General features: G+C 50.4%; 22 protein-coding genes, 1 long non-coding RNA gene and 4 other non-coding genes across 62 annotated transcripts; 10 read left to right on the top strand and 17 right to left on the bottom strand.

The window, feature by feature from the left end:
• Nucleotides 1-2,953: 2,953 nt before the first annotated feature.
• AK1 (adenylate kinase 1) lies at nt 2,954-12,346 on the top strand. 3 transcript variants are annotated; one of them, XM_030293065.1, is made up of 8 exons: nt 2,959-3,000; nt 5,542-5,613; nt 5,800-5,838; nt 7,249-7,284; nt 7,455-7,618; nt 8,315-8,431; nt 10,628-10,819; nt 11,071-12,346. In XM_030293065.1, the coding sequence occupies exons 3-8, from the start codon at nt 5,832-5,834 to the stop codon at nt 11,137-11,139; spliced, it is 585 nt and encodes a 194-aa protein (XP_030148925.1). In that variant the 5' UTR covers nt 2,959-3,000; nt 5,542-5,613; nt 5,800-5,831; the 3' UTR covers nt 11,140-12,346. The 3 variants fall into 3 exon arrangements, with proteins under 3 accessions (XP_030148926.1, XP_030148925.1, XP_030148924.1); XM_030293066.1 differs by lacking the exon at nt 5,542-5,613 and having other exon boundaries at nt 2,954-3,000; XM_030293064.1 differs by lacking the exons at nt 2,959-3,000; nt 5,542-5,613; nt 5,800-5,838 and adding an exon at nt 7,002-7,084.
• Nucleotides 12,347-21,355: 9,009 nt separating this feature from the next.
• On the top strand, nt 21,356-52,942 carry ENG (endoglin). Its single transcript, XM_030293147.1, has 15 exons — nt 21,356-21,772; nt 30,124-30,266; nt 39,408-39,548; nt 42,113-42,278; nt 42,933-43,098; nt 43,398-43,524; nt 43,956-44,130; nt 44,365-44,507; nt 47,948-48,085; nt 48,308-48,346; nt 48,871-48,987; nt 49,262-49,513; nt 50,836-50,890; nt 51,949-52,050; nt 52,180-52,942. The coding sequence occupies exons 1-15, from the start codon at nt 21,706-21,708 to the stop codon at nt 52,302-52,304; spliced, it is 1,956 nt and encodes a 651-aa protein (XP_030149007.1). The 5' UTR covers nt 21,356-21,705; the 3' UTR covers nt 52,305-52,942.
• Nucleotides 52,520-72,089, bottom strand: FPGS (folylpolyglutamate synthase). Of its 2 annotated transcripts, none has more exons than XM_032595500.1 (15): nt 70,364-72,089; nt 60,560-60,688; nt 60,413-60,466; nt 60,264-60,328; nt 58,548-58,662; nt 58,332-58,412; nt 58,178-58,239; nt 57,990-58,092; nt 57,633-57,710; nt 57,224-57,371; nt 57,009-57,098; nt 56,108-56,258; nt 55,763-55,838; nt 54,853-54,919; nt 52,520-54,121 (listed from the first exon to the last, which is right to left on the bottom strand). In XM_032595500.1, exons 1-15 carry the CDS (start codon nt 70,508-70,510, stop codon nt 53,736-53,738), a joined length of 1,752 nt encoding a protein of 583 aa, XP_032451391.1. In that variant the 5' UTR covers nt 70,511-72,089; the 3' UTR covers nt 52,520-53,735. The 2 variants fall into 2 exon arrangements, with proteins under 2 accessions (XP_032451391.1, XP_030149009.1); XM_030293149.1 differs by lacking the exon at nt 70,364-72,089 and adding an exon at nt 62,014-62,171.
• Nucleotides 72,090-74,398: 2,309 nt separating this feature from the next.
• Nucleotides 74,399-79,520, bottom strand: CDK9 (cyclin dependent kinase 9). Its single transcript, XM_030293097.1, has 7 exons — nt 79,179-79,520; nt 78,624-78,705; nt 77,758-77,848; nt 77,233-77,399; nt 76,943-77,114; nt 76,637-76,785; nt 74,399-76,141 (listed from the first exon to the last, which is right to left on the bottom strand). Exons 1-7 carry the CDS (start codon nt 79,268-79,270, stop codon nt 75,776-75,778), a joined length of 1,119 nt encoding a protein of 372 aa, XP_030148957.1. The 5' UTR covers nt 79,271-79,520; the 3' UTR covers nt 74,399-75,775.
• A 6,148-nt stretch (nt 79,521-85,668) lies between these two features.
• Nucleotides 85,669-115,809, top strand: SH2D3C (SH2 domain containing 3C). Of its 5 annotated transcripts, none has more exons than XM_030293092.2 (12): nt 85,669-85,813; nt 87,766-88,237; nt 98,728-98,767; nt 105,694-105,822; nt 106,940-107,394; nt 108,653-108,777; nt 110,380-110,915; nt 111,850-111,965; nt 112,504-112,675; nt 113,467-113,578; nt 113,949-114,155; nt 115,206-115,809. In XM_030293092.2, exons 1-12 carry the CDS (start codon nt 85,777-85,779, stop codon nt 115,379-115,381), a joined length of 2,577 nt encoding a protein of 858 aa, XP_030148952.1. In that variant the 5' UTR covers nt 85,669-85,776; the 3' UTR covers nt 115,382-115,809. The 5 variants fall into 5 exon arrangements, with proteins under 5 accessions (XP_030148952.1, XP_030148956.1, XP_030148954.1 ...); XM_030293096.1 differs by lacking the exon at nt 85,669-85,813 and adding an exon at nt 87,343-87,481 and having other exon boundaries at nt 115,206-115,381; XM_030293094.1 differs by lacking the exons at nt 85,669-85,813; nt 87,766-88,237 and adding exons at nt 89,928-90,062; nt 91,789-91,977 and having other exon boundaries at nt 115,206-115,381.
• Nucleotides 115,810-117,272: 1,463 nt separating this feature from the next.
• On the top strand, nt 117,273-122,214 carry TOR2A (torsin family 2 member A). 2 transcript variants are annotated; one of them, XM_030293016.1, is made up of 5 exons: nt 117,275-117,966; nt 118,528-118,793; nt 119,561-119,736; nt 120,426-120,553; nt 120,729-122,214. In XM_030293016.1, exons 1-5 carry the CDS (start codon nt 117,816-117,818, stop codon nt 120,971-120,973), a joined length of 966 nt encoding a protein of 321 aa, XP_030148876.1. In that variant the 5' UTR covers nt 117,275-117,815; the 3' UTR covers nt 120,974-122,214. The 2 variants fall into 2 exon arrangements, with proteins under 2 accessions (XP_030148877.1, XP_030148876.1); XM_030293017.1 differs by lacking the exon at nt 120,426-120,553 and having other exon boundaries at nt 117,273-117,966; nt 120,729-120,864.
• Nucleotides 121,445-134,977, bottom strand: TTC16 (tetratricopeptide repeat domain 16). 4 transcript variants are annotated; one of them, XM_030293010.1, is made up of 14 exons: nt 134,611-134,977; nt 133,711-133,882; nt 133,285-133,375; nt 132,991-133,134; nt 131,925-132,025; nt 131,704-131,833; nt 129,127-129,341; nt 128,241-128,485; nt 127,735-127,876; nt 125,318-125,483; nt 124,647-124,789; nt 124,281-124,461; nt 122,766-122,853; nt 121,445-122,360 (listed from the first exon to the last, which is right to left on the bottom strand). In XM_030293010.1, exons 2-14 carry the CDS (start codon nt 133,833-133,835, stop codon nt 121,723-121,725), a joined length of 2,409 nt encoding a protein of 802 aa, XP_030148870.1. In that variant the 5' UTR covers nt 133,836-133,882; nt 134,611-134,977; the 3' UTR covers nt 121,445-121,722. The 4 variants fall into 4 exon arrangements, with proteins under 4 accessions (XP_030148870.1, XP_030148873.1, XP_030148874.1 ...); XM_030293013.1 differs by lacking the exon at nt 132,991-133,134; XM_030293014.1 differs by lacking the exons at nt 132,991-133,134; nt 133,285-133,375 and having other exon boundaries at nt 133,761-133,882; nt 134,611-134,976.
• A 104-nt stretch (nt 134,978-135,081) lies between these two features.
• Nucleotides 135,082-136,906, top strand: PTRH1 (peptidyl-tRNA hydrolase 1 homolog). Its single transcript, XM_030293018.1, has 5 exons — nt 135,082-135,204; nt 135,566-135,785; nt 136,049-136,148; nt 136,329-136,374; nt 136,478-136,906. The coding sequence occupies exons 1-5, from the start codon at nt 135,109-135,111 to the stop codon at nt 136,682-136,684; spliced, it is 669 nt and encodes a 222-aa protein (XP_030148878.1). The 5' UTR covers nt 135,082-135,108; the 3' UTR covers nt 136,685-136,906.
• On the bottom strand, nt 136,856-143,164 carry CFAP157 (cilia and flagella associated protein 157). Its single transcript, XM_030293015.1, has 9 exons — nt 142,992-143,164; nt 140,588-140,859; nt 139,694-139,847; nt 139,007-139,274; nt 138,472-138,602; nt 138,121-138,271; nt 137,570-137,736; nt 137,217-137,403; nt 136,856-136,927 (listed from the first exon to the last, which is right to left on the bottom strand). Exons 1-9 carry the CDS (start codon nt 143,162-143,164, stop codon nt 136,856-136,858), a joined length of 1,575 nt encoding a protein of 524 aa, XP_030148875.1.
• A 5,377-nt stretch (nt 143,165-148,541) lies between these two features.
• On the bottom strand, nt 148,542-223,137 carry STXBP1 (syntaxin binding protein 1). Of its 2 annotated transcripts, XM_030293659.2 has the most exons (20): nt 222,987-223,137; nt 186,490-186,539; nt 184,794-184,875; nt 179,959-180,035; nt 179,024-179,102; nt 177,734-177,837; nt 175,665-175,813; nt 173,183-173,267; nt 172,265-172,395; nt 171,062-171,169; nt 169,547-169,607; nt 168,113-168,178; nt 167,292-167,372; nt 165,015-165,153; nt 164,221-164,330; nt 163,083-163,184; nt 160,599-160,684; nt 157,601-157,755; nt 155,910-156,035; nt 150,454-150,516 (listed from the first exon to the last, which is right to left on the bottom strand). In XM_030293659.2, exons 1-19 carry the CDS (start codon nt 223,021-223,023, stop codon nt 155,926-155,928), a joined length of 1,812 nt encoding a protein of 603 aa, XP_030149519.1. In that variant the 5' UTR covers nt 223,024-223,137; the 3' UTR covers nt 150,454-150,516; nt 155,910-155,925. The 2 variants fall into 2 exon arrangements, with proteins under 2 accessions (XP_030149520.1, XP_030149519.1); XM_030293660.2 differs by lacking the exon at nt 155,910-156,035 and having other exon boundaries at nt 148,542-150,516; nt 222,987-223,136.
• An 11,419-nt stretch (nt 223,138-234,556) lies between these two features.
• Nucleotides 234,557-235,332, bottom strand: LOC115499396 (proteasome activator complex subunit 2-like). Its single transcript, XM_032595553.1, is given in 3 exon segments — nt 234,557-234,923; nt 234,926-235,207; nt 235,209-235,332. Coding segments are annotated over 3 exon segments (720 nt in total). The 5' UTR covers nt 235,323-235,332; the 3' UTR covers nt 234,557-234,599.
• Nucleotides 235,333-259,175: 23,843 nt separating this feature from the next.
• Nucleotides 259,176-312,500, top strand: NIBAN2 (niban apoptosis regulator 2). The gene is made up of 14 exons (XM_030293273.1): nt 259,176-259,362; nt 291,802-291,932; nt 297,256-297,384; nt 299,267-299,372; nt 300,613-300,780; nt 305,509-305,624; nt 306,152-306,256; nt 306,335-306,497; nt 307,720-307,907; nt 308,743-308,898; nt 309,416-309,532; nt 309,676-309,783; nt 309,906-310,017; nt 310,429-312,500. Exons 1-14 carry the CDS (start codon nt 259,308-259,310, stop codon nt 311,010-311,012), a joined length of 2,238 nt encoding a protein of 745 aa, XP_030149133.1. The 5' UTR covers nt 259,176-259,307; the 3' UTR covers nt 311,013-312,500.
• Nucleotides 312,501-314,138: 1,638 nt separating this feature from the next.
• Nucleotides 314,139-353,033, bottom strand: LRSAM1 (leucine rich repeat and sterile alpha motif containing 1). Of its 3 annotated transcripts, XM_030292920.1 has the most exons (26): nt 352,941-353,033; nt 352,402-352,560; nt 351,041-351,145; nt 350,567-350,623; nt 349,740-349,784; nt 348,636-348,713; nt 347,205-347,273; nt 345,435-345,519; nt 344,309-344,430; nt 341,235-341,325; nt 338,175-338,305; nt 334,696-334,725; nt 334,131-334,253; nt 333,706-333,845; nt 332,740-332,784; nt 330,729-330,799; nt 327,800-327,899; nt 326,341-326,428; nt 325,284-325,358; nt 323,749-323,829; nt 322,134-322,229; nt 320,113-320,211; nt 319,335-319,466; nt 318,122-318,203; nt 315,838-315,986; nt 314,139-314,883 (listed from the first exon to the last, which is right to left on the bottom strand). In XM_030292920.1, the coding sequence occupies exons 3-26, from the start codon at nt 351,110-351,112 to the stop codon at nt 314,758-314,760; spliced, it is 2,187 nt and encodes a 728-aa protein (XP_030148780.1). In that variant the 5' UTR covers nt 351,113-351,145; nt 352,402-352,560; nt 352,941-353,033; the 3' UTR covers nt 314,139-314,757. The 3 variants fall into 3 exon arrangements, with proteins under 3 accessions (XP_030148780.1, XP_035920229.1, XP_035920230.1); XM_036064336.1 differs by lacking the exons at nt 352,402-352,560; nt 352,941-353,033 and having other exon boundaries at nt 350,581-350,623; nt 351,041-351,124; XM_036064337.1 differs by lacking the exons at nt 344,309-344,430; nt 345,435-345,519; nt 347,205-347,273; ... (4 more) ...; nt 352,402-352,560; nt 352,941-353,033 and having other exon boundaries at nt 334,696-334,720; nt 341,235-341,318.
• A 59-nt stretch (nt 353,034-353,092) lies between these two features.
• Nucleotides 353,093-357,157, top strand: RPL12 (ribosomal protein L12). Its single transcript, XM_030292925.1, has 7 exons — nt 353,093-353,225; nt 353,818-353,891; nt 355,211-355,309; nt 355,690-355,771; nt 356,361-356,447; nt 356,816-356,928; nt 357,096-357,157. Exons 1-7 carry the CDS (start codon nt 353,189-353,191, stop codon nt 357,099-357,101), a joined length of 498 nt encoding a protein of 165 aa, XP_030148785.1. The 5' UTR covers nt 353,093-353,188; the 3' UTR covers nt 357,102-357,157.
• LOC115500199 lies at nt 356,150-356,277 on the top strand. The gene has a single exon (XR_003964445.1). It is a non-coding gene; the product is annotated as a small nucleolar RNA SNORA65 (small nucleolar RNA).
• A 1,755-nt stretch (nt 357,158-358,912) lies between the features above and the next one.
• Nucleotides 358,913-372,289, bottom strand: ZNF79 (zinc finger protein 79). Of its 2 annotated transcripts, XM_030292921.1 has the most exons (5): nt 371,961-372,289; nt 367,135-367,220; nt 363,207-363,333; nt 362,602-362,700; nt 358,913-360,226 (listed from the first exon to the last, which is right to left on the bottom strand). In XM_030292921.1, the coding sequence occupies exons 1-5, from the start codon at nt 371,974-371,976 to the stop codon at nt 359,055-359,057; spliced, it is 1,500 nt and encodes a 499-aa protein (XP_030148781.1). In that variant the 5' UTR covers nt 371,977-372,289; the 3' UTR covers nt 358,913-359,054. The 2 variants fall into 2 exon arrangements, with proteins under 2 accessions (XP_030148781.1, XP_030148783.1); XM_030292923.2 differs by lacking the exons at nt 367,135-367,220; nt 371,961-372,289 and adding an exon at nt 362,952-362,990 and having other exon boundaries at nt 363,207-363,416.
• A 5,547-nt stretch (nt 372,290-377,836) lies between these two features.
• SLC2A8 (solute carrier family 2 member 8) lies at nt 377,837-386,426 on the bottom strand. 2 transcript variants are annotated; one of them, XM_030293970.1, is made up of 10 exons: nt 386,342-386,426; nt 386,082-386,244; nt 385,597-385,803; nt 384,106-384,204; nt 382,493-382,693; nt 381,644-381,787; nt 381,436-381,544; nt 380,594-380,767; nt 380,050-380,195; nt 377,837-378,453 (listed from the first exon to the last, which is right to left on the bottom strand). In XM_030293970.1, the coding sequence occupies exons 1-10, from the start codon at nt 386,395-386,397 to the stop codon at nt 378,316-378,318; spliced, it is 1,437 nt and encodes a 478-aa protein (XP_030149830.1). In that variant the 5' UTR covers nt 386,398-386,426; the 3' UTR covers nt 377,837-378,315. The 2 variants fall into 2 exon arrangements, with proteins under 2 accessions (XP_030149830.1, XP_030149831.1); XM_030293971.1 differs by lacking the exon at nt 386,082-386,244 and having other exon boundaries at nt 386,342-386,419.
• A 3,172-nt stretch (nt 386,427-389,598) lies between these two features.
• Nucleotides 389,599-539,576, bottom strand: GARNL3 (GTPase activating Rap/RanGAP domain like 3). The gene is made up of 30 exons (XM_030293116.1): nt 539,520-539,576; nt 523,202-523,372; nt 501,851-501,920; nt 472,933-473,007; nt 458,440-458,539; nt 456,776-456,894; nt 450,207-450,271; nt 447,324-447,387; nt 444,296-444,322; nt 437,026-437,101; nt 436,256-436,354; nt 434,687-434,790; nt 430,242-430,350; nt 428,288-428,333; nt 427,333-427,439; nt 424,492-424,607; nt 422,547-422,651; nt 421,448-421,522; nt 418,003-418,114; nt 413,549-413,647; nt 413,082-413,198; nt 412,180-412,355; nt 410,546-410,704; nt 404,188-404,254; nt 398,457-398,564; nt 396,844-396,962; nt 394,450-394,588; nt 393,440-393,655; nt 391,550-391,676; nt 389,599-390,064 (listed from the first exon to the last, which is right to left on the bottom strand). Exons 2-30 carry the CDS (start codon nt 523,342-523,344, stop codon nt 389,887-389,889), a joined length of 3,117 nt encoding a protein of 1,038 aa, XP_030148976.1. The 5' UTR covers nt 523,345-523,372; nt 539,520-539,576; the 3' UTR covers nt 389,599-389,886.
• Nucleotides 539,577-541,642: 2,066 nt separating this feature from the next.
• RALGPS1 (Ral GEF with PH domain and SH3 binding motif 1) lies at nt 541,643-817,004 on the bottom strand. 6 transcript variants are annotated; one of them, XM_030293121.1, is made up of 21 exons: nt 816,906-817,004; nt 793,685-793,763; nt 770,898-771,019; nt 767,440-767,547; nt 753,744-753,794; nt 720,332-720,415; nt 710,340-710,429; nt 707,652-707,744; nt 693,150-693,276; nt 596,191-596,328; nt 593,594-593,687; nt 588,511-588,578; nt 570,735-570,861; nt 569,329-569,486; nt 567,029-567,080; nt 555,894-555,977; nt 554,451-554,556; nt 553,384-553,476; nt 553,088-553,193; nt 550,247-550,338; nt 541,643-546,252 (listed from the first exon to the last, which is right to left on the bottom strand). In XM_030293121.1, the coding sequence occupies exons 3-21, from the start codon at nt 770,952-770,954 to the stop codon at nt 546,223-546,225; spliced, it is 1,758 nt and encodes a 585-aa protein (XP_030148981.1). In that variant the 5' UTR covers nt 770,955-771,019; nt 793,685-793,763; nt 816,906-817,004; the 3' UTR covers nt 541,643-546,222. The 6 variants fall into 6 exon arrangements, with proteins under 6 accessions (XP_030148981.1, XP_030148983.1, XP_030148985.1 ...); XM_030293123.1 differs by having other exon boundaries at nt 555,894-555,974; XM_030293125.1 differs by having other exon boundaries at nt 767,461-767,547.
• On the top strand, nt 642,160-676,467 carry ANGPTL2 (angiopoietin like 2). Of its 4 annotated transcripts, none has more exons than XM_030293131.2 (6): nt 642,160-642,387; nt 653,596-653,667; nt 655,759-656,624; nt 670,065-670,258; nt 671,962-672,232; nt 674,642-676,467. In XM_030293131.2, the coding sequence occupies exons 1-6, from the start codon at nt 642,341-642,343 to the stop codon at nt 674,839-674,841; spliced, it is 1,650 nt and encodes a 549-aa protein (XP_030148991.1). In that variant the 5' UTR covers nt 642,160-642,340; the 3' UTR covers nt 674,842-676,467. The 4 variants fall into 4 exon arrangements, with proteins under 4 accessions (XP_030148991.1, XP_030148993.1, XP_030148994.1 ...); XM_030293133.2 differs by having other exon boundaries at nt 642,175-642,627; nt 653,596-653,677; nt 674,642-676,466; XM_030293134.2 differs by lacking the exon at nt 642,160-642,387 and adding an exon at nt 642,564-642,627 and having other exon boundaries at nt 653,596-653,690.
• A 14,090-nt stretch (nt 817,005-831,094) lies between the features above and the next one.
• On the bottom strand, nt 831,095-858,044 carry ZBTB34 (zinc finger and BTB domain containing 34). Of its 7 annotated transcripts, XR_003964113.2 has the most exons (3): nt 854,753-857,807; nt 853,937-854,089; nt 847,701-848,603 (listed from the first exon to the last, which is right to left on the bottom strand). XR_003964113.2 is itself a non-coding variant. In XM_030293137.1 (2 exons), the coding sequence occupies exon 2, from the start codon at nt 837,701-837,703 to the stop codon at nt 836,189-836,191; it is 1,515 nt and encodes a 504-aa protein (XP_030148997.1). In that variant the 5' UTR covers nt 837,704-837,713; nt 857,994-858,041; the 3' UTR covers nt 831,095-836,188. The 7 variants fall into 7 exon arrangements, 2 of the variants coding, with proteins under 2 accessions (XP_030148997.1, XP_030148996.1); XM_030293137.1 differs by lacking the exons at nt 847,701-848,603; nt 853,937-854,089; nt 854,753-857,807 and adding exons at nt 831,095-837,713; nt 857,994-858,041; XM_030293136.2 differs by lacking the exons at nt 847,701-848,603; nt 853,937-854,089 and adding an exon at nt 831,095-837,713 and having other exon boundaries at nt 854,753-857,727.
• TRNAR-UCG lies at nt 847,587-847,671 on the bottom strand. Its single transcript has one exon. It is a non-coding gene; the product is annotated as a tRNA-Arg (tRNA).
• A 15,748-nt stretch (nt 858,045-873,792) lies between the features above and the next one.
• LOC115500094 lies at nt 873,793-876,419 on the top strand. Its single transcript, XR_003964387.1, has 2 exons — nt 873,793-873,927; nt 876,047-876,419. It is a non-coding gene; the product is annotated as an uncharacterized LOC115500094 (long non-coding RNA).
• A 1,428-nt stretch (nt 876,420-877,847) lies between these two features.
• ZBTB43 (zinc finger and BTB domain containing 43) lies at nt 877,848-901,071 on the bottom strand. 4 transcript variants are annotated; one of them, XM_030293292.1, is made up of 3 exons: nt 900,968-901,071; nt 897,513-897,636; nt 877,848-883,316 (listed from the first exon to the last, which is right to left on the bottom strand). In XM_030293292.1, the coding sequence occupies exon 3, from the start codon at nt 883,291-883,293 to the stop codon at nt 881,890-881,892; it is 1,404 nt and encodes a 467-aa protein (XP_030149152.1). In that variant the 5' UTR covers nt 883,294-883,316; nt 897,513-897,636; nt 900,968-901,071; the 3' UTR covers nt 877,848-881,889. The 4 variants fall into 4 exon arrangements, with proteins under 4 accessions (XP_030149152.1, XP_030149153.1, XP_030149154.1 ...); XM_030293293.1 differs by having other exon boundaries at nt 900,999-901,071; XM_030293294.1 differs by lacking the exon at nt 900,968-901,071 and adding an exon at nt 900,603-900,702.
• Nucleotides 901,072-915,185: 14,114 nt separating this feature from the next.
• LOC115500170 lies at nt 915,186-915,292 on the bottom strand. Its single transcript, XR_003964421.1, has one exon. It is a non-coding gene; the product is annotated as a U6 spliceosomal RNA (small nuclear RNA).
• Nucleotides 915,293-985,795: 70,503 nt separating this feature from the next.
• LMX1B (LIM homeobox transcription factor 1 beta) lies at nt 985,796-1,065,817 on the bottom strand. 3 transcript variants are annotated; one of them, XM_030294229.1, is made up of 8 exons: nt 1,065,679-1,065,817; nt 1,064,667-1,064,853; nt 991,178-991,410; nt 989,072-989,253; nt 988,810-988,887; nt 988,594-988,676; nt 986,285-986,445; nt 985,796-985,953 (listed from the first exon to the last, which is right to left on the bottom strand). In XM_030294229.1, the coding sequence occupies exons 1-8, from the start codon at nt 1,065,815-1,065,817 to the stop codon at nt 985,796-985,798; spliced, it is 1,221 nt and encodes a 406-aa protein (XP_030150089.1). The 3 variants fall into 3 exon arrangements, with proteins under 3 accessions (XP_030150089.1, XP_030150090.1, XP_030150091.1); XM_030294230.1 differs by having other exon boundaries at nt 986,264-986,428; nt 988,610-988,676; XM_030294231.1 differs by having other exon boundaries at nt 986,285-986,428; nt 988,610-988,676.
• TRNAE-CUC lies at nt 988,288-988,360 on the bottom strand. Its single transcript has one exon. It is a non-coding gene; the product is annotated as a tRNA-Glu (tRNA).
• Nucleotides 1,065,818-1,070,032: the final 4,215 nt, after the last annotated feature.

The raw sequence follows: 1,070,032 nt of genomic DNA, 5'->3' as shown, positions 1-1,070,032 counted from the left end.
TTCAGAACTTTCTTATCTTTCGTGTCCGAAACTCAAAATCTGCCAAATGGCCAGGTCATGATCTCATCATGGTTTGTGAGTTCGAGTCTTGTGTTGGGCTCTGTGCTGACAGCCTGGAGCCTGCTTCGGATTCTGTGTCCCCTTCTCTCTCTGCCCCTCCCCCACTTGTACTCTGCCTCTCTCTGTGTCTCAAAAATAAGTAAATGTAAAAAAAAAAGCTTTAAAAAATCTGCTAAATGGCAACTCTGAATTTCTCCTCCCTGCCCCACCCCATTTCCCATTCCGCTTTCTGTTTCTATGAACTTGAATACTCTAGATACTTCACATAAGTAGCATCATACAATATTTGTCCTTTTGGGGACTGATTTCACTTAGCATTGTGTCCTCAAGGTACATCCATATTAAAATTGTTTTATGTGTAAAGTAATAGGTTGTTTTAATACAAAGAAGAAGGAAGCAAGCAAGCACGGAAGCTTTTAAGTAAGAAGTGAAAGTCCCAGGGGCGCCTGGCTGGCTCAGTTGGTTAAGTGTCTGACATGTGATTTCAGCTCAGGTCATGATCTCAGGGTTCGTGGGATCAAGCCCCGCATCAGGCTCTGCACTGACAGCTTCGGAGCCTGCTTGGGATTCTCTCTCTATCCCCCTCCCTCTGCACCTTCCCTGCTCCAACTCTCTCTCTCTCAAAACAAATAAATAAACATTAAAAAAAAAAAAACACAAGTAAATTTTTTCAAAGTGAAAGCCCCACCCCCACCAGGGAGGGTCAGGTGCACACCCTGGCCCCTCTGTTCTGCTTCATTTCATCAACTTAAAGACACCATCAATTTGATTATAAGACAACACGATTTCAGAGAAGTTAAAAAAAAAAAAAAAAACCACCCTAGGAATAGATTTTACACACACACGCCCCCGCATGTTTAGAATTATTTTCACTGGGCTCTTTGCCTGTTTCTCTTGCTTTGGCAGACACACGGACCTCTGGCTTCCTTTCTCATGCCGACGCTACCGAGGACCATGACCCCACCCTGCCTGGCTGCACCACCGTCCCTCCCATCAGTCAGGCCCTTCTGGCACCTGACACATTTCGTGCCCACATTTCGTGCCCATGTGTACACACTTCGTGCCCACGTGTGGGATTCCTAAAAGTAGGAGGATGTTTAAAATTTTGATTGACGTCAGTTTGCTTTCCCCAAAGGTTGTGCCGGTGCAGTCAGCCACCTACAGCTTTTGAGAGGGCCTTTCAAGCAACTTTGAAGACAGAACCTCTGGCCCAGCACCCATCCCTCCCACAGATGGGGAAACTAAGCTCACAAGAGACAAGGACCTTGTCTCATGTCACAGGTGGCAGAGCTGGGACTAGACCCAGGCCTTAGTATCATGGCTGTTGTTGCTCAGAAATGACCCACCGGAGGCAGTCTCAGTCTCCTGGTACTCCCGCTCTCTTGCTCCAACACCTTCCATGGCTCCCCAGTGCCTACGAGACACATTCTAAATTCAACTCACCGTCATCTGGGGCTGCTACCTTCAAGGTCATGAGTTCTGCCACTGCACGGTCCCGGTCTCTGCCCTGCTGCATTATTGAGCACCTACTGCTATGTGCCGGTCTCCATGAATAAACATCACTTCTACCTGTTTTGACCGAGAAAAGAGGAAGAATCGAAATAAAAAGCATTTATTGGGGGTCTGAGAATTGCAATTTGGGGAGCACAGATTCAGGGAGCAACCCAAATTGTGTCCCTTTGAGGAATAAAAGCCAGGGTGTCTTCATTAGCAAATTGTAGAAGTATTAGGAAGACCACGCAAGTTGTTTTCCAAACATTATGATTGGAAGAGAGAATGACATTTTACAGTGCGTCAATTTTCTAGTACATTACGACACTTACTAGGAAAACATCCAGTTTTTCTCAAGAATGAGGGTGCAACAGTTCTGGGTTCAGTCATATGCCTTTGTCTAGTTTAACAGTTCAGTAGCTCCTGTGTCAAAAGCTGGATGACGTTTTCAGCCGCAAATAAGGTTTCGTGTTCAGGGATTTTTCTCAGGTTCACGCTGGGGACCTCAGGCAAGCTATTTTAAGGGTATGACCCTCACTTTCCTCCGTGCTTAAGGATTCACGGACCCCGTCTGAGCCCCAGCGCTCTGCCCAGCGCCTGACTCAGTGAGTGCTCGTTAATGGGAACTGTCCTTTTTATCAGGATTGGCGGTCCCCCATCTGGGTGCCCCCGTCCCAATCAGCATTCTGAATGTCCCACATTCTCGTGCTCACCTCACGGGAGCTGCCTGGCAGTTTTGCGGAGGCAGAGCTGATATATATAATCTACACAACCACTAGCTGGGAAATGGGTACATGGATGGTCTTTGGGGGGTCCCGAGAGAGTGCGAGTTCCAGGGGTTCTTGGGCCCCTTCTAACGGAGGGGGGCAGGGAGTTCCAGGTGGGTCTTGGCCCAGGGGTCCCTGGGCAGGATCTGAGGAGGGCAGGTCCTTGGGGGTGGGGAGGACTGTTCTGGCCGGCAAAGCCCCCAGAATCCACGCAATGATTGCCTCCCGCGCTGGGTCTGGCCTCTCTCTGCCAACAACTGGCTGTGGGATTTTACACAAAGAGCCTCTTCTCTCCGGGTCTCAGTTTCCCCAGCTGTCCTACAGGAAGCCGGGTCCTGTTCCCCCGCCGAGATGTGGGCACATCGGAGGTCAGGCAGGAACGGAAAGCCCTCTGCAAACTGTTAAGTGCCGTGCTGTGTGCAGGCACAGCCAGCGGGGGGGATGCGCGGCGGGGAGGCGCCGGCCTTGCTCTGGCTTCCCATCGGGGCTCACCCCGGTCCGGCCCCCCACTCCCCTCCCGGTCCGCTCTCCCTCCCTCCTTCCCCCCTCCCTGCCCTCGCGGAGCGCTGGCTCCCGGCATGCTGCGCGCTGCTGACAGCCTTATAAATAGTCGCCTTTGCGGCGGCCGGCGAGGACGGGCAGGGCACCACTGGCCCCGGCGCCCGCCGCACCCCTCCCCCAGGTCAGTGTGTGCCCGTGTGCATGTCTGGGCGCGCGGGGGGCGCCTCTGCGGGGCGTGGGGAAGCCGCGCACGCCCGGGGGGCGCCAGCCTGTGTGTGTCGGGGCATCCTTGGGGTTTGTGCGGCTGTGTGTTTGTGTCGGTGGTTATGATCCGTGTGTATTTTGGCCTGTCTGTTCTCCCCAGGCTCTGCTCTGGGTGTTTGTGCCATCCTGCGTGTGCCCCTGCGGGGGGGATGTGTGTTGCCGTCCTTCCTAGCCTCCTAGACAGTCGCCCCTTTGTCCCGGCTGGCACTCCCGGGGCTGGGGCTCCAGGTCCCTGCCCTTGGCACGTCCCAGCTGGGGCCCGGGGAAGAGGGCTGTGGCCTGACTCCCTGCCCCGGAGGACCTGGCAGGGGCAGCCTTTGTGATTGGAGGAGCTGTCCTGCCATGTCATTTTGAGCGCTGGGGGGACGGGAAGCCCCCCGGATGATTGGTGAGGGCTCTAAGGGAGCCCTAGGGCCACCTTTTCTGAGCACTGCTCAGAGATCCACTCAGGACTCTCCAGCAGGAGCGGGTCACGGCCTGGGGATACAGGCCCAGAGAGGGGACACCAGGTGCCCAAGGTCACACAGCTGAGCGATGGGCCCTTAGGTCGCTGTCCCCCCGGGCCCCTGTTCCCCAGGCCCCTCGGCAGACCACCCAGTCATGAGAGGAGTCGCTGCAGCCTGTCTCGGGGGCCTTATAAGGTCTGGGTGCTGAGCCTGTAACCCAACTCCGTCCTGGACCCCTGGCCTCTGTGATGCCTCCTCACGACTCATGTTATTTTGGACGAAGGAAGTGGCAGGTGCCAGCAGGACAGAGGGGCTTAGGTTACTGGGAAGAGGCAGGGCAAGGTGGGTTGGAGGCCACTCCTCAGGGTCACTGCAGGCTCTCCCTGGCCTGGGGACCCTCCTCCTCCCTTGCCAGCTGCTGCGGGCCATTGGCAGCGTCTGCCCTTCCCTAAGCACACTCAGCAGGAAAAAGGCTATAACTCATGGCCCATGAGTGGTAGGACGGCCAATAAACCTGCTGAAAGACCTACTGGGTGCCAGGCCTAAAGCAGCAGAAAATGCAACCCTGAGTTTGACCCCAGCCTGGCTCTGGAGCAAGTTTCTCCTTCTCTCCGAGCCTCAAATCCATTCCAAGACAGCTGGGAGGTGGAGTGAGGCCCCCAGCCCTATGCTCAGCCTGGGGCCAGGCCCGGTCTGGTGGGGCACACGGGCCTGCAGTTCCGCAGAGAGGTCCGATACTGTGTGGTATGTGCTACGCTGGGGGCGTTCAAAGGAGGCACCTGCCAGTGTGGGAGCGGAGGACGGAGTCCAGGAAGACTTCCTGAAGGAGGTGACACCTGAACTGGGTCCTAAACAATAGCACCTGGGGAGAGGCATCCAGGCATCAGGTGCAACAGTAGCTGGGCCTGGAGGTGGGACGCAGTCATGGTGGGTGAGGAAGCTCCAAGCGGTTCAAGCGGTGGCTGTGAAGGCTGCAGAGGGTGGGGGTGGGGGGGGGGCCAGGTTACTGAGCCCTGTCAGCCATGTTAGGGGCCCAGGCTTTATCTTGGGAGCCAAGGAGCCACAAGTGGAAGGGTTTTAAGCAGGTGAGCGATGTGGTCTGATGCTTATCACAGAAAATCCTGCGGACTGCCTGGTGGGGTATGGAGAGACCCACGGGAGGCTGGGGCAGTGGCCAGGTGCCCTGCTTGGAACAAGGAAGTGGTGTTGAGGACACAGACTGCAGAGAGGATCGGGAGCAAGAGGGTTGGGATGTGGGTGTGCAGGGTGGAAGTCGGGTGTGAGAGAAGACAGGGCCTCTGGCTGGGTAATAGGGCACGGAGCTGGGGACGTGGGAAGGTCTTGGGGCCTGTCCAGGGGCTGTAGATTCACAGGGCTGGGGAGGGAGGCCGGGGCTGCCTGGGCAGAGGCAGGGGTCCTGGGAACCTGGAGCCAAAGTGAGAGCGAGGAGTAAAGGGCCTGGGGTTGCGGGCATGCCAGGCGGGAGGAATGCCGTGGCGGGCGTCAAAGGTCAAGGCAAGAGTGGCTGTGACGGTAGCTGGTAGCCTTGGGGAGGGCCGGCGGGGGGGGGGGTGGGGAACGGAGGCCAGAGGTGTGTAGGTGGTAACTGTAGGTGGGAGGGGACGTTGAAGCAGAGTGGGGTCCCCAGAGGGGTCGGGGTGGACTCACATGCTGAGGAACACGGTCCTCGAGGGGGTGAGAGGGCAGGGGCCATGTGGGGGGTGGTGAGAGCCGGGGATCCCCCATGACAGCTGTACAGGGCTGTGTCCCCCATGAGCAGCTCCTACAGCTTCCTCCCCCTCGGGCCTCCATAATGTCCCTTTGAGCATCCTTGTCCAAACCCCACCCCAGGTGAGATGTATTGCAGCTCAAGTCCCCCCTCTCTGGCCTCCACAAGTCTTTCCTCCTGGCCCCGGGGGAGCATCACCAAGGTGTTGGGCAGACGCCTGTTTTCTGGGACTCACAAAGGGAGCGGCCCAGCAGGTGCTGATGTCACTGTTTCCGTCCCTCAGCACCGCCCTCACCGCCTGGCTCCTCCAGCGGGAAAAGGTGGACAGGAGGGGGCTGCCGCCCTTTTGTTACAGGTGAGGCAGCGGACACACACGGAGGAAAGGTGACTTTCCCGAGGTCACCCAACCTGCCGGGGGCCTTCGCTGCCCGGTGCCGCTGGGAGCATCAGGGCCTGGGGCACACCGTGGGGCTGGGCAGGAGCAGAGGCAGGATGGAGGAGAGCCCCCCTCACCGGCCCCACCTGTGCCCTTGTCTTGCAGAGCGCTGACTCGGCTCCCCAGACCTCAGCAGGATGGAAGGTACTGAGTCTCTTCTTTGCTGCTCATTGCCTGGGCCTCGGTGTGCCCATCTGTTAAGGGGGCGTGCTTTCAGGAGACATTCTGGGAAGGGTTGGGGGAGGTTCTGGGGCTGCCAGAGGGGCCCGTCTGGGAGCCTCCGACATCCTCCTCAGGCATCTCACGGGATGCGCCAGCTCCAGGACTAATTTCAGAAGCGATGAGGCCTCCTTGAGGCTCCTGAGGGCCCCACAGCTCACCTCCTACACTGGTATTTATAGAGCTGAATCCCTGCCTCTTTCTAGAAAGGGTGGGCGCTAGCAAGGGGAGGCTAGCCCTGGGGAGAGGCCCCAGGTGTGTAAATGCCAAGCCTAACAAGGACGAGGCAGCGCCCAACGCCTCTGTGGGACTCAGTCTCCCCGTTGTCCAGAGAGGGTGGGTCTTGAGGATGTCTGGGGCCCTCCTGGCTGCTATGGGCTGGGACCTGGAGGGAGACATGGGGCCAGCAGGGAGCCTGGCAGGCCCGCCTCCTGGCGGCATCACGGCCCCATCCTTGGCGTTGTGCCTCAGCCTGGGTGGCCCTTAAAGGAGCCCGCTGCTGCCGCCCGAGCCGGCGGTCACCCTGCCACCCCTCGGGCTCCGAACAGCAGCTGCCGCCGGGCTGTGGCCTCCCCCACCTCCAGGTGGTAGCCGGCCCACGGCAGGCAGCTGATGGGAGCCCTCGGGAGAAGTTGTTCTACAGATAACTCCTCTGGGTTTCCAGCCTCGGGGCCAGAGGGCCCCTGGGAGCTGCCAGGCCTTCGTCAGTGGGGAGGGACAGAGAGCCAGAGAGGGCCGGGGACTCCTTTCCTAAGGTTACGCAGTGAGGACCTTCTTCTCCCCTGAGAAGAGGGGAAGGCCGGGCCGCCTGGGAAGAGGGCCCAGCTTCCGGTTCTGGGTCTGGCGCCCTTGGAGCAGGCCTCAGTTTCCCTCCGTCTGGTGAGGCTGTGGTCCTGCTGAGTTCTAAGGGCGGGGCTGAGGTGGGAGCATCAGCGCACCTCCCACTCTGGGCAAGGGTTCTTTGTGCCCACCGCAGCCGGCTTCCCTGGCAACCGTCTCCGGGGCAACGTATGTTGTGGTTGCCGACTCCACGTTTGAACCGCCCAGGGAAGGCGGGCGATGGGCAGGCCCGGGGTCTGGGAGGGAAAGGGTAGGGGACACAGCAGAACGGGAACCATGGGGGCCTGCTGCGTGAGAAACCTCCACAACACGGAAGACTGTAAGGCCAGAGGTGACCCGCCGTTGCCCAGCCGCCCACAGGGAGGGGCTGCGAGGGTGGGCGTCCGAGCCCCTCAGTGGCTCCAGGCTTTAGAGGGCCCGGCCCAGGCCTGTCCCTCCCGAGGTGCTGTTTGCCAAGCGAGTGACTGAACTCTGCTCCCCTCTTCTCCCCCACAGAGAAGCTGAAGAAAACCAAGATCATCTTTGTGGTGGGTGAGTCCAAGGCAGGCGGGGAAGGCGGCCAGCAGGGAGGCTCTTTGCAGGCGTCGGTGGGAGCCTGGGCCTGGGGTGGCACCCCGGGGCGCTGCCCCTTCTCTGCGGGGTGACCCTATCCCTGCGGCGGCCCCATTTCCTGGGGCTTCTGAACGGGTGGGCGCTTGCAGGAGGGCCCGGCTCGGGGAAGGGCACCCAGTGTGAGAAGATTGTCCAGAAGTACGGCTACACCCACCTCTCCACCGGGGACCTCCTGCGGGCCGAGGTCAGTTCGGGCTCGGCCAGGGGCAAGATGCTGTCGGAAATCATGGAGAAGGGGCAGCTGGTGCCACTGGTGAGTGGGCCCGGTGGGGTGGGGGGTGACGGTGGCCCTGAGTGGGCTCCAGCCAGCGGAGCCCATGACACTCTGCCTTGACCTTCCCTGGCTCCAAACACTCCTGGCTTTGGTCCTCATGGCCCTCGGCAGAAAATTCCTTCTAGAAGCTCCCAGAGCCTCTAGGACCCTGCCCTGCTGACCCCTTTAGCCTCACTCCACCCACTCAACCCCCCTCTCCCCAGCTCTCCGCCCTCCAGCTGCCCTGGCCTTTCTGTCCCGTCCAACTCATTATATTCCTTCCTGCCTGGAATGTTCTTTCCTCCTCAGCTTTCAGACCCTCCTGGCTCCACAGATTTGGGCTCAGACCCCCTAATTTTATCACTCCTTCTCTGCCCATTCAACCTGTGAAATGTTTGGAAATGGATGAACTGGCCTCACCACACTGTGAGCTTCTTGAGAAAGGCCTGCTTTGTTCACAGTGGTGTCCTCAGAGCCCTGGACGGGAGCTGGCGGGGAACAGGGGCTCCATCGATATTATTGAATGAATGAATGAATGGGTGAATGAATGATTTAATCAGCCAGTCAAGTCTTCGCATTCAAAGGAAGCTTCCTGGAGAGAGAGGCTTGTTTGGAACTTCTTTATTAGGGCAGAGGCCTAGAAGAAGGCGGAGGGAGAGGGGCTCATGACCCCTCCATCTTTTCCGGTGCCCCCAGGAGACAGTGTTGGACATGCTCCGAGATGCCATGGTGGCCAAGGTTGATACTTCCAAAGGCTTCCTGATCGATGGCTACCCTCGGGAAGTACAGCAGGGAGAGGAGTTTGAGCGGAAGGTAAGTGCAACTTGGTGGGTGCATTTGGGAGCTGTGATGTGGGGTGGTCAGGTGGAAAGAGGGCTGCCACGATGGCCAGAGAGAGTTTGGGGCAAAGAGACACTGATTGTGGGGTTGGGGTGGGGAGAGGGATAAGGAGGGAAACTGGAGAAGACTTTCTGGAAGTCTTTCTAGAAGTTTAGAAGAAAAGTCTAGAAGAGGAGGAAGCACAGGCTGGGGAGCTCACAAACCCGAGCTCAGGTTCCGGCTCAACAGGCCTGAGGCCGATCATCCTGCCTCCCTGACCCTCAGTGTCCCCCCCATTTGCAAAATGGGAAGACACAGTTGGCAGCTGCCTTAAGGAGCAGAATGGAGATTAGAGAGAATGTACCCTCCAAAAGTGGGGCTTGGCACCTTACGAACACAGAGGGCCAGGGAGTGCGAGGGACAGGGCTGGAAGGCTCCGGCTGGCATGGGGAGAAGAGAATCTATGGGGCAGGGCAACCAGGATGATGTGGGAGAGGCGATTCAGGCCTGGCTGGAGGCCTCCAGTGCCAGGGAGGGGAGTCCAGTCTCCTTCCGTGGGCCGCGGGGAGTCTGTGAAAGGCCTAGAAAAAGTAGGCCTTGAGGATGATGGCCCCAAGTTGCCTGAACAGCTTCCCACCAGGAAAACAGGGTGGGGGCACCTCTCCCAGACATATGCACACAGGCCCCAAGCACACGCACGTGTGCGTGCACATACACAGCACAAAGCCACAGGCACGTACACACATGCACACAGGCACGCATACATGTGCACACACGTCTGGCAACGCACATACATGTACGTACATGGACACAGCTCACTGATACACAGGGATATACACATACGCACACACGTGGGCACACACACATACACCCACGCCTCCGGTGTCACAGGTCACACTAGGGAAACAGGGCTGCAAGCAAGTGCAAGGGTGGGGGCTGGGCTCAAGGAGGTTTTCTTGGCAGAGGGACTCCTCCCTGGCCTTGTGGGGAGGACCAGGCATCCCGACAGGCTGGGGCAGGACCAGACCCCCAACCCCCACCTCCCAAGCCTGTGATGCTGGGGCCACCTTTGGGCTTCCATAACTTTGAGCCTCCTCCAGTGGAAGGAGATTGGATTTCCTGACCTTGAAGTGCCCGCAGGACCTCAAGAAAGTGTCTACCCTGCTCTGGGCCTCGGTTGCCCTGTCTTTGAAATGGAAGCGGGCTGGGCTTCCTTCAGACTGGGAGGCCATGGACCCTGTGGTCAGGTGCTAGGCAACCTCAAGGCACGTCCTGTCATGACCCACCCATACCAGCTGTGTGACGTCACCTCTGACCCTCAGGGCCACATCTAGAAAATGAGATTACTAAAAGTCTCCTTCCTTCCTGGGGCTGTTGGGGGCGTCACTGTGGGTGGTGGGCTCAGCGCAAGGGCCCAGCCCTGCCATGGGCTCCAGGGGTCCTGGCAACACGTCTTCTCACATCTGGACACCAGGGGGCATCAGGGCCTCACCGAAGGAGGACAGGTCAGCCTCCATCCTTGCCCTTCCCTGCTTATTCCAACAACAGTGACGTTATTCAGAACCCCCCAGAGCTCGGCAGCCCGTCACCCCTCAGTCAAGTCCTGTCCAGCCCTGCTGTGTCAGACAGATGCCTTGATGTCCTTAATGGCTCCTGGACTGGCAGGGGAGAGGGACACTAAGTGAATCACCAGAGGCCTCCTGAGACATTCTGGGCAGAGAAGTAAAGGGGACTCAAGAGTGTGCCCCAGAGGGCTGGGGACGGTGGGCGGGGTGGGGTGGGGGGTTGCATCTGGGCAGACTGCCCCAGAGGAATGAGATTTTAGCTCAAATCTGAAGGCAAGTACTTGGGATTGAGGATGAGGATTCTTGGCATGAGCGAAGGCCTGGCTTGGGAGGAGGTTGACGAGAGCCTAGACTTCAGAGAATCGGTGTGTCTGAAGCCAGGAGAGCAAAGGAGTGGGAAACACAAGGTGAGGAAGGCGGGAGGCCCTCTCTGAGGGCACTGGAGAGCTATGGAAGAGGTTGGAGCAGAGGAGTAGTTTTAGGAAGGTCCTTTAGGCTGCCCTGGGGAAGGGCTTGATGGTCTGATCTGAGTGGGTCTCAGGTGAGGCCTCAGGCATGGGAGGATGGGGAGGAGATGGCCCCGGGGACGGGAATGGGGCCCCTGTGACTACCGCCCCACCCGCAGATCGGACAGCCCACGCTGCTGCTGTATGTGGACGCAGGCCCTGAGACCATGACCCAGCGGCTCCTGAAGCGCGGAGAGACCAGCGGGCGGGTGGATGACAATGAGGAGACCATCAAGAAGCGACTAGAGACCTACTACAAGGCCACGGAACCTGTCATCGCCTTTTATGAGAAACGTGGCATCGTACGCAAGGTGCGCCCCCTGCAGGCCGCGGGTAGCCCCAGGAATCTGGAGTTTTGCCTAGGTTGGCCAAAATCCCCGTGACCCTGGGCCAGCCCTCCATTCCGGGCCTTGGTTTCCCCGCTGGCTCCGTGATGGGCTGCTGTCCCCTGTGGCTGGGCTCAGAGAGTCAGGCCACACCTCTGGGGGAAGTGAGCCCCTGCCCCAATGAGGCCCGCATGGCCCTCCCCAGCATCTCTGCCCTCCCGGCCGTCTCCCTGCAGGTCAATGCCGAAGGCTCCGTGGACAATGTCTTCTCCCAAGTCTGCACCCACCTGGATGCCCTCAAGTAGCAGCACTGGAGCCCCTTCCCCTGCTGCCCGCCCCCCCCACCCCACCCCGTGCTGACCTGAGGCTGTCCTGGCCTGAGCTCAACGCCTCCACCCTGCCCGGCTGGAGCACAGACAGAGGAAGCCACTTATCCTGTTTTCATGGACAGCCAAGCACTAAAGGAATTTCCAAGGACATTCGGTTTTATTCCTTTTTCTTTGCTTTCACTGGAGTTGATCCACGTGATGTGGCCTCCAGCAGCCCCTCACCCTCCCAGTCCTCCTCAAGCCCCTCACCCCGCCTCTGCCAGCTGCCCTCCCCTAGTACCAGGGGAAGGAAGACCCAGGGCCCTTCCTCACCCAGGGCATGCTGGGTCTGGGGGTCCCGGGTGACTGAGGCAGGGTCCTTGCTCTCAGGGACTTGTGGTCAGGCAGAGCTGGGCCTTGGCCTGCGTTCCTCTGAACCCTTGCTGTGTGGCCTTGGCCCTGACCCCTCATGTCTCTGAGCATGTTTTCTATGCTGAACCCCACTGGGGCCTGTGTGCAGTAGGCAGTGAGGTTATAGGCTGTGGGGGGGTTCCTGGGCAGTGGGGGTGGCACATGTCAGCTGGCTGGGGGGGCAGTTATTGGCCTCCTGCGTGTAAGAAGTTCTGAGCGTCTGGAAAGGGCATCGAGATGGAAAGGTCCGCGGCACCTCCCTGAGGAGGCGAGACACGAAGGGCCTCCCACCGGTGCCTCCCCGGACGGGTCACAGCCTGCCCTTTCTGAGCCTGTTTCCAAATCTGAGTTAGGGTCCGTGCCCCCTGCACCCCTCCCCTCCCAAGGGTAAGACGAGAACACGCTGAACGGGGGTGTGGGAGGGAGTCACCGGGGCCTGCGGGAGCCGAGACCAGAGCGGCCTTGGGGATGGTGCAGGGCTGGGGTGCTTCAGGGATGCCCCAGAAATCCCTGGGGGGAGAAGCACCTTCCCTTTTCTGTTCTTTCACTCTGTGACCTCCTCACCGAGGAAGGCTCAACTTGGTGCTCACGTGTCCTTAACACCCGTCCTAGTCCCCGCCGACTCCCTTTAGAGCCAAGAGAACCTTCAGCGGGCCACACCTGGCTGGACCGAAACGCGACGTGGGGCTGATTGGGCCCAAGGTGTGTCCCCTTTTATTTATGGCAAGCGTGGCTGGTCTCCCTTCTGCATTAGTTATTTAAACTTTCCTTTAAAATAAACATATTTAAGTTACGAAAGGTGAGTCTATTGAAAGAATAACAGCACAAGTAAAGCCAGCACAGGGGAGGTAGGAGAAGGCAGGCGTCGTGGGGGGATGAGCCTTCTGGCCCCGGGTGGGTGCGGGAGGGCAGGTCTCTGCTGCTGGCCTCTGTTCCCCGTGCCAGCTGGGGTGTGCGGGGGGGCCTCCTTCTCTCTGTGACCTTCCACCTCCGCCAGAGGGCACATCCGTCCAAGCGGGCTAACACGCGCACACGCACCTAGCGCAGGGCTGCGGGGATCAGCGGGGAAGAGACGCGGAGAAAACACGCCGAAAACGAGCGGCGAAAAACACGCCAAAGATGACGAGGCGCTACGGAGATCACCTGACAGAAGCATCTTCGTCATCTGTGTTTTTTTCTAGTTACTGCACCGTCACTCCAGGTGTGTCCCAGGTGAATGACAATCTAGGCTGACCCCAACTACTGTTCACCGCAGAATCACTTTATGCGCTTAAAACAAGAAGCGGCTTGAAAAAACACGGAAATGTAAAAGCTCCAGTGACCATCACCCGGTCCCTGCTACCACAGACACTCCTTTTGAGGGTGTCCTCTGTGCGTGTTTTCCAGAGCACCGGGCTGTGCTGGCAAGACAGGCTCATAAGCCGCCACCTGCTGGGATGTGCCACCCCACACCCCGACCTCCAGCGACAGGAGGGGGCCTGTGCTCACAAAACAGATCAGTTTTCAGCAGCTGAGTGCACAGGGGTCCCCTGGTGGCAGCGGGTTCCTTGAGCTGGAGCTCTGGAGCGGGGCCTTGAACATTCCTTAGGAGCTCTCTTCACTGTAAGACAGGGCACGGAAGGGTAGAGGGAACAGCTCTGCCGAGTCACAGAGGCCTGTTGGATGGAATACGGGCGAGAAGGGGGTACAGTAGCAAGAGACAAGCCCGGAGGGGCCAGATTTGCAGGGCCTTGAATGCCGACCCAAGCATCCAGTCTCTCCTCTAGGGGCAATGGGAGTCTCAGAAAGAGGATTTTTGTTTTGTTTTGTTTTGTTTTCAATGTTTATTTCTGAGAGAGAGAGAGCGTGAGCAGGAGAGGGGCAGAGAGAGAGAGGGAGACACAGAATCGGAAGCAGGCTCCAGGCTCTGAGCTGTCAGCACAGAGCCCGACGCGAGGCTCGAACCCACAAACCGTGAGATCATGACCTGAGCCGAAGTCGGACACTCAACCGACTGAGTCACCCGGGTGCCCCATTAATGAAAAATTGTAAACAAATTGAAAATTGGAGGAAATAATACAGTGAACACCAACGTACAGTAATTGTTATCATTTCCCTATATTTCCTCATTACTGTTTTACTTTTGACAACGTATTTACAGTAAATTACAAATGAGAAAAATTCCACCCCTAAAGTATGACTCTAAAAAGCAAGGACATCTTCCTACCTAACCACAACTCAGAGCTTCAATAACACTAAGTTAACACTAATATCATAATATATAATAAGTCCACATGCAACTTGCCCCAATGGTCCCCAAAACGCATCTTTGTTCAAATCAGGGTGCAACCCAGGACCCCACGCCGCAGTCGGGTGCGATATTTGTCAGGCCTCTGTCAACCAGGATGGCCCTGCTCTGGTGATGACACAGGCCTGTGGCGGGACGAGTTGTCCTGCAGAAAACTCCTTCCAGATTCACCCTTTGCTTCCTTCTGGTGTCGTCCCTTCTCCTCCATCCCCTAAATTTCTTGGAAACTGGAAGTTAGTTGTAAAGGCATCATAGATTCAGGCTCAGCCTCGGAGACAAGAACACCTAAGGGATGAGGCCCAGGAAGGACTTTAAACCCGGGGAGGGGAGGGGAGGGGATGGTGGGGGCGCCTGGCTGGCTCAGTCAGTTAAGCATCTCTTGATTTTGGCTCAGGTCATGACCTCGTGGTTCATGAGATCGGGCCCCATGTCGGGCTCTGTGCTGACACGTGCAGAGCCCGCTGGGGATTCTCTCTCTCCCTCTCCCTCAAAATAAATAAACACTAAAAACAACAACAACAGGCAGGGGACCAGAACTGCGTGCACCCAGGCTTCCTGTGCAAGCAAATCTCCTGGGTCTGGTTAAAAAGCTGATTCTGCTTCAGCAGGGCAGGTCCGGGCAGCGAGGCTCAGCTCCTGGTCCGTGGCCCACACTTTGGGTAGCTCAGGGAGAACCTGCTCAGCGGAGGCCTGGACCCTGGGGGTGGGGAGGAGAGAGAGTCTCCGGGGTCAGGGAGCACGAGTGCTCATCCGCTAGCGTGGGCTGGGAGGTGGGTGTGGCACTGGATCCAGACAGGAGACAGTCCCGCTGTCACACTCTTCACGTCTCTAGGGACGCTCCAGGCAACAGCTTTGTCCCAAAGTGCCGGAACATTATGACCAGCCAGAGACCTCAGGGTCTCAGAGAGAGAGTGCTCTGCGGGGGTGGTGGCCTCAGATGCCCCCCCGGCTGGACTGCGCCCCTAAGTCTTGGCCTCAAGGGCCCTGAGGGCCTGGCCGGAGGCGCTGAAGTGGGAGAGGAAGGAAGCGGGGAGCAGAGGAGGCCAAGGCTGCGGCCTCCCAGCCTCGAGAGGGGCCTCGAGTAAACAGGAAGGCCTGGCGGCTCCACAGTGGGGGGGCTTTGCAGGGGTGGGAGGCCAGAGCCCTACTGCACATGTGCAGCCTGTGACCACAGGGCTTCCTCGTTGGGGAAGCTGACCCAGAGAGGCGGTGTGACTTGTCCCAAGCCACACAGCAAAGCGGAGGCACAGGGCTAGGCCCTCACCTGCCTCTCCTGCTTTGTCCCTCTTCCTAGGGTTCTGGTTCAGGGTCTCCTGCCTGCGGTGCCCTCCATGGTTCATGGGGTGCTGGGTGAGTCTCTCCCCTTCGTGGGCCTCAGCTTCTCTTTCTATGAACCCTGAGCCCTATAACTTAGAGGTTCTAGGATCCTGGCCCGGTAGAATTCTTTCGCCTCCTAGGTGGTCCTCGTGGGCTCTTCAGACTTCGGGGAGTGGGTTTCATCAGAAAAGCCAACCTGTACTTGGGGAGTGACAGGGAGACTCTGAGGGACTTCTCTCTTCTGGAACACAGCAGCGTCTGGCGGGACCACTGACCCTTGTGACCACCACGTACCCTTGGGGGGTCATTGCCCCCTCATCAGAGACCCTGTCCTTGGGCTCAGAATGCTTCCAGCACCCACCCCCTGGCACCTGAGGATCACAACGTATGCACAGCCCGTTCATTTATCCCCATCGGTACTTAGCCAAACACCTCCCACGGGCCGGGCACTATTGGAAGTGATGGGCGTTTGGTAGCGAACAGAGCAAGGCCCTCACCCTCATGGAACTTGTGTTCTCGAGAGGGAGACGGACAAAGTAAACACTGTATAGTGTGTCAGATGGAGACCAGTTGCTGACGTGAGGAGGGGGCTATTTTAACGGCAACAGTTGCGGAAGTCCTCACTGACCGTGCGACATTTGATCTGTGGTTTAAGAATGAGGAGCGAGCGCCCTGGGCTTATCTAGGGGAACAGTGTTTCAGAGAGAGGGAATGGCAAGTGCAAAGGCCCTGAGGTGGGCATGTGCTTGGCGCATTCAAGGAACAGCACGGGAGGCCAGGGCGGCTGAGTGTGGGGGGCCAAGGGGAGAAGAGCAGAAGATGAGGTTGGAGAGGGGACGGGGAAGCCTCACTGGCCATTTGAGGGGGCGGAGCAGAAGGGCTGGAATCTGACTTCACTTTAACAGCCTCCCTTTACTGTGTGCAGAATGGCCTGGGGTAAGCCGTGGGGGCGGGGCGGGGGGGGCAGGGAGCTCCATGAGGTGACTACAGTATTCTAAGAGGTTCTGGTCCTGACCGGGGCAGTAGCTGTGGGGTAGTGGGAACCCCCCAAACCCTGGGAATTTGGGAGCGCCGCCACCAAGGTTTGCTTGTAGGTTGGACGAGAGGTCTGAGAGTCAAGGTTCACCTCAAAGCTTGAGCAATGAGAGGGGGGCGGAATCGTCACGTTCTGAAGATGGAGACACAGAGGCAGGAGCGCTTGGCAGAGAATCAGCAGAACGTGGTTTTGGACACGGGAAGTCTGAGCTGCTTATTCACAATCCAGGAGCCTGGAGCCTCGTGGGGCGGGGGGGCGGGGGAGAGTTCTGGCTGGAAATAGAAAGCTGGGAGCCATCAGTATATAGATGGTACTTAAAGCCGTTTGTCTGGATGAGGGCGCCCAGAACAGCCCTTCTCAAGCTTAATGTGCACATGAGTGCCCTGGAGGTCTCGATAAAATGCAGGTTCTGAGTCAGCAGGTCTGGGTCAGGGCCAGAGAGAAGCTCTCAGGAGATATTAGGGCCGCACTTGACAGGCGGGGATCTAAGGCATCATCTTTTATGGCCAAGACCTGCTGGTGGATAATGAAACCAACAGAGTGGCTTGTGATCAGTGTTTCAAAGAAAACGAGGCAAGATGGACGCGTATCATAAGGGCATATACATATGTTCACAAAACGCTGGAATTGTTTGAGTCCGAGTCCCAGGATTTGTGTGGGGACACAACATCATGGTCCCCAAGGTTTGAGAAAACCTGACCCTGAAGTGAGGGTAAACAGAGAAGGGAAAAGGCCGAGTAAGGATGAGGAGGAACCAGCAAAGAGGCAGATAAGGCGACCAGGGAGATGGGAAGAACACCAGGATGGAATGTTCTAGAAGCTAAGGGAGGAACTACAGGCCCAGATTTGCTTTGCCCCAGCCCTGGTGTCATGTGCACTTGAGTCTCCGTCTCCTCCATTGTAAAATGGAGACGTGGGGCGCCTGGGTGGCGCAGTCGGTTAAGCGTCCGACTTCAGCCAGGTCACGATCTCGCGGTCCGGGAGTTCGAGCCCCGCGTCGGGCTCTGGGCTGATGGCTCAGAGCCTGGAGCCTGTTTCCGATTCTGTGTCTCCCTCTCTCTCTGCCCCTCCCCCGTTCATGCTCTGTCTCTCTCTGTCCCAAAAATAAATAAACGTTGAAAAAAAAAATTTAAAATGGAGACGTGACAGTCTCAGCCTGTTAGGTGGCAGTAGGTTGGCACTTGGTCCAGGGCCGGGCAAGCTTTGTTCATGGGGGAGCGGTTGCGCTTCTTGTCCCGGGCCTCAAGCTTCTCCAGGCCGGCAGGCTGCCATCCCCTTGTGCAGACGAAGAAACTGAGACCCAGAGCATAGAAAAGTCTTGCCCGAGGCCACCGGAGACCGAGTCTGCACACCCTGACCCCGTCCCGTGCTCTCTTTCCTGTGCACCCACTTTCTCCCTTGTCCTTGCGGGTTTGGCCCGGGTGTTCCAACAGCCCCTGGCTCCCGGCCGATGCTGGAGACAGACAGCCGCCTGGGGGGGTCCCTGGGGATTGCCTAAAATTCCTCCTGTGGCTGGTGGCCAAGGCAGACGTGCTGATCCCTTCCTGCAGCTCTGGCCTTCCCAGCCAGCCAGGAGGAGGAAGCAGCAGAATTTGTGCACCTGCCCATTGTAGGGTTGAGGCGCAGGGGCCTGGCCATTGGCCACATGTCTCTTTGGCGTGTGGCTAGGCGGCACCTGAACGCATTTGTGTCAGTCAGAGCCCCAGCAGGAAACAGATGGCACGCTCCAATGGGATAATTTGAGAATTTAATGGAGGGTCTGTTTACGCAGGTGTAGACAGGGTGTAGGGAAACCACGAGGGACAGGGCAGAGCCCAGGGCTGGCAGCAGTGTGGGCCATGACCACCCTCGGCCTGGAGAGGGCCTGGTCAGCGCCGTGGCCTTCAGCGGAGTGATCCAGCAGGGAAAACGTCCGAGGAATGAATCCTACCCGCCCGGCCCCCTCCGCCTTCCTCTCTGTGATCTGTGCAGGGCTGAGGGGAACGGGAGGCAGCAGATGTGTCTGTCGAGATGGAGAACACATCTGGGGGCAAACGGAGGATGGCTAGGTCACGATCTCGCGGTCCGTGAGTTCGAGCCCCGCGTCGGGCTCTGGGCTGATGGCTCGGAGCCTGGAGCCTGTTTCCGATTCTGTGTCTCCCTCTCTCTCTGCCCCTCCCCCGTTCATGCTCTGTCTCTCTCTGTCCCCAAAATAAATAAAAAAACAAAACAAAACAAAACAAAAAAAAACGTTGAAAACGGAGGATGGCTAACCCGAGGTCTGTCCCCAGGTGTGAGACCATATGACCGTCAAGCTTTCCAGGGACAGGCAACCCAGATTGAGGACTGGCTTCTTCCCCTGAGGAACAGGAAGCAAGGCCCGCCTCTTTGTACCTCAATTTCCCTATGCCTCCCCAGCCCCCGCCCCTGCCTTATCTTTCTGAATACGTCGGGCTTTCAATAAATATATCTGAAGGCCCAAAGGGTCCTGGGCTCTGTGCCGGGGACACAGCAGTGCAGAGGCATCAAAATTCCCCCACAAGGGGCTTCCAGTCAAGCGCAGAGACTTAGACAACACAATCCCACACAGACTAGGGCGTGGTGGGGAGGCCCAGGGTGCTGTGGGAACTTCAGGGTGATCTCCTCGCCACAGCTGGGGGTCCCGATCTCCTCCTTCCTCCACAAGGTCTCTGGGGCCAGGGCTCCAGGCCCTTCCATAACCGCCTATAGGTTTTTCTGTCCCTGGAAGTTTCCTGTAAGTTCTTCCTTGTGTCTGCCTGCAGCCTCTCCTGCTTTCTAGAGAATCCAGTGGGTCTTGTGTATAAAGTGGGTGGAGATGGGTTGTGTAGCGTAGGGAGGAAGTGAGAAGGAGGAACGTTTGGGGAGAGCCTCCCCTGGGGTCCTTGCTACGGCCTGGGATGGCCATCGCCCTGTGACACCCACAGCCACAGCGACATCTGTCTCCTCCACATTCAGCGGAGGAGGAGGTGAGCTTGGAGCCGGGCAGTCCCGAGGTCTCCACTTTCCAGCTGGGGGTCAGGCAGACTTCAGGGAGCCTTGGGTTCCTCTTCCGTAAATGGTTTGATGTCACTGGCCTCCAGGGGTGGCTGTGAGGATTCAGAGCTGATAAGGTGACCGCCTAGGGCGGAGCCTGGTGCCCTGGGGAGTTCAGCCCCTGGGGCTGGATTAACTAACTGTCCCTGGGGTACAGACTCCTGTTCCGAGGGCCTGGGGAAACCTGGCCGCCACCTTTGGCCTTGTGGTGCCCACCTCCCCATCTCCGCACCCTCCGGGACAGGCAGAGGAGTGGTCACTCTCGGGGTGGCCCCATCTTCCCCATCACAGCCTTCCTGCCTGCTGGGCACGGATGGGTCCCCCATGACCCCACACCTATGCGTCACCAGAAACGGGCCGGGCAGCTGCGGGGGTCTGACAGCGAACCTTCCCCCATCCCCGCCCAAGGAGCCACGCCCACACTCCCCACGCCCCTGTGTCAGTTCCTGCAGAGACAACCACACTCCTGCTCTCTCCCTCCAGAGGCCCCCAGGGCTCCTGCCTTCTCCTCCCTCCCGGGGCCTCCTTTTCTCCATCTGTGACCCAGGACAAGTATAAACAGAAAGGCCTCCTGGCCCCATCCCTTCTGTGGGTCCTGCCAGCACACCCCACAATTTGTCTTCTCAAAGCCGGTACCTTCTGCTCCAGAACCCTCCATGACTCCCCCTACCCTTCAGGATCAAGTCCTGGCCTTCAAGCACCGCCCCCCCACACACCGCCCCCCTCAGAGCCTGCCTCTCCAGGCTTCCTGTCCCAACCACACTCCCTGCTTGTCCCACAAGTTGTCCAACCACTTCCTGCCTCTGTGCCCCTCTCTGCCATGGGTCCCCTGCCCCATGTACCCTCTTTACCCATTTCTTCTACACCCTACCCCCTACTCCCCCAGTCCTTCAAAGGCCAGGCAGCTCAGGCTTTCTTTGAGCTCCCTTGGCCTGACCCTAGGGGCTACCTGTGACTAAAACCACGGGGAGCACACAGTTGGCGTTTACTATTTGCAAGATGAACAAGGAACTGCTCTGGGGATTGTCTCCCAGGCTCAGGGAGCACCGATGGGGGAGCACTTCCTGAGTCAGGCCCAGGCTCAGCGCTGTAGTGCCCTGACCTCCCAAAACCTCACAGCAGGCTGGTGAGGAAGGCACGGCTGTGTCCACTTTACAAACAGGGTAAAGGCTGTGGAGACTTGCTCAAGGCCTCGTAGCTCAGAGCAAGGAGAGCAGGTTTTGAATCCAGGACCATCTGACTTCAGAAAGGACATTACAGGGGCACCTGGGTGGCTCAGTCAGTTAAGCGTCCAACTTCGGCTCAGGTCACGATCTCGCGGTCTGTGAGTTCGAGCCCTGCATAGGGCTGTGTGCTGGCAGCTCGGAGCCTGGAGCCTGCTTCCGATTCTGTGTCTCCCTCTCTCTCTGCTCCTCCCCTGTTCACGCGCTGTGTGTGTGTCTCTCTCTCTCTCAAAAATAAATAAACTTAAAAAGAAAGGACATTACAGAGGGTCCCTCTTTCGTTTGGGGCTATCTCTTGTCCCTGGAGGATTTTCCACCCGTGGAAGGGGGCAGACCCAATGTACCCCTGCCCTCCCTGGGCCCTGAGACCTCAGCCCCAGCTGCCACTTGGGAGAGTGTTCCTTCCCTATCCTGGGCCTCAGTTTCCCTGCCTGCAAAACAGGGAATGACGAGCCAGTGTCAGGCTTACACGTAAGGCACTTTTGGTGCTGAGTGACACCTGTGTGAATCCCACCTCCACCATCTTCTTGGGCCGGTTATCTCACCACATCAGGCCTCTGTTTCCTCATCTGCAAAATGGGAACAACGGGGTTCATGGGACTAGGAGCTCCAGCTGAGCCTCCTTGGCCAGGGCCCGGCCCCGGAAAGGTCTCCTGGGTAGGCTGTCAGGGTGATTATTTTCATCTGCCGGCTGGGGGCTGCCGGAGGCGCCCCACCAGCCCTGGAGAGGGTGGGATGGGACAGCGGGGTGTGTGGGGGAGACAAGCCTGGAGCCTGGGCCCTCCCACCCCACTGCCTCCTCCCCCCTGCCTCAGGGCCCCCCACCCAGCGACACAGCCCGTGGCACTTCCTCTCCCCGCCTGGCAGGCCGCCTGGCCCGGCCCCTTCTCTAAGGAAGCGCATTTCCTGCCTCCCCGGGCCAGGCTGGATGAGCCGGGAGCTCCCCACCGCTGCCGCTCATACCCTTGCTCCTACCTGCACCCCGGGCCAGGGCTGTGTCGCAGCTGCCGTCCACGGGAGCCCAGCACCCCCTCCCCGTTCATCCTTCAGCCAGCGACCCCCGGCCCTGCGCCCCTGTGCCCACTTCTCCTGACCCCTCGGCCGCCACCTCAGAAGGCTGGAGCAGGGACGCCGCCGCTCCGGCCGCCTGTTCCCCTTGGGTCCCCGCTCGCGCCCACGCCGGCCCCCACGCCCGCCTGCAGCCCTGCCCCTGGACACCGGATAAGGCCCGGCGCACAGACCCCCAGCTGGACAGCATGGAACGCGGCACGCTTCCCCCCGTTGTCGCCTTGCTGCTGGCCGTCTGCAGCCTCAGACCGACAAGTAGGTGTCCAGGGACCCCGGGTGGGGAGACTTGGCCCCAAGTGTTCCCGGCCTCTGGCCTGGTCCCAAGCTCATGCCCAGTGGGGCCGTCCGAGGGGGTTTGGACAGCCCCAGATGGACACCATAGGGTGACGAACCATCCTGGTTTGGCAGGACGACGAACATTCAGCCCTGAAAGTCTCAAACACGGATGAGTTATTTACCTTTACCTTAACCTTGGCCTCTAGCCTCCCAGCTACGTCCAGTTTCTCCCCAAGAAGCCCGGGTCCCAGAATGCTTGCTGTGCAGCCCTGGGAGAGTCTCCTGCCCTCTCTGAGCCTAAGTTCCTGTCTGAAGAACCTGTGGAAAGGAGGGCGTGTGGATTCCCAGCACTAGGGCACTTGGTTCGCATCTCGTGTGGTTGCTTCCTCGCGGTGTGATGTTGGGGGACTGCGAAGTGGGGGTGGGAATAGAACTCCTCCTGGGCTGTGGCGATGGTCGGTGGTGAGGCCGGTCTTGTAGAGAGAGTTCTCGGGAAGGCTGGAGGGTCCTGTGTTGTTTACTGTGGCTGTATGATTCGCTTTAAATTCCTGCCCCTCGCCTCTCCGGGGCCTGTGAGTGGCTCCCAGAATGCTCTTGAACTTAGCGCTCTCCCTCTGCCTCTACTTACCCCCGCCTCCTTGAAATGCTGCCGGGTGGGGGGCACGACCCCGGACAAGGGGTTTTGTGGGAGTTCCTCAGCCCGGGGGTTTTTCCAGGTGGTCTTGGCTCTCGGCCTTCTGAAACTGACCAGATGAGTGGCGGTGAGAAGCTGGGGGCTCCCAACCCCTCATCCCACTCATGTGGGCCTCTCTGTGCCCGCCTAAAACCAGGGGACAGCTCCTGTGGGCACCCCTTCACCCATGGTGCATCTAGGAACTCCCTAGAAGATCTGGGGGTGTGGTGGGGAGAACACAAGGGAAGAGCACAGCAGTGACCCCCCTCCCCACCTGATTCCACCTGTGGCATTTTAAACCCCCTAACCCCTACCACTGCCTCACTGATCACAGAAAACTGTCTCAGACATTAAGTGACCTAGCATGAATTTGACCTCGGGCTTGTGGCTCCTAACCACGTGTACTAAGCAAGCTCCCCCCTCCACCCATGTGACTCCTAGCAACCCTGCAAGATGGCCGCCTTTATCTCCCCATTTTACAGGAGAGGAAGTAGAGGCTGTGACCTGCCAAGTTCACACAGCCCAGACAGAAGCCTACCCGAGCTGCGCAACGGTCCCCAGGCTGCCCTGTCTTTCTCCCGCCTCCCCCACATTTCTAGCTTGATAACACTCTCTTCTTCGTAATCATCCGAGAAAGATCCATGTAGGCTCTGGTTTTACTGGATGGAAGGCAGGGGTGTGCTGGAAAATAATTAACAACAGGGGTGGAGGGTGTGGGGGATAGCATTTTGTCAATGTCCAGGGTGTAAATGTTCCCACGTGGCTGAATTCAAGCTCCCAACTCCCCAAACTTGAAGTTAGGATGCGAGATCCAGAAGTGCCTTTGTCTGGCACGCCAAGGATGGGACAGACAGAGATAACCTCAAGAGTGTGGATGTAGTAAAATGGAGTAAAATAAGTAGGAAGTAATGAGTTTTGCTCTTTGTTACCATTTAAAATACATAATTTATTTGTAAGCTTTGTAACGTTTAATTTTTTTAAGATTTTATTTTTTTAATTTTTTTTTTTTTTTTTTTTTTTTAAATTTTTTTTTTTTCAACATTTTTATTTTATTTTTGGGACAGAGAGAGACAGAGCATGAACAGGGGAGGGGCAGAGAGAGAGGGAGACACAGAATCGGAAACAGGCTCCAGGCTCTGAGCCATCAGCCCAGAGCCCGACGCGGGGCTCGAACTCACGGACCGCGAGATCGTGACCTGGCTGAAGTCGGACGCTTAACCGACTGCGCCACCCAGGCGCCCCTTAATTTTTATTTTTTGAGAGAGCGTGCTCACACGAGGTGGGGGGGGCAGAAGGGGGAGGGAGAGAGAGAGTCCGTCTTAAACACTCTCCATGTTCAGTGAGGATCCCAACTCGAGGCTTCATCCCATGACTTCGGGTTCCTGATCTGAGCCAAAATCAAGAGTCAGACGCTTAACCGACTGAGCCACCCAGGCGCCCCTAAGATTTTATTTTTATTTATTGTTATTTTTAAAGTTTATTTATGTTGAGAGAGGGAGAGGGTGCGTGCACAAGCAGGGGAGGAACAGAGAGAGGGAGAGAGAGAATCCTAAGCAGGCTCCAGGATGTCAGCACGGAGCCTGATGTGGGGCTCGATCTCACAAATCGTGAGACCGTGACCTGAGTCAAAATCAAGAGTCAAGATGCTTAACCGGCTGAGCTACCCAGGCACCCCTATTTATTTATTTTTAAGTTTATTTGTTTATTTTGACAGAGACAGAGACAGTGTGAGTGGGGGAGGGGCAGAGAGAGGGGGAGCAGAGAATCCCAACCCCAAGAATCTGACCTGGGGCCCAAACTGGGCTCAAACCTACAACCCTGAGATCAAGATTCACACGCTCCCTCGACTGAGCCAGCCAGGCACCCCAAAATTTAATTTTTAATAATGGCCGTGTTTAACAGCCAGTCGGAAAAACGGATGACTTCTATCATTCTGCTCCTGTGAACGGGTACCAGCACCCTGCTGGTGATCACGGGGCTCAAGGACATTCTGAACCATCCAGCTCAACTCATGTAGCTTCTGTGGCCCATGGAAGGCAGATGGGGGGCCTGGGTTAAGGTGTAGAACCCAGATCTCCACATTGGGGATGGGGTGGGAGTGACCCTCACATCCTCAATCAGGCCAGAGAGGGTAAAAATGGGTCCAAAACGAGTCCAAGAATGGGTCCGGCCTTCTGGAGACACAGCTTGGCGGAATCTCTCAAAACCGTAATCTGTGTAACGGCTCAGCCTTCAGCTCTATGGAGCTGTTTGCCCAACTCCGTAAAGATTTGTCCAACTCCAAAATAAACTGTATGGTCCACAGGTACCTGGAACAAAAACCCAACTGGAAACCACCCAAATGTCCATGAGCCTGGGTCCTATCCAATGAATTATTTTTTTTTCTATCAAATGAATTATTATGCAGTGCAATACCATGCAGCCAAAACCAAGAAAAAGCTAAATCTATACACTGTTGTGGACAGATGTCTGGGACGCAGCATTAGATGTTCAAATGGCCATGACTCCCATCTCTGTAAGAATAAAACAGTAATAGGGGCGCCTGGCTGGCTCAGTCGGTGGAACGTGCGACTCTTGATTTCAGGGTTGTGAGTGTAGAGATGACTTAAAAATAAAATCTTAAAAAAAAAAAAAGAAGAAAACAGTAATAACGCACAGTATGCATGGATAAAATTCCAACATCCCTGCTCTCTGGCACAAGGTTTCTCTAGGCAATTAATTGTCTTACAGACAAGAGTTGGATGCTTGGGGCACCTGGGTGGTTCAGTTGGTTAAGCGTCCGGACTCTTGAGTTCGGCTCAGCTCATGATCTCACAGTTCGTGAGATCGAGCCCCGTGTCAGGCTTTGTGCTGACAGTGCAGCGCCTGCTTGGGATTCTCTCTCTCCCTCTCTCTCTCTCTGCCCCTCTCCCACTCATGCTCTCTCTCTCTGTCTCAAAAATAAGTAAACATTAAAAAAAAAAAAAAGAATTGGATGCTTAACTGACTGAGCTCCCCAGGTGCTCCATCATGTAGGTTTTTAAAGAGCAATTTAGTTATATATTCACTTCGGGCTCCTCCTTAAAGAAAATAGATAACGGGAAAAAAATCACTTCCCGAGTTAACGTAGGCGTTGTTAACATGCTGGTGGGTTGCTTACTAGTTTTTGTCTAGCTTGTTAAGGTAATTTTCATGCAAACGAATCAACATTTGGGAGTCTTGGTTACCCTTCTTATGCCCCAGAAGGTTTCTATGTTGTCATGTAGACTCCATAACCACCCCATCGTGTTTCCAGAATGTTCTTCCCCTTAAATGTGCCATCCCGTCGTTTGGTGAATCTCATTGCTGAATATTTAGGTGGTTTCCCCTTGGAGGCTGGCTATAAATACCACCGCTGCGCACGTTTTTGGTACATGCACCTCTTCCTGTATTTTGGAGTATTTCACTTGGATAGAGTCCCAGAGACGAGGATGCTGGGATTCGAGGCCCATGTTGGGTGGCTGGGATCAAAGAGTGTTTCCAAAGTGTGGACAAGCCTACACTGAGGGTTGGGACAGAGATGGGACTTGGAGCCCTGTGCCACCTACCACCTGTGCGGGGATCTGGGGTTCTCTGGAGAGGGGGCTAGTGACGCAGGACAGAGACCACAAATATCCATCCCTTAGAGCCTGCACTCCAGCGCACTTTCCCATTTGCCGGGAGGCAAAAGAGGAGATGTGTGAGCCAGGTGTCAGAGGACGAGACCCTGGGGACATGACCGTGGAGATTCTCTGTCATCTCAGCCAGACAGACAGTGACACTAAGACCCAGCTTTGGGACATCAGCCCCGGAGCCTGAAGAGGACCATCATCTGGGGTGGAGCTGACTTGATCCCTGGGACAGGGACAGGGGTGAAGGGACAAATGTGACTGCTGACATTGACTCAACACTCACTCTGTGCCAGACGCTGAGCTATGCCTGATCTGTCCCATCAGACTCAAACTTCACAAAAGCCCAAAGAAGCAGACACTCCTGTCGCCCCCGTTTGACAGCGGACGAGACTGGGGAACAGGCAGGCGGAGAGATCTGCTCATGCGGACCGCCCAGAAATGAGCAGCTGGAGCTTGAGCCTTGGGTCTAACCACTGTGCGATACTGCCTGAGAGGAGGGGAGATTTGGTTCCCTTCCTGGCCTTACACTGACCCATCCAGCGAGAGTGTAACTGGATCGGTCCCGTCACAAAAGGGCTCTGAGAGTTGAACAGAAGTCGACCAAGAGGTCAAGTAAGGGAAGACCCTTGGTCTGGGAAAGAGCACGGCTGATGCAGGGAATGAGGTGTATTTGGAGAAAAAGCTCACGTCTCCCCAGTGGGCATAAATAATCATGAGAGCAGTTGCCCGGTCTTGAGCAACCCCGCACATCAGGAGCCCGCTTAGCGGGCAGGCGTCCTCTGACCAACTTTCTCAGCAAGTGGATGAGGAGGGTGTCGTGATTACCGTCATCCCCATTGTGAAGATAGTAACACTGAGGCACGGAAAGGAAGCTGGGAGCTGGCAGAATCGGGACCTGAACGTTGGCATGTATCCCATCCCTGCCCTTGTCAATTCCGTGATAGGTTGTGGGGTGTGGACTTGACCCTGAGGGCGTTGGGCCACGGGAGAGACTGGAGAAGGGAGAAGGGGGCGTTGGGGCGTCACTGGGGGGTGGCTGGGCTGGAAGCTGGGGAATCTGTGAGGCTGTAATCGGACCCTGAAAGGGGCAAAGGGTGGATGGGTGACCGAGGAAGAGGAAATAATCACAACTAGTGTGTTCAGAGTGCTTACGGGGCACCAGGCTCTCCACACGGCTGGGAAGTGGGTGCTGGGTGCGCGAGCCGGCTCGCCCGGGGTACAAATACAGGGCTCTGACACTTAATAGCTGGGCCACCTCGGGCAAACTCTTGCACCTTGCGGATCTCATCTCCCCATGCGTCCTGTGGTTACAATAACGGTACCCACCTGTAGGCCTGCTGCAAGGATCCAACGAATGAAACTCCTGGGCAGCCTCGAAATGGTTCCTGGCTCTCAGTAAGCACGATGAAAGCTGTTTTGCAACCGGGGAAACCGAGGCTCAGAGAAGTTAGGCCTTCGCTCAAGGTGACCATCTTTTTTAAGGGGTAGGGCTGGGGTCTGACCCAGGCTGTCTGACTCTGGAGTTGCTTTTCTCGACCATTATTATTCTCTGTGGCCTTTCAAGGTGCCGGGGTGGCTCTATGCTCATGGGTGGGGCGGAGGAGGAAGGGGACAGAGGTGGGAAAGTGGCTCCTGGGTCTCTCGCTCAGGCCGGGTCACCCAGGCCCCTAGTGGCGCCTCCTCCAAGCCGGGTCCCGGGAGGCCCTGGCGTTTCCCTTGGTGCCAGGGGATTGTTTTCAGCTCTGTCTGGGCCCGCCTCCGGCTCCGGGAGACAGGCCCGGGCGTCATACTCCCGCCTGTCTCCCCATTCTCGTCTGCGGGGTGGGGGAGCCAGGATTCGAAAAGGCCCCAAAATAAATGGACCTCTTATCTGATCTCCCAGCCTGGCCCGTTATCTGATCATTACATAATGGCCAGGCCTGTGGCCTCTCCCGCTGACGGCATGGAGGAGGTGGCCCCGGGTGGCCCGGCAATCCAGGAGGAACTGGGGTTCCTGGAAGTCTGGGGAGGGGGCAGGGAAAGTCCCAAGGAAAGGAGGAAGGCACCGCGTTAATCTGCAGGCCAGACCCCAGGTCACTGTGGGGAGAGGTGGGTCCAAGGCCCAGCCTGGTTAGCCATGTGCCGTGTGATCTGCTCACGTCCTGCCTCTCCGGGCCTCAGTCTTCCCATCTGTATAGGAAGGGTTTGGACCAAGTCTGTGTTTGCTGATAGGCAGTGGGAGAGAGAGCACTGAGGGGCCTAGTGGGCCACCAGGGGGTGGGACAGCAGGAGGTGGGGTCAGCCCTCCCATCTGCTGGGGAGAGGAGGTCTGCTGGCCTGAGGCACCAGTGACCTCCCTGTCAGAGGTCCCTCACCTGCAGACTGCCCTTTCCACCTCACCCCAACCTCCTCATGCAGTTCGTTCTTCTCCAGTGACAGAAGTCACTCAAATAACTGTAACCAAAAGAAATGCCACATGCCCTGTCTCATAACCTCTACGGGTTATGTGGGTTCTAATTATCGTTCCACAGACGAGGAAAATGAGGTCCAAAGCGGTGAAATCGTTACCAAAGCCACATAGCCAGTAAGCCCGGGCCGGAGATTCAAACCCAGGTCGGCCTGGCTCCAGGGACCTTGCCTTCAATCAAAATGTCATATGACGCTTGCATTCGGATTCTTGCACATAGGACAGGGCCAGGGCAAGGACGTATAAGGTTGGGTCCCCATAGCAGCCAAACGTCCTCGTCCTGAACTTCTCCTTCTCAACGTGCGGCCGGTGGATGGTGTTGCCGTGACCAGGGACGGCCATCTTGAGTCCTTCTCTTCCCCCTGGGGGTCCTGAGCCCAGCAAGGCTGGCTTAGACAAAGACGGTCCAATAGCCTGGGATTCGGAAGAAGCCTCCCTAGCCCCCCTCCTCTGAGCTGGCGACGGCTGGACGTGCGGCCAGTCCCTCCGCGCCCATCTTTGATCTCCAAGAAAACAGGAAATGAGCGCGACAAGATGGAGACACAAACTTCCAAACAGTCTCCCCTTCTCTGTCCTCCTTCCCTCCTCCGGAGCCCCCCCTTCCCCGGCACATTCCTTAGGACGAGGTGTAGGGGCCTCATTTCCTCTTCCTCCTCTGCTGGGTCAGGGTGAAATTCCATTCCCTTCCCTCAGGACCTGCGTTTCCGGGCGGCCCAGCGGCAGGCTCTGCGGCCCAGGCCTACTTCCCAGGGCCGCCCTCTGAACCTGGGCCGCCCTTCTGGCTCCCTCTGTCCCTCGGGGCCAGGAGACTCTCAACCCTCCTTGCCTCGTTCCTCCCAGCCCCCTTGAGGCACGGGAGGGAAGGTTTTCCTCTCCTGATCTCGGGCCCCGTCTCCCTTTGGAGCGAGCCAGCCTGGAGGCTTGCGTGCGTGCATGCGTGAGCCCTTCCGCATAGCAAGGGTCGCCTGATGTAGCAAATGAACATATAGGAGGCTCAGTGAAATTTGAATTTCAGATAAACAATGAAAAAAATTTTAGTGTAAATATGTCCCAGGGTGCCTGGGTGGCTCAGTCGGTTAAGCGTCCAAGTCTTGATTTCGGCTCAGGTCATGATCTCATGGTTCGTGAGTTCAAGCCCTGTATCGGGCTCTGTGCTGACAGCGCAGAGCCTGCTTGGGATTCTGTCTCCCTCTCTCTCTGACCCTCCCCTACTCACTCTCTGTCTCGAAAATAGATAAATAAACATGAAAAAAAATATATGTCCCATTTTATTATATTTAGGATATGCTTATACTTCTAAAAATTAATCATTTTTTAGTCAACTTTAACTGGGCATCCTGCATTTTCTCCGTCAACCCAACCCCTAGTAGCACTGTGAGCTCAGGCAAGAGACTTTTCCTTTCTGAGCCTTAGTTTCTCCATCTGTGGAATGGATATAATGATATCCACCTCGTAGGGTAGCTGCGAGAAGGTAATAAAGCCCTCAGCCGGTGCCAAGCACCCAGTAGGCATTCAGAGAGTGGGAACATTGTCACCACCTTATTCTTATCTGGGGCTCTCTCTGGCTGTGCTTCCCCAACAGGTCTTGCAGAAACTGTCCATTGTGACCTACAGCCTGTGGATGCCGAGGTGACATACGTCACGAGTCGGGTTCCCGAGGGCTGCGTGGCTCAGGTCCCCAATGCTACCCTTCAAGTCCACATTCTCTTCCTGGAGTCCTCAAGGGTAAGCGCCTGCTGGCAGGGCCGGGTGGGGCCCCAGAGAAAGGCCCGGGGCCAAGGGGATGAGGGGGGCCTTCCTTGTGGCTGTCCCTGGAGCAGTGGGTCACATCCTCACCAGGGCCCCTGCCAGGAGGGACACGTGGGCATCTCACAGGGTCGGTAAGGGATGACATTTCTGGGGCCAGCATCACAGAGGTCTGCTGGATGCCACAAGACCCAGGTGGGAGGGGGGTTTGGCCACTGAGTGGAGAAGAACCACGTGAGCAGTGAGACGAACCAGGTGAGCCACCCCCTGTGCACCTGCAACGGTGAGGATCTTGACGCTTCTCGGTGGACTGAGCTCCCCTCCGGGCAGCTTGGGCTTTGAGAAGGGCTTTCCCTCCGTGGAGTCCAAATCCCCCTCCCTGGAATGTCCCTCATTGAACATCTATGACCTGGCCAGACAGCCCACAGAGATTGGACGGCTGGTGATGCCACCTTGGAGACCAGCGTCCCTCCTGAGACCCCTCCTGAGGTCCAGCGTTAGCTTAAGTCCCTCCTAATGATAATAGCACACCGACCGAATGCTTACTATGCACTAAACTCTGTGCCAGACTCTGTGTGAGGCGTCCTGTGTGCTAGGTACTGTTAGAGACCTATTAAGAGCCAGGACCTGAGTTCAACGTCTTATGTGCGTTAAGCCTCCCAAGGGCCCATCTGTCAGAGTCTGTTATTACCCCCACGTTTCAGAGGAGGAAACAGGCCTGGAGAGGCAAAGCAACATGCCCCAGGCCACAGTTCACACTAGATTCTGGGAGCCCCCACCACGCTAGGCTGTCACCTGGCTCCCCAGTTGGGTGTGTGTTCAGTGGGCATCTGGCCTGCCTGGGCCGGTAGCCACACCTGGCTGATGTGGCCTCAGGTTCTGAAAGCGATTTAGTGGTGTCAGCTCAGTGAACTTGTGGCCAAGCTGCCCCTGAAACTGTTAAGTTGCCCTGCATTTGTGTGGTGATAAGAGGGTGCCCAGACCACCAATATCGGGGGGGGCCTGCTCCCCACCGCCCTGCCTGCCACCGGGACTGCGGGCCTCGATAATCCCCAAGCCAAGATAGCGCCAAGCACATGTTATAGGGTTTTCGTAGCCATTGTAATTTTTTTCAAGTTTGGTGATGATATGGAAAATAAGATTGCCCTCTAGAAGTTCGTTTTGTTTGTTCTGATGATCAGGTCTCTGTACCTCCTCCGGGTGACTGGGCTCCCCCAACCCTAATCTTTCAACGAGGCGCCAGAGTCAGAGAAAAGCCCCCTGCCAAGTGCCCAGGTCTATGGGAAACAGATGTGTAGACAGTCAGCCAGGATCCGGGTGATTGGTGCTTTCTTGGGGAGGGCAGAGCAGGGCAGGGATACTCCAACTGCTGTGGGATTAGGCAGGGCTTCCTGGAGGAAGCAACGACACGAAGGATGGTCAGGAGCTCATGGAGCGAAGGAGGCGTTAGGGAAGAGCAGAGCACAGAGTGAATGCACAGGCAGGTGAGGACCGTGGTTAGGGTCCAAATGTGGTTCGCCGTGGCGGGAGCTTGCTGTCCACCTTTGGGGCAGGGATGGGGGCGGGGGTGAGAAGGCCCTGTCACCATATTAAGGAGTTTGGTCTTTATCCCGTGGGCAGTGACAGTCATCGGAGGGTTTTTAGGGGTACAGTAGAATGCCAGGGTCACTCGTGCCATCCTAGAGCTCACGGCAACAGAATCTCCCGTCACCCTCTGCCTCTTCCAGAAAACTCAGTCCCTGGGGCGTCTGGCTTTTAATCCGCGAAGCCACGCTGCAAGCCCCAAGACTGCCAGGCATGTGTGTCTGAGGGGGTGGTGGAGACAGCTGGGGCTCAGGAGACTGGCGCTCCAGCCTTGGATGTCACTGACCAGCACCCCACACGGTGCCTGGCCTGCAGAGGGGGCCCCTTCTCCTCACTCTCCAACACACACACCTATTTCTTACATGTTTGTGTCTTTCTTTTTTTTTTTTTTTAATTTTTTTTTTCAATGTTTTTTTTTTATTTATTTTTGGGACAGAGAGAGACAGAGCATGAACGGGGGAGGGGCAGAGAGAGAGGGAGACACAGAATCAGAAACAGGCTCCAGGCTCTGAGCCATCAGCCCAGAGCCCGACGCGGGGCTCGAACCCACGGACCGCGAGATCGTGACCTGGCTGAAGTCGGACGCTTAACCGACTGCGCCACCCAGGCGCCCCTTGTGTCTTTCTTTTTGAGAGAGAGAGAGAGATAGAGAGACAGAATCCCAAGCAGGCTCCACGCTGTCAGCGCAGAGCCTGACGTGGGGCTCGAACTCACGAACTGTGAGATCGTGACCTGAGTCAAAACCAAAAGTCAGATGCTTAACTGACTGAACCACCCAGGAGCCCCTCACACATATTTCTTGGGCTCGGGGACTCACCGAGGAATCACAGAGTGTCAGGATCTGGCCCAGGGCCTGACAGATACCAAATAACTGCTGAGTGAATGAATGATTGAATGAATGAATGAATGAATGCACGCACTGCTGTGTGACCTTGATGTAACAGTGAAGCACGCAGGTTCTGGAACCAGTCTTCAGATTGAACTTCGGCTTCACAGCTCAGGGCAGCACGGCCTTGGGCTACCTCTCTAAGGCCTTGGTTTTCCACGGGAAACACGGGGCCCATAACAGCACCTCCGGGGGCGGTGGGAATCCAGTGGGGTGGGGCAGGCAAATATCGAGTGCAGGCCTGCCCGGTAGCACTGCTTGTTGTTATGATGCCTCCTCTCTGGCCTCCGTGTCTCACCTGTAAAAGTCTTGCCGGGTATGCTATGGTTTCCAGAATATCGTCCCATCAGTCAACTAATTTGATCCCCAAAGGTTATTGCTACCAGGTGGCTGAGGTAGGGGCAGTGAATCCCACCAGACCCCATGCTGTGACCCAGAAGGCCCCTTTCTCCCTGGGGAGGCCCCCAGGGATCGGGTCCTTGATAGCCCCCCCCTCCCCACCGCCCGACAACCAGCCATCGACAGGTGCCTACTCTGTGCCCAGCCAGCGTTAGGCATTGATGGTGCAGAGAGAAAGCAGACGTGACCCCTGCCATCGAGCCAATCCCAAGCTAGGAGAGGCAGAGGTGGGCATCAGCACCCCGGGTGTTGAGTAATGGGATCGGCAACGTGGGGCTGTGGAGGGAAAGGGGCATTAGTGAAAGGCTCCTGGCGTCTAGCCAGACAGGGGGGTGAAGGGCATTGCAGGCAGAGGGCCCCACAGGAGCAAAGGCCTAGAGGCCAGAAACATGAGCTGGCAGGGGGCTGGCGGGGGGGCGGCTATCTCAGCAACCAGCCCAAGCCCTCCCGACCCGTGGCCGCCTTCTTCAAACCCTGGCACGCAGAAACGGCTGTCCCGTCCACCCCTGCGCAGCGTCTGAATCCTCAGACTTCCTGCGGGTGGACAGCCGATGAGCTGGGGGAGCCAAGCGGCTCGGGGAAGAGAGGTCTGCGGCAGACAGACAAGGGGGCCACTGGGCAGGGGCTCTATCTCACCGGGTCCCCGAAGGGCAGGCCGGAGCCTGGATTCCGGGAGGGGGCCCGGGGTCACATCCTGACCCGCGGAGACAGGAAACCGGCCTGGTGTCTCAGCGATTCCCATCAGACCGACTGCACCGATCTGTCCTCCTAACAAACCCCAGGCAGCCAGACAGAGCTGGGGCAGCTGCTGATTCACCCTACTTCTGGGCAAACCCGTGGCCAAAGACACCCCACCCACCCCCAAGCAGACGGAACCTGCTGGGCTCTTGCACTGACTCATTCCTGAGCAGAGGGGCAGGCAAGGCTGCTCAGGCAGGGAGAGAGAGAGAATGAGAGCGGGAGGGGCCCTGGGCTACCATCCTGAGAGGCTGTGAAGGGCCGTGGAGGGCAGTGTCACTCTCAGACTCGGGGGCAATGGGGACCCCTGTTCAGGCCCCACAATTAATGGCTCTTCTCTGGCCCTCTTCCAGTTGTGCTCCTCCCCCGGGATAGGGTAGCTGCAGGTCAAAGGGACGTGGAGCCTGTACCCGTCCCCCGAGTCCGTGCTCTGGGTACCCGGACTCCAGAATTCCCTGCCCTGTGTGTGCTGAGCCCCCTCCTGAGGCTGCATGGGGCTCTTTCCCGTCCCACCCTCCAGCGGAGGCACTGCGTGACTAGTAGAAGCCCCTCCAGACCTAAAGGATGGGCACAGTGGCTGTGTGTAGGGGGTGGCCATGGCAGAGCTTGGGCATTCGGGCTGCGTTGCCCACATCCGTACTCGTGAAGAGAAGGAGGTAAAAAGAAAGGAGGGCGGGCTGGAAGCCAGGGGCTGCCATTTGTAGTCGTAACCCAGGCCTTACAGATATTAGGGGCAAGTTTGGTGGAAAGGCACAGAATGGGCAGCAGCCAAACAGGCTGAGTGGGGATAGTCTGCTTTCTCACTGCTGTGTCCCCAGTGTCAAGTTCAGGGTCAGACTGGAAGTAAATATTGGATGGATGGGTGGATGGGTGGATGGGTGTGTGGATGGATAATGGAAAGAAGGAAGGAAGGAGAAATATACATGCACGTGAACATTTGTTGACTGACCACCCCAAGGGGTTCGTGGTGCCACTTGCTGTCCATCTCTGGTTGTTTAGGGGGTGTTTGCCAAGCTCCTGGAGGAGAGATTTGTGCCCCTTCAAGAGCCCAGAAGCCCCAGGCTGGGCCCAGCACTGGCCTCTCAGATTGGCAAATGGAACTGGGGAAGTGGGGAGAGCATAGGCTGACCAGGGGCCCTCAGCGTCGGAAAGTAGTAGGTCCCTCCTGGGGCGGGGGGGAGGGGGGGTCTGGAAACCCCCTCTGTGTCCACCTGACTAGAGACTATGACTCCTGGAATGCCAAACACTGGGCCGCCCGCCCCCACCCAAGATGGCAGGATGAAATCCAGCGGCCACGCAATACTAGAACATCGCTGAGCCCCACTCCGCACTACACAGAGGGGAAGAGTGAGGCCCAGAGAGGGGATGCCACAGTGAGATGTAGCCAAGGCAATTCCAGCTAACTGCCGCCCACCTCTAATGCCAACCTCCCCAGCCCCAACCCATGGCACTCGGGATGGGCGGGCCAGGAGGAAAAGGCAGGGAACGAAAGCCATCCGCTGCTGCATATTTAGCTAGGCACTGGCCAGCACACTCTGGAAGCAGAATCTCACTGAGCCCTCAACCAGTCTGTGAAGCGGGCGTTATCGTTCAGCCGACTTCCCAGATCGGGAAATCGAGCCCCAGAGAAGAAGAGTGACTGCCCAGGGTCACAGGTGAACGCCTGAGCCTGCATTTGAAATCAGACCAGTCTGGCTTTGACCCCCCCTTCCCCTGCCAGCCCGCTTGTGCGTATCATCTGAGTCTGCTGGGCTGGACAGAGGGACGGCTGGCTCCAATCTGGCCGGCTCCAGTCTGGCCCTAGGAGGGTGGGGGCTGCAGGCAGCCCCAAGGCTCCACTCCTAGAAGAATTGCTGGAAGCAACTTTCTATAAGTGGCTACTAGTGTTCAGGGCCTCCTCACCGAAATCCCCCCTTCCCGCCACCAACCGCTGGGCCAACAATGGCATCTGTGGGACACTGGCACAAAAATAGAAACTCGGTCTCCCGCCCACCCACTCGGGGAAGGGGCGGGGGTTGGCCCGGTTCGGAGCTGGGAGTGAGGGGCTGGCCGGCCTGCCCACTTCCACGAGGCTCCCCTGAATTCCCAGGATGTCATTCAGGAGACGGGGAACCTGGAGGTGGGGGGCAAGGCAGACCCCTTTCCTTTGCCTCTGGGCTCTGGGCTGGGAAGGAAGAGGGAAGTCCGTGTGCGTATGAGGGACTGCAGGGATGAGTCAGGGTCACGGGATGGAAATGTTTGCTGTGGAAACCCAACCGGTTTTTTCTGGGAACCAGCTGACTTCGGCCAGGTCCGGGAGCTCCGAGACCCCAGGGAGCCCAGCTTTCCCGACTCCCTGAGTTTCCACGCCGCTCACTCGCCGTGTGGCCCTGGCCCGTGGCTCCCCCTCTTTGTGTCTCAGTCCCCAACCGTACAAGGAGGGACGTGGTGGTAACTGAGTGGCGGGTGGAGAGCTGAGTGTGTCGTGACAAATGTCCCGAAGTGTCAGTCTCTTAATGCCCTCACCCTTGGCGTGACCCGACGCTGACCTCCACTTCTCTTTTTTCACTTCCTTTATCCAGAACCCTACCTGGTATTTGTTCCCAGCCCCGTCCTACCAAGTGGGGAGACTGAGGTACAGGGGAGCAGGTACAGTTGCCAAGCAGCGGCAAGAATGAGGGTTCCCAGGGCTCTTTCCTGCCAGCTCCGAGGGTGCCCTCCCAGCTTTTCTGTCGCCTGCCGAGCTCTCGGGCCGTGGATGCCCGGCAAGGGGCAGAGGACAGATCTCATCCCTGCGGATGAGCGTCTCCAAATCACGGGGCCCATCTCTTCGCTGTGTGCGGCCCCAAAGGTCATTCCCTCGGGTGGGGACAGACAGATGGGGCTAGACAGTGGTGTTGTACCCGTAAAATGGGAGAATAAATACCCGATTCTGCTTCACAAGAGCACATGTCGCCTGCTCAGTACAGGGCCAGGCACAGGTTAAGTTGAACCACGTGAAATTACCGATAGTCAGTTGCTTTGTCAACCGTTTCGTCTAGGTCAAGTTTGCCCGTTTAGAGGGTACAGTTAAACGGCGTTCAGTAGCCACACAGAGCTGTGCAAACAGATGTGATTACACACACATTCAGGGTAAGGAGGCGAGGGCAGTTCCGTTCTCAAAGATTCTGGCGGGTCGGCTGTACCGCGGAGGTGGGTCTCCCTTTGCTCCGGTTAATTTCAAGTAGTCTGCTAATTATACTTCAATTTTTATTTATTTATTTTTATTTTTTTCCTTCTTTTTTAATTTTTTTAAAAAATTTTTTAACGTTTATTTTTGAGACAGAGAGAGACAGAGCATGAACGGGGGAGGGTCAGAGAGAGGGAGACACAGAATCCGAAACAGGTTCCAGGCTCCGAGCTGTCAGCACAGAGCCCAACGCAGGGCTCAAACTCACGGACCGCGAGATCACGACCTGAGCCAAAGTCGGCCGCTTAACCGACTGAGCCACCCAGGCGCCCCTATGCTTCAATTTTTAAATTAATTAATTAAACAACAATTTTAGATAGAGATCACAATCCCGGAACAAAATGTCAGTTCTGACATTTAGATTTGTATTTCATAGTTTCCCCAAATCTATTAAACCCAGCGTTTAACTTTTAAGGTGTTTAGAATGTATACCTATTTTTTTTAAGTTTTATTTAAGTAATCTCCACATCCAAAGTGAGGCTTGAATTCGCAGCCCTGAGATCAAGAGTCCCATTCTCCACTAAGCCAGGCACCCCTAGGGTGCATAAATATTTTACGAAATTGATTTTAAAAGATATTTCAAAAACCAAAATGTTATAAACCCTTTAGAAAACGCTAATTAAACGAGGGGTGCCTGGGTGGCTCATTCGGCGAAGCATCTGACTCTTGGTTTCGGCTCAGGTCATGATCTCACGGTTCAAGTCTGATCTCACAAGTCCAAGCCCCTCATGGGGCTCTGTGCGGACAGCGTGGAGTCTGCTCGGGATTCTCTCTCTCTCCCTCTCTCTCCGCCCCTCCCCTGCTCGCTCGCGCTCTCTCTCAATAAATCAACTATAAAAGAAAACACAGATCAAAAATGTGATCTTATAAAATATAAATTAGAAATATATATTGCTGTATAAATTCGCACAAAAGTCGTGATTCAAAGATAGCCAACCTCAGCAGCTCACTAAAATGGAAGAGCTACTTGTGAAACGTTGAAAATGAAATCACATCGTTCGCTCTTTTGTTTTAAAGAGCAAAGTCACAAACAAAGAGTGACTATGGTGTCATTATTGACTGACGGAAATACTTCTGGGCAGATTTTTCCAGTGGCTGCAGCGCGCTCTCTGGCTCTGTGACATCAGCTGGGGAAATGGCCAGGAGATAATTGGAAGTGAAATCTAAAACTTTCCACTGATGTCTTCATCTTGAAATACCGCTCTCCCTTTGGAGAAGTATGAGGAGGTTTAAGGGGTTAGGTTTTATCTCCGTGTAGAGACTGCCCGCTTTGGAGAGCGGCTGGAGCTCATTTTCCAGTGAAGTGTTTCCATCCATCTTTGTCCTCGTGAGTCCTTGGTGGGGCCCCTGAGGCACGTCCCCGCCTCGGTTTCAGCAGCCCCCCGTTCACTGGCTCAGAAAGTCTTTGGGCAGGGCTGAGGGTGCTGGTCTTTCACTAGAAGCTTTGCCTTGGGGATCGCCGTGTCCTTTTTCTTCTTGGGAATAAGGAGGTACAGAAGAATGTGGGGCCGTAAAGTGAGAGGCGAGGCCTGTCCAAGTGCGTATCCTAGCTCCGTATTTAGTGCTGTGTGATCCTGGGCAAGTGACTTTACCTCTCTGTGCATTTCCTCGTCTATTAAGTGAGAACAATGCTGCCTACCTCTTCAGGTTGTGAGTAGATCAGTCCGTATGCAAAACACTTAGCACAGTCTTGGCACGTAGTAAGCACCACGTAAGTGTTAAGCGTTGTTGTGGATGCGGTTGTGGTTACGAAAGCGTTCTAACTGCATACACCACGGGAGATTAAAACTTTTCATGCAGTAGGTACCTCTCAAGACAAATGATTTCAACTTCCTCGTCTTCTAGCAAAAGGCTGGCGTTCCAGCCACAAAAATACGGGCATTTTAGTGCTTCAAGATAGTAAGGCAAACAGGAACACCGCAAGCTGGGAAGGGGCGGGTGCCTCAGCATGGCTGCCTAGGAACAGAGAAGGGGCACAGGGCGCTAAGTCACACAGATGCTTGCAGGCCTGGTATACAGCAGGTGCTCAATAGAAACAACCACCTTTGATCTACCGGATACAGTTCGGGCTTATTGCCTTTTTAAAAATCTCTTTGGATTCGATGAGACTAATCGCCTTCGTTCACTCAGCAAATATTACCTGAGCATCTCCCGAAGGCCGGGCGCGGCTCTGGGCGCTGGGAGACGGGCAGCCCAGTGGGGCAGGGAGAGGGGAGGGGAAGCTGACTTTGCTACAGCTGAGCTCTTTGCTACAGGCTGAGCAAGCCTGACTGCTGCGCGTGTCCCTCTTCTGCCCCCACCCTAGGAGGTGTCAGAGCTGGAGCTGAAAATCCAGAAGTCCACGCAAAATGGCACGTGGCCCCGAGAGGTGCTCCTGGTCCTCAGCGCGAACAAGAACGTGCTCCTGCGGCTACAGGCCCCAGGAATCCCACTCAACCTGGCCTTCGTGAGTGTGTTACCTCCAACCTGGGCGGAGGCCCCTGCTGTCCGTCTCTGTGGGCCGGGCTCCCCTGCCCCAGCAGCCCCGCTTCTCCTTTTCATTCTGACATTACTCACCCGGGCCCTGCCTGGCGAATCCCATGGGGCCCTGATGAGAGAGCCCAAAAGGCGGCAGGGTCTGGGGTAAAGATTCCAAACCCGGACGTGGGAGTCAGGGTGACGGGCAACCCCGGCCAGCTCCAGTCTTCTTGCATCACCTCTGTTTTCCCTTCTGTCCGGTGGCAGGATCGGATTCAGTGACATCCCGTAAAGTAATCTGGTCACTGTCTTTGAAGAAGGTACAAGATCTGCTTGAAAACATTTATGTACAAAGGAAAAGGAAACCTAACAATGTGTTAATAGTGGTTACGGCTGGGAAGTGGGATTGAGAGAGGTATTTATTTGTTCTTTACGCTTTTGTTGAATTTGCAACATTTGCTCTCATGAGCATGGCCTACACTGGAGAAAAAAAATATGTTTTAAAAACTCAGGTTTTAAGTGTCAGGCACACCCACCAGAGAGGAGGTCAACTGGCTGGGACCCACAGCAAGGGGGCGGGGGTCAGGGCTGGAGGAGGTGGGGTGGCCTGTGGGCACTGCCTCCCCTACTGGAAGGCCCTGGGAGGTGGCCCCCAGATGGGAGCAGCTGCTGTTTACCGCCAGAGAAAGTGGAGGGCAGGGGTGGGGGTGAACAGCAAAGATAACAGGGGGAGAGAGACACAGAAAGAAAAATGGGACTAGGCAGAGGCAGCATGTTGTGGGAGGGACAGACAGACACTCAGAGAAACCACAGACAGAGGAGGAGGAGGGGAGCTGGGAACCCAGACAGACCCAGATCCAGGGCTGCCTGGGAGATGGGCCCAGAGACGAGAGCGGTTGGGGGTGGGGTGAAGCAGCCAGGCTGGCCCCAGGCACCAGAGGGAGAGGGCCAGCCTGAAAGCCCGGGGAGCCACGGACACCGATCAGGAGGGCAGAGCCCGAACAGCCCCATGTGGTACTTCCCTCTGTTCCCCGTGGGGTAAATCAAGGCCCCGTGGAGAGCCAGGCCTGCCAGGGCTCCTCCTCCCCGCCTTGACTTGCAGCCCCCCCCCCCCTTCCCCTTCCCGTTCCTGGGCCCTGCAGGCGGGGCCCTGGGTGACGCAGGGAACACGAAAATGCACCCGCCTGGCAGGAAGGTCGCAGTAGTGGCTGGCTCCGGCCAGGCCAGGCCTTCCTCCCTGCAACTAAGAATACTCAAGATGGGGGTGGGGCACTGTCGGAGCTGCTGGCGTCCCAGCCACAGCTACCTGAGCGGGTGGAGGGACTCCACCAGAGGGGCCGCAGCAGGGTTTGGGGCTCGGGCCTCTGGGTCTGACCCAGCACCAGGCAATTGACAAACGCCTTGCCCTTTAATCCCTGTTACATTCCCATTTTACAGATGATGACCCTGAGAGTCAGACTGGGTAAAGGTCCCTCCTCTCCTCCAGCTCTAAACCACTGCCCCAGCCCTTCTATCATGGGGGCTGGGATCCTCACCCGGGCGCTCATCACTTTGTTCCCTCGTTTAAGTCCTGCTCCGTTCTAGGTGGACCATTCTGTGGTGTCTTGCCTACCCCCACTGTCAGGCAGTCCCCCTTAGTATCTAGCCTGAAGCCCTTAAGGTGGTATTGTTCCAGAGCGATGCGCCTGGCTTTGAAGATGGAATGCAAAGGAACTCCTGAGTCTGGGGCCCCTCTGAATCCTTTTGGCTTCAACAGAACACCTCCTCCAGGAAGTCTTCCCTGCTTCCTTCCCCTGGCCCACCAGGGTCTCACCTGAGGCATGGGCAGTAGAGCAGTGAGGTGCTAGAGGCCTCCCGATTCCCATCCCTGTCCCTCCAGAGACCTGTCTTGCTCCCTTGCGTCTGTTAAATAACATCCTCCGTCTACCGTTGTTTCAAATGACTTGAGGCATGACTGGCTTCTGGGCGGTAAGATCCCCCAGGGCAGGGACAATCCCTTAGTCTCTCATTCATTCATTCATTTACTCGTTTGTTTCTTCTTTCCTTCCTTGCTCCCTTCCCTCGGCACAAAGAGAACCTGCTATGTGCTGGGTATCTGCGTAAATCTGACACGTCAGGATCCCCGGTGCTGGGCCCAGGGCCCGGGCACAAAGTCAGATTAATGTTTCCCAGTGCCTACTATGTGTCTGGCACCATGCGGGGGTGGGCAAGGCACACACTGTGCCTCACAGACCCTAGCCACATAATGTCACAAGGGTAGGTTGAATGAGTAACACTATGGAAGGCGGGGGAGGTGGTGTTTGAATGAACAGGTGAATGAACACAGATGCGTGTCCATCCGGCACCCCAGGTATGGGAGGGAGATGGGACAGATCTGGCTCTGGGCAGGGGGTCAATTAGTGGGCTTCAGATTTATCAGGCTCGGGATTCTCAGCCCTGCCTCCTCCAGTTAACCAACTGGCTGCCTCCCCAAGTCACCTCCCAACCTCCTGAATGGAACAGAGGGGGCTCAGGCCCAGGAACAGCACTCTGAGCCTCCACGTGTCTTCCCAGGACCCCAAGATGGTCATCTTCCAAGGACACCCAGGAATCAACACCACAAAGCTGCCACCCCTCACCACCAAGAGTCAGCTCCTCAACTGGGCAGATACAAAGGGCCCCATCGCATCTGTCGCTGAGCTGAACGACCCTGAAAGCATCCTCCTCCGTCTGGACCAAGGTCAGCTTCCCCCAGCAGCCTCTTTGGACTCAGGACTCAGCTCTGGAAAAAAAAAATGTGAATTCCTCTGACCCGTTCCTCAGATGTGGACACTAAAGCTCCAAACTGGGATGTGATTTGCCCCAGGTCACATAGAGCAAGTCAGTGCTCTAAGGGGACAGTAATTTTTGACCTGGAAAGCAGCACATTTACATTGTTTATTGTGCACCTACTATGTGTTCAGTCCTATGCTAGGCATCTGGGGAGTCTGTGCAGACGGACCCAGATCCTGCCATCCTGGAGCCAACACCGTGGTGGGGAGATGAATACATTCCATAATTTCAGGTCATGGTAAATGCCGTAAGAAAGAAGAAAGTTAAAAAAAAAAAAAAAAAAAGAAAGAAGAAAGTGAGGTGATGCGCTGGTCATTGCTGGGCTGCACCCCTAACCTGAGCCATGGGTTCATGCCTTTATTACCCCTGTGTTGACAGATGAGGCAACAGGCCGGGGGGATTTGCCCCAGGTCACCTGGCAGTAAGTGGTGGAGGGGAGACTTGAACTCCGGTCCTCCCAGGCACCCCACTTCCTTGCCGCTCCACCCTGCCCACCCCACTTTTACTGTGTAGCGGTGCCAGGCTGCTCCAGAGAGGAACTGAGGTGAGCTTGTCCCCACAGCCCCAGGGTCACCGTCCTCCTGCAGCCTGGAACCCCTCATGGACATGGGCCACATGCTCGAATGGAAGCCGCTCACTCCGGCCTCTGTCCGGGGCTGTCGTTTGGAAGGTGTGCCTGGCCACAAGGAAGCACACATCGTGAGGGTCCTGCCAGGCACCCAGGACAGGTAAGCGTGCCTGACCCCGCCCCAGGCCCCCCGTCCGCATCAAGCCCCACCCCTGGCTAGTAACAGTATTGTTTCTGCCACCTTATCTCTGGGCCCCGCCCCTTATGGACCTGAGCCCCACCCACTTCCACGCCCATCCCCCCCCCCCCCCCCCCCCCGGACCTACAGAGACCAGGCGAAAGCCCTCAATCGCTGCCCACCAGACCCCAGGCCTGGTCCCCTCCTGGCCAGTCTCCATCAGGTCCCGCCCAACCCCGCATTCCTGCCCTGCGCTGACGCCGGGGTCTGTCTCCCTGTAGGCCCCGGACAGTGACCGTGAAGGTGGAACTGCGTTGTGCCTCGGGGGATCCGGACGCTGTGCTTATCCTGCAAGGGCCCCCCTATGTGTCCTGGCTCATCGACGCCAACCACAACATGCAGATCTGGGTGAGTCTTGTTCGGCGACGCAGACAGCCCTGCGCGGGCCTCGCAGGGGCTCTCCAAAGAGGGAACCCAAACTCCCCGCATTAGCACCCCAGCCCTGAGCCTTCACACATCCACCTTCTTCCTCTGTGCACTATCTGTTCTTCCTTCAGACCTCCACCCAGATGGCACCTCCTCCGTGAAGCTTTCCATCATCCCTTCGGGAGGCCCCTACCCCAGCCCACAGGGTCAGGGAAGTTTCCTGGAGAAGTGAACCCCAAGCTGATGTGAAGGACAAACAGCAGCCAGGAGATGAGGGGAGGTAGCCCAGGCAGAGAGGAAACCGTAGGAGCAAAGGACGGTGGCACTGAGGCCTGCCATAACCCTGGCTGGCCTGCGGCGCCCCTGCCAGGCTGCCCCCTGACTGCGGCTGTGGCTCCCTGCTCTCTTGTTAGACCACTGGGGAATACTCCTTCAAGATCTTTCCAGAGAAGAACATCCGCGGCTTTGTGCTCCCTGACACACCCCAAGGCCTGCTGGGGGAGGCCCGGAGACTCAACGCCAGCGTGGTGGCATCGTTCGTGGAGCTCCCGCTGGCCAGTGTCGTCTCGCTGCAGGCCCGCAGCTGCGGTGAGCACCCTCCTCCCTTCCCTCGCCCTCTCCCTGGATCAGTGGCCCCGGGACAGCGAAAGTGTCCCTGGCCGCTGTGTGAACGGGGCCGCTGCGTCAGCCCAGGGGAGCCCTGTCTTCCTGTCCCCTGTCTTCCTTGTGCCCCGCCTGAGGACTGAGCGGCTAGTTACCGAAGCGCTTGGTGCCTGGCGCACAGGGAGCGCTGACTGCCTGCCGGCCTCTGCTGCCCTGCAGGTGGTGAGCTGCAGACCTCTCCGGCACCTGTCCAGACCACCCCTCCCAAGGAGAGCTGCAACCAGGAGCTGCTCCTGTCCCTGATCCAGCCCAAGTGCTCCGAAGGCGTCATGACTCTGGTACTCAAGAAAGATCTCATCTCGGTAAGGGCATCCCCACCCCCCAGCCCCAGGGAGCAGAGCTGGTCCTTCCTTTAGGCCAAGAATCTTGGGGGTCCTGTGCGCCTGGGTGGCTCAGTAGGCTAAGCGTCTGACTTCGGCGCAGGTCACGATCTCGCGGTTCGTGGGTTCGAGCCCCGCGTCGGGCTCTGTGCTGACAGCGTAGAGCCTGGCACCTGCTTCGGATTCTGTGTCTCCCTCTCTCTCTGCCCCTCCCCCGCTCATGCTCTGTCTCTCTCTCTCTCTCTCTCTCTCTCTCAAAAACGAAACGCTTAAAAAAGCAGATAGTAGTTAGTCATCATTAATTAATCCTAAATGCAGGTTGAGCTGAGGGGTCATTTAACAGAATATTTTAAACAACATAATCTCCACCAGATTGAAGAACAAGGCACTTACTATAAAAATAACACTGGATTTTTTTTTTTTAATGTGAAAAACCAGAAAAGAAAATCGCAGTCTTCCTGCCCAAAGACAGTGGCCACCAATATTTTAGTGTGTTTCTCAAACATGTTCTCTGTGGATTTCTTACATGGTGAAATCCTGTCCAATGCACTTGTCTGTCTCCTGCTATATTCACTTCACGTATTTTTAACTTTGACGAATGTACTTAATATCACTTTAATGAGCGCATATTCCATCATATTGACATGACATAATTAACCCTTCCTCCCTTGTCAGACATTTAGATTGCTTCCAGTTGTGCAACGTTATAAATGCGCAGAAAATATTGTGCATTCTTTACATAGGATTATTTTCTTGGGATAGATTTCCACATTAGTGAGATTTCTGGGTCAAAATGATTGAATATTCTGTTAAGTTTTGATACCTGTTGCCAACCTACTTTCCAAAAGATTCTAGTTTTCACTGCTGGTTTAGGGGAGCACTTTGACTCTCTCTCCAGACAATGATTTAAGGAAAAAACAAAAACCAAAAAAAAAAAACCAAAAAACAAAACAAAACACCTTTGCCAGAGCACCTGGCTGGCTCTGTTGGTGAGGCATGTGATTCTTGATCTTGGGGTCGTGAGTTGAAGCCCCACGCTGGGCATAGGGCTTCCTTAAAAAATAAAAATAAAATAGAATTTTAAAAATTCCAAAAAACTTTGCCAACGAGAGGTGGGACATGGTGTTCTTATTTCAATTTTTAATTCTTTGATTAGTAGTATGGGCACGGCTCCATGTGACCTAAGCTCTTTATCAAGGTAGCTCAGTGTTTTTCTTGATGATTTTTATATAAGCATTTTACATTTAAAAAAGGGAGGGGGGGGCTTTGTCCATTATTCTTACTTGAAATAACCTTGTTCTAAATTCTGGCTACAGTGATTTTTGTGTCTTTGGACATTTTAAAGTTTTGGAGTTTTTTTTTTTAAGTTTTTTTTTTTTTTTAATTTTTTTTTTCAACGTTCATTTATTTTTGGGACAGAGAGAGACAGAGCATGAACGGGGGAGGGGCAGAGAGAGAGGGAGACACAGCATCGGAAACAGGCTCCAGGCTCCGAGCCATCAGCCCAGAGCCTGACGCGGGGCTCGAACTCACGGACCGCGAGATCGTGACCTGGCTGAAGTCGGACGCTTAACCGACTGCGCCACCCAGGCGCCCCTTTTTAAGTTTATTTTGAGAGAGTGCAAGCAGGGTAGGGGCAGAGAGAGGGAAGAGAATCCCAAGCAGGCTCTGTGCCGTCAGTGCAGAGCCCAATGTGGGGCTCAAACTCACAAACCGCGAGATCACGACCTGAGCCGAGATCATGATCTGAGCCAAAATCAAGCTTAACCACCTGAGCCCCCAGGCGCCCCTGTTTTTGGACACTTAAAAACACTGGGCCATCCTAGCTGCCCATCTTCCCCTGTGGGATTTCTTCCAGCCTGAGGCAGGAAATCTTTGCCGGGGCCTCGACAAATCACCCATGTTCTCAGGGATTTTGAGAGTGACACTTAAATCTGTAGTTAGGTCCATGTGGAAATTTGGGGGGGGGGCTGCGGGGTTCAGGGGCAATACGAATCGCCACCTGTCTGCTGCCCCGCTCTTCTCCCCCTCTGCCTCTATCTGGCTGGCATTACTGCTGCCCAACCCAAGGGGTCTGGATGAGTACACTGTAATCCATCAATCTTTGGAACGTTACATGACAATTCAAAAGAATGTGCTAGATCTAGAAATATAGAGAAATATATATTATGATTTATACTTACCAAACTAAGCTACAGGGTGGACAGTATGATGCCATTTGTTAAAAATACAAAAAACAAAAACAAAAACAAAAAAAACCCACCTGCACATTTTCTGAGTACAGCATCCATGTAGAAGAAAATACAAAGAAAAGGGTCTGAACAGAATTACCCCAACACAGAGCGTCCTACCCTCTCATTGATTTATGAAATGTGGTCAGCGTGCAGAATTTGAATTCCAGGCCTATGGGTCACTGCGGCTTGACCCAGAGTCATTTTTATTTGGTGGGCTATTATCTCCTAAGATGGCTCTGGGCATCTGGGGGGCAGTAGCAGTCAGGAGTGGCATTCTGGAGGAGTAGATGTGAGTTAGTTGGATTCGGGTGCTCACTCAACTCTAAGACTCCGAGATTCTTTGATCCTACAAGTGTGACTGAAAAATTCTAAGATTGGTTCTTCTAAGAGAGGAGGTGGCGAACGTTGGTCCTCTGTGTTTCTATAAATAAAGTGTTACTACCCCACAGCCCATTCATTCACCTGTTTCTATAGCTGCTTTCAGGCTATGATGGCAAAGTTTGGTAATTACAACTGCGAGCACATGGCCCACGGAATCTGTTTATCTGGCCCTTTATAGGAAAAATTTGCCAACCCCACGTCTAAGAGTCTAGGGTTCTGAGACTGGGTTATGCTGGTGGGATTACACGCCCCTGGGATGTGGGCAATGATTTTATGTAGAACTCAAATTAATGTTTTAAATTTTAATAGTGCTGCATTTATTTGAACTATATATATTAGAAGAAAAACAAATAGTAAATCAAGCTCATGATGTCATAGATATACTTAGGACAAGGCTAAGTACAAAAGTGAGTGTAGTTTTTTGTTTTTTGTTTTTTTTTTTTTTTAATGTTTATCTACTTTGAGAGAGTGCATGTGTGCATGAGTAGGGGAGGGGCAGGGAGAGAGGGAGAGAGGGAGAGAGAGTCCCAAGCAGGCTCCACGCTCAGCACAGAGCCTGATACAGGGCTCGATCCCACAACCCTGAGATCATGACCTGAGCCAAAATCAAGAGTCAGATGCTTAACTGAGCCCCAGGAAAAGTCTTAAGACTTAAATGGTGTGGTGTAAGATCTAACAAAAATGAAGACGGGAGAAGCTGATTTGGGAGCCTTGGGTTATGTCAGTCCTTGGTGCTGGGGGTATGACGGGCAGGCCCCAGAGCCCCATGCCTCCTGACGGTGCCCCCCTCCTCCAATCCTGGCCCAGACTCTGAGGTGCACCATCACAAGCCTGACCTTCTGGGACCCCAGCTGCCAGGCTGAGGACAGAGATGAACAGTTTGTCCTGCGCAGCACCTACTCCAGCTGTGGCACGGAAGTGACAGACAATGTGGTCAGTAATGAGGTAAGAACTAGGATGGGCAGGAAAGGTATCTGGGCCAGCTTAGCTGGTGCCTCCTTGACCTTCCAGGTTGAAGGGCCTTTGGGAGAGTGTGGTGTGGTGCTCAGTAGAAGACAAACTTAGCCATCGGTTGCCTCAGTCTTCCCATCCATTAAATGGGTGGTTTGGGTGGGAAAGTACCCTCTGGGGTACTTTGTGGCTCTGACCTTGGCTCTTTTCCTGCAGGTGGTCATCAACCTCTTGTCGAGTTCATCACCGCAACGGGTGAGATGGATGGTTACCATGCTAACCCATCTGGTTCAGGGTCCTGGCGCCCCTTCCTGGCCTGGGAGGGAGCAGGCTTCAGAAAACTCAGGCCCCGATCCTGGCAAGCCATGTTATCTTGAGTGTACCTCAGTCTCCCCCAGTACTGTTTGGGGTTACATTCTCAGCCTCTCCAGTCAGAGGATTCTAGTACATACTGGCTGTGTGGCCTTGTACAAATCCACTAAGCTTTCTGGGCCCAGAAGTTATGTCTGTAAACAGGGGTGTAAGAAAGGATCCCCCCCACGGGGGTGCCTGTGAACAGTCACCGAGCAGACACATGGAAAACCATTCACACACGCCTGGCACAGGGCAAGTTCTTGATAAATATTAGCTTTGTTTTTTGTTTTTTTAAGGGGGACAATCAGGGTCAGGCCGCAACTTGGGACCATGGCTCCTACTCCCACCCCCACCCGCACCCCTTCCTTACCTTCCTAAGCTGGGTGCCTCCCAGACTGACCATCCCCCGCTCCTGTCTCCCACAGAAAAAGGTGCACTGCATCAACATGGAGGGCCTCTCCTTCCAGCTGGGCCTGTATCTCAGCCCGCACTTCCTCCAGGCCTCCAACACCATCGAGCTGGGGCAACAAGGCTTTGTGCAGGTACTGGCCTTGACCTCTCCGCCTGCCCACTCCCGGGATCCTTAGAACCTTCCTTTCCACCATTAGTTCAGAGAAGGTGTGTGAGGAGGCAGCCAGCACGGTGCGTGGGGGAGGGGGAGACACTGGGTGGAAGGTGTTCTCCTCCTCGTTTGCTCCAGGCAGACCCAGGGCGGTCCTTATCGCTGGGGTGGAGCTCCAGAATGAATCTGGCTTATTCCACGAGAGCAAGGGTGAGTAACTGACCATGCCTCATCACTCTCGCCTCCCCCTGCAGGTGAGCATGTCCCCATCGATCCCTGAGCTCATGCTCCAGCTGGACAGCTGCCAACTGGATTTGGGGCCTGACGCGGACACCGTGGAGCTCATCCAGAGCCAGGTAGCCAAGGGCAGCTGTGTAAGCCTGCTGTCCCCAGGCCCTGGTGGTGACATGCGCTTCAGCTTCCTCCTCCGTGGCTACATGGTGCCCACACCCACGACTGGCACCCTCAGCTGCACCATAACCCTGCGCCCGAGGACTTGGTCCCTGGTGAGTGGAGGCTGAGCCAAGCTCAGCTTCAAGGGTGGCTTCGGGCCCGGGATTTCCAGGAAGGGATGTTATGGGAGCAGCTGGCCAGGGGCAGAACCAGACTGGCGTGTGGCTTCTGGCTACCAAGGGTACTCTTTGTGCCACCCTGCTGCCGTCTGATGGCTTTGCTGTATCTCGGACATTAGTAGGATTTGCTGCTGCCCCCATCCATCCTTCCTTCCATCCATCCATCGTTCCTTTCTTCTATCCATCTCTCCTTTTTTCCATCTATCCATCAATCCTTCCATCTACTCATCCTTCTACCATCCACCCATCTGTTCTTCCATCCATCCGTCTGTCTGGCCCTCCTTCCATCATCCATCATTCCATCCATCCATCCATTTGTCCTTCCACCAATTCATCCACCCACCATCTGTCCTCCCATCTTTCCTTTCTTTCTTCCACCTATCCATCCTTCCTTTCTTTGGCCATTTTTCTTCCCTTCATCTTTCCACCATCCATCCTTCCAACAACCACTCATTCTTCCTTTCTTCCATCCATGCATCCTTCCAGCACCCATCTATGTTCATGCATCCTGCCTTCCACCATCCCACCTAGCCATCCATTCATCAATTGACACTTCTCATCATCCCACCCAGTCATTCATCCGTAGTCCTTCCACCAGCCAGACAGCAGCCTCCTACCATCCCACCCGGTCATCCATCAACCTACCCACCCAGACTTAGCCCTCTTTCCATGCGGTGCAGTCACCAATGCCACTACATTAAACAAGTCTCAGCAAAGAGGGGTTAAGATAAAGGACACAAAATTCTGATTTTCTCTTTCACCGTCCGGTGGGGATCCCCGTTCTCAGGCACACAGCTCTGGACACACACACCCCCAGGCCCTGGCACACAGAAGGATCTCCAGGATTAGAAACCTCTCTGATTGTATGAAGCTAGGAAAGCCTCTGAGCCACTCCTGAGTGGGCCTCTCCACCCTAGACTCAGTGGGCATGGGCCTCTGGGCTGACCTGGCTCATTTCTCCCAGGTGTTGACAAGTGTCACAGATGCAGGCCAGAGTGACCCCACAATCCTCACGGGAGTCAGGAGCCTCCCAGGGGACATCCCAGTAGCAGCAAAGGGCCATCCATCCTCCCTCAGTACAGATCTCCCAGGACTTACCCAAAGGCTCCCAGCTAGAAAGTGGTGGGATGGGATCCACAGCCAAGGCCCCAGGGTGCGTTGTGACAGGCCAGGATCACAGAGCCAGGGAACAAGCCCTGAAGCTGCCTCCTGCAAAGACTGCGCCATTCATTCACCACTCTCTCTTCCTCCTCCAGGAAGTCCACAGGACTATTTCTATGCGTCTGAACATCGTCAGCCCTGGCCTGCCTGGTGAGTCCCTCTAGGGTCCGGGGGCTGAGGCCAGAGTAGGGCCTGCTGGATGGCCCAGAGGGGTGTGGCACAGACATGCAGAGAGGACCCCAGAAAGAGCAGCCCTGGGAGGAGGGCAGAAGGGTCCCCAGAAGCCTAGAGTAGGATTCACGCCGCATCTTCTAGATAGAAAGTCTTTGCTCTTGACTACCCTGTGGACCACATCCCAGGCATTTAGATCTTCCAAATGTCCATGGTTGCTAGCTGACCTTGCTGGGTGTGTGTGCGTGGTGGGGGGTCCTAGAATCAAATGAGGCAGAAGGCACATTGGGATGGGGCTGGCCCCCCCCATGTGGAGGATGTTCCTTCAGCCCAGCACGCTCCAGGCTCCTTGTTAATTCCCTTTGGGCCCAGGACCCCACTAGGCAGAGGAGGTCACTGACACTGGGGACAGAGGTCGGGGGGGGGGGGCACCTGCTTCCTTGCCACCCCACCTGGGCCAGGATGGAGCCCCCAACCCCAGCCCATACCAAGAGAGCAGGCCTAATTACCCCACTGCATAGATGGGAGCTTAAAGGTCCAAGAGGAGGCCCATAGTCACACAGGAGGCCAGAGTGTCGATGGAACGAGGCTTGGGAAAACCCAAGAACAGAGTGCCCTGGCCCATCACGACCGTAGTACGGGGCTCAGAGAGGCGCAGGGATTGACCCAAGGTCCCACAGTAGGGTGGGGCAGGCTCTGCACTCCCAGGCCTCACTCACTCTTGGCTCAGATTATACCATCTGTTCTCCCTAAAAACGCATCTCCATCAGCCCTGGAAGGCAGAGGCATGGACCAAAGGCCTGGCTGGGCCCTCTGGGTGAACGGTCAGAACAACCATGGCTTAGTGCCAGGCATGAGTATGATGAATCCATTTGCTAGATGAGGAGACTGAGGTTCAGAGAAGTCAGAGTCAGTGGCAGAGCTGGGGCTGACCTCCCCACCTCCCCAAATCTGTGCTCCTGGCCGGCACAACAGGGTAGGGGGCCAGGGAGGAGGCCACAGTGCTGATTGCGGCCACCCTTCCCTTGCGCGCATAGACAAAGGCCTCGTCCTGCCCGCCGTGCTGGGCATCACCTTTGGCGCCTTCCTTATCGGGGCCCTGCTCACCGCTGCACTCTGGTACATCTACTCGCACACGCGTGAGTATCCCAGGCCCCCGCCATGAGTGCTCAGGACCCCTCTACCACCATCACCTGGGGGAGCCCGGGGAAGCCTCTGGGGGAGCGGGGAGCCCCGGCCGGGGCCCTGACCTCCGCCCCTGCCCCCAGGTCCCCCCGGCAAGCGGGAGCCCGTGGTGGCGGTGGCCGCCCCGGCCTCCTCAGAAAGCAGTAGCACCAACCACAGCATCGGGAGCACCCAGAGCACCCCCTGCTCCACCAGCAGCATGGCGTAGTGCCCCGCCTGGAGACCTGGGGGCCCCCGAGCCAGCCCTCGCCCAGCAAGAGAGACTGAGCAGCCACCAGCTGGGAACCACTGGCCGTGAACTTATCCCGGGACCCCAGCCGCTGCACTCGACCAAGGATGGACCATGCCCTCTGCACCCACCCCTCCTGCCTCCCTCTCAGAGGCCTGCTGCCAGAGGGGGCACCAGCTTGGAACACCTTGGGGTCCCCCCACCCCACCGAACCTTCAAACCCAGTGGGCCTGGAGTACGGCCGCCCAGGACCACGGAGAGAGAGACCACTGCCCTATAAGTCCACACTGTTGTAGAAACCAAGTCCCTGTAATTTTTAACCCGGATCCAGCACTTGGCGACCTGGGCTGGGTGGGAGGGGAGAAACAGACTCACCTAGGCCAGCTCAGAGCCACCCGGACCTGCTCCCAGCGGCCTCCACACCTGGACTGGCACTACTCTGGCAAGGAAACGAGAAGCCTAGGGGTGCCCAGCCTGGGAACGGGGGAGCCTAGCTCCTCCCTGCAACTGTCACATGGAGACCCCCAAGGCAGGCAGGCATTAGATGGGGAGTGGCCCAACTGTCTGGCCTGGACCCACCCCCTGTATACTCACCACCAATAAATTAGATCATGAAATGAGTGCTGGGCTGGGCGAAGGGGTGGGAAACCTACAACGGGTGGGGAGGGCACAGCTCTGGGTTCAAATCCTGCAACTGCCACGTGACTGGCTGTGGGACTAAGGGGCGCATCCCATGGCTTTCAGCCAGCCACGGCTCCCTCATCTGTAACAAGGGCTCTGTGGGGAGGTCTGTGGCCGATGGACATCCATCCAGTGTGCTCATTTCAGACAGCCCAGCGTGGGCTCCTACACAATCCAGTTCCGGTACCCCCTGTAGGCCCCTATTTATGCGCTGAGGGAACTAGAAATCAAGAGGCAAACGTTTGCCGTTTCTTTTTTTAAAAAAGTTAAAGGCTTTAATTGTCTCCAGCCATCCTCTGTCCCTAGGGGGCCCCAGGCGGGAGCCGTCTCTTTCCCAGAAGGCCACTAGGAGGAGGAAATCTATCAACCAGCACCCAGCAGGACCCTAGGCCTGGCCTAAGAAGCTAAGCCTGAGCCAGGAAGCAGGCAGGGTGGGAGGGGAGGTGGGCTGCGTGGTCAGGCCTAACCACGACGGCGGGACAACCAGGAAGCCCTCTGGCTCTCTCAGCCGGGAGGAAGAAGAGGCCAGAGGCACCCTAGGCTCAGAGACAGAGGATGGCCCATCTCAGCCTCCCACCCCCAGCCCTCTCTCTTGCTGCCTAAAGCCTGGGTCCCTGGGCCAGTCTAGACCATCAGAAGAGCAAAAAACAAAAGGCACCGAACGTAGCAGTTCGTGGAGAGACGCAGGGCAGGTGTGGGAGGCCCCCCCTTCTACCCCCACTGCCTGGGCTACTGGGACAGGGCCGGCTCCAGCAGCTTCAGGACGCCGCCCACCAGGTGCAGGCTGCCGGTGACCAGCACGTGGATGGCGGCAGCCTCACGGAGCACGCCGGCCCCGCTGCCTGCCACAGGGTGGGCGAAGAGGCCCTGCGGGGGACTGGGTGGCTGAAAGACAGGGTCCCGGCCTTGACTGATCCACAGCAAGGCGTGGGAGATGCAGCTGAAGACGAGGGAGCTGGTGCTACGGGGCTCGGGCGGGTGGGGAGCCAGCAGCGAGGATGTGGGCTCACCAGGCTCCGGGCCGGCCTGCTCCTCGTCCAGGCGGCTCCAGTGCTGTTGGTGTGCAAGGCAGCGGAGCAACACCTGGTCCAGGGTCACCATGAAGTTCTGCTGGTCTGGATGGGCGACAGGGGACACCCGCTGTGCGCGCCTGCTTAACGCCAGGCCCTGTACACGCACCCCGGGTCCTCGCGCCGGGCAATGCTATGAGGAAACTAAGGTGCAGAAGGGTTCCGTGTCTTGCCCACTGTCCCAGAGCCGGGAGGAAGCAGGGCCAGGCGGTTTAGCTTCAAAGCTGGGGCTTCTGCCCCCCCCCCCCCCCAGCACATCTCCCCACCCTCGTCTCATTGCCTTCATCTGCAAAGCAGCGTCCATCACGCGGGCCAGCATAAGTAGAAACGCACATCCCTGAACTCTCCCCGGCAGTCGGATGCTGGGGATCTGTATTTTTTTATGCTGTTCTAATTTTTTTTGAACGTGACCCACCATACTCACCTAGGTGGATACTGTCTGTCTGAAACAGAATCCTCATAAAACAGTACCTACTCTTTGTACAGGAGGCACACGCATGTTCTACTTCGTTAAAACAAAGTGTCGCTTTGACACCCACTAAATTGATTTTCAAACCACCAGTGGGTTGCAACGTGCATTTTGAAAACGGTTCTCCCCAGTAATTCTTTTGTCGGTACTGTGGCCACAATATCCAAAATGTATCCAAATCTAGCTCCTACCCCGGACCTCCAATTCAGAAGCCCCCACTGTCACCAACAGAGGAGTCCACCTAAGGGCCTTAAGCAGTGCAATGCCCCCCCCGCCCACTCTCAGGGACCATCCTGTCACCTCTTACCTGCATTGCCAACAGTTGAGACCTCTGTCAGGTTAGGGCAGAAAACAGCATAGTCAAACTGACAGGGCTAGAAGGCCGAGAGGAAAAACTTGGTGTCAGAGCCCTGAGAGAGGGCCCCGCCCCCAGGCCCCCACACGTCCCCATCCCTGGAGATGCCCTCACCCCGGCTGAACTGGTGTCATGCTGTATAAACCCAGCCATAGCACTTCCGTGGCCCATCTATCTCAATATACCCTGCAGGCCGGTGGCCTGGGCAGCAAGACCCCACTGTACAGACAGGGAAACAGAGGCAGGGCGGGGGGTACTTGCTTAAGATCACCCAGCTACTGAGCACGTCTCAAGTCCAGGATGGGGAAAGGCTTTGTCTGCACAACAGGTGAACAGCTTCAGCCTCCTGGTCTGTGAAACAGGAAGTGATCCCTAGGAACCACTTCAGCCCTGACAGCCGAGGGCAGCCTCAGTTTCCCTGAGCAGAGCAGGGCCCCTACCTGCTCTATAACCTGGAAATTCCTTAAACCAAAGTCAATAAGCACGTCACCTTGGTAGCACCCCCGTTTTCTGGAAAGGCAAACTGAATGAAGCCCAGTGAAATGCCACTTTTGTCCAGAGTCACATGCTAATGTCTGAAGAGCCATGACCAGTGAGTCCACGGCTTACGCCTCAGGCTACTACCTAGTCCCTCCTCTAACCCTGGGCGCGAGCCTGACCCGGGAGGACGACGACGGTGACCTGGGACTAGACTTGGCTACGAACGTGTGGGTGCTTTTACGTTTGATCCTCAGTTCGGTTCGCGGGAGCCTCATTTTACAGTTGAGGAAACAGAGGCTCAGGGATGAAGGCACCCCTGGGGACGCGACAGCCAGAAGGTGGGCTAGTCGGCCTGCCGCCCACCCCCCGGCTGGCCCCTCACCTGCAGCAGCTTCAGCAGTGCTGCAGGATCCCGGTCTCCGGTGGAGTTGAAAAGCAGGACAAGCACCTCAGAGCCGCTGGGAGAGGGGAGAGGAGGCCGGTCGGAGACACGTACCTCCCAGGCTTCTTCGCGGGCCCCACCCCATCCTTCCTCCAGAAACTACCCCACTTCCCCCGCGGATCCAGTCCCAGCAGGGTCCCCAGTCCCAGCAGGGTCCCCAGTCCCGCCCCTCTGCCCCCTCTACTGGCCCAGTCTTGACCCTGACCCTGTCCCCTGAGGCCCCGCCCCCCACCAGCCCGGTCCCGCCCACCCTTCCCCGAGGCCCCGCCCCTGCCCGAAGCTCACCGGCTTGGCCTCGGGCGGCGGTGCAGCGCCTGGCGGAACCAGCGCACGCAGGCCTGCATGCTGCTGGCGGTGTGCGCGCCATCCAGGTACCAGGTGAGGGGCCCGCGCCGCAGCACCTGCGTCCGGCCCAGCCACTCCGTGTCCCGAAGCCCTGGAGGGGGCAAGGCAGCCGTCTCCCACCCTAGTCCTCGCACACACCAACCCACCCGCAGGGCCGCCGCTGCTCAGAGTGGGGGGCAGCTGATGAGCCGAGAAGCTTCTTAGCAGCGTTAGGCGGCAGGCACTAGGATCACCTCTTGGGCTGCCTCATCTAACGGAATCTTCCAGGCAGACCTGAGAGGGGACTACCATATATTAGTCCCCTATTACATGGAGGCAGAGAGCCCTAACCCATTGAACAAGCGTGCTGGGATGTGAGGTGCCTAGCTGCAGGACTGTCATGGCCCTGATATGGGGCCTGGCACACAGTGGGCACACTGGAATCACCTGCTAACAGGGTTTGGCGGCTGTGAGCGCCTACTATGTGCTGCAAGTCTTGGGGGGGGGGGTGGGGGAAGCAAGAAGCCAGACAAGGTCACCATTCAGGAACCTCATGGTCTTATGAGAATGAAGACGAGAAGGACACTAACAGCAGGTGCCTCTGGCAGGGCACTACATCCCAAACCCACCAGGCCCTGGCCTCAGCCCCCCAACTCATGCCACCTCACAGCGGGTCCCATCATCACCTCATTTGGCAGGTGGGAAAACTGAGGCTCGGAGTCCATGAACTCAAAGTCAGGGAAGCTTACTGACTTCAGAGTCCTTTGTCCTGGGCACCACCTCCGATTGCCCCCATCTCTCAAAACAGCAAACTCGAACAGACATCTGAAGGGGCCTGGCTGGGCGGGCAGGTCCAACTCACCATGCCGCATGTGGGTCGTGGGCAGGAACACGGGCGCCAGGGGCATCTGCCGCAAGAGACTGGGCCTGGACACCTTCAGCTCCCCGATGCCTGAGGAGCGAGGGAGGGGGGAGGGCCTGCTGCGTGGGACTGCGAGTGCACGGGACCTTCAGAGGCAGTCTCCACCTGTCCCCTACCCACGAGCCCGCCCGTCCAGCCACTGCCTGCCCACTTACCCCGGTAGTCCTTTTGCTGTAGCCAGCAGCGAGCCAGCTGCAAGGCCAAGGCGGCATTGGACCGCTGGTGCTCTCCCTCCAGGCCCAGGGTCAGCGGCGGCCCCCCTTCCTCCAGGGCTTCCAGTGGTGGGCACAGGTAGAGAGGACACTGCCAAGGAGATGGCCGACCGCGGGTCAGGGGGTGCTGCTGCAGCTGCCTCGGCCAGGAGCTCCCCTCCTTGAGGCTGTCGGCCCTTCCGTCTTTCCCCGTCCACCAGAACCCACCAAGCCCTGTTCCTTGGAGAACCAAGATGTGCTCCAGCTGGACGAGCAGCTGCCCCTCACTGCACAGATGGGCAAACTGAGGCCCAAGAGGATAACGTGCCTCCCCAGTCAGCTGCCAGCCCTGCCCCAGTGCCTCCGGACTCACTGAGATCTGCTGGGCCCGGTCCCTCAGCACGGCCAGGGGACCGTCAGGCTGGAGCACGGTGAAGGCGGGGACGCCACGCTGCGGAGGAGAGGGAGTGGGTGAGACGAGCTGCTGAGGGGCCTCTATCCCCGGGCAGCTCACTCAGCCTCTGTCCGTAGGGCCAATGGGAACCCCTCGAGGGGACACTAAGGCCAGAGGCAGGGCTCTTGCTACAGTCACACACAAAGCCCCACTGACGCCCAAGACCTTATCCCGAGTCAGGACACAGATTACCCTGCCCCAGCCCCGCTTTCCTGAGCCTGGAGGGCCAGGCCCAGATCGTCCATGTACCTCCCCTCCCCAGGGCTGCCTGGTCACCTTGAAGATGCCCCCTTTCTGCCACGCGATCTCCTCCACCGTGTCCCCCAGAATGCTGGTGTGGTCGATGCCAAGAGAGGAGATGCCACACACCGCAGGCTTCCTGCAGAAGACAGGGGGGCCGTGACCGTGTCGCCCCGGCCCTGGGCTCACGGCCACCGTCCTTCTCCCCAAGCAGCTGCCCTCACCTGATGATGTTGGTGCAGTCGTAAGCGCCACCAATGCCCACCTCCACCACTGCCAGGTCCACCTACAAAGGACCAGACGGCATGTCAGGGACCCGGGGCACCCGGCCTGCTGGGATTCCCCTCAGACACAGGACTCTGGGGGGTGGGCACGTACCTTCTCTTGGAGGAAGACGTGGAAGGCCATGAGCGTGAGGAAGCGGAAGTAGGCGGGCATGGAGACATAGCTGCTGCTGTCCTGTGGACGAGAACACGTCGGCCTGGGGCCCTGCCACCTCTGCTCTGGGGAGATGGGGTCCCGGGACACACAGCACCCTCCGGGGCTCCCCAGCACCCCTGCCCTGCCCACCCACCAGCCCTCCTGCACGGGCACCTTGGTCTCCTCCAGCCGGTGGTAGAGGGGCCAGAAGTGCTTGGTGAAGAGCTCAGGGCTTATGGGCTGCCCGTTGATGCGGATCCGCTCCCGCACCTGCACCAGGTGGGGAGAGCTGCCGGGACACCTGTAGTCGTCAGGACTCCCTTCCCGAGCCCCTCAGACCCATCCATCTTCAGAGACCCAACTCTGACCATGTCACTGCCCTGCTGATAGCCCTTCTAGGACTTCCCTCTGCCCTGCAGAGTCCCAGGCTCCTCACCCAGCCTCCCAGGCCTTGGTGGGGCTGATGCCACTGGCCTGTGTGTCACCTCTCCCGCATCCCAACAGTTCCCTGTGCCCCAGCCCCTCTGGCCTATTTTGAGTTCCTCCAGCCCAGCCCACCCACCCTCCCCACCACCCGGCTCACTCCACAGGCCTTGACTGAGATGGTGCGTCCTCCAGAAAAGGAGAAAGGACCGCCCCACCCGGCTGATCAGGGATGTGCTCCAGGCTCCAACAGCTCCCTGTGCTCTACCCACCACACACCCATCAGTCACTCTGCTGACATCTGCCCCCGCAATGTCGTCTTCCAGCCCTCAAGGGCAAGGCCCATCTGGGTGGTCAGGCTGCATCCCCAGGCCAGCCCACGAGGCTACGGGGGCCAAAGTCAAAGGCCGGGGTTTGTAGCCCAAAAATTGTTTTAGAAGAGAGACTGTCAGCTCCCATTTGAATCCTGCAAGCCTCTCTTACATTCTGAGTCCTTCTCTGTATTTCTTTATTCTGAACAAAGAACTGTGAAAAGAAGCCGCTTACAGAAAGTCACTTGATGGAACCGGTAAAATAAAAGGAAGCAAAAATCTTAAGTGCCCCCAACCCAAGGAGCAAATTTTGAGCGACCGAGCATCACATTAACCCCCACTGCTTTACAGGTGACCAGCTAAGGAGGGGCAGGTGCAGCCCAGGGAGGAGGGACCCATTTCTGGGCCACACCCCATCCTCAGGTGTGAGTTTGGGTGCCTGAGTGCAACCATGAAGAGGTGCTACGTCAAGGGCAAATAGCAGATGAGGCAGGCCGGGCAGAAGGGAATCCTTGCCTCGGACTTCACAAACCACCTCATCGTTTATACCCTTCCAAGCTAGGTTTTCTGCTCCCTACTGCAAAGACGTCTGAATTGATAAAGATTTCCCTGTGATTTAAAAGCTGTACACGGAGGGGCGCCTGGGTGGCTCAGTCGGTAAGCGTCCGACTTCAGCTCAGGTCATGATCTCATGGTTCATGAGCTCGAGCCCCGCGTGGGGCTCTGTGCTGACAGCTCGGAGCCTGGAGCCTGCTTCAGATTCTGTGCCTCCCTGGCTCTCTCTGCCCCTCCCCACGTCATGCTCTGTCTCTCAAAAATAAATATTGAAAAAAAATATTTTAATAAATAAAATAAAAACTGTACATGAAATTTAAGTTAATAAAAAGATGCCTGATGAAGCTACATATTTAGCTTACATATTCAAGTCCCTGCCCCTCCCCTAAATTTGTTTCACAACGACAATTAAAGACTGCCACAAACTTGGACAATATGTTAAACTGAGGTCACTAATGCTAATGGGATGCTTACTGCACAAATCCACACTGGGCAGAGAGACAGGAAGCTGAGCTCCTGCTAGCTGGTTCCATAGCCGCCCCCCCCCCACCCCCCCACCGCCGAGAGCTAAGGGATCCCAAATTTCGCCACACCTCAGTACCTAAAGAATCCTGTCTTCAGGCCATAGCTTCGGAGAATACGTTCAGTAAAGGCACAAGTGGAACCCTAGAAAGAAAACGTCTTGTTTGGGCAGGCTGGACCCTACCACCCCATCAAGTAGATAGCCGACCCCTGAGTCCCATCCCTCACCTTCCCCTTGGTCCCAGTGACGTGAATGATGTTCAGCTGGTCCAAGTCTTCCACCTGAGACATACAGACAACCATCTCAGCCACAAAACTCCTAGAAAGGGGATGGGGGTGGGGTAGGGGGCCGTCACGGGCCCTGCGCATCCTTACCTGCAGCCCACTCCGTGCCAAGTACAGCTTCATGGCTTCCAGCTGTGCCTGAGGGTCACCCCGCTGGCGCTTTACCTGCTCCAGATAGCCAGCATTGGTCTGCAGGGTGTTCAGTGCGCGCACAGCGTCCTGGCAACCACAGTCCCCAGGCAGCAGGTTAAGACTAACCAGGGGTCCACAGAAACAGAGGAACCCCAGGGCATCAATGGCCAAGCCAGGACACTAAGCCTACCAATCAATGCCAGCCCTGTTGCCCCAGCCTAGAGGTTAGGCACGTGTGAGGGAGAAGTGGCATCTTTCCAGCTCTGGCAGCCATGGGAGCCTGAAGCTGATCGGCCCCACCCAGGAATGTCAGGCAAGGCAGGTTCCTTGGAACGGGAGAAGCCTTGCTTCCCGTTCCCAATTCGGGCTTCCGGATCCTCACTCCTTGCACGGGAGCCTTTGCGCTCATTCCCTCCAATGAGGTCCACTGCTATACTGGTCCCTAAACTGGAGGGGGGGGGCGGGTGAGGGGAATCAGGAGCAGAACCACAGAAGGCTGGGGTCTTAGAACTGGAGGAATTAGAACCAGGAATCCCTGGAGGCTTCCATGCCCAATCCTGAGGATTGGGGTTCCACATTCTGACCCAAAGAAGAGCTGCTTGAAGCAACCAGGTGGGGAAGAGAAAGGAGCCTTAAGGAAGACAGGGTATGCGGGGAGTCACCAGTCAGAAAGGTGGGTAGGTACAGCCTCAGGAGAGTCTACACTGGGGGTTAGAGTGGAGATGCTATTTATTTCCCCCTTAGGGCTTCAATAACCGGTTGCAGGCTCCACACCCATTAAACTACCATCTGCCTGGCAGGCATCAGGTGTGATCTGTGGAAATCAACCCCTGCAACAGAGCCAGGTGGAAACTTTCCGCTTTCCAGATTCTTGCCTCCACCAATGCCACTGATTCCTGCCTGCCAGAGCTCCAATTCTAGGCACTTGGATCTTCATGCCCTGATTCCTGGAGACTCCAACCCCAGATCTAAACTCCTGGATCACTTGGGACGCCTGACTGGCTCAGTCTAGAGAGCATGTGACTCTTCACCTCGGGGTCATGAGTTCGAGCCTCCCGTTAGGTGTAGAGTTTATTTAAATAAACAATTCAAAATAAATAAATAAACTCCTAGATCTCTCAAGTCTGAACTCCTAGAACTCTTTCTCCTCCCACCGCCCACCTGCTAGTTGGGACTCCGGAGACAATGGACCTCTTTCCCCTATCAGTGGGAGCCCTTTCCCATTCTCTAAGGCGGGGACACTTCAGCCTCAGAATTCCCAGAACCCGCGCGGACCAGGCCCAACTTCCTGGTCCATGTCCCCGCCCCCGAGTCCCTCACAGGCCGGCTCCCGGTCAGTGACTCAGGCCCGACCCACGTGTCGTCGTACGACCCCCCCCCCCTCCCCCGCCGTCCCGCCCGATACCTGATACCTGGTACTCCATGCCGGGCTCCTGCGGCGCGGGCCACGCGCTCAACCCTCGCCGAGCCGCTACCCCGGTAGTTGCAACGCGCGCAGAAACCGCCGCCAGGAAAAGAGCGGGTCGCAGGTGGCGGCGTGCCTGCGACATAGTCCCGGTGCCCGCAGCCGCACTTTAGGCCGGGCCGGAGACGCCCCGCCCCGCCTCGCCTCGCCTCGCCCCCGCCGTTCGCCAATCAGCGCTGCCCAGGGAGTCCTCCAGGACCAATAAGAATCCGCAGGATGCCATACTTGTGAGGGGCAGGCGCCGGGGCTGGCCGGAGTGTTTCGCCCCTGTTTGTGAGGGGCACGCTTCCCAGGCTCCCTCTGCAAGCACTGAGAATCTCCAGCACCCGGCCACACCCCCAAAATAGTCCCAGTCTGCAGTCCTCAGCCTGGTGCTCTGCCAGAACCAACTATGAGTCCGGATGGAAGACGGAGCTAGCTTACACTTGTGTGGAGGTCATTGAATTCAAGCCCCAAAATGTCGCAGTTTAAAGCAGAGACCGCAGGCTGCAGGTATTTGGCCCCTGCACTCCTGAATCTGACAGCCCGATTGCGAGGCAATAGACCAAACCCCAAGCTCCTACGCTATTGGGGCCCCTACCGTCCCTGGGCAGCCTGGGAAGGCGTCCTGGAAGAAGCGGCATCCTGGCAGAGGCCTGGGGATGAGGCCGAGTCCGCGAGGTAGCGGAGCTGGTCGGGGGAGAGGTTTCCAGGCGTAGGGAGGGAACGCCGTGTTGAAAAGCAAAGGACTGAAGAGGGAAGGGGAGCGGCTGGAGGAGGGCAGGGGTGGGGTGGGAACTAGCCCGAGGGAACTGCATTTCCACTGGGTCGGGCCTGGTTGCTCCGGAATGCCAGATCCAGCAGGATCTTGTAGCCTAAGGAATTTGGATTGAAATTGGACAATAAAATGGTTTTAAAGAAAGATGACACGATCAGGTTTGCACTTTGGAAGATTTGTGTGGATAGTGGGTTGGAGAGCCACCCAGGGCGGGGACAGTAATCTGTCCTAGCTGTGGGTGAGGCGGATTTGTCCTGGACTTTTCAGAACTTTTTCCTGTCTACGACCTTCTTGGCCCCAACTGCTACCGTGGAAAAAGTAGCACGGAGATTCTCTTTTTATAGCTGAAAGGTCCCAGAAAGGTGTGTGGGTTTTGTTTTGTCTTGTTTTGGCTTTTTGGAGGTGGGGGATGGGGCCCTCTAGGGAAGTTCCCACAGACCAAAGAATTTTAAACAACTGAAGGGATTTCAGCACCTCCCTCCCTCTTTCCTGCAGGCATTGGGGCTAAATATTTATCAGAGATTGTTTGATTTTGAAATAAGCAAATAACATGTTGGGAAGATTCTGCCATTGGCTGGACTTCTGCTTTTCACATCACTGCTGGGCGCCCCCTCCCTGGCTGGCCTCATGGGAAATAAAGAGGTGCTTTCCTTTCTTGGTCGTCTTCTCCTCTTCCTCTTCCTCCTCCTCCTTCTTCCTTTTCTTCTTCATCAATGAAATGTTCTCTACACGTATACATGTATATAATTTAACAACTGCATACAAACAATCATAAAGGAGCTTTAAATGTTTCTCCTTTGGGGCCCCTGGCTGGCTTAGTCTGTAGTGTGCGCAACTCTTGATCTTGGGGTTGCAAGTTTGAATCCCATGTTGGGTGTAGAGATTACTTTAAAAAAATCTTGGGGCGCCCGGGTGGCTCAACCTGTTGAGCCTCCGACTTTGGCTCAGGTCAGGATCTCACAATTCGTGGGTTTGAGCCCTACATCAGGCTGTGTGCTGGCAGCATGGAGCCTGCTTGGGATTCTCTCCTTCTCCCTCTGCCCCTCACCTGCTCACGTTCTCTCCTCTCAAAATAAATAAATAAACTTAAAAAAAAAAAAAAAACACTTTTCCTGTTTTTATTTGATTTTTAAGTCCTAGGATTTTTTGGATGGATGCTACATCATCATATCACTCAAATAGTCAGAAGTACAAAAACTGTACGGTGAAAAGCTTCCCTCTCACGCCAGGTCTCCACATCCTAATTACCCTCTCCAAAAGCAACCCGTTAGGTTTCCTGTGATCTCTCCAGAGATCGGTTATACATTTGCAAGCAAATACAAATACAGATTTCCATTTTATACTTGCAGAGAGCAGACTGTATACACAACTCTGCGTGGTACGTTTTCCACATGCCTTTACATCCTGGGCCTTATTTTGGACGGTGTCAGTACAGAAGAGTTGCCCCACTGGCTAATTTGTTTTTCTTGAAGCTGTCGCAGCACTTCTTGGTATGCAAGTACTACTGTGGATTTGGCCCCGTCTCCTACTGATGGACGTTTAGGTTTCTAATATTTTGCCATCACAAGCAATGTTGCAGTGGGTAACATTTTACCCTCACCATTTCTTCCATGTGTGAGCACATCTGAGGGATGAATTCCAAGAAGCGCAATGCAATTGCTGGGTCAAAGGTGATTGGCAACTGACACCACACACATTGCCACATTGTCTTCCAAAGGGGCGGGATTCATTTCTACCCCGGGGGCCCCCACAGGGCGTGAGCCAGCCATTTCCTCACCAACACAGACCTTAGCCAACTTTGATCCGCGCCAACTGCATAGGTGGAAAAATGGATTCTCAAGCTAGTTGTTATTTGCATTTATTTCATTTGGAGGATGCTGAGCACTTTTTCTTATAACGAAAAACCATTTGTATGTAGGGGCTGCTAACCTCCTTTGTATCATTGCTTTTTATTTTCAAAGTCACAGATGTGCACAGAAGGAAACAGAAATGTGTCAAGGAGAAAATCAAAGGCATCTTCATCATACACCTGGAGAACAAATGTTGGCCTTTTGGTGCCAGCATGAAAACGTTCTTGCTCTCCAGAAAGAACAATAGAAACAAAGCCATTGTCTGGCCAGAAAAGGGGAGGGGGGGGAAGGCGTAAGGAAATTGGCAAGTGGGTGGGTGTCCACCCACTGGAGGCAGATTTGCAGGTGTGTGGGGTGGGGAACAAGGGCAGAGGGATTCTGCTTTAACCCCTACCCTCCCAAAGGGAAAGGATGTCATTCATTCATTCATTCATTCACTCATTCATCTCTGTGCCAAACCCTGGGCTTGGTGCTGGAGACACTGGGTTCAGGGGACAGATGACAGTCCTGTTTGCAGAGCGCCCTGTCCAAGGTGAGAAGACAGTAAAGAAGGAAACTCACAAAGGAAGATATGTATTTGCAAACCCTGATAACCCTGATCAGAGCCAAGCTCACTGCTGTAAGGGGCAGGAGACTGAGGCCCAGAGAGGGACAGAGATAGCTTGGGGTCACACAGTAGGTCAGCAAAGGCCCCATGCTGGGCCCCAGGATGGACCTTCTAAACTCAGATCTGCCTGAGTCGCTGTCCCCTCTCTTGGCCCATCATGCCCTCAAGATTAATGAAGCCCATAAAATCACTGTAGCCCAGCCTCTGCCCACCTCCCGCCTCTTCCATCATTGCAGAGTACCATCCCTGCAGCTGGCAAGGATTTTAGGAATTGGCCTTGGTGTTTTCCACCTCCAAGCTTTTGCTCACATTTACCTTTGCCTGAAATACCTTTCCCCTACACCTTTCTCCTTTGCTTTTTTTTTTTTTTTTCAAGTTTTTATTTATTTTGAGAGACAGAGAGAGCACAAGCAGGGGAAAGGCAGAGAGAGAGGAAGAATCCCAAGCAGGATCTGTGCCGTGAACGCAGAGCCCAATGCGGAGCTCAAACTCACCACTGTGAGATGACCTGAGCCAAGACTAAGAGTCAGATGCTCAACTGACTGAGCCACCCAGGTGCCCCTCTCCTTTGCTTTCTTTGAGTGGGTTGCTTTTAGCTAACGTTTATGAAACACCCCTGTACTTGACACTGCAATCTCTTTTCATGCTCTTGAAAATTGTGTGAATTAGAGATTGGTCCCATTTTACAGGTGGAGAAATGGAGGCTCACCTGTCTGGTGACCCTGGCTTCCTGTTGTCAATGCACTGTGTGGCCCTGGGCAGTTTGCTCCTCCTCTCTGATCCTGTCTGACTCTTGTCTCCTCCTTAGTAGGGTGAGAGCTGAAGTGAGCTGTGTCCCAGCCTGTAATTTCTGGGGAAATCTATGGGTGGGTGTTTCACTGAGGACAAGAGTCTCCAAAGGCCACCATACTCCCGAGAGCCTAGACTAGAGGGATCCAGCTGTCCCTTCCGAGGGACCAAGGGAGATTCAAGCTCATTGGCAGGTTTGTGCAGAAGCCTGATAGCCACTCTGGTGTCTGACCCTCAGATAAACATAAGAACTCTTCCACCTCTGAATATCTATTTACATCCTGTGACCTACAAGAAAACACTTTCCTGCAATTTTGGGGGGGTGGGAGAGAAAACTTGCCTTAGACAGAATTCCATATCCTCAGGGGTGTGGCCATGCCAAATCCCCAGCCTGACTCTGGCTACTAAGGTGTTTGCGACTTCGGTTTATTGGGAGGGCACCTGGGCCTTAAAAATAGGCCTCCCTTCGATCCCACAATTCCACTTCTAAAAATGACCTTGTGGCAACAACTGGAACTGCGTCCAGAGCCCCACGTGCCATGTTGATCGCCCTCCATCCTGGGTGGCAGGTTACGAGGTGATGAGGCCCTTCTTCCCGAAACCCTGTGCTCTCTGGGCCTCCCTGACACCTCCCTCCCTGGTTCGGCGTCTTCCTTCTTGCTCGCTGCACCCTCCCCCTTCGGCATCTTCATGTTGGAGGACCCGGGGCTCAGGCTTCTCACTCCAGGGTCCCAGGTCTGGGATGATGTCTGACTGTCAAATGTCCCTCTTCATTGAGCTGCAGACACGAGCGGCCTCCTGACGTCTCCCCCAGGCTGGACCACGGGTGTCTTAAGCCGGTCCCATCCCTAACACTTGTTCCCTTGTTTCCTCCCTGAAAGCAGCTGGAGCTTCCCAGCCTGGGACACAGCTTCACCATCCAGCCAGCGGCTCTCACCGTGGGGCTTCCCTCTCCCTCTCCCTCACCCCCAAACCCCAGCCATCCACACACCTATCCTCTCTACCCTACGGCCTCCCCAGGGCCACTGCCTCCCCTCCAGGCCACCACCGCTGGTCTGCCCCATAGTCTCGATGCTGCTCGCTTGACCCCTACAAGCATTCTCTGTCATTTATTTATTTATTTATTTTTTGAGAGAGAGAGGTGGGGGGTGCCCCAAGCAGGCTCTGCACTGTCGGCACGGAGCCTGACACAGGGCTCGAATTCACAAACCATGAGATCACGACCTGAGCTGAAATCGAGTCGGATGCTTCACCGACTAAGCCACCCAGGAGCCCTGCATCCTGTCATTTTTAAAGAAAATCAAGGGCGCCTGGGTGGCTCAGTCGGTTGAGCATCCGACTTCGGCTCAGGTCATGATCTCGCGGTCTGTGAGTTCGAGCCCCGCATCGGGCTCTGTGCTGACACCTCGGAACCTGGAGCCCTGCTTCCGATTCTGTGTCTCCCTCTCTCTTTGCCCCTCCCCCCGCTCATGCTCTGTCTCTCTCTCTCTCTCTGTCAAAAATAAACATCAAAAAAAACGAAGAAGAAAGAAAATCAGATCTCGTCTCTCTTCTGCTTAAACCCATCCAGTGGCTTCCCATTGCATTTAGGATGAAATCCAAGCTTTTGAACTACCCATCTCTTACCATCACCTGCAGCCCCCAGCCCTGCTGGCCTTCTCTGTGGTCCGCAGATACACCAGGCTCACACCCACCTCTGCAAAGGTCCATGTCCAGTGAGCCCTTAGCGTTAAAGGTATTCCTGTGACCCTCACAACAGCTTTTCGAGCACTGTGATGATTCTCATTATACAGATGGGAAACTGAGGCACAGACTGGTTACTCAGCCAGCCGAAGGTCACACAGAAAACGCAGGACAAAGCCTCAGGGCCTTTGCACTGGTCGTTCCCTCTGCCTAGAACGTTCTTCCTCCGAAAGTTCCCACAACCCACTCTCCATCATCCCAGGTTTCTGCTCAAATGTCACCTTCTTGCCGCATTCTGCTCGCCATCTGCCCTTTTGTCCAGCAGCTGGGGACACTGAGGCCCAGTAAGGGGCCAGAACTGACCTGGGACCGGGCATGGCTTTACAGATGTTCTTGAGATATTCCTGGGGTCCCCACTCGTGGCCAAGAGGGGCCTTCCGAGAGCACCAGGTGTGTGCTGCGAGGCCATGCGGTGTGCCGGGCCACAGAGAGACTGGTTTCAGTCTGGCCTCCTCCCCAGGGGCCTGGGTGCTCTTTGAGCTGGCTGAGGCCTTCCCTGCTCAGACCTGACGGCAGCTGTTTTAGCGATTTTCAGAGTGGGGAAAAAGTGTGTGGAATTTTTTTTTTTTCAACTGGTTATCTCTGCAACCGCGATTGTGTTCAGCACCTGCTCCCTGGGGTGTGAGATTTAAGACTCTCCTCCTTGGCGGGTGCTGTGCCGAGCCCATTTGACAGGTGAGGAACTGAGGACCGGAAGTGCAGAATCACCTGCGAAGCTCACCAGCTGGCAAGTAGCGCAACAAGGATTCAGCCCAGTCCCAGCGCCATTTGATTCCAGCTGCTGCTGATTTGTTTTTTCAATTTTATTTATTTTTGAAATTTAAAGTAATCTCTACACCCCACGTGGGGCTCAAACTCACCATCCCGAGATCAAGAGTCGCTGAGCCAACCAGGCACCCCCAGAGGCTACTGCTTAGACTCTCTGATCAAGCTTGGGAATCCTGGCTTTTTTTTTTTTTTTTTTTTAACTTTAAGTAAACTCTACATGGGGCTCAAACTCATGACTCTGAGATCAAGAGTCGCATGCTCTCCTGACCGAGCCAGCCAGGAGCTCCTGTGACTTGATTTCCTTAAATAATAGTTAACATGAATTCTTTCTAGACATCAGCACTGTGCAGAGATCTTTATGCATGGACCCATTTCTCAGGGGAGGCAACAAAGGGCTAATAGGGAAAGTAGCTTAGTCATTCACAAGGGTCTGTAATGCCAGGCCCCAGATCCAGCGCTAGGCCACACTTGGACCCTGCCCCCCACCTGCCCTGTGTTCTGTGAGGTGACCTGGTCATTTGATTAATGGGGCTCTAGCCTTGAGCTGACTCTTACTTTAGAAGGAGGCCCTACTGCCTCGAGATGCCATGTGAAATGTCAATACCCCACAGCCCCGGGGAGCTGCCCTCAGTTCTCTCTCCCCACCCACACCATGTGACCCTGGGCAAGTCATGTCTCCTCCCTAGAGTCCTTGGCCTCTAAGGGAAGGGGGCCTAGATGACCTCTCAGGAGCTACTGCTCTCAAACCCTGGCATCTGGGGCTACCCCTCCTCTGCTGCCGGGCAAAAGGTTCCATCGGTCGGGAGGGTCTGGGTAAGAGTGGCCTGGCCTGGTGTGTAGCCCCAGGGGATGCTGACTGATAGCAGCCCTGGCCGTTCTGGCCTAGAATTCAGACTCCCACCCTGAGAGGCAGGGACATCCTGACTTGTTGTGTGCCCATTCAGCAGAAGAGGAAACTGAGGCTTGATGAGGCCAGGCAACTTGTCTAGTGCCTGTCAGGACATGAAATTTGATCTCCCTTGGACTTCTGAAGCCCTAGCCAGGGTTCTCCGGGGCAGGGCTGGAAGGTGGGGGCTGTCCTGGGCCAGTCTCCTCCCTTCTCGGAACCCCATTTTCTCATCTGTAAAATGGGTGTCACACCTCAGAGGGCTGGGATAAGGGACAATGAGGGGGTGCTGGGCCGGGAGCACAGAGCAAGTGCTCCACATGGGAACAGAGGTTAGAAATCCTTAACGGGCTAAGTCCTTAACTGCTTGGAACCACACCTTCCAGATCTAGAAAATGGAGACAACATGGGCACAGAGCCCAGCAGATGGTAAGCACTAGATGAGCTGAGCGTTACCATTATTACTATCATTATTGCAGTGGACAACCCTTCCTTACAGAGCAGTCCTGAGGTGAATCAGGTGAAATCCTGTCATGGATCACATCCACAGTGCCTGGAGCACAGGAAGACCCTTGAGGGGCCTCTGCACCACCCATGGCTGCCGTCAGTTATGCTCTGGAGACCCTCCCCTCTTCCTCAAGTCTCCCGACGACCACAGTGGGTGGGGGCTTCTGTGGAGCCCCCAGCTGGGTTAAAAGGTGGAACTGAGGTCCACAGGGGGGGCCCCTGATCACCCCAAGCCTGTAGAACAAGGTTTATGGATAACAAGGTTTTCCCCTGGGGCTGTCACTGATGATGGCCTTGGGCCCCGAGAGATATTTACATACATTACACAAAAGAAAGAAATGGAAGCTTAGAGAGGCAGGCCACTTGCCCGAGGTAAGCAAGCTCTCCTACCTGAAAGGAGGCAGTGTTAGCTGAGAAGAGACTCCCCGATGGGCCCGGCCGCTCCATTGGTTGCTTGCAAGCACGCCTTCTCAGCCACCGGGTTAGGAGGCAGCCAGGGACCTGGTACCTTTCATCCCTGGGCTTCCCACACCCCATCGCGGCTGGGCACAAAGTGACTCATGGCTGGGGGCACTTCGGCCAAGCCTGCCCCGCCCGGGGTTCAGCTGGGCCACAGAAAGGAAGGGGAGTCGGGGGAGGGGGGGTTCCCTCTCCCCACCCCATGACCCGCGCCTCCCCGTGTGCAGGGAGGAAGGTCTTACCTGATAGGTGCCTGCTCTCGTCCTGGGATCTGCCCGGGGAGGGAGCTCTCTGATGAATCTCCCTAGTTAAAGAACAACCTAGCAAAGGTTAAAGGTGAGTGGGCGCGGGGGGGGGGGGGGTGTTGCTGAGGGAAGGGGGCACTTGGGAAATTTCCAGACCCTGGGCTGGGCTTCCTGCAGAGCAGAGCTGGCCTTATCTGGCCTCTTATCATCACAGCCCACCTCCCCTTACAGTTCAGGCCCTGCCAGGCTGGGATCCCCGCAGAGCAGGGGCAGGAAGCCCAGGCACCCTTGACCTGAGGAGTCAGAGCCTGCTGAGGGGGAGAGGCTGTGTTTCACCAAATCATCTGCTCAGAAAGGAGCCAGGACACGGACTGAGTTCCTGGCCTGCAGGGTGACACAGAGGGCCTGCCCAAAGTTGCTGGTGAAGGCCTTTCTCACGGATGCCACACGGCCTCTTCAACCACCTGTTTGTGCGGGCTGCCTCCCGGTGGTAGTTGAGACTCACAGATGCCAGGCACTTCTCTAGGTGCCTCAGGGTAATGCCCTGTAACGCCCTGCCCTCAGGGAGCTTCTATGCCAGGCCACGCATCTCCCTCCACAGACAGGAGGACGTGTCCAGCGCACCAGGCTTTGAGGCTGGTTAGTTCAGGCCTCCTCTCTGGGGTGTTCTGTGTTTGGGGAGCTCAGAGCCAGCAGCTGCAGGGCCTGCTTTTTTTTAAGATATGGTTTGACTGCATGAGTAAAATTATTAATCAAGGAAATAGGAGAAAAGAGAGAAACACGAGGAACAAAACCATCCAGAAAAACCCTAGGTAACGGTTTCGTGTGATTATTTTTCTTACACAATGATTTCAGGGAACAGATATTTTATAGCCTGCTCTTTCCAGCTGTTGTTTCTGGAACATCTTTCTGTCCCGGCGCGCATACGTCCAGTCCACATCCTTTTTCACAACTGCATAGCATTCCATCCAGGCCTGCGCATGCTGCCCGAATGCCAACCAACAGTGTGGGCAGCACCGGTCAGCCTGCTTAGAGGCCTCCACCCCGGCCTGGGAGTCACAGATCTGGACGTGTGTTGGAGGTGGAGAAAAGCTGCTCTAATTTTCGGAAGCCCAGGGAGGTTTTTCCCAGCTTTTCCCCCCACGGGGCTGCCCTGAACATCATGGACACACTGGGAGGAGGTAGCAGAGGACGGGTGAGAGCCTTTCAGGTTACAGACCTTGTGTGGCCGCTGTCCACTTGGCCATATGGCCCTCTGTCTACAGGACGAGAATCAACGTGTGTCATCTCTGTTGGGTCACTCCAGTGTCAGGGCTCTTAGACTATCCAAGACTAGTTGGACCCCTGATCCTTCTTAGTTGTATTTTTTTTTGCTTTGTTTTGTTTGTTTTTTTTTTTAGGAGAGCTCCAGCAGAGGGACAGAATCTTAACCAGGCTCCACGCTCAGCGCGATGACCATGAGACCTGAGCCGAAATCAAGAGTCAGATGCCCAACCGACTAAGCCACCCAGGTGCCCCCCAATCCTTCTTCAGTCAGATCTCGTTCTCCCGTAATCCTGCTGCTCCCAGCAGGCCTTTGTCTGAACCACCCACCACTGACACCCACATGGCTATGCCTGGTCAGCCCTCACTCCCATCCATCGTTTGGACTCACCAGCAGTACCTGTCCAAGTGACCACTCCCTCCTCCCCAGAACACCCCCTCCCTTCAGGGCACCTGGGCGGCTCAGTTGGTTAAGCGCCTGACTTCGGCTCAGGTCATGACCTCACGGCTCGTGGGTTCAAGCCCCGTGTCGGCCTCTGTGCTGACAGCTCAGAGCCTGGAGCCTGCTTTGGATTCTGAGTCTCCCTTTCTCTCTGCTCCTCCCCCACTCACATTCTGCCTTCTCTCTCAAAATTAAATAAACATTAAAATTTTTTTTTTTTTTTTTAAAGAACACCCTCCTCCTCTGATCCCTTCTCACCTCATCGGTTGCTGCTCTTGATTCCCTGAGGACGTCTGAACACTGAAGGGCCCAGGAGGCCGTGGTCTCTGTTCTCCCCTCCTGCCCTGGGCCTTAACAAACCACCGTGCTGGCAGATTCTGGGGGCCCTGAGCTAGCTTTAGACAGACACCTGCCCACTCAACTGGATGTCCATCCGTCACCTCCATATCACCACGCTGACCCACCGGTGGGTTGGCCTGACCTCCCTCGGCCTCCCGTCTCAGGGATGGCAGCCTCGTCGTCCCTCCAGCAAAGCCTGGGACTTTCAACTCCCTTCATTCACACTCACATCCAACCTGAAAATACATCTGCCCTCGCGGCCACCTGTAAATCAACGCACTCGCCACCAGCTATATTAATGACCTGGCCCAACCCCCACCACCTCATGCCCGGATTATTCCAGCAGCTTCGGCCGCTCCCCCTGCTTCCAGCTCTGCCCAAGTTTATCTCAACATAGTCACTGTGACCTTTTAATTTTTTTTTTTAAATGTTTATTTGTTTTTGAGAAAGAGCACGAGCAGGGGAGGGACAGAGAGAGAGAGAGGGAGACACAGAAGCCGAAGCAGGCTCCAGGCTCTGAGCTGTCAGTACAGAGCCCAACACGGGGCTCAAACTCACAGATTGGGAGACCATGACCCGAGCCGAAGTCAGGATGCTTAACCACTTAACCGACTGAGCCACCCAGGTGCCCTGAAGTCACTGCAACTTTTTAAACACGTGTCCCCCTCTGCACAAGCTCTCAAAGCCTCCTGGTCTTGGATCTGGTGCTGGTGCCACTCTCCACCCCCCACCCCAGGTACCCCCTTTCTCTTGAGATGTCTGCTCCCGTGTCACCCGGAGCCCCTCAACTGACCCCTACTCTTTTCCCCTTATCGTTTTCCACACAATTTATCCCATCAGATTAGTTTGAGCCTACTAGAATGTGAGTAGCACAGAGGTGGGAGAAGCCACTGCTTTGTAGCTGTGTTGAGTCTAGAAAAGCCTGGTCCTCGGAAGACACAGACAATACGTGCTGAATGAAGGAACCAAACTATGAGAGGTAGGGAGGATTCGTACGGTCCCTGTACGTCAGTGGAAACTTCTGTGAACTGCTGGGTCAGAGAGCATGTGTCTCTTTCAGAGCAGCTTTTTAGCCTTCAGAGAAAAAAACCACTCCTCGAACCATGAGACCAGCCCCAGAAATTTTCCCTCATCGGGTCACTCAAAACCTACCAACTCGATAGCCATTAGGACACCTCAACGTTGTTTCCAAACAGATTTGCTTCCTTCCTAGCTGAGCTGAATAGAAGTTCACGTCCACCTGGAACCTCAGAATGGGACCTCATTTGAAAAGGTCTTTGCACGTGTAGCTGGTTAAGAAGAGATCATACTAAATCCAGGGACTGGTGTCCTCATCAGAGAGACAGTCGCACACAGAAGAAAGATGACCCGGTTGCAGGTGGAGGCAGGGAGGCAGAGACTCGAGAGATACATGTACAGGCCAAGAAAGGTCAAGGGCTGGCACCAGATGCTAGGAGACAGGCATGGAACATTCTCTCGCAGAGCCTCGCCGGCGAACCCTGCTGACACCTGGATTTCAGACTTCCAGCTTCTGGAACGGTGACAGAATACACTTCTGTTGTAAACCACCCAGTCTGTGATTCCCCACAGCAGCCCTGAGAACTCAATGTACTAGTCAAGTGGTGGTGTTTTTGTTGTTGTTGTTTTTTTTTTTTTTTTTTTTTTTTACTTCTACTGGCCTTTTGTGAAGCTGAGATCTGGGTCAATTTCTGCACGGACAGTTCTGGTAAAAGGTTTTGCCGACCTTCCTTTGGGGACCCCCTTCAAAAGGCCTCCTCCTGTGACCAGAATGTAGAAGAATTTGCCTCAAACGTGTCTGTCCTGAGCTTCATGCTCACAGGAAACAGATCCACCAGAACGTGCTTCTCGTCCAAGGATTCCAGCTCCTGTGCCTGACACTCCAACCGCCACACGGTTCTCTGTCCTCCTGCCCACTCACATCCTAATCCAGGTGGCCGCCACCTCCCCAAGCCCCTGGGGAGCCTTCAACTGCTCTGGTCCTTTCTCTCTCGCCTCTCCCAAGCCACCCACTACTCAGCAGCCTGAGGGCCCTTTGCAAAGTGACAGATCTAACGGTTGTCGTTCTGATTAAGAGCCTTCTGCAGCCTCCTGTGCCTGTGAGTCAAGTTTGAGTGTGTCTGTCAGCCACAGTAGATGGGATCCCTGCTGCAGATGCAGCTTATCGCGGACCCTCCCGGGTTCCCTCTCCAGGGAACTGCGACCCTGTAGCAACTGTCTTCCTTCTTCCTCGGACACTGAGTGGAGAGAACTAAGGAAGCATCATAACCAGTGTTCCAGAAGATACTCAAAAGAAAAACAAAGACGGAAGTCCTCTGCAATTACGTCCGGAAACATGAACGGGGATAAAGAAAAGAGTCAAGACTCGACAAATCAAACCTCAATGCGCAGGCCCAGCGTGCTGGCCACAGGGTTAAGGGCTGGCGGTCTGAACACAGAACACAGCACACAGCCACTTAGTGGGGGGTGAAAAAAAAAAAAAAAGAGTCAACTTTAATCGTAACTGACCAAACTGTGTCCAGGAATGTCTCCAAACAACTGAACAAAAGAAACACGATAAAATTTTCTATTGAAGAAACCAAGTTTTTGCCAGCCCCAGTGCTTCCGAGGGCTGGGCCAAGACCAGCCCATTCCCGAGGCTGGTTCCATCCCCCACGCAAGTTTCTCATCTCGAGAGGCGGGCTGACGAGAGGCCAGGGGCCTGTCCCCTGCTCCGGTCACGCTGGGAACGCTTACAAAGTCACTGGTGGGGTGTGCCTCTCCTCCCACCCCATTCCTGTCTGAAAGTAAACGGAGACCCTCTGGTCATCATCTCGAAAGCCAGGGAACCAGAGGAGGCAGCCCCAGTGCCCTCCTGGGCTTTCAGCCAAAGCTTTCCTCCAGTCCACTCAGCTGGCGTTCCCAGTGCCCAGGGTGGGGATCAAATAAAATAAAGCACTAGGGAAAACTCAAATGCCCCATAACCTCCACAACGCAAGTCACACAGCAGGAGAAAAAAATAAAACTGCCCTAACGCAAAGCGCCGACAGCCGGCCCTCAGAACACGCGCTCGAACTCCGTCTGGTTGGTGGTGGCGGGATTGCGGCTCTGGTTGGTGGACTGCTGGGTGATCTGGCTGCCCTTCCGGCGCGGCGGCGCCAGGTACTCGAACATGGACGTCAGGTGGGTGGAGAGCATGCCCTTGAGATCCGAGGGCATGGGGTCAGACCAGAAGAAGTCGTGGTTGAGGGCGTCGTCGCTGTCGATGCGCTGTGCGGGATCCAGCACCAGCAACTTGTCGATGAGGTCCAGCGCGTAGGGGTCACGCACATAGGCCTTCAGCCTGTCCTTCACCTTCCGCTTCTGGCCCTTGACCAGGTCCAGTTTCTCAAACAGCTCGTACTTGTCCACGTTTGGCCACACCTGGGCGGGAGGCATGGGGAGAGGACGGCGTCAATTCAGGGGGGGTGCGTGGCTTTGTCCACTGGTTGGACGCCGGAAGGGACTAAAACTTCTCCTCTCAGATGCTCCCAGACCACCCCTGGAGGACGAACCGGACCTCTCCAAAGCGAAAGCAGCAGTAACTGTGTCCCTGACACACACCAAGCGCCACACCCTTTTACCCAAGTCACCTACGATATTTTCACCAAGCCCGACACGGGCCTAGCTGTTTCACACAGGAGAAAACTCAGCCCTGAGGTGAGGGATTCAAATGCCCTCCCCAAGGCCACAGAACTGCGATGGGGGTGAGATCTGAACACTGCCCGTGTGGCTCTAACGACCACCAGCCCTGTCCCTCCACCAGCCACCTCTCCAGGGCTTTCCTTCCATTCCACTCCCCACTCCTCCCTTGCCAGGAGGACTTCCAGATCTCTGCATCCTGCGGGGACCCTGGGGACCTGCAGCCTGGCCACGCACCTCAGGGGTGATGGAGCCACAGAGCTGGCTGATGAGGGCAAGCTGGTGCTGCTCGGTGTTGCCCTGCATGATAGGGCTGCGGGTCCACATCTCCGCCATGATGCACCCGGCACCCCAGAGGTCAATGGGGGGGCCGTAGTCCCGCTCCCCTGGGAAGAAGAGCGCACCAGGAGGGCCCCTTGAGCCCGAGGGCCTCCTGAGACGCAATGCCCCAGGGCCGGCGGCTCAAGAAGCCCTGGCAGTGGGGGACTGAGGCCGGGTAAGTGCCCAGCCCCTGCCCCCCTCTGCCCGCTCGGGAGTCCTCACCGAGCAACAGCTCCGGGGGCCGGTACCAGAGCGTCACCACACGGTTGGTATAGCGGTTGGGCTGGCTGTTCTTTGCCAGGCTGAAGGCCCGGGCCAGCCCGAAGTCTGCCAGCTTCAGGACCCCGTCGCGGGTGATGAGCACGTTAGCCGCCTTCATGTCCCTGTGCAGGATCTGCAGGAAGCACAAGACGGCTCGATCAGGTTTCCGAGGGCCCTTCAGGCACATCCACCCTGCAGTGGGAGCGGAGGCCAACCCCAGCCTCGGTCTCTTCCCCCACTCTGCCCCCCACCTTGTTTCTGTGGATGTAGTAGAGGCCGTTGAGCAGCATCTGCATGACCTTCTTGATCTCGGACAGCGTGAACTTGACTAAGACGTTGCTCAGCAGCCCCGCAAGGTCATGCTCGCAGAAGTCAAACACTAGGTATATGCTGCCCTTGCAACGGTTATAGGGGGAAGCTAAGACGGGAAGAACGGGCAAGGGGGTGAGAAAAAGAAAGTATAAAACCCCACGTGCAACTTATCTTCCCACAGCCAGCTTCTACCCCTCCAACCCACGGACACTCAGGTATCCGGCTGTGCATTCCTTCACTGGTCAACTATTTGCTGAGTGCCTCCTCCAGGCCGGGTGCTGTGGCAGGCCCCGGGGCAGCAAGAGCTATGACGAAAGGACCCGGGAAAGCAGTCACAGTCGGTAGGTCTGGGTTAAGAAGAGGCAATTTAAGCGTGTCCGCTTCCAACTTTACAAACAAAGCCTTGGGACGGGTAAGCCTCATTTTCCCCATCTGAAGATGGAGACCCGATCCAAACAACTTACCTTTGGTTCGACAGATCTCAATCAAGTTAACCACGTTCTCGTGTTTCAGAAGCTGGAGGATCTTGATTTCCCGCAGGGCTGTGATGGGGAACTGAGTGGGAGAAAGACAGGAGGTGGTCAAAGGTGAGCGAGTGAACTACAGACTCACGATCGAGCCAAGAGCTCCACAGTTAAGGGGCACAGGTTGGGAAAGAGAGTAAGGTGACAGGCTCTGAGATCAGCAGTCTCAGATGTCTTATCTGTAAAATGCGTGTTAAGAGTAGTACGCAACCCTCGAGGAACTGCTTTGAGACGATGAACTGAAACAGTGGTACTTAACACTTCACTGCTAGTCACCAAAGGCTCCACAGTTTCTTCAACCCTTAAATTTAGCTCTATGCCTGTGTTTAACTTACTAGGTGGGAACAAAAACAGCTATTCAAAGACATTTCCTTGCTAAGAATCAGGTCTCTGGGAAGCTGGACTACAGCTAAATTGATGTATGGAAGGGGGGGCTGTTCCTTTACAACCGAGTACCAATCACCCTTTGAAGGCCACTGCATGGAATTTCTTTTTATGCTACGCAAAATAAACGCTAAGGACAGAGTGTTTAAAAGCTTCCTAACTTGAGGAACCGAGGCGCACTCTGCAAGCATGAGCTCCCCCTCCTGGCCCCAACCGTATTTACCTAAAAATGAAATATCAAAGGCTCTAAAACATTTGAACAAAAAAATTGAACTACGAAGTCAAATTCCCTGGAATATGGAAACTCCCAAACTACCACACCTACACTGATTCCCGACGTGAGAGCCCTAGCAGAAGCAGGGTGGAAACCCAACCCGGAGCCGAGAGGAGTCGGCAGGCCCGCCCACCCCGCCCGTACTCACCCCCTCCTTCTCGTTCTCCATCAGCACTTTCTTCAGAGCCACCTTTTTGCCAGTCTTACGGTGCTTTGCCTTAAATACCTCCCTGCAGGCCGAGAAGGGGGACCCAAGAGGTTTCATCAGGCCGTTTCTGCTGGGCCCGCCCCTCCCCCACCCGAGGAGGAGGGCAGAAAAAAGGGATTCCCCGGGCGGGGCTGGGCCGGGTACTCAGGGCACTCGCCTACTCTGCCCGCCCCATCCTCCCGCTATCCGCGGTCCCTCTCCAAGCCTCTACTTCCTTTGCTCGGACTCTTCACCCAGGCTTCTCTTGGAGAGCCCGCTCCCCTCACAAGCTCCTCTCTGCAACCCCTCCCCGCCCCCCATCACGGGCCTCAGGCTCCTCCCAGCCAGCCGGCTCCGTCAGGCCCAGGCGGGCTGCGGCGCGGCCTAGAGAGACCAGGGGACACGTCTGGTGCTCTGTGGCCTCCCGACCACGTTGGGCCCGGCCCTGGGCATCCCGACGTCGGCCCTGAGGGTTGCAGGCCCAGGGCTCCCGGTCCCCCGGGGGTACAGCCTTACCCGAAGGTGCCTTGGCCGATCTTAGCGAGCTTCTCATACTTGGTCACCTCATCACAAAAGGGGCACTCCACCGAGTCGTACTGCTTTGCCATGGCCGCCTCCAGTGCACCGCCGCCGCCGCCGCCGCCCCCAGCCGCCGCCGCCGCCGCCGCCGCTCCCGCTCCGGGTCCCGCCGCCGTGCTCCAGGCCCCTCCGCGGCCGCGCCACTTCCGCCTCCACAGCCACTTCCGGCCTCGCGGCGCCGACCCCGCCTCTTCCGCCCGCCGCCCGCCGCCAGGCCCCCTGGGACTTGTAGTTCCCGGGAGGCCAGGAGGAGCCGGAGCTGCAGAGGCGCCTCCGCCGCCGCCACTGCCCCCGCCTCCGCCGCCGCCACTGCTGGCGGCGGCCCCGATCGGGGGCGCGGGGAGCCGGGGCGCCGGGGCTGGGGCTCGGGGCGGTGCGTCCCGCTGCATCGGCCCGGGCCGCCGCTGCTGCCGAAGCCGCTGCCGCTCTAGCGCCCGATCCGGGGCCAGCCGCAGTGCCCTGCTCCTCCTCCTCCGACGGCGCCGCCTCCGCCGGGCTGCGCGGGGCGGCGGGCGGGGGGGTGGCCCCCGAGCCGCGGCCTGGGGGCTCCCTGGCCGGGCCCGGGCCCGGGGCGGCCGGACGAGGGGGCGAGACGGAAAGAGCCGACGAGGAGGCGGCCCGAGAGCCCGGGAGGGGGCGCGTTATAAAGGGGGAGGTGCCCCGGCCTCGCCCTCCCCTCCCCCTCCGCCCGCCCCCTCCCTCCTCCCTCCCACCCTCCGCGGCCGCACCTGCCGCCGCCGCCGCCGCCGCCGCCGCCGCCTGCCCGCTCGCCCGCTGTCCGCCGGCCGCCCTCGTCGCGTCACCGCCCGCGGCCCCTCCTCCGCCTTCGGAGGTGGGGCCCCGCGCTCCACACCTGGCTGCGGGGCGCCTCGCCGCGTGCCTCAGTTTACCCCCACATGCCAGCTGCTGCGGAGAGCCCTTTTCTCCCTGGCTCAGAGTGCCCCTCCACAGGCGAAGGCGGGAGGCGCCGAGGGAGCGGCCTCCGGTCCTGGGAGGAGAGAACGGCCCCCGCCGCCACCTCCCCGGGCCCCAGCCACCCGCCGTTGACATGGCAACCGACGGCCGCTAGGGGGCGCGGCGACACTGGAGGCGGCGAGAGAGCAACGCCTGGGCCTTCCAGTCCCGGACCCCCTGTTCTCTGGGAGTCAAGGATGAAGCCCACAGGAGCCCGGTCCCCCATCAGCTGTGCCCGAGCTGGTCAACCCCGGGTCAGTAATTACAAAAATAGCTAGTATTTACTCCGAATCCCCTGTGTGCTCAGGAATTGCTGGGCGTTCCTGCTGAATCCTGAATCAACCGCCCAATAGTCAGGATCACTAACCCATTTTACAGAAGAGGATATTGAGACTCAGACAGGTGAGGTCATTTGCCCAAGGTCAGAGTGACAGCGCTGGGACTGGAACCTGGTCTGTCTGAAGAAGATTCTTCTGAGTCAGGCTGTTTACAGTATGGCCAGGGATATAATAATGGTGCCGTTTGAGGCCTGCTGTCATGGCAGGCACCGTGCCCACCACCCATCTTCTCTGACCCTATGCCCCCTTCTCCTACTCCACCCCTTCCCCAGCATCTTCCTGATAATCTTCCCAGCTCACGAGCCTCTTGATCTTTCCTCCAGCTCTACTCAACAATCAGCCCACAGCAAAGCTGTGCTTTCTACCTCCTCTGTCTTCAGGAAAACCCAAATTGTGATATTGGAGGCTCTTTCCAGCTCCCTCCAGGGCTGTGGCTGCAGGACTCTCCCTCCTGCTGTTTCCTAATTCCCTGGACCTTCCTACCTGCAGTGTGGTACCCCTCAATGGCACCCAGTTTCCTGTCTTATCCTCCATGGCTTGGCCTTGCAGGTCTGGTGATCCTGGTGTCCCAAGAGACCCTGTTGGGGGAGGGGGGGGAGGCGGAGGCTCAAGGGTCAGCCAAGCAGCAGTGAGCCCCCTCCTGAGGGGAGTGTGAGGCCATCAAGTGTTTTAGGCAGTCAGGAGACATGTCAGGGAATGATCTGGGATCAGCTTCATGGGTACACTGTGGAAGCAGGGAGGCCATTGGCTAAATTGGGGGTGAGAAGGGCAAGGAGGGAAAAAAATAATAACTAGCAATTACAATTTGTTGAGGCAAAATAAATGGTCCAGAGCATACATTCAGCACTTTATGGTAATAAATTCTCACTCAACTATACGAGATGGCTACTGTTATCACCTCTCTTGTACACATAAGGACACTGAGACTCAGAGGCAACATCCCCCGGCCAGGGTCAAACAGCTGACCGGCAGCCACATTGGGATTTGAACCAGGTCAGTCTGGCACAAACTCCAAGCACTTAGCCATATCAGGGCCCCCACCCGTCTGGGCTGTGGGCAGAGTTAGGCTACAGCCATGACAGAGCACCGCTGGCCTAGGTATTCTGGATGCCCACGGGGGGTATGGGAGGGGATGGTAGTATTGGGGGCCTACCATGGTTTTGGGTGGCCTCCACCATCAGACTCAGGCTGGATGGGTCCCCTGCCTGTTTCCCACGAGCTCTCCTTAAGTCACATCCTGTGGGCAGACGCCTCAGCAGATGTTCCGGTGTTGTCACCTCCACCCCACCACCCCTGCCCTGAACCCCAACATCCGCCAGTCACTTCCCCTCAGAGCTTCGGGCCCTCTGCTCCCCTTGGCAGAAGCAGTAGGGAACTCTTCAGAAGGCCACCTGCGCTGTCCAGGCATGGGGTCCCGGATCATCCAGGTGGAAGGGCGAAGAAACGAGGTCCTCGCTGGAAATGATTTCTCACTGACTGACTTCTGATTTGCTAGTTTGAGGAAAATGTTTCCTGCCTCCACGGATCAGCTAAGCCTGCAAAGCCAGGCACTGGCCAGTTTGTCAGTTTGCTGACTAACCGACTGGACTCTGTGAGAGCCTCTGGTCCCGCTGGCATTTAACAGAGAAACTGAGGCACAGAGTAGAAGAGGGAATCATTGGCCTGCTGTTTGACTCTGGCCTAGACCTTCTGTTTTCCTCCCCTGAGCAGGGATGAGGTGGGGGGGGGGGGTGGGCATAGGGAGGGAAGGAGAAGACAGGCTCATGGGTGGGCTGATCTTGGCTGCTCGTACGTCCCGGGAAGAGAAAGGGGTGCTGGATAGGGAGACACTGGGCAGAGGATTGTAGTGTGATGCTTGCGGCCCTGTAGACCATGGACATTCTGCCCACACCAGCTGGGTGCTGACTCTGTACCCGGCCCTGTGTTGAGACGTGTCATTTCCCTGGGGCTTTACAGCTCCCCTCTTAGGAGGTTGCTGGAATTGGGCCCAACTTACAGAAGAGGGAACTGAGACTCGGAGTGGTGACGTGCCCTGCCCAAGGCCACACATCCAGGAAGCTATAAATCTGGGATTCAGAGCCAGGTCTCTGCTTCCAAAACCCAGGGTCATTCGTCACCAGCCTCAGTACCAGACAACTGGATGGAGCCAGGGAAAGCCTAAGACCCATGGCAGGCGTGGGGCCAGTACACATGTGGAAGGCAAATTCTCCTCTGAGGGGGCATGAGGTCTGTTTGGAACATGCAAGTGAAGACGCAAGTGAATGTAATATGGGTAATACTCGCAGTATAACTTTTATTTCACTGCCACGGGACCGTGTGAGGGATGTTGTATTGGTCTCATTTTACTGAAGGGAGAAAACGAGGCTCAGAGAGGTAACACGACTTGCCCAAGATCACGCACGTGGGGTCTGCATGATCCCGCGTGCCCGGGGCCAATGCCTTCGACTGTGACGTCGAGACCCAACGGTACCTGGCCAAACTGGGGGCAAGGGAGTCACAGATGGGGGGGGGAAAGGGGCAGGAGGGAGGGGACAGAAACCAGAGGAGGGTTCCCTGGGGCACCATGGCTCAGTCTGGACCCGGAGCCCCGACCGCACAGAGGCAAAACTTCCAGCCGGTGGAGGGAAGGGCAGCATTCTGGGTGTGGGTCCAGCCCAAGCGGAAGCCTGGAGGCGCGAAAGCACTTGCGTGTTCAGGGCTGTGGAGTGCGGGCCGCTCCGGGCCGGCCTCCAACGCAGGCTGAGGAGGGCCTGGGGGACAGCCACCCGCCGGCAGGTCCCCAGCCGCACTCCCAACGGCCACTCAAGGCAGCACAAAGGGGGCTCTGAGCTCAGTGGAGCCGCCACACTGAGCCCCATTCATTCTCCCAGGGACGGGCAATTGCGCCGGCGCCCGGGGCCAAAGGCGGCGGCACGGGCCTAGCTAGCACTCTCGCTGTACCTGCAGCAACACGGCCTCCCTGTGGCCGGGGCTCCCAGCTCTCCCACCACGTGCCCTCCCCTGGGGTCTTCTTGGCCTATGCCAATCCGCCCCTGGCCTGAACCACCCCCATCCCTCAGCGACCACCATGGCGGGGAGGGGGGGCTGCTGAGGCCACAGCGCACTAGCCTGGGCTCACATTTTCTCATTTCATCCTCGCAGCAACCCCTGGAACTGGGAGCTACTCTGACGCTGTTTCACAGATAGAAACTGAGACCCAAAGTGGTACAGGGTCTGGGGCAGGGTCACACAGTGAGGCGGGAGTGACAGAAACCCAGCACTTAGCCCAAGTCCCTGGGACTGCCTCCTGGGAGAGAAGCCAAGGGGAACCACCCGCTGCCTTCCACGAGGAAGACCCCTCACTACCGCCAGGCCACCGGCCCTATTCTCTCTTCTGACAACTGGAGGAGGGAGGGGGCACCGGCTTGGGAGCTAGGACACCTGGGGGTCTCATCTCTGCTCCTCCTTAGCCTCAGTTACCTCATCTGTGAAATGGGACAGTACCAGCATTCGCCTCACAGGTCGGTCGTAGGGACTCAACGGACAATCTGTGGAGGTTTTCACCTCCATGCCTGGCTCGTGGTCAGGGCTCAGTAGAGGGACCTTCTCTTCCCACCAATGAGGTGACCGAGAAACCTCATTCTTTCATGTGAGCTTTGAACACTGTTCCCATCCAGGTCTGTCTGTGAGCAGGACTCTGATGTCTTGATCTCTCAGGCTGTGTCCCTTTTCCCCTCAGGGCCTCGGTTTCCCTCTCAACCCATTAAGAAGGTTCAGTCAGATGCTTCCCCCACCAGGGCCCATCATCCAGCTGCCAGGGGGTTTCTGGAGCTGTAGGAGTGGAAGTTAGGACCTCAGCCTCCATAGCTGGACAAGTAGGCCCTAATGCCAGGGAAGTTGACTTTCGGGGAGCCTCAGTTTCCACATCTGTAAAATGGGGGCAAGAGAAACAACACCTACCTCTTAGGACAGAAGGACTGAGCTTTCTGGCTGGAATGAACTAACTGATCAGAAGACGTTAGTCATCATCATTTTTGCTGAGGATGCAGGAGGGGCCCCATCTGCCCTTGGACTCCCTCTCTCATAGGCTCGGTTGCCAGCCTGGGGGCCAGGATAATAATGTCCAATCGTGCTGAAGCCTCTGTGAGTTCATTGTGTATCTTGCATTTGTGCCCATTCTTGAGATCAGTTGACTGGGGCTTCAGAGGCAGGAGTAACTTTTGCGCAGTACACAGAGCTGGGATGTGAAACCCCTGGCCTTGTGGCCACCCCAACCCCTGCAGCTGCTGACAGCCTCCACAGGTGTCTGGGACAATCTGTGTAGGGAAGTTTCATTTCCTCATCTCTGTCCTGCCCGTGTGACACACACACGCACACACGTAGGCTGGAAAAGCATCAGACTGTGGGCTGAGGGGTCTAGAAGGGTGAGATGTAGCCCTGTCTGTGCCACCAACCTGCCAGATGACCTGGGGCACTCCCTCTGCCCGTCTGTGCTCCAGATTCCCCCCATCCCTGTATAAAGGGTGTGGTGGACCAAATTGCCACCGTGTCCCCCTGGATTAAAAAGGAATGATCATGCCTTGGTGGGCACCGATTCTGTGCCAGGCTTCACACCGAACTGGACCCTGTGAGGTGGGCATTGCAAATACCCCCTGCTCACAGTGAGGAAACTGAGGCTCAGGGAAGTCAGTGGCCTAGCCAGGATTACGCGGTGACAAAGTAGCCAGCCAAGATTTGAACTTGGGTTTGGGTGGTCCCCAGGGCCACGGGCCTAACCACAGCACTCTTCACTGCTCCCAGTCCTTCCCCAGGCACCGAGGCTTAGAACAAACTGCCCTGTGGGCTGGCCTGGCTCCCAGCACCCTTCCAGCCGCTGGCCAGACCCCCTGACAGCTGTCAGCGGGTCCCCCCCACAGCCCCCACCCAGTGGGCTCCATTCCCAGGGCCTGTGGTTTGTCCCCCCAGGCCCTCCGGGTCCCATGGGCTTGTGGTCTGCCCCCTGCCCCCCTCTCCCCCCCATAGCCAAGGTCAAGGAGGCAGCCCATGGGGGCCCGGAGTGGGGGAGGCCCTGGCCCGCCCCCGTGGAGAGGATGGGGAGGGTGGAGCTGTGGGAGTTTCACTGGTTTAAAAATACACAGAGGAAGCGAGCGGCAAGAGGGTGCAAGAAAGGGGAAGGGGAGGTGAGGGAAGAACCTCAACGTTGATGTCCGGAGTCGAGAGCGGCCACTTGCCCGCTGGCCAGGGGCTTTACACGACCCACCAAGATGACGGAGGGACCCAAGAAAGCCAGCAGAAAGTTCAGTGAGTGCAGGGTGCCCTTTGCACTGCCCTTCATCTCTCTGTCTGTCCGTCCGTCTCAGTCTCTCTCTGCATTGCTTCTTTATCACTGTCTGGTTTCTGTTTCTCTTTCTGTCCATCTCTATCCCTCTCTGGAGTTCTCTGCTTCTGGGTTTCCTTGTCGCCTTCCCTCTGTCACTCTGGCCCCATAGCTCTCTCTGTCTCTAGCTGGTTTGGTTCTCCATCTCTGCTCTGCCAGTCTCTGTTTCTCTGTCTCACCATTTGTGGGTGTGACCATCTCTGGTTTCCTTGGACCTCATGGGGCCGGGCAAGGGAGGACCTCCACATGCTCCACGCCCTGCCCCTGGAATTGGTTCACACGGGGGCTCAGTTGGAAGTTACTGGGGCCGGAGTGGGTATGGGTGCACCAGGAGAAGCTGCCCCATGTCCCCACCAGCAGTGACGCTGGGACCCAGGGCAGCTCGATCAGGGGTCACCCTGACCAAGGCTCTGTTTCCCCAAGTCAGTCTCCTCCGGGTCTCAGCCAACTTTTGCTTCCCCTGAGCCCTTCAACTTGACCGTTGACAGCACGGGGGGGGGGGGGGGGGGGGGTGGGGGGGGGCAGGGCCAGGATTAAGATGCATTCCACAGATGAAAATACTGGGCCCCAGAGACATGCTTTGGATCATATGGGGCTGCCCAGCAGGGCTCAATCCCATGTTCCTGGACTCACCTCGGTTTCCCTCCCTGTCCCACTACTGTTTCCTCCAGATCCCCCAGTGCCCAGGAGACAGCGGTTCTTGGCCCTCCTCCTGGCAATTGGCACAATTCTGCCCAGAGGTATAGCTTTCTTAGAGCAGAGCCTCAGAACTTTCTGACAGTGTTTGTCAGGAGGCAGAGGCTAAGACAGTCGAGGGTGGGCAGGGCTGGGGGGAAAGCCCCAGAACACTGACCCCAGCAGTCCAGAGCCCTGAGCCCCTCATCAGGGCTCAGCCTTGCTGTGTGACCCTGGGCAAGTCCCTCCCCTCTCTGGGCCTCAGTTTCCTCTCTCATCAATGGGGGCATCGTGGTGAGGACCTGAGGAGGCAGAGGGTACCTAGGAAGTGGAAAATGCCAGAGTTTTTCCTTTTCACTCGCCTGGAGGCCATAGGGTTGTCAGAGGGTGGCGGCTTAGAGGAGGGACAGTCCCACAGCTGGGGGCAAGGAGGAGGGAACTCACAGGCACCCCTGCGGAAACGAGGAGATGGTATCACCCAAGCCCTGCCGCCTGAGTCCCCACCGTGGGCTCAGCTGACAGGAAGGACAGAACCTCAGAGAGTGGGCCCCCCAGGCTCCCAACAACCCCCTTCTCATTTCATCCCCTGTCCCTGGTGCTCAAACAGCCCCTCCTCACTCACCCCACCCCACGACCACACGAACATGCTTCACCTGCCCACGATGCCACCTCGGGCGGGTCTTTCCACAGCTCTGACCTCCGCTTCGTTATCTGCAGAAAAGGGAAATTAAGCTTGTGTCATTGAGTTATGCTGGGAACTCAGTGATGTAATGCATGAAGCATAGCTGACCAATGCGGAGGCGTTCACTGCAATCATCGTCATTGCCTTCATAACTTCTCCAGGATATTCTGGGTGCCAGGCACCATATTAAGTCTGTTATTTACATGCTTTCCTTCAGTTCCGCTGTCCATAGGAGGTGGGCACTACAATCTCTATTTTGCTAATGTGGAGAATGGGGCTCAGAAGGGTCAAGTGACTTGCCGAAAGTCACACAGCAAGGATGTGGAAGAGCAGGGACGGTCGCTCAGGTCTGTGTGACTCTAGAGCTGCATGTTGTTCTACGGGAACAAAGGGAGTGTCAGAGAAGCCCTGACCCTCCTTGAACCCTCAGTCAGAAGAACGACATGTATTTTTTATTATTGCTGCTGGCATTAACTCATGTCTTCCCCTTGCCCTCCCTCCCCCCACTTCCTCTGCCAGAGTTCTTCAAGTTCAAGGGCCTCGGGAGTCTCTCCAACCTCCCTCGGTCTTTCACTCTGAAACGGTCCTCAGCCTCCCTCAGTATCCGGTCCCACCTGGAGCGAGACACCTTTGAGGCTACACAGGATGATATGATGACTGTCCCACAAAGCCCCCCAGCCTATGCCCGCTCCAGTGACATGTACAGCCACATGGGCACCATGCCTCGCCACAGCACCAAGAAGGCTCGTGATCAGCAGGCTACCCGGGAGACCAAGGAGGTGGGCTCTGAATCCCACCTGGTGCCCCAAGATCTGCCCAACCCTCCAGGCCTGGAGGCCGCGAAGGAGGTGGTGGTGGGGACCAATGCCCCCCTGGAGGACACCCCAGCAGTGGGACCCAACCCTTCCGTAATGGGCCCCACGGGAGAGCCTGAGGATCCCAGCGCAGACAGAAAAGAAGAAACAGCTCCCAGGAATGTGCCTCAGGAAAGGTAGGTGCCCACAGTGGGGTGGGGGTGAGAGTGGAATCTGCGGGAAGGGTGCCTCCAACCTCCTGCCAATAGAGCCTGGAGAGGAGCCCTCCCCCCCCCACACACACACAAAACACACTTCTAGGGGGAATAAAAACTCTACACATGAACCAAGTGCTTACTACAGACCAGGCACTATGCTTGGTCTTTCACTTGCAATTAATTCTCAACAAAACAAAACAAAAACAACTGGGGAGGAGATTCTGTCATTTCCATATGACGGATGAGGAACCAAAGATTCAGAGAGGCAAAGTCATCTGCCCCAGGCAGGTTGCACATCTGTCAAATGACACAGGGGAGATTTGAACTCGCCCTAGGCAGCCTCCAGGAGCCGGCTGGGCCCCAAGCCCAATCGCTGGATCCCTGCCCAGGACCCCCACACCCAAATCACCTTTAGTTCTACTGGACAACACTGCTCCCCCTGGTTGCCACTTCACTTGGTTATAGGGTGAGCTGAGTTCATGCAAAAATATACATAGTGATGATATGACCCTGGCACCCATTCTACTGGGTGTCAAAACATATGTTACTCACCGAACGCTCTGTAAAAGCATTTATTGTTATATCATGAGACCCATCTTACAGATGGGGAGACTGAGACTCAGGCAAGGTGGTAGAGCTGGATTTGAGCAGAAACTGCCCGCCTCCAATGGCGGCACACTCATCTCTCACATTGTACCCACCACCCTCTAAGCTGTACAGCTGTGTGCTTCGTGCCCTTGGGAGACCCCTCAATCTCAACCACAGGAGTCTCCAGCTTTTCAACCCTCAGGCCCTGGGTCTAAACCACACTGGTCAGATGTACTTATTGAAATAAAGAGGGGAAAAAACCCCAGCTGAGCAAAAGTAACTCTAGGGCCAGTTCTGAGACCTCTCTGGAATGGCTTTGCCCTGAGACACCAAGCACAGTTTCTGTGTGCTGGGGTAATTGAGTCTAGACCTCTGTTCAATGGGGAGCAAGACTTTGTAAAGTTTCAGAATGAATCTAGTCCAGACTCTGCCTCTTACTGACTGCATGACCTTGGATAAATCTGTTTCCTTTTCTGAGCGTCCGTTTCCTCAGCTGATAAATGGCATAATGATAGCACCTACCTTGTAGGGCATGATGAGAATCAAGAGTCACATACAGGACTTTTAAAATCTTAGCACAGTGGAAACACAGTAAATGTTTTTCCATCATCCCTGGCTGTTCCAGGCTGCTGTCTTGTGCCGTCCCCTCCTTAGTTCAGCCTCATTTGAGGGTGGAAGAGCAAGGATTGTATGCAGGGGAGAAGGCCTGATAGGTTCTGGGGCGTTCTGAGGCAGCCTAGGGTCTGAGACGTGCCTTGTGAGTTTGCAGGAAAGGGGCGGGTGGAGCGGCGTGTCTGGGGGCGCGGCCCTTTCAGGCTGCCAGGCGGACTGCTGAGGGAAGGTGGTGTTGGAACGGGGCGGGTCAAGGCAGAGGGGTGTGTCCGGGGGGCGTGGCCTTCCCGGCCTTAGATGCTAACAGATGGGGGTAGGGGGAGGAGCGAGACAGGAGGCGGAAGGGCGTTCCCGAGGCGGGGCGTGTCCTTCCTAGCGGGAGGTGTAGGCTGTGGGGCGGCCCCCGGCAGAGGGCGAGGGGCGTGCCCGGGGCGTGGTCTACAGGTCAGGCTCCGCCCCCGGAGTACTGCTCTGCGCTTCAGAGCTCCCTGGCCTGAGAAAGGCGGGAGCCCTCGGGCTGAGGAGGTACCCAGGCTTCAGGCAGCGACTGCGGGGGAACCATGACTGCAGTGGGACGAAGATGTCCGTCACTGGGACCCAGAGGGTGAGTGACCGAGCTGGGCCTGAGGAGGGCATGCGGGGATGGCAATGGTTTGAGGGGAAATCGGTGCCCCTGGGGCAACCAACATACCGGGATGCCCGTTAGCATCAGGGACTTTTAAACTTTCTTTTGGTGTAATTCTGTCCCTGCCTTGCCCTCGCACAGGCTGGGTATTTACTTCTCACAACAGCCCCGGAAGAGGGGCACGTTTATCATCCCCATTTTACAGATGAGTAAAGGGAGATTATTTGCCCGGTTCTCCACAGCAGTGAAGGTTAGTTAGACCCAGGGTTTAACTCCACCTTCCTGGACCATGCCCTTAAAGGCTGGGCAGGCTGTTCCCCTCCCACAGGGCCAGGGCCTCTGGGAAGGATGGTCCTGAGAAACCTTGAGAATGCCAAGTCTAGGACCCAGCCTTCCTCCTCTGTGGGCAGGGGCCCTGGTGGTCCTGGCAGTGCCTCCAGCATCAGGCCTGGCCTAGAGCTGGTGGAGGAAATAGAGAGACTGCCCTCCATCCCCCAATCATCCAGAGTGTCCAATGGTCCTGAGGTGGGGTCAGGTTAGCAGATCAGATTGAGCCCCCTCCTGGTGTCCTGAGACCCAGTGTCCCCACTTGCCCTCCAAGCCAAGCAGGAGGCTAGAAATGAAATGTTTCTTCCAGGAGTCCCTGAAGCCCAGCCCTGTGTCCCAGAGTCAGGAGAGCTGCTTTGCCTGTGTGATCTCAGATTTGCCCTGCCCTACTCTGGGCCTTAAATCTCCCCAGCAGCCCAGATGGGTCTGGGATGATCTCTGAGGGTACATCCAACCTGGGGAGGAGGGCATTTGAGAATTGCCACTGAACAAGACTGGGGCCCCATTCCCCAGTGTCCCAAGGGGGTCATCTCAGTGGCTGCTCAGGGAGTGGTCTAAGCTGGGGTAGATGGTGTCCCTCCCCTACCCCCTGGGAGGCAGGGTGCACCTGGAGCAGAAGGAAGGAAGGGGAAGAGGTGAAACTGCAGGAGTTTCCTGGTGCCCTGTTCTCTGCTGAGATCGTGGGGGATGAGGAGGAAGGAGGGAGGAGGGGCCGGGAGCAGAGGGGGTGAAGAGCCCTTAGCGCCCAGAAAGGACAGCACCAGCCTAGCCTCACCCTACCCCTAGCACCTCAGCCTTCTGCAGGGAAATAGCAGGTCCAGAGAGCCCTGACGACCCTCCTCTGCAGTCCCTGTTAAGGAGGAGGAAGGGGAGGCCCAGTGAAGGAAAGGAGGCCCCAACACCTTCCATCCAGACCCATGCCCACACACAGGAACTTTTAGGCCAGGGTCCTAGAAGAGGGGGTCAAGATCTGGCTCATAACTGGCCAGTCCCTGCTTGAAGCACCCAATGGGTGCCACCTACCACACAGGCCGTGTGAAAGGAAACTTCTTTTTGCTTCATTTTACCGGTGAAAAGACCAGGATTCAGAGGCGGGAAGGGATTTTCCTGGGGTCACAGAGAGATGAGGTGTCAGAGCCTAGACTTGATCCCAAGTCACTAGACCACATTTTACCTCCTGCAAATAAAAATCTCAAAGCCATTTCTACCGTTATTGAAATGACTTCCCATAAGCCCCTGGAAGACAGATAATGGGAGCCCACTTTACAGATGAAGACATTGAGGTTTTGTGAGGTTACTAACCTGCTCGAGATGACACATTTAGTTGAGCTGGAATTTCACTCATTTTAATATTTACTGTGATGCAACTATGCCCTAGATACTCTTCCAAGTTTTGGGGAGACAGCAGTGAGCACAGCAGACAAAACCCTGCTATCATGGAGCCTCCGTTCCAGTGTGGGGGGAGACATGATAAGACAACAAGTTATATGGTTCAGCAGAAGAGAAAAGTGCTGGGAGAAATACTGAAACCAACCAGGGGTATGCCTGGTGGTAGCAGTTTAGGAAGGTAAGCCAGGAAAAAGGTCACCTTGAGGTGATGTTTGAACAAAGGGATGTGGGAACAAACCCTCTCGATATCTGGGGAAGAGTGTACCAGGCCAAGGGAACAGCAGGTATAAAGGCCCTGAGGTAGGAGGGTCCTTGGCATGTTTGAGGAGCAGCTGGGACCCACAGTGGCTGCAGGAGAATAAGATGGGGGCCGGGGGGGAGGGTGGAGTGGTGGGAGGCGAGGCCAGAGAGGAAATGAGTTCAGATAATGGAAACCCTGGAAGGCCCGGCAAGGACTGGGCTTTGATTCAGCGAGAAGCAGCCATTGCTGGCCTTGAGCAGAGGAGGGCCTCATTCTGACTTATGTTTTACGAGGACCTCTCCTTTGAGGAGGGTTTGAATGCACTTCTACTCATTGTAAAGTGTCACACCCAAGCGTCCTTCCCTCCCTGCCAGATCACAGAGACCCAGACCCCTCCACCCCCCACTCCCACAGCTGTTCAGAAGGAGATTGGGAGAAGGTGCACCCCATAGGGCAGCCAGGGGCACCCTGCGTGGCGGGTGCCCCAGCCCTGGTGCCAAGCACTGAGAACAGGCCAAGAACCCCCCCCCCCCCCCCCCCCGCCCCGCAACTCTCCACCCCATCCCATTTCCTTTTGGAATGTTGATTCTGGTCCAAGAATTTCCAACACTCCCCAGAGTCCCACGACCCTCTCTCGGCCCTTGCAGAGTGACGTCAGCTGCTGGGCATCTGGTAGTGATTACCCACCAGGGGAGGGGGCTGTGGTGGGCCCAGCCTGTTCGGCCTGGTCAGGCTCTGGGCGGCTGGTCCTTGTCTTCCGAAGGGGCCCAGCTGCTCCCAGCTCTCATTTCCTGTGGAGACTTTCTCACAGTCCTCGAGACCCCCGGATGCCTCAGGCTGTGGGAACTGCACTGGCTCAGGAAGGACGGGCTGTACCCCCACCCCCAGCTGGAGCCACATGCCCCGAAACCCTCAGGGGACCTTGCGTGCGGAATCCTGGACCTATGTGGAGTAGAGCTGGGGAGGAAGTTGGATACCTCACCGACTGGACGACATTGAGCAACTCCCTTGCCCTCTCTGACCCTCAGTTTCCCCATCTGTAAACTGGGGACAATAATAGCACCTGCTTCACAGGGTCATCTTGAGGACTAGCTGAGGTCCCGGGTTTGGCCCAGGGAAGAACCAGCACACAGGAGCTGCTCTAGCTACCACCGCGCCCATGTTCTAGAAGAGTTCACTGAGGCCCAATGAGGGGGACTTGCCCAGGGTCACACTGCTTCCTCCCGCTCAGCGGAGGGCCCTCTCCAGAGCCAAAGAGGGTCCTCTCTCCTCCCATCCCTGCTCCATTTCTTCTTCTTGACATAGCTTTGGGGCTCCTAGTCGGGTTGAAATATTATTTCTCTTTGCCCTCCCCTCCCCACCTTCTCCTCATCTCTACCCCGGAGTGGTCCCCTTTTCCCAGGGGAGCCTGCCTCCTGCAAGGAACAAAGCAGATCTAGTCCGAGCAGCTGTGAGTCCTGGATCAAGTCACAAACTTCAGTGTTTTCCATTATCAAGGGCATGGCGGTCAGTGCTCCATACATGCCCTCCCCTTTTGCGTATCAGTTAGTAGCTCTCAGGGCTCAGAATCCTCAGCTCTGCGCTATCCTCCCTCTGCCCTATCCTCACAGGGCCTCCCTCTGCCCTATCCTCCCTCTGCCCTATCCTCACGTGGCCTCCCTCTGCCCTATCCTCACAGGGCTGGTACCCTTTCTGGACACCTGCCGGCAAGCTCACCGCTGTCCAGAAGACTGAGGGCACAGAATGGTGGAGAAGGAGCAGGGATGTCTTCAGGACAGTGGTGGCCCATCTTACAGGAGGCAGGGCAGGGCAGGGCAGGGGCTAAAGCCAACAGCCTTCCTGGCAGAGAACCCCAAAGGCCCCATAGCAGGGTAGGCAGGGAAAGGCAGGGATTTCTGTCCCTGCGCCTGGGTGGCTCAGTCGGTTAAGTGTCCAACTCTTGATCTCAGCTTAGGTCTTGATCTCAGGGTCATGAGTTCAAGCCCCACGTTGGGCTCTGCACTGTGAAGCCTACTTAAAAAAAAACAAATAAAAACCTAAGGAGCACAGAGCAGTGTTGCTTCTCTGCCGGGGTGAGTGACGATTGGAGCGAAGGGTGGAAAGAATCTCAGGCCTCAGGAGGGGCAGGATGGGAGATCTCCATGGCTGGGAGCTTGGGCAGCACGAGGAGGCACACGAGGAGGGTCTGGGAACTCTGCACCCTTCCTTCTCAGGATCCTCGTGGCCTCTCCGGGAAGACAGTTTTGTCCTTTTTCCAGGAGAGGCCCTTGGACATCAGAGAGGTGAAGGCGGGGGAAAGCAGAGAAGCAGGAGGCAGAGGTCGGGGAAGTGTCCACTTGAGGCCACGTGGCCAGGCCTGGAGGTCCAAGGGAGCCAACTGGGGGTCAGAGAGAGGGTAGATGGGCCACAGGCCTGTCTGCAGAGGGCAAGGCTGCCCATGGCAAGGGAGGGCCAGGGTGGAAGGGGACTGCAGCTGGTATCTACTGCCCCTCCTCCAGGATCCCTCGGGAGCCTTGCCCTTTCTCCTGGGCCGGGTCGGAGGCCCTGAAGGTAGAGCTCAGATCTGGACCCGTGTTGGGGAACTAAAGGATCATGGGCTCTAATAACTGCTCATTAGTCCAATTAATTAAGCTAATGTATGCAATAAGCGGTATCAGTTATCAGAACAAATCAGTTAATACAGGCAATTAAAAGGGCTGGTTATTTGAATAATTAATGTGGCTGATTAATGGGACTGATTTAGCTCAATTGTCAGTATTATTTATTAATTGATTTCACCACAAATATTAGAGAGGAAGTGCCTTTTTAAGTCCATAAAATAAAAAAAATAATAATTAATTAACGGAGCTGAGTTTTTGAAAATGGAAGCTTTGATTCCTGAATTTGATCATAACAATGGGAGGGAGAATGTTCTAGAAATCTCCAAGCAAACTGAGATCTGAAAACCAAGTAGAAATTTCTCTGGCCTAAGGGAGAGAGGACGTTCCAAGCAGAGGGAACATCCTGTGCAAAGGCCCTGAGGCTGGAGGAGGCAGAGGTCTTTGGAGGAAGTGCAGGCAGGCTGGAGAACGAGGAGGAGAGAGGAGGGATGGCTGACCGTGCCAGTCACAGGGAAATGAGCCATGAGAACCAGACTTTGTGCCCAGGGTTGCATGGAGATGCTGTGTGACATTCGTTCACTCCAAAAAATCTTTATGGGGTGTCTGGCACTGTTCTAAGCAGATCCCAAGCCCTGTCCTTGTGGAGCTTATGTTCTAGTAAGAGAAGATAGTCGATGCATGGCAGGTCACATGAAGTGCCACAGAGAAAAACTAACCAGGGAAGGGAGGTAGGGAATGTGGAGTGGGTCACACTTTCAGATGGGTGGCAAGGGAAGGCCTCACTGGGAAGGGGACGTTTTAGTAAAGATCTGATGGAGGGCAGCGAGAGAGCTCAGTGGTATCGGGAGGGAAAGTATTCCAGCAGAGGAGGGACAGAAAGTGCAAAGGCCCTGAGGTGGGGACAAAATCCAGCAAGAAGCCCAGCATGGCTGGAGCAGCATGAGTGAGGGGAGCAGGTTAGGACATGGGATGGGGGAGGTGGTGAGGACCCACTCTATAAGACTGTTAGGAGGACTTTGGCCCTTACTCTGAGTGACACTGGGGGGCCACTCCTGCGGGTTGAAGCACAGGAAATCCCAAGATCTGACTTCCACTTTAACGGGAATGCGCTGGTTGCTGGAGTGAGAACAAGTCACAGAAGACACAGAGGCAGGGAGGCCAGTGCTGAGGTGGTGGCCGCAGTCCAGGCGGGTGATGGCAGTGGATCGGAGGCAGACGTTACGTTTGGGAAACCCTAGAGTCTTGTAGAGGGGCAGGGTGAGGTGATGGGGACTGAGTGTGGCCCAGCTTCTTGGGTCTCGGCCTCTGCCCTGAGCTCCCCTGTTGGCTCGGACCCCCCAGTCCACTTGATCCTTGGTGCAGGCACCCCCTTCTCCAAGGCTCTCCTCCCTCGCCAGAGCCCAAGGGGAAGTAGACAGGAAGGAGGGAGGAAGCACTGGGGCGATCCCAGTGTCCTGTCCAATCTTTTCCCAGCAGCGAGCGGATTTCCGGGACTGAATAGCCGGAAACTCTGGGATGGGACACCTCACCCGGGAAAAGCTGGCAGAGGTGAGCGGGGAGGAGGGGTCCCCACTCCAGCTGGCTCCCACAGCTGCTGGACGGAGGGAACCAAATTGGCTTTGGAAAACGGCTGTGGCTGTGGCTGGGGTGCAGCTTGAGAGGCTATGTTTTTTGTTTTGTTTTGAAGTTTATTTATTTTGAGAGAGAGAGAGAGAACAAGCAGGGGAGGGGCAGAGAGAGAGGGAGAGACAGACTCTTAAGCAGGCTCCATACTGTCAGTGCAGAGTACGACACGGGACTCAAACTCGTCAACCGTGAGACCACGACCTGAGCCGAAACCAAGATTTGGACGCTTAAACGACTGAGCCCCCCAGGCGCCCCGAGAGACTATGTTTTTAAGTCAGGAAGGACTCTGCAAGAGGGAAGGTTAGCAGTGGGGATGCTGGAATGTCAGAAGAGGGAGGCCTGTCAGACAACCTGTCACCGAGGAGCCCTGTGGCCTCAGGAGCAGGGGGGGGAACCCTGTGTGGATTTCTGCCCTGGGAATGCACACCTTACCCATGATATTTTAAGCTCAGATTTTGTGTGTTGTCTTAAATTAAATGTATTTTATTAAATTTATTACATTTACACGCCAGGCACTGTGCTGGGAGCTTCGCCACGAACGAGGCAAAGTCAGTGCCCTCATGAAGGTGTCGGGTAATTAACGGGCAACAAATAGATGTAAAATGATCATTGCAGGCAGAGGCTGAGGAAGATAAAGCAGGGTTGAGGACGGGGAGTGAAGGACCAGGGAGGGTGGTCCGGGAAGGCTTCTCTGAGGAGGCGTGTTAAACAGAGTCCTAAATAAACGAGGGGGAGGGGCAAGCCGCATGGAGATCCGGAGGAAGGGCATTCCAGGCAGAGGGAATATGCTCCTGGTAGCAAGAGTGAGCCAATGTGGCTGGGGCAGAATGAGAGACAGAATAAATGAGGGAGGCAGGTTGGGGGTCAGCAAGGTGGGTGGTTGGGGGCCTCCAGGCTACACAAGGCCTTGTAGGTTGGGGAACGTATGACCTGCTTTATGCTAGTTTTTAAAAAAAAATTTTTTTTAATGTCTATTCATTTTGGAGAGAGACAGAGAGACTGAGACAGAGCGTGAGTGAGGAAGGGGCAGAGAGGGAGACACAGAACCCAAAGCAGGCTCCAGGCTCTGAGCTGTCGGCACAGAGCCCGATGCGGGCCTCGAACTCACACACTGCTAGATCGTGACCTGAGCCGAAGCCAGACGCTCAACCGACTGAGCCACCCAGGCGCCCCTGTGGCTGTTTTCTCTGGCATAGTGAGGGCACCTCTTTACCCTCACAAGGGAAGAAAAGTTCTGGTTTGGGTGAAAAATGACATGCCCAGCCATTTGCAAGTCACAGAGAGGTGTTTACATCTTGTTCCATGAGAGGAGGGAGCCCAGGGCGGGTGGGGGTGCTGTGTGCACCTGTGACCGGCTTAGGTTTTCACCTGAGTGCCACTGGGGGTGGGGGGGAAGCTGAGAGCCTGTGAGAACAGACAGAGAGCCAGCGAGAAGGCTGCCATGGGCTCCACAGAGGACCCGGGGCTCCTGGATGAAGCGAGCGTTGCCCCTTGGAGAGAAGTGGTCAGGATCTATTTTGAAGGCAGAGTCGCAGGATTTCCTGACGGGTTGGGTGTGGGGTGTGAGTGGAAGAAGAGGCACAGATGACTGCAGATTTTTTCTTGCCAAACAAAGCAACAAGGGTGCAGCTGACATCAACTGAGATGGGAAACGGATGTGGGGAGCAGGGGTGTGGCCGCAGGGGGCGGGTAGCAACAGTCCTGCTTTGGATAAGACAAGTCCAAGATGACTTCAGACATCCAAGGGGCCACGCTAAGGAGACAGGTGGGTTTGTGAGGCTGGTGTTAAAGGGGCAGTTCCAGGCTGCATCAGAGAAGAGATGGCATTTAAGGTCAAGGACCCGGGGGAGGTGGCTCACAGCGTCCCCTACAAGGAACGTTAGTATCTGTCTGGCACCTGGGAGAGCTAGCCACTCCTGGCCTCTGGCCTCTCCAGGTCCCATCCCAGCCACCCTGAAGGCTGGGGGATCCATTCCACAGCCAACAGTCACCAGCAACAGCACCACATTGTGTTGCTGAGCCGGCCACTCTGCACAGGAAGAGAGTGCAGGGTCTTGGTGGGGGGAGAGGAGGCTGAGCCCCAGCCTGGGGCCACCAGCATTTGGAGTGGAGAGGGATGAGAACACTTGGATGCTCTGAAGCTGGGTGAAGACAGTGATCTGGGAAGTATGGAACGTTTATCAGCTCCTGGAGTCCTGGCGACAACCCAGGGAGGCAGAGGCTGTCATTATCCCCAGTTCTCAGGTAGGAACCCCCCCTCCCCAGCCCACCACTGCCCCAGAGAGGTAAGGGGATTTGTGTGGGGTCGCACAGCTGGAGAGTGAGCGCTGTCAGCTGCAATGCCCCCTCCTGGCTTCAGGATTAGCCCTCTGGGGCCTTGAGGGCCAGATGCTGGCACCAGGCAGGTGAGCTGGGGATCCAGGTAGGGCAGGGCACACTCAGCTCTCTTCTCTCCTTCCAGGGCTGCTGGAGAACCAGAGGCTGGCGGGGACTACGTGAAGGTAAGAGGGGCTGGGCAGGGGACACTGGACAGCTCAGAGCCTGTTCCATGAAGGGCAGAGTTCTTTTCTGAGCCTTGTTGGGAGCGGGACCTCACTGCCTGTTCCCAGGAGGAGAGGGTCCCGGGGTCGGTGCGGAGCTTGGGCTCTGGTTTCACTCCCGAGGACCTTCTTCCCATGCCATTGTCTCCCAGCCCCAAACACAGGACACCCCACTGTTTGTTACCACCAGACCCCACCCACCTGCCAGCTGGACAGGGCCCGGAGGATGTCTCCCTACACAGACCGCGGAGCCCCAATCCCACGTGGTCTCTGAGCATGTGCTGATGTTGAGAGGTGGGAGCGAGAAAAGGTGCCTCAGTTTTCATCACGGATGCAGCTCATGTTTGCCACACACTTAATTTGTCCCGGGCGCTGGGAATGTTGAGAATGCAGTTTTGAGACGATGATGATAACGAGAGTAACTTTACGTCTTGGGTGCCTACTGTGTGCAGAGCCCTGTGCTGGCTGCCAGCACCGGAAGGGAGACAGTTATGAGCTCTGTACATGAAGGAGGTCTTTGACTTCTTCCCTCATCGCTGGGCAGGGAAGGTCTTCCTGTGTACCCATCTACGCTTGGGAAACTTGGGGCCCAGAGATGCACAGTGATTTTGCCCACAGCCACACACCGCTACCACGGGGCAGAACTGAGATTGCAGTTCAAATTTGAGAGACAGAGACTGAGCGAGGGAGGAGCAGACAGAGAGGGAGGCACAGAATCCGAAGCAGGCTCCAGGCTCTGAGCTGTCGGCACAGAGCCCGACGCGAGGCTTGAACTCACGAACCGCGAGATCGTGACCTGAGCCGAAGCAGGATGCTTAACCAACTGAGCCACCCAGGCGCCCCTGCTATCCAATTTTATCTGATGCCAAGGCCACGGACAAAGTCCTTGGCCATCCGCCTCCGGGAGCACCCGCGCTGGGCCAGGCTGCCTGCTGAGTACGGAGCGTACAGCAGAGGCAGGAGGTCCAGGTCTTGTGTTCAAAGGGCTCCTGGTCCACATGGGGACCAGGACAAAATCATACAGAGTGGTTTGGGCTTTTGTTTTGTAATCCAGCAGACCCAAATTTTAGTCCCAGATCTGCCACTTACTTGCTACATGACTTTGGGTATGTGGGTCACCTCTCTGAGCCTCAGTGTTCACCTATGTGGTAGCAGAGGCTCCTCCCACCTAGGATCGCTGTGGGCTCAATGAGTCCATCCCCGTAAGTAGGGTTGCTGGGCCTGGAATAGAGCAGGCTGGCCTGGCTCCTGACCTCAGGAACATTCCATCATCTGAGATGTTGCCTATAAAACTCTGTGTTCGTGACCAGTGAAGGAAGCTGTTGGAGCTCAGGACGTAGGGGAGCTTGGGAGGTGGGGAGCGGGAGATCGAGGAAGGCTTTCTGGAGGAGGAAGCGTTGAAGCCAAGCCATTGGGGTTGACCAGGAATGTTCACCACAATCCTGTCCCCAGAGGAAAAGCTGAGAAGGAGCAAAGATAAGCAGAGATAGGCACTTGAGTGATCCAAGCAGAGGCAAGAGTGTGGGCAAGGGTCAGAAGGCAAGCTGGGTGAGCCCAGAAAGTGCAGCCCCGGGCTGCAGCAAGTTGAACTGTAGCTGCTCTGGGAATCTCGCCCTGGCTCCTTATCTAGAGCCCTTGCACCGCAGAGGGACAGAGGCCTTAGGGAGAACTGGCACCAAAGCCAGTGGGTAGGACCCACAGGGCACACATTTCAGCAGCCCACAATTCTCAGTCACCTGGCAAGGTAGTGAGATCCCCATCACTGGTGGTAGTAAGACCCCTGTGAGGATTATTAACTTTGTATTTTTCCTTTAGTGTATGGGGCTAAAAAAATGTATTTTAAAATATTATAAAAGAAATAATACCTGCTGACTGGAACTGATTAAACGGTTCTCTAATGGGGGCGGTCAAAAGAACATTAGGTTTAGCTTCAAGCCTCCGACGGTGGTAAAATCAATAGCCAGTTACCAAAAGTCCGTTCCTGCCCCGAGGCACCAGCTTAAGGAACTCCAGGGTTCTCAGACCCTGATGTGAATACTTTGATTCTAAAGCAAGGGTTCCCAAGTTCCAAGACCATAAAACTCCAAGCTCCCTGCTCAGAGCTTCAGATGTGTTTGCAGAAAAGAATCAAACAACTGAAGCCCGGCGAGGTGGACTCACATCCCTAATGTCACACAGCCTGTCACAAGGATTTGTACCTTAGGCCTGACTGATGCAGAGTCGGCGATGACTCTCTTTAATCGCAGCACAAAAAGCCCCGGCAATAAGCTTGAAAATAGTAGCATGCATTTACTGAGCACTTACTTCATGCCTGGCAACTTAACGTGCATCAACTCAGCCGAGGCTCAGAAGGGTTGTACGAGGTCAGCACAGGTATGTTTTCCAGATGAGTGAACCTGGGCTCCAAGAGGAGGGGATGGTGGGGTGGAGGTGGGGGCACTGCTAGGTGAACCCAGGTTGGTGCCCTAAGCATTGAGCCTTACTGGCTCTCTGCACCCCCAGAGTCTGTCAGATCAGCATCCGGTGATAATTCTCAGCAGAGTCCCTGATTCCGAGTCAGAGGGGAGAAATCCTGGGCTCTGGGAGGTTCCCCCGAGGCCACAAAGGATTTGGTCAAACGCGTACAGGGGTTTGTTTCCGGCTTTGGATACGATTTAATTCAAAGTCTTTGCCCGCCCCGGGTCAGCGAAGGGTACAGGGTACGGCGCGTCGGGGAGGCAGGACCCCCCACCCCCTCCCGAGCCCAGGCATCCCCACCCCATCCCGCTGCCCCTCCGTGACCGCCCCCGTAGGCTGGTCCTCTGCTCCGCATCCCCCGACTCCAGGCAGCCCTGCGGGGCTGGAGCGCGCGGGGCGAGGGGCGGGGAGCGGGGGGCGGGCGGAGGGAGGAACAATGGCCCCCTCCCCTCCCCTGGCCGGCCGGAGGGTGGGGTCTCCCCGCCCCGCCTCCCCGCTCCTCCCCCGCCAAGGCGATGAGGTAATCGCGCCGCCGAGAGGCACGCGCAGCCGGTGCCCAGCCCGGTCGGTCCCCGCGCCCCTGCCCCGCCGGCCGCCGCCCCCCGCACCGGCCCGGCCCCGGACGCCCGGCCCCACCATGACGGAGCGGTGCAGCCTGTGGAGCGCCCTGTCGGCCGCCGCCTGCTGCTTCTACCGCGGCTCCTTCGTGCAGGTGCAGGTGAGGGGGCGGCTCGGTCCCCGCCAGGCGCTCCGGGCTGGGACCCCGGCCGCTCCGCCCCGGGCCCCGGGGGCCGCGAGCCTCAGCCCGGGGGCGCCTCGCAGGGTCTGGCGGGGCCGGGGCTGCGGGAGGGGGCGGGGTCGCCCCAGCCTCACCTCTGGGCGCCCAGTCGCTCCGCAGGGTGAGGGTCCGGGCTGCCGCTCCCGGGACTCGGGGCTGCGGGACTGTCGTTCGGGTCCTGCCTTCTCAGGAGGAGCTGAGCTGGGGCACTGGGTACCGGGAGCTGCGGTCCCCCGGCGTCCTGCCGGTCCTCCAGCGAGCGCTCCGGCCCCTGCGGCTGACCGGGGCAGGCTGGCTCCCCATTGTACCGGGGGCTCTGGGCTGGGGTCCGAAGGCTGAGTGAGGGGCGCGAAGCTGAAGGGATGCTGCGGGTGCCGGGGCTGGGGCCAGGGAGCCCGCCACCCTCCCGCCCTCTAGGTGGACTAGGGCAGGCTCGGGGCGCGGGGCTCCCAGCCCAGCCGGCCGGGCAGTGCGGGACCGCGCCGCGGCGGTGAAAGGGTTAAACGGAAGGGGGTGGAGGGGAGGACCCGGACCCCGCCTCTCTGCGGAGCATCATCTGGGGATGGCCTTGCTTGGGGTTGCCAGACCGTAGGAAGCTGGAGGGGGGGCTTGCTGGGCTCGGGCTGGGGTTTAGGGGTCAAGACCCTGACCGAGGGTCTCTGCGCTTTTGCCTCCGGAGACCCCTGGGGGACGGCGGGCGCGTCACCTCTGCGCTCCGCGAGGCTCACACACACGCTCCGAGCCCGCCTGAATGACGGCCCCGCCGGCGGCGGAGCGCAGCATCCCCGCACTGGCCAATGAGGCGCGCGCAGGCGGGGAGGCGGTGAGATCATCTCTGGCCAATAGGGGTGCGCCGAGCTCAAGGATGCTGCATTCGCGCCCCAGCCCGCAACGCCCCCCCCCGCCCCCCACCCCCAGTTTTGGGAGCTGGGGACCCCCAAGTCGAGAGTGAGGAGGAGGGCACAAGGACCCGAGGGCTCCCCACCCTCAGTATGTGGGAGGACAAAGTTGGTTACCCCAGATTCTTTCCGTGACCATTGAAAAAGTGGATCCCAGTACCCCACCCCCACCCCCTTTACAGATGAGGCTACTCAGGCTCAGAGAGGGAAAATGACTAGCGCAAGGTCACACAGTGGCGGGCAGAGTCTGGTGGCCAGGTTCTTTACCACACAACCCGCTCCCCTTCGTTGCCCCATGTCCGTCTTGCTCCAGTTGCGGAACTGGGGTGAGTTCTCAGTTACATGCTTTTTATCAAGGAGAACTCCAGAAGGCTGGGGTACTGTTGTCCTCTCCCCTGTGACTCGCAGTCTTCCCTCCCCAGGGTGTGGGGTGATGTAAGGAGGGAGACCAAGGACCCCGAAGAATAGGGAACTCCATACAGAAGCGTAGGTATCTGAGGGGACCCCCACCCCAGTTCAGTGCTTGGCCTAACTGCCCTTTGGGGGTATCAGTTTCTACCCGGGGTGGAGGAGGATGTACAGAATTCCCATCCCCAGAACCTGTCTTTTCCTGAGCACCTGTACCATCACTGACCCCCACCATCTGTCCCAGAGCCCTACACACTTCTCAATGCCCAGGTTTTCATGTGCCCATCACTAAGCTGCTCCTGCTACTGCCTTTCTCACCTTGGAGAGTATCTCATTGTCCTCCCAGGATCCCCATCTCAAATCCTCTCTGACCCCTCCACCCTCTTTCCCCATACCCGGTCAAAGGCTACATAAACAAACACCCTTTCCCCAGTCCCCACCCTTGTGCCCCACCCTCCCCTGCCTTTGCCTGGAAAGCACTAAGCCACTTTCCACACAGCAGACTGAATCTTGAAAAGCCCTCTGTGGCCTCCAGCCCCCCACGGCAGCCTGACAGCCCTGCCCCACCTGCCCCCATCATTCTTGACCCTTTGAAACTTTCCCCCACCCCAGGACCTTGGCTCTGCCACTTTCTTCCCAGAAGCTCTTCTCTGCCCACCTGTCTGCCTGTCTGCACCCTGCCTTGATGCTTTTGCTGGGCTCATCCAGTCCTTCTGCAGGCCTCCGTGGAAACATCACCTCTTCAGGGAGTCTACTCCCTGACTAGATGAGGAGGGACTCTCTTAGCTCCCAGAGCTCTCTGTGCATCTCTAAACATTCAGAAAACCTGGAATTGCATGGCTCCTCTAAGGCAGAAGTCACCCGTCCTGATGACCTTGGGGCCTCAGCCCCTAGCACGGGACCTGTCCCAGAATGGGGGCTTAATCATTGTTGAAATAATGACGTCAGAGACTCTAGATATCGCTGAAGCTGGGAATTAGAGTGTCTTGGGAGCAGTGTGGGTTGGGATAAACTGAGGCAGTGTGGGAGCAGAAGGGTGGGGAATGGAGCTGCAGAGTTAGGCTCTGAGATCTTTGAGAAGTCTTAAAAGGCAGGGAGTGGACTGGAGGACCCTTGGACCCAGTGAGTAGGGGGTCCTGGGGAAAGACTGTCACCTGGACCGAAGCCAGGCCCTCTAGTGTCCCTTTCATCTGTCCTGGCCAGTTCAGGGTTAGTCTACCTATCCTAGAGCAGTCATCTTTGGGGCCTGGAGTTGGGGGAAGGGAGAGAAAGTAATTTCACATGTCCTCACAGTGACAAGGACATCTATGGGTCCTCTGGAGTATTATCTCCTTTCATCCTTGGAATCCAATGAGGCAGGTTCTGTCATTAAGCCCATTTTGCAGAGGAGGAAACTGAGGCCCAGAGAACTCACATGGCACAGCCAGGACTGGGCAGGGCTTCATGGTGGGGGTGCACCTGGCGGCAGGAACTCCCCTCCCTCTGCTCTTAGGTATTCAACCCTGGGCCACAGTAACCAGGAAACCAGGAGTCTCTCTCTTTGGCAGGTGGGAGGGGGGTAGTCCTGGGCATTAACTCCACTGAGTGCCCTTTGGCTTCTCTGCTTGGCCACAGTTTCCCCATCTGGCCAGGATTGCTTGAGACGGCAAGGTAGAAAGGGCTTTGGGAATTGTAAAGGACAGCAGAGATGTCTGTGTGGGGGCCTCTGCTTCCCTGTTTATAGCTGCCTCCTCCAGCCTTCCACTGTATAATTCAGCATCCCAGAATGTATCCTCGTCCACCCAGCCCTAAGTTTTTGTCCATGCCTTTTCCTGCGTACCTGCTGCCTTACCTCCCAGATCCACCTGTAGAAATCCTCCCTCTCCCAAGGCAAGATCTGTTCGGTGTTTTTGGTGCAGAATGAGTGTTTTGTTGTTTCCACGCCCTCCAGGAAGGCTTCCTGGACCACTCTACCTCGCCTACACTTTATCTTCTGCCTCCTAAAAGCTGCTCGGGTCTTTGCCGCTGTCCAGTACGGTGGTGCTGACCTTATTCTGCTCAAATGTTCATGTCGCTTTTGCTTCCCCTCCTAGACTAGGAGCTTCCTTGAGGACAGGGACTGGTTTGTTTATTACCTCATTTACTCCTGGCACATAGCACAGGGTCTGGAACATAGTAGGACTAATTGAGATTTCCTTATTCCTGCTGGTCTAGGGACTCACGGGTGAGGACCTTTCTGGCACCTGTGCCTAAGTCTTCCCAGGGTCCAAGGATGGAAGCAGCTCACCTGGGGTGGGGAGGGGGTGGGAGAGAAGAAGGAAGGGGGCTTCAGACTGGAATCCAACTCTTTGCTGTCTCCTGCCCAGTTCTCCAAGGAGAAGTACATCCTGGACTCCTCACCCGAGAAACTGCACAAGGAGTTGGAGGAGGAACTCAAACTCAGCAGCACAGATCTCCGCAGCCATGCCTGGTACCATGGCCGCATCCCCCGTGAGGTGAGTGGACCCTGGGTGGGACTTCAGCCCTAGATGCTTCCATCCACCACCTTGGCCAGCCCTGCCCAGATAGGCTCTGACCCATTGCTTGGTAGATTCAATCTGAGTGGATGGCAACGAGGTCTAGCTCTGTCATTTACTGACTGTGTGACCTTGTACAAGTCACTTCACCTCTCTGAGCCTGTTTCTTCATCTAAGAGATGGAGAATAATGATTGTAGCTACCTTAAAGTGTTGTTGTGGGAATTAAAGTGCTTAAACTTGATGTCTGATATGCGGTAAACTCCATGTTATTATTAATGTTGTTATTACTATTACTTTTAAATGTTATTCCTGTGGGGCTATACATTGGCCTCTCGTGCATTTGGCTAGTGAGTGTCAATGCCAAGGATTCTCAGTTTTGGCACAGTTGAGTTTCTGGGCTGAGGCACAGACAGGCTGATAGTCACCTATTCCCTCTCTCACCATGCTCTCAGTCTTTGTCAAGCATCAACTCTGCCAGGCCCTGTGCTGGGCACCAAGAATGCAGAGAGAAAAGGGGTGGTCGCTTCCCCGGAGGGCTGGTAGTCCGAGGTGGGGGCTGACGGGTAGGCAGTCAGAGCCCAGTGGAGGAAGTGCAAGAATGGAGTGCCCAGCAGGGAATGTGGGTGAGCCCTGAGGAGGGGGCACTGATGAGAGAGGCCAGTGAAAGATGGATAAGAGTTCATCAGGTGGGCAGGGTGGGAAGGTTGGTCCAGGCAGAAAAAGCAGCCGGAGGGTATGAAGGCCCAGAGCCATGTGAGAACACAGGGTCCTTGGAGGAATGAGGATTGGGAATTCACTCTGTCCATCTCGGGCCCTAAGAAGGAGCAGGTCTGAGACCTGAGTTTCAGATCGTGTGACCGCCAGTGCCCCCAGACTCAGTGTCCCTGTAACACACATTCCAGGGTGTTATTCCTCCCATTCCTGAGCCTCTGTGCACCAGACCCAGGGCCTGTGACTGCATCGCCCCCTTGAATCTGGGTCACTGCTTCCCCCCTCCCAAACTTTAGATATCTCTGTTCACTGTGTCCCCCAGATCCTGGATCTGGCCCTCTCCTGCCCCTGCCCTACTCCAGCCTGACCACTGCCTCCCACAGGTATCAGAGACCCTGGTGCAGCGCAATGGCGACTTCCTCATCCGGGACTCACTCACCAGCCTGGGTGACTATGTCCTCACCTGCCGCTGGCGCAACCAGGCCTTGCACTTCAAGATCAACAAGGTCGTGGTGAAGGCGGGTGAGAGCTACACCCACATCCAGTACCTGTTTGAGCAGGAGAGCTTCGACCACGTGCCCGCCCTCGTGCGGTACCACGTGGGCAGTCGCAAGGCTGTGTCCGAACAGAGCGGGGCCATCATCTACTGCCCCGTCAATCGCACCTTCCCGCTGCGCTACCTGGAGGCCTGCTATGGCTTGGGCCAGGGCAGTGGCAAGGCTGCTGGCCCCGCCAGCCCCTCGGGCCCCAAGGGCAGCCACATGAAGCGGCGCAGCGTCACCATGACTGACGGGCTCACCGCCGACAAGGTCACCCGTAGCGATGGCTGCCCCACCAGGTAAGCGAGGACCCCACCCTAGGCCTCCGTCTCCCCATTTGTCAAGTCGGGGTATCAGTCATCAGAGTGCTAGTGAGGGACAGAAGGCCCGGCCACACTGAACTGGGCGGAATTATTGTCCTGGAGCCTCAGTGTCCTTCCTGCAGCGAGGAAGAGGAAGGGCGAGCGAAGGGTTTGCAGGCAGCCAGGTGCCGGTTGCAGCCTCAGCTCTGCCATGACTAGCTGAGCTCTCTGGGCCCTGCCCCTCCTCCTTTCTCACGACCACGTTCCTGCCCATAAAGGGCCCCTACTCAGCCCCCTGGCCTAGGGGGACCCCTGGCTGCCGTCCTGTCCCTGCCACCGCTGCTACCCCTCCCCACCCACCTGCCTAGGGTAAGGCGGGCATCAGAGCGGAGGGCTTTGCAGTGTGCAAACCACTGCACAGGGCATGGGACGTCCCGACAACATTTTGGTGACACCTGGTTGCTTCTGGGGCGGCGTGAGACGAGGCCGGGAAAAGCCACAGCAGCGACTCATTCCTGAGACCCCAGTGTGCACCCTGCCCTGTGCTGAGTGCTCTCTGTGCCCAGGCTCGTCAACTCCCATGTCCACAGGAGCTGGCTCCTGTGTACACACCCACGTTACAGATGAGGAGATAGGTTTAGAGAGGCGAAGCCACTTGCTGGAGAAGGGTGAGACCGAGGTTCAAATCCAGGTCCGCGACTCCAAAGTCTATACCCCTAATTCCTATGGCCTCCCCGGCCTTTGGCAAAGAGACCTGCCGTCCTGTGCCACCAGCACCTGCATGGGTCCCATCTCCCTAGGCCTGCGCTGGGTGCCATCAGCCAAGAAATTGCTGGTTGGAAACCCTTTGGGCAGTAGCCGCTTTGCCTGTGGTTTAGAACCAGTGACCGTAATTGTGCCAGGATCTGGCATTCTGAACATAGTGTGGGAGCAGTGAGGAGGTACCAGGCTGGGGGGCGTAGTTCCCTTAGGCCCCCCATCCTCTCTGCTAGGCCTACTTCCCAGACAGTTCTCCAAGTGGGGGCAAGGTTCTCCGGGAAGAGAGCAGTTGTGTGGGTGGTGGACTGCACAAACACTTCCTCCTCTGGGCTTCGGGTTTGCATTTGCCAATCGGGGGGTTGGACTCTACAATCCCCAAGCCTTTTCTGCCTCTGAAGTTCAGTCAATCTAGGATGGAGGGAGAGGTGACAGTCCTAAGGCCAGCTGAGGACTCTGCCCTCTGGGCTTTCTGCTCATGAAGGTGTCTGCTCCACAGCACATCACTGCCCCACCCCCGGGAATCCATCCGCAACTGTGCCCTCAGCATGGACCAGATCCCAGACCTGCACTCGCCCATGTCTCCCATCTCTGAGAGTCCCAGCTCCCCCGCCTACAGTACTGGTATGGCCACTGGAGGGGGAGGGCCAGGTGGGGGGGATCTAGTGGGAGTGACCTCGTATGTGCACGTGTGCTCCGTCTTTGATGACTTCCGTTACAGTGTGTGAGTGTGTGTGTTTCTACCTCTTTGCTGAGAATGATGCCCTGTAAGAATTTACACTAAAAACCAGCCAGCAGAACTACTGATATTGACACACAAAACATATCCGTGGCTCATTCATTCAGCAGTGATTTGTTGAGCCCTTACTGGGCACTAGGCACTGTGCATGAAGAGGTTTCCAGTGCATTCTCCAGAATGCAGTGAAGCCTGTTAAAGGCTCGCTGTGTTACTGAACCTGGCCTCAAATGCTGGGAAGTGGGCTTACACAGCAATACTCAGCCCCCACGGGTCAAGCGCCTTTCACATGTAGGGTGTCCTACCGGGCCCTGCATTGGCTGGGACTTAACGCATCCTCGCTTCCAAATGGCTGGCTCAGACAGGCTAGTCTTGTGCCTTTTTCTTTCTTTCTTTCTTTCTTTCTTTCTTTCTTTCTTTCTTTCATTCATTCTTTTTTCCTTTTAAATAGGCTTGAATTTTTTTAGAGCAGTTTCAGGGTCATAGCAAAATTGAGCAGCAAGTACAGAGCACTGTGCCTTTTTTTTTTTTTTTTGATATAAAGAAAATTCCTGTTGCAGACACATGCCACTACTTCGTTTCTGAAGGTAAAAAACGAGTGTTTTCCACGGGCCATAGTGCATATTGTCCACGTGGCAGGCAAAGTGTGCAGGGAGGCGGGCGTTCTGGAAGGAACCTTTGCCTGCAGGGGCTCTGGTGCAGTGTGGTCTACACAGGGTGTCACAAATCCCTCCCTAAGCACAGGCCCGTGGACTTGTCATCACTACAAACTTCCCTGCAAAACAACTCCCCTGAGGGCAAAAGTTAAAATTCCTTGCCACAGATTATTTATTGGGCATTTTCTAAGCAACATGGCAGTGTAAAGCATCCAGGGTTGAGGACTTAAACCCCAGCCGTATCCCTTGCTGGGTAGGAGAGCTCAGGCAGATCAATTCACCTCCCCGAGCCTCAGTGTTTTCGTGGTAGAATGAGGATCATGAAAATACTTGCTTCCCAGGATGTTAGGGTTAAGTGGACTGTTGTGCAAAGAAGGATCTTGCAGGGAGTAAGAGCTCAATATACATCACCTCTAATTTTGGACGGTGGTTTTGCTGTGGCTGACCAGGGTATTGCCAGCATGGCACCAGCTCCTGGCACATGTGTCCTCAATGAATCATTAGTGCTAATTCCCTGAGAAATAATTCCACACAGTGAACTCCCAGCAAGGGCTTATTAGCATCCCTGAGTCATGGAAATCTCCAAGTAGTTCAGTGGTTCCCCAAGGCTGCAGCAGCCTTAGGGTAGGAGCGTGTGAATTCCTGGGGTCCAGACGACTTAAGAGCGTCATAGAGGCCCGGTCATTTGCCAGAGCCTGTTGGGCCCAGCCTGGGTGCAGGGAGGTGGGGGCATCACCCCTGTAGGGTGGATGGAGCCTGTCCTTTGGGAAGAGGGTAGAACCTCACTGGATGGGGAGCCCTGGTAACTAGTTCTCTCCCTTTATCTCCCCGCAGTGACCCGTGTCCACGCCGCCCCTGCAGCTCCCTCTGCCACAGCGCTGCCTGCCTCCCCTGTCACCCGCCGCTCCAGTGAACCCCAGCTGTGTCCTGGAAGTGCCCCAAAGCCCCCTGGGGAATCGGACAAGGGCCCTTATGCCAGTCCCTCCCACACGCTCTGCAAGGCCTCCCCATCACCGTCGCTTAGCAGCTACAGTGACCCGGACTCTGGCCATTACTGCCAGCTCCAGCCTCCTGTCCGTGGCAGCCGAGAGTGGGCAGCAGCTGAGGCCTCCAGCCGGCAGGCCAGGAGCTACGGGGAGAGGCTAAAGGAACTGTCAGAAAATGGGGCCCCCGAGGGGGACTGGGGCAGGGCCTTCACGGTCCCCATTGTGGAAGCCACCTCTTCGTTCAACCCAGCCACCTTCCAGTCCCTACTGATCCCCAAGGATAACCGGCCTCTGGAGGTGGGCCTCCTGCGCAAGGTCAAGGAGCTGCTAGCAGAGGTGGATGCCCGGACGCTGGCCCGGCACGTCACCAAAGTTGACTGCCTGGTAGGTGCTGGGTGAGCACCGGGGCAGAGAGAACACCTCTGTCCTCTGGCTTTGGGACAGAGGTCGGGGTGGTGAGGAGCTGGCCCCTAAATTCCCCAAGTATAGCTAGTGGGCCTGGATTCTGGTTTCACAGCTGTCCTTTACTTGCTGTGTGACTCTGGGCTGATCACTTTACCTCTCTGCGCCTTCATTTTCTCCTTTTAAACAAAAAACAAGATAGTCTTGCTTCCTCCAGTTTGGCACTAGAACTGGGCAGTGGGGAAAGTTCGCGGTGTATGGCTCCCTGGGGCACTTTTTCAGCTTGCTAAGAGTCAGCCTGGCTGTTCCCGGGAATGTAAAATGTAGAAGCCAAGACTACCAGCCCCCATGCCCCCTAGTGGACAAAATAAGCAAAACTCATAACCTAGACTCCTAAATTGTCAATGCCTGGGCCTTTGCTTGAATGAATCTTGACCATCTAAGGACCCAGACTCTCTCTGCACCTCAGTTTCTCCCTCTGAAGTTTTTTTTTTTGGGGGGGGGGCACTGATTACTTCATTTGGAGGCCACATTGGTCTCTGAGCTCAGGAAGCAAGAAAAGGGGGGTAGAGATATTGCCCTGTGGAGAGGACTAGGCGTGAAGGGAGCATCTCTGGGTTCTCGGCCCAGTGTGTGACCTTGCACAAGCCCTTTCCCTCCCTGGGTCTGAGATTTGCCTTCTGGAATAAGAGTATCCTGGTCACCTCTAGCACAGATCAAACACCTCTGGGCATTTTCCCGTTTGTCCCTCATTTCCGTGAAAATGAGGTTCATTTGCTCCGTGGCAGAGGGTTAGAGCTGGAATTCAAACCCGGCCTCCCAGCCACGCTGCCCTCCTAGATAAAGCTCTCTGACTCCCAGATGGCTTGGGCCAGCCGCGACAGGAAATTAATCAGCCCTCTGGGCGTCCTTGCAGGTTGCTAGGATACTGGGCGTTACCAAGGAGATGCAGACCCTAATGGGAGTCCGCTGGGGCATGGAGCTGCTCACCCTCCCCCATGGCCGGCAGCTACGACTAGACCTGCTGGAAAGGTAAGGCAAGCACCGGCGCTCCAGGACTCGAGGAGGGTGGGGGGAACCCTGGGCTACCTCGCGGCCCTTTTGCTTGGCTGGTTAGCCAATCAGAGTCTCTCAGCCCTGCTCCCATGGATTCTGGCTACGCCCTCTATCCATTCTCGGGGTCCAGCTCCAAGCAATTCTGGTTTCCCAAAAGACTGAGTCCTCTTATCTCCGGCTTCATCTTTTGCGCCCTCTTGACCAATCACACTCCACGAGCCTTGGCCCCGCCCATCAGCTCCAGCTACTCTTCTTTCCCAAATCTGTTCAGCCGGGTGAATTCCGCTGATCGATCACAAGCCCCTCAGCCTGGCGCTCAAAAGCCTCTGGCCCCACCCCTGACTTATACTGACCAATCAGAAGCCCTTGGGCTTGCTTTCCCTCGCTCTGGCCACGCCCCCAATCTCATTGACCCTTTCCAACCTGTCACTTTGGGCTCGGCCCCCTCCGCTCCTCGGCGCCCAACCACAAGCAGTGACAGGACCCCTCCCCTCTGACCTGGCGGCTCTGACAGGTTCCACACCATGTCCATCATGCTGGCCGTGGACATCCTGGGCTGCACGGGCTCCGCCGAGGAGCGGGCAGCGCTTCTGCACAAGACCATCCAGCTGGCGGCGGAACTTCGGGGGACCATGGGCAACATGTTCAGCTTCGCTGCGGTCATGGGCGCCCTGGATATGGCTCAGGTACAGAGGGGTGCATCTCGAGCTGGGCTTCAGGCAGTCGCTGTTTGGAGGAGCCCTGGGATACGATCCTTTGCGATGACTGCACATTGAATCAGGAAGAACTTTGTGACTTTTAGGCAGCATTTGTGCAAAGGTAACTGTGAGAACTGAGTCCGAGTCTTTCCCCTTCTTGGGGCTTCAGTTTACCCACCTGTAAAATGAGTGACAAATATTAAATGAATTTCAAGAATAAATATAAAATGGCTATCATTTAGCAAGCACTTAATATATGCTAGGTGCTACACTGAGTACTTTACAAGCACTGATTCCTCAAAACAATCTTGTGAAGTAAGTGCCTCTATTGTCCCATTTTACTTCTGGAGAAACGGAGGCACAGCAGTACTTGCCCGAGGTCACACAGTCAGAGACTGAAAAAGTTGGGATTTGAAGCAGATCTGTTTAATTTCAGAGCCCAAACCTCATCCACACTCTACACTTGCTCTCCTGTGCCGAGTCAGTAGGAACAACAGGGTCCTAGAGGCCGTGGTTCAATTCCCAGCTCTGCCACTTAATTTTGGAATGATCTTGGGCAAGTCATTTCCCTATCTGAGCCTCAGTTCCCTCATCCGTAAAATGAGTTGTTGCAAGGGCTTCAAGAGAGACTGTGAAACGCAGCCAGCACTGTCCCTGATACGTGAATGGTGACCGTGATAATAATTATTATCCCATATCTGGGTGTCCACTCAGCAGGGTGGCCTGTGGCCCGTGCAGGCCCCTTTCCTGGCTGGTCGCTCACAGTCTGATCTCCCCAGATTGCCCGGCTGGAGCAGACATGGGTGACCCTTCGGCAGCGACACACAGAGGGTGCCATCCTCTACGAGAAGAAGCTCAAGCCATTTCTCAAGAGCCTCAACGAGGGCAAAGGTACTTCCCCCGCCTTGCTGTGTAACCTTGGACAGGCTCTAGCCCTCTCTGGGCCGGCAAAGACTCTCACAATGTGGATGATGGGAGCTTGACTGAGCTCAGTGTGGGCTCTTCTCCCTGTGCTCACTTTCTGCACCTGGCGACTGTGTGTGCCGCAGCCAGGGCCAGGCTCGGCCCTCTGGGCTGTGCCGAGGCTGCAGTGGGTTCAGCTGGAGGAATCCACAAGGAGGGGCTTGCCTTGGGAGTCGGGAGCCTTGGGGGCTCAGTCAGGGACCCCAGGAAGACCCTCCCCCTGCTGCACCTGTTACCTGGGACCAGAGCGGATGGTGGGGCCTCCAAGGTCTCTAAGCACCTGCCTCCCTCCCTGCAGAAGGCCCGCCGCTGAGCAACACCACGTTTCCCCATGTGCTGCCGCTCATCACTCTGCTAGAATGTGACTCGGCCCCCGCTGAGGGCCCTGAGCCCTGGGGCAGCACAGAGCACGGTGTGGAGGTGATCCTGGCCCACCTGGAGGCTGCCCGAACAGTGGCACACCACGGAGGCCTGTATCACACCAACGCTGAGGTCAAGCTGCAAGGTGAGTCACCGATCGAATGGCGGGGGCGGGGGTGGCGAGAAAGTCACTGGTCCTGCCAGCCGGGCCTCCCTCCACCGGACTTGCTCTCCCCTTTCCTCCAAACGTCCACTTGCGTTTCTCCATCCCTCTTGCCTGCTCCACTCCCTCTTTTTTTTTTTTTTTCCTTACCCGTTTTTCACTCACTTATCAGTTCAACTGTTAGCAGAAGGCATCCGGTGCGGGTGGAGGGATAGAGATGATTCAAAGAGCACCAAAGCTGTGTATCTTTCTCTGAGCCTCAGTCTTCCCATCTGTGAAGTAGATATCCTAACAGGGCTGCTTTACAAGGTTGTTTGCAAAGCAATCTTTTACTGCCTCAGGCATGATTTAAGTCATGAAACTTCACTGTAGATAAACTGGAAATTACAACTGAGCAAAAAGGAAATAAAAACAAAAATCACCCACAGTTATCCAGAGGAAAGTGGGGAGAATATTTTGGTGTTTGTTTTTCCTGCCTTTTTCTTTTTCAGAGAGAACAAATTTTTTTTCTTTTTTTTTACTTAGCAAAAACTTACTCGCAAAATGTATTCGTTTCTTAGAAAGAACTTTGGAGCTTACAGAAAAATACAAAAAGGAGAAGAAAAATGCCCCCAAATTAACATTAATATTTTTATCTTCTAGTGATTTATTATTTTTTTTTCAACGTTCATTTATTTTTGGGACAGAGAGAGACAGAGCATGAACGGGGGAGGGGCAGAGAGAGAGGGAGACACAGAATCGGAAACAGGCTCCAGGCTCTGAGCCATCAGCCCAGAGCCTGACGCGGGGCTCGAACTCCCGGACCGCGAGATCGTGACCTGGCTGAAGTCGGATGCTTAACCGACTGCGCCACCCAGGCGCCCCTCTTCTAGTGATTTAAAAATTATACATGGCACACGTGGTCATGTTCATCAGTAAACCTTGCTCGATTCCTGGTGGAGCTGGGGGAGGTGCCTTAGGAATAAGGCCCGGGAGCCCCAGGCCTTCCCCAGCTGGATGGTAGTCCCCTGACCTCTGTGCCCTGCCTTGCAGGGTTCCAGGCCCGGCCAGAGCTCCTGGAGGTGTTCAGCACTGAGTTCCAGATGCGCCTCCTCTGGGGCAGCCAGGGCGCCAGCAGCAACCAGGCCCGGCGCTATGAGAAGTTCGACAAGGTCCTCACTGCCCTGTCCCACAAACTGGAGCCTGCTGTCCGCTCCAGCGAGCTGTGACCCCCACGGACCCCTCCCCTCTGCAGCTGCGGGCAGCAACAGGGACAGAGGGGGCACAGACCTTTCCCCAGAGCACCCCAGAGACACTGTGATCAGCCCAAGAATGTTCTGGGCCCAAACCAGGATCTCCGTTGCACTTCCAGGGTCCTGCATGGGCCCTGGGCTCCGTCCCACCTGCTACATGCCTGCCAAGTCTCCCTTCAGGAAGAACCGGAACCCTCTCCCTCCCTCCAGCTTCTGCTTCTCCCCTTCCTGCTGAGGTGCCCTGTGCTCGAGCCAGGAGAGAGCCTTCACACCTCCTCACTCTTCTCGGGGCACCTGCCGGACACCAAGGCCTCCACCTGGTTGTAAATATGTCTGTCTGTTCTGTAAATAGATGTACAGAAGCCATGTTCGTTCTTTCATATAATAAACTTTTATGACTCTTTCTTCTGTCTCTCAGGGGGCCCTGGGGTGGAAGGAAGCATCTTTTCTCAGATGAAAAGGGGAAAAAGTGATTCAACGGTAAATATTTAGCCCCTGGGACATTTCAGATTCTACCAGGAGCCAGAGTTACAGCCAATACTAAAATCCAGTCCCAGGGGCACCTGGGGGGCTCATTCGGTTGAGTGTCAGGCTCTTGATTTCACCTCAGGTCATGATCTCGTGGTTCGTGGGTTCGAGCCCCAAATATAAATAAAACCCAGTCCCAGTCCTGGAGGAGCTCACAGACCAGTGGTGGAGATACACGGCTAATTCCAACCAGTGGGAGAAATCCTGGGCAGCCCCTACTAAGGGGAAGCCCAGCTAAGTTTCCCACAAAAGCACTACCAAGCATTTCAGATGTTTGGGGTGGAAGGGTGCTTTTTTTTTCTTTTTTAGAGAGAAAGTGCAAGTGAGCAAGGATCAAGAGAGAGAATCCCACAACGGACCGAGAGAGAGGTAGAGGGAGAGAGACAGAAAGAGAGACAGAGAGAGAGAGAGAGAGAGAGGCGGGGCACACCCACTCATGCTCACCTGATATGGTACTCGAACTCAGAAACTCTGAGATCATGCCCTTAGCCGGAGCTGAAGTCAGATGCTCAATGACTGAGCCACCTAGGCACCCGGGCTTTTTGAAATTTCGGATTCCAATTCCCTCTGGAAAATTGAGAACTGGAGGTAGAAGGTACTCCCCCTGGGTCACTGCCGCAGAATGAGGAAGGCTGGAACCTGGGTGTCCTGACTTGAACTTCTTTGAAGTGGCCCCAGAAGGCTTTGTGTGTGTACATGTGTGTGTGTGTGTGTGTGTGTGTGTGTGTGTGTGCATGTGCACATGAGTAGGGTAGCTGGGGCAGGGAATCTCTAAGAAGGGCCCTGAAAGCAGTTGTTTTGATTCCATGGATAGGGGAGGTAGGCAATATGGATCAAAACGATTCCTGGCCAGGCTGGACACCTGTGGAGCCTGTTCACTGAATACAAAACTTCTGGGGTCCTTTGCCTTCTAAATCCTTTGACCAAGAGAGGCTGGCTAACATAGTGCATTAGATCTTTGGCAGCAGCTTGACTCGGGTGGCCTTGGACAAGAGGCTTAATCCCTTGGATCCCAATTTCCTCCTCAATGAAATGCGGACAATAACAAGATCAGTTCCTCAGGACTGATGTTCAAGCACTTAGGGCACAGTAGCTGCTAGGTAGGGGACTGCCATGTTTCATACATAATAGATTGTCAATAATCATTTATCGATTACTGAGTCAAAACACTTTGCCTGTATCTCATTGAAATATCACCATCTCTTATTTTAAGTTTATTTATTTTGAGAGAGAAATAGAATGAGAGAGAGAAAGAGAGAGAGAGAGAGAGAGAGAGAGAGAGAGAGAGAGGTGGAGGGACAGAGAGAGGAGAGAGAATCCTAAGTAGGGTCCGCACTGTTAGTGAGATCATGACCTGAGCCAAAATCAAGATTCCGACGCTTAACCCACTAAGCCACCCAGGCGGCCCAAAATATCACTATTTCTCTTCCTGACAGGCACTATTATGATCTATTAGGCACCTAACACTAATGGCACGTAGTAGGTGCTCACCAAAAGCTATATTACTGAGCGCTCTTTTATCGTGTAAAAGAAAAAAAGAGTACGGAAAGGGCTCTTTGCAAGTTTTAAGGTGCCGCACAAGTTTTTGCTACAATTGTTACGTCACCCTTTGTGGCATAAACCTTTATTATTCTTTCGGCACGATTATGGTCTCCTAGTTACCGTGGCCATGGAAACGTGGCCCGCCGTCTTGGATTGGGCGGTTCGCGGGCTCCCTCTAGAGGCTATCTTGCGGTTCTGCTGCCGGACGGCGGCGCGGGCCTCTCAGAGGGGAGCCGGGAGTTGTAGTCTACGGACAGTGGCTGCCACGGAGTGATGCACGCCGGGAATTGTGGTTCTAGGGAGGGGCGGTTGGCCCAGACCCGGCTCCGGCCTCACCCGTATGGCGGCTGCGACACGCGGCTGCCGGCCCTGGGGCTCGCTCCTCGGGTTGCTGGGGTTGGTCTCGGCCGCGGCCGCCGCCTGGGACCTGACTTCGCTGCATTGCCACTTCGGCGCCTTCTGCGAATGTGACTTCCAGCCTGATTTCCAAGGTGAGGAGCCGCAGGAGCGGGGGGGCCGGCGGACCGGGGAGCCTTTGCACCCAAGGGTTGCGCCAGGGCCAGACCTGGAGGGTAGAACCGAGGGCCGGGGCCGGGACACTCGGACTTCCGGATGGTTGGGGCCGGAAGTGGGCCCGGCGTTGCGGGACTGAGAGCCTGGAGCTCCGGACTTGGGGCGTAGGTTTGAGGAAGCCTTTTTGGGGTCCAGGGAGAGCCCTGCCAGGATGGAGAGAGGCATTTGACAGCAGGGCCTTGGGGGGAAGATTGGGCTTCCACAGGGGAGAAGCCTGCCTCGGGCGTGGTCAGGAGCCTTGGGCCAGCCCTGCTGACAGCTCACACCCACTTGGAGTTGAGCTGAGTCAGGTCTCAGGGTGGCTGCTGTAGCCGGAGACCCCAAGGGCCCCACTCCCTTTCTACAGAAGGGGAATGTAAAAATGTCCCGGAACACAGGGAACCCTCGACCGGGTTTCCAGATAGAACTCCTCCCCACCCCCTTCCGTGACAAGCTTGTGTGTGTCCTCAGCTCTGATTCTGCCCTTCTTGTGGCCCTAGGTCTGGAGTGTGACCTGGCCCAGCACCTTGCCGGCCAGCACTTGGCCAAGGCGCTGGTGGTGAAGGCACTGAAGGCCTTCGTGCAGGACCCAGCCCCCACCAAGCCACTGGTCCTCTCCCTGCATGGCTGGACAGGCACTGGCAAGTCCTATGTCAGCTCCCTGCTGGCGCGCTACCTTTTCCGGGGTGGTCTCCGCAGCCCTCATGTACACCACTTTTCCCCCGTCATCCACTTCCCCCACCCCGGCCACGTGGAGCGCTACAAGGTAGGCTGGTGGCATCCTGGGCCACCATTCACCTGCATGTTGGGGTGCCAGACCCTAGGGAGTGAATGAATCCTCAGTCCAGAGAGGGAGAGTCACTTGCTCCAAGCTACACAGCCAGTTGGAGCCCCAGCCCTCAGGACCCATCATGACCAGAGCTTGAGATGGTGCCATTCTACCTGGCAGGGAGTTCTTGCTTTAAATCCTGGCGGGGCGGGGGGTGGGGGGGAGGGGCAGTAATGGTACCTTCCTGCCAAGGTTGTTGCCAGGGACACGGGATCATATAGTTGCAGGTATTATTTATTGAGCACTTACCTTTGCCAGACAGTCTGCGTTATCTTCTTTCTGCAAAGCATAGTCCCAATTTGAGGCTCAGAGGAAGCATTCAGTAAATAGTCGCTCTTACTACTACTATTGTTAATTGCAAGGGACTTTGCAGGCTGATCTGTTTCAGCTGTCAATATTACTGGGAAGGTTCAGGGGGCATAAAGGAACCTTCCCCTTTTATGGAAAGTAGGAAGGATCGGAGAATGAGTCCTGATCAGGCTGACGTAAGGCCTGGGTTTGAGTCTCTGTGAGCCTGCTGACTTGCTCTGTGAGCTTGAATAAGTCCCTCGCTTCTCAGGGCCACAGTTTTGCCCGCAGCCCCAGGAAAGGATTAGTTCTTTCTGGGAGACCATGCCCTCCTGGGAAGGGGATTAGTTTTGGCCTTGGGAAGAAGTCTGGGGTTAGAGAAGCATCTCCCTCAGATTCCTGCCTCTCCCCTGCAGAAGGATCTTAAGAGCTGGGTCCAGGGGAACCTCACTGCCTGCAGCCGCTCCCTCTTCCTCTTTGACGAGATGGACAAGCTGGCCCCAGGCCTGATGGAGGTCCTGCGACCTTTCCTGGGCTCCTCTTGGGTTGTGTTCGGGACCAACTATCGCAAAGCCATCTTCATCTTCATCAGGTGGGTCCAGCTCTGCAGCAGGATGGTATGGGGACACCTGTCCAAGGTCTCAGCTATCCAGTCTTGGCCTGCGGTCCCATAGCAGAATACCTTTCCTCCCCCCACCCCCAGGCCCAGTTGGGCTTTTCCAAAGCCCCTTACACTCTCACTGTGACACTGTTATTCACATTTTGACATTTTCAAAGCCCATTCCAGGCTCAGTCTTTGGGATCTTCACTGTTTGTTTGTGGAAGCCTGCTAGGTTAAGGGGCTTCCCTCTTTTGTGGCCAGGAGGACACAGACCTGGGAAAAACAGGACTGGAATTCTAGTCCCACCTCTAAGAGTCCTAGCTATGTTTCCTTGGGCAAATCACTTCACCTCTCTGAACTCCCATCTCCTTTTCTGCACAGCAGGGCCAATATCAATGCCTCACTGTCCTCCTAGAGGCCGGGGGAGGGAAAGTCAGTTAAGGGACCCAAAAGTGTTTTGTAAACTCTAAAGTGCGTGGCACATATAGGTGAATTTCCAGGGGTCATGGTTGTAGACACAGGCGCTGGAGAGGGGAAGTGGTGCCTGTGCTATGTTTTCAGTGCGTTTTTTGGCTCCTGCTGGTACTGAGCTGGGTCCCCAGGCTCAGGTTGTGTTAGGTGGCACGTGGGAAGCAGGGGCCATCCTGCCCCTCCTGAGCCTGCGTCCCCCATGGTTTCAGCAACACTGGTGGTGAGCAGATCAACCAGGTGGCACTGGAGGCGTGGCGCAGCCGCCGGGACCGTGAGGAGATCCGCCTACAGGAACTGGAGCTGGTCATCTCCCAGGCTGTGCTGGACAACCCGCACCGTGAGTTCCGCTCAGGAGGCCCCCCCACCGGGGTAACTTCAGCAGGTTGGGGCTTCACCCAGGGCTGGGTCTGATGCTTTGCCCACCGACCTGGTACTCCTCAGCCCACACTTTGGCGCTCCGGGGCTGTCCCTGAGCCCAACATAGACCCTTCCCCCATTGTCCCTTCCTGCAGATGGCTTCTGGCGCTCAGGCATCATGGAAGAGCATCTCCTAGACGTGCTGGTGCCTTTCCTCCCACTGCAGCGGCACCATGTGCGGCACTGCGTGCTCAACGAGCTGGCCCAGCTGGGCCTGGAGCCAAGGGATGAGGTCGTCCAGGCTGTGCTGGACAGCACCACCTTCTTCCCTGAGGACGAGCAGCTCTTTTCCTCCAATGGCTGCAAAACTGTGGCTTCCAGGATTGCCTTCTTCCTCTGACTCTCTAGATGGCACCCTTGCCCTCCTGGCCAGGCTGTGCAGGAGAGCCCTGGGGCCTCTTCAGTAGGGACTCTTTTCCTGAGCCTCCTGGAGAGTGAGACCCAGAGTCCAAAGTGAAGATGAGGAGGCATGTTGGCCAGGCCAGGGGCCAGGGGGCCAGGGCAGGCCCTGGCCTCTTAACTGCTCTCAGGGCATCTTGGCCTTTGCTTCCTTCCCTAGGGAAACCACTGGTGACCCCAGAACTTCAGTGAGCCTTGACCTTGCCCTCCAGCTTGAGCCTTCTTAAAATGTGAATTGTAACTCAGGGACTGTGGCTCATGGCTGCTCCCTCCCTCTTCAGTCTTACTCTTGGCCCCTTGGTCTGGCACCGTATTCTCAATCCTCCATTCCATACCCTATGTCCCAGTATCGTAAAGCCAAGCTGAGACTTCTCAGTCTCCGTGAACAGACGGACACAAGCTGCCACTTGGGCCTAGTTTTTAAAGTTTTTAATTTTATAAGAGAACAAATACAATAAACTTAGCCATGGGACCAGAGGAATGTTGGCTGAGGTATCGAATTGCTCTGGAAGGAGGCTAGTTTGCTGAGTGCCAGTGAGTGTGTGTGTATGGGGGGAGGGGGTTAGAATCTCTTCCATACCCAGCAAGAAGTGAGGGGCTGAAGGGTCCCTCCGGAGAACAATGTAACTGCTAGGGCTGGAGTCCTGGCCAGCCTTGATTTTTCTGGCTGGGGTTTTCTGAGACTTAGGCTCAGGCCCTGGTTACTTCAGTCTTGCTGGAACCTGGGCTCGTGCTCTGGCTCAAACTCTGGGCAGCATCAGTCTTGCTGGGCTTCTGGCATTGGCCCTGAGTGGCCTCAGTGCTGCTGGGGCTCCAACTTGGATCATAGAAATCCTTGGTCTTGCTGGGACTTCGGATCAGTCCCCAGCACTGGCCCTGGGTGGCAGCCTTACTGGGTCCCCAGCTATGGCCATGGGCAACCTTGGTCTTTCTGAACCTCTGCCTTGGGCCCCTAGTGGCCTTGGTTTTGTTAGGCTTTCGTCGTGCGCATCGGGTGGCCTCTGTCTCGCTGGAACTACCGCTCTGGCCCTGGGCAGCCTCCGTCTTGCTGGGCCTCTGGCCCTGGCCCTGGGCGGCCTTCATCTCGCTGGGCCTCCGGCTCTGGCCTTGGGCGGCCGCGGTCTGGCTGGGCCTCCGGCTCTGGCCCCGGGCGGCCTCGTTTTCTCTGGGCCTGTGGCTCAATTTTAGGTCTTCCCCGTTCTCCAACAGGTCTGAGGATTGAGTCTTCAGCAGTGAGGAGATTGAGGATGTCACAGCAGTGCCCGAGGTGCTCTTGTATTCCTGGCAGGTAGTGGACATCTCTGTCTCTGAGGTGGACAGGGTCCTGACTGGGAAGGATGTGCCAAGGGTACCTGTCAGGCTGCCCTTCGCAGACCGCTCCAGGGAAAGGAGGTGTCCGTCTCACCCTTGCCTATGCCCCAGAGGCCTTGCGTGGCCAAGGGGAAGGTCTGCCAGACGACACCAGCCCAGCCCTCCTCGGCAACCCAAGCCCTGCAGGCGGGCCAGGGCTGTAGGCTAAGCGGGAGACGGTGAGGACCCCCCTCATGCAGCCCTCACTGAGGGTTCACCCACACCCCTTGCAGAGCGAGGATCCTCACTCCTGCTTTAGAGTCACATAGCTGTAAGAAGCAGAGCCCAGAAGCATCTACGGGCCAGAGAGTCTCTGACCCCTGACCTTGGCCCACTCTGCCGCTTTAGTGTACTCAGGGCCGGCAGGAGCGCTGGGGACTTACAGCCCAAGATGCAGCCTGAAGACGTCTGGCTGAGGTAGCTGTTGGACAGGGACCTCACCTTGCTGGCTGCGGCCTTCGGCTTCTCCTCCTAGGGCAGAGACAGGCAAGGCAGTCACCGGCTGTGGGAGGCCGTGGGCCAGTGGCACAGCTCTGGAAGGAAGACCAGCAGCTTAGAGTTCCTCAAGGGTCCCCACTTGGGGCTGGGTGGGACACGGACAGGCTAAGACTGGCCAGGAAGGGGAGTGGGCAGACCAGACTGGCATGGCACTCTGAGAAAGGGAGTGTTTGGGCAGCTGCTTGGGCCTCAGTTTCAAAAGGCAAATGAGTTCAAGTGTGGGACAGGCTTCTGTAAACGGTAAAGTGCTGTGCCCTGGGGAATAGCTAGTGAAGAATGGAGGAATGTTTTTACACTTTACATGCCTCTCCCATTTCATCCTCCCACATATCTGGGAGGGAACTACCCTCTCATGGTCCAGAAACCCAGGCTACGGGTGCCGCAGCAGCCTGCCCGGGACACGCAGCTAAGAAAGCAGAGAGGCGGGGCTTGAATCCGGGCCTGCAGGACGCCACAGCCAGGCGTGTGGCTGCTGGACCCCTCCGACCCACTCAACGCCTGCAGGCTGAGGGGAATGGAAGTGAGGACGGGCAGGCGCTAGCTCTACTTCGCCCCGAGGGAGGGAGCTCACGATGACTTCAGAGGGCACACAAATCAAAGTTCTGCATTTGTGTGTTGCAGCGTGAGCTAAAAAACTAGCGCTGGCTGTTGCCGTTTATGGCAAGGGATGCTCGTGGTCCGTTTCCTCATTCGTAACGTTTCCTCTGAGCACAAGTGTACTCGCATCAGCAGTGGAGCGGACAAATCGTGGGGCCTCCACAGGATGGAATTCTCTACAGCGATGAGAATGAGCGGTCAGCTTAGATGCATTTCACCAACAAGCTTAGTGAAAGGAGTCAGACAAGCGGGCACACTGTATCTGTCCACGGGCGTGAACAGACATGTTCATTTGTGATGTCAGCAGTCAGGACAGTCTTGGGGGTGCACTGGGCTAGGGGAGGGACCTGGCAGGGGGCCTGGGAATGTGGTCTTTCAAAAGATAATGGTGTCGTGGGTGTATTCAGTTTGTGAAAATTCATCAGCTCGCTCCCTTAGGATTTGTGTACTTTTCTATATTTACGTTACATTCAATAAAAAAGTTTTTTGAACTGGATTGCAGAATTAAGAAAATCCTGGCACAGCCAGCACACACAGAATTTATGAAGGTGAGTGTGGCCAAGTGTGGGAAGGCCTCCTTGTGAGGGGCCCACATCCTCGTGTGTCCTTCCTCAGGGGTGTACCCCTTACTGGTACCATCCCCGTCTCAGAGCAGAATGTCCCCAGCCCGAGTCACACAGCTGAGTGGCGGCAGAGCCAGACCCGGATGCCAGCCTCCAGTCAATCTGCATCCCTCAGCCCTGGCTTGGGGTACGCTCCCCCCAGACCTCCAGGCCCTAGGCCCCAGCATGTGGCACACTCACCTGTTTTTCCTCTTTCTTGGGGGCCTCAGCTTCTTCCTTTGGACCTTCTGGCTTTCCCTCCAGGGTCTGGGGGGTGGTGGCCTTGATCTCTTCAGAGGTCTCGGCCAAAGGCTGTTCCTGCTTCCACCTGAGCTGCAGGGCCCGAGCCTTGTGGCGCTCTCGCTCACGCTCCCTGAGCTGCCTGCCAAGCCATGGCCCCAGAGCGCTGGGTAAGCCCCCCCCCCACCCCCCCACCCCCCCACCGCCAGACTCAGCCCACCAGCCCCAGGGGCCGGAGAATGGCCTGAGGAGGCAGTGGGGTAGGAGGAGTCTTGACCCCCGGCCATTTCCCGCTCCTGGCCCGAGGTCCCCACTTGAGGAACTTACCCCACGATGCCTTGAGGGACGCCAGCCTGCGGGCTGCTCTCCGACACCCGATCCAGCTGCAACCTGGCCAGGTGGGCCGCCTGGCTGCCCAGCACCTCCTCCACCGACATGCCCGGGAAGAGGTTGGTCATCAGTGGGAGCAGCTGCCAGGAAAGAGCCGGGTGTGGGCCAGGGCAGGGGGCGAAGGGTGTGGCGCTGCCCTGCCCTTGCAGAGCCCTTCTCAGAGCTGACGTGGGAAGCGTTTACAAACTGCGGTTTTTAGAGGGCCAGACATTCTTGCTCCAGAACTGGGAGGAGCCTGTGAGGAGGCCTACCGGAAGAGAGCACACTGACCCCGACCTGGCCAGCCAACTGCAGGTGCTGGAGCCAGCCTGTGGGGGGTTGGCCTCTAAGTGTGTGCCCTGGGGCAAGGGAACTGACCTCTCTGAACCCTACCCTCTTCACCTGCAAATTGGGGGTGATAATAATGTTACCTGTCTCATGGGGTGCTGAAGAGGGGAAACGGCAATGCAAGTTGAAGTGGCTAGAACAGGACCTGGCACACTGTAAGTGCTTGGCATTGGCCGCTGTTAGATTTTCTAGGAAACCAGACTGCTGGGAACAGGGGGTATCTTTAAGCAACAGTGGGTATTGATTCTGGAGCCCGCCCTCCTGGCCCAGCAGGAACCCACCTTAGGTTGTTTGGGGTTGAGGAGCAGGACGGTGGCAACATCCAGGCGGGCCCCCAGAATGTTCTGCAGGAGCTGCCGGCTCCTGGCACGGTGCAGGTAGTACTGGGCCTTCTGGGGGTTGTGCTGGATGGCCACTGAGAAGTGGCTCTCTGCCTTATGGAACTGCCTGCAGGACACAGTGGGTCACAGGCTGCTGTGAGCTGGGCCCTCTGGAGGGAAATAGCAATTGCTGGGCCCCACTGGGGAGTCTGGGGAAAATCAGGCTGGTCTCTGCTCCCCCAACTCCACCATGCCCCTCTGCTCTTCTAACAGTAACACTCTTAATGGCCCCAACACTTAAATGCTAGTATAAGACCCCAATATAAGTGAATGTTTTTTTTTTTAAATAAAGCTTATTTATTTTGAGAGAGAGGGAGGGGGAGAAAGTGGGGGGAGGGGAGGGGCAGAGAGAGAGAGAATCCCAAGCAGACTCCTTGCTATCAGCCTGTCAGCACAGATCCCAATGTGGGGCTCCATCTCGAGAACCGTAAGATCAAGATCTGAGCCCAGGGGCGCCTGGGTGGCTCAGCTGGTTGGGCATCCGACTTCAGCTCAGGTCATGATCTCACGGTTCACGAGTTCGAGCCCCACGTTGGGTTCTGTGCTGACAGCTCAGAGCCTGGAGCCTGCTTCAGATTCTGTGTCTCCCTCTCTCTTTGCCCCTCCCCTGCTCATGCTTTGTCTCTGTCTCTGTCTCTCTCTCAGAGATAAATAACATTAACAACAAAAAAAAAGACCTGAGCCAAAATCAAATCAGACACTTAACTGACTGAGCCACCCCGGCACCCCTCTAAGTGAATGTTTTTAATATCTACGAGTAAGGAAGACCCTTCTGAGAATGTCACAAACCCAAGAGCTAAAAAGGAGAAAATTAATTTGACTAAGATTTAATCCCAAGTTACCGAGTAGCAAAACCACCACAAAGGAAAGCTAATAAATAGGAGAAATATATTTTCCCACAGAGGCAGACGATAATTTTCCCAGCCTACAAAGAACTCTGTAAGAGGGGCGCCTGGGTGGCGCAGTCGGTTAAGCGTCCGACTTCAGCCAGGTCACGATCTCGCGGTCTGTGAGTTCGAGCCCCGCGTCAGGCTGATGGCTCAGAGCCTGGAACCTGTTTCCGATTCTGTGTCTCCCTCTCTCTCTGCCCCTCCCCTGTTCATGCTCTGTCTCTCTCTGTCCCAAAAATAAATAAAGGTTGAAAAAAAAAAGAACCCTGTAAGAACAACAAAAAGTTTTAAAGAGCAATTTATCATTTAAAAAAAAAAAATCTGGTTGGGACCAGCCATAATGATGAACACGCACAAAATGGCAGTGCACTAGCCATTTAAACTTGCAGCATAAATGAACTCAAGAGTGTTTCTTTGCCTACTGCATTAGCAGAGTTGAAAATAGTCTTAAAAAATAAAAAGAAAGAAAAGAAAAGAAAACAGTCTTAACACCTGGCACTAGGGAGATTGGGAAAACGAAGACTCCTTTCCTGGGGGAAGTTTACAGCAGCTTACTATTTGTGGAGAACAATTGGATATTATGGTTTTCTTTCTTTGTTTTTTTTTTTAAGTTTATTTCTTTTGAAAGGGAGAGGCAGCGCTAGTGGGGAGGGGCACAGAGAGGGAGAGAGAATCCCAAGTAGCCTCTGCACTATCAGCATGAAGCCAAGGAGGTGGGGCTCAATCTCACAAACCGTTGAGATCAAGACCTGAGCTGAAATCAAGAGTTGGACACTCAACTGACTTGACCCACCCAGGTGTCCCAAGATATTGTTTCAAAATGTTAAATGTTCACACCCTTTAACACAACAATTTGGCTTCCAGCAATCTAACTGTGGCATTCCTAGTATAATGCATGAAAATGTATATCTTGGGTGTTCATTACGTTATGTATAAAACAAACAAACAAACAAACAAACAAACAAATCCCAGAAAACAGCCCAAATATTCATCAGTAGAAAGCTGTCTAAAGAAATGAATTGTGGTACTTCCATAGAATGGAATACCATGCAAATAATCAAGAAGAATGATATAGTCGCATATATAATAAGATCGGAAGTCAAAAGACAGTTTAACGTTATTTCATTTTGTAAAATGGTACTAATTGTTAATATATACATAGGAGGGGCGCCTGGGTGGCTCAGTCCGTTAGGGCTCTGATGGTGATCAGATGGTGATCTCACAGTTCCTGAGTTTAAGCCCCACACGGAACACTGGAGATATTTTATAAAAAGTGCAATTACCATAACAATATTCCGGAAAAAGTGACTAATTTTTCACAAAAACTTGCCTGGGAGAGCAGAGGATCTCGACCCAGGGTCCCAGCAGGCGGCCTCGAGCCATGCCCCGCCCCCCAGCGCCACGGGGTCCCGCCCACAAGTCACGCACCTGCTCCTATGCTCGCAGAAGCCCATCTTCTCCTGCAGCAGGCCCATGCGGATGTTGGCACCCTCGTCCTGTGGGCTCAGTGCCAGCGCCTGCTGGTAGTCCGCTTCCGCAAAGGTCAGGTTGCCCAGCTGAAAGAAACAATCTGGGGCCCAGGGACCCGGGGGCAGGGGGCTGAGTGGGTCCTCAAGCCCAGTGCCCAGGAGGCCCAGCCCCGCTTCCCCACCCCCAGGGGATCCTGAGACTGGTGGCTACGAACTCCCGTGGGCGGTGGAGGGCACCTGCCGGTGGTGGAGGGTGCCTGCCGAGGTTTGCCTTGCCTCGGGGCACCTTTTACCGGTAGCCTGATTCTCGGCAGTTTGAATAGACTGTAGCCCTTGTCTAAGGCAGCACTTCCCAAAGTGTGTCCCCAGGGCACTGAGGCTCTCTCCCTCCTCCCGTCCTCCCTTCTTGAGGGGCCTCAGGTGCCCAGCTCCGGACTTAGAGGGGCAGGGGCAGCCGGCGCTCACCCCCACGGTTGATGTACAGGCCTTTCTCCTGCTGCTCGTCCCTGAGGGCTTTGTTGAGCAGCAGCACCCCCTCCTGGTAGGCACCCTGCATGTAGCAGTGCACCGCGAAGTCGTTGTAGGCCAGCAGCAGCTGCCGCTGCGCCTGCTGCGCGATGTCCTCCTGGCGCTCGCTCATCATGTCCAGCGCCTTCAGGATGTCCTCCACAGCCGCGTCAAACTCCCAGAGGCGGCGGTACATGATGCCCCTGCGGGGGAGGGGCATGAGGGCCAAGGCACCCCCACCAACCGGGGTGGCCAGCCAGGCTGTTGGCCACTCTGCACCATCTTGACCGGGGGAGGTGGCGTGAGGGCCCCCCTCCTCGGCCTCTAGCTTAGATGTGGGGCGGGCTCTGGGTTACCACTTGGATAACCTGCTGGTCACTGGTAGTTTCGTTTTACTCAAAAATAGCTTCCACCTTTGTTTTTGGGAAGCAGGTGCACGCCAACCTCTATGCAAAAGGCCTTTTTGTATGTGTGGCGGATGTTTTACCCCACTGTTTAATATGCACAAACCTAGGTTCAAGGAACTTAAACGGCCCCAAATCGTGTACTGAGTCCTGGGCGGGGGGAAGATTCAAACCCAAGCCTGTCCACTGAGCTGGGCTGAGCCTGCCAGCATGGATGCTCAGCAGGCCTGGGGGGCCAGAATTCCCAGGTTAACTGAGGCGGCTGCCTGCCCCTCCTCTAAGGGCGAGAGCAGCTACAACCTTCTCCCCAGCTTTGACCCTAATGGGTTGTCGGGAAAGATTATTAGAGGCTACATGGGGAAACTGAGGCCTGGGGAGGATCAAGGCCTCTCCTGAGTCCACACAGCACGATCCAAGATGGGCACCTCCCCACCCAGTACCGGAAAAGAAAGAGGCCTGGATCCAGAGGGTTGTTCTCGATGGCACAGTTGATGCGCTGCAGAGCGTAATGAAGCTTGCCCTGCACGGCTAGGATCCCGGCATCTTGGCGAGCCTGCTGGGCTTGGTCCACCATCATCTTGAGCAGCACCTTGGCCTGTGGGTGCTTGGGGTCCAACAGCAAGGCTCTGTGCAGGTCTCGATAGCAGAGGCTGGGCTGCAGGGGGCCAAGGATGACATCAGGGCTGCAGGCTCAGCTGAGCTCCGACCTGTCCCGTGGTGAAAGCACACCTCCAGGCCTAAAGGGGCCTTTCTCTGGGCAGGCAGGCACCGTGTCCCCCATCCTCAGTGCCCCTGCATTGCTATTCCGCCTTTTGTTTTTTGCCTCATGAAGGAAGCAGGGAGCATTATGGGAAAATCCCATCCCAGGCCCCATCCCTGCTGGTCCCTCTCCAGATGTGACCTCAGGTGAGCCAGGTCAGCCTGAGTGGTTTCCGCCGTAGAATGGGGCTGCAGTTGCCTCCTCCTTGGAGAACTTCTTCAAAGCTCACTCGAGGTGGGTGGAGGGTGTGTCCTCCTGACCGTGACTGTCATTTCCTCCCTATCCTCCCACGCACATGCCTTCCCCAACTCCCCTGACCTTTAAGCCCAAGACCGCTCTGGCAAGGAACAGATACAGACCTGGGCACAAACAGAAAACATCCCCAGGCAAATACCTTCCACTGGGTAAGCAAATCTGTCAGTGAGTCAACAAACAGTTTTAGCAAGCATTATGTGGCCTGTAGGGTAATTGGTTGGAGGGTGAGCACAGCAAACAGTGTGGACACCAGGTGCGAGTGGAAGTCAGGAGGAGGAAGATGGCAGAGGCAAGGGACAGGGCTTTGGAGCAGGTGGGCTTGGGTTCAAAGGCAGCACCAATGAGAGCTGGCTGTGTGACCTTGGACAGGCCCTCTGGACCCAGCTCCTCATCTGTGAAAAGAGGACAATGGGTTGTATCTAAAGGGGGTTACCTCGAGTCTTAAAGACAAGCATGGGTCAAGTGCTTTGAAGGTGTGTACATATGACAGAGGTGGAGGTGGCAGGAGGGGCTGAACTCCCACAGTCAGCAATTACTGATAATTACAATAATTATGAGTCTCCTGCCTCGGGAGGAGACTCTCTCACTGAGTCACTGTGGGGCCCAGAAGCCCAGACCCCAGCACGGAGAGGCTCAGGTTTCTGGCTACCCCCAGGATGCACCACCTGGTGACTGAGGTGAACCCACCCAGCCCTTCCTTCGTCCCCCCGAGTTCCCCCACTCCCATGCACCAAGCCAAGCAGGAACACCAGGCATTGTTCTGGATCCTTCCCTTTCCCTCAAGCCCTCTCACGTCCGTCTCTGTTCCTGATTTCCAAAGGACTGTGGGACTTGCCCCTTTCCTGCCACCCCCATGGCCACCCTCCCTTCTACCTTCCTCTCCAACTGGACGGCACCCAGGCTCCTGGCCTCCCGACCTGCCCCTCCAGCCCAAACTCCACCTGGGAGCCAAAAGGATCTTTTGAAAGCCCACTGCCCCAGGGAGCTCCCCTTTGAGGCTCCTGCTTCCCCAGGAAGAAGTCAGGGTCCTCTTCAGTTCACAAGACCCTGCCTGATGCCCTCTCATACCTGCAGTCCCCTCCTCTCTTGTGACCCCAAGTCTCCCTTGCCCCCAAGCTGTTCCCTATACTGTCTGGCCCCATGCCCAGCGCAGGGCTCCTAAAATGTTCACTGAGGCAAATAAGGAGAGAAAGGGGGTGCCTAGGTGGCTCAGTTGGTTAAGCATCCGACTCTTGGTTTTAGCTCAGGTCACGATCTCACATTATGTGAGTTCGAGCCCTACGTCAGGCTCTGCACCTAGGCGGAGCCTGCTTGGGATTCTGCCCTTCCCCTGCTCATGCTGTCTCTCCCTCTTAAAATAAATAAATAAGCATTTAAAAAAAAATAAGGAGACAAAGGAAGGGAGGAAGGGCTGCCTTATCTAACGGATCATTGGGTGCCCCCACACTCGTGAAATCATTCTTTGTGTAATTATCTGCTTAAGGACGTCTCCCCTGGGCTGTGAGTTCCATAAGGGCAGGGATGGCATAGGTTTCTCACCCTGGGGTTTCTGAGGGCCGACACAGGCCTGGCACAGAGCCAGAGCTGAGTGACAACAGGACAACTATGCTGAGTGGTCAGTGACGGCTGGGGACTCTGCCCGGAGAGGACAGTGTCGCCACCACATGGACAGCTTAGCGGCCTCCTGTAATCGCAGGGTATGCTGGGGGCACCCAGGCAGGGGGAGGGCCACCCTCGCCCTGCCCTCCCTGCTCTACCTTCTGTTTTTTTTTTTTTTTTTTAATTTTTTTTTTAATGTTTTTATTTATTTTTGAGACAGAGAGAGACACAGCATGAGCAGGGGAGGGGCAGAGAGAGAGGAGACACAGAATCCTGAAGCAGGCTCCAGGCTCTGAGCCGTCAGCACAGAGCCCGACGCGGGGCTAGAACTCACAAACCAGGAGATCATGACCTGAGCCGAAGTCAGACGCTTAACTGACTGAGCCACCCAGGCGCCCCATACCTTCTGGAAGAAGTTGTAGAGCCTGGCCCGGAGGATGTAGACGTCGGCATTGGTCGTGCCAAGCTGCACCTCCTTGGTGACGAGCGAGAGGCAGTCCTGGTGCCGTTTGAGGGCCAGGAGACAGGCCATGCTGAGGGTAGGGGGCAGAGGCACTCTGTCTGCCAGGCGAGAGGGGCAGGAAGGGGCTGCCAGGGGAACAAGGACACATGCCGGGCACTCACCATCGGTAACGGAAGCTGGCTTTCTCAGGCTGGAGTGCAGAGGCTTGCGAGAAGATTTTCAGGGCATCCAGGAAGGCACGCTGCTCGAGCAGGCACTGGCCCTGGGGACACAGGGGGGAGTCACTCCTGCTTGAAACCCAGCAGCACCTATCAGTTGCAGGGGGCACCACTGGGACAGGAGGGAAAAGAAACAAGAGACAGGGACACAGCCCTTCAGATCTAGGAGAATATTCAGGGGACAGAGACACAGAGATGGAGAGACAGGGACAGAGATGGAAAGAGATACAGGGCTAGGGAGACACAGCAAGAGAATTATACAGTTGACAAAAACACAATACAGGAGCACCTGGGTGGCTCAGCGTCAGTTGGTTAAGGGTCCGACTTTGGCTCTGGTCATGATCTCATGGTTTGTGAGTTCAAGTCCTGCATCAGGCTCTGCCCTGACCATGTAGAGCCTGCTTGGGATTCTCTGTCTCCCCCTCTCTCTCTGCCCCTTCCTTGTTCGTGCTCTCTCTCTCTCTCAAACATAAATAAACATTACAAAAGAGAGGGACAGCAATACAGAAACAGGAACAGAGAGAAACGCAAGTCTTGAACTTTGTTGGTATTTTGTGACTTAATACTTTTGTCTTGAACTGTGAATGGGGAATGCTCTTACCTTTTTAGTGCTTGAGCCTCTCTAGATGCTAGGTTTGTGTGGCCCAGTACAGTAGCCACCAGCTTCGTGTGGCTGTACAAATTTAAATTAATGAATTAAGTAATACCAAAAAATTAGTTCCCCGGTCACACTGTATCTCAAAGGCTCATCAGTCCCAGGTAATCATTGTAATCAGACCACTGTAATCATTGCAGAAAGCTCTCATTGGGCGATGTTGCGAAACACTTTACCCAGCTCTGGAGGTGGGAGAGGCCACGAGAGGGGCAGCAGGTACAGATGGGACAAGAAGGTCCCTAGAGAGGCGGAGCTGGTCCCTGGAGCAACGAAAACCCCCACAGCTGAAGGGAGAGCCAACAGGCTTGGGTGTGAGGCGGGCGCCCTGGGTGGGCCTGCGGCAGCCCCAGGCACCTGCAGGTAAAGGACGAAGGTAAGCCGCTCCAGGTATTTGGTGTTCTCCGGCTGGAAGGAGTAGGCCCTTCGCAGGTTCAGGGCGGCCGAGGAGAAGTCACAGAGCTGGATGTAGGCCTCGGCGCGTAAAGCATAGAAGTCTACCTGAGGGAGAGAGGACCCAGGCTGTGTCCCCTCCCCACCGTCCGCTGAGGCCTGATACTCAGTTACCAGAAGGGACCGAGAGAAGGGGCCTGGCAGGTTCAACGGTGAGGGCAAAGTGTGTGTCAGCAACCGCCCATGCCCACCGCTCACCAGCTGGGAGTTCAGGTGGAGGGCGCGGGAAAAGTACAGCACGGCCATCTCCCAGTCCTCTCTCTCCAAGCACTGCTGGCCTTGGTGATAGCTGTGGGGGGGGGGTGGGGTGGGCAGGAAGCAGAGGGGCTGGCCCTGACTTTGGCCAGCCCAGGGCATACAGCTGCAGCTGCAGGTGGGTTGGGAGGAGGGAGGCTTGGGTGGAGAGACAGGGTTGGGCAGGTAGACAGACACCCAGGGAGAGGAGGCTGGCCTTCTTGGAGCTCATCCAGGCCACCATCTTCATCTGTTGATGTGGGAGAGCCCTATTGTACAGTTGAGTTCACCGAAGCCCAGAGAGGGAGAGTAACCAACCCAAAGCTGTAGGGCATGTCACTGGCTGTGCAGAGTAGGAACCTGGGACCCTGGGACAAGGTAGTCACTCACTACTCCCTGACTTTGAGGGGCACTGTTAATCCCGTGGCCTTTGGCTTTACATCATCAATGTTCTGGAACACCTGGCTGGTCCCAAAGATGCGCTGTAGGGTCCCTTTGGGACTGGATTCACCCATGGCTTTGAGACGTGCTGTGAGGGAGCCGGGTCAAGTTCCAGAGCATCCTAGAACCAAGGGACAGCAAGTTGGGGGGAGGCCTCAGAGATGACCTCTGCTCCACTGACACACTCTCCTCCGGTGTTTTACAGGATGGACGAGGGCTGGAAATGAGGCTGGTAGGAGGCCTCCAGAACAGTTTGGGTCCTGGTGGCGCTCCTAGCCCCCTTCCCCTTAGGGATGTTCCAATTTCTCTCCAGTCCTGCTTCTCTCCCTCTCCTACGGTCAAAGTCAAGGGCCAGGGTTCTCGTACACACACTGCCCTCTGCTCTCCTCCTGGTTCCCCTCAGTTCCAGATCCATCTCCTGACACCCAACACTCTAATGTGTCCAGCTGAGGCCCCGCCCCAAGCTGCAGGCCCAGGAGGTCCTGCAGCCCCTCTGGTTATCCTGTGGGACTCTCATGCCCAGCAGGCCAAATTGAGCACTTCCTGCCCCAGGCTTTCCCACCTCGGGGAGTCCACCTCCGGTCCTGTCTGCCTCACTTCCTTAAGATCTCTTAGATCCCTTCTCTTCTCTCATCCTCTCGTCTGGGTCGATGCCATCTCTGTCCGGTCACCAGCTCCGACCACCTCTCCGAACTCCCCACCGGACACAGGTCCCAAGCCCTCAGTTCTCTATGCAGCGGCCAGGGACCTTAATGAATTGCACAACTGATCCTGCCTCTCCTCTCCTGTGCTTAAAACCCTTCCTGAGAACTCAGCCTTGGTCTCTTCCCTCCCGACCCTCTCACGCACCTCTCTGGAGTTTGTTTTGAATTCCCTTCCGGGAGGACCTCCCGAGGCCCACCCCTGACGTTGCTAGGCACCATCTCCAGGACGCCCACAGGCTCCGCCCCTCTGGCCACGCCTCCGGGGTCCCTGGGTTGTTAGAGCCGGGAAGAGGTTAGCAAACTTATGGCGGGGGAGGCTGAGGTACGTCAGGGAGAGGACTTGTCAGGTTTCCGCAGCCAGGCAGGGCCACAGCAGGGGCCAGAGCAAGCCTCCCTCCTCCCAATCCGGAGGTCATGCAAGGGTTCCGCAAGTCCACAAGAAACGCCACAGGAACACTGTGACGCGGCGCCGCGGAATGAGTGGAGGCTCGGGCTCAGCCGCCGCCCCGCTACTTCCGCTCCTTAGGAGCATGGCGGCCCGTGGCCCGCCCGGGGATTGGACGCTGGGGACGGATGGCCACTGCGATTGGTCGAGGCCTGACTGACGTCAGGGCGCGGGGCCTACACCGTGAAAGGGGGCGACATGCGGCCAGACGGCTGCCGGCGAGCTACGCTGTGGTTGAGTCGCGCCATGAGCGTGCTCACTTTGGAACCCCGGCCCGCGGGGAAGCGGTGGCTGGTGAGTGGCGTCGGGGGCGGCGGCGCGACGGCGTGGGGGCTCCTGGGCCCTAGCTAGCTCCTGTTCTGCCATTGCCTCCAGACACCATCCCCCAAATTCCTTGTCTCGGTTATCTTATCTGGAAAATGGGGCCAGTATTCTGTAAGCTGTAAGCTTCCAGGAACTCTGCTCCTGCTCCAGGCGCTCTGCCCACTCAGCTCCCGGGGCACTCAGCCTTCTGGCGTCTCCGGGGTTTCTGGCCCCCCTTCCTCACTCTACCCTGCCTTCCGTTTCCCTTTCTCCGGTTTGGGTCCCAGGGGGCGCTGTAAGCCAGAGGGCGGCGAGCGATGTCGCACCTCAGTTTCCCCGGTGCCGCCCGCAGGTGGCCGGTCTGGGGAACCCTGGACTGCCCGGCACGCGGCACAGCGTGGGCTTGGCGGTGCTGGGGCACCTGGCGCGGCGTCTGGGTGTGGCGGACACCTGGGCGCGCGACCGGCGCTGCGCGGCCGACCTCGCCGTGGCCTCGCTCGAGGATGCCCAGCTGGTCCTGCTTCGGCCCCGGCGGCTCATGAACGCCAGCGGGCGCAGCGTGGCCCGGGCCGGTGAGTCAAGGGCACCAGAGATGGGCCGGCCGGGAGGGCGTAGGGGCCAGAGAAGGGGTTCTGGGGCGGCGGTAGATCTCTTCACCTCCAGGTGCCTGTTGAGCTGCAATTGCTGCCTCTGGCCTCGGGTACTTAACGGAGTCTCAGTTTCTTTATATGTGAAATGGGGTCAATTGCGGCCCCTCCTCACGAGAGCCGTGAGTCGGGACAACGCCCTCTGGGCAGATGGGCAGTAACCGGGGCCACCATTTCCCTGTGCCAAGCGGAGCTGTTTGGGCTGACTGCTGAGGAGGTCTACCTGGTGCATGATGAGCTGGACAAGCCCCTGGGGAAAGTGGCTCTGAAGCTGGGGGGAAGCGCCAGGTGAGGCCCTGAGCAGGTCAAGGTGGGCTAGGGAGGACAGCCTCCCAGTTGGAGTGGGGGTAGGAGTGCCGATCCCAGTCTCGGCAGGGAAGAGGGGTGCTCTGACCCCAGCCTGGGCTGGGAGGGGTGAAGGGTGCTGACCCAGGGAAGCACTAATTGTCCCTCCCATATCCCTTGAAGGGGCCACAACGGAGTCCGTTCCTGCATTAGCTGTCTCAACTCCCATGTGAGTCTGCCCCTTTGCCCTGCCCTGGGTGTGGTGGGCCAACATGGGGGCCTCCCGCACCGGGCATCAAAACTCCCTGGGTCCCCCTCTGGCTCCCCCACAGGCAATGCCGAGGCTGCGGATAGGCATCGGGCGCCCCGCCCACCCTGATACAGTGCAGGCCCATGTGCTGGGCTCTTTCTCCGCCGCTGAGCAGGAACTGCTGCCTCTGTTGCTGGAGCGAGCCACCGACATGCTCCTGGACCACATCCGGGAACGAAGCCAGCGGCCCTCGTTAGGCCCTGACCTCAGTGAATTCCTGCCTCCCTAACCACCATGCCCACACATCAGCCAGGTTCACAGAGGTGCCGTGCCAACCTGTGGTATCCGCTTTTTATAGACCTCTTCTCTGGGCTGCCCCAGGCCACCTATAGATTAAAGAGAGGGCACTATGGCCACAATGGTCCACTTCTGGGATGGGGATTGGTCTTCTCTCTGTGTTTTACTTGGAAAGTAGAGAAACTCCAGGAAGACTAAACTTTTTGAACCTTTTCGGAGAACCAGAGGTGTGAATCTGTAAAATTAAAGATGCGGCATGGAAGCCGAGGCCTCCTCAGGGGATTCCCATGCTTCCCCTGCCAGCGGAGGAGGGGCCGACAGGGTCTAGCAAGCCCCCCTCCCAGGTGATGCGTGGGCGTGCCTTAGCCCACAGTGAGGCCTTGCCACCCTTTTCTTTGGCCCATTTTACAGATGGGGAGATGGAGGCTTAGAGGGCTCCATGCGGCTGCACTGTGGCAGAGCTACATGATCTGTACCCAGGGCTGGCTGCCATCTTGCCGTGCCTGGGGCCCTGGCACGCTTACCTCAGGGCTGCTGTGCACCCGGAAGGTTCCCACACGGGTGGTGTGTGAGAGCAGCCTGAGGTCCTCGGGGTTAGGTGGGATGTGGGCCCGTCGAGGCACCAGGCCCAGGTCCCCTGGCTGGTAGGGTGTGATGCTGGATGGCGGCTGACGCAGAGACCCCACCTTGGGTAGCTGGGTGCCAGGCTGGCTGTGGAGAGAGGACTGGCATCACCACCTGCGTTTCCTAGTTGAGGACGCTGAGGTTCAGAGAGGCTTTGGGAAGCCAGGGTTGTGGCCCAGGGTCAGCTGAGAACAGCCCTTGGACAAACAAATTCCACAGCTGCTTCTGAAGTCATACAGGGTCACTCACTCACCTGCCCTTGGGTGGGCTGTGGGCCTGGCTCTCCTGATCGAGATACACAGCCAGCCGGGGGCTGAGGACCACGGCTGAGCTGAGCACGGCCAGCACTTGGTGCAGCATCTCCTTGAGCTGCAGCTGGAACACGACATCAGAGTCGCTGTCCTCCTCATCAGGTTGCATCTGCCGGTCGAGGGTGGGGATGGGCCCGCGGAGATCAGGCTCATAGTGACCCCGACACCCACCTCTGGGAAACACCCCAGAGCCCCTTTTCTCCAAGTTTACCCTGGCTGTGGTGGGATACCCATTCTCCAAATGAGAAGCCTGAGGCACAAGGCCTTCCAGGGCCTCAGAGAGGGACTCCAGCAACTTGGAGACCTTCAAGGGATCTCTGAAGTACAGAAATCAGGAAAGGACTTGCCAGGAGTCTCTCGGGGGGAAAGGCAGCGGGGTGGGTGTTGGGGGGGCTCTGGCCCTGGCCCAGCCTTCTCCGGGTGTCCTGGTTATCTCCAAGCAGTGTCTGACGTTGGCTCACTCCCCCCGCCCCTTTCACCTACTTTCTGTCACCTGTAGAACGTCCTGTAGGATGAAGGTGGCCTGGGCCAGGGCTGCCTCCAGATTTGCCCGAACCTTCTGCTCTTCAGTCAGCTCCCGCTGTAGCTGTTGTGCCTCAGCCTGCTGCCTCTCCAGCTGCAGGTTCAGCTGGTCTCTCTGACTCCTGGGCCCAGGACCAGGAGGAGTCAGCCACCTCCCTGCACTCGGCTGTTTCTCTCTAGCCCCCAGGAGCCCTCATCCAGCCCCAGGCCTCGATGCCCCTTGGGAAAGGGGAAGTCACCGGCCGGAGTCAGGTGGCCCAAAGGGGATGGCCTCAAGCTCGGCCCCCCTCGCTCCCGCCGCGTGCCCCTCCGCAGGGCGCACCTCAGCGTCTGTGTGTCCTGCTGCAGCTGCCCGAGGCCCTGCTCCAGTTGGCTCAGCTGGAGGCGTAGCTGCTCGGCCTCCACTGTGCCCCGCTGCTGCTCGCGGCACTTCTCGGTCAGCATGAGGATGATCTGCGGGTGCGGGCAGGTGGCCATACCCTGGCCCCTCTGTGGGCCCTCAGCCTGCCCCCCCTCCCCCAGCTCCAGACTCCCCCAGAGCTCACCCCCTTGTACAGAGAGGCCAGCCAAGGCACTGGGGGCCCAGCACCATCTCTGGGCAGAGCCCCCAGCGGTCCGGGGCAGGTCCCGCTTCAACAAGTTATGGGGGCTTTCGACCAAATAAATAAAAACCAGAGGTGCGCCCAGCACCCAGGACCCCCCACAAAGGACCCTGTCCCGTTGCTGCTGCCTCCCTCGAGTTGGCTCCAGCCCGGGACCCAACCCTGCCGGGCTGTGTTTGCCCTGAAGCAGCACCCCTAGGGTTCCCGCCTGCTTTATGTACCAAATGCCCTGTGACAAGGTCCCGGCAGGCACACCTTACGGTGGCCTCTGCTATGCCTGGCCATGACCTTCTGGGCGTTCTCCAATAGATCCAGCTGTTTGCACAGCTCGTCTCGGGTGCCCTTTAGCTGCTCGTTCTCCTGTAGCAGCTGTGCGCCTTGCCGGGATATCTTGGACAGCTGCAGGGTGACCGTGTTGTTCTCCATGATGGCCCGCTTTGTCGTGTCCCACATCTGGCTAGTGGCCACCTTTCGGTACTCAGTGGCCACCAGGTTCACGCGTTGGATGATCTCCTTCCTCAGTCTAGTCATGGGTGGGAACGAGGGAGTATCAGGCGGAGTGGGCATGGGCATTGCCCTCCCGTGTGGGGTTCCCCAGGGTGCTTAGGGCCACCTCTATGCTCTATCTCCCAAAAGGGGCAGGGCTCCAGGTAGAGCCCCTGTAGACCCTTTGGCATTTTGATCCATATCAATGTACTATTCCCTATTAAACAAATGTAACTTAAGTCATGAAAAGTGGCAAGAGGAAGTCCAAGGATTTCCAGTCCCATGTGAGGGCTAGAGCTGGGAGCTTATCTATTTTTTCCACCCCTCCTAACATCACCAGCCAGGATTCTGAGGAGCAGCAGGATGGGGAGTCCCTGAGCTAGTGCAGTCCCCCCAGTTTGAAGCTGAGGCTCAGAGGCCTGAGCTTGGCGTGGCCTCAGCACCCAACCTGCCCACCTGTCCTTGTCCAGCACGGACTTCTTCTCGAGGTTGTACACGTAGTCCTTGTAGTCACTCTCCTGCTTCCGTAGCTGGTCTTCCAGTGTCGTGAACTTCTCTGTGAGCTCCTCTTTCTGCAGCCGGAACTCTTCCAAAGCCGCCAGCTTCCCCCCTGCCCCACCGCAGGGCACGGGCCCGGTGAGGGGCCGCCTTGGGAGGGCAGCGATGGCCTTGTGCGATGCCCCTCCCTCCCCACTTCCTCCAAGTCTTCCTGCCCTCCCTGTGCTTCTCAATCCAGTAAGGCCAGACCCCTGTCCCTACGAGATGCTATGCTCCGTCCTGCCCTTATTCATTGTCTTCATCTGAAACGCCGTCTCTTCCCCACCACTAATCTTATGAAGCCTCATTCACGTTTCGCCTCTTTGGAAACGCCTCCCTTGACCTCTATTTTCTGGAAAGTGACAGTGACAACAGCCATTGAACTTGAACAACTTCTCTGGGCCAGGCACTACTGCTGTCCTTAAGCCTCAAAAAAAACCAATAACCAAAAACCAAAAAAAAAAAAAAAAAAAAAAAAAACGCCAGCTGGGTGACCTTGGGCAAGACACTTCAACTCCTTGAAGTGCTTCCTCACCTACAGATGGGGCAGGGGTTGATAGTATTTCCTGCCTCGGACGATGGCTGGGACAATTACGGAAGGTAATGTGTGGGAAGCAGCACATAGCTGCTGTTACTCAAGGTAGACGTATCATCCCCATTTCCCAGCTGAGAAACCTGAAGGTCTAGGAGAAGTGCTTGCCTAAGGCCACAGAGTTAATGGTAGAGCTGGGATTAGAGCCCGAAGAGCAAGAGCGTTGGGTTCCCTGCCCCCGTGGTGTGTGCCCCAGACTCGCCTGCCAGTACCCTCCTCACCAAGGATGATGTTCTCCGTGGTGAGCTGGTCCCTGGTCTCCTGGAACTCATGGCGCACCTGGGCTAGCTGTGCCTCAAAGGCGTCCTTTTCTACCTCCTTGGCCAGCTGCAGGCTTTGCAGCTGCTCGTTGAGTTCAGTGATCTCATCTACCTTCTGGTTGAGTGTGCGCTTGAGGAAGGCCACGATCTCCTTCTTGTTGTTGGCCAGCTGCTCAAACTCCTGGCGGAACAGCTTCTCCTGCACGGCTAGTTCATCCCACTTCCGCTGGTACCTGAGGGGGGTGCAGGGCAGAGGTCTAGAGAGTGAGCAAGCCAGGCCTCCACGCAGCTGGGCCTGCTCCCCTGGGTCTTCCCATAGGGGGGCATTCGAGGTTCCTCCCTGGGAATCCAGCCTCATCTCCCACTGTGCCCCCTGATCTGCACACGACCGTAGCCAATGCCTGTGCTCAATGCTGTACATCCATTATATCACCAGAATGTAAGCTCCACCAGGCCAGAGCCTTTGTTACACTCACAGCTGTGTCCCCAACACCTAGGACAGTGCATGGTACATAGTAGGTACCTGGTGTGTATTCATTGAATCTGTGAGGAAGTGGGTACTATGATAATTATGCCCATTTTGCAGATGAGGAAATGTAGGCTCAGAGGGTTGAAGAAACTCCTAGTGGTGAAATCAGAATTTGAACCCAAATCAGTCTGATCCCAAAGTCAGGGTTCTTAACCACAGTGTTTACTGTTGCAGTCGGCCAGCTCTGCACCCTCCCTAACGCGTCCATGCTTTGCGATCCGAAACCTTTGCACCTGCTGTCTTCCTTACCCTCGTCTGCCCGGTGAACCCTGGTGGGCCTCCTCAGTGGAGCCTTCTTGAACCTAAGCCCCATTTGTGACCCTCTTTTTGGTGCTCTCCTGTTAAGTGGGCCCTTGTTTAGTCAAGACCCAAGGTCATATGTGTCTTACCCACTTGGCAGACCTCTGACTTCTGTATTCTTGGGGTCTGACAAAGGGGCTCGGCAAATAGTAAGCACTTGACAACTGTCTTCCAAATGCATTTTTCCCAAATACATTCCATCTGGTTTCTCAGCTTGAGGGAAACGTGAATTTTTAGAGAGTATTATATAAATGATTTACTGGTTTCCAGTGGAATAATTTGTAGAAGTTGTTTGGAAAGCTGCTTTACTTCATTATTTATTCAACATCTTTGTTTTAATATTTATTTTTGGGAGAGCACAAGTTGGGGAGGGGCAGAGAGAGGGGGACAGAGGATCTGAAGTGGGCTCTGCACTGACGGGCTGCCAGCAGCAAGCCGGATTGGGGTTCAAAGTCACGAACTGTGGGATCGTGACCTGCGCTGAAGTCGGACGCTCAACTGATAGCCACCCAGGTGCCCCTATTCAACCAACATCTTCTGAAGGGCTGCTGCTTACAGGGCATTGGGGAGTGCAGAGCCGAATGACTTGCTTTGTGGAGGAGGGAGCAGTTTGGCACAGGGAGGTCAGGAGGGCCAGGGCTCCCATCCTGGCACCTCCTCTTCCTGGGAGTGACTTCCCTCTCTGAGCCTCAGTCCCTCCGCCTGTACAATGGGGATGGTCAGGACCTCTCTCCTGGGACTGTTTCAAGGACACAGTGAAGCGCCAGCACAGGACCCACCTGTGGGACTCAACGTTGGCCGTGAGTATCTGCAACATCATCTGGGGGAAGAACTGCCTGACGGTCATGAAAGGGGTTATTTATTTATTTATTTATTTATTTATTAGAAAGGGGTTTGTCTTTTAAGGGTCACCCTGAGACTGGGCTAGTGCATCATAACTAGGAAGAAAGTAGTTTTAAAATAAGAAAAATAAGCAAGTGAGCATGTCTCAGAAGAGGTACAGACCCTTCCCACACACAGTTCCATCTATGTCATGCAGCCCTGGGGAGACAACCCTCCTTTACATTTGGGGAAACTGAGGCCCAGCGTGAAAAAACACCTGGGCTCAGCAGGTGGGTATGTCAGTGGTGTACACAGTGCAGGGAATCGTAGCGCAGGCGTCATGGTAGTGGGAGAGGTGGTGGGAGAAGGGACATGTATTCTACCCACCTGCCAGGGGGCTGCCATTTTCAGTTCATCCCACCGATTGAAGTCTGTCCTTTTATAAAGCACGTGATCCCATGGTGCAGGAGTGAGGCAGGCACGAGCGGTGCTTGCCTGGGGCAGGGTTGCCAGTTTAGCATTAGGGCCCCAGGACTCTGGGAGCTGAGATGGGTGAGGTCAAATTGTGAAGCCTCTCAGTGTTACTTAGGAGGAAACTGAGGCTGGAGTCTAGAGGCCAGAACACAGGCCTCGGACCCCTGGAGCGAGCCTGCACAGCAGTCAGCTCTGAGCAGGGCTTCTGACCCAACAGGACCACCCTGACTGCCTACCCACCGGGCCAGCCTGTCCTCCAGGTCTCGGATCTGGATGTGGTAGAATTCTCGCATCTCCTCGCCTAAAGGTGTTTCCGCAGGCTTGCTGGCCATGCTGGCATCCTTCTTGCCCCCTTTCTTCTTCTTGACCTCGGGCTCCTTGGTCCCCTTAGTTGCCTTCTTTTTGGGAGCCATGGCTGGTGGCAACCACTGCCCCAGGGCCCCTTTAAGAAGCCAGGTGGTTGCTAAGGAAGTTGGTCCCATACACAGCAACAAACTCAGGGAGTGAGGCAGATCTTAAAGGGACCCTGCCCTCTTCCTGGCAAGGTTGGGCACTAGCAACCAACCTCCCCCTCCGAGGCCAAGCACCGACAGAGGCTGTAAGCTGGATTGTCCCAGATCGTGGCATCTCAAAAATCAGGATGCCAGGCTCTTGGGGCACTTTTTTGGACTCTGGGGAGACCTCTCCTTCCCCCGGGTGGAAATGTTACAGTGGGTGAGCCCTAGAAACCACTGCCTTGCCTCACTGTGCCAATCAGAGAGGGGGACTTCCCCAGAGTCCCCCAGAACGAGAAGACAGTCACCTGGCTCCCAGGCCAAGGAACCTCTCTCCTGAGGCCTCTGAGACCATGCTGGGATCTCAGGATGACCCTGTTCAGAGACTGGCTCCGTGTTCCACAAGGCTCAGTGGAAATGCTCCATCTGCCCCAAAGTGTCTGTTAATTGTTCCAAAGGCATACAGTGAATAGAGAAACATTCAGGAAAATCTACTAAATCCCTGCAAGAATGAGGGTGGTATTTGAGCAGTGACCCTTATCTGCTGGAGTTGTGTTACTTTATTTTGAGACACAGAGAGAGAGAGAGAGACAGAGCATGTGGGTGGGGGAGGGGTAGAGTGGGAGAGAGAATCCCAAGCAGGCTCCGCACAGTGCAGAGTCCGACATGGGGCTTGAATCCCACTGTGAAATCACCACCTGAACAGAAATCAAGAGTCGATGCTCAACCAACAGTCACCCTGACGCCCCACTGCTGAGGTTTAAGAAAAAATATGTATTTGTTCTTTGCCCCTGGTTTCTGGCAGAGGACCTAAAACCCTCCAAATTTCCTAAATGAGACAGTATCTTTTGTTATTCATAACAAATCTCTTGCTGTGCCTGGGTTTATGCCAATGAAGGGACTGTGGGTGGGGGACAGCCTCAGGATGGGGGGCTAGTCACCAGAAAGACCAAGCATATAGAGGGTTGGAACTTTCCACAGAACCCACTCCTGCCCCAAACCTCTGGGGAGGAGAGAGGGGGTGGATATTGAGATCACCAGGGGCCAAGGATTTAACCAATCAGGTGGTATGCCTGGAGGAGGCAGGGAAGTTCTGGGCCACCCCCTGCCCCATGCATCTCCCATTTGGTTGTACCCAAGTTGTATCCTTGATAATAAAACAGTAAGTAAAGTGCTTTTCTGAGTTCTGTAAGTTGTTCTATGAATTATCAAACCTGAGGACAGGGGTCTTGGGAACTCCGGAATTTGTAGTCAGCTGGGCAGAAGTATGGGTAGGCGAGGTACCCCATTGGTGGCTGGCATCTGAAGGGGCACAGTTTCATGGGATTGAGCCCTTGACCTATGGGGTCTGCACTGAGTAGGTGGTGTCAGAAATGACTTGAGCCATCGGACACCCCAGTTGGTGTTGGAGATTTGGAGAAATGGTGTAGAAAAGTGACATGTATTTGGTGTCAAAAAAAAAAAAAAAAAAAAAAACACAACCCAAAACAAACGCATCCACTCCCCATCCTCGGTTCTGTGCTATAGATGTTTAAGCTGGGGTGCACCGTTCTGAGCAAGTGGGGGCATCCTTACCCTCCAGCTCCTAGTCTGGGGCCACAGCTTCATCCTGGGAAGGGCAGGCTGCTGGCCTTTCTCATCCTCCTCTTCGGTCCTATGTGGCAAAATCTCGTTTCAAGCAGGTGCAGCAGACAAGACTTCCCACACGGGCCCACTTGCAAGGTGGAAGCTTAGTCCAGGCGGTGGCAAGCTGGGAATACTTGGACCTTGATGGCCCCCACCGCGGTTGGCCCATAGGGTGGGGGTTCCCCACCCGCGGGAGCAAGCTGAGAAGACCAGGGGCTGCCACCTCCTAGTTCTCACTTGTAGAGCACGGTCACTCCAGGAAAAGTAGGTCCGGCTCCCAGCTTGGGTGCAGTGGTTCATGGGTTCCGCTCTGGGGAAAAACAGGCAGGGAAGGGCAAGGAGCTCCACGGTTCTGCCCCGGGGAGCTGACTTTACTTGTATCAGAACTTCAAAAACTCCCATGTGTAAGGGCGTTGTCCAAACCAATGGAGATCTCGGTAGAGAGCAATTAAGAGGAGTGGCTTCCGAAAACAACCATTTGGGGGCGCCTGGGTGGCTCAGTCGGCAAAGCATCTGACTTTGGCTCAGGTCATGATCTTGAGGTTTGCTCAAGGTTTGCTTCCCCATCTGTCAGTGGGGTTAATAATGACATCTAGCTCCTAGAATTGAGAAGATTCAGCAAAATAGATAGAAAACACTCATGCCTGCCATAATAATTGCTCAATACTTAGTAGCTAGTTAGAATTATTACCTATATATTTTTTGATTCAGTAAAGCACTAGTTTAAACCACTGATTCCTTTTGTGATTGCGGATATAAGGTTAACACAACAGTAACCATCCTCTGCCTCATGGGTGGCCACCATCCTAATTTTTAAAAACTATTTATTTTACATTTTATTTTTGATAGAGAGCACAAGGCAGGGGGAGGGACCGAGAGAGAAGGAGACACAGAATCCGAAGCAGGGTCCAGGCTCCGAGCTGTCAGCACAGAGCCCGACGCGGGGGTCAAACCCACAAACCGCGAGATCATGACCTGAGCCGAAGTTGGACGCTCCACCGACTGAGCCACCCACGTGCCCCTATTTATTTTTTGAGAGACACAGAGAGAGCTCAAGCGGGATTGAGGGGTAAGAGGGGCAGAGAGATGGACACGGAGAATCCCAAGCATGCTCCACACCATCCGCGCAGAGCCTGACACGGGGCTTGAACTCAGAACCGGGAGATCGTGATCTGAGCAGAAATCAAGAGTCGGACGCTTAACCAACTGAGCCACCCAGGAGGCCCCCTAATTTTGGTTGATGTATCATTCTCGTGCAAGCATTTGCACATTTACAACATACGTATCCACAGCATCACGTAGCTCCCTATGCAGTTTTAAAACCTTACATAAATGCATCATTCGTATGTGTCCTTCTGGAACTTCATCTTTTCACTCGACACCGTTCTGGAGATTTATTCACGTGGACAGGTGTGGGGCACCCATCTGTAAGTGCCAGAGTAGCCGCAGTTTACCCCTTCTCTAGCTGACGGACCTGTGCTTCCCCCGCTAGCGCATGGGCATGTTTATTCTTCTCCCCACAGACGTGGCTGGGGATCAGCAGCAGCACCATCAGCACCGATCGAGTGCTGCTCGTACTTACCACGGGCCAGCCCGGCATCACCCGTCCACAGGCGTCCCTCGCAGGAGGGGACAAAGTCCCTCATCAGGGCCCGGTAGGACAAGACCGAGTGGATTCCACCCAGGCCTGCCCGAGGCCGAGGTCTGTGCTCCTAGTCACTCTGCCGTTCTGTCTCTTAGGAGCGAACGCCTGGTATCACACTGAGATGGGTGTACAGGCCCCTTGACAGGGCCTGGTTGAGACCCGCCCCTCCCACCCCCACCCAGCCTAGACCCGGCCCCCTGGAAAGGCAGAGTGACCGGCTACGGCCCTTGACCTGTCTTAGTTTAGGATTGCTCAGGTACTGGTTCAGCATCGTCTGCTTTGGTTTCAGAACCGCCCGTCCCTCCAAGAATATTTAACACCACTGGAGGCTTTTTGGAGGAGCGGCCCACAGGCTCCATCTGTGCCGTGTAAACACAGAAGAACCAGGACTCTTGCCAGGAGCATAAAATGGGCCAGGTCTCTGCCTCGGTGCGGGGGAGGGGGGGGCGGTGGAATGGAGACAGGTGGCAGAAACCCTGGGTCAGAGCAGGTCAGAAACAATCAGGAAGAGACTAACAAGCCACTACTATGGGCCTGGAGGGTATGCGTAGCCCTGGAAGGAAGGAGCCAACAGCATTCACTTTGTTTGAACGTAAACTCAGTTTAGAACAATTTAGAATTATTTATTTTAGTTTATCATTTTAAGAGAGGAGAGAGAGAGAGAGAGAGAGAGAGAGAGAGAGAGAGAGAGAGAATATCCCAGGCAGGCTCCGCACTGTCAGCACAGAGCCTGATGTGGGGCTCCAACTCAACAAACCATGAGATCATGACCCGAGCCGAAGTCGGACACACAAGCGACTAAGCCACCCAGGTGCCCCCAGAACAATTCAGAATTTAAACATTCTGATCTTGGATCTCATTCCAGGGTTTGGTTACTGGGGCAGCAACTGCCGCCCTAAGACGATGAGTGTCTGATGCCCCCCAGCTGGAGTGGGCTTTGTGGGTTAACTGCATCGCTCTTGGCCGCGGCTTCCTCGCCTGTAAAACTGGGAGGGGGCTCACCCAAGAGACACAGTACGTGAGGGGTCTGGCGCGGAGCAGGAACTCAGTAAATGGTCACTGGCATCATTACCTATCAGGCAAGTCTCACCAGCAGCCAGCTGGGTCGAGGAGGTAGAACTTCCACCAACTGGCCTCCAGTTGTTAGGAGTCTTCATGCCTTGAAGATCAGGATTTGAATGAGGCGGTCACTGGGGACCAAAGACTAGAATCAGAAGTTCCTAAAGAATCCCACTCCCCTGTGCCTCCTATGCCAGCAAGTTTCCGGTGTGACCCCAACCCTAACTCAAGGGTCTACTCCCCATGCTGGGCCAAACCCATCTCCGTCTGCCCGGGTTCTGAACCGGCTCCCAGAGCAGCAGGACACACACCCCCATCTGACTGGGAGAGCTCATGAGGCCAGAGGGTGTGGCAGCAGGAAGAGAGGAGAACGGGAGGGTTGATAAATTGACCTCCTCACACGCCCTAAATACACTGCCAGTGAGCAGGCAGCATCTGCAAGATGGAGGCCTGCAGTCTCGAAGCTACAGTCTCCGAGCTAGAGAGACACTCCAGGTAAGGAGAGAGAAGACGAGGAAGAGCTCCCTTGTCCACAAGCTGAGTCCTGTTGCTGCCCGGGGCCCAAGACAAGCTTCGTGGACTGTCCTAAAATGTGAGACAGTTACAGATCTTTTTTTTTTTTTTAATGTTTATTTTTGAGAGAGCCAGCACAAGTGGGAGAGGGGCAGAGAGGGGGACAGAGGATCCAAAGTGGGCTCTGTGCCGACAGCAGAGAACTCGACGCGGGCCTCAAATTCGTCAACTGTAAGATCATGACCTGAGCCGAAGTCAGATGCTTAACCGACTGAGCCACCAGGCGCTCCAGCTGTTACAGATCTTACTACGAGTGATGCTGACTGGGGATCCAGAAGACTCCAGGCCACAGCCGGGGTGGCGGTCTCATCTGCAACGGACCACGGCAGAAGCCTTTCTCCTTCGACTCCTCCCAAAGTGAAACCAAACCAGGAGACGCCCCGGACACCGTGAATGGGTGCGGATCGATTTATTTATTAGACTGAGTGCTTTAGTACAGAACGGTACAGAGATGATACATGTTTGTGCTTCAATACTTTCCAACACTGAGATTCTGATAATTTCAAGGTAAACAAGTTTCAAGACAGACTAGCTTTTTTAAAATATTCTTTTGATAAATTATTTTTATATAAATAACAGAGAGAGGAAACCCAACATGTTTGACAAACAAGGCCCCGAACTGTGGGCCCTGTCTGGTCAAGGGGAGGGGACAGAACAAGCAGGGACAGCAGGAGACGAACAAGTGCGAGCACCTACAGTTCTGTCCTAAGGAAACAAGGTATCTTAAGGGGGGAGAAGGGAGACAGAAGAGGCCTGAAAACTAATGCGAGTGAGCAGGGGAGATTTCAAAGCCTTGAGAAAACACCACAAAGCATCCAACGGGGAGGGCGAGGAGCGCGCTCTGAAAGGAAAGCGGGCGGCCGCGTGGAACTAGCACTCACCACGTCTGCAAGGACATCACGAGACAGTAATATGCACACGGTTGGCAGGGGTTAAAGGGCAGCGGGGGGGGGCTGGGCAGGGGACATTTTTGTGACTTCCACTGTCATTGTATTTCATGACCACAGCAGCAGCACACGTGGTGCGCTCACCATCGGAGAACGGAGTTGCTGCTGAGTCTAGAGGATGACGAGACACCCTTTCTGCATTTGCTTCTTTCATTTTTGCTCTAGAGCTAAGTGTTATACAGAGAATAAAATGATCATTTTCTCTTACAACCACGACGACAAATGACCCCACGCTACACAAAATAAAGTATCATGAAGTATCTTAAACTGAGGATGATCTGAACAGAGTCTGCATAAATTCAACAGGCTGTTCTCCTGGCGGTTTGAAGTCTTAGGCGCACAGACCCTTCTCTGCAAGAAAGGGCCCTCTGCCCAGGAGCCTGCATTACCCGTCCCATCCTCGTCCGTTCCTGGCCCTCGAGCACCATCCATGCTGACCCCACTGAGAAACAGAGGTTCGGTAGGGGCGGTGGTGCCCGGGAAAGGAAAGGTCTGGCCAAAAACCCCAGCCTAACTGCTTCTCCAAGAGACAAAGGTCCTGGCGGGAGCTTGCTCCTCGCTTGCTGGGGCCCTGTGACTCAGGCCCCAAGACTACTTCCCTTGGGATCACAGCGCTGTGGACGCGGGCCAGGGAAGGAGCGGTGACAGGCCACACGCCAGCCAGCACCCAGCCTGACTTCACGGACCTCCAGCCCCTCCCACGGCCCCTGGGGAGGACGAGCCACCGGGGAAGCCAAAGAGGTCACTTCCAGCTCGGACCTCACACGATGTCACCTGATATTCACCGCCAAGCGTATCTGGACGAGAGCAGGCTGAGGGGTAGATAAGGACTGGCGTGGAGACCACAGATTAATCCTCAGTTTGAAATACTCCAGGAACAGACATCTCTGGGATTCCCGAAAAGAACAGGAACAACCCAAAAGAGATTTTGTAAAACACCCAAACGTCTACCTTCCCATACTCAAGCAATCTGCGCATGTCACACTGGGCTATGTACAAGGCCAGGGAATCATAGTAATGGGGAGAAGGTGTCCACTCATTCTAGACAGTTCCACAACTTCTCCAGCAGTATGTCCCTTACACAGGAACTTCTCCCCTTAGGACACATATAGAGGATACTCTTTTTAAAAAACACAATGCATTATTTTCTCTTGTTTCACACAGGAAGAGGGCATCATTAAACACGAGAACGCAGCGGCGACAGTGCCGTCCAGGGCGTGCAGAGCTGGGGGAGGCAGTGGAGGGACAGGGTCAGCAAAGTAACCGAGGCGGGCAGCAGCAGGGGCTGCGGAGCACTGTGGGAATAGGGTTCGTTTTTTGGAGGGGTGGCTTATTTGTTTAACTGCTTATTTCTTCATCTGTTTTATTCAGTTTCTTCAGCGTGTCCAGCAGTTTCTGTGGGGTGAGAATGTGCGTGGATCCTGGGGGGCAGAAAAGACAGTGAGCTTGCTGGCTCCAGGCTCTACCGCATTTCCTTTCCTGCCCTTCAGTTCCCAGATCTGCATCTGTTCCCCCGCCCCCACCCTGGTCTGGGTCTAGTGGAAGCAGGGAGGGGGGTGGGGATTGGGTGCTGGGTCCACATCACAATAGGCCTGGGAGGCACCTGGGGACCGTGGATAAACAAAACACATCCTCTGACTTAGGCATGGTCCCAGGCTGTACCAAGGAAGGAGCCCGCCCGCCTCTCCATCTGGGCTCAGTGCCATCTGCCAGGGGACGGGGCAGCTGCGTTTCTGATTCTCTCTTGCACTCGAGGCGAAGCCAGCCGGGGAGAGAAATTCCAAACCATATGGCAGGGGAAGGCTGGGGAGGGGGTGGGGTCGGTAGGGGGCTGTGTATGGAAAGGATGGCGCCTGCTAGGGAGGAAGTGATGGGCAGGGCACCCTGGGGAAGCCACTGACCTCTGGGAGCCAGCCGGCTGGTGCTGCCCTGATGGGCGGGACCTCAGGTGTGAAAGGGAAAGGGCCAGGGTACCTGAGGCCTTACCTTGCAGAGACCGCACATTGTAAGAGATTAGAAATGCTTGCAAAAAATTTAAGCTAATGGAATTAGATATACTTCTACTGCAAAAATTAAAAAAAAAAAATTAAAAAATAAATGAAGTCCTTTTTCATAAGGAGAGAGAGAGAGAGAGAGAGAGAGAGAGAGAGAGAGAATCTAATAAGTGCAGTAAAAAAAGATGCATGGACCGTGTGGTTTGGACATGGACTTTACTCAAACAGAACAGAAGTGACTGGTGCGTGAACATGAGGCCTGTACACATGCAGCAGTGGGCTTCAAAGAAAGAGGTCCCGGTGGGAGAGAAGAACTGAACAAAAGAGATCCGTACTTGAAAATGTGCCTCCCTGGAGGTGCAGGCGAGGGAATGGGGACAGAAACCACCAGGGTGCCAGACTGCCACCCTGACGGTAGGCAAAAGAAGGCTTTGGCTGGCTTGTCGGGGGTGATTCCGAATACCAGGGTCCCTATGCCTTTGACCACTGTGTGCTCAGCTGACGCATGACTGCTGGGACTGCAGGCCTTGAACCTTCCCGGTCAAGTCTGGACTGGCAGAAAGCTTGTGAAGCCCTCTCTAGCATGAGAGGCTTTGCTTCTTCCAACCTCCTGTCCTCCAGCATTCAAGCTCTAGCCACCCTGTCACTGTCCTGAGGAACCAGTCCGCGGCTACTTCCCAGAGGTGCTGAGCTTATAGCCTCCACCAGCCCCTGCGCTCTAAAGCCAACCCATTGCTCTGCAGACCCGAGGCTCCTTCAGCAAAGGCCACGCGGCCTTCAGCAGTATGTCCCTGGGCATTTTTACAGGACCACCTTCCCCCAAGGTACACTCATTTCTCTGACCTCACTGATCGTCCTACTGGTCCTAAAATAAGGTCAAAGACTACTCCCCAAATGAGAAAACAGGAATAAACGTTGCCAAATTCTGAACAGTGAACCACTGCCCGAATGAGGGCCTTCCCAACCTCAATTCCATGCAGCCTGCGCATCTACACCGGGAAAGACAGCTGGGTACTCTGTGCAGAATCAATTTGGGGGTTTTCCAGGTAAAGGCAACACGCCGGAGAAACCGTCCCTAATGCCCTCCCGCAGCCATCTAGCTGAGTTCCAGGAAATGAGACAGTAGACTCGACTGAGAGGAAAAATCAAAAGGGAGCCTCTGAGCAGATACCCACCCCAAGCTGCTCCTGACCCCTGCTTGCAGGCAAATCCACGGCCTGAGGGAGGCCAAAAAGAGATCAAGGAATCCATGCTCTAGAATTTCTATCACCTGACGGCTGACCATCTGGTGGTCCCAGTCTGACTGAAAGAAGAAAACTTCCAGGGCCAAGTATCTTTGCGACAGGCTCAGGAACTCCTGGACCCTAACTCACTGGGTGTCTTTAAAGGATTCAGACCAGCTGTTGTTGATCCGAATCCCCTGAGAGCCAATTCTTGCCACTGAGTCATCTGTACTGTTTTAATGTCCTGGTCAAGGTTTTCACCACCACAAATACCGCGAACGGAGCTGGGTGCGTTTGGGATACACATATCGCAAACCCACATTTAGAACCCACAGGGGGCCCACGTCGGTTCTCCAGAACCGCAACGGAGGGTCCATCCCTCTTATGCTACATGACTGCAAGACTGAGAAATGTGAGTGGGTGTCTCCAAAAACAAAGTCACCCAAAGGGCTGTCAAAGCTGTGGGCCAGAGCTCTGCCTGGACAAAATCCTTCCTCTCTGACAGAATCTGAAAATCAGGTCAGCTGTCTAGGCATCCCTGGGTTTGGCCAACACAGACCTACGGACTCCGAAGACCTGGGGGGGGGGGGCGGGCACCAGGGAGGGTGTACATTCAAGAGCAACCCAGGAGAGTCTGCCAGGTTTTGGAAACACGCTCCTGGCCAGCCCACGTCCTGAAGGTGGGAGAATGAAGCCCAGAGCGGCAGGGGGCACGTTCGCAGCCCTTTGGTGGCACGGCCGGGCCCAGATGTCATGCCGTCGGTCTCGCTTCTGGACACCCGGCCCCAGGAGGGGACATGCAAGTGAGTGCTCAAATAGCAGCTGGGCAATGGGTTGGTTCTGGGTACAGATTCAAATCTGAGTCCCACTGAAACATGAGACTTGTCTGACTCCAACTGGGAATAAAGTGAAATATTCAATATAAAAAAAACAAACCCTTTTTCTGAAGTGCAAGTGCTGTGTATGGCTCTTCCACCGGCTTCCAATAGCCTCTTGGACATTCCCTCAAGGCTGGTACTTTTAACACAACCCTCCCCCAGAGCTTGGGGTGAGAACCTAAAGCAAAGACTTCACTTCTGGACAACATGGAGGCGACTGATTAATGCAATGGAAGTGAGGCTTGGGGACACCTGTGCACTCCGGCTGCCCAGCCGGCCCCCTTCACCCGGCACCTGGGGGAGAGAGGAGCCGGAGGATCAGTGGGTGCTGGCACCCACGCGGGGAGACGGCAAGGGATGCTCTCGTTCACTGACGAGCAGGAAAACTCATCTCCTAGAAGCTAAGTTGCTGCAGACAACTGCAGACATCGACTCTGGGCGGAGACAACCCGTCCTGCTCCCGGCCCACACTGTCCTAGTCTCTGGTCACCGGACAATCACAACAGAAGGAGGCAAGTCAGATTTTCATCTGTCTTCTGACCTCCCTGGGATTAGGGCTCCGTGCCTTGCTTTTTCCTAAAGGAACTCTCTAAAACACGACACTGCCCCAAAAAGCATTTCAGAAGCCACGAGTACACAACTCGAGTATTTGTGTTCTTTGCTCAGATGGCAGCCGAGAACCTATGCTGACTGAGCACAAAACAAAGAACACCAGCCTGCAAAGGACAGGCTGCTTCTGGGGTAGGGGATCGCAGAGTGAATCCTAGCTGGAGCCCCCGGGCTCTGGGTTTGCAGGTCTTTCAGACCCTGCAAGTGGTCTGCCACCACCAAAGCCTGGACTGAACATCTTTCCTTCCGTAAGTCTGAAAATACATCCTGCAGCAAATGCCGATCACCTCCCTGCCATCTGCACACAGAACCAGATGTCTCTGATTACCAAGCAACCAAGGTGCTTCTAAACAATGGCTGTGTTCTTCACAATTGCTTTTATCCACCGCCCATTGGCGGCACTGTCTAGAGGGAGGCAGCGCAGGGTCACGGCCAGCCTGCCCCGCACCGTGGTGACCCACGTGCTGCTTCTCCCCTCACCAGTGCCCCGGGGGAGCCGTCTCTCGGCCACAGGAAGGAGAGGAGACAAAGCGCACAGTTGCCTGTCCCGACCTTTAGAGCGAGTCCCGTTTTGGATGGAGCACGTTCTCTTTATACAAACAAGCATGCTTCCGGTGCCCCCCCCCCCCCCCGTCATGGCTCTGACAGCCCAGTCCCCTGAGGTATACCAGAGAGCACAGGTGCACGAGGGCAGGACCGCAAGCACTGAGGCACCCGATCCGAGTTGCTGAATTAGATGGTCAGAGCTCAGGACCTGGGGCCCTGCGATCCAGGACCCAGCCCCCCCGCATTCTGCATTCTGTGCCCTGGTTGGGGGGCGGGGGAAGGACCTCCTGCAGTCCCACACGTGCTCCTGGCAGGACCGGGGCAAGAGTCTAGGCCTCCCGACTGCTCCAGGTGACTCATGCTCTCTGACTCACCAGGCCACATGTCAGTCTGGGCGGGAGAGGGGCAGGGACGTCGTCGGTGAAGTACATGAGGGCAGGTGCACAGAGTGTGGCCTCCTCACAGGCTGTGTGAGGAAACTACAGAATAACTAATGCTACAATGGAGTTCTTCAGTATGCGTCTGCCACTTAACACTTCACAGGAGGCTCTCGGGACATATGAGGGACGCAAGAGAGGGGAAGGGATGAGGATGAGAATAAAGTCTGGACAATCCACCAGACAGATGCCGGTTCCTGGGTAACAGGTAAAGGCACAAGCGTGGTGGGAGAGAGAAGACGCTCTTTCGAACAGCACACCGCGTTAAGAACAGATTTTTACCCAAAGGTTCTCAGATCTCACTAACAGACTTCAGTGAGAGAGAGGGGTGTGATAACTCAACCCTGGAAAAAAACCCACAGGAGAATGAAAATAAAAGCAACTACTGAGAGAGTAAATGACTACGAAGGGCCATCTGCCCCGGATGAACACGAGACACGAGATTTCCACTGGTGGCCGGAGTTCATCAAGTACGTGGTGGCTCGTGACCCTGTCACCCCTTAGCAACAGTTCCCTGGGACGAGTGCCTGCCCCGGAAAAAAGGAATTTACGTGTCTAACTACCACTGACGTGGAGTCTATCCTGACGCACTCCAATGAGCCTTCCCCACGATCAGGTGCCCATGGATCTCTCCACTGGAGTTCTGCCTTCTTGGACAGGACAGTCCCTTGAACGCCTACTGGCCTCACTCACAACTTCCCACACCATGTCACGAGCGGGACGCTACGCGTTCCCTGCCTGGTGCCCACAGATACACCCCGGGCCGGTAGGCCTGCGTGCCGTGCCTCCGGCATCCCTCGGCTTCCAGTCCCTCCGAAGGACTGGTCATAGCAGTCATGATCATTTTTGGTTTACAACCCAGGGGGCTGCACTGCCTGACTGAGCAGCAGGTGACCCAGGGCACGAGTGAGCTGGCAGGCCGGGGCCCAGAGGCTCTCGCGGCAGGGTCTGTGAAGGCAGCATCGGACACATTTTCAATCGGTGTTAAGAACTGCAAGCATTTTCTTGTTGAAAGGAAATCAAATAAATAAACTGAAAAGGGAAAAATAAAGAAAAAGAGTGACGGAATAATCAAAGAAAACCCTTCAGAGTGGAAGAGTTTCTTTTCTGTAATAAGCTGCTTTTACTTTGTTTCTTTGGCTCTCACTCCATTGTTGGAGCCTGATCCTCAAAAGATACCCTAGAGGCCTCCCTGAAGTCGGGGTGTCTCAGGTCCATGAGAAATTTGGTGGGAGTAAGAATGTGAGTAGAACCTGCGGGAGAACAGAGGCCAGCTGACTGCTTGAACAAAGGTACGTTACAGGAACATGCCAAGTTAGGCCTACGTTTTATGCAGCCAATGAGGTATGAGAAAGCAAGACGCGAGCACGCGCACGTGCACACGCACACAGGCCGCAAGGACAGCCGGCATGCACCAAGCGGGTGAGGCCACACTGCGGACGTCAGCTGTCTGCGCAAGGCCCCTCCGTGGATCTGCACGGGCACCGTTATCTCCCCAGGGTTCCACCCCCCAACAGGGAACTGCAAGTCAGGACCAAAGCTGAAGAGGGAAATTTACACCAAAGCCTGGCTGTGACAGCTTCGGCCCCGCAAAGCTGTGTTTGAGCTGAGAGTTCTCCGACACGTGCATGCAACATACACACGAGCAGGGGACAGAGAGAGCTTTATCCCAGCGTCTATGTAACAAAAAGGAAAAAACGATACGGGGAGAAAGGGTGACCCACTGGGGAAGCTCCAGGGAGTGGGGAGGGGAGGGAGAGGATATCCAATCTCTCCACTGAATGGTGTGGTATCTAGAAAGGGGGTTGACAGTAACAGGTCCATCTTGACACAACCAGGAATGGCCACGTGGACTGGTCTGCAGGACCTGCTCACTCTGAGAGCGCCGGGCACACTGGAATTTGGTCACCCCGAAGTAGGGGTGTAAAACTGACACATCTTCTAGAGATCAGGGGAAAGGCCAGGGCAGTACGTGCTCATAGCCTTGGGTCAGTCAATGTCAAGAGGCAGCCCCAGGCAGGTGCAAATCCATTTTGTTAAGGGCAAGACGGGGCAAAAGGAAGGCGTCTGGAGAAAGCGTGATTTTCCTCAGCTCACTCTTCCCCTTCCAGCCCTAGAAACTGGAAGCTCCTACAGGCAGGAAAAAGGTATAAAATCTTCCGCTGCATTGTCAGGTCTAACGAGTTGCTTCCTTTCTTCTGGAAAACCAGCAGGAAATACCAGAAAGGGTACATAGCAGACCTAGGAGTCGTAGGAACCGGAATTGATGGGGAACCCTCAGCAGAGTCCAGGAGTCAGGCCCGTGTGTTTCGGGCAGTATCTGCCCACACACTGTGTCTGTCTATCTGCAACTGACAGGTAAAGGAGGGGGCGATAATTTACCTTCCATTCACTGAGCGTCTTCTGAACAGGAGGCCCAATGCCAGCAAAGAGACAAGTCCCACCTCGGGCCTAGTACAAAGCTGTAAGCGGGTATTCACAACCCCATTTGGCCGGGTAAGGAAATCGCAACATGGAGAGGTGGGGTGCTTGCTCAAGGTAACCCACTTGGCAGTGGCCGAGCAAGAATGGGAGCCTGGGTCTGTCGGTGTCTGTGATCAGGCACTTCCCACCATTTGCAGCTGCCTCTCACCATGAGACACAGTGCAGACACGAGGAAAGAACCCTTCGCCCCTTTGCTGCCATCCCCGAACGTGTCTAGAGACTATGTTTTGCAGGGGCAATGGAGAAGTGAAGAGAGAATGAAACACCAAAGCATGGAATGGATCGAAGTGCGATGAAGCAGCCCCTTCCCTCTAGAACACATGCCCCCACTCACCTATTAGCACTTCCCACTTTCCATTGGCTTGGGTCACCTCATAAGCACAACGCATCTCGTTCAGGCTCACGCCCCCAAGGATGAAAATAATGAGGCGGGGACCACTGCGGTACTCCCCTGGGGCCTTATTCTTATGCCAGTGCCCATAGCGGGCGCTGGGGGGGGGGGAGGGGGAGGAAGGGGGAAGAGAGACAGAGAGAGAGAGAGAGAGAGAGAGAGAGAGAGAGAGAGATTAATTATGTTTATCTGCACTCAGAGGACTTATCACTTCATACCTCAATGACTTGTTTACACATTCGCTCTGTACACCAGTGACCAAAACAGAGTAGTAGTAAGTGTTGGTTGAACTGAACTGCTGTGCAAATTATCAAGTGCTTGGGCTACCCATGCTGTGACCTCGTCACTCTCTTGGAAGCATGTAGGTGACAGGCAGGCTCAAGTCAGCTTTCAAGTGTGACGTGTCACCTTCCACAGCTTTGCCCCTCGTGATGGTCGTCAGCTTCCGCCCTCCAGCGTACAGGTTTCTAGGCTTGTCTGGGACACTCTGCTGGCAGTGAGCAGTGACGATGGAGTCAAGGCCCGTCTTCAGGCTGGTACACCCTGATTCACACAGCGAGCACCTCACCTGATCAGGGCCTCCCCCAGCACCAAGGTGCCAACCCTCGGCAAGATTCAGCCATGCCCACCGAGAGCTCGCGGTTTAACTGGGGTGGGCGGGGAGAAGGAAGGTCAGGATTGTGCTGCGATGGAGGGGCTCGGTGCCACAGGGACATGCACGCCTTCTAGCGTCATCTGGGCATCATTGGAAAAGTCTTCCCAGAAGACATGACACTGAGCTGCCCCCTGAAAGACAGGCATTTCGGTGGTGGGACAGTTCCCAAAGGTGTCTCCTCTGCCCCTGGGCGTCTGTTAGTAGGTCTTCACCTTGTCCTCAGGAACAATGAGAAATGGGTTGCTTACAGGTTAAGAAAATGGGGAAAAGAAAACAAAAATCAAAGCAAAACAAGGAGGCCAAGTCTCTAGCGAAATCTCTGCCCTTCTCCCTGACTACGACAGCATTAAAGTCACTTTCCAAAATCCTGAAGGTGCCAGGGGTGCACATGGGCCAACACAGAGAGAGTCATCTGACAGTATGCCATTGTCACCGGCCTGGCCAGGGCAACACTGGGGATTTCGTATTTTGCTCCAATGTTGGCAATAAACATTTGGCCTCTACTGGCATCAGAGGGGATGCATAATGCCACAGGTGCCACAGACCTTTGGCCTGGGCCCAAGGGAAGGTCTAAAAGTGAGCCCAGCAGGCCGGGCGTGGAGGACAAAGATGGGTGGGCACAGCAGGAGCAGGGGATAGAGAGGTACATGTGGAGGGTTCATCCTGGGAACTGCCAGCTACTCCGGTGCCCCGGGATGCCCTCTTTGGAGCTAGTGGCGCTCCTGTTCCAAGCTCAAATGTTCATTCAGCCTTGAAATGTTCTCAGGAGCCACGTCAAGCTCTTGCTGACAGACAAAAACCGAGTAGCACCTGGCTCTGAGGTTGCCACCTCAGGAAAAGTAACTGATGCCACTGCGGGCCAGGGAACAGCCTGGACCACACCGATGAGGGAGGCCAACGAGAGTCTAGGGGCAAAATGCCTACCGATGCCATCGCAGGGCACAGCAGGAAGGTTTCCACATGCGTGGCAAAGAGGGGAACAAGAGGAAAAGCTTTTGAAAACAGACCCTGGAAGGCACCACAGGCAACTAAGAAAACCCACAGTGTTGGAGAACCAGGGACAGAAGTATGGATTGCTGTCTACTCACATCTCAAAGCTGAGAAATGTCTGAGTGTCACCAGGTACATGAGCCTGCTTGGGATTCTCTCTCTCTCTCTCTCTCTCTCTCTCTCTCTCTCTCGCTCTCAAAATAATTAAATAAACTTAAAAAAATATTTATTTATTTTTGAAAGGGCACAAGTGGGGGAGGGACAGAGAGAGAGAGGGGAACAGAGGATCCGAAGTTGGCTCTGCACTGACAGCAGTGAGCCTGATGTGGGGGGCTTGAACTCACAAATTGTAAGATCATGACCCGAGCCAAAGTCGGACACTCAACCGACTGAGCCACCCAGGCGCCCCAAATAAATAAACTTAAAAAAAAAAAAAGGCGTACAATTCAATGCTTATTAGTATAGTCACAGAATTGCAAACCATCACCACAATCAATTTTAGACTATTTCATCACCCCAAAAAGAAGCCCTATACCCTTTAGCAGTCCCTTCCCATTCCCCCACCCCACCCCCATCCCCAGCCCCTGGAAACCACTAATCTACTTCCTATCTCTACAGATTTGCCCATTCTGGACATTTCAAACAAATGAAATCACACAACATGTGGACTTTTGTGACTAGCTTCTTGCACTTAGTGCAATGTTTCCAAGCTTCATCCATGGAACACGTGTCAGTATTTCATTCCTTTGGTTGGATAATATTCCATTGTATGAGTATGCCATGTTCTGTTTATCCATTCATCAGCTGATGGACATTTAGGTTGTTTCCACTTTTGAGCTATTATGAGTAATGCTGCTAGGAACACTGGTGTAGTGCGATGTTAAAACAGGGTAGTTAGAGAAGACAGGGCAAAGTAACGGTTGATTTTAAAGGCCTGAAGGAGATAAGAGACAAGTCCTGAAAATGTACGGGGACAGATCATTTGAGGCAGAGGGTAAAGCCAAGTGCAAAGGTCCTGAGGCAGAAGTATGCCTGACACGGGCAGAGGAGGCGGCTAGCGTGGCAGAAGTGGAGAGAAAAACGGGAGGAGTAAGGGATGAGTCAGAGAGGAGTGGGAAGCTGGAGAGTGAAGGGCCTCATGGGCTGCTCCAAGCACCAGGCCTGCACTCTGGCTGTGGCGAGAAGCCGGGGGAGGGTTCTTGTGGATGCTGTGTCACACCAGGACCACCGTGCGGCCGACAACCACCCAGCGACGGTCCCCCTTCTCCCACTTGCTTGCTCTGCACTCCCACTCACCTGACCGCGGTGGTGCTAAAGGAGGCAGAGGAGCGGGTGGAGATATACGGGTAGTGCTTGGTATCGAGTTTGTCTTCAATAGTGTCCTGGAAAGAAAAGAGACAGATACTAGGCTTGCCTTTTGTTTGGGAAGGGCTGACAGAACCAAGGCGAGATGATTCAAGGAACAAGTCACTTGGCAAAGCGACATGGCCAAATCTGCAACAACCAGAGCTCCTTTGCCCTGCTGCCTGCTGCAGGGGCCCAAAACGGCACTCAGCATGGACATGGAGAAAAGTCCGTAGGTCTGCTCGTGAAGAAGACCTTAACGACCTTGCAGTTAGAAAACAAACAAACAAACAAACAAACAAAAACTGCAATGGGGCACCTGGCTGGCTTAATCAGAAGAGCATGTGACTTTTAATTTTAGGGTTGTGAGTTCGAGTCACATGTTGGGTATAGAAATTACTAAATAAACTCTATTAAAAAATTTTTTTTTTAATCTTAATTTGAGAGAGAGAGAGAGAGAGCACGCATGAGCAGGGGAGGGGCAGAGAGAGGGAGAAAGAGAATCCTAAGGAGGCTCCGCACTGCCAGCACGGAGCCTGACACGGGGCTCAAGCTCACAAACAGTGAGATCATGACCTGAGCTGAAACCAAGAGTTGGGTGCTTAACTGACTGAGACACCAGCAGCCCCAGTAAATAAACCTTAAAAATAACAAGGGGCACCTGGGTGGTTGAGGACCGACTTCAGCTCAGGTCATGATCTTGTAGTTCATGAATTCGAGCCCCACATCAGGCTTACTGCTGTCAGCCTGTCAGCACAGAGCCTGCTTCAGATCTTCTGTCCCCTTCTCTCTGCCCCTAGCCCACCTGTGCTCTCCCCCAAATAAAAAATAAATAACAAAACACGAGGTGCCTGGGTGGCTCAGTCGGTTAAGTGTCCGACTCTTGATCTCGGCTCAGGTCATGATCTCATGGCCGTGAGCTCAAGCCCCACGTCGGGCTCTGTGCTGAGTGTGGAGCCTGCTTAGGATTCCTGTTCTCTCTTCCCTGCGAGCGCTCACTCTTTCTCTCAAAATAAACAAATAAGACCAAAAAAGTGCATTAATTTTTCTTGCTTCCCTTCCAATTTTTTTCTTTTCTTTTACATCTATATGAGGTTATAAATGTTGCATTCCAAAAAATTCCTGACACTTGCCACCAGTTTTGTAGAAACTCGGCACAGGCATTGTCTCTCATGCAAGACAAGACTTTACATCCTCAGTTTTCCAAGGGTCTAATCATCTAGTGGGTGGATGCCAGCTAGGCACCTCCCGCTGCCTAGAAATCTCCACTCCTCTTAGCAGCTACCATGTGAAGCCTACGCACATGTCTCTCCAGGGGACTGCGGAGCGGGGTAGGAAAAGGGAGCAGAGAACAAAGGAGCGAATGAGACAGAGGGGTGGGCTTTAATTACATTACAAAGAAATCTAATTGGTTTCTAGATGTCTCATGTTCACCCATCCTTTGGTTTGTGGGTTTTAAAAATAGGAAGCTGACTCACTATATATATTTAAAATACACTTATTTTAACTCATAATTCAGCAGAACACCTGGACTGCGTGGATTGACAAAGGAATTCTGGGAAAGCCCCTTCGTTGTCCGGACCCCAGTCTTGTCCGCCTGTGGACAGCAGGAGCTGGACAGGGTGCCTCTAAGACCCACCCTGGAGATCCAGTGGGGCAGGATTCTAAGCAGGGTTTCTTCATGCTATAGGCGAGGAGCAGAGGGACACCTCACATTCACAAATACAAAACACCTGCTATGCCCAGAGGACACATCAGCTGAGGGCACAGGCCAAGGTATAAAGAGCTGACTCCAAACACTGAGCAGATACATATACGTAAAGGGCATCTCCGATACATGCTACAGGAGTCCAGGGCGGCTCCGTGGTGCTGGGCGGTCAGACGGGGGCGGTGTATGCAAACGGTGAGACCTGACGGGGACTTTGAAGGAAGGCAGGGCTCAGAAGTGGAAGGGGACAGCACTGCAGGCAAGGGATGGATGTGAACAGAAGAGCAGAGGCAGAAACATGCCTGGCAGGGCGGGGTCCCTGACTGACAGGGAGGCTTAGGGAGGGGCTGGCTCGGGTGAATCCTGAAAGCCCCTCCATACCCGCACCCTTAGTGTGGTGTTTGTGACTCATGTGACCTGCAGATGCTGGGATCTGTTTGGTTCTTTGGATACGGCACCACTGAGGGGTCTCTCCTATGGGGCTAAGTCATATGGATCATGGGGATCTGCATCTAGCGGCCTCTGGGGGCTGTTCTTCCTAAACCCTCAGGACAAGGCTATGGGGCCTAAATGAGCCCCGAGACTGGGTACAGATCCTCAGGGACAGATAACCCCAGGCTGTCACCATCACCCCACATCAGGTGAAGCTGGAGGCCTCTGGGCCTGTAAGTGAAGAGCTCTGGGCCCGGGCTGTCCCACACACATCCTCACACCCCTCCCTCGCTGACCTCCATGATGTCTTTAATGATCGGAGTCCACCGTGAGAGCTGGTAGGTCTGCTCACTGATGCGCTCCTTCCGCTCTGGCTTGCTCCTGCGGCGCAGGGTGGACTGAATACAAACACACGCAAAATTAGACAGAGTCATGGGTCACCTGGGCCCCGGCGACCTTGCTGGCCTCTGGAAATCGCTCCAGAGCACTCCCTTCAGAGAGTCAGCGCTAGCAGAGGCTAAGTGGGAGAGGTTTTCCTGGAAAAGTCCAGCATGTGCCCCTTGGAGCAAACTCGGTTCTTTAAAGCCATGGAAAACGGCAAATGCGGGTCAAACACAGAAGCACCATTAAAAAAAAAAATCCTGGTAGTTAAAAAAAAAGTTTTGTTTTTGATTATAGGAGAAAAGGCAGCTTTGTGTAGGACTTGGTCTTTGCTTCTGCTTCAACAGTCTGGGGTGCATCGGTAAGCCATCTCCATTCCCATTTGGGTCCCTCTTGAACAAGGGTCAAAAAACACCAAACCACCCGTTACAGGTCTCAGGTCTGGGCTCTGGGACAAAGTTTCTGACTCTGAGATTCCAAAAGAAGCGCATTTGCAACTCTAGCTTTATAGCACTGCTGAGTGAGGGACTCCTCACAGGAAGCAGGTGCACGGGAAGGTTCCTAGCAGAGAGCTTCAAAGAGTGCTCGGGCCTCTTCCTCAAGTTCTGGAGTCCTCTGGCCCCCAGCCTCTTCTGGAGCGCACTGCATGGTCAGGCTTCCCTGCCCTGGCCTGGCTCAGTGACAAACCAAGTGGCAAACCCGCTTGATGCTAAGCGCTGTGCTCCCGCTCTCACAGAAGATGCTGGGCCCAGGTGTGCAAAGACACGGCCAGACTGAGCTCAAGACATGGGGGACGAAGCTGGCGTGGGCTGGGGCTGGCTCAACGCAGATTTAATGACTCTGTGCAACTCCTGGATGTGCACGTCTTGGTTCTGGGAGTTTCACTTCTATTTTACTACATCTATCCCTTTATTCCTCTGATTTTATGTTTTCTCTTCCTCAATGTTGAGTGTATGTATCTTAAGCCACCTTAAGTAATTCAGGGGAGAACAGATAAGACATGCCAGCTTCCCTTCTGCCTCTCCCTCCCCACATGCAAGACTGGCCCCTTACGTCAGTGACGATGGGCACCCCCAGGTGTGCCATGTTGGTGATGATCTCGCTGTCCTCTGGGGGGATCTGGGCATGCTGGATCAGTTTATTCAGGTTCTCCTCAGTGATGCCTGAGAGAACAAAACCCTTGTCACCACACCCAGCCACTGCACATCACACACTCAGAAGCAGAGCCAATCGCTTGAGGGGGGATGGTGCCCCTTCTCCTCCTCAGGATTTGTAGAAATGAGTCTTCACCGACCGCATCAACTTTACTGGAAGATGAAGACAAAATCAAGATTTCCATTCCACTCAAGCCACTCTGTCCCAGGCTGTGACCTTCAGCAACTGCCCCATCGTGGTCTGTATTTCCATCCGTCTTCTGCTTCCCAGCCATTTCTGCCCACCCCTGCCCACATCAAAGTCAAGAGTCTCCGTGTCCATCTGCACAGTGGACGGTAACCCAACTGTGATGTGGGTAAAAATCAGTTATTTAAAGATGGAGAGTACTAACGTGATGCAAGTTAAAGCACCTGGCGGACAAGCCCTCACAAACTGGCTTTGCTGTCAGTGGGCTCTCCCTGCCCCCACCCGTCCTCTTCCATAGACGCCTCACCTTTCTTAACTCTTGAATTCAATTCTAGTTCCAACTGATTTACCTTCATTTCCCCAATGTCAAGAGCCCCTGGGATCTCCTTACTAAATAATACACCTTTCCGTGTCTCCTAAACTTTCCTACTTTGTCTTCTCTCTCTCCCTCACTTCACTTGCCCAAGAGAGCACCTATCCCTTCTTCTCCAGCCCGTCGTTCCTACCGTTCTTCAAAAAGATGTAGAGAAGGATGATGCGGATTTTGTCATAAGTGCTGACATTTGCATCCAGCAGAATGGGGACGATGGCTCTCATAGGGTCCTTGATCTTCTCCCCTTCGGCATCCGTGCCCATGGCCAGGTCCTGCAGAAAACACACCATATTGGCCCCACTCCAGTGACAGTCTGGACGGATGGTAACAATTAGACGATTGTAGACCATAGATAGGATTGGTCGCTTCACTAGGGAAGGTCCTTTCTGCTCCCACAATGCACCAATCTGCACTGGCGTCACTAGCACTACGTTCCGTGGCGCCAGTGAGAACTGATGACAGCCCCGGGGTTCAATTTGCAAAAAACAGAAACCATCGTTGATTTTTTTGCCATCTTGTCTGAAAGTAGGCTGCTCCCTTCGGGTGAGTGTCCGTGCACCTGGGCCACGTCCTCAGGTCAAGCCTCCGTTCCGGTGGGGCCTCTAGAGGTACAGAGCTCTGCTGAGGGATCGCGGCCGAGTCAGTGGCACGTCCCGCACATGAAGAGCTTTGGCATCTTAAGGGGCGCCTGCCTAGCTAGACTCTCCCCATTGTGCTTCCCTTTGGCTCTGAAGGACACGCCTTTTGAGTTTTAACTACTCTGCATTTTTTAACCTGTTTTTAATTTTCCAACCCACTTTTTTTTTTTTAATGTTTATTTTTCAAGGAGAGACAGAGGGTGAATGGCTCTGAGAGAGACGGGCAGAGAGAGAGGGAGCCACAGAATCCAAAGCAGACTCCAGGCTCTGAGCTGTCAGCAGAGTTCAATGCAGGGCCCAAACGCACGAGCCGTAAGATCATGACCTGAGCTGAAGTCGATGCCCAACCAACTGAGCCACCCAAGCGCCCCTCCAACCACTTTTAAGATGAGTAGGAAAAAAGGGCTCTAGAACCTGCAAACCCAACCCAGGCAGATGAAGGAGGAGAGAAGGGCTGGCCAAAGAAGGAAGAGGAGAGAGAGCACAATGACAGCCCCACTTCCCAACTCAGGCAAGAGTCAGACCGGCTGTCGACAGGCTGGAGAAGGCACATCATCAGCCTCAGCAAATCAACAACCATTCTACTCTGTTCTCAGAGACCAGAGGCTGCAACTCCCTTGGGAACCCACACAGGGCTCGCCTGAAGGTTCCCTTTTTCTCTAAGATCCCACGAGTCCATAACCATCAGGACCTTGAGGTTACCCAGGTCTGTCTGGGTCAAGGAAGGTGGGTGCCCCCAGGCCTTCTCACCTCTCAGAGCCACTGCCAGCCTCAACAGCCGTTTGTTTAGCCGGACCCAAATCTAATACTCTCTAAAGGTCAAATTAAACATAACCGGTTCAACAAATACCACGGAGCAATTCTGAAAAAAATGTACACTTCCAAGGATTCATCCCAACTTCACTTTTACTGATGTAGGGATAACCTGTTTTCTGGACAGTCAAGTTCTTTTGGAGAGGACCTTGCACCTGTCAAGATCAGCTATGAGACTGATGGGTTTTTAGGGGGCCACTGCCCCTTAGAAGAGAGCCAAGAAATCAGGACAGGTCTGACAAACCTAAGCTGGCTCGTCACATCACACCGGACGGTGTAGATCTTAGCTTCACACCAAGGACTTGAGTTGTTCATTCCTGCTGAGGCTTCACATTCAAATGCCCTCCCTTCCCATGGAAGCAGACCCTAGCTGAGTGAAGTTCTCGCTTGGAGAACGGAGGGCCAGGATTAGTGACTCCACACAACACTCCTGGAAACTATGGCAGCATTGTTATTTCCCTTTGCAGATGAGGAAAGCAAAGCAGAAACAGGCACATCAAACAAACCAGTGACAGAGACAGAGTTCAAACCGCAAACTGCTGACTTTCAGTCCTACTTATGATCAGGGAGGCTGTGGTGAGTTTCTGACATGCTACTACCCTAGTTTCTCTCATCTAGGTTTCCAAAACCGGTGTGGCCACCACAGGAGGAAAATACACTCGGAATATAAACCTCAGCCAGCCCTGTCAGTGTAGGGCTCAGAGTTCCAGACATCTCTCTTCAGACACTCCAGGGAGCCTGTGGAGAGTCAGACATGCAAAATCCAAACAGCACAGCATTCCAGACCAGTCTAATCCCTACCATTGAGAGCGGAAGTGCATTGGCTCCAGAGTTGAGACAACATGATCTAGCAGACTTCCCCATCTCTCTATCCTATGATTCTGCAGGATGTTCAAAGTCACATGTTAAAATTCAGCTGGGTCAACGGGGATGGCAGAAAGAGAAGGAAAAGGTCCTACCTGCTCCACTCGGCAGAGTTTATCCACGGTGCCTTGGTAATGCTTCATGCAGTCCTCGGCCAGGTGCAGGTGGGTTGAATACTAGGAAAAAGCAGAGTTTATGATCCAGAAATCACTCACGGACGCATGAAGCATAAACTGAGCACCTACTATGTATAAACACTGTGCAATGCACCAGGGAGTCTCCAGCCTCGTAAAGGAGGTAAAACATGCATTGAAGCAGAAGACAAACATGGCAGAACACGCCAGAAAGTTCTGTGTCAGGAGAGGTAGGGGCAAACCGCATTCCAAAGGAGTCAAGCAGATGAAGGAATCCTGTATGGGGGTAGGGTGGCATAATGGTTCCACAATGTGTCCACAAATCCTTTGTTACCCCTCCTTCTAGGAGGTGGAGCTTAATTCCCCTCTCCTTGAGCGTGGGCTGGATTCAGTGACTTGCTTCTAAAGGAGAGTGTGGAGGACATGATGTAGGACACCCCAGGTCAGGACAGAAAAGGCACAGTGACTTCCTCCTGGCTCTCTCCCTCGGTCACTCACACTCGTGGAGTCCAGCTGCCACGCCGTAAGAATACTTAAGCAGCCCAGGGGAGAGGCTCGTGAGGTGAGGGATTGAAGGATAAAGAGAGAAAACAGACGAAGAGGAGAAAAGAAAGTCATAGGAAATAAGTTGTCGGTCCAGTCTTTCAGCTTTTCCTAATAAAACCAGAAGTTGATTAAAAACCTGTGATTTCAGCGGATCAGTCAGTGCAGTGGGGCTCTGAGAGGTCTTACTGAAGTTGATTACAGTCAAGATTCAAATCAGTCATTTGGGATTGTCATACCTTGCTGAGCTCTTTCTGGTACTGGGGCATTTTCTTTAGCATCTGGGACAGGTCCCGCATGGTGGTCTATAAGGGAAAGGAAAACATATGGTCTCACTCTAATGGCCCTGACCTAAGAGGCTGTGCAAGGGTGGCAGGTCCAGGGCAGGACAGCAGCCAGCACCAGACTTCCCAAGTGCACGCTCGGAAACTCTCAAAATCAATCTGTTAAACCTGAGATCACTGTGGGTTTAGACTTCCAGGCCTCTGGCTCAAAAAATTATTGATTCAAATACCATGACTATCTTCTAGGTAGGGAACTGAACTCCGAAGTGTCGCAATTATGTTTTATTTATTGGACTAGAAAGTTACTGAGAGCATAATTCTTGCCAGGAAAGAGCAATTTTTCTTCTCCACACTGTTCTTCTGCATACTCAGCTCAAGCAGTCTTGAAACTGAGTTCACATTTCATCCCAGCAGAAGGGCTGCAGTTGTGTAGACAGGTAGAAAGAAGGAGCAAGGTGGGAAAGGGCCGGGATGTGCATCCTGACAGGTCACAGGGGTCTGTTTACTTGGTAACCATGTGACTCACCTAATCCCTCTCTATCCAACAAAAATTTGTTGAATTACTACTACGTGCCAGGTTAGGTGCTGGAGATATAAGACAAAAAACAAAAACAAACAAACAAACAAACAAACAAGAAATTCTTGTCTTTGTGGAGCTACCATCTAGCAGAGGAGTCATTCCGACTGAGAGGATTAGTGTTCTTCGAGGGAATCAGGAGTGTGGGTGCACAGTGGAGGGGTACCTCATTAGTCCAGGGAGGAGCAGGGAGGATTTCCCTGAGAAAACGATGCCTGAGCCAAAGTACCAGGACTTGACAAGGCAAGCCCCAGGCAAGGAACTCAGGCATGGATGGAGCAAGGCCGTGGGTGCCAGAGAGTGGGGGGCAGACCTGAGAGTCTGGGGGGCCTGATAGCCCAATGCTATAAGGTGTGTCTACGGGTGGGGCTGGATTCTGCTGGGAACAGAAAGTCACCAGATGGTTTTAAGCAAGGGAGTGACACAATCAGAGGTGCATTTCCCTTGACTAAGATGGCTAAGCTACCTCCGATGAACAGTCAGGATAAGGAAAGGACCAGGCAAGTTGAGTTCTAATTCCACCACAAGCTAAAAAAGGTTTCAGGGTTCTTCTGGCTTAAGCTGACGCATGATCTAAAACCGTAAATATCAATCCTCAGAGTAACAAAATGAAGATCTCTATGAACATCAAAAGACAGGGGCACCTGATCTCAATCCTGAATACAAAAACAAGACAAAACGGTATTAGATGAAGCAGGGACGATGACCCCCTGGCTCACTAATCCTGTGCCAAGGAAGCGTCCTGCCGGCCGGCTCCCAGAGGGAAGACCGGGATTAGCCTAAAGGGCACTGGAGCTCTAGGATGCATTTACCTTCTCTCCGGTATTCATTCTCTTGCTGGAAGAAAAATCTTTCAGAGAACGGGTGACTTCCCTGGAAGACAGAAGGAGGCAACTAAGTTTCACAGCAACACCAAGTCCTATACTAGTGGTGCAAGATTCTTCCTTTAGGAATACATGGTGACTTTTCCTGCCACGAAGGTATGTACTTACAGTGATTTTTGAAGAGGAGAGAGAGGGATACATTGTTTTCCTAATATTCTATTTTTTTAATGTTTATTTGAGAGAGAGAGAAAGAGCAAGAGGCAGAGAGAGAGGGAGACAGAGACTCCCAAGCAGGCTCCATGCTGTGAGCACGGAACCTGATGCAGGGCTCAATATCAAGAACATAAGATGATGAACTGAGCCAAAAGCAAGAGTCGGATGCTTAGGCCACTGAGCGACCTAGGTGCCCCTCCTAACCAATATATCTCAACCAGGGTCTCCAGAGGAGGTGTACAGGATGGTTCAAGAGAAGGAATTATTAGTACTTCTATTTATGTTTATTTTACTCCATCTTTTTCAAATTTGTGTTTTTGTATATACTGTAAAATATAAACTAGTAAATTCATAAACAAACTCACATATTGGAAATGTGAATCAACATTTTCCTAAGGTTGAGTGATCCAAAAAGTTTGGGGACTACTTTTCTGAACTGAACTATCCAAGGCTGTCTTATTTTCTTGCTTCCTTGTGAATTTCCTAAGACTATCACCAACTCAATGTAACAGCCAGAAAATATCTTTTTGCAAAAGTAGAATTGTTCTCGATAGCATAAAGGTCTTATAAAATAGTCTGTTGTTATGGGGCGCCTGGGTGGCTCAGTAGGTTGAGCATGTGACTCTTGATTTTGGCTCAGGTCACGATCCCAGGGTTGTGCGATTGTGTCCGGCTCTGAGCTGAGCGTGGACTCTGCTTGAGATATTTTCTCTCTCTCTCTCTCTCTCTCTCTCTCTCTCTCATTAAAAACAACAACAACAACAACATTCAGGTGTTACAAACATTTTGAAACATTTTGAGAGCAAGGCACAGATTCAATAGGCACAGATTCAAGGCACAGCTCTTCCTTAGAAATTTTAGGTAAGACAAAAGGGGAAGAAGATTACACACTGGCTATATAAAAGAAAATCAAATTGATGTAGTAGAATCTGGGCGTTTCAATGGAAGGAATCGGCTTTAAATGTTCAGTGTTGATAAAGCATTTCCTGAGAGCTACAGATGTTTTCTAAAAATCCTAAGAGCAACCTGAACACAGAATGGATCTTCTCACTCAGTGAAGTTGGTGTCACTCGAGCTGAGATCAGAAGGGAGTCATCATCACTGGTTAGCATGTTGGCAAATTCATCTACTGACCAGCTCTGTGCAAGTGCCCAGAACGTGCACATTAGCAACTGCCATCTGGGGAAAGGTTTCACCCTGTACTACGGAGTGAGCCCTGGAGCTGGGGCGGCAGGGGTGGCTGAGGTCTGGCTGAGGTCCCTGGGGAGGGATGGAGCAAAGGGATCTTACTGGGACACCTCCGCGATGTGCTTGTGGCGCAGCGCTATCCAGAGGTCATCATCCTCGTCCAGGAGCACTTCCTTCACCCGGGCCTCTCCAATGCCGCTAGTCTCGTACCTAGAGAGGATATGTCCCCACAAAATGTACCCAATTCCCTCTGATTTGTAACAGATAAGAGCTTATAGTCCTCAGCAGACAGCTGTCACACGGAGGATTTTACCACAGGCCCCCTGACCATCCGATGGGGCATGGTCCGTATCAGGTCTGCTGTATCGGCACTGACACGGTGCAGTTTCTCGGGAAGGTAGAGACCCAGAGTTCTAATCAAAGGCAATGGACTTGAAGCTGTTTTAAAATCTTCAGGGTTAGCTAGTACGTGCTCAAGTTAGGTTAAAGGTGGGTTCAGAACGACTCGTAAGGGAAAAGCAAAGATCACGTTTACTCCTCCCTGGGAAGGACTGGGATACCATCCGCAAATGTGTGGTACCTAAATTTTCAGTTTTAAAATCGGCTGCCTGCAACAGGTCCTCAGCGTATTTTTACATGTGAAATCACGAACATCTAAAGGAAAGCAAGAATTACAGGCACCAACGGGGAAGAAAACTGAGATTCAGTCATATTTTTAGAACCTTCATTTTGAAACCACTACCTTTATGATTAAAATATGTTATAAAATAAAGGATAAAATAAAAGACATGAAAATAATACAGTCTGTTTCCAAAAAAACAAATACTCGTTTTTAGAAATTAAGTTTCGGATGACTATTACCAAGAAAATGTTTATTATAATGAAGAAAACAGCTCTTCTACAAATAAAGGTCAGTAAGAAACTGCTGGTGACATATTTTATCATCATCATATTTCACGATCTATAACTAAGAAGTCTGAACCCTGAATAAGATATGCATCCGTTTGCATGCACAGACAGACACACACGCGCACACACACACACACACACGCGCGCACACCAACATATCAACACCTCCAAGCAGGCTCTGAGCTGAGGTGATGTGAGCCGTGAACTAAAGTTCTAAAGCTCTTGTTCCCCCACAAGGGGCACCAGTTCCTGGCTGCTAATGCCAAGTGGACTTGGGGAACCCACAGAAAAGCTTGCAGGCTTATTAGCAAGACTGTATCAACATACCCGCATTCCCTAGGATGAAAGAGGTGCGTTTGGTTTGTCTGCAAAGCCACACTGGGTGTGTACACTTACTTGTATACATCATTTTCAATGGGCAGCAGGTCGTAACTCATAGCCTGAAAGGTCAATTCATGAAGCACGGGGGAGCTGGGGTCAAAGCCGCGGTCCAGGATCAGGAGCTGGGAGCGCGCCTTGTCTGGGCCCTGGAAGGATGGACACAGGGGAAGACTTTCACAAGCCACCCATACAACTCCAGCCTCTCCCACTGGCGTGGCTGTCCCCCTGTAAAAGTAGCCCCAGGAAGTGAACTCTGAGATAAAACCTACTAAAATAGCACTGACTAGTCCATTTGCTGCTTGACGAGAACACCAGTCACACCATGCAAAAATCCAATGTGTCTATCTCATAATGAGCATCCTTTCAAGCAGGTCCAAAACTGTGGCTGGGCTCCAAGGTGAGCTTATGAAAGAGAGTACCATCTGGGTTCGGGTACAAATAGGGTGACCCACCATCCAGTCGGCCTGGGACCAAGGGGGTTCCCAGGACCTGGGATTTGCAGTGATGGAACAGCTCTGTCTGGATTGCTGTGGTGGTTCTATGAATCTACACATGTGATATAATTGCACAGAACTGAACACACGTGCGAGCACGTGTACAAACTAGTGAAGTGGGATTAAGGGCTGGAGATGGTACTGGTGTTGATTTTCCGGTTTAGGTACTGTACTACTGAGGGGGTTCCCAGGACACAGGACCTTCAGTGCTAACACTGGAAAGTCCCAGCAAACAGAAACAGGTTGGTCACGGCGGCTACACTGAGAAAAATCTCTATCATCCTGCCCAAGGGCCTGAGCATCTCCCTGGAGGCCAATGTGCAGGAACAGTGGCACCAGGCACTTTCTGTGAGCAACAGAACCAAGCTGTCCCCAGGAATGCCATACAAACACTATGGTCAATCGGCAAGAGAACCACGTGGACCAAGTCCAGACTTACCTCGCCCATTGTTGGGTCATCGGCTTTGTAGGCGTCGAGCTTGTCCTGGATTAGCTGAGCCAGCAAAGCATTGTCCTTATATTCCCTGACAAAGGAGGAGTGACATAGGGTGAACTGCCCGTGCACCCAACTGCTGGCACTGACTGCCTCAGGGAGGAAGGCCAAACAGTGCAAGGAGGGTCAAGGGAGACGAGGTTCACCTGAACTGTTCTTCTACACTGAGAATATAGTCATGTATTACGTATATAATTTCAAGTGACAAATAAAATAAAAAGATTTGCTCAGTGCCTGGAACATAAATGATTTCCTAATTCCTTAAAAACAACAACAACAACAACAACAACAACAACTAGGGGTGTCCAGGTGGCTCAGTCGGTTAAGAGTCGGACTCTTTTTTTTTTTTTCTTTTATCTTTATTTATTTTTGAGACAGAGACAGAGTGAGAGCAGGGAAGGGACAGAGAGAGAGAGGGAGACACAGAATCTGAAGCAGGCTCCAGTCTCTGATCTGTCAGCACAGAACCTGATGCGGGGTCGAACTCACAAACCATGAGATCATGACCTGAGCTGAAGTCCACCGCTTAACCAACTGAGCCACCCAGGCACCCCTAAGTGTCAGACTCTTGATTTCAGCTCACGCTGGGCTTTGTGCTGACAGAGTGGAGCCTCCTTGGGATTCTCTCTCCCTCTCTCTCTGCTCCTTCCCTACTCACTTGCTCACTCTCAAAATAAATAAACCTAAAAAAAAAAAAAAAAACAACAACTATCTAGATGAAAACAGAAGTAATCTTTCCAACTGGCTTCAGAAAAATGACCACCTTTCAACAGAGGGTACCGGCCATCCACCATTTTCCCGTGATCAGCCTGTCCGAGCCTGACCCACCTGATTCTCTCACTTCCCACAATTCAAATTTCCTTTGATCTTGTTTTGTTTTGTTGCAGGGGATACATATTTTTTTAAGTTTATTTATTTTAAGAGAGAGAGAACACAAGCAAGGGAGGGGCAGGGAGAGAGGGAGAGAGAGAATCCCAAGCAGGCTCTGCACTGTCAGCACAGAGCCCGACAGGGGGGGTCGAACCCAGGAACTGTGAGATCATGACCTAAGCTGAAATCAAGAGTCTGGTGCTTAACTGACAGAGCCACCAGGCGCCTCTGCTGGCGGAGCCAGAAAGGTACAAGTGAGACCCTGTGGGCCTTTCCCCTTGGCCAGGCCTGACAGCACTTCCTGGGGCCCCTCCCGATTGTACAGAGTGTGGCTGCTGCCACCTGGCCAGGCGCAGCGCTAAAGCAGCTCTGTTCCCAGCCCCATTCCTCCCAAATGAACTCCAAGCTCCCCTTACCCTGTCAGAAGCTATGGCCTAGCCCCCCATTTCTGAACTTCCACAGGCTTTTGTCAGGAAACATCAAGAATAGAGGGAGGTATTCTTCCATGGCTGCACATTCCAGCAGACGAGGAGGCAGGCAGGACAGGGGGCCATGCTGATCCTCAGCACTCCTCCTACAGTGGCCACCCCTTCTGGGTCTCCTTGCCTGACTGCTGCTCTCACTCCCACAGCACTGCACTCGCTCCCCTGTGCAAATCCCCCAAAGGTTCCCAGGGAGAACCACTGACCGACACAATCCCAAACCTGGCATCCGGGGCCTCTAGGAGCGGCTTCATCTTGCCCCACTGCCCTACACAGACACTGTGCCAGACTGCCAACCCTCCTCAAACTCATCCTTTGTTTTCCCAACTCCAAATATTTGCGCATCCCAATGGCAAGGGCCAACTGTCTACACAAAATGCCCTGTACTCCTCATTGGTCTATTGGAATCTGAACCTGCCCTTCAAGACCTAGCCTAAATGTCACCTCTGGTCTCTCAGCTCCAAGGGGTCTCCCCACTTGGGATGCCCTAGCCCTCAGCTTATACTGCCCTCAAGCACTGGTCTTGCAGGGCCGCAGTTTGGGTGTGCACAGCTTACACACACACGTGTTGGTAAGCATGCTACCTACCCTTCCAGATCAGGGCTCCTAAGGACAGGGACTGTGTCTTCAGGATAAGTACACAGCAGGTAAGTAATAACGTGAATGACTTATAGAATCTGGGGAATATGTCCTTTGGAGAACTGTCCTTGTATTTTATCTTACTCTGGGACACCTTCTGCAAAGATAGTGTTTGTTTTTAAAGGTTGGAAAGAGCTAAAAAAACAAAAAACAAAAAACAAAAAAACCCCACAGGAAACCTGGGTTGTGGTTACACAGGGGTTCAAATTTAGCTATTAAGTAACTGAATATATATATTTCATGACCTTTTCTGTATGCACTATATTTCACAATAAAATTTAGAGAATATCAAAAACGCTGGAAGAATTATAAATGCAAGAACACTCAAATCTTAACCCTCTTAGGACAACTGCCAGAGGAATCTCAGGGCAAAAGGAAGCTCCTCGCCCAGTGGACACACGAGAGGCCACTGAAGGCAGACTGGCCCGCTGCCTTACCCCCGATACCGCACAGCCGGGTACTCCTTCAGGGTGGCACACAGCGTTGCAATCTGCTCTGCCAGGCGCTCCAGTATAGGGTTCTTCATCTGAGCCTTGTGGGGACTATAGAAGCTCTGGAAAGAGTCAGCAGAGTCCAAGGAATACACCTGAAAAGGAAAAGAAATAAGGGGAAAAAAAAAATATATATATATATACACACATATATATATATCATGTTAGCGTGCAAAATGGTGAGCTCTCGGGAGTTTTCTCCAACCTTGGTAGTGAGTCTGTAGAACATGTTTTCATTTATTCTACAAATATGTGCTGGGTGTCTGCTGCAGACCAGGCACTGTGCTAAACACTTGGGAACTATTGGTGACCAAAACATGACTGTCCTCGAGGAGTTTGCAGTCTTACAGGAGAAGGCACACAATAAACAATAAACATAATGACAAGTAAATTACATGATATGTGAGAAACTGGTAAGTGTGTGAGAACACAACTCAGCAGGGGAAGAAGTCCTGGGGGACTGGACAGGGAGGACACCAGGCCTCCTTGAAAAGGTGATGTTGGAGCAAGGGCTTAAAGGAGGTGAGGACCAGTAGGGGGCTTTCACATGGAAGGAACGGCTAATGCCAAGGCTCTGCGGCAGGCATGTCCCCAGACTGTCTGATGAACAATGAGGCCAGAAGAACAGGAGGGGAGGGTAGTGTAAACCCTCATAGGCCATTGTAAGTTTTTATAAAGTAAGGGACAAGCTGGAAATTATCTGTGACTGTGGGCAAATAAAGATTTTTATGGATTGAATAATTTCCTATCCTTATAATAAATATGTTGTATTTTTCTTCTTATTCTAGCAGTTTAACATCTCCTCTTAAATTACCTAGCTTATCAGCTATCAGTATTTTCTCGAAGTCTCACTTATATAAACTACCCTGATCTTCTACAAAACCTGAGGTTAAAAACAAATTTATCACTTTTTCAAAATACATGAAATGTAATATTGGTTGAATACACTCTCTGTGTGAGCCCAATCCAGGTGGGCTCACACAGAGAAAAAAAAATTCCTGCCTTCAAGCTAGGAACAGGCTTTATGTCAAGCACTAAGGGAAAGACACTGTCTTTAAACGTTCATGCTATACTGGGGCGCCTGGGTGGCTCAGTCGGTTAAGAGACCAATTCTTGATCTCGGCTCTCACAGCTTGTGAGTCTGAGTCCCCGTGTCCGGCTCTGCACTGACAGCACAGAGCCTGCGTGGGATTCTCTCTTCCTCTCTCTGACCCAGTCCCCGCCGCCCATCAAAATAAATAAACTTAAAAAAAAAAAAGTTCACACTGAATGTTCTCCATCCCTCCTTACTTAAGAACAGGTCACTCTCTGGTGTCTAGAAGCTGATCTATAAAGACGCAATACGCCAGTCATCTTTTACCTTTTGCAAAATGCCTAGGAGTCCTGTTATTTTTGCTTCTTGTTTGCCGGGAGAAGACACGTTCACCAATCTTGCAAAACTAAGATAAAAATTTTGTATACTCTCTCACAATCAGCTTCACCTTTTCTAGCTTAACAATTTTCCCAAGGGGAGAGGTTTGTGGCGGCGCTCTGGCATCTGAAGTGTTAACAGCCAATGACGAAGGCTACCATCTGCTCCTCCAGCAGAGTGTGAGCGGAGGTTATCTCTGCGAAAACCAGTCTCCTGTGCAGCAGATGGGTGTTGTCTGATCCCTTCCCCTGCTCTCCTTCCCTGCTCATTTTGGACTGGCTACCTTTTGGGTATTCAAGGAGTCAGCCAGCAGGAGTGAACGCTGCGAGCAAGGATGAAATGCATACAAAGAAAGGTGTGAGGGCTGACAAAAAAAAAAAAAGTCAGAAATAACCGGAGAGTAAGATGAGGGCATCGGGCAGACCCCTGAGGAACTCTGCTTCCATTCCATCAACAGCCACTTATGCACGTCATTCGGCAATTCTGAATACACAATCTTCCTCCCCACCTCTCCTCACTACACACACCCCTCTCAGGATTTGCCAGGGTTCCTGATTGAGCAGTGAGGATCCAGATTTTCCATGCACACCCCACTCAGCCTCACCTGGGACTCATAGGGGAGAAATGCAATGTTGATTTCCGTCAGAGTCTTGATGACTTTGGCTGCTCGTGATTTCACCAGCTCATTAAACAGGGCATCTGGACAAGCTGCAAGAATATGACAAAAGACAGCAGGCTTTCCTGTCCGCTTGCTGCTTCATTTCAGCAGTTGCACACGTCTGGTGGGGTTTTTATTTTATTAGGATTTCAAGAAGGCAACCGGAGTGTTCGTCCCATCCTAAGATATCCACTGACTATCAGGTATAAAGGGAATGTAAAGCCACCTAAAAGGCCCTCCACATATAACAGAGAAACAAATGGCAATAAGATTGAGATTTGAGAGCTAATAAACTACTTTCTGATATCAGGGAAAGGAAAAAAAAAACCCGTAAGAGATTAAGAAGGGGATAAGAAAAGGGCCTATGATACGAACAAACACCACACATCTGACATGTTAATGAAAAATATAAGGAAGAAAATTGAAACCGGCGGGAAAGGCAGTACAGGCAGTTCTCCTGGACCCTTGAAGGAAGTCAGCCGCACACGAGACCCACCTGTGGGGAAACCAGGACTGCCAAGGGCTCTCCCGAGCCAAACATATGGCTTCGGATTCCCAGAAATGCTTTTTTGGTTTATTATTACTAATGTCACGTTCCTGCTCTGTTTTTCACCCGAATTCAGATAGTAAACAATTATTCTTCGTAAGAACCCTTCCTCCTTTTCTCAGTGGCGAGTTCTGTGGGACTTTCCCTAAAGAGAGGAACGGAGGGTGCACTGTTGTTGCTGAACTCATTAGCTAGCCAGCTCGGCCACCCCTCTCTTTGCTATTAACAAAGAGTGACCAAGACGCTTCTGCATGAGGCTCCCTGTGCAAAAAACCTCCACAAAGTAAGAAAATGAATCCCAGGATGATGACGCAGGTTCTGTCTGCTACAATCACCACTGGATTGGACTATCTTTGTAGCTGAAAACCTGATGGAAATACACTACAGTTTACGGTGATATCTGGAAGTCTATACAGTGAAACATCAAAGCTAGCATCGGACATTTCTTCTCAGCACTCAGCCCTCTAGTCCTTAGAAGAGGTGCTATTTTTCATCAGGAAGGACGGCATGACTGAGTAGGTTTGTATTTGCGTGTGTTTATTTTTCTCTCTTAGGCAATTTATCTTCTGAAGAGAAAATAAAAGATCAGGAGAAACGTGGCAAGAACCATTTCTTCCCTATTGACCAGCCTTGCTGTGCAGAGACGCTAACCTGGAAGGACAGGGGTGGGAACTGCCAGCCCTACTTACAGTCAGTGAAGAAGACGTGAGCAGCCCGGTACTTAGCGGTCGGTGGGTCCTTAAAGTCACTGATGAGAGAGTGGACAGACTGTAGAGGGGGGAGAAAAGGAAGGAACTGAATCCAATTCTGCCAGCAAATGTGGACCTATATCTGAACTGGGTTAAATCCAAGCTGCCTGGACAAAACAGCAGGGGATTTTTTTAATGTAGAATTCATGTTTGGCCACAACAGAATTCTGAAGCCTTAAAAGTAGGACTGTTTCAGAGTTTAGATGAACAAAATCCTCCTTAGCTCATTCCAGAAGACCGCATCAGTTCTTTGGAGCCACTATAACTTGGGTTCCTGAGAAGATATTCACAAAAGAGGAAAGTGGTCAAAAACCTTCCAGGAAACTCACATTGATGAAGTGCTGGCAATTTAGTTGCATCTGCAAAAACTCAGCTGTAAGCCAGTTTTCAAAAGTGAAAAGAAAGGAATGGAAAACTGGCAGGAATTTATACAGATTAAGAGACCTAAGGCAACTATCAAACAAAAGCAAGGAGGTGAATCTGGTCTGGACACCGGTTTGAACCAATCCCCCCCTAAAATGATAAGACAGGTCAATTTTGCCATAACCTGGATACTGACAAAACAGACCCAAAATTATAGAATGCCAGAGTTGCGGAGATGAGTCACTACTCAGACACAGAGGGTCTCCTCCCCGGAGAGGGACTGCATGTGGGGGAAACTGGAGAGACCCGGACCCAGCCTTCTGGACAGCAGCTGTGTTTGAGAGAGCTTAATGCACCCCGACTGCACACTGTACCCCTCCTTCCGTGTCTGTGGACTGCACGCTTAATCAGAGCAGTGTGTTAAATGCGCGCTTAACCTAGAAATGTCAGATGCTCTGCACCAAGCCAGCACGTGCAACCTTAGCCAAAGCTCTTCTGGGGGCGGGACTTACCTTCTCAGACGGAGTGATGAGATACACAGCCTCCAGGCTGGGCAGCGGCTCTCTGCGCTTGTTGATGTCCTCCACAACTAGACAACAAACAGCAGCCCACAGTCAGTAAGAAAACATAAGTGGTGACCATAAAACTAGAAGCAATCTAGACAGGCCACCTTCAGACTGCTGCAGGTAAAAAGCTATGGGGTGTGGGGTGGGAATCATTTGCCCCTTCCCTGCAGGGACCACATTCCACGGTCTCACAAGGCTCGAGATGTTAGAAAACCTGGAATTTTATCACACTAAGTATCTCCCATTTCAGTTTAAGCAACGTCTTTGATCTCTTGATTAAAAATGGAAAATCCTTGGGGCGCCTGGGTGGCTCAGTAGTCGGGTAAGCGTCCAACTTCAGCTCAGGTCATGATCTCGTGATCTGTGAGTTTGAGCACTGCATTAGGCTCTGTGCTGACAGCTCAGGGCCTGGAGCCTGCTCCAGAGTCTGTGTCTCCTTCCCTCTCTGTCCCTCCCCTGCTCGTGCTGTGTCTCTTTCTGTCTCTCAAAAATGAATAAATGTTTGGGTGCCTGGATGGCTTGGTCGGTTAAGTGACCTGACTTTGGTTCAGGTCATGAGCTCACTGCTTGTGAGTTTGAGCCCCGCATCAGGATCTGGGCCAACAGCTCAGAGCCTGGAGCCCACCTCGATTCTATGTCTCCCTCTCTCTCTGCCCCTCCCCCGCTCATTCTCTCTCTCTCTCTCTCTCCCTCTCTCTCAAATAAACATAAAAAAATTCATTAAAAAAATGAATAAATGTTAAATTTTTTTTTTATTAAAAAAATTTTTTAGGGGGTGCCTGGGTGGTTCAGTTGGTTAAGCCTCTGACTTCAGCTCAGGCCATGATCTCACAGTTTGTGGGTTCGAGCCCCGCTTCAGGCTCTGTGCTGGTAGCTCAGAACCTGGAGCCTGCTTTGGATTCTGTGTCTCCCTCTCTCTCTGCCGTTCCCTGACTTGTGCTCTCTCTCAAAAATAAATAAACATTAAAAAAAATTTTTTTTTAATTTTTAATGGAAAATCCTACCTCATTCTGCCTCTTCATTTTTTTTTTTTCTCATCTGTCCTAAATAATCCCAATTCCTTTAGAATTTCCAGGTTGAGTTTATCAACAATTGGGTAGCTTCCATCATTTTCTTTTGTATATCGCATGAAGATATTCTAAACATGCCGTCTACATACTACTGTGCTTCTCAAAGGTTAAATATTATATTTTGTTAAACCATGGGCATTTGGTTTGTTTCTTTTATTTATGTCAGCTACTTCACCTGGAAAGAAGAGCTTCTGGGATAATCCTCATCTTACCAGCCACCTGATAAAGCTTAAGACGTGCCACCTCACTGTACTGTCTTCTAGCGAAGAGAGAACGGCACAATCACTTGGTGCTATCTTCCCATGCAGATGGTTTAAGCAAATCAAAGCATCACTGTAGGATGATACCTTGTAACATTTATAAAGACTTTTCAAATATTGTGATCATCCAAAGATATTTGAACATCCAAATAATGTCCAAATACCAAAATCCTTCAACCATCGACTTTACCAGTGGCTGTAGACTTCTGAATTTCATAGGCCCATAATACTTCACCCCCAGACGTTTTGGGGGTTCAGTGCAGGACTGCTAACTTTTCAATTCTGCCAAGTAAGGACCTTTTTTAGAACCCACGTTTGAGGGTAGGGAAAAGTCTGTGTGCAGTAGGGAGAGAGCTGAACCCTCATCTACCACAGGAAGCCAACAGATAACATCCACCATCGATGAATCCGAAGATAACAGTGTAGGTTTCCATCTAGAAATATCAAAAGAATAACCAGAAGAAAGAGTAGACCCTGAGGGAGAAGAGAGTGGGGCAGGGTGCTGCTGCTTGTTCATTAGAAGCTCCTTAGCTCCATCTGGCTTTTTCTCCCCTTAACTTTCGCTTCGGTAGAGAAAAAAATAGCTTTAAAAATTCAATGAAGAAAATAACTTTGGGGTGCCTGGATGGCTCAATTAGTTAAGCATCTCACTTTGGCTCAGGTCATGATCTTGTGTGAGTTCAAGCCCTGCATCGGGCTCTGTGCTGACAGCTCAGAGCCTGGAGCCTGCTTCGGATTCTGCCTCCCTCTCCCTCTGCCCCTCCCTCTCTTGTGCTATGTCTCTGTCTCTCAAAAATAAATAAACATTAAAAAAATTTTTTAAAAATAGCTTTGGAAGCTCAAAACAGGGGCAATGCCTGGTCTTAGATCACTGAATGACAAAAAGTCACACTAAAAGCTATGTATTCTCATTTATAGGACTATGTTTCTGATGACAGATTACCTGGATTTGGAAAAAGTTTTTAAAAATGAAGGACTCACAAGGTGTGATTATACCTCCCCAAATTATTACATTAGGTATGCATATGTATATATTTCACTTACATTTAATCAATAAGAAAGCCCACAATATGTTATTACCATAATTTCACAATTTGAAAATATTTTAACACCAAATAATAGGAACAACATAATCTTAGAATAAAGGACAAACCTTTGAATGAAATTCATTTAGCTTAACGAAATCTCAACCCTTTTAGTTTTTCCTCCTGTAATTGTGATTTGGTAATAATTTTGACAAAGACCAGCAACAGTCTGTGAGCCACACATCTCCAAGGAAAAAAACTAGGAAATGCATTGAAACAGATGTATTATTAAAACAGGTGTGGGAGCGCCTGGGTGGTGCAGTCGGTTAAGCGTCCGACTTCAGCCAGGTCACGATCTCACGGTCCGTGAGTTCGAGCCCCGCGTCAGGCTCTGGGCTGATGGCTCAGAGCCTGGAGCCTGTTTCCGATTCTGTGTCTCCCTCTCTCTCTGCCCCTCCCCCGTTCATGCTCTGTCTCTCTCTGTCCCAAAAATAAACGTTGAAAAAAAAAATTAACAAAAAAAAAACCAGGTGTGTTCCATCCAACATTTTTTTTTTTTACAGGAAAAACAAGTTAACTTCCTTGTTTGAAACAATAGCTCGTAAGAGAATGCTTTTCAATCAATGCTGTTTCAAAGATTAAAACCATGATCCCTCTTGGAGTGCCTCGGTGGCTCAGTCAGTTAAGTGTCTGACTTTAGCTCAGGTCATGATCTCGCAGTTCATGGGTTCGAGCCCTGCATCGGGCTCTGTCCAGCTCAGAGCCTGGAGCCTGCTTCAGATTCTGTGTCTCCCTCTCTCTCTGCCCCTGCCCTGCTTACACTCTGTCTCTCTCTCTCTCCTTCAAAACTAAATAAACATTAGGGGCGCCCGGGTGGCTCAGTCGGTTGGGCGTCCGACTTCCGCTCAGGTCATGATCTCGCAGCTCATGAGTTTGAGCCCCACGTTGGGCTCTGTGCTGACAGCTCGGGCCTGGAGCCTGCTTCAGATTCTGTGTCTCCCTCTCTCTGCTCCTCCCCCACTCTTTTTCTCTGTCTCAAAAATAAACATTAAATAAATAAATAAATAAACATTAAAAAAAATTTTTTTAAAGCCTATTTGTTGTGAAACTGTAACACACATTCCAAAGAGTGAATAAAACATAAACATACAAATAATTACAGGCACCTCCGTGGGTCACCACTCTGTGGGTGAGGTACCTGGGTGCCTCAGTGGGTTAAGTAACGGACTCTTGATTTTGGCTAAGGTCATGATCTCATGGTTAGTGGCTTCGAGCCCCGAATCGGGCTCCACGCTGACAGTGCTGAAACTGTTTGGAATTCTCTTTCTCCCTCTCTCTCTGCCCCTCCCGTGCACTCTGTCTCTCTCTCTCAACATAAATAAGCCAACTTAAAAAAAAGTAAAGGCCTGCATAAGCGTCACCTCAGTTAGGAAACAGAACTGGCCAGCACTCACAGAAATGCACTTGCTACGTGCTCACTCCCCTCCTTCCAAAGGGAAGCACCATCCTGACTTGAATGTGACCATGTCTCTTCATGGTTTTACCATGTACACTGCATTTCGAAACAGCATAGCTTAGTTCTGCCTAGTTTTGAACTTTATATAAATTGAAGCACACTGTAAATATTGTTTCTTCCGCTCAACATTACTTACTAGATCTATGCATGTGCTTGTGAGCAGTCAGAGTTCATTCATTCTCGTTGCTATACAGTATTCTGCTATGTGACTATACCATAACTTATTTAACCATCCTACTCTTCACGGGTGTTTTAGTTGTTTCCAATCTGGGGCTATGTTAACAATGCTCTGTGAACATCCGTGCACGTGCATTCTGGGCACACAAGCCTGAGGTTGTCGAGGACACACGTCTAACCATCTGGCTTATAGAGCACACACACTTCAATTCTACTAGACACTGTCTGTGTTTTTCAAAGTAACTGCATCAGTGGACACCCCGTCATATAGGAGTTCCTATTTTTCTACATCTTATCTGTCACTTGGCATTATCAGAATTTTAATATTCCAATCTGATGAGTGTATAGCAAGATCTCATTCTGGTTTTAACCAACTAATGTGGGCGGGCAATTTCTCATGTATTTATTGGCCATTTGGATTTCTTCTGTTAGGTGACTGTTTGGGTCTTTTGTGCGTTGTTTCCATTGGTGGCCTGCCTTTTCCCCCCTTGATTTAACCTTCCTTTCGGCATCCTTTACCGGATATTTAATGATCATCTAGTACTGCATCTGCTGCTAGGAATTTAGTGATGAACAAGAAAGCCTTGGGTCTCTCTCAAGAATTTGCAGTCTTACTACGCCTGTTGTTGGAAGAATCTGAAGTCAAGTGAGATAATAACAAACAGGGAGGAGGAAAGCTTGCCGCAAGGAGAAGGCCTGACCGTCACTCAAGGACAGAGAGAGCTGCACTCACTTGTTATCCCCTCGGTCATGATGTCTGTCATCTTACAGCAGGAGGACAACATCCTCATGCTCAGCTGATCGACCACCAGCACCTGGAAGCAGAAAGAACAGCTTACAGCCTACATGGGACCTGCTACGATTCTCTCATCAGCTTATGATGTCAGACTTCAAAAAGCGCCCCAGAAATACAGAATATTAAGTTATATATATTTCTGATGGGCCAGAAGTTTGCTGAGATACATGCTAGCTTTTATCTCCCACACCACACCCAGACCTAACCTTCTAGGAGTTAGAGTTTGTTCTTGGTAACTTGACTTAACTGTATCAACTTAAAAAAATTAAGGTTTTTCCATGATTAAGAAAATGACTACTCATAGAAAAGCAAGAAAGCAGGCAAGAAAGACTGACTCATCTACAGCACCCACACTCAGAGAAACCTGTATTGGAGATTATTTTTTTACAAGAAGGAACACCCGTGCTACATAAATGGCATGGAAGGTGAGGCCTTTGTTGTCAATATCATTAGGATGTACCGGCAGGGGTGCTGTCTGGGAGCATACTCTACCTCAGTCCACACTGGGAGAATGAGAAGATACCAGGCTTGGTCTAAAAGCTTCATCCCTGCAATTCGTCAGCTAACTTCCTATCTCCATTCAGCCCACAGTTGAAAGAAGAAGCTGGGATCTAAAATAAGGCTACTTCTCTTCCTCTTTAATGATACAAACTGAGGTAACAGGAGCCAGACACAATGTGGAGCGGAAAGCTCTAAGAACCAATTAGTTTTCACTTTGAGTCAACTTTCTCAAGATCAAAGTTCACCAGTCCGTAAATCTATTCCTGATGGGAAGGGTAAGAGAGAAAGAGGACATGTATAAAGAGTTCCTGCCAGATGGCCTCCACCCTGGGTGATAAGGATGAGATGTGCTGGCTAAAACAGAATCTCACAGGGCTGAAGAGGAGACCAAAATCCTTCTGTACTAAGCAGCTCTGTCGTTCCTGGACCAAGTGAACTTGAAAATGTGTGGGCTCCTGACTGTGGGACAACTTAGGGGCAAGAATGATTGGCATAAATCCTCCAAAGACACACAGGGAAATTCAAGTAAAACTGCATGTTCCCCTGGCCAGCATAATGCCCAATCTCAGACAACCAAGGGACTTTCAGAACGGAGCACAGCACCCTTTCCCACTTGAATCACCCACTCCGGTAACTGAGGATGTAATCAATCTGACTGGCTTAAGCATTTGCCTCCAGCGTTTCTCTCACTGTTCTATGAATAAACAAGCTTCCTTTTTTGGTCTTATGTAGTTACAGATAAATGGGGATGGACCAGTTGCCTGGGCTCCATGGAGATGCTTCAGGGCCACCAGAGGGGCTTCCTTCTTTCTCACCCATAGCAAGTAGAATAATTTCACCTTCTTCTGCTTTATAGAAGGGGTGCTGGGTTAAGATTTTGTTTGAATAAAAGAACTCCTCTGGTAAGTGTCCCACCAGGTGATCTTTAAGAGAAGCTTATGGCCAGATTTCTTAACCAGGACTACATAATAATGAGGCACAGTGGATCACCTTTTTCTGTACTCTCTGGACACAGCAAAGTCTTTGATTTCCTACTTATATACCTTTCCTCCAACTCCACTTTCTTAAACCTTCACCATTCTTCTATTTTCACATGAATGTCAAGGCCATTAATTGTGCTTCTTCTACTTACCTTCCACTCCCCCTTCTTCTTTACCTTCTTTATCACATCATGCATGATCTCTAAAAAAGGAGAGAGGAAAAAAACAAAGTAAGGAAGGAAGCAGGGAAGGAGGGAGGAAAACTTAAAGTAATGTCAAGGACTTTCAACAACTGCCTATTATGCTAGACTAGGTCATTTCTCCCCAGCAGGCTTTGTTTTCTTTGTCATGCAATTCAACCAATCTGTTTACTGAGCCATAATCAAATTACCACAAACTGTTCCTGTTCCTTTATTCTTAATTTTTTTTTTTTTCTTAAGTAAGCTCAAGGCCCAACATGGGGCTGGAATTCACGACTCTGAGATCAAGAGTCACATGCTCTACTGACTGAGCCAGTCAGGCACCTGTCTTCCTGTTCCTTTAATTTGGCAGTTCTCAAACTTTTTGGTTTCAGGACTTTACACTCTTAAAAATTTAGGACTCCAAAGAGTGTTTGTTAGGTAAATATCAATAGATGTTTACCATATTAGAAATTAAACTGAGGGGCACCTGGGTGGCTTAGTTGGTTAAGCATCTGACTCTTAGTTATGGCTCAAGTCATGACCTTGAGTTTCATGGGTTCAAGCCTGACACTGGACTCTGCGCTGACAATGCGGAGCCTGCTTGGGATCCTCTGTCTCTCCACCCCTCTCCCGCTTGTACTAAGAAATAAACTTAAAAAAAAAAAAAAGAAATTAAGCTGAGAATTTTTTTAACTATCCACTAATTCATTTAAAATAACAAGAGAGGTGGGGTGCCTGGGTGGCTCGTAATCATCCAACTTGGGGATTCAAGTCATGATCTCATGGCTCATGAGTTCGAGCCCCGCACTGGACTCTGTGCTGACAGCTCAGAGCCCGGAGCCTGCTTCGAATTCTGTGTCTCCTTCTCTCTCTGCCCCTCCCCTGCTCATGCTCTGTCTCTCTTTCAAAAGTAAATAAACATTAAAAAATAAAATAAAATAAAATAAAATATGGGGCGCCTGGGTGGCTCAGTTGGTTAAGCGTCCGACTTCAGCTCATGTTGTTATCTCACAGTTTGTGAATTTGAGCCCTGCATCGGGCTCTGTGCTAACAGCTCGGAGCCTGGAGCCTGCTTTGGATTCTGTGTCTCCTTCTCTCTCTGCCCCTCCCCGACTTGTGCTCTGTCTCTGTCTCTCAAAAATAAATAAATGTAAAAAAAAATAAAAATAATAAAATAAAATAACAAAAGGGGTGCCTGGCTGGCTCAGTCAGTAGAGCATGCTGACTCCTGATCTCCAGGTTAAAGCCCCATGTTGGGTATAGAGCTTTACTTTAAACAAACAAACAAAACCATTATATGTTAACAGAGATAGCATTTTAATTAAATGTAACTAGACTGTCTAAAATAAAACAATTTTTAGTGAGAATATTGGTGGGGTTTTTTTGTTTTTGTTTTTTTTTTTTTTACATTTTCACAATTCTCTTTAATGTCTGGCTTCCTAAAAAAACAACTGGGTTCTCCTACCTGCTTCTGCAATCTGTTATGGAGCATACAGCATATGGAAAACTACTGTATACTTGCGAGAGAGTAAGAGGGAAGGCAAATAACATCTTAGTCTTATTATGAAGACAGCTTTGCTCAAGGACTCCCCACCGGATCTCAGGTTTGAGAACCACTGCCTTAAATGAAGTAGTTAAGAGGCTATGACAATCCCTCGGGCCACATGAGCCTCCCCTCAAGCTCCAAAAACAGATGTGAAAGGCAGTTGTGATGACTTTCTAACCCTGAGTACATCCATGGGATGCCCCCAACCAAAATCACCATTTTGATATCAAGCCACAGTTCCTATAAACGCCACACCACACACAGGTCTACCCAGCCATGGAGTCTTCACAGCAAATACCACTTTCGCCATTCTTTCTAAATCCAGGTGATACACAGGCCTGGAAGGACTCAAAGGTGAGCAGTTGTCACCAACAAGCATGTTTCAAACATTTAGGTCATTCTCTAGAGCACAATGGTTCTGAATTCTGCTTTTTATGATCTTCAATAGTCTGATTTATCATAAAAGTTTCCTAAAATCTTTAAAAACTTTTTACTTGATTATAAAAAGCCACACACAAAAATGAACTATTGGGACCTCATTAAAACAAAAAGCTTCTGCACAGCAAAAGAAACAATCAGCAAAACTAAAAGGCAACTGAAGGAATGGGAGAAGATATTTGCAAACGACATACCAGATAAAGGGTTAGTATCCAAAATCTATAAAGAACTTATCAGACTCAACACCCAAAAAACAAATAACCCAGTGAAGAAATGGGCAAAAGACATGAACTGACACTTCTCCAAAGAAGACATCCAGGTGGCCAACTGACACATGAAAAAATACTCAACATCACTCATCATCAGGGAAATACAAATCAAAACCACAATGAGATACCACCTCACACCTGTCAGAATGGCAAACATTAACAACTCAGGCAACAACAATGTTGGTGAGGATGCGGAGAAAGAGGATCTCTTCTGCACTGCTGGTGGGAATGCAAACCGGTGCAGCCACTCTGGAAAACAGTATGAAGGCTCCTCAAAAAATTAAAAATAGAACTACCCTACGACCTAGCAATTGCACTACTAAGTATTTATCCAAGGGATACAGGGATGCTGTTTCAAAGGGGCACATGCACCCCAATGTTTATAGCAGCACTATCAACAATAGCCAAAGTATGGAAAGAGCCTGAATGTCCACTGACGGATGAATGGATAAACAAGATGTGGTATATGGGGCGCCTGGGTGGCTCAGTCAGTTGAGCATCTGACTTCGGCTCATGTCATGATCTCGTGGTTCACGAGATCGAGCCCCGCGTCGGGCTCTGTGCTGATAGCTCGGAGCCTGGAGCCTGCTTTGGATTCTGTGTCTTCCTCTCTCTCTGCCCCTTCCCTGCTCATACTCTGTCTCTCTCAAAAATAAATAAACATTAAAAAAAAAAAGAATATGTGGTATATATATATATATATATATATATATATATACACACATACATATATGTATTCAAAGGACTATTAGCAATCAAAAAGAATGAAATCTTGCCATTTGCAACTACTACACGGATGGAACTAGAGGGTATTACACTAAGCGAAATTAGTCAGAGAAAGACAAATATCCTATGATTTCACTCATATGAGGACTTTAAGAGACAAAACAGATGAACATAAGGGAAGGGAAGCAAAAAATAAAAACAGGGAGGGGGACAAAACATAAGAGACTCTTAAATATAGAGAACAAACAGAGGGTTGCTGGAGAGGTTATGGGAGGCGGGATGGGCTAAATGGGTAAGGGGCATTAAGGAATCTACTCCTGAAATCATTGTTGCACTATATGCTAACTAACTTGGATGCAAATTAAAAAATAAATTTAAAAAAGAAAAATTAAAAAAAGAAAAAAAAGCCACACACAGCAGTAAGCATGGAAAACACAAAAAAGTATAAAGAAGAAAATATCATGTATTACTTGTGCACATAAAAAAAAAACAACAAAAAGAAAAATCACCTGTAATCTTGCCAACTTGAAGTACATAATTAGCATTTTAGTTTATTTCCTGCTAGCTTTTTCTATGCACCTCAACATAGTTAAGATCATGCTGTATAATTTTGTATTATGCTTTTTTCATGAATAAGCTCATTGCCCCATACTAATAGAAATGTTTCCTGATTTTAAATGCCTGCATAATAGTCCCTAGTTTAGTCAACAATTTCCCCAATGGCCATTTAGATTATTTCCCATATTTCAGTGTGGTGAAAAATCGGTAACAAATACATCCAATAATAAGGCAGTGGTTAAGTCAATTAGGTTATGTTAATATAATGGAATACAATGTACTCATTAGAAATAATGATATAGTAACATATCCATTCATTGATCCAGTCTTAACATTCGATAACACTAGCTGAGTAACCACTGTTTGCCCTGCAGTGGACCAGGCACCAGGAAGGATACACAGAAGATACGGTGCAGCTCCCATGGCACTTACACCCTGGTGGAGGAAGCAGACATTGAATAGAGGGCAATCTCAGCTTCTCATAAGTTCTCTCTGAGTTAAATAAACAAAGACTATGAGAGAAAAAAACAGGTGTGGACAGCTACCTTTACCAGGGGGCCAGGCAAGGCCTCTCTGAGGAAGTGAACCTCACAAGGAAGATGCCAGCCATTCAAAAGCTGGGAAGAAGGAGCAGGCACAAAGGCTTGGGCTGGAAAAAGGAAAAAGAACTTGACATCTTCTTGGAAGTGGAGACGGTATAAGCTGAGGTTGGAGGCCAGATCATATAGGGCCTTGACAGGGAATATGATTTTATCCGAAGCGCACTGGAAAGCCACTGAAGGCAGAAATATGCTCTGAAATGCTGTAGAGGGGAGACTGGAAGGGATGAGAATGAAAGCAGGGCGCAGAGCTAGGAGGCCTCTGCAATCAGCTAACCATGATTGGTGGCAGGGGTCATAGCAAGAAGCAGATGGATTTGATACATATTTTGGAAGTAAAATCAACAGGGCTAGCTGCTGAATTGGTTGTGGGGGGTGTGAGGAAGGGGAAGAGAGACATAACTCCTGGGTTTTGGGCTCAAGCAAAGAAACTGATGTGAGACATTTGGAGATATTGAGAGAAAAGATTTAAAGGGAGAACTGATTTGTAGGAGAATATCGAGAGTACTTTTTTTTTTTAATGTTTATTTTTGAGAGAGACACAGAAACAGAGCAAGAGCACGGGAGGGGCAGCGGCAGAGACGGAGCACAAGCGAGAAAGGGGCAGAGAGAGAGACACACACAGAATCCCAAGGAGGCTCCAGGCTCTGAGCTGTCAGCACAGAACCCAATGTGGGGCTCAAACTCACAAGTGGTGAGATCATAACCTGAGCCGAAGTCGGATGCTCAACCGACTGAGCCACCCAGGTGAACCAAGAGTCCTTTTTTGATTAAAGATTGAGGGGCACCTGGGTGGCTCAGTCGGTTGAGCATCTGACTTCAGCTCAGGTCATGATCTCCTGGTTCGTGAATTCGAGCCCCATATCGGGCTCACTGCTGTCAGTGCAGAACCTGCTTCGGATCCTCTGGCCCCCTCTCTCAGCCCCTCCCCTGCTTGCGCTCTCTCAAAATTAAATAAACATTTAAAAAAAGTTATTTTAAAAAAAAGACTGAGAAGGCTAAGAGATATCTGAAGGTTGATATGAGCAGGTAGATGGAGGTGGCTCTGGAGCTTGGAAGAGTGACTTCAGCTGGAGGTAAAAATCTGGACTTCAATCCTTCTTGCTTGGTTACTCCCATTCCGAAATTCTCAGGAGATATATTTGTCCTGGGTATTGTTAACGGCTGATTCTAATGCTGCCCTACATTTTTCTAATCCAATACCAAAAAGGAAACAAGGATTAGAGCCCATTTTAGCATTAAGAATCAAGTAGCTTGGGCTACTTCCTCACAAATAATCCCTGGCAATCACATTTCATCTCTCTTGTAAGTTCTCTTTGTATGGAAAGAAACAACAAAACCTTCTGAGGCTGGTCCAACCAGCAGGTCTTGTTTCTACATACCAAACCGTGCATCAACAGCAACATGTCCACCCCATCACCCACCCAGTTTATATAGATGGGACAGAAGACACTAGGGCAGCTTCAACTTCTCTATAATCATGAAGACCACAGCCCTGGTGGACTCTGCTTCCCGCATGGACAAGGGGTTAAGCAAATAGGTTCCTTCTCAACCACATGCTCTAGGTCCTGCGTGACTCCCAAACTCAAGGAAAATAGCAAGTATCTAAGATTATCTGGGACATCTTCATCACATGCACCCAATATACCAACTGGAGTTGGTTCCAAAGCACTGGCTCTAGGGATAGCTGCAAGCCCTTTCCCCACTTGTGAAGCCCTGCCTTTATAGCCCTGGCACCCATTACGGCCTTTCACAGTGACATGTGTCAGGACACTTAAGGCCATGGAACACCAAAATGTCGGAAACAGCACGACTAATATTAGCTGGGCTGGAAGTTTGGGGGAGAAATGTGAGCATTACCAAAGGCCTTAAAACTATGGGGGATTCAAATATCCTAATGCTCTGCCCCAAACAGGTGCACCGTAAGTCCCGTGCCACCAGATCAGAAGAAGTGCCACCATATTCTACAGAGAGATTTAAGGGAGTCTGAACTCAGGCCACAGCTGCCCTCCTCTTTACCAACCCAAAGTACAGGGAGCTTCCAGAGTCATTCTGGCTGAATAGTAGCAGTTCTTCTAAAAGACACCCTCTTGAATATAGAGGTTAGTTACTCAAGCAAAGGTCACCTCCACCTCTCACAATTAAAAAACAAAAAGTGCCACGCGAAGTTCTAAAGTTAGAGCAGGGAAACTTCAGGTTCAGGCATTTGCTGACTGTGTGAACTTGGGCAAGTTTAACATGTTTCAGGCTTCAGTTTTCTCACCCGCAAAATTAGAAGTATAATACTTTAATGACCCGTTATAAAGATCAGTGAGATACAATGGTTAGTAAGTGCCTGGCATTCCATAAAAGGCACCTATTATGGTGTCACTATAAAGTATGTTGTTCATACAGACAAGGAATTATTTCCTTATGAAAATTATGACATGTCGCTTCCACTAATAAAGATCGTTAACATAATGTAAAAACCTATTAGGAAGAAGTACAGGGGCGTCTGGGTTGCTCAGTCAGTTAAGCATCTGGCTCAGGTCACGATCTCACAGTTTGTGAGATCAAGCTCCACATCAGGCTCTGCACTGACAGTGTGGAGCCTGCTTGGGATTCTCTCTCTCCCTCTCCCTCTCTGCTCCTCCTCCACTGGCCTCTTCTCTCTCTCCTCTGTCTCTCTCAAATTAAATAAATAGGGGCGCCTGGGTGGCGCAGTCGGTTAAGCGTCCGACTTCAGCCAGGTCCCGATCTCGCGGTCCGTGAGTTCGAGCCCCGAGTCGGGCTCTGGGCTGATGGCTCAGAGCCTGGAGCCTGTTTCCGATTCTGTGTCTCCCTCTCTCTCTGCCCCTCCCCCATTCATGCTCTGTCTCTCGCTGTCCCAAAAATAAATAAACGTTGAAAAAAAAAATTAAAAAAAAAAAAATTAAATAAATAAACATTAAAAAAAAAAGTACATATTCAAATACAGTTTTAGAATAATCACGAAAATACTAGATAGCAAACTCTACAGGTACTTCACCCAAAACTTTACAACTACTCTGACCCCTGACAAACATGTGATGTTTTAGAATAATGGCAAGAACGTGCCAATGTATACAATGTAAATCTTTTTTTTTTTTTTACCTTTATTTATTTTTGAGAGACAGAGAGACAGGACACAAGTGGGGGAGGGGCAGAGAGAGAAGGAGACACAGGATCTGAAGCAGGCTCCAGGCTTTGAGCTGTTAGCACAGAGCCCGAGGCAGGACTCGAACTCACAAACTGTGAGATCATGACCTGAGCCGAAGTTGGACACCTAGCCGACTGAGCTACCCAGACGCCCCTACAATATAGATCTTAAGTGTATATACAAAATTGAACAGAAGACTCCTTCTACCCCTTCTGAGGAGACAGAGAGTCCTCAGGGTTTTTTTTTTTCTTTCTTTTTTTTTTTAATGTTTATTTATTTTTGAGAGAGAGAGAGAGGCAGAGGGAGAGGGAGACACAGAATCCAAAGCAGGTTCCAGGCTCGGAGCTGTCAGCACAGAGCCCGACGCGGGGCTTGAACTCATGAACCGTGAGATCATGACCTGAAGTCAAAAGCATAAGTGACTGAGCCACCCAGGTGCCCTGAGACCTCTGTGTATCTACAAACAGAGGCATTAAAACCGAAAACACAAGTAGGGGCCCACAGGTATTTAATGTCACAACGCAGACACACACAACTATATTTTTAAATTGCCGTTACTTAACGTTGTTCTGCAAATTCATTTAGACAAGAAAACAAAACGAGGTATCATATTGGTAAGAAGGACACAGAATATCTGCCTGCAGCAATCCTGGGAATCACAGTCAAACGTTTAGTAGGGTGGCAGGTACAAAGTAAATACTTAAGAGCCAACAGGACTTTTACGTGGCCGCACAGTAGCCCGACCCCAGGGAGACGGCCCCACCCTTCACCACTGTCTGTTGGGCTGGGACCCCACCCGGGGCCGATTCCACGTGCCGCTGGCAATTCTGCTCTGAGGCGACAAGTCGATTCCTCTTTGCTGCCAGCATTTCAGATACCTGAAGATGGCAACCACCTCCCTTTGTCTCGCTCTGAGTCGAAGGGTCTCCTGGCTAAACAGCCACACCTCCCAGAGTGGAATGAGTTTAAGGTGAAACGACACATAAGACAATGGTTCAAATACTTGAAAACAAGTCTTCCAAGTACTGTCAAAATCTCCCCTTAGAAATACTCATTTATACATAAACTGTTGGTAATCTAATGACAAATTACAATGTATCTACAAATTTTTGCCCTTATGTTGTTCTTTTTTTATTATTATTATTTACTTTTGAGAGACAGAGACAGAGCGTGAGTGGGGGAGGGGCAGAGAGAGGGGGACACAGAATCTGAAGCAGGCTCCAGGCTCTGAACTGTCAGCACTGAGCCCAACGTGGGGCTTGAACTCACAAATGGTGAGATCATGACCTGAGCTGAAGTTAGACGCTTAACCGACTGAGCCCCGCCCGCCTTTGTGTTGTTCTTAATAATACAGAAGTAGCACATTTTTGTTGAAAATTTCAAATAGAAGTATAAATACAAAGTGAAATTTTTCTCCTTACCCCCACTCTTGAGGGGAGACACCCACTAACAAGTTTAGCAGGCACCCTCACAGATCCTTTTTTCTAGGCACATTCAAGTGTGTATGGGAATGTATGCACATACATTCATGGCTCCTCAGCTGAGGCCTGAGTAACTTTCCATGATTCTACTTCTTTGGGGTTTAAGAACTCATATATTGGAAAGAACCTTACAGATCATTTAAGACCAGGGTGTAAGTCCCTCTTTTTGGGACTGAGATACTCCCTGCAAAACACAGCCATCTGGAGTAGACAAGGCCACTAAATGGTCACTCCAGAGTGAGCAGAAATGGGTCTCTCTCTGGACCCCAATGAAATGATCTTCCCACTACACCTATAGTCTCTTGAGCTCTAGCCTGGACTGGGCTCTGAAACTGAAGCCAGGTGTGCTTTTCTCTGTTTCATTTCAATGATCACCTTGACATACTACAGCAATCATTCAGATGGGTTTTGGAGCCAGATCCTCCACTTACTGTGGACCTTGGGCAAGTTATCAAATCTGTGTCAGTTTCCCCATCTTTTTTTTTTTTTAATTTTTTTAATGTTTATTTTTATTTTTGAGGGAGACAGAGACAGAATGTGAGTGGGTTAGGGGCAGAGAGAGAGGGAGACACAGAATCCAAAGCAGGCTTCAGGCTCTGAGCTGTCAGCACAGAGACCGACGTGGGGCTCGAACTCACGAGCTGTGAGATCGTGACCTGAGCTGAAGTCGGACAACCGACTGAACCACCCAGGCGTCCCAAGTTTCCCCATCTTTAAAATGGGAATGACCACACATGCTCCAGAGAGTTATTGCAGGGATTAAACAAATTCATGTGTGTAAAGCACTCAGTTCAATACTTAAAACTTTTGGTTTTTACCATAACCATCATCATCTACTTCAGATGGTATTTGACCTTCCTAAGAAGGAAGAACCCAGTTATTTCCAATCGGTTTCTTATTGCTCCTCCACGGGGTTTGTGATGTCTCCTGTTTTCCAGTTTGTTTCCCTGCATACATATTCTTTCATCCACTCAACAATGATGACTTACTGAACACCTGCTATGAGTCAGACATCTTTCCAGACGCTGGAAAGACCACGGTGAACAAGTAAACAAGATTCCTGCTCTTAAGGCGCTTACACCTGGAGGTGTAGGGGCAGAGAGAGCAATGACACAAGGAAGTAAACAAGACAATTACAGACAGTGGTATGTGCTCAAAGGAAATTAAAAAGGCTAATCAACAAGAGTGTGATGGGGATTTGGGAGAACGTCCTCTGAAGAGGTGACCAGGGAGACCAACACTACGAAGTTCTGGGGGGAAGAGTTTTCCAGGCATAGGAAGAGCAGACGAAAAATCCTCAAGTCAGGATTAAGAGTGGGACAGTCCAGGAATAAAGAGAAAGCAATTATGGGGAGACCCAACAAGCTCAGTGAGGGACAGAATGGCTCAGGAGGCACTTGAAGAGGTCGCCCCAGAGTCTCACTTGGTCTTTAAAGCAGTAACTCCTCACCAAGGACTCCACAAGTCACGCATAGTATGCTGCTCCTGGAACACTAAGCCTCATTCATTCACCTTCAAACATGACAATTTCCTCCCATCCCTGCACCCTCAACTCCCACCCCGTCTCTGGGATCTGGCATAAAATAACGATTTGGCAAGTGCCTATAGAATGAATGAACCCCCGAGTGGCATGACTGAGCAGTGCCTGCTGGGAGTGAAAGAAGCGGTTCTGTTCATAGTGCATCTCGTGACTGAGTAAGGTGATTTTACCCAGGAGCTCTCTGCAACCACCTACACACCCCCTCCCAGGGCCGCCACTCTCCTGACATCCCCCAAGATTCAGAACTCCCAATTCAAAGAGCACTGTCAGATGAAAACAGTCTCAGGGACTCTTTCACCAGGACTGCTAGGGAGAGAGAACTCTTTATTCTTGAGGAACATGACAAGTAAACTATGGCTATTCTGGCTAGTCCCAAGTTTGCAAGCCAGAAAGACCTAGAAATGTCCTTCCCTAACTCTCCTCACTCAAATGCAGTGAGGAGTGTGGGTATTACGTGGATGTATAGATAGATACAAAAGCTCAAGTCCAAAGTTTCTTCTCTATAGCATTTCTCTGTAAGTTAAATTTTAACCAGCGTTGGAGACATCACAACCTAGCCAAAATACTTTTAAAAGCTCATATTAAAGAAAAAGCTCAATCAATAATTCAGTCTCAATTTCTAAAACGTGCCCTCAATAGTAGTATCTAACACTCATTTAAGAGTTACTATATGGAATACACGGTCTTAGACATTTTACATGCATCGTCTCATTTAAAGCTCACTCTGCCCCTCTGATATTAACTATTATAATCACTCCCATTTTACAAAGAAGAAACTGAGGCCAAGAGAAGTTAAGTGTCTAGCACCTGCACAACAGAATGCACAGAACCACAGGAAGCCTATTCAGAACATATATATTTTTAAGTATAAATCAATCCTTGACCTCAAGGAACTCACAGTCCATTTGGGGAAATAAGACAGTACACCTGAAGCATAAAATAAAAGTCATCAGAACCCTCCTGCACTGCTAATGGGAGTGTAAAATGGCATATCTGCTTTGGAAAACAGTCTGGTAGTTCCTCAAACCACTAAACGTAGAATTACCATATGATCCAGATTCCACTCCAAGGTATATACCCAAGATAAATGAAAACCGAGGTCTACACAAAAACTTACACATGAATGTTCATAGCAGCATTATTTATGAGAGCCAAACGAGTGGAAACAACTCAAACAGCCACCACCCAATGAATGGATAAATAAACGTGGTATATTCAGACAATGGAATATTCAGCCATGAAGAGGAATGAAATACTGATACATGCTACAACACAGATGAATCTTTTTTTTTTTTTTAATTTTTTCAACGTTTATTTATTTTTGGGACAGAGAGAGACAGAGCATGAACGGGGGAGGGGCAGAGAGAGAGAAGGAGACACAGAATCGGAAACAGGCTCCAGGCTCCGAGCCATCAGCCCAGAGCCTGACGCGGGGCTCGAACTCACGGACCGCGAGATCGTGACCTGGCCGAAGTCGGACGCTTAACCGACTGCGCCACCCAGGCGCCCCACACAGATGAATCTTTAATACACACTAAGTCAAAGAAGCCAGTCACAAAGGACCACAAATTGTATGAATTCCATTTATACAAAGTGTCCAGAATCGGCAAATCGGTAGAGATAGAGAGTAGATCAATATTCTCCTAGGGCAGGGGGATGGGGGAGCTGGGGGTGATGTCAAAGGAGCAATGGAGCTTCTTTTGGGGGTAATGCAAGTGTCCTAAATTTGACTGTGATAACGGAGGTACAATTCTGTGAATATACTAAAAGCCATTGAAATGCACTTTAAATGGGTGAATGGCGGGGCATCTGGGTAGCTCAGTTGGTTAAACGTCCGACTTCCGCTCAGGTTGTGATCTCCAGGTTCACAGGTTCAAGCCCTGCATCGGGCTCTGTGCTGACAGCTCAGAGTGTGGAGACTGTTTCAGATTTTGTGTCTCCCTCTCTCTTTACTCCTCCCCTGCTCGTGCTCTGTCTCTCTCTCTCTTAAATAAATAAATAAATAAATAAATAAATAAATAAATAAAACAAAAACATTAAACAAAAATTTAAGTGGATGAATGGTATGGTGTGTGAATAATATCTCAAGAAAGCTGTTTTTTAAAAAGTCAGAAAATTTTAGATGGAAATTTCAAACTCAAAAAACAAACACTGTTTTGTTTAATATGGAATTGTTCTATAGTCTTCATCTGAAGACAGCTAACCTGGCTCACTCCTACAGAACATCAGTTACCTAAAATTATAATTTACTATAATTCTGTATATGAATTGTACTTTGTGAAAGTGAGAGACCAAAATAGAGACCACAGACTGTTAGCCACTGGGCAAGAATGAGGTACTGCTCCCTGTAACTGCTGTTCAATTATAACTGCTTACCCTGGGAATGTTCCTATTTAGATTTGCTTTTTGGGTGGTGAGGAGTGGGAGGGAAGGGAAGGCCCAATTGTTGGGAGTCGTCACAAGCTTTAGAACATTCCGAGACTGGTGAACAATGTAGTCAATGACTTGACTACACTGTCCTTATAAGCACACCCACAGACTGCATAAGACTCAAATGTCCAACGTTATGACATCCAACACTTGGGCCTCTGCCAATGTCTGAGAGGAAAGCATGACGATAAATAAATGCCTGATGTCCGAGAAACCAAATCCTAACCTCAGTACATGAAGATGCCAGATGGAGTTACAGAAAGGACTATTCACTGTCTCTTTCACAGGGGTTTCTCATTTTCTATCTTATTTTCCCCACTCAGCTTCCTAAGGTTTAGAGTCAAAAGGTCAAGGAGCTAGAAAGTCTCTAAAGCAAAGCCTCACAGATCTTGGAATTCTGGTTAACAGAAAGGAAATCTCAAAGGGAGGACAGAACAAGGTTAGAAATAGGAGTTCCTGGCTCTGCTCTGGATGCTGTCACCTCACCTCAGCTCCAAAGAAGCTATTTTCTTCTTTCTAAGGCTGCTTTCAACACAATATCCCTTGGATTAAAGGAAATGTGAGGTTACAAAAGACACACAAATAGAAAAATCAATTAAAAATGGAAACCAAAGGTGGCTCAGTCGATTGGGCGTCCGACTTCGGCTTAGGTCATGATCTCACAGTTCGTGGGTTCGAGCCCCACATGGGGCTCTCCACTCTCAGCACAGAGCCCACTTCAGATCTTGTGTCTCCCTCTCTCTCTGCTTCTCCCTCCCCTGCTCTCTCAAAAATAAATGAAAGCATTAAAAAAAAAAATGGAAACCAAGGGGTGCCTGGGTGCTCAGTCAGTTGAGCATCTGACTCTTGATTTAGACTCAGGTCATGATCCCAAGGTCATGAGATCAAGCCCCACATTGGGCTCTGTGCTGATCATGAAGCCTGCTTAAGATCCTCCCCCCCCACCTTACCCTCTCCCCACACTTGCTGTCACTCGTTCTCTCAAAAAAAAAAAAAAAAAAGGAAACCAAAACAATTTATATCTTCTTAAAATCAATAGTTTATGTAGTAAATACTATTCAGTTATATTAATGTTTTGAAACAAAAAGACCAAAGACACAAAGTGGTGAAATGGAAATTAATATTCTAGGACAGAGCACTATGATTACCTCATAACCATTGTTGAATAAGACATTTTTAAAAGGACTCAAGAATGAGGGCCATTCTTATACAAAATAATGATATTATCTGGGCACCTGGGTGGCTCAGTCAGTTAAGCCTCTGACTCTTGGTTTTGGCTCTGGTCATGATCTCATGGTTCATGGGCTCGAGCCACACATTGGGCTCCACACTGACAGTGCAGATCCTGCTTGGAATTCTCTCTCTCTCCTTCTCTCTGACTCTCTCCTGCTCACGGTTCTCTCTCAAAATAAATAAATAAACTTAAAAAAAAAAGACAGTGATACTATCATGCAGTTATTTGGGAAGTGTTTTATATTTGCTAAAGGAGAAGGAAGGAAGGAAGGATACATATATACATATATATCATGAACAGCAGCAGATCTCATCTGTTAATGTCTCATTTACTCTGCCAGCCTGTATTGGTTTTTCTGCAAAAAGCCTATTCTCCTCCTAATACACACTATGATGTCTGCAGTAATTCTTCCTTGAACTGCAAGGACCTAGAACAGGTATCTAACTTGATCTTGGCAGGAACCCAAGATGGGGCAAGTATCTTAAACTCGTAGGTGCAGAATTTAATGGCTCCAAATGACATTTCTCGATTTAAATGGGAGTTTCCCTCCCAGTAAGGATTAAGGATCGGAGAAAACACACTTTGGAAAGAAGGAAAAAGAATAGAATGTTTCAATGAATTCCAGAAACCCAGAGCAGACACAAGATCATCTAGCCTAGTGGTTCTTAGTGGGGAGGGATTGTGTCACCAGGGGACATTCAGCAATGTCTGGAGACATTTTTGACTGTCATGACTGGAGGGTGCTACGGGTATCCAGTAGGGAGAGGCCAGGGATGCTGTCAAACATCCTACAATGCACAGGCTCACCCAGCCCAAAAACGTCAATAGTGCTGAGGTTGGGGGCAGCTGGGTGGCTCAGTAGGTTAAGTGTCCAACTTCGGCTCAGGTCATGATCTCATGGTGTGTGAGTTTGAGCCCTGCATTGGTCTCCACGCTGACAGCGCAGAGCCTGCTTCTGATCCTCTGTCTCCCTCTGCCCCTCCCGCAGTGGTGCACACGTTCTCACTCTCTCAAAACATAAACATTTTTTTTAAAGTAAAAAAACAAAACAAAACAACAACAGCAAAAACCAGTGGTAAGTGCTAAGGTTGAGAAACCCTGATCTAGTCCATTTTTATAAAGAAACTGAACCCACCAGAGATAAGTGACTTGTCTGTGACAGTGATGGTAGGAATCACCTTATCTTCAAGTCCAGGACTCTCACCAGCCCAATCTGTTCTAAGATTTAACCTGCTTCAGGGTCTTCAGGTCTGAGATAGTAAAATATGTTTAGTCTCGGGGCACCTGGGTGGCTCAGTCAGTTGAGCATCCAACTCTTGGTTTCAGCTTGGGTCATGATCTCACGGTTTGTGGGATTGAGCCCTGCGTTGGGCTCTGTGCTGGCAGTGCGGAGCTTGTTTGGGATTCTCTCTCTCTGCCCCTCCTCCACTCACTCTCTCTCAAAACAATAAACTTAAAAAAAAAAGGCTTTGTTAAAAAAATAATAAAAAATAAAAATAAAAAATGTTTAGTCTCACACAAGTATGGCAAGACCATAAACTCAAGCCCCTTCCGGAACCACCAATACGGCTAATGTCCAGGTGTCAAACTGACGTAAGACAAAAGCCTCAGGGAAGCTTCTAGAAGGAGGAAACCTCCCTGCACCACCACTCCCAGCCCCCAACACATAAAAAGGTCTAATTCCAGGAGCGCTGCTTCCTTTTCCCAAATCCATGTAACTGGTTACAATTATATACCAGGAAAAGAAAACATCCTCCAGGGGTTTGGGCCCAGCATCAGGCACAGGAAGAAGGTGGAGCTCCCAGAAGAAACACTGAAAATCCAAAAGAAACAGCTGAGTTTACACTAACTTTCACTGAATATGCAGACTGGGTGTTTTCCTCAAGTCAGTCTTCCATTGCCTGCAGAAAAGATGCTGCTTGCTTTACATCTAAGAGTTGGTTTGTTAGTTCTGGAGTGCTACTATTGTTTTCCATTTCCTCGGCCTGACCAGTCCATTTCCCACTTTGCTCTGTTATTTCACAGCACCTTACATCTGAGCTCTTGGCTCATCATTTCCTGTCTGACAGTGATTTGAATTGTTTTCTCTGTATGAGTCTTCTTCCAGAATAAATTCTTTACCTCAGTCTATGTGCCATATTTCTATCATTTTTTCCTTATCAAAGTTTCTCTCCCATGTAGTTGTTATCCGCCCCCCTCCCCCTTTTCTGCTTAAATCACCTAGACAGGGGCAATTCTCTCTGGTGGTCTGTTTAGATAAAAATGTACTCTCTTTGCCCCCTCCCCATGTTCCTAGGTATTATCTGAATACTGCCCTCAGAACACCAGCTGGTTGTGTATTGGGATAGTGGTCTTTGTCCAGCCTTCACTTAGGGAAGGGTGGGTGGTGGAGAACTGACTGGGGAAATTTGTCTCTCCATATTGTATAACGTAGCTCCATGCCAAAGACCACTCCACTGAAGAAGTATGTTGGGGTCCAGGAGGGAATACCCAGTATCAGAAGAAATGATCTTAGGTTTAACTTCATTCCCTGCTTCAGAGTGAGCTAATGAGCTCATTCAGAATGAAATTTTTTGGATTTGGGGCGTCCCAAATGTTGTTGGTTTTTTTTCCCACCTGTTTGTTTAGTCAGGCTTTTGTTTGCTGCCCAGTTAGCCCTAGAACTTTCGAAGACTGTTTCCATTCTCTCAGCAAGAAAGGAAAGGGGAAAAAAAAAAGTGGCCCAAAGTGCCAGTCATTTTGCTATGTTAAGAAACTAGGGTGTGGTGGTCCCCAGCTTCTGGCTGCTGGCCACTCCCCCTCCTTCCTTCCTGGAATTCAGTTCTTATAGATGATACAGTCTTATTTTTATTAATTTTTTATTTTTTATTTATTTTTTTTCAACGTTTATTTATTTTTGGGACAGAGAGAGACAGAGCATGAACAGGCGAGGGGCAGAGAGAGAGGGAGACACAGAATCGGAAACAGGCTCCAGGCACTGAGCCATCAGCCCAGAGCCCGACGCGGGGCTCGAACTCACGGACCGCGAGATCGTGACCTGGCTGAAGTCGGACGCCCAACCGACTGCGCCACCCAGGCGCCCCAATTTTTTATTTTTTTTAAGTTTACTTATTTATTTATACTGAGAGAGAGAGAGCACAAGCAGGTGAGGGGCAGAGAAAGAGGGAGAGAGAATCCCAAGCAGGCCCTGCATTGCCAGCACAGAGCCCAACATGACATGAGGTTCAAACCCACGAACTGTGAGATCATGACCTGAACCAAAACCGAGAGTTGGATGCTCAACCAACTGAGCCACCCAGGCACCCCTGACAATCTTGTTTTTAAATTCTGAGTCTGTGGTCTTCCTTTCTTTTTAAGATTTTACTTTTTGGGGGGCACCTGGGTGGCTCAGTCGGTTAAGTGTCCGACTTCAGCTCAGGTCATGATCTCGCGGTTCATGGGTTTGAGCCCCACATGGGACTCTGCACTGACAGCTCAGAGCCTGGAGCCTGCTTCAGATTCTGTCTCTCCCTCTCTCTCTGCCCCTCCCTGCTTGCACACACATACTCTCTCTCTCTCTCTCTCTCAAAAATAAACATTAAAATTAATTAATTAAATAAAATAAAAATATTTTATATATTTTTTAAGTAATCTCCATACCCAATGTAGCGCTCAATCTTACAACCTCAAGATCAAGAGTCATATGGTCCACCAACTGAGCCAGCCAGGTGCCCCTGTAGTCTTATTTTCTACAGTAGACGTGGGGTAAGTGACTTAGCAGGCCTAGGAAAGCTGAATCCATCTGAAGTGGAATCTTAAACCAAAAGTAGGAAATACTGAAAACCAACCAAATGTGCAAAATAGAATCCTCAACGGTTTGAGGAACTGGAAGAACCAGGTACCTCTAACACTTAAAAGAAGGTGGGTGGGGGCGAGTATAAGGCATGTTGGTAGAAAGGGACTTGGGAAACAGTTATACCCTAGATCCCGTCTACCACTTCCCATCACTGGGTGATTATCCTTCTCCCAACATGGCAGAACAATGAAAGTTTCCTCTCCAGAGAGTGTAGAGTCTACAGGGTCCCTGGACTGGGAGACCTAAGCCACAGCTCAGAGTGTGAGTCTAATACTGAAAACAGAGGGACTCAATGACCATGTGTGCAGCCTGCTGAAGACTACCCTCCACACCTCTGGCCCTCTCCATCCACTCATCTGCCAGCATTCTGGCAGCCAGACATTCATCCTCCAAGCAGGAGAGACTTCTCTGGAAAATCAAGCCCAAGAAGAAAAATCTAAAGACACTGTCATTGGGGATTCCCTAACAGCCCACCCAGTTCAGCCCCACCCGTAAGGCCAGAGTTCCAATCAGCATTTAAGTCTCTCTTCTTCATCACAAGCAGCCAGAGAGGATCTGCCACCCATCTAAGGAAAGTTCCTACATGGAAAATAGAGACCAAAGCAACAAAACCTGGAGGAAACAGACGATGCAGGGAATTTTTTATTTTTATTTTGTTTAAAGAGAGAGACACCACATCCATGAAACAAGAATAGAAGGCTATTAAAAAAAAAAATTAAAACACAGTATCAGAAATGTTTAAGAAACATGACAGCAGAAATTTAAAAGTAAATAGAAGGGTTAGGAAATCTGGAACACACAGCAAAGAGTCAAAGAGATAAATAACTGAAAAGATAAGAAAATTGGAGGACCAATCCAAGAGGTTCAACATCTAAATAGCATTAACTCCATAAAGAAAAAACTGAGAGGGAATCATTGTGAAATTATTTTTAAAATGTTCCCAGTAGTAAATGGCATAAGTTGCCAGACTGGAAGGTCCACTGAACGTCTAGCACAGGGATCACCAAACTATGGCCTGTGGGCCAAATTCAGCCTGCAGTCTGTTTTCGTGTAGACCTTAAGCTAAGAATGGCTTTTACACTTTCAAAGAGGTGGGGAAAAAAAGAAAGAAGATATGGCACGGATCATATGTGGACCACAAAAAACAAAGTATTTACTAGGTGGCCCTTTATAGAGAAAGTTGTCTGACCCTCGTCCAGCACAATGGATAAGGACAAACAGATACCAAGGCAAATCACTATGAAAGTCCACAGCACTGAGGAGAGAGTGGAAGTTTTTGAGGGGAAGATATGAGACACATACTAAAGGATCAGGAATCAAAGGCAAAACTAGAAACGAGAGGACAATGGAGCAATCTTCAAAATTCTGAAGGAGAATATTTCCAATGTAAGATTCTCTGTTCCTCCAAACCATCAATTAAGTACGAGAGTAAAATAAGGATATTTTCTGACGTGCAAGGCCTCCAAAAAACCACCTCCCTTTTTCCAGAAGCTCCTGGGAGGTGAGCTCCACCCAAACAGGAGAGTAAACCAAGAAACGAAGGTATGAAATACGGAAGACAGGATGATTCAAAACAAGAGAGGTGAGGGGTGCCTGGCTGGCTCAGTAGACGGGAGTGTGCAACTCTTGATCTTGGGGTTGTGAGTTCAAGCCCCACGTTGAGGTTACTTAAAAAAAAGTAAAGCTTAAGAAAAAAAAATCCCTCCCAGACACCATGAATTTGGGGTGCCCGGCTGGCTCAGTCAGTAGAGCATGCAACTCTGGATCTTGGGGTCATGAGTTTAAGCCCTACACTGGGTGCAGAGATTACATAAATACATAATAAAAAAACAAGAGAGGCGAAAAAAAATCCTGGGAGGATGGTGAACAGAAGGAAGCCGAGTAAGTGGTGTACCAGAGGGAAGATAACCAGTCTCAGAATGATGTGGGTTTATATTCACTCACTCAGTCCATGTGCCTGGTGCCCTTCATTCCATCATGGAGAGGCAGGTTCCCCTGCGGTATTGTTTCATATAGGGCAAATGTGCTGGTGATGAATTCTCTCCACTTTTTTTTTTTTTTAATATCTGAAAGTGTTTATTTTGCCTTGTTACTGAAGGATACAGCATATTCTCTGGAGTGTAGCATTCTAGGTTAATATTTTATATCTCTCAGTCCTTCAAAGTTACTGCTCGACTGCCTTTTAGCTTACATTGTTCCTGGCAAGAGATGTGCACCACCTTTATCTCTGCTCTGTATACAGCGTGTCTTTTCTCTTTGGTTAATTAAAACTTTGGGGGCACCTGGGTGGCTCAGTCGGTTGAGCATCCGTTCGTGAGTTCTTGAGTTCGAGCCCCACATAGGGCTCACTGTGGTCGGCGTAGAGCCTGCTTCCAATCCTCTGTCTCCCTCTCTGCCACTCCCCTGCTCACACTCTCTCTCTTAAAAATAAGTAAGACATTAAAAAATTTTTCTTTTTATAACTTTTTTAAAGCAATTTAGTTATAACGTGTCTTGGTGCAGAGTTCCTCATGTTGCTTATGCTTGGGGTTCACTGAACTTCTTGGATCTGAGAGTTTATAGTTTTCATCAAATTTGGAAATAGTTCCAAATACCCTCCCCCGTTCTTCTCCCCCCCCACCCCCACATTCTTCTCTCTTTTAGGGACTTCAATTATATAAATTGCACTCCTTGAAGTTGTCCCACAGCTCACTGATGTTTTCTGTTTTTCTCCTCAGTCTTTTTTGTTTCACTTTGGACAGTTTCTACCGCTATGTCTCCAAGTTCGCTATTTTTCTCTTCTGCAATGTCTAATCCCCTAACCCTTCAGTAAAAAAAAAAAAAAGAGAGAGAGAGAGAGAGAGATAAAAACAAAGATAGCAAGAGGTTAAGAATTGTTAAATCCAGGCAGGAGGTAGCAGGTGATTTATATTATTCTTTCAACTTTTCAGCATGTTGGACTTATTTTTAAGTTTATTTATTTATTTAGAGAGAGAGAACAAGTAGGGGAGGGGCAGAGAGAGGGGGGACTGAGGATCCAAAGCAGGCTCTGTGCTGACAGCAGAGAGTCCGATGGGGAGCTTGAACTCACAAACCATGAGATCATGACCTGAGCCCAATTTGGAAAGTCGGGACGCTTAACCAACTGAGCCACCCAGGCGCCCCTGTTGGATATTTTTAATAAGAGATTGGAGGCAGGGAAAGAATGGGTATTACCACCATGAGAAACTGACCAGATCTTTCAGTCTCAGTTAAAGCCTGGAAAAGGTTATTTCTCTAACTTGAATTTCAAAGTTCCTTAAAGGATAAGTAGGGATGGGGGGGAGGGGGACACAGAGGGAGAGACACCCAGCACACAACCAAAACAGTAAAGTTCAAGGTAACTCACCCTAGGATTATCTGAGGGAAAGCAAACTGGAAACTTCAGTAGCCACATGATTGCCTCATCTTAAAAACCTGAAGCACTTTTACCCAAAACATGATTAGGTCTGTAGGCTGAGTAATTTTTAAGGGGTCTGCCTCACAGGAGTCTATTGTGGAAAGCCTAGAGTGTGAAATTAACATAGAGCAGAGGGAGACTCTTGCTCAACTGCAATGTTTTATTTTCTCAAATCCCTAGCAACTAGTACCAACAATATTGATGTGTCCGGAGACCCGTAAGAGGCCTCTCTCCTTCCTCTCCTGGTTACATCAGTGCTCGAGAAGATGGGTGAAAAGGAACTATGAGAGAAGAGGGTCACCAAGGTTTGCTTTGCCCTGTCACTCTCAGTGATGGGGACTCCGAAAACCATCTAAGCCTAAAAGGTCTTCCTTTTCCCCCTCAGTTGCCAAACAGAAGCAGCTTTGTTCCTACTGCCATTAAAGGAAGTTCATGAGGATCATCTGTGACTGGATTAGAATGTACTGGAAAGTCCTGAGCAACATCTAAGCACAGTATAAGCGGCCTTTCCTCCCTCACTTTTGTAACACTGCTACTGGCTTATACCTGTCACTGTGAAAATCTACGCTGGCACAGACGTGAAAATGATACCGTCTGTCCCCAACAGCCACAGAGAAGGGAAAAAATCTGCCGCCAACTTTCATCCAACAAACTAGTATAATCTGACTTCCTGCTCTGGGTGGGAGTCTGGATGATGCTTCTAAGATTGTTCCCAGAGCCCAGATTCTACACTTTGATGCCATCTTGACATGGCCTAAATCCCAAATCCTCAGAGCTTTGCATTTTGACTGACTATAACCATATCCTTACTTCCTCCTCAAAACAATCCTGAACAATAAAGTTCATACAGACACAGAGTGACTTTAAGACACAGAGAGAAAAACTTTGGGAAAGTATCCAGGTCCCAGGCCTCCCAGTCTGGAGAGCAAAGACTCACTCCTAAATGCAGATTCCTGGTTGCCAGCTCAAGCCTGCTTTCAGACAATTTGAGGACGGGCCCCGTGACTGACAAAATCATAGACCCTGCTCTGCTAGATTCACCTTCCCATCTCTGACTCTCAAACCTGCTGGCTGCTCTTCCTATGTCCATTTGTAACGTCAGCGTCCCTTGGGGGGACCCCCAGGCCCTCTTCTCTCCTACACCCTCTCCTCTGTGATCTGACCCGATCCCCCAGCTTCAGTCACCTGATGACGCCACAATCCAAATGTCCAGTCCAGACCTTCGGGGCACATCTGCCCACTGCCTACTGGCCATCTCCCTTACATGGTCCGTAGGCACCTGAAAAGCAATGCCTATAAAAGCATACGTCCCCCAGCGAACTTGTTTTTCATCCTTTCGTATGGTACAACCTTCCAACTGGCTGACCAAGCCAGAAAACAGAATCTTTCCCAACTCCTTTTCCTCATCCTGCACATTCAAGCAATCACCATGACCTGACACTTCTTCCCCCGCAGTCTTCTTTGTGTGATTTTCTTCTCTCCACCCACTGCTACTTCTCCTTCCCTGGCAGAGCAAACCATGCTCACCTCCACTGTTCCCAGCCTGAGCCACCACAGTAGCTTCCTAATGGAATCCTCTGACCTCAGTCTCCCTCCCTCCCACCACCCTCCATGCAGCAACCAGAGATCTTTCTAAACTAAATCCTAACCAAGTCTCCCCCTGACTTAAAACCTTCACTGGTGTCCCACGGCTCCTGGAATAAAGATAACAGTCCTTCACAAGGGTAAGAGAGCCCCAAGCATCTCTCCCTCACTCCCCAGCTCCAGCTATATTGAGCCCTTCTCTCTTATTCTCTTGCCAAGCTGAGACATTCACCTACTTGACTTACTCTCCCTCAGGCCCCACCATCCTTCTCCTGGCTAACTCCTCCTCCTCCTCCTCCTCCTCCTCCTCCAGGTCTCCCTCAGCCTCCCTCATTCCCCAGGGTTTGCTGGAGGCTCTGCCATGTGCTCCAGTATCATCACACCATACTGCCTCTCTCAGGGCACTTATCCTGATGTGCTACCATTGCCTGTTCGAATCCCACTAGGACCAGATCTACTTGTACACCATTGTATCCACTGCCCTTAGCACAGCCTCTGGCACATAGGAGACTACATGGTTGAATGAGTTGAATGAGACTACATGGTTGAATACTGGTTGAATGAGTGAACACACTTGGTCCTAGAATCCTCTGAGGCATGCTGACATGGAAACAAGCTGTGATATATGGTCATCTCGGAAATCTTCCAAACAAGGAATTACTGCTGGAAAGTCTGATTTAAGTCTGTATCTTCACACCTAGGCTCCAGGAATTTTTTAAAAATTTGTTGTTGTTTTTTTCTACTTTTCTCTAGCTCTGATTTTGTTGTTGTCATTGTTCCCAAGGATTAATAGGTTTTCCTAATGTGATAAATACTTGATATCTCACTCACTTCCTACAAGGTCAGCTTTTAGGCCAGATAATTAATAGACATTTAAAGTGAAATACCATGGGGCACCCGGCTGGCTCAGTTGGTAGAGCATGTGATTCTTGATCTTGGAGTCATGAGTTTGGGCCCCACACTGGGTACAGAGTTTACTTATGAATATGTAAACAAATAAATAAAGTGGAATGTCAGTGGCATGTAAGAAACAGGAAAATTTAAAAAAAGGAATACTGGAAATCTGCCCTAGGAAAGCTTACAATCCGAGCCATCAGTAGTTACTCTTGCTTCAGAGCCGCAGAGACATAGATTAAACTCAGATCGGTGTGTATCAGAAGCAAATTGCTTTGTTTTAACCAATGCAAACTCTCCCAAAGGGCATCAGAATGGACAACATCTGGCTGTTGTCTAGTAATTATTAGATCCTGTGTCTATCAAAAGCATAGTGATTCATTTCCTGGACTCTCCTAATAACTTATTCACTAACTTTAAACAGTAAACTATTCTCTGTAGTTATATCTGTAAAGTAATAATAACCCTTTAGAGTAATTCTTTAATTCTTCCAAGCAATTTTTTTGTATATTATTTAATGTGACCCTTGAAAGAACTCTGTGCTGCTGGGAACAGCATTCCTAATTTAAAAATAAGTTTAATATGATGTCCAGGTCATCTAGCCGCTAAGCTTGAGAACTGGGACTATTAGCTGGACGTTCTGACTTCTGGTCCAGAACTTCTTCCACTTGCCCAATACTGCCTCTCACTGATTTTTTTAAATTTTGTTTTAATTTAAAAAAACATGTGGAGGGAAGAAGGTAAGTAAAACTCACACTTCTTAAAATTCAGATGAAATCTTGGATACCTCACCCTAACTTCAGTGGTAGGAACAGCCCTGCAGAGAAGCAACTGATTGAAGCAATGAAAAAAATCAAGCTGGGAGGGGAGGGGGCGCCAGGGTAGCTCAGTCAGTTAAGTGTCTGACTTGATATTAGCTCAGGTCACGATCTCACGGTTTGTGAGATGGAGCCCCTCGTAGGGCTCTGCACTGACAGCGTGGAGGCTGCTTGGGATTCTCTCTCTCTGCTCCTCTCCCATTTACACACACACTCTCTCTCAACATAAATAAACATTAAAAAAAAAAAAAAAGATCAAGCTGGGGATTCTCCAAGACTTCTCATACAGGCAAGCCATGGGACTAGGGTTCAAATTTTATGGCTATTGAGTTGCCAATGATAACTATAAAATTTGGCCTGACCACTCCACTAAATAAAAGATACTTCGTTAGCTGCCAAACACCTGTTCGTCTAAGAGATGCTGTGTGCCAAAAAAAAAGCCAGAGGGAAAAATCTTTCAGTGCACACTCAGTAAGTCCTTTTTGGATCCTGTGGCAGATATACGCTCTCTTATGCCTAATGCATAACACATGGATGTTACCTGAGTCCCAAATCATGTCTTATGGAAATTTTGGCCCAATTTAAACTGCTTATAACCCCATCATAAGAATGACATCTAGTTCAAAACAAAGGAGGATTATATTTAGAAATAAATGGCAAGTCAAAGCTGTACTCAGATGAAAATTCATATCCCTCGATACTTTTACAAGGAAAAACATTAACCAACCGTTTTATTCAAGAAATTAGAATAAGAACACACATGTACACAACACAAAGGAAAAAAAAGATTTTTTAAAACAGACAATTAAAATAGACAAGTCTCTAGCATGTATTTCCATGAAAATAATAACACAGGGTAAAGTGAGAAAGGGAATCATAATTACAAGTGCAGGAGCTATTTTCTAAATTATACAAATTTAATTTATAGTCAATAAATTAAAATCTTTTAGGTTGAAAAGCTTGTTTTAATTTTTGAGAAAGAGAGTGTGAGGGGGAGAGGGGGCAGAGAGAGTGGGAGAGAGAGAGAATCCCAAGCAGGCTCTGTACTGTCAGCACAGAGCCTGACTCAGGGCTCGAACTCATGAACAGTGAGATCATGACCTGAGCCAAAGTCGGACGCTTAACCAACTGAGCCACCCAGGCGCCCCATAAGGCCTGTTTTATAAGGAAATGCAAATTGCCAAAACTGACTGAAGAAGTAGACAACTGGAACAAACATATCAAAAACCTGTCAAGTATTTATCCTTTCTCCTCAAAGTCAAAGTTTTATAGGTAAATCACTTCTGGCAGTCAAGGAAGGGAATTCCTATGTTATTTCATCTATTTGGGAACATACAAAAAAATGGAAACTTCCCATTTCATTTAATAAGAGAAATTCTGATATCGAAAGCCTGACAAAGAGTTAAGAGAGAAAAAATTCACATACACATATGTAAAATATGGTGTTCAACTGTTCATTCCAAATATGTATTGAGCGCCTACTATGTACCAGGACTGTTTTAGGCGCTAGGGATACAGCAGTGAACAAAATAGTCTATGCTCTCATAGAGCTCACATTTGGCTAATGGAAGCAAGGATAAACAAACAAACGGGTAAGTATGAAATGTCAGCTAGTGACAGTTCAGCATAGTAAGGGAGGGAATAGGAAAGTTTCCATTTTATATAAAGTTGTGAAAGAAGACCTCACTGGCAAGGTGGTATTTGACTAGAGACTTAAAGGAATTAAGGGAACAAGCATATTTCAGACATAGGGAATGAAAAATACAAAGCCCTGGGATGGGAATATACATGAAATGTTCAAAGAAGAGCCAGAGGCTCCAATATTAATAAATGTAGATGCATAAACAATAAGCAGAATTTTACAATACAGAAAAAGGATAATACATAATAACAAAGTTCATTTCAGAATTGCAATGATATCCAATATTAGAATTAATGAGATTACATTAATAGATTAAATAAGAACACCTATACGATCATCTCAAAAGAAACTGAAAAAGTAGTTAATACTAATTTAAAAAACAAATTCTTAGTAACCTGGAACTAAAAGGAAGTAGTTCAAATATCACTTCCTGAGGGAAGCTTTCTCTAACCTCCCCTGGTTTATGCCAGGCCTCCCTGTTAACAGTGTAAGCCTCCCTGCTTATACTGTCCTGTACCATTCCTTTGTAATTTTTTTAATCATAACTATAACTAAACTAATTTTTGGTCTAAGTATAAGACAACAACATTAGGATCCTTAAAAAAGTGAGGAGTTTAGAGAGGCCTGGCTGCCTCACTGGTAGAGCATGCAACTCTTGGCCTCAGGGTAGTGAGTTTGACCCCACACTGGGCATGAAGCCTACTAAAAATAAAAAATAGGGGCGCCTGGGTGGCTCAGTCAGTTGAGCGTCCGACTTTGGCTCAGGTCATGATCTTGTGGTTTGTGAGTTCGAGCCCCGCATTGGGCTCTGTGCTGACAGCTCAGAACCTGGAGCCTGCTTCAGATTCTGTGTCTCCCCCTCTCTCTGCCCCTCCCCTGCTCATGCTCTGTGTCTCTTTGTCTCTCAATAACAAATAAACATTAAAAAATTTTTTTAATAAAAAATAAATGAGGAGTTTAAATTTTTTTTAATGTTTATTTATTTTTGAGAGAGATAGAAACAGAGTGTGAGCAGGGGAGGGGCAGAGAGAGGAGGAGACACAGAATCCGAAGCAGGCTCCAGGCTCTGAGCTGTCAGCACAGAGCCCAATGTGGAGCTTGAACTCACGAACCACGAGATCATGACCTGAGCCCAAGTCAGACGCTTAACCAACTGAGCCACCCAGGTGCCCCAAGTAAGTGAGGAGTTTAAAAAACACGACACCTTTAGGGACACCTGGGTGACTCAATCAATTAAGCATCCAACTCTTGGTTTCGGCTCAGGTCATGATCTCACAGCCTTGTGGGTTCAAGCCCCATATTGGGCTCTGCGCTGGCAGTGCAGAGCCTGCTTGGAATTCTCTCTCTCCCTCTCTCTCTGTCCCTCCCCTTCTTGTGCTGTCTCTGTCTCTCTCAAAATAAATTTTAAAAATTAAAAGAAATTAAAAATTAAAAATACGACACTTTCAATTAATAAACTGGGAATAAAGACCTAATGGGACCACTCAGTAACAATAACTTTTAAATTTTATTTTTTTTTAAGTTTATTTATTTTGAGAGAGAGACAGAGACAGAGTAGGGGAGAGGCAGAGAGAGGGAGAGACAGAATCCCAAGCAGGCTCTGTGCTGCCAACACAGAGCCTGACGCAGGGCTCAAACTCAACAAACCATGAGATCATGACCTGAGACAAGATCAAGAGTCAGATGCTTAACCAACTGAACCACCCAGGTGCCCCAATAACTTTTAAATTTTAATGAATTGTCTAAAAGGACATAGAATCACAACCATCACAAGAAAAATGTAGTTTTTAATCAAAAGTATACAGAAAAATAGAAAGTAGATGATTACAGAAATAGATCAACTGGTCAGATTTATGTACATACTTATCATTTACTGAAGATTTCCACTTTCACATTTAAAAGAGTAAAAGTAATAACTTCAAATGAAAATAATATGTAGATTAAAAATGTAATTATAACAATCTAATTTAAAAATGGACAAAGGGGACACCCGGGTTGCTCAGTCGGATAAGCGTCCAAATTCAGCTCAGGTCATGATCTCACAGTCCACGAGTCTGAGGCCCGCAGCAGGTTCTGACAGCTCAGAGCCTGGAGCCTGCTTCGGATTCTGTCTCCCTCTCTCTCTGCCCCTCTCCTGCTCATGCTCTGTCTTTCTCTGTGTCTCAAAAATAAGTAACGTTAAAAAAAAATTTTTTTTTAATGGACAAAGGATCTGTGTAGATATCTTTTCAAAGATGTACAAATGGCCCAATAAGCACATGAAAAAAAAATGCTTATCAACAGCCATCATGGAAACGCAAATCAAAACCACAATGGAGGGCCACATGGGTGGCTCAGTCGGTTAAGTGTCCAACTCCTGATTTTGGCTCAGGTCATGATCTCAGGGTTCATGGTTGGACTCCATGCTGGCAGTGTAGAGCCTGTTTGGGATTCTCTCTCTTTCTCTCTCTGCCCCTCCCCTGCTTGCGCTCACTCACATGCACACGCTCCCTCTCTCTCTCAAAATAAATAAATAAATTTAAACAGTTTGAAAATTCCTCAAAGAGTTAAATACAGAGTTACCATATGACCCAGCAATTCTATTACCTAGGTATCTACCTAAGAGAATTGAAATGACATGTTAAAAAAATAAAAAGAGTAAAATAAATGTAACATAAATTGGTCTATTCCATGAATGTGGTATATTGCTCCATTTATTTAAGCCTTTTCGATTTCTTTCATCAGTATTTTACAGCTTTCAGCGTACAGATCTAAAATATATTCCATTAGATTTATACCTAAGTCTCTCGTGTGTCTTTTTTTTTCACTCAACTGTAAATGGTCCTATTTTAAATTTCAATTTCTATACAAATTTTTGTAAACTGACTTTGTATTCTGCAACCCTGCTAAACCATATGTAATTCTCATCAGAGGGTTGCTCCCTTATTTGTAAAGCTAGGAATTATGATTTTCACATTGCAATATAGCTAAGAAACTAAAACTTTAAAAGTAAATTTGTTAAAATGCTAATTCTTCCCAAACTGATTTATAGATTCAACACAATTCCAATGAAAATCCCAGAAAGATTTTTCAAATAGAAATAGATAAGCTAATTCTATAATTTATATGGAAAAGCAAATGAACCAAAAGAACAAAAACAATTATGAAAAAGAAGAAAAAAGTTGGAGAACTCACAATACCTGGTTTCCAGTCTTACTTTAAAGCTACAATAATTGAGACAGAGTGGATGTTGGTGAAAACATACATATAGATCAATGAAACAGAACAGGAAGTCCAGAAATGCACACACCCATGTATGGCCAACTGATTTTCATCAAAGAACAAAGACAATTCAATGGAAAAATGGATTTTTAAAAAATGGGAAAAAGAGCAGTCTTTTCAACAAATGGGGCCAGAACTGAACATTCACATACAAAAAAATTCACACACACACACACACACACACACACACACACACACACACGAACCTAACTCACATGATATACAAAAATTAACTCAAAATGGATGAAAGACTAAATATAATGCCTAAAACTATAAAACTTCTAAAAGAAAACACAGAAAATATATAAAACACAGAAAATCCTTTTGAACTTGGGGTAGGCAAAGATATCTTCAATAGGATACTGAAAACACAATCCATTAAAGATGGACTTCATCAAAATTTAGAACTTCTTTTCTGAAAACTACTGTTCATAAAATGAAAAGACAAGACATAAACTGTGTGAAAATCATATAATTGATAAAGGACTTGCACCCAGAATATATAAAGACCTCTCAAAACTCAATCATAAGAAAATAACGCAATAAAAAATATGCAAAAGATTTGGGCATTTCTTTTTTTTTTTTTTTTTTTAATTTTTTTTTTCAATGTTTATTTATTTTTGGGACAGAGAGAGACAGAGCATGAACGGGGGAGGGGCAGAGAGAGAGGGAGACACAGAATCGGAAACAGGCTCCAGGCTCCGAGCCATCAGCCCAGAGCCTGACGCGGGGCTCGAACCCACGGACCGCGAGATCGTGACCTGGCTGAAGTCGGACGCTTAACCGACTGCGCCACCCAGGCGCCCGATTTGGGCATTTCAACAAAGATATAGAGATGACAATAAAGGCATGAAAAAATGCCTCTCACCATCATCAATCGTTAGCAAAATGCAAATTAAAATCATGAGATACCATGGGGCACCTGGGCGGCTCAACTGGTTAAGCATCCAGCTCTTGATCTCGGCTCAGGTCATGATCTCATGGTTTGTGAGATCAAGCTCAGCACTGGGCTCTCTGCTGACAGAGCAGAGACTGCTTGGGATTCTCTCTCTCCCACTCTCTCTCTCTGCGCTTCCCCTGCTCACATTCTTTCCTTCTCAAAATAAACTTAAAACAAAGCCATGAGATACCAATACCTATCAGAAGGGCTACAATTTTACAAACTTGTAAGACCATGCACTAACAAGGATGCTGGTAGGAATGTAAAATGGTATAGCTACTTTGGAAAACAATTTGACAGTTTCTTATAAAGTTAACATACACCTATCATATGACCCATTAATTCCACTCCTGGGGATTTATATATCCAAGTGATCTGTTCACATAGAAACCCGTGTGTGAATGTTTGCAGAAGCATTCGCAATTGTCCAAAGTACAAATTACTAAGACGTCCTTCGGCTGGCAAAGGGATAAACCAAGTGGTGCATCGGCACAAAAGAACAGCAGTCAGCAATGAGAAGGGACGAACTACAGATACATGCGACATGATGACTCTCAGGCATTATATACTAACATTAAAGAGGTCATATTCAGAAAGCTCCGTACTGTATGATTCCACTGAAGTGCCATTCTGGAAAAGGCAAAACTGCAGAGACAGAGAACAGTTCAGTGTTTGCCCAAGGCTGGGTGTGGAAGGAGAGGCCGACAGAAAGGGCAGCACGAGGGAATTTGAGGGGGTAATGACACTATTCTGTATTTTGGGTATGGCGGTGGTTATATGACCGTAGGTAACGGCTGAAATGTGAAAAACTGCTCACTAAAAAGGGTAAATATGACTGCATGCAAATTATACCTTGATTTTAAGACTGGGAAAAATACATGTATAATATATCTCAAAATATACTTGTTATTTGTACGCTAACCAAAGTTTCTACAGAAAAAAGAGAAGTGTGAGAACAAAGACTGCTTCTTTCTAGGCGTCCTCTCAACTTCCGACACATCCTATGAATCATGGCCCCATCTGAAAAACGTATGTACTTAATGTACAAATCAAAACTGCATTCTTTTCCAGAGGAATGTGATTCTTATAAACAAACATGAGGAGAAATCACTAACAGCTAGGAAACAACAAGAAAGACAAATAGTACATTTTGAACTCCTTACATCGTTGTAACACTGACGAAACTTCAGGGAACAGAAATAACCCTGGATTACAACTCAGATTTATATGATTGAGACATTATTTATTACCATAAAATAGATATAAAATGCCACACACAAAAAATTATCCTTTCTCTTACATTCTCTTTGTAAAGAGTACAAAACGAGTATATTTTATAGAAAAAAAAATAAAGAAAAAAGGGTAAAAAGACATGAGTAGAACTGGAAACAGAAGTAGGGTCAGATTACAAACCTGTCCATAGGCTCTTAAGGTCGATTCTCCCATTTTCCAGTTTATTTGCACCTCTCAAGAAATTTATCCGAGGGGCGCCTGGGTGGCTCAGTCAGTTAAGTATCTGACTCTTGATTTCAGCTCAGGTCAGGATCTCGCAGTTCGTGAGTTTGAGCCCTGTGTGGGGCTCTGTGCTGACAGCTCAGAGCCTGGAGCCTGCTTTGGATTCTGCGTCTCCCTCTCTCTCTCTGCCCCTCCCCCATTCGCACGCACGCGTTCTCTCTCTCTCTCTCTCTTCTCTCTCTCTCAAAAATAAACATAAAAAAAAAAAGAAATTTATCTAAGACTCTGCTTTCTCCCCCAAAACTGTGGCCCCACAGGACAGAGCTAGTCAATCTCTTCTCATAATCCTCTAATACTTACTGACCCACCTTGTGGATCTTTTCATGATGAGAATATTTATTGAAGTTACTGGATGCCAAGAACTGTGCTAAGTGCTATACCTGCACTAGTTCATTGAACACTCATAGAACCCCACAAAGGTAAGTGCTATTGTTACTCACTTTATATTTTAAAAAATTGAGGCACAAAAACGTTCAATTATTTGCCAAAGTCACATGGCTAATAAGTGGTGAACCAGAATTTTATCCCAGGTAGTCTAATTCCAAGAGCCCAGTCTCTAAATTGCTACATATAAAGATTAAGTTATTCATTCAACATCTATTGAGTACCAAGCACTAATTCATTCCTACACTAACGATAGACATAAGAACAACCAGGTTCGGAGTGCCTGGGCTGGCTCAGTTGATTGAGTGTCAGACTCTTGATCTAGGCTCAGGTCATGAGCTCACAGTTCATGGGATCGAGCCCCAGGCATGGGGGCTCTGTGCCGGTAGCACCAAGGCTGCTTGGGCTTCTCTCTCTCCCCGCCTCTCTCTGCCCCTCCCCCACTCACGCACACACTCGCTCAAACTAAATAAACTTAAAAACAAAAGAGTAAGACCAGGTTTTACTCTACCCTCCAAGAACTTCTGGTCTAGCTGGGCAAGGCTAACAACAAAGAAGTATAAAACACTGAGTATATCCTGTGTGGGGGAAGTGACAGGGGGGTGACAGGGAAAACTTGGGGTTACCAGAGAAAGCTCCTCAGCATTGTCTATGTCCATCACAACAATATGAGTGTCCCATATTTTAGTCTCCCATGGTTCTAGCAGGCTGTGAACAAACACTGCTGAATGAACAGCTTAAAGTTGACCTACCTCCTCTACTTCTGTTGTGCCTGTACCTACTGCCGCTCTAAAACTTAACTCAAAAAGATGCGACAAGAATGGGTCACCTGGATGGCTCAGTCGGTTAAGCTTCCCACTTCGGCTCAGGTCATGATCTCATGGACGTTGGGTTCGAGCCCCGCGTCGGGCTCTGTGCTGACAGCTTGGAGCCTGGAGCCTGCTTCTGATTCTGTGTTTCCCTCTCTTTCTGCCCCTTCCCCACTAGCCCTCGGTCTCTGTCTCTGTCTCTGTCTCTCTCTCTCTCTCAAAAATACACATTAAAAAAAAATGTGACAAGAAGCCAAAAACTACATTTATCTTGCTGTCCACTGTATATCCTTCACTCATTCATTTAATAAACATTTACTGATGGCTGACTGTGAGTCAGCCACTTCTCTTGGCATGGAGTACAGTGGTGAACATGTAAGATAAAGACCCTGCTCTCCTGGAAGTCACATTCGAGTGGATGAAACAATCAAAGAAATGCAAAAACCCCCACACGAACAAAACAAAAAACTGAACCAGATCTTTCAATTCATTTCAAATGCTACAAGAAAATAAAATGAGGAAATATGATCATCAACAATATCAGGTGTTAATTTAAATTGGGAAGACCAGGCTGTGTAGGGGACATGTTGGTTTAAAAAAATCTTTATTTTATTTTATTTTTAGAGAAAGAAACACTAAAAATCTCATTCAAAATTGGGAGCCAGAATTAACCTGTGTCATTTACAAAGAACTGCAATTATATTTTTTCCCAAAATTTATACACGGCTCAATTGTGCTGGGGCGCCTGGGTGACTCAGTCAGTGAAGTGTCCGACTTCGGCTCAGGTCATGATTTCACAGTTCGTGGGTTTGATCCCCACATCAGGCTCTGTGCTGACAGCTTACTTCAGATTTGGTGTCTCCCTCTCTCTCTTCCCCTTCCCGGTTCACACTCTCTCTCAAAAGTAAACATTTTTAAAAATTTTTTTAAAAAGAAAAAAAGAAAAAGAACAGATGCTGTTCACACATTCACCAATTTTATATAAAACTGATTTGATTTTCATAAGCAGTGGCTTTGCTTTACTTCAGTAAAGAAATTTTGGCCATATTGGGGAGCCTGGGTGGCTCAGCTGGTTGAGCGTCTGACTTTGGCTCAGGTCATGATCTCACGGTCCGTGAGTTCGAGCCCTGAGTCGGGCTCTGTGCCGACAGCTTGGACCCTGGCGCCTACTTCTGATTCTTCTGATTCTGTGTCTCCCTCTCTCTCTGTCCCTCCCCTGCTCGCTCTCTGTCTTTCTATCAAAATTTAATAAACATTAAAAACAATTTTAAGACATTTTGGCCATATTGCATTCATGTTTTTTTTTTTTTTTTTTTTTTTTTTTTTACCTCTATGCTGCTTCTAAAAAAGGGAACGGCTACTAAGGAGCTACCTGCATGAACAAAGGTCCTGGCAAAAGGATGCAAAAACTTGCTTCTATAACACTTAGGGTTTTTGTCTCAAAGGCACAATATTCAAATCCAACATTTGAAAGAATGTAACATGTAACATAACATTCTGTATTTCAAAACCCTTTAAAATGGCTTCTGGAAGGAAATTGTATGTATAGAGTAACAAAGGTAGTTATTTTTTACAAACGTTGCAAGTAAATGGACATGAGGTTTTAAAAAATTAATTAACACTGATTTTGGCAAGTCATTTAACTGCTATGAGCCTCCATTTCTTTCCCACAGGTAAAACGACATTAGAGGATCCCTCATGGGTCCTCTTCCAGCCCTAAATGCCTTGATTCTCCTAAGGAAATAGAATGTATATGATTCAGAAACTTTATGCATGAGGAAGGCAGGTGTTATTGTGGACACTTTTTAAAAAGTGCTCATTTGGGGTTCAGTTTTTATGACAATTTTCTTCTGATGCTATAGGTGAGGTAAGGGTGTAAAACAAGTGAGAATATTTCCTATATACCAACAGAAAATATGGGGAAGAAAAACAGTTATGATGTTCAGAAGGAACGCTACCCGGCCTTAAATGCTGGACGGGAGAGCCCTATAATAATAGAATCACTGGAAAGGAAACTGTAATTTCCACTTTTATTTTATTTCCTTTTTTATCCTCTCCTGCAGAGAAAAGTCCAGCTTTAATTTTCTAAATCCGAAAGAGGTACCGAAAGTCACGGAAATCCCTACACGTTTTTTATTAAAGACAGGGCCAAAATATTGAAGAGGCACTATCTGCCTACACCAATCATCAATCTTCCTTAGCGCCGAGGACGCCGTTTCCAAATATTATCACCACCAGCCCTCACTCCGCTGCAGCCGACACTCACCAACATCCATTTTTAAAAATCCATTTACGCTGAGCCTTTCATCCAAACCCATCAACAACCATTTCCCTGCAACCGTGGTTTGGACTGCCCGAAACGTCCAGCCAAGCAAGGGTTGAGTCCTGCCAACAGGGAGACTGCAGACTGCGGTGCTGGGCAGGGCAGGGCCGCTCCTCCCGCCGCACGCCAAAGCTTTCCGCCTCTCCCGAGTGATTTAAGAGGGTTCGGGACCCAGATAAGACCCCGCCCTTGCAGCCACGACCCCGGAACGGGAGGAGGAGAGAGGCGGCCTCAGCCCTGCAGAGCCAAGCCTTTGGAAAAACAGGCAGCTCCTCCCCAGCGGCCAGCGGCGGCCCAGGCTGGGCGAGCGGCGCGTCGGAGCCGGTGCGCGCCCAGCGGCTCCCAGGTGGGTCTCCGCAGCCGGGGACCGCGGCCCGGGCTCCCGGAGGGGGTGGGGGTGGCGGCGCGGGCCGCGATCTCGCCCGTCACGATTCACCCAGCAGAGTGGGAAAGAGGGAGGGACTGGAGGCAGAAAACGGAATGGAATCAGGGAGCTCGGGGAATAAAGAAGGAAGGGGAGAAGGGAAGGGGGGGAGGTGATGGGAGTGAAGAACGGGGGTGCAGGGGAGGGTGATGGGTGAGGAAGGGGAGGGTGATGGGCTGCAGGGGATACAGGCGAGGCGAAGGGGAGGGATGGGGTGCTCGGGGTGAAGGGGGAGGAAGAAGGAATGGCGTGAAGGGGGATGGGGTGAAAGAGAAATGGGGGCGAGGAGGGAGCGATGGGGTGAAGGGGGATGCGAGTAAAGAGGGAAGAGAGGAGTGGGGATGAAGAGGAGGGATGGGTGAAAGAGGATGGGGTGAACAGGGGAGGGGTGGGATGCAGGGGGAGGAATGCGGGAAGCGGAGAGCGGGGGAAGCAGGGAAGCGGGCGCGGGCCGCTGGAGGCCAGGAGGGACTTCCCTGCGAGGAGGGCGGCGCCGAAATAACGGGACCCTCCCAGCCCGGAGCCCCCGGTCGGGCGGGGCGAGCCGCCGGCGTGGAGGCCAGGCGCCGCGGCAGGTACGGCGCCCCACTCCTGCCGGGCAGCCGCAGCTCTCGCCTGCGGGAGGACCCCGACTCCACTTACTCTCTCCGACCACGGCTTTGAGGCCAATGGGGGCCATCGTGCTGCGCGACTCTTCGGGCACCGAGTCTCCTCAAGCGACGCCCGCGGACACGGCGCCTCCCCAGGTCAGCGCGCTCTGCTGGCCGCAGCCCTCCGCTCCGCAGCCTCGCTCGGGCTCGACTGAAGCGCGGACTCGGCGCGGAGGCGCGACGCGAACCAGAGTGAGGCTGCCGACCTGCCGGCGCGCGCGCGCGCGCGCGGGCGGGGCCGGCCGGGGGCGGGGCCTCGTGCCAGCCGTCCCCGTCACCCGCGCGCCTCCGCCAATCGCACTGCGGCCCGGGGGCTCGGCCCCGCCCGCCGAGATGCGGCTGGGCGCGAGGCGGTTCCTGGCTGGCGCGAAAGCCGCGCCCTCCCCCTCACCTCACGCGCCGCGCGCACCCGGCCAGTCGCGCGCTCCCAGGGCGCAGGGTCCTAAAGTCTCCGTCGCCGCCTCCGCACCTGGCCACGGGCTACTGACGAGCTCCGTCGTCCTGAAACCGCGTTATGTCCTGTCTTTCCTCTTTCTGGGAACCCTCCATTTCCCCCCTTGCCCACATTAGGAACTCAGAGCCTCCTAACCACAACATAACTGGAGGTTTATCGACGTTATCTTTGCTCCCGGTACCTATATCCACATAGCCACCATTCACTGAGCTCTTGTGTGTCAGGCTCCATGCTGAGCGTCTGACTGCATCACCTCATCAAATCCCCAGTAATTAAGCATTGTTTTTAATCTCCGTTCTCAGATGGAAAAAAAAACAAAACCTGAGGCTACGAGAATTGAGCACTAGAGTTGCTCTCAGGCTGTGTAATAGTCACTGACAAATATTTACTGGTCTCCCACCACTACTACATACAAGCTACTATTCTGGGCATTGGAGCTGCAGCCATGTACAATACAGACACCTATCCAAGTCTCTGGGCACTCAAAGGCTAGAAAATTCTTTTTTTTTTTTTTAATAAGACTTCACTTTTTAATGTTTATTTATTTTGTGAGAGAGTGAGAGAGAGAGAGAGACAGCGAGTGGGTGAGGGGCAGAGAGAGAGGGAGACACAGAATCCCAAGCAGGCTCCAGGCTCTGAGCTGTCGGCACAGACCCTGAGATCATGACCTGAGCGGAAGTCGATGCTTAACCAACTGAGCCACCCAGGCGCCCCATAAGACTTCATTTATTTTATTTTATTTTTTTCAACGTTTATTTATTTTTGGGACAGAGAGAGACAGAGCATGAACGGGGGAAGGGCAGAGAGAGAGGGAGACACAGAATCGGAAACAGGCTCCAGGCTCCGAGCCATCAGCCCAGAGCCTGACGTGGGGCTCGAACTCACGGACCGTGAGATCGTGACCTGGCTGAAGTCAGACGCTTAACCGACTGCGCCACTCAGGCGCCCCAAGACTTCATTTTTAAATAATGTCCACATCCAATGTGGGGCTCCAACTCACAACCCTGAGATCAAGAGTCGCATGCTCTATGGACTAAGCCAGCCAGGCACCCTGCAAAGACTAGAAATTTCTAAGTGCCAAATCTGATAGGAACATGCTGCAGGACGTTTCAGGTCTCAGCATCTCCTTACAGGAGTCCATGTTACCAAAGTGATCCCAGGTCAGTTTTGGGTGGACTTTCTTTGTTGATGAGGGAGGTTACTTTTCAAATGTGGCACAGGACTCACCTCTGACCTCAAAGAAAAGCGAATGAGTTGAGCCAATTAAAAACCAAAAAGGACAGAAGAGCTAATGTTCATAAAATCAGTGAATACTCATTAAAATTTTGGAACAACTCTGTGAGCTAAGTCCTCTTAATATTATTAAAAATAGGGGGCCCGGGTGGCTCAGTTGGTTAAGTGACTGACTCTTGATTTCAGCTCAGGTCATGATCTCACAGTTGTTGAGTTCAAGCCCGGCATCCGGCTCCTCGCTGCCAGTGTGGAGCCTGCTCAAGATTGTCTCTCTCCCCCTGCCCCCCCAAAAAATAAATAAACTTAAAAAAAAAAGGTAATAATATTTACAGATGAAGATATTGAGATTCAGATAAGTGCTTTGCTAGTAAGTGACAAAGACCCAATTCCAGAATCTCAATTCTGAATCATTATTTTATACTGAGCAACAGCTAAAGAAGCTGAGGCCAAAGGAGGACTTTGCAGAGGTCCCTCACAATGAACAATGGCAGAGCCAGGACAACAGGCCACACTTCGAGTTCTGCTATCAGCCCCAGGGCAGGAAGATGTGACCACCTTCTCATTCCCACCCCAATCTACCCCAACAGAACTTTCACACGCCTATCATTTTACAGTCTAGGCTCTGCCTTTTACCCAAGGTATTAATAGTCTCAGGGTGCATTCAGAGGAGGAGATAATTTGTAACTGTGAGGGAGCCGAGGATGCACTTTAATGCTGCATGCGCCCCCACCCCCACCCCTACCCCTTAGCCAGCAGAGACTGTCCTCAAGGAGCCAGTATTCTAGCTGAGGAAACAAGACAGGAATCAAGAAGTCAGACACAGCATTGAGTCACTGTCCTAATAAGTGCTGAAGCAGGACAGGGGCTGTGAGAATGAGTGACAGAGCACCTGACTCAGTGGACCTGGTGTGGTACAGTCAGGGCAGGCCTCCTTACATGAGTAACAAGGAGCAAGAGAGTGCTGGGAAAGTGTCCCAGAAAATGCAAAAACCAAGTGCCAGAAAAGAGTGTGGCTTTTCCAGGATCGGAGAGGGGACTTGTGTGACTGGAGGAGAGTCTGACGGGCAGGATAGAGAGGAAAACCCCCAGGAGTAGGCCTCACTGCAGGGCTCCAGGACATTTTGGTAGCCTGGAATCTGTGTGGGGACTTCCTCAGAGGTCACAGGCAAAAAATATATATATAGCAGCTTGTTATTTTCTGCAGAAGGAAGGACAAAAAAAGAAATCTTTTCCTGTAGATGTGTACCTGAGATGTTCACTAGGGATGGCAAAAATCAGAACGGATGTTATTCTAAATAGGATGGTTGAAAAAGCAGGTGGGGTGACAGTCTGTGAACTCACTCAGGAACCCAACCCCGGAGTGGTAGATTGGAATCTTCCTGGATGTGGAATCCAAGACCTGGCATGAGAACTCTTTGACATCTCTGAGCCTTGCTTTCCAAGTCTGTGAAACAAAGACAGGAAAACTTCTTGGCCTCAGAGAGGCCAGCAAGATGACCTACACGCTAAGGTAAAATCCCCCTTTGCTCTGTATACCTTATTTGCATATACATTTGATACATCCCAGGCACCACGCAAAGGGCTCTCATGAATTTTCACTATAGCCCCATGAGGTCAGTGCTCTCATTATTTAATTTTCCTCGTGCATAGGGAGGTCAAGTCACTTGCCCAAGGTCACGTGGCTCTAAGCGCAGACCCGGGACTCGTGCTCTGACTTCCTGATGCCCAGGGAAGAACGTCCAACACCCAGTCGCGGTCCCAGTGTCATGACCTAAGGAGAAGGGTTGACTGTGTAGACTGTTTGCTGGAAGAGTAGCAACAAACGGAACTTGGATCTCTAGGGAATACGTAAGCAGCCAGCCCAGCCTGAGCGCGGGGCGGGGCTGCGGCCGCAGGAAGCGCTGGGATGGTCCGCTGCCCGGCAGGTGCGCTTGCAGCTGCGCATGCGCGGCCTGCAGGCTCTGCAGAGCCCTGGTGCGGACCAGCCGCTGGGGGTAGGCAGAGTCCTGTGATTTACGCACGGGTCATGTGACGGCAGAGAGCCTGTTTGTGGCTTGGCCACTGCACCAACAGGAGATAAGCAGGTGGGGGGATGGATGCAGAGTGGAGCGCTGGAGGTTTGGGATAAGGACGGGGAACAGCGTGGAGTGACCAAAGGAGGGGAGAGAGGGACCGACGAGCCAGAATAGGCAATGGGGCAGACCAAGTTGAGACGGAAGAAATGGGGTACAGTTGCTGCCACGAAACCTGGTTATACTGTGGATCCAGTGGCTTGGGTCCCCCGCATACCCAGGGCCTGTTGGAGAGCCCTGGGTCCAGAGTCCAGGCCTCTTCTCCGACGGTCTCCGAGCTTGCACCTACCTCCCTTCTTTTAAGCTGCATCATCAGCTGCATTTTTCCATGTTAACCCCCACCCGTTCTCATGAACACTGGGCATTTAGATTCCCCTACATTATTTTATTTATTAAAAATTTTTTTTTCTTAATGTTTTTATTTTGTTTCTGAGAGAGACAAGGGTGTGAGCAGGGGAGGGGCAGAGAAAGGGGGAGACCACAGAATCTGAAGCAGACTCCAGGTTCTGAGCTGTCGACACAGAGCCTGACAAGGGGCTCGAACTCAAGGATTCTGAGATCATGACCTGAGCTGAAGTCCCATGCTTAACCCATTGAGCCACCCAGGCACCCTGTGGTTTCTGCTACATTCTTTTAGAAGCAGTTTCTAGGGGCACCTGGGTGGCTCAGTCGGTTAAGCATCCGACTTCAGCTCAGGTCATGATCTCACACTCTGGGTCGAGCCCGTCGTGGGGCTCTGTGCAGACAGCTCGGAGCCTGGAGCCTGTCTCAGATTCTGTGTCTCCCTCTCTCTCTGCCCCTCCCCTGCTCATGCTCTGTCTCTCTCTGTCTCAAAAATAAATAAAAACATTTTTAAAAATGTAAAAAAAAAGCAGTTTCTAAAGAATTAAACAAAATAATATTTACAAGATTTTTTACCTAGGACTGGGAACCTAGTCAGGACCCAGTGCATGTTAGCTATTAATATCCTTAAAAGTGACATAACATGAGGCTGTGTCTTGCCTCTTTTGCTGCTGTGGATTCATTGGCAGAGAATGAAAAAGTAATTGTCTCCATTGCAGCCACCCACCGTCCCAGCACCTACAAAGAGCCGCTGGGCTTGGAGTTCTTGAGTTTGGTAGATCCTTGCCCCCCAAGAGTGAGTTAACAGATTTTTGTATTTGAGGTCAGAAAATAATATCAAAAGGGCTTTGTTTTCAAAGTCTAGGCCAGGGTCTCAAATTCAAAGGACTGTAGAGGCCATGCAGAGGTGAGGACACCACATATAAGACAACTGCAGACCATATACCTTGCCCAGAGGGGAGTCCTTACTCAGCTCCAATCAATAGTTCCCACGCGGCGACCTAGAATCTTGACTGTAGGAATTGTGACATCTCCCAATGGTTAAGTATCACAGTGGACTAAAAAATAATCTTTAGGGGTGCCTACGTGGCGCATTGGTTTGGTCATGCAACTCTTGATTTCGGATCAGGTCACGATCTCATGGTTGGTGAGTTCAAGCCCTACATCAGGCTCTGTGCTGATAGCATGGAGCCTGCTTGGGATTTTCTCTGTTTGCTCCCCGCCCCCCGCTCATGTTTTCTCTCTCTCTCTCTCTCTCTCTCTCTCTCTCTCTCTCTCTCTCAGAATAAAAATAAATTAAAAAAAAAAAGATTAGGGGCACCTGGGTGGCTCAGTTGGTTAAGCAGCTGACTTCAGCTCAGGTCATGATCTCATGGTCTGTGAGTTCCAGCCCTGCGTTGGGCTCTGTGCTGACAGCTCAGAGCCTGGAGCCTTGCTTCCGATTCTGTGTCTCCGTCTCTCTCTGCCCCTCTTCCCCTGCTTGCCCTCTGTCTCGCCCTTTTTCAAAAATAATAAACATTAAAAATTTTTTAATAAATAAATAAGAAAGAAAGATTATTTTTTTAATAACACCACATTGGCCAAACATCAGAGGGACACATCCGGCCCCCAAGCCACCTGCATCCAAACTCTGAGGGACTAATACCTCTTCCCAAAGGGGAAAGGTTGGATTCTGCCATGCAACAGGTTCCCAGAGAGGCACTGGATTTTACCCGGCTCACATAGAGTCCCATTGGGGGCAAGGCTCTGGACAGGGGCAGCGGTGGTGTGAATGCTTCCCACACAGTCTTGACGGTCAAGAAAGAGTCCCTCTGCTCAGCCTGGCTCTGCGGCAGAGATTAGGGCCAGCCACTTTTGAATGAACTGGGGAACCCTTCAGAGGAAGCCTCCATGGACAGCTGATAGGGGCAGTTCAGACTTGCCTGGACTGTGAAAACCGTAGGAACAAGGAAAGAGCTACTCCCAAATGCCAGATACGAGAAGTCCCAGTGACCTCAGCCAGTGGGGGCTTAAAGCTGGTTTTATTCTGATTTAGAAAAATAAAGAAATGTGGCATTTTTTACATTGTGGATATCAGAGAACAATTTGTATCTTTTACACTTTACGCTTTACGTTAAATTGTCGTAAGATCCCAGAGGAAGGAATTTTCATTCCAACTGGGGAAATAGTTTTGTTTAGGTGTGTTTTGCTTCTGGCCAGTTTGGCCAGAAAGATTCGTGGAAGAAGCAGCATTTGAGCTGAGTCCAGAAGCTGAGGAGAGAAAGATCGAATCCAATCAAAGAAAAGAGCATAGACCCATGGTTCCCAAACTGTGTGCTCAGGCACCCTGGGGTGCCACAGCAAATTAACAGGAGCATAGTAAAATATTTTATTTTATTTATTTTTTTTTTAATTTTTTTTTCAACGTTTATTTATTTTTGGGACAGAGAGAGACAGAGCATGAACGGGGGAGGGCAGAGAGAGAGGGAGACACAGAATCGGAAACAGGCTCCAGGCTCAGAGCCCGACGCGGGGCTCGAACTCACGGACCGCGAGATCGTGACCTGGCTGAAGTCGGACGCTTAACCGACTGTGCCACCCAGGCGCCCCAGTAAAATATCTTAAATTCTGGAGAGAAACAATGTCATCTGTTGGACACTGTGAAAACTAGTAGCTGGAAATAGTTAACAATTTCAGCATTAAACTTTACTACATTCTTTTCTATGACATTGTATCTTTGTAAATGTGGGTTTTCATCAATTGATGCGACAAGAAGCAAATAACTCCTGTAAATCAAGGTGGAACAGGAAATGAGAGTTGAAGTCCGATGTCCCATGTGATTGCAAGGTCTGAGAAGATGCACAGATACCATTAGTGAGTAATGGTGGTTACTTAAGAATTATTTATTTTTATTACTTTTTTATGTTTGTTTATTTTGAGAGAGAGAATCCCAGGCAGGGGCAGAGCCACACACGGGGCTCACGAATTGTGTGATCATAACCTGAGTGGAAATCAGGAATCAGACACTTAACCATCTGAGCTACCCAGGCGCCCCCTAAGAATTATTTTAAAATAGGGGCGCCTGGGTGGCTCAGTCGGTTAAGCGTCCGACTTCAGCTGAGGTCATGATCTCAGCGTCTGTGAGTTCAAGCCCCGCGTCCAGCTCTGTGCTGACAGCTCAGAGTCTGGAGCCCGTTTCGGATTCTGTTTCCCGATCTCTCTGCCCTCCCCCACTCATGCTCTGTCTCTCAAAAATAAATAAACATTAAAAAATAATAAAAAATAAGGATTATCTTTTCTTTCTCTCCCTCTCTTCTGCACCTCCCCTGCCTCTAAAAAAAGGGGGTAGGGACTGAGCAAAAGGAGCAGACACCGAAGGAGGCAGAAGGGAAAAGGCCAGAGAAGTATGGGTGAGCCAGGAGTGCACAAAGCCAGGAGACCAACACCACATCATGCTGCAAAGCTCCAGTAAAAATGAAAAACTTCCAGGGCACCTGGGTGGCTCAATTGGTTAAATATACAACTCTTGGTTTGGGTTCAGGTTATGATCTCACGGTTCGTGGAATCAAGCCCCGTGTCAGGCTCTGAGATGACAGCACAGAGCCTGCTTGAGATTCTCTCTCTCCCTTTCTCTCTGCCTCTCTCCTGCTCATGAACAGTCACATGCGCACATACACTCAAGAGCTCACTCTCTGTCTCTCACCCTCTCAAAATAAATAAACTTAAAAAAAAAAAAAGGAGGCGTGCCTGGGTGGCTCATTCTGTTAAGTATCCGACTTGGGCTCAGGTCATGATCTCACAGTTCCTGGGTTCAAGCCACGCATTGGGCTCTGCGCTGACAGCTCAGAGACTGGAGTCTGCTTCCAATTCTGTGTCTCCCTCTCTCTGCCTCTCCCCTGCTTGTGCTGTCTGTCTGTCTGTCTCTCTCTCAAAAATAAAAAAAATAATAATAATATTAAAAAAAGGAAAACTGTAGTGGTTGTGGCAGTTGAAAAGTCACTGGTGACCTGGGATGTTTGTCACTGTGCAGAAAGGTGAGGACTAATTCCAAGCCTGCAAAAAGGTATGGACTTATTCTTCTGGAAGAAAGATGAAAAAAGAAAAAAAAAGAACAGCTAGAACCACAGATCAGGATCAAAGTCACTTTTTTGAATAGAGGAGAGCCTCTCTTAAAAAAATTTTTTTTAAGTTTATTTATTTATTTTGAGAGATAGAGAGAGCTTGCAGGGTAGAGACAGAGAGAGGGGAGAGAGACAATGCCAAGCAGACTTCAGCCTGACTCGGGGCTCACACTCACAAACCATGAGATCATGACCTGAGCCGAAATCGCGTCGGATGCTTAACCGACTAAGCCATCCAGGCGCCCAGAACCTCTCTTTTTTTAAACAAAACATTTTAAAAACACAGAAAACTAATAAAGCAAATTCCCATGTGCCCCTTCCCCAAGAATAAACATTTAATGTTTTGTTTCAGAATTTTGTTTGTTTATAGAAAAATAGATCCGGTTATATAATGTGGAATCCTTTTCCTCCTGAAACCCCGCTAAAGAAATAGCAGGGGAATTATAAGAAGTTAAAATCCACAAGGACACAAAGAACGGAAAAAGGAGGGAATGGGAGATGAGCGACAAAAGTCTGGAAGATGAACAGCACGTAATTCATGACTGCGGAGAAAAGAGGAAGTGGAAACATGAATCTTCAAAAAGAGACCAGCGGACTCAACCACAGGACCTTGGAACGGCTCAGGATTCATTAGTACCACGTCCTTCCAAAGGTAGGAGTGAGGGACGGGGCTGAAAATGAGGACTGGTAAAGAAAAGGAGCAGTCCTGCCACCAGGTCCCCTCCCTCACCCTGCGTAGCCAGGTGGCTACCCCTCCCCCAGCAGAATAGTGTTGGGGGGGGGGGGGGGGAGGGAGGAGGGGGAGGAGGGGGAACAGGAGGGGGAATAAGAGGATGAGGACAACAACTAGCATACGTGGGACATACTATAGGTCAATCACTATTCCAAGCTCTTCACATTTATCAATTCATTGAACCCTAATGGTCACCTGTGAGTTATTTACTATTATTATCCCCATTTTACAGATGAGGAAGCCAAGCCGTTCGTCCGAGCTCTCACAGCCAACAAGAGAAAGGATCCAAACCATGCCATGTGGTGAGCAGCACAGAATACAGTACTCTGTGGTTTGGACTTCATTTCTCTCTCTATGAGACCCATGGAAGGTTTTCAAATATGGGAGAGACATTTATTTATTTATTTATCCATTTAACATTTAAGAAATATGCATCAGGTACCTGTGGTGTGCTGGGCACTCTGCCAGGCACTGAGCACTCCGTGGTGACAAAATGCAGGGCCGAGTACTCTGCCAGGGCAGGAACGGGGAGCCAGGGAGGCCTGCAGAGGGGCACCCAGTCCAGCCGGGGATTTGGAAAGGACTCCTGGGAAAGGCAAAGTTGAGACTTCAAGGCTGAGCTGGAGTTCACGTGGGAAAGTGGGGGCGCCCAGTGACCCACCTGTGGCCGTGTTGGCCCGGCCCACTTAAGAGCTAAGAGCAGGCTGGGTCGGAGTTGAAGGCACCAAGGGAGACTAGGGCAATAGTTCAGGTCAGAGCCATGGAGTCTCTGGGACTCTCCTGGGGACGGACACGGGAGGGGCTGAGCATAACCGAGATGAATAAAAACAGCCCCTGCCACTTCTCGGGCACCCTTGGCTGCCAAATGCTTCAAGCACAATATCTCATTTAATCTCCCTCAAAATTCTATCAGGTAGGTATGATGATTTACGTGCATTTCACGGATGCAGACACTGAGACATAGCACAGCCTGAGGCACATAGCAAAGGCTTGGCTGAACCAGGATTTGAACCAGGCGTGACTGAGCCTGAAGCCTGAACTCTTAACCACATAGTTCAGAACTTCTTTGAGCCAGACACAGAAGGATACACTATGAGTCCATGCATATAAAGCTTCAAGAACAGTCTAATCTATGATGGTAGAGCTCAGGTTAATGACTTTCTCATGGGGATGGAAGGCAAGGATACTCCCTGGGAAGAGAGATGAGGGGACTCCTGAGGCTCTGTCTTTTTTAAAAAAATTTTTTAATGTTTTTACTTATTTTTCAGACAGAGAGGGACAGAGCATGAGCAGGGGAGGGGCAGAGAGAGAGGGAGACACAGAATCCGAAGCAGGCATCAGGCTCTGAGCTGTCACGCAGAGCCCGATGCGGGGCTCGAACTCACGGACTATGAGATCATGACCTGAGCTGAAGTCGGATGCCCAACCAACTGAACCACCCAGGCGCCCCTTTATTTAATTTTTAATTTTTAGTCAACTCCGTTCCATATGTGCGGCTTGAACTCACAACCCCAAGATCAAGAGTCACACGTTCCCCTGACTGAGCCAGCCAGGTGCCCTAATGCTCTGTGTCTTGATCTGGGTGGTGATAACTTGGGTGCATTTTTATGGAAAAGTTCACCAGGCTGTACACTGAATCATGTACTTGCTGGATGTATGCTATTCTTCAATTTTTGACAAAGGACTTCCTAGAAGAAGTGCCAGTTGAAGTGAAACTGAATCATTTTGGGTGATTATTATAATCATAAACCAAATGCTTACACCATATCAGGCATGCCATTTATTAAGTGCTTGTGACATGGTAGGCACTGTGCCAAGTGCTCTACGTGTTACTCTTTTATTTTATTTTGACAGTGGTTCTGAGGAGGCAAATATTATCCTGCCCATTATACAGATGAGAAAACTGAGGTCTCAAGACTGAAGTGACTTGCCTGGCTCACGCAGGAAGTGGCTTAGCCAGAATTCCAGCCCAGGTTTGTCTGACCTCCAAGTCCATGCTCTTGACATCACCTGCTCCCACCTCCCCCTCTGGGAGTGGTGGGCCTTGGTTTACAAAGGATGAGAGAGAAGAAACCAGAGAAGGCGCTGAGCAGAGGTAGAGGCCCCTTCCAAAGCCCCATGCCTAATTTTGTTTTTTGTAATTGTGTTTTCTCTACCTTTTTTATCTCTAGTTTATTTATTTATTTATTTTATTTTTTTTTTTCAATGTTTATTTATTTTTGGGACAGAGAGAGACAGAGCATGAACGGGGGAGGGGCAGAGAGAGAGGGAGACACAGAATCGGAAACAGGCTCCAGGCTCTGAGCCATCAGCCCAGAGCCCGACGCGGGGCTCGAACTCCCGGACCGCGAGATCGTGACCTGGCTGAAGTCGGACGCTTAACCGACTGCGCCACCCAGGCGCCCCATTTATTTATTTTGAGAGAGAGAGAGAGAGAGACAGAGAGGACAGCGAGCAGGGGAGGGACAGAGAGAGAGGGACACAGAGAGTCCCAAGCAGGCTCTGCACTGTTAGTGTGGAGCCTGACATGGGGCTCGAACCCACAAATCTTGAGATCATAACCTGAGCCATCCAGGTGCCCCAATGTTTTCTCTTTCTTCCTTTCTTCCTTTATTTTTTTTTTTTCCCCCACACAAAGCATAGATCATTTATTTCCCTTCTGGCCCTGGGCTCAGTACACAGATGGCTTCTCTTCACCCTTTGGGTTGATAATTTTCTCTAGGTTGCTGCAGATGATATGATAAAGCTCAGCGTAGAAGGCCCTCAGGTCCAGCACCATGGCCCTGAGCTCCCCATAGGCTGCCTCATCTCGCTCACGTACCAGGGCCCGGTAATCCATGACATGAGTCTCCTCAGAGGCCTTGGCCACAGCATCCCCACGTTCTGAGAAGTACTTGGAAATGGTTGCTTGGAAGGCTTCCACTTTAGTCTTGACTGCATTCACCCTCTCCAGCACCTTCTCCTGGATTGCCACCCCAAAGTCATTTCCATCCTCTCAATCTTGGGGGTCAGGTGCTGGATCCATGTGATCACCAGAATGCGTTTTTCTTTGAGAGTCCACACTTCTGGCTTAACCAGGGCAAGTAGGGCGAGAACCTTCTCATTTCCAGGGAGAAAGCCACACTTAGGGACTTCTTTCTTCTCCTGCTTATCTGTTTCCATCTCATCATCCTTGGGTGGGGCGTCTGGGATGGGGATGTCTGGTGGGGCCCGGAGAGAGGCTGGGTCAGCCACATTGAGGGAGTCCTCTTGCAAGAGTTGATTCAGGTATATGATTTTTCTGTGGCAAGAATCTGTAGAGGAATTCCTCTGCCTCCTGAAAAAGATTTTGCCTGAAAATATCCACCTGTTTGCGGGCTTCCCCGCTCAGGCGCACCCCACAAGGTTTGGCCATGCTGCCCCAGTTGCAAGATCTCCGGTCTCCCCCTTTCTTCTTTTTTTTAATGTTCATTTATTTTTGAGAGAGAGAGAATGTGAGCAGCGGAGGAGCAGAGAGAGAGAGAGAGAGGGAGTCAGACAACCCAGAGCAGGCTCCGTGCTGTCAGCACAAAGCCCGACGTGGGGCTCGAACCCATGAACCGTGAGATCATAACCTGAGCCGAAGTTGGCCACTCAACCTACTGAGCCACCCAGGCACCCCAAATGTTTTATTTTTTAAAGGGAGCCCCCCATACTGTCGAAGCCTCAAGGTTCTACCTGCAAAACTTGGGTCTGCCCAGCTCTGAGTGTGGCTGGGAGGATGGTTGCTCTAGATTAGAATCTAGAGTGTTATTTAGCAATACCTTAACTCCCACTCCAGCTCATGACGGGGTGCCCTGGGATCCTCATCACATGCCACCCCCTCACCAGTGTCCTGTCAAGCAGACCCTGAAAATCAGTAGCCTAAAAAAAGCAGGATTGCCCGCCCCTCCCAACTCCCAATTAAACACAGGCTGTCTTTCTGGCCCCTCCAGCTTCCTGTCTCCTCTCCACGCCCCTCCTCCCTCTCCCTCCTCTCTTTGTCTGCTGTCTTCCCACCTCCGCTTTCCCCCACTCACCCCTCTCCCTGACAGCAGCCGACTTCTGCCTTACTCCAGGGAGAGTCAGGACCCAGAGTCCTCCCCACCCTGGTTCAGACCCAGCACGACTCTCACCTCTGGGGGACTCAGGAGTCCAGCACTCACAGTCTGGTCCTGCTCCGTTGGGTGACTCTAGCCAGTCACTTTTTCCCTCTGGACATCAGTTTCCCCACTTTCCATTTATGCATAGCCTGGGCCCTGGCTCCTTGTCTTGAGTCATACTGGGCGTCTCCAGCTCTCTCCCCGGAGTCAGGAAGCAGGTAGACAAGGGAGTCCGTCTTGGGGAGCTGCCTCCCTTCTTCACCAGCTACCCACCCTGGCGGTATCTCAGGTGCCTGTCATTGGGCAAGCAGGGGAGGCAGGCTTTGATTCCTGGGTCTGATTGTCCACAAGCTCAGGGCTCATTGCTGAGACCCTCGGGGCATCCCTGTGTGGGGTCTTCTTGACCCCCAGCTCCTTCTTTCTCTTCCTTCCAGGCTGTGACCCTTTCCCTAGCTGTTGATACGCACCACCCCCCCCCACCCCGACCTTAAACACATCACATCCATGCCTTGTATCCAAGAGGAGCTGTTTGAGCAGATCTTTAATATACAAAATAAAAATAGCAATTATTTTGTTGAATGGATTCCCAATAATCAAAGCCATCTGTTTCCGACATCCCACCCTGGGTCCAAAAAATGTCTGCCGCCTTCCATGACAAAAGCACGACCACCCAAGAGCTGTTTGAGCATATTTATAAGTAGTTTTCTTCCAGGATTCACTGGAAGTATAAAAATAGCCCCACATACCCCCCAACCTTTCTGCTGATGGTGTCTCATGGAGGAGACAGAGCTTTGCCTTCTGGATTATGGGTTATGGCTTGCTTCCCCCCCCCCCCACCTTGGTGTTTTCTTTGATTGCTTAAACAAACAAACAAACAAACCTCTTTTACTCTGAAGATGAGTCTCTTGCCATTTGCACTTTTTCTATGAGACCCATATTTCACTGCCCCCCCCACTGCTGACCCAACTTCTTTTTTTTTTTTAATGTAATTTATTGTCAAATTGGCTTACATACAACATCCAGTGCTCATCCCAACAAGTGCCCTCCTCAGTGCCCATCGCCCATTTTCCCCTCTCCCCCACGGCCATCCACCCTCAGTTTGTTCTCTGTATTTAAGAGTCTCTTGTGGTTTGCCTCCCTCCCTCTCTGTTTGTAACTATTTTTTCCCCTTCCCCTCCCGCATGGTCTTCTGTTAAGTTTCTCAAGATCCACATATGAGTGAAAACATGATATCCGTCCTTCTCTGACTAATTTATTTCATTCAACATAACACCTTCCAGTTCCTTCCACATTGCTGCAAATGGCATGATTTCATTCTTTCTCATTGCCACGTAGTATTCCATTGTATGTATAAACCACATCTTTTTTATCCATTCATCAGTTGATGGACATGTAGGCTCTTTCCATAATTTGCCTGTTGTTGAAAGCACTGCTATGAGCATTGGGGTACCTGTGCCCCTATGCATCAGCACTCCTGTATCCCTTGGCTAAATTCCTAGTAGTGCTATTGCTGTGACCCAACTTCTGAACCTCATCATGCTGAGAGAGTGCCTGTCTCCAAACCCTCTCCTACTTCTGTGCCCATCACCGTTCCTAATTCCTGCAGTTCACCCTCCGACTGCAGCAGAGAAATCCTGCAATGCTACAATTGGACAATGGTGGGGTTGGGTTTTGTATCTTTTTGTCTTCATTTTTCATTACACAGGTAATACAGCACACCTTTATTGTTAAAATATCTCAAGAAGGAAAAGAATTCTCCCTACTAAAACCCCATGGGACACTGTTAAGGTTGTACTCAGGTGAAAAATAGTCTTAAATGCTTTTATTTATAAAACACTGGAAATCAGTGAATTAAAGATTCAACCTAAGAAATTAGAAAAACCAGTAAAAAGGAGAGGGAAAAATAAGATGAAAGCTGACATTAATGAAATGGGGGGGGGGAATACTAAAAGAATAAATAAAAGTTGTTTGAAAAGAAAAAAATGGTTTGAAAAGACAAATAAAATGATATATATATTATTTTTTTGAGAGAGAGAGAGAGAGAGAGAGAGAGCATGTGCACAAGCCTGGGAGAGGGGCAGAGGGAGAGAGATAAAGAAAATCTCAAGTAGGCTCCACACTCAGCATGGAGCCCAATGCTGGGCTTGATCCCACGACCCTAGGATCATACATGACCAGAGCCGAAATCGAGACTCTGACACTCAACTGACTGAGCTACCCAGGAGCACCACAATGAGAAAAATCTTAACTAAAGGTAAGCCCAAAGAAAGAAAGCAAAGAGATACAGCAAAAATATACAACATTAGGAATGAGGAAGGCCATACAAACACAGATGTGGATGTTATTGTTTTTAAATATGGTAATACGCTGGAATAACAAAACGAAATAGATGATTTTTTTTGCAAAATATAAACTATCAAAATTGACCTAAGAAGTTGAAAATTTTAACAGACTAAGAATCATGGAAGAGATTAGAAAGATAACTAAAGAGATTGCATTCTAAAACACTCTGGGTCAATGGTAAGACAAACTGGGGCCTCTATCTGGCTCAGTCAGTAGAGCGTATGACTCTTGATCTCTGGGTTGTGAGTTTGAGTCCCACATTGGGTGTAGAGATTACTTAAAAATAAAATCTTAAAAAAATAATAATGATAGGGGTGCCTGAGTGGCTCAGTTGGTTTGACTCTTGGTTTCGGTTCAGCTCATGCTCTCATGGTTTGTGAGAGCGAGCTGTGTTTGGGCTCTGCTCTGACAGTGCAAAGCCTGCTTTGCTTGGGATTCTCTCTCTCTCTGCCCCTCTTCTGCTCTCTCTATGCACACCCTGTGCACTCTCTCTCTCTCAAAAGAAATAAACTTTAAAATATATAATAATAATAATAATAATAATAATAAGACAAACTAATATTAAATGCATCCCCGGGCACCTAGCTCAGTTGGTTAAGTATCTGACTCTTGGTTTCAGCTTAGGTCATGATCTAACGGTTCGTGGGTTCGAGCCCCAAGTCGGGCTCCCTGATGACAGTGCAGAGCCTGCTTGGGATTCTCTCTCTCTCTCTCTCTCTCTCTCTCTAAATAAATAAATAAACAAATGTTAAAAAAAATTTTTTTTAACGTTTATTTATTTTTGAGACAGAGAGAGACAGAGCATGAACGGGGGAGGATCAGAGAGAGAGGGAGACACAGAATCTGAAACAGGCTCCAGGCTCTGAGCTGTCAGCACAGAGCCCAATGTGGGGCTCGAACTCAGGGACCACAAGATCATGACCTGAGCTGAAGTCGGACACTTAACCGACTGAACCACCCAGCCTCCCCCCCTTTTTTATTAATTTTTTTTTAACAAACAAACTTTTAAAAATTTTTTTAAATGTTTTTTTAAATTTATTGTTGAGACAGAGAGAGACAGAGCATGAACGTGGGAGGGTCAGAGAGAGAGGGAGACATAGAATCCGAAGCAGGCTCCAGGCTCTGAGCTGTCAGCACAGAGCCTGACGCGGGGCTCGAACCCACAGACCGGGAGATCGTGACCTGAGCCGAAGTCAGACGCTTAACCGACTGAGCCACCCAGGTGCCCCAACGAACAAACTTTAAAAAAAAACAATAAAAAAATAAATGCCTCCTAAGATGATGCGATGGAAAATATTCAACATCCGCTGCGTAGTATTGTGGCCCAAAATGTTCAACCTGAATCTAATCCTAAAGAAACAGACAAATTAAGACGGTAGGACATCCTACATGACAATGGACCTGGACTCAAAAAAAAGGTGAAAGTCATGGGGCACCTGGCTGGCACAGTCAACTGGAGCATGAGACTATTGATCTCAAGATTGTGAGGTCCAGACCCACATTGGGTGTAGAAATTACTTAAAAAAATTTGAGGTGCCTGGGTGGCTCCATCGGTTAAGCGTCCGACTTCAGCTCAGGTCATGATCTCGAGGTTTGTGAGTTCGAGCCCTGCATTGGGCTTGGTGCTGACAGCTCGGAGCCTGGAGCCTGCTTCAGATTCTGTGTCTCCCCCCCCCGCCCCGCCCCTTCCCCGCGCTCTCTCTCTCTCTCTCTCTCTCAAAAATAAACATTAAAAAAAATTACTTAAAAATAAATTCTGGGAGGGGGTGCCTGGGTGGCTCAGTTGGTTTAGCGTCTGACTCTTGACTTCAGCTCAGGTCAGTCATGATCTCACATCTCACAGTTGTGAGATCAAGCCCTGAGTCAGGCTCAGCACGGAGTCCAAAGCCTGCTTGGGATTCTCTCCCTCTCTCTCTTCCCCTCCCCCACTCATATGCGCGTGCGCGCGCACACACACACACACACTCTCTCAATAAATAAATAAATAAATAAATAAATAAATAAACTTCAAAAATAAAATCTGGCTCAGCCAGTTAAGCGTCAGACTCTTGATCTCAGCTCAGGTCTTGATATCAAAGTTGGGGGTTCAAGCCCCACATTGGGCTCCATACTGGATGTGGAGCCTATTTAAAAAAATAAATAAGATCTTTAAAAAAATCAAAGTTAAGAAAGGCGGGGGTGGGGGGGAGGCATAACTGTTCCAGATTCAAAAATTAAAGAAATGTGACAACCAAATGCACTGGCAACTTCTTGATTAGATTCTGGAGTTAAAAGGGAAAAAAGAAAACAGCTAAGAAGACATTACTGGCACAGTTAGAGAAATCTGAATATATACAGTGTGCTAGATATTATTATTACATCCAGTTCTTCCTGGATGGATAATAGAACTTTCTTCTTTGGGATAATGGGATTTTGTTTATGTAGAAGAATGTCCTAAATCTTATGAGATACAATTTGTTTCTCTAACATATTTTTTTTAATGTTTATTTGTTTATTTTTGAGAGAGAGTGCGAGCCCGTGCGAGCAGGGAAGGAGCAGAGAGAGAGAATCCCAAGCAGGCTCTGCACTGTCAGCTCAGACCTCAACACAAGGCTCAATCCCAGGAACCATGAGATCATGACCTGAGCCAAAATCAAGAGTTGGACACTTAACCGACTGAGCCACCCAGGTGCCCCAAGGAATTATACTTTAAAATTTTTTGAAATGTTTATTTATTTTTGAGAGACAGTGACAGAAAGAGAGAGAGAGAGAGAGAGAACACAAGCAGGGGAGAGGCAGAGAAGGAGACACAGAATCTGAAGTAGGCTCCAGGCTCTGAGCTGTCAGCACAGAGCCTGATGCGGGGCTCGAACACACAAGCTGTGAGATCATGACCTGAGCCCAAGTCAGTTACTTAATTGACTGAGCCACCCAGGCGCCCCTAGCTTTTTTTTTTTTTTAAGTTTATTTATTTATTTGGAGAAAGAGTGTGTGAGTGGGAGAGGGGCAAAGAGAGAGGGAGAGGGAGAATCCCAAGCAGGCTCTGCACTGTCAGTATAGAATCCAATATGGGGCTTGAACTCACTCATGTGATCATGGCCTGAGCCGAAGTTGGATGCTCAACTGATTGAGCCACCCAGGGGCCCCCATCTAGCCTTTAAAGATCAGATTATTCTGAGGTTATATAAAATATTCTAAATTTTTTTAAATGTTTATTTAGTTTTGAAAGAGACAGAGACAGAGCGCGAGCAGGGGGAGGGACAGAGAGAGAGAGGGAGACACAGAATCTGAAACAGGCTCCAGGCTCTGAGCCATCAGCACAGAGCCCGATGCAGGGCTCACAACCACAAACCATGAGATCATGACCTGAGCCGAAGTCAGACTGAGCCACCCAGGTGCCCCTAAACTATTCTAAACCATTGGGAAAATACAGAATTCACAATCCATTTTACTCACGTTACCTTAGTAGTAAAACACAATTTAAAAAAAAAGAAGAAAAGAAAACTGTAGATCATTTTCACTTTTGAGTCCCTATTCCCACCCTTGGGATTAGGAGATTTTGTCATTAGGAACGTAGCTTAATTTATCACATAAACAGATTAAAGAAGGAAAAATACGAATAACTTTCTAACCAGAAAAAAATGTTATTTAAGCATTGAGTGAGCTCCCGTACCATGCTATCCACACTAGGAAGGCTGTAACAGTCTGGAAAATGGAGCTTCTGCCCTTCAGAAAAAACACAGGTTTCTTGTAGCTGAGCATTCAATCAACCAGAGGAAGATAAAAAAGAGACCACAACTGGGTTCTAAATTGAAAACAATGACATTCCGGGGGCGCCTGGGTGGCTCAGTCAGTTAAGCCTCCTACTTTAGCTCAGGCCATGATCTCGCAGTTCGTGGGTTTGAGCCCTGCGTCAGACTCTGTGCTGACAACTCAGAGCCTGGAGTCTGCTTCGAATTCTGTGTCTCCCTCTCTCTCTGCTCCTCCCCTGCTTGCGCTCTGTCTCTTTCTCAAAAGTAAATAAACATTAAAAAAAAAAAAATTGACGTTCCAAATGGCAAGGCAGGAAGAGTGAGGGTGAATGAGAACTCGGGGCTGAGAAGTGTGAGCTAGAAATGAGATTTGAGTTCCCAGCCCTTTACAGATAGGAAATCGAGGCCCAGAGAGGGGAAGGGACTTGCCCAGTTTCACAGAATGCCCATCCAGCCGGGTCAGCATGGATTTAAGTATGCAGTTCCGCAGATCCAGAAAGCACTCGCCAAGCAAAGACTATTTGCTAAAAGGATGCTGACCCTACCACCTGCAGGTGGACAGGAGGAACAGCAGGATCCCGAGGGTCAGGACCAGGGTGATGGGACTGGTATTTCTCCTCTTGTCTAGGGTCCTGGTTTTGTTTACATTTTTGACATTTTATTCAGCATGGAGTTTTGGGCATTAATTTTTAATTTTTTTTTTAATTTTTTTTTTCAACGTTTTTTTAAATTTATTTTTGGGACAGAGAGAGACAGAGCATGAACGGGGGAGGGGCAGAGAGAGAGGGAGACACAGAATCGGAAGCAGGCTCCAGGCTCCGAGCCATCAGCCCAGAGCCTAACGCGGGGCTCAAACTCACGGACCGTGAGATCGTGACCTGGCTGAAGCCGGACGCTTAACCGACTGCGCCACCCAGGCGCCCCAGTTTAATTTTTATTTAAGAATACTTGGGGGGCGCCCGGATGGCTCCCTCGGTTAAGCCTCTGACTGTTGATTTCTGCTCAGGTCATGATCTCACGGTTTGTGGAATCGAGCCCTGTGTCTGGCTCTGTACTGACCATGTGGAGCCTGCCTGGGATTCTCTCTCTCTCCCTCTCTCTCTGCTGCTCTTTCACTTGCTCTCTCCCTCTCAAAATAAATAAAAAACTTAAAAAATACTTCATTAAACCATTATTTGTCTTGATTAGTGAGGTTTTGGCACCCCCTTCCCAGCCTGCTGCCCTTAAATTTTACACCCTAGACTAGTAGTACCTTACTTGTTTCTCATTCCCTTTATCTTATATTCCTAAAACCTAGAATCTTCATTCTTTTTCATTTATGTTTCTTTCTTTATTTTTGAGAGAGCGATAGCAACCGGGGCAGGGGCAGAGAGAGAGGGGGAGACAGAGAATCCTAAGCAGGCCCCGCACTCTCAGCGCAGAGCCTGATGTGGGGCTAGAACTCATGAACCGTGAGATCATGACCTGAGCCAAAGTCAAGAGTCCAGATGCTTAAACCACTGAGCCACCCAGGTGCCCCTAGAATCTTCACTCTCAGTCTCATTTCCTCCCCCAACCCAGCACTGGCATCTCATCAGACGACCTAACCTTCTTTGTAAGAACGCAGGCAAGAACCTCTCACCCTCTCTCCCTCCCTCCTTCCTTTCCTTCCTCCCTTCTTTATTTCCTCCCACTCTTCCTCCTCCCCTCCTTCCTTATTTCCTTCCTTCCTTCTGTCCTAGCTTCTCTATGCCAGGTGCTGTGTTAGTCTCTGTCCTTAGGCAGTTATCAAGTAAGGAGGCGTCCAGAAAATGCAGTGAAGTGTTACAAGAGATTTGAACGGCCAAGAGAAGAAGGATTGCATCTGGGCACGTACCTAACAGAAACGAGTTTTTACGTCCGCCAAAGACTTGTACCGAAAGGTACCTAGCAGTTTATTCTTACTAGCCTCAAATGGGAAGCCACCCAAATGCTCCTCAACGATCGAAGGGATAAATGAACAGTAGCTCAGTAACACGATGAAATAAATACGCCCGGCACCACAGTCAAACCCCAGAAATGTAACACTGACTGTAACAAGCGAGACACAAAAGAGTGTGTGTGACTTCTACGGTGACGTCTTTTCTTTTCAGTTTGACACATGCCAAAGAATCTGAGATTGGAATACAGGTTACCTGCTGCGGGGGAAGGAGGGGGACCACGTGGGTTTGGGGGGCCGGAAATGTTCTATCTTGATCTGGGTGGGAGTTACATGCATGATTACAAAACATAAAAATTTATCAAGCTATGTACTTAGAATTTGTGCAATTTACTGTATAACTTTTACTTCAAGAATAATAATAAAGGGGCGCCCAGGTGGCTCAATCGGTTAAGCGTCCAGCTCTTGATTTCAGCTCAGGTCATGATCTCATGGTCATGGGATCGAGCCCCGCATCAGGACCCTGCACTCAGCATGGAGTCTGCTTGAGATTCTCTCTCTCTCTCTGCCCCTCTCCTGCTCTCTCTCTCTCTCAAAATAAATAAACATTAAAAAATAAGCTAAAAAAGACCACTCTGGCTTCTGTGTAGAGACTAGAGTAGTGGTGTGGGTGGACAGCAGAGAAAAGCCAGTTGGGAGGCTGTGACAAAGGTAGAGGGAGGAGAAGGACGGGGGAGCTGCAGGGGCTGGGAAGGACAAAGAGGAAGTGAAATGACAGAAAGGGGGCTCGAGAGTGAAACTCGGGTGAACAACAGGTGGGGGGGGGGGTGGAGGTATTGCTGGCTGAGACAGGAGGTCTAAGGGAGGAGTGGGACCAGTGGACCTCCACCTCTCCCTGTCCCCCTTTGTCCAGGCCCTGCGGGAGTCAATGTCCCTCCACGGCCGAGTCCCAGCCACCACCAGGGGGCAACAGGGTCCTTCCCGACCAAGGAGGCAGCCTGCAGCCTGCGTCAGGAGCATCTGCTGTGGGGGGACAGCTGGGGCGCATGGTGCCCGGGTGGCCTCCAAGTCTCCAGGACACTGTGCTCCTTGCAGAAGAATCCTGTAGGATGGGGACGGAAGGAAACTAAAATCTAAAGCCCTGGAATCTGAAAATCATGACTCCAGCCCTTTCCCAGTTTCCCTTTATGCTCAGGACGGAGCCAGGCTCCCTCGGGAGGGCCTGCGGCTGGCATTCACCACCTCACCTGCCTCCACTCAACCCCCACCCCACCTCCAGAGAGAGATGTGCTCCCTGCGGGTGCACCCTCTTGCGGGTGCACCCTCTTGCACATGCGCTGTTTCTGCAACCTGACCCTCTCTCCTGTGGGCACCTCACACATCCCTGCAGGGTTACCTAGTCTAGGACCCTTTCTTGACCCCGAAAAGTGGGTCGGACTGGCCCCCTCTACATCTCCTATCATGCCCCTTTCTCCCTAAATTGTATTAGTCACCGTACCTGATTCCTCAGCTCATCTGTGGCTCTGAAAGGCAGGGGAGTGCCCGGCCTGGGCCCCGAGAGCACTTGTCGAATGAATGAAAGGGCAAAAAAACGAGTGAGTGAATCTAAGGTTGTAAGAGGATAGAATCTCAGGGGTTTTTTTAAGTTTATTTTTTTATTGTGTGTGTGTGTGTGTGTGTGTGTGTGTGAGAGAGAGAGAGAGAGAGAGAGAGAGAGAGAAGTGGGGGAGGGGCAGAGAGAAAGTGAGAGAATCCCAAGCAGGCTCTGTGCCATCAACATAGAGCCCAATGCTATGCTGACAGCTCAGAGCCTGGAGCCTGGTTGGGATTCCGTGTCTCCCTCTCTCTCTGTCCCTCCGCAGCTCACGCGCTCTCTCTCTCTCTCTCTCTCTCAAAAATAAATAAACATTAAAAACAAAAAACCAAAAAACACAGAGCCTTATGTGGGGCTCCAACTCACTAACTGCGAGACGACACCTCGAACCAAGATCAAGAGTTGGATGTTCCCGACTTCGGCTCAGGTCACCATCTCATCATGGTTCACAGGTTCAAGCCCCGCGTTGGGCTCTGTGCTGACAGCTCAGAGCTTGGAGCCTGCTTCAGATTCTGTGTCTCCCACTCTGCCCCTCCTCCACTTGTGCTCTGTCTCCCTCTCTCTCTCTCTCAAAAATAAACATTAAACAAATTATTAAAAAAAAAGTTGGACGCTCAACCAACTGTTCCACCCAGGCACTCCTGCATGAAGGCAGGCACTCAGTTATGAAGCCAAAGAGACTTGGGTTCAAGTCTAAGCAATGCCACCTATGAGCTGTGTGACCTTGGCAACTGTCTTAACCTCCCTCTGGGCCCCAGTCTCCTCTCCCAGTTATCGACGTTACTATAGTTTCAGTGATAGGAGGCATGTCAGTCCCTTAGCCTAAAATTTACACATGATATTGCAGAATCAAATGGGGATGTGTGTGTGTGTGTGTGTGTACAATTATATCTGGTTTATGTGGGCTATATAATAAACTTTTAGCTAATGAAAAGGAGTGAAATTGGGAGAATAAGGTAAAATGTTCATTTTGTACTTTATATACTTCTGTAGTTGAATGTCTTACATTAAGCATGTTTTATAATAACACATCTTTTTAAAAATTTTTTAATGTTTATTTATTTTTGAGAGAGAGTGTGCTCATGTGCACGCATGCACATGAGTGGGGGAGGGGCAGAGAGCGAGAGGGAAACACAGAATCTGAAGCAGGCTCCAGGGTCTGAGCTGTCAGCACCGAGCCCAAGGCGGGGCTTGAACCCACAAACCGTAAGGTCATGATCTGAGCCAGTCGGACACTTAACCCAGTGAGCCACTCAGGTGCTCCATAACACATCTTTTTAAGAAAATTTATTATTATTATTTTTTAAGTAGGCTCCATGCCCAATGTGGGGCTTGAACTCACGACCCTGAGAACAAGAGTCACTTGTTCTACCAACTGAGCCAGCCAGGTGCTGCTTAATTTATTTTTTAAAAGATTTTACTGTTATTTTTAAGTAATCTCTACACCCACTGTGGGGCTCGAACTCACAACCCTGAGATCAAGATCAACCCTGTAATAACACAACCTTCAAATGAAAAATAGGGACTCCTGGGAGGCTCAGTCGATTGAACATTTGACTCCTGATTACAGTTCATGAGTTCAAGCCCCACGTCAGGCTCCGTGCTGACAGTGCAGAGCCTGCTTGGGATTCTCTCTGCCTCTCTCTGCCCCTCTTCTGCTTGTACTCTCTCTCTCTCTCTCTCAAAAATAAATAAATAAACTTAAAAAAATAAACAAGTGAAAAATAAAATCCAATATCACATGGAAAAATGCTCAACATCATTCATCATAAGGGAAATGCAAAACAAAACCACTATGAGATATCACTGCTCACCATCTGAAAGGCTAAAATCAAAAGGCTTAACAATGCCAAATGTTGGCAAAAAGGTGGGGCAACTGGAATTCTCGTACACTGTTGGTGAGGGTATAACATGGTACAACTATTTTGAAAAAATGTTTGATAGTTTCTAGTAATAAGCATACTTCCCCTATGAACCAGAGTTCCAGTCCTCACTAGGACTCAGGCACCAGGAAGCAAGAAAATATGTGTCTGCAAAGACTGTACAAATATGTTCATAGCATATTTACTTATTTATGATTTTTTATGTTTTATTTTGTTTGGCATTAAAAAAAATTTTTTTTAACATTTTTATTCATTTTTGAGAGACAGAGAGAGACAGCGTGAGCGGGGGAGGGGCAGAGAGAGAGAGAGAAAGGGAGACACAGAATCTGAAGCAGGCTCCAGGCTCTGAACTGTCAGCACAGAGCCTGATGTGGGGCTCGAACTCATGAACCGCAAGATCATGACCTGAGCCAAAGTCTGATGCTCAACAGACTGAGCCCCTTTTTCTTCTTTTTAAAAAATTTTAATGTTTATTTACTTTTGAGAAAGAAAGAGAGCACTCAGGAGACGGGTAGAGAGAGAGGCAGAGCAAAAACAGCTCCCTGCCCTCCGCGGCTTCCCTCTCCCCCAGTTCACCTCTCCACACTGCACACCTGCTGAGTTCTGTGGTTCAGGTCGTGCAGATCGTTGTATTAATCCTCAAATCAGTTTTCTTTTCTTTTTTTTTTTTTTTAATTTTTTTTTCAACGTTTATTTATTTTTGGGACAGAGAGAGACAGAGCATGAACGGGGGAGGGGCAGAGAGAGAGGGAGACACAGAATCGGAAACAGGCTCCAGGCTCCGAGCCATCAGCCCAGAGCCCGACGCGGGGCTCGAACTCACGGACCGTGAGATCGTGACCTGGCTGAAGTCGGACGCTTAACCGACTGCGCCACCCAGGCGCCCCTCAAATCAGTTTTCTAAGTGTGCAGGATGGTTTAGTATTGATCTGGCTGTATTTCATGGACGCAAGATGGAAAAAAAACTTCCATGCTGTTCCACCATCTTGGCTCCCCAGAGAGAGAGAGGCAGAGAACCCAAAGCAGGCTCAGTGCTGTGGGGCTTGACCTAATGAACCATGAGATTATGAGCGGATCTGAAGTCAGACCTTCAACCAATTGAGCCACCCAGGTGTCCCTCACAGCAGCTTCATTTTATAATACCTCAAAACTGGAAACAATTCCAATGGTCATCAATAGGCAAATGGATGAAGACCGTGTGGTACAGCCACACAGTGTAATATAATCCGGCAATAAAAAGGAATGGATTACTAATACAATACCATGGATGGGGGCGCCTGGGTGGCTCAGTCGGTTAAGCCTCTGACTTCAGCTCAGGTCACGATCTCACAGCTCGTGGGTTCAAGCCCCGCGTCGGGCTCTGTGCTGATGGCTCAGAGCCTGGAACCCACTTTAGAGTCTGTATCTCCCTCTCTCTCTACCTCTCCCCCACACTCACTCTGTCTCTCTCTCTCTCTCAAAAATAAATAAATATTAATACCATGGATGAATCTCAAACTTATGATACTGAGTTTTAAGGGGCACCTGGCTGGCTCTGTTGGTACAGCATGAGCCTCTTGATCTTGGGGTTGTAAGTTTGAGCCCAACACTGGGTGTAAGGATTCCTTAAAAATAAAACCTTTTTCTTTTAGGTTTTTCTTTATTTATTTTGAGAGAGAGAGAGAGAGAGAAAGTGCAAGCAGGGGAGGGGCAAAGAGAGAGGAGAGAGTGAGAATCCCAAGCAGGTTCCTCACTGCCAGCGCAGAGCCTCGAACCCACGAACCGTGAGATCATCACCTGAGCCAAAGTCAGACGCTTAACCGAATGAGCCACCCAGGCATCCCCTTAAAAATAAAATCTTAAAAAAAAAAATTATGATACTGAGTTTTAACACAAGTCAGACAAGAATAATAATGTATGATTCCATTTATATAAAATTCTAGAAAATGCAAACCAGTCTATACGATGGGAATCAAATCGGAGGCTGCCTCCATGTGTTGTGGGTTGTGGGAGAAAAGAGGGAGAATTACAAAAGGCCAGGAGGAAATATTGGGGGGTTACAGGTGTGGTTCTTACAGTTACTGTGATGATGGTTCTACAGGTAGACATATGCCAAAGCCCATCAATTCTATACCTTAAATATGTTCAGTTTATCATATGTCAGTTACACTTCAATAAAGTAGCAAAAACATTGAAAAAAAACCTCATTGTGCATTGGACATTGGCCTCAACAAATAAAAGAAAAAGGCAAGGAAGAAACTGTATGCCTGACCCTGTTGCCCAGATCAGTACTTCCGGCCTCATCCATGTCTCACGGGGTCCTTTCTTCTCACCTGAAACACCCCAGAGAATTAATTTCTACAAATCAGCGCTCTGCCGCTCGGCTGGCACACCTGGGACACGTGGCTTCTTTACGACAAACATGTTCCATCTCTCACAGTCCGGTTCACACACCACCTCCTCCTGAGAAGCCACCTTGCTTCCTGCCCCACCCTCCCGGCTCAGCGATCCCAGGATTCTCGGCTCAAACCCCTATCCTGGCACCTTCCACTGTCCACGTATTCCCAGTGTAGACCCACCGGTCTTCCACACTGGATGCTTACAGTCATCAGAAGAGCAGCTACTATTTAATGGCCCTGGGCCAGGTGCTTCTCACGGTTGATTCCATTGCCTCTCTACATCAACTAGGATGATAGGGATTATTAGCTCTGTTTTGCAAAAACCAAGGCCCGAGACGGGGACTACCAGCTGGACCTAGTCCCCACGACCGTAAGAAGCTTAAAGACTATTCGGAATCCACTCCTGCTCATCTTGAGGACAGCCAGGGGCTTTCCCAGTGTGCAGAGAGGAAGGATTTAGCATGTTTGGAGTTTTTCAAAGTTACAGGAAGATACCTTACAGGTAGAAAGGTGAGTCACTTTAGGTAAAAGGAATTGCCTTCAAGTTTCCAGAGCAGGAAATAATTTGGAGAAAGTAGGCATGTGGGTGGAGGACAGGCTCCAGGAAGGCCTTTCCTCGGGGCTTTTTTTTTTTTTTTTTTTTTTAAGACAACCTGCTTTGGCAACCCTAGTTTTTATTTATTTATTTATTTATTTATTTATTTAATTTATTTATGGTGGGGACGGGCAGGGAAGGAGGGAGAGAGGAGAGGATCCCAAGCAGGCTCCGGCTGTCAGCACAGAGTCCGACAGACTTGGGACTTGATCTTATGAACCATGAGATCATGACTTGAGCTGACATCAAGAGTTGGACGCTTAGCCCACTGAGCTACCTAGGCACCCCAGCTTTTTATTCTTCTTATTAAACGGCTCCACATTTGCAGATGGGGGTCCTTGGCACAAGGCTGGAGAGGGAAGACTCCCGATTAATGAGTTCAGAAATCTTGGTTCTGGGTTTGCCAGTGGCTAGCTGGGCAGCAGTGAAAATGTCTGTGTGTTAGTTTCCCCAACTGTCATCTGGACCGAGTTGTGTCCTATGGGCAGGGGTAGGGCTTTGTCATGAGATAAACCCAGGTTGGAAAACTGGCTTCCCGACTTCTCAGCCTTGGGACTGACCTTGCCTATCTGAGCTTGCGTTTCCTCACCTGCAAAATGGGGATAATAATAGTGTGGCCCTCATGGAACCATCAGGAAGATAACATATCCAAAGGCTTGGCTCTGTGCCCAGCACGTGGGGGCCACTCAGTGTCATACTCATGTCCTTAGCATCATCATTACTAGATGACGAATAAAAACATCAGCTGTAGTCCCTGGCCAGGGATACAGTGCATCTCAAAACCACTTCCAACTTGGGAGGAACTTCTACGCTAGCCAGGATCCTCTCCACAAGGGAACTGGGCAACAGAGGGTCTCATCCCTGGATCTGGGGGTTGGGGGAGGATTTTGTGCCTGGGCAGGACTGGCCATCTCAGCAGAATGCTTAGTATCGCTGACCCTCGGGCACTAAATGCCAGTGTCACCTCCTCCCCCACCCCTACAGACATCAGACATAGTGATAATTAAGAACACCCCCCACACACATTCCCAAAAGTCCCCCTGGGAGGGGGTGCCATCTCTGTGGCTGCCTCCCCGCTCAGGGCTCCCCACGCAAGTGTGCAGGTCAAACCCTCTACAAGGGTGTCCAGTGGCCTGGGGGACAGGGGTTGAGTCCAGCCCCATGCTTCACTTTCCAAGGCAGCTGGGGCCCTGCCTGTTGTCCCTGACTTGTCCTCTGGGGTAGCACAGCACAGTCCTTCGAAGCTCCCTGCTTCTGGGTCCCTGCCTGGTCCTCATGGTGCTCACACGGCAGCCAGTGCCCACCCCGATGCCTGGCTCTGGGCTTTCCCCACCACTGCTCTCTCCCTCTCCACCCCCTCTTCCTCTTGGGCCTCCTCTCTGTTCCTCCCCATGCGAGGACTTCTGTCCTCCAGGCTGTGACCCTCGGGACTGTGGGAACCCTGTCTTGGTCACCCTGGCACACTCGGGCACTCAGAACCCAGGATTATTCTCTTTCTATTCAGAAAGGCTGGAGGACAGAAAGCAGCAAGTCTTAAGGGAGAGAGGAAGGAGGGCCCGGCTGGGGCGGAGGTGGCCCCACCTCGAGAGGCCCAGCCCAGCCTTACCACAAGCTGAGTCACTCGGAGCGCGCTGGGTAGACCCAGCTAGCCCTGCCATCCTGGCCAGGCTCTGAGTCACCAGCTGGTGAGGGGCAGCTGCAACCCAGCGGGAAATCACGCCTGCATGGAAGTGGTTGACAGGGTTGTTGGGGCCCGAACCCCCTCCCGGTCCTGGAAGGACTGGCAGTGACTATTGACCCCAGCCGGCAACAAACATCTCTCTGGGACTTGCCGGGAAGTCAGGAATCGGGCCAAGCTCGGGATCCCTGCTCTTGAGGGGGGCAGACTCTCACCCTGGAGGGTGGGGTGAGATGAGAGGTATGACACCAGACACACAGGGTTCTTGACAAGGGACATATGACAGGCACATGGCAGGGTCAGGGAGCTGCTGCCTGCTACAATCCTTTCATCAGGGGGATTTGTCACCATGTAGCAAAAACCTCAAAAGAGGGGTGCGTGGGTGGCTCAGTTGGTTAGGCATCAGACTCTCGGCTTCTGCTCCGGTCATGATCTCATGGTTCGTGGGTTCAAGCCCTGCTTCAGGCTCTGTGCTGACAGCGTGGAGCCTGCTCGGGATTCTCTCTCTCTCATTCTCTCTCTCTTTAAATAAATAAATAATCTTAAATTTTAAAAAAACTCAAAAGGAAGTTTATATCAGCCATTCTGCTCTTAGAAATTGATCCTCAGACAATAATTGAGGAAATAAGTGTCTGATCGTAGCAAATAGTTTAATGGAGCCACACAATGGAAAATTATGCAGCCATAATATTAGGGGCTTCTAGGTGGCTCAGTCGGTTGAACATCTGACTCTTGATTTCCACTCAGGTCATGATGTCATGGTCCTGGGATTGAGCTTGGTGTGGGGCTCAGCACTGAGTGTGGAGCCTGCTTGGGACTCCCTCTCTCTTCCTCTCTCTGCGCTCCTCTTTGGCTCATGCTCTCTCACACACACACACACACACACACACACTCTCTCTCTCTCTCTCTCTCAAAATAAACTTAAAAACAAAACAAAACGAAACGAAACAAACAAAAAACACCAGATGTCCTCAGAAAAGACCTCTTTCACAGAACTGTGGTAAAGATTAAATAGGGCAGAGGGTTGCAAAGCCCACAGCTGGGAACAGCAATGTTGTAATTATTTCTCACTCTCTGCCTATTTGCTGGCACGGCCATACTCCTTTGGCTGACTTGGGTGCTATTGGGTCCAATGTGGAATCGTGACCCGGGGAGGTGGTGAGCACCCGGTTCCTGGAGGTATGCAAGCAGAGGCTCCCAATGGCAGACACTGTAGAACAGACTTTGCTCTCAAGCAGGGAACGCAGTGGGTGTGGCCACTGCCGGCCTGAGCCCGAGAAGGTCTTGGAACAAGGTCTTGGCACAGGGATCAGGTGGAGGTCTCCTGTCCTTCTCACCTCCAGTACCCAGGACAGCGATTCTGCACGGTGCGGGTGCTCACCCAAGCTCCCGTTGTGTTGACACTGGGGATGTCATGTTGAATGAGGACAGTTCCTGTCATCAGAGAGGAAGATCCATTTCAACAAATAACTGCACACCAAATAAAGTCATTACGAATGTGCTGATTGTGATGAGGCGCTAGGAGAAGTGGCGGACAGGAAAGGCCGTTCTGACAAAAGGCCGTTTTAGCTGAGGTCTGGAGGATGGATGGTGCTTGGTGGGGCAAAATCGGGAAAGGGAATCAGCATGTGTGTAAGGCCTGACGTAGATGGAGCAGGGCTGGCGTGAGGGTGTGAAAGGTCAGCAGGACTGGAGAAGGGCCAGGGGCAAAGGCGCAAAGGGGGGGCTGGTAGGAGCCTTAAATGCCATGTCTAGGGTTTGGGTCTGACTTTGTCCTTGAGGACAGTGGGAGCCACAGGAGATTTGAAGCAGGGGAATGCCACGGTCATATCTGTGTTTTAGAACAATCCAGCTGGCTGTCCACTGAGGAACAAAATGGGAGACTGGAGGTAGGGAGGCCACTAAAGGGTTTGCAGTCAACCGGGGGGTGGGGGTGCAGTCATGGGGCCTGGACCTGGGTATGACCGAGGAGCTGGTCACCAAAGGAGCAAGAAGGGAGGGGAGCAGCCAGAGTCCAGGTGACAGTTGGAATGGCTGTGAGCTGTGTCTCCTTCCACCACCCAACAGTTAATAAAGGGGGGAGGTCCAGGCAGGGTGCCAGGGTCCCTTCCGTGCAAGGGGCCATGCCAACTAGGTAAACAGCAGTGGACACATGATACCCCTTAAAAACAAAATCCTGATTCATTCACAGTCCCTTGTTGTTTACCCAAGGTGTTTGTTTTTTTTCTCCTGGGCTATTTCAGGTCTGACAGGTTTGTGGGGAGAGCAGAGCCGGGGCTCAGAGCCAGCTGGGAGGGAGAGAGACTGATGGGGCAAGGAAGGGCCTCTCTTCCTTCTCACAAGGCCGGGAAGGGTGCCTGCCTGGGCCCCTACTGTATGTTCTGGGGCAAATCCCTTCCCTTCTCTGGGCTGCTGTCCAAGCTCTGGGTCCTCGACCTTCTGGAGCCTCCCTTTCAAAGTAAAGTATTATTATTCTTCACATTTGAGTCCTCCTTTCTAAAAGTGCTCTAGGGTGGGGTGGGGCAGGGCAGCCCTGCAGAGAGGCAGCTTGGCAGAAGCCACTTCCTGACAAAGGACTGATGAATCAGGGGCTGTAGGTGGCATTCTCTGCCCAGGACGATGCAGTCCCAGCAAGTGGGCATGGGGAGCCTTCCCTCCCTGCTCCAGACCTGGACCATTCCTCTCCTTTGTCCACATGCCTGGTATCTTCCACCAGGCTCTAGGGCCTGGGCCGAGGGACAGGCGTGGGAGAGCTGGTGGATAGATATGACATCCAGAGCCCTAAAAAAAAAAGCAGAGACACTCCTCACCTCCACCTTGCAGAGGTGAGAAGAAATTCCTCCTTATAGAAAGAGCTCTTAAAAACCAATAAGAAAAAAAAAGACATTCCAATAGAAACCCAGGCAGAAGATATGAATATTCAAACCCCACAAATGGCCAAGAAATGTATGAAAACATGCTTTCATTTATTCAAAACTGAAAACTGAACAGTAAAACAGCCTCAAGTGTAGGGGCAGAGGTTCCCAGTTTCTCAGAGTTGAGAAATTCTCCTGATGTCTAATTTCCTGAAATCCTTTCCTCTTCCTCATATATGACCGATGACTGTATTCATTTTTCTTTCCTTTAAAAAATGTCATTCTTCCCCCATGCCACCCACGCTGGCTTTATTTATGTATGTATATATGTATGTATGTATGTATGTATGTATGTATGTATTTATTTATTTAATTTTTTGAGTGAGAAAGTGCATGCTCTAATGCAAGGGAGGGGCTAAGGGAGAGGGACAGAGAGAATCTCAAGCAGGCTCCACGCCAGTACAGAGCCTGACTTGGGGCTGGGTGAGGGGCTGGACACAGGGCTCGATCTCACAACTGTGAGATGGTGACCTGAGCTGAAATCAAGAGTCCGCTGCTTAACCTGAGCCACCCGGGTGCCCCTGGCCTGATTTACTAATGTAAAGAAAGCCGTGGAGAGCTGAGAATTTTTAAAGAAGTTTACAATCTTTTCAGAATAAAGTAAACAAAACAAAACAAAACAAAACAAAACCTCTATGTTCTGGACACTCCAGGAGCCTCCCATCTGGTCCCAGCCGTCTATGGCAAGGGACCCTCTCTCTTCTCCCCTTGGAATAGCTCCTGGGCCCATAAAGACTCATCTCCCTTGCCCTTGCTCCCACTGACTCCTTTTACCTGGCATGCCCTCTCCAGGCCTACCTGTCCGGCGCGTAAGTAAGGGCGGCTATGTGCTTCCGATGGAATATCATCTTTTGAAAGTCCTTACGATTGGTAATTCTTCCCATAAAGTAGTTGTGAGGGCTGCCCGTAGGGCAGGGAATGCCTTTGGCATGATGCCTGGCATGTGGCACACAGTTCATACATGGTAGCTCTTTCTGGATCTTCATGGAGTAGGCTTCTCTTTGCCAGTAGGTCTCAAAGTGTCACCTCCCAGACTGCCTTCTTAGGTGGCACCCCTACTCTTGTCAACTTAATCCCTCATCCTCTTTTGTTATCTTAATGTTTATCACTTTTTTTTTTAATTTTTAAAGACTTTTTAAAATGTTTATTTGTTTTTGAGAGAGAGAGACAGACAGAAACACACAGAGTGTGAGAGGGGGAGGGGCAGAGAGAGAGGGAGACACAGAATCTGAAGCAGGCTCCAGGCTTTGAACTGTCAGCACTGAGCCCAACGTGGGGCTTGAACTCACAAATGGTGAGATCATGACCTGAGCTGAATTCAGACACTTAACTGACTGAGCCACCCAGGTGCCCCGGCATAGACCATTTCCATCCTCCCTCATAGTTCTCCTCTGACTTCTTTTTTTTTTCAGTCAATTCCCCTCCATTCAACCCCTAGATAAAAATGTGTGTGAAATGAATGAATCTTGAATTGGGACTGGCCCCAAAGTCTGGAGGGAGCTATTCACATGTATATACAGCACTCTTATGGCTTATGATGCCTTTCTACTTTCATGATCTTATTTGCTTCTCATATAAGGCCACGGATGCTCAGAGGGGCTAGGTGACGTGTGACAGAGGGTCTCCAAAGCCAAGAAAGAGGGGGGTCCCTGGGCTAGGGGCCTGGCCCTCTGGGCGGTTTGTGGGTGCTCCAGGCTGACAGGCCTGGGTATACCATGAAGACTGGCAAAGGGGGGCGCCTGGGTGGCGCAGTCGGTTAAGCGTCCGACTTCAGCCAGGTCACGATCTCGCGGTCCGTGAGTTCGAGCCCCGCGTCAGGCTCTGGGCTGATGGCTCAGAGCCTGGAGCCTGTTTCCGATTCTGTGTCTCCCTCTCTCTCTGCCCCTCCCCCGTTCATGCTCTGTCTCTCTCTGTCCCAAAAATAAATAAACGTAGAAAAAAAAATAAAAAAAAAAAAAAAAAAAAAAAAAGACTGGCAAAGGGCTGTGCGTGGCCCCGCCTCTATCCTAACCGGCCCAGGCCTCCGGTCTGACTGAGGAGATGCCTTGGAGGATCCAGATGCCAGCCAGTTCCAGCTATAAAACACGAGTGTCAGGAGACTTGGCTTCTGGCTGGTTTCTGCCTCTGCCTTGCTGTGTGACCTTGGCAAGTCACCTGCCTTCTCTGGGCTTCCGTTTCCATCTCTGTAAAGGAAACCAGTAATCCCTGCCAGCTTGACTTCAACTCCACTTGATGACTCTACCGCATGAATATATCCTGCTCTTCAAAGACAGGCCTCTGCCTGTGTTCTCTCCACTCCCTGGAATGCTGTTCCCCAATAGCTGCTGTCAAAATTCTGGTTTTTCTTTTTAATTTTTTAAAAATGTTTACTTATTTTCGAGACAGGAGAGACAGAGCACGAGCAGGGGAGGGGCAGAGAGAGAGGGAGACACAGAATCGGAAGCAGGCTCCAGACTCGGAGCCGTTAGTACAGAGCCTGACGCGGGGCTCGAACTCACAAGCTGTGAGATCGTGACCTGAGCTGAAATCGGACGCGCAACCAACTGAGCCACCCAGGTGCCCCCAAATTCTGTTTTTTTTCTACTTGTGATTCGGTACTAGTCTCTCTGTGTGGTTTTCCTCCAAATGGAATGTTCTGCTCCTTCCTTAAGTTTCAATAGGCTCTTGAGGGCAGGGACTGTGATCAACAACAGAATGGTATGTTCTATTTACTGACATGACCAGTCTGGTGCCAGGCACTGTGCTGGTCACTTTGTTACATGCTTTAATCCTCACAACAAAGCGTCATTATTCTCATTCGACAGATGAGGAAATCGAGGTTCAGAGTAATGCCACTTGTCTCGGGTCACAGCGTGGGTAGGTAGGACAGCTTGGGCAACTCGTTCCCCCCTTTCCCCTGCCCCCAGCATCTTGCAGAGGGCCTAGCAAGCAATTTATCACCTGTATGCCGAGTGACCCGTAAGCCCCTGTCCGCATGGATGAGTGCCGGATTGCCAGTATCACATTGATCGACTTCGAACCTCCCTTGGGTGGTGCCGACAGGACAGAAGAACCAGTGCTCAGTAATGTTAACTTCTTTATCAGCATTCTTTGCCTGTGTCACAGCTCCCGTAAGAACTACCCAGTTACAGGGAAAGCACCGGCGGTGAGTACTCAGTCACCAGGGTAAACAGGCAGAAACTGGATCACCTTTGGGGTGCAGTACTGGAAGTCTGAGCATCAGCAGACAAGGAAGGCCTCTGCCACCCCCAATCCATGATTTTGGGGATCCCAGTTGTTAACCCGGTTCCCTCACTGGCTTGGGAGGTGGCCGGGGTAGGGTTGAAACCCCGGAGCCACCCATGCCCAGCCCCGCAGGCCCGACCCATACCCACAGACCATGCAGGTCTGTGGGGCTGAATCTTTTACAAACTGGAAAGTTCTATTGTTTTCTCCATTCCTGACCTGCCCCGTCCCACAAGCTGCCTCCCGAGAGTGAAACACCCATATGCTGAGCCTGAGGAATGTCCGCCTGGCACGGGCACCGGGGGTGCCTTTGGGGCTCCAGCCCTCCCTGCCACCTCCCCTTTCCCCGCACTATTGTGCAAGGCAGGCGGGCACACCTTCTGGGGCAGGTCGGATCAAGGCCAGGAACTTCCTGAGAGCGGGAGGTGGCGGGCAGGGCTGGGGGCGGGCCGAGGGGGGGTGCGAACGCCGAGTTCCCGCACTTCGGCTTAGGCGTCCCCTACCAGTTCCCCCACGACCTCCTCGGCGTGATTCTCTTCCCGCGCGGATAGGGGAGGAGGTGACCCCAGGCTGGAGCCCCCCAGGGCACTCCTCGTTCTTTCAGATGCCCCCACCAGCCCCATCTCTTTCTTCGGTTCGGTCTGGGCCCGGTGCGCCCCTCAGAGCGTCTCTCCTCGCTCTCCCTCTCTCCTTACTAGTCTTTGTCCCGGGTCTCTCCCAAGTCCCGGCGTCCCGGGTCCCTCCCCCCCTCCCCCAGTCCCGCCCTCCAGCCGGCGGCCACGGCGGGGGCGGGGCCCGGCTCCGGGGGCGGGGCCGGGCGGGGCGGGGCGCGGCGGGGCTGCTACGCCGCGGGCTGGGGCGCGGGGCGGAGGCGGCCGGCGGGACGGACGCGGCCCGGGCTGGAGCGCGGGCAGAGCGGAGGCCGCAGCCAGGGGCGGCGGGAGCGGGACAGGCCGGGCTCCATGGCGCCAGCGGCGTCCGCCTGAGCAGCGCGAGCAGCGACGGGTGGCGGGCGGATCGGGCCGCGGCTCTTCCTCGCCATGGGGGACGTGCTGTCCACGCACCTGGACGACGCCCGGCGCCAGCACATCACAGGTGAGTCCCGCGCGGCGCAGCGCGCTGGGGGTCCAGAGGGGAGCTCCAGCTCTCACCCCAGTGGGTCGGCCGCGCCGGGGCTGGGGTCTCCTGAGAGTCAGGCCCCGGACATGGCGGGAGTGGCTGGGGACCAAGTCCTGCGCCTGAGCTTGTTCCCTCCACGTTTGGGCGCCTCTTCCTGCCCCCTTATGAGCTCGCCCTTCCCCCTTCCGAGGGAAGGCGCCCCCCACCCTCTACTGGAACCCCCTCCGAGCCGGTCGCTTCAAATCCCCCAACATACTACCCTGATGGAGCTGTGGCCCACTCGGCCAGCGTGTCCCGAATCTTCCTCACTGTCCCGGTTCCAGCCCTAGTACACGTGGCTGAGGCTTCTAGGGACAGGCCCATCAATGCCTGGACTGCGCCTGGGGAGTAGGGCTAGGGAAAGATTGAGTGCCCAGAAGGGCTAGGTCAGACCCTTGCCCTTTGACTCAGGCTCAATCAAGCAGGGTGCTCTTGCTGGCAGGCGTGTCCGGTGGGGGGGAGGGGGAGGCTGGTCAAGGCCGCAGCCCAGCCTCCTCAGCCCCCTTCTGCAGTCAGCCCTGCTCCCAGCCTGTCACTGCACCGTGGCCACTTCTTAGAAGGGCAGCAGACCCCAGGCTTCCTGGGGGAAGCCCCAGGACTGCAGCAGGGTCCTGGGTTCCTCCTCCTCCATCCCCGGGAGAATGGAGAGAGAGAGTGAGAATCTCAGAGTGCCTGGGAAACTCAGTTTTGTGGCTCACCTCTCCCACCCTGGGTGAGGCTGCCTGGGTGGAATCCCAGCATCTGTTTCCCAGCCGTTAGTTCTTAGGGAAGTCTAATGGACTGGCACCTCAGTTTTCTCCTCTCTGAAACGGGGTGAATAATTTCTTACTAGTGAGTTGTTGAGAGACTCAAGTGGCCTAATTTATGTGGCTTGCTTAGCGCAGGGCCTGGCACAGAGGAAGCACCAGTGCATGGGGTGCTGGACCATATGGGGTGCGGGCATGGGTGCAGCCTATGGAAGGGGGAGTCTGCTCTTCTTGTTGGCTTTGCCATTCACTGTCCAGTGAGCCCAGAACACTGTGTCCACCTCCATTTATCTTGATGTGTCCCACAGTCCTGTAGAGTTTCGGCAGCTGTCGGCCTGCTTGTACCCCTTGAGTAGAGGGACCAGGTGTCCCTTAACTCTGTGTCTCCAGAGCCCCACATTTGAGAGCAAAGAAAGTGCTGGGGAAGGGTTGTCCAGTGACTGTGGTGCTGGGCCTGCTGCCTGAGTTCCCCCTTTGTGCCAGGCCTGGGCCCGGATGCAGGGGTGAGGGTGAGGTAGAAATGAGTCAGACCCTCTCCAGCCTCAGACCAGCAGGGGGTTAAGTCCTGGAAAAGCCTCCTTATAGGACAGGCCTGGACTCTGGGAGGAGGAAAGCCTGGGGCGGAGTCTTCCTGTCCCCTCCCTGTCGGTGGCTGCCTCTTGGGGCTCTGTAACAGTCCATCCATTCACGACCTCCCGTTGGGGCCCCTCACCGGCCTGGGTGGGGTGTGCCTGCTCCTTCTTCGGTGGGGTTTTTCCTTCCCCCACACCCAGCTCTTGCTCTCCCCCACCTTCCTACCTCCTGGGCTGAAAACTGCCAGCGCCCCCACCCCTCCATTTTACACGGGTGGAGACCGCAACCACAAAAGGTGAAGTGTCCTCTCCTGGACAGGGTTGGGTTTGTTTTGTGGATACTAGGCTGACTGGAAGAGGGTTGTGCCCATTCAGCCTGCTGGCCCCTGTCTTCTCAACACTTCAGTGCTATTAATAACCCTCTCCAAATGCCTCAAATTCCTGGTCCAGGCTCACCTGAGGGAGCACCTAAAGTGGGGGGTTGGGAGGTTGGAAGCAGACAAAAGCCTCTAGCCCCCTCCCAAGGAAGCAGGCCACCCTAGAAATTCCTTTTGGAGAGGATGAAGGCTGGCCTTTGCCACCTCCAGTGATCCGTGCACCCTCCTCACCACACCCAAGGAGCAGTGAGCACGTTCATGCCTGACAATTAAAATTCCAGAGCCCTCCCTACCTGGGGCCACCCCTTTGCATTTGCATTTGGAACATCCCTTCCCACCGTCCTTTGAGCTCTGAGGCCTGTTAGGGTCCTGTGGCTTGGCCAGTGGCTCCTGCAGTTTTGTGCCCACCCTGAGCAGGTGAGCAGGTGAATGCCAGCCTGCAGGTCCTGGCAGAGGTCAGGCACCCTCCTGTCCATGGTGCCATTTTGCTGCTTCGGCACCTTTCATCCTGGGATTTCAAAGCCGCTGGCAAGCAGGGGCTTGTTCTCAACTAGCAACTCTGTGGGGTTGGTGGCAGGACGATTCCCTCCTACTTTCATGAGGGAGCTTGTGTACAGGAAAGAGCCCTGGCCTGGGAGCCAGGAGGACTGGGTAACCTCAGACAGTCACTCACTTCCTCTGGGTCTCAGTTTCCCTGGCGGTGAACTGATGGCTGTGGGCTACCCGATGGCTGAAGTCCCTTCTGGCTCTGAGAGCCTAACGGTCCCAAATTTTCTCCATAAATCTCCTCCAGATTTGGGCCAGCTCAGGGTCCCCACACTGACTCCACATTATATTAGCTGATGTGAACTTGGGCCAGCATGTTAATCTCAAATTTAAAAAAAAAAAAAAAAATTTTTTTTTAACGTTTATTTATTTTTGAGACAGAGAGAGACAGAGCATGAATGGGGGAGGGGCAGAGAGAGAGAGGGAGACACAGAATCGGAAGCAGGCTCCAGGCTCCGAGCCATCAGCCCAGAGCCCGACGCGGGGCTCGAACTCACGGACCGCGAGATCGTGACCTGGCTGAAGTCGGACGCTCAACCGACTGAGCCACCCAGGCGCCCCATGTTAATCTCAATTTTTTAATCTGTAGACTGGGATATTATAATAGTAGTTTCCTGCTGGGCACTGTTGCAAGGATTTAATGAGATAATGCTGGTAAGAAACTCAGCCCAGGGGCGCCTGGGTGGCTCAGTCGGTTAAGCATTTGACTCTTGATTTCGGCTCGGATCATGATCTCACGGTTTGTGAGATCGAGCCCTGTGTCAGGCTCTGAGATGACAGTTAGGAGCCTGCTTGGGATTCTCTCTCCTCTCTCTGCTCCTCCCTGCTTGCTGGAGCCCACTCTCTCTCTCAAAAGTAGGTAAGTAAACATTAAAAAAAAAAAAAAAAAAAAAGAACGCAGCCCAGTGCTTTGGGAGATAGCAAGTGCTCAGCGAACAATTACTATTATTATTGAGAATTGTCACTTACTCTCTGTTATAGATTCTTTCTTTCCAGTGGGTGAGGAGAGTGGCTAGGTGTTTGGAGTTTGAAGGGGGCAATTGTAGCTGTGGTTTAGATCCTGTTTCTCTGAGATTTGTTCAGTCCCGGGCATCAGGAGGGATACTGTTCTTTGGATGCAAGAATCCACCAGGTTTTTAGAAACCTTGAATTCCGTGTTCCTTGTGCATTGGCAAATGTGTGAGATGGATGTAGGCTATCTGGAGTGAGCCCTGAGGGCAGTGATGAGGCCCCCTTACGACTAGGAAGGAGCTAGGACATGGAGAGGTGAGGGATTAGGCCAACCCACACCTTCTATCTGGCCCAGAGAACCCGACTGGGATGCGAGCATGGAAGTGTCTCGGCGGTCCATGTAGGTGGTTCTTTGCCACGCAAACTTAGATCAAGTAAGTGCGGGAGGGAGCTTACTGTTACTCAGGATGTTACAAGGAGGGGCGGGTGCTGTGCCCTTGGCAGGAATCCTGCCAGTGCCTAGGGGGTCGTTCTGCTTCTAGAACAGCCTTGAAGGACTCAGCCCCTCGGGAAATTCTTTTGGCCGCGATGAAATTGTGGGAGCCAAGGGAACCTCCCTCCCGCCCCAAACCGCCTCCCGACACACACATAAAACTGCCCTGAGATTTATTACCCGAAAGGGCTGCTGAGGGAGTTTGCCAGTCCCTGTGCGTCTCCCTTCTGCCAAGCTCACCTTTCCCTTTGCTAAATCTTTTTTAAATAGCCGCTTTATTGAAACATAATTCACCTGCCAGACAATTCCCCCACTTAAGTGTACAGTTCAATGGTGTAGTGTGTGTGTATATTCACAGAATTGTGCAACCATTGCCACAGTCAAGTTGAGAATCAACCCGGAGAGAAACTCCGTACCCCTTAATGGGAGGGACCGCACCGCAGGCAACCACTGCCCGTGCTGGCTGGTTGCACAAGTAATGCACGCACAACGATTTAGAGGTGTAAAGTGAGAAAATGGGCACTCCCTCCCTCTGCCCTCCCTTCACTCTCCCTCCTCGGGAGAAACCGCTGGAGTTTGGGGTATTCCTGTGTCTAAACATACATCTGTGTGTACACATGCATTTAGCTCTGTTTATAAGAAGAGGTCCAATTGGGGCGTCTGGATGGCTCAGTCTGTTAAGCGTCTGACTCTTGATTTTGGCTCAGGTCGTGATCTCAGCGTTCGTGAGATCGAGTCCTCCGTGGAGTTCTGTGCCGAGAACACGGAGCCTGCTTGGGATCCTCTCCCTCTCCTTCTGTCTCTCTGCCCCTCCCCCCCGGCTCTCTCTCTTGAAAAAAAAAAAAAAAAAAAAAAGAAGAGGTCCAAGTATATCTCTCTATGGTTTGACTTTTTTCGCTCGCTGTATCGTGAACATCTTTCCACATCAGAACACGAGTTGGCCTCGTTCTTCCATGCGTGGATTTCCTTCTGTGCGGGGTGCCATTTTTTTACCCATCCCCTCATCAGTGGACATTTGGGTTGTTTCCAGTGTTTTGTGAGAATTCATGGTGCTGCCCAAACCTTGCACACGTGCTGAGCCAGGTTCCCGTGTCGGAGAGGGAACTCCGGGGTCACATTTTCATGTATGAACATGTAGCCTCTGAAAAGCCTGTACACACTTGGAATTCCTCCCATCAGTACCAAGTACCTCTGTTTGGAGTGTTATTACCCTTTTTGACAGTCAGATATGAGAAAAACGGAATCTCGTGTATTTATTGAGCCAAAACAGATAATGCCTTTTTCCGCATTGATTTTACAAACCTACCTCTTCACATTTGGGAAATGGCGGTAGGTCCCCGGAGCGAAGGGAGGAAGGTGTCCCCTTTCGGCCATCCCCTCACCCAGGCGCGTGGCTTCCTAGTTGCTGCGCTGGGCTTTGCAGAGAGACCAGGCCGGCCGGAAGCACTGCCCAGCCCCGCCTGGGCCACTGCCCGGAGCCAAGGTCTTCACCCCCAGCCCCTGGGGGTGAAGCATCTGGGGATTCTGCTCTGCTCTCGTGTCAGTCTTACATAACGAGCCTTTTGTTGGCATTGACCCTGCCCTGCCCCTCCATCCAGCTTCGACTCTGTTCCTTTCCCATTGTCCAGGCCCGAGCTCTGGCCTCACCCCTCCATCCTTCCCATACACATGGCCAAAGAGACCTTTCTAAACCCAAACTGGGCCGTGGCCTTCCCTCCCCACCGCCTGAGGAATGAAGTTTAGAGACGAGGCTGGGAATCACTCGCTGCCATCCGGCCATCAGCACTCCATTCGTTAGCAGTATTTCTCTTCTGTGTTTATTGTTCTACCTTGCTGAGACCGTGACTCAATTTGTATCTTGCTCCTTTCACTAAAGGGTTTATAATAACCATCCCTCCCTGGTCTTTAGAACCTCCCTGGAAGCATTCCCAAAGGCTGTAGTGGTCCTCCCGAGGCCATCCAAACAGATGTTTTCTTAGCCTTACCCCTGATGCCGGATATTGCCATGCTCCACTGTGACTAGACGTTGGTTTTCAGGGGCAAACTGAGTCACTGTGTTTGTTTCCTTTCCTGCTCTGGTCAGCTTCCCTGCCGAAGACAGATTCACCTCTTGACCTACTCTCCCCCAGCCTGCTTCCACCCATCTGGGCATTTTGAGGGAGGCTCCTTTCTCGGAGCCCCCAATACCTCTGAGCATCTTTCCAGGGGGCGTAGGCTCCGAGGGGAGCTGTGAGCTGGGGACGTGGACTAATGACATTGGCTTTTGAGTGCTTCGCCAGCCAGCCTGTGGCCCATGCAGACTCCACTGATATGTCTTCTGCCTGACAATGGTGGCTGATAGAGCAGGGAGTGGCCATATCAGGCTCTGAATGATACCTGGGTACCTGTAAGATTAGGCATCATTTAAGTGAGCATTTGCTACGTGCCAGGCCTTCCTTTACCTGTATTATTTCAATTGAATCCTTACCCTCTGTGCTCTATCCCAACATTTTACAGGTGGGGCAGAGCAAGGCAGCGGCAAGGTCCCGACTCGGGAGTCTAAGGCCTTAGCTGTTAAAACCGTGTTGCACAGTGACTAGACAGTTCCTGGTGCCCAGACTGGGCCGGAAGGCAACGTGGAAAAGGCCACAAAGAGAGGCAGGCGGTGGGGGTAGGGGGCCTGGGAGAGGAACAGAGTACCATGTGTCAGAGGCTCCCGTGGGTTGCACAAATAGATCCCTCCCGACATTACTCAGTCTGGGACTCAAGTCACTCTCTGACCAGTCCTGTTCTCCTCCGCGTGGCCTCCTCCTCCTCTGCAGGCATAGCTCATGACTCACTCACCCTGGGTCTCCTTGCAAGGCAGGCATCAGGCATCACCCTGCGGTTGCAGAAATTCCTGAGCCAATTTTTCCTTACCCTCTGCCCCGCCCCCGTTCACTTCCCGGCCTGAGGAAGAAGGGTTTTCTCTACACAGCGCTGGGCAGAGTTTGAAGGAAAGAGGAAGGCAGATACCTAACTTTAAAACCCTCAAGGGTGGAATGGAGCCACGCCCCTCTCCTGGTAGAATTTTAGGGCCTGAGTCACAGAAAGGCTCATGCATGCAATCTTCTGATCTCACAGATTTAAAACTGGAAGAACAGGCGGTGCCCACCTCTGCTGGGCACCTGGTTCCACCCCCTGGGAACTGTCCATTAGAGGTGCATTACCTGTGGGCTACGGAAGTGAAGGGACCTGCCCAGCGGCAGAGTGGATGGTAAGTTGCAGGAAGCAGGGAGTCGAGAGGTTCCAGGCAAGGCTTTGCGGTCAGACTGCTCGGGTTTGAGGCCCAGCTTTGCCACCGGAGGGACTGGTGTTTTCGGGGCAAGTCAGTCACCCTCTCTGAGCCTCAGTGTCCTGTGTGAAAGTGGATGAGAGTGCTGTCTTCTTAGGGTGTGAGGGCAAGAGTGATGGCCCCTGGATGGTGCAGCACAGGGCCAGTGGGGGGGGGGGTGAGGACGTAATGAATGGTAACTGTGATAAGGGGCACTTCGTGGAGGGAGATGTGCCAGGTTGGTCCTGTGGCCCTAGGCACCCTTACCCCCTGTGTGTGTCCCCAGGAAGTTGGCATGAGGAGCACCATCCTGTGACCCTGGATACCTTGGAGGATGGTGAGGCAGAGGCTGTGGCAACATAGCAGAATCATTCAACATCATTCAACAGCACTGTCCTCGCTGCCTGACGTTGGGCCGGGCATGGAGGATAGACAGACAGAAAGATGGGAACACGCCCCCTTGCCCGGGCACATGTGTCCAGGACTAGCCTTGCGGCTCTCAAGCCTGGTCCTGCTAACCTGTGTGCCTATGAGACCCCACAGAGGTGTGGTGAGCTCTGGCCCCAGATGCACTTGGTCGTACTTTCCTTTAAAAAAAAATTTTTTTTAAATGCTATTTTATTTTTGAGAGACAGAAAGAGAGAGAGTGCGAGCAGGGGAGGGGCAGAGAGAGAGGGAGACACAGAATCCGAAGCAGGCTCCAGGCTTTGAGCTGTCAGCACAGAGCCCGACGCGGGGCTCGAACCCGTGAACCAAGAGATTATGACCTGAGATGAAGTTGGACGCTTAACTGATTGAGCCACCCAGGTGCCCTTGGTCATTCTTTCTTTTATTCTTTCAGTCGGCAGTTACCGAGCACCTACTGTGTGCCAGGCACTGTACCAGGCACAAGGACACGGTGACACATGCTTTTCCCTGGCTCTGGCCCACATGCGTTTCCCGGCTGGCCGCCCCTCTGCAGGGTGAGCGAGGCGTGTTCTTAGAGGGGCAGGTCCTCTGTGGGAAGGTGTGAGAGGGGCTGGCCTAGTGGGTGGGGGGGTTGAGGTGAAGTTGGGGGAACCAAGGGGCCGGCCTTGGAGGGGAGGGGACTTTGTCCCGAAAGTCCTGGGGAGGGTTAGGAAGGTTGGTGAGAGGAGGAGAGCCCAGGGTGAGGGATGGTCTGGGCCAGTGAGATGGGAGTGGGGCACATCAGGGGACAGTGCGTCTGGGGGAGTTGGAGTAACCAGTCCTCTGCGATGGCGATGTGCAAGGCTGGGGACAGCTGGCCTCTGTTCTCGTCAGCCCTGTGGGGTTGATGGATCCTGTGGGTTGTTTCCTCAAGGCCTGCAGCCTCTGTTCCTGTTCTTCCAATGACGTGAAACTCACGCCCTTCCTAGGCAGCTCTGAGTAGGAGAACCTTCTTGCCTTCCAAGGGCAGTGGGGAAAGGGCTGGGCCTGGATTCTAAGGGACCTGGTTTTGAGGTCCTGTCTCAACTACCCTGTCATTTGTCAGGTGTCTTCCCTTCGCTGGGCTGCAGGTTCCTTATCTGTGAAGTGGGTGCAACCAGAGCCCAGACCTGCGAGGTTGTGAGGGATCGATGGGGTAACATGGGTAGAACTCTTTGTGTTTAAGAAAGCATTGGCTCCTGTTGGTATTAGTCATTGCTGTGTGAATGGTCCACGGTAGGACATTGGCCAGGACTGTCCCTCCTCGCGGTGTGATCCAAAGTGCAGGGTGTGGGCTCCAGTGGGTAACTGGGCTCCCAGAAGGGGCAGAGGAAGAATCCATTGTGGTTTGCAAAGTGTGAAGCCCGCTTTCCCACCCACTGATCTGTGGCCAAGCCAACTGTAACAGCTGTCCAGCCTCCTCATGCCTCATGCTGAACAGAGCTGTTTGTGTCCAGCCAAGTTTGTTAAGCCAGAATCTTCTAGAAGAGTCCCTTGGGCAGGAAACTTCTCACGCTGTTGTGCTCCACCTGCCTTTCATCCCCCTACCTGCTAGCAGCTATTTACGGGTGCAGACTGGGAGGTGAGGGCCTCAGTGCTGGTGCCAGGTGACCTCTGGCAGGTCCTTCTTCCCCTCTGGCCTCGCTTTGCCTATCTGTGTAATGGGTCACTAGGACAATAGTGCCCTTCTAGCTCTGACCTCTTGGAGCCTGTAGGCCATGGCTGCATTGAAGGGGAAGGTGTGATATTTATTGCCTGATGCCATCTTGCTCTGGAAGGAAGAGCCCTCTCTGGAAGCTGTCTTATGTGGGACCCGAGCCCGGTGGTGGGGATGAAGCAGTGACATGAGCCCCGATCTCATGGGACTCGTGCCGGCCCCGAAGTTTCCATCAAGCTGGATGTGATGTGGTTTCCGTTACAAAGATAGAGGATCTTTATGTTTTCCAAAGTGCATGTTGGTTTAAACCACTTGGTCAGCCCAGCTCAAGAGGCAGCATGTCTGGTCTTGACTGGGAGGCAGCTGGCTTCTGCCGCCATGAGCCCTGTGGCCTTGGGCAAGTTGCTCTCTCCCTTGGTGCCTCAGCTGTCTGTAAAACGGGAAGGTGAGCCCTGCTTCTGGGATGTGAAGATTCTGGGAAGCTGTTGTCTGGAAGGTGCTAGGTAAAATGGCAGCTCCATTTTAGCGGAGTCGGGGGTGGGGTGGGGCGAGCTGTCATCTGCCCTGGCCTGCCAGGGATTTCGGGGGTGATTCCGACATCCAGAGGGGGAGTGAGCTGACAATTGTACTTCTGTTTCACTTTTTGTTTTTGTGTTTTTGTTTATTTTTTGGAAATGTTCCCTGGTGGGGGGGGGGGGGTGGGGGGGCGGGGAGAAAAGACAACAAGATTTTGGGAGTGGCGGGGGGGGGGGGGGCGCTGGGCTAGCAGGGAAGGTTTACCTCAGCTTTACTCCTGGCTACTTGGGCCACAGCCTCACCTCGGCCTGGATTTCAAGCTTGCTGATGGGCAGTGTCTGCTGTTCTTTTTCTGGCCTAGACCCTTCTTCCTCCTAGCCAGGAAGGACCCTTTGCAGTCATCTTAACCAACCCCCTGCCATTTCGTTATGGAGTAAATTGCAGCCCAGAAAGAGCAGAGGACATACCTAGGGTGTCAGAGGCCGCAGAACTGGGACGGGAATGTAGGGCCCTGACCCTTGCGCAAGGCCCCCTCCATCCCTGTCCCCATGGCCAGCCCCAGGCGGCACCGACTGGTCAGGGAGGGCGTGGCTGGCCCGGGTGGGGCTGGAAAGGTTATAATTTTGAAAACCCTAGTAAACAAACAAAGCCGTCCGTGGGAGAGAAGCAGCCCTGTGCCGGCCTTACAGATAGGCCTGTGTCTGAGGAGACAGCCCCTGCCTGTCCACATGCAGACAGCGAGGTGTTGTGGTGGATTAAAAAAGGCAGCGGTACACTCCCCTCACGCCCCCTCTCCCCTATTTAAGGCTGCTGGGAAACGGGGAGGGGGGTCACTGCCCAGCCTGGCCGCGGGACGGCCCTCCTGGCTCAGCTCAGCATAGCCCTGGCCCCCGTGGGACTTTGGGCAAGGGGCTTCTCTCTGGGCCTCGGTCCCCGCCCCTTTCTCTAAAACATGGTGATCCCATCTCTCCAGGAGGGTGACGAGGGTGGGAGATGCCTTGAGCTGGGTGGTTGAACACAGGGAGCTGGACAGAAACTTCATTTCTTTGTGGCTGGAGGCGGGGCCCCCTCTCTTAAGCACAAGGGTTACTTTCTCAGTGACCCGAGAGTCCGCCTGCTCCTGGGAGACAAGCCTCCAACCCACGTCAGGCTGGAGCGGGGGCCTCGAGGCTCAGCTTTCCTGTTTTCCTGCTGAGCCGGGGGCAGAAGCCGGGAGACAGAACGCTGCTTCTGGGGCTTGCCCTGCAGTGTGGGGGCTGGGCTGCCTGTCTGGCCTGGAGCCCCCCAGGGTGGGGCCCAGCAGACTTCCTGTGAGATTAGGGGCAGAACCTCTTTGCTCTCCTTCCCTTTTCCTGAGTCCCCTGTGTGGTCTCTGAGACTCCAGCTCTGTAGATGGGAGCTCCGGCTAGCTGCCAGTCTGAGCCTCAGTTTCCCCCATGGTGCAAGGAAGGGGTTGGATGAGACACTCTGAGAGACACTCTAGGTCGGCTTCCAGGACTCTGAAAGGCCTTGCAGGACCCCACAGACTAACCCCCTGAAGCTGGGAACACCCTTCCCTGGGTCCCGCCCATGGCAGGGCTGGGTGGGGGTGGGGGTGTCCCTCCTCCAGGCTCCTCCTCCCGTGGTTGTGGTTGATTCTCATCTATGGTATGAGTTCCACGAGGGCTCCCCTTACGTCAACAGTATGGCCAGGCAGGTCAGAGCTTGCTCTAGTAACTACTAGCCAAATGCCCTTAGGATGGTTACTTTGGTTCTTTATGCCTCAGAATCATTAGTTGTAAATTGGGGAGTGATAATAATACTTCCCCAGCTAAATTACATTACGTGTATTTATGAATTACATTTATGCTTTCTTTAACACAGCGCTGGGCGCAGCAAAGGCTCCGTAATCAATAGGTATAATTAACGTTTATTAATTTAAATTGTTTTAATTTCTTAACCGTGACTGAATCATAAATGTCATCACAAGGTTTACGGTCTTGCAGCGTAGGGACCCCGAAGCTCTTTGGATGAAGGGTCTGGTAGGTGGAGAGGGTGCCTTGGGGGGTATAGAGGGGAGGCAGATGCAGGCGGGTTCAGAGCCCTGGCTGGTTGTGACTTCCCCTCTGCGCATCTGGAAGGAGTGGTTTGGGTCCCACCGTCTGAGGTCTGAGACCGCAGGCGTGGAGAGACCTCAGGCGTGGAGTGCGTGCAGCCACACACAGCTTCCTTCCTCCAGGCGTGTATTCCTCTCTGTCTGACTCACGGCTTTGTGCCTTTTGTTCTTGTCCTTGAGCCTCGGGGGTGAGGCCAGGAGAAGCAGGGGCCCAGGGATTCGCTCTTGGGCAGGCGGCCCCTCCCCCTGGTGCAGGACCCCCCCCCCCACAACTCCGTCCTGGCGCCCTTGCTGACTCACTGCGCGTCAGGCACAGAAGCACATGCGTTGACCGTGGGCTCACTGTGTGCTTGGCACCCAAACCAAGTTTATCCAGGCCCTGCCCGTGTAGAGCTCAAGGCTAGGCAGGAGAGACGTATGCAACAAACGGTTACCAGTCACTCATTAATTAAATAATTATCAGAGGGTGAATCATGACCAGATGCCCACCCTCCTCGTGAGCTTGCACGTGCTGGTCCTGTGAGGAGTGCCGTCCTGGGATCGGCTCTGCCCGGCCTCCTATTTGCCCTCTGGTCACAGATGAGGAAGCAGGCTCCTAGTGGCCATGGGACACGCCCAGGTCCCTTCTCCTCCTGGCGCCCCAGTTCCTTGTCAGGAAAATGGGCCCATTTGGGAAGGGTGCTGCTGCTGGCCGCACACAGGGCCTGAGGGTCTGCGTCACTGCAGTGCTGACCTGGCTTTGTAGCCCCTGAAATCCTTTCTCTGTGCATCCCCAGGCAGACATATGGGGTGCGGAGGTTGCTGTGATTAGAGCATTGGGCCCTCTAAAGGCTATATGGGAAATGGCTGTCCGAGGAACATGGTCCTCAGTCCCACCACCAGCAGGAGCAGCCCTAGAAAGGTGGCCCAGAGCCCCTGGTGAAGCCCGCCTGGCCCTTCCACACCAGGAATTTACTGAATGCAGCCAAATAGTTATATTATTTTAAAAACAAAAAAATTTTAAGCCTATTTATTTATTTTGAGTGGGAGAGTGAGCAGGGGAGGGGCACAGAGAGAGGGAGAGAGAGAGAGAGAGAGAATCCCAAGCAGGCTCTGCACCATCAGAGCAGAGCCCGTCGCAGGGCTCGAACTTACGTACTGCAAGACCGTGACCTGAGCCGAAACCAAGAGTCGGATACTTAATTGGCTGAGCCACCCAGGCACCCCTAAAACAATTTTTAAAACAATGCTTATTTATTTTTGAGAGGTTGGGGAGGGGCAGAGAGAGAGAGGGAGACACACAATCCGAAGCAGGCTCTGCTGACAGCTCAGAGCCTGACTTGGGGCTCGAACTCATGAACCACGATATCATGACCTGAGCCGAAGTCGGACACTTAGCTGACTGAGCCACCCAGACACTCCCAAATGGTTATATTACTTTAAAACATTGGTTACAATAGGAAAAAAAAAAAAGGAGTTAGGGAAACAATGTCTATGGGTAGGTGATATCCAATGGCACAACAAGAAGCCTATAATTGGACTTCAGAAAGAGGATTTTACCTCTACTACTACGGGCAGTAGCAACAGACATCTACTGGGCGCTGCTCTGTGCCCAGCCTGGGAGGCACCTGTGGCCGTGGATGGAGGAGCATGTGGTGGTTCAAGCCAGAGACTTGATTGAGATTGATTCCACGAATGGAGTCTCTCTGCGTGCCAGGCGATGAAGGTCGGTGTGGATGGGGCCAGTGAGGTGGTGCGGGGTCAGTGGGTTCTTGTCCAACTGGGAGAGTCTGGCAGTCACCAGTCTTCCAGTTTTTAGGTGTCTTCTACTCACTGTTCCTGCCGGAATGCCGCCGCAGACCCCCTGGGCGATGTGCGTGACATGCTGGCGGCTTAGCACTAGACGTGGGCTGCTGGAGGTGTGTGAGACACAGCACGCTTGAGGACTCCTTTCTGCAGTGCTCAGGGCTTCCCTCTGGCGGTCTTTCTTGTGACCTCAGCATTCTGTGCCTCAGTTTCCCAACTGTATGGCCATGCTTACCGTACGGTGAGCTTTATGAGACCATGCCTGGTGCCTGGCACAGAGTAAACCCTCAGGAGAGGTTTCTGCCCTGAGGGTCCGGTGCCCCACCAAGGGGGGCTTGGCCTTTCAACTTTGAGCTTTCTCAGAGCTCCCCCTTTTATTGTTGATGTGATATAAGCAATATTTGATGATCAGAGAAAAATTAGAAAATAGAGTAATGAAGAAAATGAGGGGCACCTGGGTGGCTCAGTCGGTTAAGCGTCCAACTTCGGCTCAGGTCATGATCTCACAGGTCGTGGGTTCGAGCCCCGTGTCGGGCTCTGTGCTGACAGCTCAGAGCCTGGAGCCTGTTTCAGATTCTGTGTGTCTCTCTCTCTCTGCCCCTCCCCTGTTCACGCTCTCTGTCTCAAGAGTAAATAAACATTAAAGAAAAAAAAAATTAAAAAAAAAAAAAAGAAAATGAAAATCACCAGTGTTCCTACCATCCAGAAATAATGACTTTCAGGCATTTCCCTGATGCATAACCAACAGTGGGTTGTGGGCAGTTGCATACGGGATTCATCTACTGACCCCACCATTGTTTGAGAGCCTGCTCAGGCTTGGTCATGTGTGGGGCTGTGAGTGTGGGATGGGGAGGCAGCCTACAGCCCTGCCCCCCTGCCATAGATCCCTTTTTGGGAGGACACACCCAACATGGAACCCTAGCCAGGGCTAGGGTTGTCTAGCTAGGGTCAGGGTGTCTTTGGGAGCCAGAGAAGCAGCAGTAACCCAGATTTGGAGAGTCAGGGAAGGCTTGTTGGAGAAGGGAATGTCTAGGTGAGGCCGAAAGGGTGCAGAAAGAGGAGAGGGTCATAGGCAAGGAGGCAGGTCTGCAAAGGCCCAAAGCAGAGAGAGCACAGGTATTTGGGGGAACCAGAGTTTCCCAGAAATTGGTGGTTTTCTGTGGTTCTTGCTGCCCTTAGGAGCGGCCCCCTTCATGCACCACACTTCAGTTGTTATTCAGAGTCCCTCTGTCGAGGGTGCTTGGGTGGCTTAGTCAGTTGGTTAAGCATCTGACTTTGGCTCAGGTCATGATTTCACAGTTTGTGAGTTCAAGCCCCATGTAGGGCTCTGCGCTGATGGTGCAGAGCCTGTTTGGGATTCTCTCTCTCTGCCTCTCTCTCTGCCCCCCTCCCCCACTTGTGCTCGCTCTGTCTCTTGCTCTCTCTCAAAATTAAAAAAAAAAAAAAGATAAAAACTTTAAAGTCCTGTGGGGCTGGGATCTTCTTATAACGGGGGACATGGAAACAGGGTGATGTGTCCGCCCCAAGTCAGAGTCAGCAGACCCAGGCCTCCTGCCTCTCTGCGTGGTGTTCTGCCAGCCCGGAGCGGGCAGAGGAGGTTCAAGTGCAGGGCCTCCTCAGCTCTAGTTTCCCAGACCCATTTCAGGGGCTGTATCATTTAACAGAATCTGCTGGAAGAGAAAACTGAGGATCTGAGCTTAGGTGACCAGGCTCGGTTTGTGTAATGGGGGTGGTGACCTTTTCTGCTGCTGATGTGTGTGTGACCTTGGGCTGGCCTGGCCTGCTCCTGACCCAGCCCCACCTGTACTTAAAGCGCCTTACTGGGATTGGAGGCCCCCTGGCTAACACTGCCCCCCGGGCTGGGAAGGACCTGTTCTCAGGCCTGAGCTGGCCTTTCTGGCCCTGTCTTCCTCCTGTGTCTTAAGATGCCTGGGAGACCCAAGTCGAGGCGCTCTGGTGTAATCTTGCAGGGACAAATATTTGTCCCTGGTGCTGTGTTTGGTGCCGGGGATATGTCATGAATGAGACAGACAGGGTCCCTGTCCTCATGGGGGAAAATGGGACACTAAACAGTTAGTTATGAAATGAGAGCTGTGCTGATGATTAACGGGGGGCTCTGACCCAAATGGGGGAGTGACTGTCAGTGTACCTGGCAGGTGGAACTGGGACCAGTTTGATCAAGCCTGAACAGCCTGTTCCCCTGGGCCTGCCAGTGTGGTCCTGGGTTGGGAGGGAACACTTTCTGGAGTCACAGTTGGAGGGTGCTAAGGGTCTTGAGGGTCCAGTGCAAAGGAGTCCAGCCTCTTCACTGGACAGTCAGGATGGAGAGCCGGGAGGGGTGAGGGACTTGCCCGAGGTCAGGTGGAAGTCAGGTGCCTGACCTCCAGGCCCACCACTCTTAACCCTGAATTGCTGCCTGGAGCCTGTGCCTGGAGCCTGTTCATCACCTCCAGGGAAGGCAGTGAGCCTGTCCCCACTATCCCTTAAGGGACCCCCAGGGAAAGCAGGCATAGAATTTAGCTCTGTAGAGCGGAGTTTCCCATGAAGCACAGATGTGTTGGGCGGGGGGCGGAGGGGGGGACACAGGCACCTGGAACGAGGAATGTGAGGCTGGCAGGGCCTCCGAGGGGATTTGTCCTCATACCTCCCCCTCTGGCCCCCTTTGGAGCCCGAGGAGACTTGCAGCTGGTGACCCAAGGGTGGGGCAGGTGCTTCGTCCTCTGCTGGCTCAGGGACAGGCCACAGGAGTCTTGTTATTTGAATAAGCTTTCCATCTTCTCTCTGCATAAAGCCTCTTCATGCTGAGGGTCCCCGGTGTTCCAGCCAAGGATTGGGTTTCCTTCTAGCCCAGCAGCGAGCACATGAGTAAATTTTCATATTGGCTCATCTTCCTCCTCCCCACCACCCCGCAGCCAGCCCCGCCCCCACCCTCGTCTCCTTTTGTCTCTCCCTCCCTGGCTTTGAGAAGGCAGGAGCCCTCCCCCTGCCCCCACCTCACTTGCGGTCAGGACCCGGGGAGGCAGCCCACGGTGTTTGTGCATGTATACATGTGTGTGAGAGAGATGGGCGGGCAGGGGGGCTTCTGGGGCCCGAGGCAGCCTGATTTGGGCTTGGTGAAAAGGAGGTTGGCATCGGAGGGTACCGGGCTAATGAAGTGGGTGGGATTTGTATCTCTGAGTTTATTTAGCCCTTTTCCGGTAAGGTTGGGCCACAGTAACTGGTACTTATTAGTGATTAGTTCTTATTGGAACAGCAGCTGGCACTTATCAGGCTCTTACCAACAGTCAGGCAGAGTGCCAGGCACGTCTCATGCAGTGTCTGCTTTTGTTCCCACAACTAGTCATCGAGGTGTGTATTATTTTTCTCCCTGTTTTGTTTTCTTATTTTTCTTTTTTTTTTTTTAAGTTTATTTATTTATTTTGAGAGAGAGAGAGAGAAAATGCACATGTGCGCGTGCAAGGGAGGGGCAGAGAGAGAGGGAGAAAGAATTCCAAGCAGGCTCTACACCGTCCGTACAGAGCCCAACAGGGGACTCAGAGTCATGAACTGTGAGATCGTGACCTGAACCGAAACCGAGAGTCAGATGCTTAACTGACTGAGCCACCCAGGTGCCCCTCTCCCTGTTTTATTGATAAAGAAACTGAGGCTTGAGAAGTCACAGTCAGTAGCAGAGCCTGTCTGGTCCCAAAGTTTGTGTTTTTCTCCTCTTCTTCCTCCTGGGACAGAATCTTCTCTCCAGCCTCCTTGTGGCCATCCGGCCTCTCCTTGCGCACCTCCAGTGACAGGGAACTGTTTACCTCTTAGGGTCACTTGTCCCACACTGGGCATCTGAGATAGAAAGCCTTCCTTGGAGTTCTGTCTTTGGTGGGTCACTTGAGAACAGGTTCCAATTGGGCTGGGGTGTGTCTGTGGCTGGGTTTCCCCAGCAGTTGTCTTCCCAGGGAATTATCCAGCTCTTTTGTTGGGGGAGAACTAAGTCTGCCCTCCTTTCCCTTAGCAGCCCCTACCTGGCCCTTCATATGCCATTCGTCACATACTGAGCAAGCCTGAGCAAACTTGATGTTGAAACCCTAGAGGTAATTTTCATTATCATTGATCTGGATGTCTTAGTCAATGCAGTAAGATAGGAAAAAAGAGAGAGAGAGAGAGAGAGAGAGAGAGAGAGAGGTATAGATACAAGATACCAGGAGAGAGATACATGGTCTTGCCTTGTGGACTTCAAAGCACTTTTTCATCTAGCTTTTCCTTTAGCTTTGAACAAAATGTTTTTCTAACTTTCCTTTTATTTATTTTGCGAGAGAGAGAGAGAGAGAGAGAGAAAGAGCACGTGCACTGGGGGTGGGGGGGAGGGGGTTGGAGGGGCAGAGGGAGAGAGAATCTCAAGCAGGTTCCACGCCCAACATGGAACCTGACACGGGCCCAATCCCAGGACCCTGGGATCATGATCTGAGCCGAAATCAAGAGTCGGCACACAACAGACTGAGCCATACAGGTGCCCCCCCGACTCCAATTTTTTTTCTTTAATTTTAAGTATCATACACCCAACGTGGGGTGCAAACTCATGACCCCGAGATCAAGAGTTGCACGCTCCTCTGACCGAGCCAGCCAGGCACCAGCTTCTCCCCCAGCTTTGTCCATCCTGTGGGGCTCCCTGTGGGAGCTGGAGGCTCAGACAAGGAGTTTGCCCACCTGCAGTGCCACGGAGCAGAGGAGCTGTGGTTGGCTGAGGTTTGGTGGTGTGCGGTCTGTTGCGTAGTTGCTTTCAGAATCTGTTGCTGTTTCTGCCTCCGCTTCCCCTTTCTGATTAGTTAACTCCTGAGGGATGAGGGCCCAGAAAGATGGGACCCCAAGCATGTCACCTTCCCGTCCCTCCGAGTGGCCCCCTGAGAGACTGAGTGGCTGTTGTTCTGTTTCCCCATTCCTGGCCCCCATTTCATGGCATGAAACTCATTGCAGAGCACTGCTGTTTGCACAGATGGGCACACCACGGGACCCCTGAGCTTGTGAAAGACCCCAGTGCCCACCTGAACACTCATTTCCTGGCCATCAACGCTCGGGCAGATGGAACTTCTTTCCATCAGTAGGCCTCATTATTGATAACACAGGACCCCGTCTGGTCAGGCACTGTAGATCTCCTCATTTCATCAAATCCGTATGACAACCTGGCCAGATGGGTACTGCTGGTCCTCCCATTTTACAGCTGAGGAAACTGAGGTTCTGAGAGTATCAGTCCCATGCCCACGGTCCTACAGCCCAGGAGCGGTGGAGTTAGTACTTGAATTGAGATCTGATTCCAGAACCTTGATACTGTTCTTGACATAGAAGATATTCCTACATTTACTTGTGGAATGGATTCATGCTTTCTCGAATGTCTGAATTTGTGCATTTCCTGTGTCTTCTGCTTGGCACCCTCTCCCTGCCCAGTCCTCCTCCTCCTTTACCTGCTTAGCACCTCTTCATGTCTCAGGCGCCATTTTCTTCCGGAAGTCTTCCCTGACTCCACCGGCTAGGTTAGCGGCCTCTCATCTGGGCTCCTGTAACTTCCCGTGCTGCTCCCAACTGGGGGCTTACCACGCTCATTGTCGGTTTTGTTGATAGTCTTTCTCCCTCATTAGATAGAAGGGCTGGTCTAGTTCCTTCCTGAATGCCCACTGCCGCATGGTTGATGAATGAGGGCAACATGAAGCCTTTCTTGGCTAGCACAGTGGAGCCCCCAAGACCCTCACTGGACTTTGGCTCTGCCCCCAGCGGTCATTTTGGTTGGCTCTGAGGGCCTGAATTTCACGCCGGGTCCTGTCCTCAGCTCCTGCGTCTTGTGGCCGATGGGGAGGGGCTGGGCAGTGATGCTGGCTACCAGGTGGTCAGAGAGGAAGGGCTCAGTCAGGAAGGTCTGCCTGGGCATCTCAAGGGCTGGGCACCGAGGGGAAAGTCGGTGGTGGGTTCTCAAACGGGTGGGGTCCAGGCCAGTGTGAGGGTGCTGTGGCAGAGCGCCCCGTGTCTCCAGTCCAGACTTGGACATGTGTTGAGGAAATCAGGGCTGCTGCCCTTTGGCCTGGGGCAGTTGTGACAGGTGTCCAGGCCGCAGGTTAGAGGGCTCCAGCGGGTGTGGCGAGGATGAAAGGAAGGGAATGGAGAAGGGTGTTGCCCAGAAGTCAGCAGGGATGGGTGGGCGGGGGTGAGGAGGATGGAGGTTAGTGTTTACAAAATCACCGTCACAGATCAGCTGCCTCTTTGCCCGTCCTGTTGACAACAGCCGCCTGAGAGACAAGCCAGTTATCCCCAGTGCACAGAGGAGAATACCCGGGCTCAGAGGCGAGGCCACAGGACCACGGAGCTGGGCTTTGTTGGCACCTGTCTGGTTCCCAAACCAGGGCTCTCCCTGAGGGGGACAGGGAAGTTAAGCAGGGGTGTGCACAGTGTGAGGCCGCTGGTCCTGCTGGAGCATCTTGGAGCTCTGGGGGTCCTCCAGGCTGCCTTCGACTCCCCCTTTGATCCTTTTGTCATGGCTTCCTCGGCCTGGGGTGTGTGGGGTGTGGCCTTGGCCACGGCAGGGCTTGGTGCAGAACGCCAGCCCCCGGAGGAACCCCAGGAGTGGGAGCGGTGCCCCCCACGGTAGGCGCAGTGCCGGGGACCCTGCGGTGGGCCCGGGGTAGGTGTGGGTAGAGGCCAGTCCTGCCCTGGCTGGGGCCGGGGGTGGGGCCTTGGCACCCTTTCTCCACCCTCCGCAGCTTGGCTCTGTGTTCTTGGGTTCTGGGCTCCCGGAACAAGCCGCCAACTGTGAGCTGTGGGTACGGTGCTGCCAGGCAGGGAGGGAGGGCCCCGGAGGAGATGAGAGGGCTTTTGTTTCCCTGTTTGTGTCAAGATGGGAATCGACTTCCTCCCACCAGGCTGCCCGGGGTATAAAGGAAAGGGCAGTCCCCGGTGGGCGGGTCTTCAGTCTGCCTTTTTTTCTTTCTGGCATTTCTCTGGGCCCCACTTCAGCCACCTGCCTCCCTCCTCAGGCCCTCCCGTACACTCTTCCCCAGCAGACCTGGGTCTCTGAGCCGTGGTTAAATATTTGCCAACTGAGAAGAGCTTTAAAGGCAGCTTTGTGAGAAATCCCACTGCCCTGTCCCAAAGCTGCCTTTGCGACGGGGAGCCCCAGGCAGCCTCTGCCCTCCTCAGCCTCCTTTTTGGGCCCGTGGCGGCCATTTGGGCACCTGAAACTGGATGGCCTTCCCTCCGGGGGTGGCCTTCCCCACTCAGCACTTGCTTATCGGGCACGCACCTGGGCCAGGCACGAGCTGGGTTCCGGGGAGACGGCGGGAACAAGGTCTCTGTCTGGGGAGTGGGGTCGAAGGAGCCTTTCGTGGGGATACAGCAGCTGTAGGTGAGAAGAGGGCCAAGGAGAAGTGGGGGCTGCGGGCACTGGACCTGTCTTGGGTTCCGAGGAGGTGATGTTCGAGCCTGAGGGGGAGGAAGAGGAGATGGCCAGGCTGAGGGGGGCTTTGAGAGAATGTTCCAGGCCGGAGACCCTCAGACCAGAGCCAGTTCCCTCTCCTGGGTGCTGAATTCTGACCGCACCCCCCCCCCCCCTGCTTTCTCTTCACCCTGTTCTCACAAGGTTGCTTCTTTCCTATTCCCCAGCCTCGGTTTCCCCATCTGTCCAACCCAGAGCTCGAACTTCATCTTAGAGGGCCCTTCCCAGGTCCAGTGGCCTGTTATAAGCATATGTCACTGGTCCATTAATAAGGGGACACTCCGGGGCAGGGATTCTACTGGTGCCAAAGGTTAAGATGACAGCCATGTATCTTTATATTGTTCACCCAGTTCTTTGTTGACAACAAAAGTCAGCATCTCCTGAGGACCCCTCATCACTGAGTGAGATTGTGTGTGGGAAACTATCACGTTATGCCCATTTTATAGACAAGGAAACTGAAGCCCAGAGAGGCCGTCCTGAGCTCAGGGTTTGCTTCTTGCTTCAAGCTTGGCCCCCTAACACCCCTGCCTCTATGAGACACCCACTTTTCTGTCCCCAAACCCGTGCCACACTGGGCGCTTGGGATACAGAAGGTAACAAGGTGCCCCTTTTGACCCGGGCAGCTGCCAGGCGAGTGGGGAATGTCCTGGCAGAGAGACCACAAATGTTTTTGAGCTCTTTCTCTGTTTCAGCACCATTCTAGGTGTTGGGATAGAGCAGTGGACAGTGGATGGCTTGGCTTCAGGTCACAATTGCCCTCTTAACTGTGTGACGTTGGACAAGTCACTTCACCTCTCTGAGCCTCATCTACAAAATGGGTTCAAGAGTAAATCTGGGTGAGGGTTAAATAACGTTGAGGATACTTGTTAGCATATATGGGAGCTGCCTCCGTGCCTGGCAGTGGGTGAGTGCTACAGGCCTTCGCTCAGGCCCCAATTATTATTATAATTATGCACAAATGGGCAATCCCAGGAGATATTTGAGTGGGACCTTGAAGTCTGGCTAAGACTTTGTGTTTTTCTTTTTTTGGCTAAGACCTTGAACTGTGGAAACAAGGGGGGAAGGGGCTTCTGCAAGGGGGCACAGCACACGTGAAAGCGTGGAGATAGGGGCCTGGGGTGGATAGGAAATTACCAGGGTGGGGCCTCGGGGAGGGAAATGGGGCTCAGAACCTGGCGGGTCCTGGATCTGATTCAGTGTTCTGTCTGCGGGCCACGGTGTGCCAGGCCCCGTGGCGGGTGTCAAGAATGCAGTGACGGGCGAACCTCCCGTCTCCTGGGGTGTCGGAGCCCTGGAAGAGCCTCTCTGAAGCACTTTGCATGACTGTCCTTTGTGTCTCCACATCCCTGGGAGCCTGGGTTCAAGCCCCCAGCGTGGATTCAGGCTTCTCTACCTGACAGCTGGCTGACTTTGGACAAGTCACTGGGCCTCACAGCCTCCTGTTTCCTCAGTGGGGGTGGTACCTGTACCCACCTCCTGGGGTTGCTGCCAGGGCCCGGTGGCAAATGCAGTAAAGGCCCAGCAGAGTAAGCCTGGAGATCAGCAGCCAGCATTGTGCCTGTGTGACGCTGTGTGACGCTGAGTAGGCTCCTTAACTGCCTGACACTTTCTTCCCTCCTCTGTCCACTGGGGTAACGACAGACCCTCCCTCCCTGGGCCATTTTGATCTCCTCCATAAAGCCCTTTGCACATCATGCCATCAGGTAGTTGCCACGATCGGGCCTTGGCATGCTGTGGGCTGCTGTATTTACGGGGAGAGAATTTTCCCTTGTTCCCGGCTCCAGGGAAGGGGTGACCAGCAGAGGGTCCCTTCAGGGCGGCCGAGGCCGGCAGGGAGGGAACCTCGTGGGTGGCAGTCACCTTCCCGAGTAAGAAGGAAGGTGTTGTGCGCATCCTCTCATTTCTGGGGCCTGGCCACAGCCCTTGGGTTGGGCATAAGCCTCCCGTTCTGTGGTGAGGAATCTCTGGGGTGTGTGTGGGGAGCTTTATTGCTCAACGAGGGTGGCTCTGTGCCCCAGGGCGGCCCTGGCTCTAGATCGCGCCTCTGGCTTCTTGCTCTGAGCTTCCTACTATGTGCCAGGCCCTGTCCCGGATGCGGTGGGTACTGCCCGGGGGAGTCCGACAGGAAACAGGCCTTCACCCACTGCAAGATCAATGGGGGGCTATGGAAATAAGTGGGGGATACCCACTGGCCTGGGGGCATCCTGGGGGAGGGAGTGGTGCAGTGGGGGGCTGAGAAATGGGCACCCCCCCAGCGGAGGGGGGAAGGAGTGTTCCTGACCTGGAGACCCCATGGCAAGGAAGAGAAGGCAGGAGCCTGGGGGCCTTCTAAAGAGTTTAGTCTTTGTCCCAAAGGCAGTGGGAGCCATGGAAGGTTGTTGAGCAGAGAAGGTTCAGGGTGAGAGCTGTAACACAAAGATCCCTGTGGCTGTTGTAAGCAAAGGATCTGAAGGAGTCAGGAGTGGAAATGGGTAGAAATTTGGAGGCCGGGCAGACATAGGATGGGCATTCCCATGGCTGGGGGGCAGTGACTTGTGGCACAGTCAGGGCTCAGCTGTACTGGCCTCTTGGCCATCCCCTGGTCAGCTAGGAAGTCCACCTCACCCCGATGGCCTTGCGCTGGGCCGTGGGGCATGGCTGGTGGGGGAATCCTCTCGGGCCCAGAAGTGGGGTTCCAGGGACCTATTGCTGCTATACAGGTGCTCTGAGCAAACCCATTCTTCAGGGGGTATTTGTGCGGTGACCTTGGATCAGTCCCGTGCCCTCTCTGGCAGCTGTCTCTCTTCTGAAAAAGAACTGGCTGTTGGGGTGAGGGTGCCACTCAGCTGACTTAACCCCCTCTTGGCTTCGGCTCTGCGGGGTTCCGGCCGCTAGTTCAGGCTCTTCTCACGGGCGGTCTGCCAGTCCCCCTCCTCTGCTGGCCAGTGGAGCCTGTCATTACCCCTTCTTCCTGACTTTGCCCCTGATTACAGGTCCTGAGTGGGAGCCATGTCAGCCTTTCTGACAGCGGCCACCCACAGGGCCAGTGCGGTGTGGAACCCCAGCTCCCGGAGGCTGGCAGGTGGGGGTGAGATGGATTTGCCCAAACTCTGGTTCTGTGTTAGACTCAGGCTGATCTGGGTTCCTGTCATTTACAAGCTATGTGTTTCCAGAGAAGTCACTTAACTTCTCTGAATCTCAGTGTCTTCCTCTGTAAAGTGGGGACAGCACAGGAAATGACACGTGTGAACGTGTAGCACCGTGCTGGGTGTGGAGGGGTGCTGAACACTTGGCTGCTGCTAGTACTTCTTAATAGTGATAGTAGGGTGGCCAGGTAGAAGGGCCCTGGGTTGGGCACCGGGGGCCTGACGTGCTGACCCAGCTCTGTTGACATATGCTGTGTGACCCCAGGAGAGTGTCGCCACCTCTCTGGACTATAAGCTTTCCCTGCTCTCCTAGGCGGACGATGGAGACGGTCGTACTTTGGGCAGCTGTGTGACACAGGGAAACTGAGTCCCTGGCTGCCTCCTCTACCTCTCCACCCTGGGCCTTCTCTCCAGGGCTCTGAGAACCAGGTAGGCAAGTTCCGGGCCTGCCCTGCCCTACAGGGTGCCGCCTGCCTGGTTTCAGTCGGCAAATCTCTTTCAGCCCTGAAACCGGGACGGGCCTCGTGGGTGAGGTGTGTCCCTGGGGCCCGCTGGAGGGACCGGATGAGCCGGGAACAGATTTGGCGCATTGCCCTCAACTCGGGCCGAGCTGGGGCTGGGACCAACGTGAAGCCCCTGTGGCTGGCACGAGGCTGACGTGGTCCCGGCTGGAGATTGCCCTCTTCGTCCTGGGACCCCGCAGTCAGTGTGGAGGGGGCCCCGGGCCTGGGCTCAGATCCTGCCTCTGCTGCTCCCCAGCTGAAGGACTTGGCAGGGATCCCGGTTCTCCTCATCTGAAATGAGACACCGCCTGCCCCAGGTTGAGTCCAGGATTGGGGGGGGTGACTCAACGTGACATGTGCTGGGCTTTGGGAGGGCCACGAGAAGGCCTTCGAGGCTCTCTGGGGCACCTCCGCACTCCTTTTTCTCATCCTCTGCTCCGGGAGCCCCTTCTCCTCTCTGAGCCTCAGTTTTGCCATCTGCCCAGTGGGCTAAGTCCCCCTGTCCCCCAGAGTTGGCAGGGGACTGCGGGCCACCCTGGGGCCTCCCACATTCTTGCCCAGCCCCCGCTTTCTGAGTGCAGGAAGCAGCGTGACCCATAACGTTGTCAGTTTGGGAAATCAGAGATTAACGTTCTTTCGGTTGCCTTGGCTACTGTTGGTGCTGGGCCTGGGGCTAGGCTGCACCGGGGGTTGCTCAGCTGGGCCAGGGGTGTTTCAAGGGCCTCTCTCCGGATTAGGGGAAGCTTGGACAAGAGGCACTGTATAGGAGCTCCCGTTAACATGCCTCCTCTTTGCCAGGGTGAAATGCTTTATGCCCATTAGCTCATTGATCTTGACCTCTTCTTTTTTTAAATGTTTTTTAATTTATTTTTGAGAGAGAGAGAGTATGAGCATGAGCAAGGGAGGGGCAGATAGAGAGGGGGACAGAGGATCTGAAGGGGCTCTGCTCTGACAGCAGAGAGCCTGATGCGGGGTCAAACTCACAAACTCCAAGATCATGACCTAAGCCAAAGTTGGACGCTTAACCGACTGAGCCACTCAGGTGCCCCTGATCTTGATTTTCTCATAACCCCATCAGGCAGATACTGTTGTGCCATTTTGCAGAGGGGGAAACAGAGGCTCAGAGAGAGGAAGTGCCTTGACCAAGGCCACACAGTTAGTAGGTGGCAGAGCCAGGACTTGAACCCAGAGCCCGTGTGCCCAACAGAGATGGTGCCTCGTACACAGGTAGGGTTGATGCTGAATCCTGCCCCCCACTTCCCTCCCAGTCCTTCTGTCCAGCCTGAGGGGCCTGTGGTCAGACTCAGAACTGACTCACCAGCAGCTCAGAGGAGGTGCTGAGGCCAGCATCCCGGTCAGCTCCTGGGGCCAGGGCAACACTGATTATATCATCACTGAGATTTTGATCAGCTGAGCCAACAGGGACCTACCCACCCATTTTACAGGTGGGACAATTAAGGCCCAGAGAAGATGGACAGGTAAGGATCCAGTAGGTGTGAAGTTTCCCTGCCAGCTCTGACCAGTTTGGGGCTGGAGACCCCAGGCTTCAGTCTTGGCTCTGACGCTCATCTACTTACTGTGTGACCTTGGGAAAGTCACTTTGCCTCTCTGAACCTCGGTTTCTTCATGTGTAAAATGGGGATAGTAAGGTGCACTCTGCCTGCCTCTTGGGACCAGGCAAAGACCCCGAAATAAAGTTTAAGGCAGGACTAGAAATTATACTTCTGTGCCATGTGGGAGGCTGTTGGATGAGGAGGCTTTGTGGGGTGGGGGCTTTGTACAGGCTTTGAAACTCACCTCTTTCCCTTTCTGGGCTGTGGCATCTCTGAGTAGGTCACCTGGTCTCCCTGAGCCTCAGTTTCCTTATCTGTAAAGTGGGGATAACAGTATCTATTCAGGTTCAGTGAGCTGTTGAACATGCATAACTTTTTAGTGATAGTCACATCTGGTAAACTCTGGGGGTTCTAGAGGCAGAGTTAGGAGGCCTGGATGGGAAGGGGGTGGCTCTAGGTCATTCTTTTTTTTTTTTTGTACAGTTTATTTATTTATTTTGAGAGAGAGAGAGAGATAGAGTGAGCACAAGCAGGGGAAGGGCAGAGAGAGAGGGAGAGAGAATCCCAAGCACTAACAGTGCAGAGCTCACTGTGGGGCTTGAACTCATGAACTTTGAGATCCCAACCTGAGCCGAAACCAAGATGCTTGACTGACTGAGCCACCCACGTGCCCCTCTGGGTCGCTCTTGATGGTCCCAAAGGGCGCAGCCCTTGGAGACAGGGTTCTAGTCATCTGGGAGGCAGAGAGATGCCCCCACATCCGGAGCCAGATGGAGCCCACTACCCTCGTGGTGCAGATGTGATGTGGAAATGGAGGCCCCGGGGAGGGGGCATTGGTCCCCCTGAGGCCCCAGAGTACAGTGGTGTCTGGGTGCAGATGGGGACACTCAGGTCCACTCCCGGGATTCGTGGGCTCATGAGGGAATCGGGACCCCATAAATGAGTGCTTCTCAAGACAGCCCCACGGAGCTCAGTAGCTTTCTGTTGACTGACAAGTGAAGTGACTTCTTGAGCCATTAGTCTTTGTGAGCATTGGTTTGTACACCTGTAAAGTGGAGGGTTTTATTCACGTCTGGGGCCATTTCAAGAATCTGAGTGTGTGCATTGGACCCTGAGTCTGAGTGGGGTGAGTTTACCTCCTAATTCTGCAGGATGTGCTGGCAGAGGGCACCTGGGAGGATGGGTGAGGAAACGTGGAAGGTGGTGAGGGCGGCCCATGCCCTCGGACTGCCCCATGCCAGCACCTGTACCTCCCAGCAGTTCCTGAGTCTGGGGCCCCCGGGGACCTTGGGTGGGAGGGATGGTGAGCCTTGGCCTCGGCGGCCCTAAATCCGTGGTTTGTGGTGTCTCCAGAAGCCGTGGGAGGAGGCGGGAAGAGCTGGCATGGGCAGGTGTGGAGGGGAGAGGAGCCCCGGAGGCCTGGGGACCATCCACGGACACTCAGGCTGGGGGATTGAACTGTAAAATCCCGACGGCAGCTCCAGGGAGACAGCCGCTGTAGGGTGGCCAGAAGGGAAGAAAGGGGGTGCTGAGCACTGCCCAGAGGAAGGGGACTGCCTGGGCCATGACCCCGGAGCTCAACGGGCAGGAGGAGCATCCAAGGCGGCCGGGGCTGCCCATCCAGGTTTCCCTCCAGCAGCGTTGGCCAGACAGGCCGCTGGGTACCCTGTTGAGGGCTTCTCCCCTGTGAGCCCGTTCTCCCAGGAGGGGACTGGCCCCCTTCCCTGGCCTGCCTCTCTCAGGTCTTTCCAGCCCCAAATCCTAGGCCCCCTACAGCGCTGCCTTCCCATGGCACTTCCTTTGTACCAAGCACGAGGCAGTTCCTTCCAGGCTGTCTTAGGACTCTCTCAAGAATGTGCTTGGGGCTGCCCTTGCCAGGAAGCCATCCTGCCGCCCTGCTCCCTGCCACACCTCCCCCCCCCGCCGCCAAGTCTTCCCTTTCTAACCCTTCCTTGACCAGAGTTAGGTCGAACGCACCCAGTTTCCTGGTGCCGCCTGGGACCCTTCTAAGGAACCCCTTGAGAAATGACGTCACTCCTACCCCTGGCCCAGCGGCTTGCCCAGTCCTGGGGCCTGGTGTGGAGTAGGTGCTCAGTAACTGGTGAGTGGACTGCCCCTTGCTCAGCATCTGCCTGTGCCAGGCCAGAGTGGGGAGCAAAGGGGAGCCAGTGGTGTGCAGAACGGTGTCAGGGCCACCCTCCCTGATTTACGGTCAATCCTCAGACAGATACTAGCATCCCAATCCATTTGGCTCCCGAGCTGGGAGAGCAAGTTTGGGTAGTGAGAGACCCCACTCTGTGATGTTTGGTTCTGGAATTTCAGGTAGCAACGTGTTTATCTGAAAACAGATCCAGATCTATATAGTTCTTCTTCTTCTTCTTTTTTTTTTTGATGTTTGTTTATTTTTGACAGAGGGGGAGGGGCAGAGAGAGAAGGAGACAGAGGATCCAAAGTGGGCTGTGCACTGACCGCAGAAAGCCCCATGTAGGGCTCGAACTCACGAACCGTGAGATCATGACCTGAGCTGAAAGTCGGACGCTTAACTGACTGAGCCACCCACGTGCCTATGTACTTCTTGAGTTTGGACAGCAAGGCATGCCTGTACAAGCAAGGCAGTTGGGTGAACTTGGGGCCAGGGCTGCTGCTGTCTGTTTGGGGGTGCAGGGTGCCTGGGGCCATCTCCTCTTTTCCTACTCCCATTTTCTGTCCATTTCTGCCCATACCTTCTCTTCTCTCCACCCTCTGCCTGGTGACTCCCACCCTAGTCCTCAAGCCCTCTACTCCTGGACCCTGGTCCTACAGTCCGGCTCGGATAACTTGTCCTCATCCCAATGGGAGGGCGACGGTGGGTTTTCTTTTTGCCCCCTACCCCACCCGGCCCTTCTCAGCCCAGATACTTCAAGCCCGTCAGCTTCATCTTTGCCTTCTGTCTCCTTCAGGGTCACCTTGTTCTGGTCTTCACTTCCTCAGCCTCCCCGGCTTCCTCTTCAACCTACAGCAACCCCCTTCCCCACAATCAGGCCTTGACACACCTCAAGGGATGATACTTTGCCCTTCTTGTCCCAGTCCAGCCCCGGGGCCTTCTAAACCTAGCCACCCCCTGCTTGGATGCAGTACCTGGGTTTTGCTGAGAGCATGCTGTGGGTTAGGCAGTCCTGGGTACGAGTTCTGACACAGGACAGCGGCTTCCTGCTGGGCCTGGCTTCCCAAGGGTCAGGGTGGATTCTGGCCCTTCTGGAAATAATGCTCTGAGGCTGGGCGTCCCAGGGGCTGGTCAGGCCCCCCCCGCTGAGCCATGGCTGAAGGACCCTCGAGATCCCGCATGCAGGTAAAGTGCCTGTTGGGCATGTGACTGCTTGGGGCAGAGTTGGGGCAAAACCCTGGGCTGAGGCTGCGTGCCCTGGTGGCTGAGAGCCTGGCTGTCCAGTCCTACGTCCGCAAGCCTCCGTCTCCTCCCTAAAATGGGGAAACAATAGCCCTGACTCCCTAGGGTTTGATGAGGATTCTTTGGTATCTGGCACGTAAAACATGCCCACCCGCTGGCTCGGATTACCACTCAATAAGTGGTAGCCACGATGGTGATGATGATGATGATGATGATGATGATGATGGCAATATATCAATATTATTGTCATCTGAGGTCCCGTTTTTCTCTCTTTGGCTCCAATTCATTACCCCATCTTGTCTGCTCCCCTCACCCCTCCCTATCCTGCCTCATCATTTTTCCAAAACAATTCCCATGGTCTTTGAGAGAGTTCTGGTTGTTTATGGCTTTTAAAAAATAGGCATTCAAAGCAAATTCCTCATTTGTTCCCCCCTTCCTCTCCCCAGATCGGAATCTGGACAGGCATGACCTCATTCCAGGAAAGGGGACCACAGGCAGGGTCTACGGAGAGGGGTCCTTGGGCTGAGCTGCCTCCAGGGGGCATAGAGGGAGTGGGCCTGCCTGAGACCCTGGGCACAAGTGGCACGAGCTTTCAGTATCCAACCAGCCCCCCTCCCCCCCACCAACCTCCTAGCTGGGCCCCAAGACTGCATCCCAGCTCCATCACCCACTTGCTACGTGACCTTGTGCCAGTGACTTAACCTCTCTGGGTCTCAGCTCTTCTGTGAAATGGGAGTAACACCAGCCCTACCTCACAAGGTTATTGAGAAGAGCACAAGGTGTGTTCTTGGCACTCGGAGACCAGCCATGGCGGTGGCGGGGGGGGGGGGGTGCCATGTCAATCCCTTATTTGAGACAGGACCAGTTCTTCATTTTCTTATTTAATATTTATTTATTTATTTATTTATTAACAACATTGAAAAAAAATTTTTTAATTTTTTTTTTAACGTTTATTTATTTTTGAGACAGAGAGACAGAGCATGAACAGGGGAAGGGCAGAGAGAGAGGGAGACACAGAATCTGAAACAGGCTCCAGGCTCTGAGCTGTCAGTACAGGGCCCGACGCGGGGCTCGAACTCACGGACCGTGAGATCATGACCTGAGCCGAAGTCAGACGCTTAAGTGACTGAGCCACCCAGGTACCCCTGAAAAAAAATATTTAATGTTTGTTTATTTTTGAGAGAGAGAGAGAGAGAGACAGAGCATGAGCCAGGGAGGGGCAGAGAGAGGGAGACACAGAATGCGAAGCAGGCTCTGGCCTCTGAGCTGTCAGCACAGAGCCTGATGTGGGGCTCGAACTCCCAGACAGTGAGATCATGACCTGAGCCAAAGTCAGACACATAACCTACTGAACCATCCACGTGCCCCTATTTATTTTTGAAAGAAAGAGTGCTGCGCATGTGCATGCATGAGCGCGGGGCTGGCGGGGGGACGACAGAGGATCCCAAGTGGGCTCTTCACTGACAGCACAGAGCTCGATACGGGGCTCAAAATCACGAACTGTGAGATCATGACCTGAGTTGAAGTCAGGTGCTTAACTGCCTAAACCACCCAGGTGCCCCAGGACCAGTTGTTCAAATCTGGAACCCAAGACGGTCAGTGGTGGTTTCACCGCTAAGACTGGACTCATCCACCATTGAGTCCCGTCTTAGTGTGCAGGGAACTGAGGTCCAGATAATGGAGCCACAACTTCTCAGGGCCAGGAAGTCTCTCCTAAGGAGAAGGCCTCCTGGAGTGTTAACAGTCACCACCCTCCCTGGGCCTCGGTTTCATCATCTGCAAATAGGGATGCCCAGGCAGGGCCATTACTGAGCGTCTGATGTGCGTTGGGTGAGCTCTGGAGGTCACAATAGTCGCCTTCTCTGTTCAGAAAGTGCTTTAGCAGCAGAGAGAAGCAAATGGCCGGTGAAAGCCAAAAGGTGGTTAACTTAGAGGAGTTAATTTTAGAATTTTTTTTTTTTTTTTTTATTGTGGAAGGAATCATGGTTGGTAAATAATTCAAATGCTGTAAAAGTGAATAAAGCAGAAAATGCAATTCACTCGGCCCTCCTATTCCCACACCCTGGGTCCCACCCGGAACAGTCAGGAGTGCTGCCTTCTGGACCTTTTCCTCCGTCTCCGAGTGTAAATAACTTACAGGCACAGACAGGGGTCATTTTAAGTGAGGTAATATTTAACATGTGATTCTGTAACTCGCTTTTCCTTACATGGCCAAAGGTGGACACCTTCCCTCTGGTGGTACCTGTGGGTCCCCCCACCCACTTCCTGTCCCACGTGCACTGGCATGTTCTGAATCCGTCTCCACGAACGCGCATCTGGCCCATTTCCACTGATTGCCTTGGTGAATATATACTGTACCTGCCCTTCTGTGACTTGCTCCGTGGGTAATTCCTAGAGGAGTGAGCCCGGCATCCGGGAACCGCATGCACCCTTAAAATCGTACGCACAGCGGTGTCCCCCCCCCCCCACTCCCAGAAAGGCCGTCCCAATTTCTAGAACCCACGGCTCTGAGTTGAGGTGCCTGTTTCTCTACACCCCGACTGGTCTGACCCGGGGGGAGGGGAGGGTGGGGGGAATGGAATCTCCATCTGCATTTGCTTGATGACTGGGAGACTCAGCTGTTTTCTTTCCCTTGCCTGCTGGTTTCTCATGTTTTCTCTTTGGTGATTTCTCTGTCTCAGTCGTTGCCCGTTTTCCTGTCCGAAAGTTCACCCTCTGTGTGCAGGAAACGCACAACTCCGGCCAGAAACGCAGTGCAGGTGAAAGCCTGGAGCTTGTGCAAATAGTTTTACGAGCAGGAATTTGGAGCTTGGCTGGTGCCCCTCCCTGGGGCAGGGCTGGGCGGCTGCGGGTAACCATGACGACCTCACAGGCCTGTTTGTTCTTCCGTTTCAGAGAAAACCGGGAAGATCCTGACGGAGTTCCTCCGTTTTTATGAGGACCAGTATGGCGTGGCCCTCTTCAACAGCATGCGCCACGAGATCGAGGGCACGGGGGCGCCGCAGGCCCAGCTGCTCTGGCGCAAGGTAAGAGGTGCCGAGCCCGGGTCAGGGTGGGCTCTGACATGGCTTGAGCGAGTGGCTTCCCGTCCCTGGGCCTCAGTTTACCATTGTTGCCTGGATGGTCCCTAGGGTCTCCACCTATCTTCTGAATAGGCATATAAACCGGTGGTCTTACCAAGACCCCTTCATTCACTGTGGGGGACTCCCCGCCAGCTCAACCCCTCCATTGGTGGAGCTGGGGGCTCTGGAGTCATCTTGGCAGGCCCAGGTTCAAGCCCAGCTGCTCCTCTTAAAGGCCAAGTGCCCGTGAGCAAGTCACCTCACCTCGTGGAGCCTCCGTTTACTCATCTGTGAAATGGGATCAGAACACCTGCACTGGGCGGTTGTCGGGATTAAAGATGAGGATCAGCTGGGCGCCTGGAGCAGGGAAGGTGCTCGGTGAGCGCCGGCTGATAAGTCAGCATCAGCAGCCTTGTCATTATCCTGTTATTAGCAGGATTGTGTTTGCCCAGTAAATATTTGTCGAGTGAGAGCCTGGAAAGTGTGTGGCTCCAGCCCACGAGTCAGCATGGGCTGAAGGAGGCAAACAAAGCCTCCTGGGAAGGGGACCCTGTGACTGGCCTCGGTGTGGGGCTGGGGGTGGGATGGGCATAGAGGAGGTGAGGGAATGCCAGAACACAGGCGGTGGGGGGGGTGGGGGTGCTGTGAGTGCCTAGCTGGAAGCCAGCAGTCTCAGGCTTGAGCCCGTGGGGTGAGAAGCTAGCCCTTGCTAGTCAGGGGGCGGTCCAGGGGGCCCTGACTCAGCCCAGGGAAATCCAGGGCATTTCCTTTCGGTGACCTTCACTCTCTGTCCCCTGGATGGCCAAGGGGTGGCAGAGGGAAGGGTGACAGGAGGGAAGGGTGCCAGCCCCACCTCTGCAGGTGGCCTGGCCCTGGAGTGGCCAAGCAGTAGTCCAGAGGCCCCTTACCCTGGCTGGTGGCCCCTGGACACCTCTGGGGGATTCCCCTCTGGGGAATCGGCTTGGCAGAGCCGATCCGGCCTGGGAGTGGGGTCCGAGCCAGGTCAGCCAGGCAGCCCCAGCGCCAGTGCTCAGGTCCTTAGTAGCTGAATTCCATGCATGGTGGGCTCCAGAGTTGCCCTTGATCACCTCGCCACACCTCCCCACCCAGTCCTGTTGGCTTCCTCTGGGCTGCCCGGGTCAGCCCGTACGCGGGCTTCGGGTCCCAAGACAGAATGGTAGAAGAGGGTGGGGTCTGGTGGGAGAGAACTCGGGGCACCGGGGCCAGAGCCTCTTGGTAGTTGGCTTGGCCGGTCAAGTCAGCCTTCAGGGCTCCATCTCCTCACCTGACAGGTGGGTGCCTCCTGCAGAGGGCCGCGGTGAGGACTCCATGAGAGAATGAGGGGAGCAGGTGGGGTTCCTGAGGGGTGTGAGTCCAGACTTGCCGGGTAAACTCCGGCCCGTGGCCTCACCTTCCCGAGCCTCAGTTTCTCTGTGTGTGAAATGACACTCAGAACAGCCATCTTGGGCCAGAGGAGTGCATGCAGCCTCCAGGAGGGGGTGGGGATTTCGTGGGGCTTCTTGAGGCCAGATGGGATTCGGATTGTGCGGAAGGGGACCGGTATGGGCCTCTCTGAGGTGGCAGAACAGAAAGAGTCTGAGAAGGAGGGTCAGGCTTGTTTCCTTCCTCTCCTCACCCTCCCCCAAACCCAAGTGGTGGAAAATATGCCAGTTTACCACGAGACCCGAGGGGGCCGGAGCTGGCTCACTTGACCTGGCTTTCAGGATGTGTTGGTGGTTTCTCAGCGGGAGGGGGATTGGGGATGGCTGGAGGCGTCAGCTGGGGCGGGGGGGAGGTCGGGGGAAGGGAGTGGAGGAGGGATGGCTACTGATGACATAGAGGGAGTACCCCGAAAGAAGACAGGCAGGCCCACAGTCGGTGCCACAGTTGACCGAGCCGGGGCAGGTGAGGGGCCATGCTGTCCTCGCTGGTCCCACAGACACTCGGGGAGACAGGAAAACGTCATTTACATGACAAACTGGGTACCACGAAGGAGAGGACAGAGTGAACTCAGACTGGGGGGGACTCTGACCTTGTCCGGGTGGTCCACAATGGCCCCTCAGAAGAAGGGCCATCTCCGCTGAGGACCTGCTGGGAGAAGAGACCATCAGACTGTGGGAGCAGCACGCGCAGGGGCCTCCGCTGGGCCTTTCAGTGGCTCATCCAGGATGGTGGAGGCAGGACCCCAGCCAGGTTCCAGATTTCCTGGAGGGTGGGCCAGGGCCGCGCTTCGGAGCCCGAGAGCGTCACATGACCAGAAAGGTTGTCTGGACCCTTGGTGTCATGGCCACCTCCCCACCTGGTGACAACAGAGGGCAGAGGTGCCTGGACCGGGTGTCTGGCAGGTGCACACTTGTGTGGTAGGAAAGCCCAGGTGAGCTGCTCTGGGTGGGCACAGCTGGGAATGCTTCCCTGTTTGGAAAAGAAATATCACAGGCTGCCTGGGTCCCTGAAGTGGGTGACCTCTGATAGAGCGAGGCACGAGAATCACTGTGCATGAAAAACACCCTTAGTAATGCCTTTATTTGTTTATTTTGAGTTTATTTTTATTTATTTGGAGAGATCTAGAGAGCAAGCAGGGGAGGGGCAGAGAGAGAGGGAGACAGAATCCCAAGCAGGCTCCGCGCTGTCAGCACAGAGCCCGATGCAGGGCTCACACTCAGGAACTGTGAGATCATGACCTGCGCCGAAATCAAGAGTCGGCTCCTTAACTGACTGAGCCACCCAGGTGCCCCTAGTAATGCCTTTCATGTTCATTGTAGGAGAACCGAAGTAACACGTAAGAGGAGTAAAATGAAATCAATCACCTACAATCCCTGAAAAGCAGGGATTTTTGGTCCCATTTTGCCACTCCGGAAATCGGCCATTTTGGTAAATCGTGATAATATCTTTTTTTTTTAATTTTTTTTTTTAACGTTTATTTATTTTTGAGACAGAGAGAGACAGAGCATGAACGGGGGAGGGTCAGAGAGAGGGAGACACAGAATCCGAAACAGGCTCCGGGCTCTGAGCTGTCAGCACAGAGCCCGACGCAGGGCTTGAACTCACGGACCGCGAGATCATGACCTGAGCCGAAGCCGGCTGCTTAACCAACTGAGCCACCCAGGCGCCCCTCATGATAATATCTTAATAGAAATAATACTAATTGTCATAATAACATCAATTGTTTTTATTAGAAATAATACAGTAACAATGGTAATAGTAGTAAAAAAAACAACAACCCAGAAATGATAAAAACGGCAGTTGTTTTGTGTGAGTGCAGCTCATCTAGCTGGCACGGCCTCGTTCTGAGGGGTTATACTTCTGTCCACGCCTGTGACGTGGGCTCAGGCTCAGAGAGGCAGAGCCGCTCGTCCAGGGCTCCCGTGGGACGGGCGGTGGAGCCGGCACTGGAGTCTGCGCTCCGACCACCCCCCACCCGTTGAAGATTCCCCTCGCAGCGCTGGAGAGCTTTGCAGAGTCCAAAATATTTCGCCTGGGCTGTCAGGTTCCGTTTCATTTCCAGCAGGCCTTCCAATGGAAACACGACTCTGCCATTTGAAAGTCTTCAAAATAAAACCCGAACCCGCAAGTAGCCACCCTTTACGGGCTGCCTCAGGATCTGGGGGTGGACTTGGGGGGCGAGGGGGCTGGGAAGGCCTCCCCAGGCCTCCCGCTGCCCCTGAGTCAGGGCTCCTGCCTCCAGACTGGAGGCCTGGGGTCTCACTAGCAAGGGTCTTACCAGGGTGTCAGGAGAGCGGTCTGCTCTTTCTTTCTAGAAAAGATGGAGATTCGAGAGCTGGGTCGAGAGGAGGTCCCTGTCTATATATAGCCCACTGAGCACAGCTTTGTGACTTGGGCAAAGCCCACTGTGTGTGCGCATGGGGTGGGGGTGGGGGCCGTGGTAGGGGGAACCATTTTCTTTTCCTGTAAATATTTTTATCCCTCGATAGGAAGCAGTTGAGGGGTCCTATTGTTTGAGTACAATGGCCCTCATTTTCCAAGAGTGTTTTGGCATTTCCCCTTGAAGAGTAGCGGATAGGTTGCTGGGAAGAGGGGGCCCCTGTGAAGAGGCAGGGCCTCCGGGGCCACAGCTTGGGACCAGGGCTTACACCTGGCTCCGGCTGCAGGGGGCAGCCCGAAGCCGAGCCAGGAAGCTGGGAAGGGTTAGGCACGTCAATAATACTTTCTCCTGTTATTACATAGGATACGTGTTTAGTTTTTGCAAAAGTCACCGTATTTATTGCAGAACAGATAGAAGCTGTTGCAACTCCGCCTGTCCGGGAGTAAGCCTGCTCCCTGTGGCCTCTGTATCTCCTTCCCTGGAGCTTCCTGGTGTGGGCTTGCTCAGGAAGCAAGCTCTCAGAGACGGCCACCCTCCCTCCTCCCCAAATCAGTCAGTCTGTGGAGCGGGGAGACTGACACAGACCGAGCCATCCTAACACTGGCTGCTGCATATCTCGAGCTGAGCGGACTGCCCGTCAGGTGCCAACTGCCTGTGTGATCCTTGCACATGTCACATTCTTTGCAATACTTGGGATACCTAGGTGAAGTCAGTGCTGTCACTGCTCTCATTTACAGATGAGGAAACTGAGGCTCAAAGAGGTGATGGGATAGGCCCGAAGTCGCACTGAGTCAGAGGTGAAGTCAAAGTTGGGACTTTTCAGGAAGATCTGGGCGTTTCTAATGCCCACATTGGTCATCGGTCTGCCAGGATGCAGGTCAAACATTGAACCCTCCAAATTGAGGTCCCCTCCAACTCCATCCAAATCCGTGGAGTGCCATTTTGTTAGCTGACAGAGCTGGGGAGGCTCTCTGGAGACACCTTGGCCAGGTTTTTGTTACCCTGAGCGGAACCTGAGGCCTAGAGCAGGAAAGAGACTTTCCCTGGCACTAGGGCCTTCACCGTACTGGCCTGCTGACATATCCCCTCCACGCTGCAGTGGGGGGTGCGTGGGTTAGCAGCCTGCCATGGACTCCAGAGACCTATCCCAAGGTGAGCGTGTCTGTCTAGGGCCAGGACAGAGTGGGAGACCTTGGTCCTGGCTGGGCCCTGAAAGCTGACCTGGGTTCAAATCCTGGCATCACTATGGCTCTGGTTGGACCTTGGGGAAGCCCCTTCATTGCCCTGAACTTCACTCTCCTTATCTGCCTCATGGGTAAGATGCAGCTTTGCCTCTAAGAGGAGGACTTGGGGGGATGTGCTCAGCAAGGGGTGAGCACACTGTCCCCTTCTCAGGGGACCCCGTTGCCCTGCTGGACGGTTGGGGGAAGCCACGCCTCACTCACTGCCCCGCCCCACCCCTAGGTGCCATTGGATGAGCGCATCATCTTCTCTGGGAACCTGTTTCAGTACCAGGAGGACAACAAGAAGTGGAGGAACCGCTTCAGTCTCGTGCCTCACAACTATGGGCTGGTGCTCTACGAGAACAAAGTGGTGAGGCCCCCCACCCACCCTCGGTGGCCCCCCTGAGTCTCGTGCCCTGCCCCTTCTCTGCAGCCTCCACCTCCAGCCTGCTCATTCTGCTGGGTTCCCTCTAAACAGGTGTCCAGGTGCCCAGCTCTGGGGGTCACCTTTCACTTTGCCTCCCCCTGTAACCAACTCGCCACTAGCCCCTCCCCACCCTCCAGGTTGCCTCAAGTCCGTCCAATCCCTCCATTTCCAGGCCCTAGTCCCCCTCCCCGCCCCCTCTTCCTGGCTGGGCTCTCTGAAGCTCTTCAGACCTCTCCCATCCTTGCTCTTCCACAGCCACAAGAGTCTGGCCATTCCCTTTCCCCGCCCCCCATCCCCCCCTTACCCAGGGTTGTGGTCCCATCTTTCCTTCCTGATTCCCTTGCCCGCCTTGCAGCCCCCTGCTCTGTACTGGGTGCGAAAGCATCCTGCTGATTGTTCCTTATCTTTGCCTTGAGCCCTTGGGGAAGCCCTACCTGTTTGAGCCACAGACCCAATTTCTACTACCAAACATTTCTCCAAAGTAGCCAAAAGGACAGGCCCAGAGTGCCCTCTGTTCAAGGAAAATCAATGTTAAAGAAATGTAAACAGTGTGGGGGGGGAGCGGCCTGATTGCCCAGGGCAGTGGTTCTCAAACTGATAGCTTGAATCAGAATCACCTGGGAGGCTTGTTGAACAGGTTGCTGGGCCTGCCCAGTTTGGTCTTGGTCTGAGTGGAGCTGAGAATTTGCATTTCTAACAAGTTCTCCGGTGATGCTGATGGTGCTGATGACCTAGGACCACACTTTGCAAATCGGTGTCCCGGAGGCCCTGAGCCATTCTGAAGAAATGTGTTGGGTAGTGACACCTAGTGGCCAGGTGCAGCATGGCAGCCCTGCTGTATGAGCTATGACCTCAGAACCACTTTTTACCCACCCTGGTGAATGAAAGCAGCGTCCAGACCTAATTCTCCTCCATAGGGGGCTTGTGTGGAGCTCAGAACCTAGGAATTTGGTGGACAGTTCAGGGTAATGATCAAAGACTCTGGACGGGGACAGACCAGGTTCATGTCCTAGGTCGGCTGTGTACCGGCTGTGTGAACTTGTGGCTACCGACGGTACTCGCCTCTTGGATCGTGAGAATTTTGTGAAAGGAGGCTTGCATTGTCCTTAGCACGGTGCCTGGTGTGTAATAAACACTCAGGCAGTGGTCGCCGCTGGTGACAGGGACGGCAGTGCCGGTCACGCTTACAGTGCCTGGTGGTGAGGCCCTGTGCTGATCCTGTCACACGGATCATCTCAGTGCTCACACAGCCCTGTGGGGTAGGAGCGGCCCCTGTCCCAGTTTTATAGACCAGGGAACTGAAGCATAGGAGGTGAAGGAGCTTAGTGTCAGCATCACACAGACAGTGTTCAGTGGAGCCAGGATTTGAGCCCAGAGCCTGGATCCAGGTCACTACAACATGTGGTTTTTCTTTTTTTCTTTTCTTTTCAATATTTATGTATTTATTTATGTATTTATGTATGTATGTATTTAGAAAGGGACAGAACAAGAATGCAAGTGAGGGAGGAGCAAAGAGAGAGAGGGAGAGAGAGAATCCCAAGCAGGCTCTCTCGCTGTCAGTGAGGAGCTGAGCGGACCAGAGCTGAAATCAAGAGTCGGATGCTTAACGGACTGAGCCACCCAAGCGCTCCCTACACCATGTGGTTTCTAATCAGTGGGTGGGCTCCTCCTCCTCTTCTCTCTCCCTCCTCCCCTTTTCCTTCCCCTCCTCCTCCCTGCCTCAGGCAGACAACACTGAGAGGGCCCTGGAGCCAGACCTGGAAATGAGAGTTAGACTTGGCCACGCTGTAACCCCGAGGGACCATTCCTCTTGTCCCTTCCTCAGGCCTACGAGCGACAGGTCCCACCACGGGCTGTCATCAACAGTGCAGGCTACAAAATCCTCACCTCTGTGGATCAGTACTTGGAGCTCGTCGGCAACTCCTTACCAGGTAAAGACCCCCCATCCCAGGCCGAAATGCCTTGCTTAGGCCCAGGACATTGCCAGGGGGGAGGGCAGCCCTGATGCCAGAGCTCCTGTCCTGGCCAGGCCTCAGCAGGGAGGCTGAGAGGGGGTTTGCCTGAGGCTGAGCGGGGATTCAGTGGGACTGAACCATTGTCAGCTCCCCCCTGCGTGCCCACTTCCTGAGCCTTACGGTCACAACTATGCAGCGGGGGTCCCACTCTCTGCCCTTCCCACCTCCCTGAGGCCTTTTAATGCCCCTGGAGAGGATGACCGAGGTGAACCTCTTTGTACTCCGTGGAGTCAGTACTGCATTTGCGAGGAGTTATTCTAGGCGTCCTGTTTCCACCCCACCCTGCCGGGGACTCCCGGAAGCCTTACAGGAACACATCTGCCTCCCAGATGATCCCAGGGAAACCAAGGGGTGGGGGAGAGGCTGATCTAGGGGGCAGTCTGTGCCCCCGGATAGGGCTTGGGAGTACAGTGCCCCGTGTGGTTGAGGGCTCAGCTACAGCCCAGAATTCCTGGATTCCAGCCCCGACTCTGGCTTTGTTTTTGTTGTGTCTTCTCCGGCAACTTGGCACCGAGAGGACTGACCTTGGGGTGTCGTGTAGACCCCTCGAGGTGCTGTGTACACCCAAGCCCCACCCGGGGACTCAGAGCCAAGGCGCAAAGAAGAACTGTCATTGTATGATTAATAGTGGCAAGGTCCCAGCCCAGGACCACTTATCTCACTGGATCTCGAATATCCTTGCGGACAAAATGGAGAAAAATCTCCTTTTATTTATTTTCTGTCCCCCACCCCCAGACCTCCCTTCCCCCCCCCCCCTTGGACATTTAAGCCACACTTTGGCCTGCACGGCTGAAATTTGAAGGGAAACCCAAGAAGGTGATGCTCGGCCTTTGAGCCCGAGGGCTCTGACTCTGTGTTATTTGTGTTTTCTGCACGGAGCGTAGAGCCTTCCCCAAGATGCGGCACCAGCTCTGAGAAAGGAGTCTGCACAGACATCAGGGGGTTCTGAGGTCCCTTTAGCCAGGCTGTGGGGGATGCAGTGAGAAAAAAAAGGATGCTGCCTTCTTGCTGACTCACTGGTCAGCCCAGAACAGGCCAGCCCTCTCTGGGCTGGAGCCGGCAGCCCCTCGGAGCCAGGCCCAGGGATCTGCTGCCCGCCTCCCCCGGCAGACGGAAACTGCGGAGAGCAGCGGCTCAGGGGACCCTGTCTCCTCAGGGACCACATCAAAATCGGGCAGTGCCCCCATCCTCAAGTGCCCCACGCAGTTCCCGCTCATCCTCTGGCACCCTTCTGCACGGCACTACTACTTCTGCATGATGACGGAAGCGGAGCAGGACAAGTGGCATGCGGTTCTGCAGGACTGTATCCGGCACTGCAACAATGGTGAGACGCCATCCGGCCCTGGGGTGGCGGGGGGAGGCCCCGGCGCTGAGTGGCGACACCTAGTGGCCGAGTGCGGTGCGGCAACCCTGCTCTACTAGCTGTTGCAAGTTTCCGGCTCGGGGCTTGTAGGAGGCCACTGCGATGTTGCCCTTTAACCTTCTTCCTTGAAGAAAACAGTTCTCTGCTACTCGGTGGGGGGGAATATTTGGGGAAACTGTTCTCAGAGGGGTATGATTATTGAGCCCTTGGACCCTGGGTCACAGAGTAGCAATCTCGATTCTGCCTCTTTCTAGCAACAGGACTCTTGGAGCCTGTATAAAATGAGATAATAATCCCTCCTTAGGGTCTTAGGAGTCTTAGGGTGTTTGTAAGGAATCACAGTGAGAGTCCACCTGATGCTTGGTGAGGACTTATTTGATTAAAAAAAAAAAAACTTTATTTTACTTTTTTTTTTAAAGCTTATTTTGAGAGAGCACACATGTGTGTGGGAGGGGCAGAGAGAGAGAGAGAGAGAGAGAGAGAGAGAGAGAATTCCAAACAGGCTCTGCACTCTCAGCACAGAGCCCGACGTGGGGCTTGATCTCTTGAACTGTGAGATCATGACCTGAGCCGAGATCAAGAGTCGGACACTTAACCAGCTGAGCCACCCAGGGGCCCCTAAAAAGATTTTATTTTTAAGCAATATCTACACCCAACATGGGGCCTGAACCCACAACCCCAAGATCAAGAGTCGCACGCTCCACCGACTGAGCCAGCCAGGCACCGCATGACTTTTTTTTAATCGTATCATTTCTTACCTCACCCCTCACCGGTAGGGTAGCCTAGAAGTTCATGTCCTTCCTCGGGGCCTCAGGGTTCTCTTCTGTCAAGTTATGAGCTCTCTTTCTGCTCACTCATTGACTCAGCATTTTTGTGTCTGGGCACTGAGGACCCAGCAAGGGGGCAAGACTCGGTTCCTGCCCCTGTGCTTCTGGTGGTCTGGCCGGGGAGACAGATGTTAAACAGGAGCAGCTGCCTGGGGTGCTGGGTGGAAGCCTGGAGAGTGTGTGTGCACAGAGGGTGGGCTAGCAGAGGTTGTGTGCGCCCTTGAGGTCGCAGTTCGGCCCAGACCCGAAGGGCGAATGGTCCTTGGGTGGGGGGAGGTGTGGAGGGAGGGAGGAGTGTTCTAGCCTTGAGCCCGGAGGCAGGAAAACAGTCTAGAGGAGAAACTGCTTGAGGCCCTGCAAGTGGGGGAGGGTGACCCCAAGTGCTGGCAGAGGCACTGGGCCAGGTCAGGAGGGCCCTTCAGGGCTCTTGATCAAAATAGGGACAGTGGGGCACTGAGGGTCTTTCTGCCTGTGGCGCAGGAATGGCCTGTGCTGGTTGTTCCCGACTTCCTCCTGATGACCTGGCCTGGGGCAGGGGGGGGAGGGAGCCACCGCCCCCACCCTCCCTGCTCCTGCCCACCTCGGACAGTGTGGGCACTCACGCCTGGAGGCCAGGCTGCTGTGGTGACTCGGCTCGCCCCACCCATCCTTTCAGAGCCACCTCTGGTCTGGAATCTGTGAGGTGGGAGGAACCAGGTCTTCAGTCAGGCCAACGGCTGTCACCTGGGCCAGCCCCAGCCGCCCACAAAAGGCCTCCTGTTCCCAGATCCCTGGGGGCTGCTGGGCCAGGGCTGGGCGGAGGCCATCTGGGCTCTGGCCGCCTGGCCTGGGTACCGGCCCCGCTCCTCCCTTCTTCCTCCCTCCCCTCAGCCCCGGCCCGGCTCTGCCCTCTCCAGGTTTCTAGGGCTAATGGCTGACCTGGCAGGGCTACTCCAGGCCAGGTCCGGGGTGGGCTCCCCACGTGTACAATGTGAGGATGACAGGTTCGAGCTTTGTGGGATCGCTGGGAGGCCTAAATGCGCTGGTTTGGGCAGAGCTCTTGACCCCGGGCCGGGCACCGTGCAGAGAGCTCCCCAGGGAGTCTGAGGGAAGCCCCGTGGGTGCGGGTGCTGTGGGTGGGAGGGGGTGGGAAAGAAGGGGCATCCTGTGGCTGGTTTTAGAGAAGCCTTCCCTCCGCCCTGAGGACTGTGGGAAAGTTCTCTGCCTCCTCCAGCGTGGAGGCAGGGCCTGGAATTGCTCACTCGGGGGCTGCCAGGAAGTGGGGGGGGGGGGGGGGGGGGAAGGAGGCCAAGCTGGGGGGACGCCAGCCCATCCCAAGGCCCCCCTCACATCCTGCATTCCTGGAGCAGCTGGGGGTGGCAAGAGGCAGCTGGGGCACGGAGCTGAGCCCTCAGGGTGGGCCTGGGCTGCAGAGGTCAAGGCCTCTTCCTGTCTGACTGCCACCCCCCTTCGCCTGCTGCCTGGGGCTGAGGAATGCAGCTTCCTTTCTCAGTCTGACCCTGAGGACCCCACAGGCAGGAAGTCACCAGGTCTGGCTGAAGTCGGCTGGTCCTGTGTTAGAGCCCTAGGGCTGCCATTCCCTCCCTAACTGTGTGTCCTCGAACCAGTAACTTGGTGTCTCTGAGCCTGTTTCCTCATCAGGAAAAGTGGGGCTGTTTGAGGATTGGATGAGGGAATGCGTGCGAGGTCTCGGCCCGGGGCTAGCGTCTCAGTCCACTTGGGCTGCCCTAACAAAGTGCCACAGACTGGGTGGCTTAAACCACGGTTCGGGAGGCTGGAGGTCCCAAGGTCAAGGTAGCTTAGTCTTCTTCTGCGGCCTCTGCCTTTGACTTGCAGTGACTGTCTTCTCCTGTGTCTTCGCACAGTCCTCCCTCTGCCTGTGCACGCTTTGCATCCAATTCCCTCTTCTAAGGACACCAGTCATGTTGGATCGGCACCCACCCTAATGGCCTCATTTTATCTTAATGACCTCTTTAAGGGCTGTATCTCCAGATACGGTCACCTTCTGAAGTACTAAGGGGTTAGTTAGGTCTTTAACATAGCAGTCTGAGGGGGGACACAGTGCAGCACCCCCCCCACCTTGTGACAGCCAGGCTGGGGGTGGGAGTGGGGGGAAGGGCTCAAGAGGGGGCCCCCTCTCTTGTAGAAAACTCAGCAGCTCAGCGAGCAGAGATGTCCTAAGGGTCTGAGGCTGCATGTGTGGCCGCGAGAGCCAGGCCTGGGGACCTCGCAGCCTCCTTCCTGCCTCCCCAGCCTTCCGTCTCCCCGTCCCGCCACCTGGAAAGCGGCCTGGCCTTGCCAACGCCCCTGGCTTGTCGTCTGTAAATGGAAATGCCCTCATGTGAGAGAGGTTGCATGTGACGCATGGCCCACATTTTCTAGGCAAACCCTGGTCTCTGGGAAACCGTGTCCTCCTGAGAGCCTGAGGGGAGGAGGGGGTGTCCTCCCCCGGACTCGTGGGCAGCGCCCACCTCGGGCTCTGCACGCACCCCAGCTCAACACCCCTGCTCTGTTCTGGTCGCACCTGCCTGATCTCCAGTCCCTGAAACGTACTGGGGAGACCCTCCTCCCTCCCCCGTCCCAGACCAGGATGCCGCCCGCAGAGGTGGGGCTGTGCCCGGTTCCCACCGCTGAGACCCCCCTGGATTCTGACAGTGACTCCTGTAGTCAGCCAGATGAGAGGGGGTCCTCCCCTCGAGAGGGGCTTTTTCTCTGCGGGAGTGACTCAGCCTGCAGTCATCGCCGTGGGAGCTGGGGTTTCGGAGGCGTGGACTGCCGTTTCCCCTTCCTCGGCTCCTGCTCCGCGGACACAGCGGTTGGGGGCGTGCTGCCAGGGTGGCCGCCCGCTGCCTGGCTCCCGGTGCTTAACCATATTCTTCCCCCAAGTCGGATTTTGCAACTTCCTGCAGCTTGCCTCCCCAGCACCGGGTCTAGGGGGGCCGTGCCTTGTTCGCTGACCCACCTCATCAGCACCGGGAAGGTGGGCGCGATCATGTGGGGCCACCAATAGCACAGCAACAGTAACGCCACCAATAGCACAAATCCAGGACTGGTGTTTTCTAGTCAGACCCGGACGCGGTGGGGAGCGAGGCCCACCCAGGGCAGCAAGGGCAGCGGCTCACTGCGGCTGCCGGGGCCTCACGGTGGATGTGTGAGGCCAGGCCAGGTCCTTGTTCCCACTGTTCAGAAGAGGAAACTGAGGCCCTTAGGGTTCAATGATCTGGAACAAGAACTATGGCACAGGGACCAGAAATCCGCCCGTTGCCTGTTTTTGTAAATCCAGTTTTCCGGGCTCGTTGGTTTCCAGATCGTCTGTGGCTCCTTCCCCGCTGCCGTGGCAGCGCTGGGGAGTTAACGACAGAGCTCATCTGGCCCGCGAAGCTGAAAATATTTACTGGCTGGCCTCTTGCAGGGAAAGTTTGCGGGCCCTGATGTGGACAGGGGAGGGAGCAGGACTGGAATGAGGACTCCTGGGTCCCTCTGACTCCCTCTCGGCCATGCCGGCCGCCTCTCCTGGCGCAGGGTGGTGACCTCTGGGCCTAGCTCTGCCGCTCAGTGGCCTGACCTCGGAGCCTGCCTGTTGATCTGTCAAGTGGGGTTAAGGACAGTCTCGGGCGTGGTTGGGAAGGTTTAAGAAGCTGAGCGTTCAACGGAGATTGCCTTGGTGCTGCTGGTGGAGGGTTATCATCGCTGTCATCGCAAATGCTACCATCACGGTTACTATGAGGGCAGTGGAGTTGCAGGTGGGGGTGTGCACGTGTGTGCACTTGGGGCGGGGGCGTTCGGGCAGTCAGTCCATTGGTCTTGGTGAAGGCCATTGGGCCATCCCACGGACTCCTCCCTCCCCCCTTCTCCTGAGCAGGCATCCCTGAGAACTCCAAGGTAGAGGGCCCTGCGTTCACGGACGCCATCCGCATGTACCGCCAGTCCAAGGAGCTGTACGGGACCTGGGAGATGCTGTGTGGGAACGAGGTGCAGGTGAGGAGACTGCGGAAGTCACCCTAAGATCCAGAGGGTAGAGCCAAGCCCAGAGACTCTGGGCTCGGGGGGCCGCTCCTGGCTTGCAAGGAGACAATAAGACCATTTTGGACGGGTGGAGATACTTATTTGATCTGATCGCTTATAGATCACCTATCCTGAACCAGGTGCGGGGTGCTGCTACTCCTTAGTCTGGCTCTCTATCTAGCAGGAGAAGCAGACATTTGACAAAGAAACATATATACTTCTGTGTGCAAGTGAGGGGGAAGGGGTGTGGTATTCCAGACAGGGAGGCAGCGTGTGCAAAGGCCCTGAGGTGGGACCCCGATGCCGAGGGTCCCGTAGGTCCCTCAAGCAGGTAAGTTGGGACCTGGTGGAATGATGCTCAGGAGAGAGGCCAGTGGAGACGTGAAGCCAAGGTCAAGCCCAGAGGTGGGGCTGGAGTGGCCAGCCTGTGGAACGTGGCGGGGAACCCGCCATCTGGACATGCTGTAACCCCTGCCCCGGCTCGTGGCTCTCTGTCCTAGATCCTGAGCAACCTGGTGATGGAGGAGCTGGGCCCTGAGCTGAAGGCGGAGCTCGCCCCGCGGCTGAAGGGGAAACCGCAGGAGCGACAGCGGCAGTGGATCCAGGTAGGTGGGTGTGGGTGTGGAGGCGGGGGTCCCGGACCCGCCTGGCACCCTCACGCTGACTCGCGGCACTGCCCCCAGATCTCAGACGCTGTGTACCGCATGGTGTACGAGCAGGCCAAGGCGCGCTTTGAGGCGGTGCTGTCCAAGCTGCAGCTGGCCCGGCCAGCCATGGAGGCGGCCATCCGCACGGACATGGACCAGATCATCACCTCCAAGGAGCACCTGGCCAGCAAGATCCGAGGTAGGCAGCCAGCTGCCGTGCCTCGGGGGCCGGGGCCGGCCGCCTGTCTGTGCCACCGCGTACTTTTCACGCTAGTGACTTGATTCAATGGTCATTTAAAAAAAAATTTTTTTTTTTAATGTTTATTTTTGAGAGAGAGAATGTACATGCTCATGCGAGTGGGGGAGGGCGGAGAGAGAGAGGAGGACTGAGGATCCAAAGCAGGCTCTGTGCTGACGGCAGAGAGCCTGACGCAGGGCTCGAACTCACAAACGGTGAGATAGTGGCCTGAGCCGAAGTGAGACGCTTAACCGACTGAGCCACCCAGGCATCCCATCGATGGTCGTTTTTAAAAATGAAATCAAATCTGGGCCGTTGTTCTTCCGACCCCTGGGAGTTGTCCTGTGGCTATTTCTGCAAACCCAGACCTGGAAGATGTAAATTTTGTCAAGGAAGTTCAAGCCTTTTGCTCATCTATGGTCAGTCACAGACTTGACCCTGGGGTTAGTATAGGCATCAGTTTAACTGTAATGATTCACTTTGATCACGTCTCACTTTTCGGGGTCTGTTCCAGGCCCCCTGTTCCCCCCCCCCCCCACATTGGCTGTGTGCGGTTTCAGGGCTGGTCCGTTGCCTGAGGACTACTCTCTCCTACCTGTGTTCATTGTGAGCCGGATGGAACACTGAGAGCTGACATTTATCTTGGGCAACAAACCATCAGCCAGCCAGAGAGAGGGACATCAAAACATGCCCTGGGTGCAAATGGAGCTGGTCATGCCCCCGAGCAAGCAGCCTTTTACATGGCGGTGCAGACCCAGGCACACCGGCCCGTGTGTGAAAAACGCAGAGGCTCGCTGAATCTACCAAAGTGTTTTTTGTTTTGTTAAAGCAGTAAGATGGTTTTAGAAAGATCAGGGTCCGATCTCAGAATCCCCTGTTTAAAATTTTTTAGTTTTGAGAGCGCGCGAGTCGGGGCAGAGAGAGGGAGGACAGAGGCCCCTCAGCAGGCTCCAGGCTCTGAGCTGACAGCAGAGCCCGATGCGGGGCCCCAGCTCACAAAGAGCCAAAGTCGGACGCTCAACCGACTGAGCCACCCAGACGCCCTTCCCGTTTTTGGTGCATGTACCTACAAATCATTCAGTTTGCTGATGTCACTAGTGGTTTTCTTTAAAAGCTTGGGCTCCAGGTGGCTGGGGGTGTCCCCCGGCGGTGCCCTCAGCTCACCTGCTCCCTCTGGGCGCAGCCTTCATCCTCCCCAAGGCAGAGGTGTGCGTCCGGAACCACGTCCAGCCCTACATCCCGTCCATCCTGGAGGCCCTGATGGTGCCCACCAGCCAGGGCTTCACCGAGGTGCGGGATGTCTTCTTCAAAGAGGTGACGGACATGAACCTGAACGTCATCAACGAGGGTGGTGCTGACAAGCTGGGTGAGGTGAGGCCAGGCCCCTGCCCGGGGGAGGAGGGGGGGGGGGCGGAGTGCCTGCCGGGCCTGGGTCTGCTCTGCCCCTGCCAGGCCCTCCTGCGATCCAGGGCGTAACTTGTCACCAGAGGGGCTGCTGGACACCCGGAGGGCTGAGGGTGTGAGAAACGGGGGGCAGCACTCAGAGAAAAAGGGGATCACTGACCCCCTCCACCAGGCTTTATAAACCAAGTGGGTTCCTGAAGTATCAAAGGACTTAACAAGGAGAGAGGGAGAGAGGGGAGGAGGGAGGGAGAGAGGGGAGGAGGGAGGGAGAGAGGGGAGGAGGGAGGGAGAGAGGGGAGGAGAAGTGAGCTTCTGCCAGGAGGTAGAACAACTTACATGCCTTTTCACGTACCCCAACATGGGGGCTGGCCCATCTCTCTCACTTCTCAGTCACCTGGTTCTCAGGGTGCACATCCTTCTATATCTGATCCCATAACCTTTGCTCTCCTCTTTCACACCCTGGACTGAGGGGTCCACAGACAGCAAGAATCCTAGAAATTGAGAACCAGAAAGGACCTTAGAGATCATGAGACACTATCTCCTAATCTTGAGGCTGAGGCTCGGAGCGGGTGAGCGACTTGCCCGAGGCCACCTGGTGCCCCAGAAGCGATAAGAGCCTCCCTGCTGGTACCAGGCTGCGGGGCCTTGCTCCGGCCTTCGTTCCCTGGGCTCCCCCAGCCACCACCCCCTGCAGGTGGCCAGTGCCTGGAGCCCCAGCGCCCAGGCAGGGTGTGGGTCTGCAGGCACTGCCCCCGCCCCGGCGGCCCCTGCTCAGGTCCCACGCATCCCTGCTTCCCTGCAGTACATGGAGAAACTGTCCCAGCTGGCGTCCCACCCCCTCAAGATGCAGAGCTGCTACGAGAAGATGGAGCCACTGCGGCTTGACGGGCTGCAGCAGCGTTTCGATGTGTCCAGCACGGCCGTGTTCAAGCAGCGAGCCCAGATCCACATGCGAGAGGTGGGCCCGGAGCATCCCCCCTCCCCCCTGCTCCATGCCCGTCACCCACCTTCCACCGGCCCAGCGTAGGCCCCTACCCCGGGCCTTAGGCCCTGGCCCCCGTGCAGCCCCTGGAATGCTCACTCCTGCTCCAGCCTCTTGGGCGCTCCCGTCTGCTGGGACGCTCGTTCCTCTGGCTGATCTGGCCTCCTCTTTCAGGTCTCTGCCTGGAGACCCCTTCCTCCTGGAGACCCCTTCCTCCGGGAGGCCCTCCTTACTCCCCAAGTCCCTTCCTGCAGGGCCCAGGATCTCTGCTTCCTCGACGCAGGGACTGGCCCAGTGCCTGGCATTATGCCAGCGCACAGTAGATATTCAGGAAAGATGTGGGTGAACGAGGGAATGAGCACGCAGGCTGCCCCTACGCCTCCCTGGCAGGCCTGGTGGGGGCTGGCTGAGGAGCCCCCCCCGCCCCGAGGCATGCAGGAAGGGGGCTGTGCTCCCTCCGGGGCCTTGACGCACCCCATGGTGTGCCCCGCAGCAAATGGACAATGCCGTGTACACCTTCGAGACCCTCCTGCACCAGGAGCTGGGGAAGGGGCCCACCAAGGAGGAGCTGTGCAAGTCCATCCAGCGGATCCTGGAGCGCGTGCTCAAGGTGAGGCCGGGCCCCTGGGCCGGTACCAGGATGGCTGCCCCCGGGGGAGGCACCACGGACCCCTGCCCCCACAGAGGAGGAGGAGGAGGGCAAGGCTCAGGTCAGACCTAGCGACCCCGCCCCTGGCCCCTCTGTCCTGGCAGAAATACGACTACGATAGTAGCTCGGTGCGGAAGCGATTCTTCCGGGAGGCGCTGTTGCAGATCACCATCCCCTTCCTGCTCAAGAAGCTGGCGCCCACGTGCAAGTCGGTGAGCCCCCCGCCCCGGCCAAGCCTGCTGCGGCCCCCCGAGCACAGCCCCCTCGGCGGTCCCCGAGCCCAGGGCGGGCCTGACCATCCCCCGCTCTGTCCCTGCCCACCCCGCCGCCGCAGGAGCTGCCCCGGTTCCAGGAGCTGATCTTCGAGGACTTTGCCAGGTTCATCCTAGTGGAGAACACGTACGAGGAGGTGGTGTTGCAGACGGTGATGAAGGACATCCTGCAGGGTATGGGAGGGCCGGCGCCGTACCGGGTGGGGACCGTCACTGCCCGGGGGCCGGTAGACAGGGCTGCTGAGAGGTCTTCCTGCAAAGATGGCGAGACAGGCCTGGGGGTTGGGTCAGGCACGCGGTGGGGACGTAGGAGGGTAGACTTGCTTCTCTGGGCCTTAGTGTCCTCTCAGGTCTTTGGTACGAGGGACAGGCTGACACGGTGGTTACCAGCCCGGTAACCACTACTCCTCACCAGCAGTGAGGCCTGGCCGGGTGGGGGGGCAGTTCCCAATCATGACCCCAGGTCTGGCTGTCGGGAGGCCTGGAGGGGACGACGTGGGTCATATTTGGGCGCAGTGTAGGGGGTGGTGGCGGCGGCCGTGGAACCCGTGGTAAATGTCCCGACCCCCCCCTTGGGCTCCGCAGCTGTGAAGGAGGCCGCTGTGCAGAGGAAACACAACCTGTACCGGGACAGCATGGTCATGCACAATAGTGACCCCAACTTGCACCTGCTGGCGGAGGGTGCACCCATCGACTGGGGTGAGGAGTATGGTGGCAGTGGTGGGGACAGTGGCAGCCCCAGCGTCCCGGAAGCAGCCCCGCTCTCGGAAAAGCGACGGCGTGCCAAGCAGGTGGTGTCCGTGGTCCAGGACGAGGAGGCAGGGCTGCCTTTTGAGGCTGGCTCGGAGCCACTATCACCTGCGTCCCCGGACAGTGTCACCGAGCTGCGCGGTCTGCTGGCCCGGGATCTGCGGGCTGAGAGCCCCCCGCCGGCTGGCCCTCTGCTCAACGGGGCCCCCTCCCAAGAGAGCCCCCAGCCCGTGGCAGCCCCTGAGGCCTCCTCGCCGCCAGCCTCGCCCCTTCGGCAACCCCCTCCTGGAAAAGCTGCGGACCTTGAGCCCCCCAAACCTAGTGACCAGGAGACTGGGGAGCAGGTATCCAGCCCTGGTGGCCGCCCCCCCATCCACACCACCACCGAGGACAGCGCAGGGGTACAGACTGAGTTCTAGGCCGGTCGCCCCTGAGCTTCTGCTGAACATGGGTCACCCCCTCCAAGGCACAGGCAGGCTTGGCTCTAGGCGGGGAGCCCCGGGTCTGTGCCTTGGGGTGGAGGTCGGTGGGGCCGTTGTGGCACCTCTGGGACTGGGCAGGGGTGGCCCACCTGAGTCACTTTATTGGGTTTGGTCACACTTTGCTCCTGTTTTCTCTTCTGTGGCATGATCTTGGGCTTCCTGCTTGTGCTGGAAGCTGGGCACAGCCGAGGGGCTGAGGTGTACCCAGTGATCACCGATTCCCTGGGTCCTCCTCTCCTGCCTTTTATGGCCTCGGTTTCCCTCCCGGGTCTCGCCAGCCTTCTCAGAAAGATGGAGGTAGAGTGGTTGCTTGTTGTGTTACTTGGCCACTGGCTTCTCCCTTCTCACCAAGGGCTTTATCAGAACCAGGACCAGGGAGCACTGGGGGCCCCAGTGTCCTCCTCAATCCAGGCTGGGCCCTGAGAGGCCAGTTTGGGAGGGGACACGGGCCTTGTTTTCCCTGCTCTGGGTGAGGGGAGGTGCAAGGAGGGGGTCTTCTGGCTGTAGCCAGGCTGGGGCTGCTGGGTTGAGGGGGATGCCCCATGGAGGAGGAGGGGTGAGGTGGCTTGGATTGGCATGAGAAAGGCCCAGAATGTGCTGGTCTGTGGAGAGGAAGTGTCTCAAGGGAGGGAAGAGGGGGTCGGTGGGGAAGTATTGCTGGGAGTGTCTTCAAGGCAGGCTGAGGCGGCAGAGGGAAGGCTGCTGGAAGCGGAGCAGGCTTCTGCACCCCCCCACCCCCACCCCCGGCACTTAGCCTATCTCCTGCCTGTTGGCAGCCAGCCTCCCGGAGTCCCTCTGTCCCCCTTGCCTGTCTCGGCCACATGCTGCAGGGTGGGATGGAGGGGAGCGTGGCCGTGTGCTCGGAAATGGGGTCTGCGGGGGTGGGGGTGGAGATTCATCTGTGGGCCACCCCCAAGGTACACATTGTCCACCAGGGGAGCTGAGTACAGCTCCCCCAGGCGCTGCCGGTGGCCCCTCTGAGGATTTGGGGTCAGGCTGTGGCTTGGCTGTTGCCGCCTCCAAGTCACCTCACCCTGAAAATTCCCTTCTCAGATGCGCTCCTTCCGCAGCGGCTTGTTCCTGGGGGTGAAGGTCTAGCCGAGGTAGCGCCACCCTGGCAGCCCTGTCCCCAGGGACCAGGACTTCCTGCCTGCCCCAGCGCCCTCCTCCGCCCCGCACCCTCCGTCCCCTTCCTAGGGCAGGGGCTTCAGACCCATGGGACATACGGTGGTGGCTGGTGCTCAGGGCCCCCTTGGTCCTCCCAGCCGGACTCTCCAGTGCCTCACTAACCTTCTGCCATCTCGTTCATGTGTTCAGATGCTCTCTAGTGCCTTGGGGTTTTCTCAATCGTCATTCCCAGATATTGTACTGAAAATATTATGCAAACTGGTTAAGCTTTACTAATCAATAAATGATTTAAAGCCAGTGGCCTGTGTGCGTGGTGCTGGCAGGAGGAGACCGGGGCTGGGCCTGTCCCACAGCAGGAGTGCTCCCTGGCTTTCTGGGCTCAGTCCGAGGGCCTGTGTTACCCCATCTTAGAGGAAACCGGCCCCGAGAGAAGGCGTGCAGGGCACGTAGGTGACTGGCCTGTCGGCAGCTCGGCTCTCTGAGCCAGATCGGTGCAGGGTGTTCCTCGGTAGCCCCTGGCGATGGTGAGGCCAAGGGGGATGGCAGCAGCTTGCAGGCCGTGGGGCCCTGGGGCATGCACAGTGGGGGTTGGCCCCTGGGCTCAAGCTGGATCCACAGATCCAAACAGCAGTGTTGGTCCTCAAGATCTTCACACAGCCTTTACCGAGCACTTACTGTGGTGTGTGCACTTTCTGTGCAAGACCAGGAGCCCCAGAGCCACTCCAGGAGGGGGGTGTCCTCATTACCATTTCACCACCATATAAACTGAGGCCCAGGAAGGTGTGAACCCTTGGTGGAGGTTATGGAGCACGGGACACACCCCCTGGCTTCCCTGCTGCCAGCCTGTCCACGGCAGTCTGTGGCTGAGGGCTGGTCAACGGGGCTGTGGTGAGAAACAGCAGGGACTATGGGGGCAGCGACCAGAGATTCAAGTGCAGTCTTGCTGTTGTCCTTGGCAAGGCACCACACTCAGCCTCAGGCTCCTCATCTATAAAAGCAGGAGGGGGCGGTCCTAAAATTCCTTTCTCCCAGGGCCTAGTGAGGGGTCCAGGTGGTTCGGAAAACACTGTGCCCTAAGTAGCCCTGCCCACCCAGGTCTGTCTCCCCTCTTGGCCAAGGTGAGCCCAAGACTGGGGCAGAGGGAGCCACCAAAGCTCCCCAGGTCCTGGGTGGGAGGGGATAGGGTATGGGAGGAGGCCCCAGCTCTTGCCTGGAAAACAGAACTCACAGGGGGCTTCATCCTATCCTGTTTCAGTCCACAGGACCTAATGAGGCAGGGAAACAGAGGCCTAGGGGAGACAGGGCTCTGCCACCTCAGGGCTTCCAGGATTGCAGCTGGGTGCCCCCTGGTGGCCACTGGCCTGCATCTGGGCCCCATCGTGTCCCACGCTTAACGCGTGGGGAAAGGAGTCTTGGAAGGCCGGCCAGGGTTAGGGGTAGCTGGAGGCAGAGCCCAGGTACCCTAATCAGACCCACCTCTAGCTCAAAGAAAGCTGTCTTCGGTTCAAAACCATCTACTGGAAAATGCACAATAAATGTGCAGCTCTACAGCAAGTACAGGTACATGGCTCCTTCTAAAATTGTACAATGAACAACTTGCACAACTGCACGGGTTTGGGAATCAAACCTCTGGCAGGCTCCACACCCAGCACTGCCCCGTCCCAGCTGCCAGGCACTGGGCATTCAGCAGCCTCTGCCTCCACTCTCTTATGTCCCTGCTCCCCCCCAGCCCCCCACTGCTGCCCGGCCCACCTGCTCCGGCTGACCCTCCCTGTGCCCTTCTGAGCCCAGTCTGTCTGTCCACCTGTAATGAGGGGAATTTTAACTTTGCATTTGAGAATGCCTGTACCTCCTCCCTCCTTTTGCCTGACTGAGGTAAAGCCCGCCCCCTTCCCTCCCCGGGCTCCCGGGGGCCCCAGTGATGACACGGAAGGAGCAGGCTGGAGGGGGATTTATTGACATTCCTGCTTTGGGTCTGCAAGCTGGTTGCCTGCCTGTGAGATGGGGTGGGGGTAGCTAGGAGGTGCACATCTGGACAGCAGGGGGACCCAGAGGGGGAGGCGAGGAGGGACCAATGTCACTTGTAGCACAAGGCCTACACTGGACAACCTGAGGACGGCCCAGAGTGGTCCGCGGCGACACCACACACCAGCTCTACCCCCGGCCTCCCCCACTTCTGGGTCGGGGCCCTCCTTCGCTCCCAGCACCCACCGCGAGGGACGGCGTTGTCCAAGTTACCCTGCCGAGGACCCTGGGGCTCCTGGAGGGGCGGGGACCGGCACAGAGGGCTGGCAAGCGCAGAGGCCAGGACACGCAGTCTCCTGCTCAGACGGAGGCTTCTCCAAACCCCAGACCCTGTCCTCAGGCCGCGAGTCCTCCCTTCCTCCACCGCGTTCACACCGGCCGCGTCAGGGTCTGGAACGCTCCGCCGCCCTCCGGCCCCCGGTGTGCGTGGAGGGGCGGGGTGGGGCGGGGCGGGGGGCACCTCCAGGCTGTGAGACGAGGGCCCAGGGCAGAGGGGAGCTGCACGGGTCTGTCCGGAGCAGGCGGCGGCTCAGCCGCTGTGGTAGATGCGGAGGCGCTGCACGATCTCCTGGCGGCACAGCGGGCAGGTGCGTAGCGGCTGGCAGCACTGCTGGCAGCAGCAGACGTGGCCGCAATTGAGGAAGATCATCTGGGCCTGAGGAGGGAGGGGAGCGTCTGGGTCCTGCCCCGCCTGTTCCTGGAGGCTGGGCAACCTGCCCCCGCCCCACCCCGCCGTCCTTTAGTCCTTTACCGGAAGCATCTGATACCACCCGACAGCACCACGTGATGGTGGTCATCACCCGCCACCAATCCTGGACCCTCCGTGCCCTCCGACAGCTACACAGGAGGCCACACGGCGTCTCACCAGCCCTGCCCCTTGGACGGTAGACTGTCTTAATTGTTGCCTTTTTGTATCCTGATCAGCCCCTCGGTCTACAAACTACTCCCAACAGCATGAAGCGGAAGCCTCGTAAGCACGCTTGCACTTTGCTTTGGCATTTCCTCTTTTTAGGATTTATCCTGAGGAAATAATCAACTCCGTTCAAGGCTATTTGGTACAGCAGAGTTTGCAGGAAGAAACATGGGGCCCCAAAGCAGGGGTTTGGTTCCATTTATCACCAACACCTCCCTACACATCATGCCCTTCCCGGGTCTGTAAAGACCGTGGAGTAATTCAACTGCTAACGTGGTTGCTTCTTTTAAGTAGGATCGCACGGCGGAGGGAGGGGAGATTTTATACACTATGTTAATTTTTACAATAAGAATTTGTTATAGATTTTTAAAGACAGCTTTTTAAAAGCCTCTTCAGAGAAAATTGTGCTGTCAGTATTTAAGGACATGGGAAATTTTTCTTAAGTAGGCGGGAAAAAGACCCCTCTTTCAAAAAAAAGAAAATAAGCCCCAGAAAATGCTCATATTTGGGTCATAGGATCACGATAATTTCCTGTATTTTTTGCTTTCCTGGATTTCCCAAAGTTTCTAATGAATACAATACACTTCTACCAATGAAAAAAAGTGTCTAGAAAGAACACGAGTCTGGAAAGGCTCAGGATGGGTGCCGGCCCGGCTGGTGTGGGGGGGGGGGGAGGGGCTGCTGCCCCAGACTCACCTCCTGTTCCAGGCACACGACACACTCCGAAGTCTGCACCTCCAGCTCTGCCGGGGGAGCAGATGGGCTCACGGACTCAGGCAGCTCCTCGGGGGCGGTGGGCACCTCCATGGCCCCAGGGACCTCACCCTTGGGTGGGTTCAGTGGCTCTGTGAGGACCAGAGGGATAGGCTGAGCCAGGGTCATGGCCCAGTGATCCCAACCCCACAGGGGGTCCCCTGGCTCTGCCTGCCACGAGTGGACAGTGAGCTCAGGAGGGGCACTTTGATCTCACGGTAGGGGTAAGGGCCCCCTTAACTCTTTTCTGAGCCTCATTCCCTCCTCTGTAAGGCAGGAGTGCAGGGAGGCTGGCAGGGATCGCCACAGTGCTGGTTATCTGGGGCCTCTGACCCCTGACCATTCCCCGGATCCTTCATGGCCACCCTGCAAGAGGGCTTGTCCCTTTCAGGGAAGGGCAGCCACTTGTCCAAGACCACAGGGCCATCTGATGGTAGAGCCGTGGTGTAGGCGTTCTCGGTTAGGGACTCTACAGTGGATGGGGCAATGCTCTCAGCCCCTCCTCCAGGAGACAGGATGGGCCGCTGCCCTCAGGTCACCAGGAAGTAGGGAGAGGAAGGAGAAGCCCCCAAGGCTGTCCCCTCCACCCTTGCCCCTCCTCTGCCCTAGAGCCAGCATCCCCCACCGGGGTCCCAACAGGCAGGACACCAGAATCAGCCCTTACAAAATGCAGTCTCTTTCATATCATGCAAAGTACACCCCCATCCCCGAGTCTTCGGCAGCCCTGACGCCCAACCTGATCATGGCTCACATTTTTCCATCTACCCTATGGTTTGAAGGAGAAGTTTTTATAATTGGAAACATCTGAATATATATTTTTTAAGGCTGTTACAACACTAGGATCTCTAAAGGTACCATGGCACCCCCAAACCATCACCGTCAAGGGGCTCTTCTATATGTAATGGGACACCTACCAAGTTCTGGGAGCAGTACGAGAATGTCAGGAAAATGGCTGAAGGTCTCCTGCCCCTTCTGCTGCTGAGAGGAAACCATCCCACCCAGCCTTCCCTGCAGGTGGACACAGTCAGGAAGCCGCCCTGGGGATGGTGGGGGACTGTGGGAGGCAGGTGTCAGGAGGGGGAGGGGCTCAGAGTGAAGGGAATCTTTGTTGGGGGGCGGTGGGATGAGGAGACCCCAACTCCTAATGTCAAACTTAACCTGACCTCCAGTCTGACAGCAGGAGGGATCAGGGTTGGAAAACATCCGCAAGGGGAGGAAGGTGTCTAATTAAAGGACTGTGAGTTTAGGGACTTGGTTAGGTTGGGTCAATGTCTCTGGAATAAAACTGGCTAGAGAGCTGGAGCCCGAGGACATCATGGTGCTGCCACTGGCCCAGACACCCGGGGGCCCAGGGCCTCCTCCCTGCCGGCAGCAGAGCTCCTGCCTCGCCCCTGCAATCTGGTCTGGCCACCCCACCTTTAGTCTCTCCCCTGAACAGACCCTGCCTGAGGCTGGCAGTGCCACGGGCTCGCCCCCTGCCTTCATCCTTGTGCCAGGCCCGCTTCCCTTGCCAAGGCCCCTCGGCCTCTTCTCGAGGGAGGCAGTAAAGCTCAGCTGTACTGAGGTTTACATACACTCGCCAGCTGTGTGAGGTTACGGCAGACACATTGCCCCTCTCCGCCTCAGTTCCCTCATCTCTCAAATGAAAGGAACAGCAGCACCCACCTGCCAGAGGTGCCATGACACGGTACCTGTAAAGTGGTTGACAAACGCCTCGTACCCGGATTATGCTCGGACACAGGAGATCCCCGACGCCCACCTACTCCTACGGCAGCCACAGCACCTACCTTATCCGGGCCTCCAGGCGCAGCTGGAGTGGCTTTATGACCTGCCTTTACCCCTTTCACAGGTCGCCACGAACCTTGTTCCACGTCCAACCACAGGTCTGCCCGAGGCACAGTGTCAGGCACTGGCTAGGGCTGGTTTCTCCCTCTACTGCAAGGATCTGGGTGTGTGGTTCCCTGTGTTTGTAGAGTAGCTTTAGGGAAGGTTCTAGGACAGGGAACCAGGAGGGCCTCTTCTGCAAGGAAGCTTCTTTGTTCCCCCATTTTTGTGGCCCGTTTTTCCCGTTTGTAAATCCTGTTCCTTTGGGAGGGAATCTTAGGGACTGGCAGGGGCCAGGACCGGCCCTCAGTTCTCGTCCTGAAATGTAAACAGGGGACGCCCCGAGCCACAGTCCACAAGTAAGGTGGGGGCCTCTGCTCAGGAGGTGTCCTGGCGTTGGTACCTGGCTGGATCCTGGCCGCACCCAACAGCTCCCGGACTCTCCGCAGGATCTCGTGCTGCAGGCCAGCTTCCGAGACGCCCACCTGAGCCAGTTCAAGGAAAAGCAAGTTATGGCCTGGGCTGCGCGAGAGCTCACTACACAGTACAGAGCCATCAGGACTGCCTCATGGCTTCTGGCACCTTCCGCTGGACACATGGAGGCCTGGGCCCCAGGGTCAACACCCAGTTGACCCTGCCCCAGTGCAGTACCACAGCTATGAAGATGACCACGTGGCAGGGAGAGAAACAGAGGCCCCAAAGGAAAGTGACACTAGTAACAGCTACAGTTTAGCACGTGCTTCCCCTGCACCGAGGAAGGGACTCCTTCACCTGCATGACCGCATGTCAACCCCACGACAACCAGTAAGACAGGATCCAGGATCAGAGTTCACGGGAAGGGCCAGGCGGTTCACGCCAAGGCCGAGTGCTGGAACCACATGGTTCCTTGGGAGGCAGAGCCCCCGTGCAGCCCTCCAGAGCCTCGGTTTCTGGGCCAAGGGACAGGCGACACAGCAGCAGAGTGGTAAACGGCATGGACTCTGGCACCAGACCACTCACGCTCGAGTCCTAGCTCCGCTGTGTGACCTTGGGCAAGTTACCACCTTGCTGTGTCTCAGCTTCCTCATCTGAAAAATGACAGGGACGAGAATACCCTTCTGCCTGGGTTGTTGGGAGGGTTCAAGGTGCTAGCACTCGAGAAGCACTTAGAATAGCACCCGGCGCAGGCAAGCGCTAGAGATGTGGGCCGCCATCATTTGGCTCACATGAAGAGTAAATGAAGTAACGCAAGGTGCTCAGCTCTACCCAGAAGCAAGCAGGTTCAGGAAGTGCTGCCATGCCACGTCTGCAACACCACGGCGTGGGACAGGGCCGGAGCAGACCTCCAAGGATTTGTCTTGGGCCCACAACGTGAAGGTCCAATCTGAGCGGGTGGGGCAGCCTGGGGTCAGAACTCACATCCCTGGGTTTTCTTAGGCAGATGGCGTGCAGGGCACACGCAGGGGGTTAGGGACCGATGGGGTAGGTGTTCTGGCCACCTGGAAGCAAGCGGACCCTGGACCACTGGGTAACGGCAGACCTCACCAAGAACCGCACCAGAGTAAGTCGACTCTCGGCGGATTGGACAGTGGCCCGGTTCACCCCTCAACCTCCCCTGGGGGGCTGCTGCTTCCCACCTTGGCCAGGTCCCCAGGGCTCATCCGGCTCAGCGTGTCCAGGGAGATGCGGTGGTGGGCAAAGATGGGCAGGTAGTGTTCAGCCGACAGATCCACCAGGAGGGCCGCCAGCTGGCGTTCCATGCCTTCTTCCTGCAGGACAGACCCACGGGGAAGCTGAGCGCAGGCAAACGAGACCTCGTTACTTACAATGGCAAACAAAGGCTCCGGATGTACTTAGGATGGGTTTCCTTGGTATCTTTCCTACAAAAATGCATATGGAAGTAGAGATAAAGGTACTAGGAAGCTCACTGCCACTCTATCTGGAAATGGGAACATGGTGAGCAATCAAGTACCTATCAAGAGGGGGCTGTTTAAAATAATGAGGGTTCATCCAGATACTAAATGCTATGCAGTTGTCTAGAAACACTGAGATGACCTATTAGGTATACGCCTGGCGAACTGCCCATTATTGTTAAGAGAAAAAAGCAATTTGCCAAAATTGTATGTACAGAACGACTCCATTAAATTTTATCGAAAGGCAAGACAAAAACCAGTGTGTGTGTGTTGGGGGGCATCTCCGTCCCACCCATGGCAGGTGTCTGTAGGCAGCTCCTGTGGCCCACCTGTGTTGGCCTCTGACCAGATGAATGCACCCGTCCTCTCTTTTCTGTCCCTCCAGGGCTTAGCGCACTTGTCCCCAGAAATATGAACAGAAATAAACTAGAAAGATCAAGAACCCAGATATCACCAAGGCACAGGAGGGCTCTCGGGAAGGGTGGGTGCCAGCGGCCCTTACCTGCAGCTTCAAGGACAAGGGTTTCTGGTTCAAAAGCCGTTGATACTGAATCAGCCAGTAATTTTCCTGCCTGGTTTCACTTTTGGCTTCTAACTCTGTCTGCCAGGGACAAAACAAGTACCATCAGCTATAAATCAGTAAATAAAAAGTATAATGACCGTGGCAACTGTAAATGATGCTCTGGGCAGGTGCAGGGAGTGGGGCGGTGTTTGGTAATTTACAAACGATGTTCCCAGCCACCATGGCCTCACTGTTTAAACTACTGAACGGGAAAGGCAGGAAGTCCCTTTACCCCCGTTTCTGCTATGAGCAACCTCAGCCAGGGACCACCTGGGGGCGGGGCCTGAATCTGGGCTGCAGACACCTGGCACCATGCTCTGCAGGCCCCCTACTTGGGCTCAGGAGCTTGTGACAGGCAGGGAGACAAAATGGGATTCTAAGGACAATATGAGCTTCTAGAATGGGCTTCACCCTTCTGACAAAGCTAAAGAATTAGACAAGGTACTGAAACAGGTTCCTTCATTCCTCCATGAACAAGCAGTCACCGAGTATTGTTCTAGACCACGCATGGTCCTAGGCGCTGGGGCCAGGGCTGTGAACAAAGGGTACTAACAGCAGCAGCGAATGTTTTCAGAGTGCTGCGTGCCAGACCCCACTATGCACCGAGATGCCATTTTCCTTAATTTGCACAGCTCTGGTGGGGCGGGGGGGGGGGGGGGTGCAACTGCACAGGTGAGGAAAGGGAGGTTCAGAGTGACCAGGAACCTGCTCAGGTGAAAGCTGCCCGTGGTCAGGGCCAGGACTTGGACACAAGTCTGTTTTGCCTTAAGACTTGTACTCTGAGCAAGCCAGCCAGGAGCCAGGACTGTGGCCACACGGTGGGGACCAAATAAGATGTGGGCTGCAGGACTTCAACACAGGCATTTCCCCCATCCCCTGGGGGGGCCTGGCTGTCCTTTGGTGGTCCCTCCCAGACCTTGTGGAGCTGCTCCCCTCTGCTGGTCCCTACCCTCCCTGGGCTGCAGCCACAGCACTCTTCTGGAGCCCATGACCCTGACAGTCACCATCTGCTGAGGTGGTTCTTCCTTCCCTGGATGGGGAGTCCTCTGAGGCCCCTCGAGGGCAGGAGCACAGGACCAGAGCACATGGCAGCTGCTGCATGAGGCTAACACACTGTTTGCACGTTAATGCAACTTGCAAGCCATGGCAGTAGGGGATGGTGAGGAACAGGCAGCTTCTGACTGGCCTCAGCACATCACAAGGGCTGGTGGGGGGCTGTGGAAGCTGGTCTCCCTCTTCCCTGCACTCTGCAGGGGCTCTGCCCACAGGAGCTCAGAGGATGTCTGGAGCAGCGACCGAGTCTCTGAGCCCCAGCTGGCGGGCCTGGCCTCCGTCTCCACCACTCAGATGCCCGCAGGGTCTGGTGAAAATGACCCCAACTTGCCACTCCTAAATGGGGCTCTGCCACTCTGACAATGTGCCAGCCTCAAACCCATTTGGGTACAGGGGACAGCTGGGTATCTCCTGTCAAAAGCTTATTAAACAGCCTGCCCTGGACACAGAAAGTCCCCTCCTGGGCATCTGCCTTGAATGAATACTCACGGCCATTGTCAATACTTAGCTACAAAGACAGCACTGCTCAGAAAAGTGAAAAACTGGAAGTAGTGTGAATTCTGGGCAAGAGGCTACGATGGCCCATCCAAAAGCAGCCTGGGAGAGCGCAGAGGACATTTCAGAGACACGAAGAGAACAGACGCAGAGAAGCTAGTTCTAAAGGGATGTGCTCCATCTGAGGCTTACACAGAATATCCACGCACAGCTTACAAAGATGCATCGCAGTGTTTAGAAAACACACATTCAAATGTTAGCATTCGAGAACTCTCGGGAGGTTCTTTTCCTCCGTACGTTCCATTTTTTCTCTGATGAGCCACTATTACTTGAACAAAAGCGCTTCTAAGAATGGCAAGTGTGTTTAGGGAAAGCGAACCCATGTGCGACCGGGACGCAGAAGCCGAGCGCACCAGGATTTCCCGGAGCTCTTCCTCCCGCTGCGTCTTCTCCTTGAGCAGCTGCTGGAGCAGGGAGCTCAGGGCCCAGCGCTGTTCTGAGATCATCTCCTGCAACACAAGAGCAGGCCCAGTGCCGCTGGAAGTGCATAGCTCGGCGCCCAGAGTCCCCAGGGAGTGGCAAGTCCCACCCCTCCCTGCCTTTCCCAAGCCCGGCAGCAGGGACCCCACAGTGGGCCCAACTCAATTAGGTTGAGCGCTGGGGGACACAGCCAAAGGGCCCCTCTGTCTGGGCATCCCCTCCCCATCTTCTCCCCGTGGGGGGTCAGGCCAGGCATGGGATCTAGTGACTGACGACAGTGGAATGGTAAGAAACATCAAACAAAGGAAATGATAAGCCACAGGTGTGTGACTGCAGTCTCACGGACTACAGGCAGGGCATGTGGGCAGAAGCACAAGCAGGGCAGCTTGGGGTGTATCCCCATAGGAGTCTGGAAGGCTCTCACACAGACGGAGGCACATGCAAACTGGAGTGAAGCCCTCGCCTGCGTCTCTGTTCCACTTGTTTCTTACTCTTGGAAACCCATGGAGGCCCCCCCAGATGGGAGCCCCACAAGCTCGAACGGCCAGGAGACGTGGGTACCTGCCAAGTACGGTGGCTGTGTCTTCTCTGAGAGCTACCCCAACCCCCTCCTCTCTGAGGGCCACGGCAAGGCTCCCAAAGGGCCTTGCGTTGGTGAGCTCACCCCCGTGGGGTGGCCCTGTGACGCAGGCTGGGCCTGAAGATTATTTCATTTTACGGAGGGGAGAAACGAAGGCCTAAGAGGGGAGGTGACCTAAGGTCACACGGCACACCTGTGGCAGCCCACAGACCAGGACTATAGACCTTAGCACGCTTTTACTGAGTCGAGAAGCCAGGGGACAATTTAAGACTTGTCTGCTGAGGACAGACACAGGGACAGACAGGTGGCTCTGCTCAGAAGCCTGGTGTGGGCACAGGTCCTCACACACCATTAATCAATCCCCTTTGGGCAGAAAGGGGTCAGAGAAGGGCAGAGTCCAGCCTTCTTCCCCTGCCTGCCCAGATCACAAAGCGGGACTACACTGGGAGAAGGCCCAGGTCCCGGACACACAGTCCAGGACGCCACCTGCCGGTCCCTGCTGCCCCCACACTATACAAGCAGGACACCGAGCCCAGGGCTCCCAGAGAAGCCACCTGCAGGGAGTGACACACTAACAGTTGGGCGCTTTCCTCCAGACATCCTTGGGACACCAAGAAAGCTCCTTCCCCAGAGGATGTCAAGCCCATGAGTTGAACCAGCACCCTAGAAGCATGGCTTAGAGAGACAGGGAGCTCAGCAGTGACCCTCCTTCAAAACAAAGAGATGGAAATGGGTCTGGGTGAGCCTTGGCAATGAAACCCTCTTTCCTCTGACCCTCCTGCTGAGCAATAGGCTGACCTGACCCTAACCTTGGCCTGTGCTGAGCTCAGCCCCCAGGCTGTGCTCCCATCACAGTCACGGAGAAGACCATCTGCCTGTTGGGGAGCGGCTGCTGGGAGGGAGGCATGGGGGGCCCGGGTAGGGATTTCCTCTGGGGCGGGAGGGACAGGCCAGGGAGCCCTACGTACCTGCAATGCCTCTGTGTCCAGGGACTTCCTCTTTACCTCCAGCTGTGTCAGCTGCAATAACTCAGTTTCTATTAACTTAATCTAAACAGAAGACGAGACAGGTTTTTTTTTTTTAATTCACATTAACCAAGGTTCGAATCTGTGCTGCTCTCTGAAGGCCAAGTGGGGTCTAAGAAACCTTTCGAGGGGCTCAGGAATGAAGGGGACTTAGGTGCCTTGGGAAAGCTCTCAGTGGGAGTTTAAAATAATCAGCTATTCCAGGGCCCTGAGCGCTTATGGGACACGGACGGGCCTGTCCTGGTGAACTGTTGTTCAGGAGCTGATCGTAGGGCCTGGACCACAGAGGGTGCCAAGAGCTTATGAAATGGAGACGGGCCTTCCTTTAAGGTTCAGGCCAGAGTGCAGACCAGACACAAGTCCTGAGTGCTGTACGCATCTGACTCTCTCGCTTCCTTTAACTGCCATCACAGAGGAGAGCAGAGGGTAACGGAGGGGACTGTGTAATACTGTAATACCATTAATGGTAGTGGCTGATGCTTACAGAGCATTCTGTGTGCGAGGCCTGTGCTGTGTACTGTGTATCTGTGTCATTTCTCTGCCCCCCTCTTCCTGAGTCTGTACTGTGTATCTGGGTATTAGGAGGTATTCTGGTCTCCATTTTATAGATGGGGAAGTTGAGGCTCAGTGAGGTTAAGTGACTTGCTCAAGGACACAGAGCAGGTCAGTAAGTGAGCCTTTTCTCGGGGACGTCCCTGCTCAGGGTCTGAAGGGGAACAGGTGGCCTGGTGGGTCAGAATCACCCACAGTGAGGATGTCTGGGGGTCAGAGCCCATAGCCAGCGACTCCTCTGCCCTAAGCCTGTGACCCCTATGGTTCGTGCCCCTAAGTTCCTATGGCCCCAACCAACCCCAGGTCAGAGGAATGAGCTTCATGTCCAGCAAGGTGGGGTTGAAATTAAAGAGGGAAATAAAAAGAGAAGTTGGTTTTGGCCAAAAAGGAAAAGAATAAAAAGAAAAAAAATACACATGCAAAAATGTACAATTCAAAGTGTGCCAAGTAGGATGTGATGACCACTCCCGAGACCTGAAAGCCGACTCCGTCTCCAGCCTGCGCGCCCATGGTCCACCGCACCCTCCAAAAAGCCCAGAGGGTCCAGCAGAGCCTGCAGGTTGCCGGCAGAGCTGGGACCTCAGCACATCCGCCCTCGGGGACATCGGGACCCCTGTCTGCCCCCGTGGGACACCCCATCCACCCTCCAGCTTCTCCACCTGAGCTGACAGAGGTGGCCGGGGTGAAGCCAACTGCATTTCCCCAGCAAGGGGGTCCTGCCTGGAGTGTGGTGGGTGCAGAGGCCGCCCAGGGGCTCCAGGCCGCAGTCGGGCACTACCCTTCCCGTCTGCCCAGGGCGTCGTGGGAAAGGAACCGGTCACATCTGGGGAAGTCCACTCGCTGAGCCAGCACGGGAAAGAGCCACCTATGCCGTCCAGGAAAGCGCGCAGGAAGGGGGCGGCGGGGGCACCGCCCACAGCACCCACCTGCTTCCTGATCTGCCGGTGCATGAGGTCCTTCTTCACCTGCAGAGCCTCAAACGCAGCCTTCTGCATGGCACTCTGCAAGACAGCAGGGGCTGCTCAGCAGGTGCTTGGCGGCCTCGCTTTCCCAGTGGCTCATGCCAGGGGAAGGCTCAAAATCTGCTCAAAAACACTTTAACGTAGGACTACTCTGCCTGCTAGCAAGCACGTGACTTTTCAGCTCACTTGTTCGCATTTCAGAGACAATACTTATGAAAGGCTTATCAGCGCCAGATGCTACACTCAGTGCTGCTCCTCCATCGTACACGGACTTCCCACAACCAGTGATGTGGGGGCTTTTTACTGCCCCGTTTCACTGATGAGGAAGGTGAGGGAGCAGATGGAAGTGTGCAGTCTGGAAGAAGTCAAGGCGCCTCAGTGCTCTCTTGTGGGCTCCACCCCCACGGCGTGTTCACCACATCCTGCCCCTGAGGGGTCCTTACGATGGAGCCACACAGCACGGGGAGTGGGTGCCTGCCAGGGAAATGGGGAATGCTTCTCTAGATCTCCATGATCAGAAAGCCACCCCCCTCTCCCTTTCTCTGCCCCCCTCTTCCTGAGTCTGTACATTTCTAAATGGACTAAACACCTTGGGTCTTAACAAGCTCTCTAAGGACAGGGCTCCATGTCGATTTCTGATGCTCTGCCCCAGACTCCCTGTGCCTACCCCCCCTTTTTTTTTTTTTTTTAAAGTTTACTTATTTTTGAGAGAGAGAGAGCGCGAGTGAGAGAGCGTGAGCGAGCACACGTGTGCACATGAGCCAGGGAAGGGCAGAGAGAAAGGGAGACACAGAATCGGAAGCAGGCTCCAGGTTCTGGGCTGTCAGCACAGAGCCTGACGCTGGGCTCAAACTCACGAACCGCGAGTTCATGACCTGAACCAAAGTCGGAAGCTTAACCAACCGAGCCCTCCAGGCACCCCTCCCTGTGCCCACCTCGAGCCCCCGCCCTCACGCCCTTGTACCCCTGCCCCCACTCGAGCCCTGGGCCCCCCACCCTCACACCCTAGGCAAGGGCTCACCTCCTGCAGGATCTGGCTGATGGCTTTGTTCTGATCCATCTGCTGCCATGACAGTATCTGCTGGAATCGCTCATCCATTTCGGCCATGCTGCCAGAAAGACAGCAAATTAATTCACTCTCTGAACATTTTCTGCCAAGGACCTTGGAGATCAAGACAAGCCATTTACTCATTCAAAAATACTCAAGAAGGACCCGTGGGGGGCTACACCCCGGGCTGGGCACAGACACAGAGTTAGTCTGAACCCCGTGGCCCTAGAGGGAAGGCGATGGGAGTCCGTGTGTCTTGGGACTTGGGAGAGATCATCTCCGGGTCCACTCATCCACCCCTCCATCAGAATCCCCTCTACAATGCCCTTTGAAGTGGTGGCCTGGCCTCTGCCATATCACCACCAGCATGGAGCTCCTGACCTCCTAGTTGAGCCACTCGGGCCATGAGAAAGCTCTCCTGCTGGGTCAAAACAACCACATCTCACCGTGGGCCCCCAGCATTTCTCGCCCTGGTCATGAATCTCCCCTTAGAACAAGTAGAGTGCTTTGGGCACAAAAATTCAAACCCTGCATCCTCACGTATGTCCATACTTGGGCATAATGTTGGTTTTGAATTTATTTCAATCCTCCAACAACTCCAGAGGTAGGTACTGTGACTTATCCCTGTTTTTCTGATAAGAAAACTGAGGCTCAGGAGAGAAACTAACTGGCCCAGCACTTCACGGTTACAGACAGAAGAAATGGGGCCTGAATGCGGGTCTGTCCACCACGCTCCTAAGCGCGATGTGCTACCACCAAGAAAGGAGGGAGAGATGCTCCACACCTCACCTCTGTGCGGACACAGGGGAAGGTGGGGCGAGGGGGCGGGGGAACACAAGGCAGTCTGTGCTCCTGGCCTGTCTCCTAAGCCCCAACAGCTTTGCTCCCCTGGCTGTGCCGGCACATGTGGCTCCTTCAACAGACAAACCCACAGAGATGTGATGAACTTGGACAGCCGGACCCCAAGCTGCCACCAGTGTGAAAGCGACTCCATTAGCATCCCCTCCAGGACACCCTGCTCCCAACCCACACGGACGCTCGATCACACCCCCACTCTGCCTGGGTTTGAACCCTGGCTCTACCACTTGCTAGATTTCCTTGGGTGCGTCCCACAGTCTCTCTGAGCCTCAGCTGTTGTGACAAAACGGGGCTAGTAACAACATGGTCCCTCGTAGATTCAATAAGCTAACACACACCACGTGGCGGGACGCCTGGCTCACCGAAAGTGCGGGAGAAGCAGGGGTGAGCGCTGTCACTTTACCATGGCCTGACACAACCATGGGGTCCAGCTGGAAAAACCACAAAGACCAGTCACCGCCTGCCCCCGACAGCATGGCTGAGGCTGAGGCGGGAACTTCAGAGCCCAGCTCTCACCCCATGATCCTGGGTCCTGAGTCAGCACCCCAACTCAGGAAGCCTCTCCTTACCTTACCTGGAACAGGCCTGCTGGACCAAATTCTGCCTCTGGGACTCGTAGGCCACCTGGATGAGCCGGTTTGTACAGCTCTCGGTCAGCATCTGCTGCATGGCGGCTGAGGAAACACGGGGGGGTGGGCTGAGGAAAGGGCACCGTTCCTGGGGGGCCTTGGAGGGTTTGCTCATCACCCACCTCATACTTATCCTTAAAAAACCCCCACTTTTTTTAAACGATGCAAGTAACTTACGCTTGAAAGGCTAATTGTAAAACACTGAACAGCACACACACAAGATCTTCTATCATCTATCACCCAAAGATATTAATTTTGATACATATCCTTCCAATTTTTAATACATATTTATGGATTTTTAAAAAATTAAGATGAAAGAATTGAAAGCAGAGAACTGAACACTCGTACACTCATGTTTGTAGCACTGTTATTCACAATGGCCAAAAGGTGGAAGAAAGCCAAGTGTCCACTGATAAACAAAATGTGGTATATACACACAGTGGGATATTTTTTTAACTTTGAGAGAGCACGCATGCGGGGGGAGGGGCGGGGGCGAAGGAGTCCGGCCCAAGCAGGCTATGTGCTGTCAGCATAGAGCCCAACATGGGGTCCGAACCCATGAAACAGGAGATCATGACCTGAGCCGAAATTAAGAGTCAGATGCTCAGGGGCTCCTGGTGGCTCAGATGGTTAAGAGTCTAACTTTGGTTCAGGTCATGATCTCATGGTTGAGCCCTGTGTCAGGCTCTCTGCTGTCAGTCCAGAGTTCACTTCAGATCCTCTGTTTCCCTCTTTCTCTGTCCCTCCCCCACCTCTCCCTTACTCGTGCTGTCTCTCAAAAACAAACACTTAAGGTCAGATGTTCAACTGACTGAGCCACCCAGGTGCCCCTACACAATGGAATATTATTCACAGCCTTAAAAAGGAGGGAAATTGATACCTGCTACAACATGGATGAACCTCGAGGACGTTATGCTGAGTGAAAGAAGGCAGTCACAAAACGACAGATGCTGGAGGACTCCACTCATGTGGGGGTATCTAGAGTCATCAAATTCAGACAAAGTGGAATGGGGCGCTGTACAGGAGCTGGGGGAGGGGGATGGAGAGGAGCGTTTAACGGGGACAGAATTCCAGTTTGGGAAGGTTCTGGAGATGGCTGCATAACAACATGAATGTACTTCATGCCACAGAATTGGACAATTAAAAGTGGTTAAAACGGCAAACATTATGTTACATATTTTACTACAATAAAAAATTTTCAAATGTCACAACCCTAAACACAACCACTTCTCATGGTCTGTCACCACCTCCCCATGTCCACGAGGCAGCGTGAGGTTTCGGCTGCAGGGGACGGTGGTGCCTGGATCACAAAAGTTTAGTTAGGTGATCTTCTATCTGGGGGCATTTGGACTCTTTTTGCAATTATTAAATGATAAACGTCCTTGCTCAAACATCCTTGTGCAATCTGATTTGATTATTTCCTAAGAATAATTTTTAAGAGTACAGTTTTAAGGCCGTGAATAAATAGGAATGTCCCTTTCTGCCTTCCAGAAACATGCTGCTGATTCACATCCCCTTTGGCTGTGCACAGGGCAGCCTGATACTACTTATGTCCTCAACTACTCTGGTTATTACCTTTTCTTGCCTTTTTGTTATTTTTACCGAAATTCTTTCATTATAAAAACACATGCTCATTTTCAGGGCGCCTGGGTAGCTCAGTGGTTAAGCGTCCAACTCTTGATTTCAGCTCAAGTCATGATGTCAGTTTGTGGGACAGAGCCCTGTGTTGGGCTCTGCACTGACAGTGTGGACGGAGCCTGCTTGGGATTCTCTCTCTCTCTCTCTCTCTCTCTGTCCCTCCCGTGTGCATGCTCTCTAAATAAATAAATAAACTTAAAAAAACTACATGCTTAGGGTGCCTGGGTGGCTCAGTCGGTTGAGCATCTGACTTTGGTTCAAGTCATGATCTCAGGGTTCGTGAGTTTGAGCCCCACTGGGCTCTGTGCTGACAGCTCGGAGCCTGGAGCCTGCTTCAGATTCTGGGTGTGTCTCTCTCTGCCCTGCCCCCCCCCCCATGTTCTCTTTCTTAAAAATAAACACTTAACAACAAAAATGCTCATTTATAAGAAGCTAAGCAACAGGGAGGGAAGTTTGAAAGGCGAAAACAAAAGTTCCCAACACCGATACTATTCCCCATCTATTTACCGACAAATATCTTCTGGAGATGCAAACACAAGTTTTCTTTTTTCTAAGTGGTGGATAATTTACAACAGGGACGTTAAGGACACCCCATCAGGAGGTAGTGAGGGGAGGTGGTGTGTGGACAGCGCCCGGCGTGGGGCCTGTGTGCAGCATTCTGCTCTAGTATCCAGGCTCGGGAGGATGGCGCCGTCCAAAGAGAGTCATTTTAAAAAAGGAGGAACTGACTCCTGGCCTTCCTTGGCACGTGGCTTGATCCTCTGAGCTCTCAGGATCAGACCGGAAGGCCCCCCTCATTAAGTATGGACAGTGTGGTGCCGCAGGACCACCTCCTGGGAATGGCAGGACGGGCAGCTCCCAGGAGCCCAAGTGGGGCCGACCACAGCTCTTGACAACAGAAACCCTACAGCTTCAGTGGGATGTTCACTTAGTGACAGGTATTAGCTCATCTGACCTTCAGAAGGACACTAGAGGGCGGTAACAGTCATCCTCCCCAGTTAAAGGGAAGAACACAGAGGTTCAGAACAGTTAGGGACCAGTAGTCCCCTGAGGTCACAGGCTTGTTCCTGCGTCGGCCTGACACCAGAGCCCACGCTCCATGTCTGGACTTTGCAGCCTCCCTCAAGGACACACACTCAGCGCCTGCCGTACGTACAGAGAGAAGGCAGTCCACCCTCTGCCCCCAGTCAGACAAGCCCTGCTCCCAGGACCCCGTACCTCCCACCCGAGACTCACAGGCAATCTCACGCCTCCGCAGGTTCTCGGTCTCCTCCTGAGTGATGGACATCAACTGTTCCATCCTTATCCTAGAAACAAACAAACAAACTCCATCCATTTTTGTTCAACAGATGTAATGTTTTCAACGGGGAATCCCAGCAGATGAACGCCACCTTCTCCGGGAAGTCCTCTTCGATGTGCCAGCCTAGGCATGCTCCTGCTGGCATCTCGCACTTCCAGGGAACCCAGTTACCTCCAGCCTTGTACACGGAGTATCTTGCATAAAAAGCTCAACATTCCCTTAGAAAAGTGGGCAAAGGACACAGACGGCCACTTCACAGATGCTTAAATGCAGGGGACCAATAAACATATGGAAAGAGATACCTGATAACTAAAGATCTTTTCACCTACCAGATTGGGAGATTAGGAAAACTGAGGACCACCCACCAGCAGCAGCAGCAGTGAAGGTGGTAAAAAGGGCACGTTCATGTCCTGCTGAGAGGAGTATAAACTGGCAAAATATCTTCTGGAAGGTAATCTGGCAAGACCTACCAAGAAGTCCTTTGAATATTTCCTACAAAAATATTCACATAAATGCATAGGGGGATATTTAGGAGATGCTCACTCTAAGACTGCTTATAATTATGAAAAACTGGAAACTTAAATGTCCACAGAGGACTAATTAAATTAGGATTTAATCATATTGCAGAATATTCTACAGCTATTACAAATAAGGCTTTTGGCATTGAAATCCATCCATGATCTAGTAAACGGAAATGAAAAAGTATGGACGTACATGCACGTTGCATGTGTGTACATCGTTCCCCCAGAGTAAACTAGGAATGGTGGCCTGGAGGGAACATCTTCTAAAGTCTCTGTTGGGTCGCATTTTGTTGGAAGAAGCATGTAATCACCTTGGCCTCTTGCCCAGGACCACAGGCTGCTCAAGGGAAGGACACATCTGGTGCTGCTAGACCCGCAGCAGAGCCCACAGGGCCCAACGCAGAGAGGGCACTTGGTAAGCACGAGCCAAATAAACCAGTGGGCCACAACCCAGCTTGGCCTTGACCACCCGGGTCAAGCTGCAGTGGGCAGGTGAAGGGGCTACCCTGCAACCCCACGGGAACTCCCTGTGGGAATTCTTCCCAAGCAGCCAGGGGCCTAAAAGGCAGACACAAGGACTGCAGCTAAGTCCATGTTGCTATTTTGGGATTCCAGGGAACCAGGGGGGATTCCAGTTAATCCTGGCGGGTAGGGGGGCAAGAAGGCAAGACAGAGGGTATGGGGAAAGAAGAATGGGGGGCTCGTTCCTCTCAGCTACCATCTTTCCTAATTACTGAAGCTGTGCATCTCAACAAATGGGGAAAACACGAAGGAAAAAACCCAAAGATCACCACCTCTAATTTCTGGTAAACCACTCAGGGTGGGTCCTTTTGCTTTCTGAGCACAGATACGTGCCACGTCATGAAGAAATTGTACACTGTTCCGCCTTAGTTAACTATAGCTCCCGGTTTTCTACTCCATAATGGATTGTGTTTCCCTTAATAAGAAATGGATTTTTCTCTAATTTAAAATTTTTTAATGTTTATTTTTGAGAGAGAGCGCGAGCAAGGGAGGGGCAGAGAGAGGAGACACAGAATCCGAAGCTGGCTCCAGGCTCTTAGCTGTCAGCACAGAGCCCAACTCGGGCTCAGTCTCACAAACCATGAGATCATGACCAGAGCTGAAGTCGGACGTTCAACCAACTGAGCCACCCAGGTGCCCCTCTAATTTTTTTTTATACTAGCAATATAGTTGGACATTACACATATTTTTATTTGTGTCTCAATTTTTCTCAGGAACGTACATGTGTGTTCAACTTGCAGGCAGTGATTTATTTTTAACCCAATATTCCCTAAGGAGGTGAATCTCCTTACAGCTTTAGGAAAACTTTCTGGCATAATCCTTGAGAATCACAAGACGTTATCTCCCCAGACCACTGCCTCCACCACAAGGCAACGCCAAGAAAGGGCTAGAGTGAAACACTAACCTTTCATTTTCCAGAGACTTCAAGATCTCAGAACTTTTCTTCTGCCTGCGGAGACAACCATAAAGGCTCCCTGCAGTAGTCACCTGCAGGACTGTTTGAAACAGAACCGTTCTCCCCTTCGCTGCACTGGCTGTGCAGAGCGGGCTTAGTAACTGGCCCAGGCCCCTCAGCCCCGGAACTTGGGGCTCTGTGCCCTTGGGCCAGTTCCTCAGCCCCGCCAAGCCCCAGTTCCTCATCTGTAAAAGGGGATCATAATAAGAAGGCTTCACGGAGTATTCGTAAAGAGTGACTAAGAGAACATGCACAAAGTGCTTGGCACGTGAGCAGCATCCAACGAATGGTAGCTTCCCGGGACACCCCGGAAAGGAGAGCACGCTGTGCGGCACACGGCAGGCTCACTCGGGCCCCACGTGACTGCTGTGTGATGGCCCCGTAAGGAAAAAGCAAACAGAAGCCTGGGAGCAACAGGGGATGTGGCACACCTGTTTCAGGAGGCTTTCCACAAGGGACCCCAACTGGACTCTCTCAGGCTTCTTGACAGCTCTATCTGGCTACCTCTCCCCCAAGCCCCACCAAGACCTGCTCCCAGCAGCCCCTACCTTGGAGAGCATTTGTTAAGGCAAATCTCACTGTGGGTAGAATGGCTGACCTCAAGGCAACACGTTACTTGGAACCCGAAATATTGGAGCAGGATGTGACCTCAACTCTCCTACTAAACCCACTCATTTTATAGATGGGAAACCTGGGGGGCGTGGGTCCCACGACAAAACACAGACCAGGTCATGCCCAGATTAGATGCTTTTCTCTTTGGGTTGGTGCAAATTGTAGCACCAAGATTGGACCTGAACAACGAAAACCTTGGGGCAGGAATGAAGGCTACAGGGGAGAAATGGACCCCTACCCTGGGCTCTTCAAAGGCTACCACAGTGGGGGAAGGTCTCTGGGTTTGCGAACTGGGGGCCTGACCTCTGATTCTCCTGCAGGAGTTTCTGGATCCGGTTGGCGATGTTCTGCTCCGTTTGCTTCAGCTGCTCCTGCAGCCGCTGACGCTCTGCATCCAGGTAGCGCTGATGCTCACTTAGGCCCTGCTCCAGCCGGGACTGCTCCTGCAGCGGGACAGGTGGCCATCCTGAGCTAACACCAAGGATCCCTGCACAGGTTTCTCATCCCTGCCCTGCCCGGCCTTCCTGTTTGATCTTGGACCAGGTCTTCCCCTTGCTAGGCCTCGGGGTGTCTGTACACACAAGGAAGCTGGGTTAGGTGAACTGTAAGGGCCCCCGGGTCCGGGAAGATCCAGCGAGGGAGCTTACCGCCACCGCCTCCCCACAGCAGAGGGCCCCCCTGGTAGGGGGTGCACAGGCAAGCCTGACCCCACGTGGCCGCTCACGGACCTCCTTGACCGTCTGAAGTATCTCGTCCTTCTGATTGCTGCTCTGCTGAAGGAGCTGGGCATGTTCTCGCTGCCCGAGTTCCAGGCGCCGTTCAAACTCGAGTTTCTCCAGCATCTTCTGTTCCTGCAAGAATGTAGATCCCGGTGATGGTTGGCTAGGCTCCGTGGACATTTGCACATGGGAGCAGGGGGAATCTACCCTTCACCTCTGAACTGTGAAAGCTGTTAAGTCTTAAAGCTGAGTAATAACTCCCCTTCCTGCCGCCCCCCCTCCCCCACCTGCCTGCCCAGGGCCCAACTGTAATAAAACAGGCTGGTCCCTGGCAGAGACTAGTGGTTTAGAGTCGGGGGTCTCTGAGCCTCAAGCTTCTCATCTGTGAAGGCGAGATCCCTGGTCACCCACTGAGGCTGGGTAAGCATGTGGTGAGGCCATGTGTCTAAGAGGAAAACTTTAGTTTACCCTCTAATTTACAGGCAGGAAGAACTTGCTCCCTCCAATCTTTTCTAATAATTGAGATCTTTGATAAAAACAAAAGTGACCGAGGAGAAAAGGAAAATTTTCTTACCTTCCTCTTCTCATAGTCTGAGAACCTATTCTGGGGAGGAAAAAAAAGACAGTGGTGAAGAGGAGGTAGACAGCAGTGGGGTTCCCCAGCACATGGCCAGAATTGCCAGGCAGCGAGACCCCATTCAGACTCTTGGGAGCCCCCCGAGGCGCTGCATCAGAATGGTGGGGCGGGTGGGGATGAGGGGGTAGGGTAGTCTGATAAAGGGTCCCAGATGGTTCTAGTGGACACCAGGGCTGAGAACCACCCGGTTCGGCACACCGTGGGAAGCTCTTCAGGACAGTTCTGGGGGAGGGGCAGAGAGAGAGAGGAGTACAGAGGATCCAAAGCAGGCTCCACGTTCATAGCAGCAAGCCTGATGTGGGTTTCAAACACACGAACCGTCATGACCTGGGCCGAAGCCGGACACTGAACCAAATGAGCCACCCAGGCACCCCCTTGTGGAACTGTTCTAAAGAGGGAAACATTGGCAATAACTCAGATGCCCAACAGGTGGTTACTTCAGTAAGTCATGGTACATCCGTGCAATGGACCACACAATTGTCAAATAAGGGGGCGAACGTGGGGGAGCTACCCAGAAAGAAGTCTGCCATGTTTCACTGTGTGCAGCAGGATTCTGTTCAGGTCAGAGCGGCAACAAAATTCAACTCTGAGTTTTGAGATGGAAGGCAGTTTGTGATGATGACCTCAGAAGAAGGGGTGACATTCATGTGGTTTACATATGTCTGTATTGTTCAGACTTGTAACAAGGAGCATGAACTATTCTTGTACTGAAACAACACACACACACACACACACACACACACACACACACACAGATTTTTTAAGTGGCCTTGTACTTAGTTATCCAGCTTGGAGGCCAGGATCAGTCTCTATCAGAGCCGTAGAAGTAACACACTAAAAGGAAATCAGATTTGTCCCATGCTGAGGTAGGAATAAAGATTTTTAAATTAATTTTTAATTATACAGATAGTGTCTGGGCATCTGGGTGGCTCAGTCAGTTAAGCATCTGACTTTGGCTTTGGTTAAGCCACAAGGTCATGATCTTGTGGCTCAGGAGTTCGAGCCCTGCATCCAAATCTCTCTCTCAAAAATAAATACACACAGGGCAGGCACCTGGGTGGCTCAGTCAGTTAAGTGTTCCAACTTCAGCTCAGGTATAATATCACGGTTTAGGAGTTTGAGCCCCGCATCGGGTTCTCTGCTGTCAGCATTAGAGCCTGCTTTGTATCCTCAGTCTCTCTGTCTCTCTGCCCCTCCCCTGCTCACTGGTGGGTGGGCATAAAAGCACTTGCTCTCAAAAATAAACATTAAAAACTTTATAAAAAATTATACAGCTATTATTGGAATATATTTTCCTTATAAAAAACTAAAACACAGCATTTAAGCATTCCCTGACCATTCCCCAGCCTGATCCGGGTTCCCTCCTGCCCCCTGCCATGTAACTACCATTATCAGACCCAAGTCCACGAATCTACTTACACAGAATTTGTGCCTTTGGAAAATATAGAACATTTGTCTGTGTGCTCATATATAAATACATGTTTTGATGAAGGCATAACTCACATACTATAAAGGTCATTCTTTTTAGTATGCAGTTTTAGGCATCTTGAGCAATGCAGTCATGTAACCATCACTGTAGTCAAGATCTAGAACAATCCCATCACTCCCCAAAATTCCCTCATGTCCCTGTCATAAAATTGCACCCCGCCTTTAATGGCTATTACTGATCTGTATTTGAACCTCCTAAGCATGAAAAGGGAAGTCTATATCCATCATGTTCTGCAACTTGTCCTTTTCACTTACCCACGTGTCCTATGATCTGAGCCTGCACAGATTTAGCTCATGGTATGGATGGGACACAGGTGGCTCAGCCTTTACCCACCGATAGACATTTAGGGGGCTTCCAATATTTTACTACTGCAAATAAGGCTGCAATGAACATTCTTGTAAATGTCTCTTTACACAAGGGTCTCTCTGGGGATACATACTGAGGAGTGGGGCTGCCGGATCACGAGTTATTTGACCTATATTATCAGGTTATCTTCCACAGTGGGAATATCAGTTTCCATTCCCAAGAGCAATTTATGAGGCCATGGTTTCCCCACACTGTGGCCAGGAAATTGTCAAAGTAACATCTGTGCCAATCTGAGGGTGAAACGGTATTTTAATTTACTGGTCTCTGATTACTAGGAAAGTGGGGCATTTTTTCGTATTTACTGATCATCTATCTACACAGTCTTTCTTCTTTTTAAGTAAGCTCTGTGCCCAACTCTGGGGGGCTTGAACTCATGACCTTGAGATCAAGGGTCACATGCTCTGCTGACTGAGCCAGCTGGATGCCCCTCATCTGTACTGTTTTATTCTGTATAGTACCTGTTGCTACAGCTCTGGCCCACATTTCTTCTCTTGGGATGGTTTTCTGCTTCACTTTACTGCTTTGGAAGAGTTCTTTAATATATTGTCTGCTAATCCTGCATCAAAAATGTTCGTTACAAACATTTTGAGAGGAAAAACTGACAATTTCCCTAGGTAGAAATCTCCCCCTCTCTAATTCTCATTGAGCTGCCAGCAGACAGACAAAAGCACGAGGCATTCACAGTGGGCTCTGTATGACAGGGAAGGGTGTCACCAGGGAACCGGAGATTAATAACAAGTCACTGGAAGATAAGAAGCCAAACCTGAGGCAGTTGGTTCCTCCTCTGCCTGCCATCAGACGCCCCGGGCTCTGAGCCCTCTGTGGGAACACAGATGGGGCCAGAGGCGGTCTCTGTCTGGTTCCAGTGTCAGGTGATGCCTGGCTGAAGTGGTAAACCCTGGCCAAGCTTCCTCCTCCACGCTGGTCCCAACGTAGGTCACCCCCAGGGACCAGGGAGGGCCAGCCTGTTGCCGTGCTGACACACGTGCTTCTCCTCAGACGGAGAGCAGGACAGGCTTCCCGTACAGCAAGGGGCACCGAGGCAGGAAGCGCTGAGAGACAACAACGAACAATCCAGACACGACCCCCGACTCTCACAAAGCTTCATCCAGCAGGGGAGACAGCCGTTAAACCATCTCCCACATGAGTCTTCACTTAGAGCTGTAGAGGTGCTCCCAAGGAGACGTGTGGGCACTGAGACCACATGGCAGGAGACCTGACCTGGGCTGGTGTGGGGGGAGGGGGAGACTTCTCAGAGGATGTGGGGTCTAGACAGAACTGAAGGATGAGATGGAGTCAGCGAGAGGTGAGTGGAGAGAATTCCAGACGGGGTGAACTGCAAGTTCAGAGGTCCTGGGGAGTTCGGGAAACAGAGAGGAACCTGTTTGGGGCAGTGGTGGGTGATGCGGCGTAGAAGGCCTCCTGAAAGCATCTAAGCACGCTGGTCTGAGTGGAGGTGAATTCTAGTTCGATGGAGGAATCCAGGGCCTGCAGCCCTGAACATCCCCCCAGTGCCCAGGGCCTCCCCTCCACAGCACGTCAGCAGGCAAGCACACCTTACCTGCCATTCTGCCTCCTCCCTGGAGAATCTGTCTGTGGGGCCGTCGGGGCTGTCCCAGGAAGCGTCAGCCCCATCTTGCTCCAGGACTGGCAGCAAGTACTGAGAAGGAGGGTAGTATTCCAGCCCTGACTCTGCAAGAGACGGCACAAGCTGACCAGGAGGGAGGGGACAGAGTCGTCCCCTCCGTCAGCCCCCACCTTCCTCCCCAGCATCCTGTCCCGCCTGCCTGGTCCACGGCTCCCCTGCCCCGGACCGGACTGGGCCCCCCATCTTGCTCGCCCTTCCTAACGTCAAGCACTCGGTAAGCGGCAGCTGAGGGAATAAATAGGCTCGCCAGCTGCCTCTTTACCATCCACGTGAGAATGGGGCGATGAGAAAGCGTGAGATTAGTGGAGAAGGCTGTGTGTGAGACCCTGGGAAGACGCTTGCCTTCTGTGGCCCTGCGTATTTTTCTCCTGTGTAATTTGACAGGGCTCATACCCGTTACCCATTTTTGGGTGGATTGTTTGCCTTATTGTTTTGTTTGTTTGCCTCATTCTTACCGATTTATGCTCTTTACATATTGTAGCTAATAACCTTGGGCCTATAATATATATTGCAGCAATCTTCTTCCGGATGGTAACCTGTCTTTTTAATGACAGGATCCTTTGGGGGTAAAGAGCTTTTAGATTTTAATATGGCCAAGGTTGTCTTTTTCAAATATAAATGGGAAAAGAAACACTAAAAATGGCTAGTGAATACATGAAACAATATTCAAATAACCAAGAACGTGACTTTCTTGTTTATCTGTCAGAATAAACAAACTGACAAAGCTGGTGGAAATGACACCGAGGGTCACTTGTGGGAAGGAAAAAGGGTCTTCTCACGGGAATGTAAGCTGGCGGAGCACACAGCGCTTGCCCCTTTGCCTGCCAGTCCCACTCTGCCTGCCCTGGAGGAGTACTCCCACGGTGCCACAGAGGGGTGGGTTAAAATGTTCGTGACACTGGGAGACTGGAAACCACCTCATGCTCACCAGCAGGGAAAGGCTACATAAGCTGTGGGGATCCACCACGTGAAATACTATACATTCTTTAAAACAAGCCAGATCGGGGGCACCTGGGTGACTCAGTCGGTTAAGCGTCAGATTTCGCCTCAGGTCATGAACTCGCGGTTCGTGAGCTCGAGTCCCGATGTCAGGCTCACTGCTATTGGTACAGAACCTGCTTGGGATTCCCCGCTTGTGCTCTTTCGCTCTTAAAAATCAAATAAACGTTTACAAAAAAGGTGGGGGGCACCTGGGTGGCTCAGTCGTTTAGGTATCTGACTTCAGCTCAGGTCATGATCTCATGGTTTGTGAGTTTGAGCCCTGTGTTGGGCTTTCTGCTGTCAGTGCAGAGCCCGCTTCGGGTCTTCTGTCCCCCTCTGTCTCTGCCCCTCCCGCGCGCGCGCACTCTCAAAAATAAACATTAAAAAAAAAAAAAGGCAGATCCATCCATTATCAGGCAGGAAGAGGTCCAAGACCGATTCTTGAGTGAAAAGAGCAGAATCACAACAGCATGATACCTTTTGTGGGTTTTTAAAAAATATTTTTAAAGGAGCAAACCCAAAAACTTTATGTAATAATGTATACGTACTACACTGTTTAAACAGATCATTTCTTAAGCTGTGTGGTGGGTATACATATGTTCACTGCTTTATTCCTTGCCTTTTGTACACCTACAAATGGCATAATTTAAAAATCTTTTTAAGGAAAATAAAGGGTTTGGGTGGGGAGATGGGTGAAACAGGTGGAGGGGATTAAGAGCACCCTTATCGGGATGAGCACTGAGTCCCGTAGAGAATTAGGCCAGCAGATCGTACACCTGAAGCTAACGTAAGGCTGTGTTAATTATGCTTGAAGGAAGAAAGAAAGAAAAGAACATGGTGTAGCTCAGCCACTGGCCAGGGTGCACATGAGAATCACCTGTTGCTCAAACACTAATCTGGTAGATGTGGGGCCTGAGTAGCTGTTGTGTGGTGTGAAACTTTTTCTTTTTTTTTTTTTTAACTGAAATATCACATACACGCAGAAAAGAGCGCAAAGTCTTCACGCACAGCCTAATGAATGTTTATAAGTGGCTTCCCAACTTTATGGCTTGCCCTTTCTTTCCATAAGTGGTGCCTTTTTGATGTTACTGAAATCTAATTTATCAGCCTTCCGTGGTCGATGCTGCCTGTCTCCTATTGAAGGAAGAAATTAAGGTTCTTTTTTCCCACATGGATATCCAATTGATCCAGAGTCATTAACTGAAAAAAACCTTTGCTTTCTTTTCTGGTGGCTTTGCAACGGCACCTTCGTCACCCACAGCTGACCGCGTGTGTGTGTCTTAGCCGTGTTCTAGAAGTTCCCCAGGTGACAGGAGCCCCTAATTAAGAATATCAACCGGGCAGGAGGTGCTGGATATACCGCTCCCACCCTCGGGGCACCTGGATCAGCGGTGGCCCTGGGTTTTCACTGCACTGCCACTCCTCCAAGTCCAGTCCGCTGTGGCCTTTGTCCTGGTTGACCCCATGACCTCCAGCTTGTCCCTGGCTTCCACGCTTGCTTTCTCCACTCCCTTCTCCTCCCTGCAGCTGGAGTGAACTTTGTAAAAAGCAAACTGATCAAAGCCCTCTCCTACTTGATACGAGGCCCAGATGGCCTCTTCGGCTTTACCCCATTTTTCTTTGTGTCGGCACCCAGCCACTCGGCTTCCCCTGTGGCATGCTTCCCACTGCCCCCATGCCTCTAGGCCCTTCGAGGGGCCTCTCCTGCCAGCAGCAGCCTTCTCTCCTTCCTAAGTGTTAATCACCCTCAGGTTTCAGCTGAGCCACTTTCTAGGACCTTCCCTGAGGACGTAGCCTAACCGGTAATTACATTTCCTAGTGTGACCATCTGTTCTGCCTGTTTCTCCTGCCAGATCTGAAGAGCTCCAAGCAGGCAGAGACGGTGGCCTCCTGGGTCTCTGCTATTCCCCCGAGCCCGGGCTGGCACAGGGCAGTTTCTGGGACCATGCTTACTCACTGAGTGAAGGAGGCAGGCTGCCTGCCTGGTTTTACCTTTGCAGAGGAACTGCTGAATGGCCTGGGTCCCAGCACTGCACACCTCCTGTGGGGGGTAAACCATGGACGAGGCGTCGAGGCTCAGAGTCTGCAGACACAAGGGGAACCTCTTTATACGTGTTGTCCACTTCGCTGGTCAACACAACCGCAAAGCACCTGATTTAGTTATGAATGTGTGTGTTTACGGTCTCCTCTGCCCACGGCAGGGGCAGCTCACCTGTCTTGTTCCTGCTGTGCCCCCAGCATCTAAAACAGAGCCTGGTGTGCAGTCAGCACGTGATTAATGTTTTTGTATAAAAACATAAGTTAAGTGGACAAAAAAGAAACTGTATTTGTATAGAATACACAGAAAATAAGATTCCGTATTTGTTAAAAAAAAAAAAAAACATTCTCTCGCGTTAGTGTATTTACAAAAACAATTTGGAGGAATATATATCACACTCAAAACCGTGAGGTTTTCCATTTGTTTGTTTGCTTATCCAAGCCCTCCTCCTGCTACCCTCTCACTTCTTCGAGGAGGCCTCCTGGATCTCGCAGAGGCCTCCTGGATCCCAACTGTGGGCCAAGCGCGGAGTGCCCAGTGCATGCATGAGTTACCTAAGGCCCGGCCGGGTCAGGAGACTGTACCTTCCGTGCCTGGGACAGACAGGCCTGCCAGGCCAGACAGGACATTGCTGAGTGGGAAAAGCAGCTCGGTTGCCTCCAGCCCTGGCCAGCACAGCCCTTGTGCCCAGGAACACACACTGCAGTGGGGAGCTTGCTCTGGAGCAGAGCACCTGACTGCCGGTTTGGGGGGGCAAAGTCTAAAGAAAACTAACCCACATGGGTAATATTGGTTACCAACAGTAAAGTGTGGTGGCCGCTGGGGCCATGCCACCCAGTTTGGTGGCCATGAGCCATGCCTGGCCACATAAGCTTACTTTTTAACTGAGTAAAATGAAAGAGAATTTAAAGCTCGGTCCCTCGGTTGCACCAGCCACATGGGACACACAGTTTACGGTGTTTCCATTAGCTGCGCTCAGCCCCTCGGCCCTGGTGTTAGACTCCAGCTCGTCCTGTTCTGGATGTGCACCCTCGAACAGGGCAATTGATGTCTCTGAGGCACGGCCCCCTCAGAGGTAAACAGGCACGTCACCCAGCCAACAGGCTGTCTGATGGGCAGTATGAGACAACGTGCGAGAAAGACCTTGGCCTTAACCTAGAAGGGCCGCTTACTATCTCATCCTGAAAAAGGGTTTGCCCAAGGTGCCACCAAGAAGGTCAAAAGCTTTCTGTAAAGACTGGATGTGAAATGCTTCACTCCCTGCACTCCCTCTACAACGGCTTCAGAATCTGTGCCGCTGTGAGCTGTGTGCTCCAATGCGGTGGCCACCAAGCACGTGTGACTTAGTTTATTAAAATGTAAACTAATTAAAACTCAGCACAAGTAAATACATACCTCCTTGGTCATACTAGCCACACTTCCAGTGCTCGAAAGCCACATGTGGCTACCGATTTAGGCCGCACAGTCATTGAACATTTCCATCAGAACTGCAGAAAGTTCTATTGGACAGCACAGAGAATAACCATGTCTCGGCCTGTCTCTCCAGCTGGCCCGGGGAGAGGAGCTGACCACCCTGTCCCTTCTCAGGCAAGCTGTCACGGCAGGAGGGACCAGCCTCTGGCGTTAGCCACCTCCCTTTGCTGTCTACATGTTCACCTGCCCATTTCTGATATAGAGGCCAATGCTCAGCAGTCTGATCTGAGAGGTAATTCACTGATGGCTCATCAGAGGATTCTGGGATGTTGGCCAGACTGTGTGTCATATGGATGGATAAGTCCCTGTTCCAGAAGGTTGAGTTGCACAGAGGTGAAGAGCACGGGCCCTCGATTCAGACTGCCTGGCTCTCAATCCTGTCTCTGCTATCACTAGCTGTGTGGACTTGGGCAAGCTCCTTAAACCGTCCATGCCTCAGTTTTTTCATCGGCAAAAGGGCACAGTAGTATTTGCCTCACAGGATTTTCATGAGGATTCAGGGAACTGATGCAGGTTAAGCACCCAGCTTTAGTAAGCACCAGATAAACATAGGCTGTCTGGTCATTGCGACTGTAAGAGCCCACCTTCCCTGCATGAGCTGCCTTGTGTCAGTGTCTGTTAGGGCCTGGATTGTGTGCCCCCTGAAAACACGTATGTTGAAGTCCTACTCCCCCTGTACCTCAGATGTCGATACATTTGGATAGAAGGTCTTTAAAGAAGTAATCAAGTTCAACATGAAGTCACCAGGCTGGGTCCTAATCTGATATGACTGGTGTACTTATAAAAAGAGGAAATTTGGACACAGCCACATAGAGAGGGAAGGTGATGTGAGGACACACGGAGAAGATGACTGTCTACAAGCCAAGGAGAGAGGCCTCAGAAGCAACCACCCCTGTCCACGCCGTGATCTTGGACTTCCAGCCTCCAGAGCCGTGAGAAAATAAACGTCTTGTTCAAGACACCCAGCCTGTGGTACTTTGTTATGACCGCCCCAGCAAACTAATATGGTGACCTAGGAAGAGCTTGCCCTCTGCCCCCTGACCCCTGCTCTGATGAAATCTACTTTCTACACCTCCAGGCAAGGCCGCTCTCCCGTCACAGCACTCTGGGCTCTTCGAGACCTGGACCCTCCAGACACAGCAGCTTCCAACCACATCAGATCCCTCCTCTCCCCTCAACACGCCCTGTGCTCTCCACTTCCTGCGTTCTTGGTACTGTTCCCTGCACCTGAGTGCTCCCTTTTCCGTGTCTATTTCTCCAGAGCCAATCCTCTCACAAGGTCTGGCTCGAACACCACAAAGTGCTCACAGCAGACCTCCCGCAGGATTCAGCCTCGGGTCTTCACTCTAGGAGCGTGCTCTCCTGCCTCCGTCATGGGAGCAGAAGTCACCTAATTACAACTGTTCGACATCGGTCTCTCTGTGAGCTCCTAGAGACGTGCCCGGAGATCCCTGTGAGCCCAGCACACCCTGACCAGGGCAGGCATTCGGGAATGTGGGAAGGGGAAGGTGGGCAGGCCAGAGAGGACCCCAGGCGAGAGCGGCTCCCCACTTACTTCCAGGGTTCGAACGTGCGCCAGCAGCTGTGGCAGCCTCTGAATCTCGTTCTCACTGATGTCAAGGGTACGTAGGCTTCGAAGTTCCCCCACGGTGTCGGGAAGCTCCCTCAGCTTGTTATCTGCAGAGACCCCAACGGCACAGCTCGACCCCCCCCCCCCAAAGCCCCTTCACCAGCTTCCTGCCTGACACGAGTCCTGCCAGGACTTGAGGGGAAGCGGGTGCCTCACTCTGAGCCCGGGGCACGTGCCGGGTCCCGAGACCTGAGGCTCTGTGAGGAAGAGCAGCATGGTCGAGTTTCGGTGACCTGGGTTCAAGTTCTTACTCTGCCACTTACTAGCTGAGCGCCTTTGGAAAACGGACTGTACTTCCTTGGGCCAGTTTTCTCATCTGTAAAATGGGGATAATAATGCTATCTGGCCTCGAGGGACATCAAAGGGTTCAATGCAACTATGCATATGCAGCCCTCAGCACAGTGCCCACCCCATAGTAAGTGATCAATAAACACGGCGTCATTATATCATTCGTATGTTACAAAATGGGTAAACTGAGGTGTTTTGTGCAGAAAGTGCTTAAGGACCACCAGAGGACATGAGGAGCCAAAGGCACGGGAGGAAGCACGGTGCATGTGACTCTGGGCTCTGTTGCTAACACACGGGGTGGTCTTGAGCAAGTCGCTGCTCTCAGCCTCGGTTGGGGAGCACACCTCCCTGTCAGGGACTCGCGAGGCTCGCCGCACCGCTGACTGTGAAAGCAGTCTTCCCTGTGCGTCGGGCCCTGTCAGAAGCGTTACTGCGGCTCCTGCATGCTCTCTCCCACCAGGCCGCCACTCCTACCGCTCCTCGTTATTACAAATACGAGTGCCCAGGTCCTGGGAGCCTGGCTGGCGAGAAGGTCTGCCCTCCTTGCTGTAAGGCCCTGGCCCTGAAGGGTCACAGGAGCTCTGCAGATGCCCCGCCTCTAGTTACCTCTAGGGACAACAAGGGTCAGTCCAGCTTAAAGGGACGCCCCAGGACTGGCTGCCCTCATGCTCAGTGGTTCCCAGGAGGAGTGCTCTGTGGATGCCGGGCCGAGACAGCCTAGAGCTGACTGGGAATCACACAGACAGGGCTTCCTGGCCCCTACCTTTCACGTTGAGGGTCTGGAGCTGGATCAGGTTCCCAATGGAACGTGGCAGATATGTCAGTTGATTCCTTTCTACGTTCAATACCTAAGAAATAGGGACAAATGACATGAGAACCCACATACGAATAGTGTCTACCCCAGCTTTAGGTCGGGCATCACCTGGGCACCACACACACCTTTATCTCCTCCTGACAGCCTCATGAGGAAAGCATAAACTGTCAGGATCCCCTTTGAGAGATGAGAAAACTGAGGCTCACACTGATGAAGTCACGTGCCGGAGAGAGCAAAGCCAGACCTTGAGCCGCTGCTTGCTGAGGTTCCGTCCCTTATGCAGGCCACAGAATGCCCAACAATGGACCCGTGATCAAGCAAGGAGGAAGAAGGGGACTAGCGGGTTTGGGGATCTGGGGGAGGCAGCAGTGACAAGGCTCTAGTTCTCCGAGTGTTGGGGGAACGAAGCTGAGATGTGTAAAGGCAGCAGGATCTGCCCGGGGCCTCAAGGCTAGCAGCTGGAGGTGGCCTGCCCAGAGCACAGGCTTGTTGGATCCAGCAGGCCACGCTCCCTCCCGGATGCGGCACTGCAGGGCGAGCCAGGCCAACAGGGTGACAGGCTACGGACTCATTAAACATTGATGCAATGGAAAGCGAAGCAGCCGTTACAGATAATGTGGCAGATAAATATTTGATGAACCAAAGGATGGCTCTGGGTTATTGTCAGGTATCGGCAAGTTACAAGGCAAGGATGCACCGATTCTATAAGAATGTACACGTTAAAAAAAAGTCCCCAAAGATCCTCCACCCAGGTATTCACCGTGGCTTTCCAAGGGGTGCCAATCACTACTTCCCCACCACGTGTTCTCTGTGTGCCGTTGGGCAAGTGACCTCAGCTTTCTCCTCCGGAAAATGCAACGGCATCACCCAGGGGTTGCTCACTCACTTCATTTCCTGGTCTCCTCCATGTTGGAGGCAGTGCGCTAGCTGGGGTGCTGCCCTCAGAGGACTGTGACTCGGTCAAGTCAGCAAACACTTGATTAGTAACTATGGACTGTCCTTATGCTCCCAGGGAAGTCAGCCAGTGTAGGACCGAGGCCGATAAGGTAGATCTACTTTGACAGGGAGGTCGGGGAGGCTTCTCAGGGACACGTGGGCTGAGAGATGATGAGTCGCTCAGGCCGAGGGAAGAGGAGAGGTCTGCGTGGACAGGCCCTGCCACAGTGGGGTGAGAGGCCAGGAGGGGTTCAGGAGCTGACTGCCGGGAGCGATGGGGACAGGAGAGGAGGCTGGAAAGCAGGTGGGCCCGTCATACAGGGTCTGAAGGGGCTCAGTGAAGAGAATGGGTTTTAATCTCAGTGTGGAGGAAAGCTGCTTCTTTCCCTGTAAAGTGGGGCTAATACCAGCACCTGCCTCGCAGCAAGGCTGTGAGGAAACATATCAGAGATGACACGAGGGAAATGCTTAGCTTGCAGTGGGCTACGACTGACCAGGACCACAGTGAGAGGCTGAGGCAGAGCGCCGGATCCATCATTTCTTGTAAGTTGTGGGGGCTTAGAGAAAATCCCAAAAGCACATGCCAAAAGTATGGTATAGAGACTCCCACATTTCGGACTGCTAAGGCCAGGGCGTCCGAGGTTCCTCACGGGAAAGGGGCAGAGGCAGCTAGCACCAAGGGCAGCCCCGGGCCTGAGCACAAGGAGAACTCTCCAGGCTTGTTCGACTGCAACTTTTCTCTTAGGCCATCAGAGGCGGGTTCTGTGCGTCCTGCAGCCATACCTGGAGGGCGGTCAGCTGCCCTATATCGTCAGGAAGAGCGGACAGCTGATTATCGTGAAGATCCAGAACCTGCAGAGGGAAGACAAGCTTAAGCCCTCAGTCACCAACCGACAAAGCCCGCAGACTTCGGGCTCTGGAGCGCGAAGATGCCAGGGGTCTCTTCTTGCCTCTGGTGTCGGAACAGAAGGCTCCAACTCTTCCTCTCCAACTAAAGGATAGCGTATTCCATCTCTGCTCCGTTTCCAAAATATTATACCATCTCTTTCATCAGAAATTCATTAAAAAAATTTTTTTTTAATGTTTATTTCTGAGACAGAGAGAGACAGAGCATGAGTGGGGGAGGGGCAGAGAGAGAGGGAGACACAGAATCTGAAGCGGGCTTCAGGCTCCGAGCTGTCAGTACAGAGCCTGACGCGGGGCTCGAACTCCCAAACCTTGAGATCATGACCTGAGCTGAAGTCGGTCGTTCAACCGACTGAGCCACCTAGGCGCCCCATCAGATGTTCATTTTTAACTGTTGAGCGAAAACAGTATGCTATAGAACAGTATGCGTAAGTATTCACGTTACAAAGGAAAACTCCCCACGGTATAATTATATTATTTATGTAGAAAAAGACTACCAAATATGCAATAAAATATTGATAGCGGTTCTCTGGAGTGTGGAATTATATACATTTTTCCTCCTTTTCTTTAACTGTACTTGTTAATTTTTTTAACAACGAAAATGAGCAAACAAAGCACAGGCAACACACTGGAGTAGGTACATATGTTTCATACACATATGTATGAGATAGAAACATACGTATTAAATATACATCTGAAATACATATAAAATGTTACTTGTTTTACGACAAAAATCATGAATGTTGGGCCAGAATAACAAAGAGAAGTAAAAACTACCCCAACTCCTATAAACCAGAAATAACCACGAAAAACACTTTGATGCCTGATGCTGCCATCTTCTGTTCTTATTGTGTGTCCCCACTGTCATAGCTCACGTTCGTGTGCAATAATCCTGAGGCCATAGGTCACATCGCATGTGAATACATCCCAGTCCCTGTTCTGGAGAGGCTGACAGTTAGGAGGGGGTCAGCCTAGACACAGGGCTTTCACACACTGACCACATGATGCCTGGAGCCCCTCCGGGGCCTTCTCTTTTGGGCTCATCAGTTTCCAAGCCCTCTGTGAGTTCACCTGCTCTGAGTTTACAGTTTGCCTTTCTACCCGTCCAGCAGGCTCCCCAAAGGCAGGGCTGGTTATCTTTGTAACCCCACCCCATGCACAGTGCGTAGAAGGTGCCCAATAAGTTGTGCTGATCCCACCCGAGCCTGACTGTTAAGTTAGGCCTGCGTAACCTATAATAAAGGGAGCTTGGCTGCCACCTGGAGCACAAGGCAGAGCCCGTGACACGGGGGACAAGGGCCCCTGTACCTTGATGGTTGCGAGACTCAGGAGGCTGCAAGATTTAGGGAGCAGGTAAGTGAGGTGATTCGTGTGGACAATCAACACCTGTTTGGAAAAGATTTGTGGCGCGTTAGCCTGAGGATGAGCAGCGAGCAGGGGCAGCCAGCTCGGCGCGGGAGGTACGGCAGAACCCGCCTGCCTCTGCTCTCCCGGACACTGCGACGGGGGATGTGCTTCAGAATCACGGAACCTGCAAATGCAGAATCACATGACCTGAAAACCTGTAACTTCGAGGGTGAAGGGGATCTCAGAGGCCTCATTCTACCTTCCACCCTGAGGAGGGTCCCTGTGCAGCTGTCCTTCCTTGATCTGAGCCTTCCTTGGCGTCAGCATCTTCATGTAGGAAACAGAATAATAAAGTAGCTGCCTCCAAGGGCTGGCGTATGATTAAGAAACTAACAGACAAAAAGCACTAAGCCCAGGACTGGCCTGGGGTCCGGGGCTCAATTCGTGTCATCTGTTGTTTTTTCTATTTGGCACCGACCCTTGCACAGAAATGTCCAGTGTCAAGGAGCTCGCTCCTGTGTTGGTATGGAACACTTTTTTTTACCTCCCTTCGTTTAGAATACTCTTAGCTGCCTACATGCAAAGTTGTGATGCCTTTCTGAAAATCATTCATTCCATTCTTAATTTCTTCTGGGTGACCAGCATGAAATGAGTATAGTTTTCATTACGATTAACAATGAGGTCACCCAGTGTTTACTGTGGCAGGCATCATGCCCAGTGCACTTGCCTTTCTACCTGCCCACCTCCCTACCTGCCACTCAATTCTCACAATACTGTTTCGAGAGTAGAGCTGGGAGTGTCTTCATTTCACAGATGAAGAAACAGATGTAAGAGTTGGTGGAAGTTGCCCAACTCATGAGAGGGGCAAAGCCAGGATGTGACCCAGGACCATCTGACCCCAAAGCCTGCTCTTCTAACTGTGCAAACACCTGCATCAGGCTGAAAGGGTGAGAATCAGGGAGAATGGAGGTGCCTGTGCCAAGAAGGCAGCTCCTAAAAATCCCACCTGATTTGAAACCAGCAAACATGCATGAACGAGTCTCTGAAAATGAGGATTCAGCTCACCTTTTTCTGTAGAACTTTGCATGTTGCAAAAGCCCCAAATGGAATCTAAGATGGGAGAAAGAAGAGTCAGTGCCTCCCCTCCAGCCAGTTTTTGTTTTCTGAGGAGCACACATGTGAGGGGGGGATGGGGCAGGAGGTGATCAAGTGCAAAGTCCTCCCATGGAGGGCAGCACTAAGCCGGGAGGGTGGTGGGGCACGCTGGTGAGGAATGCCGCTGGGGACATGGTCAGCCGTCCCTTATAATCAGCTGGCAGGAGACTGCCCTGCCCGGCCCTAGCCCACACACCATCTCCATCATGAGCTCTATTTGGGCAAAAGAAAGATCTCTGGTGCTGGGCACCAGCTGGAGAGGCTGGGGAACCCCAGAATCTCCCAGTTCCTTGGAAATCTGTGTGTACATTTTCTTTTTTTGATTAAAAAAATTTTTTTTCAGAGAGGGCACACGCAAGTAGCGAAGAGCAGAGGGAGAGGGAGGGAGAGAATCTTAAGCAGGCTCCGTGCTTAGCACTGAGCCCGACATAGGGCTCGATCCCATGACCCTGGGATCATGACCTAGGCCGAAATCAAGAGTCAGACACTCAATTGACTGAGCCACCCAGGCACCCCTGTGGGTACATCTTTTAGACTCCTTGATTCTAGGAAGACTACGTTGAGGCCAACAATCATCTTAATTATTCTGAACAAAAGCAGAATCTAAGGAAACTTCTCTTGATTAATGCTTCTGGCCTTTTAAAAGCCCCAGTCCACATCTGTGTCTCTCAGGGACATGTGATCCAAGAAAAAAAGGACAGATCAAATTCATAGCCGGAACACTACCCCCAGTTTACCTCTGAGAGCTCACATTTAGAGATGTCAAGAATGTCATCTGCCCCAGCTTCTTTTGCCTGAGGGTGAAAAGAATGATAGAAAGTGTTCAAACAAAACACCCTTGCAGGGTGGACAGACCAGGCAAAGAAACACAGGATTAAGGACCTATAAGAGACCACGGACACCATCTGGTTCACCTAGTCCATTTTGCAGGTGCGCCAATGATCCCTGCTTTAATGGGGCTTGAGGTCCAGCAGGGAGGAGCGAACGAACACGGAATGACAACAGGGATCAGTCTTGGGAGGGAAGCACAAGGCACTCCTGAGCACCTGACAGGCGGCCTTGTGGGTCTGCTTTGAGTCAGAGATTTCCTCTGGGGGTTGGGGAGGCAGGCAGGAGGGAGGGAGTGCACGGCTTGTTTGAGGATAGTGTAGAACACTGTTTCATGAGGGCAGAGGTAGAAATGGACTCAGAGGAAACCCAGTTTCCCTCACCAGGCACATCTGATACTCCAGGCGTTTCCGAGCCTCTTCACTGGGTTTCCGCTTCCGGAAGAAGAGAGGCATTCTTCCTTTTCCCCCGGAGTAATCTTCACGACTCTAGGGCACAGGAGAGAAATTAGGGCCTGGGGAATTTGTGACACATCCAGGACAGGCAGCCACAGGAACGCAGAACACGTAGCTGATCTGCTGGACCGTATGATCCTTGAGGGCAGGGGCTATGTCCATCTTGACCATCAATCTGTGCCGTGAGCCCGGCACAATAGGTCTTTCTAAGGATGCTCTTTGAGAACTCCTAGCAGATGGGACTGATGAATCACTTCTAGTTCCTGAAACACTGTAAGAGTGGCAAACCAAGCACGCAAGGCATCGGCCAGCCATGACCTTGGGGATTTCAACCACACGATAGGCAAAGAGATCTCTTAGTAAAATAACAACCCAAAAGCAATCCTCAGACAACTTACCACCCTCATGGCTATTACTCCATGAGCGTCTCACCACAGCCCAGGTTAAGGTAATGAAACTGGCACGTGAGCTCAGTGATCTGGTTATACCGCCTGGATTGTAGAGAAACCAGTCTGGAATTCTGCTCTTTGGAGTCCCGATACTGTGGGGTTTGCCCAACTCCTTCATGCTCACACTACCTTGGCACACACTAGGTACGTTGTCCTGAACTCAGAAGCTAGGTGCTTACTGCCTGCCCTGTATCTGCAAATATCAGTGCTTGATAAGGGACATCAATGAGCCAGGAACAATGTTGTTACTACTAATAATGTTACCAATACCAGGTTCTGTGAGGATTCAGTGCTTTCATGTATGTGAAACCCGTAGCACATTACCAGTGTTCAATAAATGTCAGCCACATAGCACTATACATCTCACAAACGTTGATTCAGCGCCTACCACAGCTTAAGGAACTAGGGAGAAGATGCAGTTGAAGAAGAAACACACCCAGTCCTCAAGGGGAAGGGCGGAGATCACAGGTCTCCGCCCACAGGGGCGTGGGCAGTCCGGGGAGCCGGCCAACCTGCAGAGCTGGCTCAGGCCCCTCTTGTCACCCGCTTGCCAGCAGTGATGGGGATAATCTAAACACAGCCCTCCCCCAGCCCTCCTTGATGACAAGCTCTTACCCTTACCCTGCTCCCCAAGGACTAATCCTCTCTCACCTCTCCCCAAAATTCAGCCCTCCCCCGACCTGCCCCACAGTGGCCATCCCCTCTCCATCCCTCCCATAAGATCAGCTCTTCCCAACCTGCTCCTCGATGTCCACCTCTCATCCATTCCTTACCCGGACGTCCAGCCCAGTGGGAAGAACCACACCCATCCTCCCCAGGCTGGAGTGGGGAGAGCCCCACCTGGCTTTGTGGGTGCACAAGTCCCCAGTGCTCGTTCCCTCGGGTGGACCTGAAGGTGGGCAGGTCACTCGTAAGGCTTGGTCATGGACGCCGGGTCTCAAGAGCACTGGGCACCGGGCCCGGGCGGAGCGGGAGTCTGGTATTCTCCAAACGCAGGAGCTTGGGACCAAAACAAAACTCTGAATCTCAGAAAGTCATTCAGACCAGGATGACGAAGTCAGACTCTGAAAACCGTATAATCTTCGAATTAAGAGTTGGGTGAGATTTAGACTCGAATCAAGTTGTTTTGATAACCAAAATGCACACATCACGAGGGAGCTAAAAGTGGGCTCGGGGTCCCCATGACCTTAGGGTCTAGGAATGGGGATGCGGACACCTTAGGGGAGGGGCGGGGCTTTGCAACTGGGCGACAGGAACCACAGGGTGACCCTCACCATTAGGGAGAATAGAGAACAGCGGGGCCCGAGAGCAGCCCTCTCGTTGCCTCCCCCAGGGGAACCTCCCGAACCCCTCCTTCCGAACCCTTAGCCACAACTCACCGCGGAGTAGGGTTCTCCAGCCCGTCAGCTCAGCCTCAGGAAACTGCCCATAAGCAACATGGCGGCAAGGACGTCGCTGGGAGGCTGGGCGGAGCTTAGCGGTTCTCGCGAGACTCGTGCTTTCCGACCTATATCCGGCGCAGTCAGAGAACCTTCCGGTCTTTTGGCTTTCGGCTCGGAGGAGGCGAGGGTGCAACGCTCTTCGGTCGTCCCGAATCCGGGTTCATCCGACACCAACCGCCTCCACCATGCCGCCTAAGTTCGACCCCAACGAGATCAAAGTCGGTGCGTGCTTTAGATGTGGCTCGGGCTGCGAAATGGAGCATCCCTCCTCCCGGCAGCCCGTCGGCCCCGCTGCCCCAGCAGCCGTTGCCGTTTTCACGTCGGGCTTTAAAATTGCTGCCTGCTAGAGGCCTTTCCAGTGCTGCGTTCAGGGTGCTGTGAGGTCCTGGTCGAGTCTCTTAACGCTTTCTGGGCCTCAGCTTCCCCACGTGTAAATGGGGAGGGAGGACCGGACGACCTGTGGTGGCTTTGCAGCCCGCACGCCTTAGGGTAAGGTTTGTGTCCGGGCGCTTCTCCCCTCCACTGGGTTGGCCGCCCCAGTGCGGGCCTCCACTGGGTTGGCCGCCCCAGTGCGGGCCTCGGTAGCCGGAGCTGAACCGAAGGCCCCAGTCCCACGTGGCGCTTGGAGCGGTCCACGCCAGGGAGGCGGCGGCTCGCCCGCTGGGGGGTTGGGAGGCCTTCCTCGCTCCCTGCTGAGGCCCTTGGTGCTGTTCCGTGAAGAGACAAGAGGTGTGGCCAGCCCCGGAAGGATGGGGGGAGAAGGCTGGGACCCGGGGGCTCCCTGTGCAGCGCCGCTGATCTTTTCTTTCTACAGTATACCTGAGGTGCACCGGTGGTGAGGTCGGTGCCACGTCTGCCCTGGCCCCCAAGATCGGCCCGCTGGGTCTGGTAAGTCATCCTCGTGGAGGCCTGTTTCTTGTCGAAGGAAAGCAGTTCAGGTCGGGCTTGTGCAAACGAGACCGGATCTGAGGTGCCTTTGACGTTGACAAGTTGGCAATCCCTGTGAGCCACTGGCTTGGAAGTACTCCCATAGCAGGGTGATACAGGAAGCGGGAACAGGCTACCTTGAAGCTGTAATTTTTACTCTCCAGTGGCTCTTAACTGCTGCCTTTACCTGAGGGATGTGCCAGGGATCTGTGAGGGCTTAGAGTAGGTTGGTGACACTGGGCTGCCTCCTTAGCCTGTGTTTGCTAGTCAGGGAAATGGGCGGATCACTGATGGGATTAAATATCGGTTGGGAGGATTAAGTGGGCTGTGGGTTAAGATCCTGGTGAATTGGGGCGCCTGGGTGGCGCAGTCGGTTAAGCGTCCGACTTCAGCCAGGTCACGATCTCGCGGTCCGTGAGTTCGAGCCCCGCGTGGGGCTCTGGGCTGATGGCTCAGAGCCTGGAGCCTGTTTCCGATTCTGTGTCTCCCTCTCTCTCTGCCCCTCCCCCGTTCATGCTCTGTCTCTCTCTGTCCCAAAAAAAAAAATAAATAAACGTTGAAAAAAAAAAAAAGATCCTGGTGAATTGTATGTAGTAGCCTGCATAACCTGTTCATTAATGTGAGCAGCTTTACCGACGACTGCCCTCTTTACCTACTTGTTTATTTTTATGCTTTTTCTGAGCTTGCATTTCCCTGAGTATCGTTAGGCCTTTATTTCTTGGACATTGGTCTCCTGACCCAAATGTGTTTCTCACGTGGTCTTGCTTAACCAGTGTCTTACTACTTTTTCTTGGTTTTCGGTTTAGCTGGCACCCACTGGATAGCTTTCCTGTTGAGGCTGGTGGTCATTAGGAAATCTTAAGTAGCAAATGCCCAGACCCCATCCCTGCAGATTGACTTGGATTGGTCTGACACCAGGAATCTTTAAAACCGTTCAGGTGATTTGAATGTAACCAGTGTTGAAAATCCCTACGTTAGACCATGTGGGTCCTTATGGGTGGGTAGGTACGTAGGTAGGTAAGGGACTTTGCCTTCCTAACAACCCTGGGTCTGTAGCTTACAGTCCCAAGCAGACTTCACCCCTAGCTGCAGTTCTCCAGTGTATACAACTGTAGTAGCCATTCCCTTGATTCACTGGGTGCAGTTACATGCTTTCAGACTGCCCCCGTGTGCTGGATTGGAAAAGGTTTGGGGTGTTGCCAAGGGAGAAGGATAGGGCAGGGCGTCAGGCTGTACTGCAACTTCCGAGCACAGTGTAATTGTATACCTTTTTTCTATAGTCTCCAAAAAAGGTTGGTGATGACATCGCCAAGGCAACCGGTGATTGGAAGGGTCTGAGGATTACAGTGAAGCTGACCATTCAGAACAGACAGGCTCAGGTACTATGCTTTGAGGGGGAGGGCAGAGGAAGCAACCCTCTGGAATCCCTGGGTGGAAGGTTTTTGCTGACATGGCCATCTGCCACAGTCGTGAGCTGAGGGCAGTTTTAAATGTGGGGAAGCCTTTTTTGAGAGCAAGGATCAAGAAATTGTAGATGTGGGCTCAAATACTAACTTGCCACTTGTGTGACATTGGGCAAATCAATCACTTCGTGTCTCCTAGGGTAGGACACGTTTTAGATTGTGAAAAGTAGTTGACAATGTACACAGCAAACCCCACCTGGCCCATGTTTTTTGAGAGCCAAGTTGCAAGGCAGTATTGACCTTTTTCATTGGAGGGTGGAGGAGGGCTTAATTCACATGGAGAATCTCTTCTGCAGATTGAAGTGGTACCTTCTGCCTCCGCCCTGATTATCAAAGCCCTAAAGGAACCGCCAAGGGACAGAAAGAAGCAGAAAAACAGTGAGTGGTCTTTTCCCTGGTAATCTGTGAGTGGTGGTGTCTACCCCGTGTGATACTTAGCTGCATGTTTTTGCTTTAGCAGAACCTAGGGATGGCACAGGGATTTGCTCAGAAGCTGTTAGACAGCCAGGCACTGCCAAGAAGTGCCTGACGGCTCTCCCCCAGTCCCCTAGCCCAGGACTGGCCCTCCCTAAAAGTACATGCAGGAGGGAAATAGGGGGAAGTACCTGACAGTGATGTCCAATAATCAGACCATTTCTGAGCTGGAAGATTCTGACAGCTTAACTAACCCCAGTAACTTCAGTTTGTCTTTTTTCATGTAAAAAAAGATAGTGTCACCCACGCAAGGTTCGCAGAGACCTGATTTTACCCCAGCCACCCGCCACTGCACCTGATCAGTTCTCGTGGCTGGTGCAATCCAGTGGTGAGCTGATAGTAAACCCCAGCTTAGGAAACAGGGTTGTTCTTCATGTGGATGACTCTGTGCCGAAAGCATGGGAACAGCCTAAAAATAAAGGTGAAGGGAGAATATGTGGTCTTCTCTGGCCTTGGGTTGTGACACAGCTTTTGCTGTTTATTTCTTCTGCAGTTAAGCACAGTGGAAACATCACTTTTGATGAGATTGTCAACATTGCCCGACAGATGAGGCACCGATCGTTAGCCAGGGAACTCTCTGGTAAGTGGACGGCAGGGAACCCCCTTGTTATATGGGGTATATTCACTGAGTGGTAGCATTCCTCAGCTTGAAGGGATGTTACTCTGTAAGACCCACAGTTGGGGTGCAGGGTCTTCTGGGTTTAAAGAATGACTTGGGGTCAGTGAATATTTGGGTCGGGTGTGTTTAATCTGGGTGTCAGAACCCACGGACCCTTTGTGTTCAGAGCCTGTATAACTAAATGGAGTTCGGAGTTTTGGCTTAGAGGAGCAGGGATGTTACTCCATAAAATAGGCTTAATTTCTCTTTATCTGTTGTGAAAAAGTATTTCCCCTTGGGTATATGAGTATTGCTGAAGCCCCTCTTAATGCCACTTTTCTTAATTACAGGAACCATTAAAGAGATTCTGGGGACCGCCCAATCTGTGGGCTGCAATGTTGATGGCCGCCACCCTCATGACATCATAGATGACATCAATAGTGGTGCAGTGGAATGTCCAGCTGTAAGTGACTTCTGTTTCTCTTGCCTAGATCAGGGTGAGAGCTGGAGGAAAGCTAAAGTCGTATTTGTGCAGGCTGCAAAGTTTCTAGAAATGGTCAATAATGGGTTTGGACTATTAAGAATTTCTTGTTCCACTAATGATAGGTTTTTCTTTTTTCTTTCCCACAGAGTTAAGATTAAGAACTACAAAGGAAACTATTTTAATAAAAGATCAGTTGACAACCAGTGGACCTTTTGATACAGCCTCTTCCTTGAGGGACCTACCCCTTTTGTGGTCAAATGGTGGCTAATGGGGTCACGGTGGCAGAACCTCTGGAAAAAGTCATTGCTTGGGTAACAAGCTCCTTGTGGGTCAGATTGTTGCCCTGTATGGGACTAGCTCAGAGAAGACCCCTAGAAAGGAAGTCTCTGTGCTATTTGTAGGCTGCATGTATTCATAGAACTCTTCAGAAGAACAAAATTCTTGGCCAAAAAGAAAACTACCCCAGTGTGAAATGGTCAGGAATCTATCCCAGACCAGTTTAATTCTTGAGTGTGTTAGGGGCCCATAACCCTTAATGTGAGGCTTCACTATCCATTCCAGTGCACAGCCAGGGCTCAGAAGCACTGATGGGAAACAAAGAAACCTGACCTTTATGTCCTTAAGGGTCGTTTTCTTTCTTTAAAAAGCTTTTTAGTGTATTTTGAGAGAGTGTGGAAGCTGGAGAGGGGCAGAGAGGGAGGGAGGCACAGAATCCAAAGCAGGCTCCAGGCTCCGAGCTGTCAGCAGAGTCCTGTGCGGGGCTCAACGCACAAACTGTGAGATCATGACCTGAGCCGCAGTTGGGACGCTTAACCAACTGAGCCACCCAGGCGCCCCCTTACAGGTCATTTTCTAATGGCATGTTTTTGCCTTTCCTGAGTCTCTCTTCCCTTAGTTTGGCTCCTTTTTTTATTAAGGTGTGGATGATACAGCTGGGTCCTGGGGCAAGCTACAATCAAGCTGCTTGAAGGGACTTTTGGGACTAACCTAAAGGGGGTTATGAATAATTAACCCAAGAACTTAATTTCCTTGGCATTGCATCTTTGCCTTTCCGGAATTTTGTCAATGGGCCTTTCAAGTCAGTGGATTTTTTAATCGCCCCAGGTACAAGCAGGTTGGAGGGCTGTCTTTAGTGAAAGGATTACCTGAGCACTGAGGACCTGTGCCAAGTTGCCAAGAAACAAGCTAGAGGCCCTGGGTGATGACTGTTGAGGCTGATTCTGAAGTCAAATGCGTAGTGTCAAACCTCAGGGGTTTATAAACGCAGAGATGAGGTAATGCCGATTGGGTGTGAGGATATGTCAAAGACAAGCCCCCCAGGACCTTTCAAGGAAGAAAGTAGGCCCACAGGGAAAATCTTGACCTAAAGGATACTGTTCTCTAGAAAGGGAGGAAGTGTAGGACCCACCAGCCTAAGAGCCAGGGGAAGATGGTGAGCTTCAGGTTCTCTTGTGTCTCCATAGAAAGGGATGTACCTTGCTGGGGGATTTGACTAGCTTCATCCTGATACCTTCAGCCTCCATTTTTCCCTCTGGGCAGTTTTCTTCCTAGCAGTAACCAACACTAGAACTAGGTGCACTGGGCCTATCTGCCTAGATTTTCCTATCTTGAGCATGGATATATCTTCCTTACTCCTGGTAAGACTGTAGCATATAGTAGTTAGTGGCTCTTACAATCTTTTTCCTCACTTTGGCCCCATTATGGAGAAACTGTTCATTCCTGTTCAGTGTTGGTTCTTTTTAACAGCCCTTATTCACACAGAGATAACATTCTCCCCAAATACCTGGCCTTTAAGAAGGCAACAAGTCCTTCACTCACTGGTCACTTCTTATGAACCAAGGTTTCTGCAGTGCTCTCTATACAAACACTCTGGTTCACTGAATAAAGGTCAGTCTCTAATTTGAATTGGGTAGTTTATGCTTCCTGAAAAGAAGAGCTCTCAACACCTTCCACATACAACATGTAAAGTAGGGACTATTTATTAAAGGTGCTTTTTTTTGCATGTGCCTCTGAGCTACAGACTATAAAAAGCCTGATGTCTCCAGAGGTTTTCAAACTACCTGCAATGCCTGTCAGGTCCCTACCTGCTTTTTGGTTGTTTCTGGTTACTCCCCAGCATGGAGTCTCTGATGTCTAATGAAAGCTGAACTACACCTGAAGGCCTTCCCACACTCGGCACATTCATAGGGTTTCACACCAGTGTGGATTCTCTGATGCTGACTTAGGGAGGAGCTCTGGTTAAACGCCTTCCCACATTCATTGCACTCATAGGGTTTTTCTCCTGTGTGAATGATGTGATGTCGAATGAGGGCTGAACTCTCACTGAAAAATTTCCCACACTCATTACATTTATAGGGCTTCTCCCCAGTGTGGGTCTTCTGGTGGATTATGAGGTTTGTACTTTGGCTGAAGGCCTTCCCACACTCGCTGCACTTGTAGGGCTTCTCTCCCGTGTGAGTCCTCTGGTGGTTTGTGAGGTTTGCGCTCTGGCTGAAGGCCTTCCCGCATGCGCCACACTTGTAGGGTTTCTCCCCCGTGTGGATTCGCTGGTGCTGAATGAAGGCGGCGCAGTAACTGAAGGCCTTCCCACACTCCCTGCACTCGTACGGCTTCTCCCCTGTGTGCGTCCTCTGGTGGTTTGTGAGATTCGCGCTGTGGCGGAAGGCCTTCCCGCAGTCGCTGCACTCGTAGGGCTTTTCTCCTGTGTGGATTCGCTGATGCTGGACGAGGGCCGAGCAGTCACTGAAGGCCTTGTCGCACGCGCTGCATCTGTAGGGCTTCTCTCCCGTGTGAGTTCGCTGGTGTTTGGTGAGGTTGGCGTTCTGGCTGAAGGCTCTTCCACATTCGTTGCATTTGTAAGGCTTCTCTCCGGTGTGAATCCTCTGGTGCTGAATGAGAGATGAACTCTGGCCAAAAGCCTTCCCACATTCATTGCACTCATACGGCTTCTCCCCAGTGTGACTCTTCTGATGCTGAGACAGGGAGGAGCAGTAACTGAAGGCTTTGCCGCATTCACTGCACGTATATGGTTTCGCTCTGTGAGGCTCCGTGGTATCTGAATTTTTCCTGAGGCTCTCTGTATGTGCTTCCCATTTGTGGGGTCTCACTTCTGTAGGAACTCTCTGTTGTGGAGAAAGGACTGGTCTCAGGTTGAAGCCCTTCCCCGGTTCACTGTTCCTGGGGTCTGACTCCCCAGGGGGCATCTCTATACTTGTGTCTTGGAATGAATTTTCAGAAATGTCTTGCTCGGGTGGTGATTCAGACATAATCTTCCAGTCTGAAAAATATTTAGAAAAGCAATTTTTCCCCCTTTGGTGGAAGAAAAGGTACTACTGAAATACAAAAGGCTGATGGAGTTTGCCCGAGCTCTTCGGCAGACCAGTCTGATGCTCCCCCAGCTTTAAACCAAAACACGTCTCACATTTCTGTTCTAAACTGTAAACATTGACCAAGATGGCTCTTCAGCTATGTGAGCACGCTTTATTCCCTTTCCTAAAGTGCAAAGGGATATATAGAAGTGTAACCTCCCTCAGATGCAAGGCTCCCTTATCTCTGACCCTTTCCTCTGCTCTGGCCAAATACTGGGCAGTCTTCGTGTGTCTTCTTAGTCTCAATCCTTGATGTGGTTTTGGGCAATCTGCTTACCAAACTTAAAAAACTCACCTTAAAAAGCTGATGATTGGGGGTGCCTGAGTGGCTCAGTCAGTTAAGCATCCGACTTGATTTTGGCTCAGGTCATGATCTCACGGTTTATGGGTCTGAGCCCTGCATCAGGCTCTGTGCTGATGGTGCAGAGCCTGCTTAGGATTCTCTCCCTCTCTCTGTGTTCCTCCCCCACTTGTGCTCGCTCACTCTCTCCCAAAATAAACTTGAAAAGAATTAAAAAAAAAAAGCTGATGATCAATGCCAGCATGATGAATTTTTTTCACCTATCAAATCAGCAAGATTTCAAAAACATGCTAATTCTAGAGTGCTGGTAAGGGTGCAGCATCAAGAGATCTTACACGCTGGTGTGACTGCAAAAATTGGGACAGCCTAGCCCTTCTGGAGAGCAATCTGGTTGTACATGTCAAGAGTCTTTAAAATGTTGACATTGGAACTGCACTTGTAAGAATTCATCTTAAGGAACCAATGAGAAAATACACAAAGCTGGGTTGACAAAGTTGCTCACAGCATCATTTGTCAAAGAAAAGCAAACACCTTTCAAAAAAGGAATGACCACAGTATAGCCAATTGAGGGACACTACTTAGCAATCAAAGGTCATGTATGGAATGGGTACACTATAGTTCCTTTTCCAGAAAGGTGTTTATTGAGAAAACACTGGAAAGATACACAGTGTGAATGTAACCTGTGCTATCTTTGGGTTGTGAAATCAAGGGCAATTTTTATTTTCTTGTGTTTACCTGTATTTTCTAATGTTCTCTAATATTAGTGTTATAATAAAAGTCACAAAAACCTTTCAGAGAATATGCAGTGATAAAAATACTGTTAAATGGAAAAAAAAAAGACCATGTAAATTATACGTGGTTATTCAACTTCAGAAAAACATATCACTGCATTTTGTTATAGGAAAAAAGTGGAGGAACTTTTTTTTTTTATCCTTTTCCAAATCTCAAATTAGCATATTTTTACAAGAAAATAGTTCTTTTATTTGTGTTTTTAGAAAGAGAGTAAGTGTGCTAGTGGGAGAGGGGAGCAGAGGGAAAGAGAATCTTAAGCAGGCTCCATGCTCAGGGCAGAGCTTGATACAGGGCTCGATCCCATGACCCTGCGATCATGACGTGACCCAAAATCAAGAGTGGAATGCTCAACCGACTGAGCCCCTCAAATGCCCTGAAAAGAGTTCTTTTAAGTAGAATAAATAGTATTGCTTTTATAATCAGAAAGTAGATACTAAAAAAATTTTTTAAATTTATTTATTTTGAGAGAGAGAGAGAGAGCATGAGTGCAGGGGAAGGGGAGCTAGGGAGGGAGAGCGAGAATCCCAATCAGGCTCTGCCCTGCCAGCACAGAGCCCGACGTGGGGCCCAAACCCATGAAGCCATGAGATCATGATCCAAGCCAAAACCAAGAGTTGGACGCTTAACCAACCGAACCACCCAGGCACCCTGAGAAAGATATTTTTTAAAAGAAGAGTTAAAGATTCTTAACCTTTTTTGGGATCTCCTTCATTTTGGGAGAAAACTATAAAATGTGAGTAATGTTTATTTAGTAACTGAAACACAGGGTCCCACACACCTGTCTCCTACACAGGGCTTGTACCTAAGAGGGTGGACTTTTAGGGGGGGCTACAGAACTTCTTTTCACAAGGGTCAATTCTCCTGAAGATTCTTTGGGTTTCTACCTTATTTCTCAGAAGAGAGAATAGCAAGGTCAGTTCTGGGTGACATTTATTTGAATTTTTTTGTTTTATTTTTTAATTTGAGAGAGGGAATCCCAATCAGGCTCTGTGCTGTTAGCACAGAGCCTGAAGTGGGGCTCAAACCCATGAAACCACAATGACTTGGGGTTTGAAGCGAGGCCCGTCTGATCGCAAAGCCCACTATTCTACCTCATGGGGTGATTAAAATAATCAAATCAAAGGCACTAATGTGGACTTCAAAAGGGCTTTTGCTCCCCAGACACATGGACTTTGGTGTGTGCTCACTCACCGGTGCAGGTGCTCCTCAGGCCTCCTCCCTCCAGCATCCACGGGCCTTCTTCCCTTTGTTCCAACTGAGAGTTCATGCCAGGCTGGGACACTGGAAGTCCTTTTCAAGGGGGAAAATGGGCTTTAGAGATGTAGATTAAGTATAAATAGCCACCAGAACTCAAGGGAGTGGAAACACACTAGTCAGGTCGCTTATTTCACTCACTCAGTAGGTATTTATTGAGCACTTACTTGGTGCCAGGCACTGGGGGATGCAGCAGTAATTAAGACAGACACAGTGCCAAGGAGGGGTCAAGTCAAGGAGTGAAGTGAAGTCCCCAAAGCAAGTTATTAAAAAAGACAAGAACTTACTGAATATGGAGGAACTGGCCAGAGGTCACCCCGCCCCTCCTGGGAAATAAGAAAACAGGGAGGTGTGGTCTCAGGGGAAACAAAATGAAACTGCCTATTTCCCAACCTGGAATGCAGAGACCTTACACGAGGGAACCAGGAGGAATAAACACTAGCCCTCCTATATGTCAGCAAATTGGAAAGTGCCACTCAATACTGAAAGTGCCACAGATTTTCAGAACTGGGTAGATTCTAAATTTCAAATGGTTTCCTTACCCAGCAGGACCAAGTTCCTGGTGTTTTCTGGTATCCCCTCCTTGAACCTGTCCTTAGGAGCAGGGATCAAGTGCCTCCACCCGTTCTGGGTAAAAGCTACAGTCACACTGCTGAAGGGCATGGATCCCTGAAACAAGAAGCACATTCCTTTAACGTTTATTTATTTTTTAAGAGACAGAGCTCGAGCAGGAGACAGGGAAGAGAGAGGGAGACACAGAATCTGTGAGCAGGGGAGGGGCTGAGAGACACAGAATCTGAAACAGGCTCCAGGCTCTGAGCTGTCAGCACAGAGCCGGACGCGGGGCTCAAACTCATAAACCGCAAGATCATGACCTGAGCCAAAGTAGGACGCTCAACTGACTGAGCCACCCAGGCGCCCCAAACAAGCACATTCCGGCTTGCCCAGTGGCCTTAGGATACGAGGCAGCTCTGAGTAGTTTAAGAAAAACACTGATTGATCACTTCCTACGTGCCTCACATTATACAGGATACCGACACACAAAAATAAATCAAATACAGTCTCTTTGCATGTCTACAACTCTGACAGACTTTATACATAGATAGAGTGCATATACATCTGTATCTATTTTTGGGGGAGGGAGGGAAGGCTTTCAGGCTTTTTATTGTTTGCTCCTATAGCTCGTGAGAGAAACAGACACTTTAATTGGCATGTCCCGCCCACACACATGCGCCATTTCCTGGTTTCAGCGCCAGCCCTCTCTCTTTTGCCTTGAAACGGAAACGCGCCGAAACGTGCCTGTAGCGGGAAAGCTGGCTCAAGCCTCATTTCCTTGGAAAAAGCCAAAAACGAGAAAGACAAGATAGCTTTGTGAGGTTTTCCTTTGCAGCATTTTTCTTTTCTTCTTAAATTTCTTTTCGAACGTACAGCAACGTTGGAAGATTTCTACCGTGAGCATCCACCACCTAACATCATCGATCTGTTGTGTACTGTATATACATACACCTACCCAGATGCAAATACATATATATCCATCCCTCTACCCTTTTACCAAGCTGTCTTGCCGTAGGAGTTATGAGATCAACAACCTTTTTCTCTTTTTGTCTAGTTTCTCTTTTGAGCAGTTCTATTTGTAAATAGTGATATTTCATGACTTGTAGTCTCGTTTACAGGTCTTCCAATGAAAAAAAGAAAAGACTTTGCTTGTTAGAACAAAATGCATTCCATATTGCAGTTACCATATGGGTCCATCGGTGGACCCTCTTAAAAACTTGTCAACACCATCCAGCCAAAGACCACCAGGAACACACCTAAAAGAAAGGAAGAATGCAGCGAGGCCAAAACTACAACTGGGAAAGTAGCAGTGGTTACTCATATTAGCTAGGATAGGGGGTGTTTGGTCAGTTTTGTTTGGATGATATTCTTTTTTCTTGTCTCAGTTTGGAGGTGACTACGGAGTGGCCTTGTTTCTATCTTGATTCATCACGGTCACAGAATGACCTTAATCTGTTGGAAATGTATTGGGAATACTGGAGAAACAATATTTCACGGGCCGGGTAGGGCAGCCAATGAGCAGTTCATTCATTTGGAGGATGTCGCTGGAATTGGGTATTTAGACCTTCAAAACCACCACAAACACACCAACCCAGGCTCCTTCCTTTGCTCTCAAGCCATTTTTGAACCTCCATCTGTATCTATATAAAAGAAGTAACTGGGCAGAAACTAACAGGTGCTTGGGAACTGAAAGAGCAAATGTAGATAAAACAAAAATAGAATGTATACGTTTATGCTATGAGAAATCAGAAAGAACTGTGAAAGGTCAATTCTTCAGAATGCGTGATAAACATCCCTATGAACTTGGACATCACACAGTACAAAAGGAAAGCCAGATGTGTGTGTGACTACCTGTAGTAGCATGTTAGACACACGGACAGACCAGGTGCCAGGATAACAGAGAAGGAATCCTGGGTGGAGAGCACAGGAAAACCACAGAGAGGAGGTGACTGCTGAGAGGGCCTTGAAGGAGGGAGTTCATCAGATGGAGAAAGAGAAGGTGGTGAGGCACAATGAGCAAAGGCACGGAGGTGAGGAAGTCCTCGTGTCTGTTTTCAGCACAAGTAATGCACTTCTATCTACCTCGTTGGCCACGCCAGAAACCTGTATGTCATCGTCCCCTTTCCTGCAACAAATCACTGCATCTTCATTTCCCCCCCACGATCACTAGAGCTTGCACATTTCTCTCTGTGGCCCTGTCACTGCCTTATTTGAGGCCAGCATCATTTTCCAAAGTACAATACATCTTTTGACCTCTAATTTTACCTGTTCTCCCAACCCCATTCTTCATACTGAGAAATGCAGTACACACACAGGACAAAGAGGGTCATTTTTTTAAAACTATGAAATATTTAAAACATTTGGGTCATTTTATAATGGTCAAGAGAATAAAATCCACCATAAAGATGTAACTCTCATGAACTAGAAATAACAATAAGAAATTCATAAAGAAAAAAACTGTAGGAAGTACAAAAACAAATTCAAAATACTACAGCTATGAGATGTTAAAAGAACTCAGTCATTAGCAGGGTTAATACAAAATAAACAACAAAACAGAGCGATGGAAGAACTGAGCAATTTAATAAGGTTGAGCTAATAGAGCCATTAAACCCTCCATTCTGCAATTACTCTATACCTGGGTGTTCTGGGTTGACAAAAGACACACACTCTGTCTCCCTGGAGCAGAGACCAGCTGAATAGGCAGACAGAGAAACCAAAGTGACAATTCGAGAATATCTAAGAAAATAGGACCCACAGCCAAGCGTTTTCACTATAAACAAGAAAGGAAGAAAACAAATTAGAAATTTGATGTAAGAGGTTAAAAGATCGATTTTTTAAATGAATCTGACAAAAGCGAAAGCAAAAAACTAAGAAAGAAAAATCTGTTATTAAGAGAACTGATAAGAAAATCCAAGAGCAGACTTTCTAAGGAAAAGAAACAGACCATTACCTAGTCTAGTCAAGTAAAAAGAGAAGGCAGTTCCTACCCTGGTAGAACTATGCAATGGAATACACTAGGAATGATTCTGTAGAATGCTCTTAATGAAATGAGAGAAATATTGATCTAATTCTGTGAACCGGAAATAAAAAGAAAGTTACAAACCCATTTTGGGAAAGTAGAAAAGGGAGACTTATGGGGGCATCTAGCTGGCTTAGCCGGTAGAACAAGCGACTTTTGATCTCGGTGTTGTGAGTTCGAGCCCCATGGTGGGTATAGAGCTTACTTAAAAATAAAATCCTGGGGCATCTGGGTGGCTCAGTTGGTTAAGCAACCAACTTTGATCTTGACCTAGGTCAGGATCTCACGATTTGTGAGATTTGGATTCTCTCTCTCCTTCTCTCTCTGCCTCTCCCCTGCCCAATCTTACTGTTTCAAAAAAAGAAACAAACAAAACAAAAAAACAAAAAAACAAAACACATACACACAAACATAAAACTTTAAAACTAAAATCTTAAAAAAAGAAAAGGAAAGGAAGAATATGCCTGAAAGGACACAAATGAAAATGTTAAGTGTTTTAATTCTCTGTGGGAATAAGGGTGAGTTTTTGAGTGTGTTTTCTGTGTTTTTCAGGTTTTCTACAATAAACATGAATTCCTTTTGTAATTAACAAACAGAAACAAAAATCTCTTAATATTTTTTATTATTATTTTTTTATTTACATGTATTTATTTTTGAGAGACAGAGAGAGAGGGCACAAGTAGGGGAGGGGCAGAGAGAATGAGACACAGAATCCGAAGCAGGCTCCAGGCTCCAAGCTGTCAGCACAGAGCCTGATGCGGGGCTCGAACCCACAAACCACGAGATCGTGACCTGAGCCGAAGTCGGATGCTTAACCGACTGAGCCACCCAGGTACGCCTCTTAATATTTTAAAAAGGAAAAAGAGGCTGCCTCTAAGAGCAAATTTCAAACTCACGTGGGTCCCAACTGTGAGACCAGCTGCCATTCCTTCATCTCCTGTGGTTTCCTCATGGGGAAGGACAGGGTCTGGAGAAGGTGGCTCTGCAGGAAGGGAAAGAAACCAGTAAGGTTTAAAAGTTACAGCTCACCAAGCTAGAGAGTCTCACATTCTCACTCTGAAGAAGAGGACTCAAAGGACACTGCAGCGTCGGGGGCACTCGGACTGAATGTGCAGACCTACAGGGGAATGTAAATTTTCCATTGCCCTTCCTACTTCAGAAACCCCATCAATTCACTCAGATGCAGGGAGTAAGGGACTCAAGCAGCGTAGGTCCACCACTTACCAGCAGCTTGCCAGTCACATAACCTTTCTACGTCTCATTTTTCTCATCTGTAAATGGGGGTGATGATCCTTTGTTCATGTTTTTATTTTTTTAATGTTTATTTTTGAGAGAGAGATAGAGTGTGAGTGGGGGAGGGGCAGAGAGAGAGAGAGGGAGACAGAGAATCTGAAACAGGCTCCAGGCTCTGAGCTGACAGCACACAGCCTGACGCGGGTCTCAAACTTGGGAACAGCGAGCTCATGACCTGAGCCGAAGTCGGACGCTTAACCGACTGAGCCACCAGGTGCCCCTTGGATGATGATCCTTTGTAAAGATGCTGTGAAGATGAAAGAAAAGTGCAGACAAAGCAGATGGCACAATGCTTCGCATGTAAGCACACAGTTTACAAATATCACCTACTGCTCAGTTTGCTGGGAGAAAGTGCTCTGCAGATTTCAGACATTTACCAAATCAAAAGAGGTAATGACCAAGTGGGAGTCATCCCAGAAATGCAAGATTGGTTCAACATGCGAAAATCAATCAACATAATATGCCACGTTAATAAAAAGCGAAAGACCCACACAGATCATCACAATAAACACCAAAAAAGGCCATTACACAAAATCTGACACCCTTTCCTGATAACACACATTCAATAAACTGGGAAGAGCAGAGAAGGACTTCAATTTGATAAACACAGAAAACCCAGATTTACATCATACTTAATGGTAAAAGACTGAAACATTCCTCTAAGATCAAGACGAAGATATCTGCTCTCACCACTTCTATTCAGTATTATACTGGAGGTTCTAGCCAGGGAAATTAGGAAGGGTTGTGGCGGGGGGAGAAAGGCATCCAGGTTGGAAAGGAAGAAGTAATTATCAGTATTTGTTGACACGATTTTGTATACAGAAAATGCTAAGGAAGGGTGCCTAGCTGTTTTCAGTCAATAGAGCATGTGACTCTAGATCTCAAGGTTGTGAGTTCAAGCTCCACATCGGGTGTGCAGCCTAACTAAAAAATAAATAAATAAAAAATAAAGTAGCCCTGCTATTTAGAAAAAAAAAAAAAAAAAATCCCAAGGAACCCACAAAACCAAACCAAAACGAAACACCTATGACAGCTAAACCAGGTCAGCAAGATTGCAAGATCCAAGATGGATATACAATAAAAAGACAACCCAATTAAAAATGGGCAAAGAATTTAAACAGACATTTCTCCAACTGTATTTCTGTACACTAGTAATGTATAATCCAAAAGTGAAATTAAAAAAACAATTCCCTTTGCAAGAGCATTAAAAGAAAAAAACACTTAGGAATAAATTTAACAATGGAAATGCACAACAGGCACACTAAAAGCTACCAAACACTGTTGAAATTACAGAAGGTCGAAATAAATGGAAAGATATCCCATGGATTCATGGATTGGAAGACAACAGTGTTGGGATGGCAATATTCACCCAATTCATCTACAGAATTATGCAAAATCCCAGGGGACTTTTTAATGGAAATTGATTAAGCTGACCCTAAAATTCATCTAGAAATGCAAATGACCCAGAAGAGCCAAACAATCTAGAAAAAACAAAGTTGCAGAACTCACATTCACACTATCAAAACCTTCTATAAAGCAAAAGTAACTAAATAGTGTGGTTCTAGTATGAGGATAGAAATATAGATTAATGGAGGCGGTGCCTTGGGTGGCTCAGTTGGTTGGGCATCAGACTTCAGCTCGGGTCATGGTCTCACGGTCCGCGAGTTTGGGTCCTGCGTCGGGCTCTGTGCGGACAGCTCAGAGCCTGGAGCCTGCTTCGGATTCTGTGTCTCCCTCTTTCTCTGCCCCTTCCGCGCTCATGCTCTGTTTCTATCTCCCAAAAATAAGTAAATGTTAAAAAAAAAAAGAAAAGAAATATAGATCAGTGGAGAAGAACTGAGAATCCAGAAATAGATCCATGTATTTGTGGACAACTGATTTTCAAAAAGAGTGCCAAGAAATTAAATGGGGAAAGATTAATCTTCAAAAAGATGGTGCTGGGGAGGTGCCTCGGTGGCTCAGTCAGTTAAGGGTCCGACTCTTGGTTTCGGCTCAGGTCATGATCTCATGGTTTTGTAAGTTCAAGCCCTGCATCGGGCTCTGTGCTGACAGTGTGGAGCCTGCTTGGGATTCTTTCTTTCTCTCCCTCACTCTCTGCTACTCTCCTGCTCACACGGTCTCAGTCTCTCTGAAAAATAAACAAACTTAAAAAAAAAATGGTGCTGAAACAATTGGATATCGACATACAAACTTGTAACTCACACCACATACAAAAATTAACTCAAAATGGATCAAAGAAATAAGTGTAAAAAGTGAAAACTCCTAGAAGAAAACTTAACTATAAATCTTTAGTACTGTGCTGACAGCTCAGAGCCTTGAGCCTGCTTCAGATTCTGTGTCTCCCTCCTCTCTGCCCCTCCCCTGCTCATGCTCTGTCTCTCAACAATAAATGTTAAAAAAAATTTTTTTAAATAAATCTTTAGTACCTCTGGTTAGGCAATGGTTTCATAGATAAGACACCAAAAGCACAAGCAACAGAAGAAAAAAATAAACTGAATTTCACTGAAATTAAAAATTTGTGCTTCAAAAGGCACTATCAAGAAAGATAAAAAAGATAACCACAGAATGGCAGAAAATATCTGCAAAACATCTATCTTCTAAGGGTCTAGTATCCAGAATATTTAAAGAATTCTTCCACCTCAACAATAAAAAGACAAACAGCCCAATTAAAAAGTGGGCAAAGGATATGACTAGATATTTCTTTAAGTGAGATATACAAATGGCCAATAAGTACATGAAAAGATACTCAACATCGCTAGTCATTTAAGAAATGCATATCAAACAATCATGAGATATTTCACACCCACTAAGATGGCTACAATAAAAAAGATGGAAAACAAGTGTTGATGAGGATGTGGAGAAACTAGAACTTCCATACATTGCTACTGGGATTGTGCAATGGTGCAGCCACTGTGGAAAACAGTTTGACAGTTCCTCGGAAAGTTAAACGGAGTTCCCATATGACCCAGCAGTTCCTCTCCTAGATGCACACATTCACACAAAAACTTGTGCACATGTTGTCACAGCAACATTATTCATAATAGCCGATACCGAGGAACAAAATGTGGTATATCAATATAATGGTATCATTCAGCCATAAAAAGGACTGAAGTACATTCATTCATGTTACAACACAGATGACCCTTGAAACATTATTCTAAGTGAAAGAAGCCAGACACATATATTGTATGATTTTATTTTTTTGTCTTTTTAAAGTTTATTTTGAGAGACAGCGAGCAGGGGAGGGGCAGAGAGATAGAGGGTCCACGCTGTCAGTGCAGAGCCTGACGTGGGGCCACATCTCACGAACCTGAGCCGGAAACAAGAGCCAGACACTTAAGACTGAGCCACCCAGGCGCCCCTGTATGACTCTATTTTTATGAAATGTCCAGAAGAGGCAAATCCATAGGAACAGAAAGTAAAAATCCATAGAGATTGGGGGAAGAGGGAATAAGGAGTGATGGCTAATGGGTATGGGCTTCTTTTAGGGGTGATAAAAACGTTCTGGAATTAAATAGTGGTGATGGCCGCACAACCTGGTGAACTCAAAGTCACTTTAGTGTAGACTTTAAAAAAGAAGTACGTAAGTCTGAATATTGGTCTTAGTACAGACCTTATGTTATTGAATTGTACCTAACTCCATTGTACCTTAATGTCCTCTTTCGTAGTACCAGGAGGATGATAACCATCCTACTTGCTGTTCCCAGGTCTCTGGGGGAAGACAACACAAAATGCTAGATATGCACTTGAGAGATTACAGACCAGTACAGGGACCCCTGATCTAAGAGAGGATGGCATAGGCCTCGGTGGTTAAGTTTACACACACGTTTGTTCTGTTGTATAAATTGTTCAACATGCTTTAAAAAACGTTATTTTATTTGATGCTTTTTAGAAGTAAACGAGGTAGTTAACGTTATTTTACGCTTCCCTCCACGAAGAAACGCAGGGTAAAAGACCAAACCAGTGCCCCAGAGCTTAAACAGGAACGCTAGCCTTCTGATTCCAAATCTCCAGTATGCTCCTCGACTTCACGGACCCACTGACTTGAACCGGCCCTCATTCTCATGTGGAGCCAATAGGCTTCTGTTCTGAGAATTTCTGGCTGTTTCAAGAACGGCTGGAAGACCAGAAACAATAGGAAATCCTATGTTGTCCCATTTTCCTTCCCATGGCCCATTTATCTCGGCTTTCATAAGCCAATGGTGCATCAAGCAGATCGGGGTAAGTAGGATACTCAGGGCTTATTCAGGCCTGAGGGCCTCCAACTTTCTTGACCCTAGAATTCTTTACTCAAAAAAGGATCGTCCCCAACCACTTGTCGGAAAGATAACCGGAGTTCTGGTCCCGGTCACACAGCGGCATTAGTGGGCAAGTTGGAACAAGAAGCCGGATCGCCTGCAAACCGCTCCCTCCACACCCTCCTTCTTACCTCCTTCCTCCAGCATTTGGATGCCACCTCGCGCCACCGCCTCCCAGCAGTTCTCTGAGCCCCAGCCGCGCTCTGCAGGCCTGCTCTGCCTCCGGCTTCTGCTGTCAGACGCCGGGTCTGGCCCTGGGAACTCTGGTCAGGCCTGTCCAGTCGGATCTGTCTCCCCAGCGGCAGCCAGGCCTCGCGGTGGCGCAACCACCGACTCGGTCTCAAGCAGAATGCTGCGTGGAAAAAGCCGCCGCCGGCTACCCGAGAACGCTACCGGGTACCAGTGTGAACTCAAAAACCCTAGCCGCAGGGATTGCCAAGCGCCAGGCCCAGCTCGCGCGCCTAAGAGGACGCGTTCGAATAGCGTCACTTCCGGCCATGCGTACGGACCTCCCCGTCCCAATGGACTCCACTTCCCAGAAGTCTCCGGGCCCAGCTCCTCACCGAACCATCTTTCGCTCTCGGTGCCCGGTTTGTGACCCGCACACCCTTGTGAACCATATTTCCCAGAGAGGCTCTGCCTGTTCCTGCTCCCGGAATCTCTCTTCCATCATGCTTGGTCCACGTTCCTTTCAGGTTCACCGGAATTCCACGGCTGGGACCTGAAATGGGAAGCGACTTGGCCGCGAAGGATCCTGGGAGCGGTGGTTCTAGCTCAGGCGCTGGACGCTTGGTTTTGTGGTCTTTTTCTCCGTCGTTTGGCGTTCTTGGAATACTGAGTCCTGGGGGCTTCTGGTAGCGCGGCCTTCATTCAGCTCAGGGCCTAATCCCAGCCACCTTTATGGTCCTCTTGAGCAGTACCGAAAGTCTGGGAAGAGTAAAGGAAAGGAGGGCCCCTCGGTGTGAACAGGGCAGCCACAGGTTGGTGCCCTGGAACTCTCAAGAGTATAAAAATCTATCATCATATCAAGAGTATAAAAAAATTACTTCTTCAGTAATTTCAGGGGCAGAAGCCCTGAATAATGTTAATAGAGTTCCATTAGCACTATTGCGGGAGGAGATTCCTAAATATTCTATCCTTTGGAGGCGTTCGCGCTATGCCAGAGGATATTTCCGTGAGCTTTCTCAGAGCACTGATGACGTTTTCTCCTCTTGCCTGAGGAGTTCCAAAGGCAATTTTCTGTTCATTCAGTTTTGAGGCACTTTGACGTTAAGAAGATGGGAATGTGTTACCTGGGAAGCAGAAATGAGTTTGGAGGTTCTCGGGCCTGTTTTCATTTTGTACTGTCTGCCCCTTTCAGCCACAGCTGGTAGCGTTTTTGGCAAAAGAATTAAGTTTGTGGGTCTTCTATGAATCTTATTGGGCAAGCCACACCCACAGATCTCTGAGATAAGCTTTTGTCTATCTTGGGGTGCTGCAAGTTTGGGCTCCCAACCAGTGGAGGCCAGAAATCTAAGATGGATCTCCCTGGGCTAAAATCAAGATGTGGGCAGGGCTATGTTTCTTCTGGAGGCTCTAGGGGAGAATGTCTTTCCTTGTCTTTTCCGGCTTCCACTTGGCCCCTGACCCCTTCCGCTTGGTGCTGTTCTGCCTGTTGCCCCCAGGCCCAGCAGGTGCTAACCCCATAATGGCCAATGGGCGGTAGTGGTCTTCCTGCCTTAGTCTTGGGATCCCATCCAGGGCCACTGGGGGGAAGCAGAGTGCTTCACTCTTCAACTGATGCAATCCCGTCTATGGCCACTGGGTGGCGTCAGGGCACCCCTTGCCTCAAGAATGCAGAAGCGAGGATTCTCCTAGAAGTTGTCCTGGGGGCAGGGGGATTTGTCATGGGGTGGGTGTGGGGGGTTGTGCAGATTTCTACCTCGGGAGGGGTAAAGCACAATTTCTGCTGCTACACCTGTCCTTTAGGGATGTCCCTTCCTGCCCTCCATGGTCCTGTGCCTGATGGTGCTGGGCTGGGCTTCTGGGGCAGATTTAAGACTGGCGCTGGCTCTGGTCCCGGAAGCGTCTTGTGCTCTGATGAGAAGGCCCCAAGGAAGTCTTAAGGGAAGCTCTGAAGAGCGTGTGTGTCCACAGTCGTTGGTACCTGTAAGTGGATGTTGGAAGCAGTCAGAGATGGTATGGGTAGGAGTTGCTGAGGAATCAGCGTAGGAAATAGAATATATAAAAAAAAGTGTAGAGATTTCACATGTCCCTTTGAGGCACCCCTTGAGCCTCACCCCTTGCATGCAGCTCCCGGCGTTGCTTCACCACAGCCTCCCGTCCACGCCTGCACAGCCTCACCATCAGCAGCAGCTAACATCCATTGAGTACTTATTCTGTGCCATCCTTGGTCCAAGGTGCTTTACAAACTTCTCTCCGTTCATCTTCACGACCACTCCATGAGGAAGACAGCATCCGTAGGCCCATTTTACACATGAATAAGCGGAGGCTTAGGTCAAATGACTGGTCCAGGTCACACAGGCGGTGAGTAATTGAGCCAGAATTTGAACTAAGCCCACTGCCTCTTACCCACCATGCTGCACTGGCTCCTGGACCCTGGGTTATGGAGGAAAGAGACCAAGATAGAGTTGAAGCCACAATGCCATCTTCCTTGCCCACAGTTTAACTTCCATTATCACCATCATTTGTATCTCTTCCACGTCACCTCCATCTCCATTTTCTGTCTTCATCTCTATCATTGTCATCTTTTTTATCTCCTTCTCTCCTCTGCCAGCTCTGTTTCTCATCTCCCTCTAACTCTATATGTAATAGCAGAGTTATCAATAAGCAGAAAACTGGAAACAATCTGAATGTGGAGCAATATGAGGTTGATTTAAGTTCTGACATATTTATACAACAGATCCTCTTAATTTGTTGAATTTCACAAATACTTAAGCACCCACTCTTTGCCACACACCGTGACTCCAATGGCAAACACTGCATCATCGTTAAAAGAAAAAAAGCTTTCAATTCAAGCTGGTGGACTGAACTTAACGCATTTCCCCTTTTTCTTCCTCGAGTTCCCACTGAAGTGACAGTGAAGATGTATAAAATGTCAAAAGCCATAACAGAACTGAGAACAGGTGCAGGGTGGGGGACACATACCAGCCACTGCAATTAAAACCCCCTAGCACTTCATTCCTCAATATGGACAACCAAAGCTCACCAGATACTTGAGATAAAACAGCGGCATAAAAGAGAAGGCTTTCCGGAGGAAATCAGAGAATAGAAGACAATTTTCAAAAAGTTAAAAATGTTCAAATAGTTTTACTCGTAATAGTGCATACCAAGTGTTGTTGAGGATGTGGAGCAGCTGGAACTCTTGGACGCTGCTGATGGGAACGCAGAAATGGTACCACCACTTTGGAAAACAGTTCGGCAGCTTCTTACAATCGTGAAACCAACTTACATATGACCCGATAGTTCTTCTCCATGCGGGGACTTGTGTGCAAGTGCTCACAGAAGCTTTCTTCACGATAGCCCCAAATCGAAACTAGTCCAAATGTACGGTGGGACACTACTCAGCAATAAAAAGAGAACTGCTGCTGCATGCAGCATGGATGAATCTTAAAAGCGCTCTGCTCAGAGAAGCCAGGCACAAAATACTACAAACAACAGGATTTTTGTAAATCTAGAAAAGGAGGGGCGCCTGGGTGGCTCTGTTGGTTAAGTGTCCAACTCTTGATTGCGGCTCAGGTCATGGTCTCATGGTCCATGGGCTGGTGCCCTGCAAGCCTGCTTGGGAGTCTCTCTCTCCCTCTCTCACTGCCCTTCCCCCAAATGTACGCGCACGTGCTCTCTCTCTCTCCCTCAAAATAAACATTTTTTTAAAATTCTAGAAAAAGAAAAACTAGAGGAGACTGACATGAGGGACACAAGGGAACATTTTGAGCTGATGAAAACGTCTTATATCTTGATTGTGGTGGTGGGTACACAGCTGTATACATTCCTCCTAAGTCATCATATTTTTATACCTACAATTGTTGAATTTTATGGTATCTAAATAATGCCTTAATAAAGTCTGTTTTTAAGAGTGAAAATATGGGGGTACCTGGGTGGCTCAGTTGACTGAGTGTCTGACTCTTGATTTCAGCTCAGGTCATGAGGATCAAGCCCTGTGTCAGGCTCTGTGATGGGCAGGGAGCCTGCTTGGGATGGTCTCTCCCTCTCTTTCTCTGCCGCTCCCCAACTTGTGCATGCATGCACTCTCTTTCTCTCAAAATAATGTTAATAATCATGAAAAACAAAAAGTAAAAATAACGTATCCTCAGGGAAACCCCCAAAGGTATTTCCATCACAAAGAAAAGTGTAGGATACTACAAAAAAGGAATATATAATAAGATATAATTGAAAATGATTGTCAAAGCACCAATCAAAAGAAGGCTGGAGTGGTCATACTGATATCAGACAAAGTAGACCTCAGAACGAGGAATATTACCGGGGATAAAGAAGGTCATTTCATGCTAAAGGACAAAACAATCAGAAGGTAGCAATCCCAGATGGGCGTGCACCCAGTGATGATCTCTAAGGCACATGAAGCAAAACCCAAGAGAACTGCAAGGAGAAAGAAATCCACATTTACAGGTGGAGATTTCCACACTTCTCTCTCAATAAATGATAGAACAAATGGACAGAAAGAAAAGATGTATTAGACCTGAACCGCTCTATTCAACAACTGGCCTAAATGGACATTTGTGGAATACCCTGCCGAACCACAGAATGTGGCTTTCAACCCGGTGGGCTGCTGCGCAGGCACGAAGAATGAGAATGTATATATGCAGTTACTGTGCGTGGATGTGACCTTGTTTCTGGAAGTCCCCAGGGAACTTGGATTTTGCTAAGGCTGAAAGTTCCTGTGTATTACTTAGCACATTTTACTGAAATCAGAGCAGCCATTGCAGAATCTTCCAGAAAACTCCTCACTGCTCAGCCCTGGACCCCACTGCACTTCCGTTCTCCTACTCCCCAGTCTCGTTACAAGGCTTAATAGATGTCAAGGTGGGCACATGTGGGGGCTGTACAACCCAGCAGGTGAGTAAAGCAGATCACGGAATGGGAAGTGTGGTGTCCTACCTGTGTGTAGTGATGCTAGAAAGGATAGATGTAGGGAGGAAGAGTTTCAGGATAGTATCAAATTCTTTTTTTTTTAATTTTTTTTCCATTTGAGACAGAGAGGGGGGAGAGAGAGAGAGAGAGAGAGAGAGAGAGAGAGAGAGAGAGAGAGAGAGAGAGAACGCACAAGCAGGGGAGAGGAGGAGAGAGAGAGAATCCCAAGCAGGGATTTCATGACTCTGGGATCATGACTTGAGCTGAAACCAAGAGTCAGACACTCAACTGACTGAGTCACCAGCTCTGCTGTGCTGACAGCAGAGAATCCGATGCGGGGGCTCAAACTCACAAACTGCAAGATCATGACCCGAGTCAAAATGGAGAGTTGGAGGCTTAACCGTCTTTGCCACCCAGGTGCCCCAGGATAGAACCAAATTCTTAAAAGAAGTTACCTCTGGAAAGGTGCAGTTATGCATAATTACTGTATCACTTATCCAAAGAAATGAGTTAATATTTGTAAAGTGCTGAGGGCAATGCCTAGCAGATGGTTAACTGCTATAAAAATTATACTAAATAAATCTGTGTTTTCCAATTTTCCTACAATAAACATGTATTACTTTTATAATGGATAATAACAGTAATTTGTAAAAGACTTGTGGGTCCATTAAAGTCACCAGAAGGAGAGATGTGTTGTTGTTGTTGTTAATAAGATTTGATAACTAATGATCCAGGGGACTGAGCCCAAGGATGAAGGAGCCAGAAATGATGTCCAAGTGCCAAGAGTGAGCCCAGCTGACCACAAGAAGAAGTAAATCAACAGATATTTGTGGCGAGGCCCAGTTCGTGGGAGGCCTGGTGTACGGAAGGGATGGGAAAATGTCCTTCTCAAACTGCATTTCACACAGAGGCCACGGCCTGATTTTCTGAGTCAAATCTTTATTTGGCAAACAAAGTTCCTTCCTGATAATGCAGCCACGTGAGAGGGGGTCACCACCCAAAAGCATCTCCTCCAGAAAACGAGGAGCCGAGAGTCCCCCTCCTCTGCTGTTGCTTTTGTGGCAAGGTGGAGATGGCCTGTGGACGATGGACCACGGGGCAGCAAAGCCCCTCCAAGGAGTTCCCTCCTCCTGAGTCGCAGAGTGGTGGTGGGAATTGGACCCCGGGGCCGGGAACCTCTTACCCATGGTTCGCTGGGCCATAGAGAGCTGGGTAGGAAGGAGGGACCCCGGAGGACAAGGCTCCAAGGGGCTGTGGTCCTGCATTCCACCTCCCTGGGGACAGGCAGGGGCTCCAGGCTCTGGCTGAGGCCCAGCTTGGAGTCACAGGTGATTCCGTCTCCTCTGAAGCCCAAAGCCGGCCCTGCTAGGAGTGGCAGCCACTCATGAGAAGGGGTTGTCATCGCCCCTCAAAATGGGCTGTGATTTGCTCCAAAGTCTTTCCTTTGGTTTCAGGGACACAGGACAGAGTGAAAAGGACACTGAAGATGCAGAAGGCGGAGGCGAGCCAGAAGGCGCCGTAAGGCCTGAGAACCTCCTGGAAAGAGAGGAAGGGCCTCATGTAGACACAACAGGTCAGGAGCCCTCATGGACCCTGAGCTGAGGCCCTGGCCCCCTCCGCCCACCCCCCCACCCAGGCTCAGGGGTGTGGAGGAGGGTCTGGCCCTGCCATCCAGAAACCTGCAACGAGCACCATACAAGGTGTGGACGTTGGGTGGCTGGGGAAGCTGGCAAAACTGTCATGAAGTGCCTCCCCCAAGGTCAGACCCCCACTGTCAAGTGACAGCTGGGCTCCCACCCCTGGTGTCTGCCTCCAGGGCCCCCAGACCTACTCTCTACACTGTGCTTTGGCCCTGCCCCCTGAGTTCCCTGCCCTCCAGAGGAGTCTCTTCTTGGTGCCAGAGGGAGCAGGCTGCACTGGGGCAGTGTGAGCACGGAGGACACTCAGGACCCACTGGCACGGAAGGAAGAGAGAGCACTTCCCGTCACTCAGAGCCTGGTCACCCTCCCAGGACAGACCTGATGACCTCCCAGGTGCCAGGACCAGAGGCCCCTCCCTTGTCAGCTCCTTTCCCTCTGGGACCCGGTGACCCAGCGCTCCCCTGCCCCCCCCCCCCCCCCCCCCCCCCCCCGCCAAACTCTGGGACACCGTACACTCCTGGGTCACTGTTAGGTCCTTTACCGCCGCCCCCCCTCCTTTGTTGCTGGTCCCTCCGCACAGCTCCCAGTGAGTAATTTCCACCGCTAAGACTTTGCTCCGGTCTTCCCGATGTGTTCCCCAGCGCAGCCCGCGTGAGACCCAGGCCCTGCAGAGACTCCAGGCCAACCCCAGGCATCCATGCCTCTCCTGGCCTGCCCACCCCCACCCCCCCACCCCCTCCAGCCTCCCAGTGGTTTGTTCTCCTTCTGCTGTCCGCTGCCAGCCCAACCTCGTCCACCCCGTCCACCCCAATCCATCCACAGGGCACCCTGTCCACCGCATTCATTGCTGTCTCTGGCTCCTCCAACAGGCCTGGACATGGTATGTACCAGGAGACCTGGGGGAGGGGGGGCGGACGGGAATGAATGCCTGGACAGGTGGCCTATCTGCTCCAGAACCATCCTCCCCTATCAGCTGGGGAGCCCCGTGGCAGGGTCCAGGGCTGTGTCAGTCCATCTGTGCAAAGTAGCAAAGTTTTAAAATGAACTGACGCTCCCACAACCCTGAGGGGAAGGTGCTGTCACCCTCCTCCATCTTCAGCCAAGGAAGCTGGTTTAGAGAAGGTGAGCAGCACACCCCAGGTCACACAGTGGGAAGTGGCCGAGGTGGGGTTAGAGCCCAGGCTTGTCAACTCCAAAGCCAGAGTTCTTCCCGCACAGCCCTAGATCCTGGCCCAGGTCCCCACTGTCCAATGGTGGAACTGTATCCTGCTTTCCTTCTGCCGGAATGGCCTGAAGGCTCCTGAGTGGTCACAGCCTGTGTTCTGCACCTTTCCTGGCCCATCTGTCTTCCCTTCGTCCCTGACCAAAATGGCCGGTGTCCCAGGATGGTGGGGCCTCAGCCACTGGCCCTGAGTCTTCTGCAGTAAGAGTAATTCTAAAAAGCGCTCCCCACTGACTACGTGAGGAGGAGACCCTCAGGGCCTGCACTTACCATGACGCTGCTGAACTCTTTCGTCACCAGGAAGGCCATGAACCAGTTAGTGAGGACACACACACCTGTGGCCAGGCCCTTGACGTGCAGAGGAAAGATCTCAGACATGAGGAGCCAGGGGATGGGCCCCCAGCCCACGGCGAAGCCTGTGGGAGCAAGACAGGCATCAGAAGCCCATAGGGCCGACCCCTTGGCTGGCCACAGACCCCCTGGGCCAAAGCCTCGCAGTCTCCAGCCAGGGCCCCCCAGCTCTGTGCCTTCCTGCAGCGATGTCTCAGGTCAGTCCCTCTACTTCTTAGTACCAGGCTTTTCTCTGTAGAATGGGGTCATGCCGGGGCCTGCTTGGAGGGCTGTTTGGGGAGTAAGTGAAAGGGGCAGAGAAGGGTTTAGCTCAGTGCCCGGGGCCTTGGTCAGAGCCATAAACGCAGGGGCGGGGGACCTGTGGGATGGGGAGGCCTGGACTGGCTGGGAGCCGCAGGAACCCGGCAGTGACGGAATGGCCCCACAGGCCCCCCGCCCAACCTCCCCGTGGGCCCCCTCTCACCGGCGATGAAGAGGCACATGCTGCCCACTGCCAACCAGGCCAACCCCACGCTGGCACTGGTGGGCTCCATGGAGATGGGTGTCGAGAGGTCCACGTGTGAGGAGTTGCTGGGGCCGCCCTGGGTCAGCTTGAAGTAGGCGCCGAAGGCACTGGTGCTGAACACCATGATCACACCTGCAGGCGGAAGGGGGCAGTGTGCAGGGCTCTGGGAGAAGCGGACCGCGGTCCGGGCACGGGGCACTCAGGTTAGAGTCTCAGTGCAGTGTGGCCACAGTGATGCGGCCTGGGTTTCTCTGAGAGGGTGGTGAGCGGGACCCAGGAGCCCGGATCGGCAGCACCCAGCCCGGGCCGGCCCCGGCTTGGACCTCGAACAGGAGCCAACTCCGAGAAGCTCCTGGTGGCAGTGCCTTCCTGGACCAAGGAGCAGGAGTGGTAACTGTGACAGCAGCATGGGTTTCACTCCTGTGCAGATCATCTCTGGATCCTCACAATGGCCCATCGCCCCCATTTCATACAGGGAAAACTGAGGTTCAGAGGGGTGAAGTCACTTGCCCCAAAAGGCCTCCAGCTTCTGAGTCACTTCTCCTGCTGGGTCCTCAGTTTCCTCATTGTAAACCGGGGCCCCGATGGCGCCTGCTTGGAGGCTCACTGCAAGGGTCTGTTAGTGCAGGCCTGGTCTGGAGCAAGCACTCATGGATCTCGGCCTTGTTCTCAGGGGTGCTTGGCTGGCCTTTTCCTGTCTCAGTGCGGTGGCCTTGGCAAAGACCCTCCAGTCTGTGGTGGGGACCCTGGCCTGCGCCACCCCATTTTCAAAGGGCCGAGCCCTTGCCCTCGGGCCTCACCTGACAAGGTCAGGAGCAGCCTCCGCCCAGCTTTGTCCATGATGAGGGCCGCCATGGCCGTGAACAGCACCTGGATGATGCCCACGATGACCGAGGCTAGGCTGCTCTCCTGGGGAGATGGGCCGAAGCGGGTCAGGCAAAGACCCCAGGACTAGGCCCCATCCACACAGCATCTGGATGAGGCAGGCCGGGGTGGAGGCCTCTTTACCTTGAACTTGGCTTCCTCAAAGATGGTCTCTGCATAGAACATGACAGCATTGATCCCTGACAGCTGCTGGAAGGCCATGAGCGAAACGCCGATGATGAAGGGCTTGTAGATGCTAGGAAGCCTCAGCTGGGCCAGGCGGAAGCCCTGCTCAGACAGAGGCCGGTGTCAGTGCGTCTCCCTACCCCCTCCCGAGGGGCCTGCTGGCTTTGAGCCCCTGTCCTAAAGCCTGGTGGAGGGAGTGAGGCTCAGCTTCTTATCACCTGGGCCGTGGGTCCAAGACAGGTCTCCGCATCACTTTAGCCTCTCCATTTGTAAGGTCCTCACCTCCCCATGCCCTTTCCTGATTTGCTGGGGGAACTACAAAGAGATTACATGGGCACATAGCCAGGGGCTCCAGAATCCTACCAGCCTCAGGCCTGGGCCTGTGCCGAGTGCCTCTCCTGGCACCACCAGGCACATGCTAGGACTCCCATCTTACAGATGAAGAAAGGAAGGCTTAAGGATGGGAAGGTCAGACAGCAGGTAAGGGGCAGAGACTCAGTCTTCTTCGCTGCCCTCTAGTATCCCATTTAAAAATCCAGTTCCTCACGGTTGCGCCTGCGTTTCCTTCTGACCCACTGGGCCTTTCTCTTCCTGGGACAGTAAGATCAAGACTAAGGCCCAGCCAAGTAGTGGGGCTCCAGCAGGCCTTTGCTTGCTCACACATAGGACAATGCCACCACTTGTGCCTCTCCTCCCCGTGTGTGTCTGCACAGCCTTGGGGACAGGCTGTGCTAGCCTCCCCTGGCTGCAAAGGGGCCATACCTCACTGTTTCCTCCCCACCCTGGCTCTGGATCCCAGCCCCTCACCTGGTGCTCGGCCCCGACAGGGGGCTCCTCCCAGGTCTGCTCAGAGCCCCACAGGAACTGCATAGCGGCCATGGCTTCCTGGCGCTTGTGTTGGGTCAGCAAGAAGCGTGGGGTCTCGGGCATGTAGCACATGAGCAGCAGCATGAAGGAGGCGGGCACACAACCCAGCACAGCCAGCCAGCGCCACTCCAGGACCCAGCCGGGGGGGGGGGGGGGCAGGGGGGTGGTGGTTTCAGATGTCAGTGCGGAGTGGGCCAGCCTGCACCTTATCAGGGAGCACCTGCCCTCTCACCAACCCCTGGGACTCAGCTTAAAGGGTGGGGGCCTCACGACCTCTGTGTGGCTACTACCCTTGCTCTCGTTTGTTACTAATACTGTTGTTACCATCTGTTGAGAAACATTGCGTAAACAAGCTGGTGGGCGCATTACGCTACATCTGCTCAGTGGATATTTACGTGGCAATCAAAAATGAATGAGGCACTTGTTTTGTCTAAAAGGGAGGGGTGGGAGAATAAATATGCATAGTCGTCATGCATGCACAGACTCTGGAAGGCCACAAGAAGCAGGCAAGTGGGCTCCTCTAGAGAGGAAGGGGGACAGAGTGGGAGAGACTTTTTTCCTGAACACCAGTGGATCAATATTCACAGAAATTGATCAATCAAAGTGCAGGTTATGATGAGGCAATTCTGTACGCATATTGACACCCATGTGTCTGTCCCAAATGTCAATGTCTGTATTTGGCAGGGGCTTTGGCACATTGCGGGTCCCCAAAAGCAGCCAGACTGCTGGTAGGACTCTGAATGAGAGTCTGGATGCTAAGTGGGTAAAAATGAATGACCACACCAGCATGTCGTCCACTCTGAAGAACCAGAGGGCACAGGCTCTGGGCCCTGCCACTGCCACTCAGGTTCCTGAAGCCCCCATTCCTCGCTGGGTATAAGGCCATCCCTTGACAGTTCTCTTGGGGCCTGCTGCTTTTCATGTGTCGCTTAATTTAGTCCCTCAACAGCCTTGGGCTAGGTAGGGTCATCTCCACTTAAAGACAGGGGAAGCGAGGCTCCCTGGGGCAGTGTGACAGAGCCAGAAAGTGTCCCCTAATGTGGAACCATCAGGTATGAAGCCTCTTTCTACCACAGTTCTAGCGAAAGCATGTCTGCCTCCAGAAGCTTCCTCATGTTGACCCCAGCTCTGACCCTCGGGTTCCCTGGGACCCTCCTCCTTCACGCTGCAAATCTAGTACTAGTATTTCTGAGAGACAGGCTTGGGCCCTCCAAACTCCTGGGCTGGAGTTTTTGGGGTGTCCCCCCGCCCCCTTAAATTCTTAATTTGTTACTGCACAGTGACCCAACCAGTCAGCCCTCCCCACACCCTCGGAATGGGCTTCTGCCCTGGGAAGATGAGGACATCGCCTTCTCCCACTCTCCCTGGGAGTTAGGCACAAGACCCACACATCCCACGCGCTCAGGCAGGTGATCTGGGACCCTGGCACCTTGGGCACCGGCTGTGTGACCTTGGGCAAGCCCCTGGACCTCTATGAACTTCAGTTTCTACAGCTTCAAAATGGCCACCCAGCCATGAGCAGGGATCAAAAGAGATACCATGAAAACCATACCTGCCAGGTAGGCTAGGAGGATGCCTGTGACGACCATCAGCTGCACACAGGAGCCGAGCAGCCCCCGCACTGCAGGGTAGGCGATTTCAGAGATATACACCTGGTGGCAATGGAGAGAAAACTTTACTCGGTGCCCAAGAGTTCTTAAAACTGAAGAGCCTCAGCTATTCAGAGTTGAGGAGAACCTCAGTTGGGGCTGCTCCAAGCCAGGTGGGCCTCTGGTTGCAGGTCCCAGGTCGCCGAAGCCCTCCCCGTACCTCCCCACGTCTCCAAGTGATCAGCAGCAGGTGTTTTACAGGGGATTAAGGGTATATACGTGGCTGCTGTGTGTGTTTGTGGGGAGGTGGCACAGAGTTTTTCAAACTTTCATTTAATTGCATGACTAGCCTCAATAAATACAGCTTCTGATGCAGTAGGTCTAGGGTGGGCCCCAAGATTCTGCCTTTCAAACTTGCTTCAGATGACACCCAGGCTGCCGGTCCAAGGACCACACTCTGAGCAGTGCCCTTGGAACCAGAACTCTGCCTCAGTTGCTACTAGTGACTGCTACTGCTTTCTCTGGGTTCGGGGGCCAGAAAGGTCTTGCCCACACTTCTAGGTTATTCTATTATCTTATGCCGACGGCTAAGATGGGTGTGTTTTTGTCCAGTAACAAAACCCAAAACATGAAATCCAACTCCACTGCTGCCCAGAAAATTCGGGGAAAGGGAGTGGCAGGTGCAAAGGGATGACCAGGGAGGACTCACAGCCACTACTTTTAACGTCACCAGGTTGACGTGTGGGTAGTTGATCAAGCCCATGGCCAGCAGCAGTTCCCCGGTCACCCTACAATCTCAGCTGCCAGGGTCCAAGGCCTTCCAGGGCTATACATGCAGAGTCTCGGTCAGTCCCCACAACCAGTGCATGAGGCAGTGCCCCACTTTACAGGGGAGGAAACTGAGGCACAGAGAGGGGCTCGGCCCCAGTGAGTGGCAGAGCCGGCACTGTCAGCCTGGACAGTGGTGGCTCAGGAGATGGGGAGAGGAGAGATACAGCAGCCGGAGGACTAGCTCCTGAGTAGTGAAGGGGTGCAGCAGAGCCCAGCAGCCTTTGCTGCCAGGACAAACCAGAAGAGAATTTTCCTAAGCTGTATTCAATGGTCTGAATGACAGTGGGAGATCTAAGATCTGCAGGCTCCTGTGACCATCCACAGATGGCATCTTATTTGTAGAGCAAGAGAGAGGCCTGGTGAAGTGGCACAGTCCTGGGTTCGAGTAATAAGCAGCTTTGCCACTGACTAGTTGTGGCTGGACAAAGGACTTCAGTTTCTGAAGCTCACTTCATCTGTAAACAAGGATAACCGCGGCTCCTTCCAAGGCCCGTTGCGGGGGTAAGGAAGATAAAGCTGGTAAGGGGAACCGTGCCAGGCACCCAGGAGGCCGCAGCCAGGGAGAAGCACGCTCCCAGGTCTGCTCCTTTTCTGTCCCAGGGCGCGAGGATGGGGGACACTCACCGGAGCTACGAGCGAGGCAATACCGCAGGCCACGCCGGTTAGGAGGCGGCCCCCGAGCAGCATCCACACGTTCTGGGCCGCGGTGATGACTGCAAAGCCGACCACGAAGGGCAGGGTGCAGAGCAGAAGGCTTAGCTTGCGCCCGGCGCGGTCCACGAGCCAGCCGCCCAGCACGCCCCCCGCCGCGGCTCCCAGGGTCACGATGGCCTGAGGGCGAGGCGACCGCAGGATGAAGAGGGGACGCCAGGGAGCCTCAGCCCAACCTCGCCCTCAATCCCAGCCCCAGCAGCAGCCTCAGCGAAAAGGGGATGGGGGTCCCAGGCTGGCGGTCCGCGGGGGAGGGTGACCCCTGGCAGGAGAGCCGGGACGCACCCGGAGGAGGGTCTCAGTGCCCGCCCAAAGCAAGGTAAGGGCGGGGTCCCCTTGCGCGTGAGACGGGAGGAAGAGGGTCCCAGGCGGGCTGGAGGGTGAGCCCGAGGCCTCACCCCGAACCAGGAGGCGGCGGCGTCGTCGAGGCGCAGGGCCTGGGCCGCGGCGCGCCGCAGGCTCGGGATGGCGGGGGAGCTGTAGCCGAGCGCGAAGCCGAAGGTGAGCGGGCCCAGGGCGGCGGCGAAGGCGGCGAGGAAGACCCGGCGACCGAGAGGGGCGCTGCGGGGACAGGGCGGTTGGTGAGCGGCGCCGGCCTGGGCGCAGCAGAAGGGGCGAGGCCACTCCCTGGGCCTGAGTCGCCCCCCTACCCGCTCACCTGCCGCCGGGCGGCCCCAGGAGCGGCTGGGTCTCCTCCTGGTCCTCCGGCGTCATGTCTGCACCCAACGCCTGCTTGGTCAGCTCTGTTGCCTGAACTGTCACGGGTCCCGCGAGTGCAGCACGCACCCGCCTCTCACAGCAGAGCCGGCCAATGGGCGGGGAGGGTCTGCTCAGGGGCGGGATAGGAACGGCCAATGGGAACGCAAGGCGGAGTTAGCGTCTGCGCTAGGAGCCACCCCCCCAAATCAAAGCTGACCAATGGGAGAAAAGAGCCGGTTGGTGTCTCTCACTGGAACCGCCCCCAGGACCTAGCTCGCCCATGTTTAGGTGGGGCGGAGTTTGTATCTGGGCCCGGACTATAACCATCCAATAGGAGTGTGGTGCGAACCCAGAGGCGGGATCAGAAAGCTGACTCAAGCTGAGCTGGCCAATGAAGGTGGAAGGCGGGGATTACATTTTCTCCTGGAGCCGCCTCTTAGTCTAGCTTCAACCAATGAGGCTAGCAGCAGGACGAAGGTGGAGCAGGTAGGTCGCGCACCCGACTTCCCGCCCCGACTCTGGGGAGCAGGCTGCCTGGGCTGCTGTGCAGTTCCTGCTCTGCGTTAACCGCTGCCCTGGGGCCTGGGTTGGAGGCACCCGGCCCAGATCAGCCCACTGAAACCGCAGGGAGGAATGTCTTCAAACGACTGTCTTGGGCCTCTCTCTTTCCTTTTGGAAGCTGGGCTGCCGGGGGCAGAGGCATGGCCCTGCGCGCTGCAATCCACCTCTGTGCCGGTCACTACTCGGGGCCCCCAGATTGCTGACGGCTACCAGCCAACAACCACTAGGACCTCCAGGTGCTAAGGACCTGTGTTGGGCACGGTCCTCGGTTATGCGACTGATCTGGGCTTAAATGGTGAGCCCCAGGCTCCCGGTTAAGTTACACTCACTTCATAGGTCATCTTAACTCTTGAATCTTCATCTTACCACCTGCCATCTTCCAGTCTCTTGCCGATGTTAACAGCTAACCTCTTCGCATACGCACCCAAGTCACTGCTGGAGGTACGATGTCAGGGCTCTGAAGAATGTTGCCATTTGTACCTGGCAAATGCACACTCTGTATGGGGCAGCTGAGGTGCAGTGCCGTGTAATTCTTGCAAGAACCAGGGCTATGAGAGTAAGAGGTTTGGCTTCTAATCCCTCTCTGGGCCTCTGTTAACTCATCTGTAAGTGGGGATGACAATATCCACCTTCCGGGAACGTTTTGAGCAGAGGCAATGCACATAAAAGACCAAGCACACGTGAAGCACTCAAATGCTAGCCAGTATGACTGTGAAAGTTGTTTGACCCAGTGCAGCCACCTGATTGTACTATCTTTGAAGACAGGCACCCGCCCCTCTATGCTTCCACAGCATCTTGTGCTCAAGTTATAAATTCTCTCAGCTCTTATCACTGCTTTGCGATCACCTGTTTACTTCCCTCCCTCCCTCCCTCAGTGGTATGACCTCCTCCTCCAGTGAGTGGGCCCTGGGTGCTTGCAGAGTGGATGAATACCTGAAACCCCATGGCAAACGGTGTACTCTGTAACTCAGCCAGTGGGGTGTGCAGAGAGGCTTACGTGGACAGGACACTCCAGTGAGCCCAGCTAGCACGGCCCTCTGAGCCACAGGCCCCTCCAAACCTCCTCCTGCCCTCTGGTCGGTGGTCTCCCTTCCCATGTGCAGCATTCACTTCGTGGCCTTTGGAAGCAGATATTGCTGCCAGAGCAGCCGCCCTCCCCCCCTTTTATAAGCGAAGCCCCATCGATCTGATTTGTAGGCTCAACCTCTTTCTTGCCCTTTCTATATTCGCTCCTTGGATCCGTGACTCCTGGCAAATTTGGGGGCGGTTCTGACGCTGCCAATCTCTTTGGAAGAATGTTCTAAACCACCCTCGGCTTTTCTGTTCCCGGCTGAGAAGCAAGAAACTTCACGCAAAAAGATGACAGAAAGAACACATAGACAAGCTCGGAAAGCTTACAAATTAGTTTAACATGAAAAACACCAGCCAGATCCAATGGACACAAGGCACTCAGCCTGACTCTGTATGGTGGGTGGGGGAGCGAGCACAGCCCTGGGGTCAGAGAACTCACCAGTTTCATATCACTGCCCCCTTCTGAGCCTCAGTTTACTCATTTGACAAGCAATAATAGTGAAACCTAACTCACAAAACTTTTCATGAGGTTGAGAGACAGCACGAGTGGACCACGAGGTACAAAAGGGCATAGCAAAACAAAGATGAAGGACGGGCCAGCCGCATACCCCGAGAGATAACCTGGCTCTATCCAGAAAGCACTGTCTGCATTATTCTCACCTCTTGGCATCTGCTGAAGGAAACCACACAGCCTTCGCTGAGTGCACCATGTTGAGCCCTTTCTTGCACAAAGACCACTGTGGTGCAACAGACAGACAGGGTGCAAGGCCCACAAGAAGATAGGACCCAAACTTCTGTAAAATCTGTCAGATCAAGGTGAGGTCAAACACAGCTCTCTGCTCTTCCAGGGAAGGCCTGCGGAAAAACCCTCAGAGATGCTCTAATGGGAGAATGACTTCGCGTGTCTTTTGGTGGGTGATATAGGCAAGAAGAGAGCTAACACAATGGGATCTGTCAGACTAAAGCGAGGAGGTGAATTACCTTCTTCATACAGATGAAAATGTTTACAGTGTCAGTGAAACTAGGTTTCCCCCTTTGATCTCCCCCTGGTTAGAGGCTGAGCTTTCACGGTTTCATTTGCTCTTGGTCAAGCCTGCATTTTCTTCTCACTTTGAGGAGGGGGGCCACAGAAGGCAGGTAAGGACAAGAGGGAGGACAATCACTTGATTCACGTGAAACGTGAGGAGGGGATCTGAGAGTAATTTTGATGACAAGGAGTGACTATTGCCTGGCTATGTGATTTGAGAGCAACAGCGAAACCAAACAAAATCATCTTAAGACTCTTAACAAGCTCCTACCCCTGTTATTCTTTGTGAGACACAAGGAGGAAGCAGGAGCTTCTAAGAACTAACCATTCAGCCTTTCTCAAAAGTCTATAGGTGGGGACGCAGCTGGTGCCAATCACTGTGACCCGAAACAGCAACAGGGGCCAAAGGTGCAGAAAGAAAACTTATTTATAATAGGTTTTAAAAGCAATGGCTTTTCTTTATAAAAGAAACACATTATGTGACATAAATTAAAACCATAATGAAAAAATAATTTTTCCATCTAAGTATATAAAATATAAGAGAAGGTTGCAGTACATAAGAACGAACATTTTTGATTTATTCAAAGTTTCAATCTAAAACCTCGATGAAATCTACCACCTTTATTACAAGGGGACTGATGGTTCCCAAACAGAAAGAAACAAAGGTCAAGAAAGATGGCACCGGACATTGGAGAGACCCAAACCGGCCAGGTGGGCAGAAGGTTTGGTCCAGTAGATCATGGGTGGGCTAAAAGCCACATTTTGTCGAGAAACGCTGTCAGAACTGGTTAAAGAGTATAAACCTCCATAAGAAAATTAAAGATGGCAAACTCAATCCCGAGCCATCACTTCAGGTCGATAATGTCTTCGTCCGAGGAAGCTGTGAGCTGGAAGGGGCTCCTGCCCCACACGGGGCTGCCTTCTCTGTCCACCACAGGGTCCTGTTCGGAGCCCGTCGAGTAGTAGCGCCCCTCGGGGTTGGCTTCTGGAGCAGACGGACTTTCCAAGGAGCCCGATGTGATCCTGGAAGAGAAAAGTCACATAAAGGATCCCTGGAGAGCACTAGTGACCGGGGCCTCTTCTGTCAGGCAGTTTCCTGCTCCTTTGAGCTCATAAGCCTGCCTCTCCCCTTCCCCCCCCCCGCCCTTACAGGGAAAGCTGGGACATGCAGGAGTCACCCCCGCAGAGGTTGGGGTCTGCAGTCAGCCAGCCATACTTCATGGGCTGTTGGGAGTTTTGAAGGCAGTGGTGACACATAGGCGGTGTTTGTGAGGTGCTTTTTACCTTTCTAAAGGGCAAATCTGGATAGTGTCACTCTCTGCCTAAAACCCTCCTGGGGCTCCCCACGGCCTGAAGATAAGGCTCAAACTTCTACCCACAGGACCACAGACCACAGGATCTGGCCCTGCTGACCCTTCTGCCTCCTCCCAAGCCACCCCCATCCCCTCTTGATAGCTGCAAAACCAATTTGACCAAATTCAGTGAGTTTGTTCATTCAACAGGTACTCATTTAGCCTATAAAAGCCCCCGCCAAGACTTTGGCCACTGAGCGGGCCATGTTGTGTCTGCCTCAGGGCCTCTGCCCCTGCTGTTCCCCTCATTCCTTCTAATTCAGTCAACGCTTGGCTCGATGCTACTTCCTCAGAGAAGCCCTCTTGAACCCTACCCACCCACCCCAATTTCACACCAGAAGGTGTGGTCCACGAAAGTTGGACTTGTCACGCAGGTAGGGGCTCAGTTTGTTAGATTAAAGCGTCTGTGAGTGCTGCCCCCTCTTGGCCAGGCTAATGCTTCCTGTGTCTATGAGACCTGGCTCAGCCTTTCCTGGTGTTTGAGACCCTCCCTGCCCCAGGTGTGGGGCAGCAGGCACTCCTGATTCCTCTCCATCACCTTGCGACCCCAGAATGCTGTCATTTCTAGAATGTTCTTGTTGGACTTCCTCCCTCCCTGGGCCTGTGGACCCCCAAGAGTGATCTTCATATCCCTAACACCCAGCTCAGTGTCAGGTGCTCTAAGGATGTATGTTGAATGGATTAATGGAGTCTGGACATGTGCCCCCTTACTTTCTATACAGGAGCACACAGGATTGCTTGAGGGACACAGAGGCTCTCAGGGGACAAATTAGTGGGACTCAACAAATGTTCATTGACATGGGATGCGGAACTGCCATCCAGAAAGGCTGTACCTGTTTCTATTCCCACCAGAAGCACTGGAGAGGGCCTATTTTCTGTCACTCCCACTGAGCATTTTGGTTTAAAAAAATCTCTGTCTGGTGAGCTGGTGAGCAAAAAAATAAAATAAAATAAAAATAAAAAAAAATAAAAATTCTCATAATGTATTTTTATTTGTTGAATCGTGAGGATGTTCATTTGCATGGGTCCCTCCCTGGGCCAGCCGGGGGTCGTCAGAGAGGAGCTGGATGCTGACCATCTGCCTACTGGCATCATCAGTCAGCAGAAAGGGCCACTACCCTGAGCAGGGACAGCTGGGGACGGCCTCCTCCTATACCTGTCGCTGCTAGTTGATCTTGCTGTCCCTGGCTTGGGGCCTCCTTGGCTTTCTTCTAATTGCTTCCGGGCTTTTGATTTGGGCTTTGGCGCTCCTTCTGACTTGGGTCCACCTTCATCAGAGAGGCCTGGATTACGGGGGAGAAGCACAGTTCAGAGGGTTATTCCCACAGGGCTGTCATGGAGACAGAAAGTGCCTTTTGTTGTTGTTGTTGTTGGTTGGATATTGGTCCATTATTGGGATAGAGGCAGGAAGGGCTTTATGATAAAGTATATATTTTAAAGTAATCGGTTTTCTTGTTGGTGGAAGGTTTTTTTTTTTTTCCTGATCATAAAGAATTTAGGTACAGAAAGAAAGAGAAAAACAAAGAAAGAAAGGAAAGTGAGGGACTCAGGAGGGTCTAAAAAAGGAGAGAAAATGTACGATCCTACCACTGCAAACTAGAATTCTACAATTCTGAGGCTCAATTTCAGAAAAGCACGGTGGTTTATAAAACAGCGGCTGGCAGATCAAGCTTTTGTAGGGAATAGTGGGTTAAAATAGCAATACGCATACTTTAAAAGCACAGTGGAAGGCACCCACTTCTAAAATTGACCCACAGGGGCGCCTGGGTGGCGCAGTCGGTTAAGCGTCCGACTTCAGCCAGGTCACGATCTCGCGGTCCGGGAGTTCGAGCCCCGCGTCAGGCTCTGGGCTGATGGCTCAGAGCCTGGAGCCTGTTTCCGATTCTGTGTCTCCCTCTCTCTCTGCCCCTCCCCCGTTCATGCTCTGTCTCTCTCTGTCCCAAAAATAAATAAACGTTGAAAAAAAAAAATAAATAAATAAAATTGACCCACAAAGCCTGCCCTGTCAGGTGGCCTGCACTCCCGCCCCTGCTCTCAGGAAACAGGACGGCAAGGCGGGGATGTGCCAAGGTGAACCGTCCTTGCAGTTTTAGGGCGTGCAGGTCCCAGTTAAGTTTCAAACCGGTTCTTACTGGTTTAGCACATCGTTTCCATTTTTCCTCACTTTGTTTTCATAATTGGGAACAAACGTGTTTATGGCAGTCTAGCCTCTGCACAACTCTCACGGTGATTTGTGCTTCTCTGGTCCAGCCTCCCATCTTGGTTAACAGTGAAAGAGAAGGGCGTACCCAATACCTCATGTCTGTGCCATCCCCACAGACCTGCCCCATGGTCTATGGGCTTCAAAAAGCAATAACTGAACTGCACCACAAATAGTAAAAAAAAAAAAAAAAAAACAAAAAAAACAAAACCATGGTAAATTTAGGGGCGCCTGGGTGGCTCAGTCGGTTAAGCATCTGACTTTGGCTCAGGTCATGATCTCACGGTTCTCGAGTTTAAGCCCCGCGGCAGGCTCTGTGCTGACAGCTCGGAGCCTGGAGCCTGCTTTGGATTCTGGGTCTCCCTCTCTCTCTCTGCCCCTCCCCCACTCATGCTCTGTCTCTCTCTGTCTCTCTCTCAAAAATAAGCATTGAAAAAAATTAGAAAAAAACACAGTAAATTTAAACTTCCAAATACACAAATATGTTATCTGAGAAATGCACATTATAAATCCTTCTAGACGCTTTCTAGAATATCAGACATATACAGATATTTCTATCTTAAAAAATGGTGTCAGACTAGATATACTGTTTTGCAAACTCCCTTTTCTGCCCTTGGCATGGTTTGGGTGGCCTCCCACACCAATAAATGCAGACGGACACATCGTGTCCATGAGATAACTGTACAGTATTCCTTGGTGTGGCTGCACTGTAATGTATTTATGAATCCTTTACTAAAGGGAAAGTTTCTTTTTTAACTCATCCTCTTTGAGGATGATTAGTATCCAAAGATGAAACCAGCTGGTCTATTTACGAACAGTGAAAACACAAAACCGGCACATCGTTACCCAGCAGCTCCCTGCGGGTCCTGCTCGCTATTTCTTTAATCTCCATGCGGGACAGGGACAGGGAGTGAGTGACAGGGATGGCAGCGATGCCGAGGCCGATGGACGTGGGCGGGGTGACGGCCTTGGAGACCAAAGGCGACTTCAGAGGTCGTTCGATGCTTCTGCCCACAAGGTTTCTGAGTGGGATCTTGTACAGATTTTTGGACTGAGTTTCACCTGAAATGTGATTTGGAAAAGAACATAAGAACTTTAAGAAAAGTCTGCACTGTTTACAAAAGGGGTGACTTCTGGTGCCTCAACCCAGTTGGCATGAAGGAAGAAATTATGCCACATGCTGATCTCCCAGGCCTCGTTAGGGGCAACGGAGTGATGGAGCCTGACGGCCTCGGCTTTTAAGGGCATGGTTTTCCCAGGTATGTGGGCTAAAATGCACCCGCTACAGGCTCCACTTGCCCAGGAGAGAAGAGCAGACGGGAGGGCAGACGGCTGCAGCACACTCAGCAGCACTGACTGCCTGTTTGGAGAGCCCCGAGCTTCTCGGGGACAGGAGAGGTAACGACTGATGCGGTGAGCAGTCGGGAAAAGCGCGGCGCTCAGAGCGAAGCGGTAACCACGGCAAGGGCCTCTGGGATTCATGAGCAAAGCCAGATGGAGCGAAAGCTGGGTGTGCTCAGCAGTTTTCAGGGCTCTATCCTTTAGGCTATAAAAACCCACCGTATCGTTAACATCCCCCAAGGAAAAACACCTTTGCTGTGGCAAGTTGGGACCTCCAGCCCTCAATACCCTCCTCCCCACTGAAACAGTTATTTTCATGGGACTTTTTGGGTTGTTATTACCAGCTTTCTTAAGAATGCAACCAAAGCATTCAGAATGCGAGGTGTTGTATTTTTTATAGCGTTCAACAGTGACTCTGTTAGGCAGTAATCGGATGTCGGTATTCGAGAATGAGCTGGAGAAATCAGATTGGATTAAAAATATCTATTAATAAGACAGTAAACATTGGACTTCACCTTCCCCCAGGGAAGAAGGAAACACAGGAGTCTCTCGGCCCGGGGGTGTCTGAGGAGAATTGTGGGCACTGGCCCCCTTGGAGCTGCCTCCGGACGAGACCTCATTCACAGCAGCGGCTGCTGTGAAGTATATATCCGACTAGAATAAAAGAGAAAGCATTATGGAGATGCCTGGCTCCCTGTACCCACGACCCTCCTGTCATCACGGCAGAGCCCGCAACGGTTCCTCGGCTCCGCTGCTACGTCCTCGGGGCCTGCAGTGCAGTGACATGCCTGGGCAGGGGACTTCCAGAGCCAAAGTCCTGCACCGTCACCCCAGACCTTTCCTGAGCATTCAGTTTCCCGGCATTTCCCCTTATCCGTTTGTTGAATGACAACAGAGATGAGGCTGTTTCCCACGTTTCTTCTGCAGACACACACCTAGTGCACACTGGCCTAACAGGAACCTCAGGCACCCCCAGAGTTAGGCCTGGAAAGGATTTTGGATTCAGTCGGGTCAACGTACAGATGGGGAAACGGGCCGTTCATTCACGGATTCGGCCAACACTCGCGCACACCCACGACGTGCCGGCTTTGGTGGTAACAGCAGCGGTGTGCTGAGGCCAGCCTCCAACTGACCCGTGAGTGCCTATACGGGGAGTTTGCAAGTTAAACACGGCCATTATCCAGCATAAATACATTACATGAAAAACAAAGGTACCGGGGCGCCTGGGTGGCTCAGTCGGTTAAGCATCTGACTCTCGGTTTTGGCTCAGGTCATGATCTCACGGTTCACACGATCGGGTCCGGTATCGGGCTCTGTGCTGACATCGCAGAGCCTGCTTGGGATTCTTTCTCTCTCCCCTCCCCCGAGCACACACATGCACTCTCTCAAAATAAATAAACTCTAAAAAATAATAATAAAAATAAAAACGAAGGTACTAAATGTCAAAATTCGACCTTTCCTAACTTTATGGCTACATTTACCATTATCTATGCTCTTGAGGCTACTGACATCAATAGCATCTGAGTGGTGAAAATACTGCAAATAGCACGTGGCTTCCCGACCCTGAGTTCAGAGGGTTCACGCTGGAAGCTGCACATCCTAACGGTGGGACTATTTACACCATGGAAATGGGCAAACATTACAAATCAGAGATCGATGTGTTGTTTTGTTGACCGTCTAGGCTCGGTGTGATAGACAGAATTTCTGATGGTGAGGATAAAGTAGATGCGTGTCGAGTCCACTGTTGATAACGGAAGAAGTTTTGGTTTAGCGACTGATTTGTACCAGAGTGAGAAACAGAGTAACAGCAGATCACAAATCAGATTTAATGACAAGAAGCTTATTGGAAGAAGAATTAACGTACTGACATAGAACTCCCAGGTGTAAGATCAGGGTCGACCCGCAGCCATAGGTTGGCTGTGGGTTACAAGAATTAGCAAAAATTAGCGAACGGACTTGTGAGTGCCAACTGGCTAAACAGATTTTAAGACAAAAAGCACTGTCCATGATATTATTTGTAAACCATAAGCTATTTTAATTTTTCCATTGGTAAAATTTATAGCCAACTGAGGTACATATATATGTATGTGTACATACACACACACACACACACACACACACACACACACACACACACACACACATATCCTGGAGGGCTGGCAATGAAACCTTTAGCAGCATGACACTGGCGCTGTGTTAGTAAGACAGCCAGTCCCTGACTTGTGGAACTGTCAGCCTTGTAGGGGAGACAGACAGACAAGGAGTAGCCCACCCACATAAGGGGATGCGTGATGCACGTCAGGATGGAGAACGCACCACGGGCCTGGGCAGGAGGACCGTGCGGGCCTGGCAGGGGGACCATGCAAGGCCAGGGCAGACTGTGTGGGGCTGACAAGGGAGGGGCTGAGATGAGACCGCCCGGGTTGTGTGCCAGCGACAGAAGGCACCTTACAAAGTCATCTTTGTTCTGGTGTCCCTTGGTTTTGCTCAAACTCTCTTGCTAGATGTGGGTTAGTCGATTAGCCACATTTCATGGGACACAAAATCAAGCTAAGGATGGAAAGCAGCAGAGGAAGAAAGTGACCCTCTGAGCTCGTTCTTTTCTAGATTTGGGCTGTTCCTCAGTGCAGCGGGGACCCCTGATCCAACCCCGTCTGACTACATACTCCTCTCTTCAGCCGACAGCTTCCCAACTGCTACCAGCACCGGGTGACACTCTAACAAAACCAAGAAGGGGCGCTCCGAGGCCCGAGGGGGCCACACGGGAAAACCCGACGGCGGTCCGTCTCCTGTGTTTTCGCTCCCGCCGGCGCTCGGGCACACGGGGGCCTGACCCGATGAGACGGCGTCCGTGCCCTCCTGGAGCTCGGCTGCTCGGGCTCCCAAAGACCCTCCGACAAGCGACTCACCCTGGAGGCCACGAGCTGCAGCTGCGGCACGACGGCCGTGTGGACGAGGTTCCCGTTCACCACCAGGCGGATCTCCATGGAGTCGGTGGTGAAGGCCAGGAGGTACGGGAAGGCGCAGACTGCAAGGCAATGGGGCACGTCAGCCCCCAGCCCGCCGGCTTGGGGCCCTCGCCGCCCCGGACGCTCCCGTCTCCCCCATTCCTCTGGCTGCTTCTCTCCCTCCTCCCCGGGCATGTCCCCCCCGCCCCCCTCCCGCTTCTACGAGCGCCTCATTCCTGAGGCAGCCTCCCCTTAGCTGGCAGGCTTCCGCTTGAAGCAGCCGTGTGTGGTCTCCATTTCTCCTTGTCCCCGTCTCTACTGCGGTCTCACAGGCCGGTCTCCTGGAGGCTCACCGGCCCAAGTCCCGACAGACATTCCCCCTCCTTGTCCAGGCTACAGCGCGGCCCTCTGCTCTGGTCCGTGCTGTTCTGCCCGGAACCCCGGCCTTCAGTGGCTCTTCCTGCTCTGTCACTTGTTTCCTCCTCCGTGCTCCTCCAGTCACGTATGCCCGAGCAGGGGCCGTGTCCTCACTGTCCCTCACAGGGTACTTCGGAGTCAGTGGGGTTGCTGAGTTATTTGTTAAAGGTCAGCCCCTCTTTTTGAAGTGGTTTTTTATGCCACACTGACTTCCAGGCCCCCAAACTGCCCTGGTTGCCCTGGGCCCTCACCTTTGACTTCCCCGCTGGCCACTTCACTCTCCCACGCTCCCTCACTCTGGCCTGCTCTCTCTTTGCTCTCTCCGTGGTCAACTCCCTCCTCTCGTGGCTTTACCCAGGGGACGTTCTCTCACACCCTGCCTCTCGCCTTGCTCTCTCAAGTGACCTCCAATGTTGGGGCTCAAAAAACCTGAAAGCGATTTTCAGTCCTTCCTTCTCTCTCTCTTTAGCTAGATCTCATCCATCACCGAAGCCTGACTAGATCCTCCAGTATCTGGATGGGGTCCTCTGTTCTCAAGACCCTAGAATGTTTGCCTACCGTCACATCCTTGGCCTTGGAGGAAAACGGCACTGACTCGAACATTCTTGGCTCTGATCCGACTCTCACTAGGCAGATGCCCAGCTGCGGATCCTGCACCCCAGAAGGGAAGCACCACCTCTCACGCCCTGATGTTTCAGGGGCAGGCAAAGTACCCGAGTTTCTGGGACTCTTGGTTTTCGAGCTCTAAAATACGTTAAGCACGGCGTGGAATGCCTTGGGCTTCTCCAAGTCAGTCAGTGTTTTAAGGCTGGAGATCTCGCGCTCAAATTGTAGGAAAAGGAAAGCGAAGCCCAGAAATGAAATGATACCGAAAGATACCCAAGTCCTGAAAATCGGGATTTCGTTGATCTCAAATGCTCCCATGCTCCCAGCTGGGAGGCACAGTGGATGGCAACAGTCCCAAAGGGGGAACAGAAAGGAAAACAATCGAAAAAGGAAAAGAACACTCTGAGCACTCGTCATACTCACATAACTCATGGCAGTCCAGCAGCAAGCCAGTAAGTTGGCTGACACGGGACCGAACAGATCAGACGGGTCCACGTGGGGGGGGGGGGTGGGGGGGGTGGGGAGGGCAAAACGATCGAGGGTTTTCTTACCAATTGCATAAGGAGCCTGGTTCCAGCAGAACTGGAAATCTGACGCACAGGGTTGAACCAAAAAAGAGCCCCCATTAAATGGGCAAACCTTTTTATAGATGCAACTGTCTGCAACAAAACAACAGCGACTCATTTTTTTGTTAGACACAACGCTTAGGGCTGGGTGATTAGATATTTGAAAAACAGGCCACCAGAATAGCATCCTATCTGCTAGGTCTTCACAGACAGCCGGTACTAACCCCGCCACGACGCCAGGTTCTCAGGCCGGAGGCAGTCGGAGCCGTGGCCATGACACTACAAGCACTGGCGGCTGCATTTGGGAAGGACTTACTATGAGCCGGGCACCGAGCTTTACACAAGCGAGCTTATTTAGTCTGAATGCTTTGAAGCAGGTGCCATGATTATACTTGTGCAGATGGCGAGACTGAGGCCAGGAGAGGTGAAGCGGCTGGTCCAGAGTCTCACAAGTACCACCCGGGGGGGGGCAGGGTTTGAACAGAGGTGTGCTGGACTGCAGAGAAGAAGGGACACTTGGTGACGGGGCCGCCTGGACGGAGGAGGCCCTCCCGCCTCACTCAGCAGGACAAGCACGGTGGGAGCTGGATACTCCCGCCACTGGCCCCCCCCCCCCCCCCCCCAACATTTTGCTAGGAAAACTTGAAGCCATGTGCCTGTGTCACCTTGGGGAACACGGCCAGAATTCGATTAAGGCCAGGCTGAACAGCCGCCCGTTCCTGGCCTGCTCTGAGCTCGAAGCACAGGTCCAGGTGGCTCAGATCCTCTCAGAGTGAGAAGGTCCGTACAGAAGCAAAAGCTCCTTTTATTCCAGAAGCCCATCATGTTTTACCTGTACAATCTTATTTTTAATTGAATTATTTTTTTTTTTTTAAATTTTTTTTTAACGTTTATTCATATTTGAGAGACAGAGAGAGACAGAGCATGGCGGGGAAGGGGCAGAGAGGGGGAGACACAGAATCTGAAACAGGCTCCAGGCTCCGAGCTGTCAGCACAGAGCCCGACGCGGGGCTTGAACTCACAGACTGTGAGATCATGACCTGAGCTGAAGTCAGATGCTCAACCGACTGAGCCACCCAGGCGCCCCATTAATTGAATTATTTTTAATTATTTAAAAAAACAGGTTCATGGAGCTATAATTTATACGCTATAAAATCCATCCACGTTAAGTGTACAATTCACTGTTATTTTCTGTAAATTTAGAGGTGTGCAATGCCACGGTCCAATTTTATGACCTCTCTCTGACCCTAAAAAGAAACTGCACGCCCGCGAAGCAGCCACTCCCACCCCTGGCTGGAACGCAGAAGCTGTGTCCCCGCTGTGTGGCGAGGCACGTGTGTGAAAGCTGGAGCTGCTGGGCAGGGCCCGAAGGCTTCAGGAACTGGTTCCTCCTCTCATGATGCCTTTCTGGAGACTTCCTTCCCTGGAGCCACTCCTCAGCCCGCTGGCTCCTCTCACTCTCTCTCCCCACATCCCCGCTTCTGGTGATTCTAAGTGTCACCTACATGCTAATGATGGCTCCCAAATGAAGGTGTCCCGTGGGCACTCTCCCGAGTCCCTGGGGTCTCCTCTAGCGTATCGGGGAGGCACTGATGTGTCCAAACTCAACTCCTGATGTTCCCTCCTAAACTCGCTCCTCTCAGAGTTCCCCTCGTCTCAGGAAATGGTATTCCCCATTTTTCCAGTTGCTCCTGTTCCCAGGGACAGCCTCCCTTCTCTCCTCCCCCACATGCCCTGCTGGATTCGTCAAGCAAATGATCTTGGTTCCCGTATTTCAAACACCCCTGGGGCTGGACCACATCTCAGCACCTCCGCTGCTGTGTGCTGGTACAAGCCCCTGCCATCTGTCATCCCACGAGCGCAGGCACGAGCTTCCGTGAAGTTCTCCGCACAGTGGCCCGCGGTCCTTTCACCCGTAAGTCCCATCCTGTCGCCCCTCTGCTCAAAATCCTCTGGCTGCTCCCCAGAGTAAGAGGCTCTTCATCTCCCAGGCACCCCCCCCCCCCCGCCCCCGAATCCGGTCCTCTTCAGATACCATTTTCATCCACTCACACCTACACTCACTCTGCTGGGGCCGCACCAGTCAATGAAATACTAGAATGTTCCTGGAACACAAACCCCTACTTGACTCCCTCAGGGGTCTTCTCTCCGAGCGCCCCTCCCAGGCAGGCCTTCCTTCGCCACTTTCCCTAAATGGACACCCGCACTCCCCAATCCTGCTGAACCCTGGTCCCTCTCCCTGTTTTATTCCCCTTAGCACCTACTACCGTTCAACATACTGGATGTTTTTCTTGTCCTGTTAATTGTCTACCTGCCCTTAAAAGGTATACTCTGAGAGGCAGGGATCTGTGTATATTTTACTCACTGCTGAAACACCGAGGCATCTTAGGTGCTTAGTAAATATCTGCTGAATGAGTAAATGGCCCTTCCCTCCCTGTCCCCACTCAGGAAGGACAGGTCAGAGATGTGTCCCTCAGGCTCCGGTCCCTTACACACACCTCCTCTCCACCCCCGAGGCCTGCCCCAACTCCCATCAGAGGCCAGCAAACTGCTGGTGGGTTTGAGGGGGTCTGGGGTGGAGGAGACCTGAACTTGGGGAGCACAGAGCATGCCGGATGGCGGAGAGCAGTGTGAATGTGCCTCAGGGGCTCAGCCTGTCCCACAGTGGAGCTGTCGGCCTGAGAAACGGTCACACAGGCATGGATGAGGTGCCCCAGACTGCAGTTCAGGGGACCCTCCCCTCCCCCTTCCACCTGAATAAGCCCCAGCGACTCCAATAGGTCCCCAGAGATGTAGACGGCTCTCCCTCCTGATAACCAGTACTGGTGGTTTCTGTACCTGAGGCCGGGGGGTGGGGCTCCAAATCAGACCGAATTGATTTAGAAAAGTAAGCAAGGCATGTCTCTCAAGGACCAGAGCTGTGAAGCACGTTCACACCCAGGGTGCTGGCGCCCATGCCTGGCTCTCCCCTAAACTGTGAGCTCACTACGGTCCCTGGCAGCTCCGTTCACTGCCGTGTCTCCAGAATCTAACTCGTGCCTGGCACAGAGAAGGTCATCTGTTGTGGTTTAAAAAGGAAAGCCTGGATGGGGGGCTGGGGTGAAGGGCAGGATTCTGAAAATGTCACAGGAAGCAGCTAGGAGTCCTTGACCTTCACTCCTTTAACTTTGCCCATCCGGCTGGTGGGGAGTGAGCAGGTGACAGACACTATCTCTAGTGTTAAAACGAATTTCCCTGAAGTCCCTTTCTGTGTGTAGAAAAGCCTACGGAGGTTACCAAACAAACTGGATTCTGACTGCTGCTCTGATGAATCTGGAGTTAAAAGGAGGAAAGAGAAAATCTTGCTGTGCCTGGCAGCGTGTTATGGACTTCACTGGTAAGATCCTGTTAACCTGCACAGCAGTCACGAGTGGTGGGTTCTGTATTCTTCACGTGACTCATCCGGAAGTTAAGACGTAGGTTAGATAGGCTCACACTGAGAACAGCACTTACATGAGCTTTTCTGGTTTCTTTGCACGATTATCTTTAAAACACCATCAGCAAACAGAGTTCACCTTTCGTAGCGGGATTTATCATTTGCATTAAGTGTCAATCATTACTGCATGCTAAGGCCACAGCCAAGTTTTCTTTCTTTTTGAGTAGACTGACTCTGATATTCAAGATAGAAATGAATCACAAGAAAATAAGATCATCCATTGAACTACTTATACTTTGTCCCCCTGAATTTTACCTTGCAAATACACTTTTCTCAAAGAACATATAACTGGAAGTTGTAATTTCTATTACAAAATACTTTCACCTTTAACATATCTGAGATAAAAATCTCTTTCTACAACACTCTGAATTTATAAAAGCTATTTGTTACTTCGTTTTGTTTTTTAATAGAAAGGAAGCTGATAAAAATCAGCTGCAAACACTGCAGGGAGCAAGATCATTCTACAGCACCCTGTTGACAAGGGCCTTTACTGCACAGGCGTCTGATGAAAACAAGCGAACGCAGCAGCCAGTGCGTGTGGGGGAAGGAGTTACAGAAGTGGCCTGGGTGACCGTGGGGAAAACCAACTGGTTCTCTGGGGTTGTTCACCGGGGACCTGGCAGGCTTCTGGGAGGGGGGAGATGGAAAAGGAAAGCCAGATTCCGGACCCAGAGAAACGGACAGAAGTGGCACTGTTTGGGGAAGACAGAGGCAGGTCTGGGAATCTCCGGGATTGCTAAGGCCTTGACCCACGTGGCATCTAAAGACACAGAGCTTATCTTCTGACGGCTCAGTGGGTCTAGGAAAACAGACATACACCGACCCCATGCTGAGACGAAACCAGAGCCTGAAGCCAGGAGACCACCAAAGCCAGGGGTAATGACCTGGAGAGGCCACTTGAACCACACCTGGCACAGCCCTGGGCCACTCCCGCCTAGGGGAACCCGGTCTGCTCCCGTCCATAAGCTTCCAGTGTGGTACAGAGAGGATGTCCATCCACATTTGTTTCCGTGTTCCCTTTTCATCTTGGGACTAATCATCCCATTCTGATAACCTGCTCTGTCTTTCTGTTCTGATTTTCTCTCCCACCTAAAATCCTTCCTATCCTTTCAAGCGGTTAAAAGAAAAAAAAAATCGACATCAGTTTGTAAAGCATTTGGCCACAAGTTTTTCTCACAGATTTTTCAATAAATTGAAAAGGCTACCCTTTAAAGCGATTAAAGAAAAAGATAAAGAGATTTTCTAGAAGTGACTTCAAACACGTGTCCCCCCGCTCCGCTGGGCCCTGTAACAGGGACACAGGGCGGCAGGGGCAGCCTGGGTCCAGCCCCGGGGGTCCAGGGACCACTCTGGACGCAGTGTGCATATTGGCCCTCTCATCACAGGGGCTGTCAAATCTCACATCTTGCAAGACGAGGTTTACCAAACGGAGTTCTCTGCTGGTAGTTAGCTCTCCCATACTTATTAATCAAAGATTAATCAAAGTATTGGCCCCACGCGGGCCGATTAAAATCACTACTCTAAATCCATACAATTATAGGTGAAAAAATATGTTTTATTGTTTTAGTTAGACTAGGCAGGCTGATCTAGGAAAATGCCTTACTACTTTTAGCCTTAAGAAGATCCTTTGTACTGTAGTATAATATTAGCTTTTCAAAGGCTGAAAATTCTTACAAGACCCTCTTTGATGCATTTGACCTGGTCTGTCCCAAACCCACCCTGCCACCCGACCCAAACCAGCCCAGGTGAGGCCGGATACGCCAGGTTGAGGCTGATTTCGTTAACCCCTGAGAAACAGCAAAGAGTAGAATAGTAACCGTGGCTAAAATTAGGGGCCCTGGAATCAAGAGGGCCCCAAATGTGAACCCTGGGTCTGCTGTTCTGTAGCTGCATGATCTTGAGAAAGACAGGTCACTTCTCCAGGCCTCAGGCGCCTCATCTCCAAATACAGGTAATAAAGGTCCCTGAGAATTAGATGACACAGTCACTGGAACGTATGGAGCCCAGCACACGGCACACAGTAAGGGCTCCCTAAGTGGAAGCCACTGTCACCACCTCGCATCCTGGAGACAGTGCCCTTGAACCATCTCACCAGGAGGTCTGGGAGAGCCAGGTCGGAAATGCAACTCATAGCCGCTCCCTGGGGTGCCCTTAAGGCCACAGGAACAATATGTCAGGTAGATCTATGGCTGAGTCCCTTTGAATTGCCCAGAAAAACAACAGTTAATTTTAGCAACTTACAGTTGTAACACAAGAGGAGCCCGGCTTCTCCGTCTTCGTACACATCAATAGCTGCCACAAAATTAACCTGCAATGGGGAGGGCAGCGGCGGTGAGCAGGCTGGACGCGACATGTTAAAAGACTTTCTCAGGTTCAAAGGTTTAGCGGGGGCCCTTAGCTCCGTGGGATCACTTCCACCTGGGGCGGCCACGATTGCAACACACAGAACGGCCTCCCCTTCCTTTCTCCACTGGGACTTTGTCACTGTCTTTTCTGCCCTTTGAGGAGCTCGGTGGGGGGCGGGGGTGGGCTCTCTGTTAACAGAACTCCTATCTAGGTAGTGCTCTGGTTCCCCAAGCTTCCTCGCAGGGGTAATTCAGTTCACTCACACATCGGCCCCGGGGAGCACGCGGTGTTATTCCCACTTCACCGATGAAGAAAGGGAGGCTCAGTCGGTTGAGCATCCGACTCTTGATGTCAGCTCAGGTCACGATCTCACAATGTGTGAGATCGAGCCCCGCATCAGGCTCTGCGCTGACAGCGTGGAGCCTGCTTGGGATTCTCTCTCTCTCTCTCTCTCTCTCTCTCTCTGCCCCTTCCCTGCTTGCACGCACACTCTCTCTCACAATAAATAAATAAACTTATTAAAAAAAAAAAAAGATGAGGCTCAGAGAGGTGAAGTCAGCGAGTAAGCGCCACAGCCAAAATCTGAATGGGTCTCTGGTCCTTCGCTACCTCACCGCTCTGTACTTGAGCCAGGCTCCCCGCCGCCCGCCGCCCCCCGCCCCAAGTGTGGAGAGTGTCACAATCTCGAAACCACTGCGGCAGGTCTTCGCTTCTATTCTCTGGCTCTCCCGCGCTTGGAGGGAGGCAGCACGACGCAACAGAACGGGCGCCGGAAGACCCACTTCTGAGATCTGGGCAAACTCCCCTCCCCAGGCCCTCGGTGCCTGGTTTGAGAACACCGCTCAACCTGGTGATGTCCTGGGTCCCTCTGGAGTTCCAAACCCTGGCCCTCTGTACGTGTCCCGTTCCTCTTACTCCCTCACTTGCCTTCACCCTGCAGTCTGGCCCCCACGCGATCGGGGTCTGCCTTCTCTGGGCTCGACAAAGATTTCCTTCTTCCCAGAGCCGAAGATGTCTGGCCAATGCTCATCTCTGCCCAGCTCTCCACTGCCTCTGACCCCTGGCATCTCCCTTCCTCTCGCCCGCTCTCCTACCTCAGAGTCCTCTTCACGTCTAGGCCCTTCCCTCACTTAGAAAAACGCTCATCTTTTATGGCTTCACCTTTTACTCTGAGCTCAAAATCCCTAACCCTCCCACCTCAGGCACCTGTTCTCCTCAGCCCCTGGCTCACGTTTCTAAGCCTTTCGTTCTTGTTCTCAACCCAACAGATTCCACGTCCAAGTCACCGAGAGGCAGGAGGCGGTGCAGGGGAGCGGGTGGGAGCACGGACACTGGTCAGGCGGACCCGAGAGAAAATCCCGCCTACACCACTTACTGCCTCTGTGGCTTGCGGCAAACGGCTTAACCTCCGGCCCTAGGTGTTCACCTGTGAAAGTGGTATACAAGGATAATGTTCCCTTTGCTGGAGTGTAATGAGAATTCCACAAGACGCGGAGGAGGGTGCACAATCAGCACTATTATCTTTCTCTCATACAGGACTACCTTCCTTCTAACCTCCTCCTTTGTGTGAGCAGAGCTAGCCCCGAAGTCTCAGGGCACCCCCACACCCTAGAGCCCCGCAGCATCCTCTTCAGGATCTCTCAGGTGTCTTTTGTGTGCCTGCTGTCGCCCCGGGCTGGGACCCGTCTCCTTCAGTTCGTCTCTCCCGCCCCTTCCAGAGTCTGTGCTGCCCAGGGCCACCGGGGCTCCTCCGGAAGACTCTCCGCCCGGCAGCCCTCCTCTTTGCGGTCGTCAACGTCCCTGTGCTGAGCCCTCACTGGCCACCCTCAGCCAGGGCTTCTGCCTTGGCTCTGGCTTCCCTCCGGTGGAACCCTGGCCCCCTCCGTCTGTCATCACCTGGCGCTGTACTAGGTGCCATGAAGCACACAGAAAAAAACAAGGCAGGGTTCCACCTCTCAAGGAAAAACCAGAAAAGCGTGTAAATACATAAAACAAGGTACAACGAGGCAAATGCCACAAGCAAGAGTTGTGGGTGCTTTAGAGGGGGTGGGAGACTGCGAGGCTCAAGTCTGGGAGCAGAAAGACTTGGGGGTCAAATCCCAGATAATCCCCCTTCTGCTATGTAGCAGACCCCTCTATTTTTATCATGCGCATCGCGTGTGTCACTGTCTGATGCTCACTTATTTGTCCGTTTATTGGAGCCCTCCTCCCCGGGGGAACATGAGCTTCGTGAAGCAGAGGCCTCGCCTATGGATGTTCAGCACCTAGACTGGGCCTGGCACAGGGCAGGAGCAGAACTGATACTCGGCGAATGCATGACTAACTACAGGAAATCTTTGTGGCCTACTCCCATCGTGCCTCGGGACATGGCTATGGAGGCTACAGCAGGCTGGGGGTTAAGAGCACAGAATCAGAATCAGACAGCCTGGGTTCAAGTCCTGTCTCTGCTACTTATTAGCTGTGTAGTTTGGGGTCCAGTGACTCCTCCTTTCTGAGCCTCAGCTTCCTTTTCTGCAAAAATGGGGACGCGAACAGCACATTCCCTACAGGCTATTGGGCACATTTTGTGAGATAATGTTCACGAAGGGCTCCGGCATGGGGCTGACACTCAGTCCACTGCTTGGACTTGATCATTGCCTCCTTGGGCACTCCTTAGCATTTTGTTCAGACCTCTGTTAACACTCAGCACAGCGAGACCCATTTCATGCTTCAATATGTATGTTGGTTTCCCTGGGGGAAGGGCCTGGTGGGAGTCGATCTCCGTAGCATTGTTTCCTGACCAGGTGAGGACATCAGAATCAACTAGAGAGCTTTAAAAAATATATTCCAGGGGGCGCCTGGGCAGCTCAGTCAGTTAAGCATCCAACTTTGGCTCAGGTCATGATCTCACGGTTCATGAGTTCGAGGCCATCAGCGCAGAGCCCACTTGGGATCCTCTGTCTCCCTCTCTCTGACCCTGCCCTGCTCGTGTGCGCACACACACAAGCTCTCTCCCTCAAAAATAAATAAACATTAAAAAAAGAGAGAGTTAAAAAAAAAAAAATATATATATATATACGTTTGCTCTAGAGATCCTGATATAGTAGGTCTAGGGTAGGACACAGGTGTTAGCTTTTAATTTTCTATTTGATTAAAAATAAGTATTTCACTTTATTGGCATCTTAAAATGATAAAAGTAACATATGGTGGTTGTGAAAATTCAAAACACAGACTTGAAACAAGCCAAGTCTGCAACCCACCGTCCCCAGCCCCAGCTGAAAGTGGGAACCACTGTCGGGTCAGTGTCTGGCCTTCCCATGTGATTCTGGGGTGAGCTCCCAACTGAGACCCACTGGGTTCCAGGCCTTTGGTCAAGATGGGGACTCAGGCCCAGCAACTAAGTCAGCGACCCAGATCTCATTACCAGGTGGGCCGTCCCTTCTAGAGGACACCTTTGCTTTGGGAAAGAGGCCAATGCTGGCCGCTGGAGCCGGGGCAGTAGGTCACGATAGGCCTGCTGGTAAAAGGAACTTGATGTTGACTTTCAGATGGCTGCTTTGGTGCTTCTTAAACATTTCCTCTCTTGACCTAGGGTTCTCTTAGCCCCTGAGATGGGGCTGAAAGCTGAAATGGGAATCGAATGGGCTTGGCTGAGAAGAGAAGAGAAGAGGAGTGGAGGCAGGAAACTAGGCCAGAAAATCTACACTGTGCACAGAGCAGCAGTGTGAGTAACCTGAATGACCCAGAAATGCCCAGTGACTATGGGGAGGTCGGCCTCTCTCTGTCCTGCCTCCATAGCACCGGGGTCTGGGCTGCAGGAACATTCTGGGGAAAAGCTAGCCCTGCTCCTGCAGGCCGTTCCTGACTGGCTATGGGAAAACGCTTTGTTCATTACCTTGGTCATTTCCCTAGGGCTTATTTTTCCAATTAGACAGGAAATTCCTTGCAAAGGTGAGTCGCTGTGTCTAAGCACCCACGCCTGCTTAGCTACCACTCAGCAGCTGGGGATGTACCAGAAGATGGAACATACACATTGACCCACTTAGATCGAGGGAAGGGCTTCAAAAAAAATTTTTTTTTAAATTTTTTATTTTAGGGGAAAAACTCAGTGACTTAGTTTTTAAAAGCATATTGAAAAAAAGAGAACATTTTAGAATTATTCCTCCTTTCAGAAAAACAAAACACAGGAGTCACCCAAGAAAACTGCCTTTAATGTGATTTTTCCTCAGCCTTAAGAGGAATTTTAAGAGGAAAAAAAATCCACAAACACTCTAATGAATTATCAGGGTATCAAATATAAGTAAACAGTAATTGCCAGCAGAAAAAGCACATAAGGTCTTAGGAAACTAGTCGCTAGGAAAGGGACTGACTGTGCAGAGACCTACTGGGCCATGATTTTTCTACGTCCTTTAGCTGGTCACACAGTTTTTGAAAAGCAAGGACAAGAACTTTTCAAGCCAAATTGGGCCCTCCCTCCTCAGAAGCTGGAAAAGGCTACTGGTTCCCAGGTACTGGGATAGAGGGGCTGCTCTCCTGGCTCTAAATTAGAAGAGTTTCAGGACAGACTCGTTCTACTAGGTCCATACTGGCATCATCTGGCAAGACTTAAAACGGATTGATTCCCACACACCACACACCCAGAAATTCTGATTTAATTGATTTGGGGTGGGGTCAGAGCACTGATCTTTTTATTTTATTTATTTATTTTTTTAATTGTTTTTATTTATTTTTGAGACAGAGAGAGACAGAGCATGAGCAGGGGAGGGGCAGAGAGAGAGGGAGACACAGAATCCGAAGCAGGCTCCAGGCTCTGAGCTGTCAGCCCAGAGCCTGACATGGGGCTCAAACTCACAGACCGTGAGATCATGACCTGAGCTGAAATCAAGAGTCATTAACCAACTGAGCCACCCAGGCGCCCCATGATTATTCTATTTCTTAAAATCTTGCTCTCATTTGGTGTTAAGTTTTCTTAATACCGTAATTAGCAATTTTTATGAATATTTGGGTAGTGCCCTAATGCAAGTTGTATTTTTTTTTTTTTTTTTTTTTATCTCTTGTAAAGCATAATCAGGAAGAATTCTGCAGTCTCTTGGACCTAGCAGAACAGGGCTGGAGGAAGCCTGTGGGTCTGGAAGTTCTCATCAGGAACTACGCCCCACTCCACGGCATCTTTGTCCTCGGTACCTAAGCCGGAGTGTTGGCTCTGCACCACGCAAGCCTCATGTGGCTCCAGTGTTATCTGGTCTTGCCCTGCGTGACAAGGGCCTGGATCCTGTCCAAACCTAGGACATGCCTGCGCACTGTGCAGCTCAGGCTGGAGGCAGACTCTCGTCCCTTCCTCCTTTCCTAGGGGGCCTTTTTCAGGGATGGAGACCTGCTCCAGTCACCTGGTCTCCAAGCTGTGAGTCTGCAGGGCTACGGAGAGAATAAGGCCCTTGGGGTGTGAATGGCCAGAGGTTCTCGTTGGTGTAGTTACTTAAGTTGAGCTTTTTGACCCTTCACTTCTCCTTTATGAGGAAGAACAGAATGGCAGGGGGAGATTTGGGAAAGCTGAGCAGGGAATGGGGCAGTTAGATTAGATTGAACCAGTTTGAGCAACAGCAGTGGCAACTTCATGTGGCATAGCCCACAGAATGTATCACAAAACAGTGCTATGATCAATCAGACCTAATTAAAAAATTTTTTTTAATGTTTATTTATCTATGAGAGACTGTGAGAGACAGAATGTGAGCAGGGGAGGGGCGGAGACACACACACACACACACACACACATACACACACACACACACACACACACAGAATCCGAAGCAGGCTCCAGGCTCTTGAGCTGTCGGTACAGAGCCCGATGTGGGGCTCGAACCCACGAACCGTGAGATCATGACCTGAGCTGAAGTCGGACACCCAACCGACTGAGCCACCCAGGCGCCACCATGATTAAGATGTCTTTAAGATTACGTTTATGAGGCCCCTGGGTGGCTCAGTCGGTTAAGCATCCGACTTCAGCTCAGGTCATGATCTCACGGTTCGTGGGTTCGGGCCCCGCATCGGGCTCTGTACTGACAGCTCAGAGCCTGGAGCCTGCTTTGGATTCTGTGTCTCCCTCTCTCTCTCTCTCTCCCCTCCCCCACTCACACTCTGTCTCTCTCTCAAAAAAATGAATAAACATTAAAAAAAATATTAAGAAAAAAAGACATCCTAATGATGGCATCAAAGGTTAGAAGAAGCACTCCTAGTCTTCTTCGATTTTCACTTGCCCCTACACCTGCCAACTCACCCTGTTGGCCTCCACGTGGTGCAGCCGAAAGGCCTCCCCCGTGCTCTCATTCACCACATCGAACTGGTGCCGGTAAGCCACACAGATGAGATTGTCACTCTCTTCAGTTGGCCCATCTACTAAGGTCATCACCGCGGGAGAGTCGGACAGACAGATCTCCTGTGGTTGATGGTGACATGGAGAAGGGGTCAGGACACAGAGCAGCCGTTTTCATCAACCCTCCCCCCCCACCCCCCCGCCCTGCCTGCCCGCCTCCATGCAGCAGAGGGTCCCCTCCCCAGGCAGGGAAGGTGGAGACCGGGAAAGAGGGGCAGGGACTGTACCAGACTCCCCCCCACCAAATGTGTCCTCAAAACCCACAATTGGCAAAAGCGATTCAATAGTATGGTCCACATTAGCTCTCAGATAGTCCAGCCCTGTCCTATGATTTAATAATAAAAAAATAATAATGGCTAACCTTGTCGAGCACTTAACACAGTGCCAGGCACTGTTCTCCCTGAATCCTCCTAACAACCTTATGAAGTAGATGAGGCTTTATTCTATTTTACAGATAACGAAAGTGAGGCTCGAAGGTCACATGACTTGCCCACACTCGCACAGTTAAATGTGGTAGAACCAAGATTTGAGCGCAGGAGAGCTGATACTCCACGTAAATGTACATGCTCTACGCGAACAGTCATTAAGATGGCTAATTACTGTATTAAGAAGATTAACACCTAATTAGAGCAAGATTTTAACTTGTTTTAACTTAACTGTTATGCTGTTCAATCCTTAAATTGAATGTGAGCAGAAACTGATATGCATAATTCAGGTGGCTTTAATTCTGGCAAAAATAATAATTGCTCAGCTCATCCACAGGCGAAGTTTGCCTTAGTAGCCAACGTGTGACACAGGTCACATAACGTACCAACAATTTAAAAAAGGGAAGAGACAGTAAGAGCAGGAAAGGGACGGGGCCCCCAAGGAGGCTTCTCTCGCAAGGTCCCACCCTCATCGGAGCCCTAAATCCTCTAAGGCAGGCCGGGCAGCTTCTTCCACCTCCCCAGCCATCAAAGCCACTAGGGTCTCTTGCTAGGATCCTGCGTTAGCCTCTTAGAGGCTCTCCTCCTTTATGCTCAGGGCTCCCTCCATACCCTTCTCTGTCCAGCAGCCAGCAAAATCTTTTCAAAACATGTCACTTCAACGCTTCAACCCTTCCAATGGCTGCCCCTTCTCCCTCAGAGTCGAAACCAAAATCCTAGCAACGGCCTTCAAGGCTCTCTGACCTGCCCACCTTGTTCCCTTGGCTCCAGCCACTGCGGCCTCTTGACTGTGCCTTGACCGGGGCCTCTGGTCCTTAACTGGCTGCTCCTTCTGCCTGGAACCCCCTTTCTCCAGATACGCTCAGCACCTACTCCCACGTTTCACTGGATCTCTGCTCAAAGGCAAAGCAGAGATCCCTTTGGGAGAGGGCTTCTGGGACATTCTTTCTAGAACAATGCTCCCACCACCACTCATTGTCCTCTCCTCCCTCAATCCACTTTATTGTTTTTGTTTTTTTTTAATATGAAATTTCTTGTCAAATTGGTTTCCATACAACACCCAGTGCTCATCCCAACAGGTGCCCAGAGAGGAGATGTGAAGAGCAGACCCACCCTGATGTACTGGAACTCCTCCACAGGTGACTCGGGCAGGGGACACAGCAGTGAGGTGCTCGCGACCCCGCCCGGCTTGTTGTGTTTCCTCGTGATCAAGAGCAGTTTGTTCCGGATGGCGACAACGATCCTCAGCTCTCTGCTGTGGTGAGTGTTAATGGCGTACAAGTGGCAGCCTGGGAAGAGAAATAAACGATGCTGACACAAGACAGGAGTCTGGAAGCTCCCGGGCTTCAACAATGTGGCGGTCCCTAAGAACCCTGGAAATGAAGCAGAACTCAGGGAGAATGCCTGAGAATGTTCCCACCACCAGACAGGACGGAGACGTGAGATACAAGTCAGGCTGAGTTTCAGGAAAATTAAGCAAGTCATATTCCCTGTAGCCTAGAGTTTGTGGTCTCAGCTTCGAGCCCACGGCACCATATGAATGAAAGTGGCATGTGAGCAGAGCGCCAGGAGCCAGAGGCTCAAAGTCTCTCTTTGCAGATCTGTGAACAGAACTCACCCTACCTTCAAAACTTTCCTCTAACACAAGGCCTGGACTTTCCTCTAACCCTCCACATGTTGTTCTACCTTTCAGGCTTCTCTCTCTCTCTCTCTCTCTAATGTTTGTTTATTTTTGAGAGAGAGAGCCCGATGCAGGGCTCAAGCTCACAGGCTGCGCCATGACAGCATGACCTGAGCCAAGGTCGGACGCTTAACCGACTGAGCCATCCAGGCGCCTGACCCTCAGGCTTCTCTCAGAGGAACGGTGATACGATCTTGGCGATGTCTCTGAGTAAAAACCAAACCAATAAAATCAAATTCCCATGCATTTTCATCTCCAGGGAAATCTGGGCAGTCCGAAGAAAAAAACAGAACTCGTTGAACAGAAAGCACCAAAATACGAAGACTCCAGTCACCTTTTGTTTTCTCCAGCTTGTTGTCCCTGCAGTCACACTTGCCCTTCACGGCCTGTTTGCCCTCGACGGCCTTGTGCACGGCGCTGAGCCTGAAGACAAAGAGGCGGGCGTCTTTCCCTGTGAGAGAGAGAAGGTGGAGGAAGAGACTGTTGGGAAGACGGGAAGAGCAGACGGGGCAGGCAAGCTACTGCCACAGAACTAGGAGCCGAGGTGTTCCAGAAGTGGGGAGAAACCCCACGCCGGCTTTCCCCAACAGTGCACTGAAGGATGTGCCCCGCCACCCTCCTCCCTCACCGTCCCCTCCTCGGAGAACAGAGGGCCGCCCGGGGACCCTGAGCACCGGGCACCTGTGAAGCAGTAGCTGGCGTGACCCATGCAGTCGGACCCTCGTGACCCTCACGGTCGGCCACGGAGGGCCACACGCTTCCCCCCCTCTCAGAGGACGCTACCGGGAAGGGGAACATCACCTTTGTCAGCTCTGAGGATCAAAAGGTCCAGGGTCTCCAGCACATGTATCTGTTTTACTGGCAGGGTCTTGTCAAACACGGGCACTGACGGAAGGTCATCTGGAAGAGGAGACGTGGTCACCCTGACACTGTACCCAGCCTACAGGTTCAGAACCCATAATACATGCCTGTGAGTGGCTCTGGACCCCAGTTCTCTCTAGGCAAGGAAGGTCAGCTTCTGGAGCGTTCGTAAGGTCTACACAGTAAGATCAAGTCCTATGCTCTCAGGGAGAAGGACTGACGTTCCTTCCTCTATGTAGGGAGCAGAACAGCGGGGCCTAGAAACTATATTCTTCTCTTCCATACTCAGCAGAGAAAAATCGGCATCCCTCCATCCCAGTTCTTACTGGCATTGTACCAAAGGACTGAACAGCAAGTTAAAAAAAGTACAGTAAAAAGCTCAGCCATTAAGTATTATCTTATTTTTATGTAATGTTTGAAATTGCGTCATTTCTTAGATGATTTTGTCTAAAACCAAAATTAAACCAAAACTAAAATTTCCTTTTGTATTTAAAGCAAATACAGACACACCCTATTCCATGCCTGTGTCTCTACCCACAGGAGTTTACCTATAAATTTTCAGTATTTCTCCGTAGAGGAGTATGAAATCTCCTTCTTAGACAAAAATAAGAGAGAAATGTCAATGAAGTTGCTGAAATGACAGGAAAAAACTAATTGCAATGGAAACGTTCAGGAAGACGTCAGGTGAATGGCTGATCAGAGACTGCAATGATACTTAGGATTTGTTTTTAAACTTACTTAGGGGGGACTTAAACTGCTAGCAATTACTTTGTTCCTGAGGGTCCCTAGGACATAGAGGGCTAAAAAAAATACTAAGACTCTTTCATAAGCAAAGGGTCTGTTTTGAGTTTGATGTAGAATCGGCACAAGGCAAAGAGGTTCTGGGATGGTGGAACATTTTAGGCAGGATAAGGGGCTTCTTCTTAATCTGTGCTTTGTCTGACATTTAGGTCTTCAAGTGTTCCTTGTGGCTGTGGCAGGCCACAGGCCGGTGGGGGCTCTAGATTTGTCAGAGCTCAGAACCTGCTAAGCTTTTGTTAGACAGAGGGCTTGCTCTAGCTCCCCTAAGTTACCGCAGCGAATGTAAATTCTGTGACAGCCCATCCGGTGGCTTTCCTACCCTCCTCTACCCTCTTCCTCTACAGAAGTAACTGAATCTCAGGCTCTTTGTGTTTCTGCTGGCGGCAGACGTGAATTTCCGAAACATGGGATGATCGTGCCAGTACCCATCTTCACACCAGACTAAGCAACCACGGTCGTTTCCTTCTGTGAGTGGCAGCTGACATACACACAGGGCTTCCTTAATGCCAGGCCTCGATGCGGTGTTTCGCACGTTCTTTAACTGAAATGCCCCAAGGACCCGCTTAGGTAGCCACTTCTAATACTCCCATTTAACAGACGAGGACCTGAGGCTCAGGGGTGCTAGTGACTTGTCCAGGGTCATGTCTTGAACATGTGGAGCCCCAGTCCGTATAGGGACAAAGCCCATACTCTTAGCCTAGAGGCAGCACCGCAGCCCTATGGATTGATGGTGCCATCACACAAGGTTAGGGTTAGGGGACTGTCAGGAATTCATACGCGACAGAAGCACTTCATTTGACATTTAAGACAGAGGGACACCATGTAGCAGCCCACCTATCTACAGCGTGAGTTGGCATTTATTCTCCATCAACTCTTCTACAGGTGGCTGAATAGGTTTATACACAGCACAGGAAGGAGGAAGCAGGGATATGAGAAAGTGACGCGTGGCTTTAATGGCTGTTTCACTGCCATGTTCTCCTTCTTGGAATCTCTTTATGAAGAAATGATCTTTTAGAGCTGGCTTTTTCTATTACTGCAACCCCAAAACAAATGGCGGCAGCATATTTAATCAGGGTGTAGTCTGCCTTCAAAGTAGCTTTTGCTGCAGTTAGAATACAAAGGATCTTTGAGTTTTAATAACGACCTTGAAAGAAGCAGACTCTCAAGGGGGTGGGTCTAATGAAATTAAACAGCCGCTAATGGGACAGAGTGGAACCTGGCCTGAAAGGAAATGGAGAGATTCGGCTTCATGGAAACAACTCATAACATGATTAAGTATCGACAAGAAAAAGGTAAACAAAGAAATACCAAGAGAATGAGGACTTCGAAGCACAATGAGGAATACAAAGGAAACCTGGAGGGTTATTCTCTCCTTAACAAAAGCAAACAGGGCTAGCAGTGCTGCATACCCAGGAAATGAAAACAATAACCTGAGGAATAAATCCAAGCTCGTGGGTGTATGTGGCTGCCATCTGTGGCAGACGACTTCCCTCAAGGTGGAAGAAAAGAATTGCCTGGCACATCACCAGGATCCTTGTATCTGACACCTCCAAGAAATTTTGGATCCATCAGGACGAAAATTGCGGAAGGGGGCGTGGTGATCTTCATTTGGATTTGACATTTAAAAAAAAAACAGAAGCAGAGAACTCTAACAGTTTTTAGGCAAGCCTTGCAAATAGTCATTGTAAAGCGTGTTTCCTCATTCCTAAAAACAACCAAAAAGCAGAATGTAACACTCTTTCGATCAGAACATAATTATTTGCGTGGGACTACATTTTTTTTTTTTTTTGGAAATCTGTGTTAAGGTAAAGACAATAACATTGGTAGAGTTTAATTTGATTCTAATAAAATGTAGTTGGTTTAGTGGGAACAGCGCTGGACTAGGAACCACCTCTGGCTTCCAGTTCCGGACGTGCCGCTAACCAGCTGTGTGATCTTGGGCAAGTCACACCATTTCTTTAGTTTTATCATCTATAAAATTAAGAGATGGGACTAAACGTCTATAGTGTGTTACTGTTTTTTGTTTTTAATTATTTTATTTGGTTGCACTTTTGGCAAAACCTATGGATTTTGTTACCTTTTAGCACGTTCAGAGGGATACTGTAAAGGTAATAGCTGCTGTTTCCTAAATTACAACTCTGTGCCCGGCACTGCTCTAAACATTTAACGTAGGTAATCTAATGTCCACAATCCCTTCCTGTTATGATCATCTTTCCCATTTTATTTCATCAGTTTTCATTATTGTAAACTAGTTTTCAGCTGCTTAAAAAACTCCCCCCACTTCAGAGAAACCTGAAGCCCCCAGAGGTTAAATTTCCAGATCTGGTGTGTTTCCAGATCACAAAGATTCTCTAACAGTTTTGCAGTTTCTAAGTTAAATATTTAATTTCAATTCTCAGCTTACAAATTTTAGATTATCTGCCTTTTAGTGAATTAGTTATATATACGTTTATATAGTTATACACACACATACTTAAATAATGACGTTATGGACACAGAACTGAAATATGCATCAAAAGTGACAGATGAAGTCAGAAATAAATCTATTATGAAGCCTGGTCCGCCTCTCCTGTCTTCCCACAGAAGGCACCTAGCACAGGGCCTGGCACACAGCAGGCACTTGGGAAACCTGCTGACAGCGTCTGAGGAGGCAATGAAGAAGGTCTTGGCTAGGGCTGCGGAGACGCTGTTGTTTTAGGCACCTCTCAGTGTCGGCTTTCCGAATCTCATAAAACATCAGTACGGTAACTGAGACTGGGTGGTCTGTTTCTGTGCTGTGGAGGACATGTCCTTGGAAGACAGACTCTGTGCCCGTGGCTCCCTCTGAAGCCCCAGGAGACGGCTTGCTACCAGCGTTTAACTCCTTTAACATTCACTGGGAGTCTGGAAAAATCCAAAGGGGCTTCCTGTTGGAAGGGCCCGCACAGTACTGGAGTCTAAATGAAATCCCCATCAGAAGGTGAACTCTCTCCACAGCATCCTCCCCAAGGGCATGTCCCACTGGCAGCCGATCTGTGCTGACAGGGAAATGACCACCTCCCCAGGCACAGTGATCCACCTGGTGGTCAGAAAGTTTGGTTTTGTATTAAGTTGATATGTGTCTTCCTGTCATAATCTGTGTCTATATCCATCCTAAATGGGTTATCTAAGATTCTTATTATTTGTTTTGGACACCAAGTACTTTTTGAATCAGAAACCTTGAAAAAAAAGAGCTCTGATAGAGGGCATGTCCCTGAGGTAGGAGCTTGAAATACCAACGGTGTCCTTGTTGATTTAAGGTAAAATGGTGGAATCATGACAAGTAATGACCAAAAAGGAGATTCCTTTTGTGGGTCATTTGCTGTCCGCAGACTAAGGAGATTTGGGGAAGGGATAAACCTGTCATGCACGACTCACCCTCTGGCTCGCTTGTTCAGAATATATTCCCTCTGCTTGTCCTGAAAAGAAGGGGTTAATTTTGTAAGAAAAGGAAACCTGGCTAACCTCACTGAGGACGATGCGTTTATCTACAGGGAGTTGGCTGGCGGTCACCCATCTTAGAAGTACTACAAATTACACAAAGAAAGACATTTGAAGGACAGCTACTCACTAACCATCCACTAGCAAGACGCCAGCATCAGTGGAAACCAGCAAGGCCTGGCCCCAGGGATCCGCACACACGGCTTCGTGAGGGAAATTACTGCAGAAACACTGGGGCTCCCAAGGCTGTGAGGTGACAAAAGCATCGGAGAATAAGCGCACCGGAAAGAATACACCACGGCCCCTCAGATGGAAAGGTACAGTACACCGTCTGCAACAGCGACCCACGTATCCCCAAACTCTGGGAGCTGAGTGGGCCCTGGACTCAGTTACCTTTCTCTCTTTCTCTCTCTCTCTCTTAAAGATTTTTAAGGAGTCTCTACACCCAGCGTGGGGCTTGAACTCACAACCCTGACATCAAGAGTCACACGCTGTACTGATTGAGCCAGCCAGGCGCCCCTCAGTTACCTTTCTTGGGAAGAAAGGTCTCCTTGCAAATACATATGCAGTAGGAAAACAGGGAAGTCACAAGTTTCTGGCACCATGACCTGCCTCTATATGTAATAATGCTCCTCGGGGCTAATCGGAGCATTGGTAATGTCTTCTAAGCACACATTTTTCTTCAGTACTTGAACTTGGACCAAGTGCTGCCTATTTGTTTGGAGAATTCACATTAGGTCTTCATAAAAGGAAGATCCATATAGCCTCCACACACAAAAAAAGCCTGATTCCTGTGTTGCTGCTTTGATAAAATTACGAAGTCATACACGATGCAAGAAGTTGACATTGTCTGAACATGAAAATGCTTACTGACCCACTTAAGGCTAGAGAATCTTAAAAAAAAAAAAAAATAACACCTGTTTGTAAGAATCTGGAAAAGTGCTGCCGACAAACGTATTCGTGTTGCCCCACGTGACGTATTCATACCTTGTAAACTCTTCCCCTTAGTCTCATGCTCGGTTCAGGCACCAGAGTTAGCCTCCCTCACTGCTGCCCCAGAGCTGAGTGGGGACGCCAGGGGCCGGCAGGCACCATTCAGCGGGTCCTTAGTTACACCAGAATTAGGGACATTTTCAACAGAACCATTAGCTTCCCTCCAAAGCACGTGGCTTAGCCTCAAAGGACAAAGATGTTTTTGGAGTTTCTCAGGGACAAGTTAAAGTGTGACATGTTCACTTTTACTCTCAATTAGACGTGCCACCTGGGGACGGTGTAAGACCCGGTGTATGCACACGGGGGCGTGTCTGTACGCACTGGGTGAACACACGTTGGCGTACTGAATGTAGAAGTGGGGGCTGTGAGGTCGCCTTCAAAGGCATTATTTGGGATAATATACTGTGTATATTACCACGCTGCGAAAAATGTGCTCTCCCTTTAAGAAACTCACAAGCCTCAAAGTGAATTTTCTAATTGCCAAGATGAGGCTTAGGCTGTTCTGGGAAGATCACACAAAGAATGTGACGACATTTTACAACCTGGAAAGGGCCACACCAGTTCGGGCCATTAATTGGAATGGCATTTCCCTTAAGAAAATGATTGGAAATTCTGACTTTGTGACTTAGAACAGGAGGCCATGAAAAAGCAAAGACGTCATAAATGTCAGCTGGCGGCAGACATTGACATCTGAATGTTAGGCAACACTAAAACCAAAAAACAACTCTTAATAACAAAACTTTCTCTGAGTGGAGGACACAAATTTGGAACATTTATGCAGAACAGGGGTTCTAAACCCAGGAGATCTAAGGCTCCTAGGGAATCCATCAAGAGCTTAAGGAGGTCTGTGAAACCCTGGAATTATATTCAAGATGTTGTGTACACGTGCCATTTGCACATTTTAATGAACTAGAGTGTGGGGGAGGGTGTCCACTGATTTCATGGGTTCTCAAAGGGGCTGTGGACTCAAAGTTGCTTGAGGATGTCATGTATGAAGTGTCAGCAATAAGAACTCAGAGCCGGTCCCATAGAGGCTCTGCTCTGAGGACTGATGGCATTTGCCATTGCACCGGACTCCCTTCTGCCACGTGAGGGGCTTGGTGCAGACTCTGTGGGGAGAGAATGAGGCCTTCAGGTCTTCCTGCCCAAGAGCAGGCAGGACTCCTTGCTGGTCCCTCTAGGAATATTAACACAGCTCATGAAATGACAGATGCCTAGGAGAGTTGACAAAGCCTCCTCTTTGGAAATAAAACACTCTTGGGAGCAGCATGAGGGACTCTGGCCTCCACAGAGCCGACTGCACAGAAGTCCATGAGGGCCTCTGGGGCCCTGTTTCTCCAACGAAGGCCTGCGGCCAACTGGTTGGTTATGCACTGATGGAAAAAATGGAAGCTCTTTCTTTGCTGTTCACTGGTGAACAAGTTACCTTTCCACAGCCTTTCATTTTTATGTATGCCTCAGAACTTCTTATCGAGGAGGTTACTAAATCCTGCTGGAATTTGGTATTTATACAGCTCTTGGCAACATTGAGAATTCTACCATTCACACAAGCAAGCCGATCGTGGGAGTTTGGGCAACCTTTGGAAAAGATGCTTTGCCATCAATCTGGCCTTAAGTTCGTTGTGGTTTTCCAGCATCACTTGTATTTTGAGCCCATCGTTTCCCTGAAACCAGACTTTATAGTGTGTTGGGTCTGCAATTCAGATGCGAATCATTTATAGCTTTATCACTAAAGTAAATGCGTTCGTAATTCTTCTGCTTTTATAATGGACACTTCTCTAGTGATGCTCTGTCTGTGGATTTGTCCCATTTAACTATCTGTTACACACTTGGAACACGGACATAATTAAGTACATCGGGAATGGTTTTACAATACAAAATCATGCAAGTAAGTTTATATGCAATTTTATCGTTTTCTCTTCTCTTTTTGATTACCACCCTAGTTTCCTTACCCACCCTCCCCCCACCCTGCCAAAGGAAAGTGGAAGTAAGAAGTAGATACAGAGGCCACAGAATTTCTGGGGTGGCTGAATGAACTATAGATTAAGCAGCCGTTTCTCAATTGTGGTCCTCGACCAACAAGCATCAGTATCTCCTGGGAACTTGTTAGAAATGCAAATTCTCAGGGCTCACCCTAGACACTCTGGAAGTGATTCTAGTATACACAGAAGCTTGGGAAACATGGCCCTAGAGCTTTGCTTTGAGTGTGTCCAGGCACCCCATGAGAGCTTGTTATAAATGCAGAATCCTGACTCCTCCCCAGAGCTCTTGAATGGGACATGCATTTGGTCACTATGTCCAGGCGGTCTGCACACACACAAGGCTTGAGGAGCACTGCTCAGCCCTGTCTGCCTGACCAGGTCTGGTCCACCAGCTCTGCTCCATTTAAGCACGCAAAGGCACACACACGCTCTGGAAATTGGGGACTCTCACTTACTGTTCCTCAATTTTATGTGGGGTTTCCCCTGAGGGCCCTGCAACAGACAAGCTCTTCTCCCTCCTGTCCCACACATCTCTAAGAATTGCAATAGCTTCCCTGATGACAAAGGACATTCACAGGCTAACTGGAGAGTATCATCAACTCACCTCTTTTTTACAGATCCCCGAAGCCACCAAGCTTGACGGAGCGTCCCCTCTCACAATGGATTTCAGTTTTAGTGCCTTACAGGACAGAGACCTCTTTTAAAGTTTGTTAGCGAGCAGTAATGCAACAGTAGGTTCAACACTTGTGATTTGAAAAATGTTTAATAAAACAGGAGTAATTTCAGACTAAAGTGTCAGGTTCCCACACTGCCCTATCACTGAAGACACGGCATGCAGCCAGCTGAATATGGTGAAGCCCTAACGACAACGGCCCAGCCCCCAATGACCCAGAGGCCATCCTGTCATTTCAATTAATCAGTGTCTCAGTGCAGGGATTTCCACACTGGGAGACTGACCCCTCCTCAAGCTTGATGAATCAGAATCTCTGAGAGCAGAGTCGGGGCGCCCCTGTCACAGAGCACCTGTTTGGTGCAGTTACTTTGGCCTCTTAGCTTTCCAGGGTCACTTGATTCTGCTTGGTTCTCTCCTCTGGGTCTGAACCTTAGCTGCAGCTGGCCACTCTCCTTCTCTGTGTTGACAAGAGATCAAGGCAGAAAGCTGTGTCACCTCCCAGAACTGAGACATACTAATGTCATGTGGGAGTGAGGCAAAGGGGGAACGATTTCCTCCAAAATCTGGAATCAGATGCTAACAGTGAGCCACCAAATTCTGAGGACTGCTTCCAAGCAGCGGGGTGGGAATTCGGGTCCATGAGGACGCCACAGCTCTGTGCTTACTCCTGCCAGGGAGAAGTTCAAGGTGCTTTTCCCACAGTGGCTCCTCACTCTTCAGAAAATGCCCAGGAGGTAGGCAAATGGTACATGCTCCTTTGACAAGAGGGAGCTCAGCCTGGGCCTTGTGACTCCCTGCTTCGAGACAGTGGTACTCACTCTTCCGCAGAAAGCTTTGCTCCCCCCACCCCCACAGAGCTACGCCTACGTGGTTATCAAAAACCTCACTCGTGGTTTCCACAGTAATCTTAAAAGAAACTGCAGAGCTCCCACAGGAGTACAGACATGAAATTCTTTGCAGGCGGGCCAGCTGATGTGGATGGGACTCACAACTGCACATCTTGCCAAAGAGGTTTCAGAATAAAACCCACCTGCCCTATTCTAACAAACTCTGCCTGGCGGGCCTCCTCTTTCTTCCGTGCGGACTTGGGCGATTCTGGTAAGACGTCACTAAAAGATCGTCTGTTAAGCATGTTCTAAAAAAGAAAAACAAGTCACGGATTCCAAAGATGGTTGTCAAGTCCCATCCTTCGGCTTCTCCTAACGCACAAACCTATTTGTCCAAATGCTATTTCAACCTCTGTATCCATTGACGCAATAAGCATTCGTGGGGCACGGCTTGTGTGCCAGGGTCTGTGCTAGATGCTAGGGGTCAAAGGCCAACAGGTGGAGAGCCAGTCGCTCCAGGGCTTACTAACTTCCTACCGGGTGACGGAGTCACCATGTTGCACGGCTCCGGAGATGCCATTCTCAGAGAGCGGCACCCCTTCCCCCACCGCCCCCCGCACAAGGCGTACTGAATTCTGCGTGAATGGCGCCCCTTGGAGTTGTGTGACTGTAACTCTCTCGGTGACTTTGGGCAAGTGAGTTTATTTACGGCTCTTGGTGTCTTTGTGTGGCTAATACCTGTCTCCGAGGCATGTTATGAAGACCACGTGAGGAAGTGCGTGTAAGGTGCTTAGCACAGGGCTTGGGCGCACACACAGTAAATGTCAGTTCTCTTCCAGTGCACAGTCAGAGAATGGGCACACTCATTCAATCAGCAAGCACTGACTGATCACCCACCACTCTGCCAGATGTGCGGTGGCGGGGTGGGTGGAGGACGGTGATACACAGTCTGTCCTTGCAGAGCACAGTCTAATGGGGGAGACAGATTAAGGAATGGATGTCATGACTGGCACATGGGAGAATGTCTACGGAGGGGAAATACACAGAATGTGAGAGTGCCTAATATGGGGACTTGGCTTCACCGGGCGCTGGGGAAGGCCATGCTTCAGCTGGGACCTGAGGGGCCTCATGTCTTCATCTCGACACCCTCTCTACACCCCTCCCTGACCTTAGGGAAAAAAGGGGATGGACGGATTAGTGATCCTGGCTTGCTCCTTAGCGCTTGAGGCTGGTCTAGACCGATCCCTGCAAGTAGTTAGGATGTACTGGCCAGCCGGAAGTCAAGGGGTACCTATAAAATGGTGGTGGTCCCTGTGCTGAAGGGAAAGGATCACCTGAGCACCAGCTCATTTGGATACTCTTCATCTCCCCATGTAAGCACCTGAAACTGATGCCGCACGTATTTACGCACATCACTGGTGGTTCCTTTTGCTGGAGTTTATGAACGCAAGGAATCTAGGGGAGTCTTCCCACTTGTTCTGGGATCTCTTGTTAAAGGCGGGGAATACTTCTAAGTAGCACTACTTTTACTCTGCATCAATGAGCCCGTGCATCTGGTGATCTCACACTGAGTCTGGAGGATTCTAAAGAGCCCGAGGGGCCCTGGAGGCACTGGGGGAGGTGCTGGGTCCCATCAATGTGGAGATACCTTCAGCCTAGGAAGTGCCTGGCACAAAGTGAATCTGCAGTAAATGTAAATACTTGTTTCAGTGCCTGAATATGGGGCTGGCCGGTAAATCTCCGGAAAACCTTAAAAAGCTCCCAGTGTCTCTCTCCCAAATCCCTACTTTTGCCTATCCATCAGCTCTATGTCACTGGTAATGTTGAATAGTACCACCAAGGACAGGCACCCCCAAAAAGCACTCTCGAATGCTCCAGGGATTATGGATTGACACTCATGCCCCCAGTCTGTACCTCCATTCCCACAGGTCTGTGGTTTCTGAAAACCACGTTCCTGTATATGGACATTCCACACTCTTTCTTGCGGTAACAACGAGAGAACCAATGTTGGCCATGGTGGCCACAGTCCGGTGTTAACAGCAAGGATCAAGGCAACTCCTGTGTTTTTCTAACCAGGACTCATTGCTAGGACTGGTGTTCTTAACCCAAACCCATGAGAAGGAAAGAGGACCACGGACCCAGGGTTACCTTATGTAAATCTGGCATCAAATCCTGGTATAAAGATCGAATCAACATATCCAGAGTACGTCGACGTTTCTGGGCAAATGTTGGGGTTTCCAAAGTGGCTTTTTCACCATTAATTACTAAAATAAATCAAATTATAAAGGGAGTTACGAATACTAACATGCTATTGAAGAATGTCCTTCTCAAGGAAACTCTTTGCAGTGAATGCCACCCACTTTCCAAATACTGGTATTACCACTGGCACTACCCTTCCTCCATGGAAGAATGTTTAACTCTCTAAATTTTTCTATCCAAACCCATAGTCCATAGGTATCTCTGTCTTACCTTTCCCGTTGGACTTCAAGCTTCCAGAGCAGAGGGTGTATCTAATTACTTGACCTAGTACACACCCAACCTGCCCCCATCTAGCATTCCTCCTTCCTTCCCTCCCTCCCTCCCTCCCTTCCTCCCTCCCCCCACTCTATCCATTCATCCATCCATCCACCCAAACATCTACCTACCTAACCATCTACACACCCATCCAACACATGGGCCAAACCACCAGGATGCCATTTAACAGGATTAAATATGTATTTGCTACATTTTGTTAGGACAAATAACAACTGCCTAAGCAGAGTACTGGGGTTCTTGCCCTAATGGAAGTTTCTTCTGGGCAAAAAAAGCTGATGGTTAGTGGGCTACAGACACTAAGGGTCAGGAAAGTGGAGTGTCCAGTTCCACATCAGACCCCAGAACAGAAAGTGTGCAATAGGGGTTAGGAGCTTGAAATCAAGACAGTTATGGGTTTGAATCCCAGCTGTGCTGCTACATTCTTAAGAAAATTATTTAGCTTCTTGGAGGGGGCCTCAATTTTCTACCGTGTAAAATGGGTACAACTGTATTTTCTTATAGGATCATTGTAAGAATTTAAATGATATAATACATATAAAGGGTTAGCACCATACTAGGCATATCGAACTGAATAAATGTTAACTATTATTTTTCTCATATAATGTGCCAAAGGAAGTCAGTGTTCACAGACTGAAAAATGAACTTCTTGGGCCCAGGCATTTCCTGGATAGGATCTGAGTGCTGGGGACAAGCTGGGCTTGTTTGTGGTAAGATACCTCTTAAGGAAATTAAACTGAATGCATTTAAGGCACACCCATTATTTTCTCTTAATTCTGTGACTGGAAATTTTTTGTTCGAGGATATTATTTCCTTAGTGCCCCAGAAAAAAAAAATCCATTTTAAATGACCTGTTTCAGCCAAATAAAGGGAAAAGATTAAAAATCCTGTTGAAACGCCATTTCTTGTGATCTTGGAGTTTCTTGCCTGGCCTTCTTCCTCTCTCCTGTTAACATCCAGTCTGGAATTCAAAAAGACTTTGGCTCCCCTGGCTTGTACCTTTTCTCTCAGTCCATCAATCCCTCCTGGTCCTTCCTGGCTCCATGCTCCATTCCTTCAATGACCCTCTTCACAGCCCATAGATCGACTTCCACATTTTCCACTAGATCGACTGTGCATGTTTTCAACTATAGATCAACTGAGGCCTTTGCCTCATTCTACCCAAGCATCCAAGGGTGCTGCTCAAAGTCACTCTGTTGACTGACTCCATTGAAATCAGCAGATATACCAATAAGCTGGGTTCTTAGGCTCCTGAATCATCTCTCATCATGGTTCAAGGGCTCCATGCCTGCAGCGGCCCTGTCCCTGCTGCAGACGCTCTGTAAAGACTGCCTACCTCCTGAGCCCTGGCTTCCAAGATGCTCCCCATTTCTAGCTGCTAAACCTATTCTCCGTTGCTGACTCTGCTTCAGGTCTGTTTCTTGCTCTCTACCTGATCCTCTGGACTTGAAACACGTGGACCCCCATTGTAAGATTCAGGCAATTTCACATACCACTTCAGATTTTTGGCTTGTTTCTAAAACTCGGAATATCTGGCAGCACTGGGCGCGTTCTTCTGGATGCAGCCTGCGAGCCGGACTTACAGCTATAATAACCGGGCTATTCCGGGGAGGGAGGAAGCGAGCTCTTGGGGTTCAGAAGATGGGGGGCTCAGGGTCAGGTGTTTGAGAATTATCGGTGGAGCTAAAATGTATGCTCACCAGCTAGTGAAGACTGGATGGCCAGGTTCTACACGTATCATATCCACATTCTCTCTGTGGGTCTGTCTTTCTCATGGGCATGCGCGCGTGCACACACACACACTTGCTAACAACTCCCCTTTCCCTAAGTACATAGCCACATAACCACTCTGCCTCACCTGCTTCCCACTCTCCAACAAAGACACAGATACACATGTAGCTGGAGATTCGGCCAGAGAAATGGCCATATCAGAACCCTGGGCAGAAATGCAAACTTGAGGCTCCCTGGTATTGTGTGTGGGTGAGTACAGATAAACTTCAAGGCAGGTGAGCAAGACGGTAGATATAGAGTAGGACACAGGAGAAGATCTACGTATCACTACCAGAAAATTGAATGTTTCACATGAAGAATTAACAGAACGTGGAATGGGATCCATGCTTAAATAATGGTATTTTCTTACACAGCATCCTTGGAGAATCTGAAGGAATGTATTCTTTTTTTTTTTTTTTTTTTTTAAACGTTTATTTATTTTTGGGACAGAGAGAGACAGAGCATGAACGGGGAAGGGGCAGAGAGAGAGGGAGACACAGAATCGGAAACAGGCTCCAGGCTCTGAGCCATCAGCCCAGAGCCCGACGCGGGGCTCGAACTCACGGACCGCGAGATCGTGACCTGGCTGAAGTCGGACGCTTAACCGACTGCGCCACCCAGGCGCCCCTGAAGGAATGTATTCTAATGTAGAACAAGTTGCAAAAAAATTTCAAAATAGAGACTTACATTTCACTAGCAAAAAGTCCCTGAATTCCTGGTGGTCTGTAAACACCGGTGGGGATGGCAAGGGGGGGCCAAAGAGTGGTACACTTTCTTCTGAAAATATTTTCAGCCTACATAGAGAACATTTCAGAATTACTAGGTTTTTCTTCAAAGATCACCAAATATCTGGACCTTACATTTTTGTACAGTTGCCTACGTGATGTTAAGAATATTCATTCCCCGGGAGGCGTGCCTTCTCTGGGCTGCCAGAGCCTCGGCCACTGTGTGGTTCTCCCATGGGCTTTAGGGCAGAGGCCAGGCCTTCCCGACTCCTTTATGGTCCAACCTACCAAGCTGTGGGCAAGGTCAAGGACACCAGGAATAATAGCAAAGGCCACCATTGAGCACCCACCGCATACCAGGCAGCATACTTGGTATTTTAAGACATCGTATTGACAGATTCTCATCAAGCTGCCCAGGGAGTAGCATTACCTTCAATCTGTCCTACAGACGGGGACTGAGACTCTGAGAAGATAAACACTTTTTTCAAAACCACAAAGTTAATAGTGACAGAGCTGGGATTCCAACCCACATCTATTTGGCTCAAGGTTTATGCTCGTTTCACAACATCGTGATACCTTTTTAACAGATTAATTTTTGAGAACAGAGGGATCAATAGGCCAGGATGTAGCCCAGGAAAGGGAGTCCTCTGGTCAAGATCAGACATACCAAATTTGTGCCCATTTTAGAGTACAATAAAATTCCAAACTAACCCTCCCCCTTGGGCCGACAACACAGAGCAACACTATATGGAACAAGCCTTCCCCAAAGAAATGATGGTCCCGAAGGGAGTTCTCGTAGGTGAGGACATTTGCCCCAAATCAATCAGCAAATATGTGTAGAAGTCATCGAATGAATGCCAAATTAACAAGTAAACGTGAGAATTAGAACAAGCGACTGAGAGAAAGTCATCACCTACCTGTAATTGTCATTTTGTTGATCATACCTCACTAAGGCAAAAATATCTGTGGTGATGGTTAAGGAAATGTAATCAACGACCCCAACGCTCATAGTCAACGGCTTGTGCCTTGAAATCCCTCGTGCAGAATCATCCCAGATCCGCACTTCTGTGCTCAGGGCATCTGTCACTCTTAGGCTGAGATGGAGCCTTGACTATTTTAAAGGAGACAGCCCAGGAAGGCAGAAGTTCAACCTCTGTGTGCTCATCCTTTGGGGGAAAGAGCTCTGTCTCTCCATCTGTCAGAAAAGCAACACAAATGTAGCTATTACGCCACTAAGCAGCCAAAAAAAGCCAAAAGAGCAATTTGTTGGCTTGGAAATACAAACCACGTCCCAGTATGAAATTAGACACACATTTCCCGTCACCCATTTTGTAAATAAAAGCAAATTAAGTGCTTCCACTGCACACCTTCCCTCTTCTCTCCTTCTGGCTTTGGTAGACAAAACAAACCAAAACAAACCAACGTAGAAGCTACTTTGTTGTGACAGGTGCGCCGAGTCTAAACCGGTACCATACCTCGTCCAGCTTTGCTTTCTTTCTCCTATTCCTCCTCCTCCCCTGGCAGCTCCTCCCCCACACTTTCCTCAGCCAGGGCTAAAAGGCCATCAGTCCCTCCAGCTGTTTCCATTGCTGGACTCAGAGGAAAGAGGCTACATTAACTATCTGCTGGACGCTTTCTGGAAACAAATGTGTCAAGCCCCAAATCTAAAACTTAACAACAAAGGGGATTCTAAACATCATGACTGCCTCTCGGTCACTTAAAGAGCCACCCCCCCTCTCCCCACCTGGAGAAAACTTCCGTTCTAGAAGAAGTACTGCTTCGGGAAAGGGGAAGTGGTGGCCCTAAATCCCAGTGAATGAGCGAGAGGTCACTTAATGAGCAGGGGTGGGAGCAAAAACAATTATTGTTGAAGTGCAGGTGCATAAATGTTTTCTTCCCTGCCCTCCTGGAAGAAATCTGGCCATTTCCCACTTCTAAAAACGTACAGGCTGTATTATTAGGTGACAATGAACAAGTCAAAACACACAGAGAAATCTACTTCCAGATACGATGAGTCACAGTGGTCCTGTTTCCCAACATTTTTACTGGAGTCTCCAGGGAACATGAATAATTAGGGCAGAATTTATTCGGAAAATGTCTATTAGCTGCCCTTTATTTACCTTTATTTACCACGTACAACCTGTGGAGGCACCACCTTTGGGTCTTGGGCTGTCATGGCCTGTGACCCAAAGCAACAGGGCCACGATGATATCTATTGGGCTGGCCAAACTCATGTCCTATGCCTGTCTGAATGAGCTGAGCTTGGACATTACAGAGAACTTCAGCAGGACTTTGCCAGCAATATGAGCTAAGCAGGGATTTGAGGAAGCAGAGGGAAAAGTGAATAGAAATATGATTCATTCCATCATTTCTCTAATTTTAAGAGGTGGTAATACAGTAGTTATCACCAGGCTTTAGGATCAAGAAAGAAACACTATTTTGGCTATTTCAATTTGTGAATTTTTATTTAACTAAATTTAACTGAATTCTAATAACTTCAATTCAATTCAAATTTTTATTTGACTACCACAAATTTCTCAGAGGGCTCACTACCCATAATTCTTCTAGTCCATTTATTACTGATGGATGGTTAAGAAGTTTCCCTTATTTCATAGACTACTTGAGGAAAGAAACGATATTCCAGAAGCCAAGAATTCTCTGAGGATGAGTCTATCCATTACTCCAATGGATGGAGAAAAGATGAGAGCCAAATAACCCTGAGGGAAAAATCCAGAACAGTGGCTCTAAAAATCTAGCGACACAAAACAACTACGACAAGCAAGTCAATGGTAACATTTGTTTTGAGGGTCACTTTAGACCCATGAGGTTGACCAACAGCTCACTAAACTTGTTTACAAAGGCCCAGGATACGTGTAAAGTGGGAGCGGATCATGGAAGGCTTAAAGGCAGGAGAAGGTTCCTCTCCCTCCTGGAACACGATGGTGACGATGTCATTTCCAATATGGCGCTTCCTCTCCACCTGGATGAAAGCATAAGTAACACCGCTGAGGAGGTTACTCAAATGTGGCAGATTCACAGGGTTAAAAAACTAACACAGTATGGAAACCACAACGGTCACAGAGCCCCAAACTTCCATCGTGTTTGACTTCCTGCCTCCTGTGTTCTACCAGCCCAGGCTCCAGGCTCTCCTAACCATCTCCTCAGCTCCTCACCCAATGCAGACCTGCCTTTCTTCTTGCCTCCCCTTCTGCAGAAGCTTCCGAACTAGGCTCCTTGCCTCCATTCTCTCCCATTTTGCTGTCGTGATTGTGTCCACCTTTGTTCCTACTTCATCCTCTTAGCCTGGCATTCAAGGCCCCCAGACAAGAGGCATTGCATGAGAATTTCCTGGGGAAGGGGTCAAACATGTGCATGTTTATAAATGCCTTAGCTACTTCTGAAAGATGTACTTGGGGAGGACAACGGCCTTATGTAATCTGACCTCAGCTGACCTTTCAAAACTGATCTCCTAGACCTGTGGTCAGCAATTTTTTTCTGTAAAGGGCCAGACAATAAATAGTTTCAGCTTTGTAGATCATATTGTCTGTTTGCACCCATGAGCTCTGCTGTCATAGTACAAAAGCAGCTATAGACGATCCATAAACGGGTAGGCATGGCTGTGTTCCAATAACAATTTAACAAAACAGGCAGTATGTGAAGTTTGGCCCATGTGCCATCGTTTGCCAACCTCCTGTCCTAGACCTTTGCCTAATCGGCCAAACAGAAGGATTCACTGTTCTCCGTGGATCCCTGGTGTGTCCCCTATTCTGAAGTATAAGCTCCTGGAGAACAGGATTCCTTTCTGATTCTTACTAGATATTACCCCAGTTTTGCAAATGAGGAAATGAAGGTTTAGGGATGTCCTAATAATTTCAATTCAACTACAAAAGTCATTATTTTTGGCAATCATCTCTTGGCTGTGGGACCAAAAGCACACCCAACAAAAGGGGAAATGAGATAAAATGGACTGCATCAAGATTTAAAGTTTTGGCCCAAGAAAGGACACCACTGACACACGTGAAAGGCAGCAGCACACAGAATGGGAGAAAATATTTACAGGGGCACCTGGGTGGCTCAGTCGGTTGAGTGTTTGACTCTTGATTTCAGTCTCACGCTTTGTGGGTTTGAGCCCTGTGTCGGGCTCCGTGCTGACAGTGAGGAGCCTGCGTGAGATTCTCTCTCTTTCCCCCTCTCTCTCTGCCCCTGTCCTGCTCACACGCTCTCTTTCAAAATCAATAAACTTAAAAAAAATTTACAAATCATGCACCTGATAAGGGGTTATATCCAGAATATACAGAACTCCTACAACTCAACAACAACAAATCAAATAACTTGATTAAAAAGTGGGCAACCGGAGTTGAATAAACATTTCTCCCAAGGAGATGTGATCAACGCATGAGAAGATGCTCCACGTCACCGATCAAAACCACGATGGGCTGCCACTTCACACCCATTAGGCTAGCTATAGCAAAACAAAACAAAGCCGAAGAAAACATAAAACACCTGGAAATAAAATGCTGTCGAGGACGTGGAGAAAGTCGAGCTCTTAGGCACTGCTGCTGGGAATCCAGAATGGGGCAACTGCTGTGGAGAACGGTATGCTGGTCCCCCAAACACTTAACCCCAGGATTACCACACGACCCAGCAATTCCACTGAGAAAGGAGAGGCTGCAGGAGAGTCGGGGTGCAATTTTGGACACGTTGGGCTCGAGGCATCTAGCCCCAGAGGGTGCCAAGAAGGCTGCACCTGAGTCTGGACTTCCGGATGGAGACGTAAATTTGGGGGTCAGCGTACAAAAGCTATCTAGAGCCCTGAGACCAGGGGAGATCATCCACAGAGTGAATGAGAGTAGGAGGTGGCGGCAAGAGGGCCAAGAACCGCACCCCGGGCCAGGCAGGGCTCATCACGTGCCCAAGATCACGCAGCTAGTTCTTAGCAGAGCTAGGACTGGTCCCAGATGGGCTGCTCTCGGAGCTGTGCTTTCATCCAGTTCTACAAGTTGCCCTCAGGGCCTGGAGTTGGGCGACCAGGAGATGTCAGTGGTACGGGACATCACAGGGAGTTAGGAGAAAGGTGAGGCCCCACAGAGGCGAATATCAATACCTCCCTCTCTGTCACCCCCCAGTTCAGGTTTGGTTCAGTGACAGAGGAGGAGACGTAGAAGTCACAGGAATACTAGAACCTACAAACTGTGCGAGGGGTGGCTTCTTTACGTCAGATTTGGGATATGGCTCAGACCGTTCCCCTCATGTTCTAGATGTTGGGAGGTCCAAAAGCAGCAAGATTTGATGAGCCAGGCTGGCCTCTGCCTTATTGTCTGTTACCTTAGGCCCCCAGGGTACGGAGAGAGGCTCACAGCTAGTGGTTTTTCTCTGCTCTGCCATGATTGGGCACTGTTAAGGTTCACTAGTGTCCTGTGTTTCTTTGTCTCTCTTCCCACCTGTCTGATCTTCCTGGCAATAGACACAAATTTGAGTTTTGTTTTGCCTCCTACCGACTGATGCTTGGCAAGTGGAGGCCCCAAGTGCTACCACGGAGACAACCACAATGTTGAGAATACCGGGTCCACCTGGGGACATTACAGAGCTGTTGGCGTGGGTGGTCACGCCTTAATATACTGACAGCCCCTCGAAGAGATAAGGTTCACGTCTTCAGAGTTGGGCAAAGGTTGAAATGTCACATTCTTTGCTCCTGTCTCTCTGGCTAATGCCCCTACCTGTCACAAGACATGGGCAATCTGGTGATTGTGCAGGGCTGAAAAGGTCAGAGTGCAGGGAGGAGGAAGATTGTAAAACATTTCAGGGGAAGTTCTGTGATATTATTGTTGAGCTGTAGGAGGTCATTGTAATTCATAATGACTGGGAAGGCCAGCTCAGTCCCCCCTCAGCGCATGATCCTAAGATCCTAAGAGCTTCAGCTCCTTCGATAATAAAGGTGCCCTCGACCCTGCAAAGGAAGATGCCTTGCAGAAAGTGACCTCAGCCACTAAGCAGTCGTGCTGGGCCAAGGCACTTCCTGTTCCCACCTGCCCTCTCCCAGAGTGAGCCTTCTAAAACCAGAATGAGTTTAAGACCTCCAGTGGGTCTCTGGTGCCTGCAGGATAAACCCACCAGCTCTTTACTCCAGGCCCCAAACCATCCGACAGAAGTGGCTCTTCCTATCCCTCCCTGCCACGTCCCCGAAGCATCTTTATATCTCACGACTGGAACATCACATTTTATTTATTTGAAAAATAATTTCTTTAAAGTTTTGTTTATTTTTGAGAGGGAGAGACAGAGTATGAGTGGGGGAGGGGCAGAGAGGGAGACACACACTCTGAAGCAGGCTCCAGGCTCTGACCTGTTAGCACAGAGCCTGACCCAGGGCTCAAACTCAACAAATTCTGAGATCATGACCTGAGCTGAAGTCGGATGCTTCACCGTCTGAGCCACCCAGGCGCCCCATGGAACGCCACATTTTAGCCCACTGGTTTGTTTTGTGTCTTTCCCCCCCGATGAGGTCTTACTGAACTAAGAATTACACGTGCTTAGAAACAAAAGCCTCTGAGCCCATCACCTCCCCTCTCCAGGTTCCTATTTCTCACAAATCTTTGCTGACCAACTGTCCATCCACGTTTGTGATATTTATTCATACGATGCCTTCAATGCATAAAAAAGGGATAAAGATCTAATAAAAAGTTAAACGGAATGCCCCCCAAATCCTTCAAAAACCAGCAACATGTATCTTTGTTCTATCTAATTCCCACAAACTGGAAAATCTTCTGGAAACGGCCAGTCTCTGGGGTGCGTCAGGTAGATTCCCCCTCCCCACCCCCCCCCCCCCACCCCCCCCCGAGTACGGCACAGCTCATGCAGGTACTCGGCGATAACTTCCTGCACGGCCCTAGGAAGTGCTTGCCAGCCGGCACTCAGGATTCACCTGCTTTATGTCCTGGGTAGTCTCTGATGAGATACCGGACACACGGAGAGAAGTCTCAGAGCAAAGGCGACATCTACGTAAAACAGTTTCTCACGAGTCTGTAAAACCACACTCATGCATGCAAATACACATACACGTTCACACAGAGACACGTGTGTGCACGATTATCTCTGATCCCTCATCTAAGGGGATAGCATTGGTGAGAACAGTGCTTCCCAAGGCTTGTGGAAAGTTCAAATACACAGACTAGAAACGTCCCTACACTGGTGCCTGAAGTTCAGTTCATATATTAGCACATACGGTTTCTTGTTCTACGAAATCATAGCGACGCTTTCTCCACATTTAGGTCACTATGTGATGGTCTGTGTGTTCTCAAAGAGCCTGTGTTCGCACATACCTGCTGTTTGTTCTCTTTGGAATATGGCAACATGGTGGAAACATGAAACATGATCTCATGCCCTTGGTAGACAGTATAAACTGAATGTATCCCTGTGGTATCATCTGTAAGACATAAACATGAGCATTTAGTAGACGCAGAGCATTCTGACACCCTAAGGAAATAGTCTTTATTTGCAGGCTGGGGGACTATAGCACACAGTTAGTACACTCCCAAGGATCATTCTGGGTTATCCACCTGAGCGGAAGCCACAGTATGGCTCACTGTCCAGCTAATACAAGGCTCCTGCCCACATGGAGAGCCCTCCCCCTCCCCGCTCTAAGCTCGCTTGCTGTCTGATTCACATAGACGTCTGGGCTTTAAAAGGAGAAGGTGCTGCAAGCTCTTGCCTTCCAGTTACTGCTCGTTTACAGGACAAAATTAACACGAGATGACGTACACATAATTATGACGTCCATAAAACAAAGCAAGTACTCTCACGGGCAGAGTGGCTGAAACCACTGGCTTTGGAGTTAAGCAGACCTGGGTTCGAGTTCTCAGCTATGTCCCCTTTAACAAGTCACCTTAATTTTCTCGAAGCCTCAGTTTCTTAATTTGAAAATGGGGATAAAAATAGTAACTACCTTCTAGGGATGTTTTCAAGATTATACTTGCAGGGTACCAGGCCACAGCAAAAGTTCAGTGGATGGTGGCTGTGACCGTAACGGAGAGGCTGAGTATTGGCAATGGGGGTAGCGAACCTATGGGCGGTCAGGTTCACCGTGTGCCCATGCACCCTGCCGGGTCATTCCCCACACCGCGGCCAGCAAGTTCGGCTGGAGGGTGCAATCAGACCCCACCACGCCTCTACTTAAAACCCTTTCATGACATCCAACTCCATTTACAATAAAATCCGAAATTTTTCATGTGATCTCAAACTCCCCGCGGGATCGCCCCCTCCTCTTCTCCAGTCCCTTTGCCGTGAAGATGTTCTCTTAGTTTCTAGAACACATCAGGCTCTTTCCTCACTCAGCGACTTCACAAATGTTCTCTTGCCTAGAATTCTCTTCTCCCTTCAAGACTCAAATTACTCCCTCTCATCCTTCCCTCAGGGAAGCCTTCTCTCATCCCCCAGGTTAGGGAAAATGCCCCACGGCACTCTGCACTTTTTCTTCTTTGTTCCTCCAAGCACTTAGTGCTAAGGTATTTGGTAGTTATCTCTTTAGGGTCTGTGCTATCCACTGGACCATCAGCTCCTAGAAAGGTAGGGACCATGTTGGTGTATCCATTGCTACGTCCCTGGAGCCTCACATAGCCCCGGTACACAGAGGCTCTCGACAGTAAGTATCCACGGACCGCGGCCTGCCACACGTAGGGGCTGTTTGAGGGTGGACTTGGACTTGCCAGACTCAATGGAGGCCCCAGATGTGTCCAGCCGCCCTGTGTCCGACTGGGTATGAAGCTCAAATTCCTTCTCATCCTTTCCTGTCCATCCCTTCCCCACCTTGGGACTAAATCCAAATACAGGTCAGGCTGACTACTAGAGAAGTTATACAAATGGCAGCAGAAGAGATCAGGAGGTGAGCTTACTTTTGGTGTCCAGACCGCCGCGGTAGCCTGTCCAGCCCTTTAGGGTGATTTTGTCACCCAGAAGATGTAAAAATTTTTGAAAAGCGTCACTTCCGATTTCTGCAGGAAGAGGTAAAGTGTGAATAAAGTACAGAATGTGCAAGGTCGTCATTTTCTAACGATGCCCTGAAATCACCGGAACGTTAACGAGGCTGTGGAGACTCGGGCAGCAGACCGAGCGGAGAGGCCATGCTTCCTTCCCGGAGACCGCAAAGGAACTTCCACAATTCACGGGATTCCAAGGAAAGGAAAACCACAGAATCAGACTGACCAACCTTCCCGCTGCCAGACTGGGATCACAAGGCTTTAGTGTTGCAAAACGTAAACACCATTGCTACTTCTATTAATAATGAATAGGTATGTAACAAGAAGAGCGCAGGTCACAACAACAGGAAAAATGGCACATTTGATAATTCTCCCAACCGTAAATATCAGAGAAAAATCTTCCTCTGCTACTGAGATTATGATGTAGAGCCAAATTCTTCCAATCCCGTGTACTTTTCCAGACAGACTTCATCTCTGGTGCCGGTGGCCGGTCCAAATTTGGTGACCGACAAATATTGCCAAATTGGATGAAACTGGACAGCAGCTGCCCTACAAAGTTGACCCTGAAATTTTACCCTAAAATTTCGTGAAACAACTGAAAGACTCCAACTCAACAGGTACGCTCAGTTTGGATTGTCAAAACTGTCAACAAGGGTTTCAGTGAGCACAAAGGAGGGGACACTTACCATTGCTGAACATCTCATCATCAGTGAGCTGCCCGTCTTTGGCAAATAGAACCCCGAACTTGAAATTCACAGAGCCCTTACAATAAGACAACAAAAGACGCTGAATGTAACTTTATCATGAAAACATATACAGTTAGGATATGTGTTGTTCATCACTTAGGAAAATTTCAATGACCAAGATGGATATTTGAGGATTACTTTCTCTCCTCCATCTCAATTTTGACTAGTATTAACAAAATCATTTATTTTTATAGGTCTTTATAGCTTACAGTTGAGACTTTTTTTTATGTGAGTTAATTCATTTGTAATTTCATTACTAATGGCTTCTGCTGGATGCCAGGTCTATTCTGCAGCAAAACAGCACTCAAATTGCCAGCAGGAGCTCACAGGACTGGTGCCATGTTCTGATCAGTTAACACAGGAGAGCTCGGTGTAATTCAAAACTGAACACAACAATCTTAGGCTGATATATTGTGGACTGTTAGGAACAGAAATGGAAACTGTAGGCAATTTATTCTCAAAGCTGGTTTCCCCGAATTCCTCAAGATAATTAACCTCAAGAAGTCACAAAACAGATGCGTGTGTTGGGGTGCGGATATCAAGAAGTCGCTAGTACAAATGTTCAATCTGCTACCCTGAACTCTAAACAATGGATTAAAATCATACTCTGTGGGAATAATAAATACCAAATACAAGGTGATAGGTTCTACAGGAAGAGTGAGGAATGAGATTAGGTAGATCAATGGTACTTTTCATATTTTCTTCCTCAAGCTGGATAATGGGTTTACAGGTCTTCATAATATTATTCTCTACCCTTTTTTTGAATATCTGAAGTATTTAATAACAAAAATGAAATCTAAGGTTGGAAGAGAATCAACTTTTGCGAGGCTCTGTGATGCACCACTAGATGGGGGAATTCTAGGTGGTCAATTAAAGGGTAGGCTAGGAACAAAGGTGTTTAAAGCATTGGCCAGTGGATCACAGGTTGGTGGTAGGGGGTGGGGTGGGGTGGAGTGGGGTGGGTGGGTAAGGCAGAATGCCAGGATTCAGGACAGCTGGGTCTGGGAGAATTAAGACGAAAAATCCAATGGCCCAATGCTGTGCTTCTAAGCATCTTTCTGTCCTCAACACACCTAACAGACAGATGCACATCCATCAGTGAGTGTGGTTTTCTATACAGAGCATGAAAGAGAATGCGCCCAGGCTGAGCTCTCACCTGGAACTCTTCCACAGCCCCTTCTACGGCCTGTTCCTTCCCATCATGCAGGTCTTGGCTCAAATGCCCGTGTCCAGAGAGGCCTTCCCTGACTTTTTGATATAAAGTCACTGCCGGCCATAGCATCTTGTTTATTTTCTTAGCACTATTCATACTCAGTTAATTCTTTTATTAAATGTGCATTTGTGTCTGTTTCTACCACTAGAACACAAGTCTTTGAAGGATAGATCATACACGTCTTCCTTTCTACCGAATCTCCAGTGCCCATCATGGTGCTGGGTATACTGGAGACGATTAATAAATATTCATGGCATAACCGTGTGCATAATAAAGGAGCAAAGGCACAAAACTGGTCAGATACAACTTGTTTTTCACAAGCTGCCTCCAAATGATTACCTCTTCTTCACAATCTTGTTTTTGGTAATTTCTTACAATTTTTGCCTGGGGTCTCTTCCTACTCGAGGATTCTAAACTTGCTAACTTTTCTTCCTGTGTTTTGGAAATGATGACAGCAGTCACGTGTCTCCAAGACTCTGGCACACCCTCCATTCTCAGAGATCCCTTAAAAAGCACCTAGGCTCAGTCGGTTAAGTGGCCGACTTCAGCTCAAGTCATTTGCGGTCCGTGAGTTCGAGCCCCGCATCGGGCTCTGTGCTGATAGCTCGGAGTCTGGAGCCTGCTTCTGTTTCTGTGTCTCCCTCTCTCTCTGCTCCTCCCCCATTTGTGCTGTCTCTCTGCCTTTCAAAAATGAATAAATGTTAAAAAAAAAAAATTAAAAAAAAAAGCACCTACATGGGGTGCTTGGGTGGCTCAGCTGATTAAGCTTCTGACTCTTGATTTTGGCTCAAGTCATGATTTCACTATTGTGAGATCGAGCCCAGCATTGGGCTCTGGGCTGGGCAAGGAGCCTGCTTGGGATTCTCTCTCTCCCTCTTCCTCTGTTCTTCCTTTGTTCATGCACATGTGCGCTCTTTCTCAAAATACAAATAAATTAAATAAATAAATAGTGTCTATAGTAGTCTGCCTATAATAGTATCTCTTAGGATAACAGTGTTGAGACTAAGGCAGTGGCTCTCAGACTTGACCAGGTGTCAGAATCACTTGCGGACTTGCTAAAATAGACTGCTTGGCTCCACTCCTGACGTTTCCAATTCATCACTTCTGGGGTAGGGCCCAAGAGTCTGTATTTCTGACAAGTTCCTAGGTGATGCTGGTTCTGCTGGTCCAGGAACCCCACTGTGAGAACCACTGGACTAGAGAATAAACTAGCAGACTGGCAGGTGGCACAGGATCAGGTCCAGCCAAGCTGACTGCTGGCGAGCCAAGAGCGAAAGGCTGGGTTGATGGCTAGGGTCGTGAGCCGGGAACCGGCCGCCTCTTAGAACCAGAAGGGACCCTACGGCCCATGGAGTCCACGCTTTCCTCTTACAGACAGGACGAGTGGAGACCAGGGAAGGCCAGCCTCACCCAAGGCAGGCACTAAGTGGACGGTGGGATAGGAGCCAGAAGTCGGGTCTCCAGACTTTTGACCCAGCACTCTCCCCAGCCCCGCGGTGTGGTCTTCTCCGGGCAGTGCTGGGTTGACAGAAGGGCTGAGCCACAAGCAGAAAGGGGGCCTCCTGCCACCCGATCACCGGCCAAAGCTTGAAGGAGTTTTTATGGCTCTGTGACTGGCATCCTGCTGCCAGCGTCCTGGCTGAGGAATCCTCCCGCTTCAGGTGGGGACTCCAGAAAGACCAGTGTGGCAAGGCCTTGTTAAAATACCTGGAATTTACCTACAGGGTCTCCAGCTAATTTTGTTTCCAGGGCTTCCCAAATGATGGTGACGATTAACTCAGAGTTACCACCTATCTCCAGAAGTCAAGGCTTCACTGAATAGAGTGGATTATATTTTTGGAAGAGATGGTTTTGGGGAGGGGATGGTTTGATGTGGCACTACCCGACCACCACAGATCACATGTGAGCAAACTATTTAAGCTGACATCATTAAGCTGATCTCTCAGCACTAGATCTTGGGGGATGGGACAGAGGTCTCAAGGTTCTAACACCAGATCTGGGCCCCAGGAGGGAGGTGACTGGTATGGGGAAATCCGTGCAAACTGGTTTTCTCAGGATTTAAGTCCTGCTCAGACACTCATCATAGAGATAGAATCATTTTTCAATTCCTACTTGTATGGGGTGCTTTTTTTAAAGTTTATTTATTTTGACAGAGAGAATGAGCAAGAGCGGAGGAGGAGCAGAGACATGGGGAGGGGGGAGGGAGGGGGAGAGAGACAGAGAGAGACAGAGAGAGAGAGGGAGGGAGAGAGGATCCCAAGCAGGCTCCATGCTGTCAGCACAGAGCCAGACGTGGGGCTTGAACCCATGAACCTGAGCTGAAATCCAGAGTCAGACGCTTAACTGACTGAGCCACCCACACACCCTTAGGGACTTTGGATTTTTAAGTTCTAAATGTTCTGAGACAAAAGTCAACGTGACTATCAGCCAAGGTGCAGTCATATCCTTGGGAATTAATAATGAGCTAGGAATCATATTTCTTTTGAAGGAAGTGAAGTATGTGGGGAAACTGAAGTTCCAATAATTCGAGAAGCGCCGAGAAATGATGGCCTGATTTGAAACCAGATACCCCTGGTTCCTTGTTACTCTGGGTCAGGCGCTACCTTGGCATTTTTATGATTCATGTGTTCCTACACTTCTCACACTGTCTCCGTGCGTGTTGCGGCCTGGGGAGCCATGCCTCTCCTGGGGTGCCTCTCAGAGGACGAACAAAACTCGGGTTTCAGATAGTTTATCACTGTAACTGGGTGGAATTAGGATAAATGCTCCCGGGCCGAGAAGGTGGCAGGATTAAACAGAAGTGCCTTGGCCACATCCTCTCTGAAGGATGACCATGGCTCAGGCCTCTTAGAATACACTGTGACGAGTGCTTGCTCTTATTGCGTTGAGCAATATTCTCATAGTAAAGAAATGAAATTGAGAAAGAAAGAGATCAGCTATTTACTTTTCCAAAACTCAGGAGGTCCAAAAAAAGAAGTGGAAGAAGATAAACTCCAAACCAGTTCACAGGGGTTGTACGGGGCTGCGGATGGGGTGGGGAGGGGTGGGGAGGGGAGGGCGTGAAGTGAAGGTGGGGAGCTTTCTCATTTTCCATTTATACATTTCTGCACTTTGTCAGAACAGGCATGTGCATGTACTCTGGAGGTGCCAAATAAACACCTCTGGATTCACGAACAGAATAGTTCTGAGACGTGAAAACTCTACGCAGCGTAATCCTAATTTTACGTAAAATATAACAAACATATGTACCAAAATGGGATACTATGCCAATACCAGTTTTCTCTCTGATTTTAGGCGGTACTTTCGAGTTTTGTGCATTTCTGTAATTTTTGAATGTTTGCCAGAAATGTCTATTACTTTCATTTCTTGCCTTCTACCAACTGCAGCCACAGGCATGACTTGTACGTGGATAACATACAGATAAAAACGTGGGCGTCTGTGTGCTGGTGCTCTGCAGCAGCCCATCCTACACCCCCATCGTCCTGCACAAAGTCCTCCTGGGAGTTACAACAACCTGGGCCGCATTATCTCAGCGACTTTGCACGTACACCGACGTGTTCACAGGAATCCCCTGAGATGTCACTGGCTCAGAGAAACCTACGCTGTTCAACATAAAAAACCTGCTCCTTCCTGCACCGCCCACTTTGTCTTATTTTCCCCACAGCCCTCAGGGCTAGCCACGTTGTCACGTTTATGTCTGCTTACTTGGGCACTTTGTCTTATCCCACCAGATCGTAAGCTCCATGAAGGGGCCTTGTCTTGCTTGCCGATGTATCCCCAGTGCCTCAAATAGTACAGGGTACACACATAGGGGGAGCTCAGTAAATATTTGTTGAATCAATGAATGAGCAAATGAATGAATACACATATAAATCTTTGCTTATAAAAACAACTGGAATTGGGGTACCTGGGTGGTTCAGTCGGTCTTGATTTCAGTTTAGATCATATCTCACAGTTCGGGAGTTTGAACCCCACAATGGGCTCTGTGCTGACAGCGTGGAGCCCTGCTTGGAATTCTCTCTCTCTCCTTCTCTCTCTCTGACCCTCACCCATCGGTGTGCTCTCTCAAAATAAATAAACTTAGAAAATAAACAGGAATTGCCCTGTGAATTGCTTTCTTTTCCCCTCAGTAAACATTATATCATGGAAAACTTTCCAGGCCAGGAAATAAAGATCTACCTCATTCTTTTCTTTTTTAATTTGAGAGAGAGAGAGATCAAGTGTGGGGGAAAGGGATAGAGGGAGGGAGAGAGGAATAGAGGGAGGGAGGGAGGGAGGGAGGGAGGGAGGGAGGGAGGGAGGGAGAGAGAGAGAGAGGGAGAGAGGGAACTTCAAATAGGCTCTGTGCTCAGTGCCCAGCCCGACATGGGGCTCATGAGATCCCACAACCCCGGCATCATGACCTGAGCTGAAATCAAAAGTCGGACACTCAACCAGCCTAGATGGTTGAGCCACCCAGATACCCCTACCTCATTCTTCTCAATGGCATCATTGTTTCTCACAATTCATTTAATCAATACATAATCTACTTATTCAAGCAACAGATATTTACTCTGTGCCCTCTCTCCACTGCTCTAGGATCTGGGGATAAGGCAGTGAACAAATTGATTAAGTTCCACCCAGCTCTCATGCTGCTTACGTTCTAGTGGTACAAAGTGTGCAAATGAAAATAGAAGTGTCCAGAAGAAACACAGAGCAGCTTCTAGGGCAGAGGGTAAGAGGCAGGGTGTGCTATTTTAGAGGGTGAGCAAGGACAGCCTCTCCAAGCAGAGACCCTAATCAAGGAAAGGGTGTGGCCCTGAGGACATCTGGGGAGGGGCATCCTAGGGGGTGGGCCCTCCCAGGGCAGATGAGGAGTAAGCAAGTACACGTGGTTAGTGTGGAGGAGAGGACCAGAGAAGTAGCAGGGCTGGGTCAGGCAGGCCCCAGGAGGCCGGGGAGGACTCGGGGCTTTACTTGGAGAGGGATGGAAAGCCATGAGAGCCTGCCAAGTAGGGATGACCTGGCTTGACGTTTAAAAGGACCATTTGGATGATGCCAGACGAGAAAGAGAAGAGAGGGGAAGCTGAAAGCGGGAGGTTCTGCACAGTGCAGGTGAGAGACGGTGGGGGTGGTTCAAGGGATGAGAGCATCGTGGTGGAAAGTTTGAGAAATGTTCAAATTTGGGATATATGTTGAAGAAATCGTCATAGGGTGTGCTGAAGGATTAGATTTGGGGTGAGAGGGAAAGAGAGGTGTTAAGGACTTTTCCAAGTGTGGCCTGAGCAACTGGCCGAATGCTACGGTCATTTACTGACAGGCACGGTACGCAAAAGTTGTAATTGAACTACTCAGTTGCCTATTGACAACGTTTTGATTATTTCCCTACGTTAGTGATGTACTTAGAAAACCCAGGACATTTTTTTAAAAGTGGGGTAACAGGCGCCTGGGTGGCTCAGTCGGTTAAGCGTCCGACTTCGGCTCAGGTCATGATCTCATGGTCCGTGAGTTCGAGCCCTGCGTCGGGCTCTGTGCTGACAGCTCAGAGCCTGGAGCCTGCTTCGGACTCTGTGTCTCCCCGTCTCTCTGACCCTCCCTCGTTCATGCTCTGTCTCTGTCTCAAAAATAAATAAACATTAAAAAAAATTTTAAAAGTGGGGCAACAGAGAATGGAAATGTGAGAATAAATATGATGTCAGTAAATCGAGTGTGCTAGTCAAGCACTAACACCCTTTGACTTCATGAAAATTAAAACCTCATTACTCGCCCTGATTACAAGGGTAAAATTTGAATATTTCCGAGCGGATTTAAGTAGCTTCCTTTTATGTCTTTATGGCTGGCTGCACAGGAAATTCTGAAATGTACCTTGGAAAAAAATGTCAGGAAAGTCTTTCCATGCTAATAATTTGCTCACCGAGCAAATCCACGTAGAGAGGTTTGACTGAAAGACAAGGTCATGGTCATGGTGAAGGGTGAGGCAGAACACAGCAGGAACAAATTTCTCATAAAATTACTTACCTCTTGTTCTTCAAGAACCAGCAAGTCCTGTCAAACCAAGATTTGAAAGTTAGGTCCACGTTTCACAGTAACGATTTTATTTTGACTTCCTGTGAAAGCCAAGCTTCAGTTTACAGCATTTCCTCACCTAGAAGTGCTTAAAAAATTCAAATTTAGTTGTGCAGATTTTTGTAAAATACCTGACCATCTAGGAAAGTCACACGATAGCACAGCTATCTGGGAACAAAAGACTGTGTCACAGTGGGAAGAAACACACAGACACCCGGGTTTCTCCATCTATTTAAAGCTAGCTTATCACACATGGCTTCTGGAAGATTTTGGCCAAGATAAATGTAACTATGTAGTATAGCAGCCAGAAAAAGGCGAGTAACATTTTTAAATAGCATCAGCCACCTTCCTGCTTGGTGGAAAGATGCCTTCTTCATAATGCGATCGGTTTGTTTTTGGTTTACTTTTTGGATCCAAGACCGCTTTCCTCCTCTTCTCCCTAACGCCTGTGGCTCAAGGCTTCTTCAGGTACACCTACAGGAGACGGTGGCAGCTGTGAAACCACCACTACCGAGGGGCACACACAGGTGCACGCTCACACACCCAGAATGGAGGACGGCGCGTGGGTGGCCCCCTGTTAAGGGAAAGAAAGTCAAAACGCAGATGTCGGGGAAGCTGAAGGTGTCTTCTGTTTGGTGAAAAACAGGCACAGAGTTATGATATAAATAGGCAGAAGGCTTCCGTATTTTGTTATCTTGTCCTCTTTGATTTTGTTGGAAGAGGGAAGTCAGACAGGGATGACTTAGCACAGATGAAGTCTGTTGAGGATCTCTGCTCAGCGGCAAGATGCTGATAGAAGCATCCCATGGGCTCCGTGGATTTGGGGCCCTGTGTCTGGGGGTCCTATCCAGGCTCCAAGAAGGAAAGGATTAAGAATATTGATAACCTGGGGGCGCCCGGGTGGCTCAGTTGGTTGAGTGTCTGACTCTTGATTTTGGCTCAGGTCATAATCTCACGAACCATGGGATGGAGCCCCAGGTCAGACCGAGTGCTGTGCTGACAGGGTGGAGCCTGCTTGGGATCCTCTCCCTCTCTCTCTCTGCCCCCCTCCCATGCATGCGCTGCCTCTCTTTCTTTCTCCCTCCCTCCCTCCTTCCCTCCCTCCCTTCCTCTCTCTCTCTCTCTCTCTCTCTCAAAATAAATAAACATTAGGGGTACCTGGGTAGCTCAGTCAGTTGAACATCTGACTCTTGATTTTGGTTTAGGTCATGATCTCGTGGTTCATGAGATCGAGCCCTGTGTCGGACAAGTGCAGAGCTTGCTTGGGATTCTCTCTCTCTCCCTCTCTCTCTGCCCCTCCCCTGCTCATGCTGTCTCTCACAAATAAATATTTAAAAAAATTCTAAAAAAGGGGCGCCTGGGTGGCTTAGTCAGTTAATAAGCATATGACTTTGGCGCAGGTCATGATCTCACGGTCTGTGAGTTCGAGCCCCACGTCGGGCTCTGTGCTGACAGCTCAGAGCCTGGAGCCTGCTATAGATTCCATGTCTCCCTCTCTCTCTCCCCCTTCCCTGCTTGTACTCTCTCTCTCTCAAAAATAAATAAATGTTAAAAAAATGTTTTTTAATTATAAAGAAAACATTAAAAAATCCCTTACCTTAAAAAAAAAAAAAAGAGTATGATAGCCTGTACAGATGAAAGAATAAAGGCACATTGGTGGTAGCATATTAATAATTCCCAGTTGTTTGAAAATCTGATATAAAGAATTAGTTTTAAGCACTGCATAGCTTAAAGTTGCTTAAAGTTTAACCGAATACACCCATTTTGGCCTCAGTTCCTTCTGGAGTTGAGTTAGTGTACAAATACTGTCTTAAAAATTAAAACAGAAGATATGGGGAATTCACAACTTTATGTATTTGGGGTAAGCTGAGAGCCAATGTTTATTTTATTTTTTAATTAAAAAATTTTTTTTAAACTTTTATGTGTTTTTGAGAGACAGAGAGTATGAGCAGGGGAGGGGTAGAGAAGACACAGAATCTGAAGCAAGGTCCAGGCTCTGAGGTGTCAGCACAGAGTCCGACATAGGACTTAGACCCACGAACTGTGAGATCGTGACCTGAGCCAAAGTCGGACACTTGACCAACTGAGCCACCCAGGTGCCCCCGATAAGTTTATTTTAAAAGCTAACTATTTTGAAGGTATGCAAGCAAAGACTACTCACGCTCCCCTCTCTCCTCCCCATAACATCTGAATTATTTCCCTGAAAAGAGGACTAAGCACGATGTTTCTCTACTTAAAGATTCCACAGGCTCTCCACTGCCTCCTAGCTAGGATTCCAGCCTGACTCTCCAGCCTCTTCCCTGTCACCGGCCTTGGGGTACCCAGTCCCTTTAAGCTCAGCTTTGACACACAGCCGGCACTATGTGATGGCTGCATTCGTAAGTTTCAAGGGGGAGAATTTCAAAGCTAAATTAATTGAGACAAGACAGAAGTTTGGCTGACATTTTTCTGATGGTCCTTTACTAGATTATGAGTCTGAAATTTTTTCTCCCAAGGCAGACTGCTTTCCCTTAACAGTAAGTCTTGAGAAAACAGGATGGATTCTGGATACCTTCTATTGTCTATGGTGTTCTATTGGAGTTAGAGCTCAATAAACACATTTTGTGTTTTGCTACTTAAAAAAAATCTCACGTTCCATACATTCTACATCGCTGAGTAAAAAGACTGGCTTTTAACCCAGTAAGGTCCTTCTGAACATACACCCTTTTGGTTCACGGATCAAGGACCGTATTAGTTCAGCGGTTCTCAGTTGTGGCTATGCCTCAGAATCATTCGTGGGACTTGTGAAAAATGCAGATTCCCACCCCCACTTGACAAATCAGAATCTCAGCTGCGAGGTTCTTTATGATTATTTTTCAAAGCCTCATAGGTGATTCTGCTTATGCTCATATCCTAGGCCAAGAATCACTGATGATCTGTCTGTTCTAATCTAACATTGTGATCAAACATACACCATTATGAAGCAAAAAACTCGTGTTACCTTTTGGATCTCGGGATGAAAAATTTCTCTGGGGCCTTTCTCAAATTTGTCCAGATTCATGGCACTGAAATAGAACGGAGAGAATGAGCCGTAGCATGGTGGCGCAAGTCACAGGGCTTCAGAGAAACTACGTACTAGCTTCTAGAAAATCACAGCTGGACTCCCTTGAGGGCCTGGCACACAGGAAATCAATGATCACACAGGGTGCTCAATGAATGAATGCAGGAGGGTAACCAAAGACGGCACTGTACTTTCCTTACAGAACTGCCCCTTAATGACACTCATCTAGTAAGAGAGGAGGGGAGCAATCAGGAGCATATTTTGGGCAACCTAACCTTCAAGATTCTTACTTTTATTTACTAAAAAAGCGATTCATTGACATTTCCGTAGCAATTAATGACAAAATGAAATGTAATGAAGCCCACTGGGCATTTCTTTCTTCCTTTGGCCATTCTTCTGCCACTCAGGGCAAAAAGGCCCCCCCTTAACAAGCTCGTTCTTTCATGTTTTACTTTGCAAAGCAATGCCAACCTCCTTGGGCCTAAGTTCCTCTAGACGTTAAAACAGGGAGTTGAGGGGCGCCTGGGTGGCTCAGTCGGTCGAGCGTCTGACTTCGGCTCCGGTCATGATCTCACAGCTTGTGAGTTTGAGCCCCGTGTCAGGCTCTGTGCTGACAGCTCAGAGCCTGGAGCCTGCTTCCGAGTCTGTGTCTCCCTCTCTCTCTGCCCCTAACCCACTCGCATTCTGTCTCTGTCACTCTCAAAAATAAACATTTAATTAATTAATTAAATAAAACAGGGAGTTGAACTCCCCAACCCCGGAGGCCCCTTTCACCTAGGAGTCCCGTATTTGTAAATGAAAGGCAAACATAATAATAGCTGATCTTTATGGAGTACTTACTATATGCCGGGCACCCCGCTAAATGCTTTACGTGGATGATCTCATTTTGTCTCTACGAGGCGAGTACTCTTCTATCCCCATTTTAAAGGTGAGGAAATTGAACTAGGATGACAAAGCTGGTAAGGAGCAGAGCCAAGATCTGAACCCAGACTTACCTGACTCCACAGTATTCACGGTTTCATTTCCTTTTAAAAAGTTTTCAAGTTCATGGTGGTAACAAATAAAGATAAATCTTTTCTTCTATCGGCAGCCAACTGAAGACATTTTGCTCTTCCACATCTTTAAAAAAAAAAGTGTTTCCTGGCTGAAATGTTTCCTCTGTGCTCTGGCTACAGAGCGGTGGGCTGAGAAGCGGAGGCCCTACTCACAGGACTAAATGAGGTCATGACTAAATGAAACTTGTCCTTAAATATAAAGAAGCTGGAGTAACTTCTTTTTAGGAAAAAAAAAAAAAGTCACAGAAATCGGAAGCCAGTGTAATTCTAAGTGTTCTTCTCAAAGCTGGTTAAGATTTATAGCTCCTTAGAAGCAGCAAGGTATTTCTGTGCTTGATAAAAATGTTAACCTCTCCACTGATGCTTTCATAGCTCAGGCTTCAGACTGCTCAGGAGAAAAGTCAGAAGGCCTAGAGCAGAAAGAAGAAGGCCTGCAATTTGAAGAGCGAATCAAGCTTGAAAATGAGATATGAACATTTTTACTTCTGAACTCAGTGCCCTTCATCAGCCAGATGTGGTCCCTAACTAATGGAGTCAAGACTGTCCCTCCATTTAAGAGATGTTTCTGACAAGTGTGCGTTGTGGCTGGGACACTGAGGACATGATCTCTTCCCACCACCTAGCTGCCGATGAACAGAGAGTAAACCACAGGGCCCTGGGATAAGCGTTTATATTCATACAACACGGGCTTTAGTGGCTAAAGGCCCAAGCCTGGGAATGACCGGGACCTGGGTTTAAATCCCAGCTCTGTGGTTTACCAGCTGTGAGATCTTTGTCCAATCCCTTCACTTCTCGGAGGCTGTGATCCTTCCTTGGTGGAGTGTAGGTGGTAACAGATCTACTCTGTGGAGGTGGTCTAAAGACTTTCTAAGAGGGGCGCCTGGGTAGCTCAGTTGGTTAAGCGTCAGGCTTTGGCTCAGGTCATGATATCACAGTTTATGAGTTCGAGCCCTGCGTTGGGCTTTGTGCTGAGAGCTCAGAGACTGGAGCCTGCTTCGCGTTCTGTGTCTCCATTCTCTCTCTGCCCCTCTCCAGCTCATACTCTCTCTTTCAAAAATAAATAAACATTAAAAACTTAAAGACTTTCTAAGAGAATGTCTGTAGAGCATTTAGCGCTGTGCCTAAGAAGCTACCGTTACTACAGTGTAACCTCTCGGATGGTGACAGGGCAACAGGTAGCACCTGAGTGGTGGCACTCCTAGGGGTGTCTGGCATCCGGTATGGGGGGGAGGGGTGACACGAGGCAGGGTGGAGAGGTGGGGGCAGAGCCCCAGCCGAGCACAGCGCAGCTCGATGTTCCATTCATTTAACTGTCTCTTTGCAAAGAATAAGGACATTCTTCCCTGAGAAGCATTTGCTGACATATGAGTTTCTGTTTCAAAGCAGGAAAATGAGAGGAAAAATATTTCTTGATTTTGTTTACGAAACCAAAGTATCTGCATGCATGCAAGAAAAAAGAAGGCAGCCACGCAGGCAGTTTGGAGATGCGTAAGAGGGGAGCTCAATTTTCACCACACACTCGCTGTATGATCTTGGCTTTCTCTGAGCTTCCATTTCTTCCGCCGCACAGTGGGGAGGATCGCAGCACCCATCCTACAGACTTGCTGTGAAGACGCTGACATGCAGGACGTAATGCAAGTCAGATGCTTGGCAAAATGTCTGCTATGTGGTCAAGGCTCCAGAAAGTAGAAAAGTAACATCAGATGATCGCAGGAGCAGAGTACTTATAAAGGCTCCTGGTGTTGGGTTTCTATTCATGAGTACTCACCTTAAGATGGACTTCACAGAGAGAGTTTTTGTGGGACTGTACGGAAGGCATATTTTCTGGGTACCCTGCAAAGTCAAAACACCAGATCAGTGAGGATTTAGCGATTTCCATCTCTGAAAGAGCCTCACCTGGCCATTTAAAAGAATATATGAATGAACACATTCTATGGTGGAGAAAATCTTGCTCAGGCTTGACAACGTCTTCCACCATCCCCCTAGCCCGACATGTGCGGAGTTAAGCATTACTCTTCAACATATGGATTGATGGGTTAGTGTGGGGCTCAGATGAGCCACGTGACTGAGATGAGAAGGGGGTCTAGTCTCCGAGCCAAGAGTCAGATCAGCCTCCAAAACAATAAGAAAACAGTGTCCACGTGTCAATGTGACCTGAATGTAATACCTCCAAGTCAAAGGCTTTTGGAACTAGAAATCGCTCGAATCTTTCAGAGAGGGTTTCATAATATGTACTTCTATATTTTTCTGTGTTTACTATATATTTTTTATTTTATTATTTTTTCATATGAAATTTATTGTCATATTGGTTTCCATACAACACCCAGTGCTCATCCCAACAGGTGCCCTCCTCAATACCCATCACCCGCCCTCCCCTCCCTCCCACCCCCCATCAGCCCTCAGTTTGTTCTCAGTTTTTAAGAGTCTCTTATGCTTTGGCTCTCTCCCACTCTAACCTCTTTTTCTTTTTTTTTTCCTTCCCCTCCCCCATGGGTTTCTGTTAAGTTTCTCAGGATCCACATAAGAGTGAAACCATATGGTATCTGTCTTCCTCTGTATGACTTATTTCACTTAGCATAACACTCTCCAGTTCCATTCACGTTGCTAACTATGTGTTTTTTAAAGTAGGCTCCATGCTCAACGTGGGGCTTGAACTCAGGACTCTGAGATCAAAGAGTTGTGTGCTCTACCCTCCAGGCCAGCCAGGCACCCCTCTGTGTTTACTATTTAAATCCTGTTTCTTCCTCTCTAAATGATACCCGCTGTGACTAACTGCTAGAATGCACTCAATAAATATTTTTTGCGTGAAAGCGAATGAATGAAAGGTTGCCTGAATGGTTCAGTCCCACGTCCAAACCACCCAGAATAGACGAAGGCCACTTGCTTTATAATTTCCCAAAAAAGAGTGGTGCCTGAGTGTCTCAGGTGGTTGAGCATCTGACTTCAGCTCAGGTCATGATCTCATGGTTCATGAGTTTGAACCCCACATCAGGTTCGCTGCTATCAGCATTGAACCCGCTTTGGATCCTCTGTCCTCCCGTCTCTCTGCCCCTCCCCTGCTTGCACTCTCTCAAAGATAAACATTTTGTTTATTTGTTATTTTAAAGAACAAAAGTTTATTTATTTTTGAGAGAGAGAGAGAGAGAGAGAGAGAGAGAGAGAGAGAGAGAGCGCGAGCGCACAGAGGAGAGGCAGAGAGACAGGGAGACAGAATTGCAAACAGGCTCCACACTGTCAGCACAGAGCCCAGTGCAGGCCCCAAACCCATGGAACCACGAGATAATGACCTGAGTTGAAATCAAGAGTCAGATGCTTAAATCGAATGAACCACCCAGGTGCCCATAAATATTTTTAAAAAATAATAATTTTCAAAAAAGATACGATACAGATTTGTAATCCACAAAGGATTTACACTACACATTTGGCAAAAGGGAATGAGATGTAGTACACACATAAAACTTTCTTTCTAACTTTGACTAATAAAATTGGCAGCACAAAGGGTAAGAGCATTTCTTGTAGGAAACAGGCAAGGAAGGAAATAGGATTTTCCTTGTGTTTCGAGACGTACCTGCCAAACTCATCAGTCCAAGCCCTGAACACTGGCGTCGGGATGGACTTCCTCAACCTTGTCGAGCCCGTGACCTTTTCCAGTGAACTCAACATTCACACCCATGCCCCCAGAGAACCAGGGCTGGGGAGGAGTGTGTCTTTCCAGCTAACCATCCGAAGTTGCATGAGGCAAAGCCCTTCTTATGGGTTCTCAATCGAGCAATGCAGTTTATGTTACAGAGATTTTAGAAGATTTCGGATACAGACAAGTATTATGATGGGAATAGGCATTTTCAAATTCCACATAACCCACCCACTGAAATCTGAGTTATTTTGGTGGCCTTGCTTTTGTGGCCAGCCCCGGCCTACCTCACACTGCGGTCACCTGTACAGGATGCCAACCCTTCTACAAGAGGGTCTTGAGTCTGACCTTCTTGCTCCTCCCCTACCTTAGCTACTTTTCCTTCTCACCGAACACGCCAAAACGCAGTTTTAAAGAGAAGTCCAGGGCAGCCTGAGGGGGGAACGTATGGAAGAAGAGAGGATCCAGCCCCTGCCTGGCTGACTGTAGCACCTGCATAAGCTGCCTACGTGGATACGGAACCCCGGGCTCATGGGATGGTGGATTTGTATTTTTCTTCACCACAAACTGGTAAAAGCTCTTCCTCCCTCATCTTCTCCCTGTTGTAGCTTTCCACAGTGGTTTCCAACAAAAAACACCTTCTGGTTCTCTGTGTTCCGGTGGGACCAACAGACACACAATCAGCGTCGAGTACACGTACAGGCGACACCAAGGGATCGCTGCAAGGATACGGAAGTGCGCGTCGGACGTCACCCCCTGTAGGTGGCAGGTGTGTGTGAACAGGTGTCTAGAAGGGTGTTGTGGTGGTCATCCCTGAGTAAGTGGACTTGGAGTCTCTTTTTACTAGCTGCATTGTCTCGTACAGATGAAATCTGTACGGTAAGTATGAGTTGTTTTTTAAGTCTTTTCTTTGTGTTTAGAAGAAATACAGCAGAGATAAACAGGACGGTCTTAGCTCTCTGAGAACAAAATGTGGGCTCGTGGAAAGGGAGAGGGGGTGCAGAGGCACGTGCTTCTGTGCATCTCCTGCAGCCTCCGGCACTAGTTTGGGGCTCAGAGGGGCTTCACAACTGACCCGTTTTGCCAGGCTCTGCTCTGGTTTCTCAGTCCCTCACTTTCCTTCAGCACCGCCACTCAGAGCTGCTAGCAAAAACTTGCCCTGCCCTGGCAACAACCCAGGGTCCAGACTAGAGGCTCTGGACAAGGCACTGGCACTTCTCAGTAGAGGGGGGTAACTCATTAGGCCAGCCCCACTGCCTTCACGGGGGTCTTGGGGTCTGACTCCCTCCTCCTTGCCTTCTGCCCAGACGAGTCCCCAGAGCTCCTCCTTTGTCTTGTCTTTGTTGTTCTCTCTTTCTGGAATGCTCCCCGCCTGCCCCTTCCCCCTACCATTTATGTGGCTCGTTCCCTTCCCTCCTGTAGGTCTCTTTAAATGTCACCTCCTCGGAAAGGTTTTCCTTGGCTGTCTGATCTAAAGTTGGTCTCCCGTATCATTCTGCCTTTGTTTCCTTCAGAGTGTTTGTCACAATTTACAATGCAGTAGAGACGACATCTTCAGTCATTAGAATAAGCAAAACTCCCCCCTGTACCTGCTCCTCCCTCCCAGTACCTGGCAACCTTCCCCGGTGAGGAGATGGAGTGGCTCTTACTGCCTGAAGGAAGAAGGCAAGACACTAAGAGAATCCATTCCAGAAAGGCGGCCAAAGGGCAAAACTATCCTTTCTTGTGTTGGTGGAAGGAAGGAAGAAGGAAGATAGGAAAAGCCAAGGTGTTAGGTGCCGGGGCCCTTGGTTCCGCCATTCCGAGGGCAGGCCTCGAAGAGGGTGCAGGGACGCTGCAAATAGATCAAGGTGAGCCCTGGAGACACCTCAGAACATGTGGACTGGAGGTTCACTTCCCAGGCACGGCCTTCCTTAGGAATCGAAGTCTGCATAGAACCTGTTTGAACACGATGAGGGGCAGTGACTCAGCAGCTTCAAGCATGGAGGGTCAGCAAGATTAGAAACATAAGCCTGGAGCGGTGCTCCTGCCTCAGCCCAGCTGCCCTGTGGCTAGCAGGGGAGGTGCCGGTGACAGGGACAGACCTGAGAGGCTCAGTGGCTAGCAGAGACCTGGGATGAGGTCACGGAGCTCACAGTGTGCGCTGCCATCACCGCAAGGGGCAAATGACTAGGACCACGGATTCCGATGACAGGTGCATTCCAGTGACACCAAAAAGCCCAGAGGGGACCAGTTACATATGCGGTTGCTAGTTCAGAGACCGGATCAGCCACTCGACAAGAGAACACAGAAAGCCCCACGTGAACCCACAGTCCTCTTCTCCCGCCACTGTGAGGTCTCCTAAACCCTCTCCCCGGGCACCCAGATATCAACTTCAAGAGGAGCAGGGGGAGAGGAAATCAGAGAGACTATTTCTCCAAAAGAGGCAGAGTCATCCAAAGAGAATATTTATTTATTTATGTTAAATGTCTGTTTATTTATTTTTCAGAGCAAGAGAGAACACGAGTGAGGGAGGGGCAGAGAGAGGGAGAGAGAGAATCCCAAGCAGGCTCCATGCCCAGGGCGGATGGGGGCTTAATCCCACGGCTGTAAAATCATGACCTGAGCCAAAATCAAGAGTTGGACACTCAACTGACTGAGCCACCCAGGTGCCCCTCAACGTTATCTGCCAACACCGGTGCATAAACTCTGCTTCAGTACAGCTATGATGATGGTGAGACCGAGCCCAGTTTCAGCAGCACGGGGAGAGAGGGGAGAGCCAAAATTTTCCACAGGAAATCATTCAGGAGTAAGAGCTGACTCGGCTTTACATTAGATTTTTACCTTCAACCTGCCTAAAAAGAGAAAACTTTCTGAAACATAACATGGGCATTTATATAAACAGAGGCGGCACGGCACACAGGTTAGGCTGGACTTTGGTGTCATTCGTTGATTCGTTCAGTAAATACTTCTCGAGCTACTTCTATGTGCCAGAAACAGGGCTGGGTGAGAACGAAGCAGTTATATGTCCTCTGCTCTCATGCAGATCAGAGCCCAGTGAAAGGAACAGCATGAGTCAAAAGAATTACACGGAGAATTGATTACATACGGCACTGCCAGCTCAGCAGGCAGTCCTGGGTTCTGCCTGGCCTTGCCACCTTCTGGCATGTGACCTCGGCCATGGCATTTAACCCCCCTAAACCACAATTTCACCAATTAAGATAACGCATTGGGAAGATTTAGTATACATGGCATACAGTAAGAGCTCGATAAATGTTAGATTTTATTGTTAACTGTGACTATTTTTAATCATCGCAAAAAGTTCCTAATTACAACTTACTCGGTAATGGTTCCTAGAAATTCTTTCTGGACTTTTTGAAGTTGCTGTATGTGTACGCACGCATGCAAACGTGTTGATGTATGTGTGTAAAAAAGTTACTGTTTTTTCAAGAGTGTGTGTGTAAAGAAACCACTGCTTTTTTAAGTGTGTGTATACAAAAAATTACTGTTTCTTTAAGTTCCTGTATTATTTCCTTCCCCAAAAGATCTACGTGGCAATTTCTGAGATACTGTATTGCTGAGGTGAAAATCAGTGTGCAATGATTAAGTAATAGCTTTCAACAAATGCACCCATAAAGTGAGACCACCACATAATAGGACTAACATTTTCTGAGTGTGGTTATCTCGTTGCTTCTTAATTATACACTGTATTCACCGATTCGAGAGTAAAATGTTCTACCCTTCAGGTATCTAAGCAATTTAAGATCTGATGATTTGGAACGTCACGTAGATGTGGATTTTCAAATAACAGCTCACTTAATATAGTCCTCAGCACCCTTTGAGCCACAGCCCAGAACTTTCCCCAGTTTACAAAGAAGAAAATGGAGAGCATCAGCAATTTTCTCAAATTGACATGAATGAACTTGCTACTGCTGTAATTGGACCCTGGTTTGCTTAGCTCCAAATCCTTTGCTCTTTCTAGTGTCCATAATGCCTATGAAAAATTCTCTGAGAAGCAAAGGAAGAAAAAAAGTCCGAGGGAAAAAAATGATTAATTTTTTTAAGTTAAAGGTGAAAGACAGAGACCAACCATAAGAATTCCCAGAAAAAGAATTCAGAAAAGAGAAGAAAAAGCAGCAATAATGAACCTAAGAGAATTTTCCTGAGCTAAAGAGAGGCCTGCATTCCTGAGTTGAAGGGACTTGCTTTCAGTCCACTCAGAACCCACCCTGGGCAGGGAGTACTTGTTAAGTCTTGAGTTATTTTTCTACCTCAGGAAACTGATGAAAGGGGCTAAGCCTCAAAAAACTTCTAGAAGCGCAGTTGACTCAGTGCTTGACTGAATGACCCATGGAAATAGTAGCACCCCATTGGCTGTACCGGGTAACAGTATTATATTCTTCCAATAAATTTTGTTTCTTTTAGTTGAAGGTGAACCGGTTGGTCAGTTTCAGTCTTAGTAACAGCTAAGGTAAATGCTCTGTAAAATACAGTTCTGTGCTCCACAGGCCAGAGATGGAGGGGAAGGGACATGCCCAGTTAGTGGCTTGTCGGGGACAATTTGTGGTTGAACCCAGAGTCTGAAGGCCCCACTGCTCAAGAGTATAATCCTGAATATCCAAACTCAGAGAACCACATAGAAAAAGACTCACCAGAACCATTCTGACAAGGACACTAATAAAACTCTGGAGCAAGGGGGATGCTCCAGGGGCAAGCCAGGTACTTACTGTTTTCCTCCAAAGAATTGCACGGTATTGAGGGACGCGCTGATGGTTTTGGTCGGAAAGGGTCACGGACAAGAAGAAAGGGCTCTTCTCTGCATCATTTCCAATATAATTCTGATGGACTGCAGGAGAGAGTTTTAGAACAGTGAACATACAACTGATTCTTTCAGGTCCCGGTGGGAGTAGACAACTTTTCCTTCCCACATGAGCAGGGAGCACGAATCCTAAACCCAGCTCGGAAAAGATTCTGATCACGCCATACTGATCGCGCGCTCCGATTCAACCTTGGCAGTGATCGGTTCAGAAATGTTCAGAAACGAACAAGTGACCAATACCAGCCAATGAGACGGGAGGAGAAGTGGGTCAAGGGGTTTCTGGAAAGGCTTCTTCACTCCTGAAGATGGCCTTCTCCTTGCTCTGGACATGGTGGTGTCTAGAGGTGATGCCTGGAATTGCTGCAACCACCTTGCGACCCTGAGGAGGGCCGGCCTCGATGACACCACTGAGCCTCTGAATCCACCAACTCTGGAGCCTGCCTTACCTCTGAGTTTCTTGGCATCTGAACTGATGGCACTGGTTTTCTCTAAAGTCCCCACTGCTCAGGGCACTAGGCTTTCAAGCATTTGGGAAGATGACAACTTTCCCACTGACTTCTTTCTTTATAAAGAAATATGCCTTGTCTACAGCAAGCAAACTTCTTAGGATAAAACAGTATCAGACTTTTAAAAAGACATCCTCTGCACCTGATCACTCTCATTTTATAGTCCAAGCATCACATCTTCTAGAAACACATGCATTAGCCTGATAAGCAGTTTATCTGGCTCCTCTCTAATCCTGCAACAGTGATTATTCTTCCATTTCCATTTTCTGGCTTCCCATGTACGTTTACTTGAGCCCTTCACTTTAAATATACATCGCTATTAATGACTGAGCTCTTGCTGTGTGCCAGGAGCAGGGCTTAGCGTTTCTCCAGCGTATCTCACTGAAACTCCTGTTCTAACCTACTAGGTATGTATTAGTAATCCCTCCACTTTGCACAGAAGGAAATTAAATCTCGGAGACATGGAGAGTGACCAGTGTCAGGTCCTGCGGTTAAGAATGGCAGAACCAGGACTCAGACCCATTTTAGAGTCTCCATGAGGGTAGGGATGATGACTGCCTTGGCCAGTATAATTGCCTGGAATGTGGTAGGTGATAGATAAATACCTGTTACCAGAGCCTACAGGACAATGCCTCTCCAGTTCTATATTGACCCTGGAGCTCAGGGAATCATTTCTTTCCCTCATTGCCTTAAACTAAGTATTCAAAATCCGCTATAGACCTGTTTACAGCACTTGGTATAGGATAGTACTTGGCACGTGCCTTGGTTAGGTCTAAAGTTGTTGTCCACCCTGCAAATTCAAATTGCCATTTAGAATATCTAACTCCCTTTAACTCCCAAGGGATGAAAATATATGTTTATATATAAATAACCCTAGGGCTGAGGTTGGAATTGAATCTTCAAATCTACAAAAAAAAAAAAAAAAAAAAAAAGCTTACTCCTAGCCTGACATCAGTGTCCCTAAACTGGTTAGTTTCATACTTTTAGGGCACCAGAATAAATTACACTGACACTATTTTTCATTTTGAATATCCTTTCTTCCCAACCACCATAATGGCATAGTTACCTTGTCCTAAAAAATACTTGAAATACCATCTGGTGTGGTATTCTGGGTTTTCTAAGTGCACGTCTGTTCTTCGCCACGTACCTGGCAGGGCAGTTGCGTTCTGTAAATGAACAAAATTGTGTCATTAAGAGGCTTATTCAGAAAGTAAACAAGAAGCTGGCAATGAATCAGCGGCCAAAGAACCAGAAAAGTCATTGTCAAAAGCAGACACACAGGACTGTAACCACATGTCCTCATTAGAAAAGACAACACATCCACGTCACAGAAGCATTCGAAAGGTCCCTGGGGCATAGGAAAAAGAACCGAGTGATGGGTTCAGCTATTTCCAACTTGAGTACAGCTTTCTGGTTCGAAGCTCCAAATATTTGGCAGTTGGTGCCCCCTAGAGGCATGCCCTTCTGTTTGGTACCCCTGTAACAGGCACCTTTCACCTGGAATGCATCTCTGCAGTCTCTTATTCAAGTAAGAATGTTTTTGGTAGAATTTAAAAAACTTGTCATGAAATAACACAATTAGTGGGGGAAATCTGGATAAACATAATGAGTCATCTGAATCCTCTCCCCAAAGATAATCACTATGATTTGGCAGGGTCCCCACTCATTGTTTCTTACACATGCGTGCATATGTATTTTTCTTACCAAAACACAATCATACTGAAAATGCGGTTTGGAACTCCACTGACATGTACATTGTGCCATGTGTATACAGCAGACTGTTGGAACGTAATTTTCTGATTCCAACACGTCTGTTATGATTTACTAGGTACTTGTGGTCACTTGCTTTAGCATGTTGAAGGGGTTTCCTTCAATTGTGAGCTTACAAAGGGGCCACTGTTAGGAATGAATATCGAATTTTACTGCAAGTTTTTTTTGGCAGCTACTGACAGGATAGCTTGAATTGGGGAAAAATCATAGTAATGTAATGAATTATGCTACTGGCTCTTCTGATGCTGAATGGCTCTTAGATTTCTGGAATACGTCCTACTAGGTCATGGTATATAGTATCCTTTTGATACATGGCTGGATTAGAAAAAATGAATTATGTATCATATTTGTTAGTGAGATGGGGTTACAGTTTCTTTTCTGTATGTATTTCGGTCATGCTTCAGGGATTATATTACTTTTTTTAATGTTTATTTTTGAGAGAGAGAGACAGAGAGACACAGCATGAGCAGGGGAGGCGCAGAGAGAGATGGAGACACAGAATCCGAAGCAGGCTCCAGGCTCAGAGCTGTCAGCACAGAGCCCGACGCGGGGCTCGAACCCACAAGCTGTGAGATCATGACCTGAGCCAAGGTCAGATGCTCAACCAACTGAGCCACCCAGGTGTCCCGGGGTTATATTACTCTATAAAGTGAATTAGGACTCTCTTTGTCTTGCTCATGCTCTGGAAACACTGACACTCATTGAGAGAGCTTTAAGGGCCAAGGACCAGGCCAAGCACTTTCTGTGCATTATCTCCATAGCATCTCCGCCAACTTTATGGCATCGATTTTCTTTTATTTCCTACTTTCAGACGCAGAAATTGAGGCCTGGAGACTTCAGCTATGCTGCCTAAGGTTGTGGAGTTCATAGGCAGTGGAGCTGAAACCGCAGTCAGTGCCCATTTGGGAAATTTTTTTTTTTCTTTTTAAAAATTTTAACCATTATGTCATCATCTGGGTTTTTATGTTTTGCCCTTTTACTCAAGGAGTAAAAAAGGAGGTTAATGCTTAGCATTACTGTGCTTTTATTGAATTTTCTTGAAATAAAAAAAATCAGCTACTAATTTACATTTATATATAAATATATATTTAATATATATATTTACATGTAAATATTTATATATATATACACACACATATTTTTTAATTTGGCAGTAATTTTGAGCTTACATAAATGTTGCAAGAATAAGACTGCAAAGGACATGTCTATACCCTTAATCAGATTTAGCCGTTAATATTTTATCCCATTTATTCATTTGTTCACTACTCTCTCCCCACACACACACACACACACACACACACACAAATTTTTTTCTGAACATTTAAGGCTAAGATGCATAAATATCCCTTTATGCTAATGCTTTATCCCTAATGCTTCAGTGTGTACTTCCCAAGAATAGAGCTATCTTCTTACATAACCACACTATAACTTTACCAACTTTTGTAAATTTAACATTGATACAATACTTCCGTCTACCATTTGTATTCCAATTTTGTCAATTGACTCAAAAATGTCATTTAAAGCATTTTCCCTCTTGAGTTCAGGGTGATTTAGTTGGGTCTCTTCAGACTCCCTTCATCTGGAACATTTCCAGAGACTCTGTCTTTTACCACACTGACATTTTTTTCAAGAATACAGCACAACCTCCCCAATTCTTTATAAAAAAGCAAGAATTAATCCTTCTGGGTTTGTCTGATGCTTCCCCACAATGAGGTTCAGGTTACGCATAGCTGGTCAGAATGCTACATAAGCGGAGCCTGTCCTCAGCTTATCCTATTTCCAGAACAGATAGATGGCTGTTCCTCATTGGTGATGTTAGTGTTGATCACCTGTTCAAGATGTTGTTGCCTCTCAGTCTTGACCTTTTGGTGTGACTCAAGAAGAGCCATAATTGGATTTTGTTCCCAGTAGAATGTCTGGATGATTCATTGTCAACAGTGTTCACTTTATAATAATCAACCACCGGCAGTGCCAGTCCACAGTCCAGGATGCCTCTGGGCAGCATGAGCTGTGGTCTGACTCTGGGGTCCACCAGCCAGCCTCAGGCATCAGCTGACCAGACACAGGTGGGGTCCAGCGAAGGCAGCTGGCCTTAGCCAGTCAGACGCCACTGTGGTGGGTGCCACTGTCCCAAGGCCTTGGACACCATCAACAGAGCCTGGAGGGGAGAATCTGAGGGAGGCAGGCCAATTAGGCCTCTCGAGCTTCTCAGACTTGCACGGCACAGCGCCAGATCTTAGCTCTGTGCTTCTAGATTTGTTAAATGTCACCCGTGGGCCCATTCTACCTCCTCCTCAGGATCTCTGTGGGCGGGGCCCTGGAATTTGCAATTTCACAAGCATCCCAGGTGATTCCGAGGAACACTGAATCTTGAGAAGCAATGCTCTATGCCAGGGGTTCTCAAAGAATCCAGGGAAGGCCGTGAACTTGGGTGAAACAAACAAAAATCTTTCTTTCCCTACCTTCTAATGAAAACGTAGCGTTTCTTTCAATTACAAATGTATCCAAAAAAAAAAAAAAAGGTCACAGATATTTTTAGAACTCGTTACAGGAACTGCAGACATCTTGAATACTGTTTGCAATTTTCATGGTTCAAAATTACAGTAGTTGCAAGACCTGCTGCTGGCCTCGTTATTTAACGTATTGATAAAAAACCACATATATTACTGCCTCATATATTAGGTTTAAAAAAATCATTCCTAGGGTGGGTGATGGGTATTGAGGAGGGCACCTTTTGGGACGAGCACTGGGTGTTGTATGGAAACCAATTTGACAATAAATTTCATATATTGAAAAAAAAAACAAAAAAAAAACAAAAACAAAACAAACAAGAAAAAATCATTCCTAGAAGTACTTCAGCACAACTGTTTTCCTTTGTGATCTCATGTGTTTTGTTTTATGCGTTCAAAAATATTCTGAGAAGGGGCCTGCAGGCCTCACAGACTGCCAAGGGGGTTAATGGACATAGAAAATGACCCCCAAACTCCAGATCTTCTAAAGCCCCGAGTCTGTCTTCTCCCCTCCCAGAGGTCTGAACACTGGCCGCCGCAGAATGGAATAACAAAAGACAACATACAGCCCCTTGGAAGGGAATCTCAGAGTGACAGACGGGACTCTGGCCAGTGGCATGGACTGTATCTCTATTGCGTAACAAGTGCCAATCATGAGGGTTTTTTTTTTTTTTAATGTTTATTTTGAGAGAGAGCGCATGTGGGTGCACATGCAGGGGAGGGGCAGAGAGAGAGGGAGACAGCAGATCTGTAGCGGTTCCTCGCTGACAGCAGTGAACCCATGAACTGTAAGGCCATGACCCAAGCTGAAGGTGGACACTCAAATGACTGAGCCACCCAGGTGTCCCTATGAGGGCTTTTTTTTTTCAATGATCAAAAAGTTACCTACTTAGGATGCCTGGGTGGCTCAGTCACTTGAGAGTCCGACTTCACTCAGGTCATGATCTCATGGTTTGTGGGTTCAAGCCCTGCATGGGGCTCTGTGCTGACAGCTCAGAGCCTGGAGCCTGCTTGGGCTTCTGTGTCTCCCTCTCTCTGCCCCTTCCCTGCTCGTGCACTGTCTGTCTGTCTGTCTCTCTCTCTCTCTCCCTCTCTCTCTCAAGAATAAACAAACATTAAAAGAATTTTAAAAAAAGTTACCTACTTTTGACTTCACTGAATCCTTAACTAAAATTGGGGGAGGAGAACCCAACACCAAAAAAGTTGTGAGTCTCGCAGGGCAAGACACTTCCTGTCCCTTGTTAAAAATCACATATGATGAGGCGTAAAGACAAGAATACACACAAGAACTGACAAAAGAAAGGATACTAAGCAAAGAAACAAAACAAAGAAGCACCTCTGTCCAAAGACCCCAGAACGACTGTAAAAATGAGTTCCAATTTCTGATGATAAGAAACAGAAGTGGACAGTATAAAGGGCACAAATCTTGAGTGAATCATAAATGATATTTAAAATATGTATATGCCCTTGTGTGACCATTCCCTGGATCAAGACAGAAAATATTGTCAGTACCCCAGAAGGCTCTTTCACTCACTTTCCCCACTCAATACCCAATCATACTCTGAAAGGTAACCATTCTCCTGACTTTTGTCACCACAATTCATTTTACTTGCTCTTGAACCTCACAGAAATGAAATGAGATCATGTGTATTTGCGTCGGGCTCTGTTCTTCAGCATTGAGTCTATGACATTCATCCAGGTTGGGGATGTAGGAACAGTTCATTCTCTTCTATTGCCATGTAGCAGTCCCCTATACGAACGTCACAGCGTATGTATTCACCATTCAGTTGATGGACATACGGACTGTTTCCAATTTGGGGTCATTAAGAATAAAGTCACATCAACATTCTTGTGTCTGTCTTTTGCTGGACATAAGCACTCACTGCTGTTAGTATACATCTGGGGATCAGGGGAGACAAATGTTCAGTTTTAGTATATGTTGCCAAACTTCCAAAGGGGATGTGCCGATTTACACTACTGGTAAGATGGGGAGAGTTCTAGCTTCTCCACATCTTCTGACCAGCTCTTAGCATGTCATTTTCGTGTTAGCAGTTCTGGAGTGGGTGCAGAAGTGCCTAACTATGGCTTTAATACTGCAACAAACCCTAACTCTTTTAAGGATGACCTACTGCACAGAGGATTTCAGAGATACAGAAACTTTGTTTGCAACATTTAAGGTGACAATGACACCAGGAACACTTTACTTGACATCAACAAGCAAGTTCAGAGGAAATATTTTTTAATTTTTATTAAAAAAATTCTTTTTATGTTTGTTTATTTTTGTGAGAGAGGGAGGGACAGAGCGTGAGCAGGGGAGGGGCAGACAGAGAGGGAAACACAGAATCTGAAGCAGGCTCCAGGCTCTGAGCCGTCGGCACGGAGCCCGACACGGGGCTTGAACTCACAAACCACGAGATCATGACCTGAGCTGAAGTCAGACGCTTAGCCGACTGAGCCACGCAGGCGCCCCCAGAGGAAATATTCTAATGGGCTCAATTGCCAGATAACTAAAGCTTAACACTGCAGATGCCCACACTTAGGCCATTGTTTGTTTGTTTATTTAATTAATTTATTGGTTAGATGTTTATTTTGAGAGAGAGAGTGCACATGTTCATGGGGGAGGGGTAGAGGGAGAGAGAGAATCCCAAGCAGGCTCCACACTCACCACAGAGCCCTAAGTGGGGCTCGATCCCATGACTGGGAGATCATGACCCTAGCCAATATCGAGAGTTGGACACTCAACCTACTGAGCCACCCAGGCTCTTACTATGTTATGCCCTTTGAGATAAAGGTTTGCTAAAAGGCATTATGAAGAGTAATACATAAACTCAAATTCTTCTATGCAACAGATGTGCCTGAACATGCCAACAGTGTTAAATGAGTCCTGAGACTAAGAAATCCTGAATCATCCCTGCATTGAATTCCAAGGCCCACAAAACCTCTTTGTTGACCTTCATGGTTTTTTCTTCACCTTGTTTATACTTGTGGGATGAGAAGGAGAGAAACTGAATGAATCTGGCCAGGATATTTTGAGGAGAATGTAATCAGAATCCACATATAAACACCCTCATTTTATCTGACTATTCGCTCATGGTTGACTTTAAGCAGGAAAGCCACACAACATGGGCTACAGATGAGACCCCTTGTTTTATATAATGCCTGGGAGTTTTCATAGTTTTTTTCCAGAGTGAAGTTCAGTTAGTGAGTGAATGCATTTATTTCAGTTTCTAGGTTTAAATTGCAGAGGGAACACTGGCAGTAGAGAATATGGTCTTTAAAAAAAAATACACTAAAATCTTTGGAATTGCAAATGGAAATGTAAGCTGGTTGAAAAAACTGAAACCACACATAAATTAACATCCCTTTCTCTTCCCCATCTTCCACGCCCTGGTACACAGCCTTTCCCTCTAATAACCATTCTACCAGGTTGGTATGGATATTCCCAGACCTTTGTACGCATTCATAAAGGTGTGTTTACTATGTACGTACGTGCACACGTCACACGTCCGCATCCACGTGCATATATACACATACATTCATAACACACACGTATATGCATATACACACAATTTCTTTTCATAAATGGGATGGTCGTGTAGCTATTACACTGAGGCTTATTTTTTTTCCACTAAAGAAAATATCTTAGAAATATTTTTATGCCGGTACATTCAGATCGACCTTGTTCTTTTTGACTATATGGATTTTTTAAAAAATTAAACACTACTGTTGAGTAGAGATGTGCAAAATATGTAAACAGCATAAAAAGGGCTTGACGTGGAAAGTTTAGGTTTTCCGACTTCTTTCCTGACCTGCCGCTTCCCTTCTCCAGAGGCAATCGCTGTTAAATTCTTCTGTGTCCTTTTGGAGACTCTCTTGCATATTGACAGACATATTTATCTTTCTTTTTGGTTTGCTTTTAAGGAAATGGGATGATAAACTAATCATTCCGGAACTTGCTTTTAGGACTAATCCTATCGTGAACATTTTGCTATGGTATGCACCAAAGCTTCATTCTTTCTAACAGCTACTAAGCATTACACTGTATAAATGTATCATAATTTATGTAATTATTCCTCTACTGATGGAAATGGAAGTTGTTTCCAGGTGTTTTTTTTTTTTTTTCTATTTTAAATAATGCTATAATACACCTCCTAGCAGCACTGCTGGCCAAATGGTATACACATTTTTAATTATTGCTAATTGCCCTCCCAAAAGACTGTACTTGTTTACATATACCCCAACAGTGTGTAAGAGAATCCTCCCACATGAGGGAAGGGAGATTTATGAAAAGCTCAAAGACTGTCCCTCTGTTCCACAATATACTAATTGATATATACAAGTGAGCCGTAAGGGAGGTCTCCAGTGATCCACCCAGGGGTCACACTCATTTTAATTAATAATCTGAATGAGCACGCAGATGGCAGAAGCAGCACACTGGAAGGTATTTTAAAGCTTCTCAGGGCGTTAGCTAATAGGACAGGTGACAGAATCAAGATGTCAAAAAAACCTCTTGACAATAAGCAGTTATGAGACATGCTGATGAGATGAAATTCAGTATGGACAATGCAAAACCCTATTTGGGGACAAGTCCAAACTGCATGAGTACAGGACGGGGAAGGCCAGGTGCTGCAAAGCAGGGATTGGTGCTCATTTTACCCACCAGGAAACCGAGTCTCGGAGAAGTTGGGTCGTAAACTGGCGAGTGATAGAGCTGAGGCGGGAACCCAAGTTTGCTTGACTCCCAAAATGGTCTACACACTACACATACCATGATGCCACCTCATAGCCCAGTAAGAGCGCACGTGAGAAAGACTGAGGTGAGGGGTAGCATATGGAAGGTTCTTAATGAGGCTTCAGACAAAGAGAGCGTGCAAAGGACAGAAGGGGACGAGTGTGCTCCACCCTGTGGCTGTGGGGGGGTGCACCTGGAGCCCCGAAATCAGTTCTGAGCACCTCAACTTGACACTAAACAACCTCTCCGGTGGCCAAGGAGTAGCAGTGAGGCTGGCGATAAGTGGAACGGAGTCCACGTCTTAGGAGAAAAGCAGCAGATGTCCTGGAATGCTTGAGGGCCTATCATGCTGAAGAGGGCTAAGCCGTACACCGTGGGCTACAGAAAATGTAAACAGAAATGCTGAGTGGAAAATACAGATGATCAATACCATCCCATAAAAAGAACCCTTGGAATTTCCTGAGCAACGAGGGTAGCAGGAGTTTCTTTTGTGGTAAGGAGGTGACACTTGCTGGGTGTCTGCAGAGCTGTAGGATGGGCCTGGCTGTTGGAAAAGACCAAGCCTTGATCAGAAGCTTGTAGCTTTCAGCCCCAAGGTGAAGCCTGTGGGAGGGGAAGGGCTGCAGAATGACTTAATCATTGGCCCAACGATTTGATCATTACGCTTACGTGCTGGAACCCCTTCGTGGTGGGGTCCGGGGATCTTCCAAGGTGCTGGGAGGATGGTCCTCCCGGCAGGAGCATGGAAGGTCCGTGCCCAGTGCATCTCTCCCATTTGGAGGCTCCTAAGTCGCACCCTTTGTAATAAACTGGTGATAGTAAATAAAGTGCTTTCTGAAATTCTGAGTCGTTTTAGTAAATTATTGGACCTGGGGGGTGGGGGGTTGTGAAAACCTCCAACTTTGCAGCCAAGTGGGACAGAAGTGTGGGTGACCGGGGACCTGATACTTGCACCTGGTGTCTGAAGCGAGGGCAGTCTTGTGGCGCTAACTCTGGGTAGCGTCAGAATTGAACTGAATTGTAGGACACTCAGCTGGTGTCCAGCAGAAAACAACTGATGGAGGAGGAAGCAAGTTTCCCTTTCTAGCAGGGGTATTCAAGCAGGGGCCGATGAGCTCCCTGTGGTGAAGTTGCTGCAGGGACTCATGACTCACGCAGGGTGCGGGCCTGGCCTAGATGAACTCTAAGGCAGTAAGGAATAGTGGACGGATGGGTGCTGATCTGCAAACTTCTTATCAGTCCAGGGCCAAGTGTACAGCCATGGAGGGCAAGCATCTAGGAACATTTACAAGCAACTTGAGGTTCCTGTGACACCAAAGTCATGTTCAGTGGATTCGTTTCTTTAAATAGAATCCAGACCTATCTGGGTGTTAGAAAATTTGGTGGGGAGTTATACCAACGGGGTGCTGTATACTGGTCGCGCGTAGGAGGGCCACACTGAGTTCTACGACCGATTGGAAATAAAAAAGTGGGTCCTTTACCATCAGTGGTCTCAGAAACACTGCTCGGCCTCACTGTGACATCCCTGGGACCCATCCTATCTGGGTAGGGCTTTTCCTCTTACTTTGCACCAAGCCCCCTCAATGTTTTCCCCACAGTACTTACCAAAATTTGCTATCCTCTGATTGTGCCTGTGTTACTTGCTGTTTTGACTGCTCCCCCTGCCAGTCTAAGAGGCCACCAGGGCAGGGACGTCCGCAGTCTTACTCCTGAGTGGCCAGTGCACTGGCTGTCCGGCACCGAGATATGATCCAAAGAATGAAGGTGGAATGACTTGACATGCTGCGTGAAAGGCACTCCTGATACAGCTTGGGTTTTGGGTAATGATGGGCTAGGTCATTCAGTCCATGCTCCCACTGAAAAAACTAAAACTACTAGAAAAATATTAAAAACATCTCCTTAAAAGCCCTGGAATGCTCATAAGATAGTCAGGAATTACCAGCCCAAACAGGCAAGAGGGAAGCCAGAGAGGTAAGAGGACCATGGGTATCTTTTTAGCTTGAGGATACGTGTCAATCCTAGCAAAACTAAACTTGGGGCAAAGAATCAAAACCCCAGACCTGCTGAAGCAGGGAAGTCTAATAGGAGACCCAGCCCACATGATGCTAGGGCCCCAAAGGGTTAAACGTCGAAGGAAAACGTGAATCAGAAGAGACCCCTCTACCCCAAAGACTGGAGGGCAGGTTGCCACAGTGCGGAGCAGAGCCAGGCGGGGAGCGCCTCTGAGGTGTTGTGTCCACAAGCCAGGCTTCACGTAAACTTTCAGCTCCGTTCTGCATCACTGGGGTGGTTTGGAAAGTCTGAAGCTGGGAATTTAGTTTACGGTGTCTGGCAAAAGAAAATGCAAACCCTCACTCCGATTCTGACATCAGCTCAAATTTGTTTTTTCCCCCATCACCAAGCATTTCTCCGACACCAGCTGGGTGTTCTGAAACTCCACTCCATTCTGACACCATCTCCCTGGAGACAGCCTCAGATCCCACAGGTGAAGGGCTTCGTCCTACCAGACCGCCTTCCTTCTGCCACAGATGTCTATCTCAAGACCAGGTTGTCATTTGTCCTTCTGACCAACTGGCTACAGATTGGAGGTTCCAATGACCCCCTCCTGTGTTCGATTAATTTGCTAGAGAGGCTAACAGGACTCAAGAGAAACATTTTACTCATTAGATTGTTGGCTTAACTACTAACTAGATTTATTATAAAAGGATGTAACTCAGGAACAGCCAGACAGAAAAGACTCATAGGATGAGGTATGGGGATGCCCTCCGGGCCTGCCACTCTCCCCACATCTCCCGTGTTCCCCACCCAGAAGCTCTCTGAACCCTGTCCTTTGGGTTTTTATGGAGACTTCACTGATCGATTAAATCACCGATTGAACTGGGATTGATTAAATCATTGGCCGTTGGCAACTGAACTCAGTCTTCAGCACTTCTCTTCTCCTTGGAGGTTGGGAGCCAGGGGTGGGATGAAAAGCTCTACCCCCTGCAAGTGGGTGGGAAATTTCTCTAGTAGCCAGGCCCCCATCCCTAGGGGCTTTCCTATAGTCACTTCATTAATGTGACAAAAGATACCTTTATCACCCTCTCACTTAGGACACTCAAGCGTTTGGGCAGCTCTGCGTCAGGAAGTGGGCCAAAGACCAAATATATATTTCTTATTTTTTTTTATTTTTTTTATTTTTTATTTTTTTCAACGTTTATTTATTTTTGGGACAGAGAGAGACAGAGCATGAACGGGGGAGGGGCAGAGAGAGAGGGAGACACAGAATCGGAAACAGGCTCCAGGCTCTGAGCCATCAGCCCAGGGCCCGACGTGGGGCTCGAACTCACGGACCGCGAGATCGTGACCTGGCTGAAGTCGGATGCTTAACCGACTGCGGCACCCAGGTGCCCCTATATTTCTTATTTTGAATCACAAGGTAACATTGCCTACTAAAAGGCAGCTCAGCCTGGGTCTCCTATTAGTCCTGAAAATTCATTTTCTAGAACAACACTGGCACATCACTAGGCGGCTGCGCGCACAGAGAAACACAGGACACTACCACACCACGAGCACAGGCCGGCTTCACATACTGCAGTTCTCCATCACAGATGGTAAAATCAGTGTACTGATGATGTGTAAAGAAATCAAGGCATATTCGACATTATCTTCAACGGAACGGTAAGTCTAAGAAGTGACTGAGCCGGGGCGCCTGGGTGGCTCAGTTGGTTAAGGGTCCGAATCTAGATTTCGGCTCAGGCCATGATCTCACGGTTCATGAGATCAAGCCCTGAGTCGGGCTCTGGGTGCTGACAGCATGGAGCCTGTTTGGGATTCTCAGTCTCCCCCTCTTTGTCTGCCCCTCCCCTGCTCACGCTCTCGCGCTCTTTCTCCCACAAGATAAACAAATAAAAACTTAAAGAAAAAAGGAAGTGACTCAGCCACCTTGAACTAGACAATGTTTCTTTGAAATGATACAAAAAGCACGAGCAACAACAAAAAAAAATAGATGGACGAGACATTAAATTTAAAAACTTCTGCGCTTCAAAAATCACAGTCAAGAAAGTGAAAACACAGTCTGCAGAACGGGGGAGGATTTTTGCGAATTGCGTATCTGATAAAGGTCTAGGATCCGTATGGTATAAACAGCTCTTAAAATTCAATAAAAGGAGAAACAGCCCAATAATGAAATTACTTTGCAATTTGTTTCTTTGTGTGTTTGAAAATTTTTAAGCAAGCTCCATATATCGTCCCTTCTAGTGCACTGACGGCTTTAACTAACTTAGAGCAAGCCAGCTTTTTTTTTTTTTGCCCCGAGTCTCATGTGGCACTAAGGTCTTTTATCAGAGTGTACATTACACTGGCCGGAGGCTTTTAACTAAAGACCATCGATACAAAACACAGGCGCAGCGCTCCAACTCAGGGCTCATGCTCAGTGGTTCAGGTAGAAACAAAACTGAAAACAGTGTTTGAGCCCTGATATCATATTTCCCAGAGAAGCAATCTGAGACAGGACTGTGTTTTGAACACAACAGACCACAGTGATTTGTGAAATCAGTAACTCCACCAAACGGTTCCAAAGATGTTAAGTGAACTGCCCACAGTCACGCTGCTGGTGAGTTGTGGACTCACCATTTGAACCCAGGCGGTCTGACTCCAGAGCCTCTGGAGGCGATTTCTAATCCCTCCAGTCCAGAGGCATGGCCAGAGGACTCAGCCAGGTGCGGAGCGTTTTGTGAGCCTAGGACCACATTTATGTCTGTCTTTGGAAGTGTGGATTTCCTCTAGACGTCAGTTCCGGCAGGGGGCAGAGTGGTGCTTACGTGGGGTGGGGAAAGTCCAGTACAGCTTGCTCATTCGAGGCTGGGCTAACGTTCTGCAAAACTTTTGGTAGCACGAGGATGTCTTGAGGCACAAAAACCTCTGGGGTCTCTTGGTACTCAGGTTTTCAAACTAGAAACTCAGCACGGTGGCTGCTAGCTTTGTGAGCACTGGAAAATGAAGACTTAAGTGTTTCTGCTTCTGGCTTAGCTCCTGGGACACAGTTGGCTGCCCGAGTCTGCGGTAATAAGACTGTCTTATTTCAGGAGCTGGGCCATTTGGGGAGGGCTGTTTCCAAGCTTCAAAAGCAAATTCCCCCGGGAGTTCCTTCCTCTGCGTGGGTCAGTTGACATCATTTTGGAAAAGGAGTAAGTGGGCGCCTATTCAGAGGTCTGGCCTAAGACGGGATGGCCTCCTCATGCCTCACGGAGCAATGGCGAGGATGCCATGTCTGGATATGTGAAGTTAAGGCCACAGCTGAGATGAGAGAGAATCTCCCGAATGCCGTGGCCTTTCAAGTTAAATCCACAGCCTTTCACCAAGAATCTGATTAAGGAGGTGGTCAGGAAAGCAAGGCTGGCAAGACAGCGGCGATCGTGTTAACAACCACAACCACAACCACGATCACTCTTACAGCTACCGCTTATTGAGTGCGTACTAGATGGCGGGCACAGTTCCAACAGCTTTATCAGCTTGGCTCACTTATTCTTTTCAATAATCCTGAGACACTTACATTTTATAGATGAAGAAACCGAGGCTCGGAAAGGCTGGGTCACTTGCTCAGGGACATACTGCTAGAAGGTAGGGGAGGTATAACTTGAACCCAGGCTTGTCTGACTCCAAAGCTGGGCTAGGGGCTGCTAAAGCACTCTGACGGCCTGTCTCTCAGGGAGAGGGCAGAGAAGGAAAATGGGGGATTACACCAGACTCTGTGTGTAGTTCTGGGAGGCAGACCTCAAAGAGTAGAGTGGGCAGTGGAAGTCTGAAGAAAGACCAGGAAGGTGCATCCCTGCGGCCAGCAGCAAGCAAGACCAGGAGACCCCAGAAAGAGGGCTTGGGCCCAGGGACGGTGGACAGGCACCCTGCCCTGGTGTCTTCTTGGAATAAAGACAACATGTGGTAATTGCAGTAACTCTTGCCTCTCTCTCCCGAGTCCTGTGTTGCTCATGTGGCACAGCCAAGCCGACTAGCTTGGCCAAGGGGAAGAGCTGGGATTCTGGGGCCAAACACAAAAGGTGTCATGGCTGTGAATTCTTCTTCGGTTCCACTGCTGGCAGACTACCTTTATGTCTCCCTGGCTTTATTATAGATCTTTTTCTTTTCTTTTTTTTTTAATGTTTATTTTTGAGAGAGCGCAAGCGAGAGAGGGGCAGCGAGGGGGGACACACAGGATCTGAAGCAGGTCTCCAATTCGTGAACCATGAGATCATGACCTGAGCTGAAGTCAGACGCTCAACCGACTGAGCCACCCAGGTGGCCCTATTAAAGATCTTTTAAAGGGTCTGCATCACCCTATTACCAGCACCGTTCATACAAAGAATAATGGCATTTTCCCTTCACATCTGCTTCAAGTGAAGCTCTAAAGAGCTCCATTTAGCTCTTCCTAGGCTGCACTGAGGCAAGTGTTCTGTGGTAACGAGCATCACAAACGCCTCACTGCTGTATCGCAGGTGCTACAGCCATGGCTTAGCTCCTGGGGCTATAATCACGTGCTTAGTGACAATACAGGGGGACGGGGCTTCTTTACCTCATCTGAAGAGCCATTTTCCACTCTGAATCTTCCAGCCCTTTGGATGGCTCCATCGGCGTCACTAGAAATAAGCTAGGAGACAAGAGAGCTCTCAGTTAGGTAGCTGGGTCACCATGTGGAAAGCCCCTTCTGTCCGTCTGTGTCCGCCCCATAAGTAAGCCAAATCCTACGAGAGCTGGAGGGCCCAGCCTAGAAGAGAACGGTCTTTCTGAAGCTCTGCCAGCCAAGCCCTCACACAGTCGGCCCCCACAGTCTTTAGGAAGCTGAAGAGTGAGGACTCCCTGCCCCCTACAACCCACAAGAGTAGGGAAACAAGAGCATCAAATCTAAACGTGAACATTTGAATAAAATCTAAACGTGGACACATTCCAAAACTGAACAAATATTAAAGTAATGCTCCCTGGAAAAACAACCTTAATACACATCACATGTGGACAAGTGCAGCTCACAGATGGCCAAACTGAAAGCCAAGTCTCAAGTTCGGCCGTCTTCACAGGAAAGCCTAAAAAACAATTAATGGCTGGCATGAACTCAAGGCTCTACTAACATCAGAGAAAGCTCTTGTGCCTCAGTTTTAAACGGTCTCCACAAGGCCAATTAGCCCCTTCCCAGGCAGGCGGGCTCAGTGTGAGCTCTGGCAACATGATGCTTGCAAACAGGCAGTCTTCAAGAAGCTCACTGGTAGGGTGACATGAGTGAGATCCGGCGTTGGTGTGTCAGTCCGAAAATGACTGATCCAAGATTTCATTTATTTTCTCCCAAAACGCCTAGAGTTCTCAGTAGCAACTTGGGAAAATGACATCTTTTTTTTTTTTTTTTAAACTTTTAAATCTGTCCACAATTTGTAGCAAAGATGTGGCAAAAATTTCCATTTCCCAGACTCATTAGAAAGTGCTTGCCCTGGCAGGGGTGGGGGACACTTCTTACCTAACTCAAGACTCACCTGGTCAAACACATACACAATTTCTTAAGAAAGATTGTTAGCTCATAGTTTTGCTCGTGTTAAGAGACATGAAGGTGTGGAAATGCAAGAAAATCAGAGGAAAACTTCCCAAGGACAACGATTTGCAAAAGGCTTATAAATCTTTTCCACGATAATTATAAAAATAACAGTATCTATTTTTTCAAAAATTTTTAAAATGTTTATTTTTGACAGAGAGAGAGACAGAGCATGAGTGGGGGAGGGGCAGAGAGAGAGGGAGACACAGAATTGGAAGCAGGCTCCAGGCTCTGAGCTGTCAGCACAGAGCCCGACGCGGGGCTCAAACTCACAGACCACGAGATCATGACCTGGGCCGAAGTCGGACATTCAACCGACTGAGCCACCCAGGCGCCCCAACAGTATCTATTTTTTATCGAGCATTTATCCACGCCCTGTACTCTTCTGACCTTCACATGCATTGTCTCATTTAACTCTCAAAACAGCAAAACAGGTGGGTACCATCACTGTTCTCATTTACCAATGAGGAAACTGAGGCAGAGAAAGGTAAATAAAATAACCCCAGTTGTAGTCACATACTGGTTAGTACGTGGTAGGCCTGGGGATGTAAACACAGGCAGACAGACTTCAGAAACCCATTATCCTTACCTAACCGTCCACCATGGAAAGTCCACGAAAAGGCGCAGGTTTTAAACCTATTCTTTATCCTGCAAAACCATTTCTAAAAATAAATGAAAGGATTTTTATATGTATGTTTAGCTATTTATGGCATCAGATTATTCCATGGTCGGTAAACTGAAGATGAGCCACAGAGACTGTGTGGTATAGAATTTATCCCTGCCTGGGACACCTGGGTGGCTCAGTCGGTTAAGTGTCTGACTTTGGCTCAGGTCATGATCTCACAGTCTGTGGGTTCAAGCCCTGCATCGGGCTCTGTGCTGACAGCGTGCAGTCTGCTTTGGATCTGTCTCCCTCTCTCTGCCCCTCCCCTGCGCACACACTCTCTCTCTCAAAATATAAACATTAAAAAAAAAGAACTTAACCCTACCCAACAGAAGTGTGGCCTTTGGCCTCGGCTTCGGAGAGGTGATCTCTGAGGCCTGGAAATGTTCTGCAGGAGTGTCTATTTACCTGGCACTTTGAGCCATACAGGAGAAGAACAGGAGTTGTGGTGGGGGCTTTGGGTTACACGGTATGAGATCTACCTCTGGACACCAAGGCTCAGGTGAGCCTCCCTGGTGCATGTACTGCCACATGTCCTTGCCAGGAGGAGTTAATGCTGTCCGTGACCCTACTGGGAGAGGACACCAGGAAGCTGCATACGGAACCCTCCTGGATTCTGTCCCGCGTGCCTGTTCCCTTGGCTGATCCTAATCTGTAACCTTTTGCTGTAATAAACCATAAACGAGTTTAACAGCCTTACCTAGACTCTGTGAGTCTCCTTCTGGCAAATGATTGAACCTGAGAGTAGCCCTGGGGTCTCTGCAGTGAATGTCAAAAGTGAGGTCTGGTAGGCTGTTGCCTAGTTTAGAGAGGCCAATTCTAAAGTATAAGGGCAAGATGAATGCAGTTCTCCTGGCATCACTGCCATTTTCACAGGGGGAACTATAGAGGATTCAGTGTCAATTTCTTCTTTGCCTACGAGCTTCTACTCATGGTCTGTTAAAATATTAAAATTTAGGCCACAGCAAACAGGTTTCAAGTCAAGTGTTCTTGGTGTAGGCTGCCTCAAGGGCTTTGGGAGAAGTGTTCTGAGGTCGCATCTGGAGAGGAAAGAGAGCTGCAGTCAATTAATTACGTCTGACACAGGTGTATAAAGAGACAGGAGGATGAGCACTCCCCTGAATTAGAGGTTGGTAGATACAGTCCTTGCTGGAGCTGGTAACAACCAGAATTCAAAGCCTTGGGAGAAGAGCTGACAGTCATTCACTGATTCACTCATTCACTCATATAACAAATACAGAATGTCGACCACTATACTCCAGACACTGACGGGCACAGGCAATAATGCCCTTTCCTGTGCTGAGATCAGAACAAGAAGGTTATTGCTTGTCTTGCTTCAAAGGTTCAAGAAGCAGAAAGGAAGAACATGTTCAATGATCTGATGGCTGGAAGGAATCTGGCTCCCTCTGAACTTAGGATCCCGAAACCCACAGGCACTGAACTCGGGCCTCAGGCTGACCTGGTTTTAACTCTCTCACCTTTCCCGTCTCTACCACCAGCATCCGCACCCAAGTCGCTGTCATCTTTACCCCAGATGACTGCAACCGCCTCCTATCAGGTTGATGCACCCAGGCACCCTTGCTTCTCTCCGACCCAGTCTGCACACCGTAGCCGGGCAATTTTGGCAAACTGCATCTGTGACTGTCCCACGATCTCACCTCTGTCCACACTGCTCCTTCTCACCAGAGGACCTGCAAGGAAGGCCTCTCCCATTTTCCCCTAAAGAACTCCTGCTCACCTTTCAAATTCACTGCAGTCAGGGGACTTCCCCGCCCTTGCCGCCTGGGAAAAGTTCTAGGGCACTCCTGTTGAGTTGTGAGTTACATTTCTTTGTGTGATTACTTGATTCATGCTGTTTCTTCTCATGTGCTCCCTCTACTCCCCAACGATAAGCTCCATGGAGACAGCGATTATGTTGGTTTTTCTCCCCACTGCATCCCCAAAGCTAAGCACACTGTCTGACGGTATAAATGTTCACTAAATACTTTGCAAATAAAACATATGTGAATGGGCTGATGCCAAATTCCTACTGAAATGACCAAAGGAATATAAAAATGCAGGCAAGATCGATGCCAGTTCTGGAAACCAGAGGTTCATGACTCAAGCAAGAAATTTCCAGGAAATCCTACCAGGTCTATCATAAAGGAAAGACCAAAGTGAAGGACAGGCCAAAGGACCTAAATCACCACGTGCAAGGGAAAGTGAAGCTTCGCAGTAACTGAATCAGATCTAGCACATCAGACTGGCACCCTGAGCTCCTGCTGGCAGGGCCTGCCTCAGGTGAGTGTGGGTGTGAGGGCAGTAGGTGGGCAGGTGACTTACAGGTCACGCTGGCAAAGCGATTTGGTGCTGGCACGCAGAATGGCAGTCCCAGGGCTCCCCCTCACAGCTGGTCTGGGCAGCTGGCTAAATAAAGCAGAAGGTACCAGGCTGGCTGGTCCTGATGAAGACTGGAACACCAGCCGACGCGAAAGGAAACAGTGCTCCAATGAACTTGGCGATGAGGACGATAGCGATGCAGAAAAAAATCCTTCTGATGCAGCAGAGAAGCTATTTCTGTCCACAGTTTCTTTTCTGTTATTCCTCATACCTGTGATCTGGCCAATTGAAACTACAGGAAATTGAAACTCTCCTCATCATTGGAAGATCTGACTCAGGAATGAAAGTGTCTGTCAGAACCCATCTAAATGTCTGATACTATACAATGCAGAAGTCCCCTGCCCCAGCTCTTCCTATGGGGTGCAGGGTTCTGGCTACCACCAAGATACACTCCAGCCAACTTCTACAGTAATGGAGCGTAGCTGGGCTCATGGCTAGACCAGTGTCCCTCAAGGTGGCTGTCTGACTTAATTCCTTTCGCTTGAAGGTGGCTCCAAGTCCCAGGTGGCATGTAGCGAGCTAGGCCCGTGTGCCTCAACTTTTCCTCTAGGAGATACCAAAAAGAACAATGAACAAATCCCAGGGAAAGCAAGGGGAAGGAATCAATAAAAATATCAGAGTAGAAATTATAGATTCAAAAAGACAGCAGAATCAATAAACACATCCAAGAAATCACGAGCAAGTCTGATTTTAAAAAGCAAGGAACAAACACAAATGCAGAGCCATAATATAGAAAATATAACTAAGAAGAAAGAGATTTTTTTTTTTTTAAAAGCTGGACAGAATGCTCCATGAGATGACGTGAGCATTCCCAAAACCTTCAAGGAAACGGAAATTCTCCAGGAAGATATACAAAATGAAAACTGGTTTCAGAAATGAAATACCAGTGGCTACATGTAGAGCTGGGGCGGTAGTCAGAACATGGCCCCACAGAGGGGGCCCTGGCTCAGAGGGACTTCTGAGGCCAGGGCCCCGTCCCCCACATGACAGCACATGCTCACTCACAGGGAGGCGGTCAAGGGTCCCCTCAAAGAAGAAAGGAGCAGAATCCCTTTGCATCATTTTGATGCAGAAGTTCAGGGAAAGGGGGTTCACATGTATGTGACATCAGTGATAGAAAAGGGGACGGGATTTTTATTTTATTTTCCTTTATCTTGTCTCCCATCTGTGATTTGGTCATACGTCAAAGGAAGGGCCGAGCTGAGGAAAGCTGCCCAAGAGAGAGAAAAAGAAGGCGGTGAATCAGACGACCATTTGGCTAGCGAGGGATTCCTTCAGAGTTCTTGCCCTGCCCAATACTGCAGCCACCAGCCCCATTTAAATTTATTTTTCCATCACTTACAAGAAAAGATAATAAAGTCCGCTTCCTCAGTTGCACTAGTGACATTCGGATGCTTGGTGTTTCCACATGGCTACTAGACTGGACAATACAAATCACAAATCGCCACAGTCCCAGAAAGTTCTGTCAGACAGGACTGTGACGTGCTGGACATGGAGGTCACTCTGGGTGACTGGGACCAAACCGGCTTCTCAGGCTGAAATTCCTTCAGTTAGTTAAATACACTAAAAACGCTGGAAATTCATGGAAATTTAACATCTTGAGTAGAGGCTTTGGTCCAAACTCGGCCAAACCATAACGATTCATTTAACACTAAACTGTGTTCAATGTAATAGATGTTTTGTTTCTGGAAAAAAAGGTAATATCCAAACAATTACACCTATTTGTATGATTTAACAAATTAATTTAAAAGAAAAAAATTAAAAACAGGAAGCATAAAATGTTATTCATTGACTGCTGTAAGTAACAGTATTATTCGTTTAATATTATAGGCAATTAAATGAGAATATTTCCTACGTTAATATGAATATGTAATTTTTCAAAAACAAAAGGCTCTTTTTCTCTTAATTGCTTTGGTTCTTGGGGCTGGTGTCTGTTTCCATTCTAGGATTCCCTGGGATCTCTCTCTTTTTTTTTTTTTTTTAAGTTTATTTGTTTATTTTGAGAGAGAGAGAGCACGTGCACAGGGGAGGGGAAGAGAGAGAGGGAGAGAAAGAATCTCTGGCAGTCCCGATCCCACAAACCACAAGCTCGTGACCTGAGCTGAGATCAAAAGTTGAAAGCTTAAATGACTGAGCCACCCAGGTGCCCCCCACTCAGCCCAGGATCTCTGTTTATCATGCACTGTGTACTTCACATTCAGGTATATAAATCACAGAAACAGTATTTTAACCTAGAAAAAATACCTCAAAAAGTTAATATACATCTTAAAAAATTGTATTTCAGATTTCTTAAAGCAATTTTTTTTTTTTTAAGGGGCACTGGGGTGGCTCCAGTCGGTTAAGCATCCAACTCTTGGCTTCAGCTCAGATCATGATTTCACAGTTCATGGGATTCTCTCTCTCCTTCTCTCTCTGCCCCTCTCCCGGCTCATTCTCTCTCAAAATAAATAAATATTTAAAAGTTTATTTATCTGAGAGAAAGGGTGGGTGGAGGGCAGGGGCAGAGAGAGAGGGAGACACAGAATCTGAAGCAGGCTCCAGGCTCTGACCTCCAAACTAGTCAGCCCAGAGCCTGATGCGGGGCTCGAACTCAAGAACTGTGAGATCATGACCTGAGCCAAAGTCGGACGCTTAACCAACGGAGCCAACCAGACACCAGATTTCTACACACTTCCCTCCTCATTTCCTTTCTTTACAATGAGTGGTTCCGAGTGTGAGTTTCAACATCCAACTGTTTAGGTTCAAATCCCAGTTCTGCACTTATTAGTTGTGAGACCTTGGGCAAATCACTCAATTTTTCCTCTCTAAATTTTAGTTTATCTCTAAAATAGGGACAATGGTTGTAGCCACTCCCAGTCTTATGGAGAACATCCAATAATATAAAACAGTGCCTGGACATAGGGAGTGCTCAATAAATGTTATAACAACACATATACTAATCAGATGATTAATATAAAATTCTCTGATTGGCACATGTACCCCAATGTTTATAGCAGCGCTTTCAACAGTAGTCAAATTATGGAAAGAGCCTAATTGTCCATCAACTGATGAATGGATACAGAAGATGTGGTTTGGGGCGCCTGGGTGGCTTGGTTGGTTAGGCATCCGACTTCGGCTCAGATCATGATCTCGCGGTCCGTGAGTTTGAGCCCCGCGTCAGGCTCTGTGCTGACTGCTCAGAGCCTGGAGCCTGTTTCAGATTCTGTGTCTCCCTCTCTCTCTGCCCCTCCCCTGTTCATGCTCTGTCTCTCTCTGTCTCAAAAATAAATAAACGTTAAAAAAAAAAAAGATGTGGTTTATATATACCATGGAATACTACTTGGCCACGAGAAAGAATGAAATCATGCCCTTTGCAGCAACATGGATGGAACAGGAGGGTATTATGCTAAATGAAATAAGTCAGAGAAGGACAGATATCATATGTTTTCACTCATATGTGGAATCTGAGAAACCTAACAGAAGACCGTGGGGGAAGGAAAGGGGAAAAAATAGTTACAGAGAGGGAGGGAGGCAAACCACAAGAGACTCTTAAATACAGAGAACAAACTGAGGGTGGATGGGGGGTGGGGGAGAGTGGAAAATGGGTGATGGGCATTGAGGAGAGCACTTGTTGGGATGAGCACTGGGTGTTGTATATAAGCCAATTTGACAATAAAGTATATTCATAAAAAATAAAATAAATGTAATCCCCTGATTATTATGGTTAGTATGATTAAACTGTTTTAAAGCTTAATTTAAATGCTTGTAAGCTCTGTTTAAACATCTGTCTATCTAGCAAACAGTAGCGAGAACCTATTTTTCAGGGCCTGTACTAACTGCTGAACTTATAAAGACAAATGCAACATGATCGTTGCCCTGGAGGAGCCCAAAGCCTAGTGGGAGAGAAGCACACATATAAACAGATAAATCACCACACAACCTGGTTAAATGTCATAACAGTAGCAAGAATGGGGTGCTGGGGAGGTCAGGGGCTGGAGAGACCAACTGTGCCCGGGGGAACTGGAGAAGGTTTCATCGCTGTAATGAAATTTATTCTGGAAGGTGTACAGGACCTTTGAGAAATGATTTCCAACAGAAGCAGATTTTTTTTTAATTTAACTACAAATACGAGTCAAGAAAACCCATTTGACTCTGTCTATGCAAATCACAGGCGCACACACGCGTGCACGCACACGCACACACCTGACTTAGAAAGTACTACTCAGAAGGAATGAAAGAAAGTTTAAATGTTTCCATCAAAAACAATTGTTGGGGCACCTGGTGGCTCATTTGGTTAAGCGTCTGGCTCTTGGTTTTGGCCCAGGTCATGATCTCACAGCTTGTGAGTTTGAGCCCTACATCAGGCTCTGCGCTGACAATGTAGAGCCTCCTTGGGATTCTCTCTCTCCCTCCCTCCCTCCCTCCCTCTCTCTCTCTCTCATGTAAATAAACTCTAAAAAAATTGTTGAATTAGGGCACCTGGGTGGCTCAGTCGGTTAAGCGGCCGACTTCAGCTCAGGTCACGATCTCGCGGTCTGTGAGTTCGAGCCCCACGTCGGGCTCTGTGCTGACAGCTCAGAGCCTGGAGCCTGTTTCAGATTCTGTGTCTCCCTCTCTCTCTGACCCTCCCCTGTTCATGCTCTGTATCTCTCTGTCTCAAAAATAAATAAATGTTTAAAAAAAATTGTTGAATCATTTTCTACACCTGAAACTAATATAACACTGTATGTTAACTATACTTCAGCAAAAAAAAAAAAAAAAAAAAAGGTGGGGAGTGGAGGTAAATGGGGCCTATAGATGGGTACAATGAACCATCCCCCGACTGGTGAGTGCTGCACCTGGAGCCCGTCTCCTAGTCACTCTTGATTCACTTCTCCTGCAGGGAGAGGCAAGGGGCAGGGTACAGGGACCAGAGATGCTCTCTTTCTCCCTCTCCTCACCTTGATCCTATTCTGCTTGTGCCAAGGGACAGGGAGAAGACTTGGGGGCCTGGGCAGCTGGAGTGCTGACCACCAGCACGCAGGTCAGACCACCCAGGTTGGTTAGATGATCCTCCAGCCAGGAGAATAGATGTTGGTCGAGAGAGAACCACCGAGGCCTCAGATCTGGGCTCAGACTCTTCATCGTCATCATCATCCCTGGCCACCACCCTCAGCAAATGCAGCATCCATCACGAGGATTCACCTGCTGTCTTGAGCTCATGTCCTCTGCTTTCTCAAATCCAATGACCTCACTTATTTCATGGCTTTACCACTGCTAAAACCCCAAACACGTTCTCACTCACACTGCCATAGCTCTGTCATCACATATGTAGCTTGTAACCCACTTTGGCACTTTTAGTAAATGTCCTGGCTGGCACCCGTGGTCAGTTATGGCAACGCTACACTTACCAACACAACCTCATGCTCCCACGCCAAGCCCCAGCTCTCAACCACCTCCTACAAGGACGCCCTCGCTCTTTCTCTTCTGTGTTCAAAGACACACAAGTTTCCATGAGAAGAGGCCTACAAGCTCAGGCTACTTGACCCTGGCTAGACCTTAATTACCACTCCCTAATTCCTTTCTCTGTTCTCGTCTCACTTTCCAGGACACCTCCCACGTTGTCCCCGGCTTGTCAGTCACCAAGTCATCAATGCAGACACACCCTTTCTTCAAAGAGATGACCTCTCCACCTATTTCATGGACAAATCTGAGGCCACACTTTTCAGTAAAATGGCAGTGCTGCCATTTGACCTTCCATCTCAAAATACATCTGTCTTGGCTTCCTCATTAAAACAGTATCTGGCCATCAGTCCTTGATACACAGCTTCCCAGCAAAATACCTGTGAAGATTCAGCATGAAGGATGACAATTCATGGGTCTGAAGAAAGGCTGCCCATCCCCTGGCCAAAATTGCAGGGCTTTTCCTGTTTACTATATGGCCAATGGAGAAGAACGGAGAAACACATTTGATCATGAACTTTGTTGCCTGACATAGAGCAAATCTGTGGTCAGCACAGAAAGCTGGAGGGCACTTTATTCCTCCCTCCACGGTCTCGTCTTGGCTGAGAGACGTTGGGTCTATATGAAGAATAACAATAAAACACCGGGAGTCGTCCTTCTACTGCATGGGTACTGCATTTTAAGGTAGCTGCAGCCATACCAGAGCCTCTTTTTTTATCCTAAGAAAACACTGGGAAGGAAGTGGGGAGGGAGGGAGAGAAAGTCCATGTTAGAAAATGCAGTCTTCATAAGCAGAGTGCCACAGGCAGGGAGACAGACAGGAGTCCTGGAGCAAAGCATCCTGGGAGTACTATGCCCAAGGGTGGTTGGGATGGAGATGTTCAACCTCGTCATAATCTCCATTCTATCCTTTAATCCACACAGATGCCATTTTCTCAAGCTTATGTGAAGAGCTGAGCACACGTTACTTCCATACCCCTTTTCCCATCAGATTGCTGCTATCTGTACCCCCCTAAGCCCCTGCTATACAGATAAATTCTGGAGCCACTGGTTCAGAGCAGCCAAAGCCAGGCATGGAGAACATCCTATCTCCCTCCTACAGAGCTTTACAAGACAAACACCAGCTAGACACCGGACATTGATCAGAGAGCTTTGTACAACCACTGGCCATTCAGCTCTCCAGCTCAGAGAAGACGCGGTGCCCAAAAGAACAATGAGAGCTGATGGCCAGTCATATATTCTGTCTGTTGAAAAATACAAGGTCCAAATCCAAAGAGTTGTTTTTGTTTGAAGATTTCTATTGAAAAACAAAACAAAAAACCGAACATGGGAGCTATGAAAAAAAAAATGCTACATATGGTCTTGAAAACCAGAAAGGAAAGCACACCATTTTTTTTTTTTTTAACCATGAAACCAAAATTTCAGAAAGGCAGTTGCTGTCCTCGGTAGGACAGAAGACATGATCTTTGCAACAAGCGCATAAAGTTTTTGGAAGGGATTAAAAAAATAAGACCAAAAAATACAAATGCAGGATTAACATCCTCACTGATGGGAAGCAAGACGTTCATTGTAGAAAACAGCAACAGTGTTATATTCATTATTTAAGATGCCTCCCCAGAATGGAAAGGAACAAAGTGAAATGAAAACAATGAGAAAGAAAAGACAGTTACAAAGGGAAGAGAAAAAAGATCTTTCTTACTGTTTTGAGGGGGACAATGACCAATAATCAAAGAGAAGAAAATATTCATCCCTGACATAAGACCAGGGACCAAGAATCAAAGGGATGCAACGTTTTAGGCAAAAATTAATGAAAAGAGAAACACACAGAGAAGTTACTGGAAACTTAAAAAATTTTTTTAATGTTTTTATTTATTTTTGAAGGAGAGAGAGACACAGCATGAGCGGGGAGGAGCAGAGAGAGAGGAAGACACAGAATTTGAAGCAGGCTCCAGGCTCTAAGCTGTCAGCACAGAGCCCGACGCGGGGCTTGAACTCACAAACCGTGAGATCATAACCTGAGCCGAAGTCGGACGCTTAACCAGCTGAGCCACCCAGGAACCCCAGAAGTTACTGGAAACTTTAAAACAAAAAAAGAAAGAAGAAAATCTGAGAAAAACTCCAGGCAGGAAAGGTCACCAAGGAAGAAAATGAACTGCCCCGGGCTAACCTTTGGAAGGCTGTAAGGCAGAAGATGACCATGGTGGGTTCATAGTGTCCCCCCAATTTACGTCCATCTGGAACCTCAGAATGTGCCCTTATTTGCAAAGAGGGTCTTTGCAGATGTGATTAAGATGAGGTCATACTGGATTAGGGTGGGACAGAAATCCAAGGGCTGGCGTCTTCACGGGAGAAAAGAGAGGGAGGTGCCGATGTGGGTGGAGGGGAGAAGCCCTTGCGATGACGGCAGCAGAGACTGAGGGAGGCAGCCATAAGCCCCAAGGATGACAGGGATTGCAGACAACCCTGGAGGCTGGAAGACACAAGGCAGGATTTTTCCCTAGAACCTTCAGAGAAGAAAGGCTCTGCTGTCATGTTGATTTCAGGCTCCCGGCCTCCAGCACTGTGAGAGGATACATTTCGGACTTTCCAAATCATCCACTTTGTGGTCATTTGTTACAGCAGGCCTATGAAGTGAATATAATATCAGACCAGAATGTGTCAAGTTTTGAGAGACAAAGGTGGTAATTCAGAAATTTTAAAACCAGCCAAGTCATTCTTGTGGAAGGAATTACTTGAGGTGGTCTCAGATACGTAATGATCTAGAAAAGATCCCCTCACACACTGCCTCAAACTTACCTGAACTCTAGGACAAGGACACCACAGTATTATGTCTGGAGGTCATAGCCACGCGATCAAACATGAAGGAGAAAGAAGACATTTGTATGGGAGGAGAAAAGTTGCTTGTGGAAGAGCATCTATGCTTTCAAAAAGATTATACATTTTTTTTTAAATGTTTATTTTTGAGAGAGAGACCGAACGAACGAACGAACATGAGCAGGGGAGGGGCAGAGAGAGAGAGAGGGAGACACAGAATCCAAAGCAGTCTCCAGGCAATGAGCTGCCAGCACAGAGCACGACGCAGCGCTCAAACCTACGACCCACGAGATCATGGCCTGAGCCGAAGTCAGATGCTTAAACAACTGAGCCACCTAGGTGCCCCGATTATATGTTGTTTTTAAGTAAACATATCAATAAAATATACAAACTCATCTTGTATATAAGTTTAATTTCTAAAGGGACATAATAGTAAATCTTCATAGTGATTATCTGTAGGTGGTAGGATTATAGATGAATTTAATTTTCCTATGCTTTTCAGTATATTTCAAATTTTCTATAACAAATGCGTATTCATTTTACAATCAGAAAAGTATATTTAGAAGTATGTTGGCATGTACACACACACACACACAGACTGGGAAGTAATATAAAAAATCTGAGAAGAGAAAAAGAATCTATCAGACGCCAGATTTTTAGCAAAACCGTTTTTTTTTAGCTAATATGCAGACCTCTGGCAGTGAGCTAATGGGGACACAATAACAAAAGAAGCATGAGCCTTGCCCACTAGAAAAGGCAAAATTGCTCACGAATAATTACAATGTAAAATATGACAGGGGTCATAGAGAAAGGCAAAGAAATGGAGGGTTCTCGGGAGGGAAAGATGACTTTCCCATGGGGGAATCAGGTAAAGCTGCTTGGAAAACAGACCTGACAGATGCTTATTTCGAGAAGGCATTTTAGAAGGAAAGAGAGCCATAAAGAGGCCCCAGGCACCTGGGTAATGGCAGGTAAACGCCTGTTTGGCTGGATCCTGGGCCATATGAGCAAAGGTTTCTAAGACAAGCTGGAGAGAGACTATGGGAAAGCCTTAAACGTCAGGCTAAAGAGTTCCTACTTTATTCAGTAAACAAAGGAGACAGACAGAAGGTTTTTTGCTGGTGGTGCTACTTGTTTGTTTGTAAGCATCCAGATGATGTTGACAGAGCTGAATATTTGGGAAAGAACTCTTTACAGCATTAAGGAAATCAAAGCCCCCAGACTCAGGTTAATTACAGCTGAGCATTCTGGCAAACTCGACGTAATCTTATCAAAACTGGTTGAATGCCATCTTTTGAGATGTCAGGGAGACAAGACAAAGTGCCAGAAGCTCAGGGAAAGAGGAAATGACATAAATGTCACACAAAGAAGGGAGTACACAGAAGCAAACACTCCTGTTCTTCTCCTCTTCCTATCTCCTTAAGAGATCAAATGGGAAACCTGTAAGGACCTTGAAGTCACTTTGACCATGGAAGCTTATAAAAACTGTGCCCTACTCAGCCCACCCCAGACATAATGAATCAGAACCTGAAGTTTAAACAAACTCCTGAAGTGAGTTTTATGCACAATAAAGTCTGAGGGGCAATGGAGCAGGCCACAACGTGGCAAGATAACTTTTCGGTAAATACAACTTTTGGATAAATACAGTAAAACCTTGGTTTGCAAGTATAATTTGTTCCGGAAACATGCTTGTAATCCAAAGCACTTGTATGTCAAAGTGAATTTCCCCATAAGAAATAACGGAAACTCAGACGATTCGTTCCATAACCCAAAAATATTCATATAAAAATGATTATAATACTGTAATATAATACGAAATAGTAAAGAAAATACAAAATATAAAGAAAAATAAACAAATTAACCTGCACTTACCTTTGAAAACCTTCGGTGACTGGTGTGAAGGAGGCAAGAGTGAGGAGGTTTATTGTGTAGGACGACTTCTCACTATCACTAACGGAAACGCTGTTATCTATTGGCTCAATGGAATTTTTCTCTGCATGGGGGGACCATTGTATATGCTTGCACGGATGATGACTACAGTACAGTATTATTAAACTCTTGTCATATACTGTATTTAATGTAACTGGCAATAAGGCAGCAGAGGAAAGGGTCTATATCTGCAGGCAGCCTGACCTGAATGAAGCAAATCATTCATTCCTAGGCTTACTCTTCTATGGAAAAGCAAACGATTGTCCATAGGTGCTTTGAAATGACAAAAAATACACCGATGCCAGTTGTGGGCACCTTCCAACATTCTGAAAAATCACTGATCTCTGTCAAACACGGAGGCCTGAGACGGAGTATCCGAGCATGGGAGACCATCACCCACAATCCCGCTGCGTGCACGAGAAAGAATCATTGGCTCAGTTGTGATCGTGTGATGTTCAGCATCACGTACTACTCCTATTGCAAGACATCACTTGTTCATCAAGTTAAACTTTATTAGAAATGTTGGCTCGTCTTGTGGAACACTCACAGAACAAGTTACTCTCAATCCAAGGTTTTACTGTACTACTGTGGATGAGGTGGGGCGGGGCGGGGCGGGGCAAGCTCTACAACTTAATAGTTGTGTGACCTTGAACAAATTCATGAATCTCTGAACTTTAGTTATCTCATCTATAAAATGGGGGTAGTAATACCGCATCAGGTGAGTGTGGAATTTAAATTAGTATAAATACATACATGTGTATTTCCATGGGTGTGTGTGTGTATGTGTGGATCTACCTACCTACCACTCAAAAGGCTGTCTGGCGTGGTATGTGCACATCCGTGTGGATAAAGGACAATTTAGGCATGAAGTCCATCTAGGGCATAAAACCAATAGGATTTGGTAAGACATTGGATGTGGGGTTTGGTTTCTGGAATTAGCCACTGAAAAGAAGGCAGTACCGTCCACTCAGGGGCTTGGGGGCAGGGAAGAAGGACAGCCTGAATTCAGTTTGGGGCATGTTGAGGTTCACTTGCCTGCAGGCCATCCCAAGAGAGGCATCCAGTGGCCATCTGGGCAGATGGTTCTACACGCTGTGGATAGAGAACTGGGAAGAATACAGGGATGTGCGAGTCACCAGTCTGAAGGTAGTAACTGAAGCCACGGGGTAGGAGAGATCACCAGGGAGGAGCATGTAGTGGGGGAGCTGTGTGTCTGAGACGGAACCCTGAGGAGCATCAAAATGTGGGGGCCCCGCAGAAGAGAAGCTGAGGAAGTGAAGCAGGGAAGGCAGGAAGATGAGGACAGAGAGTAGAGGCACAGGAGGCCCCGAGGGAGGAGAAGGTGACCACGGGCCACACTGCCGAGTGGTCCTGTAAGATAAAGATGAGGAGCGGATTTAGTAGCGAGGAGGTCTTGGTGACCTTGGCAAGAGCAGGCTCAGCGAAGGACAAGAAGGGGAAACATCCAAAGGAGGGATTCAGAAGGGAACCAGTGGAACTATCACAGGGATCAAAAAAGAGAATTCAGAGTGAGGCTGAAATGTGCTCCCAGAGTAATTAAAAAATCTTCTCATCTCTTCAGCAAATGCAGTTTGAGACTATGATTTTAAAAGACCGTGCACCACAGTGATGACTGCAGTAGACCGATTAAAAAGCCCAGAAAGCACACAATCCTTTTCTTACACATAAAGGAAGCCAAAGTTACTGCATTAATTAAGTGGGGGAGATAGTTCAATATAAAAACGAGAATATTAGCTGTGGCTCAATAGTAACAGTGGGCGTGAAACTGGGAGCCCTTTGTGGTCAGTCGGCCATGACAGGACTGGGGGCAGGACTTTCCCTAAACTCACCTGGTCGGGAAAGCAAGGGAAGCAAATTGTAGAGCCCACGGGTTGTCCCTTCTCTTGCAAAGAGGGTGAAAAGCTGCTCCAACCTCTGGGATGGATGTGTACTTGAAGAAAACGGCGACCTGACCCGAGACAGGCAGGGGCTGAAACGCCAGGGCCTCAGCTGAGGGGCAGGGAGAGGAGGCTTCAGTGGGACCTCAGATGCTCTTGGTCCTAGAGGCCCGGGAGACTGTCTCCTAACTGCCTGCCAGGGGGGCAGTGAATAAGTTAAACGGGCTACACTTCCTTCCAAGGACCTAAAAAAAAGCTCTTAATATTCAGAGCCCACATGTGAAATTCTGGAAATAAGACCAAATTCCTTTTCAACTTTAGCAGCCCTGAGAGAAGTAAAACAGTGGTTTTCAAACGTGTGCGTGTGTGTTCGTGGTTGTCTGATCCCCCAGTTTTGATGGTGGACCTGTCTAAATTCAGAAGTTAAGTACAGGTTCTTAAAAGGCACTTTTAGGGGCGCCTGGGTGGCGCAGTCGGTTGAGCGTCCGACTTCAGCCAGGTCACGATCTCGCGGTCCGTGGGTTCGAGCCCCGCGTCAGGCTCTGGGCTGATGGCTCAGAGCCTGGAGCCTGGTTCCGATTCTGTGTCTCCCTCTCTCTCTGCCCCTCCCCCGTTCATGCTCTGTCTCTCTCTGTCCCAAAAATAAATAAACGTTGAAAAAAAAAAAAAGGCACTTTTAGGGGCATGTGGGTGGCTCGGTCCGTTGAGCATCCAACTTTTGGCTCAGGTCATAATCTCACGGTTCATCGGTTCAAGCCCCATATTGGGCTCTGTTGGTGTGGAGCCTGTTTGGGATTCTCACTCTCTCTTCTCTCTCTGATCCTCTCCCACTCATGCTCTCTCTCTCTCTCAAAGTAAATAAATAAATAAATAAAACTTAAAAAAAAAAGCACTTTCAAAACAATGAAAATATATTCTCTTCATGACAACAGTATACGAAGGTATATAACATGATATACTTTTGAGCAAGTTAAAAATTTACTTTTGCTACAACTGATGGGACCTGCTCCTGAGCCCGGTCTTCCTGAATGCTGAGGGGGCGCACGTGACAGGTGCAGGGCAGAGATCACTCTGGCCCAGGCAAGATGTGAGAGGCAAAGGATGTTATCCAACAGGCACCAAGCAAGACACACGTTAGAAATTTGCCTCCTGGGTATGTGAAAAACCACAATCAAGGCAGAAAACTAGATTTCCTGCGAAGAATTTACCAAGTAAACAATCTATGAACAGTGTGTATCTCTGATTATCTAAAAGATAAACTTTTATACATTGGTCAGTATATTTGAAATATATATTGGTCAGAATTTGAAAGTATTTTTATAGGATGCCAGGGTACTATATCTCACTAGTTGAAGACCACAGGCGTCAATAAACCAAGACCCCAGGACACCCGCTACAGCAGCAGAGAGATCCCCTCGTGGGGAAGGACATGGCAGCACGGGGATGGGAAGCCAGCAGGAAGGAAAAGCATGAGCATCCCTGGACCTGTAGAAGGTTGGGGATGGAGTATCTCCAATTCTAGGTAGGTAGATAGGTAGGTAGGTAGGTAGGGGTGTGTGTGTGTGTGTGTGTGTGTGTGTGTGTGTGTGTGTGTGAACTCCACACCCAATGTAGGGCTCAAACTCATGACCCTGAGATCAAGAATGACTGAGCCAGTCAGGTGTCCCTCTCTAGTTCTAGTTTTGAAACTAGAGAGCATGCTCATGCTGAATGTCATGGCTGTTTCCAAGATTTCTGCCTGGTAAAGTCTGGAGGACTTGTTTGGTATTCTTATTACAGTGTGTGTTCAGCTAGTGGAGTTGGTATCGTTTGGGGTCTCAACTACCCAAGATGATCACCGAAAGGCTGGTCAGGTGGTGCTAATTCTCTTCAGGTGCCATGATCTTGGAAAGTAGGTCATAAGTCATACTATATCAACAAATAGGGTGGGGAGGAGACAAGGGTCAGAATCATTCCATAAACCTGACTACCGTCAATGGGGGACAGAAGATAGGCAGTTCAGGGCTGGATAGGGAAATGCCTTGTTTATGCTCTACCTTATTTTTAAAAATATTTAAAAAAAAAATTTTTTTTTTCAATGTTTATTTATTTTTGGGACAGAGAGAGACAGAGCATGAACGGGGGAGGGGCAGAGAGAGAGGGAGACACAGAATCGGAACCAGGCTCCAGGCTCTGAGCCATCAGCCCAGAGCCCGACGCGGGGCTCGAACTCCCAGACCGCGAGATCGTGACCTGGCTGAAGTCGGACGCTTAACCGACTGCGCCACCCAGGCGCCCCTATTTTTAAAAATATTTAAAGCAGCTTACTGAGATATATCTTACTCAAAGGATGGAGTTAGATAAGAGCAAGCCCAGAACAAGGGCGAATTGGGTGTGGGTAAATAAAGTGAAAGCAAGAGAATCTGATCAGGATGTACGTTATAAAGCCCTTTAAGGTGGTGAGAGGCAAGCCATAATTAGGGCCCTGAGCCTCCCTGGAGGTCAATTCAAAGAAGAAAAAGCCCCAGTCATTGACAGGACTCCCAGTGCCCATAAGATTAACAACAGAGCAGCTCCTCAGGAGAAGCATCATACTTTTTGGTCCTGAGCAAAACTTTTCTCATAGGCCCTTTTTTTTTTTAATTTTTTTTTTCAACGTTTATTTATTTTTTTGGGACAGAGAGAGACACAGCATGAACGGGGGGAGGGGCAGAGAGAGAGGGAGACACAGAATCGGAAACAGGCTCCAGGCTCTGAGCCATCAGCCCAGAGCCCGACGCGGGGCTCGAACTCACGGACCGTGAGATCGTGACCTGGCTGAGATCGTGACCTGGCTGAAGTCGGACGCTTAACCGACTGCGCCACCCAGGCGCCCTCTCATAGGCCCTTTTAAAAGAGACACTTTATGGCAGACAGAAAAATCAAGAGCATCCTTCAAGAGACATACCATCTAGATTCATAGGGCTTTTTTCCCATTCTGTCCATCAGGCCAAGTTAAAGATATAATGCCACGGCACAGATCAAGAGAAGCAAGTCTAAGAGTGGCCAAGAACAGCAAGGCCAAGTTTTGGTAGCTATCTCATGGTGGACATTAATCCAGGAATTAAATTTAAACTATTATGGCATGGATGTCTCTTTGGATAATTCCTTATCAACATTCTTCTTAAAAATCAAGCCTGTTAAGATTTGGCCAGAAGAGAGTTTGAAATTATACGTTTGAGCTAAAAACCTAAAGCGGAGCTACTCTGTGCTGCTGATTAAGGGCAGAATTGTCTGCTCCCAACAATCCACTTCGTTTCTTTAGAAAACAGCCTATAAACAGTGGCTTGGAGGCTGAGCGATGAGGCCCAGGGGCTCCTGGAGGCACACAGATGTGGGTTGAAATGTCACCTTTACCGCTTCACTGCCTGTGGGACCTCTCTGAGATCATCAGTTAAATGGGGATCCATTCAATATCCACAAATGTCTCCCCCCACCATGCACCAGGTGCAGCGTAATGAAATAATGCCTACTTCCTACAACTGTTTGTGAGGGTTAAATAGGAAAATGCACCAAGCATTGAGCTCAGTGACTGGCACATAGTAAACATTCAATAAATATTGAAACTAATAATAGTAATAACAAAATAATAATCACAATAGAAGGTTTCTGGCTCCATTATAATACATAATTACATGTTGAAGGTCTCAAGGTTCTACATCACAGGAAATGGTTGCAGTGATTTTAGCCTGGAAAAGTTTCAAAGTCAGCATTACCAATCACCCACCAAGACACCAAAAATATCCGAAAAAGCACCCACACTTTTACGCTGTGCTAACTTACTGGTAAACGCTCTGAGATAAACATGCCTGGAGGTACCTAACGGAGTCAACCTGCTATTGCAGACTTAGATATAAGCCGGTTCAATTTTGGAGAACATCTGCCCAACTTGTGATTTTAGCTGCAGAATGTTGAAGGCTTGATGTTTTAGTGTTCCTGAGGGAAATATGCTGGTGCCCTCAATAATCTCTCAATTTGGTAATACCACACAGAATGTAATTTCTCCTATCAAATGCCTATGAAAACAAAAAGCCTACTCAACCCTGAACAGAGAACAAAACCACACTGTGTCAGGGACGTGGGACCAGCAGCTACGTCACTCATTAGCCAAGAATCATCTTTCTGTACAACAGTCCCACAGATATAATCCAAATTCGTGTCTGAGCAAAAATACAAATCGCTACGTATCGGGACTTCAAGAGTCCCCACACAGATAAAACCTCAGATGCCAAGCAAGTCCACAGTCAACTGTCCTTTTGATAGTGATTAGAAAGTCCCACCAGGTAGCCTTGGAGGCCACTGTGAGTTCCTAACAACAAAACCCTGCCATCCTCATAGAGAAGCATTTATGTGTCTTTCCCGTGCATCAGGGGAGAGTGCAACTCATCCAAACACAGGCTTGCATCATTGAGGTCCAAGTTTAAAAAGGAATGGACAAAATACTACCCTTTGAGGGGCACCTGGGTGGCTCAGTCGGTTGAGCGGCTGACTTCGGCTCAGATCATGATCTCGTGGTCCATGAGTTCGAGCCCCGCGTCGGGCTCTGTGCTGACAGCTCAGAGCCTGGAGCCTGTTTCAGATTCTGTGTCTCCCTCTCTCTCTGCCCCTCCCCCGTTCATGCTCTGTCTCTCTCTGTCTCAAAAATAAATAAACGTTAAAAAAAAAAATACTACCTTTTGAAATTACCTTGCAGACTGTGACACCCCCAGAAGTATCCAGATATAGGGTTATATGAAAATCAGCAGCTGGGCTGGGCAGGAGAGAGATCTATATTGTGCCCATACCATTCATCATTCATAACACATCAGGTTCTTATCCACTGAGTCAAAGGCCAAGAAAAGATCAATAAAAGCTACAAACAATCTTTGCTTTTCCTGACAGATTTTGATATAAAGTGGTGAAGAATGGTCGATGGTGTAATAGCTATGCTTTGCCGAGAATGCTGCCATGAGAGACCAGACTTTCAATTCATCAAGAAGAAAAATGGCATATATTTTAGATGGAACGCACTGCAAGCTAATGAGTCCAATTATATGGGGGGGGGTGCCAAAGAGGCTCATTATTCCTTTCCTTTATTTATATTTGATGGGTTAGGCTACTTTCTAATTTCAACCAAATTGAACCATTCATTCATTCAATCAATACTTACTAAGTAACGAATGTTAAGTACTCTGCTTGGTGCTAGGCAGACAGTGGTAACTAAAGAGCCACGCTTTCTATTTTTAGGAAGTTTATAATCTACACCCTTGTGTGTGGGACTGAGAAAAGTGCCAGGGAGAACAGTCCACTGGCAGAAGAAGAAATTCTCACCAGGTGTTTTTTAGTTTGAGATTGTAAATCATCTACCAGATGAGGGAATGTTAGAGAACCATTTGGCGGCGGGGGGGGGGGTGTCATGCCGTTTGAAACTGAATTTTGTCTATAACGTTTCCAGAGAGAAGCTGCCCCACCCACAAACTGTGCTGAGGTGATGGGTCTAAGAGGTCTTTTTTTTTTTTTTTAATCTTTTTTTTTTTTTTCAACGTTTATTTATTTTTGGGACAGAGAGAGACAGAGCATGAACGGGGGAGGGGCAGAGAGAGAGGGAGACACAGAATCAGAAACAGGCTCCAGGCTCTGAGCCATCAGCCCAGAGCCCGACGCGGGGCTCGAACTCCCAGACCGCGAGATCGTGACCTGGCTGAAGTCGGACGCTTAACCGACTGCGCCACCCAAGTGCCCCTTTTTTTTTTTTTTTTAAGAAGCCGTTTTTATACCACATGATGCCACTTCCCCGAACACAACAGTGTCAATCAGGGACAGATACCTGAACCAGAGGAACCAATCTGTTCTACTTGGAATTTGAAATTAGGGCTCAAGGATGAATAGACGGTGGTGGGCATTGGGGCTGTAAGACCAGGGGAAACTAGGGGGCTGGAAGTCAATTTAGTAACAAACAGCATTTAATAAGAATTTAGTGTGTACCAGGTCTTAGAAATACAACAATGAGCAAGACAGACATGGTTCCCACCCTCATTCCTGGTGGATGACAGAGTAGAAAGTAAATAAATACATGAAATAAATGGAGGGTGTTAAATACTATTAAGAAAAGAAATAGGATGCTGAGTTAGAGAACAGCATGGAGAAGAGAACCACTTTAGGGAGAGTGCCTCTCCGAGAAAGTGACATTTAAATTTTTTTAATGTTTATTTATTTTTAAGAGAGAGAGTGAGCATGCGTGAGTGTGAGTGGAAGAGGGGCAGAGAGACACAGATTCCAAAGCAGGCCCCAGGCTGTGAGCTATCAGCACATAACCCTACATGGGGCTCGAACACACGGACCCCAAGATCATGACCTGAGCCAAAGTTGGATGCTTAACTGACTGAGCCACCCAGGCACCCCCGAGAAGGTGACATTTAAGCTGAAACCAGCCATGAGAAGTGCCGGAGAAGCCCATTCCAGGCAGAAGGAAGTTTAAGTGCAAAGGTCCTGGGACAGGGAAGAACTCACAGCATTCTAGAGACCAAAATAAGGCCAAATGTGTGAAGCACAGTGAGGGAGTGGCATGAGAGAAGGTGGAAGAGGAAGGCAGAACCGGATCACACAGGCTCTTGTAGGGCTTTGTAAAGGGTCTTGAATGGGCAGCCAAGGGTTTTAGGAAAGAAAAGACACTGTATTGTCAACATTTTAAAATATCACTCTGGTGTGAGGACAGACATAGAGACTAACAGGATGGAAGAGAAAGCCTAGAAATCAACCCTTGCATATATGGTCAATGGATTTTAGACAAGGGTGCCAAGATCATTCAATGGGGGAAAGGACAGTCTTTTTTTTTTTTTTTTTTTTTTTTGTTTATTTATTTTGACAGTGAGTGAGCATGTGAATAAGTGTGTGCAAGCAGGGGGAGGGCACAGAGAGAGAGAGAGACAGACAGACAGACAGACAGAATCCCAAGTAGGCTCCACACTCAAGTAAGGAGCCTGATGTGGGGCTCAAACTCACAAACCATGAGCCCTGAGCCAAAATCAAGAGTTGGATGCTCAACTGACTGAGCCACCCAGGCACCCCAAAAGGACAGTCTTTTCAATAAATGGGGCTGGAAAAATGGATCTCCACATGCAAAATAATGAAGCCAGACCCCTGTGTCACTCCAAACACCCATGAAATAACTCCAAATAGATCATAAACCTATCAAATGAAGCTGGACCCCTACCTTACACCATATACCACATACAACAATTCAAAATGGATCAAACACAAAAAACGTAAAACCTAAAACTATCAAGCTCTTAGAAGAAAACACAGGGTGAAATCCTCATGACATTTGGATTTGGCAGTGACTTCCTGAATATACTATTGAAAGCACCTGCAAGAAAAGAAAAAATAGATGAGGGGCACCTGGCTGGCTCAGTCGGAGGAACACATGGCTCTTGATCTCGGGGGGCATGAGTTTGAGCCCCATGTGGGGTGTAGAGATTACATAAACAAACAAACATTTTAAAAAGGAAAAATGGATGGATTGGACTTCATGAAAATTAAAAACTTCCATGCATCGAAGAATGTTGTCAACAGAGTAAGAAAACAGCCAAGATAACAAGAAAAAAGATTTGAAGATCATATACCTGATGAGGGAATTAGTATCTAGAATATATTAGGAACTCCTGTAACTCAGTACAAGACAAACAATTCAACAGCAAAACAAACAACCCCATTAAAAAACAGGCAAAGAGGGCAAAGAACTTCAATACCATTTCTCCAAAGGAGAAATACAAATGACCATTAAGCGCATGAAAAGATGCTCAACATCATTAATCACGAGCGAAAGGCCAATCACAACAATGAGGAGGTGCCCCTCTACATCCATTGGAATGGCTATTAAACAAAATGGAGCCAATATGGGTGAGAATGTGGAGAGAGTGGAACCCTCGTGCATCACTGATGGAAACGTAAAATGGCGCGGCCACTGTGGAAACAAGCTTGGGAATTCTCTAAGAGTTAAAAATAGAATTATTACATGATCCAGTAATTCCACTCCTAGCTAACAGACCCAAAAGATTTGAAAACAGCGACTCAAACAAATACTCGCACACCAGCATTCATGGCAACATTATTCACCATAGCTAAAAAAGTGCAAGCAACCCAAGCATTCATTTAGACAAATGGATAAACCAAATGTGGTGTCTATAGAGGACACAATTCATCCATGAAAGGGAAGAAATTCTGATATATGCTAGAACATGGATGGACCTTGAAAAAAGCATGCCAAGTGAAATAAACCAGACACAAAGGGCAAAGACAGTAGCACTCCACTTACATGAGGTCCCTAGAATAGGCAAATTCATAGAGACAGAAAGTAGACTAGAGGTTACAGGGGCTGGGAAGAGAGGGGAACATGGCGTTGTTGTCTAATGGGTACAGTTACTCTTAGGGATGATGAAAAATGCTCTGATAGTGGGTGATGATGATAGCTGCACAACATTGTGAATATGCTCACTGCCCCCTGAAGTGTACTCTTAAAAATGCTAAATTTTATGTACTGCATATTTGACCACAATAAAAAAAAAAGCAAACCAAACAAACAAATAAACAAACCATCACCACTGGGAAAACAGACGGGAGAGAGGTGACTGTGCAATCAGGGGAGCTGGGCCGCAGACAGAACGGCACCGATTTGCAGGGGAGAAATCACAGACCAGAGAGAACCCGAGAAAATAGCTGCTTGATGGCTTCCCGGTCACATGAGGCCCAGCTGTGCTGGCTGAGCTTCATTTTGGTGAGACCCACCCACATGCTTTCCGTGAATCGCCTCAGACTTGAGCTGGACTGAGTGGGCCTTTGTTCCTTGCAAGGAAACAATCCCTGATGAAGGCAGGGAACAGCTGGGATCCAGTGAGGCAGCAGCCTGGGCACTAAACGCTAGAGGTTCCTAAAGCCAGACACAGCTCCAGGAGGGCAGAGAAACTGCTTTTCCGTCCTCTCAGGGCTTAGCACCGGGCCTGCTGCGGGGTGACAGGCCTCCACTAAATGGTTATCGGGTGAGCACCGAGAAGCCCTCTGTGAGCCTTCTCATAAAGGTCTGAGCTTCCACATTCTCGCTCACCAAGTATACGCCCAATTTAAATCAAGCCAACTGAGCCCCGAAACCTATCCTCACTGTCGATGTGAACAGCCAAGCTTGGTTCTTCACAAGGACTTCTACCTCATTCGGTCAAGGTCAAAAGAAGTCTATGCAAAAATTTCAATTTTACAGGCTGCTGGCCACCCTTTTACCAACTTTGAGTTTCAGGATGCCCAAGATTTATTGAGTTTCCAACAACATTCATCAACCCGAGTGTGTTAAAAAAAAAAAAAAAAAATTAACCTTATTTTCTCATGACCAGAGAATCCACAAAACGGTTACTAATTTAATCACGCCTGTTGGTCAGAGGACAGCAAATGTCTCCTTCCTTAAAACACTGGAGTCAGAATTTCAAGAGATCCTGAGAGGGCAAAAATGGAACTTGGCTCATTTCACTCATCTCAACCATGCCAATCACCAGTGCCTGTCATTTCTGACAAGGGAAGAGTCGACACGACCTAATTGCACAAAAGGAGGGGAACTGGCACCCAGAGAATCTATGGCAATGTTGGGCTACCACATGATTAAAATGGTAACTTGAAGACTATATAGCAAGAAGACATCTACAAGGACACCTGGGTGGCTCAGCTGGTTGAGCGTGCGACTTCGGCTAGCGTCATGATCTCAGAGTTTGTGGGTTCAAGCCCCACATCAAGGCTCTGTGCTGACAGCTCAGAGCCTGTAGCCTGCTTTGGATTCTGTGTCTCTCTTTCTCTGCCCCTCCTCCACTCACGCTCTGTCTTTCAAAAATGAATAAACGTTAAAAAAAAAAAAAAGACATTTACAAAATATAGCTAAATGAAAAAAAGAGAGAAATGTGAAATTATACATATAATTTGATTACAACTATGTGGGAATGAGGTGAGTAGCTCTAAAGACTGGAAGGTACCCAAAGGAGATGAAAAAAGGGGCTGCAGGGCAGAGGAATGACACATGGATTTTTTTAATGCTTATTTATTTATTATGAGAGAGAGAGAGAGAGAGAGAGAGAGAGAGAGAGAGAGAGAGAATGCATGCAAGTGAAAGAGGGGCAGAGAGAGGGACAGAGAAAACCTTAAGCAGGGTCAGTGCTGTGAGTGTAGAATCCGACATGGGGCTTGAACTCACAAACCTCAAGATTATGACCTGAGCCCAAATCAACTCCGATGCTTAACCAAGTGAACCACCTAATTCCCATTATTGGAATTTTTAAATGTATTTAAAATTTACTTTATAATATTCAAAAAGTCAACCACACACACACACACACACTCATGGCTCCAGAGTAAAAACCTGAACAAATGGAAGGAAGAATTTTAGCCAGTGAGCTGCCTCATCAGGCTGGGGATGACGATGGCTAGTCTAGGGCTCACCAAGGCAGGGTTTCTTCAAGCGTGATCCTGGGACTGGCAACATCACCATCCTCTGGGAACTTGCTAGAAATGCACGTTCTGGGTTAACCCCAGACCTACTGGATTGGAAATTCCGGGGATGGGGCCCAGCAGCCCGTTGTGATAAACCTCCATGTGACGCAGGTGGCTGCTCAAGTTTGAGAACCACTACACTCAAGTACCTCCCCAACCCGACAGTGTGTGGTTCCCACAAGTCTACAAAGGGTCATCTTTGGGGGGTCTGGGAGATCAGTTAAGTGTCTGACTTCAGCTCAGGTCATGATCTCACGGCTCATGAGTTCAAGCCCCATAACAGGCTCTCTGCTGTCAGCACAGAGCCCGCTTCAGATCCTCTGTCTCCCTCTCTCTCTGCCCCTCCCCCACCAGCACGCATGCTCTCTCTCAAAAATAAACATTTAAATAAGTGAATAAATAATCCATCTTTCATGACTTTGTTTTCTCCCCAAACACCACTCTCACTGTTTATAAGAGCTCCGTATGACTTACTGGATCAGGTTCAAAGTCTTTACCTGAGTGAGAGTCACGGTTCTACTTTTATTGCCAAATTTTATCTATACCACCACAGATGGCTACCTACCAGGAACTGTGCTTATGCGTGCCATCTCATTCAATCCTCCCGACAACTCTATAAGGCAGATAATATTAATATCTCCATTTATATAATAATATGATATCCCCACAGATGAGAAAGCGGGGGCCAAAAGAAGTCCAAGATCATACAGCTAGGAAATGATGAAACAGGCACGACTTCAGAGCATGTGTTCTTTGGCACCACTGAGGTTCAGAGGAGCTCCCAGACAACGGTGGGTGGTGGAGCCAGTATGCGAAGCCGGCCCGATTTCAAAGTCTGCCGGCTCTGTACCACTCGGCTCTGCTGCCTCATACTCTCTGCTAGGCAGGGCCACTTGCTCACTGCCCTTGGAATACAGCACCGCCAAGAATCACATTGTTGGCCAACATCTACTGTCGATCTTCTTTCACCACCAACCCACGTTAGACAGCCTGTGTGAGGCCTTCCAGGCTGCTTCCGTGAGATCTCTGGCTAGGAAGGGTCACACCCTCCCTTCTCTTAACCCCCACCGTGCCCTATCTGTATCCCTCTCCCGATATTTACCAGTTCCCGCCCCGAATTACAGTTACACACGCGCTCCTTCGGGAGAGGCGGTGGTCTGAGCTGGCCTGGTGCCACCGATGACTGACACAGAACATGCATTGATTGAGTCAAGCAATGTGTCTTTTATGTGACTAAATTCATTTTTTAGATATTTTACGTATCTTATCTGCCCAGCTCAAGACAGTAAGCTCCTTAAGAACAAGGACCAAACCTTTTACTTATTTTATATTTTCAAGACTACTCAGCCCTGGGCCAGATAATACAGTCAAGTCTGTAAGATAAGCTGGAGTTCAAATAAAATGCTACTGGTACACAACTCTGGTATAATTTTTCCTACTACTTAAGCCCTGCAAGAATCAGCATATATTAGTGGAGGATAACTGGGTTTGACACAAATGGATCCAAGCAACTCATTTTTTTGTAAATAGAAATAATAAATTTAATGTTTTTAATAGTGTTAGATAATAATCAAGAGAATTCCATGAGCACATTTTCCTGAAAATTTGTTCAAATTTCCATGGGGGACCAAAATCACAATTCTGTCTTTAAAAAATTGAGGCTAAAATATGCCTTCATTATTATTATTCCTCTTTTAAAATGAAAGCATACTCTTTCCAAAAATCATAACATAAACCCAATGTCTCTCATAAGGAAAATGTGTATATTTTCATTCCGCATATCTATCATCTATTAAAGTCATTTATCTAGCCCAACAAATATACTTTTAATAGGAAGAAAAAAAAATCTCATCAATATTCTAACTCCTATCACATATCCAGAAAGCAAAGGTACAGAAAATCAGAATAAGTCTTTCAATAATATTTAAACCTCAGAAACTAGGTGTGTAAACTTTTAAGAATAAGATAATACAAAAACCCAATGCTGCCTCTCTTAATTCATTAATCATTTAATTGAATTACATACCCCGATTTTATACACCAGAGAAAAATACCAAGCCACAACATATTTTTAACAGACTGGGAGACACAGATTAAGAGTACGTGACAATAAAAACAAGTAGATAAAGATGATCGGATTTTTATGGCCTTTCAACAGTCATTTCTTCCCGTCCAAGCCTTATACTGTACCCACATGGTCTGACAGTAAATAGACAACAAAAGATCTGATGAGCTTGGCGATGCTCTAAATCTAAATCAATGTACTACCACTGAACAGACAGTGTAAACTTACCAGCTCCACAGATCCATAATGTTTCCTACTGAAATCCCCACGTCTACAGCCTAGGTCTTCCGAGACAGAGCTGGAACAAAAATGCTTCATCAGTATTATACATAGCGATCTGGCCACAAACCTTCTGCAAAAATCCACTACCATTTGCAAAAAGGGCTGCTATGGAACAGGCTCGCCCCAGCTCCTCACTGCAGGGGAGCCTCCTCGCCACAGACACAGTCCTCAGCAGCCATTGCAGTGCCCAGCTTCCTGGAGCCCTCAGTAAAAAGAAAAACACCCGAGTCATCCCTGCAAGTATAGGCAATGATTGAATTAAATATTTAGTCATTTGGAATCGATTGAAATTTCCAAGGCGACTGGTGGTTTTATAATTTCATTTCTGTATAACCAAAGGGGATGAGAAACCCTGCAGTAAACTTGAGGCCAGGGACAAAGCTTGCAATTATCTTTCGTTTAAGAGAGACTCTTTGTCCCAAATGTTCAACATAAAAATAACCAGCATTATTTGATGCTATATGGCAGAAATGAAACTTGAAATAGGAGGGAAAAACTTCAAAATCCTGGTAGGCCCCTCCCCCCCCCCCCCCCCCCCCGCCCCGCTTTAATTTATGACAATATGACAATGTGAAAAAAAGAGAGCAGCCCTGACAGAAAAATCTAAAAACCTAACTTCAAGGATATTCAGTTTTTATATAACAGTAGCTAATGCCTCTCCCACCCCCCACCCCCAGGAGGCTTAAATCAGATAAGAAAAATCACATGCATTGTGGAGAAGAGCAATTAAAGCACGGGTGAAACTCTTACTGCATTTACATCTTGAATGTATAGTTACACACTCAAAAGATACATATCTTATCCACGAGGTAGTATATTTAGGACCCCAAGCAGTGCTCCTGAAACCACCGGAGATTCACAAATGCAAGCAGCTTTAACAAGTCTTGTCCTCAGAGGTCATGCAAATAACTCCTACTGAAACGTAGAAAACAGAACTGCACGGGAGCTCCATGTTTGATATATCCAAAAATGTTTGGGCTCTAACATGCAGAGAAAGGTGAATTTTGTACCTTTTCATCCTTCCTTAAAAGGTGGCTACATTTTCTACATTACAGCCTCCTTGGCACGCTCAGGAAGAGACTGACTCTGCTGTTTAGCATCCACGGACCTGACTCTTTGCCAGGACACTATTTGATAGGCTCCAAGCAAGACAGCATGAGAGAAATGAGATTAGAGGGTCTAATGGTATTCTGCTTCCACCATTTCACAGAGATGGCTGAATTAATCTTATATGAGAAATTTAACCTTTTGTAGTCTCCACTTCCTTAGCAGAAAATGTGCAACAAATTAATGACTGCAGCTTGGAAGAGTGTCCTAGATATTACCCAGGCAACCGTCCTGCTTTCAGTAACAGGATTTTCTGTCCCCCCCCCACCCCCCACCCCCAAATCCCCGAAAGAGATTTAAAACTTCTGGTCTGTATTAAATATGTCCTCTATGTCCATTTTCAAAACCCTCCTGGAGAATCTGCCATTGCCCTACATACATAACAGTTTCAGGATCCTTCCCCGGTGGCCCCGCGTAACCGAGAGAGGGGGCTCCGGTGACAGGAGTGTCTAAGCACCAGCTAGAGATCAGGCAGAGAGTGGACGCCCAGTGGCTGACGACTGAAAGCTCTGTCTGCCTGGCTCGGCCCACCTCTTCAGTTTTAGTGGGGCCACCAGCCCACCATCAATAGCAGCAGTTTCTAACACGAATGGCCAATATCATGAAAAGAACAAACGTGCTGGGCTCTGGGCCCCTCCCCAGGCTGCTCTCAGCACCACCGAGGGTGTTCTAAGACACAGTGCCAGCTCCCTAACTTTGCCAACAGCCAGAAAGTAACTCAACAAAGATGACAGGTCTGTGTCCTGGGGCAATCACATCCTCAGAAGCTTCATAGTGGGAAAGCAGTGTCCTATGAAAACAACCAGGAGAGAGATAAACAGAACATCTGCTATCGGTTGTCCTTTTCCCCCTCTAATTACATCTCTCCCAATACACTGCAGAGACAGTGCCTGCTGATGGTGGGAGCCAGGCTGAACTATATGGGGTGCACTTCTGCGGCCTCAGGAGGCACTCAAACCGCCTTGTTATGAAACCCTCCTGGCTCCCCTACGCCGTCCACAGGCTCTCTGGCCCCTTTGGACCCAGCACAGGAGATGTGATTGAAGAGGTCACCCGGAGCTCCAAGAGGAACTTTGTTCTCCTGCAGGTCCCCGCACCTGGCCTACTGCTCGGCACAGAGTGGACACGCGGGACATGTTTGTTGTATTAGTGGAGATCTTCGCACACTGTTTGGATCTAACTAGCTAATGCCTGAGAGCACCCCTCGTGGGCACGAAGGCTGACACTCTCTCTCATAAGCCAATGGTCATTGTTCCATCCGTCCAGACAGCTCTGGCCCAGGAGGCAGACACTGCTATGTGCACGCCAAACCTTAATCTGTTTTCCTCTTGGGCTTGTCACTAGACTACGTGTCCCAAGCCCCTCTTGCAGTGTGACTGCATGACTGGGCTCTGGCAAAGAGGATATGGGCACCACTTCCAGGCACATCCCATGGGACGTCTTACTTTCCTTCCCCTTGGCCAGCAGGGTGGGGAGGGCTGCAAGGACCCCCAGGAGGGCAGAGCGTCAAGAGGAAAAACACCTGGGGTCTCTGAAAGACGAAGCAGAAGGCCACACCTCCAAGAGCCTCCATATTAGAATATGATGTGAGCAAGAACTAAACACTGAGTGTGTTCATCCCTTAGAATTTAGGTTTACCCGTTAAAGCTGCGGTGTCACCCAAAGTCATATGGAAGTAGGTATCTTGCAAGTGGGGTGCTCCCATAGCAACAACCTACTATCTGTGGCACCGGCCTGGTAGGCAGGCAGCTGCCAGTAAGGAAATTGATCTCAGAGGCTGGGAAAATGGAGATCTATGTAACAAGGTGGCAAAATATGGGATGAAACTTACACCCGCGGTAATGTAGAAGGCGGACCTGCAGCCCCAGGGAAAGTGGCTGGACAGAGCAGTGATGCTGTGCATGGCTGCCGCTGGCCGACCTCAGCAAGGTTTTTTACAAAGAAGAGACGAACCCGGGCAAGAGCCAGATGGATTTCACACACAAGAAGCAAACAGAGAGCGTCTAGAGACCAAGGGCTTCACAGGTTTTGAGAATTCATGGGTTTTGGACTCCAGACAGTAAGAGTTCTGGCCAGTGCAGTGTGGGTAGAAATGATGGGTACCTCTTCCACAGATAGTCCTTGCTCTCTTTCCTCATCCACTGGTTGAATGGAGAGGGCAATGAAGACCAAGCGGGGGGTGAAGCCACAACATGAAGGAGGCTTGGTGACCACAGAGAAGATCCCACATGGTGTGAGTGAAAAATAACTTTTCTTATTTTATGGCACTAAGATTCAGAGTTTATTACAACAGGTGATTTTACCTTAACAGATAAAGCTCTCCACAGGTAACAGACAGGGGAAGGGTAACTCCCACAAAAAGGGGTTGTCAGAGGGCTGGTGGGCCAGGATGACTCTCCGGGGTGAGCAAACGGTGGCCCCCCAACTGCCTGTTACTGCGAACAAAGTTTTATTCGCACACAGCCGCGCCCTCTGGATACAGGTAGTCTGCAACGGCTTTGGCATCACAAAGACCGAGCTGAGTACCTGCAACAGAGACCGCATGGGCCACAAAGCTCAAGCTATTTACTACCTGGCCCTTTTACAGAGAAAGTTTGCCCGGCCACTGCCATGCAGCCTCACAGATCCTTTTTGTTGGTTTCAGGCCTACCCATAAACTGTGATTAATAAGCCAATGGAAATACTCAAGTCCACCAGAATCCCTGGGGGAAGCTTTCTAAAAATGCAGGTTCCCTGGCCCTATTCCCAGAGGCTGTGATTCAGCACGTCTGCGACTCTAACAAGCAGCCGGGAGAATTCTGATACAGGTGGTCCACAGACAGTGTTTTGAAAAATACTGCTCTTCCAGACGACTCTGGAATCCCTGGGAAACCCGTTCACCATTCTGCAGCACTTTTATAAGGAAGGACAAGGCCTTGTTTGTTTTCTACTAATGGGAGGACACACGGGTGATACGGTCCTTAGGGGCAGGTGCTTCAGTCACAGATATAAGTCCTTAACCTCTCTGGGCAATAGTTCCCTCCTGGATAAAATGTGGTTGTTGCTATCGCCTACTTAACAGGGTTAGAAAGAATAAATTAGAATAAAAGTTTATTTTAAGCACAAGGTCTGTCACATAAAAACCACTCAATTAGTGTTAGCTATTATTACTGCTCTTATTAGTAGTATCAATTCTTAGGTTGTTAGAGCCCTGGGAAGGGACATTTGCCATAAATGATTACACGCTTTTTCCAGAATTTTAAATAAGACCCCTCCCCCGCCAACCTTGCAGAAGAGGAGGCTTGGGGCCAAGCAGTAGGCCTCCCAGGGCAAGGCTAAGTATAGCATCACAGCTCAGCATGACATCTCCTCCCTAAAAGGGTTGCCCTAGCAGTGCGACCTCACCTAGAAAATACTTAGGACCCAAGAACATGTCACCAGCACAAGGCAGGTGCAAAAAAGAACCAGAGAGTTCAAGTTCTTCACATGCAGTGTGGTCTGGGCTCTAAATAAACTGATTTAGCAAAACTAATGTGTGAGGATGCCGGATCACGCTTTGCAAGCGTGTACAGAGCTGGAGACCTTCATGTCACGTCTCTAAATAAGGCCAGGGATGGGAGCACAGATTTCCAGCCCCACAAAGAGGCTAGAAAAATTACCATCATATAACTCAGGTTCTCGGAAGGCAGGACAACCCCCTCCAAAGAGTCAAACTAAATAAGGAAAGAAAAGAAGCTGACACTCAATGATACAGGTTCCTACTCGACTGACCTGGAGCTTAGTGACTCACCTTAACGACAGGCCAGACCCCACCAATCCAGGCCTCAGTCATTTCTAGCCCTGCTGGAATAGTTAAAGCCAGCACGGGGACTCTTCCTGGATCAGCAGAGAGAATTTGTGAAAGGCAACAGGCAGATTTTCAGAAGCCTACTGATGGCAGAGTTCAATGTCAGGAGCTCCAGGACAATGCCTCAGCCCCCTTGATAAGCAGACAGTAATAGACAGATGGAAGAGATTCCCCTATTTGAGGGACAGAGAGGCTAAAAAAATGTGCCAGACTACAGACTGAGGCGTGGAGGGAGCCTGAGCTTCTAAACACCAGGAACTAGAACAGCTTATTGCACATAAGGGACCAGTTGTCTCTCTTGAAGATAAGCGACACCGAAAAAGCAGAGATGCAATTATACATTAATTTCCAGGGGTGAAATGGAAGAATTCTGTCCTCGTTTGAAGACACTTAAGATACCAGGAAGAAGGAATTAAGCAGGAAGATCTGTAGAGTGAAAGGAGCCCTGGAAATCAGAGCCCCTTGATTCTTGCTTCAGACAGCACCCTGTTCCCCTACCGTGTTGCTGGGGTTGCAGGTACCATGTGCTCTGTGGACCAGGATCTTAAGTTTACCACACCCTTAGCAGATTCCACCAGCCGTAAGGTGGTCAGACACGCGTGCCCGGATTTGGATCTCTTTGGCACACTGGCTCTGTGACCTCAGGCCAGTTACTTACCCTCCCCGAACCTCTTTCCTCATCTATGACATGGGCTTAAAATAACATCTGCCTCCACGGGGGGATTAAAAGCACAACACCTGACATAGTAGCCACTAAATAAATGTTCGTTATTCTAAACCCCACAGACCTTATCTATCTTGGTCACCACCAGGCCCTGTGCGTCTTACAGAGTACCTGGCTCATAGCAGGCTGCTCAGTACATATTTGTTGAATAAATGAATCATGAATAAACGAATGATAATGTCTGCTCACCTTTGCTCTGCTTAAGCTCAGGTGGGTCCCTGCTTCCTTCTCGTTCCCCTTTCCCCCACCCCCGAATTAGCTATTCTGAAACATCTCTTTCGGTGCATCTGATGTTACTTTCACTGTTACTCATCACCTTTCTCATTCAAATCCTCTTTTCTCCAACATTCTGGGATGCATTCCTCCTAGAATAGTTACGTACTCATTAAGTTTCCAACAAAGACGTATGTCCCCAGAATTCATCTGGTTCTCTACTATTAATGAAGTCTTACAATTCCCTGCAAGGTTTCTCTTAGTAACGATCTCTACCACCGCCTCTGAAATTTTCTAAATAAAAAAAAAAAACAGCAACCACACCAAATACTGGTGAGGACAGGAGCAGCCGGACCTCTCACACACTGCGGTGGGAATGTCACATGGTAAGCTGAGCCTCTTTGGGAAACAGTTTGGCAGTGACTTATAAAATTAAACACGCAGTTTACCCATATGACCCAGTAATTGCACCCTTGGGCATTTATCCTGGAGAAATGAAAGTGGATAGGCACAAAAATCTGTACACAAATGTTTCCTAGCAGCTTTCTGCGGAAAAGCCCCAAGCTGGGCAAATCCTAGAAGTCCTTGAAAGGGCAAATGGTTAAACAAACTACGGTATATCCATCCCACGGAGTATTGCTCAGTAATTAAAGGAACAAACTACTGGAAAATGCAACAACTTGCACCAATCTCCAGGGGATTATGGTGCGTAGAAAAAAGCCAATCCTAAGAGGTTACATTGTGTGTGCTTCCGTTTATATAACATTCTCGAAATGACAAGGTTAGGGAGGTGGGCATGGTTATAAAGGGCTACATGAGGCACCCTGCGGTGATGGAGCCTTTTTGTACCTTGCCTGTGGTGGTGGGTAACCAGATCCAGCCATATCACACAACTGCACGTAAAACAGGAAATCTAGGACCAGCAGACTGTATCCATGACAACTTTGTGGTTGTGATACACTGTATGATAGTGACGTAAGATGCTACCTTGGGGGGAACTGGGTAAAGGGCACATGGGATCTCTCTCTGTTCTTTTTTTTTCTCCTTAAGCCGCTGCATGGGGCTTGAACTCATGATCCTGAGGTCAAGAGTCATGAGCTCTACCGACTAAGCCAGCCAGGTGTCCCTCTCTGTGTTATTTCTTACAACTTTATATGAATCTATGATTCTCTCAAAAATAAAAAGTTTCATTTAAAAAAACTATCTGAGGGGCGCCTGGGTGGCTCAGTCGGTTAAGCGTCCGACTTCGGCTCAGGTCATGATCTCACAGTTTGTGGCTTCGAGCCCCTCATCGGGCTCTGTGCTGACAGCTCGGAGTCTGGAGCCTGCTTCGGAGTCTATGTCTCTCTCTCTCGGCCCCTCCCCTGCTCGCTTGCTCTCTCTCTCTCTCTCAAAAATAAATAATTTTAAGATATTAAAAAAAAAAACTGTATCTGAGCCCAAATTCTTTCACTTATTCAATAAATAGTTACTGCGCACCTATGAGATCCCAGGTGGTAAGCCAGGTGCTAAACCTGAGACGTGTGGACCCTGCCCTCACAGCACTTACAGTTCAGCAGGAAATGTTCAAGTACACGGCGTTTCACAGGAACAAAAATATTGTGCAAGAAAAGCACATCTGGGTCTAGCAAATATAGTCAATTGTAAAACAGCCTCTTGTTATGCCTTCACGAGTAGCATATGCAAACTTCAGGTGCGGGTGCCCCACAGCAGAAGCCTGGAAGGTCTGTTGTGCTTTTCTCGGCACCAGACCGGCCATCCGGAAAGCTGGGAACCACCACCTACCAAATGATCCCAGTAAGTGTAATGTCTGGGCATCTGCTCGCTCCCTTCCCCACTCTTCAGTGACCTGGGTTCTCCTCTCCTATAAGGTCAGGACTGGAGGGCTTTCCAGCTGACAGTATAATTTGTCCACAGGAGACCTCTACAGGTATGACCACAAAGTGTTAAACAGGAACTTCTTCAAGGAAAAAAAAAAAAAAAATCAACAGACAACATATGTTGCTGCATACCTCCCTTGATCACTAGCAGGTTTTACTTCTTTGGGGAAATCCTTCCAAGGTCTGTCTCGGCAGGTCCTCAGAGTTTTTCCACTGAGGTGCACAAGATCTGCCTCTGGCTGCGCCCAGGTCCCGAAGGGACGCATGCTATCCAGGGTGGGCGCTTCTGAACAGTCCCCTATGTGGCAAGAATCCTAGGGAAGACCCAGGTCATTCTGACGCTTGCGACTCAGAAGAGCACCACTGGCCCCTGGGCCTGAGCCGGTTAGACATGCAGGCTCTCGGGCCCTACCCCAGGCCTAATGAAACAGAATCGCCTTTTAACAAAATCCCCTGAGGTTTCATATACACACTGAAATTTGGGAAGCACCAATTCTAGATCTTGATTCTCCAAACTTTCTCCCTAATTTGTTTTATGATGACCTATTTCAAGATACAGAAAAATAGATAACATAATGAACATTACAGATAGACTTGAAACGCCGGGGTACCTCTCTTTGATCCTACTGCCCTCTCTCCTTCCCCTGAAACAATCACTAAATAATTTGATATATACTTCTGGCTCATATTTTTATATTAGTACTACCTATGTACTTACTCATAAACAATATGCAATATTATTTCGCATGTTTTAAAATTTTACACAAATAAATACCGCACTACGGTATGTCTTTCCACAACTAACGTCTCTGGTTGAACAATCTGATGTCAAGATTTAGACATGTGGATACCCGTAGCTCTAATTCATTCACACACACGGCTGTACAGCATCCTTCTGCATTAAGGTACCGTTGTTCTTCCATTCTCCTACTCTTGGACATTTCAGTTGTTTCCAGTTTCTAAGCAACACTGTAATGAACATCCTTTCACAACTCTCCTTCAAGACGATAATCATGTCCCTAGATCACATACCCAGGAGGGGGAACTGCTGGGTCATAAGAGCCTGTTTATTTTTTCTACATATTGCAAACTTGCTTTCCGAAGCGAGAGTAGCGATTTCCTCCCCCAACTGTAGCATGTGCGTTGTGGGTGCTCTGCATCCTCGCTAACACTTGGTGTTGGCAGAAATGGGTTTGGGCCAGTCTGAAGGACATGAAATAGGGTCTCACTGAGATGTGGTTTCACTTTTCACTCCCCTGATAACACGAGCCTGGACATCCTTTCCTTTGCTTATTAGCTCTATGGGCTACCTTTTCTAGGATGTACAATATTGCTGATCCTCTGCCCACTCCCCTTCTGTAGGTTGTTGGTCTTTTCCTAATTGATTTCTAAGAATTATTTGTATACTCTGAATACCACAACTTTTTGGTTAAAAAAAGCACAGATGTCTTCTTTAAAACAGTGGTTTTTCTTTCAAAAATTTGCTCCTGGTATCTTTTACCATGCAGAAATTTAAAAATGCTATGGGGCGCCTGGGTGGCTCAGTCAGTTAAGCAGCATCCCCCTTTGGCTTAGGCTGTGATCTCCTGATTTGTGAATTCAAGCCCCACATCGGGCTCTCTGCTGTCAGCACAGAGCCTGCTTTGGAACTTCTGTCCCTCCCCTTCCCTGCTTGCACACACTCCCTCTCTCAAAAATAAAAAAACAGGGGCACCTTGGTGGCTCAGTCTGTTAAGTGTCCGACTTTGGCTCAGGTCATGATCTCGCGGTTCGTAAGGCTACGCCCCACATCAAGCTCTGTGCTGACAGCTCAGAGCCTGGAGCCTGCTTCGGATTCTGGGTCACCCTCTCTCTCTGCCCCTCCCCCACTCATACTGTGTGTCTCTCTCAAAAAGAAACAAACATTAAAAAAATAAATACCAAAATTCTAGTGTAAACATGTTCAATCTTTTCCTTTCTGATCTTTGTTTTTCTGACTTATGAAATCCTTCACCACCACACATCATAAAGATAGTCTTTATGGTCTATATGGTCTTTATAGTCTTTATGGTCCGGGTGCCTGGGTGGCTCAATTGGTTAAGCTCCAGACTCTTGATTTTGGCTCAGGTCATGTCGTCACAGTTTGTAGGTTTGAGCCCCACAATCGAGCTCTGTGCTGACAATGTAGAGGAGTCTGCTTGGGATTCTCTCTCTGTCCCTCTCTCTCTGTCTCTCTCATATATAGATGCCCAGTCCCCACCCCAAACCTCCTGGATCAGAATCTTCAGGAGTGGGATCTAAGCACCTGTCTTTTTAACCAAAATAAATTCCAAAGGTGACTCTGAGAAATGCTGGCAGACCTATTTTCTATCCTGGATGCCAACGGAAGGCGTCTCCTCTACAGAACCCCATGGAACCATCTAATCTCTGTCTCTTTCACCAGCTCAGTCTCTCTCTCTCTCTCTCTCTCTCTTTTTCTGCAGAGACTGTGCTTTGCATTCCAATGATATCAGTACTACCGACAAGCCCCAAATTTACACCTCCAGGCTTCATGTGCACTCGTTTACCTTTCCTACTTCTCCCAGAAGTGCCAGCAGTTTAGTGTGGGTTTGGCAAAACTGATCCAAGAATGTGATTTCTCACTTCCGCCAGGGCTTGATTATTTGCACAGTCTCTAACCTATGGAGCGAAGCACCGTTGACTTCTCTCTCCCAAGATCTACAGTCAGTCCTCAAATGTCACCAGTGACCACCTCCCTCCCAATCCCTCTGTCTGACGGGTCCCCGTTGTCTGCAACTGAGATGCCTACAGTGGCCTAGCCAGTCTCCCTGTGTCTTCATCATACAATCTTAGGATAGAAGAGACTTCCACAGACTTCCAGCTCCAGACATGTAAGGACCATCTGGGGTCCAACCTGTCATTTGTGATTGTGTATTCTCTACCAGATACTACTTACACACCGTTAGTGATCACAAACACAGTATGCCCCAAGGCCCTCCATTCTGGCTACTTAAACCGTTTTCTCCTGGAGTGAACTGAAGTCCATCCCATCTGAATTTCCACTAGCTGGTCCTACATCTTCACCCTTTCATTTTTTCCTTAATTTCTTTACCATTACTTACCCGCCCCGCACCCCCGGCCACTGTGGGACCTGCCCGCGCCCCAACTCAGCACTTCAAACACTCTACCTTTCTTCCTTTTCCTTCAGCTCATGAGCAGTTTCTTAGCTTCTTATCTTCAGACCTGGAATGCCCTCTCTAAACTCCTTTTTCTTCCTGGCTCACTCCCTGCTCCCAGTCTAGAAATTCCAAAGAAGGGATTGGATTAACATCTGCCTCTCCCACTAGACTATAAATCTTACACTGGCAGGATCTTCCTTGGTTTTGCTCAATGTAAAATCCTTAGCACCTAACATAATACTTGGCACAGAGTCAGCTCTTACGGGGGTTGTACTGAATGATGGGAAGGGGGATGGGAACGGGAAGGGGAGGGAGAAAGAGAGAAAAAGAGAAAGGAGGGGGAGGAATGAAACAAGCCAGTTCACCCTTTGAGGCCATATGAAATAAGTTAAGATGGGGCACCTGGGTGGCTCAGTTGGTTAAGTGTCTGACTTCAGCTGAAGTCACGATCTCATGGCTGGTGAGTTTGAGCCCTGCTCTCAGGCTCTGTGCTGACAGCTCAGAGCCTGAAGCCTGTTTTGGATTCTGCGTCTCCTTCTCTCTCTCTGCCCCTCCCCTGCTTGCCCTCTGCCTCTCGGTCTCTCAGAAATAAATAAAAACATTAAAAAAGATTTGGAAAAAAAACAACAACAAAACAACCAAGGTCACTTCTATAGGCAGGCCTGTCAAATATCTGAGGAGGGCCCTCATGTCCCCTAGGGCTTTTCTTCTTTACAAGGGTCCAGGAGTAACACAGGAGGGTCGGGTGAGCTAGACTGGGCAGGGAGAGCACACAGGCTGCTTCATGACTTTCTCCAGGGTGGGGCCTGGAGAGCACCCCCATGTGTTCTCAATCTCGCTATCGGCTGCTGCTGGAAGTGAGCTCCATTAGACAGCAGACTCAGGAAATTTGTTTTGAGTCAGAGATGAAAATATTGTACATGTTGCCTCAGGTTAATATCAGAAAATTCATTTCAGAGATGAATACGATGCCAGTAATATGAGCAAACAAAGCAAACACGATGGGAGCCATCACGATGCAAGAACTGTGACCTCGTTCGCTAGTCATCGGTTCATGAAGTTCACATTTCCTATACCCGGTGCTTGGTGTCTTTCAATAAGCAGGTAACACAACTAGGTGCAAGTGACGGGCACTGTGACATTAAAAAGTGGACAAGACACAAGTGCCAGACTCATCCCGCTGTATACTTAGGATCCTCGCCGTTTACTGCATGTTAAATTATAGCACAAAAAATTCTCTAAAAATGTCAGACAGAGGAAATACAGAACCTTGTCCTTAAGCTTAAATACATATCTACATGGGGGCACTTGGGTGGCTCAGTCAGTTAAGCGTCCAACTTTTGGTTTTGGCTCAGGTCACGATCTCATGGTTTCGCGGGTTCAAGTCCTGCCCTGGGCTCTGTGCTCACAGCACAGAGCCTGCTTGAGATTCTCTCTCTCCTCTTTCTCTGCCCCTCCCCCACTCACTTATTCAAAAATGAATAAACTCAAAAAAAAAACCATATACGTACAGAGAAATTACATGTGCATAAGCATTGCCTGATACTTACTCAGCTCTGTCTAGCCCACCATTAATTCACTGCTTGATTGCTCCTTCATGAGCCCTCAGTTCTACAAACTGTGAAATGGGGCTTGATGAATGAATTAATTCAACAAATACTGATAACCATAGTACCTTCCTCACAGGGCTGTTGGATTTATGACAAAATACACACGAAGAAGCGCTTAACATGAAGTCTGCTTTGAGCGCAGTAACTATTTGAATAACCAGAGGTTGTACTCCACGCCTCTCACTAGGAAGATGTGTGTGTGCCTGGAGAACAACACAAAGAAAAAAAAATCTCTTTGTAATAGCTACGGTTTGTTATAATCCAAAATGTTCGCACTTTAGGAACACAGCTGTCGGGAGGGAAAAATTTTCCCTCTACCCTCTTAAGTTCTGTGATGGAAGTTCTGTGATGAATTAAACAAACAAAAAGACAGATTAACAAGAGACAAGGCATACACACTTGCTTTTTAATTTTATGTGCACAAGGTCCCCACAGACGAGAAAGCCCAAAGAAGCAGTTAGACTCAGGGGCTTGTATATACCCTTTTAACAAAGGGCAATAAAGTGTGGAGAAGTGACTCGACAAAAGGAGGGTCTGAGGCGTCTAGGAGTGGAAAATCATGGTAAGATAAATACATGGGCAAAACCAATGGTAGATCCAAGTAAGGCTGAGTAAGGCTCATTTAGGCAGATACATCTTAGGGCCTTCTCTGTCTCTGGTGAGAAGGGTTATTCTCCTCCTCTGGGTACGGGAGATGGGAGAGGGCACCTTTACAAAGGGAAACTGATGCCCTGCCTTTAAGTAGAGAGGGGGAGGGCAAAAAGTTCTTCCCGTGTGTGGTTTTCCTCCATTGCCTTTAGCTCAAAATAATCTTTATGCCAAAGTAGCATATTCTGCGGTGGCATATTCTGATTCCCTTCATACCCAATAACCCATATGTGAAGAATTCTTAGTCTCAAGCGTAGAAACAAATGCCATGGAACTGACTGAATTTTACCTTGAGATGACCTAGGAGAGGGGAGTGGGGAGGCCCAGGCGACATTTTAAATGATCTCTGTACCGTCCTTCTAATTTTCTGGGCCAATTTAGATCCCCCCCATGCTTATCTGTGCTCAGTTCTGCTGCAGGCACGTTCAGACCGCGTGGCGGAAGAAAAGCAGCTTACTTTGTGCTTTTAAGGTCAGACTATATTTTTGAAAGGTTTTCTAAAATGTTGACTTCACTAAGCTACTCCGATTCTGAGATAGTGTAAGAAAATGAGACTATGAAGCCGAGGGTGAGAAAAAGCTTTTAAAGGAAGCAAAGTAATGGATAAACCAAACTTACAGAAGTGTAGGAGGCCAAGTATTTTAATAAGAACGTCTATTACTATAGAAGATGTCAGGAGAACAAGTGAGAACGAGGGCTTCCCAGGCCAAAACGGGACTTATAAAAATGAGTGCTAGCGAGGGGGAATTTAGGGCAGGGCAGCCTAAACTATTTCCTTTTGCTCCATAAAAGCCACAATCAGAAAGAGTAATACTATCTAGTCACTATTTATAGTGTGTCCTTACAGCATTCTGTGCCAGACTTTGAGATGAGGTGAGCACCAAAAATGGGTTGCCGGCCCTTGAGGACTATAAAATTTGAAAGAACAGAAAACTCGAATAGTCAAAGGAATACAGTTCTTGGCAACAGCATAACCTCCTTGGGGAAACAGGATTGCTTTTTAGCGGTTATTCCTCCAGGGGACGTTGGGCTCCGTGGTGAGTAGGGCACAGGCAGCCCGGGTTCCCCCGGGGAAGGGCCAGGATGTCCTGGCAGAGCAAAACCAGCATTCTTTGATCATGAAGCAGCAACACAGTCTTTTAACCCCATGCCTAGCCTGGATGGTGAAGATCCACATTCCTCTCCTTTCAATTCAGGCCACCTCCCTCCCTGGGGACCTCACTGCTCCCGTGCCTTCAAATATTACCTCTAAGCTAATGACTCCCCAAACCAAAGCTCTGATTTGGCTCTAACTGCAAACTCGACTTCCAACTGCGGGCCCTACTTCCACGGATACGCCAGCAGGCCCGGACCACGCTCACACCTGCTCCTGCGTGCGCAGCTCAGCGGAACTGCCGTCTTTTCTCCAGTAAGCCACTCGAGGTGCAAGGTTCAGGGCAATCACCTATGCCTTCTCTCACATCCAGCATCAGATCGGTCGCCGGGCCCGGTTCCTGCTGCCTGCCCAGTGCCGCTTTTGAAAGTTGACTGTATCTGTGTATTTGTATTTCACTCTCTGAAGAGGGAACACACTCACTTGGTTCAAAACCCAAAGAGCCTAAAAGGCTCTAACAGGGAAAGCCTCTCTCTCTCCTGCCCCTTCCACCCCCCACTTCCTCTCACATACCTCCCGGAGACGCTTAGCCATTGACAAAGAAAAATACATATTCCCTCTTCCCTTTTTTTTTCACACAAACGGTAGCATGCTATATACAATTCTGCTCTTTTGTTAGTTTTTCATTTAATGTACCTTGGAGATCTTTCCACATCAGCACCAAAAAAAGCTCCCAGATTCTTTCTTATGGCCACAAAGTATGCCACTGAGCGGATGCATCGTGTATTATTTAACCAGTTCCTTAGGTACTGGTTTTCCATTGTTCGCTACTGCTAACACCGTGGCAGCGCACAGGCTTCTCTACGCCAGTTTTGCACCTGTGGGCATGTACAGAATTCCAGAATGTCTTTCAATCCCTCACCCCTCCTCTCCTCTCCGTTTCCACGTTCTCTGCGTTAGCTCGGACCCTCATCACTGCAGACAGAAGCCTCCTAGCTGGCACCTAGGCTCTGTCACCCTTCATGTAACACCCAACAAATATTTAGTGAGCACTTTCTATGTGCTACACGTTCCGCTAAGAAAGGGAGGAACAAGAGCGGCAAAGCAAGCAAGCCAAACCAGACCCTCCCATCTAACGAGACCCACACAAATCCTTGCCTGTCTCAGCATCGTGGGAGCCATAGGAGCTCATCAGTAAACCAGGTCTCTGTGTTTGGAGTCGGTTTAGAATTAGTGACAGGCGTCAGGCAAATGGAAACCAAAGTATCAACTTCCTTACTGTCAGAGTCTCACTGGCAAATGTGTGGGCTTCCTACTACTTTCTCGTCCCTCCAGTTTAGACCTTGGAACGAGCCACTTGTGGGATACTTGCCTGAATGGCTGCCAGCAGGATTGCTGTCCCTGGATTGGCGCGCTCCAGCAGGGGAGACCGAGGCAGACGAGGACTAAGGTGTGTTTTTCCAAATGGAAACAGGAGAGGAGATAACACACAAGGTCTGCGGGCAACCAAGCCCCAAAGGCGAGAGGGGGAAGGGAGGACGAGACAAGCTAGTGGTCCAACCTCTTCCCTCCACGGGGGTGGAGCCGAAGTTTCACCAAAGAAACACGAAGACAGGGGAATAGAATTTCCCCAGACAGCAAACCTAAAAGCTTACCTTCTAGCACTGTGTTTTAAATTCACATGGCCCTTCGTTCAGGAACAGACTAGGTCTCTCAAGGCTTTTGGAAGCTGCTTTAAAATGTCTAAGTACAGGGGTGCCTGGGTGGCACATTTGGTTATGTATCCCACTTTTGGTTTCAGCTCAGGTCACGATCTCACAGTTCATGGGATCGAGCCCCATGTCGGCCTCTGGACTGACAGCACAGAACCTGCTTGGGTTTCTCTCTCTCTCTCTCTCTCTCTCTCTCTCCCCCCCCCCCTCCACCCCCCACTCACATGCTCTCTCAAAATAAATAAATAAATAAGACTTTTTAAAAATGTCTAAGTACAAAACTGCCTAAAATAGTTGTATAATGCCTTGAAGACAAACTCTTCCAAATACATGGTCACTTGCCTCAAAAGATCAAAAAGTAAACCACTGCCAGTTCAGCCTAGTGAGGGGGACATAGAGTTGGAATTACACGTTGTAAGCAATCCAACTTTTTGGTAGTATATTGTAATGAATCCTAGGAAAGACTATAAAAGAGAATTCGCAGGTAATTCAAAGGGGATTAAAAACTCTTCAAACCTTCTTCCCTCCCCTTCTGGCTGACGTCTGTTTAAGGCAGAATGGCCCTCAATAGCCATCTTTCTATAGCTTTCCTGAGTTTTCCCCTAAGGTACTGAGCTGAAACAGGTCTAGGAGGAAATTTTACCTCATGTAGGGTCATAATAGTCCTAAAACAAGGTTATGAGTTCAGAGAAGTGGGGACTGCAGAATCTTGCAGTGTGCCTCCTGCCCTCCCTTCCCAACCAAAAATGTGTTATTCTCCAAAGTGCCCCACAGCTTCCCAATCATCACATTCAACTGTCAGACTGCAGTTCGATCTGCAAACTTTTGGTTGCATTTGACACCTTAATCCAGCCACCTGAGTGCCACCTAGTTCTAGGGATTCCAGTTAAACAGGTTCCATGAGCCACATTTTTGAAAACATGTCCTAAGTTATTTTTGTGATCAGTCACGGACCACTCTATGTCTTGAAACCCCTCCGCTGGTTTCTGTGACCCATTTGAATCCTGTTCTCCTACATGCAGACCATCCTTTTCTTCTCCAAGGCTGCTCTGCTCACCAGGGTAAACAAGAACTGTCTTCGCTTCCCCTGGCCGTACACTCACCCACAAAACCAGGCATGGACACGCGGCTCAGACTGGCCAACTACAGTCCTTCCCCAGGATTCTTTTAACGAATGGGAAAGATCTTTCCTCTTAAGTTGTGTGCTGCCTGAGATCACACTGCCTGCTACATGGTGACAACTCACAGACAGTAGGAGACAATGGGGCCAAGAGGCACAGAGAAGCAGGGCTAAGAATTACGAGAAGGTAAGGACTAACAGAGAGCTGGACTGACTTGGCAGCATTTGAGTCCTTGGATCCAGCCATCCCTGAAGCCAGTCTGTCCCTTTCCTTAGTTTGGTTACGTGAACCCAAACGTTCTCCTTTTTTGGCCTAATTTGGGTTGGGTTTACATAACTTACAACCAAGAAGACACATCCTAGTCCATCTCTTAACTGGCTCCTGGCCTCACTGCCGTACGTAGCTGTGAAATTAACTTTGCCAAAGTGGGGCTCCAACCATCATTTGCGTGTCTCCAGCACCATTCAGAGTCCCCCAGTGGCCCAGGGATTACATACAATATCTTTCACAATATACCCCCCCCCCCCCCCCCCCCCCCCCGCCCCGCAGTCTGACTTTCCAGACTTCCTACTACTGTACCACACAAGAGGCAAACCAAGTTCTGGCCATCTGAAATATCCTCCTCTCCCTTCTCTACCTATTAAAATCCACTTAAGAAAAAGAGAAGGAAGGGAAGTTCTCCCTTTTCAAGGTCTACTTCATATTACTCTGAGAAGACTTTCCGAAGCACCTCGTGCCCTCAGAGATGTAACTGTACCCCTCTTCAGTACTGATGACATTTACCCAATGATCTTTGTCCTTTGTCTTATTCTGTCTTGGATTTTGTACTGTATCCTCTCAGGGTCCTCTTGTTAATGGCGAGACCAATCACTAAGTGGCCTGAGTCAAAACTCAAAGGGTCACTCACTCACACACCCCCCCCACCCACATATATACCACTCTAATCTTCCTCTCCAATACTGCTTGAATCAATCCCATGGTTCCTGCCACTCATTAGAACCCTTCTATCAACCTCCCTGGCCACTCTAATAGGGCCCCACACCACCAGCCTTATCCTGCTGCAACCAAGCTGCCCCCCAACACCGGTTGTTTTTCCAGTAGGCAAATCTGATTATGCTATGCCCCATCTTAGGGACTCAAGACCAAACTTCTTAGTGGGTGGTTAAGCCTTGCCACTCCCCAGGGGGAAAGTAGGCTTCTACCTATTTTCTCAGGCTCACCGCCAGCCAGGCTCACCGGCCAAACAAGGCTGTTCACAGTTCCCCAGACACCCAGCGTGCTTTAATGCTGCTGGACTTTGCACATGTGGTCACCTCTGTCTGGGGAGGCCTCTCCCACCTCTGCCTGGCAAAGTTCTCACCCTTCAAGTATTTCCTCCACTGGGAGATCTCCTTGGACTGCCCTAGGGAATAGCGCTTTCCTCAGCCCCCCTTCATCTGGAAGGAGAGGCTTTCTTTGCATCCCCAGTACCTGGCACAGGGCCCAGCACAGCACATGGGTACTCAGTGAATTGTTTGACATCAGAATATGTCCAGATTGGTGTCCAGATTGGTGACCGTTATATTCTTCACTTGAATATGTATACATATATATTCATACATATCAAGATGCCTGTGCATGCGGACATTCCATAAATACTTTGCTGCTGACTGCATGGCTGAGCACCCTGAGGTTAGGAAACTGGCATTGGAGCTGGGCAAACCTAGGTTCAAATCTCTGCCTTGCCACAAGCTGTGTGCCCTGGACATGTCTCTTAACCCTTCTGGGCTTCAGCTCTCTTATCTGTAAAATGGAGTTAACAATGGCCACCTCATCGGTTTTTCATGAAGACCATAGGAGAAAACGCATTTAGGACGTTTGCACACCTGTCTACGCCCATACCACCCTGAACACGTCCGAGCTCGTCTGATCTCAGAAGCTAAGCAAGGTCGGGCCTGGTTGGTACGTGGACGGGAGGATCTTTGCACAGGTGCCTGGTACACAGGTCATCAATAAATACTGTTGAATGAATGAGTTAATGAATGAATGAGCAGCCCACAGAAAGGCAGCGGTTCTTAAAGACATATCTTTACACATCTTTCTAGCCCGTTTTCCAGAGAACCCAACATGTGGTTCCCGGTAGATCAGTTTCAAGTCCTGCCGCTGAGTGTTCACCCTCTCTTTCTGGCTGCAGCCTGGCCAGCAAGGTTGCCGCCAATCACCAGGACTTGGTCCCACCCTTAACCAGATAACTCACCAATAGGGCCTTCCAGGTGCCAACAGTGGGCGTTTTTTTTTTTTTTTTTACCTCTCATAGGCTCTCTTGCAGTCTTGCCCGCCCCTTTGCCTGCGTCATGCGCGCAGAGCACTGTGGGGCTTGAAGTCTATAAAAGGCGGAGCCGGTCGTGCCCCTGGGTGCCAGGGCTCTGCCCCGAGCTCTCTCGAGACACGCGAGCTGCCCTTCTCTCTGCCTCACCCTCGATAGATGGAGGGTCTACCTTGCCAGCAACGGGATCATTTTGCTCTGATAATTCAGTGTTTACTGAAATTTTAGATTTCAGTTTCAGATTCAGTTCTCATATTCTCATTAACGGGCCATTTATGGAAGGTATGGCGGTCGCTCTGAAAAGCCCGCGGTGACTCCCGACCTGCCCTGGTTTCCCTGGAGAATCCACTACAGAACTAGCAATCAGGAATTTTTCTAAACAGTGTGAACCTTGTACTTTTTACACTGCATTATCTCTTAAGATTATAAAAGCTATCAAAGGCTCCCTCCCCAATTGCCTAAGATATAAAGTTCAGAGCCCTTAGCTAGGCATATAAGCTGCCTGACAACTATCTTGTATTCATTTCATTACGTGTGGTCACTTTTGTAAAAGCAGCGTTTCTCAGCCTTTGCCGCATATGAGAATCACCTGGAGAGCTGCATAAAGTATTGGTATTTGTGTCCTACCTAGACCTCAGAATCTTGGAGGAGTGGGCGCAGGCTTCTTTGTTCTTAAAGTTCCTGGGGGATTGATTCTCATGGGCAGTCAGCCTTAAGAGCCACTGCTCTGACGCCTGTCAAAACTGCAGGAACATACTTTTCATGGATGTGAGCCTTTGCTCTGTAGCTCCCCCTGTTTAAAGAGGACTTCTTCCCCTGTTCCTGCCCTCATCCCACCAGGCTGATCTCAACTGTTTTCCCTTTTCTTCCCTGTGCCCCAGCCGAGTACTTACTCCTAAAGCACTTTAATACATGGTTCTTTTCAAGCAAGACTGGAGTTATTTGGTTACTTGTCGGTCTCCCTGGATAGGCTCTAAGTTCTGTGAGTGCCAACGGAAAAAAGAGTCCTCTTTTGCTTATTCCAGAGCCAGTGAATCAGAATCTCTCGGGTGGGGCTCAGGCAAAAGTTGTTTACCAGCCGCAGGGATTCTGACTCCTGCCTCCAGCTAGGAATTAGCTTCCCAAAAGCCCTGGGTATAGCGCATATTGGTAAATATTTGTCATATTGAATTGATGAGGCATATTGTTCGTTTTTTAAGTCAATCATGTTGTTGCACCTGGTCGCCTCTGATTCCCCTAGAGAACCAAGCACCATGTCTCGTATTCTCTTCTCCATTCACTCATTCATTCATCCAACAGGTATTTTTGGTAGGTCATAACAAAGCCCTGGGGATTCAGAAGTAAACAGGAAAACCCAGTTATCACCCTCTGGGATGCGAGCCTACTAACACATTAGCTATGGTATAATTATTATCATTTTTCAGTAATATTGGATTCTTTTCCCTTTGTATTCAAGGGTAAGGAAACGGTCTTATTCTCTTATATCCCCAGGATGCTGCTGGCACACAGAAGGCATTCTGTAACTGTTTGCTGAATCAAGGCAACACATAGCACTTGTCACCATTTGTAAGTATTTATTTGTGCGACTATTTGATTCATGGCTATCTGTCCCATGAGCTGCAAACCCCCGGAAGACAGGGACTGAATCTATTTTGCTCACCATGCCTGACACAGGGCCTGGCCGGAGTGGGTGCTCAGTTTCTAGTGCTAAGTAAATAAATAATACACGAGTAAGGCATCACTAAGAACAGAAATTCCCCAACCAAACATCCGCTCCCCCCTCCCTCCCTTTTCTCCCCAAAAAGATAAAGAGTACTTTCTTCCTGTGCATTAAAGGATTTCAGGTTAGAGTGAGCATGAGCCCGAGCCCAAACAGATGATGTTTCTTTTACTTACTTACAGGTTGACCTGGGACTCTACTTCAGGGTCTTTTGTTGGCCACATCTGAAGAGGCGGGATGCCAAAGGAGAGCGATGACTTGGCTTTCCATAGAAGAGTTTGTGCCATCTGACTCCCGCAGGACCCCTTTGTCAGCGGATCCATCGGTGGGCCTGGAGGCTGGGGTGCCGAGCTGAAGCAGAAGGAGTTGGGAAAGGCACTGAGAGCAGAGGAATGGCAGGCCGATCACTGGCCTACTCTGACACTGTCCCCTAGAGGCCAGCCCCATTAGGAAGTTGGGGGAGGGGGGCGAAGCCAAGGCACTTGCCAGACCCAGATGCCCCACCGAGACAGTAGCACCCCCTCGCTGTGCGGAGGTGATGCCTGGGCGCACTGGGGGAGGAGTGCGCCCCAGGACCCATGCAATCCTCTCACATCCCTCAGTACTAAGCTAAGTCATCCACTGTGTCAAGAGCCAGTGGGGTCTAAGGTAAAAGGAGGACCAGTGAGCATGCAAGCTGTCACAAACTCATTCAGAAAAGGCAACATTTGGGGCCCCCCCGGGTGGCTCATTTGATTAAGCTAAGTCTTGATTTCGCCTCAGGTCATGATCTCGCAGTTTGTGGGATCGAGCCCCATGTTGGGATTCTCTCTCTCTCTGCTCCTGCCCCGCTTGTGCGTGTGCTCTCTCTCTCAAAATAAGCTTTGAAAAAGAAAGAAAAAAAAAAAAAGGCCACCTTCATTCAGTAAGAGAAAGCTCTGCCTAAAGTGCTTCTGGAGAATCACCAAAGGAGGGACCTCCCGGCCATCACCATGTGAGTCCAGGAGTGCTTGGGTCTTCTCTCCTCATTTCCAATTAAAATATGCAAAAAAAAAAAAGCCACTAAAAGGGCCTATACTCGCAACAACACTGTAGATGAAAAGAACCAAATCCACACTTCAAGACTGAAAGCATACACAGTACCTAAGCTGCAAAAGCCTGTTGAATCAAGCGGCGCACAGGAATAAATGGAGAAATGGGTTCCTGCAACCTGTCTGGCTCCTTTCTCTGATGACACAGCGAGGAAGGTGGGAAAGGTAGTTGTGGGATGAAGGGGCGGCTCTGTGAGAGAAAGGGGGGTATCTCTGCTCCCGACTGGCCTTATCTTCTGAGCCAATTAGCAGCCTTCTTCACTCACCTCTACTTCTAGTGACAAGTAAGCAAACAAAATCCAATTACTCGGAAATGCAAAAGTAGAAATAAAAAGCTATCTGAGATGACGCTGTGGCCAAAAGGGCCTCTTCATAATGCCTTCTCAGTAAAGACTGTGACAAGGCCGAGCGCAGAAGGCCTGCTGGCTCAAGCAGCAGCGTCAATGAGGAAGAGGCATCTGCACGGGGAACCACCATCCTGCCGCGGACTGGATGCCAAGAGAAGGGAGTCTATACAGGCTGGTGGTGTGGAGCCAGACAGGCGCTGCCCACTCGCAAGCTGCTACAGTGGTACCAGTGAGGCTGCAGGCATGTTAAAAAAGAAAAAAAGTCCGCCGTTGCCAGGTCGCCCTGGCATCCTCCTTTGTGAGCCATGACCCAGCTTCCCCCCTGTGGCTTCCTGGCCCCAGGGAGCCCACAGGCTGCATACCTGAGCCAGACTTCCAGATAATCTTAGCCTAGGATGGCTTTAGGCTATTTATCTCGGCACCAACCAGACAGACACCAAAGGCCCAAGCCTTCCACATCTGACAAACGGCAAGAAACAAGGATCTCGGATGTTATCAGTTGTTCTTTACTCAGTGAGACGCGCCCCCCCCCCCCAAGTCTTCCGAAACCCGGACTCCCTAGAATTTATGGCTGCCTTAGCAATAAACAAACAAACCAACCAACCAACCATGAAGCAGGGCTTCTGGATGAGAGATACAATTTTTGTTTCCTTTTGAACCCTCCAGACTTTTTAAATTACAAAAAAAAAAATTACTTATATGCAAAAGATTTATTAAGATTGTGCTCCTAGGGGCACCTGAGTGGCTCAGTCGGTTAAACATCTGACTCTTGATTTTGGGCTCGGGTCGTGATCTCATAGTTCGGGAGTTTGAGCCCCACGTTGGGCTCTGTGCTGACAGCGTGGAGCCTGTTTGGGATTCTGTCTCTTTTTCTCTCTGCCCCTCCCTTGCTCGTGCTCTCTTTCTCAAAATAAATAAAAATAATCTTAAATTTTTTGTTTTAATGTTTGTTTATTTTTGAGAGAGCGAGCGAGCGAGCGTACGTGTGAACATGAGCAGGGGAGGGGCAGAGAGGGGCACACAGAATCCAAAGCAGGCTCCAGGTTCTGAGCTGTCAGCACAGAGCCTGACACGGGGCTTGAACTCACGAACCATGAGATCATGACCTGAACCAAAGTCGGATGCTTAACCGACTAAGCCACCCAGGCGCCCCCCTAAAAATAAACTTAAAAAAAAAAAAAAAAAGCGCACTCCTAAAAGAAGCCCACAAAGGAGTGGAGGAAGCAAGGCAGGGCCATGAGGTTTCATTTGCAGGCAAAGTCCTCTGAGGGGACAGCTTCAGGTTGGGTGAGCTGGGCTGTCCAAAGTGGCCACCACTTGCCACATGGGACAACTGAGTAACTGAAATGTGGGCAAAGTGAGATGTGGAAGCATGAAATACACATTGATTTCAAAGAGTTAATACACATACAAAAGGATTTTAGACATCTCATTAATAACTTCTAGATTGATTACGTGGAGATAAAATTCTGTTACTAGCAGAATTAATTTTAAAGTGACCACTAGAAAATGTAAAATCATCTATGTGGCTTGCTTTAGATTTGGGACAGCATCTCAGCTGTCCCGCCTGAGAGAAGGAGCTGAGGGCCAAAGGTGGGGTTGGGGCAAAGCCCCAGGTACGCGGAGCCCTGCACGAACGCACAGAGCAGCTACAGAGGAGCGAGGGCAGCGCGTCTAAGAAGAGGCAAGGCTGGTGTGGGTGTTGGAGCCACAGTGCACTGAAGAGGGGAGGGGAGAAGGGCCCAGAAATAGTGAGGGGACCTGGGGGGTACCTGACTGTGCCCACAACATCCATGTCCACTCCCTTCCTGCTTCCAGTTACCAGAGCGGTGGATCCGTAGGGCTCCTTTCTCTACCTGTCTGCAAAGCTTGGTGGGATGTTTACATATGCAGACTGTGCAATATTCTGGCACTTTTCTACCTAAACACACTCTTAGACACCTCTGTAAGTCAATCACTACAGGTACTTTTTTTTTTTTTTTTTTTTTTTTTATTTATTTAAGCAATGTCTACACCCCAAGTGGGGCTCGAACTCATGACCCCAAGATCAAGAGTTGCATGCTTTTCTGACTGAGCCAGTCAGGTGCCCCTACAGGTACATCTTTAATACGGAATATTATAGAATGAGATAAACCTTATATACGGCTTCCATTCAACCTTTTAGTTTACTGTAACCTTTAAAGACTTAGATTCTTTCATTGTCTTAGCATGTGATTCTCTAGCCCTTGACTCTTTAAGTTTGTTTAAAAATACTTAAATGCTAGCTCTTTTAGACTTTGCCAACCAATTGTATCCGTTTGCCAGAACTTTACCCTTCGAGTTTCGCTTTTTAACCTTTCGGCTACTTCTTGAGCTTCATTTTCTAACTGTTCAAATTCTGTCTCGTCACTGGTCCGTGTCAATCCTTTCATTCATTTGTTATCTTTTTTAGGCTTAACTTCCCAATTTAAAAAAAATGTATTTTCCTCTTAATCTCCTGACATTTTATCTTTATGGTCTCGCTCCTTAATATAGTTAGCAATTGAGGAACTTCTTGGAAGGATGGCAGAGTAAGTGTGCTTTGGCATAATTCCTTGGAACCCGCGGAAGTAAGCAAAAATAGTCCAATATATAGAAGAAATTTACTGAAATAAGAGAATGGCCAAACTCCGTGCTCTGAAGATCCGCTATACACAGTATGTGTGGACGAATTTGAAAGCGAACACCGCGTTCCACCACCTTACGTAAGGTGAGGGAGGTGAGCAAGAATGTTCTAAAGGCCTGACAATACCTGATTTGGGGGAGTGAGGACTGGAAGCCTGGGCAAGACTGGGAAGAAGCTGTTTCTTCTCACTCTTTCTCTGTCTCTCTCTCACGTCCACTGCCTCAGCACGCTAATAAGAAGGGCTGGCCTAATCTGAGGAAAGGCTGAAGGCGGGAGGAAAAAGTCTATCTTAGGAGCCATTTGACCCTCTTGAAAGACGTTAGCCAAAAGTACACTGGAGTCCACCACAAGAAGGCCCGCGAGTCATGGGAGGTGATGCTGACCCAGGCCCCCTTCGGAGGGGCCTGTTTGCCCTGGAAATTCCAGGCGAGTCCTGCCACGGGCTCACAAACACCACAGGCACGGGGGCTGGCAGATGGGAACAAGAGCCCGAGGAGAGAGGAAAAACAGATGGCACATTCCCACGGTCTCTGGACTCTTCCTGCTTCCTGAGGAGCATCGAGGCCAGACCTCCAGCTCCAGCTCTGACAGAGAAGATGCACCGTTGCTCAGAAGACTAGGGAAGGGAGTCGAGGTAAATCTGCCCACGTTATTAATGGTTAAACACAGACCCGGACAGAACTGCTTCAATTCTGAAAGGGACAGGCAGGAACAAACCAGCCCAGGACCTATGAAAAAAACGTTTGCCAAAGGCAGATGAAGAGGACAGACCAGAAGATTTTTAACAGGTATCGGATGAAAACATGTTAACAGCTTTGTTTTCTCAAACAGAACAAAAAAACAAAAAAACAACAAGAACTCTCTCAAAACAAATGATCAAATAACACAACAGACTTCATATGGCTCTAAGGTAAAATGCCCTAGAACTGTGGCTGGGAAAAGGCTGATTCAGTGTCCTTGTGCTTCCTGGGAGGGAGACGGGCCCGAAGGAGAAGACAACAGGCGCTGGTGAGCGAACCTCTAGGAGGGGACCTTTGGCAGGTGCCTGGGTTTTTACGCAGAGCAGCCCTCAGAAACAGTTTACAGTTTTCCCCTCTCAGGTTGTAACTCCCAAGCCCTCAGTGTGCCTTGAGTGTTAGTGTCGTGAGTCTTAAGGGATGTGAGCAGAGACATGTGGACTGCTTCACAGTGAGCTCTCTGCTGATGGCCGCAAGGAAGCATCAGCAGCCATTGAGCGGAACTCAGCCGGGCGCCTCAGGTGGGGACCAGCAGCTGCGGTGGCCGAGGCCAGGCCCCGTCCGTGATGCAGCAAGAAACAGACCACGGAAGGACGCCACTGGGGCACCAGTGCTGTCTCCAACGCTGGGAGGCAGACCCCCAAAGGCAGCAGCAAAATGACATAAAAGGCAACAAGGTCTCAGTTCTGGCTCCTTCGAAGTGGCTGACCTCCCCCTCGGTGCAGGCTGCGCTGATCACAGAGCTTCCGCTGACATCCCAGGAGGAACCTGGAAGCCTTCTGAGAGCCACACCCACTCCCTTGAGCCCTTGATCTTACGCATTAATCCTTGCTCTGATTGTTGGCTGAAAACAACCTCAATCAAGCACACATCATCATTCTTGCCTCTCTTCAAATCAACGTCAGCTTTTGGGGTCTGAGCTGGCTCAGCAGTCAAGGGAGGGAGCGGAGCTCGGGGCATGGGAAGGCAGAATCCCTCTGTCTGCAAACGTTATACATTTGTTCACTGGTACCTTGTCTCCTCCCTCCACTAGAATGTTCTCTCCATGAGAGCAGGAGCCCCACCTGTCTCATTCACTGGGTATCTCCGGTGCCTAGCAAACAGAAGTACTTGCTATTTGCTGAATGAGTAGGTGACCATGTGAATACAAAACCACGAGGGAAATATTCGCTTGGAATAGGGAGACTATGTCAGACTATTTTGGCCTTTCTTGAATGAGGGCACACTGGTGGCTTGAATCAGACCGCTGTGGGACCTGCTCTATTTCTTTGCCCATCTCTGACAGGCAGCTACTTTGTGAGCATTGTGACAAGCGCATGGAGCAAAGACGATCCATCTGCAAGACATCAATCCAGGCCTGATATATGGCACTGACACTGGAAAATACTTAATGGCTGGCAGCCCCTCTAAAGACACTTTCCTCTCCTGTCATAAGATGCAAGATAGGTCCCTACGCCCTCACTTCCATTTGTGCTAAAACTATAGAATCATTGACACGGAGAGTTGGCAAGTCTACTTCAGCCAGCTAGCTGAGGGCTGATTTCTCGTTTTTACCTCCCTACAGGAACCCTCACTGGCTTGCTACTAACTTTTGATCCACGTGTCTAATTGATTTTTGCCGTGATTAAAGAAAGATGCTGTTTGTGGCAGTCCCCGTGGAATGACTTACTCAATACCCATCGCAGCCCCATTCCGGTGCGCAACAGTTAGAAAGCTGGAACGTCAATGTCCTACCCTTCGTTGCAGTTCAGAGTTCTGCAGATGAATTCGATTCCACAAATCAGATGCACTCACGAGAGCCTCTCCCTCAGAACAAAGTCTGGAGGATTCATAAAGAGGATACGGGGCGCCATCTTGCTTTCAGAGATCATGACAGAGCTGTTGTGGTTCTGGAGTCAGCAGCTTCCTGAATCTATAGCTTTCTGAAGCCTCAGTGGCAGCTTGGGGATCAAAGCAGAGTTGGTAGCATGGCTCTGCAGCTAGCTAAGGTGGTGACAGCTGCTTGACCCGTCAGCTTCTTGTTATCAATGGCAGCCTTCCTGGTCAGGGCAGAGCACAGTGGTTCTGGGGCCTCGGAGCTATTCCTGGGGGCTCCCAGACTCTCAGACTGGAGTCTGCTATCCACCCTGCCAACAACTTTGTAAGCACTCAACTCCCTGTGCCACAATTAAATCTCATTCTGCTTATACCAGGTAGAGAGGACTCTGTGGTCTGCAACTGGTTCCCGAATGACAGGCCTCCGAGAGGGATGTTTATCAGATTGGATTTTGAGCTGAATGGTTCATGTGACCCTGTGCAGAGTGTGGAGCAGGGCAAGAGTTTCTTCTGTGGGGGTGTAATGGTGGGTATAACCTTCAGTGGCAACAACGTAAGACTGGACTTCTCCGGAATATGTGGAAATTCTGCCTTTTGAATATAAGAGAGAGCGTGCTTAGAGCACTAAGCCGTTTCTGCTCACACGGCGAAGAAGTGCTGAAGGACAAGCAAAAGGACAGCATGCTAATTGGAGGTGCTTCTCAGGTCACTGCTGGAGGTGGGTAACGATTATGCTATCCCTGTCCCTGACCAGCTTAACACTGCTTTGCGTCTTTTCAAGTGTGCCACCAAAAACTGGTGTATCCACAAGTGTGCTGAAAACACAAAAGAGTTGAGAAATACTAGTCTAACCTATAGATGCTTTAACATCTCCAGTAATACAAATTTTGCTGCATCTTGAAGCAAGCCGTGCTAGCATGGGGCATACTGACTGCTGGAATGTACTTTCATGTATTGAGCCCAATCTGTTTTATTATCCCTCATACCCACTGTGATTTTAGGTCTAGCCCAGGGCCATACACAGAGTGGAGTGGGCCCAATTCCTTTTTCATTTGACACGCTTTCAAATCTGGGCAGGCAGCTATTATAGCCTCTGTGAATTTTCTCTTTATCAAGTAAAACACCCTCCCCCGCTACTGAAATCTTTTCTCGTTACTGGATTGGTCCCATCGGACATAAACTTCTCTTTAAAACAAAAGCAAAAGCAGAAAACCCCAAATCAAAACCAAATAAAACCAACCAACAATTTTTCAACTCGTAGCCCTTCCACGCCAGAGGAGAGCTCACTGTATTCATGGTTTCTAGTTCCTTTCCTTGATCTCTTGAAGTCAAGCCAGGGTGACTTTCACTCTCGCTGTTCCAAAGAAACTGTTCTTGTCAAAGGCCACCAATGACCCCGCGATGCTAAACCCAACAGTCAGTTCTAAGTTCTTTCTCTTGTTTGACCTATCAGCAACATCTGACACAGAGAATCATTACCCCCCCCCCCCGTTTTATTTTTTAGACTGTTTATACTGATTTCCCCCCAACCAATTTTTTTTTTAATTACATCCTGTATCCGTGACACAATGGTTTCACATTTAACTCTCCAAGTCTAAATTTTAGTTGGGATTTATGCGAACAGTTCATGAAAGTCCATCAAATTACAGTCGTCCTTTCTAATGTTTAGTTAGTGATTCCTTTTCCCTAAAGTCTTCTGGTATCCTTCCCCCCCCCCACCCCCCACCCCCCCCCCCCCCCCCCCCCCCCGCCCCGCACATTTGTTTCCTTCTCCTATTTCACGGTGATTCACAGTTGCAGTGAGGGAACAAACAAAAACCTTAATGGACTCTTTCACAAACTTCCTACCCAAGATCCCTATCTGTGCTATCCAGCGAGGGAGTGGCAGAGCACATGTGGCTGCTGAGCACTTGAAATGTGGCTCGTCTCCACTGAGATGCCGTGAGTGTAAGATACACACCAGAATTCGAAGAAAGTACCAAAAGAAAAAGTAAATTATCTTCGTTATTTTTAATATTGATTACATGTTAAAAGGGTCACGTTTTGGATATAGTAAGTTAGCAAAAATAACAACTGTTAAAATTAATTTCACCTGTTTCTTTTTACTTTTTAAGATATGGCGACCACAGGGGGTGAGTCAGCCTGGCTTACTCAGTCGGTAGAGTACGTGACTCAATCTCAGGTTGTGAGTTTGAGCCCCGTGTTGGACACGGAGCCTACTTAAAAAAAAAAAAAAAAAAAGATATGGCTCCTAGAAAACTTTAAATCCCATTTGTAATTCTACACACTTGCTATGCTATGACCAGAAGAAGCCACTCGCTTCTTTTCACTTAACGTCTACGAATATCCTCGGTATCTTTCCAACTCAGAAAACAGAGATTGACGTCAATCTTTTTAATCTTTTTGGCATCAAATCATTAGCGTTATAGTGCTATGCTCCCAATGGCTTTTTTTTTCTCTTTTTTACTTTCACAAGCAATCCTGCAGGAACAGGAACAGCCTTTAACATAAACCTCCTTCGGCAGCGACACCTCGTTGCTAACCTGCATCTGCCTCCTGTCCTCCAAGATCCTAGCTCCAGAGACAAGCAGATGTGTGGCTCATATTTTCCCACACCCCTGCACTTGCATATGCTGCTTTAGAAATTTTTCTCCCTCAGGAAAACCAGCAGTGAGTCTCACTGTACAGGCCAAATGTCTAATAATTTTCTTATAGCACTGTCTGTCAGGCTCCATCTCTGCTCAGATCTTTAACTCTGGAAACCAGACAACCAAACATAATTTCTCATATTAACCTTCTAAAGCAAAATGAATTTGACTATTGTCTTCCTCTGAGAAAGGAAGCTGGTTTGCATTAACTTAAACTCTTGGCGAATAATAAAACTTGTTTTTTCCCTTCTCTTAGGAGAACAGACATAATATGAAAATTAATTTTCTTCTGTTGGCCCTAAGAGCCCATTATGTCAGCCCAATACAAGACAGCTCTTAATAATCCTTCCCAGGAAGACTGCTGTTTTTCCAAAAGAAAACTGACAGCGGCAGATTTATTTGTGATTAAATACTTAACAGCCCAACACAAACAAAAAGAATAACTACATAATATAGAGGAGTGAAGATTATGAAAACAGCCCACATTAAAATAATTGTTTATGAAACTACCTGGGGGAAGAGAGTCTCCTGGAAAAAAAGAAAAAAAAAAATCAAAGAATCTCGAAGTCGGGAGAAACGCAAGGAAGAAGGCGGCAATACAATGCATAAGAGACAATTGTTCTTTTGTGACCCTATCTTGGCCTTGAAAGCCATGTTCAGGAACAAAAAGCTTTTGTCTTGTATTCTCACAAGGTGTGGGTTATATGCATTACTAACAAGGAAGCCACTATGTAGGAAGCAATATTTGAGAAAGGAGAAAATATGTTTTCTATTTGTGATTCAAAATCTCTATGTAGGGCTCCGCACCCACTGCAGCTAAACTTAGTAAGCATACTTTCAACACTCAACTAAGGTAGTCTTTTACGACGAGAACTAAAAGATGCAGAAATCCCAATGCTGTGACTCTCGGGTGGCATCAGGGTATCTGTATTTTGAAAAGCTTCCCAAATGTGGTGATACCTTTTTTTGAGGGGTCAAACCAGTATCCAGTTCCCTTCTGGCAACAGCACTACGGATTTTCCTTTGGGCAATCACTGCCTCTTGGTCTCTATGGATGGAAGCAATCTAATCCCTCTGTTCTGGGTTGGGCACTTGATCTAGACTCGGCCAATCAGCATGCTTTACCCACTTCTGGCCAAAAAGACTGGTTCAGGGATGAGCATACAACCCGAGAGATACAATGAATGCCAAGCTTGGGAAACATGCTCTAGAACGATTGAAAGAGAGGCACTACCTTTCTGCTGGGATTGTATACTGGTAGAAAGTAAGCCCGCAGCGCCTAGGTGGCTCAGTTGGTTAACTGTCAGACTTTGGGTCAGGTCATGATCTTGCAGTCGGTGGGCTTGAGCCCTGCGTTGGGCTCTGTGCTGACAGCTCGGAGCCTGGAGCCTGCTTTGGATTCCGTGTCTCCTCTCTCTCTCTGCTCCTTTCCCACTCGCCCTCTGTCTCACTCTCTAATATAAATAAACATTTAAAAAATTAATTAAAAAAAAGAAAGTTAAACCCAAAATGGTTAACTTTCTTTGCCTAAATGCGGAAAGACCTGGAAAACAAAGTCAACCCAGAAAATGAAGAAAGCCTATGGATTTGAGCACCTGGGTCTGTCGTATCCCAAAGCTTGCTTGGTTTACTCCAGAATGTTGCAATTGCATGAACCAAAAAGAAAAATTAACAACTGGTAAGGCGCCCATCAGAAAAGATGCGATGCGTTACTAATCCTGCTTGCGGCTACAGAAGAACTGCTTGATGATCACACTGGGGTAGCCAGAAAGGAGTAAGAACCAGTTGACCACTGAGTCTGCACCCCACCATCCAAGCCATCACTTTTTACCTGGCATCAGAGCCACAGGCATTGTTGCTGCAAGTAGCTATGAAAGCAGAATCGTGAATGATTCGTGGTAAACATAATGAGGCAAGCTTTGACTTCATTATTAAGGAAAGGTCATAGAGTTGCCCAATAACAAAAAAGCTCGCAGTAGTGGGCTCCTTGACCTTAGACGTAATAAGCAGAAGGTGATCAGCTGTGAAGTCTGTTGTAAAAAAAAAAAAAAAAAGAAAAAAAAAATTCCGGCAGGGACCTAGCAGGGTGGTTTCCAAAATCTATCCCTGGACCTGTAGTACTGTAAGCTTGTTAGAAATACAATTCATAGGAGGTGCCTGGGTGGCTCAGTCGGTTGGGCCTCTGTTCGCCTCAGGCATGATCTCAGGGTTTGTGAGTTTGGGCCCCACGTCGGGCTCTGTGCTGACAGCTCGGAGCCTGGAGCCTGCTTCGGATTCTGTGTCTCCCTCTCTCTCTGCGCCCCCCTCCCCCTGCCCTCCGGCTTACCCCCCTCCCTCAAAAATAAATAAATAAACATTAACAACAACAAAAAAGAAATAATACAATTGATAGACCCACCCAGACCTAGTGAATCAGAATCTGTGGGGGTGGGTCCCAAGAACTGTTCTGAGAAGTCCTCCTAGTGATTCTCATGTATGTTCGGTTTGAGAACCACCGTATTTGGACAAGAGAGCCTGGTTCCCAAATACAGTTTCCTGAGCCCCATCCCCAGAGATTCTGATTCGGCACATTTGAGGTTGGGCTTAAGAATCTGCATCTCTAACAAGTTGATGCCGTAGGTCCAGAGACCACACTTGAAGAACCGCTGAGAGGCTAACTCAAGTGATGCGTTGTTGAAAGTCTTTGACCTTTAGAATCTGCCTTTCAAATTCAATCCTACACGTTAGTAACCCTAATACTGTGGCTCACGTGTGGTTCGGCTCCATGAAGTGTTGCGGCCAAAATGATAGTAAAGCAATAGAGTCACTTAAAATAACTCTGTTTCATCAAATGTATTTCTCGATCACCACAAAGTCACAAAAGATAATAGATATATTTCTTAAAATATATCTTTGAGCCACGAAAACAAGAGGGAGACCTGTTAGTCTCCCTCATACAAGGTGGGTGAGTTTCTGTACCTCTCCCCTCTAAACACCCCCTGAAAGTTTTTTATCAGCCAGTTTTCACCACTGCCCTGTGTGCCTAGTGCCGTCCTCAATCCCTCTCTTCCTAAATCTGCAGCTCAAAAATGCAAAAAAGCAAGGCAGGACCTTGCTCTGAGGGTAGGGGAGGAGGAGAAATTAAATAAAGCTAGAATTTTAATGAGGCAAGAGGAAGGGAAAGGTTGAGAACTTGCATATAAATGTTAATCATTTTTGTCCATAACAGTTGCCATTTAGTAATGCTCTGTGCCAGATGCTGTTTTTAGTGCTTTGCATAAATCAGTTCACTTAAAGCCGACATCAGAACTGTAAGATAGGTGTTACCGTCATTTTACAAATGGGTTAACCAAAGGTCAGAGGGTTAAGCAACTTGGCCAAGGCCACACACATGACAACCGAAAAGACAGAAACTTGAACCCAGGCGTGTCTCACTCTATAGCCCTCGTTCTTGAACACAATCTGATACGCCTTCCTAGAAAATGAGAACAAACACATCCAGGGCAAGGGGTTTAACAGCCTAAGTGTCTTGCCCTCTGGCCTCCACATTTCCCAGCTGGTCTTTCTCATCGCCACCTGGCTGGATGCCTAACGCCTGGGCCATACCTTCCTCCTTTACATTCATCACGGACTGTGTCTGCCTGCCAGTGAACAGAGCTGACACAGGATATTTAGCAAAGACAGTTGCCATTTTGAAAGTAATGCTTTTTTTCCCGATGTCAACAAGATGATTGAGTAAATATGGTTAAACCAGATTCCGAAAGGCCCCATACACGAGATGGTGGCATTTAAACTTTTTGCACAACAGGAAATGAGTAGTAATTGAGGACTCTGGAGTCAGGGAGGCGAATCTGGCAGCATGCTCACAAGTGAGGCTGAGGCTCTCATCCCTGGTGGTCTGTCAGAATCACCGGCAGAGCCTTCTAAGCACCTCCACACCCCATCAACACCCTGAACTTTCTGGAACAATAGGCCTGCTGTAGGGACCCACACACTCACGTGGTTAAGATATATCACAGGTGATTTTTCTTCTCTCGGCCCTAATTGTCCATTCTGTCAACCCAATACAAGCCAGCTGTTAATAGTTTCCCTTAAAAGTGACATAATTGGATTAATGAATCAAAGAGGAATTTTTTGAGAGAGAGAGAGAGAAAGGGAGAATATCTCAAGCAGGCTCCATGCTCAGTGCGGAGCCGGAGTCGGGGCTCAATCCCATGACTCTGGGATCATGACCTGAGCTGAAGTCAAGAGTCAGAAGCTCAACCGACTGAGCCACCCAGGCGCCCCGCCGAGGAATATTTTTTTAAGCAACAAAAATAAGAGAAATTGTAGATGAGCATCTGTTTCAAGTTAGCAAATTATTTTCTAATTAAGCATACACAGGAGGAATAAATATATTTGACTAAATTTTTTAAAATAACAAAAACTTTGGGGCGCCTGGGTGGCTCAGTCGGTTGAGCATCCAACTTCAGCTCAGGTCACGATCTTGCGGTCCGTGAGTTCGAGCCCCGCGTCAGGCTCTGGGCTGATGGCCCAGAGCCTGGAGCCTGCTTCCGATTCTGTGTCTCCCTCTCTCTCTGCCCCTCCCCCGTTCATGCTCTGTCTCTCTCTGTCTCAAAAATAAATAAATGTTAAAAAAAAAAATTAAAAAAAAATAAAATAAAATAACAAAAACTTTATCAAAAAACATCATGAAGTTAAAAGGCAAATAATGAACTGCAAAAAATGTGCTACATATTTGACCAAAAAAAATTAATTTCCTTAATAACGTGCTTCAATAAGGAAAAGATAAACATTCCAAAGGCAAATAGACAAAGTGCATGCAAATGTATTTCATTTTAAAAAGAAGTACAAATTATACATGAATATGAGAAAAAAAGTTTCACCTCGCTACCACACAAACAAATTCAAATTAAAACCAGGGGCCACTTTACAGATGATAATGCCTCGAATGCGAAAAACAGGCACACATACATGGTTTTGGGAGAACTGTTAAATGGCACGACTTTCTGGTGGGCAATTTGACATTATGCTTCAGAAGCCTTGAAAACATCCCTTTCCTTGGATCCAATCATTTCCATCACTTCTATAAACTTACCTTAAGGAAATGATTACCTCTTTATGCACAGACTAATGCACATGGATTCACTGTGTCCTTAGTAAGAGTGAAAAACTGGTAAAACACTGCATGTATGATAATAAAAAAAAATGGGCTAAATGAATTGTACTGCAACAAACATAAGTTATTTTTACAATCAGAAAACTGGTAATCATTATTTCTAAGGTTGACCCGATATCGTCATAGAGTGTTAAATAGAGAAGAAAACCTCTGAAGAAATCATGTAGTCTTTCAGGTGTGAGGTCATGAAGACAAGGGACTGGGTGGTAAAAATGAGAAGTCAGAGGAAGAGAAAAGTATTCTAAACCGGCACTGTCCAATGGCATAGACGTTAGTCACATGTGGCTACTTAATTCAAATCAATGAAAGTCAAGTAAAACTTAAAACTCAGTTCCTTAGTTGCACTAGCCATATTTCAAGTGCTCAGTAGTCACAGGTAGCCAGTGGCTGCAGTATCCGACCACACAGATCACAGAATGTTCCCATCATTGTAGAAAGTTCTGTTGGACAGCGCTGACCTAAATGTTCTACCTCAGGCCTGGATCCAGCTTTTGGCTCATCTCTTCAGCCTCATCTTTTGGTACATTTTTTCCCTTCGTGTTCCAACAGCAAGTGTAAGCACCAGAAGGACAGAAAGCGATTTGCCTGGTTCTCCCAGACTAGTGGGGGAGACTTGTTATCCAGGTAATTACACACAGCGTTTGTGGGATAGCAGATAGATTACACAGATTACTGATACAGCACAGAGCTCAGCCTGGGATTCAGGGAAGACTTCCCAGAGGAGGAGGGGGCAGGCGTTAACCCAAAGAGTAAAAAAAAGACTCTTCTAAGTAGAGCAAAGAGCATGAGTAAAGGCACTGATGAGAGAAACGCACAGCATAGGGAAAGAACGACCAGCTGGTCAGGCATTTATTCATTCAATAGATAGTAAGTGTCTGTGAGGGGCCAGGCCTGAGGCAGGCTCTGGGGACAGAGCAGTGAACATGACTGCGATGGTCCCTATCCTCATGACGCTCACACTCGCCTGGGGTGAGGGGGAGGGGGCAGGCTGTGCCAGGGCCTCCCACCTCACATTAAGGATCCTGGTTTGTCAGCCTAGCTGTTGATTCTTCTTTTCCGCCTCAGTGGGGACCGGAGTCTCACCTCGTATCTTTCTTCATGTCCCCCCACCGCAGTCCCCATCACTGCTGCGGGAGACAGAGAGTTCTGGAGAGGGGGTCTTGGTTAGACCCCTCCAGCAGCCAGTGAGGATGTGGATCTGAGAGGTGGAAGGATAAAGTCTAGTTGCGAGGCTACTGGAGTCATCTAGAAGAGGCCGGGGGCCCGGAAAAGGGCAGGGCCGACTTCAGCGAGGCTGGAGCGGGAGAAGGCGCTCCGAGTTAAGAAAATGCCCGCTGAGGGAATGAGTCTGGCAGAGCAGAGCGGGTGGAAGGCGTGTCAGTGGAGCAAGGGTCCAGAGAGGAGAAGGAACGGAACAGGACAGTTACAGGAGAGTTCCCCAGGCCAAACAAGGGGGGGTCGGGACGGCTCCCCCTGCAGAGGAAAGGCGTCGGCGGCGGGTCAGAGGGGCACGAGGGGCCGGGCGTGTTGGGGGCCACACCGCACGAGGATGGGCGGGGCTGTGAGGCAGCAGGTGTGCGTTACCTACAGAGCCAGGCTGGGGAGGCTGGGGCTGGCCTGGGTCCTGGGGCAGCGCAGAGAGGCTCCCGCAGGAGGGAGACCTCCCCGGGACTTCAGGGGACTATCTCCCAACCTTGTCCTTGAGCATTTTATAAGAGGCGGCACGGCACATTCTCCACAGCCCGAATTCCGCCCGGAGCCCGGCTCTGCTCGGGGCCTGCCTCAGCACCGACGCTTGGGGGGCGTCTCGTCGGGTCTGGATTTCAGACGCTCGCTGGTTCTTCTCTGGGGCGACCCCCCTCCCGCACCTGCCGCTCGGGCGGCCCAGAACCCCTCGACCCCCGGCCGCTTGGCCCTGGCTCCTGGCCGGATCCCTTCAGACCACCTCCCCCCCCTCCAGCGACCCCTCCCCACACCAGGGTCTCGCAGCCCTTGGTCCCCCCAGGGTGCCCCCCACCCACCACGTGGCCGGGTCCCCGCTTCCTCCCTCCCGGCCGCACCCCTCCCCAGCCGCTGTACCTGGGGCTCTCAAAGCTGCACCCCCTGCGCCGCAGCGCCGCCCTCTTCTGCCGCAGAAGCGCAGCGGCCGCCCCGCCGGGCTCCGGCTCCATCGCCCCGGGCGGGGGCCGCGGGCTCGGGCGCACTCGGGTGGGCTCGGGCCTCGGCGGGGCTCGGCGGGACGCTCGGCTCGCACGCCGCAGCCCATGCCCCGCCCCGCGCGCCTCCGCCGGGGCCAGGCCCCGCCCCTGCCCCACCCCGAACTTCAGTCCAGCCCACTCCGTGACCGGCAGCCGGGTCCAGATCCCGCCCCGGCCCCGCCCCGAACTTCAGCCCCACCCACCCGAGCTCCCAAACCAGGCTTAGGTCCCGCCCCGCCCCCGCCCCAAACTTCAGCCCTGCTCTCCCCGCGCTCTTCAGCCGGGTCAACGTCCCGCCCCGGCCTCAAGCTCCAGCCACGCCCTTTCCACGGCGGCCTCACAGCGTCCCGGGTGCGGGCTCTCCTCACCTCCGTCGGGCCAACACGCCCAAACCGCTCACCCTGTTCTCAGCTCGGTCGGGCCCAAGGCCCCGCCCCTCCCGCTCCGTTCCCCTCAGCCCAGCCCCAGGCCCCGCCCACCTACTCCTGCGCTAAGTTCTCGCGTGGCCTTTGCCTTCACCCCAAGGGTCGGCTCCCTCGAGCGTCGTCCCTCCACACCTCAGTACCTCCAGGCCGTTTCTAGTAGCCTCGTCCTTCTGGGGGCCGCCCTTCCCTACACCCCCGCTCACCGGCACGGCCCCCCCTTTTCTCTCTAAAGTCTCGAGTCTGAGGGCCCGTTCACTCCTTCTGCTTTCCACCCTGTCCTGGGCGGGGCTCAGCCTGCGACACGGCCCCGCCCACGCCGGCGGCCCCGCCCACTCCGCCTCACCTGCGCTGGAGCTCCGGCCAACGCCCGCCAGGCGCAGGGGTAAGATACCTGCCCTCAAGGCTAAATAACCTTTCTACCGTAGTCTGCGTTGACTCGCGGATCTCCATCCTTTAAGTGGTGGTACTGCTGTCTCCTGGTGGCCGTTTGTGGCGCCTGACGGCAATGAGGATGAGGGGTTGGAATTTTGCAGGGGACGAGTTGTGGGTTCAAGTTTTGACTGGATGTGATGAACACTTTGCAGCTGTGTGACAACTCCCATACACCACCGTCCTCACCTCCTCTCCGAGTCAGATGCATCTGTCTCAGAGCCCTTGCGCACTGCACTGGGGCTGAGAGCAGCGACCCTACCTGGTAAAGTTGGAGGTCACTGTGCCGTCTAAATCACGAGGAGGTAAGCTCGGGGCCCCTCAGCAGTCAGGTGGCGAGGGAGGTGTGGCTATGCTGGGGTGGTGGAGCAGAGACTGAGGAGTGTGTGTGGGAGCCTGTGCTCGGAGAATCAGCCACTGCCGCTTTGGAAGCCACTAACTGGGAAACTGAGGCAGGCAGGGCTGGGGCTCCCATGATCAGTTTGGATCGTGTCACTGGCACACACTGTCTCATGACTTTCCTGCTGCTTTCACTGTAATGTCTGGACTCCTTTGCTGCTGCACATTCCAGCAGAGAAGCCAATCTGCATGGAGAAGGAAGGGGAGAAAGATGTAGGCGGCTTTCCACTTTTCCTTCCAACCTCCCCCCCCCCCGAGACCCCACTTTGGTCCTCCCACGTGTTTCCATGAGACAGGCTTGCAAGACAGCCCCCCTTTTCTTAAGCAAGCTACCGGGGGCTTCTGGTTTTTGCCTAATATCCTAAACTCCCCCTTATGTATCTTTTCAGACCTGGATCCCATTACCTCCCCAAAATCCTTCGCTGAGACTGGGTTGGCTGCTTTTCCCAACTTCATCCTGCTCCTTCTCCTTCTCCTTTCTGTCTTCCTGCCTCCCCCGTCCTCCATGTGTTCAGCAATCTCTGAAATGAATCCCCAAATGCCCCTGTCCCCTCCCCAGATCCTCCACCTTCCTCTCTCTGTGTGCCCAAAGCACTGACTCTGCCCTTTCCTGAGGGCACTGCTCCCATGTTATTCACGTTCTAGTAACCTCTGAGCAGGGCTCTGAGTGCCCCAGACCTCCTTCGTGTCTGTATCTGGCAACAGCAATGGTTTACTAAGTGAATGCGCGTGATTAATAAATTGAGCAGTGTTCATTGGAAAACACATTTAATTTCAAAGTAAACAAAGATGTTTGTACATTAAAGTATTTAATTAGTGAAACAATTATTATCAGTGTAACAAGCTGAAAAATACAGCAACTTGATACAAGACTGAGGTAACAAAATACTTCACCAAAAATCTAAAGAATCCCACGGGGGGCTGATGTTCAGTGGTTATTGCGGGTGAGACAATTCACAAGAATTAGAGAAAGTCCTTACACAACTGCATGCAGGGGTTCCGCTGGGGGGAAAGAAAAGAAAAAAGACAGCCCAGGAGAGTGCAACAGATATAACAAGAAACGAATTAAAATGTAGAAACTGATTTTCAACTTACTTTGCAGGATACATAAGAAATTGAAAACTACTCTCTACGCAACATTTTGAATGCTAATTGAAAAACCATGCATTTTGGCACGAAATTTATTAAAGATCATACCATACTAATAAATTAATTACTAATATTTCATTACTGAATGGTCACAGTCGTTCAGAAATGAAAAAAAAGAGATTAATGATTAGAGAACAGACAGATGACCCATCACGTTGCTGCTGCAAAAAGGGATTTGGGGGCTGCACACAGTATACACACACTTGTGCAACACGGGACTCCAACATGGTCCGTGGTACAAGTTCTCAACGCCCAAAAAATGCAGCTCTCGCTCATGCTGTACTTGCATCTAACCGTGAAATTTAAAACCAAAAAGCCTCTGAAGTAAATACTGTGAATATTCCGACCCTTCTCTCTCATTCCACCTCAAGAGTCCTCGGCATGCCCAACCGTAGCCCTGTGCCTGGGTGTTCTGCGCCAACCAGCCTCTAGGACGACGACTCCATCTAGTTCTCGTTGCTATTTCAAACTCGCAGAGCAAGAGGCTGTCCAGTCCGTTGAGCATTTTGAAACCTTTCTGGAGGAATCTGCGCAGGGTGTTTAACCCAGTGTTAGGAGAGAGGCAGGGTCTTGCCAGAGGAGATGCCATGTTGAGGATTATTTGTTCGTTGAGTGGTCAGCTCCGCGAGGGCAAGGATTGGGTCTGCTTGTTCTCAGCCATTTACAGTATATCCCTGGTAGAGCCTGGCACACAGGAAGCACTCACTAGAGATGTGAGTGAATGAATGAATGAACGAATGAGCGGTTTTGTGCAGAGAATGTTATTTCAAAGAGATTCTTGTAGTTTTTTTTTTTCTTTTTAATACATGAAATCACCCAACATGTCAGTACGATGTAGGGCTGATTGAAGTCATTTATGAAGTCACACAAAATAAGTTAGATTGTGTTTTTAGCAATGTTCACCTTGTTAGGAGCATCAGTAATGTGGGTGTAGAGCTGTAGACCCCACCTGTGGAATGAAATCAGACCTCCCTTGCGAAAGGCTTCCCATTTTCATGGATTGTTTTCCACCTGTAAAATGGCATCCTGAAAGATACACATCTTGGGCTTGGGAGGTGGGAGAGGAAGATAATGAAATACTGGCCATCTTGGTAAGGAAAATAATGCTTTATAAATTCAGTTGGCAAGAGAGTGGGTTCTTTCCTAAACAGAATGCCTTCAAGTATCTTCCACTTTAGGTTCCACAAATGGGTGATGTATGGGCTTCTTCAGGGAAAGAAAGGGAGGCCACACTCTCTCACTGGGCACACTCAGAATATTATGTCTACTGCTCTCCACTGAATCAATCCTCCATGAAGCATTTCAGTTGTTAGAATGCACTTGGCTGACCTTGAGTTATAAGACACATTGCAACCGAGAGGGGCGAAAATTATTCCCAGGGAGAGGTAGATGAGCTGTTCTTGGGGCATTGTAATGCTACCAACTACCTATTCCACAATTTGTAGAAAGCATTCTGCAATTTTAATTCTGGGGTGCCATGATCTATTTGCTCAAAAAAAAAAAAAAACACCTCAGCACATGCATGTAAGACATATCACCTTCAATGGTTTCACAAACATTTGTGCATTATGGACAGTCAAGAAGCAAAAACTAGAAACGTTTCCCTCCAGGGTGAGAAGCCACCCATGGATTTCTTCCTTTTGGGGTTTGTGCCTGGTCTCTTCTGTCCCAGCCTGAGGACTTCCTCACCTGCTGCTTGAGAAACAAACCAATGCTGAGAAGACAATCTGCACTTACGTGTTTGGCCCCGTGTCCCTGCTGGGAGAGCCCAGGCACCTTTCAGCCTGTCTCCAGGACTTTTCTGGTATGTTCAAGGTTCTTACCAGTTCTGAAGGCCTTTGCCAACAAGGTCTAAGCAGATTCTTCAAGAATCCAAGCTAAGAATGTTTCTAGGAGGGGATGTGGGATCCGTCTCAATGGGTGAGAAGACATTTGGAAAACAATTACAATTGTGCTATTTCAAATTCAGCTCAGAAGGAAACATTTGTGAGAGAGGAAGAAATTTTATAAAGCGCAGAAAATGATCTGATTTAGTGGAGCCTGAAATTCTGAGTGTTTTGGATTGACATCTGTAGCATTTCATGTGAGAAGAGCCAGGACAGTTGAAGAGTGGAGAAACCCAAGGAAAGTCTGTGGCTGATTTTCCAGTCTTAACGCTTCCATCCAAACTTAAGACTTAAAAAATATTAACCGGTAGAAGCAGATTCAATGTAGGTTAAAGCGTTGACCTGAATGGTTCTAGTGAGAGGTGTTGGAGTGTTTGGTGTTTTCTTTCAGCCTCTAGATGCTAATCTGAGTAGTCATTGGTATGAACTAGGTGTGCGCATCCGGACCCCGTCTGTGTGCCGGTGGGCGGAGCGCTCACAGCTAAGGTTGGACGGCACCAATTTACCATCTGGAGTCTCTCCCGGCACAGAAGTATTCAAGACTTTGCTCCAAAGAAGGGCTAGTTACTGAGCACACTAAGGCTCAACCATAAAATAAGACGCTGATGGCAACTACTTTCCTCACCGATTCATTAGAATTTTCAGAAAAGTTGTCACCATTTGGTCAAAAGACAGTGGTGGGTCCTTTGGTAGTTTTTAAATTTACCAACACTGTTTACTGGGTAAGATGTTGTTTTGAAGCATCTCGCCCAGAAACTCTTAAGGGTGGTTTGATGTCTGGTCAGTGTGAGCTCTGAAACCATGATAGCAACGAGGGCCCAGGGAATTCAGAAAACCATTTCAGGGTTTCCTTCTCAGAATTTGGACACCCAGATTAGGGAAGGGGAGAGAGAAGCTCTGGTGATAAAGCTACCGTAAATAAAGCTAACTTTTATTCATTATTTTGAATAAAAATGTATTTGTGCAAAATAAAAGTCACTAAAAAGACAAACAGTGACAGATAAAAGGACATTGTTCATGTGAAGAGCTCTTAACTGAATGCAGAGCTGGGACCATTCACTCCCCAGGGCTTTGCTCTCTGGTCACCATAATCGTCGACAATTGTGCCCTTGGACTTGGATGTGGAGAACTTGCTGGTGACTGCGTTTGGGGGCAAGACTGGGGGGAGCTTAAGGCCTCAGTGTCACTCAGCTCCCCAGTGTAACCAGGAATCCCAGCGGGCCCCGCCCTGGCAGTAGATGATGGGAGCAAAGCCTTGGCCTGCGGGGAGAGGCTGGTGCACAGGGGCTTCTGCGCAGCCGTTCTCTGTGAGCATGGCGGCCTCCGAGTGCTTCTGAGGAAGCTGGGAGAAAGTGTCACAATTTCCCCCTCTGGCATGGTCCAGGGGTGAGAAGACAAGGGCTTTCAGACCCTGCAGGAGAGGGGTGGGAGGAAGCGAGCAGGCCAGCCCAGTCCACAGTCCTAAAGCCGGGTCCTGTCTCAGAAGAGCCAACAGCAACAAGGCCGGGAGGGGACCCGGGGGCCCAGACAGCAGGCCTTCCAGATGAATAGCACCCATAGGAACAGAAAACAAGACACAATTTAAGGCATTGTTTGTTTACAGTAAAAGAATGCAAGGGACCCTTAACATAGGAATCTGGGCTCTCACTCTGACCTTCCTCGGTGGACAAGGCTATCACGTAAGGTGAAAGCAGGGTCTCAAAGCGAATGAAGGGTGTGATGTCACACGTCTTGTGCCAAAATGCATGTTTCTTGAAGAGTTCACACTCACTCGCACACGTACACGGCACACACACGCAGAGGACGCTTGGGGGGTTGTACAAAATCTGAGGCAGCCCTGTGGGCGAGCGACCCCGTGCACTTGGGGTATAAAAAGCCAACTCCATAGTCTGTTCCTTCTCTCTGGCCCCTCATGCAGGTGAACTCTGTCCACTCTTGTCCGGGAGGAAGCACGGGGGACCCAACGTGGGCCGGATGCTCTCTGATCGAAGCAGCAGTTGGTGGACGGACGAGGGCCCAGAGAGGGAGGGTGGGGTGCACAGTCTGGGGCCCAGCCACGGCCCTGCGGGGTGGCGCTGAAGAATGAGTGTCATGAGAGTCGCTGGGGATTGGTGTAGGTGGACGCTGCACTGGCAGAGCCCGCTGGACCGTGAGGCCGCAGGCCGAGTCCCCGTGAGTCCGGCTGTGAGTCACCCAGCACCCTGGCCAAAAGCCCGTGCCCAGGACGTGCACTTCGCCACCAGTCCCAGGCTGGGCTTCCAGAAGCCTCTGAAGTCACGCCAAGTCCTGCAGAGACTTATTCAAATGACATAAGGTTTGCAGGTACCTAGAAGAGAAAGCTCACCTCTTGTCAAAGTTCCAACCTTTTGGAAGGGGACAGGGGGTGCCCCTAAGGGAAGGGATCAGGTCTTTCCCAGTTAGTCTGTGAATGAGCAGGTCAGGTGGGGAAGAGGGCCTGGCAGGAATAATGGCCACTGTTTGTTAAGTGGCCACTGTGTACCAGGCGCTTAACATCAACACGCCCCTCCAGTCTTCACAGCACCCCTTGCGGCAGGTTCTGGAAGTGTCCCCATTACACAAATGAGGGCCCTGAGGCTTAGAGAGGGAAAGCCCACAGCGAGTAAACGACAGGCTAAGGCACCAGAGCCCCTGCTCTCAATCACTATCCTGGCATCAAAATAAAACTTTGCTTGGAGCCGAGAGGAGACAAATCCTGCAGGAATGGGCGTATGCCTCTGGAAGGGACAGCAGCGGGCCGGTGTGGGTCGTGAGGGCACGGCAGGAATTGACAAGTGGAAGCACCAGGAGGAGTAGTCGGGATGCCGGGACCCCTAAGACCTTCCCATGGCTGTGTCCCCAGAACACGATCCCAGCTCCCTTTGCTGGGGAGACCACCAGCTCAAGGTCAGGGTGTTTCCCTGTCCCTTCAAATCCGCCCCCAGCCCCAGGCCCCCCAACCTAGCAACTGCCACGGGGTTCCAGGAAATTTGAGGAGAAGCAATTTCATCAAAAACAAATCCATCTTGGTATCAATTTGGTCAAAGTGATGAATTGGAAAAAAATGCATCTCCCTGCACCAGAAGAGAGTTATAAGAACGGTCACAGCAGCACTGTTCAAAATAGCAATAAGCAGGAAATCATCCCTGGGATCACTGCCAGCAGAATTAATAAAAAAAATATCACTACAAATAAATGAATGACAGCAACACACATTGACACAGATGAATCTCAGGAACACACTGTAGGAGAAGAGCAAGTCACAGAAGAAAATATCTAGTTACGGTTCTATTTATAAAAATGTTTTAAAAAATGTAACCCAGACAATACGTTGAGGAATCAAATACACGTGCCAGCATTTTAAAGACACAGTAAATAAATCGGCAAGTGGTTATGGGGTGCAGGCAGACAGAAAGGAGACTGAAGTAGGAAAAGGCCCCTGGGCGAGGGAAGTGTTCCGAGGCCCCAGGAGGTCCTGCCTTTAGGTTGGCTGGGTGGGCAGGTACTTGGGTGCTTGTTGTATAGCTGTGGTTTACACCTTACACATATAAGTCAGGTGTAAGTGTATTCAGTGTTAGTACAAACAATTTTAAGAAACGCAAGGCCACAAAAGAGAAAACCAATTTTAGTCACTGAGATCTCCCATAGGAGTAGATGCCTTTCTGTGATGGCTTTCACTGGAGCCTCCTGGACGCCATCACATGGATGTGCTGGGCGTCACTGAATCCTCTGCTGTGGAGTATTTAGCTGTTGCCAATTTTTTATGATCACAGCATAGAGCGGGGATATGAGGTTGAAAGTAAACTCAAAATAAAAGGGGAAAAAAGTAGAAGAAAATAAAAGATCCCCATCCCCTAGGTCTAAAAATTGGACAAAAATACTTAAAAGTTGCAAAACCTTTTGCCACGTCACACTGCATTTGCCATACACGAAATCCTGTTTGTCCTTTTAAGCAAACACCTGCTCTGCCAAATGGGTTGGACCCAGTTCCCTGCTATCTGCCCTGGAGTCGCTGCCATCCTCAGAGGTGTCCCCTCCCCGGCCCACAGAAGGGACAATGGGCTCTTGCTCGGGGCAAGCATCTTGGCTCCTGCTGAGGTGCCTAAGCCGTTGCCACCGGGCAGATGCCAAGGCCGGGTTTCTCTCCCCTGCCCCGCCCTCCTGGTGGCCCACCTCCGGGCAGGCAGTCCCTGGCCACCACGGCCTCTTGCTCACAGGTCACAGGGCCACGTGTGCGTGGCAGGTGAGCTCCTGTGCTCTGTTCTCTTAGGACGGCACTCGGGAGCTCACGAGGGGCCCCAGACACACACAGTGTGACTAGTTTGGAAAAGGTCAGGGTGCCTGTCCTCTCTTCATGTGACCTGAGGCCTTGTTCACTGGGGGTCACCTTCAGGTGACTACCAAAAAACAAAACAAAACAAAAAAAAAACCTGGCCTTCCCATCGTGGAGACAAGCAATTACCTTTGTTTAATGTAAAAAAATATACATAAGCACTCCAGATACCACGGAATTCTGGTTTCTTGTATATCATTTTAGAAATTTTATATGCAGACACAAACATACATATTATACATATGTTTATGTATTTTAATACAAATAAGATCGTCCTTGCACGTTTTAGACTTCGCTTAAAATTTTTTTTTTTTTTTTTTTTACACGTGATCTCTACGCCTCACCTGGGGCTCGAACTCATGACCCCGAGATCAAGAGTCTGTTCTATGGACTGAGCCAGCCAGGTGCCCCTGTACTTTGCCTTTTACTTCCGTCTTGGAGCCCCTTTCAGGGTACCACACACACAGATCTGCTTCCCTCCTTCTAATTGCTATCAGGTGGTGGACAATAGGGATTTACTGACGTCACAGAGGTTTCCAGTTCTATCAAGGACAATGCTGCAGTGAACATTCTTGCCCACACGCATGTGTGAGTGTATCAGTGGGGCAAATTCCCAGCAGGCAGATAGGTGAGTTGGGGGACTCAAATGCAATTTATTTTGAGCTTTCCTCGAAGTGGTACCTCAAGTTTTCCCCTTGTCGGTCTTTCCTACTGTTTTAGTTTGTCGAGAACTTTCTGCTAATTCTGCTTTCTCGCTTCCCATCATCTATAATCTGACCAGCTTGTCGCATATGTTCTATCTCACGTTACAGATGAAAATCCTGAAGGGGACCAAACTGAGACCTCCTTCTGGTTTTCGAGAAAACTGTGCTGTCACCAGCATCCTCCTGGACCCAAATGCCTGGCGTGAAATAGCCTTTGCTGGCCCCCAACCCACCCCAGACCTCAGAGCTGGTGCCTCCCAGCTGCTACCCACCGGAAGCTGCCACAGCCCACTCCACACTCTGGTGCTTGCTCTGTCCCCACACTGAGAGGCATCCACTCCCCAGTGCCCTCTTCTGGCCGATCCCTGGGGAGCACGGAGAGGGAGGCCTCCGGGCAGGAGTACCAATCCTGCCACCAGTGGCCAAATGCTGCCCACTGACTCCTGGGGGCAGGAAGCCCCAGAGTGCCCCTTCGGGTGCTGAGGGTTGGGGAGCCAGGCCTCCCAGAAGCCTGACAGCCGAGGCCGTGCTTCCAGACCTTTAGTTCAACTGCAGGAGGCTGAGCAAGCCGGGGGCCCTCTGGGAAGCGCGAGGCGGGATAGCTCAGGCAGAGAGTATAGACTTTGGTGTCAGGCAGACCAGGGTTAGATCTTGCTAACTGTGGGACCTTAAACGAGTATCTGCCACTTTCTGAGCCTCAGTGTCCTCATCATAAAATGGAGACAGTAAGAGAACCTACCTCAACGAGTGTTGGAAGGATTTGGGTCAAATCCTGCAGGTAAAGCATTTCCCATAATGCCTGGTCCTGGGCGGGGTGCAGACCAGAGGCCCCCTGGCTCCAATACATTGAGCAGCGGCCATGGTTAGCTCTCAGTATTAGCTAGTATTATTATTCCTAAGGGCTGTGGGGCAGGGAGGCCCTTTCATCGGTCTGGAGTATTCCCATGAATCAACTTTTGTCAGGGGGATGGTCTAAATAGATGCTATATCGTGATCCTTGGGGCGACATCACCCCTGCCACCTAACTGTGCCCAGTGGATGTTTCCCACTTCCTTTAGTGGGAAAGACACAGGGACCAGATTCAAAGTTCTGGTCTGGAGCCAGGCTTAGTCCTAAGCTGAGCAGACGGTGCCCTGTCTCACGGAAAAAGGCTTTTCAAAAGAGGGTGTCTGGGAGCAGAGCTAACAGCCCTGAGGGAAGGAGGGAGCTCTTATTTTCTATGGACCCTTAGTCCCAAGGGTGGGAAAGGATATTTCATGTGACAAGCAGGGTTTTGGTGACTTTACCTGAGGCCTGTTGCTTTTACATGCATCATCCAAATGCTTGTGCCACAGTATTGCATGAAACCGGGAACCAGTCTGGAACTTGTAAACATTGCCTGACGGGCAGAGAAACTATTGGTTAGGAAGAGGGAGGGCACCTGGGAGGGTCTGCCCGTGGCTAGGGCATGAAGATAAACGTGAACATAGGTTAACTAAACCAAGGAAGGTCAGGAGCAGCCCAGGGCAAGCTTGGGGCTGGCAGAGGCAGAACTTCTGGTGCCTCTGGGCTCTCTCTCTGGACCAGGGCTCTTAACCATTTGGGCGGTCACGGTGCATTTGGCTCTGGTGAGTCTGTGGCCCCTTCTCAGGATAATGCTTTCAAATGCATAAAAGAAAATACAAAGGATATCAGTACCACTGGAATACAGTTATCAAACTACCAAACAACGTGAGTGACACAGATATACCTGGGTTTCTCTATTAACCCACCGATAACAAGACCCAGGGGCAGGTCTGACACGGTACTGTAATTCCAGAGAGATGAGTAGAAATGCCACTCTGAGAAATCTGCAATAATATGTGATAGGAAAACATCTGTGGTTTTTCTTGCAGATAAAATCACAGATGTTGTGAACGTTCTCGTAGTCTAATGCTCGTAAATAAAGGCGTGAGAGGCCACAGCAAACCAAGATGTAATTTTTTCCCCACTCAAGTTCACAGATCCTTTGGATTTATCCACAGACCCTGGCCACCCTCTGTGTCATACTGCCCTCTGCTTGGGGACAGTGCTTTCCTGGGGGCTAAGGCCCAAGAGTGGCCTGTGGTCCCTGTGGCCATATGGTCCTTAAGTCAGGCTCATGTAGGCACACAGCCTTTACTTCCTCAAGAAACCTCTTCTAATCCAGGCCCAGGGCCTTGAGGAAGAAATTCCCGTGGTAACCAGCCTGGGATGCCCTCTGATGTGTGTCTCACTGTGTGTGGATTCAGTTGCTCAGACCTGGAGCAGAGAACTTGGCTCCTCTCGCCTCCGCCCCCTGGGCCCCTTGAGGTTGGTGCTCCTTTACTGCCCAGCTAATGACATTAGAACCCTGCCAGTCACGGTGTGGTCTGTCTCCTGCAGCAGCTGTTACCTGGGTGCTTGTTAGATATACAGAAGCTTGGCCTCCACCCCAGATCCGCTGAATCCAAATCTGAATTTTAACAAGATCCTCAGGTGCTTTTTAAGTACACGAACTTTGCACTAGAACATTCCTGTGAGGATGTGAAGATGCTCGGAGACTTTATAATCCCAGCGACTTTGCCTGGCTAGAACCCAACACCCAGGCATTTCAGGGTTTTGTCATGTGACGTGCACCACCAGGAAGATTAGCATGGCCCATTCTGGTTTTTTTGTTTTTTGTTTTTGTTTTTTTTGAGTATAGTTGACACAAAATGGTACATTAGTTTAAGCTGTACAACAAAGCGCTTCAACGAGTTTATACATTATGCTGTGCTCACCACAGTGTAGTTATTAGCTATCACCACACAACACTATTAAAATATCATCGACTATATTCCTTATGTTGTGCCTTCTATTCCTGTGACTTATTCATTCCGTAACTGGAAGCCTGTGTCTCCCACTCCCCTTCACCCATTTTGACAACCCCTTACCCCTCTCTCCCCTCTGGCACCCATCAGTTCATCCTCTGTATTTATAGGTCTGATTCTGCTTTTTTTTCCTTCTAGATTCCACATATGAGTGAAATCATATGGCATTTGTCTTTCTCAGTCTGATTATTTCACTTAGTGTAATACTCTTTCGGTCCATCCATGTTGTCACAAATGGCATGATCTCATCCTTTTTTATGGCTGCATAATATTTTTATGGGGTGTGTGTGTGTGTGTGTGTGTGTGTGTGTGAATGACACCTTCTTTATCCATTCATCTATCAAAGGACACTTAGGTTGCTTCCATATCTTGGCTATTGTAAATAATGCAATAAACTTTAAACATAGGGGTGAATTTCTTTTTGAGTTAGTGTCTTCATTTTCTTTGGGTAAATACCCAGTAATGGAATTATTGGATCATATGGTATTTCTATTTTTAATTTTTTGAGGAACCTCCATACTGTTTTCCACAGTTGGCTGTACCCTTTCACATTCCCATCAGCAGTGCACAAATGTTCCCTTTTCTCCACATCCTTGCCAATACTTGTTATTTCTTGTCTTTTTTATTTTAGCCATTTGACTGGTGTACGGTGATATCTCATTGTGGTTCTGATTTCCGTTTCCTTCAGAGCGTGGCCTATTCTGAATGTCCAGTGCAGGCAGCGCTCCTGGACAAGATGGCACCCAGAACCTCTCCTTCTACCCAACATGGTCATGGAGGAGGGGTGGAACCAGGAGGGAAATGGAAGATGGCCAGACAAGGTAAAGTTGGGGCTTTTGTAAAAAGGCTCTTCTCAGATTTGGCCTTGGACTAGGATATTGTGAGAGTCTCACAGCACAGGTGATGTCGGGGGCATCCCTGAAATCTCCCAAGACCTGAGACCCTCCCAGCCACGTGGTCCCTGCCTCATGCAGCATTGTATTATTTATTCCAAGACCCCGAGGCCACAGCTCCAAAGGTGACGGGCCCCAGTAGCCACAGGTGAGGCCACAAAAGGGTTCCTGGAGCCACATGCCACGCCCACTGCTCACTGAACACACTGACCGCGATCCAAGCAGTTTTTTCATGGACTAGTGAAGGGACCCTCTGATCACAACCTAAAGCAAAAGGAGAGCAGCAGCCCCCAAAGTTCCTACTGTTTCAAAATGTACATTTAGTAGGAGAGGAAAACAGGGTAGGGAGAAACGGTGGGCACCCGGCGCCGGGCCTGCTGCCTACCTTTGTCAGGGTTATTCAGCTGGAAGATATCGGGGTGCTCGGGGTCATCAGGAAGCTGCACCATCCAGCCCACAACGGAGACCTTTTTGCCGGGTGTGGATTTATACTGGGGAAGAACAACAGCGTAACCAGGAGGCCCACGCCCTCCATTCCCCCGCATCGTCTCCCCCAGGAAGGCTGGGGGGCCCGGCGAGGTTCCTTCCCACCCCTGCCACCTCCCCTGCCTCCCTCCGCCCCTCCTCTGCAGGTCATACTGCATGAAGTCCCAGCATGGAGAGTCCTTTCATGGGACTTACGTGTTTTCTGTCCGTGCCCCGCAAGGACTTGGCTCCGTAGTACAGGAGGGTGGATCCCGAGAGGATGACCCAGTATCTGGTCCACGAGGAAAGCTACAGAGGAAGGGGAGGCAGAGTGACACCCCAGCAAGTAGTGGGGAAGTCCTCCCTGCCTGTCTGATTACAGACCCAGCCCCGTGGGTGGAAGGGTGCCGCCCCCCCCCCCCCCCCCCGCCTCAAGCCAATGCCAGTGCTGGCTTCCCCTCCTCACCTCTTCCCTGGCCACTCACCCACTAATGTCACTTCCGCCCAGGGCCTAGAGGAGGGAGACCCTCCTCATCCGTGCCTCCGAACTCCTCGGCCCTAAGCCCTACCTCCCCTCTTTGGCTCCTTTACTCAGAGAGCCTTTCGTTTCCTAGCTTGTTTAAGGCTTGTTAAGAGCCAAGGCTTAATTCCTACGTATTGAAGTAACTTGGGCCCAAGAATATCCTGGGGAAAAATATTTTTATTTTTTACTTTAAAAAAAATTTTATTTTTTTAAATGTTTATTTACTTTTGAAGGGGGGAGGGGCAGAGAGAGGGAGACAGAGGGTCTGAAGCGGACTCCGCGCTGACAGCAGAGAACACGATGTGGGGGCTCGAACTCAGAACTGTGAGATCATGACCTGAGCCGAAGTCGGACGCTTAACTGATAGAGCCACCCAGGCGCCCCAGGGAAAAACATTTTTAAAACCCAGACATGCTCAGCCATCGCCCAGCAGAACCATGATACCCGCACTGGGGTGCTCTGGCTGAGATGGAATGCCAATGCTGTGCTGACCCTCTTGAGGGCAGTACCAACCTAACTCCAGGGCTCTGCCAGCTTCCACTTGCCCTCATCACAGCCCCGGCTCACCGCACACTCACTGTGTGCACGGCCATGCATGTGACCTTCTTGCCGAGTCCTCTAGGACACAGACACTATTTTATCCCAATTTACAGATATGGGAACTGAGGCCCTTGCCCATTCAGTGGCACAGCCAGGGCTGGAGCCCGGGGCCCTCACCGATGCCCCGGCCGCCTCCGGATGGAGGGCTGTCTGCACTTACCGCGGGCTTCCGTCCTTCCTTGAGCAGAGTTTTCCTCCTCAGAGGACCCTCCATGGTGGGCACGGCGGCTGAGCTCCCCAGCGTACAGATGCACGGGCCCGTGGGGCTGAGGGGAGACCACCAGTCAGACGCCGCCCTGCAGGAGCTGGGGTCAGGCACCCTCTCCCTCCCACGTCCCCACTGCAGAGTCCCTGATCCTGCGCCAGGCCAGAAACTCAACGCTGTCGAGAAAAGGCCAGGGAGGGGCCCCTGAGGCCGAGGGCAGCTTGAAGGAAGAGGGGCCAGGGCGGCCACAGCCGCAAACTTTCACCTCCCTCGTCTTTCTGAGCCTGCAAGGCCCGAGGCTTGGTGACCGAGCTCCCTATAACCCAGGCCCCAGCAGCACCCGCCACCCTGTCCTGAGCTCTGCGGTGGCTTCCTCCTGCCTTGCCCCTGTGCTCCCACCTTTCTCTGGGGCCTATGCAGCCCCTCCTTGTGTGGGCAGGAGCCTGGAGGAGCAGTGTGGGAGGTGGGGGTGGAGTGAGGAGCGGGGAGGAGGACAGCTGACCAGCCCTGCACCTTTGCCTCAGGGCTCCCTTCTCCCCCAGGGCCGCAGGGTTTCAGGCGCCACCTACAGGTGAAGGCCACCAAGTGCAGCTCTGGCCGGGACCTGTCCCCTGGGCTTCACTCACTGGGCAGGCGCCTCCCATGGGCATTTCCCTCAACTTGGCGCCTTTCCTCAAGCTGCTTTTTCTCCACGTGTGTGTGAATGGCACCGCCGTCCACCTGGCGGCTTGAACCAGGGACCTGGGGTGTTTCTCCACTTACTCCTCCACCCCTGCAACCTACTGAATCCCAAGGATGCCCTGATCCCAAGTCCTACATAAGCCTGACTACACCTCTCAGTCACTCTGCCCGCCCCCGCCCCTCCCACCTTAGGCCAACTTGGCTCTTCCTTTGGACAACTGCCCGATGCTCTGCCCCGGCCTCCCTGCGGCCCCTCCTGCCTTCCTCCTGCACCCTCTCCAGCTCTCCATGCCTCTGGCCAGGATGACCTGGTCATGCCACAGTCTGTCACCTCCCCCCAACCCTGCTCGGTCCCACCTCTCCAACCTCATCTCCACCCCTCCCCCTCTCATTTCTGACAACACTGACTCTCCTTCATTTACTTCGGCTTGGGGCACTCTTATTATCGCTACACCTCCCCTCCCTGTATTTGCTTAATTCCTATCACTCTTCCAGTCGTTTCTCCAGAGAGCCCTTCCTTGCTCCATCCCACCTCCACTCTGGGACCATCAGTCATCCGGGATTATCCGTTAGGCCTGTTTCTCCTGTGGCAGCGGCGTCCCGGGCCAAGGCAGAGGCCATGTCTGTCCCATGAGCAACCTCTAGCACAGTGTGTGGCCTCCAACGAGCAGCCTAGAGCTGTTCGTCAAATAACTGAACACACGAATCAATGAATACCTGTAGACGCAGCTCCGGGTCCGGGGAGAATTCCGAACTGGAACGCGCCAGTTGGGCCCCAGGGTGGCATAGAGACGTCCCCTGCTTCAGAGGAAAAGGGTGGACTTTTAGCAACAGCCCGGAACAACCAGATACTCTGAGGAAGCGAGGGTATCTCGGACCCTGCGGTCATTAGCTCGGGAAGCTTCAACCTCAACTCTTCCCACACTTCCTCCGTCATGCTACAGGCACATCTGGGGCACATTGGAGCCCCTAGAGCCTCCGTCAGGGCCAGTTCCCAACGCTCCAGGTGATTCTTTCCTTAACTTTCTAATTAAATGTTTACCCCTCTTCCAGTGGCAGGGGGTGACTAAAATCAGGGCACACCCACTTACCCAATGTGAAGCTGACATATTTAACAGAAAAAAGCAGGAAAGCCCAAATGTTCCATGGCTAATCCAGTGAAAAGGGCGCACACAGCGACAGAATTGTGGGCAGTCTTGCACCTTGGGCCTGGGGGCGGGGGGGGCCCGGGAATCTCTCCGTGGGCTACCCCTCCGGCTTCTCAGCTCCTCTCTCTCCTGGAGTCCCCAGCAGGGAGCCCTTGCAGAGGAAGGTGCAGTTTCCAGAGTAAGCAGGGAGCTTAACCTATTTGGGGGGAGGCTTCCATTTTTCTTCTCTTCGTCTTTTCCTCTTTCAGCAGAATGACTTCTTGTGTCCACTTGGTCCTCAACCTTCTTCTCACCCCTGCAGCATGGTCTCTCCCTGGGCTGTAGCATTCCTTGCCCATTGGCTAAACAATGATGTAACCCAATTTATAGTCAGACGGGGTGAAGACTTCCTTTTCAAATATTCTCTCTATTCTCTACTGCCTGTCCTCGGTTGCCGCGTGCTGCCCCGCAGCTCTGGACACCTGGGGGTGGCGTGGGACATTGTCATTCACTCCAGCAGGTGTGTCATACCGTAAGTGAGCTCCGGTTCCTCCAAGAGAGGGTGTCGTTGTTCGCTGCCCCTCCATCCTCCGCTTGAGAAGGACCTGTTCTTGAGGAGCATCTTGGGTCTGCTGTGCAGAGGCCCAAGTTCAGGGCTCGTGGGAGTCTGAGGCCTTCTAGGCCAACTGCTCTGGGACCCTGCTCCTTCTGCCCAACAGCTACTCCTCTTCAGGAGGTAAAGAGCCACAGCATGTGCTTGGCCCCTCAAGTCCTCAAATGCAATGGATCTCAGCCTTTCCCCACCACCCCTTGGTGACAGATGATGGTCAGAGGCTGACCCCACCCCTGCCCCCGCCATGAACTGTGGCACAGAGGAGGCCCTGGCATGCCCAACTCCCAGCCCACAGACCGACGGTTTCCTCCCTCCCTTCCATTCAGAAAGAGGCTTGCAATGCAGTGAGTGAGCGACATTACAGGTCATGATGAATCTGTTCTCACTTATGAAAAGCTTCAGTACTTTCACCATTAACTGGGAACACTACTGCGTACCTCACAGCTGAGTGTGGCACCGTGACATGTTACCACCCCGTGCTTAAGCGGGCTGCTGGGAGGGCTCGCTACGGGCTGCCTCCAGGGTTGCTTTCCTCCACAGCCACCACCAGAGGTTTCTTATGAATTGGGGCAGAGTGTGACAGTGAACCTTTCTGCGATGACATTCCTTGTGCCAGGAAGACGTCTCCTCGCTTGATCTGGAACCCTGCTCTGAACCACGACCTGTCTGGAGTTGGAGATGGAGCCTCCCTTCCCAGAGCTGGGTCCTCTGGCCTCTTCTTCTCCACCTCTCATCTTGTGGGTCTTTTTGCCCTGGTACCCGAAGAAAATGTGTGATGACAGCAGTCTGTCCCCAGTGACTGGCAGTTCCACCAACAGGGGGGTGTGGCTGCCACTGCTACCTTCCCTCTGTCGTGCTCTCCTTTCTGAGACTGTCCATGGCTGCACACTCAATAGATGTCTGCAGGACTGACGCTTGTTGACGGAGACCCTTAAACCAACATCTTCCAACCAGCCTAGCCTTGTAAGCAACCTCTCTTCACATTCTTTCTAAGGGCGCGGGGTGCCCCCTGGTGCACTGGACTGGTGGAGGAGTGTGGGGGCACGGAGATCACTAGTGAGTGGGGGCTCATATGTGCAAGGCTGTTACACTCACCATCTCACTGGAGCTTTGTTTAAGTTAAGCACATTATCTTCCCCAGAATAGGGAAACTGAGGCTCAATGATGTGAAGACACTTGACCGAGGCCTGAGCCTAATAAACCAGGACTGGACCCTGTTCTGTCTGGTTGTATAGCCCAAGCTCTTCCCACACCCTTCAGGGTCACAGGGAGGCCCAGATGTCACGTGTCGGGGCTCTGCCACAGGCACTGGCTCTGCGTGTGGAACTGGCACCATGTGGGTGGCTTCTGGGTGCTCTCCCAGAGGTACCCCTCCGTGTAGGTCTCTGCCACAGCTCACACTGATCGGGCTTTGTCGGTGTCCATGAGACTGGACGGCCACAACAGTCTTAGGCCCTAGATCTCCTTGGGTAGGACCCTTCCCAGGCCCCTCGTCCCTTGGTCTCCGCGCTGGAGTAACCTTCTGGTGGTTTTGGCTGACGGGCACGGAAGGGCAACTGCTTACCACGAGACACGCCGCTCCTCCCAACTCTGTGAAGGGTGCTATTCCCACCGTGACTCAAGTGAGGAACCTGAGGCTCAAGGAAGTGAAGCCACTCATCCCACCCCACTGGCCTGTCATTAGGGATTTAGGGATGGAGATGCAAATATTAACAAAGGGAGTCTGGCTTTCTGGTATGAGTAGACAGCTTATGTCAGTCAAGGTCCTCCAAGTGGGGGAAGTCAGAGTCTGCTTCCCTGGAGCCTGGGGGAGTGACCCTGGCTTTGAACGGCAGTGTAATGGTGAATTTTCTTCAAGGCCAGCTTTTAGAATAGTTAGGGTTGTGGTGGCCACCCTTCCTCCCAAGATGAGCCCCGTACGCTGGAGAGGGGGTTGTGATGGTTGGGTGATTCTGGTCAGGCCCAGGCAGGCTAAAATCAGCACAGAGGAGCTAGGATCTTCAGCCATTGGAACCAATCTGATCACTGCCCTGCTTTGAGAAGATTTGTTATTTCGAATGTTCAGGGACAGAAATGCAGAATGAATGAGCATTGTATCTGGTGAACTCAGAAATCAGGGAGTTTCTTGGACTGACATGGCTCCCAATCCAGAACCACAGACAACTTTCCTGGCATGATGCTGGAGCAGAATGTGGCTAAATGGAATGTATTCCAGGAAAGCCATTTTACAGTCTCCTCTGAGGGGTGGATCTTGGGTAGTGGTGGGGAGGAGGGATGCAGGAAGCAACCCTACTCACGGGAAGTCTGGTCTGGGGAAGATGTAGGATGACAACCAAATAAAACACTTCAGTCCCAAGTGGTGTGCAAGATGATGATGATGATGATGATGATGATGATGATGATGATAGTGATAAGGATGATGGTGATAATAAGGATGGGCTGATGAGGATGATGGGGATGATGGGGATGATGGAGATGGTGGAATGATGGGATGATAGGGGTGATGGGGATGGTGGGGATGATGGAGATGATCGGGGTGACGGGGGTGATGGGGACGGTGGGGGTGATTGGGGATGGTGGGGGTGATGGAGATGATTGGGGTGATGGGGATGGTGGGGGTGATGGGGATGGTGGGGACGATGGAGATGATTGGGGTGATGGGGGTGATGGGGATGGTGGGGGTGATGGGGATGGTGGGGATCATGGAAATGATCGGGGTGATGGGGATGGTGGGAGCGATGATCGGGGTGATGGGGACGGTGGGGGTGATTGGGGATGGTGGGGATGATGGAGATGATCGGGGTGATGGGGGTGATGGAGATGATCGAGGTGATGGGATGGTGGGGGTGATGGAGATGATCAGGGTGATGAGGATGGTGGGGGTGATGGGGATGGTGGGGACGATGGAGATGATTGGGGTGATGGGGGTGATGGGGATGGTGGGGGTGATGGAGATGATGGGAGTGATGGGTGCTAGGCAATGTGCTAAGTGCTAAGCAGTATTTGTTCCTTATCTTGTCTAATCACACTGTGATTTTTCTGTCCTAACAATTAGGAACACTGTTAGGCAGCACTCTTCTTCTCCCCACCTTATAGATGAGGAATCTGAGGCTTGGAGAGATGGAGTAACTTGCCCAAGGTCACAGCACTAGGAAGAGGGAGAGCGGGTAGCGCTATTGAGGTAGAAGCAACCAGGGTCCCACTTGGGGCAACAGCATCATGAGAATTCAGATTAGCCAAGGCAGGTCTGAAAGGCCTCTCCTCCGCAATAGTTTTCTAGGTACACATTAGGTGGTATCGTGGGGATTAAACGTCCTAAAGCTGGTTTAGGAGGTTGGGGAACAGGAGAAGTCCTGGATCATAATTACACTGGGGCCTCAGTAATCTTGTCTTAGCAGAAGTAGGCGTCTCCGCCCATTCTTCTGTCCCAAGCGCGCAGAGCCCCTTGAGGCAGGCATCTGCCTATGGAAGGGCCCAGGAGATGCTGTTCGTCAACAGCGTCCACCCGCACCAGCAAACCCTTAATGGGAAGCCATCCCCTTAGGCCAGAGCTCGATCCCAACCTCTTGCTGAGGATCCACCCTCATCTGCAGAGAGGAAGCGGCCAGTCTGCGTTCTGCTGGGCCCTAGGACACCCCTTCTAGCCGTACTTGCTAAAGGCCTTTTACTGCCTATGAGTCACTCACTCACTCACTCACTCACTCACTCTTCTCTGGGCAATGTCCCTGATCTGAGTGGGTCCCTAGGAGCCATATCCATACTGCATGTTTATCTACTCGTACCGAGTGGATAAAACAACACTTGACCCAAGCCAGGCCAATCAGATTTTCTCTCATGACAACTCAGAACCAGATTTGAGACACAGGAAGTCAGGCTCTGTGGCTGGATGAAGGTATAACGTGTAAACCTGGGAGCTGTGAGGTGTCCGTCTTCCCCTCTGTGAGCTGAGAAGTCTAGAAATCGGTCTGCGGGGAGAGAGGGGACTGTGGCAGATGTGCACGGAGATGGACTGGTACAAGACGGAGAGTCCTCCCATTTTCTAGGACCTGAGTCTGAGGGGTTGTAGGTACCGGGCAGAGAGGTCGTGGGCTGAAAGTTCTCAGCTATCTGGGAAGCCACAGCAGCTAGTGGGCACGGCCTGGCCCTCATCTGCCAGGGCCCCAGGACGAGGTCAAGCAAAAGGCCCAGGGACCACTGCCAGCCGTTCTCTCTCCAAGGGGTCTGAGCTCCTGGGTAGAGCCTCATTTTCCAGACTTCAGTGTCTGCTGCTGAAAGTGAGGCAAGAGATGTCACCTTTGGGGGGAAACCGAAATCAGAAGCTTGGGACATTGTCCCACTGGGTTGCCCCAGGAGGCAGAGCAGCGGAATGGGGGTACAGAACAAGACGGACGGGGGCTGGGGGAAGCAGACCACGGGGTGGGTGGGTGAGGGACACGGGCCTGGAGGATTCCTGGGCCTCAGCCACGGAGGTGAGAGGAAGCGGTGAGGCCCTCTGTGAAAGTCACCCTGTGAACAGCCACTCTCATGTTGCACTTCAGTTAAAGGCACCCCTCACCTCCAGGACTGCCTCCCTGTCTCAAAACGCTGCAGTTTGGGGCTCAAGAGGCACCTCTGTACCTTGGCAAAATCTGCCAGAGCCCTTTGATCTTCTCAGGAGGGGAATGGGGTGTCTTTAAAAACTGGTTTGGGGGTGGCAGACTTAGGAATCTGCTGCCATGACCCTACTTTCCTAGGGTCTCCCTAAGGATGCTGGAAGATTCCACCAGCTAAAAAGAACAAGTAAACCTCACGCAGGGAAAAACTGCATCACCTAACCTCTTCGACACCCTGGAGCGCTTGCGGGGCCAACCGTCTGCAGCGCCCTCTTAAAGGGGTCCTCCCCACAGTTCAGTGTCACCCTGGAGGCCAACCAGGGCTGGTGGACACTCGTCTTCATTGCAGTTCATCCATCCCATGATGGCTGAACCGCCATTTGGGGACTCTCCTCTTCACCCCATCCAGTCTTAGACCCCCGGATCACTGGCTCGCTGGCAAGAGGGACAGACTGAAGGAAACTCATAAAAGCATCCAAGTAAGTTCCCAAACATAGCAACTCCACCTGTGTGCTAACTATTTCCTGTGAGTATCCTCGCTGTAGAGCTGAGGCTCCTCAGGCCCAGAGGTTGAGAGCCATGCCCAAGGTCACTGAGAGCAAGCAGTCCTGCTCTCAGGCCCCTCCCGGCGCTGCTGGCAGTGTCTGGAAGCCAGATCATGATCTTTCAATGCAGAGGTACGCTAAGAACTTCAGAGACCAGGATGCATCATGGAGCCCACCTCTCCCGCAGTGACTCTTAAGAGACATACCAAGCGTCCCTGGGCCACCTCCTTTCTCATCCTGGCACGAGTCAGGCCTCGCAGCCTCCTCAGATCCCACCACCCCTCTCGAGGGCCCACTGTGGTCCTCTTCACCAAAGTTCTTGGGCTTCTGCTTAACCATCGCCTCTACCGGAAACCACCCCTGACCCCGCAGTCTGCCTTGGGTCACCCCGCTGGACTCTGAGCTCTGACTAGCTCCCCTCTATCCATCACCTCCCTGGGAAGGAGAAACAGCTCTGCCCCCGAGAGGCTGTCACACTCTCCTCTTATGACCCCCAAGGACCCCTCTGCCTCCTCATCTTTCCACCCCCTGTGGCAAGAGGGACACACTGAGTGAAACTCATAAAAGCATCCATGTACGGCAACTCAAACTCAAAAAACATCTGGCCCGCCTCTCACGCGAGAGTACCCTTTCCACACACTGACAATGTGGGACTAGAGAAGACAGATGGCCGAGGGGTGCGCGATGACTTTGTGCCATACTTTTCACATGTTACGTCTTCAAAACCAATCAGTAAATGTTTCTGATTGTATCTTTTTTTTTTTTTTTTAAAGTTAAATGTTAGTTTTCTTCAGGGTGTAAAAAAGGCATGTACCCACTGTGGCAGATCTGGAGAGGGAAAAAATGAAGGGAAGAAATTCATTCGATGACCCTAGGACTCAGAGAGAACCAAGATGAAGGACATTACGTGTTTTTGTACGTACACGTACCTCTATCACCCATTTTGTTCCTCTTTTAAAAAACTTCATCTAAAATTGTCAACTCTTAGGCTAATATTCTTCTTCTTACTTTACTGCCAAATCAGGCATAAAAAGAAGCACCTCTTAGTTCTTACTGCTGGGCCTGACTAAAATATTCCCTACCCTCTTGAATTTCTGAGAGGCCTGGGGTTTGCTCAAAGCTAGCCTAGGGCTAGTCCATAGTCCCTACTTTCCAGTTAATTATGTACACGTTGAAAATGCCTTTTTGGGGCCACCTGCCTTCTTTCCTTGGGAAAGCAAAGTGTGATCTGGGGCCCTCCTTCCATTTTTGTCCTCAGCCCAGGACACTGAGGCCAGAAAACTGCAGGTTGGGACAGGAGGTAGAGTCTTAAGCGAGGAGGGGGCCCATCCTCACTCCCCTCCGCAGGGACTCTGGCCTCTGGTTGTTCTGGGCCCCCCAAATAGGGGAGGGTCTTTAGAACAGCCAAACTAGCCCCTCTCTGGTCTGGCCACCTCACGGCTGGTCTGTTCCCACCCCTACTCAGCCCCCAGGCCCTGTGACCTTGCAAAGGCAGATGCAGGGACAGCAGGATGGGAGCAGCAGCGGCAAGTCCCCTCACCCCCTCTGCCCTGGCTCCACAGTCCTAGCAAGAACAGGGTCAGCGGGGCGCCATCCCTCCGCCTGGCCCGCCCCCACAGAGAGCAGTGCACAGGGTCCCCAGGACTCTTGCGGGCTCCACCATGGATGCTCTTCAATGCTGGCCGCTTGAGGACAGCGCTGGGTGCCGCCTGGGCTCTGGCTGCCACTCGAGGACGGCCTCTGGGCCACCAGGCTGAAATGTCCACGTGTGTGATCTCAGGGAAGGCAAAGTTGCAAGACAAGGCCGAACGAACCCACGCTCGGTCAGACAACAGGAACCCTGCTGGCTGCCTGTCCGCGGTGGCATAAAGGGTGCTTAAAATGTGCCTCTAAACCAATTGAGGGGTGTGTGCTGGTGGTGAGGCCACTGGCCTGGGACCTCCCTGTCCTTCATGCTGGTGTTTGGCTCCACTTCTCTTCCTGGCCTGGGTCAAGCTTGCCACCGGGGCCAGGGGCCTGGTGGACAAAGCAGGTGAAAGTTGCGGCCGCTGAGCTTCAGGGCTGAGGGGCAAAGTACTGCCCCTGCCCCGGCCTGGCCTCTGGGGACTGGAGAAGCCAGGCGCCCTTCCTCTCTCACACCCCATTCCTCTGCGCGGGGCCAGCCCTCTCCTGCACCATTGGCTGTGGTTCCGAGGTGGATTCGGCCCACGTGAGTGCGAAGATGTAGAGGAGGCTGTGTCCTTACAACACCTGCCAGGACTGGTGGGGTCTCCGAGAAGGGGAGCTCCACTTAGCCGAAAAGTGTTCTGGAGGTTCTTTCAGGGAAGACACCGGCCTCTGGGCCCAGGCAGCGTGGCCCCGACTTCCGGGGAAAGAGAGAATCTGCTCACCTTTGTAGAGCTGGAGCAAAGGGGCCTGGGGGTGAAGGGAGGACCCAGTGGGGCTGAGCACGGTGTGGGTGAAGGTTAGGAAGAAGGGAGGCCCGTTGGCAAAGTGAGCTGTGGCCACTGAACTGTGTGGAAAAGAGTGGCGTTTGATGAAGATTTTCAAAGAGCATGAGACAGACTCTCCCCTCCAGCTCTGCCATCCGGGTCTTCACCAAAGTCTAAAATGCTCGCGTGCATTTGAGGGAGCGGATTCTTTCCGGTGGACGTGGAAAGAGGCTAGTGCAGGATGGAAAAGCAGACTGGAGGCCAGGCCACAGGAGGTGGAGGCCAGGGCGCAGCGTGGGTCTCACGCTGGAGGGCTCATCCCAGCCCCACAGGCACCTTCCAAAGCAAGTGGTGTCCTGTCTCCTTCATCGGGCTAGGATCCCAGAGCTGGGTCCCCGGAGAATGAGAAACAGGACGTTCTCCCTGCGGGCTCCCAGGCCTGGGCATCTGCCTGGCTGAGCCAGCTGGGAGTCCGGCGCTTGCTGGAGGTCCTGCCCCCAAAGCACCTACTACGAACATTATGATGGATGGGAAATCGAATGCCAAATTCTAAGTGAAAGAGAAAAAAGAGAAATGCTGCGCCTTACAGGGTTCGCTACTGATTAAGTACAGCATCCTCTCCCGGGGGCAGGAATTCTCTCACTGTCTTCCCTCCTGGTGGCTCCAGTCTGGGTCATGGGTGCTCCTTAGGATCCACACCTGCTGCCCTCAGTGACCAGCAGGGTGCCTGGCAGGATGCAGTGGCTTAATAAACAGCTACTCAATGAATGAATGAATGAGTGAGTGAATGAGGGAATGAACGAACCAGTGAATAAGTTCGAGTCTGGATGATATTCAGGATCCTGGCACCATGACTGCATTCCCCACTCGGTGTCCCCTCACTGGCCTGTGGCCAGGGGACACTGGCTTGCCTGTAAGCCCCCTTCCTCAGGGTCTCCCTAGGAGTCCCCTGACTGATATTGACAAAAGCCAAAATTTTGCTCATCAGATGTGGAGTCTGCCCTAGACCCTGTCTGGTTCTCATCTCCACTGCTGGGTCGGCCTCAGGGCGAGGGCAGCGGGGACCACTCGCCAGAGCGACCCAAGCAAGAACAGAGCAAACATCCCTCCAGAGGTCCCACAGCAAGGGCAGAGGGGGCAGGTTCCGAGGGCTGGTGGCCTTCCGTCCAGGGTTTCCCAAGGACAGATGGACCGAACCAACCGACTGACTGACGTGGGGCCAGTCCCTGTAGCTGTCACAGTGGCCCTCTGGACCAGGCCGGGAGCATAGCAGTGAAGAGGTGGGCTCGGCGGTCAGGAGGATGCGGACCTGGACCGGCTCTGCCCTACCAGAGGAGCGGGAAGCAGGACAAGTCACTTCACCTCCCTGAGCCTTGCTGGCCACAGGTGTAAAACGGGGACACTACGGATAACCACCGTGCAGAAGTGCTTGAGGATTCGGTGGGGCCGAGACAGCGTCTGACCCACAGGGAATGCTCAACGGAAGTCACTCCTGGCTTATCACTTACGTCTCTCTGCCCTGTGAGGACTCGCTGGGTGGGTTCACCTCCTCCTCTCTGGCCGTTTTATGATTGTGGGGTCCGGTGAGACAGGAGGCGTCAGCATCCCCCGGAGGAATGAGGAGTGAAGAGCGTGTGAGGTGTGTGTGTGTGTGTGTGTGAGCTGTGTGTGACCGTACACGTGTACATATACCCACACATGCGAGAGCATATGTATGGATGCACGTGTGTGCGCACGCGTGTGGGAGACTGTATGTATAAGTGTGGGCGTGTGTGTGTCCCTCTGTGCGCACGGGCCCCCGCACGCTGGTGGAGGGGCTACTGTGAAGGACGGTGTGGACCTGCCTCTCTGTAGCATTCGGTGTCAGTGGATTTCTCCCTGCCATCCCCTCAGACCTCCAGTCACCACGACGCCCCTCACTTCCGGCGGAGCCGCCGCCGTGGGAGCTCCCCACTCAGGATCTCTGTCTTCCCGGGGCCCCCCTGGTGCCCGGCAGAGAAAGCATCAGCGTGTGGGGTGAGTGGCTTCCCGAGCAGGAGGCCCCACTCCCGGGGCAGAAGGGCTCACCACAGGGAGCCAAACCCGGGGCTGGGAGCCACTCGCTGTCACCAGTGCCCAGCGGGGCGGGTGTCAGCCCAAAGCCGAGGCCTTGTGGGTGTAACACTCTCAGACCCCACCAGGCGGAGCCACGGGCCCATCTCCACACCAGGCCCATCTCAGGAGTCTGGTTTTAAGAACCCACATTTCAGACCAAATCTGCTCGCAGGTTCTCCCCTGCAGCTCGGCCTGAGGAAGAGCTACTGGCCTCAGGCGCCTGGGCTAGCTCTGGACCGGAAGATGAGTGGGGCTGCTCAGAGCATGGGGCCGGGACCCCCGCCCCCTGCCCATCCTGCTCTTCTACCTCCCACGCGGAGGGGGCCTGCCCCTGGGCCCCGAGCTGACCCGAGGAGCAGCCAGTGAGGGGCCGAGGGGGTGGGGGCTGGTCCCTGCCCGGAGCCCTGAGTGCCGCCCTGGGAGGGAGGCCGAGCTGAGGCCACACTCACCTTTCCAGCCCTGAAGACATCTCTTCACTAAACTCTGAGCTCTCACTACTGCCTGGAAAAGGAACACAGATCAATGAGCGTGGCGGCCTCGCGGAAGAGCGGCCAACCCCGGAGGAGTCTGTTCTCCTGGGTCAGCAGGCCCAGGCCCCCTGAGCTCCACAGAAGTGCCAGACGAACAGCTTTCTGACCCTGTGGGCCTCCGTATGACTTGGGGCTTTGCTGCTATTTCTGACTCCCTCTCCTGGGAGCGTCAAAGAACCAGCCCCTCCCGCCGTTCCCGGTAGGCCCTCCACTCCCTTCCCTCTGCCCCGCTGAAGGCGGCAGCTACCTGCGCACTGGCGCCCCAGGCTCTGTGTCCCTCGGCCTCTGTGTTGGCCTGGCCTGGCCCCATCACCGCCTCCCTCCTGGCCCAAGTGACACCAGTGCTAGAACAAGCCTCACCTAGTGAGGACAGGGGCCAAATGAGCACCTCCTTCCTCCCAAATGGTCACAGAGAAGCTGCCTGGCATTAGACAGAAGCCTCCAGGGAGCGCCCCTTCACCTCCTGGCCAGCGTACACAAGAGACGGGCTCCACCTCCCCCAGGCTGCTCCTCTGGGGTGGACCGGGACACCGGCTCTCCAAGGCCCGGCTCCAGCCACAAGGACACCTGTCACTGCACACCGCCGAATGCCTCTGTGAGCTCTCTCAGGACCCGGAGGTGCCTCGGCTCAGCTCTCTGCCTGGGCTGGCTGCTGGCACTAAGGCGGGCCAGCCGGAGAGGAGGAGGGAGGAGGTCTCGGGCCCCTTGGGAGTCACCGGGTGGAAAGGTCTCCAGACAGGGCACATGCGCACATCGCAGTTCACTCCCGGGGCTTTCGGCTCCAGACAGAAAGATATCTGAGTTTCCCAAGAAGAGGGGCTGAGGACCAACCGCCTGGTGATCTGCCTGGATACCGGACAGCACTGTGCCTGAGTCCCTTTTCTGTCTCAGGAATAGCAAGGCCTGGGGGTTACAGGCACGGCTCAGAAAGTTTTCCTGGATGGAAAACTCAGCTGCCCAGCTGAATGCTCTGGGTCTGGCACTTCCCAAAATGGTTCCTCAGAACTTCACCCCCATCCCGTTCCAAGACATTCCGAGGAAAGGGTTCCATGACCAGGCTGTGGGGACCTGCAGACTCTACTGCCTTTCTGGAGAGATCCATAATGCTCATCAGCATACTCTAGTCTCTCAGAACGGATCTGCTTACCTGGTGCAGCCCAGCCTTTCCTGAACATACTGACTCCAGAATTCTCCCCAATACACTGACACCTACGAACCACAGCCTGCACTGTCCTAAGCTGTTGTAAAGCCCTGACTGGGTCCAATTAGGATAACTTCCCACCAGGTGAGAAGGCAGGTGCCGACTTTGCTCCTCACAGCCCTTCCTGGGGGTGGGAGATGACTGCCCCTGTAGGGACACTGCCTCAGAGACTGGGACGTGTGACAGGTGATTCCCGCCCTTCCCCTTCCTCCCCCTTCCTCCCAGTGCTCATGGGCCCCCCACCCTGCAGACCGCACCGGATCAAACCCCCAGCCCGGCAACTAAGCCACCCCCAGCCCTGGGAGGGCTCCCAGACAGACACGCAGACACACAGACTACGGAAGCACAGGCACACTGAAAGGACACAGCCAGTGACAGTACTTGTCTGATGGTAGTAATGACAGGTGACCTGGGCACCGCAGGGTGACAGGCCTGTGACCAGAGCTCAACAGTGTCCTCAGCTCTGCCTCCAACCTCTCTCCACCCCAGCCTCGGCAGTTCTGTCTCTGTTCCTTCCGCTGACATAAGTACCATTTCTGGCTGAAGCTCAGACATGCAATTTTATCCCCGAAGATCAATTTTTCATCCTCCCTAACTCTGGCTTCTCAGTGTGAAGACAAGTACGCGAGTGAGAGAACCCGGTGGCCCACCCAGCTGCTGTCCCCGGCGGCTCCCCCCGCTTGGCTCTGCACGCTGGGCCTTGTGGCTCCCCCAGGACAGAAGCCCCGCTGGGGCCGCGGCCAGGCTCTCGCAGTGGCCAACCAATGACAGCGGGTCTCGGGTGTGCGTCCGGCTTCCTTCCACCTGCCTGCCGCGCTCAGGGCTACCGGCAGGACGAGGACAAACCCAGGTCACTTTGTGAAGCCCTGGAGATGGGCAAGCAAAGCCCTCCTGGCTCTGGCGACTCCTGTAGGGGAGCCCTTTCTGCAGAGGGTGAGGGGCCACCGGGCGCTGCACAGTGACAGAGACAGACACGGAGCACACACCGCACTGTCGTGTGCAGGCCGGAGACGCTTACCTAGGGAGAGTCCATTGGTGACGGCAGAGGAGGAGGTGAGGGCGAGGCCCCTGCGGGGGCTGCGAGACTCTAGGACACTGTCGTCCAGCAGGTGTCTCGCTTTCTCCGATGGGAATGTCGCACTTTTACTCTCAACTACACTCAACTGACACATCATACTGGAAAACGGAAAGGAAGAAAGAAGGCAGAGCTCCTTATCTGTGGAGTCACAGTGAGTATACCTGCCCTGGGGTCCTGAGCAGATGGTGCAGCTGGAGGAAAAAGGCGGCCACCCAGAACCACGGTGCAAGTCCAGGCTCGGCCCTATCTCATGGCGTGACCTTGGGCAAGTCACATCCTTTCTCTGAGCTTCAGTTTCTCCATCTGTCAAATGGGGACTATGGATACTTGCCCTGCCTGTTTCTCAGGACGATTATAAGGCTCATGTGAGTGGATCGTGCTTGTGAACCATGGCGCCACACGAGTGAAGGGGCAGAGTGGCCCTGTGGGCAGCATGCCTGGTTCTGGAGTCACACGTCTGGTCCAAATCCTTGTTCCAACCTTACTCACCATTGCAAGGTGCTTCACCCCATTGAACCTCATAGGACTCATCTTACAATGTATATGATACAGCCCCTACCTCGGAGGCCTGCAGGGGCTCAGTGACATAATGCTTGGCAGGCATGTGGCAGAGTATCTAACACGGAGCAAGCGCTAAACCCTCAGACAGCAACCCTTTTCCCTCCAGCCTGTGAGTGACTCCAGGGCCAGCCTGAGCTGGCCGAGGCTCGTGTTTTGGTGGTGGAAGAAAGGAAGGAAGGGAGGGATGGAGGGAGGAAAGAACTGAGGGAGGAGGGATCCAACTGGTTCGAGGGCCTGTGCCCAATACCCTGGGGACATGGGCATGGCTGCCCCCAGCCACGCTGAGGTCCATACATGTCCCCGAGCTGTCAGTCCCACAGGGCTGGGTGAACCAGTGGCAGGTTCACTGCTCTGCAGGCTTTCTGAAGCAATGGGCAAGCAGAGACTCTGAGCCCCAACGCAGGCAGATGCCTCGAGACACTGAGTGATGCTCTGGATGACAGTCACGGTCTCCACTGGGCTCTGGAGCTTTCCGCAAGGGAGGCACTAACCGAGCTTGGCAAACTTTCTGGAATCCAACCATTGCTGCCCTGCACTTCCCTGTATGCCTCCTCCATTGGCTCCTGAGCCAGTGATCCCTGTCACCAGGACACAGGCCGTGCTGCCGCAGCCGGGACCGCTCCCCCGCCCCTCCCCGGCTCTCCCCGAGCCTGTGCCAGCCTGAGGAGAGGCCGTCAGCCAGGGATACCAAGAGCACGCATCAGATGGACAAGGCGGCTCCCAGTAGCCAAGCAGTCCCAGCAGCCCTGGAGCCCACGGTGGGGGGGGCTCGCTCAGTCACCCACTTGTTTCCCAGGCTGTGGCTCTTCCGGTGTCTCGGGACAGGGGGTGTGGGGAGGCTGCCAGCAACAGACGCGTCGGGACAGGTGGGCCGCCGGCTGAACCTCGCGGAACTGGAACCAGTGGAGGGGCCTGTGAACAGGAGAGAGAGAGAGTGATGGGGGTGGGGGTGAAGCTGGGCTGGGGAAGCCCAGAGGAGGTGGCTCCGGGAGGGGTCAGGTACCTGGCCTGGCTGCTGTAGTGGGGTCAGGTTCACACAGGCCTGGTGGCTTTCTACTCGGGAGACACTGAGCCCTAACTGGCAGTATAACTAGCCTCTGAACCGACTGTTAAGGTGCCCAGCGTCCTGCTCTGCATGGTGCCCCCTGACCAGGCAGTGCCACCGGCTAACACGGGGGAGGGAGAATGTGCGGATGGAGATGGGGTGGATGTGGGGACAGGCAGCCTGGCCTGGTTTCCCCGTGGCAACACTTATCCAGGGCCACCCAGTTGGGCGACAGAATTGGGACTTCACGGCCCATCTTCTGAGTCCAAGTCCAGTGACCTGGCCCTGTGTCCTTCTCTGCCTGTTCACTCAACCAAAAATGGAAGGAGGGCTTCTCAGAGGAGGCGGGGGATTTACCGAGGTAGGGCAGGGCTGGGGAGGCAGGGGTTGAGACCCCAGGCCTATCAGTTACTGCCTGGTGACCTTGGACAGGTTACTTAACTTGTTCCCTGAGCCTCGGGTTCCTCATCTGAAAAGCGGGAGTAACTTAACTCACCTTGCAGGTGGCTGGGAGGTCATAAGGTCATGTACCTAGAATTTCACACGTGGCACTTCTACTTGTTTCATTCTGACAACTGTTACCATGTCCTTCTCAGCCCTATGCACGGGGTCACTGGAAGGTCATGAGAGCCGGGAGGCCAGGGCCACCAACCACACTGAGTGCCGGATGCAGAGACTGAGGCAGAATCCTTCATGTCCGTGGCTAGATTTTGAGGGCCGTGGCCCCGACCACTATTGTACTTTCATTTCTGTGGCTTGGGAAGAGATGACTTTAAGGGAGGTGACCGCAGGTGCTAGCCTAGCCACAGCTGCCTGGGACAAACACTGGACATAGGAACCAGGGCTTCCACAAAGGAGCTCGACCATATCAAACGCACACGTGGAGACACTTTTCTGGAGAACCTGTGAGGTCCGAGGTCCACCCAGGGCTTCAGATCTTCCACCCCAAGACGCCATAGGTGCACAAGGGACCGAAGGGTTCCCTGGTTCTCCAGCATGCTTGGATCATCCTCACAAAGTCCAAACTAATGAGCCCTGTTCCCAGCCTGTCGCCACAGGAAGTCTAGGTCCCTTCTGGCCCTCCGGAAGGTTCATGAGGCGGGAACTCACATCACCCGGAGCGCGGGCTTCCGGCTCCCAGCTGTTGGGTTCTCACCCCTGCCTCCCTTCCACACCCCCACCGTGCACACACACCTCCTCCCTCAGATCCCTGCGCCCCACCACCAATCCCTCTCTCCTCAAGCCCCCTCCCTTTCGAGAGACACCACTCTCCACCTCCACGAGAAAACTGTGCTGTCAGCTCCAGCCTTGCAACTGTCACAGGTGCTCCATCCACACGTGCCTTCCTCCAGGGCCTGGGGCTCGGGTACTCCTCTCCTCCCCGGTCCTGCCTGTCCCCTCTGAGAATTCACACCATCACCTCCTTTCTTTCCGGCCCCTTCCACAGCCTTTAAATACATCGTCGTCTCCCGTTTTCTGTGGAATACAGGCCCTTGGCCCCGTGTTCCTCCTGGCCAGCCGCATTTCCTCAGAGGACCGTGCTCCTCGTAGCTCTGCGTCTGCCCTCACACCTTCTCCCTACAGCCTGCGGCATCCGGTGCTAGTGGCCACTCCTCGCAACGCCTTGCATCCCGGCTGTCTGTGCTGTCTCACTCCTGCCTCTCCCTGTGCCTCTTGGTCACTGTCACTCTGTCTCCACTGTGGGCTCCTTATCCTCCACCTGGCTCTCGTGTTGGTGTTTTCTACACAGACTTCCCTCTTTGGGTCTGGTTTTGGCTCTTAAATTTGTCCCACAGCCCTCTTTTCTGAACCCGAGACCAATACACCCAGGATGCTTCTGTCTGAACATTCCTAAGGTACCCTGAGTTCTGCTCCGTGAAGGTCACACCTGGAACCTCCTCCTGTATTTCCAACCATGGACACTCAGTCATCTGGCCTGGAGTGTGGGGTAGTCTTGGCTTCTCCCGGACGGTGACCGGCCTCTCCTCTTCTTACCCCCTCTTTACTTGCCAGACATGATCACCGAGGCCCCTAGATTCTGCACATCCCCTCCATACCCATCTCTCCTGTCACCACGTGGGCTGGGTCCCCACACGACCTTCTTCTACCTCCTGACGGATCCTCTGAAATCCAACCCCTGTACAGCTTCGTGAGTGTTTGAAAAAATGAAAAGCTGGGCACATCAATTCTGAGCTCGAAACTGCCAGCGGTGTGGTGTTCAATGCTGCCTGACCACTGCCTGGTCACTTAAGCTGGTCTTAACGTCCTGATGGAAGAATAAAGGGAAGAAGTCTCCAGGACAGTTGTCAAGAAGGGCAGTACAGGCCTTGCCCTACCAGATATCAGAACAACACACAAAATGGTAGGAACGCACCCAGTTTGGTGTTGGGGCAGAGACGGAGAAACAGTTCGGTAAATTAGAAGGGAGAGCCCGGACTCGCTTCATGATGGTGGGTCAGTGGGGCAGGGAGGGTCTTTTCAGTACACGGCGCTAGAACCATCGGGCTCCATGGGGAGAAAGACGAAATTGGGGTCCTCCCACCTTATGTTACACAAGCGGATTCACACCATGAATGTAAAAAAGCAAAAATGTGAAACTACTGGGGAAAAAAACATAAGAGACGATGTCGATGACCTTGGGGAAAGAAACAAAAAGCATAAGACCTAAAGTACAAAAAAAAACAAAAAACAAAACTGAATTGATTGCATTAAAATTAAACATTTCTGCACCAAAACAAACAAATGAAAGTCAGCAAAATCAATGTTAAAAGGCAAGTTGTACTCTGGGAGGAGGGATCATGTCACCCACACCCCCAGCAAAGGATTCGTGTTGGGATATATAAAGAACTTCAAATATCAGTAAGAAAAGAGGCAAACCACATAGAGAAAATGGGTAAAGGACACAAACAGGAAATTCACAAAAGAGGAAAACCCCACGTGACCAATAACTATAAGGAGAGATGCTTAACCTCACCGGTGATCATGGGAATGCAAATTGTATAGTAACGGTGAGAAAAAATGTTTTTACCTTAGTAGGTTGTCAAAAATTAATTAGCCCAACAACATCAAGTGGTGGCCAGGATGTGGGAAAATGGGCTCTTAGGGTGCCAAATATTTGGAAAGCTATTAGCCTGGCGAGTGAAGGTGAAGATGCTATGCCTTTGTGACCAGGCGATTCCGGTTCTAGGTATCCCCCAGATTTCCCCCAGGAAACCCCTGCACGTAGTATACGCACAAGGAGACACATTTATGAGGATGCTCTATGTAGCACTGTGTATAACAGCAAAAAGTCTACATGCCCCTCAGGAGGGAAATGGATAAATGAGCTGTGGTCTATTCACCCAACAAATTCTACAGAGCAGAAAACAGCGAAGAAACTGAATTTAAACTGAATTCATACGTATCCATACAGATCACGTCCTAGAAGCATAAGCTCAGTGGAAAAGTGCAAGGTGCAAAACAATGTTTACACTGAGGCATGACGCCAGTTTTGTAAACACTGTAACACATACAAAACAACAGTATAATAGAAAAACCCTGCACAGGAATAACATAAATTGGTCTCGGGAGAGTAGATACCTCTATGGGGAAGAAAGAGGAAGGATAGGGTAAGAGGGATTTCTGCTCTATCTGTAGTGTTATTTTACTTAAGAAAAATATAAAATATGGCTAAATGCTAATTTCTGTTAAATATGGATAGTGGGCACAATGGGTACTCTCTACGTGTTCGATATTTCATCATTTAAAATGAGAATATTTTATTTTATTTTTAATTTTTTTTAATGTTTACTTATTTTTGAGAGATACAGAGACAGAATGCGAGTGGGTTAGGGGCAGAGAGAGAGGGAGACACAGAATCAGAAGCAGGTTCCAGGCTCCGAGTCATCAGCCCAGAGCCCAACGTGGGGCTCGAACTCACGAGTTGTGAGATCATGACCTGAGCCGAAGTCGGACGCTCAACCAACTGAGCCATCCAGGCGCCCCTAAAATGAGAATATTTTAAAAACACATGGATGGGGTGCCTGGGTGGCTCAGTCAGTTGAGCCTCTGACTTCAGCTTAGGTCATGATCTCACGGTTCGTGAGTTCAAGCCCCGCATCGGGCTCTGTGCTGACAGCTCAGAGCCTGGAGCCTGCTTCGGATTCTGTGCCTCCCTCTCTCTCTGACCCTCCCCCATTCATGCTCTGTCTCTGTCTCAAAAATAAATAAACATTAAAAAAATTTTTTTAAATAAATAAAAACACATGGATGCCTACTATGTGCCAGGGGCTGTGCTGGAATCTTCCATTTGCCCTCCAGATTCGTCCTGCACCCTTTTCCACCCTGTGCCATTAACTGGGAGCTGGGCTCGGGGCCTCGGTCAGTGGGCTCCCTTCCCTCTGGCTCCTCATTGGATCAGGCCTATGGGGAGCCGTGGCCAGAGACTGGGGGGAGGGAGGAGAGAGGCTAAGGCACCATTTCCTCCAGACTCCCCTTCAGGGCCACCCCTGAGAGGCGGCAGTTTCCCCAAGTCCTCTCTACTCTGGTTTTCATAACCGCTGTCTCCCTGCACTCCTGTTCCGGCGCTGGGGTGCCGCGATGTCCTTAGGGTTCCTTAAACCCGCCGGCCCCTTTCTGAAAAATTCCTCTGATCACCCCGCTGGACTGTGCCATCTGTGTCCTGCTGAGGCCCTGCGGTGTTTTCATTTAACCCACACAATAGCCCTCTGAGGTCTGTACATTAGCCTTAATTCACAAATGGGGAAGCAGCAGCTCAGGAGGTTAAGCTTCAAGGGCAGGGAGCTGGTTGGCTAGGCAATCAGGTTCAAGTCTGGGCCTTGTGAATCCATGAGCGAACACCTGGGACCACCTGCCCGCCACCCCCTCCAGGAATCCCCCTTCCCACCACTGATAGGGTCACAGGGGAGCCAACGCCAGACCGCTGTGGCCTTGCTCCTGGATCCGGATAGGGATAGACACCTTTCCCGAGGATTTTTCAGATGTGAGTCTAGAACATGTCTGAGGACAATCACTTTTTGCCGGCTGCGCAAGAGAACCTAGACGTTGCCAACGGCCACGTTTCCTGCTTGTGGAAAAGAGTCCCGTTTTAGTCGTTCCCACAGCCCTGGGCCGCGTCCTTCCTTCCCTGGCTGCTCAGCCCTTCCTGGACCCCATAAGCCAAAGGTTCCCCTTTTGGTTGAGGCAGCCAGCGTCTGTCTCATTGTCCGCAGCCCAAGGAACCTGACCCCGAGGCCCCGCCACACCACACCGCCTCCTAGAGGGCTGCCTGGGTGGCCTAGCCTGGTGGGAGGACGCAGGGGAGGCTGCTGGAGGTCCCAACTGCAGCCCGCACAGGACATCTCAAAAACAGACTCTGGCAGACCATGATAACGAAGCCGGAGAGGCGGGGCCCGCACCTCACCGGATCCGGTCCTCGGAAGGCCCTGGAGGAGTGTGCGGAGGTACTGGACGGGTAACTAAGCTTCGTGTGCGCGTGCGTTTTCCTGGCGAGGAGTTCCACTCTGCCAGCAGCTCTGTCAGCCGGGGAGTGTATCTGAAGCATCTGCAGAGTGTGTGAGAAATGGGGTTTCTTGGGCCCGTCCTGGAGGTTCTCATCCCACTGGCTCTCCAGGTGACTGGCACGTGTGCCCCGGAAGACCTTCCGCTCAATCTCTGTCCTGGAGGAAGCGTCTGGTGTGGCTGCTCCGGAGACGAAGGGGAAGAACGGAAGCCCTCCTGCTCTGTTTTCGTTTGGCACTATTGCTCAATGAACGAGTCTGTGCGGAGGGTGGAATTTGCCTTGTTTATCAGTGGCATGGACGTGGGATCACACCCCCTGAGTCACTCTGGCTCCCACCCTGGGTTCAGAAAGTATTTTGTAAAGGTCAGTTCGCGCACTGCTCCTCCCCTGGAGTTTGAACTGGAATTTGACTCCCAGTGTTGTTGTAGTAAATGATAACGGTGATAATTAAGGTGGAGCGTTCCACCCCCGGCACCGTGTGGTGCTGCCACGCGTGGGCGTGCTGCCCTCCACGCAGGGGTGGCGGGTTCATAGGTGAGAAAGCCAGGGCTTACGCAGTTGCCATGGGCTGCCGGGGGGTGGGGGGCTCGCAGTTCAAAGGTCAGGCATTGGTGAAAACCCGAGGCAGAAGAAACACAGTGACACATCTGAGGTGATCTGATAAGCGGGAGGCACTTCCTCCAGGAACTCTGTTGGGTAAGGTCTAATTGCTACTGTTGCAGGTGAAGGTGGAGAGGACCAACATCTATTATGCACCAGCTGTGTGCCAGGCTTGTACGAACACTCCAACACGGACTCCTATATGCAGTTGGTAATTTGACAATTGCCGTTAAAAAAATTTTTTTTAAAGGTTTATTCATTTTTCAGAGACAGACAGAGACAGAACATGAGGTGGGGAGGGGCAGAGAGAGAGGGAGACACAGACTCTGAAGCAGGCTCCAGGCTCTGACCTGTCAGCACAGAGCCCGACGTGGGGCTCGAACCCATGAACTGTGAGATCATGACCTGAGCTGAAGTCAGATGCCTAACGGACTGAGCCACCCAGGTGCCCCTACAATTGCCATTTTAAAGGGACATTCCAAGGCATGTAAGGTCACGCGCTGGAGGGGTGCTGGCTTTGTTCCCTCAGCTGCCCATGCGTGCTGTGCCGTGCCTAGAGAGCTGGACTCTCCAAGCCTCTTCTGGGAACTTGCTTGGCTTTCCCGCTCACTCCCTTTCTCACCTGCCTCCAGATGGTTCCTGCATCCTGGCTCTGATCTGCATGTTCCAGCTCTCCTACGCTTCCGGACTCGCCCTTGGTTTCTTCCGCTCGGCTCCGGATTCTCCCTCCAGGACGAGGCCCAGATCCGCCTCCTTCTTCTTGCTGCTTTGGACGGCCTTGGGAGGCATGCCTGGCCTCAGATGGCCCTCAGCCGGGTTGAGGAAAGGGTGGGAGGCCCAAGCAGAAGAGGCTGTGATCTCCCTGGGCCCAGAGTCCAAGCTGATACTGCTCCTAATGCCCTGGGTCTCAGCCACTCCCACCCCCTGGTTGTTGACCAATAGCCTGGTCTGACGCTAAAGCCAAAGAATTTCCATTCAGTTGGGACCTAGGGTTGGGGGTGGGGGGGGGGGCTTCTCTGCCAGTAAGTGACATTCTCTGCTACTGAAAGGCCTCACGTTCCTGTTCCACTAAGCCTGGGGTGGCCACCACGTGACAGCACCAGGGAGCACATGTCTTCTGGGACCATTTCTGAGCTGAGCAGCTGGCAAGTTTGTTTCTCCATGTCCCCTGGGGCAAGGGCAGGGGTGGGGGCAGTGATAATGAACTGGGGTTCTGGCCTCGCCGTGCGGAGCGTGGTCCCCGCTGCCCAGCCCGATATGGCACGGACAGCTGGAAAAACTGACCATGTGGCTTGACTATCTCAGAGGATTGCTCTATTTTTCCTCCGCATAATTTTTCCATGAATAATCTTTAAAGCTCTTTAAGTGGCTGTTTCTTTAGCAGTTTTATTGGAACATATGAGAACTGACAGTCTCTGTGGGGAACGAGATATCATGTTGAAAAAAAAAATCTGGTTTTCATTACATTTCTCTCAAGAAACCAACAGGCTGCCCAACAGACCACTCATTGATTGGAAGAGAAAAGAGCACAGGGCCTTCTAATAATGGCTCTGCAGAAGACAGGAGTGAGGGTGATGAATGGTCCCAGCTAAGAACTCAGAGTCTGGAGGCAGGCAGACCTGGGCTCCCGTGCTATCTGCCACTTGCAGGCTGAGTGACCTTGGGAAAGCCACCTCGCACCTCTCCACCTGATTCTACATCTGCAACACAGGAACAGTGGTCTGACCTGGCAGCCTCCCTGTAAGGAGGAAATGATCCAGCATCCCTCCCTCCTTCCTGCAGCAAACGTTTCCTGACCCTGTGCCAGCCCTGAGCCAGGGGCTGGTCAGCCACGTTGGATTAGAGGGCTGATGCTCTGCTTTCATGGGGTTTACAGTCAGGTGGGGGAGAAAGACAAGCAAGCGGAAAATTACACCCAGGAGGGACACGTGCTTCGATAGGAGAAAAAGAAATAATAATCACGGTAATAGCAAAAACTACACCGACAGAGTAACTACCACGACGATAATGGTGGTGGTAATGGAACACCTGACCTTCTTTGTGCATCTACAGGCGCCACACACTGTGCTAAATGCTTTGTACACAGGATCTCATTTAAAGGCCTTGCGGCAACACTGCCTCCCAGGGGCTGTTGTTAGCTCAGCGCTGTGATGTGGGACCTGAGGTCAGAAGGGTTAGGGAGCTTGCCTGGGCAAGCAGCTGGTGACCAGTGGAGCCATCTGAGTGCGTCTGAGAACGCGGGAAGGTCGGAGAGGAGCTGAGGGTCTGACGTCCAGGCTGAGCCTAAGAGATCCAGCTGAGGCCTATGCAGCAGGAGCAGGAAGAGCAAAGACAATGGAACCTACTAGAGAAACTGCAGGGAGCCACCCTGGCGGAAGAGCTGAGGGCGGGACCGTGTATGGGCGGCGGATGGTGGCTGCGGTGGAGGGGGGGAGGAGTGGGGGTGGGGGGGCACCTGAGGAGCTTGGGGTTTAAGGAGGGGAAGGTGTGGAGATTTTTAGGAGGGGCGGTGATGTGCTCAGAATCGCACCCTAGAAAGCTCACTCTGGCTGGAGAAGCACGTGGTTGCAGCGCCAACGACAGGCCGGGAAGGAGAAAGAGGAGGAGAGGGGTCTAGGGGGTGGATCAGCAGGGGTGTGGTGGGAGGGGGGCTTGGGGCAGCGTAGCTGGATGCTAATGCTGTTCACTTAGGGAGCAGGCTCAGGGGACCGGCGAGAAGTTCAGGTCGGGACTGATGCGAAGGGGCCACTGGGGGAGTGTTCAGGAGACAGACGGCGCCAGGGACAGACGTGTCCAGCCGGGGGAGTGTGGAGCCCCGGGAGTGGGCGAATTATCCAGAGTTGCAAGCTCGGTGAGAAGAGGGAAGGCCTGGGACAGAACCAGTGTTTGTGGGATGAGAAGAGACAACCTAAAAAGGAACTTGTGTAGAACCAGGGTCGACAGAACAACTCTTTGAGAAAAGCGTCATTTTAGATGCAGGAGGAGAGTGATCTCGGGCTTCACTTGTAATTCTAACGGAAGGCGTCGGAGGCGATGCGCGGTTTTCAGGCCAGCGGCCCTGACTTCAGCTGCCACTTCTCGCTCCGAGGTGCCTGGTGCAGGCAGCACCCATCTCCGGGGCTGGAACACACAGCAGCGGCTGCCTTCCCTCGGGTGTGCGTCTCTAGGGGGAGCAAGCTGGAGGGGCCTGGCCTGCCACCTCAGTCGGCCGGCCAGCGCCAAGAGCCAGCGTCCCCCTCTGCCCACCCATGTGGACCCAGCAGACAGTTGTGACGCACCTCAGAAACGGCCTTCTGCTCTGCTAGATGTTTCCCTCGGGAGAAGGGAGAGATGGAGGAAAAAGCCGCTGACCTGCTCCCTTCCTCAGGGGCTAAAGGAGCAGCAGCAAGGGGTTCCAGGGAGACGCAGGCCCAATGCTGACGACACGCATGTCCTGCGTTCTCAGAGAGGGCAGCGACCCCGTGTCCTCAGAGAGGGCCAGGCCCTCCGGTCACTCACTCTCCCGTGGCCTGCACTTGCCTTCAGCGCCCATCCACTTGTCACTAAGGAATGAGATGTGACTTCCTGTTGACCAGCGTCTCCCACCAGCACCAGCTCGGGGAGGCAGGGGCTGCGGGACTCGAGCGTGCACGACAGACGGGCCGGTGCTCTGGCTACAGACGGGCTGGCTCTGCCGAGGGGGACGGGGAGCCTTGTTCCCACGGCTTTCCGGCAGCAACTGGGGCCCTGGCCCGGTCGGCATTGCCCAGGTCAAGCAGTCTGGCAGCCAGGCTGCCGCTCACGGGGTGCTTTCCGAGTCTTGCACACTGTAAGTTAACGGGAGGCAGCTGTGGCAGAGGGGACTCGGAGTCACGAGACTCGAGTTCCAGTCCAGCCTCCGCCTGGGCTGCTGGGAGCTTGGGGTCCGGCCTCCTCGGCCGGACGTGGAGCTCCCGACAGTGCCACCGGGCCATGTGGTTCACGGGGCGGACTTGCTCGCAGCTTGAAGAGGGTTCTGCGCCTCCCGGCCTCTTTACTGTGTGTGCCGTGAGCCCTGTTCCCACAGCGGGGACTTGGGCCCTCTCCGGGGCTGCCAGAGCCCTGTGGCACCCGGGGACATGGGGGTCCTCTGCACAGAAAGCCTTCTCTGGCCAGGTTTCACGGTCGGGCCTCGGCGCTGGTCCCTTTCACATTCACACACGTTCTTTGTTTCTCATACATGCAGCTCTCCCGGGTCCTTGCTGTGAGCCAAGATCTGGCTCACACGTCATTCAGAATGCCCCGGTCCATTTCTTTCTGAAAAATGGCGTTGGATTCCCCTTCGGCGGTGGTGAGGCCCAGATGCTTTCTCCCTGGGGTCAGGGCAGGGAATGCAGGGGAAGCCGCTGGTGCCGTGTGCGGCGCGGTGGGGGGAGGAGGGGGGCTGGGCCACAGTGGGGCAGCAGAGTTGGACAGAAGCGGGCTTGTGTCTCTGCTCCTCTGCTTGACCTTGACATAGCAGGCCACGAGGTGAGAGACGAGGAACGGAGATGTGAACTTCCAGAGCGAAGAGGCGGGCACTGGCTTCTCAGCTCTTGAGCCCCTCGCCCATTCTGAAAATCTATGAAAGCTAACAGAGGAGGCTGTGGAAGGGAGAGTCCCCAGCCCTGCCCACGGGGTGCTCTCTTCTTCTGCTCACTACTCTACAGCGCAGGCCGACGTCCCCACAGACCGCTTGGGGAACTTGAAATATGTCCTCAGCAGTTGGGAGACCCAGGGGACCCCTAGTGCCTTGCTCAGTCATGGGAGCCAACACGGCCCCAGCCACACCAGGGTCAGCTGCATCTGCAAGTCTGTCAGGACAAGGATGGCTGTGGCCTCCCATCAACCAAGGGCTCACAGGGACCCAAGCAGCAAGGAGCTGGCAGTGGACACAGACTCTGAGGGGCCATGGAAGGGGCTGCAGCGGCCCCAGAATGGATTTGCATCTGTCTAGGTCAAGGGACCTGTGGGATCCCATGGAAGTGCTCACCTGAGGAAGCATCAACGAACTGACTGTCACCTGGAGGCCCCAAGACAGCAGTGCCCGCCGCTAAGACCATGTCCTCTGTGGCAGGCCCTGAGGTTAGCAAGCCAACAGAGATAGAGAAAGGCCTGGTGGGGAGAAGGGCCAAGCACCCCCAACCCTGACCATGAGAGGTCAGGCCTCATGCCCCCAGCTAGGGGGAGCAAAGAAGATTTAATGGCAAATCAGATTTGCAGTTGTGACTCTCACACAGAACCAGCCTTCTAAGAACCAAGCAGGGAGAGTGTGTGACTCAAAAATGTCTCTAAGAAAGGCACAGATGTGCCAAGGTTGTCACCCAGGGCCGTGATGACTGCACAGACAACGGGAGACATAGGGAGAGACCTGTGCCTGAGGGGTGTGGGCCGGCTGGAGAAGGGGGCACAGCCGCACACTTTTGACTGCTATACCGCACAGACACCAGCAGCAATGGGGACGGAGCCCAGAGCAATTCGGGACCTGCAAGCGCATCCTGGTTGTCCCACGCATGGGATACAGGCAACCACCAGTCCAGACCCCTGGGCTTAGCGGCTGGCTCTGCTCCTTCCTGCCCCAGAACCTCCCCCTACAGAATACGGATATCAGCCTTCACCTCACAGGGTAGGCGTGGGGGTCCTGAATGAGGGTTGGCGTGGGGGTCCTGAATGAGCACAGGAAGTGCTTACAACAGTGTCTGGCAGCGAGTACAAGCTCAGTGTGCGCTAGCTGCCGCCACCACCACCATCATCGTCGTCGTCGTCGTCGTCATCATCATCATCATCGTCATCGTCATCATCCAGCCTCTGTTCCCCCACCGCGAACTAGCTGGCGTGGTGGTTTTAACACACGTCCACAAATTCTTGACGTGGTCCCTGTTGAGTGGTAGGGTCTCTGGCCCCTCTCCTTGGACCAGGGTGGACCTTGACCGACAGAGTGTAGTAGAAGCGAGGCTACGTGACTTCCGAGGCGGGTCACGCAGACGCCATGATGCAGCTTCCACCCAGCTCTTGGGACGTTTGCCTTGGGGGAACGCTGCCGTGTAGGAGTCTGACCACTCTGAGCCTGCCATATGGTAAGGAAGCCCAGGCCACGTGGGAGGCCACGTGTACACACGCGTTCTGCCCCGGCCGTGGCCCGTCAACAGCCAGCATCACGCACATCCAGATGATTCCAGCGCCTAGCCGTTGAGTCCCTCTCAACCTTCGACTTTCTGGCAGAGGCCCCGGATATTGTGAAGCAGAGACAAGCCCTCCTGGCTGTGTCCCATCCTGTTTCCTGATCCACAGAACCTGTGCATGTAACAAAATGATGGTTTTGTGACACTAGGTTCCAGGGTGGCTGGTTATACAGCAGCAGTACCCGGCACAGCTGGTGACTGGTGAGTCGGACTTGAGGTGAGGGCCCTCCGGCTCCCCGTCCCCTGCTCTGCGTCATGCTGTCCCTCCATCGGGACAGCATCAGGGCCCGCCCTATGAGGGCCCGGAGCCAGAAATCCTGAGGGGTGAGCATGTGCCAGGCGCTGCGCTAAGGGCTCTTCTGGCACAGCCTCAGCCCCGCGAAGTAAGCCTGCGTGAAGTATTTATTCCTACTGCTGTTTCGCCAACAAGAAAACTGAGGCTCAGAGGGATTAAGCCGATCGCCCGAGGTCCCACAGCTAAGAAGTGCTGGAGCTGGGCTTTGAACTCAGGTCTGCCCGACTCCGAAGCAGGGCTTCTACCCAAGAGGCAATAAAACAAGGAAGACACGAAGGTATGTCGAGAGCAGTTCTGAAGGTGCGCGTAGAAAAGGCCGAGGCCCGCGCTCAGGTTTTCCATGGCCCTGCTTTGCTGCCAAGGACTCTTAGAAAACCTGTCAGTTGGTTCAGCCACGTGGGGGCGGGGCTAACAGAATCTGGAAATGTCTTCATCGGTTCCAAGGCACACACAAACATTACTTGCCCTCTCTGGGGGTCAACGTTCTTTATGATTTTTGCTCTCCAGGAAAATATTAGTTCATTTATATAAACGAAACATTACATATAGGGGGATGGGGATTGAAAACGTGGCATTCCTGGCCCTTTTTCCTCCCAGCCCAGAAACTGAGACGGTTTCTCCATTTCCGTTCTCACAGTCTACTTGCTGGTGTGGAGCTGCCGGCACAGTCACTGCCAGGGGTGGAGACGGGGCAGCCGTCTGTGGGGCGCAGGGGTTCTCACAGACACAGAGGGCACAGCATCAGCTCCGGGGCACGCTGGCACTAACCACGGCCTCCGAGAGACCCACGACCGGCTGTTCCCGATGCTAGAGTTAGCGGGTCTCATTGCCTGAGGGGGGTGGGCTGGCTGGAGAAGTGGGCACAGCCGCACAGAAGGGTCAGGGAGCCCACCGGCCATCTCGGTCATGCTCACGCTGGCCTCCTCGGGCTCCTTCCTGCACCACGCCCTGTGCCCTCACGGCTTCTGCTGCTTGTCTCCTCTGCTAAAGCCTAAGCTCCATGCGGGCAGGTCTCTGCCTCGTTCCACTGGGTACCTGGCTCACTGCAAGCGTCTGGCTCACAGCAGGCCCTTGGCACGTACATCCGGAGTGCAAAAGCCAATGAACGCATCTTGGGGCCTCTCCTTGGCAGGTGTGGGGGCGGGTGCCTGACTGCTGGAAAGGGAGCCCAGAGCTGTAGCTTGAACCCCCATCCTGAGGAGCTGAGGGAGGCTGCGTTCCTCCCATTCCTGGGACTGCAAGAGGCACATTCCTGTCCTTGGGCCTGGTCGGGCTCCTGCCACGCAGCCCGGTCTGACTGCCAGAGTGGGGACGGCGTCCTGGGAGCTGCCCCTCTGGTCCCTCCCTCCACAGGACCCCTCGACTGTCCCAGGCCACAGCAGCCTCTCTGTCCTGGGAGAGGCTACGAGGCTGCGGGTGGGAAGCCAGGACCACTGAGTGCATCGGAAGCCTTCCAGACGCTCCCGGGCTCTCTGGTGATCAATGAAAACCTTAACATCCTGCTTCTAGGGTGGGAGCCAGGGCTTTGGAGAACTGGTGGAAAACACGCCTGTGAGCCGCTCTCGCACCACCGTGTGAAAACTGCCGCGTCAGCACTTCCCTGGAAGGGAGTGCGGAGTCAGCAGTCGGCGGGCGGCCGGAGCTGCTTCCCAGAGCCCTGTGCCCGCAGGGGCCCGGCCAGCAGCTCAGAGATCCTGCCTGAAGGAGACCCGAGGGCAGGCGAGCAGCTCAGAGATCCTGCCTGAAGGAGACCCCAGGGCAGGCGAGGCACCCGGGGGCCAGGCTCCGGGGCCGCTGGCCGTGGTCCCTACCTCAGGGGGCCTTCAGTGCTGTGGGGAAGGCAGACAGGGGACAAATGTGCAGAGGTAACAGTGTCCTTCCCACAGAGGGAAGAGCTGTGGAGAAGCACAGACCGTCCCTGCAAGAGTGTGCAACGCTGGGTTGGCAAACTTTCTGTAAAAAGCCAGAGGGTGAGTATTTTAGGCTTTGGAGGCCATAGGGTCTCTGTCCCAACTACTCAGCTCGGCCACTCTCAGGGAAGCAGACACAGACAATGTCAACGGATGGGTGTGGTGTGCTCCCATACAAAAACAGGGGCGGGCTGGCCTCGGCCACGGCCTGCCAGCCCCGGTGTTAACTGTTAACAGCCCTGACCCCCCAGCTTGGGAGGGCGGGAGGGTGGAGTCCGCTGGGAGAAAAGTATCCCTCAGGCAGCAGTGTTTCACTAAAACCTGGAGGCTGATTCGGTGACGGAGGCACAATCATAATACCCACGACCATCACACCATCCTAATAACACGACCCTTGATGCGAGTGCTCGGTGTGTCAGGCACTGTGTTTCACACATGGGTTCTCAACACATTCCCACAACAACCCTGTGAGAGAGACACGACAACGCCCACTTTACAGATGGAGAAACCGAGGCTTGGCGGGTGTGCCGGCTATTCTGTGTGCCCCTCAGATGCCGAGTCCTTCTCAGCTCAGCAATCGCTGGAGTGGGTGACACTTTTCCTGTCCCAGGTCCCTCAGCCTAGGGTGCTGGGGTCTCCCCGTTCTTTTTGCAATTCCCATTTCACCTTTGCTAGTCTCTTCATGTGAGCCGGGCCAGGGGGCGGGGCGGGGGGGGGGGCAATCTGTTCTGTCCCTGCGGGGATTCGGACTGGTGGTGGGTTGATTTGCTGGATTCTGGCCTCTACGGCTAATAAACAACAGAGCCAGAGGGAGGTGATGGTGGCTATAACAGGGGAGTCTGGCGAACCTCGATGAAGCTGGCCCAGGGGCTGGGTCTTGGCTCCTGGGCACTTGTTCCTAAAGTTCATTTATTTATTTTGAAAGAGAGAGAGGGAGAGGGAGAGAGAGAGAAAGGGAAGGAAAGAAAGAGAAAGGGGGAGGGGCAGAGAGAGAGAGAGAGAGAGAGAGAGAATCCCAAGAAGGCTCTGTCCTGTCTGCACAGAGCCCGACGCAGGGCTTGAACTCACGAACAGTGGGATCATGACCTGAGCCGAAACCAAGAGTTGGATGCTTAACCCTGAGCTACCCAGGTGCCCCCGGCCCTCCCCACCAGCACTGGTTTTCATCATAGGCAGGGGCCAAAAGTCAACGCAGCTCCTCCTTTCCTCCTGGGGCTCAGTGAGAGGCCCAGCTCCTGAGGCCCGCAATTAGCATGGTTAGTTCTCTGAGCCTGGCTCCTGGTCTACAGCCTCCGGCCTAGCAGGGGGAGCCACTGATGCTCAGTGCAGAACTGGGCGGGGGGCCGGGGCAGGGGCGGTGGGGGAGCTGGGCTCTTCTTTTGGGAGGAGGTGTGAGGCAGGTGCCCTGATAACAAGCAGCCTGCAGGCCGAGTGGCTGATGCTCGGGAGGCGAGGCTGGCAGCTAAGGCTGCCCGCGCTGCAGGTGGGTGTGTGCAGGGCGCTGGGGAGGGGGAGGCTCTCTGAAGACCAGGCGTGAGGCTACAGCCACGAGACCCGCTTGTGCTCTAGGCCAGTGCTCACCAAAGGCCCACCCGGAGCCTCGGCCTGCTGCTTCCTCCCTTCCAGTCATTCATCTGTGAACCCTGTGAGGGCTGAGCATCTGTGGAGCACAAGCCTTATGAGGGGAGCTGGAGACTCAACAGGAACTAAGTGAGGCCCAGTGACCAAAGAGAACAATTACAAACTAGGGTGTCATAAAGAAACAAAGAGCTGAAATAAAGTCTCTCTGAGTTTAGAACGATGAGCAAGAGTGGACCATGGAAATATGAGGGAAAAGACATTCCAGGCATGTGCAAGGAGCCTGGCTGGGGAACTTCCCAGAGGCCTTGCTTCTCTCAAGCAGAGATGAGACTTGAGTTTGACCTGTGGCCGGAGAGAGTCCCTGGAGAGAGGCAGAGCTGACCCCTCAAGCCAAGGCTAAGGCCCCCTCTCTGCCATCTCTCTTCCTGGGCCACGCCTTACCCCCTAGTGGCTTTTGCGGCCCATCTCCCCCGCTAAAGCCTAAGCTCCGTGTGGGCAGGTCGTCACCTCGTTCCACTGGGTGCCTGGCTCACAGCAGACCCTCCCACCTCTCTCTGCTCAATGGCTCGTGCACATAGGGAGAGAAAAGGAGGCATGGGCCAGGCGCCGCAGGGGAGGAAGTAATGCAATCACACAGCAGGAAGGAGCACTAGGAGATGAATCCTCGGGCACCGTCCAGAGGGTGGAAAGATAAAGTGTGGCTGTGGGGACTTCTTGACACCTGGGGAAGGCCAGAGACTCGGCTGATCCTGTTAGGGCACGTTAACCAGAAAAGGCGGCAGAGGCCTTGTCCTCAAACTAATCTGAGCAAGACTCGGGGGCAGAACACTTTTCGATTCAAGCCCACTCTCTGCTCCGACTTTGGCATCATCTCCTGAAGACACAGTCTCAAATGGTTAGTGTTTCCTACTGTTCCTTCTATGGCCCTAAACAATTGTTTCGAGGCCTGTTCTTATTTCCCACATCCCTCTGATGGGAACCCTGTCCCCATCCCCCTGATCACTAGCGACACTGTGTATGTCCCAGTATGTGATAAAGCTGATGCTACAGGAAGGTGAGCCCTCTGTGTCTGGTGGCACCAAATACCCAGCACCTTGTGTATCCCTCCAGGGCAGTCAACCTGCACCGGGGGCAGCAGGCCCGATGATAAGTGTCCAGGTGACTCAGAGAAGATCCTAGAGTTTTCCCTACCCTGTGCATGTTCCCAGCCTGGGATCCTGATCTGGCCTCTCTTGGGGCTGTTGGGTCCCAGGCTCTTCCAGGGAGCCCCAGCCCAGAGGCATCCCACGGGGGCCCCATGGATTGGGAGCCCGGAAGGCTGATGTGCGAGGGCTACGGGAGTGCGGAGTCTGCCAACCTACACCTGTGCTCTTGACCCACAGTCAGGGCCAGCCCCAGCAGCCATGCCTGGGCTACCAGCGGTGTGTCCCCACTCGAGGTGGCTACGATACCTGCAAGATCTTCCTTGGAAGAGACCAGTCTCGGAGAGCTGCTTCCTGGTTCGATTCTGAGTGACAGTCTGGAAGGGAAGATTTTTACAAGATCAGAGAGGCTCTGGGGTGTCAGAGGGGGACTGATCACGTGTGTGTTCGGAGTCGGGAGACGGGACTGTTGCCGAGGGCTACAGTCTCGGAGCCCAGGAGTACTTTGGGGTCTGCTCCAGATCTCGGCCACTTCCCTGTGTGGTTCCCCAGGGCATTTCCATGACCCAGAAACAACGGTTAAGGAAGATACAGTCAAAAGAGTCATCGTGGCTCAGTATCTATTGGGCACAAATGTGTTCGTTCTCAAGACAAGCCCCTGGACTCGGTACATTTATTGTCCCCAGATACTAGATGAGGAAACTGAGGAACAGCAAGGCTCGGCGGCTTTCCCAAATCTGTGGGCTAGCAAGGGGCGGGCAGGCAACCAAAGCCAGGACTGTCTGACCTGAAATCAGAGTTTCTAATCATCACACCGCACCCCCTCTTGGACACCCCCAGGCAGGCACAAGGCAATGGATGCATCATGAGGACTGGCACCTCAACGTTGTTATTTTTAAAGCACTGATTAAGAACTTCTGGGAGAAGATGGCAGAGTGAAGCCAGATGCCAGACGCCACGCCCCCACCAACAAAACCAACAAATAGTTACACAGGCTTAGGGGTAGAAGAACTTACCAGATGCAACTCAGCAAGAAAAGGGGCATGAACTGAAGCCATGAACTTCAGAAACTTGCAGCCAAGGAAAGAAAAAGGATTGTAGAGTTTGACCAAGAGGCGTAACGCAGCACGGCTCCTATCCTGCCCTCCGAGGCTTCTCGGTAGGTGTTGGCGAGAAGCGGATGAAATGGGTGGACGGCATGTGGATACGCTGACGGAAATGAAGGCTCCATTGAGGGGGTGATTTGACACCTGAGGGCATCCAGGACTGCCCACCTGGGTGGCTCAGTCGGTTAGGCGTCCGACTTCAGCTCAGGTCATGATCACGCAGCTCATAAGCTCGAGTCCTGCGTCAGGCTCTGTGCTGACAGCTCAGAGCCTGGACGCTGCTTCCGATTCTGTGTCTCCCTCTCTCTCTGCCCCTCCCCCACTGATGTTCTGTCTCTCTCAAAAATAAATAAACATTTGAAACCTGAGGGCATGGGATACAGTCCCCTACAAGGTGGAGGAAACCTTAATGCAGGCCTTTTAATAGAGCCCGGTATCTAAAACACACTGCGTGCTCCCTGTGCCTCCTTGGAGCCTGAGCCCTGTGTTCCCCCAGGCTACCGAAGAAGAGAAGGACTTTAAGAACCTTGACCTAACAGCACAGCAGGAGGAAAAGCCAGCCCATCTCACACACGTGGGAGCAGGGTCAGATGTCACCTCCCTGCATCAGAGCCATGGAATACCCAGATGGAGCTTCTCAAAATGCGAGCAAGCAAAAAGAATTGGTGTGGCAAGCTAGCAAATGTCCTCTCACACAAAAAAGGAGAGAGAATAGAGTAGAGCACTGCCCAGATTGCTCGGCCCAGGAGGCAGCCCTGAGGAACACAAGGAAATCCCCCCAAGTGCTTTGAGCAGAACAGCTTATTCAGAACATGGGTTGAATAAAGCAAGACCTGAAAAATGAGATGGCACAAAGGAGTTAGACGAAAAGGGAGCCTGGGGTCCTAGGGGACCAATCAAGGACCAAATGAATAGATCATCTGGGTGTCTGTCAATGAAAAGACAGAGATTATTATAGCCACTAGAAAGAAGCTGGGGGACATGGAAAGCAGAGAGCACCCAACGTATGGATGCCCAGAGTCCTTGAAAGAGGCAAGCCAAGAAATGGCACAGAAGAAGTCAAAGATAACCCAAAGAATCACTCTGAATTGAAAAAAGAGCACGCCAGGTTCCAGGGAAATTTGGTACAGAACCCTCGGAGCCATTCCTGTTGTTGTGCTTTTGAACTTCAAGGAATCCTTTACCCACCAGGCAGATAAAACAAGTCACTTGCAAGAGGAAAAGGATCAGACTGGCTCAGACTTCTCTACAGAAGAAGGGTCCGAGAGTCCTGGGGGAGAGACGCAAAGGCGTGCGGCCCAGCAAGGGGAGGCCTGGTCACCTGCGGATGTTTTCACGGGGGAAATCAGAGCATGTGGGACTTGCGAAAACCTGCTTCGTGATGCAATGCAGCTAAATAAGGGAGTCATTAAAACAAAGACTCCAGGAATGGGAAAACTGTGGAAGAACACAGGTGGTAAGAATTGAATCTGTTTAGAAACACTAACCAGTAGGAATTATGGTTCCTGAACATGATGTGTATGTTATAAACTTGGACTGTGTAGTAATAATAACACAACTAACAAAAAATGGGATGATGGTGAAGGAGAGGTGAAGGGGGCAGAGGACTGATGTTCTCATCTTTCCTAACCAGTCAACTGACCTTGTGCACGGCAGAGACCCAGTGAAAACAGAACTCACTGACTCAAGCGTCTTCATGTTTTTCCTGACCTTACTTGTTAATTTTAGAAGACCCTTTTAGGAAATTATATCTCTTGTGCTGAAGAAATATTTATTTGAAGAGCAAGCAATTCCTTACATTTTATTTCAGTTTCTGGTTAAGTTAAAATACTTTCAATTAAAAATAGCAAGTGTAGCATGGTCCAATTTTAATAAATTCTATCATTCCATCCATCTGTCCATCCTTCTCTATGTCTATCTGCACTTCCTGTGCATAAAAAAATGTCCAAAATTTTGTTCACTTAATGCTAAAGGTCATGTTTTCTAGGTAGTAGGAATTTGGGTAAATGTTCTTAAATAAAATGAAATAGATGAGTCAAGAAAAACAAAGCACTGTTTGGGCCCCTTGGCACAGTGTCTCCAAAGCAGATGGGGACAAGGTGTTAGAAATGCTTTGTTGGGGCACCTGAGTGGCTCAGTCGGTTGAGCATCTGACTCTTGATTCTGGCTCAGGTCATAATCTCGCAGTTTGTGAGTTTGAGCCCTGCATCGGGCTCCGTGTAGACAGCGCAGAGCCTGCCTGGGATTCTCTCTCAGCCTCTCCCCGTGTTCTCACACTCTCTCTCAAAATAAGTAAATAAAATAAAAAATAAAATAAAATAGAATAAAAAATAAAATAAAATAAAATAAAATAAATAAAATACGACAAAATAAAGAAATGCTTTGTCATCAGGTAATAATGAAGCCACTGCGTCCTTTCGGATGGGGAGCAAGTTTGGGGCATGAGTTGGGCCATGGAGTGTGGGTTCCTCATGTAGAATCACAAGCCCTGCATGTCCTGTGTCACCCAGAGCCAGGGCCTCCCTGGGGGCCTCCCAGCGGTCTGGGCCCTGGGGGTGAGAGTGCAGGCTTCTTCCCTTGGCTTGCCCACTTGGACCACAACAAAGGGCCTTTGTAACATCCAGGCTGACTGTTGTTTAGCAGTAAGTGCTGGGGGTGTTCAATGTCCTTCAGAATGGAAGGAGTAATTACTCACAACCTACAGCTTGTCCAAGGATTATCTCATGGTCAGAAGTATTTATAGACCATTTTTCTCCTTAAAGGATATTAGTGTTAATGAAAAACTGCTGTCTCTTTAATTGTACTACTGGCACATGAATGGAAAATATTATCCCAGAACCTAAATGGGAATAATTTCACACTCCAGGGTACTCTTTTTAGGAACAGCAAATGCTTTGTAAGTAAAATGAGCTTAACTGGTAGCAAACATAATTTTAATGGTCATCTCTCGCCTTCATCTGTTGTTGTTAATGATTATGTGACAGATCAAAATTTCGTATTATACTCTGCTTTAGTAAAATATTATACCATAACAACTAAAGACATTATTATGTCTATGCTCCCAAAGATGGCTAATTATTAGAACCACCTAGGGAGCTTTGAGAAAATACAAATTTCCAGGCTCTACCACAAACATATGGTTGGTTATAAAGCTTCCCAGGTGACTCTGATTCACAGCCAGGGCTGAGAACGACTACTGTAGACGTGGCCAGATGTGGAGCTGTTTGAACAGCCGTCCCCAAGGCTCTAGTGAGCAAATCAGGAGTAACCTGGGAGTGTCCCTAGTGACCACGGTTCTCTATAGTTTTCAGTGACTTTGGTGAAGACCAAGTAACCAAACTGGCCACATTTTCAGACATGAAACTGGAAGAGATTAAAAGAAAAAACAAAAAACAACGCATTGAATAACGGGATCCAAAGGAACACGGCATGCTGGAAGCAGCCAATAAGATGAGATTTGAAAGAATCCACTGGAAAGTTGACAATTCAGGGGAAATGATCAGTTACAAGATGGCTGAGCCTTGTCTTGATAGATCAGGTCGTATGAAAAGCACTGAGGCTCACAGTTGGCCTCAAGCTGAAAATGAGCCAAGAGGATGTCCAATCAATGTGGCAGACAAAGTTGATACGAAAAATCCTCCTTCTCCCTCTAAATACATAGACATGCTGGATAAGTTCCCAGGTGGCACAAATGAAGACAAAACTGAAAGCCAGAGTGGGGTGAGTGGAAGATGAGAGCAAAGGACCCACAGGGCTCTTCAGGGACCTGAGTCTACTCCAAAGGGCTGCACGGGATGGAGACGGGGCCTCGGCCAGTCCCGGATGGCGAGAGTCCTGCAGAAAGCCGGGGCCATGGGGAGCTGCCTCATCCATGAGACAGGCTCTTGGAGGACTCTGTTTGCCAGCCAGCAAACAGAGTATGTATGGCTGGATGTATGGCTAGGATGCTGTCCTTCCAGCCAGCACTGTGAAGGGGGGAGTCACTCGTGAGAGTCCGGAGCACAGAGCCTGCGCCATGGAGTCTAAGTTCCCATCACCCATGCGATGTGGGTAAGCCAGGCTGAGAAGTTCACAGAACACCTTCCCCAGAACATGGAGCCTGGGTGGCTGGGGCAGAGCTAAGCGGGAGGAGATGCTCAGACCGTACCGCTTCGGCCTCTGTGGGGCCAGAGGTCACACGACGTGCCCGTGCCTGAGCGTGCCGGCGTGGTGCTGCCGGAGTGAAGTAGTGACATCACCAGCCAATCGCTGGTCCCCAAGGGCCAGGCCAGGGGGCGGGCACTTACTTGTAGTTGTCGTCCTCCACAAACTTCTGGAGCTCTTCGATGTAGCGTACAGACTTCAGGTACTTCTGCACGTGGGGCAGGGTTGTGAGGTGATCTGCAAAACACGGATGAAACCCAGAGGCTTCAGTCTCTCCCCACTTCCAGGCCCCATATGAGAAGTGGGCCACATACCCTGAAATCACCACAGGTCCTTGGCTGGGGAGAGAAAGGCCTCCAGAACAGACCAGAGCCAGGTGTTTGTGCCCTAAAACAGGTTTCCGTGGGGTAACTGGGCAGGCCTCCCACCCCCTGCATGACAAGAATGCAAGATGAATGAACAAGGCCCATCCAGCCTGGTGTGGAGGTCCAACCCAGGTCCTAGCACAGCTTGAGAGTCTGGCCCACGGGCAGGAGCTGCTCCATCCAGGGAAGGAAGGGAGGGGTCTAGATGCCTGGGCACCTGCTGTGCCGGGCTAGGTACCAGGTGATTTCCAGAAGTCATCTGCTTTAACTGTCACGCCTGCCTCACTGGGGGGAAATAACGTGCCTGTTGCACAGAGAAAGAAACTATGGCAACTGGCAAAGATCACATCACTGAGAAGTGGCAGAGCCAGGTTTCGACTCCGTCCCTGGAAGCCTTGGCCACGTCGCACAGCCTTGTTGCCAGAGTGACTGATGTCAGACGCTCCCCACAGAACTCCACGGTCACTATTCCAAGGGGGCCGAAAACTCTGTGGTCCTCTCCGCCATTCCTCACGGGGAGGGACAGAACAAGTTAAGGGAAGAAGGGGAGGCACTAAAGGGGGCTGTGAAGAGGAGAAGAAAGGGGGTGGGGAAGGGCCCTGGCTCTCAGGGACGTGCGTCCAGGTGCTGTGAGGAGCCCCTGATGGCTTCGCCCCTCAACTGTGAGATTTGGAACAGATCCTCTTGTATCTCTAGAGCCTGTGTTCTTTTTTAAAAAAACATTTTTTTTAACGTTTATTCATTTTTTGATAGAGAGAGACAGAGTGTGAGTGGGGGAGGGGCAGAGAGAGAGGGAGGCACAGAATCCGAAGCAGGCTCCAGGCTCTGAGCCGCCAGCACAGAGCCCGACGGCGGGGCTCGAACTCACAGACCGTGACATCATGACCTGAGCCGAAGTCGGACACCCAGCCGACTGAGCCACTCAGGCGCCCCTGTAGAGCCTGTGTTCTTGCCCGAAAGTGGGGATGATGACACCTGCTTCCCAAAGCTGATGATAGAGAAGATGCGGGTATGAAGGTGACAGTGGTATGAGGATTTATTGAACTCTACTCAAATGTTGGAATGCGATAAGGGCTCTGCGTGCACTACGTCCCCAATGCTACTGATGGGAAAACCTCAGACTTAGGAGAAAGTGACTTTTCAGGAGGCAGAGCTGAGATCTGAGCTTGAGTCTGACCCCAAAGCCGCGTGTGTCACTGCCCTGCAGGCTGGCAGGACAGTGAGGGCTGATGTACTTGTGAATGGAAAAGGGCCTGGGCGGGGGAGGATTGCACGGGGAGCCCGGGCCCCCTGCCGCTCCGCTGGTCAGGACAGCTGATCTGGAAGTGCCTGTGGAGGGGGCCTTTGGCTTCAACAAGCCCACCCTGCAGAGCCCCACCCTGGCTTCCCCATGGCCTTCCCCAGTGGAGGCTGTCAGTTTTCTCATGCCCTGTGAACTGTAGGTGGGGTTGGTTTCCTTCCTGTCCCCCTTTGCTGCTTCCAGACTTTTTACTCCTCCACCCTCTTGTGAAAACCCTGCCCCACGGAGGCCCATTCCTGCAGCTCTACCACCCATCCCTCTCTTCCTTGCTGACCTCTCCCGGCTGGCACCCTGGTCGTTCCCGCCCTTTCCTGGAGGACTTGGGCACCTGGCTCACAACGTAGTTGCACACGGCGGAGTCCGCCATCATCTTGGGGGAAGTCGACACCTGCGTGGATGCCCCACCCAGCGTTCTGACTTCTCAGTTCCTCAACCTCATCTTCGACGACCATCCATCACACTTTGGATCTGGTCATGTGGAGCAGAGCCTGGCTAGTTTTCACCAAGTCATTTCCCTTTTCCTTCCAGGCCCACAGCTAGATTACGTTTCCTAGCCTCCCCAGCAGAAATGATGAGCATTATGTACAAATCTGGCCCATAAAATCTACTCTTGGATGATTCTCTTTCTTCCTGCATCTGCCAGGTGGATGTGGAGTCCACTGGAGGTCTCTAAGGCCAGGGGACATGGTGGAGCCACAACATGGAGAAATCATGAATCCTCCTGGAGGAGACCTGCCCAGGGGCTGCCCACAAAGCTCTTCGTGGATGAATGACCTGGGAGCCAGAAAGACCTGGGCGCTGCCAACCCCCAGACGCATGATCTTAGACAAGCGACTGAACAATCTTCAGCCTCAGTCTCCTTGTCTGTAACACAGAGATGGGAACATCTAGTTTTCATCATCTTTGAAGATCAAGCCTGTGGGTAAAGGGTCCTGCACATGGTGGGTGCTCAAGATATTAAAATGAAGAGCTTTGTGGGGACCATCTGGTTCCCAGAGCTTTCTCACTGATGAGGTGCCGAATCCAAATTTCAGTGATGTAAGATTTCACAATTCCAGCAACCAGGGGTACTAACCGTAGCTGCAGGAAACTTGTAAATCAGCGATTATTCGGAGAATGTTGTTCATCTGATTGGATCTTTGTTCGTTTTCCATGATGCTGCCTGAGGCAGGATATGCAGAATCAATGTAGATTAAATCCAGAAGATAGATCCCTAAAATTAAAGAAGATATATAGTAATGGTGGGCACTCGCCATGAATCAGAACAAAACAGCACAAAACAGCACCACTGTGCTAGAAGGTATAAGGGGTGGCTTATGGAAAATCGAGATATAATTCTGACTTCAATTCCAATCCCGACTGCTAATCTCTCACATAGATGGCTCAAATGTAATCAAATATCTGGGTGACAACCAAAATGAATACTGGCAAGATTTCAGCATTTCTAGTTCATACAGCCTCCAGCCACAAGGGTTTTCACCTGTAACCCAACTGGAAAATAAGATGGATACTTGTATATTTCACCAACCAATGACATTTAATAGGTTCCAAGGTGTCATAACCAGGACAACGCCCATTTGGACTAAATTCATTTTTAAAAAATTTTTTAATGTTTTTATTTATTTTTGAGACAGAGAAAGAGCATGAGCAGGGAAGGGGCAGAGAGAGAGGGAGACACAGATCTGAAGCAGGCTCCAGGCTCTGAGCTCTCAGCATAGGGCCCGACGCAGGGCTTGAACCCACAGACCGCGAGACCATGAACTGAGCCGAAGTCGGACGCTCAACCAACTGAGCCACCCGGGGGGCCCTGAATTCGGTTTTTTATTTATTCACTTAGCTATGTGTCTATTTTTCTATGTATACACACACACACTCACACACACACACACACACACACACACGCTAAAATCATAAATTAACTATGACAAAAGAAGAAATCAAAAAAGCAACAACAGTCCTTGGTACAAAGAACAAAGGCTAGACAGAGAATTCTACTGAGGGAGCTTAATAAGAAAATATTATGTGATACGAAAACATTGCTATGATAGGTCAGTGGTGAGCCTTAGCACAGCCTCCTGGCATCATCCCAGCTGGAATTTGGGACAAGCCACCTGGCCAGGGATGGGAGAGGAGAACTGGCTGTACAGCATGATCCACACTCCAGGCTCTCTGGGGTTGTGCATGGACAATGTTGGCATATCCCCCCCGCAGCCCTCCATGAGCACTACCACTACGTCTACGCTACCGGTGGGCTGAGCAGGAGCAGCGATGTAAAACAGAATTCAAGGCAGGAAACACCGGAGAAGGCAAAGAGGAGTGACTGACCGATGTTAACGAAAAGCGCAGTTGATTGAGAAGATCTAATGACTTACAAGTTTCTACACACAAAGCAACATTGCATCAAAATATATAAAGCAAAAAACTGCCAGAAAGGAGGTGAATTCAACAAAGCCACAATTATAGAGAGAGCTTCGGCATGTCTCTTCCAGAATGTGTGTGTGTGTGTGTGTGTGTGTGTGTGTGTGCGTGTGTGCGTGTATGCACCTACAAGATATACACAGATATACAGATATATGTACATACCTGTGCATATATGAATACTGACTCACAAAGTTAACAAGGTTATATAAATGAAAATATCAGTCTTTTCAAATATCCATGGGATACTTACAGAAATTGGTTATATATTAGAATATAAAGAAATGCTCATTAAGTTCCAAAAAGTAAATTTAGGAATTAACAATAAATATAGAAAAAATTCTAACTGATTAGAAAATACACACACACACACACACACTCTCTCTCTCTCTCTCTCTCTCTCTCTCTCTCTCTCTCTCTCATAAGCAACTCTTGGGTCAAAGGAAAAGCAGAAAATAGAAAACAAAAAAATCACTTGAAGATAATGTCAGTAAGAGCACTGTATATCAAAATCTGACCAAATCTGAGATCTGACCAAAGTGGTACTCAGAGGAAAATTTATAGCCTTAAAAGTTTACTATTAACTACTGAGACTTACTATAGATGTAGTTAACCAGGTATTTATTGTAAAAGTTGTATTTTGCATGGATGGACAATGTATAATGACTTATACATTCATTACCTTATTAATCCTTACAACAACCCATTTTACAGAGGAAGAAAAGGAAACGCAGAGGGGAAGCATAACTTGCTCCGGGCCACACAGCTGGTAAGTGATGGAGGTGGGGGTCGCACCCTAGCCCGCCTCCCCACAGCACAGGCTTCCTGCCACCACAGTGGACTGCTGGTGCTGGATACCATGAGTCATTCGTCTGCTTTAAAAATAGCTACGCATTGTTATGGGAAACCATTAAATCACAGAAACATATGCTAGCACTTCTAATAGGAGCCATTTCCACTTCCTTTCTTTCTAGTGGCACCATGTTTCCAAAATTTTAATAATTAGAAATAATTTCCCTTGTATGGAAGCTCCAAGCTTGGTACGTTGAAATCCACACATGTATTCTTTCTTTGGATCTTGTCTTTCCTCTCCCTTCTTAAAAATGTAATTCAGCTACCTCCCCAGGGATTCAGCAGTGGCAACCCTGAGAATCCCATTACTGCTTCAACCACAACACAAAGTACCCTCTGGTGCTGAGCATGACGTGGTGGGATAGGGGACCCGTGGCACCTTTGTTCCAGTTGCAGATTCTGGGCAGATCTGAACCCAGCCGACTGAGTGGCAGAATGAACACTTGGCCAGGAGCAGAGACACTGGGGAGCAGGAAAAGGGAGAAAACTGAGGCTTCTGGAGGCTCTGCTACAAGCTGGGAACTTATCTCCTTACTCACGTGACCCTGCCATCAACCCCTGAGGGTTGAGGAGAAAACTAAAGCTCGGAGAGATTAAGAAACCTGTCTGGGCCTCACAGCGGGTGCGTGGGATTGCAGCCCAGGTCTGTCTGGCTCCCGCCCCTGTGTTCCGACCCACTCACTGGCCCTCAGACACACATGGGGAATCGGCTCTTCTGAAATAACACCCTCAGCATGGAGGCTTGCTTTGTGTCACCCTGCGAGGACTGCTTCTTCTCAGGTCCCTGGGTGTGCGAACAGAGGCCAGGAGAAGCTCTCCTTAAGGAGTGGCACCCCATTTCTACCCCCCAGCTCCCGCTTGCACCCTGGGGACACGGGGAGCTCACTACTTCATCAGAGATCATTCCACTGTGCAGACTCCAATGCTACCCCCTGTCTACCCCCCAGGACGTGGGAGTACAGGCCAATGCCGTGACACGCTGAGGACTAGGGGATGCGCGGAGCGGGGTGTCTCCCCGCAAAGGCCTGTCCCCAGCGACCAGGGCAGACCCTGAGCCCCGGCAATGCCTGGACAGAAACTCCATCTCAACAGCCTTTTGGTTCCCAAGACAAAAGCTACTCCAAAGGCAGCAAATCTTTTACAGTTAATACTGTGCAAATCCAGAGAAATCTTTTCAGCATTGTTATTAGCCCATAGCTGGAAATATTTAAAAGCCTAAATCATAATGAAATCACAGGCACAGCCACCTCCCACTTGTACTATGCCAGTGCTGTGCTAAGCCCCACATACAGTTAGCACTCACCACAACTGCAATATGATACTTATTTGTATCGTTCATGTATTTAATGTCTGATTCTCCCCATCAGACTTAAAACTCATCAGAGCCAGGAAGTGGGTCTCGCTCCAGAGCTCAATCTCCAGCAGCTGGAACAGAGCACACAGGGGCTGCGTGGTAAACATTAGTTGAATGAAGGAATGCATGAATAAAGGCATATTTTATGTAAGCCACACAATCACATCATGAAACACATTATGCTCTCATTTTACAGCTGAGGGAAGACACACTGAGAGTCAAGTGATAACAATAATAAAATAAATTTCATGAATGTATTTAAAATTTAGCATTTATTTTTTTTAATTACTTTTTTTCATTTGAAAAGTTTCAGGTGTAAAACACAGTGACTTGACAAGTTTATACACTGTGCTGTGTTCACAAGCATAAGCTGCCATCTGTTACCACACGATGCTACTACAATACCATCAACTACAATCATGCTGTGTCTTCCATCCCCGTGACTTACTCATTCCACAACTGGATGCCTGTATCTCCCACCTGCCTTCACCCTAAAATATACTAAAATTAATTTAATGTTTAAATAAACAATAATAATAAAACTGAGCACTTACTATGTGCCGGGTCCTGAACTAAGAGCTTATATTGCCCATATTATGCGTTCGTGACAATAACACAGCTGTCAGGGAGGTTTTAGCTCGATTTTTACAGAAGAAACCGAAGTTAAGAGAGTGGCATGGCCTGTCTGAGGCCACCCAGCTGGGAAATGGCCGAGGCAGCATTCAAACACACGTCTGTCCATCCAGGCTGCCATACTGTCAGGCCTTCCTTTACCCCAGACAGATCTCCTGTTGCCTGACAGACGCCGAGGCAAGAAAGGGGCATAGCGGAGGTCCCCAGCCTATGTCTCTCCCTGCCCACTTTCCCCTGTGGGGTTAACACTCTCCAAGAGGGCTCACGACTGTATTGTGGCCACCTCTCCTGGCCACACCTTCCATCTCCTCCCCACCGGCACCCTGGCACTCATCGTGGCATATCTGTCCCAGGTCTCATCGTCACTGGGCCCACCCAGGCCTGGCGGCCCTGCCAGCTGTGCCACATGACAGGCAGCAGTGGCGTTAAGTGGGACAGTGTGGGGCTTGGAGCCAGGAGACTTGGAACCCTGGCTTTGCCACTTACCAGCTGGGTGGCCTTAGGCAAGCCTTTCACCTCCCGGGACCTCAGTTTCTTGACTGTGATTGGGGTAATGAAGGTGATCCTGAGAGGCCTCCTGGCCCGGGGCCTGGACCACTGAGGTGCCCAAGAAGCTGAGTTGACCCTGAGCCTGCCTCCATGGCCGGGCCCCACTTGGAAGAACGTCGGGACGCCCATGGGAGGGATGCACCCAGCTGGGTTTGCCATAACCATGGATGGCGCCCAGATGCCGACCACGTGGTGGCCACCCACCTCAGACGGGCCAGTGCTGGGAGATTCCGTCTGGATTGGGACGGCACAGCTGGGATGTCTCAGCTCCCGTCCTATTTATTACAGAGTTCCTGCAGCAGATGATGCTGTGTTAATGGCCTTGTTAAGATGGACAGTAATTGGGCCAGCCACGGGCCCTGGCTGCCACAGGGTTGAGCAACGCCAGAGCCCAGGGCTAGACTGGGAGGTGCAGACGCGTTGGGGGAAACATCTGTAATAGTAACAGCCATGGTCTGCGACAGGAGAGGGTGGACTTACCTGTACCACCTTGCTCTCACGGCAACCAGGACAGAACGTACTCTCACTCTCCCATTTTACACATTAGGAAATGGAAGCTCAGAGAGGTGAAGTGGCTTGTTTAAGATCACACAGCTCGCAAATGAGGGGATCAGGATTTGAATTCAGTCTTGCCTAACTCAAAAAATTTGGAACAGAGAGCCATGCCGAGGGCTGGGGGCTGGGAGTCCCTGGCTGGCACAGGGGCGAGAGGGTCCCAGCCACCCGTGCTGTGGCCTGTCCCACTCCCAGAGGATGCTTCTGGCAGCTGCCATCTGCCCCATGGCTTGCCCACTTGCAGACTGGACCTCCTCGGAGATGGACAGCCACCCAGAACATCCTTCTGTTCTCCCTCCTTCCACGCCCCACACAGGGCCTGGTGACGCTCTGCGGCTGCAGATATGAGTGCCAACCAGACTGTCACAGTGGGGCAGAGAGCCCCAGGGCCAGTGGTGAGCAGCCCTCTGCTGGCTCTGCTGTGGACGCCCTCCACAGCTGGGCTGGTCCCAAGCCTGGGGGCGTGTGGCCAAACCTTCCTGCCCGTGAATGCAGGCCCCCCACCAGGGGTGTCCACAGGACGCCACGGCCCTGAGGAGGGAGTGCCAGGCTGACAAAGGAAGTGCTCTCCTGAACAGACACTTTCTCTTAAGCTGAGAGACACCCATGGTCCGTGGCGCAGAGCCCGCTAGAAGCCGGGCGCCCTCAGCCTCCCAGGGCCAGAACCCGCGGCTGGCACCAGGGCTCTGCCGCAGCCCAGAAACTCACTGCTCTCTTGTTTCTCCCATCGCCACCCGCCTCACTGCCATCCCGAGGCGGGTTTTGGTTTTTCTCACACAGCTATCTATTTAATAAGGAAAATTCTGCTATGTTGAGGGGAAAAAAGAAAAAACCTCCACAGCATAAAAATATGCCACATTTCCATCTTACACTTTGCATTTTCTCTCTCCTTCTCCTTTAAGGTTTGAGATGAAAGACTTTTTTCCATGTTCTCCTGCTCTGCCTTGAAAAGATCACTTTCCAACTTCAGACATGAGGAACACTGGCACCCAGAACTATACTTGTGTGGTTTGATCACATACGCTGTCTTGATAAATTCCAAATGAAGTAACAAAGCAGCCCCTCATTAGGGTTTCTTTCTTTCTTTCTTTCTTTCTTTCTTTCTTTCTTTCTTTCTTTCTTTCTTTCTTTCTTTAAGAGAGCACAAAGCAATTCCGTCTGCTGCAGAGGAGATGTCAGCAGGCAGATCACGCTCCCCATCAGATGCAGAAAACTACGGGTATTAATTAGTGCCCACTCATTAGTATCAATCATGCAAAACACGGACTTCAGAACAAATCCTCACTTAAAGAAGTTTCCTTATATGAAACGTGTTGGAAGCTCACCAACGTCGAGACAAATATTTCCTAGGTCTGCAGGAAGGGGGCGGGCCTGGGGAAGTCACACGTCAGGTGGTCAGAGACCATGTTTCTTGGATGAGCACATGGCCTTGTTTATTTCTTGGTGTTGAGGCTAATGCATCACAAAGGCACGTGGGCAGTCTTGCAGCCCGCACAGAATCCTAGGGTCCTAGGGCAGCCAAATCTCCTCCCAGCTCCCTGAGGTGAAATGAGGAGAAAATCACAGATCCTCTCATGCCACAGGGATTACCTAGTAATCTACAGATGTAGTGGGATAACCTACTGTTTGCTCGTGTTCTCTAGGGAGCCATGGGACCGTATCGCATGTGCCAGTATTCTGATCAGCAGTAAGAAAGGGCGTGAGGAGAAGGTATTAATCTGGTTAGTATTATTTGGCTTGTTTTGTGCTGGACACGGTACAAAGTAAATTACGTGTATTATCTCATCAAACCCTTCAACAATTCTATTGGCGGCAGCAAAGACACTGGCACCTGTGTCTGCCTAATATCCACTCCCAGTGCTTTTGGAAAAGGCCCTGAATTTTCCTCTGGGGGAAACTATACCTCCCATGCTCATAATCCATGTGGTTTTGGTAACCCTGGAACGATCCCATTCCCTCCCTGCCCCACGGGTAAAAACAAATTGTAAAAATGAACCATTTGGGTACGAAAAAATACTCCAAGTAATTCAGAGATGAAGGAAGAAATTAAAATTAAAATCACAAACTACCTACATAGAGGGTGTAGCCAAAGCTACCAAATTCTACTCAGAGAAAAATCTATAGCCACAAATGTGTACACTGATAATTAAGAAAGGTAAAAAAGAAATGAACTTAGTGTTTATTACAGAGGACTAGAAAAAGAACAAAACAAAGCAAAAGAAAAGTGAGAGAAAGTAATAAAAATACAAAAGCAGAAATAACAAGTTAGAAAAAAGTAAGGCCTCTAGGGTAATAAATAAAACTCAAAGTTGGTTCTTTGAAAAAGTCAAAGTAGACAATTCTTGGTATGTATGATGAAAGGGAAAAAAAAGAAAGAAAACGCAGATGTATAATGTTAGGGATGAGAGAGAAAAAGTATGATTCCAAATATGGAGGGGATGCTAAAATAGCAGTATGTCATTTTTATGCCAACGTATTTGAAAATCTGGATGAAATGGGTGCTTACTAGGTAGGAAAATCTGCCTTCCCAAAATTGTTTTGAGAAGAGGCAAACACCTTCAATTGTCAATACAGAAAAACTATTAGTAATATTGAGAAAATACTATAATTACAAAGCACAATATCCAAATGGCTTTATGGAACCCATCTATAAAACATTAAAAGAGGGGCACCTGAGTTCGGCTCAGGTTATGATCTCATGGTTCATGAGTTCGAGCCCCATGTCAGGCTTTGTGCTAACAGCTCAGACCCTGGAGCCTGTTTTCGATTCTGTGTCCCCCTTTCTTTCCGCCCCTCCCCTGCTCATGCTGACTCTCTCTCTCTCTCTAATAAATAAACATTTAACAAAACTGAAAAAAAAATGAAAAGAAGTACTGATCTTATTTAAACTGTTGCAGAAAACAGAAGAAGTCAGAACTATTTGTAGTTCTTTTTATGACTCTAGCATAACGATTATGCCAAGACCTGAGAGAAATGGCATAAAAAAGAGACAAATCTCATTAATAAATAAAGATCCACAGATTGTAAATAAAACATTAGCAAATAAAATTCACCAGTATCTTAAAATAACATTAGCAAATCAAATTAGCAGTATATTAAGGAATAATACAGGAAATAGGTTTATTATAAGAGTGCAATGGTATTTAGTATCTTGGCAGATACTAAAAAGTCACTGATAGCTTTCATATCCATCCCTGGTGAAGTGCTGAGCTAGGAACAGATTTCCTTAATGTGATAAAGAATGCATGTTAGAAAAATTAAAACAATGTTCTTGATGCGAAACGCTGTGAACAGGAACGAGTTAAGAATACCTACCATCCTGCTGTCATTTAATACTATGCCGGAGACACAATCCAACGACATAACACAAGACAAAGAAATGTGTTAGGGGCGCCTGGGTGGCTCAGTCGGTTGAGTGCCGACTTCGGCTCAGGTCATGATCTTACGGTTTGTGGGTCTGAGCCCCGCATCAGGCTCTGTGCTGATGGCTCGGAGCCTGCAGCCTGCTTCAGATTCTGTCTCTCCCTCTCTCTCTCTCTGCCCCTCCCCGGCTCATGCTCTGTCTCTCTCTGTCTCTCAAAAATAAATAAATGTTAGAAAAAAAATTTTTTTAAAAGAAATGTGTTATAAATATTAAAGACACCTATAATATTGCCATTATTTTAAGGTGATATATAATTAGTTATCATATTAGTTATATAATTTGATAATCTAGGACACTAAACTAAAAACTCTTGGTGGTAAATAACAGAATTAAGTTCAAAGAAAACATACATAAGTCAATAGCATTCTTATATACTGGAAATCATCAGTCAGAATATGGAAAAAAAGAAAAAAAAAAGAATGGCCATGTGCAGTAAAAACAGAACTATAAAACCCTGGGTGTAAACTTAAAAAGAAAGGTGTAAGATCTATATGAATAAAACATTTGATAGAAAAATTACATATAACTTATTAAAATTAAATGTTCACATATCCCAGGCTTATTAATCTTTCTTTGAAAATCTACTTCACTGCAATAAAAGCACAATTCACACAAATATGAACTTGTCTCTCCAACTCTATTTTATTTGTCACAATGAGAATGTAACGCTTTGGTAATGAAGATTGAAACTAATGAACTATATCTTAAGGATATGGAAGAAGACGCAAATAATGAAGACAGCTCTAATATGCTTAAATGGGAGGACTCAACATTGTGAGAATGTCATTTATTGCCTAATTAATACATTAACTTCACATGATCCCAAAATTGATTCCAAAGTTCACCTGGGAGAGGTAAGTACATGAAACTAGAACATTTTTGAAAAGAAGAATTAGTCTACGGCCATACCACCCTGAACGTGCCCTATCTCGTCTGATCTCGGAAGCTAAGCAGGGTCGGGTCTGGTTAGTACTTGGATGGGAGAAAAGAAGAATGAGAAGAGAGGCTTGTTATCAAATGTGCTATGAATCCACACTCATCATGCAGTAGAGCCCTCCTCCAGAATCAGGCAAACCAAAGGTGGACAGTAGGAAGCAACAGATTGACACAGACACAGAAATCGAGTGAAGGATACAGGTACATTTTTTAGTCAACGGCGTCTGTCAATAAATGGCCTGGGGACAAATGATTATCCGTTTAGGAGAATACGCTGCCAGATGTCTACTTCATTCCTTACAACAGAATAAATTCCAGTTGATTTAGGGATTGAAATCTAAATGGGAAGAAGAATAAACTAGAATAAACTGGAAGAGAATCTTTTTATAATCTTGGGGTATACAAAGACTTAAGTGTGACACAAAACTCAAGCCATGACAGGAAAGGTTGACCCACTGGACTCCATCTGAACAGAAATACTTATGCATCATCAGAGAAAGTACCCAGAAGTGCTCAAAGGGGAAAGACAAATGTTCAAGTGGGAAAAATGTTTGCAGTGTATTAGACAATCACTAGTTCTGACATATAAAGACCTCCTATTATAAAGGGAAATAACATTATAATAATTTACTATATATTTTTTTAAACGTTCACTTATTATTAAGAGACAGAGAGAGAGCATGAGCAGGGGAGGGGCAGAGAGAGACACACACATACACACACACACACACACACACACACACACACACACACACACAGAATCTGAAACAGGCTCCAGGCTCCGAGCTGTCAGCACAGAGCCCGATGCGGGGCTCGAACTCACAAACCGTGAGATCATGACCTGAGCCGAAGTCGGATGCTCAACCAACTGAGCCACCCAGGCGCCCCAAGGGAAATAACATTATAGAAGATGGTCAGTAAAGGCACCAAAGATGTCCAAGCCTCATTACTAATCAAGGAAGCGCAAATTAAAACAAGATTTCCTTTTTCTGGCTATTTACACTGGCAAAGGTCGAAAAGGTTGATAATACTTGGTGTTGACAAGAGCGTATGGAAACAGTCACTTATAAAAGGCTGACAATAGTATAAGGTGATAGAAACTTTCAGAAGGAGAATTTGGCAGTATCCATCAAAACCCTCAAAGATGTGTTTTCCAGGATCCAGCAATTCTGCTTCTAGAAATCTATTCTACAGCAATGTTCTTACAAATGAGCAAAATAAACGGGGATTATTCATTACGCCATTGTTGTTGTTTATAATTGTGAAAAACCACATGGTTCAGAGAAATGATTTTTTATCCAAGCAGTGGAATATGACACCGCTAATTAGAAGGATAAAACATATGTGTTTCCAAGAACTGAGATGGGAAGATACCCACAATGTGTTTTTAAGTGAAAACAATCAGGTATGATTTTGTATACCTGTACTGATTCACATACGCAGGTGCATACACACAAAGAGGGGAAAGGATGGAGGGAGAGAGGATTATTGCCCAATCTGTTAAAGGTGGCAATCTTTAGGGATGGAATTTTAGGGTTATTTCCTACCTTATAGAATTTTACATTTTTGAAGACTTTAGCTATGAATACGCACTACTTTTAGAAATATAAAAGAGCAAGGTCAGGGGACGCCTGGGTGGATCATTTGGTTGAGCATCTGACTCTTGATTTCAGCTCAGGTCATGGTCTTTTGTTCGTGAGTTTGAGCCCTGCATCTGGCTCTACTGACAGTGTGGAGCCTGCTTGGGATTCTCTTTCTCTCCCTCTTTCTGCCCCTCCCCTGCTCATGTTCTCTCTAAATAAATAAATAAATAAACTTAAAATAAAAAGAAATATAAAAGAGACCAAGGTCTATCTTCCTTCTTTCTTTTCAACTATTAGAGAAACAAACACTTTCGGGGCAGGGAGGATGGAGATAATATTTTACACAATGATTTCCCCAGCATTCTTAGCTCCTGGCAAAGACTTGGTCTTTAGGTTTTGATTTAAAGGCCACCAACCTTTACAGACTGCCTGTGATCTTGTCGCCAGGCCACCATTAACACTTCCTCACCTCCTGACTCCTCTCTCTGCTTTTGGTCTCCACCTCTGATCCATTCTGCATCCAGTGATCTTTCTAAAACCTAATCAGACCATGCCTTTCCCCAACTTAAAATGAACCCAATGACTTTCCATCCCCACTGGGCAAGTGTTTGCGGTTTTGTGGGTTCTGCGCCCTGCCTGCACCTCCGATCTCTTCTCCTGCTCTCTCCTCATGTGATGCTCCAGCTGAGTGGGCTTCCCGTGGTTCCCTGGGTCAGCAGAGGCATGTCGTCCCCTGGCCCACTCAGCCTTCTCCTCCGGCTGTTAGCTGACTCCTTGAAGCGCACTGTCCTCCCCTCGATTACAGTATATATCACACATTCTGTGACAAGGACCTTGTCTTATCCAGCTCTGCAATCTCAAGGGGCCAGCACCAAGCCTAGCACAGAGTGGGTGGCTCAGAAGACGTTTGGGGACGACCGGAGGGGATGCTGGTCTTTACCTGTACATACCTGACTCTCTGGCCTGGCACTGAAAGTCCACTGCTCAGTGGAAGGGCGTGGCCTCGGCTGCAGGGCACCCCACTCCACGGCCACCCCGTTAGGGTCAACCCTGTGTTCTGGCACCTCCAAGCTCAACACCCACGTTTCTCTGAGTGCTGCAATGGGCTTCCAGAGTAGCTGACGTCACCAAAAGGAAACGTAAGATGATTCCCCCAGTGAAAGCCTCGGAAACCTGCCTCATATTGGGTAGAATCGAGGCTACCCACGTGCCAAGGAAAACACTCTCGAGCTTGTCTTTCCAACCCTGGCTCAGAGATTTGCTACTGTGCACAGAAAGGCTTCCTGGACGTCCGAGGCCACCAGGATCTCAGCCAGAGAGTGAGCTCACACAGACGGCTGCTTCATCCACCAAAGTATTTTCCACTTCCTCTAATGTGCTCACGTATCTGTGACCACACTTCACCTACTCTTTAAGTGTAACAGAAAATAACTAGGCAAAGGTAAAACTGTCAGATTTATTCATTACTCAATGGAAACTGTGTAACAAAACACAACATTCTAAACCTCAATCCCCAATCTCTGCATTCTCTGGAAAACAAGCAACAGATTTTTCAGAGGGTTAGCCAGATCCAAACCAATTTTCACTTTCATAAAGCAAATTCTTTTCTGATTTTGCTTAAATGAAATACTGAAAGACTCCCTAGGCCCCTCTGGAAGAAAAAAGGTATCTGACTACTCATTTATGTGTGGTTTTCAAGCTCAGGTGTTTTCATCACTCTCTTTTTCGCTAGAGATAAGACCATGTGAGTCCCCATAGGACTGTGCTAGAAAACCCACTTTCAGGGAGCAAGGGCTTCTCCTGCTCCACAGTGGGGGCCTTCTCCCTGGTCACTCTGCGTAACTGAGGCGCCCGGCCCAGCCAGATCCCACCAGCCTGGCGCCAGCCCGGCCTTTTCCAGCCCTACTCAGGGGTCTGGGTCTGCAGGTTGGGTCGCACCAAGCCGGAGTCAACGCCACCGGGGCAAGAGAAAATTGGCCCCACCAGCAGGGGGCACTAGAAGTACTGAGGCCAGTGCTGGCCCTGGCCTGAGATTGTGCGTTTCGGGTGGGAAGGGAGGGGAGAGGCTGGGGTCCTGCTCCAGACTGGCCCACCCACACTCACTCTCCTTGTGCTGTCTCTCCCCTGCCCACCAGACCCCATTCCCTTAGGAAATGGCTCAAGAAACCTGGTCCCCTTAACTCTGGGCTCCTGGTCACCTTCTTGAGACCCTGACTTCTGCTCTGGTTGGTTCTACCCACCTCACTCAGTCCTGGCCTCCCCTCTTCTTCACAGCTCACTGCTGTTCCTGCAGGCTTTTGGCCAATGCTACTCTATTAGGCCACTCCTGGCTATGCCATCAGAGGATGCTTTGCAGGGAAGAGAGAGGCCCAGGGAAAGGGAGGCATGTCTGCTGACCAATCAGAAGCAGTGGGGGGCAGGAAGGTGGTAGGTCACTATGGGGAGAGGAAGCTCCAACAGCACAGGGTGGTATGCTTAGGGGCCAGCCCACTCAGTGACGTCCACCTCCTCGTGAAAGGGCATTAGTGCTCCAAATATTCGCTGAGTGGCTCCCCCATTCTAGACACAGGGGTATAGAAGAGAACCGGACAGGCGTGGTCCCTGACCCCATGAAGTATACAGGCCAGCAGAGGCATTCAACAGAGGCATTAATTACACAGATAATTAAGGACGTGGAACTGCTTAAAAAATAATACTTAGTATAGATTTACTTTGGGGAATTATCCTCAGATGCCAGTGAGAAGCCCCAGAGGAAATCGTGGTATAAGTAAGACAGAAATGGGTTGATCGTGTCATTAATACTCACGGAATTCGTTCTAACTTCCCCAGCCTCAGCCACTCTCCTCAACTCCAGAGATGTTAAGTAACCTGTCCTAGGTCACTGAGCACATAGATGGCACAGGTGGGATCTGAGCCCAGGTCACTGGGCTCTCGTGCCCACACCCTTCCTGATATGTTATATGTATGGCATACTTAGAGCTCCATGCATACACCAGACAAGTGATATTAAAACTTGAGACACTGGTGTTCAAATCCTGATGTTGCCACTGATTTGTCCATTGTGATCCTGGGCGAGTTCCTCAACTGCTTTCTTCCCCTGGGAAATGGAGACAGTACCTGTAACCTTCTCACAGAGCTGTGGTGAACTCTAAAGGAATTAATGCACATGAAACGGGGCCAGCACAGCAGCTGAAGTTACTTGCAAAAAATCCCAACAACTGGAAGAGTGGATGGGGGAAAACAAATCTGTTTCTGGAAACTTCCAGAAGAAACTAGACAGCCTCTCCCAGAGACTCCCCTGACTTAACACCAACATTTTTGTGAATAGAGAAAAAGATGGGGGTGCCTGGGCTGGCTCAGTCGGTGGAACGTGAGACTCCTGATCTCAGGGTTGTGAGTTCGAACCTCACGTGGGGTGTAGAGATTACTTAAAAATAAAGCCTTCGGAAAAAAAAAAAAATGAAAACCACCTCACCACGACTGATAGACAGCCTTATTGCTAGGACCCAGGAAGATACTAAATATACTCTAGGAAGATGAAGAGGATAGAAATTGAGCAATGTAGACCATGTCAACTTGTACCTCTCAGGACCTACCCCCAGACTCACAGACCCAGGGATCTAAAAACTAGAGAACTCAGGTCAATGACTAAGACGCTGCCCAGGAGGAGCTGATCTGGGGGCTCTGGAATGCGCCGGCAGCTTCCTTCCCCTCCATGTACTCACCTCCATTTACAGATCGCTGGAGTGTGTTCAGAAGGAACCCCAAATGCCCTGAAGATGGACAGATTTCACCTTATTCAAGGATACAGAGGAAAGAAAATCCACCAAGGGAGCACATGGAAAAACACTGCCAAACTCTGGAGCCTGAGCTGCATGAAGGGGCTGAGCCATGAGAACACGTGTCCTCAAATGGTCCTTTCCAGTAGCCAAAAGAAATTTCAAGACATTTTTTCTTCTCAATATGGTACAAGAAGACAAAGCTTTGGAGACAGGAGAGAACTGTCAGAGGTGAACCTGCACAAGAATGAGTTAGAGACGCCTGAGATAAGAAAAGAAGAAAAGGAAACTAAAAGACACAATAGAAGAATAAAAAAAAAAAAAATTAACATCGGAAGCAGCGAGGAGCAAAATGGACCCTTGGGAAACTTGCATCACTGATGTGGAGGCCGCTTTGGCAAGATCAGATGCCAAAGGAAAGGACAGAGGAAGAAAGACTATAAGGGGATGTGGGGGCCTGAGAACAGAAAGCTGACCCAGGACAGGGGTCTTCCCAAGGAGAGTGTGCCAGGGCCCAGGAAAGAGAGCCAACCCCACACACATCCAGGATGAATGTTTGGATTAAAAAAAAAAATCTTGGGGCACTTGGGTGGCTCAACCAGTTAAGCATCTGACTCTTGATTTTGGCTCAGGTCATGATCTCACGGCTTGTGAGTTCGAGCCCTGCATTGGGCTCCACACTGGCAGTGCAGAGCCTACTTGGGATTCTCTCTCTCTTCCTCTCTGCCCTTCCCTCACTTGCACACACACTCTCTCTCAAAATAAATAAACTTGAAAAAAAAAATCTTGTAACGATCCAGGCAAAAAGCACAGGAAAAGCAGCAACAACAGCAAACCCAGAAAAGTGGCCCCAACCCTCCGAGTGAGTTGTCGGAGCCCCTTTTGCCCTGCGCGGGGAGGAACCCGACGCTCCCCCAAATGCCTCCAATGACGTAAGCTACCTGCTTCCCTGTGGGAGGGGAGCTTCTCCGAGGAGAAGGGCTGTTTCTTCATGAAATGTTAGTGGACATCTGGTGATGTGCCGATTGTTTTGATTTTTTAAGATGAAAAATATTTCCCCCTGGTAATTATGGTGCTTAAGTGTATAAAGACCCAAAGAGATGACGTATGATTTTGGATGCCGTAAAAATTGGTCCATGCACATTTTTTCCACAAGTTTATGGGCACGTTTCACCATCACAGACTGAGGGCAGCAGCAGATTCAGCTTTTGGACGCCCTGCGAACAGATCACACGTGTTCTTGCCACACTTCCTCATCAGCAGCATGAGAAGCCCAGAAACCTCTCTTGCAGATGCCTCGCCCCCTCCAATGGGTGTATCAGATGTGGACAAAGCAGGGGCGCCCCTGAGGATGAACACGTTCCTGCGGGCCCAGTGGAGAAGCCTCAATAATCGACTGTACAGACAGGGGCATTTCTGTCAAGTTCAGTGTGGGGTGCGGGGAAGGGCATCTCCTGTCGACTCCCTGAGCACTGAACACCGAGCACCCAGAAAGCAGGAGCCTGCACTTGGCCGTGGACAGTGGGCTGCCCCGAGTAGAACTGACAATGGTATGGGTGGGTTGGGAGGGGGAGGTATCCCCCAGGGACACAGATAGAAGGTCTCTCTGGAAACTGAAAAACCTCATCTCAGCTAAAGAGGAAGGGCATCACCTCAGGGCACTGGTGAAAGAAAATACTTTGCAAATGTCCCATTTCCTGCGTTGCAGTGGGCACTGCTCTGGGCGAAGGCCTCCTCTTCTCCTTTGGTTAGAGCTTCCTGATGGTGATCTGGTCTGGGTCTTGCTCTCAGCAAGACCCTCTGGTGACCCAGAGTCCATACACAGGGACCCCGGAAGAGGGGCTCAGACAGGTCCCGGGACAAATCAGTCATCTCAGAGCCAGGGGTGGGAGAGTGGGAGCCCAGGGTTAGCGGATGCCTGGCACGACGACCACGGTCATTGAGTTCCTACTGTGTGCCAGGCTCTGGGCTGACAGCTACATCTGCACAATCTCTTGGAATCCTCAATTTACAGAAGGGGCAACGAGGCTCAGAGAGGCTAAGCTGTTTGTCCAAGGCCAAACAGTGAGTGTGCGGCAGAGCCGAGATTGCACCCCAGGTCACCTTGGGAATCTGGGCTCTGACCAGCAGTGTGGCCTTGCCTTGCCCTTCCTCGTCCTGGCCCCGCAGGACAGCATGGGAATACATGGAGCCTGCAGAGCTCGGGTGGGGAACGCAGCCACTTGTGGGAGGAGCCTGAGCCAAGCCTTATGCTCTGGACGTCAGCCCCCCCCCCCCCCCCTCAGCTCGCTTGCCAACAGGGCTCCAAGGGAAGTACCACCCCCATCATCCAGATGGGGAGACGGAGACTCGGAAAGGAAGGGTGACTTTCCAAAGGTCTCTTGGCCAGCGGTTGGAGAAGCCGAGATTTGAACCCAGGTCTGGCTGGCCCCAATCCGTGCTCCATTCAACACAAGGACTGTAGGGTCTGCCTTTCAGTCTCTCGGTTTTGTTTCACGCCAGGAACTGAGTCCTGTGGTCCTTGCCTGGAAGTCTGAGTCATAGACCCTGACCTCAGACGGGACAGATGTCCTTCTGGGGAGTGGAAACATCTCTGGGCCAGAACAGGACATAGTTCCAAGTGGATTACCAAGAGCTCAGGGAGGAAATCTGATTTATGGCCCACCACACCTCACTCCAACTGGCCCATGGGCCCCGGCTCAGCCATGGCACTGGGCTGAGGCCTCCAAAGCCAACACTTCTTCGGTTGGAGGTGCCCACTCCGGGGTCGGCACCTCCCCTGCCATGGGGCTCAGGACACACAGCGCCTGAGATTTCTCAGCTTTGACGCTGGCGGACGGGCTGGGCTTGGGCGCCGGACAGCAGCTGCTCTGGGGATTAAGCGGTCCTCTGGAGGCCAGCCTGGGAAGCCAGTCCCATTGGTGCCATTTAGGGTGGGAGCTCTGGAGCCGGGCAGTCTCAGGGGAGGGCCAACTCTGCCACCGACTCGCTCCCAGTGGCCTCAGAATGTCCCTCGGCAATCTGATCCTGTTTCAGCCTCTGTGGCAGGGGCAGGCAATGGTGTGCCCCCCACCACGCAGAGGTGAGCTGGCAGGAGCGGAGGTGAGCACAGCTCTCTGCATAAGGTCACTGCTCAGTAAAGGTTAGGGTGATGGCAATGACACTAGTAGAGAAAACGGTCTCTGGAATGCCCAATCCTCTGAGAAACAAGGATCCAGGTGGCACCTCCCACTCCACCCCACCGTCCCCTCCCTCTTCCAGCTCCCCACATCCCATTACACCCACAGCAAGGGCTGAACGTGGAAAGGAATACCTTGAGAGCAACTCATTCCCTGCTCCTGTCTGCTCTCTGGCCTCTCCCACAGCCAGAGCCAAGGGGCACTCCTGTTTGGAGATGGGGAATCCCAGCGGCCAGGCGAAGCCTCTCGACTTTCCGAGTAGCACACCGGGTTCGGAGACCCAAGTGTGAACACCCACTCCAGCGGGTGACCCTGGGGAACCAACCTCGCCCCTCCAGGCCTCATCTCCTCATTTGTTCCCACCTCATATGTCCATTCAGAGCAGTAAATGAGGTACTATAAGCAAGCCAACACAATGCCTGGAAGACAGTAGGTTCGTTCATTCATTCATTCATTCATTCATTCGATCAGTCATTGCAGATAGCTGTTCATCTGCCGAATGGCTGCTGAGCACTGGCTCTGCCAACTCTGTGCTGAGCTCTGAGGGTGCAGCCATGAGAAAAACCAGACGTGCTCCCTGCCTGCCCTCATGGGCCTAACGATCAAGCACTGAACAGATGCCAGTCCTTCCGGGTTCTCCCTCTCTGTTCCTTTACTACTTGGGTAGACACAGAGAGCCCCAGGTTCACGGCTGGGAGGCCTGCCACACTCAGAAGGCAGCAGCCTCAGAAAGCTGCTTATCTTTGGGGGTGACCAGAACTTCTCATGCTCCAAACCTGTGAGCACTGGACCGCCCCTCCCAAATGTGCTTTCTTCCTATGACATGTGTGTTCCAAAACATCTAATTTTATATTATATACACTGTCCTCAGTTGTATGAAGGGACTCAGGGCTTTGCAGCTACTGGCGAGTAATTTAGGGCAGTGGCAGGTTGTGAGCTTTGCTGTCAGCAATTCCATGGGACTTGGGCAAATTATTTAATTTACCTGAGCCTCAATTTCCATTTTGGTAAGATGAGCGCTATTCCAACCTTGCAAGGCTGTTCTGAGAATTAGAGCTATTGTGTGAAAGCCTTTAATACATTACCTAGAGCAATAATAATGATAATGAAAACACTCATGACAAGAGCTAACATCTACTAGCATTTACCGGGTACCAAGCATTGGGCTAAGGGCTTTTCAGGCATTCATTTTTTCCCCATTCAACAAATACATATAGAGACGGTAGATGCTAGAGACCACGAGGAACACGACCAATACAGCCTCTGCTTTCGAGGAGCTTGCTGCCCAGAGGAGGTCTCGGACAGCGAACAAGTAGCTGCACAAACAATTATTTAATTAAGATTATCATGATAAGAACCACACTGGGAAATACAGTCCTCCATTTGAGTAAATGCCTTTACGTATATATTCTAGATGAGGAAATTAAGGGACAGAGAGGTGAGGCAACTTGCCTAAGTTTGCACACGTGGTAAGAGGCAGAGCTGGGCCCCAAATCTCATCGCATGGGGCTTATTTTGCCTCTAATAGCACTGGCAGTTCCAAATCGTGTGCTGAGGGCCCCAAGGCCTCAGGGCTCCTCCTCTGGTCTAAGAGCCGCTCTCAGAGCGGAGGTGGGAGCAGCAGAGAGCAAAACAGCTTACTGACCCTCCATGCACCATCCCTCACCAGCAGCCCAGCTAGCCTGGATCTGCCGTTGACTGCTTCTGTGGCCTTGGGTACCCCGGCTGTAAAATGGAGAGAATAAGGGGCGCCTGGGTGGCTCAATCGGATAAGCATCCGACTTCGGCTCAGGTCGTGATCTCGAGGTTCGTGAGTTCGAGCCCCGCATTGGCTGACAGCTCAGAGCCTGGAGCCTGCTTCGGATTCTGTGTCTCCCTCTCTCTCTGCCCCTCCCCCGCTCACACTCTGTCTCTCTCAAAAATCAACATTAAAAAATTTTTTTTTTAAATGGAGAGAATAAGAGTAACTCCTGTCAGGCTGCCTTGAGATCCGGCAGGCAAAGTGGCTGTCTGAATGTGGACACTGAAGGTCACACTGGTCTGCCTTCCAGCAAAGGATATTTCGGGATGATACAGTATCCCTGGAGTGTCAAGGCTCAAAGCTCTCTTTCTGTCTGTCTGTCTGTCTCTCTTCCTTCTTTTCTAAATTGAGATATAATGGACATATCCATAGCTCTATTTCTTAGCTTGCTTTATTTATTGCAATGTTATTTTATTGATTATTACATTTATTCATTTTTGAGAGACAGAGACAGAGCACAAGCGGGGGAGGGGCAGAGAGAGAGGAAGACCCAGAATCCGAAGCAGGGTCCAGGCTCTGAGTTGTCGGCACAGAGCCCGACACGGGGCTTGGACCCACAAACTGTGAGATCATGACCTGAACCGAAGTCAGACACTTAACCAACTGAGCCACCCAGGAGCCCCTATTGTAATGTTATTTTAACTTCACCCATTTACATATCACCTTCATGATTTCTGCCGACATAGCACCCATGTATTTTTTTTTTTTTTTTTACGTAACATAAAATTTACCATTACTGACATTTAGTATGTTCATGATCATGTGCAACCATCACTGCTCTCTTTCACCAACCCGAAAGCCAATCCTGTGTGCATTTACCCCCTGCTTCCCCCTCCTGCCAGCCTAGGCAACCACCGATCTAGTTTTTGTCTTTATGGATTTTCTGGCTCTGGATATCTCAGGTAAATGGGATCATACAACATGTGGCCTTTGGTGACTGGCTTCAAGCAGTAGCATAGTGTTTCCCAAGGGCCATCTGTGTTGTAGCATGTGTATTTCATTCCTTTTTATGGATGCATAATAGCCTAACGTACACATATACCATTTTTTGCTTTATCTGTTCATCAGCTGGTGGACATGTGGGTTGTTTCCACCCGCTGGCTGTTGTGATTGTGCTGCTATGAACATGCACATGTAAGTTTTTGTTTGTACGCACACCTATTGTCAATTCTTTGGGGCATATATACCCAGGAGTAGAATTGCTGGGTCACTATGTTATTTTTAACTTGAATTTTAAATGTAATCATGGATTTAATGTGCTAATGATATTAAGAGAAATACTTAACTTTTCTTAAGGTGAGAGCCGGTTCTCTATGCGCCATCTCAAGTCACGAGGCCCACAGATAGCGCGTGTCCACACTCTAGGAAACTCAGAGCTCATGTATTCCTACGTTCACTGTTCGGGAGGCTGCCAGTACCGGACCGCTGTGGGGTGGGGTCCTAGGAGCTGAGGCCGGGTTAGATCTAGGGTTACCTGATGGGTGGAAAGCAGTGCTGGGAGGAGGCGGGCCAAGGTCAGAGGCAGAGAGGCAGCATCAGTTATCAGGGTCAGCTTTCAGCCCACATGGTCACGGGAACATGGAGCACAGAAGAGGGAAGGAGGCGGCACAGAGACAATGAGGTGGAGGACCCAGGGCTTTGGCCACCAACAAGGATGACTTCAGAGCACAGGCACCAGGTGTGGGGGGAGGGCGTCTGGGGCTAGTCCCAGGCTGTCCCACCCTTCTTTTGAGGCCAACTCTCCAGGTACCGGGAGGGAGGGGAAGGCAAGAACCAAGGGGCTGGCCTTCAGGCTTCCCTCAGACATTCTCCAACTGGGAGTCCTGCCCCTGCGTGGAGACCACTGCCTTGGTAATTATGGGACGCCTAGAGAGAAGGGGTTGTTTTTGATGGAGACTCTTTCATCTCTGACTTAAATTATACATCACGCACTAACGTTTTAACTCTGATGTCTTCTAGAATTCAAATGAGACATAAACATACTCCCAGAAGCACAGAGTCTGCATTCATTACTGGGACCACCTTGACCAAATAAGAGGTGTCACCACATCTATTTATAGTTTAAACATCTTTCCACTGTCTTTCCCTGAAAATCTATTGAGGCAGCTCCCACACAAACAAGGAAGAACCCGACCCCAACAATCATTCATTCATTCGCGTTCATGTCTGGAGGGTGGACAGCGGTCAAGTCATGGCACAGGGACAGGGAGAGAAAGTGAGCTCTGAGCACAGAAGTGGAGTGGACAGAGACACATAAATTCATAAATAAAAGCCACCATTTAGAACCCATTACATCAAGAACTTTAAAACGTGGCCAGCGCTGAAAGCCAGCAAGGCTGCAGTGAGACGGGAAGACCCATGGGCCGCTGGCAGCAGGGTGAGTTGGTACAACTTTTTTGGGAAGCATTAGAGATTTCAAAGCCAGAAAAATACTGGTATCCTTTGACTCAGTAATCCCACTCTTAGGAACCTATTCTGAGAAAATAATTGTAAAAGGAGAGAAAAGTTCTGTACGTACAAAGGTGTCATGGCAGGGAGATCCAGTGGTTAGACACAAAACAAAACAACAAAAACTGGAAACACTGTATTGTCAAACAATAGAGGAACAGCTAACAATATTAAAATGAACGGCCTGACAAAAATACGGAGGTGTTACATGCCAGAGTGGTGGGATTTTAAATGCTCAAAAAACAAAAACAAAAACAAAAAAACTTTACGTGGGGCGTCCGGGTGGCTCAGTCCGTTAAGCCTCCGACTTTGGCTCACGTCGTGATCTCTCAGCTCGTGAGTTCGAGCCCTGTATCGGGCTCTCTGCTATCAGATCCTCTCTCTCCCTCTCTCTCTACTCCTCCTTCGCTCATTCTGTCTCTCCCCCTCTCGCTCTCAAAAATAAATAAACATGAAAAAAACACACAGCTTTACAGCACTTACACAGTCTGTGCCTTGTAAAAAAGAATGTATTAGTCCTTAGTTAAGATAAAAGCGTTCTTCTAATTATTGATACTTACTGGCAGACTTAAGTTTGATTCTCCCCAAAGTAGCAGCAAATATATTTCAATCACGTATGTGAATATAAATAAAGCTTTCAACAAGTTCCCAAAGAAGAGTGATTCCTCCCCAAATACCAGGAAACCTCATGACCTTCCTCTTCCCAGTTATTTAACCAGCTAACCATCGTGTGCAGAACACAGAATGCCAGTGGCCCTCCCCTTGGAGAGGGTCCCGTGGGCCTGCTGACCTCACCTGACCCACCAGGATGGCTCCCTGGTGCTCTCGGAGCTGCCTGGCCCCTGCTTCCCTCTGGACATGCCCGACCCACCGGCTTTCACCCACACAATTAGGTTGGACCATTCAGCCCGGCATTCCAGGCCTTCCGTGGTGCGGCACGTCTCACATACCGCTCCAGTACAGGGTGGCATTTCCCGGTGAATGTGCCACTGATTGGACGCTCTACCTCTGCTCTTGGAAGCTGAGACCAGGGCTTCCCTTAACCTGCACATGGGCTGGGCTGTGAGGACAGTGGATGCATCGGCCCCCAGGAACTCCTTAGATGACATCCCCTGCTCCCCGTGAGGTGACCAGGCAGGCCTTCAGTGCTCAGCCCTGGGCATTCGTTGTCGCTGTACAGGAGAGCCCACAGCCTTCGCTAGCCTGAAACCTAGACTGCTACGCTGACTTACTTCCCGGCCCCTGGGGAGAAGGCAGGAGGAAAGGCATGAGGCCTGTCTTCTTCCAGAATGTTCCAAACAGAGCAGCCAGCATTTATAGTGCTGCTCCTATTTTTATCAACAGACCTATGTGAGGCTGGATTTTCACAAGCAAGTGTGAAAACACGAAGTGCTGGGATGAGCTGTTGAATACATACTCCAAAATGACACATTCATACCAAAGACGCATTTACATATAAGGTAAAAACACGCCATAAAATTTAGTTGTAATTTTCTATGTTCAAAACATTTAGAATAATGAATACATTTTCAAAATTTTCAAAAACTGTTAGCAAAAGGCTGGCAACTGGTCCTTACTTAGGAAAAAAAAACATCCTTCAATTCTCAGATTATACCCTGCTTACGTTGTTGGTGTTAAAAATGTCCTTTCCCCTAGGAAATAATGATGATAGTTTATATTTTCTTTAGTTGCCATTAAAAAAAAAAAAAGTTGGCAGCCTCCTGAGTCTCCAAACTTTCCTTCTATCTGAAGTTTCCCTTGTTGGTGACACCCAAAGTCTGGGACCCGCAAGCCTGAGATCACATGCGGTTCTCTGGCAGTGATCGGGCTGTGGGCTGGCCCCGAGCTGGCCCTGAGCGTTCCACAGCTGGAAACCCCCAGGGTGGCTTCTGAGCAAGCCGAGTGAGATGGCTTAGCAGGGAGGCGGCTTTGCATTGCTTCGGGCTAGAGGATCTCTAAAACTCAAAAAATAGCTGAAGGTTGAGTAAGTAGGAATTTCAGTTTGGCACAAAAATCTAGCTTGAGTTCATCTCTTTCCTCTTTTTTTCTGTCAGAGTTTTTAAGGTAGGGTTGCTCACCTGAAGCCCAATCTCACTCCCACCCGAACCCCCAGGCACCTCTGCTCGGCCAGGTGCAGGCCGACAAAGCCCCAACCCAGGGGGCATCTGCCAGGTACTGCTGAAGGAAAATCACTCGACACTGCAGAACGTCCACCCCTCCGAACACCCAGTCTCCAACCTCAGCAGGAACCTCAGCCCACTCGACAGTCTTGCCCTCCCTGGCCCCTCTCCCATTCCCCTCGGTGGCTGGTTTTCCCCAACAGCTGCCTACCACTCCCACCCCAGCTGTCCCTCCCCGCGGGCACCCTGCCTCCTGAATGAATGACCTCAGCTTCCTGCCTGCCCCCTCATCTATCTGGACCCGCTCTCCACCCTCCTTTCCCTCCAGGGCACTATCCTCGCCCCCATCTCCTCCAGCCTGGACCCCCTGGCCGACCTCATGCTCAGCTGGCCATCTTTAACGTCTCCCTGTCTGCACTCATTTTTTCTTTAAGGTTTAAGAGAATATTGCTTTTCTGATTAAAAGCGGTATTTACGTTCATCTGAGGAAATACAGAAAAGCATGAAAAAGGTAACTGCCTGTAAACCCACCATTGTGGGGATTCTGAATTTGGGTGTGTCGTTCACATAAACACACGCGTCCATGTGTAAAGTTGACCACATGTTGCTGTTTGGCCCTGGGGGGCTGTTGCTGGTAGAAGACCCCAGAGGGCTCCTCTGTCAGTGAAAGTGGAAAGGTCCCAACCTGAGTAAGCAATGAAGTATCATTGTGAGTCCCGGATGTCCCAGATGCTTTTTGGGAAAGCCCAGAGGTGGGCAGAGGCAGATCCTGCTGCCCGCCCGGGGTACGTCCTGTCTGAGGCCTTCCCGACAGCACACTGTCAGCTATCACTTTACACAGGCGCCGGAGAGTTCCGGGGCCTGGGACCGGACAGCAGCCGCGTGCATGCCTGACGCCGTCAGTCAGACACCCCCTGCCTCTCCACCTTCCGGGGTCCCCCAAAGCTAACTCTCCAGGTGGGAGGAAAAGGAAAAGGACGTGATGCGGAGAAGAGGGCCTGGCCACGATGAGAGAGCCCAAGCTCCCCACGCCTCTCCCCCCACAGGCTCACTGCTGTGACAATGGCAGCGATCACGATCTTAATGGCATAAGAGCTCACCACGTGCCAAGCATCAAGACATACGATTCACAAGTGTCATCTCTGTTCCCCAAAGTGTGGACACACTCCACGGGAGAAGATCGTGGTGGTCTGGGGAGGGATATTTGTTATTTGACCAAGTATCAGAAATAAGCAATTGCACATCAAACCCTTGATAGGACGAAGAGAACAGAATGAAAGAGGAAAACTGAGTAAGACGGTGAATAGGAATGGTGAAGACGGTTACAGATGCCACAAGTCTGGGCAAACACCGTCTTACTAGATCCTCAGATCCTGACAGCAGCTGTGGTACATCTGACAAGGCATGGGGAGGTTACGAGGCACTCTGGGGAGCGGGGACCGGGGTCAGGACCTGCGCCTGTCTGAACCCACGGCCTTGGCCTTCCCCGCCCTGGGCCCTGCTGAGGCAGGCTCTACTTTTCCTCCTCTTTGCCTTCACTCTGCTGACCCTCAGGGCCCAGGACAGAGTCTCTGTGCTCTGGCTCCCAGATGGGTCATGCCACTGGCTATATGGTACCCATCTCCCTACAGGTCTCTAACTGGTCCTGTCCACAGCCGGGCGCACACAGCAGGTGGGTTCTGGAGCATCTGCGCAGCTGCTGGCCAGGCTGCCCCTTCTGGAGAAGGACAAGAGTGAATGGCGTGTGTTGGGGGACGGGGGGCGGGGGGTGAGTCTGCTGCGGCTCTGGCGGTTGCATTTCCTTGGGGCCTCCGTAGTCAGAATGACCCAGCAATGGCGGGTCTGGAAATTTCTCCCCGCCATAGCCTCCTGGCAACAGGGGCATGAGATGGCCTGCTGACTCTTGCCTCGCCAGACCTGCCACATGTCAGCACAGGACAGCGTGACCCAGCTTCTGGCCGAACCTTCGTCTGAGGCAGGGGGAGCCCAGACAACACACTGTTGGCCCAAGGTCTAGACGCATCTCTCCGAGGATCATGTTCCATCCCTTGTGAGGACAGGAAGCTGGGTTCAGAGGTCGAGCCATAGGAGCAGATTCAAGGGAGAGACAGAGATCCTGTGGGGTTCTAGGGAGCCCAAACCAGGGATCCTCATCTCTCAGGACCAGAACAAGAATGTGAAGAATCCAGAGTAGAATTGGGCTGAAACTTACAGCCAAAGTGCTGCCTTCCCACCAGTGCCCATGACCTGCGCGTATTAATAATAAATCCTAGTAAGTGCCACTGGCTGAGCACCTAGTGGGTGTCAGGCATTGAGCTTTCCCTACATCGGTGAGCTCCGTGCTGTCCTCATGTAAACTCTGAGGCAGCTAACGTTATTAAAGCCCACTTCACAGACAGGGACACTGAGGCGTTGAGGTACCTGAGTCATACGGTTAGGGAGGGGCGTGTGATGATGTGGACCCAGACTCTGTCCTTCAGTGGTGGACCTCCATGGGACACACAGCTCTGCAGACTGACAGCTGGCATGAAGGCTCTTTCTTTCTGGGAGTTTCTTTGACAACAGGGTACCTGCAGCAATTTGTGAGTCTGTCACACACCCACTCCCTGCAGCCAGGACAGTTCTGGTTCCGGCCCCCTTGCACTGGCTCCATGACCACTGACACCTGTTCACCCTCTCTCTTCGGGACCCCTGCCTCCCTCGGCGGCGCACTCCCCGTTCTCGCTGGCCGGTGGCACTCAGTGAGCACCTCTGAGGGGAGGACGATTTGGGGCTCCGGGCTCTCGTTTCGGCTCTGCCCCTGACTAGCAATACAACCATGGACAAGTCGCTGCTCTTCTCTGAGGCTCTGTTTCCCCACTGGTGAGGGGGGGGGGGGGGCGGAACTTAACGGCTTTGACGTTCAAGAACGGGCGGACTCTAGAGATTAGTATGTTACACCACATAATATAGCAGAAGTCCGTCGGCTCCAGCGAGTTCCACTGGTTGGGCGAGGCCTGCTCCCCCTGCAGGTCGGGGCGCCCACTCCCACGGAGCCCTCCTGCCTGCCCCCGGCTCCTCCTCTGCGGCACTCAGTCACTCGGCACTGAAAGGAGTCTAGTCCTAAGGACAGCAGTGGCTCCCATTCTCCGAGGGCCGCACGCCAACTCCATATCATCTGTCGCTGAACACTTAGGGCCCCACTTACAGGTGAGGGGTCTGGGGCCAGAGGAATCAAGCAAGCTTATGCAGGTCATCTGGCCAGCACGCGGTGGGGTGGGGCTCAAGGCCAGGTCTGCCTGACCCCTTAACCTCTACTTGTCGATCACTCAACACCTGCCCCCCAGGAGGTCATGAGCCCCCAGGGTCAAGGACCAAGTCTGCACTGCTGACAGCTGTCTCTCCGGGGCTAACAGTCATCTGCAACAGCACACGTTCTCCCTAAATATTTTGTATATTAAAACAAAGGGGAAAAAAGGTGTTTAGGTCTGAATCCTTCTGGCCCCAAGTGACAGAGACCAGCATCAAATGCGGGAAAGACTGCAAGAATCCTAGAACGGCTGCACCACAAGATCCAGGCAGCCCAAGGACAGCCCCAGGGACTGAGGGGGTGGGGTGCGGTGGGGACTAGAGCTGGTGGCTTGCTGCCTACAGGCCCGCTCTCTCCACCCTTTACTGTTGCCCCTCTCTGGGCTGGGCTCCATGCCACATTCACTCAGGCTCTCCATGTGCAGAGGCCAGGGCCACCGGCTGCTGTGGTGTCAGGATTCGACAGCTCTGTGACCAAGGAAGAGACCTTCTCTCTCTCTCCCTGGCTTCAGAAAACAAAACAAAACAAAACAAAACAAAACAAAACAAAACACTCCAACCGGCCTAGTGTGAGCCACTACTCTGACTGGAGATGAGGTACCGTGACTGGACCAGATGGGTCAGGTAACCCTCTGAGGTCAGGTGCTGGGTGGGAGTGAGTGCTGGGCAGACAGAGAGAACAGCCCTATCAAACTGGAAGTTATCTGTTACCCAGGTTGTGATTTAAGCTTTCTGTCAAACTCAACTAATTACAGGACAGTTAAAAATACAACTCTGCTGTTGAAATCCAACCCCCAGGGCAATGGTATTAGGAGGCGGGGCCTTCGGGAGTGATTAGGTCATGAGGGTGGAACCTTCATGGATGGGATGTGTGCCCAGAGAGATCCCTCACCCCCTTCCCCATGTTTGGACACAGCGAGAAGACGGTCATCTTTGAACCAGGAAGCGGGCTCTCACCAGACGGTGAATCTGCCAGTGCCTTGATCTTGGACTTCCCAGCCTCCAAGACTTGGTGTTTGTTGTTTATAAGCCACTCACTTTATGGTATTTTATTAGAGCAGCCAGTTCTAAGACAAACCACCTCCCAAGGCTGAGACAGAAACCCCCAGGCCGCGGGCCATTCCTGTGACCATGTGTCTCCTCTACACCGTGGAGTCTATGGGTTTCAACTTCTGAAAGATCTTGCTTCTCCCCTGACAGGAGGCTGGCAACGGGGACAGAAGCTCTGTGGTGGTCAAAGGCCAGTGGCAGTGTTGACGTGTGCTGACTCTATCTGGAAGCGATGGAGAAGGGCATGGCCGTGGAGCCAGGCAACCTGACCCTGACCCTTGACCACAAGGATGAAGGCCTCGCCTCTAACACTGGGGATGCGCATGCCCTCCCACAGAGGTGAAGGTGATAATGCTGACAGCTCACAGGGGTGCGTGCTTCTGGGGACCACGCACGACTGAGCTCCACATTCCGTCTGCTTCCTCCCCACCACGTCCTGATGACCGCCCTACTGTGGGAGCACTGCTGGGTCACTGTTCCAGGGGGAGGACAGTGAGGCTCAGAGAGGAACACACTTTACATGCAGTGAGCTGGGACGCAGACTCCAAATTTTTCTGGACACCTGGGTCAGGCTTTAACCCTGCTGCTGTTAGCTGCACGGTGGTGAAGAGGCCTGCGAAGGGGGCGTTGTTCAGTGATGTTCCAGAGTCTTCCCTCGTCCTATTTTCTTTCTTCTCCTTCTCCCACTTCCCCAATCACGTCCACCCACCACCAGGGCTCCAGTGGCTGCAGGGCCACCACAGCTAAGGCTGTGCTTCTGTCCCCCCTCCCCCAGCTGGTGGGTGGGGCCTTCTGAGCATCTATGAGAAGTGCAGGTGGCCAGACCAGTGACCCCCACGCTGGGGCCTCTGGATGATTAAGGCCACTACCAGCTGACTGAGGAATCTGAGTCCACTGGGGGCACAAATGTGAAATGCCTTATTCTCGCCAACATACACTCTCTAATGTACTGCACTGACTTCTCTTTCCATTGTGGGCAGTGGGTCCCCAAATGATATCTAGGCCAGATTCTGTGACTTTGCAGTCGCTTCATTTTTGGCATGGTTGCATTAGAAGATTTCAGACTTGGTTCTGTTTATATGAAGACTCCATCCATATGGAATTCAAAGCTCGTCTCTGTTCTCTTTTCTCCCCTACCTCTCCCTGGGGGCTGCTATTTTCCAAGCCCCTTTCTTTATTTGTTTGAACTTCCTCCCCTAAGCCTTCCAGACTCTAGCAGTCCTCACGGCCCATGCTCTGCGGGGAAGTGTGATCTGCTCATGCTGGGGTCACCTGTCAAGGGTGGTGAACCTGGTCTGGCCTGGTTCCCTCTGACGCAGATGGCCCTGGCCATGGCCAGACCATGGTGGTCTCCATGCAGGTGGAGCTCTGGGCCCCCTAGGGATGCACTTAGCTTTGTCCTGGCCCGTCCACCACTGAAGAGCAGCCAGGCCTCCTGTCTCTGCCACCAGGAGTACATGTCCCCCTACCCCTTCTCTAGGAAGGGTATCCCACCACATGGTCGGCGGCCACCTTGGTAGTATGGCTCCTGCCCTGCTGCCGGCCTCTGTCTCCTTCGCATGGGACCTAGTAACATCTGGTATAGTTTCTGGCATCCCACAAGGGCCACAGAGAACTGGAACGCAGGGCAAGACCCAACTCTTCTCCGTACCCAAGTCCTTTCAAGGCCTGGCGACTCCACAGAATCCCCCCTTTACAAATCTCTGCAAGGAAACAGGCATGAGTTTCCATGTTCAATGTGACCCAAACTTCGGAGGCTGTATGTCAACCGCCATCCCCCGCCCGCTTCCTCTTCCTCTTCCCCAGAGAGGGAAAGAGGACTGGAGAGGGGTGGCCCCTCTGTTCGCAGCTCAGGCGGGGCTCTCCCACACTCCTGGTGGGCCTGAGGGCTCCGTAGCTCCTCACACGCCCAGCCCCTCCCCCAGAGGCAGAGGCAGCCCAATCTTCTCAAAGGACTCTCTCCCAGAGAGAGAGAGAGAGAGAGCCTCCTTACTTGGCTTTGGGGAGGAAAGGCACCTGTCTCAGCTCAGAAGGACACCTGTTGTGAGTCCAGGACGTCTCTCTTGCTCAGAGCACCCGTCTGGGATTCACAGGAGTGGGTGTGGGGAAGGGGCCTGGGCCCAGGAACCTGGGGAAGGGGGCAGGAAACCATCCAGCGTTTTGTTCCAGCGGTCACTAGGGAGCTACTCTCAGCTGTTTGGAAGCTTGGGGCGGCTATACGGCTGTTAATCATAAAGGCGTAAGGCATTTATTTTCACTTAATACAAGCAGCATGTTTCACAGAGACAGTTTCTATTACGACAGCAGAGAAATAAAGATCTGAGTCAGGTCTCAAACTTCGCTCTGAGTGACCCTGGGCAAGACTTCCAACTCTTCTAGGACTCATTTCCTCATCGACACGACGGAGCTTAGAATCACCTGATCTTGGCCCCACGAGGAGCGGTGGGCTCCCTCAGATCATAAAGAGCTTCATACCGCACCCTGCAAACTTCACGGTGGACGTGGTGGCTGCTGTTATTGACAGGCGTTTTCGGGACCCAGAGTCGGCAGGAAACACAAAAGGGGTCTTAGGTGGGCAAAGGACCGCAGCCCACTAAGCCGGTGTCCCTAAGGCTGCTCCAGCTCAGGCAGAGCTCCAACACATTTGGTTGAATGGGGGGTGTTCTCCCAATTCCGGGAGACTATTAACCTGCGACTTGTTAATGAGGGATTCCGAACACAGATTTAAACTGCATCTGGTCCAGCAACCAAAGGAGACTGTGGGTCTCAAAAAAAAAAAAAAAGAAAAGAAAAAAGAAAAAAAAAGAAAGATGTAGGAGGGACCCCTCCGTGTGGAGGGTTCGCGGCCCTGCTAGTCCGGTCGGGCAGCAACGGGCAGCTGTCTCCCGGCGCCCGCCCGCTCTGGATGGCGGCCTTGAATACTTTCTTTCTTAAGCGAAGCTCCTCTCTGTGTGTGCTGAATCACAGCATTCACGGGGGGAGTGGGGACAAGAGCATTTACTAAGCGGATACCAGGCATCAGTGGGCGCAGCCCAGGGGCAGGGCTGGGAGCGCGGGCAGGCCCAATGCTCCAGCAGGAAAGGAACGTGAAACCAGTTCCCCTGGCCCTTCAACCCCCATGGTGGGTACTTGGGGGTGGGGTGGGGTGGGGGCGCAGATGAACACTCTGACCACAGACCTCGGCAGGGGAGAGACTGGGCCCAAAATAGGCTGAGCGTCTGGGGCGTCAGCTGGGATTCGCCCCTTCCAGCAAGTCAGGGCTCAAGCATTCTGTTTACCAAACGCTCTGCACACATAGAAACCAGGACCGTCTGGGTTCCACGTTAAAGGGGACGGGGAGGGTCCTCCCTCCCCCGGCTGGATTTCGAGGTGTTGGAAGCTTCTCTGACAATGCCCGGGAGGAGGGCCAAGGCCCGGGGCTGCCCAGAGTGAGCCTGGCAGAGGAAGAAAGGCGACGGCAGGCCTGCGGACGGGCGGGCGGGGGCTCGTCCCTGCCGGGGGGCACCCCACCCCGCGCAGCCCCAGCCTGGCAGGTAGCAGGGAGGGGGTGACGTCTGCAGGCCAAGGCGGCTCTGCGGAGGGCGACGCCACCGCAGCACGCTCTCGAGCTCGTGAGAGTAATCAAAAGCAGCTGAAGACTGAACCGCCTTCTAGAGGGCTGCCAGAGAGAGGGGCTTTCCAGCGCAGAAGCTGGGGACGGCTCTTTTCAGGGAGCGCTCCCCTGCCATGCTGCTCTCCTCTTTCCCGGAGTGCTGGGGGTGGGCATCGCAAGAAGGGCAGCCCCCTGGGGCTACTGTGCCCCTCCTCCTGTGTCCTCCTCCTGTGGCCAAGCTGCCTTCCCCGCAGGCTCCCGCCCCTCTGCAGATGTGGAAGGGGAAAAGTCAGCGCGGACCGTGGACCAGCCCCACAGCTCAGCCCTACGTATGTGCGCAAGTCCTTACTAGTCACAACACTGTGCCATTGGTGCCTTTTCATCCCCTGCTTTACGGATGAGGACACTGAAGCAGAGAGAGGACGTGAATCGCTGCTCAAGGCCACACAGCCAGTGAGCGGTGGAGCCGGGATTTGAACCTGTGGTTCCCGAGCCCACACTCACACCAGTGCACCAGCCTGCCTGGCAGGGATTGATGACCAAGGGAAAATAAAGCAGTACGTGGCAGGCACTGTGGATACTTTATGCCATTTAATTCTCACAACAGTCCCACGAAACACAGGTATTATTTTTACCATCTCCTATTTAGAAAGGGGGAAACAAAGGCCCACGTAAGTTACTTGCCCAAGGCCATTCAATTAGGAAGGGCAGGCTTCGGGCTCAAACCAGTTCCCCGTGACTCCAGCACCTGCCACTGTGCCACCAGTCTCTCCAACAACCTCAATGGAGCACCCCTTGCTGTGGGCCAGGCACCGTGCTGGGCACTAGGGAGCCAGAAGTGACGAAGTGGCCCGCCCCGCCCTTACAGTCTGCTGGGGAGGGGGCACACCAGTCACAGCATCATACAAATAAACCTAAAATCCCAATTGTGAAGGAAAATATGCCCGGCCTCATCGATGCTTTCAGGGGGCGGGGGTGAGAGAAGGAGAATTTATAGAAGTAATTTCTGCAAGATGATTTATTATCTTTTTCGTGTGCCTTTTACCTCCTATCCTGTACCAGGAAAGCAACTGGAAATCATGTTAATGAAATCGGTCGAATGAAGCTCGTTTCACAGTCCAGACATCACCATGCTGCTTAAACACTCCATACTCCCAGGTCTTGACACACAGGCGTGTGGTGTAGGGGAGGGAAAGGGTAAGACCAACAATATAGAGCCAGCTCCCAGGAAACGGCTGCGAAAAGCCAAACCACATTTTCCCTGCTCCATACATATCCAGCATCTGCTCACATGAAACAGCCACCCAAAGTATGTGATGGTCACTGCTGGGCCACCCCAGACTCACCTTCTTGGAAGACTTCCCTATCTTGAGCAACGGTTCCTACAACACGGTCCTCGCGGTTACTCGTTAGAAATACAAATTCTCGGGCCTCACCCTAGACCCACAGAATCAGGAAGTATGAGGTGAGGCCTGGCAAACTGTGTTTCAAGAAGCCCTCAGGTGATTCTGAGGCCCCTAAAGCTTGAGGACCACTGATCTGAGATGTGCTACAGTCACGAGTACGGGGAACACAACACAGAGTGCCCACTATGAGACAAGCACACCATATTTGTCTCAATTAACCTTCAGCCGAATTCTGGGAATAAACAGCACTGACATGAAAGAATGAGGGTCAGGTGTCTCCCTGAGTTGCTCAACCTCACACCGCAGGGAAGTCGGAGAACTCAAAGCTTATGATGATTGTGGACTCTGGATTCAGACCAGCCCAGATACAAATCCTGGCTTTGCCACTTACTGGCTGTGTAGCTGTGAGTAGACTCCCTAACCTCTCTGAGCTTGAGCTACCTCATCACTTAAAATGGAAGACAGAATCAAACCTCCTGGAAGGTTCTGTTTGAGGATTTGATGAAATAATCCATGAAAAAATCCGTCCCCACGTCAGGCACACACTGGGTGTGTAACAGATAGTAGGTATTTTGTTAAGGCCACAGCTCTCGTGCACCCAAAACTGATGCGATCAAGTTCGGGCACTGAGTATCATGGACATGACCCACAGCAGAGCCCTTGAGACAAGTGTGGTGCCCAGCTCCTCTTGTTTAGAAATACTTCTGCTGGATTCCTGGGATTTCGGCTGGCAAGAAGCAACAAACCAGGAGAGGAATGGGGAGGCCAGGAAGGGAGGGTGACTGCTGCCACGGACGGAAGAGCTAGGAAAGTAACAACAAACACAGCTGCCTGGTGCTCCCAGGGCTGACTGCGCCTGTAGTAAAGTCAGTCCACTGGAGATGACTGAGTCACCGAGGAGAGGTCAGTATCGTGATTCACCAGGATTTATGGAGGCTAGCGCGCACGTGTGTATCTGTACGAGTCGGTGTGAAAAACTTAATGAGAACGGATAAAAAAATGTTTGAACATCAGATGACTAAGGAAAACAGCCTCGTGGCTTTCCAGTCGACTTGATTATCTGAAATGACTTGGTCCCTGGGGTCCGGGGAGCTACAGTTTCCCTGCGACAGAGACAGATAATCCAGGGGCTGAGAGGGCAGGTACCTAGTGCCGGACTTACTCAGGGTGGGACTGTGGGCAAGTCAAGCAACTTCCTAAGCCTCAGTTTCTAGATCTGAAAATGGCAAAATAATAACAGAACCTGCCTCCCAGGGTTGTGGGGAAGATCAGTTAGTGCTCAACAAACATTCTGAATTATTGTTGGTTGTGTACACGTGCATCTTCTATAAGCCTGCTTTCCACCATGCTGAAATGATGATCTTCTGCGGTTAAGCCAGCTTCATATTCAGGCTGCACACAAAGGCTGGGGCAGGGAAGCACTTCTTTGGCTACAGGACTGCGGTGAAGCTCTGCAGGGGCGGCTGTGGGGACAGCGACGGGCAAACCAAAAAGAAGAGCTAAAGGACACCGTCTGGAGAGATAGAAAATAAATCAGTGATCTTCAGAAGACCCCAATGTGTTGGAAGTCCAAGATAACGGGGGCCCAGCTTACGAAAAGAAGATGGCCAGCATCTGTGGACCACTGTGTACCAGGTACTGCACTAGGGTACCTGCACTCACATTAATTCACTTACTCCTCCTGGCTATCCTGGGCAGGTGGTATGGCTATCCCGGTCTTCATTTTTTAAAAATGTTTATTTATTTTTGAGACAGATTGAGAGAGAGAGCACCCATGCAAGCTGGGGAGGAGCAGAGAGAAAGGGTGAGAGAGGACTGGGAGCAGGCTCTCTCTGTGTTGACAGCAGAGAGCCTGACGCGGAGCTTGAACTTGCAAACTGCCAGATCATGACCTGAGCCGAAGTCAGGCGTCTAACCGGCTGAGCCACCCAGGCACCCGCTATCCCACTTGTTAGATGAGGAAACAGAGGCAGAGGATAGGTAAATTTCAGAAGTCACGTGCTTAATAAGAGGGAAAGGCAGAACCCGAACCCAGGCCTAGCTGACTCCCTTTGCACCAAGACAGCCGTGGTCCTGCAGGGAGGGAGCTGGCAATACACCTGTCCTTGCATTCTTCCCACCCCTTCCTCTTCTGCAGGTGCCTGCCACTGGCAAACCCAATCCAGAGCCAGAAGGCAAGGGAGCCCACTGGGGGAATCCATGCAGGTCAGCTGCTGGGCACGAGGCAGGGTGCCAAAGAGCAGATGTGGGGCAGCAACTGGAACATACCAGGGCAGCGTCAAGGAGACAGTGGCCAGTGGTCAGGCAACCCCGCCTCGCCCTCCAGGGTTTCAGCCTCAGAGCTGGAATCCATCTGGCCCGGCCCAGGGAGGATGAGAAGGAGGCCAGTGGATGGTGCGGAGGCCGGCAGGACTGAAGGAAGCCTTGTGCACCCACTGCCTTTACTCCCTGCAGGGCCTTGGGTGGGTGTCCCTGAGATGCCCCACCCCCAACCTACTAGCTGGAGAACGCAGGACAGGTCTGGGAGTCTTTAATCAGGGAAGATGCAGGAACAATCCCTTCTGATTTTCCGGGGCCACGGTTACAAAGTTCTTGCTGCAGTGCTCCCCCTTCCAGGCTTAGGGCAGCAGAGCCATGGATCTCTGCTGAAAGCAATTTCTGGCAAGCCCAAGGAGACCCTGAGCTCTCCGAGTATTGACATCCACGTCAGGAGCTACCTCAAGGATGAGAACAAACTCGTTCAAGAAGTGGGGTAAGTCACAGGACTCTTCCAGTCCACTCCAGCATGTGAGAACATTAACAGCAATTCAAGCATGTTCTATAGACTCTCCCAGCACAACTGCAATCCCTCACCCTCATTCCCAACTCCCAAAGTATTTCTGGGAGTATCTGGGGTGGCACCTCTTTGCTCCAACTCCCTGCTGCCACCTGTTTCCTCCACACTCCTGGAGGACTCCAGTGCCCAACTGTCAGTGCTGGCTGTGGTCAGGGCTGCCACGTACAGCTGTGTAGGGTGTGCACTGCCCAACACGACACAAAAGTCCCAGCTGTGGGTCCCTACTCTGCTCTCAGAATTCTGTTTCTCAGGTGCCCAAGTGGCAAATCTTCAAGGTGCTAAACAGTGCAGCTTGATTCTCACCATATTAGAGTCATGCTGGGTTCCTAGCAACTCTTCCTCCAAAATCTATTCTGACTCTGACCACTGGTCACTGTCTCCTCGACACGGCCCTGGTGCCCATTGCCTGGTCTCTCACCTGGACAGCCCCCTCCAGTTTCCTAATGGTCTTCTCAGTTCCATTCTTTCCCCCCTTGGACCATTCTCCACCCAACACCAAGAGGGACACTGAAAGAACACAAAACGAAGCATAATGTCTTCCTGCTTGCAACCCACCGGGAGCCTGCGCTGCACTCTGGATAAAAGCCCAAGGCCTCACCTGGCTTAGGGGGCCTTACAGGACCTGCCCCAGCCAGCCCCTCTCACTCCGCCTGCCCCTCAATGCGCACACTCTCGCTTGTCTCTGCTGCTTGGTCACACCGGCCTTTCCATCCCTCAAATAGGCCAAGCTCGTTCTCATCCCATGGACTTTGCATGTGCTGTTCCCTTTGCGAGGCTCCTTCCTTCCAGTCACCGGGGCCTTGGCTCACATGACCCTCCCTCTCAGAAACTTCCCTCAGCACCCTGTGGCGCAGACATTGATCTGCTCCCACCCACTCCATCTCTCCCTATTCCATTAACTGGTCTCATCAGTCTTTCAAATGCTCTCATCCCTGGCACCTGGTAGATACTCCACAAACCTCTGTGGGATACTTGGATGGGTGTCCCACACAGGAATGGCGGGCAGGCCTTTGGCTGTGCTCTGTGGCACCGGATCCGGGCCCCACGTCTCCTGCCTCAGCACTGCCTGAACCTCAGTGTCCCCCGAATGTCATGAAAAAAGCTCCCCCAGCCTCTGGGGAGAGCCCTCGCTGACAGGGGCTCAGAGCTGCTCTCTGGGAGCCGGGCTGCATTCAGGCACCACCCTGGTGACACCAGATGTGACCACAGCCTGAGGTCCGTTTGCCCAGGGCCGCGCCTTTGCTCTTTCCCTCGCTGCGTGCCCTCTGGCAGGCTACTTGGGCTCTCTAACCTAATTTTCCTCAGCCCTAAAAGGAGGACAGTGAAGGTTCTTACCACGAGGAATGGTTGTGGGGATAAATAAATTGGCGTGAACGGTTAGCACAGAGCCTGCGACCCATGAGTGGGTGACCAGCGCTGTCTCTATTCCTTCCCCCGAACTAGTCTCCCACCCCTTCCTCCAGGGACCCACGTGCACATCCCCCTCACATCTTCTTCCAGGGAGCAGCTCCAGAGACCCGACAGGGACTGGATCATCCCAATCACACGCTCACAACAGGTTTGGACCCCAGCTATAAACTTGCGAGCGGCCGCTCCCTGTGGGCTCTTTAAGAAAAGGGAATTGATGGATTTATGGAGAAATGATCAATGCCTACATTCATGAGACGAACTTAACATGGCCTTGTCCTTGAGGGACTTAGGACCCAGGAGAGGAGAGCAGGGGGCGGGCAAAGGGATTCTCTGGGGGGCGGGGGAGGGGACAGACAATATCAGCATGTGATGTGGTACAGAGGCCACCTGTCTTCTGACCCCACCACAGAGTCATGGCGGGGGGGGGGGGGTGCTCCCTAAACATGTGGGTGGGGATATTAAGCGGTTCATGGGCTACACAGAACCTCACGTCAATTCAAGTCAGATTTTGCCTCCAAATGAATTTGAGCTGAACTGTTGAAAAAAGGCTTGCTATTTTTCTAGAGCTTTTGGATTCTGGGTTGGTGGGTGAAGGAGTTGGGACTCACAGTCAGGGCCAAGTTATCCATTAGGCTCAGCAGGCACAGTGAGAGGGGCTCATGATACTTTCAGGGGCTCACAGAAATGTTCCAACTTCTTTTAGAATGAGAATAAAAAGTGAAATTTTAGGTCAGCGAATGCTTTAATATTCCCTATCGGCGTATTTGTCTTTACACCAGTGTGGTCACGGAAGATGAGTTTTCATATTTTTTAGTACAGGAAGGAGCTCCGGAGGGCCAAGCACCCGAGGCGGATTGAAGTCATCCTCCAGCCAGGCTTGCAGCCCTGCCCTCCACGGGTGCTGGGGACATTCGGCAAGATCAGGCAAGTGACCAGCACAATGTCTGGTACCCAGGAAACAATAAATGAGGACAGTCCTAGAGACCATAACACTGTCACACTCCCATCTTCCTTATCTGTAAGAGGAAATAAATCGCTGACTTCCCAGCTCCCAGGCCTGCTGCGAGGCTCAAGGGAGATAATACCAAATACCAAAGCATTTTGGGACCTGGCCCTGCCGTGAGGAGGAGAGGGGCAAATGCTGGGAACACGACCATCATCCACCTGCAGGGGCCAGGAATCTGAGCACACGTCCCTCTGCGGCCCCAGCTACACATGGCAGGACGGCCCCAGATGCCCGGCACAGGTACTGCCTTCCTTCCTGCACCTCCCTGGCAGACGGAGTGGTGGGAAGGGGAGAGGGCAGGGCTGAGGCGGGGACAGCTGGCAGCCAGATCAGTGGAGTAGGAGTTATACCCCCCCCCCCCCCCCACCGAGCCAGCTTGGAGTAGGCCTGGAGTAGCTCCTGAGAGGCCTGGGCACGGCCTCACGATGGCAGGGAGGCTGTCTTTCTTACCCTGGGTCTCCTCTCCCTTCTCCTTCGAGCCAGACTCCCAAATAGCACTCTTGCCGCCCTCAGCCCCAAGACTCTGAGTCAGAAACCCTGGATGTGACACAAAGAGAGCGAGCGGGTTTCGAAGGCTAGCATTCCCACGTAGGCGTTCAACAGACATCTATCACGTGCTCTATGTGCTAGTCCTCCAACGAGAGGCCCTCTCGACAGAGTCCAGGGCAAGACAATCCCAGGCTTTGCCCTTGGGCTTTCTGCTGACACATGTCACCAGCCTGGTGCCCCCACCCTGGCCTCAGGCCTGGGAAGCTCACCTCATCAGTCTCTTGCCAGAAGCCCTCAGTTATCTGCTCAGCCACCTCTTTGGGGCCCAGGAAAGATAAGCAAGGTCAGCAATAGCTCGGTTGCTCCTTGGGACGAGAATTCCAGCAGGGGGTCTGCAAGGGGGGTGTGGTCTTCCCCCACTGACCAGAAAACCACCCGCAGTCCCTCCGTCATCTCCTTTTGGGGACGAAGGTCCTGTCCGACACAGCATTCCAGAAAGCGACAGTTTTTTAAATTTTTATATAGGGTAAGACGATTTTAAACAGCTTTGGAAAATTTCTGTGAAGTTTTTGTTATGACGATACAAAGAAAACCAGCAAACTAAAATGAAATCTCTCTTCCCTCTGCCTCTCAGTCTCCCCTCTTGGGGACAGGCCCCCGCATCAGCTGCAGTAAGAAGAGGGCAGATGAGGCCAATCGAACATTCCTTAAAATACTGTTAAGAAGACAAAATGAAAACCAGTCAACTAAACATCTCAGCAAATTGGCTTTGGGCAAATTGACCTGGAGCCCAAACTCTGGTGCTCAGATGGAGCTTAATAAATATTTGTTGACTGAACAGCAAAAGTGTTCGACTGTTAGGTGATGTCTGCGCTTGAGGAGAAGAGCGGTCCTGAGTCTGTTCCTGGCAAGTGGGGTGCGAAGCGGGGGGTGCAAAGCGGGAACGAAATGGGTCGTGCACGAGCCAACGATAGGCTCTCAAAGCTACTTTGTAACCGAGCGTGCATCCTGTGCTGACATTTTGGATACACTTGTTTGGCAAGCATTTAACAGACACGGTGTCCTCAAAGGGCTTTCCACGTGTGGGGACGCCCTCTGTGACACCAGGCAGTACAGCATAAACAGTAGGGCTGCCTTAGAATCTCCCCATAAACCCAAGTCTCCGAACTTCTCACCCGGGCCAGGGAACACGTGGCTCCCCTGCCAGACATGGGGCAGGCAAGTCACTGGACCTGGCCACGGCATCTCCGGGAGGGGAGGGGACCGGCTGGCTCTGTCTCAGCTTAGAGGCAGCTGTTGAATTAAATCTGGATGGAGGGAGGCTTCTGGCAGTTCCGCAGGCTTCCTGATGACACTCCCCTGGGCCTTTCCAAGACTGGATAACCAGGAGAGGAGGGGACCTGCTTCTTTGTCCCTCAATCACCGGTCGACCTCACTGGAGCCCCATCACTAACACCGCCATACTTCCTTGACCTTCATTCTGAGAAGTCATCCACTGTTGACAGCGTCCCGTTCTCGTAAAAAAAGAAAAAGTGCTACCAATTAGCCCTGACGTGCTGTTAACTTTAGGAGGCCTCCTGATTTCAGAGACCTTAAAACAAGAAAAAGTAAGTTTGAATGAAAGAAATGCTATTTGTTTTCAGGACAACTGTGTGCGTGCTAGCTTTGATGTGGGTCTTGATCCCAGTCGCGTTACCGTCTAGCTGTGTGGCCTGGCGCGAGGAACGTTGCTTCACCGAGCCGCGGTCTTCCTATTAGTAGAACAGGATGGTGACACTTCCCTCACGGGTCATGAGAGGAGAAACAACGATGTCCAGCAAACGTGGAGCTTGGCGTCCAGCATATCACAAGCAGCCACCTAAGGTGCTCTAACAAGGCTTGTGAGAACAACACTTTCTTCTAGTGCCCGGGTGGGTACACTGAGCTGAATGAATCTATGAATTATTGGGGCTGATATTTCCCAACAGACTACGACCAAGAGGAGAGAGGGCAGAGAACTGAATTAAGGAGCACCAACCAGCTGGATAGGGTCACCGAGGGCACCGACGGCAGCAGGAGTACAAGAGGTTTGGGGTAGAAGACAGATCCAGTTGGGATGTGGGGAGTTCCAGTTACCAAAATGGAAGGAGTAGACTGCATTGAACTAACTCTCTGGTCAATAACAATAATAAAATCTTAACAGTATACGAGACTGCTTGAAAGCACTTGAGAACAACGCAGAACAGAAACTAGAGGACACAGGGTCTCTGAAAGACAGGAAGCACACTAGGGCACCTCTGTTCGTGGTGCTACACGGGGGGATGGGGCTGATACAGAATGCAGCAGAATTACTGCCTGGGAAGAAGACAAAGAAGTTGGACATCGAGGATGGAAACTGAAGGGCAAAATGCCAGAAGGGAGATAGCTAAGGAAGGGGGAGCTCCAAAATTACTGTACAAATTCCCCTCAAATCCTTAGTTAATCCCTAAATTGTATACACATAGAGAGAGACTCCAAGGAGCCCAGAAGAAAGCAGTAGCTGGGAAGCAGGGGGTTCGGCAGCTGCCTCAAAGATGGCATTTGGAGTTCAAGACCTGCCAAGCTAAAAGGACTTAGTGAACATTTAAGGTTTTTTGATTTATTTATATTTTTAGAGAGAGAGAGAGAGGGGGAGAGAGAGAGAGAGAGAGAGAGAGCACGAGAGAGTGAGTGCATGTCCGGCGGAGGGGCAGAAGGAGAGAGAGAGAAAAAGAGAGAGAAGGAGAGAGAATCTCAAGCAGGTTCCAGGCTCAGCACGTAGCCCCACTCAGGGTCAATCCCAGTGACCCTGCGATCACGACCTGAGCTGAAATCGAGTCAGATGTTCAACTGACTGAGCCCCCCGGGGGCCTCTGTTGTTGTTGTTGTTGTTGTTGTTGTTGTTTTAATGAGGCAACAAAGTTTGCAAGAGAAAAAGAACGTTGCCCAGGTTGCTGGCAGAGGTGGGGTCTGAGCCCAGGCCTGTTAGATTCTGAGCCACAGCCCCTCATCCTCCACAGCCAGTCACTCATTTATTCACTCCTCTATACTGGGCTGTACGGAAGGAGAGCTTGGTATGGCCCGGCCCACACCTGCCCTGGTGCTCAGGGAACTCACGGCCCTGGGGAAGGAGTCTCTGGAAATTACCACAGCCACCCCTGAGTATGTACTGTGTACCACACATAATGTGTCACGTCATAGTGAATTCTCTCAACAGCCCCAGGAGGCCAATCCGTATAACATCTCCATTTTACAGATGAGGACAGTGAGGCATGGGGTGGGACCTGAGTGGAAGAACCAGAATTTGACTCCACAACTCAAGCTCTCCAGCAGCATCCTCGACTGCCCACGGCCACCACAGGGGCAAGGGATGTGCAAACATGGACAGGGCAAGGCCATCCTGGTGTTCCTCTCCCACGTGATGGGGTCCTAGGGACTGTGAATTGTGAAAGCAAATTTTCTCTGGTCATCGGGGACTTGGGCTGCACCGGTCCCCACGGGAGGGTGGGTCCTGGGAATTCCCCCCTGACCCTGTGAGTCCCATCACCTCCAACTGCCTCTCTCACCAGGGGGCTGCAACCACTGCCCACGAGCTCCGGAGGCCGTATCTACGGTTCCCACCAACCCAGTCTCTACTCAGTGACTAACGGGGCCTTTCAGAAATAAAAGCCAGTTGCTCAAAGCCTTTCAGTGGCTTCCCGCCGTCCTTGGATAAAGTCCCACCTCTAACAAGGCCTCATCTTCTGCCACACTCCCCCTCTCTCCTCAGCCAAATGCACCTGTCTTGGCCCCTGGGAAGAACTCCCTGTAATCGCTCTAGTTATTACCGCTGTGTAACAAATTACCTTCAAAACGTAGCAGCCTAGCACAGCCATTCTCTTCCCCTCGTGGATTCTGTGGGTCAGTGATTCAGCTACGGGATGGGACGGTGGCTCAACTCAGGTCCCGGTGTCTGGGGCCTCAGCAGGAAGGTTCTAGTTGGGGGTGACTCGTGGCTGGAATCACCGAGAGGCAGCTTTCCTCACATATCTGGGGGTTGATGCTGGCTGTCGGCTGTGACCCATGCTACACATGGCCCCCGCATGGTGGCTTGCAAGTCGCGGGATTTCTCGGGGTCTAGCTTGGCTCAGGGCTCTAAGAGACAGTGTCCCAGTGAACGAGGCAGAAGATGCACTGCCTGTTCTCGCCCAGCCTTGGATACCAGGTAGTGTCACTTCCGCTGCATTCTATTGGTCATAAGTAAGTCACAAACCCACCCAGATGCAAAGGGAGGGGACAGAGGCCCTACCTCTCAATGGGAGGGGTGTCAAGGTCTCAGAGTGTCAGGTCTTGGACCAGGAGATATTGTTGACTGTTGGGGCCATCTGCAAAAAAGCCCATCTGCCACCCAGTCCTTACACAGTACCGTCTCTGCTCAGAACCATCATCTCTCCAACTCACACCCGCTAATTCCTACCTACCCCTCAGGTTCCAGCTCAAACACCACCTCCTCGGGGAGGCTGCCCTGACTGCCCTGCCAGGCTTAATCTGGCCTCCTGCCTAGATACCCGCTTAGTACCCAGCACTTCTCATGTGTCTGTCTGTCTGTCTCCCCTCCTGACTGCAGGCTCTGTGAGGACGGCTCAGAGCTACTTCCCAACAAACACATCCTGGAGAGGAGGAAGGGGAAGAGAAGGGAATAGGCCAGGCTCCAGGCTGACAAGGGTGCTGCTCAAGGAGAAGGATTCAGCTCCATCCTCTGTACTTCTGCTGGTCTTGAACCCCCTGCCCCCCGCCTCCCACGGCCTCTGTGCCAACCACGCACAGGGACCCCCCCATGGTAGTTGTCGGGGGCGTTTCTGTCCATTGCAACCATCTGGCTAATGCTGCAGCCTGTAAGATACTGCGGTCTTCTGGCAAGGACTCACCTTCTAAAAAGAAATGGGACCGACAGATGGAAAAGGGAGGGAGTCTGAGCGGGCTGGAAGAAGCTGAGGCAAGAAACAGAGTTTGCTCCCTGCAAAGACGGGCGTGGAAGACCACAGCGGAACTGCTTGCCCAGGGCCCAGCTACGTCTGAGGGCAAGGAGAACCCTGGTGAAGTCTCCCTCCCCATTTGTACCCAAACGTCATCACCACCACCACCATCATCATCACTCAACATTTAAAAAAAAAAATTTTTTATTGTTTATTCTTTTTTGAGAGAAAGAGGGCAAGAGCGAGCATGGGGGGGGGGAGGGGGTCACAGAGAGAAAGGGAGACACAGAATCCGAAGGAGGCTCCAGGCTCTGAGCTGTCAGCACAGAGCCCGACGAGGGGCTCAAACCATGAACCGTGAGATGACAATCTGAGCCGAAGTCGGACGCTTAACCACCCAGACGCCCCATCACTCAACTTTTTTAAGGAGGAGAGAAGAGTCACCACCAGTATCTCCCACAGCTGTCGCCCAGGCGAAGACACAAACCTGCTCCCGGCTGCTCCCTTCCCAGCACTCGCTGGCCTCCCTCCTCTGCCTGTGGTGCTGACAAGACTGTAGAATCGCTCACTTCATGGGGGTCCGGGGCTGTCTCCTTTCTGCTCTAACTCTACGAACATTCACAGACTCTGTGCTGGGGACTCCCGTTATGCGCTTCTAGATGTGAGGTCACCACAGGGGTTCTGGGAGCGCGACCCCTGGCCCGCCCAAGTCCAGAGCGCTGAGTCCAGCCCACTGAGGTGCCCTTGCCCCGCGCCAGCCCCTTTCCCGCATGATCCCACGGAATCCGTGGAGGTAGATTACAGGAAAGGGAAGCCAGGTGGGTGACGTGACTTAATCAGGTCCTCTAGGTGGGAAGTGATGGGGCATTTCTCCTGTGCATACCCCCAGCTGGTGGTATTTCCAGGGTCCTCGGCCCCTGCCTCCCGCTAGCTGTCAGCACAGATCCTGCTGGCTTCTGTGCAGACAGCCTTGGGCTCCCTCCCGAGGGTTTAGAGGTGAGAGCAAGGCCTCTACACACGGCCGCACAGAGGCCATCTGTGCGGGGCTGCCCTGCCTGCCCACCCGGGGGTTCCGCGGGGGCAGTGCAGGGGTGAGGGAGCCATCCAGGGGGAGGACCTGTTCCCTGCTGCCTGCGCGGCTGGCACAGATCTGAGCCCATTACCTGAGTCAGAGGGGAAGCTCTCTGCCTCGGCAGGGCGCACTAGGGGCGGGCGGGCCAGGCTGCTCTGCCAAGGAAGGAGGGAAGGAGGCCGCCAAAGCGGGCTGGGGCGGGAGGGGCCGGGCCAGCTGGGGCCGGAGCTAGTGTGACATCACCGGGCGGCCCGCCTCTGTCTGGGGCTGAGGGGAGGCCCGGAGCCTTTCTGGGGCCTGGGGGATCCTCTTGCACTGGTGGGTGGAGAGAAGTGCCTGCAGCCAACCAGGGTCAGGCTGTGCTCACAGTTTCCTCCGGCAGCATGTAAAGGCTCCACAAAGGAGTGGGGAGTTCAAATGAGGCTGCTGCAGACGGCCTGAGGATGGACCCCGAGCCCTGAGCCGCCCTGCCCGAGCCCCGGATCTGCAGAGCATGGCACTGAGGCAGCCGCTGGCCCCCGCCGTGAAAGGAGGCAGGTTGTAAGTGGCCCCCCGCAGGCCCCCCCCCCCCCCACCGGCCAGCCCCCGCCCCATCCCTGGCCCAAGCCCGGCCGCGGAGCAGAACAGAGCAAGCAGAGGCCAGTGAGGCAGGGCTGCTCGGCGGCCAGTCCGGCCTGCGACTCGGGGACCCCTCCTGGAGGCCATGGACAGGCTGCCCTTCTGACGGCTGGGGTAAAGCATGTGAGGAGCTGCCCCGGGGAGCCAAGCAGGAGTGAAGAGGTAAGGGGCCAGCACTGTGGCACCAAGGGACAGGGGGCACGAGGCAGCAGCTGACCCCATGTCTGGGGGTTCAAGAACCCTGACCCCTTCAGCTGGGGGTGTGTGCAGCTGGACCCCGGAGGGGGGTCACTCCTGCTTTCGCTTGGAGTCAAACACGGCATCTCCCGGGGTGGGACTCGTGGACACCTGGGCAGAGGGTGGGCTCTGGGGGCGTGAGACCACGGGCTGTTCATCTGCAAGACCCGCTCTGCCTCAGACAAAGAGCCTTTGGGGTGAAGGCAGGCGGCTCCCGGGCACGGCCCGGCAGCCGGGGTGCGTGCGTGAGCGTGTGCCTGTGTGTAGGTGTGTGCTTAGGGGAGCAGGGGTAGCCCAAGGACGTGGGAAGTCATTTCTAAGTTTCGGGTTCCTACGCACCCTGGTTAGAGACTATGCTGAGGCAAAAGCAAAAGTAAATGCTGTCCGGCCAGAGCCGGGAACCCTTGTTCAGAAAGTTCCCTGGAGCCCAGCAGCCTCTGCTCGCCCCTCAGCTGGGCAGGACAGGACCAAAGGGGTCCAGAGCTAGAAGGGACACATTAGCTAGAGATTTCCGTTGCTGGGGCTCGGGGCAGAGAGCTGCCCCGGCTTTCCCCGTGTGTCCACGGACGACTGATCCCGCCTGGCACCGGACGGTAGCCCAGGTCTCCAGCAGGCTGTATGTGGCAGGGAAATAGGGGAGGATCAGGCTTCCCCGGTACCCTGGCAGGGGGTACAGCGCGGGCTCCACATTCCGAGTCCCTTGAAAGCACTCAGCATTAGATAACATTTCCAAACAAATTCTTCACTGATCCCTCCCTTCTCCTTCTGTGATATGTGTGTCACGGGTCAGCTATTGCCTCGGCTGTGGGATTATGAGAGCTCCCAGGGGCCAGTTCGGTTACTTAGAAAAGGATCTCCTTTCACCAGGGCTCTGAGGAAAGCTGAGAATACCACTTCCGAAGCCGGCCAAATGCTCCGCACATGCCCACATGCATTTTTACAATTTGAGGCAGAGTAACACCCTAGTCATGCCCCAGGTTCAAATCCTACTTCTTCTACTTAGGAGTCACGGGACTCTGGCTAAGAACACTTAGCCTCTCTAAACCTGTTTCCTCTTCTGCAAAATGGGAATAATAATACTACCCTTCTCTTAGTAACTGCTCACACTTATGTTGCACTTATCCTGAGCCAGATGCTTATGACATCCACCCTATGACACAGGTACCGCTGTTCATCACCATTTTATAGGTGAGGAAACTGAGGCACTGAGGTTAAATGATGTGCCCAAGGCCCCGTGGTTAGTAAGTGCCATCACCAGGATTTGAATCCAGCACTCGGAACCACACTCCACTGCTTTCTAGGAGGAGCACGTGGGATCATGTCCGGGAAGGCCTTGCACAGTGCCTGCTGCATGGCACACCCTCAGAAAGTGTTAGTCACTGAGTGTCGTGAACCACGACGATCAGGATGGCAGATATGGAAGAGCAGAGACCCAGACTCTCTTGACCCTGGACGTCCTGCTAGGGCTGTGGGAAAATCCCACGAGGCCGAGCCAGTGTGGCGGTCACTACTGCCACCCACGCGGGGCTCCCCCCGGGAGGCCGAGGGGGCTTTACGTCTGGACTGAACGGCAGCATGTCCATTTGGGCCACTGCGTCCACACTAAGGGGGGCGGGGGGACCTTGGGGACATCTGACGCCAACCTTACAGTAAGAGCATCCTCCCACCCACACGGGCACCACTCATCTGCCTGCTGGTCTCCTGCGAGAACCATGGTAGGTGAGGAAACCAGCTACCTCCATGCTGGAGGGGGTCTACAGAGCAGGGAGACCAGTGCCAGGCCTGTCCTGGGGTTGCAGGGGGAGGGGTAAGGACCGCTCCCCCCAACTCCATCTCCATCACCAAGTCTGACCGTATGGGGGCCAAGGCTGGTGGGTCCTACGCCAGCTGACACTGGTGCGTCTTCCCTCCTGTGGCCCCAGAGGTCTCGGCGGATTCCCCAAACCCTTGGAAGCATTTTGAGAAGCCGACATTAAACGTGTGCTTCTCTAACACAGGCCTCTGGGGCTGCAGAAGCTGCACGTTTCCCTGCTCTGGCCTGGAACGGTGGCGGCCCACTGCGCTCTCCGGGTAGCCCAGGCCGGGCAGAGGCGCTGATTGACTTCACAGGCCTGGCTAACAGAAATTAGATTAATTATCACTCAATACAGGCAATCGTGGTGGAACAGACAAAATGTGTGAAGCATAAGGCCCAGGAGGGGACTGCATGGTACCACTGTCAGCTCAAGGGCAGAGCAATAAAGCCATTTCTCCATCCACCCCTCCATCCCACAATGATTTACTAAGCACCTACTGAGCTAAGTAAGGCAATGTGTTATATCATTTCATCCTCAAGACAACGCTCAATAAACCCTGGGTTTAGCATCCCATTTTTCAGCTGAGAAAGCTAAGGCTCAGAGATGTTAAGTAACTTGTCCAAGGTCACGCAGTTGCTGATTGTGTGGGTGTAGCTCCAAAGTCTACGTCTTTCCCCAACTCATTCCACTGCCCTGTTCAAGGTGTCCCGACTGCTCTTTTCCTGACCTTGTCACCGAGTCCCCCAGCAGCCAAGTCTGTTCTGGTTGCCGTCCTACAGAATGTTTACACCACTCCCTCGGAAAACCATGTGCCTGCCTCCCCGATTTCGATGCATCACTTGCTTGTCAAAGGAGCCTGCCTCTGAGACAGAACAGGCATTATCACCACCCCTCTTACACATGAGCCTCAGCACAGCTACGCGGCTCTGTGGGACTCTGGCACCAGCTCAGTGGGGCGGAGCCTCGGGCAAACGTTCGTCTGTGTGCCTGAGAGAGCATTCGTGGGTTGCCTACATCCCTACGTGGAGACCCCACGGGCTGCGGAATCAGAGCGCAGGTCTTCATGGTCTGCACTGGGCCACACTTGAGCAATCCTGACAAGACATCAGGGAGACAACAGCCGGCAGCCACATGAGAACAAACAGCAGCGGCCGGCCCTAGGCAGGTCCACCCAGCTTCCGGCCTCTCTGAATCACAGTCCATTTTGTCGGAAATGGTCTCAACTGACAGCAGATGAGGAGGGGCTCTGTTCACAGGGCCCGCAGCCCAGTGGAAGGAGCCACAAAGTGAATCTAACAATCACACAAATGTACAACAGGGACAGACCTGCAAAGAGGGGGGCATGTCCCCATTTTACAGAGGAGGAAACTGAGGCTCAGAGGCCACAGCACCTCTGCCAATGTCCCCCCACTAGTGGGCCAAAAAGCAAGGATTCAAACCTAGATCTAGACTCCCTCTACCCCAGCCCGCTGCCATCCTGGATAGACGCACACTGGGGAAATCTCAAGAATGAAGCAAGTCAATGAATAGCATTCTTTTCTGTGAATTTATATAAAACACCCCAAATAGAAGGGTTATTCAGCCACTGGTGACTTAGAGTTTGTGGTGATAGACAGGTCACATCAGAACCTCATGCCGAGGGTAGTTTCAATGACAAAACCATATTCTCTCATATTGACTGTAAACCATATGACTGATTTAATAACAGCCGGGGGGGGGGACAGTGACAGTTAAAACGTTACAATGTCCTGCTACATGTGTACATCAATGGCAAGACACATTCTGATCACAGAAATGTTCACATGTCGGGTGGGGGAAGCCAGGCGGCTCACAATCGAGCTATTGTGTTAGGTCTACTCTCGGGTGAAACCGACCAGCCTCTCCTGGGCCCAGGAGCCCCAGAGCCTCAGCCTCTCCCTGCTGCCCAGTCCTCCAGAAAGGCAGGGCCCAGACCATCCAAGTAAAGCCCAGAAGGAAGTCTATCGTTATGGCCGAGAGGTGCCCGAGACCCGCTCAGCTCCAGGAACGGGCCAAGTCCTGCCTGAGGCAGCCCCAGTCCAACCTCCACGAGGGAAAGGTTGTGTCTCTTAGTCACTGCTGGACCTCCAATACTCAGGGCCAGGCAGAGAAGGGATGTGTGGAATGAATGAATGAATAAACGAACAAATGAAGCAAGCCAGCCAGCCTCAGACCAACAAGCCTCTCAGCCCCATGGTGCCACACAATTCCTGTCTGTGTCGTGCAGCCAAGGCCCCTTTGGAGTGCCTCTACTCCCACCTTGTGTGCCCCCAATCCTCACCCCCCCAGCTGGATTGATCCCCCCTCCAGCCCCCTGAGCCACCCCATCAGGGTACTGATCACCACTGCCCCTGCTCTCTGTCCCACCTACTACTGTGGGTGCTTTAGAACAGGGACCAACCTCACTCCCACTCTATCTCCAGCCCCATTACAGTGACTGGAACAGGGGAAATGCTCAACGAATGAATGAAATCCTTGAAGTCCTATTTAGGAACCCAAATGCCATGCTGGCTATTGGGTATTCAGTGGACAACCAGATGAGCTGTGTCTTAGGTGCTGTGATGGATGCAGGAAGCAGCCACAGCGGCCCCTGGAGGCTGGGCGAGGAGGGGCCCTTGCTGTGGACAGTGGCTTCACAGGGAGGTAGACTTGTGAGGTCACCTGAGAGAGGGAGACAGGAATGCTTCGGGCAAGACACAGGGGAAGGTACTGAGGCAAAAAAGAATAGTATGTGCAGAGGCAGGGAGCATGACCACAGAGGCTGTTTTTCAGCAGGACACTGACATGACCAGATGTGAGCTTTAGAAAGACAGGCCTGGGGCCCCCTGCAATGGAGAGTGCAGGGGAGAGGGGAACCAAGGGCAGGGAGGCCAGTTAGGATTGTGTGGGGAAGCAACCGGGCTCTGGGGTAGACAAGCCTGGTTCTGAGCCCAGCCTTACCACTTGGTAGCTCTGTGGCCCCGGGCAAGTGACTTTGTCCTTTACCTTTGTCTCTCTGTCTGTGACATGAGAGTAAATGTAGGCTCTAACTTACAGAGTCACTGGGATCTGTGAGACAGGCACAAAATGTGCTTGTCCCAGGTCTCAAGGGATGAGCCCATGCCAACAGGCCAAGGCGGCCTTAGGTGCCAACCACTCAGCCTGGCCTAGAAGAGTAGCTCCAGGCAAGGCCCAAAGTTCCCAGGAAGCCACCCCGGGGGCAGCGCCGTCTGCCCCAGTCCCTGGCTTCTTCCTTTCGTCTGACGTTCCCCCGGTTCCAAGGCTCCAGAGCACACGCCGGAAATGCAGCAGCCAACTCAGAAGCCGGGCTCTGAGATGGCTTCTGCAGACCTTCCCCGCCTCTGCTCCGTTGGCCGGGGCTCCTGGCACAAAGGGCTTGGTGCGCGGGCTTTGGGGGAATCTCAAAATGGCTCCCAAATAATGCACCATGAAAAAGTAACAGCAGCATCCTTGTCCCCCCGGCAAAGGCAACCAGCTCCCCGTGGCCTAAACCACATCCCCTCCTGCCCTATGATCTCACGGCATGACCACAACCCGCCTCTCCATGAACTCAGCCCTTCCCTGGAGCCAGCAGCTCACCAGTGACAGGACCATGAGAGCCCCCCACTGCTCTCTTCCGGGAAAATCTCTCCGATCTGACACTCTCTGCTTCTCTGGCCCATGCCTGTGTTCCCGCCACCCAAGACAGGGCTGGACCCAGGCTGTAGCAGCACATGATGACTGGCTGGCGGGGAAGGCTCAAGGACAGAAGGATGGATGGGTGAACAAATGGCTCATTTGAAGGTCTTATGAGAGCTGAGCTGGCAGGGTCTGGGAACTGGCTCCAGACTCCTTGGGTGCCCACATGGGCTTCTGGTGGGAAATGAATCACAGGATCCTGGGCTGGGAGGAGACGGCAGTTGGAGATGTGGCTGTTCCCTCCCTGGCCCCCAGGGCTGGCAGTGAATCACCTAGGACAAGTGACGCACAGTCCCTTCAGGTTTCCTAAGGTGAGGACACCACTGCTCATCCCTAGATGCCCGTTTGGGGGCCTCGCCACTTGAATAGTCAGGAAGCGGTTTCTAACATCCAACAAAACTCCCCCTTGTACTGACCTGAAAGCCATTTTCTACTGATTCAGTCCAGTGACTAAGAAGCAATCTGCATCCTGGCCATGAAGCAGACAGGCACCTTTTGTTCATACTGGCTGGGGAAACAATCTTGATGGAAGTGGGGGCGTGGATATTGCAGCTGACAGCTGAATCCCAGTCGTGGTATTGATTTCAAGGGACCTTAGACAGGTGACCTGACCTTTCTAGATCTGGATTTACTCTACTGCAAAATGCAGATGTTGATTCTTTTCTTCTGGGTGTAAGGGGACCATATAGTTTGGTACCCAATTAGGACACTTTTGAAAGTAAAAGGGGGTGCTATCAATAATTCCGTAAGATAACAGGCCTCAAGTGGGGCCAACCTTGTGCATAGGGCTGTAAGCGCCAATGAGAAAGGGCACACTGGGCACCTGGTGAGTTTACCACAAACAAACAAGGGGTGTTATTATCTACGCCTTTGGTCAGGTGGTCAGCAGGACCCTCTGGGGTCCTTTCTTCTGGAATTTTCCTTTATCTGGATCCCTCCCACATCCTGGGTTACCAGTTGGTTTGGGTACCTCCCCACCGGCACACCACACATCTCAACGAGCTTTTGTAGGAGAAACTGTCAACTCTGAAGTTTTGATTTTTTCCTCTCTGTCCTGATGTTGCCTTAACAATCACAATTCGTGCTCAGGTCCATCAGACTCACTCGAGCAAAGCTCAGGTTCCCAGCTTCCCCAAAGCCAGGCGTCAGGGGCCAGCCGGGCACACTTGGGGCCAGGCGGCAACTCCAGACTCCTATACTGCCTTGGCAGAGGCCCACTTCTCAGGCCTCCTGCAGGGCCTCTGGCCTGGACTATTTGGCCCTCCGTGATCACAGAACGAGGGGTCAGGGCTGGCGACAGAGGGAGAGGTAGGTTCTGTGACCCCTTCACATAGCACTACAGCCTGGACTGATCATGAGGCACCACCCTGAGAGCTGGCTTGAATCTGGAGGTTTCCCTGGGGCTGGCAGTCCTGGGGATCCCAAGAGCTCTCCTGTTCTCCCCTTGCCTGCAGGGGTCAGAGAGCAATTCTTTTCAGTGTCCTGTCACTCCGGCACTTTTCTTTCCATATATTCAGCATGGCATATTTTAGAGTTCTGTTACTGGCTCTGCTACTTAGTAATTCTGTGACTATAGGCAAAATGACTCATGGTCTTAGACTCTCAATAGTTTTCCTCACCTGCAAATGGGGATAATTGTCAGCTCTGCCGTTAGTCTTAAAAGCATCTTTGTGGGAATTAGAAAATGGTTGTAATATAAATATCCAAAACGACAAAGACCGTGAATGTAAGCTGTGCTCCCTACAGTTGCATAGTGCACAACCTGGGCCACCAGGCATGGCAGCCCTGAAATAACAGGCCTTCCCTCCTGAGGTTGTTGGGAGGATTAAGTAAGATCATGTATATAAAACGCTTGAGTCATAGTGACAACTGACTGTAGTTATTATCCTTAGTGTTTGAACTTTTCTCATTCCTAACCCCCGGGCCACCAGCTTCTGCTGCAGGGAAGGACACAGAGCTCCATCTTTTAAAAATGATTCTTCCCACAAAGTGGCCCCATGCCTGGGCTGCAGTGCCGCGGTGCCGAGTGGGATGTGGACACACAGTGTGTGGCCCCACCGCACCAGGCCAAGCAGGGACGCTCGGGGCTGCCCACTGGAGGCTGGGTGGGACCCAAGCCTTGGGGAGGCCGCCTCCCAGTGTGCAGGGGCCGTCACGTGGCTCAGTCACACCAGCTCCACTTGTGGGGAGGGAAACCCGTACATAATGGAAACTCCTCACAATACAATGTGGAAAAGCAATTTTAAGGATCGTTTTTATTTTCATTTTGAAGCCAAGGAAAATAGTTGGGAGTTGCTTTTCTTTGTTGGTCATAGGAAGAAAGTGAGGAGCACCACTTTGATTGGAACAGAGTCCTTCTCCCGGCCGAAGATGGCTGGAATGCTGGGGAGGCTTATTTCTCTTGGGGTGCAATTAGTTGAATAAATATCAGGAAAGCAAAAGTAAACACACCCATTACTGCCCATTAAGAACCGCCAAAGCAGCAGAAACACTGGAGAGGGGCGTTAGAATCTTAAGGGAAAACAAATGACTCCAAAGCCAAGGGCAGTGCAAAGAGGACAGCCCTTGGTGTCAGGCTGACCCGAGCTCTCAGCTGGGTCAGTTCCGGCTCTTATCTGCCCTATGCTCCTGGGAAAGTCACTTAGCCTGTCTGGGATTCAGTGTCCCCATTTACAAAAGGGAAGTGGGGGGGGACAACCACCTCAGTAGATCGTCCGTGGCAGCGTATGTCAGGGACACAGCCCGGCACCCTGTTCCTTCTCTAACCCACTGGGCCCAGGCCACTCACGCCAAACCCAGACCCCATGGAAAAGTGACAGGAACCCCCAGAATCGTGAACTTCACCCGTGGTGGCACCCCTGGCAGTGCCATCTTGAGAAAGATACCAGACAGCTTCTCGAGCTGTAATTTCCTCACCCTCAAAATGGTATGACTCAAGTCACTAGCTCTGAATGTTGGGATGGCTGAATGGGACAATGTGTATGGAAAGGGCCTTGTGAACCTGAAAACCTGTGTGAGTGTTAATGATCAAATGTGGTGCTCTTTTCAACTGAACAAGCACAAGAAATGCTGTGTAAAGGCAGCTTGCCCGTCTCTTGCTTCTCCACTCCTGTCCAGCATCACGTGAGATCCTGGGACAGATAGCAAGACAGCCAGGACCCAGTCTGACCAGAGGGCGGCTTCGGGGCTGAGAGGGGAGGCCAGACACGCCTCCTGCTCAGGGCCCAGCTCCTGTGACAGGTACAACTTCCTCCTCTGAGAAGCCGAGTAATCAACTGTGCTATCTCCTGGGCGGGGGATGGTCGGCGCTCCTCACTGAGTCCGGCCCTGCTGTCCGCCACACTATCGTGTTATTCCCATCTCTAGTTGAGGTAGCGTTTCTATGTCCCTTATGTAGTGTGCAAGGTGGGCTGGATCACCCCCATTTCGTAGAAGAGGCTCAGCCTTTAGGATCTCAAGCCCAAGGGCACAGGTTTTGCTGGAGAAGCTCTGAGAGCCCACATGTGGGAGGGGCCAGGCCTCAGTGATAAACAGTGACACCCTGCCAGGTCTTGAGGCCTGGGAAGGTTGGGAAGCCAACCCTTTCCTGGAGCCAGGTGGCCTCCCGTGTCCCTGGAGGTTTCCTGGCCAAGGCAGAGGCCCTCACCAGCATCAGCACCGGCACTAGCAGCTGCCTCAGGTGAGCGGCCCGTGGGAAGGCAGTCCCGGCCTGCCCGCCCCAGCCTGTGGTGCGGCTCCTCGCCATTGTTCTGGGCCGGGAGTGGCCGTGGGCTGGTGCAGGAGCAGCCGGAGCGCTTTGGAAACCAGGCAAACACTCACAAACTTACCCTGGTTTCCACTAACGTCACTGCAGCCCTACCTTACGTAGCCCAACCCACAGCAGAGGCTGCCGAACACCTTTCTCTGCCTGGTCCGAAGTCCCGAACTGGCCCCGGAACCACGCTCAGACTTTCTCATTCAAGCAGAAAATAGTTCCAAGTGGCTCTGGGGAGCTCAGGGTCTGTTTTGTAACGGCGCACCAGCTGGCACAAGGTGGACCCTGAACCTGGGCTGCTCACCAGAGAAGCCCCAGAAGGGCCAGGGGAAGACAAAACCTTCAGGTTCTGTGTCATGCTGGTTTTAGCATAAATTAATGTGAAGTCAGAAAGTGGTGATGCTAACACTTTGTTTGTTTGTTTTGTCTTTTACTACTAAAGACTGGATTAAGTACGTTTCTGTGCACTCAGGGAGAGTTTGAAGGCTTGAATACATGAGATCAGATCAGGGAAGCTTTCCTGACCCCTCCAATTATCCCCGGTTCTGCCCCCTTCCAGCTGTGTGCTCCTAGGGAAGTCACTTAGCCTCTCTGAGTCTCAGTTTCCTCATCTGTAAAATGGAAATAACAACAGAATCTTAACAGTATCTACCTTGCAAGAATTCATTAAAGTAGAAAATGCTTGCAAATGCTTTGAGCAGGAGCGGGTACACAGCGAGCACTCAGTAAACAGATCCTATGGGTGTTATCGATAAATATGAACGGCCTCCTCCTGTGCGGGTGGTGTCCCCTCTGGCAGCCACCTGCATGGGCTCCCCTGGCTCCGCCTCCCCATCGCCCTCCTCACTATGTGGCAACTGCTGGCAGGTGTGCCTTTTCATTCGGTCCACAAATATTTATTGAGTGCCTACATATTCCAGGTCAGGTGTTTGGCACTGCGAGTGGAGCACACAACACCCTGCCCTCGTGACGGCTCCGTTCACGGGGTGCGGTAGGGAAATGTTCGATGTCTACTGGTGATGAGGACTCTGGAGGGGAAGGTGGTGAAGTCACAACGTTAAATAAGCAGGGAAGGCCTCCCTGGGAAGGTGACATCTCAGCAAAGACCTGAAAGAGGTGAGGGAATGAGCAATGAGGAAAGAGGGGTAAGAGTGTTCCACACAGGGAACAGTGTACAAAGGTCCTGAGTCACAAGTGTGCTTGGAGAGCATAAGGACCGCCGAGGAGGCCGAGGTAGCTACAGCGGCATGACCAAGGATGAGGGGAGTCAGAGATGAGGTCGGGGAGGGAGGGGGGCCAGGTTGGGAGAGCCTGAGAGACTATCTAAGCTTTTTTCCAAGATGAGGGTCTCCCAGAGGATTCTGAGTAGAAGATCGGACTTTTTTTTTAAGTTTATTTATTTATTTTGAGAGAGAGAGAGCACAAGCGTGAGCGGGGTAGGGGCAGAGAGAGAAGGAGAGAGAGAATCCCAAGCAGGCTCTGTGCTGGCAGCATGGAATCCGACACAGTGCTCAATCCCATGAACCGCGAGATCGTGACCTGAACTGAAATCAAGAGCTGGACACTTAACCCAACTGAGCCAGCTAGGTGCCCCAAGATCAGACTTTTCTTTCTTCCTTCCTTTCTTTTTTTTTTTTTTTTTTAAAGGATCACTCTGGCTGCTGGGTTGAAGATAAACTGCAAGAAGCAAGGGCAGGGGCAGGTCCAGCAGCAGACCAGGTCGGTCCAGGTGAGAGGTGAAGGTGGGTTGTGCCCGGGTATAGGGGAGGTGGGGGGCAGCAGCAGGATACTGAGAATATGCCCTGGATATTGCTATTACAAGCTGGTGGTGATTAGATGTAGGTGGAGTATGAAAGAAGGAAAGGAGTCAAGGATGACTTCAAGGTTGCTGGGATGAGCAACCAGGAGAATGGAGTTGCCATTTACCAACATCGGAGAACACGGCAGGTGAACACGCCAGATGGAGGTATGGGGATGCCAGTTCACTTCAGGACAAGTTAAGTTTGAGAGGCCTAGTAAACAGTCAAGTGGAAATGTCAAAGGAGCAGTTGGATGGATGCGTCTGGAGTCAAAGGGGGAGGTCTGGGCTGAAGAAATAAATGTGGGAGTTAGCAGTGCCTGGAAGCCACAAGACCGGATGAGATCACCGAGGTAAACAAGAGGTCTGAGGCCTGAGCTCTGAGTCCCCCAGGACAGGAACAAGAGGATGAAGAAGAAAAGAGACAGAAGGGGCAGCCAGTGAAAGAGGAGGAAAGGGTGACCATTGGGAAAGGAGTCTAAAAAGGGAGCGACCGACCATGTCACCCAGTGCGGAGAGGCAAGTCATAATGAGCACCAAGACCTGGTCACCGGGCTTGGCAACTGAGGACGCTGGTGATCCTGTCCAGAGCACGTAGAGTGGAGGGGAGGGGCCGGGCCCGATGGGAGTGGGCTCAAGAGAGAAAGAGAAGACGGGGACTTTCTGGAAACTGGGTACAGACAACTCCTTAGAGGGTTTTGCTTTTTACAAGGGGAGCAGAGAAATGGAACTGGAGCCGGAGAGGGGATGTGAGGTCAAGAGAGGACGGGTTTTCTTTAAGTTGAGAGAAACAAGAGCATGATTATAGGAAAAATGCGATCATGCAGGAGAGGTGGGGGATTGCTGCTGGAGCACTGTCCTCGAGCAGGCGAGGGGAGGGATCTGTGCACGTCCGTCCCCTCCCTCTCGGCCTGGCCAAATCCTGCTCATCCCCCGAGGGTCAGCGTAAAGGTCACTTTCTCAGGGAAGCTTTCTTGAATCCTCCGATTAGGTCAGTTCCCTGCTCTACCCTTTCACAGCGGATGCTATGCTGCTCCGCGGCTCTCCAGGGACTGTGCCACGGGGCATAAGCCCTGTGAGGGCAGGGCTGCCTCTGGCCGGTTTGTGGCCGTCCGTCCAGCAGCCAGCATGCTGCCTGGCACCCCAGAGACGTCTGATGGCTATCTAGTGAAGGGACGAATGGTCCAAGAGCAGAACTGAAACAAATCTGGACACACACGTCTGTTTTCCGCTTCCGCCTGCTTTAATCACGTCGCAGTGGCCGGGACCTTGCCGTTACTGGCTATCACAAATATTTGGATTTAGAAGAGCTCGGTTGTTTGTTCCTGTTTGGACTCAGTAGCTTGGCTAACACACAGACCCAAGCCATGCGGCTGGACACATCCTTCCATTGACACCGTCCACTACCAACTGAACACATTCCATACCGCGTCCAGTGATTCGTTCATTTAACAAATATTTGCTGAAAGCCTGCTTAGGGCAGCATCCTGGGGACACAGGATGGAATCAGACCCAGCACCTGCCCTCATGGAGTGTGGAGTCCGGCAGAGGAGATCACAAAGAACTCCTATTCACCACGACTGTGACGCGTGCTACCCAGGGAAAGCCCAGGGGTTAGAAACACGTAGAACGGGGAGATGTGATGGCCTGGGCAGCGTGGGGCAGAGAAGGGAGATCGGACAAGCTTTCCTCTGCCTCCCTGCCCCAGCTGGGAGCTGCCTTCAGGTGGTGTTCAGGCTCGGGTCAGGAGCTCAGCGACGGGGCTGGGCTTTGGGGCTGGCTCTGGGAGTGGCAGGGCTGTGGCCTCCTGCCTCCAGATGCCCTGGTCCCCTCCCATTTCCCCTCGACCTCTGCTGAGACCTGCCTGTCTCCTTCTGCTGCTTCCAGAAGGGCTGCCTCCTGAAGCTACATTTTTGGAAAGATCTGCCTGGCGAGAAGGCTGAGCTCATTTATGGCACAGGCCGCTGGCAGTGACAGCACCGTTACTGAATCTCCCTTCTGTTTACTTTCAGGTTTTCACAGGCTCCGTTCGCCAAGAGGAACCACCATTTTGCAAGGACCATGAGGCCGCTGTGCATGACATACTGGTGGCTGGGACTGCTGGCTGCCGTGGGAGCAGCGGCAGGCCAGAAGGAAGGCTTGGAGGGCGCCGAGGAGGGCTCGCCCGGCGAGTTCATTTACCTGAACAGGTACAAGCGGGCCGGCGAGTCTTCGGACAAGTGCACCTACACCTTCATCGTGCCCCAGCAGCGGGTCACGGGCGCCATCTGCGTCAACTCCAAGGAGCCCGAGGTGCTCCTGGAGAACCGGGTGCACAAGCAGGAGCTGGAGCTGCTCAACAGCGAGCTGCTCAAGCAGAAGCGGCAGATCGAGACGCTGCAGCAGCTGGTGGAGGTGGACGGCGGCATCGTGAGCGAGGTGAAGCTGCTGCGCAAGGAGAGCCGCAACATGAACTCGCGGGTCACGCAGCTCTACATGCAGCTCCTGCACGAGATCATCCGCAAGCGGGACAACGCGCTGGAGCTCTCCCAGCTGGAGAACAGGATCCTCAACCAGACGGCCGACATGCTGCAGCTGGCCAGCAAGTACAAGGACCTGGAGCACAAGTACCAGCACCTGGCCACGCTGGCCCACAACCAGTCCGAGATCATCGCGCAGCTCGAGGAGCACTGCCAGCGGGTGCCCGCGGCCAGGCCCATGCCCCAGCCGCCCCCCGTCACCCCACCCCGGGTCTACCAGCCGTCCCCCTACAATCGCATCATCAACCAGATCTCTACCAACGAGATCCAGAGCGACCAGAACCTGAAGGTGCTGCCTCCCCCCCTGCCCACCATGCCTACCCTCACCAGCCTCCCGTCCTCCACAGACAAGCCGTCGGGTAAGTCCTTCCGTGAGGGAGCCCGCACCATCTGGGCCTCAGAGCCAGGCGCCAGGCTTCCCTTGGCCGAGACCACAAGTGGGGGAAAAGCCACGGCAAGTTGAAGCCGGGCCAACAGACTTGCGCAATCCCCCAGCGATCCCTCGGGCCAAGCCGTGGCAGCCTGAGGGGGGGGGGGGGTGGGGGTGGGGGGTGGGGGCAGTGTGCCTTAGACGGATGCTCCAAGGTAGAACCAGGAAACCGGGAGAGTCTCAGAAGAGAACAAACGTTCTCTGGCTTCTGACGGCCAAGAGCCCCAGGCCCGTAGTTTCCGGGGCTCTGTGTTAGATGCTCTGTGTTGGCAACAGGATGTCTCTCCTGTAAGCTCTTGTGCTGTGCCTGGCAGAGAACTGGCAGCTGATAAATGCTCACCAAAGAAACCAGCAGTCAAAGGAAAAGAACGTGTTATCACGGCAAAGGTATGATAAACACGTGGTAGGGGCTAGGGGATGGGAAGGAGTACTTTCCATACACTTCCTAGAGTCTGCTGCTGTCTAGGATTTTCAGTGACCATTCCGTATACTCTTAAATACATGTTTCATCTTAAATACGGTAATTTTCAGAATATGGTGATGGGGGACAAACGTGGTGACTTGGTACGTTTGCAAGCTTGAAAGCTTGACCGAGGTACCGGCGTTGGGTATTTCCATGGATCTTGATTGTATCACTAACCCCTGAAGCTCCTTGTGGAAGGTTAACTGAAAAGATAAGTAACTTGCTCACAGGCTTAGCCTGCTCAGCCTGGATTGGAATTCAGGCCTTGTCACTTTAAATCTAGGGCTGACTCCTCTGTGCTCGGAGAGTCTGGGGGGAGCACAAGCCCAGCCCCCTGAAGCGCAGCCTCACATCCATCCAGGACTGTATGAGCCTTCCAGATGGGCTGTCAGATGAGAACTGGATTCATCTTTGCCGAAACTAACCACTTATCTGCTCCAAGTCAGTGATTTGGGTACCACTTCATTATACAAGCAGGGAGATATTTTTACTGAAAGTATCCTGTTTTACACTTATTTCACACTTCTGAAAATAACCACCAGTACTGGGAAGAGCAGCTTCTTGCTAATTCCAGAAGGGGGTGGCCCATGCAAAAGACAAGGGCAACACTGTGCAGGCCCGTGGCCGGGAGCACCTGCCTGCAGCACTGCGCAAGAAAGCCCTCTGCTGGGTTTGCAGGTTGAGAACGTAAGTTCTGAAGAGACTGACCTAGATTCAAATTCTGACTCCAACACTGGTTAGCTCTGGGACATCAGACCAGTCACCTTGCCCCTCAGAGCCTCCGTTTCCTCTGTTTCAATCTGTCAATTAGGGATAGATTAAAATAATGCCTACCCAAAGATTAGATGAAATACTGGGAAAAAAAAAATGTGTCTGGCATGGTGCTGGGCCCATGGAAAGTCTCAGTACTTGGTAGCTCTGGGTTTCCTTCCGTTTTGGTCTCTTTATCTTAAAGCAAGGAGATAGAAATAAACAAACAGTCCCTTTTTAGCACTGGCTTTCTACAGCAGATGACTGGTTCCTCTGCACACATGTCTGTTTTAAATCAGAAGCTCTGAAAGAGCGGGCAGAGCGTGCTAATATGTCTTGATAGAACGCCCAGAGGGTAAAACGTGCCTTTGGGCACCAAATGAAGGCTCAGTTGAATGTTACACTCGTGATGTGAGCCTGGCTGACCTCAATGGTTACCCAACAGACCTCCTCTTGCCTAAGCATCTCTGGTTTCTGAATCCATGATTTCAGGGCATTCCTGAGCTTGAAATGAGCTGAGAGGGATAAATAAGAGTGTAGAAAGAAAGACCTAGCTTTGCATCCACCTCTTATTAGTGGTCTGCTTGTGAGAAAATTACTTCACTCTCCTGAGCTGTAATTTTCTCCTCTGGAAAATGGGGGCAGGAGTTATGACACAGCAGGGTTGTTGGGGAAACTCAATGCAATCAGGCATGTGATATTATGTCACCTGGGGCAGCCAAAAGTGGAGGTGCCCCTACTCTGTGCCGGTCACAGCACCGGGCTTCGGGGAGTTGGTAAAAGCTACAGTGCCAACCTCCAGGAACTCAGTCTGGAGGAGGTGGAAGATGTGTGAATGCACTGGGATGTATCCAGTCCCTCTCAGTTCCTCCGTCCTCTCAGTTCCATCCCCCCGAGATGGGCACATCAGATCTGACAAAGGATTTCTCTGGGGGGAGCATCTATCGAGGCCAAAATTACCAGAACGTTGTAAGAACTGATGGGACCCACACAACGAGGTACCTGAAATCAGGAATGCAGCGAAAATCATGGGCTATGCAGTCACTGTGGTGATACCATGGTGTGCTAAGTGCCCTGCAGAGTGGTGAAGGAGGGGCTATGGGGACACTAAGGTAGCACGCGTGACTGAGTCTGCCTGGAGTAGAAGGGAAAAGGTGGACAGAGGTGGGACTTCCGTGAATGATCTGGAAGAGTCTACCAGGTGGACCGAGGAGTTGGACAATGGAGTTACTAGTCAGTCCCTGATGGAGATGAGTCTGTGCAAAGTCCTGGGACCATGGTCCTACTCTGGGCACCTCAAATGGTCTGGACCCCCTGCTTCTTCACGTTCACAGTCCATCATGGTCTGTGTGCATTCCAAGGCCCCTGCACACACCCCAAAACCCACTTTCTCTCCCACTTAAGGAAGCACACCTTCATGGGAGGGAATGGCAGTGACTTCATGTGGACACAATTTATCTCTAAAAAAAAAAAAAAAAAAAAAAGCCCTCCCAAATGTTGGTAGTGATTGTTGGTAACAGATTCCCTGTGACCCACCTCCCCACTCCAGATGTTATCAGCCAGACCTGTGGAAGCTGAATGGGCAGGGAGGGCCCAGTAGTTTCCTGGGGCTGGATGACACCCAGAGGAAAAGGCAATGGCCTCTCAGCCAATCAGCAGGGAGCTCTTATCAGTACTGTTCTGAGAGCTCCAGGGCAGGTTCTGCGCCTGGAAGACAAAACCTTCTTCTGTGCTCTCACCCATGAGGTCCTTTGTTCCCAAGGATAGCACTGGGCCAGAAACACCTTTGCGTGCAAGACTTGGCAGCTTCTGAACCTTTCATCCCATAACCTCAGAGCCATCCGCTCTTCTCCTCATTGTCTGGGTCACTCAGCCCACAGCTCACCCTTCCCCCGGGGACTGAGGGAGCCAAGGCCGCTTATTTGGAGCCGCACTCACCAGCTTGTTCCCAGCCAGACAGTAACAGCCTGGCCCCGGGCCAGGCCCAGGCCACGGAGAGCCTGAGGGAGGGAGGCCCAGGCAGCTCCTGGCTTCCCTGGTGTCTCACTGGGGTTCTGTCCTGCCTCCCTCAGGTCTGGCCAGACCTGGGGCATCTCAGTAAGGATGATGCTTTGATGAGGCCTATGCCAAACGGCCCTCCCTGTGGCCCTGTCTCCTGGTGGGCCGGCTGTTGCTGTCCACCCTTCCTCTTGTCCTCTCCACTTTCTAACACTCACACATCCCCTGACCTCCTTCTCCACGTGTGTGCCCTGGACACATAAACACACGTACACGCACGCACTCATCACTCAGGTCCGCCATAGAGGAATACTGCCGGGGTCATGAAAAGGCACGGGAACAGAGAGGATGGAGCCTCAGTGCTGGCCTTCTCCCCAAATGGTCCAGGAGGCCTGGGACACTGTCCCTCGGCTCTGTGCGGGCACAGCCGGGCACATGCCAGTCCTCCTGCCACGGCACCCGCCCTCGAGACTGGTCACAGGAGGAAAGGCAGTGTTAGCACCAGCTGCCACAGCAAGGCCCTGCCTGAAACAAATCCTTAAAAACCAAAAGGTGTAGGCATTTCTAGCTGCTTTCTCTCCTGAGAACATCATCAGCTCAGGTTGCTTCTCAAGGGATCAAGAGGAGACCACAAAATCAGAAAAGATTAGAGCTCATTAGGGGCCTCATCAACCCAGAGCCTTTCACTGGCAGAATTAAGATCGGTCTCTGGACGCATAGCTTCCAGGATGTTGAGGTTCAGAGAGAGTAAGTAGCTCAGCCAAGACTACACCGCTAGGGAGTGGCTCAGCCAAGACTCAAACCTGAGTCTGTCTTAAGCATTCTGGGATACCGCACGTTTCCACGGAAAGGCTGGAGGGGAACTGGTGTGAAAATCACTGTATAAACGCTTGAATTGGCCCCAAGTGCCTGCTACCTGGGATGTGACCCTCCATCACTATTCTATGTACTAGGTTCCAAGCACCTCCTTCTAAAAGAGCCCTGGGAACAGAGTTGGTGGATTTGCTATAAGGACTCTTACGATTCTAACAACACAAGACAGCGTCACTGCAAACTCATCACTATCATGCCGTCCCCTTATTCAGGTATAGGAGAGACCAACCCAACCAATCATGTGTGGCTAGCTCCCCAGTCGTACAAATGGACTGTTGTGGGTGAATTTAGGTAGTAGACTGTATCATAACCCTGAGATAAAAAAAAAAAAAAAAAAAAAAAAAAAAAGATAAAGCGGAACTGAGTTAGCATCACACTGCAGAATGTCTAAAACAACTGAGCTCTCCCACAGAAAGCTGGGACTAATATGCGCCTGACTTCCAGTAAACGGACCCAACTGAAGCTGCAGATAAATCTGATTTAATTTGTACTGAATCTGGACACATTTTCTGGGTTTATTTCTACTCAGCATTTCAACGTACAGCAAAATCGGAAGTCCTGATTTCTTTAAATACGTTAAATACATAAAAATCAGCAGAGGTGATCTGTTCTTGGGGCCACATTAGGTGGCAACCACATTGTTTCACTGCTAACACAGAGACCACCCGTTCCCCCCACCAGATGCTCTATGGCCGGGTAGGCACAGACAACTCGAACAAGTGTTTTCCCAGGTGGATTTTCCCTCCTATATTTTACTTCCCCCTGTGAGGTAGGAAATACGTATGTTATCGATTGTGGATTTAAAATAGAGAACAAGATAGATTACACTGTAGCTTCCATTCTTTCTGGAGGTCAAGCAATTGTCACTCCAGGTGAAAAGCTGTTGGTCCCATGTGCAGACCAGCTCCAGCGACTGGGCTTCCAAGCCTGAAGCTCTGTAGGGACTTGGAGAGGCACCTGGGAATTGTGAGGACGGGAGGGTGCCCGTAGCCACCACCAGCTCTGCCTTTCAGTTTTCCAAAGCTGACGGAAAACCCAACCCAGGTCTCTTGCCGCCAGGGCTTGTGCTGTTTTCACTGCACTATGCTGTCTTGTTCCTGAAATGTTATTGCTGAACAAAGTAAGATTCTCAAATTCATTACAAACTACGCAATCCAGTGATATTTCAAAGAGCATTCTTTGCTAGCTTCTTCATAAACAAAAGCCACTGGAGTTCAAGGTGGGTCATCTTCCTTCTGGCTCTGCTTTCTCTTTTCTCCTCGGATACCTCGGGGAATGGATCACAGAGAGCCTCGAGTGTGATGGCAAGCTCTCCCTGCCTTACTCGGGTGTTTTCCAAGGAAGACATTCAGCTACATACAGGCTCGGTCTCTTTACAGCCCCACGGGATGAACTATCAACTTGTTACTATTAAAAGTGGTGATCTGGCATCTGTGGCCTAGAAATCCCAACAGTTTGGCACTTGGCAGACTAAAAGCCATCTGGAAAATCCTGGCGCTTGGGTATCTGCAGCCAGCTCCAAGCCACATAGATGGATCGCTGGGGTGAATTTGTGCAGTGGACTGTATCATTACCCTGAGATGCTCCCCCAGGAAAAAAGAGATTGATAAAGCAGAATCACGTTAGCATCGTACTCAATGGTGTCTAAAACGAAGGTGGTTAGGCGTGTTGAACGTGTGCTGTAAAAGTAATGTCTCAACTTCAGCTACCCCTGGGATGACTCTTGAGGAGGAGCGCCTTAAAAAAAGAAGCCTGACGATCCTGGCTTTGTACCTCAAGATGAGCCAGTGGAACCACAGGACCTGGAATGCTTTTATGTAATGCTTTTCTTTTTTTCAAATGAATAAGTGATTTTCCTTTAGCAGATTTTTAATACAGTAATTTAAGTTAGAATTACAGTGTATACAGAGAAACTTTGCTAAGAAAAAGAAAATTTTAGTTTAAATGACTAATGTTTTTTTAAAAAAACAAACCAAAAAAAACCCCCTCTAACTGTTGAAATTAAGATGTCTTAGGGGGTCTGTCCAGAGTAACCTCCAAAAGAGCAGAAATCCAATTGTCTGGCAGTATCCCAGATACAACGGGCAGACTTCCTACGACAGACCGTCCACACGTCCCCAGGTTTTGGTTTGGATCCTGATGACCCTCTGCTGGGGGGCTCCTGTTCCCAGATGTTCCCAGACTGATCACTGATTCTCAAAGTGGGAAGAACAGAAGGAAGATGACAAAGAGAACGTGGCTCACGGTGGTGAAGAAAGGAGAAGAGATGGGGGAAGGCACGCGGGGCACTAAGGGACCCTTAAGTGCTGGCAAGATGGACACTCGATCACGCCCCTGATGAGGCCCCCACCCGAAAGGATCCCAGAGACCGATGAGATGACGGGACCCCAAGCAATCCTAGCACGGTGACACAGACTCAGCACGCTGCAGCAGGGAGAAACAGGCCCAGAAGGCAGACGTGAGTTCTAACCCTAGAGCCTCCTCTTTCCAGACGTGCAGTCTCCCTGGGACTTAGTTCCCTCCCTGTTGGAGAGGCTTGTGAGGAGGAAATGAAAGCCCGGGTAAAGCACCTGGCCGGCAAAAGGCTCCAGGTACATGGTAGTCATCATTCTTATTCTCTTCCAGTAGATAGATAGATAGATAGATAGATAGATAGACAGATAGACAAATAGATATATCATAAGGCATCATGGGAACCCCGAGGAGGATTAAGTAGCTCTTCTGGGGCTGGGGAGGACTTCCTGGAGGAGGAGATGAGGAGGCTGAGGGCACAGCAGATAAGCACTCAGAATCACTGCCCCCCATCATCCAGAAATCACGAAGAACAGGCTTGGTGCTGGGCAAATGCCCTCTTTTCAGAAAGAGGAAGGATGAAATGCTAGAAAATCTGGAACAATTAGCTTAAACCCCAGTAAAATTATAAAAAAGATCAGAGAGAGGGGTTCGTGAGCATTTGGAAAATTAAAAGGTGATCAGTGAAGGCCAACACAGGTTCTGTAAGCACAAGCCCATAAGCTGATTCCCTGTCTTGGAAAGGGTTAATAGGTTGGCAGACCGCTTGAACACCACCTGCCCGGTACCTGTGGGTTGCCGTCACGGGTCTGATCAGCTCTTCCACGATGTGCCTGCAGAACAGCACCGTCGACCTCTGGACTGAGAGACGCTTGCTCACTCTCATCGCTATATCCAGGGAGGCTCAGAGTGCTGCCCGCCTCTGCGTCCAGTGACATCCCTGCCCCGGGGCAGCCTTGGGTGCCACTGAACCACTGAACCCAAGGAACTCCGGGCTTCACCCCGACCAGTCTTGGGAGCCACAGTGTGTGGCTCAGCTCTGCATACAGTGAGCCCACCACAGCCCCTCCAGGGCGAACCTCTTTTCCCTTTTAAATTGCTTTAAAGCCCATCTTTCTCCTCCTGCCCAAGGGTACTGATGGAAACCCAGGAGTGGGCACAATGCTTTTGAAAGTGTCCTTTGGGAAGGAATGCTGCCAAGTCTGTTTACCCTGAGGTCAGACAGGCAGAAACAGGACCCCTTTATGCTCTTCGAGGGCTCCGGGAGCTCTTACACGGGAAGTCTCCCCGTGTATCACATCCGCTGAAACACGCCCACCTCCCACATCTAATAGAACTTTCACTGTAAAAATTTTGAACGGATTTTTTAAATTTTGCTCTTTGAAATTATTTGGCCAAGAGTAACACAATTAATTTATGGCTGGCTCTGATTTCTCGGCAAACATCAGGCATGTTCAGGAATTCTTGGGAAGTGAGGAAAATCTAACCTACAAATTGTTTTCAAAAGTAATAACATTTTTATGAAGACTAAATTTAACAATTAATGAACTTGACAAGATGTCCCACTTCGTAGAAATTTAATTACATACTTATAAACTTTGATTTTGCAGTTTTCGTATTTTAGAGCCAATAAATTTTTTTTAGGCCTCAAATACTTTCATAAACTCCTGAAAAGCTCGTCAGCCCCAGGCACCGTGCCCGTCGTCTGCGGACTACAGCGGCCTCCACGGCGGGCACGCGCGTTTGGACCCTTTCCCCGGCAGCACCAGCAATGACACCCGTGACGTCAGCTCTGAGGCCCTACAGGAACTTCAGGTGCCTCTGCGAACACACCAGCTGTTCCTGTGTTTAGGTTATTGTTTCGTACTCCGGTTCAGTGAAAAAGTGGTGACTGACATGGAATACATATGTTCACGACCAAAATATTATCTATCCAAGCCTTCTGGATAAATAAGGCTCAAGCAGCCCATGTCATTCTTCCTCACCGACCCCCTCTCCGGGTGTCTGCTCTCCTGCCCTTCACCCAGGACGCCTGGCGAGTCCTGACGCTGGCCAGGGCAAGACTCACACCTAAGCAGTCCACGTGCCTTGGCTCTCAGATGGATTAATTTGGATAGGAAATTCTAGATCCAATTTCAACAACTAGTCAGTTCTCCTGTTAGAAAAATGTTTCAGGGAGTGGCACAAAGACTTTTTGGAGACAGATCATCGGTGAGAATAATTGAAAACAGCATACTGTTCTCACGAAAAAGCAGCGCGTCTCGGTACTATCACAGAAGCCTCTCCCCGGCGCCTTCCTACGAACTAAAACATTCCTAGAACATTTCCCACAGGCCACAGGGCCTCTGCACAGCCTCAGGTGGTCAAGTCCTGAGACTTGGGCTTATGGGTCAAAGAGGCCAGTCAGGCTGCTGGCCAGCCACATGGTCTGGTCCAGCTGATGGCCAGGAGGGACTCTGCTCCTCTCTGCAGGCCTCCGGAGCAGCCGGGGAGAAGAGGCATCACTGTCTACCCACTTCTTAGCTCCAGGCCTGCAACGTGCTGCCAGTGGGCTTGGTCAGATATTCACGGGGCCACCTTTCCCTAGCAGGAGGGGTGACTGCACTGACAGCTGATGCAGTTGGTAACCCATTTCTCCAAAGGGACATGAGTGGGCAGGTCAGGCTGAGCTGGTCTGCCCCCAACCCAGAGAGGAAACTGGGGTTAGGCAGTTACACTTAGGTCTGGCCGGGCTGCAGGCTCTAGCCCAGCTTTACCAGAAAGGCGCTTCATCGGGCATACTGAGCATGGGATCAGCTATCAAGAAGTGGTTCCTGGTTTCCTAGGAGGCTATGCTTCTGATGTGTAAGAACCCCAGACAGGAAGAAGGAAGCAGTGAGGGGACTCAAACCTGATCACCTCCAACCCTCACCGGGTTTGACACTGAGGTTTGGGGGCCCAAGACCTGCATACTTTGTGTTCCCATCGCCAATATCCCTTCTTCCTGAGGCCTCCCGATTCCAGGTCCTGTGTGCTTTCCACACCCTGTGTTGCTTCTCTAAGGAACCACGCAGGCTCAGCTCGGCCATGGTGACTGCACTTCCCTTCACGTGGAACGTTCTGGCTACAGCTCTGCTGAGAGTGTAAATATGGTCTTTATAGAGATGAGGTCGGGCGCTACTCCGCTCGGAGCCGTGGTGCTGCTGAGTTAGTGTTGGCCTGACGCTCTGGGCAACGCTGCCCTTTCAGAAGAGGAGCCAAGCGAAATACCGCCTGGGCACTTTGCACTGTTCCAGGGGGAGAGCCCTGCCCACTGCACACTGAAAACGCAGTTTCATTGACAAAAAGGATTTCCATTCTTCATTTCGGTGTGTCTTTGGGGGCTTCTCCACTGAAGCTGTGACTTCTAAAATGTGCTCTGTAGAAAACATCTACCAGTAAATCACTGTACATTTTAGTCTTGGAAATTCAAAAGCGAATACAGTTACTTGTTTGTGTGTATGTGGCTGTGGGGAGGTGGGGAGTGGACAACTTCAAAACCATCAGCTTTCATCCAGCAGAGGAAAGAAGGAGAGAGAGCCCCGAGCGGCACCTGCCCTGGCTGGCCTCGCGCTGGGTGCTCTTGTGTTTGCGAGGCCCCCAGAACAGGTGGCTTTGTTACCCCTGTTTACAGAAGTAGAAACTGAGGCTCAAGGAACTTTCCAAGGACACGGTGCGAGGCAATGGAGTCACCAAGATTTGAGCTGAGGGCTCCTGACTCCTGTATTTGTATCCGTTACAGGTTTCTCATTTCAATCGGCCATTTGAACGGAGCCACATGATACTCCTGCTGCCATTTTCTGCTCCCTGATCATATTACTGCTGCCAGCTTTCCAATGCTGAGTATTTTTTCTGACTCCTTTTCGTCCATCATTTAGGTTTCTGACCTTTGCCACTGGTGCCTTTCATGGGAGAAAAGGGAGCGTGTTTCAGTGCAGGCGGTTTGCTAGGGCTCTGCGAGGGTTTCGGAGGGAAACTGGTCTGGAAATGTGGTTACTGATGGAAGCTGACGGGTCCTGAGACTCAGGCCAAGTGCAGTGTGCAGGAGACACGCAGATTTTTTTTTTTTTTTTTTTTAACAGCAGAAAATACGAAACACCTCTTTACTAGTTTATTCCTACTCCATGATTCTGGAAAGGCTTAAAGGAAAAAACTGCCAGATTTGCCTTAAAAAAAAAAAAAAAAGGAAATTCTACATCATAAAAGATACTGAAATAGATGAAAATAGGCGAAGGACACCAAAAGGTAAGCAAAGAAGAAAAACAAATCTTCAATAAAAACTTTGAAAAGGTATTAATACCTTGACAAAGAAGAAGTGTAAATGTTTATTTTTTAAACCTGGCTGACTGGCAAAGATTCGTAGTAGTCCTAGGGACACGGATATGTCAGCCTGGGCCCCCCACCCTGGAGTTCACTCTGGTTGGGGAAAAAGAAAAGAGCTTTAGACTTGGGCTCTGGACCACCCAGGCCACTTGGGCTCAGACACTGGATCTGCCATATAAGCCACCAACCTCAGGGGTGGCACCTAATGACCCCATGCTCCAATCTCCTCATCTGTCCAGTGGGTGACGACAAGTTACCTCGCACTTTAAAACACTTGCCTTTTAAAAAGAGCCCTCTGTAGAAATGTCAAAGGTGAAGCTGAAAGCATGGGCAGCTCCCACAAAAGCAGCTCAGGCTGGGAGCTGGGAGACCCACCTGCCACTCTCCCAGTGGCCTTCGAAGCCTCTCCTGACGGAGTGCCTCCTGTAAACCAAGACCGTCCCTCTGAGAGCCCCACCGGAGCCCCGGGGAGGCCCTGCAGTAACAGGGCTGGCTGCTTGTTTTGGGGGGTGTTTTCCAGGCCTCTGCTGGACCTCTGTCACCAGCATTCCCATTAGACATTCCCAGAGCCTCTCCTGTGCTTCTGACCTGGGAAAGCGCTGGGGGCCCTCCCACGGCCACTGTGCGCTCTGCGGTCGGGGACAGCCTCCTTATTCTCTGCCCTGGTCCCTGGGGCTGGGAGCTGAACACAAGCAAAACCTTTTTATTTTTCCTGAATGCTCTTTCTGGAGGTCTGGCCTCCCCTTCTCCAAGACAGAAGACGCACAAGGCAAAGAGGGAAGCATCTGCCTGGCCAGTGCTTAGGGTCCCGCCCCGTCCGTTGGGGCGGAGAAGGTTGGTGAACAGGTAAATGGTGAGAAGCTCTCCCTGGAGGATTACCTGTCAGCAGGAAGCACCAAGAGCGACCCCCCCTCTTTGAGGCGCAAGATCAGGCACTGGGGGTGGGGAGGGGTGAGCAAGACCGCCCCTGCCCTTCCCCGTCAGGCTCCGGGTGGGGAGGCTCGAACACAGTACAAGGACTCAGGAAAAGCCCACCTGAACCGTCCAGAAAAACAACAACAACAACAACAAACCCGCCAAATTTTTCTCATTTAACTATCACGTGTGGACTAACCAAGCCCAAGTCTAACCAGGAAGGAATCTTGAGAAGTTAGATCTATGCAGGAAAAGCCGAGTACACTTTCCGCCGATGCCCCTCCCTGACACGCAGAAGGGAAAGGACAGGAATGCACAGGAGTTCAAGTTGAGAGAGGCTGGTGAGGTCAGCTCTCCCCTTGCTGGGTATCAGAGCCGCCCTGAACCCTGCCCTAGGCTTCCACTACCCGGCACAGCACCTGCGAGGGCGGGGGCTCAGCAAATAGTTGTTAGAATAAACACACACATTCAGAGAATGAGAGGAAATTTCCTTAGCACTTTTGGGCTTAACAATTCTTGGTTTGAGGACTATTTTGAAGAGAAGCTGAAGCAAACTGTGGCAATTTTATTTACTTTAAAATCTGTAGTTCAATGATTAGGTCTTGAAACAAACTTCTGAAGGTTCCTGAGATCAACAAGGAAGAACCCAGCTTCTTTGGACCTTGGTGACCCCAGTTTCAACCTTCTTGCTGGTGTGACCGACATCCAGGAGACCACTAGGGGAGGTGGGGGTGGGGTGGTGAAAAGCCTACGGTGGCTCCTCAGACCCCTCACGGCACCTGTTCCTTCTGACTGGGCTGCCCAAGCTCAGTGAAGTCCCAGAAAAACACAAAACTCATCTGGTCTCAGTTCCAGAAGAAAGCCATGGACCGGAAGGTATCCTGGACACCATCCTTTAAGTCCGTGGACCTGCTTACAGCACAGTGACCTCAGAATGCTCTGAGCATCTGGCCCTAAATGAGCTTCCTTTGGAAAATACGCATATTGGGCTGAATGGGACTGGTCCCCCCCAAAAAGCTGTTTGGAGGCTAGTGTCTGAATCTCAGAAATATCCTGACACCTCTGGCCACGTGGCCAAATTCCGGACACTGCTTGGGCACTGTGACCCCACGGAAGTTCCTCACTAAAGACTGCAACTGTCCCTGAGCACTGTCACAGAAAAGGCAAGCGTGGAGTCGGGACTGAGGTGACGTGGGCCAACCTCAGCCCACGGGACTCAGGAGGGCAGTCACCCGTCTCTCTGCCTGGAGTGAGGCCGACCGAGCCCGAGCGGTGCTCCACACTGCTGCATTTTGGTAGGCACATCTCTCTTTTCACAATACCACCAGCTAAAAGATAAAGCACTCCAGGAACTCCACACAAAGGATCTCAGCAATCCTCACAACCTTGAGAGAGGTAAATATGATCTCCTTTCTACAAACCAGGGAAACTGAGGGTTTGCAGAAGTAAGGATGCTTGCCCAAATCACCACGTGAGGGAGTCAGAGCTAAAAGTGGTCTGGGAATCCAGGCACCCTGACCCCTAGCCCCAGGCTCTTGCCTTTACATCACGTTATTTCCTGAACTTACAGAAACTAAAATCAGTCCCCTCTCACTGCTGGCCTGTGGCTCCCAGCTGGAGGCCTGCCTGAGGTTGTGCTTGCTTTGGAGTGCGGCCTGGGGTGAGAGGCACGTGAAAATGTGACTCCATGGCCAGGCAACAGGGAGGTCTCTGACGTGCACACATCTGTATCCCCAGGCCCGTGGAGAGACTGTTTGCAGGCCTTGGAGGATGGCCACGACACCAGCTCCATCTACCTGGTGAAGCCAGAGAACACCAACCGCCTCATGCAGGTGTGGTGTGACCAGAGGCACGACCCTGGGGGCTGGACCGTCATCCAGAGGCGCCTGGACGGCTCCGTCAACTTCTTCAGGAACTGGGAGACATACAAGGTGAGAGCCCCGGGCCCTGTCTGTGCTGTCGGTGAGAGCAACCGGGCCACCCCAAGAGGCCTGACCAGCCGGTGAGAGGGCCACTTGGAGGGAAGGTGCATGCTGACCTGTCGAGGCCTTGGTGGCCCCGTGCAATACACACGTGAGGTGAGGAAGACACTGACGAGGTCATTTTTGCAAACCCACCAGGGATGGTGAGGACCAGCAGCCCCTCCCCTGCCTGCCGCTGGCAACTGCTACAAGATACGAGTCAGGGACAGACCACAAAAGGCCCGTGGACATGGTGGGACTTTAGAAATGCTGCTAGGGGGTGGCCCCTCATCCCCGTCTGGGTATAGGGAGCATCCTTTTCCCAGCTGGGGCTTCCTTGCGGGAAGACCTGGTCTCGCAGCCCAGAAGGGGCAGGTCCCCAGGGCCTGCTACTGGGAAACACGGGAACACTAGGCCCGAATTCCCAGGAAGCTGAATGCCCACCCAGTGGTAGGAAAGGCCACTGGGCTCAGCCATACGTCTGGCAGATGACAGGGGTGGTGCCGAAGGTGGCAAAAGGAGCTCAGTTCACCAAATGCCACCGCCACGTGCCAGGCACCATGCCAAGTGCTTCCAACTGTTACCTGCTTTAGTCTCACACGAGCCCCCGGAGGAAGATCCTGGTGTGGCCCCGGTTTACAGATGAAAAGGTGAAACAACCTGCTCGGGGCTGCACACAGCAGCGAGTCCAGGCCTCTGACACCAAAGCTTATGAACGACCCTGGCCATGACGCCTGTGCGTGGCTTCGCGTGGCCCCTTCCTGTCCTGGTTGCTCCCAGCCCACCTCCTGCCCAGCCCCTGTCGCTGTTTTCTTCTCTTTCTCCTCTGCTTTCTGAAGATCCACTCCTTCACCCCTTCCTCCTCCTGCCCATATTCTTTTTCTCAGGGGCGCGAGAACACAGTTGTTAAGACTGGGTGCCTGCTTCAGATCCCGAGTCACCCTCAGGCTCTCTCTGACCCTGGGCCTCTGTGGACCTAGCTCTTAGAGTTGGCACAAGGATTAATAACATAACCTACGTAAAGTCCTGAGAACAGTGCCAATACACTGGAAGGCTCACTGAATACTATCAGTATCATTAGCGAGCCCATCTATTCTTAAGACTTTGAGTGGCCACTACCTGGCTGATGACTCCTTAAATTCAGCGTAAAAACAATAATAAAACCGCCGATTTTAAACCCAGAAGGGAGCCCGGGCAGATGTAGCAGGTGTTTGTCACAGCTCATACCAGTCTGGTGCATTAGAGTTTACACGAGACCCTCACACACATCTCATTCCCAGAGAGGGACGGTGAAGCTCAGAGGTGGTCAGGATCCGTCCAAGGAACTCCTGTCGCCTGCCTACTGTGTGTTAGGCTCTCGGTTTACCACATTAGGTGTGTTCCTACAACAACCCTGTAGTAAAGGTAACACAGTGTCCCCCATGTTCACACAATGCCTAGCACACAGTAGGCACTCTTTCAGTAGTCTTGAATGATGCGTGATTGAGGCTCAGACAGGAAAAGCGATTCATCAAGTCACAGCCAAGTGCAGAGGTGGGGATTTGAACCCAGGCCTGCCTTATGCTCTGCCCATTTCTGATCTCCTCTGCCCAAGGCTGAGCATCCAAGAGTGGGGCCCTGCTGGCTGAGGACACTACGTATCCCTCACTAATGCTCTCCTCCGTTTTCCCCAGCAAGGGTTTGGGAACATTGATGGCGAGTACTGGCTAGGCCTGGAGAACATCTACTGGCTGACGAACCAAGGCAACTACAAACTGCTGGTGACCATGGAGGACTGGTCTGGCCGCAAAGTCTTTGCAGAATATGCCAGCTTCCGCCTGGAGCCCGAGAGCGAGTATTACAAGCTGAGGCTGGGGCGCTACCATGGCAATGCTGGTGACTCCTTTACTTGGCATAACGGCAAGCAGTTCACCACCCTGGACAGAGACCATGACGTCTACACAGGTAGGACCCATACAGTCAAACCCAGGTGCAGGCCAGGGCAAAGAGGTCGGTCAAAGCCAGAGCTTCTGAGTCACAGCCTGAGGAGAGGAAGGTCCCAGAGCCCAGAAGGCCGACCCTGTTGCTACTCCCTGAAAACCCACTCCTCTGCCCACTGCCCACAGACCCCCTTCACAAAGGTGGGTCAGAGGGGCATTAACAAAAAGGGAACGGCAAAGAGGTGTACAAATTACACATTTGTGGGCCACTCAGGGCCAAGCCTTCACATCACCTCTCTGCCCGAGGCACCAGGTGTTCAGGCCACACTCTCCACGGACTCTGGGCCACACACCTGGGTAATAATGCTGGCCCTGCCTCCTACCAGTCATGTGTCTTTGGGCATGCTGCTTACTAATCTCTCCGGGCCTCGCTTCCACATCGGGAAATAAGGACAATGCCTGCCTTGCAGGGTGGTGAGAAGGTTAGAGGATGTACCTCAAGTGCTTTGTCTCAGACGTGGCAAAGAGGGCTCGATCCAAGTGGGCGGTCTTTGTGGTTACTATTATTAGCGTGTGTTATTAACACAGTGTAGTAAGGGAGCTATTAAGAGGAAACCAGGTAGGAGACATGAAGTGATTTGTCCAGGGTCATATGCCTCAAAGCCAGGTCTTTACTAGGAAGCCTTTATTAAATAAAAAACAAGGGGGAAAAAAAACCCAGAATATTCTAAGAGACACACATACATACAATCCAGCCCTGAGTCCAGATGTCAACCTCCCACAGTTAAGCCTCTCCAGGCCCCACACCCAGTTTCCTGAGATGAGGGCCTCTGCACCCCAGCTGCTTGGCAAAGCCAGCAAGGCACTGCTCCTGTCTGAGGGACCAACCCTACCTCCAGACCAAGGATGTCTGTTATCATTGGGCAAATCTGGCCCCCTCCCTGCCCCCTGGTCTGCAGGCCACTTCCCTCCTCTTTAAGGTCCCAGGAACCACTTGCATTTTTCAGGCAAGCTCTGTACCTACATATTGAGGAGGGAGGTCCTCACTCTAGGTCCCCATGGCAGCCACACTCCAGCAGGCTGTTCTCACAACACTGGGGGACATGCAGTTACCTCCACCTGCTGGCTGGCACTGAAGGGGCCCCTGACGAAACAGTATGCCTTCTTAGGCAGGGTTACAGAGGCTTCTAGAAGAGCAGGGCAGGAAGAGGACCCTTGGAGCTAGTCAGATTCTGGGGACACTGGGACTGCTACAGCATCTCGAGGGCCATCGTGGATAGGAGGGAGAAGACTGTTCTCTGACCCAAACCGTCAGGCCTGTGCAACAGCACCGTCAGTGGCTGGCAAGGAAGTGAGCTCCTTGTCCCTGGAGGCATGCAGGTCAAGCTCAGGAGGGGCCTCCACTCACACGGGAGGCTGGCTATGGCATGCCAAGGGCTCTCTCTGCTCTCCAAACCCAAGCACTGCCATTTGGTCCCTAGCCTCGAGTGACGGCCTAACGGAGCCCAAGGAAAACTCTGGGCTGGGCTGCAGGGGCTGCGGGTGCCTGAGCCCATTCTCCCCTGAGCTTTCTGCCTCGGCCAGCCTGCAGCCTCCTTACCACATCCCAAGGCCTCAGCGGGAGCAGGGCCACCGGCCCCATTGGGCGCCAGCCCACAAACCTGACCGAGGCAGCCCTTCCTCTGAGTGGGGGTCCGCTTCTCAGGCCTGCTCAGGAAACCGGGGACCCTCTCTTTTAACTAAGAGCAGCCCAAGCAGCTGGCAGCTCCTCTTCTGCTTCCTCCCTGAGAAGGCCGATGCCCCTGCACGCCTGCTTGCACCTTGCCCACACTTTCACTGTTGTTCCGAACTGCTTGTCCTTGGCAGCAAAATCCAGCATGATATGATAGTGCCAGAAGTTTTATGAAAATATCTTTCTTTTGTGAAATCAAAAAAAAAATACTTGGCTGGAATACAGGCTGGGAGGAACAGAGGAGCATTTCATCTTAAACACTTCCTTTGTCATTCTATAAAAATCTTGATCCAACAGTTGCAACTCTTAAAAAATTCCTCAGAACACTTTGGCCGCTCCCCCGCCCACCCCAGGTCATTTCTGCTTCCTATTCAAACCTCCATGGGGCACTTCCTCTGCACCAAGCCCCGGGCTAACTGCTTAACTATGCGCCCTCCTTCGATCACCACACAGTCCTGTGCGGGAGGCACCACGCTTACCCTCATTTCACAAGGACAATTCGGTGGCCCGGTGAGTTCGCTGGTCACAAGGCCGAGCCTCAAAGGTTGGAGCAAATCTGAGACCTGGCCCACCCCTCAAGCATTCCTGCTCCAAATGCCCTCTCCCCCACCTTCCCAGAGGGCCCTGCTAAAGGCCCTAAACAAATGGCAGCCTTGGATACAACTGCCTCCTCCCTGTGACCTCCTCCCTTGTCTCCTGCAGGAAACTGTGCCCACTACCAGAAGGGAGGCTGGTGGTATAATGCCTGTGCCCACTCCAACCTCAACGGGGTCTGGTACCGTGGGGGCCATTACCGGAGCCGCTACCAGGATGGAGTCTACTGGGCTGAGTTCCGAGGAGGGTCCTACTCGCTCAAGAAAGTGGTGATGATGATCCGGCCCAACCCCAACACCTTCCACTAAGCCAGCTCCCTCCTGACCTCTCACGGCCATTGCCAGGAGCCTGACCCGGCCATGCTGGCCCCGGCACCAGGAACAACTCCCCGCCAGTTCACCTTGGGGCCGGGAGGATGGGGCCGCCGGATTCTGTTTACCCGATCGCTGCGGCAGATGATGGAATGGAATCAATACAGTATTCTCTGTCCCTACTGCTTTTCTTCACATCAGACAGACCCTCATGTTTCCACACAGGACAGAACTACAGACAAGTCCTTCTTTAAATACATTAAATCCCTACAATGAAAACCCAACTGCAAAATACCTTCGTAATATACGTACGCATGAGCTGAGCTTATGCACATGTGTGTGTACCACATATATATGCATTTAGATATATACCACGTGTACTATATCTAGACACGTGGTATCTAGGTATATTTGGTTATATACCTAAATGCACAGACATTCAATTCTCAGATGTTGAAGTTGTTACCAACAGCTTTGCTCTTCGGTGAAAAGCACTGCATTCACATGGTGTTACTCGAATCTGAGAGCAGATCACAGGCTATGTAGCTCTAATTCAAAGAATAACCCTTGGTGTCCACGTGCCTGAATTTTTCCAGGAGTGTCTACATGCTACTCACTCACATAGGGGTTCCCTGCTTCCTCGCTAAAGAACCCTTTGGGCACCTGATCAAATTTCAACATCCCCTTCCCTCTCCATTTCTATACTTTCCCCCATTCTCAGGACTTTTTCTCCATCCATCCATCCATCCAACCATCTATCCATCCACTTATTCATCCAACACCATTCAGGAAGTACCTTCTGTACCAGTCGTTGGCCACTCACTGAGGTTCCAGGCACCTTCTCTGCTCTTCTCTACCCTTCATACCCACTCCTTACTTTTTCTGTCATATCATCCTTTCTTTCCAGGCAAGCCTCTGAGTAGGAGACAGTTTGGGCTCCAGGTTTCTGGTCAGGAAAGGGAAGGCCAGGCCCCAAAGCTAACTCCCGGCCACGTAGATGATGTACTCGCAGTTTTGTATGTTCCGTTCACACTTTAGCCTACATGTCATTTTAACCGTCACAGAAATAATAACCTACCTTGCCCAGGAGATACTCAAGTGAAGAGAAGTCATCCCCCGGTCATTGGGGCCCCCGAATGGCTACAGACCAAAGGTCCCATGCTCTCAGGCTGACTAGAGTCCGCATCTCGTCCCCAAACTACACTTCTCTGGAGTACAGGTGCCACAAAAATGACAACTGGCCGCTTCTCGTGAGCTCCTGAATAACCAGGAGCCACCGGACCCCTTGGCTGGTGCATTGCAGCGTGGTGGCTTTCTGAGTCCTGTTGGCCGCGAAGTGTCAGACTCAGTACTACCGGGACTCTTGCCAAGCAGGGAGCAAGAGAGGAGTCAGGAAGGTGAGACCGTCCCCGGTGGGCGTGTGAATGGGGGTGTGTGAGATGTCGGAACGTTTGGTACTGTCCATGTCTGGGTGTGTGCCTATTACCTCAGCATTCCCACAAAGTGTACCATGTAGCATGTTTTGTGTATATAAAAGGGAGGGTTTTTTTTTAATATATTCCCAGATTATCCTTGTAATGACACAAACCTGCAATAAAAGCCATCAGTGCTATTTGGACGTATCTACGCTGGGTGTTACTGTTTTGGAATGCCTTCCTGGGGCCTCTTCTATCAGAGTCTCTTTGAGTAAGACTAGATACAGATTCAGCACCAAGGACATACACCAAAATCTTTTACATCACACTCTCCCTATCTTTGGTTTCCACGTACACCATCAGGAGGCCCAAGACAGCACCCCAGGCCATGAAGGCTCTCTGGGGCTTCACTTCCTTACAGCCATGTCCTGGATATCTTCACTGAACGTCCCAGAAGCACCTCCTAGACAGTGCAACCAACCCCTGAAACACCTTCCCCCAGGTCTGGGCCCATGTCACCAAAAGGCACCATTTATCAATTACTCAGGTCAAAAACAAGAATTTCTCCCCTTACCACACCAACGCCAATCCATCCATCCACGAAAGCCCTTTTCTCTGCCTTCGTGTCTCCTCTCCCCTCAACTACTACAACAGGCTTCCCACCGGACCGGGAGCCCTCTGCCTCCCTCCCTCATTCCAATCTGACTTTCACATTAGCTGCTAGAAAAACACAACTGTGGGCTGGGAAGTCATCTCTAGGCATGGCAGGAAACCCCAAAGCCAAAAAGGAAAAGATTAAGGGATATGACTAAAGAAAACCCCAAATTTTCTGCCCTCTGAAAAATAACAGATGACCAAGGCTGAAGGCAAATATCAAATAAGAAAAATAAAGGATCAATATTCACGCTATCTCAAGAACTCTCTTAAATCAAGAAGAAAAATACAGACACCATGACAGAAAACTTCGTTAGGCACACGAACACATTAGAACACAAATGGCCAATAAGGAAGAAAAGGTGCCAACCTCAGTAATAACCAGAGAGGGAGGGATACTAAATCAAGCACAAACCATCACAAGGTGCCTATCAGATTTGTAAAGATGAAAAAAGTCTCCATGTTGACAAGGGAATGGAGAAATACGTACTTTCTGTACTATGGGTGGAAGTATAAATTGATTCAACCTGTTTCAAGGGCAACTTAGCAACGTGTATATCAAACATGGATATACACATGCATCAAAATTTTTAAAATGCTTATACCTTCGGACCCAGCAATCCCTCTTCCCAATGACTTAGCAATACTGCCACACGAGAGCTGCTTCTAGCAAATATGTAGTTGGGTAGAGACAGATATTTACTACACCCTACTACGTGCTTGGAATTGGACTTCTGTTTTCTTATGTAATGCTCACAGCACCCAGGTGAAGAAGGGATTGTTCTCACCTCACAGGAGAGGAGGAAATGAGGCTCACAGTCAGACAGCTGGTAAAAATGCCCTAGCAGCAGTTAATCCGGAAGGTGCTGGAGGTCAGGCACTAACTAAGAGTTCTCAGCTCCCTTCTCCCAAACCTCTAGTAGGCTGCCGAGGTCATCAGTTGTTGTACCTGATTTGGTGTGTTTGGTGAGAATACCTCAACCTTGGCCCAGGCCTCCCCACACACCTGGACTGGTGTGTCCAGGATGGAAGGATTGATGGTTAAGGAAAACAGGGTCCATCCAGCCCTACTGGTCACTGGTCGTGGGTCCAAACCCCAAAGCGAAGAGTTCTGGAAAGCCATGCAGGACAACGTGGAATAACCCTTTTCCTAGACTAGCTGTGACCCAGACAAAAGCAGGCCGAGACACCAGCTATTTCTCCCAACCCCCACCCCAAACCCAAACCTGAGTCAAACCACACCCTGGCTATATGGAAGGAGAGGTAGGAATAAACCCATCAGACATGTGGAACTGGCTCTCCCTGGTGTAAAATGGGGGTTTGGCCGACAGCATTGAAGAAGAGAATGGGGGCCGGGCGTGCAGAAGAGCTGTGCTCAAGTGCATGGTGCCATAGCGCCTGGTGTGTGGCTCCACCGGCCAGCAAACACAGCCAGGTCCCTGAGGTCTGCCCAACTCAGACCAGCACCTGTCCTTCCTCTCCCATCCCAGCCAGTGGCCTTTGAAGGCCTGCAGGCGTAGGAGCCCTACTGTCACTGAGGTCTCCATGGTGAGGGTACCTGCAGACCCAGACTTTCTCCGATCCCAGCCAAGCCCCCACACTCCAGTTTGCACCAATACCTTGGTCGCTGGGGGGCACCGACCTGCTGGGCTTATGTGGGAACACGGCAGGAAGACAGTGATGTTCTTCAAGCAAGTGACACTGAGCAGGATCCCCTCCCCCAAATCTTGCAAAATCTTGCCAATTTGAGCAAGACTGAAAGAGAAGCCTTGGGACTACCGAAAACAACAGTATTGGGAGTCTAGGATGCTCACAATTTACAGATGGTCCTTGGGAGCTCAAGGTGGTCCTCTCTGATCTGAGACCACCTCATCTGTTATATGCAGGCTTGCAAAGACTCTAGGGTATAGTATGACAAAGCCAGGCAACTGGATTAAACAGAAAGGGGACGTTTCAAGGTAACAAAATGTTAAAAAGGCACTCTTTCAGCCTTAGTTTTATCTGAGACCCCAGAGGCTAAGGGCAAAATAATAGCTTCCAAGTGTCCCACACCCTAGAGCAAGGTGTAGGACCATCACTATAGGGGGTGACTCCAAAAGGATTCTACAACATTAGCAGATTGCCCTTCTGCAGCCTGTGTGAGAGGTGCAGGAAAAATATCCTGGGGTGGGGGGAATGAGTTGTCCTTGTGATATGCTCCCTGGCCACCACCACCACACGGAGGGTGGGTGTTCCCCCGACCCTAAATCAAGTGAGAGGGACTTCGAGGGACCATTCCAAAGGTTTGGCATAAGCACTGCTACCAGACTCGTGCCTCAAGTCTCCAGACCTGCGGCAGAGAGAAATGAGACCACACTGGAGCAAATGGCAAGCCCATCAGGGGCTGCGGGGGAGGCAAGGATATGGTTTCCTAGGAACCAGAGGGCAGCCAGGGGGGTGGGGTGGGGGGAGACAGTGCAGGAGGCCCAGGAGCCAAGGAAGGAGCCATAAGTGTTGAGGTGGAAAAGATGTATCACAGGTCACGGCAACTGAGTCACAAGTGCCCAGAAGGGAAATTCTGCAGCAGCAGCAGCAGCACCAACGGGGGGTAAAGAGTGTGGGTGCTTGGGCTTCTGGTGCAAGCTCTGAATCACGACTGAACTGGCCACGTAAGATGGGCCCTGACCCCTCACTTTTCCCCTCTCCCCTGTTCCAACCCCGAGGCTCACAAATCTCAGTGGGCAAGCGGGAGGCAGGAGGGTTGTGGGGGCCAGTGACAGTGCTGACCGTGGGCCCTCCCCCACCCCAGGCCTCCAGGCCTCTGGTCCAGGCGCTAGGGAGTCCAGACCTCTGGTTACTGCACCACACTGTGTGCAGTGACCGGATGGTTAAAGCAGACTCGGCTTCTTCATGCCGAACGCCAGAAAGACGAAGGGGACGAAGGGGCTTGCTAAGTCTCCAGCGTCGACCGGGAAAAGAGCTAGTCCACAGGGTAAGTTGGAAAGGACACGGGGGAAAAAATTAAGTTGGTTTCTTCTTACACCTGACTGAGTCCAGCTCATTTAATAAGCTGGTTACATAAGGACACGAGGTATCTCCCAGAGTCCATGAGCAGGGACGCAGCTGGGCCTCACGAGGGCCAGGAACCAGAAATGGCCTGGAAAGCCTTCAAGAGGCAAGGCAGCAGCTCTCCCAGCCTCCCCAACCCCCCTTCTTTTCCCTTTCCCTTGCGCGCAGGTCTCTCTGTTTCTCATTGTGCGTCCATCTGCTTTTCCCAGCACGGAATTCCTGAGCTCACATGTTCTGCTGGTCTCGGTGCCAGCAGAGACTGACGAGCACCCTCCCTTCCAGTGCAGACTCCCAGCCCGCTGGGGCCGGGTGTCCACCTCAATCCGATCAGCTCTGGCTGGAACGAACACTGCCGCCGGAGTTCAATGCTGTGGGGGCAGTTGGGGGGGGGTGGTTCTCAGGTTCCCAGAGAAGGAGGGGTCTCAGCCTGGATCTATATCCAAAAAGGTGTCTACACTGTACTTCAGCTGCTGTTAATTCCCCTCCCCTCCAGAGACTGTATTTTGCCAGCTGGGTGGATTCTGTCCCACTAGCCATTAGATGGTGTCTGCTCCTCAGTCCCTCCCCCTGCCCACTCCTGCTCTACCCCACAAAGCATATGCAAACCTTCCAGGCCCTGCTGGGTCACTAAACGTGACACCTGGCTGTGCCCAGATGCAGCTCTTCCTACCCTTCCTGGGTTTGCTGAGTTTCTCAACAGTCTCTGTGGATACAGGAGGCAAGGAGGTCCCCACTGCTGGAGTCTTCCTGCAGGGTTTTGCTCTGGATTACACTCGTGCCACCTGCCATCTACGGGGTGCTTTCTGTGTACCAGGCACCATGTGTGTCTCTTTAAATCTCGTAACAGGGGGCACCTGGGTGGCTCAGTCGGTTAAGCATCCAACTCTTGACCTTGGTTCAGGGCACGATCTCACGTTTTCGTGGGTTCAAGCCCTGCGTTGGGCTCTGTGTTGAGCCTGCTTGGGATTCTCTCTCTCTCTCTCTCTCTCTCTCTCTCTCTCTCTCTCTCTCAAAATAAATAAATGAACTTTAAAAAATAAATAAATCAATCTCATAACACACCTATGAGGTGGCTCCTCTAATTGCACTCCCTTTATCTAACAGACATCAAGGCTCAGAGATGCGAGTGACCCACCCAACAACATGCAGCCTGAGCCTCTCAGGATTTGCACTCCTGCTTCTGCAGCATTACATCACAACCCACAAGGGCAAAATGAAACAACCGATGCCCTTGTCTCATCCCGTCATCGCCCCCCAAACACCTGAGAATCCTGGCGGCGTGCGGCCCACAGCAGCACTTATGTGAGCTAGCCAGCCAGCCTGTCTGTGCAGAAGTAACTGGACGGACAACAGATCCCCCGATGTCAGGAAGCCAGTCCAGGGCTCTTTGCCTGAGTTATCTCAGAGCAGCGGGCCCAGCGTCTTGGGGCTTCCGACCCTGTGCCAGGGCTGAAGGCTGCGCCCGCCCTTCTTGCTTCCGCTTGTCCTCCAACTGACAGACTCAGCCCCAACCTCTGGCAGTCACGGTGTTAACCTGTGGCTGCTCTGGCTGTCACTTGTGCACAAATCCTACCTGGTCCGAGCCCTGGGCCACACCATCTGGTAGCTGGGTCCCCGTTATGGTGGCTCATCTCCCATGTCCATGCCTTCAGGCCTGGGGCTTCCTTACCTAGTCTCTCTCAGATCCAGAGTCAAGCTCGACCCAGGCCTATCTGAGATTCTGCCACTGTGGACACAAGGCCTTGGTACCAACCATCACCCAGACATTCAAGTACCCCCATCTCTCCTGACGTAGGGCAGCCTGGGTCAGCTCAGCCCACACATGAGAACCCAGACACAGATAATCACTCCCATCTGTGCAGCTTTCCCAAAGCACTTCCACATGTGGTAGCTCCCAGGTGGGCGGGCCATCCGGCTGTCCCATCCCCTGCTCACCCCTGGTCATGATAAACCTGGCTCTATGGGCTGGCCAAGGGGTGCTCCCTTCCCCTGTTTCAGCATGTGCACCCTCCTCAAGCTGAGGGACATCTCCTAAGAGAAAGAGAGAGGTCCTTGGGCAGGGTGGACAGGTCACGTTTGCCCTGACCGTTAGAGAGCGAGCAGTGGTCCAGAGCCTGGAAGGGTAGCTAATGTAAAAGGCCTGTAATGTAATCAGGTCTCTCTGGAGCCATGTGTTGACAGAGGCCAACACCCTGGTCACCTCAAAAAAGGAAAAGAATAAGGAGCAGCGCAAAGCCTTGGAGCCCAGAATGCTGACCAAGCCCCAAGCAAGTGCATGGGCAAGGATTTCTGTCAGCCTCCTCTCCGTGGGGACCCAACAGCCAGGCAGTCTTTCTTCACTGATCAGGGCAATGCAGGGCCATGCTGGGGACACAGGAGAAGGATTAAGGACAGACATAGATGTTGAGGATGCAGAGGCAGGAGCAGAGGGCAGCTGAGCTGCTGGGTGGGAGGCAAGGCCTGACTGCCTAACTGCGGGCCCAGGAGAGCCCAAGGAGCATGTGTTTGAAGCAGGAAGGCAGCTTCTCTGCCAAGAGCACAAAGGATTGGCAGGTAGAGAAACGTGTATTAAACCAAGATGCCAGGGGCGCGTGGGTGGCTCAGTTGGTTGAGTGTCCAACTTCAGCTCGGGTCATGATCTCATGGTCCGTGAATTTGAGCCCCGCATTGGGCTCTGTGCTGATGGCTCAGAGCCTGGAGCCTGCTTCGGATTCTGTGTCTCCCTTTCTCTCTGTCCCTCCCCGGCTCACACTCTGTCTCTCTCAAAAATTAATTAATTAATCAATCAATTAATTAATTAATTAAAACAACAAAAACCAAGATGCCATCTCTTACCCGACAGTCTCTCATAAATATAAAGGGGTCGGTAGGACCTAGTGGTTGGTGGTGAGCGTGGGGTCGACTGTAACCGCCACCTTTCAACGGCATTCCCAAAGTAGCTACTGGAGATAAAGTCGCAAATAGTTTGTCCAGCAATCCCTCTCCTGGCACTCACTGTTCCAGAAATCCCCCACAAGTGAGGAAAGCCACAACGCACTTTCCATCGAAGGGAGGGAACAGAAGCCATCCACCTGTTCCTCAGCAGGCACACGGCTGCACAATCGAGCAGGCGGCCAGGTACTACTCAGCAAACCACCCAAGTGCCCACCACGGGCGCCAAACAAAATGTCTAAAATGTCCCCATTCTGGTTAAAAGGCATACTATTACTTGCATCCCCTGCGCCCCACACACATGCACATACATCAGTGTGTGGAGAACAAAACATCCGGAAGGATACGCACCGACTGTTAATTGTGGCTGCTTCTGGAAAGTAGGCGAGGAAGAAGGGGATTTTTGCTTCTTACTTCACAGACTTCTTTTTAGTGTTCATTTCATGAGTTTTACAACAAACAGGGTGTTGCTTTTGTAATCAAAACAGTTTTTAAGAGAATGGGTGGACACCGAATTCACCCTGGAGCACAGCTTTCTGGGGGGCACACAGAATGGAAATCTTCCAGTTTCCTAAGCAGGCATTCGTGGGCCTCCGAAGGCCTGGACATGTTACCTTCTAACACCCAACATACACTTGATTAGGGAACCACAGCCTTTCTGAGGGTAACTTCTGAGGCCCTTCTCGGGCACCCTCTTCCTTACAGGGCTGTAAGAATTCATTACCTCTTAAAGTGGCAACCCCCGCCCCCCCTTGTCCTATAGGATTTCCTCCCGTGAATATTAGCTTCTGAGAGGGACCCAGCACTTCCTGCTGCCCTGGAGATCGATCTTACTGTCTACTGTGTGCTCAGCTTTACAGCTGAGGCAATAAAGTAATGAACGTGGGGTAGTGATCAAGTTTGTGTGATGTGCTAGCTATCCACTGCTGTGTGATAGATTTGGCCCCAAAACACAGCAGCTTTCTTACTTATCACTTTGCAGTTTCTGTGGGTCAGGAATTTGAGTGTATCTCAGCTGGGTGCCTCTGGCTCAAGGAGTCTCAAGTGATGCAGTCAAGCCACGGGCGGAGGCAATGGTCTCATCTGAAGGCTCCACTGAGGTGGCCTCTGTTTCCAAACTCATTCATGCGGTGGCCAGCAGGCCTCAATCCCTTGGCTCAGGGGACTCTCCACAGGACTGCCGAATGCAGCTGGATTCCCTCAGAATCCAAGAGCCAGGAAGAGAGAACAAGCCTCCCACAAAGAAGGCTTAGTCCTTGAATAATCTGATCTCAGAATGGATGTCCCATTAGTTCTGTCATATTCTGTTTGTCAGGAACAAGTCAGTGCGTTCTGCCCGTGCTCAAGGGGAAGGGATGGCACAAGAACAGGAATACTGGGGAGCAGGGAGCACTGGGGCCATCTTACAAGTCACCAACCACTCGGAATCCTTCAGATGCTCCATTCCAATTATCTTAACTCTCCCTTTCCAAACCAGTGCAAGGAGGACATCCACGGTGCCAGGTTAGTCCTGAGGATGGGGAAACTCACTAGCCCTTCCTCCAACCCAAGCCCCCAACCTTTGTCCTCCTCGGGGCTAGCTGGCCCGGAAGGGGGGGGCCCTCAGTCCCCCATCTCAAGCCCTCGCTACACAAAGGAGAGTCCCCAGAGACATTCTTTCTCAGTCCACTGTCCAGGTTTCCCCAGAAGGTAAAGACCTTTTACAGGGAAATACGGCATATTCTGAGGTTCGTGGTTGGGCACTGGGTCAGACGTGGCTTGGGCACTGCTATCACCAGTCCGAGGTGGCACCCCTAAGTGGTGAGACCTTTCACATGAGTCCTGTTCGGCTTCTGCAGCTGTGAAATAAGTTAAAAATAGTGCCTCTCTCAGAGGAAAGAGCGTCACGTCAGGAGGATGAAGTGAGATCATGCTCATAAAGTGCTCAGTGCAGTGCCAGTCACATGTGAGAGAATAACCAAGAGTTGTCACGATCACAACCATGAGCTTCAAATTAGAAACCCAGAGACCAAAAGGCAAAGCAGAACAGCCATCCTGAGGAGTACGTAGGTTCCTGCTATGAAAACACACTTTCTCTGACACAAAATGGGCTCTGCCCTTACCTCCTCCTTTTGGGGACCAGACAAAACTTCCTGACGCAGAGAAATGCTGACTCCAAGTCTTCCCTGTGCCCCAGAAGGGACAAAGGTGACAAGGTGCTTAGCTGTGGGCAGCAGAGCAAACGCCACCCCCACCCCCCACCCCCACACGTGTTTTCCTCCCGCACCGCTTCTCTCCAGGGAAACAGAGGTGTTAGACAGAGGGCGCGCGAGTTCGGGCTGAGTGGAACCCCAGCCAGAGCGTGCGATGTTGAGTCGCACTTGGTCTCCGCCTGGCATATGACGTTGGCTAAGTCATAGGTCAAACTGTGGCTTTCCTCACTCACAAAATGGGGGTTTTAATAACATCCACTGGCTTTTTGTAAAAATGGAACCCGACTGTGAAGTCCCAGAGAAATGTGAATTTTAAGGTAACAAATTCATAGACTGCAAAAGTAAAGGCAAATTTCTCTTCTGGAAGGGAGAGATTTAAGACAATGTGCAGCTGACCACTCTACAAAATAACGGAAAAGGTTTCCTTCGTTTGGGATGGAGTTACCTTTGTGATTATTCTGTTGACTGAGAAGCCTGTTGGAGACGGGTCAGAGGGCAGCAGCTTATCCCCACTCGCTGGGCCCCCCAGGGGGTGGATGCCTCCATCTGAGGAAGGGGAAACTCGATCAAAGGCTCTCCTCGGCTAGGAACGGGAGGGCAACGGGTCGGCCCTGCCGCGTGTGGCTGTCTAAGAGGAGAAAGGGCATGGTCCAGGGGCTCCGGGAGCAGGCATTTCAGAATGCAGGCTCAAGCTTTTCTCTGTGGCACTGGCATCCCCGTATCCGTCCCGAACTGTGCTCCCTGGGGGAGGAAGGAGGAGCCTGGCTCCACACAGGTCCAGCTGCAGGGACTGGGTAGGAAAGGCAGAGATGCCGGAGGGAGGGATCAGGGGTTTGGAGCCAAGCAGCCAGCTGAGGCACCATGCAACAACCAGGATGGATCTGTGGAACAAGTGAGTATTCCTTGGGGATCCTTGGAAACACGTGGGGTGGGGAACTGAAAACAAAAAAGTCTGGATTTCCTGCCTGCGGAATGGAAATTTTTCAGTTGGGCATTAAAGGAAAGGACTACCCTTAGTGCTGGCAAACCTGGGGACAGCCGGATAAAAATGTGGTCACCCTGAACTGGGAGCTGGCAGACTTGGTCCTGGGGTGGCGGTGGCCACTCTGACCCATGTTCGAGGAAGCAGAAGTGCTAGTGGCATCAGTCGGCCCAAATCCACCTGCCCTGTGTGGGTAGACTGAGAGAGCATGGTGCTGGCCCTTCCGTCTCTGCTGTAAGGGGGCCACAACTCAAATGTTCACGCTGATTCGCCACGTCAAAGCACAGGGAAATGCCATGTGTCTCCATCGGGTGTAAGGGACAGGCTCACTGACAACTGTCTCATGTCTTTCCAAGGCTCTGCTCTAAAAGGAACTGTTTTTAAAAGGCCTTCCCTCCCCCTCTAGCAATTTCTCACATACAGTGATGCACCATGGGCTTCTTCACGCTCCCTTCTCTGGTCTTCCTTCCTCTAGCCTGGCCTCCTCGAAGCTACTCACACGCTGTAGGCAAAGGCGGAGTGTGTCCAGTGCCAATCCAATCTGGCCAGGCCCTTGCCTCAAGCCCTCCGTGGCTCCCTACTGCTCTTAGGGGGATCGGGGCCTGAGCTCCCCACTCACGGTGTCCTGGCCCCAGGCCATCTCACCCCTCCCTTCCACTCCAGCTGCTTCTCACAACACCCTCCACCTCATTCTCTACTCTCCAGCCAGTTTTTCCAACAAACATGTTTTTCCCCACTCCAGGGCTCTTGCACAAGCTGTTGTCTTTGTCTGGCATGCTCACCTCCCACCTCTTCACTTAGCTTATTCATTCTTTAGGGCTTCCCTCCAGAAAGCCCTCCCTGGCCCCCCACACTGGGGTGGGGCCCCCTCTAGAGATGCTCCTTTGCCTTTCCCTTCATGGTGCTCAGCTCACTTTCAGTTTCCGGTTCACTCCTGCCGGTCAGGTCTGGGCTGTGGGTGCCACCAGAGCAGAAAGGGTATCTGTCTCGTCCACCACCACCCATCATTCGCTGGTGGGCACCGAGAACACACCATCTCGCGGACGGCTGGCACATGCTGCCCTCAGGCTCCAAGTGCAAGCCCCTCACTCGCTGTGCTGTTCTGGGGGCTTTGGGACACAGCGTAAGTGCTTCTTTCTGGGAGTCCTTTTAGATACCCCACAGGTTAGGTCTCTTTTACGCTTGGAAACAACTTGCCTTTATTTTAAACGTCAGAGTCCATATTTGAAAACAAAGCCTTGCTTTATTTATGGAAGGGTTTGCTTGTCTGAAGGAATTCCTTAGGTTCTAGAAATTCCCTTCACATATCAGAGGCCAAAATCCATCTCCTATTTTCAGATAAAAACTGGGTAAATTTACCAAGAACGTCTAAATGTTCTCTCACAATTCAGAACTGTCAGAGTGCCTAATTTTTGTTCCTTGAGAGATCACAGTCTTCCAGACTGCCTATGGTTACCTTTGGAATCAGTTCTAAACCTTTGAAAATCCACTGCACTCTGAATTTCATGTAGCTATTTCCTGGAGGGAATTATAGGTAGTGAAAACCAAACACCCTCTGAGTCAGTAGAGCTGTTTAGAAATAAACGGTGCAGGCCATTCTTTAGTCTGACCTGGGTGTTAACAAGGAGTTGCTATCAGACAAATTTAAGCTGCAAATAATTGACCTAATTCTCACCACTCTTTTTTTTTTTTTTTAAATGTTTATTTTTGAGACAGAGGGAGACAGAGTGTGAGTGGGGGAGGGTCAGAGAGAGAGGGAGACACAGAATCCGAAGCAGGCTCCAGGCTCCGAGCTGTCAGCCCAGAGTCTGACTCAGGGCTTGAACCCACCAACCGCGAGATCGTGACCTGAGCCGAAGTCGGACGCTTAACCGACTGAGCCACCCAGGCGCCCCTCACCATTCTTTTTACACTTTGAAGTAACTGGGAGGAAACTTTTTGAGACAGTCTTACTTTTGAAATGTAGCAAGTTTTTCCCTCAGTGTTTTTTAAATTATGCTTCAGAGATACAGTGAGCCAAAGTGCGGCCAACTGGCCCTAAAATTTGCATGAGAAGGAGCTGGAATACACACGCACACAGTAACAACTGCTACGTGCGGGTACAAGCAGACGGTCCCGAATAATCCCAGGAAACCAGTTGCCATAGAACCTTCCACACAGGTTCAAAAGAATTGTTATAAAAATAAACCCCACACCTGCCATTAGAGGCAAATATCTGCCGAAGCAGCATTCGAGGTCTCCAGCAATGGGGGCAGCAAAGCAGCAGGAAATATCCGGGGCTGACCTGAAGTCCGTCCCAGAGAATAACTCCCTCCCCCCAAGGGAAAGACCTACAGTGAGGACTTTGCCAAGGGAAAAAGAAATGGTTTCAGACATTTTTTCCTATATTGTACTTTCCAGGAATTATGTAACTATTCCTCCTTCGATAAACAAATCCAGCCCCGGGACAGGTTGGGTTTCCAAGAGGGACGAGCACTGAAACCACAACCTGGCTGTGGGCAGGGTCTGTCCACGGTGACCAGATGGGCAGGTAGGGCCCCACTGCCCTTAGGGCGACGAGCCCACTGAGCCTCAGAAGGGGAATCTTGCTTCATTCTCTTTAACGGAACCGTGGTGTCCCTGTGGTAAACCCACGCGTGCCATCCTGAGAACAGAAAGCACGTTGGTGTTGCCTCCTGGTCTCTCCCTCTCGCTCGTATATATGTCAGGAGTCATTCTGATAGAGCACGAGAGATGCAGCCCGACTGGCTGCAGGGAGAGGGAAGTGGCCATCAGGCAGGAAGGGCAGGAGCAAGGCAGAGGCTGGGCTCTCGGGGGCAGAGGCAGGAGGGTGGTGCAGCACCAAGGCCTCTCTCCAGAGAGGCACTCACCCCACTCCACAAGAGGCAGCCGAGATGAGGCCATGCAGGACAAGGAGGGCCACGGCTCCAGAAACTGAGGGCCGACACAGGCAGTGTGTCCACCGCAAGGGTGGACCTGTCCTGCAGCCTGACAAGAGTCATCGGGTGGCACACGAGGGACCTCTGGCCAGTGGCCCGAGGAGGTGACTCATACGCTCAGTCTGATTATAAAGGACAGGGGATCAGAAAGGGGAGACAGTATCGGTGCGGTTTGCCCTCAGAAGCCCAAGACAGCACCGCGGTGAGGTCCAAGAACAGGGAGTGCCGCAAGAAAGATTCAAGATAATTCATCCTACTTCATACGGTGTCTGATGGAGGCCACCCACAAGTCATAAATAGCAGAGGACACACATGTGGCAACTGTAAGGGTAGAGTAGGAAAACAATGACCTGGGCAGTGGACGTGGGGAGTCAGGAGAGGGCAGTGTCACAGCTTAGGGCTTACGGCCAGACCACGGGGGCCAAGTCCTGGCTCTGCCACTCTAGTTATGTGACCCTAGGCGACCTCTCAGTGACTGCTTATTCACGGGGCCATTGCGAGTGTTCACTGAGATCAGGCCATCAACAAAATGCCTAGCAGAGTGCCAGACACACAGACAGCAGACAATAAGCAGCAGCTCTCATGACCACTCTCCGGAGTAGACAAGAAGCCATCCTTAACAATCCAGGAGCATCTCTGCTAGTTGAACCAGTGGGCCTGCGCTGGACAACCCTCACCCTCAGACTATCAATTTCATCCCTCCGTTGATCAGCCTCGGGCAAAGCGGCAACAGGTTTGTGAGCTGCGCATATCCACACACCCTCCTCCCTCTGAGATAGTGACTGGCAAGTCAAGTGGAAAGACACTGTGGTTTACAGTAAGCCATTAAGAGGAGAGCAAGGAAAGAATGAGAAAGCACGGAATGATGTTCAATTCAATAATATGGCATGAAGACTAAACAAATGTCAGTGAGTGAAAGGCAAGGTCTCTCATCCTGGGTCCAACTAAGTGCAGTTCTCAAGGAACACACCTAGAACAAAGCAATCTAAAATATTCACACCCAAAATACGGTCACAGGTTTATAAAATGAACGCAAATAAAAAATAAAACAGATTTCACAGAATTAATGTCAGACAAAGAAGTAAAAGCAAATAACAAACAGAATCAAGATCACTTTGTATGGGACGCTTCACCATGAATTTGTAACTGTTACAAACTTCTATATACTAAATAACGTAAGGCAGAAGCTATTAGAAATGCAAGGGGAGTCCCACATATATTTCTGTCCTTGATAGACCAAGTTCTCACAAATTAGTAATTTAAATAATATAATGTAATAATGGGAGTAATTTGAGAGATTACACCTTCTTTTCTAGCAGTCGTGAAAGATTTACAAAAACCGATCTTATATTAAGCCACAAGACAAATATCAAACATTTTTTAAAACCTAGGAAGCATATCTGCCACATAGTCTAAACCAATGTAAAATAATTAGGGAGAAGACTTGTGGGGCGCCTGGGTGGCTCAGTCGGTTAAGCATCCAACTTCGGCTCAGGTCAAGGTTCCATAAGTTCAAGCCCTGCATTGTGCTCTCTGCTGTTAGCACACAGCCCACTTTGGACCCTGTCTCCCTCTCTCTCTGCCCCTCCTCGACTTGTGTGCACGTGCACATTCTCTCTCTCAAAAATATTTTACAAAATAGTAATATTAAAGGGAAGACTTGTGATTTTAAAACCCAAAGCTGTTCACAGCAGTACGATACATGATAGCCCAAAAGTGAAACAACTCAAATGCCCATCAAATAAAAAAAATAAAATGTGGCATATCCATACAGTGGAATATCCTTCGACAACACGAAGGAATGAGACACCATCAATTGTGCTCCAACATGAATGAACCTTGAAAACCTGATACTAAAGAGAAAAACTCCAGTCATAAAAGACCACATACTGTACAATTAAATTTCTACGAAATGTCCAGAATAAGCAAATCTGTGGAGACGGAAAGTAGATTGATGGCTGCCAAGAGCTGGGGGGGTGAGGCCAGAAGAGAGTTGGCCAGAAGGAAAAGGAGGTGACCACTAACAGTGCAGGGTTTCTCTTTAGGGTGATGAAAATGTTTCAAAATTGTGTTGATGGCCGCACAACTCTGTAAATAGACTACAAACCACTGACCTGCACACTTTAAATGGGTGGGACATAAATTACATCTCAATAAAGCCATTTGAAAACAAAAACAGAAAACTCAAGCCCTTAAAAATTAAAAAACCACTACTTTAATACTTGGATAAAAGAAAAACTGAAACTATAATCACAGATTTAAAAAAATATATATATCACTGAGAACCCTATAACAAAGCAGGTAACAGCAATCAGAGCAAACTGTTTTCTATTTTAATTGTTTTCCTTAACTGTTTCCTTAAAATTGTCTTCCAAATTAAAGTGCTGAGAACAGTGCTCATACAAATGAGCTACTAATTCAACCAAAGTAGTTAAAAGAAATAACAAAACAACGTAAGGAAAACAGGAGAAACGAACTATCAGAGACTAAAGCAGAAATTCCACATTTCATCAAATTTAGGACGTCATTATAACTGTTTACCAATAAACGATATTGCAATGCTTTGTTTGCCGTCACTTGAAAGATGCATCCCAACTTCGGAGTTGTTAAGATGTGGAGAGAAAGATCACATCCTAGACTGACAGCAGATAGTAAACTAGGAAGCAGAAAGATAATGTGGCCGATACATACAAAGTCGAATTCTGTGGACAGACAAACAGACATACCTCTGGCACAGCAAATTAAAAAAAGAAAGAGAAAAAAAAATGCAAACTGTCAGGAATGCAAAGCAAATACAAGCATTCGTATACTGAAGGCTCAAAGTTACAGGAGAATATTGCATAAAACTATGTGGTCAAAGAAAATTAAATGAGGAAAAAAAAACTCTACGCAAATAATTTTGAAAACTTGGGTCAAGTGGACAATTTTCTACTAAAATTAAATTTCCCAACTTGGCTTGAAAAGAATTAAAACACAATGATCATGGAAGACACTTACAAGGTGTCAGAAATGTATCTCCAGAAAATTACACTAGAGCTCTGAAAATATTAGGGAGACAATTCCATGAAATCTTAAATTTCCTTGTTGATAATACTATTTTTAGGTTATAAAAAGATAGAAGTGGGTTTTTTTCCAGAAAATTAGCATAACCATGAAACCCAAACTGTAAAAAGTACTTTTTACCTATCAAATTGGCAAAGATAAAAAACTGAGAGAGAAAGGAAAAGAAAAAACCCGTGCACATGAAAATACACATTATTTGTGCATATGGGAAAACAGAAAATTTTATCCCCTTGCCATGAAACTATAAGTTGCCACAGCCTCTATGGAGAGCGTTTCGAAAACATACATAAAAAGGCAAATTTTTGCATACATTTTGACCCAATAATCGCACTTATAAGAATTTATTGTAAGGTAATAATCATAACTATATATGAGGTTTTTGCAACAAGGGTGTTCACTGCAACATTTTAATAACAAAAACGGAGCAACAGTCTAAAGGTCCGTGTCAGAAAGCAAATTCGAGCCCGACAAACCCATCCGACAGGACTGAGACACAATATAGAAATGCAAGTAATAACATTAAATGTTCACTGTAAACACGGATTTTTATACGCGCCCAAACAAATGAAAGCGTATGATGGAAAACAGTGATCACATCTACATGGGATAACAAATGATATTAATTTTCTTCTCCTCCTGATTCTTTACAATGAGCATTTGTCATTTTCTAATCAGAGAAATCCATAATCATTATAATTTTGTTGATACAAATCTTATAAAATACGTTACTAATGCCCAGAGAGACCAGAACAGAGGAGTTTTGGCCTGAGCTCCCCTAGTTCAAGAGAATGTGGACGAACCTGAAAGTCTCGTGACCCTTCCGGGCTGGAGGCTGGGGAGGCTTGTGATTCACAGGTTACTTTACGTAAGAAGCAGAATATCCCTTGTTTCAAGGCTCTCAGCGAGGTTCCCATCCTTGGGAAGTATCCACACCCTGTTCCAATCTGAGGAGCTAACCAATTACCTCTTTATCCACGGCCCACACTTCTTCCGGAAATTTATCAACTAGAAACTGTAAAAACATCTCACTTGGCACTGAACAGATTTCTTAATAAATAATAAAGCCAATTCAGACTCCTACCTAGATAGGGAATACTTGGAACCATCTTCAGGCTTCGGATATATTCCCGGGTCCGCTTGTAATTATCTTCTTTAGACATCAGGTAGTCCAGTTTCTCAAAGGTTGTCTTGTCTTTTCGATTCAAAAGCTGGAGTGGAAAGAAAATAGAGAGTCTGAGACAGAAGAGAAATAAACCAGAAGAAGCTAAGGAAAAAGGATAACTGTGCACAAAGACTGAAGGAAACGTCCTTCTGCAGTATGCCAAATCCTGGACACCACTGAAGATTTCAAGAAGCTGTCGCGTGCAGAGATGGGAAGTTTCATGGCTTCAATTTTGTCATGTTTCACCAAATCCCACACTTGGAAGATATCCTCCAAAGCTACCTAGTCCACTGTTCTAAATGATGCCAGAGTGCCCTGCACAGTACCTGCCTCCAAGGGTGCACAGACCCTGTGACAGAAGGAGCTCACAAAGTAAAGCAGATTAGAGACAAAAAGTCACTTGGAGTTACTGCACCGCTATATCAGGTCTCCCCCTGGGTCCGCAGCCTTCTGCTCCTTCCTCAACATCGTCACCACTGCTGAAGGTCCCAGGAAATTTGACACGGTCCACTCGTATGCTGTGCCCACAGCCAGGCTGCCTCTCTAATCGGGCTATCCCTGATTCCCTGGAGTTTATGGTTGTGTTATATTTACACTGGGTACAGTATTTTAATCAAAAGAAGCCAAACTCCTCTTCCATATGCAGTCATCTTAGCAAAGACAGGATGAGAAGGTAGCCACAGGGACATAAAGATCCTTTATGACTGAGATCTCTGGTATGTAAAGTTTGGTCACCAGGTGACCAAGGATGGCCATTGTGTGTAAGGAGCCTTCTTAGAAGGAAGGAATAGAAATCTGAACCCCTGGTTTTCCAGACTTGATACTAAGGACTCATATTGCAGTTGTCCTGCAAATCCCAGGTTAAGACTCAGGGCCAGAAAATGGCAATAAGTCTCCTTAAAACGGCTTTGAGGAAAGGAGTCTAGGCTGGGAGACCTGGCTTCGCAGGAGGATTCAGGGGGACAGTCACTCAAAGAGTACTGGCTTTGGCACAGCATGTGGCTGTGGGAGCATGTTGGGAGCTCTCCCAAGTTTGGCTTCCAGAAGCCAGGGCCTCCGGGATTGGAGATCAGTGGCTGAGCTCAGGAGTATAAATGGGGCATCTCTGGTCCAGCTTGGTTCTGAGACCCTGATGGTCTGTGCAAGAACGTGGACCGGCAGCCCAGCCATATCCATCACACTAAGAAGGGCAATGTCGAGCTGCCCCATCACGCAGCATGGAGAAGTGGAACAGTAGCTGTCTAGCACCAGGGGAAGCAGGCCTCTTGTACCAAAGTAACCCCTTTGGGTTACTGCACAAATACAGCGCAGTTCCCAGCACGTGGGTCTGCAAATCCCCGACTCAGGCCATGACTGATGCGTCAGAGAGCCCAAGTTGCCCTGGGCAGGCTTCGCCCACTTCCTTGATCCTTGGCCTCCAGAGTCCCAGAGGATGCAGCCGTACAATAGCCCAGCTAAGCAGTGACAGCTTAAGGACATTAGGGAAGAGAGGCAAAAGAATAAGCTGGAAAAAAGGTCCCAGTGTTGAAGAAGCTGGAGAATAAATAGCAAGCTTTTTTTTACCCCCACTGAGAAATTCAGGACACATCAAGGTAGAGATGCTACACAGATACTAGGAACAACAGCTGCTTAACCAGCTTGCGAATTCGAGGCTGCTACTCAATATCAGATTAACAAATGGACAGGAAACAACACTCTCTCCCATTTGCTTTTTTGTACAACACCATGATATACAACTCATCTGATCTTTACAAAGCCCGACGACAAAGATGGAGCCAGAACCAGCAGGTTCAACATCACAAAGATGAAGTGACTTATCTGAGAATCTATGGGGAACGCGATTCAACAGAGGAGAGGGTGCAACGTGTTAAGTAACTAGAGACCAAGAACGCAGACAAATAATAAATAATGGGCAAGGGAAGTGTTAAGGAAAGCTCTGCGTAGAGAGGAGCATTTGAAATGAACATTTAAGAAGGAGAAATCACTACAGAACAATATATACCCAGATCAGAACAGATCCTTTAGTTGTGAACTGCCCCATTGTAAAGTTGAGCCGATTCCTTACTCCGCTGGCCAGAAGGTCATTTCTTTACTAATGCAACCTAGAACCTCACTGAGTGCTTTGGCAATCACCCATGTTCATCGAGCAGTCAAATCCCTGTTATCCTCACACACTGCAGCTGAGCCGTGCTGGCATTCAATGCTTACACCACTGGTTCTCTGGACCCAGCTGGGGAACTGCCCACATCCCCTGCCACGTCCAGTCTACCCGCCTAGCCTGTCAAGTGCCTCTATGCAAGATACAGCCTGTCATCTGTGCCTTGAGCGATGGATATGACCATGCCAATATGAGGTTAGAGGCCTGGGAGATGTGCCTAAAAATCACCCTGCACATTCACTTCAAACCAACAACTGGGGTTCTTTAGCAGAGTGAGACAACCAAAGGCAGCCACATTTGCATGCTCCCGAAATTTAAAACCAGGCTCCTCCAGGTCACACTTCCCTCTGTTAACCTTGTCTCTATACACATACTTCCCATCTACACCCTCACTGCCCGCCCCCCCACATATACATACTCACATACACATACAGAAGGGCTGGATCTGGTTAACTTCACTCATCTGCTCCACTCTGTGCCTACATAGTAAATTCAAGATGGCATCAGACTTCTGAATAGTATTGTACAGGATTCCAGAAGACTCCAAACATCTATTTCCCATGCATGTATTTGAAAACTACTCGAGAACTTCCTCTAGCAAAATAAAGGAATAAACCAAGTACAAGAAGATAATGGGATATAAGAAACAGCGGATCCCATCCAGGAGCAGTAAACGGAGGTTCTGGGATGACAGATGGTCAGCTAAGCCTTAAGAATGACTGGTCCGCAATTATCTCAGCCCTGGAAGAGAGGTCTCCAGAGAAGAAGAAGGCTCAACAGAAAACTGGACAGGATAGCATGTTTGTTTGGGGAGGAGAAAGATCTATATATTACACATAATAAAAAATTAAAATAAATAAAATAACTTTAAGATTTTGTACATTATATAAAAGTCTGGTGATATAAGATAATATTATATATGTTTGTTATATATAATAAAATAATCTGAAAATTATATTTTACATATATATGTGTATATATGCGCATATATACACATGTATGTAGTTGAATCTCAAACAGTGCAGGAGTTAGGGAGCTGACCACCCACATGGTCAAAAATCCACGTATAGGGGCACCTGGATGGCTCCATCGGTAAAGTGTCCGACTTCGGCTCAGGTCATGATCTCACAGTTCCTGAGTTCGAGCCCTGCGTTGGTCTCTGTGCTGACAGCTCAGAGCCTGGAGCCTGCTTCGGATTCTGTGTCTCCCTCTCTCTGCCTCTCTCTCTCTCAAAAATAAATAAAACATTAAAAGAAATTTAAAAAAAACCCACATATAACTTTGACTCCCCCAAAACTTAACTACTCATATCCTATTGTTGACCGACAACATAGTTAATTAACACATATTTTGTATATGTATTATATACTGTATTCCTACTATAAAGTAAGCTAGAGAAAGGAAAATGTTGTTAAGAAAATCGTAAAGAAAATACATAAAAAACATCGTACTGGATTTATTGAAACAAAAATCTGTGTATAAGTGGACACGCGCAGTTCAAACCCATGTTGTTTAAGAGTCCACTGTATTATATAAAATTATGGTAAAATATGCATAATAATAGTTTATATATATGTATATGTGTATGTATCTACTAAATATACCAGCTATCTACCAGATATTATACATGTTATATAACTTTAAATATTCACTATTATATATGTTATAATACGTATTCTATACTATAATATTATACCATAATTATAGAACACTAAATACTGTATCATTATAGCATTGTATATATTATCTGGAAGATAGATGGTAGTTAGAGTAAGAATTTTGTTTTAAGGGAATTAGAAATGCCAGGGAAACAAAAAGGTATTCCAGGAAGGCCATGTTATTCATGACTTACTACTTGCATATACAAAGAACTGTATTTACACATTCTTAATAACTAAAACACTCAATACTCCTTTAACAAAAGAAATTTAACTATAGTAACATGAGTGTTTTTGAAGAAAGAGAGAAGGTGGTTCAATAAAACTAAACCAATATCCATCATACAAAGAAGTCACCGTTATGTAAAGTGAATGGATCAAGAAACTGTAGCAAAAGTACATTGGTGGAAGTGTGACAGAAACTACCAGAAGAAACCACTCAATAACCAGAAGTGATTGCCTCTGGGGGATGAATCAAGAATGGAAGGAGCAATGAGTCCTAGTTGTTTCACTAAGCCTTTTGCAACTTAGTGATTTTTTAAAATTAATTTGTGTTTAATATGCTGAAAAAATTCTTTTAAGACTTGAATTTTTTAAATATAGGGTTTATTAAAAAATAACAGCATTTACTCATGTATGTTTTAAACTTTTATTACAACTAGAGTATACACTAAAAACCTCATGCGAATTGAGGGTCCTTGAGATTTCAGACTTTATGGCAAGCCTCAGGAAGAAACCATCAAAAAAAACATACAAGAAAATAAGGTACTTGCCTGCCTGAATCAAACATATCCTGAAAGCATTCGTGCTCAGGAAAAGGGATAAGGAAATAAGAGTTCACTAAATACAACAGGCAACTTCACTTCTAGAAAAACTGAGAAGTCGTGAGCCACCCTCAGATTTCTCCCACAATATTTATAATGCTTGGGATTCATTGCGCAATCACACGTGTCTCACTCAGCAAACAGTGAGTCCCATGAAGGCAGCAGCCACGCTGGTTGTGTTCACGCCGCCATTCCCATACCATCTGGTATGGCTGCGAACACAGAAAGCATGTTGCCTACGTATCTGTTGAATAAGAGAATGGAAAAACCAACGATGATAACTTAAAAATCCAAATCCTTGGGAAAATTTGAAAACTCCCGTAACTCTTGGGTCAAAGAAAAAAAAAATAAAAGCCAGGATTATGGACTATTAACAAACCACAAACAGTGAGAAACACCATATGTTAAGCTATGTGATGAGGCCAAAACTGTACTGAGAGGAAAATGCATGGTTTTAAATTCTTCAAATTATGCAAGTGACAATATAAACGAATTAAACACTCAACTCAAGAAGCTATGTAAATGGGGCGGGGGGAGTAAGGGAAATTGATTCACAGATAAAATTAGGAATTGATAGGTTACAAAACAAAACTAAATACCAGACCTATAGAAATGATAACTAAACCCAGGTAAACCCTCTACAAATAGGGAAAAATGAGAGAATATACAACATGAGGATTGAGAAAGGGTCTGTGACCACAGATGCAAACTATACTAAAATTACAAGGTAAAAATCAAGTCCCTGAATTTAATATTAAATAAAGTGTCAGCTGCATGGGATAAATGGGACTCATAAGCTACAGGGTCAAAAGCCAGGAAGACCACAAATCTTGGTCAAATACCTGAAGAAATAAATAGATTGCTTTTGGAAATCTCCCTTATCACACCCTGGGAACCTGTATGTGGCACTTGTATTTGACTAATGAAGAAAACCTCCCTCTTCTGGTAAATTGTTCAAATCTGGAAGCTGTCTCCATGAAGGGAAAAAGAAAAAGTCCCTCCAAATCCTCTTTATGAGGACACTGGTATCTTGTTCCCTTGCCTTGAGAAAATAACATTTCTTGATACGTGGAAATGTTTTCCAACAGAATAACATTTCTTGATACGTGGAAATGCTTTTCAACAAAGAGTCTGTTGCTCCAAATATGTTCAAACTGGCTCAGAGTTCTACTTCGATTCCAGTGTCTACTGCTGGTATGGAAAGAATTTTTAGAGCCGTGGACAATCTATGGACCGATGGACTGAACAGACTGAGTATGGAATGAGTAAGGAGTGAAACGAGGACACTCAGAAGAAGTAATTTTCACCTCTTTCGATACAAACTATCAGTTTCTGAAAAATAAGCTCCAAAGTCACGTGTCTAATGGAGGCTATTAGCAATGGAGATGCATAAGTAACATAAGGGAAAACTTGTGACTCTGGAATTTAGGACGTGCCTGGGCTAGCTGTCTGTCCCCGATTTGTCTTTGACTAAGGCCACTGAAAACTCTGTAAAGATAGAAATTAACTTGTGGAAAACATACTCATGCCAACAATTCCTGTCCATAGAAAGACAAATTAGGTCTTGAGAAATGTCACTGATTATCACCCTGGGAATACTAATTTTGTATCCATTTAAAAATTATTTGGGGGCGCCTGGGCAGCTCAGTCAGTTAAGCATCCAACTCTTGATTTTGGCTCAGGTCATCATCTCATGTTTGTGGGGTCAAGCCCCATGTCAGGCTCTATGCTGACAGCACAGAGCCTGCTTGGGATTCTCTCTCCCTGTCTCTCTCTCTCTGCCCCTCCCCTGCCCACGCGTGGTCATTCTCCTTCTCTCTCAAAAATAAATAAAATAAACTTTAAAAAATTACTTTGGTATTCCTTACCTAACTATGAAAGTGTAGTACTCGGATTCTCTTTTGATAATATCTTCCTGGTGGCACTATCTTCCTGGTTCTGTCACCAATTAATGAGTTAAATAAAATCTTTGACAAGTATTCATTTTCTATCTATGTGAGTCAAGAGTTTATCTCTTAAAAAATTAGCCTTTCACGGTTTACATGCACAGTTACATGCACAATTTACATGCACAAATATATATATACATACACCACATGCATACAAACATAATGTATAATCATAGAGGACAATTTTTATCATGTGTCTCCAATAATTTTGCTAATACTTTTTAATTCTGCTCATGGCAACACCGGGCAGACCTTCCCACAAAGCCCCAAAAGTAGAGCCAGAAGGTCGAGATTGGTCCCCAAATGGAAGTTTGCCAAGGGCCCAGCCAGGCTGCAGAGCTGCTGTGGGTGGGTGAGGAGTCAGGCATTGAACGTGCATCCCCTTTGTCCAACCTGCTGGAGTAATGAAAAAGCCTAGCTAAAACGGGAAGGGTCAGAGACTCTATGAGAGGGCTCTACAGAGAACAAACTCCCAACATGCAAAGGAGGAACTTCAGGAAGAGGCAGTCTTAGAAGTGGATCTCTAAGAATTTCAACCAGTAGAGACAGGGCTGGAGAGGTTCCAGAGGCCAAAAAAAAAAAAAAAAAAAAAAAAAGCATGAACAGTGGCCTGGGGGTAGAAACACACAGGGATCCTCAAGAGAGCAGTAGTTTGGCAGAAAGGTGTCAAGTGGTCAACTGTTGCTTTGGACAAGACTGGAAAGGTCTCCTATGTCTACCGCAGCATTATTCACAAAAGCCAAAATATGGGAGCAACCTAGAAGTCCATCAACAGATAAATGGATAAGGAGGATGAGGTATTTACATACAAAGGAATATTACGCGGGAACATGGATGGACCTACAGGGTGTTATACCAAGTGAAATAAATCAGACTGAGAAAGACAAATACCGTATGATTTTACTCAGAAACCAAGTGAATAAACAAAGAAACAAAAAGCTGAATCCAACCTGTAAATACAGAGAACAAATGAATGGTTGCCAGAGGGGCAGGGGTGGGGGGATGGGCAAAAGAGGTGAAGAGGAGTAGGAGATACAGGCTTCCAGTTATGGAATGAAAAAGTCACAGGAATAAAAGGCACAGCATGAGGAATATAGTCAATGATACTGTAACAGCATTGTACAGTGACAGATGGTCGCATAATACAAACTTGTTGAAACACTATGGTGTACCACCTGAAACTAATGTAACATTTTGTGTCAACTATACTCAAATAAAAAAAAAAATCAGTAATAATTTTAAAAAGATTGGAAAGGTAGTAGAGAGATGGCAGCTTGCCATTTGGCAAAGTATGTTTTTGACGTTTGGATGTGGTATCCATTTGGACCCCATGGACACACGACACTACTCTTCTGATACTTCACCTCAACTTGCAAACAGGGGACCAGTCACAAGCAGCTAAGCATGAACGGCAAATACTAATCAAAGGGGAAAGAATGAGTTGACTGTGGCTGCATACGAACAGGAAATTCCTCTGGCCAACTCTTGCGTCTCTTCCGCACGTGACTGGGGGCACGGAGTCGCGATGTTGCTGGCGGGAGATGCTCCACTGGCCACAGATGAAAGGTTTATGGTTTGTTTTCTGAGGTGAGGAAGTAGGTGTGAAGTAGGTATGAAACCTTTTGGTATCTGCTGTCGTTGCCAAAATGTCTCTACCATGTCCCCTGCGCTCTGGAATATGCTCACTGCCTGTGAGCGTTCTTCAAGCACCACATTCCCAAACGTGTTTCCCCCTAAAATACCTGTCAAGATATCCCAATCCTCTCATCCCTGTCATGCATCTCCCCTCACTCTCAGGGTTCGCTGGAGTCCAGGGTCAGGAATCCAAATGATGGTTAAAAATTGGCTAACATGGGGCGCGCCTGGGTGGCTCAGTCGGTTAAGCATTGACTTTGGCTCAGGTCATGGTCTCCTAGTTCATGAGTTCGAGCCCCACATCGGGCTCTCTGCTGTCAGCACAGAGCGTGCTTTGGATCCTCTGTCCTCCCCTCTCTCTGCCCCTCCCCTACTTGTGCTCTCGCGTGCTCTCTCTCAAAAATAAAACATTAAGAAAACTGGCTGACAAAGTATGCGTTCTTATAAAACTGGGGGTGGTGAGTGAATGTCCAAACGACCGATTAAAAAGAAGGGCATCAAAATGGTTATATCAGAACTTCCCGCTTTGGAGGAGTGCTGGGTGCAGAGCCCCCAACCAAGCAAGGGGTGGGGGAGTGCTAAAAACGGGCTGCCATCAGGAAAGCGAAGACACTGGAGATGTTTTGGGGCAATCACTCCAGCAGCGGTGTGAGCGGCCAGAGACACCAGAAGCAAGGAGGGCAGCCCAAAGACGCTGGTGATCTCGGGCCAGAGGTAACGAGGACTGGCTCATTTGAGAACAGTCAAAATGAGCAAATAACAACAACAACAGCAACAGCAGCAGCAGCAGCAGCAGCAGCAGCAGCTAAAACTCACTTAGCACTTACTATGTGCCAGACTCAGTTCCAAACAGTTTTTCATCTACGTCTCATTGAATCCTCACCACAGAGGCAGGTCCAAGCCTGAGCCTGGGGATCCGGTTCAGGAGTCTATACTCAATCTGCACGGGACACTGCCCCTCACGTCTTGGCCCGGGGTCCCCACACCAGTGCAGGTCATGTGTACTCGGACCCCAGAGCTGCCTGAGGTACAGGCTGGGGTGACAGTTTCCCAGAGGTGACCTTTTTCACTCGTGCTTTCTCGGGGCTCCCCCAGGCCGAACAGAGATTTTCTGATGGGTGACACTCGAGGGGTCTCGGACTCCTACGGGTAGCTGAGTCCCAGCCCCCCGTGTGCATGGGGCCTGCAAGCTGGCCTCTGCTCCCAGGCACACGTGAGCTACCCTGGCGCCAGCTGCGAGGCCTACACACGGCGGTTTCCCTTCGCCGCGCTCGCTGTGCGGACTCGGAGAGCGTGCTTTGTCTCCAGCACATGGTGACCTCCCTTTCTTGGCTTCTAGTTCAGCTTTGCATCTTGGGTTTTAATGTGGTTGTATTTTATCCAGCATTTATTTGTGTTTGTGTGTTTGGAGCGGGCGACCGGGAGGGCGGGGCTGATCCCCGTCAGCTCAGTCTACCATACTGCCTCAAAGTCCAAAACACAATCTGCTAAGAGAGTCTTCTGGCACTCCCTATCACTCCCGGAAACCAAAGTTTGATTTCAGACACGCCAAGTGTGAGCTGTGAAAGGAACATGCGAGCAGAGGGCTGCGTGGAGCAGGCGTGGGAACACGGGGCCAGGGCCGCAGAAGGAGGCTGAGCCTGAGTGGCGGAGGCCGCCTGCCCTGAGCACAGAAGTGACGGCGGTGTCCTCCGTGCCCGGAGATCCCAAGGGAGAGAGAGTTGGTGGGAGGGCGGGAATCAGAGCCGGAGCCTCACAGAACACTTCCACCCAGAGGGTGAGAGGAACAAAAGCGCTCAGGGAGGAGCCAGCCGTCAGAAACGGAAGAAGAGGCCTCAGCCGGTGGAAGGAGATTTTTCAAGAAGGGGGTGACGAAATAGCCGATGTTGTAGCAACGTAAGGAAGGTGAGGGTGAAAATGTCAGCACGGTTCATGACTGGGACCTTCTGGGAAGCAATGCAGGCACGGCTCTGAGGAACGAGTGATCGGAGGCGCAAACCTTGGTTTCCTCTGCCCTCCATCTCCTCACCCCCTCACCCATCTTGCCAAGGCTCAGGGAAGCATAAAACAGGCAGCCTATGCTTATGGCCATCTTCTTAACAACATCAGGGTGGGGCGGGGGGGGTCCCTGGGGCACGACATCAGACAGAGGCAGAAGAGAAGCCTCCAAAGCCCGAAATATGTGAACGCCACACATGTGCCTCCTCAGGACATCTGCAAAGTGGCTGTTCTCCAAACTGCAGAGCTTGATGACCCTGTGCCTCCCCCCACAGGTGTCTGGAGTGAGAGCCCCACTCCCAGGAGGTTCCCTTCCCAGGTCCCCATCCTGCAGACCAGGCCGCCTGGCCCACTGGCGATCATTTCCCCCCGTTGCCGGAGCTGAGTCAAACCGCCTGGATCGATTCAGTAGGAAAGAGCAAATCACGACAGGAACGTGCAGGGAGTCAGCAGAGCGTGTGTGTGCGAGTGTGTGTGTGAGTGTGTGTGTGTGTGTGTGTGATGTGTAGCACATGACTATAATTACCGTAGAGAGTGACTCACCCAAACTCCAGGAACTCCATACCCCCAGGTCACTCGTCAATAAGTCGGTCTCCTCCCGGGACCACTCTGACCAGAGAAAAGGTTTCACCATCGTCCCTACTGCTCAGGCCCCAAACCTAGAAATCATTTTCATTCCTTTCCTTTCCTCCCCTCCGACATCCCATCCCACGAACCTGCCAGGTCTGCCTTCAGAGCACCTCCCCCATCGGTCTCCTCCTCCCCTGTCTGCTGCTGCCTCCCCACCCCGACCAACATCACCTCACTCCTGGATGCTGCCTGCACCTCCTGAGCAGGCCCCGTTTCCCATCGTGGCCCCTGCACGTCCACCCAGTTTGTTTCCACAAAGTAGCAACGGTAATTTAAAAAATAAAAAAACGAAAAGCAGCTGTAAACCAGACCGTGTCCGGCTCCTGTTTAAAACCCTTCCCCGCACTTGGACTAGAACCTAACTCCTGTCCCGGGCTCCAAGCCCTTCCCGATGGGCCCCTCCACAGCATCTTGCCTCTATCTCCTCCCGGCCCACAGTGCCCCTACCACGCTGACTCTGAGCTTCCTGATGGCACCACGTTTCTTCCCACTGAGGGTCTTTGCACCGGCTGTGCCCTCATGCCGGCCCGGCCACCTCCTCGTGTCACTCGGGTGGTGACTTAGCGCACTCTTCCTTCTCAGAGAGGCCTGCCCTGAAGCCCCGTGTTCCCGCCGCCCCCGTCACCCTCTCTCCCACCCTCCTGCCTTAGCTCTCCTGTGTCACTCTCACACCAGCTGACAGTACTTCACACACCCAACGAACATTCATCCGTGTCTTCTAATACCAGCGAGACGGGGCTTGTGTTCACCCTCCTCAACGATGTGTCTGTCTCCTCTGAACAACACAAGAGCCCACGAAGGCAGAGCCCTTGCCCAGAGCCTCAGGGTCCGGCATGGAGAAAGCATTCGATAAATGTTTGATTTGCAGAATGAGTAAGAGCCGCAGGGTAGTGCGTACTCGGGAAATCAGAATTGACCATTGCTTAGGTCGCATGGCCTTGAGGCGGCCAGTATTCCAAAGAGGCCCCAGTGCTGGGATGAATCAGACCCTGTCTGTGTTTTCCAGGCCAATAGAAGGTGACTCCCTCCCCATTTGTGCAGCAGCAGCATTTATTAACGCCTGCTGTGTGGGAGCCTGTGCTCAGTGTCAGTCTCTGATCCATCCCAATTCCCTCAGCTACCGGCACCCCGCAGCCAGCCACGGACGGGTCAACAGGCTGCCCTGCCCTACAGCTAACAACCACCTGGCCCTCACTGGAGGTCATCCATGGTGCAACCAAGGGGCACACCCATAAGTCCCTTCCGTCCAGGGTTCTCATTTATCCAGGGTTTCATGCCACCCCAGGGATGGCACTCAGGGAGCTGGTCACACCCTGTCCCTGAGGGCCCGTGTGCCAGCCTCACCTCCCAAGAAACACGTGTGCCAATTTCTCCGTGCTCTGTGCCCAGCCTGATTCCGACATCACGTTCCGTCACTGACAAGCCACCCAGCTCACTGGCCAAGAACGCGGACTACGCGGCCCAGCAAGGCGTCATACCAGCTCTGGTCCTCGCCAGTTCTGCCATCTTGGTCAGGCCACCACACCTCTTGGAACCTCAGTTTCTTTCTCTGAAAAAATGAAGGCTATAAAAGCACTGACCTCCTTGTGCTGCTGTGGTGGTGGCTCCTGTGCTCCTGCCCTGCTCGGTGGGCCCATGGGTCTCCCCAGTACCACATTAACGGAAAAGTGGGGAGAGGGGAAACAACTCCTTTTTGGCAATATTTCTGCGGCTAATCTCATTACCAGAATTAACAGCAAGTGGAGGATAAGACTCAGCATGTTGAACAAATGCAGGACACACAACACGGGGACACTCAGCTGGGCCCCGGAGACCCAAGGAAAATCCGACCTTGTCGTGTGAAAGAAGGCAGCTGAAAGGCAGAGGCAGACTGTACATAAAACCACAGAGCAGACGTGCTATGTGCTTGTGACGGCAGGTGTGGAAACAGAATCAGGAAGAAATGCAGCCACCGATTCCACTGCGCTGCGGTGATGTGGACGAAGGGGAAAGAGGATGAATGTGGCCCCCTGCATTTCCCAAACACTCCGTGCCAACCACTGGGCTGGGACCAACAGGGCAGGTGGGCGAGAGGTGGCCTGCGAGGCTCCCCTACTGGCCTCACCAACTACACAGCTCATGGGGGTCACTGGGATCACAGATGCACAGCCAGTAAGGTCTGTGCACCCCGAGCTCCGTAACTCATCTCTCCGAGTCCGCACATAGCTCCCAGCAGCCCGACAACCAACAACAGCATCTAAATAATGGAAAATTCATTTGAGAAAAGAATCTCTAGGCAACTTTTGAAAAAAGCCTCATGGCTCAGATGGACTCGGGGACTCACAGGGCTGGCAACAACGGGAGAGACCAACGGCTTCCAAGCTTGCTCTCAATCTCCCAAGCCATTGCTCAACTGAAATTCACCCAGAAGCCCAGTACGTAAAACTGATGCGAACAGAGCGGCTCTGGCAGAAACAGTGCCAAGGTGTCTGCTTGGCACCCTCCTCCTCTCCCCCAGCCCCTGGTGGCCCCCAAGGCAGCTCCACGGAACCCCTGGGACTCCACGAAGCACTGACGTCAAACCACTAATCTAGGCCAACCTCTGAGTAGATACAGGGAACTGAGTCCCACAGAAGTCATGCTCTGAACGGTGTCTCAACACAAACCCGGTTTCTGACTCCAGGCTGAGACTGCTCGCTCCGCTTTGCTAGGGCTAGGTCTGTGGAAAATTGCAATTTAAAAAAACAGGGCTCATTTCTGATCACCTACAACATAATCCTTAAGTGTTTTAAAGGCCCCAGAATTAGCCAAGTATGAAACAGAGCCCAGCCCCACAGACTGGCAGAAAGAAGTTCGGAAATGAGTTGCAGAAACACAGCTGACAAGTCCATATAGTTTCCTTCAGTTCCGCGGGACATAAACAGGTCTTGAAAGGCTTGGGCTGTGTGGCTGTGGGAGACCCTGGACCAGGCGGGCCAGGAGGTGAATACTAATGAGCTATGGAAATAGCAATTACTTCCCCCATGTCAGGCACTGTGCCAAGCTAAGGAGGATAAAGAGGTCTGAGATATTTTTAAAGTATTTTTACAGCAGAAAAACTTTCCTACAGACTCAATTATATAACTATCAGACTCCACCTCTGAGCTGAAATTATCCATGGCCTTCAGGAAAAAAAAAAAAATCACTTCTCCCTACATGAGGGCCTCAGGTTTCTCCAGAGAATCTCTTAGCTATACAGCCAGCAGCCCAGGGCAGCCGTGAACCATCAGCCCAGAGACCTCCCCAAGAGCAGTTCGGAGCCTGACACAAGAATGCCAGCCAAGTGGAGGGCAGAAGTCATGTCGCCGACCCAGCCAGCACACATGAAGTCATAGGGTCCAGGAAGGTCCACTCGAGGGCGCTTCCGGCCCCAGCCATGTTGGCGTCCTCACAACTTCCTTCTCCCGAAATGGGGCTGAAGTCCCTGAAGGACAGAAGATGCCTCTCTCGTGGGCAAAGGGCAGGCAGTCAGAGAAAGCCTTTGGAGGCTCAAGGAATGAAGAGCTTCAACCCAGTGAAATGAGAGCCAAAAATCAAAGGAATTAACTTACAGCCCAGGTTTTTGTCAGCCTGAAGATGGGTGCACTTTGTAATGCTGATACCACAGACATGAGAGAATGAAGGTTGTTGAGTTCTAGAAGTTTCTGAAAAAAGATATGGAATAGATTATTTTGCTGCTATAAACAACAGAACAAAACATGCTCAAGTGTTACCAAATGTTGTCATATTTATGAAATTCAATTATACTTAAAAATATCTCATGTCGAAAATATAGTTCTAGGGAGTTCATAGAAACCATATGCTTTTTTTTCCTTCAAACTGTCAAAAGGTGAGTCTGCATCTAAAACACAAAATTTTACAAGCTGACTAGTCTGGTTGCTGGACAGAAACATGGCTCGGGAGAAGGCTTGATAATGTCATTTATGTCCTTTTTTTAGACGAATGGGAACTGTCCCAGCAGGCTTTTGTATACTGAGGCCTCGGCTGTGCCAACAATACCCACGTGGGTCCTCTGCAACTACCTTACACCAGGCAGGAGAGGGGCTGAGGGAAGGTGTTACCGATCCGCACGGTCCCGCTCAGCCAGGGAGACGGAGCTCTGGCTTCTCGGTCACTTGACTGTGCTCCTTTGAACCAGACCCCAAGTTAGGGAGAACATTTGGATTCAATTCAGTCTCACACAAGTTCCTTACCATGGAAGACAAGAGAAGGGGACACAGCCGGGAGTAAGTACACAGAGATGTAACTGCTCCGTTCTCGGTTTGGCGCGGAGGGAAACCTAACAGGACTGGGGCTCCGCGTCTCATCCTCGGGAGCCGGTGCAGCCTGGGCTAGTGAGCGGGTTTGAGGAAACCACGAGATCTGGTTCCAATCCCAGCTCCCACCACTTGTGTGTCCTGCAGCGAGTCACCTGAGCCTCATACTTAACAAGGAAGGTAACCATGGCACCCACCCTACCCAGGATGGTGCATGCAACATGCCAGACCAGTGCCCGGCACCGGGGTGAGAGCTCTAGGAAGGCTGGGGAACCCGCCTGTGTGTTCCCAGAGCAGTGTGCACACCTCCTTAGCGCACTGGACCATGTGGACCCTTGCTTCTACCTGTCTCTGCCATCGTATCCCTAGTACGTCATACAGCACACAGTAGGGCCTATGGAGTGAACAAATAAATGACAAGCCCTTATGCCTGGTCCTCACGGCCCTGTCCCTACTGAGATTTCTCCCTTACCACACAAGTTAATACTTCATTTCATACATCTTGTAACAATCTCTAATTGTTCCCTGTGTGTATTAATAGGTTCTCTGAGAGAAGTGAATTTCATCCTACATATCTGAATTGCCATGCCTGTCACACAGTTTCTTTTAGAGCTGAAGGCCCTCTGGGAGATCACCTAATCCACCCCTTTCATTTTGTAGATGGGATGGCAAGGTCCAGAGGAAGGGGAGCCTACACAAGAACACAGCCAGGGCACAAGGCCAGGATGACGAGCCACCGCTGGAAGACGGCAGAGGTTAAGGAGGGATAGTCTGGGCGCCGTCAGCTCGTTTCTTGAAAGCCCCAGGTGGGCTGGAACTTCATCTGCTTTCTCCCGTGGCCCAGCGTAAGCTCACTGCCAGCAGCAAGCATCGCAAAGCCCAGCACGGTTCCAAATTCTTCAGAACACACAGGGCGTGCTAGTGTCTGCTGCCCCGGGCATACTTATAGATCGATGCCCTTGCCCTTCCCACGAGGGGTGGGAGAGCCGCTCCCCTGAAAGCAGAGACACGCCCCAGCTCACTGGCTGCAGGGCCCCGGGCACGGACGCCCACCTCCCTACATCCCTCCTCCCCGCTCTGGAAGTGGCCTTCTAACAAAGTGAACCTCAAACGTGACCATTTCGGGAAGGTGGCTGCTGAGGTGCCTGGCTCGTGAAGGGCAATCAGTAAAGGCCAGCTTGCCCGGGGACTGGGTGGGGACGCAACACGCACACACACCCCGCAGCGAACCAGACAGCACAGCAGTGCGCCGCCCAGACGTGGGTAAGCCTGACGGTCAGCAGCTGCGTACGGCGAGGAGCTGGCAGGGCCATGGAAGTGATGACAGTGGTCTGGGGAAGCCCATGCTGTCATTGCCTGGGCTGGCAGGCGTCAGGGAAGAGGAGGGGAAAGGCGGGGTGCAGACGTAAGCCCGGTGCTCAACAACCTGCAAGGACAGAACCTATTGGGGCAGGGGCAGAGGTGGGGGTGAGAGCCAGCAGGGTCACGGGGCCCAGGCCTTAAACTCAGGATGCGGTGGGATGAGCTCTGCTGACTGGGGACAAAACTGTGCAGGGTGTGATGGTATCACATAACCCGTCACCCCCCCCCCAGGAAGGGCTAAATCTGAAACAGAGGATGGAGGGACCCCAGAGGGAGCCCCTAGGGCCCCGCAGAATGGCCAGCTAAAGAGAATAGCTGGCTGCCATGGTAACGGATAGCAGGCCACAGTGCGATGCGTGCACGGGGGCAGGGAGGCTGAGTGGGCACCTAGGCCCATCTTACAGCCTGGAGAGGTCAGGTCACAGCCTTCTGTTTGAACCCTGCCCAGCAGGCCCAGAGCAAAGCAGCTCCCAAAGTACTGAGGAAACACACTCTGAAACAAAAAGGAAGGAAGGAAGGAAGGAAGGAAGGAAGGAAGGAAGGAAGGGAGGGAGGGAGGGAGGGAGGGAGGGAGGGAGGGAGGGAGGGAGGGAGGAAGGAAAAAAAAATAAAACATCTTACCTTGGCTATTTTCACAAAATGGCTCAGGATTTCTGCCCTTATTTTTAAAGTCTGTGCTGTTAGAATTTCTCGTACAACCCAAAAACTGACCTGTAAAGTCAAATACAGGGGTTAAATGCCGGACCACCCATGTTGCCCTCGCCCACCACAAACGGGGATTTCCCAGAGGTCGGGAAACTGGAAGAGCACAGCCTTCCAGCCTGGGGGTGCATGTGGTTGAGGGTCCCTTTACGTACAACATCTAGCCTACAAATGGCTCCCTCCTTCAGCACCTCCTCTCCAACATGCACAGTGGTGCTAAGAGAGACAAGTACTTTCCTCATCGTCCAGGGGAGTTACTGGGCCTCCATGACATAGTAATCTCTCTGAAGCCGCTGCAGGGAATTCTGAGATGCACCAGACAGATTTCTGCTCAGAAGGACCCCAGTTGTGGGAAGACCACGGATGGATGGTTGGATGGATGGAAGGACCAGTGGCCAGACTAAGGGATATGTACATGGGCAGTACCACCCATGAGATCTATATCCCCAGGCAGACCCAAGACGAGAAGGATTCACCAGTATTTGCACAACTGTAAGAAATTTAATTTTCTAGGAGAGGGTTCGCCCAGTAAGTTAAATGATACAAAAGCATCTTTCAAAGTTCCATAAAGCAATGCAGGGGAAGAGACAGGTTTTTCTGAAGACTACACATGCCAGAAGGACACAGTGGCACTTTGGGCTCAGAACACTGTTCATGCCTGACCTCTCACAGAAATCAACATCCCCAAGCCCCTTGAATCTTTCTGGGAACAAGCAAATTCTCTACCAGGGTATCATTGACTCACGTGACACCTCAGGGCAACACAAAAGGGGCTTCGTGCCAAGGACCTCTAGGAAGTGTCCCACTACTGTAACAACAGTGCTGTGTGACACATAGACACCCAAGGGTGGATTGACAGCATGACCAAGAGAAAGAGAGAGAGAGAGGGCTGAGCAGGGTACCGGGTTGGTTGTGTGCAGTTGAAAGGAATGCAAGGCATGTAAAACCTCTAAATTTTACAAAGAAAAACGGGGATATTCCAGACTTAACAAGGCACATTTACTGCTGCAACCAAATTTACTCTCTTCCCTGAAATAGTCACTTTTCAATGCGAAAACAAGAGAAGAGTAACCAAGAATAAAAAATTTGCTTTTTATGTTAAGCAGGAATATTATAGAAAAGTTTTTTTCTGCGTAATTATCTGTGGTTGCCTCCAGGACATGCCCAGTTTTCCATAGAATCATTTTTTCCAAGGAATTGCCTAAAATTAAGTTCAGACTCCGAAGTTTTACTAGCCAGTTATGGAAGAAAGACTTTCTGAACACCAAGTGACATGCCCATAAACCTTATATTTTAATACACGCACATTTTTATGCCACATAACCTCAAGTGTGATAGTTTATATGTATAATTTAATAGATTCCTGCATGCCCCCAAATCACACGGATTTAAGGCATAATTATGGAACATGGCAGAGTTGACTCTGATCTGCAGCACGCGGTAAGCGGAAGCAACTCTGAGTCAGTTCAATTCAACAGATTTTCATGAAGCCTGTACTGTGTGCAGACTTGACACTGTGAGTCCAGACCCTGTCAGCCCTTGCCTGGTATGGAAGGGACCAAAGGAAGAGGCAGGACCCTCCCCAAATCACCTGGCGATCATGGACAAGGAAGAAGTTCAACCTAAGTGGACTAGAACATGGGGGAGGTAATGATAGGGGAAGGCTTGCTGGAAGAGGCAGGGCTTGAAAGATGGATAGACTTCAAACAGGTAGAGACGGGATTAAGGTATGGCTGTATACACCATGACCAGGGAGAGCTGAGCGGACAGACTGGTCTGGTGTTGTGGGTGCTCTGTGGGGTCAAGGTAGATGGGGGAAATTAACGCTGGAAAGGGCATCGAAGGCCAGAATGTGGGGGTCTGGAGCAACAAGATGACAAGAAGGACCTTAGGTGCTATTCTACATGGGGAGACTTCCATAGGTTTCCAAGCCAAGAAGGAAGAGTCTTCTGTAGGGGCGGGGACACCCATCAGGAACCTGATGCAATGGTCTAAGTGACAGGCAGGAGGCTTGCGCTAGGCCCATGTTGAAGGAGACGGGAGAGAAGGGGCAGGTAGGAAAGACATTACAAAAGTAGAATCAAGAAAGTTTCAAACATTTTTTCTTCTCTTCTCTACCTACAAAATTGAAGAGAAGTTTAAGGCAGAAAACAAAGGACACAGAGATAGGCACAAAAGGCAGAAATCATTCGCGACCTCATTCTCATACACAGACCATGATGACGGACATCGTGGTTTGTGTCCTTCTTCTCTCTTTTCCATACGTCTGTCTTTTTCAGTTAAATTGGTATATATTATTCCACCTGAATAATATTCCACCTTAGGGAAATATCATCATTAAGTCACCTCCTATTGTTGGGTAGGCTACTTCTAATTATTTTGTTGTACTGAACAATGCTGTGGTAAGCATATTTACACAAAAATCTTTATACATTTTTAATTATGGTCTTAGGGTAAATTCTAGTAAGGTGGAGTGAATAAAAGTATGTGTACCTTTTTTCAAAAGCACATATAAAAACTTGGCCTCCAAAAGGTCTATTTGTTTATCCATCAACAAGTTTGAGCTGATCCACAGCCCCCTGCACAAAGAGGTTATTGCAATTTTTTTTTTTTTTTACTAACCAAACAGGCAAAATAATATCTCATTGTTTCTATTTTGCATTTCTTCCATTACTATTCAATTAACATATCTTTTGTACTTTTTTTTTCAGTTTTTTGTTACAAATATTTATGGGCCATTTGTACTATCTGCCCTGTGAATTACCTGCTCAGATCCTTAGCCATCTTTCTATTGGGACAGCTGTCCTCTTACTACTGATTTAGTAAAGTTCTTTGTGTATTAAGGAAAATACATTAACCCCTTGTGGGTCATGTACTGTACCAAGAATGTAGAGAAACTGGTACTATTTTACACTGTTTTGGGGAGTATAAATTTATAGGACCATTTTGAAGAGCAACTTAAATATAACTTGAAAGATGTTAAACTTCTATTCTCCCTAGAATTTTTGTTTTATGAAACACAGAAATTTAGAGGAACTAATGTAAAAGGATTCACCAAAGTACTGTTCATAAAGTAAAAGAACAGAAAAGAAATGGCCATTAATAGGAAACTTTTACATAAATAATAGTATCACCTCAGACTCTGGAAAGAAGTCACTATAGAAGGAAGTGAGCTATTGGAATTATTCTGCACAGGAAATTTGCCTATTCTTCCCCATTTATTTATGCAATCACTTATTTATATCAGAAAAGACTCATGGATACCTACGTAACACTTGGGATTATAACCCAATACTGTTATTTATTTTCTTGCTCAAATTATTCCAGCTTTGGTCATTGAAAGCTCTTTCAGTTGGCTCCTATGTTCCTTTGACCTACCCAGCATTGTTTTAGTTGGTTGGCTGGTTGGTTGGTTTGAGCACTTCCTTATTTTCTGGAACTACATGATGCTATAGGCTCATCGAGATGCTATTGCCCCAGGATTAAACCAGCCATTTCTCCAAGGAGCCCTGGTTCCTTTTGTTAGAGAATGGTATGAGAAAACAAGATCTGGGTGCTGGGTGTACTTGTTGCTACTGGGCATCAATGTTTCTAGGTTCTCTCAGCGGGGAGAGCAAGCGAATACATGCATACGTGTGTGTGTGTGTGTGTGTGTGTGTGCGCGCGCGCGTGTATACTAACATGTACATATACACATCTATAAATATTTCTACATGCAACCATCTGTATCTATATTAAAATAAGTGAGTTTATATTGATGTCTCCCCCTTGCTCATCTGTAACTTTCCACTCCCAACAGTGAAAAACCTGGGTCCTACCATCTGCCATCCATTTCCTTAATTGTTCAATTCCAGTATTCATGTAAAAGAGCTTCAGAATTGTTACCCAATGCACTTGGGAAGCAGCTATATTAACTAGAGTATAGAGCTTATATACAGTTCCTTTCGTCTTCAGTGTTACAGGCTCCCCTCATTTCCAAAGTTACTTAATTCAGCACCTTTCACCTCACCCTCCTCAGTGATGTTGTTTCATACATTTATAATGTGGTTAGATTTTATGTTACGTATTCCATTCTAGATTTCATTAATTTCCACAATAAATTTTTCAAATTTGCAATACACTAAAGTTTACTCTTGGTGATGGAAAGTTCTAGGAGTTTCCACATATGCACAGTGTCGTGTGTCCAAATGACACTATGTATCATACAGCATCACATAGAATAGTTTCACCACCCTAAAAAATCCTCTGTGCTTCACCTACTCAATGCTCTCCCCGTCTCAAACCTCTGGCAACCCACTGATCAATCTGTTTATCATCGTTAGTTTTACCTTTTTGAAAAACGTTTTTACATTTCCCAGAATGTTTTTAAAAAGCTGGGAGCGGGGAGGTGGAAGTAATCATACATATGTCAGACTGGTTTCTTTCACTTAGTAATATGCATTTGAGATTCATCCATGTCTTTATATGGCTTGAGGGCTGATTCCTTTATTTATTTATTTTTTTGGTGAATACTCTTCCATTGTATGGATTTACCAGTTGGTCTATCCATTCACCTATTGAAGGATATCTTAGTCCTTTTCAGTTATTGACAATGATGAATAAAGCTGCTATAAAGATATTTGTGTGTATGTGTATACAGAAGATTTCAAAGAAGCTGGATAATTATCTAGGAGTGTAATTGCTGGACTGTACCGTTTTGCATTTCCACCAGCAATGAATGAGAGTTTGTACTGCTCCGGATACTTGCCAGCAACTGGTATTGTCACTGTTTTATTCTAGCTCTTCTAAAAGGTGCATAGTGTTCTTGCATTGCCCCAGTGACAAATGACGTTGAGCATCTTTTTATATGTTTGTTTGCCATCTGTACTTCTTTGGTGAGGTGTCCAGATCTTCTGCCCATTTCTTAATTGGGTTGTTTTCTTAATGTTGAGTTTTAAGAGTATATTTTGGATACAATTCTTTTACCAGATATGTGTTTTGTGAGTATTTCCCCAGGCTGTGCTTTGTTTTTTAATTATCTTACCAGTGTCTTTTGCAGAGCAGAAATTTCTAATTTTAATGAAGCCCAACTTAATCAGTTTTTTCTTCCATGGATTGTACTTTTGGTGTTACATTTAATAACTCATCACCAAAGGTCATATAGATTTTCTTCTATGTTTTCTCCTAAAAGTTTTATAGTTTTGTCTTTCACATTTAGGTTTACGCTCCATTTTGAGTTTTTTGTTTTGTTTTTTTTTTTTAGAGAGAGAGAATGTGTGAGCAGGGAAGAGGGGCAGAGGTGGGGAGGGGGAGGGAGAGAGGAGGAGAGGGAGAGAGAGAGAGAGAGAGAGAGAAAGACAGAGAATGAATCTTCAGCAGGCTCCATGCTCAGCGTGAAGCCTGACACGGGACTCAATTTCACAACTGTGAGGTCATGACCTGAGCTGAAATCAAGAATCAGACCCTCAACTGACTGAGCCACCCAGGCACCCTATTTTGAGTTAATTTTTTTTAAAATTTTTTTTTCAACGTTTTTATTTATTTTTGGGACAGAGAGAGACAGAGCATGAATGGGGGAGGGGCAGAGAGAGAGGGAGACACAGAATCAGAAGCAGGCTCCAGGCTCCGAGCCATCAGCCCAGAGCCTGACGCGGGGCTCGAACTCACGGACCACGAGATCGTGACCTGGCTGAAGTCGGACGCTTAACCGACTGCGCCACCCAGGCGCCCCTTGAGTTAATTTTTATGAAAGATCTATACAGTCTGTGTCTAGGTCCGTTATTTTACATACATTAAAAAAATGTTCCAATTGTTCCAGTACCATTTTGTTGAAGAGATTACCCTTCCTCCATTGAGGGCTGTCTGTTCTGTTCCATTACTAGGTGTCTTTTCTTTTGTCAGGACCATGCTGTCTTGATTACTGTAGCTTTACAGTTAGTCCTGAAATCAGGTAGAGCGAGGCCTCCAACTTGGCTCTTTTTCAGCATTGCGCTGGTTATTCTGTCTTTAATCTTCCCATATATATTTTAGAATCAGTTTTTTCAACCTACAAAATAGCTTGATAGGATTTTGATTGGGATTTGCTTCACTCTATAGATCAAGTTGGGAGTCTTCCAGACCATGAAGATGGAATATTTATCTGTTTCAATATACTGTGATTTCTTTCATCAGCGTTTTGCAGCTTTCCACATACAGAACGTTTATGTACTTTGTTAGATTTATACCTAAGCATTGTGTGTGTGTGTGTGTGTGTGTGTGTGTGTATTGTAAGTGGCGTGGGGGCTTTCTATTTCAAATTCTCATTCTTTACTGCTTATATATAGGACAGCTTTTGTATATTGATCTTGTGTTCTGCACCCTTGCTATATTCACTTACTAGTTACAGTAAATTTTTTTACAGATTTCTTTGAGAATTTCTATATACACAATCATGTCATATGTGAGTAAAGTCAGTTTCATTTCTTCCTTTTCAATCTGTATATCGTCATATCTTTTTTTTTTCTTTTTGCACTAATCAGGACTTCCAATACGACTGAATGGAAGTATTGAAAGAGCACATCTTAACCACTCTTAGGGGGAAATCATCCAATGTTTTACCATTAAGTATGATGTTGGCTGCAGGGTTTTTGTAAGTGTCCTTTATCAAGTTGAGGAAGTTCCCCTCTATTCCTAATTGGCTGACATCTTAGTTTCTTGAGGAACTATCACTTCTCCATTCTCAGCTCATGTGGCCTAGGCCCCCTGCCCCTAGCTCCATGGGCAGGCTTATTTCTAAGACCTGGCCAACCAGAGCCTCATGTCTTCCTGGTCAGAGTGAAGACTGCCAAAGCAGCTAAACATCAGATGACAGAGCTACTGAAAAGGAGGCAAGATTTTTCTGCTGGGGGTTGCCCTCACAACAGGATGTGAGCCAGGATCTGTTGGCAGCCATCTTGCAGCCACAGAGGAGGAAGCTGCCAGAGAAGGGACCCAGCTTCCTGGAACCAGGAACCTTTGGCCCTGCCCAATAAGGATCCTGAGACCCAGAGAGAGGAAGTGACTTGCCCGAGGCCTGAAACAGGTTAGCAGTAGAATCTAGACCAGAACCAAGTTCTCCCAATTCCCTCCTCATCTTTCCCTAATTCTTCAGCATCTTCAGGACACAATTCCAACTCTGCTGCCAGCAACCAGTCCCAGGCCTCACTGTCCTTCAGTTCAGAGCTCCCACTACTCTACACCCTTTTTACAGCTAATGCTAATTGTTTACTATGTGTCAAGTACTGGGCCAAACCCTTTACATCCACAATTCTCATTTAATCTTCAAAACCACTTGAAATGATTCTTCCCACTTTATAAATAAGGAAGGTGAAAGGTCAAAAGACAACCCAAGATGGGAAAGCTAGTAGGTTGTAGGGCTAGGATGCAAACCCGTAGGGGTTTGATTCTCTGTGACCACAGCTTCTTAGGCTGTTGCTCACAGACCCCTAAAGTGTTCGTGCACACATTTTGAGGGGGCAAGCACTGAACTCACTAAAATTAAATGCAAATTTATACATCTCTGCATTTATCTGGAAACGGGTTCACATATGCATATATATTTTTCAAATTCTCAAAAGAACACATGATTCAAAAAAGGTGGAGCACTTCTGTGGTCTGTGGTGAACTCCTTGGGGCTGAGATAGGAGTCTGGCCCAGAGCAGACAGCTCAGTGAACTCAGCTGGGTGCTGCCATCCCTCCATGAGCTCTAGGAACAAATTCCAAGGGACTCAGGTCCCACAGAGAAAGCAGGCAAGCCCACAGGGTCTGGCCACTGGGTTTCTGGTTTGGCCACGAGAAGCCCCATATCTGCGGGCAACCTCCTTGCAATCAGCTAATCTTCCTGTTCTCTCTTACTTTCCCCGAAAACATTTGGACGCTTACTACATGCCAGACACTGTGCTAAGAGCTCTTCGTGTGCCATTTCATTTAATCTCCACAGCAACTGTGCAAGGTGAGTCATACTGTTATTCTCATTTACAGATAAGGAAACCGAGGCTCACAAAGGCAACTGACCTGCTTTCCTTTATCTGGAGTCTGATGGGGAGCCTTGTTCTCACATATAAAAGTCTGCCAGGAAGGGATGCCAATCGGTTCATCTCAGAGAAAGCAGCCCCAGTGGCTGACCGGGCCTGGCTGTTGGCCAGTTTTGAAGCCAAATGGCTGTGTCCAGGAGCTGCTCGCTCTGAGTAGCTAGCTGACAGGCTGGCAGCAAGACCATTTCTCAGAGCGTCCTGTTTGGGAAAATGCGACTTCGCTTCTGGCTCGCTTCACCCGCTTGGTCTGATCTGGACACGATGCAACTGGTCGCAGAACGAGCCGCACCACCCTCTGCCAGGCTGACCTGACCTCCGCGTGCAAAGCAGATTACATCAGAGCCCCCAGCGGCCCTCCTCCGGGAGCACTGTGGCTGGCCAGAGGTGGGACTGAGCTGGCTTCCAGTCAAATAGTTTTGTGAAGGAAACTATGAATCCTCTGACAGTGTGTGCACATCTGTTTTCTTTTTTAAAGCCTAAGCTCAGTTGAAAAGGAAAAGATTTTGAAAAGAAAGAGCAAGAAAACAAAAGCCTTCAGAACTTCTCTGTTCAAAACAAACAGTGCATACAGCCCCACTGCAGATGCCTAGGTCCTTCTTAGTTCCTAGTATAACAACAATAATGCAAACTTCAGTCTTGATCTCCAGACGAAAAGCTGGTGCCTCTCGGAGGCTCTCCCCATCCTCCGGTGGTAGACGAGGCTGGGGAAGCCTGGGGAGGGCTGGGCAGCGGTGATGCACAGGGCCCAGCATTTCTGAGTGGGAAGGCCCAAAGGAAACCCAGGCCCGTCACCCCGAGGTCCAGTCACGCACACTATGCAATTTCTAAACCACTGTCCTCATTTGAAACCAGAAAAACAAGAAGGAAGAAAAACTGTCAACAGCACCATTTGGGGGTTTGGTCCATCCAAGGGAGGTCTTAGAGGGTGCTTTCTACCAGAGATCTCATTCTGGTAGATCTGGCTGAGAAGCCAGAAGCCCACTGCCCTCAGCTGGTCCAAGTCTTCATCATCGTTCCCTTAAGTGGGGGTGCAGATCTTCATACTGGCGCAAAGGCGCTGGTTGGATCAAGTCAGTTTGCAGTAGTATGTATGGGGCCGGTGACCAGGGCATCGGGCACTCAAAGTTCCGAGCACCTCATTCATCCACTCCACATGTACGTACTGAGGGTCTATCATATGCCTGACATTAGGCCAGGTGGCGGGAGGTGCACTGGTGAACGAGATGGATATGGCTCCTGCCTTCACGGAGCCCACAGACTGGGCAAGGAAGACGGAGGCGAAGGAGCTGCACAAAGCGAGGACAGATGAGCAGAGGACCAGATGGAAAAAGAAGCACAGGGGGCAGTGAGAGAATGTCTGACAGCAAGACCTCGCACGGGCGAGGGGTTCACAGAGAGCTCCCCACAGAAGTGACACTCAGACTAAGATCAGACTGGGGGCTAAACAGAGAGGAAGAATTCTGAACTGAGAGGACAGCACATCTGGGGCCTGATGGGGCAGAGAGGGTGCATCAGGGAAGAGAAGGAGGCCAGGATGGCTGAAGCCTGCGGAGCAGGGAAAGGGACAAGAGAGGAGACTGGAGGGGTGGACAGAAACCAGACCCACCGTGCAGGACCCTGCAGGGAAATTAAGGTGCTTGAGCCTTAGCTTAGCTGGAACTGGCAGCCAGTGAAGCAATTTAAACCCAGGAAAAGATGTATTTGGTTCCACCTGCTGTGAAGAAGGACCGTGCAGGCAAAAGGATTGATGGGCGGGATGGTTCGGGAAGAGGGGTTTGGACCTGGGGCCAGGTGCCTGGGATTGAACCCTGGCAGGGCTCCCAGCCCAAGGGGACAACAGATCGCTATCCGGCCACGCACAGGCAAGGGGTACTGCTTACCTGGTTAAACCTCCGGGTAAAGGCCACAACGTTGGGGGCGAGACTATGTTTCTCCTTCTTACTCCATCCACAGCTGGCTAGTTCCTAGGAAGCACAGAGTCAATTTCAACAGCGATTCTAACACACAAGGGACATCTAACTGGAATATGGACACAAAGGTGGGGAAGGGCCAAAGCCCTGGCCATCCATATCTTCACCAGGGTGGGTCAGTCTTCTCCTCGTCCTCTGGAGAGGAGGGCTGGGTCTGTAGATGGAGGTGCACCCCGGGACCCCCAGGAGTGAGGATGGAAAGTAGGACACTTTGCCCCATAACCCTGGCCACATTTCCCAGGACTTCTGTGCCAAAATATCCTTAACCACAAACTGCCTCCTCTGCCAGTTCCCCTGGGACCAGAAGTCCCTTCTGAAGGTAAACTGTCTGCGAGAGGGCATAATGTGTTAGCTAGAAAGACCCATCCTCCCAGGTGAACTTAAAAATTTTAAAGTGAGGGGCGCCTGGGTGGCGCAGTCGGTTGAGCGTCCGACTTCAGCCAGGTCACGATCTCGCGGTCCGTGAGTTCGAGCCCCGCGTCCGTCAGGCTCTGGGCTGATGGCTCAGAGCCTGGAGCCTGTTTCCGATTCTGTGTCTCCCTCTCTCTCTGCCCCTCCCCTGTTCATGCTCTGTCTCTCTCTGTCCCAAAAATAAGTAAACGTTGAAAAAAAAAATTTTTTTTTTTAATTTTAAAGTGAAATATGGATAAACGATTTCAGAGTTCATTGGCCACGTGATACCCTCCACTCCTGGCATGAGGGAACCTCCTTGCCCCCGCCCACTGTAATCAGAGAAGATTCTGGGACCACCTCACACCCCTTCCTGAAGTCAGCCCCTCCCCTATCTCGTACAACCAACAGGGGGATAGAAGGAGAGGTTGCCTTTAACATCTTCTTCAAGGGCCTCGTCTCTTTTCCAACAGGTTTAATGTTATAATTTGAATAATCAAATTATCTAAATTTTACCCATCTGTGAGGCTGGTTCCTACCCAAGGGAGTTAACAGGAACACTGTAACAGGATGACTTGGGTGCAGAAGAAGACCAGAGAAAACCCATTATCCAAGGGCCAGCGTTCTCAGCATGTGGCTTGGGAGCGCTGGCAAAGAACAGAATAAAGGAGGCAGACGAAAGTTCTCTATCCCTAAGTTACAAGACCTTCTTTAAATTCGTATCAGGCCTTGCTATTATTAACAACATTTTTTTTGCCACACATCTGGAACTTTAATAAGATCTTTAGGGAGAGCCAGCTGCCTGGCAGCGGGAATAGGGGTCTACTAGGAAGTCAGGGAGGGCAGTGGGAATGGCCAGAGACAAAACCTGTTGGCCGAGCAGCTCTGTCTGAAGTGCTGTGCCCTTCCAATGCATCTCGGGACCCAACTCTATGCCACAGGTGCTGTGTGAAGCCTGGCTGGAGGCAATGGACAGCTCGGGATATAAGATCAATGGCCTGGACTTGAAAGCACTCAGGCACCAAGCGGGGGCTATGCACTCTGTTCCTCTCCCGGCTGTCTCACTTCTATAAAGTGCGCCATTCTCCTCCTGGTCACCCACATGGGAAAACACGACCATCTTTGACCTTGCCAGTCCTTTACACCCTCACAATGCAGACCCCAAAGAATAGTAATGACAAGGACGTTAACGAACGTTAACAAACCCATTTATCAAGAGTCCCCCGCACGTCAGGGGCTGGCCAAGGCACTTCACCTGTTACCTCATGTAATTCACACCACATCCATTTAGCAAAGAGGAAGGGGCTCAGGATCCATCCTCTTGAATGAATACCTTGACTCATTTCTTTTCACGAGCAGACATGAACCTCTTTGAGATGGAGCATTCACCTCTGTTTACCATGATTCTCCTTGTTCCAAAAATATGTATTCAACCTGCCTCAGTTACATTGACTTCTCCTCCCCTTTAGAACAGATACTTTAATTATTTTGCAAATGTATATCATTGCCCTTTCAAAGTTTAATTGTGAGAACAAGAACCTCCCTCCTCTGTGGATCCCAGAACCAGTCCTGGAAAGCAATGGATTATAATCAGATATAAAAGGGGTGTTTCAAGGACTGAGGCATGGTTGTTGCCCAATTTCTCGTTAATAGTCACCCCTTTGTTTTTTCCTGAATTCTTTAATAAACAGCAAAAGCTTTACACATATACATGTGTATGTATGCACACACAAGTATGTGTTTATGTGCACACATTAAGAGTCTGTAATCCTATTTAGAATTAGACAGACCCAGTCATATCCTGGCCTCCACACACCAGCTGCATGATCTCAGAAGACAACCTTCTCAGAAGCTCAGTTTTCACATATTAAAATGGGTATCATATTGTATTTATCTGTGAAGCTCATTAAATAACGACTAAGTGAGATCCAGACATGCAGGGCACGGAGCACATAACAAGTAGCTGGCGAACGTTATCTACCTTCCCCTTCCCAGGGTCGCATTGCTGTCAGACTCAGCGCAAGCTCCAAACACCCTCCACTTCCTCCCACACCGTGCTCCTGTTGCAATCTCAAATTATTAACAAAATCTATCACGATTTCTCTCTCGCTTTGCTGATGTCATGCAGGCAGGAACCAAAGCAAGTACTTAATACATCTGCCCTAAATTTATTTGATTGGAACATTTCTAAGACCCTGGTTCAAAAACTACACTTCTCAGGGTTTTGACGACTCCCTAAAGAACCTTTCACGTTGAGAGACGCGTAACATTTAAAATGAAAACCTCAACAGAGTGAAACATTGTGTTTGAGGGGTTCCTTGATGAAATGGAAGGAGCGAAGGACTTAAGAACCAAAAGACCTTGCCCTGAATCCCGCCCGGCCACTTACTTCCGAGGCGACCTCAGGCAAGTTAACCTCTGTCGGCACTGTTTTCATCGCTGATGAAACAGGGACACCGAAATTAACTCCACAGAATTGTGGCAGAGACTGAAAGAAGTAACGCCTGGCAAAGGAGGTTACATGCAGGGCACGGGTCTGGCTCACAGCGGATGCCAAGCCTCATCTGCTGAATGAATGGAGTATGAGTGTTCCTCGGGGTTGAAATCTCCCAAATTCAGGGCAGAAAGATTTATCAGGACGTCAAAAGAAATAAGACCGTTCTATCTGCACTAAAACAAGTCCTGGGCCCAACCTCCTTGGCACTGTTTCTTCTGTGTTTGGCCTTATAGGATTACAAGAGATTCCATCTGTGTGAAGTGGGTTTGGAAAATGTGAAGTAATAGAACAAAACTCTTCCAGTCACTAATGCCTAAAAAAGGTCTATGCTATGGAACTGATCTGAGTGTAATTAAGTTAAAATTGACCAGAGGAGACAGGGCTGGTTCTAGAAGGAGACAAGGGGTTGGGCTGAGGCTGGTGGCCTTGCATCCTGGGTGAGCCACCCGGCTGTCCCTGGGCCACCACACAGCCCCCTCCCAAGGGCACTGGGGCCCTGATCGCACCCTGCCTGTCCTTGGCTCTGAGTTCTCTGCTGAGGTCAACTGGATGTGAAAGGAGAGTATGAGCCTGTACGGTCCTTTGCCAGCTTCCTCCGGGGCCTCTCTTCTGTCATGTGGATGCTCCCTGGCTTCATCAGGGAGAAAACAGGCGCTGTGAGAAGAAACCTTTCTGCCACCAAATGTGCAAATTCACTTGCGTCCTCTCCCTTCCTTGGCTTCAATGGAAGAGCAAACCTATCCTCTCGGGGACCCGCTCTCCTCCTGGGCACTGGACCCCGTCCCCTCCCCTGCTCAGCCTTGCCCTCCAGCCCTCTCTCTTCCCTGCACCCTCACCTCCTTCCTCTCCGCGAACAAGAATAATAACAAGGAGAGTCCTGCTGAAAGACATCTTTTCCAGGCTGTCAGTACCGCTTCCCTCCCCACCTCCTTCCCAGGCCCCTGCTCCACTGACCCTGCTCTGTCCCTTACTGGTGACAGCTTCCCAGCAGGGCAGCAGCCCCACCTGTTCCCGCTGCCTGTACCAGCCCTTCAGCACCATGCTCTCCGCTCTCTGTTCTCCGGCTGTCTTCTCACAACCCCTAGCCTCAGTCTTCTTTTCTGGCTGCTTTTTTCTTTTCTGGTACTTCCCCCCCGCCCCATATCCACCTAAATCTGTCCATGGTCTTCTTCTATATTAATACTTCTCCGTCCACAGTCCTCCCTGGAAGACCACATCCACCTCCGTGGCTTGCCCTGCACATCTGTGCCCAGCCCGGTTTCTCTCCTGAGCTCCAGACCAGGATATGCAGCCACCTCTGGCCACACCTTCCCCAGTGTCCCACAGGGACCTCAACGTCAGCGTCAGTGGGCCTGGAACCGAAAAGGAGTCCGACCAGCTGCCTTAAATGAAAAACCTAACAGCATGAGATTCATTTAGACACCCATTCTGACAGTCAAAGGAGAATGTTTATTACAAAGAAACCGGGGAAACATTACTAACCAATATAGAAACAACTTTTACCTCACGCAATCATTCCTACGTGACACCAAGAGTCAACACTGCTTGCAGCTCTCCCTGTGAAGCTACCTGGGGCCACACTGCCAGGAAAGTCACCAGCTGCCAGCCTTGTGCGTAGGGGTCCGGGAGTCAGATGCCTGAGGTGGCCTGAGAAAGGCCCGACCCTGACCGTGTCTGGGGCCAGTGAGGTAAGTAAGGCTCTAGAACCTGGGGAGTGGGACAAGTCCTCCCCGGAGACCCTTGCAGGATCTAGGCCACAGGAAGTCGGTGCCAACACATGGGTCTTCCACACACGTGCTTGATCCGGACTACAATCTTTTCCAAATCACGCTCCTAAAACATGTCCACGTGGAACACGCATCGCGTGAAGGAAAGGTCACGAAGTCTGACTCCATGGGCTACCACCAGGCTGCCACTGGCCACAGGCACCGCATTACCAGTTTTGCTCAGTGGCGACCCTTCTCCGTCCTCCCCCCTCCTCCCATTCTACAGTCTAGAACGATCTTCAGAAGAACCTGGGGGACAATCACACTTAGTCAAACTAGTTCTAAAAACATCCCAGGGAGTAGACGACCCACTGAGGCAGTCGGGGGAGACGGTGCCAGTTTGGGGGCTGGGAGTGGGGTCTGACTAAGGGGTAAGGCATTTTAGGGCCTAGACTCTGGTGACATGGTTAAGAACAGGCAAATGACGGAGTGGCTGCTGTGTCCTTCGAGGACCTTCAGAACTTGTCACCCTCGCAGAAATCACAGTAGCAAAGGTGCATGGCATCCTCTTGTCCTGGTGTGGAAGTAGGGGTCCTGGGGCTGGAGGTAGGAATGAGAGATGCTCCATGGGGGCCTCCCACTTGGAACCCAGGAGCGGGGCTGGCTCTGGTCTTAGGAGTGAATGGGGAGGGCACGAGGGTTGAGAAAAGAGAGACCCTGGAGTACAGCAGTTAAGGACTCAGATGGACTGGGGCTGACTCACAACCAGCTGGCTGTGTGATCCTGGCCAAGCCATTGCCACCCCCAGGGCCCGACCCTGCTCATCTGAAAACTGGCAGGGACAGCACCTCCCTCACGCAGTAGTTATAAGAAGTAACATATAACTCGCTGGCTCAGTCAGAAGAGCATGTGACTCTTGATCTTGGGGTTGTGAGTTCGAGCCCCACATTGGGTGTAGAGATTACTAAATAAATAAATCGTTAAAAAAGAAGTAAATAAGGTGATATTTGTCAATTGCTTAGAATAATGTCTGATACATTATAAGTACTTTCAATGGGTGTCTTAAATGAGGGAAAAGGCAGCACAGGGCAGGTGGGAGCAGGGGCAGATGATCCAGATCAGGAGAGACCCTGGAGTCTGATGGGGATAAGGTGCCCAGAAGAGCAGTCCCTGGGCAGCAGGACTCCAACTATGCCTGGGACAAGGACCAAGGCCCAGCCAGTAAGCTTTACTGACTACCGACTTTGTGCCAGGAACCGTGCTAACACCTGGCACGTGCTGAGGGTCTCGTCTCACCCTCACAGGACCCTCAGAGTGGGCACGGTTGCCATCACCTTCCATTTCTAAGTGAAAAATGACACAACGAGCAGGTGACTGAATGTGCCCCGGCCACACATGCAGGCGATGAAGAGGGTGAGGCTGTCCTCACCAAAGCCAGGACAGAGCTGCGGGCCTCACGTGGGACTCCAGCAGGCTCCCAGCCGAGAGAAGGGGTGAATGATATGAAGGAACAGACCAAGGCAGGGGCTGGGCTGAGGACAGCAGCGTAGCCAATGTGGTTGGAGCAGAGCAGTGGGAGGAGAGGTGGTAAGAAAGGAAGCAGATGGGAGGCCAGGTCATAGCCCGGCCTGGAGGGCAAGTAAGGACTGGATTTTATTTTATTGAGTGGGATGGGAAGGCAAGGGAGCGACTGAAGAGGTAGGCTTCCAAAAGCCTCCCGCATGTGTTAGGTAGGTTTTATTGCCCTGATAACACGAGCAAGAGAGTGGCAGAGTGGATGTAAACCCATCAAGTGATCTTCAGCTGGACTGCAGTCTAGTTTGTACTATAATCGCATACATGGGGTGTAATGTTCTCACAGGAGGGCAGTTCACTTTAGTAATGTGAAATAAACACCCGCCAGGGACTGTGTGCGGAGAAAGGGAGGAGGCAGGGCCCTGGGAGAAACGAACATGAGGGCCTCCAGAAGGCCTCGGAACCCTGGCCAGACAAACCACAAGAGGGGGACAGAATCACTGGGGACAAATGGGTGCCTTCCTCGGCGTCAGGGTATGCGTCTGGGGGACAGAGGTCAAGGAATGAGTACAGTAATTCATCTTTCTCAGCTTTCAGTCATACTAATTTCTACAGAATAACAACTCACAGCCACCACCTCTTCATCAAATCCTCAAACTACCGTGCTTAGGACACATGTAGATTTAGGGTCATGAAGACGATGCAAATTTCCCAAACACTCCCTTTCCAGCCCTAGTCCTGTGCAGCTCTGCACAATTAGAAGCAGCTGTCAACGCGGCACAGCGGCCAAGTGCAGCCCTGTGAATGGTCTCCCGTCCATGTGACAGAGAAAGGGCCCCAGTGGACAGAACGGCCAGCAGCCCCCGGCGGCTCAGCTCGTTGGATTCCCAAGCCGAATATGAGGCCCACGGGGCCACCCGTTCCTTTTCCACTCTAACGCTGGGGACTGTGCTCAATTCCCTTTCCATATTCTTGGGAAATGCTTTTTCCAAGTAATAGCATTCAGATGTTCGCTTTTAGAAAACACTACACTTTGGGTTTTTTTGACTAGGGACCTAGTAAATGTTCATGACAGAACACCTGAAAAACACAGAAAGCCTGTAAAATAAAATATAAGCCATGCATTAGCCTCAAACCCAGAGAAACCCACGTTTGGTTAATAACAATGGCAAGAGTAACAATAGCTAACGTTTTACTGAGCATTTACTAAGTGCTCAACATTTCACAACTGTTTATCCCATTGCTCAGTGAATTCTCACAACAACCCTAGGAGATAAGTACTGTCACTGCCCCATTCTGCAGATGAGGAAAGGGAAGCTTCGTTGGAAATGTCAAGTAGTTGGCTCAAATCCTCACACGGGGTCAGCGTGAGAGCTGAGACTCACACCCGGGTCTGCCAGTCTCAGAGGCCTGGACCCTTAGGCACAGAGCACCTCCATCTCCAGGGCGGTAGCCTCTCCCCACCCACGGGCACAGGGGCACACACACGTGCACACACGCTCGCTCACTCCCTCGAAAACCGAGCTTATGCCGTACCCACGGTTCCACACCTGTTCTTGTCCACGCTACATACACCACCTCACATCACCCCAGCCCTCCTTTCACAGGGCTCCTGTGACCGCACCACACCCCCTAGAGATGATCTATCCTCCTGGTCCCCTCCAGGTTTCCCTCCGAGTTCTAGGAGGAAATTTTAGCTTACCCTTTCTCTCTGCTTTGGTTTTCCACAATATCTCATCTGCTGCTATTTCCACAGTGGTTTAAATTCAGTAATCACAGTTTTTGACACAATCAAATCCTTTTTTATTTTAAATGTTTTATTTATTTTTGAGACAGGAGGGAGGGGCAGAGAGAGACGGGGACAGAGAATCTCAAGCAGGCTCCGCGCTGGCAGCAAAGAACCCAACAGGGGGCTTGAACCCATGAACCACGAGATCATGACCTGGGCTGAAGGTGGACACTTAACCAACTGAGCTATTCAGGCACTCCACCATCGAATCCTTCTTAATCTTGACCTTCACATGCTGCAGAGGCACCCTGAACACTGCTGGAAACACAAAGTGAAATTTCTGGAAGTACCTGCTTCATGCGAAGACGCAGGCTCGGACCCGGTCTTCACACTGCCTTCCATTTTTTGGCCAACGAAAACTTCTCTGTGTCTGGTGAGCATGCTAAACACCATGTCGGAAACTGGAAAAGTTAACTCAGAGGTTCCAGGGCCACATAATTTTACCAGTGAGCCCTCACAGACTTTTAAAGAACACCTAATTCTTATGCTAAATAATTTATTCCAGAGCACAAAAAGTAACGGAAAAAAGCCCCAAACCCTGACACCTAACAAATACAGAACAAGGAGGAGAAGTATGACCCTGTACAACCTAGCAGATTTGTCTTAGAAACACAAGAATAAGCTAATGTTTCGAAGACCGTTAACATAACAGCACATCAATAAATCAGAGAAGAAAAATGTGATATGATCCTCTCAGACGCTGAAAAGTAATTAGCAAAATGCAACACTGATTTGCGATTTTAAAAAGAAAAAAATAAACCTCTTGGAAGCTTAGTAACATGTATCTCAAACCAACTGCCATCATCATACAAGGCAGAGAGGAAAGACTGCCAGAATTTGAATTAGGATGAGAAAAAACAGGTGGTGCGTCGAAGTTCCTTGTCTGAACCACAGAACGTGGAAAATGCCTTGAGTGACTTTCTTAATTCTCCTCAGAATGGTGCGTTCATTACATCCGATGGACCTTCAGGCAGCAAGCTTGACTTTCTCGTGGATCCCTGGCTGAGGAAGGCCTACCAGCTATCAGCCAGCACTGGCCAAGAGAAATATAATGCAGAAAGGGAAGAAAAAATAATACACAAACAGGGAGTGGGACAAAACATAACAGACTCTTAAATACAGAGAACAAACTGAGGGCTGCTGGAGGGGTGGGCTAAGTGGGCAAGGGGCAATGAGGAGGACACTTGTTGGGATAAGCATTGGGTTTTATGCGTAGGGGGTGAGTCCCTGGATTCTACTCCTGAAATCATTATTGCGCTATGTGCTAACTAACTTGGATGTAAATTAAAAGAAAGAAGGAAAAAAAAGAAAAGAAAAGAAAAGAAAAGAAAAGAAAAGAAAAGAAAAGAAAAGAAAAGAAAGAGAAATATAATGCAATCCATGTATTTTAAGTGTTCTAATAGCCATATTTAAAAAGCGGGGGGGAAAGGGCCCCTGGGTGGCTTGGTCAGCTGAGCGTCCGACTTCAGCTTAGGTCATGATCTCACAGTTCATGGGTTCGAGCCCCATGTTGGGCTCTGTGCTGACAGCTCAGAGCCTGGAGCTACTCTGGATTCTGTGTCTCCCTCTCTCTCTGCCCCTCCCCTGCTTGCACTCTGTCTCTCAACAATAAATAAATTTTAAAAAAATAAAAAGGGGAAAAAAACAGGTGAAATTAATTTAGTAATTTATTTTCCTTAATTCAATATATCCAAAATATTTATCTTTTTGACCTGCAATCAATATAAAATATAACAAATTACTGATGAGATTAGCATGCATTCTTTTTTTGGACTAAGTCTTTGAAATCTGGTCTGTTGTTTACACTCACGGCACACTTTAGTTTGGACGAGCCACATTTCAAGTGCCCAGTAGCCACATGCAGCCACCATTTTGGACAACACAGTTCTTACCAATATACAAAGGCGTGACATTAAAATCAAAGGAGGGGTCAGGGCAGAAGAACAGAAGACAAGCCAAGAAGCCCCATCCGCAGGGCCAGTGTGAGGTGGGAAGCCAAGCCAGACAGCTCAGAACCAGAGAGCAGGGTCAGCCCAGGACAAGCAGGAAGACCGAATGGTGATAAACCCACACATGACTGACCTGGGTTCTTTATGTTCCCATTACATAAGGTCTGCCCCCACCTCCACTCCCCTGTCCCCCCAAAGGGAGCTGGAGCTTGTCACTAAGAGGTTAGGTAGACCAGCTGCAGCTGTTAGAAGGACTTGGGTTACAGATGGAATGACATAAATTCAGAGAAGATGGAGAAAGACACGTGCAGTTCACACGGGTGATGTCATGCTTTTATGGGGACTTCTTAAGTCAGGAGCGCTGGGTTCTAATCTCAGCTGTGCCTAAACCCCCTTTGAGACTTTGGACCAGTCCTATCCTCCGTGGGGGCTCAGTTTCCTGTCTGTAAAATCCAGTGGCACCGGATGGTAAGTTCCTCCCAGTTTTCCCATCCTGTGAGCAAAGAGAAGTAGAGACCACATGTCTGGCTTTATATAAAAACACTATTAAGTAAGACCTGCCTCTGGAGACTACGTGACTGCAGTGGTTTTCTTTCTCCAAGTGTTCTGAGGGGGTGTGAAGAGGATGAGTCTGAGAGGCAGTCACGAAGGGGTAAGAGGCTCTAGGCACCACACTGTCCCACAGGGATGGAGTGGACATGACAATGTGATGAGGCAGGAGACAGGAAACAGCTGTGGGGGAGGCGGGCTGGGGGCAGATGGGGACCCATGACCAGAAAAACACACAAATGACCACTGCAGACTCAGGTTCCAGAAAGAGAGAAGGGGAGGGAGCAAGAGAAAGGGGAGAGGACAAAGGGAGGGGAGGGAAGAAGAGGAAGAAGGAAAGAGAGAGAGAGAAGACAGAAAAAGGCGTTCAGAAGCGGAAGGGTTCAACTGCGGGTGGGGGGGGGACCGTGGCCATGAGAGGTACCTCCAGCTGGAGCAGGGAGGAAGAGAGAGATGGCGAGCCGTGCAGGGCAGGAGAGGGACTCAGGAGAGAGAGGGACAAATGGAGCGTCCCGCATGTTTTCCACGTTCTGGAAGGCGGTCTCGGAAGGCCCACACGCCAGGAGCACTCACAACCGGCTGCTCAGACACCAAGGAGGCAGCTCTGGCCACCGAACACCTGGGACCCATCTGGGGAGGCTGAGACCCAAATCGCTGGCCCCAACCCTCCTCGGATGGGAAGAGAACACAGCGGGAAACACAGAGATGACCAACCACTGGCCCCACGGCTCTTCCTCATTTTGCGAGGCAAGTGGGGTCCTTTCAGAAGAAGCTCAGTCCTGTTCCCAGCCTCAGAAGAAGAAGAATAAAACAACAGCAGCAGCAGCTAACAGCCTGCTCGCTATGCGCCAGGCATGAGGCTAAGTACTTTTCTTACAGCATGTCCCGAAATCTTTAACAATGGCATCCATCAGGAAGAGCTGTCATTTTTCCAGTAACCTCTACACCCAACATGGGCCTTGAACTCACGCCCCGGAGATCAAGAGTCGCGTGCTCTTCCGACTGAGCCAGCCAGGAGCCCTGGGAAGGGCTATTATTGCCCCCAGTTTACACATAAGGAAAACTGAGATTCAGAGAGGATGACTAACTCGTCCAAGGTCACACAGGAAATAAATGACAAAACTGGGATCCATACCAGGTCTGCATGGCTCCAAAGCTCGGACTCCTAACCACTGTGCTGTCAGCCTGGCCGAGCACTGTTACCATGATTTGCCACCCACACTTTGAATAATACGGACCATCTACAAAGGGGATAGCACCACAGGGGTTACAGAACGAAAAAGAAGAGAACTACAACAAACTGCGTGTTTCTGACATTCTAGGCGCCATGCAATGTACTTTTATCTACTGTATTTGGTCTGGGTCTCAAAGTGAAACCATGAAGTCAAACGCTGTATGTTCCCCAGACAGTGTTTCATTAGGCATACTTGAATACAAGGGAAATTTCTTTGCAAAACAAAATGTCTTTATACACTTAGACTTTTCTAGGCCCCCTTTTTCAGGAGGCAATAGAAGAAACTACTAGCATCCTACAGAGAAGATAGTATATTGAGCCCTGCAGAGCTGCGCGATTTTTCTGTCATTACTAAAATAATTCCGTGTATATTTTTTCTTTGTTACTGAAGTATAGCTGACATACAACGTCCCATTAGTGATGTATATAGTGGTACAATCTATCCATGCTACACGTTACTCAAGTGTACAATACTCACCATGATGAGTGTACTTGCCTTCTGTCACCATACAAGGTTCTTACAGTATTACTGACTCTACTCCCTGTGCTATACTTGTAGATTTTACTATCCCACTTTACAGATAAGACATCGGAGGCTCACGGAGATGAAATAATTTATGGGAGTTCATCTAGAGAGCAAATGGCAGACACCAGAGCCTGAGCTTTTAATACAAAAAAGTCCCAGAGGGACACTGAGGTATGAGCTAAGACAACCAGACGGGGCCAGGGGTTGGACAGACTTCCCTCCAAAAAGACGGATGGAGGTGGAGAGGGTACTATAGAAAATCACGAGCCTGGAGGTTGCACAGGAGCTCAAGGCCGTCCCGGCCCTAAGGACACCCTCTGCCCAGCTCCCTGGAGCGTCAGGCTGACTGCAGTACAGAGCAAGGCAGAGCTGCAGAAGGGGCCACGGGCTAAGTGTCCACTCATCTGAACAGTCTCACTCAACCCATGACACTGAAAGAGTCTTCCCCTCACCCCCAGAACTTGCTTTTTGACGACAAACAGCCTGAAGCCCCTGGCCAGAGCAGGATTTGGAGAAACAAACCACGACTTTGATAGATTCCAGCAAGGCTACACAGTGGGATATATTACAGGGGTGCCGGGCTGTTCTGACATTCCTGCTGTCTGACGATGACCACAGATGGCTGGTGCACAAGGAGACCGGAAGGAACAGCTTTCAGAAAAGCTATTTCCTCTCCTGAAAGGCTAAAAGGAAAAACCAACCTTTCAAATATTTGATCTATACAGGGATACTTATTTAAATTAAGTGTGAGGAAACCTTTCAGACACTGAAGCCACAAGTAAGCCTCTGATGGTGTGAAACCACCTTTTATAAGACGGAGGGAGACCGTGGCTTGGGTCCCCCACCCTGGGGCCTGGCCAGCTTCTCAACGCTGTCCCCAGCCCCCATCAAATCGGTAACACAGAGCCAGTCTCACGCAGTGCCTCCTCTGTGCCATGCACTGTGCAAGGCTTGGGGACAGAGCATTGGACAAGGCATTTGCCTTCTAGTAGAGAAGACAGGCGTTAATTATGAACGTGCTACTTGGCACCTAAGGACAAGGACAGAGTGTGATGACAGTGTAACAGGAGCTGGCCTGGTGAGGAGCAGGGACTCACCCTGAGCCGGGTAATAGACAGGAGTATCATGGAAGGCAAGCACACCCAGTAGAGAAAAGCAGGTGAACGGGCCTGGAGGTAAATCTGAGGAATTTAAATCTGAGGGAGGAAGCCAAAGCAGGTAAAGCAGAGGAATGGGGAGGGCCAGGAGGAGGGCTGGGGAGGGATAAGCCAGATCTCACAGGACCTGCACTCCCATCTTGAAGTTTTGGGACTGATCCTAAGGGGAAACCAGTGGAAGTTTTGAAGGAGCTCAGTGATGCGGACAGAGATTTGAAAACTGCAGGGTGTGCAACAGAGTAGGAGGGAGCAGATGTGGGTACAGAGATGTCCGCTGGGAAATAAGCACGTAAACTGGAGAGGAGGCGAGAAGGCAGCCTGAACTGCGAGGTGGCACTGGGGACAGAGAGAGGTGGAAGGTGGGCAGACGGGGTTCAGGGACTGACTAGGAGCAGAGAATGTGGGAGAGAGGAGCCGCCAGTAAGAGGCGCCACGTTTCTGGCCTGACCAGGTCAGGACCACGGCAGGATTCCGGGGAAAGAATCAAAGGTCTGGCTTGGGGTGTGCTATCCTTGGGGCCTACAGGACTTTGGCTGCTGTTTATTCAGCTTCTTGAAGGAAGCACTGCTCTGCAGGCCTACAGACCAAGTCCTAAGAGTCCTGGGTGTGGCATTCGAAGCCTTCACACTGGGGCCCCCTATCGCTAGTCTAACTTTCCACATGCCTTTCACCTCTCCTTTGCTCTAGCCGAACCAACCTGTTCACCAGTCTCTGCACGTGGCCACTTTCTTCCCAGTGGCCTTACCTGTTCAAGCTATTCCTTCCCCTTGGAATGCCCTTTCTCCTGATCTTACATCCAAATTATACCAAGCCCTACAGGCCACAAACAAACAGGACCCCCTCCAGAATGCTCTGCTCCCTGCCCCAGCTAGAAGTATTGGCTCCCCTCCCAGACAGCACTTAGTCTGTCCCCTTTAATGTGGCCCTTATAATTACTTATACATATTTCCCACCTTTCCCACTGGACCAAGGACTCCTCATCTGTTCTGCAGTCCCCGGGAACACCAGGCATGTGCTAAGTGCAGGACAAATGAATAAGCACCATTCCAAGCAGGCCCCAGGGATGCCTAAGGCAGCCATAGGAAGGCTGTGTGGAAGAACGTCTCTTCTGATTACATTTAAACCTACAACTCCACTCAGAGACCTCAGACATCTGGCTCCCTTGTACGGCAGCCTTTCCTCCAGACGCCACACACACTCAGGCTGCCTAAACCCTGACTTCAGCACATGCGCAGCTGGGACCGCCCAGTGCTGCTCTGGCCACCTCCACGTCAGAGGACTTGGCACCTCCCACAGCCTCATCATCACCTCCAGGGGTCACCTGGGGTCTGAAATGGACCGTAGGGGAGCTGCAGGCAGACGCTGGCCAAGAGGAGGGAAGGGCAGCCGGGTAGGGCTGTGCCCTGCAAAGTGGGGCAGGGTTGGGGAGGGACCGTGCAAATTCTGCGGCACAGGGAAGGGCCTGGGCATAACAGTTTGGGAAGCCTGCCTTCTCCAGAAAGTTTATCCACAATGCAAAGGGGAGGGGGGAAAGGGAAAAAAACAAGAGATCACAACTCATTTTATGAGTAGGTTTTATCCACGAACCTCATATTTTCCACTGAAGGAAAAGCCGATCTGCATCTAAACTTTCAAGACCTACGCTCAAGAGAAAGAAACAATCTCCAGCCATAAATTAAAAGTTTGCTTTAAACTCTCATTTCCCAAGAGAGTCAGGGCTTCGGAGCCCTCCGTGCCCTAGCATTTGGGCCCTGCCTGTCTGCCCGTCTAGTCAGAAGGCAAACAACACAGGCTATTTGTAATGACAGGCAAACACTAATGAATTTCGGAGCACGTCTGGTGCTTGCATTTATGGATCATAAAATCATCTGGCTTCTTCTCCCCCCGTGCTGACATGCCAATGAGGCAACCCCAAGTATTTATAGGCAGGAAGGGGCTGCCAGGACCACTCTGTGAGAGGGAGGCTGGGGGTTGAGGGGGGATGGCTTGTTAGCCTTCCCATTACATGCAAACCCATTCTTATGCTCTTACATTCAGCCTAAACCTTGGCATGCAAAATCCCATTAAACAGTTATTTATTTTTTTAAACATCTTGGGGTGGGAAAGAGTCAACCTAACTGTCTTGATTGCCTACAGGTATGAACCTAGTCAGAAGTCACCAAAATGGTTTTTTAAATATCAGCCAGATATAAAGAAAGGATTTAAAATGCAGTTAGATTTTTCCAGTTAAACATATAATTTCCTTAATACACCCTACTAAATTCTAAGTGTCTAGAGGAAAGGTACTTCCATAAAACGTAGGCTTTTGGTCTGGGAACACCACACACACGCTCAGCCACCCGGGCAGAGCCCAGCCAAGGTGGAGGCCTGGGTCCAGCCACCCTGCCATGACCACCTGGGAGGAAGGGACCATGGTAGCTCTGGGACTCCTCCCACCCAGTGGAGGTCTGGGGGCACCTCTACAGAACCCAAACAGCCCAGACTGATCACAGGCTATCTGGGGCCCTCCAGAGGCCAACCCTCATTTCTTAAGGAGGCACACATCAGGGACCACAGGAAGAGTTCTAAAATGCGGAATGAGCTCCCGTGTTAGGGGATCTTTCTTGACCCCAAATAGCAGTGTGAAGTTCACTTCCTAATGGCCAGGTGTCCCCACATCTGTCCTAAGTCTGTGTGCAAGCAAAGTCCGTCTAAACATGGACAATTCGGGGCCATTAATTTGCAGGAGCCGTCACTCATTCAGGCAGCAGGCATCACTCCAGCAGGCACTGAGTCACTAACTGTTGACCGAATGAGAGGTATCCTCTATCAACTGTCAGGAAGCGAAGTGATTTGAAAAACGGAGTTCTCCAGATAGTGGAGGACCAACTCTTCAAGCACAGCAACTTTTTATTCAGTGCATCTGTGAAAATTTACCGAGCAAATACTATGTGCCCAGCACTGTGCCCAGCATTTGAGAGACAGAGACACTAAATATGGTCCTGCCCTGGAGTTTTAGGATCTAATGAAAACTAAGGGTTCCCTACCCAGTAAAATGTGAGCAAACAATCATGTGAAAAGTTGCACACAATTTATCTTAACATTACATCTAAATGAAAATCTTTTCGGAGATTATTTCTCTCCGATGTTTTTCAAGCAAAAATAGAAAATTAGTACCAATGTCCTGAAAAGAATCAAAAGAAATCCAACTGTGCCAAAAGGGCGAACAGGAGCCATAATGCGGCTCCTGTTGCTGCCAGGCACCAGAGAGGCAGTTACCGCGAGTTGACACATGGAACCTCGCACAGGCCGTCGGGCTCTACCCCTGACCCCTGACATCGATTCACCTCTGTGGCCTCAGTCTTCCCATCTGAAAATGTAGATAATAACAGCATCTACCTTATAAAATCATTGTGAATATTCAATGGTTCAATCTGTGTAAAATTATTAGAATGCTGACTGACACATAGTAATAAGCACTCAGTAAATACAGGTATAATTAATACTACTAAATGCAAAGTTACTACTGTAAGCCTTGACGTTCAACATACACAGTGCCGCTTGACACATGACACCTCGACATTCAGTCAACCTGACTTTTTTGTTTACCAACAGCTGCGGAAAACCTGACTCCCAAAGGAAGGCAGTGGCCCATCAGACCATCGCTCCAAAGCCCACTGATGAGAGTCAGCGAGTGTCAGATGTCAAGGACCAGCACCATCCTCCACGAGTTTTCCAGCTGAATCGATGCCACATCATTTTCTCTTCCCTGAAGCCACTGGGGAGAGGACTACAAAGGTCTCCTTCACTGATGGGTTGTCCCCAGTGAAGGACTGTGAATCCAAACTCCCTCTTTGCATTTGACTGAGTAGCGCCAGCCTTCCAAAGAGAAGGGTACCGCTCCCAGGTGTCTCCAGATTTCTGCTGCTAACGGCTTAGCAGGACTCTGCCACGCCCAGGCTGCACAAATATTTCTTCCAGCAGCAGAAAGTTTACAGACTTGTCCAGCCCAGTCTCCTCTTCTAGAGGGTAGCATGGCCAAAACCACCCATTTTTCAGAAACAACTATAGTGGTGAATTGATTTACCTCATTCGCACGGCCAAAAATATCTAGAAAGCAAGCCAAGTCATGAATGAATTCCTCTTTCTCTGTTTTGTGTATTTTCCTTTACTTTCAAAGAAAAAAAAAGTAGACTTTCAGTTTGAAGTTCAGTCAAGTACTTCAAGACTTGTCCTTTGGAGAGCCAGCGAACTCCTGGGTACTCGAAGCAGCTTTCTGTTCTGCTCCATTTCACAGCAAAGCCTCCCGAGAAGGCTGGAACTCAAGGCCCCAGCACTGACAGCATCGCAGGCTTTCAAAGCAGGCTTTCAGGACCACCGCAGTCTTTGACATCAACGCTGGCACAGAAAGTCCCAGCCACAGTGGCAGGTGGGCCTCCCGGCTTCATCAAAGCTGCAAAACCAGATGTGTCGCCAGACAAAGCAGAAGCTTCATCCACGCACAGATAGCCTTGACGTGCCTTTCGGTCAAAATTTAGCTTGGCAAAGAAACTGTTTGCCATCTTGAAGACTTGGAAGTTCCCCAAAGAGGTTCACAATGTAAGAATTCTTCTTGGATGCTGACAACTTGCAGGTAACAGATACCAACAGGAGCTGGATGCGCCGACGCTATCATTAATAGTTTGTGCAACGCATTTCAAAAGCAACGGCGCAGCTGCTGACTCTTTCCATGACCTACTTCAAAATGCCAGAAGACAGGTCAGTTCTTCTAGAAATGATGTCGTTTGACACAGGAACTGCTTTAATCTCCTTCCTCTGTTCTGAGCCACAGCTCAGCCCCAGTCAGGTCCAAGTTCTGTGGTTTCACCAAGTTCTCTCCTGTCAGGAGCGACTTCTCTGGCAAGTTTGAAGGCTTTTGTGTTGGGGCAAGACCAAGTGTGGAGAAATGGCAGGCCTTTCCAGGTCAAGGCTTCTTCCCCGCAAAGGTTTCCTCCCCGCCACGCATCTTTGGGAGGTGGGTGCTCTTTCCCCTTTCCAGGCGTCACGTGATCACTGCCAAGGGTCCTATTGCTGCCGCCTGAATTTGGGTTACGAAAGTTAGCCCAAAGATTATGTGAGCTTCACTCACTCTCTTCATTTGATGCTTCCCAACTTAAGCCGGGTTTGACGTAAATGCAAACAGGTGCACAGAGTCATAAAGGTAAGGTACGATGTTATAAATTCTTTTCTCGGGGAAAACAGTAGACAACAGAACACGGTGACAATGAAAACTGTCATCATCCAGATGACGTTATGCTACCCTACACACTTTCAGAGTAGAATGATACCTGCATATAATTTGAGAAAAATAACGTATTTTCCCACAGAAGATAGTTTTCAAAATAAAGGAGGCTTTTGCTTCTGCTTATGATAAAGTAACTAATATCAGATTATCTATAAGAACTGGATAAAGTCGGGTGCCTGGGTGACTCAGTCAGTTAAGCGTCCAACTCTTGATCTCGGCGCAGGTCATGATCTTGCAGTTTGTGAGTTCAAGCCCTGGGTTGGCCGGGCTCTGTGCTGACAGGTGGAGCCTGCTTGGGATTCTCTCTCTCCTCTCTCTCTCTCTGTCCCTCTCCCGCTTGTGCGCTCTCTGTCTCTCACAAATAAATAAATAAAGACTTTTTAAAAAATGAGGATAAAATAACAACAAAAGCCTGGCTACTTAAAGATGGACAGCCACCAAAGCCACCAGGATTTGAGGGCCCAAGACCCAAGAAGGAAGGGAAACACACGGAGGTGAACTCTACACTCACTTCTAATTCATCCTCTGATGAGACCTGTGTTGACAAAGGTGCAGACAGAACAACCGAAACCCTCACAACCCGCTGGTGAGAATGCAAGTGGGGGTGACCACTTCCGAAAACAGTGTAGCAGTATCTATTAAGCCAAACACACACATTCCTTACGACCAAGAAATTCCACTCCTGGATATTACACTCATGAGAAATACACTCATGAGAGTTTAACAAGCTGTGTTCACATTTGTTTGCAGCAATATGACTCATAAGAGCCCCAAACTGGAAACAGTCAGATATGCCTCAACATTGGAAAGGGTAAATAAAATACGGCCTACTCACACAATGAATGGAATACTATACAGAAATGCAAAAGGATACTACAACTCCTGCTAACGCAAAAACATGCCAAATCTCATGCATGTAATGTTAAGTAAAAATAGGTAAAAAGTATGTGCAACAGGATTCCATTTATATAAAGTTCAAAAACAGACTGGACTACCGACAGTAGTTAGGGTAGAGGTTATACTTGGAGGTCATTAATGCGTTGGGAGGGAATGAGGCAGGCTTCCAGGGCGTTGGTACATTCTATATCTTCATCCAGTGGCGGCAGCTGTATGGTTTGTTTACTTTGTAAAAATGCACTGAGTTGCAACCTTAAGATTTATGTACTTTATGTATGTACTTTAAAAATCTCTTTAAAAGGGGCGCCTGGGTGGCTCAGTCAGTTAAGCGTCCGACTTCAGCTCAGGTCATGATCTCGCGGTCCGTGAGTCCGAGCCCCGCGTCGGGCTCTGTGCTGACAGCTCAGAGCCTGGAGCCTGCTTCGGATTCTGTGTCTCCCTCTCTCTCTGACCCTCCCCTGTTCATGCTCTGTCTCTCTCTGTCTCAAAAATAAATAAACATTAAAAAAAATAAAGAAAGAAAATAAAAATCTCTTTAAAAGATAATAAAAATGTGTGGGATGAAGCTAAAGAAATGCTTGGAAGGAAACTTACGGCACTATACACCTACACTAGAAATGAACAAGGGGCACCTGGGTGGCTCAGGCAGTTAAGCATCCGAGTCTTGATTTTGGCTCAGATCATGATCTCACAGTCTGTGAGTTCAAGTCCTACATCAGGCTCCATGGTGACAGGCAGAGGCTGCTTGGGATTCTCTCTGCCTCTCTCTGCCCCTCCCCCTGCTTGCTTGCTCTCTCTGTCTCTCTCTCTCAAAATAAATAAATAAACTTAAAAAAATAAAGAAATCAGTAAGATAAAAAATAGACTTCCTTCTATTAAAAAAAAAAAAAAAAGGAAATGAAGAAAAGCCTCAATCATTGACCTAGCTTCTACTTTAAAAAACGAGAGGAACAAATTAAACCCAAAGTAAGCAGAAGTAAATAATGAAAAATATGAACAGAAATCAATGGACAAGAAAACAGAAAAGCAAGAGAAAAATATTAATGGAACCAAAAGCTCTTTTTTGAGATCAATAAAATCAATAAACTTAGCCAGACTGATAGGAAAAAGGAAAGTAGACATAAACCATCCACACCAGGAATGAGAAAGAGGAAATCATTACAGATCCTACAGGTAATTAAAAGAATAAGGGAGGGTTGCCTGGCTGGCTTAGTTGGCAGAACATGTGACTCGATCTAGGGGTCATGAGTTCAAAACCCACATTGGGCGTGGAGCCTACTAAAAAAACAAACAAACAAAAAAGGTAAAGGAATATTATGAAAAACTTCATGTGAAAAACATTTAACAACTTATATAAAACAGACAAACTCTGGGGCGCCTGGGTGGCGCAGTCGGTTAAGCGTCCGACTTCAGCCAGGTCACGATCTCGCGGTCCGTGAGTTCGAGCCCCGCGTCAGGCTCTGGGCGGATGGCTCGGAGCCTGGAGCCTGTTTCCGGTTCTGTGTCTCCCTCTCTCTCTGCCCCTCCCCCGTTCATGCTCTGTCTCTCTCTGTCCCAAAAATAAATAAACACGTTGAAAAAAAAAAAAAAAAAATTAAAAAAAAAAAAAAAAACAGACAAACTCATTTAAAAAAACACAGCCACAGCTTACTAAAAACAAAAACAGATTACCTAAATAGCTCCATATCTATGAGAGAAATTGAATTCATAGTTAAAAACCTTTCCACAACAATCTAGCAATTGCACTCCTTGCCCAAAGGAGTTGAAAATGTACATTCACACAAGCCACACAAGCCGAGATATTCCTCACTAGGACAGGTAAATGCATAAACTGTGGCAATTCCCAATAATGGAATATTACTCAGCGATGAAACAAAATGAGCCATCAAGCCATGAAGGGACGTGGAAGAACCTTGCAGGTATAGTACCAACTGAAAGAAAGCTATCTCACTGTCTGATTCCAACTCTGCGACATGCTGGGAAAGGCAAAGCTATAGAGACACTTAAAAAAATCAGCAATTGCAGAGGTTGGGGAGAGAGAAGTATGAACAGGAAGAGCACAGAGCATTTTCAGGGCAGTGAAACAAGTGTGTATGATACTATCATGGTGGATATGTGTCATTGTGTCATATGTGTCAAAACCCCCACAATGTACAACTCCAAGAATGAACCCTGATGTAAACAATGGGCTTTGGGTAAAAATGATATATCTTTTCTTTTTTACATTTTTTACATTTTTTTACAACCATCATTTCCAAGAAGCGTACCACTCTGATGGGGATGTTGACAGTAGGGGAGGCTGTGCATGTGGTGGGGGAGGGGCAGGGGCAGGGAATATATGGGAACTCTTTCTTTGTATTTTCTTCCCAGTCTTACTATGAACCTAAAACTGCTCTATAAAACAGTCTATTTAAAAGGAAAAAAACAAAAACCTTTCTGAAAAGAAAACTCCAGGTCCGTGTGGCTCTGCTAGTGAAATCTACCAAATATTTAAGAAAAAAAAGCATACCAATTCTACATAAACTCCTTTGGTAAACTGAAAAGGAAGGAATGCTTCCCAACTTATTTTGACGTCAGCATTACATTGATACCAAAACCAGAAAAAGACATTTTACCAGAAAAGAAAAATATAGACCAATATTCCTCATGAACACATGCCAAAATTCTTAACAGAATTTTAGCAAATCAAATCCAACAATATACAAAAAGGATTCTACATCATGACCAAGTGGGGTTTATCACAGGAATGCAAGGTTGGTTTTAACATTCAAAAATCAATCATGCAACTCTCTATAGTAACAGACTAAAAAAGAAAAATCATATGATTATATGAATAGATACAGAAGAAACGTGATAAAACCCTATCTATATCCATTCCAGATAATTCCCAATTCTCAGCAAATTAGGATCAGAAGGGAATAGCCTCAACCTGATAAAGGGCAAATGAAAAACCTACAGCCAACATCTAACATCATCCTTAACCATGAAAGACTACTTTTCCTTCCAGACCAGAAACAAGCCAAAGATATCTGCTCCCACCACTTCTACTCAACACAGTAGTAGAGGTTATGGCCAGTGAATAAGGCAAGTCAAAGAAATAAAAGCATCCAGTTTAGAAACAAAGAAGACTGTTGTTATTCACAGAATTCATCATCTGTATAGAAAACTCCTGAGAACCTACCAAAGAGCTAGTAAAATAAGTGAGTTTAGCAAAGTTGTAAGACATAAGGTCAATTTTTAAAATGTCTGTAGGGGTGCCTGGGTGGCTCAGTCAGTTGAGCGTCCAACTCTTGATTTTGGCTCAGGTCATGATCTCACAGTTCAGGTCATGATCTCATAGTTCATGGGATCAAGCCCCACATCGGGCTCTGTGCTAACAGTGCAGAGCCTGCTTGGGATTCTCTCTCTCCCTCTCTCTGCCCCTCACCCACTCACGCTCATGTGCTTTCTCTCTCTTTCTCTCTCTCTCTCTCAAAATAAATAAACTTAAAAAAATTTTTTTAAATGTCTATATTTCTATAAACTAGCAACGTGCAATTGGAATTTAATTTAAATAAAATACCACTTATAGCAGCACAGAAAATACAACATTTAGGAACAAATCCGACAAAAGACATGTAGGATCTGCACACTGAAAACTATAACATTACTTAAATATTTAAATTAAAGAAGACCTGGGGTGCCTGGATAGCTCAGTCGGTTAAGCATTTGACTTTGCCTCAGGTCATGATCTTGCAGTTTGTGAGTTCGAGCCCCACGTCGGGCTCTGTGCTGACAGCTCGGAGCCTGGAGCCTGCTTCGGACTCTGTGTCTCCCTCCCTCTCTGCCCCTCCCCCGCTCATGCTCTATCTCTCTAGGTCTCAAAAATAAATAGACATTAAAAAAAATTTTTTTTAATTAAAGAAGACCTAAATATGTGGATACACATAGTGTGTTCATAGTTCGGGTGACCCAGTATTGTTAAGATGTTAACTGTCCCCAGATTGATCTACAGATTCTGTGTGATCATAATCAACATCCTAGCAGGCATTTTTGTAAAACTAACAAGCTGATTTTGAAATTCATATGGAAATGCAAAGGACTAGAATAGCCAAGACAATTTGAAATACAAGAACACATTTTAAGAACTGATTCTCCCTAAATTTCAAGAAGACCATAGCGGGAGTGGGAAAGGAGGGAGGGATTTCAAGGAGTGAGAGGAAACTTTTTGGGTGATGGGTATGTTTATTGTTTTGATTCGATGATGGCTTCACAAATGTTGTGAAGGCTTCATCAAATTGTTGGCTTTATTTACGCATGGTTTGCTATATACCTATCACACCTCAAGCTGAAAAAAATCTCATTCAGTTCTCATGTCCAATTTTTTGAAGTAGTACTATTATCAACTCCATTTTACAGAAATGGAAACTGAGACTCAGAGACAGTAAGCGACCTGAGCACGGCCACACAGATACATACCGAATCCTCTCACTCCAAAGCCCAAGCTCTTAATTAAGCTTTGGGGAATACAGAAACAAATGCTTTTCTACCTGCCTCTCATTCATTCAACAAGTATTGACAAGTACTGATCCTGTAATGTGCCACCATGGCTGGAGTAAGGGACCCCAGCAGTGACAGAGAAAGTCCTTTCCTCGTACAGCTTGACACATTGCTGGCCCAGGGTCCCTCTAAGCTTGACCTAATAGCACTGTTGTTCGTTTTCTCTTTGTCACATCCCTGACTTCTCTCAAAAGAGAAGAAATACCCTGTGAGTTTCTGCCATGTGCCAAGCCATCTGCCTGGGACAGACATCATTTCTACTTAAGGATAAGGAAATGGAGACACAGGGAGGTGCAGGGGCCTGCCACAATCACACAGCTAGAGAGTAGCAGAGCTGGGTTGCAAATGCAGACCTTCCTGCCTCTGAAGCTTAGGGTCCTCCCATCACATCAAACTGGAATCATGCAGCTGCTCTTAACACAGAGTCCTCACAAACCTTGTTTTCCTTGCAGACAAAATCACAACCAGGAGCCAAGTCCCCATGGATAAAAACAGCTGTTCACCAAAGGTTCTGTTTTATGTTATTAATTCATTTATTTTTTTTTTTAAATTTTTTTTTTTTTCAACGTTTATTTATTTTTGGGACAGAGAGAGACAGAGCATGAACGGGGGAGGGGCAGAGAGAGAGGCAGACACAGAATCGGAAACAGGCTCCAGGCTCCGAGCCATCAGCCCAGAGCCTGACGCGGGGCTCGAACTCCCGGACCGCGAGATCGTGACCTGGCTGAAGTCGGACGCTTAACCGACTGCGCCACCCAGGCGCCCCTGTTATTAATTCATTTAAAAGGAAATCTGGTCTCTAGCCAGCACTATTGTCATATCCACACCCAAGAAGAGGGAAAAAAATGAGTCTGGAAGGTGCAAAGTGGTGGTTTCATTGGCTCAAATGCGCTGCTGGCCCATGTCTGCAGGCATACCTGATTCCTGCCCCCGCGGCTCTCCCCTCCCACGAGGCCAAGTGTTTTTCTGGCGCCCAGGGAGGGACTCCAACCTGGGCCCACATCTTGAATGGAGTTTGGGGGAAGCCTTTTCCACTTTGCTTCTGTTGTGACAAGAAGTCGTTACGGTGGGTAGAGCAACTACCAGGAAATGAGAAGCAAATAACAAATGCAAACTCAGAGCAATTAACAGATGAGAGGCTGTGGCTCAGACTTCCGGTGCCAACATCAGCGCTGACGGGCCTCGCGCTGGAGCCATCCACCCCGTGTCTTGGCCCCGAATGGAGGGCCCCTGGACCACCCCCCTACTACCGAATTCAGTTTTTTGAACCAAGGGAGGCACTACAGCACAGAAGAGGATTCAATGAGATATACCATCATTATCACTACCGCACCCTCAATGCATTCAACAAGTGACATCAGGATCGGGCACTGGGCTGGGTCACAGGATATGGAGGGAATAGTATTGGCATGCTGAAAAGTGCTATGCACGGGAAGCAGGAGACGGTGTGACGAAAGGGAGCATGAGGGGAACCTGCATGATTCCCAGTCTGGGGCTCCCACCTGCTCATTCCATCTCTGGGACCGGGAGTGGCGGGGGGGGGGGGGGGGGACCAGGGGGGCTGTGGGCAGCACAGCGCAGCGGGCTCGGGCTTGCTGAGGCCGGGAGGTCTGCTGCTGGCCCCTCACGCAGCCTGACCAGCAAGGGTGAAGGAGGTGTGCATCCAAGGAGCAGTGGGGAGCCTCTCAGAGGGTTCTAGGCATGAAAGGGTCAGACTGTGGCTTTAGAAAGATGTCTCTGGATACAGAACGGAGGTTGGGAGGCAGGATTAAATATGGAGAGATGTGACCGAAGGAAAGGTGGCAGAGACTCAGGCTAGGCTGGGACAGTGGAGGGAAATAAATGGTCTGAGAAAACTGCCCAGCATGTGACCTGAGAGAGGGGTTTTAATGATGTCATCGAAACTGATCTCCTCTTTACAAATAACTGCCTGCTGGCGACGTGCTTCCCTTCTCCTAGGGCCAAATGCTGTGACTCCAAGGAGCAGCAAAGACACACAGGGTTTGTCTGACATCCAACACTGACCTCGGCTTTCTGGAATGCCCGCTTCTTCAGAGCAGGCAACCCGGCATCCAGACAAAAGGCCAGAGGGTCAGGTTCCTGAACCCACAGGCAGTGTTTTCCTGCACTGCAACGTGTCATGTGGCCCAGAGGAAATGGTGTGCTTCAGCAGGGAGTCTCCCATTCCTGCTGATCAGCCCTTCCACAGACCAGCAGATGCAGGTCAAGGTGCTCAGAAGCCACGAGCCCTGAGGCAGGAAGGGTGAAGCGAAACTTCTCTAGAGTAAGTGCCCCACAGGGATGCAAGCTCTCTCTGGATAAAGCCTCTTGTCCCCGAATATCCATTAATGTTGCTCTCTTCCTCATTCTAACCCATTTGCCTTTCTCTCTAAGCCCCAGCTTCCCCCCAGGGCCCCAGTGAGCACAGCCAGGATCCCAAGCCCATCCAGACCAGCCCTTGCTTGCCTTCCGCTACCCCTGAGCTCCTGGCCTGTGCCAGGCCCTGGCCCTGAAGCCTAGTGGCAGGTGCTGGTGACACACTGGTCCCTTACCTCATGCGGCTCCCAGTCTAGGCCCACAGCCGTCCTCTGGGGGAAGTCCAGGCTACCCCTGGCACCTCCAACTCCCTTCCACATTGCTGTCAGTGCCCTGGCCTTTGGCTCTGGCCCACAGTCTCCTCCTACCCTCTCCTGCCTTCGTCTCCAGAGACGTCACTACACTGGGTGGTGTACCTTCTCACCCCCGGGTCATACCATACCCCCCTTCTCCGGGAGAGACCTTCACCGCCGCCCCCACGGCAGCCCCCTGAAGGCACAGCCACATCCCATCAAGTAGTCTCCAGAGCGACCCCACCTCGCAGACCCCGCACTCTGCCATCACTCTCCCTCTGTGACCTCCTGGCCTCCAGCTCATTCCCCAACTCCAAACCAAATCTGTGCTTTGCCCCCTGCTTGACCTCTGGTTCCCCAGCCCTCCTTGAGTCTTCCAGGCACATCCCTCTCCAGCCCTTCCAGCCTCCCTCTCCCAGGCTAAACACTTGGCTTCCAGGCTCTCTTCCTCCCTCTCTGCCCTCTGCTCTTCCTTCCACTCCCCGAACGCACAGTCCACTCCTCTCTTGCCTGTTTCTTCTCGTCTTTGGCCTCACAGTAGCTTCATAACTGGCCTAATACCAGGCCCTCTCCTCTCTAGTGCTACCACCCCGGCCTCAGACACACTCTTGCAAAGCTCCTGACCAGTCTCCTGACTCCAGTCGGTTTTGTCTCAGGCAGTGAGAATGAACTTCCTAAAATACACACCTGTCCATGTTACTCCCTTTGTGAAATCCCTCCATGAATCCCCAAGCCGAACAACATAGAGCTCTGCCTCCCGCCCATCCCTACCCCACATTCTTCTCGATGCCTCTACATCCTGACAATACTTGTCTATTGTATGTTCAAGTATCTGTCCCTTCTTCTCACTGGATTATGCCCGTGTCCCCTCCATCTTTGTCTCTCCAGCATGTAGCACAGCACACTGATAAATGAACGAATGAATGAAAGTCAGTAAATGGGCGAAGGTCAGTCAGACTACTGGGGACTCTGGCAGCGGGGACAGAGCAATGTCCACAGGGGCAGCAAAAAGACTGGGAAAAACTCAGGCACCCACTAAGGCTCGTTTCCTTCATACTCAGGCCTGCCGGACACCCATGACCCTGCATGCCCCCAGCTGCAAGAGAATGACACGCTGCCTTCTGGTAAGCGCCTGTTGTGCCGACATCCCTGGCAATGGTGCCCTTGAGGAGCACAGAACCGAGAGAATAGCAGGCCTGCCTTTTCTCCTCCCCAGCCATCCGGCACCAAATGTAGTGTTAAATTTCACTAAATATATGATTTGCCTTTTCAATGCGTTATCCACTCTGCCTGAAATGCCCTTCCCAACTCCCATCCCATTGCCCAAACCACCCCTTCAGCCATCAAGGCTCAGGGCCAATGTGCCAACTCCAAGGCAGAGTGACTCTCCCCACTGATGTCTCCAGGGCCTTCAGGCACCAGGGTGTAAGTCATCTAGACCTCAGCCTCCCTGCCACCTGGGGACCAGGATGTGAACGCGGACCTCAAGGACTCCAGAACAGTGTTTTGACCCACTCCACTATTCAAAGCATCACCTCCTTGGAGCCAGGCGCTCCCACATGGGCGTCGCCGAATGTTCTGCTGGCACAACCTCACATCAGTGACACACGCAGCCTGTTCCAACTGCTCACCAGTGAGAGGAAACGGCGACAAGTCATTGGGAACTTATTGCGTGCGGGCACTGTACTAAGTTCTCACTCACCCACTGTAAGGTAAAAAGTGTGATTTCCCCCATTTTACATGTGAGAAAACAAGCATAAAGAGAATGAGTAACTTGTCCAAAGTCTGAGCTCCTCAGGGTGAGGCCAGGACTCAAGCCCGGCTTTGTCGGATGAGTCCCTGCTCTCAAGCACCGTGCAGGTGAGTGGACCCAGTGGCCCAGTGTGGAAAGACCCCTAGGCTGAATGACGCACAGGTCGTGCCCATTTCCAGCACATTCTAAGAACAGTCGCTTCCCCTTGATGCACTTCACATCGGAACCAATGACAAAACCAGTTCTGACAGCTCCACTGGCCTCTGAGAAACTGCTGGGCCTTCACTTTCCTAGGCTGGGAGTTGGGCACAATGACCGCGATATTTGGAGGGAGTACTGGTGGGGACAAAATGCCACCCCGAAAATGTACCACACAAGACTACCGCCGCCAGGACGCCTCAGAAAGACCTTCTTCACAATGCAGCCTTCAGTCCAAGCCCCGCCAGCTGGGAATCCACCTATCCCCTGCGACCCAATCCACCACGGGGGTGATGGGGCTCTGGGCCACAGCATAGAGGTTAAACCCAGCTGTGAGCCATTATGCTGCAAAGTTCTATCTGCATTCACTCGCCAGTGTTTGATAAAATTGGCCACTTGATAGAGTCACCAGGGAACAGGGCAGTTATGGCTCCATACTCGCTAACTTCCATTTTCCTTGCTCTCTGCCAATCCTTAACTCACCGTCTGCCAAGCTTCCTCCAAGCCCTGGGCCGATGCTCTTGTGGTCTCCTTTGCAGAAACAGGCAGAAGCCACAGTTTTACCCTTAGTTATCAACAGCATTTGGAAATTTGAATCTTCAAAGGCTGAGCTCACCAGGCAAAACCCTTGTTTGGGGGGAAGTGGTTCCACCACAAAACAGGCACCCTGGTCATAATGTTCCCTTAATTGGTACGTGCCTGCCTTGGCAATGTGCCAGACACAGCCAGATAACATTCTGCTCCCTACTTTTCTCATTCATTCATTCTCCACTCATTCAGCAAACAGTTATTGAGTATCTACTGTGTTCCAGGCACTGGGATCCAACAGGGTCTCTCAGGAGGCAGACTCCAGAACCAAGTGAGCATAACCCTCCTCCTTCTGCCCTGGTGCTTCCCAAAGCCTTTTGGAGGAGTCAAGGAACGGGCCCCACTTGGGTGTAGAAGTGGTACAAGGAAGGGAAGACAAGAAGAAAAGGTGCCGAAGACAAAGAGAACTGCAAAGAAATGTTAAACTGCAATCAAGAGTCTGCTGGGTAATAGTAACACCAATATTATCCTTTTAAAATTATTGTGTGTATATATATGATGGGATAATACAAAAACGTAATCATTTAATGTTGTTAGGAACCCAAACTGTCAGTGTAAAAGAAATCATGGGGGAAGGGCAGGGGAAAAAAAATAGTTACAAACAGGGAGGGAGGGAGGCAATCCATAAGAGACTCTTAAATACAGAGAACAAACTGAGGGTTGACAGGGGGAGGGGGGGAGATGGGTAATGGGCACTGAGCAGGGCACTTATTGGGATGAGCACTGGGTGTTATATGTAAGTGATGAATCACGGGAATCTACCCCCAAAACCAAGAGCCTACCGTATACACTGTATGTTAGCCAACTGACAATAAATTATATTTTAAAAAATCCCATGAAAATCAAGGGAATTAAGCTCGAAACACTGTAATGTTAGATGTGAACTGGAAAGACCAACATTATATTGGTCACATGCCTACAAATGACCCTCAAATCTCAGAGGCTTACACCAGCAATATTAATTTCACACTCCGAGGTCGGCAGAATGGCTGCGGGTCAGCCAACCTCCACTGGGCTCACTGGGGCAGGGCCAGGTTAGGCTGGAGTGCAGGCTTTGGGTTAGGTCGGGTCATCCATGACATCCTCATTTTTGGACTCAGGCTGAACGAGCAACAGCTACCCGTACATCACGGAGAGTGGAAGTTCCAAGAGGGCTGGCCATGCCTCTCACTCGCCACGTGCATGCTGTCACTTGTGCCCAAGGCACAGGGCCAAGCCCAAAGTCAATGGGATGAGAAACACACACCACCCACAGGGAAGTCATGCCAAGGGTGAGGAGGGAAGGAAGAGCTGTGGAGAAAGAACACCACCTACCCTAATTATGAACTCGTGACTTTTCCTTTCAAAAATAAATATTTCCTAACCCTGTCCACCAAAAGGGCCTAAAAGCAACTGCAACCTCCTCTCATAAGCATCCTTTCACCCACACTGTGGTTTCTGAGTATTATTCACCAGTAAAAGAAACCAGCGCCCTGAGGGACACCTGATTCCAGGTCTTCAGCAGGAAATGTACAACATAACACTGACATAGCTCATTGCACCAAAGTGCCAGGAAGCTATCAAAACCAAGGGGATCATGTTAAAAGGATACAGGAGCTGCACGAAGGGCTCCCATTGGTTAAGGAAAGGACAATTCACCTATCAAATAGAATAGTGACTACAATTCACTGAAACACAGATCCTCAACCCCACTCTAACCCTATGGAATCAGAATCTCTAAGGATGGACCTAGGTATCTGTATTTTTTTTTTAACAGAGCTCCCCAACTGATTCTGAGGCATAAGCAGGTCTGAGAGGCACCAGGCCAAAGGCTTCCTCATCTTCTGGGAGGGCAGATCACTCAGAGTGCCCATCTTGCTCTCAGATGCTGGCCTCTGCTTCCTCGGAAGCCTTGTCAAACTGCTAACTGTCCTTCATTCTTGTCCTTCCAACTCTGGGGTGGTCCAGCCACAATGTGGCAGTCATCATCAAGAAGAAAAATTCCAGTTTTCAGTCTACTAACAACAATAGCAGCAAAACAGCTGGGACGGCTCCCAGGGTCCTCCTTTTAACCACAGTTTTGACAATGAGTATGAGCAACAAACTCTCCCATTTTTAGCTAACATAGATCAAAGACATTCAAGTTTGGGGTTTCTCCATATATCTCAAAGTAATTAGTTCTTAATCCTCACTCTTTATCAGAAGTACCTGGTAACCCTCCACAAAACAGGGCTGATTGGGCTCCAGGCTCTGACCCAGAGATCCAGATCCAATGGCCGAGAGTAGAATCTGGGCACCCCATGTTCCAGAGGCTGCCCACGTGATTCTGATGTGCAGCCATGATAGACAACCACCGCTCCAAGCTAAAATCTTGAAAGCTAAACATCACCACCTTTATGTCTTATCACAATGTGAATCAAGATATGTCTTGGACGAGGCACCTTCCAAACCTCAGTGCCCCGGGGAAAAGTCTTGGTCTGCCCCTAATTGTGTCTCTAAAGAACTTCCCACCATTTTCCCTCCAACAATCAAGCCTGAGCAGCCGCCCCAGCCCTGGGCACAGGTAGGTTCAGGATTCAGGGCTCACGGCAAGCTGGGCTCCTCTCCCAGAAGCTCAGGACAAAGAATAAAGACTGTAATGTTTAAACTGCTCCAGATCAAAGCCAAGCAGACAACATGATCACAAACAGCTTCAAGCTGAGAACTAAGGCAACCATCATACAAATACTCCTCCAGAAGTCTCCAAAAGGTAGACTGGTTTTTTGTTTTTTGTTTTTTTTTTTATTTAAAAAGAATGGGGATAATTCCATGTTAGAAGAAAACAGTAAAAGATTGGAAGTCAGCCAATTCAAACAAGCAAACATAGTTCTGCTCCCCAAACCTGATAAACATAGTGCACACACACACACACAGGTGCACATGCACGCGTGCGCGCGTGCGCGCACACACACACACACACACACACACTAATTCAAATCATTGCCACGTCCTCACATAGATGCTGAGAGCAGCTAGTGGTACTAGTTTCCTCCTAATTTGCAGTAGGTCAGATGCCAGCTCTCAGAAGGCCTAAATCCTTTGTCTGGCTTTGTATTAAAATATGCTGCTTTTCTCAAAGACTTGACAGCTACCATACTATAAGAAGAAGGGTTGTATGTCAAGATAGTTCTGGAATTCACACCATGGTTGCAGCAGACACTTTCTGACCTATCTCCCCATCTACACCCCTCTTCTCTAAAATGTGCACCCCATTCACCAGGCTGGGTCCCCTCAGCTGTGCCTGCCTATTTGGTCACATACCCCTGGCGTAGATTATGAACCAGCACTAGATATGTGGCTCAGCCGGGCTGGGTTGAGAGCTACTCATCTCAGTCTGGAAGGTGGATTAAAGGAGGATCACATAAATGTGAGCCCTTCGGGGAGGCCAGCTTGGACCACGTGAGCAGACAGGAAAGAAGGCGGGAGAGCAAAAAAGAGGAAACAGCAGAGGCAAGAGGCAGAGACGGCTTGAGTCTTGGTTGGCACTCTAGCTGCCTGAACTCCATGCCTGTGGATTCCACCAAGTGCCCTTTTGTCCTCGTATTAAACTCCTCTTCTGCCTATTCAGCTACTTTGAAATGGATGCCTATCACTTGCCAACAAAAAAAGACCGCTGACTAAAACAACTATAAAGCCTTGTTATCAACTACTAAACATTTCCAGGATATTTTTAAAGACCAAGACCAACTTTTTTCTCTTTATTGAATACGCTGTTTCTAAAAATGTACATATGCTTTTAATGTACATATGTACGTGTTTTGCCGTGGCAACTGGTTTTGAAATCAGAAACAAGGCAACCACCAGAATTTGGGATCAACAAAAAGAAAGCTCTCTAGAAAAAACGTTCCCTCACAGGAGGAGGGAGGGGAAAAGGAATCAGTGTGGGAAGGCCTGGCTCGGTTATGGAGGCCGTGGGCACCGAGTGCCCCCAGCCTCACCCGAGTGGGCCCAACTCAGTGAAATTCTCCACAGAATTCAAACAGCTGGCTCACAGAACGAGCACCATCAAGAGTGAGAAGCTCTTGGATGCTCTAACAGGGGCTTAAGTGAGTAATGCATTTATAGAGACTTCAAGAAAGAAACCTGACTAACTCCCCTCTTCCCAGCCACAGTGTTTAGAGCAATTTAAAGGACAGAGTACAGACCTCCGGCTGGATGGCTTTAAACACAGGTATGTCCATTAACGTGATCTGGCTCTGTAACAAAAGAGAATCAGTATTAGAATAAACCGTAAACCAAAGACAGTTGTCATGTTACTTTAAATCTATATAGGGTAAGAACACATTCTCCCATGAGACACAAATTAAGAAAGAACAGAATAAAAAATTTCTAAAATGCCTCTCCTATCCTTCCCCCTTCGTAAATCTTGTCCCCACATCCTTCTTTCTTTAATGTGAGACAAACTCCCAATTTAAGAATTGATAACAGTCATTTGGAGGGTGGAACTGAGACGAAGGGGAACATTTTCAGTTTGGATATTTTTGCACTTTGTGAGTTGTTGTTTCAAGCATGAATTACTTTTGGCATTTAAAAAAGTTGTAGACACAATATTAAAAATTAGAATGCTAAAGAGACACTATCTATTACTCTAAATTTAAATTTTTTTAAAAAACTGTGGCTTATAGAAATTGTACATTTCTTCTGAAGTCTCAGCCTCCTCTAAATTATACAGTAGAGTGCTGCTCAAGATGCATCCGAGGACCATGCTGGACCGCAAACTATTTATTCCACCAGCCCACAACGAGAGAACTTCAGAATTTGAGAGCAAGCATTTGGGAACTTTTATAGCAAATTGCCACATTTTTATTGTATTTTTTTAAAGTATCAGTCCTCAACAGATAGGAGATGAAAAAAAAAATGGCCCTTTACCACAGCTAGCTTGAGAAGCATTAATGCTGTAAATACAGAAAACACATATAATTAAAAGGCTGTTCTAGGGGCGCATGGGTGGTTCAGTGAGTAGAGCGTCTGACTCTTGATTTCAGCTCTGGTCATGATCTCTTGGTTCAGGGGTTAAAGCCCCACGTCAGGCTCTATGCTGATAGTGTGGAGCCTGCTTGGGATTTTCTCTCTCTGTCTCTCTCTCTCTCTCAAAATAGATAAATAAACTTAAAAATAAAATGAAATAAAATTAAATTAAAATAAAATAAAATAAAATAAAATAAAATAATAAAAGGCTGGTCCCATCGTTAGCTGCTCATCGGGCAGCAATAAGAGAAAGCATCCTTGCTGATCTTTCCAGGCCAAGGCAGAGACTGAGCTGACTTCACATGACCTGCCCATCTCCACATGTCACCTGGGATGCCAGACATCAGTTAACAGACACCTCTGTGACAGGCCAGGGCAGGAGAGCCAAGGGCATTTGGCTGCCTCCTAATGCAAGAAGATACCCTGCCCCTGGCACACAGGTCAAAGAGGAGGACGTGATGCAGGGGAACGAACTTGGGCTCTGGAACCAGCAGGACTTGGGTGTATGTCTGGGTAACACTGCTTGACGGCAATATTCTCTTTGACGCATGACTTAACCTCTCTCCCAATCTCAGGCGCCATATCTAGGAAATGATGACAATAATCCCTATCTTATAGGATCCTTGGGAATATGTAAGACAAGAAGTGCAGAATGTCTGGCATATGACAGGTGCTCTCTCTAGATACGGATATGCACGTGTGTGTATACACATACATACATACATGCAAGTAGAGAGAGCGCATCTATGTATGGTGTAGAGAGAGAAACACATACACAGAGACCGAGAATGTCTGTCAGGTGCCAGGCATTCTGCACCTCCTATTTTGAATTTTCACAAAGATTATATATACCACAGACCCATGAACAACACAGGGGTTACGGATGCCAACCTTCCACAGTTGAAAATCTGCATATAACTTTTGACTCTCCAAAAACTTAACTACTGATAGCCTACTGTGGACCAGAAGCCTTGCTGATAACATCAACGGCTGGTTAACACATTGTATGAATTATATGCTGTATTCTTACAGTAAGGTAAGCTAGAGAAAAGCAAATGTTATTAAGGAAATCATAAGGAAGAGAAAATACATTTACAGTACCGTATTTATTTAAAAACATCTTTATATAAGTGGATGCACACAGTTCAAACCTGTGTGTTCAAGGGTAAACTGTACCCACGTGTGTGTTCATACATTTGTACTTACGTATCATATGTATGCGAAGTCACACAGATGGGCTCATGTATTGGATGTGAACTTATGGCTCCTGACCAATACATGAGCTAAGAAATAAGGGACTATTGATGCATTTGAATATTCATGTATCAAAGTTGCTCTAGAGAACACTTAAAGGAGGCTGTTACATTGGGTCAACAAATACTGTCATGAAAAAAAGCCTCATGTCCAAAATACATGAGAAAAATGACAACAACGCAGTATGTCAGGTGTAACCACAATCCGGGGCTAAGGGGCAGAACTGTGGTTGCCTCTCGGCATAATTTAAAGGTGGTCCAAAAGCACTGGGTTCCTGAGAAGCACAGGATGCAGGCCAAAGCGTACCATCCTCAGGGCTGAGCGGGAGAGGGAAGTCAGCAGGTGGCCTCCGTGGAGAGCCTCTCTGTCCCCTCCAAGGGGCTAGTGCTGCCACTAACAGAAGCTCAGGAGAGGGACAGCAAAGGCGCTGGGAATGAAGAAGCACTTGGGAATCGAGTCCTTCCACCTCTGGGTCTACCCACCAGCAGTAAGGGGGCACTGGACGTCCACACAAGGTGCGTCTGGCCCTTGTAACCTGGGTGTCAAGGGACGACTGAGGCCTGGAGGCCTAAAGGTCTGCGTGTCTGGCCCAGAGCTATGTCCCGGGCAGTGCAAACAGACTGGCGATCCTCCTGCCAGACCTGTGGAGACTGCTAGCCAAGTCCCCTCACATTTGGATTAATTCTGTCATCCTGGGGAACAGAACGGCCTTATGGAAACAGGAGATTCATGCTGAAAGCTCAAAGGGCCTTGGAAATCCGTCCTGTGGCTCAAGTTAACTCCCTACCCGGGAGAACCAGCAGGATGTTTGCTATGTCATTTAGGAAGAGAACCAAAAGTCCACTAATGAGAAAATAAGAAAACTTCCTCTCCATCCTGCCATCACTTCTAGGGCTTGCTACCGAATTTCTAAATGATTTATGAAAATAGTGGCTTTACGTCTCACACGGTTTTGGAAGTTTCAAATATTGTGATCCCTGCTCAGACCCTACGTCAGAAAGTGTATTCAGGTCTTTTATTCAAAACAAACAACAACAGAGGTCACCAAACTTAAAACAGACTGGCTGGTCCCAAACACACAATCTGAGGGTTTTCCGAAGTCTCTCGTGCATTTTTATCCTCACAATTCTGACCAAAAAAGAAGCCGAGTCCAGAACAAGAATATGTCCGTACACAGGTAAAATCTTCAGATTACAAATGTGTCATTTTAGTACAAAGCCATACACGCACGGAAAGGGTGCTGACCAGCCGTCCTTCCCAGGAAGTGTGGGGGCTCCAACCCAGGCAGTTTTACCAGAAAGGGAGGGTGTGGGTAGGGATGGAGCCTTGAGGGCGGCCAGTCCTGTCCCCCTTCACAGTGGCTCTCAGCCTCAGAAGACCTTGCCCCTCCCTCAGGGGAGAGGCCCGGGCTTCGTGGAGAGAAGGAGCGTTTCCGGGGATGTGGTGCGGCCTCTGTAAAAACGCCCGGCAATAGGGCCCTCGGGTCCACAAGCAGCACTTGTCGTGAGGAGCAGGCATGGTATGGAAGTGCTGAATCACTACACTGTGCACCTGAAGCTAATATTAGATTGCATGGGAACGGACTGGGAAACATAAGCACAGTGAATGAATGAGTGGACAAATGAATGAATGCAGACAGCCTCCACAGTGAGGCACACGTGCCTGGACGGAGGTGCACACTCATGAACGAGTCTCTCCACGGCTTCTCCTTATCTTTGGAAATAAAGCCTTCAACAGGATGTCCAATGAAGCTAGCCACCTGGCAATGCCTTCCTTAATCCTTTTTTTTTTTTTTTTTTTTTTTTTTTTGAGAGAGAGTAACAGAACACCAGCAGGGGTGGGGCGGGGGGAGGGGGAGCGACACAGGAACCAAAGCAGGCTCCAGGCTCTGAGCTATCAGGGTTCAAACCCACCAACTGCGAGATCATGACCTGAGCCGAAGTCAGACACTCAACCTACTGAGCCACCCAGGAGCCCATGCCTTCCTTAATCCTAACTCCTTCTCCAACCCCCTCCTTCACCCTAGTCAAGGACTCCCTAAAAACCCAGGCTTTTTAGGGAAACGGCAATCTCCACATATTACAAAACATTTCTGTTGAGGTGACTCCTTCAGAATGGAGAGACCTACTGGAGTACTTCACAATATGGCCCTAAAGAAAGAGGGTTACTGTGTGGATAAATGAAAGCTACTTAGCTAAAAAGGAAAGCAAAAACACACACACACACACACACACACACACACACACACACAACAAAAACCAAAAAAACCCCAACTGTTTTCTACATATGCTGAATGTAGTGTTTCTCCCTCTAATACTGGTGACTAAATCCCCTCTTCCCAGCCACAACCTTAGTATAAAGGCTCTCTCAACCCCCAAATAAACAAACAAAAGAAGTTGTTGGCAAATGAGTGGCACATTTTGTAACAGAAGATACCTTTAAATTCTCATTTAGATCACTCCACCAGCTCATGACCAGGAAGGCTCACAGAACAAAAGGGCAATCAGCTCCACAGATACATTCCTACTTGTACTCCTAGAGCCACAGAAACATGTGTGGGGCAAATTTAGAATGACAGTCAAGGAAATGCAAATTAAACAGGAAGATGCCATTTGTTGTCCAGCAGTGCCACCAGGAGCGACAGGACTTTACAGACTGCTCTGTTCTTTTTGAAAAGCAATCTGGCAGCAACCCATTACAAAAGTTCTTTAACTCTTGCTTTTTCTAAAAAGTCAAACTTCTAAAAAAAAAGTTGCAAGAATAGTATGATGAACTCTATAACCTTTCACCTAGCTTCACTAATTATTAACATCTTGCCTCATTTGCTTTTTCTCTATGTATATAACTATATATACACCATTTTCTCCTGAACCACTCGAGAATAAAATGCAGATATCATGACTCTTCACCCCTAAATCCTTCAACATGTTCTTTCCCAAGAACAAGACCATGCTCTCACATAATGATAAAATTATTACACTCGGGAAACTTATCATTGCTACAACAGTATTATCTAATATTACATACAGTCCACATTCAAAATTTGCTAAAATATCCCAATAGTTTTTACAGCAATTTTTTCACAATCCAAGATCAGGCAGTGCAGTTAGATACTATCCTAAAAAGTGAGATGAGCATATGGCTGACACAACAATCCGTATACCTACAGAAAGACAAGCGCTAGAAACAAAAAAGGCCACAAAAAGTGACTTGTTGGGAGAAAAAAAATTATGGTACATTCAGACTCTGGAGTTTCATGCAGCTATTAAAAACAGAGAATTAGGGGTGCATGGGTGGCTCAGTCACTTAAGCCTCCGAATTCAGCTCAGGTCATGGTCTTGCAGTTCACAAGTTCGAGCCCTGCATCGGGCTCTGTGCTGACAGCTCAGAACGTGGAGCCTGCTTCTGATTCTGTGTCTCCCTCTCTCTCTGCCCCTCCCCCACTTGTACTCTGCTTCTCTCCCTCTCAAAAATAAATAAACATTATTTTTTTTAAAAAAAATAGAGAATTAAATCTATACATATTGACCTAGAAGGATGTCCATGAACTATTGATGACAAAGTTCCAGCTTTGCTCTTTACTCTGCTTTCAGCCTGCTGAGGAGGAGGATGGAAATCTAGCTGTCGAGCACCCCTGCTGAGAAACTGAGGACCTTTTAAATGATTTGAACCCTTTTTATTACAAAATAGCACACATTCACATAAACCGCATCAAGCAATTACACGGTTTGATGACTTATTATCAGATGAATACCTTGTAATTACCACCTCAGTCAAGAAATAGCTACCTCAATCAACACACGAACGGACCCCAAAAATGGGGTATATACACACACTAGGGAGTATTATTCAGCCTGAAAAAGCAAGGAAATGCTGACATATGTCACAATATGGACAAACCTTGAGGACATGATGCTAAGTGGCAAAAGCCAGACACACAAAAAATAGTCTCGGTGGTTGAGGGTAGGAGGGATGGAGAGTTGTTTAATGGGTATGGCGTTTCGGGTGTGCGGGATGAAACAGCTCTGGAGATCAGGTGCACGACAATGTGAATGTACTTAACACTACTCACCTGTACGCTTAGACATGGTTACAGTCATAAATTTTATGTTGCATATAGTTTACTACAATTCAGAAAAGTCACCCCAGAGTTCTTCCCTGTGCCTCATCCCAATCACAAGCCCTCCCTCCGGCCATGAGAAACAGAGGTCCTGACTTACCTCAACTTTCTTTACGATTTGATCACCCAAGTGTGTGCACCAGGGCATCATGGTGGCATCTTGCCCGTTTCTTTTTTTAATGTTTATTTGTTTTTGAGAGAGAGAAAGCGCAAGCAGGGGAGGGGCACAGAGAGAGGGGGTAGATAGAGAGTCCGAAGTGGGCTCTATGCTGACAGCACAGAGCCCAATGTGGGGCTCGAACTCACAAACCGTGAGATCATGACCTGAGGCGAAGTTGGATGCTTAACTGACTGAGCCACCCAGGCACTCCTTGCCCACTCTTGAAAGTTTAACGTGCGGCACCTGGCTGGCTCAGTTGGTAGAGCATGCGACTCTTGATCTCGGGGTTGTGAGTTCAAGCCCCACGCTGAGGGTAGAGATTACATAAAAAAATAATAATAATAAAAATAATATAAATAAAATAAAAGGTTGATGTGTATTTGCAAGTTTCTTTTAATCTACAAGTATTCTCTCCATCCCTTGTTTTCCTCACAATGTATCTGCTGGAGAATCCAGGCCATTTGATCTACACAGTTCCCCACACTCAGAGTTCAGGTCAACATGTTCCTCTGTCCTTGGCATTTCCTGCAAATTGTCAGCTGCACCCGGAGACTTGAGCAGACACAGGTTTGATCCCTTTGGCAGGAATGGAGGTGGTGCTGTGCTGTTTCATCAGGAAGCACATAATGTCTCTCCTTTTGTGTCAGTAGCTATTGATGCTCAATGCTTAGATCTATTAACTCACTCGGGTTATAAAATGATGATACTGTATTCCAATTCTATCATTCCTTTTCCACTTATTAACTGAAATTATCCTTACCCACTATTTGGTTACCCAGTACAGTTCAAAAGTTCAAAAGTGAAAGGTAAGACAAATACTGGATTCTTTCTTTCTATTTCTTAGGTTTTAAGGTAATAAATTTGTTCCCTATTGTCATCCAGTGATGACCCATTGTTTGATGGGTTTCAATCAATTCCAAATATTATTCTTTTGAAGCTCAAAGGATCCCATGACTGGACAATGGCAGCTTCTTCCTCTAGGTGGCTCCTGAGTCCTTTTGACATGACCCTCTTGGTCCTCGATAGCTTCCTCACTGGTATTGGAAAGATGTACAGGCTCATCTTGAACATTTCCTGTCCTAGACCTAGAATCAAGCAATTCTCTGGGAAGCCCTGGTCTCTTTCAGCGGTAAATGGTATTTCACGACCACAGTCTGGAATTCATACTGATATTTCCAATTCAAATTCAGGATACTTTTCTCCCCCTAACTTACTTACCTTCTTCTGTATTACATCTCTTATCTCCTTTCTTCCGTATTGAAAATCCTGGTCTCAAGGACACAGGGTATACAGGATTGCATTATCCCATAATTATTCATTTCCTTTATCCTACTTTATTCACACAACAGTCTTAGAATAACAATATTAATGCTACCACCATCAGTGTAATTACTGAGAAAAGTTATGAAAGTTTTGTATATGTTCTCTCCATCCTCCCACATTTTTTACAGTTTACACTGTAAGAGTCAACACTGCATCTATTACATGGGCAACACGGCCATTACACACCATACCTTCTCCTTCCCTTAGTCATTCGGTCTTAACTCTACAGTAACTGAGTGTTCACTGCTCTCCATCAGTCTTTATAGTGACGTTTCTCTAATCATTTTCATGGCCTGAAGCTTGTTCTCTGGTAAATTCCTCAGAAAGCGTTCATAGGAATAACATTCTCTGAAGAATAATCTTCTTGCATGTTCATAATAGTCTGTGCCCTTAATACCTGAAAGTCAGTGTTACTGGATATAAAATCTTTGGCTCACGTTTTTTTTCCTTGACTTACTTGATTACATTATTTTGCTTTCTTTTGGCAAAAAGTGTTTGGGTCAAAAACATTGATGGTAATCTAATTTCACTTCTCTCGATAATTTCATGTTGCTTACATGTTGAAATGATACTATTTTAGATATACCAAGTAAAGTAAAATATATTTTTAAAGTAATCTCAGGGGCACTGAGGTGGCTCAGTCAGTTAAGTGTTTGACTCTTGATTTCAGCCCAGGTCATGATCTCACGGTTTGTAGGTTCAAGCCCCGTGTAGGCTCTGCACTGGCAGTGCAGAGCCTGCTTGGGATTCTCTCTCTCTCCCTCTCTCTCTGCCCCTCCCCTGTTCATGTTCTCTCTCAAAATAAATAAATAAACTTTAAAAATAATAATAAACATTAAAAATAAAAAAATAATTTCAACTCCTTTCTTTAATGTGGCTACAAGCAAATTTAAAATTGCATATGTGATGTTTTCACTCTTATGTGGATCCTGAGAAACTTAACAGAAACCCATGGAGGAGGGGAAGGAAAAAAAAAAAAAAAGAAAAAGAAAAAGAGGTTAGAGTGGGAGAGAGCCAAAGCATAAGAGACTCTTAAAAACTGAGAACAAACTGAGGGTTGATGGGGGGTGGGAGGGAGGGGAGGGTGGGTGATGGGTATTGAGGAGGGCACCTTTTGGGATGAGCACTGGGTGTTGTATGGAAACCAATTTGACAATAAATTTCATATATTGAAAAACAACAACAAAAAATAAATAAATAAATAAATAAATAAAACATTAAAAAAAAATAAAAAATAAAATTGCATATGTGATATAGAAAACCCTAAAATCTCCACCAAGAAACTACTAAAATTGAGAAATGAATTCAGTAAGGTTGCAGGATACAAAATCAATGTACAAAAATCCATTGCATTTCTATACACAAATAATAAATCAGCAAAAAGAGAAATTAAGAAACAATCCCATTTACAATTGCACCAAAAAATGATAAAATACCCATGAACAAACTTAACCAAGGAGGTAGAAGACCTGTACACTGAAAACTATAAAACACCAATGAAAGAAATTAAAGACAACACTAGCCCATGAATTGGAAGAACAAGTATTGTTTTTTTTTTTTTTTTTTTTTTTTAACGTTTATTTATTTTTGAGATAGAGAGAGACAGAGCATGAATGGGGGAGGGTCAGAGAGAGGGAGACACAGAATCCGAAACAGGCTCCAGGCTCTGAGCTGTCAGCACAGAGCCCGACGTGGGGCTCGAACTCACGGACCGCGAGATCATGACCTGAGCCGAAGTCGGCCGCCCAACCGACTGAGCCACCCAGGCGCCCCGAACAAGTATTGTTAAAACGTCCATACTACCCAGAGCAATCTACAGATTTAATGCAATCCCTATCAAAATACCAACAGCATTTTTTATAGAACTAGAACAAACAATCCTAAAATTTCTATGAAACCACAAAAAAACTCCCAAATAGCCAAGGCAATCTTAAAACAGGAAAACAAAGGTGGAGGTATCACAATTCCAGATTTCAAGTTATACTACAAAGCTGTAATGATCAAAACCATGTGGTACTGGTACAAAAACAGATACACAGATCAACAGAACACAATAGAAAGCACAGAAATAAACCCATAATTATATGCTCAATTAATCTTTGACAAAAGAGGCAAGAACATGCAGTAGGAAAAAGGCAGTCATGGAGCCTAGGTGGCTCAGTCTGTTAAGCATACCACTTCAGCTTCGGTCATGATCTCATGGTTTGTGATTTTGAGCCCTGCCTCACTCTCCCTCAAAAATAAATAAACATTAAAAAAAAAATTAGGGTCCCTTCAACAAATAATGTTGGGAAAACTGGACAGCCATATGCAAAAGAACGAAACTGGACAACTTTCTTACACCATACATACATAAAAATAAACTCAAAATGGATTAAAGTCCTGAATGTGAGAACTGAAACCATAAAAACCCTAGAAGAGAGCACAGGCAATAATTTATCTGACATCAGCCATAACAACATTTTTCTAGGCATGTCTTGTGAGGCAAGGAAAACAAAAGCAAGAATAAACTTTTGGGACTCCAACAAAATAAAATGCTTCTGCACAGCAAAGAAAACAATCAATAAAACTAAAAGACAACATATCGAATGGGGGAAAGATATTTGCAAATGATATAGCCAATAAAGGTTTAGTATCCAAAACATATAAAGAACTTACACAACTCAACACCAAAAACCCAAATAATCCAATTAAGAAATGGGCAGGAAACATGAACAGGCACTTCTCCAAAGAAGACATCCAGATGGCCAACAGACATATGAAGAGATGTTCAACATCACTCATCATCAGGAAAATGCAAATCAAAACCACAATGAGGTATCACCTCATACCAGTCAGAATGGCTAAAATCAAAAACATGAGAAAACGACAAATGTTGGCAAGGATACGGAGAAAAAGGACTCCTTGTGCTCTGTTGGTGGGAATGCAAACTGTTGCAGCCACTGTAGAAAACAGTACAGAGGTTCCTCAAAAAATTAAAAATAGAACTACCCTATGATCCAGTAACCACACAACTGAGTATTTACCCAAAGAATATGAAAACACTGGGGCACCTGGGCGGCTCAGTTGGTTAAGCGTCTGACTTCAGCTCAGGTCATGCTCTCAGTTTATGAGTTTGAGCCCTGCATCGAGCTGTCAGTGAACAGCCTGCTTCGGATCTTCTCTCTCTCTCTCTCTCTGCTCCTCCCCCCACTCTCTCGCTCTCAAAAAATAAACATTAAAAAAAAAAAGAATATGAGAAAACTAATTTCAAAGGATATGTGCACCCCTGTGTTTACTGAAGCATTATTTACAATAGCCAAAATTAAAGAAACAGCCCAACTGCCCATCAACAGATGAATGGATAGAGAACACGTGGTATAAATACACAAAAGAATACTATTCAGCCATAAAAAAGAATAAAATCTTGCCATTTGAAACAATATGGATGGATCTGAAGAGTATAATGCTAAACAAAGTAAGTCAGTCAGAGATTTCATTCATATGTGGAATTGAAGAAACAAAACAAACGAATAAAGGGGAAAAAAAGACAAAGCAAAAACAGACTCAACTATAAAGAACAAACAGACGGTTTGCCGGGGGGCGGGGATGGGGGGATGGGTGAAATAGGGGAAGGACACTTATCATGAGGAGTACTGAGTAATACATTGAACTGTTGGATCACTATATTGTACACCTGAAACTAATATAACACTGTATGCTAACTATACTGGAATTAAAGTGTTTTAAACATATATATAAATAAATTAAATAAAATTGCACATGTGGTTCAGATTATATTTCTGTTGGATAGTGCTGGTCAAGAATGCCAGTCCTAGTTTTAAATCCCAGACAGACAGTGACACTTACCATCTGTGTGAAGAGGTGACTTTTCTCTTTAAGAACTGACTTCCTCATCAGTATACTGGGAATAATAAATACACCTAATGTATAAGGCTGATGTGAGAAGTCAATTAGATAATGCACGTAAAACACTTAGTGTTACAACCTAGACATGGTAGGTGTTCAAAAATAGGAGTTGCCCTTATTATTACGGTCCAGCATTAGCTGAATAGTCAGCAGATGAAGGTTTTAGACCTGGCTCTGCCCACACCTGGCTATGTGATCCAGGCAAAAAAAAAAAAAAAAATCATCCCTTAGATCCTTCATTTCTTCATTAGGAAATCAGGAGCTAACAGGTCATGATTTCACGGTTCATGGAATCGAGCCCCACATCAGGCTCCATGCTGACATCACGAAGCCTGCTTGGGATTCTGTCTCCATTCTCTCTGCCCCTCCCCCTGCTCATGCTTTCTCTCTCCCTCCCTCTCTCTCTCTAAATAAATAAATAAACATTAAAAAAAAAAAAGAAAAATGGGGCGCCTGGGTGGTTCAGTCGGTTAAGCATTCTACTTCAGCTCAGGTCATGATCTCACAGTCCGTGAGTTTGAGCCCCACGTTGGGCTCTGTGCTGACAGCTCAGAGCCTGGAGCCTGCTTCAAATTCTGTGTCTCCCTCTCTCTCTGGCCCTCCCCTGCTCATGCTCTGTCTCTCTCTGTCTCAAAACTAAAAAAATAAAATAAAATAAAATTTTTTTAAACATTAAAAAAAAGAAAAAAAGAAAGAAAATCAGGAGCTAATTAAATTCTGTTTCATTGGGTTACTCTGAAGACTGAATTCTTTCAGTCAACATGTATTCACTGACTACCTACTATGAGCTAGGCACTCTTCTGGGCACCTTGGAAAGAGCAATGAACAAGTCACAGTAAGTTCCTGTCCTTAAAGAGTTTCTATTCTGGTGGAGGAGACAGAGCACAACTGTTATTCTATGGTGTGAAATGTTGGGTAGTAATGAGAAATTGAAGAAGCTGGAGCAGGGTAAGGGAAAAGAGAGTGATGGAGAGAGGCCACTTTAGTCCAAGGACAGAGACAGAGACAGGTAGAGAAGAGCCAGTAGGAGGGAAGGAAAGGACATGCAGGGCCCTGCAGCAGGGAGATGCCAGGTGAGTCTGGGTTAGAAAGAAGGAGCAGAGGTCTAGCTGGGGAGCAGAGATGGGGGCAGGAGAGGAGGCTTGGCCAGACCCCAGGGGGCACTGGAGGCCTCCGGAGGAACACAGGGTCTCATTCTCCTACAAGGCAGCTGCTAAAGTTTTACACAGGTTTTTTATATGATCCCTTGGCTACACTGAAGGAGGTGACGCACGTGCCAGGCTCAGCAAGGCACAAAATAAACCCGGAGGCCGACAATGGCAGAATGATGAGATGCGGCCCAGTGCGCTCCCACAGCACCCTGGAGGGCACAAAGCCTGGTCCGGCAAGGGGGACAGGGAGGAGTGGGCGTGGCGGGAGACACTTCCAGGGTTGCCCTGGGACAGTACCTGCAATGAGGCCCAAGGTCACCCCAGGGACAATATACTGTTCACCCTCAAAGTACAAAAGGAAGAAACCAAGTCCTGGTGAAACAAGGAGCCAACTCTGCCCCTCAGAGCAGCACAAACACACTTGTTGGAGAAGAAACAATTTTTAAAAATTTTATTATTACAAAATATTATTTTCTACCATTGTAGAAAATAGTCACTGTAAAAATGTACAATTTACAAATAAAGAAAAAGAAGAAAAACTAAATTCCAATTAACCAGAACCCTACAACCAGAAACTACAGTAAATAACGTTTGGCTATTTATATCCAGATATTTAGGACTATGTAAACATCAGATCTAGACCTCTTCCTACACAAATATAAATCGTGTGTGTGCTGTACATGCTTTTTAAAAACGGCACCGTTCTCTATTAATTGTGCCATAACTTGCTCCTTTCACTTACTTTCCATATATACTGCGCATGACTTCCAAGGTGGTTAATTTCTAGATTGATGGCATCCTTTTTAATGCTGCTTGGCATTTCAAAAAGAATATTCTATCCCATGGTCCCTATTATGGGGCATATGGCTTGTTTCCAACCGGAGAAACTTTTCGCTGTCCCCCCCCCCATCACACTGTTTTGGTGCCCACACACCCACAGCTGTCGTATTACTTACAGCAAACTCCTCGGGACTCACTTTCAAGACATCGAAGACAACGGCATCGTAGCTCTTGCTGGCATAGTCGCAGCCCTGGCCCTCCAGAGAGTCTGAGCTGCTGCTGCCCTGTGGAGGACAGAGAGAGAGGGTACCACCTGAGCAGTCGGGCTGACCCCAGAATCACTGGCCCCCACACCCAGAACCGAGGACACGACAGTGACAGAACCATGCAGGGACAAAAGCTGCTACTGCTCGCTGCTTTGCCCTGTTCCATACAAATACTCTTGTTTAATTCTCTTGAGAACTCTTTGAGCACACACTATTTTTATTCCCATTTTGCAGATTAGGAAGCAGAGGCCATGCCTCTTCCCCAAGGTATCGCAGCTAGGAAACTGAAGAGCCAGGAGATGAACCTAGTTTTGCATCTATGTGATGCCAGACGCATCCCCTCAATCACTACCCCAGACTGCCTCCAGCCCGCTGTGTAGCTGGTGGGGTAAAAAGATTCAGCCCACTCTTCCTTCAGAGAGAAGCGGGCCTTCACACCTCAGGAGGCCTGAGGCAATCGTCTGTTCTATGACGTCTTTCAAACATCACCTGGTTTCACCTTTGTTTTTTTCTTGAAGTCACTGCAGGAAATTCTTACACAAAGTATTAAACTGGCCCTCAAGGCTTATTTCATGTAAGGGACACTTGGAATTCAAAGCCTGTTAGCTGATGAGGTGAGACGTAACCAACTGGCTTTGGAGACATGCCCGAAAGTTCTATTTGGTAGAGCCCCTCGTTAAGAACACCCTGGGCCCTGCATGTAGAGAAAGCGTCTCCCATAAAAGAGCAAGTTAAAACTCCCCAAATGTGGCCAGTTTCATGAAACCCAACACTGCGGGGATCCCAGAATGTTGAACATACCTTCTCTTAGATTTTATTTAATTTCATCAAATTCTACTTTGGGGAACCAATCAAGCTTACCACCCAAAAACTGTGCCCATTCGTAAATGGTTTTATTCGTCTCAACCCATGAAGAGGGACTTTGTGGTTTCCATTAACCTCAATATCTTGGACCGGGATTTAGAGAACATGCTTTTATTAATTCTTCTTTATTTCACTCTTTCCAAAATGGCTATATCTGGAAAAACCTTGCAATCTTACTGGAAACTGGAGTGTTTTTAGGCCAGTGAGGGAAACCACCAGTCAACAACTGAAAATGTGAGGTTAAAAGGAAGCGCAGAAACTCCAACCTGTAGGTTCCAACAGGCCTGTGTCATCTGGACGTTCTACAAACGAGGTTACAGTACCCAGAAGCCTGAGGTGACCTGAAGTAACACATCGTAGGGTTAAGTGCTCTCACGTCAGGCCTGGTTGGGATGCCAGCCCCGCACTAGCCACTGCCTGACCTCCCCGTCTCTGTAAAACAGAGCTGCTGGACCTACTCCCCAGGACTGTGGGACGGGTTATATAAAATGAAGCTTACAAAGCAGCTGGCAGAATCCCCCTCCCCCGGAGACGCCGATTCAAGGGGCGTGGGTGGGGTGGACATGGCTACTTTAAAAGTGCCATGAATGGGGCCCCTGGGTGGCTCAGTTGGTTAAGCGTCTGACTTCAGCTCGGGTCCTGATCTCACAGTCGTGGGTTCAAGCCCCCTGTCGGGCTCTGTGTTGACAGCTCAGAGCCTGCAGCCTGCTTCGGATTCTGTGTCTCCCTTTCTCTCTGTTCCTCCCCTGTTCGCACTCTGTCTCTCTCTCTCTCTGTCTCTCTCTCTCTCTCTCTCTCTCTCTCAAAAATATGAACAAAGATTAAAATAAAAATTTAATTAAAACAAAAAGTTCCACGAATTGATGGGACATTCTCCTCTGAGGAGAATCTGTGCTTAACTTCTGAAAAGTAACAAACACTAATCCCAAGTGCCTCTGGAATTGGCAGTCTGTCCCGCCCCTCAGTCTTAGGCACAGACCCTGCCTGAGCAGGTGATTACCGGTAAATCACTCTGTACTTCCTCAACCACCTTCCAGAAAGCAGGCTAAGTGATTTTCCTCAGTGTAGTGTCATTGTGGTTAAGAGCACTGGCTTGAGTCACGGAAGCCTGGCTCTGAATCCCCACCCACTGCTGACCAGCTGTGTGATTTGAGCCAGTGTAGTCCTCCCCTCCTGCCTTGGTTTCCCCATCTATAAACTGGGGGTGAAGATGAGTGTGAGGATTAGTGTGATAATGCCTGTGGAACATGCAAGGCAAGGGCCTGGTGTGTAATACACACTGAATTATGGGGTGTATGTGTGTGGGGTCATTCAGTCACCAAAACCAATTGAGTACATGTGTTCTTTCACTCAGTAACTGTGGAGTACTTGCCATGTTCCAGATACACATATACACACACGTGCACATATACATACGGACGTACCTACACATAGTATATACGTACATGGGTATATGTAGGTGTATATATATGCACATACACACAGAGATCAGAAAAGAAAGAAGCTCCACTCGAGATGGAATGTAAACTGTAAATGCAACCAGAAGTCTGATTCCTCCAGTTACCGAACACAGTCCACTCCTGGGACCTCAGGTGTTGTAACTTCCCTGTAACACCCCGTTACATCTGCCCCAGACACACACACTCACACAGGGGGCCTTACTTAACCCAGTGCTGCTCCAAATACATCAGTGCTGGTGCTGATGACAATGCAGGGACTTTATTCAAATCTATACCGGCACCATCAGGGAATTTTAAAAGGTACTCCCAAGTGTGTTTTCAGAGGCAGAGATCAAAATAAAGACTTTTTTAAAGGTTTCTAAGCTATGAATTGGTTCCTGTGAAGTTCTAGCTGATCACACAGGATCGTTTCAAAAGCCCAGCTCAACCGTGAGGGACTTACAAGCTCACCACACTGAGTGTTCCCTTGCCAGCTTGTCACAGGAGCCACGCGTTACGCGTTCGGCAAGGTGGCATCCCTGGGCCTGACACCCACTCCTCCTAGCACGCCTCTGTCCCGTCACGCACTTGGAAAACAAGCTCCCAAACCCCCAGGACAGGAGCCCCCGCCCAGGCCACTCTCAGACCACCAGTCCTTGCAGCCATTTCCTACTGAGTAAGGCAAATAAGAACACTGGGCCAGTTGGAAGCACTTCTGTCTGACTTCATTCTGGAATGTGTGACTTATTTATAATCGGCAGCAGCTTTTCTTGGGAAAGATCTGATCCCATCTTGCCACCAAAATGGAATGTGGCACTTGCTATGACCGGACCGGGCAGGTGATAGTTTATCTTTGAAGAGAACCACCACAGAAAACACACTGATCCTCAGGGCTGACCGCCTCCCACATCTCACACCCGGTGTGGCCAGAGGCCACGGGAGCGCTAAAAATGGTGGTATTCACGGAGCCTTGCTGCCCTGCTGTCCACGACTTAGCTGGGGACTAGGTCAGCTGAAAGGATTCCCCCTGCCCCCCAAATGCCCCAGTTCTCACAGCCCCTGTACCTGTGGAGTGGCGGAGGTGACCAACACACTAGCCATCAGACCATTCCTCTTGTACATAGTCTCCGGGCCACAGGGAGCTTCAGGGCAGCCTCTGTCGGTGACATAACCTGTCTGGAGAAGTCCTACAAGGAAAAAGGGGCTCATAAAAACCAGCTTCAAACCCAACTTCATCCCACCCTGGAGGGGGAGCTGTGCTAGACCCTGGGGGAGACCTTCATAAACAAAGCTTATAAGCCAGCAGCCTACAGGCTAAGTATGACCCACAGACATAGTTTCGTGGGCTTGTACAGGTTTTAGTATTTTTAAAATTCATCAACAACATTTAATTAGAAAGCTTCACATGGAATTATGGATTTCCAGCCTTTCTTGAAAATGAAAATACCTGGCAGTACTGGGCCCACGTTGCTACTTGATGAGCATCAGCTGAGCTGAGCGACAGCTGCCCCCGCACTGGATCAAGTGCCTTCCAGACAGCACCTGGGCTGTGCAACCATTTGGGTGCGTGCCTGGCCCTCTCAGGCACTAGAGTTTGTGACCTTTGTTTTAAAAGAAAGCAGGGAAAGAGTACAAACTGCTCCCACCGTGCTTCCCTGTGCACAAGACCGTTTCATCAATAATAATGTGATCACAGCTAATATTCGCATACCGCTCACCCCGTGCCGCGCACTTTGTGTACATGAACTAACCCTCACAACCGCCTCAGGTAGGTGCTATCGCTCCCACATTAGGTGTGAGGAGTTTGAGGCACAGAGAGGTTAAGTAACTCATGCTTTGGGGCCTCTAGTCACGCAGCCCCACCATCCATCATCATTCAAGACCTTGCTCAAATGTCGTTTCCTCCGGTTACCGAGCCTGGACCACTGGAACCAGAACCAGATGCTCTCGTGCCAATGCGTACATGCCTCTAGTAGGGCATTTATCACATCACTCAACGACACGGAGCTGCAGCCACCACGTGCTCTTTAGCAGGAAAGTGACCAGGAGAGTAGGGAGGGTGCAAGAAGGGAAGGAAAGGAGAAGGTAAGGTACCAGCCGGCAGCCAACTGCATTTATTCAGGCCAGAGATGAAGGTCCCCTGAGCTAAGCGAGGCTGTTGCAGTGGAGTCAGAGAGGAGACAGACTGGGAGACAACAGAGACAGAAAATCAACAGAAACTGATGGGGAAGGGTGATCGGGGTACATGAGCTGAGGGTGAACGGTGTCTGGCTTGAGGTGCCAGAAGGACGGCGTGTCCCCCATCGAGGGCAGGAACAGAGGTGGTGCAGCAGATCTGTGAAGAAGATGATGAATTTAATCTGGGATATATGCCGAATCTGCGGTGCCCATGAGAAAACCCACCCTGGAGAGCAAGGTCTCGCCTGAAGCTCACTGGGGAAGATCGTCTGGAGATGGGAGGAAAAGATCTCGACCCTGCCTGTGACCTGCTGGAGCCTCAGCCCCAGGGCTCATCACAGAGCAGCGCTTCGGCACAGAACAGAGTCGCACGCCCGACAAGGTCAGGGTGCTGCGGGCTCCGTCCGCCCCCATCTCCGAAGCCACGATGGCCGCTCCCTCACAACCTCTCCGCCATCTTCCTCGCCGGCCATCTCCTCCTGAGCAACAGCCTGTGAGCCGTCCGCCTTCCCGCCTTTCCTCCCCCAAACGCTGAGAAGAACCAGTCTGAGCTATAAATGACATTTGGGGGTCAGCCAGGGACAGCTGAATACGGATATTTTAGATGATATCGAATTACCATTAATTTTCTGGGGTGTGACAGTATCAGTGGGGAGATTAAGTAGGGCAGAGTCTGTCCGGGCGATGCGCTGTGGCAGAATTCAGGGCTAAAGTGAGTTTGCAATTTAGTTTCCGATCAGTCTGCAAAATACACTGAAGTAGAGATACAGCAACTATGGCAAAATGCTAACACCTGACATCTATGGACAGGCGTTCATTGCACTAGTCTCTCAACTTTTCTGAATGCTTGATAATTTTTATACCAAAAGAGAAGGGGGGGAAAGCACAGGTCGGCAAAGTTTTTCCTCAGAGGAAAAACTCAGCAGCAGAGGCCAAACTCCTCTTTCACCAGCAGGGAAAGGGGATGGGCTGAGAACCGTCATTTGTCAATCCCTCTGTCCTCGGAGGAGCTGTGCTTGCGGTCACCCAGGACCCCGAGCCGTGGCTGGGGCAGGTTTGGAAGGCAGCTGCGCGAGAGATGCCAAGAGGCCTTTAGCAAAAGAAGGCATACAGATGTCAAAGGAGGGGAATGCCATGGGGAAAGGCAAAGCAAAACCACAATGAGACAGCGCTTCATACCCACCAGGACGGCTATAATGAAAAAGACAAAACCAAGCGCTGGCAAGGACGCGGAGAAATGGAGCCCTTAAACGTTGCTGGTAGGAGGTAAAAGGTACAACTCCTTTGGAAAACAGCTTGGTAGTTTCTTAAAAAGTTGAACAGACGCTTATCAAATGACCAGCAATTCTACTCCTAGGTAGCTACCTTTTAAAAAAATGAAAGCATATGTCTGCACAAAGACATGTACGTGAATTATTCATCAGAGCCAAAAGTTGGAAACAATCTAAACGCTCCTTGCTCCTCCAGTGGTGAGTGGATAAACAATGAGATATTTCCCTACCGTGGACTACTACTCAGTAACAAAGAAACGAAATACTGATGCAAACTGTAACATGAATAAACCTCAGAAACATTATGCTAAGTCAAAGAGGTCAGACCCAAAAGACTGTACTGTAGGATGCCATTTTTATGAAATGCCAAAACAAGGCAAACTCAGAGAGACAGGAGCACATCAGCGGTGGGCTGGGGTGGAGGCAGGACTGACTGCAGACGGGCACAGGGATCTTTCTGAGGTGACGGAAATGTTCTAAAACAGGATCAACACGACTGTTACGCAGCTCCGTAAATTCACTCAAAATCACAGAATCACACACTTGGAGTGGGTGAATTTTACGGTATGTAAATCACACTACAATGAAAGCAGCAGCCACCAGCGCTGTTTCACGATGGCACCCTGAACTCACATGTTTAACTGCTCCCTTCCACATCCCTTTGAAATAATCAAAGAAATATGAAAAGAGCAAAAACAAACCACGTTAGCCCCTGACAAGAGAAGAGTTATTTTCTTAAGTTTATTTATTTATTTTGAGAGAGTGAGAGAGACAGCGCGTGTACACAAGCAAGGGTGGGGAAAAGAGAGAGGGAGAACGAGAATTTCAAGCTTACAGGGCAGAGCCCGACGTGGGGTTTGAATTCACAAACCGGAGACAAGGTCAAGATTCAGACACTTAACCGACTAAGACACACAGGTGCCCCGAGAGAGGGGTTATTAATAAGCAAAAAGACGTTGAGGAATTTCCAGTGCAGAAGAGACAGGACTGGGAGAAGGGGAACCCGCGTCTGGAGCAAAGGGAAGGCCTCCCAGGAGTCAGGCAGATAGATGAGACCTTCCCACAGACACCCCATGAGAACCTAGAGACTTCAAAGTGGGGAATCCAGAAACTGAGGCTGAGAGTAAGGCTCAAGAGCTCAAAGAGGCAGCATGAGACTGGCTCAAGCTGCAGGGCTGTCTCAGACCAGACAAACCAGCTCATGCGGACTGGGAGTCGGGGCCAACCCAGCCAGGCTCTCTATGCCAGAAGCAACCAGCCTGTTGGATGGCCTCTGTTCAGATCAGCTCGGGCCAGACTGAAGTGACTCAACCCAAGCCTGACAGAGTCACGAGGGGAAGAGGGCACGGGAGACAGCCAGCCTGATGCTGTGTGATGACGCTGTAGATCCAACCTGCATCAGTTCCGGGCTGATGTGAGCTTCGGTCCTTTCACAGTATGCCTGGTACTCTGCGGGTCTGCCCCGGGGGGGCCCAACATGGAGCCCAAACCAGAGGCCTTGGCTCTCCCCACTCACCCGACACCAGAAACCCTCAAGTCACATAGCCCTTCAACACAGAGGCCACGTTTCGTTCTCACACCCTCTTCCATGACAGTTCATTCGCCCACCCCCTACATCCCATCCGAAGGACGCTGCCACCTCTGCCCGTTTCTCCATCATCGCTGGGGGGGGGGGGGGGCGCACTCAGGTGCCCCGTCCAACACTGACAGCAGCACACGCAGGGAGCGGCAGCTGCGCGAAACTGGGCTAAGTGCTACATTTTTAGTTCATTCTGTCTTCACGACAACCCCATGCAGGGGAGACTCTTCTGGGAAACTGAGGCACCAAGAGGTGATGCAACTGCTAGTTGAGCAGTGGGACTGGGGTGTTCAAACCCTGGTCCGTCGACACCAGCGCCTGGGCCTCCTCCAAGAGCCCATGAGGACCCTGTGAGAAAATGCATGTGAAACACTCGGCCCGGGCTAGCCACAGACCAAGCACTCAATCCCAGTTACTGGTTACTGTGAGTGTTAATCTAATCCCACAGTTCTGTTCATTTATGCCTATTCTTTCTTCCTAAAATAAACAAATAAAATATTAGCTTAAAGAAAGCACGGCATCACGCTCTGTGAAACCACAGGCCTCCACTGCGGGCAAGGGGCTCCCGGCTGTGGACGCCAGGCCACCCGACAGCGGAGGCTGAGTCCAGGTGTCTGGGTGCAGCTCCTCCTCCCGGAGGCCTGACCTGCCAACCGCACGCCCCTCGAGCCCACCTGGACACAAAGCACGGCAGCCACAGCGTGTCAGCCCCGCGCTCCCCACGGGCAGCCTGGGCTGGAAAGAAAGACAGAGCGCTTGTTTCAGATCTGACTCCTGCAAGTCTCGCCATGGACAAAAATAGCCTAACTCGTGGGCAGCATGTCTCAGACGAGTGATATTTCACATACTAAGAAATAACAGAACCAAGCAGAACAGAACATCTTTCCAGGGCCCAGGGACACCCCCACCCATCCACTTTCAGTCCCTGAGACCTGGCCAGGCCCCAACTCCTCATCGGGGACCAGACTCCCATCAAGGGAGTCAGCCTGGCCTAGGCCCCTCCTGCAGAACCGCTTCTCCACCCCTTGGGCGGGCCTCTGAGGACGGCGACTGTGCCTCCCAGGCCAGACTGACTGCACCAGAGTGGCCACCTGATTCTCCTGGGAACTCGGGACGCTAAGATGCCAGTCTCTGCTGGTCAACCAAACTGAGACACTCTGCCCTCACTTGTAGGGGGGTGGCATCTGCCTGGCTGCAGGGACAGTCGGCCGGAGTGTGAAGGCAGCAGATGCACGAAAAGGCTGAAGGCAGAGGCTGTGTCTGAAAGAAAAGGACAGCAGTGGGCCTGGCTCCCAACCCCGGCTCCGCAGTGTCAGGTAGTGAGAGGGGCTTTCCAAAAGACCTTGATCGGGGCTACTTCCAAAACACCAAGTCCATGCCACGCCACCAGAAACCCGACCATGAAAACACGAGGGTCTCATCTGAATGGGGAAAGAGAAGCACCATTCATTCGTCGAGCTTCTACTTCACATAGGTATTGTTCCAGCCACGGCTTCGAACCGTGTTTATGCCCTGGACCCTTCTGGCAGCCTAGTGAAGGCTCTGGGTCCCTTCTCACGGAAGTATTTTTAAACGCATAAAATCACGCAGGAAACCAACTTCCACATGGAGAAATATGTTATTGTATTATAAATTATTTTAAAATAGGTATATTTTAATATAATTGTTTTCCTGGGTAAAATATAGCTATTTTAAAATAATTTATAATACAATAACATATTTCTCCATGTAAGGGAATATATATATTTCTTTATTATTGCATGATATAACAAGATACATTGGGAGGTGGAATAACTACCATAATTTAAAAGTAGTTATGAGTATAGATATTCTAAGAGGTCAATAATTATTACGTGATATGAAAATACCTGTGATTTTTATTGGTGACAAAGTCCCAAGTACTACTATTACTGTGACTCATTGTCTGTATTAGTAACTGAGAGAAATGCTAAACTTCAGTGAGAAGTTGGTGAAAATAAAGATGTCATATTTTTCCCATCCAAATTCACAGATGCCTGGTTCAGAACCCCTGTTCCAGGCACTAAGGGACACAAAGCCAGCAGGCCCTGCTCCCAGAGAACGTATATTCCAGTGTAGAAGTCAGAAAATACACACATGGGTCGGGGCGCCTGGGTGGCTCAGTCGGTTAAGCTTCCGACTTCTCCTCGGGTCATGATCTCATGGTTCTTGAGTTTGAGCCCCGTGTCAGGCTCTGTGCTGACAGCTCAGAGCCCGGAGCCTGCTTCAGATTCTGTGTCTCCCTCTCTCTCTGCCCTTCCCCCACTCATGCTCTGTCTCTCTCTCAAAAATAAATACACATCAAAAAAAAATTTAAAAAGAAAGAAAATACACACATGGAAACGAAGATAATTTCAGATACTGAGAAATGTCTCCCAAAACTAAAAGATGGTGGAGGACGGTATTTGCCAGGTGGTCAAGGAAAGACGCTCTGAGGATGTGAAATTTGACTGAAACCTCAGGAAGCAGTCAGCCCATAAAAACCAGCATGTGTTCTTTGCAGAGGACACAGCAAGTGCAAAGGCCCTGAGATGCACATGAGCTTAGCAGGCTTGTGATGGAGGCAGATGGACCAGGGTGGGCAGAAGGCAATGGACAGACAGGCTGGGGCCAGAGCATGAAGGGCCTTGATGCCACGGCGGGAGTGTGGGTTTCATCCGGAGTGCAGTGGGAACCCTCTGGTGTACTAGAGGACTGTGAGCAGGGGAGTGACAGGATCTGATCTTACTGTTTGTGAGATCACTTTGGCTACTCGGCATAGAACTGAATGAAAAGAGACACAGCCGGAGCCTCGGAGCCAGCTGGGGTAGGAGAGGATGACGGCATAGACTGCTAGCCACAGGGGTTGGGGATGGACACGGCGGGGTAGGTTCCAGAGGGAAAGATACAAGACTTGCTGATGGACCACACGCGAGGGGAGAAGAAAAGAGAGGAACCAAGGATGACCTCTAAGCTTGGGGCTGCCACGAGTGGGTAACAGCTACACACGCTGCTCAACTGTTCATTCATTCACTCGTCACCCGCCCAGCCCGCTGGAGGACCAGTTCTGCTCTCCAGGGCCCCGCAGCGTAGTGGGGAGAACTCCCCAAAGTAGCTGCTCACGGGGACACATGCTGTAACAGATCACAGGTTCACCCTGGGGGTCAAAGAAGACATCACTGACAAGCACCCTTGAGCTGGGTCTCGAAGGACCAGTGGGAGCGCTTCAAGGAAAGGGTGGCCGAGGGCAAGGAGGATGCCCGCAGCAAGTGAGGCAGGTTGGGGCGTGAAAGCACCCTGAGGTGCTGGTGTGCCAGGAGCACAAGGGGGCAGGTCCCCCTCCTCACCTGACCCCAGCCCGTGTGCAGCCTAACACACAGCAGCCAATAAGCTAGGCAGGGACCCCCACAGAGTTTGTCTTCCCGGATGGCCCTGATGCTACAGCCACAGCCACAGTGTCTTGTGCCCTGGTCACTCCCTCATCAGTTCAGCAAACTTGGTCAAACTGCCCAAACCCTGCTCTGTGCAGAGGAATCAGACCAGCCCTTGGCCTCAAGGGACTCCCACACCACTATCTATCACTTTGTTTCAGGCTCTAAGGATTTCCGTGCATTAACAAACTTTTTTTCACAGGTGAGGAAATGGAGGTACCAAGAGATTAATGAAACTAACTCGGGGGTGCACTTTTACCTGCCTGTACTGACTGTGGCCCCTGCTGGTCAGGGGCAGGCTGGCAGGATGGGGAGAGCTCCAGCTTTTTGAGCCTGGCTTTTTAATCCGAATCACACCAAAACCCCATCTTTCCATCCTCCAACTCTCTCACCACACACACACACACACACACACACACACACACACGCTGCTAATGCCTCCTTGGAAACCAAAACACCGCAGAAGAAAAAGCAATTCTCATGACGTAACTTCGCAAGAACGTGGCAATTGTATCAGAACCACAGAACAATCCCTCATCTCTTGTTTCTGTATGACAGAATCTGCTCTTGTGTGTGGGCTCCCGGAGAGGGAAGGAAAATCCCATATGCCATGTTGGTTTCCTTCCAAACTTTCAGAATTCTCCTTCAATGTTTCAGGTTCAGGAAACCAAGAAAATAACACGAGACAGTCTGGTGCAGACCACTGTTGAGAAGGCAGAATAACCACTTTTTCCTAAGCGTATGGAGGCTGTTTCAAAGAAAATACACATATCCAGGAATGTTCAATTACAAGAGAGTGATCTCTTCCAAATGTTGCAGACAAGCATGGAAACGGACCCGGAGCTCCGCTTCAGAGGACGGTGCTGCTCTCCACCTTCCTCCGTCCTGAACAGAAGCTGTGACAAGACGAACAGGAAGGAAGCAAAGAGGGTTCTGCCCACAACCCCTCCATCACTTCAGGAGCAGTAAGTGTATGTACGTACATGTGTATACACACACACACACACACACACACACACACACGGCCACAGCATGCACATTTCCTATTGCCAGAGGGCTTCCCCCAAGGTAACCATCACTGTGGTGCCGGACCACGGGCCGGCAGCTCAAGAAAGTCCCCCTAAGAAAGTCCCCCTTGTGCGGGCTGGCAGGGTGGTTATCTCCACCTCTTCCTGACCCTCTCCAAACCGGCCAGACCTCTTTTCCTGGCAAGCAGGAGCGTCTGGCGGCTTTCAAAGGGAGGCCCGGCCACGGCCACGTAAGCACATGTCAGACTTGAATGCCATCACTCACTGCGGCGTTCACCGTCCCCCAACCCCCACCCCTGGCCCTTCCAAACCACCCGCCAGATGTTCAGCCTCCGACATCCCACCTTCTCGCTGAGGGAGACAGAGTGGGCCGGGGAGGCGCCACCACGGCTGTGCCCCCATGGAGGAGAGAAAGCGGCAGGGTGTGGGAAAGCGGGCTGGATTTAGGGGTGGAGGGTCTGCAGACCTCACAGAAAGGGACAAACCCGTGAAATAGCACACCAGAGAAAAGGAGCACGAGGGCATCTTCCCGGGGAAGGGAAGCACCTGTGTTCACTGAGCTAAGGTAGGGCCCCCCGCAAACAGGCGGCGATCCACTAATTCAGGTGGTAGGTGCGGAATGAGTATCCCCACAGCCCAAGCACCACAGCCAGGGAGGCAGAAGAGGACACGGCCCATCCTTGTCCTCAGAAACCATAGTCTGGCCCAGGGGCGCCTAACCTTTTCAAACAGGAGGACTTCCTGAATTTCTTATGTAAAAGTAATACACGTGCATGCTGAAATTATAAAAACTGAATAAAAGGGCCTAAAATAAAGAAGGCAAGTCCCTGTCCCCCACAAACCCTAGTCCCTGTGCCCAAGGTCACACAGTTCCCTTTTAGGGTAGGGAAGCATTTATGCACACATCCACACACACAGAGATACAAGTAAATGTACAAATATACACATAAATGTACTTAAGAAACTATCCGTTTTAACACCAAAAAGAAATAGTTCTATTTTTGGCATCTGTTGACTAAGAAAAACCCTTAGTAACAAAAAGCTGTTATAAATCACTAACACATTTAAATTAATCTGCGGTCTAAGAATCACAGCAATGTCTACATCCACTTGGAGTGCAGTGAGATGTATTTACAGCACTCATTCTTCAGCCTGACAGAGCTGGGAGCACACATGGATTTGGGGAGGCCTTAGAGCAGCCCCGAGTTCGACACCCTCACCCCCCACAGGCTCACAGCTGCAGGTGAAGCCAAGTACTTCTGTGGCTTCGGGAACGGACAAATCAGGATTTGAATTCTCACCTCTCACTCACTCTGAGCCCTGAGCAAGCTGCCTGACCTGACCCAGCTCCACCTTCCTTCCCTCCCCGACCTGGCAGATGGCAGATGGTCGAAGGGGTCGCCAGGTCGGTGTAGGCTGGAAGCGGCTGGTAAACGTCAGCTACGTCTGTGCTGGCGCCCCTCACCACACGCTCACCCTCCCCGGGGACGGGCAGACTCGGGCAGGGCTCTCTTGGCATGAGACCACAAGACATCGCGCTGAAGTTGAGGCACCAAAAGAAATGTGAGTAAAGAATCTGCACTTCTCATAAAACCAGGGAAGGTTCTCAGAAGGAAACTAATCCAGGGCGCCTGGGTGGCTCAGTTGGTTGAGCGTCCGACTTCGGCTCAGGTCATGATCATGCAGTTCATGAGTTCGAGCCCTGCATCGGGCTCTGTGCTGACAGCTCAGAGCCTGGAGCCTGCCTCGGATTCTGTGTCTCCCTCTCTCTCTGCTCCTCCCCTGCTCATGCTCTGTCTCTGTCTCTCGAAAATAAACAAATGTTTAAAAAAATTTAAGATCACACAGAACAATTCAGGACAGAGCTGAGGACAGCCTGGGGTCTGACGGCAGGAGGGCCCTGGGCCCCAGTCAGGGAAAGCCCGGCTCGCTAAGGGACTTAAGAAGTGCCTGAGTCTCCTGGAGCCTGCTGGGGAGGAAACAGGGAAAGCAGGAGATGGAGACTGGGGCTTTCCGGGAATTCAAAGTGACTCCTGAGCATATTCTCAGGTTCAAAGTAAGGAGTCCGTGGAGGGCAAAATATGAAAAATCCAAGAGACAGAGGGCACACCTGACAGAGCATATCTCAGAGAAGATGGCAAGGGTGGGACTGTGGTGGCTGCTTCCCCTGCCCCCGGAAGACAGGGACAAGGGCGGCTGCCACCCAGACCTTAGCTGGAGGAGGGTGGCCCTGGGGAGACAGGAGAGCCTGGTTGGCACGGGGGGCGCCAGTACACGGGGGTTTGGTGACGTCTCTCAGGACGAGACACTTTGACCCTATAGGTACCTGCAGCAGTAGTACAAGGACGAGACCACACGTTTCCTCCCACGAGGACCTGACGTGACCCTCTGGAAAGGGAGCTATCACAGCCCAGAGGACACTAATGAAGCCTCACAGCTAAATGCAGGGAGGATCCTGGACTGAGACAGGAACGGAAAAAGAACATTAGGGGGGAAACATCAGGGAGGAAACTGGTGGCATCTGAAAAAGGTCGCAAGTCTTAGTTCATAGCATGGTACCTATGTTAACTCATCACCTAAGTCAGTCTGATAACTGTGTTAAGCCCGTGTAAGCTGTTCACATATAAGCTGGGTGAGGGATGCACATAAATGCTGTGTACTGTTCTGCAACTTGTCTGTAAGTCTAAACTGATTTCAAAACAAAAAGCTGAATTTATTTTTTAAATATGTATTCGAGTGTGTGCACGTGCGCATGAGCAGGGGAGGGGCAGAGAGAGCATCCCAAGCAGGCTCCTCACTGTCAGCGCAGAGCCCGATGCCGGGCTTGAGCTCACGCACCGTGAGATCATGACCTGAGCCGAAATCAAGAATCAGATGCTCAACTGAATGAGCCACTCAGGCACCCCTAAAAAGTTAAATTTAAAAAGCAATTCTGCACCCTCATATCCCACCCCACTCACCACCCCCAACACACACACAAGCTCCACGATCAGGCCTAACATCAGGGGCTTGTCATTTCCCGTGCCAACCATTAATTGAGAGTTGCAGCTCTGGGATGCTGAGGTTAAGGCATTTCACACCCGTTACATGTGGGCCAAACATACATTATCTGCAGTAGACAGACGATGGGGCAGGCTGGAAGACAGTTTACTGTGAGGAGCAGGGGGTCCCTCTCTCCTTCTTAGTCCCTGCCAAGGGCAGAGGAATTACTGGTTTGACAGGTAACAGTCCAGCTCATTGACTGGGCCACATCCATTCGGACCATCCCTAAGAGCCAAAAAGTCACACACCTGTTGAAGGCCCCTCTCTTCCCCACTGCTGCTGTGAGACCTGTGGGACTCCCACACACGCCCCTAAGTACACCTGCCCGGCCTGGACCCCAGGTACAGGTCAAGTTTACGGAGCATGGGAAGCCCCAGTGGGCAAAGAGCTCATCACTTGCTTCAGCCAGCTTTGACTGGAGAGCCCTGTGCCAGAGACTGGCTGGTTCATGAGGGTCATTTAATTCAAATTCCCCTTTGCTGTTTTTCCTTGTCATCAGGATGAACTTTAGAAATATCAAGGTGAGGAACAGGTTGACAGAACAGGACACCCACACTCTTGGGCCTTCCTGACAGACACCACTGAGCCCTGACTCATCATGCACAGCCTGGCATTTCCCACTGAAACAGGAAGGAAGTCAGCTAAGAGTGAGGCGGGGTGGGCGAGGTCTGGCTGGAGAAGGAGAGTGAAAAACATCTGGGCAGCGGCACAACAAAGCCCATTAGGAATAAAGGGTGTGCCCCACGAGGTAGGAGCCAGAAGTTGAGGAAGAATACCCTGGTCCTAGACCGTCTTCAAGTACCATCCCACACCCCCATGGAGCACACAGCAGTGGGTGACAGGGGCAGGGGTCGGGGCACCAGAGCGCACAGAGAAAGTCACATGTTCACAACAAACCACAGAAACAGATCTTAGTTCCAAGACAATGTACTGGGTCCACACATCTGCGTTCCCCTCACCAAATCTTATTAAATGAAAAACAAAAACAAAAACAAAAGAACAAGAAATCTGTTGCGGTGTTGAAATACAGGGAAGAATGACATCACCAAACCAGAAGTTAAGAATTCCTAGAAGATTTGCAGCGAATGGAAGTGGACAGAAGAGAAGCTATGAGTGTCAGACATCTGGCCACAAAATCAACGGTCTCTCTGGTCTCAACAGCCAGCTAGAAAAGGCAATGGCCTGGGAGTCTACCAAGCAAATGATACCTACAAATAAACTTCAAAAGAAATGTACAGAAATCATTTGAAGCAAATTATGAAGTTTTCCTAACAAAAAAGAAGACAAATTAAAGGAGAGAGATTTCACTCCTCTGAATAAAGAGACAATATTGCAAAAGCATCAACTCTCCCCAACTGATCTATAAATAAAATACAAGGTCATTCTAAATTCTAAGGGGATTCATTTTGGAATTCAACAAATTGATTTGAAATTTCATCTGGAAGAATAATTTTTAAAAGCTAAGAAGTTTTCAAAAAAAGGACATGTGAAGAGAAGTGATCTGTCCTGCCAGGAAGCCATGGTCGAGGATAAAGAGCACTGAGAGATGAATGAATGAGCAGGACAGAACGCAGCCCAGAGCACAGGGTCAAATACATGTGAGAATTAACATCTGGTCACAATGGCATTGCAAACAGCATGCAGGGATGGATCACTTAATAGATGTTGACAAAACAATTTACTATTCTCTTAAGGGGGGGGGGATTTGTTTAAAATCTTACCCAATATCATATATAAGAATAAAATTTTGATAGATTAGAGACTTAACCAAACAAAATCCCCATAAAAATACCAGAGGAAACGCTAACCATTATTTTTTTTTAATAACCCTGGGGTGAAGAAGTTCTCTCTAGGGTGATACTAAAGCCAGAAAAACAAAGGAAACCATCAGCAGATTTAACTACAATAAAAAAAATTAGAACTCTGTATAAGAAAAGACATCATTGGGGCACCGGGGCGGCTCAGTAGGTTAAGCAGCCGACTGTGGCTCAGGTCATGATCTTACTGCTCGTGGGTTCAAGCCCCACATTGGGCTCTGTGCTGACAGCTCAGAGCCTGGAGCCTGCTTCGGATCCTGCCTCTCCCTCTCTCTGCCCCCTCTCCACTTGCTCTCTGACTCAAAAATAAAAATGTTAAAAAAAAAATTTTTTTAAGACATAATGGGGGCACCTGGGTGGCTCAGTCAGTTAAGCATCCAACTCTTGATTTCAGCTCAGGCCATGATCTCATAGTTAGTGAGATCAAGCCCCACGTCAGGCTCTGAGCCAACAGTGTAGAGTCTGCTTGGGATCCTCCCTCTCCCTCTCTCTCTGTCCCTTCCCTACTTGTTCTCTCCCTCTCCAAAATAAACATTTTTAAAAAGACATAAAAGATGTAAAACAAACAAACAAACAAACAAAAAAGAAACTGGGGAAATGTGTGTCTGAAATGTCATGAGAGAGGATGTAGTAAGATCCTTAATATGGAAGGAATTCCCCAAGAGCCTGGCTCAGCTCTCAGCAGACATGTGGCCCAGGCCAGGAGCCTGTTCTCTAAGCCCCAACTTCCCACCTGCAAAGAGAGAAGCTACCAGCAGCACCTTTCTCATAGGTGTGAGGACCACACAAGATGCTATTTGGGAAGCACTTAGCCCAGAGTCTGAGCAAAGCAAGGAAATCATCAGACGGGCAACCGACCAGAGAGTGTGTTCCAGCAAGTCACTGACCATACCACCACCTGCAAAAAAGAGAAGAAAACACTGGAAAGCCTCACTGGCGTGTTTCAGTACAGGTAGGTGGACCACATCCACTGATGGGGATGGAAAGGATGATTGGAAAGGATGCGACAGACAAATAGTTATGGACAGAGAAAGATGGCCACAAATTCAGGACACAGCCACCCTTATTATTTCATTCAGCAAGTATTTCCTGAAAGTCTAGTCTGGATCAGGTACTGTTCCAGGTGCTGGGCACAGAGCAGTGAAGGAAAAGCCAGAAATCCCCCAGTACCTGCTGGTGGAGGAGGCAGACGATACAGCACGCAGGGAAAAGTGTACGGAGAGTCAGCTGTGGTAAGAGAGGAAAAAGGTAAAGCAGGGCGGGGGCGGCCAGGCAGAGGGGAAGGGGGGGTTGCAATCTTCAATGGCGAGGGCTGAGAAGTGCTTTCACTGAGAAAGTGACATCTGGACATGCTTTCCAATACGTATGCACACGTGTGGGCGCACACACGTACATAAAGACACGACTGTTACTACCGTCACCTGCGAAAGGTGTCAGTGCATAGCACTTTTACTTTCTACGTTTTGTACTTTCAGTACTTTTGTACTTTCAGTATTGCTCCGTTTCTTTCCAAGTAGGTGATAAAACGAGGCTGTGAGCAACACGGCATCTGGGGAGAAACCCGAAAGTGAACTTCCACAGACGTGCACTTGGAGCACGGCTCACGGCCAGGTAGTCCGGACGCAGGAGGGTGGGGTCGGGCGCCTGGTGCTCTGGCACCACCTGGTGGCCATTTCCAGCCGAGCAATGTCCTCCCCGGCCCATCAAGGAAGTCCGTCCGCAAGGCGCACAATTGTAGCAACCCCACCTGCCCCGTGGACAGGGACTGGGGAGAAAATGGGTGGCACAGATACAGTCTGGTTTGTTGGGTGGCAGGGTCAAGGCAGGATTTATTCAGCTTGGATTTTCAGAGTTTTTACAACGTTCCATTGTAACTACAAGGGCGCAGTCCTTTACGAATGTACTCGAGGGCAGAAGTGGAGAGAGGTGGGTTGGGGGGCACAGATCCATAAAACCAGGCCCTCTGCGTATGTGTCCCCCAAAAGGTTGGGGAATTTGTGGTGACAAACTCAGGTCACACAGCCTGTGGAAGAGGACGGGTCTTCCCCAGTGAGAGTGCCTAAGAGTCTGGCTGGGCTCAGGAGCCACGTAGCTGCTCTCCGTGATTAATCACTAACTAACTGAGCATGGGCACAGGCCACTAAGCCAGCACCTCCTCACCAAAGCCCAGAGGAGACTGAGGTACAAGTCCCGGGTGACAGGGCAGTGATGCTAATCACACCAAGGACTCTTCCTGGGACACTGGTCCCTTCTCCGTCCTCTGGTCCTCGGTCTGGGTCGAGAGCCCCTCCTCTGTGCGCCCTCCACTAACCTGCCACAGCACCTGTCACCCTGACGGGGAACTGCCGTCATCCCTGAGCATGTGCCTGCTGGGCCACGAGCTCTGTACCCATCTCGTTCGCCACCAGGGACGGCACCTATAAGCGCGACACCCTGTGTCTGAATGCAGCTCTCCACCTACCACCAGCATGGCAGGGGGCAAGGGCCTCTCTAAGCTCCACTTCCCCCTCTGTGCCCCAGCTTGTGCAGCACTCGCCTGAGTGCTCCGTGTGCGTGAGGTCCCTGAGCTGAGGCCACCTCTGTGGGTAAGTGCTGACGGCAGTGCGCGGCACAGGGCAGATTCTCCAACGGTTATTTTAGCCTCAGTCCCCAGCACAGAACCCAGCAGTCGGCTGTGTTCTCAATAAAAATGGATGAATTACTCCCCCAGCCTACTGTGGAAGGGAAGGGGCAAGGTCAGAGCAAGGCTGTGATGCTTGAGCCACCCCAACAGCACCCCCAAGCCATCTGGTTCTGCTGCCCCCCAAAAAGGCTCAAGGACTGCACAAAAGGACTTGAAGGAGACAAGGCCCTCCCGCAGGTACAAACACCCCCGCAGGGTGGGGCGGGGAGAAGTGGTGCAAATACCGGGGCTAATGCCTGAGGCAGGAGGGGCCGGGGGAGCACAGCAACATTCGGGGCTCAGGCAGGACCCAGGTGGAAGTTACCTCCCAGCAGCCGCCTCAACTAAGAACAGGTGAAACTTGCCTTAACAATCCCTCCAGCCCAGATCCCTCCCAGGCTCCCTACAGACTGATCTTAAAAGCCCAGCCAGCCCATGTGAACATCACATGGCCCATGTGACCATCACATCCTAGCCTTGCTGTCCTTGCTTCCTGTGCACTCCTTCCCCCACCCCACCCACCGATTCCTTGCATTCAAACCCACTCCCAAGTGGTCAGGGCTGTGGTCCTCACAGGGGAAGGAAAGAGGGGGCTTAGAGGTACCACAGGCCCCGCCTATGGGGAAGCATGTTCTGTGCTGGGAGTTGCAGTCCCTCTGCCAGCCCTGTGGAGGCGGCTTCCAGCCAAGGAAGGAGAGATGCGCAAACAGGTGCCAAAATGCTGCCCGAGGTCACCAGCGGCCACGCCTGCCCTGCTGTCTCTCACTGGGGCCGTGAGGCCATCCTCCCTCCTCTCCTCTCCAGTCTTAATCTAGATGTTACTTCCTCCAGGAACCCTTCTGGGACCCCCTCTGTTATGTCCTTCTCCCACTGGCTTTTAGAGCACCCAGCCTTCTCCTCCATGGCACCTGCCACAGTTGTCCTGCATCTGGGTTCGTCTTCCTCCCCAGACCGCCACAGCTCTGGCACACAGCACTCGGCTGTCTCTCCAAGACATCCAGTAAGAGGGTCACGCGAGCCGTGTCAGGAGCTGGCCCGAGGCTTCCACGGCTCACAAACCCTTTCCTGAGCAACCTTTGTGCTGCTGTCAACGTAAGTTTAGGTTCCGGAACTAGATGCTCGGAAGTCACAAAGTGTCACATGTTCCAACGGATGGCCTTCATCTTACAGAAAGGAAAACTCAAGTCTCCTTGCTTAAACAGTCACATTTATAAAGACAATCTCAAAGGAAATGACAGAAAGGAAGGTTCAGTTACAGTTACTGGGATATTTCTTGATATTTAATTATTTATAGATTCTACCTCATTGGACTTCCAGTTTAAACTGCAAAAGCCACAGGTCCCTGTGGCTCTAAGGCAAATCCAGTAAGATGTACAAATAAAACTCATCAACCCACCCTTCCCCCGCCACCCTCCCCCTTCCACACTCCAGAGGTAATCACAGCAAGCAGCAAGGTGTATGCCTCCAAGCATTTCCGCTAAGCCGCATAAATACACATAACCAAGCGGGACTCATACCAGAAACCAAGGCCATACCCTCAAGCGCCTGCAGGGCCCAGGCAGATGAGGCCACCGGTGAAGACGCAGGTATAACAGGAGCAGGACACACGGGGCCTGTGGCTAACTACACCACTTAGGGCTTTCCATTTGGAACATTTGTAAAGCTCTGAACTGGCCACACAAAGCAACCAAGGGGGAGATTAGACAGTGCTCTTTGGGCCGGGTAGCAGAGTGGATAGAAGTTCAGATTTTGGAGCCCTGGTCGCAGCCTTGGGCCTAGCATCTATTGGTTGGGTGACCTTAAGAAAGATATTTAGGGGCGCCTGGGTGGCGCAGTCGGTTAAGCGTCCGACTTCAGCCAGGTCACGATCTCGCGGTCCGTGAGTTCGAGCCCCGCGTCGGGCTCTGGGCAGATGGCTCAGAGCCTGGAGCCTGTTTCCGATTCTGTGTCTCCCTCTCTCTCTGCCCCTCCCCCGTTCATGCTCTGTCTCTCTCTGTCCCAAAAATAAATAAACGTTGAAAAAAAAAAATTTAAAAAAGAAAGATATTTAGTCTCAGGGCACCTGGGTGGCTCAGTCGGTTAAGCGTCCGACTTCGGCTCAGGTCATGCTCTTGTGGTTTGTGGGTTCGAGCCCCATGTTGGGCTCTGTGCTGACAGCTCAGAGCCTGGAGCCTGCTTCGGATTCTGTGTCTCCCTCTCTCTCTGCCCCTCCCCTGCTCACACGCTGTCTCTTGTCTCTTGTCTCTCAGAAGTGAATATTTTAAAAAATAATCTTAAAAAAAAAGATACTTAGTCTTTCTGTGCTTCAATTTCCTCCTCTAAATATAGGTGATCTAATACTGCCTACCTTGTGAGTTCACTGTGAGAGGAGAGTAAGCTCACTGTGTAAAGCACTTAACACAGTGCCCAGCACAGGGTTATCTGCCACCACAGGCCACCAGTTTGCAACCCCTACTGGAGACGTTATTATGCAATTTATCTTTTAAACCCACCAGACTGTGGCCTTCTCCCATGTCGGAACAGAGAAAGCCGGCTCCTTTGTAATAAACGCCTAATCCATCGCTGCCTTTTTGCCACTCCAAAAATTAGAAAGTATCTAATACACTTTAACGTGTAAAGTTAACGTGTAATACACACGTTAAAGTGTATTAGATACTTTCAGATTATGTTCCCCACGAGTTAGAACAGTTCATACTCCCTACCAGCAATGTCATAGAGGACCCACTTCCCCACTCACTTGCTAACACTGGTTTTATTGTAACTTTTTGCTAATTAAAAAGGTAAAAAAAGAAAACTATTGTTTTAATTTGTATTCATTCTGCTACTGATTATCGTTTGAGGCAGAGATCTCAACTTCTTTTTTTCTCCCTTTCTTCTTTAGAATGAGAACTCCTGTTTTTAGCTAAGCCCACCCTGTGCTCCCTTGTAGCTCAATGTGGCTAAGCTCTACTCATTGAGGTATAAATGTTAGTGCCGTGTGAGACCTTTAAGAAAGGTCTGAAAGGGTCACTATGAAATTGTGACTCATAATAAGAAATATGTATTTGGTCTTTATCCCCCTTGCTCGTGTACAGAGATCCTAAAATGCTTGGAATTTTCTAGGTGATGAGAGCAATTAAAAAAAAAAAGTATCTTTTGTTATGTTAAAAAAAAAAGAAATGTCTGAAAGGGCGCGGGCACACCCTTCTTCCCCTTGTCTCCTTCAGGCTTTTGGAATGCAGATGTAATGACTGGAGCTCAAGCAGCCATTATGAATCAGGAGGCAATCTGCTATAGATGGAAGAGCTGCAAGACCTAAGGAACCTGGGTCTAGGATGACACTGATTCCACCATACCAACCGTACACTGCCTACCTCTTCACTTTTTCATGAGATGAAAACATATAAACCCTTATCGTTCAAGCCATTTTATGCAGGGGTTATCTACTGTATGCAACCAAATCTAGCCCTAATACACCTTCTCATCCCCAAAAGTCAAAACTGAACCTGTATTTCTCCTTCCTTAAGACAGATAAAAACAAAGCCTCTATGTTTCGTTTCCTCTGTGTTTATTTTAGTGTCCTAAACATGGAACACTTATTTCTTCACTCTTTCATCCCTTCTCCCAACCTTAGGTTTTGCAAAGGTGGTTTAAAATTTTTGTTTTCAGCCTATTATGTTTTGCCATACAGCAGTTCTCCTCTATCTTAAAAACTGTTAATAAGTTAACACAATAAAAACTCCGATGCACAGCAGCAGTAGTCACTGAGATAAGCCATAGGCACTGACAGGTGCCCTGCTCTGCTCTGCTCTGCTCCCTGCATTCTTCCTCTATCCCATCATCTCTGCCCTGCTTTCACTGTCCTTCCACTGGACAGTTTTACAAGGCATTTTCTCAGCTGCACTTCATAGATACTGTATGTTTTATGCCCTCACATGTTTGAATCGCCTTTCTTTTGCAATAAACCGTGAGTGGCATTGTGGCTGGGCACACAGAGGACTGCAGCCCCTCTCCCTTGAACAGTCTGCAGACAAGTCCATTGCCTTCCAGCCTCCAGCACTGTATATGGGAAGCCTAATGAGAGTCTAATTCTCTTTCCTTTAAAATCCTGCTCCTTCTTCTTACAAGAGATTTTTCTCTTTCTTCTTGGAGTTTAAGAATTTTACTACAAAATAGGTTAAGTGTTAGCCTTAGTATGAACTGGATGAATCCACTGAATCTGAAGAATCACATCTTTCTTCAGGTCACCGCTATTTCCCTCTAATGCTTTTCTATTACTCCTCCATCTATTCCTTTTTCTCCTTCTGGAACTTCTATTACCCCCATGCCAGGTCTCCTGGATAAGGCCTCTAAGTGTCTCACATTTTAATTCATGATTTCCATTTCTTTTTATTATTGTTCTGGGTTGTGAGGCATTTCTTCTGTGTGACTTTCCAAACCACTAATTTCAACTCTTCTATTGATCCTTGAATTCAAAATACATGTTTTTTTAGTTCCAGAAAGCCTCTGGTACACTCCAATCTCACCCCTTTGGGAGTTCCTTCTTTGTGAATTAAAGTTCTTAAGCGTCCTCTCCATTCATCCTGCCTCAAAGGAGCCACTGCTCCAAGTGTGAAGCTTGGCCTTCCCTCCTTTCTATGGCCAAGTCTCTAAAAATGTGCTGTCACTTGCCATTGCCTGTTGAAGGATACAGGTTCTCACATTCCCCGTTCATGGCAGACTGCTTGAGCCTCTGTGGCAGCAGAAGCCCGAAGCCCTGGACGACCTGACAGCCTCTGTTCAAGAGGGCTCAAGGGAAATGAGCTGGTGAAGTGTGACCTTCCTGCTGAGAGGTGGTGGTGGGGGGTGGGGGGCAGATGCTCTGCCCTTCGGTCCCCACCCTGGTGATGACAGGAGAGAGGAGTCCTCGCACCTGCACAGACTGGGGGCAATTCTGCCCAGATTCTCCGCAGACAGCAAGTGGGCAACCACCATCCCTCTCCAGGAATCCAGTTCTGTTTTCTTTTTTAAGTCTTTTTTTAAACATTTTCAAAAGTTTATTTCTTTTTTAGTAATTTCTACACCCACCATGGGACTCGAACTCACAACCCTGAGATCAAGAGTTGCATGCTCTTCCAACTTGAGCCAGCCAGGTGCCTCATCCAGTTCTAATCAGACCCAAAAGCACAGACAGTGGAGGGAGACAGGTTCCATTTCTAGAACAAGACTGACCTAGAGTCCAATCTCAACTCTGCCACTAACTTGCTTTGCGACCTCAGGGAGATTACTTCCCTCTGAGTCTGTTTTGTCTTGTGCTCCTGCCCATCCTCCAGCAGCTGTCTCCAGCATCCTCCTCGGGGAACCAATCCCACCAGTAGGTAAGTTTCCGGGAAAGAGCTTCTTCTAAGCACTATATGAATTACTTGTATTGTAGTTAATTGTGGAACATGAAGGAAGACTGAAGCCCTGGTAGGAAAACATCAGAAACTCCGTCTTCTGCCTCTTTTGTGATAATGGGTTGACAGAAGGGTAAGGCTACTAGAAGAATCTGAAAAATATCGTAATCCTTCAGCTTTTGACATTTTTGTGATTTCTCCTACCTATACAGAATCTCTTAACATTCTTTTAGGCAGACACTCTCTGCTTCTCCCCCTTTTATTCTTTTATGTTGTCTCAAGACCCGAGAACCATGGCCACAAAGCAGATGGGTATGGAGAGCCATAAGAGAGTCCAAGTTGGTTTTAGTCTGGTAGTATTTACTGAGCACCTACCGTATATAAGGCACTGCATGGGATACAATAATGGGCAAGACACAACCCCTGCCTGCCTTAAAAGAGCTTAAAGTCTAGAGGCGCCTGGGTGGCTCAGCCTGTTAAGTGTCCAGCTTTGGCTCAGGTCATCATCTCAAGGTTTGTGGGTTCAAGCCCCGTGTGAGGCTCTCTGCTGTCAGCATGGAGCCTGCTTTGGATCCTCTGTCTCCCTCTCTCTCTGCCCCCCCCCCGCCCCGCTCTTGTGTATGCACACACTCCCTCTCTCTCTCTCTCAAAAATAAATAAAGACTTCTTAAAAAAAGAGTTTAAAGTCTGGTAAAGGAGGTAAGGTAGGAGGTACAGGGTACATCAAAAAAAGCACGATGTGATGCAGAATGCAGGCAGGGCCACGAGGAAGTTAAAATATGTGCCATGAGGGTTTAAAAGGAAGGAGAGCCCCCAGCAGCTGGGGGCACACAGATAGGGCTCACAGAATCTTAGGGAGCAAGAATGGGGGCGGGGGGAGGGGAAGAGGGTGGCAGGGCACTAACCACCAGAGTGCGGTCTCTTGAAGACAATGACCACGTCTTATTTGTCTTCATATGCCTTCACCCTTCCTCCCACGGCCAAGCCACTCACACAAGAGCTGGCCTTTCTGATGAAGGGTCTGGGGCCAGGGTAGCTGAACTGGAAAGAGAGAGGAGAAGAGTCCGTGTGGAAGTACAGGGACAGACTGAGGCTGAGAGAAAGGAAGTCATCCCAGGTACTGGGGAGTCAGACACAGAACATCCAGCTTCTCACCACTGGAGGCAAAAAGGTAACAGCATAACAAGGGAGCAACAAGAGGTTCTGCACAAGGAGGTAGAGAAAAGAAAAGCCCTTGATGTAAGAACCAACAGAGAAAACCTCAGAGTTTAATCTGGAGAGAAGGAACCTCTGCATGCATGGCTCACGGAGGATGTCTGATGTCCCAAAAGCCACCCTGCAGCTCCTCAGCCCCACAGACCCCACTTGGCATGAGGTTTCCTCTGACCACACCACCACCCAGATCACCTGCACCAGCGTGCACCTTTCTGTGCCTGTATATTACGGCCCTGCTCAAGAGAGCACATCTGACTACGGTCCATAAGCCAACTTACCAGGAATACATGTGGGGCTTCATAATCCCAGGCCAACAGGATATACCATCCCAGCACGTCTCTTTCCAAACAGTAGCCGCTGTAAAAGTAGGAGGAATAACTACATTTACAACCACGTTCCATATGGTAAGACTTGTTTTTCAAAGCTCAGCAAGGTCAGACCAACTACAGTGCTGTAAGATATGATTTCAGCCTGTTCTTTGAAATGTCAGTTTTTCCCGCAGGTCAATATTTTATATCACCATTAGCCTACCAGGTAGCAAAGCCTGTCCCAAATGCATCAAAATCAACTTAAACTTCTTAAACTTCTCCTTTCCTGTCATGCTTCGGATACATGCTGTGTTAAGTATGCAAGGGTTTGCCCGGAGGAATCACCCCCAAAGAAAAGCATCGACTCTATGGGAACGTGCATTCTGGCAGGCCCAAAGCACCAGCCATGGCCTCGGGCACTACCCAGCAGGAAGGGGACTCGGGAGTACCCAGACACAAACACCCCTGCCCTCTGAGCACACTGCTGTTGAAAAGAGTGTGCATACAAGGGAGGGAGCGGCCAGCATGTCCCGACACAGAGACGGCCTCTTGGCAGCCCGCTGGCACAGACAAGCATCCTGCATAGGGTGCCTGCAAAGGCCCCCGTCACTGGTTTCTGTCCTCCACAGCACCCCCCCCTCCCACCTCACTCCACACCCAGGAGGGCGACCGCACCACCTCCTTCACTGAGGAGAGTTGACTTCAGCGCCCTTGGGTCCCTCCCTTAGCCTAAATGTTTCTGTATCTTCTCCTGGTCCTCTGCTCCCACCTCTGAGAAAGAGGCGATTGCCAGAGATCCAGGGCCAACCACTGGCCTGGGCTCGGGGCTAAGACACCTCTCCCTGGCAACCCCAATCTCTTCACTCTCTTGGTCTTACCCTCTACCTGAGAACACCTGCAGTCCTCCCCAGTCTTCAAAAGAACTCTGACCCTTGAACTCCAGGCTGCTTCCCATCAGACACCCCAACTTCCTCAGTACCGCACCCTCTCACTACCACTCGCCTGGAAACACTCTACCTGACGAGTGGGGCTGCTCCCTCCCAGGCCACCAAGACCTCCCAACTGCAGAGACTAGTGACCTCAGGTTCTCCCACCTCTTGGTTCACTAGTCCCTCTTTCTGGAAACTCAGCTTTCGGCCCCTAATAACGACTTTATGGCTCTGTCTCCTCCCATCCCGTTAGCCTCCCTAGCCTCCTCTGCTGGCTCCTTTCTTCTGCTGACCCCTTCCTTTTGTCCTCTCACCTTTCAGAGCTTCCCCTCAGCCCCTCCTCCTGGCGATCTGGCGTCTGCCTCCCTCTCCAGCCCACCACCACCCTGCTATGTCTCACGCTTCATGCTCCAGCAACAGGGAAACCAACCCAAACACAGACACCCACTGAACTGCTGGAGGCCCACCCACTGGCTTACCTGGTTCCCACCTGCTTCCAGCAGCCAGGCTGCGCTCCGGCGGCCCCCTTGCTACCACCCTGAGCCACACAGCTCACCAAACCTTCTGATCCTTCGCTACCGACAGCGGAGAAATATTAAGCGAACACCTTTGACGTACGTATGTTTATTTGTACGTTAACTACACATTCTAACGTACCGACGTGTTATACATATTATAAAACAAACACAATGATCAAAGCAATAAAGATGAAATAAATAGGCTAAAACAATGACTTTATTTTATTCATCGACAATACAAAAAGCTTTCATTCTCATGATTAATAATAGCTTTAATAAGTGCAATGTGACTGATACGCTTCCCTTTTCTCAGTGTTTTAAGTACACTTTTTACAGATGTGCAACATACACACAGAAAAGAGCACAATTATAAGCACACAGGTTAAAGAATTCTCACGAAGTCGGTATATCCATGTAGCCAGCACCCAGAAGGAGAGACCAAACATCACCAGCACCCCCAGAAACCCACTGCACCCCCTTCTATCACTACCTACCGCCCAAGGGTAGCCATCCTCGTGGACAAGATGTCACAAAGTAAGTATCGCAATTCCTTTTAAAGATGAGAGTGAGGGGCGCCTGGGGGGCTCAGGTGATTGAGTGTCTGACTTGACTTTGGCTCAGGTCATGCTCTCCTGGTTCTTGAGATCGAGCCCTGTGTCAGGCTCCATGCTCGGTGTGGAGCCTGCTTAAGATTCTCTTTCTCTCCCTCTCCCCCTCTCCCCCACTCACACTCTCTCTCTTTCTCTCAAAGAAAAAAAAAAACTTCAAAAGATGAGGATGAGGAGACTGAAATTAAGCACCTCTCTCAAGCTCGCAAACCTAAGGTGAGTCAGAGCAGGACCCCAGGTCTTTGGACTTCAGTGTTTCAGTGTACTGTTTCTACTTGCAGAGAAATACTGTTTCCAACATAAACACCCTCACAAGAGGCTAAAACACTTAATGAAAGAACATGCTTGCGGACTGTGCCCATCCCAAAACACAACTCATGACAGAAAAGAAGAATAAAATGGTCTATTGATCCAACTTTGAGACAGACACATAGAAAGTCTGGACAAATGTACCCCAAGTGTTAAGAATAAGATAATGGCTGATAAAATCTTGCCATTTGTAACAACATGGATGGACCTAGAGGGTATTATTATGTTACGTGAAATAAGTCAGACAGAGAACAAAAATACTGTATGATTTTATATATGGAACCTTAAAACAAAACCAAAACAAAACAAAAAACAGATTCTTTTTTTATTTTTTTTTAACGTTTTTTATTTATTTTTCAGACAGAGAGAGACAGAGCATGAATGGGGGAGGGTCAGAATCCGAAGCAGGCTCCAGGCTCTGAGCTGTCGGCACAGAGCCCGACGCGGGGCTCGAACTCATGGACCGCGAGATCGTGACCTGAGCCGAAGTCGGCCGCTTAACCGACTGAGCCACCCAGGCGCCCCAAAAAACAGATTCTTAAATACAAAGAACAAACTGGTGGTTGCCAGAGCAGAGATGGGTGGGGAGATGGTGAAACAGGTGAAAGGATTAAGAGGAACAAACTTCTAGTTATAAAATAAATAAGTCTGGGGCGCCTGGGTGGCTCAGTCAGTTAAGCATCCGACTTCAGCTCAGGTCATGATCCTACAGTTTGTGAGTTCGAGCCCCTCATCGGGCTCTGTGCTGACAGCTCAAAGCCTGGAACCTGCTTTGGATTCTGTGTCTCCTTCTCTCTCTGCCCCTCCCCAACCTGTGCTCTGTCTGTCTCTCTCTCAAAAATAAATGTGAAACAAATTTTTTAATAAAAAATAAAATAAATAAATGAAAATAAATAAGTCAACACCAAAAATTAAAAGCATTTGTACAGGGGCACCTAGATGGCTCAGTTGGTTAAGTGTCTGACTCTTGGTTTCAGCTCAGGTCATGATCTCATGTTTTGTGAGTTCGAGCCCCACGTTGGGCTCTATGCTGACAGCATGGAGCCTGCTTGGGATTCTCTCTCTCCCTCCTCTCTCTGCCCCTCCCCCACTTGCTCATGCTCTTTCTCTCTCTCTCTCTCTCCCTCAAAATTAATAAACAGACTTTAAAAAATAAATAAATAAAAGCATTTGTACAGCAAAGGAAACCATCAAAAAACAAAAAGGCAACCTAGTGAATGGGAGAAGATATTTGCAAATGACATATCCAATAATAGGTTAATATGCAAAATATACAAATAATTTACACAACTCAACACCAAAAAGATGCCAAATAATCTGACTTTTAAATGGACAAGGGCTCTGAATATTTTTCTAAAGAAAATATGCAAATGGCTTACAGACACGTAAAAGATGCTCAACATCACTCATCATCAGGGAAATGCAAATCAAACCACAATGAGGTATCACCTCACACCAGTCAGAATGGCTAGCATCAAAAAGACAGGAAACGACAAGTGTCAGTGAAGATGAGGAGAAAAGGAAACCTTCGTGCACTGTTGATATGAGTATAAATTGGTGCAACCCCTGTGGAAAACAGTATGGATGTTCCTCAAACAATTAAAAATAGAACTACCCTATGATCCAGTAATTCCAGTACTGGGTAACTGCCCAAAGAAAACAAAAACACTAATTGGAAAAGATACATGCACCTGTATGTTTATTGCAGCATTATTTACAATAGTCAAGATATGGAAGCAGCCCAAGTGTCCACTGACAGAGGAGTGGATAAAGAAGATATGGTAGGCACATATACACAATGGAATATTATTCATCCATAAAAAAGAATGGGATCTTACTATCCGTGACAATATGGATGGTCCTAGAGGCTATTATGCTAAGTGAAATTAGACAGAGAAAGACAAATACCATATAATTTCGCTTCCATGAAGAACCTAAAAAACAAAACAAAAAGCCAGATTCTTAAATACAGAAAACTGGTGGTTGCCAGAGGGGAAGAGGGTGGGTGATGAGCAAAAGGGGATTAAGAGGTACAAAGTATTGTACCAGTATTAAGTCACGGAGACGAAAAATACAGCATAGGGAATACAGTCAATAATATTGTCATGGCAGTGTATTGTGACAGAAGGTAATTACATTTATCATGATGAGCACTGAATAATGCATAGAATTGTCCAGTCACAAATCACTATGTTGTACACCTGAAGCTCATATAACACTGTATGGCAACTATACTTCAACAATAAAAAAAAAAAGGGAAAACGATAAAAAGAGATGACGGCTTTTTTTTGGGGGGGGGGACATCTATCTTTATTTTCTTACTTTTCCATAATTAACATTTAATAATCAGGAAAAGAACTACTTTTTAATTGAGATATAATTTACATACCATAAAATGGACCCTTTTACACTAGAACTCAGCAGGTTTTAGCATATTCACTAAGTTGCACAGTCATCTCCACTAATTCCAGAACATTTTCATCAGCCCCAAAAGAAACCCTGTCCCATTAGCACGCACTCCTGTGCCCCATCTCCCTGGTGGCCACCAATCTACTTTCTGTGTCTATGGGTTTGCTTCTTCTAGACATTTCATAAGAACAGAATCATGCAGTATGTGGCCTTTGGTGTCTGGTTTCTCTCACTTAGAATGTTTTCGAGGTTCATCCATGTTGTACCAAGAATCAGTACTTCATTCTTCTTTATAGCTAAATAATACTCCATTATATGGATGTACCACATTTTGTTTATCCATTCATCACCGGATGGGATATTTAGGTAGTTTCCATTTTGGGCTATTATGAATAACACTTCTACTGCTATGAACATGCATGTACAACTTCTGGTGTAAGCATTTGTTTTCAATTCTCCCAGGTATTTACCAAGGAATGGAATTAAGTCATGTGGTAATTTGGTATTTCATTTTTTGAGACACTGACATATTGTTTTCCAAAGAGTATGCACCATTTTACATTCCCACCAGCAATATGCCCTCCTGCAGAATGAAGGTACCAAGCAAATCTCTCCAGGGTGGTTCGAAAAGATGATGTCCAGAGGAATCACCACAAAAGTGGCCCCAGGTACACTGCACACCTGCACAGCATTTTATTAGCTAGAAAACACACGTTCAGGCAGACTGGATGGCATGGAGCTTGCTTTCATATCTTTTACCCCTCATATGTGTACAGTTCTTTAGAGTGGAGAGTGTCTTCACATGCATGATCCCTAGTTTACCCAGGAACTCCTGCTTTCTCTGTTAATTATGGTTTCATGTTCTGTCTTCTCTCCATCATTTCATTTGTATTATATTTTATGTCATAATCAGAACTACTTTGAAATCATCTGATACTTGAATGGTTCCACTCCCACTGCCAATCCTTTCCTATGACTTGCCCAGGTCTTTTATTCTAACTCATCTCTCAGTGATGGGAGCATGCCTTCCAATGATTTCCCCCTACCCCGGAGTGGTGCATGGTTGTAGCAAAAGCTACACACAAGGTGTGTCCTTATACAACTGGAAAGAATTTCTGTTACCACCAAATGTGAACTAAAACTGGGCTGAGAATTCTTTTTTTTTTTTTTTTTTTTGGTCACAACCTTTCCCTCAAAACTTGACAGGTACTGTCCCATTGCCCCCTGGCACCTATGCTGTAGGTAAGCCTGAGCCTCGCTAATTTTTTTTTTCTTTGATTTAAAGGTTCCTTCTGCCAGGATGGTAATGGTATCCTCTCCTAATTTTGGCTAATTTTGCCTGGCTCACGATGAGCCCTTCTAATCTACAGATTCAGGTCCTTCTTCAGAAAAACTGAGGCTTCCTTCTATGCTGTTTGTTCTGGTCTCCAGGCTGGTTTGTTATCCACACCTTGGGGTCTCCTCTGTGGCTTTCTTGTCCCTTCTGAGCACGGCAATGTGTCTCCTCCTGACCCCTTGACATATCGCGGTGCCACAGTCTCAAATGCTGGCATCATGCGCTTCATTTCCTTCTGTACCTCAAGTCCGCAAGCTGCTTTCTCATCTCTGTCTGTTGACTCATCATCTCACTTTTCACAGCATCTCTGACTTCTCAGGGAGGACAAAGACAACCTTTGAAGCTGGGAAACCTTCTGTCCAAAGCTTGCTCCTCCTCTGTTTCTTGCACACCTTACTGACTTCCCTTGACACCACTGATCTTCTCAGTGCATCCAGTGTTCCTTCTTCCATTTGTTCATCCTTAAATGAGGACACGTGAGACCTGGTCTGGTATTTACCCAAAATTTGCACACATATTCCCTTTGGTCTCCTCTCTACTCACCCTAACGGATTCAAGGTTCCTTGGGCAGGGTTGTGGGTGAAGGCCCAGCACTGCATCTGGCACTCATCAACTGGGACCACTCTTTAGTAACTGTCTTCTCTTGCCTCAGTTTCCTCTTCTATAAAACTGGATAGTAGTTGAGCTCATCTTTCAACACCCTTTAGCTCTACATTTTTATAGAGATTCATAACACATCATACAGATTTAAAAGTTACATTAGTTTGGAACCAATTATCAAGGACTTTGCTCAACATATGTAAGAACAAGTAATAACCTATTTCTTAAGAAAAACTCACTGTACTTTATTTCAAGTTAAGCAAACCACAAATATTAAGTTCAAGAAATAGGCTTCATTTGATTATATATAAGAAAAAGGAAAATTAGGGGCGCCTGGGTGGCTCAGTCAGTTGGGCGACCGACTTTGGCTCAGGTCATGATCTCGCAGTCTGTGAGTTCGAGCCCCGCATCGGGCTCTGTGCTGACAGCTCAGAGCCTGGAGCCTGTTTCAGATTCTGTGTCTCCGTCTCTCTCTGACCCTCCCCCGTTCATGTTCTCTGTCTCAAAAATAAATAAACATTAAAAAAAAAATTAAAAAAAAAAAAAGAAAAAGGAGAATTATAAATAATTTACCAAAAGCTAGCAGAGTACATGGCTCAGGGATGTACTGGGTATGAGATGCATACAAGAAAAAATAAAACAAGAAATGTATACAAGAAGGCAGAAGTTTGGTGCCTGGGTGGCTCAGTTGGTTAAGCAACTGACTTCGGCTCAGGTCATGATCTCACAGTTTGTGAGTTCAAGCCCCACACTGGGCTTCCTGTTGTCAGTGCAGAGCCTGCTTCGGATTCTCTGTCTCCCTCTGTCTCTCTCTCTCTCTCTCTCTCTCTCTCTCTCTCTCAAATTAATTAATTAATTAATTAAACATTAAAAAAACTTTAAAAGGAAGGCAAGAGCTATACACAAGCAATGGAGAATCAGCCTTTCTCTTCCTGTCAGGCTGCCCAGCCCCCCACCAATTCCATAACCTTCAGTCTTGTCTAAACACTGGAAACCAGGTGGGAACACTGTAACAACCATGTCATCGCTGGACCTGTCTTTTCAGAGACATAAGGGATAATGACACTGATCGAGAGCTTCCCATCGGCACACATATTATCCCAATTAATCCTGGCAAGCACCTGTTAGGGCACTCACTCCTCCATGTTCTCTGGCACTCCAACATGTCCCGTTGGGCAGGCCAAGAATGCAACCTCTGACCAGCCTTTACCCAGGCCACTTTTCAAGGTTGTGCTTGCAGTGGGCAGCTTTGAGGGATGAGACAATGTCTCCCTCAGGGCTGAAAAGCAAGCTTGCTTACTGCCTGCTATAAAGCACCTGGTGCCCCCAGCCCTGACACAGAAGCACAGCCTCCATCTGGGCCCATGGCATCACCCCCATGGAATGTGGGGGAAGAGAAATGGACACACACGCTAATGTTTATGCTAGCAATAAAGTCCTTTGCCTCTGACTCAGGCATTACACATACAAAAAGGAAGAAGGAAGGAAGGAAGGAAGGAAGGAAGGAAGGAAGGAAGGAAGGAAGGAAGGAAGGAAGGAAGACAGAGGAAGTTCTCCCTCCTAACTCACCCCAACCTGAATCCTGTAACCCACCTCTCCTAGATCCCATAACAGAGCTCAGTATACATCTTCCCATCTTTAACTCCAGGTTTTGTTCTTTAACTCAAACTCATCTGGAGTCTCCACTGCTGTTTAGGTCAAGCTTAGCAATTCCTTCTGGCGTTGAAAGCCAAATGTCCCAACAATGTAATAACCATTCCTTCCCTTGCTATTGTGTAACTCCTGATGGCTCATGAATTAAGGTCTTGTGCATGTTAGCAAAGAAATCATTTCTTTTCCAGGAATCTGTTTTCCTGCTCTTACCCAAGAGCCATATGGAATTAATAAATTACTGCTGTATAATAAGTTGTGAAGGTTCAATCATTTATAGGCCATATATATGAGGCTGATCTCAACTACTCTGAGACTCCACATATTTTACATGGGGCCAATAATGGTGATGCTGGCCCCCAATAACCATCCTCCTCTCCTTCTTTAGTAACAGAAATTCTGGTCTGTAGGTGGACACATGGCTTCCCTGAATAGAGATTACATTTCCCAACCTCCCTTACTGCTAGGTGTGGCCATATGACCAAGATCAGGCCAATGAGATGCAAGAAATGTCATGCACAAATTCTGGAAAGTGGCCCTCAAAGGCTGGAATGCAGATGCAAAAGCTAGAGCTCCAGCAGCCATTTCAGGCCTTGAAGTGACCTCAGACTTGGAAGTCATTCCCAAGATAGCCTCATGATGGAACAACAAGATAGAAGGAACCTGAGTCTCTGACCATATAGGCTCTATACCTACCCTGAGCTGATTATCTCTTGACTTCTCACACATGAGAAGTTTCTATCTTATTTATCTTTGTTATGTCTTTGTTATTTTAGTTTTCTGTCACTTATACTCCAAACTACAAAAATGGCTCCCTCATAAGGACAGAGATAAATGTTATATGAGAATATGTATCACGAAAGATATCCAATAGATGTCAATTTTTATATTCCCCCAACTAAGGGTCTAGCACTATTTTTACACATAGCAGACAAACTCAAACATTTGTTGAAATGAACAGGAATCTAGAAGAATGAAGGCCATTTCTGTGCCCTAAAATTTTTTTAATGTTTTTACCAATTTCTTTTTCCAGATAAATATCACTATTTTATCAAGTTTTGTAGACTATCTCATTGGAATTGCCAACATTTGAAGATATGGCATTATCACTATTACTATGTGTAGACTTCCCTGGAAAGAGCCAGAAGTTGATTGCTTGATCAACTGATTGATTTTCATCTTATCCATTCAAGAAACATTTTCCCCCCACGCCCTCAAAAAAACATTTAATAAGAGGCTACTCAGTAACAAGCCTCATCATAAAAATGAGACTTTGGCATTAACAACCAAACACTAGGTAAATAATCCGTAATGCCACCTCCCCCAATATCCACCAAAATACTCAGAAAGATAGAAGAGGTGATACAAATCTATACCATCACTAAAGACTAAGGCTAATGTGCTAATTGGTCCTTATCACCTCCAATTATTGATCCAGGATCAACAGCTGAGCCTATTATTGCTGAAGTCCTTTACATCATACGTGTGCTACATTGGTGGGGTTTAGTCCAGTGGAGAAATCAGCAGAGGTATTCACGCAAGGATCATATTATCATCATCAGCATTACTACTGTTGTTTACTGAACCATTACTCTGTGATAGACACTTTGTCAAACACCTTCTCTGTACTAATATACCACTGAGTTCTTATAAAAATTCTCTAAGATGGGTATTGCTATCACACCCATTTAATGTGAGAAAACTCACCCTAGCAAGTGAGGCCCCAGGAGGTCAGGTGACCTACCCAAGGACACTGTCAATAAAAGTATCTTCACTGGCTGTGGTAGTGAGTCCTTAGGCAAAGGCAGGATTTGAACCCAGTTCAGTCAGCCCCATTTTCGGAACCACTTCTCTGTGTTCCATCCCACAAGAGCTGAACAGCGTTTTATGTTCTGTACTGGTACACGTACTCCCATCCACTCATCTGCTCCCTTCTCTTTGCTAAACATTGAGGTTTTTCAACCAATGAACATTAATCCTTTTTCTTTCTCCTTTTGTGAGAGGCAAATGGCTTCATATCAGGGTGGTGGGCCCTGATATCAAGGACAGCTACTCACCTCCAATTATCCCTGATCCTTTCTCACCACTCTTCAGCTGTGGTTTTCAGCACCAGGGCCAGTGTCAACTAGGTCTCCGCCTCTGCCCTACACTCCCAGGTTTTGGGGTCAGGGTATTACTTAAAGATGCATGTGGCATCACACATCAGATTCTCGTTGGCTCTTCACTGGGTTCTGTAAGCTGATCTCTGTCAGGCATTTAGGCCTACCAGGGGGGTGGACTTCCACTTTTGTCAATTTAGGACACCCTTCATGAGCAGTCTGGGTAAATCTCATGTACACTAACTCTAAGACCCATCTGTAAGTTCTGGAAGTTGTACACCAGGCTCTGACCTGCTGCCCAAGCTCAGGACACACAGGAGACCGAGAATGCACAACCCCAGTCACAGGGCTCCCACATCACTTTAGTCCAGTCTGCACGGTTTTGTCATCTTCCTGGACTTCCTCGCACAGCTCTGACAGCTCCCGATCCTGGGATCTAGACACACACCCTTCCCAACTGAGGCTGCAGACCTGTCCTGAACCTCAGAACACTGGATGGGGCCCCGACTTTCCTGCTTCAGGAACCAGAGATTTCAAACCAAAAGAGCAGCAGTAGCAGGCACGGTGCACTGCCTGAGGAGGTCTCAGGGAAGATGAAGGGTTGAGACACTGGCCGCAGCCAAGAGCCTCTCTCGGTCTTTTGCACACAGAAGCAAAAGGAACTAATGTTGGACTGTCTCCAACATTAGTGAAAATAAAAGTGTCAGCAGGAAGCCTGGGGCACCCAGCTTCAAGGGCAGGGCAGAGGCCCTGCAGACAGCGAGCTGGAGGGGATGCCCCAGCCACCAGTCTCCACACCATTATCTTCCTAGGTTACTACTTTCTCACTGACCCTCCTCCAGCTCCTTCTCTGACTCTTCTATGTGCTCCATCCCTCGCACTGGTGCTCCCCAGCACTCCAGCCAGGATCCCGTGCCCACTATGCAGAAACTTCCTGGGTGACCCACCTCTCTCCTATCACTTTGGGCCAGCTATACAAGGATGACCCCAAGTCTCTCTCTCTTAGCCAGCAGGGTATTGGAGCCACCTGTGAAGGCTCCACAGCATACAGATGACCAGTCTCTCTCCCCCAAACACCACTGAGGATCCTGATGCTCCAAAGACTGAGGACCACTGCTCTGGCCCAGATCTTTCTCTGAGCTCCAGGCAAGCAGGCCAGCTGCCAAAACGCTGTCCCACAGGCCTCCCAAACTCAGCTTGGCTGTTGCCAACACTGAATTCACTACTTCCTCCTCCTCAACCCAATACCCCTGTCTTGTTCCTTATCTCTGTAACTGGCCCAGCCCTTAATATCACTAAAGTGAGAAACCCTGATACTGCCCTCCCATCCACTAAATATGCAAGAAAGGAGGCCTCTTCCTCAGCTTCTCCCAAATCTGCCTCCTCCTCTCCATCCCCATGGCCAAGCTCAGGGGCAAGAGCCCTGCACTCATCTCCCCCACACCATCCTCTGCACCAGGGTCACAACCGGCAGTGTTTTCCTCCTCCCGTAACTCTGGAACGGTACTCCGCTGGCCACAGGACACCATCTGAACTCCCAAGCACTGCCTTCGAGTCCCTCTGAGAACTGACCCTGAACCACACCTCTGACCTCATCTCCTGCCAGCGTCTCCTCCCTGTGTTCATGAGCTTCACCCTCTAGCAATGCCAGGCAGCTCACCACTCCTGACACACAGCATGTTCTTTCCTGCTTCTGTTACTCTGCAGTCTGTGTCCTCTGCCCGTGTCCCTCTTTGCCTGGGAAACTGAAAATCCATCTTTAAGATCCTGTGAGTCTGGTTCCATCCCACAAGCTCCCATTTCTACTGCTTGCCATCCCTGACGCAGCATCACCACTCTCATCTATTTACTCCTGTGTGTCAGGTCCGTGGGCTCCTGAGGGCAAAGCCTGCGGTGCCAAACCCAGGTGTGAGCTCAGGAAATGTGGAATGAAAACCACTAATGAGATCAAAAAGCAAAGAAAGCAACCAATCTTGAAGGCAATAAAAATAAACCCAACTGCTATCTTGGAAACCATGGCAGGTATTGTTTCAGTAATAGACGCTTTCGGTGATAGATGGGAATTATGTAAAACAGGAGTCAGCAAGAGCCTGTCGGGGATGCCTGCGCAGGTCAAGAAAACAGCACCGGGACCACCAACCACCAGGGTGTGAACACTACAGAGTTTCCCTCGCAACTCAGTACTCCAGCCACACTGGCTCTCTGTTAACGTCTGGAATTCGCCATGCCCTTGTCCCAACTGGAACCATGACCATGCAGCTGTCACCTGTTCACCTGGTCAACTCCAACTCATCTTTTCTGTGGAAAGTGGCTCTGGCCTTCCCAGCAGGCAGAGCTGCCCTGTTTACAGTCGGCAGGCACCTTCTACTCCCCTGTAGCCATCTTCAGTGCTTCAGTTAATGTTTTCTATGCTTGTTATTGTTTTTGTACTTATTTTTATACTTCTTTAACTTTGCTGCTAGATTATGAGTTAAAAGACAGCAAGGACCAGATTCATCTTTTTTTCTGTACTGTGGCCCCACACTCAGCAGGCCCTGAACAGAAATGGATGGATTATGGATGGATGGATGGATGGATGGATGGATGGATGGACGGCCAGACAGATAGACTGACAGGCAGGTAGGTCTAAAAGACAGGCAAGAACAAGGAATAAGGCTGCCTTTCATTGCTGGTACAATAGTTCCACATCATCCAGCTCTCTTTACTCTGACTCAACCCTCACAAAGCAATCTCAGATTTTAAAACTGGGGCTTTTTGAGGTGCCTGGGCGACTCAGTTGGTTGAGCACCCGATTGCGGCTCAAGTCATGATCTCACAGTTCGTGAGTTCAAGCCCTGCGTCAGGCTCTCTGCTGTCAATGCAAAGCCCGCTTCGTATCCTCTGTCCCTCCCTCTCTCTGCCCCTCCCCTGCTCGCTCGCTCGCTCTCTCTCTCAAAAATAAACATTTAATATAAATAAAATAAGAAAGGATAAAAATAAAACTGGGGCTTTCCTGCTGAAGAAAGGACACATACACATCAGGGATATTCCTGTTTATTTGGAAAGCAGGTGTCAGAACAAACTGACACACTTGCATTCTGGCTTCATATCCGGTGATTTTTCTATAATTCCAGGCTGCTGTCTCTGTTCCAAAAGGATACTGGCTATATTTATAAAACTAGGTTCCAAGAATCTCTCAGCCTTTAAGAAGCCCCCTAAGATCATGATGAAGCTCCCTAAGATCAATATGCATATTGCCACCAGACCCCAGAGCTGCCCACGAAGTAAGTCAGGACTTAGTTCCTCCGACTCAACAAAGGACCTCAATGCAGAGGTTTTCATCAGAGGTAAATGCTTCTTCATGAACATGGTCTATGTGCAACGTTTTATGTCCTGCAGGAAGTCGTTACGAAACGCAATGTACAAATGGATGTGCTAAAGTCCATAGGATTTGCTGGGTGGAGAATCAGGACATGGAGTATGAAACCCTGGCAAAGTCCCACCCTCAGCAGTGGGAAGAGTGGACTCCGTGCCCTTTAACTTTCAGGACGGACTGACACCACATCTGATGAGTGCAAAGTTCACAACAGTGCTCATTGCAAAAGAGCCCTGTAGCAGGTATACCCAGAGAGAAAGTAGAGAAATAAGGTAACTAGAGCAACCTGGCAGGTTTGAAAACAGCAAGAGAATGCTGTCTATCAATCATCAAAATCTTATCTAAAAGATTCTAATCTTCTAATCTTATCAAAAAGCTTCCCAACAAGAACAAATTCTAATCTTAGTTGTCAACCCATCAGCACATGCATTAGTAATTACTGTACTTTACAAGGAAGATCAGGGTTTCCTAGTCCCTAGAATGAAAACAGACCTTAAAACCCTCACTGCAAATTGCACTCCTTAAGTTCCATTATCAGGAAATTAAAATAACTAAAACTAAGAGAAACTATCACAAGTACCTTTTTCAATGAACACGTTTCCTTATCTCACCTATGACTCTTCCAATGTCAGAAACCACACCTTGAGGCAGCACAGGGTGCAAGAAAAGACAATGGAGGAGCCCTCAGTTTCTCCCACAGCTACATCTTGGGCAACTTGCTTGGCCTCTCTGAGCTTCCATTTTCTCCCATGCACCTCAAAGACTGCCTTGTAAAAACCAAGATGACCCTGAAAAAACAGGTGTCAAGAGACTTTGTAAAGTGTTGAGATACTTCATAATGAAGGGACCTCAGATCCAACGTTCTCATTTCATAGATTCAAATCAGTTACTGGACACTTACCGTTGACTTCATTTATTCATTCGACAAACACTTATGGGGTACCTGCTATGTGCCAGATGCTATGACAGGCCCTAAAGACCCAATGGTGAGCAAAACAGCCCTAGTCCAGGATCTGACAGCACTACGGGAGACAGACATCACCAACCACTGCACGACAAAGCATATTGTTACACCCAGCAGGCCATGCTTGAGATCTGGTCTTTTTTCTAAGGGAGGTCAGAAGCCACTGAAGGGTTTTAAGCAGAGAACCACACACAACTCATTCTGGCTGCCTTGTACTAGCCCTGGGCTGGGCCCAGGATATGGCAAGAACAAATGCAGGCTCTTACTCTACAAAATCAGCCGGCAGGGAGGGGGGCGGGGGTGGTGTTCACCAGGAAGTCCTCATTAGTCACAGAGTGTTATGACACACTACGGGAGGGTGTTGTGGGAGCCTGTGGGGGGAACAGTCTAGAAATGCTAGTGGGCCGAAAGTGTTGGAGATATGGTGCCCAGAGGAAAAACAAATCAAAACACGGCTACAGAAAGGACACGCAATAAAAAATACCTCAAAATGGTCAAAGTCACCAATTCCACGTAATAAACTTCAGTGCCACAAAAAGAGACACAGCATATTCTCCTGAATGTATTAACTTGTTTTCCATAAATATTTAATTACTGAGAAATGTATCAAAAGCACAGATTTCTCTTGACCTAATTATCAAGCTTATACAAGAGTGGGTGAGAATTATTATAGCCAATAAACATGAATTTAATTATACTCATCAGTCTTTCTTTCATCTTTACGAAGAGAAGATGATTTTCAAAGACATCTTTGACTGTTGAGGCCAAATATTTAAATTTCTTGATTAGTCAAGTAATTGTCTTCACCTTAAAATAAAACCTTATAATAAAAATATTTAAATCTTCATCTCATTTTTTTAAATTTTTTTGTTTAATGTTTGTTTATTGTCGAAGGAGAGAGAGACAGAGCGTGAGTGAGATAGGGGCAGAGAGTGGGGGAGACACAGAATCCAAAGCAGGTTCCAGACTCTAAGCTGTCAGCACAGAGTCCAACGCCGGGCCTGAACTCACGAGCCATGAGATCATGACCTAAGCCGAAGGCTGACGCTTAACCCACTGGGCCACCCAGGAGCCCCTAAAAATATTTAAATCTTAAAGAGGAAAAATATAATGTTGCATCCGTTCATATTAAAGACCCTCCATTTAACGTGGAGTCACAGAACAAGGAGACAGAAACAACTGGGAAACGAGCCTTCATTTCCTGGACCAGCCTGAGACAAGGCCCCCCCTCACAGTGACTCCATCCTCTCCCTTACCAACAGCCAACTGCTTTTGTGGGTGTGCACACTTGCATCCAGTCCCAACACAAGCTGAGTTCCTCCTGCCACCCTGGATGACCCTACTAGCCCCTCCCACCGAGGACATCTGAGTTTTAACATATTCCTTGTGCGATAACTCAAGTAACTTCCATAGGCAGTAAATTAACATCCCCTAAAAAAGCATTCTGCAAGCACGCTAACAATGGATGAAGAGAACATTATTCCAGCTCACATCTACTGGGTGCTCATGATGTGTGAACTCTATGCCGAGCCCCATTCCACATGATCACCTTGAAGCCTTTTAGGAACCATATGGAGGTAAGTACCATTGTGAAAAGTACGGGAGATGATTCATTTTCAGAAACATCAAATAAAAGCTGTACTACTTAACAGCAGGATTACATTACAACCTACTGGACATATGTATGAACCCCGCCCCACCCAGCCCACAGTGGAGTCCCAAACCCTTAGATACTTCATTTCCTGGTTCTTCTTCCCCTCTCTGTTTCGCGAACTTACTTTCACGGGCTTTGCAATGAGCATGCGCCAAAGAACAAAGGAGGGACTGAGAGTCTCTGCATCCCTCAGGAAATGTACATTTGTTCCAATTAGACTACTTTTTGCTTACACGGGCATAGGCGATGTCTGGGTAAGGCTGTAACCTCTGTAGTATTCAGCCAATGAGGAATCAGGGGAGGAACTTGCATACTAGGAGATAAATTTCTGCTGTAACTGCCCCAAGTGTGCCGGTCTGTCAGACACCCGCTCTGACAAGAACGTTCATTGAAACCTTGCTTCACTGCATCCCTCCTTTGATTGGGTCAAGTGGGCTTATTTCCCACATCATCACACTTCCTATATCAATGAGGAAACAGAGGAGTGGTCACTTGACCAAAGCCACCAGGGTTTTGAGTGGTGGAGTTAGGACCCATACCCACATTGGCCTGACTCTAGAGTCTGCACTTTAAGCTCTGATGTCAGGAGATAAATCTCCTACAGAGAACATAATGGAGTCAAAAGCTCTGCAGAAAAACTGTGGGACAATTTGTCATTCTGGGTCTTCATTGCCTCTGCTCTCCTCCATAAGTGCATGTGAAACAAGCCTGGCTTATGCCTCCCCTTAGGGAAAAGATGTGGAATTGATCAGTGCAGGTGATCCAATGAAGAAAAGGTGCTCACGACGGTGCTGGGCTGGAAACTACCTTTGAGAAGGGCTTGTGTAAAAAAAAAAAAAAAAAAAAAAAAAGGGAGAGGAAACACTTGTGGACAAACCCATAACTCGGGGTTAACGGGGCCCATGAGGAGTATCCCTAGAACTCCTCGAGTTCTTTGTGACTTCAGAGCTGGTTTCTCAGACACCATGGCCATCATCTTTACCACTGGCACCATTACCACTATACTAGAAACCAGAGAAAACAACTGAAGAGGTGCTCCTCAGTGCTCCAAAAGAACCACGAATAACATGTGAGCAGTCTGTAGGAACAGCTTTCTATCAGGCACCAGGCTAAACGTGCCACTGCATTATTTCACTGAATCTTCAACAAGAGTCCTAAGTTAGGTAACACTGCTATCCCCATTTAACAAATCAGTAAACAAGACACAAACAGGAAGACATTTGCCCAAGGCCTTATGTGCGGAAGAGCCAGAATTTGAACCCAGGTCTGCCTGGCTCCAGAGCATGAATCTGCTTGGCCCCTTGACTTGAGGTCTCCTGTCACAGTCAGTTGCCTTCTGATCACCTTCTGTTTGCATGTGGCTCCTCCCCCAACCATGAGATCCTCAAAGGCAGGGACAGGACTCCTTCATCTCCACACATTCCCAGCATTCAGCAAAGGGTTTAGCCCAAAGCAGGAACCCAGCAAGGCTGGTGAGTGAATCCCCGCATAAAGGAAGTAAGGTCACCTCTCTTTTTAAGAAAATGGCCCTAAAAATGCCCCCAGGATGCCCCTCACAGATGCCAACCTGACCAACCGTCCACTTCCTCTGGTCAAAATCTATGCACCACTACTCTGCTCCCTTGAGCCTGCTCCTCCACAACCTCACCACAAGAGAAAGATGAGCAGCCATGCTCTGAGGAAAGTCAAGGTGGGCTTAACAAATATGAGCAGTTCATGTTTAGAGCTGTCCTTTTTTCTGCTTCCCTATCTTGTCCTGGAGCATCGGGAGCAAATAGTTCTTTCCTCTCCCATCTCTAAGACTCTTTGGACAAGTACCACCAGCCACACCCAAAGCCTACAGCTAGTATATGGCACAACACATGCCTGTCAGAGTCAGCACTCAAGTAGTTGGAAAGTGAAGGAACAGAGCCCAGAAACCGGGATTCACCAGAGAAATAATGACTTATCAATAAGAGCTTGCCAACATTCAGTTGGTCCAGAGGTACGTCCCAATGCCCACCAAGAGCCTACCCTGAAGACTCAGCAGCAAAGACAGCAGGAGGGTTTTCCTGTGCAGGGAGGAGCCACAGACATAAACCGATGCACGCTATAACACAGTGCATGTTCTGATCAAGGCAGACACACAATGAAAGTCAAGGGAGTACAAACAGGAGCGGTCACTTGTGCCTAGAACAGAGTAGGTTTCACAAAGGTAGGGATATTTAACCTGGGAAGCCATTCCCAAATCACCCAGGGAGAAGTCACTATTTCCTAACTCCATGACCCCTCTACTGCTCGCCACCCCAACGTTGGGCCCACCACAACTGTTGGGTAATCAGTGACTTAGGTGTCTGTCTCCCTGCACAGTATGTGAGCATCCCAAGGGCAAGGACTTTGGGCACTGTCCACGGCTCAGTCTCAACTGCCCAGGAAATATCTGCCAACAAAAAACAAAAGAGGCTACTTCAGGTTATTAATAACATGGCAGCTACCCCTTCTTGAGCATCTACTAAGACCTGCTATCGCTGCAAGTACTTTGTATGCATGATCTCATTTCCTCCGCACAAAAACCTCAAAAGGCAGATTTTATTATCATCATCCATTTACAGGTAGGAAGACTGAAATGCAGAAAGATTAGGTAAATTGTCCCAAGTCATACAGCCAGTGAGTGACAGCTCAACTTTGAATCAAGGGCTGAATGGAAAGTCAGTTTTCATTCACTAACAAACAGATCCCTTTTCCTTTCTCTTTCTGCTGTCCACCTTGCATCCAGATATACGGCTGCCTGTAGTCTATTGTTCAATGGGACCAAAGCCATTTGTTTCCTAGAAAAGAACAAGGGATGTCTCTTGTTATTCTTCTAAACAATGACTGCTAACCATTACTGAGTAAACATCATGGGGAGGGCGGGGAGACATGGATAAAATTGTGCTTACAACATCAGTTGAAAACATTTATTAAGAAGGAACTGTGTGTACCAACTGGAACATAGTCCAATGTTGGAACAATTTCCAAAACAGATCAAGTGAATAAATGAAGGAGAAAGAGGATGTACAGACACCATTCTTTCTGTAAGAGAAAGGATATATAATAAACAAGAAAATGGTAATGGTGGTTGCCTCTAGGGAGAAGGACTGGCAGCTGGAGGCAAGAAAGACCCTTTATAATTTGTTCCCCTTTGAATGACTTGCCTTTTTTTTAAAGTTTATTCATTTATTTTGAGAGCAAGAGAGATGGGGGGGCAGTTGAGAGTGAGTGAGAAAGTGAGGGGGAGAGGGAGAGAAAGAGAGAGAGAGAGAGGGAGAGAGAGAGTGTCACAAGCAGACTCCACCCTGTCAGTGCAAAGCCTGATGTGGGTCTTGAGCTCACGAATTCCGTGAGATCATGACCTGAGCTGAAACCAAGAGTTGAACGCTTTTTTTTTTTAATGTTTATTTATTTTTGAGACAGAGAGAGAGAGACAGAGCATGAACGGGGGAGGGTCAGAGAGAGAAGGGGACACAGAATCTGCAGCAGGCTCCAGGCTCTGAGCTGTCAGCACAGAGCCCGACACAGGGCTCGAACTTACAGACCATGAGATCATGACCTGAGCTGAAGTCGGACACATAACCGACGGAGCCACCCAGGCGCCCCCCAAGAGTTGAACACTTAACAGACTGAATCACCCAGGCGCCCCATGAACTACCTGCCTTTAAAAAGAGAAGCCATGTGTGATATTTTTTTTTTTTTACTTCTTAAAAAAATAAGATTAAAAACACCATTTAAAAAAACCACTTTTTGCCAGGCTTCTTCCAAATGCTCGCGTACATATAACTGCAACTGCGAAGAAGTATGTATGCTTATGAACAAAAGCTGGGTGGACTTCATTTATGGTAAAACAGAACTGTGAAACAGCTTTGGTCTTTCATGCTGAGGTTCGCCAATTTCACTAATGTTGCAATAGGTTTTTGCAAATAAATCAATAGCATTTTGAAGACAGAGATACAACATACATATAAGCAGCAGGGACAACGTGCCACACCTTCTTCTTAAATCCCTTCATCTGTTCCTTCAACAAGTATTTAATAAGCACCTACTACGCACTAGGCAAAGTGTTAGGCAGATTTTTTTTTTTTTAAACAGCAGCTCATTAGTTTCTTCCCCCCTGCCTTTCAGGAAAATATGACAGCATGCTGATGAGAATGCCGGAGCAAGCACAACGCTTGATGTTCTCAGTCTCACACCATCCTCACTCAGCCTAGAAAATGGAGGTCTGGCAAAGAGATTTGTTCAAGGTTATACAAGAAGTGAAGGCCTCAGAATTACCAGTCCTGCTCTCTTTACATGCCTCATGCTATTCTGTTGTGTTGAAAGATGAGTAGGCAGGGAGGGGAGAAATGGACCCTAACGTTGAATGCCTAATATATCAGGTGCTTTCACATACCTTGTCTCATTTATTCTTCATAACAACCTCTCAATGTGGACATGATTATCCTTGTTTCACAAATAAGGCAAACAAAGCTCTGAGAAGTTGAGAAACTGGTGCACAAGACTTCCAACCTGACCCACCTGACTTCCAAGCCAGAGCTTTCACCCTCCATACTGAAGAGGAAAATCAATTTAAAAAGGTAGACTGGGGCCATATCGCAAAGAGCTTCGGGTTCAATATTTTCTATTGATGAAGTTTCTCTCAACCAACCAACAATTGGTATTGTCACTCCAATAACAAGCAAAGAGACGATCCCCTCATTATGCAACGCATGTTCTAACTTTTGTGTGCCACCAAGTTTGGGCTTTCCTTTTAACCCACAGAGCATGATGGTTATCCAGAGGGCAGCAATCTCTGAGAACCATTTACACAGTTTCTGCCAGGCCAGAAAGGGAAAACTCACACATGCAAACTGCTAGACCCTCTGGGTGCCCGCCACACAAGCCCAGGCCCCAGTAAGGACCCATCCCTGAGACGCCATTCCCATGATGCCACTGGGCCACCACCACCCAGCTGAGAGGTAGCGAAATAGGCCAGCGCCACAGTGGTTGGCCTCCAAAAGTTCCATTCCTCCTAAAGTAAAGAAAAATGCAGGCCAGTGCAGGAGAAGCCTCTTTCTCCTGCAATGCAGGTAGGAGAAATGACAGTGTGTTCAAACTGCTAGTGAGTAGAGGTATTGTGCACCAAAAAGTCACACACATGGGTTCCCTGCTATCTTCTGGATAGGAGGGAGCCCTCTCATCTTGATTTCTTCTCTCTGCCCCTGTAGGAAGCTAATGAAATTCTCACATTCCTTTCTTTTTAGTGTCTTCCTTCTGGAACGTGGTAAAATCAGAGTTCCTACTTGGATGGGGAGGAAGAATTCCATAAGGCTCAAGCCTAAGCCTCATGATCCAGCTCAGAGTCCTCGCTGGGGTTGGGGTCTAAAGGTCAGCAAACAATTAAATGTTCCTCGGTTTCCACCTGCCATCGCTCCCTGCCACAGATCCCTCAGTGGCCTTGATCCAAGACAGGACTGAGTCTTTTGGGCACTCTCTGCCATAAACCTCATCCCAAACTCAAACAAGAAAATGGTCTATTAGAAATACCCTTCTCTTTAAACCCCCAGTCCGTGAATCCAACCTCCCTATCGGCAAGAGGAAGGAGACTCATAACTTTAGCCCATAATTTGCTCAATAAGCATTTTTCCATCCTAACCTCACAAGTCCCCTGGGAGGCACACAAGGCAGGTTGCGCGCTGCTATAGATGCTCGTTTTGCAGAGGAAGACACAAAGCTCAGAGAGGTGAAAGACTCTCCGGGGGTTGCACAGAGGCAAACGCTTCTGAACCCTCATTCCTGTTCTCCCCCCTCACCAGGCTGCCATGTCAGTCTTTTGGAGACTGCCATTGGGAAGATCTGCAGCAGCATCTGGTACCAGGACCCTTCAAGCTTCACACTAACTACTCTTCCAGCAAGCAACATTTCTCAAACACATTTCTGATCATCAAATGAATGCCAACCGCCGACCCCAATCGAGGCAGGCCCCCCTGCAACAGCACAGGGAAAGCCCCTGAGATCGTGAAAAACGACGCGCCCCACTTACCGCACAGCGTGTCATAGCCTAATAAACGGGGCGAGCTAAGATCCAAGTCAGCCTCAAGAGAAGCACAGGCAGGCCCGGCCAACCCCTCTGGCCCAGCGGCAACCCTCGAAGCCTCCAGAATATTCAGAAAGCCCAAAGCTCGCGCGCCCACCCAAACCCCACTACAACGGAGAGAGCTGCATTCCCTGCTCCGGAGACCACTCACCCTCCGCCAGCTCGTCACCTGAGGCACCGCTTCCGGACCTGCAACCGCTCGGTGCCCCGCCCCCCGCCCCTGCAGGTCTCCCTGGCCCCGCCCTTTGCACCTGTGGTTTTTTTCAGGCCCGGGCTCTCCAGCAGCTCAGACCTCACCTCGCAAGCCCCCTCCTACTGCCTATTCTGTGGTCCCACCTTGCCCCGCCCCCACACCTGCAGCCCCCTCTTCCCCGCCCAACTGCCTCCACCAGCCCCGCCCCCAACACCTGCGGCCTGTCCCCACCTCCACCCCGACACCCACTGCCCTTCACACCAACCCCTCGCAGGACGAGCGCGCCTAAGGCCCCCGGCCCGGCCCCCCGCGCCCCTGAACCCTCCCAACACCACCCCTGCCCCCCGGCCCCGCCTCCCTCCCCGAGGCCCCTCCCCGGCCCAGCGGCCCCTCTGGGTCCCGCCCCCCGCACCTGCAGCTCCCTGCGGCCCGGCCCTCAGGGCCCCGCCCCGCCCCGCCCCACGGGCCGCTCCTCTCACCGCCCGCTCTCGCCGCCGCTGCTGCAGTCCCGGCCGGTCACCTTGACGCGGGCCGCAGTGGCTGCCGCCGCCTCCTCATGGCCCTGGGAGCGGCCCAGGCGGCAGCGGCGCCTTCGCTCGCAGGCCGGGGCCGGGCCGAGCCAGGCCGGGGCCGGGCCGGGCGCAGCTGGAGCGCGGGCCGACGCGGGAGCGGAGCCGGTGCCCAGCCGCAGTAGGAACCGTCCGCTCCTGGGCCTGAGCGGCGGGCCGTCCAACCAATCGGCGCGCGGCGCCAGACCAGCCCACCCAACCAGTTCGAGGCAGAGGCGGGGACACGCAAATCGGCCGGCTGGGAGCGCCAGTGCGCAGCCGCTGCAGCTTTGGTCCTCGCTGGCCTCGGCCTCAGTTCCAGCCTGAGGACGCCCTCTCAGCCTGTAAGGATGCTCTCCGCGGTCTGCACACCTCTCTCAGCGCCCTGCCACGCCCATTTTCTTCCTAGAAATAGCAGTGCATCTTATTCCCCGTACATCCTTCCAGGCCTCCTACAATCTCCCCTTGAAATCCCTACCTAGGATTTATCGTTTTGAACAACAACAACAAAAAAATGGTTTTGTGAGAGACATCACCTCAATGCTCATTCTGTTCAACTCAGAGGTAGGCACAGAACACAGAACGCCAGAGCCAGAGGAAACCTCAGAGAGCGGGGGGTCCAACCCATTTACTTTACAGCTGGGAAAATTAGGCCCCAAGAGGTGAAGGGACTTGCCCAAGACCACACAATTGCAAAGCGGGGAAATGAGCCTGCCCCTTGTCTCCCTGCTCCCACATCCTTTACTCTGTGCCAGACACGAAGAGGTAGGCAGGGAGGTCAAGTCATTTGATTACAGTCGCAGAGGTAACAAGTTGCAAACACAGTCGAAGTCAGGTCTGTGACACCCTGCAAGTCCAGAACCACAGTAAGGAGCCCCCACATCCTCCCTTACTCCCATTGATTCTCCGGCACAAAGACATGTAGAACATCATTTTGACAATTTTCAAATTCATTTAGAAGTTACGTCCGAGTATGGAAAGATTTGGTTCTTGTGTTTCCCAAAACTTACAGAGAAAAAAAAGAAACGATCAAACAGAAAGAAAGTCAGTAGAAATTAAACCAGTTCTAAGTTTTCAGGGACCTCAGAGGGAAGTTTCAGCCATTTTGCATTAAGAAAATCATCATCATCAAAAAAGATAGCTTATTTTACTTAAGGAGAGCAAAAGACAATGTAATGCAATAGTTCTGCTCAAAGCCCCTGGATTCAGAAATGCACAGGGTTGTGATTGAGTACAAAAGCTGGAGAGACAGATTGCCTGAGTCCAAACTCAGCAAGCTGTGTGCAGGTAACCAAGTTACTTATCGTCACTGTAGCTCAGTTTCTTTGTTGAAAAATGAGTATGCTGAAAACAGCAGCCTGTTCAGAAAGACTATTGGGAGGATTAAATGAGATGATATGTGTAAGAGAGCCTAGTACCTAACAGGAGCTCAATAAACATTAGCTATTGTTATTGCTACCTGTGTGGTGTAGGGCAAACACGGAAAGAGTTTGGGACAGTGCTTGCAATATATGCTTGCCAAATGGCATCTATTAATTTCTTTTTACGTTTATTATTTTTGAGAGAGAGAGACCATGCAAGCAGGGAGGGGCAGGGAGAGAGGGAGACACAGAATCAGAAGCAGGCTCCGGGCCCTGAGCTGTCAGCACAGAGCCCGATGTGGGGCTGGAACTCAACAAACCGTGAGATCATGACCTGAGCCGAAGCCGGATGCCCAACCAACTGAGCCACGCACATGCCCCGTAAACCCAATTTTGAAATGAGAAAGGATCTCAAGAGATAGTTCTCCAAATAAGGTATACAAATGGCTAATGAGTACATGAAAAGATGTTCAATATCATCAGCCATCAGAGAAATGCAAATCAAAACCACCATGAGATACCACCTCACACTCATTAGGCTAGCTATAACACATACAATGGACAATTACGAAAGTTGGTGAGGAGATGGAGAAATTGGAACCCTCATACACTGCTGGTAGGCATGTAAAGTGGTGCAGCCACTTTGGAAAACAGTCTGGCAGTACCTTGAAAGGCTAGCCTTGGAGTTACCATATGACCCAGCAATTCCATGCTTAGACACATACCCAAATGAAAACATACATCCATATAAAAACTTGTACACAGATGTTCATAACAATATTATTCATAATGTCCAAGAAGTGGAAATACCCCAATGTGCATCAACTGATGAATGGGTAAATAAGATGTGGCATATCCATACAAAGGGCTATAAAGAGAAACAAAGTACTGATTCATGCTACAACATGGATGAACCTTGACAACATGGTAAGTGAAAGAAGGCAGATCACATATGATTCCATTTATATGAAATGTCCAGCACAGACAAATCTATAGAGACAGAGTAGATTAGTGGTTGTCTAGGGCTGGGGGGATGGAAGAGTTGGGGGTACTGGCTAAGGCATGTGGAGTTTCCTTTTAAGATGATGAAAATGTTCTAAAACTGATTGTGGGGATGGTTGCACAACTCTGTGAATATGCCACAAGCCGTTGCATTGTACACTTTTAATTATATAGTGTATGGATTGCATCTCAATAAAGCTGTTTTAAAAAGTTGTCGTAAAGTCAGATCAGTCATGTCACGCCCATGCTCAAACACCGTGTAACAGGATATGGAGAGGATCTCAGCTGCATTCACTGGTGTCTGCATTGCCCACTGTCTAATGTGTGATGCACTGGTGGAGTGCTTGCAGCATTTCATATGTTTGAGTCACTCAATGAAGGGAAGGAACTTTTGAACCACAGGAGGAAAGGAGGGTTGGAGAAGTCACCAAGGGGCAATCTCCCAGGCCAGCTGCCTCTCTGGGTAGACTTGTACTTCATGGAGAGCCAAGCTTTGAAACAGTCCAAGGAGCTGCTTTCATTAAAAATGCTGATCAACAGGGAAGCTGTGATAAACAGACTCTAGGGTGGCCCCCACAACCTGCACCTCCTGATGCCCTTGGCCTATGTGATCCCCTTCCCTGAGTGTAGGCAGGATCTGACTTGCTTCTGGCCAGAAGAAGGCAAAGGTTTTAGGATGGATGTTATTATGTTGCATAAGATTATAACCCATCTTGCTAAGAGACTCTCTCCTGCTGCCCTTGAAGACACAAACTGTTGTAAGTTGCTCTATGGAGAAAACCACTTAGCAAGGAACTGAGGGCAACCTCCACCCAGCAGCCAGCAAGAAACTGGGACCCTCAGTCCAGCAACCTGCAAGGAACCGAATGATACTGATAATCACATGAGCTCGAAAGCACACCCTTCCCTTATCAAGCCTCAGATGAGAGTGCAGCCTGGCCAACACCTTGATTACAGCCTTGTGAGACCCTGATGCAAGGGGCCCAGCTAAGCTGAGCCTGATTCCTGACCCACAGAAACTCTGAGATAATAAATGAGTGTTGTTTTAAGCTGTTACATTTGTGATAAAATTGCTATGCAGGAATGTATAATACAGAGGCTCAGCCCACCCTGTCCTGGTGCCCAAGAGGCAGCTTCTGTGCAGAAGCCATCAGTGTGCCCCCAGTACAAGGAGGATTCTGGAATGCAGAACTCCTCCAGATGCTGGGGGCTTATGTCTTTGGGGGTATCAGGAGGCAGAGGATAGGATCTGGAAAAGAGCACCATCCTTGGGGTACAGATAGCAGTGGCAATGGTGAGAAGCCCCCAAGGGGAAGCAGCCATCAACGTGGGCAGTAGAGGGGAGACTGTAAGAACGGGAGTTGAGAATAAAGTTTTCATTTTGGTCTGTTCTAGAAAATAATGACGGCTTTGCCACTTCACAGCTATGTGGCCTTAGACAAGTTTTCTCATGTATGCGAAGGTAATAATATTTAGAGTACCTACCTTGTAGGGTTCTCCTGAGGAAAAGTGGTTTAATCCTCTAGTGGCCACGAGAATACAGACCTCTGACTATCAGGAGCTTATGTAATCAAGGGCCCAGCTGCTGCGTTATGAAACCCAACAAAGCATTTGCACTAAGGCAACACTATGTATGGGCTGCACCCAATGACGGACCATTGCAGGGACTCTAATGCATGCCTGCCCCTGGGTGACAATGATAGTCCTCTGATGGTCATCTTTGGCTCAAGGACTCCTCAACAGCCTTGCTGAACCTCCTTTAGATTGCATGGTAGTACGGGATGCTTCCACACACTTCCTTCCCTTTCTCCTTCCCTTGGGGTCAGGTTTGCATCACAGTCTCATGGCTCTCTCAGCCTTCCTGAGCTCCCTACTAAAATCACTGCATGCTGGATCCTGTGTGGCATCTGCTTCCCAATGAATCCGGACTGGCACAAGAATTCCCAGGAGTGGTCAGGGAAGACAGGTGGTAAGATGTCGATTTAGGACGGGCTTACCCACTGCCTAGCAGGCAGAGGATGCCCTCCTGAGGAAACACAGATAGTCCTTGGAACGAGATGATGGCTCAAATACTGAAGATTTCATTGTTGGTGACCTGGGAAAATATCTCTGTGGAGGAGATTACTGTGGTAGGTGCTGTGATGCCAGCATGTAAAATATATGGAGAGAGGGGTGCCTACCTGACTTAGTCGGTAAAGCATGCAACTCTTGATCTAGGGGTCATAAGTTCAAGCCCCATATTCATTAAGAGTCCAATTTTGGCTCAGATCATGATCTCACGGTTTGTGAGTTCAAGCCCTGCATCAGGCACTGTACTGACAGCTCGGAGCCTGGAGCCTGCTTCAGATTCTGTGCCTCCTTCTCTGCCCTTACCCCCACTTGTGCTCTCTTTCTCAAAAATAAACATTAAAAATTTTTTCAAATAAAGATTTTTAAAAAATAAAAAAGTTTTTTTAGGGGTGCCTGGGTGACTCATTGGTCGTGTCCAACTCTTGATCTTGGCTCAGGTCGTGATCTCAGGGTCATGAGTTCAAGCCCCTGCATTGGGCTCTGCACTACGCATGGAGCCTACTTAAAATAAATAAATAAACAAACAAATAAAGTGGTTTTGAAAATAAAATATATGGGGAGAACAATGTCTACAGAGACAGGAAGTTAGTTGGTTACACCTAAGCTGTATTACAGAAGGATAATGAGAGACTGGGTGCTATCAAGGAGCAGTTAATGGCTAAGGAGAAGAGCCGAGGAACTCTGGAAGCAGCTTACAAAGAGACCTTCATCACATATGGTAGTGGAAAACAGACACTTTAATGGCAGGCTGAAGACCTAATTGTTAGAGTCTAGAGCTCCAGAGATGTTTGTAGTTCTTGGTTCCCATAGCCAAGGTGAGTGTTGGACAAAGGTCAGGGCCCCCCGGTAGGGAAAACCTAGGATTCTAAAAGGTGGGACAGGGATATCTGGATGTACGTCCCTGAGGATACTGACTCTGCAACGTGCATCCCAGGGCCCTCTGGGCTTGCCAAGCTAGCAAGCCACCACTCAGTGAGAGCAAGAGCCACCACTGTGCTATCAGGTGCTACAGAAGCCCTTCCCCACAGACGACAGGAGCCCCCACCTCCTCTCCAGGCTGCCAGGCTGGGCAGTTAGGGTTAAATCCCAGCATAATCTGGCTCAGGAATGCACCAGACCTGATAAGGGGAAAAATAGACTATATACTTAAAGAACGCAAGAATTAGCCATCATGTACTGAAAAAAGACAGGGGAGTACCCCTCAGGTTGGATTTTGTGGGTGCTTGATCAAGGAAGCTGGAATGCAAGTCTAGACAGGCAAGAATTCATCAACTCGGGAACATGTTCTTAGGACACTTTCTTTAACATCCTAGCACGGACCCCAGCTACCGGAGTGGCTCTTAGAAGCCTGAGGAAAACAATGGCCAATTCTCAGTGACATGGAAATATCTGAATTGCCCCAGTGGATGGTAGAAGGGGGCATGGTGACATGCACATAGAGTTACCCTATTAAATGGTTTCTGTATTTGGAAATTAGCCTCTTGCTAAAATTTATTTGTAATCCCAAAATAAATACAGCACTTTTGAGATCACTCACAGACACATAAAAAATTTTAGTCACCTGATGTGCATGTTCCCAGCAGAGGTCAAAACAAGCAGACAATCTACCTTCATGTTCAATGCTCCCACGGTACACAAGTGTCGTTCCTGAAGCCTATCTAGCACCCTGTTTTTCATTTTTGTGCTTCTTTTGGTGATTTAACTACTTAAAATTATCCCTGGGCATAATGCTGAAGTGCTGGATAGTGTTCCTAAGCACAAGAAGGCTGTGGTGGGACTGAATGAGAAAGTGCATGTGTTAAATAAACAGTTCAGGCATGAGTTATAGCGCTGTTGGTCATGAGTTCGATGTTAACTAATCAACAGTACAGTTGATCCTTGTAAAACATGCATTTGCACGGTACACATCGACTTATACATGGGGAAGGGCAGAGAGAGAGGGAGAGAGAGAATCCTAAGCAGGCTCCGCTTTATCAGCGCAGAGCCTCATGCAGGGCTTGAAATCACAAACTGTGAGATCATGACCTGAGCAAAATCAAGAGTTAGATGCTTAACCAGTTGAGCCACCCAGGCACCCCAATATGGCAGCATTCTAATTCTATACTTTAGTTTTGACACTTAGCAACTATAAGTCAGTAGATTCAGCCCCACTTTCCCTGTGTTCCAAAGTCAAGTTTTTAGTTGGTCAAGGCTGAAGGCTGGCTCCAGACCTGGTGAAGTCACCAGGGCAATCTATCCTGAGAGCCAACTGGTTGACCTTCCCCTGATACAAGCCTCACTCTCTGCAGTGATATTCTTTATGAAAAAGCCATTTCAACGTTGGCATTTTCTATAGTAGACACTCCATAAATATTCATTGAATTGAGTTCTACTGCCTCCCCATGGACACAGGGTAAAATCTGAATTTCTTAATATGAAATAAAATATACCTCAACATCTGTCTCCAGTCACCCTATCCACCCTCACCTCCTATTTACTAGGATTTACAAAGCATTTACTATGTTTCATCTCATGAAATACATGATTTCATTCAATAAATACAGATGTGCATAGGTGTCATAGAGGCCATTATGTATAAATTATTATATAATGTGACATCTATCATATGTTGTATGTACATGCATACAATTTAACCTAAATAGTCTCACACAACCTATGTTCCTCTGTAAGTTGTTTTTCCACACTCAACAATATGTCATGGACATGTCTCCATGACATAAAGGTTTATTTACACATTTATATCACCATTTTAAATGATTCCCTACCATAGCTTTGTAGGAATGTACCAGATTTACCAATGAACATTAAAGTGGCTTCCAATTTTTCAATATTATAACCAGCACTAGAATGAGTAAATTTATACATCTTGTTAGATCATTACTTATTATATTGTCTTATTAAGTTAAATTCTTCAAAGTGGTATTGCTGTATCAAAGGGAATGCATATTTAAAAATTTTGAAACATGGTACCAATCTACCTTCCAGAGATGCTACATGGACTTATATTTCCAACATCAGGGTATGTCTTCTCATCCCCCCCCCCCCAATCAATGCTGGGTATTACCCCTGAATAAGTAGGAAAATGGTCCCTCATTATTGTTTTGATTGCTTTCTACGGAGGTAAAACATCTTTACTATGAACTTACTAGCCTTGAGTATAAATTCTTCTGTGGACTGTTTCTTTAGGTCATTTCCCTTTCTAAAATTGGACTCTTCAGGGCTCCTGGGTGGCTCAGTCAGTTGAGTGTCCAAGCCTTGATGTCAGGTCAGGTCATGATCTCATGGTTTGTGAGTTCAAGCCCCTCATTGGGCTCTGTGCTCACAGCGCAGAGCCTGCTTGGGATTCTCTCTCTCTCTCTCTCTCTCTCTCTCTCTCTCTCTCTCTATCTCTCCCCCTCTCTGTCCCTTCCCCACTCATGCTGTCTCTGTCTCTCTCAAAATAAATGAGTAAAACTTTAAAATTAAAAAATAAAATGAAATTGGACCCTTTGTCCTTTTTAAATGAATTTTAATGTTTGTTTTTGAAAGAGAGACACACACAGAATGTGAACGATGGAGGGGCAGGGATAGAGGGAGACACAGAATCCAAAGCAGGCTCCAGGTTCCGAGCTATCACCACAGAGCCCGATGCGGTGCTCAAACGCACGAACTTTGAGGTCATGACCTGAGTTGAAGTCGGATGTTCAACAGACTGAACCACCCAGGCACCCCTAAATTAATTTTAAAAGTTCTTGCTCTATAGGGGAGCCTGGGTGGCTCAGTCAGCTGAGCATCCAACTCTTGATTTAGGCTTGGGTCATTATCTCATGGTTCGTGAGACTGAATCCCACCTACGGCTATGCTGACAATGTAGACTCTGCTTAGGATTCTCTCTCCCTCTCTCTCTTGCTGCCCCTCCCATGCCTGTGTGCTCTCTCTCCCTGTCTTAAAGTAAATAAACTTTAAAAAATAAATTCTTGTTCAATATATTGCCAAGGTTTACTTCTAAACTTGTAGCAGTTTTGGTGTTGTTGTTGTTGCTTTCAGTAAACATGTTTTACATCATGTATAGCCAAATCTATTGTTTCCATTTCTTATCCTTAAAAAGATCTTCCCCACTGCAAAAGCAAATAAGTCATCACCTCCTTTTTAAAAAAACTAGTTCCTTCATGGCTTCATTTTTCTACAATTAACTATTTCATTCTCCTGAATTTTGTTTCTGGTCTGGCCTCTTCTTCACTTAGCTGGGCCTCCTCCCTCAGATTGGGTCTCTGTTGGTGTCTCCTCCCTTCAGCAGGATATAGATTCTTAAGGGATCTCAAAATCAGTGTCAGGCAATATTAGCCCTAAGCCTGAGGTCTCCACTTGCAGGATGTCCACTGGTTCCAGCCAAGGAAATGGAATTTATACCCAGTGGAGGACTAGTAGCCCTTCTTTTGTTTCTTCTTTTTTTAGTGTTGGGGCGCCTGGGTGGCTCAGTTGGTTAAGCCATCTGACTTCAGCTCAGGTCATGATCTCACGATTCATGGGTTTGAGCCCCACATCAGGCTCTGTGCTGACAGCTTGGAGACTGGCACCTGGTGCAGATTCTGTGTCTCCCTCTCTCTCTCAAGCAGGGGGAGGGGCAGAGAGAGAGGGAGACAGAGAATCCGAAGCAGGCCTAGCATTGTCAGTGCAGAGCCTGACATCGGGCGCAAACCATGAGATCATGACCTGAGCCAAAGTCAGTTGCTCAACCGACTGAGCCACCCAGGTGCTCCAGACTAGTAGCACTGCAATGCTTTTCCACGGTGCACCAGGGCTGGCAAAGGCTCATAATAATGTAATGCCTTCAGGAGACAGCAGGAGGGAGTGGTGTCCTGGAATCACGGTCAGACCATCTGAAGTTTGCCATTCAGAACCTGCCAGAATGGCTGTCTTAGTGCCCAGGACAAATCTCAGGTGTAGAATACCCTGTCTCTGGGTCCTCTATCCTCAGAGAGCACTCAGGGTTACCAGGCCATGTCATTGGCTCTCTAGGGGGAGTCAATGAGGCTACAAGCCTCAGTTACCCACACAGAGCCCAATTCTTTCCATCTGAGCTTAGACCATCATACCCAGATAGCACCTGACACTTTATAAAGGGAAATATTTCCACAAGTAACATTGTAGGCAGAGAGGTGCTGGGTTGACCTTCAGGTGGAAGAAGTCGCCAGTACTCACAAGGTCTGCAGCTGCTCATCCCGAAAGTGGGGCCTTTCAACCAGAGCCTGGTGGCAGGAGGTTCCTACAGGCCACCCTGGGGAAAGGGGGACCAAGCAGCGGAGGAAAAGGACGAACTAGTAGTTTAGTGATTGAACTCCAGATGTCATTCCCATCTCACCACCAGCTTGGCTGGGGGCTGGCAGGCAAGTAGGGGTGAGCAAGGCCGGAGCATGGGGAGGCAGTTGTGTTGAAAAAGGCAAAGAGGAAGTGAGATGAAACCAGCAAACGCCCCCACTGCCTTCCCTCTACAATACACACAAGGCGGGCATCCCTTTGCTCAACTGAGTCAGTGCCAGCGGCCTGTGAGGTCAAGAAAGCCAGAGCACCCTGGAGAGCAGGACAAGAGAGAATCGGGGGCCACTGGGAGAAAAGCTCTCCAAGGGAATGTTCCAGGAAGCCTCAGGAAATCCAGATGCAAGAATCCATTCTCAGAGCCCAGATCTCCCAAACTGAAGGTGGCTTTTGACGCTCACATTAATATTTGGAGAAGTGGAAAGAGTGAAGCTTTGGAGGGGGTAAAAAAATAACAACAAAATCTGCTGAAAACAGCTCCAGGGATCCGGATGTGCAATGAATAGAATGCCTGGCAGAGACAGCCTAGTTACAAGAAGTCACACGAAAGTAATGTGTTTGCCAAAGAAGTGTTCTTCCAAGTTGTGGATTCCACCACCTCAGTTCCAACAAAATTCTGTAAGAAACACGTCTCATAATAATATTTGTGAAAGCTCTGAAGTGGAGGGAGGTGGGCAGGCAGAAAAGGGAAGAATGTTCCCTTGGCCTAGACTTCAGATGATATGAAATGTTAGGGTTCAGGAGTGAACGGTCAAGAAAGAATTTTTGAGACATCTTCAGTGCGAAAAGGGTGGTTTTATTAAAGCACAGGGACAGGACCCATGAGCAGAAAGCTGCACTGGGGTTGTAAGGAGCAACTGATTATATACCTCTAAGTTGGGAAGGGGTTAGGCTAGCGTAAGTCTCTAAGGAATTTGGAAGCAATGTTTCCAGGACCTTGAGGGGCTAGCTGTTGTTAGGGTAAGGTCATTTACTACTGTCTAGTAAAACCTTAGCCATGAGACCCTTCAGATGTGTATCAGTGGGCCCTATGTTTGGAGGATGATTGCTAACATATATCTTGGCGGGGGTGGGGGGGTGGTGTGTAGAGATAAAGGAAGTTTCCAAAGGGATTTTCATATGTTAAAATAGACTTACAGGATCCTGGGGCGCCTGGGTGGCGTAGTCAGTTAAGCGTCCGACTTCAGCCAGGTCACGATCTCGTGGTCCGTGAGTTCGAGCCCCGCGTCGGGCTCTGGGCTGATGGCTCAGAGCCTGGAGCCTGTTTCTGATTCTGTGTCTCCCTCTCTCTCTGCCCCTCCCCCGTTCATGCTCTGTCTCTCTCTGTCCCCAAAATAAATAAACGTTGAAAAAAAAATTAAAAAAAAAATAGACTTACAGGATCCTGAAGATCAGGCTAATGTCAAGTTAAGGCTGTCTTTTGCCTTAAGCAAAGTATCAACATTTGAGGTGGCTAAGCTCCTTGAGCAAGGTCACTCTGCCTGTCCCAAGTACAGGTCAAGAGGCTGTAGTTCAATTTCTTTCTAAATTTTTGCCTTCGTTCTCCACATCATAGAGAACATAGCCCATGACATATTTAGCCTAGAGAAGCCCAGAGATGGCTGGGAGACCGTAATGTTCTCACTGAATATTTCAAGCATGTGTGGTCCTGGGGAGTGGAAGGAGGGCCAAGGGTCCAACTCCAAGGAGGCAAACTTTATGCTCAGGATAAGGACGTTATCATGGAAAGCTATCAAAGATGCAGAGTCTCCAGAGAGGTAGCCAATTTCCACAAGCAAGTAGCAACTGGAGATTACTTAGATGGACGGCTACTGCTGTAGGACTTCCGGTATTGGGAGATGGGGAGCAAGTAGTCTGGGCGGAGCCTTCCCACTTACGAGAGTGTAAGGGTCGTTCCCTGCCAAGTTGAGCAGTCCGGGGAAGGAGGCGGAATTCAAAATGAGTTCCCCTGATTTGCACATTTCAAAGAAACACACACACACGGCACCTGAAGGTGGTATGAGCCAATTGGCAGGATCCATTCTAGCTTGGAGGCTTGGGTCATACACAGCCACCACTGGGGCCCAGAGGAGTGTGGGGAAGAACAGGGCAAATCTTGTGCTGGGACACAAAGAAGTGCCCAAGGGCTGATCAGAGTGCCAAGACCAAGGCCAAAAGGGATGAAGAAATGTTCCGAGTGCCGGGACCTCACTGCCCTGGCAGCAAAGCTTGAGGTGGGCTTGTGACACAGTCATGGGGGTGGGGGGATGTTGCGGAGGCACCACAACCGCCAGCAACACCTAGCCAGCCAGGACAGATGGGAATGTCACTGTCCCCTAGAGGCTCCGTCAGACTGATTAGGTCCAAGCTCCATTAGGTCAGATGCGGGAACAAAAGAAAGCCCTAGTAAGCAACCTCTTTGGAAGATGAAGGGCAGGGGACCTATTTGTTGTCTCAGATGGGACAGGAACGGGATGCAGCTCTGCCCAAGTCGGCCGTGTGGGTGAGTGCATTATAATCCACCATTAACGTAGACGATTCTCCTCCCACCCCCTCTAGAGTGATAGTACGTTCTCGACCACCGACAGCTAGGTCAGCAGGCTTCATGATACACCTTCCGCCAAGCAGTGGACAGCAATCACCCAGTGAGGGCTCCCGGTGAGGGTTCCAGGGCATGACCCCAAGTTGACGTGTTCTGCACGTTTCCTTCCAGGTGGCCTCTTTCTGCTATTTGTGTTCTGAAAAGTTTTGAGCTGTATTTGCTGACAAAAGGTATGCAAGTTAGGTCTGTTGTGAAAAACAAAAGGAAAACATCACAGGACGTTAAACATAAAAGTCATTCAGGCATGAGGGGCTTTCAAGGAAATGGCCCAGGAAACAGGGATGAAAATCAGCCAAGCAATTAGGGATTGTTGGTTGTCCTTTGACATTATAAAGGACATCATAAACTTTATAAGGAAGCCAGAAGGGTTCGGCCAGTTGTATGAATTACAATAGGAAGAAACCAAAGGATCGTGCCTTCAGGACAAATGAAAAGAGCCAGCTGCTGGCGGTGGCCTTTGTCAGCAAAGCAGCTCAACACAGTCTACACACCCCTGCTCCAACTCAGTGGATCTGCTTCAAGCAGTGCTCCCATTTCAAGAACCACATCCCCTTGGGATATTCCTCTACCCCAGTCCAGAAAGGCTGGCCCCAGACTCTGGATTTGGGCTGCCTTTCCAGCCTTAAAGAGAAATCAAATCTATCGGAAGCCATTGCCTCACAAATTATCTGAGCCACGAGAGTCCAACTCCATCTTATGGATAAACCGGGACGAAAGAGGGTGAGGCACCTGCTTAACGTCATGGTCAGGCACAGGCATGGCTAGCAGTCAGACCTGAAGTCGATGCACTTTCCCCATTGAGCCCTCGATTGCCTTGGGAGTCCCCCCCCCACCTGGCACGTGAAGCTAGTCCCTACGCAGAGCTCTCACACCGGGGTCCATCTCGTTGCCCTCCATCTCATTGCCCACTTGGCTGAACAGGAGCCCTGTTGAGAGGGGAGGCCCTGTTTTACAGCGAGGAGCAAGGAACGAGTCAGCTCCAGCAGACTAGGAGCCAAATTTAATCCCTGCCTGTTTCCCAGCCGTGCTGCCCTCCCTGCTCGAACCTCCCAGAACACAGGCACTTATTTGCTCATTCGTTCCACCCTTATTGCTGCAGTGCCAGGTCCTGGATCCCTGCTGTCATGAAGCTGACATCATAGGCCAGAGGGAGAGACATTAAGTGAACACATCACTATACTATTATCAGTTAAAATATGCGCTCTGATGTAAGTGACAAATCACTAAATTCTACTCCTAGAACCAGTATTATACTATATGCTAACTAACTAGAATGTAAATAAACGATGGACACACGCACGTGCGCGCGCGCACGAGAAATACATACTCTGAAGGGCAGGAGGAAGTGGGAAAGGGGCCTGACCGTAGGAAGGGTTCCCTGACGGAAGGAGGCCTGAGCTGAAATCTGAGGACGAGTTAACTGGCTGGCAGGGAGAAGACGACTGGAGGCAGCGGAAACCACGCGTACGGCTCCACGCTCTGCGGCGGGAGTGAACACGGCACATCCCGGGGAGCCAAAGGGGTGCTTCCGCAGGCACGTGGGCACAGGAGTCACCAGCGATTCGTTCTAGGGGAGACCGGGCGCACACAGCGGCCCCCGACAATCAGTCTTCACCACACGAGAGAGAGGTATATAGAAATACACCTACTTCTTTCTCCTCTTCGCGGCACTGCGGTGGCACAAGAGCTTCTTGTGAAATCCCAACCTCTCAAAAGCAGCGGTTACGGAAATTATGCCACGGCAGACGTCGGCAGAGCCAGCGGGACTCTCGGAGGCCGGAGGGGCAAATGCAGAGCGAGGCCACAGCACATTTGCTCTAGCAGCATTTTTATTTACAAACAGCAATTTCCATTGACTTTATACCATAAAAAAGCCATTTACAAGCAAGAAACGAGAATTCAGAACAAAATTAAGCAGCACTGAAATATTCATGTCACAAATCTAAACAAAATGAATACAAGAGTAAAATATCATTTGAATAAATAGTCTTAAATTCATGCTATAAAATAATCCTTAATGGCAAGTTACTAGTTGATACAGCATCCGCTTAGCTAGCTTCATTTACTTCATATGGCGATGAAGTGTGGACTTGTGAGGTTACCAGTTTATATTGCAAGATAATGACACTGTGTTAAGTCATTCAAATTGCTCAACCATTTATAACGGAAAAAAATGTTAGCCCTACTAATAAAAGTGGTGAGAGAGATGGTTTTCACATTAGGAAAATGGTCATTCTCAAAGAAACCAGGTAAGTTTACCTCTTACTATAGTCAGGGCAGCAACCAAGGGCTTGGGCGGCAAGTCCAAAGGTTGAATTCACAGCATACTTGTCACCGAGGGGCAGCAAGAGGTCTGGTTACTGAATCTGCTGCAAGGCTTACTCCAGGGCTGGAGCCAGAACTAGGGTAGCCCTGTCTGTGCCAGCCCCAGAGGGGAACCGGGGGAAACAAGGTCCTCTTCCGGGCAGAGAAGTCGGGCACTGGGCAGAAACAGTGGGAACGCTCTGGCACTTACTGAAGAAGACGTGTGTGGCGTGTGACAACCATTACAAATTTGGAACAATGTGAATGACTCTTCTGAACGTTCAGTTCAGTTGCACTGAGTAATATGAAATCTATGATTTATGAACTAGATAGTTCCATATAAAGAATTTACATAATTCCCCAATACTTTCATATATAAAATTTAATAAATAACCCTGACCAGTCTAGAAGCACCATTCAAGGGGCATGTGCCCTTGGAAAATAGTTTAGGTGTTGCATATTTGAGTCCCTTTCAGTGGAGGCTTCACAGGAAACCATTACAGAATTTAACAATAACAAAGACAACAACAAAAATCACAGTAACTAATAGAAAAAGTTGTTAAAATAAAATACATTGATTTCTTGAAAGTAAAGCTCATTCACAGAGATGATTCCCACCCCCACCCCCACCCCCAGCCCTTGTTTTGTGTTCCTGCAAATTCTTCCTAGAGTCTAGGCCGTCAAAATAAAAGTAAAAACAAAACCGCACACGAACATATGCAGGCCTATGGTCTGGGCTAAGGGAGAAACAAAGACTTGGTTATAACTGCTGTCATGAGAAAAGACATCTACTCATGCTCTGGAAGATTGAAAAATTTTCAATTTAGTTCTACAGTATATTCTGCTTAACAGTGAACCGACAGTATCCTTTCTGCTGTATTAAAAAAAAAAACAACACACAAACACACACACAACAAAACCAACCATACACACGCGCGCGCGCGTACACACACACACACACACACACACACACACACGAAACCAAAACTGCCAAAGCAGAGCCAATTGGGAGGCTTTCCGCTAACCAAAAAAGGAACTTGTCTTCGTGTGCTGTATTTACAAATATAATTTCTAAATGTATTTACAGCTTTAGTAGAAATTAGAGGGGAAAGAACTGATCAGAACGAAAGGAACTGTTTAAAACCCACAAACGTTAGTAAAGTATAAAATTCTTTGTTTTCACAGTTTGTAATAGCAGGTTAAACACCTATAGAAAAGGACGCTGTCACTGTCTTCACATTGTCTACGTATTTGAAAAGGTAGCTCAAGGAGAGACTCAATTATGAACAGACCTGTATGAATTCAGGATATGTTTTGCTGTAAAAGATTTCTTCACAGATCGCTTTTATCTGAATTGGTTTTTGCATCTGTTAGAAACGAAACATCTAACCTAAACCTGTACAGAGATAGGGACTTTGCTTTCCAAAAAAAGAGTTGCTCTAAGGAGTTACACAGCGTACTTCGTCTGCGGAGACGTGGAGGGAACTTCGGGGAGAGAACGTTTCTGTTCTGTGGCCATGTTAATCCTCCTGGCACATCCTCCTGTGACAAGGCACAATTGATTGCTGCTGCCCGATCTGAATGGAGTTAACCTTCCACCCGCCACGCACGCCGAGAAACACGACAGCGTGCTCGCTCAGAGAGGCTACCCAGCTCGGTGCTGGCCTACGCGCTGCCTCCTCGAAGCCCTGTGGAACCTTACAGTACTGGGTTATGGCTTGAGAATTCATTCTTAACACTGCTAGCAGTGGAAAGGGTAAAGTGTTAGCAACATGAATGGGAGCAAGTGGAACTTGCAAAATGCGGAATCATGGTTCTTAGAGAGAAACTCAATCAATTTTCTGCCCCTTAACAGTCCCATTACAATGGTTGAACCTGAACTGTACAATCAAAGCAATGTATAGTTTTGTCAAAGACAATTTTGGATAAGTCACTCTTTGGTAAACTCAAACCAGTGAAACAAATTGACAAATACAAAGAACTCCATGTAAATAAGGTTAAGACTGACAACGGTGACAAGAACCAGGATATTCGAGGTACCTGCCCCAAGTGCTCTCCCCTCCTGACTTGTCTCATCTATCGCGGAATGCTCTGGAAACCTCTCAGAAGGCCCCAAGCCTGAGTGAAAAGGAGGTGTTCCTTCCCTGAGCCTGACCTCTCATGTCCTCCATTTGGGCGTTTCTTGTCACGAACTTAACTTGTTACCACCACACAAATTTTTTGCATTTAATTCTTAAAAGAAAAATCAAAACCCAACGTATTCGCGTAAGGAAAAAAAAAAATCACAAACGTTTACCTGAAACCCCAGAACATATTTAAGTGGGTAAACACTGGGGGTCCGGCCTCCCCTTGAGGCACGCAGCTTTGACAGGAGTTGAGCGAGTGCTTCAGGGAGAGCGCGCACCCCTTACTTAGGCAGTTTGACAGGAAAAGGCATACTATATACCCGATTTAGCAAACGCCGCTCCTCGGGAGCAGCAGGACTAGAGTGTCATCTGTACGTAGTAACACTGATGTGTGGCGCAGCCGCTCACGCGGGAACAGGCAGATCCTGTGTGCTAGAGACGAGCTACCGCACAGCGACCACCCCCAGGGGCTTAGCACACACAAGGGCCCGAATGATTTTCTTTTCTCAACAAAACAAAACAAAACAAAACAACGAAAACGAACAACAAAAACAAAAACCCCCAAAACCTCCCCCGAACACCCCCTACCTCCCACCATTCTTGGTATCTTAAGAGCCAAAAAAGCATGGAAAACCAGCAAACGTCCATTTCTGTACTCCTTCAACTCCTAAGCCTCTCGAGTTGTGTCTTTTTATGCCTATTTTTCTTTTGGGTGGTTTGTGTCGTTCTCCTGGGGAGACGTACTGGCTGCGGGCTTCAGAGCCAAGGTTCTCCAGCAGGGAGTCTGGAGCGCTGACATCCTACGGGCAGGGCGGCCCGCAGCACAAACTCACCGTCAAATTGCTTCCGAAAGTACTCTGTCAGGGTGCACAGTACCAAAGCGAACTCGTAGAGCCTGTTTTGTTTACTAGAAGCAGACGGGTAAACAAAGTACAGAGCTGAAGACACTTCGAAAGTACTGACAAGACATTTTTCAAATAGGACTCAGGTATGTTTTGATACAGTAATGTGTTTGCCAGCAAGCACATGCTTTTGAGGTCTCTTTTCAAGCTAGAAACTCAGGAGAGGAAAAAAAAAATTGTAATTCACTATTACCGTTAGATTTCACATTTTCTACAACTATACTGACCTAAAAGATACATAACATAAAAATAGCACCACGTGACCCAAAAAATGGTGACACACACAGATTTGGTGACACACAGAGTATCTTAGAGGGCTTTTTGACTGTTGGTTTCTTTAAGCAGGAAACACTGAGAGTGGGGGAGCCACTGAGGCTCTCGTTAGCACACACAATACTAAGATAGATATATTGCTTGCAATTCCCATAGAGTCTATCTTTACAAAAAGTACAAATTCCAAGTTCTGCAGTTTCCCTGGGAACTGCATGTAGAAAAAGTTGCTGTGCACCTGAACTAGCTGTTTGAAAAGAGGAAAAAAAAAAACCCACAACACTGCTTGGAGAATTTTGTAGACAGAACTACAAATCCCTTTCCTTTAGTGTGAGTACTAACTCATGGTAGAGTGATTCGATTTAGTTACCTGGTGTGTTTCTACAGTACGGAATGAAGGTAGATTCGTAGGCCAGTAAAAACATTGAAAACCACTGCTCCTTTGGGGCTGGCTAATATAACACTACAATATGTAAAAAGGTCAGCACCACGGGTCATCCAGCTTACCTGCTGGACAACGAACAAAAATTCCAAACGGTTTCCAACTAGAGTTGAATACATTTTATGGCATTTGGTTTATGTACTTGTTAGGAAGCAGAGCTATGAACACTGTGATTTGCTTTGCTTGCTTTTGGACACAATGAATTATATATATGAAAACCTATTAACATTCTTTCGTAAGGGAAATAAAGGGGCAAAACCCTAACATTGGGTGGGGACGAGACAGAGTCAAAAGCCCTGTTCACATTGTATTAAATTATATATTCCTCTTACATTCACCTCAACCAGAATAAAATCAAATTTGAGAATGTATATATACTATATATATAATAATCGCTTTATTATATATATATATAAATTGTCTAACTACCCCTTAAAAGTAATTTTAAATTAGAAAAGGTTACCCATTTGTATCAGCTGACGGCATCCTAGTCTCTCTCCGTGGAAACGCACTGGTGCCAGTGCACACAACGAGAGAGTATGCCTCTTGGCAGAGAATGTAGGGTCAACCAGTTGGCATAGCTAAATCACTGGCAGATTTGGGATTAAGAGTTCAGCCAAAGAGGAATACTGTCAGCCTGTGTTTTCCCTGGATACGTTGCCCTTCATGCTTTGAGCTCCTTGGGAGAGGGAGGGCGGGGGAAAGGATAAACACAATGAAGTGTTCCTCCCAGAAACCTTAGAAAAACTGCCAAGAGACAGAGAGATTTCCAGATGGTTGGGAAAACCAAAGATTACAACAAAGCAAATCACAAATATGCATTGATTAATGTGCTTTGTTTGGGTGCACTTCGTTACCATCTTAATCAGGAGCATCAGACACTGTGTGAATTTCCATCCGGGAATCTAGGCCCATCTCTGAGGCCGACGCATCATTTTCTAGTTTCTGTTCCACATACACGTCTGTTCTCTCGGGGGACTCGATGCGACTCCTGACTTCGGCTACACCAGGGTGGTTTTTCCGCAGGTGCTGGTTGAGGGTACCTTGGAATGGAAAGCACTTGCCGCAGATCTCACAGCGGAATGGTTTGTCATCGGTATGACCCCGGATGTGGTACTCCAGTTGGTCCTTACGTGTGTACTTCTTCCCGCAGAACTTGCACACAAAGGGGGTGATTCCCATATGGAGCCTCATGTGCCTGTCGAGGCTTCCCTTCTGGTTGAAGGACTTTCCACAGTAAATGCAGATCAGCCTCTCATTGTACGGGTACCAGTGCCCTCTTGCACTCCTCTCCCGGGGGCTGCTCTCATACCCGGGGTTATTCATCATCGCTTCACTGTCAGAACCCTGCACCAAGCCCTGTAGATCACTGTGCAGATGGACAGACAAAGCCCGCTTTTGGCGAGCACGCCCTCCTCGGAAACAGCTCAGCATGGATCTGGACGGGCTGGAATTACTCAAACTTCCAAAAGCTTCGGATACGCTGGTTGGCTGTGAGGCCGCTTGGGAGTAGGAATATGCGTGCTGCAGCACAGAACCGTAGGACCCCACGTTCACTGCCACAACTTGTTCCCCATCCACCATCTCTGTGTGGTACCCGTCGTCCCCCAGGGAGGAGCTGTCGGAACAGCTGGGCCGGTCAGACTTCTCCATCTTCACTTTCACCTCAGTGATCTGGCTCTCCCTCACCAACAGGTCCCCTTGCTCGTGGTCCCCCTCTATCTGAATCTCGTACTCGGAAACGCTCCCGCTGCTCCCTCGGTCCGAGTGCCCTTCCTCCTGTAAGCGGCTGCGCAAAGCTTTGCTGGGCGTCGTCTCCATCCGAAGATCGCTGCTCGTGGTGGGCTGCCGTACCTGAGAGCAATATGGAGGGGAGATCTCAACCGGGTTGGCAAAGAAGCTGCTGTCCTTAACTCCATTACGACTCTCTGATGTCTCCTCAGCACCAACAGTAACAGAGTCAACATCTCCAACGCTGATTTTTGAATGGATGCTCTCCAGGATCTGCGTGCACTTGTCAATGACACACTGCATCTGAAGAAAGCTGGCTGCAGTCAGAAAACTGACAACATCCTTCAGCTGCAAGGACATTCTTCCAGTGTAACAAAATGAAAGCAACTGTTCAAACACATTGGGATTTTTAATCACAGATATTGACAAGCCACTCATGGTACTTAATGCTGAATGGTCCCGGAAATAGGGGGAGCTGGCAGCGAGGACTGCTTTGTGGGCTCGGAATGGCTGACCCTGAATGTGGACAATGATGTCACATAGTTTCCCTTGCAGGCGGAGTTCGTTTAGCTGGCTCAGAACAGTGCTGCTGTACTCGGGCACATCAAACTGAATAAAACTGCTGCTGTCCATTTCTACTGACATGAAGCGTAATCTGCAGAAAGAGAGAGTTTCATAATTCACCAGTGACTCCTCACTAAGTACAAGCGGCATAAACACAAGCTTGCAAACATAACACCACCACCACCACCACTGCAGCTACCATGCCGCCTGAGGGTCAGCCTTAGCATTCTTCCTCTTACTTATTTTCAGTCTTTCATGTCTTGGTTAATTCACCGAAAGTCAGATAACCTGAAGATCAATCAGCCTAGTGCCCCAACTGCCTACCATTCATCTTCATCAAAATTATCACATGTTATATATGTCAAGTCCTCTCAGCTCAAGAAAAAATATTTCCCTGTTTCACTTACTTCTGAGGATTTGGAATACTTTGTAAAAAATAAGCAAACTCATGTAAAGAATGTTCTGCCTCATTTGTATGTTTCCAATTGGTGTTTTTCAAGCAGATGGCACACTGGATACACTGAATGGAGCTAAACCTTTTTCAGTTTAGAATTTGAGTTGTTGTCTTGATGTGCCTTTTTTCCCCTTCAGGTCTGCACACCTTTATATCCTTTTGGATTGGTAATGGACAGAACAATGCTCAATCCCTTTCAGTGAAGAGTTTTAGACAGGAGGAGTAACAAGAGTGATGGACACACCGCAAGCATATTGCTGTCCAACAGTGCTCCCAACTGCAGGTGGGCACACCTTGGGACAGGCTGGCTACCCTTGCCAAGAATCCACAGCACTAAATCTCTCATAAACATGTAAGTGTCTATAGCCCAGGCTGCACACTCTAACCAAAATATGACAAAATCAGATCTAACAATTATATTTTAGTGCTTAAAAAACCCAACCAACTGAAATGTAAGTACCTCCTGAATAAGCACCGAATCAAAGAGAAAATCAGAAAGGAATAAAACTATTTAGAAAAAAAAGAAAACTCACATAAAATCTGCAGCAAGAAGGGTTTAGGAGTAAAATTTACTTATGTCTTCAGCTTGCTTGAAAATGTATCCAAAAAAAGAGATGGATAGATAGGTGATAAAGCAAACAGAGTAATATGTTAACAAGCGTAGAGTATAGATGGTGAGTGTATACAGGTGTTTATTGCAAAATCCAACTTCTCTGTATATTTGAAATTTCTCAGAAAAAATGTTGAGGATCTTGAAACAACAAATTTTAACAGGGAAAGTCAGTGCCTTAAAAGTATTTAGCATTTTTGTTTCCAAATTTATTTATTTTTTTAATGTTTATTTATTTTTGAGAGAGAAAGAGAGATAGAGAGGCAGAGCACAAGCAGAGGAGGGGTAGAGAGAGAAGGAAACACAGAAATCAAAGCAGGCTCCAAGCTGTCAGCAGAGTCCAACACGGGGCTCAAACTCACGAACCATGAGATCATGACCTGAGATGCAGTTGGACACTCAACTGACTGAGCCACCCAGGCACCCCTTAAAAGTATTTATCATTAAACAACAAATAATAAATATACATGAAGTCACTGAAGAGGTCAGAAAAGGAACAAGTTAAACCCAAAGAAAGCAAAAAAGTAAGAACACTGAACAGCATATTATCATAGAGAAAGTTTTTTAAATTTTCAAAATTATAAGGACATCCTCGGAAACATAACTCATTAAAAGAGTAACATATTGTGACCAAATGTAAGGATGGCTACCTGTTAGGAAATATATAAATACAATCTGCCACATCAATAAGTCAAAGGAGAAAAACCACATAGCCGTAACAAGACACGACAACGTGCAATTTAATCTGACTCTCGCAGGAAAGGATCAACCAGTTAGTTTGACTAGATCACACAAGATTTTTTTTTTTTTTATCATGTCAGAATTTGAGTTAAAACATTTTAGTTAAGGAGGAATACCGTGCCCTTATTTATCCTAGAGTTATGACTGAAATCAATTTGAAATCTGTACGGAAAGGACATATTTTTAGAGTAACATAAATTGGCAGAATTAAACAAAAAGAAACAGAAGTGCCAAAGCATAAATGATCTTCAGGCCGTTCACACTGTTTTCGATGCATGTTAAAACACTTAAGGCATCTCAAAAAAAAAAAAGAAAGAAAGAAAGAAAATTAAAGCATCTCCATTTATATGGCATAAATCTCATACCAGAAGATGGTGAACAGGATAAAGAAGACAAGTGTCAACCCTACCTAAGTAAACAGATTTTAAAGTCCTCGAGGAAATCCTCGCAAATATAACCTATTAAAAGAATAATATATTGTGACCAAACGTAAGGATGGCTACATGTTAGGAAATATATAAATATAATCTGCCACATCAGTAAGTCAAAGGGGGAAAAACCACACAACCAAATCAAAACTATGCCAAACATGGATTTTAGAAAGTTAAATGCCTTTTCAAAGTAAGGAAAAAATACGAAGAGAGTATTTTCTTAATATACTTTCTTAATATAATAAACAGTACCTACTGCCAACCAACAGCACCATCATCCTTAGAAAGAAAACATTATACCTGCATTTCTCAAAATATATTCAATAGAACACAAGCCCATGAGTTGGTGTCAATATCCCTACCTCCTAGGAAGTAAAAAATATATTAGCATAATAACCCACCTGAAAAGTCCTGCAGACAAGAATTCTATTTAACTCAGTGGTTTGCACACTCATTTTAGCGTGTAACTCTTCTCCCAAGGTACACATGTAAATATTCCCAAGAATTAGTGTTCCCTGGTGCACACTCTGGTAAACACTTTCATAAGGCATTCCCATTAGTGCCTGGGAGGATACAAGGTTGTCTGCCCATCACTTCTCTTACTCTTAACATTGTTCTGGAAGTTCTAGCCAAAGCAACAGACAAGAAAAAATTAAGGCCCGAAGCTATTAGAAAAGAGGAGGTGAAATTACTATTCAAGGCAGACAGGACTATTTACACAGAAAACACAGTGAACCACTGGAACAAATCTGGTAGAGGCAGGATCTAGTAAATGGAGCGTTTCATAAATTATTGTACATAAAACACAAGTTAAGTAAGATAATGACAAGTTGCAACCAACAATAGTAACAGAAACCATAATATACCTGGGGGCTAAACAAAAAATAGTCAGGATCTGCAAAAAGAAACTAACATTTTGATAAAGACAAAAATATGTATGTGTAAATGAAGATACATATCACGCTTCTGAAAAATGCAATACTATAGGCACTTTCCCACCAAATTAATTTATAAATATAATGCAGCCCAATGAAGAACATTCTTGGTAACTTCACAAAATGATTTTACAATTCATCTAGAACATTGCTGCCCAACAGAAATATAAGGTTAGCCACATGTGTAGTGTTTTCTAGCAGTTAACACTGTTTAAAAATAAACATTATTAAACTTTATACATTTTTACTTAACCTAACATTTAAAACATTCTCAACATATAAGAAATATTAGAAAGTTATTAATGAGACATTTTACATTCTTTTTTTCCATACTAACTCTTTGAAATCTATGTGTATTTTACACTTATAGCACATCTCAATTTGGAATAATCACATTTTAAGTGCTCAATAGCCACATGTGGCCAGTGGCTACCACACTGGACTGTGTAGATCTAGAATAAACACTGAAGAAATTTTAGAAAACAACAACAACAAAAACCCCAGCTAAACATCTAGATGTCAAAATGTATGATTAGGCTACAATTCATTCACTCTTAAGTATGTACTGCCTTCTATGTGCCAGGCACTAGGGGTCCCGGGGAGCTGTAATTCTCGTTATAAATTGTGACAAGAGTTACGAGATCTTTCATATTGGGCAGGGGCGTTGCTGCAGGGAAATGGTCCAGTCTTCCAGACATAAGGAATGACACGCACAAAGAGACTCGTCCTTCCTGAGCGGGAAGGAAAGAAGCCTTCGAGAATGTGGGACAACTGGGACAACGAGCAAGGGGGAGGACTGAGGCCACATGAGGCTGTCAAGGTGGGGGGAAGTTAGACTAGGATGGGCCCTGTGGGCCATTTCCAATCAATGAAAAAGGAAGAATTTTTGAAATAGATGCTGCTTGGATAATATGTATATAGAATAATAAAGTTAGATCGTCCTCACCACATACCCAAAAATAACTTCTAGAGAAGGTCTTACATACAAAGACAGATACCAGAGGAAGAAACACAGATTTAACTACAGAAGAATTTTTGTACATCTAAAAAATACCTTCTGAGGGTGCCTGAGTGGCTCAGTCAGTTGAGTGTCTGACTCTTGATTTTGGCCCAGGTCATGATCTCACAGTCTGTGAGTTCAAGCCCCGTGTTGGGCTCTGTGTTGACAGTGCAGAGCCTGCTTGAGATTCTCTCTTCTCTCTCTGCCCTTCCCTCTCTACCCCACCCTCTCAAAATAAATTTTAAACATTAAAAAAACTTTTGACCAAAACCAAATGAACAAAAGACAAATTATGAAAAATACAACATACACAGCCAAGAAGTATAACTCTTACAAACCAATAAAAGCAAATATAACAATTGAAAAATGAGCAAAGACTATGAACAGATGCTTTTAAAAAAATTAAAATAGCCTTCAAATACAGATAAAGCGATTGACAACTTCATTGATAAACAAAGATTAACATGAGACACAACTTTCTCAATTGGCAAGATTTAAAAATGACCCAGCTGGCGGTGCTACAAGGGCTCAGTGCCCTCATATACTACATGTAACAAAAGCTTTACAACGGGCATTCCTTTGGACTCAGCACTCTGTTGTAACAAAAATCACAGATACAGGCACAAGAATTTATCCATAAGTCTGTTCAATTACAATAGCAAAATGATGAAAACAACCTAAATGTCCGACTTCTTGGGAATTGTTAAAGTATAGCACACCTATGTACTGAATACTATGTCATGATGAAATTGATTGGAAGGAAGAACACAAAGGTAGCTCTACAAAATGTGAGCTCCACCAGGGCAAAGATTTTTATCTCTTTTATTAACTATCACCCAGATTACTGCCTGGCACATAGCAGACACTCAACACTCAATAAATATCTGCTGAATGAATATTTAATAATACAGCAAAAAATCAGGTAACAAATCGACTGCAAGTGAGCAGGAGGGATCTTCACGGGTGATGGAAATGGTCTACAACTGGGTTATGGTAATAGCTGTACAATGTCATAAATTTATTAAAAATCACTGATCTGTACACTGAAGATGACCAAAATCTAGGATATGTAACCTATACCTCAATAAAGCTGTTGAAATACAGGTAACAACAAAAGTAGGAGATTTCTAAAATTATGTATGTATATGCAGATATTAAATATAAATAGAAATAATACTGAGATATATACAAAATGCATACATTAATGTAAGATTCAAAATGGCTTATTTAGTTTTTTAAATGCTTATTTGCTTTTGAGAGACAGAGCACATGAGTGGGGGACAGGCAGAGAGAGAGGGGGACAGAGGACCTGAAGCAGGCTCTGCACTGACAGCAGCAAGCCCTATGCGGGGCTTGATCTCATGAACAGTCACCTCATGACCCAAGCAGAAGTCACTTAACGGACTGAGCCACCCAGACGCCCCAGATTCAAAATGTTTTTACTTTCTTCTTTTCATTTTTCTGTGTTTTCCAAACTTCTAACAGTGAACATTTATTACTTGGAATGACCAAAAAAAGTAAAATTAAAAATATTTCCAAATCCCTGCCAGATGATAATTTGACAGATGCTGGTGGTACAGTGTAAAATGAGCAAATACTCTGGAGACATTTTAGTGATGTCCAACGAAATTACAAACGCACGTTCCCCATGTGCCCTAGGAACTGACTACAGCACCGGACAGAATGACAAAAGATTAGAAACAGACTACCTGCCCATGAAGAGGAGCGTGGTTAATAACTTATGGGACATCCACACTTAAAACTACTTATTATACAGCCAGAAAATAACAAACAAGGAAGCTCTTTTCATTCAGACATGAAATAATCACCATGGTGTACTGCTCAAGGAAAAGGGTGACGTGTGCAAGAGTATACGTGTTGTCTGAACAAAGCGCTGTGAAAAGACACACACCACTGTGTCAATATACACACATTGTACATGTGCACAGACTACTTCTGGAAGGATGCACCACAACAATAACCTCTACCGCCTCCTGGAAGGGGGACAGGGCAGCCGGGAGCCCTGCCAGCTCTCAATGAATCTTTTTAGACACATTTCTAAACTATCTGAATGTCGTTAAAAACCAGTAACATTTTTTCAAAAACTTAAGACGCCTCATCCAGTTTTTAAGGTAGGAAAAGATCGTAACAGAACTGTCAGGGGCACGAATCGGAAGTGAGATCTGGGTTCAAACGATACCTGCTTTCCACCTATAAAACTCTGGGCAAGGAGCTTTAGAATCTTTTCAAGCATCAGTTCTCTTGTCTTGAAAATGGGAATGATGATGACAGTCCTTGCCTCACGGTTCGGCTCGTGGTGACGACTACAAGTATGTAGAAGCAGGAAGCACTCAGCACAGTGGCTGCCTGGTCCATAGTGATCATGGTTTGCTCTAAAAGACTTTTTCTAGGGGGACAGGAGCAACAAAGAGAACTGACTTTAAAGGTAGCCTTGGATATGAATCCCGCCTCGGCCACTTTCTAATAAAAATAATAACAATGAACATTTAAACAGCTATGTGACCTTGGACAAGTCAGTTAACTTTGATTTCCTATTGAGAAAAGGTCTCAGAATAACTACTACCCAACAGGAGTGCTGTAATGATTAAATGAGGGAAATTTATGCACTGCACGTGTATAAAAGCTTACACACGAGTACTCACCTTGTGCTAAACACCATATATATATATATATATATGTATATATATATATATATTTTTTTTAAGTTTATATACTTTGAGAGAAAGAGAGAGAGACAGAGCAGAGGAGGAACAGAGAGAGGGAGAGAGAGAAGATCCCAAACAGACTGTACTGGCAGCACAGAGCCTGACATGGGGCTTGAACTCATGAACTGTGAGATCATGACCTGAGCTGAAATCAAGAGTCAGATGCTTGACTGAGCCACCCAGGCACCCCAACACCTTATATATATTAATTTGATCCTTTTATCAACTCTGTGAGGAAATACTATGATTGTTTCTATCTCATAGATGAAGAAATTGAGGGAAAGCGGTTAAGATACTGCCAAGATAAGGTAACTGACAGTTAAGATACTGTCCCACAGTTAAAAGATGAACTTAGTCTGACTCCAGAAGTTGTGACCCTGACTATCACAGACTGCCTTCTAGAAATGCAGATACTGCCTGGCACCTACCAAGTGGTCAAATGTTACCTACGCATTATAGCATGGTTGCGACACAAGGGTATGTAAATAGTGACGCTGGGAATTCAAGGGCAAAAGGGAGGTGGGCTCAGGCTTTTTTTTTTTTTAATTTTTTTTAATGTTTATTTATTTTTGAGAGAGAGAGTGTGAGTGGGGGAGGAGCAGAGAGAGAGAGAGAGAGAGAGAGAGAGAAAGAGAGAGAGAGAGAGAGAGAGAGAGACACAGAATCTGAAGCAGGCTCCAGGCTCTGAGCTGTCAGCACAGAGTCTGATGCGGGGCTCGCTCGAACTCAGGAACTGGGAGATCAAGACCTGAGCTGAAGTGGGACTGAGCCACCCAGGCGCCCCAAGGGCTCAGGCTTTTTAAAGGTAGAGTCCTAGGCTAAAACCAGTAGAAAACGGAAAACAAGCATTTCCGAAATAGTCTAACTGAAAATAGCTTCACAGTAAGGCTTCACTTGAAAGAAAATCTTACACTTGAAAGAAAATCACCGGAGAGAAAAACCAAAGACCATGATTAACACCTAAGAGAGGGATTCCATTTTTCTGCAAATGAGAAAGGAAGTGCATCACTCTCCTCTCCTTTACATTAACGCCTCCTTCTGGCCACGACAATGAGATCCAAAGCCCTCTGCCTAAAGCTGCTAACAAGTAACACTCCAGAGAAAGAGGCTTCTAAAACTCTGGCACACGGGGGAATTTGCAGGTAATTTCAGTCCTAGGCACGTCACCAAGCTAAAAGGAGTAAAAGACATAACTGATCACCAGTTCTACATCCAATGACCCAATTTGTCAGGTCTGGTGGTCCTGAGGTAAAGCAAGTCAGAACCTCTTGATGAGATGATCAAGTTCAACTATGATCCTCGGCTCCTCTGTATCAGCAGGTTCCCAGCGTTGTTTCTTGTAGGTCTTGATTCCTCCCCCGCAGAGAGTGCCAGTGGGCCTACACCTAACTTAGGTCAATGCTTCAGTAATTTCATCTTTAAAAAATAAAATATATGCACATGGTCAAACTTCAAATCCTAGTACAGAAAAATATAAAATGAATAGCAAAACTCTTCCCCTGTTCCTCTTCACAAAGATAATCACTGCTAAGAGTTCTTAGTGTTCTTTCAGAGAATATTATAAACACATATCAGCATAAGCTGTTCTGTACCCTGCTTTATTTGTTTTTTAATTTATTTGAGACAGAGAGAGCATGCATGCAGGTGGGAGGGAGGGAAAGAGGGAGGGAGGGAGAGGGAGGGAAGGAGAGGGAGAGAGAGGGAGGGAGGGAGGGGGAAAGGGGGAGAGGGGGAGGGGGGAGAGAGAGAGAGAGAGAGAGAGAGAGAGAGAGAGAGAGAGAATGAATATGAATGAATATCCCAAGCAGGCTCTGCATTGTCAGAGCCCCACGTGGGGCTCAAACTCACAAAACCGTGAGATCATGACCTGAGCCGAAATCAAGAGTCAGACACTTAACTAACTGAGCCACCCAGTTGCCCCTGCACCCTGCTTTAAAAAAAAAAAAAATGTATTTAATATACCTTAAAATCTTTCCACAGAAGCACAAACTCATCTACTTCATTATCTTTTCTGACTTCTGACATGGAAGGCTGTGTCACAATGCACTCAGCCAGGCCTCAAATGATATCCTAAACAGGAAAAAATTGACATAGCCACGATATTTCCTCCAAGCAGAGGACTTTGCTAGGATCATGGTTTCATTTCAACTGATCACGCCAAATTATGTCCCAAAGGCCGCAGCAGCTTCGCTCACCAATGGCACACGAACTGCCTGTTCCCCCCGCCCCCCACCAGCTACCAATAATGAGCATTCAACTTTTTCACTTTTGCCAGACTGATGAGTTTAAGATGGCATCTCATGCTTCTGAAGTACCTTTATTTAATTATAAATAAGGTTGATCATCTATTTTCACGTTTAATGGCAATTTGTCTAAGTTTGTCTTCCAACTGCCTGTTCATATCCGTTGCCTGTATTTGCATTTTTTACTGAATTGTCAGAGCTCTTTGTAAATTAAGGAAATTAGCCTTTTGTCTTATGTGCTACAAGTATTACATTTAATTGCAATCACTAAATCGCATACTGACTGGGAATTTAAATTACTTTTCTACATTTATAGGAAATATTCATTCACTCTCGATCTTCCGCACACACAAAACCAAAGGGAATTCAAAGACGAATAAGACTCCCAGTCTTGCAATTGGAAACAGGCTTAACACGGATTCCTCCCAACTCAGAGAGATGTGGGAATGAAATTCATTTCTGATAATGCAGAGATGTGATTTATATATTAGTTTTTCATGGACTAAGTTTGCAGCTGCTTCAGAAGACAATAATGAATTTGATTATTCCTCTCACTAAATACATCAGAATCAGTATTCTTTAATTCAGAAGATTAATCACAGATCTGTCGTATTATATTAAGCAAAAAGCCATCCCCAAACTAGACATTTGCATTGCTATTTTAAATTAAAAAAAACACAAGCATATATCAGCTGGACATTTTTTTTTAAATTTTTGAATGTTTTTATTTTATTTTTGAGAGAAGAGAGAGTGTGAGTGGGGGACGGGCAGAGAGTGAGACACAGAATCCGAAGCAGGCTCCAGGTTCTGAGCTGTCAGCACAGAGCCCGAGGTGAGGCTTGAACTCACGAGCCGTGAGATCACGACCTGAGCCGAAGTCAGATGCTTAACCGACTGAGCCACACAGGCACCCCTGGCTGGACATTTTCATCAATACCTTTTTTTTTTTTTGAAGGCCACTGATTTTATTGATTTAAAAACCTTTACAACAGTGACTATTCCGCCAAAAAAAGAGCCAAACAGCATAAAACAGGCCAGAGGTGGGGGTGGGAGTGGGGTCAGGGCTGGGAATCCACTCAGAGAAGCATCTGACATGACGCTTGACATGAAACTGGCAGGGAAGGAGAAGGGAGATGCATGCAAGAGCGAGAATTTCAAAAAAGTTGAAATGGTGAGGGAAGAGAACCCCCGAAAGACCTTGGAGTACATTGCAGGTGGAGTACAACAGCAATCTCTTCCTTTGTAGAGGACAGGGGAGGAGTCCCCACGCGGCTGCAAACTCTGGAGACTCCACGCTGGGGCCAGGGGCTGGGGGCTCCCCGGAGAGCCTCATAAGAAGGCGTTGCACCTCTCTTGGCATTGGCCCCACATATGTCCTTCGGCCGTTCCGGAAGAGAGCTTCATCTTTCTTTAGCACCAGGAACTGGCCAAGGACCACATAGACCTTGTCAAAGCCCCGTTCCTCCAGCTTCTTGCCCAAGACTTCACCAATCCCGGCCAGGCTCCCCACTGGCTTTTCCCCCATGGGCACTGCCACAGGTCCCTGTGCTTTTGGGAGGTCGTCACCTCGATCAGCTTCATCGGCAGCTCCGGCTCCCGTAACAGCTCCTCCCACCACACAGCTGCTCACAGCCGACACCTTTAGTATTTATTTTAACAATAGTTTTGTTCACTTGTTTGTAATGGATAAGAACGTGAAACACCTCTTTTAAAAACCACACGTGATGAGGACTTAGTTGAAGCGGGCCGCTGGGAAGTTCAAGTTGTCAGCTTCTCAACCTGTTCAGTCCTCTTCTGCTCATTCAACCAGTAGACACACACACCTCAGGCTCGGCCAATTTCTTTAATGAGACAATACATTCACACCCCTGGAAGCAGCTTTCACCTCCTACACAGCCTCTGTCATGGTCAGCCGGTGACATTTCGCCACCGCCACTGGTCTCAACAGCGTCTGGGAAGGACTACCTGAGGGGGATGGTCCTGACACCCACCCCCACGCTAACCTCAGCAACTGTAAAAGGGGGTCACTGGCCACCTCCCACACCCTTAGCCTTCTTCCTTCCTTGGGAGAGCCCATCATCATCATCGATAACTAACATTGAATGCTTGATAAAGACAAGGCATGTCACAAAGGACTTCTCTGCATGATTTCCTAGAATCCTCTTGCCCTCCCCACAGAGGACAGTACTATTACCCCTATTTTATTTCATTTTATTTTAAGTTTATTTATTTTGAGAGAAACAGCAGAGAAGGGGCAGAGAGACAGGGAGAGAGAGAACCCCAAGCAGGCTCCAGCGGAGCCCGACACAGACTCGATCTCACCACCCTGGGATCGTGACCTGAGCTGAAATCAAGAGTCGGACGCTGAGTCCACCTAGCACCCAGGCGCCCCGCCTCTATTTTAGAGATGAGGAAACTGAGACTCCAAGAGGCTAACTGTCCCAGGACGGTCCAAAGTCTGCCCATCTAGACTTCCTACACAGTAATTCCTAATCCGTGTTTCATTTGCTGGAGGGGAACAGCAGGACCAGCAGAAGTCAGGAAGAGCTGAGGAAAAGTCAGGTGAAGAAGAAAGCTTGCGTCAAGTTACATTCCTGCCCCCGGCATGGTGGCCAGCCAGGGAAAGGGACAGGGACTAGTGGTAAGCATCCCCCTCTTGTTGCCAAGGGCTGCTACTCCTTCTGTGAGGAAGGGAATGGAGGCGGCCAAGTAGGGAAATTTTATTAATATCCACCAAAGTTACAAATGCACGTCCCCTGTGACCAATTTCAGCTCTAGCAATTTACTACAGCACCCTCCTCCTAGAGCAGAATCTCCAATAGAGATTAGAGATTAAGGGCTTTGGGGGAAGGGGGGGGGGAGTCCCAGGCATCCCGGCGGCTAAAGTATATTATGCTTTCCATCTTCATAGCTTTTCCTGGTCAGAGCCCCTTACCCGTTAAATAAACACTTATCTTCATGCTAACGCCTGAATTAATTAGAAACCACTGGTCTGAGGCTCAAGTAACTGGTCCTTTTGGTGTTTACAGGTGAAAGTCACAGAGCAGACACTGCCGAGACACAGGTTCAGCCCAAGTTCAATAGCATCCTAAGCAGCACTGGGACTGGTGTTCAAAAAGCCAGAGCAACCGGCGTGAGGGGCTATCCAGGGATGACCAAGCACCGAGGACAGCAGTGAGGCCAGCGAGGCCAGGGGCAGGCCAGAACCATGAGGAGCAGAGAAGGAGCAGGTTCGGGAAAAGGGACCCACGCCAGGGAGTGAAGGCAGACTGCGCAACCAGAGAAGGGAGGACATTTACACAGCAAGGCACTGTGGGCACAAGCCACGGGGGACACCCACACTGTGCACCGTACAAAGTCAGCCTGGGAAGCCCCTCCCACAGACTGGAGGGAAAAAGCAAAGGAGAGGGGTCCTACAGATAGACATGCATGCATGGTCTGAAAAGAAAACTAAGGTCCGATGCAAGACCACAGACAACAAGGCTTAGTTAGTGACGCTGCTGGAAATCCCTAAAGATCCCACCCCAAAAAGCTACAGAACCGTCTAGTCTTGCCACACCCATGCGTCAGGACAAGGCACTGTTCTGAAATCCAACAGATGAGGGAATCTTGTCCCTAATCCTGGTTCCAAAGGTCACTAAGAACTAACACATTTTACCTGAAGGAGGTTTAGAATAAAAAAGCCACTTTGCAAAGACAGCAAAGCCACAGTCTAGCAGACAGGACTGATCCTGACAGGAGTGAACGATACTGGGGATAATTGATACTCTGTTCTTCTCTCACCCCGCTCCTCCCACCGACTTTGAGCAAAAGGGGGAAAAGGCAGTGACAGTCCTCAGATACGGCAACACTAGAAGCTCACGTGGACGGAAACATGGCTAAGGGAGGCAGCGTGAGTTTTCAAAGGTGTTGCATGTTTACCGATCCTATAAAGCACCAGGGAATGGAAAAAGGGTCCCATTATTTTCCATTTAATGGAATTAATTCTTATGTTCTATGGCAATATTTTTATAAGGCTTGATTATCACCAAAAAATTAACTGAGAAAAGCATGGACGAATTTATTTATAATAACGACTTAAAGGCCTTTCCAAGCATGACAGAAATCCCAGAAGCCACAAAGGCAAAGATGAATACATCTGCCAACATATGACAAAAAAATACCCTCTGCAAAAACCAAAAGTAAATGACATACTGAGGAAAAATACATGCACATTTGACAAAGGGCTACTTTCCAAATTCCCTAATTTATATTGTCAGTCAGATTGGGACGACACAGAAAATCCTACAGAAGAAGGGGCAAAGGAATTAACATTGCACAGAAAAAGAAAAGACAAATGACCAAAGAACACATGAAAAAATGTTTAGCTTTATTCATGACTAAACTAGGAAAAATGAGAAACCAGTTGTAACCCATCAGACCTGCACACATTTAAGAACTGGCAAGTGTAATCCTGAGAGAGAACCTGGGAAGATCCAGAAGAATGTAAAAGGAATTCACCATTTGGTCCACCATTAACTGCTATGAATTGAGCCTACAAAAGTCATACAAAAGTATGTTACGATATATGTTAACAAGGATGGGCACTAAGCATTTTTATTTGCTGTAGCAAAAAAAAAAAAAAAAAAAAGCAAGAAAGAAAAAAGAAAGAGAAAGGAAACAACTTCAAAATCCATCAAGAGGAGACTGGTTAAAAAAAAAAAAATCAACAATGAAACACTACACAACTATTAAAAAGGGTAACCTATATGCTTTGATATAAAAAGAGCTTTATTATTTACCCCAAACCAGCATGCTATGGAACAGTATGTATGCATACATGCAATTCTTTTCATGTACTTTTTTTTAAAGTTTTTATTTACTTTTCAAGAGAGAGAAAGAGAGCACAAGGGGAGGAGGGGCAGAGAGAAGGAGAGAGAGAGAATCCCAAGCAGGTTCTGCACTGTCAGCACAGAACCCAATGTGGGGCTCGAACTCAGGAACCATGAGGTCATGACCTGAACCAAAATCAAGAGTCAGCCGCTTAACCAACTGAGTCACCCAGGCGCCCCTTCGTGTACTTTTCTTAAAAGAATAAATATACACTGCTGTATCTGCTCTGGAAGGAAATCACATGAAACTTAGCGTCGGTGACTTTGGGAATGAGGACTAAGGAGTGGGGAAAGGGAAGGGAAACAGGCTTCAGTTTACACTTCTCGAATGTTTTATCACATAGCTGTATTATTCTCACTAAAAGTTTTTTTTAAGACATGTGTAAGATTCTACCTAAAAATATATAATTTTGTAAACCAAAGAATCTAGAGAAAGAGAAAGATAGGCTGCAAGTGGATAATTAGTGTATCAAGAAGACAATTATAGAGGCAGAACCCAAGAGCTATGAGGAATAATGACAAGCTGATTACTTCTGACCAAAAAGACTTTACAAAAAATCAAAACGGAACAAAGGAAAGCTTCCTGGTATTTGTAATATGTGAACAGGGCTTTGTATTTCAAATAGAAACAGAAAGAACACTTCAAACAGAAGGGATGGCAGGAGCAGGGAACATAGGAGTGAAATGTGGGGTGTCTGGGGTAGTGGCCAGGACCCGGGTTTGAGGGGTGACACAGCACAGACAAGAACCACTGTTGGAAGGTGAAGGGCCTGAACACTAGAGAACCCAAACTGAATTCTGGCAGCAGCCAACTTGAACATGAGTCCAAAGAAGGACTCAACAGGACTTGGAGACTGACGGACGCCAACTGTCCTAGGAGGCAAGTGGGTCCAACCCCAAACAAGGAGTTTGGGCTGCCCTCTGGGCATCTGCATAGAGCTGTCTGACAGGTAGTGGGAAGTAGGGGTGTGCAGCTGTACAGAAACATCAGATACCGATCTGGAAGGAACCAAAAATTGTACCGAGGCTTGACGTGGTAAGAGGAGATTACTGAGGGAGAGAAAACAGAAAAAAGTTTAGCTGAGAGCAGAAACGTTTTGCTGTTTGCTCCTATGAAAGAGGTGCTGTAACATGGTCTGGAGAACGAGGTACCCCACACACTCAGCCCTCTCCTCAGCACATCATTTCATTAATGAAATTCTGCATCATGCCTTTTGTCAAGCTGTGAGGAAACTGCACAATGAAAACCGGGACCTAGCCTACTGTCATCTTCCCGCACGGCTAACCCGTTCAGAAGAGAGCCTAGAGAGGAGACAGGATGCTTAGATGCCATCTGGGCAAAACACCCACATGGGCCTCCCAATCTCCTCTACGACATTCTTGGGTAAAGCTCTCGAAGTGTTTCCCCATAATGGCAACTGGAACAAAAGCGCAAGTGTAAAATCTGAGCAACTGGGAATGTGCTACTGAGCTCACATTCGCGGCGGTGACCAGAGGGCAGGGACTATGTGAGCCCAGCACAGTGTCTGGCAGAGAGAGGCTCTCGGCACATGTCAGCTGACTCAACCTGAACCAAACTGGTGGCGCAAAATCCCCGGCTGCCGCCATCACTACACCCCCGGCCCTCAACTCTTCCTGCTGAAGACCCAAGAGGTACAGGTGAAATCTACCAAGGTGGCTCATTCCCATCTAACCCACAAACTCTCTCATTTAAAAATACCCAGTGACGCTGCTAAGGAAAGAAGGCAAGGTTACAAATCTGGAAGTTATTTAAGGCACCAGGAGATACCATTATTCTCAATCGAGATGCTCACAATTCCAAACCCAGATCTGCACCTGCGGGATTCAGTCACTTGCTGGAATCAGAGCCACAAACCAATCTAGGCTTCCTCTACCAGGCACTGAAGACCTAAGATCCCTAATTTCCATTCCATACAAAAAGTCACGAAAAAGACCACAGATGGAAGCACTAGGGACAGCAGGCATGGTAACAGCAGTAACAACTATATAAAAATAACTTTTCTAGGTATTTCTGCCTGGGTCTAGATCAAAACTAAACTTGAGCTGTCATGAATTACAATCTAATCCTTTAGAAAGCACCAGCCGAATAACACCAGGGCTGCATAAAACATTCTGGTGCTGCTGAAACCCAATGCACGAAAAAAATAAATAAAATGGCATTCCGTGATGGATATTCATGAAGCACTCATCCTAATTTAAAAGAAAACAAGTCTAGAGTTCTTACTGCATTAATTCATGTGAGCCTGAAAGAACATTTTTATCCAAACTGTTAGATTTCCTACCAAGGCGTTAACATTCTCCAAGTCTGCTCAGTTACACTAATTCTGAGAGTACGGCTTGGTTTGACAGTGGGGTTTGTCTTGCAGTCAAGGCAAAACATCAGAAGCTTCTTCTGAGCTGTCCGAGCAGGGGAGGGATGGCCTCTTTAACCTCACCTGCAATGAATGTCAAGGATGAACAGTCATACTCCTACTGTGCGGAAGGCTTCGTAAGCCCCGTACCTCCTCACTGAACATTCCTGACACCTTTCTGAGAGATAGTGCGGCCCACCCCACCCTCCAGGGAAGGGAACAAACTCAGAGCGACAAAGAACCTTTCCCAAGGTCACTAAGGACTGCTGAGCCAGGATTTGAACCTGAATTCGTCAGTCTCCCGAGGGGGAATTCTTATCTCCTGTAAGAGTAAGGCTTTAATCCAGGCACGCTGGTGAGATACAGGGTTTGTAGCTGTACTGGACCCTTACTGATCAACTTTGAGTGGAACGGGAATTCTCACTTAAAGATGTATCGTTACACTGGCATAAGGATAATTAAGGGTTTACAACGTTGCACTTTGAGTAGTCTGCAGCCATTTCTCTGCGTCATGTCCACTATATCCAACAATATCTTTCTACTTCTATGAAGTAGGCAAATAGATGTTTCGTTAATTCATCACAAATGAGAAAGACGTGTTTCATGTATAGCAATGAGTAAGCTTTCTTAAGGCCAAGAGCTCAAAAGTGGCATCTTATCTGCTTACTGCTGGCATTTCCCAGGACACTGGACCTAGGAAACACAGGAAGACCCGCCTCTGAGGACAGAAGTGTTAGAAAAGCTCACCTTGAATCGCTTTCTTCCGTGAGGTTTTCCATGCCATCAATATCAACCAGAAAATAACCATTAGAAATTAAACTGCATTCAGTTGATGGCCTTCACTAAGCTAAATTCAGCAGTCAGCTATAAAACATTAAATGGGTACAATTAAGAAGTCTGAAAAACACGAAGCAGGATTTAAACCAAAGTAACATGGAAACTAATGGGAATAAAACATAATGATAGCATTCTAGATTCAGGATACTGACATCAACAAGTGCTTCGATGGAGAGGGTCCAGAAACATGCAAAAATTCACAGCTCAGAGAAGCTGAGGTTCAGCAGCCTATCATTTCTCCACCTTGATAGATTTACACGTAATGATGATGACAGTGATGGTGGTGGTAATGAAAATGTATTAAACAGTTAATAGGAGCCACAAACTCTACCTCCTTCATTTTTATTTTTTCCATTTTAAAACTCAGAGCAACTCTATCAGATGGATTTTATTATCCCCACACTAGAGATGAGAAGACAGAGAGGCTCAGAGACATTATACAAATTACCCAAGTTCACAGAGATGGTAAGTAGCCTTGTTGGGATTCAAATCCAGGCCTATCTTGTTTCAAAGCTTACGTTCTTTCCCAACAGTCTCCAACAGAAGAATTACATGGCTTTTTTCTTTCCTATAATCAAGAGTAAACTTTTTAATCTTTCAAAGATTCGTTTCACGCTATCTGCACTCTCAGAATGAAAACCCGGGTCACCTGAGTGGCTCAGTCGGTTAAGCGTCAGACTCCTGGTTTCGGCTCAGGTCATGATTTCATGGTTTCGCTGCGTGAGGCTCTGCGCTGGAGGCTTGGAGTTTGCTTGGGATTCTCTCTCTCCCTCTCTCTCTGCCCCTCCCCGCTCCCTCGAGCTCTCTCTCTAAATATATAAATACACTTAAAAAAAAAAAAAAAAGAACGAAAGCCAAAAATATCCGAATGGCAGCATTACACATAAGTTAATATACAACAGAGAAAGCTAATAACTAATAACAGATTCCCCTTTAAAAAGGAGGGGAATCACAATGTTTTTAAAGAGTCGTTTACCAACAAGAATCAGGAAATGTTTGAGCACCTATTATAAAAGTCTGGCCACAGCATTAGATACCACCAGGGCTCTGCGACAAGTATGAAGACACAATGCCCTCACAAGAACTCCCACTCCAGCTGGTACAAGCACAAGTTCAAAAACCAAGGAACAAATGCAGAATCCTGCGATTTAGATTCTGAGTGCCACAAAGGCATGGGGGTAGGGCAGTCAGGAACACCCTCTGGAGGAAGTAGATCTTCAGCAGGGCTTGAAGGAAGTGAAATGGAGAATTTACACAGAGAAGAAAAAGGAGGCCAGCACTTCAGAAGGGGGAAACAACAGGAGCAAAGCCCTAGAGGCAGTCATAAACTTGGTTCTGCAGAGCGCAGACGGAGAAGCAGGGAATAAGGTGCCATAAGGTGCCGGGAGGTGAGGGGGAGCCAAACCAAGGAGAGTCCTGAAAAGACAGGGTGGGCAAGGGCTGGACACAATGCGGCAGACAGGGGACACTACTCAATGCCGTGGCCCCTTAGCTGTTCTGGCCCCTAGCGTCTCCTTTCCCCTCCTGCAAATCATCACAAACCACCCGAGTCTCCTGCTGCTCACCACTGCCTTTCAAATAGCTTCAATGTGGGCCTACTGTTCAAGTTCTTTCAGGAACAAGCCTCAACCAATCTTTCCTTCTATTGCCTTCCTAGATGAACACTTATCTACAAGGAGACTGGTCTATTCACTAACTCCATCAGATCACTGGGCCCAATTCCTCTTTTCCTAGCTGAATCCTACTCATCCTTTAACAGCCAGCTCAAATCCTGCCTCCTCACTAAGCCTTCCCTGACCACTCAGCCTCTAGTGACCTCCATCTCTCCTTCCTCTTAATTCTAGGGCATACAGCCCTGTCTCATCAATTACCTTTTCACAGGTAAAGTGTCAGCACCTAGGGTAAAGCTGCTTGGAGGCTGTGGGTCTTCCACTATTTTCCCCCACCATATGGAACAGCATCTTGACATTTAATAATCAAGCAAGCACTCAACTCTCTTTCTGACTTCCTATATTAAGTTTGGCATTAGCATAAAGGAAGGAGGGGGGAGGCGGGGACTTCTGAAGTCACAGACCAACTAAGAAGCTGTTGCAATAATCCAGATGTGAAGCAAAGAGGGCCTGGACTAAGGAACAAAGAGAAAATGGGCAAATATAAACAACAAAAAAAATTTTGCATGCAAAAACTCAGTGGGATGTGACTGACTACTACTAGGGACAAAAGCAAGGGATGAAATATTAAGGTAAGGTTTCCAAACGCGTCTTGGAATCATTTTAAAGCCTGTCCGAAACCAAGTGCATTAAGTGGCTAAAAAGTCCACATTTGCAAAAAGTCTTCAGTGAAACTGCCCAGTATCTTGAACCAGGGACAACCCTTCCAATTTCAGACACGGACAGAACGGTAAAGCTACAGGGGTCTTTAGAGAGCTAATCTAAAACCCTCACTGATCAGATGGGGAAACTGAGGCCCAGCGCGGAAATGGCTTGCTGAAAGCCTCAAGACAACTCCCAGACTAGTGCCGCCTAAAGCACAGCCGCCCAACCGAGAAGGGCAGTGTTTACAGCCCGAGGCCAACCCCAGCCCGGCCCTCCTTAATGTGAAGACCGACTGAGGGCGAGAGTGACCATGGAGACGTCTAGGGCCAAGCAGGACGCGCCGCCGCCTGTTTACCTGAAGAAAGGCGGTGGCGTGGGGCAGGGGCTCCGCTACTGCCGCCAGCAGGGCCGACCCCGCGGCCCGGCCAGGCCCTTCAGGGCACTCAACCATCCGGCCTCCCGGTACAAAAGGGGAGCGCCCCTGAGAGCGAGGGGCCCGGAAGCAGGGGATCCCGAGACGCCCGGGGCGGAGGCTGGGGAGCCCGGGTCAGCTGGCCGAGCGCGACCCTCGGCCCCGCCGGCGGCGCCCGGACTCCAGGGCCGAGCACGACTGGCCCCTCCGGGGCGCGCGCCTGGCCGGAGCAGGTGCCCGGGCCTCCCGACCCCGCCCGGCCTCGGCTCCAGCCCGCGCCACCCGCCCACCCGCCGGACTGACCAGGCGCGGACGCTCCCGCCCCGCCGCGCCCAGAGGGAGCCGGACAGCGGCCGAGGGCTGCCCCCCACCCCGCCGGCTCCGCCCGCGCCTCGGCCGCCGCCCGCCACCCGCCGCGCCTCACCTGCCGAGAGCGCCGCGCTCACATCGCCCGCCCGCGGCGCCCCCTCCGCCGCCGCCGGCGCCAGGCCCGTCCCCGCCGCTCCGGCTGCCGCCCCAGCCCGCGCCCCCCGCCCCCGGAAGCGCTTCCCGGCCCCGCCCCCTCGGCGCCAGCGCTTCCGGGCAGGCTTGGACGGGGGTGGTGGCGCGGTGGGACTGGCCTCTGCCGGGGAGCTCCGGGGGCCCGGATCCCGTCTCGGCCGCGTCCCGGAGCCTCGCCGCGGGCGCGCGGGCGAGCGGCGGTCTTGATGTCAACTCCGAAAGGGAGCGGCGGCGGTTCTGCGCCCCACGACCTCCCGCCCGCATTCTCCTCGGCGCCCCCTGCTGGTGGGAGGAGGACTCTGCAGTGGGGCGCGCCCCGGGGCTCCCGGAGAGGAACGGTATAGGCCATGACCCTGGACCTGCCACCACAGGGAGCCTGCGACCACCCTCAGCTCAGCTCTCCCCTTCCGAGACCCTCGATCCCGCAGCCCTTCGGGTGCCTTCCCGTCCCCCGAGCCGCGCCCGGCAGGACAGCTGAAGGCAGTAAGGTGCAGTGGTTACCAGCACCAGCCTGGGGACCAGTCATACCGGGTCACTTAACGTGTGACCTTGGGCAGATTACCTACCCCCCCCCCCCCCCACCAAAGCGGGAGATAAAAATTTCGAACTTGGGTTTATAAAACCCGTGTCGCAGAGCAGGCCTCAAAAAATATGCATTTCCAAATCCTTGGAGACACCCCAGGGTTGACCCCACTCTGCTGCAAGTGCCAGCCTGGCCGGCATTTTCCTCTCTGCTTCAGGCGACTTTACCCCCGTGTGAAGAGGTTTACCCCCTTTGCATTTTGGTGGACTCCTGAGTAGTAGTGGCAGAGGTTTATTTTCCCTTTTCTGACTTCGTGAAAAAACAAACAAACCAGAAGTCCAGATACCAGCTCTTCTTAAAGATACAAACCTGATGCCACTTCATCCCTTGCAAACAGGACCTCTTTCTCTGAGATCTACCAAGTAGTCACCTTCCAATAACAACAGCTGCCCTTTGTTAAGCGGTCTGTGCAGGGCACTGTGTTGACACTTTATAGACACTATCTCCTTTAATACACAACCCCAAGGGGTAGCAATCTGTTTTTATCCCCATGTTATCCAGGAGGGAACGGAGGCTCAGAGAGGTTAAGTGACATATCTAAAGTCACACAGCTAAGTGGCAGATTTGGGATGGGCTCCCCTCTCTCTCTGACTCCAGACAGGAACTTCTTATGGCAACAGAATATTCCAAACACAGAATCTTAGGTAACCAGTTCCTAACTGCAGGCACCTGGGCAGACAGTCATGCTCTCTAATTACTATTCCTCTTGAGCTATTTCCTTGAGATCTGTCCCCAAGAGTGAGATCAGTGAACGCCAGGGCACAGGAATGCATCATCTTGTCAGGGCCAGGTTTCCTCAGGACCACTGGGCTGACTCACAAAGCCCACATGAGTGAGTTCCTGTTTCCCGTCACACCAGCTGTAGGCCTCATCATTTTAACTGATTTTTGCTCACTTTATTGGTAAGAGTTGGGGTCATCTTCTTGGCTATAATACAGTATTTGCACGCCATTAAGGACCATAAAGACTAAAATGTTCCTAAGTGTTTAACCTTTTTGCCATGTGTCTCAAAGTTACTGGCCATCTGTCCAGTGGACACTGGGTATTCCCCTCACAGATTTATTTTTATGCCCCCACCTACTTGGGCCACTAAACTCATATATTTTTCCAGTGTCCTGCTTTTATTTTTGTCATTTGGCTGATTATGTGTCATAACCCTTACTAATTTATTTTAGTTAGGAAATTGTCACTCCTCCACAATTGGAGTGTATGCGTTTCGACTTTCACATAATCTCGGTGGCATTTTAAAAATGATTTTTTAGCCCATTTGAAATAAAAAGAGTCTAGAGGGTTATGTATGGGCTTCATATTAAAATGAAGTACATCAAAGCACTCCACAGTTTCCCAGTTTTGCCGGCAGTGTTTATGCAGCGATCAAATTCACGTCTCATCAAAGTCTGGGGTTAACCTTCCATCCGGTCAAAGAGTGGTTCTGCCATCATGGGGGTCAGCATTTGTGACAGTGACAGCTGGTGTTTGCTAATATCTGTCTTCTGCCTTCCCCTCTTCTGAGGCACATGGCTGAAACACATCTCCCAGCCTCCCCCTCCATGTCACATGTCAGTAGAAATGGCGTGTGAAGTAACTTGTAAGTGAAGTCCCTTCCCCTTCTTTCCTCTTCTCCCTTCCTAGGACAGATGCTCCTGGACCTCCACTTCTCACCTATTCCAGATTCCTGAGCACTTGATGAGTCAAGATAGCCAAGTTATCAGATCCCAGCCTCTCCCTCTTCTGTTTCCTACAAGGAGACCCTTTCTGTCAGAAATCAGGCTATGCTACGTGGTTCTGGCCCACTTCAAAATCCCCAGAGTTTGGGGGCACCTGGCTGGCTCCATTGGTGGAACATGTGACTCTTGATCTTGGGGGTGTGAGTTCAAGCCCCATGCTGGGTATAGAGATTACTTAAAAATAAAATCTTAAAATAAAATAAAACCTCCAGGGTCCCTGGGTGGCTCAGTCAGTTGAGCGTCCAACTCTTGATTTCGGCTTAGGTCATGATCCCAGGATTGTGGCACTGAGCCCCGAATCAGGCTCCATGCTGAGTGTGGAAACTGCTTAAGATATTCTCCCTCTCTCTCTCTCAAATTTAAAAAAGGGGGAGCCTGGGTGGTTTAGTCGGTTAAGCATCCTACTTCAGTTCAAGTCTTGATCTCACAGTGTGATTTGGAGCCCAGCATCAGGCTTCACAGACTAAGGGTGCAGAGCCTCCTTAGGATTATCTCTCCCCCTTCCCTCTCTCTCGCTCTCAAAATAAATAAACTTTTAAAAATATATTAAAAATAAATAAAACAAAAAAACTGTATGAATTATTTGGAGTTACCTCATTCTTGCTCCCCTCACCAGGACCCATTGGTACGTCCCTTCCAACTGCCTCACTACCTAAGTCGTTTTGGGCCAGCAGGGGGCATCTGTCTCTCCAAATAGTCCCGAGATGTCCACTGACTTCTTAGAACATCTCAGAGGATCAGGGTTCCTTCCACCTGGCCACCTCTGCAGAGTAGTGTCAGTATTCCACCCAGTCCGGGAAGAGCACTCTTCCTTAGAGACTCCTCTCATCTTCCCTGCCTGTGTGATAGGGGCCAGGTAGTTGGTTCACCCCTTTGAATCTCTCTTCTTCATCTATTCAGTGGTGATTGGCCCATGGGCTATGATTCATACTCCCTTCCCACAGCCAAGACTGGGCAGAAGAATGCCGTCACTAAGCAGTGAGACAGATCCAGGTCTCAGGTCCCTCTCAGCCACAGAGCTCCATGACCTATCCGATCCAGGGGAAGACATTCATCCTGCTCAGCACTGGCCTCTATGTCTGTGTACAGGATTTGGGGACCTACGTCTTCTGTGGGTAAATAAGATAATGATATAATGCGGGGCGCCTGGATGGCTCAGTCAGTTGAGTGTCTGACTCTTGATTTCGGCTCAGGTCATGATCCCAGGGCTATGGGATCGAGCCCTGCGTTGGGCTCCATGCTGAGCATGAAGCCTGCTTAAGATTCTCTCTCCTTCTACCCCTCTCCCCTGATTGAGCTTGCTCGCTCTCTCTAAAATTAAACACACACACACACACACACACACACACAGAAAAGATAATGACATGGGGTACCCACACGGCTCAGTAGGTTAAGAGTCCAACTCTTGATTTCAGCTCAGATCATGATCTCACAGTTTGTGAGTTTGAGCCCCGCATCGGGGTCTGTGCTGACAGCTCGGAGCCTGGAGCCTGCTTCAGATTCTGTGTCTCCCTCTCGCTCTGCCCCTCCTCCCCTCTCAAAAATAAATATAAAAAGTTTAAAAAAAAAAGAAAGAAAGAGAAAGAGAATGATATAATGCTTCCAGCATGGCACACTCAATAATTATTTTGGTCAACAAGAAAGCAAGGGAGAAAGGCTGGCTTCAAGAGCCCCCACCCATTTCTATGAAGGCTTTTCTCACTTCCTGAAGAGATGGCTTGCTGTCTCCTCTTCTCCTAGCTCACCTATCCAGCTGCTGAGTGGGCTTGGCTTCCCTTAGACCTGAGCTCTGCTGACACCCACCGGGCACAGGTGCCACCTCTAGAGTCTTGCCTCACTGTCTTTTTTTTTTTCTTGGTCTGGTCTCTCTTGGCTTCCGGCTGATTCTCCAGGACCGCCCCTTTAATTGATTTTGCTGGCATTCTGTACTTCTCCTTTGTAGTAACCACAGTGGTAATTAATTACTTACCTGTACAATTATGAGTTTAATATATGTCCCCCACCACTAGCCTATAAACTCCATGAGGATGAGACCTTTTCTGACTTCTTTCCTGCTGTATCTCCAGTGCTTGGCACTCAATAAATATCCATTGCTTTAATAGATAATGGTTGGTTACCTGTTTTTGCATCTAGGTCTTTGTTCCTTGAGGTCAGGGGTTGTTTAACTGATCCATTTCCTCTGCACCCTGCAGAGAACCTGGTGCTAAATGATCAGTAATAAATATTTGCTGAGTGAGACAAAGAATGAATGAGTGGATGAATGAGTGAATGAATGAAGAGAATGAACCCCTATTTCTTCTCTTCTTTTACCTGTATCACACCTCACAACAGAGTCTCCCCATCTGTGTAAATAGTCTTTGGTCCTGACCGGCCCCTGTTTTGTAGTTTGGCTCCTCTCTGCCCTACTTCCTGCGTAGGACACAGCTACCTGGGCAAAAAGGCTACTAGCTGCTCTTCAAAAGAGGGTACACAAATACATACAGGACCACCTTTTGGCCCAGTGCCTTTGCCTCCTAGTTTTCATCAAAGCTATTAACTGCAAAGTTTCATACTTACACTCATACATACTGTGGTAGGGCAGTGTTGGATTCTGGTTAAGAAAATGGGGGAGTGGGGGGTGCGTGGGTGGCTCAGTTGGTTGAGCGTCTGACTTAGGCTCAAGTTGTAATCTTGCAGTTCGTGGGTTCCAGCCCTGCATTGGGCTCTGTGTTGACAGCTCAGTGCTGGGAGCTGGCTTCGGATTCTGGGTCTCTCTCTCTCTCTCTCTGTGCCCTCCCTGGCTTGAGCTCTGTCTGTCTCTCAAAAATAAATAAACATTAAAAAAAAAAAGAAAGAAAGAAAAAAAAGAAAATGGGGATATCTTTTTTATTTTTATTTTAAGTAAGCTCTATACCCAACATGGGGTTTGAACCCACAATCTGAGTGAGATCAAGAGTCCCATGCTCTACCAACTGAGTCAGCCAGGCACCCCAAGAATGGGGGAGTCTTTAGAGTTGCGTTAGTAAGTCACTAGACTTACAAATTTCCTCTTTTGACACATTGAAACATTCTTGAAATCAGAAGACACCTTACAATCAATGAGTATATTTAATCTGGTTGTGTTTTTGTTTTTGTCCCAAATGCAGATCAATAAATCCAGAGTATATCTCAGAATCAATAGCATTCTTAAAAGCTATGTCAAGGGGGACTGTTGTAACTCACATCGCTTTTTCTCAAAGGCATATGTCTGACTAAAGTCGGTACAGTGGAGACATCTGCAAAGATCTAGCCTGGTTTAAAAGGTGACTTTGTGCTCTAAGTGTTATAAACCAGGCATAAACCCGCTGGGCACGCCTTGGATTTCAATGAACTGAGCAAACCGCACGTGAAGAGCATTCACGCCACCACATGTGTTTAATGTCAAGCCAACATCCTGTCCATCAAACGCTAGACTAGAAACTTTGCTTGCTGTCGCTCAGAAGTCAGAGGGCTTTGCAGGAGGACTTTGATGACCAAGACTCTTTAAAAAGATACCTGGGGAGGCGGATCCTTTCCTCCCTAAGTAAATTTCCCTAGAGCAAATAGTTCCACTGACCTTAGACATGACTTCAGTGCTTTTCTGAGTTGAGAGCTATTTAAAAATAAAAGTCATGACATCTGATCGTTTGAAGGCCTCACTAACGATTTCAAATATGAGGATCTGACAAGGGGGTGTTTCTTTTTATCTCTCTCTTTTTTCCTTCTTGCTAGTCCTTTAGTCCTTTCCTCCTTACAACAGAATCAGAATAAAGGGGAGCCCTTTGGGAATAGAGTCCCTATTCTGTGGGTCTGTGGGATGGTCCCAGGCATTGTGGAGGGAGGAGAGTCCATCTTTCTTTTTCTCTTAATCAGCTTTAGTGAGGTCTAATGAGTTTTGGCCAATGTAGACATTTGTCAACTGCCACCCCAACCTTTGCTTTTTTAGCTCTTGCTGAGCAGGAGTAAGGTGCTGTCTCCTAGAGCCTGCGCGCATCCTCACCGTGCTCATGCAAGCTGCAGAAATCAGTGGCTGAGGGAGTCCCAACAGGAGAGGTGAGATCACCGTGCTCAAAGCAGATCAGCTGGGCAGTGGAGGCAACTGAGGCCTAAGAAACCCTGGCGTGATATTATCATCCTATATTTATTCATCCAACAAATAATTATTGAGGGCTAGCTGAGTGCCAAACATTGCTCTACATCCTGGGGATATCGTAGTGGATGGGGTGCGGGGTGGGGGAATCTCCACCTTTCAGGAATGGTCAGGGAAAGAGAGGCAAAACATATAGCCTGTTAGACGGGGAGAAGGGCTGTGGAAAAAGTGAACAGGGAAGGAAAAGGGGGAAAAGACACTACGTCACCCAGTGAGAGAGTCTGATAACTAGTTTGAAATTCTCACCCTCTATGTCAAACAAGAGGATGGTCCCAACTACAGTGTGAACAGGGGCCCATGGCACCATTCCCTGCCTTCCTGACCTTAATCTCCTTCCTCCCTGCTGATGTTGACCTGGGGTTTGCCTCAACCCTGTGTACCTACCCTGCTCTGATCAGTCCTCTTCATCTGGGCTCCTCCAGGATCTGCTCCTCACTAGCTCCTATGTCCTTTCTGTCCCCTGGTCTCAGCTCTGTCCATCCCTGGCCCTGAACTGGGTTGACTTTGTTTTCAGATTCAGTGCTTCTTTCATTGTATTTCCAAGATTGGTCCCATGGTAAAAAACAAAACAAAAACAAAAAAAAACAAAAAACATGAGACCCTGGGCAAGTTAATCAGACTTCTGAACCTCAGTTTTCTCATCTATAAAATGGGGATGGTAATAGTAACTGCTCCAGATGGTTGTTATGAGAATCCCATGAGATAGGAGAGGCAAAATGGTTTTTAGAGCCTTGTGCTTGGTGGGTACTGAATCAGTAGGAGCTGTTAACATATGAGGGACTGAACCAATGGCAGCAATGCAAGGGGCAACACAGTATGGAGGTGCACCCTAGCTTCTTCTCCCCCACCCCTCCTCCAAATGTCCCCTCCCCTCCCCTCCACTGGACACTGTCATTCTCCTTTCATCATTGAAATGATCCCCTTTCATCATTGGAGCTTAGCTCCTGGAATCTTTGCCTCTGGCCACTTAAAGAGAAAAACTCTTCAACTCATCTGCTCCCTCCCTCCCTCCTACTCTCATCCCCCAACCCCCCTTGAACAGTCTCTGTTCAAAGGCCTTGATGCCTTCCCTGTCAGTCAAGACTCAAGAAGATGGTGGTATCTTGGCCTTTTCTTCATTCCTAAAGACCTGGTTTGTAAGACATGATTTCTCTCCTCTCTGAAAATAAGTAGTCTTTCAGCAACCTTGGCATTCATTGCCAAACTAATCAGTGGGTTCAATTTGTCCAGGATAATCCTTTGTTCAGAGAGAATCTCAACATCTCTGCATTGGTTCCTTCTCCTGGTCAGAACCAAGGCACCTTTGCTATTTCCCAACATAGAAGCCAGGCTTAGCTGACAATCTACACCGCAACACTTCCTGTTTATTAAGTTTGTTTATTTTGAGATGGAGAGAGCGAGAGAGAGAGAGAATCCCAAGCAGGCTCTACACTGTCAGTGCAGAGCCTGACGTCGGGCTCAAACTCACGAACTGTGAGATCACGACCTGAGCCAAAATCAAGAGTCAGAGGCTTCAACGACTGAGCCACCCAAGTGTCCCAACACTTCTTATTTTTTAAGTGTGCCCCCGGGAACTCACAAGACACTCAGATAAGTGAGTAACCTTCTACCCATTCTCCTCTTCATTTAAGCTTCTTCTTATTTCTTTCTCCTTGAGCTCCTTGAAGTTTCAACGAAGTTGGACGTGCTCATCTACTTTGGATTATTAGGCAGGCCTTTTAAGCCTGAAGTCTTATGAGGGGTGGTTCAGCTTCTGGTCATGCAATAAATTAAGGACTATGGTTAAAACTCACTGAGCAAAGTGAAGATCCGTAACCCCTCTGAGCTTGTCTCCTCATCGGTAAAATGGAGCTAACAAGTGTTCTGACTCCAGATGCTTGTCAGTAGTGGTATAATGAGACCGCAGTTGTAACACTCTTGCAAAGTGCCTCATGTGTATATGATAAACACACAAAAACCAGTAGCTCATATGTCCATATTGGGGTTTGTTAGGATGAATCTTCTTTTCCTGCTGAGGCTTCTCTAGTATGTCCAACGACCTGGGAGCTATCACACTGGGCTCCCGGGCATCTGCTACCTTGTGTGTCAGGCATAAGCAGCTGTCCTGCTCTCTTGCAATTCTTAGAAGTTACCAGCATTTCCTGTTGTCAGGGGCTTCCTGTGACTTGAGAGCAGGGATGATGTCTCGTTTCTCACTGTGGTTCCTGTGCCCAGCACCAAGCTGGGCACAAGGCAAGGGCTCAATAAATGTTTTAAAGCCAGGAACAAAAGAAGGACAAAAAGAGGTCGGGCTCCAGCTGGCTCCCACTAGGATGAGATGGCTCCGAACCAGGAAATACAGATTCACAGAGCCCTCCTGAGAGGGCAGCAGTCTAGCCGCCCTGCTGGAGGCGGACCGCCCCCTGCCACGCCAGCCCTCCTGAGTCCTCATTCCAACCTTCTTTTGGAACTGCTGCTCACCCTGCCTTTCCACAGAACTGAAAAACAGGCACTTTAGCTCTAACAAGTGAGCAACAGCAAGCAATACCCCAGGTGCCAAGAGTAGCATGTACCTGATGTTGTTCCCTCTCCCAATGGGAGAGTCCATGGTCTCCTAAAACAATCTCTCTTCCATCAACACATCAACGATCTTGTACCAATGATGTGTTCTAGAAACGTACTCATGGGACAGCCATTCGTTTCAGTCAATTGTGTGAAGCTCTTCTTTAAGTTGTACTGCTGCTTCAGCTTCTAGGTGCCTCTCCTGGTTAAACTTCCTTGGCAGAAAGGCCCTTTTGAATTCTCAGACACACCCCAAAAAGACTGACCGTGGCCCTTTATGTTGAGAGACTTAGAAACTCAGGAGAAAGAGTTGGAGGTAAAAATGTAAGCAGGGCCCTTTTTTGAAAGCTCAGCAGGGTTCAAGCCATATTGTTGACCCAGGAATCTCTCCAAATACCCTCATTTCCCTTGTCTGCATCACATTCCTGTAGTTGGGAATGCTGTTTCTAGCAGATGAGAGTTATGTCTGACAATCTCACTCAAAACTGAAATGGTCTGCTGCACAGTAGTCTGATGCAGTCTGAGCTGACCTTTTTTTTTTCAATAAAAAAAAAATTTTTTTTTTTAATGTCTATTTTTGAGAGAGAGAGATCCAGAATCTGAGCAGCGGAGGGACAGAGAGCGAGGGAGACACAGAATCCGAAGCAGGCTCCAGGCTCCGAGCTGTCAGCAGAGAGCCGGAAGCGGGGCTCGAACTCAGGAGCTGTGAGATCATGACCCCAGCTGAAGTTGGACGCTGAACCGACTGAGCCACCCAGTCGCCCCTGTTTTTTTATTTCATTTTTTAAATGTTTGTTTATTTTTGAAAGAGAGAGAAAGAGAGCACGCGCACAAGTGGGGAGGGGGGGCAGAGAGAGAGGGAGACACAGAATCCAAAGTAGGTTCCAGGCTCTGAGCTGTCAGCACAGTGCCAACATGGGGCTCGAACCCATGAACAGTGAGATCATGACTGGAGCCGAAGTCAGAAGCTTAACTGATTGAGCTACCCAGGCGCCCCTGTATGATCCCATTTGTATAAAGTTCAAAGACAGGCAAAACTAATGGTGCCACTACTAGTCAGGATAGGTTACTCCTGGAAAGAAGAATGAGGGGAATTTTGAGCCCCGGGTGTTTTGATCCGGGTACAGGCAACACGGATACATTCATTTTGTGAAAATTCATTGAGCTGTGCATTATGATTTGTGCTCTTTTATGCTTGATCATACTTCAGTTACACAAAAAAAGTGCATGTGGCCTGCAGGAAATCCTGAGGTCCAGGACTGAATCACACAATGATAATGCAAATATTTGTGTAAGTTTCTGTATGTTTAAACACATTCACAGAACCATGAAAAGACTAGCATGCCCAGCCTAGTTCGCTTATGTCCATAGGGATCATTAAAATCTACTAAGGGAAGATGTTCTTTTGCTAGCGCAGGAGAGGAACTTGTCCAGAGTCTCTTCCTTGATCACTGTCTGCACAAGTTCTATATCATGACCCCTAACGGGGGCCAGGGGGTCAGTAGCTGCTAGAAAGTGCAGCTCTTGTCTGGAGAAAACATTTAACAGTTTCGCCTGGAGCTGACAGGGTCGTATCTGGGGAGAGGCTCCCAAGCAGAGATCCTGAGGCTGCCCGTGCACAGCACAGAATCTCCCCCAAATACCCTCTGATCACAGGACAAGCTGCCTCCCAGGCATTCTATCGAATAGCAAGTTGACTTTGATCCTACTCAAGGCAGCGGGTGGTGGGGGGTGTTTCTTTGGGGTCGGCTTTCTGAAAGCAGTGGTCTGTGACTGTGATAAGATTACTCAAAGAACAAGGAAGACACTGTGTTTTTAAAGTTAGCCAAGCTAGGCATTTTTCTAAGTTCAAAAAGAAAATGCAGCTGAGTTATCATCAGCCTCCATTTGCAGAGGTTGGAGAGATCGGGAGGTGCAGAAGCAGCTTGGCTGTGGGTGTGACTGTTGTACGTGACCTGGTTTGAGACCAGCATTCGGTCCCTGATCCCAGGCACCAGGCAGTGACAGCTGCTTAGGGGCTGGTGGAGGTGTAGGAATGACTGTACATTGTGAGTCAGTACAATTCAGTCTTGAAGAACGGAGTAACTTGAATGTGACATGGCTGACCTTCAATACCCAGTCATTTCTGAAACAGTTCTTGGCCTTGGGGTGGCTGGTTATAAAAACATCTGCATTTGCTGGCTGATTGGGTATACAAGAGGGAACACAGCCAATAATGGTACAGTGTCATACATTTCCAGCTCTCAGCAAAACAAGAATTTGAGGTCTTTTTATCTTAGCGAGTATTTGGTCTCCCCATCTTGCTATTGTCCTACTCAAGCCTTCCTACAGACACAGGGGACGGTTCTGACTTCAACCGAACAAACATGTTGGGCACCAGGCCCCGTGCTGGAAGGGACACAGAAATGGAATGGATGCAGGCACAAGGTGTTGACACCTGCTGGTCCTCACAAAGCTTAGCAAGGTGCGTGCAAATGATGCCTGCGTGAGGGACACAACCTAAGCTTTATGGGGCCCTAAGGAAGGACAGAGGAAACTGAACTGGGCAGGACAGTGAAAGCTAATTAGAGGAGGTGGTGTTGGAAATGGCCCTTATTCTGGGCAGGAGAGGGAGCATTAGTGATGCCCTTGGTTGCAGGGAATTTGAGGGCAAGCTCAAAGAAAATGGGGTTTGGCTGGAAAGAATAGGTAGGATGGACAAACAGTGGAAACAAACCAGAAAGGAAGTCTAAGCCTACAGTTCGGAGAGTGGGGGCCTACTTTGGTGGGATTTAGGGCCTTGGGAACAGCTTGGGGACACAACAAAAGAGTGAGGCTGACAGGTGTGGGTAGGATGCAGAGCAGGGAGACTAGACTGGTGCAATAACGTAGGTGAGAGATAATGAGGACAGGGGTGGTGACAGCTTCCTTTTAATCATCAAAGAATTGGATTTCATTGACTGTGTGTGGGGTAGGGTTCTTGAGATTCCTCTCATGACCTTCGTGTAGAGAAGAGGGTGAGTGCTACCCATTCTTGAAGAGATTTCTCAATTACATTAAAGGAATTTGGCTGGCAGGCAGGCCTGGAGAGTACATGACCAGTGCCAGTAGCCAAAACCCCGTGGAAGAAAACCAAGTGTAGAAGGAGCCTCCACAGTTCTTGTTCTGATGGCCCTATCTAGGTTAACAACAGTCCTCCATTAGGCTACTAGTACAGCTTGCCCCATTCCATTACTGACACTGAACTTGGCTTACCTGAGCATGTGATGGTTCCTCCCTCCAGGCCTATCATCTGTCACTCAGCCCACGTAGGGAACGCAGCACAAACAACACGTCCTAGGTCATTTCTCATTCCATTGGGTTAATCTCTGTGACAGCTCTGATCATTGTCTACGAAATCAAATCCACACTCCTTAGCCTGGGATCAGAGGCCCTCCATGACCTTGGGCACCAACATGGTGTAATCGCTAAGATCTTGGGCTCCAGAGTCAGGTGACCTCGTCTAGAATTCTGGCTGGGCTGCTTACTTAACCACTCTGAGCCTCGGTTTTCCCTTACCTTGCAATCTGGGTTACAGAAAAGATCTAAAGAGATATCATATGTGAAGACTGTAGCACAGAGCCCGGCATACAGTAAATGAGTAGTATTACCATAGTAAGAACTTGGCTGCCCAAGCTACCTTTCCCACTGTTATTTCCACGGTTCCTTTCATACTTCCTCATCTCTGTGCTCTTCTTCATACTTTTCTCTCTGTGGGGGAAGAGGGGGAGGGAGAGGTTGGCCTCCTCTTCACTCCAAACCACAGTTTGGTTGGTCAGAATTCCACCCATCTCTGCTCAGAGGCTGCCAGCATGAGGAAGGCTTCCTGTGTACCCCTAGTCATTCTGTCCCTGTGTGAGTCTGGGCTTCTTCTCTCTTTTTTTTTTTTTAATGTTTATTTTTTAGACAGAGAGAGAGAGAGAGAGAGAGAGAGAGTGCCTGTGAGCAGGGGAGGGACAGAGAGAGAGAGAGAGAGAGAGAGAGAATCACTGGCAGCACAGAGCCCAAGGTAGGGCTCAGGCTCATGAACTGTGAGATCATGACCTGAGCCAAACTTGGATACTTAACCAACTGAGAGCCACCCAAGCACCCCACGTGCTACTTCTCTAAGGCAACTTCTTAGCCTTAGAGAGGTACCAGTCTTACCTGCCTCCAGAATGGGAACTCCAGGAGAAATTTTGTTTTATTTATTGCTATATCCCCAGCAGATAGAATAGCACATAATAGTAGCCTCTTAACTTTTTTTTGAAAGCATGATTCTTGTCTACTAGATAGTGCACTCTTTCAGGACCTGTTACTGATTTATTCTCTAGCTTCTATATTGCCCTTGTGAATTCAATGGGATGAACTATGGTGGAAAAATTATGATCAAAGGATTCTGCTCAAGAAAGGGGAATTAAAAAATGCTGGGAGGCAGAAATGAGTCAGTGATGGGGAAGTTTTTCTCCATTTCACCCTTGAGATGACTGTGATGAGTTAACTCAAAACCCAGAAAAGCAGGTGAGACTGAGGGAAGCTATACAGCTATCACAGGAAATGGCTGTCACTTGGGTTTGGGCCTGTAGATGAATTAAGTTCGGTGGCTTACACCACACCCAAGAGTGACCCGGTTACCACCATCAGGTTTGCTTGAGAAATGTTGTCTTGAAGTTGATGATTCATATTATTTCCAGGTGGATTCATAAGGTTGAGTCAATTATGTGACACAGACAGCAAAGGACCTATCCTGAAATGTCCATTTCTTTGTCTCCTGGAGTGCTTTTCACAACCTCTGAAGACCAGAGAATCAGCTTCTGAAGGCCCAGCCTAGGGCCAACACAGATGGTCCATAAATATTTGGTAAATAAATACCAAATGAGTGAATGAATGAACCAAAGAATAGATTGGAAGGATACAAAGCTCCTTTTGTGGTCTTCCACATTTGCACTGGTACCTTTCAACTATGCTTTTTAAAGAATAAATACAGATGGATTGAAGCGTTATGGAAGTCATACTAGTGTTCTGAGATTTTGAATTTTTCTTCATCAACTATTTGTGTGGGGAGGGGCGGGGGAGGTTTCTGCAAAATTTTCTGATATTCAGAAATGACTCTTCTACTTGAAAAGATTAGGGGTGCCTGGGTGGCTCAGGCGGTTAAGCGTTTGACTTTGGCTCAGGTCATAATCTCGTCGTTTGTGAGTTCAAACCCCATGTCAGGCTCAGTGCTGACAGCTCAGAGCCTGGAGCTTGCTTCAGATTCTGTGTCTCCCTGTCTCTGCCCCTGCCCAGCTCATGCTCTGTATGTCTGTCTCTCTCTCAAAAATAAACATTTAAACAAAAAAAAAAAAAAAAAAAAAGAAGAAAAGAAAAGAAAAAGAAAAGATTAGAGGCATTTGGCCTAAGATGCTTTTGAAACCACTTCCAAAAGAACTGTTTGACACCTTCTCGGGAGAGCTCCTTGTGAGAGTCACAAGCTCACTGCTGCCCTTTCTACTTTCAGATGGCCAAAAGAGTCTCCTGCCATGCTCTCTCGGAGCCAGTCACACAAAACAAATAGTCTTTATTGCATATACTCCCCCCAGTTGTCTAGCCCAGATTGTGTTTCCTGATTACAACATTCTACTGTTACTTAAAGCTCAGGTCGGCACAATCACAATTTGACTGTTGTCCAAAAGGAACTTTTTTTTTTTTTTAAGGAGGCTCCACACCCAGCATGGATCCCGATATGTGGCTTGAACTCACAACACTGAGATCAAGACCTGAGTTGAGATCAAGAGTTGGACGCTTAACTGTCTAAGCCACCCTTTTAGGGTGCCCCTAAAAGCAATTTTGGTCCTTAATCAATTGCCATAAATTTTACTATTAGATGAAGCACCAAATAACATGTAACATGTGTTTTAACTATGTCAAAATCTCATTGAAAATATGCCCTCTTCTAAAATACACTTCTCTGCAGAAATTAACAACAACAACAACAAAAATTAGTCCCTTTTCTTCACCATAGGGCTGATATATTTCACAGGGAGTGGGACAATTCAGCTTATTCTGCTTCCAAAGCAAGTTGTCAACTGTAAGTTACTCTACTAACCATTTGGTTTGAGCCGGGCACTGACTTTTCTCCACCAGAAATCCTTGTTTGATAAATCTCAACACCCTCTTCTGCCTGACCTGGCTTACATAAACCAGTGTCCAGCACCATAGCTAAGTGCCTTCCCCGATAAAAAATCTTTCCTTTGGGTTAAGCAAGAGGACCTATACTTATCTCAGAATTCTCAGCCAACAGGCAATTTCTGTGACATTTGGGTGACATTCTGTTGGAAGAGGTCACTTCAGGACTGTTGGGTGCCTATAATTCTTAAGAGAGGTCTCTGACAAAGCAAAAAGTCCATGGCTGTAACGTGGATAAAGACTGAGCAGCGAATCTGCATCTATTAATATTTTTTAAATTCAGCAGTATTTCTTGACTGTGCCAGGAACAGGATGGTGCCAGAAACATCCACTCAGAGATAATTAAAACATAGTTCCTTTTTCTGAGGAGCCCATTGTCTAGCAGGGGACGTGAGTGTGTGTAAAGAATGGATGGTACATACGAGATTACAATACAGGGACAATGCTTCAGCAGGACTAAGTTCAAAATGACATGGAATCACTGAGTGGTGTGAATGAATAATTTCCAGGGTGCTCGGGGAAGATACCACAGAGATTATTTTTGCAGAGCCTTGAACAAGCAAAAGGAGTTTTCCAGGACAAAGGTTAGCGAGTTGTGGATGACAAAGAGAAGATGAGTATTCAAGGACAAAGGGAAGGCAAGGACAAAGACAAGCCTAAGGAGAGCAGCCAGAGCCCAAGTGGGGATTGGCAGGTAAGAATGGACAAGTAGGCCACTGTCAGACTGGAGCCTTGGATGTCAAGCTAAGATCCCCATCAGATGGATCATGGAGGGTGACAGGATTAGGTCTGCTTAGGGAGGAAGAAGCCTTGGGGCAGTCAAATGGGAGGAGAATATGTCAGGAGTGGAGATCATTGTGAGGGAGTGGCTGTCCCAGAGGCTGATGGGAACAGGGTGGGCCAACCTGGGGCCCAGAGACCCAGAGATAAGCAGGTGCTACTTGTGCTGAAACCCAAAATCTCCTGGAGATTAACACCAGAGCGGTGGTCAGGGGGCCCGGATGAGCCCTTGGCCTTTGGAACCCCTCTCTAGGTTATTTTCGTTCAGAATTAAACACGTGGGGCACCAGCCGGTAGAGTGGGGTTTCCTCTTGGGCAGTCACCGGACAGCAACAGAGCACAAGTAAGCCCAGCGGAGCCCAGGACTCAGGCTGCCTGGGTTGGAATCCTGGCTCTGCTGTCAGCATCCTGCTAGATGGGGATGGCGATAACATCTACCTTGCAGGGTTAGTGTCAGAGTGAAAAGCTAATCCATGGGAAGTGCTTAGAATAGTGTGGAACACAGTGGGCTCTGGGCAAACGAATGCTCTATGGAATGAGCAGTTGGTCGATCGCACCACGTGAAATGAAAGTTGCTCTGGTCAGAAGGGTGCTCCCTTTCTCTGTCCATTCCTTGGAGGAAGGCCTGATAGAACTTTTCTACCAGCTTGAAAATTATTGGACTCTCTCTATTCCTGGATTTAATTTCTACCTGTAATTCCTGAACCTAGGGAATTCAAGTAGGGTTAGCTGCCACCACCAGACCTGGCACAGTCTCTGAGTAGGGTCTCTATTTCTCCAAAGACAGCAAAGTGCAAAAAAACTGAGGGGTACTCGGTGAGTCACCCACCACCTAAAGGCAATGGAAGGATAATCCAGCCCAGGTGCAAGCTCCCCAGCATCAGAAGCCGTGCTCAGTGTCCTGCAGGTAGAGAGGGACAACTCTCAGAGATTCTCTGAATCTCACCTTCAGACACAGGCAGCCTGCTGTCCCAGGAGTAAAGGTTTAGAAAGAGAGGTTTCCCTAAGGGGGAAAAATACCCATCTGTCCAACGGAATAGGAAGCTGTCATCCTTTTCTGCTACTTGGAGTGGCCTGGAATAAAATTTGACCTCAATGGGACTGTTAGGAGGAATAAATGAGTTCATGCAAGTGAAGTACTTAGCACATATTAAGCATGCAATGAACCTTCACTTAGAGCTGTTATTTTTAGGCTGTAATCCCAATTCTTCTTATACCTATTAAAGTAGGTATGGTGTTCAGCGGGTTGAGTGTGTGTTCAGAACCTAATAAATCTACAGAACTGCAATAAAAAAAAATTCTCTCCAAGAAAATTCTCTGTATGTTCACATTTTCAGTAGACAAAAGATACTTCACACATTAGGACACACTATATAAATTATGTAAAAATTAATCCTTTCTAGTTTGGTTCAAGGTCACTGCTGTCATTTTAAAGCCTTACAATTTCTACTCAGCCAGATCCTGCAGGAATTCTAGCAGCTTTTGCTGATTTGGCATCCATCCATCACTGAGTGAAGTGTCGTGCAGTTGGGGATCTTTTCAGAGAAACCTAACAAGTGAGATTTTATCACAGCATTACTGGCCCCCCAAATTAACAAGACAGGGGCAGTTCTAGAAGCACTCTTTGGCCTCCATTAATAAAGGTTAGCTGTTACATTAGGCAGACCAGTATACTCTGGGGAGTAACTAGTATCTTATTAAGTTATAAATACATTTAACGGCTTCAGTACTGGTTTCTTATTTTGGAATATGAAGAAGAAAAAAATAGAACTCAAAATCATTAGAGTCTAAGGATAATGCCACTATTTTTTAGAATGTAGATTTACCTACAATACTGCTTATGAATTACCTTGTTTTTATAGAGCCCACATACTCCCTCAGAGGCGATGGGGACTCTCCTGTCATTGCAGCAGCCCACAAGAAAGTGGTAGCTTATAAAATCCCATTACTTGGTTTTGGCTCAAACTAGTCAGACCAGCTCAGAAGACAAACTTCCTTCCTCACTCTCAGTGCCCTTCTGGTTTCTCGTTAAGGGGAAAAAAAAAAAAAAATGCCGTCTGCGCCCATCTTCCTTCACTGAACTCTAAACAGAACACTGACCGAGTTTTCTTATGAACACAAGACAGAGTTGGAAGGGCACAGAGTTCCCATCTTTCACTTTCTGCACCGAGGACATCTCTAAAATCATTCGCCAAGTCATAGATGACTGTTACGTCAAGCTCGAGCTTACCTCATTTCCTGCGGCCGACCTGCTGGCTGGTCCATTGACTGCGGGCAAATTCTAGAGCGGCGTACCCTCCAAGATGCCTGGGCATGGAGACCGTCTCCAGGAATGCGCCGGTGGTTTGGTGGGAAGCAGTCTCTGAATTGGCTGTGAGGAAATCTAAATAAACTGCACAGGTGTGATATGCTCCATCTGGGTTACACCCTCACACCCCACCCCCCTTCTGTTCCCAAATACAAATGAGCCACTTCCATCTTTTCCTTTCTCCTGACAAGGCGCGCAGTGCTTCTCATCTTCACACCCTAGAGGCCTCCGCCCCTGTGGCAGCTGGTGTGGGGAAGCCTGCTTCCCAGGTGGGCCGGCCTGCGGGGGTCAGAGGGGTCACCAGGCCCCCCGGGCCCGACCGTTTGCCCTTGGTCAGCACGGACAGGGCCCACCTCAAAAAGGGCTAGCGATGGTTCTTCTGGACTTCTTCCCACACAGAGAATGGCTAAGCTAGCTGAGGCAATCTGTAGTTGGCTTTAAAATCAGCAATGGGGAGGGGAAAAAAAATCCCTCACAACAAACAGTGGTAACAGAAGGTTTGTGTGGGAAGACGGTTAAGTTTGGTCTAAAACAAGCAGTGTCTCTGGTAATGAGCTGTTGTTAGGAAATACGTGGGGCCCTCGGTGCCTGCAGCACTTTTAAAGAGCACTGTTGCTGTTTCTTGAGGCTTTTCTTAGGGAGGGGGGATAGGGGGGGAAAGGCCCGGTGAGGTGAGGGAGGGACCCAACTGAAGAGCATGGGGACATCTCAGAGCAGTGGAAAGAAGCATCTCTGAGTGTTGCAGCCGTGAAGTCCTCCATTTGAATCCGAGCTCCACTCTGCAGTCACTGTTCCACATTTGGTAACAAATCTACCTTCTCTCAATCACAACAGGCTCATAATGAAATGAGTGTGTCTAAGGCATCATCAGCCAGAGGCCTGGTGTGAAACAGCGGGCACACTCGGCTGGGGTGCCTGAGTTTCATAAGGGGACTATTTACAAAGGGCGTGGGCAGGTTAAGGAACTCGTATGAGGACAGTGAAGCTCCCGAGGGCTGGCAAACAGGGAGTCAGGACCAGTCCTCGGCTTGCAAGGGACAAGGAGAGGATGTGGTTACCAAACCCTGAAGCTGCTAGACTGGAGCTATGGCCCTAGGCAGAGGAGCCCAGCCACTGTCAACCCACACCTGGCAGGAAGGAGCCAGGGGAGGGAATTCCCAGACTTCTCTCTCTAATCCGCCAGCCTCCTCCCAGAGTAGCTCTGGCGTACCCTGACCAGAAGACAGGACGGGTCTGCAGAGGCCAGCCTCCAGAGCGAGGCACACAGTAGGGAGGGGATCTGGAGAAGCCAACAGAATATCTAAATATTCTAAATTCCTGACAGGGCGGGGGGGGGGGGGGCGTTAAAATGAGATCAGCATCATAAATGCCTGGCACAGCAAATGCTCACTCACTACCCATTTGATCAGATTGTGCATTTGGCATTTACTTATCAAAAGGCCACAAAATAACTTTTATTCTCAGGTGGCAAAAGCCAGGATGAAAACAAAGACATGTGGTCATATAACCAGAGTGAAAAACAAAACTTTTACAAAGTTGACGGATAACATTTATTAAAACATGTCATACAAAAGGGCATGGTCTCTTCTATAAGAAGAAAATATTAAACAGTAACATTCAATTAAGTAAAACCATGCTGTACACTGAAGACAGCAATATATAAAGACAAAACTATTCAACTTTTGCAACACAGGCATAACATTTCACAAAATATCAATAAGATATGCACCTAATGATAATCTGTTTATCATCAAATGGTTTTGTGGTCTAAGAGTCACCTGACTTGCATAAATAAAGTAATTTTCTGGAAGAAACATTGGGAACCTCATAAAAGGAAAGAAGGCAGCAGCAACTGACATTATGACACAGGCTTCAAGCAACACTAAAACAAAAACAAACAAACAAAAAAAAAATGTCACATTTGCAAAATGTGTTCCAGCATCTTCCCATTGGGCACTATCAGTAGAGATTTGAAATAAGAAACAAGAAACATGTACCTTTAAATATGTAAGTAGCAAAGAAAAAACCCAAACAAACAAACCCTGGTTTTACTGAACAAAGTTAGTCACCCATGAAAGCAATTAAATCACAAAATTAGTGTGGCACAGATGGGGGCTGGGGAAGGGGGTAAGTATGTTGCTTGTTTTCCAGCGTTCCTAAATTATCAGAGACCTTTACAAACACAGACCCCTGGATTTGGTGTGACGGAGTCCTCGCCACCCACCCAGAGGGCTGTGGCCAATCCTCCCCCCACCCCCCTCCAGGGCAAACACGACTGGGCTGCTTTTGCTCTGCCCCCCACATCACTTCCCCAGCAGCTTGGGGATGTGCGTGCCTCTGCAGGAAGGGGCCATTGAGACCAAGCAGCTTTCCTAAACAGCTAGAAGTCAACATAGGGTCAGTTTCGTTCAGCAGATGACCATGAGAATGGAGAAGACCCTTTTGGGCAGACTCTTTGAAAGCAGTGGCATAAAGAAGGGATTAGAGGAAGGTGAGATCTAGAAGTGAGAATCAACAGGCCGGGGCCCAGGAGGGCCTGGGGGTAACCCTCAACACTTGAGGGAAGGCTACCGCAGTCCTTCCTTAGACGGTGATCCCTACTTTACCAAGTGGATTGTTGTCATGTGTACACCTAAAATTAAAGGCATGGTATAAATACTAATATTAGATACCACTGGTGGTGCCTTGAAGCCCTTTCCCGCTGGGACTGGAGAAGAACCACAGTTAAGACTCAAAGTAGGGGACAAATACCTTGGTTGTAGGCCATTAACACGATCCCTGAAAGACTGTTTGGAAAATGTTACCCACAACTATCCAAACTCATTTGGAAGGATAAAGATTTTCTAAAGCTGTACTGAGGCTAAGGAGAGAGACTATCCAACCCAGAGTGGGCAGGAGAAAAAAGGTAGTAATACAGTATGATCTCCTAATCCTAAAAAGCAAAGTTTATAAAAATTCACTTTCACTATCCAAACTAAGGCAATCTCTTTTCCCCGCCTCTCTGAACATGGCCAGCATTTCAGATGCCCAACCATCTCACAGGGTCTGGCTGACCCGATTAGCAACCCTAATTTTAAAGGAAACCCCAACTACCATAAAAAACTTAAAACAGCAGGTGTGAGGAACTTACACTTTAAATTCTATACTTAGTTGATGTACATATAAGGATTTCAATAAAGGACACCTTTCTTCACAACACATTAAATAAGTCCCGGCACAACTGACTACTTGCAAAACTACCACCCAAGGGCTGCCCACCACTCCGGGCTAAACAAGAATTCTTCATCATTACTCATAACAAAGGTGCCGTGCTAATTTCAGCATAACTGAAGAACCATGACTTTTCTAGAACGTTTTTATTCTATCTCTCAGACTCTTCTCCCAAAACGTCCCAATGCTCATCTGAATACAATCTTTAATGGGAAACAGCACATCAAACCTTCCGAACAGGCAGAAAATGATTGGCTGATACCCCGGGAGAGGGTGATGGGCTTTTGGCAGAACTAAACAGCTTCAACGCCTTAGCACTGAAATTAGTAGGAATAATAAAACAATTTCTCCTCACACACAATGGCCAGGATCATACCTAAAATCCATTGGCTTCTAACATGAAAAAATGAGAAGGAGCAATTGAACTTTGATTGTACAGTCTCCTGTATACACATCTGTCATGTATGCAGAGAAAGGACTGTTAACCGGTGAAGCTTCAACACCAAGAGAATATTAATGTGGCAAACAACCAAGAGGTAATATCTAGTTTCTAGATTAAAAAAATCAATATATATATATATTTATAATAAAGTTTTAAATACAAAGTGCTTTTTATATATCGAGAATGATACAGTGTTAATGAATAGATCCCTGTTTTGTAATGTCGATTACAAGAATTAACTGGTAAATAAGTACTTTCTTTCCCCTTTCCAGATACTGTTCAACAAGTAAATGCCTTCCTTCGTGGTTGGAGCTTAAGGACCAGAGGCCATTGCCAGCAATGTCTATCGCATTAGAGCAAAGCCAAACTTCTGAAAAAAAATTTCACCTCAAATCCAGGAAAAGTTATTTTTATTTTAAGGAAAAAAAAGTTTCCACTTGGAAGTAAAAGACCAGTAATTTATGGAAAAGTTGACATAATAGTAGCACCCTGTCCTACCCTGGTGAGAACTTCAGGTATATTACACAGCTTAAAAGCATCCTGAATATATGCTTCCTTTTTAACCTAAAACATCTGACTGAGTTGCAGAAAAGGTCTCAAGAATAGCTGCTTTTCTCGATGTTTTTTGGTACATACAGCTGTGTGGACTTGGAAATTTATGCAGCTTTATCTAGAATCTGGGAGCATGAATCTGTAGACTACTTTCTAAAATTAGGACTCCCTCTTTCCCCCTTTTAAAACACATTCCAGCACTCCTAAAGAACTGGCAGCATTAGCTCTATGTGCCCCTCTGGGACTACCTCCCCTACCAGTGTATCTTCAAGACTCCTCTTTTCTTGGGCAGTTGTTTTTCCTGCCACTCAACATTCTGATACTTAGCAACTCGTGCTGACAGTTGGGGAGTTTCACCGGAGCACTCCATAGACTCCCTATGCTCACAGGTAACTCTCAGCAGTGACTCTTGGCTCCCTCCCACCAACTGTGGTCATGGACTGAACTCTTCAGGAAGCATCATAACCTAAGAGAGAAATGGCTGGAGCAGCCAATATGGTACCGTGGTCAGGGTCAAAGCAGGCTAGACGCCTACTAGCCACAGAGCAGATCCCACTGTGTGGATGCTATAATTACACAGGATTTGGGACAGCAAACCAATTAGAAATACCTATCTCTGGCACCCTAGAGAATTACAATTAGATACAATTGTCCAAACTAAATGTTAGTACTAAAATACAAAACTTTTTTGCCTTATCAAGAGTCTGAAACACATCGTGACAGTGGCGTCTTACAGAAACTGAAGCTTGTACCATAAGTTATTTGTTTCTTACTTAGAATGTCACCCTTTTAGCGTCTCCATAGTTTTTCATTAAAATACCCTCTAGAAAGAATAAAACCAGACAAGAGAGCTCTGCTAATCAATTTCGCATCCTAGGAATCACATTATCTGTTAGCTTTTACAGAAGTAGCCTTTCATTCAGTGAAGCAGCTACTAAAACAAACCCACATTACCTAAGTATCTATAGTGAGAGCTAAATAAAATGCCAACGTGACCTTGTAATGAGCGATCAAAATTTGCTGCCACCTGAAACAGAACTGGTAGGCTGGAGTCCAGTTCCAAGTGCAGATGTCTGTATCACCAAGTCCACCTGCCTCAATCACAACGGGCCTGAAGGTTTACCTTGCCAGCTGGGAAGTGGGTTAACTTATCCCCATTACCCACTCCAGGCCTGGACAGGAACATACAAATTTGAGGAATTAGATTTTTAAATTGGCCTACTTAGAGCTGGTCTTTCAGAAATATCTTCCATTTTTTTTAAGCTTCTCTCATAATAGCAAGTAGCACGCATCATCTGTGCCCAGATTTGCATAATTACCATAGTTTATTTTTGTGCCTGCCACTCAAGGGCCAGATCCTATTTTTAGTTAGCCTCAGTCGTATTCTGCTCAGCCTTTGCAGCTTCGTAGGACTTGGTACAAGAAGTCACATGCCTGTGGAAACTGTCCCTCCACATAAATCTCTTTGCACAGATATTACACTCATAGGGCTTTATGCCCGTATGAATTTTCATGTGCCCCACGAGATGATGCTTCATTTTGAATTTCTTACCACAGACACCACAGCCATAAGGCCGAAGACCGAGGTGCATGCTCATGTGTCGATCTCTCTGACTCTTGTGAGTGAAACTTTTCCCACACTGACAAGGATACAGCTTGTCGGTGGCTGAGAATCCTAAATGGGAAGCTTCTTCTTTAATCCCTGTTACCATTTCAATATTCTCACTGTAGCCCGATGCCAGGGCAGCCTCCTGTCTGTGCCCAATGAGATTACCGTCTGACCTCTCTCCAGAAAACTCTTCCATGGAAGAGCCGTAGAAATCCACCTGCTCATCATAATTGCTTTCATCAGCCTGTTCGTCAAACTCTGCTTCTACTTTTTTTTCCCCGATGTGAAAGTCTTCCTCCACTCCCGAAGGCTGGACTGAGTGCTCCGTCTGCATGGTGTTGATAGACTCAGTGACCTGGTGCTCATCGTAGGGCGCGTGCACATCCATGCCCTCACATGCCTGGTCAAAGCGCTCGGGCTTCACGTGGATCCAGCGCTTGTGCGCCATTATGCTGGGCTTGCTATACATGGGCCGGGTGTAGTGGAACTCGGCGCTGTCGCTGGCCCCCTCCTCCCCGTCCTGGCTTGCCATTTCCGTGCTCAGCCGGTCATGCTCTGTGGACGAGTTGCTGGGAAGGTATTCGTGCTCAGTGAGTTGAGATGACAGCTCGTCTTTGGTGCTCTCCTCTTCATTCTCTCCATCCCTCAGTTCTTGGGCTTTGGGGAAATCAGTATGGCCCCCAGAGCCCAGCTCAAAGCTCTCGACCAGGCCATTATAATTACTGCTGCTAGGAGACTGGTGGTCACTGCCATGATTTAGCTTCTGACAAAGAACTGTAGGGTTTCCCTCTAAAACCTCAGTGCATTTGTCTACCACATGCCACATCTGGAGGAAGCTTGCTGCTGTTAAGTAACTAACAATTTCTGGAGCAGGCATTACTAGACGTCCCGTATAACTAGATAGGAGAATGTTCTCAAACACTCTTGGGTTCATCACATCAGGTAAAACAATCCTCCTGCTATTTTTCAGGAGTACCTGGTCACAAAAGTAGGGTGAACTGGCAGCAAGAACAGCTTTGTGTGCCCGGAAAATGTGGCCTTGGACAACAATGGAGACATCACATAATTGTCCTTGCTGGCGCTGCTGGTTCAGTTTCTGCAGAATGGTGCTGGAAAAATCAGGAAATTCCACTCGAAAAGAGTTTGTTCCAGGCTCCATTTCATCACAAATCTTGTTCAGTGCTACAAAAGAAAGAAAAACGAGTGCTAATTCCAGCCCAAAGAGACACTTATTGATCATTAAGGAAACTAAGACAAGTTCCACAGTTCCATAGAGTCCCCTTGCTTGTGGGCATTAGTGGGTGGAGCATTCATCCCCCAGAGCAAAGCTTGCAGATGCGGGGGTGCCAGGAACGACCCGCTACTCTTCCTGGTATTAACTCTTCATTTTGCCTATGTCTATGAATGAGAATAGAATTCAGAGATGTGCTTTGTAAGCTGTACAAATCTCCTAAATAAAACAAAGTACATATTTCTAGTCAAGACAAACATGATACCTGTCCAAGCAGTAGAATTTTTAAGAGACCTCAGATTTAATCCACATTTGCCAAGGTGGGGTGAGGAAGTGAGGATGGAATTGTTGGAAGAAGGAAAGACTTATGTAAAGTTTCTGAGACTAGAATGAACTCAGCCACTGCAAGGAACTGAAAGGAGACCATTAGCCTAAAATCCAGTGCAGGAGTGAGGGGAAAGGGGGCTGAAGTGGTCAGAACAATCTTGCCTTTGGTCCTTCAGCACCACAGGTGCAAACTCACTGAAGTCCCAAACAATGTGACTTTCTTTAGTTGCCAGCAGAATTTTAGCCCTTTTAGGAGCTTCTGACATGAAGCAGAATGAAGCGGTAAGTAAGGCAAGGTATTCCTTCTATCTGATGGTTTCCAAACTGTTTACAGACCAAAGAGCATACTAAATATTGTCCCTGTTACTGAATGACCTCAATCGGAAGATAAAGTTATAACAAAGAATAAAGGATTGCCTGTGTGGTTACTGTAAATATATTTAGTGGGGTAGTCAAGCATTAGAGAAGCTTTCTAACAGCAGCAATCCACAAGATAAACTCTGTTAGACACCTGCTCATGCCCCATAATTCCACAGTAAATTAAAATAAACCAGTAACCCAAGAGATTTATTGGCACTATCCATCATCTGGCTCTAAAACTATATCCAAACATTGCTAAATGCCAGGTTTTCTAAGTATGAGATTAAAACCAAACCAAAACCAAAACCCAGGGGCACTGGGTGTCCGACTTCGACTAAGGTCATGATCTCACAGTTTGTGAGTTCAAGCCCCACACGGGGCTCACTGATGTCAGCGCAGACCATGCTTCAGATCCTCTGCCCCCCTCTCTTTGCCCCTCCCCCACTTGTCTTCTCTCAAAAATAAATAAAAAACATTAAAAAAAACCCCAAAAACCCAAAGATTGAAAGTCATCTTTGAGAGATAGGGAGAAAGACCAAGAAAAGAAACTAATGTTTCTTGAGTAGGTGCTGTATAGCAGGGACTGTACTCCTTTTTTCCACTTTATAATGACTGCAAATATAGAGATCGATATTCTCAGGTTCAGTAACTCAGGTTCAAGTAACTTTACCAAGGTTAAAATAAGAGCTAATTTTTATTACTGTTTATTTATTTTTGAGACAGAGAGAGACAGAGCACGAACAGGGGAACGTCAGAGAGAGGGAGACACAGAATCTGAAGCAGGCTCCAGGCTCTGAGCTGTCAGCACAGAGCTGGACGCGGGGCTCAAACTCATGGACCGTGAGATCATGCATGACCTGAGCCGAAGTCTGACGCTTAACCGACTGAGCCACCCAGGCACCCCAGAGCTAATTTTTATGAGATTGGGCTGTGATTCTAGGTCTTCATCACTTCAAAGCCTATCCTATTTTTCCTATAACATCATTCTCCCTCTTCTAGGAAGATAACAAAATACCAGATAAATCAATAATAATCTTAAGAGGTAAGATGGTGTTTTTAGAAATAAGTATTAATTTATGGTTTATACCTCTTAAAACATTTCATAGTAATTTAAAACAAAAATAGGGGCACCTGGGTGGCTCAGTCAGTTGAGTGTCCGACTTTGGCTCAGGTCATGATCTTGCGGTTCATGAGTTTGAGCCCTACATCCAGCTCGCTGTCAGTGCAGAGCCTGCTTAGGATCCTCTGTCCTTGTCTCCCTGCCATCTGCAGCTTGTGCTCTCTCTCTCACTTTCTCATTAGCACAAAAAGAACTAACTCAATGCTGTTTAATGACTATATAGTTCCTATTATATGGTCTTACCATAATTTAAGCAGCTCTCTTATAGAATTTCAATTGTCTAGGCTTTTGAAATTATGAGGAATGCTATTATAAATACACAATGTAATTATACTGTGCATAACTATCTTGGCGTATCTTTGGAAATATCTATAGGGTAAATTCTATCAGCGGAATTGCTGGGTCAAAGGACTGTGCATTTGACATTTTGATGTATATTACAAAGCTACTTTCCAGAAAGGTTGCAACAAGTCACACTCCTATCAACAGTAAATAACACTCCACACCCTTAACAATTCTGGACATTATCAAACAAGAAAAAAAAAGTTTGCAAGCCTCCTAAGTAAATAATCCATGATTCATTATTATTTAGATCAACATTTATTTAATTATGAATGAGAACGATATTCTTTATTCATGTTTACTGGTCATGTGTTTTTCCTATAAATTATCAGTTATATTCTTTGTTCAAATAAATTGGGCAATTCATCTTATTGATTTTTAGTTTTTTATAAACGTAAGAAATTAACTTTGAAATTTATATAAATTACCCAGTCTTTGCTTTTATGGCTCTAGGGTTTTGTGTTAGACATAGAAAGGCATCCCCAACTCCAAGACTATTTTAAATAAATAAAAAGATTTAGTTTTTTTTCCCTGGTACCACTTTTTTTTTTTTTTTAAGTAATTAATTTATTTTGAGGGAGCAAGAGCAGGGGAGGGGCAGACAGAGAGAAGGAGAGAGACAGAGAATCCCAAGCAGGCCTGATGCGGGGCTTCACTCACAAAATATGAGATCATGACCCGAACCAAAATCAAGAATTGGACACTTGACTGAGCTACCCAGCCAGGTGCCCCTCCCTGGTAGCATTTTTTTTTTTTTTAAAGCTTTTAAATGTTTAATACACAAAGAGTTTGTTTTGGCATAAGGAGTAAGGTTGGAATCCAGCCCTTTTCCCTCCAAAATGTCTAGCCTATTTTCCAACACTATTATTGAATATTAATCTTCTCATCAAGATTTCAAATAATGTTGTGTAATGTTAAATGACTGAGAACAACACTTTCAAAAACAACTCTATAAAAATAAATGTCATAAGTGATAACAGAGAAAATGGTGGAGTAGGAAGCTCTCGGGATCAGTCCCACCATCAAAACAACCAGTAAGCTGTTGAAGGATCAGAATCAACTATTTGAGAACTCTGGAATCTGATCAGACACTTGTAGCAACCAAGGCAATGCTTGCTGAAGAGAGAGCCTGCTGAACCTCACTAGCAGCGCTGCCCGCACAAACCAGCTATAACCCCCACTCCCCACCCCCGACCCACTCCTAGAGTGGCTGGCTCGTGGCAGGGAGGACAACAAGGAATATGTCCTCCAAAAACTGGGGCATTTACATTCTGGCCAGTATGGTGGATCCATGCAGCTTTGTTCTGGCCCTCTCAGGCAGCAGTGGCTTCCCCAGCAGCACTGAGCATAATTTTTTTTTTTTTTTTTTTTGATCATAAGATTTCAAAAGACAAACATGCTCCCCCTCCCTCCCACCCCCGAGCCTGGGTCAAAGTATTTAAGGAAGTCTGTCAGGTCACAGGCTGACCACACAGATAAAACAACAGAAACTTCAGTGACCACATGCAACAAGGGATACAGACTTGGCAAAAATAGCTTGGAAAAACTGTCATGCAAACCGACAACTGCAGCCCTCAACAAGTAACAAAAGAAGTCCCATAGGATGGGAAGGATCTAATTTCAAGAGTTACCATATTCGAATACTTAAAATGTTCTAGTTCTCAACCAAAAATTACAAAGTATAAAAGAACAAGGAAGAGAGATGCATTCACAAGGAAAAGAATATTAGAAACTATACTTGGGGGATTCTCGACATTAGAATTACCAGTCATACTAAAGTAAATCAATTATCTTACATATGCTCAAATTGCTTAAAACACACGCGTGCGCGCACACGCACACGAAAAACCCCACTATGGACAAAAACTAAAGGAAATCAGGAGAATAATGTCAGTAAAGAGATAGAAATTATAAAAAGGAACCAAACAGAAATTCTGGAGCTGAGAAGAATAGTTGAAGCCCTAACCGCCCCTCAAAACCCTAGAATGTGACAGTATTTGTATATGAGGCCTTTAAAGAGGTCATTAAAATAGAGTTACTAGGGTGGGCCCTAATCCAATCTGACTAGTATTCTTGTAAGAAATTAAATTTGGACACACAGCAGCATCTAGGGGGTACACAATGTGAAGACACGTGAAAAGGTGGCCATCTGCAAGCTGAGGAGAAAGGCCTCAGGATAAACCAAATCTACAGACACCATGATCTTGCTCTTCTAGCCTCTAGAATTGTGAGAAAAAAAAAAAAATCCTGTTATTTAAGCCACCTAGTCTGTGGTGTTTTGTTTGAAAGACACAGGAAACCAATACAAGTTGAAGTAAAAAGTCCGCAGATTTAAAATAGGCAGAAGAAAAAAAAGTCACCAAACTCAAAGACAAGGCAATTGAAATTATTGAGTCAGAGGAGTGGTGAGAAAAATGAAGAGAAATGAACACTGTGTCAGGTAACTGTGGGACATCATTAAATGTACCAAATGCACACCATGGGAGTCTCAAAGACTAGAAAAGGTATTAAAAGAAATACTGGTAGAAAACTTCCCAAATTGGATAAAAGAGAAACCTATACATCCAGGAAGCTCAACAAACTCCAAGCAGGATAAAACGAAAGAGATCCACATTAGACACATTGTAAGTTAAATAGTAAGTAGAAAGTCAAAGACAAGGGAGCTGAACGCAGTAAGAAGGAAATGCCTCATCACATGAAAGACATCTTCAATTAAGATTCACACCTTAAAAAAAACCATACATGTCAGAAAGTAGTAGTATGGCATATTTAAAGTGCTAGAAGAAAAAACTGTCAACCGATAATTCTGTATCTGGCAAAACTACCTTTTCTTGAATGAAGAAGAAATTAAGACACTCCCAGATAAAAAGGTAAGGGTATTCATTACCAGAACTTTTCTTTTTTATGTTTATTTATTATTTAGAGACAGAAAGACACAGAGCATGAGCGGGGGAGGGGCTGAGAGATGGAGAAGACACAGAATTCTGAAGCAGGCTCCAGGCTTCGAGCTGTTAGCACAGAGCCCGACGTGGAGCTCGAACTCACAAACTGCAAGATCATGACCTGAGCCGAAGTCGGATGCTCAACCGACTGAGCCACCCAGGTGCCCCATTCATTACCAGAACTTTTCTACAAGAAATGATAAAAAGGTATCCTTCAAGCTGAGATAAAAGAATACTAGGTAAGGGCGCCTGGGTGGCTCAGTCGGTTAAGCATCCGACTTGAGCTCACTCAGGTCATGATCTCCGTGGGTTCAGGCCCTGCATCGGGCTCTGTGCTGACACCTCACAGCCTGGAGCCTGCTTCAAGTGCTCTGTGTTTCCCTCTTTCTCTGTTCCTCCCCTGCTTGCACTCTGTCTCTTTTTGTCTCTCAAAAATAATAAATGAATATTAAAAAAAAAAAATACTAGGTAGTAATTCAATGGCATATGAAGGAATAAAGACCAATGATAAAGGTTAACAACATAAACATAAAAGCTGTTATTATTTTGACTTATAACTTTTTTCCTGTATGCTTGAAAATGCAAATTCATAAAACAATACTTATAAATCAACATAAATAGGCAATGTATGAAGATGTAATCCATGACAATAACAAAATGAAGGGAAAGGGATGGAGGTGTAAGGAACAGTTTAAGAGATTAATCGTAAATCTCAATGTAACTACTAAGAAAATAATAATATACATGAAAAGGAGTGAAAGGAATCAAATGGCATGCCAAAAAAGAATAAATGCTTTATTTTTTTAATAAATGTTTTTAAAAGGTAGTAATGGAGAAATTGAGAAACAAAAAACATACAAGGTATACAGAAAACAGCTAAATGGTAGAAGTAAATCCTTTCTCACCAGTACTTAAATGTAAACGGATTACACTCTCCAATTAAAAGGTGGAGACTGGCAGAATGGATTAAAAAACATGGTTTATTTATATATTTTCTATGAGAGACAACATATAACACACAAGTAAAATGATAGAAAAGATATTCCATGCAAAGAGTAACCGAGAGAGATGGAGTGGCTGTATTATTATCAGACAAAATAGACTTTTTTTTTATGTTTACTCATCTTGAGAGAGAGAGAGAGCGAGCACACGCGCGTGCGCTTGAATGAGAGGAGGGGCAGAGAGAGAGAGAGAGAGAGAGGGAGACAGAATCTGAAGCAGCTATGAACTAACAGCAGCGAGCACGATGTGGGGCTTGAACTCATGAACCCGTGATATCATGACCTGAGCTGAAGTCAGACATTTAAACAACTGAGCCCCGCAGGTGCCCCCAGACAAAATAGATTTTAAGTCAAAAAGGTTACAAGAACAAAGAAAGACATTAGTAGATTGATAAAAGGTTCACTCTATCAAGAAGATAGAACCATACACATATATTCACTAAGAAATCTATATGGAGCAAAATATATGAAGCAAAAATGGACAATGAAGAAACAGACCAATCTACAACAACAGGTTATGACTCCAATTCCTCATTTTCAGTAATGGATAGAAAAACCAGACTTAAGATCTATAAGGAAATAGAGAACCTGAACATTATAACAAATCAATGATACCTAAAAGACAATACAGAACACAAAAAATAATGAATTTCTCAGGGGCACCTGGGTGGCTCAGTCGGTTAAGCATCCGACTTCAGCTCAGGTTGTGATCTCGTGGTCCATGAGTTTGAGCCCCGCATCGGGCTCTATGCTCACAGCTCAGAGCCTGGAGCCTGTTTCAGATTCTGTGTCTCTCTCTCTCTCTGACCCTCCCCCGCTCATGCTCTGTCTCTCTCTGTCTCAAAAATAAATAAAGGTTAAAAAAAAAAAAAGTAATGAATTTCTCATACATGCTACGACATAAACCTGGCAACATTGTGTTAAATCATGAGAAACATTAACTCAAATAAGCCAGACAGAAAAGGACACATGTTGTATAACTCCACTTCTGTGAAATATCTAGAATAGGCAAATTCAGAGACAAAAGTAGATTGGAGGTTACCATGGATTCAGGGGAGTTAGGAATGGGAGTTATTACTTAATAGGTAGAGTTTCTGTTTTGTGATGAAAAAACTGGGGGATTAGAAAGTGTTGCCATTTGTATAACATTGTGAGTGTAATTAATGCCACTGAATTGTACACTTGAAAATGGTTAAAATGGTAAATTTAGTGGTATTTTTTTTACCACACATTAAAAAAAAAAACTTGGGGAAAATGTCATGTAACTTTACTTTCAACTATGTCAAGGTGGTAATGGTCCTTATAATTTAAAAGTATCTGACCTCTGGGGTGCCTGGCTGGCCCAGTTGGTGGAGCATGCGACTCTCGATGTCAGGTTGTGAATTCAAGCCACATGTTGGGTGTAGAGATTATTAAAAAAAAAAAAAAGTATCTACTCTCTGCCCTTAACTTTGGGCAGGTGCGGCATTTCTATATATTCCCTGATTTTACTAACATGCAAAGACTGAAACTCTCCTTCAGATTTTCCTGCCATATAAGCCATATTTACACACTCACAGGCAGTTGTGGTAGCTGTGATCTGTATTGATAGTACAGGTGCTGTTTCAATTTTTAACAACTTTCACAGAAGTAATTAACTCACTAAAATGAACACATAAATAAGTAAACCGACATAAAACACTATATGCACATTATTGGGGGGGTGGGTTTCTAAGATGATCAAGGAATCTCACCATCCAGAGTTTATAATCTGGTAGGGGGGAATGAAAAACACGCATACAACCCTGCTATTCAAGGCAAAGCATGATAGAAGCACCACACGAGAACTATAAACCCAAGAGAAATTCAGAGGAGGGGACCTGGTATAGCCTACAATTACATATCCTTTCACAATAAATTTTAGTATCACCAGGGTAAGAGGAAGACTTGAGAGCAGTATATAATTCTTCTCATCTACCACATCCTAACCAAACTAATCTAAGGAAAATGAAAAAAATTGGCCTGAGTCCTGGAAACTAGGGACCAGAGCTATCTGGTAAACTTTAATTAAGGACATAGTGTAGATGGGACCAGACTGGAAAGAGACATTACCTCTGCAACTCCACCCAGTTCCCCAGGCAATCCTGGTATAATAGTAGCAATCTTGAGAGAAGAACACTAACGCCTGTTCACTTGGAAGGTCTGGCTGTGGCTCAAATCCCAGGGTGGACTATGGGACAGGTCCTGCAGATTAGCAACATTAAGAGGTGGTTGTACTGGAATACCAATGTTTGTATAATGCCTCAGCAGAAAGTTTTTAAAAACTTGGCACGAGAGGGTGGAGTTCAGTTAGTAACTGGCAAAGACATGGCCCATCATTTGCCAGCTGGGCCAAAGACACTAAAGTAGGTCCCTGGTATCACAATTTCACGAACACAGAAGAAAGTACACAGAGCTCAAGCTGTCCTAAGAGTAAGACCTAGCCTCTGGCCCCAGCCATTCAACTCAAGTTAACCCCTGGTGTCAGCTAAAGAGCTAAGAGTTGATTCTAACAGCATTCAGGTTTACGGTAAAAGACCCCCAAAGGGCACTTGGGTGGTTTAGTCCGTGAAGCATCTGACTTCTGACTTCAGCTCAGGTCATGATCTCGTGGTTCGCACGTTCGAGCCCCACATCGGGCTCTGCACTGACAGCTGGAGCCTGGAGTCTGCTTCAATTCTGTGCTCCCCCTCTCTCCACCCCTCCCCTGCTTGTGCCCTCTCTCTTTCAAAAATAAATAAACATTAAAAAAATTTGGGGGGGGGAAAGACCCCCAAACAATCCACCCACAAAGGGAAATTTTTCAGACCCAAACAGAATGTTTCCCTCTAAAGAATTAAAAACCTGGTTAGTTTTATTCTGTAAGTACATGGGGTCTGTAAATACATTCCACAGTAACAAAAAAGAAAATAGCAAGGGATAAACAAAGAACAGTTTTGAGGGTATTGTTTCAGTTTTTTTTTTTTTTAATGTTTGAGGGGGGGTAGGGAGGGAGAGGGGGAGGGAAGGAGAGAGACAGAGACAGAGAGAATCCCAAGCAGGCTCTGCATCAGAGACCCATGTGGGGCTCAATCCCACAATCATGACCTGAGTCAAAATCAAGAGGTGGACACTTAACTGACTGAGCCACCCAGGTTTTCTTTCTTTCTTCTTCTTCTTTTTTTTTCTTTTTTTATTAAAGTTAAGACCTATGCCCAACGTGGGGCTTGAACTTAGGACCTTGAAATGAAGAGTCACATGCTCTACTAAGACAGACAGACGTCCCTTAAGAGCACAGTTTATTTTTTAAATGTTTAAGAGAGAGAACATGAGTAGAGGAGGGGTAGGGAGAGAATCCCAAGCAGGCTCTGCATTGTCAGCGCAGAGCCTGACTAGCGGCTCGATTCCATGAACCATGAGATCATGACCTGAGCCGAAATCAAGAGCTACCCGACTGAGCCACCCAGGAACCCCTGGAATCTGCTATTTAAATGTGGGCCCCGGGAAGCACTGGAAACTTCTCAGTGATATGTTGTGAAATGTGTTCTGGAAAGACAATCTGCTGATGCACTTAAAAGCGGGAGTAAGTCTGAAGTACAGGCTTAATTATAAGATTTTAGCAAAGAAACCAGGTTTGAGGCAATGAAAGTAACAGTGAGTATGGAAAACAGAGAGGTAGAATCAGTAGGACTGACTGAATTGGTAGGCAGGAAGATTCAAAGCTAGTGCAAGGCACAAATTATACCATCAAGAGAGTGAAAAGTTAACCTCCAACATGGGAGAAGAAATATGCAATCATACATCACTGTTAAATGACCCATATCCAGAATACATAAAGAACTCTTAAATTTAGTAACAGACAACTCAACTGAAAAATGGGCAAAGGATTTGAATGAACATTTCTCCAAAGAAGATATACAAATAAGCACACAAAAAAATGCTCAATATCATTATTCACTAGGGAAATGCAAATTCAAACTACAATGAGATACTACCCATTTGGACAGCCATGATATATAAGACACAAAAACAAGTGTTGATGTCGATATGGAAGGATTAAAATCATTATACATTGCTGGTGGGAATATAAAATGGTGTGGCTACTTTTGAGGTAGGTCCTCAAAAAGTTAACCATAAAGTTACCATGTAACCCAACAATTCTACTAGGTATATACACAAGAGCATTGAAAACATACGATATCCACAAAAACTTATACACGAATGTCCATAACAGCATTACTCATAATGGCCAAAAAAATGGAAACGACCCAAATGTCCTCCTCTGATGACTGAATAAATAGACGGTGGTATATCCGTACAGTGAAATATTACTCCATTTTATTATGTACTATGCACATATTATTGAACTATGCCATTCTTTTGGCAATAAAAAAGAATGACGTACTGACAAATGTGATAACATGGCTGAACCTTAAAACACTATACCAGGTGAAAGAAGTTAGATACAAAAGGCCACATCTTGTATGATTCCATTTATAAGAAATGTCCACAACAGAAAGAGTTATAGACAAAAAGTAAATCAGTGGCTGCCAGAAACTACAGGGAAAGGAAAGGAGAATCACTGCTAATTGTGTGTTTTGTTTTGTTTTTGTTTTTTTTTTGAGGTGGGGGAGAGAGGATGAAAATTCTAAAATTAGATTGTCCCACAATCTAATTTTAGAATGGGTTTATACAACCCACTGAATGCACTAAAAAACTTTTTTTTGACGTTCATTTATTTTTGAGAGAGGGAGAGAGAGAGTGGGGAATGGGCAGAGAGGGAGGGAGACAGAGGATCTGAAGCAGGCTCTGCATGGACAGCACAAAGCCCAATGCAAGGCTCGAACCCACAAACCACAAGATCATGACCTGAGCAGAAGTCGTACGCTCAACAGACTGATCCACCCAGGTGCCCCTACTAAAAAACTTTTTTTTTTTTTTAATTTTTTTTTTTTTCAACGTTTATTTATTTTTGGGACAGAGAGAGACAGAGCATGAACGGGCGAGGGGCAGAGAGAGAGGGAGACACAGAATCGGAAACAGGCTCCAGGCTCCGAGCCATCAGCCCAGAGCCCGACGCGGGGCTCGAACTCCCGGACCGCGAGATCGTGACCTGGCTGAAGTCGGACACTTAACCGACTGCGCCACCCAGGCGCCCCTCCTACTAAAAAACTTTTAATTGTACATGAATCATGTTTCAGTAAAGCTGTTTAAGAAATAAAGTAATGCAAGGTAAACTAGTTACCTATACCGACTCTGAAGTTTCCAAACTGGATAACTAAGGAAAATGTTGTAATTAGTAGGAATAATAACAGCATCTACTATTTATTAAATGTGTGCATTGTACCAGAATACTGTATGTATTCCATCTCATCAATCCTCATAACAATCCACTGGATAGGTAGTTTTTATCTTATCGTACAGAATAGGAAATAGACACAGGGTGCCTGGGTGTCTCAGTAGGTTAAGCTCAGATCCAACTATGGCTCAGATCATGACCTCACAGTTTGAGTTCAAGCCGCACATCGGGCTCTCTGCTGTCAGCGCAGAGCCTGCTTCAGATCCTGTTCCCCTCTCTCTCTGCCCCTCTCTCGTACACGCATGCACTCTCTCAAAAATAAACATTAAAAAAAAAGAAGAATAGGATATAAACAAAGAGGCTAAACTACTTGCTTAACTAGTAAGTGGTGAAGTTGGAATTAAATTCAAAACACTTGCTCAGGCCTAATATAACCTGTGATGATAGTGTGGAAAGTAAAGGTGAATACTACTTTCACAAATAAACTGAAATCGTCTATAACATATGATGCATTCCTAAACCCCAGAGCAAATTATTCACCATCCTCAGACTTAAAAAGGTACTACAATTTTATTTGTCATCTTACACACAGTGTTTTGTTTTGTTTCTTTTAAAACTAATAGTAACAGTTCTTGGGGCGCCTGGGTGGCGCAGTCGGTTAAGCGTCCGACTTCAGCCAGGTCACGATCTCGCGGTCCGTGAGTTCGAGCCCCGCGTCAGGCTCTGGGCTGATGGCTCGGAGCCTGGAGCCTGTTTCCGATTCTGTGTCTCCCTCTCTCTCTGCCCCTCCCCCGTTCATGCTCTGTCTCTCTCTGTCCCAAAAATAAACGTTGAAAAAAAAAAAATTAAAAAAAAAAATAAATAAAACTAATAGTAACAGTTCTAAAACATACACACCTATCTCAGTTCATTCCCTCCATAGTTCATGGATGCTCTCTGGCTTTTTTTTTTTTTAATGTTCATTTATTTTTGAGAGAGACAGGGAGAAAGAGTGCAAGTGGGGGAGGGGCAGAGAGCAAGGGAGACACAGAATCAGAAGCAGGCTCCAGGCTCCGAGCTGTCAGCACTGAGCCTGACGCTGGGCTCGAACTTGCGAACTGTGAGATCATGACCTGAGCCAAAGTCGGATGCTTAACCAACTGATCCACCCAGGCTTTTTTAAAAGCAGAAGACAATGGGAAAATATTGAAGAAATCACCAAACTCTAGATGACCTCCACGATCTCTTTCAATTTTGATGAGTTTAATGTATTTCTTATACAACTAAAGAACAGCATATCAAATTTTACGCATTATTTAAACACAATTACATATCTTAAAACACAGCTAACAATAGGGAAGCAGACCCATTGGTCTTAAAGCCCTCCAAAGATTTCTTAATTAGACCATAAAGGTAATTTGCATACTTACTGTAGAGAGCACATTTAAACACAGTAAATACTACTTCAGTAAATCTAAAGATTGGCACAAATACACAAAAATACCAAAACCCCATGCCTACCAAAGTTCTTTCTTTACATTAGCCAGATGCTTTGCAGTTCAAAGGGCAAGCTATGTAAACCTGGGTCTTGCAACTGCGATACTCCTGAATCATTACACTTATTTTAAAGATGAGTGAACTAGGGGCACCTGGCTGGCTCAGCTGGAAGAGCATGTGATTCTTGATCTCAGGTTCATGAGTCTGAACCCCGTGCTGGGTGTAGAGATTAGTTTAAAAAAAAAAATCAAATCTTGGGGTGCCTAGATGGCTCAGTTAGTTGAGCATCCAACTCTTGATTTTGGCTCAGGCTCAGACTGTGATCCTGAGGTCACGGGATTGAGCCCCACCCTGGGCTCTGAGCTGAGCGTGGAGCCTGCTTGGGATTCTCTCTCTGGGCCCTTCCCTTCTCATGCTCGCGCTCTCTCTCTCTCTCTCTCTCTCTCTCTCTCTAATAAATAAAATGAAAAAATAAAATAAATCTCAGGAGTGTCTGGGTGGCTCAGTCAGGTTAAGCATCTGGCTCTTGATTTTGGCTCAGGTCATGATCTCATGGTTCGTGGGAGCAAGCCTTGTGTTGGGCTCTGTGCTGACAGCATGGAGCCTGTTTGGGATTCTGTCTCCCTCTCTCTCTGCCTCTCCCCAACTGACTCATGCACAAGTTCACTCTCTCAAAATAAAAAAATTTAAGAAATTAAATCTTAAAAAAAAAAAAGACGAGTAAACTAAACTCTGGAAGGTTAAAAGACCTGCCCAAGGTTATATATCTCAAAAGTGGTAGGTCAGAATTCAAATTTAAAGTTTAAATTAGGGGTGCCTGGGTGGCTTAGTCGGTTAAGCATCAGACTTCGGCCTGCGTCATGATCTTGGATTTCGTGGGTTTGAGCAATGCATCGGGCTCTGTGCCCAAAGAGTGGAGCCTGCTTTGGATTCTGTGCCTCCCTCTCTCTCTGCCCCTCCCCCGCTTGCATTCTGTCTCTCTTTTCCTCAAAAATAAACAAACATTAAAAAAATTTTTTTTAAAGTTTAATTTAAATCTAATATTGTTCTAAGTTAAAAAAAAAAAAAGTCCCTGATAAGTTTCTCTGAAGTGAGATGCTGTAATGGTACAATGTAGAGCAGTGACTGGCCTTAAAATGTGCGACAGTTCCTGCTCAGAAGTATGGGAACCTATGGTCTAGAACAATTAAATACAAATACATCTTTATTTTTGCTGAAAAATAAACCATTTTAGTAAATAATTTTAAAAACCTGTATTTTCAGTAAGTTTATAGCTTACCTACCTAATCCAAAGGTGTTATCCTGGAAAAAAGCCCCTTATGCCATGGCCATCACAAAGCAGTATGGATGAATGAGGAAGAGGAACCCATTTCTCAGTTTTGCTTCAAATTAGAATCACACTGACTTCTGAAAGAAAAAAATCACGTTGAAAATGTAAAAACGATGCTGGTGACATTCAGCATATACATGTGCCTTGCTAATAAATACTACATGTGTAGGATTTATTTCTGAGCAGCAGAAAGAAAACTGGTATCTTCGGTTATATTAACTTCTAGTCTGTACTATCTTAGCTTCTGCCTTGTACTTAAAATGGACTTAATTTTGAAATAATTTTAGATTTACAGAAAAGTTACATAAATGCTGAGAGTTCTGTACACCCCTAAATCTCTCACCCAGTTTTAATAACCGTCTTACATTACCATGGTACTTTGGTTAAAAATAGAAAACCAACATGGATCAGTGTCTATGTAATTTTACAAAATTAAAATATCCTTTGGAAAAGTGTTTTCAGTCTTCAGACCATTGCCAATCAGCACCCCTATAGGTTCTCCTAATTGGAACACTTTAGCCAAAGAACTTAGTTAAAATCTATTTTAGGATTTTTTAAAAATAAGCTACCTACTTTATGGACTTTGAATCTTGTCTCCCTTTAATTTTAAGACACAGCTGAATGTTTTACTTAAAAAAAAAAAGCCAAAAGCAAATACTCCATTGTAGCAAACTCTCTGAGATTCAAAAGAGAAGGTATTGTTCTAACCACAAACCCCACTTATCGGTCATCCTGCCATTACATTACAATATAGCCAAGGAAATGGTTTTAAATGCACTCTCATATTCATTAGCACTGGGGTAAGAAGCTCAAATCGAGAAAAACAGAAGGAAGACACAGCACTGGGTTTTAGGATAATGATTAGCTACATACCAACAAAACAAAACAAAACAAAACAAAACAAAACAAAACAAAACAAAACAAAAAAGGAAAGTCTTCTCGACATGTTGCAAATAAGACAAAAATCTTTCCAACCATAAATGTAGATAAAATAAAAAGGAAAAGTTCATGCAAATAACACACAGCACATTCAACGGATTTTAAGAGGCATATTTCAAAATTTCTGCAATCAGGATGTGATGGTCAAGTGGAAATTTTAATACTTGTCACTGCCTGAGACCCTCATCAATGTTTCTGATAGCACAAAGGACACTGTGGGAAAGTATGGACCCATCTCTGAACTTACAAGTATTCAAGAGTATGAATGTTAAAAGTTTAACACTTTCACCAATTTATTTCACTTATTTTTTAAAATTTAGGCATTAGAATGGTATCATGTAAAAATGTCTAAATAAGTCTAAAAATGTTTTCAAAAAGAATTTTCATAAGCCTAAGTGATTACAAAAGCACATGCCATAGCTTAATTGGCGGTGTCTTCTCCTCAACCCATGGTATCCTAGGATTCAATACAGTAGTAATTCAGCTGCTACATCTCACAAGAAAGCCTGATAAACTACCACAGCAGACAAAATAGCTTAAATAAGAACATAATACAAAGCCCCCCCCCATCAGAAAAGACACAGGAAATGACACATAATTTTGTGTTATCATAACAGGGCTGTTTTTCCAACCCTAACGGTTTTCTTCAGGTGAAAAGTAAAGTCTTCCTGAAATTCCCTATTTATGCAGCAGATTCCTGCACTGAATCCGAGGATTATGGAGGGAGGAGAGCTAGAGTGGTAATCTGCCTCAAGTAAAAAACTTGAGGGAAGATTTTAACTGAATTATTTTGACCGAAGTCCTTTTCTAAGGACATTAGCTCTGACAAGAGCAGGCATCAACAAACAACTTAATGTTCCTAAGAGCTACAAAATAAATTTTTAAAAGCACATTTTCAAAGAGCTAGCTAGTACCAAGCTTCTCCAATGAGCAAGGGTTTTTTCCTCCCTGTACTGTGATGAAATATACTTAGTATAAAATTTGCTATTTTAATGTGTCCAATTAGTAGAATTAAACACATTCACGATGTTGTGCGACCATCACCACTATCCATTTCCAGAACCTTTTCATCATCCCAAACTAAACCTCTGTATCCCTTAAACAATAACTCTCCATTCCCTCCTCTACCAGCTCCTGGTAAACTGCATTCTACCTTCTGTCTGCCTCTATGAATTTGCCTATTTTGGACAAAGTGTAAGTGGACTCATACAGTATTTGTTCTTCTGGGTCTGGCTTATTTCTCCAGGGAGTACCTTAGTAAAGCAAAGAATGAATACCAAATTATTAGGTTTCTTATAATCTAACTGTACATACTGACACAATTTCTGCACTAAGCATACAGCTCTCCTAGAAATCCTGCTACTGTTCCATGAGCCCCCAGGGACACAAGATCTCAGACGGACCCTTCCTTAGCCTGTAGACAGGCCTAGTTAAGCAGCTGTAATTCAAAGAGGAGGCTCCTGGGAGCTGTGGAGGCCATCCTGGGGTACGTGGACGGATCGAAGGGAATTCAGGAGCTGTGCAGGCCTAAAATGCCATGGGTAGGAAAAGGCAAGGATTTATCAAGGTACGCTGGCCCTGAGATGGTCTCTGGTCTGCCTGCTTCTGCACCGGACACTTAGGTTGGGCGACACCTGTCAGAGTTGAGGGCCAGACTGCAGTCTAGTCACTGAGAATGTCACCAGGGCAAGAAGCTTCACAGGGTCATGAGTCACCTTGCATGGCTCAGAGGTCCGGGCAGGCCTGCCCTGCCCCGCCCAGACAAACCCAGTTAGGAGAGGCAACAAACAAGAGAGAAAGACACAAAACTGGCACCAACACGGACGGCAAAGAGCAGGGCTGACAGGCAGGCCATGAATGAGAGGAAGGGCTGAGAGGGAAACACAGGGTGAAAAACCATATAAGCAAGGTGGAGGCAGAAATAAAGACAGGGTCCAGATAGAGACGGGCTCGAGAGAGACAAACTGGAAAGAAACACAAAGTTGACAGGGGCCGAGTTGAGATGCAAAAAGGGCAGGTGACAACAGGTGACAGAGACCGCAAGCGAGGGGAAACACTACTTAGAAGTAAACAGAGACAGATACTAGCAAAGTCTGGGCACAACCTTTCTCCTGGCTTTGGCTCGAACCCGAGGCCGCCGCGCCGCACCCACACGGCGCCCCCGAAAGGCCAGCGGACGAACCCGAGCGGGATCTCCAAGCGCTCTGGCCCGCCAAGGTCCGCCACCGCGGGGTGACCTTGGGCGAGACGCTGCCTCGGGGGCCTCGGTGTCGCGGTCGGCGCACCGGACTGGCTGGAGGCGGCCCGGGGCTCCGGGACTCCAACCGCCCGAGCGCGGCTAAAGCATCCTGGTCGGCGGAATGGGCCTGCCGGCCGGGGGCGCGCGCGCCGGGTCCTGCAGAGAAGCCCTTAAACCTCTCTGGCCTCCCCCCTTCCCCTTCGCTACCTGCTGTCTCAACTCCGCAGTACCTGCTAAGGGCTCCGCACTCGCAAAACCCACCCGCGGGACACTTTCCGCCACCGGCTTCAGGCCCGTTCAAGCCGTCGCCGCCGCGACCGACTCAGCCTGCGCCTCCCGCCCCCGGAAATGCTTCCCGGTTCCGCCCCCGGGACTGCCAGTGCTTCCGGGGGTGCGTCAGAGAGAAGGCGGTGTGCGCATGCGGGACTCACTTTTGGGGCGGGGCGTCAGGAGAGGGCGCCCTTGTAGCCAGCGACTGCGCAGTGTAACCGGGAGCAGGTTAATCGGCTTTACGGACGATGAGTGAGGCCACTACAGTGGATGAGGAAGCTGATTCCAAGTCCTAAACCCTTTACAAACTTTATCTCTCTCATGTTACCTAGCAGAGATCGTATCAAATCTTTTTTGCCTCCACAATGCCTTTGGCACGTAGTGGATGCTCAGTAAATCTACAACGAATGGAACAGTTCCCTCTGTGTGGCAGGCGCTGAGCTGGGTACCCTCCCCAACCCTCAGGAAAAAGGCTCATTTTGTTCAGGTACCAGAGGAAATCTTTTGATCTCTGGGAGGTAGATCTTCACCCCTGCTAGAATGACTCATAATCAGTCCAAACTATTAATGGTAATCTCATTCTCATTATTAGCCAGTGGTTAAACTAGCCACAGTCATGTGACCAGCTTCTGGCACGTAGTACTTTTTTTTTTTTTTAACAAAATCCACTAGGACTTTTAGTTAAGTATGCCCCTTAAGTGCTTTGCCACTTTTATTTTCTTCCTGTCTCTTAGCAGATCTTAAGGTTGGAAGTTCAGTCCAATCATGTGCCTATGATGTAAAAAGCAAATGCTAAGGCTGGCAAAGTGAAAAGATGGAAAGAGCCTAGGTCTCATATGACATTAAGCTACAGTCATAGCTTAACTCTGGATGTTCTGTTTTATGAGCCTAATGCATTTCTTACTTAGACTTTATTTTTAGCAATGTTGTAGACTCTTCAAATATAGCAGCTACAATTTATATTAAAAAACTAAGAGAAATATTGAAAAGCACCCTTTTCAAAACATAGATAAGCTTGTGAAAAAGTCAGGAAAATCATCTGAGGCTAGGGAGAAGCAGAAACACAAGCCTAGGAAGTTAGAGTTGATGTTCAGAAGTTTTGTACAGATGGGGCCCCTGGGTGGCTCAGTCTCTTAAGCATCTGACTCTTGATTTCTGCTCCGGTTGTGATCTCATGGTTGGTGGGATTGAGCCCCACGTTGATCTCTGCGCTGACAGTGTGGAGCCTGCTTGGGATTCTCTTTCCCTCTTTCTCTGACCCTCCCCTGCTCACGTGTGCTCTCTCTCTCTCTCTCAAAGAAATAAACTTAAAAAAAATATCAGAAACTTTGAACAGACATAGTCTGCATCGGTTCTGATGGGTTAGCATGTGTGCTATACTGATGAATATTTTGAAAATCGTCTCTGGAGGTAGGTAAACAATGATGCTGCTACAAGCCGTAGGGACATCTATAGGTCCAGGCAAGATGAGAGCCAAATTGGAACATCAGGTTGGGACCCAAGAAGGAATATCTCTTTAAGGGAAGGATAAACTGAAGGAAAGAAAATCTGCCCTGCTGCGATAGGCAACAAGGAAAGTTGTCTCTCTGCCTTGGCTCTGGATGGAGAGGTAATGCATTTTACTCAAATGGCCATCACATGGCCACAATGTTTGCATGGTCCAAAAGCCCACAAGCTGGACACTTTAGTTTAAAATGGGCCTGTGTTGATAGTACCTATGGTATTTGGCTGAAACAAACACCTGACCTCTCTGGAAGAACTCACTATCAACCCAAAGAGGCCAGGTAGTCTTCCAAATGAATATGAACTCATGATCAATGACCACAAAACCCATAAGGAAATAAGCAGAGAAGTCCAGTACAGGGGAAGATCTTGTTTGGGGGGGGGGGTGTTTGTTTTAATATTTTATTTTTTTAAGTTATCCCTGCACCCAACATGGGGCTCAAACTCACATACTCTACTGACTGAGCCAGCCACGCGTCCCAAAGGCAGATCTGTTTTAAATGTATAGCTCATTGGAAGGGTTAAGCACCGAATTAGATACAGCTGAAGAGAAGTTTGTGAACTAAAAGAGAGTTTTGAAGAAAACAACCCAAAAGGCATCCCAGAGAGATAAAGAAATGGAAAAGAGCGAGAACGTCCATCATAAGCTTGTCACTTCTGTTAGGTGATTATAATATGAGTATGAGCAAGGCAATTGTCAAATAATGATTGAGAACGTTCCAGAATTGAAAGATAAGAATCCTCAGGAAATGCAATGAATCCCCAAGTAGGATAAAGACGTAAAAACTGAGATCCATTCTGCTGAAACTGCAGAACACGCCAGCACAAGAGATGATTTTAGAAGTAGGAAAGTCCTATAATCTACCATGTAATGACAGTGATGCCAACTCCTGATTGTTCAACGACAATAACAGGAGCAGTGATGATAAGAAGAGCATGAAATAATATCATTAATGAAATAACCGCCTTAATGTGATGAGAGAAAATAATTGTCTACCTAGAATTGTATACTTAGTCTCTCAGGGATGAAAGCACAGCACTATTCAGATCAAGAAAAACTAAGCGTTTCTTTTTTTTTTTTAATTTTTTTTTAACGTTTATTTATTTTTGAGGCAGAGAGAGACAGAGCATGAACGGGGGAGGGTCAGAGAGAGAGGGAGACACAGAATCGGAAACAGGCTCCAGGCTCTGAGCTGTCAGCACAGAGCCCGACGCAGGGCTCGAACTCACGGACCGCGAGATCATGACCTGAGCCGAAGTCGGCCGCTTAACCGACTGAGCCACCCAGGCGCCCCAAAAACTAAGCATTTCTACCAACAGAACTTAACTGAAGGAACTTCTAGAAGATATATTTCAGGAAGAAATTAAATGATCCCAGGAAGGCAATCTGAGGAACAATAAAGATTGGTGAGCAAAATGGGGCGCCTGGCTGGCTCAGACGGTTGAGCGTCCGACTTCAGCTCAGGTCATGATCTCACGGTTCGTGAGTTAGAGCCCCGCGTCGGGCTCTGTGCTGATGGCTTGGAGCCTGGAGCCTGCTTCAGATTCTGTGTCTCCCTCTCTCTCTCTGCCCCTCCCCAGTTTGCACTCTGTCTCTCCCTCTCTCAAAAATAAATAAACATTAAAAAAAATTAAAAAAAAAAAAGATTGGTGAGTAAAGAAGACACAAACATGAGTAAACATGAACAAGTATCAGGGCAAGAAACAAGTACAACTTATAATTTGTGGGGTTCAGAAAGGCGAAACAAATAATGGAATGATTGTATATAAAGTGTAAGAGTGTTATGAAGCATGCCTTAGTTGTCTGTTGCATAACTAACAGCCACAAAACCTGGGAGGGATACAACTATATTTGTTTACTGCTCACACATCTGGTGTCAGCTGGGGTGGATTAAGAAGCACTGCTGAGCTTGGTTGGACTTGCTTTTACATGTCTGGGATCAGCTGATCTAGAATGGTCTTGGCTGGGGGCCTTTACTCTGTTCTGTGTGTCTCACTCGCCAGCCAGGCTGACAGGATAAGTTCTCATGGCAATGGCAGGGACACAAAAGAGAGCAATGGAAATACACACGCACATTTTCAAAACACTTTTTACATCTAATTGGCCAAAGCAAGGCACATCACTGAGTTCAATGTTACAGTAGGAGGGAGGTATGAAGGATCATCGCAAAGGGTTTGCATACAGGGAAAGCAAAGCATTGTGGTCAATGGTTCAATTAATCAAAATCTGTGCACTGTCCATAAAAATACTGATTAACATTAGACTTTTAATTAAATATGAACATTAAAATTGGGGGGCTTACCATTGAAAGAATAAAAATAGAGTTATGGACCAAACCGGAAGAAGAAAAAAAATTTTATTATTTTTTAAAATGTTTATTTTTGAGAGAGAAAGGAGGGGGGGAAGGGGCAGTGAGAGAGGGGGACAGAGGATCTGAAGCGGGCTCTGTGCTGAGAGCAGAGAGCCTGACTCAGAGCTCGAACTCATAAACTGTGACATCATATCCTGACCTGAAGTTGGATGCTTCACCAGCTGAGTCACCCATGCACCCCGAAAAAAAAAAAACATTTTAAAAAGAAGGCAAACAAGAAAGGAAGGAAGGTAAAAAAGGCAGAAATGAAAGAACATAAAACATACAAAGTACAAAATAAAGTGGAAAAAATTCCAATGTATCAGTAATCGCAATAAATACATTAAAAAAAACCCCTAAGCCTTCTAATTAAAAGAGATTCTAACACCAGTTTTTTTTTTTTAATCAAGCTATATACTGTTTAAAATACAAAGATGGACAATTTGAAGTAAAAGAATGGTAGAAGAGATTCCATGCTGGATCTGTTGGCTATATTAACTTCGGACAAAATAGACCTTAAGGCAAAAAGCATTGCCAAAAATAGTGTGGTGGATTGCATTATTGTTTTCAATAATTTATAGCCCGTCCCCATAAGAGGCCTGTATTTTCCACCCCATGGACTCAGGCTTTGTTTTTTGTTTTTTTTTTTTTTGAGACAGAGAGAGACAGAGCATGAATGGGGGAGGGGCAGAGAGAGAGGGAGACACAGAATCGGAAACAGGCTCCAGGCTCTGAGCCATCAGCCCAGAGCCCGACGCGGGGCTCGAACTCATGGACCGCGAGATCGTGACCTGAGCTGAAGTCAGCCGCTTAACCGACTGAGCCACCCAGGCGCCCCTGGACTCAGGCTTTGTGACTGAAACAGGAATGAAAGTTTTTTTCTTTTTTTTATGTTTATTTATTTTGAGAGAGAGAGAGAGAGAGCACAAGTGGGGAGGGGCAGAAAGAGAGGGAGAGAGAGAATCCCAAGCAGGCTCCGTGCTGTCAGTATAGAGCCTGCAGCAAGGCTCGTTCTCACAACCTTGAGATTATGACCTGAGCCGAAATCAGGAGTCCAACCATCAACTGACTGAGCCACCCAGGCGCCCCCTGAACGGAAGTTATGTGTGCATTCCTGAGCAGAGCTTTAAGAACCATCGTTCCTTCCCTTTGCCACAAGATTATGTCCCAAGAGTATACTGCGGCCTGGGTCCTTGAATGAAGATAACACAGAATGAAGAATGGGTAGTACTACAATAACCCACAAAGGACATATAACATGAGTGAGAAATTAACCCTTATTGTTCTAAGGCACTGACGTGTTGAAGTTAGGTGTAGTCATGTAACTTTCTTTGACTAATGCGATATGAAAAGTGTCCCTTCTCAGGCGGGTGGTTTAAGAGCAATATCTTTAAGAGCACTGTCTTGCTATATTGTAGCCTAACTTAGCAAAGGATGACTAATGAAATTAGGCTATTTTATAATTAAAAGGCTTCAGCTTGCCAGAAGTACATAATAATTCTAAATCGTACCCATACAATATTAGAGCTTCAAAGAATAGTATAGAGTAAAAATTGATAGTAGTAGGAAAAGAAATTGACAAATTCACCATCATAGTGGAGATAGTGGAATTCGTTAGTGCTGTCTATCAAATATTTGCAGTCTTTCTGCTGCGTGTATGGTAAACCTTGAACATAGGTATGGCCATGTGACTTTCTCTCACCAGCGAGAAAGGAATTGCAATGACACGTGTCACTTCCAGGTGGAAGCTTAAGAACCAGGGCATGATCTCCCTCTTCTATTTTTCTCCCTGCCATGGAGACCAGCAATGCTCTGGAAGGTGACTGCCTCATCAAAATATGTCCTAAAGGGGTTACTGGGTGGCTCAGTTGGTTGTGTCTGACTTCGACTCAGGTCATGTTCTCACGATTCGTAGCTTCGAGTCCCACCTTGGGCTCTGTGCTGACAGCTCAGAGCCTGGAGCTTGCTTCAGATTCTGTGTCTCCCTCTCTCTCTGCCCCACCCCTTCTCACGCTCTCTCTCTCTCAAAAATAAATAAAATATTAAAGAAAAAAAATGTGTGTCTTTAAAAACAACAACAACAACAACAACAACAACAACAAAATAGGTCCTAGAGTAAAGATAGCATGAAGCAGAGCGTAACCAGAGATAAAAATAGAGAGCAATGAAGAGATATGTTTTGGAAGCTATAAGCTTCTAAAACTTTGGAGTTGGGTATTTACTATTTTAGCACAATCATGTTATCATGACTAGGGCAGATAGATCTTTCCTTTTTTTAAAAAATTAAAAAATTTTTAAATGCTTATTTATTTTTGAGAGAGATAGAGGCAGAGTGCGAGCAGGGGAGGGGCAGAGAGAGAGAGGGAGACACAGAATCAGAAGCATGGTCCAGGCTCTGAGCTGTCAGCACAGAGCCTGACATGGGGCTCAAACTCACGAACCATGAGATCATAACCTGAGCCGGTCAGATGCTCAACCGACTGAGCCACCCAGGAGCCCCTAGATCTTCGCATCTTTTAATGAAGGTACAATTTACGGTTAAATTTACCCTTTTGGAGTATAGTCTTATGGTTTTTGACAAACGCATACCATAATGTAACTACCACCATGATCAAGAAGTAGAAAAGATCCAGTTACTGGAGAAATTCCCTAATGCCCTTTGGTAGCCAACTCCTCAGCCCTGGCAACAACTGAACAGTTTTCTGTCCCTATACTTTTGCCTTTTCCAGAACGGAATCGTATATGATATAGTACGTAGCCTTTTTTGAAAAAAAGGGCATTGTTTATTTTTGAGATAGCGTCAGCGCGGGAGGGGCAGAGAGCAAAGGGGACAGAAGATCCAAAGCAGGCTCCGCACTGACAACATCAAGCCCGATGCAGGGCTCGAACTCACGAACCCCAATATCATGACTTGAGCCGATGTCAGACACTCAACCGACTGAACTACCCAGGAGTGCTTAGTATATAGCCTTTTTAAACTTCACTTAGCATAATGCATTTGAGATTAATCTGTGTTGCTGTGGCTTTGGTAGTTTATTCCTTTTTGTTGCTAAGTGGTATTCCATTATATGGATGTACCGCAGTTTGTTGAGTGTATCTCTTTCTTGTGGTAGGACCTTTTTACGTGTATCTAGTAGCAGTAAAGCCCTATGTTCCACCTTTTGCCTCTAGATGTCTTCCCCCAACTCTAAAAGTCCTTTAGGCAAATTTGCTGCTATTCGCCTCATCGTGTACAACCGTTTTATGAGCTGTCTCTCACTACTTAACACGGGGTGCCTTTTCTTGTCTCCTACAAGAGTTTCTCCACCATTTTCCAGGCCTCTGTAAGTGTTTCCTTGCTACTTATTTCCGGCCCCAAACCCAATGCCACAGAGTTGAGGTTTTTGTGATGGCAACCCATCCCCCCCGCCACTTCCAGAGCTAATGACTGTATTGGTCGGCTATTATTGCAAAACAACTCGCCCCAAAACTCAGGGGTTTAAAACAACAATCATTTATCCTCACTCATGTGTCTGCAGGTCAGCTCTGGGGTGGCTCACTTAAGCTGGGCTCAACTGGGCAACTCTGCTTCAAGCTGGAGGTCCATCTGGGCCTCGCTCCTCATTATAGGTTGGGCTCAGGTCGGCCCATGTATTTTCATTCTGCGCCTGGCTGAAGGGACAGTAGCTACCCAGGGGAAACGCTTCTCAGGAAATACAGACGTGCAACTGGTTGCACCGTGCAAACACATTTCTTGTTGTTTTTTTTTTTTTTTTTTTTTTTTTTTTTTTTTTTTTTTTTTTTTACCTCTATCGTTTCCTTTCGCATCCCACGGGCCACAGCAAGTCGTGTGGCTGAGCCCACAGTCAGGGGGTAGGAAAGTGCACTCCACTTCTAGTGAGGCGGGAGCTGCAAACTCACCTGGTAAAGGGATAAGGGAGGAGTTTAGAATTAGGGCCAATAGCACAACATATCGTCATTACTCTGTATCCCAGAATGGGGAGAATTCAGAGGGGCCCATCCAGGGGAGGGGGGTAAAGAGCAAGAAGGAAAGGATAGAGGAGACAGCATGACGGTATGGCTCTGTGGTGTGGCTACAGAGAAATCTCTGATGCAGGAAGCATGAAATTTCGTTTAAGATAAAGGACATTTAATATGTGAATTTAAGGACTTTTTTGCTTGGATGCTTGTGATGTTAACCAACCCCCCCCACCCCCCACCCCCACCCCTGTCATCCTAGTCTTTCAATAAATTCTGTTAGACCCACAAAGGCTCTGCAGGAGTGGTGTGTGTGTGTGTGTGTGTGTGTGTGTACATCAAAGGAACCATCAAGTTCCTCTGGAGACAGCGAGGTACAGGGATAGAAATAGCACAGATTCATCATAACCTGGCACTTAGATCCAGGGGTTACTAGTGAGAGGTACACCCTGGCTACTTGCAGGTGCCTTAGAAGCACCCTGAGCTCTCCACGGGAGAAGAGGTGATGCTTTTCAGCTGATCATATTTGTATTTTAATGATTTTATTTTATTTTTGAGAGAGACAGAGAGAGAGAGAGAGAGCAGGCAGGGGAGGGGCAGAGAGAGAGGGAGAGAGACATAGAATCTAAAGCAGGCTGCAGGCTTCACACTGGTAGCACACAGACCGTTGCGGGGCTCAAACCCATGAACCATGAGAACATGACCTGAGCTGAAGTCGGGCACTTAACCAACTGAGCCACCCAGGCACCCCTGTAGAACTGTTTCAATGGCAAAAAAACTGACTGGCTTCCTTTAAGACACACACACACACACACACACACACACTTTTACACAGTTAGGCCCTTGTAGGTTCTTCTCTCTTGCTGATAATGCCCATCTTCTAAGCCTGGAGTATCTGGGCTTGACTTTATGAAGGGTGCGGGGTGCAACCAGTGAGAAGAGTGAGATGACCAGGAGAATCCCAAGGAGCAGGTGCCTCACGAGGTACCTGAGTCAGGACAAGGCCCAGCCAGTCCTCCTCCCGTGGAGAATCTACTCTTTCTGCTTCTCGGAGGTTGAGGGTTTCTTTGCCATTAACTTCTTTGCTTCTTTGGTCTTAATTCTGTCGTTGGTCCGCATCCTCTAATCTCAGAATGTAACTCTTCCTGCTCTGGAAGCCGTTCGTAAAATGTACTTCATTATTCACACTATCCCTTTCAGCACCATTTAATCTACTGTGCTTTACAGTCGAGTACCCATTTTTTTTCCCTTGCAAATCACATGGATTGCCATTGCTTGACCTCTTTTCTACCAACTTCATCCTATCCATAAGTTCTTCCTTTATTTGTTCTTTGATTCCTGTTATTCATGCTCTGATTTCCTCAGTTTTCCTATACAAATAAGTGCCTTTCTTCTAAAAAAAATTTTTTTAATGTTTATTTTTGAGACAGAGCGTGAGTGGGGGAGGGGCAGAGAGAGGGGAGACACAGAATCCGAAGCAGGCTCCGAGCTGTCAGCACAGAGCCCGACGTGGGGTTCGAACCCATGAACCATGAGATCGTGACCTGAGCCTGACCTGAGCCGAAGTCAGCCGCTTAACTGCTTAACCGACTGCCCCCCCCCCCCCCGCCCCCCACCGGGTGCCCCTGACCATATTTGCATTAAAGGGCCAGGAGTCTAACTGAAATCTGGTTTATAACTGGGAAGATAAATTTCTAGTCCAAGGGAAGTTAAACCCACATCCTTGCTGTTCTGCCTGGGATTTTAATTCTTCCTGACCCAGCTTCCTCATTGGCCCCAGAGGGTTGTACTGTAATCCTTACCTTGATGGAGGAAAGTCTTCCTTTCCTGTCTCCCATAAGTCCCCACCCTCCCTGTGGACCACTAACTCACTCCTCCACCTTCCTGTCAGCAGGTAGCACACTGTGCCGGGTACCCCTCTCCTGCTTGTTTCTCCATCCGGCTGATGTTTCAATAACTTTCATTCATTAGCGTGGTAGGCAGAATAACAGCTCCCTAAAGATGTCCACGTCCGAATCCTCAGAACCCACGAGTCTGTTACCTTACGTGGAAACAAGGACTTTGCGGGTGTGATGATAGTTGAAGACCCAGCAGTGGGGAGATTAACCTGAATTATCTGGGTGGACCCAATTTAATCACATGAGTCCTTAAAAGTGGAAAACCTTTCTTGCCTGGGCCTGTGATGTGGTGGAAGAAGAAAAAGGAGAGATTTGAAGCATTAGAGGGGGCTCAACCCGCTTTTGCTAGTTCTGATGATGGAGGAAGGCAGCCACAAGCCAAGGAATGTGGGTGGCCTCCAGAAGCTGGAAATGGTCCTTGGCTGGCAGCCAGCGAGCAAACTGTCAGTCCCATAACCTGCAAGGAATTGAATCCTGCCAACAACCTCAGCAAGGAAATGGATCCTCCCCTAGAACTTCTAGGAAGGGTGAGATCCTTGTCAGATAGACTTTTGACCGTTACCCTCTCTCTACAGGATGGCTCTGCAGAGCTTTGAAATAATAAATTTGTGGTGTTTAGGCTGCTAAATTTGTAGTGATTTGTTGTGGCAGCAATAGGAAATTGATGCAGTTAGTAAATGTTTTTTGAGGGCCTGCAATATTCCAGCCCCCACACCAGGCTATGGGATCTAGCGGGGAGCAGAGCAGCCACAATTCCTGCCTTCACGAAGTCTGCAGTATAGCCGGAAAAGAGAAGTAAAAAAGGCAGTTTCGGTACAGCGTGGGAGCTAAGGGCTGTGGTCGCAGAGAGGAGGCCCCTAACTTGGACTTGGCGGCTGGGGAGACAGTGGGAATGGCAGGGACTGTGACAAACTGGAAAGCACGTGACCTCTCACATGCCAGCTTCTTGTTGCCATGACGACACCAGTGCAGTGCTGCTGGTTTTTCCCATTTTCCCCAAGTAGCAGAACAGTCAGACTTTTAAGTGACATCTCCGGGTTTGTAAATGTCGGCTTGTTTTTTTGTTTTTTTGTTTTTTTTTTTTTAAATCATGATGTGAGCGAGGTCACTGATCAGTTGGCTGAACTTGGTCCTGGGAAAACAAGTTTTCAGCCTGTGTTCTCAGCACGTGGTGTTCTACCAAGCCCCAGGTCCTCCATGGGGAAGACTAGTGTGCAGGCCCCTGGGAGGCCCTCAGGGCCCAGGGGTGGGGGGAGGCCTGGTCCTGCCACCGTCTCCCAAAATGCTCACCAGCTCACATCCCCACGCCCCCACTCTGGAGCCTGCAGCCTGCAGCCTTTGCCGAGCCTGCCTGGTCCATCACATCTAATACGGGTGTCAGCAGAAAGTAAATTAAATCCGCTAGGCTATCATTTGCAAATGAAACATTTTGTGGCAGTAACTAAACAGAGCATTATGTTTTAATCAGCCTTTTAAAATGTTGTTTTAAAAATCATTTTATTGTGCAGAAGCTGGTACCCTAAGAGCTATAATTCCTTAACTAACAGTATGCTAATGCAACACCCTCTAGTCTAGATGTTCGTACCAGTGTGGGCGTTTGTCTTGGTGCTTTAAACCTCTGTATTTTTAGAGAAGTGCCACATTGCCTTCCAGCTGCTCAAATGGGGAACCCCAGCGGCAGCTTCCCTAGAGGGATTGCCTTTCACTCTGGCTTTGAGAGAGAAACGGAATGATTGGCCTTTCCTTCATTTATCTACCTGTCTATCTATCTATCTATCTATCTATCAACAAACACTTGTATACTGCTAAGCATCTTGCTAACATTAGCCCGATGAATTCTACTAACCCCTTGAGGGAGGTGCTATTTTTATCTCTTTTTATTTTTATTTTTATTAAATTTATTTATTTATTTTGAGAGAGAGAGAGAGAGTGTGTGTGAGAGAGAGCACGTGTGCTCTAGTGGGAGAGGGGCAGAGAGCAAGGGAGAGCGAGAGAATCCCAAGCAGGTTCTACACTGTCAGCATGGAGCCTGATGTGGGGCGCCAACTCTCCAACCTGTGAGATCACCAGCTGAGCCAAAAATCAAGAGTCAGACGCCCAACTGACTGAGCCACCCAGGTGCCCCCCTTATCTCTTTTTTAAAGATGAGCAAGTTGAGGCACGGAGAAGTGAAGTAACTTGTTGGAGATCACACAGCTGGTAAGTGACTGAGCTGGGAGCCTGGCTCTTGAACCTGTGTTCTGAACTACCCTGCTGTGCACCCTCTTCCGTCCGCCTGAGGCCCCTAGCTCCACCATCATCCTGCTACTCCTGTTTTGTCTCCTAGATATTTATAACTTTGTGGTTTTTTTCATGTTTATTTACTCTTTAAAACAATTTTTTAAATGTTTTTTTTAAATTTATTTTTGAGACAGAGAGAGACAGAGCATGAGCAGGGGAGGGGCAGAGAGAGAGGGAGACACAGAATCAGAAGCAGGCTCCAGGTTCCGAGCTGTCAGCACAGAGCCCGATGTGGGGCTCGAACTCACAGACAGTGAGATTATGACCTGAGCTGAAGTCGGATGCTCGACCGACTGAGCCACCCAGGCGCCCCCCCTTTTTTTTTTTTTAATTTTCATGTTTATTTACTTTGAAAGAGAGAGAAAGAGAGTGCAAGTGGGGAAGGGACAGAGAGAGAGAGAGAGAGGGAGAGAGAGAACCCTAAACAGGCTCCACACTGTCAGCACATAGCCCCATGTGGGGCTTGATCCCACGAACTGTGAGATCATGACCTGAGCCGCTATCAAGAGCTGGACACTTAACCGACTGAGCCACCCAGGTGTCCCTGTTCCTTTGTTTTATAAACATTGAGTGCCTGCTGTGTGCCAGGCCTCATTTTAAATGTTGGGGACCCCACGATGAGTTGTTCCAACGTGGTCCCTGCCAACTGGGGCCCAAGGTCCAGAAAGAACCACCATCCCTTGAGAAAAAGGAAGCACAGCCAGCCCTGTGACAGCCTATGAACACCTTTGTTAGAATAGAAGAAGATGCCCATTGCTCTAGTCATTTTACTGCCGTCCACGGGAAAACAGTCACATAAAGACGCATATGCAGGACTGAATGGCGGCCAGATGAGGGACCCGCCCAAGTCTGGAGGAAGGGCCAGAGACACCGCGTGCTGGCAGTTGAGATTTAAGGGTTGAGTCTGGATGAGCGGGTGAGAAGAGCAGTGGGGGGCTCTGTGCTGAGCCAGCTTAGCTAAGCTTAGCTGCATTGCTCAGAATGCCCTTCTGACAGGCTGGCTCTGCTAGAACTTTCTGTGAAGTTAGGAGGGCGGGGATGAAGCAGCAGCCAGGTTACTCTGGCGCTGTTGAGGCTCCCATGTGGACGCCGGCCCAGACTCAGAAAAACTGCTCAAATCAGTCAGAGAAAGATAAATATCATATGATTTCACCCATCTGTGAAATTTAAGAAACAAAACAGATGAACACAGGGGAAGAGAAGGAAAAGTAAGATAAAAAGAGAGAGGGAGAAAAACCATTAGAGACTCTTAAATCCAGAAAACTAGGAGGTGGGGGAGTGGGCTACATGGATGAGGGACATTAAGGAGGGCACTCGTTGGGATGAGCACTGGGTGTTATATGTAAGTGATGAGTGACTAAATTCTCCTGAAATCACTATTACACTATATGTTAACTAACTTGGGTTTAAATAACCTTTAAAAATTAAAAAAATAAAGAAATAAAGAAAATCTGCTCATTCATGTCTACAGTCTAAGGTCAAATCTCAAAATTAAATCCTTTCTTTAAAATATCACTCCTAGGGGCACCTGGGCAGCTCAGTCGGTTAAGCATCAACTCTTGATTTCAGCTCAGGTCATGGTCCCAGGTCTTGGGATCGAGCCCTGCGTTGGGCTCTGCACTGAGCATAGAGTCTGCTTAAGATCATCTTTCTCCCTCTCGCTCTGCCCCTCTCCCCCCCAGTCATGCTCTCTCTTAAAAAAAAAAAATCATTCCTAGAGTTTCTGCCTCTCTGAGCAAAGGGATCAGTGGAAGGACCAGCCAGAGGTAGAGCTGGAAGGGTAAGCAAGGGTTAGATGGTGAAAAGTCACTGGGACCATGGGAGTTTTTTGTTTTGTTTTGTTTTTTTAATTGAGATATAATTTGCATACCGTAAGCTTCATGTTTTTAAAGTGTACAATTCAACTGTTTCCAGCACCTTCATAAAGTTGTGCAACCATCCCCACTATTGCATTCCAGAACATTTTCATCACCCCCAAAAGAAACCCCGTGTCATTAGCAATCACTCCCCATCCTTTCCTTCCTTGAGCCTCTGGAAACTGTTAATCTACTTTTTTGTCTCTTTGAATTTGCCTGTTTTAGACATTTCACATAAATGGACTCATACAATATGTGGCCTTTTGTATCTGACTGCTTTCACTTAGCATAAGGCTTTCAAGGTTCATTCATGTTGTCACATATATTGGTACTTTTTTTTTTTAATGTATCACAAATTTGCATGGCATCGACGTGCAGGGGACATGCTGATCTTTTCTGTATTGTTCCAATTTTAGTATTTGTGCTGCTGAAGCGAGCACTATTGGTACTTTTAAAGAGAATCACTGAATAATATTTCATTGTATGGACACACTACATTTTGTTTATCCATTCATCTGTTAAAAGCCATTTGCTCGCCTTTTGCCTATTAAGAATCACGCTGCCACAGAGCATGGGCATGTACAAGTTTTGCGTGGACATCACATGTTTCCAGATCTCTTGGGTATATACTTGGAAGTGAAATTGCTGGGTCATATGGTAATTCTATGCTTAATTTTTTTTTAATTTTTATTTTTTTTAATTTTTTTAATGTTTATTTATTTTTGAGACAGAGAGAGACAGAGCATGAACGGGGGAGGGTCAGAGAGAGGGAGACACAGAATCTGAAACAGGCTCCAGGCTCTGAGCTGTCAGCACAGAGCCCGACGCGGGGCTCGAACTCACAGACCGCGAGATCGTGACCTGAGCTGAAGCCGGACGCTTAACCGACTGAGCCACCCAGGTGCCCCAATTTTTTTTTTTTTTAATTTTTAAAAAGATTTATTTTTGAGAGAGAGAGACAGAGCGTGAGTGGGGGAGGAGCAGAGAGAGAGAGCTAGACACAGAATCCAAAGCGGGCTCCAGGTTCTGAACTGTCAGCACAGAGCCCGACGCAGGGCTCAAACTCACAAGCCATGAGATCGTGACCTGAGCCGAAGTTGGACGCTTAACCGACTGAGCCACCCAGGCGCCCCTGTGCTTAGTTTTTGAGGAACTGCCAAATGTTTCTGCAGTGGCTGCCCCATTTCACATTCCCACCAGCAGGATAGAAGAGTTCCAATCCCTCCACATCCTTGCCAACATTTGTTTTTTGTCTTTTTTATTGTAGCCAGCCTAGTGGGTGTAATTTGTGGTTTTGACTTACATTTCTCTAGTGACTAATGATGTTGAGCATCTTTTCATGGGCTTATTGTGCATTTGTATACTTCTCTGGAGAAATGTCTATTCAGACCCTTCAGCCATTTTACAACTGGCTTATTTGCCATTTTATTGTTGATTTATAACAATTCTTAATATTCTGGATACTATATCCTTATCATTTATGTGATTTGCAAATATTTTCACTTTCTTGATGGTGTCCTTTGGAGCACAAAAGCTTTAATTTTGACAAAGTCCAATTCCCCACCCCCGCTTTTTTTTTTCAGTTGCTTGTGCTTTGGGTGTTATCAAGGAACAAATGCCTAATCCAAGGTCATGAAGATTTATATCTACATTTTCTTCAAAAAGTTTTATAGTTTTAGCTCTTCTTTTGAGGTCTTGGATCAATTTTCAGTTAATTTTTGTATATGGTGTGAGGTAGGGGTACAACTTCATGCTTTTGCATGTAGAATGTCCAGTTGTCCCGGCACCATTTGTTGAAAAGGTTAAACTTTCCCCCATTGAATTATCCTGGCACCATTGTTGAAGAATAGTTAACCATAAACATGTAAGTTTATGCTTGGACTCTCAATTCTATTTCATTGAACTATATGTCTATCTGTATTCCAGTAACTGAAAGTCTTTAGATGGGGGGGGGGGGGAAGGAGGGGAGAAAGAAGAGGAGGGGCCACTCATTTCCCAGAGGATCTCTCATTCCTGATTCCAGGTCCTCTGGGCTCTGACAGGATTTCTGATTTTCAGTCTATGAAATATGGAATTGGGGCATTAGCCAATTCAAGTGGATTTCTGTGTGTTTTTGTTTTGTTTGTTTGTTTTGTTTTATATGGCTAGCCAACCTCCTGGTTCTCTACTTCATCCTGATGTGGCATCCTGTGAGGCTACATCTGATGTGACCTGGGCAAGGAAAGATGTAACTAGGCCACCTCTAAGACCTCTGTGAAGAGGGCCCATGACATAGAGAATTTTCAATTAGGGGAGAAGCAGCAAAGGGAACAGCCCCCTGGGCAGAGTGAACAGCCTCGGCAACAGGGCTGAGGTCAGAAAGAACTTAGCATGTTTGAGGAACTGAGGGCCCTCATGGCTGGAGCACTGAGGGGGAGAAGGGGAGAGGGGTATGAATGGGGCCGGTGAGAACACCACCTCCAGACCATTAGGGCTTTTTTTTTTTTTTTTAAGATTTTCCTTTTTTTTTTAAGATTTAATTTTTTAGAGTAATCTCTATACCCAACATGGGGTTCAAAGTTACATCCCCAACATCAAGAGTCACATGCTCTACCAACCCAGCCAACCAGGCACATCTCCAGACTCTTTGGGCTTTTTTGAGTATGGCAAGGAGCTTAGATTTTATTTTAGTTTTTTTGAACGTTTATTTGTTTTTGAGAGACAGAGCGAGAGCTAGTGGGGGAGGGGTGGGGGGGAACAGAGGATCTGAAGTGGGCTCTGTGCCGACACCAGAGAGCCCCATGCGGTGCTCGAACTCACGAACTGTGAGATTGTGGCCTGAGCCAAAGTTCGACGCTTAACTGACTGAGCCACCCAGGTGCCCCTAGATTTTATTTAAAAGGCAATGGAAGCTATCAACGTTTTTGAGCAAGGGACAGGTGTGATCTGACTCACGTCTTAAAATCATAACGGCTCTCTGTGAAGAATAGATTAGAGAGGGCAAGGTGGGAGGCATCAAAATCCTTGTGGGAGATCCCAGTAGGAAGCTTTTGCAGTGGCCCAAGGAAAGCTGAGAGGTGCTTGAGGTAGCAATGACTATGGGACAAAGAAGAGGGCTCTTCGTTTGTTTGGAGGTGGAAAGGAGGGGCCTTGAATAAAGATTGACTCTGGGGGTGAGGGCAGGGGGGTAATCTGGCTTTGGGGTCCTCTCTCAGCCTAAGTTTGCATCTGTAAAATGGGCGTGTAACGTGAGAACAGCACCCACAGGGAGATAACCGGTGCAAATCATGTAGGCCAGTGCTCAGCACAATGAACACTCAAAGGACAGGCCACAATGACCACACACACCCTGTTATGTCCACACACATCCGAGTCCATGTCCTTGACCCCGGAGAATGATGGCACGAACAATTCACAAGTCTAAATTTTGCTTTAAAAGTGTTCCCTGAAGCACCAGGTCTGATTTTCCTTGATCCCTCTTTTCCCAGTCCTTGTGCAAAGCTAGAATTTGGTCTCCAGAGGGCCTCTGGGAGAGCTGCAGTTCAGCACTTGGTCAGCAGATGGCGCTAGAGGCTAAGGGAAGGCTCCCCTCCCTCTAGCCCTCCCTCCAGTCCGCCCCCTTTGGAGCTCCTCTCCCTTCCCATTTCTAGAGCCATCTCCAGCTCCCAGGCTGCCATTGCAGCAGGGGTGAGGAGCCTGAGGCCGAGCCCTCTGCAGGTTCCTAGGCACACAGACCCATTTTGGAGAAGTAGAAAGACCCTGCTGGGAGCCCTGAATGGTGCCTCCTTAGAGACCTCCAGGCCTCCATTCCCCACCCTCTCAGGAAATCACTTTATAAATAGGGCAGCCTGGGTCCTGAGTGAGAGGGAGGTTTTCCTCAGAAGAGCCACTTCGTCTGTGAACAAGGGAGCTATGAAACCTCTTAGAGCAGCCTCGTGACCTCCCCGTCCATCCTCTGTAAAATATGAAATAAGAGTTTTAATTACCAAGCTTGGAAGCCAGCCGATATGTTTAATATTTAATGTCTCCAATGCTTGTGCCCCAGGCGTACAGGCACTGACAGAATTGGGGTTTCCCTTGGGTTGGCTCCGAATGTGCTTGGAGAACGGCCAGGACGCCTTCTTCCCCCACACCTGGGAGCCTCCTGTAGCCCGGCCTGGGCCCAGGCCTGCCCTGGGCCTCCCACCCCCTAAGGGACGTGTGCCAAGACAGCCCTGGGGGCCGTTCCCCACCCTGGAGAGTGGTGGGGATGCAGTGCTGGATGCAACCCAAGGTCCTGGCGGAGAACCAGTCAGTGAAGTCAGGCTGCTGAGAAAATGGTAACAAACGGAGACAGACACACCCGAGTTTGAATTCTGCTCTCCTGCAAGTGGCTCGACCTCTCTGGGAGTCATTTGTGTTATTGTTAAAGTAGAGCACGTTGACTTATGAATTGTTACTAACAATAGATGACCATTTTTGAGGCTTCGCATGGAACAGTCCCGGGAGATGGCTAATTTGGGACTTGAACCCATGATATTCTGACTCCTGAGCCCATGACTCAGAAAGCTTAATATGCAAAGTCACTTCAGATATTTAGAGAAATGTGAGCTCGAAGGGGACACCGCCACCCGGTCCCAGACTCTAGTTTTTCTCACACTTCGCTGGCCCCTCATGCCTCAGGGACCACAGAGAAAATTGCTAATGGGGACTCAGGACAGCAGTCCAAACAAAAGCACCTATATCACTGTTGTTTGCCCCACATTTCTACTTCCTAGAGAGACGTGGGGGGCACGCACGCTGCGTTTGATGGATCGATTTGGCACTCTCAGTATGGATGGAGTTTGTGGGTCCATCTTGGGGCTGGTCACTCACCTTGGTATGTCTTTGGCCTCAGGTGCCATCCCTTATTCAGCTGGCTCTGATCAACTTGGTGCCTTGTGCCTGGATGATAGCAAGTGATGGGGTGTGGGCACATCCAGCGGCTGGAGCCACTTGTCTTAAAAGGTAACAGAGTAGGGGCACCTGGGTGGCTCAGTCAGTTGAGTGTCTGACTTGAGCTCGGGTCATGATCTCACGGTTCACAAGGTCGAGCCCTGCGTGGGGCTCTGTGCTGATAGCTTGGAGCCTGGAGCCTGCTTCAGACTCTGCGTCTCCCTCTCTCTCTGTGCCTCCCCCACTTGCACTCTCACTCTCTCTCTCAAAAATAAATTTAAAAAACTTAAAAAAAAAAAAAAAAGGTAACAGAGTAGGCCTCATCAATTCCTTCTGCAGCACATCCAGGATGGACAGCCATTGCAGAACAGCAAAAGGAGCTGTCCATAAGCCCTACTTTGTCACCACCAGATGGGCATGCACTGGTAAAGACGCGGGGACATAAGAACCCTAGTCCTAGTAGGAGTTTGAGCTGGTGGGGCCATTGTGGAGAGCATAGACCCCACACTCCAGCAATTCCACTCTTTTTAAAATGTTTATTTATTTTTGAGAGCACAAGAGAGAGAGACAGAGCATGAGTGGGGACGGGGCAGAGAGCGAGGGAGACACAGAATCAGAAGCAGGCTTCAGGCTCCGAGCTGTCAGCACAGAACCCGACACGGGACTCGAACCGACAAACCATGAGATCATGACCTGAGACAAGGTCGGACACTCACCTGACTGAGCCACCCGGGCGCTCCCAGCAGTTCCGCTTCTGAGCACATACTCCAAAACATCTCTCACACAAGTAGGCAAAGAGACTTGCCCAAGGATGTTCCTCGAAGCATTGCGGGTAATAGTCAAGGGATGGAAATGACCAAAAAGCCGACTCATAAAGGGATAGATAAATCACAGGTGGCGTATGCAAATGATGAACATCATGCAGACAGTTCAATGGAATGAATTAGAATGACGTGTATTAACACAGGCAGATCGTAAAAATGTAATGCCAAAAAAGATGTCTGGCAAATACTACTTATATATGTCGCAATATATATTTTCATGGTCATACACACTCAAACACTGACAACCTAAGAATGTCTGCCTGGGGGGAGAGGGGGAAGGGAAGGGAGGCAGTTGGAGAAGAGAGATGAAAAGACAAAAAGCAAATACACAAGAGGACCCATGTGTGCCCAATAACGACTGCCAGCTGAACTGACCACGTGAGCAATCGAATTCTGTGCCTCTGAGATTCAAAGCAAAAAAGCAAAGAATGACAGAAAAGGGGGCCGAGGACTTCTATAAATTTTTAATAAGACCCAGAAATTGTTGGTTGTTTGGTTGTTTTCACACCAAGGCAACAAGCATGTTATTGAACCTGAGAACCAGTCACTGGGCACTGGCTGGGTGCTAGGCGCATTCTGGGTGTGATAGGTGACCATCTTACGTTGTCTTCATAGCCACTCCTCAAGCTATTGCCATGCCCATTTTATAACAGGGCTTAGAGAAGTGCCCAACGCCATCAATTTGCAACGTAAACCCAGCCCCTGCCATCCCGCCTCCCTGCCCAAAGGATTGTAATCCCTGTGGGGTTCAGAAAATACATTTGTCCAAGATGGCCTGAAGGTGGCGCTGTTGCAGTTGGGCAAGGACAGGTGATCCGTTTGCACTGGTGAGGCTGGGATGGGATGAATTTCAGAGGACGATAAAGGCTGTTCTGGGTTTGGGTGAGGCCCTGCTCACCAGCAAGCGAGGCTATACAGAGCAGGGAAGATGGCAGGGGCATTGATCACCCGCCAGGAGAGCAGAGTCCTGGACTGGAGACCCGCCTTCCTTTCTTGACCTCATCCATGGAGAGCATTGAGACCATACACCTTCCAGGACACTGTTTTATAAAGACTTGGGCTCTGTAGAGAGAGTTTAGGGTCAGGATTTCAGTAATGTGCAGGTAAATCTCGATCAGCCTGCTAAAGAAAGGGTCTTTCTGCCCCTACCTTCTTTTCTTTATGGTGAACTTTGGGGCCTTAGGCCAGATGTAGTCTCCTCAAAAGACTTGACTGGGAGCGGGGGGATTGGAACTCAGGCTCAGAGAGTGAGTGCACTGCAAGGCAGGCCATGGGCTATCCCTAGCCCCAAGTCATTCTGCTGACCTGGTCCTCAGATGCTTTCTGATCAGTGAGGCCCAGGTGCTTGGCAACCATGATGGGGGGAGGTAGGAGAGGTAAGGGGTTAGGGAGAAAGGAACAGAAGCCCAGGTGCCTGCTTGCTCTTAGGTAACAGAAACAGACACAAATTTGCTTATGGGAAGAGGGAGGCATCCTGAGAAGGATATAGGAATTTTTCATGGGATCAGAGGGCAGGGTGTGCAGCTGGTACTGGGCACATGGAGAATCTGGAACCAGGGCAGAAACATGTACTTTCCTCTCCTCTTCCCTCTGCTTCTCCCTTTGCACCCTGTCTTTCTCTGCCCAGTTCTGCACATGGGAAATGGTCACCCCTGTCTGGAGGGACACTTCCTGTTGTTCCATCCCCATCACCTTGCTGACCAATGTTCTGCTGTCCCAGGTCCATATGCCCAAGACAGAATCTCATTGCCCAGCTTGGTCAGAATTCACCTCTGGCCAGAGAGGAGTCCTGTGTGGCGTGAACACGGCTCCCTTCGTGGGTGGCCAAGAGAAGAATCACCAGAGTTTGGGGAAGGGATCCCAGGGCTTTTCACTGGGAACGTAGCCTGGCAAACAGTAGGTGCTTGCTAAATAATTATTGGATAAATAAATAGATATAGGGATAAGCAAACGAGTAAAATGAATTTCTTGAACCCTTGCCTGGGGGTGCCACCATCCTTGATGAAAAAAACAGGGCTGGTCCCCTCTGTGTCCAACATGGTACAGATGGAGAGACAGGAACCTGTCACTCTTAATGATACCAAGGTGCCAATGGGTCCTGACAAGTCCTCCTCACCAACAAGCTGTTTTCCCAGCTGTTTGCCTGCCTTCCCAAAAGCTGGCCCCACCAGAGGAAGAAGGTAAAGCTGCCCAGCCCAGCGATGAGTCTGCCTTGCAGGAAAGAGAGTGGAGGCCAGGGGGTCCTGCAGCCTCCTGTAGCACAGTCTGAGAAAAGGACCGGGGTGCAAGTAGTTTATTTGGGCTGTGATCCCAGGAGGCAGGAGTGAGGGGGCAGGGAGCGTAAGGATGCATTATTGAGGTTGCCACTGCCTGTAGCAGGGGCCGACTCCTCCAGGGCTCCGGTGAAGTGTACACAATGCCTCCCCAAACTATCTCCCTGAAGGATGGGGGCAGAACACGGGTCCATTGGCTCCTGCGTCCTTTGGGGGAGGGTGTCCGCAGGGGCACGAATTCCCTACATTTCCAGGTGGCACTTGAGTGCAGGCCGAGCACGCAGACAGGGCGCTGGAGAAGGGAGAAGCGTGTGGAGTGCACTCGAAGTTGTATTGGCAGCTTCAGCGGAGCCCGAGCTTGTACGGAACTGTCCGCTGCAGCTGCAGCTGAAACCAGACGGGAGCCGAGAGGATGGAAAGCGGGGTCCTGGATTCCCTGAAGTGTGCCCTCTGCACTGCACCATTCCACTCCACTATGGCATCAGGAGCTGCTATGGCCGCCATTTCCTTCTGGAACCTGTCTCCTGTCTGAGCTTCAGATGTGTAAACAGGATTGACACTCTGACATCGCATGTGCCTCAAACTCAAAGAAGCCGAAACTGAATCATTACCTTTATTTCAAACCAGTTTCTCCTCCTAATTGTCCATCCCAGCATCCACCCAAGTGGACAGCCTAAGACTCACCCTCGGCTTCTCTGGGGCTGCCATTCTCCATGCCTCATTAGTCACCAAATCTTGTGGGGTCCGTCCACCTGCCCCCGACTTTCTTCTTCTCTCTCTCTCCCTTCCTTCCTTCCTTTCCTATCAAACTAGCACAGATTAAAAGAACAAGACTAAAGACTACCCATACTGATGACAGCATGCTCTCATACTTTGATGACAAGAGGTCACACTGATAACCTTTTGCAAGGCAGTGTGGCAGAATGCGGCAGTAGTCACAACTGTTTTTATCTTTTAATCTAGTTATCCTTATTCTAAGAATCTGTCCTGAGAAAATAATCCTATATGCAAAATCCTATATGCAATCCTATATGCAAAAAAAAAAAAGCTTTCTGCACAAAGATGTTCATGACAGTATTGTTTATACGAGCAAAAACCCAAAACAAACAGTAACAGTGACAAAAAACTAGACACAACCTAAATGTTAGGGCTAGAGTCATGTTTAATTGCACTATTGTGCCTCTCTCCCGGTGGGGTATCCATCGGTGTTGCTGTTCTCCAGGGGTCTGGCCTTGATGGTGCATCTTCCCATGCTCTCCTATGGGAGGGACTCCCATGGGAAGTCAGGCCTCTTCCCATGCTATACACTCTCCCATGGCCTGGAAGACCATCCACATTGACCATTCCCAAATCCTTACTTCCAGCCCAGATAGCTCTCTTGAACTTCTCACCTGTATATCCAATAGCCATCTGGACATTGCACTTGAATAACCCAAAGCCACTTCAACCTCAAGAGTCTGTAACTAAACTTCATGTGTCACCTTCAGCCTCCTGCAACCAGGGGTCTGAGCTCAGTGGGTGGCACCACCATTTTCCTGGATATGCAGGCTAGAAATATGGATGTCCACATTCTCCCCTTCCCACAACTAACTCATCACTAGGTTCTGTTGTTTCTACTTGCTATGTTATTCTCAAGAACATCCATTTGTCTCTATCCCCACTGCCACTAGTTGGGTTCAAACCACTGTCATTTCTTGCCATCACTAATCAGTTTCTTATCTGCTCTCTCCACTTCTATCTTGCTTCCTCTAATCCCTCTCCCTCTCTGGAGCCAGAGTGGACTTGGAAAAGCACAAATCTGATTGTGTTCTGAGTACAAAGATGCTGGCCTCACTTCTGAAGCCACTAACATGGCACTTTGCAGTTCCTGGTGGTGTTTTCAAGAGCGGAATGGGGGGGGGTGTGTGTCTGTATGTGGGTGGACGGTCACTCCTAGCCCTGCTTGAAACCAGCAGAATCTTCCAATGAAATGAGCTGGCTATACTGGGAAGCACCACCATGTGGCAATGTCTGCAAATGGTCTCTCATTCATTGACAGACCTTTGTTGAGCACCTACTATGTGTTAGGTCATGCACGTTCAACGGTTGGGGGGGGTGGTATCACCCCCCCCCCCAGGCGTGAAAATCCGTTCTTGGTAGGTGAAAAATATTTAGCTATGACAATGTTTTGTGGCCCTCCAAAGCTCAAGCCTACTCAACAATATCTTATCCCTTAGTATTTAATTTCTCTCATCAGGGAGAATTTAAATTTTTTTTTCAACGTTTATTTATTTTTGGGACAGAGAGAGACAGAGCATGAACGGGGGAGGGGCAGAGAGAGAGGGAGACACAGAATCGGAAACAGGCTCCAGGCTCCGAGCCATCAGCCCAGAGCCTGACGCGGGGCTCGAACTCACGGACCGCGAGATCGTGACCTGGCTGAAGTCGGACGCTTAACCGACTGCGCCACCCAGGCGCCCCAGGGAGAATTTAAATTAAATTAAAAATTCCTCCTTGGAGGAGCAATAATGAAAGAAAAAAAAAAGGTTGAGAAACACCATGCTAGGCTTTGGTGATGTGGTAGCTACTGAGTCAGACATGGTCCCTCACTGTTCAGAGATTTACGCACTGGCAGGGAAGACACACATTAAATTATTATACAATGACTAAGTGAAAGAAGTCAGACTTAATAGGCTGCATGCCACAGGTTCCACTTATACGGCATTCTGTGAAAGGCAGAACTCTAATTGCAGAAATCAGATCAGTGGTTCCAGGGACTTGGGGGGGGATTGACCCTAGGGGGCATGAGAGAACTTTCTGGGGTGGTAGAAAAATTCTATGTCCTGATTGAGGTGCTGCTTCCACAGCTGTGTATTTATGAAAACTCATAGATCTATACGCCAGGAAGGGGTGAATTTTATAAATATACAAGTTATGGGGCACCTGGGTGGCTCAGTCGATCGAGCGTCTGACTTCAGCTCAGATCGTGATCTCAGGTGAGTGAGTTCGAGCCCCACATCGGGCTTGCTGCTGTCGTCAGCCTGTCAGCGCAGAGCCTGCTCCGGGTCTTCTGTCCCCCTCTCTCTGCCCCTACCCTGCTTGTGCTGTCTCAACAATACAAAATAAACATAAATAAGCAAGTTATATCTCAATAAAGCTGCCTTAAAATTATTATACAACAAATCGGAGCGCCTGGGTGGCTCAGTTGGTTAAGTGTCCAACTCTTGATTTGGGCTCAGGTCATGATCTCATGGTTATGAGATAGACCCCCCCTACAGAGACTTGCTGGTCTTGCGGGAGAGTCTGGAAAGGGACTTGATCAGCTTTGCCTTTGCTAAAGGTCACTGCTGCAGTGTGGTGAATAGTGGCAGGTGGCACTACAAAGAAGTGAAAGATGACAATTCCTTAAACTAGGGTGGCAGTGATAGAGATTGACAAAAGTGGATAGATTCTAGAAGTATTTAGGACATAAAATCAATTGGACTCCATGGCAGCTTGGACGTGTGGGATGGAAGAGAGCAGAGGGGTCAGGGGACCTCTGGCTTCTGACTTGTCTGCCTGGGAATATGAGGGTATCTTTCAGAACCAGAGAACCCTTGGTGAAGGACCAGGTTGGCGGGAGATGGGGGAGGGGGAGATCCTGTGCCAGGTTTTTTTTTAAGCTAGAGTTGGGTGTATCTATGAAGATCACGAGCGAGGTCAGGGTGGAGGCATCTTTTGGGGCATCGAGGTACCTGCATGCTTCTTGTCAGAAAGTTGTTCCTTTCTCCAATCGGAAGTAAGTTCTTGAATACCAGCCATGTCTGGTGGCATCAGGGATGAGCACCTGGTCTGGGGAGGTCCATAGGTCCCTGCTTCCTGCCCTGTCTGAGGTCTGCGTGTTCACCTTTGACCTGGATTCCGTCAGATAATCTAACTTTGCAACTCCTAAAGCCATGACAGAACCACCACAGATACTTGGGTGTTTTGTTGCTGTGCCTTTTTTTTTTTTTAAAGCTCTGTTGATATTTGCCAAATTTCCTATCAGTATTTTAGTTAATTTTTATAGTACTGAAACTAACTTGGTAAGGCAAGTCCCCCATCATAGCCTTTTACTTCCCAAATTTCTTGACCATTCTGTGCAATTACTCTACTAGATGAACTACAGGACCAATTTCTCAAGATAAAAATGTCCTGTGGAGATTTTATTGAAATCACATCAAATTTATAGATTACTTGAGGGAAGATTGACAATTTTGCAATACAGCCCAAGCCCGGGATCTGTTTCTCCATTGATTCGTGTTTGTTTGTTTTTTTAATGTCCTTCATCCAACTTTGACATATATCTTTGCACATATTTTGCTAAGTGCATTCTTTTTATCCCCTGGTGCTTTCCAACTTGTTATTGCTGGTGTAGAGGACAGACATCGATCCTGGTGTATTTATCACCTGCTGTTGTCCTCTTTATTCAATGCTCTAATTAGTTCCTGTGGTTTTCCAGCTTATCCTCTTGCCTTCTCAGGGCAAACACTCCATCTACAAATAATGATAATTTTGCCTCTGCCTTGAAGAGCTGTCTACCCCTTCTTTCTTTTTGTTGTCTTATTGTCTTGGCTGGAACCTTCAGAACGAAGTCAAGGAACAGGAGTGACAGCAGACAGAAATGTTGCTACCTCGAGTAGGAAGAGTCTATCGTGATGTTTCCAAAACTGACATCCAAGAAACACTGGCCTGCAAGATGCTGGTAGCTTTATTGAGAAAAGAAGTGTGCTGGGCCCAAATAACTTTGGAATATGTGGAGGAAAACAGAGACAAATCTGTTTCTTTAATTCTGCGATAATCTGAAAATATGATGCTAATATGCCTTGTGAACGTCCAAGACTAAGTAACATTACCTTTGACTGATTTGACCATCGACCTTTTCTTGTCCCGCTTTGTTTAACATCTCCTGCAACAGTGTTCTAACAGGATAGTGCTAGAACTGCTGCTCTAAGGTTTCACCAGCAAGTACAATGTTTGCTGTGATTTCTGGGAAAGGAGTTTGCTGGGCAGGGGTGGGGGAAGGGCACCAATAGTTTTATCACGGTGAGATGACTTTCTTTAATTTCTGGTTTAGTCAGAATTTTCTTAAAAACAGAAAAGAAGAAGAAGAAGATGTGTAGGGGCGCCTGCGTGGCTCAGTGGATTAAACATCCAACTTTGGCTCAGGTCATGATCTCGCGGTTTGTGAGTTCGAGCCCCGTGTTGGGCTCTGTACTAACAGCTCGGAGCCTGGAGTCTGCTTCAGATTCTGTGTGTGTGTGTCTCTCTCTCTGCCCCTCCCCTGCTCATGCTCTGTGTCTCTCTCCGTCTCTCTAAAAAATAAGTGAACATTCAAAAAAATTCTTTTTAAATATGGAAGTAGAAGTTGAATTTGATCAAATGAATTTTAGGTATCTGTGAAGATGGTCATATGGTTTTCTGGTTTTAAATTTGCATAAAGTCCACCACAATGCATTAAGTGTGGTTCAAGATTTTTACCATTGGGTAAATAAACCACAGGATCACCTGATGGTGGAAGAAACAGGATGAGACTGTGCAGCCAGAAGGCTGGGGGCTCCCAGGGTCTGACTGTAGCGCCCAATATGTCCCTGTGCTACCAGGAGACAGCAGACTGCCTCCTGGGAGTTGTTTGCTGCTGTGACTTAAGTATCCATGAGGATGATTCTGAGTTCTACGGCTGGCTGAGACTTCTAGGCTAAGAGCAACAATTCTAAGAATCCCCTAGTTTATTTGATACTAATTTTGTAAAACCAGTTTAGGGAGGCTGGGCTGGAAGAATATTGGGAACAGAGGGCCATTCTTGCCCCTTGCGTTTCCTGCCCTGTTCCCCCCTTCGTCCCCATTCCTCCCACTCAGAAATTAAGGCATTTAGTTGACCCCTGGTTGAGAAGTTGGTCTGAATGGAGAGCTCGAGCCAATTGCCAACTACATCATCAAGGGTTTTTTTTAATTATTATTATTATTATTATTATTTTATTTTTAATGTTTATTTTTGAAAGAAAGAGACAGAGTATGAGCTGGGGAGGGGCAGAGAGAGAGGGAGACACAGAAACCAAAGCAGGCTCCAGGCTCTGAGCTGTCAGCACAGAGCCCAATGTGGGGCTCGAACTTAGGAACTGCAAGATCATGACCTGAGCCGAAGTCGAGTGCTTAACCAGCTGAGCCACCCAGGTGCCCCTAAAATTATTTTTAAAATTAATACTAATGTTTAGCCACTGTTGAGCGCTTGCTACGTACCAATTCTTGGCTAGGTTTGTCAAACAAATTAATTTAATCCTCCCATCCCTCTGAATCAGTTGCTATTATTTACATTTTTTTTAACGTTTATTTATTTTTGAGATAGAGACAGAGCATGAACGGGGGAGGGGCAGAGAGAGAGGGAGACACAGAATTGGAAACAGGCTCCAGGCTCCGAGCCATCAGCCCAGAGCCCGACGCGGGGCTCGAACTCACGGACCGCGAGATCGTGACCTGGCTGAAGTCGGACGCTTAACCGACTGCGCCACCCAGGCGCCCCTATTTACATTTTTATAAACTGGGGAACAATCACAGAGAGGCCACATCACTTACCTGGGTCACCCAGCCAGTTCCTGGTAAGTGGTGAAGCCAGATTCAGAACCTGACAGTTTGCTTCCCAAACTCCCACTCTTGAGTGAAACTAACCTTGCTTTCCAAGAATAAACCCGGTAATGATGGATTACTCTTTTTTTTTAAGTTTATTTATTTATTTTTGAGAGAGAGAGCATGAGAGAACGAACCAGGGACAGAAAGAGAGAGAGAGGGGGGGGAGATGGAATGAATCCCACTGCAGGGCCTGATGCAGGGCTGGTGAAAGCTGGATGATAAAAGGAACAAAACCCTAAAAACGTACCCCGTAGGAGTCAACCTTCCAGTTTTTGGCCCCCTTGCCAATTTCGGTGTCTTCAGGCAATTGCCATTTGCCTTTTGTCCAGACCTTTCCTCGTAATCAGAGAGAAAGATCGGTCAAAGTGGCTCACTTTATCTTGGCCAGCACCAGAAGAAGCCCAGTGTAGATTTTGCAGATTGAGTTGCTGTGTAACATAGTCACATAGATTTAGACTACTAACTGATACTCCCAAATTGTTCTTTAAAATGGCCATATCGGGGCGCCTGGGTGGCGCAGTCGGTTAAGCGTCCGACTTCAGCCAGGTCACGATCTCGCGGTCCGTGAGTTCGAGCCCCGCGTCGGGCTCTGGGCTGATGGCTCGGAGCCTGGAGCCTGTTTCCGGTTCTGTGTCTCCCTCTCTCTCTGCCCCTCCCCCGTTCATGCTCTGTCTCTCTCTGTCCCAAAAATAACTAAACGTTGAAAAAAAAAATTTAAAAAAAAAATAAAAAATAAAATAAAATGGCCATATCAGGGGCGCCTGGGTGGCTCAGTCGGTTAAGCGTCCGACTTCAGCTCAGGTCATGATCTCACGGTCCGTGGGTTCGAGCCCCGTGTCGGGCTCTGTGCTGACAGCTCAGAGCCTGGAGCCTGCTTCAGATTCTGTGTCTCCCTCTCTCTCTGACCCTCCCCCGTTCATGCTCTGTCTCTCTCTGTCTCAAAAATAAATTTAAAAAAATTTAAAAGAAATGGCCATATCAATTTACAGTCCATGAGCATGATACAAAATCCTTCCCTTATACCAACAACTGATATCCAATTTTTAAATTTTTTTCCTAATCTTCTGGGTGAAAAAAGATATCTTTTCGAGTTGATTTCAAGTTCTTTGTTGGCTAGTGAGGTTAGAGCATCTTTTCATATATTTTGGGTCATTTATATATCCTCATTTGTAAATTGTTCCTTCTTATTCTTTGCCCATTTTTGTTGTTGTTGTTGTTGTTGTTGCTGTTTAGTCATTTGTCTTTTTATTATTGATTTGTAGAAATTGTAGTTTCTACTGTCTGGAATTTATTGAGGTTTACTTTGAGACTCATTACTTAATCAATGTGTTTTTATGTTCTGTGAGCATTTGGGGGAAAAGGTATTCCCTGTTCAAGATCCATCTAGATATATTAAAACGATCTTGTTAATTTTGTTATTTAGGTTGTCTATATGATTTTTAAAATATCTGATCAGTTAAGTTCTGAGACAGATGTTTTAAAATCTCCTGATCTTGCTGTGGTTTTGTAAAAATCTCTTCATATTTCAGTTTTTGTTTTATATATTATTTTCAGCATACTTGTCCATGTGTCTGATCCAGATTAATAATTGATCAATTGCTTAGTGATTAAGAGTAGGAACTATGGTGTTAGGTTCTCTGCATCTGAACCTTGGTTTGTCCTTTTATAAAATATGTACATGCGGATGGCTTGCTTACTTAGTATTTCTAAGCCTCAGTTTCCTTATCCCCAAATTAAATGGGGAAAAGAATAGCACTGACCTCCCAGAATTGTTGTGAGATTAAATAGAATTATCCATGGGAGTGTTCAATAGATGGCCCTTATTACATTTTCTTGATGATTGGACAAATTTTGTCAGTTAAGAAATAACCTTCAGTTTCATTTAATGCTTTCCCCCTTAAATTACACCTTTAAAAATATGAACATTGCCACTGTCTTTATTCTATTTGAATTTTCTCAAAATACATTTCTTGATTTTATTTATTTATTTATTTATTTATTTATTTATTTAGTAAGCTCTACATCCAACATGGGGCTCAAACTCATGACCCTGAGATCAAGAGTCACATGCTCCACTGACTGAGCCAGCCATGCACCCCTATATTTACCTATTTTAAATCTTTCATAATTATTCAAGTTTCGATGGATCTCTTATAAAGGACAATAGTAGACAGTTTCCAAAGAGACAGCCAAAGGTGGCTACCATAAATTCTTTCCTTCCCTGTAAGCCGAGTCCTTCCACTCACCTGGAGGTAGGGTCCGTTTCCCCATCTCACTGAATCAGCTTTGTATCGGGCCTTGATCAATAGAAATCAGAGGGAGTGACATTGGTCAGTTCCAGATCTAGCCTTGAACAGGCCAGGTAAATTCCACTTGTGTTTGGGCAGACAGTCACCATACTTTCAGGATCAGGCTCTAACATTAAATGATGAAGCATGTCTGGAAAAAGAGAGGCCGTGGTAGAGAAGCATGAGGTTCCATACATGTGAGTGAAGTATATTTGGAGCGTCCAGCCCAGCCCAGCCACCTGCAGAATGCAGCTGGGTGACCTCAGACCATGACCCAAGGAGCAAAGACCTCAGTAAGGCCCTGCTAGCATCCCTGACCCACAGAATCATGAGAACTAACAATTCATCAGTTGTTTTAAGCCACTAAGTTTTGGGGTGACTTGTTACTCATCAGGAGATAACTGAACCAAGAAGAGAGTTGGATTTTTCTTTTTTACTTAACCTGAGAATCTTTGTCTTTTAGTAGGAGAATGTAATCCTATTGAATTTTTTACAGTTGTTAATAATTGTCTTGCATTTGACATCTTGCGTTATGTTTCTTGTTACTTTTACTTTTGCGTTGTTTCTTCTCTTTGTTTCATTGACATTTATTAGCTTGATCTTTCTTCTTTTTCTCTCTCCTTTTTTGGGCCATTCTCTATGCTTTTCTCCTACTATTCTTTAATATAAAAAAATTTTTAAATGTATTTAAAATTATATTTCTCTCTCTCTCTTTTTTTTGAGAGAGAGAGAGATTGAGAGCTTGAGGGGGAGAGAGGCAGAGGGAGAGAGAATCTTAAGCTGAGCATAGAGCCCGATGCGGGGCTCAATCCCATGACCCTGAGACCATGGGAGCTGAAATCAAGAGTCTCACGCTCAACCGACTAAGTCACCCAGGTGTCCCCAAAATTATATTTATTTAAAAAAATTTTTTTAATGTTTATTATTTTTGAGAGAGACAGAGAGAGAGAGAGAGAGAGAGAGAGAGCAAGCAGGGAAGGGGCAGAGAGAGAGGGAGACACAGAATCCGAAGCAGGCTCCAGTCTCTGAGCTGTCAGCACAGAGCCTGATGCGGGGCTCGAACTCACAGACTGTGAGATCATGACCTGAGCTGTAGTCGGCCTCCCAACCGACTGAGCCACCCAGGCACCCCATATTTCTAATAAAAGTGTCAAAAAACTTTAAGTATCTATAATCTCCAAGCAAGATTTGCCCTTTAGAATGATATAGTGTTCCTTAAACCCACACTTAAAAAGCACTATTAAGTAAACATATAAGATTAATTTTGCATTATTATTAATTGTCACTGTATGTATCTTATATTTCAAGAATCCTTTTTAAGAGATTGCACAATTTCACACCCACATTGCCAGCCACTGGTTAGAATTAACTATAAGCTAAACAGTTCAGAAAGAAAACCAATAAAATGTACCTAAGCTATTAAAAAAAAAAAAAGCTTACCAGGTTTAAGTTCTTATAGACCACATTTTAAAAAGTTTTTGTCTTGAGTAGATACTTCTTTGAATCCCTGTTGAAAAGAATGTTTATATATTTTGAGAGAGCGTGTGCACCAGCAGGGGAAGGGCAGAGAGAGAGGGAGAGAGAGAATCCCAAGCACGGATTCCACACCTAGCGTGGAGCCTGACAAAGGACTCGATCTCATGAACCGTTGCGAGATCGTGACCCGAGCCAAAATCAAGAGTTGGATGCTCAACTGACTGAGTCACACTGAGTCACTTTTTCAGAAGGGATATATTGGTGGCCCAGGTCTGGAATTTTCTTTTTTCTTCTCATATGAATATTCTGCTGGGTATCCTAGCATCACTGTCCTTTCTCCTCAGACCCTTGAACGTTTTCTCACACTCAGTGTGGTAAATGAGATGTCCATTGACAAGTCGTTCTTCTTTCCCTTGTCGGTAACTTGTTTTCTCTTTCTGGAAATGTTGATCTATTTTCCCTGTAATTCTGGTTCTCAAATTCCTAGCCCAACAGCAGCGTTACCGGATGTTGAAATGGAAGTTTTGGCCACGCCCTAAGCAATAGACGTCAGGTACCCAGGTACGGATGGGAAGCGGGAGACCGGCTCCCCTGCGGGATTTGCAGGGGAGTCCTTTTGCCTGGGCCAAGAGAACTCAGGGGAGCAATCCTGTGATTAAAGGTCTTTGGAGAGCCCGTGTAAAGACCCAAGAAAGGACGTCAGCTTGAACTCCCGCCAGGCCTGGAGAGCGTGAGGGCAGCTCCTGACAGTGCGGTCAGGTAACAGCTTTCCTGCTCCCCTTACTTCTCTTTTCTCACCTCCACCCCTGGGCCCGAAGGAGCCAAAGTCAGAGTAATAAGGTTGGTAGAGAGGAGAAAACGGAGAACGCATTGGTCAGGCATCCATCTGTGGCTGTACCAAGGCATCTCTGGGCCATCCCCGTGGATGGAGGGAAGACGTGATGTCCGCGCCCGTTCAGTGTTAGAGGAGAGAATCTGCCTATGTCTGCCCCCAGCAGAGGATGCTCCCCCCATTTCTCTAGGCATAGCTAGTCTTTTTAAATTTTTTTTAATGTTTATTTTTTTTTGAGACAGAGAGAGACAGAGCATGAGCAGGGAAGGGGCAGAGAGAGAGGGAGACACAGAATGTGAAGCAGGCTCCAGGCTGTCAGCACAGAGCCCGACGCGGGGCTCGAACTCACGAACTGTGAGATCATGACCTGAGCCGGAGTCGGACGCTTAACCGACTGAGCCACCCGGGCGCCCCTAGGCATAGCTAGTCTGAATTCCTGCCCTAGTAGAGCCAGGGAAACCAGTGAGTCACTTCCTGATGAGGGAGTGGGATGAGGGCTCACATGGCTGTTTTTTGGATGGTACAGGGGAGGGGGGCTCTGGAAGCTAGAGAATTTGGGGAAAGGTAATTTCACATGAAGGTTAGAAGGCATAGTTCCACTATTCGGCATTTATCCAAGAGAAATGAAAAATGTGTCCATGCAAAAACTCGTGCATGAATGTTTATAGCAGTATTCTTCTTTTTTTTTAATGTTTTATTTATGTTTCAGAGAGACAGAGACAGAGTGCAAGCAGGGGAGGGGCAGAGAGAGAGAGAGAGAGAGAGAGAGAGAGAGAGACAGAATCCGAAGCAGGCTCCAGGCTCTGAGCTGTCAGCACAGAGCCCGATGCGGGGCTCAAACCCACGAACCGTGATAACATGACCTGAGCTGAAGTCGGACGCTAAACCAACTGAGCCACCCAGGTGTCCCTATAGCAGTATTATTCTTAATGCCCAAAAAGTGGGTACAGCTGAAATGTCTGTGAACTGATGAGCAGGCAAACAAGACGATATATTTACACATGAATATTACTCAGCAATAAAAAGCAACGAAGCCTGGTACATGCTACAGCATGGATGAACTATGAAAACATGCCAAATGAAAGAAGCCAGTCACAAAAGACTGGACGTTTTATGACTCCATTTATGTGAAATGTCCGTAATAGGCAAATCAGTAGCGACAGAAAGATTAGTGGCTGGGGTTTGGGGGCAAATAGGGAGTGACAGCTAATGGGTATGGAATTTCTTTAGGAATGATGCAAATGTCATGAAATCAGATACTGCCAATGGTCGTACAACTCTGTGGCTATTAAAAACCACTGCGCTGTATGCTTCAAACAGATGACTTTCAGGGTGTATGAAGTAGATCTCAATAAAGCTGTAAAAAAATCTACATATGGTGAGATGCAGAAATAAACAAACAAAACCCCCAACACAAGAAAGTGTAAGATTAAGTAAGGCATGGGGAAGGTACCAGGTAGCTTTTGGACGTGGTGGGTGTGAAGAATGGGCAGGGCAATCCTAGGTGGCATCGCCCTGCTTTCAGATGGCAGAGTTAGGGGCAGGGCCTTCCAGATGTCACGAAGGGTCTTGCCTGCCTCTCTAGGACTATGGTGGATGCCTCACAGAGAGTCCCTGACAAGGGCCTGGGGACAGGAGGTCCAGCAGATGTCCTCTGCTCTGGGGATTCCTCCTTACCACAAGGGGGAGGTTCTTGAATTGGCACTTTGAAGATTAAAGAATGAACCCAAGAAAAGAACAACAAAAGCCCCACCGAGGCGTCAATATTTTGCAGTGTCTGCCCAGCCCACAGCAATCCCCATGGCTCAGTCCTTCCCGCCCTCTACCTACCAGGAGGCCCCCAGAAGCCAGGCTTACTAATGGACCCCCCTGGCAACAGTTACCTGGCCCAGCCTGTCGCCAAAAGCTTCTCAGTGGACACGAGGAGGGAGGGAGGCGCTGGGTTGCAACACCAGATGGGTCTGGGCAACTCTCATTGATACAGCCCGTGACTTTCCCTCCAAGAAGGGCCCAGCCCAGTCAACACCGGCTTGGGTAGGGGTCGCTTGGCAGACACAATCCTGACCCTGCAGCCTCAGCTCCCTGACGCGGTGTCTTCCCACTTCTAGGTCGGGCAAGATGACTGTAAACCCGGGAAGGTAGAACCTAAGCACGGAAATCATGAGGAACTGAGAAACCCACATTATCAACGTCAAAGAAACTTCAGTTAAAGACTAAATACAGGTGCAGTAGGGAGGTTAGGGATCATTCGGATCAGATTTGTCTGTTTTGAAGATGTTTGAAGCATTTTTTAATGAAGATTTTATTTTCAAGTAATCTCTACACCCAATGTGGGGCTCAAACTTACAACCCCGAGATCAAGAGTCACATGCCCCATTGATTGAGCCAGCCAGGTGCCCCGATGTTTGAAGCATTTAAGAGCACTGGAATATTAAGAGGGGTGTGATTTTTAACTAGATGTTTAAGAGGATTTGAGAAATATTATAATCAGTTTTTCAAAATTTTTATTTATTTTTGAGAGAGAGAGAGAGAGCGTGAGTGGGAGAAGGGCCGAGAGAGAGGGAGACAGAGGATCCTAAGTGGGCTCCAGGCTCTGAGCTGTCAGCACAGAGCCTGACGTGGGGCTTGAACTCACACGCGATGAGATTATGACCTGAACCAAAGTCAGATGCTTAACCGACTGAGCCACCCAGGCACCCCAAGGTCTGAGTACTTTTTTTTTTTATTTTAATTTTTTTATTAAAAAATTTTTTAACGTTTATTTATTATTGAGAGACAGAGAGAGACAGAGCATGAGCAGGGGAGGGGCAGAGAGAGGAGGAGACACAGAATCCGAAACAGGCTCCAGGCTCTGAGCTGTTAGCACAGAGCCCAACGCGGGGCTCGAACCCACAAACCGCGAGATCATGACCTGAGCCAAAGTCGGATGCTTAACCGACTGAGCCACCCAGGCGCCCGGTCTGAGTTTTTTAAGCTGGAAACTTGAAACCTGTTTCTTCCCCCAAATTAATATTTCCATGCAATTACCATAAGCCAATATTGCAATAAAGGATAGTCTTTACTAAAAAGATGTATATAATTAATGAATATATATATATAATAAATGAGTATAATCAAGGTTCAAGAGAATTTGATACATTTACAAGTTTTGACTGAATAGTTGCATAAGGATGTTCAAATGTTTTTGGAACTTTTGGTTAAGAAATTTACAAGTTTAATGCATTTGATCATGAAATGTATAAAGAACAAAACGGCATTTATCATCTACGTCAGGCACTATTCTAAGCATCTTAAATGTATGAATTCATTTATGCCTCACCACAAAAGGTATGAGGTAGGAGCTATTATTATCCCCATAGTATGGATGATAAAACTGAGGCACACAGAGGTTGAGAAATCCAGCCAAGGGCCTGTGGACATACAAGTGGCAGAAACAGATACAAACCAGGCAGTCGGGTTCTGGCTGAGCCTCATGCTTAACCATGAAGCTCTGGAGGCTGCCAGATCGTAAAGACCGTGCAACACCATCGACTAACAACCTGTTCCCCTAAGCTGGTGGGAAGTGGCTGCTCTTATTTACAAATGAGTCTTAACTGAGACCATTGAAGTGGGTGAATGATACACAGCAACCCTCAAAACATTCACATCTTGTGCCCCTTCGAGAGGGCTTGGTGGGGGCTTCCAGCCTGGGTACCTGAAGTCAGGGGGAATATCTGAAATACCTCACAAGTGGTAGGTCAAAGGGCAGGCGAGGTCAGGACGTGTTGGTGGTGTCTCACTCCTGGTTGGTGGTGTCCTTTGAGATCTTGTGCCCTAGCACTGCCCCCCTCTTCCCATTTGGCTTTTCTCTAGTTCTCTGCCCTGATTGGCCCCTCTGCAGTGTTCAGGAACCTGGTTTCTGATGGACACGTGTCTGTGGCCAAAATGTGGCACCTGCTACTTGGCAGCTGTAACTCCTCTCGCCTTTCTCATTAAAATTCATTTCAATTACAGAGGAAATACATGCTCGGTGCAACTAAGTCAGACAATAACAGAAGTGTAAAAAAATAAAAGGTAAGACCCCAACGGAAGACCTACATCTTTAATAATCTTGTCTACACTTACAACACTCACTTGTTTTACAAAATGGGATCATACTAATTTCATAATGTACAAATTCTTTATTTTTTAAAGTTTATTTATTTTGAGAGAGGGAGAGCGAGAGGGGAAGGGGCAGAGAGAGAGAGAGAGAGAGAGAGAGAGAGAGAATCCCAAGTAGGCTCTGTGCTGTCAGCACAGAACCCGACGTGGGGCTCGAACTCACGAACTGGTACATCATGACCTGAGTCGAAATCAAGAGTTGGATGCTTAACTGAGCCACCAAGCCATGCCCAAATTCTCTATTAACTTAATAATATATTGTGGGCATTTTTCCAAATGAGTAGTCACTTCCTCACTCTTTTACAGGCTTCATAGTATCCCATCTGTGTTTAAAACAGCAAGGTCCAAAAGAAATATAATGTGAGCCACACATGCAATTTAAAATTTTCTAGTAGCTACATTGAAATAAAGGAAATGAAACGAGTGGTATTGATTTTAATACTCTGTTGTACTTAACCCAGTAGGTCCGAAATATTTTCACTTCAACATGTAAACAATATATCATCATTGAGATTTTTTTTACATTATTTAAAAATACTCTTTGAAATACAGCGTGTATTTTACACTAACAGCATGTGTGAAAAAGTCGCATTTCACGTGCCGGGTAGCCACATGTGGCCAGTGGCTATCGTACTGGATGGCATAGACTTCAACCATAATTTATTTAACTGTGTGTCTGCTGATGAAGACAGAGATTGCTTCCAGTGTTTGCTATTGTAAGCAATGCTACCATGAACATTCTTATGCTTATCACGTTACACACGCATGTGATTATTTCTGGTAGGATAGATTTATAGAAGCGAGGTTTCTAGGTCAGAGAGTTTATGCATTTTATAGTATAATAGATATAGCTAAATTACTCTCTAATAAGGCTAAACTAATTTATACTTCCAGCAACAGTACATAAGAATGATCATTTTCCCACATTCCTGCCAAATTGGATGGCATTCCTTTTTTAAAAATTCTCATTTCTCTCTGCCCTTTTGCATCTGTATGCTAGCACACTGCATTGCATCATGAAGGGGAGACCATTTCAAAGCTGGATTTTTTTTCTATTGGCTGCCACTATCAGCCAGATAGAAGATGTGTCTGGCTGTGTAGGTGAAAGAAAACCCAGTATACATTGGCTCAAATAAATCATCTTTTTTTTTCTCATGTAAAAAGAAGTATGGAACAAGGTGGCTGCTCGTGGTGGTTGACCCAATGATCACTGAAACCTTCAAAGTTTTTTTCTGTCTTTCTAATTTAATATTCTTAGCTGGTGGGTTTTTCTCTCTTCGTGGTTGTCATCTTATGGTCACAAAGTGGCTGCCACCACTCCAGACAGAATGTCTGTGTCCCAGGAAGGAAGGAAGGGGAGGTAGATGGCACTAGCTACTTCTTACCCAGCCACACTTGGTAGGATTCCAGACCTTCAAGAATCTGTGAGGTAAAAATGTTGTTTCAAGCCCCTAAGTTTTGGGGCGACTTGTTATGCAGCAACGGATAGCTAACAGAGTGCTCTTGGAAGACCATCTCTTTCCGAGCTACTGACTCCCATCTCTGTATCATTTTCTTCCCCTTAAAAAACTCACTCCTTTTCACTCAACTATAGGGCAAGGGCAGCTGTGGTTGAAAGGGAAAGGTAATTTACAGCCATTCAGAGAGCAGGCCAGAGCAGAAGCCCTGGGCAAACTTTCCCCATCTTTTCATGCTTTCTGATGAGTTTCTTGGGATTTTATCTCAGAAGAGAGGCCAGGGAAGGAGATACTTTGATCTCCACATGGACTCAGGTTTCTGTGAAGAACACTCCTGGCCTCCCTCTGCACCCCTCACTGATTCTGCCCCAAGGGAGGTGAGACTCAATTGGTGCACCATGCCTCACCCAGCCTCCTCTGGGCTTTCTGGACTCCGTAGGCCTGCCTGCAGGGAGAGTGCAGGGGGTGGTATAGCTTCCCAAAAGCCTCTGCCCACAAACAGAAAGGGAAATTCAGATCAGAGGGAGCATATGAGACAGTCCTCTGCGTGGCTCATCTCAGCCATGCCCTCCAATTGGACTCGATGAGTAAGTAAGCTGGTTTGATCTATCTCGGTGTCTAAGTTCTCACTGGTTCCAAGTCACGAGGGAAGGAGAGGTTCTGTTTGTTGTTTCCACCTTGAATATATATAGCCGAATATACACATATATACATATATATATGTATATATGTGTGTGTATGAACATATATATATATATATATATATATATATTCAAAGACACTGCACTGCACTTTTTATGAAGATATAAAACAAGTTTTATATAAGGGAAGGATCACCCACACATTGTGGGTGTGTGGTGTGAGGCCAGTTGGGACAGAGGTTGCAACATGTCTTGGTTCAACCTGTGTCCCCGATATTGAGGGCAACTGAACGAGTGTGTCTGCACCCATTCGTCCCTCTGATGTATCAAGGACAGTGAATCCTGGGTCCCCCCTTCCAGCTCATCCTTCCCTTCTCTGGGCAGATCTCCCATGGGCCTGGGGGGCTGGGCTTTGACCCCACCTCCCTTCCCTGCAGAGAGGACAAGGACTCAGTGAGGCTCTGACCCCACAGGGAGGGTCTTGACTCCTGCATAGCACCTGCCGGCCACAGCCCCGCTTGGGACCTCACGTGGAGGGTGTGGAGCAGCGTCCCCCCCACCCCCGAAGCTGCACCGGCCCCTGCTGCTTCCCGGCATCCCCGATCTCTGTTCAATGCGTGATTTTTTACGATCGATCTTATATCCGGCACAATCAGATTTATGGCTCCTGCATCTTATGAAATTACACAGATGTTGCTTCTCTCCAGGACAGTAAAAGGCAATAACATTCTTGCAGATTTCGACAGCAGGCAATTCAATAAAGGGCCATGTATATTTTATAAGTACAATAAAGACAAGGCTCTCTGCCCGCACTGCGGCCCGCCAGGACCCAGAGCTGCACTGGGCGGCCTCCCGCACCCCCCTTCCTGTCTGTTTGTCGATCAGGTCTCTCCCACTGCCACATGGGGGACCGGGGAGATTTATCCCCTTTCTGATCCATTATTTAAGTTTGGCTCCAGGGACCCTGCAATGGGGGCTGTTTAAAATTTAAAGGTGTTTGTGGAACTTAATACTTTCCTCCTCCTGATTTGCACTATAAAATTTTATCTATATTTTTGTTGCCCCATAAAACGTTTCTATCTTATCGGGATGGCTTGTCCTTTTACGGGCAAAGCCATAAATACCTGATGAGGTGAGGGTTGGTGGAAGGTCTCATAGAGGAGTCCTAGGGGGAGACAGGAGAAGACAGCCTTCCCCTGATCTGTCACAGACACCTTGGGTGGCCGGAGGCCGGGGAGGGGGCTGGGCACCATACTTTTCGGAGGCTCGATTTCTTCACCTGTACAGTAGGGAGAACCATGGCACTCACCGGATAGGGCTGTTGCAAGGATTTGGGGACACGTGGCACCAGGAGTGTTTGCTGGGTGCCGGCCACAGCATGTGCAAAGGCCCAGAGCTGTGAAGAGTGGAGGGAAGGGGCTCCATCTCCAGGGCAGGATTGCAAGGTGCCAGGCCAGGCTGGGAGCAAATACCTGTGGCCAGCTCAGCATTCACTCACCTCTCTGTGCCTCGGTGTCCTCATTTATACCATCGAGGTCCCTGCCTCACGGCAGTGCTGTGTGGATTAATGACTTAATTCCTGCAAAATGACTACCTTGGTGCCCTGCACACAGTAACCACTTGGCGAGAGTCAGGTGTGGCTTTTGGTATTTTTACAGGCAGGGCAGGCAGTGGGGCAAGGCAGGCGACGTGCCCAGGGCACAAATTGCAAGGAGGCCTCGCTCTCAGAGGTGTGCAGGTGCAGGGTTAGCACCCGAGAGCGAGGCCTCCTTACATCTTGTGCCCTACATGCCTCCCTTGCCTGCCCTAGCCCTGGCCCTGCTACCGAGGCCTCTTCCGTGGAGGCAGGTATGCAGACATGGCTGAGCGAAAGCAGACCCTGGGATGATGGTGGCGGGGGAGCAGTGTTCACCGTCAGTGGGAGCAACACCTTCCAGAGCTCTAGGCCTTGCTGGAACGAGATGAACGACTTTCGGTGTTCCCCAGGCCAAGCCAGGCTGGAGCTTTCAGCTGATACTCACCGATGCCTGCTCTGTGCCAGGTACTTCCTGGGCAAGTCAACCCTGAACTCCACCCTCAAGGAGCACCCGGACAAGTTGTAGGGACGGACACAGACAGGCGTGGGCAGGGATCAGGGGCTGCGGTGGGCACACGGGAGCGGAGGGGCTTCTTTGGGTGAGGATGTGAGATGAGTCGGTAGAGGCTTCTCAAAGGAGGTCTCCTGAGCTGGACCAAGAAGGGCGAGGAGGAGTTTGCCAAAGCGAGAAGGGAGGGCAACGCGAGCCCAGGGAGGGCAACGCGAGCCCAGGGAGGGCAACGCGAGCCCAGGCTCGGAGTGTGAAATGCGTGATTGATAGGTACCAAGATGGGAGGTCAGTGTCTGGGTGGGGAACCTCGTTCCTTGAAACTGCTGGTTACAACAGAGACCTCAGCTGACATCAGCAGGAGCTCTGGAGCCGGGATGGCCCCCAGGGCCACTCCAGGAGGAGGCAAGGAGGCCAGACCTTGTACTTCTGTGCCAAGCAGTCACTGGACCGCCCTCCCAAGGCGAGGAGGAAGGTCCATCAGCCAACGGTGATTTCGGGGCATGAGTTTAGTGTGAGCTGTCAGCAGGCAACACTCCTAGCAGCTGAGGGAGTGAACGCCCTGGTCCTGGGGGGATCTCAGGAGCTCACCACAGCCTCCAGGACACCAGCCTCACCCTGTCAGGGGAAAGGGCTGGGTGCCCGTCCCAACAGAAATACAGACCTGCCACATCATATTCACTGGGATGTCTACTATCCATAAAACCAGAAAAATAGCATGCATGGCTGAGGGTGTGGAGAAGCGGTGGTAAAATACACACAGCATAGGCTTTATCATCTTAACAATTTCTAAAGCACACAGTTCAGTGACGTTAAGTACATTCATAGTGCAAACGGGTTGTAGTTGGTGGGAATGCAAAGCGCTGCGGCTCCTCAAAGAATTAGAATAGAATTACCACGTGATCCAGCCATCCCGCTTCCGGGTATACATCCAAGTGAATCGAAAGCAGAGACTCCGAGAGATAATTGTACGTCATGTTCATAGTAGCGTTACTCACAGTAACCAGAAGGTGGGAGCTACCCACGTGTCTACTGATGGATGAGTGGATACATATATATAACAGGATATCATTCAACCTTAGAAAGGCAAGAAAGGGGCGCCCGGGTGGCTCAGTCGGTTAAGTGTCTGACTTCAGCTCAGGTCATGATCTTGTGGTTTGTGAGTTTGAGCCCCGTGTCGGGCTCTCTGCCATCAGCCCAGAGCCCCCTTCAGATCCTCTGTCTCCCCCGCTCTCTCTCTGCCCCTTCCCTGCTCACGTGTGCACTCTCTCTCTCTTTCAAAAACAAATAAACATTAAAAAAATAAAATTAATAAATTTTTAAAAATCCACAGGCGTCTTGGTGGCTCAGTCAATTAAGCATCTGACTTTTGATTTCGACTCCAGTCATGATTTCACAGTTCATGGGTTCAAGCCCTGCTTTGGACTCTGCTTATGATTCTCTCTCTCTCTCTCTCTCTCTCTGCCCCTCCCCTGCTTATGCACACACTCTCTTTCAAAATAAATAAACTTTAAAAATTAAAAAAAAAATTCCACAACTAGAGGTTATAGGACAAGGAGTGCTCTGGGCCATCCCTCTTCTGGGCATGTGGTCTTTGTGAGAGCTGCTATTTTGTGCAAGGTCATCCTAACCCCTGGAGCTCAGAGAATGGCCAACAGGTGGGTGCTGTGTCACTTGGGTCCTCAGGGAAGCAGGAGCTGAGAGGGTTAGGAATGCAAATGGTGCTTTGGGGAGTAAGCCCCGGGAAGGGAGCCGGGAGGAGGAAGGAGGCATGGGAAGGGGACCACTGATTGTGGTTTGGGCCTGACACAGGCTGTGTCCCCAGCCAAAAGCTCTGGGACAAAGGCTGTCAGTTGGAGGAGTCCCATGTTGGATCCTTCTACCACAATCTTGCGGGCCGCAGTCGTTGGCTGGTGCCACCTCAAGAAGAACATGACCTTGGCTCAAAAGCTGAGGCAGACTTGAAAGAATTAACAGCTGGAGGCTGGCAGCTGACTTCCTTCCCCCCAGCTGGGCAGTGAGTTCTTCCTTGAAGGGGATTTCTGAGCAGGGCATCTCCACGTCTTCACAGCTGTCTACCCACTCTGTCCTATCCTAGGACTTAGGATCTCGGATCTAGAGTCAGGCTCTCTGGACAGCCAGAGCTGTGACACGGCCAACTCTGGAGCCCTTGGTGGCCACGTTCTGTCACGCAGACGTAAGGGTTGAGGGCAGGGGAGGCAGGTTTGTGGAGGGAGAGGGGGTGAAGCAGGGGTGCAGAGAGAAGAAACAACGAGATGGAGAGAGAAGCCCACAGCACTCGTTTCCTGGTGCCAACTTTAAGGCTTAGCTGCCCTGCCCTCCCCCAGCCTGGTAGTTCACCATGTTCTTTCCCAAGATTTTGCTGTCCCTCCTTTTGTTTAAACCAGTCATTAAAATTTTTTTAAGGTTTTATTTTGTTTTTGAGAGAGAGAGAGAGACAGAATGTAAGCAGGGGAGGGGCAGAGAGAGAGGGAGACACAGAAGCCCAAGCACGCTCCAGGCTCTAAGCCATCCGCACAGAGCCCAATGCGGGGCTCGAACTCACGAACCGCAAGATCATGACCTGAGCCAAAGTCGGATGCTCAACCGACTGAGCCACCCAGGCGCCCCTAATATTTATTATTTCTGAGAGAGAGAGAAAGAGCGTGAGCAGGAGAGGGGCAGAGAGAGAGGGAATCCGAAGCAGGCTCCAGGCTCCAAGCCATCAGCACAGAGCCTGACATGGGGCTCGAACTCACGAACCATGAGATCATGACCTGAGGCGAAGTCGGACGCTTAACTGACCGGGCCAACGAGGTGCCCCTAAACCAGGCATTTAAGAAAAATCACTATAGCCCAGACTTTTAGCCAATCCAGGGAGGATTTGCCAGGGCTGGAGGAAGGGGAGGAGGAAGAGAGTCAAGAGGAGGAGAATACGGAAGAGCTGTGGCTGATGGCTGTCCTGCCCCTCCGCAGGCATCTCTGGGGATTCATTGCGACCTTTCTCAGACTGTGGATGATCCTTCCCGGATTCTGGGTGCTGACAAGTGAAGACACAGATCGGACTGTCCCAGAGCCTTTCCAGGGCTCCCCGACTTGAGCCATTAGGGTCACATTTTTGCTGCATTCTCACTGGTCAGTGGGCCAGGAGGCCTGTTTCTCTGGCAAAAACTAACTGGGCACTGACCCTCACCATCCCTCATCAACCCCTGGAGATGACAGAATAGGATTTGTAAAACTGAAAAAGAAGAGTACTCGAAAGCAATGCAGAGAATGTTCTGAGCCATGGAACCCCAGGACGGTCACCCAGCTGGATTCCATTGGCCAGAGCCCGTCACCAGGCCAGCCCAAGACCAGCAGTCACAAGGATGGGGAATGAGGCTCCGCTTCTTGGTGGAAGGAGCTGCAGGGTCACATGCAAGAGATTTCTGCCCTCGTATTTTTTCTTTTCCATTTACCGTGCCGTGGCAGATTGCAAACGCAGTAGATTGCCCACCTTAGATGCCTGCCTCTTCTTATCCCCATGCTACAGATGAGGAAACTGAGAGTCAGAGAGTTTCAGTGATTTCCTCAGGGTCCCACTGCCAGCGAAGAAGTGAGTAAGGATGTGGGACTGGGACGTAGTCTAATTTCAAAACTCTTGTGTCCTCAATGTTAGCAAAAGGCGAGAGGTAGAGAATCACTCCGCCCCTGTGAGGTGGGTCACTCACTGGCAAAGGCTGTGGCCCTCACAGGGAGCGGGAACGCAGAATTCCAGGGGAACTTGACCCTTTCTAGGCTCCTGCGTTTTCTTAGTGGGCACTTAATTTCCAAAGGAAATCTCTTTAGGAAAACCCTAACTTTGTGTTAGATGAACTCAAAGGCAAGGAGCTTTTGCTTCATACAGAGAACATGTGGAGCTTTGAGAGGTCCAGGACAGACGAATGCAAGGGGGCAGGAGGACCAGGGTGTGTGGCACAGAGAAAAGGAAGTAGGAGGGGAGACCAAGGTGTCGGAAGAAGGGTGATTTTGAGAGAGGAAGAAAGGTAGCTTGGTGATAGATAGATAGATAGATAGATAGATATGAATGTAGAGTCACAGAGAAGCATTTAAGTGAAGATGGAAATTGTGCAAAGGATAGAGTGTGAATTGAGAGAGAAAACAGAAAAGCAAAGTGAGAAGAGAAAATTATTAAGAAACAGAGGCACAGGGCGCCTGGGTGGCGCAGTCGGTTGGGCGTCCGACTTCAGCCAGGTCACGATCTCGCGGTCCGTGAGTTCGAGCCCCGCGTCGGGCTCTGGGCTGATGGCTCGGAGCCTGGAGCCTGTTTCCGATTCTGTGTCTCCCTCTCTCTCTGTCCCTCCCCCGTTCATGCTCTGTCTCTCTCTGTCCCAAAAATAAATAAACGTTGAAAAAAAAAAATTTAAAAAAAAAAAAAAAAAAAGAAACAGAGGCACAGAAATACAGAAAACAGCAATCGATGGACGGAGAGAAGGAATTTAACATAAAGGCACAGAGCCGAATGCAAGAGAGAGACATCAAGAAAGGAGGAGAGAGAGAGAGAGAGAGAGAGAGAGAGAGATGGGGGAGAAAGAAAACGTCACAATAAGAAAGAACAGAACAGGTGGAAACCAAAAGTAATGAAGACATAGGCAGAGAGAGGGAGGGAGGGAGGAGGGGGGGGGGGGGGAGAGAGAGAGAGAGGGAGGGAGGGAGGGAGGGACACAGAGACAGGAATGACAGGAGGGGGCAAGGAGACAGACAGGAGGGAAAGAAGGCTGCCCAAGGAGGAGGCGGATGTTGGGAATTGCCCTCCCTCTGCTGTCTGCAGGGAGGCTGACACCAAGGGGCGGCGACTCCCCCTCCACTGGGGACGACCCTCCCCTGCCACTGCAGCCCCGAAGCCCCCTACCCCCACCCCCGCGGTACCAAGAAATCAAAGACAGGAGGTATTTGGGTGCAAGTATCCCTCATTCTGAACAGAACCATTAATGTATTCTAAAAAGCTTTTTAGCTGTGGCCTGCTCTGCATGTTATTAATTTCTTTATTACAGATCTTGTTATTTTCAGAGGTCCCCGGGGACCCATTAACAACAGGTTTTTATGGGAAAGAAGTCGGTTAAAGTGGTGGGAATAACTGCTCCTCAGCCCTGAGTCAGTAATCGGAGTTGCACCGAGGATAATGTAGGCTGTTTTAATTTCCAAAATAGCAACAGTTCAGACATTTAATTGCAGTTTTATGCCCTTTTTTCATGCTGCCGAGTGTAAAATATGTGACCAGTAATATATAACGGCTAACCACTGCGCCCCAGCCTGCCCCAGCTTCCTGGTCTCTCCTGGAGAGGGACGCAGGGAGGAAGGAAAGAAAGAAGGGAAGTGGGAGGAAAGGAGGGGGAAAGAGCGAAAAAAGTCCCTCGGTGGCTTTGCCGGAGCTCGAACCACTATACGGATTCAGTTCTGCCTCTCCCCTCACATCCTCCCCGACCCTTTCTCCAGCTCAGTGCCCTTGATTCGAAAACTTCGTATTCCACCACCCCTCCCCCATTTTTTCTCTGCCGTTTCTACCTTCCCCACAGGTTGTGAGCACCTGGCCCAGGTGACCACAGGTGACCAAGTGCGATAGGGTGATAGGGCTGGCCTCTGTCACAAGTTCCCCTTCCTGCCCTCCCCCAACCCGTGACCTACAAACTCCCAAGGAAACGCACCAATGAAAGTGCACGGATGGCACGCACCAGTGACATCCCTTTGTGCCTTTTCCTGGGTAGGCCACCCTGACCCCCAGTAAAGGCACGGGCCACCGATCCTTGCTGTCCTGACTCCCCACCTGCTTGTTTGGGCCCGCTGCCCTGGGCTTTGTCTCTCTAGGACCCATGGGGTCCTAGTGTCTTACACTTTGTTTTCCTGAGCCTCTCCTGTGTCCCCTCTTGCGGCCACCCCCAACTGACCATCCCCTAAAAGAACACAGAACAATCTCTTAACGTGGCAACAGACGGGAAGCCTTTTCTGAGTGAACCACGCAAGTCTGTCGGGGGCTGGTGTATGGAGACCAGGCAGCTGGCTCAGCGATGAGCACCCCGCTGGCCACTGTGAGGTCTGGAGAGTTGAAAAGCTGCTTGTCTGGTGGGTGACACCAGCCCGCATTTCTTCTCTGATCCCTTCCTCCCTTGGGGGCCAGGAAAACCTTGTCATGCGTGAGCTCCGGGAAAGCTGACATGGCACTAGAGGGCAAAGCCCAAAGCAGGTGGGGCACGTGGTGCAGATTTATTGAGCCAACGACCAGGATTTCCCTTTCCCCCTTTAGTTCCTGCCATCCTGGCACCCGCAAGTGGAGTGTGAGCTTCCCTCCTTGGATACCGCTTTACTCTCTCTGCGAACAAGGTGCATCACGTGAGCAACAGGCAATTCATCAAAGTTCTTGATTTTACCCAACCCCAGCTGTGGGGGTTCGTGCCTCGGCTTTGCGTTAACTCTCTTCTCTGAGAACTGCCCCTGGATTTCCAGGGGAGGGCATCCGGCTGTGTTTTACCAGGAGGCTCGTGTCCCTTGGGCATAGCTAACTGGCCCAGGTGTGGACACATGACCCAAGGTGAGATTTTCACAGAGCAAAGGAGTCTCAATCGATGGCCGAAATGATACCTTGCTTAAATTTTTTTAATGTTTATTTATTTTTGAGAGAGAGAAAGAGAGCGAGCGAGCAGGGGAGGGGCAGAGAGAGAGGGAGACACAGAATCAAAGCAGGCTCCAGGCTCTGAGCTGTCAGCACAGAGCCCAACGCGGGGCTCGAACTCTTAAACCGCAAGATCATGACCTGAGCCGAGGTCGGACGCTCAACTGACTGAGCCACTCAGACGCCCCTGGAATTATAACTTAGACACTGTAAACTGTAAACTTAGAAACTGTAGAACCATAATATTGCTTGTGCTGGAATGTTCTATTGTTAACTTGGGTAAGCTACGGACTACCTCTCCCAGAATCCCTTTCCAGAGTAGAGTTGTCTGAAAGAGGAATTTGGAAGTGGAAATGCAGTAGCTGCTGTTATTCTATGATGGTCTTTGTGGTCAAATATAGTGATGACAGATGCTGAGGTATCCAGGCGATCATGTTACTTTTGTCCTATATTCTCTTAACATGGAGTATAACACTGATTGATTTTCATATGTTGAACCAACCTGTATTCCTACGATAAATCCCACTTGGGTCATGGCATATAATGTTTCAGTTGATGAATTTTTAAGTTGATGAATTTGGTTTCCTAGTATTTTGTTAAGGATTTTTACACATATGTGCCTAATGGATATTGGTCGATAGTTTTTCTTTTCGTGTGATGTTTGTTTGGTTTTGGTACCATGATAATTACTAGCTTCACAGAAAGAGTGAGAAACACTTTCTCCTCTTCTATTTTTTGGAAGAGTCTGTGAAGGATCTGTGTTAATTCTTTAAAAGTTCAGTAGAATTCACCGGTGAAGCCATCTGCTTCTAGGCTTTTCTTTGTGGAAAGTTTTTGATTACTAATGGTTACTGGTGACAAGTCTATCAAGTTATTCAACTTAAAAAACAAAAAAGCCAGTGTCAATAGTTCGTCTTTCTAGATGTGTGTCCATTTCATTTAGGAATTATTTAATTTGCTCATAGTATTCCTTTATAATCTTTCTTATTTCTACAAGGTCAATAGGGCTATCTCCTCTTTAACTTCTGATTTTTGTAATGTGAGTCTTCTCTGGGAATGAGACTTTGAAGGACACCAACCCATTCTGCCCCTTCTAACGGCTACCAGCTTTTTACAGTAGTCACAGTAAAAGGGCTAATGCAGAGCCAGGAAGAGGGGAGATGAGAAGAGCGAACGTTAAAATGCCATAAAGCTTGCTGTTCCTACTGAGGTGCTGCTATTGGCTTGAAAAAAATAATAATAAATGCTTCCCAGATTGCTGCAAACCTTTGGTTAATTTCCCGAGTTCTGAAAAAGTTGTTTCTGACAATTCTTGCCAGTGTTTTCATTACTTTTATGGCAGAGGGAATTTTCAGAGGTCCTTACATTGCCATTTTTGCTGACGTCATTCCTCCTTTTTCTTAGAGGTACATAAAATAATAGTGTTTCTTACAATTGTTGACATCTTAGATCTGATAAAATATGGTAAGCCTTAGCTGTAAAACACAGCTAATGAACTAATGGGAGAGTTAAGGATAAGGTGACACTAAATGCTACACAATAAAAAAAATAGGTGATGGGGTTGATATATAAATTAAATGTCTTAGTCCTTACATTGTTGTGGAAAATGATAGAGATACTGATTATTCACCGATAAAAAGGAAAACAGGAAAAAGGCAGGAAGAAAGAACAAAGAAAAACCAGGTGAAGAGACACATACAGACACAAAATAGATGTTATAAATAATTACAAATAAAATAATAATCACAATAAATGTAAATAAATTAAATTCATCCATTAAAAGATATTTTAATTTTTCAGATTGGTTTAAAAATTCAGCTGTCTACCCTATTTATAAGAGACACACCTAAAAAAGTGAAGTAGGTTGTAGTAAATGTATAGATAGAAATATACAGTAAGTTATAAGTAAATACTAACCAGAAAGGAGCTGGTATAACAATGTTGATACGAAACCAAGTAAGCTTTAAAGAACAATATTAAGAAAAGTGGGTGATATTTATAATGAAAAGAACAACTTTCTAGGAAAAGATAACACTGAACTTGATACAGCCTAGAATTCATTAAGCAAAAATTGACAAGTCCCCAGTTATAGTAGGAGATTTAAACACATTTGAGATGGAAGAAGGAAAAAAAAAAAACTAGTAAGAATAAAGAAGATATAGAAGGGGCACCTGGGTGGCTCAGTCGGTTGAGCATCTGACTTCAGCTCAGGTCATGTTCTCACTGTTCGTAAGTTCAATCCCCACATCGCTCACTGCTGTTGGCCTGTCAGTGAAGAGCCCACTTCAGATGCCCTGTCCCCCTTTCTCTGCGCCTCCCCCATTTGTGTTCTCCCCAAAATAAATAAATATTAAAAAAAGAAGATATAGAAGATTGGAAAATAGCATTGATAAGCTTGATATAAAGAACCCCTGTAGAATTCTGAACGTAGCAAATGGAGATATATAGTCTCTTCATGCATATGAGGAATGTTTATAAATATCAACCCATTCTAGCACATAAAATTGTTATTTCACAAAAAATAACAGAGAAACACTATCACACAGACCTCATAAAATTAGAATTTAATAATAAAGGCTAGCTAGAGTGGGGAAACATCTCTAAATAATTCTGGATTAAAGAAGAGATTATAACACCAATTACAAATATTTATAACTGAACATTTTTTAAAAAACATTTTTAATGTTTATTTCTGAGAAAGAGAGACAGACAGAGTGTGAGTGGGGGAGGGGAGGAGCAGAGAGAGAGAGAGAGAGAGAGAGAGAGAGAGAGAATACCTGAAGCAAGCTCCAGGCTCTGAGCTGTCAGCACAGAGCCTCACATGGGGCTTGAACTCATGAACCATGAGATCATGACATGAGCTGCAGTTGGAAGCTTAACGGACTGAGCCACCTAGACGCCCCTAACTGAGCAATTAAAACTCTACACATCAAAACTTGTAGGTTGTGTTAAAGTGGAAATTAGAAAATTATAGCCTTAAGATAACTTGAACCAAACTTTCAACGCAAGAAGATTAAAAGAAATAAACTAGAACAAAGAAGCAACAAAAGTTAGCAACAAAATCAAAAGTTGATTCTTTGAAAGGACTAATAAAACAGATAACCTCTGGTAAGGTTAATGAAGAGAAAAAAGAAATTTTTAAAAAAGGGACATAAGTACAGACACAATAGAGATGAAAAGGATCATAAGGCAATACTTTGAATAACTCTATGCTAATACATTTAAAAACTTATATGGAATAGATATGTTTTATATATCTAAAATTGATCAATATTAGCTTCAGAAAAAAAATAGAAAGAACAAATAGATCTATAACCACTTAAGAATTTGACTACAATGAACACATCAGAACTTGGACATTTTTTCAGATGAATTTTACCAAAATTTCAAGAAACAGGTAATGCCTGTCTTGAACTGTTTCATGAACAGAAAGGGAATAAAGCTTCATTTCCATCTCCTTTTCTGTGGCTGAGATGACCTTGATGTCAGGATTGGAAAAAATAGTATACAGAAAGAAAAACAATAGGCCAGTCTCACTTAAGAACATAGATGTAAAAATCCTTTAAAAAAGTTGGTAAAATGAAGGGTGCCTGGGTGGCTCAGTCAGTTAAGCCTATGACTCTTGATTTTGGTTCAAGTCATGATCTCATGGTTCGTGAGTTCAAGCCCCACATTGGGCTCTGTGCTGAAAGTGTGGATCTTGCTTGGTTCTCTCTCTCTCTCTCTCTCTCTCTCTCTCTCTCTCTCTCTCCCTCCCTCCCTCCCTCCCTCCCTCCCCCTCCCCACTTTTCTTTCTCTCTCAAAATAAATAAATTTTTAAAAAAGTTATCAAAATGAATCCTAAGTTTTACACTAAAAACACACCAAGATGACATTAAATTTATTATAGGAAGACAATGATGGTTTAGTATTAGTAAATCTATTGGTGCAGTTCACCACATTAACAGATTAAAAATAAAATCATTTTAAATTTCAATAGATGGAAACAAACCATTTGAAATAATAGTAAAATAAACTCTTAGAAAGCTATTAATATAAGAAAAAATTTTTTAAATTTTTTAATGTTTATTTATTATTGAGAGACAGAGAGAGAGACAGAACATGAGCAGGGGAGGGGCAGAGAGAGGAGGAGACACAGAATCCAAAGCAGGCTCCAGGCTCCAAGCTCTCAGCACAGAGCCCGACATAGGGCTCGAACTCATGAGATTATGACCTGAGCCGAAGTCGGATGCTCAACCAACTGAGCCACCCAGGCACCCCAAGAAAAAATTTTTTAACCTACTTTTGAAATATTAGAGGCAATCCCTTTAATTTTGTACTGAAAAGAAACATGTGCAGCACCAATTATATCGTCCATTAAAAAAATCATTAATAAGCTGTACTTCATTAAAATTGAAAACTGCTCTATGAAAGACAAAAATCAAGAGAATTGTAAAAACATACCACAGGTTGGGAGAAAACATTTACAAGAGAAGTATTTGATAAAGACTGTTATCCAAAATATACAAATAACTCTTAAAACTCAACAATAAGAAGACAAACATCCCAATTTAAAGAATGGGCAAAAGACCCGAAGAGATACTTCGCTAAAGAAGATACCTAGATGTCCAATCAACATATGAAAAGATGCCCCACATTATATATCATCAGGGAAATGCAAATTCAAACAAAAATGAGCTATCACTACACACCCATAAAAATGGCATACATCCTGAACACCGACAACATAAAGTGCTGGCGAGGATATTGAGCAACAGGAACTAATTCGTTGCTGGTGGGAATGCAAAATAATACAGCAACTTTGGAAGACAGTTTGGCAGTTTCTTAAGAGAACTAAACATACTCTTACCACATGACCGAGCAATCACACTCCTTGGTATTTACTCAAAGGAGTTGAAAACTTATGTCCACACAAAACCTTGCACAGGGATGTTTGTAGCAGCTTTATTCATAATTGCTAAAACATGGAAGCAACCAAAATGTATTTCGGTAGGTGAATGGATAAATCAACTATTCCAGGCGATGGAATAGTATCCAGTGCTAAAAAGGAATGAACCATCAAACCATGAAAAGTCATGGAAGAACCCTAAGCGCACATTGCTAGGTGAAAGAAGCCAATCTGAAAAGGCTACATGCTGTATGTCTTCAACCATATGATGTTCTAGAAAAGGGAAACTATGGAGACAATAAAAAGAAGAGTGGTTTCCAGGGGTGCAGAGAAGGAGAGATTTTTAGGGCAGTGAAAATAGTCTGTATGCTATTGTCATGATGATAATAGGTCTGAACCCACAGAATGCCTGTATAACACCAAGAGTGAACTAGCCTAAGGTAAGCTATTGACTTTGGATGATTATGTGTGTCGATGTAGCTTCATCTTTGGTTAAAAAAAAAGTTCCATTCTGGTGAATAAATGTTGACAATGGGGAGGCTATTCATGTGTGGGGACAAGGAGTATAAGGGAAATCTCTGTACCTTACTCCTAATTTTGTTGCAAAGGCAAAACTGCTCTAAAAAAATTGTCTGTTTAAAAAAATTGTTTTTTAAAAAAAGAAATACATGGGAAAAAGAAAATAAAGAAAGACACTGAACTTGATACAGCCTAGAATGGTAAAGGTAATATAGGTAATGGTAAAGGTATTAAGAAAGGTAAGAATACATTCAACATTATTCATGAAAAAAATACATATATCTATTAAGCTAAGCACTGGACGATACAGAAGCAAGGACAACAAAGTTCCTGTTCTTAGCCTACATTCTAGTGGAGGAGGCAGACAAAAACAAACCAATAATGTGTAATATGTTAATCCTAAAAAGAGAAATAATGTAGGGTAAAGGGGATAAAGAAAACTGTGTGTATATGCATGTGTGTGTTATTTTAATAGGGATGGGGAAGGCCTCACTGATTCCATGCTAGTTTAAAAAGACCTGAACTTCATGAAGGAGTGAACCAGGTTGGATAAAGTAGCTCTAGTCAGTGGGAATAGCAAGTAAAAACATCTTTTATATGATTTTTATGTAGAAAATTCAAAAAAATATACACCATTAGAACTAATAAGAGAATTTAGCAAGGTTGCCAGATACAAGATAAATATATTGAAAAACCACCTGGGTTTCTATGCAATAGCAGCTACCATTTAAGACACAGAATGTGAAAAAGCAAAAGACTTCATTTACAACAGCAACAAAATCAGCATAACTATGACTAAATGTAACAGAAGATGCATAAGACCTATGTAAAAAATGAATTATAGGGGCGCCTGGGTGGCGCAGTCGGTTAAGCGTCCGACTTCAGCCAGGTCACGATCTCGCGGTCCGTGAGTTCGAGCCCCGCGTCGGGCTCTGGGCTGATGGCTCAGAGCCTGGAGCCTGTTTCCAATTCTGTGTCTCCCTCTCTCTCTGCCCCTCCCCCGTTCATGCTCAGTCTCTCTCTGTCCCAAAAATAAATAAACGTTGGAAAAAAAATTTAAAAAAATGAATTATATACCTTTTTTGATCTAATAAAATTGAATCAAATAACATCTAATATCATCTAATAAATAATATCTAAATAAATGGATTATGTTTATAAATGGAAAGACTCGGTATTATAAAGATAGCAAGCTTCCATATATTGGTGTTGAAATTAAATGGAATTCCAACCAAAGACACAGTTTTTTTTTTTATATATATGAAATTTATTGACAAATTGGTTTCCATACAACACCCAGTGCTCATCCCAAAAGGTGCCCTCCTCAATACCCATCACCCACCCTCTCCTCCCTCCCACCCCCCATCAACCCTCAGTTTGTTCTCAGTTTTTAACAGCCTCTTATGCTTTGGCTCTCTCCCACTCTAACCTCTTTTTTTTTTTTTTCTTCCCCTCCCCCATGGGTTCCTGTTAAGTTTCTCAGGATCCACATAAGAGTGAAACCATATGGTATCTGTCTTTCTCTGTATGACTTATTTCACTTAGCATAACACTCTCCAGTTCCATCCACGTTGCTACAAAAGGCCATATTTCATTCTTTCTCATTGCCACGTAGTACTCCATTGTGTATATAAACCACAATTTCTTTATCCATTCATCAGTTGATGGACATTTAGGCTCTTTCCATAATTTGGCTATTGTTGAGAGTGCTGCTATGAACATTGGGGTACAAGTGCCCCTATGCATCAGTACTCCTGTATCCCTTGGGTAAATTCCTAGCAGTGCTATTGCTGGGTCATAGGGTAGGTCTATTTTTAATTTTCTGAGGAACCTCCACACTGCTTTCCAGAGCGGCTGCACCAATTTGCATTCCCACCAACAATGCAAGAGGGTTCCCGTTTCTCCACATCCTCTCCAGCATCTATAGTCTCCTGATTGGTTCATTTTGGCCACTCTGACTGGCGTGAGGTGATACCTGAGTGTGGTTTTGATTTGTATTTCCCTGATAAGGAGCGACGCTGAACATCTTTTCATGTGCCTGTTGGCCATCCGGATGTCTTCTTTAGAGAAGTGTCTATTCATGTTTTCTGCCCATTTCTTCACTGGGTTATTTGTTTTTCGGGTGTGGAGTTTGGTGAGCTCTTTATAGATTTTAGATACTAGCCCTTTGTCCGATATGTCATTTGCAAATATCTTTTCCCATTCCGTTGGTTGCCTTTTAGTTTTGTTGGTTGTTTCCTTTGCTGTGCAGAAGCTTTTTATCTTCATAAGGTCCCAGTAATTCACTTTTTCTTTTAATTCCCTTGCCTTTGGGGATGTGTCGAGTAAGAGATTGCTACGGCTGAGGTCAGAGAGGTCTTTTCCTGCTCTCTCCTCTAAGGTTTTGATGGTTTCCTGTCTCACATTTAGGTCCTTTATCCATTTTGAGTTTATTTTTGTGAATGGTGTGAGAAAGTGGTCTAGTTTCAACCTTCTGCATGTTGCTGTCCAGTTCTCCCAGCACCATTTGTTAAAAAGACTGTCTTTTTTCCATTGGATGTTCTTTCCTGCTTTGTCAAAGATGAGTTGGCCATACGTTTGTGGGTCTAGTTCTGGGGTTTCTATTCTATTCCATTGGTCTGTGTGTCTGTTTTTGACACAGCAGTTTTTAAAGAAACTTGGTAAACTGAAGAGTGACAAGGGCATAGTGAGGTACTTAGCCATACTGCATTAGGGTGACAGTAGCTAAAACAAACAAACTTCAACAACTTTGTTTGTTTAAATAAATCCCAAATGGATGTTTCTGATCAGTGGATATCTCTCCTACAAGCAGCAAGTTGTGGACCCTGGCGTATTCCATTTTTGGTTCCCATCTTTCAAGGTCACCATGCATATTTGCATCAAGCTGGGGGAAAAGGAAAGAGAATGACGGATGATGCAGCGAAGTTTTTGTAAGCAATGCCTAGAAATGGTGTACATTGTTTCCATTGACATCACTGGCCAGAACTCACTCATGTGGCCACACCTACTGCAAGGGAGGCTGTGAGATCGAGGCCATCTGCAGTCCCGAGAACAACAGGGAACAGGTAGGGTGAAAAGCTAGCCAGTCTCTGTCATACCTGGCATATCCAAGACTTCATATACAGACAAAATAATCGAAACTATGTGGAGTAGCATAGGGATAAACAAATAGATCAATAGAACAGGAAGCAGAGCCCAGAAACTGAATTACACATGTATGGAAAATCTCTTCATGACAGTGACAGTTTCACAAATCAGTGGGAAAGTGAGGAGCCATGTAATAAATGGTGCTGGGACAACTGGCCATCTGGACAAGAGCCAATATAAAATAATATATATGGAAGGCCAGACATAAAAACCTAGGTGACTTGAGATCCTAAACATAAAAGAGCAAAGACTTTAAAATAATTAGAAGAAAGTATCAGAGAATATCTTATGGTTTCATTTAGGTAAAGATTTCTTGAACATGGGAAAGACAGAGAGGGAGGGGAGGAAACACCGACCACGAAGGAAAAGACTGATAAATTTGACTCTCCTTTCTGCTTCATTGTTTTACTTGTTTATTACTGAGCCCAGACCACTAACATCCTCAGTATAAAATTTTTCGAACCACAAGTAAGAGAAAACATTCTCAAAGTAAAAAACTGTAAAGGGTTATATTCAGGTTACATACAGAACTTCAACAAGATGAAGGCAAATGACCAGCAGAAGAGTAGAAAAAGGACAACTAAAATGCAAAGGAGAAGACGGAATTTCCTATAAAAAAAAAGGCACAGATGGGGGTGCCTGGGTGGCTCAGTCGGTTAAGCGTCCGACTTAAGCTCAGGTCATGATCTCACACTCCGTGAGTTCGGGCCCCGCGTCGGGCTCTGTGCTCACAGCTCGGAGCCTGGAGCCTGCTTCAGATTCTGTGACTCCTTCTCTCTCTGCCCCTCCGCCTCTCACTCTGTCTCTCTTTCAAAAATAAATAAACATTAAAAAAATTAAAAAAAAAAAAGGAACAGATGCCCAACTTCACTGATAATTATGGAAACACACAAGAAAGCTCAACAATAAGATACCCAAACACATCAATCAAGTGGGCAAACATTTTAAAGTCTGGCAGTACGAAGCATTAGTAGGAAAGATGTGGGGAAATGGAGGCTCTTGTGCCCTGCTGGTGGGAAGGCAAATTAGTGCAAACACTTTGGAGAACAATTTGGAAACACAGCCTGACAATAGACACACCCTGGGGCCTGGCGATTCTTCTCTTTGGCATGTGCACCAGAGACGTTTTGCTCTTAGACACAAAGAGACACGCATGAGGATGTTCATGGGAGGATTGTCTACAATTGCAACAAAATCAAGAAACAATCTGTCTACGAATAGCGGAATAGAGAAATCACGGTGTTTTCCTACAACGGGCTTCTCTTCCTCAGGCAAAATGAACGAACAAAGGCTACGTATAACAACGTGAACAAACCTTGGGAAAATAATGCTGGATGCAGGCAAGTTGAGAATGATTCCTTCCATATAAATACGAACACAGTGGCATGTAACAGCTGATATAAAAATTAAAAATACACCAAATAATACTATGTTTTTATGGACAGCTACATAGTGAAAGTATAAAAATGTGGATGGGCAGGATACACACCAATTTAGAGTTACCTATGAGTCAGTGCCGGTGAAGAGGGTGGTGGAAAGGAATCAGGATGAGGGCAAAATCAGATAGAAGTAATATGGCAAAATGTTAATGGTTGCTAAATATGGGTGATGAACAGAAGGGTTTTATTACTCCCTATTCTTCCACGTGTGAAATATTTTGTGTTTAAAATTTTATTAAAAAAATTTTTTTAATGTTTATTTATTTTGAGGGGGGAGGTAGGCAGAGAGGGGAGAGAGAGAATCCCAAGCAGGTTCCGCGCCATCAGCTCAGAGCCCGATGTGGGGCTTAAACATACAAACTGCAAGATCATGACCCGAACTGAAATCAAGTGCCAGATGCTTAACCAACTGAGCCACTCAGGCGCCCCCTTGTGTTTAGAATTTTAATAAAATAATTTCTAAAAATCTTAGGGAAGGATTCCAGTTGGCCTATCCTGAGTCACGACCATTTCTGAACCAATCAACTGGAAGGAAATGGCGGCTCTTGCTATAGCGATATATACGCAGGTTCTGTGGATGTGGATAGTGTTACTGAGAAGGAAGAGGTAGCACAGCCAGTACCGAAGTTGCCTACTCTGTGCTGGTCCCAGGACATAAACAGCAAAGATATCTTGGAAACGAACTAGGGAGCACATTGGAATCCCCAAGGAGCTTCTTTCAGGAATCAAACCCCAGCCTGCCGAGTCAGAATTTTCCAGGCATTCACATTCCAAAAAAGCCTTCCATCTGGTTCTGATGGGAAGCCCTAGTGAAAGAATAGTCACATAAGGTCTTGGGTTCAAAGCGGTGTTGAATCCCTGGCTCAGGTGAGCAGGGCCCAAGCCTTTACCCACCTGCCATGTGTCCAGGTAGGGACCCCTCCCCTTTGAGAGACAGCCTGTGGACAAAGGAGAGAGGACACACACAGGTGGACTGGTTTCTAGGAATGCCCCATTTCCAGATTTCATCCTCCAGTGATACCCTTGGCCTTAACCACCCACTCTGGTTCCTCTGGGGTTTGGCGTTAGGAGGTAGATTAGGGAGAGAGGAACTTGAGCTCCCCCTAGAGGCCAAAAGTGTTATTGTTGGAGATTCTCCAAAGCTCTTTTGCGTGGTTAAAAATAATCGTAAGTAAAACAATGGCTTCCCCCACCCTTAGTAAATGCCAGACAGTGTGCAGAAATGATGTGCCCAAAGTCCTTAAGCTAGGGCGTGGCACATCGGGGATTCAAACCCAGGTCTGTCAGACTACCAGAGCCATACCATGGGGAATCTTGGGTCTTTAAAGATCCTCCATAGCGTGGCAGCAACCGGCCACCTCTCCCTAGGCCTGCCCACGATGACACCTCAGAGTCTACTCTTCTCCAAGTACACGGAGCACCACGTGGTGGTGGTGATGCTGTTCATGCCTCCATGCCCTTTTTATTGCTGCCCTCCCTGCCTGGTGTCCCCTGTGTATCCTTTCTACCAAAACACCTATGTGGCGAGTCCTACTTGTTCCTCAAGGCTCCGCAGCATGTGCAAGAGCGATGGTTGTCCGCCTGTCTCCCCCGTTCCGCTGTGCACTCCCCCAAAGCGGGCACCGATTTACTCATCTCTGTATCGCCAGCTGATGACAGAGTGAGGGGACGAACGAACACACCAACAAGTGAACGAACGTATGGCAATGGCGATGGCAAGCAAATGGTAGCGATTGCGGAGGAGGGATGCCTGTAGCCATAGCAACGGTGATGTTGCTGTGTGATAGTGCTAGGGGATGGTAACCATGGCGACACTGACGGTGAGGCCTGTTTGGACAGTCCTAGCGCTGTCCGCTGTCCACTGTCCCTGTCCATGCTAAGCCTGACCTAATCAGTGGCCAAAGGAGACGAGCGCAAGCAGCAGCTGTTGTCCTGTTCTCCAAGGCCCCAGGGCTGAGTTTCACAGTGGTCGAATCCCCTGAATGGTCTCTGAGACTCTAGGAACACTGTGTTGGGGACGAGGGGGTAGAGTCTGCCTGGACGTGTGTGTATCTGTGCAGGCAAGAGGCAGTTGGACGCGCAGACGTGTAAGGTGGAGTTTGCGCTGAGGCTAGTCTTGTTGTTGTGAGTGCCAGGGAAGGGTCCGTGGCCAATGTATTGGGGGGAAAGGGACAGCCCCCTATATGAGGGTGGGTACCACCAGATGCGTGGGGGCGGTGTTGCAGGGAGGGTATCTGTCTGCCACGAGAGTGGCCTCAGTGCGGTGTTTCTGGGAGGGGCGGGGTGTGTGTGTGTGTGTGTGTGTGTGTGTGTGTGTGTGTGTGTCCACGTGTGTGCGCGTGCGCGCTTGTGAGAGCGTGTGCGCGCTTGTGAGAGCGTGTGCGCGCGCGCCGGATCGCTGTCGTGGGGGGCGGGGTCCCAGGGCTGCGGGGCGGGGACCCTTGGCCGCACAGCTTGCGCGGCGGGGGGGTGGGGGGTGCTCCTCCCCATCCATCACCCGGAGCGCAGCGAGCGAGGCGGATATCACGGTGTCACGGGCGACTCGGCTCGCAGATCTTATCCTCTTCATTTCCGCCCGAGCCCAGCCCGCCCGCGCTGGCTCCCTGAAGGCTCCATCCATCACGGGGGAACGCGGGGGGCTGCAAGGGGTGGGGGGGCGTACTCTCAGACGGCGCGGAGAGGGAGGGGCGGCAGGAACCAGAAGCACCGTCCGACACCCGAGGAAGGACAAGTGGGGGTTGGGGGGCTTCTGAGTCCCCTGTTCCACGTGGGGGAGGGGACGCTCTCTGCCCTGGAGCGGACGAGGGACAGAGGCCAGGCGCGGCCCTAGCCTGGCACACTCGGCAGGTTGCTGAGGCCCGGATCCCTGGGCGCCTGGCCTCTCTCTCTCTCCCACGCTGGGGGGCAGCTTGGGTAGCGTATCTGTGCCCCAGGCCTGGGAGGGGGTGCCGAGCGCCGGGCCCGCACCTGGACCCTGCGGGGCGACCCGGGGCCCGGGCCCGCGGCGCGGGCGGGGGCGGGCGCCCCGAAGGGAGGCCTTATTTCATTTCCCCGCGCTGCTGAGGTTTCTGCGCAGTGTCTCTCTCACCTCTTTAAATTTTACGGCGCTTGGCTTGTGGCCGCCGGGCCCCGCCCTGGGGAGGAAGCGGGTGCTGGGTCTGGGATCCTACACCGGCCGAGGGGTGGCCCCACCAGGCAGGGCGCGGGTCAGGCCCGGGGCGCCCGGACTCTGCGGGGCGCCCGGCCTGCGAACCCCTCTATGGTTCATCCCTGGGACCTTCCAGGAAGGTGGTGTGGGCTGTCCTGGGCCAGGGGGCGGGGTTTGCCTCTGAGAGCCTCAGGTCAGGCCCCGCCCCCTTTCCCGGCTCCAAGGCTGGACGCGCCTCCCTACTCTCCCAGAGGGTATTGGGGTGTGTGTGGTGGTGGGGACCGCTGGAAGAGGGCATAAGAGGAGCAGAAATCGATGCCAGCCTTGGGTCCCCTTTGCGTTGCCAAATCCACCCCACCCCAAGCTTCCTCTGGGGCAGGATGGTACCCCCAAAGTCCAGAGGCGGGGTCAAGTACTCAGGCCAGGCAAACTCTGGTCGCTGATGGCCAGGCCCAGCACCTGCCTGGAGATCAGGTTGGGGGGCTGGAGATGAAGAGAGAGGGGTGAAGAGGCCCCTGGCCCCCACATGATTCCCTCAGGAGCCTGAGATTCCCTCAGGAGCCTACCGGGGTCAGTCTGGGGTAAGGGTAAGGGGTGTGGCCCTTCCTGGAGAGGGGTGAGGGAGAAGAGGGCAGCATGAACAACAGACACCTGTGAACATGAGAGAGGGAGTGAGGGAGGAGAGAAGCGTGAGCAGGATATGTGAGGATATGGAGTATCTGTGGATCTCATTAAGTGGGGGAGACGCTGCCCATAGACACAGCCGTTAGGGTAGAGTCAGGATTCGCACACAGTTCTGACTCCAGAGCTACCTTCTTAGATTTGCAATCATCACCTTGACTTCTCTACAATTCACTTTTTTTGTTGTTGTATTTTTGAGAGACGGAGGGAGAGAGAGAGAGGGAGGGAGAGAGGGAGAGGGAGAGGGAGAGGGAGAGAGAGGGAGGGAGGGAGGGAGGGGGGGAGAGAGAGAGAGAGAGAGAGAGAGAGAGAGAACAAGCAGGGGAGGGGCAGAGAGAGAGGGAGACACAGAATCCGAAGCAGGCTCCAGGCTCTGAGCTGTCAGCACAGAGCCCGATGCGTGGCTTGAACCCACGAACGGGAGATCATGACCTGAGCCGAAGTCAGACGCTTAACCCACTGAGCCACCCAGGCGCCCCTCTACAGTTCACTTATGAATACAGCCCCAGGCTGCACAATCGAGCAGCCACCCACATCACTGTGACAAGTACGTAACCAGAAGAGAACAAGGCACGAAACAGAAATTTGGCTCCTCTGGCCTCCGAGATGGGACCATCGGCCCAGCAGTGGGAGACACCAGCCGCCCAGGATGCCCCTTGCAGGGGCTCGGGGGAACACCAGGGCTGGTGCAGTTCAGAGCAGGGGTGTGGGGGCAGTTCTGGGGGGCAAAACTGTAGCTGGAACGGCCCACCTGGTGGTTGAAGGCTGCTGGAAGCCTCTAGGCTGAAGAAGGCTCTAAAACATTTTTTTTCTCCATTGACCTGGAGAGGAAATGTCCTGGATATCACACTCTAGGGAGCTCAACCACCGGCATCTTTATGAGGAGGACTGGTCACCTCCACATGACCCAGCAAGGGCCTGATACGGCCGCCCCTCCTCTATTCCCACTCCTGCTCCTGCGGTCTGTCTCCTGGTTAATGCGCCCATCTTTTTCACGCTCCTCACGTACAATCTCTCACCGCGTCCTGTTGATTTGCTCTTCTCCACATCTCTCAAATCTGTCCCCTTCTCTCTTATCCCTGCCACTAGTCATCGTCCCCGGGTCTTATCCATCCTCCAGACTGTGATGACAGTAGGGCCGTGTCATCCCCTCGTAAAACTCTTTAAGGGCTGCCTGCTGCTCCCAGGATAAAGCCCGAGTTCACAGCATCACGTTCAAGGCCTTTAAGCTCTGGTCTGACTCCCCTCTGCGGCCGCCTTTCCTGTGTCCTTACGTCGCTTCACTCTTGCATGCTTCTGAACCCATGGCAGGTAATTTCCTCTGCCTGTAATGTCCTTCCCTCCCTTCTCTACAGGGCTCACTTCTCGTCACACTTTGAGGCCCAGCTCAAATGTATCTGTCTGCTTAGGGAAGCCTTTCTGGAGAGAAACGCTTCTCCGTACTCTCGTGAACTCTCTGCTTCCTTGTCCCCTGGTTAGGAGATGTCTGCCTCTTGTACGAGACTGCCCACCGAGGGCAGGGGTCCTCGTTCATCACAGGAGCCCAAGGACCTGGCGGAAGGAGGCATGAGGGAATTGCTACTGAATGAGAAAGGGGAACCTGCTTTTGTTTGGGACCTAACACCAGGCTGCTCCCAGCCTGTTTCTAGACTTCTTGGACCTGGGACGCTGAGGCCCCCATAATTGGGGTATGGGTGAGGAAAAAGGAGCCGGTGAGTGGCTTGTTTGAACATTACCGCATCACACAAATTCTCTTTCCTCTGAGCCTCCCTCACACCGCCCCCCAAGGCTGCAGAAGACCTACCTGTAATGAGGACTCAAGATTCAGACTCACTGCCTGTGGCTTTTGCATCTCATAGGATGCCTGGTTGCCATGGAAACGTGCGTGCAGGAAGTGCCTGTTGGCTCCCTTCCCAGGGTGGGAGCAGCAGGCTGAGTGCCCTGTACAGGCTCTGGTTGAGCCAGTTTGAGATGGTGCTAGATGGCTGGGGGCCTGCCCACTCTGGGCCAGACTGGGTCTCCTCATTCTTCTCCCAAGAGAAGCTTGGGGGTTCATCCGAGTGTTGGCCTGGCCTGCACCACCTACTCTGGGGCTGCAACCCTGTAAATACGTTTCTTTTCCTTTGCGAACCAGCAACCCACGGGTTAAATACTCATGCTTGGGCTCTGGAGTCAGACCGAATGTCTTGACTCTGCCACTGGATGGCTATGTAGTCTTGAGCAAGACATTTGATTTTCTGAGCCTCAGTTTCCTCATCTATAAAATAGGGATGACAGTAACATCATGGGGTCTCTACTTAAAAAAAAAAAGTGTATTTTTGAGAGAGAGAGAGAGAGAGAGAGAGAGCGAGCGAGCCGGAAATTGGGCAGAGGGAGAGGGGGACAGAGGATCTGAAGCAAGCTCTGTTGACAGCAGAGAGCCTGACACAGGGCTCGAACCCACAAACTGTGAGATTGTGACCTGAGCTGCAGTTGGATGCTTAACAAACTAAGCCACCTAGTCGCCCCTGGGATTTCTACTTTTGGCAAGATGATGAACTACTGCTCTGAAAGGCCCTCCCACTAAAATTCAAGTCGATTCTGCATGAATTACAAAAACAAAACAAAACACCCAGCATTTTTATGCTTTGCTGGGGTTGTTAGAAAGTACGGGAAATCTCCAGAGCGTGTTTACTCCCTGCCAACAAAAATACAACAAGACAATGGGCAACTGAAACTGAAGCATTGGAGTGGTGAATAACAGGTTAACAGGAAAGTTAGGCTAAATGGTGAAATATGTGCTGTGATAGGCAAATTAAGTCAAGAGCAGAGGCAAGGTGAGAGAACTTAGCAGGAGACTCTGGCACTGAGCCAGGGTCTCTTAATGGTGGTTGAAGTAACTCCAGGTTAATAGCAGCCCCTGACTCTTGGCAGAAACAAATGCACCTCAGGAGGAAGGCACCGTCAGCTTAGGCCCCCAGGATTCTCACAGATTAAAATCAACAGAACATGAGCTCACAACCAGTGATCACCAAACTACAAGGAAACAAGCCACAATGAGTGAGAGTCAGCAACATAATAAACACTATACTTGGATACCTTTTCCTAAATACTTTGGCTACTGGAATGACTAAAGACCGAATGTAGAAGAATCATGTGTAAAAGGTTCAAAGAAATACAAGATGGAATACAAAACAATGATTGACCTAAGACTTATGTACTCATCTCTTTTGAAAACTATCTTTTGAAAATGATACCAAAATAAAGCCATTTTTACATGCACAAAACCTGAGGGAATTCACCACTGTTAGACTTTCAGTAAAGGAAAATAATCTCAAAAGGAAGAAGAAATCATTAGTAAAGAAGTGGTAAACATGTAGGTAAATATAAATAAAAAAAGGGAGTGCCTGAGTGTCTCAGTTGGTTAAGCATCCGATTTGATTTTGGCTCAGGTCAGGATTTCACCACTCATGGGATGGGGAGCTCTGCATCAAGATCTGTGCTGTCAGCACAGAGCCTCCTTGGGATTCTCTCTCCCTTTCTCTCTGCCCCTCCCCTGCTCACATGCTTGCTCTCTCTAAATTAAAACAGTATTTTTTCCAGTGTGATTTTTTTCTAATTTACAAACATATGGAAATTTTTTTACTCATTTTATCGTTGACTTTTAACCTGCTTGCATTGTAGGTTACAGAAACATGATTCGTATGATATCAGTTATTATAATTTGTTGAGAATTGCAGTATATTCTAGTACGTGGTCACTTCGTATAAATTTCTCATGTGTGCATGAAAACATGTGTGTTCTCTAATGTTGGAGCTGGGATTTTATCTATAGCCACTGGTTCAGGTTTTGTTAATTGTGTCGTTTAAATTCTCTATGTCTTAATTTTTTTCTTTGCTAGACATGTCAATAATTACAAGAGATACGTTGAAATCTTTCATAATAATCATGGATTTATCAATTTTTCTCTGTAGTTCTTCCATTCTTGCTTTGTATATGTTGAGGCTGTTTTATTCATTCAATTGTTTTATCCTCTAGATGCACTAAAACCTTTATTATTATTAGAAGCTTTATCTCTTACAATAATATTTAAAAAATTTTTTTTTCAACGTTTATTTATTTTTGGGACAGAGAGAGAGACAGAGCATGAACGGGGGAGGGCCAGAGAGAGAGGGAGACACAGAATGGGAAACAGGCTCCAGGCTCTGAGCCATCAGCCCAGAGCCTGACGCGGGGCTCGAACTCACGGACCGCAAGATCGTGACCTGGCTGAAGTCGGACGCTTAACCGACTGCGCCACCCAGGCGCCCCAAATAATATTTAACTTAATATCTATTTTTTAAATATTTTAAATTTATTTTTATGTTTTTTATTTGAGAGAGACAGAGAGAGAGAGAGACAGAGAGAGAGAGAGAGAGAGAATGCCCGTGAGCAGGGGAGGGGCATAGGGAGAGAGATAATCTCAAGCAGGCTCCATGCTCAGCGTGGAGCCAGACATGGGGCTCAATCCCATGACCTTGGGATCATGAGTGAGCTGAGATCAAGAGTCAGACACTCAACTGACTGAGCCACCCAGGTGCCCCTTACTCTCTATTTTTTTTGATACTAATAAAACCCCTGCAACTTTCCTTTGGTTAATATTTTTCTGATATATTTAACATATACCATTATTTTCAGCCTTTCGGGGTCCTTACGTTTTAGGAGTGGTTCTTACAGACCACATATGGCTGGTTTAAAAAAAAAATTGTATCTGATCATCTGTCTTTTGCCAAGAGGGTTTAGCACACTTGCATTTTTTTTTTAAAGATTAGTGATAAATTTGGACTTGCATCTGCCATCTAATTTTGTGCTTCTTTTTGACCCACCATCTTTCCCATGGTTCTCATTTCTCCTTTTTCACTTTTTAAAAACTTGAGGGCTTGGGGGGTACCTGGGTGGCTCAGTCAGCTAAGTGCCCAATTTCAGCTCAGGTCGTGATCTCACGGCTCGTGAGTTTGAGCTCCACGTCGGGCTCTGTGCTGACAGCTCAGAGCCTGGAGCCTGCTTCGAATTCTGTGTCTCCCTCTCTCTCTGCCCCTCCCCCACTCGTGCTCTGACTGTCTCTGTCTCTCCCTCTCTCTCTCTCAAAAATAAAGAAACATTAAAAAAGAATAAAAAAGAAACTTGAGGGTCTTCCATTTCTTTTGCACTGCAGTTGGTAATCGCATCCTCCTTTTCTATTCTTTTAGTAATTACCCTTAAAGTTATATCTTTCACACTTAAAAAAGTCTAAAGCTAATAATTATTTTATTTCACCACCTCCAAAATAATCCAAGGAGCTTCAACCACATTAACTCCAATCACCCCTCCAACTTGTGTACAATTGATGTCCGGTATTTGAGGTCTGCCCTTTTTCTTGCCCACAAAGTAGACATTATTACTATTGATACTATTTTATACATTTTTAAAGAGTATTTTTATTAAGTTTATTTATTTATTTTGAGAGAACAGCTCCATGCTGAGCGTGGAGCCTGACACGGGCTTGATCCCAGAACCCTGGGATCATGACCTGAGCTGAAATCAAGAGTCAGACGCTCAATGGACTGAGCCACTTAGGCACCCCCACTGGAAAATGTTAAAGCACTTAAACTGAATGTAAATATTACATATCCAAACTTGTGGAATGCAGTAAAAATGGTAGCTGGAAGGAAATGTAGAGCCTTAAATACTTATATTAGGGGGAAAAAAGGGCTGACAACTAATGAGCTACGCATCCATCTCATAATATTAGGAAAAGAACAATAGAACTCAGTGAAAGTAGAAGAAAGGATACCATAAGTTAATAAAGTAGAAAAATAAAAATACATAGAATCAACGAGGACAAAACTGGTTTTTTCGAAAGGTCTGATAAAACGGATAAGTATCGGCAAAGTTTAAAGAGTAAAACGACATGGGCATAAACGAATAATATTAAGAATGAGAAAGAAAATACTGTTACAGGCAGAGAAGAGACTTAAATGATAAAAAAGAGGGGCACCTGGCCATCTCAGTGGGAAGAGCCTGCAACTCTTGCTCTCCCAGTAGTGAGTTTGAGCCCCGTGTTGGGTGTGGAGATTACTTAAATAAATTAAACTTTTAAAAAAAGATAAAAAAGAGAATGTCCTATACAGCTTTGTATTAATAAATTGTAACACAAGCAAAATGCACAAATTCCTTGAAACACATGACTTCTCAAAACTGACTCAAGAAGAAATAAAAATCCCAAATAGTCTCAAAACTACTAAACATAATTGAATACATAGCTGAAATAGTTCCACATAGAAAATATCAAGCCCAAATGATTCCAAACATCCAAAGAATAGATATTACAATTTTATACAAACTCATCCAGGGGATAGAAAAGAGGAAGCCCTCATCTCATTTTGAGAAGCCAGCATAACTTTAAATTTTTTTTTTCAACGTTTATTTTTTTTTATTTTTTTTTTTTAATTTTTTTTTCAACATTTATTTATTTTTGGGACAGAGAGAGACAGAGCATGAACGAGGGAGGGGCAGAGAGAGAGGGAGACACAGAATCGGAAACAGGCTCCAGGCTCTGAGCCATCAGCCCAGAGCCTGACGCGGGGCTCGAACTCACGGACCGTGAGATCGTGACCTGGCTGAAGTCGGACGCTTAACCGACTGCGCCACCCAGGCGCCCCGCAACGTTTATTTATTTTTGGGACAGAGAGAGACAGAGCATGAACGGGGGAGGGGCAGAGAGAGAGGGAGACACAGAATCAGAAGCAGGCTCCAGGCTCTGAGCCATCAGCCCAGAGCCTGACGCGGGGCTCGAACTCATGGACCGCGAGATCGTGACCTGGCTGAAGTCGGACGCTTAACCGACTGAGCCACCCAGGCGCCCCTAGAAGCCAGCATAACTTTAATACCCAAACCTGGACAACCTCACGCATGTACCTGCATACAAAAATCAAGAAAGAATAGGAGAAAACCAAAGCCAACGAAATATTTAAAATCACAGATAGCTTGGGGAGCCTGGGTGGCTCAGTCAATTAAGTGTCCGACTTCGGCTCAGGTCATGATCTCGCGGTTGGTGGGTTCGAGCCCCGAGTCAGGCTCTGGGCTGACAGCTCGGAGCCTGGAGCCTGTTTGGGATTCTGTGTCTCCCTCTCTCTCTGCCCCTCCCCCACTTGCACTCTGTCTCTCTCTTAAAAATAAATAAACATAAAAAAAATTTTTTAAAAACCCCAACATTAAAAAAAACAAAATCACAGATAGCTTTGTATAATAACAGGAATAAAGAAGAAAAACTATAGGGGCACCAGGGTGGCTCAGTCAGTTGAGCATCCGACTCTTGATTTCGGCTCAGGTCATGATCCCAGGGTTGTGGGATCAAGCCCTGTGTCAGGCTCTGCATTGAGCATGGGTTCTACTTAAGATTCCCCCCCACCCTTCTCTCTCTCTCTCTCTCTCTCTCTCTCTCTCAATCCTCTGTGCCTTTCCCTCACTCATGTGTGCATGCACTCTCTCTCTAAAAAAAATGAGAAAAAAATATATTTAAAATCATTACCAAGCTGGCTTTATCCCATGGGTGTAAGGGTAGTTAAACATGAAAATATATTATATATGAACATAATACAGTATAATTACTATATATTATAATACCATGCATAATAATTGTATACCTATATATTATGTCACATATTAGAATATCATATATCATATATTATACATTAGAAAGAAACAAAATGATCATTTCCAGATATGATTATCTATATTCAAAAACCAAAATAATATACTGAGAGATTATTAGAATTGATAAGAGTTTATCAAGGCGGCAGGATATATAATATTTAAAACTAAATTACATTTCATAATACTTATAAAACAGTTCAGAAAAAGACAACATTTAGGAACTTGAAAGTAAGCACTCTAAAAATAAAGCTAATAAAAGATGTATACGACCTGATGCAGAAAATCCTACAACTCTGCTGAAAGATACTAAAGAGGGACCTAAATAAACAGGGAGGCTCGATCCTTCCGATCCTGTTTGAGGAGGGAAAGACTCGTCAGCCATGTTTTGTCAATTCTCCCCATATTGATCTATAGAGGGATTAGAATTCTGATCAAGATCCCCACAGGACATTGAAAAGTATTTACAAGCTGATTCTAAAGTCTATGTGGAACAGCAAAAGGCCAAGACTAGCCATACAATCCTGAAGAAGAAACGGGGGGAAACATGCCTTAAATGCAAGCAAGACTTACGTAAAGTCTTTGTAGTTAAGACAGTGCGATACTGGCACAGGCTTAGCCCAACAGACCAATGCAACAGTAGTAAATGCTCAGATGCATGAAAACCTGACATACACACATACACACAGACAATAGAACCGGTTTTCCAGGGAAAGGATTAACTATTCAATGCAAGGTGCCTTAATGACTGCTTACCCATATGAAAAAATATGAAACTGGATCTTTATCTCGCCTGTGCCAATCTCTTTTTTTAGAGACTTTATTTTTAAGTAATCTCTACACCCAACATGCGGCTGAGATCAAGAGTCTTATCATGCTCCACTGACCGAGCCAGCCGGGTGCCTCCCCCCAATAAATTCTTAATGGCTTAAAAATTTTAAATGAGAAAGTCAAAACATCAAAATGTAAGAAGAAATATATAAGAGAATATCTTTACGGCTCCGGTAAGGAAGGATTTTATAAACAAAACAAAACAAAAAAGTCAAACCATAAAATGTAGAATAAATTAGTCTACCTTAGATAGAAGAACTTCTAGGGCCACCTGGGTGGCTCAGTCAGTTAAGCAGCCGACTCTTCATGTCCACTCAGGTCTTGATCTCAAGGTTTGTGAGACTGAGCTCCATGTCGGGCTCTGGGCTGACAGTACAGAGCCTGCCTGGGATTCTCGCTCTCCCTCTCTCTCTGCCCCTCTCCCATTCCCTCTCAAAATAAATAAAACTTTTTTAAAAATTAAAAAAAAAATTGGGGCGCCTGGGTGGCTCAGTCAGTTAAGCGGCCGACTTCGGCTCGGGTCATGATCTCAGTTTGTGAGTTCAAGCTCCACGTCGGGCCCTGTGCTGACAGCTCAGAGCCTGGAGCCTGCTTCGGATTCTGTGTCTCCCTTTCTCTCTGTCCCTCCCCCACTCACACTCTGTCTCTCTCTCTCTCTCTCTCTCAAAAATAAATAAACATTAAAAAAAATCCATAAATAGAAGAACATCTATTCTACAAACTGGGAGAAACTCCTTACTTACAACACATATAACTAGCAAAGAATTTGTATCCAGAATATACTAAAAAAACAAACAAACGAACAACCCTAGAAGTCAATAAGAAAAAGACAAACGATCCAAAAGAAAATTGAGCAAAAGACACAAATGAGCCTTTCACAAAAGAGAAAACACAAGCGGAGGATATCCGTAGGAAAAGACGCTCAGCCTCATTAACAGTAAGGTAGTATAGGTCGCAAATTCAGATCGTTTGGGGCAGGTCAACACTGGGAAGTACTGTGAAGGATGTGGAGTGACAGGAACTCTTATTTATCGCCAAACCACTTTGGAAAACCGACTTTGTCTCACGAAGCCGACCCTGTACCTATCCTGGCAGCCCAGCAGTGCCCCTACCAGCGTCTGGTCTGGAAAGACTGTCCGGTGTACGTGCATTAAGAGCCTCGTAGCTGGAGACTCATGGCAGCATTGTTCATTCTCGTGAAAAGCTGGAAAAATCCAAATATGTGCAGTAGGAGAATTCATAAATAAACGGAATGTTATACCGAAACAAACAATGGCTGCGTGCAACAATGTGGGTGAAAGCTGGCAACAGTACTGATTTTTTACAAGGAACTAGGGGGCGCCTGGGTGGCGCAGTCGGTTAAGCGTCTGACTTCAGCCAGGTCACGATCTCGCGGTCCGTGAGTTCGAGCCCCGCATCGGGCTCTGGGCTGATGGCTCGGAGCCTGGAGCCTGTTTCCGATTCTGTGTCTCCCTCTCTCTCTGCCCCTCCCCCCGTTCATGCTCTGTCTCCCTCTGTCCCAAAAATAAATAAACGTTGGGAAAAAAAATAAATAAGTAAATAAAAGGAACTAGTAGAACCTGTGATATCCTTTGTAAAAAAAAAAAAAAAAAAAAAAAGCTCCAAAACAAGCAAAATTGAATGATATCTAATGGGGGGGATTAGGATTTTTTTCTTAAGTCAAAACAGTGATAAACACCGAGTATAAGATAGTGGTTATCTTCAGGCGTGAGGGAGGGGGAGGGAGGGGGAGGGAGGGGGAGGGAGGGGAGGGAGGGGGAGGGAGGGGGAGGGAGGGGAGGGAGGGGAGGGAGGGGGAGGGAGGGGGAGGGAGGGGGAGGAATACAGAGGAAGATTCAATGGTTTGGGTAATGTTTCAGTTCTTATATATGGCCCATGTTCAGAGGCGTTCTTCTTATGCTCCAAAGCTCATATCAGTTATATATTTGCCTGGCGTATGTATCAAACATAATGAAAATAAAAATGAACCCCACTGGTACACTTAAAACAAACAAACAAACAAGAAATAACCAAAAAAGGACAAAGCGGAAAAAAAGGGTCCGGACAAAGATAAAGATAGTAGGTCAAGGCAAACAAAACAGGACGTAGGCGTGCCATTGTTGCCATCGAAGTAGAATTCAAGGCTAAGAGCATTACACGGGACAGAGAGGAACGCGACTGAACGATGGAAACGTAGAACAATCATAAACCTTTTGTGCCCAACAACAAAGCAGCCGCCCCTAATAAAGCAAAAACTCCAGGAAAAACACAATCACAGCAGCTTGCCTGAATACTCCCCCAGCGCGGTGGTCGGTGGTCGGAGAGTCCTTCCTTCCGTGGTGCTGAGAGCTGGGCCCACTCTTGGGCAGGGCCCTGGCTTGGGGGGGTGGGGGCGTCGCCACTAGGACGGGGGCCCACCCTCTCAGTGATTTGGAAATGGCTCAGGGAGTGTGGCCAGGCTCCTGGGGGTCCCAGACTGACTGGTCCAGACTCCCAGCCCCACGTCCTGCAACTGCTCCTATATCCAGCCTCCCCGTGGACGAGCTTTTTTCGTCTCCTTCCCCGCATGCTTGTCCACCAACTTTCTAGGTTCCCGATCTACAGGATTCCTTCTCCGGGTAATTCTGGTGGTGGGTGGGTGGGTTGGGGTGGGATGTGATAGGGATGAGGGGGCTTTAACCTGTAAAATGAACCCATTCTCCTCCCTCCCCTTTCCCACGTTCCTGTTCCCATCTGTGCTGATCAGCTGTGTGAACTTAGCAAGTTGCTGACCACTCCGAGCTCTGCCTTTCCCCTCCAGACCGAGAAAGGCAATGATGTAAGGGGCACAGGTCGTTCCTGCAATAGGGCCCGGCTGGCTCAGGAGGGGGAGGGTGGCTTTCTGGCCTCCAGTCTCCCTTACTCCTCCCTGCCTCTCACGTCCTGAGAAAGGGACTTGCTGGCCTGGGAAACAGCTTAGAATGGGCCACACCCCTCAGCCCTGCCTTTGAATCTTCACCCCTGTTTCCCTGGGAAGAGGCCTCCTCGTTCGTCCCTCAGGCCATTCCAACTCACTCCTTGGCCTGGAGCCTGGTCTGGTGAAGCCCGCTCCACCCCTTGGAAGGGCAGAGTTGCAAAAAATTGGGAGCTTTACCTGTCTATCCCGGCCTTCCCTCTGGGTAGAACTGCTTGTTTACACAGGTAACCTGCTCTCAGGATCTGCCGCTCACTCAACAAGCTCCTTTACCCCTCAGAGCCTCAGCGTTCTCACCTGTAGAATGGGGATAATCGTAATACTTTGAGGAACAATGAAATAAGACCACACCTGGAGGCACCGGCCCGTGCTAAGTCCCTGGGACGTAGCAGCCGTTATTACCGTCATGGCCATCACGGTTATGACCACGTTTCTAGGCGTTGGCAGGGCATTTTATAAACAAAAAGGTCATCTGCAGTGAGTTGACCTCTTGTGCAGCTGCAGCTTGACTGTTTTACAGAGAATGACTCCAGTTTTCTGCCCTTGTCACAGTCGCTCTGTTGGTGGACATTTTTGCGATGGGTGTAACCTGATGATTTGCTCATTAGCAACTCAGCACCAGTAATTCACTTTTTCAACCGAACTCTGTTGCTTATGAAGTACCCCACTGCCTGGGCCTATGGTACAGCCTCCAAATTCCAGCTGTGGGTGAACTAGAGGGGTTCCCCCTCTGTGTGTGGGGGGGAGCCTGAGGGGACCCCGCACCAGGCAGGTGCTCATGGCCACCAGAGCTCTGACGGCAGGCACTGCTGCTCTTGGCAGGGACGATGTATGCATTTTACTATTGTATGAAACTATTGTTTCCATTCGTTCTCAGGAATCTCTGACAATATCCGGTTGAATGGGATCCACAGGAAAAAAATGTCCCCCAAACAATGTCTCTTCTTAAATGCCAGCTTGAAATCTGTGTACCTGTTAGGTAGAGCTTTCACAAACTGTATTTGTATAAACAAAGTGGGGTGATGTTGCAAAACCGGGGGTGGGGGAGGTCCATGGGTTGTTATTGTGTCCTGTTGAGAATCAGCTACTTTTTTTTTTTTTTTTTTTTTTTTTTTGGAGCACTGATTTTTATGTCAGTGACTTGGAAATATTATCTCATTTATTTACCCAATAATCCTGTGAGATGGGTATGGGTTGTAGTCACGACTCTTTGGTGGCAAGTGACAGAGACTTAGCTCTAACTAGCTTAAGCAATAAAGGGCTTCATCAGCCATTTATTCGTTAGCTTCTTAATGGCTCTCCAAACCGAAGCCTTGGTCTGCCTCCCTGTCCGTTTGACCACGGTCTCTAGGGCTCCCCCCTGTGGTACAAAGCATAACTGCGGGCATCCCGGCGACGGGATCTCGAAAGGTGCCCTGACATCGTCCTTGGGCCAATCACAGGTAATGGAGGACTCTGGCCAGGAGGCGAAGGCCGCAAGATTCAGGCTGACTGGCAGGGACAAACTCCCACTGCCCATGCCTCGATGCCTCCTCTGGGGGCCCCTGAGGTCATGTGAGGGCCGGGAGTCTGTCAGCCTCATAGCATAGGGAAAGGAAGGCTGGCATCTCATGAAACAGAGCTCCTGGAAGCTTCCCTGGCCTATAGGGGTGGGGGGAGCTCTGCCATTGCCAGTGTCAAGGACAACCCCAAACGCTCCGTCCCGCGCCTTTGGGCTCCTCTTGGCTCGGTGTTCTGGGCTGAGAGTTAGCTTCCCGGGTAGGCAGAAGCGAGGGGCACCCACAAATGATCTTAGCCCTGTTGTCTGAGTGGGTTTGGCAGGACCCTGTATCTGGCTCACTTACTCATGTGACCCTCATGATGGCTCTGTGCTCACACCTCAGTTTATAGAGAAACCAAGGCTTGGGATGATTAAGTGACTTGTGCAGGGTTACATGGCCAGTGAAGGACAGAGCCAGGGCTGGAGCTTGGTAACACTGCTCTGTATATTTCCCAAAGCTGGAGGGAGGGCGGTGCAGAGTCCCCCAATCCCCAGAGTCCCCCAATCCGCAGAGGAGTCCCAGCGATGGAAATGATCAGAATGAAACACTGACCTCTGATCGGGGGCTTCCAGCTATGACTTGAATCCCCTGTTCTGGAAGCATCTATAGGGGTCTGTGCTCTATGGGGGCAGACCTAGATCTTGCTCCCGTGAGGGAGCATCCCTCCTGTGCCTGGGGAAGCTGAGGCTGCCCTGGGTCATGGGCGGGGCCTGAGCCCGCTATCCCCCTTTGAGGAGCAGGGGAAGAGAAGGGGCCAGGGTATGTATATGTGTGTTGGGGCGGGGGTGGGGGGTGGGGGGCTACTCAGCAGTTCTCTGCTCGCCCTGGTGGTCCTCCCTCTGGGTTCAGGGAGGCCTGATTCCCCAGGAGCCAGAGCACTGATAATAAGTAGCCTCTCTCTGGCTTTTAGCCTCGTCGAGCCTTAGTTTCCTTATCCATAAAATGGGGGTTGTGGCGGTACCGGCCTCACAGGTCAGTGTGAGGAGTCAGTGAGATGGGTAGAATAAGGCTGGGGTTGCAATTTTTACTCCTCTTCCACCTCCCCTTGTTTTCCTCCTCCTGTGTCTTCGTCACTGCCCCAGCTCTGGTTCAGATCCCAGATCTGTCATTTCCTAGCTGTGTGGCCTCAGGCAGGTTACCTAACCTCTCTGAGCCCACATTCCTGTTCTGTAAGATGGGAATGCTCACACCTGCTTCTCAGGGTTGTGATGAGGAAACGGTATCATCCCTGTAAAGCGCCCACACAGGGCCTGGGGCTCAGAAGCCTCTGCGGAGGAGGATTTCTTCCCTCCTTTCTTCTCTGGCCATAATCAGAAGCCATCCCCACATCACCTCTGAGCCCAGCGGCTGCGCCGTCTCTCACCTTCCTGACTCCCGATCGCCACCTCGTGGCCTGACAGGTAACTGCAGGTACTGAAGTGAAATTCCACCTAGCTTCTGGTCTGTGTCTCCAGGATTGAGCAGCAAAGCACCCCAAGGTTTGTTAAGGGGAGCACTGCTCATAGAAGGCTCCTGGGCATTCTGCGCAGAGGATAGATGCACAAGGGGCTGCCTACCATTGAGCCCATTCCCACTAGATTCTGTGCTAAGAACTTTCTGTGCATCACTTTGTTACTGATTTGCCGCTGATTTGGATCAGAGTTTTCCAAATGAACAAATAAAAGCTCCTGGAATCATGGTGGGGCACATCAAGGGTTCCAAGGCCTTGAGATGTATGTTTTTCTTTATCTGTGGAGTGGGTCTAGGGGTTTTTGTTTATTATTCCTCTTCAGGCCACAAATAGATACATCACAATACTCTTGTGTGTTATTCAAAATCTCATAGTGTGCTGACTTTATCTCCAACTAAATCAGAGAACGGTTTGTGCCAGGTGCCCTTCCAGTGCCACGGCCTGAATGGCTCCTGGCGTGTCCAGCATGGGTACTGGCAGCACCAGGGACCTTACCTCCTGCCACCTCTGGCCTTTGGGTCCTGAATTCCACCCAGGCGCGCCCCACGCCACTGGTGCCCTGCCGCGGAGCATTTGCTCTGGCTGTTACTCCCCCAGAAGGCTTTCCCTAAATTTCCAGGCACAGCCGACGAGCTTTGCCACTTCGAGTCCTTTATGCCTCTCTCGTGGCTCCTGCTTCAGCTCCGTCAGGCGGGCATGCGTCCTGAGAGGTCTGCCGGGCAAGAGGTGAAGATCAGGGGGAATGGGCGATCGGGGGCTATCTCTGTTCTCCAGTCAAGCCCCAGGGGTTGCTCTGACGTCAAAGCCATAAATAGAGCCCCCCCTGTCCGCGTGTCAGCGCGCGGGGTCAGAATCTGCCTGGTACGGGGTCCCAGGACACTAGAGGCAAAGAGGACATCTGAGGCACAGCGGCGCTGGCTGTAGGAGGGGAACTCCTGGGAGGGAAATGGGAGAGCGGGGTCTTCGCCTGCCAGGTGGACGTCACAGCCCTTCCTGCCTCACGGCGCTGCGAGGAGTAAGTGGAACGAACCGTGCAAGGCTCAGCACAGTGCGCGGGGCACGGACAGTCGCGCAGGCAGCCGCTGGAGAGCAGGCCGGCATCACTGCCTGGCCCCGGGGGCGCTGTTCCCATCATGGCAGGGGGCTGCAGGGCTGGGTGCGGTCGCCCTCCTTCTGGCCATCCTCCTAGTGCCCGTGGGACCACTGTCTCCCTGGCCATCGGTCCAGGCGGATGTTCGTTCTGCGTGCCGTGCACATCCCTCACCTTCTCTGGTCCGGGGCTCCCGCTGGGCAGGTTTCTTGGGCCAAGCTGGGGGACGGCAGCACAGGGGGCGTCCCGGGGGCAGGACCCCTTGAGGACCCAAGGTTTGTAGGGTAGGCTCAGAATCACATTCCTCTCCTGGGACCGCCGCCTTCTCAACTCCCACGGGATCCCCGGCCTGGACCCTCTCCAACCCCAAGTTCCCGAGAGGAATCACCCTGGAGCAAGTTACTTCTCTCCAAGCTTCGTTTGTTGTTGTTGTTGTTTGTTTGTTTGTGTTTGTGTTTGTTTTTCATCTGTGCAACGGGATAAGGAAGAGCTGTTCTGGGTTGTTGTGAAGGTCGGTGGGCTGAGGGCGTTCTGTTCCCGGCTGCCTCCGAGTGGGGGTTGGGCGGGAGGGAGACCTCCTCCCACGCCCTCTGTGTCTCCAGGGACTCAGCCTGTGTCTCCCACCCCTCCTGTGCCTTCACCTTCTGGGCTGGGGAGAGAAGACAGGCAGGAGACAGGGGAGCGCTGGATTAGCACGGCCCCTCCTCTCCACCCCCCCCCCCCTCACATTTTTTAGTGACAGGATTTTAAACGGTTGCTGTAGGCAAGAGAGTTTGCAGCCCACTGCTGGGGGTGGCAGGCGGAGCTTGGAGGCCCCTCTTTTTTTATTTTTAAATTTTGTAATTTTTTTTTGAGGGAGAGAGAGAGAGAGTGCAAGTGGGGGAGAGGGACAGAGAGAGAGAGAGAGAGAGAGAGAGAGAGAATCCCAAGCAGGCTCCACACTCAGCATGGCCAACTCGGAACTAGATCCCGACCCTGGGATCATGACCTGAGCCGAAATCAAGAGTGGGATGTTTAACTGGCTAAGCCACCCAGGCGCCCCCTGGAGGTCCCTCTTGCAGGAACCTGGGCCTGGGGCTTGGACGTGAAGACCCGGATTAGTCCTGTCTCTGTGCTGTGCCGCTGGGCTGTGACTTAATTTCTCTGGGCCTCAGTGAGGCCACTCTGAGTGTAGGAGAGTTTCCTTGATCCCCAGGTCCCTGAGCCTGACCTTGGAGGACCACGGGCTTGAGGGGACAGCTGGGGTGCCGGTGAGGCCATGGATGTGCAGCCGAACCTGATTTGGAACCCTCGTTCTGCTGCCCCTCGTTAGCTTTGTCATATCGAGCCGATCACTACCTCCTTCTGAGCCTCGGGTTCCCTTCTGAAAAATGGGACCTTAATACTTGCTGTTCCGGGTGTTGTGGGGTGCAAAGGAGGAAATGAACCGGAGTGCCTCCACTTATCTAGGTTTTTGGCTGTGAGAATTACCCAGAGGCTGAAGAGGGCGAGGGGGTGGGATGTGCCCCCTAGGGGGCGCTGGTGTCCGCGGGCGGAGGGAGAGGAGCTAGAGGGGGCTTCCAGGTAACCGTGGCCACAGCAGTGGGGACGGAAGGCTGAGAAGGAGGAAGCAGAGAGGTGGGGGGAAGGGGAGAACATTAGGACATCAGATCCGTGGACGTGAGGCCCAGAGGCCTCCAGGAGGCACAGATGTATGAAGACGCACAATGACCCACCCACGTGTGGACACGCGAACATCTTCACCAACACACAGAAACACGGCCGAGACTCTGCCCGGATCTGGACGGCCTTGCTGGTAGACATCGCTGCACAGGATACACTGATACCTGGCGGACATGTAGCTTCATGCGCAGTATATCCAGACCAATCGACCCCCAGAGCTGTTTCCACGGACACGCACATACACCACCTACATGCACACCGATAGTCCCCAAACTACTCTGAGGAAGTTTGAGAGTCTCTGTGCCTCTGAGTCTCTGCCCACCCTCCCATCTCTCCTGGATCCCACAGTCATGTCCCATCCCAAGTCCTCATGATTACTCCGGGATCTGGCCTCAGCTTCTTCATTCTCCCCCTGGGTGAGTTCACCCACCTTGTGCCTTGTGACCGTCTGTCTGGCTCTTGAACACCTGGGTGCTCCGCCTCTGATCTTTTCGAGGCCCCCAGCTCTGCTCCCAGACATCTCCGCTTGGATGCCCCAGAGACCCTCAGCTCCGCGTGTCCCAGGCCAGAGTGCTCCAGGAGCCCCCATCTCGGGGATCTAGCCGTTGCCTTGACTGCCCTTCTCGGTTATCTCTAGGATCTGTCCCCTTCATTCTCCCACTGTTCTCCCCTCTAGTCAAAACCATCGTCACCTGTCACCTAGGTGACCCAACCAACCTCTGTGCCCCTATCCAGTCCTCCCAACCCAATCGGACCTATTCTTCACTCGTCATCAAGACCCTGGGTGGTCTGGCCCTGCCTCCAGTCTCATCATTTCTCATTCCCCCCTGCTCCCCCCACCCCTGCAAACTTAGCTATTCTTCTAGTTTAGGAGATTTACAAGATTTTGCCTGACCCTGAGATTTTGCACAAGCCCAAAGCACTGGCAGACTCCCCACCTAGTCTCCTCCACTCTGGCTAACTTCTGCTTGCAGCTTAATATGTAGCTTCTTCCAGGAAGCCTTCCATGATGCTTCGCACCTCCAGGTGAGGTTGAGTATACTGTAACAAGGCCTCTCCATCCCTCAACTGAGCGTATGTCACAACCTACCTCCTTGAGGCACAGACTACTGATCCCTGGTTCTCAGACTGGTAGCTGGCACTTAAAGGACCCTTCACGTCGGCTGGGCGAATGAATGAATGAATGAATGAATGAAGAGTGCTGCAGAATGGGAGAGAGTGGGATGGGATGGAAGCGTTTAAGTATGGAGGTGATTCAGCGTTGGGACAGGCCCAGGATTAGGGAGACGATGATTATGGGATGGGACAAGGAATGGGTCAGGGCGAGAACAGGGCCCCGAGGCCTCCCTCCTCCTTGATCTGCTGTCCCTGGTGCCCCTGGAGAAATCCCTCACGCTCTGGAGGGCCGGGCCCCACCCCACCCCTCCCCTCCCCTCCCCCCAAGGAGAGGCGGCACAGGCGTGTACAGGTTGGTTTATTTACAAATATACTGATGTCTCGTCTTTTGTTGTTTCCATTTTCTGCTTTTGTGGGAAGAGGCAGAAGGTGAGCGTGGAGGGCAGGGTGGGGGTGGTGATGTGGTAAACGCTAATAAATAATTTAACAATGACAAGTTATTAAATAAAATGTGTCTGGGGATGGCGGGTGGGCAGTGAGTCTGTACAAGGAAAACAGAGGAATGGCCGGCGGCCGGTCCCCACGCCCAGCTGGGCTGGGGGCACCAGCAGACAGGCTCATTGCAAACTGCACCTTCCAAGGGCCAAATGTTGGAGGGTCTTTCCTGCTCCCCCAGCCCTCAGGCCTCGTGCACCCGGAGTGTGGGTCTGTGAGCCTCCGTGCGCGTCCGGCTGTGAGTGTGTGTCTGTGCGCGCGCGCGCGTGTGAGTGCGGATCCTCTCCCCCCCCCCCCCCCCCCCCCCCCCCCCCAGGGCGGAGGGAGCCCCAGAGCTGCAGGTTCCCCGGACAGGAGGTGAAGTCCTCAGCCCAGGTGGCGCCCAGAGCTCTGGCCAGGCAGGGGTCGGCCAGTTCTCCTTCCTCCAGGCTCCCCGTGCGCGTGCGCGGAGCGCGAGGGGCCCTGGCTCCACGTGGGTGGGTGGGGCAGCCTCACTGCTAAGCGGCAGCTGAGCCCCCTAAGGGAGAAGAGGCTACCCGACCCTGCGATGGGGGCCTGACCGTGCTCGGGCCCTGCTTGTCCAGAGGCAGTGGGCTCCTCCCCTCCCCCTCCCGGGAGGCCTACAACATGCCCAGCCCGCTTGCACGGACCGCTTCTCCTGCGGCTCTGTGGTCTGATCTTTGGAACCAGAGTGGCCCGCGTCTGTGTGGCCCCCTCCGGGAGGCTCCACGGGGCAGGCAGATGAGGCTCTGGTTGGGGGCAGGACCCCACCGTCTTGTCTCTCCTCTGCCTCTGCCTCATTTGCGGTGTCAGTTGGGGCCTATTCCTTCCTCCCTCTGAGCCTCACCTTCCCCAGCAGGGAAACGAATTCGGACTTGGTTTTATCCTGACACTCCCCCTGCCCACCTCACACTTCCTGCCTCTTCCTTGGGGCCAGACTTTTACCTCCCTCTTCTCTTGGGCTTCCCATCCCAGCCACCACTGATGGTGGGCGGGGGGGGGGGGGGAGTGCCCCTGACTACTCACTCTGCCCCCCCAAGTCAAGGCTGCACTTCCCCCCACATGAAGCAGGAAGAGCCTGTTCATGGCAGCTCACCCCAGATTCCAGCGAGCCTGTGAGCCTCTGTGTGCTTCTGCTGGGTCGCCCTGAACATTTGCTTCCTTTCTCTGAGCCTCAGGTTCCTCACTGGAGAAATGGATCCCCACTAATGTTTGGACAGGGCTAGGTCGGAGTGTGAATGGCTCTCCTTCTAGAAGAAAGCCCCTCAAGGGTGGGCCCCACATCTTGTTCATCTGTGTCTCCACACCCAGTCCAGGGCTGGGCAGAGCGGGCATCAGCGTCTGGGGGCGCCTGAGGGAACCGGGGGCAGTGAGCTGTAGCATACGGCAAGTTCCTAATCACGACTGATGGGGTGTCTCTGGCCCACGGGGCTCTCTAAGATTCCCTTGGCTGTGGCCATCCATGGGACAGGAGTGGGGGGGGGGGGTCTCTGTACCAGCTCCTCATAAGGAGCCACTAATGCACAGTGGGGACAGAGCCGTGGCTGGACTTGGGAGGTTGGGAGGCCCCCAAATGGGAAGAGATGCCCTCCAGGGGCTGGCAAAGCTTCCTAAGACAAGTCATGTCCCTCTGACCTGGAGGCCATTCACCAGAGGAAGAGGACGAGGAACTGACACGGTGCCCCTGCTCCCTCCCCTCTCCCAGCCCAGCTCTTCCAGCTGCAGGGTCAAGGGAGTGGACCAGATGACCGTTCCTGAGGTTCCTTCCAACCGAAAGAGTCTGGGAGAAAAGGACCAGGGCTCCTGGGGGTTGGGGGCAGGGGCTGCCCCAAGTGCCCTCAGCATGATTTGGACCACGTGAGCACAAGAGAAGGAAGAGAGCATCTCTCAAGAAACCAGCATGGCTGTCTTAAGGGACCGCTGGTGGCCCAGGACGATAGAGGACACAGCTGGACTAAGCTACAGAGAACAGAGAACAGCGGCCAAGGTCCCTGTGGCAGCCTGTGTGGAACGAGGAATGCACGGAACGGCCAGGCTGGCTGCCCGGCCCGAGGGGGCCTGCTGAGAGTCCTGCCCCCACGACAGCTCTGGTGAAAAGCACAGGACACTCCGGAGAAGCTGAGGCCTCCCCACTGGACAGAGGAGCAAAATCACAGGGCATGTTGGTGAACTTGGAGGATCCCAGAGGGAGTCAGGTGGGGGGCCCAAAGGCAGAGAGAGACACCCATCGTTCTATTAGCTCAAAGCCTGGACTGATCTCAGGGTGGCGGCCTAGGGCTTGATGTTAGAATTAAAGGCAGGGCTGTGAGCACCTAGCCGAGGACACAGTGGCCACCAGGGGCCAGCGAGGGGGTCACTGAGAACAGGGCCCTCACGTCCTCTTTCGACAGGGTCAGAGCTGAGTGGATCCGGGGTGTGGTGGGGGTGCAGATCTGGCTTCCGGCGGGGCGTTTGACAAAACAGGGCTGGAAGCGCACTGGAAAGCATCATCCAAGGACGACTGACCGGTTCACGGCCAATGCCAGACGGGGAGGGGCCCTGAAGGTTCACATGCCTTCGGTAAGAAGCACAGGGCTGACCCCTGACACAGGCAGATGTGCTCAGGAGGGCCAGCAAACGAGTGGTCACAGAGTTGGGGGTGCAGAGAAACTCCACAGGCTGGATTGAATCAAATAAGAAGAAATGTAAGAAGTCAAAAAGTCAAGGTCCTTCACTGGATCTAAATAAGAAATGCCCCCTCCCCCACTTACACACAGAAGAGAGATGTGGCTTAGCTGCCACATGTGTGACGGCCAGGAGATTCAGTTACAGAAGGGAAGGGTGAGTTTCTAGGTTATGTGGCCTAAACTGTGCACTGGATTTTGGGCCACATTAACAGAGGCAGGGTGCCTAAAGCAGGGGAGGTGGCTGGCTGATGTCAGTGGGAAGACTGGGTTATATCTACTCCACCTTTAGAGGGAAAGCTGGAGCCCAGCTGAGGGTACAGTTTTAAGAGGAAGAGCTGGAGAAACTGGAAAAGTCTGGCTTTGAGAAGTGAAGACTCAGGGCTGAAAAAGGCAGAGGCGAAACCAGCAGAAAACGGCAGCTGACTCGGGGCCCGATGAAGTAGCGGGCTCCCTGCCACTGGAGGGATGCGAGGAGAGGCAGAGGGAGCCACACCTCAGATGATGAGCCGAGTGGGTGACTTTTGAAGTTGCTTTCCTGCCTGGACGTTCTGCCACACGTCCTCCCTGCTTCTGGGGGCTCTGTCTCTGCCCGTGGAGCCGGTCGCGTCTGGGGCCGCCCCGCCAGCTCAGGCAGCACCTATTTAGGCTGAGGCTGGGATACATCTGGGTCTGCATGTTTCAAGCCCCAAACTCTCCCCTCCCTCCCTCTCCTCCTTCCTTCTCTCCTATTGCTGTCAGAAGGGGGGGGTCCCCGCCCCCGTCTGGCCTCTTTCCCCTTCCTGACACGGCCAGGCTGGCCCACAGAGCGCCTCTGTGTCTCTTGTAGCTTGTCTACATATCTGTGTGCGTATCACACGGGTGTGCCTTCGAGTGTGCGTGTTTGCAGGAGAGGCTCAGTCTACCCTCCCCAGGGACTCCCCTTCAGGGCCGTGCCTCAGTGGGCCTGGCACACCTGCCAAGCTCTTCCCCACTTCTGTTCCAGGCTCGGGCTGGGACAGGTGAATCCAGGCTGGCAGGCCTGCCCTTGGAGGTGGGGGAGGAGGTGGGCACCAGCCCAGGGCGCAGGGTCCTACGCTTCTCGCAGGTGACGGGTGCCGCGCGCAGCATCCCTGCCCCGGGGCACGCACGGGGGCCTTGCCTTGGCCTAGGCCCGGCCTGTGGAGGTTGGCTGGACACAGAGAGGACGTTTAAAAAAATAGAGAGAATTTAAGCTTCCCAAAAAAGAGATGGGTAGGGAGAAGGAGGTGATGGAGGCCGAGGTGGGGCTGGGAGGCGAGTGGCTTTCCGAGACTCTGGGTCCCTGGGGTGACACGGTCTCTGTGGGCAGGATACAGCCCTGCCCAGGCTGCGCCCATCTGCCTGCCCGGCTGGCCCAGGAAAGGGCACCGTATGGCTGTGTGTAGAGTCTATGCGGGCGGTGGGGCTGGCTGCGGCGGCCGCAGGCCCACCCCAGGACCCTGGCCCAAGCGTCCATGCAGCCAGCTGGCTCTCAGGAGGCGAAGTAGGAACTCTGCATGGAGTAGAGCCGGTCGATGGGGTTCCCCACGCGGGCCTGCAGGGAGCCCACGTCCGAGGAGCCCAAGAAGCAGTCGCTGAGGCTGGTTAAGGAGGTATCGCTGTCGATGTCATGGAAGATGGAGTCGTTCCCTGAGGGTAGAGGGGGCGTCAGGAGCCAGTGCAGGCTGGGGCTCCTGGGGGCCCTGTTGGCCCTGCAGGCTGTGTGGCCAGAGGTGAGGAGGGACAGGATGGCCTGTGGCGGCAGCGGGGGACCAGAGGTGCTGAGGGCCATGGGTGGGGTCGCGAGGGCGCCCCTGGCGTCAGGAGGAGGCAGGTGGGCTGTGTTGGCAGGGCCTGCCCGGGCCCGGGGGTGGGAGGTGGCTGTCATGGCCCCAGGCCTGCCAGGTCAGGCAGCGGGCGGGGGCGGTGCTGGGGCGGGCAGGGGCTGGGGGCGGCTTACCATAGGGGTTCATGTGGTCACCTGGCATTTGGGGCGGCGTGAGGCCCTGCTGGAAGGGGTCGCTGCTGCCGTAGGGGCTCTGCTCCATGGCCACGATCTGCTGTTGTGGGGGGGCCAGCGGCGTGTAGGAGGCCATCATGCCCTCCATGCGACTCGACAGGACCTCTGGGGACAGAGCACACCTTCACCGACCAGCCCTGTCCACCTGATCCTGGAGGTCCCCCCACCCCGGGAGCCCTCACAGATGTACCTTGGGAGTTCCCACGGACCTCCCTCCCACACGATCCCCCAGTCCAGGGTGCCCACACCATCCCTCTGACCTCCTCCAGACTTCCCCAGGCTGCTTATGGCCTTCCAGGGCCCGTGAGCCCAGGTATCCGACCCCTGGCCCCTTCCCCAGACACACACTGTAGTTCCTCTTCAAAAGTCAGTTTATCGAAAGCCACAGACCTCCCCATCCCACGTCCTCCCTTCCTCCAGTGGCTTTGCCCTCCAGGAGCTCACCACCTGGCAGAGACAGGCATTAAGCAGCCAGTAATCATTCAACATGTGGGTGCAATGAGCTCCCCGCATCTGGGGGCATTAAGGTGGGGCCCATGCCCGGGCCAAAGAGCTTCAGGGAAGGCTTCCTGGAGGAAGCCTACCTCCATATGACTTAAAGAACCAGCAGGGGTCCAACCATGCTAGGGGGCAGGCATGCCAGGTTGAAGGGCAGCAAAGGCAGGGAGGGGAGAAATTGCTGGGTCAGAGCAGGGAGCCTGGTGCACAGGGCTCCACTGTTGAGAACGAGAGAAGGCCAGGGGTGGGGAGGAAGATGGTTCCTTCGGGGGCCCAAGCTGAGTGTGGGTTCTCCCTGAGGCTCTAGGAAGTCAGGGGAGGGTCTCAGCCAGGGAGGGGCAGGCTGGAGGCCGGAGGCAGAGACCACTGAGGAAGCGGAGGGAGGGTCTGGGGTCCCTGTAAGGTGAATGTAGGAATGACAACCCCTGGGAGGGGCATGAGGGACACGGGACAAGAAAACCACTGCCCTACTTGGCAACCGAGCAGATACAGCAAATGGAGGACAGGAAGGGTCAGAGGTGACTCCCGGTTACTGGCGTGGCCACCGGGTACGGAGTGGTGCCATTTGCTGAGATGGGGTGGGGAGGAGGAGGGGGTGTTGTGAGGATGGGGTAGCAGGGTGCTGTGTGGAGTACAGTATGGGCTGTGATGAGCTCAAGGCGGACTGTGGAACATTCTTGGGGAGGCTACATCTCAGGGGCAGCTGGGAACACTGAAAGGTGTGACATAGCTCAGGAGGTGGCTGGGAGACCAGAGACAGTGGCTATAGCCCCAGGAGGCCAGGCTGTCTTGGGAAAGGCGGCAGAGGAGGCAGAGGAATAACGGGGCTCCAAGGCTCAGATGCAGCCGGGGACACTGGCCTGGCCCCGAGTCCTGAGTAGGAGGGGCTGCCCACTAGTGCCCTAGCATCTGCCCTGGAATCCCAGTCTCACCTGGGAACAGGCAGCTCTAGAGCCGCGACTCTACTAGGGCAGTCCCAGGAAGATCTCCGTGCCCTCCCTTCAAGGCTCTGTGTCCCCATGGGGCTTGGGAGGCCAGCCCCGGCCCAAGAAATGGACACGGCATTTTGGCAAAGCCCAGCGTTCAGGGGCCTGGCCACTACCCTCAAACTGGCTCCTCGTCACTCAGCAGGAGCCCACCCCCAACTCCTCAATGGCTTGCGGAAGCTCTCTGGAGATTTCTCCAGAGACTTCTGCTAAATTGTAGCATGGGCAGTGGGGTGTATGGTCATGTTAAAGGGGCCGGCTTTGCCCCTTACGAACTGAGAGAACCCAGCAAGTCCCTTGGTCTCGCTGAGCATCGGCGAGCATCGCCATGACAATGCCCTTCCCCTCGCGGGTCTGTGGGAGTGAAGTGAGGCAGAGCGTGACCAGCGGTGAGAAAGGTGCCTGGCACAGCGTGAAGGTGAGAGATGGTTGCAGATTTGTGGTTGTTTTTTTGTTTGTTTTTTTTTTAAGTAAGCTCTATGCCCAACGTGGGGCTTGAACTCGCGACCCTGAGATTGAGAGTCGCGTGCTCTACCAACTGAGCCAGCCAGGCGTCTCAGATGGCTGCAGTTTTGACTTTGAAAATTCTGCCACCCCTGTGGGCCGCCCACCCTGCCATCCCTCCTCCTGCATCCTGTCCGTGGTCCCCACCGCCTCTCTTGATCTCACCAGGTTCCAAGGTAGCAGTTCCCTGAGCCCTGATCACCCCACCCCCCGCCCCCGGAAGGTGTCAGTTGGGGGGCTGGGGGGATCTCATTACCAGAGGCTGAGCCTGGGCCCCAGCGCCCTGGCCCCGGCTCACCTTGGCCCAGCCGCTGGGAGTTCTGCTGTTCCTGCTGCTGCTGGTGCCGCCGTGCCAACTTCTTCATCTGCGGGGGACACAGGTCGTGCCAGTCCCTGCCCCCCTGCCCCCCGTTCATTCCCAGCACCTCCCATCAGGACCCTGTCTTCTGCCCGCACCCCTGCTCCATCCCTGCCCAACGGGGGTAAGCGGCCTCTCACCTTGGCTCTTTGGTTCTGAAACCAGACCTGGACCACACGCACGCTGAGGCCCGTCTCCGCCGCCAGAGTCTCTCGGACCTGCCCGGATGGACGGACACAGATCAGGCCGGGGGTGGGGGTGGGGCGCATGGGGCTTGGGGGAACTGTGGGTTGGCGGGGAGGTTCAGGGAGGTCCCCGTCCCCAGCAAGAGCGGTAGGGGCATTGTCTGGGAGGGCAGCGGGTGTGGGGTGTCAGCCCCGCCCCACCCCGGGGGCCCCTCACCTTTCGGCAGGGCTTGGAGGACACCTCAAAGGAGGCCTTGAAGGCTCTTCGCTGCTGCGTGGTGAGGATGGTCCGGGGTCGCTTGGGCCTCCGGGGGTCCTTCCCGTCGTCCCCACTGCCCTTGCTCTGGCTGCCCTGCCCCTTGGCTGGCTTCATGTCTCCATCCTCGTCCTCACTCTTCACTGTGGCGGACATACCCGGCCCATCAGGTTTGTACAAGGGTCTCAGCCTTGTACCCGTAGGCAATCTGTTGCCTGGCGGGATCCCATTACTTCCAGCCAACACCCGCCAGGGCTGGCTCCAGGGACTCCGGAGACCCCAGCCCAGCACGTCAGCCTTACAGAAAACTCGTTCCCACTGCCCTCGCCCAAGGCCAGCGGGCCCCAGGACCCAGGGAGAAAACTCTGGGGAACCTTCTTCCTTGAAGCTTCTAGGGACTAAGAAATGTCAGGTGATGGCATACCCCAGACATTCTCACACAGGAGTATTCACGACCACAGAATACATACCCCCCCCCATGGAGTTACACACTCAACCACCTGCATATGTGCACGCACACTGGCACGTGGGCCCACGGAGACCTGGGCGCACGCAACTCGAAGACATATTCATTCACACACACACACACACACACACACACACACACACACACACACAGGTGCATGCTCATAGGTGGACACATACAGGCATGCACACACCTGAACAGGCACACACACACACGCAGAAGCACGTGTATTCACCCAGAGACACACCCACACCCACCATGCAATGCACACGTGGCCCCTTCCACGCCCCAGAGTTGTGGGCCTCGGAGATGCCAGCCCCGGATGGACACCACGTGCTTCCTGCTGCCCCTGAGTCTGAACTGGCCTCCTTTTCCCAGGCCCATCTTCCTCAGAGCATGAGCCCCTGTGGAGGGGGTGGATCTCTTCCCTCCAAGAGCCCCTCCCAGGCCTGATAGGAATGGGTCCATGGCACCCGGTCAGTGTCTGCTCTGCCATGAGTCCAGGCAGCCTCCACGGTGCCCTGCCCATGGGTGGACAGAGGGACAGACAGAGAGGGGGCTCACTACTTCCTCCAAGGGCCCCCACGGTAACAAAGCTCTTCGAGATGGGCAGGTCTTGTGACCGTGGGCTCTAGGTTACCCTAGGTTGCCCCGGCTCAGCAGACCAGGGTATCTCCTCTCTGCCCCCTCTGTTCCAGTCCTCCCCCACTACCCTGGAATGACACGGCACCAGCCTTCTCCCTGGCTTTTCCCTTCCAAGACTCATTCCTCCTTTCCCGTACCTGCCCTTCTGCCAGGAGGGCTCTAAGCTGGCACAGTCCTTTTGGAGGCTGGAGCAGAGTAGAGGCGTGCCTTCATCCGGGAAACAGGGTCTTTCCCTGCACCACCGAGGGCCCCCACCCAGCTGGGAAATGACAGCTCAGGCTGCTGCTCCCCACTGATGAAGGACGCACCAGATCCCTGCCTCTCGGCCACCACCAGCCTGCAGGCCTGGTGCTGGCAGAGACGCCTGTGGTGCCGTGCCACGGCGGGGGCCACGGCAAGGACAAGAGAGGGTGAGGGCGGTGGGCCGGAGAGCAGGGTATGTGCGGTGTGTGTGCAGGTGTGTAAACCACAATACAGCGAGCAGGTGGATAAACGGGTGTGTGGCCACACGCAGAGCTGCTCAGTGTGCGTGTGATGTGCGTGCTGGGTCACGCGTGCGCATGTACGCATGTTTAAGTGGACGTGCACGTGTGTGTTCCTGAGTGTGGGCTTGTGCGTGTGTGGGCATCTAAGCACACGTGTCCATGTATGTATACTCCTGGGCCTGGGTATCCACACATGCATTTTATATTTTATGTGCTTGTGTGTGTGTGTGTGTGTGTGTGTGTGTGTGTGTGTGGTCATACGCACATACACCGGTGCACAACACACGTGGTAGTGTCCATATGTGCATCTGTGCGCCCGGGGACGTGCACACACATTAGTGGCAGGTAACGGCATGCGGTCACGTCAGTGCCACGTGCACCGGATGTGGGTGCACCGTCTGTGTAGCTCAGGTCCTTTGCCGGCAGGGGCCCCTCCCTGCCGCCTGCCCCCCAGCTCCAGCCGTGGCTCACCGGAGTCGGACTCGTCGGGGCTCACGGAGCTGAGCAGGTCCTTCTCCTTCTCGTAGTCACCCTTGCACAGCAGCTGGCCCTCCTTGAGCACAAACTCGTCGCCCTTGCGGAGCTGCCGCTCACACACACAGCAGCAGAAGCAGCCCAGGTGGTACACACACTCCAGTGCCCGCATCACAAACTCCGTGGGGGCGATCTTCTCCATGCAGCCGCTGCACTTGGCTGCGAAGAGCCTGCAGGGGTACAATGTGGGCGCACTGGCTAGGCTCGGGGGTCCCTCCCGGAGGCCACTGCCCATCCGGGGCTGGCCTCTCCCTCCTGCCACCCTGGCCTTCCACCCCAGGCAGGAGAGGCCCACCCTGGGCACAGAGCCAGACAGCGGGAGGCCCTGCAGCCCTCCTCCACTGGCTCCCAGGGCCCTGGTGGCCCCAGGGTGGGCGCTGGGCATCCTGCCCAGAGATGCGCTCCCTAGGTGTGTCAGCTCAGGGTCTTTCCTGCTCGGAGACACAGTGGCCACTAGAGGGCAGAGCACAAGGTCGGCCTTCACCTTCTCTGAGAGCCAGGTAGGTGGTTCCTGCCCTGAAAAGGGCAGGCTGGTCTACCCTCACCCCAGAACCTGCTCCGCTTCCTCCTTGCTTGCCCCTCTCTCCCACATCCAAGCAATCCTTGGCCTCGTCCAACTCACCACCCAAGTGAGGCCCCTCCTCTCCTGCCTGAGCAGCTGCCCTAGTCCCCATCCTGGGCTCCTGGCCCCTCTGACCCTTCAAACTCACCCCCCAGGATGAGAGCCAGAGGGAGCTGTCTGCAACACACATCTGCTCATGCTGTTTCCCTGCTCCACGCTCTTCCGTGACTCCCTGGTGCCTCAAGGCCCTTTACATCCTGCCTCTTTCTCTGTCTTTGCTCCCCCAGGCCATGGCCCCGTGCAACAGCCTGCAGTTTCTCCAGGCCACCTTCACACTGGCCTTTCAACATGTTCCTTCTCTGCCCCTCAGCTGAGCTGACACCTGCTTATGCCTCATTTCGGCTTAAGTATCTTTATCACACGCAGAAATTCACTGAGCACGTACAGTGTGCCAGCCGCTGTTCTCAGCACTCTGTAGGCAGAAATGCATTTAATCTTTGCAACAACGCTGTGAGACAGGAGCGAACACGGACCCCATCTTAGTGATAGGGAAACTGAGGTGCCGAGAAGCGGAGTCACTTGCTCAGGGTCACATGGTAATAAGTGATGGGGCCGACTCGGAGCCTGGGCCTGATCCAGCCCCTCCACGACGAAGCGGACCCAGCTTCCATCTCTGGAGACAAAGCCAGGCGGGGGTCTCCATGCCTCCAGCCAGCGTGGGCAGAAAGGTCTGAGCAGCACGGCCCCTCCCCTGCCCTCACCTACTGACCGCTCCTCCCGGCTCCCCCCTCCCCGTCACGTGCCCTGCTCTGTGGGAACTCAGCCTCAACAACACTTTGATGGAAAAATTTATGAAGAATCAAATTATTGCTGCTGGGAGGGAATTAAAACCATTTTTCATTCCCCACGTCCCTGGGCCACGTCTGCGGGCGCCACCCTGGGAGCGCTGTGCACATCCCATCCCTCTTTATGGCCCGCCATCACAGGCACGGATTACAGCTGCAATTCTCTACTAATCGGTTCTGGAACAGAAACGGCCATAAATGCAAGGCACTCGGCCTGCCTCCCTTCCCGGGGCTGCCATCAGCACCGCCCACGACGAGCGAGTGGGGCGCGGTGGACGGGGCCAATCCGAGGTCTGCCTGCTGCCCTGGCACTGGCCAGGGCACTCAAATTGGGGGCATCCCCAGCAACCCCGTGCCACCCGCCTCTGTGCTACTGAGCGGGCTCCTACTCATCCTGCAGTGCCCAACTCCAAGGCCACCTCCTCTGGGAAGCCTTCTTTGATGTCCCAGTCAGGGAAAGTAGCCTCCTATGTGCTCACCTGAGATTCCCTCAGGCCTCGGTTCCCTCTACTGTGAAACAGAGATGTCAACAGGACCTCCCTCAAAGGGCTGTTGTCAGGAGTCAATGATACTGAGCATGTAACTTGGTAAATGAATATCACATCACGGTGACTGCACATGTCAGCTTCCAACTCTTATGGGGTTCCAAAGGCAGGACCTGGTTCTACATGATCCTCAAGGAGGGCTCGGTGAGTGTTTGCAAAGCAGGTGAGTGAAGGCTTGGGGTGGGCTGAGGCTCAGGCCAGGCTGTCAGCTGCAGGCAGCTGGGGCCCCACTAGCCCACATAGTACGTGGCTTTGCAAGGGGAACATGAGCTGGATTTCAGCTCCGGTTTGGCTCTTTGGCTGGATTCCTTTGTTCAGGGTACAACCTACCCAACTGTCCATGGCAGCCTCAAGCAGAGGCCCCTAGTAATCTGGCTGGGTGTCCAGCTCTGCCAAGGTGCTGGGGAAGGAGCCACGTTTCCACAACTTGATGCTCTGACGTGGAGGATGCTTCTGCCCTGCCCCCCTCACTGTCCCTCTGTCCCCTCCCCACACTCCGACCTCCTGATCTAGGTGCCATGCTAAGTTCTGCAGCCTGGCCCCAGCGGCCTATGAGCAGACAGGCACCGGCTGCATCTCTGTGCCGGCATGGCAGGGCCGGCGTCCCAGGCCAGGGTCGGCACACCTTGGGCGTCTCCCAGACGGGAGGCCCGCTTAGGTAGGGGAGGAGGGCAGCAGGAGAGGTGACCCGCATTTGCAGGCACTGCCACCATGCAAGCTGCATTCAGAACATCCGTGCTAATGCCTTGGCAGCAGGGGGTCGATTGCTACTTTCTCCAAACTCATCAACACAATCTATTATTAATACTTCTCCAAAGGCTCAGTGCCGCCATTACGGAGGCAGCGCCAGCCACTCGGGGCATCATCTGTTATCTAGATTGCAAAAACTCGGGATATAAAACAAACTGCGCACACTTTATAAACGGAATGTGCCATCCTTTTGGTCTCCAAGCATCTCTCCACCCAATAAAACATCAGGGGGGGATGCATGAAATACTCGCTCCCAATTATGGGGCTGCCTTTGTCTACGGGAGCCGGAGTGAGCGCTACGAACGCATGTGTGGGAGGGGTTGGGGGCACCAGTGGGGTCCCCTCCTCTCTGTGAGCCTCCCTCCTGCCCTCGACCCCTCCCGTCATGAAGGGCCGGTGGAACGGGCCATTGAGAAGCAGTCCCAGCCACAGGCCGGTGGCAGTGGCATTGGATGGACTTGGTTTCAACGCTCAGTTCCACCACTTCCTGGCTAGTGACTGCACGAGTAATTTCTGCTCTCTGAGCCTCAGTTTACTGATCTGTATAATGGGCTCAACAACACTGACCGCTTCCCCATGTGAAGATGCAGCGAGTTTTCAGTGTAAAAGCCGTGAACATAGAGGGAGAGGTCAGTGAGCTGAGCAGGCCTTTTGAGGCCAGGAGTGGGCCTCTCCAGGAAGGCCGAACAGAGGCTGCAAATACCGACAGAGATAGAGTTGCTCTGGCTGAGAAGCTCTGAGCCTTCCTGCCCCACAGGGGCCCTGAAGCCTGATGCAAAAGAAAGGCCCTGCCAGCACCCAAGGCACTGGATCTGGAGCCCAGGTCATGATCTCAATCCCGACTCAGCCACTCACCGTCTCTGTGACCTGGGGCAAGTCTGGGTCTGTGTCCTCACCTGCAAGACGGGGATAATAGTTCTCACTCCCCAGAACTGTGCAGGGGGGTTCCAGATGGGTGTACTTCTGTTACCACACTTGGGCCAACAGGCTAGGACGGGGCAGGCCTGGGGGTGTGAGGGGATGGTGGGGGTGCCATGGAGAGGCTCTGAAGCTCTGGTTCCACCTGTGGCTTCCCCTCCAGCTGTCTGGCCCTCTTGGTGCCAATCCCCTGGCCCAGGCTCCTCCCCCAGTCTAGGAGCTCCAAATCCAGAGGGCACCTTTATGACCACACCACAGACACACAGGCTCACTGGCAACCCACAACCCCACTGTCCATGTAAACTGCCAATCCTTCCCTCCTGCTGTCCCTAGTGTCTAGAACACCATTCCTCCCACTCCCAACCTCTGACAACCCAACACCTGTGTATTCTGAAGGATTTAGCTTAGATATCCCTTCCTCCAGGAAGCCCCCCTTCTTCTCTCCAGTCTCAGATACCCACCTCACTGAGTTGCTCATCCTCACACCCCCTCCCCATTGTAGTATTTATCCTGAGGACTCCACTTGATCAGTTTCCCGGTCCACTTTCCCCAGGATCACCTGTCTTCCGGGCTGAGCACAAAGCCCCGTGTACACGAAGGTGAGCAATAAATGTTTGTGGAATGAACACTGAACCAACCAATACAGTCTGGTCCCGCCTGTGAGGTAGGGCAACTTGGTCCCCAGCCCCAACCCAGTCCGATGGGGGCACCCACCACCTGCCCTGAGAAGACAGTGTTTGTGCTGGGGGGCGGGGAGGGCACTGCTGGGGCAGGCAGCCCAGGGTTCTACCCTGGCTCCGTAACTTTTTCCCAGTGTGAATTTGATCAAGACATTTAACCTCTCTGAGCCTCAGTTTCTTCATTTAGGAAACGGGAATGGTGGTACCTACCTACAGGGTTGTGAGAAGGCCCTATTGCACGTAAAGCCCTTGGCCCTATGCCAGCATGAAGAAGGCACCCCACAGAACTGCCATCTGCCTTTCTCTTGTTCCTTATTGTCCTTATTGTCGCCCTCACCGGGTCTCCGCCACTCCTGGGAGCAGCTTTCCTGACACCAGGTTTACAGGTCCCAACCAAACCTCCCTGTCATGACCACCCTGGGTTCTGGGTCCTTCTAGCTTCTGTCTGGCCTGAGCTGGACAGAGCATTCCCGGCTCAGTTCTCTGTGTGCCTGTCTCACCAATGTGAATGAACTCAATTACCATCACCTGCATCACCTCATTAAGTCCTTGAAGAACCCTAAAAGGAAGACACTGTTTCCATTCCCATTTTACAGAAGAGCACACGAAAGTGCAGAGGGCAGGTTCAAGGTCACATGAGTCACAAGGTCACAAGCACCACCATATACTCCCTCCATGCTTTGTGCGTTCAAGTATACTCAAGTGCATTCAAGTGCATTCTGCCCATCATTCACCCTTGTCCTTTGCTGGGGGTGCCATTCCCATGTCTGTCTGCCCTCAGGGCTCTGAATGCCCCAAGTTCTTATTACTCAGCATTGGCCCAGCACCCAGCAGGTGCAGCTGAGTGGGTTTCTCTTAAACCAAACTGAACATCTCCCCGTCACAAACACATCCTCCCTCCGCCAGGATCATCTGTGATTTCGGAGTAAGAAATTCCCTTTTCAGGGACGTCCTTCCCTTGAAGAGTCCCTGGCTATGAGAACACATCTCCATCTCCTCTGAGTTTTTATTGGTTTATTTGTTTAACGCTCAATTTATTAAATTCATGAAGCTAATAAAACTCTGAAAACCAATTTTTTTCTGGAGCATTTAAACATGGATTACAAATCTGATTAATTAATTTCTCTTAAGCCACTGACAACTGCAGAGAGGCAATGCAGTATATCTGATTCTTTTACCTCCAATAAAACTGGCTTCCTAACGTCCTGGGGACCCTCCAGCCTCTGTAGGTTTTCAGCCCCAGGTCTCAGACTCCAGAAGCATGTGCATTAGGCTTGGAATCTTGGCTCTGTCACTTCCCAGCACAGGAACCACACACAAGCCTCTTCTCTCTGAGCCTCAGTGGCCCCATCTGTTCAATGGGGATAATGGCTGGGCACCGTGAGGCAGGCACCTCATCATTTCTTCAAGACTTCTGGCATCTGCTCACCACCCTCGAGGAATGGAGGCCCCTCTGTCTCCTCCTCACTATTCTGCCATTCCCATACCCCACCGCTGCATTCTACAGTTTATGCAGCCCCTCACTGGGTCCTCAGTCTCAGAGTGCCCAACAATTTCAGGGTAAGTCCAAAGGCCTCATCATGGCACTCAAGGCCCTACTCCAGCCCCGTCACACCTGCCTTCAGATCCTCTGTTCCAGCTGTCAGGGTTCTCGTTGCTCCCTGAAAACAACAAGTCCTTCCTGCCTCCATAACACTTAAAATTCCATCTGCCCTCAAAGCCTGTCTTCTTTCTGCCTTTTGCTTCTTGTTGAACTTCTCTTCATCCTTCAAGACCCAATTCCAGGCTGGAAGACCCATCCTTCCTCTGTGAAGCCTTCCCTGAGACCCAGATATTTGTGTGTCTGAAGCCCTCACTGACCCAGAAATCAGACACTGGGTCTAATTCACATGCACCCATCCCACACTGGGTTCTGGCATTGAGGACGTGACTAGGGAGTGTTTGTTGAATGAATGAATAACCTTATGAGAAATGAAATGGGCAGCGCAGGTAGGACATGAGAACATTGGATACTCTGCTTCCAGAAGTTTGAGAATGCCACCAGGTAGCAAGACAAGTGAACTCACTGCTCTCGTCCCATGACCCCCTATACAGCCCAGAGTCCAAAATCCGAACTTCTATGTTGGTTAAGTTTTTTACACACCTCCTGTTGGGCTGGAGTCCAACTGTGCCCTCGTCCCTAGTATACAGGGAAAGCCCTGGGGTGGGAGGGCCATGCCAATATTAAATGACTCCCCTGACCATAAGTGACCGGGCAAGGCCTGGACACCTAGTTCAAGGTGGGCCAATCCATTCTCTGTCCCGCGTCCCTATCTCCTGCTCACCAAGAGCTTTCTGGCTGCCCCCCTGGGCTTAGAGGTGCACTTTCCATATCTCTGGCACCAGCTAAGCGGCCCTGGGCCACTCTTCACCCCTTTTTTGAGATTCAGTTTCCTCTTCTGTGAAAAGGGGGTATTGATCCTTCCCTCACCCGGTGATTGAGAATCGGTGAGTTTTAACCTGTGTGAGAGGGTCTAGCCCAGTGCCTGGCACAGAGGGCATCTTGGCAAGTGTGCCTCTCACTCCTTCCCCAGTCTGAGTCTCACGATGGTGCTGGGACACGGGCTCTGGAACCTTCTCTTCCTCACCTCCAATTTCATCACGAAGCCCTCAATCACATCATCGGGTCCGTGCTCTCCCCATCTGTCTGTGCCTCTGAGGTGTATAGGCTTCTGTCAGATCCTTACCGAGGGCCACACTGGGGACCAGGCAGATTTGGGCCTGGTTTGCCTTAGGGTCTCTCCAGGCCCAAATCCCACAGTGCCTGGAAACTCTCCCTCCACGGGGAGGGAACCATAGCCCTCTGGCCCACTGGCTATACCTTCTCACGTTCACCCAGCAAACACCCAGGGAGGCTGACTTTGAAGCTCTGAGCTCTCAAGCTCATGCAAGATGCTCGAGGAAAGAGGCCAAATCTGGTCCCATGGGGGCTGACACAGCATGACAAGTGCCTTGACAGGGTACACGTGGCAAGCTGGGGGGCACAGAAAGTCATGACGGTTAACCTGGAAGAGGTCTGAGGACTTTCCGGAAAAGCTGGCATGACACACTGGTTCTGAAGGCAGCAGGAATAGTCTGAAGAGTTTGAATCCCAGCTCTGTCACTTACTGTCTGACCTTGGGGCAAGGACCACGGTCCCCACCTTACAGGCAATCGCTAGGATGTGTTGAGCCTCTAGGTGCCACAGGTCCTTCAGAGGCTCGTGGGGAGGATCCCAGGATGGAGTGGTCGCAGAGCGCTTAGGGCAGGCTCATCTACAGTAAGCGTTCCAATAGGGGGCCGACATCATTATTGCTCTAGGGCTGTGATGTCTATGATGATGCCCGTTAAGAGAGGAGCTGGAGTTCGGGGGGGGGGGGAGTGCCCAGGGGACAGGACCCTAGACACCCTTGGGGGCCCAGCCGCGGCGGCCAGAGTTTGCCTGTCACTTGGAGGAGCCGATGGGGTGAGAGCAGGCAGAGGGAGCCGCCTGGCCTCCTCCCTCCCGACTCGTTGACATCTCCCCCACGTGCCTGCCGCGTCCTTATCATTCCGGGCGTAGCTGTTTTTTATTTTGAGACAAAAAGGGGCCTGTTGATGGGGATCCAACTCAAACCAGCTGCAAACATCTGCTTTGATGCGGCGGCGGCGGCGGGCCAGGCGGGCGGCGGGAGCCGCAGGCAGGGGCCCCGGTGCGCGCGTCAATCACGCGGCTGGAATGCGCGGCGTGGCCGGGCGCTCGGACCGACGGCCGCCGGAGCGCGGGCCTCGCAGGGCCTCTCCGTAGCCTCGCCGCGCCGGGGCCGGGCCTGCAGCGAGGGCTGCCCCGGAGCTTCCTGCGGGCGCGCAGACCCAGCTGTGCCGGCCGCCGGCTCTGAGGCCCTTTGATCCGGGCCTCGGGCACTGTCGGGAGCACACCCCCTCCCCCGCCCCCCTCCCTGGCCGGGGCTGGAGGTCACGGGCCAGGGGCAGGGAGGGACGCGGGCCCAGCCGGGAGCCCCCAGGTACCATCCAGGGGCCAGCCTGGCCAGGCAGACACACATTCGGTGAGTGCACACACATTTATTAGTGCCTACTGTGTGCCAGGGACTGTCTAGAGGCTGGAGATAGAGCAGTGAGCCAAATGCACTGTCCTTCCCACCCCCATCCCCACTCCCAGCTTCCATTCTAATGGGTGAGGGGACAGGCAACAGATAAACCCGTAGCACTCAGAGTGTAATAACTGGTGACAATATGATGAAGAAAAATGAGCGGGGAGCGCAAAGAGGATGGCCAGGGCTTTTAGGAAGGACAGTCAGAGGCCTTGCTGAGATACCTGGGCCGGGATGGGGGTGGGGGGAGTTTCGCAACAGAGGAAACAGCAAATGCAAAGGCCCTGAGGCTGAGTGTATCAGGTGTTGGAGAAGTGACAAGAAGGCCCTCATGGCTAAAGCAGGTGAGTGACAGGAATGGGGGGGGCGGGGGGGGGGCACTAAGATGTGCGGGTAGAAGCAGGGGGCATATCTTATGGGCCTTTGACTTTGTGGGAGGGTTCTGAGCAGAGGGGGTATGAGATCTGGCTGACATTTGAACCAGATTCCTCAGGCAGCTGTGTGGAGGAGGAGGTGGGAGCAGGGGGATGAGTTGGGAGGTTATCTCAATAATCTGGGCAAGAGATATTGTCTGCTCAGACCCAGGGAGGTGCTGAGAAGCAGTCCGACGTGGGATGCGTTTTGCAGGTAGACAGGGACACCAGAGGATGGGCAGAGAAAGGATGGACACATGACCTGGGGGCCTGTACAATGGGGAAGGATGGAGTTGCCATTAAATGAAATGGAGACGGAGACCAGGTGGAGGAGGGGAGAATGAGGAGGGTAGTTTCGGACACATTGTGTGTGAGCTGCCTTCTAACAGCCACGTGGATGCATCTAGGGGGCAGCTGCATATATGAGTCTGGAGTTCAGAGAGAGGCCCCGGCTGGAGATACTGTTTGAGAGTTGCCAAGACAGACAGACAGACAGACACACACACACACACACACACACACACACTCCTAAGAGTCAGTTGCTGTGTGCACACGTCTTGGCATCTGATAACTGGCCTCACCTTTGGGGCTATGACCCCTGCAGTGGGTAGAAGCAAGACCTAGCCTCTGCCTCAGGAGGCTATTTTCCATCGGGGGTACTGAAGCTTCTCTGAGGATCAGACCTCTCCTAGTGACTTCAGGGAGAGACAACGTTGCCGGACAGGGCAGGTGGAAGGCAGGGCGTCATCCCATCCCTCTGGCCATCCTTCCACATGCCCCTTCCTACCCTGTAGCCTGGGCCAACAGTAGTCAGAGGGTCTGTGGGCTCCAGGCCAGGCCCCAAGCTGAGGGCTTTACCTGTGTTACTTTTATTAACCTTTGAGTTGAAGGAGTTGAAGCTCCTCCCTCTTTTTGCTGCCCTTCGCTGATGAATTCAATTCACTGATGATTCTCTTTATCATTCTTCCACCTAACATTCGTTGAGCACCTACTATGAGCCAGGCCCTGTGCTGAGCTCACAGTAGGAGGCTTCTCCTCCCACTGGCTCATCAGACCCCTCTGAGCTGATCTCAGGTTCCCTTCACCGAGTCAACGGCTCCGGGGTGCCAAACCTAGCAGTCATAGTTACTGTTATTACTTACTAAAATGTACTATTTCCTACATGCCAGGCCCTGTGCCTTATTTGCACTGACCCCTCCCCCATTAGACCCCTTACAGGCAGGCACTGCCGCTCTCTTTCCACAAAGGAGGAAAGTGGTGCTCAGAGAGGGTAACACAGCCGCTCAGCATCAGAGCTGGGATTGAAGCTGGGCAGTGGGGCTCAGGGCTCTTGCTCATTCTCCCTGCATCATTGCATGGCTTCCTGGACCTCCCTGTGCTTGAGTCCCTATCCTGCCTCAGCCTCCACCTCCCTGCCCACCACTCGGAATGGCTGTGCACTTGCTCTGTTAGCTCAGAGCTGCTGGGCCCATGACCTGGGCTGGGAGGTTACAGAGGCCAGGGGCTCACATGCAGGCGGAAGAGGAGAGACTACACCACGGGGCGCAGAGGCCTTTGGATTTCTCTCCGGGGTCCCGAGTGGTCAGAAAAGACCAGGCCCATAGCCATGTACCCAGCCATGTACCCATGTACCCAGGGCTGCCAGGTCCAGGGCAGGGCCTGATGGAAGTGCAACACTGAGGGAGTGGTGGGGGTGGAGAGAGGGAGGGGGCAGGGCTGGAGTCATGGAAGGCTTCCTGGAGGAAGTGGCAATAAGGAATGCAAAGGATCGAAAGGGAGAAGTGGTCAGGCTGGGTTGGGAACAGCAGTGTGCCTGATTCCAGAGTCTGAACTCTGCCCCCTAAACAGGGGCAGAGAAGCAGGGAGACAATTCTGCAAAGGAGAGGTTGAAAAAAAGCAAAGGTATGAAGAAAATGGAGGCCATTTCCAGGGTTAAGGAGACAGTGGGTCAGCCATGTTGGAAGCGAGAAGGGTCAGGCTGCTAGCCTTAAACGTTGGGCTAAAGAGAACAGGTCAGGTTTCTTTTGTTCCCACTTACTCATCCATCCATCCACCCACTCACTCACATAGTCACTCAGCCTGCTATCCATCCATCTATCCAAGCATTCACCCATCCATCCATCCATCCATCCATCCATCCATCCACCCACCCACCTGCCCAACTATCCACCCATCTCCCACCCAGCCACCCTCTCAGTCCATCCAGCCACTGCACCCATGTACGCAATCAACCAGCCAACACATATCCGGGCCCTTGCTCTGTGCCAAATCTCTTCTTGAGAGCAGAAACTGCCTTCTAAGGCTTTCGCTGTAAGACTCGATTCTGTAAGCACTGACCAGACGCGCTGTGCTAGGTGATGAGGAATCAGTGGGGAACAAGACACAGGGGCACTTTTCCTCAGTGAGCTCCTGGTGTAACGGGGAAGAGGGCTTTCCAAGGGAAAGGAGGTCTCAGAAGGAGAAGCCCAAGGAACCACTGGACAGCCTAACGCTGACTAGCTGACGTTTTGGCCCCATCATTCTGACCCCAAGGATTTGGACCTTCTAGATGCAGCCCACAGCATTTTAATTAGGATTATAACGACATTGATAAACTTCCTTTGAGAAAGTGTTTTCTGGAACGAACTCCATTAAGACAATTTAATTTTTTGATCAATTTTCTTTCCAGTGCCGTTAAATAATTTACAACTTTTTCCTTTACCATTTTTATTTTCCCGAACTTATTTTCATTGAGATAAATTATTTCCCATGAAGAATTTTCAATAAAGTTTTGCTCTACCATCAGGTCTGTGCTACAATTGCATCTTCCTGATTAGCAAGATCTGACTCTGGTGAATCTGTAGCCGGTGACGCGGATTACCATGGGTGGTGTCACCGTTGCCAGCTGTATTTAGTGCTGGTTAATTTACCTAGTCAACACATCCCCCAGGCTCAGGTAGGGTGGTTTTCCACGTTACCAACAAAATGACCAAAGTTTACGACCACACGTTTTATCAGGCCGTCAACGAAAACACACTCAGGGTCAAAACCATGGGGTCAAGACAGACTTGTGGGTGTCAATGTTGGGTGCAAATGTCCAGCTTCAGCTGGGACCCCATAGAATAAGCGTGCTCCTTCTTGCCCTTCAGAGACTCAAAGACAGTGACCCTTCCCTTGACATCTCCTTCTTCAGGTTAACCCCCCTGCCCACGTTCCACACTCTGGTCATGAGCTGGAGTTTGTCCAAATAGCCCTTAAAGCCTAGCAGCCAGCTACTTGGTCCTCCAGGGGCAAGAAGAACCATAGCCTCCCTTGTTCCCCACCCTATACTCCTCTTAATGTAGCCAGAGATATAACATTAACTTTGTCAGCCCAGTCAATGAGGGCCTCACTGCCCAGTCTCTCTCATGAGCTCTGGACTAAGTCCTACCACACCCCACAACCAACCTGTCCTCTTGCAGTCAAGTTTTTGACCCCTACCCTAGCTAGCTCTACCCTAGCTACTAAATGTCAAACTCACAGGAACCAGACCAGCCCTGTGCTCAGAGCTTCACATGTAGCCCACCCCCTAATGTAGGGGCCTCCCATGTAGGTGGACCTCATGGCCACCCTGGCAGGTAAGAGTCCCTTGCTTACACAGGTCACCCAGCTGATCAGGTAGAGCCAGGGCCTCATCCCAGGTTAGCCTGGCTGGTAACCACCACATTGGTACCTTCCTGGAGGCTGGGAAGGTGGTTGGGGACAGGGGAGCAAATGCCCCAGCGGGTTGGGAGCCTGAGACCTGTGTGTGCCAGGACAGAATCACAGTGTGTGGGCAGAACATGTTCCCCAGTTGAGGGCCCTGGGAGATTAATCTGAGAAGTGGGTGCCCCAAGGCAGCAGGACTCAAGGCTGGTGGGAGGCAGGAGGAGAAATTCTTCTGTAAGAGGAAGCCCTTGGAGGTGTGGCTGGCGTTATTTCGTACCCACAGCCCGACGCTTCGATAGGGAGTAAGAAGAGGCTCTGGGAGAACGCCTCCTTGGGTCTCTGAGCTCCGGCGCTCCCGGCGGGTCAGGGCCGAGCGCCTGGGCTGGGCACCGCCAAGCACGGCCGCTTGCGGGGTGCCCGCCCGCCCGTCCGTTTAGTGGGTAACTGATCGCCCCGCGCCCCGCCCCAGCCGCCCGCCGCCCGCCCGAGCTGCTTAATCACCGCCCGCCCGGCCGCATTAGCATAGTAATGGCCTTTAAATTGAGCCTCTTTGTTTTTTAATTAAGCTCCCAGCAGGTACAGAGAAGAGCGATTATTGAGGAAGCTGCCAGCGCTAATCGCCCGCAGTCATTTGACAATTAAAAAGCGCCCGGCTTTAACCCTTTCCCCGCGCCCGCAGCAGTTCCCCCGGCATTTATCCGGCACCGACTGTGTGCGCGCCTTCCCGGTGGGATTCGGGGACCCCGCCCCTAGTAACTCCGAGAGGTCTCTGCCAATGACTCCATTTTTCTGAGAAGCAAACCGAGGCGCAGAGAAGAGAGGTAATTTGCCCAAGACCGCAGCTAGAGCAGGGGGCAGGAGGGATTGGCAGACAGATTGCTGGAGAAATACAGCTGCTTGGGCTCGTTTGGAGCACCGTCCACCTTGTGAATCTGGCAAAAGCCTTCTTGCTCTTCAAGGCCTGGGTGGGCACTCCCCACCCCATGGCAACAGCCCCCTCCTCGGAGTTCTCAGGGCAGCCTCTCCTCCCTGCTGGTTCACCCATTCCCCAGACACCGTGTGTCAGGCTCAGTGCTGGGCACTGGGGACAGCTATGACCATGAGGAGGGAGACAGGAAACAGGAAAGAAAGGCACACCCAAGCCTGGGTGGCTCAGTCGGTTGAGCGTCCGACTTCAGCTCGGGCCATGATCTCCCAGTCCGTGGGTTCAAGCCCCGCGTCGGGCACTGTGCTGACAGAGCCTGGAGCCTGCTTCGGATTCTGTGTCTCCCCCCCACCCCCGCCCCTTCCCTGCTCCCGTTCTGTCCCTCCTTCTCAAAAAGAAATAAACATTAAAAAAATTTTAAAGAAAAAGAGACAATTGCTCCTGATCCGGTCCAGCCTGGGAGGCGGGGGCGCATCAGAGAAGACTTTCCTGAAGACAGGTTTGGGCATAGACAGAGGAGGGAGAAGCAGCCAGACCAGGATGGGAAGCGATGGACAGACCGGGTAGCAGAGGAAACAGTGAATGCGAGGGCCCAGAGACACGACCAGAATTAACCAGAAATAAACAGTGCAGAGGGTGCGTGTGGAACCCGAGGAAGCTGAAGAGTGGCAGGAGCCAGTCTGGGGTGCAGGCCTTCTTACACCACTTACAAAATGTGTTCTTTAAAGAAACAATTGAATTTATTTTTGAATAGGTAACGCATCGCATGGTTTAATATTCAAATGTACGAAAACGTGTTGGCTGAGGTCTCCTCCACCCCGTCACTAGCCATTCAGGTCTCCTACCCAGAGGCAACCAAAGTCTACCATTCAAGTCCCCTTCTAAAAATATGCAAGAATAGGTAACACATACATAAACCTGTGTGTATACGGTGTTCCCCTCCCTCAACTTTTTTTAGTGAGGACTGGTTGGGGGTTTGCCCACTTTTCTTTTCCTTCCTTCCTTCCTTCCTTCCTTCCTTCCTTCCTTCCCTCCCTCCCTCCCTCCCTCCTTCCTTCCTTTCCTTCCTTCCCTCCCTCCCTCCCCCCTTCCTTCCTTCCTTCCTTCCCTCCCTCCCTCCCCCCCTTCCTTCCTTCCTTCCTTCCTTCCTTCCTTCCTTCCTTCCTTCCCTCCCTCCCTCCCTCCCTCCCTTCCTTCCTTCCTTCCCATAAACACCAATTAAAACTGTTCCTCATGCACCCACCCTCCCACTCCCACGGTTGGTGAGGATTCCATGTCTGGCCTGGAGCACCTCCTTTTACAGCATCTGGCAGTTCTATCGTATGGGCAAACCCTAATTTATTTAACCCCTGTCCTGTTGATGGCCTTGTGGGCCATTTAAAGGATTTTTGTCTTAATCTCAAGAGCCACGGGAAGCCATTGAAACGTTTTAAGTGGGGAGTAGCTTGAGCGATTTACATTTTTAAAAGATCACTTTGGCTGCGGAGCAGGGACCAAGGGTGGGGGAAGCGCAGAGTGGAATCGGGAAGAGCAGCCAAGAGGATCGCTGTCGGTGCCCTGCAGGTGAGAGGCGCAGGGGGGCCCGGGCGGGGCTGCAGGAGTGGGAGAAGAGGTGGTTTATCGGAGCGCGAGGCCACATGTAAAAGGGACTGGGCATTGGGGTGGGTGGGAGGAGCCGTGGGTGGCTCCCTCAACCCTGTCACCCTGGTGCGTGCTGGACGGATGAGCAGTGACTGAGATGGGGACACAAGGTAGCGGACGGGGGATCACGTGAAGACGCCAGGTCCAAAGTCACTGGGTCTCACCGCGCTTCAGCCTCCGCAGTGTCCAATTCGTCACTGGGGCTGGGATCTCCCTGCCCCCCCCCCCCCCCCCCCCCCCACCCCCGCCCCGCCAAGTCAGGCTCTCTGGATCTGAGCCTTGTTCTGCCCCAGCCAGCCCCAAGCCCCGTCTCTGCCTGTTCACTCTTCAGAGGGGCCTGCTGCTAGTGGCCCTGAGCCCCCCTTCCTCCACTCCAGGCTGAGCTGGCGTTTGTGAAGAGGGGGCAGCCCAGAGAAACACTGGCAGCTGGCCTTTTAAAACACGTAGACGAGGCTCCCTGGGGCGTGGGTGTGGCAGTGAGGAGGAGGGCTCTGGACAGAGGGTCAGATTTTGCTCCTGGTCACCACAGGAAGAGATGCCCTTCGTGGCTCTTGGCTCCCTGGTGGGGCTGGGGGGCAGACTGTCCGTTCCCTGGAGCTCCCCTCACCTTGTCGCTTTGCCACCATCCCTGGCTCAGAGCTAAAGGTGTCCCCCAAGAGAGGAGCTGGGGTGGGGGCAGCCAGGACCACCCTCCGACTCCGCTGCAGGCCAGAGGAGGCAGTGCACATGGGGCAATGCAGGCAGTGAGGGGTTAACAGCCCGCGCACCCCCATCTATCAGCCAGCATCTCCCAAACAGACGGACAGACAAGGCAGCTGTCCAAACAGGCCTGTGTACCTGGCCACAGCCGCAGAGAGGACAGGGCAGTGGCTGTTTACTTTGCTCCCCTCCCCCACAGTCACACACTCACACGCACTGGCAGGGCATTTCCATGCAATCTCGCCTTGGGGATGCACCCGCCACTCCTGAGCGAGAAGGTTCCTAAATGCTCCTCTCTGAGGTTAGGAAATGTCCTTGCTCAGGGCTCCAGGCTGGGAAGGGGGGCGGTGTCTCTAAGAGTTGGTGGCTGAGATGGCTGGTTGGCCCAACTGGGCCAGAGTCACCCTGTGCTGCGGGTAATGCCTCCCAGAGCGCGCACTTTCTGCCAAGAGCAGAAACGGAGTGTCTTGAAGCCTGGGGACCTGGTGAAATTGGGGTGCCTGGAGCATCGCCATCTCAGATCACTTCTGGCGAATATGTCTGCTCCGGGCGGACATGGCTCTCAATAGGGACTATCCAGGCTTCTAGGGCCCCATGTCAGGCCCCCCTGGACAGCTCCATTCCGCTGTCCCAGGACTCCTCACTCAGGAGAAGCTGACCTCACTGACTGTCCTCCAGACCGGTGTCCTCTCCTTGGTCTCCATCTGCCTGAGGCCACCAATAGCCACCCTCACCTCTGCCTGAGTGACACCTGGGTGGGTCCTCCCTCTCCCTCAACAGCTGTCCCCACATTTGACCCATCGTCAGGCCCCTAAGTGGCTCTCAGATCTGCCCCTCCCCACCGGTGCTGAGCTGTCTGTGGGTCTGGGGTGTGTTAGGTGTCCACAGTGCCCAGACACCAGCATGCCACGCCCTCCCCCTTTATCCGCTTCCCTAGTTACTTCCCCAGCTTCCTTCAAATGCCCCTTCCCTTGAGAGATCCCCCTGCGATGCCAGGCTCCCCACCTGCCCCAGCACTGTGTATTGAGCGCGTGCTGTGTGCCTGGCTCTGGGGGGAGCTTATACACTATTTATCCCTTTTCCCTTCAGCCCTGTAAAGCAGGGGAAATGACCAGCCACTTCACAGATGAGAAAACTGAGGCTCAGAGAGACACCAGGCCTTGTACCATGCCTTACAACTACAAAGTGTCAGAACCTCAAATAAGAGAGAAGGGCAGTGTGATTTGGTAAAGGAAAAGAGCCTCTTGCTTATATGTGAGCTGAGTTCCTAGTGCGGTGCCTGGCACAGGTGGGCAGTGAGAGGGGCGCAATTTTGACCAAGTCTCTGTGGCAAAGTGCTCATGGATCTCTGGACCTCACCACTACCAGGCCATCACCTGTCTCACAGCTGGTAGTGGGGACTCCCGCATCCCTGGAGCTTTCTGTGTCCGGCTTTACCGAGGGGCACTGAGGCTCAGAGAGGGAAGCTCTTGTCCACGCTCATCCGGCTGGGACACAGTGCAGCCAGGATTCTGTCCCAGGCTGCGTATCACTCCCCACCCCCCACCACCGCCCCCAGGGAGGCCAGGTCCTGGACCTCTCCTCAGCAACCCCCACCCAATGTGACATCTTTACGGCACATGCTGGGTCTGCGAAGGCCTGGATGGGGTGAGGGGGAGGCAGGACACCTCTCAAGTAACGGATTGTAAATTCCTGGGCCCCGGCTTTCCATCCCTAACAACCTCCTCCAGGGGCTCACAGCGCCTGTCCCTTCGCAGCCAATTTAAATGAGGGGTCCCAGACCCTGGGCGTAAAGCATTCCAGACTTGGGAGAGGGGGCAACTATTGTTTCTCTGGGAAAAAATAAAATAAAATAAAATAAACCGGGTCTCTGCAGCTTCTAATCACTCTCACATGTGCTGTGTGGTTCCCACTGAGGACAGCCCTCTACAGTGTAGGAGCCCCTTGTGGGCACAAACCCTGCTTCTCCCCACAGCCTGGGAAGGAGGTCCTGGACCCCCATTATACAGTGAAAGAAACTGAGGCTGGGGCGGGGAGAGAATACAGAGCTACACGTGCTGGGCCCCCATCCATTTCGTGCCAGACTCAGGGTCTCATTTAATCCCCCAATAATCTCACACTGACTGACGGTCCCCATTTCACAGAGGAGACAAGTGAGCACCTTGCTCGTGGTCCTCGGCCAGGATCTCCTTGGGCAGACAGGCCCCTTGGAATCTGAACCTCGGCCCTTCTGACTCCAGAGCAGGAGACCTTTGCCCTATGCAGTGTGGCCTCCCCAGGTGAGGTGCATCCGATGCTCCTTGGAAGGTCCCAGCAGCCCTGCCCTGGGCAGGTCCCCCCACAGCCACAGCTGGGGCCCGAGAGCACCAAGGCTGGTTTTTAATAAGGAAGATGAATTTTCTTGGAAGCCCCAGGTTTGGGGCGGGGGAAGGGCAGCAGAGGCTGGCGACTGAGGCTCTCTCTGCCCTTCTGGTGGGAGGGGAGTAGAGGCCTGGCCCAGTGGCCTCTCTGCTGGCTGCTGGGGGCCTGGGCTGTGGGGGGCCACCGCCCGGGGCCTGGAGGGAGCTGGCTCTGCACGGCCCGCGCTCTCTCCCCGCGTAAGCCCACAGGATATTACACTGCCTTTGTGTGCCTGGTGACCCAGCTGCTGGTTATTGAAAAATTCCACCGCTCGGTGCAGGGCAGGCCCGCTGACCCCTCATCCCGGGACGCGCCTATCTTTCAAAAGATACGGGATTAGAGAGCCAGACCCGACCTGGAGCAAAGCCCCGTCTGGGGTGTCTGTGTTTTCCTGGCCTCTCGGGATACTGGCTGGAGTGGGCTCTTGGCGCAGGATTTAATTAGTTGGAATCAGCCTGTGATTACCGCGACGACTATTTACCCAGCCACTCTGCAGTCTGAGCCCTGCTTGGAACAAAGATGGGCCCCTCGGCCCCACTGGCCAGGCCAGGGGCCCCAGCTGAGCCTGGGCCCAGCTGCTGGGAGGGGAGGGCGGCGGGCCTGGCCAGGCCTTCTGCTGGCGCACCTCATTTAACCAATATTTGTGGGTTTTTGCAATGCAAAGCATCTACGTGGGGCTTTTAAAAAATTAAAGCATCTCAAGAAATTTATGGCCGATTTCCGAGCCGGGGCCCCTCCCCCCAGCTCACGGCTGGCGGTGGTGGCCAAGCAGAGCTGGGTTTACTGGGAGGAACTGAATCCCGAGGACAGGCGTGGGTGAACCGGGTGTGGGGGCTGTGCCTGGGATGCCAAGCTCTGAGACAGTGGAGGAGGTACCCTCGGCCCATGCTTCCCTTGCCCCCCGCCACCTCCCATGCCCTCTGGCTGTAGTCTGTCTGTCCTGCGCGCCCCTCCAGGAAACCACGGTGGCAGCAGCTAGCTTGGTTAGTGAGAAGAGGTCTGTGTGTGTGCCAGCCTCCTGCTCCTCATGCCTACTCACCACCCATGTGAGTTCGCTTGTGACACAGACTTCCACCACGGTTCACAGGACTCCACACGTACACATACCTCTCTGTACACACGCATATGCGCGCACCTGGACTGCACACGCCAGTGGTCTATAGGCTCCACCCATATCCACCTACACGCGCCTGCCAACACTTGTGTGCGGTTCGGCACTATACGTGGACGTCCCCGTACACACACACGTACAGCCGCTCACACCTACCTAAATGTCTGTTGCTGCCCTACCTCGCTGCTGACACATATACAAACACGAGGGTCTGCACCCACGTGCACACACATACTCACATGTGCGCACTAACACGTGCACATACGTACAACTATATCTACAGGCTAATTTCGAGCAAGCTCCCACGTAAAGGCACAGGTACAACTGTTTATATGCCTGTGGGCACACGCAGATGCACATACGCTTCCATTTGTGGGGAGATCCATTGCCTCTACTCACGTAGGCATGGGTCTGGCCATGGGAGGCTGCTGGGGCCATTTCAGGGACTGCCCCTTAGAGGGGTGTCACCTAGATCCGGGGTCAGGTGACTGCTCTAGGAACCCAGTCCTGCTGGCCTACATTATGGAACGTTGAGGCACAGGCCATAGATACTCTTGGGAATTCAGATTTGGGAGAGCTCTCAGGGCCCAGTTTCTTTTTTTTTTTTTTTTTTTTTTTTGTTTTTATTTATTTTTTTAAAAATTTTTTTTTTCAACGTTTATTTATTTTTGGGACAGAGAGAGACAGAGCATGAACGGGGGAGGGGCAGAGAGAGAGGGAGACAAAGAATCGGAAGCAGGCTCCAGGCTCTGAGCCATCAGCCCAGAGCCCGACGCGGGGCTCGAACTCACGGACCGCGAGATCGTGACCTGGCTAAAGTCGGACGCTCAACCGACGGCGCCACCCAGGCGCCCCTCAGGGCCGAGTTTCTAGAAGAGCCACCAGGCTGAGGTCCAGGGCAGGGCCGGCCTGGCCCCTGTTCCTCAGGCAGGTCCTGCCCACAGATGTCATCAATCCCTGGCCCAGGAGCCCTGCCTTCAGCTTCCTCTGAAGGTGCCATCCCTCCCCCAACCTCGGCCATGGTCACAGTGGTTCTTGTCCTGCTTTGTGGTCTGGGATGCTTGGGGGTCATCCCGGGGGGGGGGGGGGGGGAGCAAGGACAGGGAAGTGGGATGCCTAGATTTGAAGGGACTTTGGGTTCCTATGACCTCCCTTTTCCACCCTGCCCTAAATACAACTGACCCCCAGCCCCAGAGCCACGTGGCCTCACAAGTACATAGACACGCCTGTAACATATGTATATACCTATGGACACAGGTATATACACCAAGGTGACCGGAATGCCATCTACTTACCCAGGGCACATACAGGCACATACACTGTCATGTATCCACCCTTTACTGCTTGGCTCTGCAGCCTGGAATGCCCTCCGATCTTCTCTGCCAGTGCAAACCAGACTCCTCCTCCCCGCCTGCCCTTCTTCTTCTCTCGTTGTTGGGGCCAGGGCTGCTCAGAGCTCAAGTGCCCAGAGAGCCCCTCGACTGGGCTGCACCCAGGCCTGTCACAGTCTCCGCGTCCGTTTCTAAATGGCAAATAAGTCTGACAGCAATCTGGGTGTCTTTACCCAGTAAAGCATCTGTGGTGGTTTAACAAAGGAAGAAAACAAGCAAATGCTTTCCCCACATTGTGAGCAAAAGGAACTAGCAACCTGGGGGCTTTTTTCTCCCTGTTTAGGAGCCCCAAGAGGACCACCCCAAGAGGGCCCGGGCGGCGTGAGAGCTGGGGCACAGCGTCGTGGGGCTTCTCTGGAGTCTGGAAGAAGTGAATTCATCTCAGAGTTGTGACCTTGGGCCTGTGACTTCACCTCCAGAGCCTGAGTTTCCTCATCTATAAAATGGGAGGTTATAATCTGCCTTTGCAGGGTTCCGGTGAAGATACAGTGAGATGGTGAATGCTGAGAGCCCAGGATAGTACCCAGGAGGTGACTCCCATACCCCTTCCAAAGCCTGACCATCTCCCAATACTGAGGTCCCTGCAGGCCCCTGGCCTCAGTAAGAGTTCCTGTCCCTGAACCTCAAACACGAAAGTATTCCCTCAGTGTCCCTTACTCGCCCTCTGTCCCCTATCCTGCCAGGACACTAAGCTCCCTTTCACCTCTCCAACCAGCCCACCTCCTACCTCTTGGCCAGCCATGCTCTGAGGAGACTCTGTCCTTACCCACTGATGCCAAGTGTCCACCTGTGTTTCCTTCCTCAGTAACTTGGTTGCAGCTTCCTTCGCTTTCCCAAACCATCTTTCAGCTGAAAGTACCCACCTTCCAGACCCAAGGGTCCCCTCTCTCTCTCTCTCCCTCCCTCCCTCCCTCCCTCCCTCCCTCCCTCCCTTCCTTCCTTCCTTCCCTCCTTCCTTCCACCAGTCAATGTTTATCGAGCAGCTACTACGTACCATGACTGTTTAAGGGGCTGGGCATTGAAGCTTATACCCGCCTCTGCCATTTGCTACATTTAGCCATCCCTTCTGGAAACTATGCAGGTATATGGCCTTGGCCTCTCCCCTGACACATTTGCGAGTTCCTGGTTCTCCATGTCTGTCTCTCTTTTTAAAAATGTTTATTTAATTTTGAGAGAGAGAGAGAGAGAAAGCACCAGCAGGGGAGGGTCAGAGAGAGAGGAAGACAGAGGATCCAAAGCAGACTGTGTTGACAGCAGAGAGCCCGATGCGGAGCTCGAACTCACAAACTGTGAGACCAGGACCCGAGCCAAAGTCAGACACTTAACCAGCTGAGCCCCTGGTTCTCCATCTCTTAAATGCCAGGACCCCCAGGGCTCTGTCTTCTTCTGGCTTTGATTACCACTTTGATGCCAAAAGCTCTCAAGCCACCACCTCCAGTTCTGTAGCATCGACCCATCCTTCAAGCCCCCCTCTTCTTCCCCTGGGCTCCAGACCCCCTTTACCCACCTGCTTCCTGGGCTGCTCTGAGTGAGTGCCCCCAGGGCACCAATGTGCTTACACACAGCCCAATGTGTTTACATCCTAGTTCCCGTCACGCAGCACATGTGCACAAAGATATATGCACGAGGACGTCTGCTGATATATTGTGTGTGTGTGACAGCGAGGCACTGGCTATAGCCCAAAGGCCTGTCAATGGTGGGGGGGAGGGTGGGTTGGGGCGGAAGGGTTAATAAATCACAGCTCACCCATTCCCTGGACTGTTACATCGTGGTTGCAGAGACAGAGGTAAATCTACGTGCACTGACATGGGCAGATGTCCTCAGCATGTGGCTAAGTGAGCAAGTGCAGGGCAGGGCAGTGCTGAGAAAATACGGATCCCGTAAAAAGGAAAACCAAGTGCATGTGCACAGAACATGCTCGCACACATGTAGGAAAGGCCTGGAATGTTACCCATCAGTCAACTGACTGCCTCTGGGAAGGAGTTAGGGGAAGGGGTGAGGACGGTCCCATTTTGCTTGCCTTACTTCTGCTTTTCTGAAAAAAAAATTTTTTTTAAGCTTATTTATTTTGAGAGAGAGAGAGAGAGAGAGAGAGAGAGAGAGAGAGATAGCGAGCAGGGGAGGGGCAGAGAGAGAGAGGGAGAGAAACACAAGCAGGCTCTGAATCGCCAGCACAGAGCCCAATGCGGGTGGAACTCATGAACTGCGAGATCATGACCTGAGCTGAAACCAGGAATCAGATGCTCAACGGACTGAGCCACCCCGGTGCCTCTGCTTTGTCTGAATTAATTTTACAATGAGCAGCAGTGACTTCTATAATACAAAAAAGAGAGAAAATGCCCCACCCTGGTTTCTCACTTCCCCTGGGCTCTGCTCCTTCTGACCAGCTCTTCTGGAGGTGACATCCCCATCTGTGCTCCCAGGTTAAGGTGCAGGCCTGCTCACACACAACTCCTCTTCCCCAGTGGCACCCCTCATCCCTGTACACCCACCCTGCTGGCCCTTACTCTGGCCTCCTGGCCCTTCTGCCTGCCTCCTGGCTCTCTGGGAATGAAAATCAAACCATGTCACAACCCGCTCAGAAGTCTTCACGGCATCTCCACTCGGCAACAGAGCAGAGCATCCCTGACATCTACGTCTACGTCTAGGTGCGTCCTCACAGTCCTCCTCAGCCAGCCAGAGCCTCCCGTCCACATCTCATGCCCAAAGCTTCGAGCTGGTGCCAGCCAGGGGAGGGACCGCAGACACATCAGGCCGTCATCACTGCTGGTACCTTGGCAACTCCCTCCCGCCTCCCGACTTCCTCTTACCCTTTCTTTCTTTGCCCTCGATTCCCCCCACCTCCCCTCTCTTGCTGCCTCCCCTTCGTCCTTCCAGAGGTGGATTTGAGGCTCCAGCCACACAAAGGCAGGCTCCCCCTGATCTGCCCCCCCCCCCCGCTTGATCGGTCTCACGCAAGGGCTCAGCTACTCTGCGAGCTGAAACCCTCGCCCCGACCCCCACCCCACCCCTCCTCCTGGCCCGCCTACTGCTCCCTCAGGGCTGTCTGTGAATGCTTTCCCTCCTTCAAGAGCTAGATTCAACGTGTGCTTCCTCCACAGAGGCCGCCTATGCCCGGCATCCTCCTGTGGGCTGACATTTGTGACGCCCCGGGCCCCCGGAAGGTGGGGAGCTGAGCAGCCAGTCCTGGGTTCAGATCGAGTCCGTCAAACCTCAGTTTTCCCATCTGTAAAGCAGAGCAAATATGGTTGCTGCCTCATAGGTTGTTACAGGATTGCTGAGCTCTGAAGCACAGCACCTCAGCACAGAGACAGGCATGGGTGCCCTGAAAATGACTCCTCCTCTCTTTGTTTCAGGGGCACACTGCAGCCTCTCGGTGCAAGTTCTTCCCGGGGTTTGGTCAGCTTTTGCATTAACCCTGGAGACAATGGTGCAGCCTTCAGGGAGGGCCTGTACTGCCGTCCTTGGTGGTGGTGATAGCGGGAGGGGGTCTCTGTGTGGGGGGGACACAGCTGAGATGCCCCAGGCTGGCATCCCGGGGGCGGGGGGCAGCTGGTGCCTGCTCTGTTCAAAGGCCAGCAATTCTCCACGGCTGGCGAAGGGCGGGTGGGGGGTCAAACGGGGGCCCCTCCTCCTGAACACTCCCCAACCCAGGGGAGGGAGGTGGTCCGATCAGAGACTCAGCGACCCCACCCCCGCAGCCCAGCACCGGGGTCGCTGGAGGGGCCTTTGTTTCTCCGGAAGAGAGGGGCTGCCTGTCTTTGCCAGAGGAACCCTCCTGGAGCAGCCCCGCTGGCCGCCGGCCACCGCGAGCCCCACGCTGGACGAGCCTTTTCGCCAACACTCAGTAAATACGCAATACTGCATTAAAGCAATAAATAGTCATTTTAAGGAAACCGAGACTCAATTTAGCCACCAGAGTCAGGAGCAGTGGTTAGCAGGGCTGCGGAATGTCACCGCACAGCTGGCAGCCCCGCCCCCACGGCCCCAGCCCCAGCTCCAAGGGGGAGGCCGAACAAAGGGCCATGCCAGGCTGTACCACCCCTCCCCCCAAATCAGGTTACCGGTTTGGGGGCGGGTAGCTGGGCTCAGCCAGCAGCTCCCTGGAGCTAGAGGAAGCCAGAGAGACAGGCAGGCATGGTGGGAACACCCCACCCCCACCTGGGGACAAGGACAACAATGACAACCATAACAATAGCAACCCTAGCAGGAAGGAGGACGAAATCCCCACTGAATGGGCACTTGCTTGGTGCCTAACACTGGGCCAAGTACTGGACGCGCGTGGTTGTACCGAACGCTTCGCCCCCTCTCGTGAGGTACAGCCCTTAAACCCCATTTGCAGGCGGAGAAGCTGAGGATCAGGAGGGCGTTACTTTGGTCAAGGACAGGGAAGATTTTGTGCAACTTGGGCATTTACTAAGCACCTAGCACAAGGCCGCATCACCGTTCCAGCTCGGCTCCTTGACGACGGCCCCTCCACCTGGTCCTGACAAGGGCGAGTATGTCGCTCCCTGCCCTGAGCCTGTCCATCTGATCGGGTCGGGGAGTGGGCTGGGCTGCGTGGGGGGTTTGGGGGGCCGGGGGCCTGTGACTTGGTCTCCGGAGTTATGCGGGCAAAACAAACAAGGCTCCTCTGTGAAGGGCTGGGGGATTTGTGCTCATTGCCATGGAAACCACACAGAGCGTGGGGGGGGGGGGAGGGAGGCTGGCGCTAGGCTCCCCTTCACAGATGTAAGACCCCCTCAGCCTCAGACCTGGGGCCGGCTGTGGGTGGCCTGGAGGCCGCTGGAGGCAAATGAGGGGTGGCTGAACTGCTGTCTCCCTAGGCTGGGGTGGGAGATAAGACCCTGGTGCAGAACTCAGGCCAGGCTCCGTGGGCTGCCGGCACGGGACAGCAGAGGAGCCTGTCAGTCAGGATATGCCAAAAATACCAGGCAGAGATAAGAGCGTAGCTCCTATCCACCAGGCTAAAAATAGCCCCACGCTGGGAGGCAGAGAGGCCAGGGGGGGGGATTCCCCACGGACGGCCTGGCCCACTGCCCCCGCGCCATGGGTGGCCTTGTCTGGGATGAGCCCATTTCACCGGCAGGGCAACCGCGGCCAAAGGCAGGGCGAGGGCCTTGACATGCTGTCTCAGAAAAGGCACTCTCGAGTAGGAGGGCCGGCTCCGTGCCAGGTGCTGCTTGGCACGTGATCAGCAGGTTCCGTTTCTTCCACAACAGATCAGGATGGTGATGATGACAGTAACAATGGCTGTAGTCGTTAACGGTTATTGCAACTCGTCATCTGCCGGGTACCACTCCGAACACCTATGTGTTTCACCTCATTTCAGAAATGAGGAAAAAATTATTCTTGTCCCCACTTCAAAGATGAAGAAACTGAGGCTCACAGAGGTCCCTTGCCGAAGTTACACAGCTGTGGGAAAGTGGCAGAGCTGGGATTTGAACTCAAGCCTCTTCGACTCCAGAGTTTTTAAACCTTAGACTGTTTAGCTGAGATCAGCAAGGCCCAGAGAGGCATATTCACCTGCCCCAGGTCACACAGCAACAGAGCTAGGACTAGAACCCAGGGTTTCCTGGCTTCCGGGTCCTAGGTGAGTCATCACCGCCAAGGCCATCCTCCTTGCCAGCAGTGTCTGGACTGTGCCCTTTTGTTCCTTCCACTTGGTAGCCCTGCCCCCACTCCGGCCTCGTCTGTCTGTCTGAGCTGAGGGTACCAGCCTCCCTGCCTGTCCCCTGTGGCACAGCCCCACCCAGAGGAAGGCCAGGCCAGGGCCCGGGGCTGCCCTGTCTAGACACTTCTCGAAACTCGGCAGCAGTGGCCGCTCTCAAGGGCCCGGCCTGGCTGGGCCCAGCAACAATGGGCCCTCTGTGCCCAGCTCGGGGCCTGCTTCAACAGGCCGCCCACCGGTTCCCAGCCCAGCCCCACACACTTCCGCCATACCTCCCCAGGCCCCTGTGCCCACCCTGGGAGCAGGCATCCTTCCCCTTGAGGGCAGGGCGTGGGAGTCGCACGCGGCTAGACCAGGGAACTGGTTCTGCCGAATTCCCTGGGCTGCGCTCCCAGGCTGGGAGCCAAGAGGTCTCCAGGGGCAGGAACCGGGCCGGACGCCACTCACAGGCTGTGACATTTCAGTCTCCACCACCACCCTCAAGTAAAGAGGCTCCTGGCCCCATTTTACAGGCGAGGGCAACTGAGGCTGAAAGGGAATTCCCAGGCTTCTATGTACTGAGCGGTCACTTGTGCCAGGCCCACGCTAAGCACTGCACGTGGGCCATGTCTCAGTCCGCACAACCTCCAGACCCCCCATTTGTTCAGATGAGAAGAACACAAGCTGAGGGAGGTCAAGGGACTTTCGTAAGGCCACGCCGCTGGTAAGTGGCAAAGCAGGGGCTGGCAGTGGCGGTCAGGTCCATCTGACTCCAGGTTTCTTTAACCCTCAGGGTGCTAGGGGTGTGAACCTGTGGGAGGAGGAGGGGGGGGGGGCAGGGGGCTCTGCTGCTCCGCAGGTGCCCTCTGTGCCCGGTGGGCCCAGCGCTGGGAGAAAGGCCCACTCCGGAGCCATTCCGCCTCCACAATCCCCGCATTGTTGATTCATTAGGTAATTTCCCTGGAAGCACCAGCTGTTCGGAGGGTGGGGAGATGACTGATTGAGGCGGCCGGGGGCTGTGGGGGCCACTGGGCGGGGTGGGGGGGGTGGGCTGCAGCCAGCCCGGGCTGGGGCAAAGGTCATGCCTGGCCAGGTGTCCTCCCTTCCCACTGTGGCGGCCACACCTTGCAGGGACCCCTGGGGGCTCCGGGGACAGTGAGGGGCAGGCCCAGCCCTTCCACCAGGGCCTGGCATTTCCAGGTGCCTGCCCGATGCCGGGCCATGGCCCCACCGCAGGCTGGTGGGCGGGGAGCAGCAGGCGGGGACCCCGCCAGGCCCCACAGAGCCCCAGGCTCCCGGCTTGCCCAGCTGAGCTGCAGCAGTTGGGAGGTGTGGGAGGGGCCTCCCTCATCTACGGCTCCTCTGAGCCTCTCCATGGCCTCGGGCTGGCCCATTAAACCTGCTCCGCTGCCCAATAAACAGACAGCAACCATGTGCTTCGGCTCAGCTTCAGTGCCCCCCGCGCTCGCCGGCCCTCCGCCCACCATGCCGTGCAGCTGCCCTGGGGAGGTCTGCCTGCCCTGCCCAGGAGCCTACCCTGGCCCGACTGCAGTTCCTGGTGAGGGACCAATGGGGCCTTGAAGGCACTGCTGCAACCGGGTGTCACACTGGCCCCAGAGGTCGCCCTGCATCAGGGTGTGCACACCGGCTTCAGAGGTCACTCTGCATGGGGTGTCCACACTGGCCTCAGATCACCTTGCATGGGATGTCCACACTGGCTTCAGGGGTGGCCCTGCGTGGGGTGTCCACCACTGTGTCAGGGTATCTATAATGGCCTCAGAGGGTCTGTGTGCAGAAGTTCTTCCACTCTTCTTCCCCAGGCTACCCCTTTCCCATCCCAGATCTAAGATTTTGCTGTTCTGGGGCCACCTTCTGTGGGTTAAGCGCTCTGGCTCTGACTCTCCAGCAGCTGCCTGCGCATGTGCCTCATTGTGACAAAGGCCCTGACACTGTCCGTTTCGCCGTTTGTGTCCTCAGTCCATGCAAAGGACCACGGCAGCCACGGCCTGGGGCTGGCTCGGGTACAGGTGCTCGGGGAACAATGGTGTTAGATGAAGGAAGGGACAGACAGATACAATTAAGGGATCATCACCCAAAAAGTCTCACTGCAGCCCTGCATGCAAGCTGACCCACTGTATTCGAGTGCTTCTACGGCTCTTAGTGTGTTCTAGGCTTTGACACCTGTGCTTTGCCCCTACCACCTCAGTTACCCTTCACAGCGTTGTGTGAAGGTAGCTATTGTCCCCACCCCTAGCTTCCAGATGAGAAAACTGAGGTACGGAGAGGTTACATAACTTGCCCAAAGTCTCGGTGGTCAAGCTGGGGTTTGACTCAGGCCACCTGTCTCCAATGTCCACACTAATTGCTACACTATTACGCTGGCCTCAGAAATTACTTCTTGGGCAATGCCAAGAGCACTTTCACTGACCACAGAAAGCTTATATTGCCTTGGCCACACCAGGACAACCTCTAAGAATAGTGTAGACACACAAAGGACAGCCTCTGAAGCTAGCTAGCGTAGACGACCCCACACAGGATAACCTCTGCAGCCAATATAAATAGCCCCTGGCCACACCAGGCAACCTCTAAGGTCAGTGTAGACATACGGGACAATCTCTGAAACGAGGCCAGTGTCCACAGCCAGGAGACGGAGCAGGTCCCTGCCCTGACCTGAATGCGGAGGAGGCTGGATGAGCCTGGGGCCAGCCCTGCTGGGTGAGGGGGGGTGGGGGTGGTAAGCGCCTGCAGGGCTGGCCCATCCCTGGCCCAGCTGGGACACAGGAGGGCCTCCTGGGGGTGGCGTGAAATTGTCATTCTCTACTGAAGGGCTGCTGGAAGGAGGCTTCCGGGCCCAGCTGGGAGGGGGGGGGGGTCAGTGAGCGCCCCTGGACACGTTCCGCCCAGGCCCAGGACCCTCCTCACCACCTGCCCAGCACTGGTGGCCAGGACAGGAACCAGACAAGCCTGGGGCATGAGTTGCCTGAAGCTGTCATGCTCTGTGGGGCAGGGGGTCCATTCAGGCCTGTGACAGGGCCCTTCTGGAGCCAGACAAAAGGCACCAGCTCCCAGCAACAGAGGAAGTAGTGTGCCTGTGTGTGTGTGTGTGTGTGCATGTGTTTGCATGATCTCTGTGTGTCTGTCTGCCTTTATGTGTATCTGTGTGTACATGAGGCCCTAGCAAACCCACCCCCAAACATGCTGGCCCCGGCCCTGGAAAAGCACAGCCTCTTAGCCCCTGGAAAGGTCTTCCTCATCCTGCACCCTAGCCCCAGGTCTGGCCTGGCCCATCCCATGGTGAGGCTTTTGAATGTCTTCAGCCCCCAGTACAGACTTCCTGCCTCCACCAAGAAGTCCTCCTCACCCACCAAACTAGACCTGAGATGGGAAAGGGGCTCTCTGGTTTGGGATGCCTGGCCTCTCCTGCTGCAATTAATGCAAATGACTTTCCAAGGTTTTGGCTTGATAATTTGATTATTTGTTCTGCATTTATCTCAAGCAAAGTGGATGACAAATAACTGCAAACTAATGTGATAAAAACCATTTATAAAGCTGCCTCGTTCGGGGGCCTTCTCCTAACTATTTATGACAAGGTAATAATGCTGCCGTGTGCGTCCGCCTGACTTTAAATTGGTTACTTAGAGGCATGATGGATGAGGGGCGAGGCCACCTTCTTCTGAGGAGAGCTCCTGATTTCTGATCTCATTTTTGAGGATAATGAATTATATCTAATTAGACCTTCCCAAATCTAATCAGGAGGTGGGAATGTGGACCAGAGGGAGGGGCTGGCAGGCGGCAGGGAGGGCAGAGGGTCAGAAGGTGGGGTGCCCCCAGACCCCTGGAGGCCTGGCTGCCTGGGGGAGGGAGCAGCCCAAACTGAAAGACTGGCTTGCTTCCAGCCCACTCCCTGTGCTCTGGCCAAAGAGATCTAGAGCTGACAGGTCCCTCCCTGGCTGTGGGCCCTTCCTGACTCTCTTCCCCCCAACTCCAAACCTAGCATTTGGCACCCTTTGCAGGCTCAACCTCTCCTGCCCCGCTGGCCTCATCTCTTAACCTTCCCCCAGTGCCTACAACCCAGCCACCACTCTCCCCAAACACGGTGTCCTTATTCATGCCTCCTTGAGAGTTCCCTCTCTGTCCTCCACATCCAGGAATCTCCAACTTGACTATCATGTTCCTTAGCCCCTCTTTTGAGAAGATTTCTCCCATATTACTGCTACTTCCCCCAAGCGAAGCCCCACGGCCCCTTGTTTATCCCCTCACCAGACTGCTAGCCCATGCTGGCCCTTGATGCTAAAAATGAAGACAGCACCCCTTCTTCTGGCTAGACATAGCTCTGTACCAAGTGAACAAAGTACAAGATGGATTTCAGTCTCCTACTCACTTTCTTGGCTGGGTGCCCTTGTGCAGTGAACAACCTGAACAATAATACACAAACAGTCTTAGGTGCCCTCACCAAACTGGGAGCTCCCTGGGGGTTCCCTTACTCATCTTTGTATGTTCCACGCCTGATATGGTGGCTAGCACACAGCACATCGTCACTATTTGCTTCCTGAATTGAATGGACAAAAGCATCAAGATCGTCCCACTTTAAAACCTCCGGCCCAGGAGCTGCCAAGACTATCCATGTCCCTGTACAGGTGGCAAGGTCTCTGCAGTGAGGATGCCCTGCCATCCTCCCTCTGAGGCCTCTGGGATCCAAAGCCCATGGGTCTTGCCCTCTCCCCTACTCCCAGTGCAGGTGGGCAGCCCTGCTTCTATGCATAAGGTGAACCTGGAAATAAGTCACTTTTGGGTAGCAACTTACACGTTATAAGCGGAGTTCTGTTTGCAGAGAACTAAAAGTATGCTCAGATTCCCAAGTGCACTTTGCCTGTTCTGTGTATTTTGTGGGTCACGGAAAACACCTTCCCCGTTTTTAAAAATGCTCTCTGGTGCTTTCTGTGCACTATCATGTTCATGCTCTCCAATTTCCTTACTCTCCTTCCCAGAGACGGTCACATGTCCACTTTGTCAAGCTGGCGATGCCTACCTCTGTGAGAAGCCTCTTTCATTCTAGAGCCTTTATCCTGTCAATTTCCCACTTGCTTTACTTTTTTAAGAGCTCAGAATAAAATGTAATAAGACACTGAGAAAAATACATGCATGTTGCTTACAAGGTAGCAAAGGGGCCAGGTGAGTGGCTGGGAGGTACCAGTGCCAACTCAGAAGAGTGGGATTCCTCCTTTCACTGGGTGATGGGCAAATGCTGGCTCCAGGATGGAGGGCAGTCTGGGGGTATTGGTGCACAACATCTCCAAATACGGCTACACTAAGTGTAACATCAGAATACCTGGTGTTCCCCTCAGTGCACTGGTTCTCATCCAGGGATGATTCTGCAGATTCTGCAATCCCCCTACTACCCCCCTCTCTGCCCAGGGAATTTCCGCAGTATCTGAAGGCATTTTTGAGTGTCATGACTGCAGGTGTGGTGCTAGTGGCATTTGTAGGTAGAGGCTGAGATGTTCTCAGTGCGTAGGCCAGCCCCCCCCCCCCCGCCCCTGCCACCAGGAAAGGATGACCTGGGCCAGGTCAAGAGAGCCTGGACTGAACAACACTGCCATCTCACTGTGGTGCAGACTCTCACCAGGGCTCAGTTCTAACCAGACGAAGGCACAGAGACCTGAGGGATGGACAGCAGCAATGTGCCACCTCCCTCCTGTTGGGCTCCCAAGTTCTACCTGCTCCTGTGTCCCTCAAGTTCCCTGGAGCATCACATCCTTCCTTCCTTGGCATATTACCCTAGAAATGCCTTCTCCGAGCCGCTTCTGAGCCCTTCGTCCTTGTCTTTTTGAAACCATGAGCTAGGGGATGCAGCCTCTGTTGATGATACACTATTTGACTTCATGGAAAGGTTTAATGAGAGCCTCTGATGGGCAGGCACCACGCAAGGGTTTGGGATTGGACACCTGTCCATTTCCCATTCCTCACATAAGACACCTGCAAAAAATGAATCTGGTAACAGGAAGAAAAAAAAAAAATCTCTGCCGCTGCAGTCAACAGCCTCCTGTGGTCAGACAATGGGAATTTTCTGCTCCGTCCTATTTCCTCTTCTGTCTTGGCTGCTGGGATGCTCAGAGCTTTTAATCCCCATTCTGGTAAGATGTCAGCTTGGGTACTTGATTTACTTCCCCTGTACCCTCCACAAATTTGACCCACTGTTTTTATTTGAAGAATCTTGGGAGCTGCTAATGCCCTTTCGGGAAGTAGCAGGTATATACCATACACGGAGAACACATCACCATCCCCCCGAGCAGCGTGAGCCAGTCCCTTTGAGAATCGCTTGCCCCACGCTGTCACCTTCAATGACCAAAACAGCGGCATTCCACCTTGGGAACATGCTGAAAACCACTGGACCGTGCACTTTGAAACAGTGAATTTTACATGACGTTTTGTTATGTGAATTATAGCTACAACAACACAACAACATTATATTCCCATTTCCAACTGAGGCTTAAGTAGTGAAAGGACCTGTCCAAGGTTGATTGGGTCATTCAACAAATATTTCTTGGGCAGCAACTGTGTGCCAAACACTGCTCTGCCCAAGATACATGGGTAAACAAAACAGCAAAGACCTCTGGCTGCCTATGCTTATGCTGTGGGGAGCTTCTCAGCAGGCAGGAGGCAGAGCCAGGATTCCACCTGGGGGTGCCAGTCAACCTGGCTCCCCTTTCCGTCTGCCTGCCTGTCTTCCCTCTTGGGAGAGAGCAACTCTGTGCTGGGCAGGACCCCCAACTTCTCACGCTCTGGCCGGCTCCCTCAGCCTCACCCATTGGGCTTGTCCCCACTCTCTTGCACAGGGAGGGCACTTAGATGTTCTCATCAAAGGGCACTGCCACAGGAGAGCTGAAAGGCAGAGCCAGCAGGCCTTCCTGGCTTCAGCCCCCGGCCAGGGCACCTTTGAGGGCCTCCCCCAAAGTGAATTATCCCACAACAAAAGCATGGTTTTACGACTCTCACACCTCCTGCTTCCCTGTCTCCTCTTAGGAAATGCACGTGGAAGACACGGTCATCACCTCCCCATTTCACAGGGTAAAGGGACTTGTCCAAGGTCACACACCTGCCAAAAGCAGCACTGTGTCACAACCGTCCCTACTCTTCCCATTGGCCCACCCTGTTCCCTGTGGCAAGCCCTAGGCCTCGCATTCAGAAGGCACTCAATAGTTGTTCCTTTATTTCCTTCTCTAGAGTCAGCTGCTCCGCCTTTGGCACTCAGGTCACAGGGGAGAAGGCAGAGGTCACAGGGGGAAGGCTCTATTCTGGGACATGTGGCTGCAGTTTGGCAAGAGCGAAGGAAATCTCTTCCTCCACTGGCCCTAACCCCTGACCGGCTGTCCCCACCCCAAGTGGCTACACCAGGCCAACCTGCGTACCTAGCGCCCCGCCCACCCATGTGTTCATCATTCATGCAAACTGGATTTGGGCGCCTACTCCCTGCCATGTAGACACAAGGCTCACAGTGCTGAACCAGACACAGTCCCTGCCTTCGAGTTATTTGCTGTCTCTGGGGAAGACTCGCGAGTAAACAGACCATGACAATACATGGGATCGGGGCTGGGATGGGGGAAGCACGGCGGGCTGTGGGAGCCCAGCCAAGGGGCGGCAAATGCAGACAGAGTGTTGGGGAAGGCTCCCTGGATATTGTAGTCCAGCTGAGACTGGCAAGAGGGGCAGGAGTTACCCAAGAGAAAGAGGCAGGGGTGCGTGCTGCACGCCAGCAGCGGGGACACATCCCAGGGCCGGCACGTAGCCCAGAATGGCTGGAACGCAGAGTGGAAGCAGGTGGAGGCTGAGGAGGTGGGCACGGCAGAGCTTACAGTGTGTCCCTGTCTTAACACTGGAGCTGGGAGACATCTGGGGTCTGCAGTGATGTGGCTAATGCTGCATTTGAGAAGGTTCCAGCACCTTCTCAACCCTGGGTGGGTTGGCCGGGCCAAGCCTGGAAGGGGAGAGCCCAGGTAAAATGGACACATGAGCCAGGGCAGTGATGGGCGGGTAGAGAGGAGAGAGTTCCAGAAATGATTCGGTAGGTGAATGGCCAGGCATTGAAGACTTGATGCATGTGGGCGAGAAATAGAGGTGGGATTTTCAGCTTGGGAGCCTGGCAGATAGAGGTGCCATTCACTAAAATTAAAACAAAAAACCCAGGGGGTTAGGGATGGGGAGTGAGGGGGAGAGGGGTGTGGCTATAACAGCACAACAGGAGGAATCCTTGTGAGAGAACTAACTGTTCTGTATCACATCTGTGGTGGTGGATACAGGAACCTACGTGAGATAAAATCACACAGACCTCCAGGCACACACAGAAACATGAATGCATATGTGTAAAGCAGAAGAAATCTGCATAAGATGGGTGCATTGGATTGATGTCAATGTCCTAATTGTGATATCATACTATAGTTCATACAAGACATTTCCATTGGGAGAAACTGGGTAAAAGGTACAGGGGCATCTTTTTGTATTTTCCCTTACAATCGCACGTGAATCTATAATTATCTCAAAATAAAAAGATTAGGGGTGCCTGGGTGGCTCAGTTAGTTGAGAGTCTGATTCTTGATTTTGGCTCACGTCATGATCCCAGGGTCATGGGACTGAGCCTCAAGTCCGGCTCCACACTGAGCAAAGAGCCTGCTGAGATTCTCTCTCTGCCCCCTCCCCTGCTTGCACATGCGTGCACTCACTCTCTAAAGAAAAAAAAAAAAGTTTAATTAAGAAACACGTACTTGAAAAAACAGCGCAGAGGAGCATGGGTTTGGGGGGGGGGGGGAGGGTTTCAAGCTAAGTCAACTCCTAGAACAAAAAGAGCCAGGCCCCACGGCTCTGTCCCTGCCTTTGGGCACCCTGGCCCTCTAGCTGGTGTCCCTCTTCAGCTTGCCCGGCCCCGGGCTGGACCAGCCCTGCTCACCTGATTTGGCCTCTCCCAAGGGTTCTTTCTTCCCTATTAACATCACCAGGGCCACACCTCAGCATCGTGTCCCTCTCTCCTCCCCTGTCCCTGCTATACCCACGAGTGACCTGTGACACCCTTGTTCCCACAGGGAAGTGCTGGATTCAGGGACCAGCATCACCGGGCCAGGTCTGGGCCCCTTCCTCTTGTCCCCTGCACAGAGCATGTCTGTTTTGTGCTCACCCAAAAGCACAGAGTCGTGCACGTGTAAGAGATGCACGTGGACTGGCACAGTGTCGTGCACACGTGGACAGACACACACGGCACACAGGCCACGGATGTGAGTAAAGATGCGTGCACGCTAACAGATCTGGAGCCCCAGACCTGCCCTGGCTGCCTCCCCCGCCCCCCACCTGCAGGAAGGCTTCCCCGCCAGGTGCAGCTATCACGCCCCAAACAAATCCCAGCTGATAAGGACACTGCCTTTGAACCGGAGCCCTTCCCTCTGCTGTGATCAGATAAGCAGGCAGGGAAGAAAGAGAAAATCCCCGCTTTTTCTCCTCCTCAGACTCCTGCTCCACGCAGAGGGGCTGCCTGGGGGCCTGCACCCCGCCCCGCCCCACCGCGCCCCCTTTCAATCATGCCGCGGATCACAGGCACAGTGACAGGCCGCTCCTCCGGTTTGAGTTTCAACCCGGGGGAGCTGCAGCCGCGGGCAGCAAGCCGGGGCCCCTACACCTGGGTCTGATGGGCCACGGGGGGGCCTCTGTTGTGGGGACCCTGCCTCAAAGATCCCTGAGCCTCATGGGGTATCTACCTAAGGGACCACCCCCTCCCACCTCAGGCACCCTGGCTTGTGGTTTTTCGTCTCAATAGCCCTGGCATGTAGGGCCACCTACCTCAAGAACCCCAATTTATAGGATTCCCCTATTTTGTGGGATGACCTAAGCACAAACCTTGATTGTGAGGCTCCCATTTGAACCAGTATGTCGGAAACTCCATCTAAGATTCCGGCTTGTAGGTCCCCATCCCCCTCAAGGGCATTGGTTTATTGGATCCGTGAGTGCACATCCCTGCTTGTTAAACCCCCAGCTCAGGGCTTGGCTTCTGGGGATCCTCGTCCCCAGACCCTGATGACCTGGGTCCTATTTTCAGAGGTTCTAATCTCTGATCCCTCTATATTTCAGAATCCAGGTCTTCAGGATTCCTTTCCTCCCTGAAGAGCCAGGCGCTGAGACCCAGGAGGCCTCAGGAGAGGGACCTGGGACCTGGGGGAGAGGGGTCAGGCGGGTAGGTTAAAGGGGCAGCGTTCCCACGGCCCTGCCTGGGGCTGAGGCATAATTAGAGGTCTCAGGTGTGTGTGTGTGTTGTGGGGTGGGGGTGGGCTCAGAGGGCCTTCGTTTTGTTTATCCTTCACAAAGACCCCCAACAGGAGGCCACCACCGTCTCCCCCCTTGAGAGAGCTCTGCATCTCAGCTCTAGGCTGCCCCAGTTCCCTGCACCCTGCCCCCGCCTTGCACCTGCCAGCTGCCTGCCAGGAGGACAGCAGCCCTCAGGGGTCTAGAGACCTGCATGGGGTCTGTAGCCGACAGGCCAGGCCGCCCTGGAGCCTAGTGCGGGTCGGAACCCCCTCCAGCTCCTCCCGGCCCTCCTTCCAGGTGCCTCCCCCCACTCAGCTGACTCGACAGAAAACCCCATGATTTATTTATGCCCAGGAGCAGACGGAGGAGGATCCATTCAGCCCCAGAGAAGAGAGGGAGGTGAGGGAGAGGGGAGAGAGACGAACACGCAGAGTGAGAGGGAAGCCCATCTCCACCCTGGAGCCCCATGCAGGCCCCTGTCCCCACATCCCCACATCCAACTGCATCTTTCCCCATCACTGCCTCATCTGGGCCTTAGCAGACCCAATTACTTATAATAAACAATTCCGTTTATCTTTATCAGAATCATTATCTAAATTGGCTACATGACACATACTGTTCTCTAAGTGCGCCCCGGGGAGGAGGGGCCATAAAAGCCGGGTTCTGCACTCCGTAATTATCCCTCTATGGGCCATAAACCATTACACTGGTGTTTAAAATAGGTATGGCGAGCAGTTTCCCCGGCCTGCCGAGGGCCGCCCAGGGCACCCACGGAAAGGATGCGCTGGAAGTTTTGCTGTGGCCAACAACTTCCAGCTGCACGGCGACTCCTAACGGGGCTCCTGCGAGGCCCTGGCCCCGAAGAAGGGCAGCGCAGGGCGTGTGGGGCCAGGCCTGAGAGCGGACAGCCAGAGAGGAGGCCGCGGGGCCATCACGGGGCTCTCTCCACCGCCTGTCCTGGCATAAGGAATGTTCTCTTTCCAGGACCGCTGCCCCCCGCACCCCCCCCCACCCCCCCAGCCGCTGCTGACTTGGGCTTTCCTCACTGTTTGCAGAAACGCCTCCACCGCCCGTGGGGCTGGTCTCCCCCTCGTCATCCCCGGGGAGGCCCACGTCAGCATCTCACTCGTGATTAAAACAAAACACCCAGCTGCCCCCTCGGAGCCCCGCCTTTCTTTCAGCTGACCGCTCAGAGCTGCCCTGCTCTTGTCTTCCCAGAGGCCTCTGCTCCCTCTGGCCTCCAGGAAGGCTGACCGAGTCTGCATCCCTACAAACGGCCCATGCCCCTCGCAGTCAGACCCCATGCTTGATGGGCCAGGACAAGCTGCCCAGACACTTGGGCAGGGCAGAAAGCCCTCTATCTGAGGCTTGCCTGAGCAGCCTTCAGTGGCTGGGCATGGAGACTCGGAGGTGGTCACACAAGAGTTCTCACCTGTGCAGAACCAACAGGGACAAAAGGGCACTGTAACAGAGGGGCTCCTGGTGAGCCTCCGCCTGGGGATATGGGGAGACAATGAACAGGAGTTCACCAGGTTGAGAAAAGAAAGGAAGAACACATTCTTAGCAGATACAGCAGGTGCAAAGCTTTGGAGACAGGGGTAAAACTGATGTTTGAGAACAGTAAGACATTTTGTGTGCTTAGAATAATGGTTCTCAAAGTGAGGTTCCCCAGAATAGTGGCTTCAGCATCAACTAGATGTCTTCCTAGAAATGCAGATTCTCAGGCCCTACCCCAGGTTTACTCTGGGCAAGTGGAAGTAGCAATCTGTAGTTTAATAAGCCCTCTAGAGATTCCAGTGGCTGCTTGGGTTTGAGAACTCTGGTGCTAGAGCATACACGAGGTGGGGAGGCTTTTTTTTTTTTTTTCCCAACGTTTTTGTTTTTTTGGTTTTTTTTTTTTGGGACAGAGAGAGACAGAGCATGAACGGGGGAGGGGCAGAGAGAGAGGGAGACACAGAATCGGAAACAGGCTCCAGGCTCCGAGCTATCAGCCCAGAGCCTGACGCGGGGCTCAAACTCACGGACCGCGAGATCGTGACCTGGCTGAAGTCGGACGCTTAACCGACTCCGCCACCCAGGCGCCCCGAGGTGGGAAGGCTTTGAAGATGCAGGGAATTCAGTAAGGGAGCTGCCTCTGGGAAGCTCCTAGAAGGTCTTGGATTCCTGGAAGGGTGCTGAAGAGCATGGAAGGCTTTTTTTTTTTTTTTAAGTTTATTTATTTATTTTCAGAGACAGAAGAGTGTGAGCAGGGGAGGGGCAGAGAGAGAGAGAGTCCCAAGCAGGTTCTGCAGGGTCAGCACAGAGCCAGATGTGGGGCTCCAACTCACGAAACTGTGAGATCATGACCTGAGCCGAAATCAAGAGTAGGATGCTTAACTGACTGAGCCACTCAGGCGCCCCCATGGAAAGCTTTTAAGCAAGAAAGTGACGAGGTCAGATTGACATTTTAAGAAGTGCACTCTGACTTTAGGGTGTACTGGTGGCTGGCAGGCAGGGAGGCTGAGAAGATGCCCTTGCAGTTGTTCAGGGGAAGGATGGGAAGGCCTGGGCTGGGGGATGGCTGAAGGTACAGAAAGAAGGGGACACAAGATTTGAGTGTCAGTCAAGGGGTCAAACGGCCAGGATGTAGGTAGGAGGTGAGGGAGTGACAGGCATCAGGAATCTGACCTAAACACCCAGGAGGATGATGGGTGCTTCTCACCAAGTAAGAACCAGGGATCTGGATGGGTGAGGACCAGGACTTCAGGTCAGCAGAGCCCTTGCAGCGGCCAAGTCAAGACGTACAGCAGTTGATGCCCCATCCAGGGGGAGCTCTGAGTCTGGAAGCTGCTCATGTGTACACAGGGCTGGAATCATCGCCTCCCTCCACCCAGTTACTTGGCCCCAATTTGGGGTCCCTTCAGTGGCGGCCTCCAATAAGTGGTGGTGACCCTTATTGTCCTGGGCAGCCTGTTACTCATTCCTAATGCCTCCAACTGGTAGCCCAGCATCAATCTGCCTGAATCCAGCCACCATCCATCCACTCAGGTGTCTGTGTGTTCACCTATCCCTCTGGCTTGCTGAGTCACCACTGTGCCGACCCCTGTGCTCCTTGCTTTATATTCATTCTTTCTTCCGGTATTTCCACACTCCCTAGGCAAGGGATGGTTAGCACCATTGTACAGATGAGAAAGCTAAGACTGAGAGAGGCCAAGTCACCTGCCCAAGGTAACACAGCACAGCAAGTGGGAGGGGCTGAGATCCAAACCCTAGTCCTGCCCCCCACCACTCTGCCAGGATGGCACCTGTGTTTTCCTCCAGCTGCAGGGCTCCAGCCCAGCCGGGTTCTCCCAGGGCAGGAAGGGGCTTGTGCCCCTGGCAGGCAGACCCAAGGGGCTGGGAACCTGCCTCGGGGCCTCCTTAATGTGCCCATAACTCATTCCCTGGGTTCACTAATGTTCCCTGCTATTAGTGCCGAGCACAGCTAAGCAAACTACAAAATATTCCTCCGACTCAACAATCAATTTCCATATTGTTACAAATGGAGTCCACGCCCGCCAGGGTTCATTTTTCTTCAAAGACCTTTTTTTTTTTTCTTTCCTTCTCTTTCCCCGCTACAGTGAGGAAGTCATTACTGAGTGTTATGAATTTCACAACGTGCTGAAAAAATATAAAGGCGTACCACATAGAGTCAGGGCCACATGCTGGAGAGCTGCCTTTTCTCCCTCCCCCTAGAGCTGTGAGCCTCCCCACAGCGTGCCTTCCCACAAGGGCCGCCCGGAGCCACTGACCATTCCCAGGCAGAGGCTGGGCATTCGCATCTGCTGTCTTCTGCCAGTGCCTTTCCCCTCAGGTCCATCCATCGGGCTCCCAATCCACATCCTAACCCAGTTCTTGCACGTGTGTGCAAAGCCGTTGTGCAAGGCTGTTCACCGTGGAAGTAGGTGTGATACTCAAAATCAGATCAACCCCCCACCCCCACCCCTGTCCATCGCTCGGGAACTGGGCCAGCTGACGCGCTGACATGGAGGGCACTGCCCTGGAACTACAAGTCGCCAAATGGCCTGTGCAGCAGCATCCTGTTCTGTACAAAAGTTATGCGCACGGAACAGAAAGTAAATGTGTAGAACAATGTCTGCAGGGATGTATCCCGCCTTCTTCAGGAGTCTATCTCCAGAGACTGGTCCTGGTTGGGGGAGGGGGAGGAAATTATTTCCCATCAAAAAAAAATTTTTTTTATGTTTATTTTTGAGACAGAGCGTGAGTAGGGAAGAGGCAGAGAAAGAGAGGGAGACATAGAATCCGAAGCAGGCTCCAGGCTCTGAGCTGTCAGCACAGAGCCTGACGCGGGGCTCAAGCCGATAAGCAGCGAGATCATGACCTGAGCCAAAGTTGGTTGCCTACCCGACTGAGCCACCCAGGTGCCCCTCCCATTTTTGTTTATATATTTTATATTCTATATTATCTGAATTTTCCTAGCATGTATTGCATTGGTAATAATAAGAAAAGGATATTTATTTAAAATAGTTTATTTGTTGCCTCTTACCTAAAGAAGACCTTCCCTGATCCACCAAAGCAAAATGTATTAGTCTTTCCTTTTAGCAAACTCCTGAACCTTGACGCTAGAGCGTTTAGGGCACATATCAAGTTCTGACTGTATCTCTTCCCTCCCTTCCTTTTAGGCCATGACTTTGCTCAGTTCACCTCAGCAACTCTAAAGCCAACACACAGTGTGAGACACACCCTGCCCCTGCCCCCCCCCCCACAACCCCTCCCCGGTCCAGGGCAAGGACCTTGCCTCAGTGGCCCAACACTAGAACAGGGTCTGGCATGGGGAGAAGCTCAAGAAAGACATGTGAACTGGACCAAGAGTCTGGTTCCGGGAACACTGTCTCTAAGAGCTAGACTCTGCTCATCTCCCAGAAATGGAACCCAGGGGCTTGTCTTACAGATGTACAAACTGGCCCTGGTGTCACTGGGGTGAAGTGTGCTGCACCTGGATATCTGACTACTTGTCTGTCTCCTGCGCTGTCTGTCTCCCACGAGGACAGGCTACATCTGTATGTTTCACTGTTATGTCTTCATTTGTCTGACACGGGGTCTGGTATGGAGTAGACCCTGGTGACGATGGGTGGGTGGGTGGGTAGACAGACGGACAGATGGATGGGTGGATAAATGGATGGGCAAATGAAGGACAGATGGGTTAGATGGATAGGTGGTAGAGAGATGGATGGATGGGCGGATGGATGAGAAGATGAACAGATGGACGGGTGGATAAATGAGTGGGTGGACCAACGGATGGCTAGATAAGTGGATGGGTGGATGGAAAGGGTGAGGTAGATGGAGAAACAAGGTAAGAGGGATCAGCACACCTTCCTGCTTTTCTAGGCACTCAGACATTCCTTTTGTCATTCACATTCTACTTTGGGGCATTATCCCATGTCACAGGGGAGCAACCTGAGGGTCTCTTTCTCTTCTCAAAAGGAAGAACCGAGTTTAGCCCAATGTTTTGCCCCTGGTTAAGAAGCCACGGATCTCGGGTCTCAAATGAGGAGAACTGAGCCAAAATTCTAACCTTCCCGCCCCCCGGGTTAATAATCAACACAGGAACTACGTATTGAGCGTCTACTGGGCACCTGGTACTGTACTAAGCATGCTGAACAAGCCGGGGCAGGCACTACCTTCACTGGTCTTCCATCCCAGAGTACAGTGGGGCTGTTTCCCTAAACCTCCTCCCTCATCAGCCTCTCCCCACCAACCGACCCTCCAAGCAGCAGCTGGGTGCCATTGCTCCCTTGCTAAAAGCCCCTCTGTGGTTCCCTTTGGACACTAGCGTCGCCTCAAAACTCTTAAACATGGAATCTGGGAATTCTGAGGACAAGCCCCACTTCCTTTCTAGCTCTGCTTAGAGTCATTCTCCAGTGACATCATCCCCGGCCCTCTCTCCTTCCTTGTGTGCTCACGGGCCCCTGCAGGGCGGATCTCCCACCTGCAGCCTTGTGAGCACCATCTCTGACTTAGAGGGTCTACATAATTGTCTTCTCCTCCATGGATCTTGCCTCCTTCCAGGCTGCCCTATATGGCTGTGTAGATTTTTCACTGAACAAGATGCTTCTCAGAGGGATAAGTAGGTTGAAATTCAGTCCATGCTCAGCTTGCCAAGCCATGCACCCTGTCGGGAGGGCTGAGTTAGAGGTGGTTCTGCTCCCTGCCTGGCCCGAGGACGTCCCTCAAGCACAGTAGGGATCACCCTGGGTTTGGTATGGCTGGTGTCCGTATCTGTCTCCCCTATCAGACTGAGTGCTCAGTAAGGGCGGGGTCCAGGTATGAATCCTCCCTGTGCCCTTCCCCAGGACTGACTGACCAAGAGGAGGTGTCAAGAAGGATCTGCTGAGAGTCAAGTGCAGAGTTCTGGGGAAAGGGGCCCACTTGATGTGGTGGAAGGAGGTCTATTTGAGAAGTGGGCTTCCTGGTCTAAGGAAGGCTCCTCACCGGTGACCTCCCACAGGGTACAGGCACCCCAGCCAGATGAACACGAATGAGGAGCTGGAAGAACGCAGAGACGTAGGATGCCTGCTGCTGCTGAGACCAGGTGGGAGAGGGGAGCAGAGGGCCTCTCTGGGGTAAGACTGACAGCAGGCGGGCTGGGAGGGCAGGAGAAGCCCTCAGGGCCCCCCGGAGCCTGTCAGCTCTTGGCAGGGATTCTGAGGAACTCGGCATAATCGCTGAGAGGGCCTGTCTTGCTCCAGAGAATCCCAAGTGAAACATGCCCGTCTCCATCCGCACCTGACTCAGAAAGGAGCACCCCGAACTTCTCTGTGTCAAGACCAGCCAAGCGGAAATCTGAGTCTCCTTGAACCCTGCAAAGTGTTTCGAAGGCCCCTTTTACAGAGCTAAGCTCAGGGAGGGGCAGTTACTGGCCCAAGCTGCCATGGCTAGGAAGTGGCAGGGTAAACGTCTGGCTCCGTTCTGCTGGGGGAGCAAGGCTGCTGTCCTCCCCCCACCGCTTCTTCAAGGGCACCACACTGCATTTCAGACCACAATCTCACCATGCAGGAGGTGGAGACTGGGAGCTTCAGATTTAGGGAACAGCTGATCCCCAAAGAATTGTCCTAAGGCTGCAGGGGCAGTGCTCCCAGGGAAGGGGAGGGGACTGCCATGGGAGGCCCAAGCAAGTTATTCTGGGAGGGCAATAGGCTGGAGGTGGTGTGTGTGTGTGTGTGTGTGTGTGTGTGTGTGTGTGTGTGTGACATTTTCCCTCTCCCTTTTCTGTGCCTGACCTCCCAATCCTCTGTTGGCCATTAAGCTTAAATGGTGATTTGGGAGAAGCCTTCCAGTCAATCAATAGCTCACCCAACAAACAGGTTTTTCAAAACCGCAGTTTATGGATTTCTCTCCCCATCTCATTCTTTAATACTGACAGCTGCTGAGCTGATCGGGGAGACTCTCCATCCTGGGAGACCAACTCTGCAGATGGCCTGCTGGTGGGATGCAGGACACCAGAGGCCCAGGGCCTGAATGCCCAAGAGCCAGCAGCCCCGTTACCTGGCAGGGAGGTGGCTCCCACCTGGCCTCCTCTCCTCCGTACGGCTGGGACAGAAGGCCTGGCCTGCTCTGGTGGGGAAGTGGGCAGTGCGGTCCAGCAGGTACATCTCCTGCTTTCGGGCCTCAGTTCTGCCCCTTCCTGGTTGTGAGATCTTGGCAAGTCCCCTGTCCCCTGTGAGCCTGGGTCCTCATCTGTGAAGTGGGTGTAAAAGCTATTGTACAATTCCATGAGTAGACAAGGTGCCTGGTGTGCAGCGAAAGTGCTCTATAAATGTTACACCGTATTGTTCCCGGTCAATCCCTTTTTAAGGCCCCAGAAGCCCTTGTCTACCAACAAGCACTGCGGAAAGATAACGGGGCACCCGTGACACGCCTTGTCATACCTGTCCATGACCTGCAGACAGGTGACTGTAGATCCCAGGATGCCTTGGACAGTCCTGGTTTATACCTGTGGTCCCAGACTAATTATTAATAACATCCCCTTTCACTCTGAAACCATCCTGGTTTGGACAGTGAATAACACAGTCACCTAATTTACTGAGCTGCCCAGCTGTGTTAGGGACAAATGAGATGTCACTAAACCTTGTCAACACTCCAGGAGTAGGGGTTATGCTCCCCACTTACAGAGTAGGCAACTGAGGTTCAGAGAGGGTATGTGACTTGCCCAAGGGCACACAGCAGGCAAGTGACTGAGCGAGATGCAGGCTAATCCCAGGTCTGCGTGGCCCCGCTGTACTGCCCACATTATCCGTTCTCCTGAGCTCTACTGGGACATGTAGGAGAAGGCTCAAGGATTGAAAGTTGGTGCTCCTGGGGGCAGACAGAGGCCTTGGGACAAAAGTCCCTCCTGCAGCTGTCTATACATGTACACACAGCCCCTCACCTCTCCACAGGGAGGTTACAGAGAGCAGACCCAGCTACCTGGAGAGCTTCCCCCAGCCATGCACACAAGTCAGCCTGACCCAGGATAACAAGCTGTGAAGATCTTATCAGGCCCCTGATGGCTGATGCTGATGTTAGCAGGCTGTCCCCTGCCCACCATGGCCTCCTCCTCCTCCTCCCAGGCTGGGGGATCCTGTTTTCTTTCCTAAGTGGAACATCAGATTACTCAGGTCTGATTTCACTGCTGATTGTGGGTGGGAGGAATGGGGGGTGGTGGTGGTGGGAGGAACACTTAACACCCAGACAGTTCTCAGGACAGGGTGAGGCCGCCGGAGGGGGCTGCCTATCCATCACCTGTTGACAGTGGCCCGTCCACACTTGGGACCATGGTTTCACTCCATTGTCCCTTCCACCCCAGGGAGGGAGTTTCTGAGTAAGCAAAAGACCAATTTGTCTCCAACTTTCAGGATGGACAGGGGAGTTACCTGAGAGGACCAAGAGAAATATTCTCCTTGTTTCCTTCTTTCACTCATTCACCCATTCAACAGATCCACCCCAGCGTCTGTCTACGATGGGATAGACTCGCCTCCAGGTATTGCCAGGGCAGTGGTGGGGATGGTGACAAATCAGTGTGATGAGGGCTGGGGCATATGGGGAGTACCTGGAGGAGGCAGGGCGGGCCCTGCAGAGGTCAACAGTCCAGGAGTAGGGGTTATGCTCCCCACTTACGGGGCAGGGCAATGGCAGAGGCTTCCAGGGGGATGACCACAGAGCTGGGTCTTATAGGATGAGCACAGTTTTTCTGACAAAGGGGAGGGAAAGCTATTCTTTCTTGGTGGAGGGGACCGTGTGGACAGGGGCATAGAGGCAAGAATGAGAGTTGAGTGTCCAGGGAAAGTGAGAATTGGGAGAACCGGGCATCTGGGGATGGTGCCTGAGGGGTATGTGGGAAGAAAGCCGTGAACAACCTTGGCACCTGGCATCCAGACTGGCATCTCTCCTGAAGGTGCCAGGAGATCTTAGAATGGCTGTGAGGAGAGGTCTGAGCATGGCCTTTGGGGCTTCACTCACTCATGCACTCATTTGTTCAATAGTCTCTCTGGGATCCAGGGTGTTCCAGGCCCCATTGCAGCAGGAGACAGACTATGAGCAGGACAGTCGTAGTCCCTGCACTGTCGGGCCCTCTGGGCTGGCTGGGGACACACATATGAACATAAACTGCCATGGCATTAGGTGGCATGAGGGGTAATACAACTGTTCTAGTTGCGGGAGAATGTCAAGGGGAAGCTTTGAGTGTCACCATGACCCTAGCAGGAATGTGTGCGCTGAGTCTCAGCTTCCACATCTGGAAAATGGGGACGGCCGAGCTCCCTACCTCATGGAGTTGTTGAGAGCATGTGTGTAAAGTGCTCGCCCACGGCCTGGCCTGGGAGCGTGAGCCGTTACCACAACTACTCATATTTGAGTGGGTAAGGAGCTGCTGGGACAGGTCCTGAGAACAGCAGCCATGTGGAAAGTGGATTGGACACAGCAGAAACCTGGGAAACATGGCGGGGTGAGAATCCCCCAGAAGATGGAAAGGCTGGCCATTCCTTTCCAAAAGATGCAAAATTCCCTTCAAAACAGAAGCCAGCCACTGCGGGTAAGCCAGCAGCCTGGTAGGTTATGTGGTGGACTGGCCCGGGGACAGAAACTGGGGCCAATGACACTGAGGAAGGGGAGGGCAAGGGAAGGAGAGGGTGTCCCGGCTCAGGATTGACTGTCTCTCCCTGGGCAGGCAAGCCCAGCCCCGCCCTGGGAAGACCATACTGTCAGGCACCACGGTTAAGAGCAGGGCCTCTGAAGCTATACACACCTTCATTCAAGGCCTGGCCCTCCGTTAGCCATGACCCGAGGCAACTGTTGTGAAACTCTCAGAGCCTCAGTCTGTGACACAGGGATGATGATGTACCTATGCTTCCTGACGATGCAACAAGATAATGTGTACAAGGCGTTTAGCATGCTGCTGAGCTCAGGGTGAGCGTCCAGCAAAGGGCACTTTGAATTACTTCTGCATCCCCAGAGTCCTGGACTCCAGGCTCCATTGTGTTCAGGAGGGGCGAACTTCCAAACCAGAACTCGGCGCCTGTAGGCCCTGGGGAGCCTGGACAGACCCTCCCCGGAAGGCCTGAAGAGAAGCTCCCTCTTGCACCCCACGCCAGGCTGTCTGGGGGAGCCCTGGGATTCAGGACAGCGGGATCCAGTCTGCCTGCCTTAAACCATTTTCCCTGCTCACTTCCAGGTAGGCCACTTGGAAGAGTTTTCTGAGTCTTTCCGGACTCCTCTCCCCAGAAGATGTTTTAGAAAATCCACAACAACTGCCCGTAGTTGGGCCCAAACTGCCTTGCCGTGGGCGGGCAGGTCCTGAGAGCAGGCTCTCCAAGTGTCCCCTGTGTCCCCACCCTGCTAACCAAGGGTGGAGACCACTCCCGATTGGCTGCCTGGCCTGTGCTTCCACGCTCAGGGAAGAAGGTGGCCCAGCTCGGCGGAGCTGCCCTAAGGAGGTGGGGGACCTCCACCTTGCTCTGTGGACTTTGGCTCCCTCTCTGCTCTAGTCTAGCCTAGAAAAGCACCAGCACAGCCTCTAGAAATCCAGGTCTGGGATACAGAGCAGCCAAGGCCTGTCCTGATCATGCCCCCACACTTAGGCTTTCCAAGTAGGCCAGAAAGGGCAGGAGAGGTACAGGCAGAGGAGCAGTGGGGACATCCCCCCGACCTGAGAGTGGACACATTTGGTGAATGCGGCGGAGGCCCCACAAGGACTTGTCACAGATGACAGGCATGTCACCCCCGGTCTCAAAGGCCCAAAACTGATGTGGCCCCTGCCCTCAGATGCAGGCAACGAAACCCAGTGGCAGTGCAAATGCTGGCCTCCCTGATTCTGCAGCTGCTCAAAACAGGACAGGGCAGTGACCTAAAAGCCACTTGAAGACGTCCTGTGACAAGGCCTACAGGCCACAGAGCTCAAGACTGTGGGAGGAAAGGACTGTCTGCTGGCTTCTCTGCCTAGTGCCCTGGCTCCCACAATCGGCTTCCCCACACCTCGGCCCTAGCTCCTACCCCAACCCGGAGGCGGGAAGGCAGGCACCTGGGCTCCACAGCTCAGAGGAAGATCTCCCTTCAACGGACATCTCCTTAAATTTGTACAAGGGTGTGTTCTTTTTCCTCCCTTCTTCTTTCTATACATTGGGTTCTAAAATCTGGGCCATCCCACCACCCACATTAACTGCGTTAAGGAGGAATTATAAAAAGAAATCAAATTTCCCATAGCATTTGAACGCCATTAAAATGCCAAACAATAAACTACCAGGCTGCAAATTAGATCAGTGGAAATATCAAACACATTGAGGTATAAAATCCATAATTGCATTTAGTGGCAGCCGTCCCTGGAGAGGCCCTGCTAAAGATCATCACAGCCCCACATATGAGAAGCTATTGACAGAGGAATAAAAATCGACAGGCCAACCAAATAAACCGTGCAGGCTTCATTAAATATTCAGCAACGGAAATTTGACTATCCCAGGCCTCTCCCCTTGGTCCCATCCTGAGCCCTTCTCTGCCCAGCTGGGGGCTCAGTCCCTGGCCCTCCCCAGCCACCGACAGCTTGCATAGGCAGGACCAGAGGAGAGGGTCAGGCAAGGGTGGTGGGAATGGGGGGGACAAGGCTGCCGCAGTAACAGGGGGGCTCCACTGGGTTATTATTGTTGGGCGGGTGTTATTAGCTTTCACCCTGGAGTAGGTGGCCCTGAAGTCTTTAATTAGGTCATTACGGGGGTAATTTCCAGGGAGGTTTTAACTCCTTAACAGCTGAAGAGCCTCCAGCCAGAGCCCAGATGCCCGGTGGGGCTAGGGCCTGGCCTGGTGGGTGGGTAAAGGGGCCAGGAATGGTCCCTAAGCAGGGGGAGGGGGGCAAGGCTTTGTTGGAGGCCCCCGCCCACCCCACAACCCCCCCCCCCCCGCCCAAGGATCAGGCATCAGGCTCACCTGCCCCAGGACGATGATGACAATGATGGAGGGGCAGGCTGGCCCCCATTCAGTGCAACCCCAGCCCATGGGTATCTCACTCTATGCAGGGTAGCTGCTGGCTCTGGTCCCTTGCCCCACCCAGCTGGCCCCCTGCTCATCCCTAAGCTCCTTTCCTTGCCCCCCCCCCCATTCCTTTCCTCTCCAGTTCTCCTTCCCACCTCTTCCCCTCCCTTCCCTCCCCTCCCTCCTCACCTAGGAGCCCCGCTGCCATGTATAATGCATGCAGTGGAAGCACCCAATAGGATTAGGCACCTCCGCCCGTCTTTGCGAGAGAAAGTTTATGTAAATGACTGATGACAGCACTATTGTGTGAGGAATATCAATGGAGTAATTACAGTTACATCGGGCGCCCGCGCCGCCGGCCCGTGTTAATTTTTCACCGGCTCCCCCGGGAGAGATCGGAGCGCGCTCCGAAGAGCACAGCTAATAATGGGAGCTCGGAGCCGCCGCTGCGCCACGCGCCCCGAGGTCTTTCTGAGCAGACTGCTAAGCACTGGCTGTCTCCCCGGAGAGCCGAGAACAGAGATAAAATGATTAAAAACTGCCAAGCGGGCCTGGCAATCACTCGCTCCGCTGTCAGCCCGAGACAAGACAAATCTCTGCGATTTTTCTCTTCCCTCCTCTCTCTTTGTGAGCCCCCAAGCTGGGACGTAGGGGGCCAGGTGGGGTCAAGGTCAGCTCCCCAGGGTGGCAGGGCCCCCTGGCAGGGCAGCAGTGGTGGCGGGAGGGCACTGGCCTCCGGGCTGGGGGGTGAGTGCAGTCTGCAGGGAGCCCTCAGAAACCCTGGAGGCCCAGCCACTCACCCCTGTTGGGCCCAGCGAGCCAGCTCTGTTCATTCCTCCCAGAAAAACTGGCACACCTGTTGGGGGCTGTGGGTTGGGGCACACCTGTGAGGTCGTACCAGCCGGGGCACACCCACTGGAGCACACCTGTCCTGACCCACCTGCCAGGGACACCAGCAGGGGCTCACCTGGGCTGTGGCCTCCTTGGGCTTCCAGGAACCTGCCCCCTGACCCAGCAATGTGCCCTCTTGGCCCCTCTCCGTGAGCTTTCAGGCCCTGAGACCCCAGCCTGGGCACCCTGGTGAGGCTCCTGGACCACAGGCCCGAAGTAGACCCCCTTCGTAGCGGTCACGGAAGAGGAGGGGGAGTGTCTGTCTCCTCCCAGGGTCTGGATGCAAGCTGGGGGGGGGACAGCATCCCAAGTATACACACCTTTGGCCTTAAAACTAAGCCCGGGCCCAGCACCTTGGAAGACAGAGAGGAAGAAGAGGAGGGGGTAGAGAAGGGAAGAGGGGAAGGGAGGGACAGGGAGGGGAGGGGAGCAGCTGTCGCCTGCTCCTACCTCTGAGAGAGAATGGGGAGGGGGCTGGCCTGCCTGCTGCTGCCCCACCCCAGAGCAGCCATCCTTCATGCCACCCCACCCTCCATCTACCCCTCCAAGAAAGGTGAGAGGAAATTCCTGCTGGGTTCTTGGAGCTGTGGCCACAGACGTCACAGTCCAGGGAGAGCCATGTGCAGCTGCACTCGTCCTACCCAACCCCACGTCCACGCACACGTAGCATGCCTTCCCACGCTGACACGCACAGATCCAGGCAGACAGGTACAAACATGCGTGTGCGCCGAGACACAAACTCACTGACAAGCAGGTGCACTCTGTCTTAGGCACGGGGGACGCTGTGTGGACAAAGACGCACCCACAGTGCAGCACGCCCAGGCACGCAGCAGCACATGCAGGGACACACGCACGGACACAGGCACCGTCCCTCCCCACCACCAGCCCTCTAACGTCTGCACTGGCATTCAAATGCACGAGGATGAGCCATGGTCCCCCAAGGAGGCGCCAAACCTGCCTCTCCAGATGCTGCCTGTTCCACAGCGCTGTGCCGACCACCCGCCTGCCATCAGCTCAGCCGCAGTGAGCTGGGCAGGTACCGCGGCGATTAAAGTGTTGGGGACGATTTACAGCAGTGATAACCCCCTGACAGCATGGCACGAAAGCTAGGCAGAGGCGGGGATGGCAGCCTCCGGCTGTGGATGGGGTGTCAGGACCAGGTGGTATCTACACCAGATTGGGCTGGTCCAGCTGAGGCCAGCGGCTTCCTGCCCTCTTGCCCAAGGCTCCCTGGGCTTCTCCTGGGCAGCACAGCTGTGGACAGAGAGCTGTCATCTCGTACCTTGCCGTGTGCACACATGCACGCATGCACACACACACACACCCTTGAAAACACAGAGGCACATAGGGACACAGCACCATCACTGATGGACACACACAAAGATGCGTGCTCACGTGCTCACACAGAGACACAGACGTGGACGCCTGGTGAGCACTGACATGAGACCCATACATATTCACCGAGTCCTCACATTGGCTGGGCCCTCGCAGAGCTCAGGTCTGTTGACACTCACCCCCGATACGCATGTACTTATAGATACCTGCCCTCGGATGCACACACCTCAACATGGCCTTGCAGGACCCCTTCCTCTCTGGTCCTGTCCTGCTTCCCCTGCAATCTGCCCAGCTAAGTGAATTTCATGCTCGAAACTGACCTTAACAGTCTCCTCCTTAGAATCTTTCCATGGCTTCCAGTGGCCTCTAGAATAAAGGCCAGACTCCCCAGCACAGCCTTCAAGGCCCTGTATGATCTGACCTCTCCTCGCACCCCCCCACAGCCCACTTCCAGGCCTTGCACATGCCGGTCCCTCTGCCCAAAAGCTGCTCCACTCCCTTTTCACCGGGATAATCCCTCTGTCCTCAGCGTGGACAGCTCTTCCTCCAGGAAGTCCTCCTCCATACCACTCAGTCTGGGAGAGGGGCCCCGTTCCTGGGGTCTACAATGCTCCATGCTTCCTCCATCAGAGCCTTTACCAAATACTGCCAGGCACACGCCTCTCTGGACACTGAGCGCTTTGGGGACAGGGCTTGTCTGACTTGTGTCCTTAGTACCTGAGACGAGGACACAGTGGTCTCACAGTAAACACCAGAAAGAAGGGAGGAACCCCCAAGTGTGATCCTAGCTTCTATGTGAGACCGAGGCCTGAGAAGGGCTGGGGGGTGAAAGGAGTGCTGGAGAAAGTGCTGGCAAGAAGGACACCCAGAGACTCCTGCAGCCGTCATCAGGCTGCCCCCACTGTCCACCATTGAAGAGCTGGCAGCCCACAGGGCAGGCTCTGGCTCAGACTCCCTGGGTTCAGATCAGGCCTCGGGCTCTCCCCTCCTTTCCCCTAGGAGGCAGCAGCCCACGACACCAAATGATTCAGCCCCTGAGCAGTGGGGCCTGAGTCTAAACCTGCCACTTCCCAGCTGAGTGACCTCAGAGGAGCCTCTCTGTGCTCCAGTGTCCTCAGACACAATCTCATTAGACTTTAATAACAGTGACAGCAAAAATAACAAATGGCAGCTTCCATTTCTTCATTTGCTGGCAATCTTGATTTGGGTTTTTAGGCCGCCCAATTTATAGGTGAAGAAATCGAGGTTAAGTGGCAGAAAGTGACAGAAGCAAGTCTGGGACCACCAGCCTCTGAATTACACACTTATTCCTTTCAACCTCCAAGGTCATGGGCGTGACTGCGTTTTGTCGCCAGTCACGTGTAGAGAATTACTAGGACTGCTGGGCTCGCCAGCCTCTAGGCCTGGCCACAAGCATCTCCTCCCATTACAAATGGTTTTCAAAATCTTCTCACGCCCACCTCCTCTTTGTATGCGTGCCCAGTCTCCCCAGGCCCCAGCAGTCCATCCCTCTTGCCTGTGTGTGAGCCCCAGGATGCTCTGCCCGCTCCCCGTGTGACATGTGGGCAATGGGCTAGGGGGTGACAAGCAGTTGCCTGGAAGGGGAGTGTGGGGGCACTGGAGAGGGGCCGGGGCTACAGTCAGACCTGGCTGTGATGTGCCGTGTGGCCTTGGGCAAGTTGCCTCCCACTTCTGGCCTCAGTCTCGTTACCTGTAAATGGGAATGATAATCACATCTACCTCTCAGGCTTGTCATGGGGCTTCACACGGTGCGGTGCGTGTGACAAGCTTAGCCAGAGCCTGGCATGTAGCAGGTGCCAGGACTCTGAATAAGTCTGCTGAACTGCAGTGGCCTGAGGAGAGTAGAGCCGGGGCCAGAGCTGGGAGGGGAGGGAATACTGTTCCTCTGAGCAGGCCACTGTCTTCCATGTCTCTGGGCCTAGCCTACACCCTCCTGATCTCACCTTCCCCAACTCTGTCCAAACATCCCCTACCTGGTGGAAGCTTTTCTGCCTTCCCAGGCAGCCTTCATTACCCCTTCCTCCAGGAAGCCCTCCCTAAGACTCTTCCCTCCATCACAGCCCCCCACCCACAGGATTATCCCCACCACTCCTGCCTTTCCCTGCTTCTGTTCACTGTGAGGCTAGAGCTCCAGCAAGATAGGACCAGCTGCATCACCTCCGTTCCCTGCTCCCCGTAAAGTGGGTGGAGGAGGGGGCAGAGGTGGGGGCTGGCTCCAAGGAGGTGGGTGAGAGGGGAGAGAAGGGGGCAAGTCAGGCTGTGGAGGCCCAGAGGGGGTCGACTGGCCTTCCTAGGGTTTATTCTGTTAGAATTCTTTTCGATAACAAAAATACTAATGACCGCTACAGTAACGATAGCTGTATAGGACACATTTCTTTCCCTTGCTTTCTGTATTCTGAGCAACGAGCTTTGTGCTAAATGCTTTACACCCTCCTACCGGTAATCCTTCCAATGACCTGGAGAGGAGAAATAGTTGTACCCATTTTACAGATGAGGAAACTGAGAATCAGAGAGGTCAAGGGACTCATCCAAGACAGCAGCTCACAGACATGGCATTAGGGTGGGATGAGCCCGCACTCTGGGGTGCTGATGAACAAGGGACTGCTACAGTAGGTAGGCAACTGGAGATTGTGATGGGGATCGTCCCCGACCCCTACTAGGTGCCTGCTCCTGGCATCTGTCTTCCCTTGGCTAGACCCCATGCAGCTCAGCACCCCGGGGCCCATGTGGTTGCGTCTCCTCCACACCGCCTGCCCCCTTCATCATGAGCTCCAAGGGTAAGGCCCAATCCACCTTGTTCCCCAGGCCTCCCTAATGGCCGCACAGGACCCAACATGCAGGGGGCTCCACACATAACTCTGGAACGCCACCTTCAGAGACTGGCTCATCTAGGCTTCTCGACAGAACTCCATCACCACTGGGCAAGGAGGCATTCCTGGACTCCACCATGGAACTTTCTGGATGCCCCTTCACAGTCCATTCTGCCAGGGTCAGCAGCTTCTCCTCTGAGGTCCCCTGCCTGCTCTTCATCCCCAGACACACAGGGCTGTGACAGTCCTGTTCACTTTGGCCTCTCAGTGGCAGCCCAACACTGCTTGGAGAAGGGGTCCTTCTGGTTGCATGGGTGGGCTGGGCTTCCTTCTTCCCTCCCTCCCTGCCTTCAGCACATATTGAACACTTACTTACTTACCTGCGGCATTGTGAGCAGGAGCCACGGGAGGATAAGCATCTCGGAGGCCAGGGAGTGGAGTGGTCGAGCTAAGCTATGTGACCTTGGACAGCTGATTTCCCTTTCTGTGCCTCACTTTCCACATCTCTGAAACGGGGATAATAACAGAGCCTGCCTGGCCGACTTGTGTGGGCTTAATGAGATCATTCCAGTCCTTAACTCAGTGCCCACACAGTACAAAGAAATACAAAATAAAACCCTTTACTTCCATCATGCTGCTGTAATTGTGTGCAGGGAGGACCACATCGGGAGCAGGCAGCCCTTTAGGAGGAGAGGGAACGAGGGAAAGCGCTGGAGGGAAAATGTGCTGGTGGACCCCCACGACCTTTGCCCGCTTCCTGCCTCCCAGAGGGTACTAATTTTGCCCCCCATCCCAACCCATTCTGGCCCCCATCGTAGACAGCCCAACCCCTACATCCTGGGGGTTCAGGGAGTGAAGAATCCTGGTCCAGCCACAGTCCACGCATGCTGTAATCCTGCCATCCATCCAGTAACCTCCCCCCCTCCCCCTGATGCCACTCCATGCCAGACAAAGTGCCAGGCTGCAGGAAGGCTGCGTGCGTCAAGACCGACAGACAGACAACCACAGCTCATTCATTCATTCATTCAGTACGTGCATGCCGAGCACCGACCACGTACGAGGGCCTGTTCCAGACCTGGGTGTACCTTGGGCAGAAGTTCTCAGACCTCAGTGTACACAGATACCCCTGGAGGGGGGCAGCTAGGAATGAGGATTCATAGGCTTCACCCTAAGAGTTTGAGTCCTTCCACAGAGCTAGGAATCTGCATGTTTAATAAGCATTGCAAGACAGACTCAGGCTGGGAGGGGTGTGTAGTGGGGGAATACAGAACCAGAGAGATTTCATGAAACTGATGACTCTTATGCCAAACTTCAGAGGAAGAAGACTTTTCCAGAAGAAAGGATGATGGCATCCTGCGAATACATCCTGCACAACTGCCACGGCCTGAATAAGACCCAGACGTGGACAAATGTCTGTGCGTGTGGGGAACAGCAGATGAGCTGGCGTCTGAGCACAGAGGACAAGGAGGCAGGGCCTGACTGAGGAAGCCCTGGAAGGCTAAGCTGAGAGCCAGGAGAAAGAAGCCATTTGAGAACAAGCCTCAGGCCAATGGTAGAGGGGGGAGGTCTCCTTAGCCCAGCAGGCCTGGTTCTAGCTTAAGGCACCCAGGCCTCCATTCCAAGCCCAGGCCCAGAGCCAGAGACTCAGGGACTGGAGATGGCTACATGATTTGCAGGGCCCAACACAAAATGAAAATGCAGGGTACTTGTTCAGACCATATTAAGAATTTCAAGAGGACAACAGCAGAGTATTAAACGAAGCACAGGGCCCTCCTGAGTGTGCAGTCCTCTGGGACTGCACAGGTCTCATGCCCATGAAACGAGACCTGTCAACCATCCAGCCAAGGGGATCACCTTTGCTGGGACCAGCCCAGAGTGCTCAGGACCCCAAGGCCTTAGCCAGTCACCCCTGCTCCAATCCCCAGGTCTCTTGGACTCTCCCTTTGCCCCATCCCCTCCCCTCAACGCTCAGAGAACTGCTTCCTGACATTGCCTTGAGCCTGTCCCCTCCCAGCCCCTCCACTGCCCTCACCTCTGAGGAGGCAGCAGGAGGACCCTCCTGCCAGTCTCCAGTCCCCAATCCCACACATGTGCTGCCACTTTCAGTTCCATAAAGTGCTTCTCCTGTCCTGTCACCCACCTGTACAATAATCTTCGATGGCTCCCTTCTGCCCACAGGATAAAAGCCAAACCCTGTTGCATAGCTACCAGCCCCTGCCCCCCTCTGCAACCCTGTATCCCAGCAGCCCCTAGGCAGTCTCTCCAGCCAGAATCACTGTCCCAGCCCACTTTCTCAGCCCACCAATTTAACCCCTAATATTCCTGCTTCCTGTGCCCCTACCTGGAATGCCCTCCCAAATCCTCTCAGCTCCCACCTCCCATCTCACAGACACCTGCCCAGGGAAACCCAGCACAGATTCTTGCTGTTCTGTGTTATTAACCAGATCCCTACCCACTGCCCTTCCCGCTAACAACAACGGCTCACAGCGACTGGTATGGCCCTTGTTCATGCACTGTTTCATTTAATCCTCAGGACAACCCTAGAAGCTAGGTTCTTTGAGTACCTCTGTTTTACCAATGAGGGAACAGAGGCTCAGAGAGGCCGAGGAACTTGCAAAGGGTTGCCCAGCTAGACAGAGGCTGAACCTGGTGTCTAGCCCAGCCAGTTGAGCCCCTCAGCTATTTCTCTACACTTTTCTTTCAATACTAAGCAAGCACCTATGAGGTATCATGCCCTGTCCTGGCCAAGGCATGGCTCAAACACAGAACTCTAGCAAAGGTTCTGCCTGGCACATGTAACCAAAGCCAGACACAGGCTCAGGCCCAACACAAAGGACTAGGGGAGTATCCACAACAACATCAGCAAGAACCAAATACCTAATCTGAAGACATTGCATCTGCTTTCTCTTTTCAATTCCATCATTGCCCTGAGGCTGTTGTTGGTCGTCAACAGCCTTTGAGAGAAGTGTGGCACAGAGAGGTAAAGCATCAAACCCAGGGTCACACAGCCAGATCAAACTCTGAACCCTGAGGTTCCAAAGCACCGGCATCTTTTCTCTGTCTACCTGGCTAAGAATCTTGGCCTCCCAAGCGAGCAGTTCTTGGGCCACAAAATCAGAAAAGAGGTCAACATATTCCAGGCATGGGGACTGAGCTGGCTGGATTTCTATTTAACTGTGCCCCCTCCCCCCACCTGCTTCGCCCAGGGGCTCTGTGAGGACAGGGTGGGCCTACCCCTTCCTAGCCCAGCTTAGCCAGGACCTGGCTGAGCAACTCCAAGTTCCCCAGCTGGGTTTCTGGTAATTAGCTGCTCAGAGATGCACCAGTCTGTTACCCAACACCCCTCGTGACCCCCTGCCATGAGCACTCACCAAGTAGAGCACAGGCTTGGTTCCATGGTACTCCCTACGCCCCAGGGCAAGTTGTTTCCATTTACAAGTTCTTGTTATTACTATCATTGCTATCATTACTGTTATTTTAATTTAAATCTTCCACATTCAGGGAGATGTTTCTCTGCAGCCACGAGGGCATGTCTGTGGGAGGCTGGCACTTTGGTGACGGGCCTGAACTCTTGCCACATGGGACGGCAGGACCAGTGGGCGGCCAGCTCCATCCTCCTTCAGGGTTCTGCCGCTGCTCACTTATCAGGCTGACATCCCACAGGGGGGCCGCCGCCCTGCCCGCCCCTCCGGCTCCAGGCCTGCCGACTGGAACCAGACCTGGACGGGTGGGCGGGCAGGGGCCTGTGGGAGGGGGCCAAGCCCTCACCACAGGCCCCTTTGCAGTTCAAAGTGACACACTGAGGCGCTGTCCCCTTCAAAGGGCAGACAGCGCCTGCCCTGAGCTGCTGTACCCGCAGGGCAGGGGTAAAGGTGGCCCTGTGAGAGCTGGTGAACTCCCATCTACGGGTTGGGTCTGCTTCCCTGTGCCCTGTCCTGAGTAGGACACATACCAGCAGTATGCAATTGGGGGCGGGGGGAATCTCGTTCCCTCTCTGAACTTCCCTGCTGTCACTGTGTATTTGCAAAGCACTCAGAAGGCACTTGGGGACGGTCATGCATGATGCTGACAATGCTGACGATAGAGATGATGATTCAGTCTGAGAAACAACACCCCAAAGCCAGAACACCTGAGCGTGATTCCCATCAGCTGCTCGCTAGCTGTGTGACCCAGGGCAAGTCACTTAAGTTCTCTGTGCTTTGGTTTCCCTACCTATAAAACAGGGTTAGGAGGGGAGGCTGCCTCGTGCCAAGTAGCCACAGGCACACTCATCCCCTCAATGCCACAGTATGCCCACCTGCTCTCAGGATAGTTGTTCGTTGTTCAGCCCAAGCGAGAGCCACGGAGAAGGTGATGGCATGGTTCAGGTGCTCCCCACCACCACCCCCGCTCCCAGGCTGAGGCTGAGAAGTCCTCAAGAGGACAAGTCTTCCCACCTACAGATGACAGCTCCGTGCTGGAGCAGCTCCCCCCACTAGCTGTGTGACTCTGGGTGTGTGGCTTTACCTCTCTGAGCCCCAGTTCTGTCACCTGGAAACCTAGGTAAACAATGGTCTTTTTGGGAGCACTCACTGCGATCTGGAGTGCCAAGGGCTTAGCCCCGAGCCTAACCAAACATGTGCCCAATAGATGGTAGCTCTTATCATTGCTATCTTAAGCTATGTGACCTTGGGGAAATCAGGGCACGTCTCAGGTCAAGTTTCAATGCTGCAAAATGGGAAATGATACTAATAACGCCTGCCCCAGGGCAGTGAGAAAATTCAATGAGATAATTCCCATCAAACCCATAGGCAGTGTGCAATAAACACTGGCCATGAATTATGAGGCATTCATTCAACAAATAACATTCAGCTCTGGTGCCTGGCCACCACAGGACCCCGAACCCAGAAAGGGGCTAAAATCTGCCCTCTTAAAGGATTGCTGGAAGTTTTCTCCTGACAGAATGCCTGGGCCCCAACTCTGGTTCCACTTACTAGCTGTGTGCCCTTGGGCAAGTCACTCAACTTCTCTGTGCCTCTGCTTCTCATCTAAGTAAATAATCACAACATCCATGTCACAGCGCCTTTAAAACCTGTGAAGTGCTGGGGATGCCTGGGTGGCTCAAGTCAGTTAAGCATCGGACTTCTGCTCAGGTCAAGATCTCGGGGTTGGTGGGTTCGAGCCCGGCATCGGGCTCTGTGCTGACGGTGTGGAGCCTGCTTCGGATTCTGTGTCTCCCTCTCTCTGCCCCTCTACCTCTTGCGCTCTGCCTCTCCCTCTCAAAAATAAATAAACATTAAAAAAAAAAACACATTAAAAAAATTGTGAAGTGCTTAGAGCGGTGCCTGACAAACCATGAGCACTCAACGAGCATCAGCTGTGGTTATTATTGCCGCTGCTGCTGTTGTGTGCTCTTTGGGCCAGGCCTGCCCATCAGCAAGCCCCCTGCAGCCGGGCCCCCTTCTGCAGCTCAGAAACTCGGGAAGTGTTAGCTCCTGCGAGGCCGCCCGAGTATCCTGCAGAACGGAGGCTTCTGTGGGCTTCCTCTCTGGTCTGTTTCCCCAGCAGCTGGAACACTCAGAAAAAAGCTTCCAGCCTGCTGGGCTTGTCAAAGCAGGGCCAGCTTTACTAGAACCAGCTTTGGACGGTAATTTTGCGGTCATAACAACTATTTTCTTTACATACTGCTATAGAAAGGGGAACCCCCTGCTTTTTTTTTTTTTTTTAACCTAATTGAAGACACCATGAAGCGTAAATATGCTGGAGTTTTTAATAAAAAACATGATGGAGGAAAACATTCAAAGCTCAATAATCAGAAGCCAGTCGAGTAGAGATGTCGCTCCCTCTCCCTACCCCCTTGGCTGTGCTCTGTGCGGGACTGGCTTTGGGGCTGGCAACTTTTAGACCTATGGCAAAAATAATGAACAGCAGTGAGGCTTGGAGATAGCCTGAAAAATATCCTGGAAAAGAAAAACATATGCCAAAGAGTGTGGTGTAAAAGTCATATTTCATGCCTGACTTTAGAGAATGTTAATAAGGATTAGAACCATACTCCAACAGAGCAACTATCAGTCAAGGCGGGGTAATTAATTTTGCTTCAGATCTCTGCTTGGGAAAATGAAAGCAGTAAGTGTTGTTTCACAGCACAGAGATTCCATCACACTAGAACAACCCAAAGAACTTCCAAAGCTGTGTCCTGATCCCAGCTGAAAGAAACCTGGCTGTTGCTGGCAGCCTCTGCTGGTCTGTCGCCGTGTAGATTTGGGGATCTTTTCCCAATGTTGACAATATCAAACTCTTTTTTTTTTTTAAATTTCAGGATTGGCTAATAAATATGATTAAGATAACACATCCCAAACCACATGTCCTCTGCTCAGCCTCCAACATGTGCAGTACAGATGTGTCTTCCGTGTACAGATGACCCAGCCAGTTGCTCCCCTGAGGCAGGGACCCTGGGAGACAGAACCCCGAGGGGTCCTGGCAGCCCACTGGCCCTCTCTGGCCCTGGCCAGGCTGCTGGCCTCCCCGTGACCCACTTTAGAGAGGAAGGGCTGAGCCCAGGGTGTCTGGAAGTCAGACACTAGAAGGACAGAGGAATGGATGGTGGGATGTGGCACTGTGCTCACCTGGCTCTTGTCCCTGCATGTCCCAATTTAGAAGATAAAATTCCCAAGTTCTGCTATCCAGAAAGCTTCCCAACTCATTCCATCATGGAGACATGCCTGTTACCCCCCTCAGGAACCAGGGTTGAAGGGCCTTCCCCTCCCAGTGACCTCAGACTAGGGAAAAAAGAGTAAGCCGGTGGCAAAGCCAGAGTCTGGCAGAGGGTTCTAGAAAGAATTGTGGAGTTGCCACACAGACCCCCTAACTTGGCAGTGGGCAGACTGGGGTTCCCGTCCCCCATTGTGCCACAACTGTGTGAGCTTTGAGGCAAATACTAGCCACAGCTGGGCCTCAGTTTCCCCCTTTCTACAAGGATCCTGAAGAGCTCTTCATCCGGCACATGCTAAGGCAGTGCAAGGTATGGGTGGTGGGTATGTTCCTGGTGCGCCCACTCTGTGGTCACTGAGGAGGGCTCTTGGAGGTGGCAGAGAAAGCCAGGCCCTTGAAACAGGGCAGGGAAGCCTGGGCCTGTTTGTGTCGACAGCCAGCCAGTCTCCACCTCTCGGGAGAGGGGGCAGCAGTCTCAGACACAAGAGCCCCTCCCAGCCTGACCAAGCAGGGCCCTGGGTTAAGTAGGAGTGAGCCTCCTTCTTAGCTTTCCCCTGGGGCTAGGAGGAAGAAAGGAGTCCCTCAGAGTTAGCCAGGCCAGGCAGAAGGGCTCAAGTGGGCGGAGAAGGGAAGGGCATTCTACCACAGTGGTAGAATGAATGAATGAATGAATGAATGAATGAATGAATGTAAGAGGGAGGTAGGGGTCTCCCACTTCCCTTACAGCAGGCAGGCTAGGGGTAGGGCACATCCCTGAGAAGAAGGTCACTAGGGGTCCCTGGAAGAGGGGTACTATGACCTGGCTGAGCCCCAGCTGCCTGCAGGGCAGAGGCTGGAGGGTCTCCTTTCTGGACCAGAGGCTACTCAGGGTAGACACGGAGGGTCAGGCTCCTCCTAAGCTGGGTGGGGTCAGGACCACCTAGTGGAGGAACTCTGTCACCGGCCCCTCACCTCCTTTCAGCTGGGATCGGCTGAGCATTGACTGCCGAGTTTCTGGCCCCCTGTTAAAGCTCAGGCACTGGTCTCCCCGGAATACCCCAGGCGTCTTCCCTGCCTAGCAGCCCAGGCCGGCGGGCCCAGGGCTCGGCCAGGCCGGGCTGATATGAACCATCTGCGTTGTCTTAGGCCGCCCCTCTGCCCACTGTCCCTCTGAACTCGGCCGGTTCCCGCGGGCCGTTTGATGCCTCGTAGGGTCACAGACCCCCGCACACAAATCACCGCCGAGGGGCTGGGGGTGGGGTGGAGGCGCTGAAACCTAATCCGCAAAGTTTGCTCTGCCGCCGGCTCGCTCCTTCCCTCGCTCACTCGACCACCCCCCCTTTCCAAACAAGGCTTATTTTTCTTGCCAAAAAACCGAAGTTGGTATCAAGTGTTTCGAGGGAGAAAGTGTCTCCCCCGCCCCAGCTCGGGAGGAAGGGCCGGAGCTGATGGCTGAGCACGGGATTGCAGAGAGGGCTTCGGGAGGGAACCCTCAGGAGGTGAGGTCCCAGCTCCCGGGTCTGTCAGTCCCCATGCTTAATGGTCACAGACCCCACTGTCTCTGACCCTGCCCTGTCCCCTTGGTCCCCCGCCCAGATACTACTCTCTCCTTCGTGGCTCTCCATCCCTGCGCGGCCAGAGATGGAAGCATCACTTCCTGCCCCTTCTCCCTCCCCATAAAACAGCCCTTGCCTGTCGCTTTTACGAGGTGACACCCTGCTTTCAGCCCGATCCTCCCGCACCGGAGCCTGGGCTCGGGAGGGAGGAGACTGTGAGCAGTCAGGCGTCTCCAGAGAGCTCCCAGGGCACACTGGGGTCCTTGCGTGACTGCCCCAGAGCACAGACTAAGAGCTTTAAAAGGAGGCCAAGGAGCTGGGTATGTTAGAGACAAATTCCTCCAAAGTCTCCTCTCCAGCTCCATTGACTCTGGGGCCTTCGATCTGAGATGCTAGAAAACTGGCCAGGAGGTAGCCGGCCTGGTCCTCTGGAGGGGTGCAGAGCGGAGCCCCGGGAGCACACAGGTTTCGTTTGCTGGGTGTTGGTTTTGCTTTTGGTTTTTTCAGCCGGTGCAGCGACCCGGAACCACGCCCGGGCCGTTTCTCCGACGCCCGCAGCTTCCGACTGTGCCCGGAGGTGGATGCTGGCGGCTAAAGTCCGCGCCCCGTGGCGCCCGCTGTGCGGACTGGAGTTCTAGTTGTCGGAGCAGGCAGCCCGGTCGGGGCAAGGCAGAGACGTCGAGGGGGCCGGTCGGCACACCCGACTGGGTCTGTGCGGCCGGGGGTGGGGGTGGGGGTGGGGGTGGGGGGCACAGGAAAGGTCTGTACACTGTGGGACAGGGGTGGCGGCAGCAGCGGTGGCGAGAATAAAGGCGCCACGGGCCCGGCGGAGAAGCGGGTTTCCGCGGGGGTCGAACAAAGGAATTCGCCCTCAGAAGAAAGGGGCCGAGCGAGCAGCCGGGGATGGTCAACCCCGGATACTCTCGCAGGAGTAAGAGCGTCTCGACATCAGTCCCAGGGATCCAACGAAATCCGCCCCGCGCAGGACCCCAGCCTGGCATCTCCATTCGGCCTCTCCCTTCTTGTCAATCCCGCTTTCATGGGGATGGTGGGTGTGCACCCCCCAGCGCCACCTTTCCTGGGAAGAGGGGACAGAGTGGCCCGTGCTTTCCGTCAGTGGAGGCAAAAAGTCTCTCCCCTCCCAATCGGCATCTTCTGGTCGTGGCGCCGTTGCCCCCATTTTCCAGAAGCTGACAATTGAGGCTCCCAAAAAGCAACCCCTTCCCCCACCCCTATTGCAATGCCTGGCCGGCTCGGGAGACCCAAGCGCCCTCGGAAACGAAAGTCGCCCCAGGGGCGACAGGCCAGAGCTCCCCTCCTCCCGCAGCCCTCGGAAGGGGTGGAGGGCACACGGTTGTAAGGTGCTCGGCTTCTTTTCTCTGCTTGACATGAATAAGGGGATTAGGACGGCAAGTTTCCGTCGTTCACTCCGTCGGACAAAGGGCCCCGCGGTTAGAGCGGCGCAGCCTCTGATTAAACAGACAGAGCCCTGTCACTCAGCACCAACCTAGGTACTTGTGTTCGTGACATAATCTTATTAGAAGATAAAACCAGCGAAATCCTTTTCATAATGAAAAGTTACATTTAATGGCTGGACTCACCCCCCAACCCCTCCCGACCCTTCCCCCCTCTTCCCGTTGCTGTTGGATATGGCTCGCCTGTAATTGGCATTTAAAGCACCAAGTCCGAGAGAAAAACGGGGTTTAGGGTTTTTGTAATCCCCCTAAACTGTCTTTGTTCGAAATCTCCACAGATACAAGTCTGTTAAGAGTAAATATTTGTGGATTGATACAACCACATTTCCCCCCTACAAACCAAATCTGAAAAACCTCTGCCCTCCCGCCGCGCACGAAGGCCAGGGCGCAGGAGGGAGGGGGCTGGGCTCGGCCGGAGCGTCTGTATCGGGAACTCTGCGTTTGGGGTCGCCTCGTTGCCTCCAGGAGCTGAGGGACTTTGCACATTTCTCAGGCGGGAGAAAGGTCTTAGATTCTTTTTTCAATTTTCTGTGCTCTCGATAAACAAACCTCCCGAACCCGCTGCTTTTGGGCCTGCCCGAGGGGGTCGGCGGGAGGGCTTGGGGAGGGGCGAGGGCTTTGCTCAAATCCGAAAGAAAATGCAAACTCTCTCCACCGGCCTCTCTCCCTTCCAGCGGGTTTAAGTGGCTCCGAGAGGACTCGCTCCTCCTGGGTTGTGGAAGACCCCACCCGGCACAGCGCCCCAAGTCCAGCCTAGGAAAGCACCGGGAGCCACCAAGGGCCCCCGAAACACGAAGGAGTCCGAAGGTTGCAGCAGGGGCCCGGGTTCCCGGCTCCAGCCCAGCCCGTCCCAGGATCGGATTCCTTCATAAATCAGCGGCTGGGTGAAAGGGCTGCGCTTTAGAAAGGGCAGGACCGTGTGCGCGTATTAGAGCGCGCGGTTCCCAAATCCGGGCTAAACCCCTGGTGACACCGAAATTCATCAACCGCTGCTGGCGCCCGCGGCTCAGCTGAGGAGCCCCAGAGCCTAGGAGCTTGTGCACCGCGCTGCCCGACTTGGGGAATGAGAAGAACGAGGGGCAGGAACCCTCCAAGAGGTGGGCCTGGAGGAGGGCACGGGTGGAGACCTCGGGAAGCCGCCCCGCCCGTGCGCGCCTCTGGCGGGGAAGGAAGCTCACCACCGGGGAAAGGCAGTTATTCTAACCTTTTTCCTTCTCTGGCAAGGGCTGGCCCTACACGGACATTCTAGTGCGAAGAGGGCAGTGACCCCCAACCCCAAGCCCTTCCAACCCTGCGGCAGTAACCGCCCCCACCCCCACACCTTTCAGGCTGGGTGCTCTAAGGAGAATCACAGTTGCCCAGAGCAGAATCTGGGGCTTCAGGGAGAGTAGAACTTGAGGACTTAGGGATGCCATCAGCTTTGGGAGTTAGACCCACCTGGGAAAATTGTGCTACAGAGAAACCCTGGACCTGAGAGAAGTTACAACTCTCTCCACCTCGGTTTTCTCACCTATCCAGGGACCTAGAGCAATAAAGGTCAGTACACATCGCGGCACTCAAGAAATGTCCGTTCCTTTTCTTTCTAGATGTACTGCTTCAGCCTGCCCCTCTGAGGTCAAGAAGGCTCTGCTCCTGGGAGTTCACAGCTACACTGGCCATGTTCAAGAGTAGGCTGGCTAAAGGCAGGACCTATGTGCCTCAGTAGCAATGGGGAGTCATCCAGAGGCTGCTGCCTGCCTGCCTGCCTCCAAGGACCAGTTTCTGACAGCCAGACCTGTCCTATTACCTTTTCAAGGGAAAAATTCAAACCACAGGCCACAGACCTGGGTAAGGAGCAGGAGGAGGGTGGGCTAGGCCACTCTGGGAGGCCTGTTTAGGAGGCTACACTCTCTGGGCCTGCTCTGAAAGGCAGACAATGCATTCCTGCCAGGCAGGGCGTCTCCAGCTCACTTCCCAGGCAGGCAGGCAGGCAGGCAGGAAGGAAATATACATTGACTGAGTGCCCAATGCAGGCTGGCACCTTTGGGTTTGTTTCACTTTATCCCCAGAGGTTGATTCCCTTTATCCTGTGAGATTGTAATTATCACCCCTGTTTCACAGAGGAGGAAACTGAGGCTCAAGAAGGGCCTTACCTAAAGGTCTTTGGCTTGTGTCACAAGAACCAGAGACATTCTGGATCCCCGCCTGGATCCCCAACCTGGACTTGCAATTTTGTACTTTCCTTTGAGAAAGTGTGAGAAAACGTGCCCCACCCAGGAGGCTCTCCATTCTCAGGAGGTGGCTCCCAGAGCACCTTGGTCCTCTCCATCTCCACAGGCTCGGGCAGCTCCAGGCCTGGGCGGGCGCCCAGACCCCGACAGCCCCGTAACTATGGCGATTCAGGAATCAAATGACAACAGTCACGGAGTCCCAGAGGAAACCAGGAGGTGGGAGAAGGGGGAAGAGCAGTCACACCCAGCTTGTCCTGACCCACGGCTCCTGCTTCTCTCCCGTCACTGCTTCGCCAGCACCCAACAGAGGTGCCCGGGGGTTGGGGTAAGGGGAATCCTGGGCATCCGGCGGTCCAGCATGCTATCTCAGCTTTCTGCATCTAGCTGGCAGCTCGGGGGTCTCCTCACGCCTGCCAGCCCCGGTGGGCACCTCTGTTGCTCCCAGCAGCCCTCAGAACCCTCCCCGGCTGGCAGCCACCTCACAGTTCCCAGGGAAACCTCTTAAGCACGGGCCGCCAGGAAGCAAACATCTTTGTTTCTTCTGGAACCAAACTCCAGGAACTAGGTTTTTCCTTCAGCAACACTTCCCCCAGTTCACCAAGTGCAGGGCCAGCCAGGTGCTCTGCCATCAGCCAGCACACTCGGTCCGGGGGCCAGTCTGAGCCAGGCTCCCGATGGAGACAAAGCCGCCCCCCCACCCCCCCCCCATGTACTCACATATCCCCCGGACCCCTGTACTCCCCACAACCCCCCTTCAGGGCCCCAGGGTTGACAGGGCAGGTCCAGTGGCTGCCAGTCAAGAAGTTGAACAGAAATGGATACAATATTGCCCCGGGAATAACAAAGGAAGGGCCCTCGCAGAAATTTATTTGTTCTGATCAGGCGAAGCAAAGGTAAAGGGCAGTGAGGAAGTGCTGTCAGCCAGGCCTGAAACCCAAGAAAGTTGCCATTCGGAGCACAGTGGCCCCTTATACCCCACTACTCCACAAGGCAGCAGTAGTTAAAGCAAACACAGGCCCTTCACTGCCCCGTCAGTTACACCTTCCCCCCAAAATTACACAAACCTTGAAAGATTTTTCTGAGAGAAGATGGATGCTTCGGGAGACTTGAGGTCAAGGCTAGGCTGTTTAAAGTATATTATTAACAAATAAACATTTACTGCAAAAAAAAGAGAAAAACCCTATAGGCCACCGGGGAACCAAATCATGTTGCTTTTGGCTTCAAATGACAGGAGACATTTATGACATGAATGGAGAACACCAGCCGGTCGATGAAATGGCAAACGTCTGCCACTTTGCTTCCTCTGCCTTCGTGAATCAACTTTTTCAAATATGGTTTTCAGCCTTACCCTCCCCTCACTACCACCGCCTCCCCACTTCTGACTGCAGTAGCAATAAATATATATAATTTTGGTTTTGCTCTCTGCTGCCATCAGCACAGAATCTGGGAGATGGAGAGGGCTGGGTCAGCCAGAAAGCCAAGAGTTTTGGGTCCTCCTGCACCCCCAACTGACTGACAGCTCACACGGGCTCCTTGGATGAGTGGACCATCCCTCTCTTCCTCCCTCCCTTGAAGCTGAGGCCTGATTGCGGTGTCCAACGAATTGGAAGTTACAACTCATGTCGCTGAGTGTATCCTCCAGTCCTCAGCCTAACTAACGCCAAAGCAGGACTGGGACTCCCCCCCCCCCATTCTGTTTTAAAACCCTCATGGCCACAGGACAGAGGAAATTCCCTGGGCAAGAACTGCCAGCCCATCATGGACAGAACAGACCTCTGTGGGCTGGAGGATCCTTCTGACCACCTGAGCTGGTGTTTCTCTACCTTTTAAACCTCATCTTCTGAGAAAGGTACAGATCCCTAGATCTCTTCCCCTCACGTCCCCCCCCACCCTGCCTTTGAATCTCCCCCTCATCCTCAGAGATGTCAGCACCCCCCCCGCGCCATTTGAATCACAAAAAAACAGTAAGCACGAAGGGTTTTCCAAATATGAAATTATACTTCTGTGTAGGATTTTCCAAGCTGTACTCAGACTCCAGAGATTCCAGTTGCTCCCCAGTGGAAAGATCTTCGCTCTGGACCAACTTCCACTCCCTCTCACGCACCCCTGCCCCAAAGAGAAACAGGCCAGAACACCAGGCTCATCCTGATACCTGCCCTTCCCGATCATGCACAGGTGGCATTTGTCCTGACCTCTACAATCAGTTTTTCTGCCTCTCTGGAGGTCGTGAGGACGATACTGGATCCCATGGAGTCTGGAACACTTACTGCAGCCTCACCAGATACCTCGTGCTATCCTTCCAACCACCCCGGGATGTTGTATCATCACTCCTAATTTGCTGATGGAGAACCTGGGGCTCAGAGACAGGTCGTCACTTGGCTAAGATCACACGGCTGCTGAATGGTGGGGCTGGGAGGTGAATCCAGTTCTGTCTCAGAACCTAGAGTTCTTTTCATCACTGAAGGAGTGTTGGCCCTCACAGTGCCCCACTCAGGCAAAGGCAGCGATTTTCCCAGGGGCGCTCCTCATCTTCCCTGCACAGAGAGGTTCACGGCAAGCCTACCATGCCAGCTGCACCTTTCTCTGGCATGGAACACAGAGGCAGTTTGGTATGTCTTCGGCGACAAGACATTCTTGCCACACTGATGGTGATAATAGCGACAACAATAATTTCCAGAGTATTAACAACATGCCAGGCAAGATGCCAGGTCCTTTGGGGCATGTTATCTCGAATCCTTATTAGAATCCTTTCTCCCAGGTGGATATGTCCCCATTTTACAGAAGCGGCTCAGGTAGATGCCAGGACTGTGTGGCCCTAAGCCTGGCTCCAAGGGGCAGGACGGGAGGGAGCTGAGGGTCGACAGTCACATACCCCAGAGGAAATCCTCACAGCCTTCTTCTCCTACTCAAGAAAAATCCTGCAAATAAATTAGGCTGCGTTAGCCCAGAGCCTGGGGAATACAGGGTGAGCCAGGAGTCAGCTATGAATAATGCCTCCGTTCAGCAGCAGATGACCGCAGCTTCAGGAAGCCCTTTGCTTACTCTTCTACCTGCAATCAGGGTGCTGGCGGGGGGGGGGGGTTAAGTGGGGGGTGCCTTCCCAAGGGCCAGAGGGTCCCCACACTCGGGCTGACACGGTGAGCCCTTCGGCCCTTGAAGCCCCAGGAAGGACACTACGGAGGCCTTTTTATACGGCAAAGCGCTGGCTTTGCCTTCCGAGCAGACCCATTTCCAGGACAGGCCCTCCACCTCAGGGTGTGGGCCGGGATGTCTGCCGCTCCGGGTTAGATGCATGGGGGCCATGCCAACTGGGATGCCTACTGGTAGAGGAGGTGCTGCTGGTAACTGGCACCCCGCAGTAAGGCCTATAGGAGTCCTTCCAAGCTGGGAGGAAGAGCAGGCAGAAAAGGCTGGAGCCTGACTTTGCTCTCCCTGGGCTGTGCCACACCCCTACTGTGCCAGTGCTGGGGCTCTGAGGAGAGGTGAGCCTCCCTGGAAGGCCTTTCCCGGTGTAAACACTTCCAAGGAGAGGAATGCGCTGCGAAGAGCCAGGTTGGGCCACGGGAGCTGCAGCCAGCTGGGGTGGATTTACCAAAAAACAAAACAGAACAAAACAACCCACCCCAGGACTCAGTTTTTTCTGAAACTCCAAGTCTCGCCGCTCCCCCTTCCGCGGGTGGGCGCATCCTACCTGGGCAGGGGAGCCCAAGGGGACCCTCGCAGGCTCAGCGGAGCCCTGTAACTCTGCGCGCCGAGAGGCGAGGCCGCCCGGGCAGGCCCAGCCGGCGGAAGGGCGCAGCCAGCCCAGGACGCCGAGGTGGGAGCGTGGCCCGAGCAGGAGCACCGCGTCCTCCGGCGCGCGCAGGCTCCCGCTCGCACACCAACGAATCTCGGGTCGCCCGGCCTGGGAGCTGTCTTACAAGCGATTAGACTCCATTTTGTGACAGATTTTTGGACTCTCCCACCGACCCTCCCCCCTTCCGGAGCCTCCTCCAGGAATTCGCCACCTCCTCAGGATAGAAACGCTTTCCAGACGAGCGACAGACGGCAAGAAAGGGGACTTACATAATTCTACTTGGCCAAAGCCACCAAGAAAAAAAAATGGGGCGCGGGGGGGGGGCATTATGTTGTCATTAAAAAAAATTTTTTTTTTCATGTGTTCTCAGGAGGAGGAAGGAGAGAGAGGTGTCCGTGATTTTGCGTTTGGAGGCCCCGTTTCCTCCCGGCTTCTAACCTGGTTTTCTGTCGGAGAAGGAGCTCCGGCTGCCGAGGGGCCAGAGCCTCGGGCGCAAAACGATCCGACGCCCCCCCCCCCCCTTTTTAAAGAAAGAGCCCTCCAGAAAACACGTACGGAGAAAAAGTAAACTTTTCGAGTTACGCGTGAAATTGCCCAAATGCCGTGGCCCGCGCGCTCTGTTGCATCCGTCCAGGACGTGCGGGTGCATTTTAGCAAATAGTATTAAATGTGCCCGAACGTCAATTAATCACCCCCGTGGTGCGTAAAATAACGTTGCGCTTCTGGGTGTCCCGGATCTTGAAAACAAATCGAAAGGAAGAAGAGACGCTTAATAAAAATAGCAACCTCTTTCTAAGGACCGAACCCTGCAGCTCCTCACCGGGCGAGGACATATTTTTCAAAAGTTACTGGGGGGCGGGGGATGGTGTGTTAATTTCCCTATACCGCTGACACACAGGCTGCACAAAATCGAGAAGGCACGTTTCTGCGCCCCCTTGCCTGGATTCTCGTCTTAAAAGCATTTACTCACAGATGCAATAAATACGCATCTGCGATCCTCAAAGGAAAAAAATAAATCGTGAAACACACTTTTATTGTGCAAAGAACATCGCTTCCTCAGTGAGCCCCTGCCTGCCTCGCTGCACTGGCTCTCCCTGAGAAACGCTGAGCGAGACCCGCCCGGGGTATTTGTCCACGGGATTGTCTTGATAACAACCCCTCCTCAGCCCCCAACTGGCCGGCCTAGTGCAGATACCTAATTGGCCTTATTGGAAGAAAGAGGGGGCGAGGGAGGAGGAGGGCACCGTGAGGGGCGTGAATAATGCCCGCCTGGAGGCTGCCGCCTAGCTGGACCCAGGCTCGGAACTCCGGACCTGAGATTCGCCCGGCACCAAAATTCCCCCGCAAACACATCCCGACTGCATTGAAGCATCCAGCTCTCCGGCGCCTTGTTTCTTTTTTAAACAAATATACTTTCAACAAAGCCATTGCAACTGTTTAATTGTTTTGTAAAATTAGGAGGTGGACCGCTCTGCTCTAAGGGAACATCCTGCTCAAATCTTGTGACTTTAGAGTTCTGTGCTCCGAAAAACCAGGGGGCATCATCCCCTTGTTTTAAACACAAGCTCCATAAAGGATTGAGGGGGAGCGGAAGAGACCTGGCAGATATGTATAAGCGGCTGGAAAGGGTCCTTCCAGTATGTTTTAAAAAAAAAAATCCCCCAAATTTGCACAAATGCCTTGGAGGGCCATTTCCAGTTTCCTCGGCCTCCTGCCCCCACATGTTGAGTCATCCAGGCCGGTGGCGGAGCTGGAAGAAGCACTGCCAGAGCTGAGCTAAGGGTCAGGTAGGAAGAGGTGCAGGCCAGCAGGACATGGGTAGGCTGGAGGCTGGTGAGCCCTGCCCCTCGCCCAGACCAAAGCCCCCAACCATGTCCACCTCAAACTACTTTCCCCATTTTATTTGTGCTGGTCTATGCCTGCCTGTGGTAGAGCTGACTGGCGGCCACACTTTCTCCCGGAACTGGAATCCTATCAGTCCAGGCACAGCACAAACCCGACCAACGGCAATGTGCCTGATTTGGGGTGCTCCAGACAGAGAGAGAGAGAGAGAGAGAGAGAGAGGTCTCGGCTGGACTCTGGGATCAGCAAAAAAAGTTGCCTCTCTGAAATGTACCCCAATTCCTGTCGGCAGAGCCCCCAGTGGACAAGAAGAGCAAGGTGCAAAGAGCAGGTCCTCTTGGACCTCCAGACCAGGGGAGCACAGCCAGGTTAGGCACTGCTGTGGGACTCAGCCAGAACCTTTCAGAGTAAGAACCTAATACCTTCTTCAGGGCTCTGGCTTGCAGCCCGCTATTTCTAGGTCTCAGCCAAGCAGCTAGAGAGATGGAGAAGGGGCACCCCAGCCTCTCCACTTCCCATCGGGGCCTGGAATTAGGAACAGTCCTTGGGCAGCTAGGGAGGCTGCAATCATCACAGGCATTGGTTAGCCTAACCTTTTCCTGGAAGCTTGGGCACACACAGCCCCTTCTGAGCCCCGAACCATCTGAGAGCCTACCCATCCTGCACGCCCATCTAAAAGGGTCTTCCAGACCTCACTAGAAAGTTCTCGAAGGCACCCACACTGGTCTCCACAATGCCTCCCTGGGGATCCCCACACCCCCTTTTCGTCTGTTGCTCCTCTCTGCCTCCCTCCTAATCACACTGCCAGGCACAAAAACCAGAGGGTCAAAAGAAAAAGCCTGCTTTTACTCTTAACTGTCCCAGCACCTTGCAAGCCAAATCCATAGTCTCAGCTAAAAACAAAAGTCAGTAGGTAGGGCTCAACCCATAGTCTCTGGACTCAACCCCGAGGCTTAGGCTATGCCAGGGCAGAGCAGACCACCCCCCTTCTCCAACACAAACACTCTGCAAGAAAGAAGGCCTGCTGGGGAAGGCTGACTTGGGCAGTCCTTCACCATCTGCCCCCCCCATCCCCGACCTTCCAGGAGCCCCAGATTGTGGTTTGCCACCTCTTGAGGTCCTCTTCCCAGACAGCTTCTTCAGCCAGCAGGAATTTTAAGTGAAAAATTCCCGCATGGAACGGTTTGAAGAGAATGGACACCCTTTTCTATCAGGGACTAAAAGTACAACAGGCAGCAAGGTAGGAAGGAGGCATCCCCAGCTGCTCGGGGAGTTCAGCACCCCCCCTTCCCAACTCCACTTGCTTGCTCCAGGAATCCGAACCCCCCATAAAACCCTACTTTTGGGAAGCATACCGCCAAGGCCTGGCTCCCTAAAGCACTGTTTTCATTTGGAAATCAATTCTTGGTCCCCAATTTAGGCCTTGGTGGGGTCAGGCCCTGTCCCTGGACGGAGGGATGGTATCCCCTAGTTGGCCAAGGGCCTTGTCCTGTACCCCAACCAGTACAGGTTTCCGGACAAAAGATGGCAACTAGGGACCGCCGCAAGCTCCCGGCCACCCCACCAGTGGCGGCCAGGCTGGGACCGTTCGTCCCTGCCGGGAGACGCGCAGCCTGCGCAGCCCTCGGAGCTGACGGGCCCAGCGGCGCGCAGAGCCAGCAGTTGGGCTGACACGGGCCGGGCCTGGCCTGGCAGTGGGGGCGGCCGGGCTCGAGTGCCGGGCAGCAGCGGGGAAGGAGGAGGACGAGAGGCGCTTACTGTTGGTAGTCTTGTTTGCAGTACAGTTTCCGATCCCGGAAGTAGCAGCTGGTGGTGAGGGCTTGCTGACACGCCGCGCACTGCAAACACTCCTCGTGCCAGGACGATTCGTTGACTCGCATCAGGAAGCGGTCGGAGATGGGCCGCTGGCAGCCCTCGCAGACGGCGGGATGCGGGCAGTCGGAGCCTGCAGCGCACAGGGCAAGAGCCGGGCCGTCAGCGCCGACCAGCCTGGCGTCCCGGCCGCGCGGTGCCCACAGCCAGGGCCCCAAGCGCGAAGGCAACCCGGGAGCGCCGCCCGCCGCCTGCGCTCCCCCGGCCGCCGCACCGGGGACCGGGCAGCCTCCGCTGGTTCATCCCAGCCCGCGGACTCCCTCGCGGAGAGGCCGCGGGTCTCGAGCCTTGGCTCGGCGCTGCAACTCTCCCTTCCTCCGGAGATCCAGCGCTTGGTGTTACTACATACGAGAACCCGGCAAGGCGCGGGGTAGCCGGCTGGGACCGAGGCAGGCGAAGTGAGGTTGGGGCGCTTGCTGGCTGACACGCCCCACGGTGGCATTCATGGTCTTCTGCCCCCAATCTCCCCAAAACCCAGGTGGCCCAAGGGACATTTTTCTTTTAGAGGCGCCTTCCATCAAGCAGCCTGGCACCACTCCCAAGCTTGCTAAGGTGACTACTTGGGTATTCCATCACCCTTGCCGACCGCCTCCTGCCCCCTCGGGAGTGGCAGCTCCAGCACCAAGGCCCAGTGAGGATGGTGGGTGGCAGCTGGAGCTGTCCTGGCCTCCCTCCTCCTAGGTGGTGCTCCTGCAAATCTCTGTCCCTCCAGCATGCCTGTTTAGGGGTGCCTGTTGCCCCTCTAGCGATCACTGCAGGAGTCTAGTCTGTGTCCCCCGCACCCCCATGTCCTGCAAAACATTTCCTTATTCCGTTGGTCTAGACGCCTGTGTCCACCTCGGGAGGATGCCCCTGTCCCCTGCCCATGACCACTCGGGCGTTCTGACCCCGCACTCACCCAGCAGCACCCCCAGAGTGGCGGGCCCGGGGCGCAGGGCGTGCTCCTCCATCTTGATGCCGTCCAGCATCTTGGCGCAGTCCGTCTGCCCGCGGGGGAAGCACCTCTCCAGCGACTCGGGACCTGTTGCTATATCCATGGGACGCGGGGCGCGCCGCGGGCCCCGCCGGCCAGGGTGCTCGCCGGCCCGCCCGCCTGCCCGCTCGCCGCCGCCGCGGCCCCGGAGCCGGGGAGGCGCGGCCCCCGCGGGGTTGGGGCTGCGGCTGGGGCCACCGGCCGCCCCCGGCGAGCGTGGAGCGCCGACGCGCTGGCCCCGGGCCCCGGCGTCGTGCGGGCGGGCCCGGGCGGCTGCAGTCCGCGCCGCGTTCTCCCGGGCACTCGCAGCCACGCGCGCCGGCTCCTCTGTCACCTGCTTGTCAGCCCCGGAGCCGGGCTGCGGCGGCGGCGGCAGACGGAGCCGCGGGGAGGAGACGGCGGCGGCGGCGGCGGCGGCGGCGGAGGCGGCGGGCGGGGGAGGGGGCGGGGGTGCAGGGGCGGCCCCGCGGGCTGGGGGGGCGCGGGCGGCGCAGCGGGGTCCCGGGCGGGGCGCAGCGGGCCGCGGGGCTCCAGGCGCGCTCCCCGCACTACTCCAGTGCCATGGTGCGCCCGAGGAGCCGCTGGGTTTAGAGCTGGGGCAGGCGGCGGAGGGATACTACGGCCGGGAGCCGCCTCACCCCTCCTCAAACTTCCTGACATTTGAACTCATTGGTGCGCCTCGTATCCCTGCGCCGGGATGAGCCGGCGGCTCCACGTCAAATAGTGCCGTCGCCGCCCCCCCACCCCCCGCGGGAGGGCTCCCCGCGCCCCCAGCTTGCGCCCCGCTCCGCGCCTGGCCTGGAGCGCGGGCCCCCGGCGCCCCAGCCAGGCCGAGCGCCCGCTGGCCTTTTGCAGAAGTTTGGGTCACCTTCGAAACGAATCCTTCTGCCCCACCCCTTTGAAAAATTGATTTGGGAGTTGGGGAATGAAGGCTTTCTTTTTTTCTTTCTCGCTTTCTTTATTATTAATATTTTGTAAAGCTTCAGCGCTAAGCGGAGTGGCCCCATGCGAGGCCAGACTGCGCGGACGGCGGGGAGCGCAGCGGCTCCACCAGGGGAAGGCGCCGGCCGGGAGTGGCCGCCTGGGGACCCCGTCTGTCGGCCGAGGTAGGTCGCTCCGGGCTGAGTTGGCGTCCCCTGGGCGGCGGCGCCTTCCCAGGGCCGTTTTGGTCCGCGGAGGGGCTGGCTGCAGGATTGAGGGACGGAGACCGACAGGAGGGAAGGGCTGCTGGCCCAGGACTGACCAAATGGGGGGTCCTGGCCCAGGGAGAGGGGGACTGGGTCCCGGATTGGGGGTTGGGGGTGAGGGGTCCGGAAAAGATTCAGGCGTGGCAGGGATTGGGTGGAGGGGTAAGCGAAGGTCCTGAAAGTGTCCCGGAATCAAGGATGGGGAACACTGGGCAGGCGAGGAGGGTCAGGCCCGGGTTCAGGCAGGGAGAGTTTAGAGGACGATTAGGTCTGAGAGAGGGGTCCCGGGCAGAGGCGGGGGCATTGAATGAGAACCTGGCCTCGCGGGATTTCTAGTTGCACGGGTAGAGGGTGGTGGCCCGGAGGTCGGTAACTGAAGGCCCAGGACGATGTGTGTTCGGTTGCTCGATGGAAACGGGATTGGCCGCTGGGATAGGCTACTTTTGGTGACGGAGGGGCCGGGCTAGGGGTCTGTAGGCCGCACCTGACAGGGACAGCGCCCTGGTCATATTGGGCAAAGTGGGCTTTGGCGCTGAGGAGTAAAAGGCCGGTAAGACCGAGCAGCCGACTCCCGCGCACGCTGGGCCTGGCACCCACCCCGCCTGGCACCGCGCTCGGTGCGCGGGCCGCTGCGTTTGGCTGCAGTGCATCGCGCCTGGGCTGGCCGTGTCTTCGGCTCCTGGGTCTCCACCAGAGGCGCGGCGCGCCCAGGAGCAAGGGGGGCAGGCGCGGGCTGACCCCTCGAGCCGCTGCGGGGCGGCCCCCGGCCCCTCCCGGAACGGAGCAGCGGTGCGGAGCGGGGCGGGGGCGGAGGGCATGGGAGGCGGGTCCCCTGACCCCGCTGGAGGCGAGAGGGCGGATCGGATTTGGAGCCTGCCAGAGGCTTGGTCAGAAGTGGCCCCCTATGCCGCGGGGCCCCGCGGAAGGGCCCGGCTTTGTGGAGGATTAGATAGCTCCCGCCCCACCCCAGTACCTGCGTGTGTGTCGGTGGGTATCTGTGTGTGTCTGTGCGTGTCGATGCTCCCGCCTCGGAGTCTGTTGCATGCCTGTGCACCGTGTCTCTGTGCAATGCAATATTTATGTGTGCCCGAGACTTTGTGGGTTTGGAGTGTGTGAATCTGTGCATCTGGGTGTGATTCCCACGTGTGTGTGTCTGTGTGTGTGTGCGCGCGCGCATCTGCAGTTCCTAACATGCTTCTGTATCTTCTGTGTTTTTGTAGGTCTTTGTGTGTGTCCCCGGGTCGTTGTATGTGGGTGCCGACGTCTTTGTGTGTCTCTCAACCTCTGTATTGTGTCTGTGGGATACTTTTCTTTTGTGTCTTCCGGTCACCTTTGTGTGTCTGAGTGTATCTACGAGTTTCTGGATGATTCTGTGTGTTTGCTTGTATCTCAGAGTTTTGGGGGTTTTTTTTGCGGGGGGGGGGCGGTGGTTGTGTCCGTCTGTGTTTGCGAGCGCGGTTTCGTGTCTCCGTGTATTTCTCCGCGTCTTTGTGTGTCTCTATCCAGCACGGTGGATGAGTGGATGTGTAGCATCTTCCGCGCTCCCTTGGTCCCTTGTTCTTGAGCAGCCCGTAAGGCCCTGCGCTCCCGAGTTTGGGCCTGGGCCTGGGCCGCCTTCCTCGGGCATCGGGGGCGGGGGCGCGGCAGCTGCGGGAGAAGCCTGGCAGGCAAAACTCGGGCGCGCAGAGCCTGGTGCAGGACAAGCAGACCGACCGGGCGCATTCTGCCCTCTGCTGGCAGCGTTACGTCCCTGCACCCGATGCCTGTAGGCGAAAAGGGTCCTGGTTCCGGGCCCAGACCCTTGCCTTCTCCTTCAGAGCACACTTGGGAATACTTTCCGGTCTCAGGCCTGGCACACTCACCCCGGAACCACACTCTGGGAGCAGTGTTCCATCCTCCTCTCCCTGTCTCCCCACCTTCCCTGTGACGGCCTCTTCCTCTGCACAGTTCTCCCCTTAGGCCAAATGGGGGCCCTTGTGGCCCCACCTCAGAGGCTTCTCTGACCCTGAGGCTGGTTCAGGAAGAGTCAGAGCCCCCGACTGCGGGGGGTGGCGTTCCCGGGGCCACCCAAAAGCCACGTCTCAGTGTAGGAGGATGCGCCAGTCGCCCAGCTCTGGCACCCCGGCTGGTCTGTCCCGGGGCGCACAGAATCTTGGCACATCACGCTGGCACGCCCGCCTGAGTCACAGCCCACACCACCGGGGCCGACGTCGGAAAGGCCAGGGATTGTGCTTAGAGCCACTCTCGGCTGCCAGGGTGCAGGCCAGACCCAGGCATGGGCTGCTCTTCCCGCTGTGGCAGTGGGGCTGCTCGGTCCACAAACTGGGGTCCCTCTCCATGTCCTCCCTGCCCAGTGACTATTCATCCCCTCGCCACACCCCCACAGTCTGGATCACCATGTAAGTCCTTTTCTTTGCCCTTTGTCCCTGCTCCCAGCGTCCTTCTTTCCCCCAGCTGAGTCTGCAGTCCCAGGTGCCTGGCACACAGATGCGCAGAGCACCCAGGTCTCTCTCAAGCACAATCTCGGGGCCTGCCCTTCCCACCGCTTGCCCTGTGGAAGTGGCTAGCTGGAAGGGAGTGGCCTAGGCCCTGAGGCCGGTACTGCCCTTAGGCAGTGAGCAGCACCTCGCTCAGAGCAATGGAGCCCACTCCTTCTGGCACCCACTGACACCCCCCTAGGCGGTTCAGTACTCACAACGCCCGAGGCCGCCCGCACCCAGGCGCTCCGGCTGATCCGGGATTCTCTGTGGCTTGGACTTCAGCCGTAGAAACAGCTTCGGATTTTCTCCACCTAAGGAAAGACCCAGCCGGCTGTTTGGAATCCCTTGGAAGGAAGCAAGAACCAAGAAGGAAGCTCTAGGTGGGAGTCCCAACTCCCCCAACCCTGCGGATGCTTCATCTCCACGGAGCCCTTCCTTACACCCCCTTGCTCCTCTCTTTAGGGGACTTGCACTTTCTGCGCCTGCTTGTGCTACTGGCCGTCCCCAACGCGGCCCTCTGGCCACCCCCTCCCTCCCCACGGTGGAATTCTGTCTGTCCTCCTTGGACTGTGCTTCTGACCAGAACTGAGTGGAGGGAGAGGTCCCTTCCCA

Source organism: Lynx canadensis, chromosome D4 (genome assembly GCF_007474595.2).
Source record: "Lynx canadensis isolate LIC74 chromosome D4, mLynCan4.pri.v2, whole genome shotgun sequence".
Lineage (NCBI taxonomy): Eukaryota > Metazoa > Chordata > Mammalia > Carnivora > Felidae > Lynx > Lynx canadensis.
This window is presented reverse-complemented; position numbering and strand designations above follow the sequence as displayed.

Bases quoted from the DNA above. Each gene is read 5' to 3' on its own strand.
- AK1 (XM_030293064.1), top strand. From the start codon at position 7,030: ATGGGGGCCTGCTGCGTGAGAAACCTCCACAACACGGAAGACTGTAAG. The intron at 7,285-7,454 runs GTGAGTCCAAGG...GGGCGCTTGCAG, and splicing joins CAAGATCATCTTTGTGGTGG to GAGGGCCCGGCTCGGGGAAG. The intron at 10,820-11,070 runs GTGCGCCCCCTG...GTCTCCCTGCAG, and splicing joins AACGTGGCATCGTACGCAAG to GTCAATGCCGAAGGCTCCGT.
- ENG (XM_030293147.1), top strand. From the start codon at position 21,706: ATGGAACGCGGCACGCTTCCCCCCGTTGTCGCCTTGCTGCTGGCCGTC. The intron at 21,773-30,123 runs GTAGGTGTCCAG...CTTCCCCAACAG, and splicing joins CTGCAGCCTCAGACCGACAA to GTCTTGCAGAAACTGTCCAT. The intron at 48,086-48,307 runs GTAAGAACTAGG...CTTTTCCTGCAG, and splicing joins ACAATGTGGTCAGTAATGAG to GTGGTCATCAACCTCTTGTC.
- FPGS (XM_032595500.1), bottom strand. From the start codon at position 70,510: ATGGGGTGTGGGAAGCCCAGGGATGAAAGGTACCAGGTCCCTGGCTGC. The intron at 58,663-60,263 runs GTACTGAGGTGT...GTGTCCCGGCAG, and splicing joins CTGAAGACAGGATTCTTTAG to CTCTCCCCACCTGGTGCAGG. The intron at 57,372-57,632 runs GTGAGTCCGGAG...TCTCCTTGGCAG, and splicing joins ACCGGGCCCAGCAGATCTCA to TGTCCTCTCTACCTGTGCCC.
- CDK9 (XM_030293097.1), bottom strand. From the start codon at position 79,270: ATGGCAAAGCAGTACGACTCGGTGGAGTGCCCCTTTTGTGATGAGGTG. The intron at 77,400-77,757 runs GTAAGTTGTTTG...TTCCCGTCTTAG, and splicing joins TGAGATCTGTCGAACCAAAG to CTTCCCCCTATAACCGTTGC. The intron at 76,142-76,636 runs GTGCGTGGCCAG...CCTCCCGCCCAG, and splicing joins GTGGCTCCATCACCCCTGAG to GTGTGGCCAAACGTGGACAA.
- SH2D3C (XM_030293092.2), top strand. From the start codon at position 85,777: ATGACGGAGGGACCCAAGAAAGCCAGCAGAAAGTTCA. The intron at 88,238-98,727 runs GTAGGTGCCCAC...CTCTCCTTCCAG, and splicing joins AGGAATGTGCCTCAGGAAAG to GGCTGCTGGAGAACCAGAGG. The intron at 114,156-115,205 runs GTGAGTCACCGA...CCTGCCTTGCAG, and splicing joins CGCTGAGGTCAAGCTGCAAG to GGTTCCAGGCCCGGCCAGAG.
- TOR2A (XM_030293016.1), top strand. From the start codon at position 117,816: ATGGCGGCTGCGACACGCGGCTGCCGGCCCTGGGGCTCGCTCCTCGGG. The intron at 117,967-118,527 runs GTGAGGAGCCGC...TTGTGGCCCTAG, and splicing joins CTTCCAGCCTGATTTCCAAG to GTCTGGAGTGTGACCTGGCC. The intron at 118,794-119,560 runs GTAGGCTGGTGG...TCTCCCCTGCAG, and splicing joins GCCACGTGGAGCGCTACAAG to AAGGATCTTAAGAGCTGGGT.
- TTC16 (XM_030293009.1), bottom strand. From the start codon at position 133,570: ATGAAGATGGTGGCCTGGATGAGCTCCAAGAAGGCCAGCCTCCTCTCC. The intron at 129,342-131,703 runs GTATGGGGCGCC...GGCCCCCTGCAG, and splicing joins TCTACAACTTCTTCCAGAAG to CCCAGCCTCTGCTATCGAGA. The intron at 122,361-122,765 runs GTAAGTCCCCAG...CATCCTTCCCAG, and splicing joins TTCAGGCTGCATCTTGGGCT to TCAGGACCCTGTCCACCTCA.
- PTRH1 (XM_030293018.1), top strand. From the start codon at position 135,109: ATGCGGCCAGACGGCTGCCGGCGAGCTACGCTGTGGTTGAGTCGCGCC. The intron at 136,149-136,328 runs GTGAGGCCCTGA...TATCCCTTGAAG, and splicing joins AAGCTGGGGGGAAGCGCCAG to GGGCCACAACGGAGTCCGTT. The intron at 136,375-136,477 runs GTGAGTCTGCCC...GCTCCCCCACAG, and splicing joins TTAGCTGTCTCAACTCCCAT to GCAATGCCGAGGCTGCGGAT.
- CFAP157 (XM_030293015.1), bottom strand. From the start codon at position 143,164: ATGGCTCCCAAAAAGAAGGCAACTAAGGGGACCAAGGAGCCCGAGGTC. The intron at 140,860-142,991 runs GTGGGTAGGCAG...CACCCCCCTCAG, and splicing joins CTGGAGGACAGGCTGGCCCG to GTACCAGCGGAAGTGGGATG. The intron at 139,275-139,693 runs GTGGGCAGGTTG...ACCCATGACTAG, and splicing joins TCCGTGCTGGACAAGGACAG to ACTGAGGAAGGAGATCATCC.
- STXBP1 (XM_030293659.2), bottom strand. From the start codon at position 223,023: ATGGCCCCCATTGGCCTCAAAGCCGTGGTCGGAGAGA. The intron at 165,154-167,291 runs GTAGGACCTTTT...TGTTTTCTGCAG, and splicing joins AACTCTGCCGAGTGGAGCAG to GACCTGGCCATGGGCACGGA. The intron at 164,331-165,014 runs GTAGGAACGACG...TTGTTCTCTCAG, and splicing joins CTACATCTTTTTGAAGAACG to GCATCACTGAGGAGAACCTG.
- NIBAN2 (XM_030293273.1), top strand. From the start codon at position 259,308: ATGGGGGACGTGCTGTCCACGCACCTGGACGACGCCCGGCGCCAGCAC. The intron at 308,899-309,415 runs GTGGGCCCGGAG...TGTGCCCCGCAG, and splicing joins CCCAGATCCACATGCGAGAG to CAAATGGACAATGCCGTGTA. The intron at 309,533-309,675 runs GTGAGGCCGGGC...CTGTCCTGGCAG, and splicing joins TCCTGGAGCGCGTGCTCAAG to AAATACGACTACGATAGTAG.
- LRSAM1 (XM_030292920.1), bottom strand. From the start codon at position 351,112: ATGCCTCTCTTCTTCCGGAAGCGGAAACCCAGTGAAGAGGCTCGGAAA. The intron at 350,624-351,040 runs GTGAGGGAAACT...TTTCACCCTCAG, and splicing joins TGGAGTATCAGATGTGCCTG to GCAAAAGAAGCTGGGGCAGA. The intron at 318,204-319,334 runs GTGGGAAGCAGC...GAACTGGCTCAG, and splicing joins GCCCTGGGGACCTGGCCAAG to GTGGGCGTCTCGGAAGCTGG.
- RPL12 (XM_030292925.1), top strand. From the start codon at position 353,189: ATGCCGCCTAAGTTCGACCCCAACGAGATCAAAGTCG. The intron at 355,310-355,689 runs GTACTATGCTTT...TCTCTTCTGCAG, and splicing joins TTCAGAACAGACAGGCTCAG to ATTGAAGTGGTACCTTCTGC. The intron at 356,448-356,815 runs GTAAGTGGACGG...TCTTAATTACAG, and splicing joins GTTAGCCAGGGAACTCTCTG to GAACCATTAAAGAGATTCTG.
- ZNF79 (XM_030292921.1), bottom strand. The intron at 362,701-363,206 runs GTAAGGAAACCA...CCCCTTGAAAAG, and splicing joins CAGGAACTTGGTCCTGCTGG to GACTTCCAGTGTCCCAGCCT. The intron at 360,227-362,601 runs GTGAGTGAGCAC...AATATTTTTCAG, and splicing joins CCTGAGGAGCACCTGCACCG to ACTGGAAGATTATGTCTGAA.
- SLC2A8 (XM_030293970.1), bottom strand. From the start codon at position 386,397: ATGACGCCGGAGGACCAGGAGGAGACCCAGCCGCTCCTGGGGCCGCCC. The intron at 385,804-386,081 runs GTGAGGCCTCGG...CCTCGCCCTCAG, and splicing joins CCGCCGCCTCCTGGTTCGGG to GCCATCGTGACCCTGGGAGC. The intron at 382,694-384,105 runs GGTATGGTTTTC...CCCCCCCCCCCC, and splicing joins TCCTCCTAGCCTACCTGGCA to GGCTGGGTCCTGGAGTGGCG.
- GARNL3 (XM_030293116.1), bottom strand. From the start codon at position 523,344: ATGGATCCGCTGACAAAGGGGTCCTGCGGGAGTCAGATGGCACAAACT. The intron at 437,102-444,295 runs GTAAGTAATTTT...TCTTATTGTAAG, and splicing joins TGGTTCTTGAAGAACAAGAG to GGCTCTGTGAATTTCAAGTT. The intron at 428,334-430,241 runs GTATCCTGGGCC...CCATCACCACAG, and splicing joins GATCCGCTCCCACTTTACAC to ATATTTTTGCCTTAGTGAGG.
- ANGPTL2 (XM_030293131.2), top strand. From the start codon at position 642,341: ATGGCACTGAGGCAGCCGCTGGCCCCCGCCGTGAAAGGAGGCAGGTT. The intron at 653,668-655,758 runs GTCGGTCCAGGT...GTTTACTTTCAG, and splicing joins CAGGTCCAGCAGCAGACCAG to GTTTTCACAGGCTCCGTTCG. The intron at 672,233-674,641 runs GTAGGACCCATA...TGTCTCCTGCAG, and splicing joins AGACCATGACGTCTACACAG to GAAACTGTGCCCACTACCAG.
- RALGPS1 (XM_030293121.1), bottom strand. From the start codon at position 770,954: ATGTACAAGAGGAATGGTCTGATGGCTAGTGTGTTGGTCACCTCCGCC. The intron at 767,548-770,897 runs GTACAGGGGCTG...TGTCCTCCACAG, and splicing joins TCACCTCCGCCACTCCACAG to GGCAGCAGCAGCTCAGACTC. The intron at 567,081-569,328 runs GTAAGCGTCTCC...TTCCTTTTCCAG, and splicing joins CACCAATGGACTCTCCCTAG to GCAGTAGTGAGAGCTCAGAG.
- ZBTB34 (XM_030293136.2), bottom strand. From the start codon at position 854,784: ATGGAAAACCTCACGGAAGAAAGCGATTCAAG. The intron at 837,714-854,752 runs GTGAGCTTTTCT...CTCTTTCTGCAG, and splicing joins ACGGAAGAAAGCGATTCAAG to ATTACGCTTCATGTCAGTAG.
- ZBTB43 (XM_030293292.1), bottom strand. From the start codon at position 883,293: ATGGAGCCTGGAACAAACTCTTTTCGAGTGGAATTTCCTGATTTTTCC.
- LMX1B (XM_030294229.1), bottom strand. From the start codon at position 1,065,817: ATGGATATAGCAACAGGTCCCGAGTCGCTGGAGAGGTGCTTCCCCCGC. The intron at 989,254-991,177 runs GTGAGCCACGGC...TGTCCGCCACAG, and splicing joins CCCCGACGAGTCCGACTCCG to TGAAGAGTGAGGACGAGGAT. The intron at 985,954-986,284 runs GTGACCACATGA...CTCTACCCTCAG, and splicing joins CACGCCGCCCCAAATGCCAG to GGAACGACTCCATCTTCCAT.